The 1,153,433-nt window shown below is 41.2% G+C and overlaps 4 protein-coding genes and 1 long non-coding RNA gene across 8 annotated transcripts; 1 reads left to right on the top strand and 4 right to left on the bottom strand.

Moving 5' to 3' along the window:
- Positions 1-115,822: 115,822 nt before the first annotated feature.
- Positions 115,823-223,128, bottom strand: CUNH6orf118 (chromosome unknown C6orf118 homolog). Its single transcript, XM_089668649.1, has 10 exons — positions 222,928-223,128; positions 207,902-208,640; positions 192,683-192,805; positions 189,968-190,027; positions 186,730-186,854; positions 184,680-184,738; positions 162,333-162,529; positions 132,016-132,069; positions 118,882-118,943; positions 115,823-115,941 (listed from the first exon to the last, which is right to left on the bottom strand). Exons 2-10 carry the CDS (start codon positions 208,610-208,612, stop codon positions 115,893-115,895), a joined length of 1,440 nt encoding a protein of 479 aa, XP_089524775.1. The 5' UTR covers positions 208,613-208,640; positions 222,928-223,128; the 3' UTR covers positions 115,823-115,892.
- A 45,028-nt stretch (positions 223,129-268,156) lies between these two features.
- Positions 268,157-887,682, bottom strand: PDE10A (phosphodiesterase 10A). Of its 4 annotated transcripts, none has more exons than XM_089668592.1 (23): positions 887,417-887,682; positions 885,129-885,858; positions 588,904-589,029; positions 520,266-520,291; positions 489,741-489,864; positions 483,492-483,541; positions 438,722-438,862; positions 436,437-436,592; positions 435,170-435,220; positions 433,383-433,441; positions 426,116-426,167; positions 402,900-403,042; positions 402,012-402,104; positions 390,362-390,548; positions 387,549-387,691; positions 383,756-383,839; positions 378,771-378,921; positions 338,335-338,490; positions 323,791-323,963; positions 308,214-308,325; positions 295,148-295,228; positions 290,451-290,539; positions 268,157-274,132 (listed from the first exon to the last, which is right to left on the bottom strand). In XM_089668592.1, exons 2-23 carry the CDS (start codon positions 885,211-885,213, stop codon positions 274,015-274,017), a joined length of 2,400 nt encoding a protein of 799 aa, XP_089524718.1. In that variant the 5' UTR covers positions 885,214-885,858; positions 887,417-887,682; the 3' UTR covers positions 268,157-274,014. The 4 variants fall into 4 exon arrangements, with proteins under 4 accessions (XP_089524718.1, XP_089524719.1, XP_089524720.1 ...); XM_089668593.1 differs by having other exon boundaries at positions 489,741-489,861; XM_089668595.1 differs by lacking the exon at positions 268,157-274,132 and adding an exon at positions 290,208-290,344.
- On the top strand, positions 885,045-926,668 carry LOC149469798 (uncharacterized). The gene is made up of 3 exons (XR_016311502.1): positions 885,045-885,905; positions 900,658-900,804; positions 926,176-926,668. It is a non-coding gene; the product is annotated as an uncharacterized LOC149469798 (long non-coding RNA).
- A 23,833-nt stretch (positions 926,669-950,501) lies between these two features.
- LOC149469797 (T-box transcription factor T-like) lies at positions 950,502-969,958 on the bottom strand. The gene is made up of 8 exons (XM_089668591.1): positions 969,689-969,958; positions 962,395-962,659; positions 961,469-961,603; positions 958,604-958,665; positions 958,378-958,439; positions 956,169-956,345; positions 955,033-955,165; positions 950,502-954,165 (listed from the first exon to the last, which is right to left on the bottom strand). Exons 1-8 carry the CDS (start codon positions 969,892-969,894, stop codon positions 953,901-953,903), a joined length of 1,305 nt encoding a protein of 434 aa, XP_089524717.1. The 5' UTR covers positions 969,895-969,958; the 3' UTR covers positions 950,502-953,900.
- Positions 969,959-1,007,680: 37,722 nt separating this feature from the next.
- On the bottom strand, positions 1,007,681-1,024,687 carry TBXT (T-box transcription factor T). Its single transcript, XM_089668590.1, has 8 exons — positions 1,024,335-1,024,687; positions 1,021,148-1,021,412; positions 1,019,892-1,020,026; positions 1,019,055-1,019,116; positions 1,016,262-1,016,320; positions 1,014,300-1,014,476; positions 1,011,486-1,011,618; positions 1,007,681-1,010,702 (listed from the first exon to the last, which is right to left on the bottom strand). The coding sequence occupies exons 1-8, from the start codon at positions 1,024,538-1,024,540 to the stop codon at positions 1,010,435-1,010,437; spliced, it is 1,305 nt and encodes a 434-aa protein (XP_089524716.1). The 5' UTR covers positions 1,024,541-1,024,687; the 3' UTR covers positions 1,007,681-1,010,434.
- Between the last annotated feature and the right edge of the window lie 128,746 nt (positions 1,024,688-1,153,433).

Below are 1,153,433 nucleotides of genomic sequence, written 5' to 3'. Positions count from 1 at the left end.
TGTGCTTTCTCTCTGCATTCCTAGTTTGGCACAGTTGGATACTGCATTTTTTATGTAATATGAACGTACTAGAAATTTTATTAAGGAATGCATTTTTTCGCATTAATATAAATTTAGCATAATTGAATTTATAGGTGTTTTTGTTTTTTATTTTAAATATAATTATGCGACCCTACGTTAACCTAATGTGGCCCAGATCTGGCCCAGTTTTTGCAAGTAATACTCCAAATGGGTCCATCACTTGCTAATATCAAGTTGTGTTAGAGCACTTCAACTAGTCAAAATGACAGTCAGGTGTGGCTGGCGTCAAATACACTTGATGTGTAATTAATGCATCCAGCTAAAGCAACCACAGTCAAAAATAGACCTTCTGATCTGTTATTGTAGAAAGTGTTCAGTAGTAGTGATTCAAGGATACACAATAGCTTGATCTGCATATTATATTAGTTAGGCCTCATGCACTTCTCTGTTTACATGCTTAAAGGGGAAATTTCCCATCACTTTTCCCAGGTCAGGAAAATGCAGTTGGTGAATACAGCAGCCCATGCAATTGGATGACTACATGCAGCCATATTCGTGTAAAGGTCAAGACTTCTGTGCATCAGCGCTAACCTGTGCATGCGCATACAGCATATGTCCCCAAGTCCAACACTTGTGGTTGCACAAAAGCATAAGCGTTTTGACAAGTGCAGCTACAAACGTAAAACCACTCATACAGTATAAGTGAATGGCTGTTTCATCGGCAGCTCCCCAGCCATTGAAAAGCGCTGGGCATTTTTTGCTAGAGGGCTTTTTGGCATCCTCAGTATTCACTCCCCCTCTTAGTTATTATTTTTCTGTCAATGTTTTTCATTTCTGTTTTATTTTCTATTTAATCTTTTATTTTTTTTTTCTTTTGTTTCATATATTTTATCCTTTGTAAACACCTTTGCATTTCTTTGCATCAGAAATGTAATTATTAGAGATGAGCGAAGTATTCAAAAATTCGATTCGGCTGATTCGGCGAATACGCGGAATAAATTCGATTCGAGTCGAATATATTCGCTGCGAATTTAACTTATAAAAAGGGTGTTTCTAGGCTTCAGAGAGCCTTTATATTAGTGCAGAACACTGTACCTTTAATTTAAATGCCCTTGGAGTCTGCTGGGGAAGAGAAATAATACTGTCAGTCAGTATGACATGCAGATGAGTGCCGTCGATCTTAGAATCACCGCACACTTCACTCATTTGGGCAGTCACGGGACCAAAACCAGAGTGTGGAGCCACAGTGTGGCGGTGGAGGCAGCAGCAATGGGAGGCCATACAGCACCCTATGACAAAATGGAACCCACCAGCAGTGTGAGGAGACCTGAAAGTGGCACATGGCAGAGTGTGGCGATGGAGACAGCAGCAATGGGAGGCCGTACAGGGACCCATGACACACTCTGGACCTGGCAGCAGCATGAGGAGGCGGTACAGGGGCCCATGACAGATTACGGGCCTGGCAGCAGCATGAGGAGTCGGTACGGGGGCCCATGGCAGATTACGGGCCTGGCAGCAGCAATGGGAGGCCCGTAATCTACCAGCACCCTATGACAAAATGGAACCCACCAGCAGTGTGAGGAGACCTGAAAGTGGCACATGGCAGAGTGTGGCGATGGAGACAGCAGCAATGGGAGGCCGTACAGGGACCCATGAGACACTCTGGACCTGGCAGCAGCATGAGGAGGCGGTACAGGGGCCCATGACAGATTACGGGCCTGGCAGCAGCAATGGGAGGCCCGTAATCTGCCAGCACCCTATGACAAAATGGAACCCACCAGCAGTGTGAGGAGACCTGAAAGTGGCACATGGCAGAGTGTGGCGATGGAGACAGCAGCAATGGGAGGCCGTACAGGGACCCATGACACACTCTGGACCTGGCAGCAGCATGAGGAGGCGGTACAGGGGCCCATGACAGATTACGGGCCTGGCAGCAGCATGAGGAGTCGGTACGGGGGCCCATGGCAGATTACGGGCCTGGCAGCAGCAATGGGAGGCCCGTAATCTGCCAGCACCCTATGACAAAATGGAACCCACCAGCAGTGTGAGGAGACCTGAAAGTGGCACATGGCAGAGTGTGGCGATGGAGACAGCAGCAATGGGAGGCCGTACAGGGACCCATGACACACTCTGGACCTGGCAGCAGCATGAGGAGGCGGTACGGGGGCCCATGGCAGATTACGGGCCTGGCAGCAGCAATGGGAGGCCCGTAATCTGCCAGCACCCTATGACAAAATGGAACCCACCAGCAGTGTGAGGAGACCTGAAAGTGGCACATGGCAGAGTGTGGCGATGGAGACAGCAGCAATGGGAGGCCGTACAGGGACCCATGACAGATTACGGGCCTGGCAGCAGCATGAGGAGGCGGTACAGGGGCCCATGGAAGATTACGGGCCTGGCAGCAGCAATGGGAGGCCCGTAATCTGCCAGCACCCTATGACAAAATGGAACCCACCAGCAGTGTGAGGAGACCTGAAAGTGGCACATGGCAGAGTGTGGCGATGGAGACAGCAGCAATGGGAGGCCGTACAGGGACCCATGACACACTCTGGACCTGGCAGCAGCATGAGGAGGCGGTACGGGGGCCCATGGCAGATTACGGGCCTGGCAGCAGCAATGGGAGGCCCGTAATCTGCCAGCACCCTATGACAAAATGGAACCCACCAGCAGTGTGAGGAGACCTGAAAGTGGCACATGGCAGAGTGTGGCGATGGAGACAGCAGCAATGGGAGGCCGTACAGGGACCCATGACAGATTACGGGCCTGGCAGCAGCATGAGGAGGCGGTACAGGGGCCCATGACAGATTACGGGCCTGGCAGCAGCAATGGGAGGCCCGTAATCTGCCAGCACCCTATGACAAAATGGAACCCACCAGCAGTGTGAGGAGACCTGAAAGTGGCACATGGCAGAGTGTGGCGATGGAGACAGCAGCAATGGGAGGCCGTACAGGGACCCATGAGACACTCTGGACCTGGCAGCAGCATGAGGAGGCGGTATGGGGGCCCATGGCAGATTACGGGCCTGGCAGCAGCAATGGGAGGCCCGTAATCTGCCAGCACCCTATGACAAAATGGAACCCACCAGCAGTGTGAGGAGACCTGAAAGTGGCACATGGCAGAGTGTAGCGATGGAGACAGCAGCAATGGGAGGCCGTACAGGGACCCATGACACACTCTGGACCTGGCAGCAGCAAGAGGAGGCGGTACAGGGGCCCATGGCAGAGTGGCGAAGTGTAAGCAGCTTAAATTGAAGGCCATACAGAGGCCTATGTTAAAAATAATAACATGTTTGGGGCATGATTCATGGCGGATTTAGTCAGTTGTGTCAGGAACTGGTGGTTTGAAATCCAGACTAATCCACGCCTGATTCATTTTCACAAACGTGAGTCTCTCCACACTTTGGGTGGACAGTCGTGTCCTCCGCGGAGTTACAATACCTCCTGCCGCACTAAACACGCGCTCCGATGCCACGCTACTGGCCGGGCATGACAGCCTTTCAAGGGCAAATTCAGCTAGTTGGGGCCAAAGGTCAAGTTTCGTTGCCCAGTAGTCAAGGGGATTGTCTACCTCGGTTGGCAGAGTGCTGTCCAAGTAGGCCCAAGCCTGTTGTTTGAGGTCCTGCTCCAGGTCCACCTGATGCTGCTGCTGCTGCGGCTGGTTAGTAGTTTCCTCACTGCGCTGGTGAAGAAAGCTACTCATCATCGACTGCAGACTGAGGCAGCCGCTGCTGGTGGAGCTGCCACTGCTCCTACCACCCCACCCCTCCCCTGCTGCCATGGCAGCGGAACGCGAGCGCACAGGGCCCACAGTGTCTGAGGATGGACGTTGGCGCAGAAAGGCAGAGACCAACTGACTACATAGGTGATTTTTATAGTACATTATTTTGGCCTCCCTCTCAGCAGGTGTGAAAAAGGCCACCATTTTTGAACGGTAGCGAGGGTCCAACAAGGTGGACAGCCAAAAGTCATCCCTCTGTCTGATGGTTATTATTCGGCTGTCGCTACGCAAGCAACCGAGCATGCTATGGGCCATTTGTGCCAAGGAATGCGAGGGACTCCCTGCCTCCATCTCCACAGCATACTGCCACGGTGCGTCTGGGTCCTCTGTCTCCTCCTCCTCCTCTACCAGATGCTCCTGCTCCTCCACTCCTGTCCGCTGAGTGGAAAAACCACCCATTTCACTCAATAATTCCTGAGCACAAATGTCCTCCTCTACCTCCTCCTCTTCTTCCTGTCCTGCCCCCACAGGGGTCATGTGGCGTTGAGATCTGTGCGCCACGTCTACCGCACCCTGACCAGCCATTGTTAACAGCATTTGTTCCAGGACGTGCAACAGAGGAATGACGTCGTTCATCCCATAGTCCTGCCGACTCACGAATAGCGTGGCCTCCTCAAAGGGCCTGAGCAAGCGGCAGGTGTCACGCATGAGCTGCCAATGGCTGACATCTAAGTTACACAGGGGAGTACCTTTATCCGCTTGTAACATCAGGAAATCGGTGATGGCCTTTCGCTGTTCGTAAAGGCGGTCTAACATATGTAGGGTTGAATTCCACCTTGTTGCAACGTCACAGCATGAGGAGTCGGTACGGGGGCCCATGGCAGATTACGGGCCTGGCAGCAGCAATGGGAGGCCCGTAATCTGCCAGCACCCTATGACAAAATGGAACCCACCAGCAGTGTGAGGAGACCTGAAAGTGGCACATGGCAGAGTGTGGCGATGGAGACAGCAGCAATGGGAGGCCGTACAGGGACCCATGACACACTTTGGACCTGGCAGCAGCATGAGGAGGCGGTACAGGGGCCCATGACAGATTACGGGCCTGGCAGCAGCATGAGGAGTCGGTACGGGGGCCCATGGCAGATTACGGGCCTGGCAGCAGCAATAGGAGGCCCGTAATCTGCCAGCACCCTATGACAAAATGGAACCCACCAGCAGTGTGAGGAGACCTGAAAGTGGCACATGGCAGAGTGTGGCGATGGAGACAGCAGCAATGGGAGGCCGTACAGGGACCCATGACAGATTACGGGCCTGGCAGCAGCATGAGGAGGCGGTACAGGGGCCCATGGCAGATTACGGGCCTGGCAGCAGCAATCGGAGGCCCGTAATCTGCCAGCACCCTATGACAAAATGGAACCCACCAGCAGTGTGAGGAGACCTGAAAGTGGCACATGGCAGAGTGTGGCGATGGAGACAGCAGCAATGGGAGGCCGTACAGGGACCCATGACAGATTACGGGCCTGGCAGCAGCATGAGGAGGCGGTACAGGGGCCCATGACAGATTACGGGCCTGGCAGCAGCAATGGGAGGCCCGTAATCTGCCAGCACCCTATGACAAAATGGAACCCACCAGCAGTGTGAGGAGACCTGAAAGTGGCACATGGCAGAGTGTGGCGATGGAGACAGCAGCAATGGGAGGCCGTACAGGGACCCATGACAGATTACGGGCCTGGCAGCAGCATGAGGAGGCGGTACAGGGGCCCATGACAGATTACGGGCCTGGCAGCAGCAATGGGAGGCCCGTAATCTGCCAGCACCCTATGACAAAATGGAACCCACCAGCAGTGTGAGGAGACCTGAAAGTGGCACATGGCAGAGTGTGGCGATTGAGACAGCAGCAATGGGAGGCCGTACAGGGACCCATGACAGATTACGGGCCTGGCAGCAGCATGAGGAGGCGGTACAGGGGCCCATGACAGATTACGGGCCTAGCAGCAGCAATGGGAGGCCCGTAATCTGCCAGCACCCTATGACAAAATGGAACCCACCAGCAGTGTGAGGAGACCTGAAAGTGGCACATGGCAGAGTGTGGCGATGGAGACAGCAGCAATGGGAGGCTGTACAGGGACCCATGACACACTCTGGACCTGGCAGCAGCATGAGGAGGCGGTACAGGGGCCCATGACAGATTACGGGCCTGGCAGCAGCAATGGGAGGCCCGTAATCTGCCAGCACCCTATGACAAAATGGAACCCACCAGCAGTGTGAGGAGACCTGAAAGTGGCACATGGCAGAGTGTGGCGATGGAGACAGCAGCAATGGGAGGCCGTACAGGGACCCATGACAGATTACGGGCCTGGCAGCAGCATGAGGAGGCGGTACAGGGGCCCATGGCAGATTACGGGCCTGGCAGCAGCAATGGGAGGCCCGTAATCTGCCAGCACCCTATGACAAAATGGAACCCACCAGCAGTGTGAGGAGACCTGAAAGTGGCACATGGAAGAGTGTGGCGATGGAGACAGCAGCAATGGGAGGCCGTACAGGGACCCATGACAGATTACGGGCCTGGCAGCAGCATGAGGAGGCGGTTACAGGGGCCCATGACAGATTACGGGCCTGGCAGCAGCATGAGGAGTCGGTACGGGGGCCCATGGCAGATTACGGGCCTGGCAGCAGCAATGGGAGGCCCGTAATCTGCCAGCACCCTATGACAAAATGGAACCCACCAGCAGTGTGAGGAGACCTGAAAGTGGCACATGGCAGAGTGTGGCGATGGAGACAGCAGCAATGGGAGGCCGTACAGGGACCCATGAGACACTCTGGACCCGGCAGCAGCATGAGGAGGCGGTACAGGGGCCCATGACAGATTACGGGCCTGGCAGCAGCATGAGGAGTCGGTACGGGGGCCCATGGCAGATTACGGGCCTGGCAGCAGCAATGGGAGGCCCGTAATCTGCCAGCACCCTATGACAAAATGGAACCCACCAGCAGTGTGAGGAGACCTGAAAGTGGCACATGGCAGAGTGTGGCGATGGAGACAGCAGCAATGGGAGGCCGTACAGGGACCCATGAGACACTCTGGACCTGGCAGCAGCATGAGGAGGCGGTACGGGGGCCCATGGCAGATTACGGGCCTGGCAGCAGCAATGGGAGGCCCGTAATCTGCCAGCACCCTATGACAAAATGGAACACACCAGCAGTGTGAGGAGACCTGAAAGTGGCACATGGCAGGGTGTGGCGATGGAGACAGCAGCAATGGGAGGCCGTACAGGGACCCATGAGACACTCTGGACCTGGCAGCAGCATGAGGAGGCGGTACAGGGGCCCATGACAGATTACGGACCTGGCAGCAGCATGAGGAGGCGGTACGGGGGCCCATGGCAGATTACGGGCCTGGCAGATGACGACGAGGCTGCCAAGTGCGATCAGCCTCATCATCATCAATTAGGGTCTCCGCCTCACTACTAGCCCCCTCGGCTGCGTGTGGGTCAGGAGACAGACCTGTCTCTAGACCGGCTACCGAGCCACTCTCCTCGTCAGTACTTCTTCGCCTGGCTGCTGAAGAGGCGGATGTCTCCCCCCGTTCCTGACCGCCCTCTGTTAGCTCTTCCTCACTGTACAGTGGGGCTGAGCCCACAGCATGCGATACTTCGCTTGGTGAGGGAACACCAAAGGACAGGGGCAGGTAGAGGACACGTGATTTCAGTGGGCTTGCTCCCGGGCCATGCCAACTAACGGTTGTGTCTGACGTACCCACCGACCGTTGGCTGTAGGTGTCAGAGGTGACCTGGGAAGAGGAAGACGACCGAGCCAACCAATCGATGATGGCAGGGTTGTCGGTGGAGACACGACCGCTGGATGACACCGGGAGCAATGGCCTCTGGCTGCGACTAGTGCTGCCTCGACCCCTTCCTCTGCTGCCACGTCTGCTCGCTCCTGAAACATTGCCTCCTCTGCCACTCCTCTGCGTGTTGTCTGACATACTCTTTAATTCAACGATTCTGTGTCCCTGAGTAACAATTCTGTGTCCCTGAGTAACAATTCTGTGTCCCTCAGTAACGATTCTGTGTCCCTCAGTAACAATTCTGTGTCCCTGAGTAACAATTCTGTGTCCCTGAGTAACAATTCTGTGTCTCTGAGTAACAATTCTGTGTCCCTCAGTAACAATTCTGTGTCCCTGAGTAACAATTCTGTGTCTGTCCCTGAGTAACAATTCTGTGTCCCTCAGTAACAATTCTGTGTCCCTGAGTAACAATTCTGTGTCCCTGAGTAACAATTCTGTGTCCCTGAGTAACAATTCTGTGTCTGTCCCTGAGTAACAATTCTGTGTCCCTGAGTAACAATTCTGTGTCCCTCAGTAACAATTCTGTGTCCCTCAGTAACAATTCTGTGTCTCTCAGTAACAATTCTGTGTCCCTCAGTAACAATTCTGTGTCCCTGAGTAACAATTCTGTGTCCCTGAGTAACAATTCTGTGTCCCTCAGTAACAATTCTGTGTCCCTCAGTAACAATTCTGTGTCCCTCAGTAACAATTCTGTGTCCCTCAGTAACAATTCTGTGTCTGTCCCTGAGTAACAATTCTGTGTCCCTCAGTAACAATTCTGTGTCCCTCAGTAACAATTCTGTGTCCCTCAGTAACAATTCTGTGTCCCTCAGTAACAATTCTGTTTCTGTCCCTGAGTAACAATTCTGTGTCCCTGAGTAACAATTCTGTGTCCCTCAGTAACAATTCTGTGTCCCTCAGTAACAATTCTGTGTCCCTCAGTAACAATTCTGTGTCTGTCCCTGAGTAACAATTCTGTGTCCCTCAGTAACAATTCTGTGTCCCTCAGTAACAATTCTGTGTCCCTCAGTAACAATTCTGTGTCTGTCCCTGAGTAACAATTCTGTGTCCCTGAGTAACAATTCTGTGTCCCTGAGTAACAATTCTGTGTCCCTCAGTAACAATTCTGTGTCCCTCAGTAACAATTCTGTGTCCCTCAGTAACAATTCTGTGTCTGTCCCTGAGTAACAATTCTGTGTCCCTGAGTAACAATTCTGTGTCCCTGAGTAACAATTCTGTGTCCCTCAGTAACAATTCTGTGTCTGTCCCTGAGTAACAATTCTGTGTCCCTGAGTAACAATTCTGTGTCCCTGAGTAACAATTCTGTGTCCCTGAGTAACGATTCTGTGTCCCTAAGTAACGATTCTGTGTCCCTAAGTAACGATTCTGTGGCCCTAAAGTCTCTCTGGCCCTAACTCTGTCCCTAATACAGACAGGTCTGTCTCTCTTGAATGACCGCAGGCTAATGGAGAATTGTAAGATGGCCGCAATTTATAGCTCCACCATTACACAGTGCTGGCTGGCTGCTGATTGGCAAATGCGATCACATGTCATGAATGAATGCATTATGGGTCAGCGCGCCTTGTCTGCGCGCCTTCCCAGAGATCCCCGCTCCGTCGCCACACATGTCGCCGCCTTTTTTGGGAAAATTCGATTCGTGCATCCGAAGTTGGCTAATTTTCGGATTCGGCGCGAATCGAATATTTCCCAATATTCGAAACGAATTCCACTTCGCCATGTTCGATTCGCTCATCTCTAGTAATTATAGTTTCTAACTATAACTATAGAGAAAATAGCACTCTTTATTTTTTTAAACAGTTGCTGAAATAGAAAAAAGTATTTTTGCCTATATAAGATGTAGAAAATCAAAAATAACTTTTGCAACTTGTAGACCGCCATTACAGCTTGGTTGGTCTGGCTCAAGTGGGAATTGGAGGCTTCTGGTGTCCTCTCCTCCTTTTTACCCTATTGTGAAATAATCCCTCCCCACCTCATTTCTACATGATTCCTGATCCCCACTGTTGGGCCTAATTCCAAATTAAGATCATAGAACAAATCATTGATAATGGGAAACTGATGTCTTTTGATCGCCTTTGTCAAAAGTTTATGATATATCATCGCATTACCAGTTCAGATATATGTAGCTTTCTCACCCCTTCCACAGCCAGTCCCCTCGTCCCTTCCTGATTTAACACAGATATACAGGCACTTTAATGTGATTTGACACATCCTGATATTAGCAGATAGTAAACCAATTTTAAGCAATATTTGCATAAATGGTAAAAGGATGGGACAGCAATAGGCTTGTGGTAAAACTATGTGCAGGCAGGTGCTAACTGATCCATAGCCTATGTACAGTTGACCTTCATCAAAAAGAATGACTTAAAGGTATTAATGGCAATAAAAAAATAAAGATTACTGCTCAAGCTTATTTTAAAAAAATATGAATGTATTCTTCAAATATAGAGAAACTATAATGGTCTAAGATTAGTTTTTTTTTCAATATAAAAATGTATTCATTTAAAATTGTATATAACAAAAATATAAAAGAAAGGATTCCCAAAGCACTGTGGCTTAGCTGAATAGACAGCCCCACAGACAACAGCAGCTGTCTATTTTGAGGTTGTCTTTGTCTAATAAACAAACTTTGGACTGGACCATACAACAAAGAAAAAGTCATTTGAATAAACCATGGCTGAAAGGTCATTGTGATTTCCGTTATGGAGCCTTAAAAGAAAAGGATTTTTTCTGATCATCTGGTACAAGACTGTACTATTTGCTGTGATAGAAGATATTGTTTCAACAGATGAGATAGTATTGCATATGTAAAAAGCACCCTAAAGCTCCACTTGATTACTCAAAAAAACAATACAAATAGTTAATAGGTCATATTTCATATTTACTAAACAAAACAAAGAAAACATATTTCCATTTTTCCTGCCAATAATAAACATCAGAGACTATTGTTCCACATGTCTTGTCTGTGACTTAATAAGGGATGGAAAAACTCAATTTAATATATAAAAAATACATACATTCCAGTTCCCAAAACATGCAGATTATAAATGTGTAATCATTAAGCCAAAATCACATATTTTAAAATCCACGATTAAATGTAGTTGGAATGATTGCATATAGGGACAATAAAGTTTTAACTACTACAGCAAAGTTCATAAATATAGTAAAGCGCAGGAGGAAAAGGATAATTATTATGTTTCCATCGTTTTAAAGCTGATCATAAAAATCAGTTATTTCACTTTGACTGACTGCTCCATTAATGTTTTTGCTGCATGGTTTCATGGGTTATTTGTATATTTATAAAGAACCACAATTGAAATAGGAGTATTGAAATATCATGGCAACATAATTAAATGGCAAAATATGTGCATGCAAACGAAAAAAATCCATATTCGCTTCAACATTTGTAAAAAGCAGGGAGTTTGACACAATTGGCCTTATCTACTAATGTAAAGTGAGCCTGTGAAGAAAAAAACAACACATGTATGTATGTATATATATATATATACACACACAAACACAGACAGTATATATATGCACACATATACACACACAAACACACACAGATCAGCTATAACCTTATGACCACCCACCATAACCCCTCGAGACACGGAGGCCTGGACTCCACTAGACCTCTGAAAGTATGCTGTGGTATCTTGCACCAAGCCATCAGTAGCAGATTCCTGCTTGTTGCAAGGTGGGACCTCCTTTGATTGGAATTGTTTTTCTAGCACATCTCAAAGATGTTGGCTTGGATTGAGATTTGGGAATTTGGAGGCCAAATCAACACCTCAAGGTTACTTCACCACATATATCAAAGAACATTGACTACCCATGACCCTGTTGCCAGTTCACTGGTTTTCTTTCCTTGGACCACTTTTGGTAAGTCTTGACCAGTGAAGACCAGGAATATCCAACCAGAGTTTCAGTTTTGGAATTGCTCTGATCCAGCAGTCTAGCCATTGCAATTTGGCCCTTGTCAATATCACCTAAATCCTGTACCCATTTTTTCAGCTTTCAAGCACATCAATTTCAGGGAGAACATGTTCAGATGCTGCCTAATATATCCCACCCACTTTCAGATGCCATTCAAACAAGATAGTCAATGTTATTCACTTTACCTGTCAGTGGTCCACAGTTGCCAATGGTCACAGATTACCTGGGACAGTCAGTATGTTTAGTAAGGTATCCAGCTAGAGCTCTGTCCTGGGCTTTGTCCAGGAAACTGAGTTGTGCTTGGGGGCAGCTGCACTGTCATTGCTTCTAAATATATACACCGCCGGTGGTGTCTCCTCCAAGCAGTCTCCTACTTGCTCATGCTATGCCTTTCTTTACTCCGATCCTCCCTCCTCCTAATCACCAATGCTGAAAGAGCCCAGAGCGGAGTTACTGCCGGTTGCAGGACGGTAAGCTGAGTCGATATTCTAAAGGTCTGTCAGGTCAGAACACAGGAGGACATGAGAAGGATGACAGGGAGGGTTGGAGGAGAAAGTGAGTGTGTGCAGCTCCTCCTTCTTCACAGACACAAATTACAAACATCTCTCAGCCCTCATACACACTGGACGTTTTTACAGCTGCTGTTTTTGGCTTTTGGTGCTTTTTTCTACAGCTAGTAAACCCCCCAGCATGTTATCCTATGTGTCCATGCACACATAGACTGTAATCAACGTTTTTCGGCTGGGACATTCTTGGCTGGAAAAAAAACCCAGGACTATTTAGCTGTAAAAACGCTCTAACGCTGAAAAACGCGGTACAACGTGGTAAAACGCCACAGACTGGCATTTTTGGACTTTTTTTTATTAAAAAAAAAATTTGGGGGGGTAAAATAAATGCTAAAAACCGCAAACGCAGAAAAATGCCAGTAATCGCAGCAAAACACCGCTAAACGCTAATGCAAAATCGGTTAAAAAAAGCTGAACAACTCACATTTTTAACGTGACTTTACACAGCTAATGTTAGCAGCGTTATCAAAATGCCCAGTGTGCATGGAGCCTCAAGGAGGAACACGTTGTGTCTATATAGGCATCCCTAGCACTCTGTATGTCCAAATATTGTGAAGTTAATTCATGGCCATGCCCTTTAACCCTATGTTATCTAAACTATGTACAATGAAATTGTAAACTGAGCACATAAACTAACACTCTGTGAGTAAATAGAGAAAAACAACCCTCAGTTAACCTCCCTGGAGGTATTACCGAGTGTAGCTCGGGGTAAAGTTTCAGCACCACAAGCGGTAACCCCGAGCTACACTCGGGTTTACCATGCAGCGCTGCTCTAGGATCCCTTCTGCACTTACCTTGTCCTGTGCTCCCGCGATGTCCCCCCTGCAGCGTTCCCAACAATGTCCTCCGGCCGATGCCGGCATCTGTCTTCCGGGTTCCGTTCCCTGCGACGTCAGGACCTACGGGGACGGAACTGGCGGGAAATTTCAAAAAGTGACATTCACTAAATACACTAAAATCACATAGTAAAACATTACTGTATCAAAGCATTTCACATTCATTTTGTCCCTAGTGCTTTGTCCTGTGCCCTGCCTGTATTTTTACTGTTCTTTCTGCCTGGAAACTGAGAAATGTCCATGGCGTCCAAAAAGCGTCTCTTTAGGTCAAAAGCAGTTTTAGTCCAGCTAGAGAACAGCGATAGTAAATTAGAACTACTTCCAGAATTGAGTGATAATGATTTGTGGGGAAATTCGTCATCAGGCGTTGAAAACGATTCTGTTACTGAGCTCAGTGATGTGCGAACTTGGCACTCTATTTCAAATTTCAGTGTTTTTGGTTTGATTATTTTATTGAATTAAATTTATTATTATATTATTATTTTTTATAATTATTTATTAAATTATAATTTATGATTTCGTATTTCAAATTTTAACATACCAGGGATGTTTACTAGACTCTTGTTCGCACAGATTTCAGTGAGTTATTCCTAAAAATTACAGTTCTACAATAAAAAAAAACTACATATTTCCATGTAAAAAAATGTACCGCTTTGAACATAGAAATACTGGCATAATCTGACCGCTAGGGAGGTTAAACAGAGCAAAGCTGTTTGCATGGGAGCACAATTGTATGAACGTTGATTATTTAGAGAACAATGTGTATTTATTGAGGATTGTTATTTTGTAACAACTCACAGTTAGGCTTGGCTCACACATACAGGTGCAACCAAGTGCAAGCGCGTTTTTCATGAGTCATGTGTAGGGCAGCCTATTCATTACAATGAGCTGACCTATGAGTGAGCAACACAGAAAAGAAGCTACTGAATCTTTTCCAAAAACGTACCACAGCAAACCACACCTTGCTGCAACACCATCTAGTTTGGCACACACATTTCAAGATGCATGGTGTGCCATCAGCAATCAGTCATGTGATGGCTGCATTAGTTTTCTGTACTGCTCTCTTGCACATGATACACTGTCATACATTCCACACTCATCCCCTGCACTGCCTGCACTAAATATCCCCCAGCATACTTTCCGCCTTCCTTGCCTGCACATACCACCATACCCTCCATACTACATACTGCCCACTGTCATACCCTCCACCCTCCTCTCCTGTACATACTGTCCACTGTCGTACCCTCCACTCCTGTACATACTGCCCACTGTCATACCCTCCACTTTCCTCTCCTGTACATACTGTCCACTGCCATACCCTCCACACGCCCCTCCTGTACATACTCACCACTGTCATACCCTTTGCACTCCCTCCTGTACTTTCTGCCTACTGCCATACCCTTCACACTCCTTTCCTGTACCTTCTGCCCACTGCCATACTCTCCACACTCCTCCTGCACATGCTGATCACTGTCATACCCTCCACACACCTCTCCTGTACATACTGCCAACTGCCATATCTTCCACACTCCTCTCCTGTACCTTCTGCCCACTGCCATACCCTCAAAACCTCTCCTGTATATACTGCCTACTATCATACCCTCCACACTCCTTTCCTGTACATACCAATCACTGTCATGCCCTCCACATTCCTCTCCTGTACATACTGCCCACTGTCATACCCTCCACACTCCTTTCCTGTACATACCAATCACTGTCATGCCCTCCACATTCTTCTCTTGTACATACTGCCCACTGTCATACCCTCCACACTCCTTTCCTGCACATACTAATCACTATAATTCCCTCCACATTCCTCTCCTGTACCTCCTGCTCACTGCCTTACGCTCCACACTCCTCTACTGGAATACTGCCCACTGCCTGCAGTGTTCCTCTAAAACCTTGGGATTAATGTACATGTTAATGTTTTAAGTTTTTTATACTGTTGTTTTTCTTTAACCATGACAACGAATAAAATTCAAAATACTTACAGCAACTTACAAAGCCATCCACAACTCTGCCCCCAGCTACATCACCGATCTGGTCTCAAAATATCAACCAAACCGTTCCCTTTCGATCCTTCCAAAACCTTCTGCTCTCTAGTTCCCGTGTCACCTCCTCCCATGTTCGCCTCCAGGACATCTCCCGAGCTTCTCCCATCCTATGGAACTCCCCAATCTGTCCGGCTGTCCCCTAATCTATCCACCTTTAGATGATCCCTGAAAACCTCTCTCTTTAAAGAAGCCTATCCTGCTTCTACCTAGTAAACTGCCATTATTTCCTCCATCTTTTGTATCACTCAACCCTTCCTCCTAGATTGTAAGCTCTAACGAGCAGGGCCCTCTGTTTCCTCTTGTACCAAATTGTATTGTAACTGTAATGTCTACTTTCATTTTGTTAAAGTGCTGCGCAAACTGTTGGCACTATATAAATCCTGTATAATAATAATAACAGTTCTCATGTATATGATTAATTAAAGGATGTTATTAAGTTAAAAGTATGCATCTCGTAGATTAAATTAATGCTCTGTCCCTAATTAAAAGACATTCTCTGCCTATAATGGCTTGCTGAACGCACATTAAAAAAAGGTGTCCCTAGAACTTTTTGAAATATTGCCAACTATGGTCATTATGTTATGGCTGATCATTTATTTATTTATTGCAGGTAGTTATATAGCACCGTCAATTTATGCAGTGCTTTACGTACATATTGTACATTCACAGTCCCTAACCCTCAAGGGGCGTACAAGCTAAGGTCCCTAACTTACATTCATATATACACATACTAGGGCCAATTTAGACAGGAGCCAATTCACCTTCCAGCATGTCTTTTGGAGTGTGCGAAGAAACCGGAGTACCTTGAGGAAATCCACACAGGCGCAGGGAGAACATGCAAACTCCAGGAAGGTGGTGCCATGGTTGGGATTCAAACCAATGACCCTAGTACTGCCAGGCAGAGTGCTAACCATTTAGCCACCATGCTGCCCCACGATTATGTATAAATACAATATTTATACTGTATATATTTGCATCTTCCCATGTTTTCTCAAAATATTATAGTTGTTTTCTCTCTTCTGGAAAGCTGATATTGCCTTTGTTTTGTACATTTCTCTAGAAAGTACATCTAACACAAAGCAAGGTGCTCTGTTCTATCTCTCAAACAGAAAAACAGAGCAGATGACTATTACAGGACTACATTTCTCAACCTTTCAATTTTTCTTTATATGTATGTGCTTATACTCAAGTGCCATCATTTACTTAAAGCTTAACTCCAGGCTTAATATAACTTTAAATAGTTCATTTGGACAAAGTTGGTCCAAAAAAACAGCTACATAGTTTGGAAAAAGACACAAGTCCATCTAGTTCAAACAACAGAAAATAAAATAACAGACAACCTTCATATAAACAATCTTATACCCTCAGTTATTCAGCAGAAGCCAATTAAAAAATAGAAAAAAAAAACAATTTGCTCCAGTGGGTTGATCCAATTCGCTCCAGTGGGTGGAAAAAAAATTCTTCCTGATTCCCCAGGGGGCAATCAGATATTGTCTGGGTCAACTACCCCTAGTGTTGTTACCTATAAATGATAGTAAACAGTAATATTTTGTGCTGTACTGTGTGTTTACATACAGTATACAATGCTGTATTCCGGCAGTGGGATGGGGACTTCCTGTCTTGTTCCCAGAACAAAACGAGTCGGGCTCACACTGCTAAGCTTTTCATAGAAAGCCTTGTATTTTTATGAATTTATACAAGGTGTTCACTGAATGGCTGAGAAGGAGAGGTGGGTGGATGATGTCATGATCTCCACCTCAGCCAATTAGAGGAAGCCTTGCACGCATTTATAAAATTCAAAGCTTCCTCTGAATGACTAAGCATCAATCAGCCTGATGTTCCTGTACTGCTGGCAGAACACAGCGCTGTATACTGTATGTAGATGATACCGTGATCCCAATGGGTGCATGTGTTAGTAAAGGAAACTTTGTCCAAATGAACTATTTAAAATCATAGTAAACATGAAGTTCAGCTTTAAGATCCAGATTATCTGTTTTTAACAATGGCATCTCCCCAGTAATAGTGACCCACACAATATGTAGTAGTCAGACAAGAAGCTGAATATCACTTTGTCTGGTGCTACCAACATAGCTCTGGCTGGATGTCATTTGAAAGGGATCACAGATCAAGGAACACTAAGGACCTAAGGAGCACAGACCACTGAACACCAATGCAATAAGGGACACACACACACACCAGACACTACTGACCAACAATGCAATAAGGGACACACACACACCAGACACCACTGACCACCAATGCCATAAGGGGCAAAGACCACTAAACAACAATGTTTAAGGTTGAATTATCACTTATCACCAACATAAAGTGTTACTATTTACTCCTGAGCTCTGCATTCTGAAAGTTGGACATTAAATCTTGTCCATCTTGACCATTGCACTGCATATGCTGTGTTGCACATTACAAAAATCTGACCAATGCACTATACATGCTAACTTGTACATTACATATGGTGAATTTTGTAGTCTGAAAGGCAGGATTGTCACTGCTGTGTTGTACAGTACATAGTCCTGACTGCGGCAGAGTATATGCTACGTTGTACAATGACTACTGAAGTGTACATGTGGTGTTGTGCATTACATAGTTCTGATTACTGATGAGTGAGTCAGCTGGGGCTGATTTGTTTACCAGTCAGTGAAACCATATGTGGAAATGTGGAAATTGCAAATTTTAACCCAAACCTCAAATAAAGTCAATGGGGTTAAAATCACTTCTGGCCATTTTCAAGGCTAATAGGTAAGGGATTTTCAAAAAAGGACATGGGGAGCTAGGCACTGTAATAGGGGTCACTGTATTTATGAAAAAATACATTTTTAAATAATATACAAAAAACAACAGTAACCAAGGACTTTTTTGAATTTCTTGAACCCCAAATTCAGTATTTTATTGGTCCTTTTGTGTTTTTTTTTTTATTGAATGTTATAATAAATTTCATGGTTTTTATACATGCAGTGGTTCCTTTCTTTGTATTATATGCTTCTCAAAACAGTCCTTGGCTACTACTGTTGTTGTTTGTATATGTCAAATCAAGGGATGAGGGCATATAGCACACAGTATATTGGATAATCTACTTTTACATTTTTAATAATATCAGAGTAGTTTAATAGTATTGTTTGTGAGTTTATTTTTCTGCAGCACCACATTGCATTGTCTTAAACATCTAATGAATTTGGGCTATTTTACCAAAGGAATGTAGCAGATTAAATTTTGACCTACATTTATGAAGAATTATTTGCAAAGTTGTATAACAGAAATTTCCTTCTCTTTTCATTTATATAGCAAAAAGTAAAAACCCTAGTGGTCGTTAATAGCACCAAAAGAAAGCTCTGTCTCTGGTTTGGACAGGAAGGGGGTAAAAGTGTCCAGTATTCAAGTGGTTAAAAGGACACCATTTATGGTGAAATCTGGCAAATTTATATTTACATTTTTTTAAATTAAAATAAATTATATACTTACCTGCTCTGTGCTATGGTTTTGCACAGAGCAGCTCTGATCCTCCCCTCAGTGCTCCTGGCCCCTCCCCCCTGCCAAGTGCCCTCATGCCTGGTCGCTCCCAAGGCGGCCTTGTCCATAAGAAAAACAGAGTGCTGGCTCAGCCCCACCCCCCCACTCCTGCCTCACTAGCTGTGACTGACAGTAGCAGGAGGCAATAGCTCCCACTACTGTGTCTCAGCCAATGAGGAGAGAGAGAGCCGAGGCTCTTGTGCACAGCGCTAGATCATGACTGGGCTCAGGTAAGTTTTAGGGGAAGCTGAGAATGCATGAAGGTAAAAAACCTTAAGCCACTAGAATCACTTTAGGAAGAGAAAATTGCATTATTTAAGAGAAAAAAATTCAGAAATATTAGATAGACTTGATGCACACTATGCACAAAACTGTATTATTTATTTAACAATGTCATGCCTAAGGGCAAAACAAATCGTAAAGCATAAGCACAATTTTGCAACTTTGTGGTGATATGTATAGTTTTGCTAACACGTCAACTACTTTGTGCATCCAGGTGGATTATATCTTGTCTTTTTCAGGGCAAATTGGGCTTTCATTTGGTGGTAAATGGTAATGGATATCTCCTGATTTTATTATAATAGGAAAATTTTAGTAAAAAAAAAACGTTTTTTAATTTAGTTGTATATTTTTTGCTACTGCCATAACCAACTACCAAAGAACAACCCAAAATAATTTCTCCTGCTCCTGTCGATGTTAGTTGTTTGTACCCGTAGTACAGCCCAGAAACAATAGTGCACAGTTTGCTTTTGCTTTTTTTCTTTATCCTGCCACTAACTGACACTAACTGATACTAATTTAAAAATTAAACAAAAAAAAAATCTTGACAAAAAAAAATCCTGACCCTTTTTCCTCAACTTGACCCAAACACTAACCCCGGCACTGATCTATTTCAAACCTTGCTCTAGGTATTTTTATTTATTTTTTATTTTATTATTATTTCTTTACTTTTTTACAAATACTTTTTTTTTTTATCTCTGAAAGGACAGAGAGAGATGCAATGTATCTCTCTCCTCCATTCAGAGAGAGAAAACAAGGTGGGCGGGCTTCACAGTGACTGATCACTGTGATATCCAATCAGAGGCTTTCACAGCAATCATGTGACCAGGAATCAGGAGTTCCGGGTCTTGATCATTAGAACTGGACCTGGGGCTCTCACTGACACCACGGTCTCTGTGCTGGGAGCGCATCAGGTGGCACACTCCCAGAACAAAGACAGGTACGCAAATTAGCGGCCCCACAGAAATAAGCCCAGTCCAGTGGGGCCGCTAATTTGCGTACACTCGGCGCCAAGGGGTTAAATTATTGGACAGACTTTTTTCTCACTGTGGGAACACAGGAAATTATACTTAACACCTCCTAGTAAAAATTGTGGTATTTTCCTTTTTAAATCATATGACTAGTGCAGCAAATAGCCTAATATTCTTTTTTGCCATATTTGCAAAGAATGAATATGCATGCAATTTCACTAGGCAAATTTCTATGCAAATATTTTATACCTATACCCTTATGTAAACAGCTTTAGTAGGCTGAAGTTTAAGAGGGAGCCTCCAGGCATGTTTTAATCAAGAAATCAAATCAGAGTAGTTGTAAAATAGTAGTTATAAAATAGTAAAATAGTGTAGAGTAGTTGGCAAATAGTTGGTATGGACTGAAAAAAATAGTTCAGTCAATGTCTCAAAAACAAAAAAAAATATTCAAGTGGATTTACTAAAAACAAATAGATTGTACATTTTGCAAGTGCAGGTGCACTCTGCAAATGCAGTTGCACTAATTTTCCTCAGAGTTTAGAAAATGTGGTAAAGTTCTGTTGATTATCCACCATTATCCAATTATGTGCAAGCAAAAATTTTGTTTTTTTTATCTTCCTTACACCTGATTGGGTATTCTTTACAAAGTGAATTTTTACCACATTTACTAAGCTTTTGGGGAAAATTAGTGCAACTGCACAGAATGCACAGTTTATTTGCCTTTTTATTATTTATTCATAACACTATTTTTATTTTTCTATTTATAACACTGGGCTAATGTACATTGTTTTGTTTTGCATCTATTAAGATTATTTGCAGTATAAGCAAGGAGGCTTGGAAACATCTATAGTGTATTAATGTGCTTTTATTAAACAAAAATGCTATACATACGAACTATTGCAACTACAGGAATGCAATACAAGACTGACAGATACACATACAAGAAACACATTGCTATCTACTTCCTAGCGATTAGGCAGTAACCAGGAGCGGACTGACCATTTGGAAACTTGGGCACTGCCCGAGGGCCCGGGGTCAGTAGGGGGCCCCATGAGATGCCCCTGGTACCTTTTTCATAGACTTTTTTGAGTTTGGGCAAGGACACGGGCCCCATGATCCCCTATTGCCCGGGGGCCCCATGAGTTGTCAGTCTGCCCCTGGCAGTAACTATGGTCCGTATACATTAGAAATATGCTAAAAAGTTTATTTGCTCAAGTTATAACAGCTCCAGGATCTCCATAGGCAACAAGGACTCCAGGCTTACTCTACACGCAGTTGCAAAAATTGGTTGAAAATGTCATCAGGTGAAGTTTCCTCTGGCACAGACTTTATTGGGTGTTACGTCATTGTAGAGTCCTACTTCAGTTTAAGTTGCTGGTCCTTTTATTTAAAAAATGTTTCCATCTCCACATGGGTGTGGCCCCTTTCTCAATGCTGCCTTTCAATGGGAGAAACATTTCAGAATCCCCAGTCACATGGAGGTTTCCTGCGCTGTTCCTGCACTCAGGCTATGACAAGCCTGAGGTCACACAAGAGCAGTGGGAAACTGCATGCGATTTGGACAGGAATCATACTGTCAGCACCTGTGGTAGTGAGCTCTTGTTGATACTCAACTTGGGGTTCCCCAGGGTGCGGAGTCTAAGCCCCAGCCTGCTTCTTCACCAGAGCCCCTGATGGTGGGGATGAACTTGCAGCAAGCTGGGACCAGGTCGCGGCCCCCAGGTACGCCCAGCTGAGGTTGAGGAGACCGCTCACGGGAGCAGAGTATAATGGGAGGAGACAAACGGAATCCGATGGGCTAGCCAAGGTCAGGACAGGCGGAAAACAAGCAAGGTCAGAGAACAAAGCCGGGGTCAGTACACAAGTAGTCAATGTAGGATTCAGGCAGTAGCAACACACAGGAGCTCCGACAACTAGGAAGTTACTCAGACAAAGTGGCCTAGTCTGAGCATGTCTTATATAGACAGGCAAACAAGGAGGCAGGCCAGGAAGTGTTTGAAGGGAAGGAAATAAAACTCAGAGGACAGCAGACGATGCCCATAGATGAGCACAGACAAACACATGAGAAGGGATCAGGAAACAGGACTGCAGCAAGGAGGTAAGAACACAAACAAGAAACTGCAGGCTAACTTGTGACAGTACCCCCCCCCCCCTTACAAGGTCTCCCCACTTTCTTAGGGCCAGGCTTAAGGGGAAACTTCTGATGAAAAAATTCTACCAGACAGGGTGCAGAAACATCAGTAGAAGGAATCCAACACCTCTCCTCAGGACCATATCCCTTCCAGTCAATTAGCAAATTTCATAGAGGGTACCCGTAGATGGATATCTTTGGTAGAGAGCCAAACCTTGTCACCAGGGAGAAATTTGGGACTCACATGGCGATGGCAATCTGCAACTATTGTGTACTTGAAAGCTGCCAGATGTAAATTTTTGGAAACCTCTGCCCAGATGGAATTGAATGATTGTTGTTTGTCTGCAGCCACGGGCACCGCAGAGGAAATGGGAACAGGAAATGGCACCAAAGGATGATGACCATACACCGTGAAAAAGGGAGACTCACCAGTACTGGCACTGGCATGGTTATTAAGGGCAAACTCTGCCCAGGGTAGAAGGTCTACCCAATCATCCTGATGGACTGAAATGAAGACACAATATAGCGTTCCACGTTCTGGTGGACTCTTTCGGTTTGGCCATTAGACTGCAGATGAAAAGCTGAGGAGAAGTCCAACTTGATTCCGAAGGATGTAGCTAGAGCCCTCCAGAAGCGAGCTGTAAATTGAACACCTCTATCAGAAACAATGTGTGAGGGCATACCGTGAAGATGGAAGATTTCCTTAATAAAGTTGGAGACCAACGTGACGGCCGAAGGTAGCCCTGGAAGTGGAGTTAGGTGGCACATTTTTTAAAACTTGTCCACAACCACCCAGATAATAGTGGAACCAGCTGAAGGGGGTAGTTCAGAAATAAAGCCCATCGAAATGCAATGCCAAGGTTCATCTGGAACAAGTAGAGGTAAAAGGAGACCTGCTGGAGCAGACGTGGAGGATTTAGACTGCACATATTCTTCAACATCCTTCTGCAGTGAGGGCCACCAGTAATAACGCTGCAGGAAGGCACAGGTGCATTGCACCCCAGGATGTCCAGAGAGTTGAGAGTCATGTGCCCATTTGAATAGCTTATAATGAAGGGCGGGGACCACAAAGGTCATTCCGGGTGGGATGCGTTTAAGCTGAAGATGAGTGGTAGCCAGGATATGACTGGCAGAAATTATAGGCTCTGGTTCAACATGACACTCAGAGTCAGCAATGTCAAATGATCTGGACAAGGCACCTGCAAGGCCATTTTTGGAACCAGGACGGAAGGTAATGTCAAAATTAAATCTGGCAAAGAAGAGGGCCCATCGTGCTTGTCTGGGGTTCAAATGCCAGGTGGACTGGAGAGACTGGAGGTTCTTATGATCAGTATAAATCAAGATGCGATGTGGGGATCCCTCCAGCAGATGTCGCCATTCTTGCAGTGCCACACATAAAAAGCCTCTCTCATCATTAGCCCTTCTATTTCCCATGGACAGATCAACCTGATAGTACTCAACTGACCCTCAATTTAGCCTCAATAACTAAGCACATTAAAGCATTCCGTTGAATGATCATAAACTTCACTTTCAGAAGGATAAACTGGAGAAGCTGTGAAAAAATGATCACCTAAACTTTGCTATGCTTCTATCCTAAAATCCACACTACTACTTGAACGTACAGTGAGGCAAAAAAGTATTTAGTCAGCCGCCAATTGTGCAAGTTCTCCCACTTAAAAAGATGAGAGAGGCCTGTAATTGGCATCATAGGTAGACCTCAACTATGAGAGACAAAATGAGAAAACAAATCCAGACAATCACATTGGCTGATTTGGAAAGAATTAATTTGCAAATTATGGTGGAAAATAAGTATTTGGTCACCTACAAACAAGCAAGATTTGTGGCTCTCACAGACCTGTACCTTCTTCTTTAAGAGGCTCCTCTGTCCTGCACTCATTACCTGTATCAATGGCACCTGTTTGAACTTGTTATCAGTATAAAAGACACCTGTCCACAACCTCAAACAGTCACACTCCAAACTCCACTATGGTGAAGACCAAAGAGCTGTCGAAGGACACCAGAAACAAAATTGTAGACCTGCACCAGGCTGGGAAGACTGAATCTGCAATAGGCAAGCAGCTTGGTGTGAACAAATCAACTGTGGGAGCAATAATTAGAAAATGGAAGACATACAAGACCACTGATAATCTCCCTCGATCTGGGGCTCCACGCAAGATCTCACCCCGTGGGGTCAAAATGATCACAAGAACGGTGAGCAAAAATCCCAGGACCACACGGAGGGACCTAGTGAATGACCTGCAGAGAGCTGGGACCAACGTAACAAAGGCTACCATCAGTAACACACTACGCCGCCAGGGACTCAGATCCTGCAGTGCCAGACGTGACCCCCTTCTTAAGCCAGTAAATGTCTGGGCCCATCTGAATTTTGCTAGAGAGCATTTGGATGATCCAGAAGAGGATTGGGAGAATGTCATATGGTCAGATGAAACCAAAATAGAACTGTTTGGTAGAAACACAACTCGTCGTGTTTGGAGCAGAGAGAATGCTGAGTTGCATCCAAAGAACACCATACCTACTGTGAAGCATGGGTGTGGCAGCATCATGCTTTGGGGCTGTTTCTCCACAAAGGAACCAGGACGACTGATCCATGTACAGGACAGAATGAATTGGGCCATGTATCGTGAGATTTTGAGTGCAAACCTCCTTCCATCAGCAAGGGCATTGAAGATGAAACGTGGCTGGGTATTCCAACATGACAATGATCCCAAACATACCGCCAGGCAATGAAGGAGTGGCTTCGTAAGAAGCATTTCAAGGTCCTGGAGTGGCCTAGCCAGTCTCCAGATCTCAACCCCATAGAAAACCTTTGGAGGGAGCTGAAAGTCCATGTTGCCCAGCGACAGCCCCAAAACATCACTGCTCTAGAGGAGATCTGCATGGAGGAATGGGCCAACATACCAGCAACAGTGTGTGCCAACCTTGTGAAGACTTACAGGAAACGTTTGACCTCTGTCATTGCCAACAAAGGATATATAACAAAGTATTGAGATGAACTTTTGATATTGACCAAATACTTATTTTCCACCATAATTTGAAAATAAATTCTTTCCAAATCAGCCAGTGTGATTGTATGGATTTTTTTTCTCATTTTGTCTCTCATAGTTGAGGTCTACCCATCACAGCCCCCCCCCCCCCCCCCCCCCAGCTGAAATTCAGAAGTCAATCACTAAACTGAATAAGGATATCCTCAAAGGTCCTGTTGCACAAACAGAAATTGAAGAGGCTATAAAGCAAGCCAAACTGGTCTCTGTTCCAGGTCCAGATGGATTTTCTATGATATACTAAAAGAAATTTGAGGACATTCTACCCCTATTTGGAAAACCCATTCAATTCAATTCAATTAGTCAGGGAGAACAATTAGGCCCATATATGAAAAGGGCCTTCATCACAGTCATTCCTAAGCCCAACCAGTGAGGTAGCAGGTTACTTACCAATTTCTCTAGCAACTGAAATTACTTACCAAAATCTTAGCTAATTGACTATCCATAAGGACCAAGTATAATTTATCTTGCAATGCTAAGAAACAGATCAGATCAGAAGGGCTACAGATACTGTATAAATTCCCAGTTGCAGTATAGGTGGGACGGATGGCCCTCCCATCCTAGGTATGCTACGTTCAGTGGACCTACAGAAATCCATTGACTCTTTTTCATGGAGGTATTTCTTTGATGTACTAGATGCATAGAATTGTGGTATGAATTTTATCCAAATGCTCCACAATTTATATTCCAAGGGATGATTAAATTGCAGGACTACCGCTCAGATAATATCCTGATAAGGCAAGGGACAAGATAGGGATGCCCCATATCTCCTTTAATATTCACCTTGGAGCAATTTGATAAATTTTCTGGCCTAAAGGTCAACACTGCTAAGTCATTGGCACTGAATTTAAACATTCTACAAGACATCCTTTCTAGACTTAAGGAATACTTTCCATTTTCCTGGAGGCAAGACTCAATACCCTACATAGGCATTCATTTCACCTCGACATTAGATCAGGATATGATCAAAGCAATTACCTGCCAATGTTTAAGAAAAAAGTGGAATAGCTGAACAAATATTCCTCTTATAACCTGTAGTGGATGGGTGAGATAGACTAAATCAAAATCACCCAATAACTCACCTCTTATTTTAGATTTCCTCCAGTCCGACTGGTGAGATCAGAACTCAAGACTCCAGTCAAAAAAAATACAATGTATTTGTGGAAAGAAGGGACATAGGCTTTCCAAAATATCCCTTTACTCCCACAGGACCTGGGGTGGTCTTCGGGTTCCTTGTCTTTATCATTACTATCAAGCATCCCAATTGGCTTAATTATCTGTTACCTACTCCCCTGAGGAAAAACCTGCTTGGGTCACTATGGAAGCTTTTGCAGCCTCCTCACTTTCTATAGATCTGTAGTTACCTCCAAAATGTAGACCCCCAGTCTTAGCCTTCACACTATCTCACTACTTAGCCCTGTGGAACTCCTTACCTAAGTCAACCTGCCTTCTCTAATTCTATTTTTCCACTGAATTTATCCCCTCAAACTTTTAAATGGTGGCTGGATGAATGGTTGTATCACATAGGCCACTGTTTTCAACCCCAAGAGACCATTATTGTTAAAGAAATGAAGGAATAAAAACAAAGATAAATCCCTGCACTGCTCCTACAAACACAATACACCTGTAATTAAAAAAAAATTGAAAAGCTGCTTCCACCCCTGTTTAATCACCAAATCAAAAAATGTAAACAATCAAAAAATAAGTGTAGCTCTTTCATATAACAACCATTCCCCCAAAATAGTATTAAATTGCAATATCAACATAAACAGTATAAATGAGAAAAAAGAAACATCGCCAACACCCCATTATGTGAACTCTAAACAGATCTAACGTGAGCTTCCTTTTAAAAAAATAGAGATAATCCACCAGGTAGACCAATTTTGCATGGAATCAACTCAATAAAAGCAAGATTGGACCAATATATTGATTACCATATACAGCCCTTTATTCAACATATGGAGGCGCATTGTAAAGATACAAAGCATATCATTCAGATTCTTAACAATTTGGAGTGTACAGAAAGATGAATACTGGCAATAATGGATGTTAACTCCCTCTATACTAACCGTAAAGATGTGTTAGAGGCAGGACAATGGATACCTTCTCAGAAAAGGCTGACAGACTAAAAAAAATTCCAGATTGAAGGTATGGAATTCGCATTACTTTTAGTATGACTCAAAATTCTTTGAACAATTAATTGGCATCAGCATCGGCAGCTATAGGAGGGAAGTTCACTCTCATTGTAGCAAATGCGTTTATGTCCAAATGGGAGTCAGAATACATGCTAAGAGATAGACCATCACAGATGTTATGTTATAAGGGATTTATAGATAATATTTTGGTGTTCTGGCAAGGTGATTAGAAAGCTCTTTAAGAAGTCAAGTCAAAAATTAAAAAATGTGTAAATCCTCACCTTGTAAAATGACCCATTTAGTTTAAAACAGAAATGAAAGGCAAAACATTTGTATATAGATATAAAAAAACACTATAAATACCTTTTTTTTTAGAAGTGATCACATATCCTCTGTTCTGCATTAGGATCTTTGAGAGCTGGGAAAGGAGAAGCATCAGCACACTGGTCTTACCAGTGAATGGCTGTGTGTGTGCGCATGTGTGTGTTGGGGGTGGGGGTGTGACAGCAGAAGTCTGATCAATGGAGAAGAGCAGGCTGAGATCTTAGCAGAGCTCAAAACTGACCACACTGTTCTCTCATACCTAGTGTGGTCAGTTTTTAATAGGAAAGCAGAGTGACTGGAAAGAACACCAGATATCCTTCACACAAAGGAAGCAATATAAGCAGAACAGGATGTCTTTTCATGCAAGTACATGGAACGGCTGGCACACATCAGAAATATTAAATTTTGGGTTGACATATTCTTGAATAAGAATGGCAAGCATATTAAGCACACTTGGAAATAGCACCATACATCAACAGAGTTTGTGGATTTTGTAATTAGTCAGCAGGAAGGCAAATTTGTAATTGAAACGTTCTTCAAAACTTCATATAGGAATGGATACATTCTCTGTGCAGCACTTTGTATATTTATTAAGAGAGTTATAAACTCATCAAAATAACAACAGCTTTGGATCTGTTAGGATCCTTCTTCAGGTATGACAAGCATGAAAGTTAAATTCAATCACATTCATTATATAGCAAAACTCTAATAGACCGGAAAGTAGCAACACCTGAATCATTTCATCTTTAGACACAAAATGTTCTAACATTACAACTAATATTCAGGGGATACATAAAATAATAGTGTCTCTGCTTACTTCATATTGTTTAAAGTGCTTAGTAAGTGGTAATTCAGAATGTGGGGGAAATAATAAAGGATTTTTGTTGAGAAATCCTATCCTTGATTTTCTGAGTAGTCTCCCTCACATAATATAATCCACATGGACATTTAAGAATATAAAATACATATGCAGTTTGGCATGTGTAGAACCATTAATGTTAATAGATTTTCCTGAATGGGGATGTGTGAATGAAGTGCCATTGATCATACTTGAGCATTGATCACATTTCGCTTTTGGACCTAAAAACGTTGTTACTCCCATTACTTTTGATAAAAAAAGTCTCTGTGCACTACCAAAGACCTATAACAAAAAAAAAATCAAATTTTAGAGTTGCAGCATACACCAATAATGTGTTCCCACATCAAAAAGATATATAATGTTGCACTACTCCTAAACTTATATGTATAGTGTATATGTATATACTTAAAATATACACATAAATCATAAATAAGTATAATACCATAAATTGCAATCAAAATGAATGTGCATATATATTTAATCATCAATCTACAAAAAAATATTGATAATAAATAGTCCAATCAAAAATTATATTAGCAATCCACGAGTTTGTTGCATGTAACTCTGTGCTCCGCCAAAAAGGTGTAAGAACACTCGCTTACCTGACCAGGGGACCTATATTGATATATAGATCAGAATACACTTTATTTAACCATCTGGTGATATCTCCAATACAATACACAATACTAGACAGGTTCCTTTTAATTCACCGGCAGGTCCCTTTAACATCCTACACATTCTTTCATTCATCTATTTAAAATACTTAGAGGAAAAGAAGAAGCCTCTAGTGCAGTACCATTTATTAATATTTTAAAATAAAGAATCACAATATAGCACACTCACATTTCAGATATGAGTCGCAGACTCATTACTAGTATTAAAAAAAGCATACTTCAGACTTCAGCTCCGGACTGGAAGTGACATGACTCGGCTCCGCCTTACACATCACTTGCCCATGTGACTTCCTCAGGAAGTTATTAAATTATTAAAAAATCAGTTTTAAGGCAGCTGGAGAATACTTTTATTTAAACATAAAGCAAAGTAAAAGTTCCAACAAAGTCCCCCTGCAGGGGTTTCAACTTCACAAAGCAAACAGTGAAAAATGCTAAGCCACCTGCCTCCTTTGTTAGCAGTACCACTACTCTCTTTGGTCTCCCAGAAAATAGGTTCTTCTGGCTCACTCAGCCTTGGTTGGAGCACCTCACTGCACAGATTCACTCCTGGCCCCTAAATGGGGTTATGCAGTCCCTCTTCCAGAGGTTTTCAGACTTCCTCCAGCCCCCTGGACCTGCTACCTGCTTTAGATTTCTCAAGCTCCCAGACCTTCACCTAGTCTCCTAGACTTGCTTAGCTGTCCCTATTCTCCCAATCCTTGGTCAAGGAATCCACCTCACAAGGGATGCAGCATCCTACAGGAACACCCAGCTCTCTTGACAAGGCTCTGTCATCAAATGGCAGCAAATGCAACTCCTACTGCCCTGAGCTACTCTCTGGCTTATAATGACCGTACACACCTGTGCACTCACACAGACTGCAGGTGTATCGCAAAATCCAAACACAGAATTGAAGGTTCCATCCCACCAAAGACACTCTGGAGCCATCAAACTCCAGGCCCTGAACCGGGATTACAAATCCCAGAAAAAGCTCAAAGCACAGCTTTCTCCACTCATAACAAATACTCTGGAGCTTCACATTAACCTTAATGTAAATCCCTTGTAATTTTACCTAAATTTGCATAGTGGCAGGGCCTCGCACTGTCATAGTAGATTGAAACATAGTTATTAACAGAAACAGCTGTGTATGAGGCTTACAACTGGGTGAGGAACAGTCAAATGCTGCTACTAAGGTGAGGCTGTAGAAGATAGTTTCATTTCACAGGTCATACACCATGGCAAGACTGAGCACAGCAACAAGACACAACGTAGTTATACTACATCAGTCAGATCTCTCCAAGCAAGCATTTCAAAGCAGACTGGGGTGCCGCTCAAACTTTTTTGAAAAAGCACAAAAAAACGGGCAAAGTTGAAGGCTGTAGACGGCAGTAGCCAACCAAGGAAACAATGCAGCAGATGAAAGACACATCATGCTTATTTCCCTTCAGCACTGGAAGAAGCAGTGCTATCAGCACAGAACTGATGGAAACCAGTGGGACCTAGGGGTGCAGAAAAATAGCAGTAGGTGCTCTGGACTGATGTGTTAAAATTTGAAATATTTGGCTGTAGCAGGAGGCAGTTTGTTTTTTGAAGAGCTGGAAAGTGGTACAATAATGAGTGCCTGCAGGCAACAAAGAAGCATGGTGTAGATTCCTTGCAAGTTTGGGACCTTTATGCAAATGAGTTCAAAATTTGGTCAAGTTGATGGTGTCCTCAATGCTAAGAAATATAGGCAGATACTTATCCATCGTGATTCGTGATATACCATCTGGGAGGAATTTGATTGGTCCAAAAGTTATTCTGTAGCAGGACAATGACACCAAACATACAGCCAATGTCATTAAAAAAATATATTCAGCATATAGTATACCAAAGAGCCCTGGAAGTGATGGTTTGGCCTCTAAAGAGCCCTGATCTCAACATCATTGTGTCTGTCTGGGATTACATGAAGGGATAGAAGGATTTGAGGCAGTCTACATCCACAAAAGATCTATGGTTAGTTCTCCAAGATGTTTAGAACAACCTACCTGCTGAGTTCCTTCAAAAACTGTGTGCAAGAGTACCTAGAAGAATTGAAGACAAAGGGGGGTCACGACAAATGTTCTTTTGATTTGGATTTCTCCTGGTTTTTTTCAACTTTGGTAATTGATAAAAACAAACTAGTAATATTTCTATTTCTGAAATCATTCCTAATTTACATCATATTTTCACACCTACTCAAGAATTTTGCACAGTAGTGTGGGTCTAACTAAATACATATGTACAAAATTCAGAATTAAAGAGACTAAAGTTCATTACATATTGTGAAGAAATATATATATATCACCGTGATCACAATCCACCACCAGAAAAAATAAATAAACTCACCAGAGCTAAATCCTGATTAAATTATAAACCAGCATTAGCACTGTTGCTCTGGGAGCGATGGTAATAAGGTGTATCCAGACTTTAGTTTAGCAAAACTCTGTAGCCAATTGGGATATCCAAACTCTGGGAGTAATACTCTGCAGCAACACCAAGCCAATGGGTAAGGAAACCTTTTATCAGATCATCTTCTCCATTGTAATCGTAGAACCACACTCAGGATTATAAATAAAAGGCATGATGGTGCAACGTGTTTTAAAATTAATGACATTTATTCAAACAGCTAAAAAACTCACAAACAAGGTGTCACGCCGACACCAGCATGATCAGCATTAACGATCCGCAATAGACCACAAAGGATAGACAAGTCCCGCTTGCCGCAAACACCGCCGACAATACCAGGGAGCGTCCTGACGTCACACCTATCCAAGCTCCGCCCTATGCGTTTCATCACAAGGACATCCTCATAGGACGTCCTCCTTACCCATTGGTTTGGTGTTGCTGCAAAGTATTACTCCCAGAGTTTGGATATCCCAATTGGCTACAGAGTTTTGCTCCTAAAGTCTGGATATACCTTATTACCATCGCTCCCAGAGCAACAGTGCTAATGCTGGTTTATAATTTAATCAGCATTTAGCTCTGGTGAGTTTATTTCTTCTGGTGTTGGATTGTGATCACGGTGATATATATATATTTCTTCACAATAAGTTACAGAGTGACATTTTTTTGGACTTGACACATGGACTTTTTTGTTAAACTTGCACCATTCAGTGTTTTTTCTTGATTGAGTTATTATATAGCACATTCCTATATTTTTTTTATAATATCTATACCTTGTATTTATGGTTTTAGGTTTGCTGCTTATATTTATATAATTTTTATTTTTTCTAATTTGGCGCTTTTCTAATTTGAAATAAAGTTCATTACACACTCAAAATTACTCCTGATTAGATGCCCATTGAATTTCTTAAGAGACTTACAGTACATTCCCACTTTTTCTTTTATTTATGGGGAGGGAAAAATCATAAATTAATCAGAACTATACTGACCTTTCCAAAGATGAAATTGGGTTCCCAGGTCCTTTGTAATACCAAGCAGTGATCCATCTGACAAGATTTCAAGACTGGTGCACCAAAAAGACAGAAAACCCAGGATCGGGTTGGAACAATTCTTTTCTTGTTCCCAGTCAAGGGTCTGTCATGGGTAGACTGAATTTTCACTATACATCTCAAATCAAAAAGGATGACATTCCCTCTTTTTATGAGACTGACTTATAAGACTCATGCAATTGAGATTGTATCTTAGACCAAATACCCAATGCCTCTCAGGGTATCTACACTAATACTTCTTTTGAAACACTGTGTTTAAACAAATCCCATATACAACATTCAATGTCTCTATTATACTCCATTCAGAAGAACATACACAAGATTCTAACTTTCTTCATAAATGGGAATAAGGCTTACATACTAGCTTTGCTCAGAATCAAATAAATTAAATTCCCTCTATGCACATAAAGCCCCTTTAGCAAACTCCTATCAAGAGAACAGATAAAAGATTCTAAAATGCTGGTACAAAACACCCCCCCCCCACACCAATTACTACATAAAATGTACCGAAAGGTATCACCCCGTTGCTTCCCGTGTTAATAATGTAATGTAAGGGAAGACTCTTACATACACTATATTGCCAAAAGCATTGGGACGCCTGCCTTTCCATGCACATGAACTTTAATGGCATCCCAGTCTTAGTCCATAGAGTTCAATATTGAGTTGGCCCACCCTTTGCAGCTATAACAGCTTCAACTCTTCTGGGAAGGCTATCCACAAGCTTTAGAAGTGTGTCTATAGGAATGTTTGACCATTCTTCCAGAAGCACATTTGTGAGGTTAGGCACTGATGTTGGACAAGAAGGCCTGGATCGCAGTCTCTGCTTTAATTCATCTCAAAGGTGTTCTGTTGGGTTGAGGTCAGGCCAGTCAAGTTCCTCCACCCAAACTCACTCATCCATGTCTTTATGGACCCTGCTTTGTGCACTGGTGTGCAGTCATATTGGAAAAGGAAGGGGCTATCCCCAAACTGTTCCCACAAAGTTGGGAACATGAAATTGTCCAAAATGTCTTGGTATGCTGACAGCTTAAGAGTTCCCTCTTAAGCTGTCAGCATACCAAGACATTTTGGCCAAGCCCAGCCCTGAAAAACAACCCCACACCATAATCCCCCTATATCAAACTTTACACTTGGCACAATGCAGTCAGGCAAGTACCATTCTCCTGGCAACCGCCAAACCCAGACATGTTCAGGGGATTGCCAGACAGAGAAGTGTGATACGTCAATCCAGAGAACACATCTTCACTGCTCTAGAGACCAGTCATGCAGTGCTTTACACCACTGCATCCGATGCTTTGCATTGCACTTGGTGATGTAAGGATTGGATGCAACTGCTTGGCCATGGAAACCCATTCCATGAAGCTATCTACACACTGTTGTGCTAATCTGAAGGCCACATGAGGTTTGGAAGTCATTAGCTATTAACTCTGCAGACAGTTGGAGACTTCTGCACACTGTGCATGTCAGCATGCACTGACCCCGCTCTGTCATTTTAAGTGGCTGAGCTGCTGTTGTTCCCAGTTGCTTCCACTTTGTTATAATACCACTAACAGTTGACCGTGGAATATTTAGTAGCAAGGAAATTTCATGGATGGACTTATTGCACAGGTTGCAACCTATCACGGTACCACGCTTGAATTTACTGAGCTCCTGAGAGAGACCCATTCTTTCACATATGTTTGTAGAAGCAGTCTGCATGCCTAGGTGCTTGATTTTATACACCTGTGGCCATGGAGGTGATTGGAACACCTGAATCCAATGATTTGGAGGGGTGTCCCAATACTTTTGGCAATATAGTGTATGTCAAAAGATCAAGTTATGTTGACCATTAGTTACCTGACTTGTTGACTTCAGTTTAGGGATGCACCGATACCCTTTTTTGATTGGTGAGTACGAGTATCAATACTTTCAGTCAAGTACGTGCGATTTGCATCTATACAAAATGTATGGATGCAAATTGCACCGCAAAGAATGGCATGTGATTTGAACAGGAGTGTGGTACGTGTCACAAGTTAGCCTGCAGTTTCTTGTTTGTGTTCTTATCTCCTTGCTGCAGTCCTGTTCCTGATCCCTTCTCTGTGGCCATGGAGGTAATTGGAACACATAAGTCCAATGATTTGGAGGGGTGTCCTAAACTGCAGGTTTTCTGGTCGTCAGTTAAAGTGATATCAATGGTCCTTTTTTGTTTTTTGCTATGGGGCCACTTGTGCGGGCTCACTCCTGAGACCCAATCTGTGATCCAATGAGCCACATAGTTAAAAGAGCTAAAGTAATGGCCAGAGAACAGAGAGAGAACTCTTACATTGTATATCCCTTTTGTCCTTTGTTCACTGGAAGTTTGTTGTACACAAGAAAATTCCAAACCTCATAGTGCAAAAACCCTATCGAAGTCTATGGGAGCAGAATTGTGTATTTTTTCTGGCTGTTTTTAAGGTTAGTTTACAAGCTTTTGTGTGAACAAAACTGCAGAAGTAGCTGGGCACTGTCATGGGAAGCATGTACCATTGCAAAAACCATATAAAAAAATAGGTCTTTTAATAAAGCTTACAGGGCAATAGTAAAAATATACAAATGTGTTAAATAACATTTTTATGATATGATGATGATGGTGCACCTGTAGGAGATATTCCATCAAAAGTGACATTAAAACAAGAAAAAAAAACATTACAATTTGAAACAAGCCAGAGTAAGGGCATCTGGCTTCATTTAGTGGTGATAATGCTGTTATTACACAAAGTACTTCTGGTTGCAGCAGCCAAAGCTTCTAGAGAGTAGACAAGCTGGGCAAATCCTTATTCAGCAAATTTTGAACAGTTGCTCATTCCTAGACCTCAGATTACAAGAAAGTGAATCTGTTCAATGTGACTTTTAAAAGGTATGCTCAGGACTGAAATAACCCAGAGATATAGATTTTTATTAACTTAAATGGGCAAAAAGGGATGTGTAGGACAGATTATGAGAGAAAATTATTAAGCAAAACAGGACATTCTTTTAGAGTTTTATTTTGACAGATCTCAGCCAATGCACATTAACCAAATGTCCCATTTGTGATAAGACAATGCATATAATTCCACTGATATTGAACTATTGACTTTTCCTTCTTATCTTGGATCATTAATTAACAGCAGGTATTATGCGAATTGATTAAAACAATTGAACTACATAACGATTACAAGTGAAGTTTACATGTCTCACCATTCTGTGTAACCAAACAAAATCACGATCATGGAGAAGGTCACCTAAGCAAAAAGGAAGGTGATAAATCGATGCAATGACTCATATAACCTGTTTGTAACTATCTAAGTCAAGTAAATGTCACATTAGAATTAATTTTCATTAATTACACAAACATTCTTTAACAGATAAGCGTCCTTCACGTGTTTTGCTTTGTTGAACACAAAAGCTAAGAGTGACCATGCATGAATGGCAAGTTAAGGCTGGTATATTACCTGTCACTTACATTTAGTACCTAAAGTGGAATTTTACCCATAACAGTTTGATAGCAAATAATGTTTTTTACCAAAATACATTCCACATTAATAATTATGCTACCAAAATTACTGTATTCTATAAATTGCCTACATCATTGCTCCTGTTTTTTCTTGCGAGAGGTTGTCATTTTGTTGAAGCCCAGAGCAATCACTTCCATAGTGAAAACTCTTCCCCTCTCCGTGATTTCAAAAACTATAGTGTATGTCACTTTCTGTAATAAAAATGTGTACATTTCCAGGTTTGATTGTACAGTATGTCTTGGCTCAGTTACAGAGAGGAAGGCTGACAGAAGCTTACAGTGGTGAGGTTCGCAGGCTGATGAGGGAGAAAGGGGAAAATATTAGGGATATAAGATACGATACTGTCTTTGTACGTTTAACTCTGTATTGCCTTCCTGGCAGCAGAGTTTGTCCTTTTCTCCCTCCCTAATCTGGGTTCCCTTGTCAGAGTCTGTGTCATTCCTGTTGCTTTCTTCCGCCTGCAGCAATAGTGAATCCTACAGCTGCCAGCTGATCGACCTCTAGTGGCTCTGATTTTAGGCAGAGTGCAGATAGTAGTGAGCAACTGAGCATGTGCACAGCAGGGTGAGCTCCATTACTGGATTTTAAACAATATTGGCTTTTATTTTTAAGATTTTACATAGCTAGACCTGTAAAAATGGCCAGTATGAAGTGATCTACCAGGACTTTACAAAGAATATAACAAAATATGTAAAAAGGAAATCAAGGCTGCAAAAATTGAAAACAAACGACAGATTGCAAAAGATAGCAGGACAAACCCCCAAAAATTCTTCAAATACAGTATTAGTAAAAAGCTTGTGTTGGAGCATGTAGGCCCTTTACAACATAATCTTTACCTAGTAATTATAGACCTGTTAGTTTAACTTCTATAGTTGGGTAGATACTGGAGAGTTTAATAAAAGACCACATTTTTCCACTTGCTGGAAAAAAATAGTTTAAGTAACAGACAGCATGGATTCATGAAAGACAGAAGTTGTCAAACAAATCTGATTTCTTTTTATGAGGAAGTGAGCAAAACCTTGGACAGAAGGGTGGCAGTGGACGTGGTATACTTGGATTTTGCAAAGCATTTGACACAGTCCCCCACACATGGCTAATCTGTAAGGTAAAGTCTACAGGCTTGGAAAAATCTGTATGTAAATGGTTAGAAAACTGAGATCATATTCAGAGAGTAGTGGTTAATGATTCATACTCTGAATAGTCTAGGGTTGTCAGTGGTGTACCCCAAGGTTCAGTGTTGGAACCCTTACTTTTTAATATATTTATAAACAATATAGGGTTTGGGATTAAAAATACCATTTCAGTCTTCGCAGATGACACCAAGCAGAGCAGTAGAATAATTGTTCTTACAGGATGTCTCCAACTTACAAGCCGACCTCAATGCACTGTTTAACTGGGCAACTATGTGGCAAATGAGGTTTATTGTTGATAAATGTAAGGCGATGCACTTGGTGGCTAAGAATATGCATGCATCATACATACTAGGGGGGTACAACTGGGGAAACCAATGGTGGAGAAGGATCTGGGAGTTCTGGTAGATCACAAGCTTAATAATGGCATGTAATGCCAAGTTGCGGTTTCTAAAGTGAGCAAAATCCTCTCTTGTATTAAAAGAGGTATAGACTCCAGAGAGAGAGAGAGAGATATCATTGTACCCCTTTGCAAACCATTAGTAATACCTCATCTGGAATATGCAGTTCAGTTGTGGGCACCAATTTACAAAAAGAACATTGGGGAACTGGAGAAAGTGCAGAGAAGGGCAACCAAACTGATAAAAGGCACGGAGGACCTCAGCTAGGAGGAAAGAGTAGAGGAACTGAATTTATTCTCTCTTGAAAAGAGGAGATTAAGGGGGGATATGATCAACATGTATAAATACATCAGTGGTTCATATAGTGAACTCAGTGTAAAATTATTCACCCTGAAGTCATCACAGAGGACAAGGGGGCACTCTATGTCTGGAGGAAAAGAGATTTAATCTCCAAATACAGAAAGGTTTCTTCACAGTAAGAGCTGTGAAAATGTGGAATAGACTCCCTCAAGAGTTTGTTCTGGCCAGCTCAGTGGATTGCTTTAAAAAAAGCCTGGATTCTTTCCTAGATACACATAATGTAACTGGATACTAACATTTATAGGTAAAGTTGATCCAGGTAATATCCGATTGCCTCTCGGGGGATCAGGAAGGAATTTTTTCCCCTGCAGGAGCAAATTGAATCATGTTTTTTTTACCTCTGGATCAATTGTGGGTAGAGGATTATAACTTTTTTTTTGTTGAACTGGATAGACTTTTTTCAGCTAGACTAACTATGTAACTTAACTTTCTGACTAAAGTTCCACTTTAACATGCTAGCATACTGGTTGCATTAAGTCTACTTTTTTGTTTAAAGCTTGCTCTCTACTGGGGATGAGGTTCATGTTCATCACTGCATGTGGTTTTGGCAAATCTTACATACAAAATTCCTGGACCTGGTGAAATAATGTAGGGGTTTGCTAGGATTAAAAATGTGTAAAAAAAAAAATATCAAGAAAAAGAGAGCTGCTAGCACAGGTTTAAAGATACATAACCTTCAACAGACAGCAATACACAATGTGCAGCGCTATCATAAAAATGTGATACAATATTCAATACTATATATATATATATATATATATATATATATATATATATACACACACACACACATACAGTGGATATAAAAAGTCTACACACACCCCTGTTAAAATGTCAGGTTTCTGTAATGTAAAAAAAAAAAGAGACAAAAAAAGAGACAAATAAAGTCAGAACTTTTCCCATCTTCAATGTGACCTATAAACTGTACAACTCAATTGAAAAACAAACTGAAATCTTTTTTTTTTGGGGGGGGGGGGAGTAAACATGAAAAACTAAAATAATGTGGTTGCATAAGTGTGCATTCAAGGAAGCAACAAACGAGCGCTAGGTAAAGTCAAATAAGAGCAGCTAGCATAAAAGGTAAACCCTTCTCATACATATATCAATAAAATATGCAACGCTATATGAAATGAAAATGAGTAAAAACTATAAAATAAAAACCATTAAAATCTACAATATGAGACGCTACAGAGCGCCAAAACAACAATTGCGTGATTAACATCCAGGCATGACATATAAAGTGCTCAAAGTGATGTGATAAATAATATTAATAAGTCCAATAGTAACAGTCTTAAGGTGAAGATCCATGATTCCAGTGATTATAAATGGATGTTTATTGCACTAACCAGAAAGCGCAATAACTTGTGCATTTGAGTAATTCAGACCAACTCCTGGTCATCTGGACCTGGAAACGGGACTCTGGGGGTCATCTGGCAAACCTCAGCATGACAGGCAACACACCGCATACATCTCCAGGCTCCAGGAATATATCATCCAGCAGGGGGAATCACTCATGTGGGTACAAGTAGAATACCAGGGATACACCTTAAGGGGAGGGCTCATAAAGAACGAGCAAGAGAAAAAACTTCCAATAGTGCAGTATTTTTATTTATGAATGGACCAAAGCATAAATAATGGATATGCACTCACATCTGGCAATGACTGAATCCAAGATGGCTGCCGGCCATCTACGAGGAGCATGCGGCATGACGTCACTAAGTAGGGCACCCCCCTAACGCGTTTCATGCCCGAGCAAGTTATCAAAGGGAACGTGCCTGTGGTACTGTGGTGACTTAAATACTGTGTCGCGCGCATGCGCAGTTAAACATTCGGACGCTATATTGGTCCGCTCGTGCATGCTCGATACATGCGGCGGTGGCCATTTTCTTGTGGGTAATCGAAACAGGGAAGGAAGTAGAAGGCAACTCAGTCATGCAAATTTAACAGCAGGTTATAAAGTGTATTTAAATGATCAAAAATTTAGAGCCACGCTCTTTATGGATGCCATTCTCATAGAGTATGCATAGGGGAGTGTATTACACACGATTAATGTATGGAGGGATGTAGGAAATATTAACCGAACCGTATCTGCCTCCATTAAACTGTAGTCCAAAAAGACTACAGACATAAACTTGACCGATGCCTTGAGGTTGTGGGACTACAGGTTACAGCATAACCTCAATTATAAAAAATGAATCTCATCTGTGCTATTTGAAATCTAATAAGCACATAAGTGCTTAAGATGGTATAAGATGATTATAACAAATAATAAAAACCCTTATTAATATATTCCACAAAGGGTAAAACCTAATGAAAGTATTAAAAAGTATAATGGGAATAATGTATAAATATCAAAATAGTAAAAAATAAAAATAAATAATATATATAAAATGCCAGATGTTAGTGCTAAAATACAATGATACAGATAAAAATCAAAATATTAAAAAGATACAATAATAATATAAAATCAATAAACATAAAATATATAACAGGTAAAAAAAAATGTAATATTATCTTGATGATCTATAACGAAATCAAGATCTCCTCTATGGAGGATGGAATCAAACCAAGGACACCAAATCATCCATCATAAATAAATATAGCAAAAAATTCCATATACACAATGTAAAAATAGAATAATCTAATAATGTATTGAAAAAAGTACAAAGGTCCCAAAAAAAGGGGAGTTAAAAAGGTAGGGATAAAAAAGGGGGGTTAACTGGTGTCAATAAAACAATTGATGTCAAGATCAATGTTTAAGCCTTGAGGAGAAAGTGTTTGTAGTTGGAATATCCATTTAGTCTCTAACATGGACACAGCTCTGCGTTTAAAAACTCCTCTCCAGTGTTTTTTAATAATATCAATACCTGTGAAATTCAGGCAATGAGGGTTTCTATTATGTGATTTTCAAAAATGCATAGAGAGCGAATGTTCCTTATATCCTTTTTTAATATTGTATAGGTGCTCTCTAAGCCTGTCCTTAAGCCTTCTAGTGGTCCTCCCCACATACTGCTTACCACAAGAGCATTCAAAAAGATAGACAACATGCATGCTATTGCACATAATAGAAATTCTGAAAATTTGAAAAACCCTCTGCACACTGGTATATACCCTTTCAAGCAGACTATGCAATAAATAGGGATATTTAGTTCACACATATTGCAATACATGCTTAAACTGGCCAACTGCGTCAAAGTAATCCCTCTATGGCCAGTCCTACTCTACTCTGCCTACGCAAATGCTACTGTGGACACAATGCTAACATAGGGGAAAAGACACAATGGGGGAGAGCTACAAGGTTCATCAGTAGAATCTCTAGTGTTAATATGTGGTTACACCCCTTTAGCACCTGATGGGTAAATGCATGCACTAATCTTTCTCTTTCTTACTTATGATACCAGCATCAAACCCTCTTTTGATGATTCCCTTTTAAGTTTTTTTATATGGGATGAGAGGATTCCTCTGTAGTACAGTGTAGGTATCCTTATCAACTAGGATGTTATAAACTTGTGTTAATCTTTTTTATCAAGTACAACCACTCCGCCTCCTTTATCCGCAGGGCGGATTACCAGATCCTTACTCTCTAATAGGTCTTTCATCAAGTTATTAACTTGTTTTTGGTTATTCCAGTTTTTAACTTTCATGTTCTCCAAATCTTTTAACACCACATTTTTTAATATATTTATATGGGAATGAGCAGGGGGGTTAAAAAGTGATGCATTTTTTAAAATCGAGTTTTTCACACCACCAATGACATAATTAGCAATTTCGCGAGTTGGAGGACTATTTAAAAAATACCTTTTAAGGGATAGTTTCCTAGTAAACCTATGGATGTCTATAAAGGTATCGAATTTGTTACGTTTAGCCGTTGGAGCGAATTTGAGACCCCTATTAAGAAGATTAAGTTCATCATCTGTTAATGTTTGTTTGCTCAGATTAAAAATACCTTCCATGTTTAGGTTCTTCTCCTTTTGTCTGTTATATCTCTTTCCTCCAGTCCTATGCTTCTTTTTCTTGTTGGACCTCTCCCTAAAAAATGATTGTGTTGTTGATCAGAACCTAGATGTTGATTAGGTCTGATATTGTTATCATTTGTCTCCTGGTTCTTATAACTATGATTAGGATTTCTGTTATTATTAAATGGTTTATTACTTTGTGGGTACCCTCTATTACGGGAGTAACCTGTGTTCTGAGGGTGACCAGGACTATGGTATCGGTTTGTTGAGGAGGTATAGTCATCTGATCTATCATATTGTTTATATTGGCTATTTCCATAGAGGCGATCAGGATAATAGTCATAATTGTCACAATTCCTCCATCTATCATTCCTAGAGTGTAACCTAGGTCTAAAACCTGATCTAAAGGAGTTGGCAGGCCTTGACCTATTCTGCCATCCTTTCTTCTGATAGGATCCTTGTTCGGCCATAGGGTGTGATCTCATATCTCGTTTTCCAATGTTGGAAATGTTATTATTTCCAAAGGCTTCAAACCTATTACACTGTTTAACAGGTAAAAAGTTTTGGGCATAAAATTAACTAATCTTACATAATTTTGGGGTGCTGAAAACGAAAATGACCCTAAAAAATGTTGATTGGCTCTAGTTTCCATGATATATTCACCCATCTAATGACGTAAGCCATTCAAAATTATGATGCAACTTCAGCTGCATATTGCGCAATTGATACTGGTGACCAATAGAAAATTGCATGTATACTGAGATGATGCAATATTAGCCTTTAATTGCATCACTTCACTGCATAAAAGCTGCAGTATCTGTAGCTGATTGTAGTTCGACAGCGTCTTTACATTTCGTTTTATGCTTATATAGGCTACTCAGTAATGCCTCGAACTTGTGTGAATAAAGCAGATAATTTCTGCTATATCTGCGGTGAAATAACTTTTATCTCACAAAAAAGGAGGATAACAGGAATGATTAAGAAAGCCTACAACTTGTATTCTGGCTGCAAGATAGGAGACCAGGACAAGAGCTGGGCACCACATATATGCTGCAATTCTTGTGGGACGGCACTGGAGCAATGGTTGAATGGAAAAAAACACCAGACTACAAGAAAGTGGTAGAAAAACTCATCCAGACTTACAGAAATCTGGGTTGCAACATGTCTCTAAAAATTCATTTTCTACATTCGCATCTGGATTTTTTCCCACCAAACTGTGGAGCAGTGAGTGATGAACACGGAGAGCGCTTCCATCAAGACATTGCAGCTATGGAAAGAAGATATCAAGGTAAATGGAGCCCATCAATGCTTGCTGACTATTGCTGGACAGTTGTAAGAGATAGCCCTTTCCTCGAATACAAGAGAAAAGCCAAGAGAAGCAAAACCGACACAAACTGAAGACAAAACTAGTGAGAATCCTAAGTATTAAAATGATTCAACTTAGCTTATGGCTATAATTTTTCTTGGTAATCCTATGCAATATATTATGCCATTTAGGCTTTGTTATGTAGTCAATATCACTTGCTTTATATTTGTGGAAAGACATCTATCTATATAATTATTGTGCATTATGTAGTCATTACGCCTATAGTAGAAAACTTTCCGTTTACAGAAAAACTAGAGCCAATTGACAAATTTCATTGTTATATTTAAACTCAGAATGTGAAATTCATTAAGAAATGGATCCTTTTGTTTCCAAAACTGGCAAAAAATAAAAATTTGTTGAACAGTGTTATACAGTTGTGGCCAAAATTATTCAACCCCCACTGAAATTGAGTGTTTTGGCCAGTTTGACATTGCTTTTGATCATTCAGTCATCTTGCTTACATTTACATTAAAGAGGCACTTGTAGGTCAGACAAATATAACATAACAGTTATAATGAAATAACCACAAATGTCTTTTCTGTGCTCACAGCATTATCAGTTTTATTCAACCCCCAAGTGACATTCAATCTTAGTACTTAGTACAGCATCCTTTTACAGTTATAACAGCTTTTAAACGTGAAGCATAGCTTGACACAAGTGTCTTGCAGCGATCTACGGGTATCTTCGCCCATTCTTCATGGGCAAAGGCCTCCAGTTCAGTCACATTCTTAGGCTTGCGCACTGCAACTGCTTTCTTTAAGTCCCACCAGAGGTTCTCAATCGGATTTAAGTCTGGTGACTGCGATGGCCACTCCAAAATGTTCCAGCCTTTCCTCTGCAACCATGCTCTAGTGGACTTGGAGGTATGCTTGGGATCATTGTCCTGTTGAAAGGTCCAACGTCTCCCAAGCCTCAGGTGTGTGACGGACTGCATCACGTTTCCATCCAATATCTCCTGGTACTGAAGAGAATTCATGGTACCTTGCACACGCTGAAGCTTCCCTGTACCTGCAGAAGCAAAACAGCCCCAAAGCATGATTGACCCTCCACCATGCTTCACAGTAGGCAAGGTGTTCTTTTCATCATAGGCCTTGTTCTTCCTCCTCCAAACATAGCGTTGATCCATGGGCCCAAACAGTTCTAATTTTGTTTCATCAGTCCACAGAACACTATCCCACAACTTTTGTGGTTTGTCCACATGGCTTTTGGCATACTGCAGTCGACTCTTCTTATTCTTTGGAGACAGCAAGGGGGTACGCCTGGGAGTTCTGGCACGGAGGCCTTCATTACGCAGTGTGCGTCTTATTGTCTGGGCTGAAACTTCTGTACCCACATCTGACAAATCTTTTCTCAGTTCCTCAGCAGTCACACGGGGACTTCTCTCCACTCTACGCTTCAGGTAGCGCACAGCAGTCGAAGTCAGCATCTTCTTTCTGCCACGACCAGGTAGCGTTTCAACAGTGCCCTTTGCCTTGAATTTGCGAATGATGCTTCCTAAGGTGTCTCTTGGTATGTTTAACATCTTTGCAATCTTCTTATAGCCATTGCCCTTCCTGTGAAGAGAAATCACCTCTTCTCTTGTCTTCCTGGACCATTCTCTTGCCTTCACCATGTTTGTAACCACACCAGTAAATGTCTAGAAGGAGCTGAGTATCACAGTCATTTTAAAGCTGCCTAATTGGTGCTTATTATGCTTGATTGCTGCTCGGTGACATCCACAGGTGTTTTCAATACCTGATGGAAAGCACCTGTATGAACCTCTGTTCTTCAGAGTGGTAGTCTTTAAGGGGTTGAATAATTGTGGCAATGAAGAAACCACATAAGAACCATTTACTACTGTATTACATAAACAATTGATGTCATTTTAGTTGCATTTGGGTAGTTACAACGTCCTTGTAGGATTTGATTCTGAATACAATTCCAAATGTACACTATAGTCCCTAAACCCCTTTACAGCATTGGGGGTTGAATAATTTTGGCCACAACTGTAGGTAGAAACATTATATCTGGGTTTGGGTGTATTAAAATTACTATTATGTCTGATCTTGGGGGTGTTGGGAGGCCCAGGAGGGCCTCTCAGATAGTGATTATTTCTAACATTATAATCATTAGATGGCTGTGGTAAGCTTGTTTCATTATTATTTGTAACAAAAGACTCTTTTCTGGAAATTTGCCATTTAAAAACTTATTTTTCCTTATAATCATTAAAATCTCTAGTGAATTTCTTCCTCTTTTTAATTTTTTTGTTCTTCTCAGTCTTTTCCAGAAGAAATTTCAACTTATCTGACTCAAGTTTGTATTCTTCTTTCTCTATATAGGGGATCCATTTTTCTCTAGTTTTGTTAATTTCATTATCTAAATAAACCAGTTTCTTATTCTTCCTTAGAATAAGAAACTTAAGTAGGTCTATGCCCATGTTGTTGAAGAAGAGATACCACTCAGTGTCACTGTGTATGTCATCTGTCTCTGGTGGAATATCCCACCTTAAAGATCTTGGCACCATACCCTCTTTTATATACTTTTCTAAAAATGAGATGTCCCAGAGGGTCCGGATCTCTGAGGTGGAAAGATGTAAGAACAAACCGTGGAGGTTATCCGTTTCTTCCTCAAATGTGAAAACTTCATCTGAAATAGCAGGTCTTTTTGATCCTAAATCAAAAATATCCATCTTAACTTTATATAGTTGACAGATATACTTGCTAATGCGTAAACATATAATGATAACTCGTAAAAATATAAGAGCAGATCTCTCTAACTAAAACACAGAAAAATAATGATACCTGCAGCTCAGTCAATAGAGGTAAATACAGTATAAACTCAAGGAAGCAACAAACGAGCGCTAGGTAAAGTCAAATAAGAGCAGCTAGCATAAAACTCTACTAGAAAGCTGAACATGAAGAGGAATGTCATCTTTCAGCATGATAATGACCCAAAGCATACATCCAAATCAACAAAGGAATGGCTTCACCAGAAGAAGATTAAAGTTTTGGAATGGCCCAGCTAGAGCCCAGACCTGAAACCGATTGAAAATCTGTGGGGTGATCTGAAGAGGGCTGTGCACAGGAGATGCCCTCCCAATCTGAGAGATTTGGAGTGTTTTTGCAAGGAAGAGTGGGCAAATATTGCCAAGTCAAGATGTGGCATGTTGATAGACTCATACCCAAAAAGACTGAGTGCTGTAATAAAATCAAAAGGTGCTTCAACAAAGTATTAGTTTAAGGGTGTGCGCACTTATGCAACCATATTTTTTTAGTTTTTTTTTTTTTTTACTTCACTCCACCTAAAAGATTTCAGTTTGTTGTTCAACTGAGTTGTACAGTTTATAGGCTACATTAAAGGTAGAAAAAGTTCTGAAATTATTTAACTTTGTCTCCTTTTTTTACATCACAGAAACCTAACATTTTAACAGGGGTGTGTAGATTTTTTATGTCCACTGTATATATATATATATACAGTGGGGAAAAAAAGTATTTAGTCAGCCACCAATTGTACAAGTTCTCCCACTTACAAAGATGAGAGAGGCCTGTAATTGGCATCATAGGTAGACCTCAACTATGAGAGACAAAATGAGAAAACAAATCCAGACAATCATATTGGCTGATTTGGAAAGAATTTATTTGCAAATTATGGTGGAAAATAAGTATTTGGTCACCTACAAACAAGCAAGATTTCTGGCTCACAGACCTGTACCTTTTTCTTTAAGAGGCTCCTCTGTCCTGTACTCATTACCTGTATCAATGGCACCTGTTTGAACTTGTTATCAGTATAAAAGACACCTGTCCACAACCTCAAACAGTCACACTCCAAACTCCACTATGGTGAAGACCAAAGAGCTGTCGAAGGACACCAGAAACAAAATTGTAGACCTGCAAGAGGCTGGGAAGATTGAATCTGCAATAGGCAAGCAGCTTGGTGTGAACAAATCAACTGTGGGAGCAATAATTAGAAAATTAAAAACATACAAGACCACTGATAACCTCCCTCGATCTGGGGCTCCACACAAGATCTCCCCCTCTGGGGTCAAAATGATCACAAGAACGGTGAGCAAAAATCCCAGGACCACACGGGGGGACCTAGTGAATGACCTGCAGAGAGCTGGGACCAACGTAACAAAGGCTACCATCAGTAACACACTACGCCGTCAGGGACTCAGATCCTGCAGTGCCAGACGTGTCCCCCTGCTTAAGCCAGTACATATCCGGGCCCATCTGAAGTTTGCTAGAGAGCATTTGGATGATCCAGAAGAGGATTGGGAGAATGTCATATGGTCAGATGAAACCAGAATAGAACTGTTTGGTAGAAACACAACTTGTCGTGTTTGGAGGAGAGAGAATGCGGAGTTGCATCCAAAGAACACCATACCTACTGTGAAGCATGGGGGTGGCAACATCATGCTTTGGGGCTGTTTCTCCGCAAAGGGACCAGGACGACTGATCCATGTACAGGACAGAATGAATGGGGCCATGTATCGTGAGATTGTGAGTGCAAACCTCCTTCCATCAGCAAGGGCATTGAGGATGAAACATGGCTGGGTCTTCCAACATGACAATGATCCCAAACCTACTGCCCAGGCAATGAAGGAGTGGCTTCGTAAGAAGCATTTCAAGGTCCTGGAGTGGCCTAGCCAGTCTCCAGATCTCAACCCCATAGAAAACCTTTGGAGGGAGTTGAAAGTCCGTGTTGCCCAGCGACAGCCCCAAAACATCACTGCTCTAGAGGAGATCTGCATGGAGGATGGGCCAACATACCAGCAACAGTGTGTGCCAACCTTGTGAAGACTTACAGGAAACGTCTGACCTCTGTCATTGCTAACAAAGGATATATAACAAAGTATTGAGATGAACTTTTCATATTGACCAAATACTTATTTTCCAGCATAATTTGCAAATAAATTCTTTCCAAATCAGCCAATGTGATTGTCTGGATTTTTTTTCTCATTTTGTCTCTCATAGTTGAGGCCTACCTATGATGCCAATTACAGGCCTCTCTCATCTTTGTAAGTGGGAGAACTTGCACAATTGGTGGCTGACTAAATACTTTTTTGCCCCACTGTGTATATATATATATATATATATATATATATATATATACATATATATATGAAAAGTGTCCAAAAAATTTGTCTTTTCCAAAAGCAATCAGTGCTCAGATTAACAATCTACAGGAGATATTTCTGAACTACAGAAAGTACACCCAGAAATCCAGCAGGAATAAGAGTGAGATTGAGTGCTTACCAGAACCAGATGGTTTTCAAATAAATGAAAAGCCAGGATCACTTTAGGGGTAAACCCCAAACAGGTCAGCGATTAATTATATGATTACACCAATACCTCCGGCTTCACTCCAACTAAACTCTCAGATGTAAGATATAAAACAATCATAGTGCGGTATATCTTTAGATTAAAATTTATTACAATGGGGAAATACACTCACATTTAGCATAAAATAAACCAACATCAAAATTCCATAAGCTGTCAGAAGGAACACATCCACAATGTGTTCCTTTTGACAGGCGCAAGAGCCACACCCCTGAAGACGTAAAACACATGATGAAATGCATTGGGCAGTGCCTAATGTGACATCACCATGCACCATGCATCATCTAGAAGGTGCATGAAGCTGGGAATAATGCTTTGAGTTAAGTCTTCACTGTGGGGTAGGGTGGGCAGTCTATAGCCATAGAATTGCATACTTATATTTTGCTGCTGTCTTCCCTTCAATTCTTGTCCCTGGGGAACAACTGATAGGAACAGGTCAAGGAGCACTAATGGGGGGATTAAAATGGGTATAGGAATAGATTATTGTAGGACTGCTCAGGCAAGGAACTAGTGAAAGGGGATTGTGTTCTGTTCTTTACTGAATATGATTCAGGGCCACATAAAAGGAGTATGAGGAATAAGTGTAGGAAGGGGAGAAGAAGTACTGGGTAGAGGAAGAGAAAGAATGAGGAAGGGGTGAAGGAGGAACAGAAAGTGCGGTAGAGAGAGAGAGAGAAGGGCAGGAGTGTAGCAGCCTCTTCAACATGGCCAATGTTGAGTCCCAGTACATAATGATATAACAGATAAGGTAGCTGACAGGCAGTCAATGTCGGCTCATCATTTCTGCCAGGCAAACACTGGCTTAGTATGGCAATCAAAAGTGGCTACAAACCCTTGTGGCCCAACAAGAACCTCTGGAAGCCAGGGTACTTCAAGATAAACCACGGGGCCACCAGAATATGTGCCAGGCAAGGTGCATAAGGGCCAGGCAAGTAGGTTAGTGCCATTTTTGTATACAACCTTGCTTGGTTGAAGATGGCATGACAGTCAGCCACCCCTTAGCCCAGGCCTGAAATGCTGACAGCAGCTCTGGCCCAATGTGGCTCCTGTTCTCCTAGGCATATGCACTGCAACACAAGATGGCAGCATTTAGCTGAGAATTTTGAGGGGCAACTGCTGGTTCTAAGAAGTTGAAAGATGAAACTAATGAGAAGGAATAGGCACAGGTAACAGCAATGTCAGCAATTGACAAGACGTGCAGCAGTACCACTGGCAACAGCAATGTGCCCCATCCTGCATCTTTAACAGCCACCAGAACATTCACCTAGTGTGCCATAAAGCATACTGTATGTAGCATTTATAATTATTGGATCATATGATCATGGTCCTGTTTACACTACCACTGATGTGGTCCAGCAATGCAGACACATTCCACATGCTGATGGAAGGCAGGGATGGATTTCTGAGAAAAATATTGGTGGATGGGTACCTGCCACAGTGGGATAGCACATAAACTAACAGAAAAGGCTGTTCCTGAAGCTGAAATTGGAGATACTGTAAAGCTAGAAGTTTTGCCTAGCTGGCATTAAGATGGACATTTTTTTCTTTGGGATTAAAAAAAAAGGCCACCACTGTAGAGTTCTGTGATCTGGCACAGGAGATAGCAGTGGCCTGTACCTGTGGGGCATTGTCACCAGATAAATTAGGATTGCTACCATAGGCATTTCTACGATTATGAAACACCTGGGCAACCCCTGGGCACACAAAAAGCAAGAATGCCAAAACACGCTTTGTGTACCACAATAATTAGTGGGTGTGGCTTTGCTACATTGACAGGTAAAGGGGAAGGCTTAAAAAGACCTGAGCCTTCTCACTGTATGCATAGCGCATAGATGCCACAGTCTTTATAAGTACAATATATGGTTTAATTACTGTTCTACAAATGAGAGTCTCACAGACACAAACTTCAGAATAATTATTTTTTAAAATTGAAATTCTTCCATTACATATGGTTTTCTGCACACAGACTACAGACAGAGCTAACATTTTGTATGAGCCTACCTTGAAGATGCATGTCATTAAAATAGATAGGGACTACTTAACTTCCAATTACAATCATTGCATTACAATGCATTACGTTAAATGTAATTACAGTCAATGCATCTAAAATCACATCTTTTTTAATTGTATATTCCTTCTCAAAAAAGATGTCTGATGTAGCAAAATAATTTAAATGAATATTTCCTTTATGAAAAAATTCCCCTAACCATGCCATCTATCATGCAGCTATTCAGTGTCTAATATTCTAGGACTATCGCAGAATAGTCACACATTTTTCAGAGGGATGGTGGATGTCACTATAATGAGTTTCACAGATGAACTCTTTGCTTCCTCAGACAGAATTTTGAATAATCATATAGGCTGTATAGGAGATATATTGTATAAGGCGATATATATCACCCTCACTTCTGTCCTCTCTTTATTACTGCACTCATGAACTCCTAATTCTGAACTCACATGCTAATAAAACTTCTAGGACACTGGGCACATTCAAATATTACCTCTCTCACCCGTCTGCTTCTCCTTACTTCTAGAGATATTTCCCCAATTTCTGGGCCACCATCACTTAATTTTGACCAACACACCTGAACCCCCCATCCTCCTACAGTGACTGAAATCCACACAAGCTAATTTCTATTCTTCTTCTCCATAGAACTAATCTTCCCATCTTCTGTGCTCTTTGGAATGCCCCATCTGTCTGTGACCTTTTTATCACTAATTTCTTTAACCTACTTGCTGTTACTGCCCTCTTTCATGGTGGCCTTCACTGGACTCACTCCCCCAGGCCTAGGAGATGTAAGGGAGGTGGAATCCCTCTATTCCTCTCAAAGCATTTTTCAGGTTTTTTAGTCCCGTCCCTCTCTGTCCCTCTCCTCATTTGAAGCTCACTGTATTTGTCTATTGCAGCAATGGGCAAACTACGGCCCGGCGGACCTTTTAATCCGGCCCGCGGAGCGTGGCAAACATTGGCTGTCAGGATGTAGGCGGGGCAGCGTGACGAACTCCTCTCCTCTCACAGTCCGCCCTGAAGACCGGAACGGCGCGGGAACACGGTGAGAGGAACGCGCGGAGCAAAGGTAAGTGAATTGACACAATATGGGGAATGAATTACTATAGGAGGGATGAATTACTATATGGGGGATGAATTACTATGGGGGATGAATTACTATAGGGGGGATGAATTACTATATGGGGGATGAATTACTATGGGGGATGAATTACTATATGGGGGATGAATTACTATGGGGGGTGAATTACTATGGGGGATGAATTACTATGGGGGATGAATTACTATGGGGGATGAATTACTATATGGGGGATGAATTACTATGGGGGATGAATTACTATATGGGGGATGAATTACTATATGGGGGATGAATTACTATGGGGGATGAATTACTATATGGGGGATGAATTACTATGGGGGATGAATTACTATATGGGGGATTAATTACTATGCTTACTATGGGGGAATATTACTATACTTACTATGGATGGCATGGTAGTGGCTGGGCCGGCCAGCAGCTAGTCCGGCCCCCGGGTCCAATATATGAACCCATTGCGGCCCTCAAGTCAAAAAGTTTGCCCACCCCTGGTCTATTGTCTCTAGTTTCTTTGAGAATTGCTGTGATCTATCCAGCTCTTGGGCCAGTATCAAGCTTCCTTGATGACTTTCTCAGCCTGGATACCCTACTTTCTATTTTCTAAAATTCCCACAATCATTCCCAGTGACTGCAACATCCCTGGTAATATTAACTCTCCGGCTACTTCTAAACTTCTCAGCCTAACCTCTTCATTTGCCCTAAAACTATTTGCACATGCTTATAATCCTTTCCCTCCAATCGCCTAACAGTTACTCATAGGGACCTTTGCCACCTTAACCCTTCTTTTTTCAACAGAGTGTCTCTGAAAAAATCTCATCCCCGTCCTCCTCCAACCAAGCCAATACTGTCTGCAACAGTTCACTGTCATCCTCTCTTGACACGCTGGCCCCCTCACTACACAAACAATCAGGCCCGACCGATACAACCTTGGCAAACAGAAGATACCAGAAGTCTCAAAACATTAAGGCGCATTCTGGAGCATATGTGGCATAAGACTAAGTCTCAGCAAGAATTCAACCAATATAAATTTTCCCTCCAAAAACACAATTCCTGACTCCAAACCACCAAACAGACCCATTTGATTACTCTCATTACCCCCCTCTCATGTAGTCCCCATCAACTCCTTCATACCTTTAACTCCCAAATTCATTCTTCACTACCTCCATCCAGTAACTCACTCACTGCTTAGGAGATTGCAAATCACTTAAAAAAAAAAATATTGATACAATTTGTGATCTCCACTATACAGATATCTCCCCCAGCTTGCATTCCATGTCCACTTGCACACTCAATACTTTCCTCGTTTAACCCTGCTACTATAGGTGAGGTCACTAAACATTTTTCTTATGCCCACCTAACCACCCGCCATCTTGGACCCCATTCCCTTGAAAATATTACAGTCATGCTCTTGTTCTATTCTACTGTCTTTAACTCAGATATTCAATCTCTCCCTCTCTACTATCATCTTCCCCAAACCTCTGTAATGAGAATTGCTGTTAATGAATTATGCAGAGTCTTAAATGTGTTATTGTAAAACTTCCTCAATGCAATTCCCCTTTTTCTGTCAAAATATGGTGCTAGTAGAGGCCTTGAGCTACTGATTCTCAAATATAGGACACTCAATGCAGGGAGATGTAGTCTGGGCCATAAGCGGTGCCATTGCAGTTGATTGAAAAGAAACTACAAGCCTCAGGTCTGCTTCAGGGATGCTAACAGACTGTTACTGTGCCAGTGGGATTGCCATTCAACTGATTTCTAAATGAAGCAGCTGGGAATCATCATCACACCAAAGAGGAGTCCCTCCAATGACACAGCCTGCTACAAAAGATCAGAGGAAGCTGGTAAGCTGGTCATTAAAGGATAAGTAACATGTTACATCCATATTAAGGATGTAACTTAACATTTTACGAATGGACCGCCCCCCGCTCCCCCGTTGTGACAACTAGCGGGGGATACTCTCCTCCTGCTAGCTGTCACAATTTTTAAAAAAAGTGTTTTGTGAATGAGAAAACTACAAGCCTCAGCAGCCTTTGCGGCTGTTGGCTTGTAGCTCTCAATGAACTACCATGGCGCTGTGAGCGCCGTGGTAGTTCATTGAGTCTTCCTGTCAGAAAGTATCAGCTTCCTTGTATGAGGTATGAGGAAGCAGATACAGTGACAGGTCTGCAGCAGACCTGCATGGCATCAGCGATCTGCTGACCGCTGGTACAATGCTTTACAGGCTCCCAAAACAAAAATAAATGCACATTTTTTTACCTGCAAAAAAAATGTGCATTTATTATTTTTTACTGAAAGGTGAACAGCACCAGTAAGCACGCCAACATCTTCAAGGGCCACAACATAGCCAGCAGAAGACTAACTTTTAGGACTGTGCATAGTACACTTCCTGTTGAGGGTAGTTACCATTACCTCACAATTGTCTTTCACAAGAGGCCTAAGCTTAGCTCCTTCAGCACCCGAGTCCATAGGCAACTTATCTTCTAGTGGTGTTGATAACTATCCTGTTGCCGCTACAGTTAATGCTGATCAGACTTGAGTGAGGTGTCAGTGGGGCTGAGGCCTTTACCAGAGTCATGGTAAGTGGCTCCTGAAGGGGTAGTATTACACCTCTAAAACATGTACTGGTCACCCCCATACTTAAAAATCCCTCGCTGGACTCCACCATACTTAACCTAAAACCCATCTCCTTGCTCCCTTTTACCTCCAAACTCCTGGAACGCCTAGTCTACAACTGCCTGAGATGCCACCTCTTTGAGAATAACCTTCTTGATCCACCTTAGTTTGGATTTTGCCCACAACAATCCACAGAAACTGCTCTACTAAAATTCATAAATTACTTACTAACAGCTAAAAATAAAAAGTAGTCTACTCCATCCTCCTAAAAAAACTCTATTCCTTTGGTCTCCATGACTGTACTGTTTGTTCTCATCTTACCTATCTCACTGTACCTTCAGTGCCACTTACAACTCTACTTCATCCTCTCCTATTCCTTTTTCTGTTGGGGTCCCCCAAGGTTCTGTCCTTGGACTTCTCTTCTCAATCTACACCTCCTCCCTGGATCAGCTGATAGCTTCCCATGGCTTTCAATACAATTTTTCTATGCTGAAAACACTCAAATCTATCTTTCTACCCCTCAGATCACCCCATCAGTCTCCTCACACATCACTTATTTACTAACAGACATCAATATAAATTTCCCTGCACTTTCTCAAACTCAGTCTATCCAAAATTGAGCTCATAATATTTTCTCCCCCATGTGCCCCTTCCCCTGACTTTTCTGTCAAGAATGATGGCACATCTATCAGTCCATCCCTACATGCCAGCATCCAATCGCTGTCCAAATCATGTAGCCTCAACCTCAGCAATATATCTAAAGTACCCCTCTTTTTACAAGCACCACAAAGCTTCTAATTCACTCCCTGGTTATCTGTAGCCTTGACTACTACAACTCCCCCCTCATTGTCCTACCTTTACATAGGCTTTCCCTCTTCAGTCCATTATGAATGCTGCCAGACTCATCCACCTTACCAACCGCTCAGTATCTGCTACCCCTCTCTCTCAGTCCCTCCATCTGCTTTTGCTCACCCAACAAACAGAATCCAAACTACTAATAACAACTTACAAAGCCATCCGCAACATCCCCAGCTACATTACTAACCTGGTCTCAAAATGCCAACCAAACCACTCTCTTTGGTCCTCACAAAACCTCTTGCTGTCTAGTTACCTCCTCCCACGCTTGCCTCCAGGACTTCTCAAGAGGCATTCCTATCCTCTGAAATGTCTTACCTCAGTCTGTCAATCTGTCCAACTATCTCCCACTCTATACACTTTTAGGCAATCCCTGAAAACCCATCTCTTTAGAGAAGCCTAATCTGCTTCTAACTAATCAACTGCTTTTTGTTTGTTTTTTTACTTTCTCCATCAGGTCATCCCCCACAGTTATTACTTTCTGTATTACTTGACCCTCTCTCTTAGATTGTAAGCTCTGTTTCCTCTTTTATTGAATTGTATTGTAACTGTGTTGTGTGCCTTAATTGTGTAAAGCTCTGCCCAAACTGTTGGCACTATATAAATTCTGTATAATAATAATAAATTATAATCACTTTGTCTGCTATCATTTTTACATTGCAGTTGTGACTAGTTTATTTTGTAATACATAGAATTACTATATTCCCAGATCCTAAAAGCAAAATCCTATTTTTTTATTATTTGCATCAAGCTGAGGAAGGGCTCTTTTCGAGAATGCAAAGAAAATATCTGTTACTTCTGAAAAAAAAGTGATGCTCACTGCAAAACACATTGAGTCTTAACATTTAAAAAAATAATAATTTTATTCATACAGCATGGATTGTGGATTCAGACCTGCATCCTATGGACATACACTGTCAATCAGAACTTGAACCATGGCAAATTACATCCAGCATCAATATCTGGGGAGTCCTATCCTGTGAGTATGTTTCTGCTGTTTGATCTCGCTGCACTTAGGTGTTATAAGTTTTATCTATTAGTGACTGAAAATCTTTGTGAGCAAACCCTGGACTGCATATATTATGAAGGATTAACGTTCAAGTCTTTTTCTTGTGAATCATTTCTGTTTTCCTGGCCACTTAGAAAGGTGAACATTGTATGTCAATACATTTTTCATGTTTGGTATTAGATATGCCCTGTTTCTTTTGTCTCTTTTGAAAATATAATTCCCTGGTTCACTGGGCAGCTGCTTGAACAACCCAGTCAACCAGGCACAGAACTCTTTGCATTGGATTTCCAGGCTCTCCTTATTTGTAGGGCTTTTTTGACTTTGGACTGTCTGTAAAAAGAGAGTGAATTAAAGCACCATGGGAAACTAGATGTGAGTTCATTTAACCTGTCTCAAACATGGAAATACTGGAAGGAAGAGTTTCCTCTGTATGTAGCTGTCTGCTGATGAAACATAAAATAAAGCAGTTTCATTGCTAAATTGGGGAAAAGTCAGATACATTTTTCAAGCTTTATTAAAAGAAAATCACAAAGATAACCTAATTTTGAAAGACATCAAGAAACCTTTTCATATATACTGTGACCCTAAAAAAGTGGAAATTGTGTTTTTTTTCCACAGAGATCAAGAAACTAGAGTCTGTGGACAGCTAAGTCAGGAAGACACATCCAAGATTTTCATCTCAGTAAGAGACTACTAAGAGAGGAAGATATATTCAGCCAAGCAGAGCCTCTCTACTGATAAAAATCAGTCTAAAGATGACTGATGGTTCAACTGATGGCATTGTGCATACCAAATCTGTTAAAGGGCACATACAACAAAAGCTTAACCACTTGCCCTCTTGAGGATTTACCCCCCTTTCTGACCAGGCCATTTTTTGCATTATGGCACTGCGTTACTTTAACTTACAATTGTGCAGTCATGCAACAACTGAACCCAAATGAAATTTACTTCCTTTTGCTCCATGAATTGAGCTTTCTTTCGGTGGTATTTAATCACCTGTGTGTTTTTTATTTTTTGCGCTATAAACAAAATACCGTAAATTTTGAGAAATTAACAATATTTTTGACTTTTTGCTATTAAACATATCCAGTAAAAAAATTTAAAAAATCAAATTTCGTCATGAATTTAGGCCAAAATGTATTCTGCGACATGTCTTTGCTAAAAAAAAAATCCCAAAACGTGGAAATTAATTGGTTTATGTGAAAGTTATAGCATTTAAAAATGGCGGCCTATATACTGGGATTTTTTTTAAATACTATTTTTACTAGTAATAGCGGCAATCAGCACCTTATAGCGGGACTGCAGTGAACATTCTGACACTGGGGGGAATTGACTTGGTGTCACTGACATCCCCAGTGACACCAATAAAGTGATCGGTGCTAAAAAAAAAAGCACTGAGCAGGAAGGGGTTAACATGAGGGGCGATCAAAGGGTTAACTGTGTGCAGGGAGTGGTTTACATAGGGGCCATGTCAGTGTGCTTCACTGTAATCACACTGCTTTGGATGGCTGTACTGGGGCCCTGGGATGAGGACAGAGAGAGGCCCCTGGAATGAAGACTGAGAGGGGCCCCTGGAATGAGGATGGAGAGGGGTTCCTGGGATGATGATGGAGAGGGGCTCTTGAGATGAGGACAGAGAGGGTCCCCTGGGATGAGGACATAGAGGGGCCCCTGGGATGAGGGACAGAGAGGGACCCTTGGGATAAGGACAGAGAGGGACCCTTGGGATAAGGACAGAGAGGGACCTGTGGGATGAAGATGGAGAGGGATGCTGTGGGTTAAGAAAAGAGAGGGACCCGTGGGATGAGAACAGAGAGGGATGCCATAGGAAGAGGACAGAGATGGGCTGCTGGAATGAGGACAGAGAGGGACCCCTGGGATGAGGACAGAGAGGGACTCCTGGGATGAGGACAGAAGGGGCCCCTGCAATGAGGACAGAAAGGGGCCCCTGGAGTAACCTCTCCGTATCCAAAGTACCCCCACAGCACATATCCTCTTACCCACCTCTCCCATCACTCTTCCATGTGTGCATCCTTGTTACCTGCACCCCATCCCCCCTTTCCTGTTTACTGTGTCCCCCACCTCTGTATCCATAAACTAAACCCAGACCTCAGATCAGCGCAGCTCTTGCAGTGCAAGGTCCTCCTTCTGTCTGTGCACATGAGAACATTAGAGCCGAGGAGGTATGCAAAACGACAGTGGAGAGAGATGCTGGTGTCGGCTGCCACAGGGGGCAATTGCTGCATGTGGGACCCCGGGCACCCTGCAAGAGATGTGGAGCAGGTGCCCATGCTAGTGCACCCCTTTCAGTCCAGTTACCGGAGCTCTGGGATTCAGCACAGGTTCATCAAGACAGAGGTACGGAGGACTCTCATGGGGCCTCCTGCAGCCCTGGTTGGGGCCAGGACCCCTCAAGATGACCAGGCCCCCTACTTCTGAATGGGCTGTCAGCCCCCCCAATTGCAGGCCTGCAGATGGAGAATAAACGTATATGGTTTGTCTCTGTCTTCCTCCCATGCAGACCCCATGTGAGCAAAGCACAGTGAGAGACGCAGTGCCCAGAAAGACTAGGAATGGTAGAACTAGCATCAACCCTTCCCTAACCTTGGCAGACTAGCTAGTATACTAACATGGTACATTCTCCTTTTAGGCAGCTGCCTACAGCCTGATAACCCGTGATAGATCTAAATGAGAGACCCACTAAGTAAATATACAGTTCACTTTGCAAGGAAAGTAGCACTATGCAAGTGAATTTTCCTCAGAGCTTAGTAAATTAGGTAAAGCTCTGCTGACTTCCATCAGCCAATTATGTGGAAACAAAAATATTTCCTTGTATGTTTGGTCATTTTTGCAAAGTTAAATTTCACAAAGCTTTGGAGAAAATGAACCTGATGGTGTACAACAAAAGTAAAAGGGTATGTGCAGACTTAAGTTAACCGCTTTCTGACCACCCTTTAGCAGGTATACTGCTACAGGGCAGCACGGGTGCGCAAAATCACGTATATATACGTGATTCTGCATTTCCGGCCAGGGAGCGCGCCCTACCCGCACCGCCATTCATAGCTGCGGCTGTCAATCAGCAGGTTCTGGCCGGTGATTACTCACCAGCGCCCAGTGATTGCCAAGCATCTCCGACGGGGAGGAGAACTGTATTTAAACAAGCACACCCATGCAAAGCAGTGTGATTACTGTGAAGCATATACACAAGTAAAACAGCACACAGCACACAATTAACCCTTTGATTACCCCTCATGTTAACCCCTTCCTGCCCAGTGCCCTTAGTACAGTGTCAGTGCTTTTTTTTTAGCCCTGATCACTGTAATGGTGTCCCTGGGGATGTCAGTGACACCAAGTCATTTCCCCCCAATGTCAAAATGCCTGCTGCACTCCCACAGTCCCTCTATAAGTCGCTGATCGCTGCCATTACTAGTAAAAATAAAAATCACAGTATCTATACCGCCATTTGTAAATGTTAAAACTTTCATGTAAACCATTTAATTTACACGTATTGGGATTTTTTTTTAGCAAAGACATGTAGGAGAATACATTTTGGCCTAAATTTATGACAAAATATGATTTTTTAAATTTTTTACTGGACAAGTTTAATAGCAAATAGTCAAAAATATTGTTTATTTCTCAAAATTGTTGGTCTATTTTTTTTTTAGCGCAGAAAATAAAAAACGCACAGGCGATGAAATACCACCAAAAGGAAGCTCAATTTGTGGGATAAAAAGGACACAAATTTAATTTTAATGAAGCATTGCAATTGTCAGTGAAACACAGCACTGTAACGCAAGACATGGCGTGATCTAGGGATCATTTAGACAGAAAGCAAAGATGCTGCCACCAGCACATCTATGTTAGGGTAGCTGCCCAGGGAGATCATGCAATTTCATTGCCGTGGTTGGGATTCAAACCAACGACCCTAGCGCTGTGAGGCAGCAGTGCTAACCACTTATCCACTGAGCTGTGATACTAATCCAGCCTCTATTTCTGTGGTGTGAATCAACCCTAAGTCCTTTGGCAAGGTCAGTGTAACTAGCCAGATATCTCAAATGTGACACAAATGTTGTGCTATGTTGCTAATTCAAATGTATGTTGGTTCTATGTATCCCAATACAAAGGATTGTAATACTAATACAGGCGTACCTCGGTTTACCAACGCCTTGGTTAACGTAATTTTCAGTTTACGAATGAAAATCCATTGAAAAGAATGCCTCGGTTTACAAAATTGTTAATAATTGTTTTCGTAATACAAAGTGTATGTCGGCGCTGATTTTTAAATGACAATGCCAGCCTTTTTTTTTCTTCACTAAAGTTCACAAGCTTATCTATCACTTTCCCCAAAGTTACAGAAAACTTTGTATCTTTTAATAAACTAAAAGTAAACATTGTTTCCTTTAGGGATATAAACTCAAAGAAAACGTTCTCCTTTAGCTGGGGGAAGTGACAGCTGAATTTCTGAGCTATAGTAAAGAAAAAAAAAAAGCGAGAATTACATTTAAAAACCGGCACCATAATAAATAAAAAAGGTGTGGGGTCCCCCTCCCATCCACACCAAGCCCTTTGGGTCTGGTATGGATCTTAAAGTGACATGGGGTCCCCCGCAAAATCTATACCAGACCCTTATCCAAGCATGCAGCTCGGCAGATGAGGAAAGGGGGGATGAGCGGCCAGGGTTGTGGGGAAGAGGCCCTTCTCCCCATCAACATGGGGACAAGGTGCTTTGGGGGGCAGCCCCCCTGCCCCAAAGCACCCCCCCACGTTGAGGGCACATGGCTCGTCCCCCCCCTTACCTGACCTGCCGGGCTGCATGCTCGGATAAGGGTCTGGTATGGATTTGGGGGGGACCCCACACCATCGGCCTACCCCAGTGCAAACTCTCCCCGCTTCAGACCATCCTGAACTCAGCTGCCAGACTCATCCACCTCACCAGCCGCTCCACCTCTGCCACCCCCCTCTGCCTCTCCCTCCACTGGCTCCCCATTTCCCAACGCATTAAATTCAAACTGCTCACTCTGACCTATAAAGCCATTCACAACACTGCCCCTAACTACCTCACCGACCTGATTCCCAAGTACCACCCTACCCGTACCCTTCGCTCTTCACAGGACCTCCTTCTATCTTGCTCCCTGGTCTCCTCCTCCCACGCACGACTGCAAGACTTCTCCAGGTCCTCCCCCATCCTCTGGAACTCACTACCCCAATCCATCAGACTGTCACCTTCCCTCCTCACCTTCAGGCGCTCCCTGAAAACCCACCTCTTCAGGGAAGCCTACCCCACCCTCACCTAACAGCCGCTGCCCTTCCCTCCTCCTACCACTCCATCCCCCACAGCCATTTCCTCCTGTACCTCTACCCCCTCCCTCCTAGATTGTAAGCTCAAAAGAGTAGGGCCCTCTTACCCCTTGTGTGCTGTTTGATGTTACTGTACTGTTTCATGTATTGTCCCCCCCTATTGTACAGCGCTGAGCAAACCCTTTGGCGCTATATAAACTCGATAAATAAATAAATAAATAAAAATAAATATTTTGGCGTGGAGTTACCCCTCAAGATTCATACCAGACCCAAAAGGATGGGAGGGAGGACCCCCCGCCATTTATTTTAGTATTTATTTAATTTCCGGTAATTCTTTTACATTCATCTGTCAGTGGGGAACCCTGCTAACAGCTGAAACATTAACACATGGTGTCACTACTAAAATAAAGCATGAGTTATTTTATCAAGTCGACTACTGCAACTCCCTCCTCACTGGCCTACCCAAGTGCAGGCTCTCCCCGCTCCAGACCATCCTGAACTCAGCTGCCAGACTCATCCACCTCACCACCCGCTCCACCTCTGCCACCCCCCTCTGCCTCTCCCTCCACTGGCTCCCGATTGCCCAACGCATCAAATTTAAACTCCTAACCCTGACCTACAAAGCCGTTCACAACACTGGCCCTGACTACCTCACCAACCTGATCACCAAGTACCACCCTACCCGTACCCTTCGCTCCTCACAGGACCTCCTTCTATCCTGCTCCCTGGTCTCCTCCTCCCATGCACGACTGCAGGACTTCTCCAGGTCCTCCCCCATCCTCTGGAACTCACTGCCCCAATCCATCAGACTGTCGCCTTCCCTATTCACATTCAGGCGCTCCCTCAAAACCCATCTCTTCAGGGAAGCCTACCCCACCCTCACCTAACGGCCATCCTCCCTCATTCCTCCCACCACTTCATCCCCCTCAGCCACTTCCTACTATACCTTTACCCCCTCCCTCCTAGATTGTAAGCTCGTAAGAGTAGGGCCCTCTTACCCCTCGTACGTTGTTTGTTGTTGTTGTACTGTGCCATGTATTGTCCCCCCTATTGTACAGCGCTGAGCAAACCCTTTGGCGCTATATAAACTCGTAGTAATAATAATAATAATCAAGTCATGCAGCATTTTAGTAGTGAAAACCAATGCAGTGTTCATGTTACAGCTGTCAGCGGAGTTCCCCACTGACAGCTGAATGTAAAAGCATTGCCAGGAATTAAAAAATTATTTAAAAACGGTGTGGGGTCCACCCTCCCATCCATACCAAGCCCTTCGGGTCTGGTATGGATTTAGAGGGGAACTTCCATGCCAAAATTTAAAAAAAAAGGCATGGGGTTCCCCCCAAATCCATACCAGACCCTTATCCGAGCATACAGCCCGGCAGGTCAGGAAAGGGGGGGGAATGAGCAAGCGCCCCCCCCTTCTGAACCATACCAAGCCACATGCCCTCAACATGAGGGGGTGCTTTGGGGCAGGGGGGCCAGCCCCCCCAAAGCACCTTGTCCCCATGTTGATGGGGACAAAGGCCTCTTCCCCACAACCCTGGCCAGTGGCCCCCAGATCAAGCCCCCCACGTGAATGAGTATAGGGAACATGATACCTCTACTCATTCACAAAAAAACAAAAAGTGTGGTGTAAAAAAAGACAGGACACAGTATATGACAAGTCGTTTAATAAAAGAAAAATCCAAAAGAATGTCCTCCAAAGTAGATCCATGGACAATCACAGCGTAAGCCACCGCCGACCCAATAAAAGACAGCTCTTAAATATGTAAGGGGCGGGGCCACCCGGGGACATCACGCATGTGATCCCACCCCATGTGACATCAATGATAGAGAACGGATATAGTGTAGTAGTTTATTAAAACAACTTCAGAAGTACATAAAATCCATGCATCCAGATGCCAATAATTAGAAACAAACAGCAGTGCAATTACTCAGATGGCCACTAGAAACGTAAGTGGTGGCGTGACATCAGCACGCAGCTCCGCTCTGGAAAGTTTCATGCAAATGCACATCTTCAGAGGTTGCTAGATTTCAGTGGAATGAAGGCCACCTTCTAACCTTCTGTGCTGTGCTAATTTTTTGACATTTCGTCTAGTGTAATACCAGTACATGTATTATTTTTTCTGGTTTTAATGTTTATGTTTGACTAAATTTCCATTTTTTATGTATGTTTAGCTGTTGTGTATGTCAGTTTTCTAGTGATTGGGTTTTTATTCCCTCCCCTACAGTTAATGGTAGCAGAATGTACTTAATTACCTGCATACTTGTTTGCAAATTGTTGTGACTAAGGCCTGTATGGGCTGAAATGTGTCAAAACGTTTGTTCCTTGATGTTATGTTGCTTTATTGTATTTGAATAAAGAAGAATGGATCGCAGTTGTCCGTGATGCTGGCTCTTTTGATTGCTTGTTATGGCAATGGCTTGCTGAGGCTAAGAGCGGGGCACTGGTTTCGGACATTCATTTGATCAGCTGTATAGGGTGGTAGTGCTGTCTGCTTCTGTGTTTACCCCTTTGTTTACCCAGCTGACCACTAAATGGGTTGGTAGAGGTTAATTCATGGTTGTTATGACACTGGCAGCTGCTGACTTTCTAACAACCAGCCTGAGCTGAAGCTGTCACATTTAGCAGCAGTAGTAGAACTTCTGTTAAATGTTTCACTTTTTGATGCACCAGAGGATCAACTTGACTGAACACCAATTTAGTTCGCTGTTTACCAAATCTTTGAACAAGTGGCAGCTCATCCCTTTTTGCTGTTAAAATGTGATTTTGCCCTGAGTTGGCCTTAAATTAATTTAAAAACAAATAATTCAACCTACGCATTAGACCTGGGGTCTGAGTGAATCATTAAAAATGCACCTAGTTTCTGCTCTGGAGATGAATTTAACTAAATTTCCACCTCTGGTGCCTTTATAAATGTTCAACAATTTTTTTTCTTATTAAACACTTAATTTTAATCCAGTAAATGTCAATAGTAAGACTTTTTGTAATTCAAAGCAAATAATTATAACCAAACTAAACCATGCACCAAAATTTGAGTCAGATCAGACGGATTTTTGAACGAGTGAGTGCTTTCCAGATTTACCCATCCCTGCTTGTCAAGAATGCTCCAAGTCTCTAAGGTAAGATACCCTTTAAGGTAGAACTTGGAAAAAGAAGATCATATAAGAAGTCATTTACAGGTATGGTTGTGGGCTATAGTTAGTTGGTGCTAGGATGCACATGAGCAATATCGTCTTGTAGACAACCTTTTCTACCTTGTACAGAAGTCACAGGAAAACAACTTTTCAAGCTACATATTTATTACATAATTTCTGTTCTTGCTTGCAGTTCTTTTACAGAATTTTTGTCATTACTGCATATCAAGCTACACATTACTTATGTGATCAAACACATGCTATCTGTACTTTGTATTACAGTTATTTGTTCACTTTTATACATGTCAGGATTAGCCATCTTATACATTAATGATGAGAATTAAAGTGGTTGTAAAGTTTGTGGAAAAAAAAAAAAGGTTTCCCACTGCAAGGTAATATCATAATGTGCTAGTATGTGACACATACTAGCACATTATGATATACTTAATGTAAAATAAAGCCCTCCAGTGGCGCGCTGTCACCGCTAACAGGGCTATACATCTTCACCTGGGTTTCCTTATGTGTTCACAGGCTCTGGCTGTCTGACTGGCCAAACCTCAATGACCTCACTCCTGCGCATGCACAAGAGTCCAGGGCACGGCACAGAGCTCTGAAGGAATGGCACGGGTATACTGTTCCTTAAGAGTGTGCTGATGATGTCACCTGCTGCTGCTTGCTGGAATATCTCCTAATCGGTGCATGTTTAGGAGATATTAATTTTATCTATAGGTAAGCTTTATTGTATGCTTACCTGTAGGTAAAAATGTCACACAAGTGTTTACTGCCACTTTAACAAGATGGTAGAAATCTGTTATTCTGGGAAGAACAAGCTTGTTATCTTCTAAAAAAATCCCTCTGCTTCAACATATCTGAGGATTGCTTTTAATATGATTTACTGATAAAGTTAATTTTTTGACTATTTGTTTTTGACCTATGTTGTTCTTGCGAAAAGATTATTTTGTCTAGCAGATGTATACCTGTTCTTTGAATGGGTTGAGTATGGAAACGCACATCACTGCAGTGGTGGTGAGCACAGAACTGTGCATTGCTACAGTCTATTGTACAGTGTATTGCCTTACATGCACTGCACTGCCAGCTGCAGCACAGCTGTGACTCTAGATGAAGTCATCCCTGCCAGAATTAGAGGACAGCTGGGGGGAAATTGGTGCTTTGAACTGATGGGATCAGAAATTTGAAGGCCATGTCTCATTGCAACACAGACTCACCTGCTGCAGGAAACCTCTACACTATGTCCAAAGTGGATCTGGCATTTACTGGCATTGCTGCTGATCTCATCTAACCTTCAGCAATCTTTAGAGGTACCCACAATATCTTTGCCATCTTCATCTTTCCTCAGGTGTTATGCCATGCTTGGCAAAGCAACAGTCCAAACCCTTAAGTACAGGGTACATGATTCTGTGTAGGAACAGAAAAGAAACTATTGATAGGTGACACGCAAGGTCAAGGCACAAGTTTGCTACAGACTATAACTGTAATTTTACATTACATTACCCCTTGAAATGCCAGAGATACCAAGCAAATGTGAAAATATAACAGCCAATCTTTGTATTTTAGTTCCCTGTATTTTGAAAGCTGTTATCACTGTGTTATCTACGTGACAAGTTTTAATTGTTTATTAAGTAGCATTTTAAAAGTCTCCTTTATGCATGCACTATTATTTCTACAATAAACAAGCCATATGATAATATGGTTTTATTGCACTTTTAATGGTTAAACCAAATGCATAAAAGCAATGATGAAGCAAAACCCAATTTCTAATACCACTCAGTGTAAAAAGAATTAAAGACAGATGTACACCACAGGGAAGTTTGAATATGAGATTTTGAAAGACATGATAAATTATGCTATATGTGACACCCTCTTGGTGGTGTTTCCAGGGTGTCGTTGTCCATCTGTTACCATATTTTGACATTTTTTAAATCTAATTCGACAATATAACCTAGAAAGTTGTGGTACTTATTTAACAGACTGAAAGTAATTTATAAGTGAGTCTTTAAATAAAAGCTTTTGATGAGTAAAATCGTGCACATATAGTTACATTATCTGCTAGCTTGAAAAAAAAAGACACTTGTCCATCATGTTTGGGATCATCCATTTTTTTCCAAAGGAAGGGCCAATCTAAAATATAACTAAGTATAAATATGGACTTTGTAGGCACATATACACCAAGCAAATATGTAATAAGATCTTAATTCTCTTTATTACAAAAATCACATATACGAAAGGGCAAAACAGTATTGCCTAAAAGTGAAACCACATATAGTATATACCACAAATTGTAAATAGAAGAACTTGCACCCAGTACATAAATATATTGATTGAAATCATACAGCTCCTCAACAACTGTATGCACTATAAGGTATCATAATAGATGACCGATGACTGAGATGACCTTGGACAGTTGAATGAATATAGATATGATATCCCAATTGGGAGCTAGTATGATTTCAGCTGGAATTAGCACTACATGTTTCGCGACTGTCACTTCCCCAGGAGCTAAGAAAGTGCGCATCTAAAATAAATAAAACAAACTTTTGCTGTTTATATTTTTTTACAAATATAACAATCAGACTATATATATATATACAGGTGTGTTCAAAATAATAGCAGTGTGTTGAAAAAAGTGAATAAAGCTCAAAATCCTTCTAATAGCTTTTATTTCCATACACACAAATGCATTGCGAACACTACACATTCTATTCCAAATCAAAACATGAAGAAAAATATATCAAATTTGTGTTGTTCCTCTAAAAAAATTGAAGAAAAGTGAATATTAGACTGTTCAAAAAAATCGCAGTGTTTGTATTCTTCTTTACAAACTCAAACATTCACTATATAAACTGAAAAATGTTTGAAGATTTTGCTTTCCTTTGAATCACTTAATATTTAGCTGTATAACCACTGTTTCTGAGAACTCCTGTACATCTGTGTTGCATGGAGTCAACCAACTTCTGGCACCTGTGAACAGGTATTCCAGCCCAGGATGATTGGACTACATTCCACAGTTCTTCTCTATTTATTGGTTTTGCCTCAGAAACTGCATTTTTGATGTCACCCCACAAGTTTTCTATTAGATTAAGATCCGGGGATTGGGCTGGCCACTCCATAACGTCAATCTTGTTGGTCTGGAACCAACATGTTGCATGTTTACTGGTGTGTTTGGGGTCATTGTCTTGTTGGAACAGACATTTCAAGGGCATTTCCTCTTCAGCATAAGGCAGCATGACCTCTTCAAGTATTCTGATGTATTCAAACTGATCCATGATCCCTGGTATGCGATAAATAGGCCCAGCACTATAGTATGAGAAACATCCCCATATCATGATGCTTGCGCAACCATGCTTCACTGTCTTCACAGTGTACTGTGGCTTGAATTCAGTGTTTGGGGGTCATCTGACAAACTAAAACGATCACTGCCGACTGCTATAGCCGTAGGCAGTGATTGAAAAAAAAAGAATTTGAGTACAACCAGCCAGCCTGCCCATGTTCTGTCATACAAGAATTTTCAGAACTTTAGCAACCTCATCATTTTTGATATAAAAAAAAAAAGACAATCATTCATCTGATATTCTCATCGTGTGTAACAGGCTTTAGAGTGAGTCTGACCCAACTATGCCCTCATTAGCATACAATGCAAGAGGCCACACCTCTATTGTTAGGACAAACAGTGTTTAAATCTAATTACAATTGATCATGAAAATCTGCCTGAATAGTACAGACAGGTACTAGGATTTTTCCTTGTTGGTGGGTCCAGAATAGAGCATCTAATAAAAATAAGCTGCAATTTTTAAACATTTTTTAAGTTACACTTTGTGAATGGGTAGATGTAACATATTTAATGTAGAAGTCATCCCAATTTGGCTGCAAAAATGGAAAAACACTTTCAGTGCTACCTTTCCACCATATTCATCCCAGGTATGAGTACCAACTGTAAGTTGGAAGATTGTATTGTCTTTACTACTTACTACAAAATACAGAACAATGTCATAATCAGTAGTCAGAATAAATAGTCAAAATGTGTACCAAATTAACAATAGACAATTTATGCAAATATGAAAAGCTTGTTTATTTGTATAATGAATATGTAACTATACATCCATTATTCTTGACATAGCCATGTCAATGGATAATCTTTCCCTGCTGCCTCTGTTATCAAGTTCTGTGCCTGCTTATGTGGGTTTCTGTTTGTGAGCTGAGTGACATTTCCCATCATATTTTTCATCTGAGTGGGTGTCAGTTTCTTCATAAGAAGCAGTGTATGTCTAAATTAGTCTAATAACCAAGGATCAGAGTTAAGAGCTTCCTGCTGCTTAATCACTAGACTGAATTTAAGTGTCAGGCTAACAAGTAACTTTTAATATAGAAATAAATGTTCTATAATGCTGCTTAAAATAATTAAAAGTTTTGAAAGCATCTATGCAGGTTAATTATGATAAGAGCCTTTTTACATATCATGTATGTCTCCAATCTCCCCTACTTTTTTTATATTAACAAGAGCAAAGCAATAGAGCAGGGTTAATGAAAATCTATTGATTCTCCCATCAACATCAGTCTGCTGGTGGGGGGTCATGGGAAGCCTTCCTGGCCTGCAGAGCACAGTGATTACTTCTAGCATCTATAGCCACTGGCAGTAGTCACATGTAAAAAACCCAACAGGCTGGTTGTACCCAAGTCGATCAATGCAAATGCAGCGCTACCCGCGTGAGAGCCACTGTAATATGATGATCCCCTTAGGTTGCCCTGACCTTGCAAGCCTTCTGACACCTCTGACACCCTGGGTACAGACATAATGCACAAGAAGTCAAGATTTCAAATACATCAAATTGCAGTAAACAACTGAGTATTTAATAATGGTTCTTTAGTTGCAGACAGTTAAAGCAAATGTTTCATAAGGCAGTAACCTGTAATAGTGAACACAACAAGTCAACAGTATTTCAAATATACTCAAACAGAACCTTTGACCTCAGGTATGAAAGGGAGGAGAAAGACTCGCTTAAGTGTCATACTGCTCCCTTAAAATCCCGATTAAACAGTTGCTAATATATCAACACTCTTTGGGAGAGATAGGCATATAATATATGCTATACACAAATTCTGAATAGAGTCCCCCTTTAATATAAGCATCGATGTGAGGCACAGAGTCCTTGGCTTGAAGAGTAGTGAAAGGGATTCTTGAAGGAATGAGTATCCTGAATATCCTGCTAGCACAATAGAGCCCAAAGAGATTGCTGTGCAATGGCAACCAACAACCCTTGATAATGTAGGTGAATAGCTCCAAGTAAAAGTGACAAATGTACAAACAGAGTATGGTAAAGGTGTCTGCATGCAGTGCCCCTAGTGAAGAGTGTACACAGTGTGGGCTTCAGCCCACTCACCAATCCTGATGACACTGCGGCTCAAGGAATTCAAGATGTCCTGGAAGGGCTCCCACAGAATCTGCAACCAGCTTAGGGGCGTCAGGCCTAGCTCCATGCGACACTGGGACTCCACTGTAACTGTGACGCTGATGCTGCTAACCAACTCTGGACAGTCACTCTGCTGACAGGAAGCTGGGATGGGTGATCCACTTGTAGGTATGTAACTCTCCCACTAAAGATCCTCCACCCCGTCCGGACCGCATGGCCTACTAAACTCTCACAAGCAGCCGGGTCTCTCTTCTCAGCTTCAGCCCGTGGTCCCAAGAGAGAGCATTTCCTCCGGGGTCTGGTTTATATATCCTCTCCCAGCATTCTACTTACTCTTCCAGCTGGCTGGAACTTGTAGTTCACAACAGTATTGGTCCCTCTGCAAATCCACCCTTCCGAACTATATGTCCCTCAGTCATCTGCTCTTTTGTTGGGCCCTCCTCTCTCCCTGTGCCTCTGAACAATATTTCACTATCACAGTTAAACACAAGAGGGAGCAAAAACTCAGCATAGTTCTTATTATGAATGTCTTGCGATGGCACTGGGCTACACAAATATAATGGTGCTTATGGGCTTTCCTGAGTCTTAGTTCTTAGCCTTTGGCCTTTCCCTTACAAGGAGGCTATAAGAATGATCATGGTTTAACACAGATTATTCAGAAACAAATATCATGCTTCCACTTGGACTAGAAATACCTCATAAGAAAAATGTCAATGATAATTCTAAGACTTTTAAAGGGGTATAGCATCACTGGAACGTGGAATTACTGTAAGAAGCTATGATGTGAAAAAGGTGACTGTATTCTTTTATTCTTTAAATGACATTTTCTGATTCCCAAAAGATGAAAAGCATCTTTTTCCCCTCAGATGGCAATTTTTATAAAAAAAAAAAAAAGTATAAATATAGAGACATATTTGTTAGCACAAAACTATAAATGCATATACAGTATGTGCTGGTTAATGCTTCAAACATAAGTTGTTAAAGGTGGTGCAATAGCATTCTGAAATTTTGCCCAAAGCTGCTATATTTTATAAGATGTGTTTGCATAACCCCTTTGCCTATTATATTCATAATGAAAGATGGGTTTGCATTTCTTACCTGCTTTTGAATTGTATGTGGATAAGAAGGCACAGATAAAAATAATGTTTGACTTTTTTTTATCTTGGAAAAGCACTCTGTACATGAAGACATGGATAACATATTTCTAGTAATCCTGGTTTGCTCACTGCACCCATAATGGGACTTGGAGAGAGCCCTCGCTAGTGTCCCCAAAGGCAGACTGAGGCTGTGGTTTAACACAATGCTGGTTTTAAGGCAGCACTCCAACTTAAAGTGGTTGTAAGGGTAAAAGGATTTTTGCTTCTGCATAAAAAAACCTTTTACATGCAGCTCCCCTCACAGACCCTAAATATTCATCTGAGCCTGATCTCGAATAAATGATGTGCACATCTGCAGCAGTTCCTCTTCCATTTCTTAGCTCCCACAGAGAGCGGGGCCGAGACAGGCGGCTGTGTGTCTGAGTAGTTGCAAACAGCCTGGCTTGGGAGTTGGCTCGCATGAGTGCCCACCATGGGAAATGGTTTCTTGGTGGGCACTCCACAGAGGAGACTGAAGCATGAGCTGGAGATCCCAGAAAATGAGAATCGGGTTGCTCTGTGCAATACCATTGCACAAAGCAGGTAAGTATGACATGTTTATTATTTTAAAAACTGGGAAGATTTACAATTACTTCAAAAGTGATGCTTCTCCAGGAGAACACAATTAATAGCTTGTAATCCGTGGCCCAACTTCTGTAACACTTCACATTATTCACTATGGACATCAGTTTCTTCTCACACTTTATAACTCTTCTCACACTTTATAACTCTTCTCTCACTTTATAACTCTTCTCTCACTTTTGTTGTGCAGCTTTTCTGAGACGGTACCGCTGAGTTGAATAGTTCACAAAGATGTCTTCAATACACATTTCTGTACATACCTTCTAAGCACCCCTCAGATATTCTTCTGGTGCCTCTGCCCCTTGAGGTAGTCAAGTAGGTGAGAAAATTCATTAATTTAATCCAATAAAGTGGTTGTAAAGGTAGAAGGCTTTTTACCTTACTGCATTCTCTAGAGGAGCGCCGTTAGGGGACACCAGAAGAGAAGGATCGGGGCTGGCTTGTGAACAGAGCAGGCAAGTATGACATGTTTGTTATTAATAAAATATATGTTTATAATCACTTTAAACAGTAGTCCATATCACTCAGAACTCCAAATTGGTTCCCACAAGTGGATGTTTCAAGCAAGATAACATCCTTGCACAGCTCCTATTCCCTTCCCATACATGGAGCAGATCTCTCACAGGAAGCTGCTCTTCCCTTGTATGTATGTATCTCCACCACAGGGTAGTCACATGAACATGGAGGAAGCAGCATGATTCATCATAAAAAGACTCTCTCAGCACCAGCAATACACACGGTAATCACAGTATAAGCATGATGTGGAACAGCAAATACAGTAATAAAACAAGAAAAACATAACTTTTATAACATACGGCCAACAGAGACATACTGTATGCCACAATACCCTTTAGGCAACTGTCTACATCTCCATTGACTCAAAAATTGTAATGATTTACTTGAAGAGGTTATTCGCCAAAGGAAGCTTTATGGTCTCTGTGGCATAATAAACTTGGTAAATTGTGGCTAAACCAATTAAAGGGAAGAGAGTGTGGAATAATGTGGAAGGGCAGAAGTGGCTGGACCAGCTGAGTTGATCAGAGCCTGCAAAATTCATGAGGCTACCTTAGGGGATGTGAGGAACAGATGCCAAGCATGCAGACCCTTGTACCAAGCCAGCTGTGATCATTGTTTTATTATCCCATTTAGCAAAAATTCTCAAGCAGAGAACTCACTATCCCTAGAAGAAATAAAGGTAGCCAAGGGGTTACCATAAATGGCCTTTGCTGGCCACCCTTACAGAATGTTGGGGACATTGCAAGTCAAATAATTGTTTAACTGGACATATGTCTTTAAGGCTCCATGCACACTGGGCGGTTTAATAACGCTAGTAACGTTAGCTCTGTAAAGTCACGTTAAAAAACGTGAGGTTTTTAGCATTTTTTCAGCATTTTTGCATTAGCATTTAGTGGCACATGCAGATACTGCTGGCCAGCATTTGTTTCTAAGCACAAAATCACACAGGAAAGCTCTATTTTGTGTCCATTGAAGGTTTTTATTTTAACCAATGAAGGGGGAGTTTCTCTAACCCCTGAAACACATTTGCTTTTTTTGTACAAACTAATGTATGAATTTGAACTCCTTTGGTCTGACACGCCTTCCGTTTGTGCATGTTTTTTTCTGGTAAACTGCTGGTGGGTAGCCTTGTCTATGGTGAGGAGCCTAACTAGGGTTGCCACCTCATCTCTTTAAAACCAAAAACATATTAATTACACAGGTTCTGTGGCTGATTAAGGTGATAATTAAACTCACATAGTGCCTTATCTGCATTAAATTACCCTCAGAACCTGTGTAATTAATATGCGTTTGGTTTTAAAGGGATGAGGTGGCAAACCTGAGTTAGTGAGCTCTTCAAATGTTTTTGCCTTTTCACTACTTTGAATGAACTCACATCAAAGTCCCAGCACCACTTGGACTCTTTTTTCTTCATATGCCTTTTAGAAGACTATAAAGTTTTAGCGCATTGGAAAATAAGAGTGTGTGAACTATGGAATGGTTTTAAAACCTGAAAGTTTTTTTTTACCTTCATGCATTCTATGCATGAAGGTAAAAAACCTTCTGTGTGCTGTTCCCCCCACAGACCCCAATACTCACCTAAACCCCCTCTCAATCCAGCTATGTCCACTGTTACCTTGGCTGTCCCAGGTCTCTCTCTCCTCATTGGCTGAGACAATCACAGCCAGTGAGCCAATGAGAGGTCAAGGGAGCGGGGCCAAGTGCGGATCTATGTGTCCTATGGACATATAGAGTGGGGATCGGGAGCGAGCATACACCAGTGCTTTCATAGCACTGGTCAAGGGGGAGGAGCCAGGAGCATTGGCAGTAGGGTTGCCACCTCAACCCTTTAAAACTGAACACATTAATTACACAGGTTCTGAAGCTAATTTAATGCAGATAAGGCACTAGGTGAGTTTAATTACAATCTTAATCAACCGCAGAACCTGTGTAATTAATATGTGTTCAGGTTTAAAGGGATGAGGTGGCAACCCTAGCTGGCGGGGAACCCAAGAAGAGGAGAATCGGGGCTGTTTTTGGCAGAACCTTGGCACAGAGCAGGTAAGTATAACATGTTTGTTATTTGCTAAGAAACATTTTTTTTTTTATCACTTTAAGGACTGCCCGATGAAGACTAAACAATTTCTCCTGAAAAATACATTGTATTCAGTGGTTCTTGTCTAGAGTGTATACATGTATAGTGCTTTTGGGCCCTGTATGTCTGTAAACTGTTAGTCTCAGAGTCAAATGAGAAATCATATTTTTTCTCATCCTTGCATGTTTCCTGTCTATTCTTAAGCCTTTTTGAAAAGTGACATGGGACGGTGAGGATCAAAGATAAAGTTCATGTGCCAATAATATTGAACCAGCAGCACAACCATAGTTGTCACCCTAAGGCCTAAGCGGTTTGCTCTAGTACAGAACATTGCCCAGTGTAGAACCAGAAGAGTGAAGAGGAAGTTATGAATTCTATGGGTTTATGACAGGATCAACATACACTTTTTGCACTTATTAAACAGGTAACAAATTTCTTTCAATGGTAAACCCACTTCAGCTCCAGAAGGTTTTACCCCCTTCATGACCAGGCCATTTTCAGCTATTCGGCACTGCAGTGCTTTAACTGGTAATTATGCAACTCTGTATCCAATGCTATGAAGGGAACTAATCTCATTAGGCTTTACATCATACTTTTTTATGCTAGGCTTTATAATAATCTATTTTTTGAAGACCATTAGAACACAGGATAAGACCCTTGCTGCATCAAAACAGTATAATGATCACTTACAATAATGCCTAAACAAGCTCTAATCACACCCCTAACCAGTAAGTACAAACCTGATGGAACTTCAAATGTAGTAAATAAGGTGCTCTATATTTACTTTAAATGGTTGTTTAAAAATACTGCAGCATGCACATTTTAGTACATTGAAATGCATTAATTTTGAAAGTCACCTCATCTGCCCTCGAAAATGCAACTGTTTCAACAAGAAAACCAACTTCCCTGGCTGAGCTTGGAGATGTGTTTTGGTGTGCAATGCAAAAATTTGCAGCAGGATCTTAATTTTCATGCATTAATTTGTATCACAGCCCACTCATTTTAAATAGGCTGCCTAAAGCAAAATATTTCAATGCATGACACATGTTGCTATGGTTTGGCCACCTGTATATGTTGAGGTGTACACCTGCGGCCCTCTATAATTAGCACGCTGACCACCACTGATATAGATGGAGGAGTAGGATATAACAAAAGTCCCTTTTTTACTTTACGTTGGAATCAGGGTTACCTTTCGTAGCATATAGTTTTTTTCAGTTTAGTGAATTATAAAAATAGAGTCATGGTGCCATCTAGTGATTTTCAATAAAACTACAGGCTCCTATTTTCTTTAGCTAGAAGTGTAGTTAGGTGGATAATTGCTATCCTATGTGTATTGACTCCCTCTATTTTAAACATATAGTTTAAAAGAATGAACATATTGGGCATGTTCTTGTGCTAAGAAATGGACACTTATTTAGCCCCATTATTTATAGTAGAAGTAAGGGATATAACTTTGTATACTACAGATTGAGTGAAACTAAATGTTTCTGCTGTGGTCAACTTTCACCAATGGTGAAATTAATCTGGTCAAAATAACTCTGCTTGTCCCTACCAAATGTAGAGTATGTACTTTGATTCTACAGTTACTGATTGCCTACTATATGATATAGACTTGATATTGGCATTCACTTCTAAATAAAATTGCATATTTTCCTTTTCTTTTTGGATATAGCTGTTCTTTTTTCCCATATGTGAGTCAGAAAGATTTATAACTATATGCACTTCATGCTTCAGCACAGCATTTTGCTTAACCATTCAGCTTTTGCACCTATATTGCCAGAAATATTGGGAGGGGGATGATATGAAGGGGGCTAGGGACTGCAATGTGAAGGAGGGGAGACCAAATCATCGGATTCAGGTGTTCCAATCACCTCCATGGCAACAGGTGTATAAAATCAAGCACCTAGGCATGCAGACTGCTTCCACAAACATATGTGAAAGAATGAGTCGCTCTTAGGAGCTCAGTGAATTCAAGCACTGTACCAAGATAGGTTGCCACCTGTTCAATAAGTCCATCCATGAAATTTCCTTGCTACTAAATATTCCACAGTCAACTGTTAGTGGTATTATAGCAAAGTGGAAGCAACTGAAAACAACAGAAACTTAGCCACGAAGTGGTAGGCCACATAAAATGACAGAGCGGGGTCAGCGCATGCTAAAGCGCGCAGTGTGCAGAAGTCACCAACTGTCTGCAGAGTCAATAGCTAAAGACCTCCAAATATCATGTGGCCTTCATGGAACTTTATGGAATGAGTTTCCATAGCCGAGCAGCTGCATCAAAGCCTTACATCACCAAGTGCACTCTAGAGCAGTGGAGATGTGTTCTCTGGAGTGACAAATCGCGCTTCTCTATCTGGCAATCTGATGGACATGTCTGGGTTTGGCAGTTGCCAGGAGAACGGTACTTGCCTGACTGCTTTGTGCCCAGTGTAAAGTTTGGTGGAGGGGGATTATGGTGTGGGGTTGTTTTTCAGGGGTTGGGCTTGGCCCCTTAGTTCCAGTGAAGGGAACTCTTAAGGCATCAGCATACCAAGACATGTTGGACAATTTCATGCTCCCAACTTTGTGGGAACAGTTTGGGAATGGCCCCTTCCTGTTCCAGCAAGGTCCATAAACACAAGGTTGAGCGAGTTTGAGGTGGAGGAACTTGACTGACTTGACCTCAGCCCAATAGAACACCTTTTGGATGAATTAGAGCGGAGACTGGGAGCCAGGCCTTCTCATCCGACATCAGTGCCTGACCTCACAAATGCACTTCTGGAAGAATGGTCACACTGCTAAAGGTTGTGGACAGCCTTCCCAGAAGAGTTGAAGCTTTTATAGCTGCAAAGGGTGGGCCAACTCGATATTGAACCCTAGGTACTAAGACTGGGATGTCATTAAAGTTCATGTGCATGTAAAGGCAGGTGTTCCAATACTTTTGGCAATATAGGTGTCCGTTTATGAACCAGCGGTAATAGATCGCTGCTCAGTTCTCCGGCATTCTCGGAGAACACAGTTCTCCTGTGAATGCAGTTTATGAAGCAGTTCTCCGAACTAAGGGAGAACGGTCTCCAAACGCTGGAGAACGGTCTACAAAGTGTAGAAAACGGCTGATTTTACTATAATCTCGCAAGATTACAGTAAAAGATCAGTTTACTAAGCAGAGGTAAATTATCTCTGCTTAGTCTGCGGTCCCTCTGATTCTCCAGCTCTGGGCTGGAGAATCTGGAGGGAGAACACAGATCTCCAGTGAAGGGCTGACATGATCTCCTGAGTGTCATAAACTGTGAATGACCAGAGAATAGCTGAGATCCGTTGAATCGCAGCTATTCTCTGTGTCATAAACAGACACCATAGTGATGTTAAGATATCTTGCGAGCCAAAATCAGAGAGCCACCTTAATACACAAAACTGGACAAAATATGTCCTTAATATAATAGGATCGCAGACACCTAACACATAACTACCACTGTGTATAATTAATATAATCCTATTGTGTTGCGCTCCTTAAAAATTACATATGATCACTTATCCACGCCCAGAACATATGACCATATGAAGACAAGTGAAAAAAGCATATATTAAATCCTTTAACCAAAATTCATATATAATAATCACTTAATTTACTTAAAAAACAAATTAATTCTTACTATTAATATATATCCGTGATTAAAAAATAACTAAATCAATAATACATCATTTTTAGTGAGAAGAAAAAAATATATAAATCTCAAATAAAGTTATTTTAAATAAATATACATATATACTTAATTAATGTGTGAAAACAGTGTCCCATATAACATAAAAAATATATAGTGACTTTGTGCTTTAATTAATCTTCAATCCGTGATTGCATGTGAATCCGTGACTGTTTGTGAATCCTCCCATTAGTGCAGATGTAAGCTCACCTCCTTATCTGCCTATAATTAGGCTAAATGCGCTTTTGGTTCTCCTCCTATGGAACCTGCTTGGTTAAGACTCTTTCCTTTTTAAATAGTGGATATCCTTTATCACTGATTTTTCCCCTCTGGGATTGATCCCTTCTCACGAGGACCCAAGTCCTCTATACTCCCCTCTCCATACGTCTCTCCACATATAGGAAAAAAATTCTAAACATAGTGTTTTATCCTTTTTAAAAGTATGGCTTTATTATCTCCAAGTAATGCACTCACATGTGTTGTATTCAATATAAGGCATATCAAATATAAACCGAGTCCTCCGCTGACTGTTTGAAGCATGCACCCGCCATCTGGCAAACAATCTGACTCCCTCCGAGTGACGTTGCAGTCCCACCCCTACGCGTTACGCCACTGGTCACGTGGCTTCATCAGGGGGTTTTGATTTGGATCTGTTTAGAATTTTTTTCCTATATGTGGAGAGACGTATGGAGAGGAGAGTATAGAGGACTTGGGTCCTCGTGAGAAGGGATCAATCCCAGAGGGGAAAAATCAGTGATAAAGGATATCCACTATTTAAAAAGGAAAGAGTCTTAACCAAGCAGGTTCCATAGGAGGAGAACCAAAAGCGCATTTAGCCTAATTATAGGCAGATAAGGAGGTGAGCTTACATCTGCACTAATGGGAGGATTCACAAACAGTCACGGATTCACATGCAATCACGGATTGAAGATTAATTAAAGCACAAAGTCACTATATATTTTTTATGTTATATGGGACACTGTTTTCACACATTAATTAAGAATATATGTATATTTATTTAAAATAACTTTATTTGAGATTTATATATTTTTTTCTTCTCACTAAAAATGATATATTATTGATTTAGTTATTTTTTAATCACGGATATATATTAATAGTAAGAATTAATTTGTTTTTTAAGTAAATTAAGTGATTATTATATATGAATTTTGGTTAAAAGATTTAATATATGCTTTTTTCACTTGTCTTCATATGGTCATATGTTCTGGGCATGGATAAGTGATCATATGTAATTTTTAAGGAGCGCAAAACAATAGGATTATAGACACCATAGTGTGTGTGTGTGTGTATATCTTTATTTTTATTTTTCTGAAACAGAGTAAATGCAAAATAGCTGTTCTGACCTCACTACACTTTACCATGTGGACAGTATGCAGCTTGACATGCAGTTAAACCCTTTTATCCTTCAATAAGGCTGACCATGTAAATAAATCTTGAAGCTGTAAGCAGAGAAAAGGGTGGGGTGAAAGAGGGAAGAAATAAAAAATACAGACATTTAGAATACAAAAATAGAATAAACAGTGTCTCTGAGCTGCTAAAGAGCGTGGTAGATGCTGGATAAATGTTCTCACCAACAATGCTGCCACTAAAGATGTTCATCCAGGCTTAACATACACCCCAGTTAGTGGCTGGCTTTGTCCACACACTGCTAAACTCTACTGACGGAAGAGCCATGGGAGGTATAAGTGCACAGTTTGATAAAAACACATCTACATGTTTCTGCACTTATGTGAGTTAGTGCACTTGGCTCACTAGGTCAAATCCAAGACAAATTAAAGAAGTAGCAACAGAACATTATAAAAACCCTATACTGGAGACATGACACTCTCTGCCTGGTATCAACCAATACTACTGTTTGGGTTCCCTGGTGATATCAATATAAACAGGCCAGTAACAGGTCTGAGGAATGGCTTAGTTACTTGTTGATTGTCTACTCGCATCTGGTCTACTATCTTGATCAAGCAATGAGCTGAGCATTCCCAGGGCACGGTCTCCAGCAATAGGTTTTCCGGTTCCTGTACACCCATTCTCCCTGACATTGGTTTCAAGCTGCACAGTGAGAATGGGGAGATCTTGAGATTGCTGACATTTTACTGCAGAACAGACATCTTGGCAATGATGCATGCCTTTACAGTTACTATCATCTAAATGTATGTCACCATTGAAGGAACAAGCTATGTGTGCTAGGTAAGTAATAGCTCAAATAAGTGACTTCCAGGCTGATAATCTCTTTAATTTATGAGATTTACGTTTGGCTGTCTGAGGTCACTGTCTGAAGCGCAGAGACCTTGAGATGGATTTCAGCATCTGAGTCTGCATTTATCAACTAAGATTTGTCAATCTGGGAGTCAGTCTACTTTGTGTTGTACAGGAATTCAAGCCCTGTTAGCTATATCAAGCATTTAAGGTGATTTGTAGCAACAGATCTTGTAACACTGTCTGCGGGATTGTGTGGTCAGGAGAATGCCATAATGCAGGGATATTGAATTAAAATTGACGGAGGTCCAGTCAGTGAAATTTTCTTCCAACAGAGGTCCTAATCACGTTTGATTCTGCGCATTGAAAAACGTGGTTTGTTTTCGCAAACTTCAAACTGCATGGTGCAGCAGCAACATGTGGCTCAGTACGGCACAATTTAAAATAAGAGTCAGGGACTTCATTCTCTGCATTTCTGCATATTAGGCAGCCTACTTAAATGAATGGGCTGCCTACATGCAGAATGCAGGACGCAATGATGTGAACCTAGCCTCAGATCCTTCACATCACATCAGTGTTCTCAGTCCCCCTGCACATCACAACCCCCCTTCTTTTAAATCAAAGTCCTCCTTTATATCACAGCCCCCCTCACATCACAGTCTCCCATTTCACATTAGTCCCCCTTCACAGCAGTGTCCTCAAACCCATTTAACATCAACCCCTTTCAGATTACAATCCTCAGCCCCCAGCCCCCTTCATAATCCTGTCCTTGGCCCCACTTCATATCATCCTCTTCACATTCCTGTCCTCATCCCCTTTATAGCACTCCCCTCCTTCACATTGCAGTCCCTAGCCCCCTTCATATCACCCCCCTCCACATTCCTGTCCTTGTCCTCCTTTATATCTCCTTCTTCCCACTGCAGTCCCTAGTCCCCCTTCATTTTAACCCCACTTCCCATTCCTGTACTCACCCCCTTTATAGAAGCCCCCTTCATATTGCAGTCTCTGGACTCCTTATATATCACCCCCAGCCCCCCCTCCCCCTGTCCTTCATAGCCGGACATAGCCATTTTCCCTGTCCTACCTTACACAAGGTGGAGGGTAGGAGGCATGGCAGGTCTAGATCTGACATTGGGAGGCAGGACATTTATGGTTGGAGGGGCGGAGTTGCAAAACTTAAATATTGCCTGCGCCATGCGCAATAAAGGAAAGACAGGGGGAGCTTAGAGCAGCGTTTTTCAACCACTGTGCCGCGGCACACTAGTGTGCCGTGAGATATTGTCTGGTGTGCCGTGGGAAAAATTCCAATTTCATCTGTAACATGTGGCTTCGGCTCACAAATAGACCAATCATTAGAATCTAATGATTCAGTGGTCGGCAAGCCGCGGCTCGCGAGCCACATGCGGCTCTTTACCCAGTCTAATGCGGCTCTTCTGTGTGCCGGGCGCCTGCTCCCCTCCCTCCTCTCGGTCGGCCGCTCCCCTGCCTCCTCTCGGTTGGCAGCCCCAAAAGTCCGCGCGGACCTTTTAATCCGGCTTGCGGATGTGGCTGTCAGGATGTGTGTAGGCGGGGCAGCGTGCCGAACGTGAGGGGAGGGGAGCTAGGCTCCTCTCACAGTCCGCCCTGAAGACCCGAACGGCGCGGGAAGACAGCGAGAGGAACGCAAAAGGTAAGTGAATTGACACGGGGGACTTGGCTTACTAGAAGGGGGGGGGGGGAATAGTACTGTGGGGGATGAAATACTATATGAGGGATGAATTACTTTATGAGGGATGAAATACTATATGGGGGGATGAAATACTATATGGGGGATGAATTACTATATCAGGGATGAATTACTATATGAGGGATGAAATACTATATGGGGGGATGAAATACTATATGGGGGGATGAAATACTATATGGGGGGATGAATTACTATATGAGGGATGAAATACTATATGGGGGGATGAAATACTATATGAGGGATGAAATACTATATGGGGGATGAATTACTATATGAGGGATGAATTACTGTATGAGGGATGAAATACTATATGGGGGGATGAAATACTATATGAGGGATGAAATACTATATGAGGGGATGAAATACTATATGGGGGGATGAAATACTATATGGGGGATGAAATACTATATGAGGGATGAAATACTATATGAGGGATGAAATACTATATGAGGGATGAATTACTATATGAGGGATGAAATACTATATGGGGGGATGAAATACTATATGGGGGGATGAAATACTATATGGGGGGATGAAATACTATATGAGGGATGAATTACTATGGGGGATGAATTACTATATGGAGGATGAATTACTATATGGGGGATTAATTACTATGCTTACTATGGGGGAATATTACTATACTTACTATGGATGACACATACACATCATTCATCTACTCTTGGTCCGGCCCCCCGGGTCCAATTATAAAATACTTTATTATTTCATAATAAAGTAATTATAAAATAATTTCTTTGTGTTTGATTCCTATTCAAGAGAATTACTTTATATATAGTCAATATAGGCACAGAGGTAAATTTTTTTAACATTTTCTAATGGTGGTGTGCCTCGTGATTTTTTTCATGAAAAAAGTGTGCCTTTGCACAAAAAAGGTTGAAAAACACTGGCTTAGAGAACTGAATGTATGGCTACAGACCAGGTGTAAGAGGGAATGATTTGGGTTTCTAGAGCACTGGGCTGACTTTTTATTTAGGTACAACCAATACGGTTTGCACCTAAATGGAATGGGGTCTGATGTGCTGGGGGAGAGGTTTATGGAAGGCTGGAAGAGTATTTAAACTAGGATTGAGGGGGAGGGTGAATTAGCTTATAATGGGGCACACAGGTCAGACCCTAATGGTGGGTGGAATGGGGGAAGATGAGGGGGAGGGCTATGGCAATTTATAAGGCAGTCCCCAAACAAACCATTGGAAATGGTACTATTTGTACTACAAAAAAAATACATGTGCAAAATGTGACAATGCATCAAAGTGTTTGTTCACCAATGGCTGAAGTCTGGCAAGCAAAATAGGTGAGTTGGAAGCTTTGGCACATGAAGAACACTAGGATTTAATTGGTATTATCGAATCATGGCTTCATTCTTCACATGATTGGGATATTAATATTCCCGGCTATGTTCTATTTCAGAGAGATATAGTAAAATGGAAAGGTGGCGCTGCCTGTTTTCAAAGTGATTGAAGCGAGTGTGAAAGTGAATCTAGTTGATGTAGTGTGTGATGAGGCTGAAGCGTTATGGGTAGAACTGCATATGGGTGTATGTACTACAAAGTTGATTTTTGCAGTTTGTTATAGGCCACTCATTGAGAATGAGGAGGTGCAGACTCAGCTCTTTGCACAGATAAAAAGGGTTGCAAGAGCTGCAACAGTGATAATTGGGGACATTAACTATCTGGAAACAGGTACTACTGGAACAGTTAAAGAGCAAAAATGTAAAACATATTACAAGACAATGTTATGGTACAGTTCATAGAAGCTCCAACTAGAAATGATGCTCTGCTGGACCTGCTAGTCCCCCTTTGCAGAGCTTGTTACTAATGTTCAAATAAAAGAACATCCAGGTAGCAGTGACCAAAACTTGAGTGCATTATTTTTAGCTGTATACAAGCACATACTGGAATAATAAAAACACTTGGGCTACATGCACACTAGCATTTTTAAGCTCCTAGAAGCTGATACCAGCATTTTTTTTGTGCTCCTAGAAGCTAAAAAGTGTTATTATATGTGTCCATGCACACTGTTTTAGGCTAGTAACCATTTTTTAGCTTCATCATTTAGGCAGAAAAAAACGTTTTTGTAGAATTTTAAGGGGTGTTTTTCTTAGCACAAAAAAAAAGCTAAATGCTCCTTTTTTCTCTACATGTACTGTAAAAATGCTAATGAAATGCTACAAGCCAGCACAGAAACAATATTATCTGCATTTTTCATCCAGCTTTTTTTTCTAACATTTTTTAGCTAAAAAAAAAGGACCAGTGTGCATGGAGTCTTACTAAGAGAACACATTTTCTAAGGGCTGCTCTCCAGGACTTAGACTGGAAAGGAATACTTGCATCAATGAACACAGAACAGAAATAGGAATTCTTCAAAACGACTGTATGCAAAATATATTCCCGTGGGCAATAAGTTTAAAAGCATAAAAATAAAACGTATGTGGCTCACATTCAAAGTTAAAAAAAGGTATAAATAATGAGAAAAGAATGTTCACAAAAATTTTAAAATTATGGAACACAGTCATCATTTAATTGTTACAAGAAATATAACAGATTAAGTAAAAAGGAAATCAAGGCTGCAAAAATTAAAAGCGAACGACAGATTGCAAAAGAGAGTAGGACAAACCCCCAAAAATTCTTCAAATATATTAATAGTAAAAAAGTCAGGTCTGGGCATGTAGACCTATTACAAAAGGATCTGAAGTGGATGACTGGGAACAAAGAGAAGGCAAATGTATTAAATACCTTCTTCAGCTCTGTGTATACAAAGGAACATGGGGAAGCTTATGTCCATAATGAGAATGATGTTGATATAGCCTTAAATGAACAACTAAGGCTGAAAACGAATATGGTCCAGAAATATTTAAATAGAATAAAGGTGAATAGGGCTCCTGCACTGGATGGCATACACCCACAGGTCCTAAAAGAATTGAATTCTGTCATTTCAAAGCCATTATTTCTAAATTTTAGGGCCTCTTTAATGACTGGTATAGTACCACTGCACTGGCGTAAGGCCAATGTGGTGCCTATATTTAAAAATGGGTCAAAGTCTTTACCAAGTCACTATAGACCTGTTAGTTTAACTTCTATAGTTGGAAAGATACTTGAGAAGTTTAATAAAAGATAACATAGATACATTTTTGCTAGGAAAAAAAAAACATTTTAAGCAATGGCCAGCATGTATTTATGTAAGACAAAAATCGTCAATCTGGGGTTTTTATTTTTTGCTAAATTAACAAAAAAATATTCTATTGTTCTATTGTACAGTGCTGAGCAAACCCTTTGGCGCTATATAAACTCGATAAATAAATAAATAAATAATAAAAAAAGACCAAAAATTTTGAAAAAAAAACCACATTTTTCTTTGTTTCTGTTATAAAAGTTTACAAATAAATAATTGTTCTTCATAAATTTAGGCCAAGATGTATTCTGCTACGTTTTTGGTGAAAATAACCCAAATTAGGATGTATTATTTAGTTTGTAGGAAAGTTATAGAGTTCACAAACTATGGTATAGATCTGAATATTGATAAATCCTGAAGTACTGACAGCCAATCTAATTTCTTGAGGTCCAAGAATGTCAGAATAGTACATATATCCCCAAATGACCCCTTTTTGCAGAGTAGACAGTCCGACGTACTTCATAAGAGGCATGGCGAGTTTTTTGAAGTTGTATTTTTTTTGTCATAATTTTTCGGAAAATGAAAAAATTAAAAAAATTATTTTCACTATTTTTTTTTTTACATACTGTCACCAGTGCAGTACAGCGTCATCATATAACTGGCATGGCGGTGAACAGGGACACTGACTGGTGACAGTATGAAAAAAAAATATATATATATATTTTTTTATTTTTTTATTTTTAATTTTTTATTACTTTTTTTTATTTTTTTTAACATTTTTTTTTCATATTTTACTATGACCAAAGCTTTTTTTTTTTTTTGTGCTTAGCTGTGATTTGGTCACAGCTAATCACATGACATGTGCATGTGATTAGCTGTGACCATTCACAGCTAGGCACTAGTATACAATGGATGGCATGAATGAAGCCATCCATTGTATACAACTGTCATGTGACCTGCTGTGATTGGTCACAGCAGGTCACATGGTACCAGCAACGGGAGCCGGTACTCGGATCTGTCATCGGCCGTGTCTGAGGTACACGGCCAGTGACAGATCGCGCTGCTGCGCTGCTCTGCATTAGCGCAAACTGCGCATGTGCGGGAGCACGCCAAATGGCGTGCACCCGGAATGCAGCAACACATTTGAAGCCGCCAAACGGCCATTGGCCGGGCGGCAAATGGTTAACTACATGCCGCCCAGCCACTGTACATATACGGCGGCAGGGAGGCACTCACAGGCAAAACCAGGTTTTAAGACGTGTGTTTTGTAAACAAATAGGGGGCGCGCGCGAGGCGCGCCGCTGCCCTATCTGTCCTGCGGATCACCGCCGTAGATGTCAATCGCCGGGTCACAGCCGCTCGTTACCGGCTATGTTCCGGCGATCGGCGGCAAACAGTGACAGACAGCACAGCTGCAGTAGCTGTGATGTCTGTCACTTCCCTGTCAGCTCGAGGATGAGTTGATCGAGAAAGAAGAGTTTCTCTTTCTCGATCCGCCTTGTCCCGTGCAGCACACACCCCCGCCCCCTAGTAAAACACTCCCCTCACTCCTATAACCCTTCCCTGCAAAATAAAGTTAACCCCTTCCTCCCCATTGCCATTAGTACAGTGTCAGTTTTTTTTTTTGCACTGATCACTGTATTAGTGTTTTTGGGGATGTCAGTGACCCCAAGTCAGTACCCCCCAATGTCAGAATGTCCACCACAGTCCCGCCATAAGTCGCTGGTCACTGCCATAAGTCCCTGATCGCCACCATAATTCGCTGATCGCCGCCATTATTAGTATAAAAAAAACCCTAAAAATCCCAGTATCTTTCCCGCCATTTGTAAACGCTATAACTTTCACGTAAACCAATTAATTTACACGTATTGGGTTTTTTTTTTTAGCAAAGACATGTCGCAGAATGCATTTTGGCAGAAATTTATGATTAAATTTGATTTTTACATTTTTTTTACTGGACATGTTTTATAGCAAAAAGTCCAAAATATTGTTTTTTTTTTCCTCAAAATTGTCAACCTTTTTTTTATAGCGCAAAAAATAAAAACCGCACAGGCGATCAAATACCACCAAAAGAAAGCTCAATTTGTGGGGAAAAAAAGGATGTAAGTTTCATTTATGTACCATATTGCATGACCGTGCAATTGTCCGTTAAACTAGCGCAGCGCTGTATAGCAGAAAAATGGCGTAAGTTGCAGTATCTATACCATAGTTTGTAGACGCTACAACTTCCACACAAAGCAATCAATATACACTCATTGGGATTTTTTTTACCAAAAACATGTAGCACAGTACATTTTGGCCTAAATTTATAACCAACTTTGAGTTTACTATATATTTTTTATAGCTGAAAGTAAAAAATATTGTTTTTCTTCAAAATTTTTGGCCTTTTTATGTTTATAGCGTAAAAAATAAAAAGCGCACAGATGATCAAATACCACCGAAAGAAAGCTCTATTTGTGTGAAAAAAAGGACGTAAATTTTGTTTGGGTGCAGCATTGCATGACCGCGCAATTATCAGTTGAATTAGTGCAGCGCCGAGTAGCAAAAAGAGGCCTGGTCATTAAGGGGGTAAATCCTCTGGAGCTCAAGTGGTTAACACAGTTCCCCCCGTGCGGTTCCTGTGTAAGGTAAAGTCTATAGGCTTGGAAAAATCAATTTGTAAATGGATAGAAAACTGGCTAAAAAACTGTATTCAGAGAGTACGATGATATAGGGTCAGGGATTAAAAGTACCATTTCAGTCTTTGCAGGTGACACCAAGCTATGCGGTGGAAAAATGTCCTTACAGGATGTCTCCAACTTACAAGCCGAGAAGGGCAACCAAACTGATAAGAGGCATGAAGAAGCTCAGCTATGAAGAAAGATTAGCAGAACTGAATGTATTCTCTCTTGAGAAGAGGAGATAAAGGGGGGATATGATCAACATGTATAAATACATCAGTGGTTTATATAGTGAACTCGGTGTAGAGTTATTCATGTTTAACCACTTTCCTACAGGGTACTTATACCCCCTTCCTGCTCAGGCCAATTTTCAGCTTTCAGTGCTGTCACATGTTGAATGACAATTGTGCGGTCATGCAACACTGTACCCATATGAAATTTTTATCATTTTTTTGAGACAGATAGAGCTTTCTTTTGGTGGTATTTAATCACCTCTGGGTTTTTTGTTTTTTACTAAACAAACCAAAAACTGAAAATTTTGAAAAAACAAGTTTTTTTATTAGTTAGTTATACAATTTTGTAAATAAGTGATTTTTCTCCTTCACTGATGTGCGCTAATGAGGCTGCAGTTATGGGCACTGATATGCTGCAGTGATGGGCACTGATGAGGAGGCACTGGTAGATGGCACTGATGGGCATTGACAGGCATCACTGATGGGCACTGGAAGGCTGCACTCATATATTGCACTGTTAGATGGCACTGACAGGCACTGTTAGGTGGCACTGACTGGCATTGTTAGGCGGCACTGATAGGCAGCACTGATGCGCACTAATAGGCGGCACTGACTGGCACTGATAGGTGGCACTGAGTGGCATTGATAGGTGGCACTGAAAGGCAGCTCAGATGGGCACTGATATGTGGCATTGATGTGCACTGGTAGGCACTGATATGTGGAATTGTTGAGGCACTGATGGCCACTGGTAGGTGGCATTGATGAGCACTAACAGCTGGCATTGATGGACATTGACAGGTGGCACTGATGGGGCTACACTGATCATCAGGGCCCTGATGATCAGTGTAGATGCCCCCTTTAGAATGCCGATTACCGAGCTGTCATAGTGAGGACACAGTGGGGAGAGATAACCGGCATTTCCTTATTTACATGCGATCAGCTGTGATTGGACACAGCTGATCACATGACAGAGCCTTCGGCTCTTTCCATTGATCATGATCCGCTGTGTCCGAGGGGCACAACGCACCACCGGGCGGTTAGAGAACCGCCTTGCGCCCCTCATTTCCTTATATGGAGGGCGGGAGGTGGTTAAATACATACAGTAGGTGGTCCATATAGTGAACTTGGATTAGAGTTATTCACATTAAGGTCATTACAGAGGACAAGGGGGCACTCTTTGCAGCTTGAGGAAAAGAGATGTAATCTCCAAATCCAGAAATGTTTCTTAACATTAAGAGCTGTGAAAATGTGCAATAGACCCCTCAATCACTGGTTCTGGTCAGCTAAGTAGATTGTTTTAAAAAAGGCCTGAATTCTTTCCTAAATGCACATAACATAACTGGATACTAATATGTATAGGTAAAGTTGATCCAGGGATTATCTGACTGCCTCTTGGGGGATCAGGAAGGAGTTTTTCCCCCACTGGAGCAAATTGGATCATGCTTTTTTGTTTTTTCTTTAGCTTCCTCTGGATCAACTTCGGGTCTTGGGAAGGATAGTGTATATGAAGGTTTTCTTTATGTGTGTATTGTGTGCTTTTTTTCTGTTAGTTGAACTGGATGGACTTTTTTTCAGCCAGATTTACTATGCAACTTTTCCTCTTAACTAGCTTGTAATTGGTTGCAAGAACAGCCCTGCATTGTAGCTACCAATCCATTAACTGGGGCAGCTCTCACTAAGTCCAGCGCTGTGCTGCCTCCCGATGTCAGCTCTGCAAAGATGACAGCACTAGTGGCAGCTAAGGGGAAGATCCAGTGGCTCCTAAATGGCAAGACCGCTGCAGTTCCGGATGGGACAGTGACTCAGTCCAAATCCGAACAGCAGTCTGCCACTTAGTGATACCTGCCATAGTGTTTGACAGATTGATCTCCTAATTATATGGTCTCACTGTAGATGTAGCCAAACTCCACTGCCATTGTAGGACTAAGTATCCTTAAACTCAAGGTCCATTTCTGAGGTGACAAGTTCAGATAGCTCAACAGCTTTTACAACAGCACAAAGCCTGTGTATAGTGTGCTCAGTATGCGGAACAAGTTTTGCTTTGTTCATAACAAATCTTACTTTGCTGCTGTTTCCTACCTAGAAAATGTGAACACAAAAGCATAGAGCCATTTCTTTGCCAGATGTATCAAAGAAAATAAAGAGTTTGTGGCCATAAACTTTTGTAGAGGGCACAGAGGCATGTGAGCGAGCAACTTAAATATCAGATAAAGTTGTTAGAATATTTTTTGCTTTTTCAGGGGGAGCATCCCAGTCACATGTTTTGCAAATAAGGTTTCTAAACAGAGCTTTACCTTTGATATTGATAGGAGCTCTCTCTATACTTGGAAAGTAAAAGGTATCTGAGTTCAAATCCCCAAAAAAGATCAAAACCACATTGGACAGGTAAAAAGTATGTCCAAAAATCTCAGATCACTGAAGTGGTCTTGGGAAGGAAAGGCTTGCATTACATCTCTACTGCTGGAAGCCATCTTGTGAAGCCTGAGGTTAGGATTTTTTTTGTTTTATAATCTGTGTTTATTCAATTTAGGCAATTGTGCTACAACAAAATGGAACAAAGATGGTACCAAGGTACAAAACCATATTCATATACATCCTGAGTACATTCTCCTGCACCACACAGTGCCTTAAATACAAAAAAACATTAAGCAGTATGCAGAGGCGGACTGACAACTCATGGGGCCCCTGGGCAATAGGGGATTATGGGGCCCCTGTGTCCTTGCCCAACTCAAAAAAGCCTATGAAAAAGGTACCAGGGGCATCTCATGGGGCCCCCTACTGACCTCGGGCCCTCGGGCACTGCTCGAGTTTCCAAATGGTCAGTCCGCCCCTGGCAGTATGTTGATATGTCATAAGTTTTTACACTTATATAGTATCAAGTGATCATAGTACATTCAGGTCCTAGAAGACACATCTTCTTGTAGTATATAGCATCATTTGTTTCATAACTGAAGAAATGTCTTTCTTTCTAATGAGAAAGCAAGATCACATGTGTTATTTGTTGGAGAGACCCATCAAGAAATATAGGTCTTCTTTGAGCATCCACTTGCTTATTGCGGGGAAGGCATGTACAGTATCCCTTTTTCCTGGAAACAATCTTGCCCACCAACAAAATCTTTTTGGTTCACTAAAGTGAATGAAATTTGGGACATGGAGGAAATTACAGCTACTCTGCCCAACACAGAGGAAACCTTCTAATCCACTTGGAGACCATGGCAATATTTTGTCTATACCGATGCTTGCCTCACTGTACACACACAACATGAATGGCCCTTGACCCCAGCGGCCCCCCTCCCCGGGAGAGGGCCCTTTTCCCCCACCCCTCCTCCCTTTTCATGGTCACTTTACCCTTCCTATTCACCTTCATGTGTATGGCCAGCTTAATACATTTTCTGGCCCTCCCTGTTAATTGAGCCATGTAACACCTCACTTTCCTCTATTTGTTTTTTTATTACTGGTGATTGGCATAATAGGACATTCCTCTTGTTAAGCTGTACTGTGATCCTTTTAATAAAGGAATTACAAAAAATAAAACATCTGTTGGGTGTCAGTTATGAATAGAACAACATCTCTGAGAAATTGTATGAGCACTTCCAGAAGTTTGAGTCGTGGACCTGTATAGAGGACAGTTTAGTGAGACATGTTAGAATTTGGCATGATTGTCAAACAATTGTATGATGATTCTCATATGCAGCAGAGTGCCAGTACTAGTGCCGCTCTAGCTTTTGGTGAACTGGCGAGCACCAGTGGCCTAGTACATCCTGGTCTTTTACATACCAGCACTGCAGTATCACTTGGTGATGTGCGAGTCCCATAAGTGCAGAACAAGCTGATGCGGTGGCTAGCACAAGTAGTGTCCCGCAGCCACCAAGAATTCGCACACAGGTCTGTAGAGCCCATAGTGTCCTTCCAGGATGTGCATGCAAATCCTGATTGGCAGCCCACAAATTCTGCAACACCCGTACTTCCCCCATTCACCCGGACTTCAGGTGGAAACAGCAAAGATAACTACACCCCTTGATTTTTTTAAGCTGTTTTTCACAGAAGATCTCTATGCATTGATTGTGGATCAAAGCAATTTATATGCACAACAATTTATCATCGCCAACCCAAATTCAAATCTTGCCAGACCATTTGCACGGAAACCTATTACGGTTTCCAAATTTAAAGTTTTTTTGGGTCTAACCCTCAACATGGACATTACTAAAAAAAATGAATTGCGGTTCTATTGGTCCACAGACCCGGTTCATCATCTGCCCGTGTTCTCTGCTGCCATGACCAGGCATAGATATGAGAATATAATGTGAGTTATGCATTTCAACGACAATACACTCTGTCTTCCTTGGGTTGACCCTGAATTTGACCAGCTCCACAAAATTCAGCCCCTCATAAATCACCTTAACCAAAAATTTGCAGATGTCTATACTCCTCAGCAAAACATCTGTGTTGATGAGTCCCTGGTTAATTTTTCTGGCCACCTTGCATTCAAACAATTTATCCCCAGCAAGCGTGCCAGATATGAGGTCAGGATGTATATATAGGGCAACAGGCTATACATGCAAGTTTCAGATTTACAAGGGAAAAGTCACGTGAAGCCCCCCGGATGCACAGAGTACATGGGGAGCAGTGGCAAGATAGTTTGGGACTTGTCATCCTTTTACGATACGAGGTACCACTTATATGTAGACAATTTTTATTCATGTGTGCCACTATTTAGACATTTGTACAATCTTGGAATTGGCGCATGTGACACCCTGCAACCTAATCGCTGGGGCTTTCCCCAACAGCTTGTAAATGCCGTCTTAGAAGGTAGGAGGAGGGGGGGGAGTCTGATTCAGAAATGATGAATTGCTCGCAGTGAAGTGGAAGGCATTTCAGCTGCAGGACCGATCTGTTTATTCTGACAACAGAGTTTTGCTCTCAGAATATACATAAGTGTGTGCAGTGTTGTTAGATGGTTTTTCATCTGCCATTAAAAAAGAGCATATATGCCCAAGCATGGGGCCTGGGGTGGCCAGCCCTTATGCTTTGACATATATTTAAGAAAAAAATGTTGGCAGAGATTACTTCATCCACATCAATCGATGTGAATAGAGAAATCTGTTAGGTTCTTTTTTTTTCATTCAGCCTATGGGCTGAACGAAAAAAGAAAAAAAAAATTCCTGTGTGCCCATTATTAAAAGTGGGTGGTTGCAGGGTGGTATATTTAATGGTGGGCACAATACACAATTTTTGTGGCAGATATTTTTCTTTTTTCATTCAGCCTACAGGCTGCATACAAATAAAATAACATAGCATATATGTACTGGTACATCACTGGAGTGGTTATACCAGGAGTGGTAAAACCAGGATGATGACTGCAGTTGCAGGCACCATCCTGGTATGTTTTTTTTTCAGGCAGCGATTGGCTTTCATGAAAAAGTAAACCTAGTGGCTAATTAGCTGCAGGATTGCTCTTACAAGCAGTGGAAGATGTTGTTCCCCTCCACGCTTTCTTGGGCAGTCCCATGCCATCGGAGGAACATGAGAATGCAGCCGGTGTTTCTGCCAGCTGACAAATCATCAAAAAAAGAATACCTGTCAATGCCTATTGCAGTCACAGGGGATATTTACATTCCCTATGATGGCAATAAAAGTGATTTAAAAAAAAAATGAAAGGTACAGTGTAAAAAGAGTAAGTGATGTGTGGCATAAACTGCTAATGCCGGGCATAAAATGCCCCCCCCCCAAAATGACCCTTTTTTGGAAAGTAGACACCCCAAACTACTTTCTTAGAGGCATGTAGAGTCAATATAAGAATTTATTTTTTTACACCACAAGTTTTTGGAAACTGACCAAAAAAAAATTGTTTATTTTTTTTTTTTTTTTACACAAAGTTCAATGATATATTGCTCACACATGCCATGGGTATATGTGGAATTACTCTCCAAAATACATTCTGCTACTTGCCCTGAGTATGGGGGTACCACATGTGAGAGACTTTTTGGCAGTTTAGCCGTGTACAGGACCCCAAAATCCAATAAACACTGTCAAGCTTTTTAAAGGGCTTTATTTCCTCATTACGCCTCCTGACTACCTATCACAGTTTCGGAGGCCCCGAAATGCCAGAATAGTATAAACCGCCCCCCCCCCCCCCCAATGACCCCGTTTTGGAAATTAGACACACCAAGGTTTGATAAGAAGCATGGTAAGTATTTTGCAAATATCGTTTGTTGCCATAAGTTTTTGGAAAATGAAGAAAAAAAACAAAAATATATTTTTTCTTTTCTTTTTCAAAACCTTGTGAAAAAATTAGATCTGCAAAATACTCACCATGCCTCCATTTAAATTCCTTGGGGTGTCCACTTCCCAAAAATGGATCATTTGGGGGGGGTTGGTGCTATCCTGGCATTTCAGTGGTCATTGGATTTCGGACTCCTGTATGTTGCTAGGCTTCCAAAAAGTCTCACACATGTGGTATCCTCATACTCGGTAGAAGTAGCAGAATGTATTTTGGGGTGTAATTCCACATATACCCATGGCATGTGTAAGCAATATATAATTTAAGTGACAACTTTGTGTAAAAAAATATTTTTTTTTTGTCATTTTCCAAAAAACGTGTGGAAAAAAAAATCTTCCATGGACTCAACATGCCTCTCAACAGATAGCTTAGGGTGTCTACTTTCCAAAAAAGGGCCATTTGGCGGTGTTTGCACTGTCCTGGGATTTTAGCACCTCAAGAAATGTGATAGAACGCAAAAGCTGTGTAAATTCCAGCATCTATACCATAGCTTTCACACAAAACAATTAATATACAGTTATAGAGGATTTTTTTTTTTAACCAAAAACATGTAGCAAAATACATTTTGGCCTAAATTTATGATGAAATTTAAGTTTATTGGATATTTTTTATGACAGAAATGAGAAGATTTTTTTTCAAAATGTTTGGTCTTTTTTTGTTTATAGCGCAAAAATAAAAAAACCCAGAGGTGATCACATACCACCAAAAGAAAGCTCCATTTATGTGAAAAAAGGACATAAATGTAAGTTATGTACAGTATTGCATGACCGCACAATTTTCAGTTAAACTAGCAAAAAATGGTGTAAATTTCAGTATCTATACCATAGTTTGTAAACGCTATAACTTTCACAGAATGCAATTAATATACACTTATTGAGATTATTTTTACCAAAGGCATGTAGCAGACTACATTTTGGCCTAAATTTATGACTAACTTTGAGTTCACTATATATTTTTTATAACCGCAAGTAAAAAAAATTGTTTTTTTTTTTAAATTTTCGGTCTTTTTTTGTTTATAGCACAAAAAAATAAAACCAAAAAAAAGCTCTATTTGTGTGAAAAAAAGGACATAAATTTAGTTTGAGTACAGCATTGCATGACCACGCAATTACCAGCTGAAATAGCGCAGTGCTGAATAGTAAAAAAATGGCCTGATCAGGAAGGGGGGTAAATCCTCTGGAGGTTAATTTGAAAAACAAGGATGGTATTATATCACATTTAAGTAGATGATCACAGTACATGGTAGATGAACAACAGAAACAACATATTATTTACACAGCAAGGGCACTGCACATTGTGCATACTGATGGTTTGTAGATGTCTAATCGAGGATCTGAATTAAACAGGTCTTATTTATAGTAGACATTTCTAAGACATTGGTACCATTTCATGCTCTCCGCATTGTTCAATCAGAGTATGCTTTGCATTCAATCAGAAAATGCAAAGCATTCTCTGAAGTGGACCTGTGGCCAACCTCCTGTGTTCAGAATGCAACAGGCCAGCTGCTCAGCACAGAACCCAGAAACAAGTGGAGATCATTGAAGTAGCAGTGTCTACTTCAGTGATTTCCATCTTCCAGGGGCACTGACCTGGTATGGTACATTGTTTGTACATAGTTACATTGGGCCAAGCTGCACCAATGTAACTATGAATAAAATACCCATACATGGAATTCATCTTTAACCCCTTGACGCCGACGTAACACAAATATGCGGCCTCACGGACCTGGGCTTTTTTCCGTGGGGCCGCATATTTGCGTACCTGTGTTTGTGCTGGGAGCGCGCCGCTCGGCGCGCTCCCAGCACCAAGACCGCGGTGTCACTGAGAGCCCCGGGTCCCGTTCTAACGATCGGGACCCGGGACTCCCGATTCCGGGTCACGTGATCGCTGTGATAGCCTCTGATTGGCTATCACAGTGATCAATCACTGTGCAGCCCGGCCCCCTTGTTTTCTCTCTCTCTATGAATGGAGAAGAGAGATACATTGTATCTCTCGAACTCCTGACACAGAGAGAGAAAAAAAAGTTTGTAAAAAAAAAAAGATAAATAAATATTAAAAAATAAAAGAAAAAATAAAGAAAAATACCTAGATCAAGGTTTGATCTAGTTCAGTACCAGGGTTAGTGTTTGGGTCAAGGTCAGGGTCAAAGGTCAGGGTCAAAGGTCAGGGTCAAGGGCAAAGGTCAGGGTCAAAGGTCAGGATTTTAAAAAAAAAATTGGTGTCAGTTAGTGTTAATGTCAATGTCAGTGACAGTGTGTTTTATATTAAAAAAAAAGACAAAAACAAAATGCGCACTGTTGTTTCTGGACTGTACTACGGGTACAAACAACAAATAACATACACATATATGGTATCGCTGCGATCGTCAAGAACTGGAGAATGTATTTTGAGTTGTTCTTTGGTGGTAGGTTATGGTCGTAACAAGAAACATACAGTTAAATTTAAAAAAATGATTTGTTTTACTATTTTGGCCCAGTTTTCCTTTAATAATAAAAAAAAATTAGGAGCTATCCATGACCATTTACCACCAAATGAAAGCCCAATTTGTCCTGAAAAAAACAAGGTATAATCCACCTGGATGTACAAAGTAGTTGTGACGATATGTACGGTTTTACTAACACGTCAATGTTGCAGAATTGTGCTTAGGCATTTAGATTTGTTTTACCCTTAGGCGTGAAGGGGTTAAACTTGTGTTTATTTCCTCTGTAGGTACAGTATAAGTCTGTAAGTCATGGATCCAGTATGAACCCGATTTGCCTGTTTTCTTCCCTACTGCAGTCTATAACCTGATTCAACCATATGTTTTTATCGTGGCTGAATGGCTTCATGAGTTTTTGCAATATCGGTTGCCTGACAAGCATGAAATAAGATTGACTTATTAATGCATCTTACATTTTGAGGGAGTCTGTGTTAAACCAATTAATCATTACTAGTGAAGAAGTACAGATTTTGAATAAAGACCTTATATCTGTCAAAACAGTTGAACTGGTTTCCTTGCAATTTTTTTTAAGAATTTGTATCTTGGAAATATATTTTTTTCTTTTTATTTTTTAAATCTTTATTTAGTAGTCAAGGAATTCAATAATGTGATACAGAGCATAAGAGAGGAGACATTTAACAGCCCCATATGAAAAACGGATCACTAGGTATTCTAGATCAACATATACAAATACAGGGTGGATGGGTTAACCCACCGAGATATTGCACATGATACCTAGGAGCAGTTAACAGCCAATAAAAACCATTGAATTCCGAGCCATGTTTTATATTTTACATGTAGAGAAAACACTTATAAGAGTAGACTGCAGAGATAGAATAATACAGAGAATACGCAGTGGGGTCAGTAAGAAATAAGAACGAAAGGGGGAAAAAGCAGGGAGAAGAAGAAAGGGAGAGAGAAAAAAAGGGGGGCAGGGGAGGGTCCCCCCTCTCTCTCGGATAGGGAAGATGCGGAATATTCATCTATAAAAGAAATAGGGAGTCCAAATCTTCCAATATTTGTCCTCTCTTTCTTTCAATATCATGGTAAGTTTTTCCATTTCTTGAATCTCCTTGATCCTCACCTTCCAATGAGCTATGGTGGGGGGGCTCGTACATTTCCATAATGCCAGAATACAAGCCCTCGTTGCCATTAACAGGTGTTTAAGGAGCGTTTGAATTTCTTGTTGGATAGAGGGGTGACATTCAGAAGGTAAGCAGATGGCTTTTTGTCAAGAGTCACTCCTGTTAATGTCTGAATTGTGGTTTCCACCCCACTCCAGAAGATCTTTAATTTTGGTAACTCCCAGAAGATATGAATCAGAGTCCCCACAGATTCCCCACAGTGCCAAAAGATCTTAGGGACCTGAGAAAACAAATGGTTACGTTTAGCTGGAGTTCTGTACCACTGTGTGAATATCCTATAGCCTCCTTCTTGGCATCTACTAACCAGGGAAGCTTTATGGCTAAAGTGAAGGATTGTCTCCTTCTGGGCCTGTGTACAGGAGGTGTTGAGATCCCATTCCCATTGATGTAAGAAAGGTAGGATGATCGTATCGCTTGAGTTAATTAAGAGAGTATAAAAATGAGATAAAGGGTATGACAGCAATTGTCCATCCAGGCAGATCTGCTTGAAGTGGGTGCACTGGTGCGATGTACAGTGGTTGGCCAGAAGGGACTGCAGATTTGTAGTCTGTTGAGCATGGCAGAGGAAATCAAGCGAAGAACGAAACTGTGATGTAACATCGTGGCTAGTCATGAGTCTGTGATTAGAGGAGAAATGAAATAATCTATAATAATTCAGTTTCAAAAGCACCTCAAATTGGGGGTCTCCCATGCCCGGGTGGAATGTCGGAGTGCCAAGTACAGGAATCAGAGGGCTTGGGTATAGTGAGAGAGTGGAAGCCTGAAAAATAGATGTAGTAACTCATAGAGTAGCACTTATCATAGGGTGCTGCATAACCTCTGTAGGGCAGGTGTGAGAGGAAACCCATGGGAGTCCCCCCAAAAGTAGGTTCATCATACTCTGCTCAAGGTCAACCCAAGGTTTATGAGGTTGTGTAACTCACCATTCCATAGCTCTAGTCATATGTGAAGCTTCATAGTATTTTACAGGGTCAGGGAAAGCATTTCCCCCCTTATCCTTTGGCAGCAACAATATGGATCTGCAAACTCTCGCCGGTTTGTGCCCTCAAGTCTTTCAGAAAACTCTGAGGGAGTTTTACCGGCAGCATTTGGAATAAAGAAGACTGGTATCACATTCAATTTTAGGACATTAGTCCGACTGAACCAGGTAAACGACTCCCTGTGTTGGCGGAACATGGGTGAAAAATTAGGCTAAAAAATCCACAGGACACAGGGAATATTCATCCCCATGTAGCATATTTGAGAGGTTGTCCATTTGAAGATGGAGTGAGAGGTTAGTTGAAGTCACATTGCAGGGAGTATTTCAATGCCCATCGCCTCGGACTAATTGTAATTTATTTTAAAATGAGATGGCCATATCTGTGCAATTCCGTTAAGAGTGATGGTAGCATAATAGTCAGGGAAGTAATAAAAAAAGATTAAATCATCAGCAAAAGTGGCAAATGTATGCTCCTGAGATTTGGTGGTAATACCCTTAGGGGTTTATTTACTAAAGCTGGAGAGTCCAAAATCAGACTCCCTTCTGCATAGAAACCAATCAGCTTCTAACCTCAGCTTGTTCAATGAAGCTTTGGCAATGAAACCTGGAAGCTGATTGGTTTCTATGCAGAAGTGAGTCTGATTTTGCACTCTCCAGCTTTAGTAAATAAACCCCTTAATGTCAGGGTGGACTGGAATAGCTCTCAAGAAAGGTTTGACAGTGAGCATACTGTCCCTGCCTTCCCTGCCTGGAGTGAAACCAGACTAATATGATGGATCAGGGAGGGGAATTGAGGGATCAGTCTGGAAGTCAACATTTTTAAATAAATGTTGAGAAGGGAAATTGGCTGGTAACTGGCACAATGAGCAGGATCTTTCCCTTCCTTGGGAATTACAGTCACATGGGCTTGAAGTGTAACATCAGGGATATTTTGGCCATCTCTCAGGGAATTATAGGATGCTACAAATCGTGTGGCCAAGGTAGCAGTGAACATCTTGTAATACAATAAAGTGTAGCTGTCCGGATCTGGCACCTTCCCTGGTTTCATGGATTTAATAGCTCCCAAGAATTCATCAGTAGTGAGTGGCAAATCTAATTGTGAAGGGGGAAGCATCAGTATTTCTGAGGCCACAAGATACTGTCTAGCTATTTTAGGTTTACGCTCCCTCGTGTAGGTAGAGGATTGTGTGTCCAGGTTGTATAAAGTTGTATAATAGCAATGTTTTGACCAATTTGTCATCTTTAAGCTTTATTTGGAAGACATGCAAAACAATATTACAGAAAACAATGTATAACAGGACCATAGCAGAAATGGAAAAAATTCTCTGGTCTATAAGTGGTATATACTGTAGATACAAAAGCCGAAGTGTTTTAAGTGGCCATGTTGCCAATCTCAAAAACAGTCCCCTATAAAGAAGAATGTAAATGCTTACCTCTCTGCTGCCCACACCTCTGAACATTGCTCCACTGAAGTGGGATCAGCATGTGAACTTCTTTATAAATACAAATCTTCTGGGACTGCTAGTCTCCTGTGTCCCATATGGTGTTCAGTGATTACTTCCGCTAATCTGCACTAGACACAAAGTCCAAGCCTAACTGCTGAAACATTTCAAACTGATGCCCTCACCATAGTCATATACATTCACACATGGTTTATTAAATATTCATTAGATCTGACATATTCCACAGATGCACCATGTACATTCATCTCTGAATCACAGAAGTTTATGTTCTAATTAGGGATGAGCACATCTGCCTGGCTTCTTTTCATGAACAGTTTCATGAATCTTGCAACCCCCACTAAAGCCTTTGGGGGATGCATCTTGTTACTTAATTCTGGCAAATATGTAGAGCTGTTGTCAGGCTAAAAGCAGAGGAAGTCAGTTACTGTCATTGTACAAATGACAAAATACCAAAATAAAAAAAAAAATGTAATCCCTAAACAGAATTGTCAGCTCACCATAACATTTTCAACATAGGGACACCCAAAACTCTAAGTGAATTGAAACAGAGGAATTATGGCAGGGAGATCTTGTTGGAGTTTTCAAGATATAAAGCAAGTCAAGGGCTGCCTCAGCCCTCCAAGCTCCATCTAAAAGTAAAGTATTGCAGCTGGGTTTACTGACCCTTTGGGTTTACTGTTCCTCAACATAATTTGAAACCCTTCCATCAGAGAGAAATATAGGCAGATATTTACCCATCATGCCATACCATCAGGGAGGCGTGATTGGTCCCAAATATATTCTGCAGCAGACGACCCCAAACATATAGCCAATTTAATAGAGAACTATGTTCAGCATAAAGAAGAGCGAGAGGTCCTGAAAGTGATTGCTGATCTCAATACCATCGAGTCTGTCTGGGGTTACATGAAGAGACAGAAGGCTTTGAAGCAAGCTACATCCACAGAAGATCCAAGATGTTTGGAACAGCCTACCTGCCAAGCACCTTCAAAAACTATATGACGTCATTCCGTAAGAATTGCCATTTATGCTGTTCCTTGCTGTTTGAGGATTTTAATGATTGCTGGAAAGTTTATGATGTTTGTAAGTGCGTTTCTCTTTTTTTAATAAAGGGTACACAAACTATCTGCACTATGAGAGGCACATATTTTATTTTTAGATGAATATATGCCAACTTCGTGAGATCGGGATGGTCTGAAGATCTTTTGATGATACATGTGGTCTGGCTTGAGACACACGAGTCTGGACTGAAAGTGTTGTAATAAGGCATATGTTGACCCCCTATAGTCAAGAGATCAAAGGATCTGGTAAGCCTCCAATTTGTCATCACGGCGGTGAAGAGTCACAAAAGGTTATATATACCCCCATAGGGACTGTCACATATATGTCAATTATTTACACTTAAATGTTGATACTGGTTTACTATTGAGCACTTTCTTCACTGTTCATATTTCTATATTTCTGTATTGTTTGTGCATATGTATCTTAGTGTGTTAGATGCTTTGTTCACTATCTAATTTAAGAAATTTCACGGTTTTTGATTGTGTTTATTTAACAAGCACTGTGTGTACCTAGAAGAATTGATGGTTGTAGTCACAGCAAATAATACTTTATTTTTAACACAAAATGGAAAGTAACTGAACAGAAGAGAAATCCAAAGCAAACCAATACCACTTCTATTTCTCAAAGCATTCTTAATTAACAGCATTTTTTCACACCTGTCTAAAACTTTTACACAATACCATATGTGTGTGTGTGTGTGTGTGTGTGTGTGTGTGTGTGTGTATATACACAGTTGAAACTCGAAAAATTAGAATATCGTGCAAAAGTTCATTTATTTCAGTAATGCAACTTAAAAGGTGAAACTAATATATGAGATAGACCCATTACATGCAAAGCAAGATAGTTCAAGCCGTGATTTGTGATAATTGTGATGATTATGGCTTACAGCTCATGAAAACCCCAAATCCACAATCTCAGAAAATGAGAATATTGTGAAAAGGTGCAATATTCTAGGCTCAAAGTGTCCCACTCTAATCAGCTAATTAAGCCATAACACCTGCAAAGGGTTCCTGAGCCTTTAAATGGTCTCTCAGTCTGGTTCAGTAGGAATCACAATCATGGGAAAGACTGCTGACCTGACAGTTGTGCAGAAAACCATCATTGACACCCTCCATAAGAATGGAAAGCCTCAAAAGGAAATTGCAAAAGAAGTTGGATGTTCCCAAAGTGCTGTATCAAAGCACATTAATAGAAAGTTATGTGGAAGGGAAAAGTGTGGAAGAAAAAGGTGCACAAGCAGCAGGGATGACCGCAGCCTGGAGGGGATTGTCAGGAAAAGGCCATTCAAAAGTGTTGGGGACTTTCACAAGGAGTGGACTGAGGCTGTAGTCAGTGCATCAAGAGCCACCACACACAGACGGATCCTGGACATGGGCTTCAAATGTCTTATTCCTCTTGTCAAGCCGCTCCTGAACAACAAACAACGTCAGAAGTGTCTTGCCCGGGCTAAAGAAAAACAGACCTGGTCTGTTGCTCAGTGGTCCAAAGTCTTCTTTTCTGATGAGAGCAACGTTTGCATCTCATTTGGAAACCAAGGACCCAGAGTATAGAGGAAGAATGGAGAGGCACACACTGCAAGATGCTTGAAGTCCAGTGTGAAGTTTCCACAGTCTGTGTTGATTTAGGGAGCCATGTCATCTGCTGGTGTTGGTCCACTGTGCTTCATTAAGTCCAGGGTCAATGCAGCCGTCTACCAGGAGATTTTGGAGCACTTCATGCTTCCTTGCTTCCTTTCGCATACAAGCTTTATGGGGAGGCTGACTTCATTTTGACTTCATTTTCCAGCAGGTCTTGGCACCTGCCCACACTGCCAAAAGCACCAAAACCTGGTTCAATGACCATGGGATTACTGTGCTTGATTGGCCAGCAAACTTGCCTGACCTGAACCCCATAGAGAATCTATGGGGCATTGCCAAGAGAAAGATGAGAGACATGAGACCGAACAATGCAGTCGAGCTGAAGGCCGCTATTGAAGCATCCTGGTCTTCCATAACACCTCAGCAGTGCCACAGGCTGATAGCTTCCATGCCACGCTGCATTGAGGCAGTAATAGCTGCAAAAGAGGCCCAAATTATTGCCCATATTTAAGGAAGGAATGCAGCAAATGTTGTACATGCTGGTTACAGTGCATTTCTCTCTGAAATTCTGAGGAAAATGGGTCGTTACAAACATTGTTCAGAAGAACAGTGTACCTTGATTAAAAAGTTGATTGGAGAGGGGAAAACAAACAAATAATTGCCACCTGTTTTTCAAAGAATGAATGACATCACTAATAGAACTCCACACTGCTATTATTTTGCTATTATTTAATTTAGTGATTCAATTACACAGAACCAGCAGCATGCATGTCATGACTGTTGGGTCTGTTGGATTTCTATTACTCTACTACACCTGCTAGTAAATTATTTGCCATGTAGAAATATCATTTCTACCAAAGCCAGTGATTGATAGAATCACTGGCTTTGGTAGAAATGATAGAATCAGGTTAGTGATGTCTGATTGCTATTATTTTGAACACAACTGTATATAGAAAAAATTAAAGATGAAAATGGGGATCTGATCTATACCACCACTGGTATCGCAGAAAGATTCCAGAAGTTTTACAGTGGACTGTATAAGGTGAACCCTATAAATCAAAAAGCAACAAAAGAAGAAAAGAGTAAGAGAAGGCGAGAATTTTTAACAGCAGCTGACTTACCAATGATTGCAAAAGATAAATTAATATCATTAGAACAAGTTATTTCTCAGGATGAAATTAGGGAGGCTTTGAAAAATACGGTAGGAAGGAAGAGCCCGGGCCCAGATGGTTATATGGTGGGGTACTATAAAAACTTTAAAGAGTTACTGATTCCTAAACTCTGTAGAAATATGAATGCGTTGGGAGAGGGAGTGGAAATGAGAAATCATTGCATGTACATGTAACAATTATTCTTAAAGAGGGAAAGGACAGCTCTCAATGTGCTAGTTATAGACCCATATCACTGTTGAATAGCGATACCAAATTATTCGCAAAGGTGTTGGCTACTAGGTTGAAAGAACTGATGCATGGATACATTTGGACCAGGTCGGGTTTATACCAGGAAGAGAAAGAAAGGACAATGGACTGAGAACATTGCTCCTTTTGCAAAAAGCAAAGAGAAGTAGGCAGCCAACAATAATATTGTCGATCGATGCAGAGAAAGCCTTCGATAGAGTAGATTGGGGGTTTATGATAAATACGCTGGAGGTCCTAGGAATAGAGGAAAAATGATGAAATGGATAAAAGAACTTTAGAATGACCCTTCAGGGGCAGTGAAGGTAAATGGGACCCTGTCTGATTCCTTCAGATTGCATAATGGTACTAGGCAGGGATGACCGTTGTTACCATTACTGTTTGTACTGTCCTTGGAACCAATTTTGGCATCAGTAAGAAAGAATATAGATATTAAGGGAATTAAAATAGGAGAAGTAGAGCATAAGGTAGCAGCATATGCCGATAATATGCTGTCTTATAGAGAGAACCCTAGATTGACGCTACCCAATTTAATGAGGTTATTAAAACAATATGGAGAATTAGCTAATTTAAAAATAACCCCTACAAAATCTGAAATTCTAAATATTAATGTGTCAAAGTTGGAGAGGAGGAATTTGCAAGAAGACTTTCCATTTACATGGAGGGAAAGGGAATTAAGTTACTTGGGAATAAAGTTAACATCAGCAATAAATATGTTTTATATCAAGCTAATTACATCCCACTAATAAATGAAATCAAAGATGAGTTGAGAAGACTCTCAGGAGGATGGGTCTCATGGATTGGACGTATAAATTTGGTTAAGATGGTAATAGTACCAAAAATCCTGTATAAGTTTCAAATGCTCCCAATAAATATACCCGGATCCCTTGTTAGGATAATAAGAAAATTGATAACGAGATTTATCTGGGATAAGAAGAAACCAATAATTACATATGAAACTCTATGTTTTAAAAAGGAGAAAGGAGGATTAAATCTGCCAAATATGAGGAAATATTGCATATCAGTTTTTTTTACCATGGGTGGTTAAATGGACACAACTCACAAGGGAAATGTTGGGTTAAAATAGAAAGTATTATAAGCAATACACAATTGGAGAAGGTCATTTGGATCCCATGCAAATATAGGGTAATAGACGTTAACGTTAACAAAGGAAGTGTTGAGAATATGGGATAGGTTGCAAAAGTCTATGGGGTGGAATTATAACTCACTATTATTACCGTTGGTGGCCACAGAATTTTTCCCTCCGGGGAGAGAGGAGGTCTCGGGGAAATGGTTTAAAGATAGAAATACACGTTTGGGAGATAAAAAAGATAAGGGGAAAATACGCACTTTTCAGGAAATTAAGAGTAAATTTGTTGCACTAGATGAATTGAGATATAGTCAATTAAGACATTTTGTCTCAACACTCCCCCAGCCACTGATGATGGCAGAAGAGAAGCTACCATTTGAAAAATTGTTGCGTTTGAAGATGAGTTGTGAACATATAATATCAAGGATTTATAAGATCTTATCTGAACTCATGGGAGCTGGAATTCCGACATTCTTAGAGAAATGGGAAAGAGAATTGGGTACAAAAATAAATGATCAACAGAAGAGTAAAGTGTTAAAATTAATACATGGGGTGAGGAATATGAACATAGTTGAAATTAATTATAAATGTTTGTCTAGATGGTACTGTACACTGAGTGTGGCACATAAACAGCGAGAGGAAATATTACCATTGTGTTGGAGGGGATGTGGGGCATTAGGGACAATCGCGCCCATCTGGTGGGAATGTTCAAAAATACAGGTATTTTGGCAAGAAATAATTCAAAATATACAGGAGATTTTGGGGATTTCAATCCAGAAGGACCCGTGAGTGTGTCTTTTCTACAAAACAGAGACGTCAGTAAAACAATATAAAAATAGTATACTGTATTATCTACTTAGTGCGGCAAAAAGCTTGATTCCTAAATATTGGCAGGACCAGGATCCCCCAACAATGAAGGACTGGATAGATAGAATTGAGTATATTAATAAGATGGAGGAGTTGTGTTATATTGAAGAGGATAAAGTGGAAGTATTTAGAGAAAAATGGAGAGATTGGTATGATTTTTAAACATCAGGAAAATATGTTATAAGTAGAAATAGGTTGGTATACAGAAAGGGAAAGAGAAGTTAAGACAGGAATGGACATGGGTTTTTTAAGGGGGAGGGTGGAGAGGTTTGGGGGGGGGATGGGGGAAAAGGGGGTGTATTTGATGTAATTGATGTGATATTATTGTTATTTGTATTCTTTTTTTTCTAAAGAAAATTTATAAATTATATAATAATAATAAAAGAAAAGAACTTGCTGCAGAAGGACAATTTTTTAAAAAACAAAATTTTTATGAGGAAAAAAAAACAGTGTAGGTTCCCCCCCAATCCATACTAGACCCTTTAGGTTTGGTAGGAAGGTTAGAAGGGACCTCATTTAAAAAAAAAAAAGTGCATGGGATTCCCCCCTAAAAGCCATACCAGGTCCTTTAGGCCTGGTAGGACTTTTAAGGGGAACCCCACCCCCCAAAGATGGGGGAAGGAAGCATGGATCCCCCCTAAATTCCTACCAGACCCTTGATCCAAGCACAGGCTTGGCAGTCCAGGAAAGGGGGGGACAAGTGAGTGCCCCCCCAAACCATCCCAGGCCACATGCCCTCAACATGGGGGAGGTGCTTTGGGGTAGGAGACTCCCCCCTCCAAAGCACCTTGTCACCATGTTGTTGGGAACAAGAGCCTCTTCCCCACAACCCTGAGTTGTGGTTGTGGGGGTCTGCAGGGGGTGACTTATCGGAATCTAAAAGCGTCCTTTAACAAGGGGACACCCAGATCCCGCACTCTCCTTGTGAATGAGTATGGGGTACATAGAATACCCATTCACCAAAAAAGTGTAAAATGTAAAAAAACCGCAACAGTCCTTTATGTTAAAAAAAAAAAAAGCCATCATTGCATTCCATTGTCAATCACGGCGTTTAGCGTTGTCATGATGATACCAACTCATCAAAATTAAGAAAAACCCACCACCCACCAACCTGTCCACACCCACTGAGCACTCGCCGCTATCTGACATTCTCTGGTCAGATTAAACAATTGGTCGGAGCTAGCGGTGACATTACCGCTAGCTCTGTCCAATTGTGCTGTGATTGACCAAAGGTGCATTTATTTGGCCAATCACAATGCACTGTGGGGCGACTCGATTCGAACATCAAGCCCATCACTATTAGGAACTAGCCTGTAGTCTTTTCCTCATCTATTCCACCCAAATGCAGTGATGTGTGCTTTGATGAGCTATCTTCTGTACTGAACACACAATCCACCCTCAGTTTGCACCATGTAAGACATGGGTGCTTGTCAATAGGAATTTTCACAAATTGGCAGTCAAGTGCCTCCCTCCTGTGAAGTAGTTAATGGTCTTTCATAGAATAGCATTTAATCTCAGCCAATAAAACATATCCCAAGTTCTATTTATTATAGTGATCTTTACCTGACCTTGGCTTATGAATCCAAAGTTTAAGCATTCTTTAAATTGTGCACTATAACACTACTTTTCACAGAAGTTTCAAAACTCTCTCACTGCCAGAAAATGTAAAAAATGACTGGTTAGCTATTATGACTTTTTTCATTGCATACACCTTTGGGTTATTGGCTATGGGATTTTTCAGAGATCTTGATGTACATACTTACATGTTTTATTATTCATGCACTAGTGCTTTTGTAGGTCTCTACAGTGTAAATGAGTATGGTTATGGTCTTTAGCTCAACACATACCTAAATATTATTCAATTGACATTGAAAAAATGTGGGACTTTTAAACTGGTGCTGGCTCTAAGGGACAAAAAGCATATGTACAAAATAGTGATAAAATCCAATGGTTTAATTACACACATTTTCAACACAATATATCATTAAAAATCATAAATAAAAAACAAGTGACAGTATTCCAAGTGAAATTAAAACATATAGATAAGACAGAAGTTTTATATCTTTCACCCAAACATCTCAACAAATATTGACACAACTCAATAAAATTGTTTTAAAAATTTGTGTTAAATAATATTTAGTGGTTGCGTTGTATGTGAGCAGTATCATGTCCCTGGGAGGAGCTATATGCTGATGTCAAGCTGGCGCTTCTGCTTCTGGGACTGGCAGCCCTCTTAGTAAGTAAATGTCCCCACATAGATTTACATTCTGCTATACCTGTAAACTTTGGTGTATGGATTTAATGGATGGATAGAAGTTGATTTTAAGTATAAATGGCTACACTATATACCTATTTCTGTGGCTCTGGTGTGGTGAGCGTTCCTCTTAGGCTTGATATATCGGTGGTGCTGGCAGCCCCCTGACGGATTGAATGATTACAAAGCTAATTGATTCCCGTACTGTGACACCCTGCCTGTGCTAAAAACGCTGTCTGCTGCTTTTCTGATGCAGCCTAATAGCTGGCAAGTGTGCAAAGGTGGTGGTTTGGAGCAACACATGGTGATATATTAGGACTGTTGGATGAATACCACACAAAGACAACTGCTGGAGTTATTATTTACCACTAAGAAGAGTCACGTGTTTGTGGGACCTTTTAAACCACTTGCCCTCCAGAGGATTTACCCCCTTCCTGACCAGGCCATTTTTTGTGATACGGCGCTGCATTACTTTAACTGACAATTGTGCGGTCATGCAACGCTGCACCCAAATGAAGTTTACATTCTTTTTTTCCCACAAAAAGCATTTTCTTTCGTTTTTTATTTTTTGCGCTATAAACAAAAAAAGACCGACAATTTTGAGAAAAAAAACTGTATTTTTGACTTTTTGCTATTAACCACTTCCATACAAGGCACTTTTATCCCCTTCCTGCCCAGGCCAATTTTCAGCTTACAGCGCTGTCACACTTTGAATGACAATTGCATGGTCATACAACACTGTACCCAAACAAAAATTGTATTATTTTCTTCACACAACTAGAGCTTTTTTTTGGTGGTATTTAATCACCACTGGGGTTTTGCTACATTAACAAAAATTTTGAAAAAAAAAAACAACTTTTCTTTGTTTTCGTTATAAAAGTTTGGAAATAAATAATTGTTCTTCATAAATTTAGGCTAAGATGTATTCTGCTACATTTCTTTGGTGAAAATAACCCAAATTAGGATGCATTATTTAGTCTGTAGCAAAGTTATAGAGTTCACAAACTATGGGATATATCTGAAAATTGATCGATCCTGAAGTACTGACTGCCAATCTAATATCTTGAGGTCCAAGAATGTCAGAACCATACAGATATCCCCAAATGACCCCTTTTTGCAAAGTAGACAGTCCGACGTATTTCATAACAGGCATAGCAAGTTTTTTTAAGTAATTTTTTTATCATAATGTTTTGGAAAATGAAGAAATTAAAAAAATTATTTTCACAATTTTTTTTACATACTGTCACCAGTGCAGTACAGAGTCATCATATAACTGGCATGGCGGTGATCAGGGACACTGACTGGTGACAGTACGGAAAAAAAAATTGATACTTTTTTTTATTTTTTTATTATTTTAAATTTTTTATTATATTTTTTTCTCTTTTTTTAAGATTTATTTTTCATATTTCACTATGACCAAAGTAGTACAATGTTACCATAGTAACATTGTACTACTTTGGGGAAGTGATCAGTATTTATTTTTTATTTTTTTTACGCAATTTGCTTATAGCAAATAATTTCTTTGCTATAAGCAAGCATTTACCTGAATGAAATCGATTCATTCAGGGTTATTTTTTTGTGCTTAGCTGTGATTTTGCCATGGCTAATCACATGACACAGCTGGGCTGCGATTGGCCCAGCTTGTGCATGTGATTGCTGTGACCATTCACAGCTAGACACACTTGTATACAATGGATGGCATGAAAGGAAGCCATCCATTGTATACAACTGTCATGTGACCTGCTGTGATTGGTCAGAGCAAGTCACATGATACTGGCAACGGGGCTGGTACACAGATCTGTCATCGGCCATGTCCGATGTACATGGCTGGTGACAGATCGCGCCGCAGTGCGGCCCTGCAGGCATGCACAATGGACGTTCCTGAAAGGATGCCATATGGAGGCCACCCGGAGGGACGAGTGGTTCACCTGGCCGCCATCTGGCTATAGGCCAGGCGGCAACTGGTTAAACATGTCCAATAAAAAATTTTAAAAAATCTAATTTAGTCATAAATTTAGGCTAAAATGAATTCTGCTACGTCTTTGCTAAAAAAAAAAAAATCCCAATACATATAAATTAATTGGTTTATGTGAAAGTTATAGCGTTTACAAATGGTAGTAAAGATACTGGAATTGTTTTTTTTTTTACTAGTAATGGCGGAGATCAGCGACTTATAGTGGGACTGTAGCGGGCATTCTGGCACTGGAGGGAACTGACTTTGTGTCACTGACATTCGCAGTGACACCAATACAGTGATCAGTGCTAATAAAAAGCACTGACACTATACTTATGGCACTGGGCAGGAAGGGGTTAAAATGTGGGCGATCAAAGGGTTAACTGTGTGCTGTTTCACTATGTGTGCTGTGTGTGTGCTTATCTGTAAGCACACTGCTTTGTATGGTTCTGCTATGCAGAGCCATACAAAGCAGGGTGCAGGAGCTGACAGGGGTGAGATCTGTGTTGTTTATACACAGGCCTCTCGCCCGTCGGAGATACTTGGCGATCACTGGGTGTCAGCGAGTAATCACCAGCCGTGACCCGGTGATTGACAGCCGAGGCCGCGAATGGCGGCGAGGTCTCATGATTTTGCGCTGCCCTGTAGCAGTATTGCTGCAATAGGTTAGCACGGAACCGGTTAAACCCTCGGTCACTTCCGAAGTGACGTCAGATGCACATTGGAACCGGAAGTGACCGAGCAGCCATTTTGGATCCTGAAAATCTCGATCTAAGAGTCAGGAGAAGCGCTTCTGAGAATCTCCAGAGGGTCTGGATGCATTGTTCCTTTGTGATGGCATTTTTAAAGATGGAATATATGTAAGCATACAATAAAGTATTATTTATTATGTTCTATATGGATTTACACTATTATTGACTTATATATATGGTGGGCATCGTTTGGAGACGGATGTGGAGAGAGGAGTATATCTTTGTAGCTGTGAAGATCTTTTTGGTGGAGCTTAGTAGATGTCAGCACCCTGCCTGGTTAATTACAAGCCTGTGATGATTTGATCTTTGGTAAGGGTATTTAATCTGTAGACTCTAGAAGTGGACACAGTTTTCACAGTACTGTTGCTGAATTCAATTTTCACAAGATTGTTTCACAGGCACGTTTTACACAGTTGTTCCCTGTATTTAGTAGTGATCACGTGTGTTTTTTGTGCGTGATTCACATGCGTTATGGAGTGGATATATTTACAGTTAAGGGTAATACACTGAGTTTTTTTCTTTTTGAGGTTTTGGTCTCAGAAGTCACTTTGGAAGCGGTTTTCAACTTGAAGGTTTTTGAACTTTATGAATGACTTTATAATTTGAAGGACAATTTCATTTAATTTTGTTTTTGAGACATATTTTGATTACTCAGGGCACTGTTTATTTATCTATTTGGGTTAGTAAGCATAATTTTATATAACATAAATTTTTCAAAATGGACCGCGCTAAGGTCACAAATCAACTAAATTCAATGTGCAATTTAAAGTGATAACAATGAACAAAATTCAAATACAATAATTAGTATTCAGTTCCAACATGTGAATAATTAGTGCAATGGTGCTGTGTCTTTAACGGTGAATGTCCATACTGGAATGACAAGTGCTTCACTGTGTTCACACTGGTGCCCCACATAGATGTAAACTCATCGTCATTTCATGACCACCTATCTCTAGGTAAGTCACACTTGCTTTTGGGACTATCCCAGTATGCAATATAGGCCTGATGGCTGATATTCCTTCACCCTCTTGACCGTGGTTGCTGGTAGTAACCGATAGCCTTCCACTAGGACTGTATCAATATTAGAAAACTCCTCTCTTCCACAGGCAGCATTTCCTATTTGTAGCATAAATTAAAACAAAACCAGAAATCCCACAGTGTAAAACCGTATAGAACTTTAATATGGGGTCAAACAATGGAAATGCCACTTACAAAAAAAGTAACTTTCCTGTCACTGGGTGTATTCAGCTTTGTATATTATGAATGGGAATTAAGATGGCCGCCGCGTTCCACCTTGCGTTCCATATACCAGAAATGACGTCAGTTGCGTCATAAGACCTTCAACGCGTTTTGCCCAATAGATTGTCTCCAGGAAGTACAAAATCCCCCATATTGAAGAAGGTATTTATACCCTTGAGTCACCAATTCAATTCTCAATTATACTACAGCTGTGACACTCATTTTTTATATAAGTAACTGCAACATTGCTGAATACAGCCGGTGCCCACATTGGATTTTGATTATACTTAAACAACAATATTAATAATATATATATATAACATCATTTTGGAAAGAGTCACTATATGGTGTTTTTAAAGGGGAAGGTTCCCTAATGCATGTTTCTACGCACAAATAGGGTGAATGCATTTATAAACAGCAAAATCCCCCAAAAAATTGTTTTTTTAATTTTAAAATATTATCCCTGCTGCGTCTCTGCATTCAGGAATAACAAATACTTAATTATGGAAAATTATATATATTAATGCTGGGAAAAATGTGTGTAAATAAAATAATTAATATTAAATAAAATTTAAATCAAATATATAAATTCTAAATTTAACCCTATCCATAATATCATTATAGTGGATATAATTCTCATACTAAACAATGACATTTTGGAGAGGGAATACCCCCATAAATTCAAGGTGCAAAATACTACATTTGTTTTGAATATCACTATGTGCCTATGTTACATATATGGATACATCTGTGGCAGTCAAAATAAATTAAAATTTGTGTAAAATTACCCCAGTAATATATATTATCTAAATGTTGAAAAAAAAAATTAAAAATGCAATAAAATTTTGGACGAAGAGAACTCAGTGTTCAGTAGTAATTATAGTTTCTTAGAAATTCGTCAGAAAACAATTTAAATCATTTTCTACATTTAACCCTTCTGGCACTAATGTCTGGAGTTCATAAATTCATTGAGTTTCGTTTTTCAAAATTTCTCTGGTCATATGTGATCCTCGCCAATGTCTGTCTACTTTATCTATGGCAAGGAAGGATAAATGTGAGGGGTCTTTATTGTGTACCAACCTGAAATGGTTGGATACACTGTGCTTAGGATATCCTTTTTTTATATTTGTAATATGTTCACTGATCCTTTCAGTAAGTTCATGGGTTTTTCTCCCTATATATTGATAACCACATGCACAGATCAACATATAGGTCATATAGTTGGTCTGGCAAGTAATGAAAGGTTTGATGTTATATTGTCTATATGTTTGATGGGATATGAGTGTTTTAATGTTTCTCCTTCTTGAAAAAAATAAAAATAAAATTTTTTGGGATATTATGTACAAATTTTCATCCTCAACCCAGGTGCACTTCTATAGATAAATGACGGCTAGCCTACATTACAGGATTTAACCAACAGTACAAAGCTGTGAAGCGGAGCTTTAAGAAGCACTGTCCTATCCTATGTAAGGATCCCACACTGAAAACAATACTCCCCAGAAAACAATCATTTATCTATAGGAGAGCACCTGGGTTGAGGACAAAATTGGTACATAATATCCCAAGTAATTGAGAGTAGAATTGGTGACTGAAGGGTATAAACATCCTCTTCAATATGGCGGATTTCGTACTTCCTGAAGACGATCTATTGGGCAAAATGTGTCGAGGGCTTATGACGCAACTTCCGCTGATGTCACTTCCGGTATATGGAATGCACACTGGAATGCAGCCATCTTAATTCCCATTCATAATATACAAAGCTGAATACACCCAGTGACAGGAAAGTTACTTTTTTTTGTAAGTGGCATTTCCATTGTTTGACCCCATATTAAAGGTCTATACAGTTTTACACTATGGGATGTCTGGTTTTGTTTTAATTTATGCTACAAATAGGAAATACTGCCTGTGGAAGAGAGGAGTTTTCTAATATTGATACAGTCCTAGTGGAAGGCTATCGGTTACTACCAGCAACCACGGTCAAGAGGGTGAAGGAATATCAGCCATCAGGCCTATATTGCATACTGGGATAGTCCCAAAAGCAAGTGTGACTTACCTAGAGATAGGTGGTCATGAAATGACAGTGAGTTTATATCTATGTGTGGCATCACTGTGAACACAGTGAAGCACTTGTCATTCCAGTATGGAGGTTCACAGTTAAAGAAACAGCACCATTGAACTAATTATTCACATGTTGGGACTGAATACTAATTATTGTATTTGAATTTTGTTCATTGTTATCACTTTAAATTGCACATTGGATTTAGTTGATTTGTGACCTTAGCGCGGTCCATTTTGAAATAATCAAAATGTACTTATATGTTCTATGGGGAAAAGGGGGAAAGCAAGTAATTCTTGAAAATCTCTTGAGAAATATTGCGTCCTGCTTTTACCATTCCTTAAATTCTATGTGGATAGGAAAATATAATATCCTAAAGATAAAAACCTTTCACTTATCTTACCTTTCAGGTTGTTTACAGCTGCCCTTATCACCCACAGTAGCCTTTTAAAATAACAAAACTTCCAGTTATGGGGAAAATGTTTACATTTCCTACCACATCCTACACTGGAGTTCTCAATGCCAGAGTGACCTGTTACTAACCTGTAATTTTGAATCCAGGATAACTACCCATATGCAAATATGATTTTCATAAAATCAATAATTCATAGCATCGTTTGGTAACTGCAAAGAAAGCAAGCACATAGGATGATCTCAAGGGTACTGTGTATGCAGCTGTGGGGCTCCTTTTTCTTTTATGTGACCCTGTAACATGTTTGCTTTAAAAACCCATAGATATTATATGATTATTTTGAGCTGCATCAGGTAAGAGCTTTGTGTATGCAGGTGCCACCAGATAACTCTGGCTGACTGATCTCATACTGATCTTTAATGGTTGAGTATTTAAAGACTTGCCCAATTGCTATTCCTTGCCTTGTTGAACTAGACTTGCATCTTTTTTCAGCCAGACTAACTAGATAACTGATAAGCCTGGCCCATTTTACCTCTCATCCAATACACAGGCATAAACATGTATACTCAGGAGAGTTAAATGCACGTTTATGAGACAGCCGATTGACAGACAATCCTAAGAATCTGTGTCAACAGGCTTTGAGCCTGTGTCAATGGAATTGGTATGAGATCAGTTTGAGATACTTCTAAGATTCAGAATTATTGACAGGTGTGCATTTGACCTGCAGTTGACTGCCTAATGACTTGCATTTGGTCTTCAAGTGGGAATGCAAAACTGCTTGATGCAAGCAAAAGACTGACACGGTCCTAAAGGTGGTCAGATACAGCCCTAAAGGTGGTCAGATTATGCCTGCACTTCTGACCTCCATCAAACTGTTGTGCTATATAAATCCTGAAAAATAATGTCCAGTTTAGGCTATTGTATATTTTGCAAACTTAATCAAATGTGAACATTCATTTGTCAATAATATTTGTTCAGATTAGTCCATTAAATTTGTTTTATTTTATCTAAATAAATGGATTGCACAACCTACTCAATTGTATTTAAATTCACATCTCTTCAAATTTTAAGAAGGGTTCCACCAGGCGTTTCATTTCTCTGAAACAAAAAGGCAATAGATATGGTTTGGATTAATATACGGTAGTATATGATATATCTAGCATGCATGTCAAAAAACAATAGGTACACAAATGTTATATGGGGTGATACTTTACAGTTACAATACAACAATATTACACATAAAACAAGTGGAAGGTCACACATAAAAACAAGTGGCCTGGTAACAGATAACTTATTGTAAAGATAAGGGCAGCTGATAAATAACAGATGCCCTCATTTAAATTTGTACAGAAACCCAGTATACCAAAAGGTCACACCCCTCTGTTTGGGAAACATCAACCACAGGTGTCATGACCAAGCTGATACCAACCCCCTTCCCCTCATCTCTTGCCACAAATAAAGATTAGAGGCCTTACTAGCCAATAGGGAGGATGGGGAGCCAGAATCGGTTGTCATGAGAATTCTGCTAGTTTTCCTGATAAATAACCCCAGATTTTCAGTGTACTAGGTCACAGTTTAAAGGACACATGCAAACACCTGAAAATGGCTTAACTATGTTATAGAATTTTGTTTCCATATGTAAGAATGTCCACTTGTTTGCATAAATAAAAAAAGTGAATTACGAGAAAGCTGAGTGAATTCATGGCTATCCTTTGTGTAATAAGTGTTTCATTATATAGTATTTAGATTTTACTTAAGGATCTTGTAATTCCAGTTCTAATTATATGGCATACTATGAAATAGGATGCAACACATAATTGATAGATTTATGGAAATTTCTTGATTGCAAACAGTGATTTGTGCTATCTATACATAGGTCTATTTTGCATCCATAAACTGAAAGAATAAACCTCTTTCCCAGTAGTCATCAAGCAGCCTGTGAAAATGACATAAGAAATGATGTGGCACTAAAAAATATATCAGCTCCATTTAAAATGGCAGTCAGTCTCAATGGTTTCTGTAGGCACCTTTTTCACAACACCTTTAATTGAATTGCCAGCATTCAAGCAGGAACATCAGCTTCTGGGCTTCCGATGCATCTACAGACCACTCAATTAGTGAGGTTGTAGAAGTGAATGTAAACACAGCACTTTTGTGTAGTGTTTATATCAGGAGTGTAGTGAAGTCACTTCTTCTGAGTATGGAGGTTGGGACAGAGTTTTTACAGCTCTGCTGAGCATCTCCCTGCAGCAGTAGGTTGCTGTAATGATCTATTGCAGGCTGATTATAATTTGTTTGAAATTTTTCCAATTACAAATTGTGATAAAGATAATTTGTACCTTTGTCAACCCACCAAATCTTATCTTTATATTACATTAACAATTTATGCAAACCATTTTTTCCCCCCGAATGCTAGATTTTCCATTTCACCTACAAGTCACGTTGATGCTATAGAACTTCAATCAGCAAATTTTGTTGATTACATTTTAGCGTATATATACACTATAGAGGTGGCCAAATTACATAAACATTGCGTTGGGAAAAATGACAGGAAATGTATTTTCTCTATTATTTTATTATGTATTTCTGAAAAAAAAAATAAATAAAGACATACTGTATGAATCCAAGATTACTATTAAATTAAAGCTGTATCTGTCCCAAAAAACGGTAATATTTGTTAGGGTTGGCTACAAAAAGATATAACATGCAGAACTAGAACATTAGTGAATTGAAAAAAAAAATGCTCTGAGACTCAAGGGGATCTAGGGGGACAAAAGGCCAGAGGGGCTTAAGTGGTTAAGAAAATACCAGTTACTATTTCAACAGCTTTCTATGGTTTGGGAATGTTTTACTATTGCTCAGGAATACTCTAATATGCTAGCAATTTTCATCAGCCAAAACTAAAGCTCACCTTTGGGAACATGTTGCACCCATTTTTAGGGTGCAACATGCAACTAATTCCTAATGCTGCAGCTGCCACCCAATTCCCCCCTTCCCTGTGACAGCAGTACGGGGGAAGTTTCCCATACTAGCTGTCAGTTTTTAAAAACAGCGTGGCTGTGTGGGCCTCCACCCATACAGCCGCATCATTCATTCATAGAGTTCTGTGAATGAATGAATTACAAGTCTCGACAGCCTTAGCGGCTGTTGGCTTGTAGTTCTCAATTAACTACAACGGCGCTGTGTTGCGCCGTGGTAGTTCAATGATTCTTTCTGTCAGTATATCTGCTTGCCCGTACATCCCATATGGGCAAGCAGATATACTGACAGGTCTGCAGGAGACCAGCATGGCACCAGAGATCTGCTGATCACTGGTGCAATGCTTTACAGGCTGCTGCTGCAACAAAAATAAATGCACATTTTTTTTACCTGCAAAAAAATTTGCGCTTTTTTTTGTCAAAACGTGAACTTATCTGTTAATACTTTGCAGTTGTGGTAATCTAAAATATAATCATCCTTGGATTGCATGATTCTTTCTATTTCAATTATTTTGTTGAGTTTAAAGAAGTACAGGGGAAAGATGTGACATGATATAGGTGGGGGCAAGTTACACAATGCTATCAAACATAGAATAGTAATTTTTCTCAGCGAAAGACTGACAAACAAAGTAAGCGTATAACATATGATCAACTAATGGTCAGCTGCTGTGAACAGTGTAGGTGAAGTAAGTTGAGAGCAGGGTCGAAGATGTAATATGTTTGAAAAGAGCCTACAGTCTCATGGGCAGATAGAGTGTTTGATACATTTGGGGTGTTCTTTTCTCTTTTACAGGCTTGAGGGTATAATGAGCCACCCATACCTATAACGTTGTAAAAAAAAGTTCAGGCAAGTAGGGAGAGTAAAGTAGGATCAGACAGGTTAAAGTAAATCTAGGGATGAGAGGGAAATAGAATGAAAGGGAGGGTACAGAAATCAAGCTCAGGGAAGGAGGGATGGAAAGGCAGCGGTCCCTGTGGCAGGCAAGTTACTATTCGCTAATGAATAATTTTTACTTGCATCAAAAATAACAATATATCTCAATTTCTATGAAATACTCACTCATGTTTCTCCAAATTAAGTTTCTGTTTCATCAACAATCTTTTTATTTCACAATCCAGGTCCTGGGATGAATTACACAAAAAAAATATTACTATTGTTAATATTACTACTATATACAGTACCTTTCTCTCTTGAGTGCCTATGTCACTTCCTTTGAATAATGTCTCCATAAATAACACTACTTTTCATAGCTATATAAAAGTGAATATTAACACTTCCCCTCTCTGATCTATGCTCAAATAGAAAGTTTAAATATGCCAGCATGTAGTTTCTACTGAGGATCAGATATTGGATTGAGAAATGGGGGAACTTACAGTAGTAGCTTCTAGGCAAACAGAAGATTCTGATATTTTGCACATGATTGAGTGGCTACCTGCATGGCCAGAAATTGAAAAAAGGTCAGTTCACACCAGAATGCAGTGTGGGAAACACACTGCAGTTGCAATCTGCAGCAGGTGTCAATATTAAGTTATTGACACCCCCAATTCAAGTCACAAATGCAGTGCATCTGCCTGCACTGGATTCCCATGGTACAAAAGTACCATGTGATTAGGTTGCAGTGAGTTGGGCTGAAATTGCACAGAACTGCAGGTGAATTGCACAGGAACATATAGAGTATTCCTGTGTGATTCCTGGTGTGAACCGTCTGAGGGAATGGTTCCAATAGCCTGCTCCAGTCAAGTATTTAAACATGGATGAATACCATTTTCTATACTCTGCCCATGAACACTCTACCTCTAGAACCCAACAAGCAGTTATTTGCTTACACTTGTCTACTGAACCTGTTGTTCCTCAATAAAATTATGTGTAATCATATCAATGCTGACTTTAGGAAACCACAAAGATGGTGTTTCTGCAGAATAATATATCTTTTATTTGGGTCTGAGGTTTTCCAAATGACATATTTATGCTTTCTGTGACTGTTTTAGGCCACCTTATTGCTGGTGATCCTCTTTTTCTTTTCCAAACATAGTTGTCCTAAAAAACTGTTTCTTCTCATAATTTGTTGCAAAGATCCATTTGTTTTCCTTACTGTCCACAACATTCTCAGAGTTATTCCCCAACACCACAACGTAAAAGCACCAATGCTTTTCCTTTCTGCTTTTTCATTGTCAAGCATTCACATCCATATAAGGTGAGTAAAGAAAAAAAAAAGGTTGGACAATTGTGATCTTTGTACTTTTTGAAAATTTTTTCTAGGTTAATCATCCTTAAAATGTTATGTTTTTTGACTGCTAGATCATTTGTCTTTAATAATTGATCCAAGGAGGCAGAAGCTGTCTACTGTTTCTATGCACTCACCATCAATACTGAAGTTAGCTGTCTTTCCCTGTGTCACAACTGTAGTTTTTGTTGTTTTTTTTTAGCTGTCCCATCTTTTCCTTCTGATATTTCTCTATTAGGTTCTTGGGGTCCTCTAGGTTTTCAGTTATGAGTAAATTGGCATTAGAATTTCACAAATTGTTGATGTGGTTCCAAAGGTAGAAGATTTTTTACCTTAATGCATTTTATGCATTAGGGTAAAAAAGCCTTCTGTGTGCTATTCCACCCACCCACCCAGTCCTGCCTTATGCTTAAATGAGCCCCATATCGATCCAGCGCTGTGCCCAAGAGCATCAGCTCTCTAGGCTTTCCCTTTCCTCGCTGGACATCGAGGCAATGGCTCCTGCTGCTGTCAATCACAGCCAGTGAGAGGGACAGGGGGGTGGGGCCAAGCCACACTGCATGTGTCAAGAGACACACAGAGTGTAGCTCAGACGCGAGCTTACACAAGTGCCACCATAGCAAGCAGCTTGCTATGGAGGCACTTGGAAGGGAGGAGAAGCCAGGAGCGCTGGCGGGGGAACCCATAAGAAGAGGATCAGGGCTGCTCTGTGAAAAACCATTACACTGAGAAGGTAGGTATTACATGTTTATTGTTTTTTGTAATTTTTTTAAAATCACTTTAAACAGTTTTAAAAATTCTATGAGGTGTGATGTTCAGGTACACCCACTTTCCTGAAAATATTCTGATTACCAAACACAGATGGTTCTCTCTTTCCTAGTCCTCCTGTCCTAAAATAAAGACAAATTTAAGTGCTAACTAAATTTAAAATATATTTAAAGTATATGTAATCTCAATCTTTAAAATCTCATAAATACTTTAATATGTTAATTTAATTTTAAGAAAGCAGCTTGCAGCACCTTACACCTGAAGGAGGCCTGAACATCCACCTGGTAGAACGTAAACAAGTGAACAGAAGCCTAAGTGGCAGCCTTGAAAATGTCAGAAACAAATATCGAATGCTAAAAAACCCATGAAGCAATAATCTGGTAGAGTGCACTGTAACAGGGAAGAGAGGAATGGAACCCCATCCTTCAGATTTTAAGCCCTGATGTGAACTTGTCTGATCCACCTTGCAATGGTAGTGTAAGAGGCAGAAAGACCTTTGTAGGAACCTACAGGATGCACAAAGAGGAATTCTGATTGCCTAAATGAGGCAGCACTTGTGAGGAAACTACATTCAGACAGTGGAGAGATATGTACTTAGGATGTTTTGAAGCAGGAAATAAAGAAGGGAGGACAATGTCATGATTAAGATGAGAGAAGGAAACCACTTTCATTTGGAAAGGGGCCTTAGCTTTCAAGATAACACTGTCCCCATACAACATTAAGAAAGTCTCCTTACAGGATAAGGCCACTAATTCAGACACTCTCCTCGCAAAGGTGAAAGCAACAAGAAAGGCCACTTAATGGGCAACATCAGACAAAGGAATATCCTTAAAGATAAAAGTAAAGGTAGAAAAGGCGGCTTCTGCAGAGGTGAGAGAACCAGGTGAGGGGAGAATGTGAGCGACACACAGAACAAAGGCTTTAACTAGAGAGAGAGGCCAAAGGAACAGCTAAGGACAAGCTTTATCATTTGATGGCACTAAAAGCCAGATGTTGGGCCAGACAAAACTGGAGTAAGGACATTTTATGAAGTACAATTTTCCAGGATGAAAGTCCTTGACTCACACCAAGCAAATAGGCCTTCCTAATTGTCGACTTTACGTGTCGTTAATTTCCTTTCCTTCATCCATGTCATTAAATCCAGGCTCTAAGAAGCAGGATCGCACACTGGCCCTTGCGAGAGAAGGTCAGGACAACCTGGAAGGTCCCATTGAGCATCTGCCAGGAGTCTCAGTATGTATGAGTCACGTTCTCCTAAGCCAATTTGGTACAATGAGAATGCCCTCCATCTTGATCCTGCGAGTTAAAGAGAAAATGGAGGGGTGGAAAGACATAGCACAGGTTGAACTAACCCCATGTCTCCACCAGAACATCCACTCTGAATGCCCAAGGATCCTACCAAAATATCCACCTGCGGCAAAGCGCATTAAACATCTGCCAATTTTTCACTCCAGGGATGTGGATGGCAGACAGGGTCAGAATATGAAGCTCTGCCCAACAGAGGATCAAGTCCCCTTCTCTTTCAGAGGTGCAACATTAGTCATTGTAATGTGCAATGACTGTGAAAGAGAGCCAAGAGCTGGTCCAAAGTCCCGCCTACAAAGAGAAACAGGCAAGGCACACAGTGGCAGCAACCTAGGGACACCAACAAATAAATGAGGCTAGCTGTAGCTGGGAGGAATTATATTAGGAGATGTCCCTGAAGATTCTAACTTTTGCTAGTGCCCAATCACCTGAAGGTAGCTGCATATAATCCAGTCAGCAAACAAGTATTTTGTTTAAAAAAAAAAAAAAAAAAATATATATATATATATATATATATATATATATATGATAAACTGGGAAATGTAAATGTCATTTAGTTAGGAACAAACAACTACTCCAATGCTCAATAGGACAGTCCCAAGACCAGGATGATGTGTGGGGTCTATATTTCCTCTGTAACAATGCTTCAGCAGTGCAGCCCTCCTCAGATGGGGGAATCCAACCATATACTGCAAAAAAACTCACAGGGGGCGCAAACGCCTAGTGCTTTCTCCAAGGTTTTTTAAAAGAAACCAAATAGCCAATTGAATACTCACAAAGTAACATGCATAACAACAATCTCCAAAGGTCAACCAGTGTGGCAACGAGTGACCAGACCGTTGGCAATGTCAGCAATTTGACGCATTTCGAGGAAGCATCCCCTTCCTCAGAGCTCAAGCCAACTGGCGTTGGTCTCCTAATAAATGCAACAGGTACCCTATAGCTCCACCCCCAATTAGGCAGGTTGTCACAGCATCAGATTGTGTCAAAAAAAGGTCATCATACTGGTTATATTGAAAAAAATGCATATGTGAATTAACCTCTTGGCATCAATAATATGTATACTAACTTTCTATTACATGATGTCTTGTTCACAGGGCATGATTGCCCGCCACCATATAGTAGAACTACTGCTACAGGGCGGCACAAAATCACGCATATATATATATATATATATATATATATATATATATATATATACACACACATGTTTGCATTTGCGGATCGGGGGCGTGCCATCACCTTGTAGAACTGACAGGGGAGAGACCTGTGTGTAAACATCACAGGTCTCGCTCCTGCCAGCAAGAACATGCTGCTTTCTATTTCTTTGCACAGTCTCTAGTAAAACAGCACACACAGTAAAACACAAACAGCACACAGTTAACCCTTTGATCGCCCAAAAGTTAACCCCTTCCTATCCAGTGTCATTAGTATTTTATATTAGCACTGATCACTGTATTAGTGTCACTGGGAATGTCAGTGGCAATTAGTCAGTTTCCCCCAGTGTCAGAATGCCTGTCCCACTATAAGTCGCTGACCGCCGCCATTACTAGTATAAAAAAAAAATTTCAGTATATACCGCCATTTGTAGATGCTAAAACTCTCACGTAAACCAATTAATTTACTCGTATCGGGATTTTTGTTTAGCAAAGACATAAAGCAGAATACATTTTGGCCTAAATTTATGATGAAATTTTATTTTTAAAATTTATTTTATAGCTATGGATATGTTTTATAGCAAAAAGTAAAAAATATAGTTTTTTTTATTTTCAAAATTGTCCATCTTTTTTTGTTTATAGCCATGATCAAAATGCCACCAAAAGAAAGCTCTATTTGTGAGACAAAAAAAGGACATACATTTAATTTATGTACAGTGTTGCATGACTGCGCAAAAGTACCGCAGCGCCATATTGCAAAAAATGGCCTGTGAGGAAGGGAGATACATTCTCTGGAGGGAAAGTGATTAATGTACATTCCCACTTTAACAGCTCTGGTCCCAACTAAAGATCTTAAACCCATCATGGTTCACAATCATGTGATCACCTTGTCTGCTATAACATAGTGGTCACATGGCTTTGTTTTTAACAATCAGTTCACAAAAAAATACTTTGGAAAAAAAAAACTCTGCACTGTCTTCTTTAAATAAAAAAAGGTTAAAACTAAAACTTTTAAAATGATGTTCACATATTTTTTCCTTTCCTTCATCTATAAATGGTGGACAAGAAGATGACTGAAAGGTCTGCCGCCTGCATTCCTAAATCACGTTTCATTCATAGAAGTCATAGTACCAGTGTCTATGACTAGGGGAGCTGGGTGGAAAGGGTAGGCTTAGTTGGGCACTCTTGATGAGTTCTTGTGACAGCTACCTTAGTTCTATTAACCCCTGCCACACTGGAATATTACAACTAAACGAGGACACAGCAGCACAAGGGGCACATCTCACTTAAGATAAATAATGTCTCTTATTTACCTCTTTTTTAGGTATTAATAAAATGCTTGTTCAAATGTGCACAGAAATTCAAAGAAACAGGATGACACAACTGAGACTTGAAACTTGAAGCATATATGTCTTTTTTTTTTTTTTACTTTAAGCATGCTTTAAAAAGTATATCCTCCCTCCATCCATTACTTCTCACAGTGCTTTCGGTCTACCCGATCCCCTCCTACTACAAGATGGATGGGACTGGGGTCCTTTCTCTCTTGGTCTTGTCCCCTTCCCACTCCAAAACCCCAACTTTTTTTCTCCACTCAACTGGCTACACTTGATTTCAGGAAGAGCTAGTAGTAAGGACGATCCCGTTGGCCATAGTGAACGTAATACTATCCAACACTGCAGTTTGCTCAAGCCCTACACTGATTGATATTTTACGCCCGTCCCCTTCTAGGAACATGACACCCCCACTCTCAAATGCCATTATCCCCCAATACTGTTTTTTTTTATTGATTTCTGAGCTCTAGAGAAGATTTCATGTTAATGGCATACCCCCACATCGGCCATTTGTTTATTAACATTTGCACCTCACCATCTAACTATGTTACTGCTCCACACCTACGTTCAGTCAAATTCCATTACATATGTATCATACTGAAACTGGAACCCATGTTTAAGTCTTGCTGTGATGTTGATTTTGCTCTGACAGTATCTCTATGTACAAATATAATTTTACTGCATTGTACATTGCCTTTATCGTCAATAAAACATGTTTGGAATAAAATGAAAAAATTGCGGGAGGGCGCTCATGAGCAGCTTGTTGAATAGCTGCATTGAAGCTCCTGCTCCTCGGCCGCTGGACACATCTGTCCCTCGGGGTCGCCATCTGCTTTTCCTTCAGCCTCTCCTAGCCCCCTGTCCCCCAATGGGCAAGAAATCAATGGCTGCCAGCACCTCCAGCATCCAGAGGGCCGCTCTGGAATTTGCGGCCTACCCGTCGGAGGCCGCATCTGAAGCCCCGGCCTCGATTTTGGGTCCGCAGCTGGACGGTTCCAGGGCCCCGGCCCTGACTTTGCGTCTTCCACCGGAGGCCGCACCTGAAGCCCCGGCCTCAATTTCGGGTCCCCTACTGCCGCTACCCACGGGTAGGCCAGATCCTAGAGCAGATGATGACCTGGCATCAGAGGCATCCCTGCAGTCTTCCATTCCAGTTCTGAAGGATGCTGAGCTCCTGCACCGCTTCAAGTCCATGCTGCAGTCAGAATTGTCCTCTGCTACCTCCAAGCTGGCCGACCGTCTTTCATGAGAAATTTGGGAGTTGGGTAATCAGACGAACGATCTTGAGCATAAAATGGACACTGCAGCCACGGTCATTGAAAGTCACGAACAGGATTTGTGTGACCTCAAGAAATAATTAGCGGACGTGCTGCTCCAGCTTGAGGATTTCGAAAACCGTTCCCGCCGCGGCAATTTGCGACTAAAGGGTATCCCAGAAACAGTCACAGATCTCACCTCCACCACTAATGCTCTGTTTCAGGAGCTGACGCATGCCATTCTCATTGACCGTCTCGAATTTGACCGCATACACCGTGCATTGGGCCCCAGACGACCGGATGGGCCCCCGAGGGACATTATCATCAAGTTCACTTATTATCGCACTAAGGAAACTATCCTCTTGGATAGAAACAACCCAGACCTCAGATTCCAGGGGCATCACTAACAGCTCTTTGCGGACCTCTCCCAAACCACTCTTTAGAAGCGCCGCCAGTTGAAGCCCTTCACTTCGGTCCTGGTGAACCGTAGAATTAAATACGCCTGGGGCTTTCCGTTCCACCTCACCTTCAACTACTAGGGCTGTAGTCACTCTGTTGCCACGCCAGAGGAGGCCCACTCGCTCCTGGAGTCTTTACACCTTCTTTTGCTGGAAGCCGCTACCCAGAGCCCAGCTCATTCATTCGGATCCCCAGCGAGGCTGCTTCTTCTGGGCTGCCTCTGGGAGCGGTCGTCCAACAGGAAGAGGGCCCTCCATTAGACCCATCTATGATCAAGTCTGTCCTTCTCTTCTCCGGGCTGAAGATGTATCTTGAACCTCCCACGTTGTGTTTCACCATTGGACTTCCTGACAGGACCCCATGGGGTTTATTTACTAAAGCTGGAGAGTCCAAAATCAGACTCCCTTCTGCATAGAAACCAATCAGCTTCTAACCTCAGCTTGTTCAATGAAGCTTTGGCAATGAAACCTGGAAGCTGATTGGTTTCTATGCAGAAGTGAGTCTGATTTTGGACTCTCCAGCTTTAGTAAATAAACCCCCATATGTCCAGTGGTGGAGCCACCTCCAACTGGTATCCTTCAAGTGTTGGAGGATGCATGTCACCATTGGCATGTCACAATTGTACTGTTGTATATACTTCTTGTGTCATTTTCTTTTCTTGTTTTCTTTTCTTCTCTGGTTTTTCTGTTTTATGCAGGGTTTCGGGACACCATGATCCGATCGCCATTGGGAGTGGAAATTTTTGGCCGACTTCTGAAAGTACACTCACAAAATGTTCAAGGCTTCAATTCACCTCAAAAGTGGGCTAAAGTTTTTCACCACCTCAAATCGCAACAAATCGAAATGGTATGTTTACAGGAGACCAGGTTTTCTCTGTCCTCCCCTCCACGGTATCAGTATCCCACCTTTTACATGGCCTTGGCTCCTGAAAAACGCCGGGCTTTCAAACGCAATTTCCCTTTTATCTGTGCTTGGAATATAGTGGACCCCACAGGCATGTATTTGCTTCTGCAGGGCACCCTCTGGGACGAGGAGGTTACTTTTGTCTCTTACTACGCACCCAATCGCTTTCAGCATAAATTCTTTTCTCATCTTTGCACCATTGTTTCCCGACACTCCAAGGGTTGTCTTCTTTTGGGAGATTCAAATGTTACCTTGGATTCCACTTTGGATAGGCGCTATGCCCGGGGGTGGCCCCTTCTCACGACTTAGTGCTAGAGGAACGTATGCACTCTCTCTTGCAGATGGCAGGGCTGGCGGACGTATGGAGAGAACTTCACCCAACTGAGCGCGACTTTACATTCTATTCCAGTCCTCATGACAGTTTTTGCAGAATTGACCATATATTCATGCATGTCTGCAGCATCCCTTGGTCAAGCGGATAGCTATTCCCTCCTCGCCCTGGTTGGATCATGATCCCTGGTACTCCTCCTTGCCCTCTCTGGGTCGGTACGGTGACCCTTTCACTGGCGCATTAATGTTTCTCTATTGACCACTCAGGTTACCTGCCAACAAATAGAATCTTTCTTACGCACATACTTCGCGGAAAACTTGGGATCTGTCTCTTTGGCAGTTCCCCGGTGGGAGGCGCATAAAGCCACGGTGTGGGGTCATGTTATAGAGCTGACAGCGGTTCAGAAGCTGGAGCGGGAGGGCTGACTTTTGGAGCTTCATTCTCTACTGGCCTCTGCGGATGCTCGTTGGAAGTAATTTCCATCCGCGGCCGATAAACGTGCACGGAACGCTCTGGCAGCAGAGTTGGACCTACTTGCCTCTTCAGAGGCGTTGGACCAAACACAAATTTTATTCCTGTGCTAATAAGCTGGGTTCATTGCTGGCCAGGAAACTCAATTCTGTGGGGAAACCCCATAAATCGATCCAATTGCGACCTCCCGCGGGTTGCTGTACTTCTAATCCCCAGCAGATTGTCTCCCGTTTCGCAGACTTTCTTTTGCGCCTTTACGCTAAACCAGATCCCTTCCCTGTGGCTCAGGCAGAAGTATTCTTCCAAGATCTCCAACTTCCTGGATTATCTGAGGCAGCGCAGATGGCCCTCAATGCGGGTGTCACGTATCGGAAGTGCCCCAAGCTATCAAATCTCTACGGTCCACCGCAGCCCCAGGTCCGAACGGCTTCTCTAGTCTCTATTATAAGAAATTTGCAACCCTGTTAGTGCCCTTCTTGGCTGACTATATTATTGAGTTATGACAGGGCTCTTTTCCCTCTCCAGACGCGCTTAGAGCTCATATCTCCATGATTCCTAAAACGACCGATGATGTGCAGGAACCGCAAGCCTTCCAGGCCATTTCTCTTCTTAATGAAGACCTGAAGATATTGGGCAATATTCTTAGTCTTCATATCAATAAATAATTGCATAGTCTGGTCCACAGGGACCAAGTAGGTTTCGTCCCTGGGAAGCAGGCGGGTGATAATGTTCGTAAGGTGGTTCATCTTATACATTTTCTACAACAATGGAAAATCTCGGGATTCCTACTGTCCTTAGACATATAGTATAAAGCCTTTGATTCTCTATCCTGGGAATATCTGCGGTTTGTGCTGTCTCTTTGGGGTTTTGTGGATTCTATTCTTTCTTGGATTCAAGCCTTGTATTCTTCCCCTTCGGCTTCCGTAAAATACGCTGGGTATTTCTCAGATCCCTTTCCTAATTGGCGAGGGGCGAGACAGGGCTGCCCCCTGTCCCCAGCGCTCTTTGTCCTGGCGCTTGAGCCACTGGCTTTAGCGCTTTGGACCGATTGTAATGTAACAGGGGTTCCATATGCGGGACAGGAGTTCAAGTTGAACCTTTTTGCGGATGATGCCCTCTTGACTCTCACTAATCACCTGACGACGCTTCCAAATTTGCAACAGGTTCTTGAGCGCTTCTCCTTGATTTCTGGTCTCCGTACTAATTTGGATAAGACTATCGTTCTCAATATTACTTTGGCCTCAGATTTGGTTTCGCGCCTATAGTCCCACTTCCCTTACAAATGGTCTTCCTCTTCTCTTGAATACCTAGACATTCACTTGACCCCCACCTATGACTCATTGTTTGCTGCAAATTATTATCCATTGGTTCGCTCTGTGTCCTCTCTTATGCATTCTTGACAATTTCCGCACCTGTCTTGGATAGGACGGGTTAATTCAGTGAAAATGACCATCTTGCCAAAATTGTTATACTATTTTCGCATCCTTCCAGTGCGGGTTCCTCCTCAATTTCTTCGATTGATTCAGGCGAAGATTATGCATTTAATTTGGACCGATAAGCGCCCCAGAGTCTCCAGAAATACACTTTTTGTTCATAGACTCCAGGGTGGTCTTAGGGTGCCTAATGTAAAGTATTATCAGACGAGCCAGATTGCTCCGCTGTCTATGTTGCACGCTTTCTTAGATGTTCCTCTCTGGGTCCTGCTGGAATTACCTAATTGTGCCCCTATTGCGACATCGACGCTTCTATGGCTTCCCCCTGCCCTGCACCCTATAGAGTCTGATTTTGCTCCATGGCTTACAAGTGTGGGACTCGTTATGTTTCTCTAGTAGCCTGATGTCACCTTTCTTGCATTTGCTTCCAATTACTAACAACCCTCTCTTCCCACCGGGCTTAGATCAACCAAGGGCGTTTTCTTGGTGGGTGGCCAATGGTTTTTCACAGGTGCAACACTTTTTGACTTCTCAGTCCTTCCCTACCTGGAATTCTCTTCGGGAGTCACGGGATGTCCCTCCGGCGGAATTTATTCGTTACTTCCAATTGCGGCATTGGCTGATCTCACTGTGGGGCACTTCCGCTTTCCCGTACCAGAAATCTGCCTTTGAACTGCTTTGCCAACAGCATCCGGGCGCCCCTGGCCTTATTTCCCTTCTTTATGCAGCTTTGAACAGACGCACTACACATACTTCTCTTTCATATTTTGTGCAGTGGGAGCGCGACCTGGGGGCAGTTGTGGATCTGGAGGACTGGAATAGGGCCTGGTCGCTTATAGCTAAATGTTCATTTAATACGACCACGCTGGAGGCGGCATACAAATTATTGTTTCGTTGGTATTGAGTTCCGGCTCGTTTGGCCCAGGCAAATTCTGCCTGCAGTGCAGGGTTGTGGCCATCGTGGTGATGTATTGCATATCTGGTGGTCTTGCCCGAGACTGTTTAATTTTTGGTCTTGTGTATTTGGCATCCTTTTCACCTTGTTCCATCTAACCATATGCCGGGATACTCGGTATGCTTTACTTCATTGTCCCATACCAGGCCTCTTGGCTCATCAGCAGAAGTTGGCCTCCTATTTGTTTTTGTTGGCCACTAGAACAATTGCTCAGGCCTGGAAGAGCCCGTTTGTCCCTCTTCAGGGGATGCGGGACCGTATGACCACTATGATGCTCAATGAACAGATGTCGAGTATCTGCAACGACTCCCAATGTAAGTTCTTGAAAATATGGGAGTCATGGTTGCAATACGCCTTTCCCACGCTCCCCCCCGGCTAGTCTTGGGATGTGATGTTGTTTGGTATTGGCATTCTCGAACCCCTGCTCTTTGTTTTATCTTTTTTTTCTTTTGTACTCCTCCTTACTTTTTTTTTTTTTGTTTTTTTTTGGTGTGGCAGTGGATAGCTGCCTTTGGTGTGGCAGTAGATAGCTGCCTTTAGTTTGAGTTACTGTCGGTGTTATACTAATGTTTTTGACATTTAAGTGCCATTGACAGCCCCTGCGTGGGTGCACCTTTTGCTCTGTTGATGTTAGAGAACTGTTTTTTCTCATTTTTTATGTGCAATTGATAGCCTCTGCTATCTTGTTGCTCCTTTGTTAAACTAAAATTTAATAAAAACCATTGAAATATAAAATGAAAAAATTGCTACATAAGCTGTAATGTAATTTACAGTTATTCAAAAATAAACTTTTCTTTTCAATTTACAGTGTTGTAATTTTCAGTAAAACGTCATACAATATGTCAATCCGGAGGTAGTCTGGTATACAGAACACCTCCGAAAAATGCCATTTTCTGCCTGGGTGACTGGCTCACTGATTTCCTCAGAAATCTGCTCTAATACACAAGTCAGATTTTAGGCACCCCCTGGAACAGAAATGCAAGTTTTGACACTTTTAAAGAGAGGTAGACATTGCAGCTTTCCTCATTAGAGAAAAAAGAGAAAGTACATCAGCTTATTAATAATGAACCAGACCATCCCATTCAGAATGAGTATACAGTCAAGTCTGGTGAAACAAAAATCTTCACAGCAGCAAAAGATAAGAACCTGCCTGTTAAAATCCCTGCAATTGAAATTGATCACCCAGAGGAGTTTGTTTTTTTTCTCCACTCTTTAATACTGGGAGCATTCAAGATATTAACCCCAAACCACTATGGTAAAGAAAGATCAAATCAGAAAATGTTTATTTTCAGAAGTTTTATTTGTCATTGAAACTTTGCATTGCCCATCATGGTACATGGTTAATTTGAGCTTGAGCTACTGAAACCTGTACACTATGGGATTTTTTCCACACACTGATAATAAATGAACTTGTGAAAATCAAGATAGAGATTCACCTGCTGCTTGGAAATGAGAATACACAATATACATATGAGGTATTCCTTTTTTTATATGAGTAGAAAAAACATTTTAAAATGTGTTTTTCAGTCATTACCATGATAAAGAAAACATGTAGGGGCATACTTAAATAGCATCAAAGGTGACAATCACCAAATATTACCTTATTTGTTCTTTGAAGAAATGTGTTTGATGACTGAAGCTTCACAGTCTCTGTCTGCAATAAGTAAACAGTTTTATAAAAAGGAAACATGTAGAAATATGCTATATATTTAAAGTAATACACTCACACACTCTTTAATAGGTAATTCCTGCTAAATCTAAAAGATAAAACTGTACTGAGTTAATAATGCACTCTGCATGAATTAGGTCTTGGGAGCTCGTTCACATGGGTGCAGTGACAGGTACAATGTAAATTAGTGTTGTATTTAAGTGGCTGAAGCTGTGTGCAGGCAGCCTATGTTATGCCATGAGGACGCAGCGATTGTACAAACACAGCTACATATCCTAATTTCACAGTCATGTGGGTGCAAGTGTATGACCCTGAACACAGATAGTGTGCATTTGGGGCCACTCACCTGCACACCTGTCAGATCAGGGCCTGTGGCTGTGTTTGTACAGCCACTGCATCCTCAGAGAAACAATCGGCTCCAGCTGCACAAACAATTCAATCATTCATACTGTATGGACCAGAAAACCCAAGTGAATGAGCCCCTAAAGTACATGTGAATCGTTACCTGTTAAAACAACTCATTCAGTTTCAAATAGAAATGAAAGTCAAAGGTGTGTATATATAAAAATATAAATACCATTGTTCATTTTTTTTAATAAGTAATCGCAATCTCTGTTCTCAGCTGCATAGGGGTTTAGAGAGGTGAGGGTGGAGAAACAGCAATACACGGATATTCCCAGGGAATAGCTGTGTGAGGGGGAATATCAGCACAAGTCTTGGCTATTGGGGAACAGACAGGCTATGTTCCCAGCACAGCCAGAAAACTGAGCACACTGAGATAGATGTGCTCTCATGCCTAGCATGGTCGGTTTAGAATAGAAAAGCAGGAGGGCTGGCAAGCTCAGAAGGTATTTCAAACAAAGGAAGCAATGCACTGATAACAGGAAGGAAAGGAAGGAAGCAAGCAAAGATAACATGATATATCTTTTAACACAAGCACCTTCTAACACAAGCAAATGGTACAATAGACAAATATCAGGAATATGAAATGTTGGGGTAACACATTCTTTAATTTTTTTTAATTGTTTATTTACTATTTTTTACAATTGATTAATTATTTCTTACAGTTTTCTTCACAATGCTGTTGGGGGCGGGGGGGGGGGTGCTTTGGTAAAATATCAGGGATCTAAACAGACCTCTGATGTCTCACTTTGAGACAATGAATATGATTGAAGACACCATATTTAATCTCTATCTCTGCAGCCTCAGCTGCACAGAGTGAAAGAACATGAAGAACCATGCACAAAGTCTCCCTGTTCATTCACAAACTGAAGCATAGCAAACACCAATTACTATACTTCACTTATGAATGAACACAGTAAGTGACCAGTACCCCCACTCTCCATCTTCACACCAATTCCCTGCAGCAACTGGATGGAGGGACAGGAGGGGAAGCCAGCAGAACTGTTTGTGTGTGTGTGTGTGTGGGGGGGGGGGGGCACACAGGACGACCTCGACAGCAGAGGGAAGGTGATCCTGTACAGGAAGGTGTGATTGGTGTGGTGGGGACATTTACTGGAACCAATCCCCTGTAGTTCCCCCCTGCAGCAGCTGAAAGCCGGTGGAAGGAGGAGGAGATGTCAGTTTTCAAGTGCTGCAGAGAAACTACAGGGGGTCAATTCCAGTAAATGACCGACCCACCCACCCCCAATCGCACCTTCCTGTACAGGTTCCCCTTCCCTCTGCTTGTCAAGCTGCTCTACCCTGTTGAACTGATGGGGCCAGGGCTGATGTACACCTTGGTCGATATCAGTGTATACCTTCATTAGGGATGTTATCTAAATTATATTTGGGAAATATTACTTGTCGATTTGTCTTTTATGCTTATTTTTTTCAAAATATAACACCTAATTTTTGATAAAAAATTAAACTATCTTCAGTGTTCTTGGGGACTACCAACTTCAACTATTCATATAAGTTGATTGATACATTTCTGATAAACACGTATAAATGTACTGTTAAATCCCAGCTCCAAACCAAGTGTTTTATTTAATTTTGAACAGAGTTGGGAAGGGTTAACACCATTTTGTTTCCATCAAAACTGCTTCTCTCCCCATAAAAGTCAAAAGGAATGCAAAATAATCTTGAAGTAGACTTATGAAATTTAGAAAGAAGTCAAATGCAGGTCAAGAAGAGGTCAACTGCAGATAAAATGTAACTGTCAGTGAATTCTGAATAGACTCTCAGGGTTTGTTCACACTATGGTATCCTTTTATCATGCAGTGGTAAATGACTGCTCGGTTCTCTGGCATTCTCAGAGGAGACGGTTCTCCTCTGAATGCCTTTTTATGAAGCGGTGTAGATCGCTTCTCCGAATGAGGAGAGAAATGATCTACAAATGCTAGAAAATGGCTGTTTTACTGCAATCTCATGAGATTACAGTAAGAGATCAGTCAAACACCGTTTACTAAGCAGCGGTAAAATTACCGCTGCTTCGTTTGCGGTTCCCCCGATTCTCCACCTCTGGGCTGGAGAATCTGGATGGAGAACACAGATCGCCAGTGAAGGGCTAACATCGCTCCTTCGTACACTGGCCATCTGTGTGCTGAGATGATCAGTGGAGAACATGAGGGAGGTGAGCGTTGAAAGTTATTTTATCTTCATGCATAGAATTCATGAAGGTAAAAAACCTTCAGGCTTTAGAACCACTTTAATTAGGTGTTGGGCTAAGTTCACACTATTGCAAGTACAGGAATCACAGCTGTTCCCGCACCCACAACTACTCGCAGCCAAAATGTGCTGCTCCTTACAGGCACATAGGGCTGCCATTCATTCTTATTGGCACTCCCACACATCTAAAACCACAGCACATTTGTGGGTGTGGAAACTGCTGGAAAATCGCATGGTGCAAAAGCTACGGTTTAAAAATGGTGCATGATCCTTTCTCCTGCATTAAATGCAGCACAACAGCCCATTCAAGGGTCTCTAAAGATGTTACGTAATCAGAAAATAGTCTATCACATTTTGAGAGACCCTAAACTCAAAGGCTGGAAAGGTTATTGCTCTGAAAAGTTAAGTTAAGGAGAAAAAGTTGTTTTATTGAGTTAATATAATATAGTTACATTGTGTTAACTGTTGTTGTTTGCTTTGCAGGAATGCAAGTCAGCTGCAGCACTGATCTGTGTATTCAGACAGCAGCAAGGTGCTGTTCTCAGAATACATACATCAGTACCTGCAGTGCTGCAGGGGGAGATTTCTCCATTCACAGCTAAAAAAAAAAAAAAAAAAAAAAAAAGGAACGTGTATGCCCAGCATTAGGAACATGGCGTGGTCGAAGGACGTAGCTTCTATGCTTCAGTATACACATTTTTCACTTTTTTCTTTCCAAGGTTTCTTCATTCATATTGATTGATGTGAATGAAGGAATCTGTTTTTGTATGCTCAGCATTAAGAGCATGGGGTGGTCAAAGGGTGGTATATATTTTTTTTACTTTTTTCTGGCAGAAATGTCTTTATACACATTGGTCAATGTGAATGAAGGAATCTGTTTGGTTCTTTTTTTCATTCATGTATGCCCAGCATTAGAAGTGTGAGGTGGTCAGTGGGCGGTAGCTGCTATGCATATAAAAAGCATATACTTTTTTAATTTTTTTTTTATGGCAGAACAGTCTTCATCCACATCGATGTGAGTTGAGGAATCTGTTTGGTACTTTTTGGGCTGCATGAGAAAAAAAAGAACATTACATGTATGCCCAACATTAGAAGAGTGGGTGGATGTGTGGCAGAAGCTTCTAATGTTGGGCATAAAATGCAAGGACAGTTCTAACACCCCCAAGTGACCCTTTTTGGAAAGTAGACACCCCAGGGTATTTGCTGAGAGGCATGTTGAGTCCATGGAAGTTTTTTGCCACAAGTTTTTGGAAAATATCCAAAAATATTTTTTTTCCATGAAGTTGTCATTTTATTTAGATATTTCTCACACATGCCATGGATATACATGGAATTAAACCCCAAAAAACATTATGCTACTTCTCCCAAGTATGGGGATACCACATATGAGATACCTTTTGGCAGCTTCCAAAAACGTGGCAAAAAAATAAAATTATCCATGGACTCAACATGCCTCTCAGTAAATACCTTGGAGTGCCTAATTTCCAAAAAGGGTTCATTTGGGGGGTGTTTGTACTGTCCTGACATTTTAGCAGCACCTCAAGAAATGTGATTGGCAGTTAGAAAGTAAAAGCTGCATAAATTCCAGTATATACCATAGTTTGTAGACAATAGAGTACAAGGGCCCTTTCACATGGGCAGACTCCACCGGATCAGTGGGAGTTCTATCTGCTGATCGCCGCTGAGCAGGCAGATGACAGGACACGGACACAGCTGCTGTTCTCTATGGGGCGGCCAGATGTAAACAGATAGGCGGTCTGTTTACATACGAATGTCAGACAATCCGATCTGCTTTGTTTTAACAAGATCAGATCAGATACAGGTCTGTTTACATCCGCCTTCTCATAGAGAACAATGGTTGGTCCGGACAGGTCCACCTGAAATTGGTGAAAGAGCCCTAACTTTTACAGAAACTGACTAATATACACTTATTTTTTTTGTTTTTTTTACCAAAGACTTGTAGCAGAATACATCCTGACTTAAATTTATGAAGAAATTTAATTTTATTGGATATGTTTTATAACAGAAAGTAGAAAATATTTTTTAATTTTTTTTTTTTTATTTATAAAATAAAGAATTAAAAACCCAGTGGTGATCAAATACCACCAAAAGAAAGCTCTATGTGTGTGAAAAAATTATATACATTTAAAGTAGTAAAAAAATGCTCTGGTCATGAAGGGGGTAAAAACCTTTCCGAAGGTCAAGTGGTTTAAAAAAAAGTCCCACAATGTAAATACACTGTCAATCACATTGCCCAGCAAAGCAGATCCATGTCAATCGTGCAGCCTGAAGCCCGCCAACCCACTGAATGAAAAAAAACTGCCATCCACCCACACGTTCAAACTGGTCTCTTGATCCCCACCCAATGTCATCTCCTAGTCTCAGACACAATGTACGCAAAGGGCAAGGATCTTGGGGACATGACCATATTTAATAGCATAAAATAATTAAACTAAATAAATACCCCACCCTAATCGTATACAAAGCAGCAAACACACCAAGAGGATATCCCCTCTAAATCAAAAATTAAATAAAACACTCATGTTGCGCTAAATGCAACATAGATACCTGATTCATGAATAATATACAAATAATATATGTCCAATAGAGGATAAACAAGAAAGTGCTCAAGAGTGAACCATTGCCACAAAAAAAATAAATTGAATAAACATAAATAAAACAGTCCTTATAAAGTGTATATAACAGTCCCCTTTTTTCTGTGATGAATGATGAAAAATTTTCATTCCAACTTAACCACTAACGTGAATTTGCATCACCGTGATATCAAATTGGAGGCTTACCAGATCCTTTGACCACATAATTATAGGGGGTCAATACACACCCAATATATATAATCCCGTCCAGATTCATGTGACTCAGATTGAATCACGTGCACCACCCGGGCCTCCTCAGGCCATCCCAATGTTATGGGGTCAGCATATACTCATATAAAAATAAAGAGGTGCCTCTCATAGTGCAGTAAGGTAAGGCTAATTTATTTAGAAGACCAAAAATGCACTTACAAGCTCAAAAACATCAATCAGCAGAAACAGACTAAAATGGTGATCCTTACGTGATGACGTCAGAAGAGAGGTTCCGCCCAACACATCTCATCATAACCAGACATCTTCCAGGGATAGGAGACTGCCCTCCGCCATCACGCTTACATAAGTAACAAACAAGCCTCAATTTGGAAAAAACTGGACTCCATCTTAATACCAAATACTGGACACTAACACACTCCTGGAAATAACGGAAGCCCCGCGAGCAGGAAACAACCAAATAGCAACCAAGCCTTTCTCTCACATCCATCTTAGAAACCAAAACCAAGCCTCACTCTGAAGCTGAATTACCAAACCTAGCCCCAATTACGGGGAAAGAGAGTCAGACAAGAGGACATAGTTGGACCTAAATTTGTTAAGATCATAATATACTGGTGCCAAATTGGATAAATAATACATTTGGTATATTGGTTTCTGTATATACTTATGCACATCAATAAAAGCTTGAAATTTATTCAGACCTTTAGGTGGAACATAATTAAGTCCCTTATCCAAAAAGGAAATCTCTGAGTTGGTTAGTTGTTTGAAACTTAAATTAAAAATGCCATTTCTCTTTACATTCTTCTTTTTTTAGGGTGCTGTTTCCTCCCCCCTCTGATACCTCTCCTTGCCTTATGGTACCTTGGTTGGTTTGATGAAAACCCCCTGCTTGAGATCTGTAAAAGGGTTGAGTATTTGCAAAATCCCTCTCATTAGGGTTCTTTCTTGGCGGAGGGTAAGGTCTACCATGAAAGCAATTATTTCTATCTTGTCCCCCCATTCTTGGAGAGTAGGGATAAATCCTTTTCCCCCCTTGAAATTGGTCATGGGGTCTCTATCACGAGTCTGTTTTTCACCGTAATCATATTCAAGCTAAGGATCTCTAAAGGCTTCATATCTATTCGTTGTGGGTACATTATATTGAACATACTCATCCCCTCTGTGATGAAAATTCCTATAGCCTATCCCTTTGATAGACCCCTGGAGATCTATAGGGATACTGTCCACCCCAACCTCTATACGAATGATAATCCACATTCTTAGGGGGAGACCTATAAGGTCTCCTACCTTTATAATCATAATGGTCTCGATTGCCCCCGGGGGATCAGGAAGGAATTTTTTTCCCTGCAAGAGCAAATTTGATCATGCTTTGCTGGGTTTATTTTTGCCTTCCTCTGGATTAACTATGGGTGTAGGATTATAACCTTTTTTTTTTTTAAATGGTTGCACTGGATGGACTTTTGTCTTTTTTCAGCCATACTATGTAACTATGTCTCTCTGATAACCCTGCCTGTTGGGGGTCCTATATGGTGGCCTTTTAGGGGAATAATTCCTAGGTGGATTGTCCCCTTTCTAATGCATTGTAGCTCCCTTCCATACTTCTCCAACATCTCTATCAACCATCTCTATGTCTTCAGTTTCTATCTTGTTTTGCCATGCAAATACTATTCCTGTCTGATAGTCGACTATATCCCTATTGTATTCTTCTTTCTAATAATATAAATAAAAACAAAGAAGAGCCACCATTCTGATAATAAGGATCACCATTTTAGTCTGCTTCTGCTGATTGATGTTTTCAAGCTTGTAAGTGCATTTTCTTTCTTCTAAGTAAATTAGCCTTAACTTACTGCACCTCTTTATTTTCATGAGCATATGTTGACCCATAACATCAGGACGGCCTGAGGAGGCCCGGGTGGTGCACGTGATCCGATCTGAGACACATGAGTCTGGACGGGATTATATATATTGGGCGTGTATTGACCCCCTATAATTAAAGGGTCAAAGGATCTGGTAAGCCTCCAATTTGATATCACGGTGGTGCAAATTCACGTTGGTGGTTAGATTGAAATGAAGATTTTTCATCATTCATCACAGAAAAAAGGGACTGTTATATACACTCTATAAGAACTGTTTTATTTACATATATTATTTGTATATACATTTTATAAGGTATCTATATTTCATTTAGCGCAACATGAGTTTTTTATTGAATTTGTATTTTTATTTATACTATTATTTATGTATATTATTTATACTCTACTGTATTTTTATTTATACTATTATGATCAGGGATTGATATAATCCTGATTTTAATTACCCTTTTAATTGCCATTTTGTTAACCAATGGTATTGAGGTATGTTGAGCAAACCATTGGCGCTTTATAAATACTGTATAATAATAATAATGTTGACCACGAGATAGCCTTTTAGCTTATAGGATTCATTGTATTTATTGTAATCAATTTGGAATATCCATCTCATATACCAAATGTATTATTTATCCAATTTGGCACCAGTATTTTTGTTTTATGATCTTAACAAATTTAGGTCTAACTAGGTCTTCTTGTCTGAGTCTCTTTCCCCGTAATTGGAGTTAGGGTTGGTAATTCAGCTTCAGAGTGAGGCTTGGTTTTGGTTACATAGTTACATAGCTAGTCTGGTTGAAAAAAGACAAAAGTCCATCCAGTTAAACTATTAAAAAAAAAAGAAGGTATAATCCTATACCCACAACTGATCCAGAGGAAGGCAAAAAAACCCAGCAAGATGGCCGGAGCGGCCGCATAATCCGGAGCTCCGGCGCCGAACTTCTGAATCCGCTGCCATCTGTGCGGCAGCGGATCACGGAGAGACAGCGGGGGACCCGGGTAGCATCCCCGATCCCTGGGAGGCGGACTCCGGGTGACATTTCCGCCCCTCGTAGCGGCAGACGTCCGCGGCCTGGTGCGGCCGCGTGGGCCGGGGCTCCGGCGTCACCCATCAGTACTCCCATCTGTACCCGCTGCCATCCGGGCTGTAGGAGATCGCCTGGGGACATCCGCAGCGCCCTCTGCATTGCTGGGACTAGGGGAGAGACGCCGCTGAGTGTTGCTCCTTCCCGTGGTGGCGGCGGCATTTGCGGCCTACAACATCTGTCGGAAGCCTCCTTCGTCTGGTCGCAGTGAGTGGGGGGTGCGGGTGGCCTCCTGTTATTAGATCCCCCCACAGTGATTTGGGGGGTGGGCCTCACGTTGCTGACCCCGGAGCCCGCCATCTTCCGTGACCACGGCCCCTGTTGGGCTCAGAGGCCTACTGGGGCCTTAATACTGCCCCGGAGGGTGTCTCCCTGGAGGGCCCTGTGCTCGGTGCTGGAGGTCCTCTGCTTCCCACTTGCCCCTCTTGTGTCCTAAGTTGGGATCTGGTGCCATCATCCTGCTCCGGTGTGATATCTCTGCTGGTTGCTGCGATCTATGTCCTCTCTACCTTTCCATGGCTTGCTAATTATTTTTACAATATAATGTTCTCGCAGATGGATCTGACAGCATTCATGTGACTACAACCCTAAACCTATTTTGGGCGTTATAGGTCCCCTGGGGTTATAATCTCCATTCATTATCCTATTTTCAGTTGATCACCCCCAGGAGACTCCCTGTATGCCGTCCACCAAGAAAAAAAAGGGACAAGCCCAGAAGTCCCTCACGACATACCTACTTAAGGCACACGAGATTTGCGGCATGTCTCCAGTCAATACAGAGCGAGCATCCCTGTCTGATCCCACACAGGATACCACAGCTACTTTATCGGCCTTGGTCAGTGAAAATACACAGCAACTCACAAAAGGGGACTTGGAGTCCTGCTTGGAAACTATGTACGCCAAACTAGCCGCCAAATTTCAATCAGAATTGCATAAAAACACTAATGTTCTCTCTCAGAAAATAGCTATGCTGGGCTCCAGGACAGACTGCTTAGAAACCAAACACGATGAACTTAGCCTGGCCTATGGTGAACTTTCCAGAGAGCATGATCATTTACAAACGGCCTTTTTTCAACTGCAGGCGCAGGTTGAGGACCTTGATAATCGCAACCGCAGGAATAATCTGCGAATCAGGGGAATCCCGGAGTCTATGTCTGACCTCTCCTTAACCATGACCAAATTATTTAAGTCACTCCTCCCGGATTGTGACCCTGGGTCTTTTGCCTGTGACCGCATCCATAGAGCCCTGCGCCCTAAACCTCCTACTGACAAGCCGCCTAGGGATATTGCCCTGTGCATGAGGGACTTTCTGACCAAAGAAGAAATAATCAGAGCTGCTCGCAATACCCCAACGATCTCCTTTGAAGGCTCGGTTTTACAGATCTTTCCGGATGTTTCCCCGGCCACGTTGGAGAAGCGTAGAAAAATGAAAGAAGTTACAACGGTCCTGTTCTCAGCTCGTATCCGCTACAAATGGGGCTTCCCCTTTAAGTTGATAGTTCCACATAATGGGAGCACATATATAGCTACATCCCCTTCCGAAGGTAGAGCAATCTTGGCCAAATTAGGCCTAGCGGATGCCCCATCACCTCAACGTCCACCCCCCACCCCTCGTATCTCTCCCATTTGGCATACCCCATCTCAACGGAGGGATAGAAGGAGAGTCAGACAGGATCCGGGTTGACAGGTCCATTCTCACTTGCCTAATACCCATTGTTTGACAGTCCTTGGTACTGCCTATTGTCTTTTATGACTTTACCAAGAATTAGGTACCCGCCAGGGCTGTCCTCTCTCACCCCTTTTATTTGCGCTGGTGTTGGAACCTTTGGCATTGGCGATTAAATCACATTCGGATATTTCTGGCTATTCATTATTAGTTTCACATTTTAAGCTGAGCATGTATGCTGATGATGTTATGCTTTTTATTACTAACCCGTTGACTTCTTTACCTAACTTGTATGCTGTACTGAACGATTTTGCCAAAGTGTCAGGTCTCACCGTTAATTTTACCAAATCTGTGATTATGCCTGTTAATGTTCCTGACTCCCTAAGTGCATCTCTCCGTAGTTCTTTCCCATTTCGCTGGGTCAAGGACAGGATATCCTATCTGGGGATTAATCTCACTCCCAGCTACTCGGATATATTTACAGCTAATTATCCACCATGTGTATCACGTCTCTCTACTCTACTGAAGATCTGGCACGGTTATCATATCTCCTTTCTGAGTAGAGTCACGGCGGTTAAAATGAATATTTTGCCCAAACTGCTTTATCTTTTTAGAGCACTTCCAGTTTCGGTCTCAAAAACGTTTTTGGATCACTTTCAGCGGACTAATAACAATTTTATTTGGGGAAATAGGCATCCACGTTTTGCCTCATCCATTTTGTATCGCTCACAACGGACGGGTGGTCTTGGTCTTCCTAACTTTTGGCTATATTACCTCTCGGCTCGTTTTGCGCAATTATCACAATGAGCTACTATTAACTCTCAAATCCCATGGATCAAGTTTGAGTCTCAGTCGATACGTCCTTTTTATTTACCGGGAATTTTATGGTCTAACATCTCCCCCCGATCGCTTATTTTTCATAACTCCATAGTGACCCACTCGCTGACACTTTGGTCCAAACACAAATCTAAATTGAGTTTAGTCTCTCCTATTCCCCCAGGTGTGTCATTTTTTGGTGATCCTACTTTTGTTGTAGCCTTTTCTTCCCCTCACATGTTTCGTTGGTGGTATGATCGATCTTTTATCAGACTATCTGATTTCCAAAGAGGAGGATCTTACATTACCTTTGATATGCTGCGCGTGTTATTTGATGTTCCTCTTCGTGAGTACCTTCGTTATAGACAGATTAGGCACTTTTTTAATGCGCACTTTGGCCTTACCCCATCCTCTCCGATTTCCTTTTTTGAATGTATCAGCCGTGACTCTCCCAGGGGTAGGGGTCTTATTTCAGATCTTTATCACCAATTTTTGATCTGTCTTTTTCATGCTCCCCCTTTGTACAGACAAAAATGGGAGGAAGATTGTGGTATCACTTTTTCAGATGAGGATTGGGATTCCATGGTGGATAATATATGCAAGAGCTCTAGATCTCTTTCGGTTCGTGAGACGGCCCTTAAATTTCTAACCAGATGGTATTATACCCTGTCAAGACTACATGTATTGTTTCCACAAACGTCCCCTTTATGTTTTCGGGGCTGTGGTTGCACAGGTACTTTGGTTCATATATTTTGGGATTGCCCGAACATATCTTTGATCTGGCGTAGGATTTATGAGGTGGCTGCCTCACTGTCGGGTACCCCGATACGATTGTCCATGCAGACCTGTTTATTGGGGGCCCATATCCCAGGGGTCTCTGATGCCAATCTGAGATTGATACATACATTATGTATTGCCACTTTATGGTTTATTACCCTACATTGGAGGTCAAATGTTGTACCCTTGGACTCCGTTTTACACAGAATTGACTCTGTAATCCTTATGGAACGTATTCATTATACCCTACTGGATAAGATGCACTTATACGATAAAAAATGGGAGTCATGGAGAGATTGTAGACATTTATTGCATGCTTAATAATATCCCCAGAAAAAGTTGGCTGACATATACTGTTGACAGATGTATCACTCAACCTACTTTATCGTTTACGTATTTCATGCACTCGTAACTTCCTCCTTTCTTTTATCTTCTTTGTTATGTTAATATACTTTTATGTATTGTACTTTTCAAAAGTGCCTTGTTTTTGCTGACAATATCACTTTTAAAATGTGCTGTTGATTTACTGTCTACTCATGTACAATAAAATCGTTTGTAAACAAAAAAAAAAAACTCAGCAAAGCATGATCCAATTTGCTCTTGCAGGGAAAAAAATTCCTTCCTGATCCCCCGAGAGGATATCAGATATTCCCTGGATCAACTTTACCTATAAATGTTAGTAACCAGTTATATTCTGTGTGTCTAAGAAAGAATTCAGGCCTTTTTTAAAGCAATCTACTGAGCTGGCCAGAACCAACTCTTGTGGGAGTTGTCAAGGTCCTACCTTTTCCCAGAGGTTATGTTACTCCATGTGCTGGCATCCATCTTGGATTTCTACTGAGCATGTTGGGAATCCTTTATGCCTGTGTGGCTGATGACATATAAGCCTGTGGTCCGCACATGCTCTTTGCACTTGTGTCTTGTGTCTTTGTGTTGCTATTACTCTGTTCTGACTCTCGTGACTCTCCTGGAATCTGACTCGGCTTGTGACTCGACTATTCTTTGTGTTCTCCTTTGATCTGACCCTCTGTTGCTGAACCCGGCTCGTGACCTGTGATTCTCGTCTGCTGTCCTGTACCGTTTTATCCTGTTGTTGTTGACCCGGCCTGTCTGACTACTCTATTGTCTTTTCTACCAGCTACACGCCATTGGCGGCGGCCATTACCGCAACTGAGGTGTCTCGGGGGCCGCGACCTGGTTCCTGGCTGCGTCAAGTCCATCCCCACCATCAGGGGCCCTGGTGAAGGGCAGCCTGGGACTTAGACTCCGCGCCGTGAGGGACTTCGGTCTGTGGGTGGTGGTTGTCGTCAGCCAGTGCATTACATTGTTTAGGCCTGCCTGTCCGTTCCTCAGCTCCTGCCCTGACATTACACAAGTGCCATGAACCCTGACGGTGCAGGCACGCCTTCGCTCCCAATGCTAGTCGCCAGACTCGATCAACAGGATCACCTGTTGGATCAGTTCGCTCAGGCTTTGCAAACTCTGCTTGCACGCACTGCACACCTTGCTCCTGGTGCTATTAGGCCGGTAGTCACTCCGGTGGTCTCTCCCGCTGCTTCTCCGCTTGTTGCGTCCACCACCTCGGCTGCTGCATCGGCTGTTTGCTCGCCTTTCCGAGGGAGAGCGGGCCGCTCGGCATCGGGAGGGTTGCTGCCTGTACTGTGGCCTTGGTGGGCACTTTCGGCAGTCTTGTCCGGTCCATCCGGGAAACGCTCGCACCTGAGATCATGTCGGGGACAGATCTTGGATGGAGTTTCCTCGTCCCCGGCATTCTGCAAGGATAAGCCACTGATCACCGTTGTCCTTTCTTGGACGGAGGGCTCGATGGCGGCCCAGGCGTTGGTAGATTCTGGGGCCAGTGGGTTGTTCTTGGACAGCTCGTTTGCTGCACAGCACTCCATTCCCCTGCAGGCTCGTGCTACCCCATTGGTTCTCGAAGCAATAGATGGCAGGCCCCTGCAACCGCCGCAGGTTACCCACGAGACTCTGCCGATAGAAGTAGCCATTGGGGTTGTTCACAGGGAGTTGGCCTGTTTTCAGGTGATTTCTTCCCCACACTATTCGGTGGTTTTGGGGTATCCCTGGCTCCAGAGGCACAATCCAACCTTCAATTGGCAAACAGCCGAGATTCTCTCATGGTCTCCACAGTGTGGGGTCGGGTGCATCCGTGGGCCGGTTAAGGTATTGTGTGCCTCCTCGGACTCTGCATTGCCCACCGACTATGGGGAGTACCGGGACGTGTTTGATAAGGTACGCGCTGGTGCCTTACCGCCGCATCGTCCTTACGACTGCGCCATATCCTTGCAACCCGGTGCCACTCCTCCACATGGCCAGGTGTACCCTCTCTCGGTTGCAGAGAATAAGGCCATGGAGGAGTACTTGTGGATGCGCTTTCCCGGGGGCACATTCGTAAGTCTACTTCTCTAGCAGGAGCAGGTTTTTTTTTCGTAGAGAAGAAAGGTGGGGAATTGAGGCCTTGCATCGATTATAGGGGTCTCAATCGGATACCCAATTCCTTTGATTTCTGAGTTGTTTGACCGCCTTAAGGGAGCAACAGCCTTTACCAAACTCGACCTTAGGGCGGCGTACAACCTCGTACGGATCAGACAGGGGGATGAGTGGGAGACCGCGTTTAACACCAAAACCGGGCACTATGAATACCTGGTGATGCCCTTCGGGTTGTGTAACACGCCCGCGGTTTTTCAGGAGTTCATAAATGATGTCCTTCGTGATTTGTTGCAGCAGTGCGTGGTGGTTTACCTGGATGACATCTTGGTTTACTCTACCTCCATGGAGTCCCATATCCAGGATGTCAAGCGGGTGCTGCAACGATTACGTGAGAACGAACTCTTTTGTAAACTCGAGAAGTGCGAGTTCCATCGATCTCAAGTTGCCTTTTTGGGCTACATAATTTCCGTGGAGGGATTCTCCATGGACCCTCAGAAGGTTGCGGCGGTTCTGCAGTGGCCTCGTCCCAATGGTCTTCGGCCCATTCAGCGCTTTCTGGGTTTTGCCAACTACTATCGGAAGTTCATAAGGAACTTCTCCACATTGGCAAAGCCTCTCTCTGACCTAACTAAGAAGGGGAGTAACCCTCACGAGTGGCCATCCGAGGCCATCGTAGCTTTCGAGGCTCTGAAAGCCGCCTTTGCTTCGGCTCCGATTCTTTCTCATCCCAATCCTGGGTTGCCCTTCGTCCTCGAGGTTGATGCTTCCGAGACGGGAGTAGGGGCTCTCCTGTCTCAGCGTCGGTCGCCCGATGGACCCCTACTTCCCTGCGGGTTCTACTCCAGGAAGCTTTCCTCTGCAGAGTGCAACTACCAGATTGGAGATAGGGAGTTGTTGGTCATCATTCTGGCTCTCAAGGAATGGAGGCACCTGCTCGAGGGTTCCGCGGTTCCGGTCCTCATTCTTACCGATCACAAGAACCTGACTTATCTTTCGGAGGCCAACAGATTGACACCCCACCAGGCCAGATGGGCTCTGTTCTTGTCACGCTTCAACTATGTGGTTTCATATTTGCCTGGTTCCAAGAATGTCAGAGCTGATGCGTTATCACGGCAATACTCTGAGTTGTCCAGGGAGGACTCTGAGCCAATCTCAGTTATACCTCCAGATCAGATCCTGGCTGCCATTCGCACCAGTCTGACCTCTCCTCTTGGGGAGCAGATTTTGGCGGCTCAAACGGACGCTCCTTCCGGGAGGCTGGAGGGTAGATGTTTCGTACCCGAGGGATTGCGCAACCGCCTGCTGTATACCTACCATAACGCCAAAACTGCCGGGCATCCGGGGAAGAACCAGCTGTGCTGGGTCGTCTCTTGCTTATTCTGGTGGCCAACCCTCCATGCCGACATTTCCTCTTATGTAGCGGCATGTTCAATCTGTGCCCAGAATAAGTCTCCACGGCATCTCCCTTTGGGTCTTCTGAAACCCATTCCCAATGAGGAGCGTCCTTGGTCACACCTAGATATGGACTTTATTGTAGACCTCCCGGTGTCTGGGGGTCATACGGTCATCCTCATGGTCGATCGGTTTTCCAAGATGTGCCATTGCATTCCACTCAGGAAATTACCAACAGCGCAAGAACTGGCCATTGTCTTTTCCAGGGAGATTTTTCGCCTGCATGGGTTGCCTAAGGTGATTGTCTCAGACAGCGGGAGTCAGTTTGTGTCCAGATTCTGGCGCACCTTCTGCTCCCAGTTAGGTATTAGTCTCTCCTTTTCTTCAGCCTACCACTCGCAGTCCAATGGGGCTGCGGAGCATTCCAATCAGGCCTTAGAACAATTCCTTCGGTGTTATATCTCGGACCATCAGGACGATTGGGCCGATCTCCTGCCTTGGGCAGAGTTTGCCAGGAACTCGGCGGTCAACTCCTCCTCCAGGATGTCTCCCTTCATGGCCAACTATGGGTTCCAACCCGCGGTATTACCTGAGAGGTTCTCACCACAGGACATTCCGGCTGTGGAGAACCATCTTGCTGCTCAGCGTTCTTCATGGGGGCAGATCCAGAGGGCCTTGAGGGACTCAGCTCAGCGCCAGAAGTTCCAGGCTGATCGCAGACGGTTGCCCGCTCCTTCATACCAGGTCGGCGATCGGGTGTGGTTGTCTACTCGCAACCTCAATCTTCAGGTGCCCACACCCAAACTAGCTCCCCGTTTTGTCGGTCCTTTTCGCATTCTCCGCAAGGTGAATCCGGTGGCCTATGCCCTTGCCCTTCTGCCTGGGATGCAGATCTCCAATATCTTTCATGTATCCCTGTTGAAACCTCTGATCTGCAATCGCTTCACTACCTCTCTGCCTCGGCCCCGTCCCATCCGGGTTGACGGTCATGAGGAGTATGAGGTGAGCCGGGTCCTGGACTCTCGATTGGTGCACGGTTATGGTCCCGAGGAGCGTTCCTGGGTTCCTTCCGCGGATGTCCATGCTCCTGCCCTCCTCCGCGCTTTTCATACCCGCTTTCCTCAGAAACCTTTTGTTGAGCTGCGGAGGGGGAGGGGCCCTTGAGGAGGAGGTACTGTCAAGGTTTTTATTTATACTATTATTTATGTATATTATTTATACTCTACTGTATTTTTATTTATACTATTATGATCAGGGATTAATATAATCCTGATTTTAATTACCCTTTTAATTGCCATTTTGTTAACCAATGGTATTGAGGTATGTTGAGCAAACCATTGGTGCTTTATAAATACTGTATAATAATAATAATGTTGACCACGAGATGGCCTTTTAGTTGCTTATAGGATTCATTGTATTTATTGTAATCAATTTGGAATATCCATCTCATATACCAAATGTATTATTTATCCAATTTGGCACCAGTATTTTTGTTTTATGATCTTAACAAATTTAGGTCTAACTAGGTCTTCTTGTCTGAGTCTCTTTCCCCGTAATTGGAGTTAGGGTTGGTAATTCAGCTTCAGAGCGAGGCTTGGTTTTGGATACATAGTTACATAGCTAGTCTGGTTGAAAAAAGACAAAAGTCCATCCAGTCAAACCATTAAAAAAAAAAAGAAGGTATAATCCTATACCCACAACTGATCCAAAGGAAGGCAAAAAACCCAGCAAAGCATGATCCAATTTGCTCTTGCAGGGAAAAAAATTCCTTCCTGATCCCCCGAGAGGATATCGGATATTCCCTGGATCAACTTTACCTATAAATGTTAGTAACCAGTTATATTCTGTGTGTCTAAGAAAGAATCCAGGCCTTTTTTAAAGCAATCTACTGAGCTGGCCAGAACCAACTCTTGAGGGAGTTGTCAAGGTGCTACCTTTTCCCAGAGGTTATGTTACTCCATGTGCTGGCATCCATCTTGGATTTCTGCTGAGCATGGTGGGAATCCTTTATGCCTTCAGGTCTCTGAGGTCCATCCCCCAGAGGGGTGTGGCTGATGACATATAAGCCTGTGGTCCGCACATGCTCTTTGCACTTGTGCCTTGTGTCTTTGTGTTGCTATTACTCTGTTCCGACTCTCGTGACTCTCCTGGAATCTGACTCAGCTTGTGACTCGACTATTCTTTGTGTTCTCCTTTGATCTGACCCTCTGTTGCTGAACCCGGCTCGTGACCTGTGATTCTCGTCTGCTGTCCTGTACCGTTTTATCCCGTTGTTGTTGACCCGGCCTGTCTGACTACTCTATTGTCTTTTCTACCAGCTACACGCTATTGGCGGCGGCCATTACCGCAACTGAGGTGTCTCGGGGGCCGCGACCTGGTTCCTGGCTGCGTCAAGTCCATCCCCACCATCAGGGGCCCTGGTGAAGGGCAGCCTGGGACTTCGACTCCGCGCCCTGAGGGACTTCGGTCTGTGGGTGGTGGTTGTCGTCAGCCAGTGCGTTACATTGTTTAGGCCTGCCTGTCCGTTCCTCAGCTCCTGCCCTGACAGGAGTCTATTCCACATTTTCACAGCTCTCACTGTGAAGAAACCTTTCTGTGTTTGGAGATTACATTTCTTTTCCTCCAGACGTAAAGAGTGCCCCCTTGTCCTCTGTGATGACCTCAGGGTGAATAACTCTACACCGAGTTCACGATATAAACCACTGATGTATTTATACATGTTGGTCATATCCCCCCTTAATCTCCTCTTATCAAGAGAGAATAAATTCAGTTCCTCTAATCTTTCCTCATAACTGAGCTCCTCCATGCCTTGTATCAGTTTGGTTGCCCTTCTCTGTACTTTCTCCAGTTCCCCAATGTTCTTTTTGTGAATTGGTGTCCGAAACTGAACTGCATATTCAAGATGAGGTCTAATGATTTGTACAGAGGAAAAATAATCTCTCACTCTCTGGGGTCTATACCTCTTTTAATACAAGAGAGGATTTTGCTAGCTTTAGAAACCGCGGCTTGGCATTGCGAGCCATTAGTAAGCTTGTTATCTACCAGAACTCCCAGATCCTTCTCCACCATTGATTCTCCCAGTTGTACCCCCCCCCCAGTATGTATGATGCATGCATATTTTTAGCCCCCAAGTGCATAACCTTACATTTATCAACATTAAACCTCATTTGCTACATAGTTGCCCAATTAAACAGTACATTGAGGTTGGCTTGAAGACATCCTGTAAGGACGTTATTCCACTGCACAGCTTGGTGTCATCTGCAAAGGCTGAAATTATATTTTTAGTCCCAGACCCTATATTGTTTATAAATATATTGAAAAGGGTCCCAACACTGGACCTTGGGGTACACCACTAACAACCCCAGACCATTCAGAGTATGAATCATTAACCACTACTCTTTGAATACAATCTTTTAGCCAGTTTTCTATCCATTTATATACAGATTTTTTTCAAGCCCGTAGACTTTAACTTACACATTAGCCGTGGGGAACTGTGTCAAACTCTTTTGCAAAATCCAAGTATACCATGTCCACCGCCACCCCTCTGTCCAAGGTTTTGCTCACCTCCTCATAAAAAGAAATCAGATTTGTTTGACAACTTCTGTCTTTCATGAATCCATGCTGTTTGTTGCTTAAAATATTTTTTTCCAGCATGAACTCATCTATGTGGTCTTTATTAAATTTTCCAGTATCTTCCAAACTATAGAAGTTAAACTAACAGGTCTATAATTACTTGGTAAAGATTTTGACCCCTTTTTAAATATTGGCACCACATTGGCCTTACACCAATCCAGTGGTAATATGCCAGTCATTAAAGAGTCCCTAAAAATTAGAAATAATGGCTTTGAAATGACAGAGCTCAAATCTTTAAGGGGCTGTGGTTGTATGCCATCCAGTCCAGGTGCTTTATTCACCTTTATTCTGTCTAAATATTTTTGGATCATATCAGTTGTGAGCCAATGTTGATCATCTGGAGCTGTGTCAATACCATGCCCATACCATGCCCATTATGGACAAGAGCTCTCCCATGCTCCTTTGCATACACAGAGCTGAAGAAGGTATTTAATAAATTTGCCTTCTCTTTGTCCCCAGTCACCCACTCTAGATTATTTTGTAAAGGGCCTATATGCTTGGACTGGGCCTTTTTACTATTAACATATTTGAAGATTTTTTTTGGGGTTGGTCCTGCTATCTTTTTCAATCTGTTACTCATTTTCAATTTTTGTGGCCTTCATTTCCTTTTTGCATATTCTGTTATATTCTTTCTAATGTTTAAACGATGATAGCGTTTCTTCATTTTTATATTTGATAAAAGCTCTTTTCTTATTATCTTGTCAAGGTCCTACCTTTCTTCAGATGCTTGTGCATCTCCATGAGCTGGCATCCATCTTGGTTTTCTGCAAAGCATGGTGGGAACCTTTATGCCTTCAGGCTTCTGCGGCTCCTCCTCAGAAGGGTGTGGTTGAGCACATTTAAGCCTGCTCTCTGCAAGTGTGCTCTGCACTTGTGTCCTGTATGTTGCCCTGTTGCAAGCTCTTGTGTTGTTCCCATTACTCTCCTGGTAACCGACTCGGCTTGGACAAGACTACTCTCTGCGTTAACCCTTTACCTGACCTCCCGTTGCTGAACCCGGCCCGTGACCTGAGTATTCTTTGCCTACCGTCTAGTACTGTCTGCTCCGTTGTTATTGACCCGGCTTGTCTGACTACTCTACTCGTGTTCCCATCTAGCTCCCACCAGCTGTACGCCATTGGCGGCAGTCGTTATCGCAGCTGGGGTCACTCGGGGGCCGCGACCTGGTCTCAGGCTGCGTCAAGTCCATCCCCACCATCAGGGGCCCTGGTGAAGGGTAGCCTGGGGCTTAGACTCCGCGCCCTGAGGGACTCTGGTCTGTGGGTAGTGGCTGTCGTCAGTCGCAGTGTGACCGTACCATAGGCCTGCCTGCCCATTCCAGCGTTCCTGCCCTGACATTTCTATAGCTTTTTTAACCTTGGCCGTAAGCCATATAGGTTTGATTTGTAGCCTTTTAAACTTGTTGCCCGTGGGAATTTATTTTGCAGTGTGTTCACAAACAGTCTTTTTGAAGAACTCCCATTTCTGTGTTGTGTTCATTGATGCCAATATTCCCTCCCAGTCTAAGTCTTGGAGAGCAGCTCTCAGCCTTGGAATATTAGCTCTCTTTAAACTGAACGTTTTTATTTTTCCCGTATGTGCTTGCTGTTTATGGCTAACAATAAATGAAATCATGTTATGGTCACTGCTACCCAGATGTTCTTTTATATGGCTCTGCATGGTTTGAGATTACCAGGCCCAGCAGAGCATCATTCCTATTTGGGGCCTCTATGAACTGTACCATAAAATTGTCCTGTAGTAGGTTTAAAAATGTTTGCCCTTTAACTGTTCCTGCAGTACCATTACTTCAGTCAATTTCCAGGTAGTTAAAATCCCCCATTATTATCACTGTCCCAGCCCTTGCAGCACTTTAGATCTGTGCAAGGAGCTGAGTCTCCACCTCCTCATTAACACTGGGAGGCCTATAACAAACTCCAATGATTACCTTTGTAATATGCACCCCCATGTGCAGTTCCACCCATAATACTTCAGCCTCATCACACTCTCCATCAACTAGGTCCTCTTTCACACTTACTCTGAGAACACTTCTCACATAGAGACAGACACCACCACCATTCCTATTTACCCTGTCTCTCCGAAGAGAACATAGCCAGGAATATTAATGGCCCAGTCATGTGAAGAATGAAGCCAAGGTTTCTAAGATGGATGTGAAAGAGAGGCTTGGTTGCGATTGGTTTGTTTCCTACTCATGTGGCTTCCCATATTTCTGGATGTGTGTTCATATGTAAGTGCATTTTCTTTCTTCTAAATAAATTAGCTTTAACTTACTGCTCTATGGGAGGCACCTCTTTATTTTCATAATAGTATATGTTGACCCCATAACATCGGGACGGCCTGAGGAGCTCTGGGTGGTGCACGTGATCTGATCTGAGACACGAGTCTGGACGGGATTATATATATTGGGCGTGTATTGATCCCCTATAATTAAGGGGTCAAAGGATGTGGTAAGCCTCCAATTTGATATCACAGTGGTGCAAATTCATGTTGGTGGTTATTTTGGAATGAAGATTTTTCATTATGCATCACAGAAAAAAGGAGACTGTTCTTTACACTCTATAAGGACTGTTTTATTTATGTTTATTCAATTTATTTGTTGTTTATGGCAATGGTTTAGTCTTGAGCACTTTCTTGTTTTTCCTCTATTGGATTTATATTATTTGTATATTATTCAGGAATTTTTTGAGGTATCTATATTTCATTTAGCGCAACATGAGTTTTTTATTTAACATGACCATATTTGGTCAATTACATTAACGGGATTCCAAAATAGTGACATTTTCAGAGACTACAGACAGAAAAATTGGACAGTTTTGCAAGACAACGTTTAAACCTTTATTGATAAGCCACTATTTTAGAGGAAGAAAGCAAGAAGATTTCATCTGGAAATAAAAAAATATGTATTTTCTGAAACAAGAAAATAAAAATTGTACAGATTTGCAGAACAGTATGTACCCCTTTTTTTGCTAGGAGGCACTTTCAGAGTGAGAAAGCAAGCAGATTTCATCCAGAAATATTAAATTACACCATATTTTTTCTGAGATGAAAAAAAAATGTTACAGATTCGCTGCCTAGAATGTTACCCATTTGAATTGGATACAATTTCAGAGGGAGAGAGCAGGCAGAGTGCATCAGCAAATAAAACAATTACATTGTATTTTGCTCAGATTTTAACAGTTTTCAAGCCTTTTTGATAGGCTGCAATTTGGTTACACTATTTCATTGAGACACAGTATATGTGAAAAATGTGCTATGTAAGCCCTATTTTTAACCACTAGGGGACCGCCCACAGTACATATACTGCGGAAAAGTGGCCCCTGTGCGCAGGATCATGTTTCTAAACGTCATCCTGTTTACGGTGTAGGGAGCGCGTGAGGTGCACAGCCGCCCTACCCGTGGCGCCGATCACAGCCATGGGTGTCAATCACAAGATCACGGCCGGTAATTACCCGCCAGAGCCCGGTAATTGCTGGCAAACACTGACAGGGAGGAAAGCTACATTGTTTTCAATGGAGCTCTCCTCCCTGTCAGTTCTCAGCACACTGTTCCGGATTGCTGAGTTCAGCTTTCGGGAACAGGGAAGTACACACCCCTGCTCCCTAGTAAAAACACCCCCCTCACAGTTAACCCTTTGATTGCCTTTTAATGTTAACCCCTTCTTCCCCAGTGCCATTAATACAGTGTCAGTGCTTTTTGTTTGCACTGATCACTGTATTGGTGTCACTGGGGATGTCAGTGACCCCAAGTCAGTTCCCTCCCAGTGTTAGAATATGTCTCGCAGTCCCACCATAAGTTGCTGATCGCCACTATTATTAATATAAAAAACAAAATCCAGTATCTATACTGCCATTTGTAAATGCTATAACTTTCACGTAAACCAATTAATTTACACGTATTGGGATTTTTTTTTAGCAAAGACATGTCGCAGAATACATTTTGCCGAAATTTATGACGAAATTTTTTACTGGACGTGTTTTATAGCAAAAAGTCCAAAATATTGTTTTTTTTCTCAAACTTGTCGGGCTTTTTTTTTTTATAGTGCAAAAAATAAACAACTCACAAGCAATCAAATACCACCGAAAGAAAGCTCAATTTGTGGGGAAAAAAAGGACATAAATTTCATTTGGGTGCAGCATTGCATGACCACACAATTGTCAGTTAAAGTAACGCAGCGCCATAACACAAACCGCTTCTGTAACCACCCTATAGCAAAAATACTACTACAGGGCAGCACAGGTGCCCAAAATCACATATATATATATACATGATTTGCGCTCCTGTGGTTTTCACGCCCCTCCCAGATAGCATCAGATTGCCCGCCAGTTCACCAGTAATCACATTTGACCCCTTGATTGCCAGGAACACGCTCATACACAATAAACCTCCATTGCTAGTATAGTGTCTGAACGGATCAATATCTTTGATCAGATCAGCACTATACCAGCGTTCACATTAGTATAGTGTCCCAAAAAATGCATCATTAGCAGGATCAGCACTGGCACCTGCCAGCAACTGCGTTTAGCCCCTATGCTTACCCCTCCCCCCTTCTCCCCCAGCAAATGCATTGTCAGTAGGTCACTGTCACTTGATACATTGCACACAAAACTGCAGTATTCGTAGAATCAGGCCTGAACTCTGTTAGCACTTGCCGGTAAATTTTGATGACTCTCATATGCAGCAGAGTGCCAGTACTAATGCCACGCTACATTTTGGTGAACTGGCGAGCACCAGCGGCCTAGTACATCCTGGTCTTTCACATACCAGCACTGCAGTATCACTTGGTGACGTGGCGAGTCCCATAAGTGCAGTACAAGCTGGTGCGATGGCGAGCACAAGTATTATAACGCAACCACCAAGAATTCGCACATAGGCCTGTAGAGCCCATGGTATCCTTCCGGATGTGCTTGCAAATCCCAATAGGGAGCCCACAAATTCTGCAGCACCTTTACTTCCCCCATTCACTGCCCCACCCAGAATTCAGGTAGAAACAGCAAAATTAACTACTCCCCTTAATTTTTTGGAGCTGTTTTTCAAGGAAGATGCATCTGTATGCATTGATTGTGGATCAAAGCAATTTATATGCACAACAATTTATCACCGCCAACACAAATTCAGACCTTGCCAAAACATTCGCATGGCAACCCATTACGGTTTCCAAATTTAAATTTTTTTTGAACATAACCCTCAACATGGGCATTACTAAAAAAAAATGAATTGCAGTTGTATTGGTCCACAGACCCGATTCATCATAAGCCTGTGTTCCCTGCTGCCATGGCCAGGCATAGATATGAGAGTATAATGTGTATATGCATTTCAATGACAATACACACTGTCATCCTCCAAGTGACCCTGAATTTGACCAGCTCCACAAAATTAGGCCCCTCGTAAATCACCTTAACCAAAAATTTGCAGATGTCTAGACTCCCCAGCAAAAAATCTGTATTGATGAGTCCCTCATTAATTTTTCTGGCCACCATGCATTCAAACAATTTCTCACTAGCAAACATGCCAGATATGGGGTCAAGATGTAAAAGACCTGTGAGAGGGCAACAGGCTATACATAGAAGTTTCAGATCACATGGAGCCCCCCGGATGCCCAGATTACATGGGGAGCAGTGGCAAGATAGTTTGGGACTTGGTGTCATCCTTTTTCCATATGGGGTACCACTTATACGTGGACAATTTTTATTCAAACGTGCCACGATTTAGACATTTGTACAATCTTGAAACTAGCGCAAGTGGCACAGTGCAACCTAATGTGTGCCTACCATTAGAAGTGGGTGGATGCAGGACGGTATATTCTAATGGTGGGCATACCACACAATTTTTCTGGCAGAGATTTCTTCTTTTTTTTCATTCAGCCCACAGACTGATACAAAAAAAAAAAAAAAAAAAAAAAAAAAAAGAACATAGCATATATACCCAACAAGGACTAGCGACGTACTGGTACATCACTGGACTTTAAATGGTTATACCAGGATTATTCCTACAGCTGCAGGCATCATCCTGGTATAGTTTTTTTCAGCCGGTGATCGGCTTTCATGTAAAAGCAATCCTAGTGGCTAATTAGATGCAGAATTACTTTTACAAGCAGCGGGAGATGATGCCCCCTCCCCTGTTGCCTTCCACGGCCTTCTCAGGCAGTCCCGTACCATCGGGGGAACCTGAGAATGCAGCCGGTGTTTCTGCCAGCTGATCATAGAGCTGATTGGAGACCAGAATGGTCTGCGATACTTTAAATGTTTTCAATATTAAACCTTTTCTGCCATATAGCTGATTGCCCCTTTTTTGAACAAAGCCTTCTTGTAAAGTTGCTATATCCTAGTTATTGCCCTGCTTAGTTTTGCATCAGCAAGCACTGAGATTGAACTATTTATTCTGATCTTTAAATCGTTTAAGAACAAGTTAAACAGAATTAGTCCCAAGACAGAGCCCTGGTGCACTCCGCTCACAACTCCAGACCATTCAGACAATATGCCATTAACCACCATCCTGTGAACATGCGCCTGCAAGCAGTTTTCTATTCAGGTATATACAATGTCATCAATGCCAAAAAACCTTAATTTGTAAACTAATCGTTTGTGAGGTACTGTATCAAATGCCTTAGCGAAATCTTGATACACTACAAGCACATAACAGCTTACTTCCTTGTAGAAGGTTAAATATTAGTCTGGCAATAATGGTTCTTCAGAAATCCATGTTGGTTACCACTAATGATGCTATTTCCATCAGCAGATTCTTGAATATGATCTTTTATCATTCCTTCCAATAGCTTACAGACTATTGATGTTGGGCTGACACATCTGTAGTTTCCTGGTATTATCTCAGCCCTTTTGTGAATATTGGAACCACATTTGCTTTTCACCAATCTGCTGGGACCATTCTTGTCAGTAAACTATCCTTAAAGTTAAAAATAATCTGGCTATAACATGGCTAAGATCTTTGGGAACTCTCAAGTGTAAGCCATATGGCTCCTTCAACTGTAAAAAAGCTATTTTACATTTGTATCTGAAAGTTTTCTTATTGATCTCTATATCTTAAAAATTTGAATTAACAGATTATACATAATCAGGGAATCAATGTTAGCCCATATCACAGCGCATATCCACAAATATTCTTGAATAAGGCAATTGTCTAATATAGACCCAAAAGAAGGAGACAAACAACATCAAATCCAAATAATGGGGGAGCATCATGCAGAAACATTACAATATGTAGATTATTTTTGTGTGCAGAAGCACCAGAATGCAATGCAAACATTAAGAAGCTACATAGGAATGGACCCACAGAAATAACTGAACAATTTTTACAACTGAGAAACAGATGCAAAAACATTTGGTGTTCGGTATTTATAAAGCCCACAAATATGTACAGTATCTCACAGAAGAGAGTTCACCCCTCACATTTTTGTAAATATTTTATTATATCTTTTCATGTGACAACACTGAAGAAATGACACTTTGCTACAATGTAAAGTAGTGAGTGTACAGCTTGTATAACAGTGTAAATTTGCTGTCCCTTCAAAATAACTCAAGCTCTTTTTATTATACTCTCCAGTATCTTCCCAACAATAGAAGTTAAACTATCATGTCTGTAGTTTCTTTGATCCTTTTTTAAATTTAGGCACTACATTGGCCTTACTCCAATTCAGAGTTACCACACCAGTCATTAAAGAGTCACTAAAATTAGAAACAATGGTTTTGAAATGACAGAGCTCAATTCTTTTAGGATACGTGGGTGTATGCCATCTTGTCCAGTTCCTTCATTTACTATGCTCCTATGCTTTCCTCCTTTACCTCAGATGAAATTAATTGCAGTACGTCCTCTTGCAGCAAGTGTCTGAAGCTGTGCTTAAATAACGGAGTAAACTCCTCCATGCCAGTTTTAGGTGTAACTGTGGATGAGGAGTAAGTACAGGGTGTATTTGCAGCTGCAGATGACATTATGCTACTCTGCGCCTGGAATAATGAGAATGAGGATAACGAGGGCTTGGTTATCCACTTCACTACCTCATCCATGTACTCTGGCTGTATACTATGCCCACTGCCAAAAAACATGGCAGATGTGCCCTGCCTCTTGATGGTGTGTCTATCATGCATTATTGTTTGTTTACCTTTAAATAATTTTGTCTCTCCTTACTCTGTAGCTAGGAGATGCTCTCTATTCATCGCGGTCCTAATTTTTGTCCTGAGCATTTGTAATTACTGGAGATACTGTAGACATACTATGATTTTTTTTTATCTATTTGATGTTCATCTGTCTGCACAAGTTTTCAATTAAAGCTTTCTACGATCTGCAAGATGTCATTTGGATCAAGTCACTGTCTAAAAATGCTACTGAGATTGTAAGTTATAGCTACTATCTCACCACAACTGGATCAGGTATAGAAATCACATTTGCAATGCTTAGATTGGGGAAACAGAACAGTCAGTCAAAAAACATTTTAGCTCCAGTCAAAAAAATTATCTCGCTCCAGTCAAATAATTTAGCTCCACTCAAAAAAAAATCATCTATAGCTCTGGAATATAGGTGTTCTTTTATGAAACAGAGATCAGCGGCGATCCTGAGGATCATTGCTGATCTCCTATCATTAGTGGTTTAGGAAACTGAGATAATCAGCAGAGAACATGTTCTCTGCTGATCATCTCAGCACACAGATGGCCAGTATATGAAGGAGCAATGTCAGCCCTTCACTGGCGATCTGTGTTCTCCCTCCAGATTCCCCAGCTCGAGCTGGAGAATGAGGAACCGCAAACGAAGCAGCGATAATTTACCGCTGCTTAGTAAACAGTGTTTGACCGATCTCTTACTGTAATCTCGCGAGATTTAGTAAAAGCAGCCGTTTTCCAGTGTTTGTAGATCGTTCTCCCTTCATTCGGAGAACTGATCTACACCACTTCATAAAAAGTCATTTACAGGAGAACTGTGTTTTCCGAGAATGCTGGAGGACTGAGCAGCGGTCATTTACCGCTTCGTGATAAAAGGACACCGTACTGTGAGATGAGCTATGGACACTGAATATACAGCAGCTTAAAACAAAACTATAAGTAAAACATTTTCTTTCATTTTGGATAGTGTAAGGGAGGGTTATAACCCTTGTCAGTTTAGTTTTTGCCATCTGTGTCCGATTGGTGAGATTTACCTCAATTCCTGCTCCATAGCCAAAACAGGAAGTGAGAGATAATCCCCACAAATTAAGAGAATACCCTGGGGACCCCCAGGCCACCAGTACTAGTGCCCCTTTTGGAAAATGTCCCCTCTATTATGTTTCTGGGAACACTTTCAATGATAATGGTAAAGAGGGCAAATAGGGAAGGTGAATCTCCCTATTAAAGGCACAGACTACAATATAAACCTGATAGGTGTACATTACCAATACTACAGTGTTAGCCTAATGGAACTATTATACAAGTTGTTCATTATACATGCATACATTGGAAGCTGCCTGCATTACTACATGCTATTCTGATTTCCACTTATAAGAGCAAGCTGCTAGTGAAAGGGAAGGACATAACAGCAGCAGACACTCAATCACGTTGTATGCATCATATTCCTCACACTCTCTCCCAAAACTTCAGTTCCCAGCCACAGCAGCTAGTTCCCTCAGCCAAGGTCAGTACATCATGCTCATCACCTCTCAAGACAATCTACCTGCTCATCTCTCAGTACACCACGCTTTTGCACTTCAGCAAACTGTAGACACCGCTATGCAGATAATAGACAACACATTTTACCATGAGGCTAGTCAATTACCTCCTACCAAGTACACTGCTCCACAGCTGCAACCCAACGCAGCAATCGACTCTGAGCCAGTGTCATGTATGAGTGCCTTTGCACTAAAATACCAAAGTTGTTCAATCTCAGCACACCAGTCAATGCAACTAACTTTATTCCACATGCAACTGTGCATCCAAAGTCTGAAAATGCAGACATGTCAATGTTTGCTAAATACATGCTCCACAAAGAGCCCACCAGGAGCAGCCTCACTAAGTTTGATGAGACATACAGAGGCATGAAATCCACAATCAGTGATCAAGATGTCACAACTACAGAAGAACTAGATCTGCTTATCAGGTGGCTAGGTCCTCAATCCACTGAACATATCAAAAAACTGAAAGCAGCTCATATTGGTAATCTTGCCACAGGTCTAAATGCCGCTGGGGGTAGATGTGAGCATAGTTGAGACAGCCCAGAAGTCATTGAGGATGCTTTATTTAAAAGGTTGCAAACATTCCCAAAAATTCTGGCACACACATTCTAAAGTTTTAAGAGCTTAGTGACCATCTCTTGGATTGTATGCTCTTTAAGGCCTGGGACTGATGTGAATCCAAGATATGCAATGTACTGTGGCACTATGTAAATACCTGTAATAACAAAAATGTATTTATTTATTTATTTCAGGTACTTATATAGCGCCGTCAATTTATGCAGCGCTTTACACATATATATTGTACATTCACATCAGTCCCTAACCCTCAAGGGGTGTACAATCTAAGGTCCCTAACTTACATTCATACATACACACATATTAGGGCCAATTTAGACAGGATCCAATTAACCTACCAGCATGTCTTTGGAGTGAGGGAGGAAACCGGAGTATCCGGAAAAAACCCACGCAGGCACAGGGAGAACATGCAAACTCCAGGCAGGTGGTGCCGTGGCTGGGATTTGAACCAACGACCTTAGTACTGCCAGGCAGAAGTGCCAACCATTTAGCCACTGTGCTGCCCAAAAAATTAATAATACAGGATTTATTTCAGAGTGGTTGGGCTATGACAAAAGGTATGAGGGCATTATATCTACACTGATAAGACCGCTAAAGAAATGCTCCACACTGCCCAGATTAAGAAAGGATCCAGATAACTCCAACTGATGTCAGCTCTTCTAGACTGAAGAATTTACAGGGGTTCTGGGTCATCTTCAACCCTTCATAACACTGTACTGGGTTAGTGTGAACATTACATGCAAACAAATTGTCTATGTTTAATTGGTCTCAGCAGTCTCCTACCCCAAGGCCCAGTAGCAGCTGTATGGGTGGTAAAATTATAGCTATGCATCTGCTTTAGCAATTTTTGGGATAACCTGGTTGAGAAAGGATATTGTATACATTATGTATCTATATTTGAGCTTAAATTACCTGAACTTCTTTTATATATTGCTCTAAAGCCTCAGAATTCACCATATGAGTCATGTTCTTTCTGATTTCCTCCTCTAGAGCCCTCACTTCATGGTATGTTTTCAAGATCTTACTTCTTTTTGAAACAAATGTTTGCTCTTCATTCGGAAGACAAAACTGCTTCTTTGATTTCTCTTCTTGTGAATCCAATGGATAATCTATTTAAAACATAACAAAACAAATTACAAACAGGAAAATGCATAAATAAAAGATGCATTCAACATAATAGTGTAAATGTGATGCATTAACAGCAACTAATGTTATTCTAAGTGCTAAAGCTTAGAGATGATCTCAGGCATCCACTGAACTCATCTTTATTATTGCACCATATTGCACAGCACATTACGATATAAAGAGAGACAGTATAGTTACAATACAATAAAATAGAAGAGGGTTTAGAAGGCCCTGCTCCTAAGAGCTTACAATCTAATAAGGTGGGGCAAGTGGTTAAAAAGGTAATAACTGTGAGGGATGAGCTGATTGAAGAATTAAAAGTCCAGTTGTTAGGTGGAGGTGGAATAGGCTTCTCTAAAGAGATGAGTTTTCAGGGATCGCCTAAAGGTGGCCAGAGTAGGCGATAGCCAGGCAGATTGAGGTAGAGAGCTCCAGAGGAAGCTCAGGGGAAGCTCTGGAAAATCCTGGGGATAAGTATGGCAGGAAGGGATAAGAGAGCTAAATGATCAGGAGGTCTTGGGAGAGTGGAGAGGACAGTTTGGGTGATATTTTGAAAGAAGATTGGTGATGTAGCGCAGGGTTTAGTTTGGATGGCTTTGTATGTTGTTGTTAGTATTTTGAATTAATTTAGCTGGGCAATTAGAAGCCAGTGGAGATATTGGCAGAGAGGGGTGGCAGACACTGAGCAGTTGGTAAGGTAGAGGACTCTGGCAGCAGCATTCATGATATACTAAATAAGCAAGTCTTTAGCTATGGCAGTTGAATGAGAATGATTCACTACAGTTTAGCACATGGACTGGAGATGGTGCAAATAACAAATAAGCATACCTTGCAATAATCACTTGTCCCTCTGGAAGGTTTTACCACTTTCATGACCAGGTCATTTTTTTTCTATTCGGCACTGCACTACTTTGACAACATCACAGTCATTGAACACTGCACCCAAATGAAGTTTATACAATAATACTTATTCTAATAAAAGCCAAAAGAGACTGGGCACGCCATAAGCACTGCCATGGCTCTGTACAGGCATTGGGAACTTTCCCGTACCTGTCAGCACCTGTGGTAGTGAGCCCTTGTAGATACTTAACTTGGGGTTCCCCAGGGCACGGAGTCTAAGCCCCAGCCTGCTTCTTCACGAGAGCCCCTGATGGTGGGGATGGACTTGCAGCAAGCTGGGACCAGGTAGCAGCCGCCAGGTAAGCCCAGCTGAGGATGAGGAGACCGCTCGCGGGAGCAAAGTAAATGGGAGGAGACAAACGGAAATCCGATAGACTAGCCGAGGTCAGGACAGGCAGAAAACAAGCACAGTCAAAGAATGAAGCCAGGATCGGTACACAAGTAGTCAATGCAGGATACAGGCAATAGCAACACACAGAAGCTCCAACAACTAGGAAGTTGCTCAGGTAAAGTGGCCTAGACTGAGCATGTCTTATATAGGCAGGCAAACAAGGAGGCGGGCCAGGAAGTGATGGAAGGGAAGGGAAGGAAATAAAACCCAGAGAACAGAAGACGCCCATAGATGAGCACAGACAAACACACATGTGAAGGGATCAGGAACAGCACTGCAGCAAGGAGGTACGAACACAAACAAGAAACTGCAGGCTAACTTGTAACAGTACCCTTTGGTAACTGTGCTGTGCCCTACGAGAGGGTGCATATATTTGTATGACCGACAGGAACAGGTTAATAGAGAAGTTGCAAGGATAAATAATGACAATAATCTGACTCTAAAAATTAGATTATGCAAAATGTCAGTAGCATAAATCAAAAGCCTTCCTTTTACAATGTTATTAAGTGGCACCTAGTTTGTGTTGCTTCTTTGGACCTAAACACAGCTTCTGGCAGATCAATGGCAATTGTCAGCAATAGTGTGTGTCCCCCCACCCCCACTTGACTGGCAAAGTGGTAGATCACTTTAACCACCTCCCGCCTGCCATATAGTAATATTACGGGCGCAAGGTGGTTCTCTCGTTCTGGGATTATGTCATATGACGTCCTCCCATTCTCACTGCGCATGCGAGGCTCAGGGAGCGCACAGCGCGGTGATTGGCCGAGGGACACAGCGGATCACCGATCATGGAAAGAGCCGAAGATGTCGGCTCAGTCATGTGATCAGCTGTGTCCAATCACAGCTGATCACATGTAAACAGGGAAATGCCGGTTATCGGCATTTCTCTCCTCTCGAGCTGTCACGCTGACAGCTCGAGAGGAGAGGAGAGCCGGTAATCGGCTTTCTGCGGAGGGGACATGCACACTGATCATCAGGGCACTTCAGAGAAAGAATGATTCAGAGAAAGACTTTACATATCACTCGTCACCTCATAAATCCTATTCGAGAATAGATTATTTCTTGACCGATTTACAACTTCTTCAAAATATAATTAAAGCGACCATTCATCCTATGACCTGGTCAGATCACGCGCCCATATCCCTAAGTATAAAAGAGAATTTAAAGTTTTCACCGGTATTCCTGTGGCGCAATGACTCTTCTATGTTCCTCAGTTCTAGTAGCCATGCTCTTATCTCTAAATTGTTACAGGAGTATTTCACTGTGAATGCCACTTCAGACACGGATGTATTTAACGTGTCATGTGCACATAAGGCCGTATGCTGAGGTGTGATGCTCCAGTTGGCTTCCAGGGAGAAGAAGCGCAGACAAGGTGCTCTGTCGGACATTTTAGCTAAAATCGCTAGTTTGGAATCCCAACATAAGCAGAATCTGTCAGCTACAGTGCTACAAGAGTTACAGATTCATAGATTAGCCCTTAAGAAACTTATCTTACTCCACCATGAAAAATATCTTTGAAGGGCCAAGGCTAATTACTACACCCAGGGTAATAAGGCCGGTAAGCTTTTGGCCTCTTTCATCAATACTAAACAGGCAAAAGCCAAAATCCCTTCTATGATAGATCCCATTTTGCTGAAAAAAGTTTTCCATCCTTAACAAAATCCATAACAAAATTGCTGAGGCATTTCGAGCATACTATGCTCAATTGTACAACCTCAAAGATGACCCAAACACGCATCAACCTACCCCTGCTCTTATTGAGAGCTTTTTTGAGAGTCTCCCTTTACCTAAACTGGATCAGTCTAAATTGGAGATTCTGAACCAACCTATATCAGATAGTGAAGTGAGAACTGCCATTAAAGCGTTGCCAAAGGGGAAATCGCTTGGGGCGGACGGGTTCACTGCAGAATATTATAAGGAATTTCAAGAGTGTTTAATTTGTTGCGAATTGCCGAACTCCATAAGTCGCAAACTGTATTTTTGGCCCTGGATGCTGAGAAGGCTTTTGATAAGAGTTCAATGGCGATATCTTGACTTTACTCTTGGCAATTTTGGTATGCAGGGGTACATTAAATTAGCTATTACGGCATTATATACTGTCCCCTCTGCGCAAGTTTTACTTCCAATGCTATGTCAGATACGTTTTCAATTACCAACGGGACTAGACAGGGATGTCCTCTCTCCCCTATCATTTTCTCTTTAGCGATGGAACCCTTGGTGACAGCTATTAGATTGAACCCCTTGATCTCCGGTATACAGACTGCACATATGGCTCACAAGATCAGTCTATTTGCGGATGATGTTATTCTCACTGTGAGGGACCCCTTGACTTTCCTGACAGCAATTTCCTCCACCTTGGATACGTGTACTATAAACTCAATATTACCAAATCTTGTACGCTTCCTATCGGTATTTCAAGGAAAGTTTTACAAAGCCTGCAGGATAGGTTCCCGTATAGTTGGTCCTCTAAAAGTCTGGACTACTTGGGTATTCGTGTATCCTTTCCCTCTTCTAATATGTTTAGGGATAATTACGAGACACTGCTTCAGGCACTTTTAAGGGAGTTGGAGGCCATTGGGAAAACAGAGCTCTCCTGGTTGGGTAGGTTAGCGGCCTTTAAGATGCTGATCCTGCCTAAACTTTTATACTTTTTCAGAACAATTCTGATCATCATTCCCCAGTCATACTTTCGTAAAGTAGATGTTGCGTTGAAAAAATATATTTGGAATGGGAGGAAAGCTAGAATTCCGTTTTATGCTCTCATTAAATAGAAATCTAAGGGGGGGGGGGGTAGGTCTCCCTGTAATATCCACCTATTACTATGTGGCATTATTGGATCAACTCCAGCTTTGGTTTCTGCCCTCAGATAAGTTATGGGTACAAATAGAGAGGAGTACAGTCCCGGCTCAGGACCTCCAGGCATTATTATTTGCAAAAGTTATCGCTCCGAAGTTAATTCGTACCTATCTTCCTTCGATCTCGGCAACTTTGGATGCCTGGCTACTGGGTCTATCTAAATCTGCTTTAGCTTTCCCTAAAATGAGGCGGGTCTTACCATTGGCAACCTATGACCATATCATCCCTAATCTTAATACGAAGCCTATGCAAGATGCAGGTTTTTATACTATTTCAGATATCACTGCTCTGCAGTCCAGAGGAAGCCTTTATCCATATCTTCAGATCCGGGCTTATCTTGGTGCCACTCCCAAGGCATGGGTGGAGGTGGATTCAAAGATATGGCAAGCTGTGACGAATCCATTGGAACTGAAGAAGGGAATATCATGGTTCTACAAATTTTTGCAACATGATTCAGATAACTCTGTGTTAACGTGTGTGGGTAAATGGGAGAGAGATCTGAATAGATCTTTTACTCAAGAGGACTGGCAAGTGGCTTGGTCCTGTAATATCAGTCTTTCGAAATGCACTAATCATTGGGACAGTTCCCTAACAATTCTACATCGCAGCTATCTAACCCCATTTAGACTCTCAAAACTTTATCCTGATGCATCTCCTTCTTGTTGGAGGAATTGTGGTGGTATTGGCACTTTAAAACAAAAAATGTGTGTGTGTAACTTGCGAGCCACTAAAATATTCCTCTGGATCGCGAACATTTATCACATACTTAAACTGTGTAAAAAAGACCATATAACTAAAAAATGTTGCGCTCCCAATCTCTAACAAATGTATAAATTAGTGACTTCAAATTATATATCCATGAAAAACAAACAATATACCATACATAAATAAATGAATATCAAGTTAAATGAGATGTGAATCAAATAAAATAAAAAACAGTCCCATTATTCAAATAATAGTCCAAAAAAAGGGATTTGTGATGACGTGATCCAAACACACCAATTGTGACTTTTCGTGAATCCTTAAATCATTAAAGATGTGCGCTCACCTCCTTACAAGCCTAACAGATAGGCTTAATACACTTTTTGTTCACATACATGGAACCTGCTAGAATTTGATGCAGCATGGAATGGATGTTGGATACCTCCTATGTACTCCACAGTGCTTCTCTCCTTATACACTTGTTATCCCTGCAGGAATCTCTCCCTCCTTCAGCTGCTCAGGATCCCCTGCTCAGTCCTCTTAGATGTTCCTCGGTGTCATGAAGCAAAAAAAGAAATGTGGACATAGCGCTTTATCCTTATAAGACTTGCCTTTATTTAAATGATCAATATATGCACTCACATTAAATAAAATTAAAAAGCGCTTTGGTATTAAAAAATCCTTTGGCTGTGTGTGCCCCGCACAGCGTGTATACTCGCCGTATGCTCCCTGGTATTCCGAGTGATGTCTTAGCCCCACCCCTACGCGTTACGAGATAGGTCATGTGGCTTCATCAGGGGGTTGTAATCGTACAGTCACTGCACTCAAACAGCTTTATATATCCCATCACCGCCATTTTCCCGGAGACAATATGGAAGTGGCCATCTTTTTTAGGCCAAACAACATTGCAAACAGCACAGGAAATTCATTGTTTGAAACATTTGTTTCAATAATACAGATAACTACGTATCGCTCGGCTAGACAGATACAACAGCGATGTCTTACGGCTCATACAGGCTGAATATCTCTATACACAACAAATAATCATATATAATTAAAAAACAATAATAAAATTAATAGAAAATTATAAAAAAAAATAAATGATAACATATAGCATTATTTCTAATGCAATACATTTTAAAACTACTGAAGTTGATTTTAAAATATTTTTTCTTTAATTAATTCCCATTATTCATATTAGACCTAGGGATAATCCCTCACGGTCTCATAATGAATGATATTATTTAATTAACTAATGGCTCGTAACATATAACCAAGTAATGAAACCTGCTCATACAAATGGTTCTGATCTTATTTATACATCACTAATAAAGCATGAGAGATTAAAATCCTTATTCAATCCTCTTGGTGCTAAACTCCCTAATTCATATATCCAGAATGATTCTTTCTTACTAATTTCCCTTATTAAATTGTCACCTCTCCAATCTAGGGTATGTTTAACTATACCCCAAAATTCAATTTTATCTACTTCTCGGTTATGGTATTTCCAAAAATGTAGAGATAAATGATGATACTTCAAACCAATACTGATGTTATGTATATGCTCTTTAATGCGTTCTTTTAAACTTCTTTTCGTACGACCTATATAATATAGGTTGCACGGACATTTCAGAGCATACACCACACCTTTGGTATCACAAGATATAAATTGATCAATATTGTAATGTTTTCCATTCCTTGGATTAACAAATTATTGCCTACATTTTGGATTACCAAACGTTCTTTTACAGCTGTAACACCGACCACATTTATAAAATCCAGTACCTTGGAAGAAACTAAGTGTATTACTTATTATTTTCGGGGGTTCTAATACATTTTTTACCACACAATCTCTAATATTTGGTGCTTTTTTATATATAAATCTGGGTTTCTCCTTGACAATAGTTTTTAAATCTTTGTCCAATGTAAGTATACCCCAATGCTTGGTTATGATTTTTTGGACGTCTTTATATTGTTTAATATATGGTAACACTATAAAAAGAATTAATAGAAAAAGAAAGTAGAGAAATAGAATTGGTGGATAGAAACAGGTCATTAGAAAGTAAGAATCAGATAAATGTAGAAAATAATGATATATCTATACTGTTACCATATAATAAACAATATAAAGACGTCCAAAAAATCATAACCAAGCATTGGGGTATACAGTACTTACATTGGACAAAGATTTAAAAACTATTGTCAAGGAGAAACCCAGATTTATATATAAAAAAGCACCAAATATTAGAGATTGTGTGGTAAAAAATGTATTAGAACCCCCGAAAATAATAAGTAATATACTTAGTTTCTTCCAAGGTACTGGATTTTATAAATGTGGTCGGTGTTACAGCTGTAAAAGAACGTTTGGTAATCCAAAATGTAGGCAATAATTTGTTAATCCAAGGAATGGAAAACATTACAATATTGATCAATTTATATCTTGTGATACCAAAGGTGTGGTGTATGCTCTGAAATGTCCGTGCAACCTATATTATATAGGTCGTACGAAAAGAAGTTTAAAAGAACGCATTAAAGAGCATATACATAACATCAGTATTGGTTTCAAGTATCATCATTTATCTCTACATTTTTGGAAATACCATAACCGAGAAGTAGATAAAATTGAATTTTGGGGTATAGTTAAACATACCCTAGATTGGAGAGGTGACAATTTAATAAGGGAAATTAGTAAGAAAGAATCATTCTGGATATATGAATTAGGGAGTTTAGCACCAGGAGGATTGAATAAGGATTTTAATCTCTCATGCTTTATTAGTGATATATAAATAAGATCAGAACCATTTGTATGAGCAGGTTTCATTACTTGGTTATATGTTACGAGCCATTAGTTAATTAAATAATATCATTCATTATGAGACCGTGAGGGATTATCCCTAGGTCTAATATGAATAATGGGCTTTAATTAAAGAAAAAATATTTTAAAATCAACTTCAGTAGTTTTAAAATGTATTGCATTAGAAATAATGCTATATGTTATCATTTATTTTTTTTTATAATTTTCTATTAATTGTATTATTGTTTTTTAATTATATATGATTATTTGTTGTGTATAGAGATATTCAGCCTGTGTGAGCCGTAAGACATCGCTGTTGTATCTGTCTAGCCGAGCGATACGTAGTTATCTGTATTATTGAAACAAATGTGTCAAACAATGAATTTCCTGTGCTGTTAGCAATGTTGTTTGGCCTAAAAAAGATGGCCGCTTCCATATTGTCTCCGGGAAAATGGCGGTGATGGGATATATAAAGCTGTTTGAGTGCAGTGACTGTACGATTACAACCCCCTGATGAAGCCACGTGACCTATCTCGTAACGCGTAGGGGTGGGGCTAAGACATCACTCGGAATACCAGGGAGCATACGGCGAGTATACACGCTGTGCGGGGCACACACAGCCAAAGGATTTTTTAATACCAAAGCGCTTTTTAATTTTATTTAATGTGAGTGCATATATTGAGCATTTAAATAAGGGCAAGTCTTATAAGGATAAAGCACTATGTCCACATTTCTTTTTTGCTTCATGACACCGAGGAACATCTAAGAGGAGTGAGCAGGGGATCCTGAGCAGCTGAAGAAGGGAGAGATTCCTGCAGGGATAACAAGTGTATAAGGAGAGAAGCACTGTGGAGTACATAGGAGGTATCCAACATCCATTCCATGCTGCAGCAAATTCTAGCAGGTTCCATGTATGTGAACAAAAAGTGTATTAAGCCTATCTGTTAGGCTTGTAAGGAGGTGAGCGCACATCTTTAATGATTTAAGGATTCACGAAAAGTCACAATTGGTGTGTTTGGATCACGTCATCACAAATCCCTTTTCTTGGACTATTATTTGAGTAATGGGAATGTTTTTTATTTTATTTGATTCACATCACATTTAACTTGATATTCATTTATTTATGTATGGTATATTGTTTGTTTTTCATGGATATATAATTTGAAGTCACTAATTTATAAGTTTGTTAGAGATTGGGAGCGCAACATTTTTTAGTTATATGGTCTTTTTTACACAGTTTGAGTATGTGATAACTGTTAGCGATCCAAAGGAATATTTTAGTGGCTCGCAAGTTACACACACATATGAGGAACATCTAAGAGGAGTGAGCAGGGGATCCTGAGCAGCTGAAGGAGGGAGAGATCCCTGCAGGGATAACGAGTGTATAAGGAGAGAAGCATTGTGGAGTACATAGGAGGCATCCAACATCCATTCCATGCTGCAGCAAATTCTAGCAGGTTCCATGTATGTGAACAAAAAGTGTATTAAGCCTATCTGTTAGGCTTGTAAGGAGGTGAGCGCACATCTTTATTGATTTAAGGATTCACAAAAAGTCACAATTGGTGTGTTTAAATCACGTCATCACAAATCCCTTTTTTTGGACTATTATTTGAGTAATGGGACTGTTTTTTTATTATTTTTATTTTATTTGATTCACATCACATTTAACTTGATATTCATTTATGTATGTATAGTATATTGTTTGTTTTTCATGGATATATCATTTGAAGTCACTAATTTATAAGTTTGTTAGAGATTGGGAGCGCAACATTTTTTAGTTATATGGTATTGGCACTTTGCTGCATGTGTTGTGGGAATGTGGATATATCTGGAATTTCTGGAAAGAGGTGTTTAATCTGATTTCTCGGGTGTCTAGAGTATACACAACTCCCAATTCCCATTTGGCGTTGTTAAATCTTATGTTGAATGTATTTCCATTCTAGTCCCGCACAGTGGTCATTCACATTGCAGCTCGATTAACTCTTCCTAAAGCATGGAAATCCACTGCATCTCCTCTAGTTACGGAGGTTATCCATAGAGTACAATATCAGTACCTGTATGAAAAGTCCTATGCAATTTCAACTCATTCTATACAGGTCTTTAATGCTAGATGGTTACGCTGGAATGTTGAGTTCCCACTCCCTGACCTTTGATAACCTATGATAACAATTGATCTTATAAACTGCATATTGAACATATGTGTACTCTGATAGACCTTTTTTCTGTTCTTTTTCTGGAGTCTAGCTTTCTTGCTACTCTGTATTTTATTTTCTTGGTCCATGTTTTTTTGGATCTTCTCTCACTGTGTTAACTTTACCCTTGTTTTGTGTTTAATTTGTGTTTTGTTGGGCAACAAACTGTGTATTGTTATGCTTCTTCTTTTGGCATATTACAAACATATTTTTTTCTAACTTTTGTATTAATTTGGAATGTCATTGATACCATTCATGATTAATTATCTGTACAGGTTGGTTGCCATGTCCTATCGGCTCAACTTCGACAGGTTTGATATGATTTCCCCTAATGTCATGGTTTCTCACTCTATTGTTTTTATTTCTGAAAAAATTTTATAAAAACGAATTGAAAGAAAAATATGCTACTATCTCTCCACCAAACACTACACAGTGATATAACAACTGTAATATCCCCGATTTCTAATGCAATCACTGATCATGCAAATCAGCTGCATCATATTGAAAATGACATCTACCATGTTCACAGCACACAATACAGTAGCATATGCTTATGCCGACCAAGAATCTGAAATCAATGCGCTTAAAAGCAAAATAGCTGACCTTGAAGATCGTTCAAGACGCAATAACATAAAAATCCGTGGTATACCAGAAACAGTGTCTAACGAATCTCTTCATTCATATATGCAACAACTCATGAAACTTTTAATCCCAACCATTACTTCCACAGAAGCCTTCATCGATAGAGCATACAGAATACCACAACCTACATTCTTACTAGCGTCACCTCCGAGAGATGCTTTAATCAAGAGTTCATTTCTACCAAATCAAGGAAAAGCTCATGATGGCGGCCAGGAACTTCACAACACTTCACACCCCATTCACGGGTATTAAGCTGTACGCTGATCTATCCAGAGAAACCCTTCTCACTTGGAAAAAGCTGATACCTATTACAAAAGCCCTAAGAAACCACAATATCGCCTACCAATAGAGTTTCCCCACTAAACTCCTCATCAAACACCAGGGGAAGACCTTCGCCATCAGAGACCTAGACGATGGCATAAACCTACTCAAAGAGTGGTATATACTTCCTGCAGAAGACCGCCGTCCATATCCCAATCAACACCATCCCCAACAAATGGAAGGAGACTGGACCTAAATACTGATCCTTACATAGTTTGACTTACAACTTGTGTCTATTTTTGCACTCCCTCAATGCAGAGTGAAAGACTCTTTACTCCATCTTCTTTCTATAATGTTAGCCGCTCCCGTCCCAATGTGACAGTAGTTCATCAAACTACCCATGTTTCTTGCCTTCTGTGCAAGACATTTTCAATTAACTGTTTCCTAGTTTTTCTCTTCTGTTATAACTGGTCATTGCTATTCCAAATTGATCATACGCACGTTCCTCAAGACTCAACTACAAATTTGCCTATAAGTGCCTTCCACTGGTCCTGCATATCAAAAAGACTCCCCAAGTCACTCCCTCTTCATATATCATCATCAGAAGTCAACAGGCCGAATTCTTGATATATGCAAATAAACAACCTTGCAAACTCAGGCGTTACCATGCCTTCACCAGCATTTCCTACTACTCAAATGATTACTATCTTATCAATTAATGCTAGAGGACTCAACTCCCCATTTAAAAGATCATTCCTGAACAAAGAACTAACACAACGGGCCGACATCGTGTTCGTACAAGAGACTCACTTTGCCCTATCTAAAACACCAGTATACAATCTCAAGAACTTTCCAACAAAATTCTTCACCTCTTCACCTCTCAAAAAAACAAATCGCGTCATGACAGTTATCAAAGACTCACTCCAGTTTTCACTTTCTAAAGAATACGCAGACCCAGACGGGCGCTATCATATCGTTGTTGGCAGGCTCAATAATGAGACCTTCACCCTAGTCAATGTATATGGTCCCAACTCAAACCAAATCCATTTTTTGAAACGCCTTATCTCCAAAATTGCCTCCTTAAAACAAGGTCAGCTGACAATAGGAGGCGACTTTAATACAGTAGACAATGTCCAAATAGATACAACCTCCACCAAAAGAACCATAAAACAAAGTTTCAACCAACTTCTACATGGCAAAGATCTCTTTGATATCTGGAAATGCCAACATGGGTCAGAAAGAGACTATTCTTATTACTCACATCACAATTGTCCTACTCCAGAATAGACTATTTCCTTACAGACAAATGGACTTTACAACGCATTTCCTCCTCTTCAATAGGCACAATAACTTGGTCTGATCATGCGCCAATCAACATCGTCCTAAATCTTCAAAACAAGACATCCTCAACCACGCCATGGAGACACAACTCTTCTATCATCACGGAACAAGAACGTAAAAAACCATAACTGACGCCCATGATCTTTTCTTTGAAACTAACTCCAAACCCAAAACCTCTATCAACACCTTATGGGCCACATACAAAGCCTATAGGCGTGGTGTTCTCATCAAAATCTCATCTCAAATATCCTACAGAAGAAAACACCAAATACATGACTTCTTAGACTCTATAAATACTAAAGAGACTTTAAATAAACAAAAACCATCACAACAGAACTCAGATGACCTCCTTAGAGAAAGGGAAAAACTACATTCTCTTCTGCTATACAAATATGATCTGAACCTAAAAAAGGTAAAGGCCATCTATTACTCTGAACAACAAGGCGACATCACTCTTAGCTAGATCAGTCAAACAACAACGGACAAAATTAAGTTTCGAACAATCCAACATCCTAACTCAAATACACACCTGACCAGGGGCGGACTGACCATTTGGAAACTCGGGCACTGCCCGAGGGCCCGGGGTCAGTAGGGGGCCCCATGAGATGCCCCTGGTACCTTCCTCATAGGCTTTTTTGAGTTTGGGCAAGGACACAGGGGCCCCATAATCCCCTATTGCCCGGGGGCCCCAAGAGTTGTCAGTCCGCCCCTGCACCTGACTAATCCAGAAGATATAGCAAACGCCTTTGCAGATTACTATGAAAATTTATACAATTTAAAAAACAAACATAACACCCTCAACTGTCTCCATCAGACATCTCAACCTTTTTGCAATCAGTTAACCTCCTGACCCTTTCAGAAAAACAACTACAAGACATCTCAGACCCATTCACTACGTTGGAGGTCGAATTAGTTATTCGCTCCCTGTCACTTAAAAAAATATCCAGGTTGTGACGGTTTCACCAACGAATACTATAAACAATTTGCCAATATTCTGTCTTTTCACTTATCAAATCTATTCAATAAAGTAATGTCTAGGGGTAATATACCCAAAGAAATGCTCCAATCCACCATAACGACCATACCTAAACCAGACAAAGACCCCCAAAAATTACAGGCCCATATCACTCAACACAGACGTTAAACTGTTTGCTCAACTTATAGCAGAAAGACTACTAACAACCCTCCCCACACTGATCCACCCAGACCAAGTAGGGTTTATACCTGGTCACCAGGCTCCAGATGCTACCAGACGCCTAATATCACTAATCCATAACCTTCACAACCACCAAACGCCTTCTCTGCTCTTTTTGCTTGATGCTGAGAGGCATTTGAGCACGTGCATTTGTGTTTCATGCAAAATGTCCTACAGAAATTTGGCATCACAGGGCGAATACAATCAGCAATAATGTCCCTATATTCAGCACCTTCGGCAAGAATATTAACCGATGGAATACTATCACGCCCATTTGATATTTCCAATGGAACTAGACAAGGTTGTCCCCGATCACCCTTAATATTTGCATTGCTAATAGAACCTCTAGCTGCAAAAATAAGACAAGACCCACATATCACAAGAATTAAATGTAATGACACAGAACACAAAATAAGCTTATTTGCAGACTATATCATCCTTATGGTGACTAACCCAACCAAATCCTTACATAACATTAGAGAACTACTATCCCACTTCTCCAGTATCTCATTCTACAAAACTCCACGAATCCAAATCTCTCATCCTTAAACTATACACTCCAACAAAAACTCAAACCCGCCTATCTAAAGATTTACCCTTTATATGGGCAAAACACTCAATCCCATACCTCGGAATAAACCTGACCCCTAATCCCAATCAACTTTATGACCACAACCACAAAATACTCTTCTAAACCCTCATAACCGACATAACATCGCTCAGAACATTTGGCCTCTCCAAAATAGGCCGTATCACAACACTGAAAATGATTATCCTTCCTGAAATCCTCTACATATTCAGAACTCGTCCCATACCCACACCAATGAATTTCTTTCATAAAGCTCAAAGACTTTTCTCCCAGTTTATATGGGAATCCAAAAGACCTAGGTGTTCCAATAGCTTACTTATACGCACATATCACAATGGAGGTACTAACCTTCCACACCTATAAACATACTACTTAGCCTTCCTACTTGATCAAATCTACTTTTGGTGGCACCCATCTACACAAAAAAATTGGTAAATTTTAGAAACCCAAATAGTATCCCCGGCCACACCACAATTGCTCCTCCTTCTCTATTCTGCTAATAAAAAACTCTTAACAACTATATACCCCTGCATCAAAGCCTCCTTAGAAGCTTGGTCCAAAATACTATCATACTCCATACCAAAATCCAAATAAATCCATATCCCTCTTAGAATTCTCCCTATCCTAATCCCAGATATCAATCTCTCATCATGGGAATGACTAGACATAGCTCTCATCTCTGACTTTTTCACCTCCCACAAACTAACCACCTTTCACCAACTACAACAAAAATACCAACTAACACCCAAAGATAAATTTACATATCTCCGAATCGCACATGGTCTTAAATCCAATGACATCCCATGCACTACCACACTCCCTGCCCCAGCCTTTCACTTCCTAAATAGATCTAAATACCCGGGTAAAGGCATTTCCCTATTCTACTCACTCCTATTAAATTAGAACCACATCTATATCCAACTGGGAAACTCTACTCCGCCAACAAATCCCTGATACCACATGGCAAAGAGCTTTCTCTATCTCATATACAGTAAAGCCTCTCTCTATGCTACACACTGGGCAGTTTACATAAAACTACTACACCAACAGTACTTATCCACATATAGACTCACTAAAATTTACCCACACAACATCACAATGTTGGTGAAATTATGGAGAACTAGGAATACTATACCATATCATTTGGTCCTGCAAATCCATCAAATCCTATTGGATTGGCATTTTCAAAATAATCTCAGAATTATACGGGCACTTCACCCAAAATGCACAATTAAAATTTGATGGCATTTATCTTTTTGGTTCTTGGAGTACTACTAGTAACTACATAATAATAACCTTGCTGAACTTGCTTAAACCCATATCCATTTTGGTTCCCTCACCTACTTCCCCCCTCCTTCCCTCACACCTCCATCCTCTCCCTCCCCCTCCCCCCTATGGTTCATACAGCCTTACATAGATGCTGTTTGTATAACATCAGTAACATTACTCTATGCTCATGTTTCATTGTGAACCTTTGGTGGTCCACGTTATTGTCTACCCTGTTCCTTTTAAAAAACAAAATTCAATAAAAATAAGTTGAATATAAAAGTATGACAAAAATACTTTTGGTAGACTTTACACAGGTGTCAAACAATTTTCCATCTGCCAGTTGTTCTCTGCGTTTACCTTTCCTGTTGCATCTTTTAAACAGCTTTTTTCCTTTCACTCCTTAAAGCCTGGTTCTCATCTATGTGGGTTTCATTTGAATGGGCTGCCCTGCCTACATTTCCCGCACCATTCTAAAAGCACAGCAACCAGGAAATCACATGGTGCTTTTGCAGCATAAGATTTCCCGGAGGTTCCCGCACCTGCAAATGCTTTTTGACTGCGGGTATTGCTGCAATTCCCACACCCTCAACCACCCACAATAGTGTGAACCGAGCCTAATTCTTCCCCTGCCCATGTGTTTTCTTTGCCCATAGTACCCCAAGTCAAGAGAACACTTACAAAATGGAATCTGCTGCATTCATGCTTACCCTCCATATTTTCTACCATGAAGCCTGATTACTGTGAGGGCAAGCGCAAAAAAAATTTAGTGTATCAAATTGTCCAGTTAGTTCCATGGCAACCAGGCTTTATTCAATAATATGCTCCCATATATTACTTGTTTACCCAAAATTGGGACAGTCGACCCTGCCATGGTCAGAGCATTTCAAAAACATTATGTATTATAGAGAACATTGTCCACCAATCACATTTTGACTCTAGTACTAGTTAACTGTTCACTGATGTTGCAACCTGGGGAGTGATCCACCATATTGGAAGCAACACATCGACATGCGTCAACATACCTCCAGTGGTATTTCATTACTAACCTGTGTTCTTTAAGAATAAATTTATAAAGTGGAATAGATGCATGATTATGTTTTTATTGGTTGAACTAGATGAGCTTGTGCCTTTTTTCAATCAGACTAACTCTAACTGAATAATTATAAAACAATCATTGTTAATGGAAATTAAAAATATTTAATTGCTGTTACAGCATATGTAGAGCCCATGCAGCTCTTGTACACCTGGATAGGAGGGGAGGAATATAGAGGAACCAATCCCCTCCATTTTCCTCCTGCAGCCTTTCAGCAGCTGCAGGAGGAAAATGGAAGGAATCATTTAGTCTACATGCCGCCCTCCCTATTCACCTCCTGCTGTGATTGAGCTTCAATGTACACCCGACCCTCCCTCATCCCCCACAGTGCTTCTGAGCCCCCCTTTCCAACGACTGTTGCAGGGGATCTGTCAGGATGGAGAGTGGGAAAGGGGATGTTAAATGTGTAATTTAGCAGTCCCTTTCTTGTCTTAATGAATCAAGTGAGTCAATATTCTATACCAATTACTGACTTTGTTCAGTCATACTGTAATGGAGGCATAGTAAACTGTGTTTACTATGCTATAGTTTGTGAATGAATGGGAGGCTCTATACAGAGCTATACCTGTCCATTCATTCTGTTCAGCTGGAGCTGCAGAGGAGGCTGAGGACTGTGCCCTTAAACACTTGCCCCCTTTCCTGACCAGGCCATTTTTTTGCGATACAGCGCTGTGTTAGTTTAACTGACAATTGCACGGTCAGGCAATGCTGTACATAGATAAAATGTATGTCCTTTTTTCCCACCAATGGAGCTTTCTTTTGGTGGTATTTGATCACCTGTGCATTTTTAAATTTTTGCGCTATAAACAAAAAAAGACCGACAATTTTGAAAAAAAAAACAATATTTTTTACTTTATACATATCCAGTAAAAAGATTAAAAAAGCCAAATTTCATGAATTTAGGCCAACATGTATTCTGCTACATGTCTTTGCTAAAAAAAAATCCCAGTACGTGTAAATTAATTGGTTTCCATGAAAGTTATAGCGTCTACAATCGACAATATATGTACTGGATTTTTTTTTTTATATATACTAGTAAGGGCAGCGATCAGCAACTTATAGCGGGACTGCGGCAGGCATTGTGTCCACAGTAGCATTTGCGTAGGCAGAGCAGAGTAGGACTGGCCATGGAGGGATTACTTTGACACAGTTGGCCAGCTTAAGCATGTATTGCAATATGTGTGAACTAAATATACCTATTTATTGCATAGTCTGCTTGAAAGGGTATATACCAGTGCGCAGAGTGTTAATTTTTAGTGTTAATATGTGGTTACACCCCTTTAGCACCTGATGGATAAATGCATGCACTAGCTGTTGGGATTTGAGCACAGGTTATCTCTTGTTTGCGGCAGGCATTCTGACACTGGGGAGGAACTGACTGTCACTGACATCCCCAGTGACACTAATACAGTGATCACTGCTAATAAAAAGTACTGACACTGTACTAATGACACTGGGCAGGAAGGGGTTAATATCTGCGGCAATCAAAGGGTTAACTGTGTGCTGTGTGTATTTTACTGCATTTTACTGTGTAAGCACGCTGCTTTGTATTGCTCTGCTATACAGAGCAATACAAAGCAGCGTGCTGGAGTTGACAGAGGAGAGATCTGTATTGTTTACATACAGACCTCTCCTCTGTCACTGTTTCTTGGCGATCGCCAAGTGCCGGCAGGGAATCTCCAGCTGGGATCCGGTGATCAACAGCTGTAGCCGCCAATGGCGCGCGCCTCCCTACCCAAAAATACAAAATCATGTATATATACATGATTTTGCACAACTATGCCATCCTGTAGCAGTAGTTCTTCTGTAGGGTGGTTGGGAAGCGGTTAATCTCCTGTGTCTCAAAGGTGAAATATCAGTGATCTGTTTAGAGCCCTGATACTTCACTAAAGCCCTCCAATGGGGCTCCTAAAAGATTTTTAAAAATAATGAACATACAATTGCAAAAATATGAAATAGAATGGTAAAAAACAAAAACCTACTAACACCAGTGTTGGAACTACCAGGGTCGCAAAGGTTGCACTTTCAAGCAGACCCTGGGGTTCCACCACCAAAAAGGGGGGGGGGGGCGGTCGGAGGTCCTTATGGTTTTTTACACCGGGCCCTGAAGGTTCTAGTTGTGCCTCTGCAATGAAAGATGATTATGGTTGCCAAAGGCTAAAATTCAGGTGGGGAACTACACAAAAGTGGCAATATTGTAAATAACATACTTAAAATAAAATGGCTGAAGTATATCTGTAAACTTTTTTATGGGAACTATGATTTATAAGGCCTGGTTTACACAATTGTGATATCGGATGTTACACAGATTTGCATGATGATGGAAATCACATTATTATTATTACTATGATGCCTGTTCACACCAATGTAGCACAGCAAGGCCTGTTTTTGGAAAAGGGTCTGGTGCTACTGGTGAAGTTGCTGCTCAGTTTTGGCCTAATGGACCTCAATGGGAAAAACGCATGTAAAATGTATGTAAATGCATTTTTGGTGCATTTTTGCAGGGTGTGTGTAGGTTTTTATGGAGCTGGCACCCACCTGCATCCTAACAACCAGTAACATATCTCTGCTGTCAGCTGGGGATTCCTGGCTGACAACAGCCTGTAAACAAAGAACCCATCATTAAAAATATATATTTTTTTTAAATGGCATGGGGGTCCCCCCCACAATCTATGCCAAGCTCATGTGCCCCCTCCTGAACCATACCAGGCCACATGCACTCAACATGAGGGAGTATTCTGCCAAGAGGGGAACCCCCCAGAAAGCACCTTGTCAACATGTTGGTCTCTTAACCACAACTCTGGCAGAGGTCAGAGAATCTGGAAGCCTCCTTGATAAATAAGGGGGCCCAAAATACCGATCCCTACTCATTCACAAAAAAAGTCAGTGAAAAATAAAAACACATAAGCAACACAATATATATGGAGTAATTTCTTGCATATCAACATAATATTTCCATGGGGGCATCATCCTAGTAACAAAGTGACACAGCCAAAAACCACGTTACAGGAAGCAACATCATCTGATACCTGAGGCCACATCATAGGCGAGCCCCGGTTGCCATATGTGCTTCTGGTATCAGATGGCACCATTTCTTGCGATGTTGTTTCCAGTCTGGCAGCCACATCACTACCTTTGCCTTTTGGGATGGAGGGCACAGATGACTTCCTACAGTATACCCGGTACTTGTGGGGACCTTCACCTGATGGTTTCTTCCGGCCTGACATTTCGATAGGATTTGCCCACCACTTTAGTGGTTAAGGGGATGGTCCTTGGGGAACACAGAAAATATAAAGAAGGATGTGTAGCTGGTGGTGTGACTTCTTCCTTTCATGGCCGCATAGTCACACACACAGTGCGTTTGGTTATATGAGGGCATTATGCTTGGAAGGATGTGACTTGTGTTATCGCTTGTTCCTCAAATGGTTCCGAAATACTTTTTAAATTTATTATCTGACTAAGGGTTTATATATTATGTGTATTTTCCAGTGATGTTGGAACATTAAGGAGCTCTTCTCATTTTTTTAATGTTCCCTTGTTTTTGTCTATCAACCCAGCCTCCAACATTCTCTTCTGGGTGTTTGCTTTATACGCCTTGGGATTCTCAGCTTAAGTAAGTTTCTGAACAGGTTTACCTTGCTTTTATTTACATCTGAGAAATAGATATGGGATATGTATGTGTTTACTTTTACATCATATACACTCACCAACCACGTTATCAGGTACACTCTGCTAGTGCTAAGAAAATATACCCCACACCATTACGCCACCACCACCAGCCTGCACCATGGATACAAGGCAGGATGGATCCATGCTTTCATGTGGTTTATGCCAAATTCTGACCCTACCATCTGAATGTCATAGCAACCAGTCTGCCCATTCTCCTCTGACATCAACAAGGCATTTCCGTTCACACATCTGCTGCTAACTGGATAGTTTCTCTTTTTCGGACCATTGCAATGGTTGTGCGTGAAAATGACAGAAGAAGACTAGAGACTGCGGACATAGTACAGGAGATGACCAGAGACTGCGGACATAGTACAGGAGATGACCAGAGACTGCAGACATAGTACAGGAGATGACCAGAGACTGCGGACACAGTACAGGAGATGACCAGAGACTGTGGACACAGTACAGGAGATGACCAGAGACTGCGGACACAGTGCAGGAGGTGGACCAAAGACTGCGGACACAGTACAGGGAATGACCACAGACTGCGGACACAGTACAGGAGATGACCAGAGACTGTGGACACAGTGCAGGAGATGGACCAGAGACTGCGGACACAGTACAGGGAATGACCAGAGACTGCGGACACAGTACAGGAGATGACCAGAGACTGCGGACATAGTACAGGGAATGACCAGAGACTGTGGACATAGTACAGATGACCAGAGACTGTGGACATAGTACAGGGAAATTACCAGGGACATAGTAGAGAATTTGACAGATACCCGCTCCCACTTTCGCGGAGTTGTCCTTCCCACTTCTTCCCGCACCGGCTTCTGTGCCAGCTGGGTGCCCACTGCGCATGCGCGAGAAGCGCTGCACTTTGTGAATGGCCTGGTGCCTTCTGGGACGTGTCATGTGTCCCAGAAGACACCGGACCATTCACAAAGCACAGCGCTTCTCACGCATGCACAGTGGGCACTCGGCTGTCACAGAAGCCAGTGCGGAAAGACTGTACAGCGCTGGAGCGAGGAACAGGTAAGGTCCTGCAGGAGAGAAGAGCTGAGCGGCCGGCCCGATATTCTGACATGGTGGCGGCAGAAATACCCGACCGGCCGCTTTATATTCGCTCCATAAGACGCACTGACATTCCCCCCCTTTTTTGGGGTGCGTCTTATGGAGCGAAAAATATGGTATATTTCAAGTAAGTATATATTACCTTTTTGATAAGTAAAAGGGATAATGATATGCTTTCTGGTAAGGATACTAAATGGCTAAGGCATCCGTGTACAACAAAATAGTTGGCCCTGAGCACTTCCATATGTCCAAAACTGTGCTCTCAGACGTGCTGGAATGTACTACCCCGGAAGTGTGGGCCGGAAATGCATTCCAGCCCACACTTCCAGTACGCCGCTGTGTAACTTCCAGTCCGTGATTCACTACCCTATTGCCAAAGCCGTCCACTAGAGGCCGAAACATGGCTAATGTATATTACAGCCACCAGGACAGATCTTCTCAGGTGTGAGAAGGATAGCCACACAGAGTCTTCATAGTAGGCAGAACCTCCTCTTTTGGGACCCAAAGTGCAAAACACACACACACACATATATATATATATATATACTACTTACTAAAGTAAAAAGACAGGGATACCATTAATATAATAGTATTACCTTTGTGCTGAAAAGAAAACAGGGAAGGGGGATGTGGATTCATAGTTCTCATACAGTGTCCACAATTGATCAGAGCTAAAATTCATCTTAAAGGGTACATGTGTGTTCAATTCCCTGGATTACATATAGTCATGGCCAGAAATATTGCCCCTGATTTTCTGTCAGATAATGAACCACTTTGCCCAGAAAATTGTTGCAATTACAAAATGTTTAGGCATTCTCATGTTTATTTCTGTTGTTTGTATTGGTATGACTCAAAAAAGTGGAAGATCAAAAACCAAATCTGACTTGGAGAAAACAAGCTCTTCAATTTTTGTAACAGCTGACCTGCAAGCCCAACAGTGCATGGGAGGTTAACTAACATGAACGCTGCATAGCTGAACAAAATCCCTTAAATATCAATTTCTGTATTTGGTTTTGTTCATATGGTCACTATCTTGCATGAGGTGCTCACTAATATTTTTCCCTAAGAAACAAATAGCTAGTATTCATCTAGCTCACATGCTTCTCAAGTACAGCTGCTCTGCTGAAATAAATTAATTCAGTTACCTATAAAATAACATTTACCTTCAGCTGCATTAGTATCAGTGGTGATAATGTTCATCTTCTTAAAATGATTTCTTAGTCTAAAGAAATTAGATAAAAATACAGTACAATAAAATTGATTTACATTTATAGTATGCTTGTTTTGCTTTGTGTATAAGTTAGCATACCCCTTCGAAAAAGAATAATCAATAGCCAACATAACCCCCTCTACATAGCAATTCTAATGTCAAAGATGGTACATTTTGTGGCCTTTCCACAGATTAGGAAAAGACCACAAATACAAATCAACACCTATCATCCTAGTTTTCACACATACAAGTTTACATAGCGGTGTTTCTGTTGCAACTGACATAAATGGGTTCAATAACTATATGGAGTACTACATAATAATATGTAGGTCGTGGAGAATGAAATAGTTGGTGATAGCATAGCTAGTACCCAGCACCGTTAACATTGCAATGAAAAGGCTATAAACTGCCTTCCTGAAGCATAATCCAGCCAAAGCTTAAGCGCATGGTAGAGCAGCAGTTGAGAAATTGCAGTGGCTTTTGCTCTATATATTTTTTTCTTTTCAGACAATTACATGGCAATGGGTCACAAAACTGGTAGTGAATGAATTGTACTGAATAGTATCGAATAGTAAATAGTAAATGGCCTTTTCTAAAGAAGCCCCCTTCGTTATGACAACACACATCAAGTCTTAGCATATTTATTACAGGTGTTTTGTTATTGTGCCGAATATATTAGGAGTCACTAGAATTTAATGCACCTTATTCCTAAGCACATTGTGATATAAACTCTGAACATATATAAAAGTGTATATATGAAAGTGCAGCGAACATATATATATGTCACCTTACGTAATCAAAGGTATATAAAGAAAGAATAAAGTGCCGAACAGTGCAAATAATTCAGTAAAGTGAATCAAGTAATGTCCGTAATTCAATATAGTATTAAATATCAATCAGCAAATATTAATCAATTAATGTCCTTATGTAGATCAAATGCAATGCAGCCAAGTGCAAAGTGCGTGCATGCAAATATTCACGCAGGGGATCCAACACCTTGGACGGATGTACACTGGAAAGCACATGTCCCTATATAAATTGAAGAAAAAGAGAGGGGGAAATGCACTAATGCATAAAAATGCACTGGAATGCACCATAAACGCATCAGGACACATAAAAAATGCTCAAGCGGATTGGATCTGGATGGCGTTTCTATAGTGTGAACCAGCCATTAATGATAATGGTAAACAGGACAACTAGAGAGAGTGAATCTCCCTACGGGACCACAAACGGAAATAAAAATGCAGTAGGTGTTCTGATACCTCTCCACTGTTTTTCCTTTAGTTATACTTTCAGCTTGTTCAGCTAAGGTTTGGAAATGTGCATGGTTGCCATGAACACATGCTCCAGATTCTGTATGTTCTAGTCTTAGAAAATGATCTTCTTTTATTATTCTTTAGTGCTGTGTTCTTCCTAAGGTCTTTATTTGAGTAAAGCACACAATGAATGGAAAATCTGTGAAGCATGTTACTGACATGGCCATTTTTAAAACACTTTAAAGTATAACTAAATGCAAACATTTTTTCTTTAGTTTTGGATAGACTGGAGAGGGATTATAACAACTGTCAGTTTTTATTGCGATCTGTGCCACCATTAGGGAGATTCAACCTCTCTATTTGTCCAGGTTACCATTACCATTGAAAATGAAAGTAAAAGAAAATCTTCTAATGGGGACCCCAGTTCTGGAAACCTGGGGAGGGTAACCAAGAGATTCGCTTAATTTGCAGGGATTTCCTCTCACTTTCTGTTTCAGCTACAAGACAGGAAGTGAAGGTAAACCTCCCCATTGGGACAAAAAGGGCAAAAATAAACCTTAAAGGTTATAACCCTCCCTTAACTCTATCCAGAATGAGAAAAAAAAGGTTTTGTCTATTGCTTTACTTTAAGTTATAATTCTGAACAAAGTTTCCAGAAATTAAAAAGTTGAAATTACTTTTTTGGTTTTCCAACTAATTATCCTAACATGCTTATATTTTACAAAGTGCACGATCGTCTGTACTCACTGATCATTATGCTGTAGAACACACAAGGATTTTTGTTCAAGCTCTTTCACCTTTACTTCTACCTTGTACACATCTTCAGTTCTAACTGCTCTTTTCTTCATTCCAGATATCTCTGATAGTAAAACCTATGAAGTTATAAGCAGAGTTATATTAAGTAAAATGAATAGGTTTTTTTTTAACGAAATGAAAATCATTGTAAACATTTAGGTGTTTCAGCAAAGGATATTACATGTTATTCTTAATGTGAACTCAATTTTTCAATTAAATGTTATTACCAAGGCTTTCCTATATAAATCTGCACTCACTTGTGATTTACTACAGTATGTCTAATTACTCCTTCTTTGCATTTAGTATTAGTATATTAGTTTTTCAATATGGGCATCTTTATTGGGGAGAAATGTGTTATTTATAATAAAATATATTGATGTAGAAGTTAGTCTTGGTTTTCGTTTATTTAAAGAGACCTTGTCACCTTGCCCATGTAAGGCAAAGAAACAGTATCTGCGCACAGGGCAACCCTTCCCCTGACCTTCCTATACTCACCTTACCAGTGTTCCACTGTGGCTCCTTCCCCCTCCAGAAACCAGCGACAATGCTCAGTGCTAACATCCCGCCCTTCCAGGTACAGAGGAGCATGTGACTTCCTCCTCTGTAACAGTGCTCAGCTTTAGCAGCCAATTGCTGACTCAAGCCCTTTCATTTAACTGGGAGAGTTACATCGCATTCCCCTGGGTGTCTGACACCAATCACTTCAGTGCACACTGCAGAGGAGAAGAGAGCAGGGAGGAAGTGCTGGTAAAGTGAATATGGTTTATGAAAACAGTAACAGCTTGTTACATCTATCCCTACTGCTTGTGAAGTGCCAGCTCTGCATGATTCATAGGACAGAATTATTATAAATGAATATGCATATCCATGTATGTCATAATGTGCTGCCCCACTCTTTCTTTAACAATTGGCAGAAATAAAACATCGACTTTGCCTTTACAAATGTCATTCCTTAAGCTTAAAGTGGTTGTAAACCTCAGACATGAAGTATGAACAAAGCATTATACTCTATAGTGTGTACCTGTCTCAATTAAGAGAGCTAAGTGTCATTTCTGTTTGCTGCTTCATTCCGCTATCAGCATGGATAACTTCTGACACATTTTCCTGAATCCAACAGAAAGAAGGTGACAGGGGAGGGACCTCCAGCACACTGCCTGTGATTTACAGCCTCAGCTCTGTTCCTCTGTGCTGTGTGAAGGGGGTGTGTCCATTCCCTCCAATCAGCAGTCAGAGATCCCCTCAGTGAGCTATGCAGTATGTAATTTCAGCTCTCCACCCCCCTGTTTTCTGAAAGCTCAGACAAGCTTTATAAATTCTGGACTTTGAACAGATGTAGAGAAGAGAAGACTGTAGACAGACAGCTATAACTTATGTAGAAAAATTTGTTTCATAAGTCCAGTCACTTCACTGGGGATATGTAAGAGATTACAACCACTTTAACTATACTTACTGAAAAATACTATATGTAAGAGTAAAATTCATTTTCCAAACTGCTTTACTTTGTTTAAAGGCCAAATGTGGGTCAATTGTTTAGTTTATGCATTTTAACAGTTTGATGTCTCTATTATATTATTAAAATTGGGCAATTGCAGCACTTGTTAAGGTGAAGGGAATAAAAACTGATTTTTCAATGTATTTTTTTTTAAAGTGATTTTTCCCATTGAAATTATTATAAAAGTCAGTTGTGGTAAGTAAAGCAAGCAAGCTACATATGTGCTTGTTGCAGATGAAGGAGAAGGTTGCAACAGTGCCGGGACAAGGTTATCCAGCGCCCAGGGCAAGGATGCCAAACTGCGTATCCCCCCCCCCCCCATTCATGATGTGCAAGCTTAGAGGATCCTATGCCCAGCAGTCACTCGCATGTCACAATCACTTCCGCTGTCACTATTCCTGTCAGTCTTGTAACAGAAAGAAGGTGCTCCCATCCCTACAGTAAACCACTGCGCCCAGGGCAGCTGTCCCTATTGCCCACCCCTTGTCCCAGCCTTGGGTTGCAATCAGACAGTAGTCTTGTCTGGTAGAGATGAGCTTGGGCATCCTCTAAATCCATCTCTAATCTAAACTCCAATCTTCCATTTTTTTGTACTCCAGTTAGCTGCAGGCTGGATCATTCTCCACCCTACAGCCCCAGAATGGTCCTTTACTAATCACATCTGATATGTAATACAATCTGGCTTTCAGACTGATGAAAAATTGTGGCCTGGAGTGATAAAAAGAGGAATATCACAAACCGTAATGTCTCTTGTTAAAACCTAAAATGGTGGCATAGTGGAGATAAAAGGATACATCACTAATTTTGTTACTCCTGTGTGTGAATTTTAGCTACAGCTTCTGAGCTCTGTAAACAATCGGCTTTAAACAGAAATGTTAAGGAAACAAATTAAAGCTTCACCTGTTGGCTCACAAGGAGAATACAAAATATCAATATGCAATATTTTATATTTAAATAAATAAAAAACAATTAAAATTGTTACTTTTTAGTCCTAACTATAGTACACAAAAGACATAGTTTGAAAACAACTATACATTCCTTTAAACCATCCTTTCTCAACCAGGGTGCCTTGAGGTTTCTTCTGGGGTGACTTGCCAAATGTCTAAAACTTGTACAAAACTTGTATACAAGCCAGCTGGTAGAAGAAGCCTGACTTTTAGTTACACAAAGCCACGGGTTTTCATTGTGTGCCATTTGGACATTTTAGCCACCTGTGTCCTGAATACCAATGACATCATCAGTTGATGTTGGTTGCCTGCACAGCATCCTTGTGTGACCCTCCCCTGCCCCTCTCTGTCAGTACTGGGGTCATATTAGCTCAGCGATGGAGAAAAACATAGAGAAACAATGTAATACTAGTAAGGACCAGTGTGCAAATGCGTATTTGATTTAAGAATAAATCACCGCTGGCATTGGGTGTCTGTTTGTGGATGTTGCTTTATATAAAACTATTAGTTTTTTACATTTTAGAATGGGGTGCCTCAAGACTGTCCATAATTGTGAAGGGTGCCTCTGGGCTGTCCATAATTTTCAAGGGTGCCTTGATTTCAAAAAGGTTGAGAAACACTGCTGTAAACAAATGAAATAAGCCAGTGGGACAAACAGTCAATTATTAGTGGTTTAATTCTCTAATTCCATCAAATATTTATCATATATTTCAACAAACAAACAACAAATAACTATTGTCTAAGCAATTACCTCATGCTGCAGTGGACACTGAGAATCCAGGAGATAATTTACATATGATTCATATGCATTCTAGTAAAAAAAATAAGAACATTAGTTACAAAAATATTAATAAAAATATGTAACAGATAAGTAGTGCTTGAAGCCCACAGTTTCATAGACAGACACAACTTTTTGGCTTGACATATTTAATGTTAATTTAGTGGACATAGTCTCCTATTTTATACTATGCAAAAAAGTGGAGATTAAATTGTTTGTGTGCACTAAAACTAATGTTAAACACAGTTTTTTCGAGGCTCCTTGTCCGCCTGCATCAAGTCCAGTGGTAGAATTTTAATAATGGCAGTTTAGGCATGGTGGTTTTATCCAGTTACATTTAACATGGGGCCTTATAAAATACATCTTTATGTTGTTCCTGGCTGAATTCTGCTGTATAATTGTAATAAGCAAGAGATTTTCGCTGTTGTCATATATATATATCAGGGATGAGAAGTGATAATTATAATTATTGTGTTTGAGGCAAGAGTTTGCTAGCCAATATGGAATGCAAAACACCTCTATTCAAGAAATTATTTTTTCACGCAGCAGCTTGGTTCTCCAGAGAGCCCTGCATTTATTGGTTTCCAACACAGGACAGAATCCAGAGTGTTTACAAATAATACAATGATCAAAAGCCTTCAACGTCCCCAATCCTACTCTGATGATACGTTAGCAGGCACAGAGATATTCTACCTGTCCAACATACACTGCTCAAAAAAATTAAAGGAAAACAAAGCAGATCTCAATGGGGAAAAATATCATGCTGGATATCTATACTGATATGGACTGGGTAATGTGTTAGGAACGTAAGGATGCCCCATCGTTTGATGGAAATTAAAATTATCAACCTACAGAGGACTAAATTCAAAGACACCCCGAAAATCAAAGTGAAAAAATGATGCACCAGGCTAGTACAAATTTCATTGCAGCAACTCAAAATGTTTGTAGTAGTTTGTATGGCCCCCATGTGTTTGTATACATGCCTGACAACGTAGGGGCACGCTCCTAATGAGACGATGTATGGTGTCCTGGGGTATTTCCTCCCAGGCCTGGACCAGGGCATCACTGAGCTCCTGGACAGTCTGAGGTGCAACCTGGCGGCATTAGATGGACAGAAACATGATATCCCATAGGTTTTCTACTGGATTTAGGTCAGGTGAGCATGGGGGCCATTCAGTGGTATCAATTCCTTCATCCTCCAGGAACTGCCTGCATACTCTCGCCATATGACGCCGGGTACTGTCATACACCAGGAAGAACCCAGGACCTACTGTACTAGCATAGGGTCTGACAATGGATTCAAGGATTTCATCCTGATACCTAATGGCAGTCAGGATGCCATTGTCTAGTCTGTAGAGGTCTGTGTGTCCCTCCATGGATATGCCTTCCTAAACCATCACTGACCCACCACCAAAACAGTCATGCTGAAACATGTTACAGGCAGCATAACCCTTTTACGTCTGTCACATGTGCTCAGGGTGAACCTGCTCTCATCTGTGAAAAGCAGAGGGCACCAGTGGCGGACCTGCCAATTCTGGTGTTCAATGGCAAATTCCAATCAAGCTCTATGGTGTCGGGCAGTGAGAACAGGGCCCATAAGAGGACATCGGGCCCTCAGGCCACCCTCATGAAGTCTGTTTCTGATTGTTTGGTTAGAGACATTCACACCAGTGGCCTGCTGGAGGTAATTTTGTAGGGCTCTGGCAGTGCTCATCCTGTTCCTCCTTGCACAAAGAAGCAGATACCAGTCCTGCTGATGGGTTAAGGACTTTCAACAGCACTGTACAGCTCTCCTAGAGTAACTACCTGTCTCCTGGAATCTCCTCCATGCTCTTGAGACTGTGCTGGGAGACACAGCAAACCTTCTGGCAATGGCACATATTGATGTGCCATCCTGGAGGAGTTGGACTGCCTGTGCAACCTCTGTAGGGTCTAGGTATCGCCTCATGCCACCAGTAGTGACACTGACCCTAGCCAAATTCAAAACTAGTGAAAAACAAATCAGAAAAGATGAGTAGGGAAAAGGTGGCCTCCACCTGTAAAACAATTCCTGTTTTGGGGATTGTCTCATTGTTGCCCATCTAGTGCACCTGTTGTTAATATCATTAACACCAAAGCAGCTGAAACTGATTAACAACCTCCTCTGCTACTTAACTGACCAGATAAATATCCCAGGAGTTTAATTGACTTGATGCTATACTCTGAAAACTGTTCCTTGAATTTTTTGGAGCAGTGTATTTTCAATCTATAATATGCACCTAGGTAGCTACTATGCATGCAATCATGTATACTATCTTCTAAGTCTGTACTTCCAAAATGATGTTGTGTGATTTATCAAAAAATCTTTTTTGATACACAATTTTTCCCTCCCATGTAAAAACTGCTGATTGGTTGGTCAAGCACTTTTCATCCGAACATGGAAAGACCCTGCTTGCATTTTACTGAAAGCAACAAGATTTATATTTATTTGTGTCTATCTTGATAGCATCCCTTGTAATGTGTAAAACGGACTTGTCACTGTTCTATGTATGTTCATTCAATATCAATCTATACACACATACAGTGTGTGTATATATATATATATATATATATATATATATATATATATATATATATACACACACACATTACACACAATATACTACAGTCAACCTGTCAAATTATCTACAACTAAAATTTGTTATATACCTTTACTTGCTTCAGCATAGTTCCGAATGCAAAAGAAATGTTGCAAATGTTTCCAAATGTTTCACTGAAGATTTGCAAACGTGCAAAATGAGGGGGCTGGATATGGGCAATATTCAGAAGTTCCTAGGAAGAAAAAATAAAGAGGTGTGATTTACTCAATGCATTTCATAAAACTATTTTGGTACCAGAAATAAAAGAGGATGTTCCAAGGCAATACAGCTAAATTCCATTTGCCATCCAACTACGAATAGGAGCTTCACTGGGCTTTGGTACCCAAACTACAGAGAATCTCTTATATGGGGTTATTGCTGACCCACCATCCCAGAGCATCAGAGTGCAATGCAGAGGGACTACTTCTAAAGATGGAGCTATAGTAGGGAGCAAGAGCCGCATAAGCCGATGCCTCCTCTGTAGTGCTGGCTCCTGTACCATGCAGAGTGTTACCATCTGCACTCCACCTCTTATCCCAGCTAGCAGACTCAAGAGTGGTTCCAGCAGCAGGAAAGAAGAGGAGATCTTCAGGTCAATGTGAAGCAAAACACTGGGCATAATAGTATACCTGCACCTGCAACTCTCCTGTGGGTTTGCTGCACTTAGCCATAGACTTCTATTATATCCTGTGGGTTTGCTGCACTTAGCCATAGACTTCTATTATATCCTGTGGGTTTGGTGCACTTTCTGAAAGTGCACCACACCTGCAGGATATACAGTGAGGAACAGAAGTATTTGAACACCCTGCGATTTTGCAAGTTTTCCCACTTAGAAATCCTGTGGGGGTCTGAAATTCACATTGTAGGTGCATTCCCACTCTGAGAGACAGAATTTAAAAAAAAATTCAGGAAATCACATTGTATGATTTTTAAAGAATTTATTTGTCTTGCACTGCTGAACATAAGTATTTGAACACCTAAGAAACAGCAAGAATGATGGCTCTCAAAGACCTGTTACTGTGACTTTAAAAAGTCCACCTCTACTCCACTCATTAATCTAACTTAGTAGCACCTGTCTGAGCCCTTTAAATACACCTGTCCACCCCACAGTCAGTCAGATGCCAACTACTACCATGGGCAAGACCAAAGAGCTGTCAAAAGACTCCAGAGACAAAATTGTGGACCTCCACAAGGCTGGAAAGGGCTACGGGGCAATTGCCAAGCAGCTTGGTGAAAATAGATCAACTGTTGGAGCAATTGTTAGAAAATGGAAGAGGCTAAAGACGATTGTTAGTCTCCCTCGGACTGGGGCTCCATGCAAGATCTCACCTCGTGGGGTATCACTGATGATAAGAAAGGTGAGGAATCAGACCAGAACTACAAGGGAGGAGCTGGTCAATGACATGAAGAGAGCTGGGACCACAGTTTCAAAGGTCACTGTCGGTAGAACACTACGCCGTCATGGTTTCAAATCATGCATTGCACGGAAGGTTCCCCTGCTCAAGTCATCACATGTCCAGGCCCGTCTGAAGTTTGCCAATGACCATCTGGATGATCCAGAGGAGGCATGGGAGGAAGTCATGTGGTCAGATGAGACCAAAGTAGAACTTATTGGTCTAAACTTCACTCGTCGTGTTTGGAGGAAAAAGAAGGATGAGTTGCATCCCAAGAACACCATCCCTACTGTGAAGCATGGGGGTGGTAACATCATGCTTTGGGGGGCGCTTTTTTTAATTCTCTCAGAGTGGGAATGCACCTACAATGTGAATTTCAGACCCCTCCATGATTTCTAAGTGGGAGAACTTGCAAAATAGCAGGGTGTTCAAATACCTCTGTTCCTCACTGTAATAGAAGTCTATGGCAAAGTGTAGCTAATCTAGAAAAGTTGCAGATGCACTGCGCTGCACCCATGGTGCAGGTAAACTGCAGCACATCAGTGTGAAAACAGTATTATAAGGGGCTCAGAACAGTAAGGGTTCATTTACATTTGCAGTTTGGGGGGTGGTAAAATCCCATAGTTAAGACTTGTTTTTACTACCCATTCCCAACCGCACCCCCTTTAGCTGCAGTAGCCAGATCTGTACACATGTCCCAGCTGCAGCACGAGTTACTTGCCCTGACATGGTTGGTGGGTGTAGCACCTGCCAAGCATGACCCATTCAAGTAACTGAGGCAGCTCTGAAAGGGCCCTGCAACCTTTTGCAGAACAGCAAACAAGGGATTAATGCAGGCAGGGTTGTGTTGCTTTCTCACCACCTGCTTTAATCCCTAGGACCCACAGAAGCATGCAGTTGTGGGGCACTTGCAGAGTGGCCCCATTTACTTGAATGAGTGGCAATGGGCAGGCGGTAGCACCCACCAAAAGCAACAGGGGGTTTAATTCCTGCTGCAGCATGTGTACACCTTTGGTTGCTGCCTCAGCAGCTATAGGGGGTAAAGATGGGGGGGCAGTAAAACCTCGGCGCAACTGCAGGGTTTTACCACCCCCAACTTTATGTGTGAATGAGCTCTAAGGGTGCCGCTGCCGAATTCAACTAAGGGCTCATTCACAAGTGTAGCAGGTACTGTTGCGCCTCTGAATAGCGATCCGAGTGTATTAGACATGTGCTGAGAAGGCAATATGTTCCTCACCACCTGATTTAAACCTTTGATTGGCGTAAAATGCACGCGATTGTGACACAGTAATATGGCAATTTAAAAAAAAAAATCAGGTGTGAGGAGGCGACACTGTGCCCGGTGAGCTTTGATTTCTCCCATGTTGTTTTGGTAGATCTCCACCTCTTTAAGGTTGCCTACCCCTGATTTACACTATGTGACTTAAAATGTCCTTTTGCTAGAAAATTTGTAGTGGTGTAATGATGTGTCTATATAGAAAGAAAAAAACTGTGCTTCATGCTCAAAAATCTAAATATATAACAGCTTTACTCAGGAAACACAAAAAATACAAGTCAAAACTACAATTCATACATCCCAATATTGTTACACTGTGTATAAAAGGGATTCCAGCCATAAACACTTCAATAAAGTGTCAAGAACCACAATCTCTGAATGTGAAAATTATTAACACCATAAGTGAAAATGTCTAAATAAATCCATCAATAAAATATCTTGTTCGGAATGCCACCATTGACTCCAACTTATAGGTTGTCTAGAACAGCTCAGAGGTGTCTGGACTAGGGGCGGACTGACCATTTGGAAACTTGGGCACTGCCCGAGGGCCCGGGGTCAGTAGGGGGCCCCATGAGATGCCCCTGGTACCTTTTTCATAAGCTTTTTTGAGTTTGGGCAAGGACACAGGGGCCCCATGATCCCCTATTGCCCGGGCGCCACATGAGTTGTCAGTCCGCCTCTGGTCTGGACCTTGCAGTAATGGATCATCCAGCATTGAGAGCCACAGAACACACAGAAGGAGAATGCACCATATACACTATATTGCCAAAAGTATTGGGACACCTGCCTTTACAGTACACACACATGAACTTTAATGGCATCCCAGTCTTAGTACGTAGGGTTCATTATTGAGTTGGCCCACCCTTTGCAGCTATAACAGCTTCAACTCTTCTAGGAAGGCTGTCCACAAGGTTTAGGTGTGTGTCTATGAGATTGTTTGGCCATTCTTCCAGAAGCGCACTTGTGAGGTCAGGCACTGATGTCGAACGAGAAGCCTGGTTCACAGTATCCGCTCTATTTCATCCCAACGGTGTTCTATCAAGTTTAGGTCAGGACTCTGTGCAGGCCAGTCAAATTCCTCCACCCCAAACTCGCTCAGCCATGTCTTTATGGACCTTGCTTTGTGGAACAGGAAGGGGCCATCCCCAAACTGTTCCACAAAGTTGAGAGCCTTAAATTGTCCAAAATGTCTTGGTATGCTGACGTCTTAAGAGTTCCCTTCACTGGAGCTAAGGGGCCAAGCCCAACCCCTGAAAAAGAATCCCACACCATAATCCCCCCTCCACCGAACTTTACACTTGGCACAATGCAGTCAGGTTCACCTGGCAACTGCCAAACCCAGACATGTCCATCGGATTGACAAACAGAGAAGCATGATTCGTCACTCCAGAGAACACGTCTCCACTGCTCTAGAGTCCAGTGGCGGTGTGCTTTGCATCACAGCATCTGAAGCTTTGATTTTCACTTGGTAATGTAAGGCTTAGATGCAGCTCAGCCATGGAAACCCATTCCATGAAGCTCTCTATGCACTGCTGTTGTGCTAATCTGAAGGCCACACCACGTTTGGAGGTCTTCAGCTATTGACTCTGCAGACAGTTGGTTACTTCTGCATGCACTGACCCCGCTCTATCATTTTACATGGCCTACCACTTCGTGGCTGAGTTGTTGTTATTCCCAGTTGCTTCCACTTTGTTATAATACCACTAACAGTTGACAGTGGAATATTTAGTAGCAAGGAAATTTCATGGATGGACTTATTGCACAGGTGGCAACCTATCACGGTACCATGCTTGAATACACTGAGCTCCTGAGAGCGACTCATTCTTTCACAAATGTTTGTAGTAGCAGTCTGAATGTCTAGGTGCTTGATTTTATACATCTGTGGCCATTGAAGTGATTGGAACAATGGAATCCATTGATTTGGAGGGGTGTCCGAATACTTTTGCCAATGTAGTGTATCTCTTCACCCCCAAGACTAACAACCCAGCAAAGAAAACAGATGACAGCCTCCAATAGTGTAAAACTACTAGGTTTATTGGTTAAAAAAATGTGTATCTATGTAGAATGCATCAAGTATAATTTGCATATCACATCTGTAAATAGTGCAGTCAGTGCGGCGTGGGGTGATGTCAGCACAGGCTCCGCCCCGACATACGTTTCATCCAAAAAGACATTCTCAAGGGGATTGGCCAATCCATATGAACATCATCTCCATGTGAGACACAAGCTTAGAAGTGTGCACAAGGCCATCAATGAAGCCTAGATCTTCAGACATTTGTTCCAAAGTTCCAGAATTCATGGGTGTGCCCTTGTGCCAAAGGGATCCTCTTTTAAAGGATATGATCCATCCTGATATGATTTCACAAATCAAAAGAACATAAATTATAAAGGTGAGGCTGATAAAGCAATGGTGGGATATCAGAGGAAAAATTATATCGGGGGGAGGGGGTGTCACCAACCCGCAAAGAATCAAAACAACATAGAAAATAAGAAAAAGGGTGGTCTATATATCACATCCAAATACTCTCAAAAGTTTAAAACCAACATACTGTATACTATTTTATTACACATATCTTAAAAACATAAATAAACAAAATTCATGTAAAATCACATATAGGACGCGCTGTTCACAATGTAGAGTCAAAATGTGTTGACGCGTTTTGCAGTTAATATCACTTCTTCAGAACATTATTGCTCATATATGACAGGTATCCATTTCATATCTGAAATGAGAAAAAAAATACATATATAACATACAGTATGTATATGCATTGGTATTTGTCTCCAGTGAAGTAACCTCTATAGATAGCCTGACCCCAGAAGGGAGAAAGAAAGATGGAAACTACAGGAAAGGAAGAATAGAGAAAAAAAATCAGGATGAAAAACCACTGACAGCACAACTAGCAAACAATTCACTTACAGAAACCAACATCAATCAATCCGAGATTCAGTCACATCCATCTAGGCTGCCGGGAGGTATAAAAAAGGGACCATTAATGGGAAGGATATGGGCCCAATCCCATAGTTCTCTAAACCTGAAGACATAGAATATAAACCCTGCAAAATCTAATAGATCTTAGCTAGATGTAAAAAACATATCTACCCCCTAAATTCAATAACCCAATATGATGGCATGAAACGGAATAAAATAGGGGAAAAAAGAAGGGACATATAAGAGTTTATCTGAGGGTAACCCATACCATACCATATCACTCCATACTTACTGGAGGGTAAACAGCTGTTGGGAGTCAATATCCAAAGACTGGAGATACCAAAAATTAACCCATTTTTCCAGATCCACTCAGATTGTTGACTATAGGGGAACTCCCAACAGCTGATTACCCTCCAGTAAGTACGCAGTGCGGTTTAGCCTCTGATAAACTCTTATACTGTATTTCCCTTCTTTCCCCCTATTTTATACCATATCTTGTCATCATATTGTGTCATTGAATTTAGGGGTATATATGTTTTTTACATCTGGCTAAGATCTGACAATTAGATTTTGTCCCATTTGGTTTGGGCCATTTCCTTCCCATTAATGGTCCCTTCTTTATACCTCCCTGCATCCTGGATGGATGTGACTGCATCTTGGATTGATTGATTGATTGATTAATTGATTGATGTTGGTTTTGTAAGTGAATTGTTTGTTGTTATGCTGTCAGTGATTTTTCATCCTGTTCTCTTTTTTTTGTCTCTTTGTTTCTGCCTTCTGGGGTTAAGTTACACATTCAGGTTACTTCATTGGAAACAAATACTCATGCACATATGTATGTTATATATGTTTTATCTAATTTCAGATATGTAATGGGATAACTGTCATTTATTAGCATAACTGTCATTTATTTATTAGCTGATGAAGCGGTATCAACCGTGAAATGTCAGCAAATTTTGACTCTACCATATGAACAGTATATCCTATATGTGATTTTTCATCAATTCATTTTATGTATTTATTTTTTTAAGATATGTGTAATAAAATACTATATGTTGGTTTTAAACTTTTAAGAGTATTTGGATGTGATACATATATATCGGCGGGCCAACTTTGATCACCCTTTTTCTTATTGTTTATGTTGTTTTGTTTCACAAATCAAAGTCACCACCAAAATAAAATGGAGAGGTACTGCAGGTAATTAAAACTGAGATCTAAGCAGGGAGTCCAACTCATAGAGGAACGTTTTAAATACTGACAGTGCATTGGGAAATCTGAGTGAAATGGAATTTCCTAAAATATAACCTCTTCGGGAGCACACAGTAAGGACTTTGAATCTGAATCTGACAAAAAATCCATACTAGAAATAAGTATATCAATATGGGTATTGTGGGCATAGAAGTCCTCTAAGTCTTCCGTGGCTGAGCTACAGAAGACTAAACTGAGAATGACCCTATTTAAATAGGTGTCCCAGGATCTAGGTCTCTTCTGGGCATGCCAAATAGCCCCCAGAAGCAGTAGTGAAGTATGGGCTGGGGTCCCATGTTGCAGCAGGACTGTTCTCTGTGTGTCAGAAAACAAATTTTCTTTATTATCCATTGAGGGACACAGGAACTCAGCAATTCTAAAACAGCAGTCCAATGGAGGGGTGGGTAACAGACACTGATGGATCCAAGATAGAATGAGAGGCTGTTTGCAACAACCTGATAAACTGAATCCTAAATATGTGGCTTCACAAAGGAACAAACAGCTGCCTGAGCCCTTTACCTCTCCAGCAGCTGTCCATTCCTGGCAGCAGGGGGCAGTGACTCATATCCCCCCCCCCCTTTTTTTGTGTGCAAGCTATAATTGAAGTGTAGAAAACTACACATCAATCATGTCTCTGTACAGCAACACACTGCGCTGTGCTGCACAGTTCGCTGCGATAAAATGCAGCATGTCTGCATTCTAGCTAAACTCTGGGCTGTGTTGCAGTATGAATAGGACACAGAAAAAAATAGTTTTCTGTGTGCCCTTGCAGTTGCAGATGTTTTACAATGCAGTGGAAGCCTGTTGACACACTATGTGTGTATTAGGAATTTCACCTCTTCTGGTTCAGGGCTAAAAGGATAGAGCAACTGTTAAACATCCAGGGAAAGTCACAGAACAGTAACATGATGCTCAGACTAAGGTAAGAATTGCTGCCAAGGGAATGACTACCTTGATGGTACCAGCAGAGCCAAGCAACCACCAACAACCTGAACAGGAAGAACAGTCCCAGAACGGTCAACAGAGAAAACACTGGTTTCCCAGCTTCAGAACCGGTTTCCCAACTAAAATGTGGACAGCAGATCCACAAGAACAAGAGGCACAAGCCTTAAACTTTTCTCTCTAGGCATCATAGTTAAAGTACTTTAAGTAGAACTAAAAGCAACACTTTTTTTATTATTATTATTTTGGATACAGGAAGGAACAGTTATGACCCCTGGCACTTTTTATTTTTCATTGTTCCATTGTGAAGATTTTTCTTCACTTCACATCTCATAGTCACAACAGGAAGTGAGAGAAAATATGACAGAATTCACAGCTATCACTAGTGTTACCAGAACTAGTGTCTCCACTGGAAGATATCCCCTCTATTTCTGCTCTGGTGACAAGGCACAATTTGGGATTTTCCTTTACTTTCACTCTTAGTGATAACTGTAAATAAGACAATAAAAAGGGTGACAGGGGCACAGACAGCAATTAAAATCTGAAAGGGTACCGAATTTGAAAGGTACCCACTCACACTTCTCTGATCGCCTAGGTGGTTCGCATTCTCACCACACCTCTCAGCCTCTTGGGACACATCACAGGTCCAAGAGACTGTGGGACTATTCAATGGGCACAGCACGGCTCTTACTTGCGCAGTGGGCATCCAGCTGTGAAGTTGCAAGGGTGAAGACGTTCTTTAAGTTATTCTCTGGTTGGCTTGAAATTGTGCTGGGGGACTTTATTCTAACCAAATAATGTGCAAATTTCAAGCCAATAGATAATCACGTAGAGCTACCACCATAGGAACCAGTGGTTAGGATTGGTCATCTGTTCTTTTGCCTCAACGTATTTAAGCACTTCAGCCCCTCTGACACACTAGGTTGAGTGTACAAAGCATGCAATTGTTACTGAAAGTAACAATTAGTACCCAGTAGTAGCAGGGGCGGACTGACAACTCATGGGGCCCCCGGGCAATAGGGGATCATGTGGCCCCTGTGTCCTTGCCCACACTCAAAAAAACCTATAAAAAAGGTACCAGGGGCATTTAATGGGGCCTCCTACTGACCCCGGGCCCTCGGGCAGTGCCCGAGTGCTCGAATGGTCAGTCCGCCCCTGAGTAGTAGTACTATATCAAACTTTTGTTGGCTATCATTTGGGGCTCTTTAAGAAGCGTCGGTGCATTTAATGACAGTTTAAGTAAATCAGCAGGAATGGATTACCATCTCCCACAATAAGACTACATAGATAAAAATAATAGATACATTTGGAAACTACTCAGGTTTAAAAATTAATTGGCAGAAATCCGCTCTGATGCCAATTAATCAAGATTCACAGGGGAATGAGGATTCATGTCCTCTTCTGAGGATAGTGGATACATTCAAGTATTTGGGCATCTATATTACTTTGAATCCGAATGAGTTTCTGGTGGCTAATGTGTATCCTTTCTTTATTGGAACAGATTAAACATAAGTTAGGAACATGGACAAAATTACCATTGTCAGTAGCAGATAGAATACAGCTAATTAAGATGATGGTGTTACCTAAATGTTTATATGTATTTTCACACTCCCCTGTGATTATACCCAAATGTATATTCAGAAAGTTGAATTCTCAATTTATTAAATTTATAGGGGCCAATGGTAGGGCAAAATTAAAAATAACAACACTTGAATGATCAAAGAAGGAAGCAGGGATGGCACTTCCAGATATGTATTTAGATTATTTTGCAGGACAATTGAAAAATGTTTAGGTATGGGTAAAAGAAGGAGGAGTGTAAACATATTTATTAAAAATCCTTCAATTAGATGAATTAATAGTTGGATTGAGAGAAAGTCAAAAGATATATATGGTCAGATTCCCTTTTTTACACTGGAAAGAGCAGTATCGAATGAGGTTAAGAAATTGATAGGATTTAAAGACATACCCCAGTAAACCCCAATGTGGAATAATCCATCTTTAGAACAGCTAAATGGAATTGCAGATGGGAAATTTTGGAAACAGAGAGAGGGATATCAACGTTCGCAGACATGTAGGAACAAGGAGTTATGCGAACATTTGAATATTTGAGGAAACAACAAGGTATTCCCCATAATTTTTTTTTATAAGTATTTAGAACTGAGGCATGCTTTAAATGCACAAATTGGTAAAGATTGTAGGATATGAAAATATCCTCTTATAGGACTCTTGAGGTCCCAGGGGCCGAAAAGATTAATATAAATATTGTATTCATTCTTATTACAAGCTAAAATTGGTGGAGAACCGTTAAATGTGAGGGACAAGTGGCAAAACATTATTCCAATGATAACAGATAAGATATGGGAGGAGATATGTTCCTTGCACTTGGCGGCTTCACCAGCAATTAATAATAAAATGACACAATTGCATATTATACGTATCTTAGTCCCACTCGGTTGTATAGAATGGGTGGGACTATGTCTGAATGTTTACGCTGTCATCAAAATGAAGTAGATTTTGGACATTTGATGACATGTAGAGAGGTAAGGAGATACTGGAGTCAAGTAACAAATACATTATCAGAAATACTTAAAAATCTGATACCTTATAGTTCAGAAGTATGCTTAATGGGGATGTTGGAGGATAAGAGATGATTAAGACATGTAAAGATTTTTTCTACAAGAAACACTATTTATGGCGCGAAAACAGATTGCAATGAGATGGATGCAAAATAACCTCCCCTCTGTTAAATGGATTGAAGCAGTTAATCATACTGTATCATATGAAAAAGTCATGTATGAATATAGGAGGACTCCACAGACATTTTATAATATCTGGAGTGAGTGGTGTAAGGTTGAAGTGATTGGTGAAAAGAGATAGGAGGGATGGAAACGGAGATATAATAATAAGATTAGAAATGTAAGGTAGGGGATGGCAGTAATCAGGATGATTGAAATGCGAGGTTGATTAGGTACTTGGAAGGAATATGTAGTAAATGTGTATTAAAGAAATGTATTGTATTTTGTACTATGTATTTTAAATGTACAATAAGCAATAAAGAGTATTTAAAAATAAAAGTAAATCAGCATGATGTATAGGTACGATAAGGATGCAGTAAAGTTGTGGTATAGATGTGGTGGTACAGGTGCAGTATACTGAATGTTCTGTCTCCAGTTTCTGGGTTTCTGCTACTAGTGTAAACAATGGACAGTGTCCTCTCACCAGTCCCTGTGGTGCAGCAGAGAACTCTTAGTGCCCGTTCACATATATGCGGATTGGATGCAGTTTGAACCACATCCAATCCGCATGACATGTGAAAAAACATTGCTTCCTATGGTGTCTGTTCACATATGTCTGGTGCACAAGCGGTGCGAATTTAGTACGGACTCATATACATTTTCTGAGCAGTGCGGTCCGGTTCAGGTGCGGATTATAGGCTATTGACTTCTATGGAAACTGTTTCTAAACCGCATATCTGTGAACAGAATACAATCCTGAGCTAATCCTGTCCTGAACCTGGCGTAAACCTATGAACAATTACTGTGTCAATTATCTTTGAAACCTGAGCTTCAATCTGCACAGCACACATGTGAATCAGCTATCACTGTAGAAAGGAAGGGCACCTCAGCCTCTCCACAGAATGCTCCCACAGATTCAGCAGTAGAAAGTAGAGGATGAGAGGAGACTGGTCAGTATAGAGCAGATGTGCTCTCATCAGTTCCCTCAGCCCCGAGGAAGAACCTAGCTGGACAGTCTCAGAAAAGCAGCACCCCTGCTCCTCCTTGCCCCAAAGTCTACTGGAAATTGAATAGCAAGGGGTTTATTATTATTTATAGGGTCGATATGTTCTACAGTATGGCTTACTTCCTGGACTTCAAGTCCCATAATCCTCACCATTCTGCATAGGAATCCATAGGCTTTTCTGGTTATAGTTCTCCCCCTGCTGACTGGAGGGGATAGTGCAACAAAACATTTTTCAATGTTTCTGTATCCCAGCACCTAGCTACAATCATAACCACGTTTACCCTTCCTGGTAGGAGGGATTTGTAGCAATCGTGCCCACAGAGAAGGACGCAGTCCTCCATTTTGTTAAGAATTTTCCATGTTGCACCATTTCTCACTACCAAAGCAGGCTGCCTCTTCCAATCATCCCCCTTCCCTCTCTGTTGAGTGACATATGGTCTGAGTGTGTTTGCAGAGGTCACAGGCAGCCAAAGCACAGCAGAAGGGCGTCCTGGCTATAAAACCTCACTAGCTCGGTGCCTAGCTGTCTAAGAAACTGTGCAATCTGGCATATCGTAAAAGTATAAACTAAGCCCTTCACTTAGTTCAAAGACATTCCAGAGAAGTAATAAACTAGATACCACATTCAAAATCCATTTTCCCCCATGATCTCATATCTTGGAATATGAGAGACTTACATAAAATCCAGGCATATCATCAGATTGGTTAAGTTCATACAAACCGTTTGATATATTATATTCCCTAGCTGGAATATATAGGAGGGCAGGAAAGTATATCTTCTGAACCATTCAAGTGTATATAACATATTTCATCTCTAACCATTCCGCAAATGCTGCGGAGTATTAATATACTAGTGCCCATGCTGGCAAATGCCCCGAGAATGAGTTATGAATCGTAATAGCAGCTATGGGAGTTTCTAGTCATAACTTAGGGCTCCACCTACACTTCCCTCCCCAAAAGGAGACAATTGGTTTCACCTCTCCAGGGAGACACCCTGTGGATTTGCTAGAAAAAGGCTGTTATGCTTGGAGTTAGGTGTGTAAGAGAAAGAAGAGTCTCCCTGTAACATCGAAACTGAGTGAGAGACCAGAAATCCTTTTTGAGCTCATAAGACTTGAAACTGCTTAAACCAAGGCTGACTGGCAAGTACTTTAACCCTTTAAACTCCTTTCTGTTATCTCTTTGCTGTGCTATTGTTCTCTGTATATTTATATATATATATATTGGTTTTATCCTTTTTTCTGTAAATATTGTTATCGCACCCTTTTGACCTTTTAGTAATAAAATAAAATCTTACTTTCTGAAAGTGTTGAACTGTTTCTAAAGCTCTTTAATGCAAATTACAAATTTCTGTCGCAAAACAGCGCTACTGTGTGTGTTTAACCCTCTGTATAACCTGTCTGCATCGAAACTGAGTGTATAACCTGTCTACATCGAAACTGAGTGAGAGACCAGAAATCCTTTTTGAGCTCATAAGACTTGAAACTGCTTAAACCAAGGCTGACTGGCAAGTACTTTAACCCTTTAAACTCCTTTCTGTTATCTCTTTGCTGTGCTATTGTTCTCTGTATATTTATATATATATATATTGGTTTTATCCTTTTTTCTGTAAATATTGTTATCGCACCCTTTTGACCTTTTAGTAATAAAATAAAATAAAATCTTACTTTCTGAAAGTGTTGAACTGTTTCTAAAGCTCTTTAATGCAAATTACAAATTTCTGTCGCAAAACAGCGCTACTGTGTGTGTTTAACCCTCTGTATAACCTGTCTGCAGTGACAGTGGTATACAGATGATTATCTAACCATCATAGTGTTATTGCTGATATTGCCGAGTTTCTTCTTTCTCTGTACAAAAAGGAGGTGGTGCAGTGTGAAGGGTTAACTGCGTAATTAACCTGACCCAGTAACAATCGCGCTCAGGCTGCAAGTACACAGGTTGTGGTCCATTAGCTGGAAAATCTGTGTGCAGGGTGCAGCTGGGCGTGGCATTGTTATGCACATGACATCACGGTTTTAGATTGGCTAGTGCTTCGGTCATGAGTTTGGTGAAAAGGGCTAGGGTCTGACGTCGCGATCGTCACAGGATTGATAAATATTAGCTCTTTCTGAAGTGATTTTATGTTTGGTTTGATGAAGTGGTGATGGGCCCTACCCTCTCTAGAGCCTTAATCTTGGTCAGTAAACCTCGTCATCACAACAATAGATATTAAAGTGTAACTGTAGCTTGCATTTTTTTTAAACTAACCCATTGCTACAGGAGATGGGGAGAAGTTAGATGAACCACTACTTCAGGAGAAAAAGTTACTTGTATATTAGAATTCTCTAAAATTTAGGACTCCCAAGAGTCCTACAACCTCAGTTCTTTACTAATGCTAAGTGTTCACTGGGTGTAATTCTGATGCTCAAAGAAAATGCATAGAAAGAGTTTGTAGTTTTTGCAAATATTAAATGACACATAAAAAGGATGTAAAAAAATATTTGGAAAAAAGGATGTCAGAAAATATTGGGAATTAGGGCTCCTGTTGTGCAAGCCTTTAAGCATTTACAGGAGTTAAAGGGAACACAGGTTCAGTTATAGTGAAATGTAAATTGTGAATTGTAGCCTAAATATTTTTCTCCGGAAATACTTTCATTAGCAATCCCTACTCAATCTGTCACAGTCAGGAGGTCAGTCTCAGAGACCAGTAGCTTAAGCAGCACACCAACCAACAGGAGAGGTAAACAAGCAGGTCACCCTGGCAGATGATGCAGGCTCACCTGAAGTGCGGAGTCTAACAACTAACCACTTTCACCAGAGCTCCTGATGGTGGAGATGGGTTTTGCTGCATGTTAGTACCAGATCACAGTTCTCAGGATCACCCCACCAGGAAGTGAACAAGCCAGTATCCAGTAACAGATATGGCAGGTAGGGATCTAGCAGAAGCGTAATCAGTAAACAAGCCAAGGGTCGGTAACAAGTGGTAGCAGGTTGGGATGAGGCAGAATCGTAGTCAAGGAACAAGCCAAAGGTCAGTAGAAAAGGTATGGACGGCAGCAGGAGAGATAAGAGTGAGATACTGGCTGGAGAAGGTACAATAATCTGGCAAACAGGAAGTGCAGAGACTTGGCTTAAATCAGGAAGTTTATGAGAGGAGCAAGGAGTTCAAGGTTCAGCAGAAATCAAGGCACAAAGCAGGATTGTTCAAAAGATCAGGCAGAGTGTTGTCCAGCATCCCAGATAGCTCAGTGAGAAGAGTTACTGCCAGACAATGTAAGAGGTCCCAGGTTCAAGTCCAGGCCCTGACACACTCCTCTCAGTCCCAACAATGTGCACTCAAAGTGATGGAATTCTGGATTCATGAAGACCCTAGAGCAGGGGTCTCCAAACTATGGAACTGCAAGTCCCATGAGGCCAAGGTTCATTGGGCCCTAGTCATTTTCACCCCTGAACTACATACAGTAATCTGTATTTAATTGTGATATGTTCCATGCTGTGAAACTGAAGCATGGTTTTCAGTCCTGAGTTTATCACATAAATTCTAGTTATTTACAATTCGGTTTTCCATACATACTGGTAAATTTTAAACACAATGACAATTTAGAATGCATGGCTGTCTGGCATTGCAAGCTTTCACATCTGTTTGTTATACATTACTATTTTTTTTTCTGACTCCAGTAGACAATGTTTTTCAAAACTTTTGCTTCCTGAAAACCTTTGGTGATTACGATAGACCTCTTCAAACTGAACACAGATATAATTTCAAAATTACTGTACCTTTGCCAACTTCTTCTTGCAGTATTCAACCCTTGAACTATTACAAAAATCATTTGTCAAGTATTGTCTCTGGATAAAGTCTTCATCAATCTGCAAAAATATTTTGAACTGATCTGATTTAGTAATACCAGAACAAAATGTGGGAATAAATTTGTCTTTGTAATCCTTTTTTGTATTATATAGTTCATAATTGAAAGTTGGCACCTTTAAATCAGGAAGTTCAAACTCTTCATCCTGCAATGATTCTTCATCATATACTTGTTCTAGATTTTCCATACAAGTCCCATATGAATGAGCTTCAAAAAGAGAACTAGCAAAAGGAGTATTTATGGGAGTAGCAGGGCCAAAATGTTTTATCACTGGAGAAGATGTACTTGCTGATTTGGTATTTGGGCCTGGTAGTACACTTGTTTTAACAGTAAAGTGTGTGAAAGAATCGTTCATCTTTTTGCCATTCTCATCTACTTTACTTGATACTTTATCAGATCTATGTTTGCCATGCTGAAACTTTTGCTGGTTCTGTCCACCTCTCCAGAATGTTTTTGCTTCTAGAACTTGAGGCTTGAAAAGATGGTTATGATTTAGATGTCCACCTGTATAATTCCAGGAGTCCTTTTTGTTTGCCCATTCTATTTCATCCAAAAGTTTGTTAAGAGGCATCATTTTACTTTGCTGGTTTGCTCGTAGCATCATAGATATTTTTATTTTCATCTATTCAGGTAAATATGCCTCATCACATCTAAGAAAAAAGCAAAGAAATAAAAATGTGACAATTTGCAGAATGAAAAAAAAAAACAAATATCAAAGTAATAATTGCATTTACAATCTCAATGACATTATCTCTGATGTCTACTGTTTGGTACATGACTTACAAATAATAAGGCAAAGAGCAATGATTAAAGTGCAATATCCATGTCCAGACAGATATTACTGTCAAAAGGTTGTTATTATGAGTTTCACGATTGCTTTTTGCACCACTTACAAATAAATATTACCTCTAAAGCCTTTGGAGATGGGATTTTAGGTCTTTTACAAGTTAAGGAGTCAGAAGAGGTACAATTCATAAAGAACTGGGGTACTCTGTTATGCAAGCAGTATTGGGCAGATATTGCCAGATATGTGGCATTGATGTGCACTGGTATGTGGCATTGATGGGCACTGGTATGTGGCCTTGATGGGCACTGGTATGTGGCATTGATGGGCACTGATAGTTGGCAATTATGGGCACTTACAGGTGGCACTGATGGGGCTACACTGATAATTAGGGCACTGATGATCAGTATACACATACTCTGATCACACACTGTCAATGTGAAGAGAGGACTGCCGATAAGAGGCATTTCCTGTTCACATGCAATCAGCTGTGATTGGACACAGCTGATCACATGATAGAGCCTACGTCATCGGCTCTTTACTGCGATCAGTGATCCACTGTGTCCCAGGGCCACAGCGCACCACTGATCACCGTGGAGTGCGCATACGCAGCTAGAGTGGGAGAACGTCACATAATTGTGAGAAAATGCTTTTCTCATAATTATCCTGTTAAAAAAAAGTTTCAAAGTTTGGTTTTTAGATTAATCAATGCATCATTATTGATATACTGTCAATTGGTCAGTTGGGGTGGGTATTTTTTAAATCCTTAAAGTGTTACTAAACCCACAATAGTAAAATCAGTATGTACATGCAGTAAAGCATGCTTGTTATACTCACTGTGGAATCTAAGGGGTTAATCCACCACATTGTGAAAAAAGGATGTTTGACCCGGTCTTCTCTGATCTGCCCCTTCTTCCAGTGTCTCCCAAATATCTCCTGATAGAACAGAGGCTCGGGGGGCAAGCTGCACATGCTTAGTTTGGTTACTGCTAGAAAGTTTTTTTTTTTTCTTGGGAGAGTGCATGTGATCAGCACAGGGCCAATCTGCACTCTGCAGGTCCTGCATCCTCGTACAGGAAAATGAAAACTCTTCCTACAAGCTGTAACCAGTGCTCTGCTGGACACTGATAGAAGTCACAAGACTGCTCTAACTGGTGAGGAGAAAAGGTATTTAGCAGTTTATATTTACTAAAATAATTGCATTTCCATGTTCTGTGTATAGTGGGAGAGCAGCTATAGTGAATGCTGGGTCCTGGGTTTAGTAAAACTTAAATAGCCTTAATTTTCTCACTGCCACAGACCCACAGAATCTTCAGTGTCACTAACAAATTTACTCCAACTGTACCACCAGAAAGTTAAAAAAAAGTGTGTTTTTTTTTTCATTTTCAGTCTTTTTTTGTTTATATAATAAAAAATAAAAAACCCAGTGGTGATAAAATACCACCAAAAAAAGCTGTATTTGTGTGAAAAAAAATTATATACATTTCATTTGGGTACAGTGTTGTATGACCGAGCAATTGCCAGTTAAATTAGTGCAGTGCTGAGAAGCAAAACATGTCCTGGTAATGAAGGGGGGAAAACCTTCTGGAGGTCAAGTGTTTAAACTTCCAGCCTGTGAAACCCTGAGCAGCTTTAAATGATCACTACTCCCTTGATTACAGAAGCATCCAAAAACAAAATCTACCTAGCATCCACTAGGAGGGTGCTACATCACATTTACAGAAGGCATGGTAGACAAGTTGTAAAATCAAGATCACAGCTGCTATGTAGCTGTTAGCTTGATACTGGCATTAGGAGCTGGCAAAGGGCTTTCTGATAAAAGTGATCAGATGGCCCCGCGGTTGTTCCCAGGCTCTCCTCTTCCACCAGGAAGCCCTTGACCACAGAAAATAGCTTTCACATCCATTCCCATTCCTCTTGTGATTAATGGCTCTGAAAACACCTCTGTGTTCGGTCATTTCTGGGGTCACGGTTGTCATTCCTCGACTACTGTAACCAAAGATGCAGCTATTTAAACACAATCTGAGTTTGAATAGATACATTGGAGAGACTTTGGAGGTTTAATAGACCCCCAAAATCTCCATATAGTGGACATACCACCACCTGCCCATGCTATGAAATAGGGAGCTTGCTAGCTTCCTTGTCATAGCAATAAAATAAAATTTAAAAAAGTACAAATTGAAAAAATCATTCCATGAAATAAATTAAAAGCAATTAAAAAACATTTTAAAGCCCCCATCACCCCCCCCCCCCACACACACACACACACACCCCAAATAAAAAGCACAGTGTAGGGTGAGCATGTGCATGTAAATGTCAATTGTGCCACACATATGAGGTATCACCATGAACGAGAAAGCAATATTTCTGGGGCCACAATTCATGGTTAATACTAAACTGTTGACCTGTAAAAGCTTTTACATTTTGGGCACCAAAGTTTTTAGCAAATTTTATCAAAGTATCTGCAAGTAATGTTATACATTATGACACCCCATATACAGAGCACTTTGGCAAATGTGTTTGTGCTAGCTTCCTGGGATGGAGTATGAATCCAGTGGTGAAGAAATTTTTCAGAAACTAACCATCACTGACAAATATTGTGAGCATAGTATGGAAAATTTAGGCACAATTTAACATATGTATTGCCATCTAAACTATAACTAAAGGCAGAACTTTTTTTTTTCTTTTTTTTTTTTAGTTGAGAGCGATTAGGACCAGGGTGGATAAAAATCGATAATTTAAAAAAAAAAAAATCAGATTTTTTTTATCTATATCAAATTTATGCTTTTGGAGTAAAAATCTATCTAAAGATAGTTTTCTGTTTAAGATAAATTAATAATTTAGTTTATTCAGCATGAAATGGAGCTTAGTTATGTAGCATGAGGCTGTATATTTGGCAATGTTTAAATTTTTGGTAAACTCATTCAATGAATCCAAGCTCTGCAAGCTGCGATAACATGCACTGCATTGATGCATTCACACAAGTTCACAGTAACCATGAGAAAAAACATGAAATAAAAGAATTTCGTAGTTCTCCAGCTATATGTGATTAACCTAAAATTGGTAATGATATCGCTGTTTTACTAACCTGACAGCTTATTATATTAAAGATTCTAACTACCAGCAAGAATGAGTCAGATTCCTTACATTTAAAGAGCACCTGTCATTTTAGGTCCATCAGGGCAGCGCCTGTTAGCGGGCATCCACTCACCTGCTGCCACCATGTCCCTCACCTTGTTGTGTCACTGCCACATCACCATTAAAATGATTGGGACTGTCAAGTGAATCAACAGCGGGTCAGAGGAGGAGCCACTGCAGGACAGAGATGACAGTTGCTCTTCAAAAATTACATGATTTAAATCAAGCCTTTTCACTAGTGACTTAAATCATGATTTAAATCAAATCCACCCTGACCTCACATACAAAACGATATTAATAAGGTAGTACGAGTTCAGAGACAGGTAACAAAAATGGTCAAAGGTCTGGGAGATAAAAGACATCAGAGACTTCAAGAACTTAAAGTGTTACTAAACCCAGAAAAGTAAAATCAGTATGTAGATGCATTAAATCATGCTTGTTATACTCACTGTGGAACCTAAGGGGTTAATCCTCTGCATTGTGTAAAAAGGCTGTTTGAGTCTCTTCTCTGTTCCTCCCCTTTTTCAAGCAACCACCACTTATCTCCAGACTGAACCGTAGCATGCACATGCTCAGTTTGGTGTATATTCCTAGAGAGGTTTTTTTTTTCTTGGGAGAGTGCATGTGATCAGCACAGGGCCAATCAGCACTGTCCAGACAGAGGTCAGGGGATTTCCATCCTCCTAGAGAAGAAAGAAAACTCCTCCTACAATCTTTAACCAGTGCTATGCTGAAGTCACAAGACTGCTCTAACTGCTGATGAGAAAAGGTATTTATCAGTTTATATTTACTAAAATAATTGCACTTCCATGTTCTGTGTACAGTGGGAGACCAGATATATTGGATGCTGGGAACTGAGTTTAGTAACACTTTAATATGTACAGTCTGGGGGAAAGAAGGGAAAGGGGAGACATGATTGAAACCTTTAAATACATATCGGTAATGAGTAAGGTTCAGGAGGGCATATTTTCAATATGAAACCAAGATCAAGATACCACAGGGACATGACCTCAAACTAACTGGAGGAAAGTTCAAAACAAATCTTAGAAAGTATTATTTTACTGAAAGGATACTTGATGCTTGGAATAGACTACCAGCAGGGATAGTCAGTCAGTCAACAGTAAGTGGTTTCAAACATGCTTGGGACAAACATAGATATATACTCAGACAAAAAGTTAAGGGAAAAAGAATACAAAATATGTATAACACCCCCACCCCCCTGAAAAAAGGGCAGATTCAATGGACCACTTGTGCTTTTGTTCTCACTTTTCTATGTTTCTATATTCAATTCAAAAACACAATTCAAGACCTAGTTCAAAAATTAAGTAGTTGCTCCTATACTGTGCAGTAGACAGTTATAATAAGTAATGCAAGATATTGGCCACACAGAGCCAATTAATTAGTAACAAAAGTTTTTATTATTTTGGGTCTCTATTTGCGTTACATAACTCTGCACATTTAAGGGAGTTAAGCTTTTTTTCACATCTAGACATGCTTATGGAATTAATGATGGCAACAATGAATGCTTATATCTGATTGGAGAGAGGCAGAGGGATTGCAATCTTACTTTAACCGCTTCCCCACCGCCCTATAGCGGAAGCACTGCTACAGGGCAGCAGGGCTGCGCAAAATCACGTATATACAGTGGATATATAAAGTCTACACACCCCTGTTAAAATGTCAGGTTTCTTTAATGTAAAAAAATGAGACAAAGATAAATCATATCAGAACTTTTTCCACTTACAATGTGACCTATAAACTGTACAAGTCAATTGAAAACAAACTGAAATCTTTTAGGGGGGGAAGTAAACATAAAAAACTAAAATAATGTGGTTGCATAAGTGTGCACACCCTCTTATAACTGGGGATGTGGTTGTGTTCAGATGTTCAGAATTAAGCAATCACATTCAAAATCATGTTAAATAGAAGTCAGTACACACCTGCCATCATTTAATGTGCCTCTGATCAACCCCAAATAAAGTTCAGCTTTTCTAGTAGGTCTTTCCTGACATTTTATTAGTCACATCCTACAGCAAAAGCCATGGTCCGCAGAGAGCTTCCAAAGCATCAGAGGGATCTCAATGTTAAAAGGTATCAGTCAGGAGAAGGGTACAAAAGAATTTCCAAGGCATTATATATACCATGGAACACAGTGAGGACAATCATCATCAAATATGGTGCAACAGTGACATTGCCAAGAACTGGACGTCCCTCCTTTATTGATGAAGAGACAGAAAGAAAGCTGGTCATGTGACACCAATCTCCCGTATTCTTCATGTCTGGGCTATAGGGTAGAGTAGCAAAATGGAAGCCTTTTCTTACGAAGAAAAATATCCAAGTCCGGCTAAATTTTGCAAAAACACATCTGATGTCTCCCAAAAGCATGAGAGAAAAAAGTGTTCTGGTCTGATGGAACCAAGGTTGAACTTTTTGGCAATAATTCCAAAAGATATGTTTGGTGCAAAAACAACACTACACATAGCCAAAAGAACACCATACCCACAGTGAAGCATGGTGGTGGCAGCATCATGCTTTGGGGCTGTTTTTCTTCAGCTGGAACTGAGGCCTTAGTCAAGGTAGAGGGAATTATGAACAGTTCCAAACACCAGTCAATATTGGCACAAAACCTTCAGGCTTCTGCTAGAAAGCTGAACATGAAGAGGAACTTCATATTTCAGCATGATTAGGGGGGTGCATGCCGCCCTACCCACGCCACCATTGGCGGCGATGGATGTCAATCACCGGGTCCCAGCCAGAGATTCCCCACCCAGCACCCGGCACTCTTTCCTGCCAGCAGGAACATGCTGCTATGTATTTCTCTGCACAGCAGAGAAATACACAGCAGCATGTTTCCCTAGTAAAATACAGCACACAGTTAACCTTTTGATCACCCCATATGTTAACCCCTTCCTACCCAGTGTCGTTAGTAGTGTCCGTGCATTTTATTAGCACTGATCACTGTATTAGTTTCACCAGGGATGTCAGTGGCAGTTAGAAGTTCCCACCCTGTGTCAGAATGCCCGCCGCAGTCGCGTTATAAGTCATTGATTGCCACCATTACTAGTATAAAAAATGAAAATAAAAATTCCAGTATATATACCGCCATTTGTAGATGCAATAACTTTCACGTAAACCAATTAATTTACATGTATTGGGATTTTTTTTTCAGTAAAGACATGTAGCAGAATACATTTTGCCCTAAATTTATGAAGAAACTAAATTTTTTTTATTTTTTTTACTGGATGTTTTATAGCAAAAAGTCAAACATATAGTTTTGGGGGTTTTCTCCAGAATTTTCGGTCTTTTTTGTTTATAGTGCAAAAAAAAAATGCACAGGCGATCAAATACCACTGAAAGAAATCTCTATTTGTGGGAAAAAGAGCACATCAATTTCATTTGGGTGTAGTGTTGCATGACCACGCAATTGTCAGTTAAAGTAATGCAGCGCCATAACGCAAAAAATGGCCTGGTCAGGAAGGGGGGTAAATCCTCTGGAGGGCAAGTGGTTAAAAAAAAAAAAAAAAGAGTCTGGTGTGCAAAAATCAATAATTGTTTACATTCTTGGAGATCAGTTTTTTTCCTGCAAACCTGCAAGCTGTGAGTGCTGGCCACCACCGTGTAAGTGTTCATGTTTTTCCATGTCCAGAACAGAGGGGATGGGGGAAACTTTGTTTTCACAGTTACTGATCAACATGTTTAGATGTTTACAAATGTATACAATTTCCTTTTCCCCTCATCTAAGCAGCATTCAGGACAGCCATCATATCAAGTTCAAAAAGCAACCCATTCTTAATCTATTCATACTCTGCCTGCAACCCACTTTGTTGTCATGGCAAAAGTGCTTGCTAGCAAAACTTATTCTTCATATAAAATACAGTTACTCATCTTATTAACGCCTAGAAAATGCATCCTGCTGCTGTCCTCAAATATTGATGCCTACATATTTGTTGCCCATAGCAACGGTCTCTACAGCCATATATATATTTTTTGTTTGTTTTTGTTACTGCTGTTGGGCAGTAGCAACCTTATGGCAGTCTATTTTCTCTTCTTAAAAGATATGGTATGGTTAAACAAATGATTTATGAGTGGAAAACATGATGAGTATATTTACTTGGGTGTAACTAAAAAGGAATTAACATTTTCTAAACATAAAAAAATGCTCCAGTCATTAAAATATATAATTAGAAACTACTGGAAAATTTGGTTAAAATCAGGGACTAGTAATAACTGGTAATATCATGGGGGAAAAAAAGGAAAAATGAAGGCCTTTTCAGAAGCTAGTTTAAAAGTAGTTTGTGTAAATTTCCACTAGATGGAGCTATGTCATCATTTTAAGTCCTAGTGCTTTCGTTTGTAACCACTGCTTATTGTAGATACATTGTAGCTAACAAGATGTGTTTTAATACTTACAAAAAAAAGATAGAAAATGGATAAATAACATGAAATAATTATTTCTTACAAATGTTTTATGAATAACTCTACTTTTCATAAATTGCAAAGTATATGTAATTTAAAGTGATGAATTAGAAAGGATCTGTGTTTAAAGTAGAATTATGGGCAAAACTTTTTTCTATCATTTTGGATAGAGTAAGGGAAGGTTATAACCCCTGTCAGTATTTTTTTTTTTTTTGCCACTTGTGTCCCATTGGGGAGATGTACCATCACTTCCTGACCTGAAGCCAAAACAGGAAGTGAGAGGAAATCCCTGCAAATTGAGGGAATTCAGGGAATTATGGAACAGAGTAGCCACAGTGGTCCTCAAAGTTCTACACTTTTCACCCTTCAAAGCCTACAAGGGATATTGTGGCTGAGTGCAATATTCAGCTAGCTCTCAGAGGGATAGCATACTATTATTCTTGCTCAGGGAATTCTCAGTTGAAGCCAGGTGCACTGGCATTTTCTACTAAGGGACATAGAGCTCCTGCATACAGTCTGGACTTTGCTTTTTCTATTAATGGGACATTGAGTTCCTAAAAGCAGATGGACTATTTACTACTGATCCACTAAAGACTGACAAGTCCTTTTTCTGCAAGTTGTACATACAGAAGTTGTCCTCAAAGTTGTTGAATTCAGTTTGGGCATCCCATAATCCCCTATCCATCCAAGTTTATAATCCCCCAATAAAACACAAAAACAAGCCCAAGGTTTCCTATATACGTGTGCCTGCTGAAAATGCATGTTGCCTGGCTATGCAAAGGGGGACCCAATATCCCGTGGCTCCTGAGGGGGTAGCATTTCAACTGCAAAGCACATGTGGCCCCAAAGCCACTGGCTGAAGATCACTACTATAAAACATAACTGGGAATAGCTCCATTATGCAACAATGTATTTGCTGTGTGCAGTGAATTTAGGCCCCATCCACACCTGAATATTCTGTAACTAGAGCCTCCAATACACTTAACATCTAAATCCCATGGGTTTCAATTGTGCCTGCTCACACCTGAGAGTAGTGTCCCTTTAAGCTTCTAGATTGAAAAAGTACATGAGTTTTCTGTGAGCTACATGTTTCAAGTGCTTTGGGCCTAAAGGGTCTTCAAAAGGGAATGCTTTCCCATTGGCTAAAAATTACATTTATTTATTTCAGGTACTAATATAGTGCCGTCAATTTACTCATTGCTTTACATATATATTGTACATTGACATCAGTCCCTAACCCTCAAGGAGCGCACAATCTAAGGCCCCTAACTTACATTCATACTAAGGCCAATTTAGACAGGAGCCAATTAACCTATCAGGATGTCTTTGAAATGTGGGGAAACTGGGGTACCTGGAAGAAACTCACACAGGCACACAGAGAACATGCAAACTCCAGGCAGGTGGTACTATGGCTGGGATTTGAACCAAAAACCCTAGACATGCCAGACAGAAGTGCTAACCATTTAGCCACTGTGCCGCCCAACATTAAAAAAAACATGCTCAAGCTAATTTCCTGCAAAAACGCTCCAAAATTCCTGTACAAATGCTAAAACTTTTTAAAAATGATCAAAGACGCTCTGCTCAAGTGATTGGTAGCTGTAGGAGTTTGATGTTGATAAATATGACAGTTCCAGTGATTGGAAACAACACGTGAAACCACACATAATACTTTACTAACGATGTTAAGGAGTGGTTCCAGTGTTCAAACTTGAGCACTTTGCCAGACATCTTCAAAAAGTAAATATTGCAGCTTACTTGCCCATAAGTGCCTGTTCACACTGATGCGGTGCAAAGCTGATGCGGTTTCACAGTGCGGTATCACAATGCGATTTCTGCTGTGAAATGTGTGAATTGAATGCAATTTCTGAGGGGACTGGGCATAGCAGGAGATGAAATGCGCACCACATCCACACTAAACTCACACAGGACCTTTTTTTTTGGACTGGATCAAATTCTCACAGCATTGTGAACAGCCTGCATTGGAAATAATGCATTTGTAGATTACATGCGAATCTATGATTTTTGAATCGTATCTGATCTGCATAGAATTCCCATCAGTGGTGAACCAGCACTGGTGAGTGATTTTTGTTTTCTTATCCTAAGCCTTTTTCTGATTACCCCAGTGATCCAGCCAGTATTGGGGCTCATTCACATCAACGCTCTGCTCCTAAAAACATCACAATGCTGACTTTTTTTTTTCAATACACTTCTATTCACAGCAACCAAATTGCAATGGAGTGACTCACACTACAACCGGCTGCTCTGAAAATAAAACTACTGCAAGCGATACTGTTTTCAAGGCACACCACACCACCACCATAGCACATACTAGCACATTAGGGTGGATTTACCTGTCAAACAGAGCCCTCCAGCTCTGCACTGCCACTGCTTGTCACTGACATCTTTGCCTGGTCTTCCTTTTGGGTTCCATCTCTTTGACCAATTGAATGGCTGGACCGCCATGACGTCACTCCTGTACATACGTACAGGAGTCACACCACCACAGCTGCTCCTGTGTGGCTCAGGTCACATTAAAGCTGACAATAAAGGAAGAGGTGCCTGTGACAGAAGAGACCACAAGGGTCTCTTATGTTATAAAAACCCTGCCTGTCAGCGATTTTTTGAGATTTGGCACACTATGAAGGACTTACCTTACGACGAAGCCCTCCAGCAGCGCGCTGTCACTGCTGAGAGGGCTTCCATCTTTAACCCAGTCTTCCTGCCGTGTTCGCGGGCTCTGGCCGTCTGATTGGCTGAGCCACGATGACCTCACTCCTGCACGCATGGGAGTCCCAGGACATGGCCAGAGCACTGAAGGAATGGCACAGCTATGCTGTTCCTGCAGAGCATATGCACCCGCTGTCAAGAGGAGCAAATATCTCCTAAATGGTGCATGTTTAGGAGATTTTCATCTTACCTACAGGCAATCTTTATTATAAGTTGATCTGTAAGTAAAAGTATACATAAGGAGTTTACTACCACTTTAATAGCACTTTGAAGCTTTGTTCAAACCCAGAGCATTGTGAGAACCCATGCAAAATCGCAAACTACCTTGCAATGCACAAAAACAAACGAAAAAAACAGAAAGTCCCCTGCATTCAAGAGTTGTGGGATGATGCAGGGGCTTATTTACCACAAGACAAACAAAGCACTTGCCTAGGGCGGCATTTTTCAGGGGGGCAGCACCTCCCCCCAGAAGAAGGGATGAAAGAAGTCCCACGCGTACCATGGGAACCAGATGGGATCCGATACAGGCTGCAGGCTACTTGATGGTGTATGTAGATCCTGACTTACTTTCCCGGGGATGTCCAGAGCTGTGAAGACGAATGTCTTTATATCACTGGCGGGGAGGGGGGTTAGTGGAAGGCTCTCCTAGGTGGGGGGCAGGGGTGTTGGTCAATGACAGGCTCTCTCCCCGGGAGGGGGTGGTGTTGGTTCGTGTCCTTGGGGGCAGACAATTTTTGTGTTGCCTATGGCAGCACAAAACCTAAATACACCACTGGGATGATGTGAACAGTACAGGTCTATAGGCATCCATCTCCCACACAGGCCTTGCTGCTCTCTCAAATGTAAACTGCAAAAACAGTTTAAGAACGCGCACCAGCCTAGTGCATTACTTGAGTGTAAAACTTTAATAGAAACACCAAAATATACTCACAATTATGTATCAAAAGCATCATAATCTCAAAGCAACCAGGCTGGCACGTTTCAAGAGATAGTTCCCTCTTGCCTTGGCTCTGAGGAAGAAGGAACTATCCTACGAAACGCGTCAGCCATCTGAGGGTCTTCTTGAGGTTTTGAAGTTGACCTGGTCACTTTGAGATTATGATGCTTTTGATACATAATTGTGAGTATATTTTGGTGTTTCTATTAACCACATGCCGCCAAGCCACTGTAGAAATATGGCGGCAGGGAGGTACAGCTGGGCAAAAGCACATTTTAAAACGTGCGTTTTGTAAACAGGGGGCGCACGCGAGGCTCGCCGCCGCCCTACCTATCCCGCCGATCACAGCCGCGGATGTCAGTCGCCGGGTCACAGCCGGTGGTTACCGGCTATGTCCCAGCGATCGGCGGCAATCGCTGACAGAGAGCACAGCTGCAGTAGCTGTGCTTTCTGTCAGTTCCCTGACAGCTCCAGGACACGCTGATCGGGACAGAAGAGTTTCTCTCTCCCGATCAGCGGTGTTCCCTGCAGTACACACCCCCGCCCCCTAGTAAAACACTCCCCTCACACAGTTAACCCTTTCCCTGAATAATAAACTTAACCCCTTCCTGCCCAGTGCCATTAGTACAGTGGGGTTTTTTTGCACTGATCACTGTATTGGTGTCACTGGGGATGTCAGTGACCCCAAGTCAGTACCCCCCAATGTCAGAATGTCCGTCGCAGTCCCGCCATAAGTCGCTGATCGCCGCATTAGTATAAAAAAAAACCTAAAAATCCCAGTATCTTTCCCGCCATTTGTAAACACTATAACTTTCACGTAAACCAATTAATTTACACGTATTGGTTTTTTTTTTTTTAGCAAAGACATGTCGCAGAATGCATTTTGGCAGAAATTTATGACTAAATTTGATTTTTAAATTTTTTTTACTGGACATGTTTTATAGCAAAAAGTCCAAAATATTGTTTTTTTTCTCAAAATTGTCAGCCTTTTGTTTTATAGCGCAAAAAATAAAAACCGCACAGGCGATCAAATACCACCAAAAGAAAGCTCAATTTGTGGGGAAAAAAAGTATGTAAATTTAATTTATGTACCGTATTGCATGACCACACAATTGTCTGTTAAACTAGCGCAGCGCTGTATAGCAAAAAAATTGCATAAATTGCAGTATCTATACCAGCAATGGGCAAACTACGGCCCGGCGGACCTTTTAATCCGGCCCGCGGAGCTAGGCTCCTCTCACAGTCCGCCCTGAAGACCGGTGTAGCATAAAAATCTGTCTCCTATGAGGATCTGTCCCCCTCGACGTATCTGCGCATGTGCCGGAGATCGCCAATCGGCTGCTAATGCCTGAAACTGGCACATGCGCAGATACGTCGAGGGGGACAGATCCTCATAGGAGACAGATTTTCATGCTACACCGGAACGGCGCGGGAACACGGCGAGAGGAACGCGCGGAGCAAAGGTAAGTGAATTGACACAGGGGGGACTTGGGGACTTAATATGGGGGATGAATTAATATGAGAAATGAATTACTATAGGGGGGATGAATTACTATGGGGGATGAATTACTATATGGGGGATGAATTACTATATGGGGGATGAATTACTATGGGGGATGAATTACTATATGGGGGATGAATTACTATAGGGGGGATGAATTACTATATGGGGGATGAATTACTATAGGGGGGATGAATTACTATATGGGGATGAATTACTATATGGGGGATGAATTACTATGGGGAATGAATTACTATAGGGGGGATGAATTACTATGGGGAATGAATTACTATAGGGGGGATGAATTACTATATGGGGGATGAATTACTATATGGGGGATGAATTACTATGGGGGATGAATTACTATATGGGGGATGAATTACTATATGGGGGATGAATTACTATATGGGGGATGAATTACTATATGGGGGATGAATTACTATATGGGGGATGAATTACTATATCGGGGATTAATTACTATGCTTACTATGGGGGAATATTACTATACTTACTATGGATGACACATACACATCATTCATCTACTCTGGGTCCGGCCCTCAAGTCAAAAAGTTTGCCCACCCCTGATCTATACCATAGTTTGTAGACGCTATAACTTCCACACAAAGAATCAATATACACTTATTGGGATTTTTTTTACCAGAAACATGTAGCAGAATACAGTTCGCCCTAAATTTATAACTAACTTTGAGTTTACTATATATTTTTTATAGCTGAAAGTAAAAAATATCGTTTTTATTCAAAATTTTTGGCCTTTTTTTGTTTATAGCGTGAAAAATAAAAAGTGCACAGGTGATCAAGTACCACCGAAAGAAAGCTCTATACGTGTGAAAAAAAGGACGTAAATTTTGTTTGGGTGCAGCATTGCATGACCGCGCAATTATCAGTTGAATTAGTGCAGCTCCGAGTAGCAAAAAGAGGCCTGGTCATTAAGGGGGGTAAATCCTCAGGAGGGCAAGTGGTTAAAGTTTTATACTCGGGTAATGAAGTAGGCTGGTGCGCCATTTCTTCCATTGGCAATGCACAAAACACTCTGCCCTTTTGCAGAGCATGACAGCGCCATACATTCTTACTGACGCATGTGTGTGCCACAGTCCCTGTGTTCTAGCCAGGCACAATCTGTAAAATGGGGTGGGCACCTTTGGATGAGTTCCCCTCACATAGCGACCCAGTAATTCTTATGAGGCAGAAAACGCTGCGTGATACCACCAAGGTGTGGACAGAACCTAAGGGTTCGGGTATAAAATAATCCAGACCTGCCTTCACTGCCTGCATACTTGGCATCGTCCAGCGAGGATACAATATGTATAGGAGGTTCTGCTTTAAACTTCTGACTATTGATGGCTTAGACCCGGCGCTATCCCCTCCCCCACATCACACACACTTTATAATATAATGAAAGGAGGTTGAACTGACCCCGGCGTCGGTCGCCGTTTCTGTGCTGTGAAATGAGTGCTGCTCCAGGAAATCAGACTCCGCACTACAGTCTCCTCAGTCGTTGTCAGGGAGATATAACAAACACATCTCGATAGGTATCGATAGGTGGCGCTCTTCTCCTGTCTACGCACGCTGCTGAGTCCCGGCCTGAACGTTCCAGACTTCGAGCAGCAATCACGGGGGACATGCACGTGTCGTCTTTTCCCTTTGCAAAAGGAAAAAAAAAATACTTTTGGCTTTGCGTGTTATTAAGAGGAACTTCACCCAGGTTTGAAAAAGTAGAAACCAGCAGCTACAGTTAGGAGCTCATTTTCTTTAGGGCTTGTTTGCAGGGTTGGTGCTAGACTATTTTGTGCCTTAAGTAAGACCAGCTATGTGTGCCCCCTCCAAAAAAAAAACATAAAATGTTACATAAAGAAAACATGAAAGTTGTAAATTTCTTTTATTCCCAAAAATATGAGCCATGAGATGCCACCAGCACCAGGGCTGGACTGACCATTTGGAAACTCAGACACTGCCCAAGGGAACAGGGTCAGTAGGGGGCCCCATGAGATGCCCCTGGTACCTTTTTCATAGGCTTTTTTGAGTTTGGGCAAAGACACAGGGGCCCCATGATCCCCAATTGCCCGGGGGCCCCATGAGTTGTCAGTCTGCCCCTGACCAGCACCAATATTAAAGAAAAAATTAGTGTCACAGATGGAATGTATCTGTGGCTGGCAGTGGCAGGTGACAGATACAGTGAGTGGAGTATGATGATGGATCTACACTCTGACAGATCCCAGGCTGGAACTCCCCAGGCAATGGGGGGAGATAAAACACTGTGACAGCAGGCAACCCAGCCCACACACAGAGAACACCTGAACTGAGCGATCCCACACAGTGACAGATCCGACACAACATACCACAACCAACACTGACACAGATCAGCAGGCCCATTGCACATGTGATGAACGTCCAGCCAGGTCACACTCACACAGACATGAGACATCAGAGTCAGACATTACTTTCCTCTGCAAGAACAGATCCACCTCCACTGATGAATAGGAAGAGAAGGGCTGGAATTCCACTGTGATTAACAGCCACCAGCCAGCTTTCTTCCTCCCCTCTGTCACCCCTCCCTTAAGCTGAAGGATCATTTATGATGTGGGGGCATCTCACACAGAGAGTGCCAGCCTGTGCTGCACCCAGGCACCCCTAGGTGGCATTGCACCCTAGGCAGATGCCTAGTTTGCCTAGTACAGTGGGCAGCAAGCCGAGGCTCACGAGCCACATGCGGCTCTTTACACATTTTAATGCGGCTCTTCTGTGTGCCGGGCGCCCGCTCCCCTCCCACCTCTCGGGCGGCTAGGGAATCTGTAGCTAGCCCAGCAATGATTGGCCAGTCTCGCTGTCACTCACATCCTGATAGCTAGTGATTGGCTGTCAGGATGTGTGTAGGCGGGGCAGCGTGACGAACGTGAGGAGAGCTAGGCTCCTCTCACAGTCCGCCCTGAAGACCGGAACGGCGCGGGGAACACGGCGAGAGGAACGCGCGGAGCAAAGGTAAGTGAATTGACACAGGGGGGACTTGGCTTACTACTTGGGGGGAATAGTACTGTGGGGGATGAAATACTATACTATATGGGGGATGAATTACTATATGGGGGATGAATTACTATGGGGGATGAATTACTATGGGGGATGAATTACTATGGGGGATGAATTACTATATGGGGATGAATTACTCTGGGGGATGAATTACTATATGGGGATGAATTACTATAGGGGGGATGAATTACTATATGGGGGAGGAATTACTATGGGGGAGGAATTACTATGGGGGAGGAATTACTATATGGGGGATGAATTACTATATGGGGATGAATTACTATATGGGGGAGGAATTACTATATGGGGGATGAAATACTATATGAGGGATGAATTAATATGGGGGATGAATTACTATATGGAGGATGAATTACTATATGGAGGATGAATTACTATATGGGGGATGAATTACTATGGGGGATGAATTACTATATGGGGGATGAATTACTATGGGGGATGAATTACTATATGGGGGATGAATTACTATGGGGGATTAATTACTATGGGGGATGAATTACTATATGGGGGATGAATTACTATATGGGGGATGAATTACTATATGGGGGATGAGATACTATAGGGGGGATGAATTACTATAGGGGGGATGAATTACTATATGGGGATGAATTACTATATGGGGATGAATTACTATATGGGGGAGGAATTACTATGGGGGAGGAATTACTATATGGGGGATGAATTACTATATGGGGGAGGAATTACTATGGGGGATGAATTACTATATGGGGGATGAATTACTATGGGGGATGAATTACTATAAAAACTTATTGAAACTAAAAACAGTGTACCATCCTATGTATTTTCAGTTTTAAAAATGTGGCTCTCAAAATAAATTTCAATCGTGGTTTTGGCGAGATTTGGCTCAGTTGAAAAAAAAGGTTGCCCACCACTGGCCTAGTAGAAGAACTGACCCTGCTTGTTCATGCCATAAGGTGCATCTGAGCATACACTTCTTCCCGCTTCTTCCCGCACAGCGTGTAAAATGTGCAAAAATAGTGCAAGCGTGTTTTTTTTTATTTTTTTAAGTCGTACAGTACCATTGGTTTTGTTGGCTGCAAAAGCATGCACATTTGCCAGATGCGTGGTCGTGCCATTTGAATGAATGGCACCCGCATGCATTTGCAGATATCAACGTACAAAAGTATGCGCTTTCACACCACACCTGATGTGAACAAGGCCTTAGTTTCAGAAGAGCGATCCATTATTGCATCGATTTTCAGAGAGCATTTGACAGGTAGTGAGGAGGTGTTGTAGCACCTCCTCACCGCCTGTTTTAACCCCTTGAACCCCATATTTGAGCCCTCCAACCATGAGCATGGTGACATGGGGTATAATTCCTGTGGTGGTTGTAAAGCAAAGCAGTGCAGCTGTGGCATGTGTAAATCCCCGGCCACTGCCTCCACAGCTATAAGATGAAGAGCTGGGAGATGGTAAAAATGCAGCTCAGCCACAGAGTCTTACCACCTCTCAACCATTAGTATGAATGAATACATACTGTAGCTACTGACTTTCAAAAAGCACATACTTACCAGCCCAAGATGTCCCACAATCCACTGTCTTCAGAGCCTCTTTGTTCTCTTGCGTCGACTGGGGAAGACTGTCCTAAAGGTTTTTGAGATGTGTAGCGTGATCTCACATAGCTGGGGAAGGAAGAAGACGGGTCTTGTGGGAGATTGTCTGATGTGGGGGTGCAGTAAAAAAATGTCAGGGGGGCAGAGGATGGGAGGTCAGCAGGGAAATGTACAGGGGGCCACCAGGGCAGAGGATAGGATCAGCCATTTGAAGGCCAGTGTACCGGGGCTATGAGATTTTAGGACAGCATATAAGGGTCAGCAGAGAGTGCACAGGAATTGGTAAGGCATTGTACTGAGCATCAGTACGGCAGAGGACAGGGGTCACTGTGGCAGGGCAGAGGATGGGGGGCCACCACTGCCAGAAGAGAGGACAGGAGTCATCACTGGCATGAGAAAGGACAGGAGTCATTGCTGACAGGAGAGAGGACAGGGGTGAACTCTGGCAGGGCAGAGGACAGGGGTCACCGCTTGAGGGATACAGGACGGGGGTCACCACTAGAAGGATAGTGGACAACGTAGGCAGGGCAGGGGACAGGGGTCACCGCTGGAAGGATTCAGGGCAGGGGAAATAGGGCAGATGTCAACTCTGGCAGGACAGGGGTCACCACCACTGGAAAGAGAGGACAGGGGTGACTGCTGGCAGGGCACTCAGCATAGTTCCCATCCATGCACAGTACATACACAGATTGAGCACAGGCAGCAAGATCTCCTTCTCAGTTCCTTTCCACATAGCACAGAGCTGAAATCTGATTCCTTTATACACAGCTACAATCTGCAGTGTGTAGCTGGTTACCATGTTGTACTTCTTACCTTTGAAAGTCCCTGGTCGGAACAGCAGCATGGCTACAGTAACCAGCTACACACTGTACAGATCATAGCGGTGTATAAGGGAATTGATCTCATCTCCGTGCTGTGTGGAAAGGAACAGAGAAGGAGATCTGACTGCCTGTGATCAGGCTGTGTATGCATGGGAGAAGGTCGGGCAAAGTCTCAGATGCAGAGGGGGGTCATGGGTTGGAAGTTTGAGGGGCGCAGCTGAAATCTGGGAGAGCACAGCCCAACCCAGCACCCCCCTAGATCTGGCCATGCTGGGAGCCATATGAACTGACATGTTTACCTAGGCAAGGAATTAGGTGGAATTAGGAATTTTTGGAGGCCTCCAGGGCATCAGGAGAGTGGAAACACCCATATAATGACCACATTTTGGAAAGCAAACACATTTACATCAATCCTATTTCCCATAACCCTGTATATTGCTTCCAACACCCCAAGGTATCTTCTAAGGGACATGATGAGTCTTTTGAAGACTTAATTTTTCTGCCACAGGTTTTTTTAAAATGTGAAATGAATATTTTTATTTATTTTTACAAAAAGTTGTCAATTAATAAGATATTTCTAATACACAGCATAGGCATACTTAGAATTACACCCCAAAAACAAATTTGCTACTCCTCCTGATTATGGCAATACCGCATGTGTGAGGATTTTTCACAACCTAGCCACATAGAGAGGCCTAAAACCCAAGAAGCACCTTCAGGCTTTCTAGGGGCATACATTACACATCTAATTTGCTGACTACTTTTCACATTACACCCACAAAATGACCACTTTTTTTAAATTACATAAAGTTGTCAATTTAATAAAAAAACATTTATACACACCATGGGTATACTTAGAATTTCACCCCTAAACACATTCCACCTCACCTCCACCTCGTGGGATTTGTGGTATTTTATCTTGTGTATCACAAAAACCAACCCATTGAGAAAAAACAGTGTACTGTAGTGGACACCTCTGTAGTGGTAAGGGAATATAGTGTCACGAAAAGTAGTCCCTGTAATGGTTGCTCATAGTGGGCACACAAATAGATGTGTGTAGCAGCCATTTTGTTATGTCACAAGTCTCCAATGCCATCTTGTCTTAACCACTAGGGGACCGCCCACAGTAAATATACTGCGACAAGGTGGCCTCTGTGCGCATGATTACTTATATAAACGTGATCCTGCATTTCCGGGTAGGGGGCGTGCACGAGGTGAGTAACCGCCCTATCCGCGCCGCCGATCGCGGCCCCGGGAGTCAATCACCGGGTCCCGGTAGGCGATTACCCACCGGAGCCCGGTGATTGTGGCAAACACAGACAGGGAGGATGGCTGCATTGTTTACAATCCAGCTCTCCTCCCTGTCAGTTTGGGCACACTGCTTGGGATGGCTGAGCACAGCTGTCCCAATCAGTGTGCTTACAGTGAAGCACACATCACTGCCCCCTAGTAAAACACTCCCATCACACTCCACACACATCACTCCCAGTTAACCCTTTGATCACCTCTCTTTGTTAACCCCTTCCTCCCCAGTGCCATTAGTACAGTGTCAGTGCTTTTTTTAGCACTGATCACTGTATTGGTGTCACTGGGGATGTCAGTGGCCCCAAGTAAGTTCCCCCCCAGTGTCAAAATGTCAGTCCCGCAATAAGTCGCTGATCGCCACCATAAGTCGCTGATCGCCGCTATTATTAGTGTATAAAAAAAATCCAGTATCTATACCCCCATTTGTAAACACTATAACTTAAACAAAACCAATTAATTTACACATATTAGGATTTATTTTTAGCAAAGACATGTCGCAGAATACATTTTGGCCTAAATTTTTAACGAAATTTGATTTTAAAATTTTTTTACTTCACATGTTTTATAGCAAAAAGTCCAAAATATTGTTTTTTTTCTCAAAATTGTGGATCTTTTTTTTTATAACGCAAAAAATAAAAACCGCACAGGCGATCAAATACCATAGAAAGAAAGCTCAATTCCTGGTGGAAAAAAGGACGTAAATTTAATTTTGGTGCAGCGTTGCATGACCGCTCAGTTGTCAGTTAAAAGTAACGCGGCACTGTAACACAAACTGCTTCTGTAACCGCTTCCTGACCACCCTATAGCAGAAATACTGCTACAGGGTGGCACAGGTGCGCAAAATCACACACACACACACATATATATATATATATATATATATATAGCGTTCTCCCTCTACAAATCAACCTTCCTCACCTACACCTCCTCCCTCCACGCCGCCAAACAAAGCCTACTTCGTAACCCTCATCAACACCCTCTCCTCCAGTCCTCGCCGGCTCTTCTCCACTTTCAACTCCCTACTCTCTCCCCACCCAGTACCTCACTCACCTCCCACGAGATTGCAAATCACTTCCAAAATAAGATCGATGCAATCCGTAAGGACATCGCCAATGCTCAACCTACCTCCCCACCTAGCCTCCCTCCTACCATAACCCCACCAACTCTCCCCTCCTCTGACCTGGCAACCACCCTGCCCCCCACCACATCTAACATCCCGCACACAATAACCTCCCCAACACTCCGCTCCTTCAGCGTTGCTACCACTGAGGTCACCAAGGTCTTCTCAGAAGCCCACCTCACCACTTGCCCCCTTGACCCTGTCCCCACACAACTCCTCCGGGCACCCTCCTCCTCCATCCTACGCTCCCTCGCCCACATCTCCAATCTCTCCCTCTCTACTGGCGCATTCCCCTCCCCCCTAAAGCGCACATCACCCCCATACTCAAAAAACCCTCCCTGGACCCCACCAACCTGAACTACCTTAGACCCATCTCCCTGCTGCCATTTACTTCCAAGCTCCTTGAGCGCTTAGTCTACAATCGCCTAAGCGCCCACCTCACTGTCAACAACCTCCTCAATCCACTACAGTCTGGCTTCCGTCCCCTACACTCCACAGAAACCGCCCTACTCAAAATCACTAATGACCTGCTAACTGCCAAAGCTAATGGCCACTACTTAGTCCTTTTACTCCTTGACCTCTCCACGGCCTTCGACACAGTTGACCACCCCCTCCTCCTTTATAAACTACACTCCCTTGGCATCAGAGACTCCGCTCTCTCTCCTGGCTCTCCTCCTACCTATCCCAACGCTCCTTCAGCGTTACCTATAACACTACCACCTCCCCTTCTCTGTTGGGGTCCCCCAAGGCTCTGTCCTCGGGCCCCTTCTCTTCTCCATCTACACCTCCTCCCTCGGCAAACTGATACACTCCCACGGCTTCAACTATCACCTCTACGCCGATGACACGCAAATTTACCTCTCCACCCCTCACCTCTTCAGTCTCCGCCCGTATCACCCACCTGCTGAACGACATATCAGACTGGATGTCACTCCATTTCCTCAAACTGAACCTTTCCAAAACGGAGCTCCTAATCTTCCCCCCAGCCCGCACCCCCCCCCCACCCTCTCCATCACGACCAACAATGCCACCATCAGTCCCACCCCGCAAGCCAAAGTCCTAGGTGTCACTCTAGACCAGTGTTTCTCAACTCCAGTCCTCATGGACCCCCAACAGGTCATGTTTTCAGGATTTCCATTATTTTGCACAGGTGATTTGATCAGTTTCACTGCCTTAGTAATTACAACAGCTGTTTCATCTGAGGGAAATCCTGAAAACATGACCTGTTGGGGGTCCATGAGGACTGGAGTTGAGAAACACTGCTCTAGACTCAAACCTGTCCTTCCAACCCCATGTCCAATTGTTGGCAAACTCATGCAGGCTCCACCTCCGCAACATTTCCAAAATACGTACGTTCCTAACCCCAGACACTACTAAACAACTCGTTCACTCCCTCATTAATTAACGTCTGGACTACTGCAACTCCCTTCTCACCGGCCTACCTCATCACAGACTATCCCCGCTTTAGTCTATCCTGAACTCAGCAGCCAGACTCCTCCACCTTACCAACCGCTCCTCTTCTGCCACCCCCCCTCTGTCATTCCCTCCACTGGCTCCCGATTGCCACCTCCCACGCCCGACTGCAGGACTTCTCCAGGACTTCCCCCATCCTTTGGAACTCACTACCCCAATCCATCAGACTGTTACCTACCCTCCCCACCTTTAGGCGCACCCTGAAAACCCATCTCTTCAGGGAAGCCTACCCCACCCTCACCTAACAGCCAATCTCCTCCACTCCTGCTACCACTCCACCCCCCACATCCACTTCCTCCTGTACTACTTTCCCCTCTCTCCTAGATTGTAAGCTCGAAAGAGCAGGGCCCTCGAACCCCTCGTGTATTGTTTTGTTACTGTATTGTCTCATGTTCTGTCCCCCACTATAATGTACGGCGCTGAGTAAACCTTTCTGGCGCTATATAAATACTGTATAATAATAAATATATATACACACACACGTGATTCGTGCTCCCTTGGTTTTCATGCCTCTCCCATGTTCTCATTAATGAGTCCCTCATTAATTTTTCTGGCCGCCTTGCATTCAAACAATTTATGCCCAGCAAACATGCCAGATATGGGGTCAAGATGTAGATGACCTGTGAGAGGGCAACAGGCTATACATACAAGTTTCAGATTTACGAGGGAAAAGAATCACATGGAGCCCCTGGATGCTCAGACTACATGGGGAGTAGTGGCAAGATACTTTGGGATTTGGTGTCATCCTTTTACCATATGGGGTACCACTTATACGTGGACAATTTTTATTCAAGAGTGCTACTATTTAGACATTTGTACAATTTTGGAATTGGTGCATGTGGCACCGTGTGCCCATCATTAGAAGTGGGTGGATGTAGGGAGGTATATTCTAATAGTGGGCATACCACACACTTATTCTGGCAAAGATTTCTTCTCTTTTTTTTATTCAACCCACAGGCTGCATACAAAAAAAAAAAAAAAAGAACATAGCATATATACCCAACAAGGTCCAGCGACGTACTGATACATCACTGGACTTTGAATGGTTATACCAGGATGATGCCTACAGCAGCAGGCATCATCCTGGTATGGTTTTTTTCAGCCGGCGATTGGCTTTTATGTGAAAGCAATCCTAATGGCTAATTAGCTGCAGGATTGCTTTTACAAAGCAGAAGATGATTCCACCCTCCCTCACTGCCTTCCGCAGGCTTCTCGGGCAGTCCCGTGCCATCAGGGGAACCTAAGAATGCAGCCGGTATTTCTGCCAGATGACCATAGAGCTGATTGGAGACTGGAATGGTGCCAATTATCTCTATAGTCTAAGAAATCAGAAGCTACTAGCATTTCATCACTTCAGTTTTGCAGGATACAAACAGTGCCATATGTAAATTGGGAAAGCATCTGATCACACCGATCTTGGTTTGATTAGATAATATAAGGGCAGAGGAGATATCTAGAGTCTGATAGACCCCAGATTTCTCACAAAAGAATATATGACAATGCCCATTGAAGTTATTGGGAATATTTGCATTCACTGTGATAGCATTAAAAGTGATGAAAAATGAAAGGGACAGTGTAAAAATAATAAAAAAATCTAAATAGCTTAAAGAAAAAAACACCCTCCCCCCCGCGTAAACAGCGGTTGCACCATGCATGTGAGGTATTGCCGTGAATGTCAGATCAAGGGCAGAAATTCTAGCACTAGAGCTCTTCTGTAAATCTAAAATGGTAGCTTGTAAAGGCTTTTAAAGCATTGCCTATGGATGTTAAAAATGTATGCAATGTAAATGTTTATCGCCATTGCACGGGGCATGCGCAGTTTTAAAGCATGTCATGTTTGGTATCTATTTACTTGGCATACAATCATATTTTATATTTTACCAAATAATTGGCCAATATAGTGTGTTTTTGTGCATTACAAGTAAAAAAACCTTTTTATTTTAATTTGCGTTTGAAAAATCGCTGCGCGAGTACTATGTGACATAAAAAATTGCAGCACCCACCATTTTGTTCACTAGGGTGTTTGCTTTCAAAAATATATAATGTTCGGGGGTTTAAATTAATTTCCTAGCAAATAATACAGATTTTTTTCATGTGAACAAAAAGTGTCAGAAAAGGCTTGATCTTCAGGTGGTTAGAAGAGTGAGTGATGTGTGGCATAAACTTTTAATGCTGGGCATAAAATGCCCCCATCCCCCAAAGAGACCCCTTTTTGGAGAGTAGGCACCCAAAAGTATTTGCTGAGAGGCATGTTGAATCAGTAGAATAATTTATTTTTTTACCACAAGTTTTGAAAATGACAAAAAAAATGTTTTATACAATTTTATTTCCTCATTACACTTCCTGACTACCTATCACAGTTTCGGAGGCCCTGAAATGCCAGGATAGCACCAAACCTCCCAAATGACCCCTTTTTGAAAGTAGACACCCCAAGGAATTTGATAAGAAGCATGGTGAGTATTTTGCAGATCTCGTTTGTTGCCACAAGTTTTTGGAAAATTAAGAAAAAAAATAAAAATATTTTTTCTTTTTTTTATATTTCAAAACCTTGTTAGAAAAAATTAGACCTGCAAAATACTTTTTAAATTCCTTGGGGTGTCTACTTTCCAAAAAGGAGTTGTGGGGGGGGGGGGGGGTTGCTATCCTGGCATTTCAGGGCCTCCAAAACTGTGATAGGTAGTGAGAAAGTGAAATTAGGAAGTTACGCACCTTCAGGCTTTCAAAGTGGCCATTGGATTTCAGGCTACTGTATGTGGCTAGGCTCCCAAAAAGTCTCACACATGTGGTATCCCCATACTTGGTAGAAGTAGCAAAATGTATTTTGGGGTGTAATTCCACATATACCCATGGCTTGTGTGAAAAATGTATTATTTAAATGACAACTTTGTGTTAAAAAAAAAAAAAAAAAATTTTTTTGTCATTTTCCAAAAACTTGTGGGAAAAAATAAATCTTCCATGGACTCAATATGCCTCTCAGTAGATTGCTTAGGGTGTCTACTTTCTGAAAAGGGGTCATTTAGGGGTGTTTGTACTATCCTGGTATTTTAGCACCTCAGGAAATGTGATGGGCAGTCAGAAAGTAAAAGCTGTGTAAATTCCATTATCTATACCATAGTTTGTAGATGCTATAACTTTCACACAAAGCAATCAATATACACTTAGTGGGACTTTTTTAACCAAAAACATGTAGCAGAATACATTTTGGCCTAAATTTATGACAAAATTTTAGTTTTTTGGGATTTTTTTTTATGATAGAAATGAGAAAATATAATTTTTTTAAGAAAACTTTTTTGGATTATAGCGCCAAAAATAAAAAGTGCACAGGTGATCAAATACCACCAAAAGAAAGCTCTATTTGTCTGAAAAAAGGACATAAATTTAATTTATGTACCGTATTGCATGACCGTGCAATTGTCAGTTAAACTAGTGCAGCACTGTATAGCAAAGAATTGGAGTAAATTGCAATATCTATACCATAGTTTGCAGATGCTATAACTTTCACACAAAGCAATCAATATACACTTATTTGTATTTTTTTTACCAAAAAATTATGTTGCAGAATCCATTTTGACCAAAATTTATAACTAACTTTGAGTTTACTATATATTTTTTATAGCCGAAAGTAAAAATAGTTTTTCTTCAACATTTTCGGTCTTTTTTTGTTTATAGCATGAAAAATTAAAAGCGCACATGTGATCAAATACCACTGAAAGAAAGCTCTATTTGTGTGAAAAAAAGGACGTAAATTTCGTTTGGGTACAGCATTGCATGACCGCACAATTATCAGCTGAATTAGTGCAGCACAGAGTCGCAAAAAGAGGCCTAGTCATTAAGGGGGGTAAATCCTCTGGAGGGCAAGTGGTTAAGAAGGTATAGCCCAGTAACCTTTCCTCCCCTCCATCCTTCTGATTATACCATACACAAATTGTTAACCGATACCAGGACCTTGTTATCAGTCCATTGATCAGCACACAGGCCTTATACAAGCTATATTAATTGATGACTTACAGGATGTCTGTTTCTACGGACCATAAAATACTCTACAGATTAACACTTCCCTCTGACCTTCATAAAAAAAATGACAAAATCCGTCTGTCCTGTCACACATCGGGGTTTATTTACTAAAGATGGAGAGTGCAAAATCAGGCTCACTTCTGCGTAAAAACCAATTAGCTTCTAACCTCAGCTTATTCATTTAAGCTTTGGTAATAAAACCTGGAAGCTGATTGGTTTCTATGCAGAAGTGAGCCTGATTGTGCACTCTCCAGCTTTAGTAAATAAACCAAATTATGTGTAGGGCAGTTAAAGCTCTAGAAATGCATAGCGTGCCATAAAACATCTACCCAGAAAGCAGCCAGGCGTGGGCCACCTCTGCCCAATCCACACACAATCCATAAAATCCAAAACGGGAACAATACAGATTAATATTAAGTATATATTTGAATGGGGAATATCATACGAAGAAAATCAAGGTCATATATGGGGAGAAAGCAGACTCTTTCCTCCTGGGTGACCCATCCAAATACCCTGTGTTTGGTATCTGTGGACACAAAATATAATGCTCAATAATAGTCTATCAGTTTTCAGAATGCAACATGTACATAGTTGCAGATAACAATATTAGTATAAACTGCTTGTAAGGGAGGGCTCGATACCGTCATAAAACGTGGTGAACTCCCACACACCACCCCTTAAATCAGGTCATTGGTCAGATGATCTCTCGCAACACCCCTCTGATACGATAGAAAAAAGGAAATGTCAGGACCCTCTGATAGCTCATGTTTTGCCATCAACATAGGAATATCTGTCAAGATATGAGAGCTGAGAACACCTTGCTTATTGACTGAACTCTGGTAAAACCAAGTTCTTTTCAAGTATTCTCCATTTTCAACTCTTCTTAATTCTTCTTAATTCTCTGTTGCATTATGGTTTCTATATTTCTCTGTAACATCTTTTTCTGTAAATATTTTATTTGCACCATTTTGACCTTTTCAGTATTACATCCTATTTTAAAAGTGTTGAAATTTTCTCTAAAGCTTTTAATGCAAACTAAAAGAATCCCTGTCTGTTGAAGAGTGCTACTGTATATGATAAATCTCTGAATATACCTGTCTGTGGTGACAGTGTGTGTTACAGTTGTTTATGCTAAAATCATAGTTGTTATTGCCAAGATTAAGAGTTCCTCCTGTTCAGTCAAAAGGGAGTGGTGGTAGCTTAAAGAGTTAATTGCTTAATTAATTTAGCCCAGTGACAATCGCTCTCAGGCTGCTGGCCTTCAGATTGTGATCCCCGAGCTGGAAAATCTTTGTGCAGGGTGCAGCTGAGAGTGTCATTGTTATGTGACAGTGCAGTGTAAGATTGGCTAGTCCTTTGTCACAAGTTAGTGAGAAGAGCAGGGGTCGGGCACCACATTCGCCACAGTCCCCGTTTCTTTAAGCCTCACCTACTGGTACTTGGTTGCCCCAGAAATGCCATGCTCACTGTCCAGGGAGAACTGAGGGCTGAAAAAAGGAAGAACAAAACCGTTCCTGTGTTTCCAGGAGTGCAGTTGTCTGCAGGGGATGGCCGTGACTAGTGTCTCTCAGAAACTTACTCAGTGGGATAAGCAGATGGGTTGGTTCAGGTTGCAGAAAGAGATGTGGTCAGCAAACAGGCAATGGACTGGTTCAGGCAGCAGGCAGAAACGTGGTCAATAAACAGGCCAGGGTCAGTACAGGTGGCAGGCAGAGGTAACACTGCACTAGTGTGCCAGTGATCAAGAACTCTGTTACCGGCTGCACTGGTTTTGGGGACAGTGGACTGATGTGGTGATCAGGGACACTTTTGATGGCTGTTTGGCTTTGGTAACTCTGGCACAGGTGTGGCTAACAATCAGGAACATTGTTGCTAGCTGCACTAGACTGATGGCATTGTTGCTGGTGTGGCAGCAATCAGGAACACGGTTGATGACTTACACTGGTTTGGTGACACTGAGACTGGTGTGGCGGTGATCAGGAACACTGTTGCTGGCATACACTGGTCTGGCAACACTTTCACCTATGTTGCAGCAATCAGGAACATTGTTGTTGGCTTATACTGGTGTGGTAGCGATCAGGAAAAATGTTGCTGCCTGCACTGATCTGGTGTGGTATTATACAGGATTTACATAGCACCAACAGTTTGTGCAACGCTTTACAAAATTATATCTACACTGGTCTGGCAACACTGTGACTGGCGGAACTAATAGGGCTTATTCACACATGAGAGTATTGGGCAGTAAAACCTTGCCCTTGAGCCGCAGGTTCGCCACTCTTCAACTGCAATCCCCTTAGCTGCAGATGCAGCAGTCGGGGGTGTACACATGCTTTGCAGCTGTGGCAGGAATTATAGCCCGTCGATTTTAGTGGGCATAGCCCCATTAACACGATTCAAGTGAATGGGGGCACTTGTGCGAGTTTCACAGGATTAAAGCAGGTGGGAAAGAGATGCGACAACACCTCCACACCACCTGTTAAATGCTCTCTAAAAAGCGATCCAAACATGGATCACTCTTCAGAAAGCACCACGCATATGACTGAGGCCTTTCGGGGACACTGGTCCTGTGTGGCGGTGATTTGGCCGCACTAGTCTGGTGACATTGTACTGCTGTGGCGGTGATCAGAGACACAGGCTGGCTGAACCAACATACAGTGATATCAGTGCACCCAGTTATTGTACATGATCACCGCCTCAGTGGTGACACCACATACTATCACCAAAACAATGCAGTTTCACTGTCAGCACATTACAATGTCACCATAGTGACACAAGTGATTTTTTTTTTTTACACTAAGACTGCTTACCCCCCCCCCCCACACACACACACACACATAAGAATTCCCTTTTACATCATGAATTGTTTGAAGAATTCCCCTTTACATCAGGGTCCATAGTGATCCGCCTTTATATTAGGGTCAACAGAGTTCCCCCTTACACTGTAAGGGGGAACCCTGTGGACTCTTATGTAAAGGGGAACTTTGTGGACTTTGATGCAAGGGAACATTTTGCTGACTGTTATGTGAAGGGGAACTCTGGAGTCTGATGTAAGCAGGAAATCTGTGGACTTTGTTATAAGGGAGAACGCTGTGGACTGTGTTGTAAAGGGAGGAGGGTGTGTGTGTGTATATGTATTCTGGTGACCAGAGATCCCCTTACATCAGTTTTCCTTTACACCAGAGTCCGCAGCACTTCCCCTTGCATCAGACTCCACATATTTCTCCTTTATATACAGTTGTGTTCAACATAATAGCAGTCAGACATCACTAACCTGATCAATCACTGTTTTTGGTAGAAATGATATTTCTACATGGCAAATAATTTACTAGCAGGTGTAGTAGAGTAATAGAAATCCAACAGACCCAACAGTCATGACATGCATGCTGCTGATTCTGTGTAATTGAATCACTAATTGAAAGGGGCATGTTCAATATAATAGCAGTGTGGAGTTCTATTAGTGAGGTCATTCATTCTTTGAAAAACGGGTGGCAATTATTGCTCTTATTTAACCTCCTTGGCGGTATGATTCTTTCTGATTTTTTGTGCTGAAAGCGGTACCATTTTTTTGCATGGAAATATGTAGTTTTTTATTGTAGGCTGTAATTTTTAGGAATACCTCACTGAAATCTGTATGAACAAGAGTCTATTAAACATTCCGGATATGATAAAATTTGAAACACGAAATCATAAATTATAATTTAATAAATAATCATAAAAAATATTATAATAATAAATTTAATTCAATAATATAATCAAACCAAAAACACTGAAATTTGAAATACAGAGGCAAATTCGCACATCGCTGAGCAAAGTCGCAAAATCGTTTTCAGTGTCTGATGACGAATTTCCCCACGAATCATTATCACTCAATTCTGCAAGTGGTTCTGATTTACTATCGCTGTTCTAAAACCGCTTTTGACGTAAAGGGACGCTTTTTGGACGCCATGGACTTTTCTAAGTTTCCAGGCAGTAAAAATGCAGTCAGGACACAGGACAAAGCAGTAGGGACAAAATGTATGTGAAATGCATTGAAATAGCAATGACAGCAAAAATGAAATATTTTAAAAAATTCAAATTTCTTCCGGCGCCCGTCTGTCCCGACGTCACAGGGACCGGAACACAGGAGCTGGATGCCGGCATCGGCCGGAGGAGATGGCCGGGGACGCTGGAGGTGACACATCGCGGGAGCGAAGGACAAGGTAAGCTCTGCAGGGACCCCCAGAGCAGCGCCGCATGGTAAGCCCGAGTGTAGCTCGGGGTTACCGCTTTTGGTATAGAAACTTTACCCCGAGCTACACTTGGGAATACTGCTAAGAAGGTTAAGGAAGGAAGGAAGCAAATGTTGTACATGCCGGTTACAGTGCATTTCTCTCTGAAATTCTAAGAAAATGGGTTGTTCCAGACATTGTTCAGAAGAACAGCGTACCTTGATTAAAAAGTTGATTGGAGAGGGGAAAACATATAAAGAAGTGCAGAAAATTATAGGCTGCTCAGCTAAAATGATCGCAAATGCTTTAAAATGGCAACCATAACCTTAAAGACGTGGAAGAACGCGAAAACTACCATTCGAATGGATAGAAGAATAGCCAAAATGGCAAGGACTCAGCCAACAATCAGCTCCAGGAAGATGACAGAAGGTGTAAAGTTACCTGTGAGTACTGTTACAATTAGAAGACTATGTGAAGCCAAGATATCTGCAAGAAGCCCCCGCAAAGTCCCACTGTTGAAAAAAAGACGTGCTGAAGAGGTTACAATTTGCCAAAGAGCACATTGACTGGCCTAAAGAGAAATGGCACAACACTTTGTGGACTGATGAAAGTAAGATTGTTCTTTTTGGGTCTAGTGGCCAGAGACAGTTTGTCAGACGACCCCAAACACTGAATTCAAGCCACAGTACACTGTGAAGACAGTGAAGCATGGTGGCGCAAGCATCATGATATGGGGATGTTTCTCATACTATGGTGTTGGGCCTATTTATCGCATACCAGGGATCATGAATAGAGAAGAACTGTGGAATGTAGTCCAATCATCCTGGGCTGGAATACCTGTTCACAGGTGCCAGAAGTTGGTTGACTCCATGCAACACAGATGTACAGCAGTTCTCAGAAACAGTGCTTATACAACTAAATATTAAGTAATTCAAAGGAAAGCAAAATCTTCAAACATTTTTCAGTTTATATAGTGAATGTTTGAGTTTGTAAAAAAGAATACAAACACTGCTATTTTTTTGAGCTGTCTAATATTCACTTTTCTTCAATTTTTTTAGAGGAACAATACAAATTTGATATATTTCTCTTCATGTTTTGATTTGGAATAGAATGTGTAGTGTTCCCAAAGCATTTGTGTGTATGGAAATAAAAGCTATCAGAAGGATGTTGAGCTTTATTCACTTGTTTCAACACACTGCTATTATTTTGAACACAACTGTACGCAACAGTTGTCTACAGTGTTGCCTTTTTATATTAGGGTCTGCAGAGTTCATCCTTGCACTGAAAAGGGAAACCCTGCAATCTCTGATGGATGGGGGAACTCTGTGTTGGGTTATGCACTATATTGCCAAAAGTATTGGGACGCCTGCCTTTACACGCACATGAACTTTAATGGAGTCCCAGTCTTAGTCCGTAGAGTTCAATATTGAGTTGGCCCTCCCTTTGCAGCTATAACAGCTTCAACTCTTCTAGGAAGGCTGTCCATAAGGTTTAGGAGTGTGTCTATGGAAATGTTTGATCATTCTTCCAGAAGCGCATTTGTGAGGTCAGACACGGATGTCGGACGAGAAGACCTGGTTCGCAGTCTCCGCTCTAATTCATCCCAAAGGTGTTCTGTCGGGTTGAGGTTAGGCCAGTAAAGTTCATCCACCCCAAAGTCGCTCATCCATGCCTTATGGACCTTGCTTTGTGCACAGTCATGTTGGAACAGGAAGGGGTCATCCCCAAACTGTTCCCACAAAGTTGGGAGCATGAAATTATCCAAAATGTCTTGGTATGCTGACACCTTACAAGTTCCCTCCACTTGAACTAAGGGCCAAGCCCAACCCCTGAAAAACAACCCCACACCATAATTCCCCCTCCACCAAACTTTGCACTTGGTACAATGCAGCCAGGCAAGTACCATTCTCCTGGCAACCGCCAAACCCAGACACGTCCATCGGATTGCCAGACAGAGAAGTATAATTTGTCACTCCAGAGAACACATCTCCAGTGCTCTAGAGTCCAGTGGCAGCATGCTTTACACCACTACATCCGACGCTTTGCATTGCACTTGGTGATGTATGGCTTGGATGCAGCTGCTCGGCCAGGGAAAACCATTCCATGAAGCTCTCTACACACTGTTGTTGTGCTAATCTGAAGGCCACACAAAGTTTGGAGGTCTTTAGCTACTGACTCTGCAGACAGTTGGCAACTTCTGCGCACTGTGCGCTTCAGCATGTGCTGACCCCACTCTGTCATTTTACGTGGTCTACGCCTATGTGGCTGAGTTGCTGTTGTTCCCAATTGCTTCCACGTTGTTATAATACCACTAAGAGTTGACTGTGGAATATTTAGTAGCAAGGAAATTTCATGGATGGACATATTGCACAGGTGGCAACCTAGCACGGTATCATGCTTGTATTCAATGAGCTCCTGTGAGTGACCCATACTTTCACAAATGTTTGTAGAAGCAGTCTGCATGCCTAGGTGCTTGATTTTATACACCTATGACCATGGAGGTGATTGGAACACTTGAATCTAATGATTTGGAGGGGTGTCTCAATACGTTTAGCAATATAGTGCATTAACCTGACCTTCATGGAAAAGGAGAAATATGTTTTTTGCCTTTTGTTATACCTTAAACACATTTCTAATAGCACTAGCTACATGTTTGCAGCTTAAATATTGATATTCGCACTGTTTTGCACTGAAAACAGTCATGTTTTTTGAAGTGCCTGTAAAAAAATGGTCTCTGTCATTAAATTTCATGTGTTGTGTCAGTAAAAAAAATGGGTACTGTCAGTAAATTCTGGATGTCCTGCCAGTAAATTTCACTTGGCAACACTGATCAGGCTCCCCCCTTCTTACATTATGGTCCCCAGACAGAGCCCTCTCCCCTCCTTACATCAGAGTACCTAGAGTTCTCCTCACTTACATCAGGGTCCTCAGATCCACCTCCCCCAATTTACATTGGGGGGTCCCTTATATAAGAGACCCCAGATCTGCTCCTCTAACATTATATCAGAGCCTCCAGAGGTGCCTTATATTCCTTGAGTTCACTCTGTTCTGTTCTCTTACTGCAGTCGTGACTCTGGGCCCACAACTATATGTGAAGCAGGGAGAGAGGCGGGTCACTGGCAGCATCCAGGTCTGGAGGAGGAATTTCCATTCTCCTCTAATGAATGTTGGGTGCGGAGTCAGACAAACCATGGGGGTTGGTTGCTAGACGCTGGGTGGTCCTAGCAACTAACCACGAATGGTGGCAGCAATAGGCGGGAGCCAGGAGGTGTGGCAGTCGCCAGGATAGGAGGAATATGTTCCATTCTCCTCCACTGAATGCTAGGGGAGGAGTGGGACCAACCATATAAGTGGTTGTTGGTTGCTAGGGACCGCCCAGTATCTATCTACTAATGCTGCCAGTGACGAGCAGGAGCTGGGACTGCGGCAGAGCCGCCACAGCAGATAAAGCAAAAGAATTTGAGATGTTTATTAATGCCATGTTAGATGGACCCATGCATCCTCTCTCCTGGTACCACTCTGGCGGGCTACACTGTGTGCAATGTTTTTACACACACTCCATATTCATAACAGACTTTCACAGACAGCTGTAAAAATCATGGATTTTTACAAGCTGTCCATGAATTTACTGACGGTTGGCAACACTGACCCGGGTGTAAAGGGGGTGGATCAGGGGACCCTGATGTAAGTTAACTCTGGAAACTTTGTTGTGAGGGTGGCTCTGGGGACCATGATATAAGGAATATGACTCTGGGGACCCTAATGTAGGGAGAGGGTGACTCTAGGGACCCTGATGCATGGGAGGGTAGCTCTGGGGATCCTGATACAACCAAATAGCGTAATACTGTATGAAACTTTATTAAATGTGATGCCCCTATTGCACTCACATTTCAGAAGTATAAAACAGGCCTTTTGTTGAAAAAAATAACTCCTTAGGCAGGCTCTAAAGCCATCTGGCACTCTCCAGTAATGTAAAACAATCAAGCAGCATAAGCAGAGGAGAATTGGCAGCAGTGGAGAAATAGACTTATTCTCCCCACTTTAAAATGGCTGCAGAATGCCGCATTAGTGTGTGTTCCACTCACCGGAAGTGACGTCACACGTCAAGGTCAGAACCTGAAATAACGTCAACGCGTTTCACCCCTCCCACAAGGCATCATCACGGACAGAGATCTCGTTTCTTATTGTATATATACTTCCCCATAACTCCTTATTCGTTGAGACTTAATGGGCAGAGATACTTTTGATGGTCCCATTCTCCAGAGCCCTCCCAATCATTCACTTAAAGGAAGTGATCTTCCCTGCTGCAAATTCACCTCCGATGGAAATAGCCTCCATAAACATTGCAATATCATTAGGACCGATGCATCAAATATTATATAACCATAAAAATCAGAATAATAAATATTTCACCAATATAACATATCAATACCAATAGAAATTAAGTACAAAATGAGAAAAAACATTAAAGAAAATATATAGAAAGAAAAATATATGCAAAGAAAAACAAAAAATTATTAAAAAAGAAACAAAAGGCGAAAAATATAAATAAAAAATTAACCAATAATCAATAAACAGAAAAATATATATAAAAATTAAATATTTAAAGAAAAAAGAAAAAGAAAATACAAAAAAAATGTGAAAGTGAAAAACATATGTATACAAATAAAACAACAACTAAAATAAAACCAATAATGATCAGAAAAATATATATTCGACTAACGCCTACAAAAATTAATATCATTTGGATAAAAAGCAGTTTAGATCTATGTCAACATTTAGCATCTTCAATATTTCCCTCTCTACTGGTGCCTTCCCCTCTAAAGCATGTGCACATCACTCCCATACTTAAAAAGCCCTCCCTGGACCCCACCAACCTGAACAACTTAAGACCCATCTCCCTGCTGCCATTTACCTCTAAACTCTTAGAACGCTTAGTGTACAATTGCCTGAGCTCCCACCTCACTGACAACAACCTTCTTGACCCTTTACAGTCTCTGGCTTTCGCTCACTCCACTCCACTGAAACTGCCCTACTAAAACTCACTAATGAGATCTACTAACTGCTAAAACCAATGGCCACTACTCCGTACTCTTACTACTTGACCTCTCTGCGGCTTTTGATACGGTTTACCATCCTCTCCTCCTCAAAAAACTCCACTCTCTTGGCCTCAGAGACTCTGCTCTCTCCTGGTTCTCCTCCTACCTAACGCAGCGCTCCTTCAGCGTTACCTATAACGCTGCCTCCTCCTCTTCACTCCCTCTTTCTGTAGGGGTCCCTCAAGGTTCTGTCCTTGGAGCCCTTCTCTTCTCCATCTACACCTCCTCCCTTGGTCACTTGATAAAACTCCCATGGCTTTAAGTACCATCTCTATGCTGATGACACACAAATCTATCTTTCTACCCCTCACCTCACCCCTTTAGTCTCCACTCGCATTACTAACCTACTAAGTGACATATCGGCATGGATGTCACTCCACTTCCTCAAACTCAATCTTTCCAAAACTGAGCTCTTAGTATTCCCTCCAGCCCGTGCCCCCTCCCTTGACTTCTCCATCAAGATCTCTAATTCTAGCCTTCTATTGGAATAAATTAATGTTCCCATTTACTCATGAAAAGATTAGCTACTGAGGGTGCATACTTAGCTCCCATAGCAACTCTGTTTTTTTGCCTAAAGAATTTTTTGTTATGCCAAAAAAATTATGGCTCATAGCCAAATCTAAACATTGCAGTAAAACATCTTTCTGTTTACTATCCATCTGAGTATCACTCTGTAGGGACCATTTTACCGCTGCCAGAGCATAATCATGTCCAATGTTAGTGTATAGGGAGTTCACATCAACACTGGCCATAACACATGGCTTGTCAATCCGTACCTCCCTAAAAACATTGATGAGATCTCCACTATCCCTCAAGTAGGCTGGAAATCTCTGGACAAGCAGCTGTACAAATCGGTCCAAATACTCCCCTACTCTCGCGAATAGGGAGTCCACCCTACTATGGGTCTCCCCGGGGGTTTCTTCAAATCTTTGTGTATCTTTGGTAGTATATATATCACAGGAGTGATGGGAGCATCAGGGACAAGATATCTACTTTCTTTTTTATTCAAGAACCCTTCATTTTCACCTATGGTGATTAGTTTCTTTAGCTTATTTTTACATTTACTTGTTGGATTCCGTTTTAAGACCTCATAAGTTTCTTGATCATTTAAGAACCTCTCCAGTTCTTCATAGTAATCCTTCTTATTCAAGATAACCATCCCTCCTCCTTAATCTGCTGGTCTTATCACAATCTCCTTATTTTTTTTCCAAAAGTTCTATACCCTAATTAATATCTCTCTTTTTCCTCATGGCGGGAACGATGAGAGCTTCCAAATCATCCTCAACTAGCTTCTTAAAGTTGTCCACACAACAATTGTTACTAATATTGGGGTTAAAGATGGACTTATTTCTCAAGTTGGTATGTAAATGTCTACCCTCATCCTGTCTCACACGAGATCCTTTCTTATCCCAATATTTTTTAACATTGAGTTTTCTAATACATTTTTGTAAATCCACATAGATATCGGTCTTATCCAACTGTTTGTCTGGGGCAAATTTTAGTCCTAACTCAAGGACTTTCAGTTCCACCTCAGTGAACTCTACATCACTAAGGTTAAAATATTTTTACGTACCCATTTCAAAGCGGTTGATAGAAATGGTTATATCCCTACGCACAGTTGCAACTACCAGGGATGGCTTAAGGCTATCCCAAAGGGTCAGTTCATGTGGAATAAACAGAACTGTGTGGGCGTGGCTACAGCTTTGCTGCATGGCTGCTTAACTCAGGAGCTCCGCTCCAGCGCTGGGAATCCCTGATCATTGAGGCGACCGAGGCGCACACAACGGGCACTGCCCGACGCCGGACTACTCTCACACCCTCCAGCAATGACTCGCAAATGGAAAGCGGCATCCCAGCCAAAAAACTGCCTCATTTCTTTCCCCCCATGGAGAGGAGAGCAAGATGGCACTGACGGCCCGCTCTCCAGCACACAGCTCTGCTCTGTCGGAGGGATCACAGCATTGCTTTCCGGGTCTCTCCAACACCATTATCCCGCAGCCCTGCTAAGTCCAAACCACGGATGGACTCCGAGTACCGCAGCACAGAGGTGAGCAAATAAAATTATTCTTTAGATGATACTAGAGAATTAGTGGAGAATATTGATTCATTCCCTACTACAAATCAACCCATTTCTGGCACAACACTAAAGGATATGCTAATTTCACTCTGAAGCTGCCTCCATTCTGATATGACTTGTATTCAGAACTTTAAAACTGAAGTGGGCGAACTGGGAAACAGGATAGACCATATTGAACTAAAAATTGGAGAATTCGCATCATCCCACAACTCATTGGTTGATGCTCATAATGAACAGGATGATGAGGTGATCTGGCTCAAAGCCAAGTTAGCAGATTTAGAAGATAGGTCACGCAGAAATAATATTAAAATCAGAGGCGTCCCAGAGACCATCCAACCAACTCAACTCCACCAATACGCATGCGACCTCATTCAGGCCTTCCTACCTTCTACCCCTGCCATGGAAATTGTGGTTGACGGAATCCACTGACTACCCAAACCTTCCTACCTTGAAGAAAACATTGTGTACATTTCTATCACATTAAAGACCATTTCATGCAAGCATTCCGCAAACACTCACAACCCCCGGAAAAATACACTCAATTATTCGCAGATCTTTCTCAATACACAATGCAAAAATGTAAGGGTTTATTACCCATTACTAAAGCCTTCACAACAACATACTATATTGCTGAGGATACCCGGTTAAACTAACCATCATCAAAGATGGCAACTCCACAGCTATTTATTCACTTGCAGAAGGACTGAAATTGCTCCGTACCTGGAACATTATTCCAGACTAAGACCCTGCTAGTCCATCGAATTCCCATAAGATACAGTCTGGAGATGACTGGAGAGTGGTCTCTCACAAAAAACGAAATAAAAAGCAGCAACCCTAATCGCCTCAGCAGCATTATACAACACAAATCTGCGCTTTGAAGCTCTCAGCCCACACTATACCCCCTCCTAGAAAATGAACAGCTATTCTGCTACCAGATTCCCGCTGGAATCTCTGTTCTTAAGATTTCTTTGAATTGTATGTTATTTGACTCCTTGTTTTAATTTTTTTTTCTCACTTTTTTCTCATATTGTTGTGCTGGTCTGGTATTGGCTGTGGGGCGGTTGAGTAAAAACAATGTTGAACTACACCTATGGAGACGGTGTCAGCACCTGTGGTAGTGAGCTCTTTTGATCCACAACTTGGGGTTCCCCAGGGCACGGAGTCTAAGCCCCAGCCTGCTTGTTCACCAGGGTCCCTGATGGTGGGGATGGACTTGCAGCAGGCTGGGACCAAGTCGCGGTCCCCAGGTACAACCAGCTGAGATAGAGGAGACTGCTAATGGGAGCAGGGTACAATTGGAGAAGACACAGGGAATCCAATAGGCTAGCCAGGGTCAGGACAGGCAGAAAACAAGCAAGGTCGGGAACAAAGCCGAGGTCGATACACAGATAGACAATAAAGGATTCACAGTAGAAACACAAGGGAGCTCCAACAACTCGAGCAAGACATTGCTCAGGCAAAGTGGGCTAGACTGAGCATGTCTTATATAGACAAGCAAACTAGGAGGTGGGCCAGGAAGTGATGGAAGGGAAGGAAATAAAACCCAGAGGATAGCAGACAACGCCCACAGGAGAGCACAGACAAACACACGTGAAGGAATCCTGAGCAGCAAGGAGGTAAGAATAAACAAACAAGAGGCTGCAGGCTAACTTGTAACAGATGGACTCTTTACATAAAACGACACCCTTCTTAGCCCTCAGCTACAATGATAAATGGCGAGAACAAAGAAAGGTACGGTCTAATCCTTTACCCATCTGGCAAAAAGATCATCTCTCTGGAAATAAGCAATCAGGTTTCGGGGTGACATCATGTGCATTCAGGAAACACACTTTCAAATAACGTCACCTCCAACGCTTCATCGTAACCTCTTCCCACATATTTTTACTGCATCTGCTTCTACGAAACAGAAAGGAGTTCTCATCGTCATTAAAAACTCTGCTGCTTTTACTCTACATAACTCTTAGCCAGACCCAGAAGGCAGATTTCTAATCCTTGTATGCAAATTTAATAATCCACATGATAGTCAATCTTTATGCACTCAATACCCACCAACTTCGATTGAACAAAAAAGTCTCCGGCAAGCTCTCCACCATTAAAAAAGGTGCTTTGATAATCTATGGCAACTTCAATCTTATCGTTGATCAACACTTCCTCAACACCCAAAAGATCTCCACCCACTCTGATGTCGATCCTCCACACAGAAGATGTCTAAGAAGTATGGAGGTGCCAAGTAAGGACGTGCCAACAAGCTTCTGAACAGAATTACACCTTCCAGGCATAATTCGTACTCTCATATTGATATGATTTTAGTTGATACGTTTCTCCTACAGTCAGTATCCTCCACCTCCATACACGAGATCTTGTGGTCTGACCATGCACCTGTATCCGTGGTAATTAAGGAGGGGCATACCCCAGGTTTGGCGTCTGTGTGGCGGGTCAGCTCCCAGCTGCTTCACACTTCCACCCATACAACACACATTGCTAATCAGGTAAATTAATATTTTAGACTTAATGCTGAATCTGTTACTAACCCATTTTCTTTATGGTGTGCCCATAAGGCTTACATTAGAGGTATTTTTTTTGCAGCTGAGCTCTCGGGTGAAAAGACAGGGGACCCAAAAAAATAGATCAACTTATGAAAGATATCTCAAGTCTAAAACTTTTAAATAAATCAAACCCAGACCCCAAAGAGACCCCCCAACTCACCAGCCTATGCTTTGATCTGAGGCTTATGCTTATTGAAAACTATGATAAATATCTCACCCTTTTGAAATTGACCCATTATTCCTCAGGTAATAGGGCGGGTAAATTTCTCGCTCAGTGACTAAAACACCGCCATGTACAATCTAAGATCTCTCATTTACTGCGCTCTTCAGATAAACATAAAATTACTAATCCAAAAGGATATAGCACATTCATTTGCTGAATATTATCATTCTCTCTACAATCTCAAGGAAGATATCTCCACTACACAACCCACAGACGCCACTATCTCAAATTTTTTATCTGAGCTGAAGTTGCCTTCCTTGTCGCCCACGCACCTTGACTCCCTAAACGCACCTATTACAACATCAGAAATTTTTTAAATCATCAAACAACTCCCAATTAGAAAATCACCAGGCCCAGAAGATCTGACCAATGACTATTATAAAAATTTCCATCACATGCTAGGCCAAGCCCTTAACAAAATTTTTTCTTCTGCAATGTCCTCTGCCTCCTTCCCAGATGAATTGTTGAAAGCTTATATTGTTACAATCCCGAAACCGGCAAAGAACCCACATCCCCACCCAACGTTCCACCCATATCACTTCTCAATACAGATATAAAAATCTATGCCAAAATTCTTGCCCATAGACTGCAACATATCTTACCTACTTTGATCAACGCAGACCAAACAGGTTTCACAACAGGAAGACAGGCCGCAGATGCTACTCGTAGGGTCATTAATATCATGCACTATGCTAAAGTACACCGAAGGCCTTCTCTGCTCCTTTCTCTGGATGCGGAGAAGGCATTTGATAGAATCCCTTGGGGCTATATAACAGACACTTAAAAAATTTGGCTTCACAGGCCCTATTTTATCTGCAATTTTGGCTCTCTATGCTTCTCCTAGTGCACAGGTCTACACATCAGGTGCCCTGTCTCGACCATTCTCTATAAAAAATGGAACTAGACAGGGCTACCCCCTGTTCCCATCTATATTCAACCTCCTTATTGAACCCTTGGCGGAAACAGTTAGATCACATCTCAATATATGGCTTTTAAAAATAGCTCCCACAACATAAACCTGTTCGCGGCCGATGTGGTCCTATTCTTAACCAACCCCTCTGTATCCTTAGCTAATGCCCATTCCGCTCTTCCATTCTTATAACTTTTAGCCAGGTGTCCTACTACAAGGTTAATTTTACCAAATCAGTAATTTTAGAACTGAATCTTTCATCACAGATGAAAAACCAAATTAAAAGTACATATCCCTATTCCTGGAGTATTCTTGGAGTGACCCAGATATCTCATATTTGGGCCTTCAACTCACATCAGACCCTGCACACTTAGCAGACGTGAATTATTCTGCATTGATTAAAAAATGAATCAAAGAAACTCATCGACTGATCAAAGTGGAACTTTCATGGTTGGGACGACTAGCTCCCTTCAAAATGACTCTCCTACCTCAAATTATATACATTTTCCGCACACTTCCCGTCCCCCTCAAATGCAACCATCTACAATCTTTACGATCTGTATTAAAGACATTTAGCTGGCAAGGTAAACCTCCTAGACCGGTACAAAAATATCTAATTAAACATAGAAAAGTAGGTGGCATGGGATGGATAGACACATATGATTATTTTCAAGCCTCACAACTGCAACACTGCTTTAATACATCCGCTGAATCACTGTGGACGGAGGTTGAGGTCTCCTTATGCCCTGTAATTGACATCGGGTCTCTTCTACTAAATTCTTATAGATTCTTGGCGCCCATGCTCAGTCTTGTCCCTTCCCCTACCAACACAGGCTTCTGTATTAGCCTGGAGAGATCTTTGTAAGATTCCACACTCCTCTGCTATATCAACATCTATTCCCATACCTAAATCCATTCTATCAAACTTAATTCCCAATATCTCTCTTGTAGGGTGGCAGGATAAAAGTATCCAGTATATTTCCGATTTATACACCAAAATCATTTGAGGTACTGTCCAAAGAATCTAATCTTAATCTCAACGGACCTGTATCAATACCACCAAATAAGACACTTTTTAAAAACTATTCCTAGACAAGAAATATTTATCCCGGCAGTAGCTTGGAAATACCTTTCTGCTCAAACACCTCAAACCAAAGAAATTTCCATCTTCTATAATCTTTTCCAAGATAAAACTAAATTTGTTAAGACCTTTCCCTACATACAGTGGGAGATAGACCTAGGTAAGTCCTACTCCATTGATCAATGGCGACAGGCCTTTACACTACTCTATAAAGCTTCCAACTGTGTCAATCATTGGGAATTATCACAAAAATTGCCCTAAGCTGATATCTTACCCCGTTTAGAATGTCCAAATGTATTAAATCAGCTTCCCCTGTCTGTTGGATGGGGCTGCAGTGAGGTAGGACATCTTATACACATTTTCTGGGCATGTAAAACTTTAATCAGCTTTTGGAATTCTGTTTTCCGATTTATCTCTCAATTAACGGGTATCATTACACCTCCTGACCCAGGCCTTGCGATCTTAAACCTGTGGATTGATACATAACCCCCATTCTGTTGCCCAGTGGTGATCCACATCTTACTAGCAGCTAGACTACTCATAGTTCAAAACTGGAAATCTAACCTCTCCCTGAACCTTTGCAGTGTATTAGAGATTATTCGTACCAATTATCTATGTGACTCACTGCTTGCTAACAAATGAGGTACCAGAAAGTTAATTGAACACTGGAAGATGTGGAATGACTACTCCCAATCTAAATCTAAGTCTATAGTTGGTTTGAATCCTACATAATCCACATACAGATGTACTACCTATACTGAATTTAATTGTACCAAGTTTCCATGCCAGACCTTTTGCACAATTATTTGCACAATTTTTAATTTAAGTGTTCCTTCTCCTTTATCTGTATTGTTTAATATGTCAATATGTTCTCTCATGGAATATGCTTATTCGTGTAAAATATGTATTAATGATCATATGGCTGAATAATTATAAGATTGCAGGAATGTTGAAAACATGTATCCCTGCTACTCCAATATATCATCTTTCCTCTTTTACTTTATATACAGTCATGAAACCTTTGTACTTACGAGTACGAACTACCTCTGTATTGTATCTTCTGTGAAAATAATAATAAAAGTTTAATATAAAAAAAAAACAAAACTGTGATGAACAAAGTGATTATAGAGAACAGACAGATATCCTAATCAAAAGATTTGAGGAGAAAGGGTATAAGAATAATGAGTTGAAGAGCATCAGGGATAAGATAGGTAATATGGATAGGAGCGATTTGTTAAAGAAAAAAGAAAGAAGAGGAGATCATTTAAATTTGGTATTCATAAACGGGTTTTTCTAGGAAACATAGGTTGGTTGAAAATGTTTTTAGGAGTCACTGGTCAATTCTGTTGCATGATGACGTACTGGGAAAGCTTTTACCCAGGAAAACTAAATTCATATATAGAAGACCACCTATCCTTAGAACTAGATTAGTTAAAAATGTGCCAGACCCACCATCCCAGAAGGTTACCTTTCTGGATCAGGTGGGATTTTTTTTAGATGTGGCAGATGCATAGCACGTAAAACCATGGGAGCCAATAATAATAAAAAGACGTTGGAATTTCAGTCTCAAGCAAAAGGGGATATATTTAAAGATTCAGAAATTCATTTCATGTGATAGTAATCATGTAACATACCTTCTGGAATGCCCTTGCCATCTGCAGTAGGTGGGGAGAACAACTAGGAAACTTGCCGTGAGATTAGGTGAACATATTAGGAATATTAAAAAAGGTTTTAAGCATCATAGTTTGTCCTATCACTTCAGGAAAGTTCACAATCGGGATCTTTCTTTGCTCAAGTTCTGTGGGATCAACAGAATTGAACCCCATTGGTGTGGTGGTGATATGAGGAAGTCTGTCTCACAGAACGAGACAAAGTGGATTCTTCAGTTAGACTCTCAGGCCCCTAGGGGGCTAAATGTTGACATAGATCTAAACTGCTTTTTATCCAATTGGTAATCATTTTTGTGGGTGTTCGTCAAATATATATTTTTTTGATCATTATTGGTTTTATTTTAGTTGTTGTTTTATTTGTATACATATGTTTTTCATTTTCACATTTTTTTTTATATTTTTGTATTTTTTAAAAAATATTTAATTTTTATAATTTTTTTTGCTTATTGATTGGTAATTTTTAATTTATATTTTTCCCCTTATTTCTTTAATTATTTTTTGTTTACATTTACTTTTATTTTACATTTCTATATATTTTCTTTAATATTTTTTCAAATTTTTTACTTTATTTCTATTGGTATTGATATAAGTTATATTAGTGGAATATGTATTATTCTGCTTTTTATTTGAATATTTGATGCATCGGTCCGAACGATATTGCAATGTTTATGGAGGCTATTGCCATCGGAGGTGAATTTGCAGCAGGGAAGATCGCTTCCTTTAAGTGAATGATTGGGAGGGCTCTGGAGAGTGGGACCAATAACAGTATATCTGTCCATTAAGTCTCAACGAAAAAGGAGTGATGGGGAAGTATATATACAATAAGAAACCAGAGATCTCTGTCCGTGATGACGCCTTGCGGGAGGGGTGAAACGTGGTGACATTATTTCAGGTTCTGACCTTGACATGTGACGTCACGTCTGGTGAGTGGAACACACGCTGGTGCAGCGCTCCGTGACCATTTTTAATGCGGGGAGAATAAGTCTATTTCTCCACTGCTGCCTATTCTCCTCTGCTTATGCTGCTTGATTGTTTTACATTACTGGAGAGCGCCAGACGGCTTTTTAGCCTACCTAAGGGGTTATTTTTTTTCAACAAAAGGCTTGTTTTATACTTCTGAAATGTGAGTGCAATAGGGGCATCACTTTTAATATTAAATAGTTTCATACAGTATTACGCTATTTGGTTGTCCTTTCTTTTGCATTTTTATCTCTCCACAAGCGAGAGTTTGGAGGATATTAAGGAGGGATCATCAGCGGCTGCTTGGGAGGCTTTTATGTCTATTTAATCTGGTTACAAGTTTATTCAAGGTGAGTGTAATGAGGAACATTAGATCTGTTCTAGGAGTTCTATGCAGTATCACACACTATTGGTATTTTTCTCTTTGCATTTTCATCAATTTATGAGAGATCGTGCTGGAGGGATATTCAAGAATCATCATAGTTGGACATATGTATGGAGACTACACCCCACCTATAAGCCTGTTTTGATTCTCAAACCTTATCAGCTTGGGAATCCACTTTATTTGGTGAGTGCGGGCGAAATTATCACTGATGATGTGAACACGCTGGAAAGTTTATGAACACTTTTTCATCACTGTTTTCTTTCTATATTGGAGCACTGGACTTTCATTTGGGACTTTTTGAAGTTTCATATATTTATATTTTTTTAATTTTGTATGGTGTTTTTGTGCTGGGTTTTATTATACTAAGGTTTACATATTGTTTATACCATCTAAATATTGATTCTCTTCATTTTGTAATAGGAATTTCCATTATATTTCAGGATGTCAGTGAAAAATGTGTTAAGTCCAAAAGTTGTGGAAGATAGGCAACACTGATATTAGTAGACATATTGTCTGTGGAGAATATCCTAAAACTGACGCAGACAGAATCTGGAGCAGCTGTGCATAGCAAGCAATCAGCTTCAGCTTGTTGATTGATGGTTTAAAAAATGAGTGTTAGAAGCTGATTGGTTTCCATACATAGCTGTACTAGATTCTGTCTGCCTAGTCTAACCCTAGGTTCACACCTAAGCATTTTCCGCAGTGTTTTGAGATTTGCAGAAAAGCACTACAGTCCATTTAACATGATTTCCTAAGTTCACATCTCCACGTTTCCTCCCCCCCCCAAGGCATATTTTTGAAATGGGTCAAGAACCTTTTTTTTTTTTTTTAACACAAAAAGTTGCGTTTTTGGTTCTATAGACTTCAATGGGAACACTACAGAAGAACATGTAGTGAGTTTTTGCTGCATTTTTGCAGCGTTTTAAATCTGCCAAAAAATGCATCATAAACGAGTAAAGCACGCAGTTGCAAAAAACGCAAAACGCACTGCAAAACACAATGCAGAAGTGGGTCAAACGCAAACTCTATAGGTGCGAACCTAGCCTTAGTGAATTCCCCTCTTTGTACTGAAACTGTTGAAAGAGGGGGGAAAGCTTTTTTTTCCAACACGGAGAGGTGATTGTAGTCATATTAGTACACTGGGAGAGAACTCACCTGTGCACAGTCTGGGTCTAGGAAGAATGTCTCCACATAAATCTAATTATATTAGCAATGTTTTAAGAATACGTTATTACATGGGGAATACAAATGACCAGAACCTTGCACAGAAACTTACAAGTAGACAACAGAGATGGCAAAGGTTGGAGGTGACTGGAGGTGGAGGACATTACTACTCAATCAAGTATTATATAAAAGGTAAGAATGCTTTGATACACAAGATCTGTTAAATATATGTGAATATTAAAAGCTACAAAGTTTTCCATAACAAAAATGCACCTTTACCACTTTAACCACTTTCCAGCTGCCCTATAGTAGGACTACTGCTATAGGACGGCAGGGCAGCGCAAAATCACATATCTATACCCGATTTGCATTTCTGTGTAGGGAGTGTATGCGGCACCCTACGTGTGCCGCCATTGGTGGCTAGAGATGTCAATCACCAGGTCCCGGCCGGAGATTCCCCGCCGGCACCTGGTGATAGTCGGAGAAAGCTGACAGGGGAGAGACCTGTGTGTAAACACCACAAGTCTCTCTCCTGCCAGCAATAACATGCTGCTTTATATTTCTCTGCAAAGCAGAAAAATACAAAGCAGTATGTCTCCCTAGTAAAACACACACAGCAGATAATGTTAAACAGCACACAGATTGCCCCAAATGTTAACCCCTTCCTGCCCAGTGTCATTAGTACAGTGTCAGTGCTTTTTATTAGCACTGATCACTGTATTAGTGTCATTGGGATGTCAGTGGCAGTCAGTTTCCCCCCAGTGTCAGAATGCCCGCCACAGTCCCGCTATAAGTCGCTGATCACCGCTATTACTAGTATAAAAAAATAAATAAAAATTCCAGTATATATACCGCAAGTTGTAGACGCTATAGCTTTCATGTAAACCAATAAATTTACATGTGTTGGGATTTTTTTTTTTCTAGCAAAGACATGTAGCAGAATACATTTTGGCCTAAATTTATGAAGAAATTTGATTTTTTAAATTGTTTTACTGGATATGTTCTATAGCAAAAAGTAAAAAATATAAAAAATTTTTTAAAAACGGTCGGCCTTATTTTGTTTATAGTGCAAGAAATTAAAACCGCAGGTGTGATCAAATATCACCAAAAGAAAGCTATATTTATGGGGAACAAAAGGACAAATTTAATTTATGTACAGCGTTGCATGACCGTGCAATTGTCAGTTACAGTAACGCAGTGCCATATCGCAAAAAATTGCCTGGTCCAGGAAGAGGGGTAAATCCTCTGGAGGGCAAGTGGTTAATCTTCTAGGTTTCCAATAGAATGCACTTCCAGCAATCTTTTATTGCCGATCTATATGTTGTCAGTTTACAAGATCTATAATAGGAAAAAAATATAACCACTTACTTGGATGAGGTATAAATATTACACTTTCAAATGTATATTCTTTTTGCTTTTTCTTTTTTTTTATAACAGAAAATTATATCTTCAGAAGAGAACTGTTAAACCAGTGTTTCGCAACCTTTTTTCAGTCAAGGCACCCTTTAAAATTATGGACAATTTCAAGGCACCCTCTAAAATTATGGACAGTCCCGAGGCACCCTTTAAAATTATGGACAGTCCAGAGGCACCCTTCAAAATTATGGACAGTCTTGAGGAACTCCATTCTAAAATGTAAAAAAGGAATAGTTTTATATAAAGTAACATCCACACATGGACACCCAATGCTAGCGGTGATTTATTCTTCCAAATCAAATACACGTTTGCACACTGGTCCTCACTAGTATTACAGTGTTTCTTTCCATTTTTCTCCATCACTGAGCTAATATGACCCCAGCACTGACGCAGAGGGGCAGGGAGGGTCACACAAGGATGCTATGCAGGCAACCGACATCAACTGATGTCATTGGTATTCAGAACACTGGAGGCTAGAATGTCCTAATGGTACACAATGAAAACCCGTGGCTTTGTGTAACTAAAATTCAGGCTTCTTCCACCTGCTGGCTTGTATACAAGTTTGGTGCAACTTTTAGACATTTTGCCAAGGCACCCTGATTGAGGCTGTGTTAAACAAATGTAGTAAAAAAAAAAAAAAAAAAAAAAAAAACCTTTTATAAGTCCCCCGTGATTATAGCCAACATTTGACTTAATAGATCTAAATTATATTTCTAACCACAAGCTAAAATCTCAAGAATCTTAATACATATGCAAACTGAAAAAATTGTCAAATCAGTGCTCAGTCTGCTGGTTATATATAAATGTTGAAAAAGTGCCAAGAGTATATACTGTACTGTGTGTGTGTATATATATATATATATATATATATATATATATATATATATATATATATATATATACATACACACACACACACACACACACACACACACACATATATATATATATATATATATATATATATATATATATAAATACATACACAAAAATAATAATTCATACATAACCAGCTGCCACTGTAAATTTCTCATGCAGCTGGTGTCCTAGAAAACTCCACAAAGGGTTAAAGATAGGTAGTTAGTACCAGGTGCTTAAGGATTTTGCTTTGTACTTCTTATTGATAGCTGAATTATGCAGGCCATACATGGGTTATTCTGAATGAATTCTCTTTAGAAAATCGGAAATTTTGTGCATTTTGTAATCCGATGGTGCCACTGTTGATTTCAAAATTCAACCAACCGAGCCTATAAGTTCACCTCATGTTGCTACAGAAAAGAATTTTCGTGGCCAAGAATTTTCTTTTCTTTCCAGGCCACAGCTCATGCTCATTTCTTTTATATTTCCCACACGATTCTTCCATCATTGATTTGAAATGCATTCGTTATTCAAAAAATTTCTAACATGCCTGATCACTCAAATTAATTGGTCACACGAAAATCAGCCGTTTCTGTGACCAACTAATGGTGTGGAATTAGAACGAAAATTCTTAGAAAAGATTTTCAAAAGAAAATGTTTTTCAGAATTCGAACCATATATGGCTGGCTTTAGCAGTATAGGAAAAACAGGCCAAAATTAAAAACTAGGACATAAGTATATCAGATAGTCCCATCATTTGATGCACCAATATGTATGTATTTTTACAATTCTAATCCACTGTTCATAGCAAGAAGGTGATGGGAGCAGAAAAAAATAAAATAACAACATTAACAAATAATAATATACTGAAATTAAATATAAATGTAAAAAAAAATGTAAAAGCAATCAAAATTCATGGCATCATTTTCTGCCTCTGATTTGTAGCTCTCTCTGCTTTCCTGTTATAGTAAGACTATTAAAATCCTCCTCACCACCCTTGGCTTTATATGTACTTTATCAAGATCTATAAAAGTGACATTCAGTGTCCTACCATTGTACTTTATTTACACAAAACATGTCTGGCAATACAGGCACATAAATTTCCTGATGCGATGATCACTCATCCTAATTTTATATTGTTTTTGCTTTTCCTATTAGAAAACTTCCACAATCACATTTCAAAAGATAAATAACTTCCTCCATATCACAATTCATGAAATGAGTGGGATATAGCAGTTTTCCATTGGGGACTGAAATTTCATAATCTTTTGCTACATATTTGCACGTCATTCAGTAATTGTACAAGGGTAGTTTCACATTTCCATGAAAAATAAAAAGGTGAACCAACTCCAAATATCCTGGTCACCCTTCAAGACCTTGCTGCACATATTGGCCACGATGATATGTGCTGCCAGTGTAGCAGTCCATACACCACAATGCACAGTCCTGGAGTGAGCATCCATCATTATGCTCACAATGGCAAGCACTCAGTCAGTGCAGCCACATGACCATGCTTTGTATTTTTGTGTATGGGTCACTACACAGACAGCACAGGACATCATGGCCACTATGTGAAGTGGGGTCTGAAGGGGTGACCACTATGATTTGAGTCAGTTCAGCTTTTTATCTTTCAAGAAAATGGGAACTCACCTTTAAATGTGCCTTTGTACTTACAAGACTGTTTTAGGCTTCCCAAATTAGCTGTGTGTTAAACAACCTCTTATTGAATGTCTCTGTTTAACCACTTCCTGCCCGGACACTTTTACCCCCTTCCTGTCCAGGGCAATTTTCATCACACTTTGAATGACAATTGCGAATGACAATTGCGAGTGACAATTGCGCGGTCATGCAACACTATAACTATATGAATTTTTTACCATTTTTTTTGAGACAGAGAAAGCTTTATTTTGGTGGTATTTATTCACCGCTGGGATTTTTATTTTTTTGCTATGTAAATGAAAAAGTCCAAAAAATTTGAAAAAAAAGCGTTTTTCTTATACAATTTTGCAAATAAAAAAATCTTTCATCATAAATCTTGGCCGAAATGTATTCAGTTATCTTTTTAGTAAAAAAAAAAAAAAGCCAAATTTTAAAATTTTTTCATATTTTTATTTTATTTTTTTATATTATTTGTTTTTTTTTTTTACATACTGTCACCCTAGCAGTACTACTTGTGGGGGGTTGAAGATTTTTTTTTTTTTTTTTTATAGTGATTGCTTTTACATCCATATATGATGTAAAAGCAATAATTTCTCCTTCTCTCTGTCTGCATTCTTGCAGCCATTGAAAAATACTGAGTGAGCTGTGATTGGTCACAGCTTGTCACATGGTACAAGGCTGTTGTGAATAGCCTTACCATGTGACCTCTGATCATTCACAGATTTCACACGTAGTAAGCAATGATGTCACAAGTGACATCTTGCTTACTACTTTGCATGTGATCACTGATTGGCCAATCAGTGATCACATGATCGGGATCCCATCCGACGATCGGTGTTTCACTGTGTCCGGAGGACACCGGATCGCGGTGCTGCCCAGGAAGCTCGCACAGCTAGAAATGGCGGGTGCCGTTTATGAACGGCAACCTGCCCCTGGAGTGCCACCGTCCTGCTGTTTATAAACAGCAGGCGGACGGCAAGTGGTTAACAGTAATCTGGTCCTTAGTGGAAGATAAGGAGGAACATAACCTCAGGAATAATATCAGGATCCTGGGGCAACCTGAGGGAGTGGAAGCCCTTTACCTTTTGTCCTCATGCACAATGGACGTTTATCCAGCTAACTTTACCAGTGTTAATAAACCGCCCAGTGTGCATGGAGCCTTCAAGTTACTTTATTCAAGCAACGTTAGTCAACAAATCAAAAGTTGATATTTTCTCAAGATTTCTCTGTGGGTACCCAGAAACTACATTGTTTTTTTGAAGTGGTCCAGGATTTCCTTCAAGCTAAAGGTATGAAATGCAAGTACATGATGTAGAAATCTTAAACTTATTCACTTTTCCAGAAGATACATCTACATGGCTGGATACCATATGGAATCAAAAAGGTACTGATTCACTATGATTATACTCAGCTTATTTTTTTTACATAGACAGGTTGAAACATTACACTTATTCTGTAGGGGCACTCTGAAGCTATAAGATATTTTACAGCATATTACATTACTTGACAAGTCCATCCCGTATGTTTGAATGTTGAATCTTTATATTTGATTCAACATATTAAAAATACAGTTTGGCATTTCCTTAACAATTAGGAAATATGTCAGTATAACCACAATGGAATTTTGTTGCAATTATTGAATGTTTTGACACATGAATATTTTCTGTTTGCTGTGTCCCACTACCTCCAGGTGCAGGGCTTAGCAAAGGGTGCCCCATTGCATGTAAATCTGTATCTGGGGGGTGGGAACAAGATAATCTTTAAAAAATTCTCTCAATCTACATGTTCCAAATTATTTCTTGCCACAGGTACAAGAAAGATATACTTTTTGTTGAAATCTAAGGTTAACAACTTTGTACAATACAGATTATACTCGTTTTTTAAATAATCATATTCAAAAAAGGGAAAGATGACACATTACACACTAGACTGATTGAAATGGGTTATAGGGATATATTTTTACTATGCAAGGTCTATCATCATGTCTGAACTGCAAGCCGCTAAAAAATAGTGGATACTAAAATTTAGTACTTAATTTTCATGCCAGACAGATTTTAATGTGTCATTGGCTACAGTTGGGTGTGCAAACGGCAAACTTTGTCCCGCTTGCACAATAAATTAATTTTAAATGCAAGATATATTAGAGATTGTTTAGTACACAGTCAATTTAAGAAGTCTGAAAGAAAATCTTGTTTCAAGCATCAGGTCAGGAGTATAGATGACAGCAAAACAGTTCAAGCACTAACAGCTGCAGCACTAACATGTTACATCCTGAATACAGGTGTAACTTGTGATAGGTTTCAAAAGGTGAACTTATCCTTTGTGCAATAACTGCACTCTACGCAAATATGCAGAGAATGAAATCTCACTGTCCAGTGGGAAACTACTATGTTGCATTTATTTCATGAGTTGTGATACAATGGGAGTAATTTAGTTTTTTAAATATGATTGTAGATTTTTTTTGTAGGATAAACTGAACATTAGGATGAGTGGTATATCAGACATAGCATCAGCAAATCTATATTCCTGTATTGCCAGACCTATTTTGAATAAGCACGACTGCAAGATGCCATATTATTCCTTTTTATTTATTTAAATTGGAAAGTGCAAAATCTGGTGGAGCTCTGCATAGTAACCTATCAGCTTGCAGGTTTTATTGTCAACGCCAAATTGAACAAGCTGAAATTAGAAGTTGATTAGCTACCGTGCACAGTTGCACCAAATTGAGTGCATCAGTTTTAGTAAATCTACACCCACTCTACCCCCCTTGAAGTCAGGGAAGGTAGAGGGTAGGGTGCAATTTTAATAAAATCTTATTACTTCTGGTTTATGACATTTTAGCTTACTTTACATTTTTCCAAAAATGATTTTATTTATATTTATTTCTAACAATCTTATTTTCCTTTTCCCCACCACTCCTCTTATTCCAACTCCTTCTCCCCTCTTTTAGTTTCCATATTCCTCGACCCCCCCTTCCCCAAACCCTTCTCCTTTTCACCTCAATTCTCCTTTTCTTCTCTTTTTTGTTCTTTATGCCTAGCTGCTGCAAGTTATTTAATGTTATCCACTGCTGTGAATTTTTAGTTGTGAAAGTTGTTCTCAAGCAGTACCACCTACCTTGACACAGATGTTGACACGGGTGTGCTCAACACAGTGTTCCCCCGCATCACTCCTGAGCAATCAGTGGATATTCTTCTGGCAGTTTTCTGTATTTTGTTACATGGCATGGAACTGACTGGAGCCCTTTTACAGGCCTCCTTCATTGCGCTTGGTGTTTTAGGGCATGAGAATAGCTAGTGGATGAGTTTGGCTCTTACCCTCAAGCCTTTTGTTTTGTTGGGACTTCACCTCTGCCACGAGGAAACTGAGCTGAGGTATCTCGGCATACACATGTCATGGAAGAACCCAGAACACAATCTCAAGGCCAAAATATTATCCAAGACTAGTTAATGTATATTCGTGGTGCTTTAATAGGAGAGTAGTGAGCCAGTCAACAGTAAAAAGAAAATGGGCAGACTTGATGGAGCACTTGGTCTTTTTCTGCCCTTCCAGAAGATAGTCTCATTGTTCAGTAAAACAAACTCACATAGAGCAAATTATTTTGCTTGTTTCCACATAAACTATACATTTCATACTTGCTACAAGGTTGGAGGAGCTGAAAAAAAAAATCATGGCCACCACACCTGTAGCCTTACTAAGGCTATGTTTAAAATTTCTCAAAATCGTTGGACTTGGGCCCCCTTGTGTGAAAGGGGCTTCCTGTGGTCTGGTTCAGCTGTCTGCTGGGAATCACCACATACCCAGGCCCATGTTTTTCCTCTAAATCTGAAAGACACACTGAACTTCTGTGGTTCAGCCAGGATAACTCTACATATCCATTACTGATGTAGATTTTTAGTGCTCTCTGAAGAAATCATTATTTTAACTGATTTCAGTCTGCAAGTTAACATCTAAATCAAAGAGTTTATTATTCTTTTGCAAATGCTTGGACTACTTGAGTGTTATCCCAGGGCTACAAAATGGCATTTTGTTACCTACCTCCTGCCCTTTTCTCATCTCCAAATTTTCTGTGCAACTAGACAAAATAGCACATCTTCATCACGCCCTCTCAGGTGCTCTGCATCACTATGTCATTGTCCCAGTTCCTGTGGCAGAATTATTTCAAGGGTTTTTACTTCAACTTGTTCTTTTTTCCGTACCCATAAGGGCCATTAAATAAAGAATTTCAAAGTTGTGAATTTCTTCATTTGAATCAGTACATTTTACATGAAACCCACCATCCTCTGGATGCTTATCCACAGGTTCCCATTTTTCTAGCACATTAGTGATTTCCCTTTGCTGTTAAGCCCCTGCACTATCAGTTTGCATCCCTGCCCTTTCAGCCACTTCTCTGCACCTCAAGTGTTTACCAAGGTGCTGGCCCCGCTGTGCCCTTATGGCATCCCTGTTGTGGGATATTTAAACAACCTCTTCTTCATTAAACAGTAAGCATGGGCTCTGTCAGACAATGTACTATATCTTTTGCTGTACAGAGGTGTCAGGTAGATCCTAAAGCTTCAGAAAATTATCACTGGAACTGACTCATCTGGACTATCTGGGTTTAGTTCTATACATAGCTCAGACTGGGGTGTTTCTTTCCTAGGAGAAACTTGACACTTTCCAGTCTTAGATTCTAGCTTTTCAATCATAGGGTTTACCTGACTCTCTGCTTTTGCATGAGTTCTGAGCCTAATGGCAGCCTCCTTTAAAGAAGTATTCTATTGTCATGAGACAAGTCCCAAGTTCAGGTCCCTGGAAAGAATGATTTATTTGGCATTGAGGGCCATGTGGTCCCTGGCCTGGTGGCTCAGGCTCTGGAATTAGAGCATTTCGCATTCTCATATTCTGCAAGATCCTCATGCCTGTTGGGCTAGAGAGGAGTTATGGGCATCCTGTTGATGATGACTTGGTTGTTGAGATGATTCTTGTTTCCTGATCCAACATCATGGACCTTCAGATGATCTGGCTGTCTCTTCAGCACTGGACAATCCAGCTCAAAGGTCATTTTATCTGGATTCAGCTGGACAACACCATGCTAGTGGCTTACATTTTTGCTTTTTTCCACGTAGGCATAGGCAGAAACCTGACCTCCAGGTTCAACAACAAACTGGAAATGTTTGTCTCTAGGTACAAGGGGTCTTCTAGTGTAAGCAGTGGATGCTCTGGCAAATTAGCAGTGGGAGTAGGACCCCACTATCAGTCTGTGGGTACAGCTGAAGTTGTCACAGAGAAGATTTGTATATTTCTACAAGCCTAACCCATTAGGGATGATGTTGTTACAGCTATATGTTTAATATACAGATGCATTAGAACGGACACTGGGCTTAAAAAATACACTCATGCATTTCAATTTAATTCTTTACTGTATTTAGAAATTAAACATCACAGCATTATTACCTATAGTTACACTAAAGGTGCTAAAATTTGGAAAATGTGTACCATAAAACATGTGGGTATGCAAAGCCATGCTTTATTGTTTTGCCAAATGTTTATCATTTATTTTATATTAAATACAAAAATCCAAAACACCCAAAAAAGTTGTACAAATGTGTTGTGTTTTAACCCCAAATTTCTTACATGTCCATTAATGCCACATGTTTAATGGTACATATATTTTCTTCAACAGCAAAGAATATTTAATAAAAAAAATATACCAAAGCTCTGTATTCATTTTCACTTCCCAAATAAATTGGCTTCAAATCTAAGAGCAATTTGAAATAGATCTATATATCTCTAAATGTATAATACATAAAATATATATTACATATCCACAGAAATTGTCATTTTGTACTATATTGCATACAATATTTATATATGTATATATATATATTAACATTTTGTGAACTAAAAGGTATTTACAACTCCGCTACAGCATACAAGTATTCTACTTTACAAATTTTTTTTTAATATAGAAAAAAATCTGAGAACATACACATGTACATTTACGTCATATGCAAAATTATGACATTATGAAATTATTGCACTTACATGTTTTTGTTAGATATTTAACATATTTAATATATGTATACGTGTTTATATAAAAATGTGCAGTCTACACACTATTCTACCTCAATATATTCAAAACAATCTTTATACATAATGAATCTACTTTGCATTCAGACAGGTTTTTAAACTTTATTCCATTTTTTTTGTAACATAACCCGTATTACTAAATATCAAGCACAGTTTTTGGTCAGCAAGCAAATAATGGTAATTATTATTTTGTGATCATAAATGTGTTTCATGATAAAAAAGATATGCAGGCCTAAACTTGCAAAAATTCGTAGGTGTTTTACAAAACAATATGTGTAGTTTAGAACAGATAGCACATTCTAAGTTGTGCAGATAAATACAGAAAAAAAACCTAAATTGACAAATTACAACTCAAATTATTAATATGGAAATAACTATATAAAAAAAAAATCATGCCAGATATACCACAGAATTCAGACTGGAGGAAACATTTCAATAAAAGCTTGACATTTAGCATATATGGAGCAGATCAAGGTATGACAGAGTAGAAATTATTTGGCTGAACATGCATGTTTATATACTGGACAAAAGAAGACAAATCTATCATCCCAATTGTAATGTTTTCCCAATATAAGGCAGGTTTCAAGGGTGTTGGCTTTTTTGCCCCAAAGTATAAACATGCATACGTAGCAGAGGTTGCAGAATCACCACAGCTACTATTATTTTTCTAATCTTACCAATAATCAGATGGGTCAGACAACCATCATCTCATATCTTATCTCACCGATGCAAACACCTGCAGCACGTCACTGTAATGGAATATGTGCACTTGGCAGTCTGGAAGTATGTACCACAATCTGTGTTATTAAGGATTGTATTCAAAGTCAACTTGTTTGAAAAAACAATCATCTAATCTTTTAAACAGAAACGGACAGACATGTTTGCGGAGGTGGGGCAACAACTCCACTAAAGTGCTCTATATCTTTGATTGGATGTGTAACATGAAACAGTCTAATCCACAGTAAGCAAACAAGTAGAAATAAATTCACAATTGGTGTCACTACTCCAAATCATGACATGTCAAAAAGAGCCTTCTCTCATTAAAAAAAATCCTCAACAAATGAACTAAACCTACACACAATGTCAACTATCTCAGGCAACATCAGACTCCACAATCACATATCAGGTGACCCATCTTTACCCAAAGCAGTGTGCAGCATTCCTGTTGGTGCCACAATTGATTAAAACCACTCACAAGGATACACTATAATAAACCATAAAAACCGTACGCTCTATATGAGATCTAGCAGCTGATAAAGGAGTTGATAATCTTAATTTCAATTATCCAATCATGTGAAAAGCAAATACCTGGGTATTCAAAAGTACTACAGCAACATTTTCTTGAGTGAAAATCCTTTAGTAAATCAACCCAAGTATCTTTCCCGCTGAGTCCCACAAGGAGAAAAGAAATATAAAAGTGAATAAGACAAAATATGGCCATAATAATTCCCAATGTTATAATTTAAGGTCCATTTTAGTTTGAGAGTGTGCCTATTAGGTAGTATAGTCAGTCACATGGAACATGTTTATTCTGTTGTGAAACACTTACTGGTAAATGGAAATGGGTTTTAACACGCAACAATAAAATGCAATGCCATTGACCATAATATGAGGAGGAATGTTTTAAGATTTTTTTTTTTTTACACACATTTTACATTTTGTGTATAGGATTTATAGTTTGTGTTGTATTTTACAGTGTTGCTTTAGTAGAAATATAGTGAATTTTGTCATATCTAGTGCAGCTGCTGTATTGTTTACACCCTATGTTTTCTTGACCTATTTACATTTTTGTACAAATATTTTTTGTAATTCTTGTGTTGCAGCTCTATAGCCCCTAAGTAGTGCAGGCATTGCAATGGTTATATAAAGCAATAATAGATGACAAAGAAGCTTGCAAAAGTATAGAACCCTAACCCTAACCCTAAAAGCCCATTCCCACTTGCCATTTTGGTGCAAGGTGTTAACATGCCTGTTGTCAATTAATGTGCATTGTGTTGAAGCAGGTAATTAACTTTGAATAGGCTGTAAATGCAGAACAAAAAATGGGACATGGAGCATTTTCTCAACACAGCTCAGCTCTAAGAAGTGGGTGGGATCCTGGAAAGGAGTCAGTCACTGTCCAGTAAGGCTAGGTGAAGGTGTGTGTGATCCATGCATATGTCAGAAGTATGTCTAGCAATCTGCTGGAACAGTTCATATGGATTTAGTGGGCTTATCTTTACTTACATTTGTGAGTAGTTTTTAATCTTTTACCTATCTTTAAACATTGCAATGTTTTTCATGAGGCCTATGGAATCCGCTTGGTTTATTTATCTAACAAAGTAAACATTCTGTATGATGAGCAGTCAACCATTAGGAAGCGGAGATGACTTGAGCAACTTCATTGCAGATTTGTAAAGGCTACACTACTTGTACTCTTCCAGCATGCTTAAGCGCTTTTTATTATGGTCACAGTTTAATCACATTCACTTCTTTTTGTGTTTTGTTTCATATCTATTTTCCCTTCAGGGACTCAGACCATCCAAAGGGCAATAAACTTTCAATATAATCCCTAATGGAATGCAGTTCGTACATTATACTATGCACTTACAACATGCATTGTGGAATTCTCTTTGTGTACCTCTGGACAAGTTGATAACTTCTAAAATGCCAAAAAATTTGTATACTTTTACTGGCTTGTATTATGTTACAGCAGTCCTGTAGTATAGCCAAAGGTAATACAATTATACCACAAACAGAAGGTATGTGCAAAACCTTCAGAAGATGTCTTAGAGTGTCTTAAATGGTTGCTTAACACTTGTGGATTGTCACTTAGGGGTTTATTTACTAAAGCTGGAGAGTCCAAAATCAGACTCACTTCTGCATAGAAACCAATCAGCTTCCAGGTTTCATCGCCAAAGCTTCATTGAACAAGCTGAGGTTAGAAGCTGATTGGTTTCTATGCAGAAGGGAGTCTGATTTTGGACTCTCCAGCTTTAGTAAATAAACCCCTTAGCGTCTAGAGTTTACTTAGCATCATACAAGAAGCTTGTAGTCTGACTCTACATGAGGTGATGGTAGTTAAGCAACACAGTTCCTGGCAACTAAAAAAGTTTTCCACTGCATGTAGTGGATAACAGGGAGAGTAGTCACTCAAAAGCTTAAGGTAAGAGGAACTCAATGAGGAAGTCAGCCGATACCTCCTCTTAGGACATTTCTCTTTATAGCTCTCTTCAGCTTATATAATGCAAAGATCAATGTCAACTAAATATTTCTGAGCATTACAATTTGCAGAATTAAAAAGCCGTGAAAAAGTGTTCCCTCAATATGAAACTAAAAAACATTACTTCTTAGCCAAGCAACAACTAATTTTTTCAAAACAGTTTGTGTGAAGTTCAAAACCACATAATTGCAAAATAACAGATCTACTGTTAGGGAACTTAAAGTAACACAAGTGACACACGGTGGCAGTTGCTGATCAAAGACATTTTTCCAACATATGTTTCACAGATGTCAAACAATCGACTACTGTGGAGAAGGGATGGCCAAATATTGATCGAAATTTGGCCAGTCCTTTGTTCTACAAAAATAATCCATGCACATTTACTACCCAATGGCCCTGTAATCTATTTTTGGGGAAAATGTTCCTTACTATGTTTTTCTGCCTCTTTGCAACATCCTTCCTGAGTTCACAAACCTCTCCTCCCCCCCCCCCTCACTTCCATTTGTTCCGAACTAATAGTGCACATTCATTCCGGTCATGTACACTACTCCATAGTCCCTAGTCCATGTCAGGAGCAAGCAAGAGAGGGTGGCTATGCTCCTACATACAGTGGGACCGTGGAAACAAACACAGCCTTCACAGCTAACAGGAACCCTCAGCAGCAAAATAAAGAAAATGGAGATTTTGAGGAGGTTGAGCACAATAGAAGGTACTAAAAGAATAATTACTTAAATATAATTATATTTCAACCATTGTTTAGTGTCACAAACACTTTAAGGGAAAATTACCCCCAGCAGTGTTTATAAGTGCTATCTACCCCATTGATTCTGTTACAGAATGTATGTTCAAAATGGAATGTCTATTATACTAACAAGTCATGTGAACAAAGGTTTTAACCATCTGACACAAATGTATATGCTTATATTCGTTTAAACCTGGCAATGAAATATGCACCCATGCTTCCCGAGGTATAGATGCTGCTACATTGGTATAATATATGATCTTCAAAAGTGTCTGCCCTCCATGTCATGTATAGGATAGTATATGTGCATGGAAAATACAGGTCACTCAACCAAGGAAGCAAACATAGGCCATATCTTACTACAAAAACTAATGATGGATTTAGATGAGCCAGTATTTTTCCTAGAACAAGTGGAAAGACATCTATTCTTACTCTTTAGAGAAAAGATACAATAATGTGTTCTTATGCAGTAGTTCACGTGACTATACCTTGTCAGAAATTTTATATCAGATAGGAAAATATTTGTATGCATAAATCTGGCCATACATGACTCAAAAAACTGAACTGATTCCCTAGCCACAGATTCAAAGTGTATGCAGAAATCCTCCCTGTTGTGCTATTGTACTCTGACAGCAGAAGAGTCAGATGGACTCCCATGCTGTCAGAATATACTGATCAGCATTGCAGCCAATAGGCTGCAGAGCTGATTAACTAAAGATTTCCAGCAAGCCTGTTCAGAAGCCGTCAATAGGTAGAGCGACGTCTCTCAAACAGGACTGGCCAAAGATGGATCAAAATTTGGGCTAGTCCCTGCTGAACAGGCCAAATTTTGATCCATCAATGGACAACTTAAGGAATGCTTTTTCTACTACATATCTGTGGTATGTCCTTGAGGCTGTGTGCAATGAGTGGTTTGATAAGAGACAGGATTAGGGCATTTATGACCACCCTATGTTTTCTGTACTTCTTTTTTAATTGCCATTTTGTACTATTTTTCCAGAAGAAAAATCCATGAAAATAGAAGCCTAGTTTTTGCAGACCACCCAACTGTATCATTGGGCTTCAAGTTAAGCTGGCCATAGATGGATCGAAATCCAGCCAGTTCACCAAGGACCAGGTGAATTTCCACCCATTTGTGGCCACTCCTAAACAGGAGTCAATCTAACAATTGACTTCTGTTGAACAGACAAGTGGAAAATGCTCAGCATCTGCAGTCTACTGGACAGTCTTTGCTGTCAGAATACAATGCCTCAGTGGAGACAATTCCTCAAGACTCCTCCATCCACACAGTCTAGGTGAACGGAGCAGTCTTTTTTTTTTTTTTTTTTTTAGCATTTATCCTGCTATCTGAACAACAAAAAATATTATCCATCTATGGCCAGCTTTAGTGTATAAGCCCAGTGAAATTGCTGATGACCATAAGGACATCACATAAGGGCAACATGTGGAGGATACACAAATATGTGTCATGAAGAAAGGAGGGAAGGCAAACGCACTGTTCAAATAAGCAAAGGCCTGCTTTCACAACATACCTACCCACCAGCAGGACACAAGCACATTAGCAACCTAATTACATATCACAGAATGCTCTCTTGTGTAGACCCTAGCAATTTTTTTGTAGAATGAATAAAGCTCTAAATCTCTAACAAGCAAGCAACACTGTTCACGTACACATGCTGAAAATGAAATATGGGGGCTGTCATTTCTGGTCTTTCAAAAATGCTAGTTGTTTGCCTGTATCCTTGTTCAGCTGTTGATCAACAGCAGGCATACAGCACATGAAAGTAAGAGAATTCAGACTCCTATTCAAAATACTTTTCCAGGTTTGTAACTCATGGTACTTAAGTCAAAGCAACAAGACCGCCAATTTTCAGAAGGGAAGGTAAGCAATGGCAGCCTACATATTTTTCTCATAATAGGTTTCCTTTTAAACAAAAGTCATCTAACTTAATCTAGTGTAATAAAAGATATACAACAAAATAGAATCACATTAGGAGAAAAATATAATTTTTCAAAAACAATGCGAATATAAGGAATGAGCTTTTATCACAGTTTTCGCTATGTGCTAACATAAAAGACTGGCTTTTGATTACAAAAATATTCTGTAAATGCTAATAAATAAGTTCTTAAAACTTCAAGAGAGTCCTTATAGAAAATATGGCTACTGTACAGTGTAGTTAACAAACCAATCATGTAAACAGGTTAAAGTCAGTAGTTATTCAATGCAGCTCATGAAGGAATACAAATTTCTGCTTCTCATTTGTTTTTCTTTTGTCGTCTTATCCATAGCACAGAATATTGGATAATTTTAACAAGGCTCTGCTAAAAACAACATATGACAATTCCATAACTCCAAACAACTAAAACAGAAAATTTGCTCTCTCTTTCAACTGTGCCAGGGGAAAAATTTATATGAAATATAACCTGTGCCATCTTATATTTTTGAGAGGCCCTATAAAGACAATATATAGAAAAGGCATTGGCCTTTTCTACCATAAAATGAGAACTATCTTAGGTGGCAAACTACAAGGGCACATCTTCCTTCTGGGACTACTGACAAAGCAGTGTTTTGCTGCATTATCTGCATCTTTAGCATCTACAGAGGCATTTGTGCCTGTGGTTTGAGAGGTGGGACTTTGAATAAAGGCTTTGTAGTGGTCTTGTATGGCAGCAAAGTGTCTATACAAAAGCCGACCACAAAACCTTTAACTGTGTATTTCATTAACTTTTTTTAGGAAACAAAATTACACTGACATACTTTTTAAATACTTACTGTTTTAACTACTTACTTCATGTTTTTCAACATAATAGTTATTACTAATTCTTTGTGCATCTTACCCTATGTGTAGTGCAAGGGCTGTGGAATAACCTTAACTGGTAAAACTACTTCAATCTACAACCTCATTGCAAACTTAAAATTTATTTGCATTAAAATATTTGAGCGAATATGGCTAAATATGCCCTCTAAAATGACATTCATGATACTACTAAGAACCGGGCAAACAACTGGCCAGCTATATAGTTCACTGACCAGTGAATATTACTCCTCTTACTAGTCTTCAGACAGGAAATCATGCACAAGTAGGACTATACGGAGACAAAGTAATATATTATTCAGCTTGGAGCATAATCCACTATTTGAGACAAAACTGCATATCTTACAGGGCCTGAATTCACAAGCCATGTCCCTTCATTGTACATGTTCCTGGATGTTCTAAGTATCCAAACACAAGGATACAGGCGTCACTGACTCCTATGTAGAACAAAGATAAAATCAGTCAGAAGCTCATAGATGTGAATTTTTTGGAAAATAAATTGTATCCAGAAATAAGGAGTTAAGTGTAAGGCCTCATACACACTAGGCATTTAGCCCTTGTATATTAGGCGTTGTCATTTAGGTGCGGGCAGAGCGCACAGATGCATCATGTAGCCCTGCAGACTACTTGCATTCTATGACTTGAATGCGACAGTCGTGATAATTTTTGCCATGCCGTGATGCATAGTATTGCAGCCAAGGAATATCTACACACCCCTCTGCTGCTTTTGCAACCAAATGGGGAGTACTTGGGGGGATGCAAGTACACCGCAGCTCAACCACATGGCTTTACTGCCCCCAATTGCTGATGGAAACAAGGACACAGAGTTTGACAGGCTACTGGCGGTGGAGTTGGACGGACACTGGAGCCTCATGCCTCAGAGCAACCCTCAGTGTGCATGGGGCCTAATGCCAACAGCAACATTTTAAAATCGTAAAACTGAGAGGAATAATTGTACTTAATATCTTACATCTGTTGTATTTTTGTTTTTTTAAGTATCAAGTGATATACACGGCAACCTTTTCCATGGGATGAACAAACTATGGGAAAAAAAATTCTTCTGCCCTGGCCAAAATAAAGAGGATTACAGGTTTCTCCCCTTTAACATGCAATGTTAACCCAGTTCATTAGAGTAATTTTACTTTTTGCATCGAATGTTCTTAGAAGAAGGCACTGGATTAGAAAATGATCATGACTTTTGACATTATTCTAGCTACTCAGAGCTGTGAGAAATTTTTAAAAGTCGACACAGAATTCATATCACAGTGCCTTCTAATATCAGCCCAATTAGTTAAATTTAAACTTTTGTTTCTCTACATGTGAAAGTGGGCCTTGAAAATGTGAGTATTTTTCTTTTTTTGACATTTGAGTTGATTGTTCACATCTCTGCTCAAAGTTTGCATTTTTTTTATTGATTTTTTTTAAATATATATTTTTTTACTGCACAGCAGTGTTTCATTGTATAAAGAAAGTGCATAATAATGCCATCAGAAGTAGGTATGGGACAGAAAAAGTATCCATTTGAAATCAAGAAACATTTTATGTGTTTGCTAAAAAATTTTTTCCTTAAAGTGCCACACAAACTTAGCAAATTAAAAAAGAAACCTCCTTTACAAAAAGATAAATACCTACCAAAATAAAAGTTAGGGAATATCAGAGCTGCTAAATATATTAGCATTTTTATCATGTGCTTTTAACTACTCAAATGGTAATACATATTTACTGCTCAAATAATGCTGTTGTAATCTCACAGCTATGCTGTAGATTTTCAATATGTATCTGGATACTAGGAGATGCTGCAGCATTTTAGTACCAGATGGGCCTTAAAGCACAACAACCCATTAAAGCAATTATGGAAACGCTTTAAAGATCAGATAACGGAACAAAATTTGTATGAACTATAAAGGACAGTAAAATAATTGGTATATTTCCGCCTTCCACTTTTCTACATAAAATACACATTCCAGAACATTTACTTTTCATCCTTTAGACTGGGGTTGAGCAACTTCTATGTGGCATTTATGCACACATGCCTTCTTTTAGCTCCCTTTTGAATGTGCTCAGTGTTAGTCATCAATCTTAACCGGCAAGGAATCTGCTGATCCTGTCACTGTTGATTGGGTAGGAAGCCAGACTGTAGTATCTTCCCCTCTGGATATTTTCTCCCATTGGCTGAGATTATCCCTTGACACAGGAAAAGGAAGACATAATAAAATGGCATGAAAGACAGTGTAACATTTCTTTAAAAATATATTTTACTTAAATTAATTTACATAAAGCTGAACTCTAATCAGATAAAAGGTTCCGCCTAGCAACACAAGTGTAATCGGTTTGAATCTTAACTACGGCACCACCTGCCTGGAGTTTGCATGTTCTCCCTGTGCCTGCGTGGGTTTCCTCCGGGTATTCCAATTTCCTCTCACATTCCAAAGACATGCTGGTAGGTTAACTGGCTCCTGTCTAAATTGGCTCTAGTATGTACTGTATGTACGAATGTGAGACTTTAGATTGTAAGCTCCTTGAGGGCAGGGACTGATGTGAATGTACAATATATATGTAAAGCGCTGTGTAAATTGACAGTGCTATACACTTGTAATAATTAAATAACTAAAAACAAAAAAAAGACAAAAAAAAAAAACAAAAAATGATCTTTTCCTTAATACATCATTAAATGTATTTTTCAAATGCAAGTAGTATAAATACTTGAATTTGACCAAATATCACCATATCTGTAAAATAGAGCACGTGTGAGAGGAAGAAGCAGTACAAGGAGCCAGTTATATGCTGAAAAGGTGTGTGCTGATAGGAGGAAAAAGTGGAGTAATAAGCCCATCATTGTACTGCATCTTTCACTATCCAGTTACAGACTGGGACGGGTCCATAACAGCCCGGACTTATAGAAAGTGGGTTGAATGATGCGGAACATCAGATTGAGGCTAAATAGTGGCAGAAAGGAGTACTGCATGCGACAGCCGGATTGACACTTATGGCAATATTGTTTGAATGTTATTTTTTTTAGGATATTCATTTTTAGTTTGGGATTTTTAACTTTAGGTTTGCTTTAAAATATTTATTGCTGCTACCATATGTATTAACATTAGCAGCCACAGGATTTACTTTTTTGCTCAGTCAGCGTCAGGCTTTTAAAAGGAAGTAATTTTGACAGCTATAGATCACTTCTACATTTACAGATGTGCACCAGAGCTCCAGAACACTGCTTTGCATTATCACATCTGACAGGAAGATGTTGTTCAGGAGATGTCTGTTTATGTTTATGGATACCTTTACTAAGAATGACCACAGACATTGGATCTTTGTCCCTCAAATCTGTAGACTATGATTTGACCAGGAAAGGATCACAGATCTATGAGCAACTACAACAGCCATCTTCTTACTTTTGCTAGCTGGTCTCAGTGGAAGAATGGATTGGTTGTTTACATCTTCATGGGCTGGCACCTCTGCCTCCAGCTTAACAAGCACAAGGATGTCTTCTTGGGTCAAAATATGCCAAGAGATACATTTCTCAAAAAGAAATTTTAGCAATCCAAATTTGCCCACATTTTCAATCACCATTTAATATATCTGGTCCACTTAACAGTGCACAGATGTGTAGGCACAATCTAACTGTCCTTTTAGGCAGTGGAACAATAAGTATTAGAATTAGGCATGGCTAAGCATTCTTATTTAAGTCAATAGAGGAAGAAGCAAGCAGAAAAATACAGCCAGATAAAAAAAAAAAAAAATACAGCTCTGTGTGCCACTTATTTGTGGCGTAAACCGTGATCAGGTATAGTTAATTTGTCCAGTCAATGTTTCCCCAAAAGCTGCCAATATCTGCATACTCCTCAGATATGAAATAGAATTTGATTAATTTAGCCATCAGCTATATCAGATGATGGTCACATGTATGGGTTGCTATAAATTACTACTGATGGTACATGGAGAAACCAGTCATCATGTCCCATCTGAGTTATCGTGTATTATGATCAGTTCCTGCTGTTTCAGTATCTGTTCACTTGTGTAACTGTTTAAATGTAAAACGTTTACATGCTGGAAGCTGTGCATGGAGCACACTTGGACTTTCTGACATGACCAAAATATAAGACCAATTTAATCCTAGTGGCTACAACAGAAAAAGTAAAGGTTCAGGAGCAACCATCACAATTTCCTGACCTCGTCATCATCGAGCTACTTTGGGGAGACCTGGAGGCTTACTGCTCAGAAAGGGCAGCTTTACCACATCAGTAAAAGGGCTTCATTCACACTATTACAAAAGTCTGCAATCTGTCACTAATACAAAAAGAGGGTAACACATGATATTAAGAACTACGGGTGTGATGGACCGCCTGTCACCCTGATTGGGTTATTCCATCAGAAAACTGCTTCTTCACCACTGGGAAGTAAAGTACAAATTCGGTGGCCACTGGTTGTTGTAGGTAGAGGTCAGCAGTGCTCTGCCACATTGCAAGCTCTTCTGCTAGAGGCTCACTGGGTTGTTCCTCCTTAGCAAGAAAGTCTATTAAATCCCCAGTCTCTGGAACTGCTGAAAATCCAGGGCACAGGCTAGGGGCACTTGGGCCCAGTGCCAAAGCTTTGACAGGTGAATCATAATCCATAACATCCATGGGTGTTGGGGCATACTGTTGAGCTTCGTCGAACAGTCTTTTATATGCTTGTTCCAGCTCCTATTTTTGTGTAACTATAAAGTCCAAGTCACTTCACAATCCCAGCTCTCAGGGAAGTTCCAACTCCCTTAACCTCCCTGGTGGTATTCCCAAGTGTAGCTCGGGGTTAATTAGCGGTGGCAAAAGCGGTAACCCCGAGCTACACTCGGGATTACCCTGCAGCGTTGCTCAGGGATTCCCAGTTCCACTTACCTTGTTCTGCGCTCCCGCGATGCGATCTCCTCCGGCCGATACCGGCATCTGTCTTCCGGGTTTCGATCCCTGCGAGAGTCGGGGCGTACGGGGGCCGGAACCGGCGGGAAATTTAAAAATTTTAAAAGGTGACATTCACAAAATACACTAAAATCACATCGTAAAACATTACTGCTTCAAAGCATTTCACATACATTTTGTCTTTACTGCGTTGTTCTGTGCCCTGCCTGCATTTTTACTGTTCTGCCTTGAAACTGAGAAAAGTCCATGGCATCCAAAAAGCGTCCCTTTATGTCAAAAGCGGTTTTAGACCAGCTGGAGTACAGTGATAGTAAATCAGAACCACTTGCAGAATTGAGTGATGATTCGTGGGGAAATTCATCATCAGATACTGTAAACGATTTTGCGACTAAGCTCAGTGATGTGCTAACTTGGCGCTATATTTCAAATTTCAGTGTTTTTGGTTTGATTATATTATTGAATTAACTTTATTATATTATATTATTTTTTTATGATTATGTATTATATTATAATTTATGATTTCGTGTTTCAAACTTTATCATACCCAGGATGTTTACTAGACTCTTGTTCGGACAGATTTCAGTGAGTTATTCCTAAAAATTACAGGCCTACAATAAAAAAACAACATATTTCCATGCAAAAAAATGTACCGCTTTAAGCACAGAAATATTGACAATCATACCGCTAGGGAGGTTAAATCTCAGATGTCCTCCCATCTTAACTCTACTGCATCAAAATGTGGATCCTCCTGAAGCATCTCAAATATCAATCCTGGGTTGCCGTAGTCATAGCCTTCTATGTGATTGCTGTTCTTCAGTCACGGACACACTTGGGTAGCATACCATTGCAGCACCTGATAACCATTGTTCACTACTATTTCTGTCTGGATCAGCGTATCCAGCTCTGTCAGCCATTCATCCTGAGGATACTCTCCTAGGAATGGTATACGCAGGTACAACTGCAGCCAGTACATATTCATGGATGTAGGAAGAACCTTTCCATAATAGTCTTGGCTCCACTTGGAAAGCCTTCATCCAGAGCTCCCGGTGAATTGGGTCAATCAATTGCAGCACATCCTGGGCAGAACCAGGCTGTCTTTACTAGGTGAAATTAGCTTGCATTCACCACTGGAACTCCTCTCCTGGAACACTTTTTTTACATCACCCAACAAAGGGTCCCGGTGGTGGTTTGGACTGCTCTTAGGGAGGAAGCAGATCCCACTGCTGCCACCAAATGTGGCAGACCGCCTGGCACCCTGCCTGGGTGCTTCCGTCAGAAAACTGCTTTCGCACTGCTGGGACACAGGACCAAAGTGTTATAGCTGGTCATTGCACCCAAGGACTAGATGGCACTAGCTTAGGTGAAACTGGAACTGTTTTTTGAACAGAAATGTTTTGATACACTTCAAAAATATGGGCAGTCAATATGTGCAGTCCCCACAAACAAACACAAATATTACACATTGTGATAAACATCCCTCATTGATTAGATAACAAGGTCAAGTTGACACCAGACAAATCCCATCAGGTGGGAACCTCCAGAAGGACTAGCTAACCTACAGAAACAATAGGGAATTCAATTAATTCAATTGACAATGGGACAAATACACAATGGTAAACACATCACACCTTAATAACCAGAATACAGCAAGAGACCTCAGCATTAGGTTGTTTTGAGCTGCATATATTAAAGTGTTACTAAACCCACAACAGTAAAATCAGTCTGTATATGCAGTAAAGCATGCTTGATACTCCCTGTGGAACCTAAGGGGTTAATCTTTCAAAATTGTGCAAAAATGCTGTTTGATCCTGACTTCTCTGATCCTCTCCTTCTTCGAGTGCCCCCCTCTTATCTCCTGATAATACATATCATGTGGAGACACTCTGCACATACTCAGTGTGGTGTGTATTGCTAGAGAGGTTTTTTTTTTCTTGGGAGAGTGCATGTGATCAGCACTATCCAGACAGAGGTCAGGGGTTCTGCATCCTCCTAGAGCAGAAAGAAAACTCTTCCTACAAGCTTTAACCAGTGCTCTGCTGGACACTAATAGAAGTCACAAAACTGCTCTAACTGTTGAGAAAAGGTATTTAGCAGTTTATATTTACTAAAATAATTGCATTTCCAGGTTCTGTGTACTGTGGAAGACCAGATAGAGTAAATGCAGGGTCCTGGGTTTAGTAACACTAACATCTGCTTAGAGTCTCGGAGTCTAGGGGGGGGGTTGAAGCAGTCAATGCTGGTTTGGGCACACAGACCCCAAATCTGCATTCTGGTCCTCCAGTTCTCTGAGTCTGTGTGTTTCAGGGACACATGGACTTGAATCCAAAGTAAAAGGTCCCCCCAGGTACACACCTACCAAAGAATAGAGCCCCCTGAGATGCCAGGGCCCATGGTCAGTAGGCAAGAGGCTAGCCTGCAGTACCCTCCAAAAGCCCCTGTCCTGGTTGGGCCTGTCACAAAGGGTATGCAAATATCTGAACAGGGCCATTTTGCTTTATCCTTTTTCTTTACTTTGTTTGCTGATATTGCTGTTCTGTGATGCCTAATTGTTTAATATGAATCCCATTAAAAATACAAGAAATGCATTGGGTTTTGGTTATCCGGCTACATTAGCCAGGGAGAGATGTATTGCAATGCAAGCTGAATTGCAATACAACAAGTGGAGACCAGAGAAGAGATGCAGGGTCAACCAAAAATCACATAGGCGTCTTTGTGTCCCCTATGTGATAAAAAAAAAAGATAAGCAAAAAAAATGTATATTGTGGAGACACGCGAGTATCTAGAAGAGTTCCACAGACAATTTGATTAATAAGGATTGGGCACATTTTTTTTTTTTTATTTGCCGATACTTGGATAGACATTGGACTGCACTCTATTTATATCACTGTAGATAGTGGTATAGCACAGATATATATTATATTATATTATATTGCACTAGTGGTGTTATACATAAAGCTGGTGTTTAGATGTCATATGCTTACATGCACAAATATAACACGGATTTGTTTATATGAATACAGTTTACGTTTTTGATGCACTGCACTTTTGCATTGGTATTTTTTTTTTCTTAGTATTTACTGAGAATAAATAGTTAACAATAAGGAAAAAAAACTATTTTTCTGTAATTTTCCCAATGCAGTGTTTACATAATTTGTGCACCTTCATAAATTTGCATTAAAATATAATTAACAAAGTCTGCTAATTAAAATGGTATCAACATTAGTGTGACTTTTATGCAACGTAGTGGAATAGTAAAGCTCAAAGTAAATGTATGCATTTACTTTAGGAGAGTTTTGCTTCCTTTTGATGCGGTACCTGTCATAATTTGGGAATGAGCCCCTTGGCTCTGACTTCTGACCCTTTAGAATAAACACCCCACAGGTCCTTCTGTATCATTATCCCTAGTATCTCTTGTATAAATTGTATTATATCTTGCCAAAACCCTTGTATTTTTGGACAGTCCCACCAGATATGTGCCATTGTTCTCTTGGTTCCACATCCCCTCCAACAAAGCGGTGACACTTCTACTTGTTGTCTATGTGCCACACTCGGTGTAAAACATCATCTCATTAAACAGTTATAATTAATTTCTACTATGTTCATATTCATCAACCCATGTGTTAAACATTTTTTGTCTCTGGAATTCATTCATTTTTGTTCCCAGTTCCCTTTCCCATTTCTCTAAGAACAGCGGAAGACCCCCTTCCCCCCCCCTTAGTTTAGCAAGAATCTTATATTCCAGAAGACATGTTTGGGAGCAATACTAGAACCTAGTATCTTTTCAAATGGGAGCATTTCCCCCGCCATCCTCAATGGTTGAGGCAATGTAGAAACGAAGTGTCTTAACTGACAGTATTTCAGTTCATCCAGTGCCACAAATCTCTTTTTTACCTCTTAAATCTTGAAAAGTGCACAATTTCCCCTGTACTACTATATCCCCCAACAGTGTATCTACATCTTTAAAACATTTCCCCAAAATATTATCTTTCCCCGGCAGGAAAAAATCAGTTCCTACCAAGGGAATCAACAGTGAATTATACTTCCAGTCCATTTGTTTGTGTATTCCATCCCATACTCTAAACACCTTCTGTGTGAGAGTATTACTAGATTCATCCATAATAAGAAACTTTTGTGCTATCCAAACAATCCTCTCTAATCGTGTGTGGTTTAAAGTGCTTTCTATTTTAACCCAATTTTTCCCCTGCGAATTAAATGTCCAGTCTATAACTCGTGAAAGTGTCACCACAATGTAATTCTTCTTAATATCTAGCAAATGTAATCCTCCCTTTTCTTTCTTATTACACAGAAATTGATACCCAATTCTCATTTTTTTTATTAGCACATACAGTGGGGCAAAAAAGTATTTAGTCAGCCACCAATTGTGCAAGTTCTCCCACTTACAAAGATGAGAGAGGCCTGTAATTGGCATCATAGGTAGACCTCAACTATGAGAGACAAAATGAGAAAAAAATCCATAATTTGCAAATAAATTCTTTCCAAATCAGCCAATGTGATTGTCTGGATTTTTTTTCTCATTTTGTCTCTCATAGTTGAGGTCTACCTATGATGCCAATTACAGGCCTCTCTCATCTTTTTAAGTGGGAGAACTTGCACAATTGGTGGCTGACTAAATACTTTTTTGCCCCACTGTATATTTAAGTATTAATTTTTTTATTGTCACAAAGAAGGATCTTGGGATATGAGCTGGGAGCATGTGGCATTTATATAAGATTTTTGGGACTATCACCATCTTAACTAAATTAATACGCCCAATCCAAGAGACCCTTCCCCTTGAGAGTCTTCCAAGCTCATCCTTTAATTTGTTTATTAATGGGATATAGTTTACCCAATATATAATTTTTATAAAAGGAGTCAACTTTACTCCTAGGTAACCTAATTCTTTCTCCCTCCATGAGAGAGGGAAATCCTTTTGTTGAGTCTGCGTCTCTTTCTTTGGAACATTGATATTCAAGATCTCTGATTTTGTGGGATTTATTTTCAAGTTTGAAAGCTCTCCATACTCTTAATAATCTCATTAAGTTAGGTAGCGTTAACCCAGGGTTCACAATGTAAAACAGAATATCATCCACATATGCCGCTACTTTATGCTCTAGCTCACCTATCTTGATTCCTCTAATATCTATATTCTTTCTCACTGTCACCAGCAATGGTTCCAGGGATAATACAAATAATAACGGGGAGAAAGGACATCCCTGTCTTGTAGCATTGTACATCTTATAAAACCCAGAGAGAAACCCATTTACCTTAACCGCCGCTGTCAGGCCACTGTAAAGCTCCTTTATCTCATCATCATCACCTCATCATCTTATTCCCTACTCCCAGAACCTCCAGGGTATCCATCATGAACCACCAGTCTACCCTGCCAAAAGCCTTTTCAGCGTCAATCGACAACACTATTGTTGGTAATGTTTCCCTCTTTGCCTTCTGCACAAGAAGCAATGTTCTTAGACCATTATCCCTCCCTTCCCTTCCTGGTACAAAGCCCACTTGATCTAAGGGAATCCATTCAGGCATCAGCTCTTTTATACTCGTAGCAAGCACCTTCACAAACAGTTTTGCATCTATATTTAAGAGTGATATAGGTCAATAACTAGCACATTGTGAACTGTCCTTTCCTTCTTTTAAGATGATCGTTATATACACTTGCAGCGGCGGTTCTGCTCTTACTCCCATTCCCTCTTCTAAGGTGTTCGTATATGTACAAAACTTAGGGACCAATAGGTCTCTAAATTTCTTATAATTCCTCACCGTATACCAATCAGGTCCCGGACTCTTTCCTCCTACTGTATTCTTTAGGGCCCTATTAATTTCTTCCTGGGAAATCACTTGTTCTAAAGACACTAATTTCTCTTTTGATATTTTCGGCAGCTCTGCTGCCTTTAGATATTGCTGCCGTTTCCCCTTCTTTTCTCCCTCTGCAACTTTCAGGTTCTTAGATTTTATATTATACAGCCTACTATAGAATTTTTGGAACGTTTCAGCAATATCAGTGGTGGAGAAGACCAGTTCTCCTTTTTCATCCTTCATTTTTTCAATATAATTTTTTGATCTCTTTTCCTTAAGTCTTTTCATAAGATAATTTCCTGGCCTATTACTCCACTGGTATCTTTCCTTTGAAACCCTATTAAAAATCCTCCTTAATTCCTGTTCCAATTTTAACTCTTCTCTTAAGTATGATCTTCGAATAAACCGCTGTGTCCGGTCTCTTTTTATGTGCCTGTTTTAATATATATAATTCCTCCATCACCTCCTTTATTTTTCTCTCACAGTGTTCACCTCACATACGCCCTATGTGCTTCCCAAGTAGTGGCCACGGAGACTTCCTCAGTTTCGTTTATCAGAAAAAATTGCTCTATTTCCTCCTCTCTATTCCAGGGTCTTGTACAAGCGTCTCATTTAGTCTCCGCATTGCCCTTTTGTTCAGTTCCCCTCCCACCTTTAATCTCTCTGTGACAGGAGCATGATCTAAAATAGATATAACTTCTATATTAGATTTAACTAATGAGTCCAATTGTCTATGCTCGATCATTATATAATCCAAACTTGAGAACGATCTATGTGCAAGAGAGAAGGTATAGTCTCTCTTCCTGCGCATTCCCCTCCCCTCTGAAGGACACGCACATCACTCCCATACTTAAAAAGCCCTCCCTGGACCCCAATGACCCGAACAACCTCAGACCCATCTCCCTGCTCCCATTCACATCCAAACTCTTCTATAATCGCCTAAGCTCTCACCTCAACGACAACAACCTCCTCGATCCCCTACAGTCCGGCTTCCGTCCCCTACACTCCACCGAAACTGCCTTACTCAAACTTTCCTGCTAACCGCCAAAGCTAATGGCCACTATTCAGTGCTCCTACTCCTCGACCTCTCCGCGGCCTTCGACACAGTCGACCACCACTTCCTCCTCAAAAAACTACACTCCCTTGGCCTCAGAGATTCCGCTCTGTCCTGGCTCTCGTCCAATCACAACGCTCCTTCAGCGTTACCTATTGTCAGGGTCCGCCACGGCTCCGTCCCCGGCGCATGCGCAATAGCGGCGGCTCACGCCGGGACACAGGCACCAGATCCCGGCGGGCCGCGGCTGACAGGAGGCCGCGCATGTGCAGTAGGAGCCGCGGGGGCGCGTCCTGGGCGGCCAATGACCGTGCAGGGCGCAATATTTAAAGATGCCCTGCACTGTCACAAATCGCCACAAGGTCTGATTTGATACCTGTGTTCCCTGTGATTGTGACCCGGATTGTTTGACGTTCTGCCTGCTCCTGCCCTGACCCGGATTATCTGACTACGCTGCCTTCTCCTGTGATTGACCCGGATTGTCCCTGACTACGCTGCCTTCTCCTGTGATTGACCCGGATTGTCCCTGACTACGCTGCCTTCTCCTGTCCCGACCCCCGGCTTGTTTGACCATTCTGCGGACAGACTCCGGTAACTGACCCTGCGTGCGACCTGACCACTCTCTGCCTACTGTCTCGGTACCACGCCATTTCCCACGGTGACAACCGCCGGTTTATCCTGCCAGGTCCTGCTGGCCTCCTCACATCTGGCTCTACTCTGTCCTACTCCTATCCCCGGAGGCTCCCTCTGCCACGGGTGGTATTGCTCGGAGGTCGTGACCTGGTCCTGGTTCTGCTCCAAGTCCATCCCCACCATCAGGGGCCCTGGTGAAAACGCAGACCGGGACTTAGACCCCACGCTCCGGGTGATTCCGCCTAGTGGGCTGCCAGAGGTGCCACCTGGCGGATCCGTAACACCTATAACGCAACCACCTCCCCCTCACTCCCCCTCTATGTTGGGGTCCCTCAAGGCTCCATCCTTGGGCCTCTTCTCCATCTACACCTCCTCCCTTGGCCAGCTCATACACTCTCACGGCTTCAACTGTGAACTGTTGGCGCTTTATAAATACTGTATAATAATAATAGTCTCTTTCTCTAGGATGTTTCACCCTCCATGTATCCATTAACTGACTTTGATGTAACCTCTTTTTCAACATTCTTAATTTTTTTACCTCCTCCTCTCTGCGCGTTTGATGACATATCCATCCATGGATCAAGAGAAAAATTTAAGTTTCTTGCCAAGACCAGCATCCCCTTCTTAAACTCCACAATTTTTCCCAACACTCCAAACAGAAAAACTTGTGGGTTTTGATTCGGGCAATAAACATTAACCAAGGTATAACTTTGTCCCCTCATTTTCCCTCTTAAACATAGGAACCGGCCCTCTGGGTCAACCTTTCTCTCCTTCACAACAAAATGCACATTTTTTGAGAACCCAATCGCTACTCCTTTAGCCCTCTTTATTGGTGAATCCGCATAATGCCATGTTGGGTAATACCTCAAGTATACTTTAATGTTAGTATCGTGTGACAGATGTGTCTCTTGTAAGAACACATCTTTGGAGAGTTGAACTTCCCTAAGTATCTTATGTCTTTTAGTAGGAGAGTTTAAACCTTTCACATTATATGTCAAAAAACTAATCAGGCTCATGGCTATCTAGTGTTTTCATTTTCTTTCTTATTCAAGGAAAGAACAGTATAGACTACCCATCTCATGGACCTTCCTCCCACCCCATCTCTTCCCCATCCCCTCCATCCCCTCCCACCCTCTCCAACCCTTACCTATATCACTAAAAAACCCTTGGCCTACATATTGCACTGGAATCCTACATGGGAACATGGACGCCAACCCCTTCCCCCTGCTCTCGGCATGGGGTATAAATGTCTAATATCCTATTTCCTATTTGGCCTCCCTGTGCCCCGCCACTTCTACTTATCTTCCTTGAAGACCTGCTAAAGACACAGGGGGGACAGGGAGGGGGTAAGGGGGAAAAAAAAGGGGGGGGGGCGACAATTCCTCCCCAGCACCCCCTATCCCTCTCCCACCTACACCCCCCCAATTCAGTCGATCTTCTCTTTTTATTCACTGGCTGCTACTTTTCTTTTTTTGACCTTACATTTTCACTTTCATTTGACCCCTCTGACCACCCCACAATTCCGACATTTTGCAGTTTTAAATTTTCACAAAAGTCCCCAAGTTCTTCTGGGAATCTTAGCCTTGTTGATTTCCCAACTTTCCACCCAATCAGACATGCCTGGAATCCCCAATTGTATCGAATTCTTTTTTCCCTTATCTGATCCAATATGGGTTTCAGTAATCTTCTTTTAGCTAATGTCTCTGAGGCAATGTCTGCAAAGTAGTTTTGTTTCTCCAATTTTTATCTCTTGGGTCTCCCGCTATTTTTTTCCATATTCTTTGTCTTCATAATGATGGAATCGGATGATCACGTCTCTAGGGGTGACTGATGTTACCCCAGGTGGGCATCTTAATCAATGAATTCTCTCAAACTTCAGAGGGTCCATGGCTGATCTACCAGTCAATGGGTTAAACACTTTATTTTTTCCCCGAGGTCCTCTTCAAGTAAATCCTCTTGGAGGCCCCTATTTCTTAGATTTCTTCTCTCTCTATTTTCTCAGTCCTCCAGTTTAAATGATAGCGTCCTCTGTTCCAATTGCATCTCCTCCAACTGCGTTTCCAGATTACATAACTGCTGGGCCTGTGTCTCCGTTCTCTCCTCTTCTTCCACCCTTGTTAACATTTGTTCAAGACCCTTATGAACCACTGTCATTTCATTTTTCATAGAAAGTTCCAGTTTGGCAAACATTTCCGCCATCTCTGTTTTTGTGGGCATTTATATTACTCCCTGTTGTTCCGAGACATTTTGATCATTTGCACTATCGTTGTTTATAGATTAATCGGGTTCCCTTCCCGTACTCCAAATGACAGTCTAGACTGCACCCCATCATACTTTCTACTTCTTTCCTGATGTTTCTCCGGACACTGTATCCCTGGGCTTTTTTCCTGTAATGGCAAGTATTTCTTTACTGTGCTAGTATTTGAGTTGGGTTATGGAGTTTTTCCGCCCTCCCTCTTTAGTGGGTCTGTTCTTCATATTAGCTACGCTTAGCCGTAAATTTCCCACTCACTATTCAGAATGCAATATTCTCACATCTACGAAAGACCTGTCCTCCTTGTTCCTCCACAATTACTTTTACAGTCCCAAATAGCATTTAAAGCATAGACGCCATTAACGGCACTAATTGATCCTGAGTTATCCCGGCTCCTTGATCTTCTGACCGCCCAGCCCCACTGCTTAGGTATACAATTACTAACAACAGAAGAAAATAGCGACTTAAATCTCTTGCCGTTACCCACGGCGACTCACCATCACCCTCCGGACCTGGGCTTCTGGATCCTTCTGTCTCTGTACACTCATCTATCCCAGTCGAGATCTAATATTCCTGTTTGTTATGTCGCCCGAGCGGGGGTCTGGGCGGGAGCTCCGGCTGTCCTTATCCTGAAGTTTTGTGTCCTCAGGTTTCTCCTAACCTCCAGATCTCCTGCGGTACATCCCCCTTCTCTGGCTGTTGGGGGTGTCCAGTCAGCCTTTCACCTCTCCGCACAGACCACCCCTCCTGGGGGCCTGCCTGCCTTGACGTCTCCACTCTCTCTACTTCTCAGTGCCTCCTGCACTCCAGGGAACACCACTGTCAGTCGGCCTGGTCCCCCTGGGGCCTCAGCCACACATCACTGTCACTCGGCCCCTCCGCCAGGTATCTCCGCTGCCACCGACAGCCACGTGGCTGATGCCGCGGGGGCACCACTCAGCACCAACTGGAATTGCCAGCAGGGTCCAGTAGGTAAGTGTGGTTAGGTCAGGCCCCAGGCAGCCTCCTCATGGTGGGCGTCAGGAGCTCCTGCGCCTAGCAGTCACCCAGAGCCATGTTCAGGCCACACCCCTCCTTCCTCCCATCAACCTTTGGGAATTACAGTCAGTGTGGGCGGGTACACTAGGCCTGTACATGTTGAATGTGTACTCACCCACGCCCACACATTCCCCAGCTGCCACAGCTATTCTCACATGTGATCACTCCAGTCACAGCAGAATAGGAACTAATTGCCCTGACATTCTGTTTTTAATCTAGGAATAAATATGGCCACATGCCCATAATTAAAGTGTTTATCTACCGTTGTCTGCTGTAATATTAGAATTCTTCCTTCTTCCAGCTGCTTGTTTGCTTCCATGTGATCAACAAAACAGAAACAAAGCACCAGGACATTAGCAGCAACAGTAGATACTCCTGTTAGAAGCAACAGTTGATACTCCCATTAGCAGCAATATTCCCATTAGCAACAGTAGTAGATCCTCCCATCAGCAACAGAAGATACGACCATTAGCAACAAACAGTAGGTACTCCCATTAACAACAAACAGTAGGTACTCCCATTAGCAACAAACTGTAGGTACTCCCATTAGCAACAAACTGTAGGTACTCCCATTAGCAACAAACTGTAGGTACTCCCATTAGCAGCAAGCATAGAGGCTCCCATTAGCACAGTTGCTAATGGTAGATACTCCCATTAGCAAAAAAACTGTAGGTACTCCCGTTAGCAGCAACTATAGTCACTATCTTCCTCCTCCTAGTACACGACAGTCATTTTTAATTATCTGTCAGCAGGAGTGAGGAGTCATGAAATTCACAGCACAGAATACCGATCTCACGTGCAGGTCATCAAGACAGAGGGGGAGGTTCCAAGGAAGGAAACAGGAGTCTGAGAACAGGTATCAATATGCTGATGACTGTGTAAGTCTTCAGCCAGCAGTATAGAAGAAATGCTGGATAATGCTGCTGCATTAAGATCACTTTGCCCTGCACCTGTTAAAAAAAACACTGCCTCTTTCTCTGCAAATAGATCTGTATGTATAGTATAAAGACTTACTAGTGGAGGAGGTGCAGAGACTCCTAACTGAAGCTATGGGAGGCGAGACAGACCTAGAGTGTCCTGAGCTGTCATTCTTAGGACACTGCCTGGGTGGGAGGTACAGACCAGAACACTGACTTCCGCCCATTACAGTGAGCAGGGATGGAAATATATCAGTGTTTTCCAGAAAAAAAACTACAGATGGGAAGTACCAAGACCAGTGGCTGGGGGAACAGGAGGAGTACCAGCCACTGATCTTACAAACAGGAAACTATAGGGGATTAATGGTTTTATTTGAAAATGATCAGCCTATTACAGAGCAGCTACTGAGCGAAGCAGAAAATGGAGGACATATTCAGTTAAGGTAGGAGGTTAGCAGCAAGGATATGGAAAACCGTTTTTGCCCGGAGTTCTGCTTTAAGCTGGGTACACACGATCCGAATATCAAGTGGTTCAGCAGGTAATTCCAGCAAATTCAAATTCACATGGTCATCTGATGCTCTTCCTTATATAGGAATACATTTAATGGCCTCACTCCAAAAGTCATATCAGAAAAACTACCTTTCATTATACCAAAAAAAAAAAAATCAAATGACCTGAACTGATGGATTGTGGACTTTTGTAATGCCCAGGTCACCTTGTTGATACAAACGTTCAAAGATAAGCACCGACTGCCACTTTAATACCAAGCCCTGGTCGCACTGTGTGTATGTCAACTATGTTATCAAAGTGAAAGTGAAAGCTTTAGTTACAATTCCTACCCATTGACCACACCCTTCATATATTTCACTCTCACTGGGCTTAATTGTAGACCTCTGCTATTAAGCCCAATCAGGGTGAAATGCGGCAGTGGAGAGGGGAGTAGCGAATGGGCTGGACTGTAGCTAAAGCTTTTAATTTGAGATGTGGTTGCTACACAGCGTGCGACACAGGGCTTTGCATTGCTGTGGATGAATGGTTCACAACGTGCTCCTTGAGGGACCAGCATCTGGAGCAAAGAGAGAGATGGCATGCAGAAGGCTTTGAGCAGTGCCAAATCTGTTGAGTATGCCAACTACCGCTGGCAGAACATTATTGTTATGCGCAGACAATGCATTTCTTTCAAGCCTTAGAACGTTATTCAGATCTGGTAATTATGATGTCAATGGAGCATCTTTGCAAAAATATTGACAAGGTCACATTTCTGCAATATATACTATGCTGAACTCAAAACCTGATAAATTACTATATATGGTTAAGTCGGGAGGAGGATTCAGATCAGGACGTAAACCTATAAAAATATTTCCATTATTGAAGGCAATTTTAAAGTGTTTCTAAGGTTATACATGGTACCTACAAAATAGCTTACATCTCAAGTGCCTTCCCCTTGAAAAATAAAGAGGTTTTGGATTTGCGCAAAATTCGTTTATATATTCAGACCAACCTTAAAAAAATCCTTATTATTAGGCTGACCAATGGAGAAGGTACTGAAAAAAAAACGAACTACTAGGATAGCAGTTGGAGATCTTTGTTTATGCCGATTGCACTGATAAACACAAAATTATCAAGGATAATGGTAAATAACAATGATCGGCCACTATGAATGATAAAATCCATTTATTTGAAAAAAATATGGGACTCATTGGCACATTATATCTGAGGAGAATAACAAACAGTAATGTATGCTTGACTCGCAGATGATAAGGTGGGGTTCACCTCTTCACATTTTCTTTTTTTCCCTTTTATGATTAGAAAGATACACAGATATTGTGTAGTATTCGCAAGCAAAACTTTTTTTTTTAAATGTACAACCACATAATATTTATATAAGCCTATGACTGTTACCTGCACGCAGTAAGAAGAGCTTGTGCAGAAGGAAATATCTGGGTTAATGTTGTATAGCAAGGAATCGCTACTGCATTGTAGAATCCGATCTAGAAGAGAAAAAAAAAAAAAAAAAGTGCTATAACTGCATATACAGATTTTGAAAGACATACAGGCATATTTATAACATTCCTGCAAATCTAGTCACATTTGCCTGCTTAATTTTGCCTACATTCGCTAAACATTTGCTCTGAGGATCTGTGTAATTTATAATGCAAACTGGCAGGAGTAGGAGCAAATGGAAATGAGGATTTTGGGCTTAAAGCAACAGGGACCTCTGCAAAAGAAAGAATACTTGTGTGTACTGCTGCCCAAGATGCAGATCCTGACTCTCAAAGTCTTCAGAATCCAACAATGCTGGCTGTCTGATCCCTCCCTGCATGCTGTAGTTCCATTTGCTGCCCCCTTTGTCACTCCATTGCACAGTACTGAAAAGGCAGGTGAAAGAAAATACAGTGCATGGGTTGCTATAGGCTCTTCAGCTAAACTGGCTCTTTGAAAAAGCAAATATTACTGGCAAAAACATTAACCCAAGCTCACCAGCTGAGTTTATATGTCCCGAAGATATGATCATTCTTTAGCCTCTAGACAAGCGGTATATATAGTAAATGGTTTTAAAATAACGCAATGGGAATAGAAATATGCAGGCTGTTAATTCCTTACAAAATCTAGATGTCTGACTGTCATCTGAATGAAACGGTTTCTATTCTCTCTCCCTAGGCAACATAAAATCACACGCCCCCCCCTTCAGCAGAGAGAGTATGACACCGACCAACACCAGACCCCCCCCCCCCCACCGAGAGAGCCTGACACCAACAAACACCAGACCCCCCTTCCCCTCCCACCGAGAGAGCCTGACAGTGACCAACACCCCTGCCCATCTCCACTCATGCCCCCCTAAAAAATCTCACCCCAGGCAATTGCCTTGTTTGCCTTGTGGTACATATGCCCCTGCATACAACTGGTGTGGTATAAGGCTAGTAAAATTTAAACTAGTATCTTCCAGTAAAGAAAAATTTCAGTAATGGCAACCTCTATTTTTTTCTCAGTGCCTCTCTTTTCAATTGGCACCTTAAAGTGATTGTAAAGCTTATAATTTTTTTGCATTAATATAATAAACATGTAAAACTTACCTGCTCTGTTTTGCATAGAGCAGCCACGATCATCCTTTTCCAGGGTCCCCCACCAACACTCCTGGCTCCTCCCCTGTGGTGAATTCCCCCATAGAAAGCCACTTGTTGTGGGGGAAGTCGTGTGTGCTTGCTCTTCAGCACCTGTGTGTCCTTGGCCCAGCCCCCTCCTCAGTGGTTGTGATTGACAGCAGCGGAAGCCAATGGCTCCTGCTGCTGTATCTGAGCCAAAGAAGAGGAAGAGAACAGAGAGTCTTGGCTTTCATGCACAAGGCTGGATAGAAATCAGGCTCAGGTAAGTATAAGAGGGACGGACTGGGAGGGGGGGGGGGGGGGGGAGTTTCACATGCAGAGAATGCATTAAAGGTAAAAAAAAAACTTTCTGCCTTTACAATCACTTTAAGTAATATTGTCTTGTTTAGGACAACAAAAGAGTTCTCAATTTAAAAATTTTTCCCCAATAGAATACAAAGCACTTATAATTTGCTCAAGCAATACATTCTGCGTACCAATGTGGATATTTGTATGCTACTATTGCAGAGAAAGCAGAATTGCTGTGAAATACTTCTTGAAGCAAAAGGTGTGAAGAAAACAGCAGAAGCCATTAAATGTTTTTGTGTCATATTCAAACTTTAAAATAAAAATCTTTCTACAACCCATCTAGTTGTAAAGACATTAGCTGTACATCGGGATAAAGTGTGATGATCTTGGCAGTCTCATCCATAGCCCAGAAAATGTGTTTTAGACTGTTGGACACTAGTGGATCTAAAATTATAGTGTGATTTTTTTGGGACTTATTTTACATATTTCACTAATCTCAATCATGTTCATGTAATTTAAAGTGGAACTCAATACCTAAAGGGGAGCTAGTTCTGTTTAATCTCCCCCCCCCCCCCCCCCGCAATCACAACAGTCACTTTTTTTCTTCTTCTGTTTATTTCAAAATATCAAACATAGGAGGTGAGCTCTAGAGAGCTGGAGCTGCTCACACTAAAAGGGAAGTGACAAGCCCAAACTGTAATTGTATCAAAACCGTGCAGTGCATAAACAATATAACAAATAATACACAGAAATATGTGACAACCACAGTCAAAAAATTAAATTAAATATTATGAATACATAGAAAGTGTATACTAAAATACTAAGTGTGATAATATAACACAATCCTCGTAATAGAAACATATCAGTGTTATCATATAAACAACTCTTTAAAGTGCCGAGTGCAATAATATAACAAAAGTCTTTCCAGGTGACAGTCTTATAAAATCTCTCCAGTGAAAACAATTTCCAACAATGCTGAATCATATAAAAATACTCTTCTCCTGTGCAAGGTCCTCCCCCACCATGCACTCACCAGAAGGCACTCCGTAAAAATGTAATTTGTAAATTAAAGAGAAGTCAACAAGGTGGCATGCACTTCACTGGGACTAAATTCCAGGACATTTTTTTCAAATGTAATAAAATAATAAAAACATTATATATATATATATATATATATATATATATATATATATACAGTTGCAAGAAAAAGTATGTGAACCCCTTGGGAATACGTGGAGTTTTGCATGAATTGGGCATAAAATGTGCTCTGAACGTCATCTAAGTCACAACAATAGAAGAACACAGTCTGCTGAACATAATACTACACAAACATTAGATGTTGCCATGGTTTAATTGCACATAACATGTAAACATTCACAGTGCAGGGAGGAAAAAGTATGTGAACCTTTGGACTTAATAACTGGTTGACCCTCCTTTGGCAGCAATAACCTCAACCAAACGTTTCCTGTAGTTGCAGATCAGACCTGCACAACGATCTGGAGTCATTTTGGACCACTCTTCTTCACAAAACTGTTTCAGTGTAGCAATATTCTTGGGATGTCTTGTGTGAATCGCTCTCTTAAGGTCATGCCACAGCATTTCAATCAGGTTGAGGACAGGACTCTGACTGGGCCACTCCAGAAGGCGTATTCTTGAATTACTTGTATGCTTTGGGTCATTGTCCTGTTGCATCACCCATCCTCTGCGGAGCTTCAGTTGGTGGACAGATGGTCGTACGTTTTCCTGCAAAATGTCTTGATAAACTCTGGAATTCATTTTCCCATCAATGACAACAATCCGTCCAAGCCCTGAGGCAGCAAAGCAGCCCCAAACCATGATGCTCCCTCCGCCATGTTTTACAGTGGGGATGAGGTTTTGATGTTGGTGTGCTGTGCCTTTTTTTCTCCACACATAGTGTTGTGTGTTCTTCCCAAACAACTCAATCTTGGTGTCATCTGTCCACAGTATATTTTGCCAGTAGTGCTGTGGAACATCCAAGTGCTCTTTTGCAAACTTCAAACGTGCTGCAATATTCTTTTTGGACAGCAATGGCTTCCTCCGTGGTGTCCTCCCATGTACTCCATTCTTGTTTAATGTTTTCCTTATTGTAGATGTGTCAACAAAAATGTTAGCATGTGCCAGAGATTTCTGTAGGTCTTTAGCTGACACTCTGGGATTCTTCTTTACCTCATGCAGCATTCTGTGCTGTGCTCTTGCAGTCATTTTTACAGGACGACCACACCTAGGGAGAGTAGCAACAGTGCTAAACTTTCTCCATTTGTAGACAGTCTGTCTTACCATGGACACATGAACATCAAGGCTTTTGGAGATACTTTTGTAACCCTTTCCAGCTTCATGCAAGTCAACAATTCTTCATCGTTGGTCTTCTGAGAGCTCTTTTCTGCGAGGCATGGTTCACATCAGACAGTGCTTCTTGAAACCAGTAAACCCAAAACAGGTGTGTGTTTTTTAAGGGCAGGACAGCTGTCAGCAACACATCCAATATCATCACACTGATTGGAGTCAAGGTTGGCTCACTCCTGGCTCCAATTAGCTCTGGGAGAAGTCATTAAGCTAGGGCCTCACATACTTTTTCCTCCCTGCACTGTGAATGTTTACATGTTATGTGCAATTAAACCATGGCAACATCTAATGTTTGTGTAGTATTATGTTCAACAGACTGTGTTCTTCTATTGTTGTGACTTAGATGATGTTCAGAGCACATTTTATGCCCAATTCATGCAAAACTCCACGTAATCCCAAGGGGTTCACATACTTTTTCTTGCAACTATATATATATATATATATATATATATATATATATATATATATATATATATATATATATAGATCACATACACACACAAATGTTTTGCCTTGCATTTATTTTTTAAACTGAATGGGTTCTTTTACCAGGTACTTTAATGCTGTAGACATGTATAATTTGGGTGTTATTTCAAATTTCTATCTTTAAAGAACATCAGACAGTCTTTTTCACACTTATGACTTCTGGACAGGAAAAAAAACTATACTGATTGCCTTAATAAAGAGTTCCGCATAATTCACAGATACCAACCGGAATTCATCTTTTACTGGCATAAATTCACTTAATGCTGAAGACTATATATGGTTGATAGTACAGGGTAACCACTTGTGATTACTATTGTTCCTGTATAGAGCAGTGTTGCATACAGTAATTTGACTCACCTGTCCCTGAGGAATTTCATCTTTTTTATCTCTGTCCATCATTGGAATTGGTGAAATACCCAGCCTCCTCATTTCATCCCCCTTTGGAATTTAAAAAATCATTTTAGAATTTACCAAGACAAACAGGTAAAAAATTGTAAATAATTAATTGTAAAATGTAAAAATATTTTGCATAGCTCCTCCTTCTCCAATCCTTCCCAACAACTTATGTTTACTACAGCAGTAGAATCCTGATACAGTATCCTACATCCATAATCAGGTAGGTTTACAGGAAGCTACAGGGACATACCCAACCTTGGAATTTTCAGCTGGGGTGTGCACACCCTCGGACTCTGCTCATTATAAGACTTCCTACAGCACCTTGTGGGAGAATCAGTGACCATTTAGCAATAATTACATATTGGCCCAGAGGCCATGGTTCACATTTCTGATGCATTTTTTGATCAATAAACAGATATCCCTTCTTCTGAATTTGAAAGAATGAAGTTACATAATTACACAGCTGAGTGGAAAAAGTTGGAAAGCATACATTATCTCACAGATGTGAGTACACCCCTCACATTTTTGTAAATATTTTATTATATCTTTTCATGTGACAACACTGAAGAAATTACACTTTGCTACAATGTAAAGTAATGAGTGTACAGCTTGTATAACAGTGTAAATTTGCTTTCCCCTCAAAATTACTCAACACACAGCAATTAATGTCTAAACCGCTGGCAACATAAGTGAGTACATTCCTAAGTGAAAATGTCCAAATTGGGCCCAAAGTGTCAATATTCTGTGTGGCCACCATTATTTTCCAGCACTGCCTTAACCCTCTTGGGCATGGAGTTCACCAGAGCTTCACTGGTCATCAGACCAGGGGATTAGGTTCCAGTAATCCATGTCCTTAGTCTGCTTGTCTCCAGCAAACTGTTTGCGGGCTCTCTTGTGCATCATCTTTAGAAGAGGCTTCCTTCTGGGACGACAGCCATGCAGACCAATTTGATGCAGTGTGCGACGTATGGTCTGAGCACTGACCGGCTGACACCCCCCACCCCTTCAACCTCTGCAGCAATGCTGGCAGCACTCATAAGTCTATTTCCCAAAGACAACCTCTGGATATGATGCTGAGCATGTGCGCGCAACTTCTTTGGTTGACCATGGTGAGGCCTGTTCTGAGTGGAACCTGTCCTGTTAAACAGCTGTATGGTCTTGGCCACCATGCTGCAGCTCAGTTTCAGGGTCTTGGCAATCTTGTTATAGCCTAGGCCATCTTTATGTAGAGCAACAATTCTTTTTTTCAGATCAGAGAGTTCTTTGCTGTGAGGTGCCATGTTGAACTTCCAGTGACCAGTAGGAGAGAGTGATAACCCCAAATTTAATACACCTACTCCCCATTCATACCTGAGACCTTGTAACACTAACACAGTGTTTCTCAACCTTTTTTCAGTCAAGGCACCTTTTAAAATTATGGACAATTTCAAGGCACCCTCAAATTATGGACAGTCCCGAAGCACCCTTTAAAATTATGGACAGTCCTGAGGCACCCTTCAAAATTATGGACAGTACCAAGGTACCCTTTCAAATTATGGACAGTGTTGAGGCACCCCATTCTAAAATGTAAAAAAACTATTATAATAGTTTTATATAAAGCAACATCCACACATGAACACCCAACACTAGCGGTGATTTATTCTTCCAAATCAAATACACGTTTGCACACTGGTCCTGACTAGTATTACATTAGCTCAGTGTTTCTCTCAACACTGAGCTAATGTGACCCCAGCACTGACGGAGAGGAGCAGGGGAGGATCATACAAGGATGCTGTACAGGCAACCGACATCCTCCTTATCAACTGATGTCATTGGTATTCAGGACACCGATGGCTAGAATGTTGTAATGGCGCACAATGAAAACCTGTGTAACTAAAAGCCAGGCTTCTTTCAGCCGCTGGCTTGTATTCAAGCTTTGTGCAACTTTTAGACATTTTGCCAAGGCACCTCAGAAGAAAACTCAAGGCACCCCAGAGTGCCTGGGCACCTTGGTTGAGAAAGGCTGCACTAACGAGTCACATGACACCGGGGAGGGAAAATGTCTAATTGGGCTTAAGTTGGACATTTTCACCTAGGGGTGTACTAGCTTTTGTTGCCAGCGGTTTAGACACTAATGGCTATGTGTTGAGTTATGTTGAGGGGACAGCAAATTTACACAGTTATACAAGCTGTACACTCACTACTTTACATGAAAAGATATAATAAAATATTTACAAAAATGTGAGGGGTGTACTCACTTCTGTGAGATACTGTAGGTTGTTCTCAGGCAGTGGGCACTCTTCTCAATGCTCGAAAAACTTGACTGATACAACTTACTATAAAGCGTGGGAGATATGTTTTGTTTTCCAAGCAAGCTTCTTATGATGGTATGTCACTAGGAGTGCACAACATAAGAATTTCTGAAGCTTGTCTTGGATTGAGAATAGGACTGAATATGTTAAATGAGCCCTCCTTATAAACACCTTTACTGTAAACTACTCACTAGTTTTCAAACTTCTTTCCTCCACTCCTTTTGCACCTCCATAGAAATGCTCCTAAAAAAAATGCTCAGAAGTCAGCTTTCCTACTGACCATTGCTTCAAATCAAAGGGTTTAAAAAATACAGACACTCGATAGCCAATCATGTTCTTCCCTAAGGGTGTGGTCTTACGACCAGTCCATGAGGTTATCCCTAATGTTCCATCAGTATTCCAATGCAGTCAAGAACTGGTACTATCAGTTGTCCCGGATGTTCAAGATAACTCTAAGCATCAAAACTTGGATGCATCCAGAAAGGTGGAGAGTCTCTCTTACACAGTCCATCTAGAAGGGCAATTGATTATTCATCATACCTGTTGGGTGTTGGGGCAAGAAAAGGGCAGGTGAATTTATCCAGAACCACCACAAGTTGGATTGCTCGGGTAATTTAGAAGGCTCATCTCGCTGGGGCAACACAGTTCCCTGAGTGGTGACAGCTTTTTCCACTAGGAGTATGTCATCTTCCTGGGCAGCATTCCCAGGGGTAACTCCTGATACCACTTATCTTGCAGCCAGCTGGTCTTCTTTTCTCCACCTTCATGTTTCATTACACTGTGGCTTCTGACAGTTACACCTCTTGGGATTTTGGCAAAATACTTTGCAGCCCTTTGTGCTTTATTAACCTTTTCCTTGTGAGCTAGTTACCTAATGTGCACTGCCATGTAGGCACCAGAAAAAAAAAACAGAAAATGAAATGCTTACCTTTCCATAATTTCCCTTTACTAGTATATATCCTTGGTAGCATAGGTTCCCTCATGACATACAGGTGAAACTCAAAAAATTAGAATATCGTGCAAAAGTTCATTTATTTCAGTAATGCAACTTAAAAGGTGAAACTAATATATGAGATAGACTCATTACATGCAAAGCAAGATAGTTCAAGCCGTGATTTGTCATAATTGTGATGATTATGGCTTACAGCTCATGAAAACCCCAAATCCACAATCTCAGAAAATTAGAATATTGTGAAAAGGTGCAATATTCTAGGCTCAAAGTGTCCCACTCTAATCAGCTAATTAAGCCATAACACCTGCAAAGGATTCCTGAGGCTTTAAGTGGTCTCTCAGTCTGGTTCAGTAGGAATCACAATCATGGGAAAGACTGCTGACCTGACAGTTGTGCAGAAAACCATCATTGACACCCTCCATAGGGAGGGAAAGCCTCAAAAGGTAATTGCAAAAGAAGTTGGATGTGCCCAAAGTGCTGTATTAAAGCACATTAATAGAAAGTTATGTGGAAGGGAAAAGTGTGGAAGAAAAAAGGTGCACAAGCAGCAGGGATGACCGTAGCCTGGAGAGGATTCTCAGGAAAAGGCCATTCAAAAGTGTTGGGGACTTTCACAAGGAGTGGACTGAGGCTGGAGCCAGTGCATCAAGAGCCACCACACACAGACGGATCCTGGACATGGGATTCAAATGTCGTATTCCTCTTGTCAAACCGCTCCTGAACAACAAACAACGTCAGAAGTGTCTTACCTGGGCTAAAGAAAAACAAAGTCCTCTTTTCTGATGAGAGCAACTTTTGCATCTCATTTGGAAACCAAGGACCCAGAGTATGGCGGAAGAATGGAGAGGCACACACTGCGGGATGCTTGAAGTCCAGTGTGAAGTTTCCACCGTCTGTGTTGATTTGGGAGCCATATCATCTTCTGGTGTTGGTCCACTGTGCTTCATTAAATCCAGGAGATTTTGGAGCACTTCATGCTTCCTTCCGCAGACGAGCTTTATGGGGATGCTGACTTCATTTTCCAGCAGGACTTGGCACCTGCCCACACTGCCAAAAGCACCAAAACCTGGTTCAATGACTGTGGGATTACTGTGCTTGATTGGCCAGAAAACTTGCCTGACCTGAACCCCATAGAGAATCTATGGGGCATTGCCAAGAGAAAGATGAGAGACATGAGACCAAACAATGCAGAAGAGCTGAAGGCCGCTATTGAAGCATATGGTCTTCCATAACACCTCAACAGTGTCACAGGCTGATAGCTTCCATGCTACACCGTATTGAAGCAGTAATTGCTGCAAAAGGGGCCCAAACCAAGTACTGAGTACATATGCATGCTTATACTTTTCAGAGATCCGATATTGTTCTATGTACAATCCTTGTTTTATTGATTGCATGTAATATTCTAATTTTCTGAGATTGTGGATTTGGGGTTTTCATGAGCTGTAAGCCATAATCATCACACTTATGACAAATCACAGCTTGAACTATCTTGCTTTGCATGTAAGGAGTCTATCTCATATATTAGTTTCACCTTTTAAGCTGCATTACGGAAATAAATGAACTTTTGCACGATATTCTAATTTTTCGAGTTTCACTTGTAGTCTCTAACTGTCCCAAGTCTCTAACAAGTACAAGTTATACTTTATTGGAGCTAAAATGAGTGTTTGGATTAAATGGTGGTAGAGCACCAGTCATAGGTATTCTACAATGGACAGGCATTTGGGAATGAAACTTAGAAAGATAAGTAAACAATTTTCCATTTTATCTGAGAAGGTATGTGTTCGTGTTTATGCATTTTTGAGAAAGTACAGGTTTATATCTGACCACACCAGTGTTCTCTGAACATATCATACTTTGCAAAATAAAGCATCAATCACACAGGGCAAGAGAAGAAGAAAGGGGGGCATGTATGGGTGTTGGATTAGAAACAGAACTCTAGGGGAAAAGAAACCCTTTCCTGACATGTGCCATATCCAACAAGGTAATTTTAATGATGTTTGACTTAAGTCTGGATTGCTGCTGTAAAAGGTAGCAATTATGGTATCATGCATGCTTTAAAGAACAGTGCTGTACCAAATTCCGAAAAAGTTGGGACACTGTTTAAAACCTACATAAAACCAATGCAATGGTTCTCAAACCCATATTGTATCTACAATGGAAAACATATAAAATGTTTAAACTGAGAAAATGTACCAATTTAAGAAAAACAATAAGGTCATTTTGAAAAGCATGACAGCAATATGTCTCAAAAATTTGGGACAAGGCAACAAAAAGCTTGCAAAGTACAACCCCAATTCACACAAATTTGGGACAGGGCCATGTTTCATAAGCTAATGTTGTTAGGATTTATTTTGAACGTAAAGAAAAATATATAGTAAAATATATTACATATCACATCCAAATGCATACCCCCAAGTGCAGTCCACCCCTCCATTCCCAAGCAAACAACCCCCCCACACCCCCACCACCCCACAGCCACCCCTGGTGACAATAAGGCTTTCAACAGTTATATAACCATTGAAAGCTGATTTCCAGTTTTCTTTTCACTTTAAATCATTTGTTTGGTCCAAGTTGGCCCAAATTAACTATTTACATTACTATTAAGTGATTCGGCCACTGTGTGCTCTGTATCATACTGTAGTAGCATCAGCTACATTAAGTATGCAGGTATCTTTCCCTCTGTTGCCAGAACAAAATCGAGTCAGCTTGAATGCTTCTTAGCCATTCAGGAGAAGCCTTGTATTTTTCTCAATGAATACAAGGCTTTCCCTGATTGGCTGAGGTGGAGATTGTGCTGACAACCGCCCTCCTTTCCATCTTAGCCAGAGGAAGCCCTTTATTCATTGATATAAATAAAAGGATAATCTTGAATGGCTGATAAGCATTCAAGCTTACTCGATTCTGTTTCTTTTTTTTTTTTTTTTTAAAGGTGTTTATTTTGCATTTATGAAACAAACAATAACAGAACAAGCAAATGACAAATAATAACAGGAACTTAAAACAAAAATCAAAGAATAAGGATACAGAAAAGGGGATAAAAAAAAAACAAAAACACATTATTGTAGGCAAGAAACCCCATACATATAACAAAAGAGAATCACAAAACATAATAACATAACAGGTAAGCAGTCAGAAACATACGACAGCAGCTAAACGCATACAACAGTCACAAACAAGCACAAACACCCGCACCATCAACTCCCTTACAAGTCAGAGGAAATCATTAGCATGTAAAATCTAACCACTCAAACCATAGAACCCCGTGACAATGGTTGTGACAAGAGAGCATCTCCCCAAAAAGAGTCTGCTATATCTAGCCAAGGCTGCCAGATTTCAGTAAATGTTTTGGGACAGCCCCGTTCTTTATAGATCAGCTTATATTGAGGCAGCACCAGGTTAACCATGCGATAAAATCGGTGTATAGAGGGTGGGGTATCACCCTTCCAATTCAATAAAACAAGTTTTCTAGCAAAAATTAGAAGCAAACGTATCCATATCCTCGAATGAAAAAAGAAAAAAAAAAAAGTCCTGCCAATATGAAGCAAGGCCTGGACAGGTCCAAAACATGTGCAACAGACCAATACCCTCAAGGCCACAACGGGGACACGAGGACGTTGGTCCAAAGCCCACACGAGCCAGCCGTACTGGGGTATAGTGAAGATGATGTATGAATTTGAATTGAATAAACCTGTCAGCAGCACTAATAAGATATTGAAAACAGACCTCCTCCACCTCCTCCCAACCCTCCCAGGGAGACCAGGAAGAATCGCCTCCCACTTATGAAGAGCAATTTGAAAGTGGTTAGTCCAGGCCTCCTGGAGGCGGGCATAAAAGGTAGTAACCAGCTTCATCACATCAGGGTCCAGCATCAGCCCCCCAAAGTGGAAAGTTCAAGGACTAAAGTACCAAACTTAAGCCGTAAAGCATGCTGTAATAATAAAGATTTGTAGAAAAATTGGATTAATCACACTATAACGAGTTTTAAAATTCTTAATGGACAGAAAACAACCATCAACAAAATGTGGGAAAGATGAGTGACCCCAAGACAACTCCACCACCCCAAATCAGGGTGGTTTAGAAGCTCAGGGACACTCGGATTGTACCACAAAGGAATCCGAGGCGATACACCAGGAGATAGAGATAACAACTTGCTTCTCTCCCACCAAGCCAGCCAACTAGTGTCTATCGGAGAGTAAAGGAAGTAATGGGAAGTAACCAACCTATAAAGAGTATCTGGAAGAGAAGCAAGAGAGCCAAACTGGGCAGAGAGAAAAGCAGTGGAGGAAGTAGGAGAGGAACCAATCGTACACGTAAGCCAGCTGGGAGGCAATAAAATAATAACGGAGGTTAGGACAAGCCAGACCCCCATCCGCCTTAGATGCCTTTAGCAAGGCCCTGGCAAACTGTGGGTGAAACCCACCCCAAAGAAAAGAGTACAAAATCGAATCCAGTTTGTTAAATATCTATCTAGGGAGAAAAACTGTCGAGGCCCTAAAAACATACAAAAATTTGTGTAAGTATACCATTTTGAAAATATTAATTCTACCAATCAAATTGAGAGGCAAAGTACAAAGTCTAGTCTCCATACGCATAACAAGGGGTGCAACATTTAGCGATTCAAAAGTGGAAAGTTCAGAATGAATTTGGATACCCAAATAACAAAATTGACGTGAAATTTGCAATTTTGTTTTGGACAAAAAGTCATACAGAACTATAGGGCCAATAGGAAACGCCAACGATTTGTCCCAACCAACCTGAAGACCCGAAACCTCTCCAAATTTCTCCACCACACACATCAGACTAGAGAATGATTCAGCGGAGCCATCCAAATATACCAGGGCATTATCAGCATATAATGACATTTTCCCCTCTAGCAAACCAACACAAATGCCCTTGATCGCCACCGCCTGACAAACTGCCACAGCCAAGGGCTCAACGGCCAGAGCAAACAGGAGGGGCGAGAGGGGGCACCCTTGTCTCGTGCCCCTACACAAGGGGAGGGCCGAAGACACATCCCTGTTAGTACAGACCCGAGCCCTGGGTTTGGCATACAGCAGTTGAACCCAGTGTATAAATTTGGAACCGAACCCCATCTGGGACATGGCTTCCCATAATAAAAGGCCAGCAAACTGTGTCAAAGGCCTTTTGCACATCCAAGAATAACACCAACCCACTCCGCCCCTCAACAGCAGCTCTATGTATATGTAAATATAGACGTTGTATATTATCAAAAGTGCTCTTTTCAGGCATGAATCCAGACTGATCGGGGTGCACCAATGTCAAGATCACTCTCTGCAAACAGGTGGCAAGAAGTTTAGCCAATTTAAACATCACTATGAAAGCAATGAAATTAGACGATACAACCCACACTGTAACAAGTCCTTATCAGGCTTGGGTATTAATATTATGAGAGTTTCATTCATAGAATCTGGAAGTAATCTATCCTCAAAAGCTGAATTAAAAAGATTATGTAAACGCGTAGCCAGATCCTCCCTGTATGTGCTATACCATTCAGAAGGCAACCCATCTAGACCCGGTGTCTTATTGGAAGGCAGGAACAAACCGCTGCCAATATTTCTTCCACTGTTAAGGGTGCATCAAGGATGGAACTGTCTAATTCACTCAAGATGGGAAATTCAAGAGAAGCAATAAAACCTACAAAGGAGTCCTCAGTTGGAGCTCCAACATCTGAATATAACGTTTCGCAAAAATCAGCAAAAGTCCAATTAATAACAATCGGGTCAGAGGAAATTATGCTATCAGACAATCGAATTTCGGGTATAGAGCTATCAGCAACCTCCGTGCAGGAGAGATACGCCAAAAACTTACCATTCTTCCCACTATGATCAAGCAACCCAGCCGATAAAGTTGTTGTTTACGAGTTAAATCAACCAGATGGAGCTGTAGGGCACGATGAGCATTGATTAAAGCACCCCGAGACTCTGGCGAGGGGAAAGAGGTATAATGACAACGTGCAGAAGACAAGAGGGCCTCAAGCTGCCGTTGGGTAGTCCTAGTGACCTAACAGTAACGAACAATATTGGAAATATACTGTAGGACCCCCGAATTACCGCCTTAAAGGCGTCCCACTGACAGCCCGAGGAAGAAGAGTGTTTATTAGTAGCCCAATAATTAAGCATTTCAGTATGAATGGGTCCCTGAAATTCAAGGAATAGAGATCCATAGAAGACTGAGCCTCCAGGAGCGAAAAGCAGGTTTATGGCCCAATTGCAGTTCTAACTGCAGCAGAGAGTGATCCGAAATGGTCTGAGGAACATACGAAATAGAGAGCACCCAAGGTAGCACCACAGGTGAAGCCAAAGCATAATCCAACCTGGAAGGAGCACAATATGGTTTGGATTGACAAGAATACAGCCTGGCCGTAGGGAATTTCCAACGCCAAATATCAATATAGTGAAAAGAGTCACACCACTGCCCAAACAACTTAGAATCAAAAGAGAGGGGCCTCAAGCAGTCCAATGTAGGATCCAGGACCGAATTGGAGTCCCTTAATAATAACAGTAATAATAACAGTAGCAAACAAAGGCAGTGAAGACAATCGTACACTCAAGTCAGTAAATATCGCAACCGTGACAGGAGGGGAAAAGTAAACAGCTAAGAGGATCAACGGGACACCATGTATTGAACATAATAAAAGAACATATTGACATTTGGGGTCAATGATCACCTGATCACAGGAAAAAGGGAGGCCCTTACAAATCAACAGACACTCCACATGCATAATTCGAATAGGTAGAGTGGTATCCATGTAGTACCCAAGGTTTCTTAAGGGAAAGAATTTTGGAGCTCATGAGATGAGTCTCTTGGAGGCATAAGACATGAGGATGATGGGACTTAAGGAGCTCAAAAACAGAGGCCTTTTTGAATTTAGAGTTCATTTCACAGACATTCCAGGACAAGAACGTAACAGAAGACATTGGTCAAAATTGAAATATGGTAACTAGGTGGAAGGGTAACAGGGGCCCAGGACCAGCCGCAAACCCCGTTGACTGCGATACCACTAGGGGGAAATGGTTTACAATCACACAAATCAAACCAGCCACACCACAAACAACCCAACAAATTTTTTTTTTTTACAGGAAAACAAACAAGCAATAACCAAAGCCCCTGCCCAACTCCAAAAAAAAAAAGGAGTAAGCTTAATCTTAAAACCGAGTACAGGCACGGGAAACATAACCCGAGGTCCCATGGTGGTCAAAAAGGACCAAAAATGATCAAATAAGAAAACAGAACCAGTCAAGCTGGAATGTTAAGCAAAAGAAAAACCATACATCAGCAGCCAACCAACAGGCTAAAAAAACCTCCTTGCAGGGAAATAATAATAGAGACCGCCCAGCCAAGAGGACAAGAAAGAAGGTAGTACAACAACTTGCTTGTAGACACTGCAACAGGACCATCAAGGTACCGGAGAAGAAGAAGTAGATCTAGGGGGGTGCGGCAGGGCCTCAAACCATGGGATGACCATGTCAGGTTTCTGAAAAAAGTGTACTTCATCCTGATGTACCACATGTAGAGTAGCAGGAAAGAGCATAGAGTAGGACAGTCCATGTTCATGTAGTTTCTGCTTGACATGCTGGTATTTGGCCCTGAGGTTGCAAACCATCGTAGAATAATCAGGGAAGAGAGACACCGCAGCATTGTTGATGCAAAGGCTCCCTTTCAGAAGAGCAGCACGAAGAATCGAATCCCTGCCCCTGTAGTTTAGAAGGCGAATCACCATGGTGCGAGGGGGGCTACCCTCAGGGCGAGGCCTACTTGGGACTCTATGGGCTTTCTCAATTACAAAGTAGGTAGACAAGCAGGCATGGCCAAATTCCTGTTCCAGCCAACTCTCCAGAAAGGCCACCGGATCAGACCCCTCCACTTTCTCGGGCAGGTCCACCAACCGCAAGTTATTCCTGCAGTGGCAATTTTCAAAGTCATCCACCTTATCCTCCAGAGATTTAACTTTACCCCCATACAAATTAACTTTAGGCAGGAGAGGGTTAAGCATGTCTTCCAAATCACTAATGCACTTCTCTGTAGCAGACACCCGTTCCCTGACTTTATGCATTTCCTGGTGCATAAGAGTAAAATCAAGTTTGAGCTTTTCTACCTTCCCCATCAGATCAGAGTGATTTACCTTGATAATAGCCAGAACATCCGACAGGGTGGGCTCCGCCTCAACACCATTGTCACTGGGGGAAGTCTGAGAGAGCAGCAGTGGTGGATCCAGAGCAACAGGCGAGGAGGCGGAGAGGCCTCCAGCGGTCCCCCAAACAACTCCGGAGTGGAGGCTGGGGATGAGCGTGGAGCGCCGACTATCTTGGCAAGTGCGGGCGCCAAGGCTCATCACCAAACCATCAGTCAGGGAGGCCAGGATGTGCCCCAACAAGCTAGGGGTAAAAAAGAGCCGTCTTGCCCACATGGGAGATCAGGATGGAGCAGGATTGTGGAGGATAGCCCGCAGCTACTGTAGGAAACGTCCGCTCACATGGCACATCATGCCACGCCCTCGAGTTTGTTTCTTAAGCAGACAGGTATACGGTATATAGTGTAGTACACAGAGTGGCTGAATCACTTAGTAATGAAAATAGTTTGTTTAGGCCAGCTCAGCCTAATTGAACTATTGAAAGTAACAAAAAAATACGTGGAATGTAGCCTTAGTGAGAAAAAAATATTTAACATCTACAAGATAATTTTCTTTGTGAACTGATAATATATAAGATGATCATCATGAAAAAATAAGTGAATGGAGTCTGAACAGCTCATCTATCTTAACACGCACACACAGGACCCTTACACCTGTGTAACCCCTAACAGTGACCAGCAGAGATGTGTACACTGGTGGCCAGGAGACTAAACCCCTTACACCGATGGCCAGTGCAGACACATTCCCTCACACCAGGGGCCAGTAGAGAAAGTCCCTTGCACTTGTGAGTGGATAAATGGCCCCTTATATTTACTGTCAGTGGAGAAGTGTTTCCTTTCTTTGGTGGGCAAAAACCTTACACTGGTGCTTGGTGATTGCAATGACTGTGGATATACAATAGAATATAATAAAATTAAACAAAGTCCTAACAAAATATTTCAATGAAAGACTTTGTTACTATATTTAGTTTGTATAGGTAATACAATACTCAATATCATAGTTATGCCAAATATAAATACTGGCTTTTGGTATGTAATTTTTTTTTTTTTTTATTATTTCTCACAGCCTTGCTGCAGCAAAAAATATTTTCAATAATTTACAAAAAAGTGGAGGATGAGGTTTAACAAAATAAACAAATTTAAATTAAACAGATCTACTATGCCAGGTATATTTCAAACAGACTTTGTTGTAAAGAAAAAAAAAAATTAGAACAACATGTATGTGTGTGGGTGTTTTGTGTTTCCTCTTTTGTGAAGCCCTGCGTGGCGAGAATTGTATGTACAGCTTGCTGGTATTTGTTGATGATAAAGAAAAAAATAAATGAAATAAAAAAAAAATGAATAACATGCACTTACCTCACTTATGTATTATAGTTCTACATAATTTATATAGTACTAATGGTTTGTGCAGTGTGTTACAAAATGGAGGGAGACAGTACTGTTACAATACAACACAAGAGAAATGGAGAGGGCCCTGCTGATTACAGCTTATACTGTTATCTTAATAGTTGTGGCAGTTTGCAGTTGCTCATTGCGTTATTAAATTTCACCCCATTGTCTACTGTTAACTTGAGACAAACAAGAGCAGGAGAGAGTTGTTTTCTATATGTAAAATAAAATTCATAAAACATACCTCTGCCCAGAATTCAGCATATATGTCATCAGCAATGAGTCTGGTCACAGGCCATAACTTTGTTACAGAGCAAAGATCACATGCAGTCATCATTAACCCAATCATGCGATCTCTGAAGAAAAATGTAAATAAGAAGGAATATTTATTAAATTTAGGTACATCTGCTAGAGTGAAATATGTAAGCTACTACTGCTGACCTTCTTCTGAAAAAGCTAGTTGCATGGCTGTGTCGTGGTTTAATTGCATCACACATCACGTTCCAGAAACAAGTATGTGGCAAATAAAGTTACAAAAATTCATAATTCTTCATTCTTACTTGGTCTGGGCCGTGACTAAAAGCGTTGAGGCAAAACAACTAACATGACAACCAGCCAACGAGCATCTTCAGAAGTAAAGGTCAGCAATGGCAGCCTCTATATTTCACTCATCTTTAATATATCTCACAACACACAAAACATAGAGCAACTGAAAAGAAAAACAATGAATAAATGCACATACAGGTCTGTATGCAATGAACAAAAGGAGTATACCAGTTTTGTGCTAATTTCTTAATAATCAACTTAATGAAATAACCAAATATGCAGACAGACAAATATTGTGAAGTACTAAGCAGGGATAGAGAGGTTTCTGTATTTTATTTTTATCTGAAAATGTTTCAGTGAGTAGTTTTGCAGTAAACAATGGTAATCGTTTTCATGCACAGTTGGATTTTATGATCAAATGTGTCAGTTTAGAAGGAACACAAAATGTCCTTGCTTCAGTCAGTCATTTTCAAACATGGATTGGAAATCAAGTGAAAACCTGGGCATAGCAGCTCTGAAATGAAACCAGTGACACCTATGACACCCCGCCACACCTGTTATGTGGACTTTATGGTTGCTGCACACACTGAGTAAGGTGCTTAATTTACATGTAAATGCTGATTTTAGTAAATAAAATTAAATGTTCACTTTAAGCAACCAAACATACTGGCAAAATTTTGTTTGGTTATTCAAAGTGAACAGAGGTTCACCTTAGTCACTTTTCATCATATACTTTTCACTTCTATAGTGACACAGATGGCAGTAAATGAAACCACTGGGTATTGCGGGCATCTTAAACACCAAGAAGCATTAGGCGCTGAAGTTTCACCTCTTTTACAGTTTTACTCCCAAAATTAGGTTTAATAGGACTTTAAAGATCTTCATTTGTGGCAGGAAGCACCCTACACCTTGTACCCGAGGTTATTAATGTCTTTACATAATGTTTAAATCACATTATAGGGAAAAGTGTTTTGCTTTACCAGTTTAATAGTTTTGCAGCTGGTTGGCCTGTTTCCTTTATAGCTTTATTTTGGACATGCATTCACAATAAAAAAAAACCCAAAAGACACCGCCCATATGGTCAGCATCCTAGGAGGTACTGGCAGCATGACTAGTGCTAAAGCTGCTCACAAAATTAGCTGTACTGGCGACCAGCAATTTTGGCCTTTTCTGTGGTATCTCATCAAAGTTTCATCTCTGAGCCTTGGTTCACATATGTGTGGGGCCAGTTTGCAGCAGAATCTCAAGCCCCATCTGGTGCGACTACGTTCAGCAGCTCAGGTGTGAATCCCATGCAAATTGTTAAAGTGTATGATACTGAAAATTGCATCTGAACTGGAGTGAAAACACATACATGAACTGGCTCCATAGAAAAGCCTTTAGGTTCATGTCCTGCAAATCAGATGTGGTTCAAAATGCATCCAATTTGCATATATGTGAATCGGGGCTCACTCTATCCTCCTCAGATGTCTTCTCTTCAAATCACTGGAATTCCCGGCCACAGGATCATGATCATTACACAAGTTGTGCTTGCCATCAATTATTTCATCATTCTGTATCCATAGACATAATTGTCAATACCAGCAACTAAATCAACATACTGTTCTCCCTACAAATCTATTGCTAAATGCTGGACCCCTTATACCAACTCCATGGCCTTGTTCTTAAAGCTGGCAATACACCAGTAGATTTTCGTACAAGTGTTTGTATGAAAGTTCTCCGTACATCCGATGACTTGATGATTGTCATTTGAAAGTACTTGGCGTATATCACAGGATAGAGGGTATGCCGCCACTTTCAGGTGACTGTTTTTGCACAGAGCAGCCCCGGTCTTTCTCTTCTCGGGTCCCTTGCTGGCGTTCCTAGTTCCTTCCCCCCACGAGTTCCCCCATAGCAAGCTATTTGTTGGCTACACAAATTAACCTTTTTCTCTTTCATAAGGGCATAAGGGTGGCATTGTGGCTAAGGTCAGCACTTCTGTCTAGCAGCACTAGCATGGGCGGAGCTTGAGGGGTCACAGGGGGTACAATGGCAACCCAGTCCATTCTCCAAGGGACCTGTGCAGCCTTCTTGTCATATTAAGTTTTGTGTCGCTGGAGTCCATCTAGTACCTCTCCTTTCATCCCTCCATCCAGTATCTCTCCTCAGCCCCTTTATGTGAGTAAAGGAGGAATTTCCTCAGCAGCTCTGAAAGTCCCTCTGCCATTCAGTGTTACATTGTCTCCTCTCTCATCTACCGCCACACGGTCTAGACCGCCGGTGCCTGCTGAATGCCCAAGCGGTGCCAGGAGAGAAGAGAAATCTCTGGGTGCAGGTGAGCCAGGGATGGGAGGGGGCGGACAGGTCTGTGATGTACAAGGCAGCTACCAGTCTATGCCAAGGACTGCACCACCCTCTATGCAGTGCCCTTTCTCTGCCCGTCTACTGTACTGTACCACTTCAGCCTAGCATAACCTACCTGGGCATGAGCTAAGTGCTGGGACTGCAGACTACAAATGCTGATAAACGTTTTACATTGTAACATTCTTGCTCACAATTCTACTATTATTATACAGTATTTATGTAGCGCCAAAGGGTTTGCTCAGCGCTGTACAATAGCAAGGGGGAAAGAACATGAGACAAGACAGAAACAATACAACACACGAGGGGTTTGAGGGCCCTGCTCTTTCGAGCTTACAATCTAGCTACATGGGCGGAGCTTGAGGGGTCACAAAGGCAACCCTGCCCATATATATATATATATATATATATCTATATCTGGCAGTAATATGGGTAGAGTGGACAACGATGATCAATCACAGTGCATAGCAATCAGGCCCTCCCAAAGGCCATATATAGAAAAAAGAACATTGGACTGCTGCACATAAAGACTTTTATTGTTGAAAAATCACCATGCAAAAGGGTGATCCAAAAAAATGGACAAAGCCATACATCATAGTGTTCAACAAACAGTTTCGGGCTATTATGTTAGTGCCCTTCTTCAGCTCACAACACATATTGAAATACAAAATGCTACTTAGATCAATATATACATACATAATTGGAATCAATTATATAATTAACCACAAATTGAATGCACAGCAGATGAACATCTTCTAATAAAGGTGGTGGTTTAAGAGTGAAAATTCTGTTAAGAAACGCCCCCATATTCCCAAGATGTGGAATGTAGACAAATACCTATTTTAAAAAGCACATACAGGGTATATATATATTAAGGGAAAACCAAGAAAAAATTAAAAAAGTACATATGTACACACACACACACACACACACACACACACACACGTATATACAAAAGCCAAAAGATAAAAAAACCACAAAAGAATTATTTTAAATAAATACAGATCAAAATCCGAATTTAACCCTTTAGGGGTTAATGTATCAAAACGATGGATCCACTGAACCTCCCGCTGTAATTCCCTATTAGCTCCACGTCTATTTCTAGGAATTCCAGCAATGACCATAAATCTGAGTTGAGAAACTGTATGACCCTTTTCCACAAAATGTCTCGCTAGCGGTAACTTAGTGAGTTTATCTCTAAGAAAGTATTTATGTCTAGCTATTCTATCCTTTACCTTTTGGGTGGTCTTGCCAATATATAACAAACCACATTGACATTTTATCATATAAACCACAAATGATGACTGTCAGGTATAGTGTTCCTTGATTGATATATCGTAACCTAAATGAGGATGAGAGAAAGATTTTCCCTTTATCATATTGTTACATTGTATACAACTGAGACACTGATAAGAGCCAAAGTTACGAGGTTCCAAAAAGGTTAAAGGAAATAAAGGTGGATTATATTGATCTGATCTTACAAACCTATCATGTAATGTCCTTCCCTGGCAATAAGAAGGTAACGGAGGGAGATTAAATTCTGGTATAGAGGGATAATTAGTACTCAAAATTGACCAAAGTTTTTTTACCGTATTTTCCGGCGTATAAGACGACCCCCTACTTTTCCTGTTAAAATATAGGGTTTGAGCTATACTCGCCTTATAAGACTACCCCTCTTCCAACGCACACCAAATAAAAATGAAAAAACATCAGATTTGATTTCAATATGGTATGGTATTTCAGTATGGTATTCCAATGATGGGGTGCTATTCCTCCCACTGACACCAATGATGAGGCACTACTCCTCCCACTGACACCAATGATGGGGCACTATTCCTCCCACTGATACCAATGATGGGACACTATTCCTCCCACTGACACCAATGATGGTGCCCCATCATTAGTGTCAGTGTGTGAGGAATAGTGCCCCATCATTAGTCAGTGGGAGGAATAGTGCCCCATCATTAGTCAGTGGGAGGAATAGTGCCCCATCATTGGTGGTGTCAGTGGGAGGAATAGTGTCCCATCATTGGTGTCAGTGGGAGGAATAGTGCTCCATCATTGGTGTCAGTGAGAGGAATAGCGGCCCATCATTGGTATCAGTGGGAGGAATAGCGCCCCATCATTGGTATCAGGGGGAGGAATAGCGCCCCATCATTGGTATCAGGGGGAGGAATAGCGCCCCATCATTGGTATCAGTGGGAGGAATAGCGCCCCATCATTGGTGTCAGTGGGAGGAATAGCGCCCCATCATTGGTGTCAGTGGGAGGAATAGCGCCCCATCATTGGTATCAGTGGCAGGAATTGCGCCCCATCATTGGTGTCAGTGGGAGGAATAGCGCCCCATCATTGGTATCAGTGGGAGGAATTGCGCCCCATCATTGGTGTCAGTGGGAGGAATTGCGCCCCATCATTGGTGTCAGTGGAAGGAATAGTGCCCCATCATTGGTGTCAGTGGGGGAGGAATAGTGCCCCATCATTGGTGTCAGTGGGGGAGGAATAGTGCCCCATCATTGGTATCAGTGGGGAGAACAGTGCCCCATCATTGGTGTCAGTGGGGGAGGAATAGTGCCCCATCATTGGTATCAGTGGGGGGGGGAATAGTGCCCCATCGTTGGTGTCAGTGGGGGAGGAATAGTGCCCCATCGTTGGTGTCAGTGGGGGAGGAATAGTGCCCCATCGTTGGTGTCAGTGGGGGAGGAATAGTGCCCCATCGTTGGTGTCAGTGGGGGAGGAATAGTGCCCCATCGTTGGTGTCAGTGGGGGAGGAATAGTGCCCCATCGTTGGTGTCAGTGGGGGAGGAATAGTGCCCCATCGTTGGTGTCAGTGGGGGAGGAATAGTGCCCCATCGTTGGTGTCAGTGGGGGAGGAATAGTGCCCCATCGTTGGTGTCAGTGGGGGAGGAATAGTGCCCCATCGTTGGTGTCAGTGGGGGAGGAATAGTGCCCCATCGTTGGTGTCAGTGGGGGAGGAATAGTGCCCCATCGTTGGTGTCAGTGGGGGAGGAATAGTGCCCCATCGTTGGTGTCAGTGGGGGAGGAATAGTGCCCCATCGTTGGTGTCAGTGGGGGAGGAATAGTGCCCCATCGTTGGTGTCAGTGGGGGAGGAATAGTGCCCCATCGTTGGTGTCAGTGGGGGAGGAATAGTGCCCCATCGTTGGTGTCAGTGGGGGAGGAATAGTGCCCCATCGTTGGTGTCAGTGGGGAGAATAGTGCCCCATCGTTGGTATCAGTGGGGAGAATAGTGCCCCATCGTTGGTATCAGTGGGGAGAATAGTGCCCCATCATTGGTATCAGTGGGGGGGGGAATAGTGCCCCATCGTTGGTGTCAGTGGGGGAGGAATAGTGCCCCATCATTGGTGTCAGTGGGGAGGAGGAATAGTGCCCCATCATTGGTATCAGTGGGGAGAACAGTGCCCCATCGTTGGTGTCAGTGGGGGAGGAACAATGCCTCATCGTTGGTGTCAGTGGAGGAGGAACAGTGCCTCATCGTTGGTGTCAGTGTGGAGGAGGAACAGTGCCTCATCGTTGGTGTCAGTGTGGAGGAGGAACAGTGCCTCATCGTTGGTGTCAGAGGGGGAGAGGAGCGGCTGCTCCTTCTTCCAGTGCGGCCGCTCGATTTTCGCGGGGCCGCTTGGCTCCACCTCCTCGCCGGTGATTGGTCGCCTGTGTGCCTTTCCAGTGCTGGCGCCCAATCAACGGTGAGGAGGCGGAGCCGAGCGGCCGCGTGACCATCGAGCGGCCGAACTGAAAGAAGGAGCAGCCGCGCTTCCTGGACTGGATCGTCGTGGGACCGGAGCCAGGTAAGGTACAGCAGCCCCTCTGTCCACCCCTGTACTTAATGTCCGTTGGAGGAGGAGGGGGGGCGGTGCCGCGCCGCCCCTCGAAAAAGTGCCGCCCTGACACCGGCTCGCACCGGCGTATAAGACGACCCCCGACTTTTCAGAAGATTTTCAGGGGTTGAAAAGTCGTCTTATACGCCGGAAAATACGGTAATTATATTTAAAACCCGATTTGAGTAAGGATGAAACTGAGAGATGAAAGGCAGTCTGCAGGAATTAAACCATCTGTTTTTCTGTCGAGACAAAGTATCCGTTTCTTTTTTAACTAGATCAGTGGGATAACCCTAGTAAACAGAGCCGGTCTTCCATCTCATTGAGTCTAATCTCCCTAACCCTGTGGGTCACGGACAATCCTAGAAACACGGGTTAATTGGCTACGGGGTATAGATTTGAAAACCCCAGGGGGAAGAAAACTAGAAAATAACAACTGGTTTTGATTGTAGGCTTAATGTATAAATCACTAACAGTATGCTCATTACATGTTCTCAAAAGAGTATCCAAAAAAGAAATTTCCATGCTCATTGACAATAATAAACTTAAGTCCTGGTATTAAACAATTCAAATAAGTAGTAAACAAGGATAAGGATTCTAAGTCACCCATCCATACTGCAAAGACATCATCAATAAATCAGATTCATCAATCAGATACATCATCAATAAATCAGATTCATTGATGATGTAAATATAATTAAAAAACATTGGTCAATTTTGAGTACTAATTATCCCTCTATACCAGAATTTAATTTCCCTCCATTACCTTCTTATCGCAGGGAAAGGACATTACATGATAGGTTAGTAAGATCAGGTGAATATAATCCACCTTTTTTTTCCTTTAACCTTTTTGGGTCCTCGTAACTTTGGCTCTTATCCGTGTCTCAGTTGTATACAATGTAACAATAAAAGGGAAAATCTCTCATCCTCATTTAGGTTACAATAAATCCATCAAGGAACACAATACCTGTCAGTCATCATTTGTGGTTCATGATAAAATGTTCATGTGGCTTGTTATATATTGGCGAGACCACCCAAAAGGTAAAGAATAGAATAGCTAGACATAAATACTCTATTAGAGATAAACTCACTAAGTTACCGCTACCAAGACATTTTGCAGAAAAGGGTCATACGGTTTCTCAACTTTCTTGATTTATGGTCATTGATGGAATTCGTAGAAATAGACATGGAGGTAACAGGGAATTGCAACTTAGACAACAGGAGGTTCAATGGATCCATCGTTTGCTTACATTAACCCCTATAGGGTTAAATTCTGATTTGATCTGTATTTATTTCTTTAAAATAATTTTGTTTTTTTTATTTTGTGGCTTTTGTATATATATATGTGTGTATATACGTGTGTATTTAGATATATATATGATGGGGGGCACAGTCTCTGATGGGGGTGCTGCATTGAGTGAGTGCTGCGTTGATGGAGTGCTAAGCAGTTAAACACAGCAGCACTCAAACTAAAGCAGGATAACTTAAGCAGCAGGAAGACACAACAACAGCAAGAAACTCTACTGCACGCTGGACAGACTGCAAGCACACACCCTGGGAAACATCTCTTACATGCCTGAGTCCGACTCTGCGTACCTTTATAATATGTCCCCTCTTCTCCTTTCCATATTACTATCCTCTGTTCCCAAATCTCATTTCTTTACCCCTCTGCTCCACCCCAAAACTTGTACATCTCCCCCTCATTGCTATCATCTCCCTACTACTGCTGTCATCACCTCCTGCTGACCCAAACACCAGGACTGCTGACCACTACCAGATCTGCTTCCCTGCTCCTCACTGTGTATCACACAGCTGTGCCCCTGCCACCGCACAGCCCCAAGCCCCGTCCAATCCGGCAGAGGCGAGCCTGCCATGCAGCCTCCTGCACCCACTGACGCCAGGCCCCTTAGCACCCTCAGTTGCTGGCCCACAGCATCCACATGCACTGGCCCACAACACCCACTGACGCCAGGCCCTACTGTGCCTACAAACACCTAGCCCACTCCACCTCCAGACGCTGGGCCTTCAGCACCTCCACTCATACCAACCCCCGGCTCAACTTGACCTAAAGACTTGAACCCTTGTTGAAAGCCACCACACCGAGAGACCCCTCTGCACCCCAGACTTTCACCACTCAAGCACCCCTGGAAACCGTCCATCCACACCTGATCCCCTCCCCCTTCTCCCCTAAACTCCAGCCACCAGAAGACATATCGACGAGATACGCCTCTGCCCGCTGGACTATCGACAACCAAGCCTCCCACCACTCCTATCCGCCCTCCCGGGCAGCTCCCCAAAATGCCTCTTCCACTCCTCCTCCTCATTTTCCTCTCCTCCGTTCCCAAAATCCATTCACTATATCCCTCTGCTCCTCCCAAACAATTGTATATTGTGTCCTCTCTGCTTCCTTCACCCCTCTACGGCATCCACCACCTCCTCCTATTACTCCACTCTCCCACTGACCCGAACACCTCCACTAGTAGTTTCTCATGCTCCTGCACATCCCACTCCCATGCCACCTTTCTCACCCTTCTCCTCCTCCTAACCACGGGGGACATCTCCCTGAATCCTGACCCTCCACCACCTCCCTCACCCACACCACACCCTCCCGCCTCCACGTCCTGCCGCAACCCCCGCAACTTAGTATCTGTCCCCCTGCTCCCTAAAATCTCCCCCGTTTTCATGTGCACTCCTGAACGCCTGATCGGTGTGCAACAAGCTTACCGCCATCCACGACCTCTTTGTTTCCCGCTCCCTCAACCTCCTAGCGATTACGGAAACCTGGATCCAGGCCACTGACTCTACCCCCCCCTGCTGCACTCTCCTACAGAGGTCTCACCTGGACCCAGTCAACCAGGCCCAACGGTCGTAAAGGTGGTGGGGTTGGTCTGCTCCTGTCACCGCAGAGCACCTTCCGAGTCCTCCCAAACCCCCCCCTCTCTATCCTTCTCCTCCTCTGAGGTCCACTGCGTCTAACTATTCTCCCCAACCCCCCTGAAAATTGCTGTGATATACCGGCCTCCTGGATCCATATCCCACTTCCTGGATGACTTTTCCTCCTGGCTACCCTTCTTCCTCTCCTCTGAGTTACCCACCATCATCCTTGGGGATTTCAACATCCCTGTCAACCTCGACAACCCGGCCACATCCCATCTCCTCCACTTAACCTCCTCCTTTGCACTTGCACAGTGCATACAATCCACCACCCACTCCGACGGTAATATCCTTGATCTTGTCTTCTGCATCCGCTGCGCTCCCCACAACCTCACTAACACCCCCTTCCCTCTCTCTGACCACAACCTGATTACCTTCTCTATCTCCTCATCCTCCAACGCCTACCCCTCCAAATGTCACACTACTACCAGCCGTAACCTCCGCAACCTTAACCCTGCCCCCCTCCACTCTGCAGCTGATCAACTCCATGACAGCATCCTCCCCCTGTCCTGCCCCGACTTGGCTATGACTGCCTACAACAACGCACTGTCAACAGCCCTTGACTCACTAGTGCCTTTATCCACACGCAACATCAGACCCTGACCGCTCCAGCCCTGGCAGACTGATCACACCAAAACCCTCAAACGACACAGTCGTGCCCTGGAGCGACTATGGCCCAAAACCAAATCCCAACAAGCCTTCACCCACTACAAATCTGCTTTCCATACCTACACCTCCTTCCTCCACGCAGCCAAACAAGTCTACTTCCTGACCCTCATCAAGGCCCTCTCCTCCAATCCTCGCCGACTCTTCTCCACCTTCAACTCTCTACTCTTGCCACCCCCACCTCCACCCAACACCTCACTCACCGCCCTTGAGATTGCCAATCACTTCAAAAACAAGATTGACACAATTCGCAAGGACATCGCCGCAACTCACACGCCCTCTCAACCCGTCCCCTCTCACACAGCTACCCCCTCATCCCCCCTCTCCCTTGACATAACCCGCAGGGACTTCGTCGCTGCTCAAACTCCCTCCAACCCCGTTCCCCCTCACTCAGCTACCCCCTCATCACCCCTCTTCCACAGCCCCACCACTGCTCTGACCTCCACTTCCACCCCACCCTACATTCCTCATACTGAAACCCCCCAACACTCCGCACCTTTGACCTTACTACCATCGAGGAAGTCTCCAAGATCCTCTCTGATGCCCACCTCACCACCTGCCCCCTCGACCCTATCCCCTCACAACTCCTACGACCTCCCTCCCTCTCCATCCTACGCTCCTTCACCCACATCTTTAATCTCTCCCTCTCCTCCGGCGCTTTCCCCTCCCCTCTGAAACATGCACACATCACCCCCATACTTAAAAAGCCCTCCCTGGACCCCAATGACCCGAACAACCTCAGACCCATCTCCCTGCTCCCATTTACATCCAAACTCCTTCAGCGCCTAGTCTACACCCGCCTAAGCTCTCACCTCAACGACAACAACCTCCTCGATCCCCTACAGTCCGGCTTCCGTCCCCTACACTCCACCAAAACTGCCTTACTCAAACTCTCCAACGACCTGCAAACCGCCAAAGCTAATGGCCACTATTCAGTGCTCCTACTCCTTGACCTCTCTGCGGCCTTCGACACAGTCGACCACCCCCTCCTCCTCAAAAAACTACACTCCCTTGGCCTCAGAGATTCTGCTCTCTCCTGGCTCTCATCCTACCTGTCACAAGCTCTTTCAGCGTTACCTATAATGCTACCACCTAACCCTCACTCCCCCTCTCTGTTGGGGTCCCTTAAGGCTCCGTCCTCGGGCCCCTTCTCTTCTCCATCTACACCTCCTCCCTTGACCAATTCATACACTCTCACGGCTTCAACTACCACCTCTATGCCGACGACACACAAATCTATCTCTCAACCCCCCACCTCATCACCTCAGTCTCTGTCCGAATCACACACCTACTCAGCGACATATCAGACTGGATGTTGCTCCACTTCCTTAAGCTGAACCTCTCCAAAACAGAGTTTCTTGTCTTCCCCCCAGCCCGGATACCCCCCCCCCCCCCATTGACTTCTCCATCACATCCAACAACGCCACCATCAAACCCGCCCCGCAGGCCACAGTACTTGGTGTCATTTTGGACTCCAACCTATCCTTCCAGCCCCAAGTCCAATCTTTAACAAGCTCATGCAGACTCCACCTCCGCAACATCGCAAAAATACGCACGTTCCTAACCCCAGAAACCACTAAACAGCTCATCCACTCCCTCATCATATCACGACTCGATTACTGCAACTCCCTCCTTACTGGCCTGCCTCGCTGCTGGCTATCCCCGCTTCAGTCGATCCTGAATACAGCTGCCAGACTCATTCACCTTTCCAACCGCTCCATTTGCACCACCCCCCTCTGCCAATCCCTCCACTGGCTTCGGATTGCGCTACGGATCAAATTCAAAATCCTACCACTGACGTACAAAGCCGTCCACCATACTGCCCCGAACTACATCACTGACCTAATATCCAAGTACCACCCAGCACACACACTCCGCTCCTCATAAGACCTCCTTCTCTCTAATTCCCTGGTCTCCTCCTCCCATGCCTGCCTCCAGGACTTCTCCAGGGTGTCACCCATCCTCTGGAACTCCCTGCCCCAACCCATCAGATTATCACCTACTCTCCTCTCCTTTAGGCGCACCCTGAAAACCCACCTCTTCAGGGAAGCCTACCCCACCCCCTGCTAACTTGCCAACCTCCTCCACTCTTCCTACCACCCCATCCCCCACAGCTATCTCCTCCTGTGCCACCATCCCCTCCCTCCTAGATTGTAAGCTCGAAAGAGCAGGGCCCTCGATGTAAGGTTTTGCATTGTATTGTTGTTGTTCTGTCATATGTTCTGTCCCCCTTTGAAATGAACAGCGCTGAGCGAACTATTGGCGCTTTATAAATACTGTAGTATAATAATAATATATACACACTTTTTCATTTCTTCTTGGGTTTTCCTTAAAAAAAAATAAAATAAATTATATATATATATATATATATATGTGTGTGCTTTTTAGAATAGGTATTTACGTCTACATTCCATATCTTTAATATGGGGACGTTTCTTCCTGACAGAATTTTCACTCTTAAACCACCACCTTTATTAGAAGATGTGCATTCAATTTGTGGTTAATTATATAATGGATTCCAATTATGATGTATGTTTTTGGATCACCCTTTTGCATGGTGATTTTTCAACAATAAAGGTTCTTATGTGCAGCAATCCAATTTTCATATATATATATATATATATATATATATATATATATATATATATATATATATTTTACACACACACACACACACACATTTAGGTCCACATATATTTGGACACAGGCCCGATTTGCATACTTTTGGCTCTGTATGCCACCAGAATAAATTAACATGAAACAATCCATATGAATGAACTGCAGACTTTGAGCTTTATTTCAAGGAGTTGAACCTACATGTCAAGTAAAAATTTTGGGAACTGCAACCATTTTTATACACAGTCCCTCCATTTTCAGAGGCTCAAATGTAATTGGACAAATGAATATAATCATAATCCAGACATTTTACCTGCTTAATTGAAGAAATAAGGAAGGAGTGGCCCACACCTGGCCATGAAACAGCTTTTGATTCAATTGTTCAATTACTTTTGGTCCCTTGAAAAAGGGGGGATGGCTAATCTTAAGAGCTGTAATTCCTAAACTCTTCCTCCAATTTGGATGTACATTCCTTCAAATTAAACCCTAGAGTGTGCACTTTCAGACCTTATCCATTATATAACTATAGCTTGAATATGTGTTGGTAAATACCTGAAAAAAAACTAAAATTGTGCCTGTGTCCAACTATATATGGACCTGTTTATGTGTTTGTGTATATATGTACAGCGCTGTGTAAATTGTCTGTGCTATACAAGTATCTGAAATAAAAATTATGATTTTAGGATATTTTCACACTACTCACTTTCATACTACAACATGGTTGATCAGCCTCCCCCCCTTAACACTTACCCTGGCTCTTATTTCAGTCAAGCACTATGCCAGTCTGCAGCGGCACTGCCCTTTCTTCCCATAATCACAGGACACAGAGGCAGCAGTATTCTGTGAGCATAGAGCAGGGTCAAACCTTGCTCTGTGCATCTATGGATGCACACATCTCAACTAGGGAGTGCGCCTGCATGAGTGCCCCAAAGCACACCGCTTGCTACTGGGTCACTCAGAAAAGAAGAGGAGCAGACAGCGCCATCCAGGGACCCCAGAAGAAGAGGAAAGGGGCTGCTCTGCGTAATACCCTTGCACAGAGCAGGTAAGAACACATAGAACATGTTTGTTATTAAAAGAAAAACAAACATTTGTTTCCAGAAACTCTATTAAACCATTTCCTATTTACTAATCACTACTCAACAGGACTGACTTTGGATGTGTCTGCTTTGCCACAGTTCACATGTACTTTAACATGCTATGCTAGTTAGCTTTTCTGTCAATTAGTTCATTCAAAAAACAAACAGCTATTCTTAAAGCATTTCTGTTGCAATAAGTTCAGACAAAATGAGTGATTCAACTCTCTAGAATATGGAATATTGGTTTTAGATAGGTACCGTATTTTTCACTCCATAAGACGCACTTCCCCCCCCCCCCCCCAAAAAAAGGGGGGAAAATGTCAGTGCGTCTTATGGAGCGAATATGGAGCAGCTGGTCCAGTATTTCCGCCGCCGCCGCCACCGTGTCAGAACACCGGGCTGGCTGCTCAGCTCTTCTCTGTAGCAGGACCTTACCTGTTCCTCGGTCCAGCGCTGTACAGTCTTCCGGTGCTGGCACCTTTAGTGTGGGCACCCGGCTGTGACAGCCGGGTGCCCACTGCACATGCGCAAGAAGAGCTGTGCTTTGTGAATGGTCCAGCATCTTCTGGGACACGACAGGTCCCAGAAGACGCCGGGCCATTCACAAAGTGCAGCGCTTCTCGCGCATGCGCAGTGGGCACCCGGCTGTCACAACTGGGTGCCCACACTAAAGGGAGGAAAACTCCGTGGAAGTGAGAGTGGGTACCTGTCAAATTCAGGTACCAGCTCCCTCTCCAAAAGGTCCGCAGTCTTTTGGTCATCCTCTGTACTGTCTGCAGCCTCTTGGTCATCCCCTGTACTGTCTGCAGCCTCTTGGTCATCCCCTGTACTGTCTGCAGTCTCTGGGTCATCCCCTGTACTGTCTGCAGTCTCTTGGCCATCCCCTGTACTGTCTGCAGTCTCTTGGCCATCCCCTGTACTGTCTGCAGTCTCTTGGCCATCCCCTGTACTGTCTGCAGTCTCTTGGTCATCCCCTGTACTGTCTGCAGTCTCTTGGCCATCCCCTGTGCTGTCTGCAGTCTCTTGGCCATCCCCTGTGCTGTCTGCAGTCTCTGGGTCATCCCCTTTACTGTCTGCAGTCTCTTGGCCATCCCCTGTACTGTCTTCAGTCTCTTGGTCATCCCCTGTACTGTCTGCAGTCTCTTAGCCATATCCTGTACTGTCTGCAGTCTCTGGGTCATCCCCTTTACTGTCTGCAGTCTCTTGGCCATCCCCTGTGCTGTCTGCAGTCTCTTGGCCGTCCCCTGTGCTGTCTGCAGTCTCTGGGTCATCCCCTTTACTGTCTGCAGTCTCTTGGCCATCCCCTGTACTGTCTGCAGTCTCTTGGTCATCCCCTGTACTGTCTGCAGTCTCTTAGCCATCCCCTGTACTGTCTGCAGTCTCTTAGCCATCCCCTGTACTGTCTGCAGTCTCTTGGCCATCCCCTGTACTGTGTCCGCAGTCTCTGGTCATCTCGTGTACTGTGTCCGTGGTCTCTGGTCATCACCTGTACTATGGCCGCAGTCTCTGGTCATTTCCTGTACTATGTCTGCAGTCTCTGGTCATCTCCTGTACTGTGTCCGCAGTCTCTGGTCATTTCCTGTACTATATCTGCAGTCCATTGGTTCAGAATATTTTTTTTCTTGTTTTTCTCCTCTAAAACCTAGGCGCGTCTTATGGTCAGGTGCATCTTATGGAGCGAAAAATACAGTAATTTAAATACCATTTAAATCATTTAAATAACAGTGTCACTGAAAATTTTATATGCAGTAATACAAGTTTAGGGGATCAAAGAGAACAGAAAGGTTAACAGTTTTGTTTCTTTACCTGTGGGCTTGGTTGTTAAAATTTAGCGCGCCGGTTTGATGAAGCTCCTCTAAGTGCTTTCGATTTCCAAAATACAGTGCAAGGTCTGTGGCAATGATGGCTTTGCGGATAATTTCTAGCACTTGTTCATACTCGCTAGAACTCAAATTGGAGAAGATATTGTGCCCTTCCAGCTATGTGAAACAACAAAACATAGATAAAAAGCACAATGTCCTGTGTTTTTGGATGTAAAGAAAACATTATTCTCTGTCATTATATAAGTAAAGGAGATTAATTTATGGGTCTTAAAGTGGAACTATGGGCAAAGTTTAAATTACTTATTTGATGTAGCCTGTCAATGGCAAAAATGCAGAAGTTTTGTTTTTCTGCATCCCTTAAAGAGTTTTTTTTTTTTTACTATCTGCTGATCCTGTCAGTAAATAAACGATCCTTCACAAAGCCAAGCTAACCAAAAAACTGACAGTACAGGGATAGAAACATAGCACTTAACACTGACAGGGGGTGCACCAACAGCCAGTTTTTATTCATAAGTATTAAAAAAAAAAAAAAAAAAAACCTTGCCGTCCACGTAAAAAGCTCCAAGTACATCTAACCTGTCCACAGGGTGGCGAGGCTGCTAATACATTTCATAACACAATCAACAGTGTTGTCATCCTATTACAGGAATTGGAAAAATAATGTTAAAACAGCATTATAAAAATAATTACAAAAAATTTAACTGGCTAAACATGCAGTAAAACCAAGTTACAGGGGGGACAAACTGCTGTGTTAGGCTGTTTTCACACGGATCTGTTTTTCTTCCATTTTTGCATAAAAAAAAGCGGAAGAACAACGTGTGGCCATGTATTCTTAAGGAACTCTTCACATTAAAAAACTGCACCGGACCTGCAATGGATCAAACTCCTGCTTGCCGCAATTTTGGTGTGGTAAAAAAACCTCCCCTTTGAATTCAATGGAAAATGCGCCAAAAATGCAAATTTTTGAGTCATGTGTCCCTTAAAAATTGCACCGCAAATTAGGTAAAATTGCAGTAAAAACACAGCAAAAATGAATGTGCGTTTTTGCCGCAGATCAGTGTTAAAGTAGCCTTAAGGTAAGTGACAGACTGCATCATGTGTCATTTTTTATTTTGCCCATAGCTATACTGTAACCTTTTTCAGTAGCAATATACTATATAAGGCAAGCATGGGGTTTATGAAATGGTGGTTACAAATGTAAGGGATAATCTAACTCAAAATGACAACACTTTTGCCATTGGTCATCTAAACTGTACAATATATTAGTACTATTGTAGTAATACTCAATTTCATTTTATTTAACATTTTAATAAATGAAAAAAATTATATATACTGTGACAGTGTGGCAACCTGTCACCCAGGATTCTCAACAAGGCAGGTTGAGGGGCTCCAGGGTAAATGTTTGATGCAGAGGAAAGTGGCTTTTCACTTTCCTCCTTTGTTTGTAAGGTCCATTTTGGGATCTGGAGCCTGGAGATTTCAAAGAGATCTGGGAGGGATGAAATCTCCAATCCTGGGACCAGGTTTTGGGAATGGCCAGGAGACTGATTGCACAGGTGTGTGCGGGCCTTTTCATAGATTCAGGACCAGGGTTCTGGGCTCCACCCCGGCAGATAGGAGTCAGGAGGGCTCCACCCCGGCAGATAGGAGTCAGGAGGGCTCCACCCCGGCAGATAGGAGTCAGGAGGGCTCCACCCCGGCAGATAGGAGTCAGGAGGGCTCCACCCCGGCAGATAGGAGTCAGGAGGGCTCCACTTGGAAGACAGGAGGTCACTGCCTGGAAGTCAGGAGGGCTCCACCTAGGAGAGGTGGAAGCCAAAAGCAGCAAGGAGCTGCTAGAGACTAGCTGTGTGCTAGAGGCCAGCGGTGTGCAAGAGCCATAATTCTTGAAGAAGTCTGCAGGAGACAGACAGCAAGCTGAGTATAAGCCAGGAGGCTGAATCGTTGTTTTGTTTGATGGTGGATACCCCTGCGTGGGAAGCTTTATGTTATGGGACATTTGTTTAAATAAAATTGGGCAAAAAGGCCCTTAAAGAAGCGAGTCGCTGTGTGCTTTAAATGAAAAGCTCTACCACTTTGAAGCGAGTTCCCACAATACATATAAGAACATTTAAAGCAGATAAGTAATTATATAAGGAGAAAAAAAATAAATCAAGAAAAATGTTTACACTCTCTAAAAAAAAAATGCTGTACTGTGGCATTAATTCCTGATGCTAGGGAGGGTCACTGTTTTAGGCAGAGCAATGTATTGGCTGGCTCTGTCTGATGCAAGTCCCTTTGGAAGAGAGCACAATAAAAATACTGTGGAATTGATCACCAACCATCTGCTAAAAAGGGCCTAGATGATGTTTTTGGGATTTTTTTTTTAACAAAAGATAATCCTCCATTTTTGTTCATCATTTAATTTAATAAAACATAAAGAGTGAAGAAATCAGTTAAAGAAAAAAATAAAAAAAACCCTGTATAACCATGTTGTAAGTAAATATACTATATATTATTGGGGTTGAACTAACTGAGAAAAGGTTTATGTATTCGTCTAGAACATTTTTTCTCACTTCCTCCATGGTCAGAGACTACACAAAATCTCTCCAGCAGGGGCACAGATTTTAACTAATATTTAAAAAGGAAAGTGAAGAAGAGGAAAACTGTCTTTCAGATTTTTTTTTATACTGCCTCTGTCGCCATTGGGGAGATTTCCCCACATTAAAGATAGAACATTAGGAAACTTTCACCAACAATGACAAATATCAGACAGAGGTCTGAGCCTTATTTTAATCCCCGCCAAAATACTGGGCTGAAGTTAGGACAGCTTCACACTGCCTGGTGTGGTCCTACTGCTCTTTAGGCAAAGTGCAGCTAACCCATGGGTTTTGTGAGAGTTCGCTGCACTTTCCCATAGACCTCTATGATGTCCCTTGGTTTTGGTGCAGTTCCAGACAGCACACCAAAGATATGGCATGCAGGAATTTTGGTGTGCTTTCTGAAACCACACCAAAACTACAGGACCTCAAAGAAGTCTATAGGAAAGCGCAACTAATTCGCACAAAACCATGGGTTAGCTGTGATTTAGCCAAAGTGCAGTAGGCAGTGTGAAGCCGCCCTTAGGCTTTAATTTTAGCAACCCCAGCATCCATTTTAAACTGACAATCTCCTATATAATGTCTGCAAAGACAAACTAGTATAAATAGGGGGCACATCTACAAAGGATGGGGATGGGAAAACCTTGTTTCATGTATTTCTTCCCTAACTGGATTGTTATTTCTAGGATTCATACATGAGTTTGAAGGCAACAAAGTGTTCCTGGTTATTCTAAACATTTTAACTAAAGTTTGCTTTAAATGAATATTGACAAGTGATTTCTCTTGTATTTGCTTGGTTATAGTTCAAGAAAATGTAACCAGCCATACTCTCCCCTAAACATGCAATAAAGTTGTGCAAAAAATAACTATATAAACACTACAAAAATGCAAATAGTGTTTATACTATAAAATTATACCCCTTTTCATTCAATGGATGACAGTTCAAAAACATCTAGGTTATACTGCCACCTACAGGGGGATTTGGATACTAGCATGCAAAAAACAGTGGCCAGCATGGTATATTCCCACCTGCTCCCAGCATGCCTCAGCTTTTTGCTAGTGTCATAGTAGGATCAATGTCTTTTCTCTACTGAGAAAAATTAAGTTTTTCAAGCCATTTTCTTTTTGTTAAATATATTTTTTTTCCTTTAAACAAGACTAAGCTACATAGTACTTGAGCTGGTCTCCCTTATGCAGCTCTTGAGATCTGGACATTCTCAGCAATAGTTTTGGAGGATGTACCTGAAACCTGCCTAGACTGAATAACTGTAGTGCCTGCCTGGAATGTAACCTTCAGGCACTGGGCTCTGCTTGTTGCACTTGCCCTCTGTGTACTATGTTAAAGCGGAACTCCACCCAAAAGGGCATCCTCCCCCCTCCTCTTTCACAGTTGGCATTTTTTTTCTGATCTTGACAGGTACCCACATCCACTTCCGTTCGGATCACCCAGGCCATCTGAGCATTAGCGCTCCTCCCCCCCCTCCCCCTTTCTCCCTGCAGTCTTCTGGGACACTGCACAGGTCCCAGAAGACTGTGGGACCAATCACAGTCCGCAGCGTGGCTCTCGCATGCACAGTGGGCACCCGGCTATGAAGCCAGAAGATGTCACAGCCGGGTGTCCACAGCTAAGATGCTGGTGCTGTGGACCGATGATGATACACAGTGCCCCCTTGGGTAAGCTCCGGTGGATCCAGGGCCAGGTAAGTGTCTGTTTATTAAAAGTCAGCAGCTAAATTTTTTGTAGCTGCTCACTTTTACATTTTTACAAAAAATAGCTGGAGCTCTGCTTTAATAAGCCACAGAGAACTTTCCAGGTTCAGAGCCATGACATACTCTGGTGTGGTCCATTCTCTGAAGAACCATTAATGAGTAGGACATGTGGGCTGAGCACCAGACACTCCTTTGCTCATTACTACCATTTGGCACCATTGTTACATCCTTTTCTTCCATGCATCTCCACAGAAATGGTTAAAAGAATAAAGAATTGAGTCCTGTGTCACAGGCACACACTTCACACTTTTTCCTGTCATTTAGCATTACGTAGCACCTTCCTGCTATTGTTCCTTATCGAAAAAGAAATGTGGTTTCACCTTGGTTAGTCCATGCTGCCTCCTGCCTGGTCACCTCAGGCCATCTGAAGCTTATCTGTTTGCAGCAGTCAGTTCTAAGTGATAAAGATTTTTTTTACCTTGTATTCAAGCCATTTGCAGAGCACCATGTAGGTTCAGAAATCCAAGAGGGGCTGTCTCACTGAATCGGGTCTCTGCATCTCACAAATAACCATTCCAGAAATAATCATTCCAGGACAGCTTGCTGCATTCTTTTTGAAGGACCTGACACTGACAGCCCTGAATATTGTCCTGTGCTTGGTGCCTTAAATTTCTCGGAGTCCTCCTCGACTCTCTCAGCTGTGTCCATCTCCATAGATTTAACGCGGGAGGATTTTGTGTGCCAAAATAAAATTTTCACAGACAGTGGTCGGTGGTGGGCATCTGCAGCATGTGGACAGTGGAGGACACAGGCTGGTAGAGTCAGGTGATTACATGTTTCGGGGTGGGCCCCTTCGTCACGTCACACGACTCATATTGGCCAACGGAACTTAGAAATTGGGAAAACCGCCAACCAGTTAACCCCATGTTGCCTGGCTAACAATAACCAATAAAAATTATAATAGTAAAACACAAAATGAAAAAATATTGTTTCACAATGGTATGAAATATGCTAAAAATAAATCCCTATAAAAATAAAGCTGTATAAAACAAAAATGAAAACTCCAGAAGGAGAAAACAAGAGTAAACGCAAATAACATCACAAAATGGTATGGACTTCAAGAGCCTCATTTAACCCACTAGGGGACATGGAACCAAGCTTGTAAATCCAGAAGGTTTCTCTCCTGCATAATAGTGTATACCTCTCATTCTCAGTGAGAGGACCTTCCGGTATACACTCAATAGCTAGGACCTTACAGGAACCTATGCCCTTATTGCGATGGGAGGCAAAATGGCGGGGGACAATATGAAGATCTTTTCCTTCTTTGATTAAACTACTGTGTTCCCCTATGCCAGTGTTTCTCAACTCCAGTCCTCATGGACCCCCAACAGGTCATGTTTTGAGGATTTCCATTATTTTGCACAGGTGATTTGATCAGTTTCACTGCCTTAGTAATTACCACAGCTGTTTCATCTGAGGGAAATCCTGAAAACATGACCTGTTGGGGGTCCATGAGGACTGGAGTTGAGAAACACTGCCCTATGCGCTTGCGTAGGGTACGAGTGGTACGACCCACATAAAGCAAATTACAAGGGCACTAGAACATAAATGTCTAACTGGGTGGAACAGTAAAGTTGGTTTGCCTGTGCTGGATGTATTGACATGTCAGACAGCCAGGCTTTTTACATTGAAAAATTCCAACCCTGTTGTCAAAATAATCTAATAATCAGTACATTTATTCTTAACTAAACCCTTTAATTTACTAGGTACAATACGGATCTTGAGTGTTCTGGCTCATCTAAAAGCAACTTGAGGGGCTTCGTGTAGGTGAGGGCCTAACTTGAGGTCTGATTGCAATATATGCCAATGTTTCCTCATGATGTGACCAATTGTTCTAAAATCACTACTGAATCCTGTAATGAACCTCACGTTGGGTGTAATATGAACTGATGGTCCTTTGGAGGGGGGGAACCCTCTAGTACACTTACAAAAGCTTCCATGTCAATAGATCGTCAGCATAATCCTTCTCCCTAAACTTCTCCATTAGAATTTGACTCTGGATTATGTAGTCCTCAACATTGGTGCAATTCCTTTTAATTCTGTGGAATTGACTTTTGGGTATATTGCTCTTCCATAAGGGGAGATGGCAACTTGTGTAGAACAGGTATGAATTCCCTCCTGTGGGTCTACAATAATTCCTTGTGATAATTTGATCCTTCTCATGGGTGAGTTCTAGATCCAAAAAAACAAGACTATTCGGGTCAATGACGTGGGTGAAATTCAACCCAAGTTCGTTAGTGTTACAATGAGAGACAAATGAGAAGCACATCGTCAATATATCTCATTTGCTTAATGTGGGTCATACCACTCGTACCCTACGCAAGTGCGTAAGTGAACACTGTAGGTTAATTAAAAGAGGAAAAGAAAAGCCAGGAAACACAGGGAAAACTGGTTAGGGGTTGGTCCAATTCCCGGTTTCCCCTTCATATTTAGTTCCTTTGGCCGATATGCGTCATGTGACCTCCACTGTCCATATGCCCACCACCGACCACTGAGGGTCGACTTGTGCTCCCGTCCCAGCCCGAGAGCGCTTCCAGTCCTGAACGGAGTGGCAGCCCATCATCATTGGTGCCCTTAGCATGGCACCTTCCTATGACTGCTTCCGCCCTTACTCTGCATCACTTCCAGGCCCCGGCAGGGCTAGTATTGGAGTCCCCGGCGGCTGGTGTCACCGCTGCTGACTTCCCAGGTCACTCAGCAATCCCCCTTTTCCATCCTTGCCACACCGGGCATTGGTACCTTCCACCCTGCGGGTTTGGGATTTTCATGCATGCACCATTGTGGATTCGTTGATGTGTTATGTGGTTATTGGTGTGACTTTTTATATACTTTTTATATACTCCAAGTACAATAAATTGTGACATTTTATAGATTATGCCTGGCTTTCCTTGGATTCTCTAAGTGAAGATCTCATCTTCAAGTGGTTTGCAGGATAAGGCACTGCTTGGTTTGTGATTAAAAGAAGACAATTGGCAACTCACTTAAAGTATGCTTCTCAAAAGGATTCCCAGATGCAAGGGACACCATGGAAACTGTCACAACAGACACACTGGATATGGTCTGGATGGCACCTGCAATAGTGAAGATAGACATCAAGAGGGTGCCAATCTAAGTGCAGCAAGGTGGGGAGGTGGACACAGCACACAATAATTGGCAGCTCACAGTGTGTGGATGATCTCATGCATTATAGTTATTGGTGCATCTGCAGCTGGGAGTAGGAGGCATACAGGATCCCAAGATAGAGCTTCTGCTGAAGTGTAGTAGCCGGGGTGACCATTGACTCACACAAGCCGCTTCCCGTTTCTTGTTCTGAGGTTACCAGGTCACCCTGACTACCACACTCCACTAAGGTATCCTGGATGCCTCCCTCTCCCAGTTGCATATGAACCAATGACTGTAATGCAAATCATCCACACACTGCAAGTTGCTAATTATTGTGTGCGGTGTCCACTTCTCCACCTTGCTGCACTTAGATTGGCACTAGACATGTGCACGCCAGAAATTTTCATTTCAGATGCATTCATTCATTGAAGAATTTTGTTTTGTAATACTCGTTGAACTGATTCTGTTTTGGAACTTGTTTCTTAGCTGCGGTACTTGTTCTGTATATTTGTTGATCCAGGTGGATTCGAAAAATTTTACAATTTTTCCAGAAGATTGCTATATATTCAATATATTATTGAATTGGATGGATTAGAATCGGAAGGATTAAATATTTTCAGGGTAGTCCAAACCACCAAAAGAAAAGGCATGAGCTTATTGGACAATACTGACTACTGTCACTGTGCATCCGAATTAACAAATGGAACAAAATTTGGATCCATTTATTTTCTGAATTATCGAACAAATTCAAAAATTAAATGCATTTCTCCATGGGCCGGAAATTACTATAGCAACATGTGACGTTATCCGAATGAAACAAATACATTTGTTAATTTCGTTATAACTTTTTTCGGATTCGTTGACATTTGTTACTATATTTATTCATTCGGAAATTGAATTTCATCCAAACAACAAATGGAAATGAAACGCACATGTCTAATTGGTGCCCCCTTGCAGTGTCTCCTACATATTGCAGGTGCCATCCAGACCATATCCAGTGTAACCATTGTGACAGTTTCCTTGGTGTTATCCCAAGCTGGGAATCCTTTTGAGAACCATGATAAGCATAACTCGTTTAACTTTATGTGAGTTGATAACTGTCTTCCTTTACTAAATGTTTACATGTTGGATTCTTAAGCGGTCCCTAAAGCCATAGAATGTATCCTGAGGATTTGAATCACTCTGATTTCCATCAATGTAGTATGTCTCAGCCCAGGCTTCACCCATCGTGCCATATTCACTATTATCACTATTATCCAAAATGAGCTAAGATTTCATCTACACCTTCCCCTACATAGTCATTATCTGATCTGCTTGCTGCCTTTTCCGCCTCTGAGCCTTCAGGTAAGAAGGGTCGATCTGATGAGGAGACTCAAAAATCCTTGGCGGTTGAAGTTGTCACAAAGGAGTTGCAGGCAGCTGGCAGGTAGGCAATATAATGGAAATTTCCATTATATTATATTGTCTTATTCTTTGCACAAACCTACAGTGTATGTTTACTTTTTATGAGTTACTATTAAAGCACTTTAAATTTTATAAATACTACACTATGGGTATCCCCCCTTGTTTTGCTCTGCACCGAGCACTTTAACTTCCTAGCTATCCCCTGATGACCATCCCATTGCCTGGAAGAGGGTGATCCATACATTTCCTAAAGGGGAATTCCAGCTGACTGTCTTTCCTGTAATCAAAAGGACGGCCGACTACCCCCAGGCTGTATCCAGATCCATCCTGAGACGGGATACCTGACAGACCCCCTCTATATTATACAACACGCTATATGAGCATTTTATCCATTTACCTGCACACCCACCTGAATATCTCAAGTATACTGGGAATAATAGCGTCACCAGGAGATAATTTTGGATGAACTGTATTTGCGTTTAACATTTTTGAGTATTTTATGACAAACGCAGGTCTAACCGCAGTGCGTTTTTTCTGTGAACTTTTTAATTTAAATTAATTTATGAATTGATGCTTTATGATCTACACACTTACTCATCTATGTGCATTTTCTTAACCACATTATATTTGTTCTAATATCTTTTAGGGCTGCACTTTTACACATATTTTACAAGGCAGCATTTTGGTTTTTCCTTTTAATGCTATAGCTGCTTTTACAACTCAGCGCTCGCTTTTACTATTTATGTATCAAACATGAGAACTGACTAAACTTATGGCAAGAGATCCAACTTCACTCCAAGGGTCTATCCCCTTGCCTTGTTACATTCTCAGGGCATCGCCATTGTTCGATATCTGGAAGACATCCTGTTTGGGAACAGTTGGCACAGATCCTGAGCAACAATGTGGAGTTGACAGCTGACACCTTGAAAAAGTTCAGCTGCTTTCTGAACCTTCCTAAGTCTACATTGGAGCCAACTTATCATTTGGCAGTATCTGGATTTCATCCTTTCCAGTCAGAGTTTTTCTTCCATAAAAGAACATCAAAATCTCAACTTGCAGACCACTTCAATTCAATATTCTGTCATCGAGGGACAAATCTGCTTATCTGACACCAAAGACCAGGTTGTCTTTGAACTGGTGGCTCAGAAATCTAGTTTTGGAGTTAAGAAAATCAATCCTTCTGATCTCCTGGAGATCACAAAAACAGACACCAGCCTGATATGCTGGGTAGGGGTCTCTGAAGGATTCCCTATTCCTGATGAACTCTCAAAGAATGTCTGGAGCTTTGGGTGATTTTGGTGTCTCTACAATGCTGGAAATCCCATCTGGAGATCTCCAATCAGCATCCAGTTGGAAGTGATCTTCCTTTACAAGGTTGTTTCAGGCTTTCACTTTAGCCAGGACTTTGTGCTCCTGTCCTCCTATGAGGCTACAGTACATCAGAAGGAAATTACTCTTCTTTGTCTGGGTTTAGCGTGAGCTGTGCAGGTCTACCTCACAGCCACTGCCTCCATTACAAAGAATAACCCTTCATCATCGCTTTTCTCATTGCTTGGTGGTTCAGGCAAATAAGTTTATGTTCTCAAGGACCGGACTCCTCCCTTTCCTGTCAAGGCACCATACAAGATCTGCGATTACTTCTTGGGCTTTTAAGCCCCACAAAATGGTTTCCTGAATTGGCAAGACAGTCACCTGGTCTTCTATTTGCACATTTTCTAAGTTTTACCAGGTGGTTGTCCAGAACTCTTCTTTTTTGATGCCAGCTTTGGGCATAATTTATTTAAAGTAACTTCCCAGTTTGTTTATAGTTTGGTCTGTTTTTTTTTGCTGTGTTGCTCACACTTCAGCTGGACTGCTTTTGAACAGCCCAAATGCTTCAGAATTCTGAGTCCCTCAATGAACGAGAAAGAAAACAGGATTTTTGTCATTACTGTAAATCCTTTCCTTGGTGTTCATTGGGATACACGTTCCTCTTTGTGCTTAAATTCTTGCATGCAGCAGTGCTTGGTTGCAAATCTTATACATTCTGTGAGTGGGAGGGGTTACACTAGGCTGATCACTGTTTATCAGAGTCCACATTCTCCAGTATGCAGCAGGATAACCAAAATGTTTTAAAATCCTGTGTCCATCAACTAACTCCAAGAAAAGGATTTTACTGAGAAAATTTGTACTGAGTGAAAAATGCAGACTGCTAATGCTGACCATCTTCTTAAAATTGTATTTGCTTGGTTGGGTCATACTGACTAACTTAATTCATGTTTTTTTAATCACAAACACACTACAAAGTTTCTGATCTGTACATTTATTCCAGACAGGAAGCCACTGGATCAACTTCAAAACTAGACAACCACAATTTTCAGAAGGAGATGCCAATAATATATACATCTTTCACTGAATATATTCTTTTACTTTGAAAATGCAGTACTATATAGGAAAAACGTTTAATGTATCACAGTACGTCTTGTTAGATAATATATACATACTTCATATTACAGTATAACCCAAGTATCTGTATTAAGAGGTAGTGTTAAAATAAGGAGCCTCAAACTGAGCATGTGAAGAAAAAAATGTCTAAGTAGTTACTTGCAATACAAACCAGAGGGAAAGTTGAAGTTGTATTCAATTGTTGCCTTTTCCTCTAACAATGTTAAGCATGGTCCCAGCTCTCCAACCCGTTCCTATTGGCTAGTGAGGCTGCAAGTCACATTAAATGACCCAAATGATAAGACTCCAGCATAGTGGTGGTGATGGGGGAGTCCTTGCCCAGTTATAACTGGTAAATATATATATATTAAAATAGAATGTTATACTTGCCTTGGTAGATGCAGCATTGATCCAATGCTGTATCTGTGCCCTGCCGACTCTGCAATGAGAACTGAGCAATCACTACTGATTGCGCAATTCTCCCTCACCACTCTGAGCAGAGAGCAGTGACTGTTAGTCACCAGCTCTCAGCTCTGCCCCTCCTGCGCTCACTGGTGTGCTGGGCTGTGGAGGGATGGAAGTGGCTGGCTCACTCTCCCAGGCTTCTGGGTGGATCTGTGACAGCAGGCTTTAGCCCGCTATTGGCTGAAAATGGATCACGAGTGCAGAACAAACTGTACTCGTGTTATCCATAGGAGAAGTATAGCCAAAAAAGCTTTTGTCATTCTCATTCCATGTATACCATTCCTCCTACTGGAGTGTGCTTCAGAATTGTAGAAATCCTATATCTCACTATACAATACTTTAAATGCATGCAAATTACTTTCTAAGCCTCCAAACACATATGACATATGTTAACTATTCTGCATGGCAAGAGACATACTCAGAAAATGCCTTTTTTTTAAGCTAAAACAATGGTTTCTACATTATGCAAGTAAATCTCCAGCCAAAATGCATTCCTAGGTTTGGATGGGATCAAAAACTGTGGTCTGTCAATTTTTTATTGCTGTCTGTGTATATGTTCTAAAGAACTTATCTTTCACTTCCTGCTGACCAATGCTACTGGGACACCAAGCAAGGGTAAATCTCTTCAAAAGTAACACAAACAGCAATTCTAAAATATGTAAACAGTAGACTGGGGTAAGAATCATTGTCAGATTTGTATAATTATTTAGAAAACTTCCCCTATCCATTGAAGGTGCCACTGGGACAACGACAGAGGGAAATCTTCCTAAGGCTGATTTCACACAAGAGATCCTGTCCCTGATGAGAGTTCAATATGCTTGTAGATGTTGCTCTCCTGCTCCATGAATACTTTTTTGCAGATCAACAGATTAACTAATTTAATAAAGCAAATTATATAGTAATGTTAAACGAAATTAGAGAGGAATTAAAAAGACTAGGGGGAGGAAATCGGTCCTGGTTGGGACATATAAATTTGATAAAAATGGTTGTAGTTCCCAATATTCTATATAAATTCCAAATGGTCCCTATTAAGCTTCCTGAGGTATATTTTAGGATACTGAAAAAGATGATGACAAGATTCATTTGGAGAAATGGAGAAATAAAAAACCCAGAGTATCTTATGAAGTGATAACTAGAAATAAAGAGAATGGTGGACTGGGAGTCCCTGACTTTAAGAGATATTATAATGCAGTTATTTTGGCTAGAATATTTGATTGGACATATAATGTAAAAGGGAAGAGTTGGGTCACAGTGGAAAATTCACTCAGTGGTAATGATTTAAGTAGGAGTATATGGGTGCCTACAGAGTATAGAGGATTAAAAGAAAGCACGAGTGTGTATACTTTAAATGTGTTAAGAGTGTGGGATAAAATGCACAGACAGTTAAAGTGGGAATTTAACTCATTACTGATGCCATTAAGAAATTCAGGGTTCTTACCACCAGGTAGGGAGGAGGTTTCGGGAAAATGGATCATGAATGAGGGTGCCCAACTGAGAGACATAATGAAAGGGATAGAACTGAAAACACAAAGATTTGAAAAAGGAAGAGGGAAAGATTTTCACTAGGATAGATAGTTGGAGCTATAATCAATTAAAATGTTTTGTGGGGAAATTGCCTAAGCCTTTGAGAGCAAGTATAGATTGGAACTTGTTTGAGAAGTTGTTGGGATCATGAGGTGATGGGAAACACGGTACGGCAAAAATATATAAAATTCTCACTGAGTTAGATATAGGTGGAAAAAAATTAATGTATATAGAAAAATGGGAAAGAGATTTGGGCATAGAGATAGATGAGGTTAAACAAAAAAAAATATTTAGATTGGTTCATGAGAATATAAGCTCACGGGAGGTGGAAATGAATTTTAAATGTTTGACAAGAGGATATATCACACCGAGTATAGAACATAAGATAAGTGGGGAGAAATCACCTTTTTGTTGGCGGGGGTGTGGAGAGATAGGCACGTTTTATCACATATGGTGGGAATGTCCAAAGCTACAAGTATTCTGGAGAGAAGTGGTACACCAAATTAGAAAGATTACGGAAATTGATATTAGTCTGGACCCTGGAACCTGCCTTTTACATAATACAGAAATAACAGTAAATAAATATAAAGAATCAGGAAAATGGTACTTTTTAAATGCAGCCAAGGGATTGATTCCAAAATTTTGGCGTCAAGTAGAAGCTCCAAAAAAACAAGACTGGATAGTTAGAATGGACTATATTGTAAGATTAGAGAAACTGTTTTATACCCAGGAAGATGGTATGGGGATATATCAGGCGAAAGGGAAAAAATGGGAAGAGTTTAGATCAAGGGTGAATGGATGAGAATAGGGCCTCTCTTTTTCTTGCCCCCTTGTGGTGAGAGCACGATTTAGAGCCTCTTTTTCCCTTGCCAAAGAGCGGTAGATGTAGGGTGGGGTGGGTGGTTAGGGAGGGGGGTGACTTTGGATTTGCTAGTGGGGGGGTTGGGAGAAATAAGAAAAATATGGGAAATGAATGTTTACATTCATATAACAACAATATCTAATTTAAAGAATTTATATTGTAGATTTTAAATTTCCTAATATTTTGAAAATCAAACATTTAAATTATAAAAAAAAAACAAAAAAAAAAAACTAATTTAATAAAACTATTAAGTAAATCTTGTGTCAAGCAGTATAGTATTTTCAGTACCAAAAAAATATCAACTACAGCCAGCTTGCAGTTATACTAAAATAAGTGTAAAAAATTACAGAAATGCAAGAATATGTGCCTACAACTCAAAAACTTACACTGTCCTTACCTGCAGAATAGACACAGTCTGAGAAAAATGGTGTTGTTCCATTGTTGACGTAGAATATAATGCTGCCAATGGATGATCAAACTTTTGTAAGTAGGTGTTAGTATACCCCCGGTGATCCAAGTCATGGCATAAACATGCAATCAAAAGCCCCTTTCTCTGTAGCAAAAACACAGAAAATGAAAGAAAGAAAAAAAGGGATTGAGTTTACATCAGTTTTACATCAGTTTTTTAACATCCACTACCAATGCAAAAACAGACAATTTGTCCATTTACATCCATTTCTCTTACCGTTAGGGTTTTTTTAACCAGTTGCCCTCTGCCCTATAGCAGAAATACTGCTACAGGGCGGCAGGGCTGCGCAACGTCACATATATATACACATGATTTGCATTTCCGGGTAGGGGGAGCGCACACCGCCCTACCTGTACTGCCATTGGTGGCTACGGATGTCAATCACCAGGTCCCCTGCCGAAGATTCTCTGTCGACACCCGGCGATCACCGAAAAACAGTGACGGGGAGAAACCTGTGTGTATACAACACAGGTCTCTCTCCTGCCATCAATAACATGCTGCTATGTATTTCTCTGCACAGCAGAGAAATACACAGCAGCTTTTTTCCCTAGTAAAACACACACAGCACACATCGTAAAACAGCACACAGTTAACCCTTTGATCGCCCCAGATGTTAACCCCTTCCTGCCCAGTGTCATTAGTACAGTGTCAGTGCTTTTTTTTAGCACTGATCACTATATTAGTGTCACTGGGGATGTCAGTGGCAGTTAATGTGTCCATCCAGTGTCAGAATGCCTACCATATTCCCGCTAAAATCGCTGATCGCCGCCATTACTAGTATAAAAAAAAAAAATTCCAGCAGTTCGGTCCATATATATTTGGACACAGGCACAATTTTAGTTTTTTCAGGTATTTACCAACACATATTCAAGGTATAGTTATATAATGGATATGGGCTGAAAATGCACACTCTCAGGTTTAATTTGAGGGTATGTACATCCAAATTGGAGGAAGGGTTTAGGAATTACAGCTCTTAACAGTAGCCATTCCCCCTTTTTCAAGGGGCCAAAAGTAATTGGACAATTGAATCAAAAGCGGTTTCATGGCCAGGTGTGGGCTACACATTCGTTATTACTTCAAAAATTAAGCAGGAAAAAGTCTGGAGTTGATTTTAAGTGTGGTTAGGTATTTGCATTTGGAAGCTATTGCTCTGAACCTACATCATGCGTTCAAAGGAGCTGTCCATGCAAGTGAAACAGTCCATTGCAAGGCTTCAGTTTGGTAAATTCTGAGGAAAGAATGCAATGGTGACTCCAGGAACATAAAAAGGCATGAATGTCCACGGAAGACAACAGTGGTGGATGATCGCAGGATCCTCTCTGTGGTAAAGAGAAACCCATTCACAACATTCAGACAAGTGAAGAACACTCTCCAGAAGGTGGGCGTATCATTGTCAAAGTCTACAATCAAGAGATGACTTCACAAGAGAAGACTTCACAAGAGCAAATACAGAGGGTTCACCATAAGGTGCAAACCATTCATAAGCCTGAATAATAGAAAGGCCAGATTACACTTTGCCAAAAAAAAAAATCTAAAAAAGCCAGACCAGTTCTGGAAAAGCATTCTTTGAAGAGATGAAAATAAGATTAATCTGTACCAGAATGATGGGAAGAAAAAAGTGTGGAGAAGGCTTGGACAAAGCACAAAACGTCATTTGTAAAACATGGTGGAGGCAGTGTTATGGCTTCCAGTGGCACTGAGTCATTGGTGTTTATTGATGATGTGACAGAAGACAGAAGCAGCTGGATGAATTCTACAGTCTTTAGAGATATACTGTCAGCCCAGATTCAGCCAAATGCAGCAAAGTTGATTGGATGGCGCTTCACAGTACAGATGGACAATAATCCAAAACACACTGCAAAAGCAACCCAGAAGCTTTTGAAGGAAAAGAAGTGGAATATTCTGCAATGGCCAAGTCAATCACCTGATCTCAACCCAATTGAGCATGCATTTCACTTACTGAAGGCGAAACCAAAAGGCAGAAAAACCCACAAATAAAGAACTGAAGACAGATGCAGTTAAAGCCTGGCAAAGCATCAGAAAGGAGGAAACCCAGTCTTTGGTAATGTCCATAGGTTCCAGACTGCAGGCAGTATTGCATGACCGCACAATTGTCAGTTAAAGTAATGCATCGCCATATTGCAAAAAATGGCCTGGTCAGGAAGGGGGATAAATCCTCTGGAGGGCAAGTGGTTAACACAACAAAAATAAAGGTTTGATCTGTTTAACTACTTGCACTCCTGAGGATTTAACCCCCTTAATGACCAGGCCTCTTTTTGCTACTCGGCGCTGCACTAATTCAACTGATAATTGCGTGGTCATGCAATGCTGCACCCAAACGCAATTTACGTCCTTTATTTCACACAAATAGAGCTTTCTTTCGGTGGTATTTGATCACCTGTGCGCTTTTTATTTTTCGCGCTATAAACAAAAAAAGACCTAAAATTTTGAAGAAAAACTATATTTTTTACTTTCAGCTATAAAAAATATACAGTAAAACTCAAAGTTATAAATTTAGGCCAAAATGTATTCTGTTACATGTGTTTGGTAAAAAAAAAATCCCAATAAGTGTATATTAATTGCTTTGTGTGAAAGTTATAGCGTCTACAAACTATGGTATAGATACTGCAATTTACGCCATTTGTTTGCTATACAGCGCTGCGCTAGTTTAACAGACAATTGCACAGCCATGCAATACGGTACATAAATGAAATTTATGTCCTTTTTTCACATAAATAGAGCTTTCTTTTGGTATTTGATCACCTGTGCATTTTTTATATTTGGCGCTATAAACAAAAAAATTTTTGAAGAAATTTTTTTTTTTAAAAAAACAATATTTTCTCATTTCGGTCATAAAAAATATCCAAAAAACTAAAATTTCATCATAAATTTAGGCCAAAATTTATTCTGCTACATGTTTTTGGTTAAAAGAAATCCCAGTAAGTGTATATTTATTGCTTTGTGTGAATGTTAGAGCATCTACTCCCTGCTTCCATTTACATCTAAACTCCTTGAGCGCCTAGTCTACACCCGCCTAAGCTCTCACCTCAACGACAACAACCTCCTCGATCCCCTACAGTCTTGCTTCCGTCCCCTACACTCCACCGAAACTGCCTTACTCAAACTCTCCAACGACCTGCTAACCGCCAAAGCTAATGGCCATTATTCAGTGCTCCTACTCCTTGACCTCTCTGCGGCCTTCGACACAGTCGACCACCCCCTCCTCTTCAAAAAACTACACTCCCTCAGCCTCAGAGGTTCTGCTCTCTCCTGTGTCTCATCCTACCTGTCACAATGCTCTTTCAGCGTTACCTATAATGCTACCACCTCCCCCTCACTCCCCCTCTCTGTTGGGGTCCCTCAAGGCTCTGTCCTCGGGCCCCTTCTCTTCTCCATCTACACCTCCTCCCTTGGCCAACTCATACACTCTCAAGGCTTCAACTACCACCTCTATGCAGACGACACACAAATCTATCTCTCAGCCCCCCACCTCACCCCCTCGGTCTCCGCCCAAATCACACACCTACTGAGCGACATATCAGACTGGATGTCGCTCCACTTCCTTAAACTGAACTTCTCCAAAACACATCCAACAACGCCACCATCAAACCCGCCCCGCAGGCCAGAGTACTTGGTGTCATTCTGGACTCCAACCTATCCTTCCAGCCCCAAGTCCAATCTTTACCAAACTCGTGCAGACTCCACCTCCGCAACATCGCCAAAATACGCACGTTCCTAACCCCAGAAACCACTAAACAGCTCATCCACTCCCTCATCATATCACGATTAGACTACTGCAATTCCCTCCTCACTGGCCTGCCTCGCCGCTGGCTATCCCCGCTTTAGTCGATCCTGAATATGGCTGCCAGACTCATTCACCTTTCCAACCGCTCCATCTCCGCCACCCCCCTCTGCCAATCCCTCCACTGGCTTCCGATTGCACAACGGATCAAATTCAAAAGCCTAACACTGACGTACAAAGCTGTTCACCATACTGCCCCGTACTACATCACTGACCTAATATCCAAGTACCGCCCAGTACGCACACTCCGCTCCTCACAAGACCTCCTTCTCTCTAGTTCCCTGGTCTCCTCCTCCCATGCCCACATCCAGGACTTCTCCAGGGTGTCACCCATCCTCTGGAACTCCCTGCCCCAACCCATCAGATTATCACCTACTCTCCTCTCCTTTAGGCACACCCTGAAAACCCATCTCTTCAGGGAAGCCTACCCCACCCCCTGCTAACCTGCCGACCTCCTCCACTCTTCCTACCACTCCATCCCCCACAGATATCTCCTCCTGTACCACTATCCCCTCCCTCCTAGATTGTAAGCTCGAAAGAGCAGGGCCCTCGATCCCCTCATGTCTTGCATTGTATTGGTATTGTTCTGTCACATGTTCTGTCCCCCTTTGTAATGTACAGCGCTGAGCGAACTATTGGCGCTTTATAAATACTGTATAATAATACTGTATAATAATAATGGTATACATAATGGAATTTACACAGCTTTTACTTTCTGACTGCTCATCACATTTCTTGAGGTGCTAAAATACCGGGATAGTACAAACACCCTCAAATTACCCCTTTTTGGAAAGTAGACACCCTAAGCTATCTGCTGAGAACCACCCACCAAGAAAATGCCCTCGGGTGATCTAGACCCGGTGGGAAAAGAGGGTTGTTAACGATTGGAAGCAAGGGCAAAAAGGGTGACATCAGGCCACTGGAGTAACGTACCGAGTCCCAGACTTGTAGGCCATGGAGCAACATCGGACTCAGCGCCATAGGGCGCAGGGCAGGGGGAAGCCATAGAAGTGTCGACAGTGCGATAGGGGACAATTAGGTAGTTCCAGCAGGACCCAGAGAGGAACATCGGAGGAAGCGTGCAACATAACAGCGGGGCAATCTGGCTCGCCTGATAATACTTCGTTACATTGGGTACCCCAAGACCACCCTGGAGTCTATGAGCAAAGAGTGTATTTCTAGAGACTCTGGGGTGTTTATTGACCCAGATAAAACGCATAAACTTCGCCTGAAGCAACCAAAGAAAATGATGGGGAACCCACACTGGGAGGGTGCGAAAATAATATAACAATTTCGGCAAGATGGTCATTTTCACTGAATGAACCTGTCCTATCCAAGACAGGTGCGGAAATTGCCAGGAATGCATAAGAGAAGATAAAGAGCTAAGCAAAGGATAATAATTTGCAGCAAAAAGGGAGTCATAGGTGGGGGTCAAGCGAATGCCCAAGTATTCAAGAGAAGAGGAAGCCCACCGGTAAGGGAAGTGGGATTGTAGGCGCGAAACCAAATCTGAAGCCAAAGTAATATTGAGAGCGACGGTTTTATCCAAGTTGATACGTAGACCCGAAATCAAGGAGAAGCGCTCAAGAACCCGTTGCAAGTTAGGAAGTGTCGTCAGAGCATTAGTAAGGGTCAAGAGGGCATCGTCCGCAAAGAGGCTCAGCTTAAACTCCTGTCCCGCGTATGGAACCCCCGATACATTGCAATCAGTCCGGAGCGCTAAAGCCAGTGGCTCAAGCGCCAGGACAAAGAGTGCCGGGGACAGCGGGCAGCCCTGCCTCGTCCCTCGCCCAACAGGAAAGGGATCCGGGAAATACCCAGCGTATTTAACGGAGGCCGAAGGAAAGGAATACAAGGCTTGAATCCAAGAGAGAATAGAATCCCCAAAACCCCCAACGAGGGGGGGGTGGGGAAGTTTTATGCCCAGCATTAGAAGTTTATGCCACACATCATTCTTCTAACCACCTGAAGATCAAGCCTTTTCTGACACTTTTTGTTCACATGAAAAAAAATCTGTATTTTTTGCTAGGAAATTAATTTAAACCCCCAAACATTATATATTTTTTTTAAAGCAGACACCCTAGTGAATAAAATGGTGGGTACTACAATTTTTTTATGGCACATAGTACTCGTGCAGCGATTTTTCAAAAGCAATTTTTTTTTTAAAAAAATACAATTTTTTTTACTTTTAATGCACAAAAACACAATATATTGGCCAATTATTTGGTAAGGTATAAAAGATGATGGTATGCTGAGTAAATAGATACCAAACATGACATGCTTTAAAACTTCACATGCCTCATACAATGGCGACAAACATTTTTAATATCCATAGGCAACACTTTAAAAGCCTTTAAAAGCTACCATTTTAGATTTACAGAGAAGGTCTAGTGTTAGAATTACTGCCCTTGATCTGACGTTCACGGCGATACCTCACGTATGGTGGAACCGCTGTTTACATACTGGCACAGGGTCAACGCTTATGCACACAGGTGTGCGTGCATGGGAGAGGCGAGTTTTGTTTTTGTTTTTTTTAAGTTATTTTGATTTTTTGTAATTATTTTTACACTGTACCGTTCATTTTGTTTTATCACTTTTAATGCTATTACAATTATTATTTTTTAATGCCCATGTTGATGGTTAGGCCCCAAAAAAATGTAAATTTGGAAACCGTAATGAGTTTCCATGCGTCTGGTCTGGCAAGGTTTGAATTTGGGTTGGCGGCGATAAATTGTTTTGATCCATAATCAACGCATACAGATATACCGTGGAAAACAGCTCCAAAAATCAAGGAGGTATGTGAAAGACCAAGACGTACTAGACCGCTGGTACTCGCCAGTTCACCAAAAGGTACAGCGGCACTAGTACTGGCACTCTGCTGCATATATATATATATAGAGTCATCAAAATGTACCGGCAAGCGCTAACAGAGATCAGGCCTGATTCTGCGAACACTGTGGTTTTGACTAAACGCAGGTGCTGGCAGGTGTCGGGGCTGATCCCGCTAACGCTGCGTTTTTGGGGACGCTATACTAATGTGAACGCTGGTATAGTGCTGATCTGATCAAAGATATTGATCCGTTCAGACACTATACTAGCAATAGAGGTTTATTGTGCATGAGCGTGCTCCTCGCAATCAAAGGGTTAAGCGTGCTCCTGGCAATCAAAGGGTTAAAGTTAAATATATATATATATATATATATATATATATATATATATATATATATATATATATACACATGATTATGCGCACCCATGCCGCCCTGTAGCAGTATTTCAGGAAGCAGTTACAGAAGTGGTGTGTGTTACGTCGCTGCGTTACTTTAACTGACAATTGAGCGGTCATGCAACAATGCACCGAAATTAAATTTGCATCCTTTTTTCCCACAAATTGAGCTTTCTTTCGGTGGTATTTGATCGCCTGTGCATTTTTTATTTTTTGCGCTATAAAAAAAGGCTGACAATTTTGAGAAAAAAAAATATTTTGGACTTTTTGCTATAAAACGTCCAAGTAAAAAAATTAAAAAATCAAATTTCGGCCAAAATGTATTCTGCGACGGCTTTGCTAAAAAAAATTCCAATACGTGTAAATTATTGGTTTACGTGAAAGTTATAGCATCTACAAATGGCAGGAAAGAGATTTTTTTTATACTAATAATGGCGGTGACAGGCGATTTATGACAGTGATCAGCGACTTATGGCGGGACTGTGGCGGACATTTTGACACTGGGGGGGAACTGACTTGGGGTCACTGACATCCCCAGGGACACCAATACAGTGATCAGTGCAAAAAAAAAACCACTGACACTGTACTAATGGCACTGGGGAGGAAGGGGTTAACTTTTTTTAGGCAATGAAAGGGTTAACCGTGTGAGGGGAGTGTTTTACTAGGGGGCGGGGGTGTGTACTTCACAGGAACACACTGATCCCAAGAGATAAACTCCTCTCTCAGGATCAGTATGTTAGAAGCTGACAGTGAGCAGAACTGCATTGTAAACAATGCAGCTGTGCTCTGTGTCACTGTTTGCCGGCACTCGCCGGGACTCGGCGGGTAATGACTGGTTGGGACCCGGTGATTGACACCCACTGCCGCGATCAGCGGGACGGGTAGGGCGGGCGTGCCCCCCCTACCTGTTTTTCAAAATGACGTTTTTAAAACGTGATTTTGCCCAGCGGTGCCACCTTGTGGCCGTTTTTCTACAGTGGCTGGATGGCAAGCAGTTAAAAAAAAAAACAGAAATTGATGGATGCGGATAAAAACAGATGATCATTCTTTTGCATTTGTTTTTTCATAGAGATGCATTGATGTCAGTTTTTCATCCATCAACGGATGGATGAAAAACAGAAACGGAATGCCCGTGTGAAAGGGGCCTAAAGCTAATGAAAGCTGATATTGGGTTACGGTAACTTACAGTAAAGCGCGGAGTCTACAATTAAATACAATATCTACTAAAACCTTCTAAAAACTGCCAAAATAAAGCACCCATTGCAGAAATGCATTCTTATGGGATTTTGAGTACCTAGCTTTTTCAAGGGGCAGTGAAGATGCTTAGTTACATCACTGGCACCTCCAGGAAGTGGGTGAAGGCTGGATCACAATTAAGACTAAAGACTAATTTCTCAGGGTGGGCCAAAGCCAATAGTACCTTGCTACAAAGGGGCAAATCACCAACAGATCCATATGTTATTGCTTGATAAAGGCATTTTTTCAAGCCTTTGAGCCACAAGGAAAAACAAACTAAACAAATAGGTAGGATGCTTGCACATCGAATAATAAACTTTCTCCTGCAATTAACTAGCAGGGTTTTGACAAAGGTAATCAGAAAAAAATAGGTCTACATCTTACAGAATTTTGAAGTAAATTTAGGCTCAACAAGATGTTGGAATTGTAAAATTTTATTTTGTATTCTATTCATATTAATTCTACAGATTTCTAATATATGGAGATCTAATAGGGAGGTTATATTTTTCTTAACCGAGGTTATCTTTACCATACAACACTATTACAAATATGTTTTAAGCATGTTTAGCTAATCATTTAACCACTTGCACTCCTGAGGATTTACCCCCCTTAATGACCAGGCCTTTTTTTGCGGTTTGGCGCTGCACTAATTCAACTGATAATTGCGCAGTCATGCAATGCTGTACCCAAACGAAATTTACGTCTTATTTTCCCACAAATAGAGCTTTCTTTTGGTGTTATTTTATCACCTGTGCGCTTTTTATTTTTTGCGCTATAAACAAAAGAAAACATGACAATTTTGAACACCCCCCCCCCCCCATTCTCACCAGGTAGCAAACGTTCCTACAGACGATGGACAAGGGCATTGCCAGAGAAATTAACCACCAATATAAAACCCCAATTCAAAAGAAAAAAAGTTAAGAATAGGGAGATTGAAAGAAAAGATCTAGGATAAGACAAGGAGGAGAGAAGGAAAGAAAAATAAAAAGACAAAAAAAAAAAAGGGGGGGGTGGAAGAGGGAGAAAATGAGAGAGTCAGCTGCGGCGTTGTTAAGCAATGGAGATATATCTGATCCATGGTTCCCACGTTCCCTCAAATCTAGATTCATCATTATTGACAATGCAGGTTAACTTATCATTTACCATTATCCAATTAAGTTTTTGTTTAGCCCCTTCTAGCGGAATCAATGATTGTCTCCAACTTCTAGCTATGGTAATACGTGCCACCAGTAAGAGGTAATGAATTAGTTCAGTCAATTTTTTTGGGAACGGTAGTAGGTAGCAGATGAAATAAGGCCACTTCCGGAGTTATACGAATATTAATTCCCGTAACCAAGAAGATAAAATTAAACATTCGGATCCAAAATCTATTCACTACCAGACATTTCCACCAAATATGGAACATAGTTCCCTCTTGTCTGCAGTGCCGGAAGCAATTAGGTGATACTGAAGGACATATTTTAGCGAGGCGCGTAGAAACCAAGTACCAACGAAGAAGTGTTTTGTAATTAGATTCAGTAAGAGCAGTACTAATCGATCTCTTTGATAGAGAATGGGCCGCAGTCTGCCAAGTTTCCAGATCTAAGGAGCTATTCAAGTCCCTTTCCCATTGAGTCATATAGGATAATTTAGTGAGAGGATCGACAAGGGAAGCATAGACAGTGGACAAATGACCCCTCATCAACCCAGTTGCCCCACAGGAGACTTCTAAAGGAGTGAGTGTACAAGGTTCCGTGATTAATTTAAGTTTGCTAGAGATAAATGAGATAATTAGCTAATAGCGAAACAATTCTTCGGGAGGCATCTGGTACTGCGTCAGAAAATACTGGAAAGAGCAAGGACGCAGTCCATCCAGGAAGTCTCCAATACGCAGCAAACCCTTATTCAACCACCATTGAAATACTGATGGTGACACCCCAGAAATAAACTCAGGATTATAAAAAACTGGAGCTAATGGAGTATGTGGAGAGAAGGTTTGCGAGCCCGCCATCTGTCCCAAACCATCAACAATAAGACAGCGTAGGACACAAAATAGGAGGACGTAAGCGAATGGGGAGCCACATAAGAGCACCAATAGCATAAGGATGGCAGGATAAGGCCTCAATGCCAACCCACTGGGGGACATAACCCCTGGCTGTAGTACAAGTTAACTGTGCTATCTGAGCCGCATGAAAATAAGCTAGGAGATTAGGAAGCTCCAAACCACCATGCTTCTTTAGGGAAAAGAGAGTTGACCTGTTGACACTAGGACGCTTTCCCCTCCAGATAAATCTAGAGAATGCAGCCTGTAATAGCAGCAGTTCCCGTTTGGGAACCAAGATCGGTAATGTCCTAAAGTAGTACAATAGGCGAGGTAAAAAAGTCATTTTAATAGAGTGGATTCTACCAAACCAGGAAAGTGGGAGATCCTGCCATTCTAGTAAATCAGATTTAAGCTGCTTGAAGAACGAAAGATAATTAGTCTTGTACAAGGATGAAAAAGATTTTGTGAGGTGAATCCCCAAATAGGGGAGAGAACGAGGGGCCCACTGAAAATCAAAATTGTCCTGAAGGTAACGAACCTCCGAGTCAGGCAACAAAATATTTAAGGCAATTGTTTTAGAGGAATTAAGAGTAAGACTGGAGGCCTCTGAGAAATGATGAAACAGGTGAAGGAGACCGGATAAAGAAGTGGGAGGATCAGATATGTACATAAGGACATCAGCAGCAAATAGAGCACATTTATGATCCCGCTGACCGCAGCGGATGCCCGAAATAGTGGGAGCGAATGGCGATCGCAAGCGGTTCCATTGCCAGAGCGAATAATAGTGGAGAGAGAGGACAACCCTGTCTAGTACCACGCCCTATCGACAGGGAGGCTGACTTATAACCACGAATGGAAACTTGAGCCAAAGGATTAGAATAGAGGGCCCGTAGCAAGGTCGTAAAAAAAGGGCCAAACCCAAACCTATCTAACATCTGAAATAGGTAGTCCCATAATAGACTGTCAAACGCTTTATGAATATCCAACGATAACAATAAAATTTCCCTCTGTGAAGATTTGTCCCAATTAGAATGTACGGCTGACAGCAAAGCTAAAGTTCGGCGAATTTGGTCAGATGTTTGTCGACCGCTGATAAATCCTGACTGATCATCATGAACATACAGTGCTAGGAATTTATGGAGGTGTAAGGCCAAAATTTTAGTGAGAATCTTTAGATCATAATTAATGAGATGGGCAGGTAATTGGAAACTATAGAAACATCTTTGAGGGGTTTGGAGATGACACTAATGAAAGCCTTATTTTCGTCAGGGGGCACCAGTCCCACATCCCGTAGATACTGTTGCAAGAAAAAGTATGTGAACCCCTTGGGATTACGTGGAGTTTTGCATGAATTGGGCATAAAATGTTCTCTGAACGTCATCTAAGTCACAATAGAAGAACACAGTCTGCTGAACATAATACTACACAAACATTAGATGTTGCCATGGTTTAATTGCACATAACATGTAAACATTCACAGTGCAGGGAGGAAAAAGTATGTGAGGCCCTAGCTTAATGACTTCTCCCAGAGCTAATTGGAGCCAGGAGTGAGCCAACCTTGACTCCAATCAGTGTGATATTGGATGTGTTGCTGACAGCTGTCCTGCCCTTAAAAAACACACACCTGTTTTGGGTTTACTGGTTTCAAGAAGCACTGTCTGATGTGAACCATGCCTTGCAGAAAAGAGCTCTCAGAAGACCTACGATCAAGAATTGTTGACTTGCATGAAGCTGGAAAGGGTTACAAAAGTATCTCCAAAAGACTTGATGTTCATGTGTCCACGGTAAGACAGACTGTCTACAAATGGAGAAAGTTTAGCACGGTTGCTACTCTCCCTAGGCATGGTCGTCCTGTAAAAATGACTGCACGAGCACAGCGCAGAACGCTGCATGAGGTAAAGAAGAATCCCAGAGTGTCAGCTAAAGACCTACAGAAATCTCTGGCACATGCTAACATTTTTGTTGACACATCTACAATAAGGAAAACATTAAACAAGAATGGAGTACATGGGAGGACACCACGGAGGAAGCCATTGCTGTCCAAAAAGAATATTGCAGCACGTTTGAAGTTTGCAAAAGAGCACCTGGATGTTCCACAGCACTACTGGCAAAATATACTGTGGACAGATGAAACCAAGATTGAGTTGTTTGGGAAGAACACACAACACTATGTGTGGAGAAAAATAGGCACAGCACACCAACATCAAAACCTCATCCCCACTGTAAAATATGGCGGAGGGAGCATCATGGTTTGGGGCTGCTTTGCTGCCTCAGGGCCTGGACGGATTGCTGTCATTGATGGGAAAATGAATTCCAGAGATTATCAAGACATTTTGCAGGAAAACGTACGACCATCTGTCCGCCAACTGAAGCTCCGCAGAGGATGGGTGATGCAACAGAACAATGACCCAAAGCATACAAGTAATTCAAGAATACGCCTTCTGGAGTGGTCCAGTCAGAGTCCTGACCTCAACCCGATTGAAATGCTGTGGCATGACCTTAAGAGAGCGATTCACACCAGACATACCAAGAATATTGCTACACTGTGAAGAGGAATGGTCCAAAATTACTCCAGATCGTTGTGCAGGTCTGATCTGCAACTACAGGAAACGTGTGGTTGAGGTTATTGCTGCCAAAGGAGGGTCAACCAGTTATTAAGTCCAAAGGTTCACATACTTTTTCCTCCCTGCACTGTGAATGTTTACATGTTGTGTGCAATTAAACCATGGCAACATCTAATGTTTGTGTAGTATTATGTTCAGCAGACTGTGTTCTTCTATTGTTGTGACTTAGATGACGTTCAGAGCACATTTTATGCCCAATTCATGCAAAACTCCACGTAATCCCAAGGGGTTCACATACTTTTTCTTGCACCTGTAATTAAAAAATTGAACCATATGGGGAACCAGGATATCAGGGAAAACTTTGTAATAATTGTGAGGAAGACCATCCGGTCCTGGGGATTTATAAGGAGCAAGAGATTTCAAAGCATCCCTAATCTCTTCACACGAAATGGGCCGTTCCATCGACTCCCTATGAGCCTCCTGGAGACAGGGAAGAGAAACAGAACTCAAGAAGGAGTCGAAAGACGAAGAAGCACCTCCCTGAGGCGTACTATAAAGTTCAGTGTAAAAATAGTAAAATTTCCAAAGAATCTTACCCGGATCTTGGGATAAAGTGCCGTCGCCTAATCTGAGCTTAGGAAGGGCCGTTTGAGAATGTCTGGGAGTCAACTTGCGGGCCAATAAGGTACCAGGTGTATCCCTCCAAGTAAAAAATTTATGGTTAGACCATCGTAGCTGTTTGTCAGCCGTAATAGTAAGACAAAGACTTAGTTCCAGCCGGGCTTGATCCAATTTAAGCAACAAGTCCGAACTGGAGTTTTGCTTATGCTGGGCAACCAAGTCAGAATATGCTTGAGTTTTGGTGGCTAGAAGATCATTTCAGGCTTTTTTAAGTCGGGAAGAGAGCTGAATAATAAACCCCCTAACCGAGGCCTTATGGGCTGCCCAGTTAATGGCCGGGTTCGTATCCTCTGACTTATTAAGTTCAAAGTACATTTGTAAGTGAGAGGAGATAGATTCATTAAGGCGCAAACAATAAGCAGTCCTACCAAGCAGCCCGGATGACAATGTTATAGAAATCGAGTCATGGTCGGACCAAGGCGTGGATTTTAGCAATGAGGAGTATAGGGAGTGAATGTGTATGAAGAAATATATGGTCAATGCGAGAATAACAATTATGAGCCCTAGAGTAATGGGAATAGTCTCGAGAGGTTGGGTTAGCCTCCCTCCAAGCATCAACAAAGTAAAACCGATAAAATAGCTGGGCCAATTTACGGCTTTGTCTAGAAGGCGGCTGAAGCACGGCGGTTCGGGAACGATCCAAAATCTGATCTAAAACTAAGTTAGAGTCACCAGCCAAAATGACAGCGCCTTCAAATTCGCTAGCCATAGAGTTCAATAGGGAATGAAATGAAAAAATGCCACCTGGTTGGTATTTGGAGTGCAGTAAATTAAAAAAGTAATCAAGTGTCCCCTCAGGTGTCCTTGCACAAGAAGATACCGTGCCTCCTTGTCCTGAATAACTTTAGATTCGGTAAAGGAAAGAAGACGAGATAAGCAAAGAGCAACCCCGTTTCTTCTCTGAGTCATTAGCAAAATAACAGAGGATAATCGTTATGTACATATCGTGGAGTAAATGAAGGTGGGAAATGCGTCTACTGTAGGGCGACTATGTCCGCCCCAAAAGAGCGATATGAATTAAAGGCCTTTATGCGTTTGGAGGGGGACTTAAGCCCCTGAACATTATGAGAAAGAAGACGGATCGTTCCGCTATGAGACCATAGGGAAGACATAATCGGCAATTAAAAAAAACTAGATAGAATGGGGACCCTCCGCTCCTGGAGCATAAAAAGGGTCCAAGGGATCCAGATACGCAGACAGCTGACCCTGGGAGAGAAAAAAAAAAAAAAAAAAAGGAGGGAGGACAATAAAGAAAAGAGGAAGGAAAAAAGAAGGAAAAGACATTTGGAATAGAGAAATCCTCATGTCAAGTAACATAAGCAAATCAAACTTCACACCCGTAATAGCAGAGCAATAGCCCTGCAAAGGAATGGGTCCACCCGGAGAAAACAATTTAGGGAAGAGTCTTCCAATCAGGGAGGGCGCAGAGACACTGCCCGGAGCCAACAACAACCCACCAATAACATAACAATTAGTAGTCAAAAATGCAACCGATCCCTCCAATAAAGAAATCAGCATGTAAATAAGAGGTAACCCTAAGGCCCCTCCCCCCGCCACACCTCCCACAACAGTAGAAAAGTAGTTGCCAATGTTCCCGAGGAACCACTGAGAGGCCCCCACCCAACCGTGGAAGAAAAAGAAAAAAAAAAAAACAGCCAAGGAGTCCCATGAAAAGCTGTAGAAACTTAGGAAGTCTGCTTGGGTGATTTCCGCGGCCCGATCTTTCGAGGATTTAAAGCAGTCCACAAAGGTGAGAGTGACTGAGGTCGAGAAGCCGATCTTTCTGGGGAATGAGATGTAGGACTCTGAGATATAATGCCCAATTGAAATAACAATTGCTCGCCATCCTGGAATGTGGAGAACCCATAAGATTTTTCATTAAGATTGAATTGTAGGCGAAAGGGGAAGGCCCAGCGATACCGGATACCCTTCTGCACCAAATGGGAAAGTAGAGGCTTAAATGATCGTCGTTTTTGGATAGTAGTCGGAGAAACATCAGCGAAAATTTGTATCTTATGACCTTCAAAATCCAGATCCGGAGTCTCTTTGCTATACTTCATTACCGCTTCCTTGACCTGGAAAAAAATGAGGCTTTACGATGATATCTCTAGGAGGTCCTCCGTGTCTAGGGGGAATCAGCGCTCTGTGGATACGATCGATTTCAGTATGGAGATCATCAATATTGGGTATTGCAGATCGCATGAGGGTGTGTGCGCAGCTAGTGGGATCTTTAACCGATTCAGGGAGACCTCGAAGGCGGAAATTATAGCGCGATACTCCAAATCATCAATTTTAGAGTAAGCCTCCTCCAAGCGATCTTGCAAGTCGGTAATCATATTAGAGTTTTGAGAAACTCTATGAACTGTTGTATCAACTTTAGCCTCAATACGGTCTAGGCGCTGGCCCAACTCCTGAAAATCCTGTTTGAGGTCGGCCGCCAATTTTGAAGTAGCTCTATCCAGTTCGTGTTGCAGTAAATAGATTGACTACTCCAATTGATCCTAAACTCAGCGGCTAGACTCATCCACCTCACCAACCGCTCCACATCTGCCTCCCCCCTCTACCAATCCCTTCATTGGCTCCCGATTGCCCAACGCATCAAATTCAAACTGCTAACTCTGACCTACAAAGCCATTCACCACGCCGCCCCAAACTACATAACTGACCTGATGCCCAAATACTACCTCACCCGTGCCCTCCGCTCCTCACAGGACCTCCTACTCTCTAGCTCCCTGGTCTCCTCCTCCCACGCCCGATTTCAGGACTTCTCTAGGACTTCCCTCATCCTCTGGAACTCCCTACACCAACTGTCACCTACCCTCCTCACCTTAAGGCGTACCCTGAAAACCCTCCTCTTCAGGGAAGCCTACCCCAACCTCACCTAACACCTGACCTCACCTAACCTCCTCCACTCCTCCCACCACTCCATCCCCCACAGCCATTTCCTCCTGTACCACCTTCCCCTCCCTCCTAGATTGTAAGCTTGAAAGAGCAGGGCCCTCGAACCCCTCGTGTATTGTATTGTTACGGTCTTGTCTCATGTTCTGTCCCCCTTGCTACTGTACAGCGCTGAGCATACCCTTTGGCGCTATATAAATACTGTATAATAATAATAATAATAAATCAGCGAACCAAGCTATTAGGGTTGCATCACTCGAATATTGTGGTGGATCAGGATGGATTGCTGGCGAGTGAGCAGGGCTGGCGTCCTTGGGTTCGGGCCCACTGTGCTGGCTAGAAAATATGGCCGCTATCTCGCTTCCCAGTGGTGAGGAAGCAGAGGAATCAAGGCCCAGTGAACAGGCCGAAGCCTGGGACTCGGGTACCGCAGGGCTGGAAGATGACTGAGGGGGCTGTCGAGATTTACTCACCCCATCTTGCACAACATCAGATGTCCAGTCCTGGCCCATGATGGAGGGAGAAGCAAGGTCCTGTGTCACCCTTAGTGGGAGAGGTGCAGCTCTGCAGACAGCAGATGAGGCGGCACGAGCTGCAGACACCGAGCCGGGTGCCATCCTGGGTCCCTTCCTCCCCGCAGAGAGTAATGATTGTGAGCCTCCGCGGCTCTTCCCCGCTGTCCGCCCCGGCATTGTGCGGGGGCACTAAAGTCCGGGCAACACCCAGGGGAAATCCCGGAAGTAGTGGGGGATCGGTGCCCGTGCAGTCACTGGGTCCGGGGATGTGCGGAGCTAGTGCCGGACCATCCCGGCCGGCCGCGCATGCGTACTGCAATAAATTATTTAAATGAAAATTTTGTGTAATTCTTTGTGGTAAAAAAATGTATTTTTCTGTTGATTCAACATGCCTCTCCGCAAATAGTTTGGGGTGTCTACTTTCCAAAAAGGAGTCATTTTGGGGGGTTTGCTGGGCATTTTATGCCCAGCATTAGAAGTTTATGTCACACCTCACTCACTCTTCTAACCACCTGAAGACCAAGCCTTCTCTGACACTTTTTGTTCACATTAAAAAAATCAGTATTTTTGCTAGGAAATTAAAGTGAACCCCCAAACATTATAAATTTTTTTTAATTTTAATGCACAAAAACACAATATATTGGCCAATTATTTGGTATGATATAAAAGATGATGCTATGCTGAGTAAATAGATACCAAACATGACATGCTTTAAAATTGCGCATACTGCATACATTTTTAATATCTATAGGCAACGCTTTAAGAGCCTTTACAAGCTACCATTTTAGATTTACAGAGGAGGTCTAGAGCTATAATTGCTGCCCTTGATCTGACGTTCATAGCGATACCTCACATGCATGGTGCAATCGCTGTTTCCATACTGGCACAGGGTCAACGCTCAAGACCGCAGGTGCGTGCGTGCGTGGGTGGGCGAGGGTACTTTTTTTTTTCTGATTTATTTATTTTTACACTGTCCCTTTATTTTATTTTTTTTTATCACTTTTAATGCTATCTCAGGGAGGAGAGGCATTTTCTACCACTGCTTGTAAAAGCAATCCTGCAGCTAATTAGCCACTAGGAATGCTTTTACATGAAAGCCCATCGCCGGCTGAAAAAAATGATACCAGGATGATGCCTGCAGCTGCAGGCATCACCCTGGTATAACCATTCAAAGTCCAGTGATGTACCAGTACGTCGCTGGTCCTTGTTGGGTGTATATGCTATGTTCTTTTTTTTCTTTATGCAGCCTGTGGGCTGAATGAAAAAAAAGAGAAGAAAACTCTGCCAGAAAAAGTGTGTGGTATGCCCACCATTAGAATACCTTCCTACATCCACCCACTTCTAATGGTGGGCACACATGAAATGTGCCAAAAAATATAAAATATATATACCGAAGCATAGGGGCCATGCACCCACTGGCCACCATGCTTCGGCATATATGCTCTTTTTTTTTTTTTTTTTTAAACTGCGGATGAAAAACCTCATCCGACAGCACTGCACACAACTATTATGTCTATTTTGAAAGCAAGACCCTGTTGTTGTCAGAATAAACAAGTCGGTGCTGCAGTTTAACATTCCTGCAAAGAAATCAACAATGGTTAACAATAAAACATTAACTCAATAAAACAACTTTATAATTGAAATATCTCTGCAAGGAAAAGTGTGTGGTGGTATGCCCACCATTAGAAAACCTCCCTTCATGCACCCCCTTCTAATGGTGGGCACACATGAAATGTACCAACAAAAATAAAATATCCACCGACTGGCCTCCCCAGGCCCCCATGCTTCGGCATATATGCTCTTTTTTAACTGCGGATGAAAAATCTCACACTGATTTATGTATATTCTGAGAGCAAGTTCCTGTTGCTGTCAGAATAAACAGGTCAGTGCTGCAGCTGAAAGCATTCCTGCAAACAGAAATGGTTAACAATAAAACAGAAACAATAAAACAGTAATAGTAGAACAATCACAAAAATGACAACAAAAAAAACTATTTTTGGTTTTTAATTCTTTTTATTTTTTGGGGGGGATTTGTACTTTAAATTTTTTTTTACTTCTTTTTTTTCAAACTTTAAACATTTCAAACTTTAAACAGATGGTAGGGTCTCTCCAAATGCGATAGCCAGTTTCCTGACTACCTAACATCTTTCAAGACCTTGTGTAAATGTGCCCTGAACTGTGCCGAGCTGTACCCTATACTAATACTCTACTAGTGTATAGTAGAGGCGGAAGCAGGTCTTGATGCAAAGGCCAGGTTGGTCAGGACAGGAGGGACAACAAAAGTGGCTGTCACGCCTAACTCCATGTCTGCTACAGACACAAAATCTTTTTTGGGGTCTTTGGGTTGGGGTACCAGGAATGGTATCGGGAAAATGCCTCTCATGTAGCCGACTAACTGCATCTGGGATGGGGGTTTGGGGCACAGCACCTTCTGGATACAAAAGGGCCCTGATGATCTCTAACTGGAATTTTAGGTAGGATTCACTATGTCCAGTTGCTTTGTAGAGAACAAAAGCGTTATATAAAGCCAATTGAAATAAATAAACAGATACTTTTTTGTACCAGCGTCTGGCTTTTCTGGAAACTAAGTACGGCTTCATCATCTGGTCATTGAAGTCCACCCCTCCCATGTGAAGGTTATAATCGTGGCAATTTGGATGGTCGTATCTGCGTGAATGGAAGACAGGAGGTAAACATCCCGTTTGTCCTTCCACTTCACTGCGAGCAATTCTTCATTTCTCAAGCAGGCTTTTTCCCACTTTCTAAGACGGGTATTTACAAGCCGTTGGGGGAAGCCCCGGCCATTAGATCGCACAGTACCACATGCGCAAATTCCCAGATTGAACAAATGTCTAAATAGTGGCACGCTTGAATAAAAATTGTCCACGTATAAGTGGTACCCCATATGGAAAAAGGATGACACCAAGTCCCAAACTATCTTGCCACTGCTCCCCATGTAGTCTGGGCATCCGGGGGGCTCCATGTATAGCCTGTTGCCCTCTCACAGGTCTTATACATCTTGACCCCATATCTGGCACGCTTGCTGGGGATATACACCGTGTTGCAAATTATTATGCAAATTCTATTTAAGTGTCACAAAGATTAAATATTTTGTTTTTCAGTTTAACTCATGGATGGCATTGTGTCTCAGGGCTCTTTTGATCACTGAAAACAATCTCAGACACCTGTGATAATTAGATTGGCCGGTGAGCCCAATTTAAGGAAAAACTACTGAAGGACGCTGTTCCACATTATTAAGCAGAGCACCATTTTCAAGCAATATGGGGAAGAAAAAGGATCTCTCTGCTGCCAAAAAGAGTGAAATAGTTCAATGCCTTGGACGAGGTATGAAAACATTAGATATTTCACGAAAACTTAAGCATGATCATCGCACTATTAAGAGATTTGTGGCTGATTCAGAGCACAGACGGGTTTGTGCAGATAAAGACACATTGAGGAAGATTTCTGCCAGATCCATTCATCGGATCAAGAGAGCAGCTGCTAAAATACCATTACATAGCAGCAAACAGATATTTGAAGCTGCTGGTGCCTCTGGAGTCCCACGGATATCAAGGTGTAGAGTCCTCCAGAGTCTTGCAACTGTGCATAAACCTTCTATTCGGCCACCACTAACCAATGCTCACAAGCAGAAACGGCTGCATTGGGCAGAAAAATACATGAAGACTAATTTTCAAACATTCCTGTTCACTGATGAGTGCCGTGCAACCCTGGATGGTCTAGATCAGGGGTCCTCAAACTGAGGCCCGCCGAGGCCATTTATCTGGCCCGCTGGCAGGGGCGGGACAGGATGGGACACTAAGTACAGGGGCGGGCAGGGGGCTGCTATATCTTACCTGGCTCTGGTCCCAGTCCCACGACGATCCAGTCCAGGAAGTGCTGCTCCTTCATTCACTCCGGCCACTCCCTCACTTCTGCCGCTCGGCTCCGCCTGCTCACCGGTGATTGGGCGCCAGAACTGTAGCTCAGGAAAGGCACACAAGCGGCCAATCACCGGCAAGGAGGCAGAGCCGAGCAGCCCCGCGAACATTGAGTGAGGGAGAGGCCAATGTGAAGGACAGCTGACAGGTAAGTGTGGCGTGCTGATGGTGCTGCTGCAACCACCTATGCTGGCTGCAGTAGCACCTAGGCTAGAGCAGGGGTCAGCAAGTTACATGTCATTGGTGTCAGTGGGAGGAATAGTGCCCCATCATTGGTGTCACTGATACTAATGATGGGGCATTATTCCTCCCACTGACACCAACGATGGGGCACTATTCTTCCCCCCCACTGACACCAACGATGGGGCACTATTCCTCCCCCCCACTGACAGCAACGATGGGACACTATTCCTCCCCCACTGACACCAACGATGGGGCACTATTCCACCCCCCACTGACACCAACGATGGGGCACTATTCCCCCCCCACTGACACCAACGATGGAGCACTATTCCACCCCCACTGAAACCAACGATGGGGCACTATTCCCCCCCTCCCGCTGACATTAACGATGGGGCACTATTCCTCCCCCCCACTGACACCGATGATGGGACACTATCCCCCCACTGACACCGATGATGGGACACTATCCCCCCACTGACACCAACGATGAACACTATTCCTCCCACTGACACCAATGTTGGGACACTATCCCCCCCCCCCCACTGACACCAATCACAGGGCACTATCCCCCCCCCCCACTGACACCAACGATGGGGCACTATTCCTCCCACCACTGACACTAATGATAGGGCACTATTCCTCTCACTGTCAACAATGATGGGGCACTATTTCTCCCACTGACACCAATGGTGGGGCACTATTCCTCCCACTGACACCAATGATGGGGCACGTTTCTTTCCACTGACACCAATGATGGGGCACTATTTCCCCCCCACTGGCACCAATGACGTACTATTCCTCCCACTGACACCAAAGATGGGGCACTATTCTTCCCACTGACACCAATGATGGGGCACTATTCTTCCCACTGACACCAATGTTGGGACACTATCCCCTTCCCCCACTGACACAAATGACAGGGCACTATCCCCCCCCCCACACTGACACCAACGATGGGGCACTTTTCCTCCCCAAACTGACACCAATGATGGGGCACTATTCCTCCCACCGCTGACACTAATGATGGGGCACTATTCCTCTCACTGACACCAATGATGGGGCACTATTCCTCCCACTGATACCAATGATGGGGCACTATTCCTCCCACTGACACCAATGATGGGGCACTATTCCTCCCACTGACACCAATGATGGGGCACTATTCCTCCCACTGACACCAATGATGGGGCACGTTTCTTCCCACTGACACCAATGATGGGGCACTATTCCTCCCACTGACACCAATGATGAGGCACCATTCCTCCCACTGACACCAATGATGGGGCACTATTCCTCCCACTGACACCAATGATGGGGCACTATTTCGCTCCATAAGACACACTTGGGGGGAAATTTCTGTGCGTCTTATGGAGCAGCCGGCCCAGTATTCCCGCCGCCGTTGTATGTCCGCAGTCTCTGGTCATCTCCTGTACTGTCCGCATTTGTTCATAGTTTTTTTTTTTTTTTTAAACTATAGTCCGGCCCTCCAACGGTCTGAGGACCAGTGAACTGGCCCCCTGTTTAAAAAGTTTGAGGACCCCTGGTCCAGATGGATAGAGTAGTGGATGGTTGGTGGACGGCCACCCTGTTCCAACAAGGCTGCGACGTCAGCAAGGCGGTGGTGGAGTCATGTTTTGGGCCGGAATCATGGGAACAGAGCTGGTCGGCCCCTTTAGGGGCCCCGAAGGTGTAAAGATGACCTCTGCAAAGTATGTGGAGTTTATGACTGACCACTTTCTTCCCTGGTACAGAAGGAAGAACTATGCTTTCTGTAATAAAATCATCTTCATGCATGACAATGCACCATCTCATGCTGCAAATAATACCTCTGCATCAATGGCTGTTATGGGGATAAAAGGAGAGAAAGTCATGGTGTGGCCTCCATCCTCCCCTGACCTCAATCCTATTGAGAACCTTTGGAGCATCCTCAAGCAAAAGATCTATGAGGGTGGGAGGCAGTTTACATCCAAACAGCAGCTCTGGGAGGCTATTCTGACATCTTGCAAACAAATTTAAGGAAAAACTGTCCAAAAACTCACAAGTTCAATGGATGCAAGACTTGTGAAGCTGCTATAAAACAAGGGGTCCTATGTTAAAATGTAACGTGACCTGTTAAAATGTTTAAAAAGTTAAAATGTTGTTAAAAGTTTGATTGAAATAGCTTTTGATTTCAGTAAATATGCTGCAAGCACAACAAATGACAATTTTCAGTTCTTTACAACCTATAAAGTGTTTTGAAACTTACTGTGCGTAATAATTTGGAACAGTGCATTGGACGTTATTCATGTTTAAAAAAAATACTGTTATTAGGAGGTTTGTTCAATAAAATTTGAATTTTACTCTTAATAGTTGATAACATGAGAATTATGCTGACTGTTATTTACATCAATTATTTAGGTAAATGAGAAAAATATAATTTGCATAATAATTTGGAACACGGTGTACTGTTTGATTACAAGGCGGCCAGAAAATTGAATGAGGGACTGATCGATGCAGATGTTTTTATGGGGAGTATACAAAGCTGCAAATTTTTGGTTAAAGTGATTTATGAGGGGCTGAATTGTGTGGAGCCGGTCAAATTCAGGGTCACCCCAAGGACAACTGAGTGTGTTGTCGTTGAAGTGAATAAAACGCATTATCGTCTCATATCTATGCCTGGCCATGGCAGCAGAGAACACGGACATGTGAACAATCGGGTCTGTGGACCAATACAATCACAATTGATTTTTTTTTATTAATACCCATGTTGAGGGTTAGGCCCAAAAAAACTTTAAATTCGGAAACCGTAATGGGTTTCCATGCGAATGGTCTGGCAAGGTTTGAATTTGGGTTGGTGGCGATAAATTGTCGTGCATATAAATTGCTTTGATCCACAATCAATGCATAAAGATCATCTGTGAAAAACAGCTCAAAAAAATCAACGGGAGTATTTAAATTTGCTGTTTCCACCTGAATTCCGGGTTGGGCAGTGAATGGGGGAAGTAAGTGTGCTTCAGAATTTGTAGGCTGCCAATCGGGATTTGCGAATTCTTGGTGGCCACGGGACACTACTTGTGCTCGCCACCTCACCAGCTTGTACTGCACTTATGGGACTCGCCACATCACCAAGTGATACTGCAGTGCTGGTATGTATAAGACCAGGACGGACTAGGCCGCTGGTGCTCGCCAGTTCACCAAAAGGTAGTGTGGCACTAGTACTGACACTCTGCTGCATATGAGAGTCATCATGTGTTTGTACCACCTCAGCAACCTGGGAATGGGGCCAGGTACGCCTGATCTTAGCAGGGACCTCTTCTCCGTCATCTGAGCTATCTGTCAGGGTGCCACTGCTGTCTATAGGTTCATATTCTGAGCCTGATTCTGTCAGGGAGTCTTCCCCTTCAGTCTCACCTGACATGCTCAGAATCCTGTAGGCCTCTTCACTAGTGTACCTGTGCTTGGACATTTTGGCAACTAAATTTATAGGTACCTAGTGCAATTCACGGGAAAAAGAGCGCCTGGCTGTCAGGGACTGCTTGAACCGCTACAAAAAATTTACCAACCAGTGCTAACAGAGATTAGGCCTGATTCTGTGAACACTGCAGTTTTCTGTGTAATGTATCAAGTGACAGTTATCTACCGACACTGCACTTGCTGGGGGAGAAGGGGGGGGGGTGTAGGGGCTAAACGCAGGTGCTGGCAGGTATCGGGGCTGATCCCACTAACGCTGCGTTTTTGGGGATACTATAGTAATGTGAACGCTGGTATAGTGCTAATCTGATCAAAGATACAGTCCGGTCCATAAATATTGGGACATCTACACAATTCTAACATTTTTGGCTCTATACACCACCACAATGGATTTGAAATGAAACGAACAAGATGTGCTTTAACTGCAGACTGTCAGCTTTAATTTGAGGGTATTTACATCCAAATCAGGTGAACAGCGTAGGAATTACAACAGTTTGCATATGTGCCACCCACTTGTTAAGGGACCAAAAGAAATGGGAAGGAATAATAATCATAAATCAAAACTTTCACTTTTTAATACTTGGTTGCAAATCCTTTGCAGTCAATTACAGCCTGAAGTCTGGAATGCATAGACATCACCAGACGCTTGGTTTCATCCCTGGTGATGCTCTGCCAAGTCTCTACTGCAACTGTCTTCAGTTCCTGCTTGTTCTTGGGGCATTTTCACTTCAGTTTTGGCTTCAGCAAGTGAAATGCATGCTCAATTGGATTCAGGTCAGGTGATTGACTTGGCCATTGCATAACATTCCACTTCTTTCCCTTAAAAAACTCTTTGGTTGCTTTTGCAGTATGCTTTGGGTCATTGTCCATCTGCACTGTGAAGTGGCGTCCAATGAGTTCCGAAGCATTTGGCTGAATATGAGCAGATAATATTGCCCGAAACACTTCAGAATTCATCCTACTGCTTTTGTCAGCAGTCACATCATCAATAAATACAAGAGAACCAGTTCCATTAGCAGCCATACGTGCCCACGCCATGACGCTACAACCACCATGCTTCACTGATGAGGTGGTATGCTTAGGATCATGAGCAGTTCCTTTCCTTCTCCATACTCTTCTCTTCCCATCACTCTGGTACAAGTTGATCTTGGTCTCATCTGTCCATAGGATGTTGTCCCAGAACTGTGAAGGCTTTTTTAGATGTCGTTTGGCAAACTCTAATCTGGCCTTCCTGTTTTTGAAGCTCACCAATGGTTTACATCTTGTGGTAAACCCTCAGTATTCACTCTGGTGAAGTCTTCTCTTGATTGTTGACTTTGACACACATGCACCTACGTCCTGGAGAATGTTCTTGATCTGGCCAACTGTTGTGAAGGGTGTTTTCTTCACCAGGGAAAGAATTCTTCGGTCATCCACCACAGTTGTTTTCTTCAGGGTCTTTTGGTGTTGCTGAGTTCACCGATGCATTCCTTCTTTTTAAGAATGTTCCAAACAGTTATTTTGGCTCCGCCTAATGTTTTTACTATCTCTCTGATGGGTTTGTTTTGTTTTTTCAGCCTAATGATGGCTTGCTTCACTAATAGTGACAGCTCTTTGGATCTCATCTTGAGAGTTGACAGCAACAGATTCCAAATGCAAATAGCACACTTGAAATGAACTTTGGACCTTTTTCTGCTCATTGTAATTGGGATAATGAGGGAATGACACACACCTGGCCATGGAACAGTTGAGAAGCCAATTGTCCCATTACTTCTGGTCCCTTAACAAGTGGGAGGCACATATGCAAACTGTTGTAATGCCTACACCATTCACCTGATTTGGATGTAAATACCCTCAAATTAAAGCGGACAGTCTGCAGTTAAAGCACATCTTGTTTGTTTCATTTCAAATCCATTGTCGTGGTGTATAGAGCCAAAAGATGTTCCAATATGTATGGACCTGACTGTATTGATCCATAGTGCCATCAGACACTATACTAGCAATGGAGGTTTAGCGTGCAAGTGAGTGTGTTCCTGGCAATCAAGGGGTCAAATGTGATTACTTGTGTACTAGCAGCAATCTGACGCTATCTGGGAGGGGCGCTGACACTAACACTATCGGAAGTCACCAGTGACACTAATACAGTGATCAGTAAAAATATCTGTTTACTGTAATCAATGACACTGGTGGCAGGGCAGTGAAGGGGTTAACTGGGGGGGCGATCAAGGGGTTAACGGGGGGGGCGATCAAGGGGTTAAATGGGATTACTGGTGTACTAGCGGGCGAACTGGCTCTATCTGGGAGGGGCGCTAACACTATTGGAAGTTGCCAGCGACGCTGATACAGTGATCAGTAAAAATCTGTTCACTGTGATCAATGACACTGGTGACAGGGCAGTGAAGGGGTTAACTGGGGGGGCGATCAGGGGTTAAATGTGACCTAGGTGTGTTCTGTCAGTGTAGTGCTTTGTACTCACAATTCTTCTGTCTTCTTCTCTGTCTGGAACGGAATGTGCCCAGGCAGAGAAGAATGACATCATATCCTGTCCTGTGTAACTGTCAACACAGGACAGGATAGGGACCGATCATCCGTTTTCAGCCGGACATCACTGGCTGATACCGAATGATTGATCACTCGGGGATCAAATGGTGACAGCCGCGGATCGGCAGGGGCGTGCGCGCCCCTCCTGCCCATGAAAACATCGGGAGCGCGGAGCAAGTTTAAAAACGTGCTTTTGCACAGCCGTGCCGCCCTGCCACCATTTTAATGCAGTGACTGGGCGGCAAGAGGTTAAAAGAGAATCTTAGTCTGAGCTTCTCGGACAAATTTAAGGAAAAATGTAAATATTACGACACAGTCTGAGGAAATAATTTTAATGGAACTACCTTCACATTGCTGGCAACACCTTAAGGGTATTCAGCTTAAAGCCTACATTTTTAACAAATTCTTGGACATTTAGTAATATATTTTGAAAGCATAGACAGATTATCTGCTTCGAAGCAAACCATTCCACTTTTCATAGTATGCAAAACATAGTAAAATTCTCTATATCAGCTGATAACAAAATGTTCTACCCATCAAGCTGCATAAGCAGGATAACAGCATTTTTCCAAAGAAACAAACTCAAAAAAGTTTCTATCCCCAATCTTTAGCAATTTCCCTGGCTGCTGAAATAAAACACAGCAGTGAAATGGCTATTACTAAAAGGGATAGGGCATTAAGTAGCGTACGTTATGCTTGACAGCCTGGCTTTACCCTATTCAAGCCATGCAATAAGAAGCTGACACTCAATGGCAAAATTTAATTTTTGAGGGGATAAACAGCAGACAAGTTTGACATCTTGACTATGCCAGCCATTTAAAAGGTTGATTAGCTGATAAATGTTTCCTTACCCTAGGTTCACACCTAACCGTTTTCTGCAGTGTTCAGCCTTTTGCAGAAACGCAGTTCAGTCCATTTAACATGGTTTCCTATGGGACTGGTTCACATCTCTGCATTTTCAAACGATGCGTTTTTTGTAAAGGGTCAGGGACTTTTTTCAAACCAAAACATTTCATTTTTGGTTCTATAGACTTCAATGGGAAAGCTGAAGAAAAGCATGTATTGCGTTTTTGCTGCGTTTAATACTTTTTTTTTAAAGCATTTTGCATTTAAAATCTGCCTAGCAACAAGAAAAATTAAAAAAAAAAAAAACTGCAAAAAAGCAATGTAGAAACACATCAAACGCAACCTGCATACTCTGTAGGTGTAAACCTAGCCTTAAAGAGGAAACATTTGCTTTGAAGGCAGAAAAGGCTTTAAATACTCATACTAATTAGAATATTACAGGCTACTTAATTAAAAGGTAGAAACAATTTTTTTGTTTTTCACCTTCACCAGAGGACAGATATCTATTTTGATATGGGTATACCAATCCTTATCGGGCAATCTTGAATTATTTTTTTTTCCCGCTAATCTGCTGCAGTTTTTAAGAACTCTCAAACCTTTTCTACAGGGAGGAATGCAAACCCAACAGGCATATTTCTACTGTTTCGTAGCCAAGCTATTTGAAGAAAGTTCCAGTTCAAAGTGGTCTGTTTGGATACCTGACAAAGTATCTTGGCTGTGTCTGAATCTGCCAACAGTCTAGTTCAAAATATCACAAGCATACCATGTTCAGATAGACAGGACATATTAACGTTACCAACAAAAAGCAACATTTCATGTCACTAAGAGACTTCCTCGGGCAGCAGTGACCAAATGAATCTCCTCCATAGTCTGAGACATTTCTGTAAATACTCTGAAGCCTATACATAGTGACATTTTAGGTAACCCATAAAGTGATTAGCAAATGATGGGGCAGTCGAGTTGCCCATGAATCTGCTTGAACCCTTTATTCTTAACAAAACAAAAAAAAGTTACTTTACAAAACTAAACTCGAGAACCTCAAGCAAGAAACCAACTAGGAAGGTCACGAGTCGGAATGGAGACCAAGAAAAGCTGAATTGCCTTTAGGATGCCAGAGTTACATATGGATGTACAGAGTGAGGAAATATCCACATTCGCAAGTGCTATGGTGGCCCCTGGATATTTCATTCTTTGCAAGACCTGTAAAAAATCATTAGTGTCACTGATAAAAGTGGGGAGTTCATAAACATAAGGCTGTAAATGACTATGCAGCCATTTAGCAAGTGGCTGGAGAGTGGATTCAGTCCCTTTAAAAATTGGTAGATATTTTAAAGGGATGTAAACCCTTGTGGAACTTGGGTAACCTCTAAGCAATGAGTCTTTTGGGAAATTCTATGTGCAGGAAACTTGCAGTTTTTCTTCAGAGATCCATCTATTCTACAAATCAGTGTTGATTTAAGACTTCAAACGTGAATAAATCTCACAAGTGGGGTCTTTCAACTTTCATGTAACTGGCTGTATCTAGGGAACTGATAACTCGTTAACCACCCTCATTTGTGGACTTTACTATTATGTTTTGGTGTTCATGCAATGTTTTTAGGGATTGGACCTAAACTTCGATAGGCCATAAGATTAAAGAGTCTCATACGTAACGTTTTTGAATAAAGCTTTCAATGCTCTTCTATCAGCCAGATAAAACAAAGTCACTCTTTAATCCAAAATGGTTTGCATTGACTAGTAAAAATCTAAATCCAGAGAACTGTCAAAGCATCAATGTTCACTTAAATTTAAACAGGCCAATGATCAACCTAAAAGGGTACAATCTTGCAGTAGGGGTAAAATGACAAGTTTCTGCTCAATACCTGAATTTATTGGGAGACAGCCCAGTTGACATTTAATTCAATATTAGAGTTTCTTCACTGCCCTCTTTTACCAATACCTTTTTAAGGTGTCTCTATCACCTTAAAAAAGGGGTCTCTGGATGAGATTTGTGAGGGCTGGCTTTAGCACATTTGGCCTGTTTCACTATCATTTGATGGATTTTTCAATGTATTTATAAAAATTTGAAAAGTGCTGGTATCTTTCCGAGTCCTGCATATTCATGGTTCTGGCCTGTTTTTGAATTTATCACATTTGATTTATTTTGGCACAATAGTATATCATTTGATTTAGAAGCCAATGGACTGTAATTGTCGCAGTATTTGATGGTCATCAGTTTTCTTCTGCTCAATAGTCATCTCCAAAGCAGCAAATTGTCTATGATCTTGGTATAAAGAAAAGGCCCTTATTGAACTCAAAAAGCTGCTGCTTTTTATCAGTGACATTAAATTGTCCTGTCTGTTTATCTAAACATGGTGTGCTGGCAATATCTTGGACTAAATGTATGTATTAGCAGCATTATCTGCCATTTCACACAGCACCCACCTAAGACTGGGCCTCATGTAGTGCCCTGGACTTCTTGTATTTATGAATCTGCCAATAGATTGTCTTTCCTTATACAGAAGCAGAGTAGACATTCAGTTCTTAAGCAGCACTGAACCATCTAAGTACTCCTGAGTGTGCTTGTTTAATACTATAACCAATTCATCTGAGGATATCTAAGTAGTGCCACCATGTTGTGTTTAACCACTTGCCCACCTGAGGATTTACCCCCCCTTAATGACCAGGCCTATTTTTGCTACTCGGTGCTGCACTAATTCAACTGATAATTGCGCGGTCATGCAACGCTGCACCCAAACAAAATTTACATCTTTTCACAGAAATAGAGCTTTCTTTTGGTGGTATTTGATCACCTGTGCTCTTTTTATTTTTCACGCAATAAACAAAAAAAGAACAAAAATTTTGAAGAAAAACAATATTTTTTACTTTCAGCTATAAAAAATATATAATAAACTCAAAATTAGTTATAAATTTAGGCCAAAATGTATTCTGCTACATGTTTTTGGTAAAAAAATCCCAATAAGTGTATATTGATTGCTTTTTGTGAACGTTATAGCGTCTACAAACTATGGTATAGATACTGCAATTTACGTCATTTTTATGCTATACAGCGCTGCGCTAGTTTAACGGACAATTGCACGGTCATGCAATATGGTACATAAATGAAATTTATGTCCTTTTTATCACACAAATAGAGCTTTCTTTCGGTGGTATTTGATCGCCTGTGCATTTTTTTTTTGCGCTATAAAAAAAAAAGGCTGACAATTTTGAGAAAAAAAAAAACAACATTTTGTACTTTTTGCTATAAAACATGTCCAGTAAAAAAAAATTAAAAATCAAATTTCGTCATAAATTTCGGCCAAAATGCATTCTGCGACATGTCTTTGCTAAAACAAAACCCAATACGTGTAAATTAATTGGTTTACGTGAAAGTTATAGCGTTTACAAATGGCGGGAAAGATACTCGGATTTGTAATTTTTTTATACTAATAATGGCGGCGATCAGTGACTTATGGCAGGACTGACATCCCCAGTGACACCAATACAGTGATCAGTGCAAAAAAAAAAAAAACACTGACACTGTACTAATGGCACTGGGGAAGAAGGGATTAACTTTTTTTCTGCACTGAAAGGGTTAACTGTGTGAGGGGAGTGTTTTTCTAGGGGGCGGGGGTGTGTACTGCAGGGAGACAGGCTGATCGGGACAGAGAAACTCTTTTCTCCTGGTCAGCTTGTCAGGAACTGTCAGGGAACTGACAGAAAGCAGAGCTACTGCAGCCCTGCTCTCTGTCACTGATTGCCGCTAATCTCCGGGACACAGCTGATAATAACCGGCTGTGACCCGGCGACTGACAACCGCGGCTGAGATCAGCAGTGAAGGTAGGGCAGCCGCGCGCCCCCTACCTGTTTTGAAACAGCAAGTTTTAAAACATGCTTTTGCCCAGCTGTGCCGCCCTGCCACCGTTTTTATACAGTGGCTGGGCGGCTAGTGGTTAAAAGGTATTACAAACAGCTGGGCTAGTTAACTACAAAGTGTTAAAGCCAAATTTAAGGAAATTTTAAAACTCTCCCTTGCAGTGGGGCTGTGCACGCACTGCAAAGCCTAACTACGCATTTAGGTCTAGATCCTCTGTGCTGCAAGAGTGGTCCCTGCAGCTTCTTCTTCCCATGTTCTGGTGGCTTAAGGTCCTGATATCATTAAGAACACTGCACTGTCCATAGCCCTGCACTGAACGCTGCACCACTGAAGCATGGGAGAGCACTCTCTGTGGGTGGAACGAGGATCAGGTAAGAAAAATTGCGTTTACTCGCTCCTTGACAAACTTTGTAGTGCGGGCACAGCCCCACTGGCTGTGATTGACAGAAGCGGGAGCCAAAGGCTCCTGCTGCTGTGTGTGAGCCAATGAGGAGGGAGGAAGTTGAGACCGCCTCTGCTCTTGTGCACATCGCTGCATCGAGATCAGGCTCAGGCAAGTAAGGGGGGCTGGGGAGCTGCATGCAGAAAGCTTTTTACCTTAATGCATAAAATGTTTGTAAACACTTTGTAAAAAAAAAAAAAAAAATAGTAATCATGTTCCTTTCTCTTTAAGGCAGGACAGACTACATAGTGAGCTTGAAAAGTTATGTAGTCATTTTCATGTTGAAAAATACCTGGTTGATCCTGACTGTTCCTGGCTTTAAACTGACCATGCTAATCATGGCTGCCAATCCATGATAATGTGGTCAGTTTACATCCCTTTGTCATCTGGCGCGCTCTGCATCTTCCCCTTCCTTCCTGTCCTTTCCATAGTCTGTGTGAATCGGCTGGGCTCAGCTCGGCTCCTCGCCACTCCCCTTCTCTCCTCCCATTGAACTCACTGTGCTTGGGAATGAGAGGAGAGATGATCATGTGACTGCACAGAGCTACTAAGCAATGTTATTTAGAAAAAAAACACTGTACAATTACTATGGTCTGATGAGAGAGGGAGTTTATTACAGAGACTTTACAACTACTTAAGAGTGATATTAAAGTTTTCTTTTTTTAATAAACATGTTATTCTTATCTGCTTTGTGCAGTGGTTTTGCACACGGCAACCTGGATCCTCCTCTTCTCGAGTCCCCCACAGGCACTCCTGGCCCCTCCCTCATGTTGAGTGCCTCAAGGGCAAGCAGCTTGCTCTGGGGGCATCCCTAGCAGGGGCACTCCCGAGCCACAGCTCTTCATGTCCATTCGCACATAGAGCCGTGGCTCGGCCTTGCCCCCCCCTGACTGGCTCACTGGCTGTGATTGACAGCAGCGGGAGTCAAAGGCTGCCGCCTCAGCCAATCAGAATGAGAGTCCTCAGAGCGCCGAGGCTCTCATGGACCTTGCTGGATCAAGAGGGGGCTCAAGTAAGTATTGGGGGGGGCTGGGAGACAGCTGCATACAGAAGGTTTTTTACCTTAAAGCATTAGAATGCATGAAGGTAAAAAACCTTGGGCCTTTAGAACCACTTTAGCAATGTTTTGTTGAGCCTCCAGGAGGCGAATGGCTTATCAGAGTGAGGGAGTGGAATGGAAAACAAGATCAGGAAATGATCTGACCAGAGCTGAGATACAATGTTGGCTTGTGGTTGTCAACTCAGCAAGCAGTGAGAAACCAGGAACAGATCAATTCTACTGTAGGCAGAGTGTGTTAGAGAATGAGAAGTGCAATCCCTTAAGTACCCGTCATACATCATCCATCCATTATACATAAGGGGTTAAGTACCCACCATCAATCTGCTGGTGTTCCTGAAGTCGATGTTTTGGCCAATTCAATTTGGACAGCGAGATGCATGGTGTGTTAGAAGTGTCTTAGGATGGGTTAAGTATTAAATTCAAGTATCCACCTAAAATTACTGTGCCTTCCCCAAAGATTCCTAATTGTCTAAGGACGGCCACTAACATGGGGACCTGCCCCTGGTTGGGAGCCTACACATTAGCAAAGAATGGAATGTTTATCATATAGTTTGCATTTGAATAAGAAATCCACCTCCTGGTGCACTTTTGTTGGCCATACATTATACAATTTTCTTTACCTTCAAACTACATAATGCAAGGGTCTGCTTAACTGCTTATAAACTGGAAGTGTTTAAGCTTGACTTCATATTATATGGTTTTGGTAAATCTAAAGGAAAACTTACAAGAAAATTGTATAATGTATGGCCAGCCTATGTTTCTGAATATCCGAGACTGGGAGTGAGAAGAGGAATCCTACAGCTACTCATTTATATTTCCCCAAGGGGTTATTACAAAGGTGCCGGCATAGCTGGTAATGAAGCGGTTTTAAAATGGGTTTCTCACAAAAAGAAAACCAGCACATGCTTGTGCATACTGTAGAACACCCTAGATCACTATTGTGGAACATTCATCCCCTCACATTAGGGGAACAAAATTTAATAAAGGTGGCCTAGTATCAGTCAACGCAACAGTATGTCAACTCCTGCCTCGCCGGGCACCAAAAAATAGAGAAAAAAAAAAAGAGAAAAGAAATGGTGGTAAAGAACATAAACATAAGAGGGGAGGGGGGAGACAAAGGATAGAGCGTCACTGGAAAATTCCCTGTCAGGGCAATAGGAACCTACTTGAATACAGAGGAGGAGAGTAGGGTGAAAGGGGGGAGTATAAAGGGTGAAGGGTAAATGGGGTGAGGTGGTCCATCTCCATGGAACCCAAATCAACTCAGGTACTGCTAGAGACCTATTGGGGAAGAGGTCTGTCAAGGATCCTGAGCCTGCACCTGATCAAATAGGATACATGTAAATAAAGGACACTAGTCAAAAAACATTGAGCAAACATTTCCTCAACAAACTGGTAAACCGTTCTCAGACAAAGAGCACTGCTTGAAAAAGGAGTGCACTTTCGCCTTCCACGGCCAGTGCATGCTCCGAAACGCGTCGCAGTGCACCCTGGGATCTGACGTTATCACGGCCACGCCGCCGCTACGTTCCAGCGTGCGTTCCATCCGGCTCTGAGGGAGGACGTGCATGCCGGCCGGCCTCACCGCTGTTCCCCTCCAGCCACCACGCTGTTCCAGCCGAGAGCTGACCTCCCCACATCGCAGTAAGATGGCGGCTCTTCACCCGGGTTACCACCCCACCATTAACTATTGTTAACCACGGTTTTTATGCTTATGATTACTTCACACATGTGAGTGTTTCTACATTTAGACTTGAATTAAAAGACTTATTGCACTTAGAGGCGCTTCTCTCCTTTTTCTCATCTACAGAAGTTGCTACAGCTTATTTGGAAGCCTTGCCCTCAGTGCCACACGGAATCCTACGCTCTTCATACAGTAGCCACTAATACCACCATCACCCCATACTACCATTTCCCAGGACTTTGCAGTGTTTGCGCTGTTACAACCCTTCCTCATTTTTTCTGAAAGAGCAGGTTATAATACGCCCTCGCAGAGACTCCAAGGAGAAGGCAGGAACCCATGTTTACTGAACACAAAGAAAACTAACAATGGAGGTGGCCTGGGCAGTGGTACATTCCCATGGAAAGCTCCATAGTAGCATATATATATATATATATATATATATATATATATATATATATATATATATATATATATATATGGAAAAACAACAGTAAGAATCAAACTAAATACTTGGGCAATCATCAGAGCACCCAAGGCAACAGTATGTAGCTAGGCATATCTACCAAGGCACTATAATTGAAATACAGTGCAAATGGTGTCTAACCCAAAGACACCAAAACTGTTTCTAACCTTCTGAACACTTTCAAATATTAACACTAGTAGGAGGAAGGAATATATGAAACAATTAGGGGTGGAATATTTGGCACACAAGAGAGAGAATCCTATGTATCACATAAGGCTATCAATAGAAACATAGAAAATATTCATGAAGGCATGTATAAAAAGTCTCTGGGTAAAAGTCTAACATGATACTACCCCCTCCACCAGCTAACCCAGAAGGGACGTCATCCCTCTGCCCACGGTGTTCTCAGCCTCCACGAGCACTACGGTAAACACTGGAATCGCAGCAGGCAGCCTGCTATTGGATTACAGAGACACCCAGTGGGACCAACAGCGGCTGCACAGCGGGACTTACAACAGCGAGAGTCCTTTTACTCTTTTGAGTTTCTTACTTTTTAGTGTTTTAAGCATGGTACCTGTTCTTGTCCTTCATACAGAAAACACCCACCCATGAGATATTCCCAGGTATCCCTAGAAATTCAACCAAAGGGTAATATTGCCAGTCTGTACTTGGGGAGATGAGAACACTTCTCATTTCACTGATTCTCCCACAGCAGATAGACTAAAGCTAGGTAAGGTGGGGGGGGGAATCATCCCCATAATAATTTATTCTGGCCCATGAAATGAATGCTCAAGCCTTTTGGAGGCAGGAGGAAAAAAAAAAAAGAACACCAGAAGCCCCTAACAGCCACGTTAATCTCTAGTGTGCATGAGGCCTAAATGATGGGGCAGTCTTACCCACAATCCGGGAAAGCTGCGCATAGCCCTCTGGAGCCTATGCAAGGGCTATTGGCAGAAATGCTCCAGCTTGAAGACATCTTGATAGGAGGTGTTAGGGCAAAGCGGTAAGCTCAGGACAACGTACTCTTGGGAATACTGGTACAGGCAGTTTAAATGGTTTAGCACTGTGTAGGTGGATTGGTGGAGAAAGAAGTCTGTGAAACTTCACAGTGGAGCTTGACAGTAGCAAGTCTTTGTCCAGCTAAATCCCACAAAGTTAGGGCAGGCTAAGGTTTCCGTTCCAGGTTAGTGAGAGATATGGCAAGCGAATAGGAGTTCAGTAAGTTGAGTACCAGGAAGAAGCCTGTTAGGCTTTACTGTGTCGGACCTGCAGTAGACAGCTTCAGAGACTTCCTGGGAAGAGATATGGGGCCGTTAACAGGGTTCTCAAGATGGTGGATGAGCAAGCACTGGGATGGATCGGCAGATCTGTCCACAGTCCCAGTTCCAGAGTTGAGAGATCAAGGCTTTTCATGAAGGCAGAGTGATGTTCAAAATATGTGGAAGCTGCTTTTCTTTCTTGCCAGGAGATGAAATGAGTAATCCCATTGGTACAAGACACCAACTTCCTGTAGTGGTTGTGTCAGAAGGTGCAGGTGTCCCCTCTTTGCTAGAGTCTGTCTGGATAGGTCTGGATATAGACTAATTTTGGCCCCATCAAAATCAAATCAATGATGCCCTTCTCTCTACCTTCGAGGAGCATGGCTCTTTTTCTTTTAAAGAAATTAACCCTGCAAAGTACACCATGAAGCGAAGTCCTAGCAGGATTGGAGAATCACAGTATTTTGTGCACACTGTCTATGTTGATAGGATCAGTCACTGGGTTACCCAAAAGGATGTTGAAGATGCCTAGGAGAATCGACAGCAGATCTTGTTGGGTTGTCTCTGGCAAATCCCACAGGTGGATATTGTTTATCTGGTATCTTTCTTCTAGGTTGTCTACAGGGGACCATATAGCTTGTGTCTGGTTTTGGTAATCTAAGAGCACTGCTTGGTGCTGGCTGCAAGCAGTGACAGGACTATATGTTTTCTACCACTTCCATACAGTCATAGAACCCCTGTAAGCTAGAGTGGAGGTCTGTCGCATCCCACTTGTAGCTTTGCTCTATCTTCTGGAACATGGACTCCAACTCCTGCTTTGTGGGTAACAAGGCAAAAAACTTAAGAGACCCCAGTAACTGTATTCCTGGTCAGTGTCAGATTCCAAGCATGTGTGGGTACAGGTTTGTCCAGAGCCAGCACTACAGCATGTGGAGCAAGCAGGGAATGAAGCCTCTGAGTCTGTCCAATCAGACTCAATCCTGGGTGTATTTCAAGGGGGCTTGCAGTCTCCTGATTTGAGGAAAAAAATCCCAATGTCAGATTTCAATTCATCTTGTTGCGTTTGCTCATTTTGAGAAGAAAGTGCCAATGTCAGTTTCCTGCAGCAGAAAAAGATAGCAGGTGCAGGAGCTCTTGAGAAGAGCGTGTTCACTCGAGCATAGGCATTGGCAAACCCCCCCCCCCCCCCCCCCCGGCTGATACCTGGGAATATCTCATGGGTTAGCAGTCCCAACACTCCCAGTCCTGCAGGTAAGAGAATCACTCTCACATGGGGTACCCCTCCTGGCGGCAGCACACATCCTTCTCCACACAAAGGTTCTACCTACAAGTCCCATGAGACATTGCAAGATTGACAGTTACAAGCATGACTCCCAAAGGCAGAGGCATAATGGGACTTGTAGTTTCGCAACAGCTGGAGGGCTGCCAGTTTGATACCCCTGCCCTAGAGCATCACACCCTGCCTTAGTGCAAATCCACACACACTTTTACTTCACTGTTTTCTTCAAGAGGGGTCTGCATCAGGTCTCTACTGCAGGTAGCAGCACTACACTTCTAATAGCGATCTATGGCTGGATGCAGTCAGCCTGCCAAAGATCACTATAACATTGATCTACTGCTGAATGGTGACACTTGACAGAGCAGTAACAGGTCTGTCCCATCTACTTTCCTACAGTGCAATCTGCAAAAACATTGGACGACCAAGAGCTGTCTGTTTTTGCACCTGTGCTTAGAATTGGCTGGCAGCTGTCACAGCTATCCAGCAGTTCCAGCAGGGGTCTGCAAGAGTCATGGAGACTAGCTACTGTTTTAGAATGCATTCTGAGACAAAAGTGATTAATGTTGGCTTTTAAGGGTTTGGAGCCTAAATTTGCTCCCTTAGACCTAGGTGCCCCATAGCACTGACTGGAACCTGGATTGGTTCTGGATGTTTAATTGCTAGGGTGTGAGTCATCAGCGATGTTTCTTTCGTTCATCCCAGTATCATCCAGAGTAAAGTGGAGCAATCCTGCATAAAAAGAGAACTTTATTAAGTAAATAACTGGGTATTGGAGCTAATAATTGGGTATTAGCAGCTGCTGGCTTCACCAGCTCTGCAACCTCCATGCTGGTTCAGACTTTGAGCAGAGTGTCTCTCTCTCAAAAAAACCCCTGCAGAGTATGGACCACCAGTTGCTCATGCTTTATAGCATGGATCGGTAAGAGAAAAAAAAAAAAAAAAGTGGCCAGTATCCTTGCAGGTTCCAGGTGCAGAATCGTTAGGTGGGGAGTGAGTAATCTGTGACATAACTTCCACCTATCCCAGTATCAAATGAAGTAAAGTAATACACATATTACCATTTCTGGGTGTTGTGCATTTTAAGCACCATAAATTGTGCTTGCTCCGTCACCTGTATCCCACACCCTACAGTCAGGTGCTCAACTCAGCACTGGGGCAGGGCAGGCCAGGAAAGATGGAGGTACAGCCTAGTCTACGAAGAGGCTAGGTGCCACAAGCCTCAAAATCTGCCTCTCCTTTTCTTACACTTCAGAGGCCCCTGCAATCAAACCTATGCTTAAGAGTTCATGAGAAGCCCAGAAATAAAAATGAAAAACCTGGGCAGAAAAGAATAACCTCCTCGCAACGTATGTAGGCAGAGACAGAAAAAAAAAAACATACTGAGGAAATGAGGTTGGGGTGGAGATTTTGATCTTCACTGTCTTCCCTGTCCTGATCAAATAGGCGGAGCAGTCTCTCGCTTGTAGTGTGGAAAGGGGGAAAAAAAAAAAAAATTTTTGGTTAGTTTAGGAAAAAAAAAAGTAACCGCAATGAGGGGAATTTACGAAGACTGGGGGAGACCGAATCTGGAGCAGCTGTACATGTCAACCAATCAGTTGAAGCTAGTTTTAGCTTGTTTAGTCAAAGTGGTTGTAAAGGCTCAAGGTTTTTTACCTTCATGCATTCTATACATGAAGGTAAAAAACCCTCTCTGTGCAGCAGCCCCCCCCCCCCAATACTCACCTAAGCCCCACTGGACACACGGAGCAGAGGGTGACCCCATAGCAAGCTGCTTGCTATGAGTGCACCAGACAGGAGGGAGGGGCCAGGAGAGCCTGCGAGGGACACGAGAGGAGGAGGATCCGGCCTGCCCTGTGCAAAACCACTGCACAGAGCAGGCAAGTATGACATGTTTGTTATTTTTAGAAACAAATGTAAGCCTTTAGTATCGCTTTAAACTTTTAAAAAAAAGATAGAAGCTGACTGGTTGTCATGCGCAACAGCTTCAGATTTTGTCCCAGTTTGAATGTTTCTCTCTGTCTGCCTCAGTTTTACTGAATTCTCCCCAATGTTTGGTTCTAAAGCCAATGCAAAATAAGTTCAGCATGGGAAAGTGCAGTTATTAACCATAGTAACAAGATTCTACTATTTATATATGTGGAGCCTTTTGTAAAGAAAATTCATTATACAAAAAAATAAATATAAAATTATGGTTTTATTAATCCTGTCATGGCAAGACTGTATTAGCACTTGACCAGACCAAGTTTAGCGTAAGCATACTTCAGTTAACATGCCCATAGCTGTATGACTTTTTTTCTCTGCTTGATAGCAGGTCTGAGAACTAGGATTGCACACAGTTGTGTGTAAATTTACATTCACCCAACAAGGAACATTTTATGTTTCAACTGAAAAAGATATATATCATCGTCACAAAGAGGTAAGCAACAGATATTATCCTACCTCCAAATCTGTGAATAGGTCTTTGCTATTCTGTAATATGGCGTACATACAATGAGACACGGTTACAGCATGTTTCCAGTTATGATAAGGTACTCGCCGATAGTTCTTCTTCACTGACATAGTGAAACGACACAATTTTTCTAGCTCAAAACTTGAAAGTAAGAAGAAAACAGGAAAACAGGTTAGAGAATGATAGTATATGACAAAGTCATCAATTCACACTATGTGAATGAAAGGTGAGAGATAATCCAAAGTTTTACACTACAATTCAACAACTTTCAGACAACCTCAAGAAACGTTTAGAATTTTCACTGTTATAGTGGTATCACTTCCGAGATTCCTTTTTTTTTTTAAGATGTCTTCAAAGTGTGAGATGCCTTACAAACTCAGCTTACATACACACACATGAATAGGCCAGTCAGTCCTTCTAATATAAATTGCTACACTTCTGGGGACCAAAATCTATGATAACAGCTAAGTCAGATAAGGAATTCTGCAGCTAAGTATTACCACTACTGAATAGTCCAATTGAAACACATATCATTAGGACATTTTGGTCTTAACAATTTACAACCTAATTACTTTAAGTACCATGCAGATCAACTCACCCTCCACAGCAATAGCAGGGTTGCTGATAGGAGGTAGTACACAGCTACACTTCTCCCATAGTCAATAGTAACAGTAGCACAACAGTCAATACTCTGGTAATGTTCACTTGACTAATCTATATGTTCCACTTAAGCTAGATGAAAACAATAAGCAGGTTTAGGTGTTTAAGCAAACCTGCTGGTAATCACATTAAGATTTTTAACAGAAAAACAGTACTACTGGCAGGTACATTTTTTCTATGTACTGGATAAATTCTTATCCTCAGCCTGCTCCCTTTTGAAGCATTTGGTCAATGTAATCCCTTATCAGTGTCTTATATAAGAAAACCGTACGTGTGAAAGTAAAATATAACGTTTTGAGTTAGTAGCTGAATATTAGTACCACACTGGATCCACTACCCAGAAATAGCTAAAGTCTGATATAAAAGAAAACCAAATACTAATTACCAAGAACAACTACAGTGCATCCAGAAAGTATTCACAGCACTTAGCTTTTGCCACATTTTGTTATGTTACTGCCTTATTTCAAAATGGATTAAAAAATTAAGTTCAAAATGGATTAAATTAATTTTTCCCTCAACATTCTGCAAATAATACCCCATAATGACAACATGAAAGAAGTTTGTTTTGAAATCTTTGCAATTTCTCAAAAATAAAAAATGAAAAAAAAAAAAACATATGTACATAAGTATTCACAGCCTTTGCTCAATACTTTGTGGAGCACCTTTAGCACCAATTACAGTCAAGTCATTTTCAGTTTGATGCTACAAGCCTGGCACACCTATTTTCGGGCAATGTCTCCCATTATTCTTTGCAGTACCGCTCAACCTCCATCAGGTTGAATGGGGAGCGTCGGTGCACAGCCATTTTCAGATCTCTCCAGAGATGTTCAATTGGGTTCAAGTCTGGGCCACTCCAGGACATTCACAGAGTTGGCCCATAGCCACCCCTTTGTTAAATGGGCTGTGTGCTTAGGGTCATTGTCCTGTTGAAAGATGAACCATCCAGAGCACTCTGGAACAGGTTTTCACCAAGGATGTCTCTGTACATTGCTGCATTCATCTTTCCTTCGATCCTGACAAGTCTCCCAGTTCCTGTCACTGAAAAACATCCCCACAGCTTGATGCTGCCACCACCATTCTTCATTGTAGGGATGGTATTGGCCAGGTGGTGAGCGATGCCTGGTTTCCTCCAGACATGACACTTGGCATTCAGGCCAAAGAGTTCAATCTTTGTTTCATCAGACCAGATAGTTTTGTTTCTCATTGTCTGAGTCCCTCTGGTGCCTTTTGGCAAACTCCAGGCGGGGTGCAATTTGCCTTTTACTGAAGAGTGGCTTCCCTCTGGCCATTCTACCATACAGGCCTGATTGATGCAGTGCTAAAGAGATGGTTGTTCTTCTGGAAGGTTCTCCTCTCTCCACAGAGAAACGCTGGAGCTCTTTCAGAGGGACTATCGGGTGCTTGGTTACCTCCCTGGCTAAGGCCCTTCTCCCTCAATCGCTCATTTTGGCCGGGCGGCCCGCTCTAGGAAGATTCCTGGTGGTTCCAAACTTCTTCCATTTACGGATGATGGATGCCACTGTGCTCATTGGGACCGTCAATGGCGCAGAAATTTATCTGTACCCTTCCCCAGATCTGTGCCTTGATATAATCCTGTCTCGGAGGTCTACTGACAATTCCTTGGACTTCATGTCTTGGTTTGTGCTCTGATATGCACTGTTAACTGTGGGACCTTATACAGTATAGATGGGTTTATGCCTTTCCTAATCATCTCCAATCAACTGAATTTCATTGGGAACAGGATGATCATTGGGAACAGGATGCACCAGAGCTCAATTTTGAGTGTCATGGCAAAGGCTGTGAATACTTATGTACATGTGTTTTTTTGTTTTTTTTTAATAAATTGCAAAGAATTCAAAACAAACTTCTTTCATATTATCATTATGGGGTATTGTTGAATGTTGAGGAAAAATAAATAATTTAATCTATTTTGGAATAAGGCTGTAACATAACAAAATGTGGCAAAAGTTAAGCGCTGTGAATGCTTTCTGGATGCACTGTATACTTTGGTGCTAATCCTACACCTCCACGTTTTTAATACATTTAAACGGATATTTGGAGTATGCATTATAAAAAAAAAAAATAAACCTTTGTCCCGACTAGGACTCATAACGCTAAGTTATTGAACATGACTATTGTGTAGAAAGTTTTATGTTGAAAGAAAAAATTTTAATGGGCACAGATGAAATAGTACATCCCCGTCTAAACCCTAAAATGAGCATGTATGAGCAAAAGATGTCCAGATGCATGTTAACTGCAGATATGTTCTTAATTGTAAGCAATACCATCATTCTGTCACTATTACGGGGGAAGGGGGCAAGCCACACTATGTGTGTCTATGGACGCACACAAACCAGCTCAGGAGCGTGCCCGCACGTGTGCCCCTATAGCACACTGCTTGCTATGGGGACACACGCAAGGAAGGAGAAGCAGATGGCTCCAGAGGGGGATCCTAGAAGTTTAGGTAGGAGAACGCTCTGTGCAATACCATTGCACAGAGCAGGTAAGTATAACATGTTTAATATTTTAGATGAAACATATATTAAACTTTAGAACCCCTGTAAGTTTGAAAAAACACTATCATGTAATCTTTTAAATACAACTGGCTACAAGTCAGATTTTTAAGAAAGACCTGCCTTCTGGACTACTTTTTTCCCAGGGAAGGTGATCCCCCACCAGACAGATGCCTGCATCGGCCGGAGGAGATGGCCGGGGATATCGCGGGAATGAAGGACAAGGTAAGTACAAGAGGGATCCCAGAGCTGCAGGGTATTCCCGAGTGTAGCGCAGGGCTACAGCTTTTGGTACTGAAAGTTAACCCCGAGCTACACTCAGGAATAGCGCCAGGGAGGTTAAATAAAACTGGCTACAAGTCAGATTTTTAAGAAAGACCTGCCTTCTGGACTACCTTTTTCCCAGGGAAGGCGATTCCCCACAATATATACATAGACACACACACACACATATATACATACATATACACACACTATATTGTCAAAAGTATTGGGACATTCCTACAAAACATTTGATTCAGGTGTTCGAATCACCTCCATGGCCACAGGTATCAATCAAGCACCTAGGCATGCAGACTGCTTCTACAAACATTTGTGAAAGAATGGGTCACTCTCAGGAGCTCAGTGAATTCAAGCGTGGTACCATGAGCGGTCGTCACTTGTGCAATAAGTCCATCTGTGAAATTCCCTTGCTACTAAATATTTCACAGTCAATTGTTAGTGGTAATATAACAAAGTGGAAGCAACTAGGAACAAACAGCCATGAAGTAGTAGGCCACGTAAAATGACAGGGAGGGGTCAGTGCATGCTGAAGCGCACAGTGCGCAGAAGTCACCAACTGTCTGCAGAGTTAATAGCTAAAGACCTCCAAACTTCGTGTGGCCTTCAGATTAGCACAACAGTGTGTAGAGAGCTTCACGGAATATGTTTCCATGGCCGAGCAGCTGCATCCAAGCCTTACATCACCAAGTGTAATGCAAAGTGTTAGATGCAGTGGTGTAAAGCACAATGCCATTGGACTCTAGAGAAGTGGAGACGTGTTCTCTGGAGTGATGAATCACGCTTCTCTGTCTGGCAATCCGGTGGACCTGTCTGGGTTTGGTGGTTGCCAGGAGAATGGTACTTGCCTGACTGCATTGTACCAAGTGGGGGGGGGGGGGGGGGTTATGTTGTGGGGTAATTTTTAAGGGGTTGACCTTGACCCCTTAATTTCAGTGAAGGGAACTCTTAAGACGTCAGCATACCAAGACATTTTGTACAATTTCATGCTCCCAATTTTGTGGGAACAGTTTTGGGATAGCCCCTTCTTGGTTCAACATGACTGCGCACAAGTGCTCAAAGCAAGGTCCATAAAGACATGGTTGAGCGAGTTTGGGGTGGAGGAACATGACAGGCCTGTACACAGTCTTGACCTCAACCCAGTGGAACACCTTTGGGATGAATTGGAGCAGAGACTGCGAGCCAGGCCTTCTCGTCCAACATCAGTGCCTGACCGCACAAATTAGTTTCTAGAAGAATGGTCAAACATTCCCATAGACACACTCCTAAACCTTGTGGACAGCCTTCCTAGAAGAGCTTAAGCTGTTATAGCTGCAACGGGTGGGCCAACTCAGTATTGAACCCTACAGACTAAAACTGGCATGCCATTAAAGTTCATGGGTGTGTAAAGGCAGGCATACCAATACTTTTGTCAATATAGTGTGTATAATGTATAATATATATATACATATTTATAATTGTAATTTGTACGGTCGTACACTTTAGACCTACTAAAAGTTAAAATGAAAGTTTGACTACCTTACCAATTTTTACCACAAGATTGATGCGTCATATACACAAAGATCGCTGGCCAAAGATCTTCAAAAGGCCCTATGTCAAAATGATAACTGGGGGAAAAAAAAAACAAAAAAAAAACACATCACAGAATATACAGCCACATTTAAACAAGCTTGCCAAGTTTGTTTCATACATTTTTTTTTCATCTAATGTAAACAAAAAAGAAAAAAAAGAAGTATTATCAGATATAATACTGCTGTTATATAATGTGTGATAATTTAAAAACTTGCACAGTTGAAAAAGTAAAGCATAAAAAAATGCAGCTTACCAGTGCTAAATTTGTTGGCTGCATTAGTCCCCTTTTTTCAGGCTCCCTCCCCTTTCACCTTTTGATCCTTCCAGTAACATATGCCCTGTCCTGGATGGCCACATTTAATGTACTGTATCCATGGAGACGCAGCGTTGTCATTCTAGGCTTTTTTTTTCCCAATTTGGACCAGAGACACATCCCCCTCTCCTAATCACCATTAGTGGGGAGCCGTTTTGTACTTCACAGAAGATAACGGAGAAAGCAGTTTTTTTTTAGAAAGCTGCTTTTTTGAGATTTAGGTTCCTACTGGTACAGCTGTAATCTGATTTTCAGTGCAAAAGTGCACTTTGACATGTTTTTCATGTTGCTCCATTTTTTGTAGGGGATGGAAACTGCTCAATTCACACAGCATTGGTTATCGATCGACTTTGGTACAACCAGCCTGTCAGGTTTTTTTTTTTCCTCTGATCACTGCTGGTAGCTATAGCTGCCAGCAGAGATCATTGTATTCTTCTGGTGGGTAAGGTTCCTGCAGTGCAGGATGAGAGAATCAAGCAATTTTCAGGCTGTGTTGATGAGAGAATCAAGCAATTTTCTTTCCTTTGACCACTGGTTGCATAATGTATGACCTGCCTAACAATCAGGGACTTATCCCTGCCCTGATCATTCAGCTGTCAGCCAGGGATTCCCGGCTGACAGATGAATATAAACAAAAAGGCCTGGACAGTTTAAAAAAAAAAATTAATTAAATGCATGAGGATTCCCTTCCCAATACAATACCTTTGGGTCTAGTAGGAATTTTAAGGGGACCCAATGGCCCTAAAAAGAAAAAAAAAATTGGTATGAGGTCTCCCCCAAAAATTTTTACCAGTCCCTTAAGCGAGCATGCATGCATCCCAGGCCAGGGAAGGGGGCACGATCATGCAACCCCCCACCCCCCTTTCCTTCTGAACCATACCAGGCCACCATGCTCTCAACATGAGGGGGTCGTTCAGTGAATTAAGTCATTGGCCAGAAGTGGAAGTGTCCATAGCTGGTCAATGACATCACCGGATGACCCCGCCCCTTTGTTTATTTCCACAAACATGGAGAACTGGAGATTTAATTCAGTGCGGGGAGAGTGTTAGGATTGATCTACTCTTGGTGGGCATTTTTTTTTTTGTTATGTCGTGCAGGTCGATGGCTGTCATTCATAGTGATTAATGTGGACCTGCATCACTAGATGACATGGTTGAAGATGGATGTACATCTAGGTATATTTTAACATTTTTGTTTTAATAAAGGACTTGTCAAAAACTGTGTTTGTTTTTATTTTTACATTTTTTTGTGAAATACTCACTACCCCTTACTACATTTTTTACTGTTTTGTAAACATCCCTGCTTCTTAATTTAAATAAACCTTTCAGCTGTTTGACAGCTGAATGAGCAGTTCAGGGTTGATTCACTGTTTGTAACAATGCCAGTGAGTGTCAGCTCCTTGTCAACCTACACAAAATGCTCAAAAAAATGCATTTACATGCATTTCACGTGTTTTTGGTGCATTTCTGTTGAAGTCTATGGGGCAAAAATGGTGTTGCAACAGCACCAAAGTAATACCAGTACCTTTTTCCAAAAATGTGTCACAGCTGCGCTGCATTGATGTGAATGGGCACTATTGAAAATAATGTGATTTCCACTGTTGTGCAATGCTGTGTGACAGAAGTCGCATCTGAAACCACACAAATGTGAACCAGGCCTTAAATGATAAGTTCACCTTTTAACAAAAAATAAATGTATATTTTTTACAGGTAAAAGAATGTGCATTTACCATTTATTGTTTTGGGAGCCTGGAAAAAATTGCACCAGCGATCAGCAGATCGCAGGTGCCATGTAGAACTCCTGCAGACCTGTCAGTGTATTTGTGTACTCATACCTCGTACGGGCCAGCAGATACACACTGACAGAAAGAATCAATGAACTACCACAGCGCTCAACAGTGCTGTTGATAGTTCATTAAGAACTACAAGCCGACAGCAACAAAAGCTGTCGGAATTTGTAGTTTTCCCATCCACAGAATACTGTGAATTAGTGATGCGGCAAGATGGCAGAGCCTTGCACGGTCACGGTTTTTTTAAATTGTGACAGCTAGCTGGGGGGAGAGGATCCCCTGCTAGCTGTCAATATGGGTGTCAATATGATGTCAATATGGCCAGTCCTTGTGTAACATGTAACAGGTTACGAAAGGTAAACTTATCCTTAAAGTTCAGTGTGTAAGAAGTTAGATGAACACCATTTCTAGCAAAATCAATCAGTATTTTTCTATACTTGCAGAATATGTGCTTGTCCTAAAACAAGAAAACTAATGGAACAAATACATCTAAGGACTGTTAAGCTACAGTATATTGAATTTTTGTTCTTGGGTTAAGATTTAAGCTTCTTATAAATAAATACTCTATACTTTATGCATAGGAATACATGACTGCCTATGACTTCCACTAAGTCTTTTCATGAATTTAAATGGTCAGTCCAGCAAAAACTGATATTTTGGGTTTTGGTAGATGCTGGGATTAACACCAGACAAATTACAAAAAATGAGAGATTTACCTGCTTTTGAATTCCCAGAACTATACACCTGATGAAGCCAACATTGCGGTAGTATTTTCAATTTATCTTATTTAGGTGCAACAGGTGCAAAGGTGAACATGAACGCTCTGTACACTTGGTGTCAGGGCTCCCGGGTGTTACCAGAGGTGTGTGACTGACGCAGGGAAACGCAGACTTCAGATATGTTATAAACGATGTAATTTATTAACACTAACAATACAAACATAAACGCAGTGCAATACTAAAACATAACACAGTGCAAACAAACCAAACCAACCACCCACAGATAACAGTACATACAATGCAAGCGTCGTCAGGCAGGCCAGGTCAATATCAATCTGGCAGGTAGGTACAGGGGGAGCAAGCGGAGAATGGTCAGGGTCACAAGCCAGGTTCAGCAGGTAGCGGGCAGCGTGGTACAGAGGGTCAGGCAGAGGAGAATGGTCAGACAAGCCAGGGATCAGGAGCAGGAGAATGGTCAGACAAGCCAGGGATCAGAGCAGGGTCAGCAGAGAATCAGACAGGAACAGGAAACAGGGCCCAGGAGAAACACAACACCAAGGCAGAGTCTGCAGGTCTGAATGTCCCTTAAATACACCAGTATAATTAGTTCCAGGTGTTTGACTGGCTGCAAGGTTGAGTCTCTGATTGCTGGGAGCACCCGCTGGCCAGCCCTGGTACTGCAGCTCATAAGGCAGGTGAGTCCCACTATTGCTGGCCAGTCCATTCCTGACACTTGGGTACAGCGTTAGGGATTATGGCAGGTAGAGCCAAGGACTGTACTGCACACTCTACTCAATCAAAAAATCTCACTTTTGGTGGACTGGTCTCACAACATAGGTATTATGTCACTTCATAGAGACACCATTAAAAACGCATCGCTGTTAATATAGGTAACATGCTACTAGTAGCTATTTTGTACTTACAGTTCAATCTCCTTACAAAGAGTTGTTGGAAGGTTACAGTTCTTAAGATTTTGCCATTCTTCTGAAGTACAAATACTATGATAGGACAACTTCTCCAAAGTCACTCGGTAAATGCACTCTGAGTGACGTATTCTGTGGTACATCTAATAAAATCAAGAGGTAGATAGTTTAGCATAAATCATTTCAGAATACTCTACAAAAATTGGATCTAAGATTATGGCTCTTGGTCATTAAGCACAGTATATTGAGTAGTGTACAGACAATGCAAACATCACAACTCAAAATATATCCGACTCAAACAGGATTGTTTTAATGACACAACTTAAACTGGACTATTTTAAGCCAATGCAATATTTTAATTTTCAAAACCTCAAAAAAAAAAAAAAGTCTCTTGGTAAAACCGTCATGAAAAAGGAGAGGTACAAATTAGAATTTATGCAACATGTACAAATATTTTCTAATCTAAAGGGTAATCACAATTTTAATAAATCTTCTTGTCCTCTTTATTAAAAAGAAAATTGAAACTTAAAGCATATATGTAAATTTCCCGTATTTCATATATGTAAAAGTGACGTCACACCACATCCGGATCAGGAGAAGGGGAGGGGAGCGGATGAAGAGAAGAAGGGGAGGGGAGCGGATGAAGAGAAGAAGGGGAGGGGAGCGGATGAAGAGAAGAAGGGGAGGGGAGCGGATGAAGAGAAGAAGGGGAGGGGAGCGGATGAAGAGAAGAAGGGGAGGGGAGCGGATGAAGAGAAGAAGGGGAGGGGAGCGGATGAAGAGCAGAAGGGGAGGGGAGCGGATGAAGAGCAGAAGGGGAGGGGAGCGGATGAAGAGAAGAAGGGGAGGGGAGCGGATGAAGAGAAGAAGGGGAGGGGAGCGGATGAAGAGAAGAAGGGGAGGGGAGCGGATGAAGAGAAGAAGGGGAGGGGAGCGGATGAAGAGAAGAAGGGGAGGGGAGCGGATGAAGAGAAGAAGGGGAGGGGAGCGGATGAAGAGAAGAAGGGGAGGGGAGCGGATGAAGAGAAGAAGGGGAGGGGAGCGGATGAAGAGAAGAAGGGGAGGGGAGCGGATGAAGAGCAGAAGGGGAGGGGAGCGGATGAAGAGAAGAAGGGGGCGAGGCTGACACTATGGGCTGTGTGGATGCAATTGGGCAGCAGTGCTGCTACCCGATTGCTTCCACCTGACAGGTGAGCCCTGCTGCTTGCCCGCAGCAGGGCTAAGGGCAAAAAAAAACTACCTGCCCAGCGCCCAGAACTACATGTACCGGGCGTCAGACAATAGGTATTGGAAATCCCTGATATTACTTTCACCATTTCACAGTATAAATTAGCCCATTATAGTATAGATTATCAGCTGTTTTTTGTACTATAAAGAGCTATTTTTTGTCCGTCATGACAGGTAATAAAAAAAGCATGTTGATGCTACTACATGACTTATACTGGCCATACATGTATCGATTTTTGGACGAGAATATTCTCTGCACATTTGATGAATGGACAGATGTCGTTAGAAAATTTCACTTGCTTTTAGCAATCAATTTTAAAAAGAATAATTTCTGCACCAAAACCACATACACTGTCCGCAAATTAATTTGATTGAGAACCGTTTTCTATTCTGCTCCTTCAAATTTTCCCATCACTGCAGTTGAAAACGACCGATGAATTTACCCCACTAACGGTTAGAAAATCACATTTTCATGTTAATTTTTTTTGTCTTTAAATGAAAATTGTGTTCTCTAAATCTGACATGTACCAGATTCAACCTCTATCAGAATATACATCTCTTCAGTCTGGTATACTCAGAGTGTTTAAGATATTTTGTTCCCCAACCATATAGCTGGTTATTTATATTTACCACTGCATATACGGTAGATATTCAAGAATAAATTGTCTTTTTTAAACTGTACATATTAATTTAATTATACACCAAACTTTTTTTCAAGTTTTTATCAAATTATTAGAAAAATAATCAGCCAAGTTATCGATTATGAAAATAATCATTAGTTGCAGCCCTAGTCCTATCCCTCAAAGCCAAATTAAAGAGGAAAAGAAACCTTCAGGCTAGGTGTTTCAAACCCCAGCTGCAGGCAGAATGCACAAATCTACAAGTGGTGTTCCTACAGGCAGTGGCTTTGCAGGAATAGAAAAGCAAATTAATATCAGTACATGGAAAGGCGTCTACCTTGCTGAAGCAACTGCCTTATGCTGAAAGGAATGCAGACTAATACCAGCACAGGGGGTGGAAAGATCTGGTTTTAAAGTGATTGTAAACTTTTTTTAATTAAAAACATCTTACAAACATACTTAACCACACTGTGCAATGCTTTTGAACAGAGCAGACCCAATCCTTCTCTTTTTGGGTCCCCTGCTAATGCTCCTGGCTCCTCCCCTCTGCCAAGTGCCTCCATGCTTGCTATGGGGGAAGTCCGTGTAGACTCACTCTAGAGTCGGCTCTGTGTGTCCATTGACAAACAGAGCACAGCTTGGCCCTGCTCTCCGCACTGGCTGTAATTAACAGCAGAAGGAGCCAACAGCTCCTGCTGCTTTCTCTGAGCCATTAAGGGGGGGGGGGGGGAAGGATTGAAAGAGCCAATGCTCTCGTGCACAGCACAGAATTGGAATCAGACTCAGGTAAGATATTATTGAAAAGTCAACATTGGGAGTTCACTACTATGTGTGCCAGAAAGACTCAGTCTGTACCTGCAAAACCAAAGACAGATCGAGAACATTTTAAAGAAAAACAAAATGTAAACATTTCTGAGAATAGCGAATACTGCAAACAACAAAATACAACAGTAAATAAGTACTTACATTTGCACAGTGTAAGGCTAAAGCACAGAAAACAGCAAACATTTTGAAGTTATTCTCATCGGTTTTAGAGAAGGCACTTCCGCTCAGTTTGTTCACCATTTGAACAACACCAATAACACTGCCTCTGCTTACAATAGGCATGCATAAAATATTCCTTGTAGTATAACCTGTATATAGATCCACTTCTCTGCAGGGACACAAAAATGCAAAGTTACACTGCTATTCCTTCTTATAAATATGTACAAAGAAATATACCACACATACAATTGTACATAATTATCAAATATGTACATCAGTTATCAAACTAAAAGAAATACTCTTAGTGAATGCATGTAAACAAATGCGGAGTACTTAACTGCTTAACTAGTGCAATAGATTTCATCATATTAATTTAATCATAACAACTGGATTACCTTTTACATAATTACAAGTACTGTAAACAATGAGATATTAATTGCATAAATGGATAATATATTTGGTAAGCTTTATTTAGACATAACTGTCTGCGGAGAAATGATAGTTAAGAAAAATGCTAGCAAAAAAGTTGTTGGCTGCCATTTCTGCACTCTTTTTGAAAATGCTATATACTATAAAATTTATATTTAAAAAAAATGAAAATCAGCATTCCAGTTAGGCACATGGCTTGAGAAGAAGTGGTCAGTACTCACAGCCTGTATTTCTGTTCACTAAGGAATCATTTAAATTATGAACTGCTCAGTTTTTTTTTTTTTCGCTTGCTTTAGTGTTAGACTGAATCAAATATGTGTAATGATTTATCTTTAAAAAATTCTACCAGTTAAATCAACCACCAAGTGAAAACCAAAAAGCCTGCTTGCCCATACAACCTGCAGCAGGATAAACTCAGAACTGCTCACTTTAAATCTCTGAACTTAAGAGAAAAACACCTGGCCCACAGTGTTTCCCCACTGAATTTTCCTTTTTTTATGCTGTAGTGTCAAAGTCTTAAAATGGTTCTAAAGTTTAACTGTTTTTTTTTTTTTACCTGAATGCATTTCCTTCATTAAAATAAAAAATGCCTCATTGTTTCCCCAACATTCCTAAACACGTACCTGGCTCCTGCCATTGCTCCAGTGATGTCCTGTCTGCAGCACCGCTCCTCAGCTTCCTGGTCTCACAGAAGACACAAGTAGCAATGGGAGCCATCAGTTCTAATGAAACTCCTGTTAGGAGGAATTGATGCATGACTTACCAGCACTTTGTGCGTCTATGGATGCACATAGCCTGGCTTGGGAGTGTGACCCCATAGCACTCGGCTTACTATTGGGGCACCTGCATGAAGAATAAGCAGATAGTGCCGGCAGAGGGAATTAAAAGAAGAGGTAAGGGACCGCCCTGTGCAATATCATTTTAATTAAAAAAAAACAGCCTGTTGAATCACTTTAAGGTTCATCAAATGGTATTAAGGGCCCTCTTCTGAGTTCAGAATTTCAGTTTTGAAAGGAAGTCAAGGGTAAGTGGAGAGTAAAGATGCATGCAGCAGAGAATTGGTTTTTCAGAATGTTCTCCCTAGGGTGAACAAGGAGAAGAGCAGAAAGAGAGTAAAGATTTAGGGGCTAAAAGAAACCCAGAAAAGCATTTTTTAAAAGCTTAAGTGCTGGGCAGCAGGACAGGTGAATGCAGGAACAATTGACATAGGGGAAATTGCTCATCTCAGATCTGTGCAAATTTAACAAAACAAAAATTTTTATATTTTATTTTATATTTATTATCGAGATACAATAGTGTGGTTGTAAAAGCTCAATGTTTTTTTATCTTCATGCATTCTATATCTATTATATAACTATAGCTTTGAATATGTTCTGGTAAATACCTGAAAAAAAACTAAAATTGTGCCTGTGTCCAAATATATGGACCTAACTGTATCTTTCAGCACTTATGGTGCCTTTCCAGATGTGCAAGCTGCCCATTCCATGTGCACTAATGTGCCCTCATACCATCAGAGATGCAGGCATTTGCACGGAGCATAACAAGTGATACCAAGCCGGGATGTCCCTCTCATCTTTATTACAGGACACATAGTTGCCAAAATGATTGTTAGACCATTTTGGCCCAGATATGGCTTATTCTTTGCATGATAGGGCTTTAACTTGCATTTGTGGATGGCACAGCAATCTATGTTAACAGACAGTGATTTTTGGAAGTATTCCTGAGCCCATGCAGTGATGTCCATCACAAAATCATGTCAGTTTTAAAAAGGTGCCGTCTGAGGGACGGAAGATCACGGGCATCCAATATTGCGTTTCGACCTTGTCCCTTGTGCACAAAGATTTCTATAGCTTCTCTGAATCTCTTATTATGCACTGTAGATAACTATATATTTAAAGTCTTTGCAATTTTACTTTGAGGAACATTACTCTGAAATAGTACGACACTTTTTAGACGCAGCTTTTCATTGCTGAATTTGTGCAGCAGTTTTCAAACTCATTTTTTTGGGAAAAAATACACAATTTTAATGCACAAAAAAATACAACTACTCAACTGTTTGGTAAAATATAAAAAATTAAGTTATGCAGAGTATATAGTTACCTAACATGTCACGCTTTAAAATTGTGCATGCTTGTGGAATGATGACAAACTATGGTACATTAAGTCATCCATAGGCAACATTTTCAAAGCCTTTACAGGTTACCAGTTTACAGTTACACAGGAGGTCTGGAGCTAAAATGATTGCTCTCACTATAATGTTTAAGGCGATACCTCACATATGTGACTTGAACAGTGTTTACATATGCATACACAACCTACATACGTATTCGTCTCTGCGCATGAGCACGGGGCCGGATATTATTATTTATTTTATTTAAGAAAAAAACGTATCTTTACGCTCTCTCTTTAATAATTGTTTGGATCACTTTTATGGCTATTCCAAGGGATGAACTGATCGCTGATAATGGAGCACTGACAGGTCCTCTTTATGGCAAGATCTGGGGTCTATTAGACCCAAGATCTCTCCTCTGTCCTTCAAAACATCAAACACAGATCAGTTTGATGCTTTCACAAGCCAGCAATAGATTGTTTACATCCTGGCAAAACCAGAAGTGACAAAATACTCATAACTTCCGGTTTCTTAGACCATACAGATGAAGGGGACGCTCCGGTCCCTGGTTGTCTCTAAGGTCAGCCAGTGAAATCGCCGGCTTCAGTCCAGGGCTCCCTGGTGGGGGAGCTGCTGGCATCATCTCAGTATAACCACTTCAAACGGGGGATGTACAGTTACTTAGAGGCTGAAGTAGTTAAAATGGTACATTTTCTTAGTTTAAACATTTTATATGTTTTCTATTTTCCATGGTGAATAAAAAAGAGGTTTAACCTCCACCATACAGAAAGGCTTCTTTACAGTAAGAGCTGTGAAAATGTGGAATAGGCTCCCTCAAGAACTAGTTCTGACCAGCTCAGTAGATTATTCTGAAAAAGGGCTATGTGCATTACTAAATGCACAAAATATAACTGGAGATTAATATTTATAAGTAACACCAGAAATGGTTTGTTGAGGGAATGTTTGATTGTCTCCTGGGAGATCAGGAAGATTTTTTTTTTTCCCCGCTTGAGCAAATTGAATCATGACTCAGTGATTTTATTCCTTTCTTTGGATCAACTGTGGGTATAGGGTTCTGTAAAACCCCAGGTTCCAAAAAGTTGGGACACTGTGTAAAATCTACATAGAAATATAATGCAATGATTTGCAAATCTCATAAACTTCTATTTTCTACACCAAGTTCACTATATGGACCACCTATGTATTTGTACATGTACATTTGTGGTGATCATATTCCCCCATTGCAATCAATTCTATTTGAGAATAAATTCAGTTCAGCTAATAATTCCTCACAGCTGAGCTCCTCCATGCCTCTTTTTTAGTTTTTTGCTCTTCTGTTCACTTTCTCCAGTTCTCCAATACTCTAATATCCTTTTTGTTAACTGATGCCCAGAACTGAACATTCCAGATGAGAGCTTAATGATTTGTATAGGGGCAAATGAGGTCTCACCCTCTGAAGTCTATATCTTTTTTACTACAATAAAGTATTTTGCTAGCTTTAGAGACTGCAGTATGGCATTGCATGATATTATTAAATCTATGATCAACTTGAACACTTAGGTCCTATTCTACCACTGACATAACCAATTGTTCTCCAAGATTGTATGATGCAAGTATGTTTTTTAGCCCACAAGTGCATAAGTTTACATTTATCAAGATCAAAATCTCATTTGACACATTTGCCAAATTAAATAGTGCATTGAGGTCAATTTTCAAGTTGGAAATATCCTGTAAGGATGTTATTCCACTACACAGCTTGGTGTCATCTACAAACACTGAAAATGGTACTTAAAATTTAAAAAATTATATAATTTCTGAATAGGTTAAAAAGTAATGATCCCAACACTGAACCTTGGGGTACACCACTAATTACCTTAGAACATTCAGAATATGAATCATTTGCCACTACTCTCTGAATACAGTCTTTTAGCCACTTTTCTATCCATTAACAAATTGAATTTTCTAAGGCTATAGACTTTACCTTACACCTTAGCTATGTGTGGATGTGTGGGGAACCATATCAAACACTTTTGAAAAATCCAGTTTTTGATTACTTCCTCAAAAAAAAGAAATCAGATTTAACAGCTTTGGTCTGTTAATAGTGTCTATTGCTTAAAATATTGTTTTCTAGCTAAAACGTTTCTACGTGGTCTTTTGTTCAACTCTCAAGTAAGTTCCTGACTACAGAAGTCAAACTAACCTGTCTGTAGTTACTTGGTAAAGACTTTGATCCCTTTTTAAATATAGGGACTGCATTGGGTTTGTGCCAATTCAATGGTACCACACTATCATTAACCACTTGCACAGAGGATTTACCTCCCTTCCTGACCAAGCCACTTTTCGCGATGCGGCGCTGCATTACTTTAACTGACAATTGCACTGTCATGGAACTCTGCACCCAATGAAGTTTATGTCCTTTTTTTCCCAGAAATGAAGCTTTCTTTGGGTGGTGTTTGATCGCTATAAACAAAAAAAGACTAACAGTTTAGCTATTAAACATGTCCAGTAAAATGTAAAAAAAAATCTAAATTTCTTCGTAAATTTAGGCCAAATTGTATTCTGCTACATGTCTTTGCTAAAAAAAAAAACTTCAATTTGTGTAAATTAATTTGTTTACGTGAAAAGTTATAGCATCTACAAATGGTGGTATATATACTGGAATTTTTCTTTTTTTTATACTAGTAATGGCGGCGATCAGCGACTTATACTGGGACTGCGGCAGGCATTCTGGCACTGGGGGGAACAGACTGTCACCGACATCCCCAGTGACACTAATACAGTGATCAGTGCTAATAAAAAGCACTAACACTGTACTAATGACACTGGGCAGGAAGGAGTTAACATCTGGGGCTATCGAAGAGTTAACTGTGTGCTGTTTTACTAACTGTGCTGTGTGTGTCTTTTACTGTGTCAGCACATTGCTTTGTATTGCTCTGCTATGCAGAGCAATACAAAGCAATGTGCAGGAGCTGCCAGGGGAGAGATCTGTATTGTTTACATACATGTCTCTCCCTCGTCAGTGATACTCTGTGATTGCTGGGCCCCGATGGTCGACAGCTGAGGCCGCCGATGGCAGCATGGGTAGGGAACGCGCGCCCCCTACCCGGGAATGCTAAATCACGTATACTTCTGCTGTAGAGCGGCGGGAAAGTGGTTAAAGAGTCTCTAAAAATTTAAAATAATGGCTTTGAAGTCACACTCATTTTTTTGAGAACACGTGGGTGTAAGCAATCTGGCTCAGGTGCTTTATTCACCTTTATTTTGTCTAAATGTTTCTGGACCAGATTAATTTTCAGCCACAGTGGTTCGTTTGTGGCTATGTCAATGCTATCCCCATTATGGACTTAAGTTCCCCCATTTTTCTTTGCCGAGGCAGGTATTAAATACATTTGCCTTCTCTTGGTCCCCAGTCACTATCTCAAAATTATGTTGTAAAGGGCCTAGGTCTGAGGAAGGGGGTTACCCCCGAAATGTGCCAGTTTTCCAACCGCTTGGTTTATGATTAGGTTACGTTACCTATGGTTGGTAATTTGAAGCGCTTGCTTTTACATGTGTTTGTGAGTATGCAATTGTTTTAAGATTCAATAAATGCTGATGGTGTTAATATGTTAGGCGTTTGCGCCCTTCTGTGTGTGTTTTCACAGTCTATGTGCTCAGACCTGACCTTTTTACTAATATATTTGATGAATTTTTAGGGGTTTGTTCCACTCTTTTGCAACCTGTTAATCGTTTTGAATTTTCATTCCCTTGATTTCCTATTTACATATTCACTTATATTCTTTGTAACTTTTAAAAGATGATCGTGTTCCTTCATTTTTAGATATTTGATTTGCCCTTTTCATATTATTTCTAGTTTCTCTAACTTTGGATGTGGGCCACATAGGTTTTAATTTTAGCCTTTTAAACCTGTTGCCCATTGAAATGTATTTTGCAGTGTGCTTGTATACAGCCAACGTGAAACATTCCAATTTCTACTCCATGTTTTTGCAATGACAGTATCCCCCCTTCCCCATGTAAGTTTGGAGAGCAGCCTACAGCTTTAGAAAAGTGCTCTCCTAAAACTTATGTTTACAGTATGTACCTTTTGTTTACAGCTAGCATTAAATGAAATCGTGTTATGGTCAGAGAAGGAGAAAGGGATACTGGAGCAGCAGTGAAATCGACTGGATTTCTATCCTATCATAAGCCGTTTATGACCTTGTTTTTACTATGAGGTCCATCTAGGAAGGTATGGGCATTTGTACTCCATGGTGGTTGCATGCACACATTGGGGAATGATAGGGCTTCACCAGGAATGGGTTGATTGAAGATTTTGTACATCTGGGTATGAGTCATTTCTGCACTTGGAAAATTTAGTCTGCACACTGCACATTAGCACAGATTTATTATTATATTTATACAGGATGTATATAGCGCCAAAAGTTTACGAAGTGCTTCATAACATAAAAGCAGACTGTACAATTACAATAAAAATTATTACAGGAGGGATCAGAGGGCCTTGCTCGTTAGAGCTTATAATCTATATATATTCTGCATTAGCTTATGCTTCTGGGTTTTAAAAAGTGCTGCACCAATTATTTTTATTTTGTTTTATAAAATTGTTTTGTAATGCGTTATGACACGGAGTGTAATGAGTGACACATTGTGTTCAAAACTAGCTGTTTCTAATAGACCCCAGATCTCTCCATAAAGAGGAGCTGTCACGGCCCATGCTATCACAAAGGGTGTTGTTCATCCCTTGTGATAACAAAGTTGCTTTAAAATAAATTTAAAAGTATAGTGTTAAATATATGGGGTTTTTTTTTTTTGGGGGGGGGTTCTAAGTAATTTTCAAGCAAAGAAAAAAAATGCTGATTTTTACATGTTCAAGAGAAACATCAAAATTGAACAGGTTTTAAAGTCATTAATATTACATCACAGGGTATGGGATCCAACTCTTCGATAATTGAAATAGTCAAAAGCAACGCAGGGTGGACAAAAAAGAAACACAAACAGGTCCATGAAAACAAATGGCACAAGGGGACTCAAGCACTCAGAGAGCAACTTGAAGCATCAAGATGGGCATCAAAAGAGGCTTGAATCTTCACCTGTTAAACATGTAAACAAAAGATCAGGTGGTAGCCCGGCAAATCTGGAAAACAGATAACAGATGCCTCATACTAAAAAGACCATGAAGCACTTACAGGTCTGACAGAGAATGCCCTACTGGGAAAAAGAATCTTTATCCTTCAGACTGTAGGCTCAGATAATGACTTGTCTAATCCACTGGTTAACAGTGTAAGGTGAGGCATAATGTCCCCTATGGGGACAATCAGGAAAGACAAAGTGAATAAAATTGTCTAAAAGAAGCTGTAGCTAAGAGGTGAAGCTGTCCTTAAAATGTTACAGAGCAGGACATAAAGGGTGAAGCACATTGTCTTGGTAAAGATGGAAAGTGAAAATCACCTTGAGAACCCCTGGCAGAAGCTATTCATATGCATCCCGATATTAAGGGACTGGATGTTGGTGGCTCTCAGCATAAGTTATCCCTGTTTACTGATGATATATATTGTCGTCAGTTACAAATCCAGGGGTCACTCTGCCAAACCTACTTGGATTCCTTTGAGCCTTCATGTCAACCCTGCCAAATCTAAGGCCATGTCGGTTACCCATTCACTGTCGTTGGCGACTTTTATGAGGGACTTTACCGGGCTAACTTCCCCTCTGTTTTTAAGGATTTGACACTCCTGCACTCACTTTCTGCTTTCATGGTTCGATAGAATTAAAACGATTTGTATGACTTATCTTCCTAAATTATTGTACGTGTTTCAAGTTTTACCAGTCCCTGTCACTTCACATATATTGCGCATTCATCAGTGGAGACTTTTGTCTTTTGTCTGAGGCTCCACCCGACCTAGAATTAACAAACAGATTTTATTTGCCTGTAAGACTGAGGGAGGGTTGTCCTTCCCTAATCTTGAGGCTTACTATTTAGCGGCTAATATTGCTCCCTTAGTCCATCTTCACGAAGCTCGCAATATCCCCTTGTGGGCTACTGTAGATCTGATGGACTCCCACCCGATACCACTCTCTTCTTTACCATGGCTTCCCCCTATTCATCGCCCTTCACCTCTTAGTCCGACGTTGACGCACACGCTTCAACTTTGGGATTCTTTTAAATATTCCGCTGGTCTCATTTCTGCCCATTTTCCTTTGCTGCGCTTGCTCCATAACCCATTACTTCCCCCGGGCCTTGAAAATACCGGACAGTTAGCATGGTGGCTAGCCCATGGCTTCTACAATGTACATTCTTTGCTTTCTCCCACTCGGATACTCACCTTTGAGACTCTGTGTTGTTCTTATGATATTCCGTTGTGGGAGCACTATGGCTACCTTTAACTTTGTCACTTTATCAATACATTAATACATGCGCATTCGGAACCCTATAGGCTGACCCCCTTTGAAAGTCTTTGCATACATAGACCCCATGCCCTGGGTTTCAACTCTTTTGTCTACTCCGCTATTATTTCTTATAGAATGCCCCCAGTTCGTTCTTATCATTAACAATAGCAGTCGGAAATCAGGGGAAGTCTGGATCAGCAAGACTGGCAGATCATGACCCAGGCATTGTCTAAATGTTCAAGGAATGTTATTACTTTAGAAAATGCCTATAAGGTCCTCTATAGATGGTATTACACACACCTGCCCGTCTGGCCCGTTTTATCCCTGCATACTCCCCGACTTGCTTTCGGGGCTGTCAACAAGTAGGCACCATGGCCCATATTTGGTGGACTTGCCCTAAGGTTTATAGACTGTGGATCAGGGTTTACGCCATTCTTCGCACTATGTTTCATACAGACATTAAGCACAACCCATACGAGGTGCTATTATTTAAACCATTAGTGGTCCTACATCGTCCTGTGTGGCAGCTGGCATTGCATCTATTCATGGCCACCAAACTAACGATCGCGAAGGCCTGGAAGACCCCCCTCCTTAGCTTCGAAGCAGTCACAAATTGGATGAATTTTATAATGGTTAATGATAAACTGACTGCTATGCTGTTAGATACTCACACGAAGTTTCTACAGATGTGATGTTCCTGGCTTGATATAGCCAATATAAGTTTTTTTCCGTCGTGACCCCCTGGAGCCCTTTATTTGTCTTTTGTCTTTTCTTTCTTCTTTCCTCTGTTTCTCTTCTCTGTTTGTTTTCATGATATTTGCGCTGATTTTTTTGCCTTCTGTATGCAGATTTTGTGATAACCTTTGATCTTAGTTTACTAATTTCTTTGTCTCTAAATTGTCTGCCATTTTTGCAAATCATTATGTTTTATTTTATCTTTTCATATACTGCGCTTGTGTGCTCAGTTTATTTCCTTGTCTATATTTCAGTGCACTTATTGTACTATTTATCAGAAAACTTGTATGTTTTATCTCTGTTGGTCAGTGCTCTTGTTTATGACCGTTTCTCTGATGCTGTTTATTCTATAATAAATTCCATTGTAAAAGTAAATCACCTTGAGAAGAAAAGACGCATTTGAAGGGTGGTTTCTGAAGAACTGATAAAACTAAACTATTTTGAGGTCCCATGGAGTCACTTCAGAGCGCAGTGGGTAAAACGTGAGCAACATCCTGCACAAAGACTTTCACTAATGAGTGAGATGTAAGAACTCTCTAGAAAAGATTGGCAACAGACAAAATGTGACCTTTAATAGTACTGAAGTCCAAATGCTAATCCAAAGTAGATTGGATGAAAGACAAGAATCACTCCATGAACTACTTACTGGGGTGAAATTATTTTTCACCAGTAAAAGCAGACTTGCCAGAAGTTTGTTTCCTAGATTTTAGGTGCAAAGGTGCGAGTTTGAGAGACCACTGTGCCTTGAAACTTGGGCTTCAACAGCTAAGCCAATAAAGCCAGCAACCAAGACATAGGATGGTGGAATAGCTCCTGTAACAGAAGATCTTGCTGACCTGGTAGAGCCCATGGAAAGTCTGCCAGATCTTTGATGAGGTCCCAGAGTTCCTTGCCCTCCTGGGCCAGTTCAGTGCATTAAGGATCATCAGACTGCCTTCTCCTGCAAAGCTGGTGATTGAGGAGCTTTAGCGGGGGGAAGCATAGTTCAAGTTTCACTGATTCCTTGGAGTCACCACAGCATCCACTGCAAAGACCCAAGGCACCATGAACCTGGCCACAAACCCATCCAGCTTGTGAAAAATTCACAACAGGAGATATATGACTGGTGTCCACCACCTGCAGAAAAGTTCTTACCTCTGGGTAAGCCACTATGATGGTCAATGTAATCCACCACAGGTGTTGATTGGGTAGCCTTGCTGACCAGCATTGGAGAACAAAATTGCCTCAAGTTCCAGAATGTTGGCCGAGAGCTGAGCTTCTGCTGGCATCCAAGTCCATTGAACTAAAAGTGTATCCAGGACTATGCTCCAGCCTGACAAGTTAGTCCATCATGAGCACCTTTTTGGGAGAAAAGACATCTGCAATTCCAGCTCTGGACTGGAAACCACCTTGATAAGGCAAATCTAGTTCTACCAGTCAGGCAAATGGAATGATCCAGAGACTGGAGTCTACCTGTCCCATGCATCAAAAATGTTGAGTTGCAATGGTCTGATATGAAGGACACCTTCAAGCCCAAGATCACATTGATGTCCACAGAGGCCAACTTGAACCTGAAGGAATTTGTTGAGACTTTTCAATTCCAGATTGAAGTTAAAATCTCCCCTGGGTACTGTGAACAGGGTGGAATAAAACCCTTAAAAAATCTCCATATCTGGGACTGCGGTCAATGACTCCCTGTGAAAGGAGCTGCTGGGAGCAAGGTGAAGATCCTTCCTCCTCTGTGGGGAAGATGGCAAGTTTGATGGCATAAAGTGGGGTGGAGGTAAAGATCAAACAATCTTGCAGTCCCACAACACCATGTTGTTGACCCAGGCACCCAAAATGTGTTGTGCCCAGGTGACTGAGAAGCATGTCCCGACCTCAGGACAGGAAATTAAAAAGGAGCAATGGTATAACTTTTTGTCCCAGGTAGGTATTATTAACTCTCAGTTATGGGCTATAATGAAGGAGAAACTATAAAGTGACGTTTTACATTACCTGTTAAAGCGTGGATCTGCATAGGCATCAGGAATATTAAGAACTTCACCTGTTCTTGCAACTTGACCAGCTATACCTTTCTCAATAGAGAATCTGCATGAAACAAGAAAATAATATTAACCTGATTAGGTATAGTCTCTCCACAGATAAAAGTATGTGAACACTTTTGAACTTCAATATTTTTGTAAAATTCAAACTAAATAATTCCAATCTTTCAAACGAGTCCTAAAACTAGATGAGAACACAAAGGATTCAAAAGCATAATGCTGGTTCACAGCACAACAGTAAGCAAGCTGTCGTGAGTGAAAGCCATTCATGACAGGTATAACTATTGCTTTACAGTCAAAGTGCAGAATTTATACAGATTGTCTGAACTTTTGCAAAGCAAGGAGCGAGGCGCTGAAATTACATTCTGCAGAGCTCAGCAAAAGCTGACTGGAGGAAAGGGACACACCCCACTTCATGCAGCACACAGGAACAGAGCTGAAGCCTTAGAACCACTTTAAAATCCTGGATGTTCACATACTTTTGCCTCACACGTGTAACTTTGGATCATGTGCATCATAAAAAAAATGCACAAGTACAGTAGAATGCATTTAGTTCTTTTGTGTTATGTTCTGTTCTTGTTTCAAGATTTGAATGAAAAATCAAATCACCTTTCAGGATATGTTTAACAAATATTAAAAATTAGAAGAATAAAAAAATTAAAGCATCACTGAAAATGGCCAATAAATGTCAACACAAATACCAAGTGAAACACCTGGGACCCTAAAGAAAATTACTATACTTCTAAATAGAGGCCTGACTGGTCTGACCTGCACAGAAGATTATTGTAATGTATGGTCTCATGTGCTTTGGAGTTGAAAAGGTTGTACATTTTGATCTCACCTTATTTCTTTGGTCTTTTTGAAAACTGGTTTTCCTTCATCTTCTTCACCTATATCAAAAAGGTCAGAATATAATTCTTTGTTTTTGTGGTCAACCTGAAAAAGTGCACAGCGATCTGCATTCACTAGGTTCTTTGCATATATCTGGAACAAGAGAGAAGAAAAATCAGCATGGTTTTAAACTTATCTATAGGTTTTGTTTTCCCTAACCAAAAGAGCTCAATAACGAATCTGGCAAGTTCAGAGGTCTGTGCTCCATTTCCTTCAAATGAAGCCTAGAACAAACCCGAATTCTGAGCAAAGACTTGGAGAGGATGCACAGGAGTTGGTAACAAAATGTCACATTTTGCATTATTCTATGGCAAATAAAGTAGAATAGACAGATCTGGAATATATCAGCTTTTTTAATATGTATTTGCACCCTTTGGAAATTATAATGAAATTATAATGGATCCAAACTGATTGTTGGCTATGTTGCTCAAGTTCTGTCAGTTTAGATGAGGTTTGTTGATAGGGACAACAATTTCCAATTCTTTCCTTTAAAGTCACAATTAAATTGTGGTCTGAGCTTTGGGTCATTTTAGGACACTCAGTTCTTCGTTTTATCAACTTCAATGTTGCTTTATCTGTGGGTTAGGTTCACCGTCTGCCCCATTCTTAGGTTACTTGCAAGTGAAACATACTGTATTTTGTTTTTAAAAACACTCTGTATTTGGCTCCATCCATAATACCCTCAATCCTGCTTGGTTTCCCAGAAAATAATCAACTCAGCTTGATGATACCACCACTATGAAACACCATAGAAATGGCTTTCTCAAGGTAACTAGCAGCACTGGCTAACAGCACTTAAGTGTTTTGCGCTACGATCACAAAGTTCAGTCTGTGTCTCATTAAACTATGAAACATTTTTCTGCTGTTCTTCATGTTACATTTCCAGCTTTGTAGAATCTCCAACTTCTTTAAGCGCAATTAAGCTTTCCCTGCTGACTTAAATAAAAGAGCTCTAGTCCTGACTCAGCAGGGGGCATAGTGCACTTCTGCAGAGTGACCGCTGCTTCCATGCAGACAGCATGCTGACAGGGGACAGGCTTTTTCTATTCAGACTTCTTAAGAAAATGAACCATGAGCTTCTTGGATTTTTTTTTTCCTAGGCAAAACGTTGGCCAGAATTTTATAAAATAATACAACCCTAAATGGTGTGGCAACGACAACCAAAGAAAGCCTGGTTTGTCCTCCCAAAATTATATATAAAAGGTATAATTGACATGAAATTTTCACATGTCGATAGCAACCCATGCAATCCATACATACACAGAACCCAAAACAAATAAGTTCAGAAATTAGGTTATATGTAATAAAATGGAATGACACAGTGGAAAATTACTGAACAATGAAGAAAGGTAGGTGCAAAACGGCATGGAAATCCAAGACACCAGCTGAAATCTATCAATAAGTATTAAACAATCCTGCCCCTTGTGAGTGCAAATTAATATCAGCTGGTTCAGTCTCAACTGATGGCCTATAAAATGGTGTCCCATTACTAAGGTGTCCCACAAGAAACATTTCATGATGAATGAAAGCAAAGAGCTCTCTCAAGACCTTCACAACCTTATTGCTGCTAAACATACTGATGGCATTGGTTACAAAAGGACTTCTCAGCTTTTGAATGTTCCAGTGAGCACTGTTGGGACCATAATCTGAAAGTGGAAAGAAAATCATTTCACAATAAATTGGCCACGACCAGGTGCTTCACGCAAGATTTCTTACAGAAGAGTGGAAAGTATTATCAGAAGAAATGTCCAAGAGCCAAGGACCACTTGTGGAGAGCTTCAGAAAGACATGGAATTAGCAGGTATTTTTTCAATAAAAGTAATGCAATCAACCGCCATGGCCTGTATGCAAGCTCACCATGCAAGACTCCATTGCTGAAGAAAAAGCATGTTGAAGCTCATTTAAAGTTTGGTGCACATCACTTAGACAAGCCTGTGAAATACTGGGGGAATATAGTCTGGTCAGATGAGAGCAAAATTGAACTCTCTGGATGCCATAATACATACCATGTTTGGAGGTCAAATGGCACTGCACATCACCACAAAAACACCATACCAACAGTAAAGTTTGGAAGTGGGAACATCATGGTGTGGGGCTGTTTTTCAGTATACAGTACAGGCAAACTTCATTGCATTGAAGGAAGGATGAATAAAAAAATGTACCAAGACATTCTTAATAAAAATCTGCTGCCATCTGCAAGGATGATGAAGATGAAACAAGGGTGGACATTTCAGCAAGACAATGATCCCAAACACAAAGCCAAGGAAACTCTCAATTGGTTTCAAAGAAAGAAAATAAAGCTGCTAGAATGGCCCAGCCAATCACCCAACTTGAATCCAACAGAAAATCTATGTAAAGAACTAAATATCAGAGTTCACAGAAGAGGCCCACGGAACCTTCAAGATTTGAAGACGGTTTGTGTGGAAGAATGGGCCAGAATCACACCTGTGTAATGCATGCGAATAGTTTCTCCATACAGGAGGCGTCTTGAAGCTGTCATTACCAACACAGGATTTTGTCCGAAGTATTAAATACATTTCAGTTCATGTGTGTAATACTTTTTCCCTGTGTCATTCCATTTTATTACACATTACCAATTTCTGAACTTATTTGTTTTGGTTTCATTGTATGTGTGAATTGCATGGGCTGTTACCGACGTGATGACATAAATAATTAAAGCAGTAGTAAACTCAAAAACATTCATTAAATTGCATCTCCCAAATTCTTAGATGTGGTGGCTGCATTTTTTTCCCTTTTTTCCTCGCTGTTGATCCTGTCAGTAAGTATGTTATTTTTCAACTTACTTTAACAGACCAGGCTGTCCAGATAAGGTAGTAGTTAGAAGGTTGAGACAACCCATTTAGCAGCCATTTATGTAAAAGGTAACAAAACTGTTGTTGTAATTGCTTATAAAATGTTAAGCAGGCCATAGATGATACAATTTTCTTAGCCTATAAGGGCACATGGGCTCAAGCAGGTAATGCAGGCCATACATGGGTCGAAAATCGGCCGATTTTTCGGCCGAAAATAAAATTGGCCGATTTTCCGAATCGTTAGTGGGCTATTTGTTTGGCCGTTTTTCGGTATTTTGGCAGATTTTTTTTTATCGGTAAAGTTGGAAAAAAATCGGCGCATGAGCAGTGACCTGCAAGAGGAAGACAAAAAGAAGAAGAGGATGATGATGAAGAAGAAGAAGAAGAAGAGGATGAAGAAGAAGAGGATGAAGAAGAAGAAGATGAAGAAGGAGAAGATGAAGAAGGAGAAGAAGAAGAAAGAAGAGGGAGGGAAGAGGGAAGGAGGAGGGAAGAGGGAAGGAGGAGGGAAGAGGGAAGGAGGAGGGAAGAGGGAAGGAGGAGGGGAGAGGGAAGGAGGAGGGGAGAGGGAGGAGGGGGGAGGGAGGAGTTCGGAGGGGGGAGGGAGGAGGGAGGGAGGAGGGGGGAGGGGGGAGGAGGGAGGAGGGAGGGGGGAGGAGGGAGGAGGGAGGGGGGAGGAGGGAGGAGGGAGGGGGGAGGGGGGAGGGGGGAGGAGGGAGGAGGAGGAGGAGGAAAAATAAGAGGAATTCCAGTACGGCAAAAAGTGTCCCTGCAGAGAGCTCCGCTATTTCTTTGACAGTTCCTTGACATTTACAGCGGTTGCAACATTGTATCTATTTGTTTCCGAATAAAAACATCTGTATCCTAAATGGATACAAATAGATACATTGTTGCAACCGCTATAAATGTCAAAGAACTGTCAAAGAAATAGAGCTCTCTGCAGGGACACTTTTTGCCGGCTGTAGACGGGATGAAAATCGGCTGATTTTTTTAACCATTGCTGGTAACGTCGGCCACTTGAACGACCGATTTTTCGTTTTTTAAAAGAAAAATCGGCCATTTTTCTCCCCGTCTATGGCCTGCATAACGGACTACAGGAGAACAATTAACCAATAATGTGATTTGTGAAATCAGATGGTTATACTGTACCACTGCAAACTTAAAAAACGTACATTTTGCAGATGAATACTTTCACAATTACAATTTTTTTTTTACTTTTAAGTAATTGGAAAACTTTCGGCATTTTTTTTGGATGTGTGACATAACACTGAAATAAAATCCACATTTAGTTTCAGGCTGTAATCAAAAATGTGGAAACGTTCAGAGGAAGTGTCTTAAGTACAGTGCACGTTTGTAAAAACGAAAAAAATTATATATATATATATATATATATATATATATATATATACATATATATATATACATACACACACACACATACATACACACACACAGTATAATGTATTGCAAGAGTGCCTGCACTCCAAATTTGCAGTCTTCTCCAGTCTTTATTCATCTTGTTACAAACGTAAATACAAAGCTCTACAGTGTCGAGCACCCCCACTATTTGTCATGTGCTGAGTAATTCACAATAACCTGCTTTTAAAATATGACTTTCAGTGGAAGCTATGCCATACCCAGCTCCTGTCTCCCCTTAATTTTCATCAAAACTCACCGACAAAGATTTATAGTATACAAGGATACCAATAACCTAATCAGCCCAAACAAAATGGGAACAAAGCATTAACTAAATATATACACCAGCCTTGTATTTATTCATCCAGTTCATGTAGTGAACCACAGTATTGCATGTGTCCTCCAACTAGTGCCAGTTGATAAATTCTCCATGCAGTTACTCGATTTCATGCTAGAATAAACTATAAACAATTCCATGAGAGCATATGCAGGTGAATTATACAAGAAAAAGAGATCATAGTCTCTGTTGAGACTCCTGGATATAAAGTCCTCAGCTCATTTATCCACCAAACTTCCCTTTATTTTTATTGTAAGAATTCAGTCTCCACTTCTCTGACACGGGTACATCGTCTAGTACAATGAATCTGAAGCCCGGTGAACACAGGCCAAAAAGTTAGCCAGTTCAAGTACGGCATATACACTATATTGCCAAAAGTATTAGGACACTCCTCCAAATCAATGGATTCAGGTGTTCCAATCGCCTCCATTACCACAGGTGTAAAAAATCAAGCACCTAGGTATGCAGACTGCTTTTACAACATTTGTGAAAGAATGGGTCGCTCTCAGGAGCTCAGTGAATTCAAGCGTGGTAGGTTGCCACCTGTGCAATAAGTCCATCCGTGAAATTTCCTTGCGATTAAAAATTCCACGGTCAACTGTTAGTGGTAATATAACAAAGTGGAAGCAATTAAAAACAACAGCAACTCAGCCACGAAGTGGTAGGCCACGTAAAACGACAGAATGGGGTCAGCGCATGCTGAAGCGCACAAAAGTCACCAACTGTCTGCAGAGTCCATGGCTAAAGACCTTCAAACTTCCTGTGGCCTTCAGATTAGCGCAACAGTGTGTAGAGCCCTTCATGTAATGGGTTTCTATGACCAAGCAGCAGCATTTAAGCATTACATCACCAATAGCAATGCAAAGCGTCAGATGCAGAGGTGTAAAGCATGCTGCCACTGGACTCTAGAGCAAAGGAGAGGTGTTCTCTGGAGTAATGAATCACGCTGCTCTGTCTTGCAATCCGATAGATGTGTCTGGGCTTGGCAGTTTCCAGGAGAAAATAGTACCTACCTGACTGCACTGTGCCAAGTGTAAAGTTTGTTTGAGGGGGGATTATGGTGTGTGGTTGTTTTTCAGGGGTTGGGCTTGGCCTCTTAGTTCCAGTGAAGGGAACTCTTAAGGCGTCAGCATACGAAGACCTTTTTGACAATTTCATGCTCCCAACTTTGTGGGAACAGTTTGGAGATGGCCCTTCCCTGTTCCAACATGGCTGCGCACCAGTGCACAAAACACATGGATGAGCGAGTTTGGGGTAGAGGAACTTGACTGGCCTGCACAGGGTCCTGACCTCAACTCGACAGAATACCTTTGGGATGAATTAGAGTGGAGACTGCGAGCCAGTCCCTGACTTCACAAATGCGCTTCTGGATGAATGGTCAAACATTCCCATAGACACACCACTAAACCTTGTGGACAGCCTTCCCAGAAGAGTTAAAGCTGTTACAGGGTGGGCCAACTCAATATTAAACCCTACGAACTAAGACTGGGATGCCATTAAAGTTCATGTACATGTAAAAGCAAGTGTCCAATACTTTTGCCAATATAATGTAGTTTCAGAAAAAATTACCAAGACTGTTACAGGAGATGATTGAGAAATTCAAGTAAGAAGATATCCCAATATATTACTGGACAGAGTTAAAGCAATATTTGCCAAGGAACAGGGGACACAAACTAGATGAGCAAAGCATAAAAGAATAGCATCTGCCATGCAGTATCACCCAACATGTAGAAAGGTGTTCCCTCTAATTAACTAATTTGGACATGCTACAGACACCTGAAAAAATGTCATCATAGTACACAGGAAGTCTGTAGCATGTCCAGTCCTTTAGCCCTGCTGCCAGGAGCCCTCCTTCCACTACACAGCAATTCTCACCTCGGATTACTCAAAGCCAGTGTTGTTGTGTACATAGAGCAGTTCTGGCAGCTGGTGCCATCAAAAAGCTGTGTGTTTATCAACAATACTGTTAACCACTTGCCCTCCAGAGGATTTACCCTCCTTCCTGACCAGGCCATTTATTGCATTACGGCGCTGCGTTATTTTAACTGACAATAGCGTGGTAATGCAACGCCGCACCCAGATGAAATTTACGTCCTTTTTTCCCACAAATTGAGCTTTCTTTTGATGGTATTTGATCGCCTGTGTGGTTTTTATTTTTTGCGCTATAAGCAAAAGACGACCGACAATTTTGAGAAAAAAAACTATATTTTGGACTTTGCTATTAAACATGTCCAGTAAAAAAATTAAAAAAAAACAAATTTACTCATAAATTTAGGCCAAAATGTATTCTGCTACATGTTTTTGCTAAAAAAAACCCCAATACGTGTAAATTAATTGGTTTATGTGAAAGTTATGGCGTTTACAAATGGCGGTATATATACACTGGGTTTTTTTTTTCCTATTAGTAATGGCGGCAATCAGCAACTTTTAGCGGGACTGCAGTGGGCATTCTGTTGGGGGGGAACTAACTTGGTGTCACTGACATCTCCAATGACACCAATACAGTGATCAGTGCTAAAAAAACCGCACTGCCACTGTAATAATGACACTGGGCAGAAAGGGGTTAATGTGAGGGGCAATCAAAGGGTTAACTGGGAGTGTTACTAGGGGGCGGGGGAGGGTGCGTCACTGTAAGCACACTGCTCGGGCTGTGTAGAAGTGGAAAACCCAGTCACTCCTGCGCTTGGGGATGGACTCAATGTCATTACGACCACATATGAAAATGCTTGGGATATGCACGCCTTGCTGCCCTCAAGAACCAGGGGGAGTCCAAAGTACTGAATAAAGAAAAACAAACAGAGGGCGCACCGGCCTAGTGCATTACCTTAAAAGTGTTAAATAAATGTAAATAATAAGTATTATAATCACAAATGATCAATAAAAAAAAGGCACATCATATAGAAACAGCTCTGCCCAATTCACACTGCGTTTCTATCTGTAGTGAGAACTCTGGACATCCAAAAGACGCATTTCAAGAACAAGCCTCTTCCTCAGAGCTCTGCATTTGCTCTCGTGAAGTCTTCTCTTGATTGTAGACTGACAATTATACGCCCACCTCCTGGAGAGTGTCCTTCACTTGTCTGGGTGTTGTGAATGGGTTTTTCTTTACCATAGAGAGGATCCTGCGATCAACCACCACTGTTGTCTTTGGTGGATGTCCATATCTTTTTATGTTGCTGAGCTCACCAGTGCATTCTTCTTTCCTCGGAATGTACCAAACTGTTGACTTGGCCACTCCTCATGTTGCTGCTATCTCTCTGATGGATTTGTTTAGTTTTTGAAGCCTTACAATGGCCTGTTTCACTTGCATGCTGAGCTCCTTTGAACGCATGATGTAGGTTCACAGCAATAGATTCCAAATGCAAATACCAACTCCAGACCTTTTACCTGCTTAACTGATGAAGAAATAACGAAGGAGTAGCCCAAACCTAGCCATGAAACAGCTTTTGATTCAACTGTCCAATTACTTTTGGTCCCTTGAAAAAGGGGGGATGACTAAGAGCTGTAATTCCTAAACCCCTCCTCCAATTTGGATGTACATACCCTCATATTAATCCTGAGAGTGTGCACTTTCAATCAATATCCATTCTATAACTATAGCATGAATAGGTTTTGGTAAATGCCTAACAAAACCTAAAATTGTGCCTGTGTCCAAATATACTGTATATAGACCTAACTGTATATACGTGATTTTTCGCACCCGTGCATATTGTGCTCATTCATCTGCAGATCGAGGGGATGAATTTTGATCTGCAGATATAGGCTCCATACACATTGGACATAAAAAAAACACCAGTTCCCTTGGCAAAAAAACCCCCACTCATATAAAGCTTTTTGTACAATGTTTATGCACGTTTAGCATTTTTTTCTCCAGACAACTCCAACCAAAACGCAAACCAGAAGGGTTTTTTTGGCCTATAAACACTGAGCTTAACTGGTTGCCGACCATGCACTGTAGTTTTACTGCTACAGTGTGAGCCGGCTGCGCAACTGCTTATTTCTGGGTAGGAGGCACGCCTGCTCGCCCATCCACCTGTCTACGTTCCCCCTGGCTCCCTTAGATGCCAATCTACGGGTCCTGGCCTGTGATTCATGGCAGGGACCCGCCGATCACTGCAGCGGAAGACAGGTGAGAGAGATCTGTGTTGGTAAACAACACAGATCTCTCTGCTGACAGCATGGATGGAGCGGTTTTTGTCCCCTAGTAAAAACAGCACAAAGTTCACATAATAAATATCCAATAACAAAAAATAAAATTTCTCCGTAATTTTGGCCTAAATTTATGAGGAAATTTTGTTTTTTTTATTGGATATGCTTTATAGCAAAAAATAAAAAATATTGTTCCCCCCACACACAATTAACCCTTTGATTGCCACAAATGTTAACCCTTTCCTAACCAGCATCATTAGTATAGTGACAATGCATATTATTAGCACTGATCACTGTATTAGTATCACTGCCGATGTCAGAGTCAGTCAGTGCCACAAAGTGTCAGTGTCAGACTATCCACCACATTATCACAGTCCGGTTATAAGTCACCAATTGCCACCATTACTAGTAAAAAAACAAAAATAAATCTGCAGTAGGTTTACGGTCATTTGTAGACGCTAGAACTTTCACGCAGTCCAGTTAATATACACTTTTTAATTTTTTTTTACCAAAGACGCGGCAGAATACATTTTGGCCTAAATTTATGAAGAAATTTTATTTTTTTACAGGATATGTTTTATAGCAAAGTAAAAAACATTTTTTCCCCCAAATTTTCAGTGTTTTTTCGATTAAAGCACACAAAATGAAAAACCCAGTAGTGTTCAAATACTACCAAAAGAAAGCCGAAAGAAATTTTTTGAATGACTGCGCAATTGTCAGCTAAAGTAGCACAGTGGTGTACAGCAAAAAACGGCCTGGTCATGAAGAGGTTAAAATCTTAAGAAAAGTCAAGTGGTTAAAATATGCCTTTACACATCCTAATGTGCATGGACACAGCTGCTTTTACAGGCAAAACATAAAACTCCTGTAGAAGCATTTTTTAAGCCAGTGTGCATGGAGCCAATGTCAGTCAAAGCAACCTGAAAGTAAATTATTATTAGTTTTTTTTTTTTTTAATAAAATTTTCCTCCTTATTGACCCTTAGTTTACTCTAATCAGCCCTAATTAACTCATTCTTCTCCATCATACAATTATTATTTTCCTGCTGATTTGGTTTGTTTCTTCTTTATTAACCATTATTATTTAAACATTTTGTTTATTAATTTATTTATTTTTTTACACATTTAACATATTTACACATTCAACATTTTAAAAAGGGCAAATAAAAAAAACAAAAACACTTTCATTTGTAAATAACTGCAATGCTTTGTACCAGAATCATAATTTTAGTGTCAATTTAAAAAAAAAAAAATTTGGTAAGACAATATCAAAAAAGAAAGCTTCTTGGGGCAATTGTGAGCAGCGTCCGAACATGGCCACACTGTAAGACTGCTCCTCGGCCACATCGGCAGATCTGCTGGCCCTCGGGGAGGGGGTCCACCACCTTCCCTCCAGCCTCCCCCGGATTGCTGCCATCCACTGCCCCAATAGGGAAGAAACCGGGGCCGCCTGCGCTTCCAGCACTTGGCAGGCCACACTGGAACTTGCGGCCTGCCCGCCTAAGGCCGCATTTGAAGCCCCGGGCTCAATTTCTGGCCCACTGCCGCCGCTACTCGTGGGTGAACCGGATCCCACTGGCAAAGAGGACCTGGCATAAGAGGCTTTCCTGCAGTCACCCACTCTGGCTCTGAGGGATGCTGAGCTGCTGTGCAGCTTCAAGTCCATGCTGCAGTCAGAATTATCCTCTGCTACCTTCAAGCTGGCAGACCGTCTCTCAAGAAATTCGGGAATTGGGCAATCGGAAGAATGATCTTGAAGATAAAATGGATGCTGCAGCAACGGTCAATTAAAGCCATGAACAGGATCTGTTTGACCTCAAGAAAGAATTGGCGGACACGCTGGTCCGGCTTGAGGATTTCGAGAACCTTTCCCGCTGCGGCAATTTACGCTTAAGGGCTATCCCGGAAACCGTTACGGATCTCACCTCAAATGCTACTGCCCTGTTTCAGGAGCGGACATCCGCCATTCCCATTGACCGGCTGGAATTTTACCACATACACCGTGCATTAGGCCCAAGATGACCAGATGGGCCCTTAAGAGACATTATCAAAATTTACTTATTATCGCACTAAGGAAACCATCACCTTGGCGGCCAGAAACAACCCAGACCTCCGGTTCCGGGACATTGCTACCAGCTCTTCGCGGACCTCTCCCAGATCACTCTTCAGAAGCACTGCCAGTTGAAGCCCTTCACTTCGGTCCTGGTGAATCGCAGAATTAAATACGCATGGGACTTTCCGTTCTGCCTCACCTTCGCCTACAAGGGCCGCAGCCACTTGGTTGCCACGCCGGAGTAGGCCTACTCTCTCCTGGAATCCCTACTCCTTCTTCCACTGGGAGGCGCTGCACAGAGTACGGCGCATTCATCTGGATTTCCAGCGGGGCCGTTTCCTCTGAGCCACCTCTGGGAGAAGACATCCAACAAGAAGGGGACCCTACCTCGGACCCCTCTACGATCCAGTCCATCCTGCTCTTCCCCGGGCTGAAGTCGTTTCATCATTGGATCCTTTTGATGGGATCATGAGTTTGGCCTTTTAGGCTTTCCCAGTTTGCTAGCGTTTTATGATTTGGCTCCACCCGGCCAGCTCCCTTGGTTCCATCCTTGAGTGGGGGGGTCTCCTCCTGGACTTGAGGTCTCTGACTTTTGGTCACTGCATTCCCAGTTTGATAGTGTTCCAGGATTGGGCCTGGTCAGCTCCCTTGGGTTCCATCTCTGAGTGGGGGGGGGGGGGGTCACCTCCTGGACTTGAGGTCTATGACTTTTTGCCATTGCAAACTGCCACAGGTCCAGGCGACACTGGTTGTGTTCCCATTAGTGGAATGGGCCGATAGTTCCCTCGGGCTCCGGGATGGGATGCTGGCTCAGGTAGGCTCTAGTTAGGTGCAAGGATGTCGGGCCTACTGGGAGGCTATGGTAGGGGACCACCTGGGCTGTGGTGTTTGGGTACCACGGCAGCCTGTAGTCATCCCCCCAGAGAAGATTGGGCCCCCAAGCTGGATTTCTAATGGGGAGGTTTCCATGAATGTACCCACTTCCAGGGACTCATACCTCTAATACTGTGGGACTCCATTATGTTGTGTTTATTGCCTTTTTGCCCTGAGGGCTTATGTTTTTGATGTATCCATTTGCAGCCATATGTCCGGTAGTAGAGCCACCCCCAACTGGTATCCTTCAAATGGAGGATGCACTTAATCATTGGTGTGATACGACTGTGCTATTGTACATACTCCTTGTGTCTTCTACTTTTCTTTCCTTGTCTTCTTTTCTGGTTATTCTGTTCTTGTTTTATTAAAAAAGTTTTTGTTTTTATAATTTTATAATACAACAAGCTCATGATATGCCCACGCAGGGGCAAAGTGGAAAAATAGCATACATAAGCAGATACAAATCAGCAGGGTGTATTAGCCAAATAACGGAACGTCCAATGACACCAAGGAGGGACGGCAAAAAGCCAAACCAAATAGTAGCAGCAGCAATCCATCATATTACCGAATTAAAAAAAAAAAAAACAGAGGAAAAACCCCTACCGAGAAGTATCAGCTCAGAACATAGGACAAAAAAACCCCAAACTGATAAAAAAAAAAAAAAAGAAGAAAAAGAAAATATAAGAACAAAGAAAGAAATAGGGAAGAAATAAAGATTCAGGGAGAAAACATGGAAGAAAGGAAGACTAGGAGAGTCACGGATCCACGGCTCTAAGGGGCCATAGCTAGTAGGAGGCAGGGACGGCAGGGAATGATGTATTCAAGGTTCCTAAACCTTAAGGAATCTCCCCTGGAAGACGACTGAAGGGGTTCTCCAAGCTTGAGCTATAGCACATTTGGCTGAAATAAATAGGTAGGATGCCAATTTCTGCTGAGACCTAGACAGACCCAAAATTGGGCAATGCAAGAGGGCCACCATTGCATCCCTACAGACCGTAATATGAAATAACGTTTTCAGCAAACCAAAAACCCTACACCAGAAGCCTATCAATCACGGGCACGACCACCACATGTGCAAGACGTCCCCACGTAGACCACAGTTCCGAAAAAATCCATCTCCGCCAGTCGGATTAAAGTGAGCAGTCCGAGCCAGGACCTAGTACCACCGCATGAGAACTTTGTAGGCTGCCTCAAGAGTGCCGGTATTGAAGGAACATTTCGCCACCATCCCCCAGGCCCTACGCCAATCATCCGCCGCAATCGAGAAACTTAGATCTTGCTCCCATTGAGAGACATAAGACAGGGGTGGTGAGGAGGACCTACTGTTAAGAAAGGCATAAATTACAGCAATGAGACCAGGGGACCTGGGGAATGTTGACAGACATGTTCAAAGGGCATTTTGCGGTAAGGATATGTAGAGGTACGACGGACGGACAGGACCCAGATGCGCAATTGCAAATACCAATAATATTCCTGTGGCAGGACCCCCTGTGATTCTCGGAGAGACTCCCATGATGGAAACGAACGAGCGCTCAGAAAAACATGTACAATATCAAAGCCATGGGAGGTCCACCAAAAGAAAGAAGGGGGATGTTCTAAGCAGGGTGGAAATAAAGGATTATGTATAATCAGCAAAAGAGGTAGAAACGATGATATCAAATTACCCGAATATTTAACAGAATTCCAGGTTCGTAAACTGTGAAGCATGATAGGGCTCAGGTCCGGAGGGCGCAACTTAGGCGGGAGCCAAAGCAATGTAGTTAAGGAAAGCGGAGCACAGTTGGGTAATTCCAAGAGTACCCATAACGGGATATCCATCGTGGCATGAAGCATGGACAACTGGGAAATTTGAGCTGCCAAACAGTATCTAGAAACATGTGGGACTCCCAAACCTTCCTGTAGTCTATGAGTATACAGAGTGGATCTAAGTACTCTGGGACATTTATGAGCCCAAATAAAAATGGAGTACCATATATACTCGAGTATAAGCCGAGTTTTTCAGCACATTTTTTGTGCTGAAAAACGGCCCCCTCAGCTTATACTCGAGTCAACGTCTGCAGATGGCTCCTCCCCCCCTTCCAACAGAAGGGAAACTAAGTACAGGGGTGGGCAGGGGGCTGCTGTCTCTTACCTGGCTCCGGTCCCCACGACGATCCGGTCCAGGAAGCGCGGCTGCTCCTTCATTCGGTTCGTCCACTGGATGTTCGCGCGGCTGCTCAGCTCCGCCTTCTCACCGGTGATTGGCCGCCAGAACTGTAGCTCAGGAAAGGCACACAGGCGGCCAATCACCGGCGAGGAGGCGGAGCTGAGCGGCCCCGCGAAAATCGAGTGAAGGAGATGCAGGTAAGTGTGCCGTGCTTAGGTGCTGCTGCAACCACATATGCTGGCTGCAGCAGCACCATACTGGAACAGGGGTCAGCACGTGTCAGTGGAAGGAATAGTGCCCCATCATTGGTGTCACTGATACCAATGATGGGGCATTATTCCTCCCACTGACACCAACGATGGGGCACTTTTCCACCCCCCCACTGACACCAACGATTGGGCACTATCCCCCCCCCCCCACTGACACCAATGATGGGGCACTATTCCACCCCCCACTGACACCAATCATGGGATACTATTCCTCCCCCCCACTGACACCAACGATGGGGCACTTTCCCCCCCCCCCCCACTGACACCAACGATGGGGCACTATTCCTCCACCCCCCACTGACACCAATGTTGGGACACTATTCCTAACACTGACACCAATGATGGGACACTATTCCTCCCACTGACACCAAAGATGGGGCACTATTCCACTGACACCAATAATGGGGTGCTATTCCCCCCACTGATACTAATGATGGGGCACTATTCCTGCCACTGATACCAATGATGGGGCACTATTCCTGCCACTGATACCAATGATGGGGCGCTATTCCTGCCACTGATACCAATGATGGGGCGCTATTCCTCCCACTGACACCAATGATGGGGCACTATTCCTCCCACTGACACCAATGATGGGGCACTATTCCTCCCACCGATACCAATGATGGGGCACTATTCCTCCCACCGATACCAATGATGGGGCACTATTCCTCCCACTGATACCAATGATGGGGCACTATTCCTCCCACTGACACCAATGATGGGGCACTATTCCTCCCACTGACACCAATGATGAGGCACGATTCTTCCCACTGGTGTTCCCACCCTCGGCTTATACTCGAGTCAATAGTTTTTCCCAGTTTTTTGTGGTAAAATTAGGTACCTCGGCTTATATTCGGGTCGGCTTATACTCGAGTATATACGGTATACGGCTTTGCAATGGACAAAGAAAACACACAGGGACCTGCATAGGGAGAGTGCAAAAAAAGTACAGGATCTTTGGCAAGATAGTCATCTTGACAGCATGTATCCAGCCAATCCATGATAAAGAAGGAACCAGCCAAGAATCAAGCAGAGAAGTAACAGATTGCAGTAAGGTGTAATAATTATCCAAAAATAAGGAAGAGTAGAAGGTAGTAAGTGTAACGACAAGATAAGCCAGGGAATGGGATGCCCAATGGTAGGGAAATTGTGTTTGCAACCGTTCAACCAGGTCGGCAGGGAGCGTAATATTCAATGCCGTGGTTTTAGACAAATTAATGCTAAGGTCAGATATAGCCGAAAAACAGTCCAATATGACCTGGAGATTAGGGAGAGTGATGAGAGGATTGGTTAAAACCAAAAGAGCATCATCCGCATAAAAGTTGGCCTTGTATTGAGTGCCGGCATAGGGGACACCAGAAATATCTGGGTGATTTCGAATGGCTGCAGCTCAAGGTTCGAGAGCGAGAACAAAAAGAGCAGGTGATAGTGGGCATCCCTGTCTCGTGTCCCTGAAAATGGGGAAAGATGAGGAAAAAAGCCTGCATATTTGACAGAGACCAAAGGAGACGAATATAAAGCTGGGGTCCATGCCAAAAATGCGTCACCAAACCCCCATCTAGACAGCGTATATGTCAAATACTCCCAAAAAAGTGAATCGAACACTTTATAAATGTCCAGGATAAAAGAAACCCCGGTATCCTGTGGTGATGTAAGATATGAATGAAATGGATGACTTTACGTATGTTATCAGCAGCTTGTCACCCTCGGAACGAAGCCAACTTGATCTCTGAATAAGTGAGAGTAGTGTAGTGTAACAAAATCACAATCAGTGAAAATTGCGTCCTAACCACAAGAACACACATAAGTGGTAGCTCTACCACCAGACACATAGGTACATCATAAACAGCATAATACAAAAAAAAAACCAGCATGGAGAGGGGGAGAAAAGGGGAAGGGGAAGGAAAGGTAGGGAAAAAAGGGGAAAAGAGGGAAAAAAGGGGAAGGGAAGGGAGGGAAAAGGGGAAGGGAAGGGAAAAGGGGAAGGGAAACGGAGAAGGGAAGGGGAGGGAAAAGGAGAAGGGAAGGGGAGGGAAAAGGAGAAGGGAAGGGGAGGGAAAAGGAGAAGGGAAGGGGAGGGAAAAGGGGAAGGGGAGGGAAAAGGGGAGGGAAAAGGGGAAGGGGAGGGAAAAGGGGAAGGGGAGGGAAAAGGGGAGGGAAAAGGGGAAGGGGAGGGAAAAGGGGAAGGGAAGGGAAAAGGGGAAGGGAAGGGAAAAGGGGAAGGGAAGGGAGGGGGAAGGGAAGGGAGGGGGAAGGGAGGGGGAAGGGAAGGGAGGGGGAAGGGAGGAAAAAAGGGAGGGGGGAAAGGGAGGGGGGAAAGGGGAGGGGGAAAAGGGGAGGGGGAAAAGGGGAGGGGGGAAAAGGAGGGGGGAGGGGAGGGGGGAAAGGGGAGGGGGGAAAGGGGAGGGGGAAAAGAGGAGGGGGGAAAAGGGGAGGGGGAAAAGGGGAGGGGGAAAAGGGGAGGGGGGAAAAGAGGAGGGGGGAAAAGAGGAGGGGGGAAAAGAGGAGGGGGAAAAGGGGAGGGGGGAAAGGGGAGGGGGGAAAAGGGGAGGGGGGGAGGGGAGGGGGGGAAGGGGAGGGGGGGGGAAAGGGGAGGGGGGAAAAGGGGAGGGGGGAAAAGGGGAGTGGGGAAAAGGGGAGGGGGGAAAAGGGGAGTGGGGAAAAGGGGAGGGGAGGAAAGAGGAGGGGGGAAAGGGGAACGTAAGCTTAAATGAAAAGCCCCATTGGTACTTGATGTGACGGTTCAAGAGAACTGACCTGAAGGGTTTCATTTGTCGATGTTTCTGTATGGTGGATGGTGCTACACTGATCCTGGCATGGCCTCACCCCTCTTAAAAGTACATTCACAAAATATTCAAGGCTTCAATTTGCCTCAGAAGCGGTCTAAAGTTTTCCATCACCTCAAATGACAACAAATTGACGTGGTATATTTGCAGGAAACCAGGTTTTCTCAGTCCTCCACCCCATGGTATCTTTCACCTCATAATCCCACTTTTTACACGGTCTCGGTTCCTTTGAAACACCGAGGTGTGTTGATTGCATTTGAAAGCTATCTCCCCTTCGTCTGTGCTTGGAATATAGCAGACCCCACAGGCAGGTACTTGCTCCTGAAGGGCACCCTCTGGGACCAGGAGGTTACTTTTGTCTCTTACTACGCCCCCAATCGCTTTCAGCATACATTTTTTGGCTATTTCAATGAGTTACAACAGGGCTCTTTGCCCTCTACAGATGTGCTCAGAGCTCATATCTGAATGATTCCTAAGACAACAGATGATGTGCAGGAACCGCAAGCCTTTAGGACGGTTTCTCTTCTTAATGAAGATCTGAAGATATTGGGCAAGATCCTAAGTCTTGGTATCAATAAATATTTGCGTAGTCTGGTCCACAGGGACCAAGTAGTTTTCATCCCCAGGAGGCAGGTGGGTGATAACATTTGTAAAGTGATCCACCTTATACACCTTCTACAACAGCGGAAAATCGCGGAATTATTAATGTCGTTAGACATATATAAAGCTTTTGATTCTCTATCCTGGGAATATCTGCGGTTTGTGCCTCGTTGGGGCTTTGGGGACTATATTCTCTCTTGGATACAAGCCTTGTATTCTTCCCCTTTGTCTTCAGTTAAATACGCTGGGTATTTATCAAATCCCTTTCCTATATGGCGAGGGACAAGACAGGGATGCCCTCTGTCCCCAGTGTTCTTTGTCCTGGCGCTTGAGCCGCTGGCTTTAGCGCTCTGGGCTGATTGTAATATATCGGTGGTTCCTTACGCGGGACAAGAATTTAAGTTGAACCCTTTTGAGGATGATGCCCTCGACTCTCACTAATTCCCTGACGACGCTTCCAAATTTGCAACAGGTTCTTGCACGTTTCTCCTTGATTTCAGGTCTCCGTATTAATTTGGATAAGACTGCCGCTCTCAATATTACTCAGATTTGGTTTCACGCCTACAATCCCACTTCCCTTATAAATGGGCTTCCTCTTCACTTGCATACCTAGGCATGCGTTTGACCCCCACCTATGGCTCTTTGCTGCAAATTATTATCCATTGCTTAGCTCTGTGTCCTCTCTTATGCACTCCTGGCAATTTCCGCACCTGTCTTGAATATGACGGGTTAATCCAGTGAAAATGACCATCCTGCCTAAATTGTTGTACTATTTTCGCACCCTGCCAGTATGGGTTCCTCCTCATTTCCTTTGGTTGATTCAGGCGAGGATTATGCGATTTATCTGGGTCGACAGGTGCCCCAGAGTCTCCAGAAATGCGCCTTTTGTCCATAGACTCCAGGGAGGTCTTGGGTTGCCTAATGTGACTAAGTATTATCAGGCAAGCCAGATTTCCCCACTGTCTATGTTGCACGCTTCCTCTGACTTTCTTCTTTGGGTCCTGCTGGAACTAACTAATTTTGCCTCTATTGCGACATCGACGCTTCTATGGCTCCCCCCTGTCCTACGCCCTATGACATAGAGTCCAATTTTGCATCATGGCCTACAAAGTGTGGGACTCGGTACGCTACTCCAGGGGCTTGATGTCACCTCTCCTACCCTTGCTCCCAATTATTAACAATCCTCTCTTCCCACTGGGTTTAGATCAACCAAGGGCATTCTCTTGGTGGGTGGCCAATGGTTTTTCGCAGGTAACTTCTCAGTTCTTCCTCACCTGGAATTCTGTTCGGTTGTCACGGGATGTTCCTCAGGCAGAATTTTTTTCATTACCTTCAATTGTGGCATTGGTTGACCTCACTGCGGGGCACTTCTGCTTTTCTGTATCAGAAATCTGCCTTTGAACAGCTTTGCCAACAGTATCCGGGCACCCTGGGCTTTATTTCCCTTCTTTATGCATCTTTGAATAGACGCTCAACGCGTACTTCTCTCTCATAGGTCGCTCAGTGGGAGCGCAACCTGGGGGCAGTAGTGGATCTGGAGGACTGGAATAGAGCCTGGTCAATTATAGCTAAATGTTCATTTAATACAATCACACTGGAGGCGGCATACAAAGTATTGTTTCGCTGGTATTGGGTTCCGGCTCGTTTTGGCCCAGGTGAACCCTGCCTGCAGTGATTGCTGCTTTCGGGGTTGTAGTCATCATGGAGATGTGTGCATATACAGTGGTCATGCCCGAAACTGACTCATTTTTGGTCTCGTGCATTTGGCCTCCTTTTCAGCTTGTTCCATCTCTCCATACACTGGGATTCTTGGTACGCTTTGCTTCATTGTCCCATACCGGGCCTATTGGCTCACCATCAGAAGTTGGCTTCCTATTTGTTCTTGTTGGCAACAAACAATTGGTCAGGCCTGGAAGAGCCAGTCTGTCCCTCTTCAGGGGGTGCGGGACCGTATGACCACTCTGATGCTCAGTGAACAGATGTAGAGTATATATAACAAATCCCAACAGAAATTTTTGAAAATATGGAAGCCGTGGTTGACATATGCTTTTCCCATGCTCCCCCCGGCTAGTCTTGGTTTGTGATGTTGTTCGGTGTTGGCGTTCCCAGGCCCCTGCTCCTAGTCTTTTCTTCTTCCTTTTCTACTCCTTTTTCCTTTCTATTTTTGCTTGCCTTTTGTGAGGTGGTGGATCGCTGCCTTTGGTTTGAGCTACTCTCAGTGTTATATCACTGTTTTTGTTATATATGTGCCATTGATAGCCCCTGAGTGGGCGTGTCTTGCTGCTCAAGTCTTGTTGAAATGTTTACAAATTAATAAAAACCACTGAAACACAAAAAGCAAAAGCTTCCTTGTGCTTAACAACCTCCTGCCCGCCATATAAGGAAATGACAGACGGGCGGGAGCTCTCTTATTCTGGGAGGGCGTCATATGATGTCCTTCCATTTTAGCTGGGTGTCCCTAGGACACAGCGGATCAGCGATCAAGGTAAAGAGCTGATGTTGTAGGCTCTACCATGTGATCAGCTGTGTCCAATCACAGCTGATCATGTGTAAACAGGAAATGCTGGTTATCGGCAGTCCTCTCACGCTGACGGCGCATGAGGAAAGCCAGTAAGTGGCATTCCCCAGAGGGGACATCTACACTGATAATCAGGGTATTGATTATCAGTGCAGCCCCATCAGTGCAGCCCATGAGTGCCCGCCCATCAGTGCAGCCCATCAGTGCAGCCCATCAGTGCCGCCTATCAGTGCCACATATCTGTACGGCCTTACAGTGCCACCTATCAGTGCCTCCTCATCAGTGCAGTCTCAGTACCCATCAGTGCCACCTGCCAGTGCTGATCAGTGCTGCCTTTCAGTGCCCATTGATGCCGGTCAGTACCCATCACTGCCACCTAGTAGTGCTGTCTATCAGTGCAGCCTCATCAGTACACATCAGTGAAGGAGAAAAATTAGCTGTTTTGCAAAATTTTATAACAGAACATGAAAAAAAAATGTAAAAAAAAGCTTTGTTTAGCCAAAAATAAAACACCTGATGGAGATCAAATACCACCAAAAGAAAGCTTTATTTGTGTGGGGAAAAAAAATTATAAAAATTTCATCTGCGCACAGTGTTGCATGATCGCACAATTTTCATTCAAACTCGATAGCGCTGAAAGCTGAAAATTGGCCTGGGCAGGAAGGGGGAAATATGCCTGGTAGGTAAGTGGTTAGTGATTAAAGGCAGTAATTTTACTCACCCTATTATAGAACGGAAGTACCAGATACAACTTTTGTTTTTTTACCTGCCATAAATAGTATGGAGACTTTATACCCTAAGGATTTCGACAGAAACTGCGTTGTTTATTTTAAAAAATTAGTGTAACCATTGCTCAACAATGTAGTAATTTTGGACTGCTTTCAATGAATAAAGACTTGTGAAGACTGCAATATTTGATTGCACATACTTTATTATTGACCAGAAAACTGATAATATATTAAAACATAATCTTAGCAAGAAATGTAAACTGAATTTACATATATGCGACTTGATTAATGCATATCACTAAAAACAGCTCATCTGGAGGAATACCATATCAGAGTGAGAAAGGCGCATGGACCCAGAAACATGTTCGTTTAGTGGAGGTACTGCATCATCCTGCACGCAATTTTTTTTTAAAAATTTTTGCAGCCTCTTCTCCTTTCCAGTGTCCACCACAGACTTACAACTGGATCTGTTAGTAGGGCATGGTATTCCTCCAGATGCTGTTTTGGGGATACACATTCCCAATTTCTATAACATTCATTTACCTGCATGGTTTGCTAAGCTAGCACAGTACTGATTGAAGAATTAGTGTTTTATTTAGGCTCTATTCACACATAAGTGTTCCGTGTTGATGTATGTTGCATTAAGACAGCCTATTCACTTTGATTCTTTGAATTGAATTAAGCCTCAATGCACAAACATACCCGCGCTTCTTTTTTTGGCAATGGAGTGCCCCGCACTGCACAATGAATCCATATTTGTGCATTGTGGTGTGCTGAAGGTTAGGTGCATCTGTTTACACTATAATCGTTCATCATCATTGGGGACCACTCAAATAAATTCATACCACTTGTGCTGCATGCACAAATGCATAATAATGCAAGCATAGGTGTGAAGGGAGCCTTACACAGGATTCATGGAGGTTAAGCAGTTCAATATAGATCTTTCATGCTCATAGTGATGCTTAAACATGCTATGCCTGGAAAAATAAGGGTGCCTGCTTATGCCTGGACTAATTTTTCATACATGTTTTTTTCACTGGAATTCACTTTATTGAAGCCAGACCATTTTACAAGACTAAATTCCAACTTGTTTCATAACGTAGCTTCCTCAGGAGATACCGAGGTGCTGTTGGAGAAATATAAACATTAAGACCCATAATAAGTATGACATGCTTTGATCCATAATTGTATCAAGTTGAACATTTTTTTTTATGAGTGGTCATAGACCATAAGATGCACTTACATAATCTCTACTCTGTATCAAAAAATAGGATCAATGTAATCCATCGGCGCCCTCACAGGTAAAGATTGACTTAATTGTCAGGGAAGCCCTTATATCTTACACGTTTCTGGTACGCTTACTTGCAAGGGGAGCTAATTATTTACATCCCTAATATATCCTATTATTCATATCTCAAATACAATTTACCGTACAAATTACTGGTACATCTTATGGTCTATGGCCACTCCTAAAAATTGTTCAGCTTGATAAAATTATGGATCACTGTCATACCTGTTGTAATTCTTAATGTTGTTTACAGCACCTTGGTACCACCTAAGGAAGCTACAATGCGAAACACATTGAGATTTGATCTTGCCTATACACAGCATCATTACTGTAACTCTAGGCAATATTCATGTGTAGCCATAAGGATATATGAATATAGTGTGATCATGTTTCATGTGATTGGGAGAGATACAAGTTGTGTTGAGTTGTGAAATTATACCTTAACTCTGTGTAGGATACCATTCAGGCACTTTACGTATTTTAACCATTGTGTACGTGTAAAATACTACATGTAAATATATTTCTGAATTTTAGAAAAAATACATTTTGTATTGTTATTCTCTGACAGCAAGCACCTCATTAAGTTCTATATTTTTCTTTTTTTGTTAATCTGTTTAAAAGGGATGCGGTATGTGAATTGTCCATCACAATGGATGCTACCTTGTGGACTTGCGTTTTAATTTACATATTTCATGGTACTCCGGGAGGATATCCATCGCTATGCTCAGCTTCTTCAACAGCAGAGTTGTGTGCAACTGCTGTGCACTCCTTTCTTTTCTTCTGCCCAATCACAGAGCATTTTGTATTATGTAAAACGCAATCACAAAATACAACGGCTTCTGTGAATGGGTAGCAGAGGTAAGGGGCAGGTAGCACTGCTGTGTGAGAGAACACAGCATCTCTCTTTTCAGGGACACGTGAGTAGAGAGATAGCCATCACCTCAGAGCTCCATAAAAATGTCAAATGTAAATTATAGAGATAAGTCCACAAAGTGGCATGCATATTATGCTATAGTATCCCTGCACATTTTGTAAAATGGCTAAATTCTTGGGATTCAGCTTTACATTTTTATTAAATAAACTTGCTATGTTAGCAGTTAAATATTTTTTTCCATAGGTGATCAAATTAAGAATATTCTATAAATTCAGTTTAAAAAATTGAGTGATGAAAAAAAACATATTTCTTACCATAATATGTTCAAGTAAAGAATCTATTGCAACTATGTTATCAAAGTAAGTTCTGCAAAAGAAGAAAACTTGACTTGTAATTAATTTAAAAAAAAAGGTAATACTCATATTAAAGTTTAACTAAAGGCACATTTTTTTTTTTTTAGTTTTAGATAGAGTGGAGGTATTAGACCCCATGTCAGATTTTATTGCCATATGTGCCCCCTTGAGGAGATCCTCCCTCTCCGTTTCTCCTGTTTACCATTATCACTAAAAGTGAAAGTAAAGGAAAACCCCAAATTTTAAATTGTCCCCAGAAAAGTAATAGAGGGGAAAAATGTGGACACTAGTTTTCGTAACCTGGGGGTCCTCAAGAAATCCCCTTAATGTGCAGAGATTTCTTATTACTTACTGTTTTGGCTATGGAACAGGAAGTGAAGAAAAATATTCGCCAATGGGATAAAGATGCAAAAAAAAAAATAATAATAATTGACGGGGGTTATAACCTTCCCTCACTCTATCCAAAATGAAAAAACAAAAATGTTTTGCCTTTAGTTCTACTTTAGGATCACACATGTAGAAATTCACCGAATACAATAATTCTGGCTAATCAGGAGTTCTCAACCATAAATCGTTTTAGGAATACACTACTCCACCTAAACTTTCACCTCGGTTCCTTGAAAAAGTATTCATACCCCTTGAAATTTTCCACATTTTGTCACAACCAAAAACGTGAATATATTTTATTGCGATTTTATGTGATAGACCAATACAAAGTGGTACATAATTGTGAAGTGGAAGGAAAATGATAAATGGTTTTCAATTTTTTTTTTTACAAATAAATATCTGAAAAGTGTGGCATGCATTTATATTCAGCTGCCTTTACTCTGTAATCCCTAACTAAAATCTAGTGGAACCAATTGCCTTCAGAAGTCACCTACAGTGAAGAAAATAAGTTTTTGATCCCCTGCTGATTTTGAATGCTTGCCCATTCACAAAGAAATGATCAGTCTAAAAATCGAATGGTAGGTGTATTGTAACACTGAGAGACAGAATAGCAACAGAAAATTCAAAAGAAATGCATGTCTAACAAATTATGCACTGATTTGCATGTTCATGAGGGAAATCAGTATTTGATCCCCTATCATTCAGCATGATTTCTGACTACCAGGTATCTTTCATACAGGTAACAAGCTGAGATTAGAAGCAGTCTCAAGGAGTGCTGCTAATCTAATTTTGTTACCTGTATAAAAGACACCTGTCCATAGGAGCAATCAAACAATCAGATTCCAAACTCTCCACCATGGCAAAGACCAAAGAGCTGTCCAAGGATGTCAGGGACAAGACTGTAGACCTACACAAGGCTGGACTGGGCTACTAAACTATCGCCAAGCAGCTTGGTGAGAAGGTGACAAAAGTTGGTGCAATCATTCGCACATGGAAGAAACACAAAACAACTGTCAGTCTCCCTAGGTCTGGTGCTCCATGCAGGATCTCACCTCGTGGAGTGTCAATAATCATGAGAACAGTGAGGAATCATCCCAGAACTACACGTGAAGATCTTGTCAATGATCTCCAGGCAGCTGGGACCACAGTCACAAAGAAAACATTTGGTAACACACTACACCGACAAGGATTGAAACCCTGCAGTGCCCGCAATGTCCCTCTGCTCAAGAAAGCACATGTCCAGGCCCGTCTGAAGTCTGCCACTGAACAGAGCAGAGGAGGACTGATTGAAAGTGTTGTGGTCAGATGAAACCAAAATCGAGCTCTTTGGCGTCAACTCAACTCGCCGTGTTTGGAGGAGGAGGAATGCTGCCTATGACCCCAACAACACCATTCCAACTGTCAAACATGGTGGTGGAAACATTCTGCTTTGTGGGTGTTTTTCTGCTAATGGGACAGGACAACTGAAGCGCAAAAGGGATGATGGACAGGGCAATGTGTGATAATTGTGCATAAAGATACAGACAATTGACAATCATATTTGTATCAGACTCTGCAAATATCATTCTCACTCCCTCCAGTCCCCCTCCCCTTGCAAGGAATGTGGTTTGCGTGTGTGCACTGAGTTCACAAGTGCATATGGCACAGCTGGATGGGCTTCATGGTTGTAATCCCAATTAAGCCTGGTGCCAGAAGGTCTGACAAACCCTTTTTTAGCTGCCTGGTCGTAAAACTATAACTCAGTCAGTCCCTTGACATGTAGCCTTATCTCAGAGTAACTGTAAAATGTACATCCCACTTAAAACACATTTCATGCAAATTCATAAACTTCAACAGGAACAGGGTACAGTAAAATAAAGCATATATTCAGATAGGTCATTTTAATACAAGTCACCTGATACCTTACACCCCTAGGTAATGGCTACAGGAGAGTAGAAAGCAATATGTTTTTATATGGGATGGTAAGATATGCCATATTTGGTGTCTGGACGTTCAGAATATGATTCTGTATATTAAGCTGCCAGTGGCTAGGATGCTACATGTACCTAGTGAAGGTTATTGACCATGGTATAAACTTGGGAGGGATTTGGTCACAGCTTGCGTCTCCGCCTAACACCCCTCCCCAAATGAGGCAATTGGCCCTTGGCTTCAGTAGACACCCCCTGCTGGGACACTAGAAAAAAGATGGTCATGCCTGGAGTAATAAAAAGAAGAAGAGATTCTCCCTTTTAACACCAGGAACCATCTTTGGGAGAAAAGGCAACCCTTTTGTTCGGACACTTGGAATCTGCTTAAACCAAGGACTTCTGCAAGTATCCTACCTTCTTAAACTTCTATCTTTTATCTCTCTGTTGTGTTATTGCTCTATTTTTATATATATATATATATATATATATATATATATATATATATATATATATATATATATATATATATATATATATATTGGCTACATCTTTTCTGTAAATACTTTTATTGCACCATTTTGACCTTTTTAGTAATAAATCCTATTTTCTGAAAAGTGTTGAAACGGTCTCTAAAACTTTTAATGCAAACTAAAAGAATCCCTGTCTCTGAAGAGTGCTACTGTGTGTTTTAAAACCTCTGCATACATCTGTCTGCGGTGGCAGTGTGTATACAGATGCTTATTCAAACATCATAGTGTTACTGCTAAGATTTGTGAGTTTCTTCCTTCTCTGTAAAAAGGTGGTGGTGGCAGTATGAAGAGTTAATTGCGTAATTAACCTGAGCCAGTAACAATCACTCTCAGGCTGCTGGCACATAGATTGTGGTCCAGCGAGCTGGACAATCTTTGTGCAGGGCGCAGCTGAGAGTGGCATTGTTACACAAGTGACAGCGCGGTCTGGGATCGGCTGGTCCTTCGGTCACAAGTTGGTGAGAAGGGCTTGGGTCTGACGCCATCACACAATGTACCATCAAATCTTTGGTGAGAACCTTCTTCCCTCAGCCAAGGCATTGAAAATGAGTTGTGGATGGGTGTTCCAGCATGACATTGACCCAAAACACACGGCCAAGGCAACAAAGGAGTGGCTCAAGAAGAAGCACATTAAGGTCCTGGAGTGGCCTAGACAGTCTCCAGACCTTAATCCGATTGAAAATCTGTAGAGGGAGCTGAAAGTTCGAGTTGCCAAACGTCAGCCACCAAACCTTAATGACTGGGAGAGGATCTGCCAAGAAGAGTGGGCCACAATCCCTCCTCAGATGTGTGCAAACCTGATGGCCAACTACAGAAAATGCCTAACCTCTGTGATTGACAACAAGGGATTTGCCACCAAGTACTAAGTCATGTTTTGTGAAGGGGATCAAATACTTATTTCTCTCATGAACATGCAAATCAGTGCATAATTTGTTAGACATGCATTTCTTTTGAATTTTTTGTTGCTCACGGAGCACTGTTCAATCCATCATCCAAAAATGGAAAGAGTATGGCACAAATACACACCTACCAAGATGTGGTCATCCACCTAAACGGACAGGCCGGGCAAGGAGAACATGAATCAGAGAAACAGCCAATAGGCCCATGTTAACTCTAGAGGAGATGCAGAGATCCACAGCTCAGGTGGGAGAATCTGTCCACAGGACAACTATTCGTTGTGTACTCCACAACACAAATCTGGCATTTATGGAAGAGTGGCAACAAGAAAGCCATTGTTGAAAGAAAGCCATAGGAAGTCCTGTTTGCAGTTTGTGAGAAGCCACAGCAAACATGTGGAAGAAGGGACACAGCAAGCATGTGGAAGAAGGTGCTCTAGTCAGATGAGAACAAAATTGAACTTTTTGGCCTAAAAAGAAAACGCTATGTGTGGTGGTAAACTAACACTGCACATCATTCTGAACACAACATCCCACTGTGAAACATGGTGGTGGCAGCATCATGTTCTGGGGATGGAGCCAAATACAGGCCAATCTTAGAAGAAAACCTGTTAGAGTCTGCAAAAGACGGGAGGAGGTTCTCCTTCCAGCAGGACAACATCCCTAAACATGCAGCCAGAGCTACAATGGTTGGTTTAGATCAAATAATATTCATGTGTTATAATAGCCCAGTCAAAGTCCAGACCTAAATCCAATTGAGAATCTGCGGCAAGACTTGAAAATTGCTGTTCACTGATGCTCTCAATCCAATAAGAGCTTGAGCTATTTTGCAAAGACGAATGGGCACAAATTTCACTCTGTAGATGTGCAAAGTTGGTAGGGACATACCCAAAAAGACTTGCAGCTGTAATTGCAGCGAAAGGTGGTTCTACAAAGTATGGACTTAGGGGGGCTAAATACAAATGCATGCCACACTTTTCAGATATTTATTTGCAAAAAAGTTTGAAAACCATTTATTATTTTCCTTCCATTTCACAATTTGTGTTGGTCTATCACAAGGGTCTCAAACTTTCTGAACAAAGGGCCAGTTTTCTGGTCTTCTGACTTTAGGGGGCCGGACTGTAACCAGTGGGAGTGGAGAATGCAGCAGAACTAGTGCCCAATCATTGGTGTTAGTAGTAGGAATAGTGCCTATTATTGGTATCAGTGAGAGGAATAGTGCACCAACATTGGTGTCAGTGGAAGAAATGGTTCCCCAACACTGGTATCAATAAAAGAAAATGTTCCCCAATATTGGTGTTAGTGGAAGGACTGGTGCCCCAACATTGGTGTTAGTGGAAGGACTGGTGCCCCATCATAGGTGTCAGTGGAAGGATTGGTGCTCCAGCATTGGTGTAAGTGGCAGGAATAGTGCCCCATCTTTAGTGTTAGCGGGAGTAATAGTGCTCTATATTTTATGTCAGTGGATAGAATTATGCTCCAATGTTGATGTCAGTGGCAGGAATAGTACCCCACTGATGGTACCAGTAGGAGGAAAAGTGCACCATCTTTAGTGTTAGTGGAAGTAATAGTGTTCTGTAGTTTATATCAGTGGAAGAAATTATGTTCCAATGTTGGTGTTAGTGGGAAGAATGGTGTCATATCAGTTGGAGTAATAGTGCCCCAAGGGCCAGATAAAGGCAATCAAAGGGCAGCATCCGGCCCCCGGGCTGCAGTTTGGTGACCACTGGTCTATCACAAAATCCCAATAAAATACATTTACGTTTTTGGTTGTAACATAACAAAATGTAGAACATTTCAAGCTACTTCCTATGGGGACACACCAGCAAGCTCGCTCCCAAGCTGAGCTACCTATGTAAATAGACACAGACAGCACAACTAGGCCCCGCCGATTGCTCACAGACTTTGATTGAAAGCAGTAGAAGCCAATGGCTCCCACTGTTCCCTCTGTGGGCAGAAAGAGGAGAGCCATTCAGTTGGGCACAGCACTGCATTAAATGAGGACTCACTCAAATAGGTATAAGTGGGGGGAATACACATAGAGGGACATTTTTACCTTAATGCATGGAACGCATTACGGTAAAAAGTGTCCAGGCTTTACAATCACTAAGTTATAACTTAAAGCAAACTCAAGGCAGTAATAAACCAAAAATTTTATATAATGCAGCTTACCACTCATTAGATGTGGTGGCTGCATTAGTTTTATTTTTAGGGCTCCATACACACTATTGTTTTTATGTTTTTAAGCTCAAAAACCGCTAAGAAAAATGCTGGATAAAAAACATTAATAGCATTTTTTAGTAGCATTTAGTAACGTTAGCATTTTATTAGAATTTTTACAGTACATGTAGGGAAAAAAAAGGTAGAAGAAAAACTGCTAGGAGAGTTTTAGTAGCATTTAGGAGTGTTTAGTGTTTTTTTTTCTGCTGGAAAAACACTCCCAGAAACTCTAAAAAAAAAATGTTTTCTGCTCCTAAATGTTGGACACATGGGATAACACTATTTAGCTTCTAGGAGCAGAAAAAGAAATGCTGATAACAGCTTCTAGAAACGAGTGTGCATGGAGCCTTGGGCTTTTTTCCACTCTGTTTTCACCTGATCTAGCCAGTAACATCCCTCCTGTATTAAGTGTCCCCACTCTTAATAAAGGATCACAGGGACACCTTTGGACAGTAGCATTGTCAGTCTGGGGGTAAGGGAGTGTTAGATGTACTAGCAGATTTAGATACACTAACACATTGAAGCCAAACTACAGCTCACACTGCAGTTACACAAACAGTAGGAACAACAGTTTTTTTTCTTTTGGAAAAAAGGTTTTAAATTTATAAATAAAAGCTGATAATACATGAAGCAGCTTCCTATGGGGGCAGTGGATGAAGAGGAGGAGCTAAGAGCAACAGTGTGGGAACCAGAGAAGAGGAGGATCAGGGCTGCTCTGTGCAAAACCATGGCAGAGCAGATAAGTATGATATGTTTATTATTTTAATTTAAAAAAAAAAAATATTTATAATCACTTTAAGGTAAAAAATACCCCAGTATTTGTATCGCCCCCTCTCCTTCCTATATATTTATCTGATCCCTATCTCAATCCGGAGCTGTGCCCATCTGAAGCAGAGCTGGTCTCTCTTCCTCTCCTCACAGGACACAGAGGCAGGAGTGGGAGCTATTGGCTCCTGATGCTGTCAATAAAATCCTGTGAGGAGTGATCAGGGGCAGGGCTGAGCCATGCTGTGAATGTCTATGGACGCACTCAGCTTGGCTTGGGAGTGAGCCCACAGGTGTGTCACCACGGCAAGCAGTTTGCCGTGTTTTCACACACAGAAGAAGAGGAGCCAAAAATGCTGGTAAGGGAGACCAGGTAAGTATAGCACGTTAGTTATTAAAAGAAAATAGCCTTTACAACTGCTTTAAAATTCTGTCAATATCTGATCTTATCTTTTCATTACCAATACTTAGAGCATGAAGTACTGTAACATACCATTAAGAGATTGTCTATTTATGTACTTACTTGGATACATCTAGTAAAAAGTCATTCAGCTCAGTTTGCTTGGCCAATCCTCTGCATACCTATGATATAATTTGAAAAAAAAAAAGAAAATCATTGTGAAAAAATATACAGATTGGGATAATGTAAATAGCCACAAACTATTACATGCTAACCTCTTCATGATCAAAGTCAAAACAAACCTTAACGCCCAAACTCAATTTTGCAACTGTAACGTGTTCGTGTAACTGTACATATCACAACTACTTGCTGTATACAGGTATATTATACTTTGATTTCGACAGACTGGCTTTCATTTGGTAGTAAATGTTAATGGATATTTCCTTTTTTTTTTTTTTTTTTTTTTTTTTTAGAGAAGTGAAAAACTGGTCCAAAATAGTAAAAAATATAATTTTTTAAACTTTAGCTGTAAAAAAAAAAACTTGCAAACTAAAATTCTACTCCTGACAATTGTGGTGATATCATATGTGTGTGCATATTTTTATTAGGTTCAAGAAACAGTATGAATTTTGTGCTCTTTTTTTGTCCAACCTAAACACACTGACACTAAAGATGCATGGCTACACATTATATAATTTATTTTGTACAATTTCCTTTAGAATTACCAAAACCATATATTTTGTATTTGGCCTAAACACTTTCAAATTGTATCCAATCAAGCATACATAACTGCAGGTAAATCTAAAGGATATTTAACAAGAAACTTGTATAATGTGTTGCCAGCTTAACACTTGCACTGACACTAAATAGAAAACCTTTTTTTTCTTGGCTATAACACACTGACCCTAACATTGACATTAACTGACTCTAAGCACTGGATTACACTGGATACTGACACCAACTGACACTAAGGCAGCCAATATGAGTGATTTTTTTTTTTTTCATTCAACCAGCAGATTGCCCCAATTGACTCAATTCCCCCATCCACACACTCAAGGTGGATGAGGGAATCCTCCCCGCCGAGCTATTGTATTCTGACCCCTGTCATCAGAATACACAGATCAACTCCGCTGATCAAGCAGCAAAAATCCAACAGGACAGTTGTAGAATCTCCTTGCCCATACATGGATCGAAGTTCAGCCAGGTCCTGTTCAACTGGCCAAAATTTGATCAATGTATGGCCGGCTTAATACTAACACCAAGTGACACTTACACTACCACTAACTGACACCGACACTAACATTCATCAAAATAGATCAAGCCCTGATCGAGCTAACCTTCATTTATTTTTTTCAACAGACATTTTTTTTTGTACGCTGTATCTTTTCCTCTTAACACAGGAGAAATAACACAGGAATGGGCTATAGAGTGAACCATCACTGTGACGGCCAATCACAGGCTATCACAGCAATCATGTAATCGAGAGCTGGTTCTTCTAGCTCCTAATCATTAGTATGAGACCGCTGTCGCTGACAGCTTGGTCTCAGTGCTGGGAGCACGTAATCAAGCACACTTGCAGCACAAACACAGGAACACATATATAGCACCCAGGATTAAAATTCACTTTCTGGGTGCCACATATATGTGTTAACCAGTCATAAAAGCATTAAATACTCAATTTACCCAATTCTAGCCAAATTATTTTAATTCTGAATTTTTTTAGTTAACAGTCAACTTTTTATTGATGTATGTGGCCAAGTTGGGGGGATTACACTTAACTTCCTGTCATTGTGAATGCTTTTAACATCAGGACCCATTCTGTTCACAAAAAAAAAAAAAAAAAAGATTTCAGCAGGAGTTGGGCTTTCAATGATTTGTTTTCAAATCAGCTTGCAATAAAACAAACTTACTTGCACTTGATGTATTGCTACTGATGCCCATGCAAGGTTTGCTGTTGCCACCTGTCAAATAAAAGCAGCTTAGCTAAAATAAGTATAAAAATAAAATTATCTACAGTAATGAGCAATGTGCATTTTATATTGTGTTTGTCCACATAATTCACCTAGGCTAGAGCAATGTGCATTACTGTATTTCTAATGTAGTTACATATGTAAAAGGAAAAAAAGTTCACATCCTTATCTAATTGTTATAACAAATATTAAAATGTTACTAAACCAACAACAGTAAAATCTAGTCTGTATATGCAGTAAAGCATGCTTGTTATACTCCCTGTGGAACCTAGGGGGTTAATCCTCCTCATTATGTAAAAAGGCCGTTTGATCCTGTATTCTGTGGTCCTCTCATTCTATTGTCCCCAATCCATCTGCTGATAGAACAGAGGCTTGGGGGAAAGCTGCACATACTCAGTTTGGTGTGTATTGCTAGAGAGTTTTGATTTTCTTTGGAGAGTGCATGTGATCAGTTGACCCAATCACCACTGTCCAGACAGAGGATCAGGGGTCCTGCAGCCTCATAGGACAATCAGGGGAGAATAAAAACTCCACCTACAAGCTTTAACAGTGCTCTGCTGGACACTGATAGAAGTCACAAGACTGCTCTAACTGCTAATGAGAAAATGTATTTAGCAGTTTACATTTACTAAAACCCTGGTATTTCCATGTTCTGTGTATTGTGGGAAACCAGATATAGCGAATACAGGGTCCAGGGTTTAGTAAGACTTTAACTGCATCAAAATGTAATATGTAATAAAATATTCCTATGTGTCCAAGTGTAAAGGAGGCAAAACACTATAAATCTTATAAATCTTTCAAGTTAAACTCCAGCCTTATCTTCAGTCTTGCATGGTTGTACAGGTTCCTCTCTTGTACAACCAAAATGGATTACACTTATTTCACTACACACTGTGAGCTTCTCACAGTGTGCATTAACAGCTGCAACTATTCAGATCCCACCTCATTTTCTGGATGGAGGACATCCAGAATCATATAGATCTTTTTCTACCCAGCCTTACTGTCCCTGGTATAACCCTTTCAGACACTGGATTTCAGTTTTGTCAATCATAAAGATTCAGCATCACAGGTGGGCATTGGCTAGGGCAGCCTATATGCAATAGCAGCCTTACACCAGAATTTAGGTACTGTCATATAATAAATTGCATTATCTACATCTAAGGATCATTGCTACCTGCAAATAATGAAACAAACATCTCCAGCTTACTTGTTGGTGACACAGGCGGAAGGCTTCTTTTCCCCAGTACCTATGAAGTTCTAGAATTCCAATAAGGTCCCCAATAGCTGTAACAATTGGTAAGCACAGAACAGACTGGATACGAGTCCCTGAGTCCAGCCCAGTACCTTTTGGGAACCGTTCATCCTGGAATTTAACAATGCACAGACAAAACAACAGTGACAGCAAAACTATGTAAAGATCCAAACAAGTTACGGAGTGTAATTTCATATTACAAACAAGTTTGTTCTGGTTTAAATGCTAACATATGTGAAATGCATTTTATTAGAAGCATTAAAGAAAGTAACAAAGTGTAAGATTGAACTAAATAGTATGACCTTGTGCTAATCCTGCTTGAGCAAAGATCAGGCAATTTAGGGGTACCCCTAGGAGATCATAAAAAGTGCATTTGTTATTGAAAGCATTTATTATTGCTCAGGTACACTTTCAAAATTGTCGGAAAATTTCTTTATAATCTGTCTTTCCCACTGTAGAGGGAAAAAAAAGGAGTTGGTCGCACGTGTTATTTTAGACCATTAACCAAGGTGCAGGAGAAGCAATGGTAGCTCTGGATGCCACACATGGCAGGCCGATGCATCCACATCTCTTGCTTTTCGGAAGACATGTACCTGTCTATGGGTAGGCTAATCTCTCCTTCAAACAAGTATCTCTATTACAGGTTTGGCTGTCAATAGACACATCAATGTGTCAGTGTCACCGATTTCAAATATTACATGCTTTTACTGCCAACAGAGTTTTTGACAATGTTTGACAAACACATAGTCTAAGCTACAACGATTCCTTGTTTACCTGTGAATAATAAAATTAAATATGTACAGCAAAGTTTTATACTAAGTGACATAAAAAAGGCCTGTGTCTCTGTTTGCCCACGATTATTCAAGTAACCAAATCTGTGGGTTAGGAATGGTCTTCAAATTAGAAATCAAGAAGAATATGCCATAGCAATTAAAAGTTTGATTCCATGATTACTTGTTAATGATATACCTTTTAATCTGCCTCCATCCTCTTATTTTCTGGTAACCCCTCTTTAGCCTTATATGCAAAGGAGAGAAATGAGACTGATTCAGTAATCACTTGAGTTTTTAAAGCTGAAATCTGGGATAAGCAAATACTGTCTACATATAAGAAGCAAGTGTCTTCTATACGAGTCTTGGTATTTGGTGTATTTCTTCTAGATTGGCACAATCATTCGCCTCTGTGCAGGGGTTTTATAGTATGAAGACCAGTCAATGAGTAGTCTCTACTTGTGCAGGATGAGTGGTCTTCTATCTCCCTCCCCCGTAGTTTTCTGCAAGCAGCCTGTATTGGATGGGACCTGCTGGATCCCTCCCAAAGCTCTGTATTCTCCACAAGTTATGTGTAGCATAACAATGTAATTGCTTTTTTGGTAATATTTGGATTTGAGAATGTGTATGTTGCAGACAAAGTGAATGTATTTGAGAATTATGTAATCTATTTAAAGAATAACTCCAGGCATGGTATTTTCTAGATAAATTGGTCTACCTTCAACCAATGTAACTATGTATATATTATACCAAGCCAGTGCCCCTGGAAACTAGAAATCACTGAAGTAGACAACACTTGCTCTCCTCTTGCTCCCGGGTCCCGTGCTAAGCAGCCGGCCTGATGAATTCTGAACACAGGAGGTTGGTCACTCAACGTGGGTGCCATTTAGAATGTTTTGCATTTTCTGAAAGAATGCAAAGTGTTTTGTGACTGGGCAAGGTGGCGTTGTCAGGCTTGCCACCTTGTTCGGTCTGAGAATGCTTTGTATTCAATGAGAAAATACAAAGCATTGTATATGGAGGTGGTGCTTAGCAGCTGACCCAGAAGCAAGTGGAGATGACTGGAGTAGTGGTGTCTATTTCAGTGATATCCAGCTTCCAGGGGCATTGGTCTAGGTATGGTATATTTACTTTGGTTGAAGCTGGACCAATGTAACTAGCTAAAAATATACCATGCCTGGAATTGTTCTTTAAATAGATTACTTAATTCTCACATCAGCCAGGTATGGTATATACATAATTTCACTGGTCCAAGGTGGGCCAATATAACCATTTAAGAAATACTGGAATTAATCTTCAAATAAAAGTGCTTATGCCTGCAGTTCAAATGGCATCCATCAAAGTAGCCCCGTAGAAAACAGCACAACCAACTTAAAATTTACATCTGGCTATACAGGAAAGGATCCAAGCCTGAACAATGGTTGTATATATGCATACACGATTGTTAACATTCAATAAAGAGCATCTTACCCCAATAATATCTTCTACCAACAAAGTGTTTCTGGATTTGGCTACATGTGCAGATATTGTAGTGCCATATTCAACTGGTCCAGCAGGTGTTAACTGTGTCTGTCCACCCTTTGTTCCAGTTGGTGTGAACATACATAAGGTCTAGAAAACACATAAAAAGGTCCTTAACTTGTAGCCCATTACAAAAACATAATTTAAAATGTTACACAAATATTTAGGTTTTTCTGAAAAAGCAAGGAAGGATTAACACATCACACACCTGATTTACATATTGTTATAGGTATTATAATACTGAATATAGAATTAGCACTACATAAATAAAGATACAACATAGAGGTATAGCGCTGTGTTCCTAAGATGGTAAAATGCTGCAGCCCTCTCTCTAGAGGTGTGTGTGAGCTTAATAACGTGCAATTTAATAGGCTAGGATCCCTAAGATGAAAAAAAAAAACCCTGTATGTACTACAGAGCACCTTCCCCCTCCTAAACTAATCAAAATGAGAGACGGGAGTAGAAATGAAGTATAAAAATATGCTCCTGGAGAATCTTAACATCCTACAAAGTCCCTCCCTAAAAAAGAGTGGGCCAGGTAAGTGGGTGAAACACACCGATTACAACAGGTGCCTCATTAATTAATTCCACAATGTGAGTGAAAAAACTTCCTCCCTCTTTCTGAAGAACATGTGAAGTGACAATTGCCTTTTAAAATAAAGTACTACAATGCACCTTCCCCCAAAACATGGGATGTCCTACATCCCAAGTGCTATGTGCAATAATTAACTGTGATACAACAAAATCATGTACAAATTAATACCAAATGAAAGCCCAATTTGTCCTGAAAAAAAACAAAGGTATAATGCACCTGTATGTACAAAGTCGTTGTGATGATATGTACGGTTTTACTAACACATGTCAAAGTTGGAAAATTTTACTTGGGCTTTAAGATCTGGTTTACCCTTAGGCGTGAAGGGGTTAAACTATGGTGTTATTATTATTATACAGTATTTATAAAGCGCCAATGGTTCGCTCAGCGCTGTACATTACAAAGGGGGACAGAACATGTGACAGAACAATACCAATACAATGCAAAACATGAGGGGATCAAGGGCCCTGCTCTTTTGAGCTTACAATCTAGGTGTTGTTCAATCACCAAGTTGTTTTGGGTAAATATCATTACCAATTTTAATCTGCATTTAGATCACAAGGTGGTACCCTGGCATTCAGCTATAAAGCAGATTTACTAATGGGGCAGGACCATGGCATGTGTTCAGCATTACAATGAATGACCCACTGATATGATCAGAGATGACACAGACAGCTTTATAAACATTGCCTACTACAACAAAAATAGAAAGGATCTGTAGCAATGTTCTCCTCTTGGCATTATTTAGCAGTGTGCCAGCTGAGTAAGATAAGTACGTTTATTAGAAAAGTTCCTATTTTAAAAAACGGCTGCAGATAAGTTCAGATTTGATGCCTAACTGCTGCAAACATTTAGAATTAAAATCATATTAGTGAGAACTATAGTATTGTGGTATGATATACAATATTAGCATATGCAGTTGATGAATGAAGCTATGCAAAATTCAGAGCTTCTGAAAAGAAGTGTTTCTTGAATTATGAGAGTTGTCAAAATAGATGTAGTTTGACAAAATGCTCTTAAATGTCTCTGCAGTAAGCTAAGACAGTAAAAGGTGTTTTACAGGATTCATTGAGGTTATTGCACAGGTGTGTTAAATGTATTTGGATCATAAGACAATTTACTTTGCTGTATTGGCCCTCAAAATTGACTCCCAAGGGCCTTAGGCCTCCTGCCAAATTACATTTGTAAAACTAATGGTACTAGACAAAACTTACCGCTTTTTCAACCCATTATTTATTTTATTTTTTATTTTATTTATTACAGGTACTTATATAGCGCCATCAATTTACGCAGCGCTTTACACATACATATTGTACATTCACATCAGTCCCTAAACCTCAAAGGGGTGTACAATCTAAAGTCCCTAATTTACATACACATACTAGGGCCAATTTAGACAGGATCCAGTTAACCTACCAGCATCTCTTTGGAGTGTGGGGGGAGAAGCCAGAGTGCCCGGAGGAAACCCACACAGGCACAGGGAGAACATGCAAACACCAAGCAGGTGGTGCTGTGGTTGGGATTTGAACCAACGACCCCCTAGTACTACCAGGCGGAAGTGCTAACCATTTAGCCATTAATCTGCCCCATTTTTTTTTCACTGAAATTTCTGACAATAATTGGAAGGCAAGAGCATAAAATGGTGTCCCCTGATGTCACCAAACAGCCCCTAATAGCCATCCAAATATATTAGGGAATTTGGGAAAAGTTTCCCATTTTAAAGTAAATGATTCCAAACCCACATCTTATGAAATAGTGATACCGAAGAATTTTAAAAACCATCTACTCTGAGACATTCCTTATAAATGGTAGCAAAAAGTTAAAAAGTATCAGGCTGTTAAAGGAGAAGTACAGCCATAATTCTTTCTCCAGTTTGTTCTACACTTCTGTGACCCATTTTCAGTTGACAGCAGACTGAAGCCCGCTGTCAGCTGACATCACTCAGCCAATCCAGGCTGGAGAAAGATCCCAACAAGTGAGTGCGGTGGCAGAGCAGACAGCGGTGACTGACAGTCCCGCTCTCTGCTCAGAGCAGTTGTGAAAACTCAGCAACCAGTGGTCATGAGTTTTCACACTTACAGCCAGCCAGGGACCGATGCTGCATCCACCTAGGTAAGTATAATTGGGGGGAAAGCAAAATACTTTTAACATCACCCATACATATAACCAGATTTTATTGCAAATTATTCCGCCTTCCTCTTCTGGGCAATTTCCGCACACAATATGGCAAGCTAAAAAAAAAAATATATTGTGGGCAGGCAGAGTAGCAATACCAGAAATTATGATTTTGCATATTCATCTCTGCATTTTCTGAAGAGTAAGCCCAAGCATCCTAAAGACTTATTTATTTAACCGTACACTCTGTATGCAAGTTAGAAAAGAACTCATGGGAGTAGAAAAAGCAGTGGGAACGGAAATCCAAAACCTATCCTGTTATCACAAAGCAGTAAATCCTGAAGTGGAGTTCCACCCCACAGCCGCATTTGTTGTCAATTCCTGTGCAATTAATTTTTTGATATTGTAATTGTTTTTAGTTTAGTTTTAGTACCTTTAGATGGTACTAAAACTAAACTAACAAAGAAAGAGCAGAAATCGCTCCACTTCCATCCTACCTCACTGTGGCGAGGTATGTAATTTCCTTTTTCCTGCTGGCTCCTGGGATGCCAGTGTGATCAATCCCAGGAGTTCATTGACAAGTTGCTGTAACAATGGGGCATGAACTTCCTCCACCGCCGCCATTGCTATGGCAACCTGTAATACACATAGTGCCCCGCGATTAGTTCCCGCTGCGCATGCACGAGATCAGGAGGTGCATGCTGAGTAACCAGCTCCACCTAATGATAGAAGAAACTCCTAGCGGGCTTCATATACCCACACTCTGATTGGCCACTTACATGATCCAGGGGGTGCTGTAAGTAATGCTGGATTAAAAAAAAATAAAAAGATTACAAATATACAGTATGCCGATTTAAAATTTAGTTGCAGCGACAATCGTGGGGTGATTTAAAAAAAAAAAAATTACAAGATGACTGGAGTTCTGCTTTAAAGTGTCAAACCCACATTATTAAAAACTATAAATGCTATGTATGCTGTTCATACTCACTCAGTTACAATGGGTTTCATTTTCTGTATTCTGCAAAAAACTGGTTCATCCTGCTGTTCTCTATCCCCCCCTTCTGTCCATGTCTTTACTGCAGTTGGGGATTTGCAGAGCAGTGTTGGCAGCTACTGCATATGCTCAGTTTTCAGTGTATTTTCTAACCTAAGCATTTCCTATCATATCTGAGCAGCCCTTGGAACTAAAGAGTCACACATGTGGGCATATACACAGTGGTAAATGGCAGCCTACTTCTTCCCTCCTCCATGCCCACTAACCAGCTAAACACAATAGGGGTGGGATATTATAGCTTGATTGATGGAGGCTTCACCTCCCTGTTATTAGAAGACACAGCCTAGAGGGGCATGACACAGCCTGTGACTGGCAGAAAAGCACCCCCACCATGTTATTTCCAAAAAGTAAAAAGATTTATTTTCAGATATATACTGTATTTAAATGACTATTTAAAACAGTTTACTGATATTATTTATTTTTACTCTATCCGAAAGGCTTTTTTATTTTGAACATGTGACTAGCAGAAGAGGACAAAAATCTCATCTTGTCACTGTTTCCCTGAATACAGGCTGGGAAACAGCTGGGTCATGTGACAGCTGTATATTGATTGGGGAAAGAAATAATTACAGTGCCATCATCCACATACAGAAAGAAAAGGGATAATGTAAATGAAACAGTGTGTGTTCAGTATCACTTTAAGAAGCAAAAATGTTGGCACTCAGACTGGGACCTCATCGAGAAACCTAGCATTGAGTTTGACCTATGTGGCTTATGAAGGGCTCATACACTGGGCCACAAGCCACATATTAATATTATACATGATTTATATAGCACCAACAGTTTACACAACGCTTTACAATATAAGGGCAGACAGTACAATTACAATCCAAAAAGGAATACAGAAAGATTCAGAGGGCCTTGCTCATTAGAGCTTACAATCTAAAACTGTTTTCCATTCAGGCCTTTATTGATGTATACCCAAGTTGAAATGTATCGATTCTATCTTCCCTTCTATAAATTTACCTCTATATTTTCTCCAGGAATTGCCCCACATTATAACATATGTTAACAACCTTCAGGCTAATGCCAAATGCATTATTTTATGGGGTTTTTTTTACTCAAAACCTTGACCATTACTGAGGAACAATGTGCAACTGCATATAAATAATAATTCTTTATTTCACTGGGTGACACAGGATGCTCAGGGAACTCTGGAGTCACAGAAGTGACTCAGGATGATTAAAGTGCTCTGGAGTCACATGGATCATGAGGTGACACAAAGTGCTGTGAAGCCATAGGGGTCACAGGAACACACAGGAGATACTACAGCAGGGGGCAGGGCGCAAACATGGCGCTGAGTAGCGCTGCAGGGGCTAGGAGCTCTAGACACCCGCCAGGTGATGGAGGAGGGGGGGTCCCGAGTAACTGGCGGACGGTGCATGGTGAGGACCTGTGGAGCAGTAGTCTCTGTGGAGGGTGACCCCAGAGCACCAGTGGCATCTCTTCTGACCCTGGAAGATCAAAATCCAGTATCTGAGTATCGGAAGCTAAGTTGGAAGAAGCATAGCTCAGGTGGAGTGGGTGAGTCGCCTCAGGAGGCAGTAAATCCCCAGTGTTACTACTGTTGCTTCTGATACTGGAAGAAGAGAGGAAAACAATAGAAGTAATAAAGGGTCTCAGAGGTCGGTGGGACTGTGGAAAAGTATAGAAGTATTAGAAGCTCAATAGAAGAGGGGGTACCCAGGAAGTGGTAGATGGACTGAAAGGGGCTCAGGAAAAGCCGGATTAGTATCCCTGGTAATATCCCAGGAAAACTGTAAATATACCCTGCCTGAAGATACAGAAATTATTGTAAAGATGAAGAGAAGATCAGTTAAAGGAGGAGGTACAAAAACTCCCCAATCGAGTCTAAACACAATAAAGAAGTATATGCCTTTATAGGAGAAAAGCCCAGAGGATCAAATCCCTGAGACAAGGAGAAGTAAGTTGCATTGGAGATCAAACGAGACTATCTTTTGGGGCAATGGATAAGATCCAGATCAAAAGAAGTCACAGACGTGGAAATCGAAATAGGAAAAAGAACGGAAGAGCAAGAAGTGAGATCGCAAATGCCTACAAAATTATAAATTGCAGAAATGTTTGCAAAATTGGAAAGCTCTATAAAGAGTGAAATGGTGGTACTACATAATGATATGGGACAAATTCTATCAAGAGTAGAAGAAACAGAAAGAGATTTAGAGAAACAAGCTCAGGTAATTAATAAATTAGAAGGGCAAAGAGAGGAAATAAGAGATCAGAGAGTGCTCTAGTATAAATTGGAGGACCAGGAAAATTGAGATAGAAGAAACAATCTAAGGATCCAGGGTTTACCAGAGGTATCCCAAGGAGAAGATCTACCGGAAAAGATGAAGAAACTGTTTAATCCAATAATAGGGAGAGCAGAGATTGAACATCTAAAAATAGATAGAGTGGACATGATAAGAAGGTCCCAGATAACAACATCAAATAACCCAAGAGATGTGATAGTGCGTTTCCATCATTACAAAGAAAAAGAAAACATCTGGAAGAAGCTGTGCAGGATACCAGAAATAAAATTTGTAGAAATAAAGTCACAAATTTTCACAGATATTGCTCCAGAGACACTTGCAAGAAGAAGACTCCTGAAACCCTTACTGGACCAGATGAAAGAGAAACAAGTCCGTTATAGCAGGGAATTTCCTGCATGTTTGATCGGGTGGAAGGATGACAAATCGGCAACATTGAGATTCCCAGAAGATATGAGAGACTTTTGTGAAATACTAGAACTACAGACATTGGACATTGTAGGGTGGTCCAAGGGGCTGAAGGAGAATGTAGTACTAGGAAAAGAGAAATAGTAATGAGCTTCTAAAAACAGATTGTAATAGAAAAATGATAGGGAGGAGAGAGTTTTCGGCCCTGCGTTTCTCTCCCCCTTTTAATTAAAAAAAAAAAAATTCTTGTTTTTTCTCCACTTCCCTTTGCTGGATATCCACCCCATCCACCTCTTCAGCATCCTTGTGGCAAAGAATACATCAGACAGGACATAGGGTTGAGGGTTGTTGCACGATGCGGAATTGTAGATCCAGGATGAGATACTGGGGTATGTTTGGGCATGTGTGTTTGGAGCCCCACCCTGGGACATGAACCGAATGTGATAACAAATCACAATTGATTCCAAGACAAAAATTAGGCCACTGGGGTTTTAAAGAGGGGGATTTCGGGGGGAGGGAGGGAAAGAATATTAGTAGCAGGTCTTCTGGTTCAAAAAGTGTACATATAAACCCAATAAAAGGACGTACAAAAGAGAATAGATCTAGAGGAAAGAATGAATAGGATCAGATTTATGACATAATGTAAATGGTCTGAACACCCCATCAAAAAGGTATAAGATCTTGAGAAGTATATCAACCTTCTATCTAATTGGTGTTTCTTCAAGAGACACATATAACCCAAGATAAAAATGTGAAACTACACTCTAAATTTTTCCCAACCTGGTACTATGCGGATTCAGCAATAAGACGGGCAAAAGGAGTAGCAATCGGGTTTGGGAGGAATATAAGATTTACAGTCGAGAAAAGCTTGGTGGACCCTGAGGGTCAGTTTTTATTCTTGAGAGGAAACCTGCAGGGTATGGAGTGTACTTTGGCAAACATTTATTGTCCCAATAAGAACCCAATGGTAATACCTTTAGGAAGTTCAATTTTGCAAGAGGAAGTAAGCTTAGCATTAAAGAGCACAGCAGCAGGTAAGAGCCCCAGGCCAGATGGTTTTACAGTGAGATATTACAGGAAATTCAGAGAACAAGTAGTTCCCAAAATATGTACATATATGAATGCATTAGGAAATTAAACAAAGATGAGGGAGGAGTCACTAAAAGCATATATTACATATATTATTACTAAAAGCATAAAGACAAATCTCAGTGTACCAGTTATAGTTATATGTATCTTTGTTAAATGTTGATACAAAATTATATGCAAAGGTATTAGCAACTAGGTTGAAAGAACTGATGCTGGACTGGATACACTTAGATCGAGCAGGATTCAGTATGGGTAGAGAAGGAAGGAATAATGGATTAAGATCATTGCTCCTCCTTTAAAAAAGTAAAAAAAGGTAAGGTTCCTGTCTTATAGATCGATGCTGAAAAGGCCTTCGATTGAGTCGACTGGGGATTTATGATGGAGGCACTGGAGACCTTAGGAATTGGGCCCAGAATGTTAAAATGGATTAAAGAGTTATATATACATCAGCTGTTGTGAAGGTTAATGGCTCATTGTCAAAGTCTTTCAGAATGTACAACGGAACAAGACAGGAATGCCCACTTTCTCCCCTTCTGTTTGTAGTATCTTTGGAGCCATTGTTGGCGACTGTGAGAATGTGTGTAGATGTCAGAGGAATGTGGATAGGAGATGTTGAGCACAAAGTTGCAGTTTACGCAGATGACATGCTGTTTTATATTACAAACCCTAGACTAACATTACCTAATTTAATAAAAATATTAAAAGATTATGGAGAGTTATCTAATTTATCTAAAAAAAGAGAAACATATTCTTCAAAAAGAATTCCCTTTTACATGGAGGGAAAACTAATATTTTAAATATTTGGGAATAAAATTAACCCCATCCTTAAAAACAAAATCTATATCACGCAAATTATATACCATTAATAAATGAAATAAAGGATGAACTGAGAATTTCAAGAGGTAGGGTTTCCTGGATAGGCCTTATAAATATGATAAAGACGATCATAGTACCAAATGTCTTGTATAAGTTTAACATGCTCCCAATACAATTACCGGGGTCTTTCTTTGTGACCCTTAAAAAAATGATACACAGATATATATGAGTTAAATATGAAATTTTGAGTAATAATGAACAAAGAGGGGAACAAAATATGCCGAATTTTAGGAGATATTATATTTCAGTGTTATTCTCACAAAGAGGAGATTGGATATATAATACACAGTGAAGAAGTTGGGTAAAAATGGAGAATGCTTTAGGTAAGGCAAAATTAGATTATTTGGATACCACATGAGTTTCAACCATTGGATGAAGGCACTAGTGCTTTGACACAGAATGTATATAAATATAAAGTGCAGCGCTATCCCTAAACTAATTAAATATAAATATGAAGTGCAAACTGGCTAAAAAGTGCTGTAAATAATGACACAAGGTACTAAACTTATGTGCAAAAATGTGCATTTACAAATATGTGCATTTACAAAAATTGTGCAACCCGTGTACTTCAAAATGAGAATAAAGTGCAATTAGTGACAATCAAAATCACTGCAACCATCTGTTATAAATAATAATAGGTCCAAAGTAAGATTAAAGTGTCCAAATGCAACATTGTTGCATTTGGACCCTTTAATCTTACTTTGGACCTATTATTATTTATAACAGATGGTTGCAGTGATTTTGATTGTCACTAATTGCACTTTATTCTCATTTTGAAGTACACGGGTTGCACAATTTTTGTAAATGCACATATTTGTAAATGCACATTTTTGCACATAAGTTTAGTACCTTGTGTCATTATTTACAGCACTTTTTAGCCAGTTTGCACTTTATATTTATATTTAATTAGTTTAGGGATAGCGCTGCACTTTATATTTATTCACTCATTTTGGTAAGGAGTTTTGTGTCAGCAGCTTGGTGAATAGGGCCCCATTCTTAGCGCAGGAAGTTCTCGCATTTAGATTGACACAGAATGTATTGAGGATACGGGATGTATTACACAAGCAAATGAAATGAAAGTATAATTCACTTTTAATTCCATTAGTGGGAAAAAACTTTTCCCACCGGGGAATGAAAGTATCTCGGGAAAATGGATAAAGGATAGTAAAACACGTTTGAAAGATATAGTAAATAAAAGGAGAATTATGTTCTTTTCATAATTTAAAAAAAATAAGAAAATATTTTCAATATTAGATGAATGGCGATATTATCAATGAAGACATTTTGTTGCAAAGCTCCCACAACTATTAAGTAAAGAGAAGGAAATGTACCCTTTAGAGCATATGTTTAGTTTAAATAAAATACAAAAACATACTTCCTCAACAATCTAAAAGATCCTGACGGAAATATCTGGATTAGAGTCTCAAGAGTTCATAGATAAGTGGGAAAAGGAGCTTGGAACAAAATGGAATGAGCAACAAAAAAATTAAATGTTTAGATTAACACATGGGGTGGTGAATATGAACATGGTTGAAATGAATTATAAAGGTCTTGTAAGATGGTACATTACACCTAATATAGCACATAAGCAGAGATCAGAGGTATCTGTGTTGGCGAGGGTGTGGGAGTAAGGGGACAATGGCACACATTTGGTGGTTCTGCCCCAAAATAGATGGGTACTGGCGGGTGATAATTCAATACATACAGGAGATACTGAAAATTAGTATCCTGCTAGACCCGGGGATCTGTCTCTTTCATATATATGAGACTTCTGTGAAGCACTATAAGAACAAGATATTGTATCAATAAATGCGGCCAAAGGTCTTATCCCTAAACTCTGGCAAGAAACAGAGCCCCCCAAAATGAAAGACTGGATAACTAGAGTGGAGTATATACATAAGATGGAGGAACTATACCATATAGATGAGGACAAAATTAAAACATTAAAAAAATATTGGGGTAATTGTTAGGAGTTTAAAAGTTCAAAAAGATATTTAGAAGCTGTTGGAGTGTAAAGAAGGAGGAAGTAATAGAAATAATATTATGGCGTAGGATAGGAGAGAAGATAAAGGAAAAAAATAAGACAAAGGGGTAATTGGATGGGAGGAGGGGGAGTGGATAAATGTAAGAAGAATTTCTGTTTTAGAACGTTTGTTATAAAGTGGATGTTGTATTAAGAAAAAATGAATACAGATATAATACAAAAAAAAGGAGATACTGCAGCACTGGGATTCATCTTAGGTGTAGGGACAAGTTGCTAGAATGCCGAGCAGCACGTTGCTTCATTATGTAAAGCTGGCATTTCAGATAGGGGTCTCCTGCGTAACCACAGCACCGACACTAAATTAACCTTGCAAACCCAGAGCAGGAATGGAGGAGAGGTGAGTATGACATTACTCCATCCTGGGAGTATGGGGCCTCTCCACCCTTTGAGGTCTTGATTTGAATGGAAAGCAGAGACTGAATCTTTTTACCAGGTAAGGGGCTAACACATCAGATGTGGGACTGAAGCCCTTGCTATCATTTAGGTACTGACATTTTATAAAGTCCTGGATTCCAGAATTTGATGAACCTCATTCTCAGAAGGCTTGGCTAAGGGAATAGCAAGAGACAAATGACAAAAATAAAATCTGAAAAACTTGGCAAAAGGAGATGAACAGGCAGACAAAATTTTAAACTTACTGGATTGGTTTTAGCAGTGATAATTTAAGGCCCATTATAACGCAGGGCAAATGTCATAGAGGAAACTTTGAGACAGATGTATTTGGCTGCAAGCCAAATTTTATACCCAGATTGAAAAACAAAACTCTTCAATGAGGTCAAACTGAAACTTTCTTGAGGCTGAGTGCTGGAAATGGTTTAGAGCAACCTTTTTCAACTGGGGTGCCTTCAGGTTTCTTCAGAGGTGCCTTGGCAAAATGCCCAAAAAGTACCCAAAAATTGTATACAAGCCAGTGAGTGGATGAAGCCTGCCTTTTAGTTACACAAAGCCACAGGTTTTTCATTGCGCAATATTAGCCACTAGCTTGTTTGCACTTACCCTGCCACTCTCCATCAGCACTGGGGTCACACTAGAGAAACAGAGTGAAGAGAAACATTGGAATACTAGTCAGTTCAAGTGTGCAAAGGTATATTTGCTTTGGAAAAGTAAGTCACCTGGTTTAGAGTCTAGGACTAAACTTGATGAAAAACTGCATAGGGCACAGCATAGAAAATAGGGGAAAAAGGTACTGGCAAAGAAAGGGGTGCTTGCTGTAGACAATGATGAATGGGGACTTCTAGGTGCTAGTAAAGAAAGTGTTAATAAATGCAAATTCTGCCCAAGACAGCAGGACTACTCAACTGTCATGGCAGGCAGACACTAGGGCTTGAAGGTATTGTTCCAAGATTTGGTCCTTTCAGTTTATCTATCTGTATGTGAATGATAGGCCAAGGAAAACTGCAAGTTGATACACAAGAGACTAACAGAGTCCTTTCCAGAGGTTAAGAGTGAATTGGACCCTGGGGTAAAAAACAATGTGGGCTACCATGCCACAAAAGCCTGATTATTTCCTGGATGAGGAAAGGCACCAGGGCTGCTTTGGAGGACAGCAAAAAAGGGGTAAGAAATGTGCCATCTTTGAAAAGCACTACTCAACTGTCTGTCACTACCCAAATAACCAGACAGCCATTAGAAGAAGGGAGAATAATAAAAGTCCATAGAAAGGTGGCATCAAGATTCTCTGAGAATAGGCAGCAGAAGAAGAGGACCAGTAGATGCATAGGTAGGGACCTTGGTTTGGGAAAATGTTGCACAAGCTTTGATTTATTCTTCTGCATCCTTTCAGAGAATCAACCGCCAATACCGGCAGGAAAGAAAAAGGAGTTCAGTGGATACCACAATGTCCTGAGAGCATTGAGTCATGAGCCAAATGTAGATGTTTAGTTCTTTGCTGCAGAGGCACTAGAGTCTTGCCCAGATGAATGGCCAATTTCTAAAGAGCAGTCAGGGCCAGGGTGGGAGTGGTGAGAATAATGACTTCTGGCTTAGCAGAAACTTCAGAATCTTAGGAATCAAAATAAGTTGACAGACCCATGCATAAAGGTGATAAAGTCGAACCAAGAGAAGGAGGAGGATTTAATCAACTGGCAGTTTCTAAATACTGGAGGTTTTTAGATTTCATGTAAATGAAAAAGGATAGCATTAATGGATAAGGCATCAATCTCAATGCAGGAGGGTTAAGATGAAACTGGGTCTCATTAGGCAGGAGCAGAAATAAGAGCTTGCTTCAAGTCATGGAAGGCTTCGACTGTGCCAATGCAAGGGGTCAGCATTTTTGTGGATGAGAGTGGTAATGGGAGCAACAAGAAATGAGCAGTTGATGAACTGCCAGCAGTGTCTTTAAGCCCACTTCTTCAGGGACAATGGAAGCAGTCGCAAATATATAGCCCAGGAAAAGGAGTCTGAAGAGACATTTTTAGGCCTTAGCAAAACATTTATTTTCACAGAGGTGTTACTGACAGAGCAGACCTGATTTATATGTGGGCAGATCCAGAAAGGAGAAAATTTACCATCCAGGCAGATACACACTCGGAGACCGCAGAAGATTTTGATGACTGGAAGACTGCAGGGACATAACAGATGCCAAAGGGCATAACTAGGTATTCATAACATCCATCTCTGGGGTTAAATGCAGTCTGAATCTTTGATGTTAATCAAGCTGTATGTGCTGGTAGATCTAGTTTGTTGATCAACTAGGCCTCACAGGAGACAACTGAAGAGTTTTATATAAGTGACTGCTTGTAGTGGATCTTGAGAGCGATGTACCTGGGTCCATATCCCACTTCCTGGACAACTTCGCCTCCTGGCTCCCCTTCTTTCTCTCCTCTGAGCTACCGACCATCATCCTCGGGGACTTCAATATCCCCATCAACGACAACAACCCGGCTACTTCCCAATTCCTCCACCTAACCTCCTCCTTCGCGCTCACACAGCACACTCAATCCTCCACCCACTTCGGAGGGAACACCCTGGACCTCATCTTCTCCCACCTCTGTACCCTCAACCAGTTCTCTAACACCCCCTTCCCTCTCTCCGACCACCACCTCATCACGTTCTCCATCTCCCCTTCCCCCAACTCCCCCCCCCAAAAACGCCAAACCATCACCAGCCGCAACCTCCGCAACCTGAACCCGGCCCCCCTCCACTCTGCCGCCGACTGCCTACACGACAGCATCCTCTCACTGTCATGTCCTGACATAGCCACCACCTTGTACAATGACTCACTGTCAGCTGCCCTAGACTCTCTGGCACCCCTTACCACACGCATCATCAAACCCAGACCGCTTCAACCCTGGCAGACCGACAGCACTAAACGCCTCAAACGTCGCAGTCGCGCACTGGAGAGACTGTGGCGCAAAACCAGGTCCCCTCATACTTTCTCCCTCTACAAATCTGCATTTCTCATCTACACCTCCTCCCTCCACGCCACCAAGCAGGCCTACTTTGTTAACCTAATCAACACCCTCTCCTCCTGCCCCCGCCGACTCTTCTCCACCTTCAACTCCCTGCTCTCTCCCCCCCCCTCCTCCACTCAGTACCTCTCTGACCGCCCACGAGATTGCCACCCATTTCCACAACAAGATTGACGCTATCCGTAAGGACATCGTCAACTTGCAATCTACCTCCCCACCTAGCCTCCTTACCCCCGTCACCCCTTCATCTCCCCCCTCCTCTGCCCTCACAACCGCACTGCCCCCCACCTCTCCCAAGGCCCCGCCCACCATAACCCCCCCTGCACTGCACTCCCTCAGCCCTGTCACTACTGAGGAAGTCGCCAAAGTCCTCTCAGAAGCCCGCCTCACTACCTGCCCCCTGGACCCTATCCCCTCTCAACTCCTCCGGTCACCCCCCGCCTCCCTCATCCGCTCCCTCACCCACATCTTCAATCTCTCCCTCTCTACTGGCGCATTCCCCTCCCCCCTAAAGCACGCGCATATCACCCCCATCCTCAAAAAGCCCTCCCTGGATCCTGCGGACCCCAACAACCTCAGACCCATCTCCCTGCTGCCACTCACCTCCAAGCTCCTTGAGCGCATAGTCTACGATCGCCTAAGCTCCCACCTTACAGACAATAACCTCCTTGACCCACTACAGTCCGGCTTCCGTCCCCTACACTCCACTGAAACTGCCCTCCTCAAAATCACTAACGACCTACTAAACGCCAAAGCCAAGGGCGACTACTCTGTCCTCCTTCTCCTAGACCTCTCTGCGGCCTTCGACACAGTTGACCACCCCCTCCTCCTTAATAAACTACTCTCCCTTGGCATCAGAGATACTGCTCTCTCTTGGTTCTCATCCTACCTATCCCGACGCTCCTTCAGTGTCACCTACAATGGTGCCACCTCCCCCTCCCTCCCCCTATCTGTTGGGGTCCCCCAAGGCTCTGTCCTTGGACCCCTTCTCTTCTCCATCTACACCTCCTCCCTGGGCAAACTCATACACTCCCACGGCTTCAACTATCACCTCTACGCTGACGACACCCAAATCTACCTCTCCACCCCTCTCCTCACTCCCACTATCTCCGCCCGCATCACTCACCTCCTAAATGACATCTCAGACTGGATGTCGCTACATTTCCACAAGCTCAACCTCTCCAAAACCGAGCTCCTCGTCTTTCCCCCTGCCAACACCCCCCCCCCCCCATCCTATCCATCATCACCAACAACGCCACTATCACTCCCGCCCCGCAAGCCAAAGTCCTTGGCGTCATTCTTGACTCGAACCTCTCCTTCCAACCGCATGTCAAATCACTCACAAACACATGCAGGCTCCATCTCCGCAACATTGCCAAGATACGTACCTTCCTCACCCTTGACACCACCAAACTTCTAGTACACTCCCTCATCATCTCACGCCTTGACTACTGTAATTCTCTTCTCACCGGCCTACCCAAGTGCAGGCTCTCCCCGCTCCAGACCATCCTGAACTCAGCGGCTAGACTCATCCACCTCACCACCCGCTCCACCTCTGCCACCCCCCTCTGCCTCTCCCTCCACTGGCTCCCGATTGCCCAACGCATCAAATTTAAACTCCTAACCCTGACCTACAAAGCCATTCACAACACTGCCCCTGACTACCTCACCAACCTGATCCCCAAGTACCGCCCTACCCGTACCCTTCGCTCCTCACAGGACCTCCTTCTATCCTGCTCCCTGGTCTCTTCCCCCCATGCACGACTGCTGGACTTCTCCAGGTCCTCCCCCATCCTCTGGAACTCACTGCCCCAATCCATCAGACTGTCGCCTTCCCTCTTCACATTCAGGCGCTCCCTCAAAACCCATCTCTTCAGGGAAGCCTACCCCACCCTCACCTAACGGCCATTCTCCCTCTTTCCTCCCACCCCTCATTCCCCTCAGCCACTTCCTACTGTACCTTTACCCCCTCCCTCCTAGATTGTAAGCTCGAAAGAGTAGGGCCCTCTTACCCCTCGTACGTTGTTTGTTATTGTTGTACTGTGCCATGTATTGTCCCCCCCTCTATTGTACAGCGCTGAGCAAACCCTTTGGCGCTATATAAACTCGAAGTAATAATAATAATAATAATGTACAGTAAGTCTGTAATTCTCAGAAGAAGAAACCAGCCCCAGCAGGAGAATAGGATTTGAGGATAACATTCTTTCTTTTTTTTCCTTCTTAATTACATTATACAAAAAAACCCACTAGAATACCAACACAAATCATCAAGTTCATAACAAATTTCAATTTATTTACCCCTCCCATATCCCAGCCCCTGTGACGATCGCGTCAGACCCCAGCCCTTCTCACCAAACTCGTGACGGAAGGACTAGCCAATCTAAAACCGCGACGTCACGTGCGTAACAATGCCACGCCCAGCTGCACCCTGCACATCAATTTTCCAGCTAATGGACCACAAATCGATGTACCGGCAGCCTGAATGCGATTGTTACTGGGTGAGGTTAATTACGCAATTAATCCTTCACACTGCCACCACCTCCTTTTTGTGCAGAGAAAGAGGAAACTCGGCAATATCACTATAACACTATGATGGTTGAAATAATCATCTGTATAGCACTGTCACTGCAGACAGGTTATACAGAGGGTTAAACACACACAGTAGCGCTCTTTTAGAGGCAGGAATTCGTAAGTTGCAATAAGGAGCTTTAGAAACCGTTTCACACTTTCAGAAAGAAAGATTACTAAAAGGTCAAAAGGGTGCAATAAAAAGATTTACAGAAAAAAGATGCAATATATATATAAATATACAGGAAACAACAGCACAGCAAAAAGATAACAGAAAGAAGGTTAAAGGGTTAAAGTACTTGCCAATCAGCCTTGGGTTAAGCAGATCAAGTTTCAGAGCAACAGGGCGCAGTCTCCCAAGTTGGTTCGGATATTACACGGGAGAATTCTTCAACTTCCACTCTTAGGCCTGACAGCCTATTTTGTAGTCCCCCAGCAGGGGGTATCTCTGAAGCCAAGGACCAATGCCTAATTTGGGGAGGGGTTGTCTGGGCGGAGACCAAATCTAGAACCAAAATCTCTCTTAGCTCATATTTTGGCTCATAACTTTTCCTAGGCAAAAGTAACATTCCACCCATGGGTAGATTAATATGCAGACGCATCTGAGGAACGGTTAGATATGAAATACCTACTTGAATGGTTCAAGAGATGTAATTTTCTGCTTTCCTATGTACTCCAGCCAAGGAGTGAGACCTATCAAATGATTTGTCTGATCATGAGCAATCTGAAAATATGCCTGGTTTTTATGCAAGTCTCTCATATTCCAAGATATGAAACATAGGGTAAAAATGGATTTTAAAAGTGTTATCTAGTTTCTTACTCCTCTGGAATGTCTTTGAATTCAGGGGAAGGCTTGGGTTATCCTTTTACGAGGTGCCAGATTGCACAGCTTCCCAGCCAGCCCGGCACCCAGCTCAGAGTTGTTTTATAGCTCGGAGCCCTCTGCTGTGCCCTGGCCTGCCTGTGACAATTCCAACACACACACCGCACAAATGTCACTGTGGCTCTCAGAGAGGGAGGGGGAGAATGTGGAAAGATATGTTTGTACAAGATGGATGATCCTTTGCCAAGATGGAGGTTGGAGCAAAATGGTTGAACCGTGTCCATCTCTGTGGGTACGATTGCTACAGCCCCCTCCACCTATTTTCCCCCAACCCATTCTCTTCTTATTTCACTAATGCTCCTTCTTCCCGCTTAAAAAACAACTTCTATTCGCCCCATTCCTCCCTGTTCGCAATCCCTTTTCCCACTTATTCAACCAGTTCAGCATATCTCCGTGAAGTCCTAAATTCACACCAGTTTTCCCACATTTTCATTAATTTCTCCATTTTTTCTTCTCCACTATGGTCTAGCTTTTCTTTACTATAAATATATTCTACCCTCTTTATCCAGTCCTTGACTTTTGGTGAATCCTGTGCCTTCCAGAATTTAGGGATCAATCCTTTTGCCGCATGAATTAGATAAATTACAATACTGTTCTTATATTGCTTCACTGTGAGATCTGTACCATGGAATAGACACATCCATGAGTCCAATATTACACTTTCTTCCAATATTTCTAATATTTTTTGGACTATCATCTGACAAAATTCTTGTATTTTGGGACATTCCCACCAGTATACCCTCTCTCCCATACCCTCTCCAACAAAGTGGGGAGTTCTCTGGGTGTTACTTATGAACTCTACTGGGCGTAGCATACCATCTTGACAGAAATGTATACTTCATCTCAACTGTGTTCATATCCGTAGCTCCATATGCAATCCTAAATCTTTTCTTTTTCTGTTGTTCATTCAATTGTGTTCCCAACTAATTTTCCCATTTCTCCATATACCCTAATGAGGACGGTTCAAATAATATGGTAAGTGTCTTATACATACGAGAAGTGCAGTGTTTTTGCATTCCTTCTAAATTCATCAAGTGCTCTAATTGGTGAACCCACCTTATAGGCTGTAACAGTGCTGTAACAAAATGTTTTCATTGATAGCGCCGCCACACATCCATTAAGAAAAACATTTCTATTTTGTATTTCAGCTCCTGTAAAGTGTATATTTCTCCCATTTTCATAAAATCTTTTAAATGTGCATTCTTATCCTTTATCCATGTCCCTGAAATAATACTTTTCTCGGTGTAATAAAATGTGTTCCTACTAATGGTATCAATGGTGAATTATATTCCCATTCCATTTGTTTATAAATTAAATCCCAAACCCTCAAAACATTCCGTGTCAAAGTGCTAGTGTTTTCTGCCAACATACGGTATTGCTGTGGAATCCAAATAATTTTATCTAATTGTACATCACTTAAATTTTTTTCAATCTTTACCCAACTTTTTCCATGTTCATTATATGCCCAGTCCATAATTCGTGACAATATTACTGCAAAATAATATATTTTAAAATCCAGTATATTTAAATCCCCTTTTTCTTTATTCACACTTGGGATCTCCTGGTTTACCCTTGGTTTTTTATTTGCTCATATACATCTAATTTTTTTTAATACTTCTAAATAACCCATTGGCAGATATATTGGTAACATTTGGAACGGATCAACTATTTTAGGCAATATCACCATCTTGACCATGTTTGTCTGCCCTATCCAAGAAAGTGATCCTATTGAAATTTTCCTCAGTTCCGGATTTGAGGATAACCTTCTTTTGCAGATTTTAGACATGTAGAAAATAATGGGGTGCTGTGAAGAGGCTGTGCAGGTTATACATGTATTTGCAAATGTGTGCAAACTAAACCCCTGTTTTTAATGCAAACTGTTAGAAAGGACAATTTGGTTGGTTGCAGGCTGGTCAGCAAGATGAGCTGGGAATTTTTCTTGTTTGACACGCGTTGCCCTTCCATGTGCTCCTTGCTGCAAAGACCAGTTATAGATTGGGGCAGTTGCCATTTCTTTGTACTGTTGATATACTGGTGAGGGGTGCACTGGACACCTTAACTGCAATTGTGCTATATGCTGGGCATCCAATGCGCCCCTGAGCCTTTAAGGAGGAGTGGACTCCCTCAGGCTCACCTGCCCTCAGTCTATCCATTATTATACATGTGCTTCTACTATGGAGGCTTTCAAAATTTCAGATATAGGACTGCAGAAAATAATGGAGTGTCGTGAAGAGGTTCTGCAGATTACGCATGTATTTGCAAATGTGTGCAAACTAAACCCCTGTTTTTAATGCAAACTGTTATTAGATAGGACAATTTGGTTGGTTGCAGGCTAGTCGGTAAGTTGAGCTGGGAATATTTCTTTTTTGTCATTAAATTTCAGACATGTATTTTGACTTGGATTTAGTCTATGGGAGACTAAGGGGATCAATCCTTCTATAGTGAGTACAGCCAGAAATAAGGTCAATGATGTAACCATGGAGAGAGATCTGACTTGTGCCTGGAGAAAACAGCTTGATAATCTGCATAATGAGAACAGAGGTAACCTCAGGGATTGTCAAAGGGATAGAGATGGCTAGCATGACTTGGGTGGGGCATGTTGAATTACAGCAAGACCTCCAGGTGAGTAACTGGGAGGACTAAACAATGGAGAGTGTAATTAGAAAAAATAAAGGCCTGTGATGAGTGTAGACAGGGCCTGTGGCAGACTGAGAAAGGAGATGACCTGTAATGAAGCACACCAGACGACATCTTGAACCCAGGAAATTACACAAAAGAAATACACCCTTGCAATGGGGCCACTCTCAATATGAGGGTTAAATGCTCGTTATGTCTAGAGATAGAGGAATAAGGTGTAATACGTGCCTTGTTTCGCTCGTTGGCACTTTCCTCTTCTCATAGACACTAGATTGTGGGTGGGCCCCTGCCACCCTCACATACAATGTAAGACTATTGGTCCTGCATGAGAATTGATGTTAGTGTGTGACTGCTGGCCGAACTGCCTTACAGAAGAGGTTTTGGGGGACCGATCACATAGATAAAGGGAGCCTGCTGAAGTTCGGAATAAGATACTATACTTTATTTCTCTACTGCTATACTTAACTAGCATTTATCATTTGCAGTTTAGGGGGATCCACAAAAAGGGTAACTTTTGTGTTATTTCTAAAGGTAACTTTTAATAGGCATATCCTTAAAGCAGAGGGGCCCACAGGAAAGGATAGTTCCATCTTCCATGGAGAATCTAAGGATTAGGGAAGAGGCTCATGGGAGCAGGCAAGCTTTCTGATGGGACATGCAAAGTTGCCAATTCCAAGGTGACAATGGAAGTATTGAGATGCAGCTGTATTAGAACAGAGGGATGTTACAGGGGTCAAAAAAGGATATTCAGGGTGCTCAGGAATCAATGGGGGCACAAGGTGACACAGGATTCTCAAGTGCTCTGAAGTCACAAGGTGACAGACGATGTTCAGGGTGCTCTGGAGTCACAGGGTGGCACAGAATCCTGTTGGTACTTTGCAGTCACAGGATGCTTATAGTCATAGTAGTGCTTTGGACAGCAGGAGTGTTCAACCTAGGAGTACAGACACATTGTTTGAACACCGAGCCACCATTTAAAGCTGGCACCAATTAAGAGATGTCTCCTAATGGAATCTGTGGCTGTGGAACAGGAACGCAGGGGGAAACTTAGAGGTGTTGCTGGCTGTGCATCAAAGTGAAGACTTGGCACTAGAATGCAGAGGAGGCGAGTATGACATATAGACAGACCATTAAATCCATTACCATTATAAGAAAATATATAATGCTTAAAGCTTGTTGCTGGACAATGTTGTTGACTCACTTCAATACTTTTTTCTCCTGGAATTTTCTCCAAATTGTGGCACAATGTTTAGGAACTCCCAAATCTAAATGCATTCTGGAATGAGGGTTCTCTGGTTTAACCAACTTCCAGGAACTCTGGCATGCCTCCACCTTCACTACATCCAGTAGGTTATCTTTCTATTGGACAGTGAGACTGTGTCTAGGCTCCCAGAAGTCAGATAAATACAGAGTATGACAAATTTCTGAATCTTCAGATCTGCACGCTGATCAACTTGGCGAAAGATAAACAATACAGACACCTAGTAGTGTCCCCCAGAGAATCCAATGTCAAAATATTTGACCAGAAATAACAACAAGATCTCACTACCTGAATTCCCTGTTCTGCCCCAACACCATAATTACTAAAGATGTCAAATTTGGATGTCATAATTTAGAATAAACAAATTACCGGAAAGTCTTTCTGAAATAAATCAACACAATAAGCCTTTGAAAGAGACAAACTGATGCATAGAAATTATCGGTGCCGGAGTAATGTAAAAAGCTGGCAAGTAATTTAACTTACCCTTACAAAACAAAAATATCAGTGTAGTGGAGATCTTTTATATATAGATTTTTTTTTTTAATGATTGCTACTAGTTTTCTTGAATACAGCATTTCGTCATGCTGCAAGCAGCTAACATCTACACAACAGAGTTCAGTCAGTTTAAAGTGTATAATTTTGTTCTTTCATGGCCACCATTCTTTAGTATTTCTAATAAATGAGACCTCTCTTCATGCCTCAGACCCACTTACAAATGTGTTCAATGTTTAAACATACTTTGGTCCAAACAACATAGTACATTCCATTACATTCACATTTGAACTAGAAATATAATTATATACTGGCACTTTGACGTCAATGCTTTAAACAAGTGTGGGATGCCCCACTGCTTCTGCTTCAAGGAATGTTCAAAACAACCATGAAGACAAATGGAGTTCCCTGACATTTCTTCCTACCAGTTGTTCATTAACCACGAGTTTTGCATTTAAAAAAAACTATTTTACTTATTTTACTCAACAAGTAAAAATTAATCTGTAAGTCACTAATGCCATCCATCTAGTACTAGTATTCCAGGAAAATCAGGAAAGCACCTCACAGGGGCATCTCAAAGGGGAGTGTGCTTACTGAAGAATGCACCTTGGTGATGCAGGTAGTAAAGCAAAATTAGAAATCACATTTAAACTTCCAAGGCATATTTAAATCGGATTGGAGGCTGTAAAAATCAGAGTACTGGCATCACACCCGACTTCCTATATGCAAGATAGCATAGTGCCAGCAGTGAATGTATTTGAGAAGCCTCTTCTGCATCGTAAGCAGAGGTTCTCAGATCACCAACAAAAAGGACTGGAGTGCACTACAGTAATACCTAGATGGAAAAAACAATGTATTGAGAGGCTAGCCTGTATATTTGTGATATAGGGTAGCCATAGTTGGTGTCTTGTTTGGCATATTTTCTTTTTTCTTTTAGGGACACATGGCAAGGTAAGGACATCTCCTGAACAACCATTATCGATTTGCTTTTTACACTTTCATGGGTTGTCACTCATCTATGAGACTTCAGGACGTTTTTTAGTCAATTTAAGCTGCTTTCCAGTTTAAAGATATCTGCACTTTCCTCAGCACCAGAGTTGCCTGCCTCTACATCCAGGATGGCACCCATGAACACCACTGCACTTTGCAACATGAGGCCTGCCACAACTCCCGCCTGAAATCTACTGCTTCAGCCCACAGTGGTGAGACACTAAGCGCCCACAAGTCACAGGAAGAATTATATCTAGGTATCTTACCCCTGTTTAAACTTGAATTTAAATTATATATGTGGCTCCTACCAACAAAGCACTGTTCCACAATATGGAAGACAAACATAAAAAGGCCATCAGTGATTATGCAGAGACTTGCAACACTTTAAAGACAGAATAGATACCAGTGAAAGAGCTCATTGAATTTGATCTTGTAAAATCACTTTAGGTAGCACATACAACACTGGTCTGGTAGACATCTATGGGGCACATTTCTCCCTTTTTTACACTTCTACCACTACACTATCTTACAGCAACATGCTGTCTGCCCAGTGACCAAAGTGCTAATATAAGCAGGTGTTACCCCTTCTGTCCATGGGCAAGGAGGAATATTCCGACATCCTAACATCCCCTGCTGACTGTCAAAATTCTTAGTGATGTGACATCTCCACGATGTTCAGCTTGGCACCTTCCTTCACTACCAGTCAAAGCATGACATTTCTAATAGCCAACTGACTCCCAGGGCATTGCAGTGACAATTCCTGCCTGGTCATCTCTTGGATAACCACTGTGAGGAGCTATCCCTGGTGGACAATCTTTTTCATGACTTGCTACTTGTTCATCGTTTCCTCTTCCAGGGAAACCCAGATGTGCTCTGCACAGTGGCTCTATTCATATACTGTATATGTACTTGTTTCTGTTTGATACGTTCTTGAAAACTAACATGAAATTGAACTGAAAACTGAACATTTTCTCCCTTCCCCGACTCTCCTAACCCTACCCGAATTTTAAGGATGCAAATAGCAGAGATTCTCTTGAGGTTTCAGGAGTCCTGTCTCAATATGGAAGTTGGCATTATACATTTTGTTAAATACCTGTTAACTATTGTAGTTTCCCCTATCTGTGCTCATTTATATATCCTTCAACAGAGGCACCATTGTCTTATGCATAGACATAGAAAAACTGAGTGCTTTCTTTTTTTACCTGGAGTTCCTTCTGCACAGAACTGCAACTTGTAGGAAATTCTGGTGTTTCGTTTACCTCAATTAGTTCCCCGACTGACCTGGATTACATACATAGGATTACATGGGGTTTGACTTGGGGGTGATCCGGCCAAGAACATATCTCGTTTTAAGGTGTCTCCATGCTGGATGGAGGAGCAACGGAGACACCTTTAGAAAGCAGCATTGTCAACCTGGGGAAAGTATAGTGTTGGATGCACTAGCAGATTTAGATGGACTTGACTAACAAATTAAAGCTGAACTCCAGTCAACACTTATTAAGCAGTTACACAACAGTTTTTTTCCTTTTGGGATAAAAGTTTTATCATTGTAATCTCCCCTGTCAGGGATAATTGGTTTGTCTCTGCCCAATAATTCTCACTTTTGCTGGACAGCTTGGTCTGTTAGGTTGAAAAACAACAGACTTGCTGGATGAAACAACAGGAAATAAAAAACCTAAATAGGAAAACTAATGCAGCAATCACAACAACTAGTAAGTTGCAATATAATTTTATGTTTTTGGCTTACTACCACTTTAATAAAAAACCTGCTTCTAATAGTCTGTATGTCAGACATTCGTTTCAAGCATAATACTTTTATATAAACTGCATTTCATGTTCCCAGTTTAACAAAATTACTTTCAACCTATAAAACTACTCCACGCTGATTTTTTTCCAGAAAAAAACAGGGGAACAAAAAAGTATTTTTCCCGAAGGCTTCAATACTTCCAGAAAATTACATCTCTATTCCCCCATACACGCAGACCTTTATTTTCTTATGGAGTAGTAAAATATTACATATTGCCCTCTCCAATGATTCTAAAAACAAAAAATAGTTTGCTTCTAACTCAATATGTCAAGCCATATGCAGGAAAGAAATGTTAAAGTAGGCAAGCTTACGGTGGGCTTTCTTGGACAATAAAGCTCAGGTATATGCTTAAATCTCTATTTCCCTACTCACTTTGGCTAAGTGATGTTAATGTATGCCTTCCCTAGCTCTATTAATACTGTTCAAAAATATCTTGAACATTTCTTTTTCTGTTGAACACTGCTAAAACGCCACCTATTAGTGACTGCAAGGCAAAGCTTTTCACAAATTAAGAATGCAACAATTAGAAGCCCAATATTATAATATGAACTAGAAAAGCTACAATTTCTGGGGAAATTGTGTGAAGTGTTCTTGCCTCCACCAGTATGAGGGAGTGATGGCAGTTTAGAAATCATGTCCTAATTTTTCAGCTCACACTCTAGCTTTTGTCACTCTGCTGCCTGCTCACACACCTGGGTTTCTATGGCAACTCACTCTACAGCAAGGGCAGAGAAGAGCGGTTAAAAACAAACTGCTCCAACTTGCTCACTTCACTGGCAGTTGCCATTTTCAAACAGTTGTAGGTTAAAAATGATTAATCCTACACCGAAGAGCTTTATATTGTGAGAATCACAAGACCTAGACCTACATTTTGATGCATAGTATGTCTCTGACATATTAAAAATGAAGGCACAGTCGCAGTTTAGAAATTGGCCTTCAAATCTGAGGTGGCTAGAGTGGAGTTTCAATGAATGTCAATGGGCGACGTGAGTTGCAAACAAATGGTCATATTGTGAAAACTATCAGGACTATGGCTTAGCCGTGGACATTTTTAGTGGCAGCAGGGATAGCTGATATAAGATTTGTTATTTCGTTTTGATGTAAGATTTGTGTAGGTGGGCTTGAAAATGAGTGATGGCAGTTTAGAAATCATGTCCTGATTTTTCTGCTCACACTCTAGCTTTTGTCATCTCCCACTCTAGTTTTGAACATAATAGCACACCAATCGGGAACAATCCGCACGTTTCGGTATATTACGGTGTAAAAACTGTGGGAGGGGTTAGGGTGGTAAATTTGGCTATAATAATAAGAATATATATGTGAGATAATAGTAAGTGGTCTTGCCATGCAAGAACACTTAATAACTTGTTTATGAACAGAAGACTAAGAGTGGTATTCATGGGATCGCCAGACTTTAAGGCCCTGTCATAAGCATACCAATCCCTTAAGTATTGGACTATTGACTTAGTACATACCAAGTCAAGGGACTGGGTATAATCAAGTCTGCCTCTGCCTAAAGCTAAAAATCTAGGTATACATTTTAATAATAGTTACATTACTCCAGCTTAGTATGTAATAATGACACAGTATGCGGGACCGCTTCAGAATTGGTGAATCACTGCAGTAATCTTTACTACTAAAATTATTACTGCTGTCTCCTGGGTCCCATGCCAACTGGCTGCCCTGCTATATAGTAACCACAGGGGTTTGTCCGCTAAGCACGAGTGCCATAAACTGAACACTTTGCATTTTTCAATGACTGCAAGGTTTCTTGGATTGGAAGAGGTGGAGAGGAAGACAGTGGCAGCAAAGAATCACTGTAGTAATCTCCACTACTACAGAGCTCCCTCTGGTATAGCATGTGCATAGTTTCATTGGATCACTAATGTAACTATGCAATAAAATCCATACCTGGAGTTCAGCTTTGATTTACAAATACCTGGACAGATGTTAACCCTTTCAGTGCTAGAACTGGAAACCATTTGAATGTTAAAGGCTAAGTTCACATTTAGGGAAAAAACAACAAGAAAAAGGTGCATTCATTATTTTTCCTCACAAGAGCCTGCAAAACCCATGATTAGTGGATCACAAGTACAAAGCCAGGCTCCTGCAGAGAAACCCTACAGCTTTCAGCCCGTACCTCTTTACAAGCTGTTGGAAAGCTGCAGGGCTTGTGATTGAACTATAAGCTCATTCAGGGGGGCATGGTCTGCCGAGATCCAAGATGGCCGCGTGACACGGGAGCTCCTGCCAGCCAGAGACCTTGCATTGATATTAGCAGAGGAGCGGGTGAGACAGAGCCATTACATGATGGGGAAAGCGGACCGGAAGGTCTCCGGCTCCCGTTCCCGCTCCCCACGGGCACATAACCCCCAGCAGTCCAGACATATTCAGAAGCTGTTCAGCTCCCAGCAGAGGGACAGGCCACATGCAGCATCCCCCTCTCCCTCCCCTCCTCCCTCCACTACAGCAACATGTGCTCAGGGTGTACAGAGCACAGACACTGGGGCTGGCATGGTATCTGTCCCACAGCAGGATCTCTCTTCAGACACTCATACGCTTTCTTTAAGAGATCTGCAGGCAGTTGCAGCTGACATTAAAGCTACTTTTACCACAGCCCTCAGTGATCTAAGAGAAGACCTTCATTTGTTAAGTACAAGAATAGAGGAGGTAGAATTCACAAGCAGATCTAATGCTGATGCCATAGTGGAGATACAGCAGTTGTCAGTATAACTGTCAGGGCTCCCAGGTGTGACCAGAGGTGTGTGACTGACGCAGGGAAACGCAGACTTCAGATATGTGATAAACAATATAATTTATTAACACTAACAATACAAACATAAACGCAGTGCAATACTAAAACATAATACAGTGCAAACAAACCAAACCAACCACCCACAGATAACAGTACATACAAGCAAGCGTCGTCAGGCAGGCCGGGTCAATATCAATAGGGCAGGTAGGTACAGGGGGAGCAAGCGGAGATGGGTCGGGGTCACAGGGCAGGTTCAGCAGGTAGCTAGCAGCGTAGTACAGAGGGTCAGGCAGAGGGATGGTCAGGGTCACAAGCCAGGGATCAGAACAGGTAGCAAGCAGCGTGGTACAGAGGGTCAGGCAGAGGGATGGTCAGGAGCGAGCCGGGATCAGAGCAGGAGAAGTCAGCAGCGGTTCAGATCAGGCAGGGTCAGCAAAGGAACAGAAACAGGATGCAGGACAGATACAGGGCCCAGGACAAACACAACACCAAGGCAGAGTCTGCAGGTCTGGCCATCCCTTAAATACACCAGTATCATCAGTTCCAGGTGTTAGCTGGCTGAAAGGTTGAGTCTCTGATTGCTGGGAGCACCCGCTGGCCAGCCCTAGTACTGCAGATCACAAGGCAGCTGAGTCCCTCCATTATTGGTGAATTCATTCCTGAGAGAGGGTGTGTTGCACTTGTCTGCTGAGCTCCAGAAAGGCCCGAGAAGCCTGGGGCTAAAGTGCCCTGCCCAGCCCAGGCAGGATGGCGGATCCTGGGCTTGGGTCCAGCGGGGAGAAGGCCCTGGAGGGGCCTAGTACAGGCCTCTCTTTTCCACCAGTAGAGGACCTGGGAATGGCCCCTAGGAAGGGGGAAGTTTATTCTGCCTACCGGGACCGTGTGGCCGCTCGGGCCAGGTTAATAGACAAGGAGGAAGCCAAGCTCCAGAAGCCGACTCTGGAGCTAAAGAAGTTCCGGTCATCCTACGACCGTGTATGGTCTACTCAGCGGCAGGCCATGAAACCGGACCTGGAGGCGCTGGAACTTCGTGTGTCACAGCAGGGGAGGTATGTGGCGGCGCTGCAGCGCCAGAGCAGCGTCCTAAGCGAGAAGTATCTGAATGAAGCGAGATTTAAGGCTGCAAGAAGCCGCAGTGTTGCGGCAATGCGGGGTCCGGTGGAGGAGGCCTCTTCGGTGGAGGAATTGTCGGGGGAGTTGCTGGTGGAAGGCGAGCAGGGGCAGGTTGAGCCCACAGCACCCTCAGAGGAAATGGCGTCTAAAATGGAAGACAGCGTGGTGGCAGGATCATCAGAGTCCCTCCCCCCTGGGCAGCTGCCTGTGGATTGGGGGACCCAGGTGGAGGAGGAGGAGATAGTGGGTGGATTGCAGTTCCTGGCAGAGGCGGTTGCAGAGCTGCGTGGAGCCGACTTCAGGTTTACGTCTGAGGACTCTGAGGAAGAAGCTGAAAGTGATGTCATCCCCCGCAAGCCGGCTAAGCCGGTGGTGAAGGAGCATGCTGCCTTTGTCATGCTGCAACGCATCCCCAAGGACGTGTTGGCAAAGGCAGGGGAGCCACTGGAAGGGGAGAAGGACTCTGCTGATTGTGTTGGTGAGATGGTTCTGGACGCTGGGGTAGCGGGTATAATGCCTGCAAAATTGTCTGAGGTGCAGGTTAGCCCTACAGTCCTGGCAAAGGGTGTTTCCCCTCCGGTGGTGGTCCCACTGGGCCCCGCCCCTTTGGGGGGCATGGTGGCCTCTGGTGTGCAACCAGCAGGTCCCCCGGTTTCTCCTCAGGGGGCTCCAGGTTCTCAGGACCAGGCTCCTGCGGGTCCGGCTCAGGTGGGTTCTCCTGCTGGTATGGGTGGTCCCCAGCCCCGGGCTCCCCCAGGTCATGGCTCATCAGCATCTGCCCCTTCAGTTGCTGCTGCTGGTGTGGCGGCTTCCCCTGGTCATGCCCCCTCGATGTTGAGTGCCCCTGGGGCTAGATCGGGGCTCAGTTACTCTGCTGCAGTTAGGGGAGGTCAGGGGTCAGTGGGATCGGCCCGGGCAAGGGCAGGTAACCTACCCACTTCTGCCGCAAGGCGAAATGTTGTTCAGCTGAAATGGTCAGGGGAGGGCCCCCCCCTTAGCAGGAGAGAGGTCATAGACCGCATATTAGAAATGGGCTTCCGAGCTGCGGATATTTTTGCGTTTATTGCTCCAGTTGGTACTGGAGAATATGACGTGTCCTTCATGCGGCCAGAATTGTTGGACCTCTTTTGGCAGAGGTATGAGGCCACCTTTGTCACCAGCCCTAGGTGGGTGGGCCTAACCCCGAGGCTCGTCTCTCGCCAGTCCCTGATTAAAAAAATAACGGTGCTGGTGAGAAATGAATCCATCCCAGCATCAGATATTGTGGTCTGGCTAAGTAGATATGGGGATGTGATGGGGCCCCTTGTGAAGATCAAGGATGAGAGGGGAATATGGACAGGTGGGTGGACGACCACCGTCTGCTTAAATGTGGTTGGAAATGTGCTCCAGCACATTCCCTCTTCCGCTTTTCTAGGGAAGGACCGCCTGATAATTTTTTATGCGGGTCAGCCGAGGGTCTGCCACCGGTGTGGGGGCAAGGGGCATTTTGCGGCCACCTGCCCAGTCATTAGATGTTCCCTGTGTCAGGAAATAGGACACCTGGCCAGGGACTGCAATGTTGTCCGATGCAATCTCTGCGGGGAGCTCGGGCATTCATACAACCAGTGCCCGGAGGCCCTCCACAACCTTCCGGTGGGGGAGCTTGAAGCAGAGTTGGATCGGATAGATGCTGAAGAGGCGGAGGCGGCATTGGAGAGAGCGGCTTCGGTTGCTGTGGCGGCCCTTGTGAGGGAAGGGGAGGTTTCTGTGGCCCCTCCTGTCTCTGTCCCCCCTGTTTCGTCTACCCCTTTGGAGTCCCCTGTTGTTCCCCCTTGTGTGCCGGTTCCTCCTCCCAGGACTAAGAAACAGCTGAGGGAGGCTGCTAAAGGGGCCGGGATGGTTGAGGCTAGGTTTAGTCCATCAGTGTCTGCTCCCCCCTTGCTCTTGCCGCTGCGGCGGAGTAGGAGGCCCGGTAGGGAGTCCCGGGAGTCCCAAGGTTCTGCTCCAGTAGGGGCTCAGGTGGAGGAGGGGTGGTCCCTGGTGGGTAGGCGGAGTAAGCCAGTTTTGTCCTCAGCAGGGTCGGTGTCCTCTTTAGAGGCGGGGGAGGTGGCCCTGAGGAATAGGTTTGGGGCTTTGTCGGGGGAGGAGGAGGGGTCAGGTGATCCCGCTTCCCCGATGGAGGACGAGGATGCTGGGGGGTCTCTTAAGAGAGTGAGGGACCCTGCCAAGAAAGTCAAGAGGAGGATTAAGAAACGTCCCTCTCAATTATCTTAATGGCAGTTCCCGCTCCGATAAAGGTAGCAACCATTAATGTTGCCAGCCTGAAGTCTGTAAGTGCTAGAGAAACAGCCTTATTTTTGATCAGTGGGATGGAAGCTGATATTTTCTTTTTGCAGGAGACCAGGTTGCCCATCTTGGCTGATGTCCATCTGGCCAAGCGTGAGTGGAGGCGTGGGCCCTCCTACTGGTCTCTTGCGGCTGAGCTTTACAGCGGAGTTGCGGTGCTTTTTACCGGCATGGTAACGTGTCGGCGGATAATTGAGGTAGAGATCGGAAGATGTCTGATTCTGGATGTTCTCGTAAGGGGGCATGAGCTCCGTCTCATTAATATCTATGGCCCACAGTCCAAGTGAGACAGGAAGAACCTCTTTGCGAGGATTAAACCTTACCTCTTTACATCCCGGCTGGTAGTCTTTGGAGGTGATTTTAACACCATTACTAGGCCCAAGGACAGGAGAGGCTTCACTGACAGACTAGGATATGACAGCGTTTTTCTAAATGCTATAGTCAGGGAGGCAGGTCTGGTTGACGCTTGGATTCAAAGTGTCCCAGACGGCACGGGTTTCACCTATAGGAGAGGTAATAGCCAGAGTAGGATAGACAGGTTTTTTTTGAAAGAGAACTTTCGGCACCTGAGTGTCAGGCGGTGGAGTTTTCCGATCACCTTATGCTGTCTGTCACCTTGAATATTTCAGACACGCCGCTGAGAGGAAAGGGCATCTGGAGGATGAATTTGTCTCTGCTGGAGGACGAGGGGGTGAGACGATCTTTCGAGGAGTTCTTTCAGGCGCAGGAGACGGTGCTGGATTTCTGCGGCAGTAAGTCTGAGTGGTGGGAGCTCACCAAAGTGCGGATCAGCAGGTTTTTCAAGGCCGTTGGTAAGAGACGGCAGTTTAAACAGTATAACGCCTACCAGCGGTTGCGGAGGAAGCTCGACCGCCTTGTTTCTAGCGGTGGAGATTCGGGGGCAATCTCGGAGGTGAAGCTTCTCCTTAGGAAACTCCAGTATGATCGGCGTGCCTCTTTGGTTCTGGAGAGGGATTATGGGAAATACCACTCGCCTGACCCTTTCCAGAATTGCAAACAGAGTGCAGCAGTTAAGACAATCTCTGCTCTGAGGGATAGTACAGGGTCCCTGACTAAATCCAGGTCAGGGATTCTGGAGGTCTCCAGGTCCTTTTATGCGGATTTACTGAGTGAGAAACACCTTGACCGGACAGGGATGTCGAGCTTTTTGGAATCCACGCCTGGTCTGGACAGTGATGTCCCTCTGGCGAGTTTGACTGGGGAGATTACTGCAGAAGAGGTGTCCAGAGCGATTGATAGTCTGGCCATTAAAAAGACTCCTGGGCCAGACGGTCTGACTGCCGAATTTTTTAAGGCTTTTAAATCCCGCCTGGCACCTCGTCTCGCGGAAGTGTATAACAGCTGTCTGGATGAGGGATCTCTCCCTCCTTCCATGAGACAGTCTGCAGTTATTCTCCTGTCAAAGGGTAAAGATCCTTCGGCTATTGAGAACCGGCGCCCCATCAGCCTCCTCAATGTCGATAGAAAGGTTCTGGCGAAGATCTTGTTCTGGCGCTTGTCGTCAGTGGCAGACAGTTTGCTTTCTCGTCAGCAGCATTGCTCGGTCCAGGGCAGGAGTACCTTTACAGCGGTGTTAGCTGTCCGGGAGGCTCTGGAGCGATGTAAGGCTGAAGGATGGGGAAAGTACTTGCTGGCAGTGGATCAGGCAAAGGCCTTTGATCGAGTTGATCACAAGTACCTCTGGCATCTCCTGGACCGGTATGGTTTGGAGGGGAGGTTCATCGGCTGGTTGAGGACATTGTATCAAGGGGCGGAGAGCTTCCTGTTAGTGAATGGTTGGGTTGGGCAGCCCTTTGAGGTTGGATCTGGGGTGCGCCAGGGGTGCCCGCTGAGTCCCTTGCTCTATGCCTTTGCCATCGACCCCTTCGTCAGGAGGCTAGATGGCGGGGCGGTGAGTGGGGTGCTGGTGGGTGCCACTGGAGATCCGCCTTTGAGAGTTGTGGCTTATGCTGATGACGTTTCTGTTTTCATTTCTGGACCGGAGGAGGCGCAGGAGGTGGTTTCAGTAATGGATCAGTATGCCGAGGCATCAGGTTCCAAGGTCAATCAGGACAAATGTGAAGTTCTCTGGATGGGTAGGGAGGGTGAGAGCTTCTCACTCCCGGACACCTTCCCGGTGCCTCAGCCGAACATCAAAGTGTTGGGCATCAATTTTGGCTCTGCTGATTACAGCAAGCAAAATTGGGAATCCAAGCTGTCGGATGCCGAGGTCAAAGTGAGATGCTGGAAGGGGTGGCGGCTCTCCTTGAGGGAAAGGGTTGATTTGATCAAGACTTTCCTGCTCCCAGTCTTTTTGTACGTCAGCTTCGTTTGCCTCTTGCCAGAATCGCTCTATACGAGGATCTATAGCTGTTTCTTCCAGATGTTATGGGGGAATCGCCTGAACCTCGTCAAGAGGGACGTGACTTACTCATCCAGGCGGGAGGGTGGCCTAGGTATGGTCAACCCGGTGGTCTTTTTCTCTCTGATGTTCTTGAAACATAACTTTGGTAACATGCTGGCAGAGAGACCGCCTGCATGGGTAGGACTGTTCCGGATCTGGTTTGGACCCTTTCTGCACAGTTCGGAGAGTGGCGGGCCAGTGAGAAGCCTGCGGGTCAAGCATGGTAAGCTCCCGGCTTATGTGGCCCCGTGCCTGAAGTTACTCCGGCGGTGGCATGTGACTGCGGAGGAGGTCCGGTCCCTCCCCAGGAGGCTCCTGGGTGAGAGGATTGTGGCATCTGCTTTCCATGCGCCGCTGGCCTTGAGAGATTGCCCGGACCATGTTATGAGGGAGGGTTTGTGGTTGATAAATCTGGAGCGGATCCCCCTGAAGTTGCGGGACCAGGCCTGGCTCGCCTTCCATGGCAGGCTCTACGTGAGGGGTAACCTGAAGTACCGTCCTGCGGATGACCGTGATTGTCCGAGGTCGGAGTGTGGGGGTGAAGTGGAGACTATGGACCACTTCTTGCTTCAGTGCCCCTTTAACGTAGAGGTGTATAAACAGGTGGGAGGGGCTCTGGGTGTTCCTTTCCTCCATCGCATGTCGTATGCGGAGTGGGTGTACGGAGCATTCGAGAGTCGCATGGGTTTTAATTTGGACACCCTGTTTTTAGTCAGCTTAGTTGTCCGTTATCACACTTGGATGGCACGGTGTCAGGTCTCCATTCGGCAGAAGGTCCTCCCTGTTCAGGTGGTGGCGAGTGACATCCTTGGTGAGGTGGGGAAAATTCGGGGTCTTGAGAAAGACAGGCTGCGACGCAGAGCTTGGATGGAGGCGTGGAGGAACATCAAGCCTGTTGCTGCGGTCTGTTGATCTCGGGTGGTGGGATCTGTCCCTAGTTTCTGCCTTCAGCACTCCCTAGATTTTTGCGTTTGGATCTTTTTGGTAGCCTTTTGCATAGTAGGTTGTAGGGGTCAGACGTGGAAGATCTGCGGGTTCCTTAGCCCTCCCCTGTGGTGTATATAATGGTATGGTTAGGTCCTTTGTATATAGTTTAGGCCATATAGGCCGTAAGCAGCAGGTTTGAATATGGAAATTGCATATGGTTTATGTTTTTGTCTGAGCCATAAAGGCTCTTAGTCATGTGGTCTCGGCCATAAAGGCCTTGTACTGTAAATATTGTATATAGTTTCCGTTTTTTCCTTTCAGGTTATGGACTTTTATTTATGAGCCGTTCAGGCTATGTTTGAGTTTTTTTTGTTTTTTTTTTTCCCCAGGGACTGTTGGGACATTTTAGTTTCCTTTCTGTTGAGTTTTGTATTTATTTATTTATATTTATACTTTTATACATAAGTCTGATGGATATGTATGACATCAATACATAATAAAAAATCTCCATTCCTGACAATAACACACATTTCATATTTGTGATTTTTATAGACAGATTGAAGATCGAGATAATAGAGGTCGCAGACATAATATCAGATTACGTGGCTTGCCTGAATCTGTGGAGCCGAGCGACATCCCCAAAACAGTAATTGTGATCTTCAATGATCTGCTGGGCCGTCCACCTGCTGCACCCATTGATCTGGAACGTGCACACAGAACGCTTCGCTCCAGAGGCAGAGATTCTGAGCCCCCAAGAGATGTGGTGTGTTGCTTGGTCAGCTTTCCAATCAAAGAAGACATTCCCAGAAGGGCCAGAGAAAGAAGATGCCTTTTATTTCAGGGTAATGAGACACACCTGTTCCAGGACCTCTCCTCCATAAGCTTACAACAAAGGCGAGAACTTCGCCACCTGCTGGACACACTTCACTATCATAACATACCATACAGGTGGCGATTTCCATTCTGTCTCTCCGCTCAAGCTCATGGGCGCACAGCCTACCTGCAAGTTCCAGAAGATCTCCCCAGCTTCTGTTCCACACCGGACATTCCTCTAGTTGAGCTTCCAGATTGGTAAAGATCTTTGCGTCTTCCAAATGCTACTGAATCTGGTCGAGTACCAAGTGACATGGATTGGCAAGGCCCCCATCTCCGCCGCCACTGATCGGTCCCTTCCACTCCTCCGAGACTTCCTGCCAGAGGCTCCACCACCACCAACAGCCTCTCCTGCACATCGCAGACTCTGCCATGATGCCTAAAGGCCTTTCTTCGATCTTTTCCCTAACTTTTTCTCATCAGCAATGATGAGAGAAATTTCCATACTATTATGTTACATATCTGTCTGAAATCAAGTATCACCTCATTTCACTCTCCAGGTGTTGTTCCCTGCGGGGTATGGCCCCCTCCTTCACCTCATGTCATAACACCCATCTAAACCACATTTACTGCTTAAATGTTTTGAAACCATTGTTCGGAGTTTCTGCTGAGCTCCCCCCCACTCCCGTCCTCTCCCCTCTTGCCTGGCTACCACTATTTTCTCTTTTTAGACACGAAGCACTACTTGATTTTTAGAATGTCGTGGAGCCCTGCGGGAGCGGGGTGGGAGATGGATGGTTTGAGTTTTTGAGAGGGAGCCGGGAAGAGAAGAGTTAGGACAGATGAGAGATACCTTAGGGTTCCAAAAAGAAATGGTACACTATGTCTCATTTTTCCCAATTGTTTCCTTTGATGGTTGCTTTTTTTTTTTTAATGGTTGCCCTGCTGTTTCTGTGATGTTGCAATGTTTTTGCCCTAAACAGATTATGATACGATTTGCTTTTCATCTTAATGATATGCAGGTTTTCCATCTGGCTTTCACTGATGTTTTATTTTCAGCATGGACTCGCACACTGGCCCTACCAAGGCACACCTACGATACCACAACTGTGCCCATAACTTTAGGATCATGCTACGACTGCATTCCACTTAGAAGTGCATTTTCTCATTTCCCTACATACAATGCTTCCACCACTATACGCCCTAATGATATATATTCGGTCTCCTTGCCCTCATGACATTTATTACATTTTCCTTCTTATATCCCTAAGCTTGTTGCTGCGTCTTACCTCACCCATTATGTCGGACGATGGCGGTTGTGCCCCCATCTATATCTTCATTCAAAAGAATTGTGCTCACCCTCCCTCCCCAATTCTTGCATTTTTTAAGGTCCATGGCTCGGTGGACTCTTTCATTTTGGATCTAAGTCCACCACGTTTCCCACACAGCAAGCTTTGAGAGCTCTCGCTGAACTTTTTCCGGCCGTCTTTACTCCCTTGTCCTCTGCCTCTCATCTCCTTTCACTCCTTGTTCCTCTTTCTGCTATTTCCCTCCTACCCCTTCTTCTTTCTTGTTCTTCTTTCCTCCTTCCTGTATCTTGGTGGGTCAGCTGGTCTACCCCCACTGCCGGTTATCTCTCTCTCTTTTCTCCCCTCATTTCCCTCTTCCTTTTCATTTCTTTTCCTTCCCCTCTCCCCCTCCACCTCCCCCCCCCTTTTTTTTCTTTCCTCTCTTCTCTCTCTTCCCCATCCCTTTAGGTTCCCTTTACTCTCCTGGACATGCCTTCTCTCAACTCCGTCAGGGCATCTTTCGCTGAAAGTTCTGTCTATTAATGTGAAGGGTCTGAATACCCCTGAAAAGCGCTCTCTCCTGTTTTCGCACCTTTTTAAACAGAGAGCGGATATTGTCTTTCTTCAGGAAACTCACTTCCGTCACGATGCCATACCCAAGCTTACTATCTCCCGTTTTCCGACTGTTTATCATGCTCCTAACCCTCATGCTAAATCTAAAGGCGTTTCCATTTTGATTGCAAAGCACCTCCCTCTGGTTATCTCGGAGTCACTTCCGGATCCAGATGGTAGATTCCTGTTTCTAAAAGGTAATTTTGCCAATAGGCCCATCACTTTAGCAAATCTTTACGCACCCAACACTAAACAGGTATCCTTTTTCCGCTCCATTACCTCTTCACTCTCCTCCTTCCAGACGGGTATCCTAATCTTGGGAGGTGATCTTAACATTCCCCTATGCCCTTTATTGGACTCTTCCTCGGGAAGCATTTTCTTGCCGTATAAATCCATTAGACAGATTCACACTCAACTTCAAGATCTGCAACTTCACAACTCTTGGCAAGTCCTCCACCCGAATGTCAAAGACTATACATTTTTCTCCCATCCACACAACAAATATTCCAGAATCGATTAACTCTTTATCACGCAAGCTGACCTCTCTTTCCTCCATGATTCTTCCATCGAACCGATGATCCTCTCTGATCATCACCCTATCACTATGACATTACGATTTCCGGAGAAACACTCCCGTTCTAAGATATGGCGTTTGGATGCCTCTCTTCTTTCTGACTTGGCCAATGAAGCAAAGGTTCGCTCCCAATTAACGAACTACTTTTCGAACAATCAAACTCCAGATACCTCTTCATTAACTCAATGGGAGGCACATAAATGCGTCATTCGAGGAGTCCTAATAGCTATGGCCACAAAACGTAAAAAAGAGAGACAGATTCGCTTACAACAACTCTTAGATCGCATTTAATTCCTGGAAATGGCGCACAAACATAATCAGGCCGCCTCGACTTTATCTGATCTTACGCACACAGCTCTTAAACGAACCAGGCAGCTAAGCGCAGATTCATTGTCGCAAAAACTTTTTTATGAGTTTGCTAACAAAAGCGGGAGATTCTTAGCCAGATCCCTCCAGACAAAAAAGTCGAGTTTAACAGTTCACAAGATTAGGGGCTCGGATGGCTCTTTGGCCACCTCAAATGCGGATATAGCATCTCACTTCGAGCAATATACAAAACATTATACAATCTCCCTCCAGAATGTCGCCCTTCTGAGGCCAATAAGCCTAGAGACACCTTAATCTCTGGCTTTCTTCGCCTCTATAGTCCTTCCACTGTACCTGATGATACTGTTCAGGATTTGGAACATCATATCACAGCGGAGGAACTCTCCCGAGCTGTCCAGCAAATGAAACCTGGTAAAAGCCCAGGCCCGATGGTCTTTCTGTGGCATATTACAAGGAGTTTCTAGATATTTTGAGTGGACCCTTCCTCTCCGCCTTCAACACTTTCTCTTCACCCTCCACGCAACATCATCGCCCCCTGGAAGCTCATATTACTGTCATCCCCAAAGAAGGCAAAGATGTCACTTTGGTTACCAATTATAGACCTATCTCTCTTTTGAACGTAGACATCAAAATCTACGCAAAGATCCTAGCCAAATGTCCCCTTGCCTTATTACCCTCCCTGATTGATCTTGACCAAGTGGGCTTCATCCCGGGAAGGGAAGCAAAGAATAACAACATCAAGGCTCTTAACCTTCTCCACCGACTTCACGATTCTTGCAGTCCAGGATTTATTCTTTCCCTAGATGCCGAGAAGGCTTTTGATAGGGTGTCCTGGGATTACATAAAGGCAACCCTACAGGCGATTGGTTTAGGGGACACCATGCTGAATGGGCATCTCTCTCATTCATGCCCTCTTCGGAATGGTACGCGTCAAGGTTGCCCCCTATCCCCGCTTCTTTTTGTGATATCACTAGAACCATTGTTACGCAAACTCCGCTTAAACCCAGATATCAGGGGTATTTCCGTGGCGAACAAGGAATACAAATTTGCTGCCTACGCAGATGACATTCTTTTGTTTTTGACGGAGCCCCGGATAACCTTGCCCAACCCACTTAAGGATTTTTCCTTTTTTCAATATATCTCGAACCTCAAAATTAATCATTCCAAATTCTATGCCTTAAACATTACTCTTCCTTCAGACCTGGTTTCCTTTTCTCAGTCACAGTTCCCCTTTCAATGGGAAAGGGACTCCCTTACCTATCTGGGAATATAGCTTACGAGTAACCTCTCTGATCTTTATGTCAAAAACTTTCTTCCAACCCTTGGTGCCATTCGAGCAGACCTAACTAGGTGGCATCGCCCATGCTTCTCCTGGTTTGGTAGGGCTGCTATACTAAAAATGAATATCCTCCCGAACCTCCTCTATCTATTTCAAACCTTACCTATCCATTTACCACCCGCCTTTTTCATTTCATGCAGAAGAATGCTCTCTTTTTCTCTGGAATCATAAACGGCCACGTATTTCCTTCTCCCAACTTGTGCTCCCCAAATCCAAAGGGGGGATTGGACTACCTGACCTGCAACTTTACCATTGGGCCTGCCATTTTACTAGGATAATCGATTGGAATATACAGTGGGGCAAAAAAGTATTTAGTCAGCCATCAATTGTGCAAGTTCTCCCACTTAAAAAGATGAGAGAGGCCTCTAATTGGCATCATAGGTAGACCACAACTATGAGAGACAAAATGGGAAAAAAATCCAGACAATCACATTGGCTGATTTGGAAATAATTTATTTGCAAATTATGGTGGAAAATAAGTATTTGGTCACCTACAAACAAGCAAGATTTCTGGCTCTCACAGACCTGTACCTTCTTCTTTAAGAGGCTCCTCTGTCCTGCACTCATTACCTGCATCAATGGCACCTGTTTGAACTTGTTATCAGTATAAAAGACACCTGTCCACAACCTCAGTCACACTCCAAACTCCACTATAGTGAAGACCAAAGAGCTATCGAAGGACACCGAAAACAAAATTGTAGACCTGCACCAGGCTGGGAAGACTGAATCTGCAATAGGCAAGCAGCTTGGTGTGAACAAATCAACTGTGGGAGCAATAATTAGAAAATGGAAGACATACAAGACCACTGATAATCTCCCTCGATCTGGGGCTCCACGCAAGACCACTGATAATCTCCCTCGATCTGGGGCTCCACGCAAGATCTCACCCCGTGGGGTCAAAATGATCACAAGAACGGTGAGCAAAAATCCCAGGACCACACGGGGGGACCTAGAGAATGACCTGCAGAGAGCTGGGACCAACGTAACAAAGGCTACCATCAGTAACACACTACGCCGCCAGGGACTCAGATCCTGCAGTGCCAGACGTGTCCCCCTGCTTAAGCCAGTACATGTCCGGGCCCGTCTGACATTTGCTAGAGAGCATTTGGATGATCCACAAGAGGATTGGGAGAATGTCATATGGTCAGATGAAACCAAAATAGAACTGTTTGGTAGAAACACAACTCGTCGTGTTTGGAGGAGAGAGAATGCTGAGTTGCATCCAAAGAACACCATACCTACTGTGAAGCATGGGGGTGGCAACATCATGCTTTGGGGCTGTTTCTCCGCAAAGGGACCAGGACGACTGATCCATGTACAGGGCAGAATGAATGGGGCTATGTATCGTGAGATTTTGAGTGCAAACCTCCTTCCATCAGCAAAGGCATTGAAGATGAAAGGTGGCTGGGTCTTCCAACATGACAATGATCCCAAACATACCGCCCGGGAAACGAAGGAGTGGCTTCGTAAGAAGCATTTCAAGGTCCTGGAGTGGCCTAGCCAGTCTCCAGATCTCAACACCATAGAAAACCTTTGGAGGGAGTTGAAAGTCCGTGTTGCCCAGCGACAGCCCCAAAACATCACTGCTCTAGAAGAGATCTGCATGGAGAAATGGGACAACATACCAGCAACAGTGTGTGCCAACCTTGCGAAGACTTACAGGAAATGTTTGACCTCTGTCATTGCCAACAAAGGATATATAACAAAGTATTGAGATGAACTTTTGATGTTGACCAAATACTTATTTTCCTCCATAATTTGCAAATAAATTCTTTCCAAATCAGCCAATGTGATTGTCTGGATTTTTTTTCCCATTTTGTCTCTCATAGTTGAGGTCTACCTATGATGCCAATTACAGGCCTATCTCATCTCTTTAAGTGGGAGAACTTGCACAATTGGTGGCTGACTAAATACTATTTCGCCCTACTGTACACTTTACAACCAAAGTGTGGGTCCAGCTGGAACACTCTTGTTCCACTTCCCCCTTGGCAATGATCCTGTGGCTTCTGACCAAACACATTCCTCAAGACCTCCTCCTACATCCAATAATCGGTCCTTCCCTTAAAACCTTTCGCTTAGCCTGTAAATCGGGGAGCTGGGATATACATACTGTATACATGTCATATCACTATAATGGAGTACAGGGGAGCTGGGATATACATTACTCAGTAATGTATATCCCAGCTCCCCTGTACTCCATTATAATGATATGACATGTATATAGTAATCATTACTGTATACATGTCAGATCACTATAATGGAGTACAGGGGAGCTGGGATATACATTACTGTGTACAGTTTTATATTTTGGACTATTTATTCTAAAGAAAAATGTATTTCATAAGCTTTAAGGGGGCGTGTTTGGGGCGGCCCGGGGGTGGGGTTGGGGGCGGACCTGGGCAAGGTTGGGTGGGGCAACTGGTGGCGAGTAAGTTTTGTGACTGGCTAGTGGGTCTGGACTCGAAATTTTAACCCCTGCCTTAAGGGGTTAAGTGGGTGCTGCTCCCTGGATAAGAGGTTCCCTCTCTGGATACTGGAATGGATCTCGTCCTATGGCAGGGTGTCTGGAAATTAAAACTCCCCCAGGGAGTTAATACAAGGACATGCCCATAGTGTAGTAGATAGAAGTATATTTATTCAAGGATAAGTTAAAACCAATTCATCAGACAATTTTAAAGGAATGACAAATTCACAGGACTAACCGTCCACATTCAAAGATGGCCGCCGAGCTCCACGTTGCTCCGGCGGTGTGACTTCACGGCGTAATTGGCTCCTCCTAACGCGTCTTCAGAGGGGATGGCCAATTCCGCCGTGCCACGCACCGTTTGCTTATATAGGGGATGGCGCATGCGCATTAGGCCGGCGCCATTTTGGAGAAGGTCAAATCTAGTGTGCACGCGCAAGAGCAGGAGCAATTTTTCCATGTGTCTTTCAACTATATAAAATACTTGATCAAATTGATATTTAAATCAATATGAAAGGCAAAAGGTCAGGTAAAATCGTCATCCCACTTGAAACAATGTGGTGATAATCGTCTTTTAATTGATTTACTCTTAAGGATAGATTACTAAATATAAATTTATAAAATATGATATATTCAAATCTCATTAGGGGATGCCAACATCACGGAAAAATGGGATAAGAAGCTTTACAATGTAAGTATCCATTATTGGTATTTAGATTATAAGATGTAGTGGGGGGAGTTTCAGGGTAAGGGGGGTGAGGAGAGTTATAATGGTTTCTCCAATAGGATCTCCCTTGTGGTCTTGCTTGTAGTGGAAAAGGGGTCCTTGTAGAATTTCTAGGTGAGGCCTGTGGGCCTAAATTTCCAGGGACATGTTTTTCTATAACTATTGTTATAAGAACTATTGGAATGCGGTTTATAGTAATCATCGTGTGTATACTCTTTTCTAAACGATACTCTTTCATTGAGATGCCAACGAGAATCCCAGGCACCAATGTTAGGATCTGTAAGGGGTTCAAATCTATTATGAACAGGAATGTTATAGTCAGAATTTCTCTTAGTTTTACCGGGTGATCTAAAATAGTTATTAGGAGTGGTTGATTTGTATCTAGATTGAAAACCTCTAGATTTCTGAGTATAAGTTGATGTAGTGGGAACGGATGCCAATTGTGGTTCATCCTTAGCTTTTTGCCATTTAAACACAACATGGTCCTGATAATCTTTAAAATCTCTGTTATATTTTCTCATCTTTTTGTTCCTTTGTTCTCTTTCAATGCCTTCTAAGTGTACTTTGAGCTTATCAGATTCCGTCTTATATTCGTCTTTATCTCTATATGGTGTAAGTTTTCCCGGATCTGATTAATTTCAGAATTCAAGTGTGCTCATTTCTTTTTCTTGCGAGTAATAAGAAATTTAAGAAGGTCAGTACCGGCATTGTTAAAGAACTGGAACCATTCTAATAGACCAGTTGTGTCATCCATATCTGGGGACACATCTCATCTTAGGGATATGGGAACCATGTGTTCCTTTACGTATTTATCTAGGAATGATATATCCCATAACTTCCTCACTTCTGCTGATGTAGGTGGAGAAATAAACCCTAAAGGTCATCTTTATCATCCACCCAGGCAGGACAATTTGGGAAATTGGTCCAGATCTACTTCTCTGGCAGCCGTCACCCCATCCAGAGGGCACCTCTATCATCAGGCTATACCTTCATGGGACCTCCGGCTTCATGGAATTTCTATGTGCACATTAAATTGCACTTCCGGTGAGTGGGCAATTTTTCTACACCTTCATGTTAGGATGCTGGAATATACCCATTTGGATTGAAGTCATTTATACTCCATCACTGAAATATACCTTTTTGGACTGATATTATATTACCTTGGACTGTTTAACATCCAGTTTACGGGATTTTTCCATTTCTGTCATATTTTGCCATACTTTAGACAGTGTGTTTTATTTGTATAGCGCTGCACACCCTATTTTCATATAGTATATAGTAGTACAATATGTGGAGTGTCTTTCTTCCTCTTTATGGTCCATGATAATATATGCTTGCTGAGGTACCGCAGGAGATTCTGGGAGATTGATTCTGATGTCATCCACTATAATTGTAAGATGACCAATATGCTACAAAAACAAATGTTACCTCAGGTGTTTAGGGGGCATGTTATCCTGGTAAGAGGCTCATATAATCTTTCATGGTGGTGGATAGAAGAATCACTGGATTGGATACAAGAATGTACATGCATCTAGACGTTTACATTTTATTTTTGTGAGATTGAACAAGGATGTGGACCTTTACACTTTTTATACTTTATATTTGTTATTGTGAATCACTTGGAGATAGTGACAGGATATTTGGATTCTATTGCATTGTACTGTGTTTATTTTATTTCCCCAGATTATGGATATAAAGACTTTTTAAAGGGGTAGCGCAGAATATTTTGTGACTAGCTATTAATCCTCCTGCTCTAGCTCCTTTGTCACTTCCTCCCATGATCAACTCCAGGACTATTCCTGAGTCTCTCCCAGCCTATAGAAATCCCTGCCCAAATCTGTTCGACTGTCTCCTACTCTGTCTACTTTTAGACAATCCCTGAAAACCCATCTCTTTAGTGAAGCCTATTCTTCCCCCACCTAATAACTGTACTTTGTTTTCTCCATCAGCTTGTCCCTGACAGTTATTACCTTTAGTATCACTTGACCATACCTTTTCGATTGTAAGCTCCAACGAGCAGGGCCCTCTGATTCCTCTTGTATTAAACTGAATTGTAACTGTAATGTCTGCCCTCACGATGTAAAGCGCTGCACAAACTGCTAATGCTATACAAGTCCAGAATACTGATATTAACAACAGTGCATTGAGTGAATGTTGTCAGCCAAAGACATGAGGTGTGTTATTGGCAGGATCATCACGTAAGGATAAAAAAGTCTTTAAAAAAACAAAAAAAGTGTTTACAGACCTCAAAAGCTCAAGTTGAAACTTACATACACAAGTGGATGACTCATATAAATGAGTATTCCTTATTATAATGGGTCAATCCAAAGATTCAATCAATCTCTTAAAAGGAGCCTCCAGATCTTTGGTGCTCTCTCTTTAGCTAATCTACAGTATTCAGGGAATACTTTGTCATGTATTATATGTTTATTGTGAAAAAAAACTGTACACATACTGTATATAGTAAAGTAGTTCACAACACATGCTCTTAACACTACTTAATTTCAATAAGGTAGAATGGTCAAGCAGTTACAAATAATTTATTTTTATCACTTACATTATTGCATTCTCCAAGGAAATATAGTGCAAATCCATCAGCTTTTGTAGCTGTAAAAAAAAAAAATGGGAAAGAAATTAAAGCAGATAATTTAGCATGCTTAACAATTCTTTCAACTAGTATAATATTATAACAAATAATAAACAAATTTGGTATACTTTTTACTACCTTAAAACTAAAATCTTCAGTTTTACAACTATTTGTCTGTATGTATTAACAAAAGTTAAAATGTGCACTGAAAAGTAGCTCAGCTAGAATAGGATTGGTTTCTGTAATAAATGTGGTTTTCCTTAGTATTTATACCGTATATCCCTTTAATATACATACTGTACATTAATGGTGGAACATTACAAAAAGTTTAACAAACTCTAAAGAAAAATATCAAGCTAAAAAAAAAAAAAAATGTTGAAAGCACTTGTCTGTCAACTGTGCAGTGAATCCGCCTACGGAAATGATGTCCTAAGTGTCATGTAGGGATTCATTCTCTGCTCAAGAATGCTGAATGTATAGATCTGTATAACGCAAAATCCAATGCTTTTTGTTTCTGCCACAAATGAGTGTTTGTAAGAGCATAACAATATACTTTATTAAATTTTCCTCTGGGAATATACAGTCATGGCCGAAATTGTTGGCACCCTTGATATTTTTCCTGAAAATCAAGTATTTCACACAAAAAAGGTATTGCATTAACACATGTTTTGCTATACACATGTTTATTCCCTTTGTATGTATTGGAACAAATATAAAACAGAGGCAGAAAAGCAAATATGACATAATGTCACACAAAACCCCAAAAATGGGCTGGACAAAAGTATTGGCACCCTTAACTTAATATTTGGTTGCACACCCTTTGGAAAACATAACTGAAATCAGTCGCTTCCTATAACCATCAATAAGCTTCTGACACCTCTCACCCGGAATTTTGGACCACTCTTCCTTTGCAAACAGCTCCAGGTCTCTCTTATTGGAAGGACACCTTTTCCCAACAGCAATTTTAAGATCTCTCCACAGGTGTTCAATGGGATTTAGATCTGGGCTCATTGCTGGCCACTTCAGAACTCTCCAGCGCTTCTTTGCCATCCATTTCTGAGTGCTTTTTGACGTATGTTTGGGGTCATTGTCCTGCTGGAAGACCCAGGATCTTGGACGCAAACCCAGCTTTCTGACACTGGGCCCTACAGTGCGACCCAAAATCCTTTGGTAATCCTCAGATTTCATGATGCCTTGCACACAGTCAAGGCACCCAGTGCCAGAGGCAGCAAAACAACCCCAAAACATCATTGAACCTCCACCATATTTTACCGTAGGTACTGTGTTTTGTTCTTTGTAGGCCTCATTCCGTTTTCGGTAAACAGTAGAATGATGTGCTTTACCGAAAAGCTCTATCTTGGTCTCATCTGTCCACAAGACGTTTTCCCAGAAGGCTTTTGGCTTACTCAAGTACATTTTGGCAAACTGTAGTCTTGCTTTTTTATGTCTCTGTGTCAGCAGTGGGGTCCTCCTGGGTCTCCTGCCATAGCGTTTCATTTCATTTAAATGTCGACGGATAGTTCGCGCTGACACTGATGCTCCCTGAGCCTGCAGGACAGCTTGAATGTCTTTGGAACATGTTTGGGGCTGCTTATCCACCATCCGGACTATTCTGCGTTGCAATCTTTCATCAATTTTCCTCATCCGTCCACGACCAGGGAGATTAGCTACAGTGCCATGGGTTGCAAACTTCTTGATAATGTTGCGCACTGTGGACAAAGGCAAATCTAGTTCTCTGGAGATGGACTTGTAACCTTGAGATTGTTGATATTTTGCCACAATTTTGGTTCTCAGGTCCTCAGACAGTTCTCGTCTCCTCTTTCTGTTGTCCATGCTTAGTGTGGCACAGACAGACACACAATGCAAAGGTTAAGTGAACGTCTCTCCTTTTTATCTGCTTTCAGGTGTGATTTCTATATTGCCCACACCTGTTACTTGCCCCAGGTGAGTTTACAGGAGCATCACATGCTTGTAACATTCTTATTTATCCGCAGTTGTGAAAGGGTGCCAATACTTTTGTCCAGCCCATTTTTGGAGGTTTGTGTGACATTATGTCGAATTTGCTTTCTTTCCTCCCTTTTTTTGTTTTGTCCCAATACACACAAAGGGAATAAACATGTGTATAGCAAAACATGTGTTAATGCAATACGTTTCGTGAGAAATACATGATTTCCTGGAGAAATATCAAGGGTGCCAACAATTTCGGCCATGACTGTAAATGCCACCCTATAATTAAAACACAATGTAAGATACATGAGCTTAATAAAAATAAGTGTGCCTTTTATATCTACCTAGATTTACAGTACTGTGCAAAAGTTTTAGGCAGTTATTAAATATGCTGGAACTATAGGCAAAACGTTTTTTTCATTTGGATAAAAGCAAGGGAGACTTATAACCTGCCAGATTTTTTTTCACCATCTGTGTCCCATTGTAAGAGATTTCCCTTCACTTCCTGTGCCAAAGCCAAACAGGAAGTGAGAAGAAATCCTCACAAATTAAGGGAATTCCTTGGGAACCCCCAGATCACCAGAACTAGTGTTCCTGTTGGAAGATTTCCCCTCTATTATTTTTGTGGGGACAACCCAAAATTTCAGATTTTCTTTTACTTTCAGGATAATGGTAAACCGGACAACTAGAGAGAGTGAATCTCCTTAGCAGGGACACACACAGCAATAAAAGCTGACAGGTGTTTTAATCCCTCCCCACTCCATGCAAAACTACAAAAAAAGTTTTGCCCTTAGTTATACTTTAAGATTGCTTTCAGAAACAAAAGTGTTAAAAGTTGATTTTTATCAATTACCAAAATGGAAAGTAAACAAACAGAAGAGAAAAGTATGTGATGCATACTAGCACATTATGTCTTTACCTTGCAGGGGATTTTTTTTTTTTTTATAGTGGACGCAGTTTACTACCACTTTAATGACATTAGCTGTATGTTTGGGGTCGTTGTCCTACTGCAGAATAATTTTGGGGCCAATCAAATGCCTCCCTGATGGTATGGCATGGTGAATAAGCATCTGCTAGTATTTCTCAGCATTCAGAACAACATTGATCCTGACCAAATCTTCAGCTCCATTTGCAGAAATGCAGCCCCACCATGATTCACTGTTGCCTGCAGACACTCATTGTTGTACCGCTCTCCAGCCCTTCGGCAAACAAACTGCCTCCAGCTACAGCCAAATATTTAACATTTTGACTCATCGGTCCAGAGTACCTGCTGCCATTTTTCTGCACCCCCAGTTCCTATGTTTTCATACATAGTTGAGTCACTAAGCCTTGTTTCCATGTTGGAGGTATGGCTTTTTGGCAGAAATTCTTCCATGATGACCACTTCTGGCCAGACTTCTCCAGACAGTAGATGGGTGTACCTGAGTCCAACTGGTTTCCACCAGTTCTGCGCTGATGGCACTGCTTGACTTCTTCTAATGCTGAAGGAAAATAAGAATGATGTGTCTTCCTTCTGCTGCATTATAGCGATTCTAAAGTTTGTAAAACAAAAAACAAAACATGTTATACTTACTTGCTCTATGCAATGGTCTTGCACAGATCAGACTCAACCCTCTTCTTTTTGGGTCCCCCGCCAGCGGTCCTGACTCCTCCCCCCTGCCAAGGGCCCCAATAACAAGCCTCTTGTTAAGAAGGGTACTTGAGCAGGCTCGCTCTCGAACCACACTCCTGTGAATGGACACTGTCTATTAACACAAACAGCGTGCCTTCGCCCCTGGCTGTGGTAAATAGCAGCAGGAGCCAATGGCTCTCACTGCTATGTCAGCCAATGAGGAGAGAAAGACCCAGGAAATCTATGGCTCTCATGCACATCGCTGGATCAAGATGGGGCTCAGGTAGGTATAACCACTTTAAATTTCCTTGGCTGATTACTGCGTTTACGGTCTTCAATGTTGCCCATTTCTTTGTGCTTCTTTGTTCGAAGCCAAGAGGTAGTCTCGCCAAATATTGATTTCATTTATATTTTTCTTCTGTTCTCTCTTTGCATTTTGTAAATTGACAAAAATAAACAACTAAACTATATATCTTTGAAAACATTCTTACTTTAAAGCATTTCTTCACACCAGCCTACAACGTTTGCATAGTACTGTATATCAACTTTTAAAACAATTCCTTAATTAGAGTAACTAACAACCACTAAATCTGGATTCCTTGCCCAGGGTAAATGGACCAAAAAAAATATTTACAAACCAACTTCATGATAATTAGATATACACCTAGCATTACTCCGCTGCCTAGTTCTGCACTGTCAGCATTACCCCACTCAGCCTAGTTATGCACTGCCTTCCTCCCTGCCCCCCAGACTGGTCCTGTACTTACAAAATCCACCCCCAGCCTGCTGTGCCCAAATCAAGTAAAATTTTGAGTTGCAAAACATCTGGAGCTCAACAGTTTAGGTCATGTGACCCGTAAAAAGCTGACATCTTCCTAGTAAGCTGTGTCTGGGTAGAGGAGATAAACAAAAGATATTCACAGTGTCATGCAGGCAGGAAGACGACTGAAGGAATTCAAGCTTCATTTACAGAAAGACCCTGTATAAATTATGTAATGCATGTGAAACAAGAAAAGCTGGAGAAAGGCTTGTGCCATTTCTATCAAAATACCTTCTAAACTGAGGTATGTCTGTTTCTGTGGGTGTGGGCATAAAAGTTCTGTAAAAGCAATTCACCTTAAAAATGCATAGAACCTCTAACACAAGCTGGTTTTAATTAGTGGTGCACCAAAATGAAAATTTTGGTGCCTAAACCAGAAACCGAATTATATGCGCAAGTGTGGGTGGGAAGGCTCAAATTTCTTTTTTAGTAGTTTTTTTTTTTTGTAACTTTAATGTGTATTTTTTATATATTTTTTAATTTATGATTTTATTGCTTTCACATAGGGGATCAATAGTCCCCTAGGTGATAGCATGAGTAACAGGTCCTCTCTGTAGGGGGGAGGGGGTGGGGGGCAGTGCGTGCAAGGAGGGGGCGAGAGAGGAGCAGTGTATACAGTGAGGGAGCAGCGTATACATTCATGCTCCCTCACTGGCTACCCTATATGTCACTGCTGGTTTTTAAATATAATTACCAGCTTTTTTTTCCCCCTTTACTATATCTCTGAGAATGAGCTGTCATTCTCTCCTCCACTAGGGAAACTAAGGGACAGGGTCACTGGGTAATGTCATTGGGTGACCCCGCCCCTTAGTATATATAATTACCAGCTTTTTTTTCCCCCTTTACTATATCTCTGAGAATGAGCTGTCATTCTCTCCTCCACTAGGGAAACTAAGGGAAAGGGTCACTGGGTAATGTCATTGGGTGACCCCGCCCCTTAGTTTCCCTTAGCGGCGGACAAAATGGCAGCTCATTCTCAGAGCTATAGTGAAGGGAAAAAAGCCAGTAATTGCATTTAAAAACAATTTTGGTGTTTAAATGTAATTCCTGGCTTTTTTTTCTACATTATAGCTCTGAGAATAAGCTGTCATTCACGCCCCCGCTAAAGGAAACAAGGGGTGGAGTCACCGGGTAAAATCACTGGGTAACCCTGCCCCTTAGCGGGGGGGAAAATGAAAGTTCATTCTTGGAGCTATAGTGAAGAAAAAGAAAAAAGCTGGTAACATACCACTAAATATCACATCTGGTTTTTAAATGCAATTACCAGCTTTTTTTTTCCCCTTCACTAAAGATCCAAAAATGAGCTGTCATTCTCACCGCCGCTAACGGAAACTAAGTGGCGGGGTCACCCAGTGACATTACCCAGTGACCCCGCCCCTAGTTTCTGTTAGCAGAGGAGAGAATGACAGCTCATTCTCGGATATATTATGAAGGGGAAAAAAAAGCTGGGAATTGCATTTAAAAACCAGACGTGATATTTAGTGGTATCTCACTATACACACTGCTCCTTTCCTGCCATTCTTCCCCCCCCCCCCCATATGCAGTACACACAGCCTCCTATCGGCACCTGTATCAGCTAACATTTTCCTATCGACAAAATGCCAATAGGGCTATTTTCGGCCATCAAAATTTTGGTGAATCCCTAGTTTTAATGGCATTCTGCAGTTATCAGGTATTCACCAGTCTTTTACAGATTCAAAATGATAAATTATAATCTGAATAGTCGTTCAGCGTTACTGCACTTTGCATATTATTATCATTGTTTGTCTTACTAAACAAATTCATTATATGTATGCTCAAGCTAAGAAAGTACAGGAATAGAAAAAATGTGTATGTCTACCTGTTTTGATGATATCACTTAATTCATACAAGAGTAATTTATTGTCACCGCCAGCATCTAGCCTTTGTTCCATGTAACTGTTCAGCTCATAAACCACTCCTTGCATATTTGTATCCTGATACTGCTAAGGAAAGTGGAGAAATAAATGTTACAACATGATTAAAAGAACAAAACAAAGGGATATACATTGATCCTCATAACATCTGGCTATCCAATATATGTTTTTATAGCCATAGAAGACCCACATAGCATACAACGGGTAAAAGAAGTATTGAACATGTCACCATTTTTCTAAGTAAATATATTTCTAAAGGCGCTACTGACATGAATGTTTCACAAAATATCAGTAACAACCCATGCAATCCACAAAAACAAAGAAACCAAAACAAATAAGTTCAGATATTAAGTTATGTGTAATAAAATGGAATGACACAGGGAAAAAGTATTGAACCCATGAAGAAAAGGAGGTGCAAGAAGGCATGGAAAGCCAAAGCACCAGCTGAAATCTATCAGTAATTAGAAAACTATCCTGCCCCTTGCCAGTGCAAATTATTATCAGCTGGTTCAGTCTCAACTGATGGCCTATAAAAAGGTGTCTCATTACCAAGATGTCGCACAAGAAACATCTCATGATGGGTAAATCAAAGAACGCTCTCAAAATATTTGCAACATTATTGTTGCAAAACATACTGATTGCATTGGTTACAGAAGGATTTCTCAACTTTTGAATGTTTCAGTAAGCACTGTTGTGGTGCTTACAGGTGCTCTGAGCTCAGAGGAGTGAAAAGAATTATCAGAAGAGTTGTCCAAGAGCCAAGGACCACTTGTGGAGAGCTTCAGAAAGACCAGGAATTAGCAGGTACAATTGTTTCAAAGAAAACAGTAAGTAATGGCCTCAACCGCCATGGCCTGTATGCACGATCACCATGCAAGACTACATTGCTGAAGAAAAATCATGTTGAAGCTTGTTTACTTTGCTGAACAACATTTAGACAAGCCTGTGAAATACTGGCAGAATATAATCTGGTCAGCTGAGACCAAAATTGAACTCTTCGGATGCATGTTTGAGAGCAAATGGCACTGCACATCACCCCAAAAACACCATACCCACAGTGTTGGGAGTGGGAACATCATCACTGAAGGAAATATTAAGGGAAAAATGTATCAAGGCATCCTTGATAAAAATCTGCTGCCATCTACCATGATGATGAAGGTAAAACAAGGGTGGACATTTCAGCAACACAATGATCACAAACACAAAGAAAACTCTCAATTGGGTTCAACGAAAGAAAATAAAGCTGCTAGAATAGCCCAGCCAATCGCCTGACTTGAATCCAATAGAAAATCTATGGAAAGAACTAAAGATCAGAGTTCTAAGAAGAGGCCTACGGAACATTCAAGATTTGAAGATGGTTTGTGTAAAAATGGGCCAAATTCACACCTGAGCAATGTATGTGACTAGTTTCTCCATACAGGAGGCATCTTGAAGCGGTCATTACCAACAAAGGATTTTGTACATAGCATTAAATAAATTTCAGCTAGTGTGTTCAATACATTTTCCCAGTGTCATTCTATTTTATTACATTTAACTTAATTTCTGAATTTGTTTTTGACTCTTTGTATGTATGGATTGCATGGGTTACCAACACGTGGTGAAAATGTCATGTCACCAGCACCTTTAGAAATATATTTGCCGAGAAAAATGGTGACATGTTCAATACTTATTTTACCTGCTGTATGTTAACTGTCAGCTACTATGAAATTATTAAAGGTTTGCAAAGTCGATTGATTGTCAAAAGAGGAAAACTTACCCGTGCAACATTAAAAGGACAACTATTCTGAACCTAAAATCATTTAAGTTCATAGAATTATATAGAATAGGAATGAATGAGTCATTCAGAATTCTCCCTGCAAGCAATTTGCTGATCTGAGATGCAAAACATGCTTGGCTGGTGAAACTCTACAGTGTATATCTGCAATATTAGCAATCAATGTTTCTCTATACTTTAGAGAACTAAGAAAGAGTGAATAATAAAGATGAGAAACAGGGTGAAGCAAATGACACTGCTGTTGAAGAACTGCAGCAGGAAGACACCATGTCACTGGCTTGGGTTACAGAAAAGCTAACCCTGTTGGTAACAAGCAAAAGCTTCCTTTTTTTGTTTGTTTTTTTTTTTTTTATACAGACACCATTTGTTATATTTGCTGTAAATATTGCAAAAAATGGCCTACTACATAGGATTACAGAAACTTTAAACTGAAATAAGTGTGGTTTTAGCATTCTTTCTGAATAATATATTAATGCAGAGAATAGTACAAGAGAGAAGTATATAGACCAGTCTTTCTCGATCAGGCTTCTTCAAAACGTTGCTAAGGGTTACTTAAGCAGCAACTAAGCTGTTAGCATAGTGAACCGAACTCCTGCCTGGTGGTGCCTGCATAGCCTAGCACGTCACTCAGCACAACCAGCTGTGTAAAGACAAGTAACCATCATAGCAAGGGGGGCATTTTTCACTGACCAACATCATAAAAGGTACTGTAACTAAAAATATCTGATACTGAAGCGCCACACCACTGGTTAAATCATCCACATATAGATTTACTCTAATGTATGAAATAAAAATAGAAGGTTTAACACAACCAACACATTTTGCAGGGACAGACAATGCCCCCTCTACCAAGGCATAAGGTGTAAAATTAATATACTGTAAAGTTTCATACAGAACATGAATAAAAACAGTTTAATGTGTAAAAACATTACTAGCAGTAACTCTGAAAACATGACTCAAAAATGAAGTAAAAAATAAAAACCTACTTAAAAAAAATATACAAATTCAAAATGCCAGTTGTGTATACTTTTATCTACTAGTATTATAATAATCATTATTATTGACAATTACTAGTAGAAAGATCATCATACAATGTTGATAGAATTCAAATGAGCATTAAAATGGTACTAAAGTGAAGACGCTTTATTCTCAGAGCCTTCTAATCACACTACAAACCAAGGAAATTGTGGATACTTTTGGGTGTAAAAGTTACCAGCAAAGAATCCATTGGAAATGTCAAGTTCAAACAACACAGCAACACCACTGAATAGGTAGCACCAGTAGGATTAATCCTAGGGTCAAATTTGAGATCACCTACTAAAGGTTTGTTATGCATTCCCGCATGCATAAATATATTTGTTACCTTTTAAGCTTTTTGTTTAGAGAAGGATTATACACATGACTCCATACACAGTTTCTACTACTGTGCATAGAGAGCAGTGTACAGATGGGGGACAAAAGTGAGGGACAGTTGTTGTGAAGTTCAATGACAAACAATAAAATGACCAGGCCTGGAAATCTGTAACTCTGTTAACGTCTTGCTGCCCACGACACATGTGCAGTGGCAAAATGGTAGGCTTTAACACCCACATACCACATACAACTGAGAGTGTGCCTGAGAGTGTCAAAGGCAGCTCTTGGTCTCCACTAACGATCAGTACCTGGCAGGACCGGCTCCCGATCATGGGACCACCGTGACAGCCAAACACAGTGGTCACACAATCTTTAATCCTTCCAAACCCCCTGATGTGCAGATCCTGTTTAGGGCTGGGCAAACGGGGCTAGGTCACACTTTCTGCTTATCTTGTTTTGGTGATAATGAAATCTTTTAGCACAGCACAGGCAGGGATAATTTTGGCATGCACAGATCCCCAGCCCCTTACAAACAGAGAGCACCAAGTCCTGGAGTTTCCAGAAAAAAGAATTTTTAAAAATGTGAGCTTCAATTTTTAAACAGTTTTTTTTCTTTTAATTATGCTATGTGACTGGGATCATGTCAAAAATATAAAAGTAGGTATCATCTCAATTTGGCTGCAAAGTGAAAATACAGTTTAAAGGTGGCACTTTTCCACTGAACACCAAGGTAAAGGGACGTTGGGCACAATTCACTAAAGCTTATTGCATGAGTTAAGTCAGTCACATGACCACATATTGCATGCGATACTGAAAATGCCAATTCACTATTGCTAGTAGGTGGTATTTACCGAAAACAGCAAAAACACCCGGTAAATACCTCATAAAAAGACCTTAAAGTCAAATCACAAAAGGAAATAAATAATTAAATGCATACAGAAATTAAGTAGTGGTCCAGGCATGCAGTATGTACTGTATCTGTCAGTACTGTCATGGGTTGTTAAGGAATGGGTGGCAGCGGAGTCTTTAACAACCTATGAGTCATCAGCTGCCAGTGGGGTTCCCCACTGTCAGCTGAATTTAAAAAAAAAAATAAAAATTTGCTGACAAAAAATAAAATAAAACACTAGCATGGGGCCCCCCTCAAAATCCATACCAAACCCTTATCCGAGCATGCAGCCCGGCAGGTCTGCAGGCGGGGGCTTATCCGAATCTGGAAGCCCCCAGATCCTAGACCCCCCCCCATATGAATGAGTATGGTGATGTCACAGAGTGTCCCCGCCCCTTACATTTTAAGAACTGTCAAGCCAGCGAAGCAGTCAGACGGCAGGAGCCAACGTTGAGAGCGGAGCTTTTTTTTTTCTTTTTTCGGGTAGTGGCAGCAGGCATCGTGATTGACGTTGGATCTACTTTGGGAGACATTGTTTTATTTTCCTTCTTTTAATAAAGGATTTGTCAAAGACTGTCTTCTGTCTTTTTTCACACTACACTTTTTTTTGTGAATGGGTAGTGTGGTACCATGTACCCAATACTCATACATATGTTTTTTATTCTACCAATAAAACCCTGCTACACTATCAAAGCTTCTGGCCTGTGGCTCCTTTTCTTTCACTGAGGGAGCCCGGGCCCTTTTTTGAAGGTGGCTATATATATCCTGTTCTTCTGCTGGCTGATATCCCTGGTTAACACCTCATTTGGCTGCTGCTGCTGTCTGTGGATTTCCTACCTTTGCCTGTCCTGGGAGATATGACACCTAGTGGCAAGTTTGGAGATGACAACTACCTATCCAGTGACCTACTTCCAGAGTACTAGGAGTAGGTCTTAATTACTCCATGCTTCATTTGCATATGTATCCGGTTAGTGCAATCTACTCTCAGTTTATCACCACAAGAGTCACGAACATTCCAGTCTTCCAGACGCTGATTTATCACAGAAGTCACGTTAATACGTTATGTTAACCTAGAAGCTTCATAATTTATCGGACTTTTTAGCATTGGGGATTTACTCATTTATCTTTAGCGCTGCATATTTTTACCATTTATGTACCACTTGAAGTTTTAGAGGTTTACTTCCTATGTCAGCTGCTAGCCATCCCTTTCTTCACTGACACCTAGCGCTTGGTTTATTTATCTTTTCATTGCTCAAGTCAGTTTGTCCCCTATGTTTCATATCATGGATTATGACAGATGTTGGTTCTAATTCAGAGTTCGCCCGACGATCCCTCCCTAAACAGAGTATTGGTCAGTTACTCAGAGCCACCCCCCCTGCTGGGGGACTTTAAAAAACAGGCTAGCAGGCCTAAAGAGTTAGTTGAAGACATCTCCTATCTTTCCATCGTAACAGCGGGAGATAAAAAACCCTTTCGCTCTGCAACTTGGATCTGCTTACCTCAAAGGCTTAAATGGCAAGTAACTTAAACCTTTAACTTCTCCCTGTTATCTCCTTGCTGTGCTATGGTCCTTTGTTTGTATGTATATATATATATATATATATATATATATATATATATATATATATATATATATATATATATATCGTAGTTACATCTTTTTTCTGTAAATATTTTATTGCACCTGTATTGCACCTGTATGGTGACCGTATTGGACAGGCGACTTTTCAACCATTACAGTGTATATTTGATAAAGAGAGTTTCCACTTTCTCTGTACAAAAGGGGTGGTGGCAGTGTGAAGGGTTAGTTGCATAATTAACCCGAACCAGTAACAATATATATATAGAGAGAGAGAGACATATAGCAACAGCTCCTTCCTTTTCCTACTTTCCTATTCTATCTTTGCTTGCAATTATGCCTGGTGTAGCAGAATACAAGAAAATAAGCAAAGGTGACTTGAAGGCAGAATGTACCTCACGAGGATTGGACATCGGTCGCTAAATTGGTGAAGATTTGATTAGTCATCTAGTGGAGTATGATATCTGAGCAGATCAGAACTCGGGGGAACTTGAACCTGAAGGGGTTCCCGCTACCCACATTTCCAGTGGCTCAGAGACGGCCTCACAGGATGGGCATACAGAGTCTGACACCAGAAGATCACCGAGTGGTATTGTCACACCACCACCTGAGCGGGCCAGCACCGGAGTGCCTGTAACCAGCAGAGACTCTCCTCAGATGCAGGAAGTCCTGAAACGCCTCATGGAGACAGATCTTGAGGTATACCTGCGGTTCCTGGAACGCCAGGCTGACAGAGAAACTGCGGAACACCAAGCAGCGGCTGACAGAGAAGCTGCGGAACGTCAGGCTGACCGAGCGGCGGTGCAGAGGGAAGCTGATCGTCGGCACGAACTGGAGATAGCAAGGCTCCAGCAGCGACCGGGTCAGAACCTCGGGGCCCTAGATCACAGGAACGCCACTCTTTCTGTGGGCGCAGCCAAGTTTCCAGTGATGGAAAAGGAGAGTGACATTGACACGTACTTATTGTCGTTTGAAAAAACGTGCCGTCAGTACCATGTGCCCCAAACACAATGGGCTCCGTACCTGACACCAGGGCTACGAGGCAAGGCCCTGGATGCGTTTGTTGAAATGCCAGAGGGGCAGGACAACGACTATGAAGCCTTAAAAGATGCCATCATCGGGAAGTACCAGATGACCCCGGAAGTGTACCGCAAGCGGTTCCGGTCCATGCAGAAGGGACCTGGGGACCTGGGGACTCTTACACGGATGTGGCAAGTCGCTTACGCACCACATTCCGACAGTGGACTAAGGGGCTGAAAGCTGATTCCTATGAGTCTTTGGAAGATCTCACGATACGAGATCAACTCTTGCACATTTGCCCGGCAGACTTCAGACAGTTCGTCTTGGAGAGGGAGCCAGCATCTACTAAAGCTGCAGCAGACCTGGCAGATACCTTTGTCCATACACGGGTGTTTGACCCTCGCAAGGCTCCTCCAAACGGCTGGAAGGGGGGAAAAGCGCCCCTAGCAACCTCTCCTACTTCGGTGAGTCAAGCTTCCCCACCGTCCACACCTGCAGCGCTTGGAGCCAAGCCATCCCTGCCTGACACCCGCAGATGTTTCACCTGTGGGAAAACTGGACATCTCAGGACGCAGTGTCCTGAGCAAAAGCAAACGACATCATCTGGCCAGCCGGCCAGTAACTCTTCTTTGGTGCTGTTCGTTCACAGGAAGATGCGGGTAACCCCCGCCAACTTGCAGGAAGTTACCATGGGCAACCGGTCTGTAACTGATTTCCGGGACACCGGGGCAGAAGTCACCTTGATCCAGCCAGAGCTGATTGAGCCAAGGAACCTCATCCCAGGAAAGTTCCTTACCCTCACAGGAGTTGGGGGGACTCGTTCACGCATACCCAGTGCGAAGGTATTCCTAGATTGGGGTGCGGGAAGGGGGATGAGAGAGGTGGGGGTCTTGGATGAAATTCCCACACCTGTTTTGTTGGGTGCTGACCTGGGCACTCTTGATTCGTATTATGCCCCTGCCGAGAATACCCGGAAGGGCCCCCTGGAACTCTGGACAAGCCAAGGTTCTGTGGCAGATATTGGAGTAATGTCTGGGCCACCGGTGGATGGACAGAGGGAGGGAATGGAGTGGGGCTACAGGATTCTCCATTAGCTGGAGAACAAGAAGAAATCTCCTTGCCTGGGGAGGTATCGAACTCATGTGTCATTAATATTATAAACGTGACTGTTGATAATGGTGGAGATGACAATGGGGGTGATATTAATAATGTCAGTAACATTGATAGAAATGTCATTGATAATGTTTGTATTGTTGACGGCAATGTTGGTAACGCTAACAATGATTATGATATTCATGATGAAACAAAGGATGCATTTTCAGTGTTGGGGGTCACCCACAGTGCTGCACAGGGGGCCGAGGTGCAGTCTCTGGGGGCTGAGCAAAGGAATGGTCTGGATAGGCCTGTCCCTTGCCCAGGCTCAAAAGATTGGCTCCGAAGCTGCTGGCAATGCCTCTGATAGATGGTGTCTGGATCCAGGAGGTGCAGGCTGACTGGGGCACAGAGACCAAGGGAATGGCACAGTCAGGAATCCAGGGGTCAGCTGGAGTCTGGGCATCCCCGGTAGTCTTGGTCCTCAAGCATGATACGATGACCAGGCTTTCTGAGGGCCATGGAAAACTGAACGCCAGCCCTGTGGTTGTGGCCTACCCCATGCCCGGGAGCCATGAGGACATGGAGCATCCGGAGGGTGCCTGCTGTTTTACCATCATGGACCTGAGCAGGGGGTATGGGCCACCTTGTCTAACCCAGCAGGCTCCAGATGAGCCAGCCTTCACTACCCCATGTGGCTTGCTTGAATCCATGGGAAAGCTAGTTCGGGTTGAGAACGCACCAACCTCCTCACCAGGGGTCAGGAATGGCCCGCAATGCTGAGCGGAACAGGATGCAGTTGCCCACTTTGGGGGCCTTGCGGTGTTCGGCCCTGTCTGGGGAGGGCAACTTGAGCCCCTGTCACTAGTCAGGAACCAACCGCCCGCGCCTAGTCTGACAGTGGAAAAGGTAACGGTCAGAGGGGCATATCAGTGGTTCAGTTGGGGAACACCCCGGTAAGAAGAGATCCTGTCAGGAATGGACTTGCCAATAATGGTGGGACTCGCCTGCCTTGTGGGCTGCAGTATCAGGGCTGGCCAGCGGGTGCTCTCAGCAATCAGAGACTCACCCCTGCAATCAGCCAAACACCTGAAGCTGATTGCAGGGGTTGTATTTAAGGAATGGCCAGACTCAGTCAGGGCCTTGGTGTGTGTTTTTCCATGGGCCCCTGTACCTTGTATCCTGTATTCCTGTTCCTGCCTGACTTGTTGCCGACCTTGCCTGATCCTGACCTCTGCTGACTTCTCCTGCTTGATCCCTGGCTTGTGACCCTGACCATTCTCTGCCCGACCCTCTGTACCGCGCTGCCCGTGAGTTACTGAACCCAGCTTGTGACCGCGACCACTCTCCCGCCTGTTCCTGGTACTCCGTTTGCCCGTCTGCTACTGACCCGGCCTGCCTGACTACTCTTTGTATTGTATGTATTGTTATCGGTGGGTGGTTTGGTTTGTTTGCACTGTGTTTATGTTTAGTTTGCACTGCGTTTCCCTGTGTCAGTCCACACACCTCTGGTCATACCTGGAGCCCTGACAGACCCCCAGAGGTCTGGGCATGGGGAGACAGAGGCAGTTGTGGCCTGGTCTGCTCCCCAGGCTAAAAAGCAGGTTACGTCAGTCGTGGGTGCAGCTGGCTACGGTAAGACGCCTGGATGCGACGATCATGGCTGAACTGGACCTGTGACTGACCTAGCAGACAGGAAACTGGAGGAACTGGTGTCCTGGATGCTAGCAGGTAACGAAGACTGTCCATCTTGGATGAAGGTACCTGTGGACACCACTGGGAGGCGAGGTCCAGAGTTCGCCTGTCCGGTTTCGGTGCACACAGATGCTACTACCTTCAAGCCAGATGTAGTCCTAAGCCTGAGGAAGAAGATAGGAGAGAGAAATCTCCTTCTCTACCTCGACAAGAAGCTACATATTAATATGTTAGCAAATGACACCCCTGAGCCGAAGTGTTTTGTGAGCAGGTGGGCACCCTGGCAGTTGCCACAGTATTCGGATAGCCACAGCCGACTGGTACCCACCCGTGACCACTCACTTGGTCGGCCCAGCAGTGTTGCAGGGGAGAACGGCTTCCTTTTCAGACGGAATTCGGTTCTCCCGCAGTGCAGCGGTACCAGGTCGACCCAAGGGGAACCTCTGGACAGAGGTCAGTTGCGTCAGGAAGGGAATTGTAGTTCCCTCCCATGCAACCACTTGAGGGGGAGGTGTCGCAAACTTGCGCTCAGAGATGGACACAGTGCAACCATTTTGTTAGGCACATCCATTTTGATAAGAGCATACATTTCTCCGTCAATCCTTTAATCTCCTTCCCCCTTCTATCCTGAGAGGCACAGTGACAGATGTGCGTGTGTTAAAAGTTGCTGGCAGGCTAGAGCAGCAGGGGGCCCAGAGCTACAAACGTCCCCCAGAGATACAGAGCCTGGCTGTCCAAGAACGTGTGTAAGCTCTCACCTCGTAACCGAGATAAGGTAGCTTTTTCCAGGAATTGAAAGAGATTGTAACCTCATAAAACCTAGCAGCTTAAGGTGACAGAATTAAATTAACATTCCTCAAGTCAGTTTGTCCCCTATGTTTCATATCATGGATTATGACAGATGTTGGTTCTAATTCAGAGTTCGCCCGACGATCCCTCCCTAAACAGAGTATTGGTCAGTTACTCAGAGCCACCCCCCCTTGCTGGGGGACTTTAAAAAACAGGCTAGCAGGCCTAAAGAGTTAGTTGAAGACATCTATCTTTCCATCGTAACAGCGGGAGATCAAAGACCCTTTCGCTCTGCAACTTGGATCTGCTTACCTCAAAGGCTGAAATGGCAAGTAACTTAAATCTTTAACTTCTCCCTGTTATCTCCTTGCTGTGCTATGGTCCTTTGTGTGTGTGTGTGTGTGTGTGTGTGTGTGTGTGTGTGTGTGTGTGTGTATATATATATATATATATATATATATATATATAAAAATAATCTTAGTTGCATCTTTTTTCTGTAAATATTTTATTGCACCTGTTTGACTCTTTTAGTAATAAATCTTTCTTTCTGAAAATGTTAAACTGTTTCTAAAGCGCTTAATTGTAATTTACGAATTCCTGCCTTTTGAAGAGGGAGGGGGGTGGAGCCTGACTATGACGGCACGGGAGAGCGCGCAGTAAGCACTCTCCGTTAGCCTTCCCTGGTTTATCCTCCCCAGGAGTCTCCGATAGAGAGACCAGCTGCATCGAGGGTGAGCGGTGACTCACCCGACTGGAGACGGTGCGTGGTGTCCGTGTCCCTGGAGACGGTCGGCTTCCTGGACCTGAGAGAGAGAGATCTGGCAGAGAGTTGGGAGAGGAACGCCTCGGGGCTCTCCTCTGACGTTCGGTGGAGGAGGAGTGGAGTTGCCGGGGAGACGGTCGGGCTGTCAGTCAGATAGCCTAGGAGCCAGGAGCCAGGAGAAAGCCGGCTTCGGAGGGGGAGTGAGGTTGTCAGGGAGACAATACTGAGACGGACGAGGCAGTGGAGCGGCACCGACACGTGGGCAGCCGCAGAGAAGCCTTGGGAGATCCGGGTGTGGGAGAGCTTGCCTGACATACAAACAAGTAGGAGAAGTGGAGGAGGTAAATCAACACACTCCTTTCACATTACATCATCTCCACCCTGTCTTCCTAAGACCTCAAAATCTCCCTGCTGCCATACCACTCCTGCATCATACTATTCCTATTGCCTGACACCACTGCTATAATAAGGCTAACCCTCTAAACTTCTATATCTTTCCCAATCTATAATCTAATATATATCAGTACATCGCCTCCAAAATAAGGACGTATCGGATGAGAAAGATAAGTGACTTGAGCTATATTGGACCACAGGAATCCCCCTAAGAACTTATAATGAGAAAAGAGGACTGCTTCTGGAGTGATATCCCAACGTGAAGGGTGAGTGAGGACCGTGGGCCTTCCTGCAGGTCTTATTCTATATTATATATTGGACCTATACAGTGGAGCCTTATATACATTGATTCCTCGTATTAGACTTTCAGATGACTATGGTAAGACTTTGCATTAATTATAAAATCTGAAAATAAAAGAGGGGATTCCTAGGGCGGGTCTGAAGATCGGGAGGAGTAGGTGTCCAGGAGAGCAACAAACAAGAGTAAAGGCTTTAAAAATAAAATGAAAGGTAAAAACATCAAAGGGAGTGGGCCTAAGAACTCACAAACTGGTACGATCAAGAAGTATGTGTCACAAGGAAATGTTACCCCAGAAAGATCTCAGGCAATAAATGAAAAAAATGAATTGGAAATAAGTCTGGATAATAGCCCGAGACTCTCCCTGGGCCCGGTATATAATAGCCAACAATTTATGGAAAGCCAGGATCTGAGAGATTGTGAAAGAGATATGCAAATACCTAATAAAAAAGAAATGGCGGAGATGTTTAAAGGCTTGGAAAAATCAATGAAGCATGAAATGGGGATGATTCGGGAAGAAATGGGACAATTGTTAACTAGAGTGGAAGAAATGGAGGAAAAAGTGCAAAATTATACCCAAACCATCCCAAAATTAGAAAAAAGGCTATTAGAAGATAGAAAAGAACAAAGGAGATTGCTCTATAGGATGGAAGAACAAGAAAATAGAGAAAGGAGAAATAATCTCAGAGTAAGAGGAGTCCCAGAACTATCACAGAGGGAAGATATAAAAGACTTAAAAGAGCTAATTGGCAAAATTTTGAACTCCATAATGGACAAAGTGGATGAGGAGATGTTTAAATTGGACGGAGTATACAGGATTGGAAAGTATCAACAAGACAAAGGGATAGAAAAACCAAGAGATATAATTGTTAAATTCCATAACTGCGGAGATAGAGAAGAGATATGGAAAAGATTAAAGGAAAAACAAATATTATATACGGAGAGAAAATTATTCAAATTTTTGCAGATTTAACACCAGAGACTCTGAGAAGGAAGAGATCACTGAAACCCCTATTAGAAGTGATGAAAAATCATAATGTGAAATACAGATGGGGCCGCGATACAAGTTTAATCGGGTGGAGGGATGGAATTACAGCTATCTTAAAATTTCCGGAAGATTTAGAAGACTTCTGTGATAAACTTGGACTGCAGAGACAAGCGATACCGGGTTGGGAAGTGGAAGAGGGAGAGTTGGACACGGGTAGATGGCAGTTGGTTAAAAGAGGAAATAGAGAGACAATAGATAAGGAGACATTGGGGAGGAGGGGGGGAAGGTGAGCGGTCATAGTTGGAGTCGAACCCCTGTAGAGGGATCAAAGGTGGAACATGATCCATAGGCAAAGGAGGCCTAGGAGGGGGAGGAGGTTGGGGAGGGGGGAGGAGGTTGGGGAGGGGGGAGGAGGTTGGGGAGGGGGGAGGGGAAAGGGGAGGGATATGGTGAGGGAGGGGGAGAAGGATGGTATAGGGGGAAATTTTTAAAAATACTCTGCATAGTGAGGAGATGTATACAAGACATATGGAAGATATAAAGTTTATAACCTACAATGTAAAGGGGTTGAACAGTCCTGGGAAGAGATTTAAGCTATTTAAGGAGTTGCAACATAGAGAAGCTTCGGTAGTTTTTTTACAGGAGACGCATTTTGAGATTAAGTCAAATATTAAATTAATCACTAGAAACTATTCAACATGGTTTTATGCAGACTCCCCAATTAAGAGAGCTAAGGGGGTGGCAATTGGGTTTGCTAAAAATGTAAGGTGGGAGGTAGAGGATAGAGTGACGGATCCTGAGGGGAGATTTTTGTTTTTGAAAGGTAGGTTGCAGGAAATAGAGTGTACAATAGCGAATATATACTGCCCAAATAAGAGACCTGAAGTATACCTGAAAGGGATACTAAGAAAGCTGATGGATTTTAAAAAGGGAAGATTGATAGTGGCGGGAGATCTGAACTTATGTTTAGACCCACAGATGGATACAACCTCTCGTGTGCAACGAGAGGGAGGTAGGTCTATGAAAATCTTAAAGAAGGAGATACATGAGGGCCAACTAGTGGACATATGGAGAATAACGCATGGAAAGGAAAGAGACTATACCTTCTTCTCTAATGCACACGAGACTTACTCGAGATTGGATTATATAATGGTAGATCATCAACTCAATGAGAGGGTGGTTAAAGTAGAAATAGAGACAATGACTATCTCAGACCATGCTCCAGTTATAATGAAGGTAAGATGGGGGAGGCAGTTGACAAGGGGGGTAGGATGGAGGTTAAATGAGGCCCTTTTATTAGATCAAGAGATCGATCAGCAGATCAGAAAAGAGATGGAAAGATACTTTCAAGAGAATGAAACAGGGGATGTATCAGTGGCCACTGTCTGGGAATCCCATAAGGTATATATTAGGGGTATATTGATCGCGCTAGGGACAAAAAAGAAAAAGGAAAGGAGTAAGAAACTGACAGGGCTCTTAAAAGAAATATACGACCTGGAACAGATCCATAAAAATAGAATAACAAGTGAGATAAGGCAGAAGGTATTAGGAAAGAAGAAGGAGTTGGAGATATTAATGGAAGAAGAAAGGAGGAGAGTACTCAATAAAGTAGCAGTAGAGAGGTATAGATGGGGAGATCGACCAGGAAAACACTTAATGAGAACCCTGAGAAAAAAGAAAAATAGAAATTATATAGAAAAAATAAGAAATCCCAAGGGAGAAATGGCTCACTCTACTAAAGAGATTGGGAAGGTATTCAAGGAATATTATAGCAAGCTGTATAATATTAATTCCCAGAATTTAGCAAATAATAGTGAAAATAAAAACAGAGAAAAAAGAAGGGCATATTTAAAAAATGCAGGACTACCAAAGATAGATGAAGATCTATTGAAATCCCTGGAGTTGGAAATTACACAGGAGGAAATAAAGATAGCGTTGAAAGATACTAAGGTGGGGAAAAGCCCTGGCCCAGATGGATATACCGTGAGGTATTATAAAAAATATAGTGAACTGTTAATACCTAAATTGAAGGAGTATATGAATGCCCTGGGTGGAGAAATGGAGATTAGACAGGAATCCCTACAAGCCCATATAACACTTATACATAAGGAAGGGAAGGACGCTACTCAATGCTCTAGTTATAGGCCAATTGCACTCCTAAATATAGATACAAAACTATATGCAAAGGTCTTAGCAAATAGGATGAAAGACTTGATGCCGGAATGGATTCAGGGAGATCAGGTTGGTTTTGTATCAGGGAGAGAGGGTAGGGACAACGGAATCAGAACTTTGTTGCTAATCCAGAAAGCTAAAAAAGGGAAAACCCCAGCAGTGGTGCTCTCGATCGATGCCGAAAAAGCTTTTGATAGAGTAAACTGGAGCTTTATGATGGATACCCTAGAGATCATGGGAGTAGGTGGTAGAATGAGGGAGTGGATAGGAAAGTTGTATAAAATGCCATCCGCGGTTATTTTGGTAAATGGTGAAAAGTCTGAGCCCATTGGGATGTCAAACGGGACAAGACAGGGATGCCCACTGTCCCCATTGTTGTATGTATTATCATTGGAACCCTTGTTGGAAACAATTAGGAAGAACGTAGATATAAAGGGAATACAAATAGGGGAAACTGAACATAAAGTGGCAGCTTTTGCAGATGACCTGTTGTTTTATGTGGGAAATCCTAGGATAACACTCCCGAATTTAATAAGAAGTTTAAAAGAGTATGGGGAAATATCAAACTTAAAAATCAACCCAACAAAAACTGAGATCTTAAACGTAAATCTTCCAAATGGTGAGAAAGAAAAGATACAAAGAGAATTCCCTTTTATATGGAGAGATACAGAGATAAAATATTTAGGGGTTAAACTTACTGCTTCATATACAAAATTGTATAAATTAAATTATATTGCTCTTCTAAATGAGATCAAAGAGGAACTGAGGATAATGGGAAGAGGAATTCCCTCTTGATTAGGACGAATAAATCTGATAAAAATGATAATTGTACCCAAAGTCTTGTATAAATTTCAGATGATCCCAATAAGTCTCCCAGAGGCCTTTTTTAAAGAAATTAAAAAGATAACAAAATTTATATGGAAAAATAAAAAACCTAGAATATCCTATGACCTGATGAGTAGAGGTAAAGAGAGAGGGGGATTGGGAGTGCCAGATTTTAGGAGATACTATAACGCTGTAGTTTTAACAAGAATTTATGACTGGACACTTAAATCTTTAACTTCTCCCTGTTATCGTGTGTGTGTGCGTGTGTGTGTGTGCGTGTGCGTGTGTTTATTGCACCTGTTTGACTCTTTTAGTAATAAATCTTTCTTTCTGAAAATGTTAAACTGTTTCTAAAGCGCTTAATTGTAATTTACGAATTCCTGCCTTTTGAAGAGACTGTTTGTTTAATCCTCTGCCCAATCGGCCTGTGGTGGCCGTATTGGACAGGCGACTTTTCAACCATTACAGTGTATATTTGATAAAGAGAGTTTCCCCTTTCTCTGTAAAAAAAGGGGTGGTGGCAGTGTGAAGGGTTAGTTGCATAATTAACCTGACCCAGTAACAAGCGTATTCAGGCTGCCGGTGCGTCGATTGTGTTCCATTAGCTGGACAATCGTTGTGCAGGGCGCAGCTGAGTGTGGCATTGTTACGCACATCACAGCGTGGTCTGGATCAACCAGTCCTTCGGTCATGAGTTTGGTGAGAAGGTCTGGGGTCTGACGCCGCGATCGTGACGTATTGATGGTCGCGGTCGTGAGATTGTCGCATGTTGGTGGCAGAGATCTTGTGATAGTGACGGGGTATTCCACACCATTCTTTTTTAAATTTTGGCAGGGGGTTTCCCCTCTAAAGCCATACCAGACCTGACAGAATATGGAAAATTTCAAGGGGTATGAATACTCTTTCAAGGCACTGTATGTCCATCAATCAATATGTTCACAGTGTAAGTAATCCAGCACATTGAAGTCTCATTATGACATAGTAAATTTGTAGATAAAGATATACAGTAAGCTTACTGTGAAGGTACTTTGAGATGAAAGCTGGACATACATTGGTAGAAATGCTCTTGCAATTTTTCATTTTAGTAACATTTCTTCAATTTTCTACTCATTAGTGGGGTTAAATCGATGTTTGTTTTCAACTGCAGTGATGAGTGATTTGAAGGAGCAGGATGGAAAAGCAAAGATTTTTGAAGGTTGATTATTGAACTGAAAGCCTGAAGCATCTGAATAGTCCTGTACAGGTTTTCAGATCGCTGGAAGGGAGAGGAGTCTTCAGAAGGAAGGAAGAAGGTCATCTATATTCCATGTGACTGGATTTGGCCTAAGCCCTGAAGACGGCAAGAAGGTGTGCAAGTACCTCTGTGAATATTCTGGAAGCCGGTGATAGGTCAAAACATTTCCCACCTAATGTGAAGCATAAACATCGCTGATATGGTGGGAAAATGGCAAACCAATAGACATCTTGATGTCTATGAGTGTTAGGCATCTTGATGTCTATAAATGTTTGGCATTCCCCTTATCTCAAAGGGGAGATAACGGACCTTACGGATCCATAAGGAACTTTAAGTTACTTGTTTAAGGATAATACACGGCTCAAAAAAATAAAGGAATACTTTGAAAACACATCAGATTTAAATGGGGAAAAATATCATGCTGGATATCTATACTGATATGGACTGGGTAATGTGTTAGGAACATAAGGATGCCCCATCGTTTGATGGAAATGAAAATGATCAACCTACAGAGGACTGCATTCAAAGACTCCCAAAAAAAAAACAAAAATGGGAAAAAATTATGCAGCAGGCTAGTCCATTTTGCTGAAATTTCATTGCAGCAACTCAAAATGGTACTCAGTAGTTTGTATGGCCCCCACGTACATATATGCATGCCTGACAACTTTGGGGCATGCTCCTAATGAGACGTTGGATGGTGTCCTGGGATATTTCCTCCCAGATCTGGACCAGGGCATCACTGAGTTCCAGGACAGTCTGAGATGCAACCTGGTGACGTCGGATGGACCGAAACATGATATTACATTGGATATCATGATATTCTATTGGATTTAGGTTAGGCAAGCGTGGGGACCATTCAATGGTATTAATTACTTCATCTTCCAGGAACTGCCTGCACACTCTCCCCACGAGGCCAGGCATGGCCATGCACCAGGAGGAACCCAGGAGCCACCGCAACAGAGTAGGGTCTGACAATGGGTCCAAGGATTTCATTCCGATACCTAATGGCAGTCAGGGTGCCATTGTCTAGCCTGTAAGGCCTGTGCGTCCCTCCATGGATATGCTTCCTCAGACCATCACTGACCCACCACCAAAACGATTATGCCTAACAATGTTACAGGCAGCATAATGTTCTCCACGGCTTCTCCAGGCCCTTTCACGTCTGTCACGTGCTCAGGATGAACCTGCTCTCATCTGTGAAAAGCACAGGGTGCCAGTGGCGGACCTGCCAATTCTGGTGTTCAATAGCAAATGCCAATCGAGCTCTATGGTGCCGGGCAGTGAGTACAGGGACCACTAGAGGTCGTTGGGCCCTCAGGCCACCCTCATGAAGTCTATTTATGATTGTTTGGTCAGAGACATTCACACCAGTGGCCTGCTGGAGGTCATTTTGTAGGGCTCTGGCAGTACTCATCCTGTTCCTCCTTACACAAAGGAGCAGATACCGGTCCTGCTGATAGGTTAAGGATCTTCTACGGCCCTGTCCAGCACTCCTAGAGTAACTGCCCGTCTCTTGGAATCTCCTCCATGCTCTTGAGACTGTGCCATCCTGGAGGAGTTGGACTGACTGTGCAACCTCTGTAGGGTTCAGGTATCGCCTCATGATACCAGTAGTGACACTGACCCTAGCCAAATGCATAACTAGTGAAAAACAGTCAGAAAATATGAGTAGGGAAAAAAAGGTCAGTGGCCTCCATCTGTAAATCCATTCATGTATTAGGGGTTGCCTCACTGTTGCCGATCTAGTGCACCTGTTAATTTAATTAACACCAAAGCAGCTGAAACTGATTAACAACCCCCTCTGCTACTTAACTGACCAGATCAATATCCCAGGAGTTTAAGTGACTTGATGCTATACTCTCGTTAAAAAGTATTCCTGTTGGGTTTTGATACCATGAACAGGTTTGAATTAAATCCTTTGAACCTGTCCATCATAGGCAATGGAACAGCCGATTCCTGGTACAAGAGATTATTCAGAGTGTTTTGCAGGCCTGACTGCCCTTGAGCAGATTTTGGTTGGTTTAAAATAAGAAAGCAGTGAAGGGGAAGAGTTCAAAAACTATTTTGATTCCCTTTAAAACCACTGGATGCACAGGTCTGGGACATCTGTGTCCAAGAGAAAGGCTAACTGTAACAGATGTCTCCCCACTCTTAGGAGTGAGGTTGCCCCTTCATTGGAAAGAGGGCTTTGCGATAGATTTGCTCAATTTTGTATTCCAAGTCTTACACAGAAAGAAGGGCTCCATTTTGGCTTGGAAGATGAAGCTGGGGTACAGAGCTAAAGTGCTCTTCAATTTGTGGAGGTAGATGCCTCCAATGAGGGAGATTTTGGATTGCTCCACTATGGAACAACCACCTTTCCACCTGTGAAACCTTGGATGAATTTGCCAAGTGCCTCAGCAAAGAGATGTCCTCCTTTAAAGGGCATAGGTATGAGGCACCTATCACAGGCAGCTTAACCCCTTCTCGCCGGCGCCTCACGGGCCTTTAAGAGTTTCAGAAGCCGGGAGGCGGGACAGACGGGGTGGGGTTTAGGGATCATGTGACCGCCGTGACGCATCATCATGGCGGTCACATGATCAGGAAAGGTCCTGATCGAGAGAGCAGACCGGGACATTTACGTGAGTACCGGACATATGTGCTGTGAGCAGGGTGCAAATTGCCGGCAAATGTGCGGCCGCTCGGCGTCTAGGCCCAGACTTGAAGAGGTTAAAGCAGAACTTCACTCTCTTAGTCAACATTGACTATTTTAAATCCTTATGCTGCTGGCATTAATAAACAGAGAGGATGTCAATTACAGCTATATGTCGCAGAATACATTTTGGCCTAAATTTATGACTAAATTAGTTTTTTTTATTTTTATACTGAACATGTTTAATAGCAAAATATAGTTTTTTTTTCCCTCAAAATTGTCAGTCTTTTTTTTTTTATATAGCGCACTGAAAGAAAGTTCAATTCACAGGGAAAAAAGGACATAAATTTCATTTTGGTGCAGCGTTGCATGACCGTGCAATTGTCAGTTAAAACAACGCAGCGCCGTAACGCAAACCGCTTCTTTAACTGTTTTCTGACCACCCTATAGCAAAAATACTGCTACAGGGCGGCACGGGTGCGCAATATCACATACATATATATATATATATATAATGGGATTTGTGCTCCCGTGGTTTTCATACCCCTCCCAGATAGCCCGTCAGTACACCAGTAATCACATTTAACCCCTTGATTGCCAGGAACACGCTCATATACAATAAACCTCCATTGCTAGTATAGTGTCTGAACGGATCAATATCTTTGATCAGATCAGCACTATACCAGCGTTCACGTTAGTATAGTGTCACCAAAAACACAGTGTTAGCTGGATCAGCCCCAGCACCTGCGTTTAGCCCATACGCATAACCCCCCCTTCTCTCCCAGCAAGTGCAGTGTCAGTAGGTCACTGTCACTTGATACATTGCACACAAAACCGCAGTGTTTGCAGAATCAGGCCTGATCTCTGATAGCACTTGCCGGTAAATTTTGATGACTCTCATATGCAGCATAGTGCCAGTACTAGTGCCGCTCTACCTTTTGGTGAACTGGCGAGCACCAGCGGCCTAGTACATCCTGGTCTTTCACATACCAACACTGCAGTATCACTTGGTGATGTGGTGAATCACATAAGTGCAGTTCAAGCTGGTGATGGAGGGAGCACAGGTATTGTCCCGCAACAAACAAGAATTTGCACTCAGGCTTGTAGAGCCCCTATTGTCCTTCCAGACGTGTTTGCAAATCCCGAATGGCAGCCCACAAATTCTGCAGCACCCTTACTTCCCCCACTCACTGCCGTACCCGGAATTCAGGTGGAAACAGCAAATTTAACTACTCCCCTTGATTTTTTGGAGCTGTTTTTCACAGAAGATCTGTATGCATTGATTGTGGATCAAAGCAATTTATATGAACAACAATTTATCACCGCCAACCCAAATTCAAACCTTGCCAGACCATTCGCATGGAAACCCATTATGGTTTCAGAATTTAAATTTTTTGGGGGCCTAACCCTCAACATGGCATTACTAAAAAAAATGAATTGTGGTTGTATTGGTCCACAGACCAGATTCTTCATATGCCCATGTTCTCTGCTGCCATGGCCAGGCATAGATATGGGAGTATAATGTGTAGTATGCATTTCAACTACAGCACACTCTGTCATCCTCGGGTTGACCCTGAATTTGACCGGCTCCACAAAATTCGGCCCCTCGTAAATCATCTTAACCAAAAATTTGCAGATATCTATACTCCCCAGCAAAACATTGGTGTTGTTGAGTCCCTCATTAATTTTTCTGGGCAGCTTGCATTCAAACAATTTCTCCCCAGCAAGTGTACCAGATATGGGGTCAAGATGTATAAGACCTGTGAGAGGGCAACAGACTATACATATACGTTTCGGATTTACGAGGGAAAAGATAGTCACGTGGAGCCCCCCTGATGCCCAGACTACATGGGGAGTAGTGACAAGATAGTTTGGGACTTGGTGTCATCCTTTTTCCGTATGGGGTACCACTTATGCATGAACAATTTTTATTCAAACGTGTCACTATTTAGACATTTTCACAATCTTGAAATTGGCGCATGTGGCACCGTTTCACCTAATGTGTGCCCACCATTAGAAGTGGGTGGATGCAGGGCAGTATATTCTAATGGTGGGCATACCACACACTTTTTCTGGCAGAGATTTCCTCTCTTTTTTTCATTCAACCCACAGGCTGCATACAAAAAAAAAAAGAAAGAAGAAGAACGTAGTATATATACCCAACAAGCCCATATATACCCAACAAGCCTACAGCTGCAGGCATCATCCTGATATCGTTTTTTTCATCCGGTGGTCAGCTTTCATGTAAAAGCAATCCTAGTGGCTAATTAGCTGCAGGATTGCATTTACAAGCAGCAGGAGGATGATACACACCCCCCCTTTCCCGCTGTCTTTCACGGCCTTCTCGGGCAGTCCCGTGCCATCGGGGGAACCTGAGAATGTAGCCAGTGTTTCTGCCAGCTGACCATAGAGCTCATTGGAGACCAGAATGGTGACGATCATCTCTATAGTCTAAGAAATCGGAAGCTACCAGCATTGCATCACTTCAGTTTTGCAGGATATAAACAGTGTCATTTGTAAATTTGGAAAGCATCTGATCACACCGATTTTGGTGAGATTAGATCATGTAAGGGCAAAGGAGATATCTAGAGTCTGATAGACCCCAGATTTCTCAAAAAAGAATATATGACAATGACCATTGAAGTTATAGGGGATATTTGCATTCCCTGTGGATAACATTAAAAGTGATTAAAAAAAAAATGAAAGGGATAGCGTAAAAATAATTTAAAAAAATCTAAATAACTTAAAAAAAATAAAAGCCACCCTCGCCCCCCCCCCCCACGCGTGCACCTGTGTGAGCGAGCTTTGACCCTGTGCTGGTATGTAAACAGCGGTTGCACCATGCAGGTGAGGCTTATCTGCGGACTTGGAGGGCTTTTGGGGCCAGGAGCACTTGATACCACCAGTGAGGGCCTTAAAATACTTAGAGCCCTTGTCCAAAGATGTAGTTGAATAAAAAAAAAAAAAAAAAGTGTAAAGTACTCTTGCTACCAGTTAGATTCTTCATGATGTTGTCCAACACAGCCAAAAAAAGCCATTTACTCTGGAAGGGCAGATCCCCAGGGCCTTCTTTCAGGTCTGGTCAGCTGAACAGCACTTAAGCCTGAGGACTTGGTGAAGCACATAAACAGAAAGCTTAGAAAGAAGCGGGGTAGCATCAAGCGATGTTTCAAACATGTATTTCAGCCCCTGGACCAACTGGTCCATTAGTTCCACATACTCCCTGGGCAAGCCACTAGAGGCAGCACCTTGCTGCAAAACCTTGGCCCATTCAAAGTGTGAGACACTGTGGTTTGGTCAAAACAGGTTGAGCCATTGACCCAGGGATAGTAAACATGGAATGTGCAAGGGACTCTGCCTTATGGTCAACAAGTGGAGTAAGGAAAGACCTTAAAGGACCTAGCCAAGTTGTAAGTACTAAAAAGGTACAGGAACCATATCTCCTACCCCGGCAAAGTCATTAAGCATCTTATGTGCAGAGGCAGTCAGTGCCGTGACTAATGCCCTCTCTTGCACTGATGAGGACGACGAAGTATCAACCACAGTATATGAGGAATCCTAGGAGGCATCCGTGGGAGCAAAGCCTACGATGGCAGAGCCTGACTGTGCTTCAGAGCTGTCCAAAGATGTAGGCAATGACAGTGTGCGTTTTCTGCTCCCCTTGCAATGAAACGCCACCTCCACCTAGTGACTTCAAGACTGTCGACAAGGCACCAATCAAGGGAGCTGAGGGAGCAAAGGGACCAGACTCTTCTTGAAGGGGGTTAGGAAGAGAAGGGGGTTAGGAAGAGAAGCGGTTTCCTGGGACTCCATCGAGCCACCCAGCAGAGCACTGCAGGTCCCACCTGGGTAAAAAGGGGGAAACTGAGGGAGGAGGGGGACCCTGGAACGGACTCACCACCAGTGAACTGCCCAGAAGCTATGCCAACTGGCCAGTACAAAGCACGTCTCCAGGAGAGTCCCAGGACTGCCCTCAGTCTCTGCCCTAGCACTGGAGTACAGAAAATGACCGCCCCATGGGCAGCTATTGCACAGTGGGCCACCACAAAATAGCCACTGGTGAGGTCTCTAGGAAAATGACTATTGTTACCCTCCATCCATATGGCCAGCACAGCTAAGCTAAAATGGCCACAAGCCCCACAGGAGAATATGGCAGCCACAGAGAAAAACAAACACCACCCTGAGCAGTCCCCCACAGTGTCACGAATGAGCCATGCTAGAAACTGCCTGCCCCCCCCATCTGACAGATAACCAGGGAGCCCAGCAAGGAAGCTTAACCATCCACAGGCAGGGAAAGGAAGGAAGGAGCATATACTTACCAAACAGCAGAGTGTGCGGGTAAGGCTCCCAAGACAGATCCACCTCTCGATCACGTTGGCACGTTGGGGGGACAGGGGGCTTTCGCCCAGGGTAACACTAACATAGATTCTGATACCTAGTCAGAAGTATAACATGCTGGCCGCCCCAGTTCAGGATGGGGCTGTAACAGCAGATTCAGTGCGGACTGGGACAACCACATGTATTTCAAATCTTGCCCGTTGCCCAGCTTGGTTTGAAGATTTCCAGAGATTACAAAAAAAAGGGATCAGTCACTGTGTTCATCAAGAGAAGAATCACTGTGTCCATCAATGAATGAAAGATAAATATTCATTTATGTATTCACATTTGAGAGTAGGCAACTAAGGGGGGATAAAATCACCTTGTATAAATAATATATAGATTCCTGCACAGTAGGTTCTTTGACAGCTGTTTACATTAAGCGCACCTAAAAGACATAAGGACACTCCATGAGACTGGAAGAAAGTTTTAAAAATCAGCCAGACTATTTTCCCAATTTATAAGGACAGTTTACTGACTGGAGTGGTACCAGTTGATTGGAGAAAAGCCAACATAGTACCAATATTATGAAAAGGGCCAAGATCTATACCTAGAAACTACAGACCAGTCAGTCTAACATCAATAGTATGTAAACTATTGGAGGGAATGATAAGGGACCACATCCAAGAATTTGCTGATGAAAATAGTATTAGTAGTAGTAAACAACATGGATTTATGAAAGACCAATCTTGCCAGACAAACCTTTTAAAATTTTAAGAGGATGTGAGCTGTAATTTGTCTAGAGGAAGGCCTGTAGACATAGTGACCCTGATTTACTAAGAATTGAGTCTACCAGCAGATGCTGAACATTCAGACAGACTCAATTCAAACAATCTAGACCTGTCAGTCTTCTGAAAGGCGTCTAGCAAATTCATTGAAAAGCGTCTACTTGTAGACTCTTTCCTGTTAGTAAATGTGGAATCGTGTCTGGCACATTTTTAGGTGCAAATATGTTCGTTAGGTGGCGCACAACCACAGGCTTTGTCTGCGTTTTTCTGTTTGCATATGAGAATACTTATAATTTAAAGTAAAAGTACACCTATATATATATTTTTTTTTTTTTGGTTGCGGTTTCTCCAAAATGATCAGACAACTAATGCATTTCCTAATGAATGTCATACATTCTATTTTCAAATGTCAAACATTTTCACACTTATATCTCAAATAATTGGGAATGTCTAGTTCTAACTTCCCAATATAATGATATATCTTCCTTCTCTTTAATCATGTAACTATTCTATGTTAAAGTAATGGTGCAGTGCTATAAATGCATGTTATCAATCATAAACACATGTAAAATCAAAAACGTGCAAATAAGTACCACACGTGCCATTCATAGGCACTCTCTGAGTTGGTACTCTCACACGAAGGACATTCCATTATTCAGGAATGATTATATGAAGTTTTTTAGCACCATTTCCCGTTTTACATAATTATTGCACTTATTTGCACTTTTTTTATTTTACATGCGTTTATGATTGATAACATGCATTTATAGCGCTACACTATTACTGTAACATATTTCTATTCTGGGACTGTTGCCAATACACTGAGTGCTAGCTGCTGCCTTCATATCTACACCTAGATTTATATTTATCTTGTGTAATACCATTTTAGTAGTCTATATAATTTTACCAGCGCACGTTTTATCATTATTTTTAAACAATGTAACTATTCTACATTGCAGCTCAAACTCTGTCTTCCTCAGTGGCTTAGTGGTTAGAACTCAGAACTTACAGCACGTGGGTCATGGGTTCTAATCCCAGTCATGGCTGCATCTGTCTGCATCTCAGTTTGCACGCTTTCTCTGCACAGGTTAGGTTAGGTTATGTTCGGTTAATTGGGCCTGGTATATGTCTGAGTTTCTGGTCTTATGCAGGCCATAGATGGGTCAAAAACCAGCCGTTTTTTTAAAACGAAAAATCGATCATTCAATAAAAAAAAATTGGCCAATTTTCGTCCCGTCTATGGCCGACATTTTTACTTCTGTCCCTTGCAGAGAGCTCCGCTATTATATTTTACATGAAAAGTCTTGCGGTTGCAACAATGTATCCATTTGTATCCATTTCGGATACAGATGGTTTTATTCGGATACAAATAGATACATTGTTGCAACCGCAAGACTTTTCATGTAAAATATAATAGCGGACTGGAATTCTTCTTCTTTTTCTTCTTCTTGCAGGACACGGCTCATGCGCATATTTTTATCGGTAAAACGATCGGCCGATTTGCCCATCATTGCCAGGAAAATCGGGCAATAGTCAAAATCGTCCGCGTCCTGTTCTTCTGACAAGTTTGAAACTTTCAATTTTTCTTCTGCTTATATTTCATTACAACTTTATCTTCCCTAAGGCTACGTTCACACTAGCTTTGTCAGCAGGCGTCAGACAGGCGTTTGGGAAGTGTTTTTTACGCTTCTCAAATGCCTATGAAAATTCTGCACATGGCACAGCGCTGTTCACACTGACGCGTTAGCATTGCGTCATGGCAAAACTGGCGCCTCATGTCCAGTCAGAAGGAGTTGAAGCCTCCCATTCAAGTCTATGGTGCCGCTCCGCAAATGCCTGGCAGATGTTTGCGGTGTGGTTGTGAGGCATTTTCGGAGCGTTAATACCATTTAACTTCATTACAGGCATTTGTGGTGCAGTTTTAACGCTTGGTAAATGCTTATCACATGCCTCAAAACCGCACGTAGGGCGTTTCGGGAGCATTTGAGGAGCATTAAAAACGCTTCCCAAACACCTGTCAATCATTATAGGGCCATTTGGCAAGAGTTAGAAATAAAGTCAAGTGTGAACGAGCGCTTAAACCTCTCTCCTTATACAACTTGACCCCCTCCCCCACCATCACCTGTTCCATCTGCCAATGTATGTATCACCGCCCCACTCTTTTTATTTAACTATTTATATACTGATCAAGTTAATGTGTCTCATTTCCTATCACCCACAGCTCAGATCTCGCATTATTATAGGATTCCTGATTGTATCTCACCACGCGCTCGCTCATCCCCTCCCCTGGTTTCCTGACCTGCCGGGCTGCATGCTCGGATAAGGGTCTGGTATGGACTTTTGGGAGAACCCCACACTGTTTTTTTTTTTTTTTTATTTCGGCGTGGAGTTACCCCTTAATATACATACCAGACCCGAAGGGTTTGGTATGGATGGGAGGAGGGACCCCGCGCAGTTTTTTTTTTTTTCTTTTTTATTGCAGACCTTTATTTTTACATTCAGCTGTCAAAATAAATATTATCTAGATCTTCAAAATAAGTAAAATCATTACAGAAATTATACAGGATAAGAAACAAAAATAGAACGACTAGAACTAAGGAAATCAAATTAGAATACATAAAGATATGCCTAGTGCTGTTTGTTAAACACAGTAGACGCGACCGAGTGCCGGCTGTCAGAGGACTCCACACTGAGATTTACTATTGAACAGGGTCTAAAAAGAAAGCGCCCACAGAAGACGTCTAAAATGTGTTCTGCACATGCTCAGTTATATCTGGCCATAGACACTGGAAAAGCGTCTAGTTCTTCACTGTGACAACTTGCTTTAAAAAAAATTTTTTTACACATTTTAAAAAAATTTTTAAATGTCAGATATTGTTTAAAGTGAAGTCCTGATATTTGGCAAAGCAAATTTCAATGTGAACATGTCTCTGCAGTGATTTTTCATGGTGTTAGACGTGCTTCTTAGCAAGTCTGCTTTTTGAGTCTAATTCCTGGGCGTGTGTCTCGTTAGTAAATTTGATTTGGAGTCTACTTGTTAACGCTTCTCTTTAGTAAATGTCTTTGCAGTCTAAAAGTAGACGGTCGCTATTAAAAAGTAGACGTTAGACCACAGAAATGTGTCTAGGCACAATAGTAAATCAGGGTCAGTGTGTCTATATTTCACTAAGGCATTTGATACAGTACCCCACAAATGCTTTATTTACAAATTGAGGAATTTTGGAATTGATGAGATCGTATGTACCTGGATAGAAAACTGGTTACAGGAGTGTGTCCAGAGGGTGGTGATTAACGGCATATTTTTTGAATGCTCTGGAGGTGTGATCCGTGTTCTGTCCTGAGACCAATAATTCGTTTAATCTCAGTGTTTGCTGCTGATACAAAGCTAAACACTTCTGAAAAGGATATAGAAATTTTACAAGAAGACCTAGGCAAAATAGAGGGGTGGGGAGCTAAATGACAGATGAGGTCCAGTGTAGAAAAATGTAAAGTACTTGAGAACCAAAAATATGAATGCAAGTTACTCACTAAAAGGAGAAAATTGAAGATTGAAAGGATCTGGGTGTAGCAATTGCGCATACAAAAATGAACGCAGTCCTCCAACTTGCTAGGGATCCTCCATCTTGTATCTCTTTCTCTCCTAGACAAATCCCCCCCCTCCCTCTCTGTTGAGTGACACGTGGTCCCTGGATGCTGAGTTCAAAAAGGCATCAAGGCCCAGCGGGAGAGCTCATGGTTATAAACTCCAATAAGCCTGGCCCCCGTATGTCTGAGAGACTCTTGCTGGAAAAGGATCGTAAAGCCATAAACCAAGCCCTTCACTGAGCTTCAAAGACATTCCAGTTAGTCGTAAAACCGGACTCACATTTAAAAATCCCCTTTTCCCCTATGATTTCATATCTTGGAATATGAAAGACTTACATAAAAACCAGGCATATATTCGATGGGTCACTTTAATACAAGTTGCCTGATATATTACACCCCCTAGCTGACATCTACAGGAGAGCAGAAAATGATATCTCCTTAACCGTCTCAGCAGGTATGTCACATTTCATATCTAGACGTTCGGCAGGTGATTCTGCATATTAATCTACCCGTGGATAGAATGTTACCTGTGTCCAAGGAAAGTTATTGTTCTGGTATCAATTTGCGAGGGATTTTGGTTCTAGCTGGGGTCTTCGCCCAACACCCTCCCCAAATGAGGCGATTGGTTCTCTGTTTCAAGGAGACACCCTGCTGAGTTCCTAGAAAAGCTGTTATGCTTGGAGCTAAGCTAAATTGAGTTGAAGTTGAAAAAGCTCCCTTTTAACATCAGAACTAACTTTGGGAGATAAGGCCCTTCTGCTCTGAAACTTGAAAGCTGCTTAAACACTTTTGGCAAGTACTTTATCTCTCTAAATTCCTTTCTGTTATCTCTTTGCTGTGTTATTGCTCTCTGTATATTTATATATTGGCTACATCTTTTTCTATTGCACCCTTTTGACCTTTTAGTAATAAATCTTACTTTCTGAAAGTGTTGAACTGTTTCTGAGCCTCTTTAATGCAAACTAAGAACCCCTGTCTCTGAAGAGCGCTACTGTGTGTATTTAAACCTCTGTATACCCTGCCTGCGGTGACAGTGGTATACAGACGATTATTCAACCATCATAGTGTTATTGCTGATATTGCCTCTTTCTCTGTACAAAAAGGAGGTGGTGGCAGTGTGAAGGGTTAATTGCGTAATTAACCTGACCCAGTAACAATCGCTCTCAGGCTGCAGACACACAGATTGTGGTCCATTAGCTGGAAAATCTTTGTGCAGGGTGCAGCTGGGTGTGGCATTGTTACGCATGTGACAGCACAGATTTATATTGGCTAGTCCTTCGGTCACGAGTTTGGTGAAAAGGGCTGGGGTCTGAGCTGCAATGTGTATTTTTGTATTTGGCTTTGATAAGCCACACACAGGTTTGATTTCTATTCAGCCACATCTTCCAGTACAGTGGCTCTAAGCAATGCATTACTTTAGGGAGAGATCTGGGGTCTATTTCAACCCAGATTTCTATTCTGCCCTTCTAAGCATGCTTCTAAGCATCTGATCAAACAGAGATTGGTAATTGCTCGTTTACATCAGTCTGAAACCGGAAGTGATGAAACACTTGTTGCTTCCGGTTTCTGATGTCACACAGAGAGGAGAACAACTTCAGTTCCTCTCACTGTGTCTGGGGAAGCCGATGCCGTTGATCACATCCATACTGGTCTCTGCAAGCAGAAAGGGGATCCCCTTCCGCTGCCTGTGATCCAATGGCTCTAGAACCACTTGTTCACTTTTACATAAAACAATCGCCAGCTGAAAAATAAAGATACAGGGTTCATGGTTGTCATTTCAACTATGATACTGGTATAACCACTTCAAGCAGGCCTACGGACAGGGAGTGATTAATGCAGAGCATGGATTAAAGGTAAAAAACCTTGTGTGTTCAGCCCCATACCAGCAGCTTGCTATGTGGGCACTCAGAAGGAATGTGGGGCCAGGAGTACTGGAAGAAGAATGAGGGCTGCTCTGTGCAAAACCTTTGCAAAGAGCAGAGAAGTATGACATGTTTGTGATTTAGAAAAAAATTACCTTTAAAGCAAAACAAATGAAGAATTAACTTAAGTTACTTGAAAATAATCATAGGCATAACATTCTATCTGGCATCACCCTAAGCCTAAAAGGATTTCAGAAGTTGCTCAATTTATGAGAGCATACTTTAATATGCAATCAATATGTTTATAAATAACTTTTAGTATTCATACAGGCTTATCCAGTTTGTCTACAAACCCCTCCAGCAAATGAGATATGACAGTGACCTTTGTTTTGAGTTGCAAGAACAAAAATTAAGTTGCTTACCCTGCTGACTTCTGTGGGTGTTAAATCTGTAGGAAAAGAAGATTAGTAGAGAAAGCATTAAATTACATGTGTAACACCTACCATATTAAATCTAAAGAAGTAAATGTGCTAAAGAAATTGGAAACGGCTATGCACACATTTACATATCCGTAGAGAAACAGACATGTTTGACTTTGCACTGAAACTTGCAGCCATTTGTTTTTCGTACACACAAGTTTATGTAAAAGGATGCTTTTACTAGAGACATCAACTCAGAAGGAGTATGCAGAATAGGAAAAAAATGAGAAGCCCTTATCTGCATGTTTGTCCCAGGTCAGTGACTCAAATACTGAAGCAAGAGGGCTAGCACAGACAGCCAGGTAATTACCATTAAGGAGAGACCACAAATGACAGTTTCCATGACCTCTGAAAGGTTTATTTAAACAGCAGTGTTTTTTGGAGAAAACAACAAGGGCACACCACATATCAACATTTTGAATTATAAGATTAATCAATCTATAATGCTTACATAAGGGAGTTCGTAGCAGAATTACTAGAGGTGTGTGTAGGTGTGTGTGTTCAGTATGTAGAGGTATACAAATACATATTCTCTCACAGGGAAAGTCTATCTAACAAACATTTCTGTTGTCTGCAGCACAGTTTCTGCTTTCATCCTTCAGCATTTGCAGATAATGAAAGATAAAGAAGTGTTTTACATTACGCTCTCCACTTTTTCATCACTGAACACCCTGTTTACTGTCCAGCATTATCTGAAGCATAAACTACATATTTTTGAAGAAAAAGCAGTTGAAAATGCTGCCCTATAAAATGTCTTCAGTAGAACTAAAAACAAATGCATTACACAAAATGTGGATTTTTATTTTAATTTGCATTTGTGTCTTTTGCCATTTATAAGAAGCAAAAAAAAAATCCAAAACAAAATAAAACACCAAATGAAATCATAAGCTTTCAGAAAAAAAATGTCAAAATGATTTTGTATGTAAAGTACTGAAGGTGTTACTAAACCGACAACAGTAAAATCAGTCTGTATATGCAGTAAAGCATGCTTGTTATACTCACTGTGGAACCTATGGGGTAAATCCTATGCATTGCATAAAAAGGTAGTTTGATCCTTTTTTCTCTATTCCTCCCCTTTTTCAAGCAACCACCTTTTATCTCCAGACTGAACCGTAGGCATGCACAAGCTCAGTTTGGTTTGTATTGCTAGAGAGTTTTTTTTTTTTTTTTTCCTTCTTGGGAGAGTGCATGTGATCAGCACTGTCCAGACAGAGGTCAGGGGATTTGCATCCTCCTAGAGCAGAAAGAAAACTCCTTCTACAAGCTTTAGCTAGTGGTGGGCTGGACACTGCTAAAAGTCACAAGACTGCTCTAAGGCTAGGTTCACATCTGTGTGGGTGGAGCCGCTGCGGATCCGCACAAAAATTTGTGCAGCTGCACCACCACACAGAGGAATGCAGACCCGTGGGTGGGTGCAATCAATTATAATGGTACGCCGCCCGCACTGGAAATCACAACCGTACTGGGAACGGGAGTCCATTCATATGCCCATGCAAACCACGGACCGCAGGAACGTGGATATGTGAACCAGGGGCCACTGCTGATGAGAAAAGGTATTTAGCAGTTTATATTTACTAAAATAATTGCATTTCTATGTTCTGTGTACTGTGGGAGACCAGATAGAGTGGATGCAGGGTCCTGGGTTTAGTAACACTTTAACCACTTGCCCTCCAGAAAATATTCCTCCCTTCCTGACCAGGCCATTTTTTTTTTTTAGATACGGCGCTGTTTAACGTTAACTAACAATTGCGCGGTCATGCAATGCTGCACTCAAATTAAATTTATGTCCATTATTTCCCACAGATTGAGCTTTCTTTTGGTGGTATTTGATCACCTCCTCTGGTTTTTATTTTGTGCTATAAACAAAAAAATACTGACAATTTTGTCTTTTGCCTTTAAAACATATCCAATAAAAAAATAAAAAAAATAAAATTTCTTCATAAATTTAGGTCAAAATGTATTCTACTACATGTCTTTGCTAAAAAACAAAATCCCAATAAGTGTATATTAATTGGTTTACATGAAAGTTATAGCATCTACAAATGGCGGTGTATATATATATATATACTGGAATTTAATTTTTTTTTTTACTAGTAATGGTGGCGATCAGCAACTTCTAGCCGGACTGCGGTGGGCATTCTGACACTCGGTGGGAACTGAGTGACACTAATACAATGATCAGTGCTAATAAAAAGCACTGACACTGTACTAATTGCCCTAGACAGGAAGGGGTTAACATCTGGGGCGATCAAAGGGCTAACTATGTGCTGTGTGTGTTTCACATTATGTGCTGTGTGTGTTTTACTATGTAAGCATGCTGCTTTGTATTGCTCTGCTATATTGGTTAACATTGAGATTAACACTCTACACACACACTCACACAACAGATGTCAACCTGTTTTAATGGAAACATGCAACATTTACAGTATCTGCTGTGGCAAGTCTGACTTTTACAAAAAACATCTGTGATGCACAAGGTCATGCCAGACAGGAATATAATAGACGTTAATATTTAGTACTGCTCTTCAAAAGGGACAAAGATTTGTTAAGTTCTTTAGTGCATTTATTTTGGTTATTTTTTTTTAAAAATGTATGTTTAAATTATAAAAAAAAAAACAAAAAAAACACAGGATCAAAGCTGTGAGCGCTATGGTAGTTAATTGATTCTTCCTGTACGGGATTTACGGGCAAGCAGATATACTGACAGTCTGGAGACCTGCATGGCACCAGCGATCTGCTGATCGCTGGCGCAATGCTTTATACGCTCCTACAACAAAAAAAATAAATGCACTTTTTTTGCAGGTGAAACAAATGTGCATTTATTGTTTTTTACCAAAAGGTGAAGTTATCCTTTAAGAAGTGGAAGGTATTTGGTACAACACAGACCCTCCCTGAATCAGGACATCGCTCCAAACTGACTGAACTGACTGACTTCATATACTGTTGCATCCTCCATTCCATCTTTGCTGTACAGCAAGGATGTCAAACTGCGGCCCTACAGCTGTTGCAGAACTACAAGTCCCATCATGCCACTGCCTTTGGGACTCATGTTTGTAACTATCAGCCTTACAATGTCTCATGGGACTTTTAGTTCCACAACAGCTGGAGGGCCGCATTTGCTGTACAGGGACTGGTAAAGACTGATAACAGGTCAAACTGAGATACTTGTATAGCTTTCATTTAAAGAATATAAATGATTCTTTAAGGAATGACAATTTGTATATGCTGAAATATGACACTGATTTTCCCCTTTTCCATTCCAGCAATAAATACATTTTTAGAGAAAGACATTGGCACTATTGGCAAGCAGGGCCGTCTTTAATATTGATGGGACCCTGGGCAAACATATTCTTGGGCCCCCCATAAAATTTTGCTCTCCACCTGCTCTGAGACAATAAATAGCAGCTAAACTCAAAAGCATTGTACTCCAGCAGATCAGGCAGCAAATGCAATTGATTGCCGGAGGTTACCGCATATCATTACTGCTCACTGACTGGTCGATAGAGGATACAGCACACATTACAGCTCATTATTACCATTCACTGATTGGTTGTTAGAGGTTACTGTACATCCTTACCACTCACTGATTGGTTACTAAAGGTTACAGTACTTCATTACATCTCACTGATTTGTTGCTGAAGGTTACAGCACATCTCCTAGATTTGTTGCTGAAGGTTACAGCACATCTCCTAACTGCTTGCACACCATGGACTGAGAAGGTTAGGGGACCCACCAATAGACAGAAAACTCCTAGGACTCCTGGGATTGTGGGCAGTGCTGGGATGGGGGGGGGGGGGGTGATGATGAGGGGATGGGATCAGTGGCAGTATTTGGGGGTATGGGACCATTGGCAGTGCTTGGGGGGTTAGATCAGTGGCACTGCTGGTTGGGGATGGTAGGTGACATTTCTACATCAACCACAATTGTTAGAGGGAATTAAAACTGATTAACAGTGTGAGGGGGAATTTTCACTGACCACCAATGTAATGAAGAATTTGCACTGACATCCAATGTAATGGGGGATTTTACACCAACAACCAATACATTTCTGCACTGGCCATGAATGTAAGGGGGAATTTATAGTGACCACCAGCAGAGGTGTTGGTGGCTGGAAACTTGGGGGGGCATAATATACATATGAATGCCACATTGCCACCACTATTTACATATGAATGCTGCTGTTATTTACATGTGAATGCTGACATGATCTGCACACCTGTGTCATCTGTACATGGCAGTAGGACACAGCTGGGCAGCATGAGTGACAGCACTTCACACAGACCGAACCTTGGACAAAGACTTCCAGGGACAAGGGAATGTAAACCAGTAAAGTTGGCAAGTATGGGAAAGCTGCTTTGGGCCCCACAACAAGGACTGGCAAAAGAGGCAGCTGCCCTGGGCCCATCCTTAAAGATGGCCCTATTGGCAAGGTACACGTAAAGGATAAGTTCACCACCTTTGGAACAATTTACATATCCCACCCGTATATAGGGTGGGCCATGTAACATGTTCCAGCTCTTGCTTCCCCCCCCCCCCCGACAGCCGTAGGAGAATCTTCTTAGGGCACTGGCTATCAGAATTAAAAAATGTCATTCATTCACAGAGTACTGTGAATGAATGCTCTGCACCACCTACCCTTGGCCTCCACAGCTGACTGCTTGTAGTTCTCAATGGACTGCAAGGACGCTCATGATCGTCCCTGTAGTTAATTAATTCCTCCTGCCATTCAGTAACTGTCTGCCCATAGGAGGTAAAGGCAGACAGCTGTACTGAGTGCCTGCAGGAGTCTGTCATTGCACCCAAGATCTGCTTATACAAAGCCTTACAGGAGTGCAAAGTAAAAAAAAAAATTATAAATACACTTTTTTTTACCTGCAAAAAAAGTGTACATTTATTTTTTTTTGCATTTTTTTTTTTTAAAGGTGAACTTAAGCTTCAAAACTATTGAACTTCAATGTCATGGCAATTACCAACAAAATCAAAATGTGAGGCAATACTGAATTATTTAAAGAAATAAAGGTACATTCTACAGCTTCCCTGGGAAGATATTAAACAAGTGTCTGCAAATGTCACTAAATTGATCCTGGATAAAATGGGCTTTGCATACAGCTCAAACCTACACATCTAACAATGTTTCTTTCTTAATCCCAAACACGCCCAATTTAAAATTATTTGACTATAAACTAGTCCATCAGGGAAGATGTGTGTTTACACACTGTGGTATTTATAATCGTCAAATTCTTTTTACAAAGGATTTTATTGCAGAATAGAGAACAGCAGAGAATCAAAGACAGATGCACTGACTGACAGGAATAAAACATACAAGTTTTCTGATGAATAATCCAGAGTATGTACTGATGGAAAGACAAGAAAATAAACATTGTACACAAGTGTCGTATATAAAAAAGGAAAACAAAACAATAAGTTGCAAAAATGGTAGACATTTAGAAACCAATGACATAACTATAAGAAAAAGTTGTCACTATATCAGCATACAGAAGGCGGGGACGATGGAAAATGTAGCCTCACTGAATGCAAATAGGTACTCCATATGCAAGGCTCTCGATGGAGAGCAGCATATGGATATAGTATTGCTGGTACGGCACTCAAAGCAGAAATTACAATTAGCACAAATAGTGTAAAAACAGACTAAACAGAAGGAAAGAGAGGAACGAAGAGAAAGAAGATAAAAAAAACAAAAACAAAGATAAGGGATCCAGGGGGACCGCAACGGAAAAAAAATTAAAATAAAATATGTAAATTTTATATCGACAAGAGGGACTGGTCGAATCTCGACGGTTGGGCCGTATCAAGCCAGGGATGCCAGGTCTGCAGGAACTTTGTATGGGTGTCTAACAGTATAGCCGTCAGCTTTTCGTTAACCATTATAAAGTTCATCTGATTTTTGACAGCCTCGAAGCTGAGGAGGGGAGTCTTCCAAGCCCTCGCGATCGTCAGCTTGGTAGCCATGAATAGATGCGATGCCAGCTGCCGTTCGGGACAAAGTAGGGCCACTAATGGTTTAAATAAGAGCGCTTCATACGGGTTGCGTTTAATGTCTGTGTAAAACAAACCTGGGGCAAGTCCATGAAATATGAACCATGGTGCCTATTTGTTGACAACCCCAAAAGCAAGTCAGGGAGTATGTCAGTCAGAGTGACCTTTGAAACTGTGGTCCCAGCTCTCTTCATGTCATTGACCAGCTCCTCCCTTGTAGTTCTGGGCTGATTCCTCACCTTTCTTATCAGTGATACCCCACGAGGTGAGATCTTGCATGGAGCCCCAGTCCAAGGGAGACTGACAGTCGTCTTTAACCTCTTCCATTTTCTAACAACTGCTCCAACAGTTGATCTATTTTCACCAAGCTGCTTGGCAATTGCCCCGTAGCCCTTTCCAGCCTTGTGGAGGTCCACAATTGTGTCTCTGGTGTCTTTTGACAGCTCTTTGGTCTTGCCCATGGTAGTAGTTGGCGTCTGACTGACTGTGGGGTGGACAGGTGTCTTTAAAGAGCTCAGACAGGTGCTAAGTTAGATTAATGAGTGGAGTAGAGGCACAATATTATTATTATACAGTATTTATATAGCGCCAAAGGGTTTGCTCAGCGCTGTACAATAGCAAGGGGGACAGAACATGAGACAAAACAGTAACAATACAATACACGAGGGGTTCGAGGGCCCTGCTCTTTCGAGCTTACAATCTAGGAGGGAGGGGAAGTGGTACAGGAGGAAGTGGCTGTGGGGGATGGAGTGGTGGGAGAAGTGGAGATCGGTTGTTAGGTGAGGGTGGGGCAGGCTTCCCTGAAGAGATGGGTTTTCAGGGTGCGCCTGAAGTTGAGGAGGGTAGGTGACAGTCTGATGGATTGGGGTAGGGAGTTCCAGAGGATGGGGGAAGTCCTGGAGAAGTCCTGCAGTTGGGCGTGGGAGGGGGAGACCAGGGAGCTAGAGAGTAGGAGCGAAGGGCACGGGTAGGGTGGTATTTGGGTATCAGGTCGGTTAGGTAGTTTGGGGCGGCGTTGTGAATGGCTTTGTAGGTCAGAGTTAGTAATTTAAATTTGATGCGCTGGACAATCGGGAGCCAGTGAAGGGATCGGCAGAGGGGGGTGGCAGATGTGGAACGGTTGGTGAGGTGGATGAGTCTAGCCGCTGAGTTCAGGATAGACTGGAGTGGGGATAGCGTTTGTTTGGGTAGGCCAGTGAGAAGGGAGTTGCAGTAGTACAGGCATGAGATGATGAGGGAGTGTACGAGTTGTTTAGTAGTGTCTGGGGTGAGGAATGTACGTATCTTGGAGATGTTGCGGAGGTAGAGCCTGCATGACTATGATAGTGATTGGACATGAGGTTGGAAGGAAAGGTTTGAGTCCAGGGTGACACCCAGGACTTTGGCGTGTGGGGTGGGATTGATGGTGGCGTTGCTAGTAGTGATGAAGAGGATGGGGGGGGGGCGCGGGCTGGGGGGAAAACTAGGAGCTCAGTTTTGGACAGGTTTAACTTGAGGAAATGGAGCGACATCCAGTCTGATATGTCGTTCAGGAGGTGGGCGATGTGGGTGGAGAGTGATGGGGTGAGGTGAGGGGTGGAAAGGTAAATTTGTGTGTCGTCGGCATAGAGGTGATAGTTGAAGCCGTGGGAGTGTATCAGTTTGCCAAGGGAGGAGGTGTAGATGGAGAACAGGAGTGGTACGAGGACAGAGCTTTGGGGGACTCCAACAGAGAGGGGTAGAGAGGGGGAGGTGGCAGCATTATAGGTGACTCTGAAGGAGCGTTGGGATAGGTAGGAGGAGAACCAGGAGAGAGCAGTGTCCCTGATGCCAAGGGAGTGCAGTTTTGTAAGGAGGAGGGGGTGGTCGACTGTGTCGAAGGCCGCGGAGAGGTCGAGGAGCAGGAGAACTGAGTTATGGCCATTAGCTTTGGCGGTTAGCAGGTCATTAGTGATTTTAAGTAGGGCGGTTTCGGTGGAGTGTAGGAGACGGAAGCCTGACTGTAGTGGATCAAGGAGGTTATCATCAGTGAGGTGGGCGCTTAGGCGATTGTAGGCCAAGCGCTCAAGGAGCTTGGACGTGAATGGTAACAGGGAGATGGGTCTAAGGTTGTTTGGGTCAGTGGGGTCAAGGGAGGGTTTTTTGAGTATGAGGGTGATGTGTGCGTGCTTTAGGGGGGAGGGGAATGTGCTAGTGAAGAGGGAGAGATTGAAGATGTGGGCGAGGGAGCAAATGATGGGGGAGGGGGTGACTGGAAGAGCTGCGAGGGGATAGGGTCCAGGGGGCAAGTGGTGTGGTGGGCTTCAGTGAAGACCTTAGTGACCTCCTCAGTGGTAGCTGGGCTGAAGGAGCGGAGCGTTGGGGAGGTGATAGTGTGCGGGGTGTTAGGTATGGTGGGGGGCAGTGCAGGTATGAGGTCGGAGGAGGGGAGAGTTGAAGGGGGGGCTAGGTGGAGAGGTAGATTGTGAGTTGACAATGTCCTTACCGATTGCGTCAATCTTGTTTTGGAAATGATTGGCAATCTTGTGGGCGGTGAGTGAGGTGCTGAGTGGAGGTGGGGGGGGGGGGCAGGGATTTGAAAGTGGAGAAGAGCCGGCGAGGACAGTGGAGAGGGTGTTGATGAGGGTAACGTAATAGGCTTGTTTGGCAGCATGGAGGGAGGTGGTGAAGGTAAGGAAGGCAGCTTTGTAGAGGGAGAACTCACAAGGGGATCTGGTTTTACGCCATAATCGCTCCTGCGCACAACTGCGTCATTTGAGCCATTTTGTGTGGTTGTTCTGCCAGGGTTGAAGCGGTCGGGGTCTGACGTTACGCGTGGTTAGGGGTGCCAGGGAGTCGAGGGCAGCCGACAGTGAGTCGTTGTACGCAGTAGTGGCCAGGTCAGGGCATGACAGAGGAAGGATACTATTGTACAGTCAGCTGCCGCGTGGAGATGGGCCAGGTTCAGATTGCGGAGGTTACAGCTGGTGATTGTTTGACGAGCAATCAAGACTAGCCCACCTGTGGTAAAACTTTCAAAATGTTAGGAAGTAGCCTGTGAGTGTTGAGGTGTTTGGAGCTGGAAAAAAGAGTGCTGTGTGCGGCTTGCTGTTGGCTGCTTGTTTGCTGAGACACACTGTAGCTGAGCTGCTGAGAACTTTTCTGGACCTTCAGAGCATTTGGGAACTTCAAAGCACGGTTGTGGGACAAGTTTACGTTGATGGTGTCCGGACGTCCTGATCTCTTATGACTAAGTCCAGGATGTGACGAAACGCGTCAAGAGGAAGTGACGTCAAACGTAAGGCGCAGGAACCGGAAGTGCCATCTTTGTTGTGGGAATCGTTGCACACTCCGTGTGGGAACTGCCTGGTAATCCCCAGAAAGTGGGGCTTTGATCCAAATCGCATTCTAATTGATTTTAAATGTAAGCAGATTCATTAAAGTAGTATTATCTTGAATATATATGGAGCCACACCATGGTTATTTTCCATTATATGATTGGAGCCTGGTAAATTCGTGATCAAGGCTTGTGATTGAGGATGATAATACAGTGTTACTCTACTAACAAGTGAAGGAGGAGAAGGAGGAGAAAGATCTTTTGGAGGATTTCTACAAGTTCTATTTTAAAGGCGTTTGTTGTCCTACTGTTGGTAACAAATATTTGCCTTACTCACTAGAATAATACTCGCCGTATAAGACTACCCCTCTTCCAACGCACACCAAATAAAAATGAAAAAACATCAGATTTGATTTCAATATGCTATGCTATTTCAGTATGGTATTCCAATGATGGGGTGCTATTCCTCCCACTGACACCAATGATGAGGCACTACTCCTCCCACTGACACCAATGATGAGGCACTACTCCTCCCACTGACACCAATGATGGGGCACTATTCCTCCCACTGATACCAATGATGGGACACTATTCCTCCCACTGACACCAATGATGGTGCCCCATCATTAGTGTCAGTGTGTGAGGAATAGCACCCCATCATTAGTCAGTGGGAGGACTAGTGCCCCATCATTAGTCAGTGGGAGGAATAGTGCCCCATCATTGGTATCAGTGGGAGGAATAGCACCCCATCATTAGTCAGTGGGAGGAATAGTGCCCCATCATTGGTGTCAGTGGGGAGGAGGAATAGTGCCCCATCATTGGTGTCAGTGGGGAGGAGGAATAGTGCCCCATCATTGGTATCCGTGGGGAGAACAGTGCCTCATCGTTGGTGTCAGTGGGGGAGGAACAGTGCCTCATCGTTGGTGTCAGTGGGGGAGGAACAGTGCCTCATCGTTGGTGTCAGTGGGGGAGGAACAGTGCCTCATCGTTGGTGTCAGTGGGGGAGGAACAGTGCCTCATCGTTGGTGTCAGTGGGGGAGGAACAGTGCCTCATCGTTGGTGTCAGTGGGGGAGGAACAGTGCCTCATCGTTGGTGTCAGTGGGGGAGGAACAGTGCCTCATCGTTGGTGTCAGAGTGGAGGAGGAATAGTGCCCCATCGTTAGTGTCAGTGGGGGAGAGGAGCGGCTGCTCCTTCTTCCAGTGCGGCCGCTCGATTTTCGCGGGGCGCTCGGCTCCGCCTCCTCACCGGTGATTGGTCGCCTGTGTGCCTTTCTAGTGCTGGCGCCCAATCACCGGTGAGGAGGCGGAGCCGAGCGGCCGCGTGACTATCCAGCGGCCGAACTGAAAGAAGGAGCAGCCGCGCTTCCTGGACCGGATCGTCGTGGGACCGGAGCCAGGTAAGGTACAGCAGCCCCTCTGCCCACCCCTGTACTTGGTGTCCGTTGGAGGAGGGGGGGGCGGCGCCGCCCCTCGAAAAAGTGCCGCCCTGACACCGGCTCGCACCGGCGTATAAGATGACCCCCGACTTTTCAGGAGAATTTCAGGGGTTGAAAAGTCGTCTTATACGCCGGAAAATACGGTATATAATTTTTTAATTTTTTTTTGTGTTGCATTAATGCACTATTCTGAGTTTCTTTATTTTGGAGGTTTTCACAAAAGTCATTTGACACAATCAACACTGCAAGAAAATTTTCAAGTTCTCCACCTTGATTTATTGAGTTTTTTGAACTACTGAGACACTGGACTTTATGATCATTGTCAGTTTGTTTAAATAATTATCACTTGTAAGGGGTGTGTTTTGTGTTTTAGTATAGGTGGAAATTTGTTGAAAGAGGGAAGATTCTTTTTGGAATAATTTATTTGATTTTAAACTTTCAGGGGTTGAAAGTTTTTTTCTAATCAGAAATTAGAGTGGGTTTAGGGTTTTTGTTTGATATACTCACAATTGTATCTATATGCTAGTTATTGTGACTATGGAACCTAAGGGGTTAATCCACATTGTGTAAAAAGGCTGTTTGATCCTGTCTTCTCTGATCTTCTCCTTCTACTGTCCGCAATCTATCTGCTGATAATACAGAGCTCTAGGAGTCACTCTGCACTTGCTCAGTTTAGTGTGTATTGCTAGAGAGTTTTTTTTTCTTTGAGAGGGTGCAAGTGATCCGCACAAGGCCAATTAGCACTGTCCAGACAGAGGGTCAGAGGTTATGCAGCCTCACAGGAGAGTCATTGTAGAATGAAAACTCCTCCTTCAAGCTTTAACCAGTGCTCACATGGACACTGATTAAAGTCACAAGCTATATATTACGGATGAGAAAAGGTACTTAGGAGTTTATATTCACTAAAATAATTGCATTTCCATGCTGTGTGTACCATGGGAGGTCAGATATTGTGAATGCAGGGTCTTGGGTTTAGTAACACTTCAAGCAGTTTTATGTACTGTCCAAAGACATAGGAGGTTCACCAGAATGAAAACAACCTAATTGAATGACTGTGATCTCTTGTCTACCACTTGCCACCTCCCCTTTTCCATTCTGCTAAACATGTACACTTAAAACAAACCAAAATATATGACACGTTTAGGAGACCGTCAATCGATAAATATGTTATCTGGCAAATGGATCCTGAAAGCAAAAAAACACAACACTTTTCAGCCCCCTTAGTAGAAAAGAGCAAAAAAGTGATAACAAGTAAATCATAATAAAATAATTTTAAACATAAAACACACAAATTGCAGTAGGGGCACATACTTACAGTAAATCCTAATTAAGCATTACACAAGATGGTATCAAAGTGTTTTGAGACTAGTTTTGTAACACGCCATGTAACAGGCAGCAGCACAAAGGTTTCACAGGAAGCAACGACCTTCATAAGTCAGTGTTCCAACAGACATCGTCCTGTGTACATTGGGAGCTGTGCAACTGGTGCTATTCTGACCACATGCGCTACCACACGTCTACTTTTTCAGCATGTTAGAACAAACAGCAAATGTGAAATTCTGCGTGAAACTGGGCAAATCTGCCACAGAGACGTTTGACACGATTCAGCACGTTTACAGCAATGAGTCGTTCAAGGTGTTTTGAGTGGCATGCGCACTTCAAGAGCGGAAAAACATCACTGGAATACGATGAGAGAACAGGAAGACCTTCCACGAGCTCAACCCCCGAAAATGCATTCTTCCCAAAGATGAAGATCCAGCTCGAAGATTGCCATTTTGACAACATTGCAGTGATCTAGAGATTTGCCCAGTTTCACACAGAATATCACGCTTGCTCTTTGTTCTAATTTGCTGTCCAAGATGAAATAGCAGATGCGGTAATGCATGAGGTCAGAAAATCTGTCATCTGTTGGCGTGTTACAAAACTAGTCTCGAAACTCGATAGCACCTCATACACCTCTGCACATCAGGTAGAAGAAACATATTAAATCCATTATTTTACCTTAATCCTGATTCATGGCTTGTAACAGATTTACTTTTTGTATTGATTGTATTACCTATATACAATTTTTTTATTTGACCCAATAGCCTTGCTTTAAAATGTTTTTCCCGCCCAGACCAGCTGAAGACTTACAGTCATTGTACTAGGAAAAACCGAATGTCGAGAAATCTAAAATATATGCACTTGTTTATCATTCATGAGGCGCAGATTTATGTATTAAAACCTACACATATGTGGTGTCCCTGTGGGCTACATTGGTAAAAAGTGTCCTTTATTAAACTAAAGCTAAATTTTTTTGGCATTTGTGACCATTTCTCTGCCTATTATAAAGATATATTAAAAGTCATTTTGGTATACAGTACAGAGCAGTTAAAATGTTATTGTTGAAGAAAGCACTCTATACCAAAAGTTTAAACTTTAGTCTAATCACCTGGGCATAAAAGAGTTAAGAAGCTCTGTTTTCCTCAGTATAGGACCAACCTGTTATCAAAATCATTTTGACGAGACCTGATTTTGATGCATTAGTGTGTCATTAAACCCACATCATCAAACATTGTAATAGGCCTGGTTCACACCTGTGTTTCAGTGCTTTTTGCGTAATCACACTACAGTTAATTTAACATGGTTTCTTATGGGACACGTTCCCATCTATGCTTTTTTTTGCTGCTGGGTTTTTGGAACCGCTTCCCGACCGCCCTATAGCAGAAGTACTACTACAGGGCGGAAGGAATGAGCAAAATCACATATATATATACTTGATTTGCATTTACGGATAAGGGGCGCACGCTCCCTACCAGCACTGCTATTGGCTCCTAGGCATGTCAATCACCAAGTCCCAGCCGGGACTCTGAGATCGTCAGGGGGGAGCTGACAGGGGAGAGGTCTGTGTGTAAACAACACAGATCTCTCCCCTATCAGCTCCAACATGCTGCACATCAGAGCAATACAAAGCAGCATATTTACATAGTAAAACACAACACAGCACACTGTTAACCCTTTGACCGCCCCAGATGTTAACCCCTTCTTGCCCAGTGTCATTAGTACAATGTCAGTGCTTTTTATTAGCACTGATCACCGTATTAGTGTCACTGGGGATGTCAGTGGCAGTTGGTCAGTGTCAGAATGCCTGCAATTAGGAGTAAATGAAATAAAATAAAAAATCCAGTATATATACCGCTATTTGTAGACACTATAACTTTCACGTAAACCAATTAATTTACACGTATTGGGATGTTTTGGTTTTTTTTTTAGCAAAGACATGTATCAGAATACATTTTGGCCTAAATTTATGAATAAATGTTATTTAAAAATTTTTTTAATGGATATGTTTTATAGCAAAAAGTCAAAAATATAGAGGTTTTTTTTTCAAAATTGTCAGTCTTTTTTTGTTTATAGCGCAAAAAATAGCAATGCAGAGATGATCAAATACCACCAAAAGAAAGCTCTATTTGTGGGAAAAAAATTACAAATTCCATTTATGTATAACATTGCATGACCGCACAACTGTCAGTTAAAGTAATGCAGCGCCGTATAGCACAAAACAGCCAGGAAGAGAGGTAAACCCTTTGGAGGGCAAGTGGTTAATATCATAAATTTAAATAAATATGAATTTAATCTCAGCACCTTCGAACGAAGCTTATCATTACAAACAATGGCACCACCCATGTCATCACGTCGCCTAACAAAGGTTTACAACTGCTGAAAGCCTGAAATATTATTTCCAATGACACACCAAAAACACCGCCTCTCAGTAGCCCTAACCAAATAATACCAAATTGGATACGTGTATCCAATCCTTGAATACCATTCAGCGCCTTAAGGTATCTTCAGGTATTTGAACGTATAGCCCAACACAGCACTTTCCGCCATTAGGCGCTCAAGCCAAATATTTTGCTCCCACATGCTTGACCAGAAATTCTCTGCACTAGGGTTTTTTAAAACCCCCAGTTTATACAAGAGTTTCTAATTTTCTATTGTTTTTTGGTTATCGGTGTTCTTGTTGTTCCCTGGACCGGGATATCGGACTGTACTGCCATCTCCCCTCGCTGTACAAGATATGTACTCAGATACCATTATAAGGCCTCAATATATACCCAACTCCGCAACAACGACTGCCTGTTCCCAGAGGTCTCCATGCTTAGATCAGAAGAGTGACGATGACAGCAAATTAAAAATTTACCAACATGCCAATCACCTTATTATCTGTTAATGCACTTGGCCTGAATCCTCCTGCCAATAGAGCTTCACTGTGGAAAGAAGCGGACAGATCACATTGTGATATCTTGTGTGATCAGGAAACACACTTTCATCAAGAGTCGGCACCTAGATGCACCCATAAAAATTGTAAACATTACTTTACTGCAAATATGCCTGCGAAGAAGAGAAGAGTGCTGATCGTGATAAGGGACTCTCATTCCAGCTACACAAGGAACGGAAAGATCCAGCAGGGTGTTTTTTTGATCCTAATATGTGATATAAATAACACTAGATTCACACTGGTAGCTATGTATGCACCAAATACGCATCAAATTCGTTTTTTTAATAATTTGATGAGGAAAATTAAGAAAATACAGCAAGGATCCATCCTTCTCTGTGGTGACTTTAATATGGTTCCAGATCCACATATAGATTCTACAATGGATTCTTCTGTTAGAACACCATCTCTGTTGCCTTTTATGCGTTCTCATGAGCTATATGATGCATGGCGTTGTGTAAATGCGAATGAAAGACTATACCTTTTTGTCTAATAGACTCTAGAATTGATTTATTCTTGACAGACAGGTGGCTCCTGCAAAAAATCACTCAAGCTAAAATTAATATTACATAGTCGGACCATGCATCAATACTTCTTACTGTGGCTGATGCATATCCAAAAACATCAACCATGGTGTGGTGTGCTAACTCATATCTTATTCACAATCCTACTACTCATTCTTGAGAGCCATCTGGCTGACTATTTTGAAATTAATTCACCTTCCACGGATAACCCGTTTATCCTGTGGAATGCCCACAAAGCGTACATCCGAGGCATTTTCATTAAACTGGGTGCAAATGAAAAGAAACAAAGGCAGCATAGGTTGGATGATCTTACCTCGGATATACGCTCCATAGCAGATCAAAACAAAGTAGCACCTTCTCAACAATTAACTGTTAAACTATCTCAACGAAGGCATGATTTGCGGCAGGCACTCTTGTACATTTATGAAAAGCAGGCCAAAAATGCATTTCTACTCCTCTGATAATAAAGCGTGTAGGGTAGTAGGTCAGTGTTTTAGAACGAGAATACCATTTCTAATCAATCCTAAATCTATGATCCTCAACATATTGCAGACCTATTTAGTGAGTATTATGGTTCTTTATATAATTTGGGCCAAGATACTCAAACTCATCAGCCCTTCCTACTCGATATAGATAATTTTTTGACCAACATACAGATGCTGAAACTTTCTAGCTCACAACTTCAAAATTTGAATACTCCATTTTCCTTATCTGAAGTTTTCCAAACTATAGAAACTCTACCTAGCAACACATCTCCAGGTCCGGATGGACTAATTGGGGAATATTACAAGAAATTTAAAAATACTTTATCTCCATATCTTATAAGGGTCTATGGCAAGGCAGCACTGAAGACATATTTCCCACCAGAGATGTTAGAAGCTATGATAGTGAAGTTACCTAAACAAGAAAAGCCACCTGAAACTCCCCTTAATTTTAGGCCAATATCTCTCTTAAATAAAGATATAAAAATATACGCAAAAATGTTGGTTTTATGACTGGTGGATATTCTGCCACTTTGATTCACCGGTATCAATCAGGTTTCACTAAGGGAAGGCAGACTTCTGATGCTATTAGGAGAGTGATTAATATCATTAATTTGGCTCGGAAGCACTGGACACCCTCTCTGCTACTGGTGTTGGATGCAGAGAAGGCGTTTGATAGAGTGAATTGGTTATTTCTGTAAAGAGTACTTAATAAATTTGGATTTCAAGAACACATGCTTTCAGCAATTTTGGCCTTGCATACCCTCCCTTCATCAAGGGTGTTCACGTCTGGTATGTTGTCTAAAGCCTTCCAAATAACAAATGGCACCCGCCAGGGATGCCCTTTATCTCCATTGATTTTTAACCTAATGATAGAGTCATTGGCCTCTAGTATTAGACAAACCCCCGATATAACAGGTTTCCAATATAAAAGCAGTAAACATGTTATAAGCTTATTTGCAGATGACGTTATATTAATGTTGACCAACTGCTTGTCATCTTTAAGTAATGTTGCACAGGTACTTCTCCAATATGGGAAAGTATCATATTATAAAGTTAACGAAGCTAAATCTGATATACTTTACCTAGGAGTAACTCCGAAACATAAAGATAAATTACAGTCCGACTTCCCCTATACATGGCAGGATTCAGTTATAACATATTTGGGAATTACACTTACCAATCACCCCGCGCAACTATTTAAAGCTATCTACCTTTGGAAACTAGATTGAAGAAAGGTCTTTTATCTTTAACTAAGCACACATTATCATGGTCTGGAAGATTAGCGGCATTTAAAATTCAGATATTACCCCAAATTTTGTACGTATTTCGCTCTGTACCCATATCAGCTAATAAATGCTTTCATACCCTACAGTCTATCCTATATAGATTCCTCTGGGAAGGGAAAAAAGCATGATGTGCATTTACTAAATTGATTAAAACGAGATCCACAGGGGGAATGGGACTACCAGTCATCTTTGACTGCCATATAGTTGCAATCTTGGCTCAATTGTGGTATTGGTTTCCAAACACACCTACCTCTATGTGGAAGGAGCTTGAACAAATACAAATTTCAGGTGGGAATCTATACGCGTACTTACTAGCTTATCCCTACCTAAAAATGAACCAAAAAATCTATCACCAACAATCTTAGCGACTTTGAGAGCTTGGAAAACACTGACCCTCTCTATTAATAATCCACTTTCATCTCCTAGAATACATCTGCTTGTTCCAGTATCCATATTCACTATATTATTCAAAGACCTCGACTCAGCTCAATGGGGAAAACATGGTATACAGCAGGTAACAGACTTAACCACTTCCTGTCCGGACACTTTTACCCCCTTCCTGTCCAGGGCAATTTTCAGCTTTCAGCGCTATCACACTTTGAATGACAATTGCGCGGTCATGCAACACTGTACCCATATGAATTTTTTACCATTTTTTTGAGACAGATAAAGCTTTATTTTGGTGGTATTTATTCACCGCTGGGATTTTTATTTTTTTTACTATGTAAATGAAAAAGTCCAAAAATTTTGAAAAAAAGTGTTTTTTTTTATAAAATTTTGCAAATAAATAATATTTCATCCTAAATCTTGGCCAAAATTTATTCCGTTATTTTTTTAGTAAAAAAAAAAATCCAAATTAGTTTATAATAAAACATTATAATTTTTAAACATTTTTTTTTACATTTTTATTTTATTTTTTTTTATATTATTTTTTATTTTTATTTTTTATTTTTACATACTGTCACCCTAGCAGTACAGTGTCACCATGGTGACACTGTACTACTTGTGGGGGGTGATGAAGATTTTTTTTTTTTTTTTTACACTGATTGCTTTTACACCCATATAGGATGTAAAAGCAATCATTTCTCTTTCTCTCTGTCTGCATTCTTGCAGTCATTGAGAAATACTGAGTGAGCTGTGATTGGTCACAGCTTGTCACATGGTACAAGGCTGTTGTGAATAGCCTTGTACCATGTGACCTCTGTGATCATTCACAGATTTCACACGTAGTAAGCAATGATGTCACAAGTGACATCTTGCTCACTACTTTGCATGTGATCACTGATTCGCCAATCAGTGATCACATGACCGGGACCTCGTACAGAGGTCCCGTCCGACGATCGGTGTTTCACTGTGTCCGGAGGACACAGCGGGCACCGGATCGTGCTGGTGCGCGCTCCTAGGGAGCGCGCACAGCTAGAAAAGGCGGGTGCCGTTTAGGAACGGCAACCCGACCTTGGACTGCCACCGCCCTGCCGTTTATAAACAGCAGGCGGACGGCAAGAGGTTAATGGTAGACTCTGCCCTGAAAACTTTCACTGCCTTACAGGTAGAATTCCAACTACCGGAATCAGAGAATTATCTGTATCTCAGGCTAGACTCTTATTCGGAAAAGCACCCCCATTAAATATGAACTCCCATGGATAATTGGACGCTTTGTTACGTCCAAATCTATAAACAAAAGGTGGGATATCGATTTTTTTACAGCTCTCTTAGAGTTAAAACGGTATTTGTTAAGACACCTTCCATATTAGCTTGGGAAAGAGATATCAATAGCACTTATTCAGCTGTACAATGGCAAAAAGCTCTAAAGTATACATTCTCCATGACTAAATGTGTTAATCTGTGGGAGATAACGTGTAAGATCATCTTAAGGTGGTATCTTACTCCCGACACAGGCTATCTAAATTTCAATCTGCACAATCTCCTTTATACTGGAGAGGATGTCAACATACTGGAAATTTATACCATATTCTTTGGTCATTTAGTAAATTGGATAGCTTCTGGCTTTCAGTGTTTGATATCCTCAACCGAATTATTGACTTACCTATGCCACCCTCTCTGTCATTAGCCATATTGAATCTAGGGATTGAGGATTTTCTTCCTTCCTATAGACAATTCACAACACATTTATTCTTGGCTGCAAAATTGAAAATCCTACGCATGTGGAGATCCTCAATCTCCCCAAGTATAAATGAAACTATACAGACACTTCATACCCACCTTACATATGAAAACATGCTTGCAGTTAATACCGGTAAATATTCCATCTTTAACATATCTTGGCAGACTTGGAATCAGTGATACTCATCTTATAGGAAATCACAAACATAAAATATATTCTAAAATGTCTTGTATCATTCCTGGGGTGGCTGAGGGAGGGGGGGGGGTGGAGTCTGGTCTTTTGGTCATTGTGTCACGGAACAGTTCCATTATGTTATTTATTTGTTTCATAATCTATCTTCGTTACAACTGTGACTTAAAGAAATAACTAGTTTGTAAAATTATAAACTCCATAATGGAAAGACCTGACACAGAGTCGATCAAATTGGATGGAGTCTTCAGATTAGGAAAGTTTCAACAGGGGAATGGGGAGTAAAAACTGAGAGACATAATTGTTCAGTTCCATAAATATAGGGATAAAGAGAGATTTGGAGGAGGAGCAAAGGAAAAACAAATATTAAGTATGGAGAAATAGACATTCAGGTATTTGCGGATTTAACATCTGAGACTTTATGGAGAAGGAGATCCTTGAAACCCTTGTTGGAGCTGATGAGAAAGCAGAACGTGTATTATAGATGGGGGACCCCAGCGTGCCTAATCGGATGGAATAATTAAGTTACAGTCTATTTGAGGTTCCCTGAAGACCTGAGAGACTTCTGTGATAGGTTGGACTTGCAGAGAGTAGAGATAGCTGGATGGGAAGAAGAAGACAGAGAAAAAGGAGTTATGGGAAAGGAGGACTGGCAGCTTGTTAGGGGGGGAAAGTAGTAGGGAGGAGGAGGTGTGTTTTTTTTTTTTCCTCATCTCCTATCTTACTGTATCTCCCCCCTGGAGCTTAGTTCTCAAAGGCTGGTTGTAAATTAAATAGTTGGGGGTAATTGGGGAGGGTGGAGGGAGGGAGAGCCATTCATGGGCGGAGCTAACCCCAAGGTTCGAATCAAAGGTAGGATTAGGCCCACAAATGGTTAGTAGGCAAATTGGAAGCCTAAAAATGGGTGGGGAGGGGGGGGAGGAATGGATTGGGAGGTGGGTGGGCTGGAGAGGGGGGAGGGATGGGAGGTGATGGATGGGAGGTGATGGATGGGAGGAGGGGTGGGATGGGGAAAAGGAGGGGAGGGGGTGTGGGAGGGGTTTTAGGGACAACACTCAGTATGATAGGAGATATAAAAGTTGAGATACAAGAAATATGGAAGATTTACAGTTTATAACATATAATGTAAATGGGTTGAACTGTCCCGGGAACAGATTTAAGCTATTCAAAGAGTTACAACATAGAGAAGCTTCAGTGGTTTTTTTGCAGGAGACACACCTGGAGATTAAGTCAAATATTAAGTTGAATTCTAGAAATTACCCAACATGGTTTTATGCAGATTCCCCAATTAAGAGAGCTAAGGGAGTAGCAATAGGGTTTGCAAAAAACATAAGATTGGAGATAGAGGAGAGAGAGATAGATCCTGAGGGGTGATTTTTTTTTCTGAAAGGTAGATTGCAAGAGATGGAATGTACTATTGCGAATATTTATTGTCTAAATAAGAGACCGGAGTTATATCTGAAAGGTGTATTGAGAAAACTGATGGCCTTTAAAAAGGGATACTTGATAGTGGCAGGGGACTTGAATTTCTGTATGGATCCACAAATCGATACGACCTCTTCTGTGCAGCGAGAGGGAGGTAGGTCTCTGAAAACTTTAAAGAAGATGATACATGAGTGCCAATTGGTGGATATTTGGAGAATAAAACATGGAAAAGAAAGACTATACCTTCTTCTCTAATGCACACAAGATGTATTCAAGATTGGACTATATATTGGTCGATCATCAACTTATAGAGATGGTGGCTAAAGTAGAAATAGAGGCAACGTCTCTTTCAGACCATGACCCGATTACATTGAAAGTAAGGTGGGGGAAGCAGACGTCAGGTGGTATAGGATGGAAGTTGAATGAGGCTCTTCTCCTGGATCAGGAGATTCATCAGAAGATTAGAAAAGAGATTGAAAGATTTTTTCAAGAGAATGAGACAGGGGAAGTGTCGGTGGCTACAGTGTGGAATCCCATAAGGCCTACATAAGAGGTATACTGATTGCGTCTGGGGCAAAAAAGAAAAGGGAAAGAAAAGAGAAACTTACGGGGTTGTTAAAAGAAATATTTGATTTGGAACAGATACATAAAAATGGAGTGACAAAAGAAATAAGACAGAAGGTAATAAAAAAGAAAGAAGAATTAGAGACATTGATGGAGGAGAAGAGTTTTCAATAGAGTGGCAAGTGAGAGGTATAGATGGGGAGATAGACCTGGAAAATATTTAATGAGAGCCTTGAGGAAAAAGAAAAACAGGAATTGTATAGAAAAAATAAGAAACCCCAAGGGAGAAATGGTTTATTCCACTAAAGAGATCGTCAAGGTGTTTAAGGAATATTATAGCAAACTGTATAACATTACTCCCCAGGATTCAGTAAACAAAAGTGGAAATGAGAGTAGAGAAAAAAGAAGGGTATATCTAAAAAATGCAGGACTATCGAAGTTAAGTGAAGATCAACTGAATTCCCTAGATTTAGAAATTACGCAGGAGGAAATAAAAATAGCATTAAAAGGTACCATGACGGGGAAAAGCCCAGGCCCAGATGGCTATACTGTGAGGTACTATAAAAAATACAGTGAATTGTCAATACCTAAATTGAAGAAATATATGAATGCCTTGGGTGGGGAGATGGAGATGAGGCGGGAGACTTTACAGGCCCATGTGGTGCTTATTCAGAAGGAAGGGAAGGATGCTTCTCAGTGCTCTAGCTATAGACCAATCTCACTTTTGAACATAGACACCAAGCTATATGCAAAGGTTCTAGCAAACAGGATGAAAGTTTTAATGCCAGAATAGATCCAGGAGGACCAGATGGGTTTTGTACCAGGAAGGGATGGTAGAGACAATGGGTTGAGAACTTTGTTGCTTATCCAGAAAGCTAGGAAGGAGAAAACTCCGGTGGTGGTGCTTTCGATAGATGTTGAAAAGGCATTTGATAGAGTGGATTGGAGTTTTATGATGGATACTTTGGAGACTCTAGGACTGGGAGTTAGAATGAGAGAGTGGATAGGAAAACTGTATAGAGAGCCCTCCGCGGTTATTTTGGTTAATGGAGAGAGGTCGGAACCTATTGGGATGTCAAATTGAACAAGACAGGGATGCCCACTGTCCCCATTGCTGTATGTTTTATCACTGGAACCTTTACTGGCAACAATTAGGAAAAATATGGATATAAAAGGAATACAGATAGGAGGATTTGAACATAAAGTGGCAGCCTTTGCGGATGACCTGTTCTATGTGGGAAATCCTAGGGTAACACTCCCAAATTTAATGAAGAGCTTAAAGGATTATGGGGAGTTATCAAACTTGAAAATCAACCCAACAAAAACTGAGATCTTAAATGTAAATCTTCCAAATAGTGAAAAAGAAAAGATACAGAAAGAATTCCCTTTTATATGGAAAGATAAAGAGATAAAATATCTGGGGGTTAAACTTACTGCTTCATATACGAACTTGTACAAATCAAATTATCTCTCACTTTTAAATGAGATTAAGGAGGAATTAAGGAAAATTGGGAGGAGGTAACCCATCTTGGATAGGGCGCATAAATCTGATAAAAATGGTAATTGTACCTAAAATCCTATATAAATTCCAGATGATTCCAATTAAACTTCCGAAAGTTTATTTTAAAGTAATTAAAAAGATGTTAACAAGATATATATAGAAAAGTAAAAAACCTAGAATATCTTATGATGTGTTGAGCAGAAATAAAGAGGGGGGTGGATTGGGAGTGCCAGACTTTAAGAGGTATTATAAAGCAGTGGTTCTAGCAAGAATTTATGAATGGACACACAACCCAGAGGGGAAGAGGTGGGTCAGGATTGAAAATGAATTAAGTGGAGTTAACCTGAGTAAAATCATATGGGCACCAGCACAATATAGAGGATTAAAGATACCACGAATGTTTATACATTAAATGTTTTAAAGATTTGGGATCAATTGCACAAGATTATGAAATGGGATTTTAATTCACAATTAATGTCACTGAGGAACACGGAGTATTTTCCTCCAGGAAGGGAGGAAAGCACAGGAAAATGGTTTAAAAAGGAGGATATTCAACTGAGGGATATTATGGAAGGGCAGGAATTGAGAACACTTAAGGACTTGAAAAAGGATAAAAGGGAACTCTTCATTAAAATAGATGAGTGGAGATATCACCAATTGAAACACTTTGTTGGGAATCTTCCGAAACCATTGAGATTGAGAAAGGATTGGAATCTGTTTAAGAAGTTGTTGGAATCACGTGGAGATGGGAAATGGGGCATGGCAAAAGTTTATAGGATTCTCACTGAATTAGACACACACACAAAGCCAATGTATATAGCAAAATGGGAAAGGGATTTGGGAATAGAGATAGATGAAGATAAACAAAGGAAAATATATAGACGAACACATGAAAATATAAGCATGAGAGAGGTGGAGGTAAACTAGTAGTGTTTGATAAGATGGCACATAGCACCGAACGTTGAATATAAGATGAATGGGGAGAATACACCAGAGTGTTGGCGCGGGTGTGGAGAGATAGGTGCGTTATATCACATATGGTGGGAGTGCCCAAAGATTCAAGGATTCTGGGAGACAATTGTAAAATAGATTGAGATAATATCTGGGATAAAGATGGGATTGGACCCAGAGCTGTGTTTATTACATAGGACAGAGCTATCAGTGAACAAATAAAAGGATTCAGGTATATGGTACTATCTGAATGCGGCAAAGGGTGTGATACCTAAGTTTTGGCATAGGTCAGAGGTGCCGAGAGAGGAGGATTGGGTGGAAAGGGTGAATCAGATGTGTGGGATGGAGAAGCTATATCATATGCAAGAAGACAAGATGGGGTTATATTATAGGAGATTTGGAAAATGGGATTTTGTGTCTAAGGTGAAATATATGAAGTAGTAGAGCGGGATATATGGAGTATATCTTACTTAGGAAAAGATGGAATGGAGAAATGCAGAGTGGGTGGGGAATGGGTTTTTAGGGTGGGCGGGGGTATTAGAGGGGGGGGGAATATGGGAATAAAGATAGAAATGGATATAAATTGATGGTTTTGTATGTTATTTGAGAGTAATGATGGAACGTGTATTTTATATGTAAAATTAATAAATATTTTTAAAAAAAAAGAAAGAAATAACTATCTGAAAGTAAAGGACATAGCATGCTCATAACATGGCAATATATTTCTGAAAATGTTTCATGAACTCAAGATGATGTCTCAGTTGGTTACTGTCACACCTTATTTGATTTTGATTTAGTTTCTGTTTATGTGAAATGCACAATAAAGAAGTATTGAAATTAAAACATACAAAAAGCATTAAAACTTAAAAAAAATGTGCACGCAAAAATGCATGGACAAAATGCAAACTGCATTGGTGTGAACCATTCCTGAAATGCATTGAAAACGCAGCAAAAACACATGAAAAAGGCACTTGTTGCATTTTTAATGTGTTCTGCATTTTTAATTTGCCCAGCAACAAGTTATCTATAAAAAAAGTAAAAAAAAAAAAAACGCAAAATGCATCACAAGATGCGTCAAAAATGTGCATGCAAAAATGAAAACGCAAAAAACTGTAAAAGGTACAAAACACCAGCTGCATTGGTGTGAACCAGGCCTGAAATGGATTGCAAACCCATCAAGAATGCACACGTTGGGGTTTGATTCAGTTTTTTTTAGCCACATGAAATATGCACCCCAAATGTGGCAAAATAGCAGGTAAAATCCCTAGTTTTTCAGCAGCCATTAATGGCACCTTTTTTTCCCCTATCAGCAAAATGCAGATAGCACTATTTTCGGCCGCCAATATATAGGTGTAGCCCTAATTTAAAACAGATTACAGATATTAGTAATTGATTTTAATCTGTAGCCCGAAGGCTATTTTGTTTATTTTTAACATGGGAACAGTAGCAGAGGACTAGAAGCTCTTCCTGTCATTATGTCGCTGCAGACAGGCCAGGAAATAACTGGGTCATGTGACAGCTGTATAATGGAGAGTATATAGGAGAAAAAGTAGTAATTTTTTTTTTTTTTTTTTTTTTTTTTTTTAATTACAGTGCTATCATCCTTATACAAACAGAGAAGGGATAATGTACATTAAGTAGTGTGTGTTTAGTATTTTAACCATTTTCTGACCACCTGCAGTAATTTTACTGTGAGCGGGTGGCTCGTACAGACACAATCATGTACCTGTAATGTCAGCACCTTCCTCCGGGTTTAGGGTGTGGGCACAACCCCTAACCCTCACCATTCCCCTGCCGATTTCTGCTGTCATTGGATACAGCAGAATTTTGTCAACAGGTTTCAGCCAATAATAAGAAAAGAAGGTGGCAGCACTCCAATATACAAACAACAGACTTATTTATTATTCATTCCATGAAAATAAAAAGACAGAAATACACGACTCTTAGATCAGTATATGCGTTTCACACTCCTTTCCTGAAAGCTCCATAAACTCTCACTCCATTGAATCCTAAATCAACAAGTTAAAATAATCAACCGAGACAACCTCTCCCCATAGAATGGCGGGTTTAACTCGTTGACAACAAGAATTTAGAACAATGGGAGTATCCAAAAGAAAAATATTCTTTTGTTTTTGTTAAAATACCACAAAATAGCCCAATCTAATCAAAATATTAACACATGAAAAATAAAGCGCTATAAACCAGCCACCAAGATATTTAAACTAATCCAAGAAAAAAAGAAAAATAATCAGTTAGTTTACCAAATTATATAAATCACTTTCTTCATATATTCAAACTATTCATGAAAAGTTAAGTATAAAATACTACACATAAACATAAAAATATCATCCCCCTTCAACACTCTATTAGGCATCTCCACTTAGGAACTACTATGTCCACATATGAGGCAGATGTCCATATATAAAAGGCAGACCATGGACGTTGGATGCAAACATGAATACACCTCCTTCAGGAAAGGAATAAAAAATGGTCACATACAAAGAAAGATAAAAAAAAAAACAAGGATTAATGTAATGTAAACAAACGTAGATGTAATATACAAATATCTCTCCAGACGGTACATGGTAAAATAAAGCATCAGATGGATACATTAAGGAACAAGGATATACTATATATCAGTTGTGTTAATATGCAGAAAAGGGCCAAACTGATTTCTCATAATAAGATACATTATATTGCCAAAAGTATTGGGACACCCCTCCAAATCATTCGATTCAGGTGTTTCAATCACCTCCATGGCCACAGGTGTATAAAATCAAGCACCTAGGCATGCACTCTGCTTCTACAAACATTTGTGAAAGAATGGGTCGCTCTCAGGAGCTCAGTGAATTCAAGTGTGGAACCATAATAGGTTGCCATCTGTGCAATAAATCCGTCTGTGAAATTTCTTTGCTACTAAATATTCCACGGTCAACTGTTAGCAGTATTATTGCAAAGTGGAAGCAAGTGGGAACAACAACAACCGCTACTGGACTCTAGAGCAATGGAGACATGTTCTCTGGATCGGTGAATTATGCTTCTCTGTCTGGCAATCCGATGGTGCATGTCTGGTTTAGGCGGTTGCTAGGTGACGGTCCTTGCCTGACTGCATTGTGCCAAGTGTAAAGTTTGGTGGAGGGGGGATTATGGTGTGGGATTGTCTTTCAGGGGTTGGGCTTGGCCCCTTAGTTCCAGTGAAGGGAACTCTTAAGGCCTCAGCAAACCATGACATTTTGGACAATTTCATGCTCCTAACTTTGTGGGAAGTTTGGGGATGGCCCCTTCCTGTTCCAACATGACTGCGCACCAGTGCACAAAGCAAGGTCCATAAACACATACATGAGTGAGTTTGGGGTGGAGGAGCTTAACTGGCCTGCATAGGGTCCTGACCTCAACCTGATAGAACACCTTTGGGATGAATGAGTGGAGACTACAAGCCAGGCCTTCTCGATCGACATCAGTGCCTGACCTCACAAAGGCACTTCTGGAAGAAGGGTCAAACATTCCCATAGACACACTCCTAAACCTTGTGGACAGCATTCCGAGAAAAGTTGAAGCTGTTACAGCTGCAAAGGGTGGGCCAACTCCATATTGAACCCTACGGACTAAGACTTGAATGCCATTAAAGTTCATGTACGTGTAAAGGCAGGCGTCCCAATACTTTTGCCAATATGACGTACATCCCATTCAAAGTTCAAGCCAAAGGGCATGAAAAAAAAATCTAGTACACCCCTCTTCTGCATAACAACCTAAATGCATCTCTTCCCCTGGAGGGAGCTCTAACCTTCTCTATTACCTGGACTAATACCTGAGTACATATCACCACCATGTTGACCATTTAAATGCCTGGATACATTAGTAGATCTGCAATTTCAGATATCACAAATGTGTACCGGGACTCGGTCCCTCAATCTTCTGGTTGTGCACCCCACATACTGGGCATGACAAGTCTTACAACTGATGACATATATAACATACTTAGTGTTGCAGTTGAAAAAATGTTTCAATTAAAAGGACTTCTGATTACTACTGGACACGACCAGGTCACCCCAAAGATATGGAGCAACAGGGTCAGTCCTAAGCATCACACTTGTACCTTTAAAATGTAGCCAGGTAGTAGATTGTTTACAGGTGGGATTGAAAACACTTGGAAAGAGGGTTCTAGCCAAGGACCAAGCTTTCCTTGAGATGATGTTAATACCCCCGCCTAAAATATCTGACAGATCCTGGTCCCCAAACAGTTATGGTAAATACCTCTTTACTATATTACCAATTTGGTCAAACTCTTGACTATATGGGGTCAACAAGGTAGGTTTATTGCCAAAATCCCTACAAGGTTTTTTAGTTCTCTCTAAAAAATCCCAACCATTCTTGGCACAGGTGATATAGACATAATCCAAAAGACCACCTAGGGTATCACTACAGATCCGTCAGGTCTGTAAAAACTGCCCAACCGGGATACCCTTCACCACATGTTTAAGGTGGATGGATTGGGCCAACAATAAGCTATTTCCTGCCAAGGGTTTTCTATAAAAGCATGTAGTGTAGTTGCCCTCAATCTGACATCCAAGAAAGATTTCACTATCACTGGATAGACCAGTAAAAGTCAAATTACAAGTGTTAGAATTTAACTAAAAGAGAAAGGATTAAATAATGTCAGCTCTCTTGTTCCAAATGATTCATGGCTGAGACCTGCTGATCGGCTGTGTCCAATCACAGCCCATTGCCCCGTGTTGCGACATACACAGAGCTCTCTATAAAGGGATTGATTGGTTTGTTTCTTCCCTTGCAGGGAGGAGAAAGAACAAACATATTTAGTAAAAAGCAGCAGGTATTACACACATTAACACTTGTTTGGCACCCGTTTAACCCCTTGATTACCCAGAGAATTAACCCCTTCCCAGCCAGTGTCTTTAGTACAGTGATAGTCTATAGTAATAGCAATGTATTAGTGTCACTGGTGTTCATTAGAGTCAGATTGCCTGCCACACTATCACAGTCCCACTTTAAGTCGCTGATCACCATTATTACTAGTATAAAAAATACCATAGTTTGTAGATGCTATAACTTTCACACAAACCAATCAATATACATTCATTGGGATTTTTTTTTTTTTTTTTACCAAAGACATATAGCAGAATACATTTTGGTCTAAATTTATGAAGAAAGTAGATTTAATTTTTTTTTTATTGGATATGTTTTATAGCCGAAAAAAAATGTTTTTCAATAATTTTCGGTCTTTTTCCTGTACCAAAATAAGCAAATAAAAAAATCTCAATGGTGATAACATACCACCAAAAGAAAGCTCTATTTGTGTGAGAAAAAGGATGTGTTTCATTTGGATACAGTGTCGCGTGACCATGCAATTTCCAGTTTAAGTAGCGCAGTGTTAAATAGCTAAAAATTGGCCTGGTCATAAAGGGGGTAAATCTTTTCCATGGTCAAGTGATAAAAGTGGGTATAGATAAAAAGATCACATATACCACATTAAAGTACATCTATACACCAAACTCATCCCCCCATTTTGGAGAGAATAAGGGAGGGAGATTTTTATTAAATCTGTGTCTCAGTGGGGAGATTTTTCTTCACTTCCTGTCCCATAGCCAAACCAGGAAGTGAAAGGAAATACCTGCAAATTAAGAAAATATCTGCAGCCCCCCAAGTCACTAGAACTAGTGTCCCCTTGTGAAGATTTTCCCTCTATTACCGTTCTAGGGACAACATAAAATTTGGGATTTTCTTCCATGTTCAGCATAATGGTCGCCAGGACTAATAAAAAGGATGAATCTCCCTAACAAGTACAGAGGTAGCAATAATGCAGGTATTCTAATCCATCTCCACTCTGTCCAAAATTAAAAAATACGTTTTTTTTTTTAGTTCGACTTCAAGTAAAGGCCCATCATTCAATACATTCACACCATGTCATGTATTAACCACTTAACCTCTAGAAGATTTTCCCCCTTCATGACCAGGCTATTTTTTGCATATACAGCACTGCACTACTTTGGCAAATGAAAAATTAAAAAATACTGAACTTTGTTTTAAAAAATATATTTTAAAATTTTTGCTATAAAATATATCCAATTAAAAAATAAATAAATACAATTTCTTTATAAAAGACGAACAAAATCAAGCGCTGGGTGAAAATATGATACAGAACTACCGGTTTTATATTGTCTACCAAAAATCCACAAAGACCCTGTCAACCCCCCGGGCCGCCCAATAGTTAGCGGCATTGAATCATTATGCTCTCGGGTGGGGGAGTACATTGATTTTTTTTCTCCAACCCCTAGTATCTAGTACGCCAGCCTTTCTTAGGGACTCCAAACAGGTCCTTGTTGATATTAAAAACATTAATCTACCTAACCCCACGTTCCTGGTTACGGCGGATGTCTCTGTACTTTACAGCAATATTAAACATGAAGACGGCCTCTCAACCGCTGAATTTTACCTTAATGGGGCAGTAGACATACTCCCAAGCACAAAAGCTTTTCATACTTGACCTGTTAAATTTCGCTATGAACCACAATTATTTTTGGTTTAGCGATAATTACTACCTTCAAATTACCAGTGTAGCCATGGGTGCTAAATTCGCACCAAGTTTGGCGAATTTATTTATGGCTAGGTGGGAGGAGGATTTGATCTACTCCAGGGATTGGCCACATCTCCTCTTCTATCGCCGGTACATTGATGACATTTTGTTGTGGGATGGTGACGACTTCTCATTAAAGAACTTCTTCACCACTCTTAACTATAATACTCTTAATATCAAGCTAACGTTTCAGTATGATTACCAGGAAATCAACTTTCTAGATCTCACCCTCTTTAATAATGGCACAGGGATATCATCCAAGTCTTTTTTCAAAGCCACGGATAGGAATAGCTACATCCCTAAGAACAGTTGCCACTTGCCTAGATGGATAAACAACATCCCTAGAGGTCAGTTCCTCAGGATTCACAGGAACTGTGATAATTTGGATGATTTCATCACACAATCTAATGTTCTGAAAGATAGGTTTATAGAAAAGGGCTATGATAGTATCGCATTAGATACAGAAATCAATCGGGCTAAGGATTCCAGCAGAGATACCCTTCTCTCTTCTAGTGCTAAAATTAAGACTGAGAGATTTTGCCCTTTCATAACTAATTTTTCAGCTCAATTTAAGGACGTTGCCAAAATCAAACAAAAACTGGCGCATTTTAAAGAATGACCCTGTTTTAGGAGACCTGAGAATCCGGAAATAACATACCGGAAAGCTCCATCATTAAGAAACAAACTGGCTCCTAATGTTGTGAATCCTCCTAAGCCATTGTCTTTTTTCTTTGATCGTAAGGGTTTATTTCCGTGCAATAAGTGCATGTTATGTGTACATAATGGCATTCACAAGAAACCCATACATTCATTCTGCTCAAATTCCACAGGTATACAGTATGACATTACATCTACCATTACATGTAATAGTTTGTATGTGGTCTATCTATTAGAATGTTCCTGTGGTAAACAGTATGTTAGCAGGATGACTAGGAGGCTCAGAGATAGACTACGTGAACATTTAACAAATATTAAAAAAGGCTATAGAGAGCACTCAGTCTCCATGCATTATCGCCAACAACATAATAGGAACCCTTTTTCCCTCAAATTTACCGGTATCGACATTATCCACAAACATTGGAGAGGAGTTAATAAAAAGAGGTTATGTGATACAAATCTTATAGGAGTGTATACTTGTGAGCTACTATGGTGGCACAAGGTTCTTATAATAAATTAACTCCTTTAAATGTGACGGTGCGTCAACACATGAAACACATACTCACAATGCTGTGTGAAAATAAACAAATAAAATATTGAATGTGTCGCGCTCCTGAAAAGGGGTGTATAGTGATGTATGATATATACTTATGTGTAAAATAAATTAAATAAATAAATCTAAATAAATGAGTGAATATTATCTCATAGTGATAATATAAATGAAATTAACACGCTCCCAGTTAACTTAATTATAAATATCTAAAAGTTATGTATTTGATAATGTGAAAAGATATAATATGATATGCCACAAATCAAATGAGCAAAGAAAAACCTCCTTGCATGATAATGTATATGTGCAAAAAAAGGTGTGCATGTGCAAAAATGCAAATATTGCCCAAAACAATAATATAAAAATATATATGTGATAAAGTGCAATGACCAATTAGATATGGAAAAATAAATAATAATAAAACTGTACAATTAATATATTATAATTAATGTGGGAACTTTTCTTTTACATGGCCTAAATCGGAGGAGTAAAGGGGAGGAAGAGGAGATAGGAGATAGACCCCAAACAACAGGAGGGGAGATATCTATATCCATCCAGCCCTCATAACTCAGAAGGAACTAGGAGGCCATCTAGTGGAAGGAAAGCAACACCACAGTCTACCTCAACAGCAATAGACTTTCTATATATCTGCACAGATTGGGACGTTTTCCATCTAAGCTAAGGATTAGCAGTATACAGTTCTAATCACCACTTTAGGTTGCACAAGTGGAGTGATTATAATATATTAATTGTACAGTTTTATTATTTATTTTTCCATATCTAATTGGTCATTGCACTTTATCACATATATATTTTTATATTATTGTTTTGGGCAATATTTGCATTTTTGCACATGCACACCTTTTTTTGCACATATACATTATCATGCAAGGAGGTTTTTCTTTGCTCATTTGATTTGTGGCATATCATATTATATCTTTTCACATTATCAAATACATAACTTTTAGATATTTATAATTAAGTTAACTGGGAGCGTGTTAATTTCATTTATATTATATCACTATGAGATAATATTCACTCATTTATTTAGATTTATTTATTTAATTTATTTTACACATAAGTATATATCATACATCACTATACACCCCTTTTCAGGAGCGCGACACATTCAATATTTTATTTGTTAATAAAAAGAGGGCAGTGTATGTTAGAGACAAAGTGGATTTATTACACACACAGTTTCCACATGGTCTAAACATAGATTTAGACATTGTTTCATAGACACTAGTTGAACCTGCCCCTTTACCTTATTCATTTTTCCTGCCCTTATTCATATCATGCTACTGTTAATTCTTTATTTTTTTATATTGATAGCTAGTTGTACATGCATCAATTTTTATATATTTATTCATTGTATCTATTCATTTTATTTAATTTTATCGTATCCTATTAATTTTATTCATTTATTTTATTGTATTTGTTGATGACTATTGGGTGAGTCCAATTGTGGAGGCTTCTGCCTCTTCACTGGTTTATTGGATTACCTTAATACACAATTGAACAGGGGTTAATCATATTTTTTATTACGCACAGCTAGATGGCACTATTCTGACCACAGCCATCTAAATGTTGTAGTCCTCACATTTTTTTATATATATATTTTATACATTTTTTATATACATTTTTTTCTTATGAATATTTGCTTCTGCTTAACACCGTTCATCAGTTAACCTATCAATTATGAGGGCTGTGGAGCCCTGTTTTATTTGCCGCCTCCTTTCCCCTGTTCAATCTTCCTGGTGACCTAAGTGCCATTCAGGTTATTATGACACTGGTCACTGGTAAAATGGCCACCGTTGGCGCTTATCGCGTATGTGCAACCTGTATTCTATCATTTCCTTTACCACTACAGGAAAATGGCTGCCACACGCATACACTGCGCATGCACGGGTTTCCCGAGATGACATGGCGGCGGCACAAGGCGCATGCGCGCCGAACGATATTTAAAAGGCCCTGATTATATGTGCACACTCCCTTTGATAACGCGTCCTGTACACGAAACACATCAGGGAGGTGCCCCCTACTGGTTTATTGTTACACTGCACCGCATGGCTTCTTAGAGACAGCCAGCGGCCATCTTGGAATACTTCTATGTAAGTGTATTTTTTATTTATGTGCATCACCATTATTAAAAGTTAATACACTATCAGTCTGGGGCTCTTTTTGTCTATGGGAGCCCCTACTCCTTGAAGGTTTGCCTGACCCCTGGCTATCTGAAGTCTGATGTCTGGGATGAAAACCCCCTCTGGTGGCTGAGATTGGTATTCCCGGAGGCCTTCGATGGATCCCTGATGTATGACACCTGGTGGCTGAAGCATAGATGACCACTATCCATTCCAGTGATTCACATCCAGAGTACCAGGAGTAGGTCTTATATACTCCATGCGCAAGCATTTCATCTATCTGGTTAGTGCAAATCTATACTCATTCCCACCATCACAGGAGTCACGGATTTTCTGCCTAGTTCTGCATTATCTACTTGTGGACTTCCAGTCATTGCAATTAATTTATCTGACACTGTCGTTTTTATACAATTGACACGTCTGATACTGTCATTTCTATGCATTTATATTTCTATATGGTTACTAGCGCTGCATTGATTGTTTATTTGGATTACAATTTCTTCATAAATTTAGGCCAAATTGTATTTTGCTATTTCTTTGGTAAAAAAAAAAAAAATTGCAATAAATGTATATTAATTGGTTTACGTGAAAGTTATAGTGTCAACAAATTGCGGTATATATACACTGGAATTTTTTTTTTTATTTCATACTCGTAATGGTGGCGATCAGCTACTTACAGCTGTGATAGTATGGTGGGCACTGACACAGACACTGGGTAGGAACTGATTAACTTCCACTGACATCTCTAGTGACACTAATCAGTGCTAATAAAAAGCACTGACACTGTACTGACACTGGGCAGGAAGGGGTTAACATCTGGGGCGATCAAAGGGTCAACTTGATGTAAGGGAGTGATTACACTGTGATAAAAACCAGCACGTCCCTGCTGACAGGAGAGAGATCTGTGTTGTTTACACTCTCTTTAAAGATCTCTCTCCTGTCAGCTGCTCCGCCGATCACCAAGTCCCAGTCATGAATCGCTGGCCGGGACCCAGTGATTGACACCTACAGGACCTAATGACACCACAGGTAGGATGGCGGGCGCCCCCTACCCAGACATGCAAATAGTACAGATGCTGAAGTAAGACAGGCTATTCAATTTCAATGGCCTGGAAGTACACCTCAATACACAAGAAATCATACCTGACTTGCCACAGAATATAGTAAAAAAAACAAAAGTGTAAGAATGTGCATCCAGTGGAAATACTATTTAAATTTTATGTAGATAATTTTATCATAGCACATTTTAGGGTTTCATATATTTAAATTCTGACCCAAGCTTAAAGTATACCATCACCGAGTAAAACAACCCATTCAGTTTAAAAAAAAGAAATGAAAGGCAAAACATTTGTGTATACATATAAAAAGAATTAAAAATACCCTTCTCCTGTTTTATAAATGATCACTTATCCTCTAAGCTACGTATGCAGCTGAGAACAGAGAGCTGGGGTAGAAGAAACAGCAGAACACTGAACTTCCCAGTGAAAGGTTGTGCGGAGGGGGGGCATGTTAGGACAAGTCTGATCATTGGAGGAAAGCATGCGGAGTTTCCAGAACAGCTAGAGTAGTCCGGGCTTTGATAACGTGCTCGGGCATGAAACGCGTTAGAGAGGTGCCCTACTTGGTGACGTCATGCCGCACGCTCCTCGTGGAAGGCCGGTGGGCAGCTTGGATTCCAGTCATTGCCAGATGTGAGTGCAGATCTATTATGTATGCTTTGATTCCTTCATAAATAAAATACTGCATTATTGGAAGTCTTTTCTCTGGCTCGTTCTTTATGAGCCCCCCCCTCAAGGTGTATCCCTGGTATTCTACTGGTACCCACATGAGTGATTCCCTTTGTTGGAGAATATATCCCCGGAGCCTGGAGATGTATGCAGTGTGTTGCCTGTTATGCTGAGGTTTGCCAGATGACCCCCAGAGTCCCGTTTCCAGATCCAGATGAGCAGGCATTGGTCTGAATTACTCAAATGTGCAAGTTATTGCGCTTTCTGATTAGTGCAATATACATCTATTTATTATCACTGGAATCATGGATCTTTACCTTATGGCTGTTACTATTGGACTTATCAATAATATTTATCATCACTTTGAGCACTGTATACGTCATGCCTGGACGATAATCACGCAATTGTTATTTTGGCGCTCCTTAGCGTCTCATATTGTGTATTTTAATTGTTTTAATTTAAGGCTTCCGATGGAGACGAAGTAGCTGTGCCAATCAATTACACAGACATGGTCTGCTGTCAATTAGGAACATGCCCCGAGAAAGCCATGAAGAAAATGCTAGTAAGTGGACAGGAAGAAAATGCATCAGATTATTAGCACGGAGATGCAAGAAAAGGTGAAAAAAAAATCCTCCAGTAGTGTCAGTATCCAAAGGTGCATTTTTAGGGGCTGTTCCTTTTCATGAAAGCAGCGGTCGGCAGCTTTGACAGCACTGGCAGTATTTACCGGCTTCTTTGAAGGGAAACCTTGTGCTGCCATTTCTATTTAGTGACAATGTCACTTTAAATATGTTGTAGAAATTTAAAAATCCCCATGAGCATGGCCTGCATTATGAATATAGTTGCACTTATTATATGAGCTGCTATAAGATTTTTTTTGAGACCGCCAGTCACACCCTCATGATTAGTGAAAGAACCTCCTTACACAATAGGTCATTAGGCACCTGTTTAGCAAACCTCTTAATATATTTTGTGGAGTCAACCTTTTATAATCATTTATTCAACGTTTAGCGTGTCAAACTGTTGTAGTTACCTAATGACGTTGTAAAAGAAATGTACAAATGAATGTCCCAAATGAGAGCTGGCAGCCAACATCAGTAGAGACGTTGATAATAATTAGTGGCCGACATAAGTCAATCCTCACTGGAAGTAGGAGCAATCCCCGAGTAACAAAGACTTATCTAGGGAATGTTATCCACAACAACTGCAACTTACGTACATTTACACTTGAGAATAGGTTTTGGTTTGCTTTAGGGACACTAATGCACAACTGTGGAATGTTATTGGGGTTGCTAAGACACAAAAAAAACAAAAACATCCATTTCAGACAGCTAATGGTTGTACAAATCTTGTTTGCTATATTCACTGTACAGCTGACCTGATACTTGAGAGATAAAGATGAAGACATGTCACACACAGAATGATAAAAACTACAATCCCAAGAATGATAAAAACTACAATCCCAAGTCCACAAAACTTTGGATGCTGTATAACATTTACAAAAAAAAACATATTTTATTCAAAACAGAAAACCTACCAAATTTAGACTGATAAAATGTACCATTTTAATTTAAAAAAAATAAGGTCACTTTGAAATTGATGGCATCAACAGGTCTCAAAAATGTTGAAACAGGGAAACATTTACCACGTTGTAGCATCCTCTTTTGTTTTAACAACACTCTGTAAATGTCTGGGAACTGAGGAGACCTGTTGCTGGAGTTTTGTTGCGGATATATGCAAAGTCTTCCCTGAAAAATATATATTCCAAATGGGAGCATAGATCTAAAACCTAGATATATCTTTCGGCATTGATTGTACCTTTCCAGGTATGCAAGTTGCCCATTTCATACACACTAATGCACCCCTATACCATCAAAGATGAAGGCTTTTGACCTGAGGGCTGATAAGTTGGAATATCCCACTATTCTTTAGCCTGGAGGATGCAACGCCAAAAGGAATGTCAAAATTTGATTTGTCGGACCACAGAACATGTTTTTACTTGGCAACAGATGATTTTAAATGAGTTTTGGCCCAGAGAAGTTGGTGGCGTTTCTGGATCATAGACAGATATGGCTTCTTCTTTGCATGTCAGAGCTTTCACTTGTATTTTTGGATGGCACAGCAAAATGTTTTCACAGACAGTGATATTTGGAAGTATTCCTCAGCCCAAGCAGTAATGTCCATCACAGAATAACGCCTGTTTTTAATGCAGTGCCGTCTGAGTGCCTGAAGATCACTGGCATCCAATACTTCATTTTGGCCTTTTCCCTTGTGCACCGAGATTTCTCCAGATTCTCAGACTATTTTGATATTATTTACTGTAGATAATGATATATTAGACGTCTTTTCAATTTTACATTGAGGACCGTTGATCTAAAATTGTTTGACAATTTACAGACAGTTTTCCACAGACTAGTGAATCTCTTCTCATCTTTACTTCTGAAACACTCTGATTCATTAAGAGGCTCTTTTTATACCCAATCATGTTGCTGACCTATTGTCAATTAGCCTAATTAGTTGTAAAATATTCTTCCAGTTCTTCCTGGTTAGTACCAGTTTGCCAGCTTTTTGTTGCTCTGTCCCAACTTTTCTGGCAATGTATTGCTGCCATTAATTTCACAATTACCCTTTTTATGTCTTAAACTGGTAAATTTTCTCAGTTTAAACTTTGACATGTTTCTATTTTTTTGGGGAATTGGGATTATACTAAAAAAAAAAAAAAAAAAAAAAAAAAAGAAGAACAACAGAGTAAAGGCCTTATTCAATAAACTGTACAAGGAACAATGAGCCAAGTGCCAGTTGCTATAAACCAGTATTTTTCAGCCAAGGCACCCTTTAAATAATGCACAATCTCAAGGTAATCCCTTCTAAAACGTAAAAATCTAAGTTTTACATACTGCAGCAGCATCAACACCCAACATTGGAGGTAATTTATTCTTTCATATCAAATACACTTTTGCACACTGGTACTGTCTAGCATTCCAGCATTTCTTCTTCCTCATTTTCTCTCCTTAAGACAGTTAACATGACCCCAGTGCTGACAGAGAGGGGCAGGGTCAAACAAAGTTGATGAGCAGGTGCATGATGCCCCCCTTATCAACCAATGATGTCCGAGATTGTTAAGAAAATGGTGGCTGGCCTGCACAGTGCCCAAAGTTATGTTGCACAGTGAAAACCTGTGGCTTTTTTTTAAAAGAAAAGTAGGCTTGACCTACCTGCTGACTTGTCCACCTTTTTTGGGTAATTTGGGGCAATATTTAGGCATTTTGCCAAGACACTTCTGAGGAACCCAGAAGGCACCCCCAACAATTCAGAACCCAATATTCATGACTTAATGTGGTTGTAAACTCAAAATAGTTTTTACCTTAATGCATTTCTTACATGAAGGTAAAAGAAACACCCCACTACCTGTTTTACCCCCAACCCCCTGTCCCTTACACTTACCCAACTCCTCTCACCACTGTCCCGGCTGCTATAGCATTGCTCGTCACTACCTGGTCTCACAGGAGACACTGAGCGAGGCAGGAGATACAGGTTCACATACAATAAGGACCAGGAGTGGCCAATTGTTCTGCACTGTACAAGAAGGCATTGGGAAAGGAGAACAGTCACACAAGGAGTGGCATTGGGGGACTGGTTGTCTATACAATAACTGATAGTGAGGAAGCCTGCAGGACCAAGGAATAAACACAGTGGATATAAAAAGTCTACAGACCCCTGTTAAAATGTCAGGTTTCTGTGATGTAAAAAAAATAAGAAATAATTTCAAAACTTTTTCCACCTTTAATGTGACATATAAACTGTACAACTCAATTGAAAAACAAACTGAAATCATTTAGGCGAGGAACTAAACATAAAAAACTAAAAAAACATGGTTGCATAAGTGTGCAAACCCTCTTATAACTGGGGATGTAGCTGTGTTTAGAATTAAGTAATCACATTCAAAATCATATTAAATAGGAGTCGGTACACCTGGCATCTTTTAAAGTGCCTCTAATTAACCCCAAATAAAGTTCAGCTGTTCTAGTACGTCTTTCCTGACATTTTCTTAGTTGCATCCTACAGCAAAAGCCATAGTCCACAGAGCTTCCAAGGTATCAGAGGGATCTCATTGTTAAAAGGTTAGGAAAAAATTAGTCAGGAAAACGGTACAAAAGAATTTCCAAGGCATTAGATATACCATGGAACACAGTGAAGATGGTCATGATCAAGTGGAGAAAATATGGCACAACAGTGACATTACCAAGAACTGGACGTCCCTCCAAAATTGATGAAAAGACGAGAAGAAAACTGGTCTGGGAGGTTGCCAAGAGGCCTACAAAAACATTAAAGGAGCTGCAGGAATATCTGGCAAGTACTGGCTGTGTGGTACGTATGACAACAATATCCTGTATTCTTCATATGTCTGGGCTATGGGGTAGAGTGGCAAGACGGAAGCCATTTCTTAGAAGGAAAAACATCCAAGCCCAGCTAAATTTTGCAAAAACAGAGCTGAAGTATCCCAAAAGCACGTGGGAAAATGTGTTATGGTCTGATGAAACCAAGGTTGAACTTTTTGGCCATAATTCCAAAAGATATGTTTGGCGCAAAAACAACACATCGCCAAAAGAACACCATACCCACAGTGAAGCATGGTGGTGGAAGCATCGTGCTTTGGGGTGTTGTTCTTCAGCTGGAACTGGGGCCTTAGTAAAGGTAGAGGGAATTATGTACAGTTCCAAATATCAGTCGATATTGGCACAAAACCTTCAGGCTTCTGCTAGAAAGCTGAACATGAAGAGGAACTTCATCTTTCAGAATGACAACGACCCAAAGCATACATCCAAATCAACAAAGGAATGGCTTCACCAGAAGAAGATGAAACTTTTGGAATGGTCCAGCCAGAACCCAGACCTGAATCCAGTGGAAAATTTGTGGGGTGATCTGAAGAGGGCTGTGCACAGGAGATGCCCTCGCAATCTGACAAATTTGGAGTGCTTTTGCAAGGAAGAGTGGGCAAATATTGCCAAGTCCAGATATGCCATGCTGATAGACTCAATAAAGACTGAATGCTATAATAAAATCAAAAGGTGCTTCAACAAAGTATTAGTTTAAGGGTATGCATACTTGGGCAACCATATTATTTTAGTTTTTTATTTTTACTTCCCTAAAAGATTTCAGTTTGTTGTTCAACTGAGTTGTACAGTTTAAAAAAAAAAGTTCTGAATTTATTTATCTTTGTCTCATTATTTTACATCACAGAAACTTGACATTTTAACAGGGGTGTGTAGACTTTTTATATCCAGTGTAGTTATCTCTATTATACCCTCTTTGAATAGCTAAGCATTAGATTCCAACTACAGGTTTTTTTTCTAGCAACCTGAAGTTCAGCTTTAGTCCTCATGCACACTGGAGGTTTTTACAGCTGCTGTTTAAGGCTTTTGATGGTATTTTTCTACAGCCAGTAAACTCCCCAGCATGTTATCCTGTGTCTATGCACGCAGACTGTAATCAGCATTTCTTGGCAGGGGCCTTTTTGGCTGGGAAAAACCCCAGCACTAGTGGGTTTCTAGAAGAGTTTTTTAGCCGTAAAAACACTCTAAAAGGTGAAAAATGAGGTAAATCGTGGCAAACCTGCTTTTTGGACTTTTTTGAGCAAAAAAAAAAAAAAACGTGAAAACGCCACTACACACCACTGCAAAAATGCTAAAAAACACTGAAAAACTCAAGTTTTTAACGGGACTTTACATAGGTAACTTTACCAGCATTATTAAAATGCTTAACAGTGTGGATGGAGCCTTAAGTTGCCAATTAAATGGTTCATTCAGGGCACACAAACAGACCCAAACGAATATAATAATATAGTGGGTAAATGTAAACTGACCTTAAACCTAAATTTATGCCCCTCTAAGTAACAATATGTTACCTGACCTTACAATTGTCCAATGACAAAGCCTTACTGGCCAGTGAGCTGGTCCCATCAGTTAGTGCAATGAAAATTGCCAAGGCTTGGCTATTAAGTGAAGCTAAATCAGCTAGGGGAACAGATGAGACATTTCCAGCAAACAGGTAAATGCCAGCCTACATCAGCAATTTTAATCAACATTTATTTTTCACTATTTTAAAAGACACTAAAGGCCAGTTCACACCTGAATAGCACAGGAACGCTGTCTGCATTCTGGTGAATTTCGGGTCACACAAAGTGGTGCATGCACGATTTTTCAAAAACACAGTGCACCAAATCGCATGATACTGCGGTACCACATGATCTGCTGCAGGCAAACTCATGGAGCTTGAGATCTGCATTTGAGATGTCTTTAATATTATACTGACACCTGCAACAGATCATACACCCAGTGAGCTTTGAAAGTGTTGGGGAACGTGGGTTTCCTGCACCACATTCCAGTGTAAACAAGCCTTAAAAAAGCACATAAATCAAAGAAAAAAAAAAAAAAAAGCACATTCAATAGCAATCTTAAAAATTATTTTACCAGTGTTCCTATTACTTATGATTGTTCCTTTAGTTACAAGTTTACAAGAGACAATGTCTAATCTTACGTGCTGTCATAAAACCATTAAAAAGAAATATACATTTGAAGGCTGCCTCTTCTTGACCTGAAACTGCCCCAATACAATATCAAACTCTTACACATAATCCATAATCCTTGTTATGATTAACAACATATGTTGTTAAAAAAAAAAAAAAAAAAAAAAAGCACATTCTCTCGGACAGAGCCCCAAGTATAAATAAAACCAGACAGGGTTTTTAATCCTTCCCCACTCTATCCAACACGATGATAAAAAAAAAAGTCAGGGTTATAGGTACACTTCAATGTGGTGATATCACCTGTATAAACGTGTTAATTTGGTTGCAACTGGCAGGGTGGAAGAAATTATTTGAGAACACAGTAAATTACATCTTATAGTAAATGGCATCAGCAACAAAATGAAAGTTCAGATGAGTGCATAGATCTGTCTGATTTTTTTTTCCCCTCAATCTCTTGACAATAGCTTTGAAACATAACAGCTTATAGAAAAAAAAAAAAAAAAAAAGGGTCCACAGGGACAGGAAGTGTGTTATTCACAGTATGAAAATAAATATAAATTAACAAAAGCATTGAAAGTTGAAACGCATTTGTTTGTTTTTTTAACAATAATAATAATAATAATAATAATATATATATATATATATATATATATATATATATACACATACACACACACACACACACACACACACACACACACACACAAACATACATACATACACACACACACACACACGATATAAAAAGTCTACACACCCCTGTTAAAATGTCAGGTTTTTGCTATGTAAAAAAAACTTTTTCCACCTTTAATGTGACAAATAAACTGTACAACTCAATTGAAAAACAAACTGAAATCATTTAGGCAAGGAAGTAAACATAAAAAACTAAAATAATATGGTTACATAAGTGTGCACACCCTTAACCACTTGCCCTCCAGAGGATTTATCCCCCTTAAAGACCAGGCCTCTTTTTGCTACTAGGCGTGGCACTAATTGAACTAATAATTGAGCGGTCATGCAATGCTGTACCCAAAATTAAATTTACGTCCTTTTTTCACACAAATAGAGCTTTCTTTCGGTGGTTTTTGATCACCTGTGTGCTTTTTATTTTTCGCACTATAAAGAAAAAAAAGACAATTTTAAACTATATTTTTTACTTTCGGCTATAAAAAAATATATACTAAACTCAAAGTTGGTTATAAATTTAGACAAAAATGTATTCTGCTACGTTTTTGGTAAAAAAAATCCAAATAAGTGTATATTGATTGCTTTGTGTGAAAGTTATAGCGTCTAGAAAACTATGGTAAAGATACTGCAATTTACGCCATTTTTTTGCTATACAGCACTGCACTACTTTAACTGTCAATTGCGCGGTCATGCAATACGGTACATAAATTAGATTTATGTCCTTTTTTCACACAAATAAGGCTTTCTTTTGGTGGTATTTGATCACCTGTGTGCTTTTTATTTTTGGCGCTGTAAACCAAAAATTGTTTTTTTTTTTTAAATGTTTTAAAAAATATATATATATATATTTTCTAATTTGTCAAAAAATATCCAAAAAAACTAAAAATGTTGTCATAAATTTAGGCCAAAATGTATTCTGCTACATGTTTTTGGTTAAAAAAATCCCAATAAGTGAATATTGATTGCTTTGTGTTAAGTTATAGTGTCTACAAACTATGGTATAGATAATGGAATTCACACAGCTTTTACTTTCTGACTGCCCATCACATTTCTTGAGGTGCTAAAATACCAGGATAGTACAAACACTCCCAAATGAGCCCTTTTCGGAAATTAGACACCATAAGCTATCTGCTGAGAGGCATATTGAGTCCATGGAAGATTTTTTTTTTCCACAAGTTTCTGGAAAATGAAAAACTTTTTTTTTTTTTTTACACAACGTTGTCATTTAAATGATAGATTTATCGCACAAGCCATGGGTATATGTGGAATTACACACCAAAATACATTCTGCTACTTTTACCAAGTATGGGGATACCACATGTGTGACACTCTTTGGGAGCATAGCCACATACAGGAGCCTGAAATCCAATGACCACTTTAAAAGCCTGAAGGTGCGTCACTTCCTCATTTCACTTCCTCACTATCACAGTTTTGGAGGCCCTGAAATGCCAGGATAGCACCAACCCCCCCCCCCCAAATTACCCCTTTCTGGAAAGCAGACAGCCCAAGGAATTTAAAAAGAGTCACGGTGAGTACTTTTCAGATCTCATTTTTTCTCACAAGGTTTTGACATATAAAAGAAGAATAGAAAAAATATGTTTTTGTTTTTTTCTTCATGTTCCAAAATCTTGTGGCAACATATGAGATCTGCAACATTCTCACCATACTTCTTATCAAATTCCTTGGGGTGTCTACTTTCCAAAAAGGTGTTTGGTGCTATCCTGGCATTTCAGGGCCTCCAAAACTGTGATAGGTAGTCAGGAAATGTAATGAGGAAATAAAGCCCTTTAAAGCCTGAAGGTGCTTACTGGATTTTGGGGTACTGTACTGACTGCCAAAATGTGTCTCATATTTGGTACCCCCATACTTGGGAGAAGTAGCAGAATGTATTTTGGGGAGTAATTCCACATATACCCATGGCATGTGTGAGCAATAAATAATTTTTTTGTCATTTTCCAAAAAAATTTTTTATTTATTCAACATGCCTCTCAGCAAATAGTTTGGGGGTCTACTTTCCAAAAAGGGGTTGTTTTGGGGGGTGGGGCATTTTATGCCCAGCATTAGTTTATGTCACACATCACTCACTCTTCTAACCACCCAAAGACCAAGCCTTTTCTGACACTTTGGCCCTGATTTACTAAGACGTGAGTCTACTAGCAGACTCTGAACATTCAGGCAGACTTAATTAAATCAATGAAGACCTGTCAGTCTTCTGAGCGGCATCTAGCAATCTCATTGACGAACGTCTACTTTGCTATTAGTAAATGTGGAATCGCATCTGGCACATTTTTAGGTGCAATACCGGATATGTTCGCTAGATGGCGCACAAGCGCGGGCATTGTAGCATTGGCGTTTTTCTCTTAGCATAAGAGAATATTTAGAATGTAACATAATTAGTACACCTATATTGTAAATTTTTTTTTTTTTTTTTTGCTGTTTCTCCAAAATGATCAGACAACTAATGCATTTACTAATGAATGTCATACATTCTATTTTCAAATGTTAAACATTTTCACACTTATATCTCAAATAATTTGGATAGTTCTAGTTTCCCAATATAATGATATATCTTCATTCTCTTTAATCAGGTAACTATTCTATGTTAAAGTCAAATGCAGCGCTATAAATGCATGTGATCAATAATGAACGCATGTAAAAACCAAAAAGTGCAAAGAATTGCAATAATGATGTAAAATGGTAAATGGTGCTAAAATAAGTTCATATAATCATTCCTGAATAATGGAATGTCCTTCGTGTGAGAGTACCAACTCAGAGAGTGCCTATGAATGGCACGTGTGGTCTCTCCGTGATGGACAGTAGTGCATGAACTCGTGAAAGATAAACCACCCTTGGGACTGGTCTACACTCACCAGAACAAAAGTATTAATGCGCATGGGTTATACACATCACACATCTGGGGGTGCAGCGGTATGCTGGCAGCTATGGGTCAGTCATCCAGCTCCAGCCATCCATCCATCAGGGTGGGTGCCCAAATGGTCCTGGGGAGGAATTAGCTCAGCCACAGGAGCCAGAAAGGTGCTTAATAGTGTAGTACACTGTCACAAGGGTGGATGACCTTTCCGGAGTTCATGCACTACTGTTCGTGGTTATATTTATCTTGTGTAATACCATTCTAGTAGTCTATATAATTTGACCAGCGCTCGCTTTATCATTTTTAAACAATGTAACTATTCTACATTGTATCTCAAACTGTGTCTCCCACAGTGCTTTAGTGGTTAGAGCTCAGAACTTACAGCACTTGGGTCATGGGTTCTAATCCCAGACATGGCTACATCCCAGTTTTCATGCTTTATCTGTATGGATGTGTTTCTGCCAACACTCAAAAGACATGCTGTTAGGTTCATTGGACCTAGTTACATGGCTGAGTTTCTGCCCTTAGATTATAAGCTCTTTGACATTTATGAACATTAAAAAAATGGAGATCAATTTTCTGGGTTGTGCCAGTGCCAGGAATATTGATCAAGCAGTTATGATTTTGCCTAATGACTAGAAAGTGATGGATGTTTCCTGCGTCCTGTTCTTCTGCCAATTAGGAAATGTGCAAGTTTCATGCTGTGTATATTTCATTGTAACTTTTTTCTCTTCTTTTAAATCTGTCTCCTTATACAACTTGACCCCCTCCCCCACACCATCATCACCTGTCCCATATGCAAATCTATGGATCACCGCCCCACTCTTTTTAACTATTTACTGATCAAGTGAATGTGTCTCATTTTCTATCAGCTACAGCTCAGATCTCACATTATTATACGATTGCTGATTGTATATCACCACTAGTCTGATTGAATTCACAATCCCTGGTCAGTCCCGTTCCCTTACCTCTAATAATCATTAGGACCAGTTCACACTACATGTGTTTCAGTTGCTTTTTCAACATCACAAACGCACAGAAAGAAGGTTATATGGTTGTCAATGTCATAGTTCACATCAGCGCTTGCATTTTCAGTGCATTGCAGGTGCTGTAAACAAAGTTGACCACGCTGCATTGTTTCTGCACAGAACTGTACTGGAACACATTGAAACGTCCTTGAATGTACTAAAATGCACATGTCCCTAATTAAATTGAATAAAAAGTAGAAAAAACTAACTGGAAGGGATACAAAAATGCAATGCAACGTGTCCAAAATGCATCCAAAATGTACTGGAACACACTAAACATGCATGCCAAAAGGGCATGCAAAAACGCATCAGGAACACATCTAGACTGTTTCTATAGTGTGAACTGGCCCTTAGTACTTGTTTACACCATTGGTGGTGCAGAAACACATGCAAGAACACACATTTTCCAGCACAGCAAAGAAATGCAATGCCCTTTGCAGATGTGCGCGGTTAGGTGCAACACACTTTTAAAATAATATGCCTGCAGTATTTTTGCATGTTCCCACACATTAGGCAGGCCATTGATATTAACGAGCCGAGGGGAAAAAAAGTAAAAAATGCCCCATTCACACAGGTCCTCTGGCCTGTACAGCATGAATGAGTGGGTTGTTTATGTGGCTAGAGCCACCTGTTACACTATGGGGACACAGCAGCTGTATGAACACAGGTTTTAATCTGACAGGTGTGAAGGCGTGGGGAAGTGGCCCTGAATGCTCACTGTCTGTGTTCAGGGCTGTACTCCTGCACCCATATGCTTGTCAAATTATGACCTGCAGCAATTCCATAGTGTAACATAGGTTGCCTGCAAACGGCGATAGCCACAAAAACAAACCACTGATTTCCACTCTACAGGCCACAGCACCCATGAGCCCCAAAACCTCAATTACACACACAGCTTTATTTATGAACTCAGTACAGTTTTATCATTTAGAATTCACAGGAATATGGTTGGGATTATGTCCATTAATAATGTTTTTAGTGTATTTTTACCATAAATATAATTTGGATATTTTCTCTGGCGGTGGGGGGCTATCAGGTATGCTGTACGGGGCCCCATGATATCTAACAGTGGCCCGGGGTGTATGCTTGTGTCTGTGCCACCTGTATAGTTAGGAAGAACCTTGAACCTCTGCTATGTACCTCAATGGATCTAGGAATTGGACATGTTTTCAACTGAAAATACAACAATTATTAGTAATGTTTCCCAGCAAATGAGGATCAGCTCTTCGGTGGAGAACAGCGATCTCGCCATGTCCAGATGTGGTCTGGAATTCCACAAAAGAACAATTCACAAAGCTAAAAAATAAACTTGCAAATTACCACTAAACTCTCCTAACTACACTCCCATCCACTCACACTCCCCACTTCCGGGTGTGTGCAAACGTCCTTCCGCAAACGTCATGACGTATTTCCAGTATGACCGCTGCTCTAGCGCCTCCTCCAACAGCCGTCTTGGCGTTTATTTGTGCACCATAGCAATTTTACATGCGGCTCCATTGTGTATATGACATTCGCAAATATATGTTTGCAGTTCTTTTGTAGATTTGGCATTGGTGAATGAATGCTTGCAGCTATACTGTGTATATGACATTGGCGAATATATATTTGCCAGTAAAGGCCCAAAGTCAACATAAATTGGGGGCCCAATTTATTACTGTTAAGAGGATTGTAGAAAAAGAATAGCTAGCTGCACATTGAACACGACCTATTCATTGGTACAGAACATGGTCTTGTCGTGCAATAGGGGGCTTTTGGTTTGTTATTTTGGACATACTTGCACATGTGCGCTCTAACAAGGAAGATTTGGGCATATTATATAGCTAGCAAAAATAAGTGTTAGTGGTGCTAGTACATTTCAGATACTTATATAGTGCTGTCAATTTACCCAGCGCTTTACATATAGATGTGGTAAATTCACATCAGTCCCTAACCCTCAAGGGGCGTACTAAGAGCCCTAACTTACATTCATACATATACTAGGGCCAATTTTGACAAGATCCAATTAACCTACCAGCATGTCTTTAGAGGGAGGAAACCGGAGTACCCGGAGGAAACACAGGCACAGGGAGAACATGCAAACTCCAGGCAGGAGGTGCCGTGGCTGGGATTCGAACCAACGGCCCTAATACTGCCAGGTGGAAGTGCTAACCATTTACCACTGTGCAACATTCAACTAGAACATGAAATAATCCCCCCAAAAAATACATAGTACAAATGTTTATTGATCAAATACACATTCCACATTTATTTGGACAACAAAAAGCTACATTCAATATCTTGGTGTGAAAAAAAAACAAAAAAAAAAACAAAACACAGGATTGATGTTGCTAAAATAGAACGGTCCTGCTCATAAGAGCTTAGAATCTAAAAGATTATACTTATATAATGAACTGTGCTTTCACAGGTTACAGCAGGAAACCAACGGTTAATATCACTTGGGCTTATTCACATAACAAGCTGCAGATCGAAATATCAATATAAAAATACATACGTGCCAAAATAAAAACACCTCCCCAAATCCCCCACACATACATTTCTCACCATGTTTGTCTGAAAACTGCATTTCATTCTAAATAAAGCAAATTTGGAAGAGCAAAGCAATGGACATGTGTTAGGATTACAATGCAAAGATAATAAACACAATCATTGTACAATAACACACAAACACACCTTAGAAGGAAGAACATGCAAAACTTTTACAGCCCACATCAAAACACAGCGTGAGTGTGGCCTGGGGGCAATTCACCACAATATCTCTTCCTCCCCCAAACCACCACAGACAAGGACATGCAGAAATAATGTGCCTGTACAAGGCAAAAGTCAGCCCCAACTGCATCTCCTTATATAAGGTAGGCCACACCCCCCACTGTCATTCATTTGGTCAGAGAAAGTGTTTGCACCTGATGAATCCTCTTCCCACCTGCGTTAACCCTTGGTATACAGGCCCCACAATTCAGAGTCAGAAAGAAAGCCACAGTGACGTGTACCTGTGCAGCATACAACAGAACATTGAACAGGGATGTGAAAGGGAACCCCTTTTGGCAATATTTCTTGGCCCTATGCGCACAATTCACTCCAGATTATCGCATGAGTTAAGGCAGTCACATGACCACATCTCGCATGCAATACTGAAAATGTCAATTCACTTTTGCTAGTATGCGGCATTTCCCATAAATCGGAAAAACACTCAGGAAATCAAACATAAAAAGGCCTTACACCACGATCACATCAAAGCCGATTTAGAAATTGTGCGACGTACAGTGAAGATGTTGATTTCCTTACGATTTGCAAGACATCTGACACAGATATCTATGCAAATCGTCACAAAAGTAGTACATGTACTACTTTAGAAATCAGTGTCGGAAACGCACCCATGTGACTGCTCTAATAGCAGACAATAGGGTGCGACTTAGCATACGATTTGCAAGTCGCATGCCATGCAAATTGCATGCCAAGTCGCATCCAGGGTGCACAATTTCAGGTGCAATTTGGGAATTGAATTGTACCTAATATACGATCTAATGAATGTGGATGTGAGTGTCTTAACGTAAGCAATTTGCTGCAGCACAATTTCAAAAGTAGTTCTTGTCTAACTTTTTCAGCATTTTGTAGTGATTTCACATATAGACTACAATAGAAATTGCAATGCAAAACACAATTGAAAAACGCAATAACTCATTGGTAAATCTACAGAAAACACGGTGAAATTGCCAACAAAAAGCACAATTTTAAATCACATCTAGTGTGAACCAAGCAGGCAATTCAACAAAGGAAATAAATCTTTGAAGGCATGCGATATCTGTATGCTCAGATAAGGGTCTGTTATAGATTTGGGGGGGGGTGGGGGGGGATTGACTCCATGCCATTATTTAATTTTTTTTTTTTTAATCCATTTCTTTCGCTCACTCTTCTCATGGTTTGACAAACTTTCCCAAAAGGAGGTGGAGTGCAAACCAGCATTATCCAATCAATCATTAGTCCAGGCCCTTATCTCATCCCATCATTTGACATTCACATAAGGTGCTACTTTAAAGGTGTTTGAACAGACAAGGCCTCATTCTAATTCACATTCTAGGGATCATTTAAACAGAAAGCAAAGATGCTGTCACCAGCACATGTATGTTAGGGTAGTCACACGGAGATCATGCAAATTCATTGCTGTAGTTGGGATTCAAACCAACAACCGTAGCATTGTGAGACAGTAGTGCTAACCACTAATCCATGGAGCTGTTGAACACTAATCCTGCCTGTATTTCTGTGGTGTGAATCAATCCTAAATCCCTGGGCAAAGTCAGTGTAACTAACCAGATATCTCAAATGTGACACAAATGTTGTGCTATGTTGCCAATTCAGATGTATGTTGGTTCTATGTATCCCAATACAAAGGATTGCAAAACTAATACAGGCGTACCTCGGTTTACCAACGCCTCGGTTAACGTAATTTTCGGTTTACGAATGAAAATCCATTGAAAATAATGCCTCGGTTTACACAATTGTTAATTTTTTTCGCAATACAAAGTGTATGTCGGCGCTGATTTTCAAATGCAAATGCCAGCCTTTTTTTTTCTTCACTATAGTTCACAAGCTTAGAAGTCACTTTCCCCAAAGTTACAGAAAACTTTGTATCTTTTAATAAACTCAAAGTAAACATTGTTTCCTTTAGGGATATAAATTCCAAGAAAACTTTCTCTTTTAGCTGGGGGAAGTGACAAGTGAATTTCTGAGCTATAGTGGAAAAAAAAAAAAAAAAAAGGGAAAATCACATTTAAAAACCAGCACCATAATAAATAAAAAACGGCGTGGGGTCCCCCCTCCCATCCACACCAAGCCCTTCGGGTCTGGTATGGATATTAAGGGGGAACTCCACGCTGAAATTCAATAAAAAACAGCTTGGGGATCCCCCCAAAATCCATACTAGACCCTTATCCGAGCATGCAGCCCGGCAGGTCAGGAAAGGGGAGGGGGACGAGCGAGTGCCCCTCCTCCTGAACCATACCAGGCCACATGCCCTCAACATGGGGGGGTGCTTTGGGGCAGGGGGGACTCCCCCCCAAAGCACCTTGTCCCTATGTTAATGGGGACAAGGGCCTCTTCCGTTAGTGGGATAATTGGTCGGCCATTTTTCAGGATTTTAGCATATTTTGTTTATCAGTAAAGTTGGAAATCATTCGATTTTTTTTTAGGCAGAAAAATCGGTCGATTTTAGACCGATCTATGGCCTGCTTTAGATGGGTCTAAAATCGGCCAAAAAAAAAATCGGCTGATTTTCGGGTCGTTAGTGGGTTAATTGGTCAGCCATTTTTTGGGATTTTGCCACTTTTTTTAATGGGTAAATTTGGATAAAAATCAGCCGATTTTGCAGATCGGCCGATTTTAGCGGCAATGATCTGCAAATTGGCTGATCTTTTTACAGATAAAAAATCTGCACATGAGCCATGACCTGCAAGAAAAAGAAGAAAATGAAAAAGAAGAAAAAAGAAGAAAGAAGAAAAAGAAAAAAGCAGGCCATAGATGGAGCGAAAACTGACCGTTTTTAAAAAAAAAAAACACAACAACGAAAAATTGGTTGTTCACTGGGACGACGTTACCACAAACGGTAATAAAAATGGTCTGATTTTCGCCCTGTCTACGGCCGGCAAATATAATAGCGAAGTACTTCTGTCCCTGCAGAGAGCTGCGCTATGATATTTGACATTAAAAAGTATAAAGGTTGCAACATTGTATCTATATGTATCCAAATAAAAACATCTATATCCGAAATGGATACAAATAGATACAATGTTGCAGTCTCTATACTTTTTAATGTCAAATATAATAGCGGAGCTCTCTGCAGGGACAGAAGGAATGTTTCAGCTGTCATCGGGGTTTCCCACTGACAGCTGAATTTTAAATTATTTCCGTGAATTAAATAAATAAAAAAAACAGCGTGGGGTCCCCCCTCCCATCCATACCAAGCCCTTTGGGTCTGGTATGGATGTTAAGGGGTAACTCCACGCCGAAAAAAAAAAAAAACAGCGTGGAGTACCCCTCAATATCCATACCAGACCCTTATCCGAGCATGCAGCCCGGCAGGTCAGGAAAGGGGGGGGGGACGAGCGAGCGCCCCCCCCCCTCCTGAACCATACCAGGCCACATGCCCTCAACATGGGGGGGTGCTTTGGGGCAGGGGGGGCTCCCCCCCAAAGCACCTTGTCCCCATGTTGATGGGGACAAGGGCCTCTTCCCCACAACCCTGGCCGGTGGTTGTGGGGGTCTGCGGGCAGGGGGCTTATCAGAATCTGGAAGCCCCCTTTAACAAGGGGGCCCCCAGATCCCGCCCCCCCACGTGAATGAGTCTGTGGTACATGGTCCCGCGACGCATTCACAAAAAAACAAAGTGTGGTGTAAAAAAAAAAAACACAGTACAGGGTCTTTGACAAGTCCTTTATTAAAAGAATGTCCCCCGAAGTAGATCCAACGTCAATCACGGCGGCGACCCGAAAAAAAAAAAAAGTTCCGCTCCTGTCGGAGGCTTCCAGCCTTGTGAAAAAAAGGCTAGCTGACAGTTCTTAAATAGGAAAAAGTCAAAGGAAGTGACGAAACGCGTCAGTGACACGTGACGTCATACGCATCGACGTTGACCGGAAGTGCGATCGCGGCCATCTTGGAAGTGGGAACATGCGGTTTATGTTTCCCTGAACCTGTCCATGTGGACACTGCTTGTGAGGAGGAGCGGTTACCATGGAATTGTTATGTGAGTTACCAATAAAGAAGAATATCTTTTATATTTGTGACTGGTTTTCTGGAGGAAAGTGGAAGAAGTGACCCTAGTCTTTGGAGAAAATCGATAAGAGGAGAGTGTAACCCAGAGTGGTTAATCTGCCCTGCTGTTTCTGCTATAGGGTAATTACCCATCCATATTAGAGTTGGAGAGTGGTGATCTGGGTTTTGGTTATCACCTTTTTATATATAGGGTGTTGTGTTATACACTGTCAGTGTTATTTGTGGAGTGGTTTTACACATTGCATTGCATATCCTATGTGAATGTGCTTTCACTCACATTGTCATTTCACTTATTTGTATGTGTTTTGACACTTGGTTTGAGTATACACGTTTATTTTGCATGCTGCACAGTGAGTGGCACGTGTGTTTTATTATTTAAGGTATGACACTATGTCGAGTTTTTTTCCTTTTTGAGGTACACGAATATCAGGATTTTCGGGTATTAAGAAGGTGTCAGGGACCACGGCTCCAGGGTCCGCGATCGCGGCTCCGTCCCTCGCGCATGCGCAGTGGCGGCGGATCGCGCCGGGACACGGGCACTAGGTCCCGGCGAGCCGCGGCTGACAGGACGCCGCGCATGCACAGTAGGAGCCGCGGGCGCGCCTCAGGCGTCCAATGACAGCCGGGGGCGCGTCCTAGCCGGCCAATGACAGTGCAGGGCGCACTATTTAAAGATGCCCTGCACTGTCACAGATTGCCGCAAGGTCTTCTGTGATCCTGAGTTCCTGCACCTATCCTGTGACCCTGATTGACCCTGACTATTCTGCCTGCTCCTGCGTTTGACCCGGATTGTCCTGACTACTCTGCCTGCTCCTGCGTTTGACCCGGATTGTCCTGACTACTCTGCCTGCTCCTGCGTTTGACCCGGATTGTCCTGACTATTCTGCCTGCTCCTGCGTTTGACCCGGATTGCCCTGACCATTCTACGGATTGACTTCCCTGCTGACCCTGCGTGTGACCCGACTACTCTCGCCTACCGATTCTGTACCCCGCTTACCCTCACGGGCCCACGATCCGTTACTACCCTGCTGGGGCCGCCATCCTCTTCATATCTGGCTCTCCCGGTACCTGTCCCCAAGGGTCTCCTCAGCCACTGGCGGGCCTGCTCGGAGGTCGTGACCTGGCCCGGGACTGTTTCAAGTCCATCCCCACCATCAGGGGCTCTGGTGAAAGCACAGCCCGGGCTTAGACCCCACGCTCTGAGTAGGTCTGTCAGTTGGCAGCCTGAGGCACCACCTGGCGGATCATAACAGAAGGTTTTTGTGATGAAAGAAGAAGGAAAAGTTTAAGTTTTGTGTTACACCTGTGAGGATTATTTTTTTGGGATTTTTGATTTTAATTTTGGACACGGTGGGACTTTGGACATTATTTTATTTTATATAATTTTTATAATTTTATAATTTTCATATAATTTTCTGGTTTTATTTCATTTGATTTGATGTATTTGCTCATAGAAAAGTCACATATATATTGTAAAAAAAAAAATGAATTACATTCATATTGGTCCATCCACCCCATCCATCACATTCCCATCTTTTCATCTGTAATGTCCAGGTCACGTTATGACATGATAATGCACTTCCTGCATTTCAGTGATAATTCCCAGTGCCCTCCCCGAGATCAGCCAGGCTATGACAAACTGTATAAAATTCACCCTTAATTTTTTTTCCTAAAATATTTTTTGAACTTTATGTCCCTGACCAAAATATCTGTGTGGACGAATCTCTTGTCCACTTTACTGGCCGGCTGGGATTCAAGCAATATATTCCCAGTAAAAGGGCCAGGTATGGACTGAAGCTCAACAAGCTCTGTGAAAGTGCCACGGGATATGTGCATGCCTTTCGCATGTATGAAGGCAAAGACTCCCACCTCCAGCCCCGAGTGTCCAACCTACATTGGCACAAGTGGAAAAATTGTCTGGGACCTGGCCTTTCCACTTTTCCAAAAGGGGTATCACATCTACCTAGACAATTATTACACAAGCCTGCCCCTTTTCCGCCACCTGTACCTTGAGAAAACGATGGCCTGCGGTACCACCTGAACAAACAGGAAGGGCTTCCTACAAAATTTAGTGAAAACAATTCTACAAAGAGGGGAATCTGCAAGTCTGAGGAACAAGGAAGTGTTGGCCGTGAAGTGGAGGGATAGGAGAGATGTTTACGCCCCGTCCACCATCCATAATGACACCATGCTGGAAATTCATAGAAGACAAGGTCCCATTCAAAAGCTAGTGTATCCACAATTATAATTCATGGGGGGGGTGGATTTAAACGATCAGATGCTGCAGCCATATTTATCAACAAAAACCGAAAATGTCTTAATCTATCTTAATGTGGGTTATCCTTTCCCTGGCCCCCAGAAATCTTTTAACCAAGGGCTCCGATGCGAGTCTCTAGTCCAGAAAGACCGATAAGGCAGTCACTTGCACCTTTAGGGTGTTCACAGCTATCCCCTTATCCACCCCAGCTTGCAGAAAGTCTAGGATCATGGGGACAGTGGGAAAAGAGACCACTTTCTCCTGACACCAATTAGAAAACACTCTCCACACCTTGGCGTATATCTTTCTAGTGACAGGCTTCCTACTGAGAAGAGTTTCGATCACGTTCTCAGAACATCCCCTTCACCTAAGGATCTCCCTTTCAAGAGCCAAGCAGTTAACTGAAAAAATCCAGATTGGGGTGCAGAGTTGGCCCCTGCAAGAGAAGATCCCTCTTGACTGGGAGACGCTGCGAGGGAGCCATGGACCACCTCTGCAAAGTTGCGAACCAGGCTCTGCTTGGCCGCCACAGGGCCAGTAAGATCAGTCTGCAGTTTGACCGCCTCAGCTTCTGTAGTACCTGTGGGATCATTACCAGTGGGGGAGGAATGCATATGCCAGCCCGAAATCCCATTCTTGTGATAGGTAATCCAGCCCCCACATTCATACCCCTGCTCCCAGGACAGGGAAAATACCGCCTCACCTTCCTGTTTTTCCTGCAGGCAAAAAGATCAATTTCCAGGCTGCCAAAACCTGACTTAGCCGAAAAAATACCTCAGAATTGAGTTCCCTCTCTCCTTGGTGGATTAACTGTCGGTTGAGAAAATCTGCTGGCCGACCCCTTTATGTCCACGGCCGACACTGATAGGACTCTGCTCTCTGCCCATCCCAGAATCTCCTTGGCTAGGTCCAGGACCCTTCGGGATCTGGTACCCCTCTGATGATTCAGGTATGCCACCGTCGACATATTGTCTGACAGGACCTGGACTTCCTTTCCCCGGATCCTAACTTTGAAGGACTTCAAGGCCCGATCCATGGCAATAAGCTCACTGTAATTGGAGGAGGCCCCCCCTTAGACACGGCTCCCACGGGTCCTGGGCTTGTCTGTCCTCTAGATGAGCCCCCAGACCCACTCGCTTGCATCCATGGTTACCCTGACTGGGTCTCATTGAGCCCATGGTCAACCTTCCCCCAGATTCTGGAGCCTGAGCCACCACCTCAGCGAGGTTCTTACACCTTCCGAGAGGGAAACCCTCATGACCAGCGATTCCCTTTTCCTGTCCCAAGAGGATAGCAGGAAAAATTGAAGTTCCCTGGAATGCAGCTGTGCCCACTCGACAGCTGGTATACAGGCTGCCATGAGTCCTAGGACTCTCATGATGTGCCTCCGGGAGCAATCTGGAGCCCTCATCAACCCAGGAATAGCCTCCACTACCTTTCTTCTCTTGGAGTAAGAAGAGCCTCTGGAATGTGTCCACTAAGTATCCCAGGAAAAACTTGATTTGGGAGGGAGTCAACGAGGAATTCTCCCAATTGACAAACCACCCCAACGATTTCAAGGTGAGGATCACTTTTTCCACGTCTCTGAAGACATTCTGCTGTGAGAAGCCGTAGATCATTAGATCATCTAGGTATGGGATGAGGGAAACCCCCTGGAGGTGCAGATAAGCAACCACTTTAGTCAAAACCTTGGTGAATATTCTCAGACTGGCCGCCAGGCCAAAAGGAAGGGCTCAGAACAATGACTTACCCCTTGTTCTGTAAGAATGTCGAACCGTAAGAAGGCTTGGTACTCTGAGGCGATGGGAACATGGAGGTAGGCGTCCCTGAGGTCCACAGTGGCCTTAAAAACTTCCTTGAGCAGAGGTTTCCGTACACTGTAAAGACTTTACAAACTGAACTTCTTGTACTGCAGGAAATGGTTTAACCTTCTTATTTTTTGATTTGTGGGTCCTTGAGGTTTACCTTCATATGCCAGCAGCTATTTATACTACTCACCCAGCGCTCGAATATTTCTGCTTTTTATTTCTTAGGTTTATGATCAAGCAGAATTTTCCTGAGGGTTTGGGGACCACAAAAATGTGGGGATAAAACCCCCAGAAAAGCTGATCTTCTGGCACTGGGAAAATCACCTCTTGATCCACTATTTCCCTAACACTTCCCAAGAGACCTTCTGCCTTTGTCCTGTCTCTGGGGGGATTAATCAACACGAAGGTATGAGAGGGGAGCAAAGTGAATTCCAACCACTGCCCCACTGTTAACTGCAAGATGTACAATCTTCCCTCATTGCAGGAGGAACCTGGACAGCCTTCCACCCACCCTGAGATCTATGTCATTTGGTGTCTCTACCGATGGGCTTGAAGTCAGAAAAAAGTAAACTCCTTCTCTGCCTACCCTTGTTGGCCCATTTTTTGGACCAGTCCTTCCTGGGTCTCTGCTGGCCCTGATTAAGAGGGGCTTGAAAAAAAACATCTTCCCCTTTTCCTTTTTGACCCTGAGAGGGAACTTTTTCCCCTTTTCGGTAGACCTTGACAACACATGGTCCAGTCCTGACCCAAACAGTAGGGAACCCTCAAAAGGTAGACCACAGAGTCCGGCTCTTGACATCTGATCACCCAACCAGGCCTTAACCCAGACTGCCCTCTGGGCTGAGTTGAGAAGCGCTGTCGTTTAGCAGATGTCCTAACCAACTCCACCGCAGCGTCTGCTAAGTAGGCAATTGCCTTACTGACAATCTCCAGGGATTTTAACACCTCTTCTGTCTGGCCTTCCCCTTTTTGCTTGGTACCACCAGAGACGTGGTCAATTACTCTCTGCATCCAAGCATCAGTATTTCTAGTGATGCAAGCAGATGCCAGAGATGGGGCCATAGTAGTGGCATTTGCATTCCAAGCTATACACAACAGCATCTCTGATGGGATTCTTTTCTTCAGGAGGGACAGGGAAGCCGGTCAGAGTTGATGGGAAGATGGGTGGAGCCGAATACAGGGCAATCTTAGGAGAAAACCTGAAAAAGACTTGACTGTGGCGGAGGTTCACCTTCCAGCAGGAAATCGACCCTAAACATATAGCCAAAGCTACAATGGAATGGTTTAAATCAAAAGCTACAATGGAATGGTTTAAATCAAAGCATATTCATGTGTTAGAATGGCCCAGTCAAAGTGCAGACCTAAATCCAATTGAGAATCTGGCAAGACTGGAAAATTGTTGTTCACAAGACATCCAATCTGACACAGCTTGAGCTATTACATACCCAAAAAGACTTTCAGTTCTAATTGCAGTGAGAGGTGGTTCTCCAAAGTATTGGCTGAGGGGGGCTGATGAAAAATGCACGCCACACTTTTCAGATATTTATTTATAAAAACCATTTATCATTTTCCTTCCACTTCACAATTATGTGCCACTTTGTGTTGGTATATCAAATGAAATCCCAATAAAATACATTTATGTTTTTGATTGTAATATGACAAAATGTGGAAAATTTCAAGGGGTATACATACTTTTTCAAAGTAATTTCAGGTCCAACTGCCAGTTAAAATGCCCTGTATGTCCTACTTCTGGGTATATTTATTTTATATATATTTACCTTCTCTGTTTCACAGTATAAATTACCCCCTTATAGCAGTGATTACCTGCTATTTTTGTACTATAAAGGGCTAATTTTTGCTTTTTCCAACCCCATCATGACAGGTGATACAAAAAGCATGCTGCTGCTATTACTAAACATCTTGCCATCAGACACAGGTCTGATGGCAAGATCAAGCTATCTACCTATGACAAGGGAGTCTGTCATACATAATATTATATTACAGTCGTGTCTGAAAATTTGCAATATAGTGTATTAGTCCTTTTTAAAAGTTCTTTCTTTGAAGAAAAAAAAAATACATTTGAGAGTCTGATGATATGGTAACAGATTCAACCTGTTATAGAGTGTGTGTATGTATATGTATATATATACAGTGGGGATCGAAAGTTTGGACACCCCAGCTAAAAATTTGTATTAATGTGCATAAAGAAGCCAAGGAAAGATGGAAAAATCTCCAAAAGGCATCAAATACAGATTAGACATTCTTATAATATGTCAACAAAAGTTAGATTTTATTTCCATCATTTACACTTTCAAAATAACAGAAAAAAAAAAAATGGTGTCTGCAAAAGTTTGGCCACCCTGCAGAGTTAATATCTTGTACTGCCCCCTTTGGCAAGTATCACAGCTTGTAAACGCTTTTTGTAGCCAGCCAAGAGTCTTTCAATTCTTGTTTGAGGTATCTTTGCCCATTCTTCCTTACAAAAGTCTTCCAGTTCTTTGAGATTTCTGGGCTGTCTGTCACGCACTGCTCTTTTAAGGTCTATCCATAGATTTTCAATTATGTTGAGGTCAGGAGATTGTGAAGGCCATGGCAAAACCTTCAGTTTACGCCTCTTGATGTAATCCCCCGTGGATTTCGAGGTGTGTTTAGGATCATTACCCATTTGTAGAAACCATCCTCTCTTTAACTTCACCTTTTTCACAGATGGCATCAAGTTACCATCCAAAATTTGGTGAAATTTTATTGAATCCATTTTTCCTTCTGCTCGTGAGATGTTCCCTGTGCCACTGGCTGCAACACAACCCCAAAGCATGACTGATCCAACCCCATGCTTAACAGTTGGACAGAGGTTCTTTTCATTAAATTCTGTGCCCCTTCTTCTTCAAACGTTGCTCATTCCGGCCAAAAAGTTCAATTTTAACCTCATCGGTCCACAGAACTTGTTTCCAAAATGCATCAGGCTTGTCTATATGTTCATTTGCAAAGTTCAAACGATGATTTTTGTGGTGAGGACGTAGAAGAAGTTTTCTTCTGATGACTCTTCCATGAAGACCATATTTGTACAAGTATCTCTTTATAGTGGAATAGTGTACCACAACTCCAGTGTCTGCCAGATCTTTCTGGAGGGATCGTGCAGTCAAACGTGGGTTTTGAATTGTTTTTCTCACAATCCTGGGAGCTGTTCTGTCTGATATTTTTCTTGGTCTTCCAGATCTTGCTTTAACTTCCACTGTTCCTGATGACTGCCATTTCTTAATTACATTCCGAACAGAGGATATTGACATCTGAAAACGCTTTGATATCTTCTTATAGCCTTCTCTAGCTTTGTGAGAGTCAACTATTTTCAATTTCAGTTTTCTAGACAACTGCTTAGAAGAACCCATGGTGCTGATTGTTGGGGCAAGGTCAGATGAGTCTGGGCATTTAAAACCTTTGAGATTGACATAACCTGGTCTTCCCAGACGATGATTGAGAACAATCCATGACACTGGCAGGTCTCAGCTTGGCAAAGGTGGCAGTGCATGCTAGAAATTCTGCAGGGTGCCCAAACTTTTGCAGACGTCATTTTTTTGTTTTCTGTAATTTTGAAAGTGTAAATGATGGAAATAAAATCTAACTTTTGTTGACATATTATAAAAATGTCTAATCTGTAATTTGATGCCTTTTGGACATTTTTCCATCTTTCCTTGGCTTCTTTATGCACATTAATACAAATTTTTAGCTGGGGTGCCCAAACTTTCGATCCCCACTGTGTGTGTGTATATATATATATATACATATACATATACACACATACATACACACACACATATACATACACACACACACACACACACACACACACACACACAGGTGAAACTCGAAAAATTGGAATATCGTGCAAAAGTTCATTTATTTCAGTAATGAAACTTAAAAGGTGAAACTAATATATGAGATAGACTCATTACATGCAAAGCAAGATAGCTCAAGCCATGATTTGTCATCATTGTGTCTTCTGTTATTCTCAGAGTGGATTAGATATTTTGTTCCTTAACCATATAGCTAATTATTTATATTTACCACTGCATATAGATATTCAAGAGTAAATTGTCTTTTTTTAATATTTATAAAATATGTAATATATTTATATTTAATATAGAAAATATTTTTATAGATTAACTAAAATATACACCAAACGTTGTGAGGTTTTTATCCAATTAATCGAAACAAAATCAGCCAACCAATAGATTATGAAAATAAACGTTATTTGCAGTCCTAATATATACATGGATTTGTATGTGTGTGTGTATATAACAGATTAGACTTCATATTCTATATACAGAACCAGTGTATGCAAGGGCTCATGCACATACAATACACTGGGTTCAGATCAAGAATCTATATGATCTGAAAGCAGCAGTATTGTATGTCTTGGAACCATTAACAGAGCTTACTTTTGGCCCTTAACGCTTAGCTTAAAGTAAGCCCACAAGTGAGGCCCCCCAACATGTCCAAAAGACTGCACAATGGCATTGGGGTTCAATGACAGATAGGCTTTGAAGCACTAAAAAATAGACGTGACTTTTTTTTTCAAGGTAGCACACCACAACACACAAATTGCTCTCCGAGTGTTGTGGTGCACAAAATATTGCAGGTGTATTGTAATATGCATTGTATAACCATTGTGGCAATTTACAACAAATGCCCCTACTTAGTTCTGAGCGCTGCAGCAACACTTCGTAAAATGTGCATTACTGTAACTCACTGTACTGAAAAGGTCCTAATACAGAAAGTAGTTGCAACCAGTAGCTGTGCATAGTAACCAGCTGATATCATCAGATTGTTCAGTTAAAGTATAAGTTCACCTTTGGAACATGTTACATGTTCCACCAGTATTTATGCCAACAGCCACTCATTGATGTCAATGAGGCTGCCTCTAGCAGCTAATCATAGGAACCCCCAAGTGAGGTTCTCACATCTAATTGGAGGCTGGGTGCATTTGCAGATGTGAATGCATCTGCACAATAGCTAAATGGTTAGTACTTCCGCCTGGTGGTACTAGGGTCGTTTGCATGTTCTCCCTGTGTCTGCGTGGGATTCCTCCGGGTACTCTGGTTTCCTCCAACACTCCACTGACAGGCTGTTAGGTTAATTGGATTTTGTCTAAATTGGCCCTAGTAAATGTATGTATGAATGTAGGTTATGGACCTTAGATTGTACACCCATTGAGGGTTAGGGACTGATGTGAATGTACACATACACACACATCGCTGCGTAAATTGACGGTGCCATATATAAGTACCTGAAATAAATATTCTCCAGGGTCTCTCCCTTCAGAAAAATATATAACGTTTAGGGTTTAACCAATCTTCTGTACTAAAATGTGCATTTTAACACATGTGCAAAAAATGTAAAAACAACTCTGGCAGCAAAAGGGTTAAAGCACTGATCAGCTCCAATTTGGGAAGTTGCACTGTGCTACTTTAAATGGTAATTGCGCAGTCATGCAACACCGCTGCTATAAAACAGATCCAATAAAAAAATATAACATTTCTTCATAAATTTAAAATGTATTCTGCTACATGTCTTTGGTACAAAAAATATCCAAATAAGTGTAGATACTTTAGTTATTTTTATACTAGTAAAGGTGGCAATCAGCGACTTATAGCGGGACTGTGATAGTAGTACAAAGCACTGTCACTGTACTAATGGCACTGGGCAGGAAGGGGTTAATATCTGGGGCAATCAAAGGGTTAACCGTGTGCCAGGGAGTGTTTTTACGGTTTACGGTGTAGTGTTTTACTAAAGGGATGTACTGGTTTTCATCTGCCTTTGCAGGGAGATAAAAACCGGCACATCCCCGCTGCCAGGAAAGAGATCTGCTTTGTTTACATTCACAGATCTCTCTCCTGTCAGTTGTTCTGCCAATCGCTGGGTCCCGACAATAATTCGCTGGCCTGGGGCCCAGTAATTGACATGTACAAGAGCCAATGACAGCGTGGGTAGGCGGGCCCCCTACCCAGAAATGCAGAATCACGTATACATACAGTGGGGATCGAAAGTTTGGGCACCCCAGCTAAACATTTGTATTAATGTGCATAAAGAAGCCAAGGAAAGATAGAAAAATCTCCAAAAGGCATCAAATTACAGATTAGACATTCTTATAATATGTCAACAAAAGTTAGATTTTATTTCCATCATTTACACTTTCAAAATAACAGAAAACAAAAAAAATGGTGTCTGCAAAAGTTTGGCCACCCTGCAGAGTTAATATCTTGTACTGCCCCCTTTGGCAGGTATCACAGCTTGTAAACGCTTTTTGTAGCCAGCCAAGAGTCTTTCAATTCTTGTTTGAGGTATCTTTGCCCATTCTTCCTTACAAAAGTCTTCCAGTTCTTTGAGATTTCTGGGCTGTATGTCACGCACTGCTCTTTTAAGGTCTATCCATAGATTTTCAATTATGTTGAGGTCAGGAGATTGTGAAGGCCATGGCAAAACCTTCAGTTTACGCCTCTTGATGTAATCCCCCGTGGATTTCGAGGTGTGTTTAGGATCATTATCCATTTGTAAAAGCCATCCTCTCTTTAACTTCAGCTTTTTCACAGATGGCATCAAGTTACCATCCAAAATTTGCTGAAATTTTATTGAATCCATTTTTCCTTCTACTCGTGAGATATTCCCTGTGCCACTGGCTGCAACACAACCCCAAAGCATGATTGATCCAACCCCATGCTTAACAGTTGGACAGAGGATCTTTTCATTAAATTCTGTGCCCCTTCTTCTCCAAACGTATCTTTGCTCATTCCGGCCAAAAAGTTCAATTTTAACCTCATCGGTCCACAGAACTTGTTTCCAAAATGCATCAGGCTTGTCTATGTGTTCATTTGCAAAGTTCAAACGATGATTTTTGTGGTGAGGACGTAGAAGAAGTTTTCTTCTGATGACTCTTCCATGAAGACCATATTTGTACAAGTATCTCTTTATAGTGGAATAGTGTACCACAACTCCAGTGTCTGCCAGATCTTTCTGGAGGGATCGTGCAGTCAAACGTGGGTTTTGAATTGTTTTTCTCACAATCCTGGGAGCTGTTCTGTCTGATATTTTTCTTGGTCTTCCAGATCTTGCTTTAATTTCCACTGTTCCTGATGACTGCCATTTCTTAATTACATTTCGAACAGAGGATATTGACATCTGAAAACGCTTTGCTATCTTCTTATAGCCTTCTCCAGCTTTGTGAGCGTCAACTAGTTTCAGTTTTATAGACAACTGCTTAGAAGAACCCATGGTGCTGATTGTTGGGGCAAGGTCAGATGAGTCTGGGCATTTAAAACCTTTGAGATTGACATAACCTGGTCTTCCCAGACGATGATTGAGAACAATTCATGACACTGGCAGGTCTCAGCTTTGCAAAGGGGGCAGTGCATGCTATAAATTCTGCAGGGTGCCCAAACTTTTGCAGACGCCATTTTTTTGTTTTCTGTTATTTTGAAAGTGTAAATTATGGAAATAAAATCTAACTTTTCTTGACATATTATAAGAAAGTCTAATCTGTAATTTGATGCCTTTTGGAGATTTTTCCATCTTTCCTTGGCTTCTTTATGCACATTAATACAAATTTTTAGCTGGGGTGCCCAAACTTTCGATCCCCACTGTACTTGATTCTACAAAGAGCAGCCACCCTGTAGCAGTAAAACTACTACATGGCAGCCAACAAGCAGTTAAGACCAGGCCTTTTCTTTACATGTGAAAATCAACTTTTTTTGCTCGAAAATTACTTAAAACTTCCAAACATTATATATTTTTTAAGCCAAGTCCTGGGAGAATAAAATAGGGGGGTTTACAATTTTTTATACCTCACAGTATTTGCGCAGCAGTCTTTGAAACGCAATTTTTTTTTGTTGAAAAAATACACTGCAATGAATTTTAATGCACCAAGCTTTTGGTAAAATTGTGCATGCTTGTGGAATGGTGCCAAACTATGATATTAACAAATCTCCATAGGCGTCGCTTTAAAAGCCTTTACAGGATACCAGTTTAGAGTTCCACAGGATGTCTGGTGCTAGAATTATTGCTCTTGGATGTTCACAGCAATACCTCACTTGTGTGGTGCGATTGCCATTTGCGTGTGTGTTCATCTTTTTGTGTTAGCATGGGAGACAGCGACATTTAAAAAAATTTTTTACACCGTCTCTAATTTTTTAGCATTTTTATTGCTGTCACAAGGAATGTACACATCCTTTGTGGCAGGTACTCTTTATCATCATCTTGGTATACCACTTTAAATTGCTGACATACATGTACGTTAGGCGGTCTTCAAGTGGTTAACAGAAGTGCTGTCACTTTAAACAAGCTGCTGGAAGGCTTTTGCAAGCTCCAGGACTACAGGAAACACATTGTAAGCCTGCTGAAACCAGCAAACAGCTTCCTTACAATGATAGCCAGCACTCCCATTAAGATCTGTATTCCCAAACTAGAACTGAAAAGTTCCTTAAAGTCTTTATAAAAGCTGTTTAAAGCATGCCATACAGGTTAGAAAATGCTTTACGAAACCTTGCTGTACACACTGCTCCTACAAGCTGAAGCAAATGTGTAACAGTAATTGAGGGTTATATATTAGAAAGGTGCTCAAGTGTATGCCAGCTTTTACCCTCCCTGCTTTTTCAACAGAATCGAAGGACCAGGCTAAGCTTTTCCTCTCTATATGATAATTTTCACCTTTAATCTGAGGCATTTATCTCCAAGAATGGCCCAACTGTAGGAAGCAATGCTCAATATGCGTTCTTATCAAGCAATTTAAAGCGTTTTCCACTGCAGCCAAACTGGGATAACACCTACCTTATTTATTGTCACATGTTCCCAATAACATAGTACAACTTATAAAGGTAACCCCATTAATTTTTTTAATATTTTAAGTATTTTTTACTTGTTTAAAAAAAATCCCTACACTCTCTCCCTTCTTTGCAATGTTTAGGAGGGGCTGTGGAGTAATATTTAACATAATCAACCTTGTCTGTACTGTGTTCGCAGTTCATTATCAGCTGTAAACTAGATTTGAATATTGTACTAACAAAGGGGTAAAATTTAGAAACCAACCCCCTGCATAGTATGGTAATGAAGGATTGCTGTTCTTGTGGGGACAAAGACACAGTGATGTTCTCCAGAAATTCTTAGAATGAGCCATGACCACCTACTTAGAAGCCTCCAAAAAAAGTAAGATTTTTTTTTTTTTAAAGCGGAACTTCATCCAAAAGGGGAAGTTCCAGTTTTCTGCCTCCTCCCCCTCTCTTCTCCCACTTTTGGGCACTTGTTTGGGGACCAGGAGCTGGTACCTAGTTTTGTTACTCTTCCGCCTCCCCCTCCCCTTTGCCCACAGTCTTAAGGAACATGTCACAGGTTCCAGGGGGCTGCAGGACCATTCACAAAGTGCCACACAGCTGGCTTCCTAAAGTATACATGCTGGTGCCAGGGGCACGAAGAACCGTCCGGGGTGAGGACAGAACTGGATCCTTGGACCGGTAAATGTCCTTTTATTAAAAGGTCAACTGCTACAGTATTTGTACCTGCTGACTTTTTTTTTTTGGGGGGGGGGGAGGGGACAGAATATCATCTTTAAGTTATGCTGTGTGAATAGGAACACAAACATACAAAGGGGTTTCTTAAATATGACTTCAAAAGTGTAAATATGCCATAAGGGATATTAACACCAGATGCGGTGGGACTGCTTTAGGTGGCTATTCCAGAACAGTCCTTTCGCACGGACTAGAAGAACTGCCTTGTCCTTTATGTGCCCAATTCACACTACTGTGCTGCGGTGGTGTGTGGGCACAGTGTACCGAAAACAAGTACTGCATGCACTACTTAGAGATAATCTACTGCCTCGCACAGCAGGCAACTGAAATTGGGGGCTGCTGGCCCCATGTAATCGCATGTAATTGCTTGTGTGCTGGATGCAGACTTTGCACGACCGATTATCCACTGTGCATAAGTGCCCTTGTGACATCTCAACAAAGTTCATTTAAAAATAGTGCAATCCGCCAAGCTCAGCGCATTATGACTATGCTGAGATCGGCCGGATCACATGCACACCAGCTATTGCTCTGCAATGCAGTGGCTTAAGTGAACCAGCCCTAAGGCCATCTTTTAGAGTACATTGGTGCATGCCTGCAAATGTATTGTGTTCACATTACATTTGTCATGCATTACTTTAGAAAGCATTTCTATTGTTATTTGACGTGCAGTAAACAGTGATGATATTATTCTAATACAGGATTTATATAGCGCCAACAGTTTTGCGCAGTGCTTTACAATATAAATATGTTTAATTTGAGCTGAACCTGCCAATAATCTGCAGCAACATCAAACGTTCTGCCAACACACATGAATGGACCAAAAAACTGACATGCAGCAATTTTTCTGACACAGTGGACCCCAACATACAGTAGTTCCTTACTGTGGGTTGTGGGGCGCTGCAAGGCATGAGTGTCAGAGCTGTGTTGTCTTAGTGCATGGAGCAATACAAAATGAATGGCGCCATGAAGCACTAATGCAAGTGATGTGAACACTCGAATTACAGCAGCGCACAGGTGTACACACAAGCATAAAGAGTGACATTTGTGCATATTTATGTGTATAACAGCAAAAATACTGACTGGCAGCGCAGATTTTTTCTTTACTCATCAATACGTAGAACTTGTTTACGCACCTGTGTGTACAGGAACATTGTTAACAATTGGCTGCATTTTAGATCAGTACAAAAAAATTAATAAAAATGCTGTATTGAACATTTTCAAGCTGCAGTGTGCAAGAGGCCTAACTCAGAAAAAAAGGCTCAGTTGCAAAATTGTCCCCAAGAACACCGGCAGCAAGTATCTGAAGTCGCTTATAAGGATTTTCAAAGCTTGATTTGGTCCCCTCTACAAAAAAATATTGACAAAAAGTAACAAGACAAATCTCACCTTCATTTCTATTTTTTTTCTTCATCCATTTTTCTACAGTTTCAGAAGCAACGCTTTCAGACACAAACTCATCCAGCAACTGAGGATGGCGGGACAAATATGCTTTCACTTTTTCATCAGTTAAACCTAGGAAGAGAAAGAAAGCCATTCAAAAAATTCCTATATTTTACATACAGGTAAATAAGACCATGCCAAAAACAGAAACAGAACTGTTATCTCTTCAATTCAAAGAGAAGTGGTGACTGTTTTTCCTAATCAAAAACTTGAAGCCAAAACATGAGAGCCAGGGTACCAACCTTTTTCTGCAAGAACCACATACACATTAATCTCTTGACAGGACGAGCAGGCTCCCCAATTGTAGGCTAAAATGGCATAGTGTGCAAATGCATATATAATCACAAATTACTGTGCTGACAAAACTCAAACACCTAAAACAACTGTGCGTATATACTTGGTAGTCATTTTGAAACTCCAATGAATTTCCATATCTAGTAATAAAAAAAAAAATTAATTGGTAAAACCAGGAGGTCCAAACTTTAGACCTTCCTGGCCACAATGAAAGAAGAGCAATTGTCTTGGGCCGTATTTGATCAGGCGCGGCAGCCTATTAATTTGAATGGGCTGCTGTGCCTGCGTTTCATGGAATGGAAGGTTTCTGCACCATTTTTTAACCACATTGGCAGGGAAATCGCATGGTGCTTTTGCACCATGGGATTTCCAGCTAGTCCCCGTACCTGAAAACTCGCTGCGTTTTTAGACGTGTGGGGAAGCCATTAAGAATGGCTGGAAGCCCACACGTCTGTAAAGAGCAGCACATTTTGGCTGCAACAGCTGAGATTTCAGCACCCGAAACCACCCGCCGTAGTGTGAATGTGGCCTAAATTAACTGACAGTTTGTAAAACGTTATTTTTACATGTGCCTGTGAATATTCGTAATGGACAATCATAGACATGGTATGTGCTGTGTGGGGAGGGAGAGAGGAGTGGCTTTGGGGAAGGGGGGGTGGGTTGTGCTGAAATCTGGGGGGGGAGGGGGGTAGCCACCCCAGCACAGCCCTGATGATACAGCCATGCGGAGTCCCATGCATTCAATCCCTTCAACTGTGCCTGATCCTGGATTCTCCATGCCATCATTGGCCGCTACACATATATGGCACCCTCTGCATCCCTCCATAGGTGAATGTGCTGGCTTGTTCCTGGGGGCCGCCGTGTCCTCCAGACATGCCCAGGCCGCATGCTGAACTCTCCTGAGTTGCCTGCAGCCCAGAGGTTGGACATCCCTGGGTAAAACCAGTGTCAAAATTATCATCTTGACAAGAGCTCTGTATATTATGCAGATGCTACCAATGCCCCTTCCTGAAGCCTTCTTTAAATCCTGGCAATCCCAAATCTAAAGGTTTTAAGGTTTATGTAGTTGGGCACAAAATCAGATAAAATGCAGTTACTTACAAGAGATAATGCAGTTTCTGATGAGATAATGGTGATGCAGACCATGAACCTTTTCATAGCGGACAAATAAAGGGAGTTGTGGTCCACAATACCACTCAGATCAGATTTATCTAGTGCTATGGTTCCAAAGTGGGCTTGGAATCTAATCTCTTTAAATACCAATAATTATCATACGTTTTAAGACATATTAAAGTAAAACTATAGGCAAAACTTATTTTTCCATTTTGGTTAGAGTAAGGGAGGGTTATAGCCCCTGTCAGATTTGTTTTCCCTTCTGTGTTCAATCAGAGAGACTTCCCTTCACTTCCGGTCCCATAGCCCAGTGAAATTAATCCCTGCAAATTAGGGGAATTCCTTGGGGACCCCCAGGTCACCACAACAAGTGATAACATAGAAAGTTTTCCCCTATATTACTTTTCTGGGGACAACCCAAAATGTGGGATTTCTTTCACTTTTACTTTTAATGGTAACAGTAAACAGGACAAATAAGAGATTGAATCTCCAAAACAGGGACACAGACAGCAATAAAAACCTGATAGATGTTCTAATTCCCTCTACTCCGTCCAAAAAAAAAGTGTTTTGCCTTTAGTTCTACTTTAAAAACAAGGATAGAAGACCACCCGCAGCAACAGGGCATTTCCCTCACTTCTCCCCTAAACATGATGGAAGGGTCTTGGATGCGCAAGAACAGATTTACCACCCAAATATTGAAAGGCTTCTTCAGAGTAGAAGCTGTGAAAAATGTGGAATAGACTTGCTCAAAAACTAGTTCTGGCCAGCTCAGGAGATTGTTAAAAAAAATAAAAAAAATAAACAACTGGATGCATTTCTAAATTTAAAAAATATAACTAGATATTCAAAGAGAAGTATGGCCAAAGTGCTTTTGCAATTATTTCTGCTTGTCCACTCTTAGTTCTTAGAACTTTATGCAGTGTTCTGTGGTGCTTATGATGGAACTATTTCATTATTCCTGTTTGCTTTTTTAATCCTCTATACAATATGTAAACTCATAGATTACTGCACGTGCCTTTACTTTGCTTTGAATTTTAAAAGTATCTGTTTTTTTCAAAATGACAAACGTTCTATAAAAATGTATATGTTAAAAAAAATATACGGTATATTATGCCAATGCCCACTTGTTGAACAAAATTAGAACTGTTTTCTATTCAACAAATCCTTACAAGAGTGTGAATTAAATAAATTCCCCTTTACACATACATACTACCGATTTTGTATGATTGTAGAATCACTAGGTTTTAAAATCTTTATCCTGGTAAATTCTCACAATAAAGAAAAGATGCACAAATATGAAAGGGAATATTTTCTCAAGGGAACACATAGTTGTTTTCATAAACACACAGGCAGAACGTGCAGCAGTGTTAATTAGTTCTGCTGGGGACGGAAGTACTACAGTTCCTTAATAAATGCAAGAACAAACAAAGCATACAGAAAGCTTACATAAGCATAGAATAACTTGAGCAATGTAATCGTGAACTTTAATAGTTACGAATTTTTTTTTTAGTGCAAACATTTGGACTCTTAAACTCTAACATTTCTTACACTATGTACATCCTAAAAAAGCCTAAACATAAGTACCTGCAATAAATTAATATACAATGTACGGTAAATGTATATATACTGGAAGGTAACTCCAAGCATTAAGGAAAACAAATCTGCTATCTACCAATGTCACTGAATCACTGGGTTTCATTTATGTAAGGAACAGAGGCTCTTCACATTACTAAGTGCATATTCGTAAATAAGGTCAATTACGGTTTGCCTCTCCCTGTTCTCTATATACACATTTTTAGTTATCTTTTTGGTTACAGATATATACATATTTCTCATCTATTTACTTTATTATGTTATACCACATATAGTTTTATATATACAATGTTCTTGTGATTTTTATATCACGTATGCCATAGTGTCCCAGCCTTTCAGGGACGGACCTGCTCTGTTCCCACCCATTGTTTCATGCTTGGAGGGCAGGGCTAGGTTGTCCTCTGGTCATTTAAGGGAAAACAGGACTCCTGTTAGATTCAGCTCTGAGGAAGGGAGCTTGACTCCCGAAACGCATTAGTTTCCTATCAGATTGCTTCGAGATGTAATGGGTCTTTTAAGGCTGTATCTCTCTTATATATGCCTGTTTCCATGCATTTGTATGGTTTTTTTTATATTGGATTACATTTTATGACTGTAATGCACGAGGAGCCGGCGCCCTCTTGTGTGTGTTTTTACAGTTCTCTGGAATGTTCCAGATTCGTGGAGGGCTGCACCCGAGGAAGCATTACTTACTGATAACTGTTTGAAGTACCCTGGTTTGAGTGCTGGAGTGTTTTTTACAATATACATAAGGTCAACTTGTGCTGAATACCCAATCAATCATTTGGGCCAATTGTCCAATCTGGCATGCTGCTGTCAAGCAGCAATGATGGTTTCCCAAGCCATGACATAATCGGGATATGTGGACAATAAAGCACACAACACATAATGTCAAGTGTATAAATAGTGGTTTTGTAAGTTTATTATGGTCAGAACTTATCTTTATTATGGTCGGGACTAAAAAACAAAAAAGTAAGAATATTGCATAGGGATATTACGAAGTATTTTATTCAGCCAGAAAGTAAGGCTCTGGTTTCCTTTATGTGTGTGCTCTAGTTGATCAATACTGCAGTGTTTTAAAAATCATATTTACTCATATCAATAGCTCAAGCTGAAGCTAAACACAACTGAACGGGTCATGGGAGTGACTTATTCTTTATCTGACAGCTCAGTCCAAAGCTTCAATTCAGGAGCAGCTAGAATTGGAAAAAAACTTTGCTGGGTTGTCACTTTAGCCAATGGCAGACATATCAACTGTGCAACCTATGCAAGCACACAGGGACCTCTGAGGTTGTGGGATCCATTATATGTAGGTTCTTCTTCTGCTTGTAATGGGTCCCCCAATCTAAAAGGTTATATCACAGGCAAGTTAATTTAGTGCTTGAAAGTAATCTGGCCAGCTCCCTCATCTGTGGGTGGTACAAGATGATACCCTTCTAATTCTGGTGCAAACAGTACAGGAATCAGTAGGTCATTCCAACAGCTGCAAACATTAGGATAGTTAAAGGAAAAAAATCAAACTTGACACCAAGGCGCTCAGAAACCAGCAGAGACATCCATCACACAAAGCAACTATCACATATTATGATTGCAATCCAGACTGGGAAGTGGTGATGGTGCAGTCCTCCTCAGGGATCAGGGAAACAAAAAAACAAAGAAAAGAGCATAAACGCCTAGCGCATTATCCGAAACAGGCATTGTTATAGGCATAACAATGCATAAAGAGCACAAAGAGAGTCCACCTTCCACCTCCAAATGGAGACAAGATGACAAAACCAGTTGATGCATTTCGGGCAACTACTCCCTTTCCTCAGAGCTATGGCTGTCGTCCCCAAGACCTCAGCCTCCTCATATACTTGGTTTAGCAATCCACCTTCCATTAGGGGGCAGGAAAACCATCCATTAGGGAGGGAATTTCTTGAAAAGGGGATATCGCCCACTGACTGAGCTGTATGTGCACAAAATTGAACGGCATGATAACACTTACTAAATATAATCACATACAATTTGACCATAACTGAGAATCGATAAAGCTTACAAAATATATATATATATATATATATATATATATATATATATACACACACACACACACACACCATAAAAAAATTATTAAAAGGTCTATAATCAAAGATAACAGTTTATATTACAAATAACAGTATTCACATTTCAAAGAGGAAGATATATGCAAATTGCTTGCCATACTGGGCTCTAGACCTTGTGTTCACTGATCAGTGTATTTTTCTAAAATGATATGCATGTATATCTCTCTCACCATCTTAATTTCTCCTCTACACAACAGGGATGCAGAGTTTGCAAATGTACCTCCATAGACTATATACTGCATGTCTGTGTGGACCTGCCATATTCCATTGCAAATGGTTTGTCCCATCAGCGTGCTTCTGTGTCCTGGAACTCACACCGACTGACGGACATCTACCAGAACCGCAAGTTCCGGACCAGATATGCATCACTTGGGGTCCTGGAGAGAGAGAAAGGGGAACACACAAGCTATGCACAGGTGTCTATAAGATTGATGCGGTTCCTTGCATTGAACTCTAGTGGTGATATGTAAAGTGTATGATATATATACACACAAACACACACTGCTCAGCACCTTTCAATATCAACATTTTCTATGGGACACTAGGCTACAAAATACGCTCACAAATGTGGCCTATTGATTGCAAACAAGATTTGTTATTTATAGTATTTTTAATGACAAAGTAATTCAAGACCATGTTGCAAAAAAGAATACACCCCAATGAAAGCCTTAGGAGAAAAGCTAAATTTTAGCCCCTCCTTTGGGGATACATGAGTGCTGTTGGTGTTGGGGAGCTGCATTTAATTGATGGCATCATGAATTCACAGATGTACTGCTCTATAAGAGAAAATGCTACCACCACTCTGTGTCCTTGGTCGCTTGCACTGTGCATGATAATGATCCAAAACACAAACCTAAGGCCACTGTTGCATTTCTGAAGAACAGGGTGAAAGTGATTCAGTGGTCAAGTATGTCTCCTGATCTGAACACCTATGGGGAATTCTGAAGAGACAAGATGAGCATCACTCTTCATCCAGCATCCAGGTCATTCTTGAAGAATGGAAAAAGATAGATGTTGCAATATGTCACCAACTTGTTAATTCCATGCCTAGACTTGGTAATGTCCATACAAATTATGGAGGTTATACAAAATACTAGATGTAGTAGTTTTTGTTGTGGGGTGTATTAATTTTTTCATCAATTTAAAATAAAACTGAAGATTTTGCAATCTAAGTAAGGTTAAATTATTAACCTTACTGGCATGTAATGAGCTAAACAAATGTTCTATAAAACTCAGTTTTGTCCAAAGTTTTGAAATTGATCTGGTGTTCATTGAGATATTGATTAAAATCTTACTTTTCAAAAAGGGGTGTACTCATTTATGCTAAGCACTGCCTGTTTGTGTGTATACACACACATATATTAGATATAGACATATATACACACACAGGGTGACCAACGGGAGTCGGATGTTTTAGTACAGGTAGTACATGGTAAGTGGTGATGAGAGGGGGACGAGCTAGGCGTCTCCCTCTTCCCCACCAAAATGCCAAGTCAGTCAGTCACAATGAAGCAGTGGATGTTGCATCGTTTGTTTATGACAGCTTTGTTCGAAGTGGTCCATCACAGTAACGCAGCACCTATTTCGGCAGGATGGTGCCACAGCGCATAGTGCCAATGCACCAATGGAAGTTCTTCCAAACATGTTCCCTGGGTGCCTCATTTCATGTTTTGGTGATGTTCCATGGCCCCCAAGGTCTCCTGACTAGTCATCATGTGATTTCTTCCTATGGGGGTACCTGAAGAGCCGTGTGTACACTCATAAACCCTGTAATTTGAATGAATTGAAGAATGCCATCCGACAAAAAGTGCTCATGACTGATCAACAGCTGTTGGCCCAAGTGATGGACAATTTCAAGCAAAGGATTGAAAGCTGCATTCAAGAGGATGGTCATCATATAAATTTAATTTTTCATAACTGAATATGTAACTCAAATGGCATGTTTTGACCTCAGTTTTTGTAAAAATAAATACATTTTGAGTTGAAAATCTACGGAGTACTGTTTTTTCAAAACGTGTGTGTGTGTGTGTGTACATATACATACATACAAAGAGGTGGCACATTAGAGAACAGAACTATTAATCCATAAACAGCGGTCTAATCATGTAGACCGAATGGACCAAAATAGCGCAGGTCACAAACTCAAAACAAGAAATTCAATTCTGCTTCCTAAACTACCGCATGGATTTCTAGGTCTTCATTTAGACCTTTGGGTGTCATGGAGTCCAGTCGGTGAATCCAGAGCGCCTCCCCGGTTATAGACCATTTTATGCTTTCTGTTCATATCTGCATGTCTAGTAATTGCTTCAATGCCAAAAACCTTTAGGCTCTCATGAACTTCAGCTGTGTCCAGACACTGAATGTTTTCGAAATCCTTTTAGGATGTTTCTTTTATGCTCCCCAAATCTAATTCTTAAGGTGCGGAAAGTGTGGCCCACATAAAGAAGGCCGCAAGTTTAAATAAGACCATAAACTACATGCTGGGTACCACAGTTGATAAACTGTTGGATTAAGTAAGCCTTCCCATTCGCACTCATTACATCTTTCTTATGGTGGCACATGAATGTACACGCCCCACAGTTCGTTACTCCACACCAAGAGTTCCCTGTCTGATCAAAAGAAAAACAAATATCCATATGGACGTGGGCCTTTTCTCTTTATCTGATTTTACCCTGCTTGGAGCCATGTGGCTTCTTAGACACTATGTAGTCTTCAGAAAGTCAAGAGATCTAGCTAGAAAATAATTTCTTGCTTATCCACTTCAAGTCCGGACACTTTTACCCCCTTCCTGTCCAGGCCAATTTTCAACTTTCAGCGCTGTCACACTTTGAATGACAATTGCGTGGTCATGCAACACTGTACCCATATGAATTTTATAGCATTTTTTTTTTTAGACAGATAAAAGCTTTATTTTGGTGGTTTTTATTCACCACAGGGATTTTTTTTTTGATATATAAATGAAAAAGTCCAACATTTTTGAAAAAAGTGTTTTTCTTATAAAATTTTGCAAATAAATAATATTTCAGCATTCCAAGAAAGTTGGTGAAGCGCTAAACCCAAACAAGATTCAATAAATAAATATATAAAAATGTATAAATAACCCCTTATAAATCTATGAACAACTGGATGTAGATTTACAAAATAAATAGTGTGGTGATGCAAATCATATACTTAATTGCAATAAACATAAAAATGGATGAAAAAAAAAAATTTAAAACCCCAATTCCTAATATAATATAAATGTATAAAATTATATAAAACACAATCAGGTGAACAACCGAGATTAAATATTCAAATACTAATCAAAGTGACACATGCTCTCCATTAATATACATACAATCCTACCGTCTATATATGTGCAAAAACAGCAACTGTTAATACTGCCACATAGTGACTACCAAATTGTTACTGTACAAAATAAGTGATATCACTCTGTGCAAATCAAAGTGACAAGTGCTCAAGCAGACAATAAAAAATAATTGGATAACAGATGCAGTCCACACTAAAGTGATAATCAATCTGTGCAATAAATTAATGTGCTCAATCCAACACAAAGTGTTTCACTTCTTCATTCCAAACTGAATAAGTGCTCTTGGTGACACTCTGGCGTGACTATCCCAAAAATGACTAGAGTACCTCCTACACTCAACCCCTAAGGGCCACAGGTCATATGATGTATCTGTCCTGGGGGGATCTCAACCTGGCTCCACTAGGATCCCACTCAGGGGCTGGTGTTCCTCTATAATACCTCTCCACGCAATAGGACTCAGGCAGACAGGGTAAATGGATCTAATGGGAAACCACAGAAGTGTACTGCAATACATGTGAGTGTCCATTCTTGGCGTTTTTATGATGGATTAAACGTTATTGCACTATGGAGGTCTTTTTTGTTTATTCCACAACATATACCCTGTCTGCCTGAGTCCTATTGCGTGGAGAGGTATTATAGAGGAACACCAGCCCCTGAGTGGGATCCTAGTGGAGCCAGAGGAGCCAGGTTGAGATCCCTCCAAGAGAGATACATCATATGAGCTGTGGGGTCAAGTGTAGGAGGTGAGGAGGCACTCTAGCCATTTTTGGGATAGTCACGACAGAGAGTGTCACCAAGAGCACTTATTCAGTTTGGAATGAAGAAGTGAAACACTTTGTGTTGGATTGAGCACATCCATTTATTGCACAGATTGATTATCACTTTAGCGTGGACTGCATCTGTTATCCAATTATTTATTGTCTGCTTAAGCACTTGTCACTTTGATGTGCACAGAGTGATATCACTTATTTTGTACTGTAACAATTTGGTAGTCACTATGTGGCAGTATTAACAGTTGCTGTTTTTGCACATATATAGACTGTAGGATTGTATGTATATTAATGGAGAGCACGTGTCACTTTGATTAGTATTGAATATTTATTTAATCACGGTTGTTCACCTGATTGTGTGTTATATAATTTTATATTTTATTAGGAATTGGGGGTTTTAAAAAAAAATGTTCATCCATTTTTATGTTTATTGCAATTAAGTATAGGATTTGCATCACCACACTATTTATTTTGTAAATCTACATCCAGTTGTTCATAGATTTATAAGGGGTTATTTACACATTTTTATATTGCACCTTATTTGGGTTTAGCGCTTCACCAACTTTCAGTGTCTGGACACAGCTGAAGATCTACACAGATGTACATTCTGGAATGCATGTGGAGATCCATGCAGACCGGGTAGCCAGCCATCTGTCATTGATGTGAACATGCTGCCTACATGCCACACCTGTGCATCCCAGGCAGCTGAAGAGAGCTCTTCGCACAAGTATACATAAATGTACAACTATGTGAATGAGGCCTAAGATTGGAAAAAAAAAAAAAAAAAAAAAAAAAAAAGACACAGGTCTATTCGATCCAACCTAGATAAGTATGTTTATGTGCAATTTCTATGCCCCTATATATTTTTCTGAGGGAGACCTCTAAAATATTTTTTTAAATTGTCAACACTTTCAGCTACTACCACTTCCTGGGGGAGGAAGTTCCACCTTTTTTCTGCTCTAACAGTAAAGAACTATTCTTCAATGTAAGGTTAACCACTTGAGCCCCAGAGGATTTACCCCCCTTAACCTCCTTGGCGGTATGATTCCTTCTGATTTTTTGTGCTGAAAGCGGTACCATTTTTTCGTATGGAAATAGTTTTTTATTGTAGGCTGTAATTTTAAGGAAAATTTCCCCACAAATCATTATCACTCAATTCTGTAAGTGGTTCTGATTTACTATCGCTGTTCTCTAGCCGGTCTAAAACCGCTTTTGACGTAAAGGGACGCTTTTTGGACGCCATGGACTTTTCTAAGTTTCCAGGCAGAAAGAACAGACAAAATGCAGGCAGGGCACAGGGCAAAGCACTAGGGACAATATGTATGTGAAATGGGATGAAACAGCAATGTTTTACTATTTAAAATTGAAAAAAAAAAAATGAAATTTTTTAAATTTTTTAAATTTCCCGCCGCCGGCGGCGCCCGTACGTCCCGACGTCACGGGGACCGGAACACAGAAGCCGGATGCCGGCATCGGCCGGAGGAGATGGCCGGGGACGCTGCAGGGGACACATCGTGGGAACGAAGGACAAGGTAAGTGCTGCAGGGACCCCCAGAGCAGCGCCGCATGGTAAGCCCGAGTGTAGCTCGGGGTTACCGCTTGTGGTATAGAAATTCTACCCCGAGCTACACTCGGGAAAACCGCCAGAAAGGTTAATGACCAGGCCTTTTTTTGCTGTTTGGCGCTGCACTAATTCAAATGATAATTGCGCGATCATGCAATGCTGTACCCAAACGAAATTTACATCCTTTTTTTCACACAAATAGAGCTTTCTTTTGGTGGTATTTGATCACCTGTGCGCTTTTTATTTTTTGCGCTATAAACAAAAAAAAACACAAAAATGTTGAAAAAAAACAATATTTTCTACTTTCAGCTATAAAAAATATATCGTAAACTCAAAGCTAGTCATAAATTTAAGCCAAAATGTATTCTGCTACGTTTTTGGCAAAAAAAATCCCAATAAGTGTATATTGATTGCTTTGTGTGAAAGTTATAGCGTCTACAAACTATGGTATAGATACTGTAATTTATGCCTTTTTTTGCTATACAGCGCTGCACTAATTCAAATGATAATTGCGCGGTCATGCAATGCTGCACCCAAACGAAATTTACGTCCTTTTTTTCCACACAAATAGAGCTTTCTTTTGGTGGTATTTGATCACCTGTGCACTTTTTATTTTTTGCGCTATAATCAAAAAAAATACGAAAATTTTGAAAAAACCAATATTTTCTACTTTAAGCTATAAAAATATATCATAAACTCAAAGTTAGTCATAAATTTAAGCCAAAATATATTCTGCTACATGTTTTTGGTAAAAAAAATCCCGTGCATTAGCGGGCAAACTGGCGCTATCTAGGAGGGGCGCTAACACTATCGGAAGTCACCAGTGACACTAATACAGTGATCAGTAAAAATCTGTTCACTGTAATCAATGACACTGGTGACAGGGCAGTGAAGGGGTTAACTGGGGGGGGGGGGGCGATCAAGGGGTTAAATGGGATTTCTGGTGCACCAGCGGGCAAACTGGCGCTATCTGGGAGGGGCGCTAACACTATCGGAAGTCGCCAGCGACACTGATACAGTGATCAGTAAAAATCTGTTCACTGATCAATGACACTGGTGACAGGGCAGTGAAGGGGTTAACTGGGGGGGGCGATCAAGGGGTTAAACGGGATTACTGGTGTACTGGCGGGCAATCTGGCGCTATCTGGGAGGGGCGCTAACACTATCGGAAGTCGCCAGCGACACTGATACAGTGATCAGTAAAAATTGGTTCACTGATCAGTGACACTGGTGACAGGGCAGTGAAGGGGTTAACGGGGGGGGGGGGAGATTAAGGGGTTAAATGGGATTACTGGTGTACTAGCGGGCAATCTGGCGCTATCTGGGAGGGGACCTAACATTATCGGAAGTCGCCAGCGACACTGATACAGTGATCAGTAAAAATTGGTTCACTGATCAGTGACACTGGTGACAGGGCAGTGAAGGGGTTAACTGGGGGGGGGCGATCAAGGGGTTAGACGGGACTACTGGTGTATTAGCGGGCAAACTGGCGCTATCTGGGAGGGGCGCTAACTCTATCGGAAGTCGCCAGCGACACTGATCAGTAAAAATCGCTTCACTGATCAGTGACACTGGTGACAGGGCAGTGAAGGGGTTAACTGGGGGGGGGGGGCGATCAGGGGGCTAAATGTGTCCTAGAGTGTTCTAACTGTAGTGTAGTGCTTGTGTACTCACTTTTTGGATGTCTTCTTCTCTGTCTGGAACGGAATGTGTCCAGGCAGAGAAGAATGACATCATATCCTGCCCTGTGTAAATATCAACACAGGACAGGATAGGACAGGGACCAATCATGTGATTTCAGCCAGAAATCACTGGCTGAAATCTAATGATTGATCCCTCCTGGATCGAATCGTATCACCTGCGGGTCGGCGGGAGCGCGCAAATGTGTCAGAAGCGCGGAGCACGTTTTAAAATGTGCTTTTGTGCTCCACTGCCACCCTGCACACGTATATACACAGTGGCAGGGCGGCAAGCGGTTAAACCTCTTGTCTTCTAATCCCAAACCTTGGCTGCTTTGTCCTCTTCTGGGACCTTAGAGTAAACAGTTTAGTACAATTACTAAGGTTATCTTTGATGTGTTTGTACATTTACATATACCCTCTTAAGCACCTATCATCTCCTCTTCAATGGAGTGAATAATTAATCTATGTAATTGATCTTCACAGCAGATGTCCTCCATCTTCCTTAATAATTCTGATCTCCCTCGCTGACAACTTTCTAATTTGACAATGCCTTTCCTGAGGATTGGTGACCAAAACTGAACTGCATATTCAAGTTGAGGCTAAACCAGTGTTTTGTAAAGGGGTACAATTATTGATTAATCTCTTGAATGTATGGGTATTTCAGAGAATGACTTAACATTTCTCAGTATTGAACCTCATCTTTATAGCTGACCAACCACCTATTTTATCAAGGTCTTTCTGTAATAATATATCCTATGTCCTGTGCCAAAGTTATTTCCCTGCAGAATTTGGTACCAACAAAACAACACTGACATTAAAGCTCTAGATTCCAACCTCTGTATCATTAATATAGACACTGAAAAGCACTGGCCCCAAGAAAAACCATGGGTCACACCACTCACAACTAGACCATTCGGAAAGTCATTTATCACCATTCTCTGAACCTGTTCATGTAACCAATTTCTACCTCAACAGACCTCATTTTTAGTGGTGCACCAAAATGAAATTTCTGGACCATAACCAAAAATTCAGGATCCACTCAACAAAAACTAGATAAACTATGTCCGCTGAACTTCCATCAACTAATTTCCCACTTACTTCCTCATAGAACATTAACCGGTTGGACCTAAAAAATAGTTATTTTGTGAATCCAAGCTTGTTGCCACTTAAACTCTTATCACAGACAAATACAGTCCCATACCAATCCCTAAACTTTCCTACCATACTGTTAATGTTTAGCTGACTGGTCTGTAATTTCCTGCTACATATCTCAATTCTGTTTTGTTGACATTCCATTTGTTTTTGGTACAATTCTAGTTAGAGAATGACTGATTTTAAGTTGATTTCTTGTTATCGGAGTCCAATCTTCAGTACATGAGCAGCAGAGCTGAAAAATATGTGTATTCTTGAACTGCAACACGACTGTGTATGGATAATCAGGCTTTCATTTGAATATTCATTTGAATAATTCTATCAATCTGTTTTTTAAGTATAAATAGAAAAAAAAAAAAAAGGACATGTAGGAAATTAGGTATAACTAAAAGGTAAACTTTTTTTAGTTTTGGATAGAGATGTATCAGAACACCGGTCAGTTTATATTGCGGTTTGTGTCCCTGTTATGATTCATCCTCTGTATTTGTCCTGTTTACGGTAATCAACGAAAGTGAAAGTAAAATAAACCCCAAATTTTGTGTTGTCCCCAGAAAAGTAATAGAGGAAATGTTCCCATGGGGACACTAGTTCCGGTGATCTGGGGGTCCCCATGGTATAACCTTAATTTGCAGGGAATTTCTCTCACTTCCTGTTTGGCTATGGGACAGGAAGTGAAGGTAAATCTCACTAATGGGATACAGATGGTGAAAAATAAACTAACAGGGCTTACTCTATTCAAAATTAAAAAAGAAAAAAAAATGTTTTGCCTATAGTTCTACTTTAACCAGTTTTCCCACATATTTTCCTTATATATTCTGTTCAAAATATACACATGCACCTAATTTTGAAAGTTTACTGCTGAGCTGTAAGCAAGACCTAATAGCTTAAGCTAAACTTGTCAGACTGTAGACTTTCAAGTATTTGTTAACAGTAAATGAGCTAAATCAGCGGTCGCCAACCTTTCAGACCTCATGGACCATTAAATTCATCATTTTAAATCCCGCGGACCACTACTATGAATTTTTTAAAGCGATAAATAGATTTACAAAATAATGATCAGAGAACATCCATTTTATTAATATGAAATGCACCTATTTAATAACAAAATTATAAATGCTTATTTAATAACAAAATTGTAAATGCTTTTCTTTAACCATAACAAAACATTTAAAGGTTAATTGTAACATAATTATTAAATTTAGTTTAATTATTACAAAATAATTGAAGTTCCTTTTTATGTATTACACATTTTTAGTGTGATATTTGTTCCTGCTTGTTTAAAGTTTATGGATTTTTGGCTCCAATGACGTTACTGCAAGAGAAAAAGCAGTTTTTTATTTCAAGCAGAGACCAGTACCGATAATACCAAAGTGTGCGGCTCGGCATCGGTTGCCTCATACAACTTAAGACTACCCTGACATCACGCTGTGCCTCTCGTTTGCCCCTCCCTAGTACAGTTAGTGAATTTAGTGCAATATAAAGGCAAAAATTGTCATTAAAAATATAAGATTTTTTTAGAATATTATCTTTGTTTTATTATTAATAAAAACATAAATAATGCTCCAGAAGGGGGGAGAGGCGTAAGCATGGCGCTCTACAGCGGCATGTGTTAGGAGCTCCCACACCCCCCAAGCGATGTACATCTGAACCCCCCCCCCCGCCTACCTGGGTTGCTGGAAGAGGTTTTAGTGCGGGAGAGCCCGATGTGCATGGTGGACTGAGACACAGAGTGGAGCAGAGTGGTTGTCTGTCACCGGACAGACCTAACAGAGAAGCGGAGGAAACGGAGGAGTTGTGTGATCGATCAGGTGACCAGGCAGAGAACCTGGGAGCCTGGAGCTGAATGCTGGAGGGAGCAGCATGGACCCATCCTTAAAGGGGCTATCGGCTTAGCACCCCAGCTGCACGGTAGATTCCCCGCCGGGAAGCGGAGTCTGGAGCGGTGACTGTAGCAGTGGCACAGTTGACTGAGCTACAGAGCCGGTCACAGGGCGTGAGGTAGAGACCTGAGAAAGATTGTCGGCCCTGGGAGCCCCCTCACACAAAGAAGATCCAGCAACCAATGAACAGGCAGATTGAATAACATAAGGGACTGGGTGAGTGCCGTGGGAGGCAATAAATCCCCAATACTGAGAATTTGACTACTCGTATGCCACATCGGAGGCTGGGGGTAATGAGGAAACAGCATCAGTGTCTGGGGGCCCCAGAAGAAGTGAAAGGGACAGTGAACTCAAGTGAAGGGAACCTGTATTAACCACCAAAACCCCTGTTTACTCTGAGAATGAGGAGCAGTTCCATTAAGGGAGGGGGAGGGAAACCCCCCCAGTCGAAACTTTACAGGAGAAAAGCCCACAGGAACTAACCCAAGAAAGACACAGAGAGGAAAACTATACTGAAAGTCAGGAGAGGTTATATTTCGAGATATCGGACAGAAATCAGCTGAAAGAAACCTCAAAATCTGAAAGTGAAAGGGGAAAAAAGAATGGAGAAACAAGACATAAGACTACAAACGTCCACAAAAGCAGAAATTGCAGATATGTTTGTAAAATTAGAAAACTCCATAAAAAAAAGTCCTATCACAAGTTGAGGAAACAGAAGGGAGATTGTAAAAACAATCACAATAAATTAGAAGAGCAAGTAGAGGTAATTAGAAAAGAACAGACTGGTATCCTAAAAATTAGAAGACCAGGAAAACAGAGACAGAAGGAATAACTTAAGGATCAGAGGTTTACCAGAAAGGGACCAAGGAGAAGATTTAAGGGACACTGAAGGTTGTTTAACCCAATAATGGGAAGGAAAGAGACAGACCATCTGAAAATAGAGAGAGCGCACAGGATAAGACGACCCCAAAAAAATACGTTAGGCACTCCCACAAGTGTCTCTTGCGCAAACATAGCGCAAGAGACACTTGCCAGAAGAAGATCCTTGAGACCATTGTTAGATCAGATGAAGAGTAAAAAGATGTTCGAGATGGAGGGGTGGACAGTAGAAAGGAAAGGAAAGGAAAAAATGGATCATATGAGGAGAACTGGCAAAGAGTCCCTAGAAAGGGGGTGGCGGTGGTGAGGAGGGGGGAGGTGAGAGAGGGGATTCTTCCTTTTTTTTTTCCCTTTCCCCTTCCTATCCCTCCCGCCCCCACACCCGCTTGATAATGTCCCTTCAGAGATGGATAAAAGGGGGCTTTTGGAATTAAGTAAATGGTAGAAAAGAGAATTATATCTAAGAAAATTGGGCAGGTGGGAGTAAAGTAAAGGAAGGAAGGAATACTTCGGCGGGTAGTAGGGAGGCCAAACATGCTGCCAACGTCAGACCAAAATATGAGGGATCAAGGTCTGAAGGGGTGTGCATGCTTAGAGTTTTACCCAGAAGAAGGAATCAACTGGATCTATGGACCACAGTTGATTCATGGGGGGGGGGGAGAGTATTTGGGGTTTTCGGGGGTAAGGAGCCGTGGGAGGGAGGGGGGAAGAAAAGGGGAAGTAAGGGTAGGTCTTCTTGTTCAAAAATTTAGTCCACTTTTACCCCCACTAAGGGGATGTATAGAGTCAAAAAAGATGAAGGAATATGGTTAATTTCATGAAGTATAATGTAAAAGGATTAAATACTCTAACAAAAAAGACATAAGATATAAAAGTGAGATACACCAACGATCTATTGTGATGGTGTTTCTTCAAGAGACACATATCTCAAGGCTCAAATATTAAGTTATACCAACTTGGTATTATGCGGATTCTCCAATAAGAAGGGCAAAGGGAGTGGCGATAGGGTTTGGAAAAAATAAAAAATCTGAATTGGACATAAAGTTGGTAGACCCAGAGGACCGATACTTATTTTTTTTTAAGAGGAAAGCTACAGGGAAGAGAATGTACCCTAGTAAATATTTATTGCCCTAATAAAAACACGATATATTTGAATGGAATATTGACCAAACTTAAGATTTCAAAAGAGGTAGTATGATTGTGGCAGAAGACTTTAATTTTTGCATGGATCCAGAGATAGATGCCTCAACGTGCGTCAGGAGGGAAGGAGATAGGCGTCTAAAGGACATAAAGCAGCTACATCAATGTCAGTTGATGGATGCTTGGAGGGTTAAAGGAAAGACTATACCTTTTTCTCCATGGCACATAAGATGTATTCAAGACTGGATTATATATTGACTGAACATAGACTCTTGGGGGTTTATTTACTAAAGCTGAGAGTCCAGAATCAGACTCCCTTCTGCATAGAAACCAATCAGCTTCTAACCTCAGCTTGTTCAATGAAGCTTTGGCAATGAAACCTGGAAGCTGATTGGTTTCTATGCAGAAGGGAGTCTGATTTTGGACTCTCCAGCTTTAGTAAATAAACCCCTTGGAGTCTTTGATGAAAGCTAATGTAGAAGTAACATCTATATCAGACCATGCTCCTGTTACAATGAGACTACAGTTTGGAAGGGTACAGAAAAAAAATCTGTGGCATCTAAACAAGTCCATACTACAAAACCTGGAAGCAGAAATAAAAGTAAAGCAGGAAATAGATCAGTATTTTGAGTTAAATGAATCCGAGGAGGTTTCTACTGCCACGGTATGGGAACCACATAAAACCTATATTAAGGTATACTAACTGCAATAGGAGCAGAGATAAGAAAAGAACAGGGAAGAAGAATGAGGACATTAACGGAAGAATTATACCAGCTGGAACAACTACATAAAAAGAAGATAACTATAGAATTAAAACAAGAGATAATATTAAAAAGAGAGGAGTTGAAGGAAAGTTTGGAACAAGAAACAAGGAAGATTTTGAATGGGATTTCAAAGGAAAGATATCGGTGGGGGAAAAAACCAGGGAAATATCTGATGAAGTTGAAGGAAGGGAAAATCAAGAAATGTTATAGATAGAATAAAAATTGAAAAAGGTGAAATGGTTTATTCAACCACTGATATCGCTAACACATTTCAGAGGTACTATAGCGGTTTATATGGAGTAGAAGGGAAGAACCAGAAGGATAGAAAGAAAAGAAAGCAGATTTATTTGAACAAAGCCTAGATTAGAAAAAACCATACCAGCAGCTTTGGATAAACCAATATTAATATTAGTTAACTTAGCATTAAAATGTACAGCTGTAGGATGGAGCCCCAGCCCAGATGGATTTACTGCAAGATACTATAAGAAGTTTAAAGAAAATCTAGTCCCTAAACTGTGTTCATATATGAACGCACTAGGAGAGGAGACAAAGATGAGGGAGGAATTGTTACAGGCATATATCACAGTAATACCCAGGGGGAAAGATTGGCCTCAGTGTTCCAGCTATAGACCCATATTTTTGCTGAATACTGATACAAAATTGTATGCGAATGTGCTAGCTACTAGGATAAAAGAGTTGATCTCTGACTGGATACAGATAAACCAAGTGGGATTTATTCCGGGTAGAGAGAGAAAAGATTCTGGTTTAAGAACATTGCTTACCCTGCAAAAGAATGAAAGAGGAGAGGAACCAGGAATTATTCTGGCAGTAGATACTAAGAAAGCTTTTGATAGAAATGTATAATGGCACAAGACAGGGATGTCCCCTGTCCCTGTTTGTCATGTCCATGGAACCGCTATTGGCAACTGTTAGAAATAGTGTAGATGTCAGGGGAATGTAGACAGGGGATATTGAACATAATGTGGCAGCATATGCAGATGGAGCTGTCCCTATATGCTGTGAGGGTCCGGTTTGTGAGGTCTGGAGTGCTTTTCCTGTGTGCTGAGTGTGTACCAGTGGAGCCCCCCGTGTCCCCACCAGAGCTCTAATGTTCACCAAGGATTCATTGGATATAAATACATGTGCATTATCATTGCACTTCTGGTGACTGCAAGCATACTTCAAATCCCTATCACGGAAGTCACGTGCAAGGAAATTTATGGATCACTTTTGGACTTTTTTATATAGTGGGGTAAAAAAGTATTTAGTCAGCCACCAATTGTGCAAGTTCTCCCACTTAAAAAGATGAGAGAGGCCTGTAATTGGCATCATAGGTAGACCTCAACTATGACAGACAAAATGAGAAAAAAAATCCAGACAATCACATTGGTTGATTTGGAAAGAATTTATTTGCAAATTATGGTGGAAAATAAGTATTTGGTCAATATCAAAAGTTCATCTCAATACTTTGTTATATATCCTTTGTTGGCAATGACAGAGGTCAAACATTTCCTGTAAGTCTTCACAAGGTTGGCACACACTGTTGCTGGTATGTTGGCCCATTCCTCCATGCAGATCTCCTCTAGAGCAGTGATGTTTTGGGGCTGTCGCTGGGCAACACAGACTTTCAACTCCCTCCAAAGGTTTTCTATGGGGTTGAGATCTGGAGACTGACTAGGCCACTCCAGGACCTTGAAATGCTTCTTACGAAGCCACTCCTTCATTGCCCAGGCGGTATGTTTGGGATCATTGTCATGTTGGAAGACCCAGCCACGTTTCACCTCCAATGCCCTTGCTGATGGAAGGAGGTTTGCACTCAAAATCTCACAATACATGGCCCCATTCATTCTGTCCTGTAAATGGATCAGTCGTCCTGGTCCCTTTGCGGAGAAACAGCCCCAAAGCATGATGTTGCCACCCCCATGCTTCACAGTAAGTATGGTGTTCTTTGGATGCAACTCAGCATTCTCTCTCCTCCAAACAGGACGAGTTGTGTTTCTACCAAACAGTTCTATTTTGGTTTCATCTGACCATATGACATTCTCCCAATCCTCTTCTGGATCATCCAAATGCTCTCTAGCAAATTTCAGACAGGCCCGAACATGTACTGGCTTAAGCAGGGGGACACGTCTGGCACTGCAGGATCTGATTCCCTGGCGGCGTACTGTGTTACTGATGGTAGCCTTTGTTACGTTGGTCCCAGCTCTCTGCAGGTCATTCACTAGGTCCCCCCGTGTGGTCCTGGGATTTTTCCTCACCGTTCTTGTGATCATTTTGACCCCACGGGGTGAGATCTTGAGTGGAGCCCAGATAGAGGGAAATTATCAGTGGTCTTGTATGTCTTTCATTTTCTAATTATTGCTCCCACAGTTGATTTGTTCATACCAAGCTGCTTGATTTTGCAGATTCAGTCTTCCCAGCCTGGTGCAGGTCTACAATTTTGTTTCTGGTGTCCTTCGACAGCTCTTTGGTCTTCACCATAGTGGAGTTTGGAGTGTGACTGTTTGAACTTATCAGTATAAAAAGACACCTGTCCACAACCTCAAACAGGTGCCATTGATACAGGTAATGAGTGCAGGACAGAGAAGCCTCTTAAAGAAGAAGGTACAGGTCTGTGAGAGCCAGAAATCTTGCTTGTTTGTAGGTGACCAAATACTTATTTTTCACCATAATTTGCAAATAAATTCTTTCCAAATCAGCCAATGAGGTTGTCTGGATTATTTTTCTCATTTTGTCTCTCATAGTTGAGGTCTACCTATGATGCCAATTACAGGCCTCTCTCATCTTAAGTGGGAGAACTTGCACAATTGGTGGCTAACTAAATACTTTTTTGCCCCACTGTATATATGTATTTCAGGATGTATTCATCAATCATTTGATTTACGACTTTTATGTGGAACTTCTCACTATTACCACTATTGCATTATACATTCACCTATTATTTTGTCAATATTTGAATACACACTTTATATTTACTGTGAGCACGTTTTAGCACAAGCATTTTGCGCCACATTTATCACTATCATTTAGCGCTGCATTTTTTATTAACATTACCAAACCTAATGAAAGAATTGAAAGAAAATTAATCCCTTGAAAAGTGAGATATTAAACAAACATTACAATAACTGAGAAACAAATTTTACAAAAAGTTTCCCTTTAAATGGAGAGAAAAATAATTAAAGAACTTGGGAATAAAATTAACATCCCATATAAAATTTTGTATCAGGCAAATTATATCCCACTAATAAACAAGATAAAAGATGAACGAAGGAAAATCACTATGGGAAAACTGTCATGGATAGGTCGGATAAATATAATTAAGATGATCATATTACCAAAAGTGTTATATAAATTTAATATGATTCCAATATATCTTCCCGAGTCCTTCTTCAGGGTTCTCAAAAAAATTATTCTTAGATATGTGCGGACTAACAAAAAAACAAGAGTCAAGTATGAAGTTTTATGCAGCAATAAAAAAAGAGAGGGATTTAATATGCCAGACTTTAGGAGGTATTATAACTTGATACTACTTGATACTATTATCACGAATTGTGGATTGGATGCACAATATAAAAGGGGAGAAGTTGGGTAAGAATGGAAAGTGCACTTAGTAAGGCACCATTAGAAAAGTTAATTTGGAAAGTAAAAGTAATTTTGCACTTGGGATGAGGACACAAGCACTTTGACACAGAATGTATTCAGGATTTGGGATGAAATACACAAGTAGAAGGTATGGAAATTGAATTCACTATCAATCCCGTAACTAGTTTTTTCCTGCCCGGAAATGACAATATTTCAGGGAAATCGATAAAAATGCACGATTAAAAGATATTGTGGATAGAGGAGTATTATGTTCATTACACAAGTTGAAGAGTAAAAAATAAATATTAAATATTTTCTACACTTGATGAGTGGCGATATTATCAAATAAGAGGTTTTGTTGCAAAACTTCCACAACCACTAAGGGATTAGGATGAAATGTATCCATTACAGCAATTGTTGAGTATAAATTAGGGATGCACCAAAATTCCGGTGGCCGAAACGTTTCAGCCGAAAACACCCCTTTCAGCTGTTGGCCGAAATAAAAAAAAGCATCAATACAGGTGCCGAAAAAACCCGCCCCTCAAAGCTGCCTGTCCGCCACCACTCGTTAATGCAGTCTTACCTGAGAAACCATCAATCTCAGCGCTGGGCATAGAGATGGGTGATGAGTGATGTCACTTCCAGTTCCGGACATTTTTTTTTTTTAAAGCACTAGATCAATGCTTTTTTGATCCAATGCTTTACATTGCAGAGGAGAGATGTGGGGTCTTATTGGCCCTATATCTCTCCATAAAGAGGACATGTCACTAATTATTCCTATCACAAGGGATGCATGCATTTCCTGTGATAAGAATAAAAGTGATTACAATTTTTTTTTAAAAGGAACAGTGCATAAAAAAAAAATCATGTAAATACATTTTTTTTTAAAAGTTTAAAGTGCCCCATCCCCACGTAGTGGTGAACGCATACGTAGGCCATGCCCACATATGTAAATTGCGTTCAAACCACACGTAAGGTATCGCCACGAACGTCGGAGCAAGAGCAATAATTCTTGCACTAGACCTCCTCTGTAACATTACACTGCTAACCTGTAGAAATTTTAAGAGCATCACCCATGGAGATTTTTAAGTACCGCAGTTACATGCCATTCCACGAGCGTGTGCAATTTTAAAGCGTGACATGTTGGGTAGCTATTTACTCGCCGTAACATCCTCTTACATATTTTACAAAATAATTGGGGTATGTGGTTTTTTTTAATCAAAGTGTATTTTTTTCCCAAAAATTATATATCAATTTTTAAAAAAACTGCGCATTTCAGTTTTCGGCCAAGTGCATTTTGAATTTTTGTTTTCAGTTTTGGCACCAGAATTTCCATTTCGATGCATCACTAGGATAAATAGAGTACAGAAACATAATACCTCAAGGATATATAGAATACTTACTGAAATAGAGGGACCAATATCCCAAAAAATTTTGGAAAAGTGGGAAATGGAATTTGGAACAAAACTGAATGAGCAACAAAAAAATGTTTAGTCTAACACATGGGGCGGTAAATATGAATATTGTTGAAATGATAATTATAAGTGCCTAGTTAGATGGTATATTACACCCAATGTGATACACAAATTAAGGCCAGAAGTTACATCTCGGTGCTGGAGAGGATGTTGGGAGTAAGGGCACAATGGCACATATCTGGTGGGACTGTCCCAAAATACAAGAGTTCTGGAGGGAGATAATGCAATACATACAAGAGATCCAGAAGATTAGCATACCGCAGGACCCGTAGGCATTCCATGCATGAAGGTAAAAAACCTTCTGTGTGCGGCAGTGCCCCCAGCCCCCTCAATACTTACCTGAGCAATGTGAACAACAGTCTGGTTGTCCTAGGTCTCGGTCTCCTCATTGGTTGAGACAGCAAGCGAGAGCCATTGGCTCCCGCTGCTGTCAATCACAGCCAGTCAATGAGGAGAGAGAGGGGGCGGAGCCAAGCCACGGCTCCGTGTGTGAATGGACACAAGAAGCAGCGGGTGCCCCCATAGCAACCATATACTAAATAGTGAAGCGCTAACAAATACCTAAAAAATACCCAATATATACATCTCAAATACCATCTGAACCTATAATGATAAATACCATAAAGTGATAAAAAATAAATATGATGAGTCTAATTGGTGGAAAACTACGATCCATAAATATCTCATGCATAAATTAACCATTAATACCTCATAATTAATCCGTGATGAAAAGTAACAGATGATGTATTATTAATTAATCCTTAAATGAATCAGTGATGTAAAATCAATAATCATAAATGTGCTAATTCATAAACAAAAAAGTGTAACTATCCACGATACATAGTGACAATCCTATGAATTGAGATAAACTGTGATTTCTTCATCAGATAAATACGTGATTCATAAATTCTGTGATAAAACTAAATAACAGAGTAAAAATGAATTATATTTAATTGAGTGATGAGTATATAAACACAGTGTCTAAATTAAACTCAAAAAGTCCATGCATATAATGTGAAAACACTCAGTGATCTCCACTTCTAGTGCTCAAAAAGGAATCCTCCAATGGCAGCAATGCCTGCTCACCTCCCCGCCCAGACCCACACAGGGCCACAAGGCAAAGACTCCTCACAGGCAATCCTTTACTCCAGGCAGCTCAGCGAGGGACCACAGGACTTCCACTCCACCTCCTCTCAAACGTCATATAGGACATAAACAGAGCTTTCCATAGTATAATACCGTTTAATAAGAACACTCAATGTAACATACTGATTCCACTCACATGTATTCCTTAGTATACAGCGCTTTCCACCTCATACCATGGGTGTATTCACATACAGGGAGGGAAACCAATATGGCCGCTACGTCCGGACATGCGTCCCCACGTGACCGGAAGTGATGTATCTACGAACTGGGAATGGCGTTCCGACGCCTTGCGTCACGTGCGACGTGACTTCATCAGGGTAACCGCCCCCCAGAGCCATAATGTGTTTATATAGGGAACAGTCAACACACTATTCCCAATTAGAGGGCGGGCTCCCGGCGGCCATTTTACCGGAGTCCGTACATCTATCTACATGACAGAGGAGATATAGCTTCTCAATCTGAAACTTTTAATAGGACCCACTACTTCCGTTACATATATATTCATGATTTTACGGAATAATCCTCCTAAAACAATACAGTGAACTATTTATTAGTATTAATTTAAAACCCATATAATACCATACTTTAATATTTAAAAATCTACCGCATTAATGTTATTAAAGGGGCAGAGGAAATAATATAAATAAGACCCAACATTAATGTATATATACAACTCGAATCTGATATAATTAACTCATCCTATAGTGAAATTTTTTATATATATATATATATATATATATATATATATATATATATATATATATATATATATATATATAGAATAAATGTATATTTTATATTTTGTATATTTTATATTAAAAATGTTATACTCCAGATATATTGATGACGTAATCATCATTTGGAAAGGTAGTAGTGAGGCACTATTGGGATTCCTGAATGGAATGAATTCTAATAATAGGAATATACATTTTTCTTGGACATATGATAGCTATGAAGTTAATTTTTTAGATCTTAATATTAGAAATGAAGGGGGAAAAATTATTACAAAAACGCATTTTAAAGAGGTAGATAGGAATGGTTTTATACCAATAGATAGCTGTCATTTCCCCCCATGGCTATATAATATCCCAAAGGGCCAACTGGTGAGATTGAAAAGGAACTGCTCAAGTCAAGAAGAATATATGAGACAAGCAGAAATGATTGGAAAGAAATTTATAAATAAAGGATACCCAAAGGAAGCACTTGAAAAGAGTATTAATGAGGTCGGTAAAATGGAGAGAGAGTTATTGATATCGGATAAAAAGAAAGGTAACAATTTTGATAGTCAAATGGCCATAGTGTTGGACTTTAATGTCCACTATAAGAAAATAGAAAAAATATTTATTAAATATTGGCCGATCTTAAAATCGGATCCCTTGTTGAATCCAGTGTTAGGTAATGGTCCTAAATTCGTTTATAGAAAAGCACCAACATTAAAAAAGAAGTTGGTAAAAAGTGTGCTGGACCCACCTGATGGAAGGAAAAAAGCTACGTTCCTTGACCAATCCGGTTTTTTCCCATGCAAACAATGTTATGCATGTAGGGAAACGAAAGGGAAAAATAGTAAACGGAAAACTTTTAAATGTAATACTGACGGCACTGAATTTAAGATTAGAGATTTCATTTTGTGCTGTACAGAAGGTGTTGTCTATGGTCTAGAATGTGATTGCGGCTTGCAGTATATAGGAAGGACGAAGAGACCTCTCTGGAAGCGTATCAGGGAACATGTCCAAAATATAAAAAATGGTTTCCCGAAACACAGTGTGTCCAAACACTTCCTAAAACAGCATAGCAAAGATCCATCAGGCTTAAAATTTTGGGGGATCCAGAAATATACGAAACACTGGAGAGGGGGTAGTAAGGTCAAATCTTTAAGCCAAGCTGAATCCCGATGGATTTATACTATGCGTACGCAGGCACCTTATGGATTAAATGTGGAATTTGATTTAAATTGTTTTATTAGTGACTTTTAATTTGGGTTTTAGACTGTGCATATTTATTTATTTTATTCTTGTTACACCATAGAGATTGATTTATGATTGTATACGATATATGTTATAGGATTTTTGTAAACTCGGACCATGGGTCTATTCACATGATTAATTACAAATTGGTTCATATATGGAAATTATGTTTTTCCATTTAAGGTATACGTTCTGATATGGCAGGGTGTTGTGCAAACAAATGAATCATGGATTTATGTAGATATAATATTGGATGTTTTTAATATATATTTTTTTAGAATTTTAGGGAAAATATAAAGTAGTGATTTTAGGTTAGGTGGAGCATATATATATATTTTTATTAAATATTAATTTACATTATTAGGGTCTGTTATTTATTTTATGGGTGTAAACGTTTGTTATATGTATATATATAAAAAAAAAATTCACTATAGGATGAGTTAATTATATCAGATTCGAGTTGTATATATACATTAATGTTGGGTCTTATTTATATTATTTCCTCTGCCCCTTTAATAACATTAATGCGGTAGATTTTTAAATATTAAAGTATGGTATTATATGGGTTTTAAATTAATACTAATAAATAGTTCACTGTATTGTTTTAGGAGGAGTATTCCGTAAAATCATGAATATATATGTAACGGAAGTAGTGGGTCCTATTAAAAGTTTCAGATTGAGAAGCTATATCTCCTCTGTCATGTAGATAGATGTGCGGACTCCGGTAAAATGGCCGCCGGGAGCCCGCCCTCTAATTGGGAATAGTGTGTTGACTGTTCCCTATATAAACACATTATGGCTCTGGGGGGTGGTTACCCTGATGAAGTCACGACGCACGTGACGCAAGGCGTCGGAACGCCATTCCCAGTTCGTAGATACATCACTTCCGGTCACGTGGGGACGCATGTCCGGACGTAGCGGCCATATTGGTTTCCCTCCCTGTATGTGAATACACCCATGGTATGAGGTGGAAAGCGCTGTATACTAAGGAATACATGTGAGTGGAATCAGTATGTTACATTGAGTGTTCTTATTAAACGGTATTATACTATGGGAAGCTCTGTTTGTGTCCTATATGACGTTTGAGAGGAGGTGGAGTGGAAGTCCTAAGGTCCCGCACTGAGCTGCCTGGAGTAAAGGATTGCCTGTGAGGAGAGTCTTTGCCTTGTGGCCCTGTGTGGGTCTGGGCGGGGAGGTGAGCAGGCATTGCTGCCATTGGAGGATTCCTTTTTGAGCACTAGAAGTGGAGATCACTGAGTGTTTTCACATTATATGCATGGACTTTTTGAGTTTAATTTAGACACTGTGTTTATATACTCATCACTCAATTAAATATAATTCATTTTTACTCTGTTATTTAGTTTTATCACAGAATTTATGAATCACGTATTTATCTGATGAAGAAATCACAGTTTATCTCAATTCATAGGATTGTCACTATGTATCGTGGATAGTTACACTTTTTTGTTTATGAATTAGCACATTTATGATTATTGATTTTACATCACTGATTCATTTAAGGATTAATTAATAATACATCATCTGTTACTTTTCATCACGGATTAATTATGAGGTATTAATGGTTAATTTATGCATGAGATATTTATGGATAGTAGTTTTCCACCAATTAGACTCATCATATTTATTTTTTATCACTTTATGGTATTTATCATTATAGGTTCAGATGGTATTTGAGATGTATATATTGGGTATTTTTTAGGTATTTGTTAGCGCTTCACTATTTAGTATATGGTATTTATGATCTACTGGTTGAGGCAGAGTGACAGCGGCTGTAATATAGGGACGCATCCATATTAAGCGCAGGAGGATATTTTCTTTCTCATTTGCCCCCATAGCAAGTTGCTTGCTGTGGGGGCACCCAACAGAAGGGAGGGGCCAGTAGAGCCTGCGGGAAGAGGAGGATCCAGGCTGCTCTGTGTAAAACCACTGCACAAAGCAGATAAGTTTAGATATGTTTGTGATTTAAAAAAAAAAAAAACCCTTTAGAATCACTTTAATCTTTGAAAATGAAAGATGGAAGGTGATTGGTTGCCTTGCAAAGCAACTCCAGATTGCGGCTGCACCAGGTTTTGAGAAATTCTGCTACCCCTGTGTTTCCACCAGTCTGTTCCTGTGGCTATAAAAGTTGTATGGTTACTTATGTGCTATTTTAAGGAAAACCATACCCCTGATATTAATATTGTCAAACTAGTAATGTACTTCCGATCAGAATGTAGTGATCTCTCAGCATCAGCTTCTTGGTGCATTCTCATTACCTTATAATATAAAAGAGCACATTATCCAACACGGTTTAAGAGTATCAATAACATTGTGTAATTATTGGAAGAATAGAGACTGTATGTTCCTGCAATGGCAGGAACTAATATGAATGGCTTGCTGTTGTAGAAAAAAATCCAAGGAATATTTTAGTGATCGAAAAACAAAATATTGTCTTTATATTGCTGTATGCCTGGTTTTTGTGTTCACCCCATCTTTAGCCACCTTTTATGTTCTCTGCCATTTGTTTTTTTTAGCTCCTTGTATAATGGTGCAACCTTTTTTCTCTTGAGTTCATAGTTTTCTCCTGGTTCACCAAAATTCTTTCATGGTGATACTTACCTCTACTGGGAGGGCTTGGACTCTTCACAGCACTGGTTACCAACAGATAAAGTATTCATTGATTGACAGCCAAAGGCATTTTGTATGCATAATCATGTCCTTCTTAAAACCTACGTTTGTGCATTATATTTTCAAGCAAAACTTTCCTGGTAGAGAAGACTATGTATCAGCTTTCATGAAAATCCTCCCCTGCCACAGGTATTTTTCGTAATTACTGGCATATTAGGATTTTGGATAGTTATTGTTTGCGTGTGCTACAAAAGAACTGTAAATTATTCAGAGGACCAATTTAGGGTTTTACATCATATAAAAATGCCCACAGTACGTAAATAATTCAGTAAAGCATTTTAAATAAACTCTGTTTGCACAGCTTGCAGAGAATTCCCATTGCTTTACCAATCCTGATAGAATATGCTAATATGCTTTGAAGAACTGTCTATTCACTCAGCCTTACCTTGCCTGCAAGGTCTTGGGATCGGCACTAGAACCATTGAATTTTGAGATCTCAAAATGAGGTGGATGTCCAGATAACCTCATCTGTAACCTTTTATCACACAAATCAAACCCCTAATCTGTTATCAACTCATGTTTTACTGTCCGATTCATAGCATTGCCGGAAGGCTCAATTAAATAACCTGCATCATTCAGAAGTTTGGTGTAAGCCCATGAGCCAGAAAGCCCAGAATAATGAGGCAATCAAAAGCCCTTTTACATATTTACATACGGTTTACATATCCAGCAGCCACTGATATGCTGCAAGCACCCACACACCACTGGCCACTGATATCCTTCAAGCACCAACGCACAAGAAGAGACGTGATATCAGAGAAGTCATGCACACACAGGTTACAGAAGGCACGCCAGTGAAATTTGCTTTCAAGTACAAACTGGTCTCCTCAGGATCCATCCCACAAATACAATGCCTCATGCCTCTGTATTAAGCATGGTGCCTCATGCTTATGAATTGCATTACATGAGACAGACACATGAGGCACTATATGCAAAGTGCCTCACCCCTTTATGCCACGGGTTTTTCAGACAATTCATTAGTCCAGTACATTGATATGTTAAAATAAAAATGCTTCTACTAAAGGTTAGATTAACCAGAACAAAAAATATCTCAGAATCAAAATGAAAAGGAAATTGCTTAAAAGTATTGATTGCAAGTTAAGGCAATTGTTTCTAGAGTGAAATTACAATATACTTGCACAATTTCTGGGCAATCTCAATTAGATTTAAAAAGAATGATATAGTGCAGGTGCCTAACTAAACAATTCAATTAAATTTGTGTACCACATAATCAATGGCATGCAATAAATGTTTCATACAAAAAAAGTCAACACTGGAGTCCATACATAATAACTAAGAATTTATTAAAGATCAAGTGGTCCAGTTTACAGTAGAAATCCAACACGTTTCAGCTTGCCATGCCTTGCTTTTAGCTATGGGTTGGCTTAGCATAGCTATGGCCATGGCTTGACTTTCTGCTGTATACTGGAGCACTTTATTTTTAATCAATAAACTCTACAGGTTATGTATGCACTCTAGGGTTGACCTTTTGGAGTACAAAGCGGATGGGCTGAGGGAAGCCTGCTACATGATAATAGTCAGGAGGTAGAGCACATCTCATTTATTTGGTAGCAATGTTTCATACAACCTCATCCAGAGTTTATAAATGCACCACATAACTAACATTTCTAGCCTTAGCAGATGGTTGTGTACAGTCCTCTTACATTACACAGCTACTAGTCTCATACCTTGAAAATTAAAGCCAATTTATTGCCACTATACTAAATTATTGAAGGAATAGGCACATTGGTATCATACAAAATTCTTGTGTGTAAAACTCTAGTTTTAAATTCTCATTTAAAAATGCTCATTCCCTCTACCTCTATTCACAATTCAATGTTCACATGTAATAAGCATTAACTTGAAGAAAGTAACCAATGACAGGAAAAGCGATGGCTGTTCAGCAATGACAAATCCAATCAGCACCGAGCATCCTGTTTTGGCTACCACTGAATACAAAGTAAGTGAAAGAAATTAGGTTTCCATTGTAAAAAGTGAAGAGTCACTATTAGTAAGCTTTGGCTGAAGCAGATTGACATCAGCAGGATGAAGGAGTGGTGTGGGAAAAGGGGGTCAGAGAGGGGCCTCTACACCACATTCTTCAAGAATTATACAATGATTTTGTGAATTGTTTTATTAAAAATGAGCATGGAATATCTTTGGTAAATTAGGGGAAATGAAAGCAAACAATTATAGTATATTATTATTATTGTATATTGTACACCTTTCCATAGTATACTAAAAGTTTAGGTCCACTTTTAATAGAATATCAGTAGCCAAATAGTACTGTATTTGCACATACTGAATAGCTAATCTAATTTTAAAACAACAACTGGGCTGTGACTTCTTGACCTGCACAGACACCATAATCCTACTTGACGTACTCGGTCCACTCTGTGAAAAACAGCATGCACCTTTAAAGTCAAATGTATAGATCAGAAGTGCCCGAAATCAGCAACCAAGTTACCTCTGATCTGCAAATAAAATGTCCCTACCCCTTGGCACTGCAGCTTTTACTGAAAAATCACACATACATTTTGCTCACGCTAGTGAAATTGGAAGACAAATCGGAATTAAGAGGCAAAAATATGTCCAGTGACCACAACCATCAAGAGTATCCCAACCAATGGTTGATTGTACCAGGAGTCACCTGTCCCTTGAGTCAGCTTCCTGTTGTTTCAAACTGGTCTCAACAGTTGAACAGCATACCTCATGCTACCAATTACAGCGCATTCTAGCTTTAAAGATTATCCCCACTTTTGTTGAGGAAAAACAATCCCATCTGGTTGATCAATGTACCCTGCAAGGATTTGAACAAACTTTGTTTAAGAATCCTACCTGGTTCTGCTCTGAATAAAGTGGTGTGTTGTCTGCAGAGCAAAACTGAATGGTCGTGACTTTTTCAATATTAATCAGCTGATGCACTTATTGTTCTAATGAGGAAAGTTGCAGAGTCTGTATCAATTTAGAAGTGGAGTATCTCACTAAAAAGTACATTTTTGTTGCAGATGATGCCTAAAATCAGATTTGTATTTTTCTGCAGACCTCTGGAAAAAAAACAGCGAGCCAATCACACAAGCAGGAAGTGACATTTATGGGGGTGTTCCGTACACCAATGATGTACAAACTCCTCCAGGTTGCCATATTTCATTAAATTTAACAGAAAATTACAGCACTGCAGACTGAAAAGGAAAGGTCATTTTTAATATAAGTGTAGCACTACCCCCTTAGGAGTTAATGAATTATTTTTGGGCTCCCTGTGGCTCTGGACCCCTCTCTGAAAGCCCAACCCTTGCTGACACCACAGTACACTTTTAACTGGAATAAATCACCACCAGAAAGTAAACTCACACACTGATTGAAGTAAACTAGTAAGAGGTTTATAGCAGTCTTCAATTTAGCTTGGTTACACAGCATAAACAGAATTGGCATGTGCAGAATCAGTTACTTGTGTCAGCTTGGACTAAGAAAAGACAACATTTATCACAGAATCTCAGAATTACTAGGCCTGCTTTTCAGAAACTAACCCAATACCTTTAACCAATTCAATACTGGGCAATTTTACACCTTCCTGCCCAGGCCAGTTTTCAGCGCTCTCACACTTTGAATGACAATTGCGCGGTCATACAACATTGTACCCAAACTGAAATGTTATAATTTTCTTCACACAACTAGAGCTTTCTTTTGGTGGTATTTAATCACCACTGGGGTTTTTATTTTTTGCTAAATTAACAAAAAAAGACCAAAAATTAAAAAAAAACCCACATTTTTCTTTGTTTCTGTTATAAAAGTTTACAAATAAATAATTGTTCTTCATAAATTTAGGCCAAGATGTATTCTGCTACATGTCTTTGGTGAAAATAACCCAAATTAGGATGTATTTTTTAGTTTGTAGGAAAGTTATAGAGTTCACAAACTATGGTATAGATCTGAAAATTGATCAATCCTGAAGTACTGACAGCCAATATAATTTCTTGAGGTCCATGAATGTCAGAACAGTACAGATATCCCCCAAATGACCCCTTTTTGCAAAGTAGACAGTCCAACGCACTTCATAAGAGGCATGGCGAGTTTGTTGAAGTTGTATTTTTTTGTCAGAATTTTTCGGAAAATTAAAAAATTAAAAAATTTAGTTTCACTATTTTGTTTTTTACATATTGTCACCAGTGCAGTACAGCATCATCATATAACTGGCATGGCAGTGATCAGGGACACTGGTGACAGTATGAAAAAAAATATATATTTTTTTTTTATTATTTTTATTACATTTTTTTTCATATTTCACTATGACCAAAGTAGTACAATGTTACCATAGTAACATTGTGCTAGTTTGGGGAAGTGATCAGTATTTCTTTTTTTTTTTTTTTTTTACACAATTTGCTTATAGCAAAGAATTACTTTGCTATAAGCAAGCATTTTCCTGAATGACATCGATTCATTCAGGGGTTTTTTGGGGTTTTTTTGTGCTTAGCTGTGATTTGGCCACAGCTAATCACATGACATGTGCATGTGATTAGCTGTGACCATTCACAGCTAGACACTAGTATACAATGGATGGCATGAATGAAGCCATCCATTGTATACAACTGTCATGTGACCTGCTGTGATTGGTCACAGCAGGTCACATGGTAATGGCAACGGGGGCCGGTACTCAGATCTGCAGGAGCTGCGCGGCTCTGCAGGAGCGCAATCTGCGCATGTGCAGGACGACGCCATATGGCGTCCACCCGGAACGCCTTTGACATTTGCCAGCCGCCATTCGGCCATAGGGCGGGCGGCAAATGGTTAACCTGAGGTGGTCTTACAGTCCCCAGTGAGCAGTGAGAACTATCAAACGGGTAGACTAGTTCACTTTGGGCCCTCACGACCTGATGGCAAAGAGAAAGCCTGAAATAAGGAGAAGAGCTCTTTATCCCAAAACAACCAACGTTCTTTAAAGGCAGTTTTCTGCATGCGTGATGGGGCCCAGTTGATGCACAGTGAGAAGTGTGAACTATGGCTCTCTGAGGAACAATGCAATAAAGAGAGGGGAGAACGGCACTCCCTGTGGAAGCAGCAATTTACTGGTGTAATGTCGCTTTAAGGCACTAGTCACTAGTGAATCTAAAACAACAAGTGGCTAAGCTGGTAAAAATAATTGTTGGTACAAGCAAACTTCTCTGGACTGCAAGACTATTGGCACAATAGGAAAAGGCCATCTTAATAAAATGAACTGATGATGATGGTGACAATGGTGGTTCAGCCTGTGGACAGACTGCCCTGCTATCAACTCTGATATGGCAACTTCTAATAACTATGTGCAATGTCCGCGACTGTGTGCAGGAAAATTGCAAAGGAGGAGCAGGCGTTTGTGTTCCCTGTCCTTGGTAATGCTTGGGAATCTTACCCGAGGGATGGCGTCTGGCGAGTATTGGCGGTCTCGCTCTCTCTCTCCTTCGTGAGGCCTCCACATACACTCCAGTCTCACCTGCAGTGCTCTGTCCTGTCACCTGCTAGCAGATTAGTTTTCTCCACGATGTAGCAAGGTCAGCGATCAGCAGACTCTCCTTACCTTCTCTCTTTTCACAGCTTGGTCCTCTTGTAGTCACCGCTTTCCTCTCTCCAGATCTCATCTCTCTCTCTATATCTATCTATACACACACACACACTTATACACACACACATTTATATACACACACACACTTATACACACACACATTTATATACACACACACACTTATATACACACACACACACGCATTTATATACACACACACACACATTTATTAACACACACACACACACACACACATTTATATATACACACGCATACACACGCTTCCATCCACAAGCCAGCTCCTCTTGGAAATGTAGTTTTCTACTACACTGTTTCTTACCAAAGTCCTGGGGTTTAGCATACAAGTTCCATGGGGCTGCTCTTCAGAGAGTGTGCATGCCACTGCATCTTGTGTTCCTTTTAACATCCTGCATCAACAATTAATAAATAACAATATGGACTTGTGTAGCCTTTGTATATGCTATATTTTATTTGCAATTTTTTTCCCATGAAAGTGGAGTTACCCTTTAAGCTGGCTATACACTGATATATTTTCAAATGTTCATATCAATATTCTTACAAACATTGCACAAAAATTCCTGGTACATTCGATGACTGGATAAATGTTGTAAAAGCAAATTAAATTTTGAAGTACTTTCAATATTTGATTTTGGAATAAATGTAATTTTCTGAATGAAAACGGTTAGAGAAACTTGACAAAAATGTTACAACCTGCTACTTTTTGTTGCCATTGTTAAAAACTAATTTGGATATGATCCGACTAATGATTAGAAAATTGAACAAACATTTTTTAACACAAGTCTACCACTGTATAGCCAGCTTTAGTTTCCTTGTTCAGTCATTTAATATTTCTTTTTCTTAAGTGATCAGGTACAGAATGGGACACAGTACATTACAGTCATGTACACAATCAGTGAACAGCTTTGGAAGCTCGGCATACTTCAGCTAAGGATATAGCTTTTAGTGGTAAGAGTAAAGGAAAACAAAGCAAGCATGAAAAAAAGGGGGGTGGGATTGTTTGGGTCTGTAGGGTGGGTGGGGGAGGGAGGTGTGGCCACGGAGTTGTATCCCACTTTATTTGCAATTTAACATAACGCCAGGAAATCTGGATGGTAGTTAATTACCATCCAGGGCTACCAAATAACCAGGAATTTTGACATTTCATCAGCTAGTTTAAACTTTTTTTTCTTGGATCATTCCTCGCATTACCCATTTCTCTGGCCTACACTAGACTGATCTGTTTGCTCTTCCAGGCTCTTGTTATGGTTTAGCAACTGCATGAACACCGTAGCCATTATATGGACAAGGACTAGCAGCTAAAATTGCTTGCCATTGACACTATGAACTCTTTTCTTTAGAAGTGCTTTGCATGGACATTTACATAGGGTTTGTCTCATAAGTACTGAGAACATATGAAAGATTTTGGTCCAAATGCACACCGAGCCTATTCAGTTGTGCTCAAAAGTTTGCACACCCTGGCAGAAATTGTGAAATTTTGGCATTGATATTGAAAATATGATTGATCATGCCAAAAATGCTCTGTTATTGAAGGATGATGATCATATGAAGCCATTTATTATCAAATAGTTGTTTGGCTCCTTTTTAAATCATGGTAATAGAAATCACCCAAATGTCCATGATCAAAAGTTTACATACCCTGGAATGTTTGGCCTTGGTACAGACACACAAGGTGACACACGGGTTAAAATGCCAATTAGAGGTTAATGTCCCACATCTGTGACTTTTTAAATTGCAATTAGTGTCAGTGTATAAATAGTCAATGAGTTTGTTCGCTCTTACGTGGAAGCACTGACTAGGCTAGATACTGAGCCACGGGGATAAGAAAAGAACTGTCAAAAGTCCTGTGTAACAAGGACAATGGAACTTTATAAAATGGAAAAAGGACATAAAAAGATGTCCAAAGCCTTGAATAGTTAAATAACCTATTAAGAAGTGGAAAGTTCGGGGATCTCTTGATACCAAGCCATGGTCAGGTAGACCAAGAAAGATTGCAGCCACAACTGACAGAAGAATTGTCCAGGATTCAAAGAAAAACCCACAGGCAACCTCAAAAGAAATACAGGCTGCTCTGGAAAAAGATGGTGTGGTTGTTTTTAAGCAGTAAAATACGGTTCTTCAATAAAAGAGCATTTTTTGGCATGATCAGTCATATTTTCAATATCAATGCCAAAATTTCACAATTTCTGCCAGGGAATGCAAACTTTTGAGCACAACTGTATGTAGATGCCAAAAAGAGCACGAAGATCCCTTGCCTCATTACCCATAACCAGCAGAACTAGAATCCCAAGCAGATTAAAGGTAATCATCGTCATCTTCTTTGGAGTCTTCTGGACTAATAGTCTGAAGGAACGTTTTTTTTTGCTGCAGCTTTATCTTCCTTAACAAGGTAACTCACATCTTGACACCAAAAAGACAACAAGTGCTAAAAAAGGGTTTGTATTATGTTTGGTTTATAGTTTAGTATGTTTTTTCCTCTTTACATATCTAAAGTCAATACATTACCATGGTTTATATGATAAATGCATCATACTACCTCACTAAATAAGTATATACACAACACAAACAATTTTCCTACTCTAAAAAATGCTTTATGTACACATTTTTGTCTTTGCTTTGCTGTCCCCGAAAAACGTTCTGAAGCACACATTCAATACCAAAGACTACAATTCACAGAATATGTAGTGGCCAAAACTGATGATGTTATTTAGGGGGCGTTATCTGTAAGGACTTTGCTTTGTGAACACCCTCTGCTTCAGCACCACAGCAGTGTGGACAGTGGCCATAGCGAGGCTGGTTTCTCACAATAATGATGAAGTCACTATTCCATGTCCGGATGCTTACAGCTTCCATACATTCACTTGTATTTCAAGAGAATAGAACTCTACACAGGGTGACATGGCTCTCTATATTGACGGGGTAAGGGAAGTGGGTACCATAGGATTAATGAAATGTATATTTTACAAAACGTAAGAGCACTCTAATTAAAAACACCTAGGTTAGATATTGAGGAAATGCACTTCCTTATTAAATAGTTTAATTTAATTTGACTTTTTGACCAGAGATACAGATGGATGTAAAGTTGTATAATATAGTACCAATTTTGGCAAAGCATACTTGCTTAGCACGTCATTGTTGTCTTTTAGGGTCATCATATGTGGTGTGTTAAATATGGTGTTGTAGTTTAAAAATGCAGCAAATGTACTGATTGTTTGCTGTGAAATCTTAATATAAAAAAAAGACACCTTTAGCAGTTCTGGTCTTGTAAAGCTCCAGTGCACACTACACACACACAAAAATTTTCTGAAGAGTGCTTCCTCCTTTGGAAAACTTTTGCATATCATAAATTTCAAAACCTAATGCAAATGTTTTCAACTACCCCCTGTTCCTAAGTAAGTCTTATACTCTAACAAGTTCAGTCTCAATCACCATACCTATTACTATATCACCTCATGCAAAATTTACATGAGGAAAATTACGTAGTCAAGTGCATGTTACACTCCTCCCCCCCCCCCCCCAATTCCTCTCTATACTCCGATTTGGGCTTTATTGCCTTTATTCTGAATTAAACACATTTATGATTTACATGCTACAGCTATTGCCAATCCCTAGGATATTTGATATATGCCTAGCTGGGAACCCTCTGGTCTTTACTTTGTGTGTCATAAGGATTTGTCAGTAATCATGAATACAGTTCTGGTCCACAGATTGGTTGACTAGAACAGTAAACTCAGCATTATCGCTCCAAATCAGAGGTGTTGGTTAGTAAGAATGTAATCAGGGTGAGGTGGTAGAATACTGCCTGGATACAGAATGCTGCAATAGTTAAGTGGGTAAGGGGAGGCCAACTGGGCTCCAACAATTCCTATATACTGGCTTTAGAAATTTACAAATGCAGCTATTTAGAAATTGAATGAAAGGTATAGCACTGGGAAAAACATTTTGAAAAATAAAAAGTGCATTTTCTATACAACTGTATAGATCAGACCAAAATGAGGGACAAATAAGAAGAAACGAGGGACAGAAGGATTCTGTTCCAAATCAGGGACGGTCCCTCGAAATCAGGGACAATTATGCTTCTAGGTGTATGTAACACATGGACATTTAAGTCTTGGAACTTGAAAGGTGATTGGCAATGCCTGAACACTGTGTGAGGAAGGAAAGGTATACACAGCTTTGTGTAAATACCAATTTTCAGAAATATCCAACTGTATGTTATGATTTGTAAACTACTAAAACCTTTAAATAGCAGAAAGTTCAGGAAAACAACTGTAGTGAAAAGAAGTTTAAAAAGTGTGTGTTGTGATTTACATTTTATTGCTAGACCAAGGTCTTGTAATTTTTGTTTTCTTAACCAAATCTACCTTGCATCATGGAAAGCCAAGGGTTTTTTTTCTCAGAAAATAGGTTCAGGTACTCCCCCTTCTGAGTCAACCCTTGTCTTTGCCCCCTACCTACCTCCAAGCATTGTTCATTGGCTCCACCTCCTATGCACCTCCCAGTATCGCCCCTTTTAAAAAATATAGACCCAAGTATCTTTTTGTGTTACTAGGTCATTTGTATGTGTATGAAATTAATTAATGATAAAAAGAAAAGCAGTAAAATAGATCTGCTTCAGCCAGCAACAGTAGATTCCCACCAGAAACAAAAGTCCCCCCAGCAACAACAGACCCAATCACAACAAAATAACCTGGGCAGCAAACATACATCCATTTCAGCAGCAATGGACCCCTAATAGCAACAACAGATCTCCGAGCAGTCAGCTTTAACAAAAACTTTCCAATTGTCAACAATAGACCCCTCCCTCAACAGTAGATCCCTCCAGCAACAATAGATCCTCCATCAGCAACAAGGGACTTTCCAAACAATAGCCCCCCCTGAAACAATAGATTCCCCCAGTGACAATAGTTCCCCAGCAACCTGCACAATAGACTCCCCAGCACCTCTTGCCATTAAATACATGTGGTGCTGGAGGTGCCAGAACGGTTTTCCCACTGAACAAAAGCCCAGAGCAAAGTGCTTGAGTCCCTCTGCAGAGTTTCCCATAACCACTGTATAAACACTTCATCAGATGTCGGTTGTCAAAGCACACAAACTTTAAATGTATTCATTTTTTAAGAACTATGCAAGCATGAAAAATTCACCTACCAAAGAAAGTGGGTCATGTAAATTGCTATTCTCATAAATAAATTATTATTTGTAGCCAGCAGGAGAATACATAAAATAGCCCATTCAAGGATGAAGTGTCCAATCAAGTTTAAAAAGGAAACTACAAGGTATTGAGTTCACTTTATTTTTTGCTTGATAAATGTATTTTGTTACATGCATACAGTGCAATGTTTGTTTTACTAATAACATTTGTAACACATGCAAAAGGATTGCCACAGCACTATGGATGATCCACTTTAGCTCCAGATTCCATCTCCTTCATGACCAGGACATTATTTTCTATACTGCTCTACGCTACTTTAACTAGTCATTGCGCAGTCATGCAAAGCTGTACCCAAACAAAATTTATATAATTTTTTTCACACAAATAGAGCTTTCTTTTGGTGATATTTGATCACAGCTGAGTTTTTCATTTTTTATTATATAAACAAAGACTGAAAATGTTGCAGAAAAAAAGACATTTTTTTTTTACTTTCTGCTATAAAACACATCCAATAATAAAAATTTAAAAAATCAATTTCTTCATGAATTTTGGCAAAAACATTCTGCTACATTAGCTTTGTAAAAAACAAAACAGTAAGTGTATATTGATTGGTTTGCATGAAAGTTATACTGCCTAAAAACTATAGTATGTACACTGAAATTTTTTTTTATACCAATAATGGCGGGGATCAGAGACTTATAATTGGACTGCGATAGTGCGACGGGCAATCTGACACGAACGCTTGGGGGGGGGAACTGACAAACTGCCACTGACATTACTAGTGACATGAATACATTGATCAGTGATATTATATACTGTCACTGCACTAATGACACTAGCTTGGAAAGGGTTAACATTTAGGGCGCTCAAGGGGTTAAATGTGTGCCTAATTATGTGTAAGATGTGCTACTTTTATAAATAGATGTCTAAGTTTCTCATCCCTGCTTTTCATGGATGGAATAACACAGAGAACTGTCCCCTCTGTACAGAGCTGTGTGTTGATTGTCAACACAGAGCCCTGGGTTGTGAGACTGTACACAATCAGCAGGTCCTGGCCATGAATCATTATCTGGGGACTTGCTGACAGGCTCCCATTGTGTACAATCACAGTGGGTGCCAGTCAGGGGACACGCATGCATGGCTGAAACCTGGAAGTAGGCAGCAACTTTCGGGTATGTAGTTTTGCCTACAAACAGCCGCCCATCCGCAATACACTGCGAGCGGACGATAAGTGATTTGGAAACTGCACAGGAGTAATAGCATTCTTTGCGGCTTGCTTTGTCTGCATAAAACGTCAGACTAAGCCTGTCTGATAAGAGATGAATGGCTGGGATGAATCACCTTTGTGAGTCATTTGACTGTGTCAATTTCAGCTTGAGCTTTTGAATTCTGTAAACAAAAGATTTTTTCTGTAATCAGGCTTTAAAGTGGCAAGGTGAAATGTTCATAAAAGAGCACCACCTGTGAGCTGAAAACAAATGCACAAAAAAATACTATCTTTTGGTCCTCACCATATTAAAGAAAATATGTACAAAAAAAAAAATATATATTCCCTTTAAATTGTTACTCACTACAAATGCTTTCTGGAAAGATGGTGAAAGCACAAAAAAGAACATTCATTTATACAAAAAAAGATAATTGACCTTTACATCCCTTTTATTCAAACTTTAAAACCATATTAAGCATTTTCACATCCTTAAGTGACAGATAAACATTCAAGGAAAAAAGGCACAACAGCCAACCGTCAAAGAACAGGAAAAAAAGCCATACTGTAAATTATCCAGCTGGTTATAACACAGAGCTGCTACTTGCACACAAAACATTACAAGCATGGATTTTAAAGCAAGGTATCTCTTAAACTAAACCTTTTATAAATTATAGTTAATGTATATAGTTTAAACTACGTACAAGGCAACATTATAGCAAAGAAGGCGTCAACATGTTAAAGAAAAATATACCCCAGCAGGGCTACCACGTATCACACAAAGGACCTTTTCTTCCCTCACATTACCGAGCTTGGGCAAAATGCCAAACTGCTACTTATCAGCTGCTTGACATCAGGGGAGAATTGTGTGCGTCACAGATCCAGTAGGGACCCCTAACCTTATGGCTCAGTTCCATTTGGTTCTTATCTTATCAATGTGTTAAGCCTAGCTCTTCTATTTCAATGAAAATGAATTACAAAACACACACATACCAGTATGTATAGAACATCAGCTCCTTCACACAATGATAAACACCATTATATGTGCAGCAAATGTCATCAAACATATTTTACAGATAAAACCAGGGAAATGCAGGTACTCCCACCACCCCAGACCAACCTGGTCTCCCCTTCCCATTTAAAAACGAGTACAGATAGCATCAGAAGAGTACTAGTATATTCTGGTGGGAATTTGTAAGTATTTTTATGGATTTTTTTAAAATAAAAATGTACAGCACAGTATACAAAATAAACGGTGTGCGGAATAGGGAATATACAGCACAATACAGAATATGACAGTATGGAATATGGATGTGTGAATTACAGAATATACAGCACAGAGTACAGAATGTGATGTGTGGAATACAGAAGATACAGCACAGAGTACACAATGTGACAGTGTGTAATATGGAACATACAACAGAGTACAGAATGTGATTAGTGTGAAATACAGAATTTACAGCATAGAGTACAGAATGTGATGTGTAATACATAATATAAAGCACAGAGTACAGAATATGATTTAATAATGACATGCAATGCCAAGCTGAAGTTTCTAAAGTAAGCAAAATCCTCTCTTTTATTAAAAGTAGTATAGACTCCAGAGAGAGATCATTTTACCCCTGTACAAATCATTAGTAGTACCTCATCTGGAATATGCAGTTCAGTTTTGGGCACCAATTCACAAAAAGAATATCAGGGAACTAGAGAAAGTGCAGCCAAACTGATAAGAGGAATGGAGGATCTCAGCTATGAGGAAAGATTAGAGGAACTGAATTTATTCTCTCTTGAGAAGAGGAGATTAAGGGGGGATCTGATCAACATGTATAAATACATCAGGGGTTCATATAGTGAACTCTGTGTAGAGTTATTCACCCTGAAGACATTACAGAGGACAAGGGGGCATTCTTTATGTCTGGAGGAAAAGAGACATTTGATATCCAAATACGGAAAGGTTTCTTCACAGTAAGATCTGTGAAAATTTGGAATAGTCTCCATCGAGAGTTAGTTCTGGTCAGCTCAGTGGATTGCTTTAAAAATGCCTGGAATATTTTCTAGATACACAGAGTATAACTAGATACTAACAGTTATAGGTAAAGTTGATCCAGGGAATATATGATTGACTCTCGGGGGGATCAGGAAGGAATTTGTTCCCCTGCAGGAGCAAATTGGATCATGCTTTGCTGGGGAGGGGGGGGGGTTGCCTTCCTCTGGATCAACTGAGTATAGGATTATACATTTTTTTTGATGATTGAACTTGGACTTTTGTCTTTTTTGCAGTCAGACTAACTATGTAACTGTGTGGAATGGAGAATATACGGCACAGAGTACATACAGAGTGCATTGTGTAGAAGAGATTATATAGCATAGAATACAGAATGTTATGCGTAATACAGAATATATAGCACAGAATGATGTGTGGAATAGGAGAAAAACAGCAATATTGTGGTGCTTGCTAGGAATGGCATGTGGCCAAGCAGGATGGGAACACCACTGTGCTGCCCCATTTACCTCTGCACTGATCTTTGCTTCTTTGCTGCAGGATATAGTCCAACTTCCAAGGCATCTAGTAGCCCCCTGAAAAGGAAGCCCCAGTGCAATACAGTGCCAAGAAGTGCCAGTACAGAGGATTGGACTTTAATAAACCAATCTTAAATAGCTGTATTCCTCAAGCTGACTACAGCCATTAAATGTCTGCATATTTAATAAGCTATTTTTTTTGATTAAGCCCTGGAATTAGAATACCATCCAGGGATTGAAGAATGTTAGCTTCCACCTATGGATTCTCTCACAGATATTTTGCTGACAGACATCCTTTTTAACATGGATGGTTCTGCTTGCCCAAATGTTCAACATAATGGTATAAAGGCAAAGGACAGACAAAAGGCACACTATGTGATGGAGATATGTGAAATTGGGTATACACAAATTGAAATTCAGCTGGTTCAGCAGGAACTGGCCATATTTTGGTTCATGTACAGCTCTGTCTGTTCAACAGAAGCTAGTCATTAGATTGACTTCTGTTGAACAGGCCTGCTGGAAAACCACCCACCAATGGCTAGGAGGTGGGTATCGAGTCCCTGCTGCCAGAATTCAATAGAGCAGCTTGGGATGGCTTCACCTGGGAGGATCTGAGTTTATTTCAACCAGATGGTTGAACACAAAAAAAACTCAATGTGTATACCTACCTTAAGGCTCAGAACTGGATAGAGAAATACAAATCTTTTGACTGGTACAACAGTTTCCTTATATGTATGTCATCTGTATATTTAGTGGTTTGCACGGACTTCCACTTTTTATGTTGCCACGTAAGTGAAACCAGACATTTATTAAAATATGGAAAGGTGAGTAACTTCTCCCAGAGGGAATGTTACAAGCATCTCTCCTCTACGTCATAAAACAACCCTGTGTGTGTGCTGCATAGCTGTCTTGAGAATAGGTTTACCCTATGGGTTTTAAAAAAAAAAAAAAAAAAAAAAAGAGATATACATACAAACACACACTAAAATGCACATCACTAAATTAGCATATTAGATGTGGAAGTACAATGAGATTTATTAATCCCAAGAGAAAAATGCTGACATCTTAATTGCGTAGGTTTGTTTGTTTTTTTAAACTTTGGGTTTTTTTTTAAATTTACAAGTGCATCTCAATTAGAATATCATTAAAAAGTAAATTTATTTCCAGATGCAATTAAAAAAGTGAAACGCATATCTTATATAGATTCTTTACACACAGAGTGATATGTTTCAAGGATTTATTTTAATGATTATGGCTTACAGCTAGTGAAAACCCAAAATTTAACATCTCAGAAAATTTGAATATTGTGAAAAAGTTCAATATTGTAGACTGATGGTGTTACACATTAATCTGCTAATTGACTCAAAACACCTGTAAAGGTTTCCTGAGCCTTTAAATGGTCTCTCAGTCTGGTTCAGTACGTTACACAATCATGGGGAAGACTGCTGACTTGACAGTTGTCCAGATGTCACTCATTGACACCCTCCACAAGGAGGGCAAGTCATAAAAGGTCAATGCTAAAGCAGCTGGCTGTTCAGAGAGCTCAATCCAAGCATATTAATAGAAAGTTGAGTGAAAGGAAAAGTGTGCTAGAAAAAGGAGCACAAGCAACAGGAATAACCGCAGACAAACCAAGAAAGTCAGGAATCCGCTGCACTCTTCAGTCTTTATTAGACATAAATAAAATCCATATTATCCACAGACAATATCAGGGACAAAGAGGTTAACGTGTTTCACGCTAAAAACTAGCGCTTATTCATAACCACTGGGATAACTGCAGCCTTGAGGATTGTGAAGCAAAGGCCATTCAACAATTAGAGCTGGATTCACAAGGAGTGGACTACGGCTGGTGTCAGTGATTCAAGAGCCACCACACACAGACGTATCCAGGACATGGGCTACAACCATCACATTGTGTCAAGCCACTCCTGAAACAGAGACAACATCAGAAGTGTCTTACCTGGGCTAAGGAGAAAAAGGACTGGACTGTTGCTCAGTGGTCCAAAGTCCTCTTTTCGGATGAAAGTAAATTTTGCATTTCATTTGGAAATCAAAGTCCCAGAGTCTGGAGGAAGAATGGAGAGGCACAGAAGCCAAGTTGCATGAGGTCCAGTGTGAAGTTTCCAGTCAGTGATGATTTGGGGAGTCATGTCATCTGCTGGTATTGGTCCACTGTGTTTTATCAAGTCCAAAGTTAGCGCAGCCCTCTATCAGTAAATTCTAGAGCACTTTTTGCTTCCCTCTGCTGACCAGCTTTATGGAGATGCTGATTTCTTTTTCCAGCTGGACTTGACACCTGCCCACACTGCCAAAAGTACCAATACCTGGTTTAATGATCATGGTATCACTATGCTTGATTGGCCAGCAAACTCACCAAACCTAAACTCCATAGAGAATCTGTGGGGTATTGTCAAAAGGAAGATGAGAGACACCAGACCGAACAATGCAGACAAGGTGAAGGCCGTTATCAAAGCAACCTGGGTGGTTCCGGCGCCGTATGGAGTGGAGGTGAGACGTCCCTACTCCCGCCGCCCTCCTCCGCTACTATAGCTTGGGGGCTGCCCCCCATTCCTACCTGCGGCTTTGGGGGACCATATGGACCACTTTGTAGAGAGGTCCCACGCTAGCTCCTCTTCTGGCCCCTCATATCACAGGGGGACACAGCGGCCACTGCAGCCAAGATGGCGGCCGCTCCCAGCACACTTGCTGACACAGGGGATCAGCAGAACACAATGCAGCCGCAGCCTCCTGCTTCCCAGCTTCTGGAACCTGCCTCACAAGCGGGCATTGCCAACGCAGTCATGGCACTCCTAACGACTACTTTAACTGCAGCGGTAAATAGTGCTGTTCTTAAAGGGCTAGAACAGATCTCCATGCCCAGGCTCAGCGCATTACACATATGGAAGATAAGATCTCCTCCATCAAAGATGGTTCATTGGCTGTTTATGCAGCAGTATCCAGACTTGCCACGGTCCAAAAAAATCTTCAAGATAAGGTGGACGATCTTGAAAACCACTCACGGTGGAACAATTTGTGCATCACAGGCCTGCCCAACACGCAGTCTCCCTCCATGCTGATCAACGTATGTGATATGTCCATTCCGGAGCAACTAGGCCTGCGGTATCCCTGTGCGGTTGAAAGGGCTCACCGTATTGACCCGCCGTTCAATTCTCGCACTAAACCTAGGATTGTACGCTACCTGAACTATGCTAACAAACAGGCCATCCCTCAGAAATTCCGGCACACATATGCTTTATCTGTAGACGGGCATCAATTGCTCTTGTTCGCGGACTACTCGATGAAGGTGATGTGCCAACGCAAAGCCTTCTCTGCGATCTGCTCCACTCTCTGTCACAGGCAGATTAAATTCACTCTGGCATATCCTGCTGTCCTCCATATTCAACCACCAGATGGAGACAGGCTATCCTTCACCTCGCTGTCAGAAGCAGAGCAATACCTCAATAATATCCCTGAAGCAGCCATGGATCAAAGTCCTTCTTCTGCACTATCTTCCTCCTCCCCCACCAAGGGGAAATTTCGTGCCTTTCCAGAGTCCCCAAAAACCACTGCATAAACGGGTGCACTTTGGTCGGGCCAAAGACTGCTACGTTACCCGCTGACCTGTCTCATTGGATTCTATGTAATGGTTTCCTTGTTTTTATGTGCTCTCAGGGATTAATATAATTTGTCCTATAGTGGCTAATGATTGGTCCTTGTTTGTTTTGTTACATGCCTCCCCTGTGGCACTCCACCCTGCATACCTATTCCCTTGGGTAGGCAAAGAGGGTTCTCAGGCTTTCGCCATTACTCCTCTATCCTCTACCCCCTCTCCTTTCTCCCTCCCGCCTACTCCTCCCGCCCTCCCCCCTACTCCCTTCCCCCTACTCCAGCACCCCTCCCCCCCTACTCCTCCCTCCCTTTTATAGATATGGCAAAAAGGTGGGAAAGCTGTTAGCCCGAATTAGTGCGTGCCCTCGTACTCCTACTCATATCTCTGTGCTCCAGTCTCCCACAGGCAATGTTTTAAAGCTGTCCTCGGATATTAACGTCCTTCTCACATCCTATTACACTTTCTTGTATTCAGAGGACCCGATTGGCTCTAGAGCTGCTGAGGACTTTCTAGCTTCTATAAATCTGCCTAAGCTCTCCGGATCCCACCTAAGCGCCTTAAATGCTCCCATTACACGGGACGACATTTGTGCCACTATCAAACATCTACCCTAGGCTAAAGCTCCTGGACCCGACGGTCTTAGCGCGGAATTCTATAAAACTGACTTCGGAATTCATCCCAGACACTCTGTATCACGTCTATAAGGCAATGTGGGAGGATGGCACTGCTTCTAAGATCTTACCAACCTCTCTAATTAATGTAGATGCCAAAATACTTTAAAAAATTGTGGCATCCAGGTTGGCCCTACTGCTTCCCGACATATTACATCCAGCCCAATCCAGGTTCATGCCGGGTCACTCGGCAACGCTCAACATTCACAAAGTACTGTTCGCCCTGGAACATGCTAAAACACACCCACAGATTGCTCACTTATATCTTTAGATGCTGAAAAAGCCTTCGACAACCTAAGCTTTGCCTGGCTCTTCATGGTTATGAGGAGGCTTGGTTTTTTGGGCCACATTTTGGACTTTTTACAACACAACACATGTACTCCTCACCTACAGCTAGATTAGTCACACCTGATTTTGTTTACCCCGAGCATTCCCTTAACCAAAAAGGCACCAGGCAGGGCTGCCCACTCTCCCCCCTCCTCTTCAACATCGCCCTTGAACCTTTATCCAGATTTTTAAATTCAACATCGGGGACAGTGGTGTCACGATTGGCAACCTTACTCTGCTCATCTCTGCAGATGATATATTACGGTTCTCTTCAGATCCAGATCCAGAAATGCGGAAACCACTTGACCTACCACTACGGATATCCTCCCACCTGCCTATTCTTGGAAACCCTATGTTCCCTCCAGCGAGTGAGCATGCAGCATTTACCCACTGGTCTCATAGTGAACTTACTAAAGTCATATCCATCTTTGATGATATCAAACGTTCCTTTAAGCCCTTTTCAGTACTAGCTGCCAAATACTCCTTAGCGGGATCTCATATCTTTTACTACCATCAGCTCTCCAAAACAATATCCCTTCCAGCGCGCCTTTATAAAAATTCTGCTGCATCAGGATAACTATTACATCTCGGCAATCTACTCTCATCTAATCTCACACCAGTCTGCAAAATACCATCTCTTTTTAAGCCATGGACTCCCATATGGTCTACTGATGAAACCCCTGATAAAATACTGGAAGGATACAGGAAAATCTCTTCACTTGTCCTTTGCAAAACGTGGCAGGAAACTAAATTCAAAATCAGAGTTTACTGTCCTTTCTCAGCAATTCCAGCTGTCACTCCCCGCCCTACATGTCCTTGGTGCAACCACACTCAACCTACTCTGTTTCATCGCCTTTGGGAATGTGCCCAAGTTTCTAACTTCAGGGATTGAGTTCTTTGTTGCATTAATCAATTATACAACATCTCTCTCACCAAAGATCCTATGCTTTGTCAATTATCAAGAACCCGCAATGTCAGCAAGTCCTAATGCTCTTCCTCAGTGGATCCATATTTGTTTATTGGTAGCTTGTAGAGCACTCGTGTAAACTTGGATACAGCCAAACCACCATATTTAATCTGGAGAAGCTGAAAACCATTACTCAGAATTTTAAGTGTACACGTCACTTTATCTCTAGATGGCAGCGTTTCATGGAACACTCTTACTCCTGCGGAACTAGCCACTCATATGGAACCTTTTCGAGATTCATTTTGGTATCTCAAAGCTCAACTCACCAATACGATGGGTAAACTACGATTGTCCAACTCCTCTTGTAGCCCCACAGCTATCTATTCCCCAGTCACACAATGGAGCCCATGCTTCTCCTTATGATTCTTAGCTCATACAACATTCTTTCTTTATTGTATTTTTGATAGAGATGTTCTTGTTCAGGCCTTCACAACCAAGTTTCCGTTCCTAGGGAATTGTCTGACTTTTGGAATTCCGCTTATGTTATACTGATTTGTGGTGTCGATGTCCATTCGGACACTGCCTTTTGTTTCCACTATAGAAGTTGTACTGACATCTATATTGCTCTATTATGAATAATGGTTTACAGATTTGTATGTCAAGATATTGTTGTACCAAGTGTATAAAATTCAATAAAAATTGTTATAAAAAAAAAAAAAAAGCAACCTGGGCTTTTTTGATGATATTCTAATTTATTGAAATGTACCTGTATACATACATGTACACACTGTGACAGCTAAAGGAAAAATATAATAACTGATGCAGATGGTCATAAAGACCAAAATCATACAAAACTTTGCATACATGAATACAAATAAAGCCAGTGCACTTCCTGATCCAGTATAGACCATGAAAAAAATGGAAGCATTGGTATTGCATTGGGGTGTTCTTGGTAAATGCAGCATTGGATTACAAATCATCTACAATCAAAATGCAACTATTTCTTAGTTGGGGAGCTACACTACATCTAAACTAGCTACTTAAGGATGATAGGAAAAAATATTGCAAGTAAGCAGATGTCAACTGCTTAAAAAAAAGTAGTAAGGTTTTTCTTTTTTTTTTCCCCATTTATACTTACTTAGGTGGATTCAGCATCGGTCTAATGCTGCATCTGTCCCCCGCCAGCTCTAAGTGTGAGAATTCAGCGATCACATGACCAGTGATCATTGAGTTCTTACAACCACTCTGAGGCTGTCAGTCGCAGCTGTCTGCTAAGGCCCCCCCCCCCAGAGCTCACTGGAGTGCTGGGCTGTGGAGGGGGAAGGAGCGGCTGGGCTCAGGCTCTCAGTGGCTCGCAGAGAGGCTGAGCCATGTGCCGCTCCAGACACTGGGATGCAGCACAACTTTGAGGGCTTTTTTTTGGGGGGAGGATCTTTCCCCAGCCTGGACCGGCTGAGTAACATCAGCTTGCTGTCAGCTGAAAACTAGTCAAAGGAGTGCAGAACGAACTGCACTCATGTGAGCCACTGGAGAATTACAGCTGTACTTCACCTTTAAGCAATAGTTGGAATAGTTGGGAAACAGACAACAAAATGTATTAAGCTCATAACAAGGTAAATTACAAAAGGTTTTTAGTGTTTAATAGGAGGATTATGTAAAATTCAAAAACTAGCTATTAAAGGCTGGGTTCACACCTACAATGCTTGCATTAATGTGTGCTGCATTAAAGGGAATGTTTAGTGATTTTGTACATCACGTATATATAAAATGATGCAAATTCATATTCTGCATTCTCTTTTGAAGCGAGCAGGTAGAGTTTTAGACTCCTTTTCACACATGTATGTATTTAGAATTGAGAAAAGCCTTTACAGACTCTGTGGCTCAAGCTGCAATTTACACACAGGAGTGCTGGACTCATTCCTCATGATAGGGCTGAGTTGGAAGTTTAAATCTCAAAGGCACACAGCTACTTTAGCGAAACCATAGTGCTCTGGGAATCTTTTATGTATAAAATGCTCATTTGTAAAACAAAGACTGTAATATAGAATACACGAGTTCTGCACAATGTACTGAAACAAAGCATACAGATGTTAACAGGTCTTATTAAAAACATTTTCTGTTGCCGATTAATTTTTCAGGCTTTCAACGTGCAGCAAAATGCCTGAACAAACTGACCAACCTGACTGCCATAGAATACTGACATTCCAGGGAAAATTTCAGTATCATGAGGAGTATTACTGGCATTGGAAAAAAGAACACTGTGATATATAGGCATTTTGATGAACAAGGCTAATGAATTATTACAACTGAACAAAGCTGCATCTTATTTACTAAACTCAGCAATTTACTTGGCAAACCGCCTCTATTCCTTTATTAAACGCACCCCACAATATCCAATGATGACCAGCATTTAAATAAACTATTAAAGCGGACTTTCAGTCCATTTCTCAGATGGTTCCAACCCCTCTGGTACCACCATATGCCCACGCACAGATAATTCTTTATGCATGTGCAAAGAGGCATAGGTTAGGGACTTGCATGTGCGCCCAGGGTCAGGAGAACAATCCATCTAATTGTACGAGAGGAAGGAAGGAGGAGACACGGAAACACGCCCTGACCTTTAGGGTGAACGCTCGCTGTATAAATTCAATCCAAACTCATTTTTAAAATTCATTGTTATAAAGGGTACAAAACACAAAATATTTTGCATAAAGGGAAGGGTTAGAGTCTGTCAGGTTTTTCTGAATGTGTGTCTAATTGGGCAACCCTGGGAAAAAAAACATTTTTATTAGAGTGAGGACCGTTTAGACCATTTGACGGTTTTATCATTTTATTTGAGGGAGTACTTACTCCCTGCCACCACCACTCCCCCCTTCCCCCCCCAAAAAATCAGAACTTACAAAAATATACTTGTACTGGTGACAAGTGCTCTTCCCATTCCTTATCCTGGTGGCACAAAAAGAAGTGAGGAAAAAGGTCCTTAAAGAGGTCACAGACAAAAACCTTACAGAAATTTTAAAGGATGTGATCACCTTTTAACAAAAAATATTAAATGTATACCTTAAAGCATTTTTAGCATGCACAGGTAGGAAATAGTATATAGTTATGTCATGGAATCATGACTGCATATGGACACATACCATGTAAATACCTCACATGATCTAGGGGGAATGATCTAGAACCAAAAATCCAGATACTGCCCATAACGGGGTAAAGAGCAGCAGCTGAGAGCAGGAAGGACTTAACGCCTTTCGCTTATCCATTTCTGCCCTATCCACCATTCGCAAAACTCATACGGTTATCTCACACAAGCTGTGAATGGAAAAGTGGACGAATGACAGAATCCACAGAACACACTGCATTATGGGACAATAATAGTATATGTTCAGTGAGTGGAAGAGGAGGCAGAAAAGGGCAGGTGAGCAGCTTGAGTACCTCACACTCAAAGCCGCTGCTGTAAACTCCTGCAGCACTGACAGATCGCCTCACTGGGCAGTATCCGGCAACATGAAGAAATATTTTCTACATGGAGCAGCTGTTTTCCGGATGTAGAACACACATCAGGACAGGCAAACTTAGACTTTATAACTACAATTCCCATCTAGCACCGTTAGATATTTAAATCTGGCTCTGGACTTCTGTAGCCATAGGCACTGTGCAAAAATTTAACATCAGATTTCACAAAGAATTGGTTTTCAAATTCAAGGTCTTACATTAGAAACGTACAAGACTGGCACACTACTTTGTCACTTCTGGGGAAGGGGAGCAGGGTGAAATTAAAATTAAAGCACTTTTAGCTGTAAATTGGAAGATTAATTGTTTCATAGTGCTTACAGCTACAGGATAATTGTTTCATAGTGCTTCAGGTTGGTGATTTTTTTTTTTTATTACAGGTATTAATATAACACCAACAATTTATGCAGCGCTTTACATATACAGTGCTCAGCATAAATGATTACAAGTATTTTGAAAAGTAAGATTTTAATCAATATCTCAATGAACATAAAAACAATTTCCACAATTTTGACAAAACTGAATTTTATAGAACATTTGTTTAGCTCATTACATTAAAGTAAGGTTAATAATATAACTTGGATTACAAAAATGAATACACCTTACAACAAAAACTACTCCAACTAGTATTTTATATGACCTCCATGATTTGTAAGGACAGCACCAAGTCTTTTAGGCATGGAATGAACAAGTTGGTGACATATTGCAACATCAATCTTTTTCCATTCTTCAAGAACGACCTCTTTTAGAGCCTGGGTGTTGAATGGAGATTGATACACAACTTGTCTCTTCAGAATTCCCCATAGATATTCGATTGGGTTCAGATCAGGAGACCTACTTGGCCACCGAATCACTTTCACCCTGTTCTTCTTCAGAAATGCAACAGTGGCCTTAGATGTGTGTTTTGTATCATTTTCATGTTGGAAAAGTGCACGACGACCAAGGGCACGGAGTGATGGTAGCATCTTATCTCAATACAGAGCAGTACATCTGTGAATTCATGAAAACATCAATGAAATGCAGCTCCCAACACCTACAGCACACATGCAGCCCCACAGCAGGACACTGCCACCATGTTTCACTGTAGGCACCATGCATTTTTCTTTGTACTCTTCACCTTTGCAACGCCATACAGTTTTGAAGCCATCAGTTTCAGAATAACATTTATGTTGATCTCATTGCTCCAGAGTACAGTAGTCTTCTTTTCAGCATGGGCCTTGACAAATTCTAGGTGGGATTCCAATTCTCTGCAATGTACGTCATAGTGTGTCATGGGAAACAATCACCCCAGTTTGGCTCTCTGCCTCTTAAGCTAACTGCATGGAACTTGCATGGCGATTTTCTTCAACCCTTCTTATAAGAAGACAACCTCCTATTGAGGTGTTAACTTCCGTGGACCACCTGGATGTCTGTGTGAGATGGTTGCAGTTCCATCTTTGTTAAATTTTTGTATCACTTTTGCTACAGTATTCTGACTGATAAGTAAAGCTTTGCCGATTTTCTTGTAGCCTTCACTTTTCTCATGTAAAGAACTTAATTTCCTTCTCCGGCCTTGTGACTTTTCTCTTCCATGTGGTGCCATTGCTGACAGCATGACATGGGAGGGGTTTTTTTTGTTAAGCAACACCCTTTTGTAAACAACTGTCTGCTAGACACCTGTTTAATAAATAATTAGACTCACCTGTAGCTGAATTCATTGAGTTGTATTCATTTTTGCAACATGGTCTTGAATGAATTTGTTAGGAAAAATACTTTTTGTATGTGCAAATAAACAAATCTTGTTTGTAATCAATGGCCCGCATTTGTGGGAGTATTTTGTAGTATAGTGTCCCATAGAAAATGTTGATTCTGAAGGCAAAGTAAAGGTTTTCTGACAAATCTGTTTGGGTGTACTCATTTATGCTGAGCACTGTATTATATATAAATAAATAACAGACACATATACAGTGAAGGAAATAAGTATTTGATCCCCTGCTGATTTTGCCCACTCACAAATAAATGATCAGTCTAAAAATCAAATGATAGGTGTATCGTAAAAAGGTGTATTGTATAGCAACATAAAAGAAACAAGAAATGCACGTCTAACAAATTATGCACTGATTTGCATGTTCAGGAGGCAAATAAGTATTTGATCCCCTTCACAAAACATGACTTAGTACTTGCTGGTAAATTCCTTGTTGGCAGTCACAGAGGTGAGACATTCCTGTAGTTGGCCACCAGGTTTGCACACATCTCAGGAGGGATTTTGGCCCACTCTTCTTGGCACATCCTCTCCAAGTCATTAAGGTTTGGTGGCTGACGTTTGGCAACTCGAACTTTCAGCTCCCTCCACAGATTTTCAATCGGATTAAGGTCTGGAGACTGGCTAGGCCACTCCAGGACCTTAATGTGCGTCTTCTTGAGCCACTCTTTTGTTGCCTTGGCCGTGTGTTTTGGGTCATTGTTATGCTGGAACACCCATCCACAACCTATTTTCAATGCCCTGGCTGAGGGAAGAAGGTTTGATGGTACATTGCCCCGTCCATCGTCCCTTTGATGCTGTGCAGTTGTCCTGTCCCCTTAGCAGAAAAACACCCCCAAAGCAGAATGTTTCCACCACCATGTTTGACAGTTGGGATGGTGTTCTTGGGGCCATAGGCAGCATTCCTCCTCTCCCAAACGAGTTGAGTTGATGCCAAAGAGCTCGATTTTGGTCTTAACTGACCACAACACTTTCAACCAGTCCTCCTCTGAATCATTCAGATGTTCAGTGGCAAACTTCAGACGGGCCTGGATATGTGCCTTCTTGAGCAGCGGGACCTTGCGAGCACTGCAGGATTTCAATCCTTGTCAGCGTAGTGTGTTACCAATTGTTTTCTTGGTGACTGTGGTCCCAGCTGTCTGGAGATGATTCCTCGCTGTTCTGATGATCATTGACACTCCACGTGGTGAGATCTTGCATGGGGCACCAGACCTAGGGAGACTGACAGTTGTTTTGTGTTTCTTCCATTTGCAAACCATTGCACCAATTGCTGTCACTTTCTCACCAAGCTGCTTGGCGATAGTTTGGTAGCCCAGTTCAGCCTTGTGCAGGTCTACAATCTTGTCCCTGACATCCTTGGACAGCTCTTTGGTCTTTGCCATGGTGGAGAGTTTGAAATCTGATTGTTTGATTGCTCCTGTGGACAGGTGTCTTTTATACAGGTAACAAAATGAGAATAGCAGCACTCCCTTTAAGAGACTGCTTCTAATCTCAGCTTGTTACCTGTATGAAAGACACCTCATAGCCAGAAATCCTGCTGAATAATAGGGGATAAAATACTTATTTCCCTCATGAACATGCAAATCAGTACATAATTTGTTACACATGCATTTCTTTTGAATTTTTTGTTGCTATTCTGTCTCTCAATGTTACAATACACCTACCATTCAATTTTTAGACTGATCATTTCTTTGTGAGTGGGCAAACATTCAAAATCAGCAGGGGATCAAATACTTATTTTCTTCACTGTATATCTACACACACACACACACACACACACACACACACACACACACACACACACACACACCAGCATGTCTACCTGGAGGAAACCCATGCAGGCACAGGGATACCATGCAGGCAGAAGTGCTAACCACTGTGCTACACAAATTTCCCACTTGTTAGGAAATTGTAAATATTTCAATGCCCATATCCTAGCCACAGTTCTATTTTAAAGTAATAAAAAAAAGTGTAGTTCAACTTTTCCAGCCACATTTGAGAAAACCCCATTATATGTTGGGTATGTGTTCCCATCCAGGATGAATTAGGAGCCATGCATATGATGGGAGCGAAGGTGTGACAAAGATCTCAGAATTTAATTGGCCAGTTGGCCTTGTGCAAGCAAGAAAAAATAAAAACTTCCTTCAGTGACATTTGCAGACTTCTTTAGAGGTTTCCTGCTTGCTCCACCACCCCATAAACCCCCTCACCCAATCCCACAGCAAGGTGACAGTACAATGCATCACGTGACCGCAATAAATAGCAAGGGGGTAAAGTATTTGACATCTGTAAATTGATTGCTATGGGGAGCAAGACATTCTTTGACTTTTTGTTTTCCCCCCACACACAATTCTCTATGTAAAAGGCAACATACTTGTGAGGAAATTACTCATATCGCAGTGTTTAGCATTGATCCAGCAGTTTATTGATGTGCATATGGAATGGGATCTATTCACCAGTGGAAAAAATACTACAATGCAAGCACTAGCTTCTTGTTGCCCTGAACCAAGAGCAAGGAAATTGCAAACAGGTTTAATTAATCCAGCTCACATTAGTTTGCAGATTATTACAAAAAAGATACAAAAAAAAAAGAAAGAAAACAAAAACCACATTACCGTTACCGTACTCCAACATAGCAAGTGTTCATTGTGAATGGTTTCTGGCAAGGTACTCTGGGTTTAAAAACGTTTCTTTTTAATGTCATACCAAAAGCTGTGCTGCCTCTCCCAAGCCTGTCCTGAAAATTAGGCACGCAGTTCTTGTCTTGCCCCCAAGTTTTCAGAGGAACTATTCCTCTAGCTTTTTTTTTTTTTTTAATTAATGTAACATAGGTTGGAAAAAAAAAAAAAAAGTGACAATAGTCCATCTAGTTCAACCAATTAAAAAAAAAAAAAAAAACACATAGAAAACCTCCATTATCCCCTTACCAACTCTAGGTGATGAAGAATTAGGTCTCATACTTAACTTACTCATCACTTTGTCAGGCTCTGGAGCTCTTCTCAGCTCAAGCTTGTGAGAGGTCCCTCATCATCCTCACATGCAATGCAAGGCTATTGGCCCTGCATTGTACTTGACAGCATCACTATGCAGCCACAGCACAGTGTGCCTTAAAGAAGAGGAGATAGGTGTCAGACAAAGGGAGCCTGCCGAAGCGAGGTATGAGTCAAGTGATACACCTTGTTCCTCATCCCAGAGTTGCCCTTCAAAACACTAGGACAATAGGTAATGTTTATTATTAGAGTATATATTACTGAGCTGTGCTTTTGTTTTTTTTTTTCGTTTCCTGCATCTTAGTTGCAGTAAAAAAAAAAAAAAAGTCTCTGGTTCCCATCATCATTCCATGTTCCCAGAAAGCAGAGGCAGGACTTTGAACAGTCATGGTCTGCAATGAGCTGAAATCAATATACTTAACCCACAAGCTTACAGGAAAACAGACAAGATAACATAGGAGAGCTTATTCAGTGTAACAGTAAATTCTGAAAAAAAAGGGTCTTCATTTTTAAGAGGTAGGAAAGACTGAAATAAATTTAAAAGCAGGGTAGCGGGATCAATTTAACCTTCAATAAAAAATTATTCTACATTGAATCTTTACATGAACTACCAGCAAATCATAGAATGTGCCTTTTGTATACTGGAGAACAATATATTATAGCCATTTTCAACAAGCAGCATGAAAATTTCAGTATCATCATAATCAACTTCCACATGCAGATTATCAGAATATAAAGCAATTAAAGTTATGTAAAACACCTAAACAGGTTTCATTATGAATCGCATCGAACATTAAACAAAAAGGACCCATGAATGCTGGTATGATAAATACTAGACATAAAGCAATCAGGCATCTAGGAGTGCCACAGCACAGTGCAGCTTTGTTTACCCTTGCAGTTGGGGGTGGGGGGGTAAACAAAGTTGATGGCTGAGCCAAGATTTCACTTTTCCCCCTTAAACTGATACTAAAGGCAATTTTTGTAATTAAATTTTTAAAAAAAAGAGGAGCCTCCGGAAGCATGTCGGGTGCTAAACATGCATGCTACTGTTGGATCATAGCTTGGCTATACACATCCATAGATACACAGCCCAGTAAGTCACACCCCCGCTCTCTCATCACAGGATTTTGACTGATCGCAGCAGGATAGTATGGCTCTGCTACTCTGTTTCCCCTGTGAAACTTGGAGTGAGGGAGAGTGGTGTTGGAGCAGCAACATGGAGCCAGGTAAATGCTGAGGGACAGAGGAAGTAGACCAGGTAGTGAGGAAGAGAATGCATTAAGTTCACCTTTCATAACATGTTGCATGTTACACCCATACTCAGGGTGTAACATGTAACAAATAGACTGGTCCTTGCTCCCCCCCCAAACCCCGTTGTGACAGCTAGTGGGGGATATTGTGGCTGTTGGTTTGTAGTTCTCAATGAACTACCATGGTGCTGTGTCTTACTGTCAGTAGTATCTGCTTGCCTGTACGAGGTGTACAAGCACACAGACACAATCACAGGTCTGCAGTAGACCTGCATGGTACCAGCAATCTGCTGATTGCTGATGCAATGCTTTACAGGCTCTAGAAACCAAAAATATTAAATGCATATTTTTTTACCTGCAAAAAAATGTGCATTTATTATTGTTTGTTAAACGCTGAACATTTCCTTTGGGATAAAAATGTTTAGACTTTACAACTACTTTAAGCTGCAAAATAAGGCAGATGGGGTCATACACATGCCACAATGCTTTGGGGAGTGGCAAAAAATTGATGGGCCATTCAAGGGAATAGAGTCAAGCCTGCAAACGTGAGCCAGTGTTGCCTCCTGAATACCTGTCAGCAGCGCCTGCACTGCTGCCGGATAAGAACTGTCTCTTCAGCGTGCAACGCAGATGTAAACGAGCCCTAAAACATGCAACATTTTCAGATAATTGGATTTATTAGAGATACATACTACTGACAAATCAATACAGAATTCAGGGGACAGACAGTCCTACCTATTAGGGATCATGCACTTTTAGGCTAGGTTTACACTTGCAGTTGGAGACAGCAACAACATGCTTCAAGCTCCCCCTTAAGCTGCAAAGGCAACGAATGGGGGTGTACACATGCCACAGTTGCAATACTTTGCATCATGTCTGGACACTGGACAATTCCTATAACTGGAAAGTTGTTTGCTCATTCTCTGAAATAATATACTTCTGTGACTTCAACTGAGCTTTAAAATTAGGGTTTCTGGGGTAACTAAATACCCAGGGCTTAACACCTGATCTCCATTAGAATTTTAAATGTATTTTATACTAGAGAGAATTCATCAAAATGGTTGTGAACATTCCATGGAAGGCAGGTACAATAAGGGGTAGTTCACACCACATGCATTCCAGTGCATTTTTTCTGCATCCAAAACACACAGAAAGTAGGCTATGTGGTTTTTAGTGGGATAGTTCACACCTGTGCTCGCAGTTCCAGTGTTTTCCATTTCCAGGGAAAAAAAAAATTAAAACATGCTGTATTTTTCCTGCACAGAACTGTACTGGAAAGTGGTAAAGCACACTAGAATGTATCAAAAACACATCAGACCCCAGTACAGTGAAAAACAAACAAGATAAAAAGCATCTGGAACGCATTAAAAAAAAATACACTGGAACGCATCAAACACACATATGCAGAAATGCATCCTGAACGGATCTGGGGGCCATTTTTGTGGTGTGAACTGGCCCTTTCACCATTGTAGTCATATACAGAAAAAGCATATGCTGTTGGACACCACAAGGGACAAAAATCAACAGACAACCTAGACTACCCAAAATACTATTTTACTTGATAAGCAAAATATAAAACTTTTGGATAGACCAAACCTCTTTGCAGGTGAATTCTCTAAAAAAAAAAAAGAAAAAAAAATTTTCCTACCTTGCTTGTGCTAGACAATCCAGAAGGAAGGAAATATACCGTATTTTCTGGCGTATAAGACGACTTTTTGACCCTTGAAAATCTTCTCAAAAGTCGGGGATCGTCTTATACGCCGGTACACGTCAGGGGGCACTTTTTAGGGGGGCGGCGCAGTGCTGCCGCCGTCCCCCCCTTCCGACGGAAGGGGCACCAAGTACAGGGGTGAGCAGAGGGCTGCAGTCTCTTACCTGGCTCCCACGACGATCCATCCAGGAAGCGCTGCTCCTTCAGTCACTCCGGCCACTCCCTCCCTCCTGCCGCTCGGCTCCGCCTCCTCACCGGTGATTGGCCGCCAGAACTATAGCTCAAGAAAGGCACACAGGCAGCCAATCACGGGCGAGGAGGCGGAGCCGAGCGGACCCACGAAAATCGAGTGAGGGTAAGTGTGCAGTGCAGAGGTGCTGCTGCAACCACATATGCTGGCTGCAGCAGTACCATACTAGAACAGGAGTCAGCAAGTGTCATTGGTGTCAGTGGGAGGAATAGTGCCCCATCATTGGTGTCACTGATACTAATGATGGGGCATTATTCCTCCCACTGACACCAATGTTGGGACACTATTCCTCCCAATGACACCAATGATGGGGCACTATTCCTCCCACTGACACCAATGATGGGGCGCTATTCCTCCCCCCACTGACACCAACGATGGGGCGCTATTCCTCCCCCCACTGACACCAACGTTGGGGCACTATTCCTCCCACTGACACCAATGTTGGGACACTATTCCTCCCACTGACACCAATGTTGGGACACTATTCCTCCCACTGACACCAATGTTGGGACACTATTCCTCCCACTGACACCAATGATGGGGCGCTACTCCTCCCACTGACACCAATGATGGGGCGCTACTCCTCCCACTGACACCAATGATGGGGCGCTATTCCTCCCACTGACACCAATGATGGGGCACGATTCTTCCCACTGACACCAATGATAGGACACTATTCCTCCCACTGACACCAATGATAGGACACTATTCCTCCCACTGACACCAATGATGGGGCACTATTCCTCCCACGGACACCAATGATGGGGCACTATTCCTCCCACTGACACTAATGATGGGACACTATTCCTCACACACTGACACTAATGATGGGGCACCATCATTGGTGTCAATGGGAGGAATAGTGCCCCATCATTGGTGTCAGAGTGAGGAAGCGTGCCCCATCATTGGAATACCATACCATATTGAAATCAAATCTGAGGTTTTTAAATTTTTGGTGTGCGTTGGAAGAGGGGTAGTCTTATACGGCGAGTATAGCCCAAACCCTATATTTTAACAGGAAAAGTAGGGGGTCGTCTTATACGCCCAGTCGTCTTATACGCTGGAAAATACGGTAGGTGGATTGAAACCCAGTGTGGTCCTTCTTTCTGAGCACAGATCATCCTTATTTACATTATACTAGCTTCTTTAGACAAAGTTTTGCGGTAAAACCACAGATTTAAAAGGGATATCGCTTTTAGACATTTTTTGGGGAGGTTCTTGTTTTTTAAAGTTTACAAGATTATAAATGGATGTTTCATATAATGTTATGTTATTTTTTTAAGCTAATTTTGTAAATATCTTTAAAAAATTTTAAGAAAATGGTATTGCTCAGTTTGTGCTAAAATGTTTACAAACGTATATCAATATGTGACGTTAATAAGTGTGTATAACCAGTGCCTGCCCGGCCGATACCAAAATGACGACTGAGTGGTACTTTTGTCGATCCGGGTGAATGTCATAGGTCGTCACAGCCGATGACAGATCTGTGTACCGGCTCATGCCGCTACCATGTGACCGCTGTGACCAATCACAGCAGGTCACACGACAATTGCAAACAACATATTGCTTCCTTTCATGCCATCCATTGTATACAATTGCGTTGCTAGGTGTGATTGGTCACAGTAATCATATGGTGCAGACTGGACCAATCACAGCCCATCTGTGTCATGTGATTAGCTGTGGCCAATTACAGGTAATCACAACAAAAAACACTGCATAAATCAATTTCATTCAGTTAAATGCTTGCCTACAATTCACTGCTATAGACCATCATAATGTGAAAAAAAAACACACACACACACACACACACACTAATAACTTCCCCATAGTAGTACAATGTAACTATGGTAACATTATAATACTCCGGTTACAAAAAAAATGTAATTAATAAATAAAATTGAAAAAATATTTTTTTGCCCCCACTTGATAGTCAGTGTCCCTGATCACTGCCACACCAGTTATATGACAGCACTGCACTGCACTTTTTTTTTCTTTAGTTTTCCAAGAAATTGTGACAAAACATTACAACATCAAAAAACTCACCATGCCTCTTACTAAATACCACAAACTGTCTACTTTTCAAAGATAATTAATTTGGGGGATATCCATACTATCCTGACATTTTTGGGCCTAAAGAAATAAGATTGGCCGTCTGTACATTAGGAATATCTATCTATCTTTATATACACACACACACATATATATATATATATATATATATACACACACACACACACACACATACACACACACATACACACACACTTATATATACACACACACACATATACATACACGAAGGTTAAACTCGAAAAATTAGAATATCGTGCAAAAGTTCATTTATTTCAGTAATGCAACTTAAAAGGTGAAACTAATATATGAGATAGATTCATTACATGCAAAGCAAGATAGTTCAAGCTGTGATTTGTCATAATTGTGATGATTATGGCTTACAGCTCATCAAAACCCCAAATCAACAATCTCAGAAAATTAGAATATTACATGCAATCAATAAAACAAGGATTGTACATAGAAAAAAGTATAAGCATGCATATGTACTCAGTACTTGGTTTGGGCCCCTTTTGCAGCAATTACTGCCTCAATGCGGCACGGCATGGAAGCTATCAGCCTGTGGCACTGCTGAGGTGTTATGGAAGACCAGGATGCTTTAATAGCGGCCTTCAGCTCTTCTGCATTGTTCGGTCTCATGTCTCTCATCTTTCTCTTGGCAATGCCCCATAGATTCTCTATGGGGTTCAGGTCAGGCGAGTTTGCTGGCCAATCAATTACAGTAATCCCACAGTCATTGAACCAAGTTTTGGTGCTTTTGGCAGTGTGGGCAGGTGCCAAGTCCTGCTGGAAAATGAAGTCAGCATCCCCATAAGGCTCGTCCGCGGAAGGAAACATGAAGTGCTCCAAAATCTCCTGGCAGACGGCTGCATTGACCCTGGACTTAATGAAGCACGGTGGACCAAAACCGGCAGATGACATGGATCCCCAAATCAACACAGACTGTGGAAACTTCACACTGGACTTCAAGCATCTTGCAGTGTGTGCCTCTCCATTCCTCCTCCATACTCTGGGTCCTTGGTTTCCAAATGAGATGCAAAAGTAGCTCTTATCAGAAAAGAGGGCTTTGTTTTTCTTTAGCCTAGGTAAGACGCTTCTGACACGGTTTGTTGTTCAGGAGCGGTTTGACAAGAGGAATACGACATTTGAAGCCCATGTCCAGGATCCGTCTGTGTGTGGCGGCTCTTGATGCACTGGCTCCAGCCTCAGTCCACTCCTTGTGAAAGTCCCCAACACTTTTGAATGGCCTTTTCCTGACAATCCTCTCCAGGCTGCGGTCATCCTTGCTGCTTGTGCAAGTTTTTCTTCCACACTTTTCCCTTCAACATAACTTTCTATTAATGTGCTTTGATACAGCACTTTGGGAACATCCATCATCTTTTGCAATTACCTTTTGAGGCTTTCCCTCCTTATGGAGGGTGTCAATGATGGTTTTCTGCACAACTGTAAGGTCAGCAGTCTTTCCCATGATTGTGATTCCTACTGAACCAGATGGAGAGACCATTTAAAGGCTCAGGAATCCTTTGACGGTGTTGTGGCTTAATTAGCTGATTAGAATGGGACACTTTGAGCCTAGAATATTGCACCTTTTCACAATATTCAAATTTTCTGAGATTGTGGATTTAGGGTTTTCATGAGCTGTAAGCCATAATCATCACAATTATGACAAATCACAGCTTGAACTATCTTTCTTTGCATGTAATGAGTCTATCTCATATTAGTTTCACCTTTTAAGTTGCATTACCGAAATAAATGAACTTTTGCATGCTATTCTCTCGCTCTCTCTCTCTCTCTCTCTCTCTCTCTCTCTCTCTATACACACACACACAACATAGTTTGTGGACTCCAACTTTCCTACAGACTACATAATATACACTAATTCACCAAAGAAAGAAATGTAGCAGTATACAATTTGACCTAAATTTATGAAGAACAAAAACTATTTTTTTTTTTTACATTTCGGTCTTTTTTCGTTTACTTAACAAAAATAACTCAGTGGTGATTAAATACCACCAGGCGTTTGTCGTTGGACACACATTTCCACGTGTGAACGTAAAGGTAACAAACACATATATTATATTGTATACACACATATACATTATTTCTCTTTTTTTTTTCCCTCTCCATTCTTTGTTGCATGATGTCATTCACTATATAGATTTTGTCCTAGTTTGTGAAGAACAAGATCCAAGGCCCTGAGGAAGCTGTTTTTCTGCGAAACACATAGGCGATTTAAGACTAGGATCTTATGAACAGATATGGTTATACTTCAAGTGACATTATTTATTTAACCTCCCTGGCGGTATTCCCGAGTGTAGCTCGGAGTAAAGTTTCAGCACCACAAGCGGTAACCCCGAGCTACACTCAGGAATACCTTGCAGCGCTGCTCCGGGATCTCTTCTGCACTTACCTTGTCCTGTGCTCCCGCGATGTACCCCCTGTAGTGTCCCTGGCAATGTCCTCCGGCCGATGCCAGCATCTGTCTTCCGGGTTCCGTTCCCTGCGACGTCAGGACGTACGGGGACGGAACAGCGGGAAATTTGAAAATGTTAAAAGTGACATTCACTAAATTCACTAAAATCACATAGTAAAACATTACTGTTTCAAACCATTTCACATAGATTTTGTCTCTAGTGCTTTGTCCTGTGCCCTGCCTGTATATTTCAGGTTCTTTCTGCCTTGAAACTAAGAAAAGTCCATTGAGTCCAAAAAGCATCCCTTTAGGTCAAAATCAGTTTTAGACCAGCTAGAGAACAGCGATAGTAAATTAGAACTACTTGCAGAATTGAGTGATAATGACTCGTGGGGAAATTCGTCATCAGACACTGAAAACGATTTTGCGACTTATCTCAGTGATCTGCGAACTGGAGGTCTATTTCAAATTTCAGTGTTTTTGGTTTGATTATATTATTGAATTAAATGTATTATTATATAAATTTTTAGAAAAGAAAAAACCTCAGCGCCCAGGACTCTCTTATTACACACACAATTCCCCGTGAGATGCTGCTGTACACAGGTGCAAAAACCAAAAAAACTTATATCAATAAATACCAGCGCAAACCCACATAATAAATTGCATTACCCAACCTATTAAATTAATAATAAATAAATAACAAACTTTAGAAACTGTGACACAAAACCACTTTTGTGTTAGTGAAATAATAAGGAAATAAATAAATAAATAAAATAAATAAATAATTTAAAATTAATAAGTCCAGTGACAAATAAATCCCAAAATAGCAGTCCCGTGACAAAATTAATTATATTGTAGTTATATTGTAATTTTAATTGGATTCTTCCGTGCCTTTGATCCCTTCACCATCCACCAGTGCAAAACCAACAATAACCGCACTCACCAGATAATGGTGAGTCAAACGCCTTTCAGGGATATTAAGGGCTCCTGGACCCCCTTTGCTTTATATAAGACCTCCAAATAATGCCTCCTCTCGGATATGGATACCTCTTCTGGTTACTCCTCTCACCGAATCCCCCAAGGAAAATCAGGAAGAAGAAAAAACCATAGTGTGATACCGTAGTGGTTTCTCATCAAAAGAATCTCTCCAGACCACTCACATTTTAGCAGGATATAACCCGCATTTTATTGAAACAAAAACGATCTTTCCTTAAAAACGATCCACTTTTCATGTACAGCGACTTTTGTATAAAGACCCCACAGCCTAGTATACAGCTGGATGGCAGACCTCAGATGCAGACTCATCCACTATGCAAAAAATGGCCCCTTGGAACGCACCGCTCGGCGTGCGTTCCACTCACCGGAAATGACGTCAGACGCCGGAACAGGCAACCGGAAGTGAAGGGATCAAAGGCACGGAAGAATCCAATGAAAATTACAATATAACTACAATATAATTAATTTTGTCACGGGACTGCTATTTTGGGATTTATTTGTCACTGGACTTATTAATTTTAAATTATTTATTTATTTTATTTATTTCCTTATTATTTCACTAACACAAAAGTGGTTTTGTGTCACAGTTTCTAAAGTTTGTTATTTATTTATTATTAATTTAATAGGTTGGGTGATGCAATTTATTATGTGGGTTTGCGCTGGTATTTATTGATATAAATTTTTAGGATTATTTATTCAATTATAATTTATGATTTCGTTTCAAATTTTAACATACCCGGGATGTTTACTAGACTCTTGTTCGGACAGATTTCAGTGAGTTATTCCTAAAAATTACAAGCCTACAATAAAAAAACTACATATTTCCATGCAAAAAAATGTACCGCTTTGAGCACAGAAATATGGACATAAATCAGACCGCTAGGGAGACTACTAAGTCTTTTACAATGTTTACTTGTGATACATGTATATGGTAACAATAAAATACTGTTTTTATGCATCAATATTCTCTTTTGTACTATACCTCGGAAGGTACATTTATAGTCCCAATTATAAGTGATGTGGTTCTATTTAATATATAGGAATGGTACCTCCAGATGGAATATTAACCCCATATCTATCTGCCACATATGCTTCTTGATTTTAAATACCACCAAAAGAAAGCCATAGTTGTGTAAACAAAATAATAAAAATTTAGTTTGGGTAGAGTATTGCATGACCGAGCAATTGTCATTCAAACTATAAGAGCGCTGAAAATTGGCCTGGGCAGGAAAGGAGTAAAACTGCCTGGTAATGAAGTGGTTAAATATAAAGATCATATAAAACATGTGTTAACATTTCTAATACAAGCTCACTAAACTATTAGATAAAACCCAACAAAACACCAATTTTCTCTTGCACTGAACCACCAGCCCCTACGTTGTAACGCAGCAGATGATGTGAACAAGCCCTTATACTTTTTCAGTTTGCCCAATCTTCAATATACAATACCTTGAAAAAGTATTCATACCTTGTGAAATTTTCCACATTTTGTCATGTTACAACCAAAAACGTAAATGTATTTTATTGGGATTTAATGTGATAGTCCAACACAAAGTGGCAGATAATTGTGAAGTGAAAGGAAAATGATGAATGTTTTTAAAATTTACAAATAAATATCTGAAAAATGTGGCATGCATTTGTATTCAGCCCTTTTAACTCAGATACCCCTAACTAAAATCTAGTGGAACCAATTGCCTTTAGAAGTCACCCAATTAGTAAATAGAGTCCACCTGTGTATAATTTAATCGCAACAACTACAGCTGTTCTGTGAAGCCCTCAGAGGTTTGTAAGAAAACATTAGTGAACAAACAGCATCATGAAGGCCAAGGAACACACTAGACAGGTCAGGAATAAAGTTGTGGGGAAGATTAAAGCAGGGTTAGGTTATAAAATAAAATCCCAAGCTTTGAACATCTCGCAGAGCACTGTTCAATCCATCATCCGAAAATGAAGAGTATGGCACAATTGCAAACTTACCAAGACATGGCCGTCCACTTAAACTGACAGGCCGGGCAAGGAGAGCATTAATCAGAGAAGCAGCCAAGTGGCCCATGGTAACTCTGGAGGAGCTGCAGAGATCCACAGCTCAGGTGGGAGAATCTGTCTACAGGACAACGATTAGTCGTGCACTCCACAAATCTGGCCTTTATGGAAGAGTGACAAGAAGAAAGCCATTGTTGAAAGAAAGCCATAAGAAGTCCCATTTGCTATGTGCCCCACATGGCTTCTCGCAAACATTTGGAGAAGGTTCTCTGGTCAGATGAGACCAAAATTTTACTTTTTGACCTAAAAGCAAAGCGCTATTTTTGGCCTAAAAGCAAAGTGCAATGCGTGGCGGAAAACTAACACTGCACATCACCTTGAACACACCATCTCCACCAATAAACATGGTGGTGGCAGCACCATGTTGTGGGGATGCTTTTCTTCAGCAGGGACAGGGAAGCTGGTCAGAGTTGATGGGAAATACAGGGCAATCGTAGAAGAAAACCTGTTACAGTCTGCAAAAGACTTGAGACTGGGGTGGAGGTTTACCTTCTAGCAGGACGACCCTAAATATACAGCCAGAGCTACAATGGAATGATTTAGAGCACAGGTGTCAAACTGGCAGACCTGCAGCTGCTGCCAAACTACAAGTTCCATGAAGCATTGCAAGATTGACAGTTACAAGCATGACTCCCAAAGGCACAGGCATGATGTGACTTGTAGTTTTGCAACAACTGGAGGGCTGCCAAAATGACACCCCTGGTTTAGACGAAAGCATATTGATGTGTATAGTGGTCCAGTCAAAGTCACGGCCTAAATACATCTTTGACAAGACTTGAAAATTGATGCTGTGACAAGACTTGAAAATTGATGCTCTCCATCTGACAGAACTTGAGCTTTTTGGCAAAGAAGAATGGACAAACATTTCACTCTCTAGATGTGCAAAGCTCGTAGAGACATACCCAAAAAGACTTGCACCTCTAATTGCAGCAAAAGGTGGTTGTACAAAGTATTAACTCAGTGGGACTGAATACAAATGCACGCCACACTTTCCAAATATCGATTTGTAAAAAATTTTGAAAACCATTTATCATTTTCCTTCCACTTGACAATTACTGTATGTGCCACTTTGTGTTGTCTATCACATAAAATCCCAATAAAATACGTTTACGTTTTTGGTTGTAACATGACAAAATGTGGAAATGAATACCTTTTCAAGGCATCGTAGTTGAACAGGGCATGCTCCAACATTCACAGCATGCCTTCAGCACACACATTGGAATTTCCCAAATGAGATCAAACCTCCAGGACACACACAGATTGCTCATTCCCAAGGAAGATACCACCCCCCACACACACATGGCATGCAGCACCCACATTTCACACAGAAATAATAAAACCAAAAAAATTGTGAACCATGCTAAAGTATAGTATAAATGAATAGAGCAACTCACCAAAGTTGAGGTGGTGTCCTCAAGACCAATAGGACATGGAAAACAAACACCTACTTGTGGGTAAAAAACCCACAAGAAAAGAAGTCCTAAAGAGAACAATCTGCGGCTTAGAAAAATATTTATTGAACACTGTAAGATATCAATATAGCAAAAAAGTCCCTCCACTCTACACAAGAGTAAAACACAATGACAACGTTATCATGTCATAAAAACACCTGCCCGTGCACTTAGACATACCAACCATACACACTGGAATATGCATAACATGAAAATGGGGCCATGTAGGCTGCAGGCCTCAGAGTTGACTGAATATAATATATGCAATATCACTGCAATTGGATGGCACTATGGAGTTGCAAACTCACAGGGGCCCCTGAATAGCCACATATAAATTGTATATCACCATGAAAGGTCTAAACGATAATGGTTATGGCAGTCCACCAGCCTGAGGATGTATATACTCAACGCTAACACACATAATCCTGTGTGATGATCTTCACTTGCAATAATGTAAAGTATGGCAATGATAACACTGACAGCGGCAGATAATCACTGTAAACTTGACTAAATCCAGCACTGATAAATGACAGCCAGAGACGACAGTGACCTATGGGTGAGAATATAATAAAACGCAGCCTCTCGCTGCTTGAAATTGAAAAGAGTCACCAGGTGTGCAGCGCTCGGCCGAGCAATCATAATCCAAAGGATAAATTCCAATGTGGACACAACCTGGGCCAATAATGTAAGCTCACCACTCCAGATATGGTCACCAATGCCGATGGATCCTGATTGGCTGTATAGTACCGCTGGTCACGCACTCCGTGAAGATGAGTGTGAATAAGACTGCAGTGGCACATCCAGTGTGGCGCGACTCGTTGGTAAAGCCACATGGGGATGTCTGAATGTCCGGGACGCGGGCATCACGACGCTGTGACATCAACACGTTTCGCTCACCAAGTCACATGAGCTTCTTCAGGATGCGGTGGTCCACACATCAAGGGCTTATATGGAGACCAATACGTCATTTCCGGATTAACCCACAGGGGGCCGCAGCCTTAGATTGTCATTTAAAACATCATGTAGTATTACAATGTCTATTGCATAAAATAGAAAATGAATCAGAGTTAATATGTATAAAGTCATACAGCACACTTCAAAACATACTCTGCTACTTTCAGTGATATGCCAGTGGACCATAGTACCGTGAGGAGTAATGAACAAAACTAAAAAGACGTTAATCTGTGTATAAAAAAATAATCCATGGATATGGCCATCCTCCTTACTAATGAAGAGGATATAAAGTTCTAAGTTTCTAAGAAAACCTGCAAGCTCGATTCCGTATTGAGTCCCTTAGGCGCCAAAGACCCCAGTTTAAATATCCACTCCTCCTCCTTCCGCAGTAGGATTGACCCCGAGTCCAATAGGAGATTAATTATGAAATGTGGCAAAATGTTCAGCAACTGGAATCTTATCCAGCTTGTTGATAATGCTACCTAAATGTTCAACTATGCGCACTCGCAACTGATGCTTAGTCTTACCAATATATATTTTATTGCAGGGACATTCAAGCATGTACAACACTTGTGTTGTCGCAAAATTCATGAATTGCTGAATATAATAAACCTTTTGTCCATCTGCATCTGTAAATCTGTACGGTCAACAAACCTGCAGATATGACACCGTCCACAGGGCTTCATGCCCCTAACAGGGGGTAGGTCCGTTAACCAATTTTTAACAGGTGGTTGTAACGGCAAATGCTGTTTGCAATAACTAAAAGCAGGTCATATACATGCACACAATCAACATGTAGTCATGCGGGTACCTTTTAATCAGCATTTAAACCATTACATATTCTACGCATGTGAAAGACCCTCCACCAAATGAACACCTGGCTTGGCACATCATAGCATTCACCCGGCACTCCAAGAAATAACAGAATCCAACTGCAATATTCTTGAACTGTCAAAACCTCCACTTTTATTATCACAAGACACAAAGGAGGATATATCTTATAGTCATCACAATCTGCATAATAAACACACACCAATAATAATGTGAGCATTACAGCATGAAATAGACATTGACAGCATCACAGACTAGAATTAATATATTACCAAAGCTATGTTAGAAGCTTGAAGGAACAAATCCCATCAGAACCATACTGCCCAGGGGGTCACAGGGAAGCCGTAAGCGCGACCAATTGATGAGCCCATATAACCTTGACAAAAATCTCAGCATCCGAGTGTCCCCTGGCAACTAAAGGGGGCTTCCACTAATCCATCTCGCTTGGTCTTCCGGCTTTTAAACTATTTTTCTGGAAGCTTTCCAATAGTGGGTGGGCGCCACACCCACCATAGGAGGAGCTAGCAGAAAGGTCTCGCGGGGATAACAGAGTCACGCTCAGCCACCATATTCGTTATCTGAAAAGTCACACTTTTGCTTATCTACCCTGTTACTTCTACTCATCTACCCCAAACTTCTTCTCATCTACCCCAAACTTAAAGATTCCTAACTTCTCAAGCAAGTAGACGCTTTTAAACAGGCTTTTAATTTTCTAATGTGAGGTTACTAGATGTCATAAACACGTTCCATTCCATAAACAAGTTTTTATCTTGCTCTCAGCAGAATATCTTGTGACTTCGAGAAATGACATCAGTCACCTTTCATTCCCTGGCATTTGGGCAACAATGCTTTATTGTAAAAATTACCCAAGAAACAAAAAGGGTCCAAGGCCAACACATTTCATAGGCATTACAGTGGTCGTCTGTATTCTGACTGCACTAGATTATCCCTTAAGTTCCTAGCTCTTTTAGCAACCATTAGGAGTCTAGGGCCAACTATTCCAGATAGCTCCAGAGACTGTGTCAAAATATGCAAGTGTTTGGCCAGAACCGTCTGTACCTCTTCCGACTGGGGGCTTGTCCTCACCATTTGTATTTAAAAGTGACTCTCGTCATCGTGTTGAGGCCATCTTGCAAGACCGTCTAATAATTCCATGGTAGTATCCCCTCTCAAGAAATCTCCCATAAAGATCCTCTACCTCCTGTCTATAGTCATCACCACTGGTGCAGTTCCTGCGAATATGCAAGAACTGTCCAGTGGGAATCCCCTGTATCAAGGACTGTGGATGGTGGCTAGAAGCTAACAGCACTGTGCTACTTGCTAACTGGCAATTGCATGGTCATGCAACACTACCCAAATTACATTGATATAATTTTTTTCACACAATTAATTGGAGAGAGAGAGAGAGAGAGAGAGATAATATAGATGGATCAATCCTCATTTCTTAAGGCCCTAAAATGCCAGGACAGTACAATTACCACCCATTAGTCAGTTTCCCTGATCACTACCACACCAGTTATAGCATATATACCAAACATGGACCAGCTGGTACATCACTGGACTTTGAATGGTTATACAGGCATCATTCTGGTATAATATTTTTTCAGCCGGCGATCGGCGTTTATGTAAAAGCAATCCTAGTGGCTAATTAGCTGCAGGATTGCTTTTACAAGCAGTGGGAGATGATGCCCCCCTCCCCCGCTGCCTTCCACAGCCTTCTCGGGCAGTCCCGTGCCATCAGGGGAACCAGAGAATGCAGCCGGTGTTTCTGCCAGCTGACCATAGAGCTGATCTCTATAGCCTAAGAAAATCGGAAGCTACGAGCATTTCATCACTTAAGTTTCGCAGGATATAAACAGCGCGATTTGTAAATTGGGAAAGAATCTGATCACACTGATCTTGGTTTGATTAGATAATGTAAAGGCAGAGGAGAGATCTAGAGTCTGATAGACCCCAGATTTCTCAAAAAAGAATATATGACAATGCCCATTGAAGTTATAGGGGATATTTGCATTCCCTGTGATAGCATTAAAAGTGATTAAAAAAAAAATGAAATGAAAAGAGACAGTGTAAAAATAATAAAAAAAATCTAAATAACTTAAAAAAAAATCACCCTTTGAAAAAAAAAATGCTGCGCGAACGCTACGTGACTTAAAAAATTGCAGCACCCACCATTTTATTCACTAGGGTGTTTGCTTTAAAAATATATAATGTTTGGGGTTTAAATTAATTTCCTAGCAAAAAAAAACTTTTTTTTTTTTTTTTTTTTTTTTTAAACACAAAATTGTCACTTAAATGATTTATTGCTCACACATGCCATGGGTATATGTGGAATTACTCCCCAAAATACATTCTGATACTTCTCCCGAGTATGGGGGTACCACATGTGAGAGACATTTTGGCAGTCTAGCCAAGTACAGAATCCCAAAATCCAATAAGCACCTTCAGTCTTTTAATGGGCTTTATTTCCTCATTACACTCATGTCTACTTTCCAAAAAGGGGTTATTTGGGGGGGGGGGGGGGTGCTATCCTGGCATTTCAGGGCCTTCCAAACTGTGATAGGTAGTGAGGAAGTGAAATGAGGAAGTTATGCACTTTCAGGCTTTCAAAGTGGTCATTGGATTTCAGGCTCCTGTACGTAACTAGGCCCCCAAAAAGTCTCACATGTGGTATTCCCATACTCGGTAGAAGTAGCAGAATGTATTTTGGGGTATAATTTCACTTATACCCATGGCTTGTGCGAGAAATATATTATTCAAATGACAACTTTGTGTAAAAGAAAAATGTTTTTTTTAATCTTTCAAAGACTTGTGGAAAAAAAATAAAACTCCCATGGACTCAATATGCCTCTTAGCAGATAGCTTAGGGTGTCTACTTTCCAAAAAGGGGTAATTTGGGGGTGTTTGTACTATCCTGGTATTTTAGCACCTCAAGAAATGTGATGGGCAGTGAGAAAGTATCTATACCAGCAATGGGCAAACTACGGCCCGGCGGACCTTTTAATCCGGCCCGCGGAGCTAGGCTCCTCTCACAGTCCGCCCTGAAGACCGGTGTAGCATGAAAATCTGTCTCCTATGAGGATCTGTCCCCCTCAACGTATCTGCGCATGTGACGGAGATCGCCGATCAGCTGCTAATGCCTGAAACTAGCACATGCGTAGATACGTCGAGGGGGACATCCTCATAGGAGACAGATTTTCATGCTACACCGGAACGGCGCGGGAACACGGCGAGACGAACACGCGGAGCAAAGTTAAGTGAATTGACACAGGGGGGACTTGGGGACTTAATATGGGGGATGAATTACTATATGGGGGATGAATTACTATATGGGGGATGAATTACTATGGGGGATGAATTACTATATGGGGGATGAATTACTATATGGGGGATGAATTACTATGGGGGATGAATTACTATGCTTACTATGGGGGAATATTACTATACTTACTATGGATGACACATACACATCATTCATCTACTCTTGGTCCGGCCCCCGGGTCCAATATATGAACCCATTGCGGCCCTCAAGTCAAAAAGTTTGCCCACCCCTGATCTATACCATAGTTTGTAGATGCTATAACTTTCACACAAAGCAATCAATATACCCTTATTTGGGTTTTTTAACCACAAACATGTAGCAGAATACATTTTGGCCTAAATTTATGATGAAATTTTAGTTTTTTTGGATATTTTTTATCCCAGAAATGAGAAAATATCTTTTTAAAAAATATATATATTTTTTTAAAACTTTTGTTTACAGCACCAAAAAATAAGAAAGGCACAGGTGATAAAATACCACCAAAAGAAAGCTCTATTTATGTGAAAAAAAGGACATCAATTTCATTTATGTACCGTATTGCATGACCACACAATTGTCAGTTAAACTAGTGCAGTGCTGTATAGCAAAAAAATGGCGTAAATTGCAGTATCTATACCATAGTTTGTGGACGCTATATCGTTCACACAAAGCAATCAATATACACTTATTAGGATTTTTTTACCAAAAACAAGTAGCAGAATACATTTTGGCCTAAATTTATAACTAACTTTGAGTTTGAGTTTACTATATATTTTTTATAGCCGAAAGTAAAAAAATATTGTTTTTCTTCAAACTTTTTGTTCTTTTTTTGTTTATAGTACGAAAAATAAAAAGCGCACAGGAGATCAAATACCACTGAAAGATAGCTCTATTTGCGAGAAAAAAAGGACGTAAATTTTGTTTGGGCACAGCATTGCATGACCGCGCAATTATTAGTTGAATTAGTGCAGCGCCGAGTAGCAAAAAGAGGCCTGGCCATTAAGGGGGGTAAATCCTCTGGAAGGCAAGTGGTTAAAGCACAATTTCACTCTCTCAATCAATATTGACTATTTGTAATCCTTATGCTGCTAGCATTAATAAATAGATAGGCAAGTATATCATACTTGTTTTAAACCTTTTTTCACATTTCATCAGTTATATCCTGCTTTCCATGCCTAAGCAAATGATGTCATACATCCAAGGAGTCTGCAGGAGTTATTTTTCTCAGATAAGCATACCCTCATGCATGCCTGAGATAAGGGAAGATGGATTCCATCAAGTACCGTAAATACTACATGAATCATCTGCCATTATTCAGGATGACCACAGCCAGAAATGCTAGGTGGTGTTTTTAAAGTGATTTCTCACAAAATAAAGCTTGGAGATGTGGATGGATGGATGGGTGAGCTTGCTTTGAATATTAAAGATTAATTACACAGTGTTTTTGGTGCTCAGATGAAGTGTAATTCGCCTTTGAGAAGGCTCTGCTGTGCTTCACTCCAGCTCAGTATAGGGCTTTTTGCTTCCTTTTGGCTCACCTCACTATAACCCGTTGGGTTTTAGTTTTTCGTTGGTCCCTAAGCTCTACTTCACAGAAGCTGTTTCCTTGCATTGTGTTAATAATGGCCAACAATGCTTTTGCATGGTTCTGGCCGCTAATGTAAAAAAAAAGAAAAATTCCCTTATGTTTGGAATTTGTGATGCATAAGACATGTTAACACCTTCCGTTCTACATAGGCGGTTGTGCTTCATTGCATACTACTATGATGGAAGAGGAGGGTAGGGGGTATTTATAAGTCTGTAGTCTAGTATTAGGAGAAGAATGGGAGGAGGAGGGGGCCCAAATTCCACACACATCGCTGCGGTGACCTATCCAGAAGGTACCCTCTTCCACCTCCCCTCCCTTACCACAGAGTTCCAAATGTGGCAGACAGTGGGGGGGGGGGTGCAAACAAGTGGAACTTCCCTTCTGGGTGAAGTTCTGCTTTAAGGTAAAAAACGTTCCGCATGTAGGTTTCCACCCCCTCCCCCAGCCTTATAGTTACCTGAGCCTGGTCTTGATCCAGCAATGTACACAAGAGCCAAGGCTCTCTCCTTTCTCACTGGCTCAGAGACAGCAGCAGGAGCCATCGGCAAGGGGAGAGGCCAAGAGCACCAGCAGGAGACCCGAGAAGAGAAGGATCAGGGCTGCTCTGTGCCATACCATGCAGGTAAGTATGAGATGTCTGCTATTTTTTTTAATTAACCATTTACAATCACTATAAGTGATGTTATTGATTAGAACATGAGATGTACCAAATTTTGTAACTAATGTCACTGTATGTAATCTGTCACCAATCAGCAAAAGCATTCCCATTTGGCCACAGGAAATCAGGCTCCATTTATCCCAGAGACACCTCTAACATCTCTGCATATTCTAATGAGACTTATTTTTTTTACAAAAAACATGGAAAACAAAGATGCCACAGCTGATCACATGGTAAAGGGCCACTGCGATTGGCCCGTACCGCGACCTGTGACCACACAGCAATCACAGAGCTTGCCAGATTGTGCGCCCCAGAGGACGCGGTTCTGGAGGGCATCTATAGACGCCCTGCCAGAACTAGCCAACCGCAATGTAGCTGTCTTTTGGCAATAGCATGGTCCGCAAGTGGTTAAACGACCTTTTTTCAACATCATTAATTGACAGTTAGCCCTAGTTCACACCAAATGTGTCTTTAAAATCATGCTACTGATTCAATATATTTCTGTGCCTTAATGTCCCCCAACCTTCTCCTTTTCTTTTTCTATTCTCTTTTCTCTATTCTTCATTTCTTCATCATTCTCTTTTGTCTGTTAAGAGTGGGTTACGCCCAATCCCTCTATGTTCTACAACATTTGTCCTGCCTCAAACAACAATTACTCTTTGTGTAATTTCAGGTCTATGAACAGTGGTTCTTTCCCTCCCACTACACTTCCTAACTCCCAGTTCTCTGCCTCTTCCCTTTCTATACCACTGTGTCAGTCCCCCATATATTGTCAGATAAAGGTTGTGGACACTGGTCTAGATTATTCAATAGCTACTCTCCAGAGTTCTTAGTCTCCTGTTGAATATTTTATATCCGATAAACTTTGTTATTTGTGTTGTTTTATAATCTAAATATTTTGACAGGACATTGTTCATTTGTATTACCTGTTATTTGAAAAATTGCTCAATAAAAACTATTGGAATATAAAATCAAGATACTTCAGCTGAAGTACAGCAATTTCAAAGCCTCAGTCAGTGCGATTTCATGCATGGATGTCAATGCAAGTCGCACATGAAATCACCAAAAATAGTGCAGGAACCTTTTAAAAAATCTGTGCCAGTGAGAGTCACGCCGATCTGAATGGTTCCATGAGCACAAACCGAATGCAACTTGTCACGATATTTTGAACTGCCAAATCGCATGACAAATGGCATTGGTGTGAACAGGGGTTCAGTGATATTTGTTTACCTGGGTGGTGTGGTGCAGGCTGCAATACAGCTGCCTTCTGTATATATGTTCAAACCCTCACCATTCACAAACAGATCACTTAAGTCAGACAGATGTTATAATCTTAAGTGTGAGTGTACAATATAATTAATATTTACCAAAAACTAGTGAAAGGCCATCCTACTCATTTGCACTACATTTACATTTTGCGGATTATATGAAATTAACTCTGACTGCTTGACAGTCAGATTTTTGAATTTCTGTAAAACATATAACACACAAGGTCCTTAACTCATGCACACTGCAAAATGTCAACCGATAGATTTTATAATAAATCAGGGAAGTAGACACATATGAGGCTCTGCGAGCCATTAAAATGGGATGTTGTGCCTGCTGAAATGCAGGGGGAAGGTCCCTGCACCATTTCTAAAATCACAGCCCAAGAGATTTTCAGTGCGTGCAGCATTCCATTAGGACTAACGGCAGCCGCACACATCCAGCTCGTTCCGTGTGCGTGATTGCGGCTGTGGGAATAGGTGTGGACCCGCAGTGGGAACCACTCACACAAATGTCATCCTATCCTAAATTTAAAGTGTTACTAAACCCATAACCCTGCATTCACTATATCTGGTCTCCCACAGTACACGGAAATTTAATTATTTTAGTACATATAAACTGCAAAATACCTTTTCTCATCAGCAGTAAGAGCAGTCTTGTGATTTCTATCAGTGCCCAGCAGAGCACTGGTTAAAGCTTGTAGGAGAAGTTTTCATTCTGCCCTGATTGCCCTATGAGGCTGTATAACCCCTGACCCTCTGTCTGGAAAGCACTGATTGGCCCTGTGGTGATCACATGCACTCGCCCAAGGAGAAAAAAAAAAAACTCTCTAGCAATACACACCAAACTGAGCATGTACAACTTGCCCCCAAGGCTCTGTTCTATCAGCATATGGATTGGGGACAGTAGAAGGAGAGGATCAGAGAAGACAGGATCAAACATCCATTTTACACGAGGAGGATTAACCCTTTAGGTTCCACAGTGAGTATAACAAGCATGCTTTACTGCATATACAGACCGACTTTACGGTTGTGGGTTTAGTACCTCTTTAAATTCTACCCTAAATGAAATGCTAGCATGTATGTATATAAACCATAATATACTGTATTTCTAAAAATGTGATCCAGAAAATGCAATAGTAACTTTTCTAAGATATATTCGGAAAAAGACAGTTACGCAAACATGTAATATTACAGAAATTTCCAACAAAACAAGGAGATGTAAAGGGAAAGAGACAGACCATGTTTTATTATTATGGCAGTGTAGTTTCACGTCAGGTAAGTACAGGTGGTATATGTTTTGCTGTACAGGATACCAAGTAGTTCTAAAGGGTTTGTTCACCTTTACAAAAAACTGGGTAAGAAGAAAAACAAACAATCTATGCAGCTCTGACTAAATTTGAATAATGCCCTTGCTATAGGTGTGGGCCATTTTCATACCTCCTGAAGCCTGACTGGAATATTCCCAGTATGTTGTTGGGACTTTTGGTAAGAGGGGCTTTTCAATACTGTTCACCTTCTCCATCGCAGGAGTAGGCTTTTTCTCCGATTTAAACCCTCTCACATGCTCCTTCTCTACCCTGAAGCAGTAGTAATCTCAGCATTTGAGAGCTCACTCCTGTGATGGATGTGTGCAGTAATGACTAGGTCTCTCTTACCAAAAGTCCCAGCAACATACTGGTCAGGCTTCAGGAGGTATGTACATTGCCTACTCCTATATAAAGGGCATTATTCAACTTCAGTCAAAGCAGCACGGTTTGTTCTTATCCACATAGGCTTTTTTTTTTTTGGTAAAGTTGAAGTAATCCTTTAACCATAAGACTGACTCTACACCAATACTGTATGTAGACACAAAGAATTATTATAAGCCTGATAATGTCACACAAAGCAACTAATGCTGTTTCTTCAGTTAGGAAAAGTTAAAAGAAAGGAAAAATAATGCTGGGACGTGTTCTCAAAGAGGGGGAAGGGTTTCACAGGGATAGATTTAGGTCATGCCCATACATGTCCTTTAAAGTGAGTCCATGGTCAGACTATGGACATTTAAGTATTTACATACTGTAACAGGAAAAAAGAAGGCATTTAAAACAAACCCTCACTGACTTCTGTGCTGCCCGCTGCCCGACCTGTGCGGTCATTCACTACAGCAATAATTGGTCAGCAGGTCCCAGCCAATCATTTTTGTGCGGGACCTGCTGATCGGCTTAATGAATGACAATACAGAGTCCTTTGTTGACAAACACAAACGGTTTAAAAATAGTCACATCTCTTAGAAAAAGCAGCACATATTACACATTATTAGGCACACAGTTAACGTTGATCACTGCCATTACTAGTATAAAAAAAATAAAATAAAATTTTAGTATACATAAAACAATATACAGAAATTAGATTTTACATTTTTTTTATCAAATATAAAAAACAGAAAATATTTTTCTTTTCGTTTAGAATTAAAAAAAAAAAAACACAGTGGTGATCAAATGCCACCAAAAGAAAGCTCAGAAAGAAAGAAAGCTCAGAAAGAAAGAAAGCTCAGAAAGAAAGAAAGCTCAGAAAGCTCAGAAAGAAAGAAAGAAAGAAAGAAAGCTCTACAAAAAAGAAGATATAAATTTCATGCGGTTAAAGTGTTGCATGACTACACTATTGTCAATTAAAGTAGCGCAGTGCCAAATAGAAAAAAAAATGCGCTGGTCATGAAGGGGGCAAAGTAGTTAAACAAGCTTTGCTGCAGATTCCTACCTTTTGTTATTCTGAAAAAATAGTTGTGTCTACGTGCAAAATAAATCGCAATGGAAGTGATTTTGTAATCATCTGCTTCATCTGCAGGGTTCTAATGAGGAAGTTGGCACGGTCTGCATCCCTTTAGACGCAATTTCCCTTTGGGAGCATCTCACCAAAAATGACATTTTTGTTTCAGTGGATGCCCAAAATCTCACATGTATCTTAGTACAGACTTCTGTAAAGATCAGTAAGCCAATCACAGAAGCAGGAAATTATATTTCTGGGGGGCGGACTGTACACTATCTGCATACAGAATGCCTCCTGGTTGCCATTTTGCATTTTACAGAAAATTACAGTGCTGCAGATTGAAAAGGAAAGGTAATTTTTAAATAGCATTCATTTACAGGGTGTCTCAATTGTATATGCTGTATATTTTTTATTTGCCATTTTTCCCCACGAAAGTGGAGTTACACTTTAAGGGCCAGCAGATGAAACCACATATAGCAGGTGGAGGAACATACACCCTACAGTGCCGTAAGCGTCAGACACAGTAACATTTTTTGCAAGCTTTTCAAGGGGGAGAGAGAGAGGAAAAAAAAAAACACAGAGAAAGAGGGGAAAAAAGAAAGAACCCCACAAAGAAAACTTCTTGCCATTAGGTTAATCATAGCCTAAGTTTTATTGGACTGATGCTCTTAATTACAGCACCTTATTTGTCTTACTGAATAAGCCTTCAAATGTAGTAACCATATAGGGAGAGTGGTACTGGAAAATATGTAAGCATGCAGCGTACGTATATGAAGTAGTGAAACAAAATTCCTAAGGATTGAAGCAGAGATTTCAGTTACACCGTAAAGTCACTAATTGAACACAAAATCATAACCGCCATCAACACTCTTTTAACATGAATATAGTTAAAGTCAGATAGACCAGACTCCTAACATACTTCTATTAACTTTTAGGACAGGTTTTGCATTTCACTACAAAGACATTTTCCGTTTCAATTATAAAACAATAAATACGTCAGCCTCTGTGGTTTCTGAATACTGCTAACTTTTGTAATGCATAATTTAAATTCCTTTAATGATCAAACACTAATGACACCATATTTAGAAAAAAACAAATAAAACCACACACGCAGAACACAAGTGGGGATTGTGGAAAGTAGAAATACAACAAAAACAGTAGGGTATTGTGGAAATGGACACTGCAAGCAGACAAGGCACCTGCATCCTTTGGGTAAAATTCAAAGACGCTTTTCGGCAAAGCAAGGTATACATTTATGCTAGGTTTAATTTCCACTTAAGCTGATAAGCTTGTAGCTTTATCTTTTTTTGTTTTTTACACTAGCATGATCAGTTTACCTTGAAATGGACTGGTGAAAGCACTGCAAATTCATTGAAAAAAAAAAAAAAAAAAAGCATACACAGTGCTTTCCCATTCCTGGTAACTGAATTAAAAACGGGTGTGGGATGTGCCTCTGTAGGACAAGCTGCATTCACAAAAGCTAAAACACAACTTGAAAGCAAAGAAACGCTAGTGCATACTACCCTGTCAGATTCTATTAATATTAACAACTGTGTGTGTGAGAAGCCTTAAAATAGCTTTTCAAATGCAATTTCTAAAAACCCATGTACAGTACAATAACCCTGATTATCAAACTGCAAAGATAAGAAGGGTCTGACCAGTTGCGGTTTTCATTATACAATCAACATGTCCAGTGTCTAGTTATAACTAAAATGTTGTATTTGGATACAAGTACAAAGTTCTACATAGTCCTTACAGGACACCAGGTGCTTGTTTTGTTATAACTAGGATTACTCTGCTTTAAAAAAATGCACGTTTAAAAGGGACTCTGCTCCTCTTCAGGGAAACAGGATTAACTCGTTTTAAAATCAATTTTTTTACCTTGCTCATTATGTCAAGCTCTTAACGTGGGCTTTAAAGAGACTGTCATATTGCAAAACGCTTCTGTGATTAGGCTGATGAAAGAAATGACTTCCTAATTCATTTAATTAAGGCCTAGTGAGAGTCAAAAAAGTGTAGTCAAAAAAAAACATACAAAAACAGCAGGAAGAGCAGGACATGGCTCACCATTAAAGTGCTGTATAACTTATGCGGCCGGCTCCTGGTTTCTTTGAAATTCTCCTCCATCAACCCATACCCCCCACCACCACCAATTTTCCAGAACAGCGGGGGATAACATAGCTGAGGAAACCATCATTTGCACTCAGAAAAAAAGTGCCCGACTATGCCTGCCCTTTTCTGCCCAGCCCCGTCATTCACAGAAGCTGTACTACAGCTTCAATGAATGAAACACGATCTATGAATCAAGGGAACTGACATTTCAATCATCCACCCGTCTTCCATTAGATACTGTTTCACTCCTAGAAGCTGTAGTACCTGCTTCTATGAATGGTGGAGCTGAGCAGGAATAGGTCAGGCACTCTTGATGGGTGCAAACAAATGACAGCTCCATCAGTTTCATTAACCCATAACGCAGCAGGAGATTTTAGTTATGGGGGGGAATATGAGGAGCTGTTCTAGTGAGTAGTCGACATCCCTGGACCCCTAGTCTGATCCAGCAAGACAGTTACATCCTAGACTATGCCACCCAATACCCAGAAGCTATAGCCCCGTCCAGTATCACAGCACCCAGAGAAGTCGAAATCACGGTGACCATCTTCATGTGAGCAGGCTTCCTAGTCAAAATCTTATCAATTCTACTGCAGTCTCTCTGCTGCACCGTACACCTTTGGGGTTTAAGCCAATTGGACTACTCCCTACCACCCCCCCAGGAAAACAGACTATGTGAATGTTTCAACAGTACAATGTAGACTATGCTTTGTGCCTTTGTGGATACAGAGCTGGACTGGGAACAACACATACCCCATATACTATTTGCCTTCTTTGAGTACCCCAGGAATCCATTGATTTATCCCCTGCTGTATGGGAGAAAGGTCAGAGAACCCCTGACCTTTCTGGGAGGGTCTGCTGCAAGACACTGGGTTTCCCATGAAAGCTTAGGTCTTAAACTACCCAAAGGGATGCACAGACTACCAGACTTCACTACTGACCACTTCAAAGGCCCCAAAATACTTGGAATGACCCCAAGGCTCACATCCTAGAGTTCACAAAAACAGATGCTTAAAACTGTCCTACACACCTAAAACAAGTTAAAATCTACCAGGGAAATGCCCTTTCTGATCCTTAAGAAACTGAATGACACCAACTACATTCTCATGTTTGAAGACCAAAGGAGGTAAAAAAAAAAAAAAGAAGTACATGCAAATATGATTAAGGAATACCACAGCAAGAACCTGCTTATTTTTGCCATCTGCCCTCTTCAAAGAGGATGATGCCCTACTGCACTTTCTAGAAGCAACCCACAAGCAAACCAGCATGAGCCAAGTCCTGCAAAACCCTGGAACCCAACCAATCCAATAGGCACCTTATTCAGTAACCAAGCTGGTCCAAAATATCATGAGATGGGAGCTAAAGGAAATGGTAAAACTGGGAATCATCCAGCTCTCCAGAAGTCCATTGGACTCACCTGTTTGTACTGGTCCCCAAAAAGGATGGCAGCATTTGATTTTGTGTATACTAATCAGCATCTCAGAGATCACTTGGTCAGCAATGCCTCTCCCAAGCTCTGCATCAATAACCTGCAGAATTTTCTGTCTAGGAATTGCTATGCAACTATTCTGGACTTGAGCAAAGGCTATTGGAAAGTTCCCTTAACAGCTGAGGGTACAGAACATTCAGGCTTAGGTCCCTTTCTCTCGAGCAGTCCAATTGGGTCTGCCTGGCTGTTTTTCAGGCAGACCCTTCATTCTCCTCTATGGAGCAGCAGATGTAAACATACTTTTGTCCATCTACACCTGCCTACCTCTAATCCAATCTGGCAAAAACAGAAGGGGGATCCGTTCCCCCTCCATCTGGCCAGATCAGGTCAGAGGGTAGTTAGATGTAAACTGAGCAGTTGTCTGTTTAAACCCGACTGCCAATAGAGTTGGGTCTGCTCTGCATAAGCAGAGAGGACAGGGACCTGTCATCCACCCGCTCTGCTCACAGATCCCCCACTGAGAAAAACAGATCCAGCCCATGTGGCGGAGGGTCTAAACGACCCTTTGGACTATATGAATTCCTCATCTTGCTCTTCAGAGTGAAAAACGTTCCTGCCACCTTCCAATGAACTGCTGATCAGCTGCTATGCAACTGCCATGACTTAGCCTGTGCTCATCTCAATGGAATTGTCATCCTTAGGAAAACAAGAGGATCACCTCCTGCACATAAGCAGTATTTTATACTAAATTGCTTAGTATCTGAAGGGGTATATGCCAGATAGGCATGACATCCAGGTGCACCAAGTGCGAGATGAACCCAGAGGGAGAACGTAGGTTGTGTCCTGAGTCAACTGAAGTAGAGGCAAGAAGATTTTCCCTCTGCTCAGACTAAAGCTGGACATACACAGGTCAAATTCCAAAAGAAATTTCTTTTGAAAATCTTTTCTAAGAATTTTTGTTCGAATTTCGCACCATTTGTAGGCCGCAGAAATGGACGATTTTTGTGCAGCCATTGAATTTGAGTGACCGGGCATGTTGGAAATTTTTTGAAAAGCAAACAAATTTCTAATCAATGATGGGAGAGTTGTGCGAGAAATATAATTAAAAAAGTAGTGAGCATGACCTGTGATCTTCGAAAGAAAAGAAAATTCTTGGCCACAAAAATTATTTTCTGTAACAGGAGGTGAAATTGAAGGCTTGGTTGGTCGAATTTAGAAATCAATGGTGGCACAATTGGGCTGTTCAAAGGCTGTTGACAGGCCAGGTCAGATTACTAAACACATGAAAGTTCAGATTTTCTAAAGAAAATGTGTTCAGAATTCGACCCACGTATGGCCTGCATTAGAAACAAGCCTTGGCTTTTCTGGGCATAGCTAACACTATCAAAACGTGTTCCTCATTTTAGTACAATAACAAAGCCACTGATAGAGCTGATTAAGAAGATCATGCCCAGGAGAACGATTTGGACCTGGCCTGCCAACAGCCTTTGAACAGCTCAAAAGATGCCAAGCACTAAACTACAAAATTTCTTTGTGCGGACCAAAACTCGGGGACTGTCAGCCAATCTAAGCTGGGTAAATGAAGATGTGGAGGAATGCCCCCATCCTTTGCTTAACAGGAAGCTGATAAGACTGCTTAACCATGGTATTCGCTCTAAAGAAGCTACAGCCATACCTGTATGGCTGCACGTTTACCATTGTATTCAACCCTAATCCCCATACTTGGCTAGTTTCAGAGGCTAATGGATTATTACAATGATGCAGCCTAATCCTACAGACGAAGAACCTCATTATCCGATATACGTGAGGTGGCTAGCACCAAATTGCTGGTGGATTATCCTGTCAGGAGGGCACTATAGGAGCTCGACCCATATACCAGCCATGTGACCTGTGACAACCACTGGCTGCTACGTGTTCAAAAGAAAAAAAGGGGCTGCTTGCATCATGACTCCCCTTATCCCTGCTCAGAAATTTTCACCCCCAGATAAAGCAGCACCTATAGTTCTATCTCCGGAACAGAGTCAGCAGATCAAAGCCTGGCCCATAGAATACCTCCAGTAGTATGTTTGCGGCCAGCAGATTAAAAGGATCAATCCTATATCTTTCAGACTGCATGCTGAGCAGCCCCCTGCAATGTTCTCCCTCACTGGCAACTTTTGATCTATCCATACCGCTTTGTCTGGAATGGCTGGTTGCTGGAGTCTACAGCCAGCAGATCACAGGAGCCTTGCTGCGATTTTTTTTTTTTTTTCATACGGCAGGGTTCCCAACACTTTAGCACCAAGATGCCCGAGTGCACAATCCCTTGTGTCCACTACTGTAGTCTTCCCTGGACAACAGCCACGATTATTATTATTATACAGGATTTATATAGCACCAACAGGTTGCTCAGCGCTTTACAATATAACGGGAGACAATACAGCAACAATACAGTTCAATACAAGAGGGAAAGGAGGGCCCTGCTCCTTGGAGCTTACAATCTAAGAGACCCCAAGGGATCGTGTACTGATGAGCGGCTGAGGCTAGCTACTTAGCAACAGACTTTGCACGCCCCTTCTTTTGCCTGCACCTCTCAGGGCCCTTTTCCGGTCTGTGAGAAGAGTAAGCAGGTGTTCCTTAACGCCAACGTCACACAAATATGCGGCCTCACGAAACTGGGTTTTTTCCGTGGGGCCGCATATTTGTGTACCTGTCTTTGTGCTGGGAGCGTGCCGCTCGGCGCGCTCCCAGCACAAAGACCGCGGTGTCACCGAGAGCCCCGAGTCCCGTTCTAACGATCAGAATCCGGGACTCCCGATTCAGGCTCACATGATCGCTGTGGTAGCCTTTGATTGGCTATCACAGTGATCAGTCACTGTGCAGCCCAGCCCCCTTGCTTTTTTCTCTCTCTATGAATGGAGAAGAGAGATACATTGTATCTTTCTAACTCCTGGCATAGAGTGAAAAAAAACTGTTAACAAAAAAAAAAAAAGATAAATAAATATTGAAAAAGAAAAAATAAAGAAAAATACCTAGATGAAGGTATGATCTAGTTCAGTGCCAGGGTTAGTGTTTGGGTCAAGGTCAAAGGTCAGGATTTTAACAAAAAATTGGTGTCTGTGTTTTAGGCAAAAAAAAAGACAAAAACAAAATGCGCACTATTGTTTCTGGGCTGCACTACGGGTACAAACAACAAATAATACACATATATGGTATCGCTGCGATCATCAAGAGCTGGAGAATTTATTTTGGGTTGTTTTTTGGTGGTAGGTTATGGTCATAACAAGAAACACACAGCTAAATTAAAAAAATGATTTGTTTTTACTATTTTTGGCCAGTTTTCCTTTGATGATAAAAAAAAATCAGGAGCTATCCATTGCCATTTACCACCAAATGAAAGCCCAATTTGTCCTGAAAAAAATCAAGGTATAATCCACCTGGACGTACAAAGTAGCTGTGATCATATGTACGGTTTTACTATCACATGTCAACAATGCAGAATTGTGCTTAGGCATTTAGATTTGTTTTACCCTTAGGCGTGAAGGGGTTAAGTTGACTGACAGACCAGAGCCTGTGCTGAGGGCAGGCTCTGTATGTTCATTAAAAGTAGGAGCTACACAGAAACTCAGACTTTCATTAACCCTACTGTTTGGCTCAATGATTGCTGCTGGGATTTGTAGTGCCTTCTGTGTTGTGCCCCAGATTAATATCACTGGACTTGCACCTTTTTGCTGCATCCTATTTCCATCCCCCCTGGCTGTGCTATACTGTTAGGCCTCTTTCACACGGGTGTTCCGTGTGTCCATTTATTTTTATGGACTAATGGATGATCATCCATTAATGTCCATATCCATTAACATACGATTTTTTTTAAGAAAACCCTATTTTTTTCCATACAAAAAACCCGGAACGGATGAAAAACGGATGTAAACGGATGAAAATATCTGGGGCAGATAAAAAAGGAACCTAAAAAAATGGAATTGAAAATGAAAAAAACATAAAAGCTAGTTGTCTGGCCACCATGTGGATCCTTTGCTTCAGTACTTTAAACAGTTTAGTCAATGTTGGACTTGATGCAGGTCTATTTAATCATTTTCAGGAGGACATCTGACCTATTTTGGTGAGTAAAACTAAAGAAAGAAAATCTGTAAGATGACCCAACACTGGACCAGTCATTTCCACCCACCCTTCCCTTGGTCCCACTGTACTGGAGTCCTGTGATCATCTGCTATCAGAGACCAGCATGCCGTTTTAATAGTCTGGAGATTTGAAATCCCTGCAGATTTCTCTCCTCTTCTTGCAGTGCTGACAGGATGGGCTAGATGGATTCTGTATGGTCAGCACCGTCTCTGTAACGGTTCTGACCAATTAGAAACCCTCTGGTCCGTACTGGTTAAGCAGTATGAAGGGGAGATTAAGCCGCAGGGATTTAAAATCCCCAAACCAGTGAAGTAGCATGCCAGTGTCTAACAGTGGACGATCATGGGACTCCAGTCAGGGGTGTGCAAATTATTTTAAAAAACTAATTGTCCAAGGGACTAAATTGGGGTCTTAATCTACCTGTCCCTCGTGGCATTCCACTCCTTGCAACTTAAAACTTAATATATTTTTAACATTGCGCTGTCCTTCTCGCCTCCCTGCAGCACCGCACCCGGGAATTAGCAGGGAGGGGAGAGACCTTGCAGTGTGACAAGCGCCAATTGAGTGTTTGTCAGAAAAGAGGAATGTTGGGCTCTCTTAACGCTCAACAGAATCACATCTGCGGAGCAAGTAAATAAGGTACTGGCCCTAATGAGGGAAAAAAATAAAAAACCTTACTCCTTCAGGTTACCCTTAAACACAGAAGTACTTGGGTACTCCTAGATTGTAAGCTCGAAAGAGCAGGGCCCTCGAACCCCTCGTGTATCACATTGTATTGGTATTGTTCTGTCACACGTTCTGTCCCCCTTTGTAATGTACAGCGCTGAGCGAACTATTGGTGCTTTATAAATACTGTATAATAAATAATACTCAGTACATGTGCCTACTGAGCAGCCAACTCAAGCTCCAGTGTCTGCTCCGTTAAAGAATGAGTTCACCAAAAAAAAAAAAAAATAAAAAAAAATGTATATATATATATATATATATATATATATATTTTTTTTTTTTTTTTTTTTTTTTTTTTTTTAATTATTATTAATAATAATGAATATTGATAAATGCACATTTTTTTGCAGGTAATTTTGGAGCCTGGAAAGGATTGCATCAGCAATCAGCATCATGGGTGAAATGCATGGCTCCTGCACACTGTCAGTGTAATCTGTTTGGTCATACATCATATGGGCAGGCAATTTCACACTGACAGGAAGAATCAATAAACTACCAAAGTGCTCAACATTGAGAACTAGAAGCCGACATCAACAAAGGATGTATTAGTAGTTGATTCATTCACAGAACTCTGTGAATGAATGATGTGGGCGGAGCCCCATACAGCCACACTTTTTTCAAAAAGTTTCAGTTGGTACAGGGAATTTATCACTGAATTGAGATCCATGTCTGGTCAGCTTTACTCTCAACCTCAAAAGGAACAGGAGGTATGCGCATACCTGCTTGCTCTTAAGCTCAACTTTGTTAAAACACTGCCCACCTGAAACTTCCTTACACCCCAAGGGCTCATACACACAGGCAGCCAGGAGGTGGTAAATGCAGGTAGTTGAGCTGAAGTTTTGCTACCCTATGACTATCCACCTAAACTACTTAATGCAACCACTCAGAACTGTACCCTAGCTGCAGCACAGTGGAACTGCAATTTAATGGTTAAAGCAGTGGTGAGGTGGTGACATATTGCCTCTTCACTGCTGGACAAATGCCCTCTAAAAAGCGATCCACCCCAGATCGATTTTCAGAGGGGCAGTAGTAGAGCCACACATATGAATTAATAACTCTAAAAAGGTTTCAGTCCCACCTCCCCTTTTCTAGGATGCATATAAAAGTTACTCCAGTCTGCTGTTTTTTTTAATCTCTTAGACCTTGCATTGTTTTTGCTGTCTGTGAACTTGCACAAAGAAATGCTTTGTGTGCAAGGTGTCAACAGTAATAGGTCAAACGGTAATATATTAAAATAAAAACTTTGTTTTACTGGTTAAAAAATGGGTGGGGGGGGTACCCGCATAAACAGTGTGAAGAACAATAAAACAGTCACATAGCATTGCAATGTTAATATAAAAATCTATTGTCAAAGTTTAATACATTCATATTCAACATCATGTATTACCCAACACAAACAAAAAAAAAAAATATTAAAAGTTAAGTTCACTTAAAAAAATAAATAGAAGCACTTTTTTTTTTGCAGGTAAAACACTGCACCAGCAATCAGCAGATTGCGGGAGCCATGCAGGTCTCCTGCAGACTGTCAGTGTAAGGGCCAGTTCACACAACAAAAACATACCCCAGATATGTTTTTGCTTACAGTTCACACCACACGCAGTTCCGATGCAGTTTGCGATGTTTCCTTATGGTTCTGTGCAGAAAAAAATGCAATATTCTACTTTTTTTTCTGCACCGGAAACTGACTGCACTGGTGTGAACTTGGGCCCTTGGAATACATGGAAAACACTGTACATGAATTTTTTTATGCAGAAAAAAAGGCCACTGAACTGCATCTAGTATGAACTAGCCCTAAGTGGTCTTCCTGTACATCATACAACGGGCAGGCAGCTTCACACTGACAAGAAGAATCAATGATCACAGTGCAAAATGGAGACCTGGTAGTTCCTCGAGAACTACAAGCCGACAGCCACAAAGGTTGTTGGTACTTGTAGTTTTCACATCCATAGAACTCATGGCCACGTTTTGGGTTTTTTTTGTTTGTGACAGCTGGTCAGGTGGTCCATCAAATCTTTCTTTTTTTTTTTGGCATGTTTGTGTAAAAACAGGTTTATCCCAAACATGTATAAAGGACAAGTTTGCCTTTGGAACAGGTTACATGCTCCACTTATATTCCAGCTCCTGCTTCCTCTCCCCCATATCCCCTTCCCTATGACAGCAGGCAAGGGATACCCCCCCTGCGCCCATTGTCAAGAGTTTAAAAACATCATGGTTCCCCACGGCTGTGTCATTCATTCATTCACAGAGTTCTGTGAATGAACAAACCACAAGTACTATCGGCTTCTGCAGCCGATGGCTTGTGGTTCTCAATTAACTACGAGGGCACTGGTGAGTGCTCTCGTAGTTCATTGATTTTTCCTGCAACTCAGTAAGTGTCTGCCTGTACCAGGTTTGGGCAGACAGTTGCACTGACTGTGAGATCCTGGCATTGCACCTTCAATCTGCTGATCGTGGGTGCCATGCTTTACAGGCTGCAGTGTAAAAAAAAAAAATAACCACTTTTTTTGCCTGCAAAAAGATGTGCATTTATTTATTTTACAAAAGGTGAACTTCTCCTTTAAATACACTTACTGTCCATTGAATCACTACCACAAGTTTTGCATTCGGGATGCATTTCTGCATTCACATTTTTAGGTGTTCTGCTGCATCTTTTACACATTTTTCCCTTCATCTCAATTCAGGACGTGTGTTTTTGATGCATATTTCCACATTCCATACAGAAAAATGCAGCATGTTCTACTTTTGTTGACTGCACTATTGTGAACTAGGGCTATTGGAAACCATGAAAAACACTGTGCATGTATTTTTGAGGCAGATTAAAAAGGACTGCATCTTGTGTCAACCAGCCCGGAGTCGCTTCCAAGAATGAACTACTTATTTGGTGAACAAAAATACTCTAGAGCTCAAACTAGAAGGAATGTTTATAGCTGCTTGTTCTGGACTTCAGCTATATATGAAAAAATACTGCCTAGTTTTCCATGCCATTAACAAATATTGAGGCTCATTTACACCAGAACACAGTGGGGGAAAGCCGTGTTCTGTACATGTTTCTCGCACCACAATCAAAATGTACTGGGTATGCGATCTCCTACGGGTGTCATTGTATTCCTAACATCCCGAAGGCAGTTTGCAAATGCAGTGCAATTTTAAATGTAGTGAATGCAATTTCAGCCAAATGAAATGTATTGGCTGAAAATCGCACCGCACTGAATCACGCAGGAACGCAGACTGCGTTCCTGTGCGATTCAAGTGTTAACCTGCCCTTAGGGTTTCAGTCCCATCTCCCCTTTCTTTTTTTCCAGGATGCAGTACATATTAAGTTCCCCCAGCCTCCTTTTTTATCCCATTTTTTGTTGCCTGTGGACTCACACAAAGAAATGCTGTATGTGTAATAGGTGAACAGCTATAGGTTAAAAAAAAAAAAAAGTTTTCCTTAGAAACTAAAAAGGTAAAAGATACCAACAATAATGAATACCAACAACTGTGCAGAACAATAAAACAGTCACATGACATTGCAATGATAATGTAGAAATCAAACTAAATTGTCAAAGTTGAATACACTTACATTATCAATATGTATAGCCTAACACAAGACAATATCGGCTTCACTCAAATATTACTGACAGAAAGAGACACATATAAAAAGGCCAAGTGGCCCATGTTTTCTTCAACACTTTTGTCTAAAGAGGATATATATTACCTCTGCTGAAGTCTGCACTACTTTTTTGGTAAAATAAGATTTTTTTTTAAATGTTGCTCCTGACCTTAAGCTAGCAGGAGGAAAGTTCTAGAGCTCAGCTTTGTATGAAAATCCTGCCCATATGAACTTTTTTTTCCACATCCAATGCAGGGGTATGAACGTCGCACCAGTATTGATGTCAGGACCATAAGCATGGATCGAAATTCACCTGGTTCAGCAGGGAATTTTTGATCCATATATGGGCAGGGAGGTTGTACAGAAGCTGATCTACCAACTTGACTTCTGTACAACCGCCCTGTCAGAATTTCCCCGCTCAATCAGTGCTGCAGGCTATAGGTTGAAAATGGATGGAGCATAGGGCAGAAGACGCTGCAGAATTGTCTAGCAGCACAGAGGATTGGGTATGTAAATGTTCTTTTCTACGTCCCTTAAACCTAAAACAGGCAGTTAATCCTTTTAGGTATGGGGCGCAGCCCACTGTAATGAAGAAGTTTCCCCAGAGCTGAGCTTTTAAGGTCTCATTCCCATCTCCCCTTTCCCTTCTTTCCAAGGTGCAGTACATATAAAACTCATCCAGTCTCCTGATGTTTTATCTCTCAGCATTGTATGGACAGTTCTATAGGAGCAGAGGAGTTCTTTGCATATTGCATTGGATTATATGGGACCACAAATGCCTGACTGCACTGAAATAAAAAAGTTAATGTACTTTGCGCATATGGTGTCTGAGCGCACACGTCAACAGGGACAATTTTTGAAAAATGAGATTCTGCATGTTAGGCATAGTCAGGTGTAGTCAAGCATAGTGAAACAAGCTGAAACACGCTTAAACGTGAATGGGGGCTCAGACCTTGAACCATTTTTTGTCCCTTTGATTGCTGTGGATTTACACAAAGAAATGCTAGATTATAGATTACAAATATAAAGAAAAAGATCAGCCATGAACTATACAACAATCAGGCATGGTGCAGGATGCTGCTGTTTGCCAACACTAATTAAGCAACAACTTGAAGGATTTCAGAAAAAAACAAACAATGATGCAAGTTGTCATCTGAGTATGTAAACTGGACCAATCATTTCCTCTTATTTGATCCCTTTTGATCTGTTAGATGTATCACTTGAAAGTGTTATTATATCAGTTTGACAAGTGCAGAAAAAAAAAATCCAGATATCTTGTGAGCTGATAGCCTTGGGCTTGTTTTCACTTGCATTTAGGGTGGCAGTAAAAACAGGCAGCTGAGCTGTTTTTACCACCCCTGTTGGGCCATGTTCACACTTGTGCATTTTAGGTGCCTTGCATTACAAAAAGTCTGCATCTTTTATGCGCATTCTAAATTCTATAGAGTTCAATGGTGACATAAAACACATGTCAAACATGTCTAAAATGCAATGTACCAAAAATGCACCACATAGATGTGAACTGGCCCCTAAGCTACAAAAGCAGCTAGACCGGGTTGTACACATGCTGTAGCTGAGATGCTTTGCTGCCGGTGACAGATCCTTTCCACAACAAAAGTTATCCCCCGTCACGTTTGCCGGGCGAGAACGCCAGTAAATACGACCCATTCAAGTGAGCTGCGCTTGGCTGCAGCCACCAAGGCATGTGCTTGCAGTGCAGTTGTGCGAAGGACATGTGACATGGCGCCTCCTCACTGCCTGTCAAACACCTCTGAAAAGTGGTCCACCGCAGAGTCTCCCACATGTACACAATTAGGCTAGCTATACATGAATCCAATTTCAGCCAGTTCAGCAAGGATTGGCAGAATTCCGACCAGCATGTAGTTGTCACCTTTTTGAAGCGACACACTTGAAAACTTTTGTTTGATCAGCTACAATTGCCAGTGTCTTGTGACAACGGATGGTCCTGCTGTCAGAATACAATGTCCCAGAGGGGGGGGGGGGGATTCCTCCATCTGCCTCATTTATAAGGATGGAGGAATCTATACACCAACTGACCAATTTAACAATGAACAGTGTAAAGCCAGCGTCCTATACTTTCTGCCTCTGGACTGGTATCAGTTAAAGTGGTATTAAACTCTAAGGCTGACTGTACATCATGCAATTTTCTTTCCTTCAACCACTCGATTCTCCATCACAGTCAGTAAATGCCTCCCAAAGCGCAGAACACAATTACTGCTGATGGCTAGAGCGGCAGTGATCAGGCAAAAACAAAAAAAGAGACTGATAGATCGACTTCAATACAACCAGCATACCGACAGATGGATCGAATCTTGGACAGTCCATGAAGAACTGATTGAATTCCAATCTGTGGCCGGCTTAACCTAAGACATTTCCCTACAGGTAAGTCAGTATGTCTTACTTAAAGCTACCTTAAATATCTCCTAAACTAGCACCATATAGGAGAGACTGACATGGGCTCCAGCCAATGACATCACTGAGCATGTGCAGTGTGCTTTGTATTCATGGCACACTTGTGCCGCAATGGGACCTCTCAGGTGCATGCACGATAGTGATGTCACAACAGGCCGACCATTCAAATGGCTGGAGAACCAAACCCAGCATGAAGACGGGACAAAGATGGCAATGCTGGTAGCGGTGACAGCTCAAGGCTGGGGGGGCTCTTGTGATTTTCCTGTGGGTAAGCTGTGCCTTCCCTTCTAGGAGGTCCCGTGGTTTTGGTGCGATTAAGGAAAGCACATCAAAACTCCCGCATGCTGCATCTTTGCTGCCATTTCTGAAACAGCAACAAAACCGCGGGACCTCCTCGAAGTCTATGGGAAGGCGACGCTACAGCCCACAGTTAGCTGAGCTCAAAGCCATCCTAAGTCTGCCCTAATGTGCCAGTATAAGGTGCATACTAGTACATTATGGCAGACACCTGTAATATTGCTCCATGCTAGTTCTGTGCACTATAAAACACCTCCCCCATTCATGGGGTGGCACAGTGGCTTAGTGGTTAGCACGACTGCCTTGCAGTAAATGGGTCATGGGTTCAATTCCCAACTATGGAGTTTGCATGTTCTCCCTGTGCCTGCGTGGGTTTCTCCGGGTGCTCCGGTTTCCTCCCACACTCCAAAGACATGCTGGTAGGTTAATTGGCTCCTGTCTAAATTGGCCCTAATATGTGTATGTATGAATGTAAGTTAGGGACCTTAGATTGTACGCCCCTTGAGGGTTAGGGACTGATGTGAATGTTCAATATATATGTATAAAGCGCTGCATAAACTGACAGCGCTATACAAGTACCTGAAATAAATAATGGAGAAGATGTCATTCTAGGATGACAACACTGCTCAGTATGGAAATGGATGAATGACAGGATTAGCAGGTGAAATTAAAGGGACAAGTGTGAAAACAGAAAACTAAGGCAGCTGCCAGCTCTGTGATCTGCAGTGCGATCAATGTCTCGTCATAGACCGTGCATGCAGGCAGTGCTATGCCGGGAATAGCAGTCGGGTACTCACTGGTGCTCAAAAAGCAGTCTGTAAACCTTCTGAAGCAGCCTTCAGAAGAAGGTCCATCTTCCATGTCTGCCCCACTCAGCTCCGGAGGAAGCCTCTGTCCGCTCAGCCCGGCTCCCGGGACCGGCTCTGTCCGACGACCCTCACTGGACGGACCGACTGACTGAGGGGCTCCGGCGGGAGAAGTGCGGCGAGAGAGTCCGGCGTATCACTGCCGAGTGCGGGGAGCTCAGCTCTCCTTTCCCTCCTCTCTCCCTCCTCCCCTTCGCCCCTCTCTACCTCCACCCACAACACTTTGTATGCTTCTCTCTACACTCCTTGCCGGCTCTGACGATGTGAGAGGAAGAGGGTGGGGTGGCGGCAATGGGCGGGCGGCGGAGTTCAGTAGTCTGGAAGCAGAATGCACAGGGAAGGGCGGGCTGTCCTTCTGCTGCCTCTATGACGAGGGAGCCAAGCGATGTGAATGGGACTCAGCGAAGGGGTGCTGAGGGCCTGGGATGCTAAGCACTGCGATGACAAGGCTGCTTTCTGCTCATGACATCTTCTTTTTGTTTATATAATGGGAGCAGAGCCCAGCCAGGCACCTTCTGACATCCAGAGGAAATGAAGGGTGGGAGGGCTCACCACAGTGCAGACAGCTTACTGCCTTCCTAAGTCACCGCAGGGACTTCAGTGTCCCCACCTCGGGACATCACCATTCCCAGAGACTTCAACGTCCCCACCCCGGGACATCACCATTCCCAGAGACTTCGGTGTCCCCACCCCGGGACATCACCACTCCCAGAGACTTTGGTGTCCCCACCCCGGGACATCACCATTCCCAGAGACTTTGGTGTCCCCACCCCGGGACATCACCATTCCCAGAGACTTTGGTGTCCCCACCCCGGGACATCACCACTCCCAGAGACTTCGGTGTCCCCACCCCGGGACATCACCATTCCCAGAGACTTCAACATCCCCACCCCGGGACATCACCATTCCCAGAGACTTCGGTGTCCCCACCCCGGGACATCACCATTCCCAGAGACTTCGGTGTCCCCACCCCGGGACATCACCATTCCCAGAGACTTCAACGTCCCCATCCCCAGGACATCACCATTCCCAGAGACTTCAACGTCCCCATCCCCGGGACATTACCATTCCCAGAGACTTCAACGTCCCCATCCCCAGGACATCACCATTCCCAGAGACTTCAACGTCCCCATCCCCGGGACATTACCATTCCCAGAGACTTCGGTGTCCCCACCCCGGGACATCACCATTCCCAGAGACTTCAACGTCCCCATCCCTGGGATATTACTATTCCCAGAGACTTCAATGCCTGACCCCGGGACATTACCATTCCCAGAGACTTCAGTGTCCCCACCCCGGGACATTACCATTCCCAGAGACTTCAACGTCCCCATCCCCGGGACATCACCATTCCCAGAGACTTCAACGTCCCCCCCCCCCGGGACATCACCATTCCCAGAGACTTCAACGTCCCCACCCCGGGACATCACCATTCCCAGAGACTTCAACGTCCCCACCCCGGGACATCACCATTCCCAGAGACTTCAACGTCCCCACCCCGGGACATCACCATTCCCAGAGACTTCGGTGTCCCCACCCCGGGACATCACCATTCCCAGAGACTTCGGTGTCCCCACCCCGGGACATCACCATTCCCATGTCCCTACCATAGACCATTACTATTCCCAGAGACTTCAATGTCCCTACCAGAGACTTTAACATCCCCACCCTGGGCCATTACTATTCCCAGAGACTTCAATGTCATCATCATAGATCATTACTATTCCCAGAGACTTCAGTGACTCCATCCTGGGCCTTTACCATTCTCAGAGACTTCATCATCTCCACCCCAGGCCATTACCATTCCCAGAGAATTTAGTGTCCCTGCCATTACTATTCCCAGAGACTTCAGCGATTCCATCCCGGGCCATTACCAATCTCAGAGGCTTCAATGTCCCCACCCCGGGCCATTACCATTCCCAGAGACTTCGATGTTCCCACCCTGGGCCATTACCATTCTCAGAGACTTCAATGTCTCCAGCCCGGGCCATTACCATTCCCAGAAACTTCAACAACTCTATCCCAGGCCATTACCATTCCCAAGAACTTCGATGTTCCCACCCCGGGTCATTACCATTCCAAGAAACTTTAACAACTCTATCCCAGGCCATTGCCATTCCCCGAGACTTCAATGTCCCCACCCTGGGCCATTATCATTCCCACCTCCCAGAAGCATGCCATACCCCCTGAGAGTTCAAGATAAAAGTGCATTTAATGTACACCCCAATACAGGACCAACACCAATCAGCCAAAATATTATGGGCACTGACAGGTACAATTAATAACATAGATTATCTTGTTACAAAGGCATATAAAAGATGGTGGGATATATTAGGCAGCAAGTGATCATGTTGTCCCTGAAGTTGATGTGTGGAAAACTGAAAAAATGGATAAGCATTAGGATTTGAATGAAGAACCAAATTGTAATGTCTAGGTGACTGGGTCAGAGCAACTCCAAAATGCAAGACTCATTGATGCAGCTGGGGAGCAAAGGCTGATCCATGTAGTCTAATCAAATAAAAGAGTTACTGTGACTCAAATTGCTGAAAAAGTTCATGCTGGTGCAGATAGGTGTCAGAGCACACAATGCATCAGTTTGTTGCGTATGGGGCTGCATGTAGCTGCTGATCGGTTGGAGTGCCCATGCTGACCCATGTCCACAGTCAAAAACGCCTACAATGGGCACATGAGCATCAGAACTGGACCAAGGAGCAATGAAAGAAGATGGCCTGGTGTGATGGAATTCAAGAATGGTTTGAGAAACACAACAAGGGGTTTGAGGTGTTGTCTCTGGATTCTCCAGATCTTAATCCAATCGAGCATTTGTGAGAAGTGCTGGAAAAACAAGGCTCCACCTTGGAACTTTCAGGACAGGATCCACTACTGATGACTGCCAGATACCACAGCATACCTTTAGAGGTCTAATGAAGTCCTTGCCTCAATAAATTGTGGTGGGAGATCATAATGTTATGCATATTACTGTGATTTGTGTATAACCTACACATAGAAGTACAAAAACAAAAAAGAATCTGTGCAGCACACAGACTTTTCTATCTCCTATCAACTTTTCATCTGCCACCTGACTGTTGGAGGGGCACATTGCTTAGGCATTGACTGGTCACATGACACAAACAGGTCTTATTTCCAGCAAGACTCCAACTTCTATACCTGGGAAGACTCAAAGCATACATAATAGCTGCTGATCCAAGTATCATGTTGCTTTGCTGGTCTAAAAAAAAAAAAATCAAAATAAACTGCAGTTCTATACATTCTTCTTTGTATTAATTCCTAGTCAAAAGTTAAATAAAATAATGAAATAAAATATAAATAGAATAGGATGAAAATTAACAATATAATATATAAAGATATAAAATACAAGAAAAAAACGTAATTTAGATTGTAGACTGTCAGGAGCAGGTCCTTCCTAACCCTCATGCTTTGCATTGCATTGTAACTATACTGCTAAAAACTGCTGGCACTAGATAAATCCTGTGTATTAATACTAATCATCATAATCAAAAAATTGCCAGGTAATAACAGTACAAATTAAACTGCATTTTAATTTGTGCTGCATATAAATAATCTTACAGATTAGCCACTGGTTTTTACAGAGCATTTATGGTGCTGCTTTGTCGAGTGCAAAACATCAAAATAAGCTACAGTTCTATAAATTCTCCTTTATTCAAATATGCTGTAAAATAAATTAATATTCATTAATAAAATAACAATACAGTACTATAATATTTAAATATACAATCTATAAATAAAAATATAAAATTCAAAAAATAAACAGTCATTTAGATTGTAAACTCTCACAAGCAGGGCCCACCTAACATTCTTGTATTGAATTGTATTGTAACTGTGCTGTTATATTTTTCTTTATATTTTAAAGCACTGCACAAACTGTTGGCACTATAAAAATCCTGTATTCAAATAATAATAAAAACAGCAGAGGAACAATAGTACAATTGAAATTCCATTTTAATTTGTGCTGCATATAAATAATTTTACAAATTAGCCACTGGCCTATACTGGGCATTTATGTTGCTGCTTTGTTTAAAAAAAATCAACGTAAACTGCAGTTTTATACATTCTGCTTTATTCCAATCTGCTGTAAAAACTAAAGTGATATACTGTACAAATAATAACATAATTAAATGTTTTATTTATTGCATGTATATACATAGCACTGACAATTTACACAGCACCTGTCCGTTCACCTCAGTCCCACTCCTCAAGATGCTTAGAATCTAAGGTATCAACCTCACATGCCTACATACACATATTAGACAGGGCAACTTTAGACAGCAATTTAACCTACTAGTAGGTCTTAGGAGTGAGGGAAAAAAAGTACTTGAAGGAAACCAAATGAAGCACAGGGAGAACATGCAAACTCCATGTATCTTGGCTGGGATTCAAGCCAATGACTTGAGTGCTGAAAGGCAGAAGGGCTAACCACTAAGCTACTACACTACCCAAGTAAAGAAAACTATAAAATAGACTATTGTTTAGATTGTAAACTCTCTCTAAGGTTGTATTGCATTGAATTGTATTCAACTGTACTGTTTCCCTTTATATTTTAAAGAGTTGCACAAACTTTTGGCACTATATTTATGCTGTATAATAATAAATAACCACAATGAATAATAGTACATACAAAATAAATAATTATACAGATTAGTCGCTAGTCTTTATTGGGCATTTATGATGCATTTCTAACATTTTGAAGTAAACTGTAGTTCTGTATATTCTCCTTTATTCCAATGTGTAGTCAATATAAAGTAATATATACAGTACATAATAGAATAGAATATATAGTAAGAGTATACAAAAAAACAAAGAATTCAAGAATTAAATTGCCTTTCAATTTGTTCTACATATAACAAATCGTACAGATTAGCATTTGGTCTTTATTGGGCATTTATGATTTTTTTGTCATTTCTAAAATTTTAAAGTAAACTGCAGTTCTGTATGTTCTCCTTTATTCCAATCAGTAGTCAAAATGAAGTAATATACTGTACAAATTATTCCAATTTTTAGTCAAAATAAAGTAATATATACATAACAGAATAACATATATAATAATTGAATAAATAAAAAAAATACAAAGAAACACCAAATAATTTAAGAATTAAATTGCATTTCAATTTGTGTTATATGTAACAAATCATACAGATTAGCAGCTGGTTTTTATTGGGCATTTATGATTCTCTTTTGTCATTTCTAACATTTTGAAGTAAACTGGAATAAAGGAGTATGTACAAAACTACAGTTTACTTCAAAATTTTAGAAATTACAAAAGAAAATCATAAATGCCCAATAAAGACCAGCTGCTAATCTCTATGATTTGTTATATGTAGCAAAAATTAAAATGCAATTTAATTCTTGAATTCTTTGGGGATTCTTTGTATTTTTTTATATACTCAATTACATATTATTCTATTATATTATTTTATTTTCACTACAAATTGAAATAATTTGTACAGTATATTACTTTATTTTGACTACTGATTGTAGTTCTGTACATTCTCGTTTATTCCAATCAGTAGTCAAAATAAAGTAATATACTGTACATACAATGAACTAAAATATATAATAATCGAGCATACAAAAAAATAAAGTTAAATAATCACAAGAATTCATGTTAAAGATTAAATTGTATTTTAACTTGTGCTACATACTGAATAACAATTCTTACAGATTAGCAGTTGGTCTTTGCTAGACATTTATTGTGCTGCTCTGTTGTGTTTAAAAAATTAAAGAGGGTCTTCACTCTAAAAAAAAAAAATTAAAAGTCAGCAGCTACAAATCTTATGGCTGCTAACTTATAATAACAGTGCACTTACTGTACCTGTCCAGGGATAAAGCGCCATCCTCACCCAGGCTAGTTCTTTAATAGCTTTCTGGTTCCTGGCAGCGGCACCTAAAAATTGGAAGTAAAGTCATTTTTAAAACTTGTACCTACAGGTAAGCCTATAATAAGACTTACCTGTAGGTACAGTGAATATCTCCTAAACATGCACTCTGAAGGGACGGCATACCTATGCTGTCCCTTCAAAGCTCTGTGATGCAGATGAAACTCCAGCATGCGTGAGTGACGTCAACGCAGCTTGACCAGTCAGATGGCCAGAGTATGCAAACCCGGAAGGACGACTGGGTGAAGATGGAAGCCCTGCTACCAGTGACAGCGCACTACTGGAGGCCTTTGCTCTAAGGTAAGCATTCATATTGGATGCATACTAGCACATTATGCCTTTGTTTTGCAGGTTTTTTTTTTTCTTTTTAAAAAGGCCATGGTTTACTACCACTTTAACTGTGGGCAGCCATTTGTGCTGCTTGCAATTTCACAGCCAACTGCCCATTGCGCATGCAGAAGCTGCACTGCGCTTTATGAATGGGGTGGGGGGAACTTCCTCTCGGATCATCTAGCTGATCCGAGCATAAGTGGGAGCAGGTACCTGTCAAAACTAGGCACCCACTCCTCCCCAAAAAAAGTCATACCAAATGCAAATGTGGCAGGGGGGGATGGGGGGGAAGGGCATAAAGTGAAACTTTTCCTTTTGGGTGAAGTTCCGCTTTAAGCAAACTGCAGTTCTATATATTCTCTTTTATTCCAAAGTCAGAAATAAAGTAATATAAATAATAAAAATATTATATCTATATATATACATACTGTATACACACACACAGAAGTGAGTACACCCCTCACATTTTTTAAATATTTTATTATATTTTTTCATGTGACAACACTGAAGAAATGACACTTTGCTACAATGTAAAGTAGTGAGTGTACAGCTTGTATAACAGTGTAAATTTGCTGTCCCCTCAAAATAAATCAACACGCAGCCATTAATGTCTAAACCGCTGGCAACAAGAGTGAGTACACCCCTAAGGGAAAGTGTCCAAATTGGGCCCAAAGTGTCAATATTTTACAGCACTGCCTTAACCCTGTTGGGCATGGAGTTCACCAGAGCTTCACAGGTTGCCACTGGAGTCCTCTTCCACTCCTCCATGATGACATCACAGACTTAGTGGATATTAGAGACCTTGCGCTCCTCCACCTTTCGTTTGAGGATGCCCCACAGATGCTCAATAGGGTTTAGGTCTAGAGACATGCTTGGCAAGTCCATCACCTTTACACTCAGCTTCTTAAGCAAAGTAGTGGCCGTCTTGGAGGTGTGTTTGGAATACTGCCCTGCGTGTGTTTGGAATACTGCGTAGTCTCTGAAGGAAGGGGATCATGCTCTGCTTCAATATGTCACAGTGCATGCTGGCATTCATGGTTCCCTCAATAAACTGTAGCTCCCCAGTGCTGGAAGCACTCATGCAGCCCCAGACTATGACACTCCCATCACCATGCTTGACTGTAGGCAAAACACACTTGTCTTTGCACTCCTCACCTGGTTGCCGCCACACATGCTTGACGCCACCTGGACCAAATGAGTTTATCTTGGTCTCATCAGATCACAGGACAGGGTTCCAGTAATCCATGTCCTTAGTCTGCTTGTCTTCTGCAAACTGTTTGCAGGCTTTCTTGTGCATAATCTTTAGAAGAGACTTCCTTCTGGGTCGACAGCCATGCAGACCAATTTGATGCAGTGTGTGGCATATGGTCTGAGCACTGACAGGTTGACCCCCCACCCCTTCAACCTCTGCAGCAATGCTGGCAGCATTCATATGTCTATTTCCCAAAGACAACCTCTGGATATGACGCTGAGCACGTGCACTCAACTTCTTTGGTTGACCATGGCAAGGCCTGTTTTGAGTGGAACATGTCCTGTTAAACCGCTGTATGGTCTTGGCCACCATGCTGCAGCTCAGTTTCAGGGTCTTGGCAATCTTCTTATAGCCTAGGTCATCTTTATGTAGAGCAACAATTCTTTTTTTCAGATCCTCAGAGAGTTCTTTGCCATGAGGTGCCAGGATGAACTTCCAGTGACCAATATGAGAGAGTGAGAGTGATAACACCAAATTTAACACACCTGCTCCCCATTCACACCTGAGACCTTGTAACACTAACATGACACTGGGGAGAGAAAATGGCTACTTGGGCCCAATTTGGACATTTTCACTTAGGGGTGTACTCACTTTTGTTGCCATCAGTTTAGACATTAATGGCTGTGTGGGGAGAGAGAGAGAATATATATATATACAGAAAAATAAACAAAGTCAATAAATCACATAAGAGTAATAGTATAAATCAAATTGCATTTACTGATTTTGATTGCTTGAGAAATGTACATCTTGGCGGTGTTTTCATTCCCCAGTAGAAAAATTATTTTTTTTTAAAGAGGAATCAATAGCTTATGATTTTATTTATTTTAGAGATAGCTCTATGCACTGATCACATAAATAATGTCATAAATTAGTATTTTATGTTCTGATAGCAAGCAGAACTATCTCCTAAAAAACAAGGAACTGTGCAAATGTAATAGTTTTCTGCTCTGCAAGAAATCTACGCCTATGGACTTTGACTTGGTGATTACACAGAGGAAGGAAATTAAGTAAAATGTTTGGGTTCATTTGTTTCTTGAGTGTGTGAATATATGCATATTGTATCAAATGAAACATAGGGTGTTGCTGATGTTTTCAAAACAAGGGTTTGACGTTGGAAAGACAGACATAACATTCGATTGTTTCAATATGATAATGAGTATGTTTTAAAATGAACTATACTGAGAAGAGTACAGTGTCTGTACATAACTCTGTCATATTGGTCTCACATATTACTTTACCATATAGGGTAATATTTAATTCAACCTTTTTCCATAGCTGCAGTTTCCAAAAATGCTCCACCCCCCCCTCCAGTACTTCTGGAGTTAAATGCTTACTTTTGTCACTTACCTTACCCTTTGCACCTACAAGGCTCCTCCTTGCATGCAACCAGCCCCCCACAGCTTCTTCTCTTCAGTGCTCCAGCCAGTTGTCACAGCTGTGACGTCATCATGTAAAATGGAGGACCATCAGTTTAGTGATTCAATTTACATATACTTTAATCTATGCTGCCATTGATAAGAACTTTGCAGAGGTAAAGCAGAAATTTTGAAGGCTCCTATCTAATTTTTTAAATTAGAAAACTTCATAGAGAAAGAAGTTTAAAGCTTAGATGAAAAATCAGCTCTGCAGTGAGGCTGCCCCTACACAGAAAATGTTAAATGCTTATTTTTTCTAGGGTACCAATGAAAGCACTTTTACTTTCCTAATCCCTCTCTTGGTGGGCATTGTACATGAGGATGCTCAGGAGCCGCCCATTACCTCAAGCGTCAGAGAGAAGAGGTGAGCTCTGCCCACGAAGAATGGGATTAGAAAAGTAAAAGTGCTTTTTCATTGGTACCCTAGCAAAAACAAGCATTTATCATTTTCTGTGTAGGGGCAGCCTCACTGCAGAGCTTGTTTTTCATCTAAGCTTTAAACTTCTCTCTCTATTAACTTTTCTGATTTAAAAAATTAGATAGGAGCCTTAAAAAATTCTGCTTTACCTCTGCATATTTCTTATCAATGGCAGCATAAATTAAAGTATATGTAAATTCAATCACTAAAATTTCAATTAAGCTTCAACATGCTGAAGTGGAGTGTGCTGGAGCAGGAGAATGTTCAGCACAGTGGAACAGTAAATTCTTGCACTCCCAGGAGGTAGCAGTGAGGAACACTGGTGTCATTGGCTGTGTTCCAAGGTAAGTTTTTTCATTTAATTTTTTTTATTATAGTTTAATTTTTGTAGCCTTTTTTTTAGCCTTCATTTAGCATTTTTCATTTGAGGGACACCTGATAAGGGAACCATATATTTTATTTCTACTTAAATGCAATTTCAAAAGTATTTTTTTTTTTTAAATCTTTAAATTTGTGACTTTTATTTAACAGATACAGTATATCCAGTTGTACAGGAGGGTTGGTGTTGGGTAACTGTAGTGTGGGAGAGACATGCTTACCAGGGTAGCTGGAAGAAGAGATTGAGGTTGGAGGCTGCCAGTACAGCAGAAGGTGGAGGCTGTCATTGCAGCAGGGACTGAGTCTGCCGATGCAGCTGAGGTTTAGACTATGGATGCAATGGAGGTTGACACCGTGGTTGCAGCAGTGACTTTGAGTGCAAAAAGGGCTTCAGGGGCAGTGAAGATTGAGATGCAGCAAAAGTTCAGACTGTGGATGCAGTGAAGAGTATGTGTGCAGTTGGGGCACAGCAGAGGGTCTGGGTGCAGAGAAGTCTGCAGGTGCAACAAAGTTTAAAGATATAGATGGAACAGAGATGCAATGGAGGCTCAGACTGTGGATGCCGCAGAGGCTGCAGGTGCAGAGGAAGTGATGCGGAGGCTTTGCTGGGGGATACAGCAGAGGTTTAGAGTGTGGGTGCAGCACAGGGTGTGGGAGCTCAGGGTAGCACACAGACTTCTTGCTCAAGTGGAGACTAAAAGGGAGATTTACTAAAACTGGAGGACCCAGAATCTGGCTCAGCTGCGTATGGTAGCCAATCAGCTCCTAACTTCAGCTTATTCAATTAAGTTTTCGCAATAAATCCTGGAAGTTGATTGGTTTCTGTGCAGAGCTACACCAGAGTTTGCACTCTCCAGTTTTAGTAAAGCTCCCCCTAAGTGTCTTACCCAAGTTTAAATGATGGATCCTGTCAGGAAAGGCCTACCCATCGTGCAGGTGAAGTTCCACGGCACACAAATATGCACATGCGCAGAGTCCTTACAGATGTGCAGGCACTTGGACATAGGAACGCATACGGGCGCGCGCCTGTCGCTAATGCTGGTGCCAAAAGGGCTATTTAAACTGGCTGCAGTAGTTATCCCATTGCCGTATGGTCTTATCCCAGCTCGTGTTCCCTGATTCCTGTGATTGTCTCCTGATACCGAACCAGCCTGTTCCTGATTTCCGCTTGATTGCTACCTGCCCTGACCTCTGGCTTGTCTTGGATTATTCTTCTGTCTCCGGTCCTGTCTGATTGATCTTCCATTGCTGACCTGGCCTGTGACCTGACTACTCTTTCTCCTGCCGCTTAAGCGTGATCTGCCTGACCGATACCGAACCGCCTGACCCTGCATCCTAAGCATGCAGCTCTTGCGTATCCATCCATCCGGCACGGCTACATCAGAACCTTGCTCCCTGCCTACAACTCATCAGCTATTACTGGACGATCAGTCCAATAAATCACAGAAAATCACAGGCACTCATACCCCACCGTGCCCCTGCGACCGCTGTCTCACCATCAGCAGTCCTTGAGCCGGAGTTGTACGGGAGGCCTGCCTTTTCACGTCAGGCTCACTACCCAGGTACGTGACAGATCCACTGTGCTTTGTGATGCATGAGGAAACAAAGGCACTGAATTATGGGAAGTAAGTAAATGTAATGCTACCCACCAAATTACAAGGTCTTCCCACCTGCCGAGGGCCTGGAAAGAGGTGATAACATTTACATACTTAGGAGCAAAATCAAATGCTAAGGTCTAGAAGTGTTTTTCCAGACTGAAGCCTTTCCAAACTAAGAGCCAATACAACTTACCTCTGAAGAGCTATGAATTAGCTGGACCTAGTGTTCTGGGAAGGTAGCTGCTTAATAAGAAACAACTGGAGTAGGGAAGAGATAATCTGTTGAGAACCACTAACTTCAGAGGAGAGAAATGAAAGGAGACACAGGATTGATCTTGGGCAAAATTTCAAAAGAGTAATATAATATGGAGCAAACTTACCAGCATATTGAGGAGAAGGTTTTAAGTGGCAACCCAGACTTTATCTAAGCCAGCTAATTGTACAGTGGGGCAAAAAAGTATTTAGTCAGCCACCAATTGTGCAAGTTCTCCCACTTAAAAAGATGAGAGAGGCCTGTAATTGGCATCATAGGTAGACCTCAACTATGAGAGACAAAATGAGAAAAAAAATCCAGACAATCACATTGGCTGATTTGGAAAGAATTTATTTGCAAATTATGGTGGAAAATAAGTATTTGGTCAATATCAAAAGTTCATCTCAATACTTTGTTATATATCCTTTGTTGGCAATGACAGAGGTCAAACATTTCCTGTAAGTCTTCACAAGGTTGGCACACACTGTTGCTGGTATGTTGGCCCATTCCTCCATGCAGATCTCCTCTAGAGCAGTGATGTTTTGGGGCTGTCGCTGGGCAACACGGACTTTCAACTCCCTCCAAAGGTTTTCTATGGGGTTGAGATCTGGAGACTGGCTAGGCCACTCCAGGACCTTGAAATGCTTCTTACGAAGCCAATCCTTCCTTGCCCAAGCAGTATGTTTGGGATCATTGTCATGTTGGAAGACCCAGCCATGTTTCATCTTCAATGCCCTTTCTGATGGAAGGAGGTTTGCACTCAAAATCTCACGATACATGGCCCCATTAATTCTGTCCTGTACATGGATCAGTCGTCCTGGTCCCTTTGCGGAGAAACAACCCCAAAGCATGATGTTGCCACCCCCATGCTTCACAGTAGGTATGGTGTTCTTTGGATGCAACTCGGCATTCTCTCTCCAAACACGACGAGTTGTGTTTCTACCAAACAGTTCTATTTTGGTTTCATCTGACCATATGACATTCTCTCAATTCTCTTCCGGATCATCCAAATGCTCTCTAGCAAACTTCAGACGGGCCCGGACATGTACTGGCTTAAGCAGGGGGACACGTCTGGCACTGCAGGATCTGAGTCCCTGGCGGAGTAGTGTGTTACTCATGGTAGCCTTTGTTAAGTTGGTCCCAGCTCTCTGCAGGTCATTCACTAGGTCCTCCCGTGTGGTCCTGAGATTTTTGCTCACCCTTCTTGTGATCATTTTGACCCCACGGGGTGAGATCTTGCGTGGAGCCCCAGATTGAGGGAGATTATCAGTGGTCTTGTATGTCTTCCATTTTCTAATTATTGCTCCCACAGTTGATTTGTTCACACTGAGCTGCTTGCCTATTGCAGATTCAGTCTTCCCAGCCTGGTGCAGGTCTACAATTTTGTTTCTGGTGTCCTTCGACAGCTCTTTGGTCCTTACCATAGTGGAGTTTGGAGTGTGACTGTTTGAGGTTGTAGACAGGTGTCTTTTATACTGATAACAAGTTCAAACAGGTGCCATTGATACAGGTAATGAGTGTAGGACAGAGGAGCCTCTTAAAGAAGAAGGTACAGGTCTGTGAGAGCCAGAAATCTTGCTTGTTTGTAGGTGACCAAATACTTATTTTCCATCATAATTTGCAAACAAATTCTTTCCAAATCAGCCCATGTGATTGTCTGGATTTTTTTTCTCATTTTGTCTCTCATAGTTGAGGTCTACCTATGATGCCAATTACAGGCCTCTCTTTTCTTTTTAAGTGGGAGAACTTGCACAATTGGTGGCTGACTAAATACTTTTTTGCCCCACTGTATATATCTGAAGGCAATGAATCTAATAGACACTATAGTACCAAGGACCAAAATGCATTTAAAGATGTCTTCATGGAGGCTAAGGCAAGCACATCAACAGCTAGTGGGATAAGAGTCAGTAAACAGGAGTGGTTACCATAAATTACAAAGAATTTGTAATTTCACTCTGGAGTTGCAATTCATTTGGTGTTGTTTCTTTTAACCAAAACTGAAATTTTTATTTCAGCATTCAGAGGAGGACTTGTCCTTGCCTATTTTCAGCTACGGTATCTGTGCATGCAGCCCATAATGTGGTTGCAGAGCCTTGTGAAGGGTGTTTTGGTCATATTGGGTTTTCTAATTGAATGCAAAAGCTAGTCACTGCAGAATAATACAAACCAGATTATGAAAGCTGCACAAACATGGATTCTTCACAATTAGGATAATTTGTGGCTGCATAGCATATGACTATAATACTCTATAGCAGTGTTGCTAAGAATCACTACTTCAGTAAAACAATTCAGAACACAAACAACTACTTGTACTTATCCTTAGAAATAGCATCCCTCTCAGTGAAGTCCACGATAGCTCCAATAACACAGGTGGACAGCTGCATGGATCCCAGACCAGAGGACTCAGGGAGGTCACAGCACTGGAACTAGAGTGTTCTCTAGCAAGAGGGGAAGTGCTCCCCACACTAGCTGAGTCCTCTGGAGAAGCTGCATGCTATCAGGCTCATGCCTGGCTGCCCACACACTGGTTCTGGCAGTGAAGGACCTCCTATCTGGCTCCAGACCACTTGTTTAGCTACTTCTGCCTGTTTAGTCGTTGGATCTCTTCTACAATATAGCCTTCTGTCTACTCTAAAAAAAAATAAACAAATTAATGGCTGCTATTGCACTAAGAATTTGTTTTCATGCCAATATGCTGCTATTGTCATCAACCTAACAGCTACGTGGGTGGTAGTAAAAGCATTAAGTGTTTTTTTTTTTAAGGAAGTCCAATTTTGGGCTTGTACTCCTGCTTCTCATGCCCCCCACCACCCCTAAAAGCTCCAAGCATTTTTTTATACTTTCATTTTCCATAATTGTTCAGGTTTGTCCTATGATGCATGAGGTTCTCTTCACCTTTGCTCTAGCACTGGGAAGTCCTCAACGACTTATCACACATCGGGGTGTATTTATAGAAAAACATTAAGTCAGAGCTATTGGTCCTGCGAAACTGCTTGTCCATTTGTTCTGTGCAAATGAGCACTACATAGAATGTTATCAGGCTATTTTTTTCTCCAGGTCAGATGTTCTTCATAAGAATAACATGAATCAGGAAGATACTGCATTATGGTTAATAGATGGCGTTGATTATCATAGCAATTATTCTAAGTAAATATTTGATTCTTAGGGCTCATGTACACTGCAGCTGATAAACTCACGTTCAGGAGCTTTTCTGCGTTTTTTTTTAGCAGCCCCTGAACTCTCCCTAATGTTTTCCTATGTGTCCATGTACATATAGTCGTTTACAGTCATTTACAGGCAGTTGAGTTTGCAGTCTTTTTTTAACGCACCAAAATTGCGTTCAGGAGTAGATTTTATCAGCGTTTCAAATGCCAAATGCTTGTAAATGCGTGTAAACGTGGCTAACTGTGTTTATAAGTGTTTTTTAACTGTTCCATATCCAAATGCTGTCCAGGGCCTTTTTTCATCATCAGAAATACATACAAAGTGTTTTCCATGTATTCAAATGGACCTAGTACACCAGTACAGTCAGTTCCAGGTTTCGCGTGAAGGAAAAAATGGTAGAACGTACTGCATTATGCTTATGATGGGATCCATAGTGAATACAACCAGAAAAGACAGGTAATCTCAACACGTACTACTCTCTCTGCTTCTGCTCTCTCTGTTCCTCTCAAAATGTCTGAAATAGTTAATTTTTTACTGTTTTTCAGTGTATTCTGGGCATTTTGGAAGATCTCCTGATGTTATCTTTAAAAAACACTTCTAAACGCAAACGTGCATAAACGCGGTATGCAATTGTGGCTAAAGAGACTTTTTTCCAGCAATCAGTTTCCATTGTTCAGAAATGTTTTCCAAACATCCTGCGTACATGAGTCCTTATGTTCATCAGTTCATTTTAGTGTTGTAGTGTCTAGCTAGACTTTAACCCTTTTTGTGTGAGGCTTTGAACGTAGAGTGCTATGTCCCAAAATGTCTGGTCAGAATGTTGATTTGTCAATTTTAAATCAAAAGTTAAAAAAAAGTTCAGTAAGTGTGCAATATAATGTTTGAATGTTTTTGTGGGTGATTACTTTTTGTAGTTTATAGAACCCACTGTGAACATTGAAAATTGTTCAGTAATATAATGGCTAAAGAAATTAATTTTTAGAAAAAAGTTATTTTAGAAGTACCTGTAGTACATATGATTGGATAGTTTTTTCCTCCTCTTATACATAGAAAATATCAATTGAGATGTCCTTTAATGCAGTATCTGATATTTTTTATTCCTTCTAAGGAAACTGCAGCACAGTGCAGATCTTCTTTCATTTGCCTGTATGTCCCCCGAAGCCCTATTACTGTTGGTGTTCATCTTTTTTTAATGCTGTCGTCAGTGGGAAGCTGCCAATGTACAGGATCCTTTTTCATTTAAAGTACACTAAGTTTACTTTTAGTAACTTGAGTACATAATTCAAGTGGGAATTTGATTGGGAGAAACAGTACATTTTTATAATAAAAAAGACAGAAGCACTTCATGCTTACTATCAAAAGCACTGGAGACTGCTTGTGCCCATTTAGCTTTATGTTCTCAGAGAGCATGCTACAACTTCTTTGCTTTTCAACTTTTTTGCTTTGCTTCTCAGCATGCCCTTACACTGAAAGCTGTCCTTTGCAGAAGGACACCTTCTGTTTCCTGGTTTTACTGGATTACAGACTCAGAAAGTGAAGACTTTGGGCTATGCTCCACTTACAGCACACAGCAAATAGAGTAAAAATAGTTTTCACAGTCATACATGCACTGCCAGGGCAGGCAAAAAACACACATAATCAGGGCAAATACACTATATTCCCAAAAGTATTGGGACACCCCGCCAAATCATTGGATTCAGGTGTTTCAATCACCTCCATTGCCACAGGTGTATAAAATCAAGCACCTAGGCATGCAGACTTCTTCTAAAAACCTTTGTGAAAGAATGGGTCACTCATAGGAGCTCAGTGAATTCAAGCGTGGTACCGTGATAGGCTGTCACCTGTGCAATATGTCCATCTGTGAAATTTCCTTGTTACTAAATATTCCATGGTCAACTGTTAGTGGTATTATAACAAAGTGAAAGCAACTGGGAACAACAGCAACTCAGCCACCAAGTGGTAGGCCACATAAAATGACAGAGCGGGTCAGAGCATGCTGAAGTGCACAGTGCACAGAAATTGCCAACTGTCTGCAGAGTTAATAGCTAAAGATCTCCAAACTTTGTGTGGCCTTCAGATTAGCACAACAGTGTATAGAATTTCATGGAATAGGTTTCCATAGCTGAGCAGCTGAAATTCAAGCCTTATATCAACAAGTGCAATGCAAAGCATCAGATGCAGTGGTGTAAAGCAGGCCGCCACTGGACTCTAGAGCAGAAGAGACGTGTTCTCTGGAGTGAGGAATCACACTTCTCTGTCTGGCAATCCGATGAACATGTCTGGGTTTGGTTGCCAGGAGAGTAGTACTTGCCTGACTGCATTGTGCCAACTGTAAAATTCGGTGGAGAGGGGATTATGGTGTGGGGTTGTTATTCAGGGGTTGGGCTTGGCCCCTTAGTTCCAGTGAAGGGAACTCTTAAGGCCTCAGCATACCAGGACATTTTGGACAATTTTATGCTCACAACTTTGTGGGAAGAGTTTGGGGATGGCCCCTTCATATTCAAACATGACTGCATACCAGTGCACAAAGCAAGGTCCATAAAGTCATGGATGAGTTTGGGGTGGAAGAACTTGACTGGCCTGCAAAGAGTCCTGACCTCAACCCGATAGAACACCTTTGGGATGAATTAGAACGGAGACTGCGAGCTAGGCCTTCTCGTCCGACATCAGTGCCTGACCTCAACAATGTGCTTCTGAAAGAATAGTCAAACATTCCCATAGACACACTCCTAAACCTTGTGGACAGACTTCCCAGAAGAGTTGAAGCTGTTACAGCTGCAAAGGGTGGGCCAACTCAATATTGAACCCTATGGACTAAGACTGGGATACCATTAAAGTTCATGTGTGTGTAAAGTCAGGATTCCCAATACTTTTGGCTATATATGTACACTCAAACACACACACACACGGCAATAACAGCCGATACACACAGAACACAAACAGTCAAGACAAACACTATGATATAACCAACTGTGATCAATCAGTGCAATCACACACCCCACCTCAATCAGCGCAATCACACTCCCCACCTAAATCCAAAATACTAATAAATACCTCTTTGCTGCTTGCTGAACACAGTAACAGTGGTTTCCACCTCACCATCTAAATATATTCACAAATTACTAGTGCAGCACAGCTCTCTAAATTAATAATTGTTAGAAAACATAAATACTCCAGTGAAAAACATATACAAGTGATAAACTAAAGAGTCCATAAACAATGCCCTTAGTGACGTGTATGACGTGAATATCTTCTTTAGTAATATTCAGTGATCCTCCACCACACCAGGTGAAAAACCTGCTCATCTCAAGAAAAGAAAATATGCGCTCATCTGGGTGTACTCAACTCCTCAGTCACAGTGACATTTTCTTATCTCAAATACTGGCCTCTTCTCCACCTGTGGACTGTTACCACTGTCTTGCTAGTGGAGCGGTGAGCTGGATGTGGATACATATTTTATGCTTTTTATGTTTTTATATCTGTAAGTGTTATTTGAATGAGGGATACAATAAAGTGTTATAGAGAGATCACTATGTTTCGGTCTTTCTGTTGCATGTGATCAATTTTGTCCTGATGTCAGAGTGAGTGGAAGGCGAGAGGAGATAAGTGTGTTGGGGGTAAACTGGAACCATGGAGGTAGTTGCATCTGTTAGTGGGTTTCCTGTATATAGTGGTGTACAGCTTGTCATCTGATGTGTACTGTAGTGTCTAGGAAGTTGACGTGTGTTTGAATAGTCCATTGTTAGCTTGATTCATAGGTGAAAGTTGTTGATCAATGAGAAATTATTTTAGATTTTCTTCACTTTTTGTCCATATGGTGAAAATATCATTGATATAGTGATAGTAACTGTATGGCTTTTGTTGTATGCTGTTGAGGAATGTTTCCTCCAGGTCAGCCAATACATTTGTATATTGGGGTGCCATTTTACTTCCCAAAATAGTACCACTACATTGAAGATAGATGTCATTATTGAAAGTGAAGCGCTGTATTTATGGTTTGGTGAGGATGATAAGAATCTTTGACATGCAGCAAACCCATCTTTGTGAGGAATGTTACTGTACAGAAATTCTACATCTCTAGTGACTAGAAGTGTATTTGGTGGTAAATGTTGTATATTGTTGATTCTGTTAAGAAAATCAGTTGTATCTTGCATGAAACTAGCAGTAGATATGATTTGTTCTGTAAGTGTGTTCATACCCGTTATGATGGGTCTGCATAGATATCCTGGCTTGTGGATCTTGGGCAGTGTGTAGAAGTCCCCAATTTCTGGATTATTCACTATTGCACTGATAAGCTCTGAATTTACTGTAAGTGAATTAGTAGTGTTTTAATTAGACCTTTTCATTGCATAGTAAAATCCTGGGTTGGACCATAATCTAGTTTTTTATAGTAATAGCATTTGCCAGCTGCCTCTGGCCCTCTTGTACGTATTGGTTTTTATCCATCACAACTGTTCCCCCTTTCCCCACTGGCTTGATGTTGATGGCCTGATTATTGCATAAATCATGTATAGCTATTCACTCTAGTGTTGAAAGATTGTATAAAATTTTCTTTTGCTGGGTAGATATCAGGGATGTAACTTGCAGTCTGAAGCTGTCAATATAGGTGTCTAGTTTAGGTTTGCATCCTTGTGGAGGCTTGGGGTTTCAAAATAATTCAGGAAAGGAAAACGTTTGAACTAAGAATGATAGTTCTATTTGACACAAAAGATAATGGCCTAAATCTAGTCTTGGGTTTTCTAAATCACTAACAGTTTTACGATCCCCTCTGTGACTGCCTTCTGTGACCCTCCCCCCCCCCCCAAGTCTATAGCTCTCTCTCTGTCTAATCTCACTAACTATGCTAGTTTAATTACCATTGCTGTGTACATTTGTTTGTGGGGGGTTTTTTCCCCCACAGAATGTCTTATTTTAACATTCTGTTAAAACTTTGTGCATCAGTACTGCTTGGACCTTGAAGAAGGGGACATACCCCAAAAGCTTGTCCTTAAAAATTGTATGTTAGTGCAAATAAAAAAAGTATCACGGACAGTACTCAATTGTTTCTGTCACAAGTTTTTATTATTATTATACAGGATTTATATAGCACCAACAGTTTGCTCAGCGCTTTACAATATAAAGGTAGACAATACTGCAACAATACAGTTCAATACAAGAGGGAAAGGAGGGCCCTGCTCCTTGGAGCTTACAATCTAGGAGACAAGTGCACTAATACAGCTACAATCACCTCAAGCATATATATGTTTTGAGATTTAATTTAAAGGAAAAGACACCCACTTGCTTAACCGCTTACCCACCGCCATATAGCAGATATACTGCTACATGGCGGCACGGGTGCACAAAATCATATATATATATGTGATTTTGCATTATTGGGTAGGCCGCGGATGTCAATCTCCGGGTCCTAGCCGGTGATTACCCGCCGGCGCCCGGTGATTACCGACAATCACTGATGGGGAGGAAGACTGTTTTGTTTACAAACAGTCTTCCTCCTTGTCAGCTCGGACACACTGCTCATGATGGCTGTGCACAGTGTGTGATCAGTGTGCTTACAGTGAAGCACACACCCCCTGCCCCCTAGTAAAACACTCCCTACTTACAGTTAACCCTCTGATCATCCCTCACATTAACCCCTTCCTGCCCAGTGTCAGTGCTGTTTTTTAGCACTGATCACTGTATTGGTGTCACTGGGGATGTCAGTGACACCAAGTTAGTTCCCTCCCAGTGTCTGCATGCCTGCCGCAGTCCCACTATAAGTGTCTGATCGCACCATTAATAGTAAAAAAAAACATGTGTAATAGCAAAAAGTCCAAAATATTGTTTTTTTTCTCAAAATTGTCGTTTTTTTTTCTTGTAGCACAAAAAATAAAAACTGCACAGGTGATCAAATACCACTGAAAGAAAGCTCAATTCGTGGGGAAAAAAGGACGTAAATTTAATCTGGGTGCGGCGTTGCATGACCGTGCAATTGCCAGTTGAAGTAACTCAGTGCCGTAACAGAAAAAATGGCCTGGTCAGAAAGGGGGGGGGGGGGGGGGTAAATCCTCTGGAGGGCAAGTGGTTAATGAATTAGATGTGGCTTCCACTTTTAGATTTATATGAATAAAGGTGTGTACACATTTAAGCAGTGAAAGAATTGACAAATACTGTAAGTTAGCTTGGTGTGATATAAGATGGATGCTTTTGATAATTATCTACTAAAGATACTGATTTGTTCATTATAGAATATGATTTTTTTCTGTTTACTCTATGAAACATTTCAGCTTTACCTCTTTTCCCATAGATGATTATTACGATTGGGATGTGGAACATCTAAGTGGTCTTCGGATGTTTAACATCAAAGTGGTCTTCGGCAAATATGATATGGACAACAGGTTATTTTTTTTCTGAGAGTAGTGGTTTCCTGCTTGCTAAGCTTCTATGAACTCCACTCTTGCTGTTTTCCTTATGGAAAAATAAACATAGACCTTATTAAGTGATTAAGAGATACCTGCAGATCTTTACTTGTCACTGTAGGCTTGTTTGTGGGATGGTATGCACTAACCTTATACCCAATTCACGAGTGGGCCTAATTTCTCCCATTTGTAAATTATATACTTGACTGTGGATTAATGGAGGTCACTCATTGAAATTTAAATACCATTTTTTAAATTAATGAATTATCCTGGAGCTGCACATTCATTAATACCTTTTTTTCAAAACATGTATTCATTAAAGATATGGAAATGTAAATGTTTTGTGTATTGCATGTAAAATAGGATAAGACATTGTTGTTATTAAAGATCAAATTTTAGCCCCCATTTGCACTTAAGCATTTTACTGTTTATTTCCCTATACCTGAATACATCTGAGTATGCTCAAAATTCAGAATTCCATTCACATACAAAGCAAAGACATTTTTCTCCTAAAACACAAGCATTTTTAAATTCTGAAAAAGATAGATAAAAATAATTCATTAAATTAATAATAAAAAAAAATTAATAATGAGAAACTCACAATTCGGCTGTGAGAAAAAAAATGGCAGCCCTTGAGGTCCATTCACGAGATGTGCTAGAGCTATGTTGACCACTATTCCTAGCACAGGCCCAATGTACAGACAAAGCAAATTGCCTTGCTTCTTATGTTGTCATTTTACTGTCACTGCTACTGAGCCCCTTTGCTACTTGGCTGGGAAATGTCAGGCATGTAAGGCAATGTGACATCAGTGGTTCCCCGCATATATATGGTGATCACTCTAGAATATGGTTGCAGTGAATTACAAAGAACTAAAACACTAAAAGAACTAAAAATAAAGGGCCCATAAAGATGGTTGAACCTTACAATAACATGAGTTTGTGCACCGCAAAAATGTAAATAGACCCTAAGGTAATTTGAACTGACTTTTAAGTGTAACCCAGATACAAAGTTTCATGGAAAGTGATATAATTTGACTGAATTCTTTTGTTGTCTAGAGTTGCTTTTTAAATTTTGTCCATGGACCAGTCACCCCATAACACATTAATAACATAATTATTTTTGTGCGTGGAGATCCCTCTTAAAAATGGGGTCTGATATGGATTTCCTGGGGGACCTCATGCAATATAATTTTCTTTTTTGCTTGTGGTACCCCCATAAAATCCATTTCAGACTCAATGGGTTGGGTATGCATTTTAAAGAGGGGGGTGGGTCTACACAAATGTTTTTTTTTTTTCATTCTTACTGTAGGATGTGCCACAGCAAAAGTGACATTTACAAAGAAAAAAGGATACAGTTTAAATTGTGGGAAAATTACATTTCTTTGGAAAATGACATTTCAAAACAGCATATAGACCCCTCCAAAGGTCACCCGAAATACATAGCAGATCTTTGAAGATTTCTGTGTACTGTTTTTTTTCTTTGAGAAGACAGCAATGAAATGTCCTTTGCAGGAATTTTAAATACTTTTTAATAAATAAATGCTAGTGCTACTGCAGTATTTAAAAAGCACTGCACCTTGCTGAATGAAATGTTTTTGGTTTTTTTTGCATTGGTACTAGTTCTCCAGGGCCCATCTCCATGCTTTTTTTTCTACACCTCTTGCCAAAAAAGAGGCATTTTTAATTAAACAGATTTGACTCCTATTGATTTCAGTGGGGTTCGGATTCGACATTTAAACTTCATTGAATTCCATCAAACAATTCTTCAGTCAAACTAAGTTTGTGTCATTCCCAGTGGGTATCAGTGTATTACATTCAAGATCAATGCTATGTTAAAAGTAAAAACAGAAATCACACAATGCTTTTCTAACAGCTATGGGAACTAACTCAAATGTAGTACTTTAGGACAGTCTACTCACTAGAATCTTCATTTTCTGTCTGGGGGGTTTACAGAATTTCATTGCCATAACACAAATACCTTTAGCCTATCACCTTTCACTTTGCACTGCAAAACACTGTGCTCACATGCACACCTCACAGTTGGGCACAGACCTCCTGTCTCCAGAGTAGAACCCTGAACACTAGTTTGTTCCCACTAGTTTGTGCTCTGGTCCTCCCCAAAGCATGGACCTAGGGTTGAAGACTTCATCTCACCCAATACTCTACAAAGCCTCCAGGCTCCAGGGCCCAATCCAGGTTTTACAAATGCCAGAGGAAACTGAAAACCCAGTTTCATCCCTGTGAAACATGAAGCCTAGAACCCCTTAGCCTGTATGGATGAGAACCTTAGGTGCCACCAAATCCTCTTCACATGGCTCTGCACTGTCATATAATGCTTATAAAAAAAATCTAAGTATAATTATTTGTGTGGTCTGAGTGTGCAAGCATTGTATGTTCTGACTGTGGTGCATGTCTGTTCTCTGCCCATGTGCTGTTAAGGAGGAGTGTTTGTCTGCTCTAACTGTATGTGTATGTGTGTCTGTTTGCCTTGACTTATTCACAAGTTACTAGTGCAACACAACTCTCTAAATTAACAATTGTTAGAAAAAATAATTACTCCTGTGAAAAACATATACAAGTGATAAACTAAAGAGTCCATAAACAATCCCCCCAGTGATGTGTGTCACTTCCGTGAATATCTTCTTCTTTAGTGCCCAAGATCCACAAGCCAGGAAATTCAGGCAGACCCATCATAACAGGTATAAACACACTTACAGAAAAATCTCTACTGCTAGTTTCATGCAAGATACAACTGATTTACTTAACAAGATCAACAATATACTGTGGATATAAAACGTCTACACAGCCCTGTTAAAATGTCAGGTTTCTGTGATGTAAAAAAATGAGACAAAGATAAATAATTTCAGAACTTTTTCCACCATTAATGTGACCTATAAACTGTACAACTCAGTTGAACAACAAACTGAAATCTTTTAGGGGGGGAGTAAAAATTAAAATAATGTGGTTGCATTAGTGTGCACAACATCCAAATCCGGCTAAATTTTGCAAAAACACATCTGAAGTCTCCAAAAAGCATGTGAGAAAATGGGTTATGGTCTGAAACCAAGGTTGAACTTATTGGCCATAATTCCAAAAGATATGTTTGGGCAAAAAACAACACTGCACATCACCAAAAGTACACAATACCCACAGTGAAGCATGGTGGTGGCAGCATCATGCTTTGTGGCTGTTTTTCTTCAGCTGGAACTGGGGCCTTAGTCAAGGTAGAGGGAATTATGAACAGTTCCAAATACCAGCCAATATTGGCACAAAACCTTCAGGCTTCTGCTAGAAAGCTGGACATGAAGAGGAACTTCATTTTCAGCATGACAACGACCCAAAGCATACATCCAAATCAACAAAGGAATATCTTCACCAGAAGAAGATAAAAGTTTTGGAATGGCCCAGCCAGAGCCCAGACCTGAATCCAATGGAAAATCTGTGGGGTGATCTGAAGAGGGCTGTGCACAGGAGATGCCCTCACAATCTGACAGATTTGGAGTGTTTTTGCAAGGAAGAGTGGGCCAGTGAGTATTGCCAAGTCAAGATGTGCCATACCCAAAAAGACTGAGTGCTGGAATCAAATCAAAAGGTGCTTCAACAAAGTATTAATTTAAGGGTATGCACACTTATGCAAACATATTATTTTAGTTTTTATTTTTACTTCCCTCCACCTAAAAGAATTCAGTTTGTTGTTCAACTGAGTTGTACAGTTTATAGGTTACATTAAAGTTGGAAAAAGTTCTGAAATCCAGCACTAGAAGGGATAAGAAAGATAATTAAAGATTTACAATCCATCATAACAGAGGATGAAACTATACAGGAAATATTCCAGCAACCCCCAATACCGGCATTCAGACGACCACCCAACCTCAGACAAAACTAATCAACATGAAACTTCAGGAAAGTCACATATAAGAGAAGCAAACTAGGGATGCACTGGCACTTGTGAAAATTCTCCCGATACCCAAAAATGATAGTTTGCGGTGCGATTTGGTTCCATACAAAATAAATTGCCACAAATCCAAAGAATGGCATGCGATTTGAACAGGAATGTGGCACCATTCCTGTCTGAATCTTATGCATTTTCCCACCGCTCCTATGTGAACTCAGGCTTGTCATAGCCAGGGTTTACACAGGAGCGGTACGGGAAACCGATACCATGCTGTCACACAACAAAAAGTCGCTTCACAGGTCTGGGTATTTTAAATCCCTGTGGCTTTTGCTTTTTCCTTGCAGGGATGACAGTACGGGCTGGATGGCTTCTGACTGGTCAGCACTGTGATGGTGCTGACCAATCAGAATGCCGTCTAGCCTGTACTGTCAAATAGTTCTATTTGACACAAAAGATAATGGCCTAACTCTAGATCTGGGTTTTCTAAATCACTATCCAACAGTTTTTCGATCTCCGGTGTGACTGTCCTTCTTCCCCCCCCTCCCCAGTCTATAGCTCTTTCTCTGTCCTATCTCACTAATTATGCTAGTTTAACTACCATTGCTGTGTACTTTTGTTCATATTTTTTTTCCCTCAGAGATTGTCTTATTTTAACATTCTGCTGAAACTTTGTGCATTAGTACTGCTTGGACCTTGAAGAAGGGGGTACACCCCGAAACTTGTCCTGAAAAATTGTATGTTAGTGCAAATTTAAAAAGTATCATGGACAGTACTCAAAACATATATAAAATGTATATAAAATTTTATAGAAGGTAACATAATTATGTAGGCTGTCTGATCCAAAAATTACAAATATAGACAAATCAAAAACTGCTGTATTAAAAATTTGTTTTGATATGTCTTCATAAGGGACATTGTTATAGAGAAATGTAGCCAACTCTATCTATTCTAAGTTACTTGCCTAGCATTGCAAGTGGCGCTGTTACTCTTAATCAAAATTCAGATAATTAAAGCATCTACTCCAAATGGCATGTATCTTCATGTGCTAAAACAATTAAGTTTAGGATTAATAGACCATTATGTCTTTTATTTTCACATTGTCTTTAAGCTGGGTCAGTTTCACAAAAAATCACAAGGTGAATGTTGTATCATTATTTAAATGGATTCTGAAATAAAGAAAATTGCATATGTTATTATACTGTGATGAACTCAGCTATTCAATTGCCGTATAACATTTCTACAGGAGTGGCTCAGTGAATGGTTAACTTAAGTTCCAGAACTAGTTATCAATGTCTGAGTGAGGGAATGCTTCTTTCCATTACTATCGCACAGATGTTTTTCTTTTATCACAGAATCTCAAAAACAGTAAAATGCCACAATTGGGAAAATATAGCCCAGTTAAGCCTGACTTTTTTGTGTGCAAAATATCTGAAAGTTTACTAAGGTATGCTGTGCAGAAAATATTGTATAAAAGTATAATTAGCATGGGTGCATTAACCACTTGCCCTCCAGGGGATTTACCCCCCTTCCTGACCAGGCTATTTTTTGCGATATGACGCTGGGTTTAACTGATAATTGCGTGGTCATGCAATGCTGTACATAAATTAAATTTGTCAAATTTTCCCCCCACAAATAGAGCTTTCTTTCTGAGCTATTTGTTCATCTCTGCATTTTTTATTTTTTGCACTATAAACAAAAAAAGAATGTAAATTTTGACAAAAAAACAATATTTTTGACTTTTTGCTATAAACATATCCAATAAAAAAAAATATCTTCATAAATGTAGGCCAAAATGTATTCTGCTACATGTCTTTGCTAAATAAAAATCCCAATTCATGTAAATTAATTGGTATAAGTGAATGTTATAGCATCTACAAATAGCGATTTATATAATGGAATTTTTATTTATTTTTATAATAGTAATGGAGGTGATCAGAGACTTATAGCAGGACTGTGGCAGGCATTCTGACACTGGGTGGGATTTGTCTAATAGCCACTGACATCCCTAGTGACACTAATACTGTGATCAGTGCTAATAAAAAGTACTGACACTGTACTGATGACACTGGGCAGGAAGGGTTTAACATCAAAGGGTTAACTGTGTTTTGTGTTGTGCTTACACTGTGTGCTGTTTTACAAGGGAGACATGCTACTTTCTTTCTCTCTGCTGTGGAGAGGAAGAGAAAGCAGCATGTCCAGGCTGATAGGAGGGAGATCTGTGTTGATTACACACAGATCTCTCCCCTCTCAGCTTTAGCGGCAATCACCAAGTGCTGGCCGAGAATTGCTGGCCGGGACCTGGTGATTGACATGCGCTGCAAGCAATGGCAGCACTGGGTAGGGTGCCCTCTACCCAGAGCTGCAAAATCATGTGTATATATACGTAATTTTGCGCAGAGCGATCGCCCTGTAGCAGTGTATATGCTATAGGGTGGTAAGCAAATGATTAAAGATGGAATAACTTAGGCTTTGTGTCGATGGCAAATGCAGCTTGTTTGTGCATTCAGCCTGTTTTTTTAATTAAATTTTAGACATTCTGAGATCAATCACAGTTCACTGACAAGTACATTTCACCTGTAGATGACCTCCCTTGGACCTGCCATTGACCTGCTTCCAAGGGCTCATTTAGATGGACACCCTTAGTCCGTGAATGAGCACCTTGTATATGCGGCTTCCAGGTGCTGTGTGCAGGTAGCCTATTCATGTCTATTGGAACACAGTGGCTGCACAGCACAGCTGTTCATCCCAATTTGACAGCTGTGGAGGTGCAGGTGAGCGGCCTTGAGTGCAGACAGCCTGAGGCCTAAGTGTCAAGATGCTTAACCGCTTGCCGCCCTGCCACTGTATATATACACTGTATATATATATATAGTGGAGCGCAAAAGCACGTTTTAAAACGTGCTCCGTGCTCCCGACACATTTGCGGGTACGGGCACGCACGCGCGCTCCCGCCGACCCGCGGGTGACACGATTCGATCCAGGAGGGATCAATCATTAGATTTCAGCCAGTGATTTCTGGCTCAAATCACATGATCGGTCCCTGTCCTGTGTTGACATTTACACAGGGCAGGATATGATGTCATTCTTCTTTGCCTGGACACATTCCGTTCCAGACAGAGAAGAAGATATCCAAACAGTGAGTAAAACACTACACACTGACAGAACACTCTAGGTCACATTTAACCCCCTGATCGCCCCCCCCCCCCGTTAACCCCTTCACTGCCCTGTCACCAGTGTCACTGATCAGTGAAGCGAATTTTACTGATCACTGTATCAGTGTCGCTGGCGACTTCCGATAGTGTTAGCGCCCCTCCCAGATAGCGCCAGATAGCCCGCCAGTACACATGTAATCCCATTTAACCCCTTGATCGCCCCCCCCCCCCAGTTAACCCCTTCACTGCCCTGTCACCAGTGTCACTGATCAGTGAACCAATTTTTACTGATCACTGTATCAGTGTCTCTGGCGACTTCCGATAGTGTTAGCGCCCCTCCCAGATAGCGCCAGATTGCCCGCTAGTACACCAGTAATCCCATTTAACCCCTTAATCCCCCCCAGTTAACCCCTTCACTGCCCTGTCACCAGTGTCACTGATCAGTGAACCAATTTTTACTGATCACTGTATCAGTGTCGCTGGCGACTTCTGATAGTGTTAGCGCCCCTCCCAGATAGCGCCAGATTGCCCACCAGTACACCAGTAATCCCGTTTAACCCCTTGTTGATCGCCCCCCCCCCCCAGTTAACCCCTTCACTGCCCTGTCACCAGTGTCACTGATCAGTGAACCAATTTTTACTGATGACTGTATCAGTGTCGCTGGCGACTTCCGATAGTGTTAGCGCCCCTCCCAGATAGCGCCAGATTGCCCACCAGTACACCAGTAATCCCGTTTAACCCCTTGTTGATCGCCCCCCCCCCCCCAGTTAACCCCTTCACTGCCCTGTCACCAGTGTCACTGATCAGTGAACCAATTTTTACTGATCACTGTATCAGTGTCGCTGGCGACTTCCGATAGTGTTAGCGCCCCTCCCAGATAGCGCCAGATTGCCCGCCAGTACACCAGTAATCCCGTTTAACCCCTTGTTGATCGCCCCCCCCCAGTTAACCCCTTCACTGCCCTGTCACCAGTGTCACTGATCAGTGAACCAATTTTTACTGATGACTGTATCAGTGTCGCTGGCGACTTCCGATAGTGTTAGCGCCCCTCCCAGATAGCGCCAGATTGCCCACCAGTACACCAGTAATCCCGTTTAACCCCTTGTTGATCGCCCCCCCCCCCAAGTTAACCCCTTCACTGCCCTGTCACCAGTGTCATTGATCAGTGAACAGATTTTTACTGATCACTGTATCAGTGTCGCTGGCGACTTCCGATAGTGTTAGCGCCCCTCCCAGATAGCGCCAGTTTGCCCGCTAGTGCACCAGAAATCCCATTTAACCCCTTGATAGCCCCCCCCAGTTAACCCCTTCACTGCCCTGTCACCAGTGTCATTGATTACAGTGAACCAATTTTTACTGATCACTGTATCAGTGTCGCTGGCGACTTCCGATAGTGTTGCGCCCCTCCCAGATAGCGCCAGATTGCCCGCTAGTACACCAGTAATCCCATTTAACCCCTTAATCCCCCCCCAGTTAACCCCTTCACTGCCCTGTCACCAGTGTCACTGATCAGTGAACCAATTTTTACTGATCACTGTATCAGTGTCGCTGGCGACTTCCGATAGTGTTAGCGCCCCTCCCAGATAGCGCCAGATTGCCCGCTAGTACACCAGTAATCCCGTTTAACCCCTTGATGCCCCCCCCAGTTAACCCCTTCACTGCCCTGTCACCAGTGTCACTGATCAGTGAACCAATTTTTACTGATCACTGTATCAGTGTCGCTGGCGACTTCCGATAGTGTTAGCGCCCCTCCCAGATAGCGCCAGATTGCCCACCAGTACACCAGTAATCCCGTTTAACCCCTTGTTGATCGCCCCCCCCCCAGTTAACCCCTTCACTGCCCTGTCACCAGTGTCACTGATCAGTGAACCAATTTTTACTGATCACTGTATCAGTGTAGCTGGCGACTTCCGATAGTGTTAGCGCCCCTCCAAGATAGCGCCAGATTGCCCGCTAGTACACCAGTAATCCTATTTAACCCCTTAATCTCCCCCCCCCCCAGTTGACCCCTTCACTGCCCTGTCACCAGTGTCATTGATCAGTGAACAGATTTTTACTGATCACTGTATCAGTGTCGCTGGCGACTTCCGATAGTGTTAGCGCCCCTCCCAGATAGCGCCAGTTTGCCCGCTAGTGCACCAGAAATCCCATTTAACCCCTTGATCGCCCCCCCCCAGTTAACCCCTTCACTGCCCTGTCACCAGTGTCATTGATTACAGTGAACCAATTTTTACTGATCACTGTATCAGTGTCGCTGGCGACTTCCGATAGTGTTGCGCCCCTCCCGGATAGCGCCAGATTGCCCGCTAGTAGACCAATAATCCCATTTAACCCTTTAATCTCCCTCCCCCCAGTTAACCCCTTCACTGCCCTGTCACCAGTGTCACTGATCAGTGAACCGATTTTTACTGATCACTGTATCAATGTCGCTGGCGACTTCCGATAGTGTTAGCGCCCCTCCAAGATAGCGCCAGATTGCCCGCTAGTACACCAGTAATCCTATTTAACCCCTTAATCTCCTCCCCCCCAGTTGACCCCTTCACTGCCCTGTCACCAGTGTCATTGATCAGTGAACAGATTTTTACTGATCACTGTATCAGTGTCGCTGGCGACTTCCGATAGTGTTAGCGCCCCTCCCAGATAGCGCCAGTTTGCCCGCTAGTGCACCAGAAATCCCATTTAACCCCTTGATCGCCCCCCCCACCCAGTTAACCCCTTCACTGCCCTGTCACCAGTGTCATTGATTACAGTGAACCAATTTTTACTGATCACTGTATCAGTGTCGCTGGCGACTTCCGATAGTGTTGCGCCCCTCCCAGATAGCGCCAGATTGCCCGCTAGTAGACCAATAATCCCATTTAACCCTTTAATCTCCCTCCCCCCAGTTAACCCCTTCACTGCCCTGTCACCAGTGTCACTGATCAATGAACCGATTTTTACTGATCACTGTATCAGTGTCGCTGGCGACTTCCGATAGTGTTAGCGCCCCTCCCAGATAGCGCCAGTTTGCCCGCTAGTGCACCAGAAATTCCATTTAACCCTTTGATCGCCCCCCCCCAGTTAACCCCTTCACTGCCCTGTCACCAGTGTCACTGATCAGTGAACCAATTTTTACGGATCACTGTATCAGTGTCGCTGGTGACTTCCGATAATGTTAGCGCCCCTCCCAGATAGCACCAGTTTGCCCGCCACTACACCAGTAATCCTGTTTAACCCCTTGATCGCCCCCCCCCAGTTAACCCTTTCACTGCCCTGTCACCAGTGTCACTGATCAGTGAACCAATATTTACTGATCACTGTATCAGTGTCGCTGGCGACTTCCGATAGTGTTAGCGCCCCTCCCAGATAGCGCCAGATTGCCCGCCAGTACACCAGTAATCCCGTTTAACCCCTTGATCGCCCCCTCCAGTTAACCCCTTCACTGCCCTGTCACCAGTGTCACTGATCAGTGAACCGATTTTTACTGATCACTGTATCAGTATCGCTGGCGACTTCCGATAGTGTTAGCTCCCCTCCCAGATAGCGCCAGATTGCCCACCAGTACATCAGTAATCCCGTTTAACCCCTTGATCGCCCCCCCAGTTAACCCCTTCACTGCCCTGTCACCAGTGTCACTGATCAGTGAACCAATTTTTACTGATCACTGTATCAGTGTCGCTGGCAACTTCCGATAGTGTTAGCGCCCCTCCCAGATAGCGCCAGATTGCCCGCTAGTACACCAGTAATCCTATTTAACCCCTTAATCTCCCCCCCCCAGTTGAACCCTTCACGGCCCTGTCACCAGTGTCATTGATTACAGTGAACCAATTTTTACTGATCATTGTATCAGTGTCGCTGGCGACTTCTGATAGTGTTGCGCCCCTCCCAGATAGCGCCAGATTGCCCGCCAGTACACCAGTAATCCTGTTTAACCCCTTGATGGCCCCCCCCAGTTAACCCCTTCACTGCCCTGTCACCAGTGTCACTGATCAGTGAACCAATTTTTACTGCTCACTGTATCAGTGTCGCTGGCGACTTCCGATAGTGTTAGCGCCCCTCCCAGATAGCGCCAGATTGCCCGCTAGTACACCAGTAATCCTATTTAACCCCTTAATCCCCCCCCCCCAGTTGAACCCTTCACTGCCTTGTCACCAGTGTCATTGATTACAGTGAACCAATTTTTACTGATCACTGTATCAGTGTCGCTGGCGACTTCCGATAGTGTTGCGCCCCTCCCAGATAGCGCCAGATTGCCCGCCAGTACACCAGTAATCCCGTTTAACCCCTTGATGGCCCCCCCCAGTTAACCCCTTCACTGCCCTGTCACCAGTGTCACTGATCAGTGAACCAATTTTTACTGATCACTGTATCAGTGTCGCTGGCGACTTCCGATAGTGTTAGCGCCCCTCCCAGATAGCGCCAGATTGCCCGCTAGTACACCAGTAATCCTATTTAACCCATTAATCTCCCCCCCCCCCAGTTGAACCCTTCACTGCCCTGTCACCAGTGTCATTGATTACAGTGAACCAATTTTTACTGATCACTGTATCAGTGTCGCTGGCGACTTCCGATAGTGTTGCGCCCCTCCCAGATAGCGCCAGATTGCCCGCCAGTACACCAGTAATCCCGTTTAACCCCTTCATGCCCCCCCCCCAGTTAACCCCTTCACTGCCCTGTCACCAGTGTCACTGATCAGTGAACCAATTTTTACTGCTCACTGTATCAGTGTCGCTGGCGACTTCCGATAGTGTTAGCGCCCCTCCCAGACAGCGCCAGATTGCCCGCTAGTACACCAGTAATCCTATTTAACCCCTTAATCCCCCCCCCCCCAGTTGAACCCTTCACTGCCCTGTCACCAGTGTCATTGATTACAGTGAACCAATTTTTACTGATCACTGTATCAGTGTCGCTGGCTACTTCCGATAGTGTTGCGCCCCTCCCAGATAGCGCCAGATTGCCCGCCAGTACACCAGTAATCCCGTTTAACCCCTTGATGCCCCCCCCCAGTTAACCCCTTCACTGCCCTGTCACCAGTGTCACTGATCAGTGAACCAATTTTTACTGATCACTGTATCAGTGTCGCTGGCGACTTCCGATAGTGTTAGCGCCCCTCCCAGATAGCGCCAGATTGCCCACCAGTACACCAGTAATCCCGTTTAACCCCTTGTTGATCGCCACCCCCCCAGTTAACCCCTTCACTGCCCTGTCACCAGTGTCACTGATCAGTGAACCAATTTTTACTGATCACTGTATCAGTGTCGCTGGCGACTTCCGATAGTGTTAGCGCCCCTACAAGATAGCGCCAGATTGCCCGCTAGTACACCAGTAATCCTATTTAACCCCTTAATCTCCCCCCCCCCAGTTGACCCCTTCACTGCCCTGTCACCAGTGTCATTGATCAGTGAACAGATTTTTACTGATCACTGTATCAGTGTCGCTGGCGACTTCCTATAGTGTTAGCGCCCCTCCCAGATAGCGCCAGTTTGCCCGCTAGTGCACCAGAAATCCCATTTAACCCCTTGATCGCCCCCCCCCAGTTAACCCCTTCACTGCCCTGTCACCAGTGTCATTGATTACAGTGAACCAATTTTTACTGATCACTGTATCAGTGTCGCTGGCGACTTCCGATAGTGTTGTGCCCCTCCCAGATAGTGCCAGATTGCCCGCTAGTAGACCAGTAATCCCATTTAACCCCTTAATCTCCCTCCCCCCAGTTAACCCCTTCACTGCCCTGTCACCAGTGTCACTGATCAGTGAACCGATTTTTACTGATCACTGTATCAGTGTCGCTGGCGACTTCCGATAGTGTTAGCGCCCCCTCCCAGATAGCGCCAGATTGCCCGCCAGTACACCAGTAATCCCTTTTAACCCCTTGATCGCCCCCCCCAGTTAACCCCTTCACTGCCCTGTCACCAGTGTCACTGATCAGTGAACCAATTTTTACGGATCACTGTATCAGTGTCGCTGGCGACTTCCGATAATGTTAGCGCCCCTCCCAGATAGCGCCAGTTTGCCCGCCAGTACACCAGTAATCCTGTTTAACCCCTTGATCGCCCCCCCCCCCCAGTTAACCCTTTCACTGCCCTGTCACCAGTGTCACTGATCAGTGAACCAATTTTTACTGATCACTGTATCAGTGTCGCTGGCCCCTCCCAGACAGCGCCAGATTGCCCGCCAGTACAGCAGTAATCCGGGATTTTTTTTTACCAAAAACATGTAGCAGAATACATTTTGGTTTAAATTTATGACTAACTTTGAGTTTACGATATATTTTTTATAGCTGAAAGTAGAAAATATTGTTTTTTTTCAAACTTTTCGTGTTTTTTTTGATTATAGCACAAAAAATAAAAAGCACACAGGTGATCAAATACCACCAAAAGAAAGCTCTATTTGTGTGAAAAAAAGGATGTAAATTTCGTTTGAGTGCAGCATTGCATGACCGCGCAATTATCATTTGAATTAGTGCAGCGCTGTATAGCAAAAAAGGGCATAAATTACAGTATCTATACCAGAGTTTGTAGACGCTATAACTTTCACACAAAGCAATCAATATACACTTATTGGGATTTTTTTACCAAAAACATGTAGCAGAATACATTTTGGCTTAAATTTATGACTAACTTTGAGTTTATGATATATTTTTTATAGCTGAAATTAGAAAATATTGTTTTTTTTCAAAATTTTCGTGGTTTTTTTGTTTATAGCGCAAAAAATAAAAAGCGCACAGGTGATCAAATACCACCAAAAGAAAGCTCTATTTGTGTGAAAAAAAGGACGTAAATTTCGTTTGGGTACAGCATTGCATGACCGCGCAATTATCATTTGAATTAGTGCAGCGCCAAACAGCAAAAAAAGGCCTGGTCATTAAGGGGGGTAAATCCTCTGGAGCTCAAGTGGTTAAAGCTGCTTTCATATTACCATTAACTATAAAGACTTGTGCGATCATCTTTATGAGAAGGAATGTTGAAATGCTTTCTATGAAATGTAAATTTTATTAACAGTAAGCTACAAAGCAGCATTCAATGTCAAGCAAAAGCTGAAAAAGCATATATAGTGGTCATTGAGGCTGCCCACCAAAAAGACCTATAGGAAGCCTCAGGACATGGATAAGGGCAGGAAAACGCTTGATTTTTACTAGAAAATCTAGATTTGCAAATAACATCAGCTACCTCAGTATCTAATGGTAACCTCTGGTTGTCCATTTTTCACCATGAGCTCAGTTTATTACATGTGTACTTTAAAGCTCAATTGACTTTTGACCTCCTTCTAGGTTGCAACTTCTAAGTTTCAAGCTTCTTCATGCTGCTTTTGCATTATAATTGAATATGAGATCTTGTGTGATCAGCCACATTAAAAGATATATAGGAAGCCTCAGGACATGGGAAAGGGCAGGACAAAGCTTGACGTTTACTAGAAAATCTAGATTTGCAAATAATATCAGCTAACTCAATAACTAATGGCAACCTCTGCTTAAACATTTTTCACCATCATTTTGCTAACTTGTATACTTTGTTGTTTTACATATTAATACCTATGTAACTAAAAAAAAAAACAACAAACAAAAAAACAATAGTACTATTATATTCTTATTTGAAAACAGCATGTCATATCTGTGTTTATAATGACATTTCCTCTGAGCCACTGTAATGTACGTCAAGCATGAAGTCTCTGGAGTAAAAAGTAGCTGGGACTATTCTGGAGTAACATGTAGCTGGGGCTAATTTTAAAATGTTAGCAATTATAGGGAAACAGAAGAGCATGCCTTCGCAATACCTTCCTCCTCACTTTCCTACGGAAGAAAACACAAAATATAATAAAAACAACTGTAGGTGGTAAAAATGTTTGCCTAGCAATCCCCTTTTTTACTTTATTTTGCAATAATGCTTTCAGACCTTCTCAAGTCAGAGATAGTATAACTCTTTAAGAAGGTCGGAAAACATGACGGTTGTTATCATTATGCTTTGTGTTTTCTTAGGTAAAAAAGTGAGGAGGAAGGTATTGCCAAGGTGTGCTCTTCTGGACTATATCGGAGAAGTTCTCAGGGCAAAATAGATCATGCATTTTAATGTCCACTAAATACTGCTGCTGCCACTAGTAGGAACATGCAAATGAAAGCTGATATTGAATAACATGGCTTATATTTTCTCAAATATTCTGCCATATTTTGCTGTAACTTGAAATGCCACTGCTCCTCACTGTTTTGGACACATTAGAAATCCTGCAGATGAAAGGCTGAAAGCTGGCAATCTTTTGACTTTGCCACTTATGGGCACCAATAGATCTAAATTTGGCCAAAAATCCATTAAAAAAAAAAAAAAAAAAAATATATATATATATATATATATATATATATATAGAGAGAGAGAATTATCCTGCCAGAAATACACACAGCTCTTAATGCATGTTGTGAGCTGACAACACGATGCCTCCTCCTCTCCATAACATAGGGGAAGTGTTCCGTAGTGCAAGTGGATAATTAGACTGCTAGACATAAGACAATAGAATGCACAGTACACAGGATAGCTCTGGATTTCTGACATTATCAAGAGGTATTTTTTACACTTCACAAACAGATGTAACACACCACTTTCAACGGAATATTTAAAAGACCAAAATAGATCAAAAAGGAGAAATGTTTTGGTAGGGTTTACATACCATCCAACATTTAAAATACAAGAAATGTATACCTGTTCAATGCACCCATTCCCTGAATATTGGCCTTGCCCATTCTGTGCTGAGCAGTGGGCATACCACAACATTGGACTCTTAATGACAGTAGCCACTTGTTTCTGGGGCTCCATGATATTTGTACTTGTAAGCACCACTAGGCTTGCTAGCACTATAGTACTATAGTACTATGGCAAACGTTTGGATGGTTTGGCCACAGCAAACTATCCCTTCTAAATGTTACCAGCTCTTCCCTGCTATCTCTGATTTGTGTAAGAGGCCTTTGAGCAATAAATACTTGCAGGTGAAAAAGTGCTGCAACTGTCAAAACCTATCAGGAAATAACATTACATTTATGGAGGGAACACAGGAAGACAGCAGTAGCAACACACTCACCATCCTTAGATTTGCTCGTCCATGGCTCCCTGGCTGGCCATCTCTCTAGAGCAGTGATCTTCAAACTGCTGCCTGAGGGCCAGATGTGGCCCTTTGCTTGCCTTTGTCTGACCCTTGATGCACTATTTCTCCCACTGACACCAACAATGGGGAACCATTCTTACCACTGACACCAATGATGGGGCACCATTGCTCCCACTGACACCAATGATGGAGCACTGTTCCTTTCACTGACATCAACAATGGGGCACTATTACTCCTCCCACTGACAACTGACTACATGCGCTGTCTAATTTTTTAAATCCCACTGACCATCAACTCTGAGACATTGCGGACTCCCACTGATGCTGGGGCATTTTCTACTCCCACAGTCTGGCCCTGCTAAAGTTTGAAGGACAGTAAACTGGCCCTTTGTTTACGAAGTTTGGAGATGCCTGCTCTAAAGGGTGCTATACACAACACATTCCTGCTACAGTAGCACTCAACCAATCAGTAAAATCTGCCACTTCGAGGTGTGGAACACAAACAAGAGGTCATGTGTAAGCTAAGCAGAACTCTCACAAGACTAAGCCAATGAGAAATGACCTGGAGACACAGGGGGGTTTATTTACTAAAGCTAGAGAGTCCAAAATCAGACTCCCTTCTGCACAGAAACCAATCAGCTTCCAGGTTTCATTGCCAAAGCTTCATTGAGGTTAGAAGCTGATTGGTTTCTATGCAGAAGGGAGTCTGATTTTGGACTCTCCAGCTTTAGTAAATAAACCCCAGGGTGTCCATTTGTTGATTGGATGGACTGATATGCATAAACAGTACATGTTATGTGCAGTAAGAGGGATCCAAAATCGACAATGAGGCTGATTCGGGTCAGGGAAGGATGGTACAAGCAGCATAACCTAGTCCAAACCAGTACATGCACTGCAAAATGGGAGGTTTTTAAAAAAATCAAATGAATCTACACATTTGGAGGGTATGGGTTTAAATATACTTTGATCAACAAGTCAAAAATACTAAACAGAAAGTGTAGGAAAAAGCCCAATGTTTGCAACGCCAAGAAAGCAGCACAACAAACCATCCTGTTTACTCTTTGTATGGAGGTATAAACTGCAAAGCCTTACATTTACCTGCATTTTGTTTCCTCATGGTGTCCTTACTATTAAATGTTTTTTTAGTTAACATATGAAGAATCCATGTGTTCCTGGCAGCTAGCACAAACCTATTTGCCTTTTCTAGATATATTCATTCAGTTTTCCCCTACTGAACATATGAATATTTTGGCTTATATGGTTCTACTGATTCTATTCTTCCATACCAACTATGACATTTATTCAGTCTAATTTTTTTAAGTTTATTAACTAAACACAGTAGCATATTAATCCCATGTGGCATTGTTTGAAATAATGCCCTTTTACATTATTTCATGAAATTACCACCCATTTTGTTCTTTATGGCAGCTCATCTATCAAGAAGGGGCTGTCAGTGTACCTCAGTGAATGAAAAATAGAACTTTCACTATTTTTACATTTGTGCTTAAAATGTTGCTAAACCCACAACAGTAAAATCAGTCTGTATATGCAGTAAGGCATGCTTGTTATACTCACTGTGGAACCTAAAGGGTTAATCCTCTGCATTGTGTAAAAGGCTATTTGATCTTGTCTTCTCTGATCCTCCCTTTTTTTTGCTGTCCCCAATCCATCTGCCATAGATAGGGCATCAGTGGCAAGTCTGCACATGTTCTGTTTGGTTTATATTGCTAGAGAGTTTTTTTTTTTTTCTTGACAAGGTGCATGTGATCAGCACAGGGCCACTCAGTGCTGTCCGGACAGAGGGTCAAGGGTCATGCAGCCTCATAGGAAAGTCAGAGGAGAATGAAAACTCCTCCTACATTGATAGAAGTCACAAGACTGCTCTAACTGCTGATGAGAAAGGGTATTTAGCAGTTTATATTTATTAAAATAATTGCATATTAATGTTCTGTGTACTGTGGGAAAACAGATATAGTGAATGCAGGGTCTGGGGTTTAGTAGCACTTTAAGGCTACATGTACACAAGCAGCCCCTAAACTTTTGCCATTTTTTTTACCAAAGCTTCTAAACTCAACACCATAAATGCCTATGTGTCCATGTACACATAGACTTTTAGCAGAGTTTAGGAGCTGTCACATTTAGGTGAGGTTAAACCTCCCTCTCCTGAATGTGGAAGAATTGCGCTTAGGATAGGAACGTTTTGTCGCGAAATGCATTTTCTAATGGCCGGCGGTCAGAGTAGGCTCATGTACATGGAGCCTAAAATGTGTTAGCTGATGTTAGGCTTTATTATGTAAGTCACTTATTTAAAGTCTATCTAAATCTGCTAGTCCACCTAACTCTACCCTCTCCAGACATTGCTGCAGTTCAAAGTTGCCACTGTTGCTCCTCCATTGATAGAGGAGCCATTCTGAAGCTGGCCATCCAATGATCAAAATTTGGCCTGTTCATGTCCTGACGGGGCATGCAGCCATGACATCTAAGGATTGGTAAAGTGCAATTGATTAAGTTTTGGTGTTTGAGCTTAGATACACTTTAATGTTACAACGTGATAAAAAGACAATTCAGCCAAGAAGGAGTAAAGCAGATAAGGAAATAATGAAAAAAGGAAGGAGCTGCATTTATAAATAAGTAGTTAGTACAAGTAAATTTATAAACATGGAAAACATCCCATTCGTTCTTGAGGTTAAATAGCTGTCTAATATATCTTGCCACAGAATTTAAGAAAGACTGCACCTTATGTCTGTGGGGCTTAGCTTATTCAACCTCTTGAACAAACTATAAATGATACATTTATAAATTATAGTCAGATCAGACACATCTAGCAACCTACAACAGCATCTTTTACTTTCAAAGTATTGTAACAATATATGCGGATTGGATGCAGTTTGAACCGCATCCAATCTGCATGACATGTGAAATAACATTGCTTCCTATGGTGCCTGTTCACATATGTCTGGTGCACTGGCTTTGTGGATTCAGTGCAGTTTGAAAAAGAGTCCTGTATAATTTCTAAGCAGTACCTTCAGGTTCAGGTATAGATTACAGGATATTGACTTCTATGGGAACCATTTCTTAACTTCACATGTGCAAACAGGATGAAATCCTGAGCTACTCCTGTCCTATACCTGACTAAACCTGACCTGAACCACTGAACAACTACTGTAACAATTAGCTGTGAAAATTGAGCTTCAATCCGCACCTCACATGTGTGACTCAGCTCTGACAAATAAAATTATAAATGTACCCACGCTAAGATTATTATTATTGCAGCAATGTGAAAATAAGCAAAATTACTTTTTAGAAAAAAAAAATAAATTAGTAAAAAATATTGTGAATATTTATTTATTTCAGGTAATTATATAGCGCCATCAATTTACGCAGCGCTTTACATATATATTGTACATTCACATCAGTCCCTAACACTCAAGGGGTGTACAATCTAAAGTCCCTAGCTTACATTCATATACTAGGGTCAATTTAGACAGGATCCAATTCACTTACCAGCATGTCTTTGGAGTGTGGGAGGAAACCCACGCAGGCACAGGGAGAACATGCAAACTCCAGGCAGGAGGTGCCATGGCTGGGATTCGAACCAACGACCCTAGTACTGCCAGGCGGAAGTGCTAACCATTTAGCCACCGTGCTGCCCACCACAAGCAAATGGTGATATGAATTCACAAAATTAAATCAAAGAAAATTAAATTAAATCAAGGCTGCTGCTAAGATCAGGTTATACCCTTTAAATGAACATATGCAAACTCAAAGCGCTGCCCTCTATGAAGGAATATAGAAAAAGTTCATATTAAAAGTCCAAAAACATTATAAAGTGCAGTCTATGGGGAAAATGTGCAATATTCTTCCAAGGATGTTAGTGCAGAAATCAGAGTGCCATGCTCTCCTCCTGTGTTCCCCCACTTGCCAATGGCTGTGGACTCTTACATGTAATGTAAGAGTCAGGTGCACATGTACTGCAGATCATTCGGTATTGCTGAGACTTGTGTTCCTCCATATAGATTGTTCTTCTGCTGTGACAACTGGATTCAAAGGCTCCCGATCCAGGACTGGAAGCCAGGACTCTCCATACACCAGACTTTACCTCACCCTTCTGGCCAGTACATGCGCACTTGACTCTTTCATGTAAGTGTGGGAACACAGGAGGAGAGCATGGCACTGTAATTTCTGCACTGACCTCCTTGGAAGAATATTGTACATTTTCACCATAGACTGTACTTCAGGGCCAGTTCACACCACAAAAACCTCCTCCAGATCTCTTTCGGATGCGTTTCTGCATGAGCTTATTTAATGCTTTTTTTATGCATTCCAGTGCATTTTTAATGCGTTTCCGGATGTATTTCTCCTCTTTTGGGTAATTTTTTTACTGTGTTCCAGTACAGATCTGTGCAGGAAAAAAGCAGCATGTTGTACTTTTTTTCTGGAACTGAAAAGCACTGGAATGCACTGCTCTGATGTGAATTATGCCATTGGAACCCAACTGCACTGCATGTGGTGTGAACGGGCCCTAAGGGCTAGTTCACACTTGATGCAGTTCAGTGCACTTTTTTCAAAAATGCTGGCACAGTGTTTTCCATGTATCCCAATGGCCCTAGTTCACACCAGTGCAGTCAGTTCCAGTCAGTTTCCGGTGCATAAAAAAGCTGCATTTTTTCTGCACAGAACCATACTGGAACATAGCAAACTGCATCAAAAGTGCACTGGAACTGCTTGTGGTGTGAACTGTAAGCACCAAATTTATCCGGAATACATCCGGAGTGCATTTTTGTGGCATGAACTGGCCCTTAAGACTGGTTCAGGGCTAGTTCACATTAGATGCAGTCCAGTGCATTTTTTTTCTGCATCAAAAATGCATGCACAGTGTTTTCCATGTATTCCAATGGCCCTAGTTCACACCAGTGCAGTCAGTTCCAGTCAGTTTATGGTGCAGAAAAAAAAGTAGAACATGCTGCATTAATTCTGCCCAGAACCATACTGGAACATAGCAAACTGCATCAAAAGTGCACTGGAACTGTGTGTGGTGTGAGCTGTAAGCAAAAACGATATCCGGAATGCATCCGGGGTTTGTTTTTGTGGTGTGAATGGGTCCTTGGGTTCCAATGGCATAGTTCACATCAGAGCAGTGCATTCCAGTGCTTTTCAGTTACAGAAAAAAAGTACAACATGTTTTTTCCTGCACAGAACTGTGCTGGAACGCAGTAAAAAGCGTCATAAAAGCACCGGATCCCAGTACAGTGAAAAAAAACAGGAAAAGGAAGAAATATGTTTTTGAATTTCTCTCATGATCCTGCCATGATCCTCTTCTGGTCACATGCACATCTGGACAAGATGAGAGGCTCATATTGATTGTTCAGGATCATCGTTTCAGTTGACAATTGGCATCCATGTAAAGTTATAAAACTTGGATGTCAATGAAGGTCTACATACAGTGTCCAAAACTGGACCTTGCTTTTCCGTTCCATCAACAGTGCATGTACCCAATAATGCCCATCAACAGTGCATGTACCAAATAATGCCCATCAACAGTGCATGTACCCAATAATGCCCATCAACAGTGCATGTACCCAATAATGCCCATCAACAGTGCATGTACCCAATAATGCCTTCTCTTGTGGGCACACATTCTCTCAATAGCTGTAACCATGAATAAGCCTGCCAATGCAGACATCTTCTCAACACAGCAGCACACAGCACGCAAAGGACACTTCCAACGGATAAACAGGAAGTGATCTGACAGGAAAAGTGACCTGGAAGTATTGGCTTCATGAAAATAAAGAGTTTTCAACTGAAATGACCCAAAAAAGGAAGAAAAAAGCATCTGGAACCCATCCAGAAACGCATCAAAAGTGCATAAAAAATGCACTGGAATGCATCGAAAAAGCATTAAAAAAGCACATGCAGAAACGCATCTGGAACAGATCTGGAGGATGTTTTTGTGGTGTGCACTGGCCTTCAATGTTTTTGGACTTTTAATATATATTAAGGTTTCTACATCCACTTATAGAGGGCAGCGCATTGAGTTTGCATATCTTCATAATTCTTACAAATAACCAATTATATAAAATCATAAAACAATATCTTATTATTAAATGTACAACATTTTCAAGTAAAGCGTATTTTTAGGGGGGGGATGAGGATTGGGCACGGTGAGGATTAGGCACAATACCTTTCCTCCTGGATTGTAAGCTCTAATGAGCAGGGCCCTCTGTTTCCTCTTATACCAAATTGTATTATAAGTTAAATGTCTACCTTCATGTTGTAAAGCGCTGCACAAACTGTTGGCGCTATATAAATCCTGTATAATAATAGCTTACACCAAAATATACATTTCAGATGCAAATTGTATCTAAAATTCATCAAATGTGGATTGCCACTTATAATAAAAGAAACCCACTCAGGGCAGGCACTCTTCTAAAATGCTTACATATAACAGCAATTTTGTATTTGATTTTGACATTTACCTGCTTGTCTGCCACATTTTTATAATTATATTTCATTTACAGGTTAGTAGACCCTTTAGAAACAGATTGTCAGAAAGCAGACAGGATAGTGGCAGAATCTGACTACTGTAAAAAATCAATTACACGATAAGCCATTCGACACTCTGTGCACAGATTTGCTTTGACATAGAAGAACAGTTAACATAATCTATATACAGTACTTCACTGCCAAACAGTAAGCGCAACCTGCTTATATAATGAGCAATCATGGCTTCTTCATGTACATATATAATTCAAAAATAAACAGAAACAAGCTTTGTAATATAGCATAGCATGCAGTTATTGCATACTATAGTTTATTCTGCATTTAAAAAATCTTGTCTGCACAGTTTGTTTTCTATGAAAAATGATTGTGGGTCTAATTTTAAAAATCATGGAAAAGAAAAATAGAAACAAAAGAGGAATTTCTGCCCATGGTAACCTTTTAGGTTTTAACTTTTTTTTTCCTCTAGTAAAACACAATTCCACTTTTGTTCTTGTTTTCTTTTCTCAAGGTTTATAAATAGATCCCTTCCTGTTTATTTGGCTCCTAAGCCTGCACCAGTTAGGCACATGTGGAAGAATTAAATAAAATCAGCATTTGTGTATATACTTTTGGGATGATGTACTAAAAGAGTTAAGTATCTTCACTAAATAACTTGTGTGAATAATCATTTAAATTCAACATGAAAAGCAAATTCGTGTTTAATTATTTCATGCACATGACTAGGTATTCAGAGTGAACAGGAATTTGTTTTTTTTTAGATAATTGAAGTGAATTTTCACATGATTTAAAATAAAGATTTTCAACTCCCTCAGCCTTATATCAACACGTTACAGTCAGTGGAGTGGGAAACGGGAAACAAAGCTCACAATGACAATTAAAAATGTAAAACCATAGTTCCAAACTTTTAATTTTTACAAAGAGGGACATCTTGGAAAAGGGGTAGGGTGTAGCACACAGGTGTCAAACAAGGCCCGTGGGCCGAATCCGGCCCTCCAGGCCATTTCATGCGGCCCTTGCACCTCTCCTGCAGGTACCCCCTTGTCTCTGCCCCCACCTTGTCTCAGCAGTTGGCAGCAGAGAGGAGAATAGAACTCCTCTGCCAAATCCTGCACCTCACAGTGCAGCACCCCCTCATTTCTGCCTCCCCTGGTCTCAGCACTCAGCAGACTCTGGTAACTGACTCCACTCCTCCTCTGATCCTTCTCCAGACCCTGCCCTTTCTGCTTTCCAGCTCTGCCCCCAAAGGGGGTGCATGGTGATTTTAGGCAGGGTGTGGGATTCTTGACATCAGATGTAATGGGGGTGAGGTGCTCTGGACATCTAGTCTTTCAGATACAACCGGCCCTTTTAGGGCAACCATAATGCTGATACGGCCCACGATGAAATAGGTTTGTCCTGCTACACCAGGGATGTCAAGCTCTGAGGTTCTTAGGACAGAAAATGTGGGGTAGTCTTGCACTATTTGTGAATGTTGAGAGGTATGGTAAAGTACAATTGTGCTGAGCTATGCACATTCAGATATTTACATATTCTTAACAAACAGTAAATTCATTGTAAATCAAGCAATCACTGTCCTCCAAATTTGCAGTGGATGCTTCTCAGTTTTACTTTTACTTTCTCTAGGTAGCATACCCCCCTTGTCCGCAGTAAACCTGCAGCCTCTCAGCTTTCTACTCTGCATTGGAAACACAGAGCTAGTGTATAGGAAAAGGGGAGAGAGAGAAAAGCATACCTCCCAACTATCCATGATTTAGAGGTACTGTATCTCGTTTTAAGACAAATTGATCTGTCCCTCCTTGCTCTTCAGTTGTCCCTCTTTTTGTTCTGATGTTTAGACCTCTATAAAACAATTTTATTATTTAACAAAAAAAAAAAATATTTTACACTAGACCTATCATCTGACATCTAAATTATTGCATTTGTTAGTTTAAAAATCAGGAAAAAAATATCCATGATGAAAGCACTTATGGGTTTAATCAATCATATTTACATAATAATTCTTCATGTAACTGGGAAGTGCTTCCTTTCCTACATACTTTGTAACTAAAATATGTCCATCTTTGTCATCTCAGAAAGTTGGAAGGTATGGAAAAGTGCTAAGGTTGGACTTGGTCGATTCACTGCTTGTATTGTGATGAATTATGATGAATTGCTCCAATGTTTCCGCAGATACAGAGGTAAATGAGAGCTTGTTTGAAGACGTATTCTCTACTTGTTAAGAATATATAAATATTTGAATTTCCACCATAGCTAGAAATATTTTCTTGTACTGTATATTCTAACTATACATATATAGAATCAATAAACAATCATAGTGAGATACAGATCTGTATAGGTCATAAAGATATGATAGAAAGCAGTACGATGAGCCAAGTATCATGGGAATAATTGAATTGGTAGCAGAGTGTGGAGGCATTTAATAAATGTATTGTTGTAATAAACCATGTCAATTGTATGATCTTTTATAGCATTAGTCATAATACGTAGTGTATGAAGGGGTGAAGGCCACAGTTCAAGCATTCTCAAGAAAATGGAACACAGAGTAAATAAAAGTAGAAGGGGGAAGAAAGAAGAACAAAGGAAAAGGAAAAAAGTGGAGAGGGGCTGAGAAAGTATTAGGGAGAGAGGTTTGATGGGGTGTATGGAAAAGACCCCTTGGGAGTCAGGATCCTGAACATTCAAATAGTACCAATAATAATAACAGGACCTATTAAAATTTGAAGGGTAGGAGGTTATCATGGGTTGCTATATTCTAACCACTTGCCCTCCAGAGGATTTACCCCCCTTCCTGACCAGGCCATTTCTTGCGATACAGCGCTGCGTTACTTTAACTGACAATTGCACAGTCATGCAACACTGCACCCAAATGAAATGTATGTTCTTTTTTCCCACAAATAGAGATTTCTTTTGCTGTTATTTGATCGCCTGTGCATTTTTTATTTTTTGCGTTGTAAACAAAAAAAGACTGACAATTTTGAGAAAAAAAAATATATTTTTGACTTTTTGCTATTAAACATGTCCAGTAAAAAAATTTAAAAAATCAAATTTCGGCATACATTTAGGCCAAATGTGTAAATGAATTGGGTTACATGAAAGTTATAGTGTTTACAAATGGCTGTATAGATACTGGAATTTATGTATTTATTGCTAGTAATGGTGATGATCAGTGACTTATAGCGGGACTGTGGTGGGCATTCTGGCACTGGGGGGGAACTGATTTGGTGTCACTGACATCCCCAGTGACACCAATACAATGATCAATGCTAATAAAAAGCACTGACACTATACTAATGGTACTGGGCAGGAAGGTGTTAACATGTGGGGCGATCAAAGGGTTAACTGTGTGCTGTTTTACTATGGGGCTGTTTCTGTGTTTCACTGTAAGCAATGTGCAGGAGGTGACAGGGGAGAGATCTGTATTGTCTACATACAGGTCTCTCCCCCGCCGGAGATACTCCACGATCACCAATGCCGCTGAGTACTCACCAGCCGGGACCAGGTGATTGACAGCCAAGGCCGCAAATGGCAGCGCGGGTAGGGCGCATGCCCCCTACCCGGCAATGCAAAAACACGTATATATACATGATTTTGTGCACCCTTGCCAGCCTGTATCAGTATTTCTGCTATAGGGCGGAGGGGAAGCTGTTAAAATGACCCATCTACCTAATTTCATGAACAGATCTGTGCAGGTACTAAAACAAGCGCTGTATACATTTGTTGGTTTTCCTACTCAATGATAATCCTTTTGACATTGATCAATATTTCCCCTTATTATACATGAAACACTGTAACTGGATAGTTTTATGGGTAGGAAAAATAGTTTTGCACTGATTTTATGTTGGAAATATCAGAAAAGATAGATTAGGGTAAGGTTATATCTTTTTGAACCACCAAGGGTCAAATGACGCAAAGTCCTTGTAATTGAGTCTGCTTCTACAGTTTCCCATAGGGCAGAAAACAGATTGATGTCAAGTCTAATGATGACATTGACTAGTGGGTGCTGTTGCTGATATCAATAGTGATACATAGGTTGATGGTTGGTAGAGTGCAACATTGCCCTTTAGATGATGTTATATCGCTATAATACTTATTATATATTAAAGTCAACCAGATGAGCAAAAATATGAAATATTTGTAACAACTTTGGCAATACTTCAGCCTAATTCTTGGTAGAGGACAATAGAGCACTCTAGTGGATGAAAGTGGTATTATGATTGATGACATTGATGTTTGATGAATACATTCTGGTGTCTGATTATAATAATTCTAGCATATGCACATATTGAGCTTGATATATGGTAATATTTTTCCTGTTGTGTAATGATATCTGTTCCAGTATATTATATATTGATATACACATTTTTTCTTTGTATGATGGTGTTTAATGATGATGCTTTCAATAAATGAGATTTACTTTGATGTCCAAAAATATTTACACACTGATGACATTTTCTAATACTGCTTATAAATGAGTGAATGCTTTGCTTTGCTTTAAGCTCTGTGGCTGATTGGGCTGGGGTACTCATTAAAAGGATATAAATATTTAATGAAAATCCTACCCTTCGCATTCAATATTTATTTGATTGAATGATTTAAAAAAATGGTCTTTTTCCCACTTTGTTCAATGTAGGGTCCTCTTTTTCATTTAAAAAAACCCTGTCTATATTAAAAACTGCTGGAGCTCCTTTTATTGTTAGGTTTTCAGCTCCTTGTAAACTCTAAGGAGCAAAGCCCTCTGAATCCTCCTGGATTAATTTGTATTGTAATTGTACTGTCTGCCCTTATGTTGTGAAGCACTGTGTAAACTGTTTGTGCTATATAAATCCTGTGTAATAATATTCTGAATGAATCTCCTAGATTCTCATCACATTACAGTGACTGCAGTATAGGATTCTTAAACCATCCAGCTTATTACCTTATTCAGATAATAGGAAATAGTTATCAGTTTCAAAGGACCAGAGGCAAGTATTTTGCACATAAACCCTCAAAGCACCACCAATTTAAGGGTCTCAGCAGTGCAAAAGAGCCTGGTGCCTGTTTATGCTCAACTTCTGCTAACAAGAGGCTCACCCTCTTAAAGCATCTATACAATGTGAAATGGCATGCAAGCTGGTAGCAGCATAGCAAGTGACCCAAAAGTTGGTAGCGATTTTGTTACATGGATATGAAGATTTATGCCTAATAAACTGGGTTTATATTTAAGGAAGAAATAAAAAAAAAAAAAAAAAAAGTCTGACATTATAATGTTTTGTTTTGATATGTAAACACTACGACAGACAAAACCAAAAGTAAAGTCAACAAACACAAATTGTTTCCTAAATTTAAGTAGAATAATATGAAATTGAAAAATAATATACCTAAGGACAAGTCGCTTCCCACTTAATGACTCTCTATTTGCTCTCTATGAATGGTGGTACTTGACCATGGAATCATGGTAAAATCAAATGGTTACCTTACTATGCTGCCTTTATTTATTACATCTTTCAACTTGTATTAAAGAAAGTTTATGTACCAAGAATGATTTTTGGAATACTGAGAATTTTGAATGACACTGCAATGTGCTAACACACGTAACATACCATCCAGCCCAAAGTCAAATAATAAAAACCAATAGATCATAGATCATTGTTCTTCAGGGTCTTGTAGAAATTGCATGGATTTCTATGGATAAAGATATACCCTTTATGAGCAGGGATTTCATGTGAAAATATGACTCTCAAGAACAATGGAAATAAAGTTTGGAATGTCACATTTTGGTTAGCATTTTTGGTTGCAGTACCACTACTGTTACTGTATATGATACAGCATAACGTAAAGACAAATTTGAAAGCAAAATTGATGATTGTTGACCTAATTTATGTTTTCTTTGTTTTTTATAAAATATTGCTTAAATTCTCGTGTGCAAGAGCAACATTCAAATACATTCTTCTTTAGCACACCACCTGGTCATTAGAAAATGACATTGTTTTGAAGGAATTGGTACTACCTCTGATGAGTTATTTCCTGTGAACAGAATGGCTAAAATGCAAAAGAAACAAAATATATAATTTTCCTCATGCTGTTTTTTTTAGGTGTAACATTAGGGGACATAAAGAAAGCAAACTGTTTAGAGTAGGCTAGAATAATCCAAAATCTCTCTAAAGAAACAATTTATCCTGAATATCTCAAATATAACCATTTTTTATACCCAGTTTTATTTATAGACTTGGTGGAAAGAACAATATTTTTGTTAATATAGAGACGTCCATCACAGATTAATTTTATTTCATCTACTGTTTAAGAAGTTTTTTATGAATGGCTGTTTTTGCCTAAAACACCGTACTGCCTTTTTAGCAGCATAAATAAATCTTGCAAAGTGATTCACTTCCTTTGTTGCTTATGCCTACCAAAAACCTGGTTTTGTCTAGTACAAATTAAGGGAACCAAAAGAATAACTTTCACACTAGGCTCTTTTCTCCTGAAATACCTAATCCGGACAATTCTATTTTTTAACTTGGGTATCTGAAATAGTAAATCAGCTCCAACAAGTTACAATGAGCCAGTATGTGTAACCAGTATTTTGAATCCTTCCACATTACAAAGAGAAAGAAAATGATAATTATTTCCCTTTTCAAGGTAGAAGTTTGCAAAAATGTTGATAACAGTAACAGCTATCCCAGATTTTGATATCCTATATACACAAGTTCAGATAACTGTAAATATGTTTAAGTGTATTTATGATCAAAATTTAATACCCTGGGGGGTATACCCTGAGGAAGTCACGAGGGCGTGACGCAACACGTCGGTACGTCATTTCCAGTGACCCACTTCCGGTCGGACGCATGTCTTGGCTCCATTCTCTGATCCATGCAGTACACCCATACTAAGTGGTGGTAACGTGTTTTTATCATTTCTTACATGTGAGTGGGCATTTTTATTTTCTTATTGATGGTAATAAAAGGTTTTACACTATGGAGGATGTCCTGTTTTTATATCTTTGACGCTATGTGGGGAGTGTGACCTGAGATTGCTAGCAGCAGTGGATTCCATACTACCTCCTGGCCTGCACCTCCAAGGGTGCAGCAGTGCTACTCTCTCTTCTTCCATATGCTTCTGCTGCTGTCAGTCAAATTTGGAGAGGAGGGAGCGGAGGTGTGGTTGAGCTGTGCTGTGTGTGTCTATGAACACACACAGCACTGCTCGGGACCTGCAGGAAATGAGGAGCAAACAGCACCATTGAGGGACTCCAGAAAAGGATATAAGGGGCCACTCTGTGTAATATTGTTGTACAAAGCAGGTAGGTATACCATTGTTTTTCATTTTAGAAAAAAACTTTAATATCACTTTAAGTGCTCTTCAAGTGAAACCATACATGTACTGTATATGTGTGCAAACCCTTGTTCTTTGATTTTATTGCTAGCAGTTGCATATGGCTTTGTCTCTGCATATTTATCATCTGACCTCTTATTATAAAAAAACTAGTTGTCTGGATGTAATGTTGATCCTTTGACTTCATTGCTTTCTAACTCACTGATCTGTATTCAGATTAATGACTCAGCCAAAGAAAGACAGACAACTAACATTTTTAATGGAGTTCAGCATTGCAGTCTACATTTTTATTCTTAGACCTGGTTTCCTTTAAATCTAAATATTTGGATGAGTGAACCTGTATTCATGATTAATATCTAAGATCTTTTCCTAGCACACACATTTTTTTTCTTCTAACTTGCCAGTTCTTTAGCTATTCAAGCAGATACTGTTACACTTTGGAGTGAAGGTTTATGTTTTGTAATCACTGCATGAACAAATGTATACATATATTAAAATACTGCAGTTTTGGTGGTAGAAAAAAGGAGTGTGATATTCTCAAAAGGGACAATCAGTTTGATGGGGATGCCCAAAGGTTATTGTTCAGGCATCTTCCATTTCAATGTTTAATATGTTTATGCTTTTTTCCAGCACTGCCATTATAGATATTCTCTACTGAAATGAAAGCCATTAGAAGAAAAGCATGATTTCACAATTTCCCATTTGTCTTCATCATTGTGTTCTGTATTCTACGATCTGCGATTTGCTTTATCTGTCCCTTATTGCGGTCTGTCAGAAGGACAGAAGAGTACATTATTTGTGCCTCCGCAGACATGCTGGATACTCAGTAATTGATTATCTTTCCATTATGTTTCTGCACTACTATCTCTCTGGAATGAAGTAAGATCCAATTGCTCATTAGAAACATTATCCCTATGACTAGGCTCTAATTTCATTGATATAGGGGCATGAACATACTACACTGAAGTTCATATTAGGCCTTGTGTTATTGTTAAGGACATTTTGCACCTACAATATTTTTCAACACAAAAATGGTAATGTAAAAACAAATAATTTCATAATATTACAAATTGTGCAAAATCATTGACATTTAATCAGTTAGCTTTGAACAAACACATACAGAGTATTAAAAAATACAACTCCTATAAAAATAATGTAAAAGTATAATAAAACATATTCACCCCTTTTTAAAATTACACTGTGATAGAACATTGAGTCACAGTAGATTATATTTTTTTTCATATTAACAGAAATATAAGGATTTATGCGAAAATAAAGTTGACCTCTGCAAAGTGATTTAAATGAATTACAAAGAAAGGTTGGAAATAAAAAAAAAAAACCTTCTGTGCTGTCACTTCAGCAGCTTGCGCCAGATTTTGAGCACATAAAAAAAACTTGTTCACTTTTATGTGGAATATCACAAAAGTATACGATTATGGTAAATCTCTGTAGACAGCCATTCATTGTATCCAAAACCCACTAAGTTATAGGCCAATAAGCTTCTCTGATACCAGATATCAGAATTCCATCCAAAGTTGCTGCTGCTTAACCTGTGCGGTGATTTTCCAGTTTGTGGGGCAACAACCTAAGCACCATGAGGGTGAGAGTGACAGTTACTTGGGTAGGTCAACTGAGCAGTCATTCTTTTACATGCATGCACACACGGTACCTTCCAACACATGTGTTAACATTCGCAGCATCCACTAATGTGAAAAATTATCTGAGTCACTTGCTGCCACATCCAGATATGAATGTAACAGAGTTTACACTACAATACATTAGCATTGCCACGGTTACTTCCCTTTCTTTATGTTTATTGTGAAATTGTATTGCTGGAGATTCAACTCCCAACAGAATAGCTTGCCATAGGGTTGTATTCAGCATTGAACCCATGCCCGACTCAAACCTGAAGCAGATACCTAACCATCAGCCTGAGCTGATTCACACATGTGCGATGTGGATTGAAGTTCAGGTTTCACAGCTAATTGATATAGTAGTTGTTCACAGGTTCACGTCAGGTTTACATCAGGTTCAGGACAGGATTAGCTCAGGATATTTTCTTGTTTACACATACGGTTCCCAAAGAAATCAATAATCTGCACCTGAACCGGACTGCACTGCTCAGAAATTGGCAATGACTTTTTAAAACCACACTGAATCTGCACCGCCAGTGCAACGGACATACTGTATGTGAACAGGCACCATAGGAAGCAATGTTTTTTCACGTCATGTGGATTGGATGCGGTTCAAACTGCATCCAATCCGCATACATGTGAACAGGCACTTAGTCTTTAGTGAGGTATCAAAACCTCCCATATATATATACAAATGTGTAAAGGCCAGTAAACATATATTTTCTAGATCAGCTTGTGATGTGTTTTTGTGGCTTTGATTTATTTATCACATATTACTATGCTTTTATATTAATTTGTAAGGAAGAATGAAATTACAGCACAAAGTGATCTCAAACAAAGCTTAAAGTATAAGTTCAAAGTTTGTAACATGTTACATGTTACACCCATATTCATGTTACGATCAGACCGGCTCTAGCTCTCCCCCAATCCCTGCTTTGACAGCTAGCGGGGAATCACTAGTTTTCAAATTGTAAAAAAGTGTCAGTCATCTGTGAATGAAAGACTGCAAGTCCTGACAGCCTTAGTGGCTGTCAGCTTGTAGTCCTCAATGAACTACCACGGGGCTGTGAAGTGCCATGGTAGTTTAGTCATTCTTCCTGTCAGTATATCTGCTTGCTCGTACATCATGGTTTACAGGCTCCTGAAGACAAAAATAATAAATGCACATTTTTTTACCCCTAAAAAAATGTGCATTTATTTTTTTTCTAAAAGTGAACTTATCCTTAGCTTTGGCATTCTTGATCATTCTCACTTTATTTAACTCACTTTACGTTGTCCTGTTTCATTTGATATTTATGTCCAGGACGATGGACATAAGGAGGATGCTTCAGCGCTGTTTAAGATCTTCTACCTATGTGTTGTGCAGAAGGGACTGCAGTTGTGTGATTGAGTAGAAGCTACAAAAAAGTAAAGAAAAAATATGTTACCAGAAAGGCTGTGTTGCGTAATGGGGGTGCAGGTCTGCTTTTTAACCTAATTCTGCCTGGGAGACTCCCATGATCCAGTAGAATATTATAAGCCTGTGGCCCCCAGGGCCTTACCTATGGGATGTCTGTAAGATAACCCAGCCAGGCCTAAACAGTATTCATCTCATACCTACAGGCTTATCTGACTTTGGGCCCTGCATTAACCTTGTCTGGGAGTCCTTTTCTGGGAGACATCCACATATACAGTAGGTTAGGGGAAGAAACCAGTCCACACGAATAGAATCTTAGGCAGGTTTTATTAAATTAACTGTTTCAGTGTAGCAACTTGCAGTTTATAGGGTCCTAACAGTTGTTGGCCAAATCTATAGATTATGAAATGTAATATTCCTCTGATATGATTTGGTAAATTAAGAGTTCTTACCCGGAAATGGAAGCTTAAACACAACAGAAATTTATTGGTAAATAGAATGAAGGTCTAACACTAACAAAAACAATCTGTAGTTATATAAAAGATACATTATTAAGCAAGCTCTAACATATTACAAAATACAAACAGGGTCCCATTGTTAGATAAACTAACTCTGTCACCAAACCGTCTGAAAGAGGATTCCCAGCAAGACTTCTGTCAAGACTGTAAAGACTTCTGGTACACAGTAAAGAAATTGTAATTTTTAGAATATTCCCTCTGGCAACTATCTGTAGAATAGGGATTTATGAGAAGACATATTATGCACCCACACTGATACAGCTCTAACTGAAATATATTCATAAATACAATATGATATGGTTCATGGTAAATGAAGATTTCACATAAACTCATTATCCAACACAATTCAGGCAGAAAGAGGGAGACTGAGAAACAAGAGACCTGCTACCTGCCAAGGAGGAGTGTTCACAGTCCCCCTCGAGGGATGTTAGTAGTCCCATTTCAAAAAGTACAAACAGTCTTCTGGCTTTTCCCCTAAGGTGAAGCTATAGCCCTATTTGGTTACTGTCTGCATGGTGACGTGTCTCTAGGTCTCTGGATAAAAGAATGCAGAATGCAGTCCTACACACTAGCTGCTTTACTGTGCACCCAGGGATCTCCCACTGTGGTATATACGGTACATCTCTATGTAGTCAATTCACTAATAATTGTTACATGTGATATATAACTTAACCCAACTGGCTCTAAAAACCAAGGTTCCCATGTTAGTGATAAAGGAACCCAGTGGCCAAACGTGAACTACACAAGGTACTGTACCTTACAGGTGCTAATTTTAGATGGTGACAACAGTGGAAAACTCCTACAAAAGGTACACCGGCATAGAAGCTGATATTTACCTTTGATAGAGTCTGTGACAGGGTGATTTGCAGGCAGGAGATTGTGGGAAACAGGAGCAGACCATTCTCATCATAACATATACTGACAAAACAAGGACCTTTATGGCAGTATTACAACTGTTATTTTCACGAAAGCTAATGATATGAAAAAGGTTTCCCAAGTAATATTATCAGGAAAAGCTTTTTGGAGATTTTTTGTGATGACGTTTGAATCTACTTTAACAAACGATGCTTGAGTTCTTTAAATTGTGGTGCTGGGGCACATGTCCACAGATCTGTAAACCCCAAAAACCTTTTAAGGAGCAATATTTGCACCAAAAAACTGAGGAATAGCTAGGCCTTTTTTTTAAGTTGATAACTTTTAGCTTGGTGCGATTAGAGTGCATCACACAGTTTTTCCTAACAGTCAATTTCAAGAGGTTCCTTTTTTGCAGCACCTTACTGGATCATTTGAAAAAAAAAAGTAAAATCATTGTGCACCCAAATACTGCACACGCTTACTCCAGTTACATCGCCACCTCCCATTGTATCTCCATATACCCCATATTCCCAAGAATATCAGAGCTATAACCTTTATGAATGGTTTGATAAAATCTGCAAGCAGAAGTACAGAATGTATGGGACCAGATAGAATAGGCTAAAATGGGTTACATAGTTACATAGTTAGTCTGGCTGAAAAAAGACAAAAGTCCATCCAGTTTAACCATTAAAAAAAAAAGTTATAATCCTACACAAGCCGTTGATCCAAACAAAGGCAAAAAACCCAAAGCATGATCCAATTTGCTCCTACAGGGGGAAAAAAGTAACCAGTTATATTATGTGTATCTAGGAAAGAATCCAGGACTTTGTTAAAGCAATCCACTGAGCTGGCCAGAACCAACTCTTGATGGAGTCTATTCCACATTTTCACAGCTCTCACTGTGAAGAAAGCTTTCCATATTTGGAGCTTAAATCTGTCTTCCTCCAGACATAAAGAGTGCCCCCTTGTCCTCTGTGATGACCTCAGGGTGAATAGCTCTACACCGAGTTCACTATATGAACCACTGATGTATTTATACATGTTGATCATATCCCCCCTTAATCTCCTCTTCTCAAGAGAGAATAAGTTCAGTTCCTCTAATTTTCCCTCATAACTGATCTCCTCCATGCCTGGTATCAGTTTGGTTGCCCTTCTCTGCACTTTCTCCAGTTCCCCAATGTTCTTTTTTGTGAATTGGTGCCCAAAACTGAACTGCATATTCCAGATGAGGTGTTACTAATGATTTGTACATGGGTAAAATGATATCTCTCTCTCTGGAGTCTATACCTCTTTTAATACAAGAGAGGATTTTGCTCGCTGAAGAGACTGCAGCTTGGCATCGCATGCCATTATTAAGCTTATGATCTACCAAACAAACACAAACAAAATAGTTTCTACACTAGAAATTCACTTGTATCATCTCAGAGACACATAAGAAAAAACTGACCAGTAGCAGAGTAAATTGTAGAAGGAAGAGAGCTTTGACACAAGGCAACTGAGGCCTCATTCACAGCAGTGTGCAGAGATGTCAGTTTTTCTGCATGTGTTCTGCAAAGGCACAACCAAATCAATTGTTCTCTATGTGCCCTGTTCACATCACAACACTAGTATCACATGCAGACTTTTTCTGCACAGGAATCTGTAATGTGTATAAAACTCACTGAAATGCGTATGAAAACTGATGTGAACTGATGTCTCTGCAAGTGAAATCTGCACCTCAGTTTCCATCAGTTTTTCTGCACGTATGATGTGAACGGGCCCTGAAAGTAAAATCAAACACTTCAGAGAAAATTGGCCAGAAGCAAAGTAGTAGTTTAACATATCCAGGTAGAATCGTCAAAGCCGTACAGACACAAACAAAGCAGATCGATAAAAATGTAAATATACTCATCATAAATAAAGCAGAGGCAGGACAGTACGTGAGCTGCTCAAATAGGACATGAGGTGTAAATACAAGGCAGTTTTTTTGTTTTTGAAGCAGAAATGTGTTTTTGCTGCCATGCAAAGATGCTAGTTTTAGGAGCATATTTGAAAAGCAATAAATATCACATTCACTAAGGGCTGGTTCACACTACAAAAATGCACTCTGGATACATGCCGGATATGTTTTTGCTTACAGTTCACACCGCACGCAGTTCCTGTGCAGTTTTGATGTTCTAGTATGGTTCTGTGCACAAAAAATGCAGCATGTTCCATTTTTCTTCTGCACCGGAAACTAACTGGAACTGACTGCACTGGTGTGAACTAGGGCCATTGGAATACATGGAAAACACTGTGCATGCATTTTTCATGCAGAACAAAAGTGCACTGGACTGCATCTAGTGTGAACTAGCCCTAAATGAATGAATCTTCCTAGTGCATGTGTTTCTTTTGCTGCCAGAGCTGTTTTTACATTTTTTGGTACATGTTTAAAAAAAAATTTTAAGCCTGAAGATTAGTTAAACTCCCCCCTCCCCCACACATTATATATTGTATAAAATCAGACAGCCTGGAGAATTAAATAGTGGTAGTTCCAATTCTTTTTGTCACACAATATTGGCACAGCGGTTTATGAAGTGCACATTTTCAGTAAAAAATACACTAAAGTTAATTTTAGGGTATACATACTCAATATGTTACCCATTTTTGGCAAAATATAAAAGATGAGTAAATAGATACCTAACATGTCAAACTTTAAAATTGTGCATTTCTGCAACAAATGTGGAACCCCATATTTTACAACACTTTAAAAAGCCTTACAGGTTCATGACTCTAGTGTTAACCATGTATATTGGCTGTAGAATTATTGCTCCCACTCCAGTATGTGTGGCGGAGCAGGCTCAAAAGTTTTTGAGGGTTTCTAGGCTCTTGGGTGTAACTATAATTTTTTAGCTTTTTTTTCTATTAAAACTTTGTATCAAATAGGGGACAAGATGTCCCCTATGTGATATAAACCATTTGTGTCAGGTTCTTTTAACCTCTGTGCACTGGCCGTACACATATAGTTGTGTTCAAAATAATAGCAGTGTGTTGAAAAAAGTGAATAAAGCTCAAAATCCTTCTAATAGCTTTTATTTCCATACACACAAATGGATTGGAAACACTACACATTCTATTCCAAACCAAACATGAAGAAAAATATATCAAATTTGTGTTGTTCCTCTAAAAAAATTGAAGAAAAGTGAATATTAGACAGTTCAAAAAAATAGCAGTGTTTGTATTCTTCTTTACAAACTCAAATATTCACTATATAAACTGAAAAATGTTTGAAGATTTTGCTTTCCTTTGAATCACTTAATTAATTTTTAGTTGTATAAGCACTGTTTCTGAGAACTGCTGTACATCTCTGTTGCATGGAGTCAACCAACTTCTGGCACCTGTGAACAGGTGTTCCAGCCCAGGATGATTGGACTACATTCCACAGTTCTTCTCTATTTCTTGGTTTTGCCTCAGAAACTGCATTTTTGATGTCACCCCACAAGTTTTCTATTGGATTAAGATTCGGGGATTGAGCTGGCCACTCCATAACGTCAGTCTTGTTGGTCTGGAACCAAGATGTTGCACGTTTACTGGTGTGTTTGGGGTCGTTGTCTTGTTGGAACACCCATTTCAAGGGCATTTCCTCTTCAGCATAAGGCAGCATGACCTCTTCAAGTATTCTGATGTATTCAAACTGATCCATGATCCCTGGTATGCGATAAATAGGCCCAACACTGTAGTATGAGAAACATCCCCATATCATGATGCTTGCGCAACCATGCTTCACTGTCTTCACAGTGTACTGTGGCTTGAATTCAGTGTTTGGGGGTCGTCTGACAAACTGTCTCCGGCCACTAGACCCAAAAAGAACAATCTTACTTTCATCAGTCCACAAAATGTTGCGCCATTTCTCTTTAGACCAGTCAATATGCTCTTTGGCAAATTGTGACCTCTTCAGCACATGTCTTTTTTTCAACAGTGGGACTTTGCGGGGGCTTCTTGTAGATAGCTTGGCTTCACATAGGCGTCTTCTAATTGTAACAGTACTCACAGTACAGTGGAACGTGGGTAGCATGACAGGGGGTCACAAAAAGCAATCGGGTGGCTGTACATGCACCAGATCGCTTTCATCAGCCTACTGTAGCAGCTAGCTGTGTTCTGTCACCTTCTCTAGCTGTGCACCACATACATAAAATTTAAAGTGTTACTATACCCAGGACCCTGCATCCACTATATCTGGTCTCCTACAGTACACACAACATGGAAATTCAATCATTTTAGTAAATATAAACTGCTAAATACCTTTTTTGTGTCAGATGTATTGCAAATCTCAAGGAAATTGGCAGGTCACCCGATTTTGAAATTGTATGACTTCACTGTAAGTCGCATGATTTCAAAATCAGCTTTGATGTGACCAGGGTGTAAGGGATGTCCTGCTTTCCCCTCTTTGTTGGTCTGACATATCATCAACATACTGCTCACTGGGGTCCAGCTTGAAGATAGCACTGGCTGCTGGACTTCTGAAACATGGTGATGCTACATGGCTGCTGTCCTCTTCCTGGAGCATGGTCTCTTCAAGAACGATGACAGGCTATAACCTCTCTCTCTCTTGCTCCATTCTTTTAATCATTTTGTCACTGCTAGTCGTGCTTTTTAGAACAAAATGAGAAATATGCATGACTCCACATGCAACAAGGCAGAAATAGTGGATTCTGTCTATTCTGCCTTCTTCAGATGTGGACAATTTGATGGGGACTAGTTGAATATAGGCATAGTGCCTTCTGTCTCTGAGGAGGTAATGGAAACTACCCATTTCCCATAATTGTTTAGGAATTAATTGTGCATGTGGGTGGTGCTTTGGACTGTTGTGTTCTACCTCACTGTCAAGTAATTATTCTGCGTTGCAATGAAGTGCATTAGGTTGTTATTTTTCATTAGTATACAGACATATAGTGCAGCCTTGTGCCACTGCAACTTGTTTACTTATATGATTTTAGTATCTTCCTGTGCTAGTTACCGTAGTTTAAATCCTAGTTTAGTCCTAGGTAGACCCTTCAAAAGACAGGAAAAACATAATCTGCATTGAAAATTGCATGTGAAATTGTATTGGATTCAACTTCTGTGTCTTACTGAAGAGGTAAAATGCCTGTGGATAATGCCAAGTCAGCAGGTGAACACACAGGTAAATACCCACACAGTCAGCCAATTAATAACTGTAGGTGAGTCACAACTGAATGCTGTGGAGATTGGATCCACAGACAAAAAGAAGTGTGATGTAAGTACATCACTGCTTCATTCTATAATCTAATGGCGGAAGTGATCAGAACTCAAACAGGAAAAGAAAATAAAAGGCAGGCTAAAGGGAGCATGCTTGGGGGACACAAAAGAGAGAAAAACTGAACTTTTAAAAAAATGCAAATAATTTTAGAACAAGGCAACAAAACAACTTGATAATAATATGATCTTCCTCCTGGTTGGAGTTCAGCTTTTACATCAAGTAAAAAAGCAGACATTTTTTTTTCTTGTAACAAATTAGTGTACTCTGCTAAGGCAATCCACTAATTTCTGCATGCCTTAGTATACCCTCTACATCATCACATGGCTATATTATGTATAAATAATAGCTACAGTTTTAATTTCATTCAGTTGTAATATATTGATGATCTATCTATAACATATTATGACTATCAAAAAAAGGAAAATGAACAATGAGCTTAACTAGACCTTGAACAGTGTGGCTTCTCCCACAAGTCCAGCTATGCTTAGCATAAATATGACTTTCATTACATCATTTTCTTTTTTTCTCAGCATGTAAAGCATATTATTACCCTCTTTGACAGATATCAATGTTGTAGCAGCTGTCAATAAAATGTGTGTTGGTATAACCTACTTAGTATGATTCTTGCAACTAAATCCATAGGTTTCATTTTTATATCTTACAATAATGTCTAATTGTTTTATAAACAAAAATTGTCATCCTAATAACAGGGCAATGATAATACAAATAAGAATGGGTTTTACAGTATAAAATAAAATCACCTTAGTGAAAAATAAGAACCACATATACTAAATTCAGCATAAGGGTTAATATTATTACTGAATAAACATCAGTATTGTGCATTAGAGCCCTTTAAATGCAACTGTAAAGCCTGAAATCCTGAAATATGTGGAAGAAGTATCCAAAAATAGATTGTGATCTAAATCCTACTTGTAAAATCAGTCACATGAATCTAGAAAGATAATGGAGCTGAGCAGGCTTAATGATATGAACTTCACTATCATGGGAATCCTGGTTGACACCTGTTCCTTTTTTTGAAATATAAAAACTGCAAAACTAATCTTTAATTTAAACAAAATGTCATAGCCAAAACCAGTTATTGCAACAGAGCATTTACTATGGAACAAAAAAAATGGGGTGGAAATTGGTGGCATGGCTGATGTAAGGAGTGTGGTAGGCAGGAATTCAGCAGCAAATTTGTGAAGCATGTATCGGCAGTGCTGGACTAAGGTACATGAGGCCCAGCAGAGAAAATGAGGAGGGACAACCATGCATTGATGGGGACTTACTTTAAATAGCCATGGTTTAACAGAAAATATTTGTTTTCAGGGGCAGGATAGCTGAGTCTACCAGCAATCCATTTTAACTGTACCTGTCAGGACCTTCTTCCTTCTTCTTGTTGCCCTCCAGAGAATTTACCCCCCTTCCTGACCAGGCCATTTTTTGCGATACGGCGCTCTGTTACTTTGACAATTACACGGTCATGCAATGCTGTACATAAATGTACATAAATGAAATGTATGTCCTTTTTTCCAACAAATAGAGCTTTCTTGGTGTTTGATCATCTCTGCTTCTTTTATTTTTGCTCTATAAACAAAAAAAGACCAACAATTTTGAAAAAACACCCCAATGTTTTTGACTTTTTGCTATAAAACATATCCAATACAAAAATGTTAAAAATCAAATTTCTTCATAAATATAGGACAAAATGTATTCTGCTACATGTCTTTGCTAAAAAAAATCCCAGTGCATGTAAATTGGTATGCGTGAAATTTTTTTTTTATACTAGTAATGACAGCGTCAGCGACTTATAGCGGGACTGCGGCGGGCATTCTGACACTGGGTGGGAACTGACTAAATGCCACTGACATCCCCAGTGACACTAATACTGTGATCAGTGCTAATAAAAAGCACTGACACTGTACTAATGACACTGGGCAGGAACTTTTGGGCAATCAAAGGGTTAACTGTGTGTGTTTTACTGTGTGCTGTGTTTTACTAGGGAGGCATGCTGTTTTGTATCTCTCTGCTGTGCATAGAAATACAAAACAGCAAGTCCATGCTGACAGGTCTCTCCCCTGTCAGCTTTACCTGGCAATTGCCGAGTGCCAGCTTGGAATCGTCGGCTGGGACCTGGTCATTGACATCCCTAGCTGCCAACAGTGGCACGGGTAGGGCGGCACACCCGCCCCCTATGCAGAGATGCAAATCCTGTACTGTATATATACATGATTTTGCACAGCCCTGCCGCCCTGTAGCAGTACTTCTGCTATAGGGTGGCTGGAAAGGTGTTAAATTACAGTGGCAGATTCACCTGCAGTGATGTCTGGTAAATGCCACATTCACTTTATAAATATGCCCCCCCAAGATTGTTGTTATCTTTAGCTCCTGAGAGGCCACTGTGAATTCAAATTAAAGTAGAAAATGAGTTGTGTAGTCTGTATTGTTTTGAATAACTGGAACATTTTTATAAATTTTGCTGCTACTAACCAGTTGTACAGAAACCTCTGAAAATGAACAAAAAAAGGTTCCAGTTGCTGAAAGCACTACTGTGTCTCAGGCACAGTCAGTTATTACTAAATCTGTGTTTTGCCTGATTTTCCTATTTACCATGTGAATACTATCACAATGTTTAATTTTTTATATGCATATTTGTACTTTGATTGCTTTTACATAGTCGTGCCAAGAAAGAAAATTTAATTTGTGATCTTAAGTTACATCGGCGTTCACTGGGAAACATTGTCTTGTGGTATTCCATGATGCAATGGTGACATCCTGTAAATAACGAGAAGAAACTAGGTTAATATTTCCAATGCCTTACTCTGCGGTTTGTTACGGAAATCCTTTTCGCTGTATGCTTTATATATTGAGCATACAAATATTAGATATGAATGCTACATCTAGAGTAAATGTTAACATATAAATACAAAAAGACAGATTGTATATCTGTACTGTACATTTGATATACTGTAATTTTTAGCGCTTTTCTTTACTTATAGTGTGCATTGATCTGTATTATAGAGGGCACACTATGGTACTTTTATACATGGAATAAACTAAACAAAGCTAAATAAACTAATCCACTTGTAAATCTTATTTTTAATTTTTATCACAGCTGAACACAATAGACCCCAGTGGCAATTACTGACATTACAAAGTGGAATACCAAGCCAAGAGAAGAATATGTGCGAACACCATATGGCAGATTTTCACAATAGATATCATCACCACCCACCCTTATAAGCCAACTAGAACATCTCCTTATAAAACACCCTACTATTGAAGGACATTGGCCTGCTATCAGTGCATGAGGTGGCAATTTAGGGTGTGCATCATATATTCTACAATGATCTCCCACTGGATACACTCTATGAAGGTACACTGCCATTCTGTGTGTAAGAGATTATAACACTATCTATAGATCACTGATGGATACAGTGTATGGGTTTAGTTACATTGTGACTAACTGCAGCTGGCAGAAAGCAGCTAATTATATTATATTATATTATATTATAATATAGTCACTTTATTATATTGGAGCTTGTTGCAAAATTAAGAAAAAGTTGTTGTATATTATCATTCTTTTTATATATTTTGTGTCGGACTTCACTGATACAGAGTGAAAACACGCACAACATTAAAAAAAAACAATATTATATTATTCCACCTTGATTAAAATCCAAAGTGGGTCACATAAATGTATATTTCTGCTACCCTTGCTTATACTATACACAATATACATTTGATATGTGGCCTTGTGATGGTGGATCCCCTTAAGCCAACAAGTTCCTCAACTAGCTTCTTCATGAGGAATTTGAGGATAATGCAGGTAGGTAGCAACATATACTATATAGGGTAATCATAACCACCGAATGGAGCTCATCCCTAGGGCAGACACTGGAACAAAGGGGCAGACAGACAGGCCAGAGGCACTCACAACTATGTCAATGACACCAGCTAAATGATGGTAGCAAGGAGTAACCAGTTTGTCTGTCACAATGGGCCTCTTCAGGATGTTAAAAAAAAATATTTCCTCTTGGATTCATCCAAAGAATATAATCCCACAATTCTTGGTAATGAACAAATCGCCCCTTTTTAGACAGGATATTGTATGGGCCCCTTCAGCACATGAATGTTAAACTGTTACTAAACCTGGTCTCCCACAGTACACAGAACATGGAAATGCAGTTATTTTAGTAAATATAAACTGCTAAATACATTTTTGTCATCAGCAGTTAGAGCAGTCTTGTGACTTATACGAATGTTCAGCAAAGCACTGGTTAAAGTTTATAGGAGGAATTTTCTTTCTGCTCTAGGAGGATGCAAAAACCCCTGACCTCTGTCTGGACAGTGCTGATTGGCCCTGTGCTGATCACATGCACTCTCCCAAGAAAAACAAAAACCTTGCTAGCAATACACACCAAACTGAGTATGTGCAGAGTGTCTCCACACGATATGTCTTATCAGGAGATATGAGGGAGACACTGGAAGAAGGGGAGGATCAGAGAAGTCAGGATCAAACAGTATTTTTAAACAATGCAAAGGATTAACCCCTTAGGTTCCACTGTGAGTATAACAAGCATGCTTTACTGCATATACAAACTGATTTTACTGTTGTGGGTTTAGTAACACTTTGAAGGTCTTCCAAAATAAATGGATGCTAATAATGGATGTCTCCAAATAGTCCCCAGGGTGCACATACTGTTTTTAAAAAATGTTGTGCGTGTTCTCACCTTGTCTTAGAAAAGTCAAATAAAAAATATATCCCCTATTTCTCTTTATAGTTGTGTAGTTTCTGGTCTATAGGCAGTCCTCGCTTTTAGTTATATACGATTGAAAAAAAAAGCTTTGTCCTGCTTTGTACCAGTAGAAGTTTGGTGTTGTAGTAAAAAAGAAACTCAAAGTAAATACATACTTGTATCGACCTTAATACTTGTGTGACACTAGTTTAGATTTTAAAGATTTTATTAGGGAAAAAAGGAACAGATATCAAAAGGTAAGAAGTATAAAAAGAAACAGAAAAGGCAGAACATAAACAAATAGTTTCTTCTTTCAAGCAGTGTGATATCATGATCAATATAAAAGGAAGATAAAAGGGAGTAACATTGGAAGTGGCAAGGCATTCCATTATGAATACTCTAAAACTTCATGGATGTGGCTCCTAGACTCATATTTCCATAGTCATCGAGCCAAGCATGTTGTTTATTAGGAAAGTGAGTGTCTCTGGAGTCAATCTCCATAGCTGGAATTCTTAAAGTATAGCTAAAGGCAAAACATTTTCTTTAGAAATGGACAGAGTGGAGAAGGATTAGAACCCCTGTCAGTTTGTATTGCTGTCTGTGCTCCCATTAGAAAGATTCACCCTCCCCATTTGTCTTGTTTACCGTTATCATCAAAACTGAAAGTAAAAGAAAATCCCAAATTATGAGTTGTCCCCAGAAAAGTAATAGAGAGGAAATCTTCCAATGGGGACACTAGTTCTGGTGACCTGGGGGTCCCCAAGGAATTCAGTTAATTTGCAGGGATTTCCTATCACTTTCTGTTTTGGCTGTGGGACAGGAAGTAAAGGGAAATCTCCTCAAACACTGATGGCAAACAAAAAAAAAACAAAAAAAATTACATACCCCTCTGTCACAAGTTAGCCTGCAGTTTCTTGTTTGTGTTCTTACCTCCTTGTTGCAGTCCTGTTCCTGATCCCTTCTCATGTGTTTGTCTGTGCTCATCTATGGGCGTCATCTGCTGTCCTCTGGATTTTATTTCCTTCCCTTCCATCACTTCCTGGCCCTCCTCCTTGTTTGCCTGTCTATATAATACATGCTCAGACTAGGCCACGTTGCCTGAGCAACTTCCTAGTTGTCGGAGCTCCTGTGTGTTGCTAATGCCTGAATCCTACATTGACTATCTGTGTGCCGACCCCGGCTTCATTCTCTGACCTTGCTTGTTTTCCACCTGTCCTGACCTCAGCTAGCCTATCAGATTCCGTTTGTCTCCTCCCATTATACTCTGCTCCCACGAGCAGTCTCCTCAACCTTAGCTGGGCGTACCTGGGGGCCACGACCTGGTCCCAGCTTGCTGCAAGTCCATCCCCACCATCAGGGGCTCTGGTGAAGAAGCAGGCTGGGGCTTAGACTCTGCGCCCTAGGGAACCCCAAGTTGAGTATCAAAAGAGCTCACTACCATAGGTGCTGACACCCTCCCTTAATCCATCCAAAATGAAATAAAAAAATGTTTTGCCTATAGTTCTTCTAGATTAAGTTGACTTTTGTAACAATTATTTCCGATGAAAGCTTTACATTCTCAATTTTAATGTTATATTGGTGTCCATTGGTTCTGCATGATGTAAGGAAGTGTAACACTTGTAGTGTGTGATAATACACACTAAGCGGGACATTATATTCAGAAAGAAATTACTAGAGGCAAACAACTTTTTTTACCTACCTATGAAAGATTGTGGACAGTTGTCAAACAATTTTTAACTCACATTTTGAATTTTTTTTTTATTATCGCCAAGAGAAAAGTTAGGACTACAGAGGAGGTTTATCAGGGGCAATAGAGAAAACTGGCATTTATATTTAAAAAGTGTTCCCCTCCAGGCATATAGAACATGATAAGAAAATCAGGGAGAAAGTCTGCAATCTCTGAAGAAGAAGATATAACACTAACTAACTTGGCTATTTCCATCACATTAACAAGTGAGATTCTATAGTTGAGAGGTGAAATGAAAAACACAGAGACCTCCAGTTCTCTTGTGGTTGAGCATAGTTTGTTGATTTCTTTGCCAGATGAATTAGTTACATAAGTGTGCAGTGCGAGGGGCTTCAATGAGCAATGCAAGAATTTCTCAGCACTTGATCCAGCTAGTCAGTGCATAAAACCTAATTACATTTCTTCCAACGTTTAGATTAAAAACAGTTTGTATTGTGCATTTATTTGCAGATATATATGATGTCATACTGCTGCCCAAAGTGTGGTCCTTAAACCTAAATTATCTAAGGTCCCAACCTAGAACAAATAATATATATACAGCATACACACAGTATATCTACAAAATTTCATATACATTTTAATTTCTCATTTCAGCAAGTCTACTAAAAGTCTGCAAAAATATTTTCAAATTCAAAGTTTAAATTACCTCAAATAGACAAAAATACTTACACTTTTTGTTCATAGACTGTTAAGGCTCGATTGCTAAAACGTGTTTTGTTTTTTAATAGAAGTTAATATGAAGCATGTCAGCTATTCATGCTGTTGTTTTTTTTTTAAATTGTGTTAAACTAAATGTAAGATATGATGAAATCCACCAATTAAAATTGGTGGACCATTAAGGCTAAGTATCCAGGTTCATCTGCTAGCAAAAATTCTATTTCTATAGAATTCTGGTTATACCAAAAACATTATTTTAGTGACATAATAAAAAAGAAAATCACAATAGAATGTATAGTTTTATTTACAATAACACTAGGAAAATAAAATCAAAAAGCAGTGCTGGTTTTAGACAAATTGAAGCCACTGGATAAGAATTAAACAGGGACATTCTTAGCTGTAATACTGAAGGCGTTCTGACCCACTTCATAGGGTATAGAATTCTCTGCTCCTTTGCATCCTTCTGTCTTTCTAATATAAATCATTAAACAGTTATACAGATTTGTTGCAAGAGTTCATTTAGAGACATTGAGGAGCAAAGTATTTTGTACAATATAAGTGGGTTATGTTGGAATATAGGATACTGTACTACTGTACTGTGTATGTTTGCACTTTACATTGTCACAATATTACAACAGTAAATTTTATTCCATATTACAATTGCTCCTATACCCAAAAATAAATATTACTTAATTATTACTGCCAGAATTATACATATACATAGATTATTCCTCCAGAACAATCGTAATAATCAGTGTCATGAAACTAGGTATAGAGCTGTGTCAAGCCATATTACAAGACCCAGAAACAGTATAACCAAATTTTCAGAGAATTTCACGATTTATGAACATAAAGTGCTGTTATTATTGTTATGATATTTTGGAAAGGTGTTTAGCTAACGATGTTGTTTGACCAATAACAATCAGATGTGCCCACAAATTCTGAGTTCCCTGCGGCACAACCACTCCTCCGATTACTCCACTGTTTCCTTTCTCCTTGTATCTCACAAAATAAAAGCTCTCATGGTGTAGCATTCCTCATTTTATTTTTTAAAAATCCTAAGGCAATGTATATATGTATAATAATTCTATAGTACAGCAAATAAAACAAAATAAGATAACATATACTTGCTACACAAGCCATGTTGTAATCTAACATTATAAAAATGACCATCCTTTTCAATTTCCAGCTCTCAATTTCTGTAAAATGCAATATGGCAACCTGGAGGTATTCTGTACCCCGCTGGTCTAACAAATACGTACCATAATTTTCCTTTCCTGACTAATTACATGGCATTTGTGTGCAACCATGGAGTAATTCAGGAAAGGAAAATTACAGTACGTATTTGATAATAATTTTCCATTTTCCTGACTAACTTCATGGTAATGTTGTTAGTTTCCAGAACGCAATTCCCTCAAACAACAGATTTATTATTTTGCCATTTCATGGTCTTGAACATCTAGGAGTATTTTACTTAGGGGTATGCTTATACTAGAGATTAATACTGAGCTGAACTGCCTTATGTGATATTATTGGCTTTGTTGTAACCTCTCTGGATTCCAGTGAAAGTGTATCCCCTGGGCAATACAATACAATAAATACTACTAGTCTCCTTGGCATTATATATACTTATTCTTTGATTCATGCTGACAAGCCCACTCACCAATTAATTACCACCATCCTACTACTTAGCAATGAGCAACATATTCTGGAGGGATCCCCTTATTTCTTCATAGAGGATATTAGCTGCATAGCAAAGTGGTCAAGGTAGCGCATATACAGTAGGTAGATATCTTGTTTTTGAACACTGTTTACCATGTTGTAGTGTTTTTTTTTATATGTCTTTTACTGTATTAATCACGTACCCTCTGGAAGATTTACCTTAATGACCAGGTCATTTTTTCTATTCTGCACTGCACAATTTCAACTGGTAACTGAACGGTCATGCAATGCTGTACCCAAACTAAATTTATATCCTTTCACATAAATAGAGCTTTCTTTTGGTGGTATTTTTTCAGCAATGGGTTTTTTATTTTTTGTGACATAAACGAAAAAAGACAGAAAATTCTGGAAATAAAATGCTATTTTTTACTTTCGGTTATAAAAAATATCCAGTAAACACAAGTTAGTCACAAATTTAGGCCAAAATGTATTCTGCTACATGTCTTTGGTAAAGAAAATCCCACTACATGTATATTAATTGGTTTGTGTGAAAGTTATAGCATCTACAAACTATGGGATATATATTGGAATTTACGCAGCTTTTATTTTCTGACTGCCTATCACATATCTTGAGGTGCTAAAATGCCAGGGCAGTACAAACCCCCACTCCCCCCAAATGACCCCTTTTTGGAAAGTAGACACACCAAGGAATTTCCTGAGAGGCAAATTTTTGGAAAATTACACTTTTTTTTTTACACAAAATTGTCAATCAAATGATATATTGCTCACACATGCCATTGGTATATGTGACATAACACCCCAAAACACATTCTGCTACTTCTTCTGAGTATGGGGATACCACATGTGAGAGACTTTTTCGCAGCCTAGCTACATACAGGCCCCCAAAATCCAATGACCACCTCCAGGCCTTCAAAGGGCATATTTCCTCATGTCACTTCCTCTCTACCTATCGGTTTCAGAGGCCCTCAAAATGTAAAAAGTAGACACTCCAAGGAATTTGATAAGAGGCATGGTGAGTATTTTGCAGATATCTTTTTTGTCACAGAGTTTTGAAAAAGAATTAAAAAAATAAAAAATAAATTTTTGTTTTCTCTCTTCGTTTTTCAAAAACTTGATGAGATCTGCAAAATACTAACCATGCCTCTTAGCAAATACCTTGGAGTGTATACTTTCCAAAAAGGTGTCGTTTTTTGGGGGGGGGTGCTTCTACTATCCTGTCATTTCAGGGTCAACATTAGAAACTTATGCCAGACATCACCCACTTTTCTAACTTGTTTATGTCTAACTTGTTTATGTCTTACGTGTTTACTTGAAACAACTGTTTTTTCACCAGAAAATTACTTTGAACCCCCAAATATTATATATTTTTTAAAAGCAGAGGCCCTAGAGAATAAAACAGTGAGTGCTGAAATTTTTTACGTCCCACAGTATTTGCGCAGAGATTTTTCAAATTTTTTTTAAAAAATACACTTTTTAGAATTTTAATGCACAAAAACACAATATATTGCCCAATTGTTTGTTAACATATAAAAGTGATATTAAGCCAAGTAAATGGATACCAAACATGTTTTAAAATTGTACACGTCCATGCAATAGCAACAAATTACATACATTTATAATATCCATAGGCGACGTTTTAAAAGCCCTTTTTAAAAGCCACAGGTGGTCTGGTGCTAGAATTGCTGCCCTCAATCTGATGTTCGTGGTGATACCTCACATGCATGGTGCAATATCTGTTCACATACCACCACGGGACCGATGCCTGCGTTTGCCTTTGTGCGTGAGCACAGGGATGGGGGTGAATTTTGTTTTTAATTATTTATTGTGCTTTTTTAAAAATTATTTTTACACTGTCCTTTTTGGGGGTTTTTTTAATCACTTTTATTGTTATCACAGGGAATGTAAATATCCCCTGTGATAGCAATAGGCAGTGACAGGTACTCTTTTCTGAAAAATCTGGAGTCTATTAGACTCTAGATCTCTCCTCTGTCCTTAAAGCATCTGTTCACACCAAGATCGGTGTAATCAGATGCTTTCCCAATTTTAAAATGGTGCTGTTTATATCTGGGGAAATGGAAATAATGAAATAATTGTAACTTTCGGTCTCTTAAACCATAGAAATGATTGGAGGCATTGCAGTCTCTGATCAGCTCTTGTCAGCCAGTGGAACTGCCGGCTGTATTCTCCAGTTCCCTGGTGAGATGGCAGAGCCCAAGAAAAACCTGGAAGGCGGGGGAGGGGGGGGGGGGAGTTCCTTCCTGCTGCTTGTAAAATTGATCTAGCAGCTAATTACTGGCCAGGATTCTTTTTACATGAAAGCCGACTTCCAGCTGAAAAAAAAAACAATACCAGGATGATGCCTGTAGCTGCAGGCATCATCCCAGTATTTCCACTCAAATTCCAGCAACGTACCAGTACGTTGCTGGTCCATGTTGGACATACATGTAACAGCAGAGAACATGAGCATATGATGAATCAGGTCTGTGGACCAATATGACTGAAATTCATTCTTGTTTGTAATGTCTATGTTGAGGGTTAGGCCCAAAAATGTTTTACACTCGGAAGCCGTTTTAGGTTTCCTTGTGAATTGTCCGTCAAGAGCTGAATTTGGGTGGGCAACGATGTATTGTTGTGCGTTATTCATATCACATCATAGAAACATAGAAAAGTGACTGAGAGGTCCTTCAAGTTTTTTTTGTGGGGTTTTTTTTTGGTTGGGGGTTGTTTGTTTTTTTATAATTTTTTTTGTTAACTTTTTTGTCTATTATTTTGACTTTTTTGAGTATAGATCTATGCTTGTCCCAGGCATGTTACGTGAAAAACAGCGGAGCGGCTAAATGCTAGTGCTGGCAGCGAACAGGGCTGATCCAGTTAATACTACATTTCTGGGGGCACTATACAAAGGAGACTCTAGTATAGTTCTGTTCATGATCAATATATTGATCTGAACAAACACTACACTAGTAATGGTGGTGATCAGAGATCTATAGGAAGAGTGCGATAGTGTGCAGGCAATCTAAAGCTAGCTGACCCTGGCTGGGAGGGGTGCTAAATGACCCTGATTCTATCTGATGTCATTAGTGTCAGATTACTTTCTTTGCCAAGAGCTGCCGCTCGCCCGCACATTGTTGGCAGACAGACGGCAAGTTAAAAAAAAGAAAAAAAAATTCTCTCAATTTTTTTTAACATTTTGTTACATTGGGGGGGGGGGGTGATCAGGGTTTTTTTTTTACACTTTGCATTGCATGAGCAATGAAGGTTGCTGCTTTGCACACCCACTCAGGCACGCAGGGCCCCCCTGTGTTGGCAAAGCACCAACCAGTATGTTGCTGGTTCTGTAGCTGCTGCCCGTCCGCAGTACATTGTGGGGGGTGGCCCAAAGGTGATGAATAAATGCAAAATTTCCAAACAATTGAGCATTTTGAGCATTCCTTATTAATATTTTGAATATGCATTTTCTATATCCGTCTGGAGCTAAGCGGAAATCAAAAACTTTTTTACTGGTCTTATTTTACAATAAGGATATGATATTCTAATCTAGTCTCATCTTATTTTTTGGGAAACTGATGGTTCCATATGGGCTATGCACATTATAACACCTCATATGCTGTGTCCCTTTTTACTTCTATTCAGGAATGGAGTGGGGTATTTCATATGGTCACCCTTCTCCACCTTAATCAGTGTTCCGTGGACCACTCCAAACTCCCACCAAAGTTTAACTGTAGCACTTAAGGAACACTGCCACTTGAGGATCCCCAGATGACTGAAAGGCAGACAAGTTACAAGAAGAGACATTAGCACAGCCAGAAGTACTACCCCAGAAAGACCTGGACCCACAGTTTCCATTGGAAACAATATATGGACCATTGACAGCAGGTCCAGAGACAGAAAGACAAACATTAATACATCTAGTAGAAGAGACCACATTTTTAAACTAGATTTTGTTTTCACATTATTTCCGCCAAGTAGACAGACATGGTATAGAGTAGCATGATAAAGACTGTGGATGATCAGGACCCCACTTGTTTAAATGCAAGTGAACTTTCTAGATCATTTCCCACACACACAATATCAGCATTACTTGATAGCAAGAATCCCCTCCCTCCATTTAAGTTCAGTAAAAGTTTCTACATCATTTACAGAATGCACAACTCAGGGCAGCATCTCTCAATGACTAGCCTCCACTGGTAATTAAAAAACATTGATAGTATAAGAAATCATTTCACCATTTTAAATCTGCTGTGGGCATTCGCATCCATGTCCAAGAGGTGGGACCGGCTATGTTCAACCAGGAGGGGTAAATCTTTATATTTATGCACTGCAATATGGATCGCTGGTGTGAGAAGTGTGGCTACTTTGTATTAGCAGAGTTTGACTACCAACTGCTACATGCAACTGAGAAAACTAAAATGTAATCTGCATCATGTATTTCACCAATGAAATGGATGATTGAGAAGACCGACAAGTGGAGTTGCTGGTCTTGGTGGTGGATCAAGGAGGTCACATTTGTAGCAGCTTCCCCCTCCTTGGTTCACCACCAAGATCAGCACCTCTAATTCTCAGTCCTCTTGATCATTCATTTCTAGAAATATAAGCATACAGTTTTATATAATGTATTACATATGAAAATCCATTTCTATTTCTTAAAATAACATCAATTTGTTACCAAATGAGGTGGAAATGGAATTAAGTATATGAAAGCTCCATCTCTGGTTCTCAGTATCTAACTGGAATGAGAACAACTAGAACTAAAGTGCCACTATGTGATATCATAGTCCAGATACAAGTTTATTCCTGTGTAAAATCTGATAGAAGACTGTACATAAACTCATTTCAGGGTTTGAAAGATATAGAATATATGCAAAATGGGTAGTAAGTGAATTTTTAGGTATAGTGACTGTTGTTAAGGTTGGTACAATGCTGTGGATGAACATTGTACAAACCTAAACAGTCAATATACTAAAAAATGTACTTACTACCCAGTCTGCATATGTAAGGCTTCAGACCTGAAAAGTCATTGGCTTTATATACAGTCTTCCAGTCTGATTTTACAATGGAACTCACAGTGGGCCATAACATTTTAATTCCAGATTTACTCATTCCAGTCACAGCCGAAGATTCTGGAAGGCATTTAGTGTGCAGAAGCCCCCAATCCAGTGTTCAGGCATCATATACTAACACCATCTCCACACGATAGGACTGTAAAAAGAAATCTCTCAGGGATTAAGCATCTTCTATCCACTCCCTAAAGCCTCAATAGCAAGCGTCATGTTACCAGCTAAGAAGTAGCTGTTTTTTGGTACAAGAACAGATCCAGGATAGTTTAAAGATGTTTCTGTAACCCCCAGGAGCCATTTAGAGCCCTTTAACATCACCTAAACCACTATAATTCTTCTTTACATATTGACTCTAATGTATTTTACAGAAATGGCAAATTTTAAACTGAAATTTTGGCCCAAAATCCCAAGATAATTCAGTAGTAAATCCCCAATTTTCACATTCTGTCTCACCTTTAATATAAGAGATTGTGAATGGGGTGACAATAAACAATGTTTTTTTAAATTTTAAGACTGCTTTTCTTAAATTGGACATACATATGTAGATTTCTTTTGTTCAGCCTGCAGACTGCACAATGGAAATCTAATAGTTTCCTTCAGCCACACTAAAGTGGGGTACACACTATGAGAAATTCAGACAAATGGTTGTGTTTTCCACAAAGGTGCATATCATGATGTAACCGACATTGGTATTAACATGTACAAAAATTCTCAAATGACAAAGTCAAAGTTCTTTCTTGTGTACGATTTCTTTTGTTTTCTGTCCATTCCCACCTTTTTATGGGTCACTCTTTGCTTCTGAACATGAACATTTTTTTCTATATGATTATTTCTGTATGATTACTGTGCAAAAATTGGATGTTTTGTTCATGTACACAAAAAAATTCTTGCTTGCACTTTTTTTTATCATCTGAACAATTGAAATTGGCTGTCGAAAGCAGTATACTAATGAACAGATAATCGACCGATCGTTCCTCGTATGAAATTTTTCTTATAGTGTATACTCAGTTTTACATTGTGGATGGACAAATCTTGCTGCTGGGCTATTGTATTCTGAAGGTTGGTGCTGCTGGACAAAGTTTTAGCACTGTTGGCCAGCTTAGCCATTCTTGGAAAGGCTGGTTTAATTTGTCAGCGATACTAACAAATTTGCTTTAATATTGCCCCAGCAGAGCTGCAGTGTTACTCACTCTTAAAGCATGCAGTTTGTACCTTTTAATACAAAGAAATGTTTTTTTCCTCATACTGTTCTCTTGAGAAAGTGTTATACAAACTTATTTTGATTTCTGACTGCTACTATATACAGGTGGTGTGGGCACAGCAGTTTGATCTTTTCCATCAGCCCACTTGTGTTTTAAAGCAGCCCTGATGGAAATAATAACTCTGTTGGTGATAGTAAGCAATTACTAGGTTTTAATAGTCTTAAAATATAAGGTTGCTAAAAGCCGATCTTCAATTGCCTTGGTAAACAGCACATCATTGTCTTTCTGTTAAAATAGGTAAAACAAATAATGTCTAATTACAAAGAGCCATGTGTATGTTAATCTAAAAGCCCAAGTTTCACAATAAAAAAGGTCTTCTAAGGATTTCTTTTACTAAAGATATTACATTAACAAACATTGGGTGAAATTTACAAAAACTGGTGCCGGAGCCGGATTTAGACCATGGGGGCCCCTCAACATAGAAATGAACCTCTTACCAATCGTATATTTACTGCGGGCTGATGGGCAGGCAGCAGCTCCAGGCTAAGCGTACTGGTACGTCACTCAGCACATGCTCACTGGCACACCCCCGCCATGATCCTGTGACTGCTGTGGATTCCAGTGCTTGGCACCCAGCCACTGTGAGAGGCTGGGGTATCATGTGATATGACTAATCATAGCAATCGCATGATAACATGTAAGCAAATCTGTTATCAATGGCTTTCATTTATGACAGCTTGCTTAATATTGTGATTCAGTGATTGACCTACAGCTATCACATGGTCAATTCTCAGCAGCCTTGTACCATGTGATAGCTAGTAGTAAGCAAACTGTCATAAATAAAAGCCATAGCAGTGAGCATTACTGTCATAAGCAATCATAGTGTTAAAAAAAAAATCCCTGGTCACTCCCTCTTCCCCAGAATAGTAGAGTGTCACTATGGTGATACTGAACTGCTCTGCTGACAGGAAGTAAAAAATGAAAAAAAAAGGAAACATTTTATATATTTTTTTTAATATACTTTCACCAGTCAGTATCCCTGATCACCACCACACCAGTCATATGATGACGCTGTACTGCACTGGTGACAGTATGTAAAAATGAAATTGTGAAAACAAAACAAATTTTATTTAATTTTTTAATTTACCAAAACATTGTGACAAAAAATTGTAACTTCAAAAAACTTTCCATGCCTCTTGCTAAATATCTTGGACTGTCTACTTTCCAAAAAAGGCTATTTCTACTATTCTGGCATTTTAGGACCTCAAGAAATGAAACAAGCAGTCAGTACATCAGAGCTGATCATTTTTCAAATATACAGGGGTTACACAAAAAAATGGAAATACAACATGATATACACGTGTGAAGTGATGCAATATTCTTTTGCTTCTGCTGTGTGATGAGACACCTAGCAAATAGGTGGGAAGCCTCACGTTTGGCATTCACTGTGTGCGTTGCTAGTAATATGGAGTCAGAGCTTACTGAGCTTCAAAGGAGGCAAACATCAGCCCCTACAGTAACCTTTATATTTAATGATTTTCTTCTTTTAACTGACAAAAAAAGAAAAAAAACATTGTAGTCCTCCCCAATAGATCTTAAAGTGGAACTCCACCCAAAAGGGGAAGTTCATCTTGTTGGTATCCTCCTCCCCTCCACTGCCACATTTGTCACTTTTTTTGGGGGGCGGGAGCAGGTACCTGGTTTTGACAGGTACCCACTCCAATTTGCGGAGGAACTTCGATCAATCTCCAGCCCCTCCTCCTTACCGCTCCGCAGCCTTCTGGGACACATCAGAGGTCCCACAAGACTGCAGGACCAATCACAGTGCAGAACTGCTCACGCATGCACAGTAGGAAGGCTTCACTGCCTGTTTCCCTTAGTTAAGATGCTGGTGCCTGCACCTGAAGCCGATTAAGGAATTGCAAGTGATCGTATATTAAATGTCAGCAGCTATAGTATTTGTAGCTGCTGACTTTTTTTTACCCTGCTTTACCCTGGTACACTTGTGAAGCTGATTTCTCCATGGCCAGGGGGGTGTGAGTTGATATCAGTCTGTGTGCTCTTTAGCACTAGCTGGATTCTTCATAAACTGGGGCCCCTAAATAAAAAAAAAAGGGTTAAAATGGTTGGTAGTTAATGACTGAAATTATCTTCTGGGAACTGGGTCATGGTAATCTCTCAGTATTTTCAAATCTATTCAATGTAAACTTTCTCTTTTTTGACACATTGTTTTTACCTTGGATGTAATATTGTACTGATAGACATTTGTTCCTCAGTCTTTTTACTAGACAAGATTATCTAATGAAAATGAGACCCAGTTTAGGACAGTAAAAACAGGAGAACCTTGGAATTACAGATTTGGTCATTTTTAGAGTAAATTTGTTATGTTCACTGGAAATTGAAGGATTTTAGATACTAGAAGACAGAAGTCATTCAAACTACAAATCTGAACAACTGCCACCTTTACTAGAAAAACAAAACAAAACAAAAGAAGGTCTTCCTATCTTATTAGCATAATTAAAAATGTTAAACATATTATTGAAGTTAGCATCATTAGACTAAGTGGCATCTTTCAAACTAAAGTTGAATGACTGAATCCCTAACACTGAGGTCACTCTGAAACAGGAAAAAGATCACTTTTCTTTTGAAATATACCAGCTGATTGCAACTTGTTTCCTTGTGATTATTCAGGGAAAGGCCTCTATGATATATGACCTGCTGTCTGGAAAATACTGGAAATAATGGATATGAAGGTATGAGGAAAAACGTATTCCAAGGGTCTGATCAAACAATCACATTTCTCACATATAACTGGCTATTTGAGCAAAAACATCACTTTAGTGTCTAGATGGCATCTAGCCCTGATTATGTTAACTGTGTGTTTTCAGTTTGTGTTCTTCTATTCATGAGGTCCATAGGATGTTGTTCAGTTTTATAGTTATTGTTTTTGCTCTCCAAATATATGTAAACTTTAAAGAAAAAACTAAGGAGGTTATATTAAGGTAGCTATAAACAACCTAAAGATGGTTAGATGTGTAGGCATGATTTGCTCACCAAAAGATTTTGACAACTTGCTCTTTAAAAAGATAAGAATTAGGTTCTATGGATCATAGGGGAAACAAAAAGACATCCCTAGTGCTGACTTATATCAGGGATCCACAAAAAAATTAACATTTCTGTGGGGTCTGCCTATAAACAAAGACTTGGGGATCTCTTCTCATGTCTATGGAATAACTAGAATGTTTTCGATAGCACCTTGACCATAAGGAATGTGTACATATGTAGCACTACCCCCTTAGGAGTTGCTGAGTTTTGGGTACCCCTATAGTTCTGCACAGCCAGGCAACACATATTTTCTTCCACACTTGCACTTTGGAGACAGTAAACAGTCCTTGAACTGTTTTTTGTGATTTTATTAAGGGGTATTGAACCTGGATGGGGTTGAGGGATGTATGGGATGTCCAAGGAACTGTGAATATGAGGACAAACAGTCTCTCCTTGAAGAGCTCACCAGCCCTTCTGGTGTACTTCTTCAGCCCCCAGATGATTCCTCCTTTTCACCCAGCTCCCTGAGGGAATCTCTGGAAAAGGGGACCCAGAAACTGCCACTTGATAAAGCAGACCCAGCTGAGGAGCTAGTTGGGTTCATCACCTTACTGCCCTCTCCCCTTATCTTGCCCAGGGGGTGCAGGATTTCTCAATCAGTCCTCTCTTGTAAGCTTGTGGGTTGGTGGCTGCTTTCAGGCCTTACACTGGGCTGACTCTTTCCCTGCTTCCCAGGCTGTCCTCTCTCAGGGGACCGTTGAGGCTGAGAGATCCTCTTTCCAAGCTCCTGCCTGTAGGTAGGCCCCTTCCAGTCTCCACACTCCAGCCTTCTCACATTATCTTCCACCTGACATTGACCACTTCCTGATTAGACTCTCCCATACTTAAGGGCTGCCCTGACCCCATGCTAAGCCTCCTGCATTGGGATTGGTCAGAGTTCCCAGAGTATGCAGATCAGCCCCCACCCACTGCCTTCTAGAAACTTCTCAGGCTTCTAGATCAGACCTGAAGATACCTGGATACCTCATCCTAGGCTAACTCATACCAGGCTGCTATCTAGCCTAACTAAAAACCTATCTAGCTCCCACTGGCTAACTAGAGGGATGCTACACACGTTTGATCCTGTGTAATTATTGAAAAATATACTTGAAAATACTAATGTGTAAAACAATGTTCAGTTTCAACTATTTTCTTGTGTCATGTTATGATAACACAAAAGGACATCAGCTTTTCTAAAGCATCAAGAAAGCTAACATGACGTATAATGATAGGCAGATACATTCTTCATTAGAATAAAATATATTTGTGTTCAATCCAAAAAGTTTGTACATACAGTATTTACTATATAACCCATCAGGTGCTATGATGATATGACCACGTGGTAACATTAAAAATTCTGAATTAATCCTCTGCACACTGCTATACACGGGTGTATAGCAGCGCGCAGAGGGTTCATTCAGAATTTCTAGCTACATTCTTTATTTCTTTTGGACAGATGGCCATTGCAAAGAATAGGTCGGAGTGGATAAACATAAACTGGCAAGTGCAATTGAATGTGAGCAGAAACACATGTTATTTAAAAAAATGTAAACAGCAACTATGAATAAAAGGAACACACGGATGGTGGAAAATTGGTAAACAATAACAGAATGTGATCATTTCTCATTTTTAACCACTTGCCCTCCTGAGGAATTTCCCGTATTTTTCACTCCATAAGATGCACCTGACCATAAGACGCGCCTAGGTTTTAGAGGAGAAAAACAAGAAAAAAATATTCTGAACCAATGGACTGCAGACACAGTACAGGGGATGACCAGAGACTGTGGACATAGTACAGGAGATGACAGGAGACTGTGGACATAGTACAGGAGATGACAGGAGACTGTGGACATAGTACAGGAGATGACCAGAGACTGTGGACATATTACAGGAGATGACCAGAGACTGTGGACATAGTACAGGAGATGACCAGAGACTGTGGACATAGTAAAGGAGATGACCAGAGACTGTGGACACAGTACAGGGGATGACCAGAGACTACGGACACAGTACAGGGAATGACCAGAGACTGCGGACATAGTACAGGAGATGACCAGAGACTGTGGACACAGTACAGGGGATGACCAGAGAGTGTGGACATAGGACAGGGGATGACCAGAGACTGCGGACATAGTACAGGAGATGGCCAGAGACTGCAGACACAGTACAGGGGATGACCAGAGACTGCGGACATAGTACAGGAGATGGCCAGAGACTGCGGACACAGTACAGGGAATGGCCAGAGACTGCGGACACAGTACAGAAGATGGCCAGAGACTGCAGACACAGTACAGGGAATGGCCAGAGACTGGACACAGTACAGGGAATGACCAGAGACTGCGGACACAGTAAAGGGAATGGCCAGAGACTGCAGACACAGTACAGATAATGACCAGAGACTGCGGACACAGTACAGGGAATGACCAGAGACTGCAGACATAGTACAGAAGACCATAGACTGCAGACAGTGCAGGGGATGACCAGAGACTGCAGACAGTAAAGGAGATTACCAGAGACTGCGGACACAGTACAGGGAATGACCAGAGACTGCGGACATAGTGCAGGAGATGACCAGAGACTGTGGACACAGTACAGGGAATGACCAGAGACTGCGGACACAGTACAGGGAATGACCAGAGACTGCGGACACAGTACAGGGAATGACCAGAGACTGCGGACATAGTACAGGAGATGACCAGAGACTGCGGACACAGTACAGGAGATGACCAGAGACTGCGGACACAGTGTAGGAGATGACCAGAGACTGCGGACACAGTACAGGGGATGACCAGAGACTGCGGACATAGTACAGGGAATGACCAGAGACTGCGGACATAGTACAGAAGACCAGAGACTGCAGACAGTACAGGGGATGACCAAAGACTGCAGACACCTTTCCCACCTTTCCCACCTAAAAGCCCCCTCTACTCTCTGAAGAAAGAAAAATGTACTAAACTAAGTTTCATTTTGTAAAGGGATTTTTTCATTAAAATAATCACCTCCCATCTTTAGGAAATACCTGTTCTTCCTTGGATGGTGATATCTGAGTCATAGCTGCTGCTGAAGTCATGATCCAGATATCAGTTTTTAGAGTTGGTGATTCCCTACAATGTGAAAATGATTGAGCAGCTATGAAGCAACCTGATCACTTTTACAGTTGGCAGAAGGGGGTCTCTCCCATGCTATTACAACAGATTATTTATATTATTTTGTGTTTGTATGCACTAAGATTCTTTAAAGTGTATTTTTCCAGAAAATTTGTGTTTGATAAAATGCTGCACAAATATCGTGTGACATAAAAAATTCCAACAACTGTATTCTCCAGGGCCCCTGCTTAAAAATATATATATAATGCTTGGGGGTTCTAAGTAATTTTCTAGCAAAAAATGCAGATGTTTACATCTGTAAAATGTCAGTCAATTGACCTGGACTGGAGGTAGTTAAAGGAATGAGGTGAAGTGTATCCAATGTGAAAAAGCCATTCTGCTCTTCTTTACATGTATAATGTGTGGATTTATATTATAATTTTAAACACCATTATTGTTAAGCATTGAAGGAACGTTCTGGATATATTTTCTTGGATGCATTAATATTTTCATTTTATCTTGTACAGCACTTAACTTTACATAGAATCTGTAATTCCCATGATCACAGGCTGATCATATACTGGCACATTCAGATCCTTGTAGAGTAAGATAAATGAACTCACGTTACTCCAAAAGTGTTAAACTAATTATTTTATTCTGACGCAATACACATTCATATTTACTTAATTTACATTGGCCGGATTTATCCTAACACCAAAAATTACAGAGTGGGAGGCTTACAGGAACTGAAAGATCCTCTTAACTCTTTTCTCATAATTGATTCCTACTTGTCACATAACAGCAATATATTGAATTGACAAAAAATGAGAAGTATGTGGTGACGTTAATCTCACTTAATGAATCCTTTATTGAGCATACTTACTGAGTCACTAAGCTCAGCTACATGGAGAGAATAGGCTCATAAATAAAACGGTATCACTGTGATGAAAAGAATAAGCAAGAAAGGGAAGGCAAAGCTAAGCCTACAACAGAACAGTAGCCATCGAAGTCTGTGCTGTCATCTTATTTTTTCATTATATTCTCTTTTCCTCTCATTTCTCCTTGCTCTCTTGAGAGAATATGAAATGTTATATCTACCACTCCTTAGTTCAGTTCAGAAACCCGCTGGAAAAAGTACGTCAAAGAGCTGGAACAGATTAATCAAGGCCCTCCCTCTGCTCCACTGTTATGTGTAGCAGACAATATTTTTATTGGCACCGTTAATTTCCAAGCCTGGAAGGCAGAATTGAATGATTGCTTTGACTCTGTACCACTAAGAGTCAGTATAGGAAAAAGAAATCATAAGGCATGTATTGCTTACTATAATAGAACACATACTATTCAGTGTTTCATTCGATCCTTTAGAAAGCCAAATTATTTAGGTGTTTGGGCTGCCAATGAATTAGACACTTTAGCCTATTACTTAAAATTCGACACTTAGGCTAAAGTAATAGGCTAATTACTTACAAAAGCAATTATAAAGTATTCATAATTTGACTCTTAAAAAAAAAAAAAAAATATTGCACAGAAAAATAGTCAATATGTGCTATTGTACGCAGCTCATTTGTTTCCATTAATGTGGTTTTTTAACATAATATATTTTTCATATATTGCATCATTATGCCTGCTATATCTGTCAGGAGCAAAGAATTTACAAAAATATAAATTAACAGGCTTGTCCCAGGCATAGCTTTATATCTCTAATAATATTAATATTAAAACAAAAAACATATGACCATATTTAATAAGGTTGCGCAAGGTGCAACGAAAGTGCACATGCAGCAACCAATAACAACCAATTAGACTCTACCTTATAACTAATCAGAATACAGTACACAAATCAAATTTGACCGCAATAGGTTTCTGCATTTTGCACACAGTGATAGAAAATAGAATTAAAATACAAATCTGACATTGCATTAAAATATAAAATACTTTATGATCATCTGTATTTATAATCAATTATATTAGTTAGACAGTTATTGTTTTGTATTTTATCCCTTTAAAACAAAAATATGATATTACTATAATAGATACATACAAATTTCTGTATAGCATATGGTTTACTCAATATATTATATTTTAAAAATAAAGCTGGCACCTGATAGGCCTTGATCCTAAAAACAGGGTGGGCCTGGCTAATCAATAAACCGACTGAGATTATCATGGTCATTGTCAAGACAGTGGGGTTGACTTACTAAAGGAACAGAGATTATTACATTTGTAAAGTGCATGTTCACCTTAGCATGGTGCTTAAGGTAAAGCTGTGTTCACTTACCAATCATCCAGTCATGTGCAAGGAAAATTTCTGTTTCCTTTGTACGTTATTGGTTATTTAAACTGAACACAGGTTTACCCTATTTAATAATCTATGTAACAGTTCACTTTGCTAAGTATCAATGGTGGCCCAGAGGGAAGTGGAGGATTTGGCTGTGCAATAACATCCTTAAAAATTATTCTTGCACACCTATAGCATCTCCATCAGAGGCCTGCAGCTACAGATGTCCTCCTGGTATCTATTTTTTTCAGATGGTGGTGAGCTTTAATGTAAAAGTGATCCTTGTGGCTAATTAGCAGCTGGATCACTTTTACAGGCGGCAGAAGGGCTCTGACTGCTGCTGCCTTTGCGGGCTCTTCCATCCCACTGGGAAGCCTACAACTGAAGCTGTTGGTTCCGCTAGCTGACCATAGACATGATGACAGACTGAATGTCCCCGACCATCTCTATGGTCTAAGAAACAAGAAGGGACAAGTGTTTTGTCACTTTCCGAGTTGCTCAGATATAAACAAGCCATGACTGATCTTGGTTTGATCAGATGCTTTTAAGGGCAGAGGAGACCTCAGATCTTTCCATAAAGAGGACCTGTCACTGCTCCAGCTACCACAAGGGATGCTGTTCCTCCCTTGTGACAGCAATAAAAGTAATAAAAAAATTAATGTTACAGTATAAAAAAAAATTAAAATAAATATTAAAATAAAAAAATTACAAGTGCCCCGTCACACCATGTGAACGCATGTGTCAGTCCCTTATGCATACATAAATGGTGACCACACTTGTTAGGTATTGCTGTGACTATCAGAGCGAGAGGAATAATTCTATCATCAGGCCTCCTGTGTAAATCTAAACTGGTATCTATTTACTTGGTGTAACATCATCTTTTATACTTGCAACTATACTATAATTGCAACACCCACCAATTTATTCTCTAGGTCCTCTGTTTAAAAAAATATATAATATTTGGGGGCTTTAAGTGATTTTCTAGCAAAAAAATGCTAATTTGTACATGAAGGAAAGATGTGTTAGAATAGGCTTGGGGCTGAAGTGGTTAAATCCAATAGGTATAGAGCTACCTATACATATGAAAATGTATGTGTTTGTGGGGGAGATTAACTAAAGCTGGTTCACTCACAATCTGGTGCAGCTGTGCATGGTAGCCAATCAGCTTCTAACCTGAGGTTGTTCAATTAAGCTTCGGCAATAAAACCTGGAAGCCGATTGTTTTTTATGCAGAAGTTAACCTGATTTTGCACTCTGCAGCTTTAGTAAATAAACCCCCATGTGTCTCATAACTATTTTGTGTTATTGTTTGTTTGAAGTTATGTGTTGCATTCAACAGCTCATGTTTTCCTTAACCAGTATAGAAAAGCACTTACAAGAATACTGACATAATTAATGACATTAACCCCTTAAAGAAGAAGATCAAAACAAATCTTAATGCCTGATCGCAGTTTTGCAGATATGACATGTTAGTAAAAGTATACATAACTTTGCAGCTACTTAGTCTATCCAGGCGAATACCTTGTTTTTGTAAGAATAAAATGGGCCTTCATTTCATTATAAATATTAATGGACATTTCCTGATTATTTGTTTTTCAAAAGAAAACTGAGCAGAAAAAAAACAAACAAAAACACAATTTTTTTATTTTAGACGTATATTTTAAGGCACCGCAGAGAGTTCAAATCCTAGAAATTAACATTCATTATCATTTATTAATATCATTCTAAAAATTGTAGATACACAAATAAAAGGTTTAAAACTGTCTTATAGTATTAAATATTTTATATTTGCAATTATATAAATATTTTAATAAATTTATCTGAACAATATCTAAATTGGAGGAATATTTCGATAAGTTTCTCCAGTTGAGTGTAGTAAGTACGAAGGCCTATTTAAAGGATTCTTAGGATCTAATACGGTTATACGGTTGACTTTCAGGGCATGTCTACAATTTATTTAGTGACAGCTGACGTAGCATCTTTATACACCATTATAGGACATGATGATGCATTTCTGGCTCTGAATTGGGCCTTCAGCAAATGGGATGTCTTACCATTCTCTCAAAAGATCTTTTTAAGAAAGCATTGGATTTTTGCTTATCACAAAATTATTTTTTGTACAAAAACCATTGCTTTAAACAATTACATGGTATAGCCATGAGAGCTAAATTTGCACCAAGTTTGACAAACATCTCCATGGTAGAGTGGGAAGATAGATATGTTTTTTACCATCAAAGGCCGAGTTGATTTTTTACTGTAGATTTATTGACGATCTCATGTTCATTTGGGATGGCACCGAACAAAATTTGCAACAGTTTATGACATATTTAAATAAACTAATACTCAGAATATCAAATTGGATTATCATTATATTTGGCAGGAAGTGAATTTTCTTGACTTAATTATTTTGAAGCAAGATAATCAGCTGGTTACAAAAGTTTTTTTTAAGCCAATGAATAGAAATAGCTACTTATCAGTAAATAGAGGTCATCACCCCATATGGCTAAGAAATATACCAAAGGGGCAGATTATGAGAGTAGGATGCAATTGCTCTCCGGAGTCGGATTTTAGGGAGCAGTCCCTGAATATTAAGAACAGGTCATGCAGAAGGGGTATTCTACGCAATTTTTGAATAATATTATTGAGGAAGTAGCAGGGATTCCCAGGGATACTCTATTGGAGAATAAATCAGTTAGTTCACAAGATGACAAACATCAGGGGAGTTTTATCTCCAACTATCATTCCCAATATACAGAGGTAGAGAACATCTTTAACCACCTTCCGCCCGCCCTATAGTCCAATGACGGGCGCAAGGTGGTTCTCTCGTTCTGATAGGACGTCATATGACGTCCCACCATTCTCACTGCGCATGCGCGGCTCAGGGAGTGCGCAGCACGGCGATCGGCTCAGATGTTGGCTCAGTCATGTGATCAGCTGTGTCCAATCACAGCTGATCACATGTAAACACGGAAATGCCGGTTATCAGCGTTTCTCTCCTCTCGAGCTGTCTTGCTGACAGCTCGAGAGGAGAGCCGGTAATCGGCTTTCCGCGGAGGGGACATGTACACTGATCATCAGGGCACTGATGATCAGTGTGCCCTGATGATCAGTGTGGCCCCAGAAGTGCCACCTGTCAGTGCTCATCAGTGCCAGTGCCCATCAGTGCCACGTGCCAGTGCCCATCAGTGCCACATCAATGCCACATATCAGTGCATACCAGTGCACATCAATGCCACATATCAGTGCCCATCTGAGCTGCCTTTCAGTGTTACCCATCAGTGCCAGTCAGTGCCACCTATCAATGCCAATCAGTGCCACCTATCAGTGCTGCCAATCAGTGCTGCCTATCAGTGCCAGTCAGTGCCGCCTATCAGTGCCAGTCAGTGCCGCCTATCAGTGCCAGTCAGTGCCGCCTAACAGTGCCAGTCAGTGCTGCCTAACAGTGCCAGTCAGTGCCACCTATCAGTACCAGTCAGTGCTGCCTATCAGTGCCACCTATCAGTGCCGTCTATCAGTGTCATGTATCAGTGCTGCCTTTCAGTGCCCATCAGTGATGCCTGTCAATGCCCATCAGTGCAACCTACCAGTGCCTCCTCATCAGTGCCCATCAGTGCCACCTATCAGTGTCCATCAGTGCAGCCTATCAGTGCCCATCACTGCAGCCTCATTAGCGCACATCAGTGAAGGAGAAAAATCACTTATTTACAAAATTGTATAACAAAAACTAAGAAAAAACGTTTTTTTTTCAAACTGTTCTGTGGTTTTTGGTTTGTTTAAGAAAAAATAAAAATTCCAGAGGTGATTAAATACCACCAAAAGAAAGCTCTATCTGTCTCAAAAAAATTATAAAAATTTTACATGGGTACAATGTTGCATGACTGCGCAATTGTCATTCAAAGTGTGACAGCGCTGAAAGCTGGAAATTGGCCTGGGCAGGAAGGGGGGAAAAGTGCCCTGTAGGCTAGTGGTTAAAGCACATTGGCATGTTTTATTAATGGATAGAACTTTGGGGAATCATTTACCATCTAAACCCACCTTTATTTATAGGCGTGCTCATAATTGTGGGTATATAGTTGTTATAAAAGTGTTGGATCCGCCCATTGGACATTCCTTTTTTCCAGATAGGAAAGGATTCCATGCATGTCGTAAGTGTCAAGCATGTAGAACAGCTAAGGATAGCATTCAGATTAGGGATAGTTTTACAGCAAAGGTTACTGGGAAGTCTTATAAAATATCACAATTCATCTCATGTGACACTACACATGTGGCCTATGCCCTCCAGTGCCCATGTGGCCTGCAATATGTGGGCTGGACTAAGCGCACTTTAAAAAAATGTTTGGCTGAGCATGTACATAATATCAGCATTGGCTTTCGTAACCTTAGTGTCTCACTTCACTTTAGGCAGGTGCATAATAAAAATCCTGAGGGCTTGATGTTTTGGGGCTTAGATAGAATCCACCCGTGGAGAGGTTCCAAAATGGTTAGGGAATTCTCTAAGCATAAAACCAAGTGGATTTATCAGCTCCATACTTTGAATCCTCTAGGCCAGTGGTTCTCAACCTTTCTAATGCCGCGACCCTTTAATACAGTTCCTCATGTTGTGTTGACCCCCAACCATAAAATTATTTTCGTTGCTACTTCATAACTGTAATTTTGCAGTGGGAGGAGTAGTGCCACGTCATTGGTGTCAGTGGGAGGAATAGTGCCCCATCATTGGTGCCAGTGGGAGGAATAGTGCCCCATCATTGGTGCCAGTGGGAGGAATAGTGCCCCATCATTGGTGCCAGTGGGGGGAATAGTGCCCCATCACTGGTGCCAGTGGGGGGAATAGTGCCCCATCACTGGTGCCAGTGGGGGGAATAGTGCCCCATCACTGGTGCCAGTGGGGGGAATAGTGCCCCATCACTGGTGCCAGTGGGGGGAATAGTGCCCCATCACTGGTGCCAGTGGGGGGAATAGTGCCTCATCATTGGTGCCAGTGGGGGGAATAGTGCCCCATCATAGGTGTCAGTGGGGGGGAATAGTGCCCCATCATTGGTGCCAGTGGGAGGAATAGTGCCCCATCATTGGTGCCAGTGGGAGGAATAGTGCCCCATCACTGGTGCCAGTGGGGGGAATAGTGCCCCATCATAGGTGTCAGTGGAGGGAATAGTGCCCCATCATTGGTGTCAGTGGGGGGAATAGTGCCCCATCATTGGTATCAGTGGTAGGAATAGTGCCCCATCATTGGTAGGAATAGTGCCCCATCATTGGTGCCAGTGGTAGGAATAGTGCCCCATCATTGGTGTCAGTGGGGAGGAATAGTGCCCCATCATTGGTGTCAGTGGGGAGGAATAGTGCCCCATCATTGGTGCCAGTGGGAGGAATAGTGCCCCATCATTGGTGCCAGTGGGAGGAATAGTGCCCCATCATTGGTGCCAGTGGGAGGAATAGTGCCCCATCATTGGTGCCAGTGGGAAGAATAGTGCCCCATCACTGGTGCCAGTGGGGGGAATAGTGCCCCATCATTGGTGCCAGTGGGGGGAATAGTGCCCCATCATTGGTGTCAGTGGGGGGAATAGTGCCCCATCATTGGTATCAGTGGTAGGAATAGTGCCCCATCATTGGTAGGAATAGTGCCCCATCATTGGTGCCAGTGGGAGGAATAGTGCCCCATCATTGGTGCCAGTGGGGGGAATAGTGCCCCATCACTGGTGTCAGTGGGGGGAATAGTGCCCCATCACTGGTGTCAGTGGGGGGAATAGTGCCCCATCATTGGTGTCAGTGGGGGGAATAGTGCCCCATCATTGGTGTCAGTGGGGGGAATAGTGCCCCATCATTGGTGTCAGTGGGGGGAATAGTGCCCCATCATTGGTGTCAGTGGGAGGAATAGTGCCCCATCATTGGTGTCAGTGGGGAGAATAGTGCCCCATCATTGGTGTCAGTGGGGAGGAGGAATAGTGCCCCATCATTGGTAGGAATAGTGCCCCATCATTGGTGCCAGTGGGAGGAATAGTGCCCCATCATTGGTGCCAGTGGGGGGAATAGTGCCCCATCACTGGTGTCAGTAGGGGGAATAGTGCCCCATCACTGGTGTCAGTGGGGGGAATAGTGCCCCATCATTGGTGTCAGTGAGGGGAATAGTGCCCCATCATTGGTGTCAGTGGGGGGAATAGTGCCCCATCATTGGTGTCAGTGGGGGGAATAGTGCCACATCATTGGTGTCAGTGGGAGGAATAGTGCCCCATCATTGGTGTCAGTGGGGGGAATAGTGCCCCATCACTGGTGCCAGTGGGAGGAATAGTGCCCCATCACTGGTGCCAGTGGGGGGAATAGTGCCCCATCACTGGTGCCAGTGGGGGGAATAGTGCCCCATCACTGGTGCCAGTGGGGGGAATAGTGCCCCATCACTGGTGCCAGTGGGGGGAATAGTGCCCCATCACTGGTGCCAGTGGGGGGAATAGTGCCCCATCACTGGTGTCAGTGGGAGGAATAGTGTCCCATCACTGGTGTCAGTGGGAGGAAAAGTGTCCCATCACTGGTGTCAGTGGGGGGAAAAGTACCCCAACACTGGTGTCAGTGGGGGGAGGAATCGTACCTCATCCTTGGTGTCAGTGGAGGGAGGAATAGTGCCCCATCGTTGATGTCATTTTGGGGAGGAATCGTGCCTCATCGTTGGTGTCAGTGGGGGGAGGAATAGTGCCCCATCGTTGGTGTCAGTGGGAGGAATAGTGCCCCATCGTTTGTGTCAGTGGGAGGAATAGTGCCCCATCGTTGGTGTCAGTGGGAGGAATAGTGCCCCATCGTTGGTGTCAGGAGGAGGAATAGTGCCCCATCGTTGGTGTCAGTGGGAGGAATAGTGCCCCATCGTTGGTGTCAGGGGGAGGAATAGTGCCCCATCATTTGTGTCAGTGGGAGGAATAGTGCCCCATCATTGGTATTAGTGACACCAATGATTGGGCACTATTCCTCCCACTGACACCAATGATACTTACCTTGCTGACCCCTGCTCCAGCCTGGGCTCGCTCGCTCGCTTCCTCCCTCTCCCATGGTAGAGAAACTTACCGGTCAGCTGTCTTCCTTCTCCGGCCGCTCTCCTCCTCTTCACTCGCTCGATCTTCGCGGTGCCGCTCGGCTCCTCCTCTCCAAGCTCCACCTCCTTGCCGGTGATTGGCCGCCTGTGTGCCTCTCCTGAGTTACAGTTCCGGCGGCCAATCAAAGGCGAGGATTGATCCCGGGGGGGGGGGTGTCCAGATGACAGGGGCGGCATGTCATCCCGCCCACACCTGGAGACGGATAGAGGAGCGGTGTCTCGGTTCCTAAGACCATCGGAAATATGTGTTTTCCGATGGTCTTAGGCGACCCCTGTGAAAGGGTCGTTCGACCCCCAAAGGGGTCGCGACCCCCAGGTTGAGAACCGCTGCTCTAGGCCTTAATGTAGAAGTTGATATTAATTGCTTCATAAGTAATGTGTAGTGGGTTAAATATTTGAATTGATTTGTGAGGTATAGTGGTTAAGGTTATTATCATGAAGTTTTAGGTAATCAAATTCTTTTCTACCTTTATTGTAGATATTTACATAGAAATGTTTAATATTATTTTATATTCATGTAATATGTATGAATTTAACATGTATAAATTTATATTTTCTGATTGCGTTGCATTTATAGGAACTTATTTTTATGTTTATTATAAATATTGTATTTTGTTATGGCTTATTGTTTAATAAAATTATCCAGAATTAATTTTACATTTATAAGGGTGTATGTAAATATTATTTAGGTCTACATACACACTTTTATTCTGGTATTAATGTATTTAGTAATGGGTAGGAAAATATATTTATTGGCCACAGGATGGTGCCCTTGAGCACCATCGGTCACAATGATCAGAAGTGATGGTGTTTATGATGATTAACAGGACACTATTTAAGCAATCTTGTCATGCCATGGGACCAACCCTTTGATAAAGTCAGGTAACGAAATATGTCAGGGTCGGGCTGCACAACATTTGTTGTAACAGGTATCCATACCTCACATCCCTGCCGCAAGTGACGTACTGCTCGTGAGGAGGGTTGGGTGAGACACTGTTAATATGATACACTGCTACCTTCCGTGGGTATTGTGGATGTTGGGCATGCTTGTATTTTTCCTATATGAGTTCATTACTTTCTATATAATAAATGGTTTACGCTATGAGATCACTTTTATTTCTTTCCTTTGTGATGGAGTAAATATTTTGGAGGATGTCTAGCCATCTAAGCAGCCTCTAATTGCCAATGGGCTAAGTGATTTAGGATCCTTATAATGTCTAACACTCACCATAAGTGCAATTGCCTATCAAGTTTAGATGGGCCACGATATCTGGTGAGTGCCACTGAATTGGGGGAAGTTTTCCTCTGGAACACATGGTGACACTTGAGTGAAGTTTCATCAGTTAATTTCATTCACTCACATGGTGACTTTAGTGGATCAGAAGGACTTTTTATTCAATCACATTTTATGATTATTTTTTTTGGTGGACTTATTTTAAGTATTCATGTGTTTGATGAATTGGACTTTTACTGATTTAATTTAATTTAATTTATTTTTATTTATTTACTTTATTTGTTATAGCACAATATTTAATTGTATATTTATGTGTGTCACTGTGTTATACTTCATTTATTGCGTTGCTTTCACTGCTCATTGTAAAGTAGTTAACATATTTGTACAATGTCCAAAAGGTCATTATGGGTAATCTGGCTTTAAAGCAAAACTCCCAGCAAATAGCTAAATAAAAAGAAGAAAAATCATATATGTTTACTGTGTTAAATGTCAAATAATTTATAGTTCTGCACAGCCAGTGATTTTTTTTAATTAAAAATATTTTTTTTTACTGTAGAAAAAAACGGAGTCAATGTTGTTATAAATATTCAACAACCATAACAACTATATTTTATATAACTGTAGACAGACCAGTTAAAAGATTATTTATGATAAGCTTCCATGAAATACTTCACTTTTAACAGCTTGTTTTGCATTTTGAACTGCTTTATTAAATAAGTCTATAGTTGCTACATGAACAGAAATACCCATAGCCATGTCTATCCCATAGGAAGATGAAGCTTCTACTAAATAATTCTTAATTATCATAATTCTTTTGTATTGTAGACGTGCAACTTGCTGCTGTAATACTGGCTGTACAAACCCAAATCCCCATCAGACAGTTCTCTAGGTGTCCAGTTCTCCAGTGATGAAGACATGCTTACCTATATCTGCCTACCTACCACTACAGGTATCTATGTTGTAGATTTTTCAGTGCAAAAAAAACCCAGGATACATTGTACAAATATAAGTTTACAATGTTTTTTTCTATTACAGGAAATATTTCATAACGGAAATCTGTTGAATCCAGAAAACCAGCATGGCAGCCAGACAATTAGTATTTTAGGAAAAGCTCAGCAATTGAAGCATTTATATTTTTCTTATAATAGGTTCTTTTTGAGTACATGTGTGATGATATGTTTGTTGAATTAAAGTCCCATAGGGGGATATTTTTGTGTATTTTTCTTATAATAGGTTTTCTTTCAAAGTAAAACTCCACTTTGGTTATAAAATTGATATAACAAACAATATATAATTGCTACACAAGCAATAGTGTATTTATACCAGTTATGGACTTTGGGTGTACTACAGACACCAGCAAAAATGACATCCAAATACACAGGGCATACCTCATAATCCCTGTCCATCTCCTTCTGCTGCCACTCTCCCATCAGTCTTGCTTGAGCTGTAACACAACAGTGGCTAAATTTCCTGCTCTGTGAAATGGAGCTTCTGAACAGAATACTATTTAGAAGCTTAGTTGAGAAATACAATGTAGAACTATTATTATTACATTGTATTTTCTGTTGATGTATTCCCTTTATCTTTGGTAACTGTTTTTTTAAACGAACACTTTTTAGTTTATGGGTTGGAAAGAAAAAAATAGGTTTGCAACACGTTTATTTACTAAAATGGGAGATTGCAACATCTGGTGCAGTGCTGCATAGAAACCAATCAGCTTCCAGGTTTTATTGTCAAAGCCTAATTGAACAAGCTGAAGTTAGAAGCTGATTGGCTACAATGCATTGCTGCACCCAGGGGCGGACTGACAACTCATGGGGCCCCCGGGCAATAGGTGATCATGGAGCCCCTGTGTCCTTGCCCAAACTCAAAAAAGCCTATGAAAAAGGTACCTGGGGCATCTCATGGGGCCCCCTACTGACCCCGGGCCCTCGGGCAGTGCCCAAATTTCCAAATGGTCAATCCGCCCCTGGCTGCACCAAATGTTACACTCTCCAGTTTTAGCAAATCAACCCCACAATCACCAAAATAAAGATTTGTTTGCTATGATACAATGTATACAGTATACAGTATGTATTACTTTGTTGCCTTAAGAACAAACACATTTATTGCAAAATAAGCAATAAACACTCTTCTGGGAATAGGGTTTCTCAACCAGAGTTTCATGGGACCCTGGGATTTCTTCACAAATTGCTAGGGTTTCCAAGAGCAATGAGCAATTTCTGCCTCTGCGATAAGTTCCCACTGACACAATTGATCTTTTATCTATTTGTAAGGAGTAGTTCTTCCCAATGACTACAAATGAAAGGACCATCATACTAATGTATCGTGAGTTGTAGCTATAGTCATTTTTAGCAGGGATTCCCTGAGACTGTAAAGTGTCTTCAAGGGTTTCTGTGTGTTGAAAAAAGGCTGTTCTAACTCCTCACTGAAGGCATCATGAGGGGTACATGTAAGTAGTATAGACCTACTAGGGTTTATGCCCTCTATAGCTGGCACTACCCATCAGATGTTGTAATTGAGTTGCTAAACAACAGCTCCAAGGCTGTGGCAACGTTAATCCTCCCATGTAACATACATAGGCAGATTCTAGCTTGTCACTTTTTCCACAGAAAAAAAAACAATTTAAATCACATTTTGTACCCATTGATGAATATGGTGCAGATTGTAAAACATTTCATGAAATAAAACATTTACATTTTTCGGCATTTTACCTTGTGTTTTGTTCAAGATACATTTTAGATGAATGTTCTACTGTATTATCACTTTTTATTAATTTGGTAACAACCATTTTTGAATAAATGTGTTTTCATCTCCAAATACATTCAGTAAGTATATAAACAGTGCTCTGGAATCGACATGCCAGTTTGAATGTAACCTTTTTTTTTATACAACGTACTGAAATGTTTAGATTTCAGAGGCTGGCAGAAGGTTCACAGCAGCAATAGGTATACATGTTGAGAACGCAAAATACCAGAAATTCAGCAGTCAAGTATGCCTGCTGTGGAGTTAGTTTAGAAAATTACATTTAATATGTTTTTTTTTATTATTTACACTTTACTTGTGTAAAGGTCACTTTGATGTTAATTCCCCTTTAGTTATCTTTCCAGTTATAATTCAAAGTACAAATGTTCCTTGTTGAATTACATTAAACAGTTATATATAGACAAAATACCTTCTGCAGTTTTCCCTCTCACTTTTGTAGCTATAAAAAAAGAGTCAAAATGTGCCACTATAACAGACAAAGGTAATCAGATCTTAGGTGTCATTTTTAATGGTAGATTTTCTCTCTGTCAAATTGTTTTATATTAGAACGGCATTAAGGAACTTTTCAAAATTTACTAAAGTGGAGTTCTAAATAAACAAGAAATTCCCTGTCTATGCAGGCCTACTGTGGTTCTCAAACTGCAGGGTGCTCTGGAGGGCACATGGCACTGGAAGGGGAGCACTCCAAGCTGTAGTGTGACCCAATAAGGCAAGGAACACTATGGAAAGGCATTCAGCATACCATAGTGATCTGATAGGGCAGCTGCCATGTGACATGGCTTATGCATTAGAGTGTGCGCTAGAATAGTTGAAAGAACAGCCATTTCTTATAAGAAAGGGGTCTGCAGCTGTGGACTCCAGCAACCATGGAACAATGGCATCATGGAACCAATGCTTCTTTTTGAAAGTGAACAAGTACTTAGCAATATAATAAATTTTTGTCTTGGGGTTTAATACTGTTTCAATGTACTGCAAGTTTGCTGGAAATAAGAACATAAAATATTTATATGCAGTTTTATAATAGTATAACTTTTAAAAGCAAAACTTTTCTTTTTTAATTTTGGATAGAGTGGAGAGGGATTAGAACAACTGTCACTTTTTTTTATTGCAGTCTGTGCTCTCTTTAAGGAGATTCACACTCTCTACATGTGCTGTTTACCATTATATTTGAAAGTGAAAGTAAAAGAAAACCCCAAATTTTGGGTTGTCCCCAGAAAAGTAATAGAGGGGAAATCTTCCAATGGGGACACTAGTTCTGGTGTCCGGCGGGGTCCCCAAGGAATTCCCTTAATCTGCAGGGATTTCTTCTCACTTCCTCTTTGGTTACAGGGCAGGAAGTAAAGGGAAATACGTGTAATGGGACAAAAATCTAAAAAAAAAAAATCTGACAGTGGTTATAACCTTCCTTTTTTTCTCTTAGAAATGAAAAAAAAAATTAGCTCTACTTCAATTTTTAGTCCTGATTATTAAAAAATATCACCAAAACTCTATGCAGGCCCTTTAAAATACAAATATTTCCAGTAGGACATTCTGTTTTTGTGGTCCCAATGTTTTTTTCTAGGAAGCTGCAGGGAGTGGCAATTACTTTTAATTTAGTTTGCAAACGTGGCTGCTTCAACTAAAAATGTTATTTCTATTTTTCTTTAAAACAAAAATGCATGCCTTTCTTGCTGTATAAATAATTAATACTAAATTTAAAAATGTTAAAAATCTGCAGTGTGTTTCTGTAAAATGACAAAAACACTACCGGGCCTTTGCAGTGCTGGCTTTTCACCCACTTGTGGCAAATGAAAAGCTAAAATAATATTAAAGGCATAATCAACCTTGTGAGTAAAATGGCCCATGCAGACAAAGGGCTCCAACACTTTGGACCTTGTCACATGGCTCTTCTGATTAGGTCCGCCTTTTTTTTTTTCAGTTTTTCAGGTGAACCTGATTGGATTGTTCATACATTCCTATGGACAGCCTACCTCTGGGTCCAATCCGGTCCACTAAAAAAATGGAAGAGGATCGGTCCTCTTACATTTAGGTGGATAAGATCAGCATGTAGTCGGGTGTAAATGGATAGCAGAGTCCATTTACTCCTTGCCACCCACAGAGAAAGAGCAGCTCTGTCCATGTCTGCTCTGGAAAAACTAAGGGAACATGGATGTGTTATATGCATGCTCTGCTACAATAAGCAGGGGATCTGTGAGCTGATCAGAAAGGAATTCACCCCATGTGAAAGGGGCCTTTAGGATGCATTGTGCCCTTTTGCAAAATACATTGTAATGTGATTGTCCCATCTCTAAGCCTCTGCTGGCACTACTGATTTCCCAATGGGAATCCAAAACTTTAGTTGTCACTGGTATAAGAGTAAAGGCAGAGCCCCCAATAAGATTTATTTATTATTTATTTCAGGTAATTATATAGCACCGTCAGTTTATGCAGCGCTTTACATATACATATATTGTACATCACATCAGTCCCTAACCCTCAAGGGGCGTACAATCTAAGGTCCCTAACTTACATTCATACATACACATACTAGGGCCAATTTAAACAGGAGCTAATTCACCTACCAGCATGTCTGTGGAGTAAGATGGCCTCTTTTGGGGACAACTGTAATGGGTGGGATTTCCCCTATTTTGAAAAGATCTCCTTTCAATTCATGTGCTTTAGCTAAGGAAGGGCAAATATCCAGTTGGGCACTTTATTGTTCATTATTATTATTTTTTTTGCTAAAACGATTTGTGGCTCAAATATAACTATTGCAAAAGAAATGACTGATACGTTTCTCTCTTTCATTAATCAAGTTGTATTATCACATGTTCAAATAACACTTACAATATCATATTTTGCATGCAGCACCTATTTGCTGGAGCTACTCTACCGTGTCAGTTTACCCATCATAGCAATATAAGTCTATTTGAAGTGAACTTGATGTCAGTATTGACTATATCTCTTCAGTCCACTATGCTGTTCCCTTTAGAGTAAATAAAAGAGTATCATTATAACAACACACATGTATGCAAGTAGCAGAGCTCCTGACCTGTGCATTTATTCCAGGGCAGTGACACAGAAAGCACTGAAACTATTAGAGCTACATGATGACTATATATGACAGCATCTTCAGAAGTGGCTACTGATGTTGGCCTATTTGCATTTGTCAGCTCAAGTTTCCTATTCTCATGTGCATTATCCTTTATGATTTCTCCATCTAGTGGCCAGTTGACACATCTTCATGTGAATGTTTTAGCATCAATCTGACCCATGGATGTTGACAACATATTCAAAAAAGCAGAAAAGTGCATTTTGAAAAGAGTTTGTGACAGTATTGCTTGGAAGCACAGGATTTTGTATTCTTGTTATATAACACATTTATACATTATCATATGGTCATCTGTGGGAGTTGACTGCAGACTCCACATGACCAACAGTGATGGAAGGTGTGGATAGGTGGTCAAGTCATTATCGTATACTATTGTAAGGATTTATTCATAACATGTATTAAAAGTGATTGGTCTGCCACACTTAATATATTACTATCATCTGTTCATACAGTATATATAGCATACATCAACATGTAGCGCAATCCAAAATCGATATACGAAAAAACAAACAAATTGTCCCATCCTATAATGATGTTACAAGAGTCCATAAATGGACACTTGTGATATCATTATAAGACGGGACAATTTGTTTGTTTTTTTTTGTTTATCAATTTTGGAGTGCGCTACATCTAAATGTATGGTACATGTATTTAGACATGTAGTGAAAAACACTGGGTGATGTTTTAGCAGCAATCAAATTTTTGGTTATATTGGAAAATATTGTATAACTATGCGGATAGTTTTTTCACATACCTTGTTGATACAGTATATTATATTAAATTACTTATAGACTAAATACAGTATATAACTGTACAGGGTGTGAGAGATGGGTCCTGGATAGGAGATATGTGCCCCCATTAATTGTGTTGTGGTCTCTCCAAGGGGGACAACAAGAGATAGTTGGAGTACTCAGGGATTCTCACCAATGCATGCAGGGGTTCCAGAGTGATACGATAGAAAGGGGAAAACTAATTTACAGTTTTCCCTGGATTGTTAATTCCTGATATGAGACGTAGAATTCAGAGGCACTTTGGGTGGGAAAGAGCCTTCAACCCTGACTGCGTTACTTTGGACCCACCTGTGGGAGAAGGCTGAAAAGAGCAGGAAGCAGCCAGCAGGTGTCCCTGAGATGTGGTGTGGAATAGTTGCGAGAGGGCTGTGGGCTGTGTATTTGCTTAGATGCTAAATAGCTCCTGTACCCCTTAATCTGGTCCCTTGAAGCAGGTGAGAACTTTAAAACCCTGTTATGGGACAGGTTTATGCTGGTAGTGAGTTGAAGTTTTGTGTTGTGTATCAGAAGTGTGGACTGTTTGTTTATTTTATGCCAAAGTTAAGCTGTTTTGTCTACCTTTTTGGAAAATGAGGACACAGCTGACTGGTGATCCAAACTTCCCCAAATATCACACCACATACACCGTTCAGCCATACTTTTATGACCACCCACCTAATTTTGAGTAAGTCCCCCTTTTGTGGCTAAAACAGCCCTGACCTGTCAAGGTATGGATGTTAATAGAGCTCTGAAGGTATGCTGTGGTATCTGTCATCAAGACATCAGTAGCAAATCCTTTAACCACTTCAAGTCTGGCCACTTTTACCCCATTCCTGTCCAGGCCAATTTTCAGCTTTCAGTGTTATCACAGTTTGAATGACAATTGCGTGGTCATGCAACACTGTACCCATATGAATTTTTTAGCATTTTTTTGAGACATATAAAGCTTTATTTTGGTGTTATTTATTCACCACTGGGATTTTTATTTTTTTGCTATATAAATGAAAACCTTCAAAAATTTTGAAAAAAAGTGTTTTAATAAATAATAATCATAAATATTGGCCAAAATTTATTTGGGTTTTTTTACATACTGTCACCCTAGCAGTATAGTGTCACCATGGTGACACTGTACTACTTGTGGGGGGTGATAAAGGCTGTAAAAGAAATAATTTCTCTTTCTCTCTGGCTGCATTCTTGAAGCCATTGAGAATTACTCTGTGAGCTGTGATTGGTCACAGCTTGTCACATGATACAAGGCTGTTGTGAATAGCCTTGTACTATGTAACCTCTGTGATCATTCACAGATTTCACACGTAGTAAGCAATGATGTCAGAAGTGACATCTTGCTTACTACTCTGCATGTGATCACTCATTGGCCAATCAGTGATCAAATGATCGGGACCTCGCACAGATGTCCTGTACGATGATCGGTGTTCCACTGTGTCCAGGGAGTGCGCACAAAGAGGGGGCGGGGAGGCCATTTATAACGGCCACCTGACCCTGCACTGCCACCGTCCGGCCGTTTATATACAACGGCCGGACGGGAGATGGTTAAGCCCTGTAAGTTGCAAGGTAGGCCTCAATGGATTGGACTTGTTTTTTCAGCACATCCCACAGATACTTGTTGCTGCATTCATCAAACCATTCTTCAACCATTTTTGCAGTGTGGCAGGGCACATAATCTTGACAACTGCCTTTAGGGAATACCATTTCCATGATGGGGTGTACTTGGTCACCAAATCTCTAACCATCTACTTGCAGACAATCTAAGTAAAGGTGGGGAGAACCACACTCTAGTAGAGGAAGTCTGATGCAGACTGTAGGTAGAAGTACATCAGTTAAAGGGTAGCTTCACCACAAAAAAGTATATATCATATAGAATTGTTAAATAAGACATGTTGTAATTTAATGTCATTAAACTTTTTCTTTTCAATTTTCAGTGCTGTAATATTTTGCAAAATGAAATGCAATATGACAACCTGGAAAAAAAATTTCAACAAACAAGTCTATTAAATAGAAGCTAATCCCAAATTATATCTGAATAAAAATAGAGCAGGTCTGCCAATGTAAAAGTAGATGTCATACTTGTTGAGGAAAAAGCACTGGTTAAAGCTTGCAGAAGGAGTTTTCATTCTGCTCTTGGAAGATGCAAAACCTCTGTCTGGACAGTGCTGATTGGCCCTGTGCTGATCTCATGCACTCTCCCAAGAAAAAAAACCTATCTAGCATTATACACCAAACTGAGCATGTGCTGAGTGACTCCACACGATATATCAGGAGATAAGAGGGAGACATTGGAAGAAGGGGAGAATCAGAGAAATCAGGATCAAACAGTGTTTTTACATAATGCAGAGGATTAACCCCTTAGGTTCAACAGTGAGTATAAAAAGCATGCTTTACTGCATATACAGACTTATTTCACTTTTCTGGGTTTACTAACACTTTAATTATGCCCTAAATCTGCCGTGTTCTTGGCATATAATACAATTATCTCTAAAGAAGGGAAAAATGTGTCCCAGTGTGCAAGTTATAGACCAATTTCGCTATTGAATACGGATACAAAACTATATGCAAACATATTAGCAACTAGGATGAAGGATTTAATGACAGAGTGGATACATCTAGATCAGGTGTGATTTGTCCCAGGAAGAGAAGGAAGGGATAATGGATTAAGATCATTGCTTCTTTTGCAGAAGAGTAAAACAGAGAAGTCCCCAGTGCTATTCTTGTTGATAGATGGTGAGAAAGCCTTTGAAAGAGCAGACTGAGAATTTATGATGGACACATTAGAAGTAATGGGGGTAGGACCTAGAATGATGCAGTGGACAAAAAAATGTACCCATCAGCATCTGTAAAGATCAATGGCTTGTTGTCATCGGGGTTTAAAATGTATAATGGGACTAGGCAGGGATGTCCACTTTCACCCCTGCTATTTGTACTATCCCTAGAGCTGTTATTGGCAATGGTCCGAAACAGCAAAGATATTAAAAGAATTTGGATCGGGGACGTGGAACATAAAGTTGCAGCATATGCGGATGATATACTATTTTATATGGCAAATCCTAGGCTAACATTTCTAAGCTTAATGAGAATATTAAAACATTACGGAGAACTATCAAACTTAAAAGTGAATCTTTCAAAGACAGAGATATTAAATATTAGCATTCCAAAATTAGAGAAAATAGCATTACAAAATTAATTTCCTTTCACATGGAGAGAAAAAGAATTAAAATACTTAGGAATAAAGTTGACCTCATCTCTTAAAAATATATATCAGGCAAATTACATCCCATTAATAAATGAGATAAGGAACAAGCTGAGAGGAAGCTCAAGAGGAAACTTCGTGAAAATGGTAATAGTATCAAAAATTCTGTATAAATTTAACATGCTTCTGATATACCATTGACTTACTTTGGGATCTTAAAAAAATTATATCAAGTTATATTTGGGCGGGTAAAAAACCGAGAGTAAAACAGTAAAACATGATGTCCTGTGCAAATATAAATTAGATGGAGGTTTAAATTTGCCAGATTGTAAGAGATAGTATTCGGTATGCTATCACGGGTAGTAGAGTGGGTATACTGTATAAATCACGAGGGAAAAGTTGGGTAAAAATTGAAAGTACACTAAGCGAGGCACCGTTAGATAAAATTATCTGGATTCCACAACAGTTTTGGATGTTGTCTAATAATACTAGTATATTAACACAGAACATATTTAGAGTATGGGAAGTAACACATAGACAAATGGGATGGAAATACAACTCACCGCTAATACCACTTGTGGGAACAAGCTTTTTTGCACCAGGGAAAGAGGATGTATCAGGAAAATGGATAACGAATGGAAATGTACAGTTAAAGGATATAATGAGGGAGGGGAAATATGTTCTTTTTAGGAATTGAAGCACAAAATAGATTTATTTTATGTTTTAGATGAGTGGCGATATTTTCAATCAAGACCCTTTGTAATGGCACTTCCACAACCAGCAAGGACGGTAAAGGACCTGCTTCCTTTTGAACAGATGTTGAGTACGGGTACTTTACAGAAACACAGTATTTCTCGTATATATAAAATACTTATTAAAATGTCCAGATCTACCTCTCCAATGTTTCTGGAGAAATGGGAGATGGAAAAAAGGAGGATATGTAGTTTAGCACACGGGGCTGTGGATATGAAAATTGTAGAACATAATTATAAGTGTCTGGTAAGATGGTATATTACGCCTAGTGTGGCACATAAACAACAACCAGAGAACTCACCACTTTGTTGGAGAGAATGTGGGATAACTGGAACCATGGCACATATATAGTGGGAATACCCTAATATACAGGGAGTTCTGGCAGGATATACTACAACAAGAGATCTCGGGAGTCAAAATTTTAAAAGACCCATGGGCCTGTTTATTTCATAATACTGAGTTAATGGTGAAACAGTATAAGAATACGATGACTTGTCACTTTTTAAATGCGGCAAAGGGATTGATCCCAAAGTTTTGGCGGGACCAGGAGATACCAAGAGTACAGAATTAGATATCCAGAGCAGATTTGTATTTATAGGAGCAGATTGTATTTATAGGATGGAGGAATTATACCATAGCGAAGAGGATAAAATGGAAAAATGTTTAAGAACTTGGAAAGGATGGTGTGAATTTAAAACTTCAACAAGATATGTAGAATGGATGGGAGGGTAAATAGAGAGACAAGACTATCCAGGAGATGAGGTAGTGAAGGGATTAGGAAAAGTTAAATAAGAAGAGAAGAGAGAGCGAGAATACATGTAATATAAAGGAACTGAAGGAGAAGAGGAGGATGGGAGAGGGTGGGGGGAGGGGGGAGGAGGAGGGAGGGTGGTAGGATGAGAAGGGAAGGTGTGGAAATGAATTACGAAAAAAAACCAGGAATTCTTGAATGTTATGATCTTGTATATTTATTTTTAAATTTGTTTGTAAATTAATTCCTAATTAATAAAAAATATAATAAACCAAAAAAAAAAAACACTTGTCCATTTTTATTACTGTCTGTGCCCCCCGATAGGGAGATTTACCCTCTCTATTTGTCCTGTTTACCATTTTCATTGAAAGTGAAAGTACAAGAAAATCACAAATGTTGGGATAGCCCTGGAAAAGTTATAGTTTGAAAATCTTGCAATGGAGACACTTGGGGGTCCCCAAGGAATTCCTATAATTTTCAGGGATTTCCTCTCACTTCCTGTTTGGCTATGAGATAGGAAGTGAAGGGAAATTTCTGCAATGGGACACAGCAGGTGAAAAAAAATCTGAAGGGTTATAACTCTCCCTTTCTCTATCCAACATGAAAAAAAAAAGTTTTGCCTATAGTTCTACTTTAACAGAAATGTAAAAAAAATACTCTTTTAGCTTAATGTGTTCTGTATTTTGTACAAATAACATTATTCCAAAAATGTTTACCAACCTATTTTCTCCCATTTATCCAGGGTACAGGAACCCCTAAATGTTTAGGAAGATATGTGAAGATGATGTGGGAGGGGGGTAACTGATGAACAAGTGAGGATATGTGGGTGGGAGGAGTAAAGGAAACATGAGAATTGACTAATGAAAAAACAAGATTTGCATTAGAAGTGACTGGATTTTGAAGCAAAGGTGAGATTAGGACAAGGAAGGGTGAATGGCATATGGTACTTCCTAAATATAAATAAATAGAGAGGAGCACCCACTGTACCACTTATTCACTATAGTCCAATGATTATTACGTGGCTGAAAAATTTGGTCTCTGTGGCTAAATGATATAACAATTACCCTTACAAGCAAATATACTGTAAATGTATTATATTTTCATTTCAGTTTAATAAATCTTTTCACAAAGTGTAGTCTATCTGTAGAAATGTATTATGTAGAATACACTGTGTGGAAAATCAGCTTGTCATACTTCACCTTATCAAATCAGTTCAGATCGTTCTACCTCAGGTCAGTTTTCTTGTCATCTGAGCATTTCTTCGTCAAGGTCAAGATTGGTACTGCAACATTGCTTCCTGATTCTATTTTTAAAATTGCAAGCAAAGATCAAATTGCTGCAAAAGCTCAAGAAAACCAAATGCAACCTAAAGTTTATATAAACTGAGGTCAATATATACTATGTGTGTGTGTGTATATATATATATATATACACACACACACACAGTATATAATGTTACGTATTTGTGCAACTAATCACTTTGAAAATTTCACTGATTATGTCTTACAACTGCACAAGTCAGTAGCCCAGTAGAGAAATATTGTTTTAACAACGATGCTATACATTTTTAGGACTCGATGTTAACATTTGTGCCAGAAAAGATGTTGTGTTATGGACATACTACTATGGTAGCTCAGTGCTTGTTTTACATTTGAATGAAATATTGATATATACATACAGTACATCTATATTTATTATCTATATCTAACACAACATACCTTTCCTAGGCCCCTGTTCTCCCACTGAACCACAAGGGTAAAGATCATGTTCTCTGAAAAGAAGAATTGACTTGGGCCACACATAAAATTCACCAACAATAAGGATAGCTGATGAGCAGAAAAAGTTGGGCAGATTACAAGTTAATGATCACTGATATAGATAATGTTTCTGTCTAAGTAATACAATTTTATCTTTTTAAATTATTTTTTATTATAAAAGTAAAAGAGGGCAACGTAAAAACTGGTGCAATATCTACTGTTTTTGATCAAATGCATCAATATCTGGTTCGAAGGATGTAGTGGCAATCCTCAATGAATTCTCAAGGTGCTCATCAGATTTTTTGGCTCTAATTTGCCCTTCATGTGCTTCATCTTTGAAAATAGTTGCTCTCAAATATACTGTAGGTGCTTCCAAAAACTGATGATATGAATAAGATGTAATTGTGAAGAGAAAGATAGTTTTCTTTTAAAAGATAAAAGTCCAGTAAAGTGACACTGTAAAATTTTTCTTCAGTCTCATGTGTTCGCTAAGTGTAAATACATTTTTCCAAAAAAAGTATCCCAAAATTCAACATTTTAAAGTAACTTAACGTTTTTGTGCTGGGCTGCATTTATAGCCGTCTTGGAGCGCAGATTGGACACCCCTGTTCTACATGGCCAGAGGTTTTCTACAGAATTTGGAAAGAAAGAGGTTCATCTTTTGAGGAGAAGAGCACAAAAACTATGTGTCCTGAAAGAGTCTAAAAAAAAGGTGTAATATTAACTATGGTATAAGAAGTATGTGTAGCACTATTTGGGGGGGGGGGGGTTATGAGAAATAACCCTTCCCAAACAAGATATTGGGGTAAACCTGTAGGTAAATAAGAGAACCAGAACCTTCACTAAGTGGAAAAGTGGGTTTGATTTAAAGTTGGTAGTGCCTCCACCCAATACAGGACCTCTATGAACAGAGGGGATTCCCTTCCTGGGAAAATAACCAGTAATCAGTATGTATATAGATATACACCACCATGGAAAATAATACAAACTTTATACAGGATAAAATTAATAAAAGTACATATATCTAATGTACAAGCATTATCAGCAAAAAGACCAATAAGAGTCCTGGTGGAATTGTGCACACATACCCAGGTATATATTGTTATTAACAGAGATACCTCTAGATCAGCGGTTCTCAACCTGGGGGTCGCGACCCCTTTGGGGGTCGAACGACCATTTCCCAGGGGTCGCCTAAGACCATCGGAAAACACACATATTTCCGATGGTCTTAGGAACCGAGACACCGCTGCTCTGTCTCGCGATCTGTGGGCGGGATGATATGCTGCCCCTGTAACCTGGCCACACCTCCGGGATCACTCAACAGCTCCGCCTCCTCGACGCTGATTGGCCACCGGAACTGTAGCTCAGGAGAGGCACACAGGCGGCCAATCACCAGCGAGGAGGTGGAGCTTGGAGAAGAGGAGCCGAGCGGCAGAGCGCGCAGATCGAAGAAGATCGAGGGAGCTGCAGGACCGAGTGAAGAGGAGAGAGGCCAGAGAAGGAAGACAGCTGACAGGTAAGTGCAAATTTTGCTTCTGCAGGCTGTAGATGGGAGAGGGAGAGAGCGAGCCCAGGCTGGAGCAGGGGTCAGCAAGGTAAGTATCATTGGTGTCAGTGGGAAGAATAGTGCCCCATCATTTGTGTCACTAATACCAACGATGGGGCACTATTCCTCCCCCCACTGACACCAACGATGGGGCACTATTCCTCCCCCCACTGACACCAATGATAGGCACTATTCCTCCCCCCACTGACACCAACGATGGGGCACTATTCCTCCCACTGACACCAACGATGGGGCACTATTCCTCCCACTGACACCAACGATGGGGCACTATTCCTCCCACTGACACCAACGATGGGGCACTATTCCTCCCACTGACACCAACGATGGGGCACTATTCCTCCCCCCACTGACACCAACGATGGGGCACTATTCCTCCCCCCACTGACACCAACGATGGGGCACTATTCCTCCCCCCACTGACACTAACGATGGGGCACTATTCCTCCCCCCACTGACACCAACGATGGGGCACTATTCCTCCCCCCACTGATACCAACGATGGGGCACTATTCCTCCCCCCACTGACACCAACGATGGTGCACTATTCCTCCCCCCACTGACACCAATGATAGGCACTATTCCTCCCCCCACTGACACCAATGATGCGGCACTATTCCTCCCACTGACACCAACGATGGGGCACTATTCCTCCCACTGGCACCAATGATAGGCACAATTCCTCCCCCTACTGACACCAATGATAGGCACTATTCCTCCCCCCACTGACACCAACGATAGGCACTATTCCTCCCCCCACTGACACCAACGATGGGGCACTATTCCTCCCCCCACTGACACCAACGATGGGGCACTATTCCTCCCCCCACTGACACCAACGATGGGGCACTATTCCTCCCCCCACTGACACCAACGATGGGGCACTATTCCTCCCCCCACTGACACCAACGATGGGGCACTATTCCTCCCCCCACTGACACCAACGACGGGGCACTATTCCTCCCCCCACTGACACCAACGATGGGGCACTATTCCTCCCCCCACTGACACCAATGATAGGCACTATTCCTCCCCCCACTGACACCAACGATGGGGCACTATTCCTCCCCCCACTGACACCAATGATAGGCACTATTCCTCCCACTGACACCAATGATGGGGCACTATTCCTCCCACTGATACCAATGATGGGGCACTATTCCTCCCACTGATACCAATGATGGGGCACTATTCCTCCCACTGACACCAATGATGGGGCACTATTCCTCCCACTGATACCAATGATGGGGCACTATTCCTCCCACTGAAACCAATGATGGGGCACTATTCCTCCCACTGACACCAATGATGGGGCACTATGCCTCCCACTGACACCAATGATGGGGCACTATTCCTCCCACTGACACCAATGATGGGACACTATTCCTCCCACTGATACCAATGATGGGGCACTATTCCTCCCACTGACACCAATGATGGGACACTATTCCTCCCACTGACACCAATGATGGAGCACTATTCCCCCCACTGACACCAATGATGGGGCACTATTCCTCCCACTGACACCAATGATGGGGCACTATTCCTACCACTGATACCAATGATGGGGCACTATTCCTCCCACTGACACCAACGATGGGGCACTATTCCTCCCACTGATACCAACGATGGGACACTATTCCTCCCACTGACATCAGTGATGGGGCGCTAGTCCTCCCACTGATACCAATGATGGGGCACTATTCCTCCCACTGATACCAATGATGGGGCACTATTCCTCCCACTGACACCAATGGCGGGACACTATTCCTCCCACTGATACCAACGATGGGACACTATTCCTCCCACTGACATCAGTGATGGGGCACTATTCCTCCCACTGATACCAACGATGGGACACTATTCCTCACACTGATACCAATGATGGGGCGCTAGTCCTCCCACTGATACCAATGATGGGGCACTATTCCTCCCACTGCAAAATTACAGTTCTGAAGTAGCAACGAAAATAATTTTATGGTTGGGGGTCACCACAACATGAGGAACTGTATTAAGGGGTCGCGGCGTTAGAAAGGTTGAGAACCACTGCTCTAGATGAATGTTGCAGCAAGGTCCAGTTGCAAGGGCCCTGAGGATGATCACAATGTGGCATTTGTCTTTGTGTCAGAGATCTGAAGACAAGATCTGCAGTGATGTGAGGTCTTGCAATTGTTGTCCAACTTGACTGGAACACAGCTTCTCGCACGCAGAAACTGTGGCGTTGCACTGGAACTCAGAGACATCTATCTGCTCTGCCTCCTACTCCCTCTCTAATAGAGGTTTGGTTGCATGTCAGATTAAAAACTAACTACTATCAGTGGCCATTGAATGCTTAAACTGGATCTAGTCTCAGGGGCGTCCCTAGGGTTGGTGTCACCCGGTGATGGAACACTTGGTGACACCCCCCCTCTCTCTCTCTCTCTCTGCCCCTTCTCTTTCTGCCCTCTTTCTCCCCCCTTCTCTCTGCCCTCTTTCACCCTCTCTCCCCCCCCCTCCCCCCTACCTACTACATGAAGCTGCAGTGCAGGCACTAGGGTCCAAGGATTACACACTGACCTGCTGCATACTCTGCCCGCCCCTCCAGCTCTCTGACTTCAGCAGCTGGATGTGGACCCGCCCCTCTGCTGAAACTCCAAGGAGGAGAGGTGTCCGAAGTGCCTGCCTCACTGTCTGTCCCCTCAATGCTTGCTTATTTCAGCAGCGGCACATACAGAGACAGACTGAGCCTCTCATGGGGCCCTGTAGTGACCCTGGGCCCTCAGTCAGTCCGCCCCTGGTGGAGCCGGTCTGGTGTCACCCCGTGTAAAAGGTGTCACCCGATGCGGCTCTCACCCCCCGCACCTGCCTAGGGACGACCCTGTTTAGCCTATGCTGGTTATTAAACCCTAAACTAAAGCTAGCTATAGCATCCGAGACTAGAAGAAACAGGGTCAACTAAAATAACAAGAGTTGCATATATACTCTATTGCAATAAACAGGTTCACCTACTAATATACTGAAAGGTGACCACTAAACGCATACATAAGCACAGACTTACCTTCTGTATGTGCCACCATGCATGCGAGATAATAACAATAGGACTCTATCTATCACAAGGATTCAAAACCCACTCAAGAAGCTATGGCGGCTGCCATTAAATTATTAGTATATGGGGAATATTTGCATAATACTCTCTGCTTCCGATCTTGGTGAAAATACAACAGCAGCAACTTCCCTGGACAAGACACGTGTCTGAGACTCTCTTTCTCTCTCCACTTCCTCCTTCTGGAGTTTTCCTAAGCCAGCCTCCAAGAAACAGGAAATGCTAATACACAATTATACATAACACTATGATATTAACAGCTAACAGTAGAGGGCAGCAGATCTGTACATGTGTAAAGCTTTTTTAGAGGAAAGATAGATGCATATAACATTGAAGAGAAAAATTTAAATCCTGTGTCTGTGAAGAATTTGTTGATTGGGTATTTGAATACATGCTACTCTTTGTAATTCAAAGATGTATGGAGGATATGTCATCAGAGGAGAAAGATTTCTGCTAAACCAGGAGAGAGCAGCACAAAAAGAAAACAACATCCTGTGCGGTTGAAGACTCACAGAAAATGGTTATCAGTGTCCATTATCCTGGACACTTTGTGGGAGTCTGCATCTTGAGGGTTCATACTTGGTGAGTTGCAGCTCTAACACAATATTTACTCAGACCCAAAAAATAAGTTTACAATGCATTTCTGTCTGTTTTAAGTACTATTTTTTTCTAGGAGCACTTCATGAAATCATGTGCTTTGTCCATAAAGGGTTCACATTAATCTGCTCGCCATCTACCCTGTATAAGCTCAGAGAAGTCAATACCTCTCTATACCTGCATGTACAAAATATTTCATTTGCTTCTGGCGGCTGAATGGCATGACTGGGGAGTGAGAGAAAGGTGACTGTGCTGCTGAGGAGAAGCAATAAAGAAGTATCACCACAGCTAAAGTAGAATCCTCCAGGGGACCAAGTGCATGTAACACTTGGTCCCAGTCTGATTTTGTGGTCGCATTTTGCAAAAAAAACAATTTTTTCCTGTTTCTGCTGGCTCTCAGTCCACCACATGTTAAAGTCCAATATATAGGCATTACTATAGAGGAGCTACAGCACAGCACTGTAGCCACTGCTTCCTCTCCTTGGCTCATCCCCATCATCTCCATTTTGCTGTACAGAATCGTTAAAGAGGAATGGTACATTAATTAGTCTTCACACAGTGACAGCCTCATATCTATCTTTGTTCTGCTGCCAAAAATCCCCCTTTCTTAGTTGTACACACTGAAGTGCCAGTCTCACCTCCTCCCCCGTTCTGCCACCCCCTCTCCACAGCATGAGCTATCTGTCATGGACCCCTTTCATTGCGTGCAGTCACTTATAACTAAATATGTATATGTGGCACAGTGCAGCCAGGCACACAATATTTCCCAATCTCTCGAGTCAGAGAACGGGCAGTGCATTTTTTTTTTTTTTTTTTTATTTTTGTTATGGAACTTGGATAGGGTGATGATGAACCTAGGGATGCACAAATGAACTTCAAACTGGTAGTAGAGGACACTAACACTGAACTTCAGGGTGAAGATACCCCCTTTGAAGTGTAGACAACGTGGTACTAAACAGGAAATCCGTAGCAGGAATACAGTTCTGAGTGCACTGGTAGTAAACTAAATCTCCCAATCAAGGCCAAAGAAGTCCAGAAGGCTGGTACTTACTGTGTTCTGAATACTGTGTAGCAGGGGCGGACTGACAACTCATGGGGCCCCCGGGCAATAGGGGATCATGAGGCCCCTGTGTCCTTGCCCACACTCAAAGCACACCCAAAAAAGCCTATAAAAGGTACCAGGGGCATTTTATGGGGCCCCCTACTGACCTCGGGCCCTCGGGCAGTGCCCGAGTGCTCGAATGGTCAGTCCGCCCCTGCTGTGTAGTCACCTAAAGTATCAGTCAGTTTCCATACTCTAACTAGCTGTATCCTGGGTCCTCAGGAAACTTTCTGCTAATGCTTCAGGAGAATAGAACAGAGGTCCCCCAGCCAAGCAGTACCTGGGACCACATAAAAGATTCTTGCAGCTGAAGGTGGATTTCCCAGGGATGCCATAGCCCAAAGACTGGGTCTTACTCCCACAAGAATCTCTGCTCTGGGTTCCAGCCTATTTATACCCCCTCAGCCTCCTGCTGGTCACTCACAGCCCTGACCAGAGATCAATATGCTGGCATCAATATGAAGGCCGGGATCTGTGTTCTTCCACCCTCTGTGTCCAAGCTTCCTGGCCTACAGGGGGAAGTAACCCACACCAGCAGAGCCCAGAGCAGATCTAACCAAACAATTGTTGCTCTCCCTGACTACAGGGAGACCTAAAACTAAGTTTAAACACTAGTAGCCTAATGGGGCATTACACTGTATTGAGTGTGTCTGCGGATGTGTTTCCGACAGGCTGGTTGTACCCAAGTCACACAACAATTGAATTGGGTACAATCAGCTTGCCCATAGATGGTTCAAATCCCTGCTGAACCAGCCAAGTGTCAAACCACCTATGGTCGAATCCCTGCTGAACCAGCCAAGTGTCAAACCGCCTATGGTCGGCTTAAGTCTTGGTTTTGGTTTCAGTTTTGTATGGTGCGTTAGGAGATTGGAGGGAGGGGCATTACAAAGTAGATGGCCTAGGTTAGAAAATAAAATAAATAAAGTCCTTAGAATAAATCAAACTCTGTCACTTGGACAGACATAAATGCCTAAATATATGAGCAGGAACTGACTAACCTGTGGTGTCTGAATCAGAATGTATGTCCACTGTATCAACATGTGAAAATGATGATTCATCTTACATCTGCATTTTTAGTGATTCCCTTTCATTCAATGGTAGTCTTTTATTCATGAATTATGTGTATTATGGCACTCTTGGGATTTCATATGAAATTGCTTTCTTAAAGTGATTGTAAAGGGAAAATAAAAAACTAAAAAAAAACAAATATAGTATACTTATCTGCTCTAGATCTCTCTATATGCTGTCAGACACAGTATGGGGTCTTATGACTTGTTTACATATAGCTATTTTTGCATGGTCTGTGGTGTGGTCATAGTAATCTATAGTTCCATTTGGGCATATTCGCCTTGAAGCCCTTTATTATACTCACTGTGTCAACATGAAGAGGATATAGAATCAGCTTTGGACATTGTGATATTTTATGGTGGGTTGTTCATGTCTTTGTAATTAACATTATACGCTGTTGGACACAGTACGTGTGTTTATGACTTACATTTATAGTCATTCATTGAAGTTTTTCATGGTGTGGCCATAGTGACTTGTACCTCCTCCCCCCTCCCCCTTTTCTTTGGGGATGTCTCTTACGAATTTCCATCAAATACAACTTTGAGGTGGTGTATGCTGACTTGGAAGTCTATACACTTTATGGTGGGTCCACTGTTTTACAAACGAATATGATACCTTGGTGTGATATGTAGCATGTTTTCAATTACTCATATAGTCATCTATTGCAGTGACCTGGGATGCCCTTGTGATTCGAGGCCTTTTGTGGGGGGTTCTGCTGTCCCAGTTTGTTCGGCCCCAGCTTTATGAGGTGACATTTCTGAAGCATTTATGTCGTTTAACCAATTATCCATTTTGCATTTTCATATACTGTAAGTATATCTACAGATTACAAGGTATTATATGTTGTTATGGATATGCGATATGCTCCAAACAAATATGTTTAATCTTCTAGGTGATGTCATCCATATGCAGAGTTCTTCTCTTTTCCCTGAGGAAGGAGCGGAATCACTCTGCAACACGTTTGACCAATTAGATTAGTATCTCTGCAGCTTTGTTACATCTATGATGATAGCAATTTGTAGGCGTTATAATATTGTGAACGGGAATGCTATCGCATCGAACCTCCTATGCGTGCAATTCTCACTGCGGAGCTGCAAAGGGAAGGAGGGTAGATGCGGCACATATGTTGAAGACGAGGCTAGAGTCTTACGGGAATGGAGGTGCCTGTAAGCAAGCTTAGATTGTCGTGAGGGTCGCGGATGTAAATAGAGAAAGTATGATACTAGCATGCCTAATGTACTCTAAAGAGGTAATCAGTAGCTAACTGTAACAAGAAGGAAAGAAGAGAGAAAAAGAGATAAGGGGGGGGGGGGGGAGAAAAAAAAAAAGAAAAAAAAGGGGGGAGGCTTAGGGGGAAGAGCAAGCGGGGTTTGTATTATCGTCAATACCAAGGGTCTTACGTGGATGGATTTAAGCATTAGTCTATCAACCAGTGCAGGTAGGTGGGGATAAAACCCTGAGGGGGAGAAAGTTGCCTACCGTATGATGTAGTGTAATGGAGTAGCACCCACCGGAGAGTTAAATTAAGTCAGGTAGGTTGGTCCATGAGGGACTGGTATGTAGGGGTAGTTTTAAAGTGAGTCCAACAGGCCCAGATGTGGGAGAATTTAGTAGGGGAGTCAAGTGCAGTCGCAATCAGTTCTTCCATTTCTGCAATTTTACCCACACGGGTCAGCCAATCGCGAATTGTACTTTTTAAATACTTCTAGTACCTTCTAAGCCCTTAAAGTCCCAGTGTCTGGGGGTCTCTCCTTTTTCCAATTCTTCTGTGCAGTGGTATTGCACAAAGCAGCCCTGATCCTCCTCTTGTTGGTTCCCTCAACAGCACTCCTGCTCCCCTCCTGTCCTGGGTGCCCTTGCTATGGGAGCACTCATGCAGGCTCGCTCCTGAACGGTTTTCTGTATGTCCATTCACATACAGAGTATGCCTTGGCCCTGCCCTCTCCACACTGGCTGTGATTGATAGCAGCAGGAGCCAATGGCTCCCTCTGCTACTTCTGAGCCAGTGAGGAGAGAGAGAGCACTATTGCTGCTCTTGTGCACAGCCCTGGATTGAGATGGGGCTCAGGTAAGTATTTGGGTGGGGGGGTTGGCAGTAGGGCAGCTGCACACAGAAAGTTCTTTACCTGAAAGCTGAGAATGAGCACACAGAAAACAGTCTGCTTTGTGCTAGTCTTGGGACATCCTCCAGTGTCATCCCCACAGCTGTAGTCAATGTGTCCAACCACCCAGTAGTCGTCTCCCTGCCTGGTTCCTACGATCTTCCCAAACATTATTTCCTTCTCCAGTGATCTCTCCCTTGGATAATGTGACCAAAATAGAACTGTCGCAACTTCATCATTTGGTCCCTAGAGACATAGATCGATTTTGGAAGGGATCAAACCAGCTATTAGTTCTATGGGTTGCCCACGGCACACATAAAATTCTTCTCTAGCACCAAAGTTCAAATGAGTCGATCTTCTTTCTATCCTGTTTTCATAGTGTCCAGTTTTCACAACCATAATTGACAACTGAGAAAATAAGAGCATAGATAAGTCTGATCTTTGTTTTCAGTGTAATTTCTTTGTATTTGAAAACTTTGTTGAGAGTCTTATTGTGTAACTAGCAAGTGCAATTCTGTAGAATAATTCATCACTGCTGGTTGCTTCCTTGTTTATGAGAGAGCCTAGGAGATTAAAATGCTTTACTTCTATTCTGTCACCGTCAAGCTCAAAATCCTTGTCGTTTTCTGTGTTCATGATTTTCGTCTTGTTTATATTCAGTTCTAATCCCATGTTACAACTTTCAAGATAAAGCATATCTTCTTTGCTGCTGGTAGTGAGCGTTGTTCATCTTAAGGCTGCCAACTTTAACACCAACAGACTTGTCTTCTAAATGTATTTTTCTGAAGATGGCCTCAACATATAGGTTGAACATATAAGGTGACAAGATCCTTCCTTGCCTGACACCACTTTTTATCAGAAACCAGTCAGTGTTGCAGTATTCAGTTCTCACTGCAACTTGTTGATTTTAGTTTTGTTCTTTATTAACTGTGTTATGTGTTTAGGTATTTCCATTTGCAAACAGAGTAATCCATAATTTATCATGATCCACACAATCAAACGCTTTACTGTAGTCAATGGTATTCTTTGCTCTTCAACAAATGTCTCTTGTTCCTCAGCCTTCTCTGAACCCAGCCTGAGCTTTAGGTACTGTAGTTTTCGCTCAATGTATGATTGTATTCTATTTTGTATTATTTTCAGCAATACTTTGCTAGCATGTGGAATTATTGCAATCGTTTTGTAATTGTTACAATCTTTAGCATCTCCTTTCTTCAATATAGGAATGAACAGCAATCTTCTCCAGTCGTTTGGCCATGTTTTTTACTTCCAGATCCATTGACATTTGCTGTCAAAACTGCAGATATCCACCTCTGTCCTAGTAGTAGTCAATCTGATTACAATGCATGCCATTTGGAGAGGTCCATGTATATAGTCAACGCTTGTGGTGTGGGAATTATGTATTCATGATGAGCAGTTGGCTAGTTTTGAAAAACTGTACAAAATTATAAAAGGCTTCATTTCTTTTTCCTAAGCCATACTTTCCAACCACTGCATCTTTGGATTTACATCCTACTTTTGCAATGGAGTCCCCCATAATGATTAGTAGATCTTGATTCACTGCTTGATCTATTGCACTTTGAAGTTGTTCATAAAACATCCTCCTCTTCTGCATCTGTTGTTGGAGTATACACTTGGATCAGGGAGACATTGATCAGCCTTCCAAGTAGGTGAATTGAAATTACTCTATCACTGATAGTATTGTATTTTAGTACCAATTTTAAGAGCTTATTATTGAGGTTAAATGCCACACTGTTTTTCCTATTAGTTTCATGACCAGAATAGTATATCCAATGTTCATTTGTTAGAAAGTGTCCTTGTCCTGTCCATTTGAGTTCACTCCATCCTAATAAATTTATGTTGGCTTTATCCATTTGATCTTTAACAATTTCCAATTTTCCTTGGTTCATACTATGTACGTTCCATGTTCCTATGGTTACAATGTCTTTACAACTTTTGATCTCCTTTTTTTGTCCAGCAACATCAACATTAGGACATCCTGGAATATTTGATCCATGAGCTTCATAATTACCAGGCTTACTCTTAGTGACCATCTACTCTTCCCTAGTAGCATGATGAGTGCCTTCCAACCTAAGGAACCCCCTTTTAGCACTATTTGACAGCTCTCTTAGTTTTCTCATCTTCTTCATCAAGTTTTCTTGGCATAATACAGAAGTAGATTGCCGGCCCTTTCTTCTGCGCAGTGTAAGTTCGATGTTGTCACCATTATCACGTCAAACATGATCTTCCGCCTTCAACACTGTCCATCCACTGCTGCTCAGATGGGTTGTACATCATTAGTCTGGTATCTCTGTCGGAACCCAGGCCCTGCTGCTAGTAAAACTATTGACGGCATAGCTCTTTGGCATAGCTTTTGGATTCATAGATACATGCAAGCCCCAGTGATGTGGCAAACCTATGTACCAAGGGAATGTAAATACCTTTTTATTATGTTGAATACCAATTAGTGACTAATTATTAATAATTAGTGATTATTTTATCTTCCTCCCTCCCACTCCATGCCTGTTCTGTTCAAACAGAGCCATATTTCATTTCAGGTGGTGAAAGTGTCTGAAAGGAAAAAACTTCTGCCGTGCTTTCTTTTTAGAGAACACATTATTCTACTTTTTGACATCAGTGCCATGGTGGGTGCATCTTGAGCCATATTTAATTTCAGGTGGTGAGAGTGTCTGAAAGGAAATCGCGTCTGCCGTGCTTTCTATTTACTTTTTGACATCAGTGCCATTGTGGGTGCATCTTGTATTATTCTGTATTTGTAAAAAAGTATAAAAGATCAATTTTAAAATGTATAATGCATGTATAATGTGAGTGTTGTCACATGACAATCTCATATTTACAACCTTATATGAGTCTTTCAACACAGGCAGATATTTACATGTATTTTTATGCAGGACTAGAATAAGAAAATAGGTTAGTCTTTATATCAGCCTCCCTTTCCATCCACAGTAATGTTTACACTAGATTATGCTTGGAACCTGGCAAGGTATTTAAGCTTAAATTAGGTCTATGAGCTATCAAGATTCTTTTAGGTGCAGGACAGAGAGTGAACCAAAGTAAAGTCTAAGGATTGTGGCTGACATATGCCTAGCTCAACATAGTACACCCATTAAGAAAATATTTTCTGTAACACCCAATTATAGGTACATCTGCACTTATGGTTTTCTCTTAGCCCCTTCACCCAATACAGCTTCTTAAAGGTTGGCAACAGTGCTGCACTGCTCCTGAATTTAGAGCATAGTTGCCACTCTCATTTAGTCATTTTCTGCTTGCACTACAGCAAGATAAAAAATGACAATCAGCATTGTCAACAAGCCTGTAACTTGTTAATCAGCAATAGCTGCACCTGGTCCTGCCCACTGCTTTCTGGATTGACAGCATTGCCTCTATTGCTAAAACCATCCCAGTAAAAGCTGCCGTGTCTGGGGGGAGCATGTAAGACACAAATGAAGGAAGATTTGGCTCAGTCTAAGGTAAAGGAAGTTTTTTGTTTACTTTATGAGGCTTGTGCTTCATGTATTAACTGGATTTGAAACTTGTGGAGACTTTAAAAAACTAACATAAAAATATGTTAACGTCAATTGCTATTTACGTGTAACAGCACTGACATGCCAATCATGTGGAATTGTTTATAAACATGGGGTTGAGGATAAGGCCTCATGCACACAGGCCATTTGGCTATTTCTGCTAGATTCCTTTCCTCCAGGCAGCAGCGTTTGGGAAACAAATACACTTGACACTTGTAAACCCATGTAGATGTGTCTAGATGCAGTTTAATGCTTTAAGCGGTTGGGCATCACCACAATTACCTTTACTATATTTACCCTTTTCAACTGATTTCAATTTAGTGAAGAGAAAACTCTTTTTCCATTGCTTTTTGTATCTTGACTGAAGTTATCCTTTTGCATAATGGTTTTAGTTCCATTTTATTAGTCTTTTTAACCACTTGAGCTGTGGAAATGTATATAATTTTTTTTCACACAAATAGAGATTTCTTTTGGTGGCATTTGATTACCACTGGGTTTTTAATTTTTTAGTATATAAATGAAACAGAATTTTGACAAAGGAGATATTTTCTACTTTCTGTTATAAAACATATTCAATTTAAAAAAAAAACTAATTTCTTCATAAATTTAGGCCAAAATGTATTCTGCTATGTCTTTTGTAAAAACAAAATAAAACAAAAATAAAACAACAAGCATATATTAATTGGTTTGTGTGAAACTATGGTATATACATTATATTTGAAAATCGATCAGTACTTATGTACTGATGGCCAATCTAATTTCTTGAGGCCCTAAAATGCTAGAACAGTACAAATGCCCCCCAAATGACCCGTTTTTGGAAAGTAGACAGTCTGAGGTATTTAGTAAAAGGCATGGCGAGTTTTTTAAAGTTGTAATTTTATGTCACAATTTTTTGGAAAATGAATTAAATAAAATAAAATGTGTTTTTTTCATAATTTGTTTTTACTGCCACCAGTGCAGTACAGTGTGATCATATGACTGGTGTGGCACTGATCAGGGATACTGACCAGTGACAGTATGTTAAAAAAAACCTCTCTATGCAGTTGAGTGGCTTAGGTATACCTGATATTAAACAATACTCTAGAGCTGTGGTCCTGCAGAGAATTCTAAACTGGCTGCACAATGCCAGCACTAAATTGTGGGTTCCTTTGGATAAATTCATGGCAGGACACAACTTATCTTATGCCCCATGGCTACCTCGGGACTACTGGGCCTGTTGGAGACGGTATCCCCCTTTATCCCACATTTTGCTGGTCTGGGATTGTATTAATTGCATGTTCTGTCTTCTACTGTGTCCCAGTTGGCGCCACTATGGGGCTATTCCAGGTTCCCTCCAGGAGAATGCCTGGCCTATTTTGGGCCATGGGCAACTGATGGTAATACCTGTTGTGGTTAATTTATGGGGAACGGTAGTCTCCTCCCTCTGGAGACCCTTAGAGAACACCATGGTAACTTCCCCATGGAGATACAAGCAGCTTCACCATTTGTTTTCTGTCCAAGGCCGCTCCATACAGGCAGTGACAGCTCTTATTGCTGAGGAACTTATACTTCATATGACTTCAGTTATACAATTGTTAAATTTAGTTTCCCCCGCAGTCTAGCCTGCTTATATCCGTTAATAGGAACATGATCTGTGGTTAGAATTTTCTGAAGACCAATAACTCATCTTTATCAGTTGACCCACTCTAGCTATATAGATTCCAAGAGCCAAGAAAATAATTATAACTTGCTGACACGATGGTACCATGTACTTTAGTATGAGTCTAACCCTCTGCCTCTGATCTTTGTTGGCATGGTTACAGCCAACGTGGCACGCTTCTGCATTTATGGTGGGAGTGTCCTGTGATACAAGCCTTCTGAGTGGATATTAGACCCAGATCATGAAAATTTTGTATGTAGATATCCCTTTATCTCCAGTTCACTTCCTCCTCTCTGTACCCACTATCCCATTTAGTCATTATAAATGCTGTGCCTTGACACATCTCTTAAATTTAGCCTAGCATTTAATATCAATGTAATGGTGCAGGTTCCTAGCTGTGAGGAATGGATTAGGAAGGTTAACGAGATTATGGAGGCAGAGGAGTGGATATCGACTTGTAGGGATATGCAGGAGTGTTTCCGTAATATTTGGGTGGCCTGGCAGGAATATACTACTGCTTTAAACCCTGGCCCATAAAGCCTAGATATTGCTCTATTGGCATTAGCAGAACCAGGGGCGGACTGACAACTCATGGGGCCTCCGGCAATTGGGGATCGTGGGGTCCCTGTGTCCTTGCCCACACTCTAAACACACCCAAAAAAGCCTATAAAAGGTACCAGGGGCATTTTATTGGGCCCCGTACTGACCCTGTGCCCTTGGGCAGTGCCCGAGTGCTTGAATGGTCAGTCCGTCCCTGAGCAGAACCCTCATTCAGGTTACTCACTTAGTTTAAAGCCTGGTTCATACCAATGGGTTTTTTAGTGCTTTTTGCTCAGAAATGCACTACAGTCCATTTAACATGGTTTCCTGTGGGGCACATTCACATCTATGCTTTTTTAAACAGCTGTGCTTTTGGAAATGGTCACGGACTTTTTTAAAAGCAAAAAGCAGCGTTTTTGCTATAATAGAGTTAATGCATTTTTGCTACATTTTGCGTTTCATTTTGGCCAACAGCAAAAACATTTAGCCTTTAACAAAAAACAAATAAAACAAATGTGTGGTAAAAACACAACAGAAGTGTTTGTGTAAAAATGCAAAGCGAAATGCAAAAAGCATTGCAAAAACGGATCAAAAGCAAACTGCATTGGTGTGAACCAGGCCTTACAGAAGCCACCTGTCCACTTAAGAATGCTATTGATTTACTTTTTCCTGGCCCACCAGAACATGGTGGTATGAGTGGTGTTGATGCCTTGACATGGCAAGGAAAGCGTCCAACTTTTTGGGGAATCACTTAGCTGCTTACTTACTAGGATCGTGTATCTGTTGAAGATAACTTATAATTGCTATCTTGGTGGCATTTAGCACCCAACAGGTTGTCTCCCACTCCTGTCAATCAACTCCAGTTGCAGGAGAACGGGGTGCGGGCGGGCCAAGTTCTGCTGTCTGTGTCAATGAACGCAGGAGCGGGAGTCGGGAGTGAGCATGCACGAGTGCCCCATGGGAATCTGTTTCCTATTGGGGGCACTGAACAGAGAGGGGGAACTGGGACTGCCAGCAGGGGACCTGAGGAGAGAAAGATTGGGGCCGCTCTGTGCATTTCTATTGCACAGAGCAGGTAAATATAGACATGTTTGTTACTTTTTCTTTTTTTTTTTCCTTTACAACCACTTTAACAATCAATGGCTTAAATTAGACAAAAAAACTTCCCTCATCTCCTTATGGTATAGGAATTAAATATAAAGGAGCTTTGTTCTTCCGAGATACTTACAGAGGACATAATAGACTTTAGACTAGGAATCAAGAGCTGCATTCATTTGGCATGTTTTTGTCACAATCATCCAAATAAGAGATGTCTGTAGTTATTCTTTTGAATCGATGTAAAGATTGATTATTTGATTCACCAAAACAGATGTAGTGGTGATCTGCTGCCCTCTACTGCTGGCTGCTAATATCACAATGTTATGTATAGTTATGTATTAACACTTGCTGTCTTCGAGAAGGACTTTGGAAACCCCAGAAGGAGGAAGTGAGGAGAGAAGCAGAGAACCTTGCCACATGACCCTATACACACAGGGGCTGTTACTGGTGATTTATGTTCACCCAGTTCAGAAGCAGAGATTATTATGCAAGCATGTCTATGTTCCAGCTAGTTTAACTGTAACTGTCCATAGCCTTTTGTGGGTATTTCAAATTCCTAGTGACAGAGGAGTCTTTGCTCTCTTGTTCTTATCTCACATGCACAGTGCAACACCACAGTTCCTGCCAGTGAGAAGCTCCATACCAGGCTGGTTGGACAACAGTTGTAGGATCACCCCAATCCTGGTCTCCGACACAAAAACAGATGCAAATCATCCTCAGGAGCCCCTGCAAATGTGATTTTCAGCAACATTCATCTAGAGATATATCTATTAAAAACTATATATACCCGGGTATATGTGCACAGTTCCACCAGGACTCCTATCGGGCCTTTTTGTTGATAATACCTGTTTGTACATTAGATGTATATTCTGTTATAAATCTCTTCTTATATAAAGCTTGTATTTTTCCATACTGGTGTGCATCTGTATACATATGGTTAATGTTATATGCTGGTTACAGTTGTTCCTCTGCTGCCAATTACTTTGGTGAGATTACTGGCTAATTTCCCAGGAAGGGATTCCCCTCAGTTCACAAAAGGCCTGTCCTGGATGGGGACACTGCCAACTTTAATATCAATCCCACTCTTTAATTTAGAAAAGGTTCTGGTTCTCTTATTTAGATTTAGCGCAATATCATGTTTGGGAGGGTCATTTCTCATAACCCTCCAAAAGAGGGCTACACAAACGCCTTATACTTTTAAATATTACACCTTTCTCTCAGACTCTTTCAAGCCACATCGTCTGTGCTCTTCTCCTCGAGGGCTAGGCAGTTGTGTAGTGGGTGCAAATTGTTTATTATTTTAACATCATTTGGTTTTGGGCTATCAGTGACATATTTTAGCTGCTAAGCTTTCAGAACATAAAACAGTAATTATTCTGCTCTGCTTAAAGCTGTCTGTCCTCCAGAATCCTGAAAAATGCTAACATCGGAGGGTGGGTTCACTTACAAGTGGTTAATGCGTGGAAAGTAGTATTCTGCTGTATTAGCTGAAGCTTTATTTTGTTTGAAGAAGAAAATTGGATAAACTTGATAAATATGTGAAGAAACTTTAGACACATGTAAAATTTCAATTATAAAATATCTGGTTTGCAATGTATAGACATTATTTTGACACATGGACAATATCAGGAAGAATTCTCTATAAGATACACCTGAAAGTCTTCCTATAAGCCATATAGTAAAAGAAAAAATATCTATCCACAGGGTGGCAATATAGCCTCTATTTGCTTTCATTCACTATTCTGTTTGACCAACAATAAAATAGTCCATGCCCTATACTATATTATAGCTTTTTTGTAATGTAATACATTGAAATTGAACGTAATATAGTTTTTATTGTGACTTGCTTGTACCAAAATTATGTTCCTATTGCTTAAAACAGTGCTAGATTTTGTCTGCGTTCCTTTGTCAGAGTTAAAAAAAAAGGAATGATTCTAGCAAATGCAAATTATTTAAACTATCTTATAGTTGTTCCAAAGTCTAGATCAAAGGAAACTCCAGGAGCCCGCTCTAAAGCACATATCCACTTTATTGTATTGAAAAGCATCTTATAAACACCATACTGTATGCCAGTGGGGGAAAAAAAGGTTCACACGTATGACACTAACCTTAGCGCTTAATCATAACCTACAATAGAAATGATGCAAAATTCTATATATAGGGAAGTATAGCCCAATTGTCAGTAGCAGCTGTTGCCATATTAACCCATGCGGCCATCACTCATAGACTAATGCATCACCCTGTCTAAAAACGATACAATCCACTAGACAGGGTCTAAACTATGCATCAAAAAACAAAAAACAAAAATTTGGGAGTTGTCAAAATACAAAACCATAAAAGATTCATTGTGGACACAAAACCAAGCATGATATAATTGTATAGAGCAGGCATCAAAATTTCCACTCGCCTGCTCGCATTTGGCGATTGGAAATAATGTGGGGATGAGTGTGTCCCAGGCAGGGCCGCCATCAGGAGGGGCCGGAGTCTCTGTGTGCAGCTGCCACAGGAGCTTGGACAATGAGGAGAGTGGCTATACCCAGGGCTGTCTTTAACTCTGAGCAAAGTAATTGTTTTGGGCCCAAAGCAGCTGCCCCTTGAGGTCGCGCTTCCCGCATAGTTGCCATGGCGGGCGTCTGCAGCAGCTTGGCTCCCAACAGTGTCACCTGTGTGGGAGGCCTCTCACCATCCATCGGCTCCCTCTTGTTTAAATCCCTAGGAGAATGGATTCTATCTGGCAGGTGTGAGCGCCTTCTTGGTTCTCTTCCTTTGGCAGTAGTTTGACTCCCAGGTGTGCTATTCCTGTTGCTCCCTTCTCCTCTCTGGCCAAGAGGTGTGAGTGACAGCATCCAGCCAGAACTCCTCCATTAGGACAACAGTCAGCTGTGGTTTATGTACAGTATATAAGTGGATATTTTGTTTTAATAAAGTGACATTTTTTTTAACATGGTTTGGAGTTCCCTCACCTGTAATACCAGTGATATGTGGGCGGCTCTAGAATAGAGACACAAGTGGCTGCAGTCTATGCTCAAGTCTGGGTCTAATCGGCTGCAGTGGATATCTGGCAGATTTCATCTGCGTCATCTATTGTGGACACTACAGTTACCTATCACTGACTGGTTATTTAACATGCTTTATCACCACCATACAAGAGAATATAGAGCTTTTTAAGGTGTTTCTTGCACTGGACAATTTTTGGTTTAGTACAATATTCATTAAGCTGTCCCAAGATGACTGTATCCTGTGCTGAGTCACAGAAATAAGAGCTGCAGATACAGCAGCAGCGCTTTCTGCTCTGTCTTCCAGCTGCTGCACCTTCCCCCACGGATGTCTCCCTCCTGGCCCTCTCCAACATCTCCCTCCACCACCACAATTCTCTGCCCCCGCAGCAGTCTGTCCAATTGGGGGCACATAGTGTGCCCTCCGGACACACTCCCTTTGATGAGTCTGGCCAATTGAAAGAATTGCAGCAGGAAGTTTGAATATGGAAGTGTGATTGATCAGATCTGTGTGTCCGGAGAGAGCAAGGTGAGCCTGGGACCAAGGAGGAACCGTACACTGAGGTATATCACCCTGAGGGTGCAGGATGGATAGAAGGACTACAGAGGGAGAACACTGCGAGGGAAGACCAACATAGTGGGAGATTAACAAATAAAAGTGAATACTTGTGAGCTACTATGACTGAGGTGTTCAATATATTATTCGTAATTATAAACAACCTAGATATTATACTGGGTGCGCTGACACTTTCACAAACTCACTTGATTGTGTGTCTAATAATCAATTTATATATACTTATAATGCCGCGCTCCTACTATAAGTACTTAATCACATATTATGTGTCACTCATCTAAATAAATATATAAATAAACTGAATAATGATAATTAATAATAAGTGATAAATGTGACATATAGATCAATATGTTTCAATTAAACCAATATAGTGCTTAATTATACCATTTGTGCTCAATCAATAATATCAATACAATAAATTGTGCAAATATAGTACATATAGTGCATGAATAAATTAAAAAGTCTTTGTTATAAATTAGTGCAATGTGCAATGTGCAGGTGAACTCCTTAATCCCTCTTTCCAGGTGCCGTGTGGTCTCAATATGCGCTCACCTTAATATTTGCCCAAATAAACTTTTTGTCCTTCCAGGACTGGTGGGATGATGTTCCTATATATGGTATTCCAAATGGAAGTAAAGGTCTGCTCAGATCCTCTTTTTATCTCCTCTCACTCCATACACATAGCCACTCATGGATGGACCTTTGGAACATATGTGAAAATCTCCTATTTCCCCTCCTGGGGACACCTCCTCCTCTTATCCACCTTTCCTCAGTGTTGGATATATAAATCAAGTGGAGAAAAGAAAGACCATGGTGCCTTATCCTTTTATATGAGAGTAGTTTATTGTAGCCAGAAGCGGTGATATAGCAGTTTATGGCACTTATCTGGTACAGATATGCAAAAGCTGGTAATGCTCTCTGCCTCTCTGTCTGCCTCTGCTGGAATCGCCGAGCCTCTCCGATGCAACGTCGTGACGTCAGAGCCCCTCCCCTACGCGTTGCGTCACAGGGTCACGTGACTTCATCATATTCCCCCTGATGAAGGTCCATCCATGAGTGGCTATGTGTATGGAGTGAGAGGAGATAAAAAGAGGATCTGAGCAGACCTTTACTTCCATTTGGAATACCATATATAGGAGCATCATCCCACCAGTCCTGGAAGGACAAAAAGTTTATTTGCCTAAATTTATTTGGGCAAATATTAAGGTGAGCGCATATTGAGACCACACGGCACCTGGAAAGAGGGATTAAGGAGTTCACCTGCACATTGCACATTGCACTAATTTATAACAAAGACTTTTTAATTTATTCATGCACTATATGTACTATATTTGCACAATTTATTGTATTGATATTATTGATTGAGCACAAATGGTATAATTAAGCACTATATTGGTTTAATTGAAACATATTGATCTATATGTCACATTTATCACTTATTATTAATTATCATTATTCAGTTTATTTATATATTTATTTAGATGAGTGACACATAATATGTGATTAAGTACTTATAGTAGGAGCGCGGCATTATAAGTATATATAAATTGATAGTGGGAGATTAGCTGAAGGATGACAACATGAGAAGGAGGAGGAGGACATGGAATGGGGGTTGGAGGAGGACATGGAATAGGGGTTGGATGAGAAACTGGAATGGGGGAGGAGGAGGACATGGAATGGGGGCTGGAGGAGAACATGGAATGAAGTAGAAGGAGGACATGGAATTGGGCAGGAGGATAATTAAGACGGCGTGTTTAGGGGAGGAATTATGAGTGGAGAACGGTAGGGGTTGCGTGGGGAAACTGGTGGTGAGTAACTCATAAGCATGGCTAGGAGCTCAGGACTTGAAATTTTGAGCTCTGGTATAGATTGTTAGTTAAAGTGAACCACATACTTCAATGTCTATTACTCAGCTCCATCATATGAAAAGACCAATTGAGGAAACCAAGATTACCCAACCCAGAACTGACATTCACAGGTATATGTGTAGATTGTGTAAAATCCTCAGAGCAATTAGGCTCGTCCTATATAATCACATTAGCCTGTGTATGTGTAAAAAACCTCACTCATAAAAGTGTGTGAGATCCCATTCAAAGTTTAACCCCTTAGGGATCCACGTACCCAGATGAAAAATCCAATAAAACTCCCCCTCTTTTTTGGGCGGATCACTCTTTCAATACCCTGAATCTGTAATGCTGTGTGATCGCCTCCATCATCCTTGTTAAAGTGATGAGCAACATTTGTGGAATTACATTTTTGATATCATAAACATGATCATGGAGGCGATCACACAGTTTTCTAGTCGTTCTACCCACATATTGTATACGACAAATGTCGTCAGTAATCAACATGTGGTATTTTTGATCTTAAATTCCTTTCCATTTACTGTGGAAGCAAAACTGTTTCCTCTAACAATACACAGACAACAGGGGCAATCCGTACCTCCACACCTAAAATTACTTTTAAAATCCAACCAGGTTTGACCCCTTGTTGTGGAAGAGGAAAAATGACTCCTCATTCCAGACACATGCAGAATACCTATTATTTACCTAGTTCCAAAAATTCATAAAGATCTTCATAACCCCCCGGGGAGACCTATAGTGAATGGAATTGATTCAATTCTATCTCGGCTAGGACAATATGTAGACAAGTTTCTACAGCCGCTGGTCAAAAATACGGTCTCTTACCTTAGAGACACTAAGCATCTGATTCAAGTACTAGATACCATTCAAGATACCAAAGAATTAAGGTTAGCGAGTGCAGATGTCTCCTCGCTATATACCATTATTGACCATGGGAAGGCCATTACATCTACCAGTTGGGGTCTGAGGACATATAGTAATCTTCTTAGGAAACAGCAGAAGTATATTGTGGAGTGTTTAGATTTTTGCCTCACTCACAACTACTTCTGGCATGGTCATCAATTTTTTCAACAAATCAAAGGGGTTGCTATGGGCGCCCGGTTTGCAACAAGTGTAGCAAATCTTTTTATGGCCCACTGGGAACAGCATTCTATCTATCATAATACCCCGGGTAAACTAGTATTATACAAACGATATATTGATGACGTGATAATTTTATGGCGGGGGGATGAGGATTCTTTACAAGTATTTCTGCAGTCACTCAATACCAATGACAAGAATATCTCCTTTTCCTGGGAAACCAGCAGTGAATCCATTAACTTCCTGGATCTGAATATTTCAGTTAAGAATAACCAACTGGTGACTACTACTTATTTTAAAAACGTAGATCGGAATGGTTACATCTCTTTAGATAGTTGCCATTACCCCCAGTGGCTTCTCAATATCCCTAAGGGACAATTTGTCCGCTTACGTAGGAATTGCACCACTGTAGATGACTACAAAGTGCAAGTCCAGAAATTAGGGGAAAGGTTTGAACAAAAAGGCTACAACAAAGACTTCATCTCGAGAAAGATTGAGGAGGTAGAAAATATGGATAGATCTCAACTGCTTAAAGACAATGAAAGGGTTAAACACCTAGATGACCTGGTACCTATTGTCTTAGACTACAATATACATCATAAAAAGATTGAGAAGATCTTTTTGAAACACTGGCCGATTTTACAATCTGATCCAGTCCTGATGAAGGTTATACCTGCCATACCAAAATTTATATATAGAAAGGCTCCAAACATCAGAACCTGTCTAGTAAAAAATGTGATTGACCCACCCCGAACCAATTTAAGAACCACTATTATTGACCTAAAAGGCTTCTACCCCTGCAAAACCTGTTATGCGTGCAAAGAGACAAAGGGATTAAATGTGAGGAGGAGACAATTTTAGGCCACAACAACAGGAATAACATACACCATTAAAGATTTCATATCCTGCCAGACGGCAGGTGTAGTATATGGGCTCCAATGTGAGTGTGGACTCCAATATATCGGAAGAACTAAGAGGCCTATGTGGAAAAGGATACGGGAGCATGTACAGAACATCAAAAAAGGTCACACCAAACACAGTGTCTCCCGACATTTCGCTAATCACCATAATAGTGACCCCACAAAATTGACATTCTGGGGAATAGAGAAATTCAATAATCACTGGAGGGGAAGCAATAAGGTTAAAGTTATTAGTCAGGCAGAATCCAAATGGATCTTCCTGATGAGGTCTCAACATCCGAGGGGCTTGAACGTAGAATTTGATCTTAACTGCTTCATCAGCAATTTCTAGCAACGATCAGCTTTACCCCCATTGTTGTGGTTTTTTTGCAGTTTACAAGATCAGGAAATTTCACTCATGTAATGTTTTAGTTTAACCACCAATCCATGTATGTAATATCAATGTTTCCCTTAGGATATTGTATAATGAATTTCCATGATGACGGTGTATTGTACATCAGTTTTTTTCGGGTTTTTGTTCCTTTTTTATAATATATATATATACATTTTTATATATATATATTTTATATATATATTTTTTATACCATTATAAGGGGTTACTCCTCTGACAAGGGGACTCATACACCTTTATATGTATACATGTTTTATTATGAGGGACTATGATAGGCTCTTTGGCATCATAGATCTAATGAGTTGAAGACGCTGAGTTATATCATTTTTATTTATATTTTTTCATACTCTTTAGTGAATGCAGGCTTCTAGTCTTATAATTATATTCAGTTATGAGGACTTTCATATAACTACTATTAGTAGTATATACCTAATGACCTCGGTCCTCCGTTCTGTAGCCATAATTAGTACGATGGCTAAAGGTGTCCTGTGAACTCCAATAAAATGGCGGCCAAGTTCCGCCCATCGGAAACACTGATTGGCTAAATAGGGCTCCACCCAGGATAGGCGTATATCCTGATGAAGTCACGTGATTGAAGTGACGTAACGCGTAGATACGCCAGTGGGAGGAGCTTACACGAACGTTCTGACGTCATATCCGGCGCGGGCGCCATTTTGGTGCTCTCAGTCCCTGAATACAGTACACCCTTTGAGTGGTGTGAAGGCTCGTCTTTACATGTGAATGTGTGAGTAGTTTCTTGTGATTTTATCACTTTTATAATAAAGCGGTTTTACACTATATAAGTTCTCTCTCCTTATTGATGACCCTGTGGGAAGGGCACCTCCGATACCACCAACGCTTGGGTATAGGAGATTAGAGGAGGAGAGTCCCACCATTACCTCTCGAGGGATCCATCATCTGAAGGATCTACCCAAGACCCATCATATATCAAAAAGGCTCATTGGTCCCTAGGGGCCTGGGCAGGAAGGTGAGGGGGCACTTCACCTATTTGAGGATTGGCACTTACAGCTTTCACCTGCATGGATTTTTATGCACATGGACACTATTTATGGCATTATGCATATAGTCACCTAAGTGCATGATTTAGTTGCTTGTGAAAATGTCATCACCAGCCCATTTATTTATATAAGAGGTACGGCTGTGTGAGTCACTTTTAATTATATATATGTATCTGATATAATATAATTTACCCCGGTTTGAGCGCTGCACTATTTTTCTAATATTTCTCTTGACTAATGTTGGTGTTGTGATTGTGACACCGTCAGTGCTGGCTGCTGATTAGTACCATTATACGTAGTGGCGCAGGAGACATTTCTATATTTCTTTGACTCCGTGACAGGACACTCCCCAAAGAGGGTGCTAGTCGGAATACCGCCTTAATGCCCCCCCCCCCCCCCCGACATAATCTAGGCATATATGTGGTCATCAAAAAGAAATGGAAGATTACATTCCAGTATCCTTCTAAACATTTAAATGCAAGACTAAATGATGTAGAAATTACAGAAGGTTTAGTAGTGTTATTTTTACTTTTTTTTGGACACAGCAATTTGCATCTTGGAGTCTCCCCAGCTATGGACATCGCCCTATTTAGAAAAGGCTGTGGATACCCATACTGAAGGGAGCAGTCATACATGGTTCCAAATTCCCTTTCAAAATCCTTTTCATCACTACAAATTCTTTTCAGTCTTAGCATCTGACCTATCAGGATACCCCTCATTGTGTGTCTGGGGTGGCCCAGTTCTGCTTGCAGTATATTATTGCACGACATAGGTTTCCTATATGGATCGGTAATGACACATCTTCCCTGCCCAATCATAATTCACATTTAAAGAACAGATAGACTCCCTGTTAATCTGTCCAGTGAATCTCAAATTGAGAGAATAATCATTCAGGTAAGACAAAAAACTATCCAAAAAGTCTTTAGTGGGTCCCAGATCCCCAGAACCCATAAAGATCAGGTCATCTATATTCCAATAAAATAACCTTATATAGGGGTGGCAGGGATTGTCCTCTCCAAAAATACATACCCTCACCCACCACCCCATATATAGGCTAGCAAGAGAGGGTGAAAAACGGGCACCCATGGCTTCCCTGCACTGCTGGAGAAAAAAATCTCCATCAAAAGAGAAATAATTGTGTGTTAGTAGATACTCTACAATGAACAGGATAGGCCTAATTGCTCTGAGGAATGTTCACAATCTACAAATATACCTGTGGATGTCAGTTCTGGGTTTGGGTACTCTTGGGCGCCTCAAGTAGTCTTTTGATATGGTGGAGCTGAGTAATAGATACTGAAATATGTGATTTACTTTAACCACTCACCCCCTTCCCTATAGCAGAAGTACAGATACAGGGCAACAGGGATGAGCAAAGTCATGTATATATACGTGATTTGCATTTCTGGGTAGGGGCCCTACCCGCACCGCTATTGGCTGCTGAACATGTCATTCATGCCATGGACATGCTGCTTTCTATCTCTCTGCACTACATGTCTTCCTAGTAAAATACACACAGCACACTGTTAACCCTTTGATCGCCCCAGATGTTAACCCCTTCCTGTCCAGTGTCATTAGTACAGTGTCAGTGCTTTTTATTAGCACTAATCACTATATTGATGTCATTGGGGATGTCAGTGGCCGTTAGTAAGTTCCCACCCAAAATCAGAATGCCCACTGCAGTCCCACAGTCCCGCAATAAGTCGCTGATTGCCACCATTACTAGTATAAAAAAATAAAAACAAAAATCCCAGTATATATACCGCCATTTATTTGTAAACGCTATAACCTTCAAATAAACCAATTAATTTACACGTATTGGGTTTTTTTTTAGTAAAGACATGTAGCAGAATACATTTTGACCTAAATTTATGAAGAAATTGTATCTTTTATTTTTTTTTACTGGATATGTTTTATAACAAATTGTAAGCTCCAAGGAGCAGGGCCCTCTTGTATTGAACTGTATTGTTGCTGTATTGTAAAGCGCTGAGCAAACTGGTGGCGCTATATAAATCCTGTATAATAATAATAGCAAAAAGTCAAAAATATTGTTTGTTTTTTTTCAAAAATTGTCAGTCTCTTTTTGTTTATAGCGCAAAAAATAAAAAACAGAGGGTGATCAAATATCACCAAAAGAAAGCTCTATTTGTGGGAAAAAAGGACATAAATTTTATTTGGGTGCAGTGTTGCATGACCATGCAATTGTCAGTTAAAGTAACGCAGCGCTGTATTGCAAAAAATGGCCTGGTCAGGAAGGGGGGGTAAATCCTCTGGAGGGCAAGAGGTTAACACTCTATACAATTATGTCATGCTTGGTTTTGTGTCCACAATTATTATTTTATGGTTTTATATTTTGACAATTGCCAGATTTTTTATTTGTTTTTTGATGCATTGTTTTGACATGTCTAGTGGATTGTATCGTTTTTAGACCGGGTGATACATTAGTCTATGGGTGGTGGCCGCAAGGGTTAATGTGGCAACAGCTGCTACTGATAATTGGGCTATACTTCCCTATATATAGACTTTTGCATCATTTCTGTTGTAAGTTATGATTAAGCACTGAGCTTAGCGCAATACACGGGAACCTCCCCCCCCCCCGCATACAGTATGGTGTTTTTAAGCTGCCTTCTTTTCTATACAATAAAGTGGATATGTGCTTTAGTGCAGCCTCCCAGACTGTCCTTTGATCTGCAGCACAGGTGTGCAAACTGGGCAGCACATACGTTGAAGGGTTATGGAGTGTGGGAGTGGTGAGCCTTCTCTACAGCAGTGCTACCTTCTGGTTCTAAAGTCTGTCAAGCCCTGTGAGGAGGGAGCAGGAGCGGACTGACCATTTGGAAACTCGGGCACTGCCCGAGGGCCTGGGGTCGGTAGGGGGCCCCATGAGATGCCCCTGGTACCTTTTTCATAGGCTTTTTTGAGTTTGGGCAAGGACACAGGGGCCCCATGATCCCCTATTGCCTGGAGGCCCCTTGAGTTGTCAGTCCACCCCTGGGAGGGAGTGTGAGGCATGGCCAAACCACGCTGTGTGTGTCTGTCGGTTCACACAGCCCAACTTGGGAGTGTGCCTGTCCAGGTGCCCCTTCAGCACATGGGATGTTGAGGGGCACTCGTAGAAAGAAGTAGCGAAGGGCACCGGCAGCAGACTTCAGAAGAGAAGGTAATGAACTGCTCTGTGCAATACCATTTGACACAGCAGGTAAGTATACATTTTTTTTTATGTTAAATACCAAAAAAATATTGTTTCCAATCATTTTAACCACTTCAATATTGGCCATTTTCACCCATTCCTTCCCAGGACAATTTTAGCTTTCAGTGCTTTTGCACTTTGAATAACAATTGCGTGGTCATGCAATGCTGTACCCATCTGAAATTGTTATGATTTGTTTTAGACAGAGCTTTATTTTGATGGTATTTATTCCCTACTGGGTTTTTAGTTTTTGCTAAACAAACAAAAAAAAGCCAAAAAGTTTGAGAAAAAAAATTTTTGTTATAAAATTTAGAAAATAAGTAATTATTCTTCTTCACTGATGTGCGTTGATGAGGGAGCACTGATAAGCTGTACTGATGGGCACTGATGAGAAGACACTGATGAGGCTGCACTGATGGGCACTGATAAGCTACGCTTATGAGCATTGATGGGATTGCACTGATCACCAGGTCACTGATAATCAGTGCTCTGATTATCAGTGTAAACAAAGTACTGACAGCCTTGCTGGATATCGGCTGTCCTTTCTTCCCACAGACACAGATGGGGTGATTTACTAAGAATAAGGTGAAGCAATAGATGTTAGACACCAAACTTCACCTAACTGAAACAATTAAGACCTTGACATGGTGAACGGAAAAATATCTTCACATAGGAAAATGACTTTTAGTAAAGGTAAAATTGGCATAGTCACCTTTATATAGTAGGCAATGCTAAACTTGGTCCCTAGAGTGTGTAGGAGCACAGGATTAAGCCAAGATCCCATTTCTTTGTGTGCGTTTGTGTCTAAAATGAAACAATTGGCAGTTGTGATATGTTGTTTGGCTTCTTTTGATGCTAATTCTATTATTAACTCTCTTCTTTTGTAGTGTTTTTTACATGCTCTGCAAACAAATGCATTTTTTAATGAACATTACAGAGTAATGCATACTATTTTCTAATGTTAAATATATATCTAGAAATTACATTTATATCTTTGTTATATGACAAATAATTTTTAATGGCTAATTCAAATTTTCTTATATAATCTACTTATAATTATATATCTTAATTCTTGAATAATGGTACTACAATAGACTCTACAGTATGGTCAGCATCGTGGTTAGCACTTCTGCCTAGCAGTACTAGGGTTGCTGATTCAAATCCAAACCATGACACTAAATGCATGGAGTTTGCATGTTTTGCCTGCGTGGATTTCCTCCCACACTTTAAAGTCCCTAACTCACATTCATATACTAGGGACAATTTAGACAGGAGCCAAAACAACTACCAGCATCTCTTTAGATTGTAAGCTCCTACAGAGGCGGATTGACAACTCATGGGGCCCCCGGGCAATAGGGGATTATGGGGCCTCTGTGTCCTTGCTCAAACTCAAAAAAGCTTATAAAAAAGCCTATGAAAAAGGTACCAGGGGCATCACATGGGGCCCCCTACTGACCCCGGGCTCTCGGCCAGTGACCGAGTTTCCAAATGGTCAGTCCGCCCCTGAGCTCCTAGCAGGCAGGGGCCTGATGTGAATGTACAATATATATGTAAAGTGCTGTGTAAATTGACAGCGCTATGCAAGTACCTGAACAAAGTTTGTGTGTGCGTGGGGGAGCTTGTTCTTCCACCTCCCTTTCCTGGCCTGTAAGACTGTATGCTCAGAAAAGGGCGAGTTAGTGATTTTTTGGGGGGGGGGGGGGGGACACACTTTATTTTTTTTTTGGCCATGGGGTTCCCTTCAAATCCATGACAGTTATATCTCTGATTTATATGACAAATATTGTTTTTAATTTTTTTCATAATAATTATTTATAATTTTATATCTTAATTCTTGAATCATGGTACTACTATATATTCTACTTAATGTTAAGAGCAGCATAGTGGTTAGCACATCTACCTAGCAATACTAGGGTCATCTGTTCAAATCCCAAATAATAGCACCATGTGCCTGGAGTTTGCATGTTCTCCCTGTGCCTGTTTCTAACCCACACTCCAAAGACATGCTGGTAGGTTCAGTGACACTAGTATGTATGAATGTGAGCTCATAGAGGTGTATAATTGCCTCTTCCCTAAGCAAAACCTGTAATAGACATCAGAGTCCTGCATGTTTTCCATGTATTCATGTGGTGTAAATAAGTCATGGCTGATGAGGGCTCTTGGCTGCATGCCTCCTCTCTGCTATGCAGAAGGCTCTTGCAAACATAACCAGTTCCAGCAGCAGCGTCTCCTCCTCTTCGGCCATGATTGCAAGAAGTGAGACAGAAGTGGTTGTTGGTGAGAATAAATACACATAATTAAAGCCTGTTTAGTGCTCCTGCATTTTTGAGTTTGGTAAGTGTCACCTGCCTCCAGCTGCTGTGTGTTACTTTTGGCAAAGGAACTAACATTTCTTGGTCTCTGGGTGCATGCAAACATATTTCCGTAAATGTGATGATGCAATTGTGGTCCAGGAGCTGGTCCTGAGACCATTTGTGTGTGAACTAATTCTTCTGTGCGCTCATGGTTCCCACACATGCAAATAGATTTTCTTTTGTCGGCACAACATTTATTATGAAAACAATTTGACTTTATTTACAAATTGATTGGTGTTCCTCAGACTGCAACTGGTGAATTAAAAAAAAAAAACCAAGGCCCGGGTTGACATGTTAAAGACTATACCTATCCACAAGCCGAATTCAATGAAAGCTGAAATTCCGCTTTGGAGCTGCTGTTAAAGGTGTTTTGCTTTGCTTTTTGAATGGGGGAGGGTATTTTTATATAATACCTTGCATGTGTACAGAGTAAAATGTTTATTTTGTAGACTTATTTGCATGCATGTTAACAATACATTCCACTAGAGAAAAAAAAAGGTTTTCTGATTTAATACAGAAATACTTTAATATTCTACATTTATTTTGACAGCAGCAACACAATTAGGTACATACATTTACTTAAAAAAAAAAAAAATCAACAGTATTTAAGGTACTACATTTACAGCCCTTTACAATAGGGTTAGAAGGGCCCTGGTCATAGGAGCTTACATTCTAGAAGGGATAACAACTTAACTTTCACAATGTACAGGTGGTAACAAAATAAGCCCAATATTAATCAAGCAATTCATTTCACAACATTTACAAGATTATCATAAACAAAAAATAGGGTATTAAAAAACAAAAACAAAAAAAACATAACACCAACATCCACAACCTCACACTTCCCATATACATGTCTGATTATGGTAAGCAGGAAGCTGCATTTCTGGTCTACATGATTAAGCAAATTATATAAAAGTTTAAAAAAATCAGAGGGTGACATCACTATTCCAAAGTGACACACACAAGGAAATAAATCCATAAAGCACAGATTCACTCTTTCCACCTCCACTCTGCCATGTACATTAAGCCATGCAATTTATCCTTGTACTTATGTGGGTAGATGCTTGATATTTATTACACTAAATCTGTGGTTTGCACTATGGAATGTATGGATTGCTTGCTTATCACTTACATGGCTTAATGTACATGAGGGAGTGGAGCTGCAAACAATGGATCCCTACTGAAGTACCCTGGAGTTCCTGAGTGCCATTGAACACCCTGTTGCTGTGATAAGCCATATGGTCCCAAGGCTGGTGATGGATGATTATTGACAACAAGACCACATATAATTTGGGACCTTGTCATTTGGTAATAAGCTGCAATTGGTGTTGGTGTGGAATTCACAAGGCTGCTTATTGACATTCACGAGTGAAAACATATGGCAGCATTTGAAATGATGGTGGAACCCTCCTATACATAACTACTTATTTTATTTGGACATTTACATATAGGTGGCGGACTTCCATCAGGATTTATATTTATTGATTTATGAATTGATATTTTTTCTTTAATGGTGTGTCACTGTGTAATAGTGGTGTCACCCTCTGAATTTTTTTCATAATTGTTATGTGTATTTATGATGTTGGGACATATATCACATTTTTTGAAATAACATTATGATCCTTTTGTATACATATAACCAAAACACATCGAATTTAGTAACACAGCGCAACATTTGCATTTCTTTTCAACTCGGTTCAACTCTGGTATTGTGTGTGGTTCATAAAGACAGCTGTGGGAGTTTGGATTTAGATTTTTGTTAGATGCTGAGAACCAAGTGCACTTTTTCTACCATTTAGTTAATATATCTCAAAAGTCTAAGTCCCTGGGCATGTTCAATGCACATGGAAGTACATACATTATATAGTACATTATATAGTACAAGTATATATACTGCAGAGAATATATGTTCCAAAAAAATAAATAAATAAAACACGATACTAGCATAATTTAAAAAAAAACGAGAAAAAAATGAATATTGCATAAGAAGCAAAAAAACAGCTAAGTAAATTATAAAGCAAATTAAAAAGTTCTTAGAATAGCAATGTTTTTGTTTCTGTGCACTGTAACAGTTTTATAGTTACAAGTATTGATGTATACCATTATTTTTATATATATATATATATATATATATATATATATATATATATATAAAAATAAATGTTAACCTGTTTAATAATCACGCTTTCACAAAAACAGGTTCGCTCTTTTCAATGACATTCCAGGCTTGCCAACAAAGACATTTACTATAGCACTTCACAAACAAAAACAACAGGGTGAAGGCACTCTTTAGTTTTCCTGGTCTGAGCATGCTCAGTCCTGCCACTACTGAGACGTTTGAACTAGATGAAGTCAATGCCTGTTTGGATTTTTTTAAATATATCACTTTATACAGACAAATTAAAAAATCTTTTAAAGCAGCTATTCTTTAAAATGTTCAACATATGTATAGGAAGTATAAAGTGCTTGAAATCATGTCATTAAAAAGATTTTTCTCTGCTGTTCTCCTGTTTCTAAGAGGTGAACTCATTAGACAGTCTCTAGGTTTTGTGACCATTAGTAAATTCTGAATTGTGACTATTTGTTGACTGAGTGCTTTAGTAAATCTTTTCTCCATCCAAACATAGTCGGCCATGCAAGGAAGTACAACCATTTGCCAACAAGGTGCTTTAGTAAATCAACCCCAGAGTGTGAGGAAAAGACTTCCAATATCCGGCGAGTCTGTTTACATGTGATCAGCTGTGTTTGAACATAGATGATGTGATTGGCCCTTTACCTTTATCTGTGATCAGCTGTGTCAAAAGGACACAACTGTCACAGAACGTGCCCCGAGGGGCAGGGTTCTGGGAGAACATCCATGGATGCCCTCCCAGAACTAGAGAGCCGCGGTGTAGCTGTCTTTCAGCTATAGACGGATACTAAAGTGGTTAAAGGTGATGGGTGGCCAAAAAGCAAAACATTACCAAAGGAGCAAGTTTTTTAATACATGTTGAAGTTTATTTTTTTTCTTTTAGTTTTATGGTACTGGTGGTCATGTAAAAGTCTAGTGGAAACCTAAACAAGATCAATGCAACCTACCTTCCCCCACTGACCTTTCAGGGGTAGCTAAGTGCTAAACCTCTATTAGCGCAAAAGGAATAGTGTGCTGAAAATGGCAGGCTTCTCAAACATTTACCGCCTCACCTTCTGTTGTTTTACAAATTGTAACTAGATATATATGTCTGTGATGGTTTTAATATACCCAGGTCAAGTTACAGCTAGAAAGTGTTAGTCACATTCAACAATACTTGCTTCATAATGTTGAAGATACTTTACCATTAGTGTAGGGAACATACGCCAGCATTTATAGCCACACATATACAGTAACTCATTCACCTTAATCCAGTTTCTATTGTGTTATGAAATATTTCATACGGCTACGATCAGACGGCTGAATATTTGTGGCCAGGGGTGGTTGGCAGTAAAAAATAGGCTGCTGGCTACAAATGCTGCTTGCACACACTGTGAAGAAGAGAGAGTGGGTGGGAGCCATGTCTGTGTGTGAATGGATACACAGAGTACATAACTAATTTATGTATATTGCTGTAAATCGTTGGGAGTAGGAAAAATTAGAATAAGGAGAGTACGGAGCAGTTAGACCTACAGAACCTAATTATTTTAGTGTTCAACATGTTTTGTTGAATTGACCCCAAAGGAGTTGGATTGTGTTTAGGTAGGGGTTGCCACAAAATGGAAGTCTCAGACAGAGATGAAATATCTTTTCTTTCATATAATATACTGGATGCTGCACTTTTGAAGAGTGGTTATGTATACAGTATCTCAAAGAAGTGAGTTCACCCCGCACATTTTTGTAAATATTTTATTATCTTTTCATGTGAAAACATTAAAGAAATGACACTTTGCTACAATGTAAAGTAGTGAGTGTACAGCTTGTATAACAGCGTAAATTTTCTGTCCCCTCAAAATAACTCAACACACAGCCATTAATGTCTAAACCGCTGGCAACAAAAGTGAGTACACCCCTAAGTGAAAATGTCCAAATTGGGCCCAATTAGCCATTTTCCCTCCTCGGTGTTATGTGACCAGTTAGTGTTACAAGATCTCAGGTGTGAATGGGGAGCAGGTGTGTTAAATTTGGTGCTAACGCTCTCACTCTCTCATACTGGTCACTGGAAGTTTAACATGGCACCTCATGGCAGAGAACTCTCTGAGGATCTGAAAAAAAGAATTGTTGCTCACATAAAGAAGGCCTATGCTATAAGAAGATTGCTAAGACCCTGAAACTGAGCTGCAGCATGGTGGTCAAGACCATACAGCGGTTTTAACAGGACAGGTTCCACTCAGAACAGGCCTTGCCGTGGTCGAACAAAGAATTTGAGTGCACGTGCTCAGCATCATATTCAAAGGTTGTCTTTGGGAAATAGATGTATGAGTGCTGCCAGCATTGCTGCAGAGGTTGAAGGGGTGGGGGGTCAGCCTGTCAGTGCTCAGACCATATGCTGTACACTGCATCAAATTGGTCTGCATGGCTGTCATCCCAGAAGGAAACCTCTTCTAAAGATGATACACAAGAAAACCCGCAAACAGTTTGCTGAAGACAAGCAGACTAAGGACATGGATTACTGAAACCATGTCCTGTGGTCTGATGAGACCAAGACATACTTATTTGGTTCAGATGGTGTCAAGCGTGTGTGGCGGCAACCAGGTGAGGAGTACAAAGACAAGTGTGTCTTGCCTACAGTCAAGCATGGTGGTGGGAGTGTCATGGTCTGAGACTGCATGAGTGCTTCCAGCACTGGAGAGCTACAGTTCATTGAGGGAACCATGAATGCCAACATGTATTGTGACATACTGGAGCAGAGCATGATCTCCTCCCTTCAGAGACTGGGCAGCAGGGCAGTATTCCAACATGATAAAGACCCCAAACACACCTCCAAGATGACCACTGCCTTGCTAAACAAGCTGAGGGTAAAGGTGATGGACTGGCCAAGCATGTCTCCAGACCTAAACCCTATTTAGCATCTGTGGGACATCTTCAAACAGAAGGGGGGAGGAGCGCAAGGTCTCTAACATCCAACAGCTCTTTGATGTCGTCATGGAGGAGTGGAAGAGGACTCCATTGGCAACCTGTGAAGCTCTGGTGAACTCCATGCCCAATAGGGTTAAGTTAGTACTGGAAAATAATGGTGGCCACACAACATATTGACACATTGGGCCCAATTTGGACATTTTCACTTAGAGGTGTCCTCACTTTTGTTGCCAGCAGTTTAGACATTAATGGCTGTGTGTTGAGTTACTTTGAGGGGACAGCAAATTTACACTGTTATACAAGCTGTACACTCACTACTTTACATTGTAGCAAAGTGTCATTTCTTCACAGGAAAAGATATAATAAAATATTTACAAAAATGTAAGGGGTGTACTCACTTCTGTGAGATACTGTATATTTGGTGTCTTTTTTTGAAGATTTATCATCTGTGTACTTGCACAAATGGACTTTATTTGCATATGACTCTGACAATCATGTATTTAAATAAGCACTTTATATATACTTCTGCACGTACAAATATGATATGTTAAATGTTAAAGTGATAATTGGAATTAAATACCTTGGGTTACCTGGAGCGACCCTCTGTCCCCTGTTGGCGGTGACTCAGATTTGTGAATACATGTCTCTGTGGATAAAACCTATTAGAGGAGACTCCTCCATCTGAGGGACAAAGCCCATGTCCTGGAGCTTTTATATTAAATGTCTGGAGCCCGTACAAGAATCCAAGCTTGTGTCTCACATTGGCATAATGTGTGTTTACATGCAAAGGGCTCTTTGACTTCATGCCTGAGATGTCTCTATGGAAATGTCATTCCCAATATCTCTGTTTAGTTCAACTGGATTTGTTCTGTGATGCTGAAGATGTTTTGCGGCTACCTGAATGTAAATTCTGGGGTATTTTCCTGATACTCATTAGAAAATGAGTAAGTGTTTGAATAAGATCATCATAGATCAAGTCCAGTTGAATGTGACCGGCTACTACTAGCTATCCCTTAAGCTAGGAGTGTACTCCTGCACCAACACGGGAGGTCTGTGGATGAGGCAGAACTCCATTCCTCACCTACTGCTACAGGTGTACCTCTGTGTCATCTACTCAGCCATCTGCATGAAAGTGTGCCCCAAATTTTTCAAGTGTTTGATCATTCTACTGGGTCCTTTCTGGGTTTATTTCCTTGCAGTTTGGATGTTCAAGCTTGTACTTGTAGTCTTCTCTCTAAACCGTTGAATCAGGCATCTGATATTACTGTGACCATTGTGCATCTTTTTAGGTTTGCTTGGATTACCTGTTCCTAGGGATCTTTTGATTTGTTCAATTGTTTGACTAACACTCTGATAATAAGGTATCCTTAAGAATGGTATCCCATTTGACTCTGCATCCTTCTCTGCAGAAGAATCTATTTCTTTATGATTGGTGCACTCCTTGTGGTGTTGGACCCTACCCACTGCAGTGACTCTAATGTATACCCTTGTGCCTTTCCATGGCATCCATCCCATTTGTGGAATGCTTATTTGACCTTCACTGAAATATTTTCAGTGTCCTAGATTCTCACAGATCATATTAAGCCGAAAGGTCTACTGTCGATGCTTTATTAGTATGGCAGATTCTTTCCCATTCACCTCTTTGGGTTTTGGGAATTGTTGGGAAATTCCTTTTCACGTAGTCCCCCTTCTTGTTCTTCCCATTTGTCATTTACATTCTCCCTTTCAGTTTTAGAATCTAATTCTAGTGTTAGTGCTATAATTTTACCCCAGCTCATCTATGGTGGACTTTGCCTCTTACAGGGCTAAAGATTATGACTCCAGGAATCATATACAGTAAGTCCCTGACTTACGAATGAGTTCCATTCCTGGAGAACATTCGTAAATCAGATTCGTTCGTAAGTCCGATAAAGTGAGTGTTTGACACCTTTGACACAAATATACAATGTAAAGCATAAATAAACCCCACACAAAAATACTGTAAATAAACTATTTTTGCCTTTGCAGTTACCTTAAAATGGTGGTACAACTGTAAATAAACTATTTTTGCTTTTACAGTTACCCTAAAATGTTTGTACAGTACCACAACTGGCATATAGTGGAAGACAGTTACTAACTGGAGGAGGGAGGGTAGGTGGGAGATGGTGGAGCTGAAGGATCATGAGCAATAGCAGATGGAGGGAAAGATGGAATTTGGCCCACACCTGATGTTGATGAAGCCAGTGTCTCAAGCTTTTAATGGTGTCAGTATAACCCAAATGTCTAAGAATTCCTACATTCCTGTGCCTCTCAATGGACTGTAAGTAAAATATTTTACGATAAGTAAAAAACTTTTTTTTTTAATTTTATGTATGAATCTGGCTATCTTTTGCAGATATAACTGTCAAATACACTTGTGGCATTTTTTAATTTGATGGTTATTGTCATGTTTCACATGACTGCCATATGCCTTTAAGTGTTCTCTATACTTTGTCTCTGATCCTCCTTTTCCTTTGTTTTAGTTAATGCTGTATAGATAGCCCACCCCTTTTCCCAGTAAGGCATTGCAGCTTCTAGCCTCATGTCATGAAGCAGGTCATATTATGATCTTTTGACCTATCAGATGTTCATTGTTGTAAGATTCTCTCAGTTTATGGAATAAACTTCACAAGATCTACAAGATATCATCCAATTGAGTCACTGACTGTGGTATTCAACTAAGATTGGAGTTATCACTATCTCATCACAACTGTAAGTTACAGAGATCACACTTTCAATGCTTAGATTGGAGAGACAGAACAGTCAAAAAAGATCAGTGAAATGTCTTCATAGGAACCTTGCTAGCTTTGGATACACAGTGAGATGTTATATGGATATAACAGCTACAGAGAGTGCAGCCATCTCTACACAAGCCTGTACATGTCTGCAAGTATATCTCAGCAAAACGCTCATCAGTGTCAAGACAAATTATTGATGTGAATGTCTTACAACTGCAGGTTTATACACTGCATCTGTATGTATTAGCACATGGCTTGTCTGTGAAATCTTATAAAAAGTAAAAGAAAACTTTTCTGCAACCAATGCCTAGGAAACCTGAGGTCACCCACAGAAAAACTGATATATTTCTCTGTAAACTTTCTATCAACCCCTCTCCTTGCTAACATGATGTTTCAGGAAAGTAATATACAGTCTGGGAAACCTAATACACAACCACAATCAGAACTTCATCCAGAGCAGGACTTAGACCACAAGTCTTTAATATTAGACAGCAGTTCTTTGTCTAATACTGTTAAACGCATGTCTGCTCTCTTCCAACAATCTCATGAGCCAATACAACTAGAGGGTGCTATCCAGCAATTGAATGTTGCTTATGAGAATTATCAAAGACTGTGTGTTAAATATATTGCTCTCTTAAAGCAGTACAACACTCAGAGGTCATTGTAAGAATTAATGAATTTTGATGAGCTCAATCTTGAAAGAGAGAATTTAGTGGTGCGAACAAAGACAAAGGCAGAAGTGAGAATAACACCGCTCCATGAATCCAGATCTTATCACTCTGTGTCTACTAGACGCTCCTCCAGATCTTCCAAATCCCTACAATCTAGGTCTTCTACACTCAGTCAACAACTAATAAAAGCCCATGCTGATGCTGAAGCTTCTAAAATTCAGGCAGCTTTTTCCCAAAAGAAAGCAGAAATGGAGGCTCAGGCCGCATATAAGAAAGCAGAAATGGAGGCTCAGGCCGCATATAAGAAAGCAGAAATGGAGACTCAGGCCGCACATCAGAAAGCAGAGAAAGAAGCTGAAACCATATGCCAAAAGGCAGAAATTTAAGTTTTGGAAAAACAATGTGAGCATGCCACAGTCATGGCAAGGATAAGGGTCTTAGAAGAAGCCGCTAGTGAAAACGAAAGAGACAACAGTTCAAGACACTCAGTTGTATCCTATGTCTCAGATTCTTCACACACTTCTCCAGAATGTCAAATCCTTGTCACAGCAGCCAAACTACTCAATCAAAGTCTCTTCTCTGCACCTACTGTACCTCAAGACAATTTGTCCTTATATCCTCCAAACATCAGACTGCAGCATCTCAGCTAGCCACAGACACTGGTGTGTATTTAATAGACAGTCCATCATACTTTGGCACCAACAGAGTACCTCCTAGCAAACGCACTACTCTACAATCTAACATGCCAATGGACTTTAAGCCAGCTCTGGCATTGAATGCCTTAGCAGCAACATATGTCCCCACGTCACTCAATGTAAGTCCACCAAACATCACAACCAACTCTGTTCCACCTGCAGTCATGCACCCAAAATCTGAAAACACGGACATGTCACAGTTTGCTAAATACATGCTCTGCAGAGAGCTTGTTAAGACAGGCCTCACCAAGTTTGATAACAATCCTGAAAATTACAGAGGCTGGAAATCCACTTTTAAGGCTACAATGAGTGACCTAGACATCAATGCCACAGAGGAATTAGATCTGTTCATCATATGGCTAGGTCCCCAGTCCACTGAACGCATCAAAAGGCTCAAAGCAGTTCATATTGACAACCCTGCTGCAGGCCTTAATGCTGCTTGGGGCAGACTTGATCATACCTTTGGCAGCCCAGAGGCCATTGAAGAAGCTTTATTCAAAAGGTTGCAAAGCTTCCCAAGGATTTCTGCTAGTGAAAATCTAAAGTTTCAAGAACTCAGCGATGTTCAATTAGAGCTTCAACTTGCTAAGGCTGACATCAACTTACCTGGTCTCAGTTACCTTGACACCTCTCACGGCATCAAATCTATTGTTCTCAAGCTACCATATGGAATTCAAGAAAGATGGGCAGTGCTTGGATCAAAGTATAAGGAAGAACATAGAGTTGCCTTTCCTCCTTTTTCCTTCTTCTGCGAGTTCATCAAAAGAATTGCAGACACTAAGAATGACCCAAGTTTCTCATATGGGGACTGTAACCTTCTCAGTACACTCTTTCCAAGACCTACAAACACATGTATGTCACACAGAGACCATAGAGGTCCAGTGTTAGTGAAAAGGACTAATGTTCTACCTGCGCCTGCTACAGTTCTTGAAAAGACTGATCAAAACAAGAAAATTGAGGACTCAAATCGCCAGTGTCCAATACATAACAAACCACATTCACTTAACCACCTCCCGCCCGCCATATAGTCCAATGACGGGCGCAAGATGGTTCTCTCGTTCTGAGAGGACGTCATATGATGTCCTCCCATTCTCACCGCACATGCGCGGCTCAGGGAGCACGCAGCGCGGCGATCGGTGGTGCGCTGTGTCCCTCGGACACGGACACAGCGGATCACCGATCACAGAAAGAGCCGAAGATGGCGGCTCGGTCATGTGATCAGCTGTGTCCAATCACAGCTGATCACATGTAAACACGGAAATGCTGGTTATCGGCATTTCTCTCCTCTCGAGCTGTCACGCTGACAGCTCGAGAGGAGAGCCGGTAATCGGTTTTCCACGGAGGGGACATGTACACTGATCATCAGGGCACTGATGATCAGTGTGCCCTGATGATCTGTGTAGCCCCAGCAGTGCCACCTGTCAAAGTCCATCAGTGCCAGCTGTCAGTGCCTATCAGTGCCACATCAATGCCACATATCAGTGCATACCAGTGCACATCAATGCCACATATCAATGCCCATCTGAGCTGCCTTTCAGTGTCATCCATCAAAGCCAGTCAGTGCCACCTATCAATGCCAATCAGTGCCACCTATCAGTGCTGCCAGTCAATGCCGCCTGTCAGTGCCACCTATCAGTGTGCATCAGTGCCGCCTAACAGTGCCAGTCAATGCCGCCTAACAGTGCCATATATCAGTGCTGCCTTTCAGTGCCCATCAGTGATGCCTGTCAATGCCCATCAGTGCCACTTACCAGTGCCTCCTCATCAGTGCCACCTATCAGTGTCCATCAGTGCAGCCTATCAGTGCCCATCACTGCAGCCTCATTAGCGCACATCAGTAAAGGAGAAAAATCACTCATTTACAAAATTTTATAACAAAAACTAAAAAAAAGTGTTTTTTTTCAACATTTTCAGTGGTTTTTGGTTTAAGAAAAAAATAAAAAACCCTGTGGTGATTAAATACCACCAAAAGAAAGCTCTATCTGTCACAAAAAAATGATAAAAATGTCATATGGGTACAGTGTTGCATGATCGCGCAATTGTCATTCAAAGTGCGACAGCGCTGAATGCTGGAAATTGGCCTGGGCAGGAAGGGGGTATAAGTGCCCTGTAGGCTAGTGGTTAAGAAATGTATCAGCTTCAGAAAGAAAACCCTCCAAGAACATAAGGAACTTTTGAGGAAATTTGGGGTTTTCTACAAATGCTGTGCCTCCACAGAACACTTTGCGAAGGACTGTAAAGTGATCATCAAATGTATAGAGTGTGACAGTGATGACCATGTGCAAGCTCTTCATCAATATTCGTACAACTCTACTACGCTCACAAACAATCTTCCTGAGGCAAAGCAAGGCGGGGAGCGCCCAGATCAAGCAGCACCTACCACCCTGTGTTCTCTACATGTACAGAGGTCTGCAGAGAAGGATTCTGCGACAAATCCTGTGCAAAGATATGCTTGGTCCATGTATACCACAAAGGTCAACCTGAAAAGGCCATAAGACTGTATGCTATTCTGGATGATCAGAGTAACAGATCTCTTCCAAGAACAGTTTTTGAACTGTTGAACATAACTGGAGATGCTCTGCCTTATACTCTAAGCACTTGTTCCGGCACTACAGAAGTCTTAGGTAGGAGAGCCAGTGGTCTTGTAGTTACTCCTCTGAATGACAATGTGGAAATATCTTTGCCCACTATCACTGAGTGCAACCAGATTCCAAACCCCAGAGAGGAGATCCCTACTCCTGAAGCTGCTTTTCACCATTCTCACTTAAAGCACATAGCCAATCGAATACAAGCCCTCGATGAAAGTGCCGATATCCTGCTGTTACTCAGTCGAGACATCCTAAGGGTGCACAAAGTTCGTCATCAAATCAATGGTCCACACAATGCACCATTTGCTCAGCGTCTGGATCTAGGATGGGTCATGATAGGCAATGTCTGCCTAGACAAGGACAGGAGGTCCTACTCAGTCTCTTCCTTTAAAACACATGTCCTATCAAATGGGCAAACAAATTGTTCTGCACAACGACCACATAAATATACTGTGAAAGAAAGACTGTTTGAAAATGGTCCACAACAGCACATCATACAAGACAAAAAGAAAGTGTTTAATCTCTGGGATGACAACATTGGCAACACAGTGTTCGAGGTAACCACTAAAGACAATGAGTTGGCAGCCAACATAGAAGATAAAGAATTCTTGAAAACCAAGAGTAAAGAGTTCTACCAAGATGATTCCAACAGTTGGGTAGCACCTCCACCATTTCATACCCCAAGAAACAGACTACCAAACAACAGGGTACACGCAGAATCACGGTTTGTTTCTTTAAATCACAGTTTAAACTAGAAACCTGAGATGAAAAAGCACTTTGTGGACTTTATGCAGAAGGTGTTTGAGAGAGATCATGCTGAGCCTGCACTTTCTCTTACGGAAGGAGAAGAATGTTGGTACCTATCATGCTTTGGTGTCTACCATCCTCACAAGCCTGATCATATTAGGGTGGTCTTTGACTCAAGTGCTCATCATGAAGGCGTCTCCCTCAATGACAATCTTCTCACTGGGCCTAATCTAAACAATCTCATAGGAGTTTTACTTTGCTTCAGACAAGAGCCAATTGCTAGTATGACTGACATTTAGCAGATGTTCCACTGTTTCATTGTCCGTGAAGACTACAGAAACTTCCTCAGGTTCCGATGGTACAGCAATAATGATGTCAATGATGAAGTCATAGACTACCGTATGAAGGTACATGTTTTCGGTAACAGTCCTTCTCCTGTAGGTGCAATTTAAGGACTGAGGAAAACAGCTCAAGAGGGTGAGAAAGAATTTGGATCTAATGCAAGACAGTTCGTCGAAAGGAATTTCTATGTAGAGGACAGACTCAAATCGCTGCCCAATGAAAAAGAAGCTATTGACCTTCTTACTAGACCCCAGAACATGCTTGCCACTGCAAACCTCAGACTTCACAAAATCATCTCTAACAGCGACAAGGTCATGATAGCCTTTCCTTCTGATGACCGTGCTGTCAGTGTGAAGAAATTCCAACTAGGATCTGACCTTTCTGTTACACAATGCAGTCTTGGATTGCTTTGGAATGTTAAACAAGACACATTCACATTTCAAGCATCAGCCTGTGACAAGCCCTTCACAAAGCAAAGAGTTTTGTCTACAGTGAACAGAATTTATGATCCGTTAGGTTTCATTACACCTCTCACCATTCAGGGTAAAATACTGCTGTGACAACTTACTTCTGAAAGCTCAGACTGGGATACCCCCTTACCCAAGGAGAAATAACAAAGGTTGGAATCCTGGAAACAATCTCTAAAAGCATTAGAACAACTCCAGATACCACGCTCTTACACCCAAGCATCCTTAAAGAATGCCACCAGAAGAGAGATTCATGTCTTCTCCGATGCTTCCAACGAAGCCATTGCTGCGGTGGCTTATCTTCGAGCTATGGATCCCAGCGGTGAAGTGGGTGTAGTATTTATCATGGGCAAGACCAAGCTCACACAAAAACCTGCACATACTATTCCACGGCTTGTACTTTGTGCAGCTGTGTTAGCTGTGGAAATTGCTGAGCTTATAGAACTTGAAACAGATGTTGAAATGGACTCCTTTTAAGACTGTCGCCCTCAATATTACTTTGGCTTCAGATTTGGTTTCGCGCCTACAATCCCACTTCCCTTACAAATGGGCTTCCTCTTCTCTTGAATACTTAGGCATTCGCTTGACCCCCACTTATGACTCCTTGTTTGCTGCGAATTACTATCCATTGCTTAGCTCTCTATCCTCTCTTATGCATTCTTGGCAATTTCCGCACCTGTCTTGGATAGGACGGGTTAATTCGGTGAAAATGACCATCTTGCCGAAATTGTTGTATTATTTTCGCACACTCCCAGGGCGGGTTCCCCCTCATTTTCTTCGGTTGCTTCAGGCGAAGTTAATGCGTTTTATCTGGGCCGATAAGCACCCCAGAGTATCCAAAAGTACGCTTTTTGCCCATAGACTTCAGGGTGGTCTTGGGGTGCCTAATGTGACTAAGTATTATCAAGCGAGCCAGATTGCCCCGCTGTCTATGTTGCACGCCTCTTCCGACGTCCCCCTCTGGGTCCTGTTGGAACTACCTAATTGTGCCCCTATCGCACTGTCGACCGCTTCTATGGCTTCCCCCTGCCCTGCGCCCTATGGCACTGAGTCCGATGTTACTTCATGGCCTACAAGTTTGGGACTCGGTGCGTTACTCTGGTGGTCTGATGTCACCTTTTCTGCCTTTGCTCCCAATTATTAACAACCCTCTTTTCCCGCCGGGTTTGGATCACCCAGGGGCGTTTTCTTGGTGGGTGACTAATGGTTTTTCGCAGGTGCGACACTTTTTGATTTTTCGGTCCTTTCCCACCTGGGACTCTCTTCGGGAATCCCGGAATATCCCCCCGGCGGAATTTTTTCGATATCTTCAATTGCGACACTGGCTGCTCTCGCTGCGGGGTACTTCTGCGTTCCCGTACCAGAAATCTGCCTTTGAACAGCTCTGCCAACTGCGTCCGGGCGCTCCGGGCCTTATATCCCTTCTTTATGCAGCTCTGAACAGACACTCGTCGCATACTTCTCTTTCATATGTTGTTCAGTGGGAGTGCGACCTGGGAGTGGCTGTGGATCCGGAGGACTGGAGTAAGGCCTGGTCACTCATAGCTAAATGCTCATTTAATACGACCACACTGGAGGCAGCCTATAAGGTATTGTTTCGTTGGTACTGGGTTCCTGCTCGGCTGGCCCGGGCTAACCCTGCCTGTAGTGATCAATGTTTTTGGGGTTGTGGTCATCGTGGTGATGTATTACATATCTGGTGGTCATGCCCGAGACTGTTTCGTTTTTGGTCTCGTGTATTTGGCCTCCTTTTCACCTTGTTCCATCTCTCCATACGCCGGGATGCTCGGTATGCCTTGCTTCATTGCCCCATACCGGGCCTCTTAGCTCACCAGCAGAAGTTGGCTTCCTATCTGTTTTTATCCGCCACTAGGACAATTGCTCAGGCCTGGAAGAGTCCGTTTGTCCCTCTTCAGGGGGTGCGGGATCGTATGACCACTATGATGCTCAACGAACAGATGTCGAGTATTCGCAACGACTCCCAACGTAAATTTTTGAAAATATAGGAGCCGTGGTTGCAATATGCCCTTCCCTCACTCCCCCCGGCTAGTCTGGGGATGTAATGGCGTTCGGTATTGGCGCTCTTGAATCCCTGCTCTTTGCCCCCCACCCCCCTTTTTTTTTTTCTTTTCTTTTTTCTCTCTCTCTCTGTTTTTGGTGTGACTGGACAGCTGCATTTAATTGTTATAATCAGTTACATTACTGTTTTGTACCTTATGTGCCACTGATAGCCCCTGCGTGGGCGTACCTTTTGCCCTGTTGGCATTAGAGCATTGTTTTTCCTTTTTTTTTAATTTTTTTTTTTTTTGCATTTTGTTTATCTGTGCAATTGATAGCCCCTGCATGGGCGTGTTTTATTGCCTCTGTTTATACTGTTTAAAAAATTTAATAAAGACCATTGAAATAGAAATGGACTCCTTTGACTTTTATACAGACAGCAAAATAGTGCTAGGATATATACACAATCGAACAAGACAGTTCTACGTGTATGTCGGCAACAGAGTGGAACGCATAAGGAAGTTCTTTATGCCTGAACAATGGCACTATGTTGCCACTAGCCTCAACCCAGCTGACCACGGCAGTCGTGCAGTACCTACTACAGCATTTCGGGACACATCTTGGCTATATCCACCATGAAAGAAGGTTCTGCACACCTTTACTCCAGGCATATAAAGGAACTAGTACTTCTTTTGCCCAAAGAGGAAGACAAGTCATCAACTTGATTAAAGGGAGGTAAGAAGGAATAGTGCATGTTGCTGCCTTCACCTCTGAATATGGATTTTCATGTCTCAGCCTGGACTTTTGAGACCAACATCTGCAAGTATTATGCTAAATGTTTGCATTGTTTTCCTTTGTTCTTCCCTTCCCTCTTGTTTTGCAGATGTTTCTGGAAAGAATCTTTATTTATTATATTGGACTAAAGTTTGTTATAATAGAAATCATAGATTTCGACGGGGAGTGTCATGTTTCACATGACTGTCATATGCCTTTAAGTGTTCTCTATATTTTGTCTCTGATCCTCCTTTTCCTTTGGTTTAGTTAATGCTGTATAGATAGCCCACCCCTTTTCCCAGTAAGGCATTGCAGCTTCTAGCCTCATGTCATGAAGCAGGTCACATTATGATCTTTTGACCTGTCAGATGTTCATTATGGTAAGATTCTCTCAGTTTATGGAATAAACTTCACAAGATCTACAAGATATCATCCAATTGAGTCACTGACTGTGGTATTCAACTAAGATTGGAGTTATCGCTATCTCATCACAACTGTAAGTTACAGAGATCACACTTTTAATGCTTGGATTGGAGAGACAGAACAGTTATCAAATATTGGATCAAAGAATGGGGTCCATGGATCATCATGCTTCCTGTTCCATATTAGTTGGTTTGTGCTGTACACCATCATTGTACCCACCTGATGCTGTGCAAAAATCTTGATTTTGATCCATTGGTATGTAGGGCTAGCAGGGAAAAATGGGCAGGAGGTGGTGCACCTGTCTCCATGTTTCCCAATTAACTCATTGGCCGCCAAGTCTATGTCACATGAGAGGACTACCCCTGGGGTGGGTTCTTCTGGGCTACACTAGGCACCTGAGACAGGGTCTCTCTCCTACACATGGGGTACCTTTTCTTTAGTACTGTTTCATCAATACCCAGGAACAAGGGTAAGGCTGGGGGAATATTCGACCTTAAGGTGGGCCTCTGACTTTAGAGATGACTGATCTTCCCACTGTAGCTTGCAATTACGCTGCCATGCCAAACACTGACCACAGCCACCTCTTCAGCATTTTCCTACTAGTGACCCTGGTAGCAGTATGGAACCCTGCCGTGCACATAGCACAGGCTCCAATGTGCACTCTTGAACTTCCATACCTCTGCACAGGATGGGGACCAGTGCAGTGCAGTTCCGCTGCAGTTGCTATGGGAGATGGAATGCAGCATAGGGAGTGCCAACAACATCTACTTTGTGGCTAGAGGCAATTCCACTTATAACAGGTACACATTTACGACTTGCTACTTGCTGACTGTACCTTCATTGCTCATAACAACCACATGTATAACTTGCACTTATGTGCTAACTCTTCATACCCCATGTGTTAGTGACCCAAGCTGTAGACTAAGTGCAAAAGTGTGCCGGTTACTTGCATTACACCCCTTTGAGTAACATCAGACCAGTCAAAAGGCAAAGTTTCAACACTTTACTGAATAAAGTGTGAACAGTACAGAGACCAACATGACACAGTCTTTTCTTAAATCCCTAATCCTACTCAGGCTGTGTGCTGCCCTGACATACCTACAAGAGGTAGAGTCTATGTGCTAAAAGGTCCATGAATGGCATAACCCAGCAGCTGGTGTCTTTGGGGGTGAACCCAAAGGATGGATGGCAGAGGATGTTATGGCAGCAGCAACCAACATTCTTGTACAACCTCCGGGTTCGGCTTCCCATTTTTCTCTGGTCCGTTGCTCTGAGCTCTCAGTTGTCCTCGGGGCCTCCTCTTATAGAACACTCTTTTATATTACAGGCTCAGTGGGTTGGACTTAGAGATAACCAGTGGGTTGGATTTAGAACCAGGAAAGGCATTAACCTCTACCCTCCCTTCCAGGGCAGCACCTAACTAGAACAAGCTTCAACCTGCCTACAGGTGCATAAGTCTTTCTGCCTTTAGTGTTAAGCAGTCCAAGAATGGTTTCTCCTAGCCCAGGCTTTCTCCAATTTTGCCAGTGGCTTTCTTACTACCACTGATGGAGTGCTAGGCTGTGGAGGGGGAAGGAATGGCTGGCTCAGGTTCTCGGCAGATTGTTGGTCCAGGTTTCTGGGTGGATCCTTACCATATGGTTGGAATCTTTTCAGAGCCTGGACCGGCTCTGTGATGTCAGCCAACAGTGGACTTTGGCTGCTGATGGGTCACAGGAGTGCAGAACTATTTTCATCCAACTGTACTCCTGTGATCCATAGGGGAAGTATAGCCAAAAGAGATTTTGCTATACTTCTCCTTTAAAGCGGTTTTCCTGTGAGTTACCTATTACACAAGCTGTTCACTCGTCTTCAGATTCTATTGTGTAAGATCTATTTCAGTTTACAAGTGTTTTTTTTAATGATTTGGAAACCTTTTTGTTTAGCTTAAAATTATAGACTATTTTTCAGTTTTTGTTAACCTCATTTTTTTTATTAACCTCAGAGAGTTTACAGTTTATCTTTCCACTATTCAGGTTATTCCCTGGTTCAATGGTTAGGTTTATAAGCTTTATTGAGCCAAAACAATATGTCAGATATTTTATGAGAATGAAAATTATATATTATAAATTAAAAATGTACATGAAAATATTTCTCATGTGGATAAGTTCAGTTATGATTGGAAACACTTTCTATTGGATGAAGAGTTCCTGTCCCATTCACATTACTGTGCTGTGGTAATTCACATGTTACTGCAAAGAATGGCAATGCATCTTACATTGGTGTGCTGTGGTGCCATTCATTGTGAATTGCACTCCAGCGCACCAATATACAACACGTGTGGCACAGTGCATTGCAGCACAGCACATGTTGCGCTGTGTGTTATGCTGCAATACAATACAGCCTTATTCATTATAGCATGCATTGGTGTGTGTTTTGGCTGTTTACCACATGCAACATAAGGCACATTAAGGCCTAGTTCACACCAATGCATTTTTTTGTGCTTTTTGCAGAAACACACTACAGTCCAATTAACATTGTTTCCAATGAGAAACATTCACATCTATGTGTTTTTGAGCCGCTGTGTTTTTGGGAAGGGTCAGGAACTTTTTTTAAAAGCAAAACATTGCATTTTTGGTTCAAAAAACTTCAATGGAGATACTGCAGAAAATGCATGTAGTGCGATTTTTATGCATTTTTGACATGTTTTTCATCTTTAATCTGCCCAGCAACAAGTTGGCCGCAAAAAAAAATACAAACTGCAGAAAGGCATAAAAAAAGGCATCAAAAATGCATTAGACAAAAATGCGTGCGCAAAAACACAAAATGCACTGTAAAAACTAAGCACCACAGAAAAAGACAAGCTGCAAACTGCATTTTGATTGGCCAAAGGCAAAATTGCAAGAAATTGAAGTTGCAAGTGAGTTGGATTAAAGTCACAAGCAAGTCACATCAAAGTCACAGGCAAGTTGCATGCAAGTCACCGAAATAACATAACACAACTGATTAATCCAAATCTCCCGAAATAACATCCAAAAATATGAATTGATCTGGAACTGACTGTGTTGATGGGGGGAATCAAGCAATTTTCTTTCCTGCAACTCGTGGTTGCAGGAAAGAATATTGCATTCTCTATTCTTGGTTCTCTTTTCTACAAACTCTAATGCACATGTGTCAAACACAAGGCCCGTGAGCCAAATCTGGCCTGCAAGGCCATTTCATGTGGCCCTCACACCTCTCCTGCAGCTGCAACACCCCCCTCGTCCTTGTCCCCACCTTGTCTCAGTAGACAGAGCTCCTCTGCCAGATCCTGCTCTGCTCCATGCAGCCTCAGAAAGAATCATCTCGATCCCCTTCCCCTGTCTCAGCAGTCAACAGCAGAGAGGAGGAAAGAATCAACAGATCATGCACTTCTCTTTGCAGCTGCAGCACCCCCTCGTCTCCTCCTAGGCCTCAGCGTTTAGCAAACTCCAGCAGCTAACTCCACCCTTCCTCTGGTCCTCCTCCAGACCCTGCACTGTCTGCTTTCCAGCATCAACCCCAGTTTCTTCTTGAGATCATGAGAGCAGCACAAGGTAAGAGGGGTTCACTGTTATGTAAGGGAGGGTGGGAAACTCTTGACTTCTGATGGGGGGGGTGCACTGGACATTTACACTTACAGAGACAACCGGCCCTTTGAGGGTAACCATACTGCTGATGTGGCCCATGATGAAATTGAATTTGACACCCCTGCTGTAATGAGTAAAAATGCTCTGAAAGTGCACAAAAGAGTACCTGCAAAGTGCAGGAAGCCAACCTACCCCACCTGTAAATAGTTGTTAGGAATCTAGCTGCAGAGTGGACTACACAGAAATAGGAAGAAAAAGGTAAACTTCAGGCAAACAGCTAAATATACAGTTTGAATATTCACATGTGAATGGTCTTATCTTCCAAAAGCATATTAATTCTCAACTACGGGTTGCAGGAAAGAAAATTGCTTTATTGGGGAATACCTCCTGCAGTGCTATAGTGTTCTGCTGGTGGGAAGGCGGCAGAACACAATGATCATTGCTAGCAGCTATAGCCACTGGCAGTAATTGCATGTAAAATATCCGACAGGCTGGTTGTACTGAAGTTGATGGACGAATTGACCTACTCGCCTGCCTATAGATGGATCGAATCTCGGCCAGTCTCTGCTGAACATGTACAGTATATGTAACTTGTATATGTTCTGCTTGACATTTATATGAAAAGTATTTGGCTAGTTCTGTATAGAAAGTTTAAAATGTACTCAAATACGGCTGCAAATAATGGTTATTTTATAATCAATTAGTTGGCTGATTACTGTTTCGATTAATCAGATAAAAAACTAAAATTGTGGTTAGCCCTTTCCTACAAATCCTCCATTTGCAGTAAATATCAGGAGATGGGCTTTAAGGCTAGGTTCACACCTATGCAGTTTTGACCCATTTCTGCAGTGCTTTTTGCGGTGCGTTTTGCATTTTTGCACATGCATTTTTTATGCATTTTTTTCCCTAGCTTGTTGCTGGGCAGATTAAAATGCAAACACATAAAAAAACGCACTACATGCATTTCTGCAGCTTCTCCATCGAAGTCTATTGAACCAAAAAGCAATGTTTTACGTTTAAAAAAGCCCCTGACCCTTTCAAAAAAATGCACAGGGTTAAAACGCAGAGATTTGAATGTGTCCCATAGGAAATCATGTTTTTTGTGGGGGGCCTTCTGTAACAGCGTATACCCAGAGATGGACGCGGTTCAACCATTTTGGCTTCAACCTCAATCTTGGCAAAGGGATTAACCATACTGACAAATATATTTCTCCCTCATTCTTCCCCCCTCCCTCCTTAGAGAGGCCCAGTGACATTTTGCCAGTATGAGTGTGATTTGGGAATGTCACAGGAGGGTCATAGGAGCTATAAAGCCCCCCAAGGGAGCCGGGGCCTCCCTGTCCAAAGAACCTGCAAATTGTAACACCTCGTAAGAGATAAGGCAAGCTTTCCCAGGAGTTGAAAGAGATTCCAACCAATAAACCTAACTCAGTGTAGGTGACAGAATCAGATAAACACTTTTCAAAATCCATTTCTCCCCTCTGTCTCATATCTTGGAATATGAGAGACTTACATAAAAACTGGACCTATCGTCAGATTGGCCACGAGAAGGCGAGCAGTTTGATAGGTCACTTGCATTGTCTCAGATACACAGGAAAACAGAAAAGTAGATCTCGTGAACCGTACAGTGTATAATTTCATAATTCATATCTAATCAATCTTCAGACGTGTCTGCATAATAATCTACCCGTGGGTGGAATGTCACTTGTGCAGCTGGAAAGTTATGGGCCAAAATATGAGTTATGGGAGATTTTGGCTCTAGTTGAGGTATCCGCCCATACCTAATCGCCCTAAACAGGGTATTGGTCCTTGACTTCAGATTCACCCCCTGCTGGGGAACTACAAAATAGGCTGTCAGGCCTAAGAGAGCTAAGTTGAAGATGTCTCCCATTTTAACATCAATACAACCTGGGGAGACCCGTGCCCTTTTGCTCTGAAACTTGGATCTGCTAACCCAGGAGTTTGGCAAGTACCTTAACCCTTTCACCTCTCTATGATATCTCTTTGCTGTGCTGTTGGTATTTGTATGTTTATATATATATCTTAGTAACATCTTTTCTGTAAATATTTTTATTGCACCCATTTGACCTTTTAGTAATAAATCTTTCCTTCTGAAACTGTTGAACTGTTTCTATAGCGCTTTATTGCAATTTACAAATTCCTGCCTCTAAAGAGACGGTACTGTGTTTGTTTAACCCTCCGCATAATCGGCCTGCGGTGACCGTATTATGCAGACGATTATCTCAACCATTGTGTTTTAGCTGATATCGCCGAGTTTCCTCTTCTCTTTACAAAAAGGAGGTGGTGGCAGTGTGAAGGGTTAATTGCATAATTAACCTGACCCATTAACAATCGCTTAGGCTGCCGGTACATCAATTGTGGTCTAATTAGCTGGAAAATCGTTGTGCAGGGTGCAGGTAGGTGTGGCATTGTTACGCACATGACATCGCGGTTTTAGATCGGCTAGTCCTTCGGTCATGAGTTTGGCAAAAAGGGCTGGGGTCTGACGCCGCGATCGTGACACCTTCCTACAGTTCCTAAACTCTGGGGTTTCTAGCACAGGTCAATTCCCATTATAATGGAGTCTATGCTAGACATGGTCTTACGCAACAGTTTGAATATGTTCTCCACATGTGTTGACTACCCCTACCCCACATTCCGATCTGTCTACTTGGAATGCCTAACTGAAAGTGTGTTTGCTTTTCTTTCTTTTGTATCATATTTTGTATTTGATATATAAGGTTCTTTTTGTAAATATTTTGTAAAACACTAATAAAGATGGAATGCATAAAAAAAACGTGATGTACAATGTAGTTAATATGTAAATTTTAAAAAAGGCAATTTCTTCTTGAATATCTATATGCAGCGGTAGACATAAAATAACCAGTTAGAGTGGATTAGATATTTTGTACCCTAACCACATAACAGTAACAGACAGAAGAGATATATAAACTATTAGAAGTTGAATCTGGTACATATCATAAGACTCAGAGATCAACATTTTTATTTAAAGAAAAAAAAAATTTAAATTGATAATTTTCAGACAAGACTGTAGTATTATGCATAACATACTCCCTTGTCATAGGCAGGTAGCTTGATACAAATTATCTGCACCTGCTGTCACTAAGACATTTAGTAGCAGCACCATGCTTTTTGTATCACCTGTCATGATGGGGTTAACACTGGTTCACACTGAATACAACTTTGAAATCCAGGCACATGAAAGGCACATGTCAGTGAAACTTCACATGCCACTTGTAATACAACTGTACGACTTCATGCACAGATGTCTATGCAAGTCGCACTTGAAATCACAAAAAATTGTGCAAGAACCTTTTTTTCAAATCGGTGTGGCACCATAAAGTCAGAGTCGCACCGATTTGAACGGTTCCATTGCCGACAATTGGGTGTGACTTGTCATGCCATTTGAAACTTCAAATCACATGGCAAATTACAACTGGGTGAATGGGGGCTAATGCTCTGTGCAGGAAGATCAGTATCATAACCTAGAGAAGCTGAAGGCTGATAGACTGGAGGTACAGTAATATAAAGCATTACAATTAAATTTAGTAAAAGTTTACCAGTATTGTGCATTATATTTAAAATAATTATATCCATGCAAAAAAGTCTCAGATTTTAGTACAACTTTAATATTTAGGATTTATATCCCCCTTCAACCCTTCATGTAGTTTCATGTCTGACTCCCAGGTAGAATACTCTGTATATTCTATTTGTGGGTATATTTATTATTTCTGTATGTACCGGTGCGACTTGCCATGTGATTTGAAGTTTCAAATCGCATTACAAATCACACCCTATTGTCGGCAATGAAACCATTTAAATCAGTGCGACATCTGTGCATGAAGTCGTACAGCTGTATTACAAGTGGCATATGAAGTTGCAATGACATGCAACTTTGAAGTCGCTCGATTTCAAAGTTATATTCAGTGTGAACCAGGGCTTAAAGTGGTTGCAAACATTGTATTTTTTTGTAATAACAAACATGTCATATGTACCTGCTCTATGTAATGGTTTTGCACAAAACAGCCCTGATTCTCCTCTTCAGGGGTTCCCTATCGATGCTCCTCCTGCCTTCATAGCGCCCCTATAGCAAGCCGCAAAGTATAGTATAGGGTGCCTCTATATCAAGGTAAAAAAACTTCTGATTTTAGAATCACTTGAAATCACTTCCTTCTCCTGTTCAGGACCTTGGGGCATTGCTCCTCACACATTAACATTCACAAGTTTGATTATGTCGATTAGTTGTTTCAGCCCAGTACTCACACAAATGTAACTAAAGGTTCCATCCACCTAAAAGCAGAACCTGGTAAGCTGAGTAACCCTTGGCTTCCTATATATTTTAGGTAATCCAATGGTAAGTGCTCCTTGCCATAGTTCTTGGATCTATTGCCATCTTACAGTTTTGGCTACTTCAAACCATCTTGGGTGTTTCCATACCTCCTACCGAATTTTCCCTTATTTGAAATGGTTTGAAAACCCCACAGGGAGAATGGACTTCCTAGGACTGCTGCAGGTGTGCAGAATATGCAACAAAAGTGTACAGTGCACCACAAGAGTCTCTGAGAAATGAAATGTTATGTGGTTTCACTCTCCAGCATCATCTAAAACAGGCTTAGTAACACTATAATCAAAATGTAACAAGTAGTATATTATTTGTAAGAGAAAATCTGACCTTCACAATATTGTCCCTTTCTACCTGAACCTTTAATCCTCTAAAACATCAGCTAACAAATATCTACTTGTCTAGTCCTCCATGGGATTGGACAAATCCTTTCTAGCCTATTCATAGCTTGGACGCTTATACAGTAGAATATAGTCACATATTTTCTAATCTGGCATTTGTCTCTGTGTTCTGTAAGAAATTGGAAACCAAACGTTATTTAATCTTCTTAGATTTAAGCTGAATTTTACGCATATCTAAAAGAGGCTTATCCTTTTCTTTTTTAAAATCCTGACTCACATTTATCTGTTTAACAGTTATCAAGTTTTACTCAGTGCTAAACACTATTTGTCAAGTACATCTACAACTTAAGAGTTGCAGAAATTGTAAAAATACATTTATTTTTTCTACAAAATCCTCTTACATTAAAATAATTAATTCTAGAACAAAAATTAAATAAACACAATTTATGCCATAAGGATAATGATTTGTTTTTAATATTGACTGTTCCAACCTACAAGCTTGCAACAGTCAAACTGTTTCAAAATCAAATCAACAGCGTTTTTTTTTTGTACTCCTGGCTGTACACCTGGCAACTGACACAATTTGGTGAGAATACTGTATGTTTGTTAAGGTATGCAATTTCCTTTGCTGCATTGAACAATTATATTAAAAGAACTATAGACTCCACAGAGAGAAAAAGAGAGAGAGATAATTTTACCCCTGTACAAATCATTAGTAATAACTCATATGGAATATGCAGCTCAGTTTTGGGCACCAATTCACAAAAAGAACATTGGGGAACTGGAGAAAGTACAGAGAAGGCAACCAAACTGATAAGAGGCATGGGGAGCTCAGCTATGAGGAAAGATTAGAGGAACTGAATGTATTATCTCTTGAGAAGAGAAGATTAAAGGGGGATATGATCAACATGTATAAATACATCAGTGGTTCATATAGTGAACTCTGTGTAGAGTTATTCACCCTGAGGTCATCACAGAGGGCACTCTTTACATCTGGAGGAAAAGAAATTTAATCTCCAAACATCGAAAGGTTTCTTCACAGTGGGAGCTGTGAAAATGTGGAATAGAATCCCTCAAGAGTTGGTTCTGGCCAGCTCAGTGGATTGCTTTAAAAAAGGTCTGGATTTTTTCTTGGATACACAGAATATAACTGGATACTAACATTTATAGGTATAGTTGATCCAGGGAATATCTGATTGCCTGTCGGGGGATCAGGAAGGAATTTTTTTCCCCTGCTGAAGCAAATTGCATCATGCTTTGCTGGGTTTTTTTGCCTTCCTCTGGATCAACTGTGGGTGTAGGATTATAACTTTTTTATTTTTTTATGGTTGAACTGGATAGACTTTTGTATTTTTTTCAGCCAGACTAACTATGTAACAATTTATTATTGTAGTAATTAACAATGCAATTTTAGGAAGTTATTCTTTTTCAAGCACTTTTTTGTTTAATATTTGAAAAGAAAAAGTAGGCACACAATCCAGTCTGGATAACCCTATGAACATATATTATATTATAAATTAGTTCATAAAAGTCTCTGACAATAGTCCTTAAAACTCGTAGCCGCTATACCCAGAGCAGAATCAGTTTCTGTAATTAACCATTTCCCACCTGGCCAATATAATATAATATTAGGAATTTTATAGCTACCATAAAAACTTTTTCTTGAAGTCAACTGAGAGACACAGGTCCTACTTTCCCATTAATATTTGTACTGCTTGCACACAAAACTGAAGTATGGCAGGATTATAGGGGATCTGGATTAATTGTTTTTGTTTACCAGTATCTGGACCTCCTTTAAACTGCAATATAATTCAATTTCTACAACCCTCAATGGACTTGAAGAAAAAAATTCTATTGTAGGTACAAAAATCTTATCATTTGCTGTGCAAATTTAACATTTAAATAATGCTGGCGTTGCAACTTATAGGCAGGTTTAGTGAACTAAGTAATCTGTATGTTAAGGTTCTGCCTTAAAAAGAACACAGGAACATAACAAGCCCTCGACTACTCACTAATGTATGAAGAGCGCATGCACCAAAAGAAAGGGAATCTACAAATACCCATTCAATGTGCTCTTGAACAAATAAGGTAGCCCAAATATGGGTATTTATCAGTACAACATGCATTTGTAAGTTGAAGTATAAAAAATGATGCACATTTGTGCTGCAATTTTTTTTACTGTCAACCTGGGTTCACACTGATGTGGTGTGGAATCCTCAGCTGTTCCTGTGCGAATCACAATTGCACCAAGTTCATGTGAACCGCTGCAGTGTGCATGTTAAGTTAACAACACCCCGAAACTGGTCCACAAAACGCGGTGCAAAGTGCAGAATCGGATCGCAAAGGTGTGAATACCCATGCAATCCAATTCTAGTGCAGACCAAAAAAAGGGTCCTTCTTGGTGCGGTTGCAATGCGATTTGAGCCATACAAAATGTATGGCTCAAATCGCACCGCACAGAATTCGCATGTGATTTGCACAGGAATGCGGCGATATGCCGCACCGCACAAGTGTGAATCCAGGCTCAGTGTCATACTACATTGCCATAAGTGGTTGGAAATCTGTTGTGCTGTCCTACTAATGGTTAGTTGAACAAAACTGACAGAAGCAGCGTTGTGTTTCATTCCAAAACTGAATTTACTTCTGTGAATAGTTCTGTAGAACTGCAATACAATTACATAATCTGAAGTTACAATATGTTTACATACATGTCTCTTACAAATGCATACAATGAACACATTTCTTACAAACAGCTACCTACAGATCACAATAAATATATTGAAATACGATAGATATATATATATATAACTCTTACAAACACAATGAAATAACTGACAGGCATATGTGTATCAAAGGGAGAATGGTGGAGACCTTCACTGGTGTTCTTCAGGAATCTAAAATGGCTGAAGTGGTGGATGGCAAATCTTTTTTAGCAAGACACTCCCTATTCTTGTTGAAAGGAATAATAAAAACAGGTGCAGTTGCAGTGAATACCCAATAGATGGCTCTCTACTCAACTTAATAATGATATACAGAACACTTCCCACTACCAATTCTAAAAAATCTGTGCAAGCCTAACCGCTGTTCATGCACTTTACCTGTCAAAACTGTCATTTCAAGTCTGATCTCACTATCAAAACTTGGTTGAATGAGGTCAAATACCTTGGTATCTGGTGGCTCGCTTATATCTGCATGAGGTACGAAATCTGGGCCTGAGAACCAGTTGGTATATTTCAGGTGAGCTGCTTGAATATCAAAAAATATGGTTCCATTCCTCTGATGAAGTGCGTGTGCACGTAACCCATAAGGAGGAGCCCGGACTTCGTGACGCTACGCCCCCGGAGCCACGTGGAGGTCCGGTGGCCATCTTTTAATCTCCTAGGGTTAGTTGATTGTTTATACCTGGATGACACATGTTTGCAAACTGATACCTTGTTCAGAATAAAGCAATTTTTTCTACTATACTACACTATGGGCGTCCTTCCCTGACTCCTTGAGAGGAGTTCTTTTTGCAGAGCCCTTTACCACGATCCCAGGCACCATACCAAGAGAAGGAAGACCCCCTGTAAGCAGGCAACCCCTTCCATCCATCCAAAAATAGGAGACCTCTGGTTACCTGGATCTGGTTTACATCACTTTTGGGCAAGTTCTGAATGCAACCCAGAGGGAGGATTGACCCATTCTGACCAGACCCTTTTCTTCCTGATTGAGGATCCATGGGATATGATATACACCGCTTATACTTATTTACTTTCTGGTGAGTGCGCATTTCTGCTATTCTTCACGGATCACCACCATTGATTACTGCTAGTCACCTGGCACGTCTTTTAAGAAACAGACTTTTTATTAGAATTTTATTATCTTTTGTGTATCTTATTTTCTCTCAAGCGCTGCACTGTTTCTGATTTAAGTGTATATTGGTTGCTTAGAGTGCATAGCTGCTCTCTTTGGTCAGCGCTCGCTTTTACTACAATTTACACAGCTGCTTGAATAGGTCAGGTACCGTGATCTGCTGTGTTCTTACTGGTGGTAAAATAATGCCACCGACCTGGCTCAGTGGATTATCTAATGTGGATTACCCTGTTTGAGACATACATATAAAATCTAGCCTAACACAATTTTTCTGTCCATGTAGTACTTAACTGCACTGGGCTCAAAGTCCATTTTTGGAAGAATTAGTTTTGCTAGCTCAACTGGCAAAACAGCTGCACAAAACTCTAAACATGGCACTGTGTAGGTTGGTCTTAGAACTAGTTTAGATTTGCCAATAATAAAGCCTACATGACATTGACTATTATTATTATTATACAGGATTTATATAGCGCCAACAGTTTGCTCAGTGCTTTACAATAACTATTACTGTCTATGACCTTGAGATACGCTGCTATCACCACAGTAGAAGCATCAGAAAAGACACATTGCACTGTAGCTGCAACACTGGCACATAGGGTCTGGGAATACTGAGATCTTCAAGATGAATTACCGTATTTGCCGGCGTATAAGACGACTGGGCGTATAAGACGACCCCCTACTTTTCCTGTTAAAATATAGGGTTTGAGCTATACTCGCCGTATAAGACTACCCCTCTTCCAACGCACACCAAATAAAAATGAAAAAACATCAGATTTGATTTCAATATGGTATGGTATTTCAGTATGGTATTCCAATGATGGGGTGCTATTCCTCCCACTGACACCAATGATGGGGCATGATTCCTCCCACTGATACCAATGATGAGGCACTACTCCTCCCACTGACACTAATGGTGCCCCATCAGTAGTGTCAGTGTGTGAGGAATAGTGTCCCATCATTAGTGTCAGTGGGAGGAATAGTGCCCCATCATTGGTGTCAGTGGATGAAATAGTGCCCCATCATTAGTGTCAGTGGGAGGAATAGTGCCTCATCATTTGTATCAGTGGGAGGAATCATTCCCCATCATTGGTGTCAGTGGGAGGAATAGCACCCCATCATTGGTATCAGTGGGAGGAATAGTGCCCCATCATTAGTCAGTGGGAGGAATAGTGCCCCATCGTTGGTGTCAGTGGGGAGGAGGAATAGTGCCCCATCGTTGGTGTCAGTGGGGAGGAGGAATAGTGCCCCATGGTTGGTGTCAGTGGGGGAGGAATAGTGCCCCATCATTGGTGTCAGTGGGGAGAATAATGTCCCATCATTGGTATCAGTGGGGAGAAAAGTGCCCCATCATTGGTGTCAGTGGGGGAGGAATAGTGCCCCATCATTGGTGTCAGTGGGGGAGGAATAGTGCCCCATCATTGGTGTCAGTGGGGGAGGAATAGTGCCCCATCATTGGTGTCAGTGGGGGAGGAATAGTGCCTCATCGTTGGTGTCAGTGGGGAGGAGGAATAGTGCCCCATCGTTGGTGTCAGTGGGGAGGAGGAATAGTGCCCCATCATTGGTGTCAGTGGGGAGAATAGTGTCCCATCATTGGTATCAGTGGGGAGAAAAGTGCCCCATCATTGGTGTCAGTGGGGGAGGAATAGTGCCCCATCGTTGGTGTCAGTGGGGGAGGAATAGTGCCCCATGGTTGGTGTCAGTGGGGGAGGAATAGTGCCCCATCATTGGTGTCAGTGGGGGAGGAATAGTGCCCCATCATTGGTGTCAGTGGGGAGAATAGTGCCCCATCATTGGTGTCAGTGAGGAGGAGGAATAGTGCCCCATCATTGGTGTCAGTGTGGAGGAGGAATAGTGCCCCATCATTGGTGTCAGTGGGGGAGGAATAGTGCCCCATCATTGGTGTCAGTGGGGGAGGAATAGTGCCCCATCGTTGGTGTCAGTGGGGAGGAGGAATAGTGCCCCATCGTTGGTGTCAGTGGGGAGGAGGAATAGTGCCCCATGGTTGGTGTCAGTGGGGGAGGAATAGTGCCCCATCATTGGTGTCAGTGGGGAGAATAGTGTCCCATCATTGGTATCAGTGGGGAGAAAAGTGCCCCATCATTGGTGTCAGTGGGGGAGGAATAGTGCCCCTTCATTGGTGTCAGTGGGGGAGGAATAGTGCCCCATCGTTGGTGTCAGTGGGGGAGGAATAGTGCCCCATCATTGGTGTCAGTGGGGGAGGAATAGTGCCCCATCATTGGTGTCAGTGGGGAGAATAGTGCCCCATCATTGGTGTCAGTGTGGAGGAGGAATAGTGCCCCATCATTGGTGTCAGTATGGAGGAGGAATAGTGCCCCACCATTGGTGTCAGTGTGGAGGAGGAATAGTGCCCCATCATTGGTGTCAGTGGGGAGGAGGAATAGTGCCCCATGGTTGTTGTCAGTGGGGGAGGAATAGTGCCCCATCATTGGTGTCAGTGGGGAGAATAGTGTCCCATCATTGGTATCAGTGGGGAGAAAAGTGCCCCATCATTGGTGTCAGTGGGGGAGGAATAGTGCCCCATCATTGGTGTCAGTGGGGGAGGAATAGTGCCCCATCGTTGGTGTCAGTGGGGGAGGAATAGTGCCCCATCATTGGTGTCAGTGGGGGAGGAATAGTGCCCCATCATTGGTGTCAGTGGGGAGAATAGTGCCCCATCGTTGGTGTCAGTGGGGGAGGAATAGTGCCCCATCATTGGTGTCAGTGGGGGAGGAATAGTGCCCCATCATTGGTGTCAGTGGGGAGAATAGTGCCCCATCATTGGTGTCAGTGGGGAGGAGGAATAGTGCCGCATCATTGGTGTCAGTGGGGAGGAGGAATAGTGCCCCATAATTGGTGTCAGTGTGGAGGAGGAATAGTGCCCCATCATTGGTGTCAGTGGGGGAGGAATAGTGCCCCATCATTGGTGTCAGTGGGGGAGGAATAGTGCCCCATCATTGCTGTCAGTGGGGAGGAGGAATAGTGCCCCATCGTTGGTGTCAGTGGGGAGGAGGAATAGTGCCCCATGGTTGGTGTCAGTGGGGGAGGAATAGTGCCCCATCATTGGTGTCAGTGGGGAGAATAGTGTCCCATCATTGGTATCAGTGGGGAGAAAAGTGCCCCATCATTGGTGTCAGTGGGGGAGGAATAGTGCCCCATCGTTGGTGTCAGTGGGGGAGGAATAGTGCCCCATCATTGGTGTCAGTGGGGGAGGAATAGTGCCCCATCATTGGTGTCAGTGGGGAGAATAGTGCCCCATCATTGGTGTCAGTGGGGAGGAGGAATAGTGCCCCATCATTGGTGTCAGTGTGGAGGAGGAATAGTGCCCCATCATTGGTGTCAGTTTGGAGGAGGAATAGTGCCCCATCGTTAGTGTCAGTGGGGGAGAGGAGCGGCTGCTCCTTGTTTCAGTTCGGCAGCTTGATTTTCGCGGGGCCGTTCGGCTCCGCCTCCTCGCCGGTGATTGGTCGTCTGTGTGCGCTGGCGCCCAATCACCGGTGAGGAGGCGGAGCCGAGCGGCCGCGCGACCATCGAGCGGCCGAACTGAAAGAAGGAGCAGCCGCGCTTCCTGGACCGGATCATCGTGGGACCAGGACCGGAGCCAGGTAAGGTACAGCAGCCCCTCTGCCCACCCCTGTACTTAGTGTCCGTTGGAGGAAACCGCCCCTGGAAAAAGTGCCGCCCTGACACACCGGCTCGCCGTATACCGGCGTATAAGACGACCCCCGACTTTTCAGAAGATTTTCAGGGGTTGAAAAGTCATCTTATACGCCGGCAAATACGGTAAGTCTTCTGTCACTTTTCTCCACTGATTTTCTCTTTCTGGTGATAGTCAGTCTGATCTATTGAGCGCTTTCTAACTAAGGCTTTGCCTTGCATACACCCTGTTCCAAATTATTATGCAAATTCTATTTAAGTGTCACAAAGATTATATATTTTGTTTTTCAGTTTAACTCATGGATGGTATTGTGTCTCAGGGCTCTTTTGATCACTAAAAACAATCTCGGACAATCTCGGACACCTGTAATAATTAGATTGGCAGGTGCGCCCAATTTAAGGAAAAACTACTAAAGGAGAGTGTTCCACATTATTAAGCAGAGCACCATTTTCAAGCAATATGGGGAAGAAAAAGGATCTCTCTGCTGCCGAAAAGAGTGAAATAGTTCAATGCCTTGGACGAGGTATGAAAACATTAGATATTTCACAAAAACGTAAGCGTGATCAGCGCACTATTAAGAGATTTGTGGCTGATTCAGAGCACATACGGGTTTGTGCAGATAAAGGCACATTGAGGAAGATTTCTGCCAGATTCATGCATCGGATCAAGAGAGCAGCTGATAAAATACCATTACATAGCAGCAAACAGATATTTGAAGCTGCTGGTGCCTCTGGAGTCCCATGGACATCAAGGTGTAGAGTCCTCCAGAGTCTTGCAACTGTGCATAAACCTTCTATTTGGCCAGCACTAACCAATACTCACAAGCAGAAACGGCTGCATTGGGCAGAAAAATACATGAAGACTAATTTTCAAACAGTCCTGTTCACTGATGAGTGCCGTGCAACCATGGATGGTCCAGATGGATGCAGTATTGGATGGTTGGTGGATGGCCACCCTGTCCCAACAAGGCTGCGACGTCAGCAAGGCGGTGGTGGAGTCATGTTTTGGGCCAGAATCATGGGAACAGAGCTGGTCGGCCCCTTTAGGGTCCCCAAAGGCGTAAAGATGACCTCTGCAAAATATGTGGAGTTTATGACTGACTACTTTATTCCCTGGAGTCTCTTCTGTTCTTGCTCCCTGTGTTTGGAAGTCTAAGCCATGGTGAGCGAAATGGTAGGGGTGCTAACCAGTGGTTTGTTTCATCCACAAACATCTTCTTTTTACCTACATCAAGGAACATATGATCTTCAATGCACATAGCAGGTCTTTCATCATTTGGAGTGAACACATTGTCACCTAAACTGTCCATGCCATGAGCTGTGGTCCCTGAAAGGCATAATGAGAGAGTGCATGGCTGTAGATCGCAAGCATTAAAGGTCATTTTTACTCGCATATAGCTGGTGCATGGGCTGTATAGAGAATGGCACCCATTAGGCAGCACGTTTGCCTTAAATTAGTTCATGTCTGCTGGTGTGTGAGCCCCACCTAAACATACTTCTCCAACTGTGACCCAACCTAAATCTACACATTGTGCATAAGGAGCGTTATGGGGTTCATTAATCTGCTCACGCACCTTGAGAATATCTCTTCCTAGCAAGAGAAGTATTTGGGCATTAGAGTCAATTGCGAGGATCCTATTAACGATTTCAGATGAGGGAAATACTGTGTAATCTCAGGGGTTTGTATTTCTGATCTGTCATCCGACATCATGTCACATTCATTGAGAGTAGAAAGACTTATGTGTGTTTTCTCATCAACAGACTGAACAGTGAAGTTAGATGCCCTATGCCCTGTTTTTACCATAGTACCTGAGTATATTTTAGTGTAAGAAAATGTTTCATCACTAATGTTAAACACATCAAAGAACTCTGACTTGGCTAATTACTGAATACTTTGATCATCTAACACTGCATACATTTTCACATAACAATCAGGTTTGTTAGAGGGGTATACAGTCACTTAAACAAATCTTGGAACATGATCTGGGCCTCTTCCCTTCTGCGCCTCCATACACTTGGATAAAACAGTTGATGGCGTAGGTTCATATTCCTCCCCGCCTTGCTCTTTGTTGGTTATTGGAGTCTCTATTGCCCAAGGGGCTGGAACTGATGCATTCTATTATGTACACACAGTGGTCTATGCTTATTGGTTAACCAGTTTACCTCCACCCTATAGCAGTTTTACTGCTACAGGGCGGCTCTCCTGTGCAAATATATATATATATCTGTGTATGTTTGATTTTGCATTTCCGCCTCATGGGGGCGAGTGCGAGCCACTGGAGGAGCGCTTCAGGGTTCACAGCAGAAGCCGATCTGTGAGTTCAAGTGAACGGATGTTCGCAGGTACCTGCATATCAACAGGCAGGAAGGAGGAACACAGCTGTGCCGTGACAGGAGAAAGTGATCCATCATGTGTCCCTGCAGAGCTGGAAACAGGATCCATCACTTCCTCTTGTACCAGCACCATCTAGTGTACATAAAACACATAGCTAGGCACACAGTTAACCCTTTGATCACCCTAGATGTTAATCCCTTCCCAACCAGTGTCATGAGTACAGTGATCAACGTATATTTTTAGCACTGATCACTGTATTAGTGTCACTGATTCCCACAAAGAGTTAGTGTAAAAATATCTGCCGCAATATTGTAGTCCCACTATAAGTCGCTGATTGCCATCATTACTAGTATAAAAAAAATGTAAAAAAGTTCCAGTATATGTCCCTTTGTAGATGCTAGAACGTTTGCCCAAACTAATCAATATACGCTTATTGGGATATTTTTAAATCAAGCAAATGTAGCAGAATACATTTTGGCCTAAATTTATGAAGATATTTGATTTTTAAATTTGTTTTATTGGACATGTTTTACAGTAGAAAAAAAATATTGTGTTTCTTTCAAAATTGTTGGTCTTTTTTTGTTTATAATGCAAAAAGTAAAAAGCAGACAGGTGATTGAATACCACCAAAAGAAAGATAAATTTGTGGGGGAAAAAAAAGGACATACATTTAATTTTGGTACAGTGTTGCATGACCATGCAATTGTCAATTAAAATAACCCAGCACCGTATCGTAAAAAATGCCTGGTCAGGAAGAGGGGTAAATCTTTCGGAGGGCAAGTTGTTAAAAATAAACTTTGACCCTCTATGATAAGTAATATAAATTATTTATTTCTAAAATTCCCTTTTACACTTTGGATTTCTACCTTGTAGTAATACTTATGTTATGCACCTGAACACTTCTTGAATTTAGCAGTGGCTCCCTTTAAGTAATTCCAAAGGGTTCACATACCTTTTATTGCAAATATTAAACAAACTAATACTGTGAGAAAGCCATTCACCACTGTAATGAGAAAATATTACATTTTGCTAGATCCTCATACTTGACAGAACAGAGATCGACACTATACAAAGGGATAGATAGGGATTATATTAAATGAACTGTGCTAGAAGGATCTGTTTGCCAATGAAAAAATGATTAATGTAAATGTTACACTGACTGGCAACTATATGGTGGAAATTAACGAGTTACTGAAGATACAGTATACTTGTAACTCTCAGTATAAAATGTAATACTATGACATTTCTTCTGCAGCTGTCAACTATGTGAAGCTATGTATACTGCAGCATAGCCTTGAGGTTTCCTTGACAACGAGCTTCACTACCTTGGTGACAGTAACTTACAATATGATGTCAATGGACTAACAATATTATAAGCAGATGCCAAATCTTGTTCTACAAAAGAAAGAAGGATACATTTGTTACACTCAATGTTTTATCCATGGCATTTGACACATTTATGTGTAACTCCACCTAAACACCAAAATATTGTGATTTTCAATACTCTTATTTTTCTGCATGCTTTTCCCCCATAGTTATATTTCAGACTCTGTTATCTGAATGTTCTTAGCATAAACAGGTGTAAACTTGGCAATATTTAGTACTTAGCTATGAATGGGAAGTAACCACTGTGATAGCGTTCTTGAAAACATAGGCGACATACTAAATTGATAATACCAAGTAATAATTTATTATGTCGTCCTACACAGCAATCTTACAAAAAACAAATAAAAGTTAGATGTAGACAAAAGTTTTCCCCTAGCCAATTTCCATAGTCAATATTTAAGTTATAAACAAGCCCCAAATCCACCTATTACATACAAATGAAAAAATAAAATGCCCCGGGACAAATGTCCCGTAAGTAAGAACAAGATGCTGTTTCTATACATTAATGTTTAATTTATAAATATACATCGATTGCACTTCTGGTTGCAGGGAAGCTGTGCTTGTGCTTCATTGCTAAAAAGTAAATGTGTATTAATAGGTGAAGCACGGAGTAGTAGAGGAAGAGTGCATGCTATTCCTGCGTTACTATTATCTTCTGGAGTTGAATGCCCTACAATGATCTTGTTTTTTTATCTCAATACTATAGAGCAGTGTTTCTCAACCTTTTTTCAGTCAAGGCTCCCTTTAAAATTATGGACAGTCTTGAGGCACCCCATTCTAAAATATGAAAAACTATTCTAATAGTTTTATATAACACAGCAACATCCACACATGTAGGACACCCAACATTAGAGGTGATTTATTCTTCCAAAGCAAATACACTATTGCACATTGGTACTGACTAGTATTCCAGTGTTTCTCTTCTCCCTCTATTTTTCTCCAACACTGAGCTAGTGTGACCCCAGCACTGATGGAGAGGGGCATGGGAGGGTCAAACTAGGATGCTGTGTAGGCAGCTAACATCCTCCTTATCAAGCGATGAGGTTATTGGTTGTCAGGACGCCGGCGGCTAGAAGGTTGTAATGGTGGACAATGAAAACCTGTGGCTTTGTGTAACTAAAAGGCAGGCTTGTTCCACCCACTGGCTTGTATACAATTTTTTGGTAATTTTTAGACATTTTGCCAGGGCATCCCTGAAGAAACCCCAAGGCACCCTGGTTGAGAAAGGTTGGTGTAGAGAACAGTGCCTTTTTTTGCAGTAGGCAGTATGGTCATTCAACTCTAGGAATTATGATAATATAAGCAGTAACAAGTTAACCACTTCCCGACCGGCCGTTGCATATAAACGGCCGGACGGTGGCAGTGCATGGTCGGGTGGCCGTCTATAAACGGCCTCCCCGCGCCCTGCTTGTGCGCGCTCCCTGGGAGTGCGCAGCACCGCGATCCGGTGCCCGCTGTGTCCTCCGGACACAGTGAAACACCGATCGTCGGACGGGACCTCTGTACGAGGTCCCGATCATGTGATCACTGATTGGCCAATCAGTGATCACATGCAAAGTAGTAAGCAAGATGTCACTTGTGACATCATTGCTTACTACGCGTGAAATCTGTGAATGATCACAGAGGTCACATGGTACAAGCCTATTCACAACAGGCTTGTACCATGTGACAAGCTGTGACCAATCACAGCTCAGTCAATACTTCTCAATGAGTGCATGAATGCACACAGAGAGAAAGAGAAATGATTGCTTTTACATCCTATATGGGTGTAAAAGCAATGTGTAAAAAAAAAAAAAAAAAAATCTTCATCACCCCCCACAAGTAGTACAGTGTCACCATGGTGACACTGTACTGCTAGGGTGACAGTATGTAAAAAAAATAAAAATAAAAAATGTTTAAAAATTATAATTTTTGTTATAAACTAATTTGGATTTTTTTTTTTTACTAAAAAGATAACGGAATAAATTTTAGCAAAGATTTATGATGAAATATTATTTATTTGCAACATTTTATAAAAAAAACACTTTTTTTCAAAATTTTTGGACTTTTTCATTTACATAGCAAAAAAAATAAAAATCCCAGCGGTGAATAAATACCACCAAAATAAAGCTTTATCTGTTTAAAAAAAATGGTAAAAAATTCATTTGGGTACAGCGTTGCATGACCGCGTAATTGTCATTCAAAGCGTGATAGCGCTGAAAGCTGAAAATTGCCCTGGTCAGGAAGGGGGTAAAAGTGTCCGGTCTTGAAGTGGTTAATGTGAGATCAAAAGTTGCTTTAACTCTTTCTTTCTTAAAAATGCAGCTTTCATTAAAATAACATCTGGTGACCCTGCCATGAAGATCTTTGTTCGGGCACTTCCTGTTCTGGTCTGACCACTGTCTCTCAATTGTACACTTCTGTTGTCATACTAACACCTTTGCCCCTGCTAGAGACTAAAAGCACGAGAGCCAACACACATTGAACAAGCATGGTACAAGCGGAGGTCCACCTCTGTCACGCACATCAGGAAGCCAATGCAGAGCAGTAATGTGCAAATGACACAAGAGAGAGCGCATGAAGACAGTAATAGATCTGTAGTATTATGTGTGTGTATACAGTGTTTCTCAACTAAATGTCATCAAGTTTAAAAGCAATGGGAAGTAACAAGTCCCTCATTCCTGTTGATAGAGGGCCTATTCAGACTACGCATTGGTGTTATTTTGCTTTAAAGTGCGCTGCATTTTTTCATTTACAAAAGTTTTTTTTTATTAAGGTATAGGCTGCAAAAACAGCATAACAGCATAAAGTATAGTATACAACATAAAAAAGGCACATATGTAGTAATCATTCCAACAAAGAAGAAAGTGCACTGCATTAAGACAGTCAATTCATTGTGAAGGTGCTGGCATCACACCTTAATACACTAAAAAAAATGCACTTTTTATTAGTGAAGCCCACTACACCTTACAACATAATAGAGTATTAATAGTGTACTGGGGTTCTGTTCAATATGATTTGCATTACAATGCCATGTAAATCACGTTTTTAACTATGAGTTAAGGATGATGTCAATGAGCCTTTAAAGCAAGACTACAGTACGTATTGTTTTTTTCTGCGCTGTCAATCTGTTATCTTGAAAATATTCTGTGTGTATTCAATCTGAAGACTTCAGAGGACAGTCCTACAACAATGCCAGAAATATGTCTAGTCGTTACAGCCAGGCAGATGGCTGGTCTGTGTCCACTCTGCTTATGCAGCGTGGACACAGACCACTTTCTTTTATGCACGGTTGAATGTAAACAGACTGCCTGTCTGTTTACACCTGACTGCCTTCCGACCCGCTAGACGGAAGGGGAACAGATCCCCACCCATCTGTTTTTAGCAGATCAGAATGAAGAAAAGAGAATGGAGGGTCCAATCGGGTCCGTCTGAAAAACTGACAGGTGGACCTGATCAGTCTGCTCATGTGAAAGGGGTTAAAAAAAATAAGAATTCAACAACAGTTTTAATTCCCTCTGCAACTCACTCATTGAGTGTTCTTCGACAGGCTGCTGTCTGTTGCTGTGTTGAACCTGTTAGTTATTTTGGCTTCACACAAAGCTTATATACCTTTTTTTCTGTGTCAAAACACAGATGGGCAAATCTAATGAAGTCTAATGGAAGGAAAAAAAAGAGCACTAACTGTGAATTTTCTTTCATACACTCGCTGGTCAGCAAGAGCTGATGCTACTGAAGCCCTTGTAGATGGATACAACTCCATTCGAAATCCCCTCAGGGATCTTGAATTTGGAAAGACAAAATAGACTGTCTTGAAACCACTCTGATGGCTAAGATCTGGCACACAATTCTTGTATGGTTCAAAAGCACAAGTAAAGCTGTTGACATTGACCTGAAAAAGGTGAAGAATTTGATTATCTGGAAAGGTTCCTGGAATCACTTGGAGATATATATGAAGAGCTGGAACTCAATGCCAGGAACTTTTATGGCAAGAATGCAAATCAACTACTGCCAGGTCAACAAAGAGAATCCAGTGATATGAAGCAAACCTAACATCAGTGTCAGAGTAAAGAGTTTTTCTCCCAGAAAAATTCAGATGTGAAACTTTCATGGTTATTTTAGATCAGTTGTCTATTGCCTTACAAGCGCAAGTGTAGCATACCAATCAGTGTACGACAGGTTGAAAGTAATAGTCAACCTACGTAGTCTACCTGACATAAAAACTGAGGCTAAGAAATGTATTAGTGTGTTCCCTCGAGATTTATTAGTGTGTTCGTTGAGGAAACTGTCCAGTTTCCAGCTTTTGCCAAGCTCCAGTCATGTCTCACTCCATCACAACAGCTGTTTTGTTACATGATGGAGGGCTTGTTGATACCTTTCCAAGTGTTAATGAAGCTCTTAGAATAAATTAATACCTCGCTTCATGCACTTAATTCATTCCACGATTCCGGTCGCACCGAATTGGTCACAAACCAAGGCACATTTTCCAATAGGATTCAATGTAAATCAGGTTAATCTGTTCTGACCCCTACGAACGTGGTCACGAACCGAATTTGGTCGCCAACCGAATCAAATTTTCCTATAAGGTTCAATGTAAATAAGGTTAATCCGTTCTGAACTTTTTTGTTTTTGAACCATAAAAATATGAAACAAAGTACAGTATGAAAAGTACAAACAAAACAATGTACAGTACAGTATGAAGAGAGAGAACACTAACCTTGCTTGAGATGACTTCTGGCGTGGAGGACAGGAAGTTGGGTAGGAGGCAGTTATTAAAACAACAAAAGAGAAAAATTCCTGGCTCAACTTGCCAACCAGCCTGCAAATAAACTGAATGAACCTGTCTAACAGTATGCGTTAAAACAGGGGTTTAGTTAGCACACATTTGCAAATACATGCATAAGCTACAGAGCCTTGTCATGGCACCCTGATATTCTGTAGTCCTAACTCTACAAATTTTTAGAGGCCAGATCAGTCACACAGATCAGTCTTCAACTCAATGGTTATTTCCTTCACAACCGTCGTACCATTCTTGCTCTGCACTTTCTTTTTACCACCATACTTGCTCTGCACATTCTTGTCAACTTCATTACCGCTCTGCACTTTCTTTTTACCACCATGCTTGCTCTGCACTTTCTTTTCCTCAAATGCCTGCTTGCAATGCCAGTGTGAACTTAGCCTAAGTATTTTGTCTGTTACATTAAGAATAATGTTGAGTGGGCCAATTCACCTGATCCTGAATCGGGTTGGGTAAATGGTTAGTGAACTGATAAATGGGATCTTTTAGGCCCCATAAAAGTTTATGGCTCCTAGCTGTCATTTATAGGAAGGCTGTGCTTCAATTCAGATCAGCAAGTGGGGTTCCCAGTCATCAGACAGTCTTTCTTTGCACTTTCCCTCTTCAAGTTGTAGTTGATTTACTGTGATTGAGCAATAAAAGACGAACACAGCTCAGTCCGCACAGTAAAAATGTTGGAAGTAGGCTGAAGATATTTTTGTAGGTGGCTGCCACTCAGGGGAATTCACTAAAAGTGTATTTGTCCTTTAACCTATCTGTAGACAGCAGGGTCCCCTGGTCACTGTTCATGAAGGAGGTGTACTTTGTTTTTACCTTTTAGCATATCTTGTGACTAAATACTGTATCCAGACATGCCCACTTAACTGTCATCAGTGGGATCCTGGAGCAACAGCTTTACCAGAAGAAGTGCATATTTCAATGTTTCTCCCATTGTTCACTTAAGTGATTAGAGTGGGCAGGTATACAGGAACATTTTTTTGTTGATAATTCTACTTTAAGACTCCTCTATAGAAAAATGTAGGAATAATTATATATAATACTGTTCTGAATAATATGTTTTTTTTCATATTAGCAGTGGTTTGGGATAGCAGGGAAGGATTGGTTTTGAACTCTAATACCTGCCTTGGCAGAGCACTGGAAGACTTGCAGGACAAGGGGACCATTGGCTGAGACGCATCGCTCCGCACGAGGCAGCCCAGGCGGAATGGTTCCGCCTCAACTGGTTGGCAGCAGTGGGATCTTTCAAACCACCAACCGGGACCCCATCTTTTTCACGCAGACGTCCCTGCTCGGCCAGATGGATATACGGGACCTCTGGAAGCCAGCTCTCCAAAGCCTGCTTGTCGCTCGGGGAGGTATCACTGGTTCCAAGACCAGAGAGGAACTGTTGGACGAGATTATGGCCCTGGACCAAGCGGATGCGCACCCCACTTCACCTGATGCACACTCAGCTATGCTTGAAGTGAACACTGCTCCACCAGAAGCGAACTCCACTTCACAGGAGGAGTTGGAGGAACAGAGCAGCTCATCGGCCCCTGAAACGCCAGGCCCACTTAGCACTGCATGGAGATCCCTATACCATTCGGATTTACGACAAGAGGTGGAGTAGCGTTTGGCTCTGTTCAGCAGTGCTCCCACCTCCGAACAGATTTCAAAGGCCCTGGATGATGCCACCCAACTGCAGCTTAGTCACTCCCGGTCATCAACTGAGGGCTCGGTCTGGGAGTGGATTACCTCCTGCCTTCTCCAGACTGCAACCGGACCAAAGAAAATTCCCTATGCTGCTTTTAAAACTTTCTCAGAGGCGGATGGGGACATTGACAGCTTTCTTCAGGACTTTGAACGGTTCCATCCATGGTGTGGCAGCCCAAGACCGGGTCCCCATTTTGAGCAGCAAGCTAACAGATCGGGCTGCAGAGGCATTCAGGACTGTACCCGACAGCTACTGCTTGGATTATGATTTTGTTAAGGAACACTTGCTGGTCCGCTACGCTCTCACCCCAGAGGCGTACCGCTTAAAGTTCCAGGCACTCAAGAAGAAACCCCAGGACACCTTCACTGAATGGGGACATCAGTTACAACACGCTGCCTGCAGCTGGGTCCAAGGGTGTCAGATCACAAAGCTGGAGGAACTGTTGCAACTGCTGTTACTGGAGCAGTTTTACAATCTGCTTTCAGGGAATGTTAGACATTGGGTCCGGGACAAACACCCAATAACTTTAGCCGACGCTAGTCGCTGGGCAGATGAGTACCTGGACAACAGGAGGCTAACCAAGCCCGCCATTCCCCCTGCACCTCGTCCACAACCAGTGGTGCCCACTCCGGTCACCCGAGAATGCCTCAGACCACCCACACCTTCTGACCTAAAGCTGTCTGGCCCACGCTGTTATGGCTGCAACCAAACAGGGCGCATCCGCATTCTTTGCCCCGGAATCCACCAAGGCCCCAGAACAGCCAACCCCCTTGGGGCACTTCCAACCGACCCACCACTCCCTATGGCCGAGCATCTGCCTACTCCCTACAGGACCACCCCAGTGACACTGCCTCTTCATGATGGAATTTTACAACCAAGAATGAGGACATCGGGGTCTTTCATGAGGCTAACCCTCTCCAGGCTGCCACCCCGGACAATCGCTGACATCACCAACAGGTTGTCCATGTTAACGGCTGTCGGGCCCAAGGATTACACAGGTCTGCGACTAAAAAGCTGTTTGATTATTTTCATCTAATTTCCATGTATTTTGGTGTGCTGAAAACAAATAAAATATTGAAAAAACTCCTAGATGTCATGATTTGCCACAAAATGCAAAATTGTCTTCGAATTTATAAATTTTTTGGTATTTTTGGTATTTTTTTATATTATTTTAACCAAATTTAAAGTCCAAATTACTATTAATTAATTCACATAAGTGCATTTAAGATATAAAATGCCAAAAAAACCTTAAAGGGGTTGTCTGAGTTATGTAAATAAAAATATAGCACTGTAAATCTGATGGTCAGCAATATATACATAAGCTAAGCAAGTTTTAGGGAAAAAAAGTTATATTTCCTCATTTCCCTAGTTCTCTTCTGGCCCTTTGTTGTTATTTGCAGGTAAACAATATCTGCCCCTCCCCCCCTGCAAAGGGGGTGAATACAAGTGCTGCTCTGAGTGACATGTCTGACTACTGGGATACTCAGCAGCATGCAGTATGTGTAAGCCTCAGCCCTGAGTCTGTGCTTTTAATGGTAGAAGGGGTTAATCTTTCCTGAAGAATCCAGTGGTGGGATACCAAATACCCTTGTTTTTTGTGTCTATGGGACAGTCGAGACCGACAAAATCACTGGACCAAGAAGAGTTGGCAGCCGAAGGTGCTAACAGTCGGTGAAAAAAATGTCCTCCGAGAAACTTTGGTACCTTCCCATAAAGTTCTTCTACCACCTCTCCACATAAAATTGGGATTGATGAAGCAATTCGTAAAATCACTTCCAAGAGATGGAGAATGCTTCAAATACTTGGTCACCAAGTTTCCAGGCCAGTCGGAGGCAAAATTGAAGGAAGGTGTGTTCGTCGGACCAGACATTAGAAGGCTTATAGTTGATCAAGAGTTTGTCAATACCATGACGGATCCTCAAAAACAAGGGTGGATTGCATTTAAAGAAGTCGTACAGAAATGTTTAGGCAATAACAAAGATCCTCACTACAAAAAGATCGTCGGACGAATACTGAAAGCATTTCAAGCTTTAGGTTGCCTGATGAGTTTGAAAGTACTTTTCCTCCAGTCCCACCTTGACTAGTTTCCTGAAAATTTGGGAGCTGTGAGTGAGGAACAAGGTGAATGATTCCACCAAGACATTAAAGAGATGGAAAGGAGATACCAGGGAAAATGGAGCATTACAATGATGGCAGACTACAGTTGGTTGCTTCAGAGAGACATTCCAAATGCAACTCACAAGCGTAAATGCACCAAGAGGAGCCTCACAGGGAAGAAGAATCGAGTTTAGTGTGTGTAGGTGAGCTCATTTCAGTTCAAAAAAGGATTTTCATGAAAAAAATTGTAATAAAACTTTAATTTTATAAGTCTATTTCCATTTATTTTGAGGTATTGCCTTATTTAACATAGTTACCTAAATTGTCAGGAAACGTGAATTCCTATGACAAAATGGAGGTCATTTTCGGATTCAGCGCACCAAAAAACATAAAGATTATGTGGAATAACCACAACAGCTCTTGAAAAAAATTTTTTTGCAGACCTGTGTTACAGGACACTGGGGCCACACTCACCCTAGTCCAACCCCAACTGGTACCAAACTGGGCCAAAACCAGGCAGTCTGTGGCCGTACGGATAGCGGGAGGTCATGTCTACTGGATTCCTACCGTAAGGGTTCATCTGGACTGGGGGGCCGGGGCCAGGGACATTGAAATTGGATTAATGCACAACTTGCCAGCTGAGGTTCTCCTTGGAAATGATCTGGGAGTCCTGGTCTTCACTTTTGGCACCGAGACCCCTGCTGAAGCTTATCCAGTCACCAATCGCCACCAAGCTAGAGAGCATGCTGCCGATCCACCTGCCGAGGTTCCGGTAAGAGTCGAATGCCCACCCCCTGCTGAGCTTGTCCCTGCCCTGACCTGGGATTCCCCTCTGCTGATTTTGCTAAAGAAACAGCCAGTGACCAGACCTTAAACCCCTATAGATGGAGGGCTGGAAGTGATCCTGCAGGATTGGGAGATGTGAGGTATGAGTGGAACCAGAGCAAGTTGTACAGGGTCCACGAGGGAGCAGGGGTGGGTGCTGCCCAAATACCTCACCGGCAGACAGTAGTACCGAGGAAGTATCAGCGTGACCTCCTCCAGATTGCGCATGATATTCCCTTTGCTGGGCATTTGGGCAAGCGACAGACCCTGCATCACTTAACCCAGAGTTTCTTCTGGCCAGGAGTATCGGAGGACGTTCAGGACTACTGTCAGTCTTGTGAGGTCTGCCAGAAGGTAGGGAAGCAGGGGGACAGGCCCAGGGCCACTCTGAGGCCCCTACCCATAGTCGGGGAACCTTTCAGTCGTATCGCCGTGGACCTAGTGGGGCCCCTGAAACGGCCTAGTCCCACAGGCAAGAAGTATATCTTGACCACTGTCGACTACGCCACCCTGTATCCGGAGGCCGTAGCGCTGAGAGATGTGCAGGCAGAAACAGTTGCTCAAGCCCTGCTGCAGATCTTTACTTGGGTAGGATTTCCTCGGGAGATCCTGACCGACCAAGGCACGCAGTTCACGGCCGAGCTTACCCAACAACTTTGCAAGTTGTGTGGGATCAAACCGCTGTACAGCTCCCTACCATCCCCAGACCAATGGGCTCTGCAAACGGTTTAACGGTACACTGAAACAGCTCCTCTGAACACTCACCATGTCCCATAAGGACACATCCTGTTTGCCTACCGAGAGGTACCGCAGGAGTCCACTGCTGTACGGCTGGAGGGTTCGGGGACCCCTGGATCTCCTACGCGAACACTGGGAGGGAGCAGTGGCCGAGGAGGGGACCTCGGTGGTGGCCTATGTGCTGGAGCTCAGGGAGAGGCTACAACGGTTGATGACCCTAGTATGGGACAACCTTGAGGCCGCCCAGAGCCGACAGAAACGGTGGTACGACTGGTCTGCCTGAGATCGAACGTTTCACTTAGGACAGAAAGTGTTGGCCTTGAAACCAGTCAAGCATGACAAATTACAGGCTGCTTAGCAGGGCCTGTACCAAGTGGTGGAGCAACTCTGTGATACCACATACATTGTAGCTCACTGTTCGTATAGAAGGATCCGGAGAACCTGCCATGTGAATATGCTGAAAGCGTTCATCGAACGACAGGAGAGAGTGAAGCTGCTATTTGCGCTCCGGCTACCAATAACTCAAACGCTTCTTCTGCAGGGGCTGCCGGGGGACAGACAGTCCCAGCTGAGTGTAGCAGATGTAGATATCAGCACATGGCTGCCTCCCAAGGCCCAGGAACAGGCCCGCCAACTGCTCCAAGAGCGCCGAGGGCTGTTCTCGTCTCTGCCCGATTACACCACCACAACTGCCTACCGGGTAGACATGCAGGGTCAGGCCCCCCTGAAGCAGGCAGCCTACCGAGTGCCTGAGTCCTTCAGAGAAGGGATGAGAAGAGAGATTAAGGAAATGTTGGATTCAGGTGTGATAGAACCCTCTGACAGTCCCTGGGCCTCCCCAGTAGTCCTGGTACCCAAGAAGGACAGAACCGTCCGTTCCTGTGTGGACTACCGCAGGCTCAATGACCGGAGGTCATACCCGATACCCGAGGTCCAATATCTAGGACATCGGGTAGGATGCAGGAAGCCACGACCGGCAGCAGCAAAGGTGGAAGTGGTAGCAAATTGGCCCACTCCCCGAACCAAGACCGAGGTCCTTGCCTTCCTAGGCACTGTGGGGTACTACCATAAATTAACCCCCAACTACAGAATCATTGCTAAACCCCTAACGGATCTGACCCGGAAGAATCTCCAGAGTGTGAAAGGGCGTTCCAAAAGCTCAAACAGAACCTGATCCATGCTCCTGTTTTGGCTGCTCCTGACCATTCCAATTGGTATTGTGTTCACACCGATGCCTCCACCTTTGGATTGGGCACTGTTCTGAAACTAATTGGGGACGATGGGAATGACCATCCAGTGGCCTACCTAAGTAGAAAGTTGTTACCCTGGGAGGTGGCCTACGCTGCTGTGGAGAAAGAGTGTCTTGCCTTAGTATGGGCCCTCAAGAAATTGCAGCCCTACCTATATGGGCACTCCTTTACCATACTCACTGATCAAAACCCCCTGGTATGGCTAAACTGGGTCTCTGGGGACAATGGTCGTCTGCTGCAGTGGAGCTTGGCCCTCCAACCCTATAACTTTACCATCCAGTACCGAATGGGGAAGCAGAACGCCAACGCGGATGGGTTGTCCCAGCAAGCCGAGTTGGAGAAGTAACCCTCTGAACCGACCAGCCCCAAGTGGACCCGTTTGAAGGTCTCACCGGGTCTGGTGGGTGTTATGCAACGGGGGAGCCTTGCGACGAACCGTCCCTTTGTGATAACATTTTGCCCTTTCTGTTCTGGTTTTATCCCCTTGTTAAGTGGTCTTCCCATTCTCCTCTTGGTAAGTGGTCTTCCCATTTTCCCCTTGGTAAGTGGTCTTCCCATTCTCCCCTTGTTAAGTGGTCTTTCCATTCTCCCCTTGGTAAAGCTGTATATGTTTTGCAGCTGTTATGTAGACAGACATTCTACACTGTTTGTTGAGGGAAATGTGATCTTGTAGTCTTTCACTTCTATAGAGTTCATACTGTATTGTTGGGTTGTAGGGTTTTGTTGTGGGTGGGGAAAACCCGGTGCCAGACTGTCTGGTGGGGGTGAAGCTGTATATACTGAACTGTGTTCAATAAAGATTGATTAATTTCACCCTACACGAAGTTCCGACTCGTGGTTTGAGATAGCAGGGAAGGATTGGTTTTGAGCTCTAATACCTGCCTTGGCAGAGCAGTGGAAGACTTCCAGGACAAGGGGACCATTGGCTGAGACGCATCGCTCCGCATGAGGCAGGCGGAACGGTTCCTCCACATCCCTGTAAACAGATTCATTCAAACCCCAACAATTTATTCAGCTGCCAGATCAGAATGACCACCATCAGGACAAAACTAACAAGATGGAAAATACCCAATTTGGTAATAACAATAAAACAAAAAATAATAAGCATTGGCAAGTACTGAAAAAAGATCCAGGCTACATGAAATCCTTCTATTTTATACAATTACCATTTAAAACCTTAAGCATTATTGCAACCAGAAAACAAATGTACTGCACCTGCTGACTCACCCTTAAATGTGGTGGCTGAATTAGTTTTCTTTTTCTTTATTTTCACTTGGTTATCTGGCCATTAACACACTTCCTTTCTTTTGGTGTCTCCACTCTGGATGGAGGAGCAACAGAGACTTTTTTGGACAGTAACACTAAATCTGGGGAGAGGGTAGTGTTACTCTTAGATGTACCAGAAGATTTAGTCAAACTCCAGCTAAGCAGCTACAGCAAAAGATTTTTTTTTCTTCTGGGATAAAAGGTTTTACATAAATGAATTAAAGCTGACCATTGTAAACACCCCTGTCAGTGTTAAATGGTTTGTCTTAGCCATCAAACTGATACTTTTGCTGCACAGCTTTGTCTGCTAAAGGACAAAAAAACAAACCTACTGGCTAAATTACCAGGTGAAAATAAAGGAAAAAAGCTGAGAAAAGAAAACTAATACAGCCATGATAGAATTGATAAGCTGCAATACAACATTTTTTGTTGTGTTTTTGAGCTTATTGCAGTTTCCTAGGAAACTTTGATCAAGTATTTCAAAGCACCTATACTTCAAGTATAGGTGATTTGAAGCAATTTTATACTGTAAGTATGGTATATGTTATGCTCATGAGGCAGTTGGTAGTAAAGAAACAAATTACTGAAATTATTACTACAGATCAGGAAGCTCAGGAAACAGCTTTCAATTAAAGCTCAACTCTGGGGTAATGTCTAAATACAAGAGTTGTGTATTTTCTCTTGAATATTGGTGTACCTTGTGTATTTTTTCCAGACAGGGGCATAGATAAGAGTGGGGATAAGTAGGTCCAAATCTCCTCCAGAGTGCTGGATGCACAGAGCAGCGGCTAGTGGTGACAGCCGCTCTAGACAACAAAAACAGGAGACATTCCAAAACCTGATAGTTCAGAACAAGGGAGCCTCCCTGACTTCAGGCACATGATCCAGTCCAGGGAGGATTTACCTTACTCTGAACTGTTCTGGTAAGTGTGTTTTATGGAGGGGGGAGAGCTGTACTGAGGGGGCAGAGCTGTACTGGGAGGCCAGAACTGTACTAAGAGAGGTGTGCTGTACTGAGGGGTAGGGGGGTAGGGGCTGTACTGAGGGGCCACAGCTGTACTAAAAGAAAAGGGGGGGAGCTGTACAGGAGGCAGAATTGTACTTAGGGGGGAGAGCTGTACAGGAGGGGAAAGCTGTACTGAGAAGTAAGAGCTGTACTGAGGGGCCAATTTTGTACTAGGGGAGTGCTGTGGTGAGGAGGGAGAGATGTACTGGAAGGGGGAGCACAGAACTGGGGGGCAGAGCTATGCTGAGGGGGAAGAACTGTACTAGTGTCGAGGTGGATCTGTACTGAAAGCGGAAAGCAGTAGTGAGGGGGGAGATCTGTAATGAGCGGCCAGAGCTGTACTGAGGGAGCATAAATATACTAAGGGAGAAGGGCAGCACAGTGGCTAAGTGGTTAGCACTTCCACCTAGCAGCATGGAGTGTTTTTCTCCCTGTGCTTGCACAGGTTTTCCTCCTGGTACTCCAGTGTCCTCCTACACTCCAAAGACATGCTGCTAGATTAATTAGCTCCTGTCTAAATTAGCCCTATATTGGGTGAAGCTGTACTGAGGGTGAAGAGCTGTACTGAGGGAGCAGTGCTGTCATAAAAGGTCAGAGCTCTACTGGGGTTGGGTAGGTGGAATCTGTACAGAAAGGGGAAAGCTGTATTGAGGGAGGAAAGCTTTACTGAGGAGGAAGGAGCTGTAATGAAGGGGCAGAACACTATGGGGGGGGGACTGTATTGAAGATGAACAGCTGTATTGAGGGGGCAGAGCTGTAATGGGGAGGAGAACTGTACAGAGAGGAGAGAGCTGAACTGAAGGGGAAAGCTGTACTGAGGAGGCAGATCTGTACTTAGGGGACACAGCTGTATTAGGGGGTGTACTGAGGTGGCAGAGCTGTACAGTGGTGGAGTGTAATGAGGAGGGAGAGCTGCATTGAGGGGAAAAGTGGTATGGGTTTAGGAGGAAATCCGTACTAGTAGGAGGGAAGGGGGAGATCTGTACTGGGGGATGTAATAGTTTTGTTGTATTCTGCCTACTGACCTGTGCATTAAGTTGTCAAGAACTGGATCACCTGCTGATGGCACTGTGATTCCCGGTCCAGAAGGTTTTAGTTCCAGTTTCCAACAGCGAGTGTCTGCCAGCAGCTAACAGATCTCAGAAATTAGGCTCCATGTACACGGGACATTTGGAAAACACTTCTGAACAATGGAAACTGACTGCTGGAAAACGTATGTTACAAAAACATCTGTTTAGCCACATTTGCATACCGTGTTTATACGCAGTTATGAGCGTTTGCGTTTAGAAGCATTTATGAGTGTTTGCGTTTAGAAGCATTTTTTAAAGATAACCTCAGGAGACCTTCCAAAATGCCCAGAGTGCACTGAAAAACAGTAAAAAATGTACTATTTCAGACATTTTGAGAGAAATGGAGAGAACAGAAGCAGAGACAGCAGTATTTGTTGAGATTAGCTGTCTTTTTTTTCTTTGGTGGTGTTTGAATGTGTTCCAGCTCATTTCTGTGCAGAAATGATTGCAGCAGTGTCTAACATATTTTCTTTTATGCAAAGTATGGTGTACCAGGTCCATTTGAGCTTTGCGTGCATTTTTCATGATGAAAAAAGGTTCTGGACAGCAACTGGAAATGGAAGAGTTAAAAAAAATGTCCATTTGCAAACTCATATAAATGCGGTTAGCCGCGTTTATAAGCATTTACAAGCATTTGGCGTCTGAAACGCTGATAAAATCTACTCCTGAACGCAAGTTTGGTATGTTCGAAAAAAGACTGTAAACTCAACTGCCTGTAAATGACTATGTGTACATGGACACATAGGAAAATATTAGGGAGAGTTCAGGGGCTCCTGAAAAAATGCAGAAAAGCTCCTAAACATGAGTTTATCAGCTGCAGTGTACATGGAGCGTTTAGTCTTCAACTGATTCTGGCTGCTGGAAGAGTCTTTGGTCCCTCCTCTACTATTCTCTCACTTCAGTGTTTTATCTGCTAGCCAAATACCAATTGGTGATTCATCCTGAGCATCATTCCTGCATGTTTCTACTCCTGCCCTGTACCAGTCATGGTTCCTCTTCTCGACTATTGCTTGCATCTTTGGTTTTACTCTTAACTAATTGCAGACTTTGGCTGTGCTACTCATGCCAAAAAAACATCATCATTGTACAAAGAGTGTGTGTAGCACATCCAGTCTCTCTGCCAGTCTCTGGACACCCCCCCCCCCCTCAGTATACGGACATTACAAAATACTCAAAGAGGAAGTCGGCAGCTGTAGTTATCAAAACAGCAGTCTGAATCAGTGTTTATAAACAACACTGCTCAGACAGACTACAATTATAGAAAGATACAATGTAGCATATTGTTACATTTGTATATTTCTGTTCATTCATCTGCATATCAAAGGAATGAACTTATATATATTATCTTATATTATATTTATATGGTGTATATATACTTATATTATCTATATATGGTGCAACAAACAAGTAAAAAAGAATATCTTCTTTAATAAAACGTTCTTCTGTTTAGCTCCTTTTAACCCTAAGTTTACTTTAATTAGCCCTAAATAACTCCTTAGACCTGGTTCACTCCAATGTGATGCTATAAACGCTGCAAATCCTGTGCTTTTCCCACTCCACACTGATTTTAGCTGCACTTTGACGCTGGAGTGGTCCCCTTCAGATCTGGGGTTTTGGGGGCACTGCTGTTCTCACCCACAGTGGGCTTTGGAGAAGGTATTGTTGGAGTCACGGTTGGGGGTCTATGGGGAACTATGGAAGGGGACTGTGGGGCTCTATGGGGCACTCCCAGGATGGTGATCACTGAGCTCCATTCCTGCTGCTGCTTATTCCCGGCTGCTTCCGGGTTGCAGCGCTCCCACCACTCAGGCAGTCCCCAGGCACCTATGGGTCCCTCCGGATTCTCGAGGTCTCCACCTCCTCTTTCACCACCTCCTTCCGCCCTCACTCACCACCAGTCCCCCGCCGGCTTCACAGAACCCAAGGGACCAGCAGCGAGTGCTGCTCCCACCCCTCCGCTGCACTGAGCCACATTCCATTAGGGTCCAGATAGGCTCATTCAACCTAGGGCACAGAAAACATATGAACAGGCTGGCATCCGAAGCTCCTTAGCCATGCCGCTCACTGCATCATTTTACGGCTCCATGTTTGGTCGTGGCGGGAGATTTTAATTTGTGTTTAGATCCTCAGTTGGATGCGTTATCATTTACACAGAGAGAAGAGGGTAGGAAATTGAAATAATTGAATAAGTTATTATATAAACACCAATTGGCAGAAGCATGGAGAGTAAAACATCCAAGAGAAAGAGATTATACCTTCTGCTCTCATGTGCATGGTTCGTATTCAAGACTGGACTATATAATGTTAGAGCATAGACAGTTGAAGGCATTGATTGGTTCCAATATAGAGGTCATGTCTATCTCTGACCATTCTCCCATTACGATGCGATTACAAGTAGGAGGAGGTAAAGATAAAATATCTTCATGGAGATTAAATGAAATGCTCATACAGGACCCCGAAGTGGAGAAAAGGCTGGAGATCAAACAATTCTTCGAGCTCAATGAGACCAATGAGGTCTTGGTGGCAACAGTTTGGGAGACACATAAAGCTTATATTAGGGGAATTTTGATCTTTATAGGAGCAGGAAAGAAGAAGGAACGGGGGAAAAAAATAAAGATGGTGATAGAAGAGCTTTATAAGTTGGAACAAATACATAAAAAAAGAATGGAATAGATGAATATCAGAAGATAATATTGAAAAGGGATGAGTTAAAAGATCTGATGGAACAAGAGTCAAGAAGGATATTTAAGAGGGTATCAAAGGAAAGATACCAGTGGGGGAATAGACCCAGAAAATACTTAATGAGGCTTCTAAAGAGTAAGAAATCCGAAAATGTTATAGAAAAAATTAGAGCTGGGAAGGGAGAAATAGCATATACTACAACTGATATTGCTAAGAGGTTTTATAAATATTACAGTGAAAAGAAAAAAAATTAGACAGAAGTATTTAAGTGAGGTGGAGTTGCCACAAATAACGCAAGAAAAACTAGAGACTCTTGAGAGACCTATTACCCCGGAGGAAATTAATTTTGACTTAAATACGACTGGAGGTAAACGCCCAGGACCAGATGGATACACAGTGGGTTATTTAAAACAATTTAGAGATCTTCTTGTCCCTAAAATGTGTAGATATATGAACGCTCTTGGAGAGGGGTTGGAAATGTGGGAGGAGTCATTGCAAGCTCACATTACAATTATTCTAAAGGAAGGGAAGGATAGCTCACAATGTGCCAGCTATAGGCCTATATCATTATTAAATCTAGATACTAAATTATATGCTAAGGTACTGGCAACAAAACTGAAGGATCTGATGCCTGAATGGGTCCACTTGGATTAGGTGGACTTTATCCTAGGAAGAGAGGGTAGGGATAATGGCCTGAGATCCTTGATTCTTGTACAAAGAGCTAAAAGAGAAAAAATGCCAGCAGTACTTTTGTCGATTGATGCTGAAAAGTCCTTTGATAGGGTTAATTGGGGATTTATGTTTGCCACCTTAGAAGCATTAGGAATAAGGCCTAAAATGTTAAATTGGATAAAATTATTGTATAACGGCCCATCAGCGGCGGTTAAGGTTAATGGATCTCTTTCTCAGTTTTTTAGAATGCACAATGGTACTAGACAAGCATGTCCCCTCTCTCCCTTATTGTTTGCTTTGTCCCTGGAACCGGTCCTGGAGAGGGTACGGAAGTGTGTAGATATAGCGGGAATAAAGTAGAGCACAAAATTGCCGCTTATGCAGATGATATGCTGTTCTATATCTCTAACCCTGGAATAATGTTGCCTAAGTTAATGAGAGTGTTAAAACAGTATGGGGAGTTATCAAACTTGAAAATAAACCCTGTAAAATCAGAAATGTTAAATATTAACCTCTCAATGTCAGAGAAGATTGGTTTACAAAAAGAGTTCCCCTTTACTTGGAGGGAAAAGGAAATAGGTTATCTTGGAGTAAAACGAACCTCCTCATTAAAAAGTTTATATCAAGCAAATGATATCCCCCTAATAAATGAAATAAGGGAAGAGCTGAGAAGACTCTTAAAAAGAGGAGCCTCCTGGGTAGGATGCATAAACCTGGTCAAGATGGTGATACTGCATAAAATTTTGTATAAATTCCACATGCTCCCAATCTACCCTCCAGGGTCCTTTTTTGGGATAATTAAAAAGATGATTACTAAATTTATATGGGCAAATAAGAAACCAAGAATCAGCTATGAGGTATTGAGTAGAGAAAAAGGGAATGGAGGCTTGGGATTACCTAATGTGAGGATTTATTATCTAGCAGTGATTTTATCACGAGCAGTAGACTGGACACTCAACTCACAAGGGAAGAGATGGGTAACTATGGAAGGGATATTAAGTAAATCTCAGGTAGAGAAGATTATATGGATACCACATATGTTTCGCACATTGAATGTATATATTAGTTCACTGACAAAGATAGTTGAGCACGTGGGATAGAATACACAGTCAAAAAAGATGGAAATTTAATTCACGATGATTACCTTAGTGGGAACAGAGTTTTTTCCCCAGGAAAGGATATAATTAGTGGGAATTAGATAAAGGATAAGAATGCACGTTTGAAAGATATTTTAAAGGATGGGAAATTGCGTACTTTTCAAAATCTAAAAAAGAATACAGATTTATTTGTCTTGTTGGATGATTGGCGGTATTGCCAACTAAACCATTTTGTTGTGAGTCTCCCACAACAAAAGGACGTTGGAGGATATGTATCCATTTGAAAAACTATTACTATTAAATGGAAAAATAACTCCAAAACATTTTACCTCAAGGGTCTACAAGATCCTTATGGACATGGAAGGAGTAGATTCCCCAGGGTTCCTGGGAAAATGGGAAAAGGAGCTGGGAGCAGAAATGAAGGCACAACAAAGGAATAAAGTTTTCAAATTGACACATGAGGCGATAAATATGTGTACAGTGAAAATGAACTAGAAATGTATAGCTAGATGGTATATTACACCAAGCGCAGCACAAGCAACAAGTAGATATCTCCCCTCTGTGCTGGAGAGGATGTGGAGAAAGGGGTACAATGGCACACATATGGTGGAGTTGCCCGAAAATACAAAATTACTAGAGGGATATGACCCAATTTATTCAGGAAATATGTGAGATAACAGTTCAGAGAGACCTGTGGAAATGCTTATTTTATTATTTTAAGCCCTCATTGAAATGACATAAAAATAAAGTATTGTATCACTTAATTAGCACAACAAAGGGTTTGATTCCCAAGTTTTGGCAGGTTCCTGAAGCACCAAAAATTATAGACTGGAGAAATAGAGTGGAAGGCATCTATAGAATGGAGGAGCTGTATCATATGGAGGAGGATACAATGGAAAAATTTAGGAAAACATGGTTTAGTTGGCTGAAATTTAAAACCTTGAAATTATATATAGAATTAATTAGAATAAAGGGGGAAGTTTAGAAACTAGAAGAGAGTTTCAGTGGTAAACCTGAGAAAGATTAGAATTTGATACAGACAGATAGGTATGAGAGAAGAATTAGACCGGGAAGGAGATTGTGGATGGAGGGACAGGTTGAGTGGAGGGTGGTGGGGGACAGGGGTAAATGTTTGGGGTTAATGGATGTATATGTGAAATATTTTTACAACTGAATTGATGTGCCTTTTGTATGAAAACCAAATAAAAGTTTAAATTAAAAAAAAAAACAGGTCCATTACAGAAATGTAAAAATTGCTCTGGTCCATAGTGCGTGAACAGAGGTGAGAAGCAAACTGGTTACATTTATTATAGTTTAGTTTCAGTTTTCTGAGAGCAGCTACACAGATCTTGTCATCCCTGCTGCTGGATGCCTGCATTCGGTTTCCCTTACATAAGCTCTCCTGACCTTTGTACTCTTGCATTATGCACTTCTGACCCTTGCGCTGTGTTACATATGCACTTAAAGTGTTACTAAACCCACAACAGTAAAATCAGTCTGTATATGCAATAAAGCATGCTTGTTATACTCAGTGTAGAACCTAAGGGGTTAATCCTCTGCATTGTGTAAAAATGCTGTTTGATCCTGCCTTCTCTGCCCCTCCTCTTGTTGAAATGACCACCTGATACAGACTGAACCCATGGTCACATGCACATGCTCAGTTTCTTTTTCTTGGGAGGGTGCATTTGCTCAGCACAGGGCCAATCAGCACTGTCCAGACAGAGGGTCAGATCCTCCTAGAGCAGAAAGAAAACTCCTCCTACAAGCTTTAACCAGTGTTCTGCTGAAGTCACCAGACTGCTCTAACTGCTGATGAGAAAAAGGTATTACATAGTTTATATTTACTAAACAATTGCACTTCTATGCTCTGTGTACTGTTGGAGACCAGATATAGTGAATGCAGGGTCCTAGGTTTAGTATCACTTTAAATTTCAAGCCCCCACACTGTTAGCACAATTTTGCAACATGCATATTTCACTGCAGAGCACTGTGTGCACCACCTAATCTTTTATATATGGGTCCCCAAGACTGAAGGAACTGCTGCTTATAATTAGGCATGTCTTTGTATCATTCTAGACCCATATTCTGGGTAAAGTATCCCCCCTTTGTGGCTGTTATGGTGCAGTATAAGAAACACTGCATACCAATATCTGATTGCAAGTCACTATTTCCTATGCCAGTTGTAGCAACTATCCATGGCAGTTACCACTAGCAACAGGTTAAACACCAGCATTAGTCTCTCATTGGTTTATATTTAGTCTGTGGACATTCTTAGTCACAGTAATGCACGCAGTTGTTGGCACTGTTTGTTGGTAGGACCTAAAGTGTTACTAAACCCACAACAGTAAAATCAGCCTGTATATGCAGTAAAACATGCTTGTTATACTCAGTGTGGAACCTAAGGGGTTAAACCTCTGCATTGTGTAAAAATGCTGTTTGATCCTGTCTTCTTTGATCCTCCCCTTCTTTTACTGTTCCCAATCCATCTGCTATAGTACAGAGCCGAAATGGCAAGTCTGCACAATTTCATATGGGAAGAGTTTTGTATCAGACAGAAATCAAAATCTCATGATCTGTGGATGCTTGATATAGATAGCTGTTTAGACATGTGCAGGCTAGGTACAGAGGCTTAGATGTTTTTAAATGTGCGTAATGTGTGTGGGTTTTCGATACAAGAGATATGTTATATAATGAAACTAGATGCAGTGAAAATATCAAATCATTTTAATTGAAAAAAATATATATACAGTGGAACCTCAACCTACGAGCGAACTAACGTGCAAGTTTTCCGAGATATGAGCAGTCGCTCGGACGATTTTTTGCTTCGGCACGCGAGCAGTATTTTAAGATACGAGTTCGAGGCGCACGCAGCTCTAAGTGTATATTTTCAAGGCGCGCGCAGCTCAGAGGGTATGAGTCACAGCATCCCATCTCCGAGCCTTTCTCTCTCTCTCGCTGTCTACACGTGATTGAAATCCCAACTTCTAACTTTGTTGTAACCATGGCACCAAAGAAAGCAAGTGGTAGTACCGAGAAGAGGAGGATGATGTCCCTCGAAATAAAGCTTGAAATCGTCGAGAAGCATGAGCAAGGCATGCGAGTAAAGGAACTGGCCAAGCACTACGACCGTACAACGTCAACGATCTGCACCATCTTAAAACAGAAGGAGTCCCTAAAGAAAATTAAGCCAGCCAAAGGTGTCAAGATTATTTCAAAGCGCCGTACAGATGTGCATGAGAAGATGGAGAATCTGCTGTTGGTGGGGCTGACGGAAAAACAACTTGCCGGAGATACCGTCACCGAGGGAATAATCTGCGAGAAGGCGCGCAGTATTTTTTCAGATTTACAACAGCAAACCCCAGGCACTTCAACGGAGGAGGAATCCTTTAAAGCCAATCGGGGCTGGTTTGATAATTTTAAGAAAAGGACGGGGATTCACTCCGTTGTTAGGCATGGTGAGGCAGCAAGTGCTGATGTAAAGGCAGCAGAGGAGTTTGTGAAAACTTTCGCAGAATTTGTCGAGGAAGAAGGATACATCCCCCAGCAAATCTTCAACTGTGACGAGACAGGGCTGTTCTGGAAGAAGATGCCGAGGAGAACATACATCACCGAAGAGGAGAAGAGGATGCCAGGACACAAACCTATGAAGGATAGGTTGACCCTCGCCCTGTGTGCCAATGCGAGTGGCGACTGCAAAATAAAGCCGCTATTCGTATACCATTCGGAGAACCCCAGAGCCTTTAAAGCACACAAGATAATAAAGGAGAAACTCCATGTTATGTGGAGGGCAAACCCTAAGGTGTGGGTCACCAGGCAGTTCTTTATCGACTGGGTAAACCTTGTGTTTGGTCCTTTGGTGAAGAAATATTTGAAGAACAACAACCTGCCCCTGCGAGCCCTTCTCGTCCTCGACAATGCTCCTGCACATCCACCACAGATCGAGGAAGAAATACTTGATGAGTATAATTTTGTGAAGGTTCTCTACCTTCCTCCAAACACCACCCCTATCCTCCAGCCAATGGACCAACAGGTAATATCAAATTTCAAGAAACTCTACACCAAGCACCTTTTTCGCCGTTGCTTTGAGGTGACGGAGAACACAAACCTCACCCTTCGAGAGTTTTGGAAGGAGCATTTTAACATAGCAATAGGCCTCAAAATCATCGATATTGCCTGGCAGGGGGTTACGAAAAGGACCTTGACCTCTGCTTGGAAGAAGCTGTGGCCTGAAAATGTGGCTGAAAGAGATTTTGAAGGGTTTGAGATTGAGGAAGAAGAGGAGCCAGTGGAGGAACAGATCGTGTCCATTGGCAGGACTATAGGTCTGGAGGTGGATGAAAGAGACATCGAGGAACTCGTTGAGGAGCACTCCGAGGAACTTACGACTGACGAGTTAAAGGAGTTACAAGAGCAACGGCACACAGAAGCATTAACTGAAGCTACTTCGGAGGGAGAGGAGACAGAGCCAGAGATAATCAGTACAAAAGACCGCAAGGATATTTTGGCAATGTGGGAGAGGGTGGCAGGTTTTGTTGAAAAGAACCATCCTCAAAAAATTGCAACGAGTCGTGCGACAGAGCTTTTCAACGACACGTGCCTACGTCGTTTCAGAAACATTCTCAAAGGGAGAATGAAACAGACTTCCTTAGACATGTTTCTTAAGAAAAGGCCTTCAGCTCGAAGTGAGCAAAGTGTGGCAAAAAGGCCAAGAACTAGTGAAAGTGAAGAGAGTGATGAGAATTAAGCGAAAACAAAAATCATCTCCAAGGTAAGTAAATTGTATACAACCTTATTATATCTTCATATTTTCTTTCTATTTTGTTTTTATATAATATTAGTTATGTAAAAAGCTTTTTTCCTTATGAAATAACAAGAAAAATGAAAAATATGAGGTGCCATTTTGAGGGTTGGAACGGATTACGGCTGTTTCCATTATTTCTTATGGGGAAAATTGATTTAACGAGCGAGCATTTTGAGTTACGAGCTCGGCCACGGAACGAATTAAACTTGTAAGTTGAGGTTCCACTGTATACACATTTTGGTTTAGTATAGGTTTCCTGTTCAGAAGTATCTCCAACAGAGGAACTTGACTTGCACACTTTGTATACTTGCACAAAATCAGGAATTTTGTAGAATAGGATTCAGATGCATGATTAACTAATTATACCAAGTAGATGCTAATGATCATCAATTTCATATGTAGGTTGAAACACTACAATTTCATATGTAAGTTGAAAACTGGGAGAGAAACAGCCAAACTTTGCTGCTAAAAGTGAGGTTGTAGAAGACAGTTTCATGTCATAGGTCATTCACCATAGCAAGACCTGAGCACTGCAACAGGACACAAGGTAGTTATACTGCATCAGCAAGGTCTCTCCCAATCAAAGATTTCAAAGTAGGCTGGGGTTTTAAGCAAAAAGAAACTGATAGGACCATAGATGCAGTGGGTGGCCAAAAAACTTATTACAGCAGATGAAATGCACATCATGCTTATTTAACATGCAATTTTTGTGCCAAAGGGCTGGAAAGTAGTACAATAATGAGTGTCTGCAGGCAACAGTGAATCATGATAGAGATTCCTTGTAATTTTGGAGTTGGAGATTTGGTCAGGATCAATGGTGTCCTCAATGCTGAGAAATGCAGGCAGATACGTATCCATCATGCCATACTATCAGGGAGGCGTGTGATTGGCCCTCAATTTTTTCTGCAGCAGGACAATGACCCGAAACATACAGCCATTGTCACTTAGAACTACACATGGGCACACCAGAAATGTTAATTTCTTTTAGTTTTGGATGCATTTGTTCATTGAACAATTTTGGTTTTGTTTTGTTAAACCAATTTGTTTTCGAAATTTGTTTCGTATATCTAACTTTCGTTTCATATATTTATTGAAGTGGATGCAAGAAATTTGCAGTTTTCCAGAAGACTGCTATATATTCCATATATTATCGAGTCAGACAGATTAAAATTTTAAGGACTCATTATTTTTGGATGCTAGTCCAACTCACCAAGAGAAATGGCATAAGCTGATTGGACAATATAGACTGGCATAATGCTCATCTGATTTAACGAACAGAATGAAATTCAGATCCATTCGTTATCCGAATCCAAATTATGGAACAAAGTAAAAAATTTTATTAATTTCCCCATGGGCCTGAACTACTATCGCATCATTTAACGTCAACCGTTAACGTTAACGTCCATTTCAAAGATCTGTATAAATCTGAATCTTTGACACCAAAATTTTTGTCTAAAAAACAAATCATAATAGAAAGAATTTTTGAACTGGATGAACTTTTTCAGGCAGGCTAACTATGTAACTATAAAGCACACGTGTCTATTAAGAACTATCTTCAGCATAAAGAAAAACTGGAAGTGATGGTTTGGCCTCCACAGAGCCCGCCATCTTAACATCATCAAGTCTGTCTGGGATCACATGAAGAGACAGAAGGATTTGAGGCAGACTACATCCACAGAAGGCCTGTTAGTTCTCCAAGATGTTTGGAACAACCTACCTGCTGAGGGTTTGAACCCTAGACTTCCAAGGACCCCTAATTGAGAAAAGATGGTCTAGATCAGGGGTCTGCAAACTATGGCCCTCCAGCTGTTGAAGTACTACAACTCCCATCATACCTCTGTGAGTCTTTCCTGTGGGTGTCAGAGTCTTGCAAGGCCTCATGGGACTTGCAATTCCTCAACACCTGGAGGGACATAGTTTGGAGAACCCTGGTCTAGATTATGGAGCATGCAATTGTAAAACAATTGTAAGACAATATATTATTTCATTTGGTAATGGCCACAGCAGTAGACTAGTTAAGAAAATTCTGATGATCTTATCTGGCCACTAGAGTCTTCAAGACATAAAAGAAGGTAGCATTCATAGAAAGTGAAATATGGATTTTGGGTAGGGGTGGTCTATAACGAGTTGAGCTGTTACTGGTGGAATGTTACCCTGATTCCAAGCACATCAGTTCATAAAATATTTTACAGTCTACAGCTTATCCTCTTAGGGAGTTCCCCTAACCCTAAAACTGACCATACACTATTAGTTTCTTTTTGTTCATCTATACAGTGCCACTACTGTAGCTATTTTATTTTACCAGCCAGCCCTATGGGATGTCAAAATACATGAACTGCAGCTGCATCTGACTGGTTACTGCCAATGTTCCCCCATAGAATTTTCCCAGCAAAGATTTTTACACAAAAGTTGATCAAACAATAATAATAATAGCTGTATTAAATAAATAAAATAAAACAAAGTCCCTTTCATTTAGCATGATAAATGGGTATCCTTTGTTATGAGAACCTGTTACATGAGTTGCTACTTATACGAATCAAATGTTAACAGGGCTAACGCAAAATGTGCTGCCTTTAGTATATTACCTTTAGAATGGAAGAATATCACAAGCAGTCCAACATGCATTATGTAACCAGCATTTGTCCTTATCACCAAAAACTGTATACAATGTATCTCTGCTACTTAATAAACTGTGTATATATATTTTTAAATAAATAATGAGTGTAATCTAAAAATAATGACAGCCAAAGGCAATATTAAAAAATTACATTTGTAAAAAAGCTGTAAAAAACAGTTATATGAATGTCATCCTATAAGCACATTACAATTGTGAAAAAAACTGCTCACATTCTCAATTTTCAAATCCAGCATAAATATTATCTATCAGTGACACAAACCAGAAAAAAAACAAAACCTTTCACCAAGTGTTAACAATTGTTGTGCATGTAACAAAGCTGTGCCCTGAAAATCTACACCATATTTGCTTCGTCCATCAATACACCATCTTGTGCCACCACTCACCACTGGTGTTTGACAAGCCAAACCAAATCAATATCACAAGTACAGTCAAATATTCCTTTTTAGGTTGGTACAAAACATAATATTTTGAGAAAACGAAAAAACAAGATAGACCTTATATTTAAAAATAAGAATATCTGACATAATAAAGGCAGCAAGTCATTCAATTAATTGATAGACTGCACAATTCTGATTCTACTTAGGACTTTGAAACTGGTAAAATCAGTGGGAATTCCCTGTAAGGCCCCCAATCCCACCCACCCATTTCTTACGACGTAATAAGGAAAACCATGTACCAGCAACACAACAGTTTGAAGGCACAACATTCAGCACGAATAAACCTGTGCCCATTTTTCAAGGTGATCTTGCCAACACCTGACAATGCCAACCTTTTTCAGTCTACAGACACTATGGCATCCCTCTTACCTTGATCTGCTCTCTCAGGACTTGTTGGGGATGCAGGTTGGGGAATGTTAGACTCACTATCACTTGTTTTCCGTTTCTTCGACATCTGCAGGGTGTAGATGTAATATTGTCTTGGTGGTGCTCAGGGGATGATGAACTGATTGAGTAGTGAGAGATAAAAAAGAAAATGCTTTGCTATGGGGAGAGAGAGACTTTGGAGTGGCTAGAGAGCAAGTAGGAGGCAGGGACTAAGAGGAGAAATTCTACAAATCACAATTCCATCAATGCAATTCTCAGTTCTTTTTTATTCCTGTTTTTTTCTCTCCAGCTACCAGCAGGTTGCAAGAAGGTGGGGGGAACACATAGGAAGGCATGGAAGGGAAACCACTGAGATTTTACATTGTGTCATTGAAAGGTGGAGGACAGGTGAGGTTATAGCTAAAGAACATAGTAATCAAATTCCTCCGCTTTTCCGATGAAATTCCTGGAAATGGGTCATGTGCCTTTCTCACAGTAATGCAGTTCAAGGTTCTCTCTGCTTAATGAACCCAATGTAGGACAAAAAGGTGATTGAGTCCCATTTCCTCTTCCAAAGTCCCCCGGCCAAAGTTCAGAGCAGCACTGTGATGTGCACATGACATTGGAGTACATTGTGATGATCTTCCTGGATGTGGCAACATGTGCAACCTCTGTGCATCAAGCTGGATCCATCATGTTGTCACCAGTTCTCTTTCCATCCAAGGAAAACAATCTGTGGGGAAATAAATCTATCAACCAAGCTTCGATCTTGGAGTGTTGGTAAGTTTACCCTATCATTTCTGAATTAAATTTTATCAGGCTCTAGTTATTTATTTATTTATTACAGGTATTTATATAGCACTGGCAGTGCTTTACATACTGTAGATCAGTACCTGCCTTCAAGGAGCTTACACTCTACAGTTCCTATCTAATGGTGGCCATAGACAGAACAATTTTTTATGCAATTGTATTGTCAATTGATTCAGGCTTACCTCACACATTACAATCTGACTGTACAATATCCTTTAGATCTACCAATAATTATCTAATTTAAGGGCCTGCTTGACTGGATGCAGATTGATTAAAAAGTGTAGATAGGTCCACATATTACATAGTTGTGGTAAATTGCAGTTGAGTGTACAAAGATTGTATAGCCAGATTGCAACCTGTATGGTAAGCTTTACAGTCTGGGAGAAAAATATGATCAGAAGATCAAAAAGATGGTTTGATGCGCCGTGTGCTTAATGATCGTATTGATCTATCTACTTTCCTACAATCAGATTTTTCTTCCAGATCGATCAAAATTATTTTGCTGAAAATCGATTAATGGCACAGTATGGAGGACATTTACTAAAACCAATGCACTCAAAATCTGGTGCAGTAGTGCATGGTAACCAATCAGCTTCTAGCTTCAGCTTGTTCAATGAAACTTTGACAATAAATCCTGGAAGCTGATTGGTTGCTATGCAGAGCTGCACCAGATTTTGCACTCTCCAGTTTTAGTAAATACGCCCCTATTTTATTTATTTTTTTTATTACAGGTACTTATATAGCGCCATCAATTTACGCGGCGCTTTACATATATATTGTACATACACATCAGTCCCTAACCCTCATGGGGTGTACAATCCCCTATGTCTTTTTGATAATTCTGGGTCTGTGAATATTTGTTTGATCTTACTGTTACCTGTATTTTTAGGTAACCAGGATTACTTTACAGCTTTGCCAGCTTGAGCATGTTTTGCAATAAATGGGAATCAAATATCCCTATTTATATGCAAATGCTTGCTAGAGGTATGTAAGTGTATATAGCAGTGTGCAAAGGGTTCATGCAGAATTTTCAGTGTTCATGTCCCTTTAACACTGGATGTGTGTGTGTGTCTGTGTACATATATATATATATATATATATATATATATATATATATATATATATATATATATATATATATATATTGGATTAACTTCTTTATGTCTACAGTATAAAATACATAACATTCTAGGGCCAGTTTGGATAGGAGACAATTAAACCACCAGCATGTTTTTGGAGTGGAATCCTACATAGGCACATAGAGAACATACAAACTCCATGAAGATAGTGTCCTGAGTGTGATTCAAACCAGAGATCCCAGTGCTGCAAGGAACAAGTGCTAACCACTAAGCCAATGTGCTGCTCTAAAACCAAACAATGCTTAGCAGCCAGGCTTTTAAAGCAGCAGACATGCACATGGAGCTACTTGTTTTAAAGGATCCCCTTTCTTCCCATAGCCAAAGACACAAAAAGCCAGTTACCTGCAGAAGTGATGGAGCTCCCCTTGTCCTCATCCGTGAAATGAATGAGCTTGGATGACAGCTGAGATCCTAAAAGTGTGCCTGTGCATCCTCATTCATGCATAGAGCAGTCATGGCTATAGAAGAGTGAGAAGAGCCAACGAGAGTCTTGTGATCGCTGTCCCAGGGAAAGGACTGACATCCCCGGGGAAGTTAGAGTTCTTCTTGTAGAACAAGCTGAGGGCATGTCTCCCATCTAACCCGAGCCAATGACGTCAGCAGCTCCATTGCTACGACAGCTGCAACTGCGATTCATTGAAATGTTAATAGAGCTCAGACGTCAGCAGCCTGGACCCTGATCAGCATGTCAAGTGCTAGCCAGCACTCAGCGATCTGGAGCTGATCAGGGGCACACACACATACAAGTGTTAGAAGATGCATGGCCACTTATATCAAGCCAAAAAAATCATATTGTCTATTCATATATGGGATGGATTAGGCATTCTGTATAGTTATATAGGTTCATATACATATCAATATATATATATATATATATATATATATATATATATATATATATATATATATATATATACATACATATATATATATATATACACACGCATATAAATATGTTTGTGTGTATATATATATACACATATATACACTGTATACACACACACATGTATATGTATATATATATATAAAAGATGGATAGCTAAATATAAAGAATGTGCAAAGTGAACTCATTTGCCCTTTTGTTCTACAGATGTGGGAGATCTGTCTCTCCAGATGTTTAGTGGATTAAATGGTAAGAAGTCATAGATGCAGACCCTGATGATGACATTTGGTCCATTATTGTGGGATTTTAGAAGCAGAAGTTGGATGGATGGGAGGTGTGATGGGTGCTCTGTGATGCTGTGCCTGCCTCCTCTGTGTGCAGCTTGTGCTGACGTCAGCAATGTCTGCGTCAATGCTGCCTCCAGTGACATAAATAGACCCCCTCTCCCTCTCCTCTCTCTCATTGAGAACCTAATGGAATTTTTTTTTTTATTATGATCAGCCCCATAAATCAAATCGTTTCTCCGGCTTGCTGCCCATGCACTGAGCTGTATCTGGCATTTGGCTACTTCTCCACTGATTTACTGCCATTATAAAATCTGTAGTTTTTAAATACATCTGTTATACAAGTCATGTGATTTACTGCAGAAAACAAACAGAATAAGACATCATATTGAAAGTTCTCCAGTATTATGTCCAATACTTTAAAAATAAAGTGATACATGATGCAAGGTACTGTATGCCACCCTATTCAGAATTGACTCGACCTTTGTAAAAGTTCAGAATTTCAGGATGACCTTCAGGCTAGGTTCACATCTATGGTGTTCTGCAAGCCACGCTTGTGCGTGCTTGCATTTCCTTATGCCTCGGTTCAGACTTATGTGGTGCAGGAAATCGTATGTGATTCAGATAGGAATTGCACTGCATTCCTATTCAAATCACATGCGATTCTTTGCAGTGCGATTTGAGCCCATTCATTTTGTATGGCTCAAATTGCACAAAAGAGGTGCAGGCAGCTTTTTTTGGCCACACTGGAATCGCAGGGTATTCTGCCAAATGTTCTGTGTTTTGCAACCTGTTTTTGGGGTGTCATAACGTAACACTGACACCTGCAGCAGATCGTATGAAAACAGTGCAATTTAGATGCAGTGCGGGAAATGCACAGGATTCGCTGCATTTCCCGCACCGCATATATGTGAACCTAGGCTCAGTGAAAAGATCCCTGCACTTTTTTTTTTTAAACACAGCTGCACTGAAATTGCATGGTACTTTTGCACCATGCGTTTCCATGTGTGGGAAATTGCACAGCATTTTTCAGTGTGTGGCAGTGCCATTAATAACTAATGGCATCCCTGTGTGTTTTCTGTGCAGCAACGCATTTTGTGTGCAGCTGCAGGATTGGATTCAATTACATGTATTCCCACACCTCACACAGATGTGAACCTAGCCTCACTCACATATATATACTGTATTTAAGGAGGTCTGTTATGTGATACACATAAAAGCTTTTTTGTTGCATAAACATTAGGGACAAAAAGGATCCAACACAAAACAGATGCTAATTTTTTTTCTTTTTGATCCTTTTTGTCCTGTTGTCCTTCTATTTTAATATTCGTATTAACAGCTTGTCCAGCTGTGGTCCTGGAACAGGTGGAAGTGTGCTATATTTTATACTCAGTCAAAGTCTTGCAGCACCACATCTTTGTATTATGGATATTATAGCTTCACTACTACATCCATTTTAGTTCACTCTACAATACAAAATGCTAATATATTTTTATTATTAAAAAAAAAGATGTAATTCTACCCACACTGCTCACCACCATTCTCAGTTAGAAGAAAATTATATATCCCTGCTGCTGTAGTATATCGGATATGTGACACGGATATCCCAGGAGGCAGCAGGAGCAGGGGCACTAGGCAACCAGTGGGCAGACTTGGCCACATGTCATCTGGGGCCAGCTGCAGAACCTTGAAGAGATGGCTCTCAGTGATGTCAGAGAAGAAGATGGTGGTGGGGGACCCAGATTGTAGTAGCAGATTAGCAGGTAAACAGTAGGACATGCTGGATTGAGAAGATAAATGTTTTTTCTGGTGAAATCCTAGCTCAGGTAAGAGGAAATATACAAAAAATAGGGTGGTAGGGGTGAAATTCCTCTTTAATTACATAAAACCAGGGCAGCCAAATGAAATGATGGTGACGATCATGATCTTTCCATCCTCAGATTCATGCAGCTCCCCGGGTGCTCTGAACTACTCTTGTGCAAGGTCTTGCAATTGCTGTGGTTGATCCAACCAAGCACTTGAGGCCTATGGTGCATGGGGGCCCAGGCTACCTGGTGTGTGACATACAAAAGGGTAGCTATACACACACCACCAGGAGTGCAACTACTTTCCCTAACCACCTCCAACTCTGTGACCAATCAGGTTTACACTTACACATAATAAATTACTCTTTTGACTGCGTCCAGACCCAGCTCACACTTGGATGTAACATGCATTTCTGCAAACACACAAAAAAAAACACTAAAATACTCGATGTGCTTGTGGTGCCATTATTTGCTAATGGCATCCAAAACGCGGGTAGAAGCCATATGGTTTGCCACATGTTTTCCACGTGATAAAACTTGAGACAAACATGGAAGGATTCACTTGGCTCTTGTCCAAGCTTCTTTAGCTCGTTTTTGGAGTGGAGGGAGGCCCATTCAAATGAATGGTTCCACTCCAAAAACACGTTTAACAAATTTAACAAATTAACAAATTTAACAAATTAACAAAAAACGCCCCAAAGATGCAACGTGGTAGTGTTGCTTAAGTTTCAGTGGGGTCTCAGAGGTAAGATTGCAGGGTTTCCTAAACATATCATTTTATGCAAAGTAAATATTGAATAAATAGGCACTGTGGTGGCTATTGTGAGCCTGTACTAAAGTATTAAAATGGATTATAAATCAACAGTTTTACATAGTTCAATGCAGTTAGCAATACTGTTCAATACACGTGGCAAGAATAGTCACAAATTATGGTAGATCAGAGTCCAAAGTGCATAATGAACAATATCCACATCCTGGGTTAACACTACTTTGAAAGTCCCTCTAACTATGGGGTTGATTTACTAAAGGCAAATAGACCGTGCACCATACAAGGTGCAGGTGCACTCTGTAAGTGCAATTGCTCAAGAGCTTTGTAAATGAGATACAGATTCACTTTGCAAGGAATACCCAATCACATGCAAGGAAAATTGAAAAAAAGCACTTTTGCTTGCACATGGTTGGATGATGGAAGTCAGCAGAGCTTCTGCTCATTTATTAAGCTCTGGAAATGTTCTTGCTTGCACAGTCTATTTGCTTTATTAAATCAACCCCAATATCTTTTCCTCCAAAGCAAGGTTGCCAACCGTCAGTAAATTATGGACAATTTCTAAATATCAGTGATTTTTTACAACTGTCTATAAATATCAATAAATAATTTGCTGTGTTGACTTTAAGTGTAAACCAGTCAAATTACTTGTTATGGGTATTCTCAGTGTTTCCATATTGTATTTTTACTGTTTAAATATTGATTGTCTTTGTTTTTAACCACCTCAATACCAGACACTTTCACCCCCTTCCTGCCCAGGCCAATTTTCAGCATTCAGCGCTGTCGCACTTTGAATGATAATTACTAATTTGTACAACACTGTACCCATTAGAAATTGTTATAATTTTTTTGAGATAGATAGAGTTTTATATTGGTGGTATTTAACCCCTAGACGCTGAGCGCACACAAATATGCAGCCTCTCGGTGTCTGGGCCTTGACATTATTTGTGTACCATTTGAAAATACATATGTGCTGAGAGCGTGTGCCCTGCGCGCTCCCAGCACATGTGCCCGTGACTCATGGAAAGGTCCCGATCTCCCCTTGCAATCAGGACCTTTTCCGATCATGTGACCGCCATGACAGCGAATCACGGCAGTCACATGACCCTAATACCCCACCCCGCCTCCAGGCTTCTGAAACCTCTTAAAGGCCAGCGCAAAGGGGTTAATTACCACTGGGTTGTTACATTTTTTTTGTGCTATAAATGAAAAAAAGACCAACAAGTTTGAAAAAAGTGTGTCAGTTTCTGTTACAAAATTTTCCAAGTAATTTTTGTTCATAAATTGTAATAAAAAAATATACTGCTACATTTCTTTGCTAACAATAACCCAAATCAGTGTATATTATTTGGTCTGTGTGAAAGTCATAGAGTCAATAAGCTATGGTACCAATCGTTGAAAATTGATCACACCTGATGTACTGACGGCCTATCTCATTTTTTGATGCCCTAACATGCCAGGAAAGTACAAATACCTCACAAATGACCTCTTTTTGGTAAGTAGACAGTCTGAGGTATTTAGTAAGAGGCATGGCGAGTTTTTTGAAGTTGTCATTTTTTCCCACAATTCTTTGGAAAATAAAGAAATTATTTTTTTTAACAAAAATGTAATATTTACAAGTTATTTCTCACACATGGCATTGGTATACTTGCAACTATACCGTAAAACACATTCTGCTACTTCTCCTAAGTATGGCAATATCACATGTGTGGGACTTTTTCACAGTCTTGCCACAAAGAGAGGCCCAACATCCAAGGTGTTATGCACTTTAAGACCAGGCCTTCTTCTGACACTTTTTGTTTACAAGTACAAATCAGTATTTTTGCTAGAACATAGAACCCCCAAACATTATATATTTTTTAGCAAAGCCCCAGAAAATAACTTGGTGGGTTTGGCAAATTTTTATGTCACGCTATAAAATATAAAATATGGTTTTGCGCTGAGTAAATAGATACCAAACATGTCATGATTTAAAATTGCGCACACTTGTGAAATGGCGCCAAACTTCGGTACTTAAAAAATCTCCATAGTGATGCTTTTTGAGCCTTTACAGGTTACAAATTTAGAGTTACAGAGGTCTGATGCTAGAATTATTGCTCTTGCTCTGACGTTCGTGCAATACCTCACATGTGTGGTGCGATTGCCGTTTTATGCATGTGTTTGGTAAGGGACCAATGCGCATGTTCACCTTTGCACGCGAGGATGGGGGGGCACTTTACATTTTTTATTTATTTATTGGTGGGACACTGGTACACTGACAGATTTTTTTGTGCACTTGTACACTGTTATGACAGATGTTGATTGTCCACCGGCAGACACCGACAGATGTTGATGTTGCAATGGAACACTATTGCAGATGTTTTTGTGAACTGGTACACTGTGACAGATGTTGATGTGACACTGGTATACTGTGACAGACGTTGATTGGAAACTATTACACTGTGACAGATGTTGATGTGACACTGGTATACTGTGACAGACGTTGATTGGAAACTATTACACTGTGACAGATGTTTTGTGCACTGGTACACTGGTACAGATGTTGATGTGACACTTGGATGGTGGACAGATGGTGCTTGGTGTACTGTGTGTGGATGGCTTTAATCTGTGTGATCTCTGTATAGCTGCACGCTAAAATCATCAGAAAGCTGTCAGCACCCCCCCCCCCCCTTCCCAGGCACTTAGCTTTCAGTGAGCTCAGTGGCAAAAACTGACAGAAAGAGAGAGACGTGTCTCTATTTACACATGATCGGGAGAGCCAATCACAGCTCCCAGGCCCCGATCTGTGATTTGCTGTGTCTGAGGGACACAGCCATCACAGGATCGTGCCACTGCACGGCCCACGTTCTGACAGGATAGTCAGGAATGTCCACTCAAGATGGGACAGCTCCCACATGGTCATTTATGTGCAGTGACCAGGAGAGAAGCAGTTAAATTAATTTTTCAGTTTGTCAGTAAAAAATGTGCTCCGTCAGTAAATTTTCCATGTTTTGTCAGTAATAAATGCTGCAGGAGGTTGGAAATGCTGCTCCAGCTCTATCCTCTCTTCATGACTGCATGACTGGACCCCTGAACTACTGCTCTTCCCAACTAACATAGGTGTCCTTTTATCATGCAATGTAATTATAATGTAATAGACTGGTGCTCAGTTCTCCAGCATTCTCGAGAAGACAGTTCTCCTCTGAATGCATTTTTATGAAGCGGTGTAGATCACTTCTCCAAATGAAGGGAGAAGAGATCAACAAACGCTTTCAACGCTGGAAAATGGCTGCTTTTACTATAATCTTGCGAGATTACAGTAAGAGATCAGTCAGACACCTACTAAGCAGCGGTAATTTATCGCTGCTTCATTTGCGGTTCTTCCGATTCTTCAGCTCTTCTTGAGCTGGAGAATCTGGAGGGAGAACACAGATCGCCAGTAACGGGCTGAGATCGCTCCTTCATATCTTGGCCTCGCCGGCTCTTCTCCACCTTCAAATCCCTGCTCTCCACCCCCCCCCCACCTCCACTCAGTACCTCACTCACCGCCCACAAGATTGCCAGTCATTTCCATAACAAGATTGACGCAATCCGTAAGGACATAATCAACTTACAATCTACCTCTCCACCCAGCCTCCCGCCCTCCTCCAACCCCACAACCCTCCCCTCCCCTGACCTCATAACCGCACTACCCCCCCTATACCCAATGCCCCACACACCATCACCTCCCCAACACTCCGCTCCTTCAGCCCACCCACCCCTGAGGAGGTCTCTATGGTCTTCGCTGAAGCCCGCCTCACCACCTGCCCCCTGGACCCTATCCCCTCCCAGCTCCTCCAGTCACCACCCCCCTCAATCATACGCTCCCTCACCCACATCTTCAATATCTCCCTCTCCACTGGCACTTTCCCCTCCCCTCTAAAACACGCACACATCACCACCATACTCAAAAAACCCTCCCTCGACCCCACTGACCTTAACAACCTTAGACCCATCTCCCTGCTGCCCTTCACTTCCAAGCTCCTTAAGCACCTGGCCTACAATCGCCTAAGCGCTCACCTCATTGACAACAACCTCCTCGACCCCCTACAGTCTGGCTTCCGTCCCCTACACTCCACCGAAACTGCCCTACTTAAAATCACCAACGACCTGCTAACTGCCAAAGCTAATGGCCACTATTCTGTCCTCCTGCTCCTTGACCTCTCCGCGGCCTTCGACACCGTTGACCACCCTCTCCTCCTTGCTAAACTGCACTCCCTTGGCATCAGGGACGCTGCTCTCTCCTGGATCTCCTCCTACCTTTCTCAACGCTCCTTCAGAGTCACCTATAACAATGCCACCTCCCCCTCTCTCCCCCTCTCTGTTGGAGTCCCCCAGGGCTCTGTCCTCGGACCCCTCCTCTTCTCCATCTACACCTCTTCCCTTGGCAAACTAATACACTCCCACAGTTTCAACTATCACCTCTATGCCGACGACACACAAATTTACCTCTCCACCCCACACCTCACCCCCTCACTCTCCACCTGCATCGCCCACTTCCTAAATGACATATCAGACTGGATGTCGCTCCATTTCCTCAAACTTAACCTGTCCAAAACTGAGCTCCTGGTCTTCCCCCCCCCATCCTCTCCATCACTACTAACCACGCCACCATCACTCCCACCCCACTTGCCAAGGTCCTGGGTGTCACCCTTGACTCCCACCTCTCCTTCCTACCCCACGTCCAAGTGCTCTCAAGATCATGCAGGCTCCACCTCCGCAACATCTCCAGGATACGTACATTCCTCACCCCAGACACTACCAAACTACTCGTGCACTCCCTCGTCATCTCACGCCTGGACTACTGCAACTCCCTCCTCACCGGCCTACCCAAACAAATGCTAACCCCACTCCAGTCGATCTTGAACTCGGCGGCGAGACTCATTCACCTCACTAACTGCTCCACATCCGCAACCTCTGCCAATCACTTCACTGGCTCCCGATTGCCCAACGCATCAAATTCAGACTACTAACCCTAACCTACAAAGCCATCCACAATGCTGCCCCAACCTACTTAACCGACCTGATACCCAAATACTACCCTACCCGTGCCCTTCGCTCCTCTCAGGACCTCCTAATCTCTAGCTCCCTGATCTCCTCCTCCCACGCCCGACTGCAAGACTTCTCCAGGACCTCCCCCATCCTCTGGAATTCCCTACCCCAATCCATCAGACTGTCACCCACCCTCACCACCTTCAGGCGCACCCTGAAGACCCACCTCTTCAGGGAGGCCCACCCCTCCCCCACCTAACATCTGACCTCCACTCCTCCCACCACCTCATCCCCCACAGCCACTTCCTCCTGTACCACTTTCCCCTCCCTCCTAGATTGTAAGCTCGAAAGAGCAGGGCCCTCGAACCCCTTGTGTATCGCACTGTCTGTGTCTTGTCTCATGTCTTGTCCCCCTGCCTTTGTACAGCGCTGAGTAAACCCTTTGGCGCTATATAAATACTGTATAATAATAATAATCTGTGTGCTGAGATGATCAGCGGAGAACATGTTCTGCGCTGATCATCTCTGTTTCCTAAACCACTAATGATCGGAGATCAGCAATGATCCTCAGGATCGCCGCTGATCTCTGTTTCATAAAAGGACACCATAGTGAGGAAACTGGACTTTCAAAACTCATGAGTACATTTTACTTTCTAAACTCAAACTTACAAAGGCTATGAGTGTTGCCTTTGGCATCACGTAACTGGCATGAATGTAGAACAAGGTATAGTTCTTCCTTACATAAGTCAACACAAAACATGCCTCCTTTCAGCTCTAGAAAGACTGGTTCCACACCTGTTGCAGTAATCCTACAAAATACTGCACTGTTTGACTGAAATTGTTGATTAAATGCCAGTGGCATCACTAGGGTTGGTGTCACCTGGTGTGATAAACATGGTGCCACCCCTCCCCGCAAGATATTTCCCCTTTGCCTACCACTGTGCTCTGTCCTGCCGCTGTGGAGTGACAGCAGGAGCAGGACAGAGCAGTAGACACTGAACAGGCTAGAGCATCAGGTCTAGCCTGTCACAATACCCTACAGGGCACCGGGCAGGCTAGTTTCAGGCTTGATGATGTCCAAGGCAGCTATCAGAAATTTTAAGACCCTTTATACAGCTTTAGGCCTGGACCCCCACAGGCCTGACAATCAACATATCCTAGGGCCGTCCCACTGGTCGTCCCACTGAAAACACCCACTTGCCATCAGTACACGCACCTTTATTTTAACACTCTTACAACTTAATATATAACAATGAAAAATGTATTCCAAGCCATCAGTGCCTTCAAGATATAACAGTAAGGAATTGTTTTTTGGACAAATAGCAGCAAAGAGAGGCCTCATATATTCAGCAAAGAGACAGCCCAAACCAGCAAAGAGACAGCTACATTCATCAAAGAGACATCCCAATCCAGCAAAGAGACAGCTACATACAGCCAAGAGACAGCTACATACAGCCAAGAGAGCCCAATCCAGCAAAGAGACAGCCCAATCCAGCAAAGAGACAGCTACATATAGCAAGGAGACAGCCCAATCCAGCAAAAAGACATCCCAATCCAGCATAGAGATGACCCAATCCAGAAAAAAGACAGCCCAACCCAGCAAAGAGACAGCTACATATAGCAAGGAGACAACCCAATCCAGCAAAAAGACAGCCCAATCCAGCATAGAGATGACCCAATCCAGCAAAAAGACAGCCCAACCCAGCAAAGAGACAGCTACATATAGCCAAGCGACAGCCCAATCCAGCAAAGAGACAGCTACATAGAGTGAAGAGACATCCAAATCCAGCAAAGAGTTGGCTCAATACAGCAAACACATCCCAATCCAGCAAAGAGATGACTACATATAGCAAAGAGACAGCCCAATCCAGCATAGAGACAGTCCAATACAGCGAATAGACAGCCCAATCCAGAGAAGAGACAGCCCAATCCAGCAAAGAGACAACTACATATAGCAAAGGGATGGCCCAATCCAGCAAAGAGATGGCCCAATCCAGTAAAGAGACAGCTACATATAGCAAAGAGACATCCCAATCCAGCTAAGAGACAGCCCAGTCCAGCAAAGAGACTGCTATATGTAGCTGTCTCTTTGCTGGACTGGGCTGTCTCTTAGCTGGATTGGGATGTCTCTTTGCTATATGTAGCTGTCTCTTTGCTGGATTGGGCCGTCTCTTTGCTGGATTGGGCCATCCCTTTGCTATATGTAGTTGTCTCTTTGCTGGATTGGGCCATCTCTTTGCTATATGTAGTTGTCTCTTTGCTGGATTGGGCTGTCTCTTCTCTGGATTGGGCTGTCTATTTGCTGTATTGGACTGTCTCTATGCTGGATAGGGCTGTCTCTTTGCTATATGTAGTCATCTCTTTGCTGGATTGGGATGTGTTTGCTGTATTGAGCCAACTCTTTGCTGGATTTGGATGTCTCTTCACTCTATGTAGCTGTCTGTTTGCTGGATTGGACTGTCTCTTCTCTGGATTGGGATGTCTCTTAGCTACATATAGCAAAGAGACATCCCAATCCAGAGAAGAGACAGTCCAATCCAGCAAAGAGACAACTACATATAGCAAAGAGATGGCCCAATCCAGCAAGGAGACACCCGAATCCAGTAAAGAGACAGCTACATATAGCAAAGAGACATCCCAATCCAGAAAAGAGACAGCCCAATCCAGCAAAGAGACAACTACATATAGCAAAGAGAAAGTTCAATCCAGCAAAGAAATGGCCCAATCCAGCAAAGAGACGGCCCAATCTAGCAAAGAGTTAGCCCAATCCAGCAAAGAGAAAGCCCAATCAAGCAAAGAGATGGCCCAGTTCAGCAAAGAGATGGCTTAATCCAGCAAAGAGACAGCTACATATAGCAAAGAGACATCCCAATCCAGCTAAGAGACAGCCCAAATCCAGCAAAGAGACAGTCGCAGGCAAGCTGACAGCAATATTATCACCTACACTCAATGAGCAGGCCGGTCCGTGAAAGTGCCTCCAGGAACACACTACCATTACACTCTCCTCTCTCTTTTTCTCTAGTCTTCTGGCCTCAGTTTGACTGTACCGTGCTCTACCATTGCTGGTCACGTGATAACCGACACCCCCCCTCCTCCTGCCAAACATAGGAAGCTGCAGGTGAATGGAGGCTCAGGAGGAGCCTGTCCATTTTACTAAATTCCTATCACCCCTCATTACTTAAAAAAATACAGCAGAGTGGGCAGCTCAGGATGGCTGCACCCCTTGCGGCCCTGATTGGTGACACCCCTCTGGAGGGTGTCACCCCCATAGCGATGCCACTGACAAATGCCATTCTTGTCATGGAGAATTAGGCAGAACCTGATGCTATTACCATAGGGTCTTCTCTAGTCTACAATTTGCTCCAAGCTTGAAAGGTGAAATGGCCACAACACCAACACCTCAGATCAGTTCTAGCCCCCTTCCCCCCCTCCCGAAGAGGAGAAGACCCATTCAATATCTGGATAATTTCCTGTTTCACAACTGCTACCTCCTGCAGCAAAAGGCCTAAAGGCAATCAAGAACCCTTTCAAATCTTTCATAGCCTTTTGGGTGTCTGTAGTATAACCCCAAGACAACCCATCCCCTTGCCAGCTGTCTTCTTTCATCTTCCTGTTTACATCCTCTATCTTCTTGCAAAATACAGTAGCTGGAAATATACATTGTCATTTGTTCTAACCTGATCTTTCAAGGCCTGTTTTGAAGATCCTACCAGAATTCCAGAAATACACTGGTTATGCATCACTTGATAAGGACTAGCCTCCGCTGCACAACCAGGTACCATTTTTTCTCCCAATGGTTCCGCATATCCAGAGGAAAGAGTGCAGTATTTATTCTGGAGCTCCACGCTATGGGTAATTTGCCATACAGACTTTGACTATTTTACTACCTTTTAATGTCATCCGGTCCCTTCTGGGTACGACTAGCGCAGCCACATGGAATCTGCTGTCCGGAGAATTGAAGTGATGCTTACTCGATAGCAGGGCTACCAAAGGAGCAGCCTGAAACATTTTCCTGTAGAAGAGTGAGCCAGTGACTACAATAACAGTGCAATGTTATTTAATATTTAATACTTGGCAATAGGGAACAATTAAGTACAGGTACAAGTGTAGAACAGGATACAGTTTTTGCTTACAGGACACTATATCAAGCATACCTTCCTTAAGCTCTTAAATTGCTGGTACCACACCTGTTGCAGAAAGTCCACAGAATACTGGACTGCTCGACTGAAGGAACATAGCAAAGGCTACTTATGTACTGGAAAAGAAGGCAGAATCTAAATCCAATACAAGTCTGGGCTTGAGGGGTGAAATCTAACTGTCGCTAACCAACAGGTACCTGTCCCTTTTTGCTTATGGTTTTGGGGTTATTGCTAAAGCAGCAACAGTGATATATATTTATTGTATTTTGCTGTTTGGGTTTTTTTTCTTTGTATATACTTCTTTGTTTTATACACTTGATCATAGCGTGGACTGAGGGTAGATGTAGATATATATACACACACACTGGCTTAACTACAGGGGTTGCAGAAGTCGCAATTGCGACCTGGCCTCTGCTCCAGAAGTTGTCCTGTTCTTTAAACTGAAAGGAGAGATTCCTCCTGTGCATCATTATGTCCTGTATTCTTGACTGAAATATTGCTGATGTGCGGCTGCCATGAAACCTCATCATAACCCATAAACCTTTACCTTAATAAAAAATGACACCAAACACATAACTTGGTTTTCAAATGGCCATAGTAGCCCTTTTATTAACAAAACCATAAATTAACATAACAAATTCTTACAACAAACTTTTTAGCAATAAAATATGTTCTAACCTTTCCTTTTTGTCTTAGGTTCCTGAAGGCCCTCTTTTTACTACCGCATCTGTTGCATCATCGGACACATTCCTATTCCAGCCCCTAGCCGCAGTTACACTGGCTCCGGGACAAATTGTTGACCATTCTGACACCCGATATCCCCAACTGCTGTCACTTCAATAGGTAAGGTATTCCCATACCGAGATGGGCCCTACCCATTGCAGTCCACATACTGTTTTTGTTCCATACTGGCCTACTTAAACCTGAGACCCTTGCCTCTGCTATAACAAAAAACCCAACCCCACCTAAAAATCCTGCATCCTACAACACCATAAACCGGTCCTTCGGAGAAAAACCTACCCCACCAGGACCCCACAGCTCCAATACCAAACGACGGGAACTGCCGGACCCATGACAGCAGCAAAATGAGAGGGCGAGTTTCTTCTCCTCAGACCAAGCTCCCACTGACCCCGACGGAACTCCTCCCTTCCACTAAGCCACATCTGCCACTCCCCACAGCACCCAGACCCACTCTCTCGACCACCAATAAGGTAAGTCTTACCATCCCCTTTTAAATTAACCAATTACAATGTCTGTCTCTAGCCTTCCCAGCCAACTCAGTCATGCAGGGCCTACACTTATGCTGCACATACAGTTCCTGACCCTTTCTTTCTACTTTTCTGAGAGAGTTAACATCCACCCCTTATTCATCCTGTCAAGAAGCCTTGTCCACTGAAATATACCGTATTATCTCCCTCTGCCCAGCCCCCTTTTCACATGCCCTGTAATGTCTTATCTATAACTGGACACAAGATGAAAAGAGAACAGGACAAGCTGCAGCTGTTTGGTGGAGGCTGAGGCCCTCAGCAGGCTCTGTAGTACAGACAGGTAAAATGTGTTAATATTGCCATTGTTCACCAGACAGCAGCACTGGGTATGTAAATAAAAAGTTGTAATATATTCTTGTAAGCGTTTTTACATTATACACTGGGGTACCTCAAGATTTTGCATACATTTAAAGGGTGCGTTGATTGAAAAAACCCTGGGATAAAAGGTGTACTCGCACTAAAAACGACAGCTGGCGGAGCTCTTTACCTGCCTGGCAGCTGTCCACTCCCAGCTGTGGTAGAGGCAGTGTGGTGTGCGATTCAGTGCATCACACGGCTTTCTTTTTTTTTTTTTTAAGTCTTGGACAAACTTTATTTGAAGTGGACAAATGTTCATTTCTTTTATGGGGCTGTACAGTGCTACTATATAGTGCCATGCAATTCTGTACAGTGTTCTGCAATAAAAGTTACATTTTAAAAAATTTAAATAAAGTACTGCAGTATGTCTGTATTTTATTGCAGCACTCTGCAGCACAGCTCCCGGCTGCATCGCAGTGTGAATGGGACACATATGAAACAATTGTTTTCTGTGAGTCCTTGCAGTGACAGGAGTTTTACAATGCAGTAAAACGTCTGTCACTACACAATGTGTGAACTAGTCTTTACACTGCGTCACTGGAAAAAAGCGCTTGGATCATCACCCTGATTGGTGATTCTGTAAACTCAGAGGGTCCAGGCCAGGGCCTGCTTACAAGCATTTTAAATAATTTGCGAGGTATATGTAAATGTGGACAATTCTCCAAAATCTTTTGAATTACCATCTCGATATAGAAGTAAAGTTCTGAAATAACTTGGAGAATCTTGGCATGCAGTGGATGTGGGGGGCCCCAGGTCAACTTTTGCATCAGGGCCCACAAGCTTCAAGTTACACCTCTGCATATATGTACAGTGCTCAGCATAAATGAGTACACCACTTTTGAAAAGTAAGATTTTAATCAATATCTCAAAGAACACAAAAACAATTTCCAAAATTTGTATAAAACTGAGTTTTATAGAACATTTGTTTAGCTCATTACATGAAAGCAAGGTTAACCACTTTCCCTTCTGAGGATTTACCCCTCTTTATGACCAGGCCATTTTTTTGCATTATGGCACTGCATTACTTTAACTGACAATTTTGCGGTAATGCAATGCTGCACCCAAATGAAATTTACCCCCCTACCTGGAAATGCAAAGTCACGTATATATATACATGATTTTGCTCACAGGTGCCGCCCTGTAGCAGTATATATGCTATAGGGCGTTCCTTAAGCGGTTAATAATATAAGATAGATTACAAAATCTTCAGTTTTACTCAAAGTAGTTGATGCAAAAATGAGTGTAGAGTTATTCACTCTGAGGTCATCACAGAGGAAAAGGGGGCACTCTTTACGTCTGGAGGAAAAGAAATTTAATCTCCAAACACGGAAAGGTTTCTTCACAGTAAGAACTGTGAAAATGTGGAATAGACTCCCTCAAGAGTTGGTTCTGGCCAGCTCAGTAGATTGCTTTAAAAAAGGCCTGGATACTTTCTTGTATACAAAGAATATTACTGGATACTAACATTTATAGGTAAAGTTGATCCAGGGAATATCTGATTGCCTCCCGAGGGGATCAGGGAGGAATTTTTTCCCTTACAGGAACAAATTAGATCACGCTTTGCTGGGTTTTTTTGCCTTCCTCTGGATCAACTGGGGGTATAGGATTATAACTTTTTTTTTTATTGGTTGAACTGGATAAACTTTTGTATTTTTTCAGCCAGACTAGCTATGTAACTATGTAACAAGTACGACTTCATCTAGTATTTTGTATGACCTCCATGATTTGTAAAAACAGCACCAAGTCTGCTGGGAATTAAATGAACAAGTTGGCGACATTATGCAACATCTTTATTTTTTTATTCTTGAAGAATGACCTCTTTTAGAGCCTGGATGCTGGATGGTGAGTGATGCTCAACTTGTTTCTTCAAAATTCCCCATAGGTGTTCGATTGAGTTCAGATCAGGAGAAATACTTGGCCACTGAATCACTTTCACCCTGTTCTTCCTCAGAAATACAACAGTGGCCTTAGATGTGTGTTTTGGATCATTGTTAGAGATGAGCGAATCGAAGTAGGCGAAGTGGAATTCGCTTCGAATATTAGAAAAATTTCAATTCTCGCCGAATCCGAAAATAAGCAGACTTCGGATGCGCGAATCGAAATTTTTCCTAAAATGGCGGCGACATGTGCGGCGACGGAGCGGGGATGTCTGGGAAGGCGCGCAGACAAGGCGCGCTGACCCATAATGCATTCATTCATGACATGTGATCGCATTAGCCAATCAGCAGCCAGCCAGCCAGCACTGTGTAATGGTCGAGCTATAAATGGCGGCCATTTTAGAATTCTCCATTTGCCTCCAGTCATTCAACAGAGGCAGACCTGGCTGTATTCAGGGAGAGAGTTAGGGACACAGAAACGTTACTTAGGGACATAGAAACGTTACTTAGGGCCACAGAAACGTTACTTAGGGCCACAGAAACGTTACTTAGGGCCACAGAAACTTTACTTAGGGACACAGAAACTTTACTTAGGGCCACAGAAACGTTACTTAGGGCCACAGAATCGTTACTTAGGGCCACAGAAACGTTACTTAGGGCCACAGAAACGTTACTTAGGGCCACAGAATTGTTACTTAGGGACAGACACAGAATTGTTACTGAGGGCCACAGAATTGTTACTGAGGGCCACAGAACTGTTACTTAGGGCCACAGAAACGTTACTTAGGGCCACAGAATTGTTACTTAGGGACAGACACAGAATTGTTACTGAGGGACACAGAATTGTTACTGAGGGCCACAGAACTGTTACTTAGGGCCACAGAAACGTTACTTAGAGCCACAGAATTGTTACTTTGGGACAGACACAGAATTGTTACTGAGGGACACAGAATTGTTACTGAGGGCCACAGAACTGTTACTTAGGGCCACAGAAACATTACTTAGGGCCACAGAATTGTTACTTAGGGACAGACACAGAATTGTTACTGAGGGACACAGAATTGTTACTGAGGGCCACAGAACTGTTACTTAGGGCCACAGAAACGTTACTTAGGGCCACAGAAACGTTACTTAGGGCCACAGAATTGTTACTTAGGGACAGACACAGAATTGTTACTGAGGGCCACAGAATTGTTACTGAGGGCCACAGAAACGTTACTTAGGGCCACAGAAACGTTACTTAGGGACACAGAATTGTTACTCAGGGACAGACACAGAATTGTTACTTAGGGACAGACACAGAATTGTTACTAAGGGACACAGAATTTTTACTGAGGGACACAGAACTGTTACTTAGGGCCACAGAAACGTTACTTAGGGCCACAGAATTGTTACTTAGGGACAGACACAGAATTGTTACTGAGGGACACAGAATTGTTACTGAGGGCCACAGAACTGTTACTTAGGGCCACAGAAACATTACTTAGGGCCACAGAATTGTTACTTAGGGACAGACACAGAATTGTTACTGAGGGACACAGAATTGTTACTGAGGGCCACAGAACTGTTACTTAGGGCCACAGAAACGTTACTTAGGGCCACAGAAACGTTACTTAGGGCCACAGAATTGTTACTTAGGGACAGACACAGAATTGTTACTGAGGGCCACAGAATTGTTACTGAGGGCCACAGAAACGTTACTTAGGGCCACAGAAACGTTACTTAGGGACACAGAATTGTTACTCAGGGACAGACACAGAATTGTTACTTAGGGACAGACACAGAATTGTTACTAAGGGACACAGAATTTTTACTGAGGGCCACAGAACTGTTACTTAGGGCCACAGAAACGTTACTTAGGGCCACAGAATTGTTACTTAGGGACAGACACAGAATTGTTACTGAGGGACACAGAATTGTTACTGAGGGCCACAGAACTGTTACTTAGGGCCACAGAAACGTTACTTAGGGCCACAGAATTGTTACTTAGGGACAGACACAGAATTGTTACTGAGGGACACAGAATTGTTACTGAGGGCCACAGAACTGTTACTTAGGGCCACAGAAACGTTACTTAGAGACACAGAATTGTTACTTAGGGACAGACACAGAATTGTTACTGAGGGACACAGAATTGTTACTGAGGGCCACAGAACTGTTACTTAGGGCCACAGAAACGTTACTTAGGGACACAGAATTGTTACTCAGGGACAGACACAGAATTGTTACTTAGGGACAGACACAGAAACGTTACTTAGGGCCACAGAAACGTTACTTAGGGCCACAGAATTGTTACTTAGGGACAGACACAGAATTGTTACTGAGGGACACAGAATTGTTACTGAGGGCCACAGAACTGTTACTTAGGGCCACAGAAACGTTACTTAGGGCCACAGAATTGTTACTTAGGGACAGACACAGAATTGTTACTGAGGGACACAGAATTGTTACTGAGGGCCACAGAACTGTTACTTAGGGCCACAGAAACGTTACTTAGGGACACAGAATTGTTACTCAGGGACAGACACAGAATTGTTACTTAGGGACAGACACAGAATTGTTACTGAGGGACACAGAATTGTTACTGAGGGCCACAGAACTGTTACTTAGGGCCACAGAAACGTTACTTAGGGCCACAGAATTGTTACTTAGGGACAGACACAGAATTGTTACTTAGGGCCACAGAAACGTTACTTAGGGCCACAGAAACGTTACTTAGGGCCACAGAATTGTTACTTAGGGACAGACACAGAATTGTTACTGAGGGCCACAGAATTGTTACTGAGGGCCACAGAACTGTTACTTAGGGCCACAGAAACGTTACTTAGGGCCACAGAATTGTTACTTAGGGACAGACACAGAATTGTTACTGAGGGACACAGAATTGTTACTGAGGGCCACAGAACTGTTACTTAGGGCCACAGAAACGTTACTTAGGGCCACAGAATTGTTACTTAGGGACAGACACAGAATTGTTACTGAGGGACACAGAATTGTTACTGAGGGCCACAGAACTGTTACTTAGGGCCACAGAAACGTTACTTAGGGCCACAGAAACGTTACTTAGGGCCACAGAATTGTTACTTAGGGACAGACACAGAATTGTTACTGAGGGACACAGAATTGTTACTGAGGGCCACAGAACTGTTACTTAGGGCCACAGAAATGTTACTTAGGGCCACAGAATTGTTACTTAGGGACAGACACAGAATTGTTACTGAGGGACACAGAATTGTTACTGAGGGCCACAGAAACGTTACTTAGGGCCACAGAAACGTTACTTAGGGACACAGAATTGTTACTCAGGGACAGACACAGAATTGTTACTTAGGGACAGACACAGAATTGTTACTAAGGGACACAGAATTTTTACTGAGGGCCACAGAACTGTTACTTAGGGCCACAGAAACGTTACTTAGGGCCACAGAATTGTTACTTAGGGACAGACACAGAATTGTTACTGAGGGACACAGAATTGTTACTGAGGGCCACAGAACTGTTACTTAGGGCCACAGAAACGTTACTTAGGGCCACAGAATTGTTACTTAGGGACAGACACAGAATTGTTACTGAGGGACACAGAATTGTTACTGAGGGCCACAGAACTGTTACTTAGGGCCACAGAAACGTTACTTAGAGACACAGAATTGTTACTTAGGGACAGACACAGAATTGTTACTGAGGGACACAGAATTGTTACTGAGGGCCACAGAACTGTTACTTAGGGCCACAGAAACGTTACTTAGGGACACAGAATTGTTACTCAGGGACAGACACAGAATTGTTACTTAGGGACAGACACAGAAACGTTACTTAGGGCCACAGAAACGTTACTTAGGGCCACAGAATTGTTACTTAGGGACAGACACAGAATTGTTACTGAGGGACACAGAATTGTTACTGAGGGCCACAGAACTGTTACTTAGGCCACAGAAACGTTACTTAGGGCCACAGAATTGTTACTTAGGGACAGACACAGAATTGTTACTGAGGGACACAGAATTGTTACTGAGGGCCACAGAACTGTTACTTAGGGCCACAGAAACGTTACTTAGGGCCACAGAATTGTTACTTAGGGACAGACACAGAATTGTTACTGAGGGACACAGAATTGTTACTGAGGGCCACAGAACTGTTACTTAGGGCCACAGAAACGTTACTTAGGGCCACAGAACTGTTACTTAGGGACAGACACAGAATTGTTACTGAGGGACACAGAATTGTTACTGAGGGCCACAGAACTGTTACTTAGGGCCACAGAAACGTTACTTAGGGCCACAGAAACGTTACTTAGGGCCACAGAATTGTTACTTAGGGACAGACACAGAATTGTTACTGAGGGACACAGAATTGTTACTGAGGGCCACAGAACTGTTACTTAGGGCCACAGAAATGTTACTTAGGGCCACAGAATTGTTACTTAGGGACAGACACAGAATTGTTACTGAGGGACACAGAATTGTTACTGAGGGCCACAGAAACGTTACTTAGGGCCACAGAAACGTTACTTAGGGACACAGAATTGTTACTCAGGGACAGACACAGAATTGTTACTTAGGGACAGACACAGAATTGTTACTAAGGGACACAGAATTTTTACTGAGGGCCACAGAACTGTTACTTAGGGCCACAGAAACGTTACTTAGGGCCACAGAATTGTTACTTAGGGACAGACACAGAATTGTTACTGAGGGACACAGAATTGTTACTGAGGGCCACAGAACTGTTACTTAGGGCCACAGAAACGTTACTTAGGGCCACAGAATTGTTACTTAGGGACAGACACAGAATTGTTACTGAGGGACACAGAATTGTTACTGAGGGCCACAGAACTGTTACTTAGGGCCACAGAAATGTTACTTAGAGACACAGAATTGTTACTTAGGGACAGACACAGAATTGTTACTGAGGGACACAGAATTGTTACTGAGGGCCACAGAACTGTTACTTAGGGCCACAGAAACGTTACTTAGGGACACAGAATTGTTACTCAGGGACAGACACAGAATTGTTACTTAGGGACAGACACAGAAACGTTACTTAGGGCCACAGAAACGTTACTTAGGGCCACAGAATTGTTACTTAGGGACAGACACAGAATTGTTACTGAGGGACACAGAATTGTTACTGAGGGCCACAGAACTGTTACTTAGGGCCACAGAAACGTTACTTAGGGCCACAGAATTGTTACTTAGGGACAGACACAGAATTGTTACTGAGGGACACAGAATTGTTTAATTAAAGAGTATGTCAGACAACATGCATAGGAGTGGCAGAGGAGGCAATGTTTTAGGAGCGAGCAGACGTGGCAGCAGAGGAAGGGGTCGAGGCAGCACTAGTCGCAGCCAGAGGCCAGTGCTCCCGGTGTCATCCAGCGGTCGTGTCTCCACCGACAACCCTGCCGTCATCGATTGGTTGGCTCGGTCGTCTTCCTCTTCCCAGGTCACCTCTGACACCTACAGCCAACGGTCGGTGGGTACGTCAGACACAACCGTTAGTTGGCATGGCCCGGGAGCAAGCCCACTGAAATCACATGTCCTCGACCTGCCCCTGTCCTTTGGTGTTCCCTCACCAAGCGAAGTATCGTATGCTGTGGGCTCAGCCCCACTGTACAGTGAGGAAGAGCTAACAGAGGGCGGTCAGGAACAGGGGGAGACATCCGCCTCTTCAGCAGCCAGGCGAAGAAGTAGTGGCGAGGAGAGTGGCTCGGTAGCCGGTCTAGAGACAGGTCTGTCTCCTGACCCACACGCAGCCGAGGGGGCTAGTAGTGAGGCGGAGACCCTAATTGATGATGATGAGGCTGATCGCACTTGGCAGCCTCGTCGTCATCAGGCTATTGCTTCCGCATCATCAGGAGAAGAGGGTGGCAGCTTGGCAGCGAGCAAAACAGTCGGTGGGTTGCCCAGGAGGCAGCAGGGTGGCAGCAGTGTCAGTGGAGGCAAACGGCCACGGAGTAGAGCACCAGCTCCACTGCAGCCTACCACCACGGCCAGTAGTGGTGCCGGTGTGCACGGAGGAAGTAGCAGTCAGCCAGTGAGGAGTAGCGGGGGCAAAGTTTCCTACTCGGCGGTGTGGCAATTTTTCGTCAAGCCGCCCGAGGTAGTAAACGTAGCCGTATGTCGACTATGTGGCCAGAAAGTCAAGCGTGGCCAGGGGGCCCATGTTGGGACTACAGCGTTGCGTCAGCATATGCAGCGTCGCCATTCGGTGGCCTGGGAAAACCGTGATAAAGATACGGCGGTTCTGCCTGCCCCAGCCCAGGGTTCCATTTTGTCATAGGGTGCTGGCAGATTACGGGCCTCCCATTGCTGCTGCCAGGCCTTAATCTGCCATGGGCCCCTGTACCGCCTCCTCATGCTGCTGCCAGGTCCACAGTGTCTCATGGGTCCCTGAACCGCCTCCCATTGCTGCTGTCTCCATCGCCACACTCTGCCATGTGCCACTTTCAGGTCTCCTCACACTGCTGGTGTGTTCCATTTTTTGTCATAGGGTGCTGGCAGATTACGGGCCTCCCATAGCTGCTGCCAGGCCCCTAATCTGCCATGGGCCCCTGTACCGCCTCCTCATGCTGCTGCCAGGTCCAGAGTCTCTCATGGGTCCCTGTACGGCCTCCCATTGCTGCTGTCTCCATCGCCACACTCTGCCATGTGCCACTTTCAGGTCTCCTCACACACTGCTGGTGTGTTCCATTTTTTGTCATAGGGTGCTGGCAGATTACGGGCCTCCCATTGCTGCTGCCAGGCCCCTAATCTGCCATGGGCCCCCGTACCGCCTCCTCATGCTGCTGCCAGGTCCACAGTCTCTCATGGGTCCCTGTACGGCCTCCCATTGCTGCTGTCTCCATCGCCACACTCTGCCATGTGCCACTTTCAGGTCTCCTCACACACTGCTGGTGTGTTCCATTTTTTGTCATAGGGTGCTGGCAGATTACGGGCCTCCCATAGCTGCTGCCAGGCCCCTAATCTGCCATGGGCCCCTGTACCGCCTCCTCATGCTGCTGCCAGGTCCAGAGTCTCTCATGGGTCCCTGTACGGCCTCCCATTGCTGCTGTCTCCATCGCCACACTCTGCCATGTGCCACTTTCAGGTCTCCTCACACACTGCTGGTGTTTTCCATTTTTTGTCATAGGGTGCTGGCAGATTACGGGCCTCCCATTGCTGCTGCCAGGCCCGTAATCTGCCATGGGCCCCCGTACCGACTCCTCATGCTGCTGCCAGGCCCGTAATCTGTCATGGGCCCCTGTTGTCGCTTGTTGGCATATTCCGCTCGTTCAAATGCTCCTTCTCCTGCTACTCCTCTTCACGGATTCCGTCAGCAGTCTTTCTTGGAATCCGTTTCCAAGAGACAACAGTTTGCGAGCACGCACCCGACGGTGCAGAAGCTGAACGTCTTCCTGTCCAAGTTGCTGCTGCCAGGCTCGTAATCTGTCATGCGCCCCTGTACCGCCTCCTCATGCTGCTGCCAGGTCCAGAGTGTGTCATGGGCCCCCGTACCGACTCCTCATGCTGCTGCCAGGCCCGTAATCTGTCATGGGCCCCCGTACCGCCTCCTCATGCTGCTGCCAGGTCCAGAGTGTGTCATGGGTCCCTGTACGGCCTCCCATTGCTGCTGTCTCCATCGCCACACTCTGCCATGTGCCACTTTCAGGTCTCCTCACACTGCTGGTGGTTTCCATTTTTGTCATAGGGTGCTGTATGGCCTCCCATTGCTGCTGCCTCCACCGCCACACTGTGGCTCCACACTCTGGTTTTGGCCCCGTGACTGCCCAAATGAGTGAAGTGTGCGGTGATTCTAAGATCGACGGCACTCATCTGCATGTCATACTGACTGTCAGTATTATTTCTCTTCCCCAGCAGACTCCAAGGGCATTTAAATTAAAGGTACAGTGTTCTGCACTAATATAAAGGCTCTCTGAAGCCTAGAAACACCCTTTTATAAGTTAAATTCACAGCGAATATATTAGACTCGAATCAAAATTTTTTCACGAATTCGCCGAATCAGTCGAATCGAATTTTTGAATAATTCGCTCATCTCTAATCATTGTCATGTTGGAAAAGTGCACGACGACCAAGGGCACGGAGTGATGGTAGCATCTTCTCTTTCAATATAGAGCAGTACATCTGTGAATTCATAAAACCATCAATGAAATGCAACTCCCTGACACCAACAGTCCCACAGAAGGACACTGCCACCACCATGTTTCACTGTAGGCACCATGCATTTTTCTTTGTATGGTGTTGCAAAGGTGAGATGTACAGTTTTGGAGCCATCAATTCCAAAAACATTTATCTTGGTCTCTTCACTCCAGAGTCCCGATAGTCTTCTTTTTCAGCATGGGCCCTATTCTATCCAGGCTTTTTTGTGCATGGGCTTTAGGAGAGGATTTCTTTGTGGATGAAAAATACAGAAATCCCCCTGCGCTCCACAGAACCTAGTGAGTTAGCTGCTATCACCTATTCTATATACCACAAGATAAGTGAAACAAAATAATATAAGTGGTGAAGCGCTCAACTTAAATACTCAAAAACTAGTGCAATATCCCCATATATAAATATTAAATCCCTAGTGATATAATAATACACAAATGACTTGTAGAGTTAGGACCACAGATACTCAGGGTGCCGTGACGCGGCTCTGTGGCTTACTGGTGGCAGTGGAGGAGAATACTTTCTGGCAGAGTTCGTTGTGTGAGGGGAGTAATTGGAGTGGTACTGACTGCCTGGAGGAGGATCAAGGTTGGTGGAGGCAGTGGAGGAGATTAACATCTGGCAGAGATATATATATATATAAAAAGCTCTGTGACCCGCAAGGGTCGAATGTGGAAGGTGAGGGGGCATTTCTGCTATTGAGGGGAGTCACGTCAAGATTTTCACGAAGAGCACTATTTCAGCATGGAGTGGCAATATTTGAACACTTTGTTATAATTTTTGCACAGTGTGGCATCACTATTTTAATTAATATTTTATTTTAAATTGATATAATCAATTGCATTTCAGTATCACTTTTTTGCACAGTTTAAGAGATATTAGTTATCACTATATCACCAGGGATATATATTATATATGAGGATATTGCACTAGTTTTCTATTCATTATTATTTATTAGTATTATTTGTATATCTGCATAGCCTAAGAGGTATCATTTGTGTATTATTATATCACTAGGGATTTAATATTTATATATGGGGATATTGCACTAGTTTTTGAGTATTTAAGTTGAGCGCTTCACCACTTATATTATTTTGTTTCACTTATCTTTGTGGATGACACCTATGCGTGCCATTCCTTTGCAGTGTACGCCGTATTGTGTCATGGGAAACAATTACCCAAGTTTGGCTTTCTACTTCTTTAGTTAACTGCAGTTGTTTTCTTCAACCCTTCTCATCAGAAGACACTCCTGTCGAGGTCTTAACTTTCGTGGACGTCTATGTGAGATGGTTGCAGTTCTATCTTTATTACATTTTTGTATCACTTTTTCTAAAGTATTCTGACTGATAACTAAAGCTTTGCTGATCTTCGTGTAGCCTTGTCCTTTCTTGTGTAAAGAAATATTTTCTTTCTCAGGCCTTGTGACATTTCTCTTCCATGTGGTGCCATTGCTAACAGCATGAAATGGGAAGGGGTTTTCTTTGTTAAGTAAAGCCCTTTTATACCCAACTGTCTAATGACTGTTTAATGAATAATTAGACTCCACCGTAGTTGAATTCTTGTTCATTGGGATTTTGCTGTATAAAACGTAGCTTTGCTTTTAAGACTTTTATTGGGGTGTATGCATTTTTGCAACATGGTTTTGAGTGAATTTGCTAGGAAAAATACTTTTTGTGTGCAAATTAACAAATCTTGTTTGCAATCAATGGCCCACATTTGTGGGAGTATTTTGTAGTATAGTGTCCCATAGAAAAAGTTGATTCTGAATGGAAAGCAAAGGTTTTCTGACAAATCTGTTGGGGGTGTACTCATTTAATCTGAGCAGTGTATATGTATGTATATATATATATATATATATATATATATACACACATATACACATATATATACACACACACACACACATATATATTTATTTATTATTAGGTATACCTGTTCAATTGCTTGGCAACACAAATTGCTAATCAGCCAAGCACATGGCAGCAACTCAATGCATTTAAGCATCTAGATGTGGTGAAGACAACTTTCTGAAGTTCAAACCAAGCATCAGAATGGGGAAAAAGGGGATTTAAGTGACTTGGCAATGGTTGACTTGGGAATTTGAGTGACGTGGCATGGTTGTTGGTGCCAGACAAGCTGGTCTGAGTATTTTAAAAACATTTTAAAAATGCATAACACACTATTAACTCTAGGGTTTACAGAGAATGGTCTGAAAAAGAGAAAATATCAAGTAAGCAACTGTTGTGTGGACGAAAATGCCTTGCTGATGTAAGAGGTCAGAGGAGAATTGGCAGACTGTTTTGAGATGTTAGAAAGGCAACAGTAACTCAAATAACCACTCGTTACAACCAAGGTATGCAGAATACCATCTCTGAACACACAACACATCAAACCTTGAAGCAGAAGGGCTACAGCAGCAGAAGACCACACCAGGTGCCACTCCTGTCAGCTAAGAACTGGAAACAAAGGCTACAATTTGCACAGGCTCACCAAAATTGTACAATAGAAGACTGAAAAAACCTTGGTCTGAGGAGTCTCAGCTGCAACATTCCGTGGTAGGGTCAAAATTTGGTGTAAACAACTTGAAAGCATGGATCTATCCTGCCTTGTATCAATGATTCACAAAGCTCAAATAATCTCAAACTGGTTTCTTGAACATGAGAATGAGTTCACAGTGTGACAATGGCCTCCACAGTCACCAGATCTCAATCCAATAGAACACCTTTCAGATGTGGTGGAATGGGAAAGTCACATCATGGATGTGCAGCCGACAAATCTGCAGCAACTGCATGATGTTATGATATCAATATGGATCAAAATCCCAGAGGAATGTTTCCAACACCTTGCTGAATCTATGCCACGAAGAATTAAAGCAGTTCTGAAGGCAAAGGGGGGTTCAATCTAGTACCAGCAAGGTGTACCTAATAAATTGGCCGGCGAGGGTATATATACATACAAAAACATGTTTTTTTAAACAGGTACCTGTCCCTACCTGCATGCACTTCTCAGTACATGGCCCCATTTGTCTGATAGATTTCTCTATACATATTTCACGTCTGCATCCAAAATGGCCACTGAAATCTCAGAAGAGCTCTGTGTGTAACTAGACACAGGCTCTCCCAAGATGGCACCTAGCGTCCATGGGAAAAGACACTTTGATGCTGGGTTCCCCGTCACATGTCACACCAGGGATAAAGGACAGCCATGTGACCACTTTGTTTACTACTGTAAGATAAACAGGAATGTGACTTAGTGATCACTATTCCGATGAAGCTGCAGCAGCCCTCCTCAGATTAGCAATAGTTACTGCTACCAATTGTCTACTTGTACCTCTGTAGAAACCTGGGGCTTGCAGTAAACAATGCTAGAGCCTGTGCACTGCATGTTTGACATATTGATTCTGGTTGCAATGCTCTGTAGGCCTGAATGAAAAAAAATGCATTTTTTTTATCATGGTTTGTGTATTTATTACATTTTTTGCCTTTAAGATCTCCTTTGGATACTTACTCTTAAAATGGAACCTAAGAGTACATACAGTTTCACAGTTAGCTTACACTTCACACTAGCTTACTGAGCGGTCTACTCTGAGAGCATCTCATCATGGTATAGGGCTGCCCTTAGCCCTGACATCGGCAGAATTGTATAGCTATTTAGCCCTACTTAACAATGATGGCGCCTTGACGAGTAGGCATTGACCCCCTGCAGTCTCATGTTTAACTTACTGAAGTAACTTGTGATTATAGGCCTATGTGTATATCAGTATGATTCTTGCCTGGCGGGGGATGAGGGCCTACAACACAGCTGCTTTAGCAGCTTCTCTGTCTACGTACCTCTTTTTCTCTGAGTGGGTTCATGGAGGCTTACGTGGACTCTGCATTCAGCCAAACCCTTATTTTGTTGTTACAGTTAAGCTCACACTTGATTATTTGCTGCCTTTTGCCTTTTTGTTGTTGCTTTTGTCATGCTGTGGATCCGTCCTCCACCATCCTCAGTATGGCATTGTTTCCTGTATAATGCATGAGAGAACTACTTTTTATACTTTTATTTACTGTTTTAGAGGTTATGGTTGAACCTGTGAGGTTTCTTTTGTTCCAAATTGGTCAGTTGACTGGGGTGTTTGCTGTAAACACATGTTCCACATGCCAGGGTTGTACCTCTACCCCATGGGGCTATAGTCTTGGAATTGGTTGGGATGGGTGGAGGCCATCTGAATATTACCTTTATTACCAATATTGCCTGCACTGCCCAGTGAGGGGCTAGAGGCCCTATCCTCAAGGCTTTGGTCTCTAGCTTTCCTGGGCCGGGCAGGCCCAGGATGCATACCCCCCCTTCTGTTTAGCAGGCTGCGCCATCAGGAGCATGGTGTTGTACGGCCGTCGGGTTGCCTCCCAGCTACCAACCTTTACTGAGTCCATAAGGAACTTTTAACCCCCCCTCTGCCCCCATGTGGGGATGGAGGTCACTGGTATTGTGTGTTCTTTTTTTTACCATACCCTTTAGGTTAGAGGGTTCTCAATTTTGTCTCATTCTTTCAAATTGCCTTTCTAGGAAGTGTAGATAATTGGGCCCTGGGATCTAGGGACCTACTGTGCCTTACCTCAACTCCCAATAAACTACTCCCCACATTGTGGTTGGAGTTTTTCTTCTCTCCACATGAGATTCTATCTAGTCTTGCTGTTCCTGACTCTCCCTTTGCTTCACACACATTCCCTCTTTTACTAGTTTAAATTCTTTCCCCCTCTCTAACTAAAGCAACTTCTTTCCAAGGGCCTTCGCGGGTTTTTCAGCTCTATACTTTTTATAAACCGGGTCTCCTTTTACTGCTCACCTTTTTTTATTATTATCACACGTCTCTCAAGATCGTTTCCTGGAATGTCAACGGCCTTAATGCCCCAGAAAAAATATCTACACAATGTGATCAAAAGTTTGACACCTGACCATCACACCTACAATATACAAGTTTGTTAAATACTGTATGCCATTCCAGAACCACGAGCACTGATGCACAACCGAACACTTTGGGGCTATAACAGGTTTCACTGGAAAGCATTTCTGTGGGAATCTGGACCATTTAGTAAAAAGAGCACTTGAAAGGTCTAGTACTGATGTTGAATGAGAAGGTCTGGCACGCAATAGGCATTTGAGTATATCCCAAAGATTTATGCCTCTATGAAGGCAATTCAGGTTCCTCCACACGAAGCTCAACAAACCATATCATTTTGAACCTGACATTTGGGCACAGTCACGTCCTAAAACTGTCATCACAAGGATGGAAGCACAAAGTTGTTTAATATTTCTTTGTATGCTGTAATAAGAACCTTCATTGGAAACACCTGCACTTAATAATTGGGAGGAGGTGTCACATAATTTTTGCCATATACTGTAGTATGATAGATTATCAGGTGTCCACAAACTTTTGATCATATACAGGTGAAACTCGAAAAATTAGAATATTGTGCAAAAGTTCATTTATTTCAGTAATGCAACTTAAAAGGTGAAACTAATATATGAGATAGACTCATTATATGCAAAGCAAGATAGTTCAAGCTGTGATTTGTCATAATTGAGATGATTATGGCTTACAGCTCATGAAAACCCCAAATCCACAATCTCAGAAAATTTGAATATTGTGAAAAGGTGCAATATTCTAGGCTCAAAGTGTCCCATTCTAATCAGCTAATTAAGCCAAAACACCTGCAAAGGGTTCCTGAGCCTTTAAATGGTCTCTCAGTCTGGTTCAGTAGGAATCACAATCATGGGAAAGACTGCTGACCTGACAGTTGTGCAGAAAACCATCATTAACACCCTCCATAAGGAGGGAAAGCCTCAAAAGGAAATTGCAAAAGAAGTTGGATGTTCCCAAAGTGCTGTATCAAAGCACATTAATAGAAAGTTATGTGGAAGGGAAAAGTGTGGAAGAAAAAGGTGCACAAGCAGCAGGGATGACCGCAGCCTGGAGAGGATTGTCAGGAAAAGACCATTTAAAAGTGTTGGGGACTTTCACAAGGAGTAGACTCAGGCTGGAATCGGTGCATCAAGAGCCACCATACACAGACAGATCCTGGACATGGGCTTCAAATGTCGTATTTCTCTTGTCAAGCCACTCCTGGGCTAAAGAAAAACAGACCTTGTCTGTTGCTCAGTGGTCCAAAGTCCTCTTTTCTGATGAGAGCAACTTTTGCATCTCATTTGGAAACCAAGGACCCAGAGTATGGAGGAAGAATGGAGAGGCACACACTGCAAGATGCTTGAAGTCCAGTGTGAAGTTTCCACAGTCTGTGTTGATTTGGGGAGCCATGTCACCTGCTGGTGTTGGTCCACTGTGCTTCATTAAGTCCAGGGTCAACGCAGCCATCTACCAGGAGATTTTGGAGCACTTCATGCTAGGCGAAATTTATGGGGATGCTGACTTCATTTTCCAGCAGGACTTGGCACCTGCCCACACTGCCAAAAGCACCAAAACCTGGTTCAATGACCGTAGGATTACTGTGCTTGATTGGGCAGCAAACTCGCCTGACCTGAACCCCATAGAGAATCTATGGGGCATTGCCAAGAGATAGATGAGAGACATGAGACCGAACAATGCAGAAGAGCTGAAGGCCGCTAGTGAAGCATCCTGGTCTTCCATAACACCTCAGCAGTGCCACAGGCTGATAGCTTCCATGCCACGCCGCATTGAGGCAGCAATTGCTGCTAAAGGGGCCCAAACCAAGTACTGAGTACATATGCATGCTTATACTTTTCAGAGGTCCGATATTGTTCTATGTACAATCCTTGTTTTAGTGATTGCATGTAATATTCTAATTTTCTGAAATTGTGGATTTGGGGTTTTCATGAGCTGTAAGCCATAATCATCACAATTATGGCTTGAACTATCTTGCTTTGCATGTAATGAGTCTATCTCATATATTAGTTTCACCTTTTAAGTTGTACTACTGAAATAAATGAACTTTTGCACAATATTCAAATTTTTCGAGTTTCACCTGTAGTTGGTGACTTAATGAGTCTCTTTTACAGACGCCAGGGATTCATGCAAACCTGACATCGGAACTGAACAACTTTTTTAATCTAATCAGGAAATCCGTGGACAATCCAATCATAATTTGAGCCTCTCACAAATGCTACATTCAAGGCATACTCATAAAACACGGCCAGAAGCTCAAGAAACTACAGGAAGGAGAGACCAAAGAATTAATCCTAAAACTGCAAACCCTTGAGATTCATCATAAAAAAGCAAGAATGTCTCCTCAACTAGGTAATGAAATTGCTGAACTCCGGGAACATGTACGCAACCTCTCCTTCTTTAAAACAAAATGCCTAATTACACAGGCTTTTTGGCAGAGCGTTACCTCACACACTACGCACTTGGCAATTAAAAGTTTACATACCCTGGAATGTTTGGCCTTGGTACAGACACACAAGGTGACACACATGGGTAAAATGCCAATTAGAGGTTAATGTCTCACATCTGTGGCTTTTTAAATTGCAATTAGTGTCAGTGTATAAATATTCAATGAGTTTGTTAGCTCTTACATGGAAGCACTGACTAGGCTAGATACTGAGCCATGGGTATCAGAAAAGAACTGTCAAAAATCCTGCGTAACAAGGTAATGGAACTTTATAAACATGGAAAAGGGCATAAAAAGATGTCCGAAACCTGGAATATGCAAATCAGTACTGTTAAAACACCTATTAAGAAGTGGAAATTTTGAGGATCTCTTGATACAAAGCCAAGGTCAGGTAGAGCAACAAAGATTGTAGCCAAAGGCCAACTATTCCAGGGTATATACACTTTTGATCATGGCCATTTGGGTGATATCTGTTATCATTATGATTTAAAAAGGAGCCAAACAACTATTTGATAATAAATGGCTTCATATGACCATCATCCTTCAATAAAAGAACATTTTTTGGCATGATCAGTCATATTTTCAATATCAATGCCAAAAGTTCACAATTTCTGCCAGGTTATGCAGTTTTGAGCACAACTGTAGCATCAGCTACATAAAGTATACAGTGCTGTGTTCTGGCAGCTGGATGAGGACTTACCATCTCCTACTAGAACAAAATTGAGTGCAGCCAATCGCTGCTCAGCTATTAGGGTAGATGGGACAAAATGCCCCCTCCTGGACACAGGGTGTACTGAAGAGTCTGGTGCCCATCAGCATTGGGACACTAGTGCTTTTGGAGGGGGACTACCATTTTTGGGGAGAACCCCTTTTTAAAGCAACCCCCCAGTACTGAAGAGCATTTCAGTGCACTGTGCTGCAAAACAATGCATCAATCCCTATTTTAATTTTTCATGCATTAGGGAGAGTTGCTGCCCTTTAATTTTGAATGAACTGCCCAATGCAGTGTGCCTCACAGAAAAATGTGTGGGTTGTGGCACATAGCATTGTAAATGTACAGTATAATAAATACACCTTCCCTAGACCTCTGTAACTATTGCCAAATCCTCCACCCAAGGTGCTACATTTTGACTTTCTGTACAACCTCTATCTGCTATCCTCTGCGCAGAGACATGGGGGTTTATTTACTAAAGCTAGAGAGTGCAAAATCAGTCTCACTTCTAGATAGAAACCAGGTTCCAGATTTTATTGCCAAAGTTTAATTGGACAATCTGAGATTAAAAGCTGATTGGTTTCTATGTAGAAGTAAACTTAATTTTGCACTCTCCAGCTTTAGTAAATAAACCCCATAGGGACATCACCTAAATTTCTTCACAACTGAATAATGTAATTTTAATGAAATTCAGTTGTAATTTAACCCTCATCCATTCAGCTGTTGCTTTATGATTATGGATCTCTTACATAAGCATAAAATGGATTAATTAGAGTTCCATGAATCATGTAAGGATTACATTCAAACACTTTTCCTAAACCTATCGTGTTGCTTCTGTATGTCCCAGCAAGGATGGCCTTTGTTTAAATGACATTCTGGGCAAGATTTGTTTTCCAGATCTCCCACTGAAAAGTACAGTGTATAGATTTGTAATTTAGCACAACCTAAAGAGGAACTTCAACCTTTATGACCCTCCTACATCCCCCCCCCCCACACACTTACCTTTGACTGCTCTGCAGAGTTAGTATACTAACCTAGCCAGCAGATCCAGCATTGACCTGCTTGGAACCTCTTCTTTGGAGCTGCTGCACGGGTCCGGTGCCGCCTGGGCAGGTACCCCCTTCCTGCCCAGGCCAATTTCCAGCTTTCAGAACTGTTGCACTTTGAATGACAATTGCGCGGTCATGCAACACTGTACCCATATTAAATTTGTATAATTTTTTTGTGACAGATAGAGCTTTATTTTGGTGGTATTTAATCACCTCTTAGTTTTTTTTATTTTTTCTTAAACAAACCAAAAACCACTGAAAATTTTGAAAATTAAAAGTTTTTTCTTAGTTTTTGTTATAAAATTTTGTAAATAAGTGATTTTTCTCCTTCACTGATGTGCGCTAATGAGGCTGCAGTGATGGGCACTGATAGGCTGCACTGATGAACACTGATAGGTGGCACTGATGGGCACTGATAGGCGGCACTGATGCACACTGTTAGGCAGCACTGACTGACACTGATTGGCAGCACTGATAGGTGGCACTGACTGTGATTGATAGGTGGCTCTGACTGGCACTGATGGGTGACATTGAAAGGCAGCTCAGATGGGCACTGATATGTGGCATTGATGTGCACTGGTAGGTACTGAAATGTGGCATTGATGGGCACTGGCAGGTGGCATGGATGAGCACTGACAGCTGGCACTGACAGGTGGCACTGCTGGGGCTACACAGATCATCAGGGCACACTGATCATCAGTGCCCTGATGATCAGTGTACATGTCCCCTCTGAGGGATGCCGATTACCGGCTCTCCTCTTCTCTCGAGCTGTCAGCGTGACAGCTCGTAAGGAGAGAAATGGTGATAACCAGCATTTCTTTATTTACATGCGATCAGCTGTGATTGGACACTGCTGATCACATGATTGAGCCATCATCTTCAGCTCTTTCTGTTGATCGGTGATCCGCTGTGTCTGAGGGACACAGCACACCGCTGATCACAGCGCTGCGCGCTCCCAGAGCCGCGCCTGCGCGGTTAGAATGGGAAGACATCATATGACGTCCTCCCAGAATGAGAGAACCGCCTTTCACTCGTCATTGTACTATATGGCAGGTGGGAGGCAGTTAAAGAGCCACCTAGGCCTAATGTCAAGGAAGAGAGTATCCACCTGGATAATTTAGGTGGAGGAGGGTATTCATGTAGATGACAGTGATACGGAGACTGAGCTGGAACAATTGAATCCTCCCATCATTAAGGCAGTCAGTGAGGTGGCCCCAGTTGAGCTATTGACTCAGGTCATTCAGTCTCAAAAACAGGATGCAGCAGGCCCTACTAAGGGCAATGGAGACTCAGTCTAAACTGAAAGTAACTAAGACTGATATGAGGAAATCCTTTCACTGCAAAGAGACAGAACACCTCCAAGCTCAGTGTCTACAGAGAAGGGATGATCCAGATCCTGCAACTGAGTTACTGAAGGCATTACAAAAATTCTTGCTTGCCAAGAAGGCAGGAAACTTCAAGCGGTTTCAGTGAAGGAGCCAGCTGAGAACCCTGACAAAGTCCAGAGCTCCAAAAGAGGAAGGAATCCGAAATCCAGATCAAAGCACAATAAGAAGAGTTCAGCTCGCACTGCCCCTACACTCCAGCTGGAGATCCAGCCACCTAAGGCTGGACTGAGGGCACAGGCAGTCAATGCACCATAGCCCCCTCCAGAGTCACCACTAGGTCAGCAGTCAGCAAGGGAAAGGGGAAACTTAGCCCACTCTAAGGGGAGAGATAATCTGCCAGGAAAACTCACAGGCTTCTCTCCCATAGTGTCAGTACAAGTGGATGGAATCTACACCAAAGCTCTACTGGAGACTGGTGCACAAGTGAGACTGCTATGTAGGGATTTATATTAATTCAGCTATATCCAAGCAAAACACCCTCCCCTTCTCCAGCAAAAAAAATATTTGGGTTTGAGAGTTAAATATACTAGATAACTTTTTTCCAAAGCAATTTTTATAATCTAAATTTTCCTTTACTGATATATCAAATGCAAAAAAGAGCAAAGAACAGTAACCAACTATTTGCTGGTCACAGTAAAGTAAATTAAAAGCTAATGGTTGGCATGGATCACTGCACTTCACACTTCATTATTATATATTTTCTTAAATATGTCAAATTATACCTGGTTTCTTTACCAATTAAATAGTTAATATAATACCACATTCTACTGAAATAATCACATAGATGAGTAATACAGCAGCTGTTATAAATGGTGTGGGATTTTTGCAAACTGGATCTTATGTTGCCAGAAATTATATAACCCAAATTTGTTTTCTCTGTTAGTCATGGTATAAAAGGCTACAATATGAGTTTATAGCAGAAAGCATGCTATTTCAGTTCTACTCAAATATTCTAATTCCCCAACAAAGCATACTAAGTATTACTAACATAAGTATTTGATTATATTTACATATATCTTTAGCACATGTTGGGGCTCATTTACTTAAAGGGTAATTTTTTTCTCCAAACTTGTCCATTTGAAAGTAAGACAGTATAAAGTGCAAGATGTTAGGGATTTTTTTGTTTTATTGTTGATGTAGAAAAATAGCTAAGGTGTTCTACATGCATCCGAAACTCAGCAGTGTGGATCCAATAATATATAAATGGTGCTGAGAGCTTGCCTGTAGAGAGAAATGCTGGAGATGCAAACAGACTTAATAGAAGTGGAACACTAGGAACTAGTTGAGCTTGTTTTGACCTACATGGTTTACTTGGTCAATTAGTGCTGGTAAGTGCATTCACCTATTGGTGTATGGTGGAGCATATTTGAAGGCAACATGACTTGCTATGAAAGGAAGTGTACTGGGTATTCTGGTAAGACTTGGAAGAGACAACAACATATTTTCGGCCACTGAAAATCAATGCAAAGGGCATTCTTACCACTGACCATAGATGTAAAAGGGCATTTTTCCTCACATTGACCAGAACTGTAAGGAGCATTTTTCTCAAGCACTTCATTAACCTTAATCAAATAGTAAATAAAGGTTGAGAATGTGGATTAGTTGTTTTACATTTCTGTTCTGTTCGTCTGTAGACTATTTGCAGATAATGAAAGAAAATCTGGAATATACAGGTTTATAACTGGCTTAATTGGAGGAAAATAAATCCTAACGTTCCTTAACATAAGATATCTGAGCATCTCTCCTACTGTCAAAATTAAAGATATTGGCAATTGGACTGAAAAAAATACCTTTGGCTATCGACGTTTTGACTCGCCAGATCCCTTTCACTACTTTAAGCGGTAGTGAACCACAAAAAAAAAATAAAAAAAAATATTCTCTTTGCAAGTCAAGAGCATAATGTGCTAGTATGCATTGCATACTAGTGCATTATGAATGACATAACTGAAAACAAAGCCCTTCAGCGGAGCGCTGTCACGGCACCCCGAGGCTTTCATCTTCACCTGGTCTTCCTTCTGGGTTCGCGAGCTGCAGCCATCTGATTGGACGAGCCACGATGCTGTCACTCCCGTGCATGCGCGAAAGGAGTTTCGGTTGTGGCGGGGCTCTCTCAATGGATGGCACACTGTCCATTGAGAGCGCAGTGCGCATCCACCAGTAGCATCACCGGCGCTTCTACAGCAATTATCTCCTGAACGGTGCACGTTTAGGACATATTTACAGTATCTACAGGTAAGCCTTACTGAAGGCTTAGCTGTAGCTAAAAGATGCAAAATAGAGTACTTCCACTTTAAAATAATGTAACTTAGCTACGTGCTCTCCAGAGGATTTACCCCCCCCCCCCCCACTTCCTGACCAGGCGATTTTTGTAATACGTTGCTGCGTTGCTTTGACTGACAATTGCGCAGTCATGCAACACTGTACATAAATTAAACTTTAGGATTTCCCACAAATAGAGTTGTCTTTTGGTGGTATTTGATCACCACTGGGTTTTTTATTATTTGCGCTATAAACAAAAAATGCCGACAATTCTGAAAAAAAAAATCACTTTTTGCTATAAAATATATCCAATAAAAAATTTTAAAAATATAATTTCTTCATAAATTTAGGCCAAAATGTATTCTTCTACATGTTCTTGCTAACAAAAAATCAATCCCAATACGTATACTGTAAATGAATTGGTTTACGTTAAAGTTATACATAAAGTTATATATAAAGTTATTACTGACACTGTATTAATGACACTGGGCAGTAAGGGGTTAACATCTGGGGCGATCAAAGGGTTAACTGTGTGTTTTACTGGGTGCTGTGTTTTACTAGGGAGACATGCTGTTTTGTATCTCTCTGCTGTGCATTTCCATGCTGACAGGAGAGAGACCTGTGTTGTTTACACATAGGTCTCTCCTCTGTCAGCTTTACCCGACGATCACCGAGTGCCGGCCGGGATTCAGCTGCCGAGAACTGATGATTCACATCCCTAGCTGCCAATATCGGCACAGTGCGGTGCGTGCGCCCAGGAATGCAAATCACGGATATATACGTGATTTTGCGCAGCCCTGCTGCCCTGTAGCAGTACTTCTGCTATAGGGCGGCAGGAAAGTGGTTAATACAACTTAAAATAATACATATATCCTTTTTATTTTTGTACAAACATAACTAACTTTCTTTTGGCAGTATTGTCTAGCAAAAATAATTGTTGTTTCTTTGCAACCTTTAGGCAAAAAAATAAATAAATCTAGCAAAACAAAAACAATGCATTTTTTTCGAATTTGACCAGTGTTAGTTTTTTTAAAAAAAAAAGTACTGTAAATAAAAAAAGTACAAATCTTTTTCTATAATTTGCCATAACAATAATAATAGTGTTAATTAACTGGACAAAGGTCTCAAGCATTCACTCAGTTGTAATTAATTTTTCCTGTATTTTGTCTGTTATTACGTCCTATAATTGTCAACTCCATTTAGTGGCCATAATGCAATATCTTACTGAAATGCCTCAATTGGGAAGAGCTAACAATCGGAATAAATATTCATATTAGACAAAATACAGGGACAATTCATTATGGCTGGGTAAATGTTTGTCATTTTTGTCCTGTGAATGTTTTATAAATAGACCTCTAAAATTGTTGTGAATTGTAGATTTTTTTAACAAATATGAAAATTGTTTACTGTAACACTTAAAAAATTAATGAATAAAACAAATAAAAGAAAACATTTATACAGTAATGCTAAAAAATAGAATAAAAAAATAGAAAAAAAATCATCAAAAAAAAAAAAAGATTGCTAAAGGGGTAAGGAGAGGAAGTAGTTGATTTGGGCTGATAAGAGTTAACTTAAAGTGGTTGTAAAGGCTCAAGGTATTTTACTGCATTAGGTTAAAAAACTTTCAATTTTGCTGCCCCTCTTATACTTATCTGAGCCCGATCTCGATTCAGTGATATGTAGCGTTTCTTTTGGCTCTCTCTCTCTCCTCATTGGCTCAGAGACAGCAGAGTATTCAGATATGTCCATGTTGAAGATACTACAATTAAAGGAGAGGAATCATTCTTAGACCTATTTTGTCTTTCCAGGAAGACTTCTGCTGAACCCTATACAAGCAACTGAAAAGTAATGGACTGGACACAGAACATCTGCTATGGTCAAGGATATGAGAATGCTGCAATTATGGATTGTACTCACTGTAATATTTAGGCAAACATTTAAAAATGAAATCCCTAAGTCCTTGTTCTAGTAAGTATGTTTCCGGAGTTCAATCGTTTGGAAGTATTTCTTCATGTGTGACTTTTTCAGTGTCATCTTAGGGATAGAAGGTGCTGCAGAATGTAGGTATAACAGTGAAACTACTTTCCCAGACAAAATGGAGTGCTCATCATGAAGCTGTGCTTGCAGTAAAGACACATTTTGAAAAGTTAATTTCATTAAAGAACAGTATGATCCAAAAAAAAAGGATCCGTTATAGTTTATTTAATTTTATAATTATTACTGAAATTAATTTTATCATATAGAGGAGTGTTTAAGCATTTTAGACATCAAATTTACTAGGTACCCACTGCCTCCATGTATCTTGCAGGACCCTGTGAATCTCCTTAGTGGTGAAGATGAATGAGGGATCTCAAGGCAATAAAATGATTATGGATTTTTTTTAACAAAAAAGTTTTATTGAATTTCCATAGTACGGTAGGCAAAAGAACACACCATGCATACACCTAACAATGGCGAGTACTGCACAAGAACAGCAGCTCCACAAAAACAAATGCAAGAAAAAGTGAGTTTAAGAGTTGACACAGTCCCTCGTGGGGAGGTTTATAAGACACGGTTCGGTATAAAGGTATGAGCGCTACAAACACCCATGAGGAATCTACTATCAGACCATGAATAAACAACATCTGGAAACAAGGAAAATTAGCTCTCCAGGTATTCGATGAGCAAGATTTAGTGTTGAGCAAGATTTTAAGTGATGAGAAGTCAAATTGAAAAAGAGAGAGAGGAAAGAGGAAAAGGAGAGAAAAAAAGGAAGGGTGAAATAGAAAGGGAGAAAGAGGTAGACAAATAGGGAGTGGGTAGGGGACCAAAGGGTGCTCAACGTGATCCAACCTTGGGCCCCAGACCTTGAGGTACCTTTCATGGGATTCACAAGAATATAAGTTAATTTTTCATGCATCATGGTCCCCAAGAGGTGTTTGGCCTCAGGGAAGGGAATCAATGACCATTTAAGGTTCGGTCCGAGCATGTAGGCCCTTTATAAAATAATCTAGAGTGGGTGACTGGGGACAAAGAGAAGGCAAATTTATTTAATACCTTCTTCAGCTCTGTGTATACAAAGGAGTATGGGGGAGTGTTTGACCATAATGGGTATGGTATTGACACAGCTCCAGATGATCCACATTGGCTCACAATTGATATGATCCAAAAATATTTAGACAGTATAAAGGTGAATAAAGCACCTAGACTGGATGGCATACACTCACGGGTCCTTAAAGAATTGAGCTCTGTCATTTCAAAGCCATTGTTTCTAACTTTTAGGGACTCTTTAATGACTGGCATAGTACCACTGGATTGGTGTAAGGCCAATGTGGTGGCAATATTTAAAAAGGGGTCAAAATCTTTACCAAGTAATTATAGACCTGTTAGTTTAACATATATAGTTGGGAAGATACTGGAGAGTTTAATAAAAGACCACATAGATTAGTTCTTGCTGGCAAAAAATATTTTAGGCAACAGACAGCATGGATTCATGAAAGACAGAAGTTGTCACACAAATCTGATTTCTTTTTATGAGGAGGTGAGCAAAACATTGGACAGAGGGGTGGCAGTGGATGTGGTATACTTAGATTTTGCAAAAGCGTTTGACACAGTCCCCCACACACGGCTAATGTGTAAGGTAAAGTCTACAGACTTGGAAAAATCTGTATGTGAATGGATAGAAAACTGGCTAAAAGATCGTATTCAGAGAGTAGTGGTTAATGATTCATACTCTGAATGGTCTAGGGTTGCCAGTGGTGTACCCCAAGGTTCAGTGTTGGAACCCTTACTTTTTAATATATTTATAAACGATATATGGTCTGAGATTAAAAATCCCATTTCAGTCTTTGCAGATGACGCCAAGCTGTGCAGTGGAATAACGTCCTTACAGGATGTCTTCAATTTACAAGCCGACCTCAATGCACTGTTTAATTGCAACTATGTGGCAAATGAGATTTAATGTTGATAAATGTAAGGTTATGCACTTGGGGGTTAAGAATATGCATGCATCATACATACTAGGGGGGTACAACTGGGGAAATCAATCGTGGAGAAGGATCTCGGGGTTCTGGTAGATCAAAAGCTTAATAATGGCATGCAATGCCAAGCTGCGGTTTCTAAAGCAAGCAAAATCCTCTCTTGTAATAAAAGAGGTATAGACTCCAGAGAGAGAGATACCATATTACCCCGGTACAAATCATTAGTAATACCTCATCTGGAATATGCAGTTCAGTTTTGGGCACAAATTCACAAAAAGAACATTGGGGAACTGGAGAAAGTACAGAGAAGGGCAACCAAACTGATACGAGGCATAGAGGAGATCAGCTATGAGGAAAGATTAGAGGAACTGAATTTATTCTCTCTAGAGAAGAGGATATTAAGGGGGGATTTGATCAACATTTATAAATACATCAGTGGTTCATATAGTGAACTCAGAGTAGAGCTATTAACCCTGAGGTCAACACAGAGGACAAGGGGGCACTCTTTACATCTGGAGGAAAAGAAATGTAATCTCCAAACACGGAAAGGTTTCTTCACAGTGAGAGCTGTGAAAATGTGGAAAAGACTCCCTTGGTTTTACATGTCAACTTATCTTGAAGCCTATGGGAGGCCTGTATGCACTTGCCCATCCCATATCTACCAATGGAATCTGGAGGGGTACGTGTTTCTAACAGCCTGGAAGACTCTGGCTAGGGCCTGGAAATATATAGTTAGTTACATAGTTAGTCCGGCTGAAAAAAGACAAAAGTCCATCCAGTTCAACCATAGAAATAAAAAAAAAAAGTTATAATCCTATACCCACAGTTGATCCAGTGGAAGGCAAAAAAAACCCCAAAAAAGCACAATCCAATTTGTACCTGCTGGGAAAAAAAATTCCTTCTTGATCCCTCGAGAGGCAATCAGATATTCCCTGGATCAACTTTACCTATAAATATTCGTATCAAGTTATATTCTGTGTATCTAAGAAAGAATCCAGGCCTTTTTTGAAGCAATCCACTGAGCTGGCCAGCACTCTTGAGGGAGTCTATTCCACATTTTCAAGGCTCTCACTGTGAAAAAACCTTTCCATGTTTTGGAGATTAAATTTCTTTTCCTCCAGACGTAGAGTGCCCCCTTGTCCTCTGTGATGACCTCAGGGTGAATAGCTCTACACCGAGTTCACTATATGAACCACTGATGTATTTATACATGTTGATCATATCCCCCCTTAATCTCCTCTTCTCAAGAGAGAATTAATTCAGTTCCTCTAATCTTTCCTGATAGCTGAGCTCCTCCATGCCTCTTATCAGTTTGGTTGCCCTTCTCTGTACTTTCTCCAGTTCCCCAATGTTCTTTTTATGAATTTGTGCCCAAAACTGAACTGCATATTCCAGATGAGGTATTACTAATGATTTGTACAGGGATAAAAGGATATCTCTCTCTGGAGTCTATACCTCTTAATATAAGAGAGGATTTTGCTCACTTTAGAAACCGCTGCTTGGCATAGCATACCATTATTAAGCTTGTGATCTACCAGAACTCCCAGATCTTTCTCCACCATTGATTCCCCCAGTTGTACTCCCCCTAGTATGTATGATGCATGCATATTCTTAGCCTCCAAATGCATAACCTTACATTATCAACATGAAACTTAATTTGCCACATACAGTTAGGTCCATATATATTTGGGCACAGGTTCAATTTTAGTTTTTTTCAGGTATTTACCAAAACATATTAAAACTATAGTTATATAATGGATATGGGATAAAAGTGCACACTCTCAGATTTAATTTGCTGGTATGTACATCCAAATTGAAGGAAGAGTTTAGGAATTACAGTTCTTAAGAGTAGCCATCCCCTCTTTTTCAAGGGACCAAAAGCAATTGGACATTTGAATCAAAAGCTATTTAATGGCCAGGTTCCTACTCCTTTGTTATTTCTTCATCAATTAAGCAGGTAAAAGGTCTGGAGTTGATTCTAAGTGTGGTATTTGCATTTGGAATATATTGCTGTGAACCTACATCATGCGTTCAAAGGAGCTGTCCATGCAAGTGAAACAGGCCATTGTGAGGCTTCAAAAACGAAACAAATCCATCAGAACGATAGCAGAAACATTAAGAGTGGCCAAATCAACAGTTTGGTACATTCTGAGGAAAGAAGAACACACTGCTGAGCTCAGCAATATAAAAAAGGTATGGACGTCCACAGAAGACAACAGTGGTGGATAATCACAGGATCCTCTCTATAGTAAAGAAAAACCCATTCACAACATTGTCAAAGTCTACATTGAAAAACACAGCAAATACAGAGGATTCATCACAAGGTACAAACCATTCATAAGCCTGAAGAATAGAAAAGCCAGAATAGACTTTGCCAAAAAACATCTAAAAAAGCCAGACCAGTTCTGGAAAAGCATTCTTTGGATGGATGAAACTAAGATTAATCTGTACCAGAATGACGGAAAGAAAAAAGTGTGGCGAATGCTTGGAACAGCTCATGATCCAAAGCACACAACATTATCTGTAAAACATGGTGGAGGTAGTGTGATGGCATGGGCATGCATGGCTTCCAGTGGCACTGGGTCATTGGTGTTTATTGATGATGGGACAGAAGAAGCCGGATGAATTCTGCAGTGTTTAGAGATATACTGTCAGCCCAGATTCAGCCAAATGTAGCACAATTGCTTGGACGGCGCTTCACAGTACAGATGGACAATAATCCAAAACACATTGCAAAAGAAACCCAGGAGCTTTTGAAGGAAAAGAAATGGAATATTCTGCAATGGCATAGTCAATCATCTGATCTCAACCCACTTCACTTGCCGAAGGCAAGACTAAAGGCAGAAAGACCCACAAACAAAGAGCAACTGAAGACAGCTGCAGTTAAAGCCTGGCAAAGCATCGGACAGAAGGAAACCCAGTCTTTGGTAAAGTCCATGGGTTCCAGACTTCAGGCAGTCATTGCCAGTAAAGGATTCTCAACAAAATATTAAAACGGACCATTTTATTTATGATTATATTAATTTGTTCAATTACATTTGAGCTCTTGAAAATGGAGGGACTGTGTATAAATGGAGGGACCGTGTACTGGTTGCAGTTCTTAAAATGTATACTTGATATTTATGTTCAACCCCTTGAATTAAAGCTGAAAGTGTGCACTTCAAATTCATTTGGATTGTTTCATTTTAATTTATTCTGGTGGCATACAGAGCCAAAAGTATGAAAATTGTTCCTGTGTCAAAATATATATGGACCTTACTGTAGTTGCCCAATTAAACAGTGCATTGAGGTTGACTTGTTAGTTGGAGACATCCTATAAGGACGTTATTCCACTGCACAGCTTGGTGTCATCTGCAAAGACTGAAATGGGATTTTTACTGTAATCTCAGACCCTATATCGTTTATAAATATCTTAAAAAGTAAGGGTCACAGCACTGAACCTTGGGGTACACCACTAACAACCCTAGACCATTCAAAGTATGAATCATTAACCACTACTCTCTGAATACGATCTTTTAGCCAGTTTTCTATCCATTCACATATGGATTTTTCCAAGCCTGTAGACTTTACCTTACACATTAGCCGTGTGTGGGGAACTGTGTCAAACGCTTTTGCAAAATCTAAGTATACAACGTCCGCCGCCACCCCTCTGTCCAAGGTTTTGCTCACCTCCTCATAAAAAGAAATCAGATTTGTTTGACAACTTCTGTCTTTCATGAATCCATGCTGTCTGTTGCTTAAAATATTTTTTTCAGCAAGACCTCGATGTATTTTATTAAACTCTCCAGTATCTTCCCAACTATAGATGTTAAACTAACAGGTCTATAATTACTTGGTAAAGATTGTGAGAGTGTAAAAGATATAATCCCACAATACTGTATTGAACACTTTAGGGACATCGAGAGAGAGTAGCATAGTGGGACTAGTAGAAACTTTTGCCAGGTGGGTTAGCTACACTGCTCTGTGTACATTTTCTTCTGCACACCACAGGGAAAGAAGCCCACTTGATCTCTGTGGACAAGTTTCCCCAGGAAGGTCTCGTTGCTAAGATCTTAGCCAAGAGTTTCACATTGATATTTAAAAGGGAAATAGGGTGGTAACTGGACCAGGGGTAACTATATAACTATATTGGCCTTCAAGTCTTCCAGAGGGAGAGGGTGCTCTGCCATAAGGTGGTTATAGGTATGCTTCAAGTGTGGATATCGGAAAGCTTTTTATAAAATAGGGTAGTGTACCTCTGCAGGCCAGGACACATTTAGACTTGTAATTTCTTTAGCAGAGATGTCCATGCAAATGCTCATGGGCTTGAGATGAGATTGTCAGGAACTGTAGCTTGCTTAAAAACTCATAAAACTTGTAAAATGTTGCAAGCGTCTCGTTAAAAAAGTTCCTGGCTTGTTGCTTTAGGCATAACACTTTTGCTAAGCCCATCTGTTTCTTGGAGGAATCTACCAGACTCAGGTTAAGTTCCATTCTGGCTTTGTCTAATCAAGACTTCATGGCTGCTGAGAGGTTAAGCTTGAGGATTTCACAGGCTAGTGCATATTCCTGTTATACTGTTGTTTGTGTTGTTCCCGCTCCCAGCATCTTTGCTTCACTATTTGTATCAAATGACCCAGTGCAATGGCTTTATAAACTTTGCACAGCATGGTGGGGGACAAGACTGATTGAGTATTTCACTGAAAATATTCACTGGTAAGGGAACACAGCTTTTCAAGAACTGTGGGTTGCAAAAGTAAGGAACATTTAAGATCCAGGAGGAGGGTTTAGGTTTCTGCAATAAAGAATGACAGGAGATCACCACTGGGTTGTGGTCCACCCAGGGCACCTTTATAATCGAGGAAGGAAGGCACGCTGTACAGGGGCATATATACCACAAGACAAACAAGGCATTTGCCTAGGGCGGCATTTTTTAGGGGGCAGCATTGCCCCCTGGAAGAAGGGACATATGCGGCATGTGGACCAGATGGGAGCCTGATTGTTGTTCCCGGGGATGTCCAGAGCTGTGAAAGTGAGTGTCTTTCTCTCTTTCATCGAGGGGGGTGTGTGTTAGTAGAAGGCTCTCTCAGGTGGGGGGGGAATGGGGCAGGGATGTTGTTGGTCACTTTCAGGCTCTTTCCACGGGGGGTAGGGGGCAGATGTTGCTCTGTGTCAGGCTCTCTTTGCCACTTCGCCAGGGAGGGGGTGTCCGATTTCTGTGTTGCGTAGGGCAGCACAAAACCTAAATACACCACTGGTGCTGTACTCAAATATGATCTATTCAACTATACAGTTGGTGAGAGGGGGGGCAATAAGTATAGACTCTTGTTACAGGGTGCAGTTCCCTCCAGGCACCAACCTGCAGACAGGCTACATCTATCTTCTGGGATTGCAAATAGTTAAAGGCCATCCTTCACTTAGTTGGGGAGTCAAGGCCTTGAATGTTTTAAGTCAGACATCTGAGAGTCATGGTGTAACAAGAGTTGCAAAATCCTATTGAGGAAATGAGGCAGGACTGGAAAATGCCAATTCTAGCTAATGGACCACTGGGACAAACAAAAGGGGAGCAGCATCGAAAACAAAAAGGGAGAGAAAAAGTAACAGGAGAGAGCAGGGGTGGACTGACAACTCATGGGGCCCCCAGGAAATAGGGGATCATGGGGCCCCTGTGTCCTTGCCCAAACTCAAAAAAGCCTATGAAAAAGGTACCAGGGGCATCTCATGGGGCCCCCTACTGACCCCGGGCCCTCAGGCAGTGCCCGAGTTTCCAAATGGTCAGTCCGCCCCTGGGAGAGAGACACTAGAAGACAATATATTTTTAATATACCTACTATGTAATACAAATACTAACACTGAATGATTAATGCCTTCTTTATCAAGATAGCCACTATTAGTATTTGTTAAGCTAGCTTTGAGGGCTTTTGATTTGTATCCACAAGGCAAACGTCATTTTCTTTTATAATGGTTTTATTTGGTTTTTACAAAGGTACAACAAAAGTAGAGCACATAGAATACCAGGAATATATTTGAGCAAGTAGTGGATACATTGTACAACAGAGAAGAAATGCCAAAAAATGTACAGGTCCAAAAGTTAAATACCACAGGTAGCATAAATTATTGTGTTTCAAAGAAATGATGGTATGCACAGCTGTTGTTAACCATATCTGGGAGCAATGTTGGGGTTGTAAGATAGGACATGGAGATCACTGGGGAAACCTCAATTTCTGTTGCTATAGGCATGCCAATGGCTCCTGCTACTGTTTGAATCCTTGTGGAGGAAGAGAGGAGAGAAGAGATGTAGTGGTGCACGTGCAAATTAAATTTTTCTTTTACCTTAATGCAAGCAATACATTAAGGTAAAAAAAAGTTTTTAGGTTTAGTATCATTTTAATGACTTGCCCTCCACCCTATAGCAGAAGTACTGCTACAGGGTGGCGTGGCTGTGCAATATCACATGAATGACTTGCATTTCCAGGTAGGGTCCACTATTGGCTGCTGGGGATGTCAATCACCAGGTCCTGGCTGGCGATTCCCGACCGGGACTTGGTAATCATCAGCAGGGCTGAGAGGGGAGAGATCTGTATGTAAACAACACAGATCTCTCTCCTGTCAGCATGGACAAGCTGCTTTTTATCTCTCTGCACAGCAGAGAGATACAAAGCAGCATGTCTCCCAAGTAATACAGCACAAAGCAAAACACATATAGCACACTGTTAACTGTGTCAGTGCTTTTTATTAGCACTGATCACTGTATTAGTGTCACTGGGACGTCAGTGGCCATTAGTCAGTTCCCACCCAGTGTCAGAATGCTCACTGCAGTCTCCCTATAAGTCGCTGATCGCCACCATTACTAGTATAAAAAAATAAAAATAAAGATTCCAGTATATATACACCACCATTTCTAGATGCTATAACTTTCACGTAAACCAATTATTATACACTGATTGGGATTTTTTTTTGTAAAGACATGTAGCAGAATACATTTTGGCTGAAATTTATGAAGAAATTGATTTTTTTAATTTTTTAATTTTATGTTTTATAGCAAAAAGTAAAAAATATTGTTTGTTTGTTTTTTCAAAATTGGCAGTCTTTTTTTGTTTATACCACCGAACAAATGCTCTATTTATTGGGGGAAAAAAGACAAATTAAATTTATGTACAGCCTTGAATGACCGTGCATTTGTCAGTTGAAGTAATGCAGCGCTATATCCCAAAAAATAGCCTGGTCAGGAAGGGAGGTAAATCCACTGGCAGGCAAGTAGTTAAGGTAGAAAATGTCCTAGCTTTGCAACCACTTTAATAGTCAGCTTTAAAATTGTCCTGCAGTTCTACGTTCTACCACTAAGTGGGAGTATTGCATAACGATTGAATACATATTAGTCTAACACTAGTTTATTTAAATGAACATTTTGTTGCAATTTCCCAATATGTGTCACAAAGTGATATATTTATAGTTTACCTTCATTCAGGCCTCATGCACACTGAACGTTGGCTCAGCTGCACTGACCGCCTTTTCTCCTGGCAGGAGAAAAGCTACTTAAAACATGAACCTGAAACTATGTTTTGCACACGTGTTTAGGCGCATCAAGCGTTTGAAAACGTATGGATTCCATTGACCAGTATATTAACCTATTCTGGCCATTAGTAGAAATGAAAGCTCAAGTGCTAAATTTTAGTTTAAATTAAAAATTTTAATTTAAAAGTTAAACTTATAAAATGTTTACATTTTTTAAATTTTAAATGTTTAGGCACATTTAGATGTGTTTCCATGTGTCTAAATGCGTTTAGACACATTCAGCAGTTTTTCTGCTTTTTCTCCTGAACACGCTGGTGTTTTTTTTTCCTGCCTGTAAACACTTCTCTTCTAATATGCCTATGTGTGCATGGACAGATTGGCCAACATAGAGGTGCGTTTACCAGAAGAATAAAAAATGTGTGTAAAACGACATTTTTAAAGCCCAATGTGCATAAGACCTTTGTGTCCAAAGGACAAGAATAATATGAACTGCTGACAATTTCATATATACAAGTTTTCACTTACTTGTGTGATGTTTTTATAAAATGTGTTAGTGTGATGTTTATCTTTTATTTCTCTTATTTATAACTCACAGGACTTGATAGATTTTCAGAATGTTTTTTTTTTAATTTTATGATTCACTTTGTGAAGCTTCCCAGCAGGATAGCCAGACTAGCAGTCCTGCATTGTAAGTAAGGATACTGAAGGCCCACCCACAACCTAGAGCAGGGGTCAGCAACTTGTCAGTCTATTGGTCAAACATGGGCAGATAATAGGTATAGATTGCAGAGATGAACTCAAGCAGTTTTGGGTACTTGTCCAAAGTTGCTTGAGTTCATCTCTGCAATCTACCTGTTATCTGCCCATGGTCGACCGATTGACAAGTTGCCAACCCCCGCTTTAGGTTGTGGGTGGGCCTTCAGAATCCTCACTTACAATGCAGGACTTACAATGCAGGACTGCTAGTCCTGCATTGTATGTGATGACATCATAGTGTGACTGACAAATGGACTGTCGAAGAGAAGCAGCAGAACCAGTCACATGGAGAGGAGGAGCCTGCAGTAGTAAGAGATAAGGTAAGTAAAAGTGGCTTTTAATGGTACCCTTGGTGGGGAAACTCCACTGCAAGAGTTGCTTTTTTTTATATCATACCCCCCGAGTTCAGCTTTTATAATAATATACTGTATTTTTTATACCTATACCTAAAATAGGTTACACCTATACTTATCCTAGCTTCTAAATGTAGTGTCTCTTTTAAATTCCAGAGATGCAGGTTGATCACTCTCAGCCTCTTTCAGCACTGTAGATCCACCCACCAAATGGCTGCAATACAATTAATTATTCAAGTCTACATCACCTTCTTGATGAATGGTGAGAAAAAGATAGAGCACCAGGTGATCATCTCAGAGGTCTATACATTTTTATTCTTGACAATATGGTGACAGTAAAAAAAGTGCTATGCAGCAAGTTTCAGGCTTTGACTTAGTAGTTAGAATTCTGACATGGAGTTATAGTCTGTTCTTCTGGAAAGAGTTCTTAACCCAGAAACAAGTAAATTCAACAGATGAGATGTGTGCTCCTGGTGTGCATGAGTATCGTGGCCAGGTAACTATAGCAATGTGATATTTTACTTGGCTGAAACACAAAATAAGTGGATGGTTTGAAACTATGGTGGGTGGATAGTGGTTGTAGATAAGTGGAAGAAATGGAGCAATATACATTTTACATAATAATGGACAGGCCAAAGAGGACAGAGCTTCACAAATACCAGTAATTTCAGGGAAATTAAGCCTCTGTTAAATGCCGAGAATGGAGCAAGGTGTTGGGACCAAGTAAATCTAGCACACATACACAGAGGGTGCATAGTCGGTGGCTGTCCAGTGATGGACCCAAAATCATTTAGACCCAGAATAAGACTGGGAGAAGATGTCAGAGGTTATGGACAGAGCAATGAAGCTGAGCACAGATACTGAATCCCAAGAAAAGGATACAATAGAAAGTAACTAGGTAAGGTCAGATGTTGATTCATTGGAGGAGGGCACAGCAGAGGGTAAGTGTGTCACAAATTGCAAGTATGCTGTGTGGTTCCACTTTTAGGTTCATAGATCTATGACAATTCTTTCAAAGTTATTACTCCAATAACAGTTAGAGACATCTGACACAGAGCAGGAATCACAATACATTTTCACATCTTTAAGTATCCCTGGCCAGTAAAACTTTTGCAATAACATATCTTTGGTTTATCATATCCAAAATGCCCTCCCAAAACGTGGGAATTATCCACATCAAGCATAATGCATCTGTGGGCTGTGGAATGACAATTTGATCAACCCTGTCTCCTCTTACCTTATCCACCTGATATAGCAGATTGTTCACCATGAAGGAATTTCAGAAAACTGAAACAAGCCCTGGTTCTTGGGATGTCCTATTACCTTTAATTGAGCTGTCCCAAATTTATCTTGGGATAAGGCAAGTGTGTCTCTGGACTGGCTTCCTCTGCTTTCCTTTCTTACACCTCTAGTGGAAAACTCTCTACTTTGCTAGGAATTACCACTACTACTTTCATCTGGGAATTAGCTTCATGTGGTGCTGGGGTTGAACATGGGCAAATCCTCCTTACAAGTCCCTTTAACCATTCCCCACAAGTCCCAGTGTAGCACCCTCTAGTGTGCTACTAGAATAGTGTAGTGTATTGTAGATATAATCATTGTGTATGACTCATGGTAACTGCAAGTCTGTGATTGAGGTTGGGTTATTGCAGGTCAGCTGGTTGATCTAGCAGGTTGTGGCTCTATCACCTTCTCCTGACTCTGGAAGACCATAGAACCTTCCAGAAGTTAGTAAGCAGGAAGGGGTAGAGATCTAATCTTCATGTTTATGGGAGACTGGCCAATCCCAGGATTGAAGGCCCTGGTAGAATGGAGGACTGGCCCATAAATATGGGAGAGTAAGGCTGACAGAGGAGTCGAAGATGAAGGTGGAAGATGGAGTGCTAAGGAGACTGTCAGTACCTGGGAGGGGTCCCCTAGGTCTAAGGGGGCTGGCCTCCAGGCTGGACTTGGGCTGGCTCGGGAGAATAAATTGAGCAGTGTAGCGTGAATGGGATTTGGACATGGAACAACAGGGAGCAAAGAGGACAGAATGAGTAAAGCAGCACCTCTGAGATCTACAAGGGGAAAGACTGCCACACGTATCAAGCTTTCTAAGGACAGCACTGGGCTCAGTCCTTTATCCTTTCTAAGTACAGCACTGGGCTTAATCCTTTATACTTGTTCCAGAAGGTCTTCTGAGAAGCCAGGAGGGCTGGTAGTGTTTGTAGATCATGGAGTGGGGAGCAGCTTTACAGGGGGAGAGAAGATATCCCTGCAATGTGGTTATGAGAAGTTAAGATGATTTTTGAGGGGCTGCTAGTTCCTTGCCCTTAAAGGGCTGTTTCTACTGATCCGCAACGACTGATGGCTTTCAAGAAAAGAACAGTCCTGGATCTGCTTCTGTACATAGGAAGGATGTTGTCCCCCCCTTCATTGATTCAAACCAACTGGGCATCCCATAATCCCTATTTCCTTATCCAAGTTGATTTCCCCTAATAAATCAACAAAACCAAGCCCACGGCCTGGTTACTGTCTCTTGGATGCAAGTTTGTGTGTGAAATACCTGTTGCCTGGCTGTGTAGAGAGAAGCTTAGAGGTGCCCGCAACACAGCGGACCTCTTGAGGGTAGCACTACATTTAGGGACTCGTCTGGGATATCCCTATAGCAACCTGCACGGTCATTGCCCCAAGCAGCCAGAAAAGTGTTATGTGCTGCCGAGAATTTACAGAAACCAAGCGGGAAAGTGGAATTGTGCTGAATTTTGCAAATGCTGTTTAATATGCTATCACCTGTAGCAAACATGTTGGGCCAGTACAAGTGTCTTCCCATGGCCCAACAGGTCGCTGGAGTTAAAGACTGTGCTAACTATCTATTTGCTTATGTAAGTGAGGCCTGCATTGCTGTCCTGGATGTCTTTACCCATAGCAATTATGGTGGGTTGCCGCATGCATATCCTGCTGCTCCACAGGTGGCAGGAACCAGGGACTGTGCTATTATCTTGCATGCCATTGCCCTTAACAACCAAAACGGGCCATCGCCTTTATGTAGATTACAGATACCCCTCAGCTGCTCAACAGCAGCAAAGGTCAAATACTGCTCTTTGACTTTGTGTACCATTGCCCATAGCAACTATGGAGGGCCAGAGTTTCTTTGTGGATTACAAATGCCCAAGCACCCAACTATGGCTGGATCTGAGTACGATGGTGAGACAAGTTTTGCAAATACCAGTGGACTGCTCTTGTGTTCCTGTTAAGAAATAGTGCTTCTGGAGCCTGCAACCCAGTCAGTACATGCCCACTCGACTAAGCAAGGGTTAACACAAGTGTAGGAAAAGTCCTACAAAACAGTGCTGCTGGCACCAATAAGTCTAAGTGAGGGGCTGCTAATTCTCGTCCATAAAGAGCTGTTGCTACTGATCCGCAACGACTGATGGCTTTAAAGAAAAGAACAGTCCAGGATCTGCCTTTGTACATAGGAAGAAAGTTGTCCCTGTTGTGAAGAAGTCCACAGTGATTGGCGGGTGAAACGCGTCAACATAATGATGTCATCATGCCCAGAAACAGCATTTGGCAGTGTCCCCATACCAAAATAGAAACAGCTGCTTTGTGCCGGGAGTGCCACATTTAGACTCAGAGATATTCACTTGCAGCAGAGGCAGTAAGAGTGTGGGATATCTATCACCAATGCCATATCAGAATGGCGGTTCTGTAAAGGAAGCAATTAAGGGAGTGCCCCAAAGAGATTGAACAACTGCATGAGTCAGAAGATAGTAGCAGTAAGTGCTTGACATGTCTGTGCTGGACCAGCTTGGAATGTATGCATAACTCCTGCCTTACAGTTTCTCTCTCCCTTTACAAAACGGCCTTCCTGCTTACTACATTAATTTTTCTGCTTCATAATCTGCATGTCATGTTCCCAAACATGTGGATGAATCAGCTCATGAATGTACTAAATCTTTGAGAGTCAATTTATCATTGATTAACCTGAGAAACCAATTTCATCCACATATCTCTTGCCTCTATCTGCTTATACTCTCAGTGGACTTTCAAACAAATGCTTGCGTTAGTACTATTAGCTTCTGACAGACACTGCTGCAACCTATACTTGCCAATGCTTTTGCATACTAAGAGAGGCAATCTCTTGATTGATGAACTTTATCTATATTTATTGCAAGAGCTATCCTGGGAGTGATTCCATTAAGGCCTTTATATGCATGTACCTATGTAACTAATAAGAGAACTTTTGAATATTTAATTCTGTCTCACAGTCATCGCTTTTCATATTCAATTTAACCAATGCGCTGTGAAGATAATTTCTTTAGCCTTTCAACCAAATGAAGTATGACCTTCAAATATAATGCAATGAAAGCCACTTGAAAATATTCGGTGGAGTCTCCAATATTGCCCCTAATTATTAATACTAGCGGAGCTGGCTTTATGTAGCGATCATGACCAATAGTGTCTGGTGACTATATGGTAATCGTATACTCAGACGCTGCAATCTGAATTGCATTTTTTAATTGTGTTTTATTTGGTTGAAACAATGTGAGTCCATGTTTGAAAGGTATCTCTAATATTCTTCTCTATAATTTTACTAATAAAATATTAATAAAGTTTTGTACAATTTTTTCTCTAACAGCTACAGTGGGGATCGAAAGTTTGGGCACCCCAGCTAAAAATTTGTATTGATGTGCATAAAGAAGCCAAGGAAAGATGGAAAAATCTCCAAAAGGCATCAAATTACAGATTAGACATTCTTATAATATGTCAACAAAAGTTAGATTTTATTTCCATCATTTACACTTTCAAAATAACAGAAAACAAAAAAATGGCATCTGCAAAAGTTTGGGCACCCTGCAGAATTTATAGCATGCACTGCCCCCCTTGCCAAGCTGAGACCTGCCAGTGTCATGGATTGTTCTCAATCATCATCTGGGAAGACCAGGTGATGTCAATCTCAAAGGTTTTAAATTCCCAGACTCATCTGACCTTGCCCCAACAATCAGCACCATGGGTTCTTCTAAGCAGTTGTCTAGAAAACTGAAACTGAAAATAGTTGACGCTCACAAAGCTGGAGAAGGCTATAAGAAGATAGCAAAGTGTTTTCAGATGTCAATATCCTCTGTTCGGAATGTAATTAAGAAATGGCAGTCATCAGGAACAGTGGAAGTTAAAGCAAGATCTGGAAGATCAAGAAAAATATCAGACAGAACAGCTCGCAGGATTGTGAGAAAAACAATTCAAAACCCACGTTTGACTGCACGATCCCTCCAGAAAGATCTGGCAGACACTGGAGTTGTGGTACACTATTCCACTATAAAGAGATATTTGTACAAATATGGTCTTCATGGAAGAGTCATCAGAAGAAAACCTCTTCTACGTCCTCACCACAAAAATCATCGTTTGAACTTTGCAAATGAACATATAGACAAGCCTGATGCATTTTGGAAACAAGTTCTGTGGGCCGATGAGGTTAAAATTTAACTTTTTGGCCGGAATGAGCAAAGGTACGTTTGGAGAAGAAGGGGCACAGAATTTAATGAAAAGAACCTCTGTCCAACTGTTAAGCATGGGGTTGGATCAATCATGCTTTGGGGTTGTGTTGCAGCCAGTGGCACAGGGAACATCTCACGAGTAGAAGGAAAAATGGATTCAATAAAATTTCAGCAAATTTTGGATGGTAACTTGATGCCATCTGTGAAAAAGCTGAAGTTAAAGAGAGGATGGCTTCTACAAATGGATAATGATCCTAAACACACCTCGAAATCCACGGGGGATTACATCAAGAGGCGTAAACTGAAGGTTTTGCCATGGCCTTCACAATCTCCTGACCTCAACATAATTGAAAATCTATGGATAGACCTTAAAAGAGCAGTGCGTGACAGACAGCCCAGAAATCTCAAAGAACTGGAAGACTTTTGTAAGGAAGAATGGGCAAAGATACCTCAAACAAGAATTGAAAGACTCTTGGCTGGCTACAAAAAGCATTTACAAGCTGTGATACTTGCCAAAGGGGGCAGTACAAGATATTAACTCTGCAGGGTGCCCAAACTTTTGCAGACACCATTTTTTTGTTTTCTGTTATTTTGAAAGTGTAAATGATGGAAATAAAATCTAACTTTTGTTGACATATTATAAGAATGTCTAATCTGTAATTTGATGCCTTTTGGAGATTTTTCCATCTTTCCTTGGCTTCTTTATGCACATTAATACAAATTTTTAGCTGGGGTGCCCAAACTTTCGATCCCCACTGTACTTTGCATGGGTGAATAATTACCTACTTAGAGCTGTTCAATATTTTTTGTAGGAAGTTGTCCCTCCTTTCATTGATTCAAGCAAACTGGGCATCCCATAATCCCTATTTCCCTATTCAAATTGATTTCCGCTAATAAATCAACAAAACCAAGCCCACGGAATGGTTACTGTCTCTTAGATGCAAATTTGTGTGTGAAATACCTGTTGCCTGGCTGTGCTGAGAGAAACTTAGGGGTACCCACAACACAGCCGCTCTCATGAGGGTAGTGCTACACCCATAAAAAGGAAATCACATTCCAAAATAGCACTATGGATTAGAGTAGGTACCATTCCAACTTTATGGTCCTGGGTTCCCCAAGTGGTCTCAATGGTCAGTACAGCAGTGGGATCGTTTTTGAAATCCCCATGGATATAGACAACTCCCATAAAGTGAGCTTGTAGTTTCTGAGTGTCAACCAGGCTGACTTGCACAAGAGACTAGCAAAGTCCATCAAGACTATCACCTAATAGCCATCCAACTAACTTACACAAATCTGTCTCTCACAATGTATAATAAGATAAAGCAAACTCTGCACTAGTATACAAAAGTAATGCAAGTGTGCACAATAATCTAGCAATAACTATAAAAGCTGCACACAGAAAGGTTAATGTAAAAACTGTTGTACATAAATATATAACGACTTCATCACCTGAGTGGAATCTTCTTCTTCTGTGTTCTTAACAACATAGCTTCCATTGACTGTGTAGTATATAAATGAACTGTGTAAAAATTTCAGTCATCCATCAATAAGGTGTATAATGCCGCAATATAACTGAGACACCTTGGTGTGCCAATTAGAGATAAACTTGGGCATCCTCTGAGCTCATCTCTACCCAAACTCAAAACTCATGCTTGTTTTACTCCATTGAGCTGCATGCTGGATCATTCTATCCACACAGCCCACATCTCCTTTGTTTATGTGAGCTGCAGGGTAGAAATTATATGGCCTGCAGCTCATTGGAGTAGAAAAAAGAAGAGCAGCAGAGATAGGTTAGCAGGATGCCTGAGCTCATCCTTAATACCAATTTCCACCACCACCTCTGAATATGGCCAAAAGGCTAATCAGAGGGATGCTAGAGATCAATATACACCTATATATTGTATAACACGAATACAGAATGTTCTTAAGCTGGAAACAGCCATCATCCACCAGTCCAATGATGTACCAACAAATACTCCTCAGGTGTCCCCAGAACACATACGGTAAACAGCAAAGCTACAATGGCACATTTTATCCAAATGCCAATTATTAAAATCCATTGACACAAAATAGCACAAAAATGATACAAGTAACACTGCCACAGCCCCTGAAGATGTCTGTGGGTGATGAAGCACAAAAGGCAGAACTTTGGACGCAACATCATTATGCCACATATGTGCGGTTCAGTGACAGTGGGCTCAATTCGCTAAAGAATATCTCATGAGATAATGTATTATGTGACACATTCTTTAAATTATCTCATGCTATGCTGGAAATGTCCATTCACTCTCACCTTATGAGGTATTTATCTCGAAAATCAAAAATGTTTGGTCAATACCTCGTGAGTTAAATAAATAGTGGTCCCGGCATGAGGTATTTAAGGAATGTAAAAATATAATAGCCAAGTTCGAGTAGTCTCTATTTTTTGGGATCAGTTCTCTCAATGGTAATGCATAGAAACCTAAATATGGAAAAACACAGAATCATTGGAGTTGATTTATTTAAAGCGGTAGTAAACTTTACAAAAAAAAAAAAGATTTCCCCCTGCAAAGTAAAGGCATAATTATACACATTAAACATACTATGAAAGACTTACCTTGAGACGAAGCCTTCCAGTAATGCTCTTCCTGGTTGAATGGCCGAGTCACATGGGAGTCATGGCTACGGCACATTGATCTGAAGGAACAGCATGGGTATGCCATTCCCTCAGAGCGCATACTTCGGGGAGGTCACATTTAGGAGATATTCATTTTACCTACAGGTAAGCTTTATTATAAGAAAATTATTTAAAAAATAAAGTTTTTAGTTTTGGACAGAGGGAGAGAAATTAGAATTCCTGTCAGGTATTTTTTATTTGTATCTGTGCCCCCGTTAGGTAGACTCCCCCTCCCTATTTGTCCTGTTTACTGTTATCACTGAAACCGAAAGTAAAAGAAAATCCCAAATTTTGGGTTGTCCACAGAAAATTAATAGAGTGGAAATCTTCCAATGGGGATACTAGTTTCGGTGACCTGAGAGTCCTCAAGGGATTCTTTAATTTGTAGGGATTTCCTCTCACCTATTGTTTAGGCTATAGGACAGGAAGCGAAGGTAAATTTTCCAAATTATGTCTTATTTATTGGTAGAAGAAAGATATTTATATGCGTATAAGTGTGATTTTTTTAAATACTATTTTCATTCAATATTTGACATTTATTATTTAACTTTGTTTTTGATATAGCACGTGTGTCCTGTGAAAGGAGCTTCCCTGTGACTGGTATTCCAGTCACCTTTTTTCTTTTTTATTAATACATATGCTGCAGGGACCTTAGTCCGACTTAGTCAGTATATTTCTACGATTTAAACCATTTTACCTCTTTATTAGCAATAAAAACTGACAAGGATTCTAATCGTTCTCCACTGTCCATTCCATTGGATGTTACGGCATGACAGAAATATATCACATTTTGATTAAATAACTCGTGCTTTATTTTAGTAGGTTTTTTGTGAATGTTTTTTTGTGAATTTTTAAAAATGCTATGAGCTATTTCATCTCAGATTTTAAAGAGGAAAATAACTTCGGGAAATTAGCCCACTATTATTTGTAATATTTGAGTGCTATTTTATTATTTTGAATTTTATTAAAAAAACTTTTGAATTGTGTGTACAATTGGAAACTCTTTATGGATTTTGGGGATACCTAAGGAGCATTTACAGTATCTGTAACATTTTACAGTGGTGGCTGCTGGCTGTATTCATTTCCAAATAATCCTGTGTAGGGATTATACTATACACAAGTGCATACTGACATCTAGTACCTGGAGTCCATCTGTATGGTAAATCTTTTGTCCATATTTGGTGGTGGTGATGAAAATTGGCACACCAAGGAGCTTCACTTATTTTGCTGCATTATATGCCGAATTGATTAATGATTTAAGTTTTTCTGCACAGGTCATTTCATTTATCTACAAGACAGTGAGTAAAAGCTATATTGTTAAGCATACAGAAGTGCTCAAGCACTGCACTTGTTATATATTGGGCCTGGTTTTCCCCTTTAAATTTTGCGCCCAAAATACTTTTGGGATGCTTTCATCATAAAAAGGGCACTGAGCCTTCTGGGATCATCATCCTCTATGGTCATCCTTTGTAGCAAGGAGGTATCATTTCCTATCTGCAGTGCATTTTAAACAAGACCTGGGTCTGTTTCTGCAGTTGATGGTTGATCTCTTTCTGCTGTTTTACTGCAGTATAGGTATTCTGAGAGTAAAAAGTTCTGGAAGTCCTGGCGGGGATTTTTCTAGCAACATTGGAAGTCCTGGTAGTGATTCTATGAGCACTATTGGAAGTCCTGACAGGGATGCTGCGTGCACCATTGGAAGTACTGGCATAGATTCTGGAAGTCCTAGCAGGAATTTTGGAATTCCTTGCAGGGATGCTTTAAGCACCATTGAAAGAATTGGCAGGGATTTTGGAAGTCCTGGCAGGGATGCTGTAGGCACCACTGAAAGTACTGGCAGAGACAGCAGAAGTCCTGGCAGGAATGCTGCAAGCACCATTGTAAGTGTAACCTGAACTGTAGTTGATAACGGCTACAGAACTTCTTCCTTTGTTGCTACTATACTATCCTTCCGCAGTGTGGATGGGGTTATTTGTTTTCTTAGCTTATTATATACCGTATTTTTTGCTCCATAAGACCCACCTGACCATAAGACGCACCTAGGTTTTAGAGGCGGAAAACTAGAAAAAAATTATTCTGAACCAATATTCTGCGCCGTTCTTATCCCCTTGTTCAAAGAACCTCTGTTTATTTTTGTACAGATCTAGTCTGGTTAACTCAGCCATATGTAAATGCAGTTCTCTCTGAAGAACTAGTAGCAGATCAAAGTTACCCTCAGTAGGATCAGAGTTGTAAACATTAGTCTGATCGGCCACCTGCTGGTTGAGGGACCGTGCTTCTCCCGAGTTAATTTCTTGTGGTCTGCAGCTATAGAGGAGATATATTGGCCCCTCGTGAAAGCCTTAAAGGCGTCCCATCCAGTGGCTGGAGAGGATGACCCTGCATTAAGGTCTTAATATTCTGTCAGCTTAGGTGGGATAGTGTCTGCCAGGTCGGGATGGGCGACCCAGTGAGAGCCCAACCGCCAGAGAGACACATTCCTGTAGGAGTAGGCACGAAGACTTAGTACTAAAGGAAAATGGTTAGAAGGGCCACTGGGCAAATATTTGGCATCTATAACATCAGTTAGGAGGGCGGGATTTGCCAATGCCAAATCTATACGAGAGGATGTCTTATATGAAGAGGAGAAACAGGAATACGTCCTGGTGGAGAGGTGCTTCCATCTCCAAACCTCCATGACTTCAGAAGCCCAGGCTCAGGCAAGTAAGCCACTAGAGAAGTGTTTAGGTGGCATAGGCCTGTCTAATTTCAGTGAAAGAATAGCATTAAAGTCTCCCATTAGTAACAATTTGGCAGGGCAGGTAAGGGTAATCCTCTCCTGCACAGCATACAAAATTGCAGGGGAAAATGGGGGTGGGGTGAGGGGGTGGACATATATACAGTATTTAGATGCAACAACATATGGAGTGCCCCACACAGTGAAAACCACTAGGACATATTTACCTGAGGGTCCGTATGGATCGCCTGGATCACACATGGAAAAGATTTGTTTATCAAAATTGAGATCCCTCTAGCAAATATAGGATATGTGGCATGGAAGGCCTTTTGGACCCAAGGTTTTTTTCAAGGCTAGAATTTTACTGCTCATGAGATGCTTTTCTTGGAGTAAAGTATGTGGGGAGTATATGATTTAATATACTGGAAGAGCAGAGCCCTTTTGAATTTGGAATAGAGGTCACGGACATTCCAGGACATGATCATAAATGAGTCACCAGCCTCTGAAGCCATGAGGAGAAAGTAGATATGACTTAAGCAGGGGCATTTGTCCGTAGGTGGTATGGACATCCAAAGAGCAGCAAAACTGAGCTAGGCCAACACCAAAAAACAGAACATACAATAACAGCCCCATTGCAATGGAGTGCATACCCTGCCCAGCCTTATCTTCAACAAAACTAAGAAGAGAGACAGGGAAGGGCCTATACCCAAGAACCAAAAAAAAAAAACCTGAGAACTGGCAATAGCTATGCCAGTGGTAGTCCCTGAGGAAGTGCAGAAGCCAAAATTCCTAATGACGGTAGGGTTCGGAGGTCAGGAGACTTCACAAGGAGAAGGGGGGGGTGCCCAGGGGATCTGGGAGCAGTGTAACACTCTTGCTATGATGGAAACAATACAGCATAATTTTGAAATACCAGCAATATAATCCACTGGGCAAAGGTAGGAGAAGACAGGTTGGAGCCCCTGTGGAGGAGCTCGGAAGACAGAAGGCACTAACAGGAGACGTCCAAGAGCACAGCCATCAGAGAGGAGGAAGCTGTAGGAAAAAAAGGCAGTTCAAGAAGGGGAAAAAGGCATTGTGCTGGTACACTAGTGGAAAGTACAAGGCAGAGGAGAGCAGAGGCCCAGGGAACAGGTGGCCATTAGCAAGTATCCATCCAGTCAGAGGCAGCCAGACCCAGTCCCCATTTGAATTTGATGCCTTTTTCTCTGAGGCGTTTACGAGTCTCAGTGAAGGATTTGTGGTGTGGTTGGATCTCTGGCAAGTAGTCAGGTAACAGTAGGAGTTTGGTGCTCTCATAGGTGATGGACTGCTTGGTGTGGGCCACCACCAGGATCCAGTTCTGGTCCCTGTAGTTTAGAAGATGGAGGTAGAAGGGCCTCGGCAGAGCCCCAGGAACAGGGGGTGTAGGAGGCATCCTGTGGGCCATTCCACTACAAACATGGCTGGCATATTAGCAAGGTCAAAGATGGAAGTTAGCAGTTCAGCAAACTCTGCCAGCTTGTTTCCCTCGGTCCTTTCAGGAAGACCTAGGATGTTGTTTCTCCTCAGTCAGTTTTCGGTGTTAACTGCCTTCACTTGTAGAGCTTTGATTTGCAGATGGAAGGCCCGGAGGTCTCTGGAGTACGCCTGGACCGTGTCTTCCACCTCAGAGATGCACCCCTTCACCTCCGAGACCCTGGAGCGGAATTTGTCCAGGTCATGCTGAAGCAGACTGATGTCTCTTGCCAGGAAATCTATCTTGGATGTTAGGGTCTCTTTAGAGGCCGTGATCGCTGCTAGGAGGTCTACGGTGGATGGGGTCCCCTCAGCTCTAGCATCCGGGGAGGTCTGCTTGCCCAGAGACATAGCCACTGTGACTGACCACGTGGTCAAGATGGCTGAGGAAGAAGAAGGGCGGGGAGTGCCCGATTGGGATTGGGTAGCCTGCAGCTTGCTGGATGACATGTATGAACCTTGTATGGTACCTGTTGTGTCCGAGTATTGCAAATGGGTTCCCGATCCAAATGAAGAGGAATTTGAGCTTGATGGAAGATGTAGGAGACAACACAGGATCGGAGCTCCAGCGCCGCACATCCAGTCCTGCTCAGATTCCGACCACACCCCCTCAAACCTGTAGTTTAAAAATTTTATATATTTCCTCTTCCGCCCTCAAACATACAAATAGAGGCCCCCAGTCATTACTTTTTGTGCTTGTTTTGTTTTTTCACTTTTTATGCAATAGCAAAAGTTCTCTACAGCTATAGGGGCTTTCCATAACATTTGGGTGACAACAGCTTGTCTGACAGCTCTCCAAAGGGTCATAAGAACCCATCAAACGGTCCCTATTGACTTCAATGCGATTCAAATGTATAAATTTTTTGACACATTCACTAATTAAAAGATTAATTTTCTATCTGCAGCATGCATTCTTTTATTACAGCTTTTAAAGTTCTTCAACAAGGATATATTTGGTATAAACATATGCAGACTAAAATGAACATTTTTTTAATGTCACTTTTCTATGTTCCTAACACAGATTTAAAAATAAAATATCCACTTCCAGACCAGGCATTTTCTGGAACTTTTTTGTTTGCATGTAAAAATCAGTATTTTGTGCTAGAAAATTACTAGGAACCCAACAACATTATATATTTTTAAAGCAGAGGCCCTAGAAATTAAATTGGTGGGTTTTATAATTTTTTGTCACACGGCATTTGCATTGCAGTTTTTCAAACGCAATATTTTTGTGAAAAAACACTCTTTTAATTTTATTGCAAACACTATACATAACCCATTTTTTGCAAAATATAAAAGATGATGTATAGATAAATAGTTACCACACATGTTACTCTTTAAAATTGCGCCCACCCATGCAACAGCAACAAAGTAAATTTTTATATCCATAGGCGACATTTTAAAACTCTTTACAGGTTACCACATTCGATTTACAGAGGAGGTCTGGAGCTAGAATTACTGCCCATGATCTGGCATTCACGGTGATACCCCACATGTGTGGGACGATCGATGTTTGCATGCGGGACCGATGCGATGCATTCGCCTTTGCACACAACCATAGGGGTATGGGACAGTTTCATTTTTTAAAATGATTTATTTTTATTTTTCCACTGTCGTTTTCCACTTTTTAATCACTATAAAGTAAACATCCCTTGTGACAGCAATAGGCATGTGACAGATACTCTTTATGGCAGGATCTAGGGTCAATGAGACCCCAAATCCCTCCTCTGCCCTTAAAAGCATTCAATCACACCAAGATCGTGTGACTGAATGCTTTTCTTTTTAAAAAATGGCACCATTTAGTTCCAAGTAAACCAGAATTAATGTCAGGTCATCACTGGTTGCTATATTACAGAGCCGAACAAAGTCAATCTGGTCTTTGTTCGGCTCTGTGATAAGCCAGTGTCAGGGCCGGCTGTTCGATTGGGACTCTCAGAGGGATGGGAGCTCCCATTAAATCTGCAGAAGGCAGTGGGGGGGCATCCTCTCCTGCTGCTTGTAATAGCAATTTACAAAAATTACAAGAGAACCCACAGTCAACTCTAAAAAATGGTACTGGGATGATGCCTTCAGCTGCAGGCATCATCCCAGTACAACAGCTCATGCTCCAGCAATGTACGGGTATTGGTACGGGCACGACGCTGGAGCTGAAGGATTTACATGTAAACAGAGAAAGCAATGAAACTGTTTAGCTTACTTATATTTACAATTCTTAAAGGAGAAGTATGGCCAATGCTGTTTTGGTTATACTTCTCATATGGATCACAGGAGTGCAGTTCATTCTCATGTCACTCAGTTGGTCCAGGTATGGGAAAGTTCCTGACTTCACAGTTGGGATCCACCTAGATGCCTAGACCAGCAGTTAGCTCAGCCTCTCAGCTGCACCACTAGGAGAATGAGCCAGCTGATCCCTCCCTTCCCCAGCCTGGCACTCCAGTTAGCACTGGAGGGGCAGAGCAGAGAGCTGATGACAGACAGTCACCACTCTCTTCTCAGAGCGGAGGGGGAACTGAGTGATCAGCAATGTTTGATTGATCAGTTCTCAGTACACAGGTGGCAGGGGACAGATGCAGCATTGAATTGATGATGCATCCACCTAGATGTGTATAATTTTTTTTCTTTTGCAAACCCCATACTTTTCATGGGGCAGCAATATTTGTTCCTTACAGATACAGGCTCTGCCAATTGGTTTCTCTCTCAATACAAGTTTATAAGATGGGTTCGATTGATTAAAAACCATGCAATCTTTATACAGCTGTGAATCTCTCCTGGACACTAAACATGAGTGAAGGGATTTTAGCAAAATTGATTCAGCCGCAAAGTATCAATGTTGCTTTTTGTGAATTTTCACATGGTTAGAATCTAATTTTATCATATTTTCTCCTTAGATGAAATTTGTTTGAAAAAAAAAAAACATGAACCCTAAATAAAACCTCCTTATGTTATTTTGCAAAATCTCTTTGGTTTTTCCTAATCTTTTTATATTTTATTGTTACTTGATTTTAAAAAAAAGATTGCAAAAGTTTGAAAAAAAAATTTAAATATGGTAAAAGCAAAAAAGAATTTAAAGTGACAATAGTACATTATTCACATATATACACTATTAAAATTGTTCACCTCTCTGCAATCATTAATTCATATGTGCATTTTCTTGAATCAGGCCCATTGTTTTTTGCTACCACAAACTTTTTAAGGTTTTTCCTTTCATTATGTATTTTTGGCAGGACAATTTAATGTGCAGCTCTTACTCTATATTCATAACTCTCTTGTGATAAATTTGTCTCTTCAGTATATTGCACTTATGAATAAATTATATTTTATATGTACATAAAGTTAAGACAGGTAATGTTACCTGATACTGCTTCTGAATATTACATTTTTCTAAATAATTTCTGAGCTCTGTTCAATATTGGAAGACACATACAGATACACAAACTCATTTTATGCTTTCACATAGTCACATCATAATGACTTTACATTAATATTAAATATAATGAAAGAATTTAACTTATTTCTTACTTTATGTAATATGTATAAGCAAAAGATTATATAAGGATCCATGGTATCGTTAAAACAGTTGCATGCCAAGTAAAAAGCACATTTGTCACATTGCTCAATGAAACTGTTATATAAATCATATAGTTATATGAATCAAATAATTTCCTATTCTTCTGCATTTTATTGAGTGCATAGAAGGAACACGGGTTCACTTGGCTAGATGAAACATTATCCGGTATATCAAGGAAGGACATTCTGGAGGAGCAGTAATCTTCACTAAGGAAAGTAAAGCTATGTTTACTTTAAATCCCCAATCATACGCAAAGGAATTTTGAAAACCAGAATATTGACTTTCAGGTGATTGGATGATTGAAGTGAACATTGTTTTACTTTGCTAATATAATATTTTTCACTCCTTTAAAAAGATAATGTCACTAAAAGAAATTCTAAGTTTGTGTTTTATGCATGTATATTTGCAGTATGAATAAATTATTTATTATCTTCTATTGGCTGGCTTGAGGTATCTTGACAAATACAGTTTATTTACAGTAAACAAAAACATTATGAAAAAAAAAAGTACATTTAAAAGGAGAACATACAGCAATTCACTAGTTAGTATATTACTACGATGTCTGTCAGAGTCCAGATTCATGTTACAATATAATACAAAATAAGCTTTGTGCAACCATCTTTAATAACTATTTGCAGTGCTCAGGCACAGAGCAATGTTGAAAACCCCTGATTCCATGCTGTTTTTATACAGCTGTGAGTGGACATATGTACCAAAATGGCTGTTTTTCAGTGCTGTTTACTCTGCAACAGTAAGATAAATGTGTAAGGAAAGACAAAGATATAATAAATATGCATTTACTATTTTAAATAGTTATGGGGTCAAATTATTTGTAAGTCCTCGGGAACAGTAAGGTAAAAGTTTTTCACTCCATGATTGCGTAGACCTATTGCAAGACATGGATCCTGCAGTCAAGTTCATTTTGGTTGGAAGCATTGCATTGCATTAAATCTTTATTAAAATGAATAAATGCTCAGAGTCTGGAAAGCAATTTCTAATTGTATGTCACAACATTTAGAAGTGTCTTTGAAAAACAGTTCTCGCATTTTTTTTTTCTTCATAGTGAGGGAGGGGTCACTGGTGCCCATGATGGTGCCAGCCTATCATGTCCTGTGACGTCAAACGGGTTGTCTTCAATGTCTGTGCTTCCGCCTTCATATAAAGGAGATCCCATAGAAGGTGAGGGGACAATCTGATTATATGGGGTATAATGGGCAGTAGAACTTCTCAGGTACTGAGATCCTGGGCCTCCAGCAATTCCGCCTGCTTGTGATATTGGTGCAATGGTACTGTTACTCACAGACCATAAACTTGGGTATTGACTGCAAAATGTAATGTAAACATATTATTTTAATTAGGTAGGAATTTGCTAAAATAATCGTTCGAAACAATTGAGGGTCGAATTTTTAAAAGATGGAAGTGGAGATATAGCCCATAGACACATATGGCTTAAGGTACCAAGGTTTTGAAAATTAACTGCAGCACCTGGTTGTCTGCTATTGAAAGCTGCACTTTACACATTTACTTAAATTTTTATAAAAGAGTTATACAATACCAAAATTAGTGGTATGCTCAGGGCAGGTCTGCATTTAGACATGCTGTACTGGGAACGTTTGAATGATTATGCATTCAGGTGTCCCTAAAGAATGCTGATGCCTTTAGGTAAATCACCACTCCTTATGCCAAGTCATTTTTTGGTAAAACATTTTCCTAGATTGTGGTATTGTAGGCAGCATGCAGTCTTAATTTTATGTAAAGCTTGTTTCAGCTGTACAGCCCACCAAACAAGAGACAAAAATATGGGCACATCTACCCTGAAATATAAGGAGATTTCTGATTTCCCCCAACATCCTCTGCACCCCTTCCCTTGCAGACAGTTTTGCTGAAATTAGCTACAAAGGTCCAAAGGAGCCAGAAGAGGAAAACAAAATAAAAAGAAAGTTTTCTCTGTACATTTTTGAGGTTTGGTGCTGCCTCTTCTAACCCTGATGCCCTGAACACTGGCCCATGGCAGCCATTCTGGTAAATTTTGCTATGGCTCAGAGATACTCATATAACAGCATATCACATTAAGTTGTTCAAGTCAGGCTTCCGTTATAAATATTCCAGTGCATCACCATACTGTGAATCATACACAGTTCTTGATTTTATTTTCATAGGTGGTATCTGTCATAAGTAAAAATACATACCAAGAACTGGATGGAATACCACTGGTGTGATTTATTGATGACATTCCACTATGCGTTTGCATCTGTAAACCAGGCCAGGGTTCATTCGACTGGAATACAGGAAGACATGCAGAGGAATTCTCTGTGTAACTTGCTACAAGAAAATTAGAAAATTGACATACAGTTAGAAAGGAGCTACTCTGAAGTGGTTCTTTAGAAAGGTGATATTTAAGAGTAGTCATATTTTTGTGTCACTACTGTGGAAAACGTTTGGAGATATTTTCTCCATGGCTTCTCTATAGAGTCTCAGAGTGGCAGAGTCTTTGTTAAAACAAGCCAAACTAGTAATTAGGATATATATATATGTGTGTATTAAAACATTGTGTATGTATTTATGTATTTACACATATACACATGTAAATACACATTGTGGTGTGTATAGCTTGTGAAAGCTTTGTTACACCTGTAAATGTGTAATTGCTGGGTCCCTGCTGGGAAGATTTATTATTATTATAAAGTATTTATATAGCGCCAAAGGGTTTGCTCAGCGCTGTACAATAGCAAGGGGGACAGAACATGAGACAAGACAGAAACAATACAATACATGAGGGGTTCGAGGGCCCTGCTCTTTCGAGCTTACAATCTAGGATCTTCTCTATCTTGTAGTGTGTTGTGAGTGTAAAGATATATTTGTCCTCCTATGAGGGTCCTGTTTTGGTGAGGGCTGTCTAAAAAAACTGATATGGGCATTCTGTGAATTCTTGTGAATTAGGGTCATAGAGCTACTTTTATCTCTTTCAAAAGATTTTTCCTGGCAGCTGTGAGGATAAGAAGTCCGAAACTGCATTGAGAAAAGGTGCTATCTATATAGCTCCCTTTCATTCCATCTATTCTTTCCTTTTTCCTTCATAAAAGTACATAAAATAGAGAAAAGACTGATAAATACCCTAACTTTTCTAGGAACAGTCTTCTAAAGATTTACACAACAATGGAAAGTTATGACATCAATCTACAGTTCACCCAAAGCAGCTCTTTTGTCAACCTCAGAAACTGGTCTTGTAATGGTATATATGGTAATGTTCAATAACATTTAGTTCTAAAATGTAATTTTTTTAAAATGTAGAGGTTTTTTTTATTTTATTTTTTGGATTACTTACGTGGAGAATGGTTTCTGTGGGCATACGGGCTTGGATAAGGTGAAGCTCTGTGATTTTTTAATGTCGTAAATTTTTCATAGCCATGAGAAGGAGGAAGTGATATAGGTGTCCCAAATGAAGGATGGTGATTAGCAGGAGAACACAGTGAACTGGACCCAGGAATCAGCCAGCTACTTACTAAAAAGAAAAACATTAATAATTAAAACGTGTGTTGACTTTGACAGATTTTACGCAAAGAGTACCTTTCAAACATTTAACATTTTTAACCTTAAAAATCTTGTCTAAGCACTGATTCCAAAAGGTACAGGTATTGAGATGGTTTGCCAAAAATCCCTCCTTATGTGAGGCAGTATGCCTTACCAGACTAGCAGATTGCGGCTAGTTATGGACTAAGGTTCCAACTGGATAGTGTAGTTCTATGCAGCAGGTAGGTGGAACTTAGGCCCATACAAATAAAGCCAAACTAAATCAGAGAGGAGGGGATTTCTGGCTAACAAAGGTATGAGAAATAACCTATTGATGGCCGATCACATGCAGAACACTTTCTTAAAAGTTGCAACTCTACTTATGTTGAGAAACACAGTACTCTCCATGTTAATTGTATGCATTGCAAGGATTTTAGAAATTGTGTTGCAGATTTTTACCTCCCACTGCTTTGTTGAAACTCAAACATGCATTTTTATCACTTCATGTTCCGTGAGGGCTGTCTGGGAGAGTCTGTGTGCTATAATCGCATGACTAGCACTAGTGTTGTACTGACAAAATAACTACTGGGGAAAATTTTAAGGAAGTAGCATTTGAATTATTGGGCTTTAGCGTAATTTTTTTAAACAAAAGTGAAGTTTTCTTTATTAATGTAACATTTCTTATAGAATCTCTAATACTATAGCTGAAAGGTACATACAAGGAGAGCTCCGACATGGTTCTGTACCTTTTACAATTATTTACAATTTGATAATCAAAGTGAACAAAGCCTCATTCCATTTAATATACGTATTGAACATTCACTTTGTAAAATGAAAATCTTTAGTAAATCAATCCCAATCAGCTTGAAAGTGACTGTCACTATAGGGTCCAAATTTAGTAAAGCTACCCTATAAATAGAGATGCTGTATAAAGAATAAACAGGCTGTGAATTTCCTGAGGCGCTGGAGAGTACATACATTATCCGGTAGAGATTCTGTATACCTACCTATTCAGTGATCTTTGTCTTAACAATCCAACACATAGGAAATTCATTGCCTCTGCAGGTATCACACTTCCAGGTACAGTATGTCCTCCTCCCCCACTGCAGGATATAGTTTCTCTTGCTGGAATGTTTGACTTGTAATGACTTAGAAGTCGGAATTAGGATTCACAGCATGTGGTGGGGAAGCAGGTATTTGACATACCCAGGAAACAGGCAGGCAAGTATAATACATTTTTTTACAGGGTGGTGTTAGTATAATTTGGACCCAGTAGTGACAGATAAAAAATGTGTGTTTCAACGCCCACTCATGGTACTGCTCATAGAATACACTTTCAGATTATAAGTGGATGCACAAACTCTTCTTGAGATTGGATCACTTTGAAATTTGGCACAGTGGAATTTTATAGACTTTTCATGAAATTACTTTTTATGGTTTTATGCAAATCATTTTGTTGTACAGTGACACGTTATATCATAATGACATTTTGGCTTATAAAATGTTTTGCTTATAATGTTTAACCAATTTTTTGCTACTTAATTTTATGAATTTGATGTGTATATTTTGCATATTTCTTTTATGAAGTTTTTTACATTCCGTATTTAATTTTATTTATTTACACATTTGATTGCTTCGTAAGAGCTCTGCACTGATTAATTGTAGTCTATTTCTAACTGTGTTGGTGTATTTTCACAAAGGTGTTAGCTGCTCTTTTATTTGGATTATTTTGTTTTGGCTCTTGGACATTGTTACGTATAAGGATTTGGGTGGAGCAGCTCGGAGGTAATATATATTTTATAATAATGTACAAAAAAGCTGTATAAAATGAAAAAGATGTAGATGACCACAAAAATGAAAATAATGTTTTTCATGTGAATATGGATTGATTGTCCTGTATATCACTGCCTCACTGCTCTGTGCAAATTATTAGATGTGATTTACTGTTTTTATGTACGATTACCTATTAATTAAATTGTTAAGAAATGCAAACAAGTATTTTCTTCCACATTGTAACCACTTACATTGTGAGAATCCGGTTTGCTGATGATTTTCCACTTCATCCATAAAGTCTTTATGGTCACTCCTGTCAATTAGATATTAGATATTGTTGTAGCTTTCACTGCATTTTCATGCTCACTTTCCTCTTTATTTTTGAAATAAGGATTTCTAGGTTCTTTTTTTTTCTAAAAATAAATGAAAGTAAAAACACACTTGTACTTAGCTTTAAAAAGTGCTTTCATATTTTACCTTTCTTTTGCATCAAGGAAGGCTTTGGCAAAGGGATTGTGCTTAATTTTGAGAGCGGTGATCTGAAAAAGTGTAAAAGAAATACATTTCAAAGTTCCAAAGGACTTTAAAATAATTAATTCCAGCTATGCAGTTTACCAAATTATCCAAAGTCTACATTTTTACATATGCTAAAACATTATGGGGTTGATTTACTAACTGCAAATATACTGTGCACTTCAAGTGCAGTTGCTCCAGAGCCTATTAAATGAGGTAACGTTCCACTTTGCAAAGAATACCCAATCACATGCAAGGAAAATTAAAACAAAAAAAAAAACAGCATTTTTGCTTGCATATGATTGGATGATAGAAATCAGCAGTGATTCCCTTCAGATCTAGAGCAACTGCACAGTATACTTGCCTTTAGTAAATCAACCCCTATAAATACAGTATATACTGTATAAGTTATGCGCAAATCATAAATCGTTTAACCTCCTTGGCGGTATTCCCGAGTGTAGCTCGGGGTAACATTTCAGTACCAAAAGCGGTAACCCCGAGCTACACTCGGGAATACCATGCGGCGCTGCTCCGGCATGTGTTCTTCACTTACCTTACCCTGCGCTCCCACGATGTGTCCCCTGCAGCGTCCCCGGCCATCTCCTCCGGCCGATGCCGGCATCCGGCTTCTGTGTCCTGTCCCTGTGACGTCGGGACGTACGGGCGCCGCCGCCGCCGGCGGCGGGAAATTTAAAAATTTTAAAAAATGTCATTTTTTTTTTTCATTTTACACAGTAAAACATTGCTGTTTCAACCTATTTCACATACATATTGTCCCTAGTGCTTTGTCCTGCGCCCTGCCTGCATTTTGTCTGTTCTTTCTGCCTGGAAACTGAGAAATGTCCATGGCGTCCAAAAAGTGTCCCTTTAGGTCAAAAGCGGTTTAGATCAGCTAGAGAACAGCGATAGTAAATCAGAACCACTTACAGAATTGAGTGATAATGATTCGTGGGGGAAATTCGTCATCAGAAACTGAAAACGATTTTGCGACTGAGCTCAGCAATGTGCGAACTTGGCGCTCTATTTCACATTTCAGTGTTTTTGGTTTGATTATATTATTGAATTAAATTTTTTATTATTTTTATATTATTTTTATGATTATTTATTAAATTATAATTTATGATTTTGTGTTTCAAATTTTATCATACCCGGGATGTTTACTAGACTCTTGTTCGGACAGATTTCAGTGAGTTTTTCCTAAAAATTACAGCCTACAATAAAAAAAATACATATTTCCATGCAAAAAAATGGTACCGCTTTCAGCACCAAAAATCTGAAATAATCATACCGCCAGGGAGGTTAACTTACATGTTATATGACAATAAAAGTAAAGGATTCTAGGCATTTATATTTACTGTGCCTAAGCAGTTCACATTGCTTTTGTTTATTCATCAAATTATTAATATTTAATTGTTTATGCTATTTTTCAGTACTGCTGTACACTTCATAAAACAATTATTCACTAACATCCCTAAGGTTTAGAAAGAGAGCTAGGAATGAGAAAGAGCTATAATAAATGCTCCCTCTGTCTGGAAAATATTGTTATGGAGATATTTCTGTTTTGCCTTGTGTACCAAGTGGCCAACACATACATGTGAATTTTCATGGGTAAGTGAGGATTGAAGGCATAGCTTCTCATAAACCATTACGTCAAAATGAAAACAGGCTGAGTAATGGCATAGCTTGATCCTGACAGTTTCCCAAAAGTGAAAACTTACAATTAGAAAGTGTTTATAGAATAGCAGGTGTGCTATTTACGATAGTCATGATTCTCATTCCTGATACATAAGTGGAAACAAGTCAGGTTTGTAAAAATCGTAACCCCACTGAAGGTATATACAAGGCTATTCTTTCCATGCTGAAGATGAAGATAAGGAAGTGAAAGACAGCACCCTGTTCTCTACCCCCTAGTTCTAGAACTCTCTTCATTGTCTTCTGTCTGTTTTTATATACCTAATGTGTTTGCTTTTTGTTATGATGTTGTCCCCATACACGTCTCTGCATTCTTTTTCTTAGATATCAGCCAAAGGTTATCTTAGAAAATATCAACTCTTGTTAATGTCACTTTTGATCAGAGATCACACATGTTTCATGGCCCAATACTCTGGCCTGTGGCATTCGTTGGAGTATGGAGGGATTGCTGACTCTTCTAGTCACATTGCAGTCCAAACAAAGCTCCATGTTGTCCATGTTTTGCCTAACATCCTGTAGGGTACTGTTCTATTTGTGCAGTCTACATACTGTATAACAATGGGCCAGTGACATGTGCTGTGGCCAATTCTATCAGTGGGCACGTGGGCAGAAATGGGCTGCATTAAACATGAAAAAAAGTCAGAAAATTAGTAACTGCCTTCCCCACTGAATTTAGAGTTAATTCCCCTAAAACTAACAAGTTGTCCACCAACACCACCAGCACTGACACACCTTCAATCACTCCTTGTCTTATGTTTCAGTCACTCAGGTACCTAAACACCAGCATACACCCATAACCCCACCAGACGTACATCTCCCACTCCCTCCCAAAGTTATGGCTATACACTCTACTCCACTTTATAACCAACCAACCCCCCCCCCCCACTGATGACCCCCTCTTTATGAAGGTCACTCACCTCTTTTCCCTGAATGATGAAAACTTTTTTTTATTTACGGGCACACATTTATACTTTACTTTTACTTAACAAAAGTTTTAAAAAGGCCTTTAGAATCCGTTTAAAAAGAAATATCAGTATAATATTATACTTTGAATATTTAACAATATGGATTACTGGAAACCCCCTAATGCTTTTAATTATTACACGTTACTGAAATATAGTACAATGTGACCCATACCTCTTCATTCTGATAAGCTGTGACAGCTATAAACTGTGTTTCTGGGAATGAATGACTTGTGATCATCTTCTGTGGTCCACCAACACGTACTATATGAATCCTGGGTTCATATTTATGTAAGGAGTTTAACATGATCTAAAATATAAAAATGGTTACATTTATAAATTACAAAAAAATTCAATAAACCAGTTAGCCCTGAATTTTAATTTTTAATATTGATGGGTTACTCTTTGAAGTATTAATTTGTTGAAGGACAGTGTTAGTGCTATAGTGTATACATAGCATGTTAGTTAAGTTCTTGTCACATACATCTTACTTAACAGAAAACAAATTGTAGCTTGTATTCTGTTTTATTAAGTTTACAAGCTAGACAAATGATTAGTCGCATTTTAAATCCAGATTTTTAGAAAACAGTATAAAAAAGGGAATCTTTCTTTGCCTAGAAAACCTGAAAAAATGTTCTCATATGAATATTTTTTTTTTTAATTCAGTTAGTATTTAGGGTATATGTTGACATTTTTCTGTGTAATAAACAATGATAAAGTAACTACACTTTTATTGTCCTTGATCTTTATACATATTTTTTGTAAAATCTGTGATATCATCAATTAACCCTTACCATCATTCATATGCATTCACACATTTTATTTAAATTATTTATCTAAATTATTTAGACTTGTCCCCTTTATTTTTCTGCAACATCCTATTGTACATTATGTCTGATGTAGGGGACCTTTCCTACATCATGGTCATGTGATACTGTAATTACATTCTATGTAATTCTATGTTTAATTTTTTTTTATGTCTCAATAAAACTCAGTTTACAAAAATTATTTAGATGATTTTTTTTATATATAGGATTTGATGGTTTGGGCATTAAAAATTACATGGACACACAAATAAATGAAGTACATGTAATATATTACCTGTCCTTCCCCATTCATTTTATTGGTGAGCTTGACCTTGCTGAAGGAAACTGGGGCTTTCATCCAATGTGCTCCAAAATTAGGAGAGTCTGGGTGAATATAGACACAGCTAGGAACCTGTGGTTCAGGTTTGCCCCCTGGTACCCATTCTCCATTTACATACTTCCACCGATTATTATCTGCAGTTACGAAGTCCATCAAAAATGAATACATGGCATTTGGGTCAAGGCCAGTAATATTTACTTTTAAAACTGGAAACATTCTCCTAAAATAAATTAAAACACATATGGTTATGACATAAAATAAAAGTGGCTGGATAGGTTCATAAATAAAATACAAATTACAAAAATAATAGAACTTTCAGCTCGAGCTAAAAAGAAGTTGGTTATTGGAAATCCACATGAACAGGTAAAAAAGTATACAAGTCATATAACTATAGATTAACAATATTACATGTGTATTTATAAGGGCCCTTTGGCAATGATGAGTTTATGATGTGCTTTTGGTGCTTAAAAAGTGAAACAAAAATGCATGAAAGAACGCATTCTCTTAAAATCTTATGGAACTTTTCACACCATTGAAATGAATGGAAAACACATCAAAAAAACACACCAATGTTGCATTTTTGGTGCACTTTTTGAGTCACATGTCCATGTTTCCTTGGTGCATGAGCAGTGTGAGAGGTGCCTTAAAGCAGTAATAAAGTCATAAAAAAAGTCCGGTCCCCTTGCAAGGAAATATCATGCATCGCACACTAGCACATTATGAAAGACTTACCTTAAAATGAAGCCCTCCAGCTGTGCACTGTCACTGCTTACAGGGCTTCCATTTTCACCCAGTCTTCCTTCCAAGTTAGCGGGCTCTGGCCGTTTGAATGGTTGAGCCGTGATGACGTCACTCCCACACATGCACACGGGAGTTACGGCCGCAGCACAGAACTCTGAAAGGGCGGCATAAGTATTCTGTTCCTTCAGAGCGCATGTGTCGGTGATGTCACCAGCTGCCAAACAAGTGAATATCTCCTAAAAGGTAACATAGAAACATAGAAAGGTGACGGCAGGAAAAGGCCGAGTGGTCCATCGAGTGTGCCCATTTTTTTTGTTTTTTTTGTGTATGTTTAAGAGATATTCATTTTACCTACAGGGAAGCTTTATTATAAGCTTACCTGAAGGTAAAAGGCACAAAGTTAAGTTTACCATGACTTTAAATTAAAATCAATTGCAGGAATTCTGTTTTATTCTATGTATTGATAGTAAATTATAACTTCTATCTTCGTACATAATATTACACTTGGGGTAAAAAGTATATTGTTTCCTATCCATTAAAAAAAATTGTATATTATTTTATGCTATAATATATTAATTGTATAAGACTAGTGGATTGAATGTTTCCTTGGATTTGCAGTAATATATCATTCACTGTAATAAACTGAACAATTAAAAACAAAGTGTATTTTTGTATAGCAGACAGTGCAACAAATTAGAAATCAATTTTCTGTAGTCCAACCAAACTGCATACAGCTGCTCTTTGGTTGGCTGATGCTACAGTATTGCTCTTCAGGTATAATCCTATTAAACAATAATCAGCCTTAATTCATATACTCTAGATCTTATTTATTTTTAAAGTAAATTATTATTATTTAAAAATAATAAAACAACCTGTTATGTATATTTTTAAAGCTTTGCTTTACTTCCAAAGTATGAGATATTTTATATCATGTTGTTTTCCATATGAATTTGTTCAAGCCGACAAACATATATGTCCAATAGGTGTGAAATTAGAAATATTTTGCATTAAATCATTATTTAACTAGTCAATTTACTAAACGAGTAATTATTAATTTACTAACAGAGTTAAGATTCTTTACACATAAAATTATGGGAAATGTTTCTTCAATGATCCAAACATGTTCTTATTTACTTATTTATTCTGTAGCATGCTATAAAGCAATTGTGAATTGATCACATGGGGTGCTGTGCAAGTGAGCATAGTAAAACGTTTTTATTAGTACCATTCATTTCATTATAAACCTTCTATTTGCAAATTGGTGATATGTTGTTGGGGTTGATTAATAGAATCTTAAAGCCCAGCTCCACTTTTTGGTAAGTGTAGGAAAGAAAAGCTTTGTCAGGTATTTTTGGAGCCTATATCCCCATTGAAGAGAACTCTTCTCACTGCCTGTCTTGGTAACAGCCTGTTTGCATCACAAACAGTACTATGTGCCTAAATTAAGTTTTGTTAATTCTCCACTCTACTAAAAAATAGTTTAATTGTTGTTTGCATCACTTTCCCTCAATTTCCAGTGCCAGTAAAGCTAGCCATGGATGGATCAAAATTCGGAAGCTTCAGCAGGAAACACCCAAATTTCTCTAAAAAAATCTATGGGAGGCTCATTGTACTGAAGTCAATCTATCAATCAACTTCAATACAAATAGCTCTTTGGGTTTTTTTTTTCCATAAAGAGTTTGACAGAAAATTCAGTACAGTCATAACAGTATACATTCAAACAGCATTTGTATACAGATCCCTTGACACAGGGATATTTAGGTCAATATGCCATGCACAAATGAATGAACAAAAACCTACAACTTGTTGATAGGAAAACGGTAATAACTGGAGATGAGATACCAGAACTGGTATACTGCGATCAATGTCCCAACAGAGCCCTGCTTAAACCATCGCAAATACTGGGATGTATCTCTGGGCCACTGGTAGGACTAAGGCCTGACATCAGAACACTTGTGGAGTAGAGAGAAAACAGAGAAAGAGAAGGAAAGTGTGGACAAAAAGGAAAGTTATGAATGGGGAGTATTTGGGTTTTTTTTTGTACGTTTATTGCCACGGCTATAGCTGCCAGCAGTGATCATTGTATTCTGACAGCTAGGAAACTTCCCACTGTCGGAATACAATAGCACATGGGAGAGATTCCTTCATCAACACTGACTGTTTTGATGGACAAATTGAGAATTTATTTTTCCTTCAACCCTTGGTTGAAGGAAAGAAAGTTGCATAATAAGTGGCCTGCCTAACAAATCATTGGAAATCTTGTCATCAATGAAAACTTTACACAGTTTTACCTGATCCAAATGGATCCATTATAATGGTTGCAAGTGATGAACTACAGGAAAAGAGACCATTTATTGTTCGCAGTGCTGAATTTAGTGTTCCCTTCATTCACCTATTCCAGTTTATTTTTATTTGTCCTCAAACTTGATTGGGTATTCAAAGTGAACATATGAACACAGCTTTAACTTATTCACCATGTTAATTGAACAGCCTCTACTCCTTTAGTAAATGAACCCCTACATGTGAAACATCACTGATTTAGGAATAGCAAGTAAAAAGTATCACAAAAGCTTCATGCATCCAATTTAACACCACAATACAATTTTTGTAAATAATATAAAGTTGTAAGATTGACTGCCCCTTTAAATAGGACCTGTGCTGTTGCATACGTTGCCATTGCTTTTCTCCTTCTGAAAATGCTAATTGGCTTCCCACCATATTGATCCACTGGCTTCATTTTTTCCTATGTCACAGATGTAGATTAATTAGCAGTAAAGTCAGAACTCTTGATCTATGTATATACGCATTCAAGCATATGTAAAGTTCAATTTTTTTTCCTTAGTTTTAGAACTATTAATACTCCTGGTTTTTACTGTGTTATAATGAGCAATTTTCCCTTTGCTGGGACACAAAGGCAAGAAAGAGGAAAGATTTGCAAAATGAGATGAGATCCTCTTTTAAGACAATTGTCACTGGAAGATTTACTCTCAGTTCCTGTTTCTGTGACAGCTCTAAAGTTTTTGGATTCTCGTTCACTTTCTGTACTGGAAACAGTACTCACCAGGATGAGGGTGAATCTCCACACTATGGCCCAGTATGCAGAGTATAATTGCAGCTAAATCTAGAACTGAGACATATTTGCTATGCTGCACAAGTGCTGATGGCAGCCCCTCACTGTCTAGAGAATTGCAAAGAATCACTGGGATTGGAATATATTTAAATTGCTCTGGTAGCAATAGAAGCTTATTTAGGAAACTTGCAGTGAGGACCATCATGCTTTAAAGCTTTTTTTTTTTTCACCTGGTGATCTGGCCAGTAAGTCTGTTGTTTTTTTTAATTCTCCTGCAGATGTAGCAGTTAGAGGAATGAGACAAACCATTTACCATGCTTACAATAATCAACGTTTTTTATTCTCGTAAAACCTTTAACCCAAAAAAGAATAAAATTGTAGCTTTAGCTGCTTATAAAGTGTTAGCGGGAGTTTGGCTTCAATTTGTTTAGTGTATCTAAATTGACTAGTACAATTAACACTCCCCTTTCCCCTTTGACAGTGCTGCTGTGCAAATGTGCTCCTTCATCCAGAGTGGAGAGAGCTACAATATGTTATATTTTTGGTTTTGGGTTTCATATAGGAAGCACAGTGGCTAATTGGTTAGCACTTCTGCCTGGCAGTACTAGGGTCATTGGTTCAAATCCCAACCACGGCACCACCTGCTTGGAGTTTGCGTGTTCTCCCTGTGCCTGCATGGGTTTCCTCCAGGTACTCTGGATTCCTCCCACACTCCAAAGACTTGCTGGTAGGTTAATTGGCTCCTGTCTAAAATTGGCCCTATTATATGAATGTGAGTTAGGGACCTTAGGTTGTACACCTCTTGAGGGTTACGGACTGATGTGAATGCACAATATATATGTAAAGTGCTGCGTAAATTGATGGCGCTGTATAAGTACCTGTAATAAATAATAAATAGCACTTTAAGCTGAAGATGGCATCCATTGCCTAATTGATCCTCACCCAGAGAAAGTATAAACAGGGTACACCCTTTTCTATCAGCGGAGCATTTTTTTCAGAGAAAAGTATATTTTCCATACATATCTCTTAGTTAAGCACAAAGAGTTGTGAGATCAGACACTTTATTACTATTAGCACTGACCTGGCTGCTCTTTGTGATTTATTTCTGCAAGAAAAATTTGGTGAAGCTGGAAAGACTTTTCTGGATATAGTTTGGGGCCCTGGTAGTGGTATGCACTTTGCTGGTTGTCATTCCACGTGCTAATGTTACTTGGGCATGAAATTTAATTCCCTGGCAGTTTATACCACACGTTATTTAGTACAAAAAAATATGTTTTGTATTTTTTCCATGCAGAAAGGCAGTGTGAACTTTAGCGCATGATGAAATTTGTATGAATAATGTGAAAAGCAAGAAGCAACTCTACTCGAAAATTGTACACTTTTAATGCATTTCTTAATGAACTTTATTGTATGAGACCTATAGCAATACGTTTCTGGGTCTGTGGGACACACAGAAGCACTCTCTCAAGAAAGACATGTATTTGTAGACACCCTGCAGTGCACTAAAGCACATTAGTACACATTTTATGGTGATTGGTTACCTTTAAAGTCAAACTCCAGCCAAAACTTTTGTTCCAAGTTTTGAATAGAATGGGGAAGGGTTAGACCTTTTGTCAGGTTTTATTGATGTCTGTATCACCATTGGGAGACTTCCCTTCACTTTTTATCCCTGTGACAACGGGACAAGAAATGAGGGGAGTCACTAAGGTAAGAAGATACAGTACAATAATAACTTACAGAGGTACTATTTCCACTCTTCTAAAAACATAGCTTTGCTGTGGCCTCTATCCACATTAGAGGGAGTTATCTTTAGTTACTGTACCTCTGACAACCTCTCACCTGGCCCTGGTATAGCAAGAGAAAATCTCCCTAATGGGGACATAGACAGCAATAAATACCTGACAGGGGTTCTAACCCTTTCCCACTCCACCCAAAAACATTAAAAGGTGCACATCTATTGCATTTAACCTATCATTCTCATTCATATATTACTGTTTACAAGATATATCACAATAAGTAACATTTTAGTCATGAGTTTAGTTACTGCACATCACATTGATATATTTTTGAGTTTGATAATTGGGTGTAATGGTGACCATAAACTTAACAATCTGATCACACCATTCTTCAGAGGATGGAATATTATTAACTGTTCCATGAATTACCAAAGAGACACATAGTGGGGGTTATTTACTAAAACTGGAGTGCAAAATCTGGTGCAACTCTGCAAAGAAACCAATCAGCTTCCAGGTTGCATTGCCAAAGCTTAACTGAACAAGCTGACGTTAGAAGCTGATTGGCTACCATGAACAGCTGCACCAGATTCTGAGTACACCAGTTTTAGTAAATCTACCCCACTTTGCCATCCATCAATTTTAAGCAAAACCAGTTTATTAGAAATTATTCTGCATGATCCAAACAGAAAATCCAATCACAGGAAAGTATATAATTCAGTATGATCATCAGTTGTAAGACCCATCAAACAAACGTTTCAATATTTCTATCGTATTTCCAATAAGACAGTAAATCTATCGAAAATACTATCATATATAAAATTGTTCCATGTATGGCCACCATAAGCCTTAACTTGTCTCCAATGAGATTGGATGTAATAGATATGGTGGCACCCAGAACTTGCCAAGATGTCTAAAGAACAAAAAACTTGAACTACAATTGTTTGTTCATCTACGGATAGCATGTCACCTAACTACTGAAGTAGCAATAAATACATTAGAATTTATGGCGGGGGCGGCAATTTGCTGACAAAATTTTGTTATTTTGTTACACTGGACACATCTCTATTTCACTTGTTGGTCTAGATACAGTACTGTTTGTATCTTGAAACTGTCCTTAAACTTAATCTCAATCAAAATGTATGAAACAAAATTTAGGAGGGGAAAACGTTCAAGTCAAGTCAATATGGTTATTAAATTTAATTATTTAATTAAATTAATTTTATTATGCTAAAGTCCAATCTGTATCATACTTTATTACACCTTATTTATGTTCTTGAAGTAAAAAATGCTGAGGATATAAGGGCTGTTGAAAATAGGATAAATCAGTACAATATTCTAGATGTAAAAGGAAATGAACAGGACTATGAAAAGGTTCCTAAGAGCTTCAAATTCTCACTCTACTGAAGCAACACATTTAAGGAGAAATATTGCCAAATCAATTATTGAAAACAGATTTGATTTATGTCCCATTTTTTATATTCTAGCTGTAGATTTTATCTATTTCTTATTAACCTTAACAAATGGATAAAAACCAAGTAAAGTATATAAAAAGTACTATGACAAACAACCCTTTCTGCTATCCAATATATATATATAGTAAAGGAAAAAATCCCAAAGATGCTTATCTCCCGTACACATCCAAATATTATAATTAATAGTTCAGTTGCTAGACACATGTGAATACATTTGACAGAACACTTACCTGCCATTCTTGGTGACTATCATTTCATTTGTGAGTTCTTTGAATCTTAACCATAAATCGGTTTCCTCTAATGTAACTTTAAGCTCCCTCTCTGTTGGGTCTCCCTTGTCACTGCCAGCCTGTAGCTCATTTTCTACAGCAGTGAGAAGATGATCCATCCTGCACCCTACGTTCTTGCTACAGCTCTCTGTTCCGCTGATACTCATGTCTAAGTGCCAACTTCAGTGACAACACTAGTGCCTGCAGTCTTCCAACAATCCACAAGCCTGGAGTCTTCTGACTTTCTAAACCAAAGCTGATGCCATACAGAAGATCAGTTACTCTTGAGAGTGTCATGATTGGTGGTTAGTTTCTTTTGATCTTCATTACTGTTGTTGCTGATTGGCCAGTGAATGTTCCTCCAGGTTTTCAGAAGCTTCTCAGGTTAATTGCCCTGTAGATTAAGTGAGAGTGTATGTAAATATCTAAATGTTTGCACCTACATGGAAAAGGAGAGGTGCCATAAGGAAGAGGTGTGTCCCAAAGCCCCATAACCTGCTTTAAGTGTAATAGCCTTCATTAGGAATTAACACCTGGCAGAATTAAAATTTCAAATCTACAGCTTAAAAACAAGAGGTGTCTAGGTAAATGGACTTCCATGTTTTCCTGTCACTTATGGGTAATGTCTTATAGAAAAACTCTGCAGGAAATCATGTTCTTCCTTTTCCCTGAATTCATCAAAAGGAAAAACTTAGCTAAGTAAAAGAATGTAACCAATGAAATACCTTAAGCTAGGTATATACAGTTAGATTTTCATTTGGATGTTCGTAGAAAAATTGTTTCTCAGAACTTTCTTTCTTGCCATCACTGAGTCAACTAATTTCATTTGAAGCACTTAAATTTTTTCCCAGACCTGCTAATTAAATAAAACTCCATGCACATTACAATACATGCACACATCCATAAGATTTTTACTGATCATATAGGCAAGGGTTTTTCACAGAAGTTCCCGTGTAAATTATAATAATGTTTAGATGCCTTTAAACTCATAAATGCCTATGCATTTAAATACATAACATTTTAGTTCTTTATCCTCTTGCTCTGTTTTACATTCCAGAATTTACTTTTTGCATCTATGAGATTGATTTACTAAAACTAGAGAGAGCAAAATCTGGTGCAGCTGTGCATTGTAGCCAATTGGTTTTTAACTTCAGCTTTTTAAATTAAGCTTTGACAAAATACCTGTAATCTGATTGGTTTCTATGCAGAGTTACACCAGATTATGCATTCTCCAGTTTTAGCAAATCAAGCCCTATGTATACACACACATGCATAAAATGCCTGCCTTCAGATGCAGATTTTGGTTTTTTTGTTTATGGGTCTGGACACAATGCATGTTTACGCACTTGTGTGCATGTTCCCCTTGAAAATAATATACCTGCATTCAGATTCATAAACAAAAAGTGCTTTGAATTGCATTTTTTATGGCCATGTACTCTTAAACAGGTTCAATGCACAATTTTTCGAAAATGAAGACCGCATTAACAAATAGAATTGCATTAGCTCAAGAAAGTTTTTCAACCTTGCCCTTTTAAATTTTTTCATCACTGTGGTCAGAAACAAACATCAATTTGACACCATTAATCATTGGAAAATCAAACAAGTGCTCCTTAAATGAAACTTTTTGAACAATATTCTACATTGTGTAGGGCCAGTTTTAGTTACTTTACCTGAATTCTGTTCTGCCCTTTGAATATGAATCAGACAGAGCACAAAGGCTTAACCACTTTAAGATCCCAATAAAATCAGAGATCCTACCACTGTCCAGGTTATTGCAATATATGACTTCTTTACTATCTCCCGACAGCTGAGATCTCTTGTTACAGACTGTTACTTAGTATTACCTTCCCATGGGAACAAAGGACTGAAGTAGGAAGGTGAGGATCAGCAGGAAATACTTAATTTCCCCATACACAATAGCATTCTGTTTACACAAGAGCACTAGGTGCTATCCAAAAAAATATTCAAAATGCAAGGAGAGCAGTGCATCATGTGCAGCTGTGTATAAACTTATAGGCGTGTAAATGCAAGGAATATATAGTAATAAAATATATAAAGTTAATAAATGCTGAATTTAACCCTGAAAATGACAGAACACAAGGTAATGTGTATTGAACACTTTCAGCACACTTAACATATGAATGGAGACTTTGTCCAGGTACACCTCTCAGTATTGAACTGTCACACTGCACATGTCTATCTACATATGACACACCTTTGTCCAAGCTATTAGCATAGCTGACTGACCATTACCAATTAAAACTGTAGCCCTGATTCCTGTCTCTAAAGTAAAAGATGCAAATGTTTGCTTATCCTGCTACATTTTCCAAAATTATTAAGTGCAATAGTACTCTGAAATTCAAGCAAACTACATCATTTATACTTTTAAAATAGGAAACCTCCAGTAAATAAATGTTAATGTAAGTACTGTATAAAAAACTACACATATAAAAAAATATAAAAATGTATAAACACATAGCAAACTCCCCACCCAAAATCAAAATAAATAAAATAAACACCCGCCTGAGCCCTGCGCACAGCAGTCTCAGGGTAATAATAGATGAATAAAATAAGAAAAACAATGGTAACCTCAAGAATTGAAAAAATAAAGTGATAAATCAAAAGTGGAAAAAGTGGAAAAAATGGAAGGACTAATAATAAACACCCAGTTGCCCTCCTAGGTGAAAATAAAAATGAGTTCAAATATAAACAAAACCATAATTTAAAAAAAATATATCCCAAACAAACAGATTATCCAAAGAAGTGCACAAAAAAAGGAGGGTATATTAATAAAAACACAGCAGCCCTCCTAGGCAGAAATACAATACCATATACAAATTGGTCTGTGACAACAATAATATTGAATATACAACATATATAAAATCATAATCAACTTATATAAAGTGCAAGTGAATAGTGATGAATAAAGTCCCAAATAGATATAATATGGATTGATTATTTATTCATCACTGTGCATTTACATTTTATATAAGTTGATTATGATTTTACTTATGTTGTATATTCAATATTATTGGTATCAGGGTCCAAACTGTATATGGATAAAAGGAATGCAGGGTGTTTGGAACTCTATACCACAATGTCAAGAGTTTGTACCCTGCTTTTGGTAGCTGTCACAGATGGCAGTTTTATGTGTATAGTGTGCTCTCCTCCTGTTAACTGAACAGATCTAATTGATTGTCTCCTGTGCAATACTGTAGGAATAGGAGGGGTTATATTGCATTTATACAAATGAGATTCTCATAGAATATACAGAGGGTAAACCCAGGTTCACAAAAGTGCTGTATAATCATGTGCTTTTCAATGTGCTTCTTGTAGCATGTTTTTGCCTGTTTTTACATGCGTTTTTTATGTGTTTTTATGCTTCATGCATTTTTATAGGAGGAGGAGACTGGTTGTTGATAATGCTAAAGCTTTGTTAGTCTGTACCCTTGTGGACAGTCTAGAATACATGGCAAGGATTTGTGGTAGCATAATATCTCCCAAATCTATATACCTGAGACCCTTCCTTATTATTCCAATTGACATGGTCAATTGATTTTTCAGAATCTGTGGATAAGAGCATCAGATTTTGTGCTTCCTGCTATGCCAAGTGGACAAGGTCTACTTTTTGTAATTTTATTCCTATCCTCTCTGCTTCTACAAAGCACACCTGGCTGTTGTGTAAGAGTTGGTGGAGGCATACATGTTGAGATACAAAGCCAATATCTTTGAGAACAGTTTAAAGGTCAAAGTTTAACAAAGATATTTGGTTGGTAGTTGGCACAGAGCTTAGGATCTTTACCCTCATTCAGAAGGACTGTAATGTGAGTATGGAGTAAATCAGCATGTGGGTGGTTATCAGCGGATAGGGAGTGGCATACCGCTAAAACATGATTAGCTAGGTGTCCCTGGAATTGTTTATAGTACGATCATGGGAGGCCATCTGGCTCAGAGGCTTCATGTGCTTAGTGTTTGACATCACCCGTGACTGATCCTCAGCTGTAATAGGGGCTTCTAACATCTTCTGTTTTTCGTTTTCAACTTAGGAAGCTTAACCCCTTGGCACCGGTGCCTCCCAGCCCTTTAATGGGTTTGTGACAATGGGAGGTGGGGGCGGGGTTTAGGGTCATGTGACTGCCACGACTGTCACATATTAGGAAAATTCCCAGCCGCAAGCAGTGATCGGAATTTTTCCATGAGGTGCCAGTAAATGTGTTGGTAGTGCGCAGGGTACATGCTGTCCTCACATCTGTTGTTTACATTGGGTATGCAATGATTGCGGCCCCTCGGCATCAAGGCCCAGCCACATAGAGGCTGTATATTTGCATGCACTCGGTGCCAAGCAGTTAAAGGAGGCAATCTAGACCCAAATCTGTCCTAGCTTGCCAGTTGTAGTGCCTGCTGAGAGAATTGTTTGCAAATTATATTATTTGTAGTAGCTTCTGAAGACCTGAGAGATTTCTTTTGGAAGATGGGTAGTGTTACACAAGTTTAATGTGGGTGTAGTTGGAGCCCCACTGCTTATGTAGGGCATTTGCCAAAAGTTTACCACATTCTTTACTTGATTCATAGAACATATGTCTACATTTAGCCTTAGCTTCATTTTTAGTTTTGGATAGACTGGAGAGGGATTGGAAGCTCTTTCATGTTTTTATTGATGCCTGTACCCCCATTATGAAGATTCACCCTCTCTAGTTGTCCTGTTTACTATTATCACTGAAAGGCAAAGTAAAAGAAAATCCCAAATTCTGGGTTGTCCCCAGCACAAGATTAGGGGGAATCATCTAATGGGAACACTAATTCTGGTGACAACCAGCGATTTCCCTCAGTTTGGAGAGATTTCCTTTCACTTTTTGTTGTGGCTATTGGAGAGGCAGTAAAGGGAAATCTCCACAATGGTACACAGATGGGACATTTTCAGGTATCTTAGAGTCAAGATACATATTAAATACAAAGAACATATTCCAAAAACTTTTTACTTTATTACATCCCTTAAGACCATTAATCCTAAAAATCACATATTAAGACTGGTAATTCAGATATGTATCCACAATTTGTAGAAAGAATATATTTTAATATGAATAAATACTTAGCTAATCCTGGTCTAACACTTCATAGCATCTATGTTTCATAGACTGATATTTCACAGAAGTTCCAATGATCCATATTCTCTTCATTTTTGCCTTAACGAATTTCATGAACAATTTTCACTTCCTCAGGAGGAAATTGTCAGTGAGTATCTGGAATTGAATCCAGCCAATATAAAATCAAGGTGCCATACTGATATGCAGGAATCTGAGCAACCTTGGTGGGATGGGGGGGAGAAGGAGGAGACCTTACAGAGGACATAGGAACAAGCCTATAATTAATGCTTAAGGGATGATCAAACTCAAGGTAAAATGGTCACCAATGGTACAAGTGTAAAAATCTTTAATAGTTGTCCTGACAGAGTCATATGCAGTCAAATACCCCTAATTTGCTGGCATCTAGTAGCTCCATTAGAGGGAGGAAGACAATGAAGAGACCAAGATGTCCCATGGTATACCTCACTCAGTGCTCATAAGTACCCCCTTCCTTCTTTCATTGCCAGCTCACTTAACATTGTATGAGATGGCAAAGGGGAGAGGATAGCATTGCTATCACTGCCCAAATGTGGACACTGTACATTTATGTCACGTACCTTGGTTGAAGGCCGTGTTGACGAGAGGGCTTCCCTTGTGGCTATGGTCCAAACACCCCTGAATGTGGTGACAGAGGTACAAGGCTCAAAGAAGCACAGGTGCCGATAGCTTGATAGCAGATGACTTCCACGGTCAGGGATGTAGTCAAGGTGAGCCAGGGTCATATACAGTGAGACAGCAGCATGGTCAGGAGGCAGGTCAGGGTTGGTTCCAGGTTAGCAAGCAGAGTGAGGTCCAATAGCAAGCCGAGGTCAGCACCAGGAGATCAGGCAGAGAATAGTTAGAGGCAAGCCAAGTGATTAGTACTTAGCAGAATCTCCTTTAAATAGGCAGCTTGGTGCCAAAGCGTCAGTGCATGCTGAGTATTAGCCTGGGCTTGTCTGTGTGCTGGTGCACAAGCATTAGCTGAACTGTAATTAGCATTAGCTGAAGAAGAATTTGCATGAGCTGCAGAATAATTATCATTAACTGTAGAAGAATTAGCATTAGCTGCACTAGTTTCCTGACAATATATGGGAAATGACATTGGCCACACTTGGTGAATGATGTCACTACGTCAATGATGTGACTACCATTCTGCCCTTTCCATTATATAATTGATGACAGCTCAGGGAGCTGTCATTTGGCTATCATTACCATCAGGATTGGTCTTGTGCCCCAAGACCTTCAGGCTTTTAACTTCAGCGAGTCATTGGGTGGCAGGCACAGCGATTGGTGATGCATTTACAATGATTGATTTTTGGAAGGATTTTAATTCTTTAAATAAAGGTTTAGGTGTCTTTTTCTGGGCGCTCTCACATTTTTATTGTGGATTTCAAAATTTCAATAGGCCCCCTGCATGAAGACTCCCACACCTACTGGGCCAGGGTTGTGGGAAAGAGGCCCTTGTCCTCATCAACAAGGTACCCACATTTTAAGGACATATGGTTCAGACGTTGGGGTGCTCATTCACCTCTCCCTTTTCCTGGCCAACCATGAACAGATCTGGTATGGATTTCTGGGAGACCTTACATTTTTGTGTGTGTGTGATGTATCCCCTCAAAATTCATAACAAACTCAAAAGGTCTGATATGCATTTTGTGGGACTCTACACAGATTTTTTCTTGTTCAATGGTTTTTATTAGAAAGGTGAAACAAATCAGAAATAATAAAAATAAAGAGCATAAAAATGAATTAGCGATATATGGTGCACAATAAGTAAATTGGTATATTATACATCTTGATGATTTAAACATTTATTGGGAGAAAATAAGTAGTGGTGTTATAATTACTAATCTGTGTTAGTAAACTTAACAGAAAGTTTCTCATGATGGCCCCATATACAAGAGGACAGTCAAACATGCACATTTGGACTGGAGACATGAGAATCATCCCTTGTCTATGATTTCTTATTATGGTGTAAATACAGCTGTATTGTCTGTAGCTGAAGACAGCAAACAATCTTCTGATTACTTCAACTTACTTAGAGGGTCAATGGAAGTGTGTCCTGCCAACAGCAGACATCAGGTCTTACTGATGTGCATATATAAAGAAATGGACTGTACACACAGCAGTTGTATTACAGTCTTGTGTGGATCAAGTTTAAATAAGCACTGCTAATTTGAAAAGCCACATCAGTGAAATCAGAACACACAAAATTTGTGTTTTTTTCTTGCTTCTGTGGACCATAATCTTTTATTTTTATAGACTACATTTTTGCTTGGTATGGTTGAAAGTTGATTAGTCTATTCCATTGAAGAAAATATATATAATGCTTTACAAGTATAACAAGTTGGATACAATAAAGTGATTGTAAATGCATTTTTTAATAATAAACAGGTTTATACTTACCTCCTTTGTGCATTAGAATTGCACAGAGCAGTCCCGAACCTCCTCTTCACAGGTTCCCCACCAGTGTTCCTTGCTCCTCCTCTCTGGTATTAAGATTTCACTCAAATCACATGATTTCCCCATCCACACATGCATGAACCCCACAAAAGCATAAATGGATGAATCTGCAGTGCTGGCTATTGTAGTTTGACAGCTAGCACCCATGGCTGTCAGAATACTTGAACAGTGCTTGCATCTGATTGCATACAAGCTCTGTTTGGCCAATAATTTTTGGCCTGCTCCCTTTGAAAGAATTGATAAATCAACTTTTGCCAAGCCGGATGGTGCTGACAGGGTCTCCTGCAGAATTAATTTTGGCTAATTCAGCAGGAATTGGTTGACATTTAATACATGTATGGCCAGCTAAAGTAGTGGTGTTTCACCAATGCTAGTGCTGTTATACCAATGTAGTGCTGTTATACCATTCAAATGGCCATTGTGATAAAATCAACATAAAAATCAATTACTAAAGATTATCAAATAAGCTGTCATTTTAAAGTGGTTGTAAAAGCTCCTAGATTGTAAGCTCCAAGGAGCAGGGCCCTCCTATCCAGGGGTGGACTGACCATTTGAGCTCTCGGGCACTACCCGAGGGCCCGGGGTCAGTAGGGGCCCCATAAGATGCCCCTGGTACCTTTCATTGGCTTTTTCATAGGCTTTTTTGCGTGTGGGTGAGGACACAGGGGCCCCATGATCCCCTATTTCCGGGGTCCCCATGAGTTGTCAGTCCGCCCCTGCTCCTATCCATCTTGTATTGAACTGTATTGTTGCTGTATTGTCTTCCTTGATATTGTAAAGCGCTGAGAAAACTGTTGGCGCTATATAAATCCTGTATAATAAAAATAAAAAGCTCAAGGTTATTTTACCTTCATGCATTCTTATAACATATTTGCTTGGCCATTATTTTTTATGACTGCACCTTACATAAAGGATCACTTCACAAAGATGCATAAAATGCTTTATTTACCCAAGCAGGGCACTGCTATCTATTAGCACTGCCCATACTAAAGATGGCCATGGAGGTCACACAGGGCTGTTGTGTCTAATCGGATCACAGCTCCCTTGATGATACTTATGGAGCCTGCAAAGGAACAATGCTCTTCTCAGCTTCCACTTCCCCCTGCACAGCGGCACCAGCCAAAGTGCCACCTACAGCATTGAGAATACACTACACCTGCCTACAAGTTTGCTTCAAAGCCACTATGAAAAGACACTTCTTTGTTGCTAGAGGATAATAGGGTTAACCTCTGCATATGGAAAAGGTTCTTTATCTAAGAGCTCTGAAAATGTTGAATTGTGTTTTCCAACAACTGACCAACTGAGCAGATTGCTGCAAAAGTGGGCTGGGTGAGTGTTAAAAAATTTGACATAATTTGAATGGATACTAATATTTCTAAGAAATAATACTATATATCTTAAATTGATAAACCCTGGACAATGTGAGATCTGTAGGCTGCTAGCAATTAACACAGGTGAGTGTGATTATAAGTCAAATTGGATGCTGCGCTGCCAATCCTATTGCTATAGGAAACACAGTGAAAAATGTTGTGCACATCTCCCTATTACTAAGGAAATGGAAAAATATTTCCCAGTTAAAGTGAATGAATTCAAATCGGTGTTCAATCCAAATAAAATGTGATGTGCTACAATACACCTCCCTCCCCAATAATGTATGTACAGTACTCCATGATATGCGAAAAAACATAAGATATGGAAAAAACATAAAACCCGCATACATTGATTAATGTTTATACCAAATATTACAATGCATCAGTTGCTACAATGCACCCCCCCCCCCCAATACAACGTGCATAAAATGTCCTTAATAAACAGATGATCAAAAAACAATATTATGTATCAGTTCATCCTTCTGAAGTGAATAATGTCCCCGTACTACAAGACGCCTTCCACATCCTGTAAAACAAAGGTGACATGGTGATGAAAACCGGTGCCTATAGCATATAATTAGTGATCCGTGCTGTCACGCGAGCTCCCCCTCCAAAACCGCACTTTCCGCAATGTATTGACCCCCTGTGCATAGGTAGGTGAAAAGCACAAAAGTATCCATTTATGAACCAGCGGTAAATGATCGCTGCTCAGTTCTCCGGCATTCTCGGAGAACACAGTTCTCCTGTGGATGCCTTTTATGAAGCAGTTCTCCGAACGAAGGGAGAACGGTCTCCAAACGCTGGAGAACAGTCTAAAAACGGTGGAAAATGGCTGATTTTACTATAATCTCGTGAGATTACAGTAAAAGATCAGTTTACTAAACAGAGGTAAATTATCACTACTTAGTTTGCGGTCCCTCCGATTCTCCAGCTCTGGGCTGGAGAATCTGGAGGGAGAACACAGATCTCCAGTGAAGAGCTGAACAGTTCTCCACTGATCTCCTGAGTGTCATAAACTGTGAATGACCAGAGAATAGCTGCGATCCTCTGAATCGCACCTATTCTCTGTGTCATAAACGGACACCTTAATTAGGTGAATTCCTTCCACAAATCCCTGCAATGGATTATCCTCCTGTGAGTCGCTGAGATAGATATCCTTTGTATTAAGATCCTCCCAGTGGAAGGGATCCTTCCAATAAACCAGATTTACACTTGTCCTCCGCCCCCCCAGAGATATGCAATTAGAATGATCAGGAATGATCAGAGGGAAACTACCATAGCATTATACTGTTTATTTGGATAAAAACCACATAAAATTGCACACACATGTATTCTATGTAATTGGCACTTTAAAAACAATCTATTCTGGAACACCATTGTGCTCCACATACAAACATGTGTGAACCGAAATAATAAAAGGTAATAATAAAATATTATAAATGTATAATAAAAAAAATACTTTGATTAAATGTATCTTGCAAAGTAATATTTTGCTGGCCATCTTCTGTAAAAGTTTTTATATTGTTTTAGATAACTTTTGTTATGTAAAATAAACACATTTTATTATTTATTTTGGCAAATTTATTTTGGCAGTTAAATCTACAGAACACAGAATAAAGTTTTCTCCTGCATATGATGTTTTTTGGCTGTTGAATTGACTTCAACAGTCCATCCATTAAAGATGAACTGTAGGCAAGAATAAAAGATTTAAAGCATAGAAACAGAAATATGAGCCCATAATTGCAGTCCTGGATTCATAAGGGGCAAAAAAAGCAACTGTCCTGGGCCCCCTCTATACAAAAGTTATGTAAAACAATCTAAAAAACAATATAAAATAACTAATAATAAAATAATATAAATGTGTAATAAAAAAATACTTTCTTTGATTAAATGTATCGTGTAAAGTAATATTTTGCCGGACATCTTCTGTAAAAGTTTTTATATTGTTTTACATAACTTTGTATACTTTCACTAAATCATTGAATTATTAAAGACAGGACAGTTCTTGGGGAACTAAACCTCACTATATTTTCTCATTTGTAGATATATTGTAAATGATTTCTTCTGCAACAGCGTACCACAACCCAAAGCACGAGTTGCGGTGAATTGTGTATGTGCTTTGTGGTGCCATTCATAAATACAGGAAATTCACTTACTCATCACATTGCAGAGTGGTGCAATAAAGTGTGTTCATTCTAATATTAATGCTGCATTAATCTGTGTTTTGTAGAGCTGCCTAGAGTTCAGCCTTAAAGAATGGACTGGAGTCCATTCTGAAATCAAAATTTTACTTGTAAAGTATAATTTTATTTTGTGTGTACTTAGAATTATCCACCAAAATAATCTCTGTTGTGGTAAAACAAAATAACTGTATATATATATATATATGTATATATATATATATTTCCTGCATGCTTACTGTATTACTGTATATTGCCGATTTTTCCTCACATCAATGGGAGCAATCTGTTCACTCTGAAGAGGGCCCAAATTACATAAGGAAAGACTAATATTTACTGTATTTATTTTCACACAGGCAGAACAAACACAAGACATGTGGTCTACAGTTCCATAAGTTAGTGGACTAGATGAAAGGCTGACAGTAAGTAGAAATGTCTTATCGCAGTTTGGTGCCATTCTCGGCAGGTTTCTAGTTTGAAAATTGTTAAGAGTACAGGTGAACAAATCATTCAGTTTATGAGGAACACGCTCATCCTGTCTTCGCACCCTCTAATTCTTGTAACTTACAATAAAATAGTTAAGACTCTTTGTGGGTGGGTAATTTACAGTGGGTAGATAGAGCAAAACCATTCTTGCGTTTGGTTGTGACTAATTTTGCCCGTGTGTTTTTAAATAGGTGAGAGCAAAACATTGTACATCTGAACATGTTTTGAAGTATTCTCTTTGGACTGTAAGAGTTTCATTCTGTGAATGAGAGAAACTTTGATTTGACAGGCCACAATATTGTAATTCATGTGTGATAAGTATTCTTGGGTAAAAGTAGATGTAAACCTATACATTACTTTCCTTAGTATCCAGGGATCCAGGGAATATCTGATTGCCTCTTGGGGGATCAGGAAGTAATTTCTTTCCCTGCAGGAGCAAATTGGATCATGCTCTGCTGGGTTTTTTGCCTTCCTCTGGATTAACTGTGGGTATAGCATTATAACATTTTTTTTTTTTATTAATGGTTGAACTTGATGGACCTTTGTCTTTTTTCAGCCAGACTATGTAACTATGTGTCATAAAAAAAATTGCCTTTTTCCATAAAACACTTTCACCTTTTTCGTAAATCTTTTTTTTCTGGACCTTAGTCCAGAAGACCTCAGTGCTGCTGATCTTCAGCCATTTTCTGTTTACATGCACTGACTTAGGAATAGGTAGCATAGGTAGCACATTGCTCTGGGCCAGCTTCCTGTTAACAGTAATGGTGGACCATGTCTGAATAATATAGAGGTTATTTACTAAAGCTGGAGAGTGCAAAATCGGGTGCAGCTCTGCACAAAAAACATCAGCTTCCAGGTTTTTTTTGCCAAAGCTTAACTGAACAAGCTGAAGTTAGACATTGATTGGATTCTAAATGCTCCAATTTTAGTAAATCCCCCCATGTGTGTCAACAAAGTTGTTTGTAATTTCAATCAGGGCAGCACATGACAGGGTAATACTGCAGGAACACAACTTGGAGATGGATGTCACAAAGGATGAGTTATCCTGCAGAGCAGGGTGAGAGTGTATTACTGGATTTAAACTGTATATGCGCTTATTTGTAATGTTTTACATAGCTATACCTGCCAAAGGGGCCAGCCTGAAGTGATCTAGTAGTCCTTAAGGTCATTTATGTGACTATTCTAATTTTGTTTGCTAGCCTTTGAGCAATCAACTCCTTTGTTGTCTTTTTTGTTCTTAATATTGGGGATCCTTATTACATTTTTTTTTTATTTGATAGTTAATTTGAAGCCAGCAGTCACTTATAGCTGTTGTCCCATCCTTAGCATCCTTTTCACTTTACAAAAAATGTGTTTTGGGGTTTTCATTTATTTTGAGGATGTATTTTTATTTTGTGTTAATTGTGCCTTTATTCTATTATTTTTTGCTGTATTTAGAACAGACCGAATTTGTTTAAAATACATTTTTAGAAATACATTTATTTTTTTTTTATTTACAGGCGTTTATATTTATTAAGGAATAGGCTGCATAAACAGCATAACAGCATTAAGTATAATATACAACAGAAAAAAGGCACATCTGTAATATTCATTCCAATAAGGTACAATCATGTAAGGCATAGAAGTTAAGTACATGAGCAAGGTAGGCAGGAAGGAAGGCAGAGCAATAAGGCTACCAACAGAGAAACACTAACAATTAAATCATGAATATTCATTGGTCAGATAGTAAATGTCTGTGAGTTTTCCAAACATCCCATTTTCTGTCAAATAAGTGCATCCTATCCAGTAACGTATAGTGAATACATTCCATGAGCATCACCGCATCGACTCTTTGTAGAACTGAGGCTAATGGTACCTTGGGCAACTTCCAAAGAAGGGCAATGGCCCATAGGGTTGAAACACAGACTGTGTGAATTAGCCTCATAGCTTCAGTCTGTATTTCCAAGATATGGGCTCCCAGTGGGCAAGTCTGCATAGACAAATGCACCACCACTGCAGTGGCCACTTCAGAGACTGTGCGCCATACCAATGAAAGGCTTGGACAGGCCCAAAATATATGCACAAGGGTACCAGCAAAGCCACAACCCCAGAAGCAAAGGTGGGACGTCCCTGGAAACATGATGTGTAGTCTAGAGGGGGTATAATACCACGGGTTATCACTTTAAGGACCGTCTCATGGACAGAAAGAGATCTTGAGCTCTTACGTATGTTATCCACCATGGAGTCCCAATCCTCTTCAGAGAAGGTGACACCACTCCCATTTATGTCTCTACAAGGGTGGTGAGGGAAAGATAGTTGTCAAAAAAAGGCGATACAAATCTGAAATAAGACCCCTACCCTTAGGAGAGTCACGGCAAATACGTTCAAAAAAATCTAATTGAGGATGAAGGTATTAAACTAAAATGCGAATTGAAAAAATGACTTATTTGCCGATAGCGATAGTATTCGCGAAGTGGGATATTGAAAAGTGTGTGTAACATCTCAAAAGTGATATAAGACCCTCCTGTTTGAAAATTAGATAATCTGATAAAGGATCAACTGTACCACCAGCGGAATGCCTGCAGAGGCGAAAATGCCGCAATGAAATTCAGATCTCCAAAAAATTATGAACCCGGCGAAACGGAGGAGACAAGATCTAATTTAGGTTTATAGCGGGACCAAAGTATCAGTGAGTGGGCAACAATTGAATTATGGGTCGACAATGAGCAAGGGGGAATTTTCATCCATAACAGACCCTGTAGATAGAATGGGCGTATAGAAAGAGATTCAAATCTGACCCAAGTGATCTGAGAGTTAATAGTCACCCATTGTAATAGTTGTGAAAAGCGGGCCGACGGGTAATAAAGGCAAAAATTAGGGAGTCCGAGGCCACCCGCCCATTGCTACTGATATAGGACGGATGAAGTAAAACGAGGACGTTTGTTACGCCATATAAAATTATTAATCATCCGGTGAAAATGATCAAGGAATGTTTTCGAGACCGAGATTGGAAGTGCTCAGAATAAATAAAGTAATTTTGGCAAAACATTCATTTTCACCGCCGTGACTCTGCCCAAAAATGAGAAAGGGTATCCATGCCAGATCTTTAACAAAGTAGAAAGGCGTGCCACATATGGTGGGTAATTAGCTGCAAATAGTCCCGAGTAGCTGGGTGTAAGATAGATACCTAAATATGAGATCTGGTCTGTGGCCCAACGAAATGGGAAAGAGCTACGGAGGGATGCACTCAGGGATTCAGTGACATTAATAGACATGACAACTGATTTAGTAAAATTTACAGTGAGACCCGAAATGGATGCAAAATCATTCAATAATGTGCATAAATTAGGCAATGACCCTAACGGGTTAGTAATGAAAAGCATAACATCATTTGCATACATACATAATTTGAATTGTGAGACCAAAAGTGGGTACCCTGCAATATCCGAGTGTGTTCTTGTAGCAATTGCCAAGGGTTCCAAAACTAGCGAAATAGTAATGGTGAAGGTGGACAGCCCTGACGGGTACCTCTGCCCTGTGTAAAAAAGTCAGCGTTGCAGCCTAGGAGTCTAATTCTTGTTTGGGGGGAGGCATACAGAGCATGTACACCAGACAAAAATTCGTCACTGAAGCCCATTTTCTGCAACAGTGAAAATAAATAGGACCAGAGGACACTATCAAGGGCCTTATTGATGTCCAGGCTCAACAACAACACTTCTTTAGAGTGTAGGTTAGCGTCCTGAATAACATTTAGTGTGAGACGCATGTTGTCCGTGATAAGTCTGTCCGGGATAAATCCCGATTGGTCAGGTGAGACCAAAGAGGAGATAATAGGGGCCAAGCTATCTGCCAAAACAAGGCTGAATATCTTAAGATTGTTGTTCATCACTGAGATGGGTTTTTGGTTTTGAGGTAGAAGATGATCTTTTAAGGGTTTAGGTAACAGGGACATGTTAGTCAAAAACATCTCAGGAAACCTGCCACCCTGCAAAATATCATTGAACAGTGACATCAAAAAAGGGGCCAACAGAGGAGCAAAATGCTTATAATAACTAGCCGTGAACCCATCTGGGCACGGTGCTGTGGAAGTTCGAAGTGCGCTAATTGCACGGGTTATTTCCTCCAGAGTGCATGGGGCATTGAGGGAAGATGACTGAAAGGGTGTGAGAGCAGGGAGGGGTAAATAATCAAGCCAGGAGCTGTCAAGGGGAGTGGAAGTCATTTGTGAGGGAGCTAATAGGGTGGAGTAAAGTTCTTTAAAGCACTTCATGAGGTAAAGAGGAGATGTTACCATTCTTATTATGTAACTTGTAGATATGTGGGGGTCATACAGAATGGTTAAGTTTCTGTGCGAACATAGTTGATGCTGAGTTGCTATGTAATAAAAAAGAGTCCTTAGACCAGAGCAAAGCCTTTTCAGTTTTCTGGGATAGTAAGGTATTCAATTCTAAGCGCTTTTGCGATATCGTTGTTCTGTTTAGGAGAGATGGATTGCCTACATGAGTTCTATAATGCGTTTCCAATTCCCTAGTAAGTTTCTGGATTTGTTTCCAACACTCCCTATTCCTGACTGCCGCAATAGAGATAAGGTGGCCTCGCAGAACCGCCTTGTGGGCTACCCATAAAGTAACCGAGGAGGTGTCAGGAGTTGTGTTCAGCTGACAGTATTCTTGGATAGAAGTAATTACTTATTGACGGGAGTTAACATCTGTAAGCATGGAGTCATTCAGCCACCAAGAGTAGGGAGTAGGTGCTAGACCTATGAAGGTGATAGACAGTGCCACAATATTATGATCTGACCAAGGACATAAATGTATGCCCGCCTTCTTGGAGTTGGCCAGCAAAATGGGGGAGCAATAGATGTAATCCAGCCTAGTATAAGAGTCATGTGGATGGGAGTAAAATGAGTAGTCCCTTGCTCCCACATTGTGTGCTCTCCAGCAGTCCATCAGCTGAAATGTTTCTATTTTTTTGGGAGGGATTTTAGAAAGGCTGGGGAAGAGGGTGAAGACGAACTTCTGTCTAAAAGGGGGTTAGCCACCAAGTTAAAGTCACCTCCCAACAATAAATGGGGGGACAGGGACTTATCAAGAGCATTAAAGAAATGTGAAAAAAAGGATGCTTGAGCCGAATTTGGTGCATAAACATTGGCTATTGTGAGTTCACGACCGGAAAGGGTTCCTTTAATATTGATAAATCTGCTCTCAGGGTCAAGAGGAACAAGTTGAACATCAAAGGACAATGAGTTGTAAAGAAAAATCGCTACGCCTCTGCTTTTGGTGGAATTTAAGGTGTAGACCCCTTGCTTATAAGATCTATGAAAGAATGTGGGATGTTTAACGGCTGCAAATTGGGTTTCTTGTAATAGAATAAACTTCGCCCCTAGGCGTCTATAATGGAGGAAGGCAGTTTTGTGCTTATTTGGAGAATTGAAACCCTGGACATTATGTGAGATACAATGAATTACCATGTTTAAAAAAATAGTATCGGACAACATTATTGTAACAATCTAAGCTGTATCAGAAAAAGTTGGTCTAATCTGTGGAGCACCCGGATCTGCAACTTGTAAGGTGAAGTCTGTCAGTAACATTTTATGGAGCATCCAAGCCATAAAGTTGTGGCAAGGATATCCGCAAAATTGTGTATGACTACCATCATGTACCAAAATTATCAAATAAACAAAAACATAACATAGTAGAAGTAGGGCCCTAAGAGCCCCTATAGCTAAAGAAATCACAACAAACCATGGATCAGGTAGGCCAGCTGCCTCACCTGAAAAGACAGAGAAACATAACATCAAAGGGCCAACCGGGCCCAGACTCCACTGCTGTAAAACATGGAGAGCAGAGCGGCCACTCCACATCTGGGCAGTGACATCTCCGGCCATGCTCGGCAACAGGGTGGGGTCACACATCAAGGAGTCCCACAGGATCAGCATATGGGCTGTGAGTTAAGGGTCCGAAGACCCATTCAAAATTTTTGCACGTCCAAATAACTAAAGAATAAGTTAACATTAACAGACATATAGGAATAGGATGAGTCTACAGCATGTCTCAATATCTTATCAAAATTGTGAATAATAATCAAAAGAGCAAAACCCTTTCATCCCGGCTCTTGTCTGACTCTTCTCCTTTCCCTTCGTGGAGATGGAGTGTTCGAGGTAGGAGATACCCAAGGGGTATAAGGTGGACGCTGAGATGAAGGAGCATCCGCCAGGCCTAGTTTAGCCAGGATTTCTCGACCCTCCAGAAGAGTTGTGGCTGTATATGTGCTGCCATTGTGTGGAACCATCAACTTAAAGGGAAAGCTCCATTTGCAGCGGATACAAGCCGAAAAAAAGCATATGTGATTTCCTTCATTTTTCTGCATTTCTCCAACGTGGCCGGAGAGACATCCGGAAAAATTTGCAGAGTTGAGCCATCAAGAGAGATCACAGGGGTATTGCGAGCAGCTCTGAATATGTCTTCTTTGATCAGGAAATCTTGGTTAATAATGGTTATCACAGTGGGGGGGTAGATATAAGCCACGGTAAGATATTTCCTATGAGGGCTAGAGGCCCAGGCAGCCCAGGTGTTGGCCCCAGAAAGACTCCAGCACTGGTTAGGGAATCAGATGGCGCCCAGGGGCCATTATTATTCAGGTACCCGCAGCTACTGGCTCCAGAGCCTCCTAAAGGAGGTGTAGAGAGCCTGGATTACTCTCCCTCAGGTGGTTGCAGGCTAGAGTAGGCCTTCGGGACCAGTAGGGGCCGCGTTTTCCAGAGAAAGGGCCTTCAGGTCCAACGATTGCAGGTTATAGCTGGCTACAGTCCCCGGAGCCTGGATGGGGGATCATGTGGCCACCAATAGCCCTCCCCAGTGGCAGGCTGTACTTACAAAGACTGGGCGGCAGCGCAGCAGTGCGCCGGATGGCTCCAATCAAGGAGCGGACCGAGGCCGCACTAGGCCTCAATAGGCCACAGAAGTCTGGTGCTACGGAGAGGGGTCAGAGCTACTAAGCTCCCCAATTCCGAGTGCAGGCAATGACGGCAGAACCTCCAGTTCCCATTGTGGGTCCACTGACACCAGGATGGTAGCGGATTAGCTAGCGAGGCAATGGAGCTCTCAGTTATGCAGCCGCTGCAGTCACCACTTGGACACGCCCCCAAGCTCTCTTTCTATAGAAAAAAATTTAAGAAAAAAGTTTGGAAAAAGAAATGAATAAAATATAAAATATTTATAAAGTAGGGCTGAGTCCCAATGATAATACAAAAAGGGAGCAAATGTAGTAAGAGAGATAGATTGTATCATGGATTTTAAAGTGCGGTAGATTGTATTTTTAAAAAAGTACTGGATAATTACAATATACTAAAAGACCCTACAAATCCTTCCAAGTAAACTAACATTAATCTATAGAAATGCACCAATGGTAAATATAGAGTTGTAAAAAATGCCTTAGATCCTCCCAAAACCAAAAAGTACTTATTTTAAAGAAAAATGCTTTTATGCCTGTGAGATATGTAGAAATTGTAAGGAGGTCACTTACTATATTAAACACAGAAAAAAATCAGCTGTTACCTATTATAAAGGATTTATATTTATTTGATTTTTAAAAATGCATAATCTTTTTGTTTAATAATGTTCATAAAGGATTATAGCGATATAGAGACTTTACGAATAAAGTGGGATTTATAAAATGTTTAAGGTCTTTGTGTGAAATAATAGTCTTCTGTTTTTAAAATCATTTAGCTTTTTTTTATGCTATTTGCTATATTTTTAATGTTGTTTACTTTGCTTGTATTTAAATATGAGATTTTTGTAAGTTTTAAATGAATTTATACTATAGCCCAATTACCCAATTGACATGAGGGTTACAATGGTGGTGTGGTATTAGGTTCACAAATACGCATCCTGGAATAACAAGTAGGTTGGGCCCACTTGTCAAGATTGGTCACTAAAGGAAATGTGGGTAAGCCAAAATAGTCCCATGGTTCTGAATATTCACAGTGGGCCTCCTGGATTGAGCATTCTGGAACAGATGGTGGAGAAAAGTTATTGAATTAGGTTCACTAAAGAAACAGAAGCAGAATCAGATTTCCCGTCATTGATAATTGTTAGGGTGGGGTGTTCTAGTGATTAGAGAAATAAGGACGTGACAGACTTTGCTGGTCTTTACCCTTGATGAAGTCACTATTGAATTAAATGCATCAGCACAAAGCTTAGTAACTTGACAGAAAGCTGAAGCCCCACATTGGCAATTGGCGTAGCCTAGAAGCTGCAAGAAGAATGTTGGTGTCTACGTTATAAATTATGCTGTACATGGTTCTTTGTTGCACACTGCAAATGTGAGCTGTCACAAATTGTTATTATTATTATAATACAGGATTTATATAGCGCCAACAGTTTGCTCAGCACTTTACAATATAACGGGAGACAATACAGCAACAATACAGTAGAAGAGGGTTAGGAGGGCCCTGCTCACTGGAGCTTACAATCTAAGAGATCTAAATATGCTTTTGTTAATAACTCAAAGAATTTTATGTTATATGTGTTTTTTGTTATGTTTGTTCCTCTCTGATTCTTATCTGCATTCAAATGGAAGGAATATGCAATTAAAGATGGAGCAGAAATGGAGAACAATTGAGAACTTTCAACTGGAGAAGTTTGCTATATGGGATTTTGAGTTAAATGTTTCCTTAACAAGAAAGATAAATTACCAATTTGAGTTTTAGGTGCATGATGTGAATACAGAACTAGAGTGAATTCTGATTGAATCACAATAGAGATTGGTACACTTGTGAAGAGTGATCTAAGAAAAAGAACTGAAGTAAATATTTTTAGAACTTTCCTTCACACAATATTATTACATGTATAATTTTTTTAGTCACAATTGCATTTACAGAGGGTTTTTTTTTGCTTTTTGTTTTTTTAGATGTGAGTGCTTAAAGAGTAGAATTTACTTGGTAATGACCAACTGTTTTGGTCTAAAATGCCTTTTGTATGCGGCATGCAACGGCATTGTTTGAAAAGAGAAATTACTAATTGTAAGAACTGTGTGCACCTAAACCACCACTTATTATGTCACTCACATTCAATAGATTCCTTAACCCCTGATTAAAACTGTCCTGCAGATGGCCACGTTTACAATGCTGTATCGTCTGCAGTATTTTCATTTATGTAAGTCCTCAGCCTATGCTCTGTCTCTAGTAAATTTGTGCCTAGCCTTGCTATTTAAAATTGCTCTGCTGCTGGCCAATGTAGTGTCCTGGAAATTCTTGCTGGTCCCTGACAACTTCGGGTTGGCCAGCCGAGATGATGTCACTCCTGCGCATGTGTGGATAATCAGTCATCTTGGCATTACTGAACTTGTACAATGACCTGCGCAGCTCAGTGTATAGGGGCAGACAGGCATGTAAGTAATTTTAATGCAGAAGAGACATAGCATGGCTCTTCTGCATTAAAAATCCTGCCTGTTCACCCAATTTTGTTTTCATAGAGTTACAATTTAATTCATGCAGTAAAACATCTGACTATACAATTTTTCTCTAGTAAATTTGTCCCCCATTAGAACTTTCCTGCTGTTGACCAATTTTGCACTGCTGTATAATCCATGGCCTGTTAATTCTTAATGAGGCATTATTAGAAATAGCCAGAAGCAATAAGGTTTTATATCAGTGAAAACAAGGACAGCTACAGTGAACTACAGATCAGATTTTATATACCAGTCAAAGCTGGCCTATTACTGTTTGATGAAAAAGCATGTAAAGCTGCTAAAGATACCTGAAAAAAAGTGTTTTTTCTTTCAAACTGAAATGAATCCACCAGTGTACACTGTCCATGAAAATAGTACACTTTTGTAACATCACATGCAACTTTAAGGCATTCTCAAAGCATTATTTAAAGTATTTGTGTATCCTCAATATTGCCCTTGAAACCGCATGAATAAAACATCTCCCCACTGTATGGTATTTTTTTTGCAGTCTAGTTCCCCATGCTTTTTGTTACAGTAGTTTGTCTATTAGTCCTAAAATGGACAGACTATAACAAAATTCACCTAACATAGACTTCAGTGGGACTCATCTCTAAATTTGAGTTAGTCAACTTTGAACAAGATTTGAAGCCAGGTAGATTCAACCATCACTGTTTATATCCCACAACAATAAGGCATCCAGATATTAAAAAAAAATGTGTATAGTCATTCGTCCACTGAATTTGCATGCACATTTGTTCTGTTCAATTCAGGCAAAAACAAATGTTATTAGGCTATATTAGAATGAACATTCGTTTATTATGAGTATTAGTAAAATACTGAATTAGGGCCACTAGATTATCACTCATGAGCATAGGAAATGCACTGCTCAAAAAATTAAAGGAACACTTTTTAATCAGAGTATTGCAGCAAGTCAATTAAACTTCTGGGATATTGATCTGGTCAGTTAAGTAGCAGAGGGGGTTGTTAATCAGTTTCAGCTGCTTTGGTGTTAATGAAATTAACAACAGGTGCACTAGATAGGCAACAATGAGACAGGAATGGTTAAACAGGTAGAGGCCACTGACATTTTTTTCCCTACTCATCTTTTCTGACTGTTTTTCACTAGTTTTGCATTTGGTTTTGGTCAGTGTCACTACTGGTAGCATGAGGTGATACCTGGATCCTACAGAGGTTGCATAGGCAGTCCAACCTCTCCAGGATGGCACATCAATACATGCCATTGCCAGAAGGTTTTCTGTGTCTCCCAGCACAGTCTCAAGAGCATGGAGGAAATTCCAGGAGACTGGCAATTACTCTAGGAAAGCTGGACAGGGCTGTAGAAGGTCCTTAACCCATCAGCAGGAACGGTATCTGCTCCTTTGTGGAGGAACAGGATGAGCACTGCCAGAGCCCTACAAAACGACCTCCAGCATTGCCACTGGTGCGAATATCTCTGACCAAACAATCAGAAACAGACTTTATGAGGGTGGCCTGAGGGCCCATAGTCCTCTAGTGGGTCCTGTGCTCACTGCCTGACACCATAGAGCTTGATTGGCATTTGCCATTGAACACCAGAATTGGCAAGTCCGCTATTGGCGCCCTGTGCTTTTCACAGACGAGAGCAGGTTCACCCGGAACACATGTAACAGACATGAAAGGGTCTGTAGAAGCCATGGAGAATGTCATGCTGCCTGTAACATCGTTCAGCATGACTGTGTTAGTGGTGGGTCAGTGATGGTCTGGGCAGGCATATCCATGGAGGGACATACAGACCTCTTAGGGTAGACAATGGCACTCTGACTGCCATTAGGTATCAGGATGAAATCCTTGGACCCATTGTCAGACCCTATGCTGGTGCAGTGGGTCCTGGGTTCCTCCTGGTGCACGACAATGACCAGCCTCATGTGGCAAGAGTATGCAGGCATGCTAGAGGATGAAGAAATTTATACCATTGAATGCCCCCCACGCTCACCTGACCTAAATCCAATAGAACACCTCTGGGATATCATATTTTGGTCCATCCAATGCCGCCAGGTTGCACCTCAGACTGTTCAGGAGTTATGTGATGCCCTGGTCCAGATCTGGGAGAACACCATATGTCGTCTCATTAGGAGCATGCATCGACATTGTCAGGCATGCATACAAGCACATGAGGGCCTTACAAACTACTGAGTACCATTTTGAATTGCTGCAATTAAATTTCAGCAAAATAGACTAGTCCTCTGCATAATGTTTTCACTTTGATTTTTAGGGTGTCTTTGAATTCAGTCCTCTGTAGTTTGATAATTTTAATTTCCAAATGATGGGGCATCCTTACGTTCCTAATACAATACCCAGTCCATAGCAGTATAGATATCCAGCATGATATTTTTCCCCATTGAGATCTGATGTGCTTTCAAATTGTTCCTCTAATTTTTTTGAGCAGTGTACATTATGTATCTGTACGAGATACAACATAACAATTCTAGAGAACTCTGAGGATTAGAAAATTCATGGTCCCTTTAGCTTTTTACAAAATTGTTATATTGCAACTTTGTTACATTGTATCTCTAGTTTTAAGGTTATTTGCATTCCCTATGCTCTTCAACTCCATTTAACTCAACATATTTTTGCTACCCTATAATAAAAGATCAAGAGAAAATAGCGCAATGACATAAATTGTTGCCCAATTCACACAGAATAAATGTACATGCAGATTAGCTGTATGAATGCAAATTCAAATGCATTTTTATAAATAGACCCCTTGGTGTCTGAGTAAAGACATTCATATAAAATTAGCAGGTATTTTTGAACAGACTGTACACCCTTTCATGTTTTGTATGATTCCCATACACATTCCTATACAATAATTTGATAGTTCTTCAATTTCTTGTACCTCTTTCTGATACCATCTCTGTTTTTCCCTCATACCTATGTCTCCCTACATTAGATGCTAATAGATTCTTGGTTCTGGAGACACAACAGGAGGTGAGAGAAAACCTTTGCATTGTGGGAGGAACACCCTCTTAGACAGTTGTCACTGGAACTGGGCCCCTTTGGAAGGTTTTCTTTCATGTCCTGTTCTGGTGATAACTGTAAAATTTCAGATTTCTCATTATGTTCTGTCCCACTGACACTGGTTACAGCTCTTCTAACTTTAACCAAAACTAAAACAAAACAATGGGGGATGGAAAGTAAGAGAATAGAAGAGAAATCCAAATCAAATCAATATTTGGTGTGACCACCTTTTGTTCAACACAGCATCAACTCTTCTAGGTACACACACACACAGCTTTTGAAGGCACTCAGCAGGTACGTTGTTTCAAACATCTTGGAGAACTAACCACAGACCTTCTGTGGATGTAGGCTGCCTCAAATCCTTCTGTCTCTTCATGTGATCCCAGACAGACTCAATGATGTTAAGATCAGGGCTCTGTGGGGGGCAAACCATCACTTTCAGGACTCCTTGTTCATCTTCATGCTGAAGACAGTTTTTAATGACATTGGCTGCATGTTTGAGGTTATTGTCCTGCTGCAGAATAAATTTGGGGCCAATCAACCGCTTCCCTGATGGCTGCCTAGTGAGTGATCCAGCACTGGTCTCTAGCATGGTACATTTCTTTACAGATCTGCACCATCTAGTGGAGGTACTATACAGCACAGCAGAGAAATAATAACATATAAATTGTAATAAGTGTTCTTGGACAGTGGCTGAGAAAAATAAAGTTCAACATTTTTTAGTTTTTCATTTTTGCTTGTTTGGTAGAGATTGTTCTGGTAATAATTCCATTGTGTTTTAGATCTCTTTTGATACAAAGGAGGCCTGACTATTCCAAATATCAAAAGGTAAGATCCTCAGTGACGTTTAAGACATGATGTCTGTTGTGAATTCCACTGACCTCACCAGCTACCTACCTCTTGCTTCCTGATTCCACCTGCTTCTGGATTTACCAACAAATTTGCTTCCAAACTGGGAATTTTGGGACAGGACACACCTGATGCGAATACTATTGAGTTGCGGACCTCGACTTTTTGATACGCACTGATTCTTCCACATATCTATGAGTTGTCTACACTATATCTACTGCTCTATAGCACAGTCTCTCTCAACCACTGTTCCCCAAGGTTTGTTCAGGGGTGCCTTGGCAAAATGTCCAAAAATTGGCCAAAACTTGTATACAAGCCAGCAGGTGGAACAAGCCTGCCTCTTAGTTACACAAACCCATAGATTTTCATTGTGCACCATTACGACCTAGCTGCCGGCATCCTAACAACCAATGACATCATCAGTTGATAAGGAGGATGTCAGCTGTCTGCACAGCATCCTAATTTTATCCCCCCTGCCCCTCTCCATCAGTGCTGGGGTCACATTAGCTCAGTGATAGATAAAAACTGAGGGAGAAGAGAAACACTGAAATACTGCTCAGTACTAGTGTTCAAAGTGTATATGCTTTGTTAAAATAAATCACCTCTAATGTTGGGTGTCCTACATGTGTGGCTGCATTAAATAAAACTATTAGAATAGTTTTTCACATTTTAGAATGGGGTGTCTCAAGACTGTCTGTAATTTTAAAGGGTGCCTCGGGACTGTCCATAATTTTAAAGGGTGTCTTGACTGAACAAAGGTTGAGAAACACTGCTATAGCAGATATACTTCTACAGGGCAGCTGCTTTGTGCAAAATCACGGAAATATAAGTGATTTTGAATTTCTGGGTAGACAGCGCATGCATGCCGCCCTACCCACACTGCCTTTGATTGTAGAGGATGTGAATCACCAGGTCCCAGGCCGCGATTCTTGACTCGGTGATCGCCGCAAAAGCTGAGAGGGGAGAGATCTGTGTGTAAACAACACAGATCTCTCTCCTGTCAGCATGGGCATGCTGCTTTCTCTCTCTCTCTCTGCACAGTAGAGAGAGAGAAAGCAGCATGTCTTCCTAGTAAAACAGCACACAGTATAAGCCCAACACAACACACAGATAACCATTTGATCACCCCATATGTTAACCCCTTCCTGTCTATTGTCATTAGCAGGGGCGGACTGACAATTCATGGGGCCCCTGCTATAAGTCGCTGATTGCTGCCATTACTCGTATAAAAAAAATAGAAATTCCAGTATATATACCGCCATTTGTAGACATTATAAACCAATTCATTTACATGTATTTGGAATTTTTTTTTAGCAAAGAAGAATACATGAATTGTATTTTTACATTTTTTTACTGGGTATGTTTTATAGCAGAAAGTCAAAAATATAGTTTTTTTTTTTTCAAAATTGACTGAGTTCGTGGAGGAGGGGGGAGGGTTACTGGTTAACTTGGAGATCGCTGGTCGCTCTCCCTGAGTTTTTTATCTACTATAATAGAATCCTAGCTCAAATTGTTGATATCTTCCCAAATCTGTACACTGACCTTTCTGAAACTGTAGATTTTTGGGAAAATACAACATTGTATGCAATGTGTTTTAAAATCAGATCATTGCATGCAACCTGGGAACAACCTCAGCCTCACTGACACACCATGTTAAACAAATGGATGCTACTGGGAGTACAAATGTAGATACACTTTAAAATAAAAAATTGCACTAAATGTTAAAATCCCTAAACCAGCAACAAGTACATCATTAGATATAAAATAGTAATGTCAAATAAACTTCAAACTAAAGTGCATCACTCATAAAACAAAAAAATAACAAAACTAATATCAGCCAGGTCTTTTTTTTTAACAACGCACTGCACTTTAGTTTGACTTTATTTGAAATCACAAATATAGATACCCTGCACACAACTAAAATTCAGTATCAAGAAAACAAACATCAGACTGGTAAGTGATAAATTAACCCAATACATATTGTCACGGGTTGCAGTAAATAGCCGTATGCACATAAATGAGTAAGTAAAGGATTAGGTCAATCACAGTTCACTAGACTATAGCAGCATAGAATGAAATTCATGCAACTAAATTAGAGTAGACTTGGTAATCCACAAAATCAGCAATAAGTAATGGCATTAGAAAACAGTAACAGCAATAATAATACTTTGAAAAAGCCCCTGCAAACAGCAGGCTATATGAGCTTTAGAGTGCTCTGTATAAGAATGTCAGCAATTAAATATAACAATTCCTAAAAAGATACCTCTTATTACAGTGGCTAAATGGTTAGCACTTCCACCTGGCAGTACTCAGGTCGCTGGTTTGAATCCCAGCCACGGCACCACGTGCCTGGAGTTTGCATGTTCTCCCTGTGCCTGCGTGGGTTTCTTTCAGGTACTCCAGTTTCCTTCCACACTCCAAAAGACATGTTGGTAGGTTAATTGGCTCCTGTCTAAATTGGACCTAGTATGTGTATGTATGAATGTAAGTTAGGGACCTTAGATTGTACGCCCCTTGAGGGTTAGGGACTGATATGAATGTACAATATATATGTAAAGTGCTGTGTAAATTGATGGCGCTATATAAGTACCTGAAATAATAATATTATGGACAAAAGGCAAAGTTCTTCTGAAGCAGCTATCCGAGTGAGCGGTCTTTAGCCCTAGTTCTTCATCCAGCTAGAATTGGGGCCCATTCTTTATGGTGCTGCACATAAATAAAGTTCTAGTAAAGTCTGCATGCAGTAAATAATGCTGGGAGGTTTTATGGCCAGTCGTATGTGTTCAGTCTCTGCTAGCAGCACAGGTTAATATCAGCAGTGTTCTCTTTTCTGTCCAAGCAATACAGCAACAAGGGCCATTTGTCTACAAATGGCGGTATATATACTGGAATTTCTATTTTTTTTATACGAGTAATGGCAGCAATCAGCGACTTATAGCAGGGGCTGTTCATATTTTTATTATTCAGGATTTATATAGTGGCAACAGTTTGTTCAACACTTTACAACATGAGGGGAGGCAGTGCAGTTACAATACAATTCAATACAGCAGGAATACAGAGGGCCCTGCTCGTTAGAGCTTATGAGATGTCAGCTCACTTCTGGATCTGCAAGGAGCAACTTCGGTCTTCAGCACATGGCTGCAGGCTTGTGGCAGGTTGATGTGCACACAGGAGCAGCAATGTGCACACCTTGGTCTCCTCACAGCAAAGAGTGAGTTCCTTGGTATTCAGCCTGAGAGAATACAACTTTCTCTCCCCTTATACCTGACTCATCGATCTGCAGCCAGTTCAGGTTGTCTGGGCTTCCTGTTGCTGGAAGCACCTAAAGGTCAGAGGAGCAAACGTACTGGGTGAGTGCAAGATTGATAATGTATGTAGACCATGAAGTCAGTCTCTTGGTGGAGCAGATCCATCGTCTTGCCACAAAAGACCAAGAATTGCTATTTTAAAAGGACTACTTACATACAAATAGAAGGACCCATTTGAATAATTGAAAGTGAGATTATCAAATAGGAGAGAGTCCATATATGGCAGAGATATTACCTCCAGGAATTTAAATCTAAGGAATTAAGCTCTTTGACCTGTAAGAGGGCAGGTCGCACAGTGAAGGTGAGTGCGGATTTTGAATGGTGGAGGATAATGCACCTACTGTATGCATGAGTTTGGAAAAGCACATGGACTTTAATGTATAAATTGCATGCAGCTATGGATGTTCTTCATCAATTATATGCACTTTAAGAATAGCACTTTACTTCAATATGTATGTGAATTTTTACATGATTTATTTATTGTTTAGGCACATGTGGGGGGTGATTATATTTGCACCTGCACTTTGATAGCAATAGCACTTTTTCTCCAGGTTATATATATATATATATATATATATATATATATATATATATACTGTATATATATATATATATAAAATTTATGAAAAGGTTTTTTGCACTTTAGAGAGGTGCAGCAATATATTTATTGATGGATTGATTGCTTGGTGGGAACACTTTTTGTTGCTAGCAGCAACTCTTAATTAGAAGTAGTAGTTTATATCATAAATCCTCTTTAGTGTCAGTAAGTCCCTTCAAATAATCTTCAATGTGATAGTCCAAAAATGAAATCCAATATAGCATTGTACCTCAAAAAATGCAAAAACTAAAATAGTGTATTATCTTCAGTGTAGCAATAATCACAACCATATATACATACATATGTGAACATTTATGAAAAACACAATATAACCCTGAAAAGGATGAGCTGTACTTTCATCATTCAGTGAACATTTGTAAGAACACGTGAATTAGTGCAGCACTCCATGTACACTCCAATATTAACACTACTACGTGTACACTCCAATATAAACACTACTCCGTGGACACTTCTATGTGGCCAGAGTGAATACTCTTACCATCAAAATGTGATAAAAAAAATCCTTAATTCAATTGCCACCACTCCTTCAGTTGATGGGGATAGCCCTACGTTTGTGTATTCCTTCATACCTTCCATAAGGATATTCTTGATTTTCTTTCCTGCAAAGCAGAAGGACTTTTTCTCAAGGCAAAACACTTGGGTGAGACAGTCCTGATGGAAGCAGCTATTGTGACTTATGATGCAGGCAGTGACTCAGTGAATAAGATCAGCTTTACCATTCAGCAACAAGTATGTGGCCAGAAGTCTTTAGGTTTATTTCCAAAATTTATAGAGTAATGATGATTTTCATCATCTCTGGAAACAATTTTTCTGAAAAACATGCTGAGGGACTGAACTATGGGAGGCATAATGTACTGGTCACTTACAGCTTTCCCAAAAATCAAGGAGTGGGTTTTGTAGAGATTTTCCAATTTACCAGTCGTTGTGTTAGCTTTTAGACTGAAAATAGTTTGGGAAGGAATGCACACAGCAAATTAAACTTCCAGTCAGTTTCAGCAAAGTGACAGGATGATCTATGATTAACAGTCATGGTCTGAAGATGAGAAAAGTACATTACACTACTGTGTAAAAAGACCATCTATCCTTTTTGTAAGTGGCTTCAAAATATGTGAACACTGAACAGTATAATTACAATGTGACTGATTTACATTTTTTATTTGCGTTAGATCAAGTGGTGAGGAGTAAGAACCTCCATTAGATTTTTATTTCTGTGGAAAACAGTTGTCAGCATTGAAAAATTTCCTCATACCCTGTTCCAGTTAATTGTGTTAACAGAAGAAGCGAAGGCAAATTTCCAACAGAGACCCAAACAGCGATAAAATGCTGACACAGTTATTGTTTACTATTTCATGATGCTCCTAAAGCCTCAACATACTTCATTGATGAAAAAGTGACTGTGAATTTTGAGAGCATAGTTAGCCTTGGCCCTCATTATACACGCAAGGAAACTTCTCCTTGCTTCTCTGAGTTCAAGTGCATTGTGCCTGAACACAGAATCACCCCCCAAACCCCCCAAAAATAAATGTTCCCTGACATATATCCAAGATCAATCATGATGAATGCCAACCCGCATGAAAAAAAAACCCATTGTCCACCAAATATGACATGTTCTGTTCATTTTTTTTTCACAACACATACAGGGCTCAGTTCACTAAAGAATATCTCTTGAGATAATCAAATCACATGACACATTTTTTCCAATTATCTCATGAGATGCTGAAAATGTCAATTCATTATCACCATAAGAGTAATATACCTCACAAACCAAAAACATGCATTAAAGTCAATTCACTAAAGGAAATAAATAAATGTATGAGTTAAATAAGCAGTGGTCCAGGAATTAAGTATTTAAGGAATATAAAAATATAATAGCCAATATGGAGTCCCTCTACCTTTTTGGATCAGTTTCTCAACAGTAATGCATAGGAACCTAAATATGGAAAAACACAGAATCATTGGGGCTGATTTACTTAAAGTATACCTAAAGGAAAAACTTTATTTTTTTATGTTTTGGATAGAGTGGAAATGGATTACACCCCCTGTCAGGTTTTTATTGCTGTCTGTGTCCCCGTTTGGGAGATTAACCCTCTCTATTTGTCCTGTTTACCATTATCATTGAAAGTGAAAGAAAATTCCAAATTTTGGGTTGTCCCCAGAAAAGTAAGGGGGAATCTTCCAACTGGGGCACTGGTTCAGTGACCTGGGGGTCCCCAATGGATTCATTTAATGTGCAGGGATTTCTTCTCATGTCCTGTTTTGGCTATGGGGCAGGAAGTGAAGGTAAATCTCCCCAATGACAATTTGTCTTTTTTATTGGTGGAACAAGGATATTTATTATACTATTTTAATTCAATATTTGATATTTATAAATATATTTTGTATTTACTTAATTTAACTTATATGCCATGTGTGTCCTGTGAAAGCAGCTTCCCTTTGACTATTATTCTACTCACCTTTTTTTCTTTTGTATTAATACATATGCTGCAAGGACCGCACTGACTTGAGTGAGTTGGCATTTCTACGATTTAACCTATTTTACCTCTTTATTAGCATTAAAAACTGACAGGGGTTCTAATCATTCTCCTCTGTATCCATTCCACTGGATATTACGCCATGAGATAAAATACCGAATAGTTTCATGAGTAAAATACCTCACATTTTAAGCTTGAAAAAATCTGAGTTTTTTTAATCTCAGATTTTAAGAGGAAAATAACTCTGTGAAATAAGCCTGCATACAGTTTGTTAAACAAAACTCTTGTCTCCAGTTAGCTTAATGGTTTGACATCCATTAAATACAGTAAATACTCAAATATTTGTAAACAGAAATCTAATTATAAACATATATACCCTCAAAAACCCTTATAACTCACTCATTTTATAAATATACCATATATTTATGAGAGATTCTCCACAACTTCCCATATTTCTTTTGGTATTAAGTGATTATTGAACCTTCACGTGTAATTTATCCTACCACTCTTTTTATATGTGTGGTAATCTTAAAAAAATTCCATCTATTAGTATTCATATACTTAAACCCTCATCTACTTGTGCACCTTTATTATCCCCCTTCCCCCCAAAAAAAGTGAGGAAAGTCTGTTTTATGTGCTACACCCTAACAACCTATATCTAACCAACTGTGTTGGGATCAACTTTGGAGTGTCTAATAATTCGCCCCAGAGTTTTATAAATGTATCTGGGCATCCTCTATGTTGATAAACCATATGTTCTCTTTGTAAGACTTAATTTATTGATTTTATCCACAAAGAGTAAGTTGGGGAGCTATGGGAAGCTGGGCAATTCTGTGCTATCCACTTTCTTACTATACACAGCAAATGCCATACACATTTGAGGGGTATAAAACTCTTCATTCAGCCACCCCAATACACATATCTTGGGCTCCATCAGGACATTGGTTCTAAACACTTTGTTAATAGTATCCAGGACTAAGGTCCAATACCTGACCAACTCAGGACATCTCTACATTGTATGCATGTACATCCCTTTTCATTACATTATTACATTACATTGAGTTTATATAGCGCCAAAGGGTTTGCTCAGCGCTGTACAATAGAGGGGGGGACAATACATGAAACATTACAGCAGCTACGAACAGCACACGAGGGGTAAGAGGGCCCTACTCTTTCGAGCTTACAATCTGGGAGGGAGGGGGTAGTGGTACAGGAGGAAGTGGCTGTGGGGGATGGAGTGGTAGGAGGAATGAAGGAGAGCAGCAGTTAGGTGAGGGTGGGGTAGGCTTCCCTGAAGAGGTGGGTTTTCAGGGAGCGCCTGAAGGTGAGGAGGGAAGGTGACAGTCTGATGGATTGGGGTAGTGAGTTCCAGAGGATGGGGGAGGACCTGGAGAAGTCTTGCAGACGTGCGTGTGAGGAGGAGACCAGGGAGCAAGATAGAAGGAGGTCCTGTGAAGAGCGAAGGGTACGGGTAGGGTGGTACTTGGGAATCAGGTCGGTGAGGTAGTTAGGGGCAGTGTTGTGAATGGCTTTCATCGCTGACATAAAGGGGTATCTCTCTTATGCCACTTAAAGCAAAGCTCCAGACTCCCCCAGTGTCCACTTATCTGTTGAGGGATCCAGCGATGTCCTCACCCGAGCCGATTCTTCAATCAGCTTTGGGTGCAGGTGCCAGCATCTTCAGTAAGGGAAATTGGTAGCGAAGCCTTTCGGCTTCACAGCTGGTTGCATACCCCACATGCACGAAGCAGGCTGCTTTTTGTGAATGGTCCTGCAGTCTTCTGGGACCTGTGAAGAATCCCAGAAAGCTGCACGGGAAGGAGGGGCTCAGATTGCCGTGGCGCATCTGACTGGAAGTGGTAACCTGGTCAAAACCAGATACCCGCTCTCCATCAAAAAGTGCCAAATGTGGCACTGGAGGGGGGGAGGGGGAGTATGTAAACAAGCGGAACTTCACCTTTTGGGTGAAGTTCTGTTTTAAATGTTTCTGAGGGGTATAATAAAGAGTTCGGTAAGTCTCTGCAACACAGAATGCAATACTTGTCCTACATTATCAGGAAACCTCAGACCACTCCTCATCATTAAGGGGGCCAGTGTCTGTTTGCCAATATTTCCTGCATCTCAGAGAATTTGATTTTGACATTTTCTGTAACAATACACTAAAGAACTTTGTTATTTGTCTCCGCTTAGAATTTGCTACTAGACTTTGATTAAGAATTGTGGGTGTATGTAAACCCAAGGGGTCAATCTTGACTGTGTTTCAATAGCATGACAGAGCTGCACATTATTATTATTATACAGTATTTATAAAGCGCCAATAGTTCGCTCAGCGCTGTACATTACAGAGGGGGACAGAACATGTGACAGAACAATACCAATACAATGCAAAACATGAGGGGATTGAGGGCCCTGCTCTTTCGAGCTTACAATCTAGCACATATTGAAAAATGGTTTTTGTAGGCAAGCCAAATCCCTCCTGCATTGTGACTATGTTGGAACTTCTTCAGGGGTCATTTATTTTAATTTAGTTTTTTTAATAAAGGACTTGTCAAAAACTGTTTGTGTTTTTATTCACTTCTGACACTTTTTTGGTAAATTAGTAGGGATACCATGTACCCCATACTCATCATTCACATGGGAGGGATCTGGGGGGCCCCCATTAAATGCGGCTTCCAGATTATAAGCCCCCCCCATCCACAGTCCCCCACAACCACCACCCAGGGTTGTGGGGAAGAGGCCCTTGTCCCCATCAACATGGGTGCAATGTACTTTGGGGGGAGCCTCCTCCCACAAAGCAATCCCCCCATGCTGAGGGCATGTGGCCTAGTATAGTTCAGGAGGGGGCTGCTAAATAACTGCATGGGGATCCCCTTCAAATCTATATCCGACCTAAGGGTCTGGTATGGTTTTTGGAGGAAACCATAGACCTTTTTTCCTTAATTTTGGCATGGGGTTCCTCTCAGAATCCATACCAGGCCCAAAGGGCCTGGTATGAAGTGGGGGGGACCACCACGTTGTTTTCTTTTTATAATTTCATCACTTGTTTGTTTACATTCTCCAGCTGACAGCAAATAAGTCATGACTGTTACGGATGTGGCGGCCGCCCGCTCCTTAGCATCCAAACTAATCAATTTGAAAATCCAAATGAAATGAATGAAAGGATTGCATTATATTTTTTTTGTTTTTTAACTTTTTTGGATTTGTTGCCATTCATTTCTATGTTAATTCAGAAATTCAGATACATCCGATCTGATACATGCCATGGCAACAGTGCCAATAGGAGCTACCTAAATCATAAATCGTGTACATGTTGTAACTCTTAGGCCCCTTCCACATGGGGCGGACTCTGCTAGGAGTCTGCTTGCTCATTGGGGAATCTGACACAGACAAACTCCACTCTCCTCTATGGGTGGTCAGATGTAAACGGACTGCCTGCCTGTTTATACCCGACTGCCATCTGATCTGCTAGACAGAAGATCCCAATCCATCTGTTTATTCCATTGTTATTAATTGAAGTTTCATCCATCATTGACCATGTGGTTTAGTCTAGATCAGTCAAATTTGAGAGAATGTGAATATGAGCGAGTCTAATCTAATCTGCCAAATTCTTGTGGGACTCCCTTCTCTGTGAAAAAATCTAATGTAGTGGTCCTAATCCAATTCTATTACTTCCAAGGGCTCATGGTTGCATGTGAGTAAACACGTAGTGATGTTCGACTTAGATTGCTGAGATAAGGGAGAAATTGTCCACAATGTAATTTGCAATTAAGTTACATCACCAATAGAAACCACTGGAACAACAAAAATTGTTAAAGGGTGCAATCCTGAATTATACCGCATTCCTTTTAGTCTTCTTTATTTAAACTGGGTATTCATTTCAGAGTGTAATTCCGAAAGTGAAACTACAGTGCCTTTTCAGTGAGGTTAATATGGTTAAGTTTACCTATAGGCCTAATGTGCTGCTCACAAGCTGATGGTACAAATGACGCTAGGTCCTGTGAAGACTGAGACTGAGCTCTACAGTCACTGTTTGCAGCAGTGGTTTTCCTCTTCTGGGTCACAATCCTGCGCAATGTCCTTTTGACTCTTTTAGTCAGTTGGCGTGCGCCCCCTACCTGGAGATGCAAATCACCTAAATATACATGATTTTGCGCAGCCCTGCCGCCCTGTAGAAGTAGTTCTACTATAGGGTGGAGGGCAAGTGGTTAATAGTTTGTTTTTATCAATTAACAAAGTGGAAAATAAATGAACAGAAGAGAAATCCAAATCAAATCAATATTTGGTGTGACCACCCTTTGCCTTCAAAACAGCATCAATTGTTACACTCGCACACTCTGTACAAATGTTGACTTAATTTTGATTTTTCTTCGCTCACTTTGCATATTGTAAATTAATAAATAATTATATATATTAAATAAAAATAAACAATTAAAATATAAACCACAAATATTGTGCTTCTAAATAAATAATAAAATTCAATAAGGTGCATAAAGTGCCATTTTATCGGAGATTTACATGGCGCTGCTGCTGTGAGACTTACTAGAACAGTACACAGCAAGCAGAGAGAAACAGCGGCGGCAGGAGCCTGATGGTGGTTTTGTGAGTGGGGCCATTCTATTCACATCAAGGGCTGTCTGCCATTGGAATCTGAGTACTGATCCATCCATCCTTCTCTGATTGGAATTTCCCCATAGCGCTGTTAGACCTTGTCTGAGAGGTCTTAGTTTCTGGTAAGAGGCTTTCATTTTTCTGGGTGACACGCACGGCAACGTGAAATGGAAGCACAAGACCCTTTTTCATTCTTTGATGCACAGATTGTGCAGGCCTTTTTGCACATGAGTTTGGTGGATGGACTATTATATTTATTATGTATTGTTTACACTAATTAGTTACTTTGGACTTTTTTTTATTATAATGTATTATTGTTAGATTTAAGCACTTTAATGAATTGTATTATTTATTTATTTAAAAAGCACAACATTTTGCCAATTTAGATTTATGCACTTTATGCACCTTATTGAATTGTATTATTTATTTAGCAGTTATTTATTTCGCAGCACAACATTTTTGGTTTATTTATCAGTTTGTGTGTAGTTTGGTGAGAGTATATATATATATATATATATATACATACATACATGACTACATTATTAAATACATGTAGTTCTATTTTTAGAAGTCTTTAAAAGACTTTCCTATTTGCACAGTTGAAAACCGGTCAATGGTTCTGGCAGCTTTTACATTCCCTATTGCCAGGGGCGTATTTACCACAAGGCAAAGAAGGCATTTGCCTAGGGTGGCACTTTTCAGGGGGGGCAGCACTGCCCCCTGGAAGAAAGGACAGAAGAAGGGACACATATGGTATGGGGACCAGGTAGTATCCTAGAGAGGCTGTGGCTACTTGATGGTGTATGCAGAGCCCAACTCTCATTCCCAGGGACATCTGGAGCTGTGAAGGTGAGTGTCTTTCTCTCTCTCTCTCTCTCTCTCGTGGGGGGGGGGGTTTGTGTGTGTGGAAGGCTCCCTCAGGTGTGGGGGCACGGGTGTTGCTGTTCAATGTCAGGCTCTCTCTCTGGGGGGGGATCCAATTTTTGTGTTGCCTGGGGCAGCACAAAACCTAAATACACCACTGCCTATTACCCCTGTTATCTTGTAGCATGGGAAGCTCAGACTGACTTTATATTCAGTACCATATGTAAGTCCCACATATTCTATGTAACTTCTAATATGGGACCTGCTACAAAATCACTTGTGCAGAACATGTGTGGCTAGAAAAAAATTATGATCACTCAATTCCATGTTAACTAAACAATTTCTCCTGCTAGCTAGGAGGAAGTACTGACAGTAACAGTGCTGGTGGGTCTTCCTTCGGGGGCATGAATTCTCCCAGGTCAAAGCTCAAAGATTCCCCCACACTAAAATAGATCACCATGTCTGTCATCACCACTTCTGCTACACTTATTCATATAAATAAACAATCAATATCTTGAATCATTACATTCATGATCAATAATGACCTACATGCCTTCTATTTAAAAAAAAAAAAAATATATATATATATATATATATATAATTATTCTTAAAACTAAAATTTTATTTACTTTAATTAAGTACAAATCAGTAGACTAGGCAAGTATTTGGTAAACTCACATGATAAATAGACAGAAGTAATGCAGACATTTAACATATACGTGCTACTTGAGTCAACAGGGATTCTGCAAACAGCTAACATGAACTGAAATTCCACATTGCTTACTGCCCACAGTACCTAAAGAGAATGTCACCTACAAGGGAGCACTACAGTGTTTCACTAATTAGACAAAGTAACATTTTCTTTTGCTTGGTCTATCTGTATTTTGTTGAGATGTTACAATGTGATAAAACATTCAACCTCGGTGCTGCCACTTTAACTTTTAACAGAACTATTTCAGGACTCTGCAAGTCTTGAAGATTTGAATACCATGGTGTGAAAACTGCTGATTACTCAGCTACTAGAACTTAAAACTTTAGGTGGATTTTTTCATTTGTACTTCTTTAGGTAAAATTTTAAATAAACTATTTAAAAAACAGTTATGTTTCATGAAAGTGAAAAATAATACATATTTCACTTTAAAGACTGGTAAAACATTTAATCTGATTGTCTTTCAGCATATTTTAATATATACAATACATACATCCAAGACACAGAAATCTTACCAAATATAAATAAAAAGTAGCACAGTAAGTTTCACAATAACATAATCACATTGACTCGCATGACAACTCGACATAAACATTAACATGTCATACATAGTCTAAAATTCTCATTTTCCTTAGTACTTTGTTTCCTTTGTACAACATTGAGGGAGATGGTGTTTAAAAAAGCTTTCATTTTTCCTGGGATCAAAAATGATACATTATTATAGTGACTTACTAATGAAAGACGACTGGGACCACATGTGAAATTGTAATCACTTGCTAAGAGATTTATCATTTTAATGACAATTATGGATATTATGGATGCGATTTCTTAAAAATAATTGAGATGATGTAAAGTCAGCTTTACTTGTTTCAGCCAATTAGTTGTTTGTAACAAAAGTTGCAGTCTTTTTTATTCTCAGTCTGACCTGAACACTGGTTTGCTTCACTTAAGTAAGCTCCCCGCATAGATTTCATCCAAGTTAATTGACAAAGAAAACCTAGAAATCATTTTTAGTGCTATATACATAGGTAACAATTTTTTTTTTCTATTAAATAACATGAAAAGAAATTACAATATATAAGACATAAAATAAAAAAAAATGCTAATTATTTTTAAACATCTATAATGCCATCAATAAAGCACATTTGTACTGAACAAAATATGTGGGTTTCTGTGGTTTTTGGTCACTGACTACATTTTGAAATGCCTGACAACCTCTTTTTGAGTCACTGGCCAGAACAAGTATGCAGAAAGTAAAGTCTATCTAAAAGTGCATTTCTGGGCAAGAAAAAAGTAGTGAGCCAACCCAGCCTGAGTTCTCCCCTGTTAGACTATAGAACACCTTCACTGTGGGGTTTATTTACTAAAGCTGGAGAGTGCAAAATCAGGCTCACTTCTGCATAGAAACCAATCAGTTTCCAGGTTTTATTGCCAAAGTTTAATTGAACAAGCTGAAGTTAGAAGCTGATTGGTATCTATGCAGAAGTGAGCCTGATTTTGCACTCTCCAGCTTTAGTAAATCTATCTTTGTATGTTATGGAGCTGAGAAGAGGTTTTCTGCATGCTAGCAAGGGAGTAAAAGGGAGAATCTAGTCAGAGTTGACAACACTGCCTGGAATTTCAATGCAGCAGGGGCAGCAATGTCAGCTCTGGTAGGATCAGCAGATATTTTCCTTTACTTGAAGCCTTTTTAAAGAGAGAAAACACGGAGATGTTTGCATATATTGCACAGATGTACTGCATTTTTTTTCACATTGACATACACTTGAAGTCAGAACATCGGGTCAGTGGTTGAGAAAGTACTGAAGCCATTGTATCAGTTAATTTTTCCAGGCAAACAGCATTTTTGGAAGAAGATGACAACAATTGCAACCCAACAATTCCTTTAACCACTTGCCTACCGGGCAATTATACCCCCTTCCTGCCCAGGCCAATTTTCAGCTTTCAGTGCTGTCACACTTTAAGTGACAATTGCGTGGTCATGCAACACTGTACCCATATGAAATTTGTATAATTTTTTTCACACAAATAGAACTTTCTTTTGGTGGTATTTAATTGCCACTGGGGGTTTTATTTTTTGCACTATAAACAAAAAAAAGAGCAAAAAAAAAAAGTTTTTCTTTGTCTCTATTATAAAATTTAGCAAACAGGTAATTTTTCTCCTTCACTGATGTGTGTTGATGAGGCTGCACTGATAGGCAGCATTGATGGGCACTGATGAGGTGGCATGGATAGGAGGCACTGATAGGCGACATTGACAGGAGGCACTGATGAGATGGCACTGATGATGCTGAACTGATGGGCATTGATGGGTGGCACTGATGGCCAGCACTGATGGGTGGCACTGCTGAGCACAGGTGGATGGCACTGCAGGGCACAGGTGGGTAGCACTGATGGGTACAGATGGGTGGCACTAATGGGCACAGGTGGGCAGCACTGCTGGGCACTGATCATCAGGGCACTGATCATCAGTGCCCTAATGATCAGTGCCGATCACTTCTCTGACAATTGCCGGTTATCGGCAGTACTTTCCTCATGCTGTGAAAGCGTGAGGAAAGTGCAGCCGATAACTGGCAACTGTCATTGGACACAGCTGATAACTTGGTAAAAGGCTGCTGTGATTGGCCGTTTACTGTATCACATGACCAGCCACCATGTCCCAGAACTAGAAAACTGTTGTAGCCATCTTTCGGCTATAGCGCGGTAGGGAAGAGGTTAATCACAGGTTTCTTTTTTCAAAACTCTACTACATCAGTGTTTCACAATTCATTCTGCTTCAGACATGTTAAATAAATATTGGGCATGTTTTATATGTCAATTCAAGCAATGATTTCCAACATAACAAAATAAATACTTTTTACTGCAGTTTGTTGCATTTATCTGTTTTTATAAAAATAGACGAATATAGGTAATTATTACTAAATCCGTAATTATGTTATCGAAAGTATAATTAATCCTGCTAATATGGACCTGAGATTGCTAGTATCATGGTAGTACATTTATATACAATACAATACAATAAGCATACAGGTCCATGGTAAGACACTTCTGTGTTCACCGCCTTTTAAAATGTCAAGTGATAATTCTTTTGTTCAGGTCAATGCTTATTTCAGCATTCTCATGAAACTGATGGAACCACGAAATGTAATTTTTGAGGCATCTGCACCAGGATTCCTCAGTTCTTCTTTTTTATGAAGGGCCCATGCCAGAGTATTTAATTGATTTGTAAGTTTCATTCAAGCCTTTAGCTTACATTGAATTTGGTGTAACTGCTGTCCATGGGGAGGGTAACCTGGAATGATTTGTGACTTCATATGGGTTGTCTGTGATTTCTGTAGTTGGTCCATGATCAAACAGGGGAGATCCTGGGGATGGTGAAGGTACTCCATGTGAAAGAGATGGGTAGTGTGCTGGAGAAGCCCTCAAGTACTGAGATCCTAAGCCATTAGAAATTCCTCCAGATTGAGACACTGGTGTAATGGTGCTGTTGCTCACTGACCACAAACTAGGATACTGACTGTAAAATAAAATATAAAGCATGAGTAAGTGTATCAATCTTATAGGTATGTGCAGTTATGTGTTTTAATTTATAGCTAAGCTAAATCATATAACAGCAATAATATTAAGCATAATAGTCTACTCTTATTTGTATTCATTGACTATGTCTATTTGGTAGATAATAATGATGATGATTATTATCTATAAATGGAGTGCATTATTTGCACTAGTGTTAACTACAGGATAGTTTTAATGTAGAAATATATAGTTCTGATTAGATAAATAGATGGATAGATAGCCAGAAAAACACAGAGACTGATTTACTAAAGCAACAGAGGATCTTCACTGGAAAAATTGTGTGAATATTCTCTTTGTTTATCAAATCAAGTGAAAAGCAAATTTCCAAACACTTTGGATGCCCAGTCATATGCAGATGCTTATCACGTGACTGGACAATTAAAATGAATATTCACAGTTTTTTTCCGTAAAAATTCTCAACTTCTCTAGTAAGGGTGGCTTCACACTGATCTAATGTGCTTTGACCACAGTGTAGTGTACCCAAAGTTTTTGTGGGGGTTAGCTGTGCTTTCCCCATAGACTTCTATTATGTCCTATGGGTTTGCTGCATTTTCTGACAGTGCATCAAAACAGTGGGACATACTAGAAGTCCATGGGAAAATGCAGATAACCTGCATGAAAACCTTGGGTACACTTCACTGCACACTCCCTCTGGCCAAAGAACATTGGGGCAGTGCAAAGCAACCTCACATCAGCATAAGACAGAAATAGATCCATCACTTACCTAGAGTTGCTTGAAGCTCCACTGTTGTGAGTCATTGGTAGCATTCCTGTGTGGGCTGACATTTGGAGGCTGGACCAGTTGTCATGTGACTGGAGCATAGACAGGCAAGTGGTTGAATTATCTGGTATGCTTGCTACAAAACAGAAAAAAAATAAAGTAAATAAATCATATGAACAATACTTATACTTCTATTGTTACTTGGGTAAAAGGTTATGGATATCATCTTGCTCATAAGTTGTTTTTTAAGGGGAACTACAGTGTACTTTCAATAAGTCCATATTCTGAAGTAAATACTGCAATAATTGTAAATGACTTGCGTGGTTGACAGCCTTTTCTAACGGGAGTTGCTGGGAAACTAAAAGACGTAGGGAACCCCTGGGAAACTAGGTTGAAATATGCTGCTTGTGCCATAACATAGTAACATCTGAGTGAGGCTGTTTCTTGTTCCCTTTATTCTCTCTTCACTTTCTATTTCTCTTGTAGACCTCCCTCTCTTTATCTGCTAACTTTATCCCCTATCATGTAAGGAGCCATTAGTGTTATTGCCCTTTTCTGAAAGTTTGAAGTTCATGTACACATAAAAAGCCAATAATTTATTTTTAAAAAGTCTTATTCTCATATTGAGTAAATTATAATAACTAACATTATTCTAGGAATTTGCAAAAGGAAATTCTGTTTCCAGGGGAAATGTATGAATGAATGCACACAATACAAAAAAACTCACAGACGCAAAGTTAATGAAGTATTGAAATATGTTTGTCATACTAAGTTATTGCAACAATGACTGCAAAGGAGACCCTGGTTACTTGGTAAAATCATGGACATGTGCTTTGGGAGCCAAGGTCTTGCAATCTCCCTTCCTTTCCTGATTTTTTAATCTATTAAATAAATTAATTTACAACTTCACTTCTATATGAAGATTAAAGTAGTCTCTACAGATACAGGGTTTTATATACTAAAGCTGGTTCATTCAGAAACTCGTGCACTTCTGCTTTGAAACCAATCAACTTACAGGTTTTATTGCTAAAGCTTAACTGAAAAAGCTGAGGTTAAAAGCTGATTGGCTGAGGTTAAAAGCTGATTGGCACAGGTGCACAAGATTCTGAGAGAACCAGCTTTAGTAAGTTAGGTGTCCGTTTATGACACACAGAATAGCTGAGATTCAGAGGATCACAGCTATTCTCTGGTCATTCACAGTTTATGACACCCAGGAGAATATGTTCAGCCCTTCTCTGGAGATCTGTGTTCTCCCTCCAGATTCTCCAGCCCAGAGCTGGAGAATCGGAGGGACCGAAAACTAAGCAGAGATAATTTACCTCTGTTTAGTAAACTGATCTTTTACTGTAATCTCGTGAGATTATAGTAAAATCAGCCGTTTTCCAGCGTTTGTAGACCGTTCTCCCTTCGTTTGGAGAACTGATCTACATATGCTTCATAAACGGCATTCACAGGAGAACTGTGTTCTCCGAGAATGCCGGAGAACTGAGCAGCGATCTATTACTGCTGGTTCATAAACGGACACCTAAATCCCACAGTTTTTCCCTGCTCCACACAATGGGTGTTGTTTTCAATAGGTTCGCCAACTCATAGCTCCTGATTTACTTAAGTCTGAAGTCAAATGGGCCATGTGACCCTGAGTCTAACTTACAAAGGAAGGAAGTGAACTGAATTCAAATCAACCAAAAATCCACTTTTTTCTTTTCAAATTTTCCTGCAATTGATTTGATTATTTATGTTGTCACATGTTCACTCCAGTTTACTTTACGGATAAGTAAATATTCCCTACAATCATTTAATTTCACTGCACTTCATGTCATTTCCCCAAACTTCACACATATCTAAACACATTTTTCAATTGTAGCATTTCTTCAAACCTTCGTCAAGCACTGACACACATTGGCATCAATCAGATCTCTTTTACATCTTTTATTATATCTAAACTATATTTAAATATATAGTTTTCCTTTGATTGTAGGCAACTAAGGGTTGCTATTCTTTTGCAGCCCAAGAAATGGATGTCTGCATATCAATAATTTACAACCCAATTACAAAAAAGTTGGGACATTGTATATATTTAAAGTCCTTGCAGTTTTATGTTGAGGAACATTATTCTGAAACTGTTTGAGCTTTTCAAAGATTGGTGAAACTCTGTCCATCTTTCCTTCTGAAACACACTGGGGTTTATTTATTAAGCTGGAGAATGAAAAATCAACTTCACTTCTGCATAGGAATCAATCAGCTTGTTCAATTAAGCTTTGGCAATAACACCTGGAAGCTGATTGGCTTCTATGCAGAGGTGAGCCTGATTTTGCACTCTCCATCTTTGGTAAATAAACCCGACTGACTCTCTAAGATCCCCTTTTTATACCCCATCATGTTACTGACCTGATGCCAATTAACCTAATTAGCTGTAGTAACATGTCCTTCCAGCTCTTCCTTGTTTGTACCACTTACTTTGACAGCTTTTCTTTGCTCTGTCCCAACTTTTTTGAGACATTCTGCTCCCATAATTTTCACAATTACCTTATTTTTTTCTTAAAATGATACATATTATTGGTTTAAACATTTGCTATGTTTTCTGTCTTCTATTGTGAATAAAATATGGGTTTATGAGATTTGCTAATCATTGTATTCTGTTTTTATGTAGATTTTCACAATTTTTTTGGAATTGGGGTTATTGGCAGTAAATACTTTGTTTACTCTATAAAGGGCAACCTGGCCAGTATCATTAATTTATGCCTCTGCCTATATACATGACCCAAAATTATTCTAAAGCCTATAGACACAATTCACACATTTAGTGTTGGAACTTACTTGGAGAATTGTTCCTGTGAGAATATGGGCTGGGGTATGGAGTTGCCCGATGATTTCGCAAAGATGAATATCTATCACATCCATGGGAAGAAGAAATAGGTAGTGGTGCTACAAACTGGGAGTGAGGATTAGATGGAGTGCACAGTGATCCGGTTCCAGGAATCAGCCAACTGCCCACTGAAGTAAAAAAACAGAAGTTTGTTGTTTTCCATTTAAATAGATTTGGAATACACTGTACACCTAACTAAATAAACAACTGCTTTAAAACAGATCTAGCTCTGAAAATGACACATAACATTAAACTATACAAGTCTGAACTGCAAAATCATATTAAAAAAAAAAATAAAACTCAGTCTTTTCTTGCTATAATAAACATGGACCCTTGATGACATAAAGCCTAGGCAGCCTAGATGGCAATATCCAAAGCTACCAAAGAACACATAATTAGACTGCGGAGAGTATGTTGCTTTCAATAAACTGGATCTTTTAGAATTGTTGTGCTATTAAAGTATTAGCAAAGCACAGACATGAAGCAAACCTATATGTAACAAGTAAATATGTCCACCCAAATGTAGATCATAACATTCCAGGCTATCCTCAGAATGACTTTTCAAACATGAAGCCATAATAGGAACTTTAAATTATGCAGATCTTATTTTGAGTTAAGTAATTAATTAATTATAATGTCCAGACACAAATGAGTGCCAAAAGCCCCATTTAATAAAAGACACCAAAACTGCAGATTTCACACTCGATTACTTGCATATTGAATTTAGTTTACTGTATATACTCGAGTATAAGCCGAGTTTTTCAGCACATTTTTTGTGCTGAAAAACGGCCCCCTCGGCTTATACTCGAGTCAACGTCTGCAGATGACATGCCGTCCCTGTCATCTGGACACACCCCCGGGATCAATCCTCGCCGGTGATTGGCTGCCGGAACTGTAGCTCAAGAGAGGCACACAGGCGCCCAATCACCGGCGAGGAGGTGGAGCTTGGAGAGGAGGAGCCGAGTGGCACCGCGAAGACCGAGCGAGTAAAGAGGAGGAGAGCGGCCGGAGAAGGAAGACATCTGACCAGTAAGTGTGTACCATGGGAGAGGGAGCGAGCGAGCCCAGGCTGGAGCAGGGGTCACCAACGATGGGGCACTATTCCTCCCCCCACTGACACCAACGATGGGGCACTATTCCTCCCCCCACTGACACCAACGATGGGGCACTATTCCTCCCACACTGACACCAACGATGGGGCACTATTCCTCCCACACTGACACCAATGATGGGGCACTATTCCTCCCCCCACTGACACCAACGATGGGGCACTATTCCTCCCCCCAATGACACCAACGATGGGGCACTATTCCTCCCCCCACTGACACCAACGATGGGGCACTATTCCTCCCCCCACTGACACCAACGATGGGGCACTATTCCTCCCCCCTCGGCTTATACTCGAGTCAATAGTTTTTCCCAGTTTTTTGTGGTAAAATTAGGTACCTCGGCTTATATTCGGGTCGGCTTATACTCGAGTATATACGGTACTCAAAATGAATAGATATGGAGTGACAATAAATGCCAAAATGATATTCTACTGTCATCAATGTCTAATAGTGTCATCAATTTTCTAATCCTCCAGTTTTATAATAGTATTTCCTCTTTTCTGTGAACATGATATTTGACTGCCAAAATAATTTTAAATATATAAATATGGATTTTGTGTCTGAACATGCATGGCTGAACATTTCCAGACACCCCTGACTCCAACTTTATTTTAGGGAAATAATGGTTCATGGATATTAGAAATACTACTACTACTACTACTAATACTACTACTACACTACACTCAAGAAGTAAATATATAAATTTAAATTATCAACCAAACTTTCATGTTCTGTTACAAACATCTCTAATGTTGTTTCTATGTTCACAAAGGACAGTGCAAAAAATAAAACTCACAAACGTACATTGTGAAAAACCTTGCTGATTATCCATTCCTTCTTCCAAAATATCTTTGTTATCATTTCTGTCAAAAACAAAGAACATTTAGTCAGACAGAATACATTATTTACTAGTTTATATCAGTTTTGTAGTGGAAGTGAAGTTCCTGTCCACACCTAATTTATTTCAGTAACCTAATATTAATGGAATTTTGCTAATTTCAGTGAGTCTGTGAGAGCCCATGTGTTCTGTAACAGTGTAGCTCAAAAGTGTACATGGAGAATGGGGGGTACAGATAGTATACCAGGTGAACATTTTTTGTTTTTCTAATATTGCCTTTGAAATCTTCCAGTGCAGACACCTGTTTCAATTAAAATTGGCTAACATTACTTTAAAGAGATCTCTTACTTCCTGTTGTGTCCACATGAAAGAAAGTGTAGGAAAAATTAGCCAATGGGATGCAAATGGCAAAACAAATCTGACATATAACCCTTGCTTATATGAAGAGGAAAAGCAAACAGTTGTGGCTATAGTTATTCTTTGGTTTCTGAAAAAATATGTAGGCGAAAAGAGGGAATTGGATGTAAATACACCTTTTATGGATATAAATACACTTTGTCATAATTTATGTAACAATATTCAGCTGTTCTTGGCACATTAATTGGAACCTTTGAGGCTAGAAATATGGGAGCAGCTGTTGTTAAAAATGTACACAAAATTTACTTTCAATTAAACACAACACCTTTTAGTGGTATTTTGCAATGTTGTGCATTCAATCAAAAGCACAGGATACATAAAATATGTTTAGTTTTTTGTTCACATAAACACCTACCAATATTGCAGGAAAAGAGGGACAGTAAACAAGTATCTTCCCTTCTGAACCATACTAGGCTATATGCCCTCAACATTGGAAAGGTATCATGCGTAGGGGGTTGTCCAGTCCTCCCCACCCCTGCAAGGCACCTTGTCCCAACTGAATGGGAGAAGGGCCTCATCTTCACATCTTGTCCTCCAAAAGGGATCTGCGGGGTGAGGAGACTCTAGAAGCGCCTTTCAAAAAAGGGGGCTCCCAGTTATCCAGCTCCCCCCACACACACATACACATGAATGAGTATGGATTACATAGTACCCCTCATTTACAAAAAATAGGAAAGAGTAAGCAAAAACATCCACACTGTTGAGCAAATCCTTCTTTTTAAGAAAAAAGAAACAATGCCCAAGGTTGCAAATCCAATATCAATCACATTTATTGGCAATATAGATCCACTTCAGTCACGATGACCTGTGTATGATGATGTAGGTCCATGGTCCACCACTTCTCCTGTTACAAATGACAACTACCTGATGCTGCTGGAATATGAAAAATAGTGTTGAGGAGCCTGGGTAACAACATTGATCAAATAGGGTCATGATAATATTTGTCAAAGAGGTTACCCAGGTTCCCTAGTCCGTTGTTTACAATTAGAAGATCATGTGGATCTGTGATTTAGAGATGGTAATGATATCATTTAAAAATGTCTCCCTTTTCTTTAAAATGTCAGCATCTACTAAACATTTTTGTAACGGATAAGTTTCTCACTAAGGCCTCGTTCACATGGGCATACTACAGAATACGCCCATACGACGGCTGTGTTTACCATCATTTGGGATATAGCAACTGCTTACAGCGCTGAGCGAACTATTGGCGCTTTATAAATACTGAATAATAATAATAACTGCTTGGGCACAACTGCTTCTCACAATTTGACATCTGTCTGGGTGCACAGCCCTAAACGCAGATAGGGTGCTTTCAGGGCCCTGCACCCAGAGATGTCATGAGCCAAGAAGGTCACAGATCCTAACAGGGTTCCAGGAAAGAAGGACTTGTTTTGTGTTAACTATTAGTAGTTTTAAATGAAGTGTAAAAATGACTAAAAGGAACAAAGCTTTTCAATACATGTGCTTTCCAAACAAGCCTCTCTAGTCCCCACATTCTGCACAGCATCTGTTTCTCATGATACATTCCAAAGTATTGTGTTTGGGAGTCACCTATAGAGTTTTCAGAATTGCCTTTTGACGACTATTCACATAAACCAAATAGAGTAAATCTGCAGTCAAATTCTTGGAACTTTACACACAAAATGTAAGCATTGCATTTGCCATTAAGATGAACAATAAAGGATGTTTGAAGGGTGGTGGGATGGGAGTCATGGGAAGGATAACCAAGTCAGATGTTTTTGCTGAGAAAATGTGGCTTGTAATGCAAGACTGAAGCCTGATGAACAGTAACATTGTAGTTTCATTACTTAATACAAATGCATACATTTGAATCTATCCATAAAATGTTATACTTTGTGCAAAATAACTTAGATTTTAATGAGCTGTTTTTTGAAATCTGTAAGTTAAAGTGACTTTGTTTAAAAAGAAAAAAAAAGTGTAAAGTGCAGCTGTCTAGGTACCTGCACTTTCTTACAGCAGCCTGTAAGACCCCACAGCATGGAAAGCCAATCTAACTGGCAACTAGGATAGCCTGCCACACAGTGAAGGTCCAATAGGAACATGCTTTCACATTACCAGTAAGTGTCGGATCTTGCCAATCAGAAAGACACAGTATTCAGGAATAGCTGCAGAGCCCACAAGCTGCTACAGATGTGCAAGTTATACTTAAAGAGTAATTTCAAAAATAATTTTTAAAAAAGGTGAAAGTACCATATTTTATTTCCTTTCTTTGTGGTCAAGAGTAAACATTGTAGACGGGAACATGGTAAATGAGATGTATTTCATAGTGCCCATACTCCAGCTCAATCGGCAAAATAAAATGTAGGTACACATTTTTTTACCTTTCTTTAGCATCTAGAAATGCCTTTGCAAATGGGTTGTGCTTAATTTTAAGAGCTGTAATCTGCAGGAAAGAAAAGAAAAAAAAATGTAATGGATATGTCATAATTAAATACCATTTTATTTACAAATTAAAAGATTGATGCATATATTTTAAAATACCAGCACCCCCAATCCTCCATATCATAAAAAATATATGTTTTTTGCTTAGTAGCTTTTCATTGCAAATGTATTCAAGGCCAGTACAGCCTATAATCCATCTCATTCATGTAGTTTTTGCAAACATCATCGGGGGCAAGTGCTAAAGTGAGGTTGGAGATTACCATTATTTCATATGGCAGTTCCTCATATGTTGGCTTAAATGTGCACAATTTTTTTCTTGATGTTGTAATTGCTTCTTAGGCCCTATGCAGAGCATACAAGGAAAAATGCTCTTTACTATTAGATATAGTATAAAGTTATATTATGTTTGCTGTTGCAGAGAATTAGAGGGATAGGGAGAGCTTGTTTTAAAAACAATGCACTCATCCTTGGGGGCGCATTCACACCAGCACCCATGCGGAAGGCATAGCCTTGCATTGGGCCAATGCTGGAAACGGCTGCCCAGGGCAGTGCAAATGCATCTGGTGTGCACAGGCCCTGAATATATGTTTAAACTTTGCAAACACCTAGCTATGTACAGTGAGGCTGAAAAGAAATTGAGAACTTTAACTGAACTTGGATACTCGAAGCAACAACATCTTAACTGAGATTGCTGAAAATATTATCCTTTTAGCAACCCTATTGCCAAATGTGGATCAGAAAGTGTAGGATTGCTGAACTACATGAACTCCACTTACCTCTTCATTCTGATATGCTGTCACAGCTATGAACTGAGTTTCAGGAAAGGAATGACTGGTAATCATCCGTTGGGGTCCACCAACTCTCACTATGTGAATCCTGGGCTCATACTTGTGTAAAGAGTTCAGCATTATCTGAAAGGATTGAGATAATTTCACATTTTCATTAACTATGCAGCAATACATTTATGTATTAACAAAGGGCTGCTACACCCTCAGGGGCTCTTTTACTTATGGAGCACAGAATGTTAACTTGTATTAATTTCAATTATGTGAAAGGTACATTTTTGTTTTTTTTATTCTCCTGCACATTTAAACTGAAAATATGTATTCAGAAAGCTAAAGCCGTACATAGATGGAGCGATTTTCTTTCCTGCAGCCACGGGTCAATTCCCACATCAACACAGTCAGTGTTGATGAGGGAATCCCTTCCTTAGAGCCATTTTGTTCTCCCGGCAGGAACGAGGGAGCAGCCATAATAGTCGCTATAATAGCCACTAGCAATAATTCCATGTAAAATACAACAGGCTGGTTGTACCAAAGTTGATCAATCAATCAATTTGTGTACATTTAGCCTGCCCATACACAGTTCAAACCTCGGTCAGTCCCTGCTGAACCAGCCGAGATTCGAATCTTCTATGGCCGGCTTAAGTGTACCTTTCCACTCTTTTGGTGAGTAAGCCAATGTACTGCATTGCTTGGAAAACTTTGGTATTACTTGTGCTTGCTAAAAGATGAAGCAATTTGCTTTTTTTAAGCTTCTAATATAATGATTGTATAGGCAACACACTTTTATAGTTTTTAATTAGCTGCATATTGTGATATAGGCAGAAATTGCCCACAACTTTTCCCATGCAACTTTTACAACAACAGTCCCACCCAACTTTCTCCCCTCCTGAAAACACATTATGGCGGCACAGTGGCTAAGTGGTTAGCACTTCTGCCTGGCAGTACTAGGGTCGCTGGTTCAAATCCCAACCACAGCACCACCTGCCTGGAGTTTTCATGTTCTCCCTGTGCCTGCATGGGTTTCCTCTGGGTACTCCAGTTTCCTCCTACACGCCAAAGACATGCTGGTAGGTTAATTGGCTCCTGTCTAAATTGGCCCTAGTATATGCATGAATGTGAGTTAGGGATCTTAGATTGTACACCCCTTGAGGGTTAGGGACCGATGTGAATGTACACTATATATGTAAAAAGCACTGCGTAAATTGATGGCGCTATATAAGTACCTGAAATAGAGTGGTTTTTATTACCTGGCCTCCACTGTTCATTTTATTGGTGAGTTTGACTTTGCTGAAAGAAACAGGGTCTTTCATCCAGTGAGCTCCAAAGTTGGGAGAGTCAGGGTGAATATAAACACAGCTGGGAGCCTGAGGCTCTGGTTTTCCTCCTGGCACCCATTCTCCATTCACATACTTCCATCGGTGGTTGTCTGCTGCTACGAAATCAAGCAGGAAAGTATACATAGCATTTGGGTCCAAGCCAGAAACACTCACTTTCAACACAGGAAACATTCGCCTGAAAAAAAAAGGAAAATAGTTGCTTCTGAAAATTAATAAAAAACAAAAGGTCTGTAAAGCAATAACAAAGCTGTATATAATGTCAAAGCACAAAGAAAAATCATGAAAGGTCATACAAAGATATACAACATAAATGTATTGCTACTTTAACCTATGATATAGACCTAAAATCATTAACATCAAGCATCAATCCCAATACTCAGCGGATCACAGAGAGGGTACATAATGGGGAAGATTTACTAAAACTGGAGAGTGCAAAATCTGGTGCAGCTCTGCATGGAAGCCAAACAGCTTCCCACCTTTTTTTTGTGTCAAAGTTTAATCGATCAAACTGAAGTTGAAGCTGATAGGCTACCATGCACAACTGTATCATGTTTTGCACTCTCCAATTTTAGTAACTCAACCCCAATGTGACCTTGTCTTACAAGGAAAATGTAATTTTTTGGGAACAGAATTAAATCTTGTTTTGAATGATTTTGTTTAATTTTCATATTTGGTAATTTACTTCTAAGCATTCAATATGTTAGCCTTTGAAATGTATAATTACCATAAGTTAATATATTATTACCAGAACACTTTGTTAACATTTAATCTGATGTATCACTGCAATTTTAAAATAAATAATTTAAATATATTTAAAAGTGTTTTATTTTTGTAAGATGGACACTTTCTACTAATAATAATTCCAGCTATATAATATATGTATTATTAAATTTGAGAATTGACGTAGTAATTTGGACTTTATTTACAGGTGTTATTACAATTTGTATCTGAAAATGTACAGTTGCTTTCAATGTATTCTTGTCTGTAGAGTTAAGATAAAGTCTTTAGGAAATTATCTATAATGAACAAATCTTCATCAGTGTTTGTGTTAATTGATCAGCCATACTAGGCTGCATCCCCGAAACAGACAACTGATCTCCCATGAGCACACACTAATACCTGTATATAAAAAAAAGAATCATATACCCAGCAAAAGAGGCAAATCACTGCTCAACCTAATGGGCAGTGTGTGAGCTAGACTTTAGTAAATTAGGCCTTGTGTCTTTTTATCAAAAGACAAATAAAGTGATTCAAAAGGTAGTGTTAGAAAGGAAATGAACTATCCTCCTTGTTTATTACCTTTCAACTCAGTGCCTTCTTTTGTCTTTAATTTAAGGTCAAAGAGCTCATCTACTAAGAAGCAGCTTTAATTACTTTGCTACTGAAGCCACATGATTCATCCATGCAATGACCTCTTAATATACATTTATAGAGATTCCAGTTGTATACAGTACACACGTTATCTCAATCTACAAAGATACAGATGTATCAGATTGTCTATCCTGTGTGCACTGTAGCACTGTGCATTTTTGTGGACTTGTCTTGAACTTCCTTAACAGTCAATGAACTTGATATACTACAGAGGGAGAGAATGTTTATATATCAAAAACTTTTGTGAATAAAGCTATGTGTTATCTTTGATTATCCAATCATGTCAAAGGGGAATTTAAAACAAATATTTCCCCTGCACGTGATTGATCTTGATGGATTTTGTCTTGCACATGACTTGATAATCGAAGTTACTACAGTTTCACTTTCTTCACTAAGCTAATTGAAAATTCTCTACTCCTTTATTATTTTAACTAAAGTGCACTCTCATTTTAGAAACACATGTAAATAAACATTATAAGCATTGATTTTGTTAAAAAATGCATTGATATTTGGGTCACATTTGTTGTGGTGCATTAATTTATATGCTGTAAGCCATACAGTTTTCTATTATCCAGTACAAGAGAATAAATTGCACAGAAATTGAAATGCAGAAGCAACTTTTTTTTTGTTAAAACGATCTTGAAAATCGACTGTACAATATATATTTAAAGCACTGCATAAGTTGTCTGCGCTGTATAAGTGCCTGTAAGTATAAGTGCAATACTTTTTATAGCAATATAAAGGTGTGAACTATTCACTTTGTCTTGCCTTGTGTTGGACTATACTGGGTAAGTCTGCCCAGGGCAGCCCCAGCATGCCTAGTGTGACTGAGCACTAAGTATTGTAAAAATGCATGTTTTTACAGGCTTTCTAGAACAACTTAATGTGTGCATGCCCTAAATGTGTATTCTTATACATAAGGTAGGGGTTTTATGCATCCATGGGATAATTTGCCAAGCACCTCAAAGCTTGCTAGAGCAGTTTATCTATGTGATATGGTGTAGATCAGGCTGACACAATGGGTGTTATTTACTAAAAATGGAGAGTGCAAAATCTGGTGCAAGTCTGCATGGAAACCAATCAGAGTCCAGGTTTTATTGCCAAAGCTTTATTGAACAAGCCGAGGTTAGAAACTGATTGGCTACCTTGCACAGCAGCACCACAGCAGCAACCAGTGTTCCAGTTTTAGTAAATCAACCCCAATGAGGCTGATTTACTAAAGATGTTGGGAATGTTCATTCAATAACCTGAGTGAAGTATAACTTTATTTATCTAATCATGTGATAAAGTAAATTTCTGTTTATTTCATTGGGACATGATTGGGTATTTAATGTGAACACTGCTACAATTGAGTGAATACTCTCAACTCCTTTAGTAAATCAGCTTTAATGCAGCAATCACGTTGGAATCAACAATGTATTAATCTTCATTGTGTAGTTGCTGCATAGAGCTTATAATATTCTGTAACAGCTGTTAAATTATCAGATCCTTTTGACATTAGGCATTAAACAAAGCATTTCATTGAACGTCTTTGCTATTTTCCTAAAACGGTTGATTTGAAGGAAAATAAGAATATTTTTCTAAAAGGGATTATCTTAACATCAGTAATTGTAATAAATATTGTAAGAAACTTCCAAAAAATGAATAGCATATCCGATGTTCAAAAAAATTGGAGGAACTTCCAGGCTCAAGAAAAAAACTTCTGACTATATAATCTTTCTCCTACCTTCCATTTTTAGTGACAATCATCTCATTGGTGAGCTCCTTGAATCTCAGCCACAGTTCCTGGTCCTCCAGAGTAACTTTAAGATCTCTTTCTGTGGGATCTCCCTTTTCACTGCCAGCTTGAAGTTCATTTTCCACAGCACTAAGAAGATGATCTACTCGGTACTGCAAGTTCTTTCCACAGCTATCTGTTGCACTTAAGCTCATCCCTCCAATTGTGCTCCTTCAACACAAGTAAATAACTTCAGCAGATCCAATGGAGATATAGAAGTGTTATCAGGATTTTGTCAAATATGTGTGATCAGTAGTTAATATCTGGCAATAGTAAATCCGGAGATAATGACTTGTGTCAGCTTGAAGTTTAACTAAACAGGATTTCATTACTTTACTTTCCATTAAATAGGCAGGGCTTTAGTTTGATGACATCACTAGCAGGGTAAGAAGTTTGCTGATTGGCTAGAGTACCCTTTGATGTTTGTCAATAAGCCCTTTGATTGGTCTGCCGTGCACACTGTGATAATCTTCTGAAGTTAATTGCAAGTCAGAGGACTTTATGCAAATCTCCAAATGTTTGCACCTTTATCAAAGAGCTCTGGTGCAGTGAGGAAATGGTGTGTCAGGCCAAATAACCTGTCTTCAATTAAGCAGGGGTGACACCTGGTCAAATTTTAATTTTAAATCCCTTTTCCTGAGAGTGAGGGAGTTTTACCAAAACTATACAGAATTTAAATTTTAAAGTGAATCTTTAATATCTAATGCCACTTTCTGGGTCAGGTTGAAGAACCACAATTGTTAAGTTACCTTTAAAATTCATGCTGAAGTCAAATAGCATGCTGCTTAATACATTTGATATCTTTGCAGCTGCATAGAGACATGCTTGTGAACTTCAGTACAATATTTACTATAGTTATGCCCACAGTGATTGCTATTATAATATTGGTATTGATTGATTTAGCAAAAAATATTATTAGTTGTGTGCATTCTTGGAAAGGTTATATATTTTATTTAAAATCTGATAAATAAAATATAGTAATAATTATAAATTACATACCTGTATATGAATAATTTGAGACACAATAGGACGAGGTGCCTACAACCCACCCCGGGAACCCCTTCATCCCCCTCTGTACCCCCTAAAATATACTTACAATCATTTATACAATGTCACATTTGTAATGCCCCAAACTACTGTAACCTTACCAATATATGAATGTACTTCTGTCCCTAGAAACATAAGTAAAAATGTTAAAAAGAAAAAATAAATCACAACTAGCTGATTTTATCGTTGAATATGCTCACATTACAAAAAAAGCAATATATTAGGGTGGTTAATTTCAACCTCACAAAGCTAGCTAATGCAATGTAAGAGAAAGTGCTTGTATGTACACTAACTCTATTCACGCCCATCTCTCATAATTGTGTGTAAAAGTAGACTTGCTGACAGTGTCTCTGCTGTATGTTGTGGGGGGTGCTTTATTACTTTCTGTGAGAATCTGTGAATGGCAAGAGAAAGGTGACAATGGACAGGAAACTGTTCAATGGGATCTCTTTAAACATTCCCAGCCTCTTTAGACACATGCTGGAGATAAAAAGAAGTAGTGTAAAAGCTATGATTTTGTTTTCCATGTTAACTACTACTAAGGAGCTGCAATAATAAACTATGTACTGTATACAGTATACTGGACACATGAACTGTACTAGATTCATGTATGTTGCCTGTGTATATGTATATTCTATATGAGGTTTGTTTACTACAGAGAGAATGTTCAAAAAGCATAGTAAATGTACAGTTTAAAAGTGTGTTCACTGTTTCTGGTGTGACAGTGGACAGCTGCCTTTAGTTGTTATAGTCAGAGTTACATTACTGTTATTGTAACTTATGTGCCATTGATAGCCCTGCGTGGGCGTACCTTTTGCCTTGTTGGCGTTAGAGCACTGTTTTCTCTATTTTGTTTTTTTTTATCGGTGCAATTGATAGCCCCTGTGTGGGCGTGTTTTGTTGCCTCTGTTTTATACTGTTTAAAATTAATAAAAACCATTGAATATAAAAAAGTCTGTTCACATATGAGTAAGGTGAATTTGTAGAGGATGTTCATTTAACAAAGCAAATGTCAGTCAATAAGGTGAAGCTGTGCATGCTTTGAATACACATTCTTCTGTTAGCAAATATTCTGTTTATTTTTTATTCTCCTTTTACATGATTGGGTATTGAAAGTGAACACAGGTTTACTTTATATGCTAACATTCACTTTGCTAGGTGAACAATCTCTACTCCTTTAATAAATTAACCTGCTTGAGTAGAATATCTTTACTTTCACAGAATTGGATGTTTGAAGTGAACACATGTTCACCTTATTTGCTAAGCTAGGCAAATATTCACTTTGCAAAGTAAGGATTCTGTAGACCTTTAGTATATAGGTACTGTATATATCCATCTACTGTATATGGATATATTTAGTTTCATTAATGTTATTGGCTTGGATAGTTTTCATTGTTATTTTAACCATTTCAATAGCGGACACTTTCACTCTCTTCCCGCCCAGATCAATTGTCAGGTTTCAGCGCTGTCACACTTTGAATGAAAATTACTCTGTCATGCAAAACTGTGTCCAAATGAAATTAGTACAGTTTTCTTTAGGTGGTATTTTGTTTATTTATTTTAGGTACTTATATAGTGCTGTCAATTTATTTATTTCAGGTACTTATATAGCGCTGTCAATTTACACAGAGCTTTACATACATATATTGTACATTCACATCAGTCCCTAACCCTCAAGGAGCATACAAACTTACATTCATACAAACACATACTAGGGCCAATTTAGACAGGATCCAGTTAACCTACCAGCATGTCTTTGGAGTGTGGGAAGAAACTGGAGGAAACCCACGCAGGCACAGGGAGAACATGCAAACTCCAGGCAGGTGGTGCTGTGGTTGGGAATTGAACCAACGACGCTAGTACTTCCAGGCGGAAATGCTAACCATTTAGCCATTGTGCTGCCCAATTACTCATGGGTTTTTTTACTATACAAATGAAAAAATAATGAACATTTAAAATACCAAAACGTTGTTTGTTTCTGTTATAAAAGTTTACAAACAAATAATATTTCTTCTTAAAATAAGGCCAAAATATATTCTGCTACATTTCTTTGGTAAAATTAATCCAAATCAGTGTATAATATTTAGCCTGTAGGAAAGTATGGAATCTATAAACTATGGTATAAATATTTGAAAATTGATCAATCCTTATGTACTGACTGTCTATTTTATTTATTGAGGCCCTCAAATGCCAGGACAGCACAAATACCCCCCAAATGACCCCTTTTTGGAAAAAGCAGACAGCCCATGGTATTTAGATAGAGGTATGGAGAGTTTTTTGGTGTTGTAGTTTTTTTGTCACAATTTTTTGGAAACTGAAGAAATCAGAAAAATAAAACATATTTTTTACATACTGTCACCAGAGCAGTACAGCATCATCATACTGAGTGGTGACAGTATGTAAAAAAAAAACCCAAAACATTTTTTTTTTCACAATTTGTTTTATATACTGTGACCGGAGTAGTGCAATGTTACCATAGTGACACTGTACACTCTGGGGAAATGATGAAGATTTTTTTTGATTGCATATAACAGTGATAATGACATCCATTCATTCATAGCCTTTCATTGTGTACTATTGTGATAGCTGTGATTAGCCACATCTATCACATGGTATAGATGCACTGTGATTAGCTCTGTCTGTACCATGTGATCACTGCGATCATCACAATAGTACACAATGAATGGCTATGAATGAAATCTATTCATTGTGTACAGCTGTCATGCAACTGCTGTGATTGGGGATGGAAATAAAACAACTTCACCGGACACCGCAGGTGAAAGATCAAACTGCAGTATGGCCGCTAGGGTGCATTGCTAGGAGGACATCATATGATGTCCACACAGAATAGCAGTGCTCCTGCTCGGCCGGCATTTCTCTTTAAGTCATGCAGGAGGTGGTTAATAATATATGCACATACTGCAGGTTCATTTAACCACTAGCCTACAGGGCACTTATACCCCCTTCGTGTCCAGGCCAGTTTTCAGCTTTCAGCGCTGTCGCACTTTGAATGACAATTGTGCGGTCATGCAACACTGTACCTATATGAATTTTTTTTCACACACATAGAGCTTTCTTTTGGTGGTATTTAATCGCCACTGGGTTTTGAATTTTTTTGCACTATAAACAAAAAAAGAGCAAAAAGTTTGAAGAAAAAAAAGTTGCGTGTGAACATTGTTTATTAACCTAGGCAAGTAGATAGATATATACAACCCCCCCTTGGTACACATCAAATGTACCAGTAGTGTCCAGCACATTGTGACGTGCAACTTATGCATGCAAAATGTCAATATGGCTTTTGAAAATTTTTATGATCCAAATATGTCTCTGTAACACTCCCTCCCCCAAACAAAAAAGAATTTTAATGTATGCTTTGCCATCATGTTTAATTTGCCCCTAGCTTTGTGAGTTTATCCAGAAACTGCATGTCAAGTCAATGCAATCTGGATTTACTTTTCTTTTTTTTCTTTTTTTTTGGGGGGGGTCATTGTGTTGTCATAGCATAGTAGCGAAGAAGGGCCTAGTTTGGAATGTTTTATATCACGTGAGCGTACATCATTCTGTTAAGGCATTCCTAATATCCTGCTTATTACCCCTCACACATTCACATATTTAAATCACTACTTCCTACTTGGTTTATCAACCATATCAACCATTGTCCATGACACTTGCCAGGCAATATGAGAGAAGCTAGGTCCAATTATGATGCCAGTTCCTGATACTCATATGTGGGAGGAAATCTCAAATGCATTTATGCATAAGACCTAATTCTCAGACTGCGTTGGAGCCCTGGTTGGCAAACATGTGCGCATTCAAATGTCTCCTGGATCAGACTCCAGGTATTTTAATTACAAGAAATATTTCTCGTTGGTCCTCATGGCAATCTATGACAGTAATTACAAATTTGTTGCAGTGGACATAGAGGCATATGGCAGCACAACTGACTCCGAAGTATTTAGGGCATCCAGAATGAGGAGAAGACTTCTAGAGGGCTGGGTGAATCTACCTGCTGACAAATGCTTGCCTGGAACTGATGGATCTGATATGCCTCATGTCTTCATGGCTGATGAGGCTTTTGCACTGTCAAGGCATCTTCTCAGGCCATATGAAAGGCACAATCTGAATGACAAGAAGAGAGTCTTCAACTATCGACTCAGTAGAGTTAGGTGGCTAATAGAATGCACGTTTGTTATTTTGACCAGCAAATGGCGCATTTTCCACAGTGTCATACAACTTAGCCTGAAGAATGCCGAATGTGTGATACAAGCATGCTGTGTACTACACAACATGATCTGTGAGCAGGAAGGCATCAGTATGGAAGTGGAAGATGAGACACATTTGCCCTCTGTCCATTATTTTGGACTGCGACCAAACAACACCGATCTTGCCATACGTGACACTTACGCAGACTATTTCATGTCCCCTGACAGATAAGTTCCATGGCAGTATGCACATATGTAAATAGTCCCAACATTGCTAATTACTGGCCTGATCACCATGGCATCCTTCTGTTCAAATTATTATTTCTGTACTATAGATTTACAAAAATAAATGAAATAATTGCACATTAGCAGGCAATCAATCTTTTTTATTACTGTCAATATAATTGACCACAACATGTTTTATTTGCAGATAGAGCATGTGCTTCACAAATCATGCACTTAAAACAAATGCAGAAAAACAATACTGCAGATAAACAGGTACAACGTGCCAGAGGCATTGTCACATCCCCAAGTATCAGCTGATACTCGAGAAGAGAACAATGCAGATAAACAGGTACAACATGCAGAAGATGGTCTCATCTGTGTTTCACCTCAGAACTGTCACTATAAGGTATAATCAAAGGTGAAATTTTTTGTTAATTTTTGGATAGACTGGAAATGGATCTGAACACTTGTCAGCTTTTTATTGTGGTCTGTGTCTCTGAGCCTCTGTAGTTGTCATATTTCCCATAATCATTGACAGCGGAAGAGATAGATCCAGAACATTTTGCGTAGTCCCCAGAAAAGTGGGTAACTTTATCAATGTGGAAATTAGTTTTGGTGACATGGGGGTCACCAAGGAAATCCCTTCAATTGCTGTGATGTTATCTCACTTGCTGTTTGGCTATGGAACATGAAGTGAAGGTACATCTCCTACACGGGACACAGATGGGGAAAAAAATGACAGGGGTTATAGCCCTTTATTATTCTATCCAAAAATACATAACTATAAACCTCTTACTATAGTTTACTCTAAAGATTCTGAAAAAAAGGACTGGGGGAACAAGAATACTGGGTGGTTGTTTGTGAGGAACTGCCATAGGAGTGTGATTAAGACCTTGCGGATTCATATGAGTTGGAGGTGTTATTATGAGTGAACAGAGGCACTTGGGATGGCGGTAATGTATTTGGGGAAGTGCTTGTTGGTGTGCGTTGGTGTTGCTGCATAGGATTGTGATGGGGGTACTGCTGCTGAGCATATACCTGCTGAGGATATGTGCTGGTACATCTGATGGATAACATTGCGATGGCCGCTGCTGATGACTTACATAATAAGTTGGCATTGGATCTCCAGCCATTGCAGCTTTAATACATAATCCTGCAAAGCTAAATATAGCCATTTGAACCTCCATTTGTTTTAAGGGGGTGTTTGAGTAAGATGATGGTACATGTTTCGAAGAAATGTAGCATCTTGATTGGCTGGATCACTAAACAGATCCACAGAGTTGCCCTCCATGAAGAACATCTTTGCTGCTTCCATGTCAGGCTTGGCTTGCCCTCTAGGACGTCGGATTATTCTGGAACTGGTGCTTCTAGGACTATTCTGTAGGGTATGAAAATATTATTTAGAACACTTGCATTTTTTAACATTGTTGAACTGGGCCTTTGTTGTGGAATATTTACCAGCACATATTGTCTGTCTTGACTGGTTGCTCTTTCCTGCTGTGGGGACAGTTGGGAAGCTGTAGTTTGATCTGTACTCTGCTCAGGTGCTACATGTTCCATCTATGCCTGCGGCTCGGCATCAGTGTCCTCAGAGGACATTTCTCCCCCCTCCTCCTGCTCATCAGAAATGTTGGAGCTGGTACAGCAATAATAGGAGTGGATCATTACGTATAGTTTATTCAATGTAATATTGGGGACATCAAGCTATTACAGATAGTTTGTTACTCACAGTGTTAAGTCCATCACATTTCCTAAGAAGTCCAACATTTCAAAGAAAGGGCTTTTCTTCTTTTTTTTTTTTTGCAGGTTCCTGCACCGCTCTGGCTTTCCTCAGCTGCTTCCTTTAAACACTTTTGTACCATAATATCTTTTTCAACAGTGGGTAGATGGCCCTTTATTTAACCAGTACCCTTTATAAAAGTGACTGGATAAACAGCTATTGGACAGCCAATCCGCTGGGTGATTGTGGAATACCGAGTCATCACTAGATGGCTGGCTACACATAGACAATGTACCCAGCTGATCTGAGTGGCTGGGTACCATTTGATCACTGTGATTGGTCATCACAGCAATCACATGGTATTGTTTACTGCACTGAACCCCCCCTCCCCCTTCCCCATACAACAGGGGAAGCACAGAGATCAGGGTTTATGGATGGGCAGAGAATAAATGGAACAGCAGCTGCTGATCCAATTCATTTTGTTACAGCGACACAGGACCTTTTTTTTAACCATTTCCTCCCCTCTCCTACATATACTATTATACTATCTGCAATACAGTCCCTTTTAGCCCCCACCTCCCTTAACTTGCCAGAACATTAACCACTTCAACCTTCATCCTACCTTGAGAAAGCACATGGAACACATGTGTCTGTTCTATGGTTGGTATTTGAAAGGGAAGGTACTGAAATCTTGATACAAAGTTTCACACTGTAAGTGAGATCTTGTTTATTTTTTTTGTTATTATTATATCTTTTCTTACATTTTTCATTACAGAACTTTAACAATTTATCATATTCATCCCAAATACAAACATTTCACCTAAAATTTCCTGTCTCCCCTCCCCCCCTCCTCACCCAACCACCCCTCAAGCTACTCCCGTCCATTTAAATCTGTCTCTTTCCATCATTCCAGTCCATACTCCCTACACCACCCCTCCCCTATCCCCTCCCTTCTCTATTCCTATGCTTCCTCTTCTTTCCATTCTTTCTTTCTCTCCAACCTTTCTTTTTCCTTTTCCTATTGCTACGGCCCTCCGGACATTCCATTCAATTCTGCTGCCTCCGACCACCTGGGACTCCCACTATTTCCATATATTTTTTAGATGTCTTGAAGTCATGCCATCTACCCCATTTCTTTCTAAATTTTCCCATTTTATATTCATCTATATGGTATAACTCCTCCATCTTATTTATATATTCAACCCTGTCTATCCAGTTGCTCATTGTTGGAGGCTCCTGTACCTGCTAGAACTATGGAATAAGTCCCTTAGCTAAGCTAGCTAATAAGTCTAATTAGATGGTATAATGCACTATTTTTATACTGTTTCACTGATATATCTGACCTGTAAAATAGACACACCCACGGATCGTTCCGTATAGTGTTCTCTTGTATAAATTGGATTATATCTTGCCAAAACTCCTGTATTTTTAGACAATCCCACCATACATGTGCCATTGTTCCCTTTAAACTACATTCCCTCCAACATAACGGTGAGATTTATACTTGTTGTCTATGTGCAACACTAGGTGGCAAATGCCATCTTGTTAAACATTTATAATTAATTTCAACTGTGTTCATATTCATCACCCCATTTGTCAACTTAAACATGTTATTTTTCTGTTGTTTACTCATTTTTGTTCCCAGTACCCTTTCCCATTTCTCTAAGAATAATGGAGGGCCCGCCCCCTTCAATTCAATAGGAATTTTATATATCCTTGAAGTAACATGCTTTGGAGCCATATCACAACCTAGCATTTTTTTCAAATGGGAGCATGTCCTCCGGCATCTTTTCCTTGAAATGTTGCCTTTCCCTGGTGGAAAAAACTCAGTACACACCAGGGGAATCAACAGTGAATTATACTTCCAACCCATTTGCTTGTGAGTCCTGTATAAGCGTCTCATTTATTCTCCACATGGCCCTTTAGTTCCGTTCTTCTCCTACTTCTAGTCTCGCCACGACAGGAGCATGATCCGAGATAGACATAATGTCTATATTGGAATTAACCAAAGAGTCCAGTTGTCTATGCTCTATCATTAGATAATCCAAACATGAATATGATCTATGCGCTAGAGAGAAGAAGGTATAATCTCCTTCTCTGGGATGTTTCACCCTCCATGCATCTATTAACTGACTTTGATGTAACTTCTCTTTCAGCTATCTTATTTTTTTACCTCTTCCTCTCTGCGCATTCGAAGACGCATCCATCCCTGGATCAAGACAAAAGTTAAAATCTCCTGACAAGACCAGACTTCCCCTCTTAAAGTCCATAATTTTCCCAACACTCCATATAGAAATACTTCTGGATTTTGATTCGGGCAATAAACATTTACCAATGTAAAGTTTTGACCCCGCATTTTCCCTCTTAAACATAAAAACCAGCCCTCTGGATCCACCAGTTTCTCCTCCACATCAAAACCCACATTTTGTTTGAGAACCTGATTGCTATTCTTTTGGCCCTCCTTATTGGTGAGTCCGGGTAATACCAAGTTGGATAGTGCCTTGAATATAATTTAACATTAGTATCATATGATAAATGTGTCTCTTGTACAAACACTACATCTGTTGATGAACTTCCCTAAGTATCTTATGCTTTTTAGCAGGAGAATTTCACATTATATGTCGTAAAATTAATCAGGCTCATAGCTATCTGGTATTTCTTTTCTCGATCTGTTCAAAGGAAGAAAGATATAGACTACTCAAATCATGGACCTTCTCCCTACACCACCCCTCCCCCATCCCATCCTCCACCACCCCTCCCACCCATCCAAACCTCTACCTAAATTGCTCTTAAAAACCCCTTGGCCTATATATTGCCCTGGAACCTGATGTGAGATTCCCCCACTGATGATTCCTAATTTGGTGTGTAGCTCTGAACGTGCGCACCTACTCCTACCCCCAGCGCTCAGCATGAGAGTTTAATATCTTATTTAGCCTCCCAAACCCCTGCCATCTCTACTTATCTTCCCCAAAGACTCACTAAGGGTACAAGAGAAGTGGGGGGGAGGGGTAAGGGAGAGAAAAAGAAATGCAACAGGGGGTAGAGGGGCACAGCCTTTCCCCCCAGGGCTTGAAGGAGGAGTCGGTATTAATCACCTCCTCCTCTCCACCCAACCAACCCCCTATCCTCCCCCATCCCAATTCGGTCTATCTTCTCTTTTTATTCACTGACTGCCACATTTCTTTTTTTTTTTACTTTACCCTTTCACTTTCATTAGACCCCTCTGACCACCCTACAATATCCACATTCTTCAGTTCAAATTTTTCAAAAATGTCACTGAGTTCTTCTGGGAATCTTAGCCTCGCTGATTTCCCATCTTTACACCCTATCAGACAAGCCAGAAATCCCCAGTTATATCGAATGATCCAATAAAGGTTTCAACTATCTTCTTCTGGATAATGTCTCCGATGCAATGTCTGCAAAAACTTGTTATTTCGTTTCACCAAATTTTATTTGTGGGATCTCCCACAATTTTTTACATATCCTTTCTCTGTCCTCATAATGGTGGACTCTAACAATTACGTCTCTAGGGATGTCTGGTATTACTCCTGATGGACGTCTTAACCTATGTATTCTCTCAATCTTCAGAGGATCTGTGGCTAGTCTACCTATCTTTGGGTTGAACACTCTCTATTTTTTCCCGGAGGTCCTCTTCATGCGAATCTTCTGTCAGGCCCCTAACCCTTAAATTATTTCTTCTTTCTCTATTTTCTTGGTCCTCTAATTTAAACGAGAGCTTCTTTTGTTCTCTTCGCAACTCTTCCAACTACATCTCCAAATTAGTTATCTGCTGGGCCTATGTCTCCATTTTCTCCTCTACTTCTTTTATCCAAGATCCTTATGAATCACCGCCATTTCATTTTTTATAGAAAGTTCCAATTTTTTAAACATTTCCACCATCTCTATTTTTGTAGGCATCTGTGATATTCCTCTCTGTTGTTCTGAGGCCTTTTGATCTTTTACGCTATCCATGTTTATAGATTCATTATTTTCATTCCCTTCCCATGTTCTGAATGACAATTTGGACTGCTCACCATCATGTTTTCTACTTCCTTCCTGTTGTTTCTCTGGTCGTTGTGTCACTGGACTTTTTTCTTGTAATGACATATATTTCTCTATTGTGCTGGTATTTGTCTTAGGTTGAGGGGTTTTTACACCCCCACCTTTGGCGGGTCTGTTCTTTATATTGACTATGCTTAGCCGCTAATTTCTACTCAATGATCAAAAAACGTTATCACCTAGGAAAGGTTCCTCCTACTTCTCCAATGACTTTTGTAGACCCAGATAACTTTAGGACACTTTTACATTTAGATGCACTAGCACTTGGCCTCTGGAATCCCCTCACTCCTTGGTCTTCTAACCGCCCAGCCCACCTCACCACTCAAGTATACGTTTACTAGCAACAGAGACAGTAATAAATTAGTTCTCCAACCGTTGTCCACGGCAACACACCATCACCCTTCGAGCATGGGGTTCTAGGTTGCCCCGTCTCTGTATGCTCCTCCGTCAGGTTTTCAGGGTCTCCTGAAAACCTGCCGCCAGCAGGGTCAGGTAGGTAGGGTCTTGGGGTTCCAGCTTTGAAATTTTTCTCTATGGTGGGTGTCAGGAGCTACTGCTCTCAGCGGCCTCCCAACACCATGTTTAAGCCCCTCCCCTACAGATCTTTTTTAGCAGCAATGCTGTCTACCCAGTGTGCTTGGAGTAAAGGGAGTTTCACACACTTACATTTTAAAATTAGGGATTTGAGGGTAATGCGTGGACATTGAACACCAATTTATGATGCATTATAGTCTCTTATATCCAACACATAACAGGATGAGAAAATAGTGGTATCAAACATAGACTGTAGCAACAGCTACCAAAACCAAAGAGCTCAGTAGCTTTCTGTACACTTTAATTAATTAGTAATGTCTGAACATGATATTTTAATGCTGCTGCAATTCAGGACATGAAAAAGTAGGAGATGTCTGCCTTACAGGAACCATAATGTCAGAGGTCTACTGCAATGTCTTTTAAATGCAGACAAATATTGGATGTGATATAGCTACACTTTTCTCAAGTGTCTTCAGCCTTTGCGAATAACAATGAACCTAGGAGCACTTCTCAGTTTAGAAAACACACTCTAATTACACCTAAGAGCACTTCCTTCCTCCTAGCTACAACACTACTTTCCCCTTGCTTTCCTACCCTCATGTGCATCATTCTTCATCATTTTTGAGGAAACAAAGTTAAATTAAGCAGGTAGGTATTGTTTAAATTTTTTTTTTAAAACAAGCCAGTATAATTTAAAATATCTTTCTCCACGCAAGATATATATTGTGCATTATTTATTCTCCGTGGACAAAGTGGTCCTATTAAAACGGAGTCAACAATCAGAAAATGATGTAATTAAAAAACTGCATAAAAACTGTAACAGAAGGTTGATATAATAAAGGATTTGAGAATCTTCACTATAAAAAATAGTGAAAATCCACACCAATTACCTAATTTTGTGAAAAGCAAATTCTGTTTTTTATTTGTTTCATGTGCACATGATTACCGTAGATAGTTGGAGTGAAATTTTAATATTTTTTGAGTGAACGTATGGCAACGTACCTGCTCTATGTACATATTCCATTAATTGTACATACTATGCAATGTAGTGCGCTGTATTATCAAAAAAGGGTCAGGTATGTTTTTTCATCATTGTGGTGTATTTATTTATTTTTCTTTAGAATTAGCAACTAACCATAACAACTGACTGGGTAATTAAAATCAAATGTTAAATATTTGTCCAACCCTGCTCTTTAAGTATTAAGAATATCAGCTAAAGGACTGTATGTAGGTGTGGATTTAAGTGTTTAGAAATAGGAATGAGTGTCAAAAGTGATTTCACTGCCTAGTTACAGATTTAGTGTGCACTAACATTTTGACAAAATTAACCTTCTGCTTAGGTAAATTTTTTTGTATAAAAAAGGTCTTTAGGAAAACCCTGCAGTGTTGCTTTACGAATTATTATTTGTGTTTCTGTTATTGCTTTTTCATAGTTTTACTATTTATTTTACTATTTTTTGCCATCTTCTTTTTCTGGAAAAAATAAAGAAAAAGTGTCAAACACACAATAGGTTGCTGTCCCACAGAACCAAGTATTCTAAATTTGAAGCTAAAATGGAACCTTGCAAGCAACACTGAGAACTCATCTGACACAAATACTTAAAAAAATATACCGATTTATTTGTACACAACATTAAAGGCATATTCCATGACTTACTGCAAAATCTCAAACACATACATGTATGTTACACTGCACATACATCTCATGATTATTCAACCCAGGGAAAGCACTGCTAATATCAAATTAAATAAGCCCTTGTCAATGCATTTTGTGGCTGGATACTTCTTCAGGACAGGGCCAGTGTGCAGTGTGGCACAAAGTAGTTGCATATAGATACATAGTCCGGTTGAAAAAAAGACACATGTCCATCTAGTTCAACCAATAAAAGGGGAAAAAAAAATTATACAATCCTATATACACAATCCTATACCAACAGTTGATCCAGAGAAAGGCAAAAAACATCAAATAAATGATGACACAATTTGCTCCAGCAGGGCAAAAAAATTTCTTCCTGATCCTCCAAGAGGCAATCGTATATTCCCTGGATCAACTTTACCTATAAATGTTAGTATCCAGTTATATTCTGTGTATCTAAGAAATAATCCAGGCCTTTTTTAAAACAATCTACTGAGCTGGCCAGAACCAGCTCTTGAGGGAGTCTATTCCACATTTTCACTGCTCTTACTGTGAAGAAGCCTTTCCGTCAATGGAGATTAAATCTCTTTTTCTCCAGATTTAAAGAGTGCCCCTTTGTCTTTTGTGATGACCTTAAAGTGAATAACTTTACACTGAGTTCACTATATGGACCACTGATGTATTTATACATGTTTATCATATCCCCCCTTAATCTCCTCTTCCCAAGAGAGAATTAATTCAGTTCCTCTAATCTTTCCTCATAGCTGAGCTCCTCCATGCCTCTTATCAGTTTGGTTGCCCTTCTCTGCATTTTCCCCAGTTCCCCGATATCCCTTTTTGTGAACTGGTGGCCAAAACTGAACTGCATATTACAGGTGAGGGTAATTCAAAGGTCTAATCCATTCCAATTTATATGCATGTATCCACACTCACAACTGGTCAACCATCCATTTGGAAAATTAACTGCAACAATTCAGGCAAAGCAATACCCTCAGATATATTCAAACAGAAGAGAGAAAAGAGAAGCAGTGTGCCTAGAAGGACGCTAGGTTGTGAGAGGTTTCATTCATCATCACTAGCTATGGTAAGCGTTAACCTAAATAAAGCTTTCTGATGGATTTCCTCTAATCCCCTTTATTATATATGTGTGTGTGTGTGTCTATATATATATATATATATATATATATATATATATATATATAAAATGACAACCGATGTTTCTTCCCAACACTTTCACCTCCTTCCAGTCTAGGCCATTTTTTTTTATCTTTCAGAGCTGTCACACTTTGAATGACAATTACTCAGTCATGCAACACTATACTCAAATTAATTTTATATCTTTTTTGGTGGCATTTACCGTATTTTTCACTCCATAAGACGCACTTTTTTCCCACCAAAAAAAGGGGGAAAATGTCAGTGCGTCTTATGGAGCGAATATTGCCGCCGACACCGTGTCAGAATACCGGGATGGCCGCTCAGCTCTTCTCTGCAGCAGGACCTTACCTGTTCCTTGGTCCAGAGCTGTACAGTCTTCCCGCGCCGGCATCTTTAGTTTGGGCACCCGGCTGTCACAGTGGGTGTTATGTGTCCCAGAAGATGCTGGGCCATTCACAAAGCGCAGCGCTTCTCGCGCATGCGCAGTGGGCACCCGGCTGTCACAGCCGGGTGCCCACACTATAGAGAGGACAACTCAGCTGAAGTGGGAGCGGGTACCTGTCAAATTCAGGAACCTGCTCCCCCTCCCTCCCCAAAGGTCCACAGTGTCTTGGTCATCCCCTGTACTGTCTGCAGTCTCTTGGTCATCCCCTGTACTGTCTGCAGTCTCTTGGTCATCCCCTGTACTGTCTGCAGTCTCTGGTCATCTCCTGTACTGTGTCCGCAGTCTCTGGCCATCTGTACTGTGTCCGCAGTCTCTGGTCATCTCCTGTACTGTCTTTAGTCTCTGGTCATCTCCTGTACTGTGTTCGCAGTCTCTGGTCATCTCCTGTACTGTGTCCGCAGTCTCTGGTCATCTCCTATGCTATGTCTGCAGTCTCTGGTCATCTCCTGTGCTATGTCCGCAGTCTCTGGTCATCTCCTGTCCTGTGTCCGCATTCTCTGGTCATCTCCTGTACTGTGTTCACAGTCTCTGGTCATCTCCTGTACTGTGTACGCAGTCTCTGGTCATCTCCTGTACTATGTCCGCAGTCTCTGGTCATCTCCTGTACTATGTCCACAGTCTCTGGTCATCTCATGTACTGTGTCTGCAGTCCATTGGTTCAGAATATTTTTTTCTTGTTTTTCTCCTCTAAAACCTAAGTGCCTCTTATGGTCAGGGTGCGTCTTATGGAGCGAAAAATACGGTAATCACCACTGGGTTTTTTTTATATGTTTTGCAATATAAATGAAAAATTAAAAACAAAACATTTTTCTTAGTTTTGGTTATAAAATTTTGAAAACAAATAATCTTTCTTCATTAATTTAGGCCAGAATGTATTTTGCTACATTTCTTTGGTGAAGAGGACCTACAATCAATGTAAATTATTTAGCCTGTTTGAAAGTAAAATATTCTACAAACTATGGTATACTTATTTGATAATTGATCAATCCTGATGTAATGACTGTTTATTTAGTTTCTTGAGGCCCTCAAATGCCAGAACAGCACAAATCCCCCCCGATGACCCCTTTTTTTGAAAAGTAGCCAGCCCATGGTATTTAATAAGGGGAATTCATGAGGTGAGTTTTTGGAGATGTAATTTACCTAAATTCTTTAAAAAATTATGGAAGTAAATAAATTAGTTTTTTTTTGTTCACAAAGTTGTCCAATTTTTGCCTGTCACTGCTAAATGCTCTCTTTATGACTTTTCTGTTAGTCCTGAGAAAGTAGCCCCTTTCTTTGAACCTCCCATGCATGTCTTGAGCTTCTGTTTTAGAGTTTTCAACCTTGGTACAGTTGCAATAAATGCACAAAAATTGACCAACTGGGATTCCACGAATGAGGGGTCCAGGATGGTGGCTGCTAATGGTATTCATTGTTGTTTCTTTGCAGAAAGTCTCTGTGGTCAGTTTTATCCCCTTCTATTATTATCATGGGGTCCGAAAAGGAAATCTTTTTCCTATCAAATGTGTACTTGAGTTTAATATTCCTTTTGTTTTCTTTTATTTCCTTAATTAATCTATGTAGCTCTGATTCAGAGTCCTTCCATAGAATTAAGACATCTTTATAGCAAAAATGATGTTGGTAGATATAAATGCACCACATACCTTAAGCTATACAGCGAGGAACAGAAGTATTAGAACACCCTGCGATTTTGCAAGTTCTCCCACTTAGAAATCATGGAGGGGTCTGAAATTCACATTGTAGGTGCATTCCCACTCTGAGAGACAGAATTAAAAAAAAAATGCAGGAAATCACATTGTATGATTTTTAAAGAATTTATTTGTCTTGCACTGCTGAACATACAGTGGGGATACAGTGGGGATCGAAAGTTTGGGCACCCCAGCTAAAAATGTGTATTAATGTGCATAAAGAAGCCAAGGAAAGATGGAAAAATCTCCAAAAGGCATCAAATTACAGATTAGACATTCTTATAATATGTCAACAAAAGTTAGATTTTATTTCCATCATTTACACTTTCAAAATAACAGAAAACAAAAAAATGGCGTCTGCAAAAGTTTGGGCACCCTGCAGAATTTATAGCATGCACTGACCCCTTTGCCAAGCTGAGACCTGCCAGTGTCATGGATTGTTCTCAATCATCGTCTGGGAAGACCAGGTGATGTCAATCTCAAAGGTTTTAAATGCCCAGACTCATCTGACCTTGCCCCAACAATCAGCACCATGGGTTCTTCTAAGCAGTTGTCTAGAAAACTGAAACTGAAAATGGTTGACACTCACAAAGCTGGAGAAGGCTATAAGAAGATAGCAAAGCATTTTCAGATGTCAATATCCTCTGTTCGGAATGTAATTAAGAAATGGCAGTCATCAGGAACAGTGGAAGTTAAAGCAAGATCTGGAAGACCAAGAAAAATATCAGACAGAACAGCTCGCAGGATTGTGAGAAAAACAATTCAAAACCCACGTTTGACTACACGATCCCTCCAGAAAGATCTGGCAGACACTGGTACACTATTCCACTATAAAGAGATACTTGTACAAATATGGTCTTCATGGAAGAGTCATCAGAAGAAAACCTCACCACAAAATTCATCGTTTGAACTTTGCAAATGAACATACAGACAAGCCTGATGCATTTTGGAAACAAGTTCTGTGGACCGATGAGGTTAAAATTGAACTTTTTGGCCGGAATGAGCAAAGGTACGTTTGGAGAAGAAGGGGCACAGAATTTAATGAAAAGAACCTCTGTCCAACTGTTAAGCATGGGGTTGGATCAATCATGCTTTGGGGTTGTGTTGCAGCCAGTAGCACAGGGAACATCTCACGAGTAGAAGGAAAAATGGATTCAATAAAATTTCAGCAAATTTTGGATGGTAACGATGCCATCTGTGAAAATGCTGAAGTTAAAGAGAGGATGGCTTCTACAAATGGATATTGATCCTAAACACACCTCGAAATCCACGGGGGATTACATCAAGAGGCGTAAACTGAAGGTTTTGCCATGGCCTTCACAATCTCCTCAACATAATTGAAAATCTATGGATAGACCTTAAAAGAGCAGTGCGTGACAGACAGCCCAGAAATCTCAAAGAACTGGAAGACTTTTGTAAGGAAGAATGGGAAAAGATACCTCAAACAAGAATTGAAAGACTCTTGGCTGGCTACAAAAAGCGTTTACAAGCTGTGATACTTGCCAAAGGTGGCAGTACAAGATTTTACGTCTGCAGGGTGCCCAAACTTTTGCAGACGTCATTTTTTTGTTTTCTGTTATTTTGAAAGTGTAAATGATGGAAATAAAATCTAACTTTTGTTGACATATTATAAGAATGTCTAATCTGTAATTTGATGCCTTTTGGAGATTTTTCCATCTTTCCTTGGCTTCTTTATGCACATTAATACACATTTTTAGCTGGGGTGCCCAAACTTTCGATCCCCACTGTAAGTATTTGAACACCTGAGAAAATCAGTGTTAATATTTGGTACAGAAGCCTTTGTTTGAAATTACAGAGGTCAAACGTTTCCTGTAGTTCTTGACCAGGTTTGCACACACTGCAGCAGGGATTTTGGCCCACTCCTCCACACAGAGCTCCTCTAGATCCGTCAGGTTTTGGGGCTGTCGCTGAGCAACACAGAGTTTTAGCTCCCTCCAAAGATGTTCTATTGAATTTAGGTCTGGAGAATGGCTAGGCCACTCCAGAACCTTGATATGCTTCTTACGGAGCCACTCCTTGGTTATCCTGGCTGTGTGCTTCGTGTCGTTGTCATGTTGGAAGACCCAGCCATGACCGATCTTCAATGCTCTGACTGAGGGAAGGAGGTTGTTGCTCAAAATTTTACAATAAATGGCCCCATTCATCCTCTCTTTAATACAGTGCAGTCGTCCTGTCCCCTTTGCAGAAAAGCACCCTCAAAGCATGGTGTTACCACCCCCATGCTTCACAAAAGGGATGGTGTTCTTGGGATGCAACTCATCCTTTTTCCTCCAAACACGACGAGTGAAGTTTAGACCAAAAAGTTCTACTTTGGTCTCATCTGACCACATGACTTTCTCCCATGCCTCCTCTGGATCATCCAGATGGTCAATGGCAAACTTCAAACGGGCCTGGACATGTGATGACTTGAGCAGGGGAACCTTCTGTGCATGATTTGCAACCATAACGGCGTAGTGTTCTACCGACAGTGACCTTTGAAACTCTGGTCCCAGCTCTCTTCATGTCATTGACCAGCTCCTCTCTTGTAGTTCTGGACTGATTCCTCACCTTTCTTATCATCAGTGATCCCCACGAGGTGAGATCTTGCATGGAGCCCCAGTCCGAGGGAGACTGACAGTCATCTTTAGCCTCTTCCATTTTCTAACAATTGCTCCAACAGTTGATCTATTTTCACCAAGCTGCTTGGCAATTGCCCTGTAGCCCTTTCCAGCCTTGTGGAGGTCCACAATTTTGTCTCTGATGTCTTTTGACAGCTCTTTGGTCTTGCCCATGGTAGTAGTTGGCATCTGACTGACTGTGGGGTGAACAGGTGTCTTTAAAGAGCAGGTGCTACTAAGTTAGATTAATGAGTGGAGTAGAGGTGGACATTTTAAAGGCACAGTAAAAGGTCTTTGAGAGCCAGAATTCTTGCTGTTTCTTAGATGTTCAAATACTGATGTTCAGCAGTGCAAGACAAAAAAATTCCTTACAAATCATACAATGTGATTTCCTGAATTTTTTTTTAAATTCTGTCTCTCAGAGTGGGAATGCACCTACAATGTGAATTTCAGACCCCTCCATGATTTCTAAGTGGGAGAACTTGCAAAATCGCAGGCTGTTCAAATACTTTTGTTCCTCACTGTATATAGATCCAAAATGTAGAATAAAGTATGGGACTATAGAAAGGTGCTGCCACTTTCAAGAAAAAAATATACAAATTATGGAAGAAAACAGTAGTAGTACTATCAAATACACCCTGTTCCAAATTATTATGCAAATTCTATTTAAGAGTCACAAAGATGAAATATTTTGTTTTTCAGTTTAACTCATGGATGGCATTGTGTCTCAGGGCTCTTTTGATCACTGAAAACAATTTAAGGAAAAACTACTAAAGGACGGTGTTCCACATTATTAAGCAGAGCACCATTTTCAAGCAATATGGGGAAGAAAAAGGATCTCTCTGCTGCCAAAAAGAGTGAAATAGTTCAATGCCTTGGACGAGGTATGAAAACATTAGATATTTCACAAAAACGTAAGCGTGATCATTGCACTATTAAGAGATTTGTGGCTGATTCAGAGCACAGACGGGTTCGTGCAGATAAAGGCACATTGAGGAAGATTTCTGCCAGATCCATGCATCGGATCAAGAGAGCAGCTGCTAAAATACCATTACATAGCAGCAAACAGATATTTGAAGCTGCTGGTGCCTCTGGAGTCCCACGGACATCAAGGTGTAGAGTCCTCCAGACTGTGCATATACCTTCTATTCGGCCACCACTAACCAATGCTTGCAAGCAGAAATGGCTGCATTGGGCAGAAAAATACATGAAGACAAATTTTCAAACAGTCCTGTTCACTGATGAGTACCGTGCAACCCTGGATGGTCCAGATGGATGGAGTAGTGGATGGTTGGTGGACAGCCACCCTGTTCCAACAAGGCTGCGACGTCAGCAAGGCGGTGGTGGAGTCATGTTTTGGGCCAGAATCATGGGAACAGAGCTGGTCGGCCCCTTTAGGGTCCGCAAAGGTATAAAGATGACCTCTGCAAAGTATGTGGAGTTTATGACTGACCACTTTCTTCCCTGGTACAGAAGGAAAAACTATGCTTTCCGTAATAAAATCATCTTCATGCATGACAATGCACCATCTCATGCTGCAAAGAATACCTCTGCATCAATGGCTGCTATGAGGATAAAAGGAGAGAAAGTCATGGTGTGGCCTCCATCCTCCCCTGACCTCAATCCTATTGAGAACTTTTGGAGCATCCTCAAGCAAAAGATCTATGAGGGTGGGAGGCAGTTTACTTCCAAACAGCAGCTCTGGGAGGCTATTCTGACATCTTGCAAACAAATTCAAGCAGAAACTGTCCAAAAACTCACAAGTTCAATGGATGAAAGACTTGTGAAGCTGCTATCAAATAAGGGGTCCTATGTTAAAATGTAACGTGACCTGTTAAAATGTTTAAAAAGTTAAAATGTTGTTAAAAGTTTGATTGAAATAGCTTTTGATTTCAGTAAATATGCTGCAAACACAACAAATGACAATTTTCAGTTCTTTACAACCTATAAAGTGTTTTGAAACTTACTGTGCGTAATAATTTGGAACAGTGCATTGTAAGGTTTTTATGTTTAAAAAAATACTGTTATCATTAGGAGGTTTGTTCAATAAAATTTGAATTGTACTCTTAATAGTTGATAACATGAGAATTATGCTGACTGTTATTTACATCAATTATTTAGGTAAATGAGAAAAATATTATTTGCATAATATTTGGAACAGGGTGTACATGGTGTAGGCATCTTCTTGCTTGTTTTAGAAGGTTATGTAGTTTTATTAATCCTTTATAGTGAGACTATATTCCATTTTCCTAGCGCAACATATGAAAATGATCATGTGCGCAACACGTTAAAAGTAGAATGTCACCTTTTCTTAGTTCTGAATAAATTGATGAATGCCTGGTTTTTACCACTGTCTGCACTTAGTTTGAAGAGAGTTTGCCTCATTTCTAGTCCCAAAGACATTGACATGTATATCTTCCACCCCTACAATTTATTCTGGTAACAGATTTTAAGTTTTGGATTTCTCTCTCACTTTCTGTTCAGATGACAGCAGTCACCGGTGCAGATAGCAAGAATGAATCTCCCCACAATGGGGACAATGGAAGCAAAAATTTGATTGTGGTTCTATTCCTTGTAAAAAAAAAAAGTTGTATTTTAAGCATGAACTACAACACCCTTGAATTTGAGTGCTGATCAGAAGCCCCGAAGAAACTACATGATATATAGTGAAGTAGATCTTGCCATCTTTTCAGAATCATAATCTATTGAAGAAAGATTTTTTTCAACAAGCTAGTAAGATAAACTGGATAAACGCAAAGAAGAAACATTTTAAAGCACATGGGGAAATGAAAGTTAAACCAAGAAATTGCTGTAAAGCAGGTGTGACTAATTTTCACTAAAATATATCCTAACAAAGTCATCCAAAGGACAGGACATGCTTTGGCTTTAATTTCACTTATAACAGACTGGCAAGCTAACAATTAAAAGTTTATCAACATGTTGAGTACAATATTCTCAAAATCTTTGGTTAAATTCAACAAAAAATACAACGTATACAGTACATTTTTCTTACGTCATATAGTAGTTACTAACAATTTAAATTGTTAAAAAAAGATCAGTGAAATAGATACAGACCCTATCAATATTAAAGCAGTATTAAACCCAAAAACAAAATTGTAATGTATTGCAGCTTACCAATCCTTAAATGTGATAGCTACATTAGTTTGCTTTTTTCTGGCCATTTCCCCTTTATTTTCACTTGGTGATCCGGCCAGTAACACAGGTCCAGTCTTAGTGCCAGTTCACATATATGCGGATTGAGTGAGATTTGAACTGCCTCCAATCTGCATGACATGTGAAATAACATTGCTTCCTATGGTGCCTGTTCACACAATGTATGTCGGTGCACTGGCAGTGAGGATTGAAAAAGAGTCCTGGCCGATTTCTGATCAGTGCGGTCTGTTTCAGGTGTGGATTACAGGCTATTGACTTCTATGGGAACCATTTCTAAACCACACGTGTGTGAAAAGGATAAAATCCTGACCTGAACGTGTCCTGAACCTGATGTAAACCTGATCTGAACTGCTGAACCACTACTATGTCAATTAGCGGTGAAACCTGAGCTTCAATACACATGTGTGAATCAGCTCTTAGAGTGGTTAAACTCTGAATGGAAGAGCCACTCCTAAATGACAGCACTGTCAATCTGTAGAGAGAGTAGTGTGAAATGCAGATTTAAAACTAAATTATAGCAGAACTCCAGCTAACACTTTTTATGCAGTTACAGTAACACTTTTTTTTTCCTTTTGGGATAAAGGTTTTACATAAATGAATAATAGCTGACCATTGTAAGCACCGTATTTTCAATGTTAAATGGATTTTCTCAACCTTGTAACTGCAACTTTACTGGACAGCTTGATCTGTTAAAGAAAACAAAAATTAAAAAAGATGTTGTCCTGTAACCAAAAAAAGCTAATAAATAAAAATAACCATGATATAAAACCGAAGATAAAAAAAGTAAGTTACCATAGGACATATGTGGCTTAACTCATCCAACTAGTATTAAACAATACATTTTATTTAACCAATTAAAAAAATATAAATATATATAAATCGTGATATAATTAAGTCAGACCTGCACTCTCCACCAATTAAAACTGACAATGTTGACAACACACTCACAAAATCATCCTTACCTCTTTCAGCCTCATTTTAAATCAATTCATCCATGATGTAATCATATAACTCATCAAATTTAGGGATACAAATTTTTCAAAACATAGTTCCTAACTTGTACCCTTCTTCATTTACCATGGATATGCTAGATGGCTAGTATAGTGAGCTACATGCCAGAGAGTCACCTTAATAATTGGACATGTTGTACTAGAACTGCCAATAATTAGCTTTCCACTGCCTGAAGAAGAGTAATATTAAGATGGCTAATGTGCTCTTAGTATCCCCTAGGAACATTTCTCCAATATGATAGTGCCAGATGGTCTTAAAGGATAAGTTCATCTTTTGGACAAAAATAATAAATGCACATTTTTTTGCAGGTAAAAACATGTGAATTTATTATTTTTGTCCAAAAGAGCCTGGAAAGCATTGACCTGAGATCAGTAGATTTCTAATGCCATGCAGGTCTCCTGCAGATCTGTCAGAATATCTGCTTGCTGCACGGGATGTGCGGTCAAGCAGATATTTTTTGCAAACTTGAATGCATGACTGTGGCCACTGCCAGATATGCTCCTATGTAGAAAAAAAACCAATGTGGGTTCAGATGCTGATGGCATGAAGCAATATAAAATTAATAAATTGTTCAACTATAAAAGTAATCTACATGATACGATGTCTATGTAAAAAATTATTTGTCGGAAAGACAAAAAAGACAGCTGTGCATACATGTAGGCAAACACATAAAGAGCATTAAAACTCATGATGATGAAAGTCCCCTAGCACAACATTTTCTAAAAGAACTTGAAGGACAGTTAAAGGCATTTATGCGCTTAATTTACCGGCAAGGAGTAGTGGTTTTAATAAAATCCTTTTACAAAAGGAAAAAATGCGAATGTACAGATGAACGCTTTAATCCCAAAAGACTAAATACAGAATTAAATCTACAGGTATTTCTGGATGTGTAGGTAATAAACAATTCATGCAGCCGTTTTACTTATTTCAATTGTTATAGTAAGAACATATTGACTTTACAAAGTCTAACTATTTAAAGATTAGTGCCTTTGACTATATGTCACTGGATCTGCCACCTCCCCTTTATTCAAACCAACAATATAAAAAAGAATACATTGCAAGGTGTTCTGGTTCAAAGAAAGCCTGTAGATATGCATTTTAAATGTTTTTATACACTACTTACTAACTCAGGGGTGCTCAACCTTTTGAGGAGCAAGGGAGAGGCGCTTTTTTGAGGCATATACTGAGTGCATATAAAGGAGTAAAAGAAATATCTACTTCTGTTCTGATGAAACCTGCTATTGGGCAGAACATGTTGATATCAACCATGCCTACAACAACTATCTGAACAACTGTGATATATGGGATCCTACTGATTATGACCAGCATGTAATAACAGGAGAATAGCAAAGCACAATAGCAGCCAGGGCTGGATCTAGCCTGTCGGATGTGGGGGTGCAGTAAAAATGTCAGAGGGGCAGAGGATGAAAGGTCAGCAGGACAGAGGACAGGGGTCACTGCTGGCAGGGCAGAGGACAGGGGTCACTGCTGGCAGGGCAGAGGACAGGGCACAGCTCCTTCTCCCATCCCTGTACTGTACACAGCCTGGGCACAGGCAGCAGAGCTCTTCTTCTTCACACAATGCATAACTGAGATCAGTATAGTGTCAGTCAAGGACAGTATAGTGTCAAACTAGGGTGCTAAAGTATCTGATTAGAGTGGTATAGTGTCAGATTAGGGCAGTATTGTAGCCGGTTAGGGTAGTATAGTGGCAGGTAAGGGTTGGCTTTGGGGGGGGCACAACTAAAATCTGGGGGGGCATAGCCCACCCAGCACTCCCCCCTAGATCTGGCCATGATAGCAGCACATATGTGATGAGGGAACATTGATCCCTCACTGGACAGAAGCAAACACAGAGGCAGTGAGAATCAAATTACATTGGGCCTTAGCCCTAAATTACGAGATTATGCTTAAAGAAATCTGTAGAATCCTTTGGGCTGACCTAGATGCTTTATTAGCTTGAACATAATGTAAAGCAACTGAGTTCTGTCTCCCTTTATACGCCTGCTTCACTGCTCAATGAATACGCCTGCTTCATTATTCCTCTTTGTCTGCCTCACTAACTTTCTTTTACTATACCTTTACAAGCTATACCCTAATGCTGCTGCATCCTAATGTCGCTGAGTGATTGATCTGAGTTGACTATGTAATTTGACAATACATTCGAGCTGGACAGGTATTGCAGGACTGTATATACAACTCAGAAGCTGCATCTGAGCAGCAACAATAACTTTCTACTGGGATACTCCACTCACCAACATCTAGTTTTAATGCTCAGTCATCAGTCACAATAGCTTTGCTTGCTCTGCCATACCTCTGCTTTGAAAGCTGTGTGTAAATCCTTGAGTTATGCTTCTAGTGCTGTATAACTGCCTGCCACAAATTGCAGTACTGCTCTTTAACCACTTGCCCTCCTGAGGATTTACCCCCCTTCATGACCAGGCCATTTTTTGCGTTACGGTGCTGCGTTAGTTTAACAATTGCGTGGTCGTGCAACGTTGCACTCAAATGAAATTTACGTCCTTTTTTTCCCACAAATTGAGCTTTCTTTCGGTGGTATTTCATTGCCTGTTTTTTTTTATTTTTTGCACTAGAAGCAAAAAAGCACAAAAATTTAGCAAAAAAAAAAACCTATATTTTGGACTTTTTGCTATTAAACATGTCCAGTAAAAAAAATTAAAAAATCTAATTTTGTCATAAATTTAGGCCAAAATGTATTCTGCGACATGCCTTTGCTACAAAAAAAATCCCAATACGTGTAAATTAATTGGTTTATGTGAAAGTTATAGCATTTGCAAATGGCGGTATAGATAATGTTTTTTTTTTTCTACTAGTAATGGCGGCTATCAGCTACTTTTAGCGGGACTGTGGTGGACATTCTGACACTGGAGGGGAACTAACTTGGTGTCACTGACATCTGCAGTGACACCAATACAGTGATCAGTGCTAAAAAAAAGCACTGACAATGTACTAATGGCACTGGGCAGGAAGGGGTTAATGTGAGGGGTGATCAAAGGGTTAACTGTGTGCTGGGTGTGTTTTACTAGGGGGCGAGGATGTGCTCTTCACTGTAATTACACTGATCGGGATGACGGGATGGCTTTATTGTGCACAGCCATCCCAAGCAGTGTGCTCAAGCTGACAGGAAGAAAGATTGTTTGTAAAAAAACCAATCCTCCACCAGGTCGGAGATGCTCGGAAAATGTTTAAGTTAATCCACTGGGGGATGAACACGAATATAGTTGAGATGAATTATAAATGTTTGTCTAGATGGTATTGCACACCAAGTGTGGCACATAAACAGCAAGAAGTATCATCACCTTTATCTTGGAGAGGGTGTGGGGTAATAGCGAAAATGGCTCATGTATGGTGGGAATGCCCAAAAATTCAGTTGTTTTGGCAGGAGATAATTCATCATATACAGGAGATTTGGGGGACATCTATCCAGAAGGATCCGTGGGTGTGTCTTTTCTATAGAAAAGAGTTGCATATGATAGTAGTTCGGGCCCATGGGGTAATTAATTCAATTTCCAAATTAATTTGATAATTGGATTCGGATAAGGAATGGATCTGCATTTCGATCTATTCATTAATTTGGATGCACATGATGTCAGTTGATATTGTCCAATCAGCTCATTCCATTTCTCTTGGTGGGTTGGACTAGCGTCCAAAAAGATCAAATCTTTCCAATTCAAATCCGTCCAATTCAATAATATATTTGAATATATATCAATCTTCTGGAAAAACTGCAAAATTTTTCAAAATCCACCCGGACCAATGACTATACGAAACAAATGCCAAAGATTCTAAACGAATCCCGAAAATGAATTTGGTTAACATATTATTATTATTAATATACAGGATTTATATAGCGCCAACAGTTTGCACAGCACTTTACAATATAGTGGGAGACAATACAGCAACAATACAGTTCAATACAGGAGGGTTAGGAAGGCCCTGCTCCTAACAAAATATGACTAAACAAAATTCTTCAGTAAACTAATGCATCTGAAACTAAACTAAAGAATAATTTCCGGAATGCATGTCTATTGCCCAGCCAGGCATTCCAAAGCAAAATAGATCATTTAAATTTAAATTAAACACCACCAAAAGAAAGCTCTATTTGTGTGAACAAAATGATAAAAATTTAGTTTGGGTACAGCGTTGCATGACCCAATTGTGCGCAATTTTCATTCAAAGTGCAAGAGTGCTGAAAGTTGAAAATTGGCCTGGGCAGGAAATTGGTAAAAGTGCCTGGTAGTGAAGTGGCTAATACCAGACAGGTTTGTTTTGTGTGGCAGAGCTGTATAAATCGCAGCTAACATATATTTGTTTCATCTGTGAAAAGAGACGTCCTCAGGCATTTTTTGTCTGCTGCCAGAGAGCTCATTACCCACCACTGGAAATTGACTTCTACACCCTCCCTTAGGGAATGATAATAGAGTCCACTTTTGTGGACTCTATTAGGGACTGTGAACAATAGTGGGAGCAAGAAAGGAAGAACAGTTTTCTTGCACATGGATGGTCCGCATGATCCAAGTTCCACTACTCATCAGAGTTTCTAGCATGGGCTAAGGGAGACACCGTTTCCACCCTTGCATAGCCATTAGAGATGAGCGAATCGAACATGACGAAGTGGAATTCGTTCCGAAGATTTGGAAAAATTCGATTCGCGAAGAATCCGAAGATTAGCAAACTTCGGATGCACGAATCGAATTTTCCCAAAAATGGCGGCGACATGTGTGGCGACAGGAGAAAATGGACAGAGAAGATGGGGCGGGGATCTCTGGGAAGGCGTGCAGACAAGGCGCGCTGACCCATAATGCATTCATGAGTCATGAATCATGACATGTGATCGCATTAGCCAATCAGCAGCCAGCCAGCACTGTGTAATGGTGGAGCTATAAATCGTGTCCATCTTAGAATTCTCCATTAGCCTCCGGTCATTCAAGAGAGACAGACCTGTCTGTATTAAGGGACAGAGTTAGGGCCACAGAGACTTTAGGGCCACAGAATCGTTACTCAGGGACACAAAATCGTTACTCAGGGACACAGAATCGTTACTCAGGGACACAGAATTGTTACTCAGGGACACAGAATTGTTACTCAGGGACACAGAATCGTTACTCAGGGACACAGAATTGTTACTCAGTGACACAGAATTGTTACTCAGGGACACAGAATCGTTACTCAGGGACACAGAATCGTTACTCAGGGACACAGAATCGTTACTCAGGGACACAGAATCGTTACTTAGGGCCACAGCTATCAAAGAATTGAAAATTTAAAGTGACATACACCCTTTTTTTTTGGTGGCTGTCGTGCACAGTTGGTGCTGCAGTTTGCCGATTGTGCAAAATAAACTGACTTTCTGCTTCACAACCACTATTGTACGTTCAAAGAGTTAAATCCATTTACACGCCGGCTGGCGGTAATATTTTTTGGGTGATTAGTGCATTCCAGTGACATAAACGTACAGTTTCCAGCCAACGGCAAGCTGCAATTGACCGATTGTGCTAAATAAACTGACTTTCTGCTTCACAACCACTATTGTACGTTCAAAGAGTTAAATCCATTTACACGCCGGCTGGCGGTAATATTTTTTGGGTGATTAGTGCATTCCAGTGACATAAACGTACAGTTTCCAGCCAACGGCAAGCTGCAATTGACCGATTGTGTACAATAAACTGACTTTCTGCTTCACAACCACTATTGTACGTTCAAAGAGTTAGATCCATTTACACGCCGGGTGGCGGTAATATTTTTTGGGTGATTAGTGCATTCCAGTGACATAAACGTACAGTTTCCAGCCAACGGCAAGCTGCAATTGACCGATTGTGCACAATAAACTGACTTTCTGCTTCACAACCACTATTGTACGTTCAAAGAGTTAAATCCATTTACACGCCGGCTGGCGGTAATATTTTTTGGGTGATTAGTGCATTCCAGTGACACAAACGTACAGTTTCCAGCCAACGGCAAGCTGCAATTGACCGATTGTGCTAAATAAACTGACTTTCTGCTTCACAACCTCTATTGTACGTTCAAAGAGTTAGATCCATTTACACGCCAAGTGGCGGTAATATTTTTTGGGTGATTAGTGCATTCCAGTGACATAAACGTACAGTTTCCAGCCAACGGCAAGCTGCAATTGACCGATTGTGCTAAATAAACTGACTTTCTGCTTCACAACCACTATTGTACGTTCAAAGCGTTAGATCCATTTGCACGCCGGGTGGCGGTAATATTTTTTGGGTGATTAGTGCATTCCAGTGACATAAACGTACAGTTTCCAGCCAACTGCAAGCTGCAATTGACCCATTGTGCTAAATAAACTGACTTTCTGCTTCACAACCACTATTGTACGTTCAAAGAGTTAAATCCATTTACACGCCGGCTGGCGGTAATATTTTTTGGGTGATTAGTGCATTCCAGTGACAGAAACGTACAGTTTCCAGCCAACGGCAAGCTGCAATTGACCGATTGTGTACAATAAACTGACTTTCTGCTTCACAACCACTATTGTACGTTCAAAGAGTTAGATCCATTTACACGCCGGGTGGCGGTAATATTTTTTGGGTGATTAGTGCATTCCAGTGACAGAAACGTACAGTTTCCAGCCAACGGCAAGCTGCAATTGACCGATTGTGTACAATAAACTGACTTTCTGCTTCACAACAACTATTGTATGTTCAAAGAGTTAGATCCATTTACACGCCGGGTGGCGGTAATATTTTTTGGGTGATTAGTGCATTCCAGTGACATAAACGTACAGTTTCCAGCCAACGGCAAGCTGCAATTGACCGATTGTGCTAAATAAACTGACTTTCTGCTTCACAACCACTATTATACGTTCAAAGAGTTAGATCCATTTACACGCTGGGTGGCGGTAATATTTTTTGGGTGATTAGTGCATTCCAGTGACATAAACGTACAGTTTCCAGCCAATGGCAAGCTGCAATTGACCGATTGTGCTAAATAAACTGACTTTCTGCTTCACAACCACTATTGTACGTTCAAAGAGTTAAATCCATTTACACGCCGGCTGGCGGTAATATTTTTTGGGTGATTAGTGCATTCCAGTGACATAAACGTACAGTTTCCAGCCAACGGCAAGCTGCAATTGACCGATTGTGCTAAATAAACTGACTTTCTGCTTCACAACCACTATTGTACGTTCAAAGAGTTAAATCCGGTTTTATTTTTGGGGTGCTTATTGAATTAAAGAGTATGTCAGACAACACGCAGAGGAGTGGCAGAGGAGGCAATGTTTCAGGAGCGAGCAGACATGGCAGCAGAGGAAGGGGTCGAGGCAGCACTAGTCGCAGCCAGAGGCCAGTGCTCCCGGTGTCATCCAGCGGTCGTGTCTCCACCGACAACCCTGCCGTCATCGATTGGTTGACTCGGTCGTCTTCCTCTTCCCAGGTCACCTCTGACACCTACAGCCAACGGTCGGTGGGTACGTCAGACACAACCGTTAGTTGGCATGGCCCGGGAGCAAGCCCACTGAAATCACGTGTCCTCGACCTGCCCCTGTCCTTTGGTGTTCCCTCACCAAGCGAAGTATCGCATGCTGTGGGCTCAGCCCCACTGTACAGTGAGGAACAGCTAACAGGGTGGTCAGGAACGGGGGGAAACATCCGCCTCTTCAGCAGCCAGGCGAAGAAGTACTGGCGAGGAGAGTGGCTCGGTAGCCGGTCTAGAGACAGGTCTGTCTCCTGACCCACACGCAGCCGAGGGGGCTAGTAGTGACACGGAGACCCTAATTGATGATGATGAGGCTGATCGCACTTGGCAGCCTCGTCGTCATCAGGCTATTGCTTCCGCATCATCAGGAGAAGAGGGTGCCAGCTTGCCAGCAAGCAAAACAGTCGGTGGGTTGCCCAGGAGGCAGCAGGGTCGCAGCAGTGTCAGTGGAGCCAAACGGCCACGGAGTAGAGCACCAGCTCCACTGAAGCCTACCACCACGGCCAGTAGTGGTGCCGGTGTGCACGGAGGAAGTAGCAGTCAGCCAGTGAGGAGTAGCGGGGGCAAAGTTTCCTACTCGGCGGTGTGGCAATTTTTCGTCAAGACGCCCGAGGAAGTAAACGTAGCCGTATGTCGACTATGTGGACAGAAAGTCAAGCGTGGCCAGGGGGCCAATGTTGGGACTACAGCGTTGCATCAGCATATGCAGCGTCGCCATTCAGTGGCCTGGGAAAACCGTGATAAAGATACGGCGGTTCTGCCTGCCCCAGCCCCCGCTCCATCACCCGCTCCGTTACTTGCTCCGTCACCCGACGTCAATCGCCCTCTCTCAGCCAGTCAAGGCTCCAACACCTCTGCTGAGGGGATTTGTCGCTCGTTGGCATCTTCCGCTCATTCAGATGCTCCTTCTCCTGCTACTCCTCTTCACGGATTCCGTCAGCAGTCTTTCTTGGAATCCGTTTCCAAGAGACAACAGTTTGCGAGCATGCACCCGACGGTGCAGAAGCTGAACGTCCTCCTGTCCAAGTTGCTGGTGCTGCAGTCCCTCCCTTTCCAAGTGGTGGACTCAGCACCTTTCCGAGAAATGATGGCTTGTGCCGCGCCGCGGTGGAGAGTGCCAAGCCGGCATTTCTTCGCCACAAAGGCAGTGCCAGCCCTGCATTCACATGTAGAAGAGATGGTGGGCCAGTCTTTGAGCATGTCGGTCTCTGCCAAAGTGCACGGCAGCGCCGACGTGTGGAGCTGTAACTACGGTCAGGGACAGTACGTGTCATTTACGGCCCACTGGGTGAACGTGGTGCCGAAACAGCCGCACCAGCAACTTGGACAGGTCACGCCGCTTTTGCCTCCACGTTTGCACGTCCTTGGTCCAGCAAAGATGTCCGCCTCTACCACCTCTTCTTCCGCCGTGTCCTCAGCCACCACCCCCGTGCCAAGTCCCATTACCCGACCGGCATATCACATGTGCAGGGCGCAACGGTGTCACGCTGTGCTGCACCTGGTATGCCTTGGCGAACGTAGTCACACAGGGGAGGAACTTCTGAGTGTAATGAACAGAGAAATCGACAGATGGCTGTCTCCGCGCAAACTGAAAATCGGAACCATGTTGACCGACAACGGAAAGAACATGGTGTCTGCTCTGCGTCAAGGAAGGTTGTGCCATGCGCCATGCATGGCTCACGTGTTCAATCTGGTTGTCAAGCGGTTCCTAAAATCCACCATCCCACTGCAAGACATCCTTAAAATGTCACGTAAACTTTGCATGCATTTCAGCCATTCCTACACCGCAAAGCACACCCTCCTTGAGCTGCAGCGGCAGAACGGAATTCCACAACATCGCCTGATCTGCGACGTTGCAACAAGGTGGAATTCAACCCTACATATGTTAGACCGCCTTTACGAACAGCGAAAGGCCATCACCGATTTCCTGATGTTACAAGCGGATAAAGGTACTCCCCTGTGTAACTTAGATGTCAGCCATTGGCAGCTCATGCGTGACACCTGCCACTTGCTCAGGCCCTTTGAGGAGGCCACACTATTCGTGAGTCGGCAGGACTATGGGATGAACGACGTCATTCCTCTGTTGCACGTCCTGGAACAAATGCTGTTAACAATGGCTGGTCAGAGGGCGGTAGACGTGGCGCACAGATCTCAACGCCACATGACCCCTGTGGGGGCAGGACAGGAAGAAGAGGAGGAGGTAGAGGAGGACATTGGTGCTCAGGAATTATTGAGTGAAATGGGTGGTTTTTCCACTCAGCGGACAGGAGTGGAGGAGCAGGAACATCTGGTAGAGGAGGAGGAGGAGACAGAGGACCCAGACGCACCGTGGCAGTATGCTGTTGAGATGGAGGCAGGGAGTCCCTCGCATTCCTTGGCACAAATGGCCCATAGCATGCTCGCTTGCTTGCGTAGCGACAGCCGAATAATAACCATCAGACAGAGGGATGACTTTTGGCTGTCCACCTTGTTGGACCCTCGCTACCGTTCCAAAATGGTGGCCTTTTTCACACCTGCTGAGAGGGAGGCCAAAATAAAGTACTATAAAAACCACCTATGTAGTCAGTTGGTCTCTGCCTTTCTGCGCCAACGTCCATCCTCAGACACTGTGGGCCCTGTGCGCTCGCGTTCCGCTGCCATGGCAGCAGGGGAGGGGTGGGGTGGTAGGAGCAGTGGCAGCTCCACCAGCAGCGGCTGCCTCAGTCTGCAGTCGATGATGAGTAGCTTTCTTCACCAGCGCAGTGAGGAAACTACTAACCAGCCGCAGCAGCAGCAGCATCAGGTGGACCTGGAGCAGGACCTCAAACAACAGGCTTGGGCCTACTTGGACAGCACCCTGCCAACCGAGGTAGACAATCTCCTTGACTACTGGGCAACGAAACTTGACCTTTGGCCCCAACTAGCTGAATTTGCCCTTGAAAGGCTGTCATGCCCGGCCAGTAGCGTGGCATCGGAGCGCGTGTTTAGTGCGGCAGGAGGTATTGTAACTCCGCGGAGGACACGACTGTCCACCCAAAGTGTGGAGAGACTCACGTTTGTGAAAATGAATCAGGCGTGGATTAGTCTGGATTTCAAACCACCAGTTCCTGACACAACTGACTAAATCCGCCATGAATCATGCCCCAAACATGTTATTAGGGACAAATGGAAGACCTCCACCTGATCCGTACATTTGTATATATATTTTATTGAGAGGCTGCTGGTCGGCCGACTCATGTTTTGCACATTTTTAATGACTTATACTCTGCAGGTCGGGCCCCTCATGAATTGGGGTTTTTCAATTATTTATACTTCGCTGGACGACCGTCACATGAATTGAACCTTTTTAATGACTTATACTCTGCTGGTCGGGCCCCTCATGAATTGGTGTTTTTAAATTATTTATACGTCGCTGGACGACTGTCACATGAATTTAAACTTTTTAATTATTTATAGTCGACCAGTTCCAGACCGATGGAATAGCAATTTTTTTAAATATTTATTTGACACGTGTTGTCCATCTCATCAATGAGGTGGACTGTTTATTTATTGGCCACGGTTTGGCCCCCTCCTGTTTCTTACATTGTTAACTTGTTGTATCGGTCACGGTTTGGCCACATGTTTGGTTGTCTTGTTAAGATTTTCTGTAATGTACACAGTTACGCTTGACTTGTCGACTTTCCACAATCTACTAAGGTATAGCATCGCATCAAAGTTTTTTTTTTTTTTTTTGGTCTAAACCATTTCTTATAATGTCAATTTGTAGGATACGCCGCTGTAAGGCGACCTACTTTTTTGTCACTGTGTAGACATCTATTTATAGGCCGATGTTTGGCCAGAAAGATATATTTAGTAATAACCTAGCCGTTCAAGCCGCTCACTGAACACCTCGGGAATTGCTTTGTATATCTGTCGCCTTAGGGGCCGCTGTCTGGCGACATAATTTTTTGTCACTGTGTAGACATCTATTTATAGGCCGATGTTTGGCCACAAAAATATATTTAGTAATAACCTAGCCGTTCAGGCCGCTCCCTGAACACCTCGGTTTGTATATCTGTCGCCTTAGAGGCCGCTGTCTGAACAGCTCATGAATTGCTTTCTATATGTGTCGCCTTTGAGGCCGCTGGCTGGACAGCTGATGAATTGATTTGTATATATGTACTTATTGTCCGCTGTCCGGACAGCTCATGAATTACTTTTTGCTGCCTCCACCGCCACCCTGCGCCATGTGCCTCTGTCGTCTGCTCACGCTGCTGACGGCTTCCGCTTTTTAAACTAGTCCTGTGTATGTCTTCCGAATACTGCTGCCTCCACCGCCACCCTGCGCCATGTGCCACTTTCGGGTCTCCTCACACTGCTGCCAGGTCCATACTGATTCATGGCCCCCTGTACCGGCTCCTCATGAACGTGGTTCAGCGGGTTTGCATCACTTAACGGCAAATCGTTGACAAATGCTGGGACGTTCAGTGTTGTGCGCATTAAGCCAGACACCAAAGGGCAGCACAGACCTGTTATTACTCGCTCAAGCATGGCTGAACAAAACCAGTCTCTACCACAAATTGGACCCAGACCTGCCCAGGGTCTCGTAACTAGATTGCACGGAGGAGTAGAGTCCGTTATCGGAATTAAATAGACAAAACGCCACACCAAAAAGAGTGGCCATTTCCAACACTTATTCCAGAAAGAGGAACAACCCGTTTCATATACGGCCCGTAGACGTTTCACGTCTGCCACATTCAGTCGATTTAAGACGCAAGCTCCACTTCCTGTGGTCTCTGACCGTCGATATACCTTTAAGTGTCAGCTTTGAAGCTATATTCCCTCCGGAGCACTGACACTGGTGCCCTTCCGTCAACATGCCTTTAAGTTTCAGTTTTCAACCATATTCCCCACAGAAGCCAAACTCTTGGGTATCCCAGAAGCTGCTCAGCGGGTCAGGGCAATAAAGCTCCCGGTTCGCAGGTTGTTCCGTCTTATGGATGGAAGTACGACGGTATATGATCTTCTTCGCACCCACGGCATTACCTCATAAAATTTCTGCATTGCATCTGCAATCACAATGCTGACTTCCCGGATCGCCACTCAGCCATTGGACTCTTGATAGTCGTCTCCCCACACTGCTGCTGGGGGGACTTTTTAACCTAGGCCTGTGTATGGCCTTCAATTGAAGCTGCTTCCGCTCCGCCACTCTGCCATTGGACTCTTGATAGTCGTCTCCCCACGCTGCTGCTGGGGGGACTTTTTAACATAGGCCTCTGTATGGCCTTTAATTGAAGCTGCTTACGCTCCGCCACTCTGCCATGGGCCTCTTGGGTATCCCAGAAGCTGCTCAGCGGGTCAGAGCAATAAAGCTCCCGGTTCGCAGGTTGTTCCGTCTTATGGATGGAAGTACGACGGTATATGATCTTCTTCGCACCCACGGCATCACCTCATAGAATCTCTGCATTGCATCTGCAATCACAACGCTGACTTCCCGGATCGCCACTCAGCCATTGGACTCTTGATAGTTGTCTCCCCACACTGCTGCTGGGGGGACTTTTTAACCTAGGCCTGTGTATGGCCTTCAATTGAAGCTGCTTCCGCTCCGCCACTCTGCCATTGGACTCTTGATAGTCGTCTCCCCACGCTGCTGCTGGGGGGACTTTTTAACATAGGCCTCTGTATGGCCTTTAATTGAAGCTGCTTACGCTCCGCCACTCTGCCATTGGCCTCTTGGGTATCCCAGAAGCTGCTCAGCGGGTCAGGGCAATAAAGCTCCCGGTTCGCAGGTTGTTCCGTCTTATGGATGGAAGTACGACAGTATATGATCTTCTTCGCACCCACGGCATTACTTCGTAGAATTTCTGCATTGCATCTGCAATCACAACGCTGACTTCCCGGATCGCCACTCTGCCATTGGACTCTTGATAGTCGTCTCCCCACACTGCTCCTGGGGGGACTTTTTAACCTAGGCCTGTGTATGGCCTTCAATTGAAGCTGCTTCCGCTCCGCCACTCTGCCATTGGACTCTTGATAGTCGTCTCCCCACGCTGCTGCTGGGGGGACTTTTTAACCTAGGCCTGTGTATGGCCTTCAATTGAAGCTGCTTCCGCTCCGCCACTCTGCCATTGGACTCTTGATAGTCGTCTCCCCACGCTGCTGCTGGGGGGACTTTTTAACATAGGCCTCTGTATGGCCTTTAATTGAAGCTGCTTACGCTCCGCCACTCTGCCATGGGCCTCTTGGGTATCCCAGAAGCTGCTCAGCGAGTCAGGGCAATAAAGCTCCCGGTTCGCAGGTTGTTCCGTCTTATGGATGGAAGTACGACGGTATATGATCTTCTTCGCACCCACGGCATTACTTCGTAGAATTTCTGCATTGCATCTGCAATCACAACGCTGACTTCCCGGATCGCCACTCAGCCATTGGACTCTTGATAGTCGTCTCCCCACACTGCTGCTGGGGGGACTTTTTAACCTAGGCCTGTGTATGGCCTTCAATTGAAGCTGCTTCTGCTCCGCCACTCTGCCATTGGACTCTTGATAGTCGTCTCCCCACACTGCTGCTGGGGGGACTTTTTAACATAGGCCTCTGTATGGCCTTCAATTTAAGCTGCTTACGCTTCGCCACTCTGCCATGGGCCCCTGTAAAGCCTCCTCTTGCTGCTGCCAGGTCCAGAGTGTGTCATGGGTCCCTGTACGGCCTCCCATTGCTGCTGACTTCATCGCCAGACTCTGCCATGTGCCACTTTCAGGTCTCCTTACACTGTTGGTGGGTTCCATTTTGTGATAGGGTGCTGTATGGCCTTCCATTGCTGCTGCCTCCACCGCCACCCTGCGCCATGTGCCTCTGTCGTCTGCTCACGCTGCTGACGGCTTCCGCTTTTTAACCGAGGCCTGTGTTTGGCTTCCGAATACTGCTGCATCCACCGCCACCCTGCGCCATGTGTCCCTGGCGTCTGCTCACGCTGCTGACGGCTTCCGCTTTTTAACCTAGGCCTGTGTATGGCTTCAGAATAATGCTGCCTACACCGCCACCCTGCGCCATGTGCCTCTGTCGTCTGCTCACGCTGCTGCCAGGTCCATACTGATTCATGGCCCCCTGTACCGGCTCCTCATGAACGTGGTTCAGCGGGTTTGCATCACTTAACGGCAAATCATTGACAAACGCTGGGACGTTCAGTGTTGTGCGCATTAAGCCAGACACCAAAGGGCAGCACAGACCTGTTATTACTCGCTCAAGCATGGCTGAACAAAACCAGTCTCTACCACAAATTGGACCCAGACCTGCCCAGGGTCTCGTAACTAGATTGCACGGAGGAGTAGAGTTCGTTATTGGAATTAACTGTGAGGGACTTTTAAACCTAGGCCTGTGTATGGCCTTCAATTGAAGCTGCTTCTGCTCCGCCACTCTGCCATTGGACTCTTGATAGTCGTCTCCCCACGCTGCTGCTGGGGGGACTTTTTAACATAGGCCTCTGTATGGCCTTCAATTTTAGCTGCTTACGCTCCGCCACTCTGCCATGGGCCCCTGTACCGCCTCCTCATGCTGCTGCCAGGCCCGTAATCTGCCATGGGCCCCCGTACCGACTCCTCATGCTGCTGCCAGGCCCGTAATCTGTCATGGGCCCCTGTACCGCCTCCTCATGCTGCTGCCAGGTCCAGAGTGTGTCATGGGTCCCTGTACGGCCTCCCATTGCTGCTGTCTCCATCGCCACACTCTGCCATGTGCCACTTTCAGGTCTCCTCACACTGCTGGTGGGTTCCATTTTGTCATAGGGTGCTGTATGGCCTCCCATTGCTGCTGCCTCCACCGCCAAACTGTGGCTCCACACTCTGGTTTTGGCCCCGTGACTGCCCAAATGAGTGAAGTGTGCGGTGATTCTAAGATCGACGGCACTCATCTGCATGTCATACTGACTGACAGTATTATTTCTCTTCCCCAGCAGACTCCAAGGGCATTTAAATTAAAGGTACAGTGTTCTGCACTAATATAAAGGCTCTCTGAAGCCTAGAAACACCCTTTTTATAAGTTAAATTTGCAGTGAATATATTCGGCACGAAGCGAATTAATCGGCGAATTCGGCGAATCAGCCAAACCGAATTTTTGAATAATTCGCTCATCTCTAATAGCCATGATAGAGCATCTTCTCCTCCTTTCCTTGCCCTGCCTGTCTTGTACCCTCCTCCCGCTTTCTCACCTCCTTTTTCTTTTATGTCACTCCTCTCTACAAACTTACCCCTTCCACTATGCAAATATGTAATTGATCTTTAATATGCAAATGTGTTTCCTCCAGCACATACCAAACCCAGAAGTGTGCAAAAATGAGTTTACTTAAAGTCACTTTACCTCTTACTCATAACCAAGTTCATTACCACAATTGGTGAAGAGCACCTTTTTCATGATACTTAACATAATATGATCATATGTGAATGTACTTCACATTGTAATGTTTTGTTGTGAAATTCTATCTGTGCTGTTTGTTTGTACGATTCAAACTTAATAAAATCAGATTGATCAACAAAAACTGAGCAGAAGAACACACCACGGTCAGTTCTTTAGCTGTGTTGGGAACTCAGTGTGTTCTCCTCCAATAATCAGACTTGTCCTAACACAACCCTCCTGCACAGCCTTTCACTGGGAAGATCAGTGTGCTGCTGTTTCTCTTTCCTGAGTGCTCTGTTCTCAGCTTAATTAGGAGCTTAGAGGGAATGTGATCACTTTTAAAAAGGGGAGAAAAGGTATGTGTAATATTTTTTATATCTACACAGAAATGTTTTGCCTTTCATTTCAATTTTAAACTGAATGGGTTGTTTTGCAGGGTGTAGGTTTACAATCACTTTAATTTGCTCCTCTCCAAATTAGCCATAGTATGCGTGCATGTGTGTGTGTTTGTATGCATGCAAGATAGGGACTGTAGTAAGCACATAAAGTACTGCTAAATTGTTGGTGCTATATAAATAACTGTATTAAATAATATATTACGCTGGAAAAGACTATGGTCACATCTGTACAGGAGATACTGTATTTTTTGTCTAAGGATATCATTACCTTACATTTAATGCAATATTTATTTCAGACAACATTCTATATTGATTGTTTGTCAAATAACTGAATTTTTCAAATATACATCTGACAGAGCAAATAAAACATAAAAGACATTTCCAGTCTCATTAATGAAATCTCATGCAAAACCTGACTGCTGAGATCTTATACTGTAATTAAGTGGGAAAAGCAACCACAATTAGGACAAAAATGGTAATTATTTCATTATGTTTATCAAGATGACATCAGCTTGTGGTATGAAAGAGCTCACTATAGGCCCCACAAGTGTGCAACGTTTACTGATAACCACTTCTGTTCTTAGTACTCTTCCTGAAGCAGTGGTTACCTTAAGCTTATCATAATAACTGATTTTCAAATGCATGGCAACAGTTTCTTATGTTGCTTTCAAAAAATGGGTTAGCAAACAACACAGGAAACAAATGAAACAAACAAATAGAGTAGTTGCCAGGTGATGATGCAAAGTACTTTTAAAACAGTAGTAAACCGCAGGTAAAAAAGAAAAAATCCCCTGCAAAGAAATGTCATAATACATCACATACTAGCATATCAATTCAAATGTAAGTGCAGCGCTAAAGCATAAGTGACAAATACAATCCCTCCATCTAGTTGGCAAATCATGCATCAGTTGCATGGAAAAAAGCCTTTCAGGTCTTCAAACAAAGAAATCTCCTGTGGGGGAATGACTACATTTGGTGCAATTTTGTCTCTCAAGGATGGAGCTCTTCTGAATAAAACTTCTGGTTTGGGTGGGAGGAAATCTTTCAGTATGGGGTCACTCTTTAAGATGCTTCAATGTTTGTTTTGACCTGGTGATGTTGTATCGAGAAATTGGTCACGAAAGGACAAATTATACGGGATTCCGATTTAGTTGTCTGTCGAAGAGGGAAGCCCTATCCAACCTGGCTACTTGTGTGTGTTGGCCTGTATCTTGCTAGCTGAGTGGTGAGCTGGACAAATTTTATGCTTTTTATGTTTTTATATCTGTAAGTGTAATTTTAGTGGAGGATATAATAAAGTGTTATACAGAGAGCACTATGTTTTGGTCTTTTTGTTGTATGAGATTATTTTTAATAAAATAAAGTGAAAACCCGCACAAATGTCCCACATCCACAATTAAGCAAAGCAGCAAACACACCAGAAGGATATCCCCCTCTCAATCAGCAAATATAAAATGAAGTGTTGCGCTTAGAGTGAAAAACATAAATAAATGAAAACAATAAATGAATACACAATAATGTGCACTACATATACAAGTGATAACAGTCCATAAAGAACCCTATAGTGCTCAAAAGCCACATATATAAAAAATAACAGTCTTGTGAGTAAAGAAGGTTTCTTGAATGTGCAAATACTGGTGAAAATTCTTCATTCCATCCAAGAATCACCAATGTGAATGGCCACCACCATATTTAAGCAAGTCAAAGGCTTATCAGCAGGGGTGGACTGACAACTCATGGGGCCCCTGGGAAATAGGGGATCATGGGGCCCCTGTGTCCCTGCCCAAATTCAAAAAAGCCTATGAAAAAGGTACCAGGGGCATCTTATGGGGCCCCCTACAGACTCCAGGCCCTCAGGCAGTGCCCGAGTTTACAAATGGTCAGTCCGCCCCTGCTTACCAGATTCTCAGACCTCTTAATTATAGGAGGTCAAGTTGGACTCAGTGTGAATGTCACTTCCATCAGAGAGATGAACTATATGGGACCCAATGCTCTGCTCCAATATAATCAGCCATTCCAGAATTAAAGATCAGGGTTGCCTCATAAAACAATAAAGAGGTGCCTCTCATAGTGCAGTAAATTCAATTACTTTATTGAAACAAACAAGATTGCACTTACAACAGCGCTGAAGTTACAGGCATCAATCATTGCACATGGGTGTTCCAAGATGGCGGACAACGCGATGATGTCAGAAGGAAGCCTATAACGCTAGCTAATTTCTGTCCAATTCCTTCCAAGCATCAAGGTAGGGGACACCCACTACTAAAAAGTTCAGTTCCCTCTTGTTGCTCTGGAATCCTTAATATCTATGCTACTGTATTAAACCTTTATATTAAACCTTTACGTCAGTTTGGTATTTCCAAGATAACAGATTTCCTTAGCAATGACAAACCTAAGAGCATTGGAGCCCTGGAGGCAGAGTTTGGCCTATATAGGGAACCCCACTCCACATGCTTTCATATCTTGCACTTTTCTACCAAGCATCATGTCCCACACAGGGACAAGGCAGGGATGGAAGAGGCCCCTGCACTGGGCTCTGTGATAATTTGTGGTGAGGGGGTACACTGGGAGCTTCTGCCGCTGCTCCTACCTGACAGGAGAAACTGTCATTCTCCCTCATATTACTACACAACTATGGCTTTCCCAATTTCTTTGTTCTGCCCAGTTCAACTCTGCCTTATCTCTCCTTGTTCGCACATGTTTTGGTCTCTGAAGAGTGGTCAGCATTCAGTTTGCTATTCGGGGAGAATTTGACTGGCTGTAAGATGGCATTGTATTGCCTCCACACCACCTGCTTTAACACCTTCAAACTTGCACTAGCATGCTACAACCATGTGCATTGCACAAAGTTCTGGGGCAGTTGCAAAGCATCACCATTCACATGAATGGGTCAAGTTTGACAAGGGGTATTAAGCTGTGAAGCAAAATATCAGAGCTGCAGCATGTGCACATTCCCAGGTACTCCCTCTGCAGCTAAAGGATGCAGCAGTTGAAGCACCCAGGGGGTGCCAGTTTTGCCCTTCCCAGCCATCATAATTTAAGCATACTCACTGTTCACTGTGGTGCAATACGCACGCCAAAGCTCACAATTTCCCAGAGATGTCCTCATTTCAACTTCAAAAGCTAGACTTTATTACTATTTCAGTGCATGTCACAAACATTACATGCAATACAAACCTTCCACCATTATTAGCCTTATCCTGGGGGGAAGGGGGGCGCAGTTTGCCATGTTCGCCCTGGGCACTGGATGACCTTGTCTCGGCACTGCCACAAATTTCTACGTACCTCAAGGTATGGCAATACTACACCTCTCCTATAAAAACAACTAAAGGTATTTCACTTTTCTATAACCTTCAGCAAGACAAGTACACTTTTTGCAAATTTTCCAAAATGCTCAAATGGGAAAAAGACCTACAAAACACTTTCACCCCTTTCCAATGGCGGGCCGCTTTTCATGCTTTATCTACGGCAATGTCAACCATTGGAATAGGAAAAGGAAAGGGGGATTTCAATACAGGGCCCCCCTTTTCTTATGGAACTGTGGCAGGGGGAATAGTTTCAAGTATCAAATAAATAAATAAATAGATGTTGCGCTCCTAAGCTAAATAATATTATAATCATATAACATTCAAAAATAAAATCGATAACTAAATGAAATGCCCAAATCAGTCAAAAATATAAAAATAACCACTGAGATCAAATAATATAATGTGACTTCCAACACAATCATATAGTGAAAAAAGTCAATAAAGTCAATAAAAGTGACAACTCCCAGTGTTTCAAGTGAAATGATATATGCCAGTGACTTCCTTAGTATGGTTTAGATGTACGCTCACCTCCTTGATAGCCTATAATAGGCTAACTGCGCTTTTGTTCACTAAGAGGAACATATAAGATATATATTGCATCGTGTGAAGTATGGTGGATATCCCTCTGCCGGCTTCCCGTCACATATCCCTTCTGTTGTCTCTCTCCCATGCAGCTACTCCTCCTCCTTATGGCATATCCTCAGTGGGAAAGAAATTCACAAATAGTGCCTTATCAGTGTACTTAGCGCTCCTCTTCCCTCCACACGTCCTCCTCGCTCCAGTTTCCTCCTTCTTGTTTCTTGTCTCTGAGGAAGAGACAAGAAGGAGGAAAAAAAAAGGGAAAGAACTTCAATAAAACAAAGCAAAGGTCCCCCGTTCTCACTTACATCAGAGTCCCCCACTTACAATGGAGTCTCCATCACATCAGCATATGATTGGTTGTTAGAATGCCAGTCGTCCTAGCAACCAAAGAAGGTACAATGACAATGCAGCCATGGGAACCTGTGTTTGAGACCTGGGGGGTGGGGAGTTGTGGAATTTGGAGAAAAACTGAGATTCTAGACTGACCTGAACACCTGTGTGAGAGGCCACTGAGGCACATGGGCTGTCATTTGGAGACCCCTGTTTTGCTTTGTTTTCTTTGAGAAATCATTCAAAATGTACTGTTCTACAAAGGGGAAAACATCAATGATGAACTTCAGTAAAGCTGTCAATACAAATATTCTAGTATACGCATTATGCCATGTGACTAGCTGAGTAGATCAGTTTTGACTATTTAGTCCTTTAGCACAATGACTGGACTCCAAACCACACTGATACTGTAGTTAATAAATAAATGTTTTCCAAACATTTTACATCTGCAGCTTTTATTAATAAAACCTGCCCAACCTTCTATGAAGGTCTTTGGGCAAACAATTATTGTTATGGGGTGAAAACCGCCCCCCATTTGTACTCCTGTATCGTCACCCTGTCACATGTCCCCATAGTATAGACAACAAGTGGCTAGGCTGACACAATTTGCACAGGTTTGGCTCACTCTTGTCTCTATCAGTAAAGCAGTCCAAATGTGCAAATGATGCTGGAGACATGTAGACAGGAAGAAAAGGCTGAAGGAAATCAGGATCATTGAGATGAAGATGTAAATGAAGGATGAAAAAGAAAAAAAAATGGTCCTGCATAGTTCTGCATTCCTAAAGTTCAGCCTTACAAGGCAATACGTTTAATACATTTAAATCTAGATAGGGTAACTAATTATTGTAATGTAGCTACAGTTTATGCCAAATTTTCTTAAGATTTGTTCCCCAAGAAAAGAACTCTTGGATAAACATGGATAAACATCAGTTGCTCATTAGATCCGGAAGTACTAAACATAAATCACAATGTACGGTACTTTATATCAAAGGTCTATAAACATTGGTCACAAACATGCATTAAAACATGTCAAGACCCCAGTAAAAATGTATATTTTAGGTGGGCTTTAACTCCAGGTGAAAGCTATTTTTATGCTCACAGCAACTACCTATTAAGAAATACTATTTAAGGTCTCTTGTTGGGAATCGGATCTCCAATCCTCACTTACAGAAACGCAAAAGACAAAATTCTCCAAATGTTACACATCTCTTGCATGTCATCAAAAATGGCCAAGGTGAACTACAAACTTTTAACCCACTAGCACTACACTCCAGTAAAGCTTTGATCAATGTTCTTATCCCACTCTCCCATGTGTTGGAGAAAATGTGGAGAAACAGCCTCTCAGGCTCACATTTGGTGGCATTGTCCACTTGTTCGCCCATACTGGAGTGCAGTGCTTAGGCTGATAGCTCTGATACCGGGAACTAGTGTTGAGTCTGACCCATGGACAGTTTTCATTGTACAGTTGAACCAATAGACTGATATAAACAATCTATAACCCCTCACATACTGAATGCCACAAAAATCCTCATCTCTATTTTTTTGGGCAGAGTTTTATACCTATTACTTACTGCCCACTGGTTTTGCAAGGTTGATGATATTTGCCTTCTGGAGGAGCTCACATACATTTCACGAGGGTCTACCAACCGTCACACCAAGATATGGGCCTGTTGGTTCGAGTATAAAACTTTTGCTTTGTACAGTGATATAACTTCAGGTTCTTCTACCCCATGCCTTAATGAGTGTACGTTGTGTCTTAGGATTGCATGGTCCCTCTGCTGGGACATAGTTGCCATCTGCTATCGGACCCCTTTCTCTTTACCTCGCACTTCTTTCTTTATCTTTTCAACAAAATTTACCATTTATATCAACAAGGCTGATTGTTTTACCCAGTTTCTCTCAGTAGCTTCAACTGTTGAGTACTACATACAATGTAATTTTGTGTAATGCCTCAAATACTCTGCTGGTTTCTATTTGCTCAGAGATCTTTGTTGAATTTCTATTGAAAATCTGCAAAAAAAATGTATTAAAAAAAGTAATACCAATGAAGACACTGCTGGGCTAAAAGTGGAACTAAATGCAACACTTTTTCTTAGATTTGGAAAGATTGTAACCCCTGTCAGGCTATTTTAGCCATCTGTGTCCCACTGGAGAGACTTCCCTTCACTTTCTGTCCCATAAACAAAAACAAATCCACCACATGTGAGACTTTGAGTATGTATACAATATACACCACTGTTAAAATTTCACAATGTACACATTTTTTCTAAAACATTAAAATTACATCACATGCTAGTCACACGTGGCTCATTTGTGTACACACACTTTATTACATAGTTACATAGTTAGTCTGGCTGAAAAAAGACAAGTCCATCCAGTTCAATCATTAAATATTCCACAATAAAAAAATTATTTGTTTTACAGTATATTGTTGCCCTTCCCACCTTACTTTACAGTGCTTGTATCTTTTGTTGTATTCAGGTTAGAAAACTTCCAAGGTCATAGCGCAATGTATTCCATTGGTTTCCAATACCCCACTTGTCAGGCTCTGTTAAACAATTGAAAAGACTTCAGGAAATGATACTTCAACATAAAAAAAGAATTTATACCACTCTGTGAGCCCCCTTCTGTTAGCTCATGATTTTGCACACTTCCAAAGAGGGAAAAGGCTCTACAAATGAATATATACAACCTTTGCTAACACAGTGGAACAAATTAAAACATGTAAATCTCTCCAGGTAGAGTGGTAAAGTTGGTCCACTGTATTACCAAAGGTTGTTTAGATATAAACATTAGTCTAACACTACAATTTGTGTTTGCTATTTCTTTTGTTAAAATGTAGGGTTTATTTTTGTTAAAACTACCTTTGTGGCATGACATGACATCTACTCTGTACATAAAACATCAAGCCAATTTACTCCAGTTTACTTTAGACATTTTACAGGTTTCAACTATGCCATAAAACATCTTTTGAACCCCCACCCCCTGTCAAAATGTAAAAGAATGCGTTTTTTTTATTCCTTTTCCTCAGTAGTTCTAATTGTGAGCTACAGTAACTGAGAACACAGAATTTGCATGACACTGTCCTTGGCACACTTCACCAGCCATTGTTATTTCCCTGTCTGCTTTTTGCTGATGGTATGCACTTCCTTACTATACAAAATAATGGCAGCCCCTGAAGCAAGAAAAGCATGTGTTAAAACAACAATTGAATTTTTATTCACTTGCAAATGAACATGATGTGAATTAGTCACCAAAGTGTTGTAAACTTTCTCCTAAACATATAGCCGAGTCTGGATTGCAAAAAAAAAAAATTCCCTAATCTGTCTATAGTATATTAGCAAGTGACAATGATCTGCAGAGGAGAGAAAGTGCTTTAGTCCATAATAACCAAACAGATATTATAATTCAGTATATTTCTTACAGGTATCTGACATTTGACTGGCTGGTACAGGGAATTTAGAAAAAAGCAAATGTTTAAATGGTAATTGCATTTGCAGTGTTGTAGTTTCCTTCCCCAGCATTTTTGTAAGGGTATTAATATATCTGTAATCTGTAATCTCTCACTGAATTATTTGGCCTGCTGGTTGCCACATAGCCTCTTCTTCAGAAATTACTCACAAAAAGTAAATGCACTATACAAGCATACAAACATTTGTCATTTGGAAAAGAAGAACTGCTGCATATAATCCAGTTCCACTGTCTGAATCCACATTCACTGTAAACCTGATATATTAAAAATGAAGATTTTAACTTATTTTTTTATGCCAGCACTAACTACCCCTGCCCGAAGTCACTAACTGACTTCCCTAAATAACAGGGCTGAAAACTTACCAATGTTGGGTAAAAGCACTGAAATGCACCTAGATTTGTCAGCTTCTTATAAAATGCTTGTAAGTGAAAATACCTTCACCCATGCCACATGGATATGAATGTGGAAAATAGCATTTGCAGGAGACTATACCTTATTTCCTGGTGATCAGTGTTGTTCCCCTATGTAGCCTGCTGTCTGGAAGTGTACTTTATGTGCCTTTAAATACATAGCCTTCAGGTATAACTAAAAGGAACAAACATTTTCTTTAGTTTTGGATAGAACAAACCAGGATTAGAAGACCAGTCAAGTTTTTATTGCAATCTGTGTCCTTGTTAGTGAGATTCACCATCTGTATTTGTCCTGTACCATAATCAGTGAAAGTGAAAAAAAAATTCCAAATTGTATGTTGCTGCCAGAACAGGAATAGAGAGGCTTCTCAGCTAAATATGCCCTCCTGCCTGTATGCCTGGGCTAAGGGCAGATGGATTGCAGAAAGTAAATGTTACATAAGGACTCAAGATGACCACAGCTAGAAATGCTACGGGGGTGTTTTTCAAAGTGATTTCTCAACTACATAAGAGACACGGATGAATAGGCGAGCTTGCTTTGAATATTAAAAATGAATTAAATAGTGTTTTTAGTTTGTGGTGTAGTTATAGTTAACGTGTTATTAAACCCAGGCCCCTGCATTTACTATATCTGGACTCCTACAGTACACAGAACATGGAAATGCAATTATTTTAGTAAATATAAACTGTTAAATACCTTTTCTCATCAGCAGTTAGAGCAGTCTTGTGACTTCTATCAGTGTCCTTTGCACATGTTAAAGCTTGTAGGAAGAGTTTGTTTTTCTGCTCTAGGAGCATGTAGAACACCTGACCCCTGTCTGGACATTGCTGATTGGGCCTGTGCTGATCACATGCACTCTCACAAGAAAAAAGAACTCTCTAGCAATACACACCAACCTGAGCATGTGCAGAGTGTCATCACATGATGTGTCTTATCAGGAGATAAGTGGGGGACACTGGTAGAAGGGGAGGATCAGAGAAGTCAAGATCAAACAGCCTTTTTACACAATGCAGAGGATTAACCCCTTAGGTTCCACAGTGAGTATAACAAGCATGCTTTACAGCATTTACAGACTGATTTTACTGTTGTGGGTTTAGTAAAACTTTAAGTTCTGCTTTAAGGGGAATACCCATTATTTTGCTCCTGAAAAGCTACCCAATTTTGAGAGGCATACTGGTTGTTTGTAAAATACAGGCATTCCAAGTCCCTGAAATTCCCCGAGATTGTGGAAGATGATTGGTGAACTACTGATGGAGAGGATGTTACTTAATTTGCCTAATCTTTTTATTATATTAGAACAGATTAAGACAAATCAGATCATATTAAGCAATATTCTTACTAGATTACTATGGCATATGTAATACATAAACACAAATACATATATCACACAGGGTGTGGGTGCAAATAGGAATGCAAGCATAAAGTAGAATGTAAGCTTCATGAGCAGGGACCTCATATTCCTTCTGTACTGAAATGTATTGCAATTGTTCTGTCTCCCTTATATTGTAAAGCAGTCAGCAAACTGTTGGCGCTATATAAATCCTGTATAATAATAATAATAATATTAATAAAGTATAATGCAAATGTAGCAGTTAATATGTGTATGCATGTATCAATGATAAACGGTAGTTTATACAGTATGTTAGTTAAATCATAAATGCCTCTTGAAAACGTCCATACGATGAAATGCCGCGTTGGGACAGGCCAGGAAGTATGGTCATGACGCACGCATGGAAGTGACGCTATACGCTCGGGACTGAATATTCTTTGGAGTGGGCAGCTGAGTGATTGGATATACATGTGTATTTACCTCTGGTCTAGTTTTGGGATAGCACTAGATGTGTGAGTAGACTGCATTGCTTTAATCCAATAAAGTACTTTAAGGTTTTACACTATGGTAGTCATGTGGTGAATGGTGCCATATAAGTACAACAAGCTCCTGTGCAAATCATTAGTAAGACCTCATCTGGAATATGCAGTTCAATTTTGGGCACCAATTCAGAAAAAAGAACATTGGGGAACTGGAGAAAGTACAGAGAAGGGAAACCAAACTGATACGAGGCATGGAGGAGCTCAGCTATGAGGAAAGATTAGAGGAATTGAATTTATTCTCTCTTGAGAAGAGGAGATTAAGGGGGGACATGATCAACATGTATAAATACATCAGTGGTTCATATAGTGAACTCGATGTAGAGTTATTCACCCTGAGGTCATCACAGAGGACAAGGGGGCACTATTTACATCTGGAAGAAAAGAAATGTAATCTCCAAACACAGAAAAGTTTCTTCACAGTAAGAGCTGTGAAAATGTGGAATAGACTCCCTCAAGAGTTGGTTCTGGCCAGCTCAGTGGATTGCTTCAAAAAAGGCCTGGATTGTTTCTTAGATACACAGAATATAACTGGATACTAACATTTATAGGTAAAGTTGATCCAGGGAATATTCGATTGCCTCTCGGGGGATCAGAAAGGAATTTTTTCCCCTGCAGGAGCAAATTAGGTCATGCTTTGCTGGGTTTTTTGCCTTCCTCTGGATCAACTCTGGGTATAGGATTATAACTTTTTTTTCATGGTTGAAGTGGATGGACTTTTGTCTTTTTTTCAGTCAGACTAACTATGTAACTATATTGTATAACAAGCGTATTATGACTGACCTGCAGTGTGTAATCATATCCATCTGGTGAGTTCTCTGTGTTGGTGGTGGAGGAACACTGGAGAATAGCACAAGAACACAGGGTTGTTTTTTTGAAGACTGCACAGAAACATCCATTTTTTTCTTTTGTCGGTGTTTGATTCACAAAATATTTATGTTAGCCATGTGGCCGTATATGATTCAGTGGATGTTTTTTTTAATTTATTTTATCTTGAATATGTTTTTGGTTTACTATGCACAGTGATTTCTGACATTTGATTGTAGCACATAGCTCTGTAAAGATTTATTTTGACAATTTAGAGAATTTAGAGTGTAAGTGCCCTTTGATTGCAGCTGCTCTTGTGCATATGAACATTCTAGCGCAGGTGTATAATATATCTTGATTCTAGTTAAATCACAGTACCTGGTAATTTTTAAAAGAGCATATTTTTAAGCCAGCCATACACAACAGATTCCTCCATCCACACAAACAAGAAAAAATGGAGGAATCCCCACTGTTGGGACATTGTATTCTGACAGTGGAGCCTGCTTTTGTGAAAATACCCTGATCAGTGGCTGCAGCCACCAATCAAAGGAAAATTTTCCAACATGTCTCATCGACAGAAAGCCAAATAAATAATTGACCTCTGTTGAGTGGGGAAGGTCACACACACTGATCGGAATTTGGCCTCTGACTGCTGGACTGGCCAAATTTTGATCAGTCTATAGCCAGCTTTAGTAAAATTACAACATGGCTCAAACAAGATTTCACAGTGCTCCCGAGATAGATAGAAAGATACATAGATAGATAGATAGATAGATAGATAGATAGATAGATAGATAGATAGATAGATAGATTTATAGATTTCTAAATACCTTAGAGTGGACAATTGATATGTTTAAATATATTCAAGGTCAGTATAAACATTTGGCCAATGAATAGTAAAAGTGGTTAGGTTATCAAATGATTTACTACATAAAGTTGTAGTGGAAAATCAATAATGACATTTAGAAAAAAAAGAACCAAAATTATTTTCTTACAACTCACAGTACATTATCCATAGTTATTGGTACCAAAGGATGACATCTGCATTTTCCTAGGTAATGGTTATTCTGCCTTTGGGATATTAAACTAGATCTAAATGCAAACTTTTTTTTCATTTTGTATAGAGCAAAGAAGGGTTATAACCCCATTTAGGTGTCCCATTGGGGAGGTATCCTCAGCTACACAGAATGAAAGAACAGGAAGAGCTCTGCACAGTTTTCCTGTTCATTCACAAACGGAAGCATAGTGAACACAATTTAACATGCTTCAGTTATAAATGAACACAGCGAGTGATCGTTACCAATCACTCAATGAGTTCATTCAGAAAGGAAGGGGCCAGTAAATGACATTTACCAGCTCCTTCCCCTTCAACCTGAAATGATCAACTGCCGCAGCAGCTGGCGGGAGGAAGAGGAGGAGAAGCCAGAAATGCTGCAGGGGGAGGAAGGAGGATCTGAGAAACACACAGGGGAATCCAGGCAACATAAGGAAGGGGGAACCTGGACAGGTGGGGGTGGCATTTACTGGAACCCTGTAGTTCCCCCCTGCAGCAGCAGAATGCCTAAGGGGAGGAAAGGAGGAGAAATGGGCTTTCAGCTGTTGCAGGGGGAACTACAGGGGATTGGTTCCATTAACTGCCACCCTCACACCTGCCCAGGTTCCCCTCCCTTCTGCTTGTCAGCTGCTGCCCACTGAGGGACCAGTGGTTCCCCCTTTTTAGCAGCCCTGGTGCAGCATGCTAAGTTGTTCCTGATTTTTCCCTGCACCACTCTGCATATATGGGAGGAGCAGTAGGAAAGGAAAGGACATGATCTACCCATCACTTGACCATGATCTATGGGTTGATCGTGATTGAAGGGTTGATGACCCCCGCTCTAAAGCGAGAAAATCCTTGGCTGTGACAAAAGTAACTAGAGCTGAGTGTCCCCATTGGAAGATATGCCCACAATTCCTGTTCTGGGGACAGCTCAAAATGTTTCTTTTACTTTCAGGTTCAGTGATAACAGTAAACAGGACAAATAGAGAGGCTGAATCTCCCTTGCAGGACCACAGAAAGCCATAAAACCCAACAGATGTTCTAATTCCTCTCCACTCTATCCAAAACTAAAAAAAAAATGTTTTGCCTTAATTTATACTTTAAGGTGGAATTATTTTTCTTCCCAGTGTGAAATTATCAAAATGTAGCCAAGGGGGATATTGTTTTAGTTCCTTATGATCAAACTTACAGAATTAAATATAAAGTTTGGTTAGCTTTCTGCGCTATTAATGCTTTAATCATACTGGCTAACCAACTGATGTTTGTGTGAAACAGCTGTCATGTCTCAGAAAATTACAAGTGCTCATGTTCATTGGAATATCTGCATATTTTGCCCCAGGTAAGCTGGTACAGAAAGTGTCTTACAGCAGTTCCTCCTCCGAGTTTTATAGCACAAACATGCATGTAAAGTCAAACTGAGCAGAATTGTTTAAGCATCTGCCTAACTTCATCTTTCTGCCTCCAATATATAGATATAGGTAAAGGGCCATTTATTGAACATAATACTTATACAGCAAAAAATGGGTGGTGAGGCAGTCACCACAGCAGAATGAAAAATAGAAGTCCAGCAGAGGAGAACGATGATCCAAATACAGTATATATATAACAAAAATAATTCTGCTCTAAAAGTCTAACACTCAGAGAGAGAAAAGCAGCTAACATAAAATTGCTAGTAACAATAAAGATAAAAAACTAAACAAAATGAGAGATTAAGAGCTACATGTTTTTTAACATTTTAAATATGTTTTATTATCATTTGTAACATTAATCAAAGCTTTATTGTGAATAATGAAGCGAACAGTTGTAACCCCGCCATTTTTTTTGGCTGTCTTTGGTTTGTTTGTTCCTTCACTTCCTATGCCAGAAGCAACTTTGTCACCAGTACAGGACGTGAGAGGAATCTTTCTAAAGAGATATAGTGGCAATAATAAAAAGGACACTTTTCATAAGTAGGAAGAAGGAAGGTTAGAACCTTTGTTAGCTTTTGCTATTGTCTGTGTTCCAGCTCGAGATTTCCTCTTATTTCCTGCCATAATGTCAACATTGTCACCAGGAATGAAAGTGAGCTAAAATCTCCCCAGCAGTTATACACTTGTAAATAAAATTAGAAGTGACAGGTCTTCTAACTGTTTCCTATTATGTTCCCATTTTGGCTAACATTTACTATCACAGCTACAGCATACTTCAAGAATAATTCCAGACATCAGCATGTTATACATACAGTATTTACAATGATCCAGTTTGGAGCAATGTAATTATGTATATGACATACTTGGCCAATGCCAGTGGAAGCTGGAAATCACCATAGTAGAGACCAATATACCTGCTCTTTTGCATTCTGAACAAAATAAGGTGGCCATTCGGCACAGGCACCATTCAGTGAATGGTTTGCATTTTCTCAATGAATGCAAAGCATTCTATGATTGGACGAGGTGGAGGGGCAGGGTGGCGATGTCACTCTCTCCACCTCATCCAGTCAGCGAATGCTTTGCATTATTTCAGAAAATGCAAAGCATTCATTGAATGGTGCCTGTGCTGAGCAGCGGACCTTCTGTATTCACAATACATCAAGCTGGCTGCTCCGCACAGAACCCATAAGCAAGTGGAGATGACTGAAGTCTACTTCAGCAATTTTCAGCTTCCAGGGGCACCAGCCAGGTAAGGTATATACTGTACATAATTATATTGGTACAAGTTGGCCCAAGGTATCAATGGCTGATGCCTGGAAATATTCTTTATTGTACAATATACTGTATTCCATAGCAATCAAAGTGGTAAAGTACTCTAACAATTGCAGTAGCAAACTGCTGAGTATCAATGTTCAGACCTTCTCTGCTGAAAAAGAACCAGTTGAGGTAATGTACTTGTACTTTTACAGCTTTGTATCAAAAGTTAGTCTTTATATCAGAGCATATGACCTTGTGGAGCAGCATAGTATTTCAACTCATTCCAATTATCTCTGCCTCAACTCCTCCACTCTATGATTAAAGTGACACCAAACTCTGTTTTAAAAAGAAAATCTATTCAAATATGTATATTTTCTATCACTCTCAGTATCCTTCCAATTCCTTTTGTTTTTTCTTTTTTTGCTGCTGGGATCCAACTTCCCATTAGAGGGTGGCTTTGTTCTTTATCCATGGTACCACTGTTTATAGGAACATAGCCACCCTCTCTTGCGATCTCCAAAGATGAACTAAGGAGTATGAGATGGGTAGTGGGCTTAGATCAGTCACATGACCACAACTACCTTGCACCACTGTTTCCCTTTTTGCTGCTATGATCCAACTTCCCATTAGAGGGTGGCCTTATTCTTTCTCCATGGTACCACTGTATGTAGGGACATAGCCAACCTCTCTTGCGCTCTCCCAAGATGAACTAGGGACTATGCAATGTGTAGTGAGCATAGGAGCAGTGCACATAACTACCGTACACCACTGTTTCAAAACTAAGGAAAAGAAGAGAAAAGGAAAGAGATCACGGAGGACTTTACAGGGAAGTAGAAATATACAGTAAGTAACTATTTCATGAAAAATAGATTACAACGCCAATAAGTAGTGGATGTGTATGGATTATATTTGGAGAATAATACTATCGCTAGTGTCACTTTAAGTGCTATGCAACATGAATTTTCATTTTTTTTCATTCTGGATAAAGTAAGGGATGGTTATAACCCCTGTCAGTTTATTTTTTGTCATGTGACCCTTTGGGGAGATTTACTGTCACTTTCCGTCCCATAGCCAAAACTGGAAGTAAGAGGAAATCCCTGAAAATGAAGGAAATTCCTTGAGGACCCCCAGGTCACCAGAACCAGTGTCCGTATTGGAAAATTTCTCTTCCATTGCTTTTCTGGGGACAACCCAAAATTTGGGGTTTCTTTTACTTTCACTTTTGATAATGTTAGACAGAGTAAATTTTCATAACTAAGGCGCACACTGCAATAAAACCTGATAGGTGTTCTAATGCCTCTCCACTCTATTCAAAACTAAATAATTGCTGAATAAAAGGTTTATGTGCAGTTACTAGTATGTACCGACACCTCTTTTTCTTGGTTGTTTGCCCCAAGTCAAGATTTCGTGCTGCTCCTTTCTAGCATCTGACCACCATGATTCAGATCTCAAATGCCATACCACAGTGGGCATTAAATGCTCTGAAAATCGAATGACAAGGATGGAACTCAGTGCTGGGAGGGGAGGGTATAATCTCTACTTTGCAGGAAGTCAAAGCCCTGTATGCAGTTTGGGCCTAGGATCCAGGAGACTAATCCGGGAAACTAATACAGCTACTTATAGGCACAACCCAGTAGTATTGTTACATGAGATCCCAGAGAATCCCAGCCACGGCACCACCTGCCTGGAGTTTGCATGTTCTCCCTGTGCCTGCGTGGGTTTCCTCCGGGTACTCCGGTTTCCTCCCACACTCCAAAGACATGCTGGTAGGTTAATTGGATCCTGTCTAAATTGGCCCTAATATGTGTATGTATGAATGTAAGTTAGGGACCTTAGATTGTACACCCCTTGAGGGTTAGGGACTGATGTGAATATACAATATGTATATGTAAAGCGCTGCGGAAATTGACGGCGCTATATAAGTACCTGAAATAAAAATAAATGAGATCCGTTTTGGGTCAGGTCATGTTCACTTAATTCCCTATACCAGGTAACATTTTTTGGATTAAGCGGAACCTATGTGACCTCCTATGGTGTATGCCTAGTTCACGCTTTCATTATTAACAACAAAAATAGAAACATCCCTGTAGTTTCCTATCTATCTATCTAAAGTGAAAACACAATATTACTTGAATCATGTGCATTCAGCCAAACATGAGCTGGTTTTATAGTTTTCTAGCCATCAGCTCTGTTAAAGGTGCCATGAGAACCTTTCTGGCAGGAAATAGTTTATAGTACAGTAACTCACTCTATTGTCTGCACCTTTGCTGCTCAACTCCATTATTACCATGACAAAGGACAGAGCAATCTTACTTCCCATTTCTTTCCTTCAAGTCCTGTCTGCTTGGAACTCTCTTGAATTTCACTTTGATACTTTGACACCTCGTTCTTCTCCTAGACAGAATAATTACTCAAGTACAAATAAACTTTGTTTTTCCCTTCTTCTCATCCCAGGAGGTTGTGATGATCTGCTGAAGAGGCTTACATCCTCAGGAATACTGTCTATCAGGCTCATTTACAAATCAGAGAGGCAGGAAAACAGCAAAGAGTGGAACAAGCAAAACAAAAGTATTTCTTGTATAGAGACATGTACAAAAAAAGAAAAAAAACCTGTTAATTGATACTCTTTTTATTGAAAAATATGTACAGTGCTGCAATATAACAGCCATAACTACGTGTTTGGATCTAATTACCAACATATAATTTGCACTGAACCTTCTGAAAGCACCACTGCCATCCATAAAAGCATTGAAAAACTTGTTTTTCACAGTACCTAGTACACACAATGAAAATATCAGACGAATGATAATCTGTTTTTTTGCATGCTAGTTTCATATCTAAAACAAATAGGTTACTAAAGTTACAAGACAGACTACAACTTTGGAAGGGATATAATGTGTTGTATTGTATTGTAATGTATCCATTAGTTTCCGAGAACGCATGGTCTTACTCACTCAGTTTTTTTTGTACAAAAAGTATACTAATTACACGAAAATCGTACACTCTGTTATCTTACGATGAAAAAAAATTTGTGCTTGTCTCTTTGGAAATTTTAGCATTAACTGATTAGCTCTCAAAAGCTGTATACTAATGAATAGATTATCGGACAATCGCTCAAACCATGTTTTTTTTTGTCTGATTTTCTTCTCATTGTGTGTACCAAGCATTAGATTTGCATTTTTTTACATTAAATGTTGTGTATTTCTAATGCTAATGGATTAGATGCATTAAGGTAAAAAATGCTTAGATTTTAGAACCACTTAGATGTTTATTAATTTAAGGGCAAAAGGTTTATTTACTAAAGGCCAATAGACTGTTGACTTTGCAAGGGAATGTGCCTCAGAACGCAGTGAATGAGGTGAAGCTATTCTGACTTCCATCATCCAATCATGTGCGAGCAAAAATGCTGTTTTTTATTTTCCTTGCACATGACTGGGAATTCACTAAGCTCTTGGACAAATTCCCTTGCAAAGTGAACAGCCCATTTTTCTTTTAATACAAAACCTTTATGTGTCTAAGCTGTCAAAATGTCATTGCACCGTATACATTAACAGGAATGGAGTTTCAGCAAAACATCACCCCAGAAAGACGTAAGAACATGGGTAATACCAAGCTATGTAGTAACACTCAATGGGGTTGATTTACTAAAACTGGAGAGTGCAAGATCTGGTGCAGCTCTGCATAGAAACCAATCAGCTTCCAGTTTTTGGAATTAAACAAACTGAAGTTAGAAGCTGATTGGATACTATGCAGAGCTGCACCAGATTTTGCACTCTCCAGTTTTGGTAAATTAACCCGGTTCTGTCAAAGCGGATATATTCTTGGGACATATAAAAGTATGATAAAAATATAGTATGGATATACTATATATAGTATGGATATACTGTGGATACTGTGGATATCCCAAGCCACATTTTAAATATGCACAGTTTCAGCTGCACAAAGGATGTATATGGTTTGAAGGGTACAAAGGTATGGAAATATATTAATACAAAGGAACCTGGATATTTCTCAATACATATTTACAAACATATGAAAGGTTAATAAAAAAGAAAAAATGGGTTGTGAACCGGTGTATAAAAGTGGTGTACCTCCATCTGTATTTCAACAGTACACTATAAAAATAATTTTTCTCATGGGACTTTATATGGAGGCACATCACTGAGTAAAGAAATCTAAACAGAACAATTCTATAATATATCAATATACATAAAACACATCATGGGTTTTCTAAAAAATAATCACTCTATTGTACATTGGTTAAAAAACATTAAAACAAATGTATATCAAAATAATTGCACCAAATACTACGTGGTGGAGGAACATCCCCTCTGTTTGCTATAGTTAGTATACTTGCAAAAACAATCTATCATCGTATATCACAGTGAGGGCTTCCAGCATCCTTATGAAGCTACTCTACATGATTTGTGGTATTCTGGTTCTTCGGGAGCATATAAAGGTGCAACAATATTTCTCGGTTACAATTACAAAGGACAGTTTCAACCATGTGCAGCCTCTTAGCAGCATAAAAATGTCCCTGGGCAGGTGTGAGAACGCTTTTAATATATTTATGGGATCCATTTGCAAGACATGGCAGACTTCCAATACAAAAACAACTAGGTTTGCATTACTGTCCCACATCTAAGAAGACTGTAAATTACTAGATAGCTCACAGAAATGTCATCTACAGTACCACGGACCAATGTAACGTCCTAATCCCAGGTTTACCAGTTAGCCTAATGTATTCCACAGTATCCATTGACTAAACCAGGGGTAGGCAACCTACGGCTCTCCAATTGTTGCAGGACTACAAGTTCCATCATGCCTCTGCAAGTCATAGCTGTAACTGTCAGTTTTGCAATGTTGCAATGCCTCATGGGAAATGTAGTTCCACAACAGCTAGAGAGCCACAGGTTGCCTACCCCTAAACCAAGCACAGCACACTACTACTACACTACCACTACAAAAAAAAAATGAGCAGACAGATTTTTTCTGATAAACTGTAGAAAGAAGAGTCCATTTTTGCATATGGAACATAAAAGATTTTAACATCTGTGTAAGAAAGGGTTCTTTGCAGTAAGAGTGGTTAAAGCTGTGTAATGTCCTACCAGATAAGGTTAATTGTCATGATTCTTTTTCTTCCTGTAAGGCAAAATTAAGTGCATCTACCTAGAGAATGGTAATCTTTTGATTTCTTTTTGAACAAAACTGGTGGATTCTGTTGAGGAATGAACTTGATGGACAATGGTGTTGCAGCAGACTTTATACCATCAGTTGTCATACGATACGTTATTCATGACTGAACCTTTGTACATTTTCTTTTCAGCAATGCTTGCCTGTGGTACTGAAGCTAAAGTCTTTCTGAGCTTATACAACACAGCACTGATTGGTAGGGTGGAAGCAGAAAAGTCATTTAGATGCTGGCTTCACTCATTATATGAGGATGTCTTCAAGTCATCTAATTAGCAAAGTGTGCTTGTGATCACAACGCTTTTTTTTTTCAGCTTAGTGCTGTGCCAGTTTGACTTTTAACAGAATTGCATCAATTTTTCTTGCCAAACATTTTTTACATTTCAATGAAGCGCCACCTTGTGGATATGACAAGTAACATACGTACACACATAAAGCCTGACACTGCAGGGAGAGCGTTGCACTCGCTTGCTGATCCATGCAACAATTCTAGTTTTCTCTCATGACACTTTTGCAAGAGTATATAAAAACTATATTAAACACAATACTGTATACAGGAATTTCCAAAGAGATATAACAGCCACGTAACTATATTTAAACTTAAAATAATGTGCAAAATAATTAAAAAAAAAATACACAAAATGGTAAATACCTATCAAATAGGTCAAGGTGCAGTAATACATGCAAGAAAGTGACATAAAAAAGCTTGTCTCAAGTATTCAGACAAACAGGTGTGTAGCAGATATAAGTACGGATAAAATTCAAATTCGGCTTAATACAGGGATACATTTCTATGTTTGACATTCATGGACCGAACAAACAATTTTTCCAGTTTGTGAGCCTAAGCATTTGAGTCATAAGTCATTTATTTATTGGCAGTATTATTACAGGCTGCACAATGTCACTTGTGTCCAGTGATCAAATTTGATCATTGATGTCAGACAGACTGTTTACAATCAAGAGGGCAGTGGCTAAATGATTAGCACTTCCGCCTTGCAGTACTAGGGTGGTTGGTTCGAATCCCAGCCACGGCACCACCTGCCTGGAGTTTGCATATTCTCCCTGTGCCTGCATGGGTTCTCCGGTTTCCTCCCACACTCCAAAAGACATGGTGGTAGGTTAATTGGATCCTGTCTAAATTGGCCCTAGTATGTGTATGGATGTAAGTTAGGGACCTTAGATTGTACACCCTTTGAGGGTTAGGGACTGATGTGAATGTATAATATATATGTAAAGCGCTGCGTAAATTGATGGCGCTATATAAGTAACTGAAAAAAATAAAAAAAAATAAGAGGGAGATGGATAAGGAGCTTGTATAAGGGTTCAGTATAAAACATATTGCAGGGTTCCCTTCAAAACCCATTCCTGACCATTATCCTAGATAGAGGCCTGATATGAATTTTAGGGGATCCCATGCAAAAAATAATCATGGGTCCCTGCTAAAGTCATGCATCCCCGAAACACCTGCTCTAAGCAGCAGCAGAATCCCAGGTGACGTCTTTTACCATACATGGTCATGTCCTTCAGCTAAAGGAGCCAATTGCTGTTATTTGCAATGAACAGTCTTTGAAAGTGGAAGCCATTCATCGTGATTGACCTGGATCTACAGTACATTTGGAAGATGTGTTTGATGTTGGATTTACATTGTGAGATTTATAGGGTTTTTTTTTAATAAAGAACTTTGTCACTGTGTGCTTTTTTACAATAAAGAACTTTCTCAAGTGTGTTTATTTACTTTTTGACTTTTATTGTAAATGAGCAACCAGGAGTACTATGTTCTCTTTACTCATTCACATGGGTGAGTGGTATCTGGGAGCTCCCTTATTCCCCCCTATCCCCATAGATGCCCAAAACCACCAGGCCAGGGTTGTGGGGAAAGAGGTCCTTGTCCTAATCAACACTGGAACAAGGTGCTCTGACAGAGGTTCCCCCCTGTCAAGGTATCCTCCCCATGGTGAGGAAAAATGGTCTGGTAAAGTGTAGAGGGGGAGGCACACATTTGTTCATGTTTTGTCTCCCCCTTTCCTGGTCAGCTGGTAAGCTGCATGTTCAGAAAAATGTCTAGTGTGGATTTTGTAATGGGTTTGTTCTTAACATCCATAGCAGAGTCAAAGGGAATAGCATAAAAATTGGGGGAACCCTCGCCTGTTTTTGCATAAGGTCCCCTTAAAATACATACAAGACCTCATCAAAGGTAAGGGTCTGGTTTTAATTTTGGGGGGACACCACACTGTTTTTTTTCATTTACTGTTTCATTAAAAAATGCAAAAATTTATTTTTTTAAATGATTGCTTACCTGCTGTAAACCAAAAGTGTTATGTTTAGACATAAGCAGTTGCACCCATACAGTTGTCCTTGTAAATAACTTTATAAGCTCCCATACAAATACTGTATGTATATCATCCAAATCTTTAGCAAATGTATGCAAGCGCCTAGATCGTATTTAACAGCGTCAGTATGCTGACAATAACCACCCATATTTCCTGCTATAGTGATCATGTGATAGACATAGAGAATCACACTGATTGGTTCCTAAATGTTAGTGTAGAGCAGCGTCTGTCAGTGGCAGCGGAGTCTTAAACCTGTCAGCATTCCCAGTTCAAACTTGGAATGTAGATCAATGTTATCTTGGCATTGGGAACCATGCCGAAGACTTTTAATGTACAGAATTAAGATGTTAAAGCCCAATTCATACTAAAACTAAATTTATCAGGTTTTTATAGTCATCTGTGTTCTCATTGGATAGATTTCACCTCATTTCCTGTCCTGGTTACCAAAACGGAAATTAGGAGACCTCTGCACTTGGAAACAGTTAGGGCCAGTTCACACTACATGCATTTCAGTGTGATTTTTTTACGCATCCAAAACGCACAGAAAGTAGGTTGTATGGTTGTCAGTGTCATAGTTCACATCAGTGCTTGCAGTTCCAGTGTGTTTCAGATGCAGAAAGAAAAATAGAACAGGCTGCATTTTCCCTGCACAGAACTGTACTGGAATGCAGTAAAATGCATCAAAAACGCAGTGGAACGCACCAAAACGCTGCAAAAATGCACTGGAACACCCATTTCCCTATTTAAATTAAAGAAAAGGAGAGGGGGAAAAATTAAACAGAAAGAATTAAAAATGCACCAGAACATGTAAAAAATGCATCAAAACGCACCAGAGTGTGCCAAAAACACGTACAAATTGTGCACGCAGGAACGCATCTGCAACGCATCTGGACTGCGTTTTTATGGTGTGAACCAGCCCTTAGTAATAAAAATTCAGAAATATTTTCTCACAATTCCCCACTGTTAAGTTTTTTCCACTCTTATGGATTATATTATAATCACCTCATTCACCATCAACAAATATATTTTCATACATCTTTATTAAAAATGTTTTTATAAGGTGGGCATTCAAGAACATTCATAATATTGAACCAAATAACTGTGTTTAACACAAAGCTAATTGTCTTTAGGTGTCATTAGAAGGGTGCTTGTGATATTTTTAGGCTTCCATACAATAATCCTACCTTTATTTAGTTTTTTTAAATGCAATGATTTGATTTATTGCAACTTATCAGTCCTTAGATGGGGTGTCTGCTGTATTCGTTATTTATTGTTTTTTCCTTTATTTATACCTAAGGATCCTTCCAATAACACACTTCATGTCCTAAAGTGACAATGCTCATCCACTGTACTGAACCTATGGAGGTGTACCCTAGGGCATGAATGTATTATAACTACAAAACAGCTTCCATAAATCACCTCCATAATATAGGGAAAAGGTTTTCTGTAGTTTACAGAAGAGAACTGAGAAGACTAATACCATTGTTTGAGAATTCAATTCAATGCACAGGATGTTACAAATACACTGGATTTCTGCTAGGATCATCAGATATTTTTCTGTACCTGCAGCAAATGTACTTAACACAGAAAAAAAACACAAAACTAATGTAGCCAACTTATCTAAGAACTTTTAGTCTGAAATATACGTAATTTTTGTTCTTGGGTCCAGATTTACTCTAAGAATTTGAACATCTAGAAAATAGCATGTGCACATGTTTCTATCAATGTTACATACTAAACTCAGTCTAAAAGTGGCCTTTGTTAAGGCTCATTCCAGCTATGCAATTTGCACGTCACATAGAGCAGCCCATTCACTTGAATGGGCTGCCCTATGTGTGTTTATTGCCCGAAAAGAAGCTCCTGCTTCATTCTGGGCTACAAGCTTCATGCAATTTTCAAAGGCATGGTTTGCTGCTGTAATCGTACCGGGATGGGCTCCCCAGGATACAGTGAAGTCACGAACGAGGAAAGCAACCCCAACACCAGCTTTTACCACAACAGAATTTTACTTAGATGTGGCAAATAAACACAACGACAAATGCTGGAAACATACAATAAATTTACACACACCCAGCCCAAAGGCTGAGACCCTTGTGCTGCACAGCACGGCGCCTTCTGATGGATGAAGGTAGAAAGTGAAGTCATTTACCTACTGGTGGGCAGGACTAAGCTGCCATACCTTACCTGTTATTACCCTAAAAGAGCAGGAATCAGTGTATGGGTGTACGGTATGGGCTAGCCTGCGGTGCAGCACAACAATTTACAATCTTACACAAATCTACAGTATTCCCTCTCCCATAACTGGTCCTGTAGCACGTGCCTGAGTATTCCTTCTGAGCAAAACGCCAGTCTGGCTTGAGTTTGTAGGATTTTATCAGCTCTCCAATGTGAAATGTCACTTTAAGTTGTGGAGTCCTTTCAATGATCAGTAACAACACTTGTGGCCTGACACAAACAGAGACCCTAACTAACTAACTATAGGCCTGGACTCAGTCTCAAGGTGCCAACACTGAAATAAGGTGCGTGCACGATCTTACCGACCCGGGTCTGCTTTGCATCCGCTGGTGACTCTGAACAGAATAAATGTCTCTCCAACAAGCATGCGGTCTCGCCGTATATGTTGCTTAGTTCCTCTGCTCTCATCAGCCTTCCTGGCAGCAATCTCATCAGCATTCCAGGCAGCAATCTCATCAGCTTCCTGGCAGCAATTTCATCAGCTTCTCGTAGCTGCAGCTCTGGATACGGAGGGATGCTTTCACACCTGGATGTCATCAGATTCTCAGCTCACAGGGCCCCTTATTCACCATGCTCCAAAACATGGCTTCTCTCTCTCCTTTCTGTTCTCTCCAACTCTGTGTGCAAAAAAACACCACCTCTTCATGAATATACAAATATCTATGCAGTCTGAGGCTGTGTTAGAAAAACAGTGACATCTTGTGGCTAAACCGCAGAATGTCAGTCAAAACATTAATTTACTTCCACACAAACAGTGTTCAAACAATGAGAGCTGTTTCCCCATCTCACACTGCAATTGTTGTGCAATTCTTTTCACATTCATGGAAGAATCACGGAAGAATGGAATGCCATTGAAGGATAATGGAATTCAAATGTATGCCACGCGTTGTGCTGCGATTGCCATGCAATTTGGAATCACGGGCAGGATTGAGGTGATTCTGCTCACAATTCCAAATTGTAAAGTGTAAATGGATCCTAAAAGATAATTTGTTGTCGAATAAGGTTTAAAAACTGTTAGTTCACCACTATTGGCTGTTAAGCAACAGAAGTGTAAGAAGTGAATGCAGTGTACACATTGCTTTATATGATATGATCTTACTTTATAGATGGCAAATTTGATTTAATTACTGTTTACCCTTTGCTGCTACCAATTTGTGGCATACATCAGCAGTAGTGGGGGGTTTCACACACAGCAGCCAGGAATATGTGTATATCTGATAAACGGACTGTTGGCTGTCAGATGGAAGCAACAGGTAGCTAAACAACAGTTGCTCCCTCCTTTGCATGTGTACCCAGCCATGTTACCCATCAGTGGACCCTGGACCAGCATGGAAGATACCACCAAGTATAGGGGAGGAGATCAGTGAATGTCCATTTGCTGATCACCCCTTCCAAGAACCCTGAGGTTTAAAATGACACTTCTGAGTCTGGCTTTCAGAGTGACTGAGGAAGAAGCTAACGAAGCATGATCTTTGCTCTATTAGCGTAAATAGAAAGCAGGTGAGACATCAGGGGTCTAAAAGGTCCCTGATGTCTCATTAAAGAGAACCTGCTACCAAAAATGTTGGCCCCGTATGTGATGAAAACTACAGTTTAGTGGAAAAATTGCAAAGAATTAAAGTTACACATAAGCACTCAACCCCCCCCCCCCCCAATTTTTTTTAACCGCCCCATCTACAACCATCTCCACATACACACATATATGAACTTAAACATCTACGTCGGGGGAGCCTACACATGAAAACATCAATTGCACTACATATTGCCACACCTACATGAGTGTGAGCAATAATTATTGCCAGTTATTCATGGTTAACTCTTAAACTCATAGTAAAGTCCACTTCGCAAATTTTACTTACAGGTAAGCTTATAATAAGACCAGTAGGTAAAATGAATATCTCCTAAACATGCACCATCTAGGAGATATTCTAGATATTCTAGTGAGCTTCAGCCGGTGATGTCACCAGTGCATGCGCTCTCAAGGACGGCATACTCATGCTCTGTGCCGTGGCCATGACTCTTGCACCCATGCACAAGAGTGAAGTCACCGCGGCTCGCCCATTCAGACGGCTGAAGCCTGCAAACCCGGAAGGAAAACCGGGTAAAGATGGAATCCCTGATAGTGGTGACTGGGCCAGCTGGAGGGATCCGTTCTATAAGTTCTGACATAATGTGCTAGTATGCTGTGCTATTAACACATCATGGCTTAAACCTGCAAGGAGACCCTTTTTTTTTTGTTATCGTTAATTTTGCTTTAACTGATGACCTGTAGGGGCTTTTAAAGTGTCACCTATTGACGATTTAGGGTTCTGAAGTTTGTTTCTTGGGCACACACAATTTAAGCCTTGATATGTTGGGTATCTATCCACTCAGTGCAACCTCATCTTATAAATTTTACCAAGAAATTGGGTAATATGTTGCATTTGTTTGTCATAAAGTTAACTTTAGTGCATTTTTTTAACTGAAATTTGGTGCTTGATGAACAGTTACACTAATATTATGCAACATAATAAATTGGAAGTACCACTATTTTATTTTCCAGGATGTCTGCTTTTGCAAAATACTGTTTTGTGGGTTTAAGTAATCTTCAGGTCTTGCATGCAAACTTGCATGCAAAAAGATGCAAAACTGGCTCTGTAAAGGGTTAATGGGCTCAATTCACAAAGCTTTAACACCAGCCTAAGGCACTCATTTTCAGGGCAGTCAGTTTCTGGTAAAGCTCTATAGGGTCAACTAAACTGTCTTGGAATTAGTGTGCAGCTTATGAAACAGAAAACAGTGACTACCATCAAATACATTTCAAACCAATGTTTAGCTTTAATTACAGCCCCTTGCAAAAAAATATGGCAAGTTCACCTTTTCCAGAAAATTGACAGTCAAGGGGTCCCAGTAGATATTGAAAACTGTGCCGTTTTGTATAATGTTCATTTGTTTTGCTGCCATACCTGTAGGCCACGTGGGCCTCCCTGAAAGCCTGGCTGACAAACTCTCGGTTTGTAATCCCCATGTCAATATATACATATACAGTATATAGATGTGCAATAAGTCGATCCGTGAAATTTCCTTGCTACTAAACTGTTAGCAGTATTATAACAAAGTGGTAGGCCATGTAAAATGACAGAGTGGGGTCAGCACATGGTGAAGCGCACAGTGCACAGAAGTCGCCAACTGTCTACAGAGTCACTAGCTAAAGACCTCCAAATTTCATGTGGGTTTCCATGGCCAAGTAGCTGCATTCAATCCTCACCAGTGCACAAAGAAAGGTCCATAAAGACAAGGAAGAGCTAGTTTGGGGTAGAGGAACTCGACTGTCCTGACCTCAACCCGATGGAATACCTTTGGGATGAATTAGAGTGGACACTGCGAGCAAGGCCTTCTCTTCTGACCTCAGTGCCTGACCTCACAAATGCACTTCTGAAAGAATGGTCAAATATTCCTATAGACACACTCCTAAACCTTGTGGACAGCCTTCCCAGAAGAGTTGAAGCTATTATAGCTGCACAAAATGCGATCAAGTGTTTAAATTATTCAATCAAAAAATATATACTGTATACAGTACTGTATATGCTATGGTAAAAGTCTGAGATACTTCGAAAATCCATAATTCAGTCCTTCTCCACACCCCAAAAATATTCCACCATGTACTTGGTGTTATCTTGATGCAAATTAAAGACTCACTGGAAAATATTGACTCCTTATCAAAAGCAGATCATATTTTTTCTCAACTTTTCCCAAAAGGATCAATTAGATCCCATGTCAGCTATTTCTCTTGTACCAGATTGGGCTGGATTAAATGCCCACTTCACTCTTTTTTCCACTTCCCCTGGTCTTTGGCTCAAGAATACCTTTTAAAAAGAGAAAATCATCTCCATAGTACAGCAACTCCAAAATAGAGTTGCTTTCTCATAAATTATACTCATATTCTATCATTAAAAAAAACTCACCATATAAGAAAGATCTTGTATGATGTTACAATAAAAAGCCCCCCATATGCAAAATGAGCTCTTCCCATAGGTCAATCCATACACTCCAAATTGTTCTCTGGATTTCTCCATATATGTATAAGAATCTTCTTGCTCGCCACCCCAACATTCATCCATCTTGAAATATGCTCCAAACCATACAACTGGATTATCTGCATTTTTTGGGTTATGCGGCTTAAAATGTGCTAGGGCAAAAAACAGCTGTTTTTCACCCATGTAATGTTGGGAGTCAGCATCCAATGGTTTTCCCATCCTAGCAGCAAGGCAAGACATGGGGAGTGCTAACTGGGAGTTTTTCAGACAGGTTTCTTGGGGGGCCCAAATGGTCTACAGGTGTGATAATAAAGCTAATGAACATTTCGCAAAGTTACAGTTTTTTAATATCTACTGGGGTCTCTTGACTGCATAGGCTATTTTCTGGAAAAGGTGAACCTTACCTTTTAAAGACTGAGGGTAAAAGTTCTGAACATGTTTCCTCATTATGTGACAAGGAGTGACTATCAATAACAACAAAAAATGGCACCCACTTGCACACAATTAAGCCCCGAATTGGGTGAAATGCAGTTGTGCTCAGTAGTGTACCTGAACAGTGTACAGGTGGGCACCAATTTGCTGTAGTCCTGATCAAGCCCGTTGAGCCTGTGTTCAGCCCAACTAGCACCTGAAATCAGTACCACTAGCCGGCTGGAGCAACTCACTGGAGAGTTTGAGTGGTACTGTTTTAGTTTTGTTTTTGGATATCAAACAGCCTTATTCATTTCATGAATATCTACACACAATCCAATACCTCTTGTTGTTTTCATTGTCACCCGTATAGGAGATGCCCATAGGATGCAGGGAACCAAGCACAGGAATAGTGTATCTAAGATAACCCACAAGATATGGGTGCAATAATTGGTTATTTTGCTGAATATTTCTGGTAGGTATCCTCAGGCAAGAGAGAGACAGCAGATCCTGTATCAAGCATCAGCATAAATCTAAAGAGACCACTATCACACCACAATGTACACCAAATCGATAAAGAAAGTAAAGTTGGGCTTTACTGGCCCAGAGAAGAGCACATAATACAGTATATAAAATAGTTATCAAATTTTATCCCATGCAAATCATAAAAAAACACATACACATGTTGCATACAAATAAAACAATTGCCTATGTATAATTTTCTTTTAGCATATGGAGCATACGCTCTGCTACCTATTAACCACTATAAGAAGCTTATTACTATTTATTATTTACTACAGGTACTTATATAATGCAGTCAATTTATGCAGTGCTTTACATATATATACTCCACATTCACACCAGTCTCTAACCCTCAAGGAGCGTACAATCTAAGGTCCCTAACTTACATTCATACATACACATACTAGGGCCAATTTAGACAGGAGCCAATTAACCTATCAGCATGTCTTTGGAGTGTGGGAGGAAACCAAAGTACCTGGAGGAAACCCACGGAAGCACAGGGAGAACATACAAACTCCAGGAAGGTGGTGCCATGACTGGGACTCAAACAAACTCTAGTGCTGCCAGGCAGAAGATTATTAAACACATTTATTGGTTATTGCAAGATTTATACCCTTGTAGAGATAAGTCCTCATAAGTCAATGTGTTTCTCAGTTAGCTTCTTCAGGGATCACTGAGGATAATCACAGAGGTAACTAAACATAAGAAAAGGCCATCAGAATATATTCACAATATGCGATATACACTTAAATTAATATAATAGTAATAATAATTACAAAAGAATAACATTAATATATAATAAATACATTACAATATTATTAATATGATGATGAAGAAAGAGAAGATGAATAAATAATACAAAAATACTAAAAGAAATTAATCAACAAATAATACAAAAAAGGGCATGGGAGACATGTTCCAATGCAAGGAAAAAAAAAACGCTAAAAATATGGTACAGCAGGGAGAGGGTCCAACTTATAATGTGCCTTTGAGGGTGAAATGGGAAATTACAACTTTAAAAAGTCTCTTTAGATTTAGTTTTGGCTGCAACACTGGAGTTTTTTTATTAGGCCTGACTTAAATCCAGAGATCTAAAAGCTTACTCTTATAAAAAATAAAACGAAAGCCCTCAAGGTCATACAAGTTGGCCAGTAGTGCAAAAATCTAATATTAGTTAAATTAATACTTCTTATTTGAAATACCACACTGCATTCTCTTAAAACAGAGTATGCAAAAACACTTCAAAAAGCACAACTCCATATTTCCTGGATTTTAAAGCATCGCCTATGGATAATTTAATGTACAGTAGTTTTTGTCGCCGTTCTACAGGTGTGCACAATTTTAAAGCGAGACATGTTTGGTATCTATTTACTCGGTGTAACATAATTTTTCATATTTTGCCAAAAATTAGATATTATATTGTGTTTTGTTCACTAAAATTCATTGTGTAAGTGTAAAGTGTATTTTTCAAAAAAAATTTGCATTCGAAAAACCACTGTGCAAATATTGCGTAACAAAAAATGGCAACACCCACTATTTTATTCTCCAAAGTCTCTGTTTAAAAAATATATAATGTTTGGGGGGTTCTAAGTAATTTTTTAGCAAACAAATACAGATTTGCTCAAATCTGCTCAAACTGTTACCACTATATAAATCCTGTATTCCAATAATAATAATAATAATAATAATAATGCATGTGAGAATTGATCTGGGGGCAAGTGGTTAAAACATTCCTTTTTCTTTTTTTTTTAAGGGTGCAGAACTGCCACTGTTCATGTGTCCTTTTCCTTCTGCTCAAGTGCACAAAGCAGTCACAGAAGCAGCCTAAAAAGTGCCTCCTCCTTCTCTTTATCTAATCCCACCATATCCCCACCAACTGACTATGAGTTCACGGAATCTTTTGGCTGATATTCTCAGGGTCACTTGTATGTGTTATATTTATAAAGCAGATCAATGGAGAAATTTGTTTTACTGGTGTGATTAAACCAGAGTATTCAGCAGCAACATAGAAGAATAAGATGAATAAATAGTCCATTGCCTGGCTGCAAAAAAAAAAAAAGATGTCTTTGGCTATAAGGAATGTCATTTGGTAGGTGAGAGTGGGGAGAGGATGGTGTCTAATGGGTTAAAAAGGCTGCTTCTGAAGTGCAGACAGAACCAGATTGAACACAATTGACAGTCAATATCAGAAACAGGGACAGCCAAAAGGTCAGAGCAGATGACGTCCAAACCTAGTCAGATACCAGCTGAAGTCAATAAATGGAGAAACAGGAACACAAGAAATACAGTAGCTTGGACTGGGGCTAGGAAATGAACCTAATGCTTAGGCAACAGGTTTTGGTCTGAGCACAGCTAAATAGTGAGCTTGACTGAGAAGCTGGGTGGGGACTCATACTGTAAATACTACATATTGTATATCAGAAGGTGAGGTCTGGTGATACCGATTTCTCTCAGTTCTAGAACAAAGCATGTTGTAGCAAGAAAGAAAAGACCACATGCAAGAAGAACTACAAGTAGCAGATCTGCTTTACTGCTGATCTGTGACACAAATTAGGTTTTATTAAAGAGTATGGTAACCCAACATTTCATATTCCTGATATGTGGCTGTTGTACGAAATTGTATCCTGTTCTCTTTGTATTGCTTCCTTGCATCAAATCCCTTGTGTTCCTGCCAGTCCCTCTGCTTTCCTATTAAACACTGACCACACTAAGCATGAAAGAACAGCATGGTCAGTTATCTAGCTGCGCTGAGAACTCAGCCTGCTCTCCTCCAATGTTCAGATGTCTGCTGACACATCTTCCCCTGCACAGCCATTCACTGGTAAGTTCAGTGTGCTGCTACTTCTTCTCCCCTACCTGTTCTCAGCTGCATAAGGAGCTTAGAGGGTATGTGATCATTTATAAAACAGGGGAAAAAAGGTATTCATAATGTTTTTATATCTATACACAAATGTTTTACCTTTCATTTCTAATTTTTAAACTGAATGGGTTATTTTTTCAACATGAGGGTTTACATATACTTTAAAGCTAACAATCTTTAACCAGTTGCCACCTATATCCAGATGACGGCCGGGCGAACAGCTCATCCCTCTGGGTCGACACCATATGGCAACCTTTCCAGAACGCGCATTGCGCATGCCTGCAGGGCCATGCTGTGGCGAGATCTGTCACTGGCCGAGTACCTTGGACACAGCCGATGACAGATCTGTGTACTGGCCCCGTTGTCAGTACCATGTGACCGGCTGTGACCAATCACAGCAGGTCACATGACAGTTGTATACAAGGGATGGCTTCCTTTCATGCCATCCATTATATACAAATGTGTCTAGCTGTGAATGGTCACAGCGATCACATGCACAAGCTGGGCCAATCACAGACCAGCTGTGTCATGTGATTAGCCATGGCCGAATCACAGCTAATCACAAAAAAAAAAACCCTGAATGAATCAATTTCATTCAGGTAATTCTTTGCTATAAGCAAATTGTGTAAAAAAAAAATGCTGATCATTTCCCCAAAGTAGTACAATGTTACTATGGTAACATTATACTACTTTAGTGATAGTGCAATATGAAAAAATATATATTTTCACCAAAGAAATGTAGCAGAATACATCTTTATCTAAATTTACGAAGAGCAATTATTTATTTGCAAACTTTTATAACAGAAACAAAGAAAAACATGGATTTTTTTTCAAAATTTTCGGTCTTTTTTGTTAATTTAGCAAAAAATAAAAACCCCAGTGGTGATTAAATACCACCAAAAGAAAGCTCTAGTTGTGTGAAGAAAATGATAAAATTTTAGTTTTGTGTACAGTGTTGTATGACCGCGCAATTGTCATTAAAAGTGTGACAGTGCTGAAACCTGAAAATTGGCCTGGGCAGGAAGGGGGTAAGAGTGCCCTGTATGGAAGTGGTTAAATCTGAGCAATTTTATATTTTTTTTTTTATTTTTTGCACGTGTAAAATCTTAATTTTTGGCAATAAAATGACTTAAACCCCCAGAACAGAAGGATAAAAAGATGATATTTGATCTTTGATCTGATTTTTATGTCACAAATATGCGCAACTGTTTATTAAACGCAACCTTTCAGGGAAAAATACAATAAAATTAATTTTAGTGCAAACACATAAAATATATTACTCATTGTATGGCACAATATAAAAGATGAAGAAGACGAATAAATAATACAAAAATAATAAAAGAAATTAAACAAAAAATAATACAAAAAAAGGGCACAAAATCTCTAGTTGTTCAAGGCTTGCTGAACTGGCAAACCAAACAACCAGATTTGGCTTGTTGGCCCACCCAAAACTCTGCTGTTGGAGCTGGAAGTGAGTCATTTAGTGGCGGTATTACTACTGCCAATAATGAATGACTTCTGGGCCCACCCATAAACGTTTTTAAAATAGTGCACAAACCAGATGCCAGTATGCCAGATGATGTCATTAATCAAATCTGGTATTCATCAGCCATCCAATGAGCTGCCATTTGTTACAGGAGTTCAGTGTGAGAGGATCATCAAGCCTGGGTCATAGAATTCATGTTGGCATTTATTATTATTGAAGATGGATCTACTGCCCTGGAAACTATGAAGCACACAGAATCAGGTGCAGCTCTTCATAATAACCAATCAGCTTCTAGGTTTTCTTGTCAAAGCTTAATTAAAGTAGAACTATATGCAACAATTTTTTTTTTCATTTTGGATAGAGCAAGGGAGGGTTATAACCCGTCAGATTTTTTTTTCGACATATGTGTCCCATTGCGGAGATTTCCCTTTGCTTCCTGTCCCATAGCCAAACAAGAAATGAGAGTAAATCCCTGCTAATTAACCACTTGCCCCCCAGAGGATTTACCCCCCTTCCTGACCAGGCCATTTATTGTGATAAGGCGCTGTGTTATTTTAACTGACAATTGCACGGTCATGCAACACTGCACCCAAATTAAATTTACGTCTTCCCCCACAAACAGAGCTTTCTTTCAGTGGTATTTGATGGCCTGTGTGTTTTATACATTTTTGCACTATAAACAAATCTTGGGGACCTCCAGGTCACCAGAACTAGTGTTCCCATTGGAAGAATTCCCCACTATTTATTTTATGGGGACAACCCAAAATTTGGGATTTCTTTTACTTTCACTGATAATGGTACACAAGATAAATAGAGAGGGTGATTCTCCCTAAAGGGGACACAGATAGGAATAACAACTGAGAAGGGTTCTAATCCCTCTCCATTCTATCCAAAACTAAAAAAATTGTTTTGCCTTTAGTTACACTTCAAACAAGCTGAAGTTAGAAGCTGATTGGTTACTATGCACAGCTGCACCAAATTCTGTGTGCACCCCTTTTAGTAAATCTCCCCCTATAATGGGTTTACACAATGGGGCATTTTTTGTTTTTGTTTTTTTTTTAATACTTTGCTTACATTGTACATTTTTTGTGAATGAGTACCACGGGATACTATATAATATTCTTAAAGGAGTCTTCCAGATTCTGATATTTCCCCCTCTGCAGACCCAAACATCCACCAGGCCAGGGATGTGGAAATGTGGGCCTTGCCTGGAATGGATTTTTTTTTGTCTGGGGTCTCCCTCTAAATCCATAGCAGACCCCACATCATTTTGAACAAACAAAACAAAAAAGGCTGGGAAATGTTATTTAGCAGCATTTATTTCACAGTAGTACATTGTACTAAATTCTGTAGCAATAGACACGTAAGTGATGGCTGGAGGATAGAAAACAAAGCTCTGTTTTCTCAACTCAGCCAAAGTTTTTATTCTAATTTTTCACTTATTAAAGTAATATAGCAGGATTTTTCGCAAAAGTCCAAATTTAGTTATTGAGTACAGATCCACTTTGTCATTTAAATAGTGTGAGTTACTGCCTTCACAGATCTGCTTCTGAATATTCATTCATTTTTACTTTTTTAAATAAAGTACCAAATAGCCTGAATGTATGTCAGATCCCAGTCCCAGACGATAAGCATATGGACTAGTATCCCCTGAGAATGAAAACTCTAACCACAATTTTTGTTGCCAGTACTCTGCATTTAGAGTTAACAGTTGTGGGCACAAAAGGTTCCCACATCTGTGCTTTAGGTAACCACAAACGTTTGATGATAGTAAATCAATTTTTCCATTTTTGGCTGGAACAGGTCATGTTTCTGAAAGACTCTTGGGAGAAATTGAGTAATCCAGCAGGTTTGATACCATGTCCTGATAATTAATGATCTTTAAAAGCAATCACAAGCCTTCTGCATCCCATTCCCCACCCTTTATTCCTTTAAAGCTGACCTTGTGATTTTATTTCTTTGAGGGTGCTTAGACCCTTTTTCAATGTGTGGTTTCTGATCTGGCAATTTCTAAAATGGTTATTGAAATTTCCCTTAGTAGATCTAGTTTATGCAATGGGGATTATTTACTAAAGCTGCTTCATTCAGAAAATGGCTAACTTCACCTTCTTCGATTAAACGCTAGCAATAAAACATGGAAGCTGATTGGTTGCTATGCAGAGGTGCACGAGATTCTGAGTGAACCAGCTTTAGTAAATAAACCCCATTGCATAGGCTAGATCTACTAATAGTAAATGAGTTTCCCATATTATGAATTGATCATTTGGCATCAATTAGGGGAGATTTTAGAAATGGGATACTGCTGGACATCATAGATTTTGTTAAGCTTGGTATACAAATTGAAGACTTTTTTAACTCAAAAGTTTTTTGCTTCTTATGTTTTTTTTCTAATGCATACTTAGTGAACAAACAAATGTTCAGGTGATTTATAGACCAGAGTTACAAAAACCCTTTCCTTGTCTTCAAAATCTGATACACATTCAGCAAAACATGCTTCCTCTCCTAGGGTGGCAACACTCGCTCGCTTACTACGTTATCAATGGGGAAGCACCCTCTCCTTTTCTCCATAACCTGGGGGAGGGGGGTTCTGTAGTCCACAGGTATAGCTAGAACCAATGACAACAAATAAGAATGTAGTTCAGGAGGAGAGCACAGGAAATTATCGGCACAAGATTTCTGAAGGGATCAAGAGGTATGTTATTGCACATATAACACAGCATATTTAACAGACCAAAGGGGACCAAATAAAAGAAGTTTGTTGTTAGGGTTTAACATTAGAAAATGAGTTTGTAACTGACATGTGGACTTGTAGCAGGCCCTACTTGCTCACCAGCCCGGTAGCTGAAGGACACTAACCGATATGCCTGCTACAGCAAGATGGTATCGCTCAGTGGTCACTCAAAAGCTATGAAAGGGAAGACAGACCACCCATGTGGTTTTGCCCATAGGAAAACACAAAAGACTAAAGTTTTACCTAAAAGGTGTCAGTTTCACATTTTTAGCTGGCTTTCAATGAACACCAATGTTGCGATTTGCATGGGACAGGATGTGGGCAGGGCTTTTGCTGACCCTGAAGAAGCTTTCTTAAATAAGCTCCCCACACTGCATGCTAAGGAACACACAATCGCTTTGTACTGCAGATGATGTTTGGTGGAAGGTTGCTGCCATAGTAACTATTGAAATTGAAATAATTTCACAAGACATTTCTCCTGGCATGCTCAGAGTTCCTTTACAATTGTACACTGAAAGGGGATAATTGGATTATGATTCAAGGTGACATGCAACTAGTTTGCATCTCTTTACCTGTAGATGTAAGGTGTTGAAATGACTATGCACAAATAAGGCATGTTATTCTAAAGGTCTGTTTAGGAAGTTTTTCATTGGAGCACATGGCAGCATAACAGTCTTTCATCACTAAAATATATGATTATGCTTACATGTAGGAAAATCATAAATGCTGGAGAGAGCAACTATTACAGCGGAGAACCTCAGGAGGTCAATGTCAGCATCACATCTGAAAGGTTTAAATTCCCATTTTGTTGCATGTACACAAGAGGTGCACTGAATATCCCCTGACCGCCATGGATGGATTCAGAATGTACACTAAATAATGTGCATGTTAGAAGAAGGAAAAACTGTTTGATGAACTGATTGTTTCTTTATGCTCAAATCCCACTATGAAGGGTCAGCTTAACCCCTAGAAACATTGCAACACTAATCAGAGAGAAAGAAATTTTTAAAAACTACCCCAAATGACGAAATTTACAAAAAACTGTTGTACTTGTGTGATACATATTTATTTCAGCTTCTGAAAAAATTAATTTAATACATTTTAATGAACATAAACACAATATGATACCCAGTTTTTTGGTAAAACATAAAAGATGTTACGCCAAGTAAATAGATACTCAGCATGTCATGCTTTAAAATTGTGTACGCAAATGGTATAGCACCAAACAACACTTCCTAAGAATTTCCATAGGCAATGCTTTAAAAGACTTTACAGGTTTAGAGTTACACAGGAGGTCTGGTGCTAGAAGTATTGCATCTGCACTGACGTTTCGGACGATGCCTCATATGTGTGGTGCCCATTTACATATGCGCACGGGGCCAAGTTGTAGGTTTGCATTTGCACTTGAGCACGGGGGCGCTGTAAAAATATTTATTTTATTTAATTATTTTATGCTGTATCTTTAACCTCCCTAGCGGTCTGATTATGTCAGTATTTCTGTGCTCAAAACGGTAAATTTTTTGCATGGAAATATGTATTTTTTTCATTGTAGGCCTGCAATTTTTAGGAATAACTCACTGAAATCTGTCCGAACAAGATTCTAGTAAACATCCCGGGTATGTTAAAATTTGAAATACGAAACCATAAATTATAATTTAATAAATAATCATAAAAAATAATATAGTAATAATAATATATTTAATTCAATAATATAATCAAACCAAAAACACTGAAATTTGAAATATAGCGCCAAGTTCGCACATCACTGAGCAAAGTCGCAAAATCGTTCTCAGTGTCTGATGACGAATTTCCTCACAAATCATTATCACTCAATTTTGCAAGTAGTTCTAATTTACTATCGCTGTTCTCTAGCTGGTCTAAAACCACTTTTGACCTAAAGGGATGCTTTTTGGACGCCATGGACATTTCTCAGTTTCTAGACAGAAAGAACAGTAAAAATGCAGGCAGGACACAGGACAAAGCACTAGGGACAAAATGTATGTGAAATGCTTTGATACAGTAATGTTTTACTATGTGATTTTAGTGTATTTAGTGAATGTCACTTTTTGACATTTTTAAATTTCCCGGCAGTTCCGTCCTCGTACGTCCTGACTTCGCAGGGAGCGGAACCCGGAAGACAGATGCCGGCATCGGCCGGAGGGACATTGCCGGAGACGCTGCAGGGGGGACATCGCGGGAGTGCAGGACAAGGTAAGTGTAGAATAGATCCCGGAGCAACGCTGCAAGGTATTCCCGAGTGTAGCTCGGGGTTACCGTTTGTGGTGCTGAAACTTTACCCCGAGCTACACTCGGAAATACCTCCAGGGAGGTTAATTTTCTTTATCAACCTTATTGCTCTCACAAGGGGTGAACAATATTGTAAACATGGGCCGTAACAGGTCCTTTTTATGGAGAGGTCTGGGGTCTATGAGACCATATCTCTCCTCTGGCCTCCAAAGCGTCTGAAAAATCCAAGATCGCTTGCATCAGATGCTTTGACAAGCTGGCAATGGATTGTTTACAACAAACCAAAACCGGAAGTAATTAAATTCCTTCAGGTTTCTGACATCACACAGTCACAGTGGGAGGAGCAACATCAGTTCTACTTACAGTTCCAAGGATCACTTTTACCACCTCAATACTGGGCACTTTCACCCTACTTCCTGCCCAGGCCAATTTTCAGCATTCAGCACTCTCACACTTTGAATTACAATTACTCAATCATGCAATGCTGTACCCATATGATATTATCTTTTTTTTTTTTTTATGGTATTTAATCACCACTGGGTTTTTTATTTTTTTGCGGTATAAATGAAAAAATCATGAAAAGTTTGAAAAAACCCCCTCCTATTTGCAAATAAGTAATTGTTTTCATACATTTTGACCATAATTTATACTGCTACATTGCTTTGGTAAAAATTAACCAAATCAGTGTAAATTATTTGGTTTGTGTGAAAATTATAGAGTTTACAAGCCATGGTACCAATCACTGAAAATTGATCACACCTAATCACAAGTGATATACTGATGGCCTATCTAATTTCTTGAGACACTAACAAGCCAGGACAATACAAATACCCCCCCCCCCCCAAATGACCCTTTATTTTAAAAAGTAGACATTCCAAGGTACTTAATAAGAGGCACAGTGAGTTTTTTGACGTTGTAATTTTTTCCCCAAAATTCTTTGGAAAATTAAGAAAGTAAATATATTTTTTTTTCACATCAAAAGTCATATTAACAAGTTATTTCTCACACACGGCATAAGCATATTTGAAACTACACCCCAAAACACATTCTGCTACTCCTCCTGAATATGGCAATACTATTTTCTCCTTCAGGCATTATCCACATTAAGACCAGGACTTCTTCTGACACTTTTTGTAGAAAAGTAAAAATCAGTATTTTTCCTAAAAAAAATAATTAGAACTCCCAAACATTATATATTTTTTAGGAGAGGTCCTAGAGAATAAAATAGTGGGTTTTGCAGTTTATGCTGCACGGTATTTGCACAGCAGGTTTTCTAAAGCAAATTTTGGGGGGAAAAAATACACTTTAAGGAATTGTAATGCACACAAACACAATATAATACCCAAATGTTTGGTAAAATATAAAATATGGTGTTGTACCGAGTAAATCGATATCAAACATGTCAAGCTTTAAAACTGAGCACGCCTATGGAACGGTGCTAAATGTCGGTATTTAAAAATCTCCATAGATGACGCTTTATAGGCCTTACAGGTTACCAGCTTAGAGTTATAGAGGAGAATTATAGAATTATTGCTCTCGCTCTGAGGACAATACCTCACGTGTAGTGCGATGACCATTTCTCTATGCGTATGAGACCAATGCGTACATTTGCCTTTGCACTGAGCAAGGGGGGACGGGGGTGCCTTAATTTTTTTTTTGTTTGTTTTGTGCACTGGAACACTGACAGATGTTTTTGTGCATCAGTACACTGTGACAGATGTTGACAGATGTTTATGGGACATGACAGATGTTGAGCACTATGGATAGGGACAGATGGTGCCTGGTGCACTGATGTGAGATAGCTGCAGTCTGTGATATCGGTGTAACTAAACAATAAAATCATCAGCTACACAGATCAGTTGTCACAGACTCCCTTTGAAGGGGCTCCCTTTGAAGACGTGCTTGGGCACGAAACGTGTTGGGAGGAGCCTAGCTGCGTACGTCACGCTGCCGAGGCCATCAGGAAGGCCAGCGGCCATCTTTGGAATCTCGTGTTAGCCAGTTATTTGCCAGATGTGAGTGCACTTTATGTAAATACACAATACCTATTCAGAATAAAAAATACTGCACTATCAAGTACTGTACCTTTTGGCTTGTTATTCCACAAGACTTTTAAGGTGGATACCATTACACGCTTTATGGGTCCCTGTCCATCGGTCATAAACTTATGAGGAGATGTCCCTGGAGAATGTGCGTATGGTCCGTTAATCAACTTGTATGCTGATGTGTGCTAGATGATTGCCTTGGTCCTATCCACATCCAGATGACTATGACGGGATTTACCTTTTACACAAAAAGATTGCGCTTCTGGTTAGTGCATTTATATTACTATTCTCTAATCACTCACAGAATTGAATTATTACCTCATATTCACCACCATAGTCACATGACTACAGTTTATTGATCATTGATTATTGTTCTCACTATTTATATGTCAAATTTGGACGATTCACGATCTTTTCACTTCTACGCCTGCTGGCACTTGCACATACGTCACTTGTATTACTATTATTATTTTAGCGCTGCATCCATTTCTATGAGTGCAAGAGCCTGCTTGATTTCGTACAGATTGATTGGATAGATTAGATCATGTTGCACAGCTTTGGTAAATCTAAAGTTGATTGTACAAGAACTATACAGTCAGATTGCAAAATGTGTAGTGACTAGGGGCGGACTGACCATTTGGAAACACGGGCACTGCCCGAGGACCCGGGGTCAGTAGGGGGCCCCATAAGATGCCCCTGGTGCCTTTTTCATATGCTTTTTTGAGTTTGGGTAAGGACGCAAGGGCCCCATGATCCCCTATTGCCCAGGGACCCCATGAGTTGTCAGTCCGCCCCTGGTAGTGACTCAAAAGGCACTTAGGGTGCAGGCGCCTGCTCACCCACACAATGTCCAATGCAGGGTTTTGGCCTTGTATTGCACATGATAGCGCTGAGGCTCTGCCCACAGACTGGAGATTCAGGTGGAGGAGGAGAGCAACCGTGCCGCATTCTTGGAGTTTAGCTTTCAGAGCTGGATTCATTTTTGCCTTTTATATCTGCCAAGAGTTTTGCTTTAGGAACATAATAGCTAGGGAAACAAATTCAAATATATAGCATACTACATAAGAGTTGATTTACTAAAATTGGAGAGTGCAAAATCGGGTGTAGCTGTGCATGGCAGACAATCAGCTTCTAACTTCAGCTTGTTCAATTAAGCTTTGACAATAAAACCTGAAAGCGGATTGGTTTCTAATCAGAGCTGCACCGGATTTTGCACTCTTCAGTTTTAGTAAATCAACCCCATAATATGATGAATACTTTGGCACTGAAATCCAGTGTGCCAAATTATCACTGCTGAAAATTCTGTACCAAATGTAACTAATTCTGTGCTCATGAGTGTTATTTCTAGTGCTCAAATGAAGTACAACGTATATAGCAGGATCTAACCCACTTAAAGTGGAAGTTCAGGCAAAACCAAAGACTGAACCTACTATACCCCCCACCCCCTCATTTTAGGGCTATTCTATCTAATCCTGTAAAGAAAATATCTGTATACTTACCTATTCTGAAGCCGATCACATGATCTTTCCAGTGGAGGCTTTTGTGTAAAGGAGAGATCACCAATAACAGATGGAAATGCCTGGGAGATGGCATCACCCATAGACATATTATAGGCCATCCTTTGTCAGCTGCCCCTCCTCTACACAGAAGCCGCTGCTGACAGATGATCATGTGACCAGACCAAAGTGGCTTCAGAATAGGTAAGTATATACATCTTTATTACATGGTTAGATAGAATAGGCTTAGAACTGGAGTGGGAATAGCTTTAGCATTCATTTGTCTGAACTTCCACTTCATTATTTCTTGGAGTGGAGGTAAGGATGGTAAAAATGATGCCTGTGCAGTTGTAGGTTTAGAAACTCTAGTTCTAGATAACATTATTTTGTGCCCATCATAAAAGTGAGTAATCACAGGTAAAATTTAATTTTTTTATAACTTTTTTAAAATCTAGTCTTTGTTCATTGTTTGTAATTACATGAGGACAGACAGATTTGCCTATTATATGTGTAGCACTACCCTATTAGGAGTTGCTGAGTTTTGGGTCCCCCTACAGCTCTGCATAGCCAGGCAACACTCATTTTCTTACTACACGTTGCATTCAGAATCAGTAAACAGTCCTTGAGCTTGGTTTTGTGACTTTATTATGGGGTTTAAAACTTGGGTGGGGTTGAAGGGTGTATGGAATGAACAAGGAACTGCAAACTTGTGGACACACTGCTTAGCAACTATGAAGCAAATAGTCTCTCCTTTAGGAGCCTTCCAGCTCTCTGGTGTTCCTCCTCAGACCCTAGATGAATCCTCCTCTTCACCCAGCTGTACTGAGGGTATTCCTTGAGCAAGGGGGTCCAGAAATTGCAAATTTAGAACAGCAGCCCGGATGAGAAGCTAGTTAAGTTTTCCACCTGACTGCCCTCTCCGCTTATGCGGCCCAGGGGTGTAAGAGTAGTCACAGTGTCCTTCCTGATAGCTTAATAGGTTGATGGCTGCCTTCAGACCTTGAAAACAATATTGAATATTGACATTGAAAACAATATTTTATACATTGACAAAAATAGGCCAGTGCAAGCATGTAAAATGTGAACATCACACTGAAATGCATTTAAGAAAAACAATTGCATACAAAGAAAAAAATCTATGCTTGTTGAAAAAACACAAATTAGACCCACGTGGAAGAAAAATATATTTGAAATATATTTTAAAAATATTCTTCCCAAATATATTGACATATATTTGAAATGGTACAATTTTGGCCATATTCAATAACATATAAAAAAGTAATTTTAACATATATTTTTACATATATTTGTAAATGCATTCCAAAAATGTAGATTTGTATTTTTAAAGACATACAGTATAGTTCAAATGTATTTTAAAAACTATTTTGTAATAAAAACACATTTCAACATGCAGTATATATAAATATATATATATATATATATATATTTTTTTTAATCTATTGAAACATGTTTTGTAATATATTAAACATGACCAAAATTGTAGCATTTCAAATATATATGTAAATATATTTGGGAATAATATTTTTAAAATATTTTTTTCTTCCATATGGGGAGATTAGGGTTTAGAGGATTAAGAAGGATTATATTCGTTTAGATGTTTCATTCAGGAAGGCACATCCTCTGTAGACCAGGATCAGATCCACTTTTTTATGAAAAAGCCACATAGATATTAGGATAGGGTAGTTTGTTTTGGGGACAGCAGAGTCTCCCCCGTTTCATTATTTTAACAAATAATACACCTATGTGAACGTAAAACAAAAACAATGATATACAGTTATATATATGATGTGAATGTACAATATATATGTATATATGTAAAGCACTGCGTAAATTGACAGCACTATACAAGTACCTGTAATAAATATGTTAATAAATAAATATCTACACAGAGATAGATATTGCCTTGAGTAAACTAGATAAATTCATTCCTGTTTACTTATTGGAATAACCACCAGTACTGGTATCACCTCAACCAATAAATATTTTCTAACCAAAGAAACCTATTTGTATAATTTAAAAAAAAGTTTCATGCAATATCTTGCGATATACAGTATATGTGTACAAACTATGATGTGTTTACATTGAAAGAAAAACAGGTTTACAGATCAGAGGAGTCATTGTCAGTGGCTACTATGTACCTGGAAGGGGGCAGAAAAGGAAATGGTCAATGCCATGGTACAAAAAGAAAAGGAAAAAAAAAAAAACTTCAAAAGGTTTCTGCTTCCAGTAGAATTTTACATTTTACTATCTTGTGAGCTCTGCTGTTTTGCAGCTGTTAGCTGCAGCCAGTTACATGGCGTCAAACCTGCCTCCTCATGCTCCATAAACGTATTGCAGTGATAGCTAGCTGTATGCAGGTGTGGAAAGAGGGCAAAAGACCAGGACAGGATAAAGCAATTAATGACTCCTCTCCTGCCCCATGCTGAGCTCCTGAAACAGCTAAAGCTTGCAAAAGAAGAGCTAGCCTTTGTTTGTCAAGGTGCTTCTTGCTTGTATTACTTTTTCTGTAGCCAAGGTGTTGTTTTATGTGCCATTAAGTGAAAAGGTTTACCTTTTTACAACTCTTGAAACATGCTTTGATGCTTCAATTAGAGAGTTGTTTATTGTATCATGCTGATATAAAAGGGCTCAGTTTTCAGGTAGGAGTATTATACATGAAAGAAAAATATACTGTAGTAAGAATCATATCGTCCTTTAATTAAAATAATGCAGATGAAGCATTTTCCTACCACCAGACAAGTGCTGTAACCCAGGCTCTGCATGATGACCCTCTTTGATTGGATTGAAGATTGACTAGCAGTGCACTTGGCCTTCTGCTTGGACACTATCTGCATTTTCAAGGTCAATATTATGAACTTGAAATATCATCACATTTAAACGTGTTTCACATTTTATCATAGTATTATATTTCAGTTAGTTCTTTTTTATTGCTTGTGATTAAGTATTGAACTTTTCTGTGTCAGGAGAATTTTTATTTGGAGTCTCAAGCTAAACATAAGGGATCACCAGAAAAAAAGCAATCTGATGTTTCAGAGTTTAAAGGATTCTGGGTCAGCCATTTTGCTTTTGGCTTTTAATTTAACCAGTTAGAGCCCAGTTCCGGTTGTGTAAAAAACTAGATATAAACCCTATAGATATAAACTCTAACTGGATGAAATATTGTTATTAAGTGTTCTTGCATGGCAAGACCACTTACTGTTATCTCACATATATATTCTTATTATTATAGCCAAATTTACCACCCTAACTCCTCCCACAGTTTTTACACTACATAGACAGTAATATACCGAAACATGCGGATTGTTCCCGATTGGTGTGCTATTACTTTGTGGAACGTTTCGCCGAATTTCACAAAATATTGGCGTTTTTGTGGTGAAAATGGTCCCAGAGGAATGAATGGCGGAATGTTCAAAACTAGAGTCGGAGCTGACAAAAGCTAGAGTGTGAGCAGAAAAATCAGGACTTCATTTCTAAACTGCCATCACTCCCTCATTTTCAAGCCCACCTACACAAATCTTATATCAAAACGTTCAGCTGTCCCTGCTGCCACTAAAAATGTCCGCTAAGCCATAGTTCTGATAGTTTTCACAACATGACCATTTGTTTGCAACTCATGCCACCCATTGACATTCATTGAAACTCCACTCTAGCCACCTCAAATTTGAAGGGCAATTTCTAAACTGCGACTGTGTCTTCATTTTTAATATTTCAGAGACATACTATGCATCAAAATGTAGGTCTGGGTCTTGTGATTCTCACAATATAAAGCTCTTTACTGTAGGATTTATAGTTTTTAAAACTACAACCATTTGAAGACGCCAGTGAAGTGAGCAGTTTGGAGCAGTTTGTTTTTAACTGCTCTTCTCTGCCCTATTTGAAATCTAATTTTGAATTTGTGACAGTTTGGCCGGCTTCTGGTTAAAGGTTTGGAAATAAGTTTTCTATAGTAGAGAGTATTTGAGGTGATAATGCTGCTAATGTTTTTATAAATGTATGTTTTAATGTAACTGTGAAGCACTTTGGGCAACAACATTGCAATTAAATGTGCACAATGTATTTCTCACTCTATCAAGCTTGCCATGTGCACTTTTTAAATTTGATCAATCAATTGGTTAGTGTAATGTTTACTATCTTTACTCACTCCAAACACTCCACACAGTTACTCTGCCCACTCCATAAAGTTACTCTGCCCAGTCTAACCTTTTCACAGTTACTCCAGCCACTCCAACCACACAACAGTTACTCAAGCCACTCCACCCAGTTACTCCGCCCACTCCAGTTGTAGACTACTGGTGGAGGCAAGTAGTCTACAACTGGACTACTTGCCTCCACAACTTCACACAATTTCCCCAAAAATTGTAGCTTTTCTAGTTATTATTATTATTATTATTATACAGGATTTATATAGCGCCAACAGTTTGCTCAGAGCTTTACAATATAACGGGAGACAATACAGCAACAATACAGTTCAATACAAGAGGGTTAGGAGGGCCCTGCTCCTTGGAGCTTACAATCTAAGAGTTGCCTATTTTTTATTTGATTGTATCTTAGTGCTGCTGATCTTCTTCAGTTATTTTAGATATTTCCAGTCTAGACACACTCATTTCAGCATTGGATGTAAATTATTACTCTGAATAAGCTTCCTGATAGTGACAAAAGTGAATTATGCTTGCACAATGTGTCTCAGCAAAGCCACCATAACAGGAATTGTCTAGATAAGGACCTTTATGACAAGATCATCAGGATTTTTTATTAAAAGCTGCAGGTTTAAAAGACTGAAAACAAACTTTGACATTACATTTTGACTTGATTGATTATGTTTGTTGGTCTATTTCAAGCTCCAGAGATATTTCAATATTTCAGCTATTGGTCAGTTAATTCAGCATTGAGGATACAGAAGTGATAGATAACGCATATCGTACTTTGGAGGACAAACAAGGTGTCCTTTGGTGGTATTATCATCCCAGAGGTAGCTTAATAGCAAGAAAAAAAAGACACATATGTCTTTTTTCAGTTTATAAACAAATAGTGTAATTTTAAATATAAGGAACTAATATTATTCTACAATATGTCCCACTTGTTATTTTACTAAAATTTTGCTTCCATTTCAAAGCATTGCAGTTATTTACATACTAAATGTAATTTTTTTTAATTGATTATGCTACAAATTCAAATCAACAGAGTGAAAGAAAACACAAAAACAAAATCTTGTCATAACATTTTTTAAAATAATAAAATGCCCCCCATATTGATGTCTCTCGGTGTCAAGACGCTCAGGGGTTTATTTACTAAAGCTGGAGAGTGCAAAATCAGGCTCACTTCTGCATAGAAACCAATCAGCATCTAACCTCAGCTTGTTCAATTAGGCAATAAAACCTGGAAGCTGATTGGTTTCTATGCAGAAGTGAGCCTGATTTTGCACTCTCTAACTTTAGTAAATAAACCTCTCACAGTCTATCCTACCGCCTGCACCATCCCTCTATGCCTTCTGGAGCTCCCTATCTGTGTAATCCCCCTAAATTGATCTAATTATTTATGATATTCTGTTTCAATTATTTTTGTTAAAATTTTTCAAGTAAGAAAAAGACACAGTAGCAAAACAATCTCGGTAATAGTACTGCACATGTATAGTAGGTGCACATTGCTTATGATTATGGGTGGACTGACAACTCATGGGGCCCCCGGGCAATAGGGGATCATGGGGCCCCTGTGTCCTTGTCCAAACTAAAAAAAGCCTATGAAAAAAGGTACCAGGGGCATCGTATAGGGTCCCCTACTGACCCTGGGCTCTCGGGCAGTGCCCGAGTTTCCAAATGGTCAGTCCGCCCCTGCTTATGATATTCTACTGACCTAGACAGTACCATATTATTTCAATGTAAATGTCCTCTACTGGCTATGGCAATCATGACACTCCTATCCATATGATGTTCAGTTTTTATTGTAGACTACTGGGGAAACTGCACCTACTTATTATTTGTTTGCTTATATTTGTATTAAATAAAGGAATTACAAAAAAAAAGAAAACACAATTACAAAAAAATAGCTAAGAAGAAAAGGTACTGGAAGGCATTAATTAGAGTCAGTAAGGAAGAAGGAGTTATTCAAGAGTTATTCATAGTCTTTCAGATTTCCTTTAGCAGCTCCTATGTAGATATACTGTAATTAGCTGCTCCAGACATCTTTGTATTTATGTATATACTGTTTCTGTGTATCTTTTTGTGTTTACATTGATGATGTAACACGAGCAGAAAATGCTGCTTAGAGATGATCCGCTATAAAAACTTGGATCTGTTGGTATCAGATTGATATCAGGTTCCAGCAGGTAAATTCATGGGCATGTACCCAGCAAGGTAGGATGTACACTTTAGGTTTTTTACTGGTAAATTATGTTTACTGTCTTTTGGTTTACTCAAACTACAATTTTGTTGTTTGAATCCTACCACAGTGAGGGATAACAGCTGACTGTAAACCAGGGGCGGACTGACCATTTGGAAACTTGGGCACTGCCCGAGGGCCCGGGGTCAGTAGGGGGCCCCATGAGATGCCCCTGGTACCTTTTCATAGGCTTTTTTGAGTTTGGGCAAGGACACAGGGGCCCCATGATCCCCTATTGCCTGGGGGCCCCATGAGTTGTCAGTCCGCCCCTGCTGTAAACCCTTTCATATACTCAGTGAGCTGGCTAGCCTCAGGTGATTAAAAAAATCCTCCTACATAGGTTGTACCTGTCTATCTGCAGTCTTCTCTACAGCCATTAAAAATGCTGAATGTATAAGCTTTTCTGAAAGTTCAGAAAAAAGGGGGTGGAGAGCTGAAGTTACACTCAGCTCAGTGACGAGAGCTCTGAGAGCTGTCAACCTGCTGGATATCCCTCCCCTGTCACCATTTTTTCTTGGTGTGAGGAACAATTTTCAGAAGTTATTCATGCTGATAGCAGAGGAATGAGGCAACAGACAGAAATGACACTTAGTTCTCTTAATTATTATTATTATACAGGATTTATATAGCGTCAACAGTTTGCTCAGCACTTTACAAAATAAAGGGAGACAATACAGCAACAATATAGTTCAATACAAGAGGGTTAGGAGGGCCCTGCTCCTTGGAGCTTACAATCTAAGAGGAAGGGGCTGGTGGTACAAAAGGTAATAACTGCAGGGATGGGCTGGTAGAAGCAATATATGATTCCATTATTAGCTGAAGGCAGGATAGGTTTCCCTGAAGAGATATTTTTTCAGAGATCCCCTAAAACTAAAACCGGACAGAGTAGGTGATAGTCTGATAGTTTGGTGTAGAGAGTTCCAGAGGATGAGGGAGGCTCTAGAGAAGTGACCCTATAGAGAGATATGCTTTGTTCATATTTCATGTCTGGGGTTTGCAACCACTTTAAACAGAAAACCTATAGATTGTGAAATTAATCTAAGGCTCAAGTCTTAGGTGTATACATATGTATTTAAAAAATAGATCATTTAGTGCATGGATCAAAAACAGTCTTTCTTCCTTTAGTTCCCCATGACTTTAATGGTTATTCTGTGCTGTGGAAATGTTGGAAATGTTGAATAAATATATTCTAGTGAAGATATATTTTATTCTGGGTGCAATCTTTTTTGAGTTTCCTCTGTAACATCTAGCGTAGTGATGGTTTAGAGCAGCTATGGCAATGTAGCTATAGCTAGTGGGTCCTTCTAATTAACTCAATGGGGTTGATTTACTAAAACTGGAGAGTGCAAAATCTGGTGCAGCTCTGCATGGTAGGCAATCAGCTTCTTTTTTTTTTTTTTTATAAATATTTATTAGTTTTCAATCCATATACAAGTCATTTCATCATATCTATTAAAACATTTATCAAAAACATATTTTCTCCTTATAAAATTGATTCCTATATATGACTTTCTTTTCATACCATCCCCCCCTCCCAAATACCCCCCCCCTCCTTCTCCCCTTCCCCTCCCTTCCCACCCTCACCTTCCCACGCTCTATATTCTCTCTTCTCTTATTTACTCCATATTTATTCTGTTATTCCTAAATCCAATTCTAAACCGACTACCCGGGACCATTTCTTTATATTCTCCCCATCCTTTCCATTTTTATTGTACATCTCCAGCTTATCCTCGTGCGTATAATACAGAAATCTGGTTTACTCTACCCATCCAGTCTTCCTCAGTTGGCACCTCTCTTTTCTTCCAGTACCTGGGTATCAAGCTCTTTGCTGCGGTTAAGTAATACCATATCCCTGACCTTTTATATACTTTCACTGGTAGTTCTGAGATATGGAGGAGGCATAATTCTGGGTCTAATCCTATATTGATTTTTGTAATCTTCCCTATCAAGTAAACTATCCTTCGCCAGAACACCTGTATTTCTGGACACTCCCACCACATATGATACCACGTGCCCACCTCTCCACAATCTCTCCAACACATCTGTGAAATTTCCGTATTCATCTTGTGCTCCAGGTAAGGGGTAATGTGCCATCTATTCAAACACTTATAATTTATTTCCACTTCTCTCATACTAATATTTTCGTGAATTAATGTGAACATCTTCTTCTTCTCTTCCTCCTCTATTTTTCTTCCCATATCTCTTTCCCATTTCTCTATGTGCATTAATTTTGTGTCTGTGTCAAGTTCCATTAATATCTTGTGTATTTTTGCCGTTCCGTGTCTACCATTTCCCCGTAACTCAAAAATTCTCTCGAATGGATTCCAGTCTTTTCTAGTTCTTATAGGTTTTGGAAGGCTTTCAAAAAAGTTCTTCAGTTGGTAATATCTTAATCTATCCATCTTATTAAAGACTTCACCCTTTCTTTCCTCCATATCCTTATATGACCCAATTTCCTCTCCAACCATTATATCTCTCAATTGCGCCTCCTGTTTTATAATCCATTTCCCTGCTATGCTATCTTTACCCGGGATAAAATATTTTGTGTTCCTAAGTGGTATTAGTTGTGAATTAAAAACCCACCCCTTTTGTCTGTGTAATAAATCCCATTCTTTTAAAACAATAAGAGTGTACGTGCTTGTGCTCTCCTCTAATTCTCTGTATTGTGCAGGCACCCAGATACTATTATTCAAACTTATTCCACTCAGTGTTTTCTCAATTTTGACCCAACTTTTCTCCGGATTATGAATCCAGTCGAAAATTCTTGCGATAATCCCTGCTTTGTAATATCTCCTAAAATCTGGTACCCCCAGTCCTCCTCTTTCTTTACTTCTAATCAATGTTTCATACCCTATTCTAGGCTTTTTATTCCTCCATATACATTTTATTATCATTTTCCTCAGTTCTTTAAAATATGCCTCTGGGAGTTTATTTGGGATCATTTGGAATTTATATAATACTTTGGGGACAATTACCATCTTTATCAAGTTTATACGACCTATCCACGATGGATTTCCATTTCCCAGTCTCCTCAACTCCCCCTTAATTTCATTTAATAACATTATATAATTGGCTTTATAAAGGTTTTTCTTTGAGGTTGATAGTTTTATTCCTAGATATTTTAATTCTTTGTCTCTCCAAAGGAAAGGGAATTCCTCTTGTAATCTTTCTTTTTCACTATTTTTGAGATTTATGTTTAAGATTTCGGCCTTTGTCGGGTTAATTTTCAGATTCGACAGGTCTCCGTACTCCCTCAATGCTTTCATTAAATTTGGAAGTGATGTTCTAGGGTTTCCAACATAAAACATCAGGTCGTCCGCATAGGCCACTACCTTGTGTTCTCTATCACCTATCTTTATTCCTTTTATGTCTATGTTCTTTCTAATCATAGACAGTAAGAGCTCCAGTGATAACACGTATAGCAGTGGGGACAATGGGCATCCCTGTCTTGTACCGTTTGACATCTTAAAGTACTCTGATCTTCCTCCATTTACCATTATGGTCGCGGTAGGCCCTCTGTACAACTCTCCAATCCACCCTCTCATTCTATCTCCCACTCCCAACGCTTCCAGAGTGTCCATCATAAAACCCCAACTCACTCTGTCGAATGCCTTCTCAGCATCTATCGACATCAGTATCATTGGGGTTTTCCCTTTTTTGCCCTCCTGTATAAGCAAAAGTGATCTCAGAGCATTATCTCTACCCTCTTTTCCCGGGACAAACCCCGCCTGGTCTCCATGTACCCACTCCGGCATCAGCTCTTTCAATCTATTTGCCAGAACCTTTGCATATATTTTAGTGTCTACATTCAGCAGCGCAATGGGACGATAACTCGCACATTGTGAGGGATCTTTATCTTCTTTCTGTATCAATACTATATTCGCCTGTAAAGACTCTCCCCTTATCTTCATCCCGTTCCCCAAGGCGTTCATATAAATCTTCATTTTGGGAATTAAAAGCTCTTTATATTTTTTATAGTATTTGGCCGTATATCCATCCGGACCTGGGCTTTTCCCTCCCGCCATGCTTTCAATTGCTACTTTTATTTCCTCTGGGGTTATTTCTGCCTCTAGAGAGTTCAGCTGTGTTTCTCTTAATTTCGGTAGGCCTGCCTCCTCTAGGTATGTCTTTCTTTTCTCTCTATTTACTGTTTCAGTTTTCCTAAACGTATCCTGAGGTATGATATTATACAACTCATTATAATACTCTTTAAATATTCTAGCAATATCTTTGGTTGAGTGTACAAATTCCCCCTTGAGGTTTCTTATTTTCTCAATGTAATTTCTATTTTTCTTCTTTCTTAAAGTTCTCATTAAATACTTTCCTGGCCTATCTCCCCATCTGTACCTTTCACTTGTTATTTTATTAAAAACTCTTCTTTTTTCCTCCTCCATTACATTCTCTAATTCTTCTTTCTTCTTTATTAACCTCTGCATAATCTCCTTAGTTCTTTCCCTTTTATGCACCTGTTCAAGATCATATATTTCATTTAATAATCTATTTATCTTTTCTCTCCTTTCTTTTTTCTTTTTTGCCCCCGTTGCAATAAGTAGACCTCTGATGTAAGCTTTATGTGCTTCCCACACCGTTGCAACCGACACATCCTCTGTTTCATTCTCATCAAAAAACCATTCAATTTCTCTCTCAATTCTTTGACCAATCTCTTCCTCCATGAGAAGTGCCTCATTCAACCGCCATACATAGCCTTCTCTCCCTTCTCTACCCCATCTTAACTTCATAGCAACTGGGGCATGATCCGACAGAGTGCTTCCTTCAATTTTTACTTCCACCACCCACTCTATCACACGATGTTCTACTAATATGCAATCTAGTCTAGAATAAGTCTCATGAACGTGCGAAAAGAAAGTATAGTCTCTCTCCTTCATATTCCTGATTCTCCAGATGTCCACCAACTGACACTCATGCATCAATTTCTTTAACATTCTCAAGGATTTGCTTTCCTCCCTCCTCACAGAGGAAGTGGTATCTATCCGTGGGTCCATACAGATGTTAAAGTCTCCCGCTACTATCATACACCCACTTTTAAAATCCATCAATCTCTTCAGCACTTCTCTCATAAACCTCTCTGGTCTCTTATTTGGACTATATATATTTGCTATTGTACACTCAATTCCCTGTAGTTTACCTCTCAAAAATAAAAACCTCCCCTCCGGATCCGTTAGTCTCTCCTCCACCTCGAACCTTATATTCTTTGCGAAGCCTATAGCAACTCCTTTTGCTCTTTTAGTTGGTGAATCCGCATAGAACCATGTTGGAAAATGTCTAGTCTTCAGTCTAACCTTCGACTCTATCTCTAGATGTGTTTCCTGCAAAAATACCACTGAGGATTTTCTATGTTGAAGTTCTTTAAATAACCTGAATCTGTTTCCTGGACAACTTAACCCTTTTACATTATAGGTTATATATTGGATTTCTTCCATCTTACTCTTTTCCTACCGTCTCCCTCTTCCTCCTTCCCTTCCTCTTTCTTATTCCTATAGAGCGTTTTTATCCCTCTACCCTTTTCTCTCTCCCTCTCCCTCCCCCCCTCTCCCAATACTCCCCCCATTCCCTTTCCTCTCCCCCCCTCCCTCCCACCCCACCTCTCCCCCCCTCCCTCCTCCCTCTTTTTAGGCCTTTACTTTGCCTAACCGTCATTTGTGGAAGTAACATCCAGATTTGACTTAAACCTTAGGGCTTCACTCTTCCCATGGACAGCCTCCCCTCCATCCGGATCCCCCCCTTGACCCCCTCTCTACTCATCTTTCTATAAGAGGAAACGGGAGTCAAGCTGGAGGGACAAGGGGAGAAAAAAAAGAGGCAATGAAATGTGAGCAAGGAGAGAAAAAGGGAGAAAAAAACAAAAAAAAAACAAAAAAAAAAACACACCTCTCTCCCCTTCACTCTCCCTCTCCGCCCCTCCCCCTCTCCCCCATCCGTCTCCACCCCTCCCTTCCTTCTGCTCTTTCTTCCCCAGATTCTTCTTCCCAACCCTTTATTTCAATTTTCTGCATTTCAAGTCTATTGCAAAAATTTCTCAAGTCCTCTGGGAACCTCAAATGGGCAGTTATTCCATTTTTCCATCCTATTAAACACTCCGGAACTGCCCATCTGTATTGCACCTTCTTTTTTTTCATCTGCTCCAGCAAAGGCCTCAGAGCTCTCCTCCTCCGGAGAGTCTCTGATGACAAGTCCGCAAATATTTGAATATCCATTTCTCCATACTTTATTACTGGTTTTCCCTTAGTGTTCCTCCAGATTTTTTCCCTTTGTTGTAATTCATAAAATTTTACAAGTATGTCTCTCGGCCTGTCTTTCTCATGGTTCCCCTGGAGTTTCCCGTTTCTAGAGATTCCTTCTATATTAGTCCTTTCGATTTCAGAGTTTCCCATTATAAAGTTCAGTATTTTGCAAACCATCTCTTCTAGTATTTCTCCTTTTAAACTTTCCGATACCCCTCTTATCCTTATATTTCTCCTTCTTTCTCTATTTTCTTGAATTTCCACCTTGTACTGCAATTTTTCCTGAGCTTTTTCCATATTAATTATCTTCTTCTCTAATTCGGAAATAATCTGGGTCTGGCTTTTAACTTTCTGCTCCGTTTCTTCCACTCTTAACAACAACTGCCCCAGATCATTCCGAATTTTTACCATTTCTTGCTTAATTGTTCTCTCCAGGTCTTTGAACATTTCTGTCATCTCTCTTTTATTTGGGATTTGTAGTTCTTTTTCTGTCTCTGATATTTGTTGATTACTGATATCCAATTCCATTGACTGTTTAGGACTATTTTGCATACTTAAATCATACTCTCCTTTGTCTTCTCTGCTCTGGGGCCTTTCTGGGGTCACATTTCCCTGGGATGTGTACTTTTTAATTGTCCCCGTTTGTGTCCCTTTAGGCCCGGTTCCCTTTGCACTTTTATTTTTCATTTCTTCTGTAACCTTTATTTTCTCTTATAAACTTATACTTTGCAAAACAAAGAAATTAATAAGGTGTAGAAATAGAATTCCCAGCTTTGTCTATGCCTTTGCCTGCACCTTGCGTTCTTCTCCTTATTTTTTATTCTTGTCCTCTGGGGGTCCCCCCCTTTTCTTTCTCTCCCTGCTTTCCTCCAGCTCTATACAATTTTTGTGTTTGGGGCCACCGCCAGACTCACTCACCCCTCCAACGCTTCTCGTGAGACGGCTCCAGGCTCCTTCCTCCAATTCCTTCAGCAGGTCCGCTCTCTTCCTCTCAGGGGGACCCTCCAGGACTTTCCTCCATGCTCTTCTTCTTTGTCTTTGTTGGGGAGGCTCCCCATCGACCACCTGTTAGGGCTCCCTGGATTGCAGGTCGGAATCTCTCCTGCTCGGGCGGCCGGCTTTCTTGCCTCCCAGAGGTGCACTGCGGCCGGTCCCATGTCCCGGCCGCGCCTCCCTGTCACCCGGCAACCAGGCTCGGCGTCCAGGCTTCAGCGTCCCTGCCTCTCTCCGCTGGTCTCCGCTCTCAGCTCCGGGGAGCCGCTCAGCCAGAGGAGCCCGCCCGGTCGAGGTAGGTCTCTACCCTCTAGACCTCCATCTGCTAGGGGGGAATTTTAGAGTCCAAGGGGGGATCGGTCGGAAGAGGCCCGTGCGGGAGCTCCTACCACGAGCTCTCTGCCGCCGCCATAGTCAGGCTCCGCCCCCGGCAATCAGCTTCTAACTTCAGCTTGTTCAAATAAGCTTTGATAATAAACCTTGGAAGCTGAATGCTTACTATTGAGAGCTGGACCAGATTTTGAATGCTCCAGTTTTAGTAAATAACCCCAATGTGTAATAAAATGATGTCCACAGATAGATAAAGACTAGAGATTAGAGTACCAGTCACCTGGTTTGAAACCCAATTTATATCAGGGTGATTCACAGCTAGAGGATAGAAGCTGAAAATTTCAGATGATCCTTTTGGATGAGCTGCAGCTCTTTTGTTGTTCTTATCGCTTGTAGTAAATATTTTTAGGGCTGTAAGATCCATAATATGGTAATATCATCCCACAGGCCAATCATCATCAAGGAAAAGAAGCACCAAAGAAAAAAACCTCTTAAAACTCCATCAATATCTGCTCTTTTACACCTCCTATATGAAATAAAGACCTCAATTTAGAGCCCCTACTCAGTTTTAAAGGGCATACAGGCTTTATAGAAAGTTGATAATGGATTCTGCTAGGAATATACTGTATACTTGGCATGTTATGAGGCATCATAAAGAATTAACAATAAAAAAATTGAAATCTTATTAAAAGTTATTGAAATATTCTCCAATTTATGTGATCCTGAACCATACATGAAAAAAAATAAGATTAAATTATATAATCTGAAATAATGTAAAATGTTAATAATGGTAAGATGGCAAAATATTCAAGACCTGATAGTCTTAGCATAGGCATTCATTCTAGATAACCTCTTACAGCCACATGCAGTAACACTCTTATCATTGGAAGAATTATTAACCTGAAAGATGTTTCAGACATGGGGAATTTGCCCCGGAGCTTGAGAGATTTCACCCTGCACCCCCTGTGACATTTCCAATCCAGAATAACTGACGGCAGAAGTATGCTCTTTGTTGCCTATTTACATTGGTCCAGTTTGGACCAATGTAAGTATGTGCATCTCATGCCTGAGGGGCTGCTGGGGAATCTGACAAGCACTGTATTAGCTGGGTCTAATACTCTGATGGCCATGTTTCTCCAGGTCCTGCTCAGATTTTGTGCTAGTGGCTTCCCTTCTGCACGCAGAACACAGGGGACCACTTGCTCGGCACTGCTGTCATTCATAGAACTCCTAGTTTTTCAGTGAATACAAGGCGTTCTTTGATCAGAGAGAATGGGGCAATGATGTCACCATCTCCACCATGTACATTTGCCTTGTATTTATTAAAGAAATTACAAGGTATTCTATGAATGGCAGCAGTGCTGAATGAGCAAATACCTTGTGGTCAGGGAGCAGAGGGGAAGCTGCTCGAACAGGACCCAGATGATTGGCTATCACTACAGTGACTGTCAGTTTCCCCAGTGGACCCTCACATATGTGATGTGCATACTTACATTGGTCCAACCTCAACCAATATAAGTATGCAATAAATGTAATTCCTTATAATCAGCTTTAAAATGTTTGTATTAGGGTTATAGAGTAATTGTGTGCAGTAGTACAAACAATTATGTCATAATATAAAATATTTTGATGGTCAATATTATTGATAGTACAATTACTGACTACTACACCACCTCTTTCAATGTTAGCTTGCTCTTGCAATGGAAAGTTTCAGGAGGGCTTCAGATTTACGCTGAGGCGCCAAGATCTGAGATGCTTAAAAGAGTAGTGGTTAGCTGGTAAGTTAAAGTTAATACCCCCTCCTTCCTGAAGGCTTTTGATCCCAACACTGGTCTGTAGACATGCTCTAACTATGCTCCTATGAATTAATTCTATTCATTTTTGTTGCCTGTTCATATCATTTCATATAAATCTCTACTTTGGTAGTATGGAAGCTAACAATGTTGACCTTTCTGTGGTGTTCTTAACTCTGGCCTGTAGAGGTCACCATTTACGTTGTTGAATGCATAAAGTTCAGGGATGTAACCAGTGCCGGGCACCTGGAACATGTGCCCCATATCTCTGAGTTGGTGCTCGGGTGCCATAGCCACCAGCCATGATTACGAGCACACTACCACTGCCTAGAGAGGTGGAGTGGCGAGTCAGTGTGCCCGCACCCACCTAGAACACAATTGCACCCCTAGATCATCCTGTCATACAACCTCATGCTCTTCTTAGATTAGATTAATTTATTGTCATTGTGAATAGATTCCACAACAAAATTACAAGACAATAAGAGGAACTCCAACAAAAATAAAATCGCATCCAGCTACACATACATTTTCATAAAACATTAAAAAGAAATAAATTACAAACTTTCCTTAAAATAGCAGGAAAAATTACCATTTTTTACCTAACCTAATAGAAAGAACTGTATTTCCCATTTATTGCCTTTTTGCTCGTGGAAAAAAAGCTCTCCCTATATCTGTTTGTTCTGGCTTTAATGTTCCTATATCGTCTACTAGAGGGCAATAACTCAAATAAGTCATAACCAGGATGAAATTAGTCACTCCTTATTTTCTCAGCTCTTCCAAGACAATGGGAATCATAAATTTCTGCTAAGGATGGAAATCTAGAACCCACAATTTTCTGTGCAGTAAAAATTATTTTCTGCAAAGCGTTTCTCTCCACTACAATGTAATTTGGATACCATACTACCATACAGTTCTATTACTTCTGCCCAATGGGAATGAAAAAACATAAGTTTTCTCTGCCTTTTCTCAGCAGATTTTTCAGCTGTCTTGAAATGCAGGAGGCGGAGCCTAGGTTCTCATCTGATCAGCATGTGTATGATACAGAGCTGGGAATGACAGCATAAAAGAGTAGAGCAAGGGCAGAAAGAGAGAGCCAGGGATAAGCCAGGGGTCCTGTCATGGTCCAGGATCAGGCTGAGTGGTGAACCTTGGATAGGAGAAGGATTTTAGGTGAGAGCTGTGGATGGGGTGTTGGAGCTAGGTCGGATGTTGCTTACATACTGCTTACTGTTGGATGCTACATATTAATGGCCTCTGGACTGTATGTATGGATTCCTGAATGCTGTACTCTGTATGATAGGGTATATATTACATATTCCTGAGCCCTGCACTCTGTATGCTGTGCTGCATATCACATACTCTTAACAACTGCACTCTGTATATTGGGGTGTATGTTACAACTTTTAAGCACTGCACATTCTAGTATGTTACATACTACTGACCACTTCATGCTGTACGAGGTGCTATACATTTACGCAGTCAGGTCTGTATAAAGTATAAGACAATATAAAGAGTTCAGCAGTCAGAAGTATGCATTGCACAGCACAGCTAACAAATTGGCATGCTCATGTAGCACACCCTTGGGTGATGCTTGGCTAGATATATAGGTTCAGCTCCCACCTGAATCTGGTGACACCTCCGATTATACCCAGAACAATTTGATGCTCTGAGAATATTTTTTATGGGTTTTATTGAAGAAGACAAACTCTGAAAAAGAACTAGCTGATTTAACACAGGTAATGTACATAAAACACAAATACCACTTTGCATAACAGTTAGTAAGAAGTCACAATTCACTCACCAAAGACTCAGAAAGCTGACTAGTATCACACTGACTAGGGTGACATATGAGAGTGACATTGACACATGAAACAATAACTGTTAATGAGATTTAGCAGCTTATTGACATTTGCTATAGCAGTACTATCTAGAGCAGAAATGTCCTACCTAACCACTGGCCAGTGGGATGAAACTTAAAGTCTCTCAACGTTGGGGCCCTTTAATCAATGGAAGAGCGCTCACTCTCTGCATGGGAGAGTAATCCAAGGGTAGCAGGATAGCACAGACTCCTTTAAGCAGAATCTTCAAGTGAGCATTTCAATAGGAAAAACAACACTTCAGCAAAATCTTTACCATACAGGTGAAATTCTGATATACTGACACTTGCTCAGTATATTTAGAGCAGCAAGCTTCTGTGGGGAATTGGAACTAAACACACTCTTCAGCCACAGCACAAGTTTTGAGGAGACAATAACCAGTAATATACAGAGACAGGGTTCTCTCATCAATCAGCAGCAGGAATAGCTAATTCTGAGCAGCTTGGGCTTTCCAATATCTGTGTCACTCTGAGAATTAGAGAGCAGGATTTCTCATGACCATTCTCCAGAGATGAACAGCAAATGCAGCAATATCAAAATCCCCTTTCATCACAGAGTACTCACTGTTTCTGGATTGTCCTCTAGATAGCATTAGACAGCAGTAGAAATCCTCTCTCTTTCAGCAGCTCCAAACTCTGAGAGACACATGCATTTGAGTGGCTGTAATCCTGAGTGTCAGGCAGGACAATCCTTGGTTTGCACACGGTCCTCCTGCAACAATTCCTCTGCTACACACTCCCAGCCCATGGGCTCATGCAGCACAGAGAGTGAGACTCTGTGACTTTACACCAGGAGCCCTTGCTCAATGCGGTCCCCTGAAAATGTCTCTTTCTCCACATGTGCTTCTTCTTCCCTTTTCCTCTCTTTTTTCCTCCACAGCCAATCATAAGTTCAGCTGCAACAATGCTGCTATGGGTGGATCCTTCTCAGCTGTAGCAACAACCAATCAGAGCACAGTCCTGCTTTCCCTGTCTGTCACTCACAAAGAGGGAAAGAAAAAAAAATGCTTTGCAACTGCTGTTTAAGATTTAAAGCAACCAGCACATCTCTACACTCAGAATATGTGACATAGAGCCAAGTATAAAGAGAGGAGGAGTCAGTATTATACAATGCATAGCGCAGTATACAGAGGTGTGGTAAGGAGTATGCAATGTATAAACCACTTCTAAATACAATGCTGTTGTGTGTGACTTTAAATCTCAAATTTCAATGAGAAAACAGTTTTTTTGTGCAAACAAAAAATGCAAATAACAATAACATTTTACACTGTGATATAATGCATAAATAGCGACTTAAAATGGAGTTCCAGCTGAATTAAAAAAAATAAGTCAGCAGCTACAAAAACTGTCCCCGGCGTTGGCATCTTCAGTGTGGGCACCCGGCTGTGGCAGCTTGCGGCTTGCGCATGTGCAAGTAGCGCTGCTCTTCGTGAATGGTCCTGTAGTCTTCTGGGATCTGCCATGTGTTCTAGAAGACTACGGGGAGGGAGGGGGGGAGGACGACTTCCGCTTCCGATCGCCTAGGCGATCGCACTGGAAGTGGGAGCGGGTACCTGTCAAATTTGGATACCGACACCCCAAAGGTGCCAATCCTTAACAAGGAGCAAGGGACTCCCCTTTTGGGCTGAGCTTTGCTTAAAGCAATTCTTCATAGAAAAATAATAAGCCATCATGGATGTTTTTGTCTGTGATGACAAAAGTGTCAATATCCACAGTGTTTCTTTGTATGAAACATAAATCCCACTGCACACCTGTTCAGTGTTTCTTGTCACCGCTCAATTAGACAGCCACTCACCAGCATGTACTGCCTTTCTTTTCTCAAAGGTCAACATGTCTCCTTCAAAACTTCCTTAAAGTGAATGTAAAGTCTTTAATTTGATTTTTTAAAATAACAAACAGACTCCTCCTTTTCTTAGTATGCTGACATAGGAAACTGCTTCCTATCTTGGCACACCTGCGTGCTCAATCCCGAGCCCCACTGCCTGTGCCCACTGACACAGACAGTGGGACGAGGCCCCGTCCCCCGCTCCTTTCTCACAAGATTTTACTGACAGAAATGGGAACCAATGGCTCCCGCTGTTTTCAGCAAAACCTGTGAGAGCGGAGAGAAGAGGAGCAAGCCGCTGTGCACAGCACTGAGTTGATTGAGGGCTCAGGTAAGTATAGAGAGGTGGCAAGGGGGCAATAATTTAACCTAAACATATTTTACTTTAATACAAGGAATGCATTAAGGTGAAAAAAAATCTTTAGGCCTTAGAATTACATTAATACGGTACAGATGCTTCTCCAATGAAAATGTATCTTCTCTCCACATGTGTATGATCACGAAAGCATAGGAAGTAAAATACACCACATAGCACAATACTGCTAAAACCAGATATTTTCTTGAAGGTAAATACAATATATTCAAAGACAATCTCTTGACATAAAGCAAAACATCATTAACTGAGGTGCAGGTTCCAGAAGGGTAAGTCATCTCCCACTGGTAGCACAGCCATTGCTGAACATCCGGTCTATCAGTGCTTCCTCACAGAACATCTGCATACACCGGGACACTGCTAGACCAAGCTCCAATGCGTTTTGTCTTTTTTCTTTGTGGCAGATGTACTGACCCCACAGTACACAGAAGTCACGTCTCACCTAATCAAACCCTTAATGGATGCACTGCACTCTGCTCTCTCTAGAGAAGACCAGACTGTCAGATATTGTAGCGTATATATTTAATGCACAGTGTTACACATTTCTGACCATACTCTGTATGCTTTGTTGTGTGGTACACACATTTTACAGTTGTATCCTTCTTACTTATGTCTGCAGCATTCTATACTCTGGACTGTGCATTACATTCTCCTGACCACTGCACTCTACTCTGGGCTGTGCATGATATACTTCTGACTACTGCACTCTTAACAGTATACACTCCTACGTCTGCACTCTACAATATATATATGTATGTATGTATATATATATATATATATATATATATAGTATTTTCCGGCGTATAAGGTGACTGGGTGTATAAGACGACCCCCTAATTTTCCAGTTAAAACATAGGTTTTGGGCTATACTCGTCGTATAAGACTACCCCCCTTCTGAGGCAACACCATTTAACCCCTAGCCTACAGGGCACTTATACCCACTTCCCCCCAGGCCAATTTTCAGCTTTCAGCGCTGTCACACTTTGAAGGACAATTGCGCGGTCATGCAACACTGTACCCATATGAAATAGGTGGCACTGATGGACACTGAGGAGGCACTGGTAGGTGGCACTGATGGGCATTGACAGGCATCACTGATGGGCACTGAAAGGCAGCACTGATACATGGCACTGATACATGGCACTGATAGGCGGCACTGATGTGCACTGATAGGCGGCACTGACTGGCACTGATTGGCAGCACTGATGGGCATTGACAGGCATCACTGATGGGCACTGAAGGGCAGCACTGATACATGGCACTGACTGGCACTAATAGATGGCACTGATTGGCAGCACTGATAGGTGGCACTGATGGGTGACACTGAAAGGCAGCTCAGATGGGCACTGATATGTGGCACTGATGGACACTGACAGCTGGCACTGCTGGGGCTACACTGATCATCAGGGCACACTGATCATCAGTGCCCTGATGATCAGTGTACATGTCCCCTCCGCGGAAAGCCGATTACCGGCTCTCCTCTCCTCTCGAGCTGTCAGCGTGACAGCTCGAGAGGAGAGAAATGCCGATAACCGGCATTTCCCTGTTTACATGTGATCAGCTGTGATTGGACACAGCTGATCACATGACCGAGCTGACATCTTCGGCTCTTTCCATGATCGGTGATAGCTGTGTCCGAGGGACACAGCGCATCGCCGCTCATGCCGGAGAATGGGAGGACGTCATATGAGCCAATCACAGCAAGTGATGTATTCTATTAATGAATACAGAGCCTGCTCGGATTGGCTGTGTCAGAGAGGCGGGCTAATGATGTCACAACTTCAGCCAATCCGAGCATGCTCTGTATTCATTAATAGAATACATCGCTCGCCGTGATTGGCTCAGCGCGGTACACTGTATGTAGCTGAAGCTACCACACAGTATTACTGCACATCCAGCGTTCTATACCCGGCGTATAAGACGACCCCCAATTGTTGGGGTATGTTTTTAAGTAAAAAAAGTCGTCTTATACGCCGGAAAATACGGTATATAAATATATATATATATATATTGTAATCACTTGCTGACCAAAGTGTTAATTGTCTCAAGAACTGATGGTTGTTAAGTAGTCCCCACACTTTAATTAAGCGCTTCTTTAAAGTGGAACTTTACTCAGAAAATTAGGTCCTGCTAGGTCACCCCTGACTGGCCCCTTTTGCCATGTATGCTATAGCTATGTAAATCATTAAAAATAAGTACATATACCAGTAATACACTGTCTCACCCTGCTCATGCTTAGTTGCTCTTTATTTATTAACGCTGTGCCAAAAATCAGAGCCACTAGAGGCTGATCTGCTGACAGCCTAAAGATTTACTGCTGCTCAGGGGCTCTGGGCTTCAGCAAAATGACAGCCTCCAGCAAGAAGAAACAGGAGCAATGCTAGAGGCAATTTACAGCACACACATTTTGGTAGCATAATGCTAAAAGAGCATTATTTTTTTATCAAGTTGTTATAGGTAAATTTCGACTTTAACGTAGGGTTAGTCAAAGTGTCACTTCTATGTTTATGTTCTGTGGGGAAATTGGTTTGTACTTAAAGAGTTTTTTTTTTATTATTATTGTGCTGAGGTGTATAAGTGGTTTTAGTAATTACAACAGATGCAATAAATTTGGCAATTTGTTTAAGGAGCCCCTCCATGTTTCTGTGTCACCTGTCTCCACCTCATAGTATATCCCTCCTCTTCCGCTGTCTGTGCTTCGACAGACACACCCTTCTCTGGAGACAATGGGGTTGATTTACTAAAACTAGAGAGTGCAAAATCTGGTGCAGCTCTGCATTGTAGCCAATCAGCTTCTATCTTCTATTATTGTTATATTATTATTTTTTATGATTATTTATTATATTATAAGTTATAATTTCATGTTTCAAATTTTATCATACCCGGGATGTTTACTAGACTCTGGTTCGGACAGATTTCAGTGAGTTATTCCTAAGAATTACAGACCTACAATACCAAAAACAACATATTTCCATTGAAAACAATGTATGCTTTGAGCACAGAAATACTGACATAATCAGACCGCTAGGGAGGTTAAACCTAATAAAATCCACTCGCAAAGGTATAAATCAGTAAAGGCATGAAACTCCAATAACAAAGATGGTTCCTCTCACCGTACTTTTCGGTTTGGTCTCCACCTTGTAGCATATCCCTCCTTTTCCACTGTCTGGTGGGAAGTGGAGTCTGGTCTCTTAAAAAGCCAGTAGCAAGGAAATAGCCACTAAAGGATAGGTGTGGATAAGCAAGAGATCAACCAACGTTTATAGCACTTATGACCTATATCTTATATGGGTGCAGGAAGAAGGTGAGTGCATGGTACACGCATTGGTGATGGGAAGCACTTTTGCACATGTTGGATAAAGTGAATATTGAACACTGTTCGCGGAGCACGGTGTGTTTTGTTTAAATGTGAGTGTATATGTTTGGTTCACTCAATGTTTAGTTCACTTTAAAATGGTGTTGCACTACGGTATAGTTTTTGTTTTTTATGCACAGTTTGGAGCCATGATTGAGTGAAGACACTTGGATTTATTGCCACATGAAAGGATTCATTCCTACATAACGCATTTAACCTATTATAATTTGCAGGTTGAACTTGAAGGTGAGCAGGGCGAGTGTTTTGAAGACAAACATGTCTTTTGGAAAGTGATTGTAAAACACATTTGTTCCGCTCTCAAAACACTGACTATGTGTGGCTCTAAACGGACAGCTAAACCCTTGTCAGAATCTCCAGGAAAAAGAAGCCCACTGCTTGTGTTGTCTACCAAAGAATCCAACTTTATTTTATAGGTGAAACTGAAACACAATACAATAACAGCATATCAGTATACATAGAATAACTAGTGTAACATAAATGACAGATGACACAGAAGAAAGGCACTTACAGGTGATGATGTCTCAGGCCCCTTGGGAGAGAAGCAAGCACACTGCATCCACAGTTAATAGAAGTCTAAAATGGCTGACGAGCTTCCTAAACCAAGAGTCATTTCCTGTCTGAGAGCTTACATATGCAGAGGAGACCTGCCATTCATGTTTGCCACTAGATGGCAGTGGTACACTACATGTCCCATATAAGTAACTTCAATTCAATTAGCCTGTGAAGGCAACACAACATTTATTTGGACATTTTGTACTTGTGATCTGGACTTTTGTAGTTTAATGTGAATTGGTGTTTATGGTGCTACAGTATTTGAGGTTTATTTAATTACATTTTTGATGAGGAGTTAGCGCACTACATATTCTGGGTTTATATATTTTTAAGTGAGAGTACTCTTAGTGAGTGGTTGCAGCAATCTCCCCTTTCTGTCATTTTTCATTATTTATATCTATGGTGTATCGGCACAGGAGTGTGAGTTATTTTTATTTAGGGCACTAAAGATGCAGCAAGCAGGGTTTTTCAAAATGCAGCACACTTTTAATAAAAACACAGCGCACTAGAGAAATGTGGCTTCGGGTCTATATAAACCCACCTCAGTGTATGTTAAATATGTAGGCTTTAAATCTCCTCCCTTCCCTATTATTCAGGGTACTAGGCAGGGCTGTCCCCTGCCCTCCCTTTTGTTCACTTTGGCAATTGAACCACTGGCACACTTAATACGGAGCTCCCCAGATGTTTTTGGGATAATGATAGCAACTCGCCAATTCGAGTTGAGTCTCTTTGCAGGCGACGTAATCCTAATAATTGCTAACCCATTCATTTTCCTGCCCATAAAGTTTTTCAGCAGTTTTCTTTACTACAGGTACTTATATAGCGCAGTCAATTTATGTACTACGTTACACATATATATTGTACATACACATCAGTCTCTGCCCTTACAGTCTAAGGTCCCTAACTCACATTACAGTACACATATTAGGGCCAATTTAGACAGGAGCCAATTAACCTACTAGCATTAAGAAAAAACGGAGTACCCAGAGGAAACCCACGCAGGCACAGGGAGAACATGCAAACTCCAGGCAGGTAGTGCCATGGTTGGGATTTGAACCAACGACCCTAGTGCTCCTAGGCACTTTGGTTTAATTTTCAGATTGCAGTTTAATCAAGTGAAGGCAAAGCCCTGAACATTTCTCGACCCCTACACAAGGCCACATTCTTCAGCAAAACTTTCAATATCAATGAGAACCACACAAGTTACAATACCCGGGTGTCTATCTGACAAAGAGCTACTCCACTCTCTTCAAAGCTAATTACCCTTGATACTTCAAAAACGTAACAGTCCACATGTGTATATCTGCAGCTTCTCTGCAAACAGGAAACAGAAACTTTATAAGAGAGAAAAGTAATATAGTATACAGAGATGCTGCTACAAACCTATAAACGCTGCCATCTACTGGTTGAAAAATATATCTCTACAGTACTGAATACTGATGTATAGTAGCTGTTGCACAAAAATACATGAACAATTTATTCCAACACTAAGTACTAATCATTATGGAGTATCCCATGCCCTAACCTCTCTGCTGTTTAAGTATCTTCAAGCAATAAATCTTAAAACGACATCCCCTAGACTGTGTTTATTGGAGCCAGAGTGAATGGACTATTACTTGGGTACTGTTTGGTGGAGAGCCAGTTAAAATCAGTGACCCCTGCAGGGGTAGCATTAAACACACAAATGTAAACCTAAAAAAATTGTGCATATCCATTAAAAAATCCTTTGCAATGCTTTGGTAGCCAACTCAAAATGAATGGGCTGCCTTAACACATGCAAAAATACATGCGTGCTAAAGCACCATGACACAACATACCTGTTGGATTTGGCCCTAATGATTCCCGTTTAAGTGAAGTGTTAAGTGTTGTGAGTGAATAATAAGAAAGTGAGATATTGTCTCAAGAATCTCTCATGATTGTAATATATCCGGTTTGAATATTTTGAAAACCAAACTGATCCTGAGAGTGTTTTATGATTTATTTCCACACTATCATTCTTATTCAGGGAATGAGTTCAATAGCAATAATTGCATTTACAAAGAAAGCAATGCAACAACAGTGTGTTATGTTGAATAAATTCCAAAATTAACAAATTAACAATGATGTGATGTAAACCTTAGTTCCAGGCCACACAGCCATCATAAGTTGAAATAGAATAATTTCCTATAAGTTTATTTACACACTTTGTCTATATTAAAAGCTAGGATAGAACCAAGAAAGGAAGAAAAATGTTCTGTATAAAAGGAGAGACCCTGGCACAGATGAATTGTTTGTGTACCATATGCTGTGTGCCTACCATCTTCAGTTATAGAACTCCAATCCTTCTTCATATTTAATGCCCACTCATCTTTCTGTCCATGTTAACATTTTCAGTTTTCTCATGGCAAAGCATCTAAACTTTAGAAATCAGAGTACCCTGGAGAATATGCAATGATGTGCAATACTGGTATTTATTGCTGCTTGGCAAGAGTACACCCAATTTTTTTATGTCATGCATTTTAAATGTCTTTTCACACTTAAGTGTTCATTCTGCCACGGAGTTGAGAAATGCTCATGCTAACAGAATCACAAGCTAATTCATGAAGCTTACTTTCTATTATTGCTAAACGTAAAGGATAATAATACCTTAAACTAAATTCTAACAAACCCCCATGCCCTACCAAGACTACCTATACTTCCAACTACAGACCTCAGAAGTGGACCAACAGCCACAATCTATACACCAAGTTGGCTGTAACTCTTGTCCTCTTCCAAGCCATTGGATCAATCTCCGTAGTATCTATGGAGGAATGTATACAAATGTGAAGCACCACCAAATGACAGCATAGGCTGCAGCTCCCAGGGAACATTGGTCATCGGTCTAAGGTCTGTAGCTGGGATATTAGGTAAAATTAGAAGAGATGTTTGAGTGTTAGAATTGAGTCAGTGAAGGAAACTATTATACTTCAAAATTCAATTTTGGGCAACAGGTAAAACTAATTAGTGGCCTACTACTGTAATCTAGCAAACACTATACCTGTGTTAAAACCTAAAACTTTACTTAAAGGATTTGTATAAGCAGGGGCGTATTTACCACAAGACAAACAAGGCATTTGCCTAGGGTGGCATTTTTCAGGGGGGCAGCACTGGTCCCTGGAAGAATGAACACACATCGCATGGGGACCAGGTGGGATCCAAGAGAGCCTGCGGAGCCAGACTCTCATTCCCAGGAATGTCCGGAGCTGTGAAGGTGAGTGTCTGAGTTTCTGTCTTTTGCCAGGGATGGGAGGGGGGTGGCGGCGGGTGTATGGTGGGAGCGGTGGTAGTGGAAGGCTCTCTTGGCCGGGGGGGAGGTGGTGTTGGTTGGTGTCAAGCTCCCTCCTTTGGGGGGGTCGGTTGCTGATTGGTGTTATGCTCTCTGCGGTTGGGGGTTGTTGGTCAGTGTCAGGCTCTTTCCTTTAGGGGGGTTATTGGCCGGTGTTATGCTCTCTCCACAGTGGGGGGGGGATGTGTTGGTTGGTGCCAGGCTCTCTCCGTGGGAAAGGTTGGGGAGGCTGATTTTTGTGTTGCCTAGGGCAGCACAAAACCTAGATACACCATTGTGTATAAGCATGGCCAAAACGTACCCCCAATTCTTCATCTTTCCCTCCAGATATCAGAATTTATTTTTTCTTATACTCCGTTTGGGAAGCAAGATAAAACTTTCATTATTCAGAGTGATCACAAGGTTCCCACTGACGTAGACTCACACAAAATATGTGGGCAGGCTCTTGGGAGTAAACATGCTAGCGTTGTTTTGCTGGTAAAGAAATCAGTGTATGCACATGGACAGGAACAGAAAGGGTGGGATTACGCAAAGTACTTGGGTGGGATTATGCAAAGGATTGACAACCCTGTTTGGAATTTCAGGTCAGCAAAGGCACTGTGTTGTCGGCTCCAAGAAAAAAATGAGGAGCATACTAGATTTCTGGTAGATGAGCAAGTATTTCTCAGTACTTGCAGCATTTGTAATAGGATAAAACATGAGGAAATATTAATGCATTGTAGAGATTCATGGAATATGTGTTTCATTGGCATATACTCTAGATGACCTTACTCTGAGTTGTCTATGATGCCCTGCTGATTCAGCACAAACTGCTCAACTCAGGGTCCCCGGGATTGTACATCATTTCAGAACCCTGTACTATTTATTGTTTTGTCTCTCTGCTTCCTGCATTGCCAATCACATTCAAACTGGGCTTGAGTCTGAGGCTTTGAGAAATCTCTTATTACTGTCCTTTTTATAAGCGGCAAGGACCCTGCAGTGGGTGTCTTTGAAAATTCTCCTCTGTATAACAAGCAAGGTTGCCCAGATTACTAGAATACTGTCAGACTAGCACACTACAGCTATGCCTAGAAAAAAAAACTTATTTCGACCAGGTGCACTTTTAAAAGTTAAACTATAGGAAGACATCACATGCAAAAATTAATTGTGTTCTATAATTCATAATCAAATATATTTTTTGAATGTAAGCAGTTTAGTAACCTACAGCACAAAGAAGCAGCACAACAGGAATTGGTTCATTATTATGCCCTTCCTCCTGCACTGTCCAGTCACAGGTTTGAGATGGGTCCATAACAGCCCAGGCCTGGAAGTGGGTTGAATGCTATTATTCAACCTAATAGACATCTAGTGGTGAAAACAAGTACTACAGGGGACTGATCCTAAACTATGGTATTACAGTTGTTTTGTATTTTATCTTTTAATGGGATATTCTATGTTTTTACCTTTTCATAGAGGTTTTGCTTTAAAGAATTTGCTAAAGCATTTTTTTTTTTACAGTCCGATCATACAATCTCTGTACAATCTCATTTAAATCTACCAAAACTATGTAATATAGGGACAAACCTATACAATCCAATCAATTTCTATCCAATCGCACAGGCTCTTACACTACATAGTTGATGGTAGCTCTAAAGGAGATTGTACAATCATATTGTATAGTGTATGGTCAACTTTAGTGTATGGATGCATGTTATAATATTCTACAAAAAACACTCAGCCATTTTGCAGTATTCAGGCATGCAGCCATACTGAAATTTTTTAATCGTGATTTACTAAGGTTGTAAACTCATTGTCTGGGCCATCAATCACAGTGGATATTGCAGAATCACCTTATTTTTCTTTACTGAAAATTAACACGGTCAACTTGTGTGCACTATATGCACTTGCCTCCCAGCTCAAGATAAGATGCGCATGAATTTACTTATTCTAAGCACTCATCTACATGCTCACAACCACCTATTTGCAGAGGTACATCTCCCTGCCTCACCAAATCATCCAAACAGAAATGTGTAAAATTAAATGATTTTTCAAATTATTTAGGGTTATAAATATATCATTGCAATGGATTAAAAGATAAATATTGTCACCTAATTTTTGTTTGAATTAACTGTACGCTATTATTCTATTAATACAAAGAATACATATAAAATGTGTGTATTTACTTTGTGAGGTTCAGAAGATGACATAGTATATATATGATCATGCATATTTGAAAGCTGGCATTTCTGTTAGGTCACCTAAATTATTTAAAGGGAAACACTAATTAATTGTTATTAAAATGACCTTTCAATTTCATACAATTTTCAATACTGCCAGAAAACTCTATGCAGTTTCCGTGTACCTTTCAAAAACTGATATATATATATATATATATATATATATATATATATTTCACCGGACACTTTATTAGCTACACCTTACTAGTACCAAGAAAATATCCCCCACACCATTACACCACCAGCCTGAACCATTGATACAAGGCAGAATGGATCCCTGCTTTCATGTTATTTGTATAGTTATTTGAGTTACTCTTGCCTTTCTATCATCTTGAACCAGTCTACCCATTCTCCTCTGGCATCTACAAGGCATTTTAGTCCACACAACTGCCACTCACTGGATATTTTCTCTTTTTCGGACCATTCTCTGTAAACCCTAGAGATGGTTGTGCGTGAAAATCCCAGTAGATCATCAGTTTTTGAAATACTCAGACCAGCCGTCTGGAACCAACAACCATGCCACGTTCAAAGTCACTTAAATCCCCTTTCTTTCCCATTATGATGCTTGGTTTGAATTCCAGCAAGCTGTCTTCACCACATCTAGATGCCTAAATGCATTGAGTTCTTGCCATGTGATTGGGTGATTAACAATTACCAAGCAATTGAACAGGTGTACCTAATAAAGTGGCAGGTGAGTATTTATACATATATATATACACAGTACTGTATATATACAGTATATATATATATATATATATATATATGTTTATAGTACTGAGGCTGCATTTGCAAATGGAGTTGGAGATTTGGTAGGGATTAATGGTGTCCTCAATGCTGAGCATTTGCATCTATCATGTCATGACATCAGGCAGACGTGTGACTTATTCTACAACAGGATAACAACCCCAAACATGAAGCCAATGTCATTGAGAAAAATCTTTAATGAAGAAGAACTAGGAGTCCTGGAAGTTTTGGTTTGTCCCCCACAGAGATGTTTGGAACAACCTACCTGCTGAGTTCCTTCAAAAACTATGTGCAAATATACCTAAAAGACAAAGGGCGGTCACACCAAATTTTGATTTGGTTTGGATTTCTCTTCTGTTCATTTGCTTTCCATTTTGTCAATTGATAAAAATAAATATTAACACTTCCATTTCCAAAAGCATTATTTTCACACCTGACTAAAACCTATGCACAGTATGGTTTATATATTATTATTATTATACAGGATTTACATAGTGCCAGCAGTTTGCGCAGTACTTTACAATATAAGGGAGACAGTACAATTACAATACTTTCAGTACAGAAGGAATAGGAGGGCCCTGCTCGTGGAGCTTATAATCTAAAATATATATATTTCTGTAATCAATTACTTCACTTTTAAATATTTATTATAACATACATTGATTGGAGATACTCTATTTGCTAGCCTTCTGTCACAGCTGAGCCTAAAATTCCCAGTGTCAGCTTATGATGAATGCAGTCCCTTCATGATGTGACAATGCTGAGGCCTAGTCACTGGCTGATAGATACAAGCATTGTCACAGGGGAGGAGGTCACATGCTCCCTAATACCCATAAGCACTGAGTATTGTCACCAAATGGAGTCAGGAACAACCAAGGAGTGTGGGCAAGGTAAGTATGATTGGGTCAGAGGGTGGGACTTTACAAAGACATAGGGGTTGATTTACTAACAGCAAATAGGTGGTTCACATTGCAAGGGAATGTGTCCCAACCAGGGGCAGACTGACAACTCATGGGGCCCCCGGGCAATAGGGGATCATGGGGCCCCTGTGTCCTTGCCCAAACTCAAAAAAGCCTATGAAAAAGGTACCAGGGGCATTTCATGGGGCCCCCTACTGACCCCGTTTACTCTCTGGTAGAGATATAGTAATGACCACCACAATCTTTCTCACTTCAAAATGCTTCAATGTTTCTGGAGAGACCTCTTGATGGACAAGTACTCTGTTTTAAATTGAGTACTGAAAATCGGCCCAGCAGTACCTGAATCAGTTTCTCCCATTGTTGTTGTGGAGGTTGGAGAACTATCATCATATATGGAGAGAGATCTGTCAAAGACTGGATTAATTGATCAATTGGTTTTCTGTAAAAACTGAATTCTGCAGGGATTGTTGTTACAAAAGTCAACTGAATCATTGAAATAGTGGTTCTTCCTCCCCCCTGCCAGATGATGATGTCATCAATACATCACCCATAAAGGATATGTTCCACATGGGGATTGTTGGATCATATGTAAAGGACCTCCCAGTATCCCATATAAAATGTTGGCATAGCTGGGGTCAAAACTAGCCCCCATAGCAGTGCCAGCCCTTTGGAGGAAGAAATCCCCCAGGAAATGGAAATAATTGTGCTGAAAAATAAATCGAGTGACTTCTATGATGAAGTTGGGCTGTCTACTGTTGAAACTGTTGTCCTTGTTCAAGAAATACTGAAGGGCCCTCAGTCTTATCTCTTAGGTGGAATAGAAGTATAGAGTGACGTGATGTCCAGAGACACCCAGCAATAATAGGACTCCCACTTGTAATGGGCAAGGATGTTCAATATGTGACCCATGTCTTTGATGTAAGCAAGTGGGGCTTTCACGAATGGCTGTAGAAAAAAATCAACATAGTCCGACAAACCTCTGGCCTGGAGGAGAGATATGATTTTTATGTACTTTGGTAAGTGGTAAAAACACAGGTTGTTGAAGTACTCACAACACAGGAAAACCTTTTCTTTCTTTGAAAGGAAACCATCTGAGGCTACCAGTTCTATGACAGTCTGAAGTTCTGTTTGAAGATCAGCAAGGAGTGTGTTGACAACAGTGTGTAGGTGTTTACATTCCCTAAGAGTCTCCTAGCCTTATGTACATATTCCTCATGGTCCTGTATTACTAAACTTCCCCCTTGTCTGCTTTAATGATGACAAGATATTTCTGATATTGGTGGGCTGACAAGGCTGACAAGATGGATTGTGTATGAACCACTGCATGGTCATGAGGACCAATCCTCTCCCAATCTGTCCAAGGTGCATCACCATCACTGCTGATGAATTCTGTGTAAAGACAACAGTGCTTATAACCCAATCGTCTTCCTCATCCCAATAAGGGTTCTATTCTTGGAGATCTACTAAATGAGTGCTGTCATTGTTATCAAAGGGATGACCAGAATGTCTGGTCGAACCACTAGAAGTGTGACCATTGTGAACATCAGGGGATTGAGTACTCGAGCCTTTAAGCCTAGTGGGGATGAAGATGGTGTGTATTCCGCAACTCCTGAAAACAGGGGCCCATATCAGCTGATATATTGGATGCTGACATTCTGTTGCAAATCCATTCCAGGACCCTCCCTGACTTGAAATCCAGGATGTCCCGCTCATGTTTCTGGGATTTAGTTGAAACAAGGTTGTCCTCATAATTCTGAAGACACTTATTGAATTTCTGTTCCAAGGACTCAAACTCACTATGTGACTTTAATTTATGAAGTTCCTGTGAAAAGAATAACACTCTTCTTGTCCTTGGACTTCAAACAAGTCTGCTTTGTTCACCTCCATTACACTCGCAGGAAGTGTGAGATTTTTAACCAGTTGAGGACCACCTCCTGTAGCTTTACTGCTACAGGGCATCCGTGCTGTGCAAAAGCATGTATATAAATGTGATCCACACTTCAGCCATGTTCACGAGCCTGGGGTGTTGTCGCGCATGTGCTGGCCCGGCGATATTGTGATTCGGTATAGCACCAATCACTCACCAGTTCAAACCTGCTGATCGGTTTTACTGAATAAGAGGTGTGTCTGTGTTTACATTACATAGGCACAGGAAATAATGCAAAGAACTACACACACACACACACACACACACACAGTAAAAGCACTGCTAAGTCACATTTAACCAGCTGATCTCCCCCAGTTAACCCTTTAACCCTTTCACTGCCCTGTCACCAGTGTTAGTACAGGGTACAGATTTTGTTTACTGATCATTGTATTAGTGTCACGGGCAACGTCTGATAGCATTAGCGTCAGTTTAACACTTTGATTGCCAGGAACATGCTCACATACACACTATAAACCTCCATTGCTAATATAGTGCCTAATCAATATCTTTGATCAGATCAGAACTGTACCAGAGTTCACAATAGTATAGTGTCCCCAAAAATGCAGCGTTAGCAGGATCAGCCCTGACACCTGCCAGCACCTGCGTTTAGCCCCTCCACCCCCCTTTTCCCCCTCCCAGCAAGTGCAATGTCAATAGATCACTGTTACTTGATACATTATACACAAAATTGCAGGGTTAGCAAGATCAGGCCTGATCTCTGCTAGCACTAGCGGGTTATTTATTTTTGTAGCAGTTCAAGCAGTCCCTGACAGCCGGGTGCTCTTTTTCCTGTGAGTCACACTAGGTACCTATACATGTATTGGCTAAAATGTCCAACGAAAGGTACTCTAGTGAAGAGACCTACAGGATTCTGAGTATGTCAGATGAGAGTGAAAGCCTCACTAATAGAATCAGGCTCAGAATAAGAACCTGCAGAGAGCAGTGGTGTCAGGCTCCGCCCAGCGGGATCTCTAGTGGTCCACGGCACGGGGTTTCCCGGGACGCGGAGTCTAAGTCCCAGTCTGCCTTTTCACCAGAGCCCCTGATGGTGGGGATGGACTTGGTGCAAGACTGGAACCAGGTCGCGTCCCTGGGCACCCCCGGCGGTGGCAGAGGGGTCCCGCTGAGGGTATGTGCCCGGGATGAGTCTGCTGTGAAGGGGATGACAGACCCTGATCCGAGCGGGATGGATGGGATGACAGATCCCGATCCGAGCGGAATGGATGGACGACTGCTAGGAGTGAGCGAGGTCAGACTAGCCGGGTCGGTATCGTGCGGGCAGCGTGGTACAGAGGGAGCAAGCGGAGGATGGTCGGGGTCACAAGCCAGGTTCAGCAGGTAGCGGGAAGCGTGGTACAGAGGGTCAGTCAGAGGGATGGTCAGGAACGAGCCGGGGTCAGAGCAGGAGAGGGTCAGCGTAATCAGAACAGGCAGAGTTTGGCAACAAGGAAACGTACTAGCAGGAACACAGGAACAGGAACAAGACCTTGCGGCACTTTGGAAATGCACAGGGCAGATTTAAATAGGGCGCCCTGAGTTTCCATTGGTGCGGCCGCGATCGCTACTGCGCATGCGCGGCCGCCGCCGCGATCTCTGTATTCGCCGGCCAGGAAGAGTCGGCGATCTGCGCATGCGCGCGACGCTGAGCGGCCGGGATCCCTGACATTGCCCCCCTCCTACGGGCAGTCTCTGGATGCCCAACCGACCCCTTCCTAATGCCTGGTTCCGAAAAAATCTCTGCACAAGTCTTGGGGCGTGCACATTTTGGGCCAGCTCCCACAAATTTTCTTCCGCCCCATACCCTTTCCATTTCACCAGAAACTGAGTCTGGCCTCCCCTTTTCCTACAATCCAGGATAGCCTCAACTTCAAATTCCTCCTCCCCATCCACGTTTACTGCCTCCGGTGGTTTAGACCTTCGATCCGGGAAGGGGTCTGGAGTTGCTGGTTTCAGTAGGGATACGTGGAAGACTGGATGAATCTTCATAGATTCAGGCAGAGCGAGCTCGTATGCTACCTCATTGATCCTGCGTTTGACCCGAAATGGACCCAGGAATTTGGGAGCCAATTTCTTCGATGGGCAGGACATCTTTAAATTTGTGGTGGACAACCAAACCTGGTCCTCCGGCCGCAAACTCAACTCCCCTCTTCTCTTTTTATCAAAAGCCCTCTTATTGCTCTCCTGGGCCTTTGCCATCGCCTCTTGGAGCAATTTGCTATTAGAGGATAAAAAGCTCAGCATGTCCTGCGTGGCCGGAACCGTGACTTCCATAATCAAATCCGGTAAAAAAGTGGGGTGGAACCCATAATTTGCGAAAAAAGGAGCCTGGCCTGTAGCAGAATGACATGCGTTATTATAGGCGAACTCCGCTAGCGGCAGGAGGGTCAACCAGTCGTCTTGGAGAAAGGTAGTGTAGCATCTGAGGTACTGTTCAAGTGTCTGATTCGTTCGTTCTGTCTGGCCGTTTGTTTGTGGGTGATATGCAGAGGACAATGACAGTTTAATCCCAAGCGTCTCACATAGAGCTCTCCAAAATCTAGACGTAAACTGAACCCCCCTATCTGACACAATATCCTTGGGTATTCCGTGGAGTCTTACCACCTCCCTGATAAAAACCTGTGCGGTCTCATGGGCTGTCGGTGTGTCCTTTAAGGGTACAAAATGAGCCATCTTGGACAACCGGTCTACAATCACAAAGATTGCTGTGTGTTCCTGGGAGGGTGGAAGCTCTACAATAAAGTCAACGGAGATCATGCTCCAAGGTCTGTCAGGTATTGGTAGTGGGCGTAATAGGCCCCAGGCCTTGTTTCTGGTAGTTTTATTCCTCTGGCACACGGTGCAAGTCTTAACATATTTCTCGCAATCCCTGGCCATAGTGGGCCACCAAAAGGTGCGTTGCAATAGTTCCAGGGTCTTGCGTATTCCAAAATGTCCCGCTAACGGGTGGTCGTGGCAGTATCCAAGTACCAAGGTACGGGTCTCCTCGGGAACTACAATCTGGCCTTCTTTCCAAAGAAGCCCCTCCCGATTCACTAAGGAAATACCGGGTGTGCCTGGTATGCCTATGGATGCGGTCTGCAGTCTGGAGCGGAGCTCAGATTGTAGGATCAAAAAGTTCCCTGAGGACAAGATTGTGTCGGGTCGGGGCGTCTCTTCAGGGTCCCCGAACATATGGGAAAGCGCGTCGGGCTTAGTATTCTTTGATCCTGGTCTATAGGTAATGTGAAAAGCAAATCGCGAAAAAAAAAGTGCCCACCTAGCCTGACGTGGTCTCAAGCGCTTTGCTGTCCTCAAATATTCCAGGTTTTTGTGATCTGTGAATATCAATATTGGGTGTACTGCCCCTTCTAATAAATACCTCCATTCCTCTAGTGCCACCTTGATTGCTAGAAGCTCCCGGTCCCCAATATCGTAATTCCTTTCTGCGGAGGTCAGTTTTCTAGAGAAAAAGGCCACTGGGTGCATGAGCTCTTTAATGCCCTTCCTCTGCGACAAAATCGCCCCCACTGCGTTTTCAGACGCATCCACCTCCAGGATATAGGGCATAGATGAGTCAGGATGGCTCAGGATAGGGGCCTCAGTGAATAACCTCTTTAAAGTGGTAAACGCTTCCTGCGCTTCTGGTGTCCACTGGAAACGGACCCCCTGTCTGGTTAACTGAGTAATCGGGGAAACTAAGCCTGAAAAGTTCTTAATGAACTTTCTATAGAAGTTTGCGAAGCCTATGAACCGTTGGACCGCCTTCTTGTCAGTGGGTATGGGCCACTCTAAGATAGCTGACACCTTTTGGGGATCCATGGCTATACCTGTAGTGGAAATGGTCAGACCCAAAAAGGAAATGCTATGCTGCTCAAAGCAGCACTTGTCTGCCTTAGCATATAGACCGTGTTGGCGGAGTCGTTCCAAAACGTACCTCACATGCCCCCTATGGACCTCTAAGGATGGGGAAAAGATCAAGATGTCGTCTAGGTATACGACAACAAAGATGTCCAGATAGTCCCTAAATACATCATTAATGAAGTGTTGGAAAGTGGCGGGCGCATTGCATAGGCCGAAGGGCATGACCAAGTATTCAAAATGCCCGAATCTAGTGCGGAATGCTGTTTTCCACTCATCCCCCTCTCTGATGCGGACTAGATTGTATGCTCCCCTCAGGTCCAGTTTAGTAAAGATAGAAGCTGACTTTAATCTCTGAAAGAGCTCAGGGACTAGAGGTAGCGGGTAACGATTCTTGACAGTTACTTTGTTCAGGTCTCGGTAGTCTACACAGGGTCGTAGGGATTTGTCTTTTTTTTCCACAAAAAAGATACCAGCCCCAGCTGGTGAAGTGGAGGGCCGAATGAACCCCTTGCGGAGACTTTCGTCAATATACTCCTTTAGAACCCCTAATTCCCGTTCAGTTAACGGAAATATTCGCCCAAAAGGTATCTCCGAGCCTGGGAGCAAATCAATCGGGCAATCATATGTTCGGTGCGGGGGCAGGACCTCTGCCCCCCGCTTACTGAATACATCTAAATAACTATGGTAGGCTAAAGGAATGGCTTGAGCCAATTCTGCCTCCATATCCAGACAGAGCAAAGCCTGCGGTGCCGGAGACGCACTAGGGAGGCAATGCTGCTGGCAATAGGATGACGTGAAGTGAACTGATCCAGACACCCAATTAATCTGCGGGTCATGGGCTTGTAACCAAGGGAGGCCCAAGATCACCGGAAACAGGGGGGATGCGATGGCATCCAGGCGGAGAAGCTCCTGGTGATGGTTGGCCACTGTAGTAAAAATAGGTGGAGTTTCACGGTCCACTACCCCTGACCTAATTTGGGACCCGTCAGCTAAGAAGATATTTAACCCTGTCTCCTTTGACTGTAAAGGAATCTGCTGCTGAGTTGCGAAATCCAGATCTATGAAGCAACTACATGCTCCAGAGTCTATAATTGCGGTAGTTACCACAGTTCTCCCTGGCAGCTGCAAGGAGATAGATACTGCTAGATAACTGGTGTTGTTCTTAACCTTAGGGGTAACTGTGGAAAATATTGCAGGAAACCTCCTCCTCTTGGCGGGGCAGGTATGTACTATATGGCCCGCCTCCCCACAATAAAAACAAAGCCGGTTTACCTGACGCCTCTGGCGCTCCTCAGACGTTAGTGGAGACCGAACCCCTCCTGCTGACCTGAGATTTGACGTATTCGTGAATTCCTGGTTCCGGTTGACCCGTGGAGACTTGGTCTGGACTGGAAGTCGCCTGGCTGATCTCTGCTCTTGGCTGGACCTTTCCCTCCTACGTTCCCGCAACCGGCGGTCAATCTGGATAGATAAGGTTATTAGGCCCTCAAGAGTTTCGGGCATGTCAACTCGGGCCAGCTCGTCCTTCAGTGGTTCGGTTAACCCCATGCGAAATTGGTGAGACAGGGCCGCCTCATTCCATTTGGTGTCACCACCCCAACGCCTGAATTCGGCGGCGTATTCCTCCACTGCCCGATTACCTTGCCTTAAGGTACGTAGGGACATTTCGGCCGTCGTGGCCGTATCTGGGTCGTCATATAAGAGCGCCATCGCTTTAAAAAATGCTGTTACTGAACCCAACTGAGGGTCTCGGTTTTCTAGTAGTCGGTGGGACCAGGCTTGGGGTTCCTCTTGTAATAAAGAAATAATGAACCCGACCCTTATGGTTTCTGATGAGAACGTTCGAGGCTGGAGGTCGAAGTATAACTGGCAGGAAATACGAAACCTCCTGAATCTACCTCGATCCCCGAAAAAATGTTCCGGTAAGGGAACTCGGGGCTCCGGTGCAGATGTCAGAACTAGTGTTTCCCCAGGGCGCTCTTTAACCTGCCCGGTAGGGGTGGCTGAGGTCTGCATACGGTCACCTAATTCTGTATAGCCCTCCTGGAGGAGCCTAACCCCCTCTGTGAGGGTGGCAATGTGTTGGCACAGATCGTCCAGGGGGAAAGTTCCCCTTCCAGACTCAGTCATGGCCGCAAGGTACTGTCAGGCTCCGCCCAGCGGGATCTCTAGTGGTCCACGGCACGGGGTTTCCCGGGACGCGGAGTCTAAGTCCCAGTCTGCCTTTTCACCAGAGCCCCTGATGGTGGGGATGGACTTGGTGCAAGACTGGAACCAGGTCGCGTCCCTGGGCACCCCCGGTGGTGGCAGAGGGGTCCCGCTGAGGGTATGTGCCCGGGATGAGTCTGCTGTGAAGGGGATGACAGACCCTGATCCGAGCGGGATGGATGGGATGACAGATCCCGATCCGAGCGGAATGGATGGACGACTGCTAGGAGTGAGCGAGGTCAGACTAGCCGGGTCGGTATCGTGCGGGCAGCGTGGTACAGAGGGAGCAAGCGGAGGATGGTTGGGGTCACAAGCCAGGTTCAGCAGGTAGCGGGCAGCGTGGTACAGAGGGTCAGTCAGAGGGATGGTCAGGAACGAGCCGGGGTCAGAGCAGGAGAGGGTCAGCGTAATCAGAACAGGCAGAGTTTGGCAACAAGGAAACGTACTAGCAGGAACACAGGAACAGGAACAAGACCTTGCGGCACTTTGGAAATGCACAGGGCAGATTTAAATAGGGCGCCCTGAGTTTCCATTGGTGCGGCCGCGATCGCTACTGCGCATGCGCGGCCGCCGCCGCGATCTCTGTATTCGCCGGCCAGGAAGAGTCGGCGATCTGCGCATGCGCGCGACGCTGAGCAGCCGGGATCCCTGACAAGTGGCAACCTAATTGCTGGGGCAACAGCTTGTAAATACCAGACTTAGAAAAGGGAAGAAAGCCTGCTTGAAAAATGATGAATTGCTCACAGTGAAGTGCAAGGACAAACAGGATGTTTTCGTCCAGTCTTCCATTCATGTAGGCACGACTGTCCAAATTTCCATGGCAGCTGGTGTTGGTAAGAAGCCCTTCTGTGTTCACAACTATTTATTTTATTTATTTATTTCAGGTACTTATATAGCGCTGTCAATTTACACAGCACTTTACACATATATTGTACATTCACATCAGTCCCTAACCCTCAAGGGGCATACAATCTAAGGTCCCTAGCTTACATTCATACATACACATACTAGGGACAATTTAGACAGGATCCAATTAACCTACCAGCATGTCTTTGGAGTGTGGGAGGAAACCGGAGTACCCGGAGGAAACCCACGCAGGCACAGGGAGAACATGCAAACTCCAGGCAGGTGGTGCCATGGCTGAGATTTGAACCAACGACCCTAGTGCTGCCAGTCGGAAGTGCTAACCATTTAGCCACTGTGTTGCCCGCCTCAACTATAACCTTAACATGAGAGGGGTGGACTTCAATGGCCAGATGATGAAGTTGTACTTAGTTTCCCATAAAGCCAGATACTGGTACAAAAAAGGTGTCTGTATATTTATTTCAATTGGCTTTGTACAACGGTTTTGCGCTTTTACAAAGCAACTGGACAAAGTGGATCCTTCCTAAAATTTCAGGAAGAGATCATCATGGCTCTTTGTATCCAGAATGTGCTGTGGCCCAAACCCCCAATGCAGATGCAGTGAGAACTGCATGAGAGGAATTTTCCTGATTCCATTCCTGGTACCCCAACCCAAAAGTCACCCTAAAAAAATGTTGTGTCTGTAGCAGACACAGAATTAGATGTGACACCTGCTTCTTTTGTCCCTCCTGTCCTGGCCAACCTGGTCTGTGCCTCAAGGACTTCCTTCGCTACCACACACTAGTGGAGTATTAGTATAAGGTACAGCATGGTACAGTCTATGGCACATATTTACACAGGGTCTCGACAGATGTTAGGTTCAGGAAACATTTTGAGAGGCCCTAAAATTCTAATTTACAGTTTTTTTAAAAAAAGTTTAACAAGTAAAAAAACCCCATAAAAAATAAAAAAGTAAAATAAATAAACGTGTCTTTTTATTGAGTTAATGTTTTGTTGTTACTGTTTTTTATTGTTAACCATTATTGTTTTGTTTGCAGGAATGCCATTCAGCTGCAGCATCGATCTGTTTATTCTGCCAGCAACAGGGTGAGCTCTCAGAATATAGTGGAGCACTACTGGATGAGCTTTCTCACCCTCAGTTAAAAAAAAGAACATATACAGTGGATATTTTACAATCTACACAGCCCTGTTAAAATGTAAGGTTTCTGTGATTTAAAAAAAAATGAGAAAGATAAATCACTTCAGAACTTTTTCCACCTTTAAGGTAACCTATAAAAAACAAAAAACTGAAATCTTTTAGGTGGAGGGATGTACAAATAAAAAACTAAAATAATATGTTTGCATAAGTGTGTACACCCTTAAACTAATACTTTGTTGAAGCACCTTTTGATTTTATTACAGTGCTCAGTCTTTTTGGTTATGAGTCTTTCAGTATGGCACATCTTGATTTGGCAATATTTGCCCACTCTTCCTTGCAAAAACACTCCAAATCTGTCAGATTGCATTGGCATCTCCTGAGCACAGCCCTCTTCATATTACCCCACAGGAAAGATTAGAGGAACTGAATTTATTCTCTCTTGAGAAGAGGAGATTAAGGGGATCAGTGGTTCATATAGTGAACTCTGTGTAGAGCTATTCACTCTAAGGTCATCACAGAGGACAAGGGGGCACTCTTTACGTCTGGAGGAAATGAAATTTTATCTCCAAACACAGAAAGGTTTCTTCACAGCGAGAGCTGTGAAAATGTGGAATAGACTCCCTCAAGAGTTGGTTCTGGCCAGCTCAGTGGATTACTTCAGAAAAGGCCTGGATTGTTTTAGATACACAGAATATAACTCGATACTAACATTTATAGGTAAAGTTGATCCAGGGAATATCCGATTGCCTCTTGGGGGATCAGGAAGGAATTTTTTTCCCAACAGGAGCAAATTGGATCGTGCTTTGCTAGGTTTTTTTGCCTTCCTCTGGATCAACTGTGGGTATAGGATTATAACTTTTCTTTTTTTCTATGGTTGAACTGGATGGACTTTTGTCTATTTTCAGCCAGACTAACTATGTAAAAAGATTTTCGATCAGATGCAGGTCTGGGCTCTAGCTCCAGTCCAGTTCTTGGTAATGTCATTGTTGTGCCATATTTTCTCCACTTGAAGATGGCTGTCTCTTTACTGTGTTCCATGGTATATCTAATGCCTTGAAAATGTTTAGTACCCTTCCCTGACTGATACCTTTTAACAATGAGATCCCTCTGATGTTTTGGAAGCTCTCTGCGGACCATTGCTTTTGCTGTAGCATTTGACTAAGAAAATGTCAGGAAAGTTCTACTAGAACAGCTGAATTTTATTTGGGGTTAATCAGAGGCACTTTAAATGATGGCAGGTGTGTACTGACTCCTATTTAACATGATTTTGAATGTGATTGCTTAAATTCTGAAAACAGCTACATCCCCAGTTACAAGAAGGTGTTCACACTTATGCAACTACATTATTTTAGTTTTCTATGTTTACTTCCACCTCTAAAAGATTTCAGTTTGTTTTTCAATTGTGTTTATAGGTCACATTAAAAAGGTGGAAAAAGTTCTAAAATGATTTATCTTTGCCTCATTTTTTTACATCACAGAAACCTGACATTTTAAACAGGGGTGTATAGACTTTTTATATCCACTATAAAAGCATGGGGGGCCTGGAGTGGCCAGTAGGTGGATCACCCCTATGCTTCGGCATATATTTTTTACATTTTTTTTTAGTAGAGATTTCTTCATCCACATCGATCGGTGTGAAAGGAGGAATCTGTTAGGTTCTTTTTTTTTCAATCAGCCCATGGCCTGAATGAAAAAAAAAGAACATTTCATGTATCTAAACATTAGAAGTGGGTGGCATTAAAAGTCCCAGTACAATTTTTTAGGGGAACATATCTTTTGGTACTCTAGCCTTTAAGATGTTGGCAACTAGATGATGAACCCTATGCTGGATCCATGTACTTTGTAATCAGGGTAGAAAATACACATCTCCCCATTCCCATTTTCAACATAGGATTCATCTACTCAAGACTTATCAACTATTAGTGTAACTGTTATTTTTGTATTTTTTCTTCTTTTCTTTTTATAGTTTCCTTTTTTGGAATTTGATGAGTGTTGTCAATTGTGATTTTGGCAATCATGACCATGTTTCAGGGAAAAGAATAGGACAATCTTATATCGGGCTACTATAGAAATTTTGGGAAGAAGGAGTCTGTAGATTCGGAAATATCTGCCCTATTTTTTCAACTCAGTAGAGTAGTTGAGAAAGGCTGCATTCTTTTGGCATATTCAAAGTTTTGAGCAATATATTAAACAATTTACTACTGTCCGTGATACTTTTTTTATTTGCACTAACATACAATTTTGAGGACAAGCTTTCTGGGAATGCCCCCTTCTTCAGGTCTAAGCTTAGACCTGAAGAAGGGGACATTCCCCAAAAGCTTATCCTCAAAATTGTATGTTAGTGCAAATAAAAAAAGTATTACGGACAGCACTCAATTGTTTCTGTTGCAAATGCACTAATACGGCTACAATCACCTCAAGCAATATATTAAAGAAGACATAAATTCTATGGGCTTGCGAATGCAAATTTTCCCAGCCCTTGATGATTTGGATGACACCTTCAAAAAGAAATGGGAAAACAACGTACAACAATGTACACGAACTATGATGAGTTTACTCATTAATGAATACAAAAAGCGCATAACAAAATTAGACAAAGAAATAGATTTGATTAACAACAAACTTGCACCATTTAAAACTTGTCCCCACTTTTCAGAGCAGGAGAAATACATTAAATATCACTTGGATAATTTTATGAACAGATATCTTAGTCACCAAGGAAAAAAAGTTTTGGAAAGACAAATTAGCCTTTCAGGATGGTAGAGCATAAAGGGGAAATTTTAAAAATAGGGTTGGTAGGTACAATCGAGCTATGCCATGGAATGAAGGGGGGAGAGAGTCTGTTTCATCATTTAATTCCTCTTTATCTTCTTCTTCTCAGACCACTGTTAGACATCAAGGTCCATGAAAATGTAAACGATTTGTACCAGATGATGGTCTGGATAACCAAGTTAAGAAACGTACTCTGGAGGGCCCTCCCTCTCATAATATGGCGAATAGACCCCCTGGGGCTATCTCAGTGGTGGGTTCAGGTAACTCACACGGTGATTCCCTTTCCTCCTGCCCCCCGAGGCCTTCAGGTAATGGGTCTCATGCCACTGTCAATTACTCTTCTCAGTCACACAATATGGCTTCTTCTCCCATTCCTTTCAACTCTACTGTGACGTTTTTAGATCCCATATAGAGATGTCCATAGTTGATAATGGAGAACATCAATGTACTAAGAAATCTGAACTTGAATGTGTGTCTAGCATACATGAACATAATATTATTAATCTCTCTCATCATCTTCTCTTTAGTGAAGAAATTCAGTTGCTTACAAAAGGTCTCAGTTTTTGTCCTGATCAAAATGTCAATAAGTTCGAAGTCTTTAAAAATTTGCAACTATTTGCACGCCAACCTATCTTTAAAAGTACTTTCTCTAGGGACCCTAGTCACTGAAAATCAATATCTGATCATCAAAATCAGTCCCTTGAGGACTTGATAGTGCTCCTTAATGAAGAACCTCCGAGCGATCTTATTGATCGATTGGACATTGAGACTTTAATCAACACATAAGCTCTGAAAATCTCGAATCCGGCCCTTCTACACTTAGAAAAAAGTCAGACAAATTCCCATCTTTGAGTACAAACCCCAATGTAGCAGCATTTGTAACTTTAACGATGAAAGAAATCAACAAATTGAAGGTTAGTAACTACCAACAACCTCACCAAAATTGAGAAATTGGCACTAAAGGAATTATCTAATCATTTTGAATTAACAATTAAATCATCAGACAAATGTGGCAATATCCTTGTTATGAATAATGACCAGTATAAACAGATGTGTTAAAAAATTTTGAACAATCTTGACTGGTATTGCTCAATTTCTAATTCAGTCCTTGACAAGTTCAATCGGGAGTTTTATCTCCTAGTTGATGATGCTTATCTAAATGGGGTTATTGAGTAAACATTATGGGAATTTATCCATATGAGTCACCCTAAAACCCCAAATGTTTATGCTTTACCCAAGAGTCACAAGAATGTACTAGATCCCCCAGGAAGACCAATTATATCTGTTCGCAAATCTCTGACAGAAAATATTAGCCGTTTTGTGGAAGAAAAATTTAAACCATTTGTTACAAGTCTCTCATCTTATTTCAGAGATACCATCCATCTTCTGCAAAACTTGAAGGGCATTCAATTATCTAAGGAAGAAATTTTGGTGGCCATTGACGTTAAGGCATTGTACAGCTCTATCCCTCATGAGAAAGGACTTTCCATCATTAAACACATATTATCCCAGTCACATAGACAAGATCACAAACTTAATGAGTTTATTGTTTTGGCATTGGCATATATTTTGACTCACAGGGGTTTATTTACTAAAGCTGGAGAGTCCAAAATCAGACTCCCTTCTGCATAGAAACCAATCAGCTTCCAGGTTTCATTGCCAAAGCTTCATTGAACAAGCTGAGGTTAGAAGATGATTGGTTTCTATGCAGAAGGGAGTCTGATTTTGGACTCTCCAGCTTTAGTAAATAAACCCCACAATGTCTTCATGTTTGAGGATTCCCACTTCTTCCAGTTACAGGGCGTGGCAATGGGGACATGCTGTGCCCCGTCCTACACCAATCTGTACCTGGGGGAGTGGGAATGTACTGTACTTTCTTGGCCAATGAGGAGTGGGGGTCACTAACTAACCACATAACTATGTGGTATCATTATATATAGATCTTCCTTATTTGGGAGGGACCCCTAGATTTACTTTTACGTTGTGTTCAGGACATGAACGATAACACCTTTAATCTTAGATTTACAATGACCTCACTATGATCACTTTCCTAGATATTATAATTAATAAATATCCAAATGGAAATCTTTCAAGCAATCTTTATGGCACGGCAGGCAATACGATCCTGCATGCTCAGAGTTCACATCCTTGGTCTCTTATTTCATCTATCACGTATAGTCAGTATTTACGTATTAGACGCAATTGTTCAAATTAAAGTGATTTTTTAACACAAGCAGATAAATTGAAAGAAAGATTAAATCAAAGGGGTTATTGTCAGGAATGGACTTGCCAGTAATGGTGGGACTCACCTGCCTTGTGGGCTGCAGTACCAGGGCTGGCCAGCGGGTGCTCTCAGCAATCAGAGACTCAACCCTGCAGTCAGCCAAACACCTGAAGCTGATTACGGAGGTGTATTTAAGGGATGGCCAGACCTGCAGTCTGGGCCTTGGTGTGTGTTTTTCCATGGGCCCCTGTATCTTGTTACCTGCATTCCTGTTCCTGTTCCTGCCTGACTGACTTGTTGCTGACCCTGCTTGATCCTGACCTCTGCTGACTTCTCCTGTTTGATCCCTGGCTTGTGACCCCGACCATTCTCTGCCTGACCCCCTGTACCTACCTGCCCGTTAGTTGCTGTACCCGGCTCGTGACCTGACTACTCTCTGCCTGCTCCTCCTGTTCCTACCTGCCCGATTGTTATTGACCCGGCCTGCCTGACTACGCTTGCATTGTATGTATTGTTATCTGTGGGTGGTTTGGTTCGTTTGCACTTTGTTTATGTTTTAGTATTGCACTGCGTTTTGTATTGTTAGTATTAAATTATATTGTTTATAACATATCTGAAACCTGCATTTCCCTGCGTCAGTTCACATACCTCTGGTCATACCCGGAGCCCTGACAGTTATACCCCTGCATGCCTCAAAAAAGCATTTAGAAGACCCAGAGCTAAATCTAGATAGAGGTTTCTTAGAGAATAAGAGGTTCTTTCTAAAAAAAAACAAGAGGTGTAAGCATTATCACTAGATATACAAAACAGCACCAACAGATTAAAATCATTTTTCAGAGATATTGGCATGTCTAGCAATTAGATCCAATACTTAGTCCTCATATCTCGGAGAATCCCACAATAAACTTACCACAAAGCAAAATCATTGAAAGTTTATTTAGTACATCGTGATTTTGTAGGTTGTTCGAAAAAAGATCCTTGTAAGAATCTGAGTACCTTTAGATGTGGGGGTTGCCGCTACTACCAATATATAAACATCGACAGTGACATAATTTTACCAAATGGGGACAGGTACAGGCCCGACATTTTGCCATCTGTAAGACTGCAGGAGTAGTTTATCTATTGAGATGTGAGTGTAGGGGTTTCTATGTTGGAAAAACAAAACTTGAATTTTGGACATGAGTATATTGCCATATCTCCAGTAAGAAATCTGTAAACCCTTATTTGCCTTTGGATCGCCACGGTAGAGACATCCATGGCGGCAGATTCCCTAAAATTAACTTTACCATCCTCAACTTAATCCATTCTAGTGGGAGAGGGGGTGATTGGAACAAATTACTATTTCAAAATGAAACTAGGTGGA

Source organism: Staurois parvus, unplaced genomic scaffold (genome assembly GCF_062004578.1).
Source record: "Staurois parvus isolate SC_StPar_1 unplaced genomic scaffold, SC_StPar_1.0 ptg000059l, whole genome shotgun sequence".
Lineage (NCBI taxonomy): Eukaryota > Metazoa > Chordata > Amphibia > Anura > Ranidae > Staurois > Staurois parvus.
The sequence above is the reverse complement of the archived record's forward strand: the minus strand, read 5'-3'. Positions and strand labels throughout refer to the sequence as shown.

What these genes read in the sequence shown, in the direction of transcription:
- CUNH6orf118 (XM_089668649.1), bottom strand. Translation starts at nt 208,612, where the DNA reads ATGAAAATAAAAATATCTATGATGCTACGAGCAAACCAGCAAAGTAAA. An exon ending in GTTCTACAGCATAATGATCA is followed by an intron (nt 184,739 to 186,729) that starts GTGAGTACAGAC and finishes TAATTTCTTTAG; the next exon opens with ACTAAGAAATCATTTTAAGA. An exon ending in CTTAATTTGGAGAAACATGA is followed by an intron (nt 115,942 to 118,881) that starts GTGAGTATTTCA and finishes TTTTTGTTTCAG; the next exon opens with AGAAATGAAACGCCTGGTGG.
- LOC149469797 (XM_089668591.1), bottom strand. Translation starts at nt 969,894, where the DNA reads ATGAGTATCAGCGGAACAGAGAGCTGTAGCAAGAACGTAGGGTGCAGG. An exon ending in ATAGTCACCAAGAATGGCAG is followed by an intron (nt 962,660 to 969,688) that starts GTAAGTGTTCTG and finishes AATTTATTTTAG; the next exon opens with GAGAATGTTTCCAGTTTTAA. An exon ending in GGTATTCCATCCAGTTCTTG is followed by an intron (nt 954,166 to 955,032) that starts GTATGTATTTTT and finishes TACATTTTGCAG; the next exon opens with TCAATACCCAAGTTTATGGT.
- TBXT (XM_089668590.1), bottom strand. Translation starts at nt 1,024,540, where the DNA reads ATGAGCTTAAGTGCAACAGATAGCTGTGGAAAGAACTTGCAGTACCGA. An exon ending in AAATGAACAGTGGAGGCCAG is followed by an intron (nt 1,020,027 to 1,021,147) that starts GTAATAAAAACC and finishes CAATCCTTTCAG; the next exon opens with ATAATGCTGAACTCTTTACA. An exon ending in TCACAGGAACAATTCTCCAA is followed by an intron (nt 1,011,619 to 1,014,299) that starts GTAAGTTCCAAC and finishes TCTGTTTTGTAG; the next exon opens with CAAGCATACCAGATAATTCA.
- PDE10A (XM_089668592.1), bottom strand. Translation starts at nt 885,213, where the DNA reads ATGTCGAAGAAACGGAAAACAAGTGATAGTGAGTCTAACATTCCCCAA. An exon ending in TCCTGAGAGAGCAGATCAAG is followed by an intron (nt 589,030 to 885,128) that starts GTAAGAGGGATG and finishes TTCTCTTCCTAG; the next exon opens with GTTTAACTGATGAAAAAGTG. An exon ending in ATGAAATTCCTCAGGGACAG is followed by an intron (nt 290,540 to 295,147) that starts GTGAGTCAAATT and finishes TTTCTCTTCTAG; the next exon opens with ATCGGATTCTACAATGCAGT.